Genomic DNA, 963,633 nt, shown 5'->3' with positions numbered 1-963,633 from the left:
CAAGATTAGAACTTCCCATGATCATGATTGATTCACAAACTCTGTTTCTCAGTAGGATAGATTGGTTAGGATCCAAAGGATGAATAAACCAAAGATGGTTTTGTCTCTGCAGGTTCCACTTAGCAAAATTTAAACAGCATTGCTTTCATTCTCCAGAGATCAGAAAACATGTAACCTTGCATGGTCCCAACCTCCTACACCTTGGAAAACATCCATTTGGATCCTTGGGCCCCTTTTTATGTTCTTTTTGTTTTTATTCAGTTCTTCACCCTTTTGCACACAAGAGGTACAGTAACAATTTACAAGCATAATTGATACAAAAGGGGAAAGAAAATCAGCTTCTAGACAGATAGCTCAGGCAATATCAACAATTAATCAGCAATTAATCGGGAAAACACACCGGAGTGTATTTCATTTTGGATAGCATATCTCACCAGTCATGATATAACCATACTTAATCAGAATTGAATAAATATTGGCAAAAGAGACTTTATGCTCTCATAAATTCATGCCCTGCCTTTCCTTTGAACCATTTTCCAACCTTTCCAAGACTGGTGCCCAGATCCTAACCCCACTTATTTCACAGTTCTGCCCCTACACCCTTACAAGTTGCTCTCATGATGGAAAATGGAGCGCAATCTAGCCAGCTTTCGATTGTAAGTAGGAGGATCTGGTCCGAGCCAGTCTGAAACAATGCAGATCCCAGCTGCCATAGCCACAAATACAAAATATTGGAACTGGATTGCTACCTCTTGATCATCCAACCCTAATAAAATGAGCGGGGGTAAAAGGCATAACCGCATGTGCAAAACAACCTCTAAAAAACACAATGATCCCCTGTTAAAGCCCTTCAGACTTAGCACAATTGCTAAACATATGGACCAGAACTGCATTTTAACTGCTGCATTGCAGGCAGGTTGTACCAATCCTTCTTCCCCAGGTTGCTATTTTTGCAGGTGTGTAATAAAAGTTAAACAGGCTTTTTATGCAGGTTTTGCCCAACTTTTTGGACTATTAGCTGCTGTTTTTCGACTCTGAGAGTGCCCTGAGGTCTGCTGTCCAGATCTCAGTGACAGTGTTCTTTCCCTTGTCTAAAGTATGTGTTGCATTATACACCTCTAATTGGCATGTGCTGACTTACTTATAAGTCCCTAGTATATGATACCCAGGTATCACAGGCATGTAAGGCTGGCTGTCCACACAAAAATGGCAGCACTGGTTGTGCCACTCTGTGTAAGACAAAGTGAAAACAAGACTTACAGCTGCCATTGCAGACTGAAAAGGCTGTGCATGCACTGCACTCTTTTCTATTACTTCTAATATTTAAGTCCCCTTAAGCCCCTTAACTATATATGTAAGTCTCCTGTAAGGCGGCCCTATGGCAAACAGTATATTGTTAAGATATACATATATTTTCAATATGTCCAAATAGCAAAGCCCTCCAGTGTTGGTGTTTGCTGAGGCCATTTATGTAGCCTTATAAGGTAATTGCAGAGTTAAAGGTTGGCACTCCAATGCGTCTGGCACAGACTACCTAACCATGTCATGTGAGGTATCAAATTAAAGGGACATGAAATGTGACTCAATGGTACAGTTGATGTTTTCAACTTTAATACTGGCCACTTTTATGAAAGTTGCCTTACTTTTACCCAGCTAGTCCAGTGGCTTCAGAGAGGCACAGGGACTGAGGCAGGTTTCTTCGCGCCTTGGGAGACGTGTGAACGACCCCCAGGCTGAGAACAAAGGGTATTGCCACACTGGATGTGCAACCCCCATCCACGGGATGGTCTGCAATGAGTGGTAGCCTGAAAGGCAGGCACCAAAGGGTGATACCACCTTTGAAGAGCTGCTGTTACAACATTCCCATGAGGGAAGTCCTTTGTTTCTCCTAGACAGGGTCGAACCAGGGCCAAAGGAGGGAAGACCGGTTTTAGAACCAGTTTTCCATGGGCATGCTGCCCGTGGTAGCCACACCCCCTGGAATGGGCTACCAAGGTTCTCATACTCGAGGAAGACCTCAGCCATGGTGGTTGTGTCTTGCAAAGTTCACTCTGGGATACCCCAATGCCACAGATCACTGGAACTCTCACCATTTAGGAGGGGACCTACTAGCCCATTGGCTAGTGACCACATTGTCCCCTCGGGGCACTTTGCTGAGATATAATTGGCACCCCTGGCACCCAAGAAGTCAGTACTCACTGAATTTGTACCAAGGACAAGAAGACCACGCTGCATCCTTTTGAAGCGATGGTGTGGCACCAAAGCGACTGCATCTGCTGCACTTAGGTCTAGCAGAGTTTGGAAAAGTTGATTCCCATCCCAATCCACAGCAGAGGCTCTAAGGTTCAGGTGGCTGATACCCTGCAACCTGCTCCAGGGACACAAGAGTGGAAAGAGCCCAAAACGACAGTGATAGCCCTTGCTGACATTTTGCGGCTACCAGTTGCCGATCGCACCAACAAAGGAATCCAAGATAGCCAAAGTCTGCACCCAAGTCTGCTGGACCTGTGAGAGATGTCAGAGACAGGATTCGTTGGACCACAAGAACTCCAAACCCCCACCAAAGGTTTGCACCAGAACCGCTGTGTTGCGCAAACAAAAGGTCTGCTTTGGTAGCCTTTTGACCTCTGCATAGAGGACTTTGCGGGACCGTAAGATCTGTGGCCGGAGTCGCACCCAATCACCTGTGGACTGTGGACTCAACCGGACTTTGCCCCTGTGGACCGCACAGCATCTGGAGCTTCTATTGAGCATCCCTAAGCCGGCGTTCCTAGGCATCAGGACCACTCCATAGAAGTCAGTGGCTTCTAAGATGCTCTGATGGCCAGGTAACTTCAAAGTTTTCCTTCTCGACTCCTAGACCCCTATCCTGGTGGATTTGGTCGCCCAATCCAGGTCAGAGTTCCCAAACTCAGTGTTACAAACTTTTACGAAGTTTTCAGAAGTTTGCAAAGTTTTGACTTGCCAGTGCCTATTTGCACTTGATGTTAAAGTTTTTAAATGCTTTAAAAATTCATATCTCTGGATTTTAGTCCTTAATCAAGGACTCTAAAAATTCATAAAAATATGCTCTTTTTATAAATTGTTGTTGGGTCTTTCTTGTTTGGTGACTTTTCATTGTTTGGTGCTCTTAAATGGTTTACACATTGTTCCTTTGCTAAGCCTTGCTGCTCTTTGCCGTAGCTACCAAAGGGTTGAGCTGATGGTTAAGCAAATAACTGAGACTGGACCCAAGGAGATATATATATTGCACCCATTTTCTTACAGGGGTCTTAGTGTTGAGCCTGTAGCCCTGCAGATAATAATACCAACTGGCCTATTCCAAAGACTCATAAAATTGTGCTTCGTTAATGCCCAGCCGCAGGCTCCCGTTATCTGCCTGTTTTGCCAAATCGTCCTTCATAAGCTTCATTAAGTGTTGATAGTTCTGACTGATCCTACATTCTGCTAATTTACCGAGATGCTCTATGAAGAGAGTCTTCTCTCCCCCCCCAGGTATCAAATTAAAGGGGACATCAAATGTGATTCAATGGTACAGTTGATATTTTCAACTTTAATGCTGGCCACTTTTATAAAAGTTGCCTTACTTTTACCCATCTGGGGCATTTTAACAAAAAATGTCTAAACTAGAGAAACTTGAAAAATTCCGCCTTCAAGCCCAAAATCCCTTGCATCTTGTCAAGATTTGAATTAATTAACATTAAAAAGTCTACAATTTTCCATACTCCACATTGTTCCCATTTGCTACAATAGTTGTCATGAAAGATGGCTGACAGGATCTGTGTTCTCCACGGGGGAGTGTGGTAATTATATTGCCCAATCCCCAATTTACGCTTGAAAGATCTGAGACCAGATCCTGAATGCAGATTGTACCATTTTAAATGTAACCTTTTTAAAGTAGCTACGTTCCACTTCTCCTAAAAATGTATTTGCCTCATCTCCTATCAAAAGTCCATGTATAGGGGGAAAGTTCTCCCTCAGTTGATGACCTGGTTGCTTTCCTATAATTAAAGTCCTCATATATTGCGGAGTGGATGCTTAATAGTAAAACCTGAAACTAGGTACAGCCCCTTGCCCTAGGCAGCATTATGTACTTGAGGGCCCTTCTGGCCATATAAGACAGCCCTTCCATATGTAGGGCAAAGATACAGGCCCCTCCTTAGAGCATTTGTAAATACAGCAACACGTGCTACGAACAGAAACTGTTACGTGCCCTGTAAGCATCTGTTTGTTTTGTGTAGTGCTGTAGAGTCTGCCCACTTCTCGTAGTGGCTCTATTTTCAGATGTCTTCTTTTACTAATTAATTCCCTTTTCACAATTCACAAGTGCACCATCTTGATTTCACTCGCAACTCCATAGTACTCTCACTCGGTGTGCTATACTCTACCATGGAGTGAGTGAACATCTGTGCCCAACACTAGATGGGAGGAGTATGCAGAGCACGTGAATGTACTGCACTCTAAGCTATAAACAGATGCTTAAAGGGTAAGTAACATTTTCCTTTCACAGGGTAAAATGACCTTAGATCTCACCCCAGTTCCTAAAATGAGCATGGTACCACCAATAAATTGTGGTTAAAATCTGCAGTCAGCCTTTAGGTATTCCTTTTTATGACCCTCAAAACCAGGCATTCACTACAGTGCATTTCAGTGCGTCAAAAATGACGCGTTATCAAAAGATAGCTAACAGGTATTCTTCTTGTAAACGTTCATATAAGTAGCACCATGAAAACCACATCGTCTAACAAGTATTTTTGTGAATTGCATCCCAAACTTTAAAGGTCTGACTTGCAATATTATGTTAAAGGGAAAGGCACTTTTAGGTAGTTAATGATAGGGGTGGAGTCAACACCTCTCAGTGACTTGCTTGGAGTGCCCTCCTCTTTGTATAATGTCTGACTGTCACTTGATAGTGAAGATAGTTCAAAGTGGTAGGATGTGTACTGTGCCTTACCTTAAATGTATGATGATTAAATAGAGGCTTATAGCTATATATGCTATCCTGTCTAAAAATATTTTGATACCTTGTTTTATGCCATCTGTAATTAAGCATTTAGAGAGACTTTGCTATGAGTTCAAGACTTAACATATTCGCTTTAGGCTTGAAATAGCAGAAACCAGAACAGCAAAATTCCGCAGGCAGACCTCTTGTTTGAATTAAAGGTTTTTGTCAAAGTTCTCTTAATTAATTGTATGCATACATTAACATTGCCAATAGCAGGCTTTTCAAATACCACCTTATTCTAGGTCAGCAAATTCAGTGATCCTTTGTCGACCGTTGGGGGATGTTTCTCATTGTACAGTACAAATTTAATCACCATTGCTGTCAGTTTTACAAATTATGTAAATAACTCCCACCCCCCTCCAGGAACCTTCCCCCCAAGAACAATAAAAAAAACAATACCCCCAAAGGGGTGAACAAAAATAACAAGTTCTGTACTTTTGAGAATCATTGGCTAAAACATCAAAATACTATTGCAGGTGATGGGGAAACAGCCCGAGATAATCAGGCCAAGGAGGCAACTTCGGTCCCCATTTGTCCACCTGGTGCCCCCCACTCTAAAACTGGAAGAGGGGGAGAGCTGTTGTGCGGGTAGGGCAGGCACATAGGGGCAAACCTTTGGACAGATATAGCACTAAGGGGCCCCAAATGAATTCAAAGTTTTTATAATTATCCATAAATATGTCAGCCATTCTTTCCATTGTGATTGCCTGGCATGACATTGAGATAGTAATGGTGCATCTTTTTTCTTTCATGCCACTGCTAAGGCTAGTTTAGCTGCACCAAGACACAACTATAGGATGGCCCTGTCACCCTTGGTTTGGTGCTCAAGGATATCATCTTGTAAACCTAGTAATGCAAAGTTGGGACTGTCTGGAATCTGTTACCTCAGAATCGTTTTGATTTAAGTAAGTATTTCAGTCCAGAATGGACGAATGGAGGGCAATCCCACCAGATGTGGCAAAAGTCACTTAGTAGGTCACATCCCTTCCAGCGCAGATCAGATGTAGTTGGGAAGATGTATTATTTGTTTATGATGGACTTCTTGCATGCTAATATAATGGTTAAACCTTCGAATATCTCTCCAAAGTCCGCCCCAACTAGTCTCTAAAATGGCTCGTACAAGGACCTGCTCCCTAAAACGTTTATATCTAGGTTGTGAAGGAGTGGTGGACAGCAGGAGAGAGTATATGAAGAATATGCATCCCTTAGAGGTCTCTGCTTGTCTTGCAAAACGTTCAATTGAAGTCAGTTCTCTAGTGGCCGCCTCCCAAACGTCGAGGTGAAGTACCCAGTGTTTTAATTGTGTGTAGCGGTAGTGTTCCGCCGATGGGAGGTGAAAGTTTCTCCGGCAGCGCTCAAAAGTGAGAATATCCCTCACATGGAATAGATCAGCAATGGTGAGGCATTCTCCCCCCCTCCATGCATCAAAGGATCCCGGGTACAATGCTGGGGGAATGCTGGATTAAAATGGATGTGTGAAAGGGGAGGGAACGGTGGTCCACTCTACACTGCAAAGTACCTCATCCCATACTTCATGCGTTGTTTTGGTGGGTGTGCTCAAATATGCATTGGGGAGACGGTCAGATTTCGTCAAGATATATCTGCCCACTACTGCTCTGTCCATGTGTAGCCAGTGCTTGTCTGACTCGCGTAGGGACTATTCGGAAATGACATGTAACTGGGCCGCTTTACAGCATAGATGGAAGTCCGGAAGGCCAACCCACCTGAATCTTTTGGAAGTCTCAATATTTTGAATAAAAGGTTTTTCATGATATTTTTAATGTTGCCCAGGACAGTGAGGGGTTTGACGTCCTCAGGCAGCAGGAATGGAGCTTTAAAGCACTGACTTTCTGACAACACTAAGTCCCTGAGTTTTGACCTCTTTATTAGGGAACCTCCACCCCCCACCACAATAGGACGTATGCTGGCCAACCTTTGCCTAGGTGAGCTTTACTATCAAACTTATGATGCGTTTTAAATTAACTTGTTCAAACTCATCCACGCATACAAGTCCCTCCACAACCTAGGACCCGCCTACCTCAAACACCACATCATCTTCCACTCCCCCATGGGACCTCTCCGCCCAACAAGCACTACCCACAGTAACCCGCATATGGAAGAACTTGGCTGGAGGAAGATCCTTTGCCTATCTCGCGGCAAAGAGCTGGAACACCCTGCCCCTCAGGCAGTCACCGTTGTTACCTCAATACAGGAAGGACCTTAAAACCTGGCTCTTCAACTGAAGCACAGAGGACAAACCCGCTCAGTGACTTGAGAGCCTTACGGGTGAGTAGTTGCGATCAATAAATCCTGATTTGATTTGAACCATATCCTTTCCTCTTGAGAGTACACCTCACGTTTTGCTCTCAGTTTTGCCACTTGTGGTGATGTGTGTTTGGGTGTTAATGCACATGATGACATGGGCGACCAGCACTGGAAGTACTGTTACTCTGCTTTATGTTTATGGAATTCTGAAAAAAGTGCAGGTTTGAGCATCAGGCTCACATTTATTTTAGGAAGGAGGGAGGGAGGTTTCCCGAATAAAGCATTTTAACACAATCCACTTCATTTTTAACCCTGTATAGGGGAGATCAGAATAAAGGAAACGTTTTCCCACCTAATCAATCCCGTGGCATAAACACAACACACTATTAATCAGGTAACAGATGAAATGTAAAAAATTGGTACATTCACAACCTCACTAGCCCATCTAGCAAAAAAAAGTGATGTTACAGGCAACCCCGGTGATGAAGCATTCCATTTAGTGGTGAGTGTGGGATCAGTGTCCTATTTTTTAATAGAGTATTTTTCTGCTAATAGAAAGCCAATCTTTGAAAGGATGTCTCAATGCCACTGAGTGACCAAGTGCTTGTGTCTATACTGAGTTTGTTAAAGAGTGTACACACTTCAGCACGCCTCACCCCTTGTCCTTGCCTTTTTCTTACAGGCTTTCTGTGTCTTGATACCCTGGACTCAGACATGTGAAAAGGCGTGTGGCAAAACCTTTTCTCTTGAGCACTTAAAATTTTTCAGAGAGGTGTAGTCACTTAATTTGTCTTAATCAAGAGACTTTGTTTCTACAAAGTCTGTTTTTTTTTTTCAACTCTGAGACAAAGCAATCTGTAAATCTCCTGGAGTTGATTCATAATTTTTGGTGGTGTTTACAAGCAAATATTTAATCACTGTTTGATAAATGTTGCATCCATGCCTGTTGTCGAGGGTGGCTGCAAGAGTATACCCAGACTTGAGTCCTGTGCTTACTGTGCCACCGGAACCAAGTTACACTCTACCGACTAGAACCAGTCTGGGAAACTTGTCTTGGGTTGCTTGTGTTCCGATACAGGGAGGACATGGCTTTGCAGTTAGGCCAGACTGATCCTATTGGAGGAGGGTGAAGACTGATTTGCATATGACTGGGTACAAACTGAGGTGGCATGGTGAGCAAAAGAAATATGGATTGAAATGCTACCCAAGTGATTTCCACTGGTTAGACAAATTGCAAGCATCCAGCCCCTCCCCCATCACCTTTTGTGTGATCAATGGTGACTTCTGTCTGCATGTCCAGATAAGGTTTCTGGAAGTCTTATAGATGTTTGGCAGTAGTGAGGCCTGTTTTTGGGCACTCCTAAAGTGTTGCATGCCACCAGTTCTCATCTGGAAAATGCTTGTGCTCCCCTGTACATGGGGTCCTTGCTTTTTCCCCCCATGATGTGTGAGCAGAGTGTGCTCTTTGTCTGTGTGCCAGTGTCATATTACACGTGTTGTGTGCAGCATGCAAATGTATGAATTCATGTCGTGGTGTGTTTATGCAGTCTTTGGTGTCACAAGCGGAGCAGCAGTTTCTGTGGCATTGAAGTGGTTACTGATGTTTTTGAAGGCGAGGTGCATCAGCTTTTGGGTAAAAGTTTTTGACTGGGTTATGAAGTTCCGGACCCAACAAGTTCTGGCGTGTTCTGTGCCTCACCTGTGTTGCGTGCTGTGTTGTGTCCCTTCTGTATTGGACATGTGGGATGTTTTGTGGTGAAGAGCCTGTCCCTGCCTGTTGAGATGAGCCGAGCTGAGCTAACATTTGAGCTCCTGGTAGGATGTTCCTATTTCTCCACCTAAAAGCGAATGAGTAACTGAATTAAATTCTTCTGTGACTGTGGATTGTCTCTCGTCCTCACCTGTGGTGTGCAGACTTTGAATTTAACAATGGGCTTCTTGGGTCAGGCTTTTGTCCTGGATGTTCTTTGGTCTGGAACCCAATACCACAAAATGGCTGTATTGAAACGGCAAATCTGAGCCCTTCGGGTCATATTTTTTTCCCATGCTTTTACTATCGCTTCAGGCGCTGATCGACTTGTTGCCTTTTGATTCATTACTACCACATGCAGCTGAGAAAGTTCTCTCTGACTACCCAGAACTTTTCCACGGTGGGAACAAGGCAGCTGTCTTAAGGTCGGAGAGTAATTTGTAGGCCCCTAGACTGGAAAAGCTCCGACTTCCTAATGTGGTTGCGTGGGAGTGGACAAAAAAGGACTTTGGTAGGTGATTTGAAAGCCGGCTGCTTTGTGACATGAAGGTTTTTCTCAGGTATCTGGGGCTGAACCATGAAACCTGGGGTTCCAGGCTCTGATGGTCTTTAGCCTTTAGATGGAGGTTATGCCTCTCTCCCTCGTGATGCAGATGACACCAAACATCTTGGGTGACATTGAGTGATGGGAAGGAACGGGGCCTTTGTAATTCAAACTTGGAAGACCAGTCTATTTTTGATGTTGAACCAACAAAAGTAACTTCTTTTTTTCTCCGACCATTCCCTTTTTTGATGTTATACGTAGCAACGAGGAGGTGGCACCAGAACTGTCTAACCAAAATCTTTTCTACTTTGTCACCTAAGACTATGCCTCTCTGGCACTGAAGTGGCACAGCTTGTCACATGGGTTGTGGCTTTCCTTGATACTTGGTCTGTTGATTTTCCAATTTGCACTACTTTTGCTTCGTGCTATTCCCATCTTTGCCTTTGTGGTTTGGCGATGCTCTTTGGACTGCTTCCTACGGATTCTGGTGGTGGTCCTCGGTGCTGTGGTCTTTTTTTAGTGTGATGTTTCTGGCTCTATAGCCTTTTTTCAGAGCTAGGTTTTCACCATAAGGGCACCAGTACCTTTTCTGGTGGTCTGTGAAGTTATAGGACTCTCATTTTGGGTTATCCAGTTGGGCATTGTGGTCTTGGCACCTGGAGTCCTATTTGTCCCGTTGGGTGTCCTAATGGCTCCAGCCTATGGCTTGTGGCAGCGCTGTGGTCTAGTAGACCAAGCATGTCGCATTTTTACCTAATTTAGGACCTTAATTGTGTGCCTTGTTATGTATATGCACAATGTAACAGGCTCTTGAATCAATTCATGGTTTGATTTGTGTGGTCTTTACACATGCCACTGCTTCGTGTTTGATTTGAGGTTGGTTTGTTTTGCATTGGTCCATTGCTCTGCTATTTGGAGTCATGTTCTGGTCCCTTTTACCCCTGAGTTTACATCCAGGTTTGCAGATGGGCTGGTCAGATGCTGTTAGTTGTACTTAACCGTGCTCCCCTCAGACTCTGGTTGTCACTTCCATATTCTGTGATGGATCACCTGTATTTGGGAGTTGTTCATAGCTTCTGCTATGGCCCTTTCTTTCTTCCTTCCTATTTTTATGATGTTTCACCTGGGTGTCCTATACAAATGTGGAACTTCTAAAGCACGCACCTTCCTCATAGGCAGCGAAGTGCCGTATAGAAAGGGTCAAAGGACTAGATGCAGTGAATGAGACATTGGGGTAGTAGTTGTGCATTGAGAGCCCACATCTTGCCCAACATCATTTTTCATTAAATTGCTTAAATATTATTTATTTTCCAAAGATATTAAGCTGTTTGTAGTACGTAGAAATAATTACGCAACAGAGTAAATTTCCTTTCTGATATTACTTCCTTCCTTATATTATTAGGATAAAGTAGGGAAAATGTTTTGCATTGCTTGGTTCTGCAGAGAGGCCCTTGTGCTCTTCGCTCACTGCTTCTGTTCCAAATGCTTCATGGTGAATTTCTTGGACAATGGCAGGTGGTAAGGTTTAGAGGTGGGAGATGTGGTCTTGCAGGTAGAGCTGACACATTCTGAACGTGGGCAACGAGGTTACGAATTTCACCCTGTTGCACCTGGCCCTTTTTGCAGGGTCATCCCCAATCTTTTTGCCTCCTTCCTCTAATTTTTCTGACCAGTTTTTGATGGCTTTAGGACTCTGGGCACTTTACCACTGCTAACCAGTGCTAAAGTGCATATGCTCTCTGTGTAAAGTGTACTGTTGATTGGTTTATCCATGACTGACATATTTTATTTACTGGTAAGTCCCTAGTAAAGTGCACTAGAGGTGCCCAGGGCATGTAAATCAAATGCTGCAGCACAGGTTGTGCCACTCACATTAGTAGCTCTGTAAAATGGCTCAGACCTGCCACTGTAGTGTCTGTGTGTGCAGTTTTAAACTGCCAATTTGACTTGGCCAGTGTACCCACTTGCCAGGCCTAAACCTTCCCTTTTACTACATGTAAGACACCCCTAAGGTAGGCCCTAGGTAGCCCCAGGGGCAGGGCGCAGTGTATGTTTAAGGTAGGGCATATACTATTATGTTTTATATGTCCTAACAGCGAAATACTGCCAAATTCGGTTTTCACTGTGCAAGGCCTATCTCTCTCATAGGTTAACATGGGGCCTGTCTTTAAATATCCTTAAGGCGCAGATTCCCTTTGAGAGCAGAGAAAAAGGTGGAGTTTAGGGTCTATGAACTCACAATTTTAAAATACATCTTTTAGTGAAGTTGTTTTTTAAATTGTCTGTTTGAAAATGCCACTTTTAGAAAGTAGGCATTTTCTTGCTTAAACCATTCGGTGACTCTGCCTATTTGTGGATTGTCTGTCGGGGTCAGTTTGACAGTTGGGCTGTTTTGCACCTCTCTAGACAGTGACACAAAAGGGGGCAGGGGGGTGGCCTGCATATCCTGTTGAGCCATCTGAGCTAGAGGGGAGGGAGGAGTGGTCATTCACACCTGAAAGGACTGTGCCTGCCCTCACACAATGCAGTCTCCAACCCCCTGGTGTGTGTCTGGGGCCTGGCCTGTACAAGAAAGGATCTTGCAAACATGTGAGACTTTGCTTTGAAGTTTGCCAACTTCAAAGGCAGAAAGGGGTATAAGAAGAAGACCCAAAACATCAGAAATTTAGAATTTTTCTGGAATCGAGAGGAACCTCTGCCCAGGAAAAGAGCTAAATGAGGAGTCCTGTCCCTTTGCTGTGTTGCTTTGCTGGACTGGCCTGCAGTTGCTGCTTCTGCCTGAAAAGAGTGCAAAGGGTGAACTTTGCTGTGTGTCCTGCTTAAGAAAGTCCTACAGGGGCTTGTAGCAGAGCTTGCTTCCTGTTGGAAGTCTCAGGGACACCAAAGACTTCATTTTCCTTGACCTGCAGCACTGGTAACTGTGTTTCTGATGGATACAAACTACCTGTGGATTCCTCACCTTATGGATTCACCCTTGCGCCAGCATCTGACGGAAAATCTTCTTCCCAGCTCTCCACGTCGACGAGGACTTTACAGTTGCACGGCTCCACGTGACTCCATCTGACGTCACCGTGCCAATAAGAGGTCCTCGCCGGCGTGCTGACGTCAGTTCCCTTTTTTCCGTGCCTTCGACGCTAACGGTTTTCTCCTAGCTCTTGTTTCTGTTGAGGGTTTCATCTTGTTGCTCTTTGTAGTTACAATGTCTCCCCCTAGGAAGTCCGGTTTCAAGCCTTGCAGAGAGTGTGGGGGTTGCATGTCGGTCACTGACCCTCATGACGATTGTCTTTGGCGCCTTAGCTCTGAGCACAACGTCGGGGAGTGTGCGTCTTGCCAGAGCATGAATCCTAAGGCTTTAAAGGAAAGGGAGGCCAAACTCTTTTTGGCCAAGGAAAAGAAGGGTCATACGAGCCATAGAAGATCCTCTTCCCATGCTTCTTCGAAGAAGCATAAGAAACAGCGCCGTCATGACTCTCAGCGCCGTTCGGCTCAGAGCCGATCAAGATCTCCATCTTGTCTGCGACGTGGGAGCTGAGTCCGACGGTGACTCCTCAACCCCAGAGTCCTGAGGCTTCTCCGGCGCTGTCCGTCTTTGAGGTTGTGGCACCTCAGGACAGTCCTCAATTTTCACCTGCTGCTCAGGAGTCCTATGTTCAGCAAGCACAGATGCAACAGGGAGACCAGCAGTATCCTGCCTTCCCGGCTCCGGGAGCGGGTCCAGCTGCATTTTTGAATGCCAAGTTTTGTATGTTCAACGCCATGGCCCCTGCTGGTGCACCGGCTGGTCCCACGGGTCCATTGGCATTTCCGTTGGGCTCCCCTGCTCCGTACAAGGCAGCGCCATTTATGCCATTGTATCCGGCTGAGGGCACCTCGAGGTCCTGTGAATCCCATGACGTCGCCTTCTAGATCTATGGCGCCGATATCATCACCCCATTAGCTGATGGTGGAGCCACATGCATCTTCAGCGCCATTAGGGTCCATGCCGGCGCCGGGTCCAAGTGATGGATTCGAACGGAGTCAACCTTCCTCTCCTGTTCCTCGTCAGGTGTTGAAGCTGGTGTCTTTGATATCGGCAAATTCCATGTCGACGTCGAGGTTGGAGGCTCGATTGAGGTCATGCAGGAAGGCCTTGCATCTCTTGAAGGAGGAAGAATATCAAAGGCAGTTGTTGGAGGAAGGAGAGATTGTCGAGCCTTTGGGAGAGTATCAGGGCCTGGAGTCGGCCTGTGGGCTGGATACTTCCCCGGAATGGGACTTGTCTTCACCGGGGGAATTTACGGAGGAGGCAGCTTCTTTTCACACGGTCCAAGATTGGGCTCAGGTTATTTTAATAGCCCTGGATTGGCCAAGAAAGGTGTGGTACACGGACCTTCTCCAACTATTCTGCTCCGTCTACCTCTCAGGGCAGACCTCCTCTCTCAGTCGCAGGGGCAGGTTCTACACCCCCACCTCCAGAGCCTGCACCTTCATGCCTGGAGAGTGAACGGGGCAACCTGAGTTCCTTTTCTCTCCCACCAGATGTAGTGGATATTATTTTATCGGCCAGGCGACACTCCACTAAGACCATTTATGCCGGCAGGTGGGCAAAATTCGTGGCTTGGTGTGGAGAAAAGCAAATTGACCCTTTGAAGGCCCACCTTTCTGATATTTTATTATTTGCTTTGGACTTGGCAAAGAAGGGTTGTGCAGTGGCTACGGTTAAGGGTTATTTAGCGGCTCTGTCAGCCTTTCTTTGCCTCCCGGATCAGCCCTCATTGTTTAAATCACCTATTGTAGTTAGGTTTCTTAAGGGTTTACTTAATAAGTTTCCTCCCACTCCTTTTCCTGTGCCTCAGTGGGACCTAAATCTTGTTTGACCTTTTTGATGGGTCACCTTTTGAGCCCATGCACTCTTGCCCGTTAAGGTTTTTAGTGCTTAAGACAGTTTTTCTGGTTGCCATAACCTCGGCTAGGCGGGTTAGTGAGCTCCAAGCTCTTTCTGTTAAACCCCCCTTTGCCTTATTTTTCCCGGAGAAAGTGGTGTTGAAAACCAGGGCGGCTTTCCTGCTAAAAGTTGTCACTCCTTTTCATATAGGACAGACTATTACCCTTCCATCTTTCTACCCTCCTCCTCACCCCTCGAAGGAGGAAGAAAGGATTCACAGCTTGGACCCTAAAAGGGCGCGTAGTTTTTACATTGAAAGGATGAAGGACTTTCACCTGGAAGATCAGCTGTTCGTAGGGTACGTTGGACAGAGGAAGGGCAGAGCAGTCCATAAAAGAACTATCTCCAGGTGGGTTATCCTTTGTATCAAGATCTGCTACTTGTTGGCGAAAAAGGTTCCCCCTGAGGGTATCAGAGCCCACTCCACCATGGCTAAGTCTGCTACTTCGTCCCTGGCAAGGGGGATTCCGGTGGTCGATATTTGTAAGGCACCAACTTGGGCGTCCCTCCATACCTTTGCAAAGCATTACTGCTTGGACTCTGAGGTTCGGAGAGAAGGCCATTTTGCACGATATGTGTTGCAGGATTTCTTGGTGTAATCAGACACCTTCGGTAACGCATTTTCTGGTGGATACAATAGCTATCTGTGGATTCCTCACAGTCCCACCAGCCTCCCTGTTGCCTGTCTGATTGCACTTGGATATGTGGTTGTATAGATGTATGTATATATTGATATTTTTCCTGTATATATAAATGATGGTTTTGATTATGTTGCACCTTGAAGGCTTTATGTATATATGTATTTATTGGAATTATTGTGGAGTCGGTTCTCACCTGTTCGCCTCAAAGGCACGTAAAAAATGGGTGAAACTAACGTCAGCACGCCGGCGAGGACCTCCTATTGGCACAGTGACGTCTGACGGAGTCACGTGGAGCCGTGAAATTGTGACGTCGACGTGGAGAGCTTGGAAGAAGATTTTCCGTCGGATGCTGGCGCAAGGGTGAATTCATAAGGTGAGGAATCCACAGCTATTGTATCCACCAGAAAAAGCGTTACCAAAGGTAAGGAACTTGTTCGTTTTGTTCTGTTCAAGAGGAGAAACCACCACGCCGCCACCTGGCCTGCACCATGACCTGCCGATGGCGCACGTAGTCACATTGCAGCACTTTGCACTGCGACCCTGGTCTGAACGACGCCATCATCGGATGACTTCACTGAGCCGCTGCTTGCACCGTGACTTGTGGGCCCTGCACTCCGGGATCGCCTGCTCACACCGCAGCCTGGGCATCCCTGACGATGCCGCTCCTGCTGACACCAACGCCGCTGCCTGCACTGTGACCTGGTGACACTGCACGTTGCACTGCCCCTGCTTCACACCTCAGCCCTGGTCTCACTGATGCCGCTGGACACCATCCCCGAGCCGTTGCCTGCACCGTGACCTGTGGGCACTGCATGTCGCATCGTCCCGCTCGTACTGGAGCCCTGATGCCATCCACACCAGTGCTCCTGTCTTCATCAGCCCTTAGTTCAATCCGCAAGGCGTGTTACTTAAAAGGCCCGACGACTCCCGTGCCGACTCTGGAACCGACACTGTGACGTCAGCAACTCTGCTCTCCGGAGCTCCCCGCGAGGATCACGATACCCTGCAATTCCAAAGGTACTGTTTGTGGGTCTTCCTGACACCATAGCTGGCCTGCGGCGCCGCAGCTGGCCTGAACTGTTGGTTTTGTTGATCACGCCGCCGTGATAGCCCCAGATGGAGCTATCGACTTCAAGGAGATGTTTTTTTGAGTAAATCTTGCAGAATTCATATATTTATTAGTGTATGGTGGAGTTTTATCGTATTTGGTCTTGTTTTATATAGATACATATTGGCTATTTTTCTAAAACTAGTGTGGTGTCCTTTTGTAGGATTTTCATTCATTACTGTGTGTTATGTGCAAATGCTTTACACATTGCTTCCGAGATAAGCCTGACTGCTCATGCCAAGCTACCAAGGCGGTGAGCAGGGGTTATCTGAGCAGTCATCTCCCTCATCCTGACTAGAGTGAGGGTCCCTGTTTGGACAGTGTGCAAACTGGCTGCCAACTAGAGATCCCATTTCTGACACACCCTCAATGTTACATTAAACACTGTGTGATTCTGGGTGTAGGAAGCTGGAATCTTGCAAGCCGAATCTGAGGACCCCCTGAGAGGAAGACCCTAAATAGCCTTGACCACCTATCAGGAGGGGGCTCTGACATTTTCTGCCTGACCTGGCCACTCAGATGCTCCCAGAGGCCTCTGCCTACCTTGGATTCAAGATGGCAGAGTCAAGGGACCCTCTGGAGGAGCTCTGGGCACCGCCCCTGGGGTGGTGATGGACAAGGGAGTGGTCACTCCCCTTTCCATTGTCCAGTTTCACACCAGAATAGGGACTGGGGGTCCCTCAACCGGTGTGGACTGGTTTATGCATGGAGGGCACCAAATGTGCCCTTCAAAGCATACTAGTGGCTTGGGGAGGCTACCCCACCCAAGCCATGTAACACCTATTTGCAAATGGAGAGGGTATTACTCCCCTCCCCCAAACGAAATCTTTTGTTCTGCCTGCCTGGGCTTGAGCTGTTCAGGCAGCAGGAGGGCAGAAACCTGTCTGAGGGATGGCAGCAGCTTGGGCCGCCCGGAAAACCTCAGAAGGAACAATGCCCGGGGGTCCCTTAAGGAGCCCCCAGAGTCCATAGAATCAACTTTATTTGGCCGAAGCCATAAAAGCGACGTCAAAGTGAATACCTGAGTGATATATAATTGTTTCGTACGTAGTTTTTCCAGTTTATCTTGTAGTCAAGGCTGCTTTTTTCGGTCTGGCTTATAGTGAGCATTAAATGTTTACATATCACCAGTCTCAATTAACCGGGAAAAAAAAATCCCAGCATTAAAACAAATCTCTAGATCACCGTGTTCATCCGTTGTTCAAGTGAACGGTCATTCAGGTTTTGTTTCCACCAGCCATAGCATAGGTTTTTGGGTCAGCTCTCTATTCATTGGTCTGTTTAATTGTCATTGCATTTTGCTTGCACTTATTGCAGCTTACAGTATGGGCAATGCTGGTCAACCACAATCATTTACCACAGTTGTTTCTATGCACTTTAAAACCAATGATACTATTTTTTTTCCAACAGTGAGAATCATACTTTCCTGTAATGTGCATTAAAACTAAAAAAAAAAAAAAAAAAGGTTGTTTTCACTTACCTGCTAGTAAGCGCCATTGTATTTTTTTTACTCATAAAATTATTTGAATTTTTTTTTGTTTGCATTTGAAATAGTTTATTCCAAGCCGCCATCTTTAGGAAGCAGCATGTTTTCTTTTTGCTTCTTCATTATATTTTTGTGGCCTTTTTTTTACAATAAAAACAATCACCGCACTAGTTTGCCAAGGCCAAACCTACTGGCTTGGCCAGCGCCTGTTCTATTGTCCTGGCCAGGGCAGTGCGAAGTTGTCAAACCTGCAGCTTTTTTACTTTGTTTCTTCAGATTCGCTAATACAAAGCTTACGAAGATTGGAAAGCTGAAAAAGAGTTTGTTTTGGGGACCATTCCAGTTCATCTCAATGAGTTGTCCACTCGAGTATTGTGAACAAAATTAGAAGACGAGTTGCTGAAAGCCCTGAAACGCAGGGGGTTTAGATCCATTCTCCCTAGTGGGCAAGCTGGGATCCATTTCACTGTTAGAACAGCGAGCGCGCGATGTAGTCACTCACCCACAAACATGAGGCAACTTAACTGTCAAACTCTAGCAGAAGTTTAAACCTCCAACGTCCACAGCAACTGCCAAAGCGTTCCATTAAAAAAAAAAAAAATAGAAGCATGTAAATACAGGCAATATGTCGTGATGGGAATATTCTCGTGGTAGATGTGACACCACCTGACCAGTGTTTGACCACAAGGCTGTCATCATTTTCCCTTTTTAAAAGTTAAAGTTAAAATAGGAAATGCAAGAAAAAAAGAAATCACTTCGTAAGTATTTTATGGCTGTCTAAATTTCTAAACTAACATGAAAGCAGGGATTCCATGTTAAGAAAGAATGGCTAGCGTTTTACATAAAATCCTACTGACCTGCCAGCTCCTCGTCCTGCCATAAACAAATGGCTGTGGGCGTACTGCTCTCTGAGCAAGGTGTTGATATAGCGGAAGTGAATTTACTAGACCCTCCTTCGTAGCTATGTATCCGAAGAGTGTCAGTCTTCACATCCCACAGACTCCTTACTGGTATCCACACTATCATCAAGAGAAGCCCGCTCACCAACTCCCCCTTCCTTCGCTCCATATTACATTCTCAATACTAGAATACTTCAGAGCAGGAGCGTCGCCCGCCCGCCAGCCAGCAGCAGCAGCTGCAAAACTTTTATAGTAAAAACATAATAAACTCTGTTTATATGCAGAGCGGATGGAGCGGTGCGGGAAAATAGTAAGTTTTTTTTTTTTTGGTTAACTCCCCCCGCCCCCTCTCACCCTCCCTGCCTCACGCTGCGCTGCCCCACCCCTTTTTCCTCCCGCGAGCCACGCCTGCTTCAGAGACGCCCTACTGACCCAAATCTTGGGAAGGGGATGTGGACTAATGGCTAGAACTGCAACCAGAGAACCAGGTTGGAGTCTGGCCTCAGCTCAACATCCTGCGGTTATGGGCAAAATACTTGGGGCCAGATTTATACTTTGGCGGATGGGATACTCAGTCACAAACTGTGATGGATATCCCATCCTTATTACAATTACATTATATTCTATGGCATTTGTAATACCGTGGATGAGATGGCCTTATTACAATTACATTATATTCAATGGCATTTGTAATTTGGCGAATAAGATATCCATCACGTTTGTGACTGAGTATTCTATCCTCCAAAATATAAATCAGGCCCTTAATCTCTTCCCCTGTGAAAAAACATGTGCATTGAGAGCTCATGTTTCTTGGACAAGCCCACAAGCTGACACATGCTTTACAAAGTGAACTCAACTCAAGACTGAGGGTCACTTCACTTTCAGCTTGATCATATTTTGGATAAAGTTCCCCCTGGCATACAATATAACGGTATTTCAAGTCACTTCGGAGTTCTGTGACCATGTAGACGGCCAAAATAATAATTCCCTGCCGCCATGCCATTAGCGAATTAAGAGACGTCAGATGGGATGTACACTGTGTACGTAGCCTAGATGTTTACATGGAGCAATGTTATAGTCTACCAAAGTCATACACAAGAAAGATACTTGTATACCATACACCTGACCTCACATATTTCAAAGCACTCTCAGATACAATAAGGAAAAAGGAAGTACAGTGAAATAAAGTATTTGCCTAGTATCATACAGTAGGTGAAGCAGAGAAACTGGGAAAAATAAAAGGTTTTCTGATTTCACATTGTGCTATTAAGCCATTAGATGTGAATCTATTTCCCCCTTCTGTTTTTGCATCACAGGTTAATATATGTGTTAGAGCGTGGCTGGCAAAAGCCTCATTGAAGCTCGTTTTGGGCCCAAGCATCCAAGAGGGCCTTGAGCTGAGACAAAACTAGGTATTTGGCTTGAACTTTCAGTGTCTTGCCCACCTTCAGATTCAAGAGGCAACCCCAAACACTCCTGTTGAGCCCTGTGCCCCCTATCCGTTGCATGCGGAGGACCCCTGATCAGCATGTTTGATGCAGCCAAACAGCAATACAATAAAAGTCCACATAGTGAGTGGGGCACAGGCCAGATAGGGAAGACTGTTGCAACGAACAGGGAGGCTGGAGTGAAAGCTGCAGGAAGAGGGGTGATGCTGTGGGGAAAGTGCACAGAGTGAGGGAAAAGTGGGGAAAAAGAAGACTGGAGAAGATTGCATCCTGTGGGCAGATGGCAGGAAGACTGCGAGCAGGCGATTCACAAAAGCGATTATGAGCAGGGGAAGTTGCACTCGCGGAATACTGTTTTACATACTCTTACATGCCTTTGTGAATCGGGCAGAGGCATCCTACTCCATATTAGCAAAAGTGCTTTCTATTTTAACTAACTGTACATGAATATATCCTAAATGCTTCAGTTTTATTTATGTTAATTCGTGTTTTAGATGTTTGGGGGGCAAATCAAAAAGACTTAAGAGTATGTAAAAGAGTACTACAGGAGTATTACTTTATGTATGAAATGCTTGTGAAAAAGCCTCAGAGTGAGAAAAGAAAGTCCAGGGTGGGATAGAGCCCCGCCCTAGGGACAGCTAGTAGGCCGGGGAGCGTTAATTAGGCAGACGGAGAGTGGGCAGACTGGAGAAATAGCAAACAATATAACCAACATGGGAAAACCAGACAATCTGAGGTGAACTGGGAGGTAAGGTTCCACAAACATGTGACACACAATCATGCCACCACTCAACCACTTTGTTCATGCAGGAAGCACTACATGTTCTAGTAGCTGCTCTAAAACTCCTCTCAGTGGCAGGCTGCCCCAGGCCCCTATCCAGCACTAGCAAGGACCTGGTGGGTAGGCAATGAACAGCTTCTACAGCCACTAGGAGAGCATGAAGACTGCACAAAGATCAGGGAGACCACAACTGAAAGGATAAGCCTGGGCAGGCTGAAAAGCATGTGCATTTCTTTCCTATAAAATTGGTAGGACTGAAACAACAACAACAAAGACAACATTACATTTCTAAAGATCTAAGGCCATTTTTACTCCAAGAGACCCAGCTACCCCTCCAATCACTCGTTGACTGTCTATTTGCCTTTTACCTTGTGAAGTGCTCTTGGGCCTTTTTAATAAGTGCCATACAGTTACCACTTACATACATTCTACAGTGAAATAATGGCCTGTACTTGTGTTGTTATTTATGTTCTTTATTTCAGTAAACAAGCACCACTAATAAATAAAACACAATACCAGGCCGCTCTGTAGCACTCTTAGAAAGTCACCCCTTTATTACAGCCAACAATTTCTGCCAACACAAAACGCTAACAACACGTATAACATCAACAGACTCCCTTTTTAATATCTAGTATAACTCCTCCGACCATCCCTTTTACCCACTGATTTGTGTTATTAAATGCACAGACCTACATTCCAGTGTGGCAAAGCCGTATTTAAAAAAGAGAATCCATGCACAATTGCACAGAATAGAGGCTTCCCCATCCACGCATTGCAAGGAGGAACTTAATTCGTTATTAATGGAGGTATTTGTGTTTGATCTTTAAAGAATCTGTGATGAATTTACCAACTTCTTCCTTCCATGTAGTCCATTTCTTGAAAGACTCACTCCAATAGTTTCTAATTAGTGGTGCCAAAACATCTCTACAACAAAATCTAAAGAAATGTGGTAAAATAAGATACACCTTAAATGGGAATCTCTAGTTCTTTTGGATGACATAGTCCCTAGGCTCCTGTCCTGTCTTTGAAACAGGTGTATATCAGTACATCACAGCCACTACGCAGGGAGAATTCACTACGAGAGTACCATTACATTTCAGTTTGCAAGTAAATTTGAAATTATTTTTTCCGTTGCTGTTTATTTTGGTTTTCTTTATAGTTAGGGAAGACCTTCCTCAGGAAAGGGATTTATTGTGTTCTTAATATCTTTGGCATCATTCAACAAATCTGCACTAAACTTCACAAAAACAAAGTTAATTCATGATTACTTTTATGGAAAGGTTTGTGTGGATCTGTCTGCTAAGAAAAAGGGGAGTGGGGGCTCTCAAACCATTGGTTTCCCATTTTAATTCCCAATAGAAAAATGTGCTCTCCAATACAGAAAGCTGAAAACAATTACGCCAAATTTGACAGGAGGTTGGAATGTTACTCAGAAAGCATGGTTTTTGTTATTTGGTGTAAATCCGTTTAGTAGTTTGTGAGAAATGAGTATTTTAACAGGTGCTTGGGTTGGACATGAAGGTGTAAGCCACCAGAAAACGTTAGTGATATCTGAATCTTTGGTGTCTAGATATGCTCTGACTGGCAAAGGGGATTTGTCACTACTGATGACCGGGGCACAATATGAACAATATGTTGTGGCAGCCAACTCAGGACTCGAGGTACTGGTCCCTGTTTCCTGAAAATGAATTAAACCAAAACATATAAGGGGGAAGGGTGAACACACCCTGACCAATAAGAACAAGTAGGGGTTGTGTCAGGGGGGTTTACCTTGGGAGAACCTTAACTGGTTGGCTACAACATGGGCAATATGTTGCAGCAGACATTAAATGACTCCGGGACTTGGTCCACTTTCAAATGCATTGTAGTGAAAGTCTGTTTTTGAGGGTCACAAAAGAGAACACATGAGGGGTCATAACAGATTTTAGTCACAATATAAATTGATTGTTGTTGGTACAATACTAATTGTAGGGATGGTGGCATATTCTATGGTCCATTTACATGGTGAAAACTCGTCTTCTGCTGCTATTTGATGAACCACATTTGATAGAAAACGGCTTTCTCTTATTATTTTCTCATAGACTATGGAAGGTGCTCCTGAAACTAAAATGAGAACCTAACTATCCCAAGCCCTAGCAGTGCATGGCTGTGTGCGGTGGGGCGGGGGCTTGGGCACAGGGTTTACCCTGGCACGCACTGCACACCCCTTTCAACCTTTGGAAGTGCAAGGCATGGGGTAGGCTGCCCGATCATTGCCACCCATGGCCTTCAGCCGTTCATGGCGTGAGGTTGGGTGCAGGGCCGGGCCTGTGGTGATGCCCTGCACCAAACCCACCACATGGCATCAGCCCTCTATTGCTGGCCAACCCTTCACGGGCATCCAACAACAATAGACACCCACCTAACTTTTTTTTGCCTTTTTTGGTCCCATGGTAATCTTGCAGCAATTTTGCCGCATTCATGTAACTTTTCATGGGAAACTGTGATAAGCACTGCTAGCCCATGGCACCACAAAAAAAGTGTTGTTTGCACTTTGTCCTTGGGGGGATTACCTGTATGACCTCCACCCTCCCACCACAAGAGACAGGGGTCAGGTCTCCCCTTCCCTGTCACCTTTATATATTATTTTATGTTAATATTTAGGACACAGGGACTGAGTCCCCAGCCCTAAAAGGTCGGGCCCAAAATATCTCTTCATGTTAGACAGCCAGTCACATCACTTGGTCTCGAGGGACTGGGACCAGCCAATCAGAATGCTTCATTTATTGTTGTTTTCCTCGGTACTTCCTCTGTAGTACCCATGCGATGGATATCTACAAATTTTTAAGTTTATTTTCTGAAATGGCTGAACGAATTTTCAGCAAATCACAAAAAAACACACTTTCAGGGTAAATATCTAGCTTTCTACCACATTTGGTGTAATTCTGTTCAGCCATTTTGACTGTAGCATTTTCTATGTTCTTATGGGAAATAGCATGGGGAAAACATGTTTTAGTACCCCTATGTTTTCTCGAGCACCTGCCTCCCCCCACCCCTCTCCGCTTCACCACAGAAGTTTTGAGGAAGGAGCTGAGGTGGATGAAACTTTTTTTGGGAAAGTTTAGTGAGGATTCCTCAAACAGCTCCAAAGTTATTATAAAAAATATCTATTTCCTATGGAAACTCTGTCGTAACTATAACTACCCAGTGATGACCACCACTGTGTGATAATAAAAATATTTTACACAGTGGTAGTATTAGTTAGGTCAGCATTTCTATAGGAAGAATGTTTTTATTTTGATTGATGAATTTGCACAAAACTGTTCCCCTAAAAAGGTTCATCTACCTTGGTTCTTTCATGGAAAGTTTAGCGCCGATCAGTTAAGCCGGAGCCAAGGAAAGGGGGTAGGGGAATCCCAAAATATTGATATTCCATTTTGATTCCCATAACAAACGTTGCTTTCCATTACAGAAAAAAAAATGACTGAGTGGATTTACAACAAATTTGGCAAAAAGTTAGTCAGAAAGTGTGCTTTCTTTGATTTTATGTAAATCCATGTTTTTGACAATTAGCATTTAAAGAGAGGCTTGAGTTGGGCATGAAGGGGTTAAAAAGGTAAAGTATATCAGGATGGTTGGTCCTGCAGAATACTGCAGTCCTACAAATAGGCAATCTTATCCTTCAGTCCCACTGTACCGAAATGGCAGATGGGGGGAAAAAAGGGCCCTATTTTTCGATGATGACACTGACAATGTCATGATTGAGGTAAAATGTGAGGTCATAAGCAGTGCATTGCAGGAGCGTAAATTAGAGTTAGGGCTAGGAAGTATAACTGCTGAATTTGTATGGTTTTGTACGAGTAAATTCAGTACCTAAATATAATGTCCCTGAAGCTTTGTTTTTTTTTTGCAGTGAATTTCTAAGTTTTGAATTCTCTTTCCTAACTGTAACATCCCAGTAACCTTTGTTTTTTTCAGTGAATCTCTAAGCTTTTTTATTTTATTTCCTAACTATAACATCCGTGTAACCTTTGGTTTTTTAGTGAATTTCTCAGGTTTTTAAAATTATTTTTCCTAACTATAACATCGCTGAAACCTTTGGGGTTTTTTTCAGTGAATTTCTAAGGTTTTTTAAATTTTATTTTCCAACTATAACATCCCTGTAGCCTTTGTTTTTTTAGTGAATTTCTCAAGTTTGCTTCTATTTTATTTCCTAACTATAGCGTCCCTGTAACTTTTGTTTTTTTTTAGTGCGCACCACAGCCATCTCCAAAAGTGCATCCAACCCCCAGGCATGCATCCAACCACACTCCGTGCACTGCCCTTGAGGGAAAAGCAAGGAGAAGGCACACAGAAAACAGGGGTGTTGGGCATGCCTGCTGCTTGCCTTTCACTTGTTTTCACTGCTTTGTCCTTACTCCCCCCACCCAGGTTTTCTGCCTGCCTGCTCCTTGACTTTCCCTCCTTCTCACTGCTTTCACCTTGCTCTCAGCCCAGTTGTGTGCATGCCTGTGGCTTGCTCTTTTGCTTTATCCTTGCTCTCAGCCTTGTTTTGTGTGCCTGCTGCTCGCCTTTCCCTCCTTCTCACTGCTTTCGCCTTGCTCTCAGCCCTGTTTTGGGCATGCCTGCTCTTTGACTTCCCCTCCTTCTTGCTGCTTTCTTCGTGATCTCAGCCCTCTTTTGTGCTCCTTGCCTTTCACCCCTTCTCACTGCTTTCTCCTTGCTCTCAGCCGTTTTGTGTTGCCTGCTGCCTGCCTTTCCCTCCATCTCACTGCTCTCTCCATGCTCTCAGCCCCATTTTGTGCGTGCCTGCTGCCTCTCTTTCTCTCAGTCTCACTGCTGTCTTCTTGCGCTCAGCCCCATTTTGTGCGTGCCTGTTGTCTGCCTTTTCCTTTGTCCCACTGTTTTTTCCTTGCTCTCAGCCCCGTATTATGCATGTCTGCCTTTCCCTCCATGTTACTGCTTTCTGCTTTCTCTCGTCCCCGTTTTGGGCATCCCTGCCTTTCCCTTCATCTCACTTTCTCCTTGCTCTCAGCCTCGTTTTGTGCATGCTTGTTCCTTAACTTTCCCTTCTTCTCTCTGCTTTCTCCTTGCTCTCAGCCCCGTTTTATGCATGCCTGCTCCTTGCCTTTCCCTCTTCTCAGTGCTTTCTCCTTGCTGTCAGCCTCATTTTGTGTGTGCCTGCTGCCTGCCTTTCCTTCTGTCTCACTGCTTTCTCCTTGCTCTCAGCCCCGTTTTGTGCATGCCTGCTTCTTGCCTGCAGCTGAGTCTCAAAATTACGGCCAAATCGTCCTGGTTAAGGTGTTGGCAGCCAATCAGATCTCAAAACGAGACCTTGGGATCCCCGGCTCTAGGTAGCTATATTTCTTTTCCCTTTAATATCTTGAAAGCTACTGAACAGATTTAAACCAAATAACAAAAAAGTGTGCTTTCTTGACAAAAAGCTAGCTTTCTGACAAATTTGGTGTAATTCTTTCATATGGTTTGGGATGAAGGTGTGTCCCAAATCCCTGTGGAAATTAAAATGGGTAACACACTTTATTTGAACCCTCCCTTTTTCTAAGCCCCCGCATGATGGATCACTTTCCACGTACAACAAGACACTAGAGGACACTTTTTTGGGAAAATGTCATGAAGACTTGTCAAACTGTGCCAATGATAGAGCCAAGTTAAAAAGCACTTTTTCTATGGTAACTAGGTCCTAACTATAACTATAACCATACCTACTGACATCCAGCAGTAAGTTATATATAAATATATACACACACATATCTACCTGGAGCAAGCACAAGGGGGTTGTTAACTTATATGTATATATAGGTGATTATAAGGGGTGAGTAGAGGTAAAGGGGGTTTAAGGGTAATTTTAGTGTTTGATAAAAGGAGGTTAAAATAATATATATATATATATATATATACACACACACACTGCTTTATATGAAGCATACACCACCAACAGTCTGAATTTGCTCCTCTCAAAGGTTTAAGATTTTTCAAGCATAGTATTAGCACAGTGCCATCCACACTGAGCTAGAAAGTGACAAAGCCTTTTAGCAACACTTTAATTATATATACACACATATGCATACAATCCCCGAAGCAAGTGCGAAGAGGAAGTTGTTAAAAACACCAACCAAGCTACCTACCAACCTAACTACCTACCCACTCACCGGAACTAGGTGTGCACCCCGAGACTTAGAGGCAATTCAGGAAGATAATTAAAAACAAAGAGGCCTTTCAGTCAGTTTTCTTTCCACAGCAGTAACTGGTTGTTCAAATGCAGTGGGGGTCAATGGAAATTAAGGGGGCCCAGAGCACAAATTTTAACACACCACTGCATGTGTTATTGTCGTTTATATCTAAGTTTCATTACATGTCTTCAAAGAGACAAAAAAACGTTTGCCACTGTTGGGTTCCGATCCCAACGAAGGATGAAAGAATGAGGCACGTGACTGGCACAAATGTAATCAAAAGGCTCATTTTTAAAGTTTACCAATATTTAACAAATGGAGCTTACTTTGGAACTTGTGGATGGCCGAGGAAGTTCAGTTTCAAAGCACGGTAAGAAAACAAACCTATACACATTTATTTTACTTTGTGTCGGGGTGGCCAAACCCACTCCGAGTTCTTTATTAAATAACTCTCTGTGATTATAGTTGATAAACGACCCAGATATTTAATAATATTGCATCATAGAGTAACACTGAACTAAATTTTTGCAAAAAGTCTAAGACTTCCATTTGCTTCCCTCCCACAAATGCACCCCGAATTGAAGTTTTTTTGTTTATTTGCTGCTATTGCTCTTACACTAGCGCCAGGACTCAGAAACTTGCTCCAGCAACTCTGCATATTATGAGAAATCAAAAGTTTTGTGTATCAGCTCCACGCCGTACTAGAACGTTGGCCTCCCGAATCAAGGACGGCGAATATTTGTAATGGCTCTCTGCTGCCATCTCATGGTGTATCTACGGAAGATAAAATAGCAGTTCATGAGTAACAACCACCCAAGGGTAGCGGGGCTGACATGTGCCCTCTGACACGAGTGACATAAAAGGAGGTGTCATTAGATGACCCTTTAAGCATGTTACATAACTAGGAAGCCGCAATGTAGGATCTTTTAGCAACACTGAACCAGGCCAAGTGCCATCATATAAATGGATGAGAAATTAGTTCCAAAACATCTCACTGTAGCAGGGAGTTAAAAACCCTTAAACACACAAATAATAAACCGCTCTTAGGGAGTCTGACGAAGTGCGCTGCAGGGTAAAACAGCCCTGCTTAATTTTGCATGGTTTACAAGGTGTGATGACTTTGGTAAAAACTGTACCAATGACGCTCACAAATGCCCGGTGGCATATTAAGTGAACACTAGTATCACTTTTGACAGCTCATTACAGAAGACACATTTGGACATGGCCAGGGTTGCCTCTGGTGACCACTGCCAACTATCATGACATGCAGCAGGGAACGACAACAGGTCGTCCAAAGGAAGACGCAGGAGTTCTTGTTGCAACTTTGACTAGACACCTGTAACTCAGACAGAGGTGAACAGTGACTCACTGAGCAATACTTTGTGACTGAGCCATAATTGCAATGACTGCACCACACAGCAAGGACAACACACAGTGCTCCAGTCTGGGAAATGGAACCATTTATCATGTAGAGGAACACATGAAGCACGAAGCATGAAACAGTCTGCTAATTTAATTAGCAAGGACGTACCCCTTCAGCAATGCACAGAAATGGAAGGGCCTGGGTCCATGGGCAATAAAGCAATACAATTCCTTATTACTGCTGCAAGGAGCTATGTTTAATTTCTGAAGTGGTTACGTTGACACAGGGATTCATTTTTTAAAGTGAAGTGACTGCACTATGATACAAGACCAAAGCAGAACTTAGCATGTATCTGAGACAATGGGGGTTGCAACCATTCCTCAGGCATGAGCACTGGTATGCTATACATGAATGTGTTTACTTACACTACTGCACACACTTACCCTTTGCAATCTAACTCTAATGGAATCAAAATTGCAGCTTTCATGCAATCAGTCAGTTTCACAAATATTGTCAGAGACTCCATGTAACCGCGAGGTACACAGGTTAAACAGAAATCCGACAGCATGTTCTATTTCATAGTTATGTGTCTGATGAATTCATGGGCAGCTTGCTCGAAATTGGTTTGGTTTGAAGATGCCAAGATCTGCATGTTTCTTGTGATCTGCACCCCCCTCCGCCCCCCCACCCACTCCCACTCCACGACACACATGCAATCATTATAACCATTGAAAGCAGACGAAGTTTGCAGCTAAGTGCCTACCTTCCTGCCATTTCGACAAAAAACCACACCATGTGAGGAGGGGGTGTGGCACCTAAGAGGCACTTTTGCCCCAAACCCGGCCCCGAGATCCCCCCTCTAAAAAGGAACAAAAGCTCACGGAAGATTTTGCCAATGTCCTCAGCTGTTTTCACACCCATTGATGAATGTCAGAGGTTGAAAACAACTGAAAACGAGCTGAAATCCATTTACATTGATATTCAGGCTTGTTTTCTCTGCCACCATGTGATATTGGCTCCTCACCGTGTGCGGGGAGCCAATATCATGTGGCACCGTGTGAGTTGGAGGTCTGTGCCTAGCGTTTTATTCAACAGAATGAGAGGAAAAAAGACGTGAGCTGAGGCTTCTTTTGATTTGATGGCGCTCTGTGAATGAGCACTCTGGACAAAGGGCGCGGGCACCGCAGAGCTCTGGCCTCCTACTCCCTTCTGCAGTTTTTCAGCAGCCAAGGCCAGCGCGCATGCAAGAGGAACATGGACTAACTTTATACGCTGTGACCTCATGAGCAGCCCGTGTTTTCAACACTGCTGTACTTTTGGTTTATGGTGATAAATACTGGGGTGGAAGACAACATGCCATGGGGTCGCAAGCTCATGATTAGGGGGTCGCAGTTGCGACCTCTGGTGACCCCTAAATGACATCCATGCCCTTAGGTAGAGCTAAATCCATGATGAGAATCCTTAATCATGCAGATTTTGAAAACTGCTTTTAGGTATGATTTTTTAAATACACACCATCTTCCAGGCTGCCTTATCTCTTCCCAGCTTCCGTTCTCTATCTTTAATTCTGTTTTCAGCACTTTACTGCTCTCCCTGTTGATGTGGAGACCTCTCTGCTGAGCCCTGCTATTACGAGGAAGGGGATTTAGGGGCATATTTTTAGATCGAGCGCGCAAGCACTCTGGCCTGTTGTGATCTACCTGTGGGCTTTTAACCACGCCCACAGTACTCTCATCATTAGCACTTGTTCATGGGCTTGCCTTTCAAAACTATTTTGTTATCATTGGTAAATGCTTTACGCTTGTCCCTCCTTGGGGCAGTTTTGTTACCGCCTTAGCCATCAACGCTGTTACATGGATAATTGCACATTTGCAGATATGTTTTTCCCTTTTGTGTCTCTCCACGCTCATGGCAGCCGTGGCGCTTTGAATTGGCTCGCTTATTTCAACAGTTTAAATTTTAATTTTCTATTTATGTGGCAAGAAAAGTCCAGTTAGGAATTTACAACGCTTATAGCTCTAACTTGAGCAAAGACGAGGCCCATTGTATTGCAAATGCTTGTTGGCCTTCTTGTTTGGGTGATAAACCCATGCCGGTTACTTGTAAGAAGAATCTGGCTGTGAAGCACGAAGTACATCTCACTCTCTCGGTTCGGCTTGATGCAGTGATCATGTCCTGCATTCTTCAACTTCGAGTTTTAGGAAAGTATCCTTTATGCTCTTCTTTGCCTATAAAATTTCAATTTTAAATGCTTTTATATCTGCCAGATTGCCCTATTGAAAGGCATTTTTTAAAAATGTCTAAAACTAAGCTACGAGACAATCTTTAAAAGGCTGATTACATTTCTTCTGCACTTGATAAGCTCCATTGGCTGCTAGTAAAGCAACACATTGTTTATTAATCACTCTGTTTAGGTCCCAAAGATTTGCTTAGTGAATGGCCATCTATCTTGAGTTGAGTTATATCATCGCAGGCCGATAATACAGTCTGTGCATACATTTTGATTCTTAATTACAGATGTAGGACCATTGGCGGAGAAGCCTTCTCTGTAGCTGCCACAAAACAATGAATGCGCTTCCACTGAAGATAAGAATTGGTAACAAAATTCTTACATTTTAGGAAAGCCTTGAAAACCTGGCTACTTCTAGGTAAAATCTAGTGGAGTATCTTCGGTACAGATTTGTTTTGTTTTTCCACCTGCTTTTTCACCTAAAAGCTCAGCCTCAAGATGCTTGTTGGCGATAATTGTGCTTTAGGTACACATGCTTAAATAAATAAATACATAAACAAATAAATGGGATATAGCGGAGTGGCCATTGTTTGGTGATGGGTGATGTATTGTAGTCCTTCAGCATCCCAAGTCAGTGCTACTGCTAGTTCCACTACTGTAACTGTGGCAGTCCCAGTTTTTCATTCTGAAAATCTAGTCACCCTAAAGGTAAGGGCTGAAAAGAGGACATAGGTACTGGAGGCCTGCGATTGAACTGGTGATAGTAAGACTGAAGAGAGGAAAAGTAGAGCAATGAAGTTGGGAGAATTTGAAAGGATGAGCAAGAAGGGCAGAAAAGAGGAAAACAAGAGAACAAGGATGAGGGGAAATTGGAGGCGGGAGGGCAGAGGCAAGTAAGAACAAATGCTGGAAGGAGGATTGAGAGAGTTAAGAAGTGAGTGGTTAAAAAAGGGAGAAGAGCTGAGAGGAAGAAATCAGTGGGATGGTCTGAGCAGAGAAAACACCGTAGGAGGACTAGGAGTAGGGAAAGAGAGAAGGGCTGTTGCGTAAAGGAAAGTGGAGGACACTGGTGTGGAAAAGAAGAAAAGAAGGAAATGATGAGAACATGTTATAGAGCGAGAAAATGAAGAAAACAGTGGAAACAAGGAAAGGGAGGGAGATGCAATGAATGGAGGTCTGAAAAAAATTGAGATGCAGTGAGAGTAGGAGAATGAGTAATGAAGAGTGGCGGGGAGGAAATAGACAAAAGACAGAAGAATGAGGGTGAGGCAAAGTAGACAATGAGGTGAAAGAATAAAAAGCAACGAGAAGAGAAGGTGGGAGAAAGGAAGGGGTTAGGGAGATCATAGTAGCAGGGTGAGATAAATGAGGGCGAATTTAGTAGGGTTGTTTGGGAGGTCTGGTAGTAAAGTGAGGTTTGGGTGAGCTAGATGTGGAAGAGGAGGGAAGAGCTTAGGCAGGGTTATTCTGGAGATGAAAGTAGTAGAATGGGTTTGGGGTGAGTCAGAGTGGGGATGGAGGATCGATTGATAGAGACATGACATAAGGTGATGGGTAGACACAGTAAAGCTTACAAGAGAGTAAATTTATATTATGTTTATTTATAATTATATATAATTATATAATATATATATATATATATATTTGACCCTTGTCCACCACAAATCTTCAAGAACATTCGTTTATCTACTTCTGCTGCCACACCTGTAAGAAGAATCATCAACAACTCTTTAAATACAGGAACCTTTCCTGTAGACCTGAAAAAGGCATACATACGACCGTTATTAAAGAAAACAAACCTAGACCCGCAGGACCCCAACAACCACAGACCAATCACAAATGGACCTTTCCTGGGCAAACTGATAGAAAGAACAGCATTCGCCCAGATGTCACAATTCATTGAAGACAATTCTATACTTTCAAACTTCCAAACTGGATTCCGCCCAGGAAGAGGCACTGAATCGGCACTCATAGCAACCTGGGATGATCTTAAAAACACAGTCGACCACAATGGAGTTGCTGCACTACTTCTCTTGGACCACTCGGCTGCCTTTGATACGGTTGACCATAACACCCTAATTCAAAGACTCCACGAAGCCGGCATATAAGGGACTGCTCTTGACTGGATTACTTCCTATCTTCAAAAAAGATCTAATATCATCTAATCGCCACCCTTCTCGTCCAAACCCTACCTCACAAAAGCAGGGGTCCCCTAAGGATCAATCATCTCACCTTTGCTTTTCAACATCTACATGATATCATTACCAGAACTGATAAATGATTTTCATCTCACATGCTACAACTATGCAGATGACACACAAATACTATGTAAATTAGAATGCCCCAAAAACATTGAAAATTCAGAAATCTTCAGCTGCCTTAGAGCTGTTGATCAGTGGATGACCTGGAGCCATCTCAAACTAAATACCTCCAAAACAGAAATACTCATATGTGGTGACTAGAAAAGTTATGACCCTCTGTGCGTCTGGCCTGATGATCTCGGACCACCTCCTCAATTATCCAAGGAAGTTAAAAACCTTGGAATCACCGTGGACTCCAAATTAACAATGAATGCCCAAGTGGACAAATTAGCACAAGCAAGCTTCATCACCTTGAAGGCTCTATGACGCATCTTCCCCCACCTCGGATTTCCACACAAGGTGCATGGTACTATCTCGCTTGTACTATCCAAACTGGATTATGCCAATTACCTCTACCATGGATCATCTCTATCTATTATGAAAAAACTACAACGTATTCAGAACTCCGCAGCCAGGCTACTATTACATGTAAAGCTGCAAGCCCACATCTCCCCTGCCTTGAGAGCGCTACACTGGTTACCTGTTGCCAGAAGATGCACTTTCAAGTTGCTTTGTGTCACCCACAAAGCTATACATGGAACAGGACCGCTTTTTATCAGAAACAAAATAACCAAATACATCCAACAAAGAAACCTCTGCTCAAGATTGGCACCCCGCCTTAGAACACCACCATACAAGAAAAAGACTATAGGTGGTACATCCTTCTCCGTTCAAGCAGCCAAACTATGGAATTAATTACCCCCAACTATAAGAGCCACGGGTAACTTTCTTGTCTTCAGAAAACTACTCAAGAGTTGGCTCTTTCCTTCATAACCACCATATTCAAACAACTATCGACTGCATATGCCTATGTTGATAAATATTTTTACTGATTATGTGTATATTTCTAGTTATGTATAGTTTCTTTAGAAAATATGTATCACTACTATGTCATAACAATAAAATACACACACACTCTTTAAACCTGTTTAACTAAGTATATTTACCCATGGTTCTAAATATGTATTGTATGTACATATATGTGTGCATATGTGTGTGTATTCATGTGTGTATGTATGTGTGTGTGTATATATATATATACATATATGTATGTATGTATGTATGTATGTATGTATGTATTGAGTATTTGTAAAGCGCATTCCAACCCGTGGGCATCGAAGCGCTGACTGAAGTGGGGCAGAATCCATATACCCAGGGACTCCCCAGTTATTGCGGGAAGAGCCACGTTTTAACCAATCTCCTAAATCTTAAATGGTTATGTTCTTGCCTAAGATTCAACGGGAGTGAATTCCAGATTTTGGCGGCCGCGATGGTAAACGCTTTATCTCCCCATTTCGCCTTCTTAGTACGGGAGGTTTGAATTCGATAGGCAGAAGCAGACCGCAACGGCCTATTAGGCCTATAGAATTGCAGCTTGAAAGTCAAAACGTTGGGCCCAATCCCATGGACAGCTTTATGAGTGATGCAGAGCGCCTTGAAAGAAAGCCGCTGGGCTACCAGAAGCCAATGAAGGCTTCTGAGGGAGCTCTTAGCAGAGGCCCCACGAGGTAACTTCAATACAAGCCTAGCCGCGGTGTTCTGCATCACCTGTAGCTTGTTGAGGGATGCTTTATCCAGGTTAAGCAGCAGCGCATTTCCATAATCCAATCTAGAAATGACTAGAGCCAAAGTAGCGGCAATTCTACAGGAGGGTGGAATAAAAGGGAAAACTTTCTTTAATTTCTTCAGCATCCACATACAGGACTTAACTATCAGATTAACCTGCGGTTTAAATGACAGTTGGTCATCAAACAATAACCCTAAGTTTTTCGAGGTGGATCCTGGCTCCGGGAGGGTGCCGCATTCTTTCGGCCACCACATGGAAGACCAGAGATCCCTCTTCATCCCGAAACACAGGATTTCCGTTTTTTCACAATTGAGTTTTAGCCAATTGGCTCTCATCCAATTGTTCACTGCTATCATACAAGCATTAAAGCGGATAGCCACTTCCTCCAAACCATTATCGATAGGGATGATGATCTGAGTGTCATCAGCATACAAGGTGGGAATGAAGCCGAAAGTACGAATTAATTCTGCCAGCGGTGCCACTTACACATTAAACAGCGTAGGGCTGAGTGACGAACCCTGAGGGACCCCACACGGCAGCAGATAACCTGGGGATCTAAAATCACCACTACTAACCGTAGCCCACCTGTCGGACAGAAAGGATTCAATCAGCTTGAGAGCTTGATCTCTTACACCAGCCTGATGCAGACGATCTAGTAGAATATGGGGGGCGATGGTATCAAATGCTGCAGACAAATCTAGCAAAACCAAAAAGACCCCTTGGCCCTCATCAACCAATCTGCGTATGGTGTCGGAAGATGCAATGAGAGCCGATTCCGTACTATGCAATTTCCGAAAACCATGTTGCGCACTGTCTAAGCCCTTAGTGGCTGACAGGAAATCAACTAATCCTTTATTGAGATGTTTTTCCAAAATTTTAGCCGCAAAGGGAAGAAGGGCTATAGGGCGTAGATTAGTCAGATCGTCAGGTTTACCAGTTTCCTTCTTTTTTAAAGGAATGATCGTAGTTTCTTTCCATGCCTTGGGGTACACACCTGTTATAAGAACTTCCTGAAAAATAGGGGTCAACATAGGTACCACTAAGTCAGGTACAAGTCGCAGGATAGCAGGCGGACAAGGATCCATAGGGGAGCCAGATTTGCATTCAAGTAAAAGCTTGTGCATGTCCTCTTGTGTGTGTGTGTATGTTGTTTCTGTGCTTGGCATGTTCGTGGGTCATTGCATGGCTCCTGGGTGGGTTGTTATACTAGAATCTATGAATACCTGCTCTCATCTTATATCACACTTATCTACCCATCACCATATGTCATGTCTCTATCAATCTATCCTCCATTCCCACTCTGACTCATCCCAAATCATTCTACTACTTTCATCTCCTAAATAACTCTGCCTAAGCTCTTCCCTCTGCTTCCACATCTAACTCACCAAACCTCACTTTACTACCATGACCTCCCACACAACCCTAGTAAATTCTCCCTCATTTATCTTACCCTGCTACTATGATCTCCCTAACCCCTTCCACAGACTCTTCCCTCCTCCATCCTCCTTTACTCATCCCAAGCCTAAATCCTATTACCATATACTCCCAATTAACACTTCTGGATTCTTTCCTCCTCCACCCCCCCCATTACTCCAGTCAATCTAACTAACAAACGCTCATATCCGCGGCTCAAATTGACTCATAATAATACTAAAACTGTACTCATATATCCCTATACTAATCCATCACTAATTCTTGTTGGGTTCCGGAGTAACGTGCTTCGACGCCCCGTCAGGGGTAGTAAGCGCTAAATAAATACTATTACAATACAATACATTACAATATATATATATATATATATATATATATATATATATATATATATATATACATTTATGTTATGCAATTTGTAAAGCGCATGGCTGCCCATATATATATATATATATATATATATACTTTTTTAAATCATTATTTTATTTGTCTTTAATTTATTTATTCATTATTATTATTTATTTAATTTTCTTTTTTTTTACTTTCATTTACTTATTATATGAGTTTTATTAATTGATTTTATTTTATTTTTATTTATACACACATATATATACACATATATGTGTATGTTAACTTACATATACGTATTTAATTGTGAGTAAATATACATTTGGTAAACAGGTTTAAAGAGTATGTGTGCAATTTATTGTTATGACATAGTAGCAATACATATTTCCTAAAGAACTATACATATCTAGAATATGCACATATTCAGATACAGGCATACGCAGTCCATTGCTGTTTGAGTATAGTGGTTATGAAGGAAAGAGCCAACTCTTGAGTTTATGTTATTTCTGTGTAGACATTAATCACACATGTCAATGCCACTGAAATTTATTATAGCCTCCCTTATCCTGGGAAATAGTCTATTTTGCAGTGATAGTTGTGGTGCAAACTGCACAGTGTATTATACATGCATGCACACATGCATATATAATACACAAAGATGATGTAATATGTAAACCATAGATTAATTTTTATCTACTCATTTCAAATCATTGAATATTAGAGGCAATGTAACAGCCTAAATATATAAAATAAAGCATGTATTTATAAAATATCAATCATACCTGCCATGAACTAAAACACAATTTAAGGATTGCTAGTATTTATTTAAGAAGTTATACACTCTTGTGCAATTACCCTTAATAAATAGAACTTAGAAAGTTCATTGGTGCACGTAAGCCAGTTCTACATTATTTACAACATAATTCAGAAAGTGTAGCATGGGACGTGTGACGTTTTCCACCAATGGGTCTTCAAGGTTTGCGGCCCTGTTATGTTTTGTCAGCACTCTGAAGCAGCCTCCTGGCCATGTGAGCACAACAGAAAGTTAACTAATAAAATAAAAATTGCAGCACGAAAAATTGTAATACACATTAAAAATAATTTCGTCCATTGTAAATAAAGTGCATGTTTCCAAATTCTAAGAAGTAGTTTAGCTTATAAATCATGCAAAGTGACAACCACTTCAACTGAAGGCGAGGAAAGTATGGCGGTACATTAAAAAGATTTCTAATGAGTAAAATGGATATTCAAGTGATGAAGCATTGTTGCTCCTGCTACCCTACACCGTCTCTGACTCTCTTGGCAGCTTTTGGCCATGCTTAACAGCACTTACTGACACCTTTGAGTGTTCTTCCAGCAAGCAGGCACTTGGCAGTAGCTCTAACTAGAAATGCAAGGTTTTCCCCTTTGTGTCTTCAGGTGGCGGTTCCTGGCTTCTTCATTCTCCGTACAACTGTTAAGGGAGTACTTCTGTGTTTACTCCCTCAGCCTCTAAGATGCCAGCCCAGGAAAAGCAACGTGAAGGATTCTGGCCTGACCCATGGGCTTCTAACATGAATTATTGCTGCTTCTCGGCCCCACAAGTCCATACAACTTGCTGCCTCCACTGACTTCAGTGGGCTCACCCTGCCAAAACCTCCACTGACTTCAAGGATATCAGTTTCCCCCAATGGTAATGGTCACCGGTATATCCGTAGCTGCGAGAGGTAAACTCATCACCTATCTATAAACTGCTTCTGAAGGTGCCATGAAGGTGTCAAGATTGAATTACAATTATGGAGTCCGGGTTGTGTTTTTGATCTAAGGTAAAACCTAATATTTAAGAGCAGAGTAACATAAAATCAAGTTCACTCACCTTCACGAAACAGTGACAAAAAATAATTACAAAATAGATGTTAATAAAAGGTGCACACATACTATTTGAATTAATAAGCATCATGCTGCTGGATCCCCAAAAGGCCCTTATGCAGAAACTCAGAAGCATTAGTCAAAGTATCAGAATCCTACAGCACCCAAGTTGCAGCAGTTTTTGTCAGATTACTGAGCTGTTTTTACCCTCTTTGCAGCCAAATTTATATAAATGAACTAAATCTGCACACTGCTGTTTTTCAAGGCAGAGTCCCAAAACTGCACACGCAGTTATCCATATCTGATTATTTCTTCAGGACCTGAACAATTATCACTGAAGAATTGTCTGTCACAGCCGTGCAAAGCCAACTGATATGTAGAACCAGCACTTGGCCACAAGAGCGACACAGACCCTTGTGACTACCACGGTTCTTCCAACGCGCTGTCAGCTCCCAATGCCTTAATCAATATTGTAAGAAGCCCAACACACTTTGCTCAAAATGGGTTCAACCAGATAACTTTGCACATGGTATGTCTAGAATAAAATTTAAGGCAAGATACTTGGGACTAAGTGTGTGAACAGCACCAGCAAAGATTTCTACCCCTTATTCAGCTTAATTGTACCTTTCTTTTCTAACACTGAAGTGGATTTGCTCCCCAATCAACTTTTTAGCCTCTTTTTAGATAGCAGAGCATCCAAACAGGATATGCATTCGGACCCCTCTTATTCATAAATACACTATTTCAACATTCTGTCAAATGAGCTCCACTAGTGTTAGAATCAGAGCTTCATAGATGGAGGAAATAGTAAAGAGCCACTGTGCCAGACATTTTGTCGACTATGGTGATTTCAAACTCCAAATGAAGAAGTGCTGGTAGTGTTGACCTCCTTAAACTGAAAAATACCTGAAACATGGCACTCAATAGCCTTATATTACGCCTAGAACCATTATAAACATCAGAATTATGCAGTAAAGGTGCAAGCTTAAAGGGCAGGAGAGCCGAAAGCAGATCTGCAGAAAAGCCACAAAATTTTCTTTCAAGGGTTTCAGTCGGGTACTCACCTTTTGAAGTTTGTGGGAAAAGTTCTGTAACTCTAGTTACCATGATAAAGACTTGTACTCACTAACAACTAACTACAAGTAAATTTGTACTTCCTCTAAGGACATTCACTTTATTCTCCAGTTGAGCTCTACCATGACCATATCTCAGATTCTTAGTTTTGCTATTATTTACTGCTATGAAATTATCTGCATTAAAATCATTTAGGGCCAGATGTAGGTAGGTAGACAATTGCGACTTGCAATTTGCGAGTCAGTGCGACTCGCAAATTGCAAGTCGCAATTTGGTATGCAGAAAGGTGTCTCAGACACCTTCTGCAACTCGCAATGGGGTTGCAAAGACCCACCTCATTAATATTAATGAGGTGGGTCGCAGTTTGTGACCCCATTGCGAGTATGGGCCCTCACGGGGATGGTGGCCTGCTGGAGACAGCAGACCACAATGTCCGTGACTGCTTTTTAATAAAGCAGTTTTTTTTTTTCTAACTGCAGCCCGTTTTCCTTAAAGGAAAACGAGCTGCACTTAGAAAAAAACCCGAAACCTTTTGTTTCGGTTTTTTTCAGGGCAGGTAGTGGTCCATTGGACCACTCCCTGCTCTGAAAACATATATATTTTTTTCCAGACACAAAGGGGAAGGGATCCCATGGGGACCCCTTCCCGTTTGCGACTGGGTTACCATCCACTTCAAGCGGATGGTAACTGCGATTTCATTTGCGACCGCTTTTGCGGTCGCAAATGAAATTGAATAGCATTGCGAGTCGCAAATAGGAAGGGAACACGCCTTCCTATTTGCGAGTCGGAAATGCATTTTGCAAGTTGGATCCGACTCGCAAAATGCATTTCTGCATAGCAAAGAGGCTTTTGCGCCTCGCAAACTGCGTTTTTCGCTGTTTGCGAGGCGCAAACCCTTTGCTACATCTGGCCCCAAGTTCTCTAACAACCTCTCTAAGCCTAAGCCAATAAATGTTTGGTTCATGAGGACCAAAGGACCAATTTAGATGGAAATCCAATACATTACCATGCTAGTTTAGACTTCACAATCGCCTGCTTAGTTACCTAAGTGGGCATTTACAGACCACTGAAGCAGCATCAACTGAGACTCATTATGCAGGCATTGATTGATGCGTACAGCTACATTACATGATAACTCAATTATACCTCTAGATAAACACAAAAGGGACGTTCCGCACCATTTCCATATTATTTCGTAAGAATGGCCCATAATTCCCATACATTATTAATCCTAGGGCCATTAGCTATGAATTCCCGCTCCAATTAACTATGTCTTAATGCTTTCCTTTTTGCACAGTTTCTAAACTTTTTACTGCCTGCGAAAAATGCATGTACTTGCTCAATATTTTTGGGGTGTTTTAATGTCCTATGACTATCATTCATCATTTGAGACATATTAATTATGTTGTTTGTTCCCCTCTATTAATTGGAGAGCTCTTTCTAACAACTTGGAAAGAAAATTGGCTGCCTCAAAATGTTCCACAAATTCACCAATGCCTCACTCATATACTGTCTAATCATATCAAAAGTCAGGACAGATGTTAATGCTGTGAACCAGTGTGATTCATGTCCAAAACTGAATGTCACACCAAGCTCCCCTGCATACCGTTCACCCGAGAGGTATCAAGATACTGTGGGGCATATTTATACTCTGTTTGCACCGGATTTGCGTCATTTTGTTTTAAGCAAATTTGGCGCAAACTTCCCGGGCAAAAAATGACTCAAAGGCATTTGCGCCTTATTTATACTCTTGTGCAAAAATGGTGCACGGGAGGGGGAGGGCCTTAAAAAATTACTCTAAACCGGTTTAGAGTCATTTTTTAACGCCTGGGCCAGGACAGGGGTTAAGGGACCTGTGGGCTCATTTCCATGGTCTCTGACCATGGAAGCAGTCCACAGGTGCCCTTCCCTGCCCCCAGGGACACCCCCTGCCACCCTCGCCCACCCCTGGAGGACACCCATGGATGGGGGGACCCATCTACGGTAAGTATTTTTTTTTTTACGTAGCAGTGGCATGGGGGGGCCTAACTTGGGCCCCCCTACATTCCCCTGTGCCCAGTGGCCATGCCCATGGGACAGAAGTGCCCCGGGCATGGCCATTGGGCAGGCAGGCATGACTCCTGTCTTTGATAAGACAGGAGTCATTTCCATGGGGGTTGTGTGTCAAAAATGACACTAGTCAGGTTAGAGCCAATATTTTTTACTCTAATCTGACTTGCACCGTTCTTTGGCGCACAACCCCCAGTCTTCCCTACGCCTCCGCTGCCCGGTGACCGTAATTTATTTTGACATTAACCAGGCCGCAGCGCCGGCTACCATCATTCCATAAATAAGACGCCCGGCTGGTGCGTTGGAATGGCAGTAGCTGATGTTATACTTTTTGACGCAAATCTGCGCTAGTGCAGATTTGCGTCAAAAAGTATAAATAAGGGCCTGTGTGCGGTGAGCAGTGTCCATGGTTAAGGGTAGTGACACGGAGTTAAGGCGTTTATAGAAGTAGCAGGAACCTGGGTGGCCCTCAGCTGTATTTTAGCAGAAAATAACACTCAACTAAGATAAGCATAATTAGCTACTACATTTTCGGAAATTGCAGGATCTGTGTTCTCTTGGTGCCCTCCTAACATCAGAGTCTTAAATGGGCAGGAACTCAGGACCTGCAGTTCTTCCAGAAGGGAGAGCACTACGCTTCTCAGCTACGCTCCCATGCTTTGAATGGGATAGTGACGGCACTTCTCAGCAGCCAACAAGTACTCTGGGACAAGGAGTACCTGCACTTCTGAATTTCCATTTCACGCGCTACCTAACAGAACGTTCTTACAGGCTGGGCCGCTCCACGTAACCCAAATATACTCTGTAGACACTTTTACTTTTGTCAGATACAAAGCGTGTTGTGGTAGCATCATTCTTCAGCTCCGTGGGAGAAGGCGTGATGAGTCAAATACAGATTTTCACTCTTTTTTGTCACTATTTCTGGAATTGTACATACGAGCTAAACAATTTAACATGTGAGCTGTTGACTGTGGCCAGAGGTTCCGCATTCTAATACGAGCAATCTAACACTGATTCTTCATTGAAGTAAACTGAGTGATCCTGGGAAAATCCCTAAGAGCCCTTTCCACAATGTTTTCTCAATGTTTTCACAATGAAAAGCGGCAGCCTGCGAGGCACGGACTGTGCTCCACCGGATAACGGGCTGGAAAAAATGTGCAGTGATGCGAAAACATCCTAACATTTCCACCAGCGACGACAACCCCGGACCCTGCGTCCGTCCTCCGGGCCGGCGGCCCTCACCCGGGCTTCAAGCCCACCACCTCTGCTCTCTTTCCCCCGAGTTCCGTCTCGGACCCTTTTCTCCCTTTTGGCTTCGGCAGCCCCCGAGGATGTCTCCTTGATGCCTGAAGTGTAGGCGCCGGAGCCCACTGGAGTGAGGTTGGTGTAGCGTTCGGGTACCTCCCACACAGTCTTGTTCAGCTCCTGCCGGTAAAAGCCCGCTTTCGCCGACATCTTCAACCAGCTGCTCCGCCGGGCTCCGCACACTGACGGGCGAAGAGGGGACGAAATGGAATATTCATTATGAAAATCGCCGAGGAACTAATTTTTTGACAAACAGAAGAAACGATGTCCTTCATGACGGTCAGTTTCTGCGATTTGTAAGTGCCAGCAACAGCATACTAAGAAAGCAGTAAGGCCCTCCTGGATTTAACTTCTCTACAGCAAGCCCGAATCAGTGAAAAGCGGTTCTATGGAAGGGCGCAAGATGGCGGCCGCCATTTTGCATGCGAACTTGTTGCAAGCATAGAGCGAAGTGAAAGGGCTGCCTGCACCGCGCTCGGTGCTGGATCCCCGGCGCATCTCCAGCCTCCTGCGCTGGAGCCGTCACCCGGGGACTACGGAGCCCGTAAAATAGACGAGTCCCCAGGGAGGACCCGAAGCGGCTGGCCCCACTCCGCTGAGCTGAGCCGTGCTTGCCTCTGACACCCTGCGGAGAGAAGGAAAGCGGAACACCGGTGACCTGATCGGGGTCAAGGAACAAAACTGGCGAGGCCCCTTGACTTGGGGCCCCTGGAAAACTAACTCTAGAGACCCCTATTCGGAGGTCCGACAGAGCACCACTGGAGGCACCTGAAGACAAGATTGTACAAACGCAGCATTAAGGTGAGAGCCTCTGGGAATATAATGGAAACACCCCTGGTCCTGGGAATCACCTGGGGAGTTGAATTGAACCAGATCCCAGCAGGGACTATTTCCAAGACTCTGCACTAAGAGGGGGGTATCAAGACCAAAGCAAGAGTAAAAGCGATCCACCCAGTCTCTTTCTGACCCCAACTATGGATTGTGGGCTCTGAGAGTAACTCCACACCTTGCCCCATCACTCGAGCAAACTACAACGATCTGTAGGGAAACCACCTACATTTGGCACATGCACATCACCGCAAAATGGGTAAAATGGGCCAACGCCGTGCAGTACAGTCCTCTAGACTCTTAGGGCTTTTGGAGGTAGTTCTGTCTGAGGTAGGAGTGAGATGCACTCCTTGCACCATTTCTTCACAGCTGTGCAGCACTTAGTGCCAGTTGCAACGTTTAGGTTTGCGCAAGTACGCACGCTGGTCTTTCGCTGTATTGGCAGCAGCCCCAACATTCTGGACACAGGGCATTTGAGCCCCTTTGGGTTGGCCAGCTGACTAGGGGTTCCTGGTGGTTTGTAGGGCGCCAGGCCCCATTGTGTATTTGTGGTGCTAGGAAATGTATTTCTGGTAGTTTGATTTTCAGACCCTGTTCTGGCTACCTCTAAATTGTGTTTTATGATTTTGAGGTTCTGGCATACTTTGGGTTATGCTAGTGAAATTATGTTCCACCCTGTGCTTTTTGCCCATAATGCTGCCGATACTTAGGAGATAAGTATCTAATATTAGACTGTTGAGATTTTGGGCGTACAATGTCTTTGATACCTATTGTGATGCTGTGCTTTATGTGGTTTATATCTCAGGATGATAAGTACAGTGATTTTCCTCTTACACCACTCCATCCTCAGTCCTACCTTGTTGAATCAGCCATGTTCTGAAGTAACAACCTATCCCTAATCGCCTCACTTTCCTGTCTCCACAATAACTCAGGTTCCTTCACCCGATGTCTGGATTACGTGCCCCCTTCTTGCCCTCATACTTCTCCTCACCACCACCGTCCTAGTAACACCCTTCCCTTTTCCCCACCACCCTCCTCCTCCACAATTTCCCAACATGGCCACCGCTCGAATTAAGTCTGGAATTAATTGCTACAAAATCATCTACCCTTCTAACCTGTCTAAAGCTGCAACAAAACGTTTCAAGCATAACACCATTGAATATTTCCCCGATTCCCTTTTTGTCGATCAGTTTTACAATGGTCGATATGGGGGGCTCAAAAACGATCTAATTTGTTTCACGCACGACATACCCTCTTGGTCTACCAGCTTTTACAATTCCTTTAACGTCACCTCCTCCTCCTCTATCCCTCATGGGAAACAGCTAAAAATTTCCCCCTCTGTGTGTTTTAACGGCTCCCTCACTATCTCACTCTATAACAACGGTACTGTTATGATCCAAGCCAAAGACACCTGTCTCTCTCTCTTTGACCGCCTCTTCCCTTCCCTACTCCCCTCCTCTGCTACCGGGCTATCCCTTGACTCTCCATCTAGCTCCACCAATTACTCCCTTTCTCCTCCCCCGACCCCCCCACTCTCCAACAGGCTGCACCCTGGGGAGGCACAGGTCGACCCTCTTCTCTCCCCTCGGACCTCCCCTCGCATTCTTCCCCCCTCACAGTTTGCCCCTCCCCTCTTCACTTCAGCCTTACCTCTAGCTAACACGCTCCTCGTCCATTCCGCACCGTCCCGGCACTCCATTCTCATCTCCTCCCCCCTATCCCTTCCGGCCACCCCCCTCCTTAGACCACCTCTCCTCCAGCCCTCTCCCCCTGTCTATGTTCCCTACGCTCCCCTTGTTCCCTCCTCCGCTCTGCTTTTCCGCCCACTCCTCCCCTCACTATGTACCCCGATTTCCCCGCAAATACATTCCATCTCTCTCCCTCCCCACTCTCCTCCAGCACTGCTGTGCTACCCCTTTTCCTCCCCTGGTAACCCCTTCCCTCCCTCGGACCGAGCAGAATCACTTCCTTTCTTCAACTTCCCTTTCTCCCAATCCCCCCCATTCTGCCCGATACCCGCTCCATCACAGCCACCTCACTTAGCTGCCAGGACCTATCCAACCCCCTCCCCCCCTTCCTTTCATACCTCCCTAATCCCTATGACTCCTCACACTCCTCCCCTCTCCTATCGCCCCACCGCCCCACTCCTCTACTATCGCCCCCTAGTTCTGCCCTTAATTCCTATCCTTCTTGCAACGCCAACAACGACAACTCTCCTCTCACCCCTGGTGCACCAACTCCTGCTCTCACCCTAAACCTTTCCCCACCTCTGAACCCTATACCCCTACTCCCCTCCCGTTCCCCCACCTCTTCCTTCACTTCCACTTCCCAGTAACCCTGTAATCTACACTATTCCGACCATCTCCTCTGTCAGAACCACTCGCCCACCTAAATGCTCCAGAGCGCCCTCATATAAGCACAATATCCCTATCACCCCTCATAGCCCAAGTGCCCCCGTCACCAAAACAGTTGCGTCAGAGCTGCGCTGTCTGCTCCACAACTGCAGATCTGCAATAAAACACAAACTTGAAATCTCCGATACCATCAACCTGCATAATATTGACATGCTCTTCCTCACAGAGACCTGGTTCAACGATACCTCTCACTCTATGTTTGATCTCCTTGTACCCACAGGCTATTCTATACTTAGAAATGACAGAATTGACAAAGTGGGGGGAGGTGTTGCGTCATCTTTAGAAACTCCCTTCAACTTAAGGCTCTTCCTAACAGCTCCTGCCACACTTTTGAATGCCTATCACTTGATCTTCAATTGCACCACCGCTCACCTCTCAGATTCCATGCTATTTACCACCCGCCTGGTAGCAGCCCTTCGTTTATGGAGGAACTCACGGACTGCATCAGCGACCAATTCACGCAAAGTGACAATCAGATCTTTGTGGGTGACTTCAATGTCCACTGGGGCTCGCCTCAAGACACAAATGCGAATTTGCTGGCCACCTTCCTCTCTGCAAACGATCTTATCCAACACTGCACAGAAACAACACACTCTAAAGGCTCAATCCTAGACCTTGTCATTTCTAAAGCAGGCTTGCTGACTATCGCTACCCCTATTCATGTAGACTGGTCGGACCACCTCCTCATCCCATTCTCTCTTCACCTATCACACTCTATAACTCTGGGCCAGCCTAAGAGGGCTACTTCCTGGTTCCGTGACACTAAAAATATTGACCTCAGTACCCTCTGTAATTCTGCCTTGCTATCACTTCCAAGGCTAGACCCGGACCTAGATGTCAACGAACTCACCTCCCAATGCCTCACAGTCCTTGCAGCCGAAATCAATAATGTCGCTCCTCTCCAAAGCAAAAAGAAAAGGCCCACTCCCTCAGCACCTTGGTTCAACAAATCCCTCTATGAAGAAAGGAAGTTCATAAGAGCCCTTGAGAAACAATGGAGACAAGCACCCTCCACTGAAAATTTGGCCACGCTTCGTTCAGCAAGATCCAAGTACCACAATCTCATCTTCCTTGGAAAAGCGTCGCACTACAAATCCCTCCTTGACTCAGCCAAAAATAGACCCAAAAAACTATTCGACCTCATCAAGAACCCTAACAGCTCTCCCCCACCCTCCAAATTGGAAGATTCCACAAAGAAAGCAGCGGAATTCGCTATATTCTTTGACGAAAAGGTAAAATCACTTGTAGATCAGGTCATTCATCCTACCCCCACAGAGGAGTGCAAATCCTTAACCATTTGGCAAAACTTTGACCCCATCTCTGACGATGCTCTCCTTAAATGCATCCTCGATACAAAGCCCTCTAACCATTCTCTTGACCCCATCCCTAGTGCCATTGCCATTGACTTCTATACTAATTCTCTTTCCTACTGGACCACTCTGGTCAACCTCTCCCTCAGTCAAGGCTCCCTTCCTGTGTCCTTCAAAACTGGGCAGGTCACCCCTCTGCTAAAAAAACCCACTGCTGATGCGAACGACCTCAACAACTACTGTCCCATCACTAACCTACCCTTTCTTGCGAAAATCACAGAAAAATGTGTAGCGAAACAACTCTCTCGCCATATCAAGGAAAATGATCTTCCTGACAATTTCCAGTCTGGCTTCATTCAAAACTGCAGCACTGAAACAGCCCTGCTGCTAGTGATTGATGACGCGCTGCGGATACTCGATTCAGGGGAGTCTTGTCTTCTAATTCTTCTTGACCTTTCTGCAGCCTTTGACACTGTCAATCACAACACTCTCCTTAACACTCTTCAACAGAGAATGGGCATGGAGGGCACTGTGCTCAAATGGTTTGCCTCCTTCCTCTCTGATAGATCCCAAATGATCAAAATAGCGAACAGTCTTTCAGCTCCTGTAGCAGTCAGTCAAGGTGTTCCTCAAGGCTCCATACTTGCACCCACACTGTTCAATCTCTATTTAGAACCATTGGGAAATCTGCTGAGTAAATCCGGGATCCACTATCATCTATATGCGGATGACACTCAGATTTACCTTAAGGTGGCCTCCATTCACGATCTCTCCTTCCTTAGCTCTACTCTCGACTCCATTCAAAACTGGATGGTAACTCATCAACTGATCCTGAATCCCTCCTCCTTTCCTCCTCCCTTTCTCATCCCCCAGTGCAAACATGGATGGATCAGATCAATCTAATGAACAATAAGCCCATCATTGTCGAGAGCGCAAAATCCCTTGGTGTCATTCTCGACAAAAAACGTAATCTACTCTCCCACATTAACTCCATTGCAAAGTCTGCTCGACACCAACTGCGCCTTCTTTGGGGGATTCGTCGCTTCTTCCAGGAGCACGACCTTAAAACCCTGGTCCAAGCGCTGGTTCTCTCCAGATTGGACTACTGCAACTCTCTTCTTACTGGCCTTCCCAAATCCCACCTTTCCCCCCTGAAGTCTATTCTCCATTCAGCAGCTCGTTTCATATATGGGGCCAAAAGAAGCGACCACATCACACCCATTTTATCCACCCTCCGTTGGCTTCCCATAGAGGCAAGATCTATCTACAAAACTGCATGTATCACCCACAAAGCCTTGCACTCCTCCTCCCCTCGCTACCTGGTGAATAAACTGAAACTCTCTGGGGGCTCCAGACCATCACGTAATGCAGAAAAGTTATTGCTTGAACCTCCCATTTTCAAGAAGGAAAGATTGATGGCCCAATCCTTTTCAGGCAACGCGGTGAGAATCTGGAACTCACTTCCGCCTCAGCTTCGGACCACCACCTCTTCCCAGGCCTTCAAAGCTGACCTCAAAGCTCTCCTCCTTCAAAGACACTTCCAAAGTTAATTCAAGCCCTCTGTTTTCAGAAGGAAGTCCTTCCATTATAGGATATTCTGTTCTCCATGCCTATAGAAGTGCCTTCCCAGGGTGTTTTTGTGTTTTGAGTGTCTGCCATGTAGTGCAGTATTTTACCTCTACCTGTATCTTGTACTCGTTTGTAACATGCACACGGCACCTTTCCTTTTCAACGTATCATTTGCTACCTCTTATTTCTTGTTTGCTTTTGATACATGCACAACGGCCACCACTGCCTCATGTAACGTAACTATTGTTTTAGTGTTTTGAGTGTCTACCATTGATTGCAACTTTTTTACCTCTATTCGTACTTTATTTGCTCTTGTACCCTGCACACGTCACTTTTTCCTCTCATAACGTATCGTTTGCTACCTCGTTTATTTTTTGCTCTTGATACGTGCACAATTATCACGATTGCCTCTTGTAATGTAACGCTTGTTTTTGTAACAGGCTCACTTGTAATTCTTCTCCTCTTGTATCTTTACTTTGCCTATTGTGAAGCGCTCTGACACCTTCGGGTAAAGTCCGCGCTATATAAAAACGCATTAAATAAAATAAAATAAAATAAAATAAACATGTAAGTTGCAATTATATGACCAAATGTTGACCTGAAGACAGAAATGTAATGCTACTGATGCACAGAATCGATGAGCGGACTTTTCCACCCATAGACTGGAGTTACTCTGGGCCGGACTGGCCTTTTATCCCACTGGGCAATTCCCCGGTGGGCCAGAGCCCTAGGAGGCCGCCCCTGGTGCCTCTGTATCACCCCCCCCCCCCCCCCCCCCTTCCTACCTCAGCTCCTGGAGGGTAACTGCAGCAGGTGGGAGGGGGGAGAGAGGTGGTGGAAAGAGAGAAATAGAGGGAGGAGGGGAGGTAGAGAGGGAGGAGAAAAGGGAAGATAGAGATGTTGGAAGCAGAGAGAAAGGGAGGTGAGGGGTGGTAGAGAGGGAGAGAGATGGATGGATGGATGGATGGATGGATGGATGGATGGATGGATGGATAGATGGAAAGAGAGAGATTGCACGCGGAGGTGAAGGGAGTGGGGCTGGTTTGAACATTTTTGCCAGGGCGACTTTTGGTTCCCCAGTCTGGCCCTGGATTTACTCTGTGGTCGATCTGTCAATTACAGTAAGTCTCTGACTGAAGGACAGGGCTGGAGGAGTTCTTGGCTGTTGCCAGCAAAAAGTTATGAGACCCTACAGGTTCATAGGCGTGGGTACTGCAGATGGCAATCACCCCATAATCCATACTGTATAGTACAAGACGTTTCTTCAAGCAGGAACACAGTTCTTTTTCATATTTTCTTCATGGTCACTTCAGCGGTTTGTCCATCAAGCAGACACTCTGCCTGAGAGTGCCTAGTGGACACTCAGTTCATCTAGGAACATTATTTACGTTATTTCCACGACCTAGGAAGCATACCTCCAAAACCCCTGTTCTACGTAAATCATAGCGGCTACTCTGCGGTGAGCAGATTTACACATTTTCTGTGAATAATGTATTTTTTCAGCTTCTTCTACACTTCCAACCAGGAAAACCATGAGCCTTAACTGTTATGTAAAACATGGAATTTACATTTACCACATGCGTTTAAGGCAGGGGTCTTCAAACTGGGGGGCCTCAAGTGATCCAAACTCTGGTCAAAACAGTCATTACACAAATAACAGTGTTTTGTTTTAAGCAAAAACATGTTATTGCATTTTTAAAAAGGTATGAGTACTTAACTGCAATGTTTAAATACATCTAGACATATTTAAACATTCCCATCTTTATAAAATAATTGTGAACAAATTCTGAAGGGGGGGGGGCCCAAAGATTTTTATTTTTCAATGGAGGGGGCGCGACATTAAAAAGTTTGGAGACCACTGGTTTAAGGTGATCATTTACCTAGTAAGCTCTCATGTACACTGCCCTGGTGCAATCCAATTTGTTTATAGGGTGCGTGCTGCAAAGAGAAAAATAAGTGATGGGTAAATAATGTGTCGTTATTAAACCTCTCACTTACATTCCAAGGAGGAGAAATATTTTGGGTAAATTACTGGACTAACCTGGGGGGCTAGACGGGTGACCAGTGTGAGCTGCTGCAGAGTTTGAATATTCTACGACGGTGTTGATGTTGACCAAAGAACAAGTGATGCTGACTGGAAAGGTTAAATGTTGAACCATGACAAACGGGTGTCCAGAGAGGCCTGACGGGAAACACTTGGCAGTCTTTTTTCCTGGATGAGCCTGGCAACCTCCATTTACCCGGGTCTGCAAGTAAACTATTTTAATGGGGTTAGTTTCTGCAGTCCTCTTGGAATGCGCACCTGCCTGGCCCAAAGAGCCGACCTGGGTCCTGGAGCTTGGCACTTCAGCCTGTGGCCAGGTCCCGGATTCCTCCGCGCCTCCCGGGGTACACAGAATTAACGAGGTCCCATTAGACCTAATTTGGACCAGCTGGTCTATAACGCTGGAAAATCGCGCTTGGGCGAGACCTGGCCCCTTTGGATGAAGTTACATGGCTGACTCACCGTGCAGCCCGGAACGGGGGCCATTTACGGGTTCCCGGAATGGGATTTGTCTTGTCTGGTTGGCTAATTCCCCTGTTCAGAAACGTGTTCAGAGAAATGGCGGTAACTTCCATGCGATGGGCGGCGCGTGAATGCGCCACATTTAGCGCGCGCTCCAGGCTAGGCTGAGTCACGGGTGCAGTTGGAATTCACAAATGCTCGCGAGCCGCCAATTCTGCGTGCACTGAAGCTATTATACAAACTAATTACTACATACATTTTGCAGATGCGCGTAGCCTTTCTTTTCCTTCGAAATCCAATTTTAGCCCTCCTAAGGCGACAGGGAGAGCAGATGAGAATTCCTTCATCACCGAGCTCTTGGCTCTTTCCGCATCTGTTCCAGTCAGTGTGGTTTTCTTGGATAACTTAACCCACGGTCACTCGTCTTCAGCGTATTTCACATTTACACAATTGTTGTGGTTTTATTGTACATTCTTACACCTGGGCTCGTTGTGGTTTTCTGAGAGTATTGTTGTCATGGCCCAAGCGTTATATATGTATCTCAGCTGCTATTGGTATTACGTACCAATAGGAGGAATTACCACCCCTGTAATCCGTGTCTCTTTATGTAGGCCGGTCGAGGCCCAAAAAAAATCACATCTTCTGAAACGTCGGAAAGGGATGCCATGGAACAACACACCGTTAGTTTGTTCCAGATGGCGTTTTGAGATGTCAGAGAGGATCAGAGAGTCAAGGGGGCAGAAGTGCCCCATTCCTTTGCATCTAGGAAATCCCAAGCGCTGATCTGTTGGATAACCTATTTGGGGTGTTCGGTATGCCTACCTCCCCAACATGTCCGCCATGGATGGCATGTTTATCATCATCCTATGGTTAAATGCACGATGCCCTGTCCATCTTCTCGGCATGACTTCTCAGCCCTTTTTGCATCAATGTATTCCCTCGGAGCGCACTATGGATAAGTGGTATTCCTTGTTAAATAATTATTAACTTCCCCATCCTCCGGGTCTTAGACCCTGAAGTAATACAAACGAACACTAAAACACCTCCCTATCGGGCCCTATATTCCTGTCCTGACTTTACTGTCAAAAACACTGATCGACTTTTGAACAATGAATGTAAAAAAAATTTGGAGGTAATCCGTGTCACCAAATTAATTTCTGTTTATATTTTATGTTTTAGTTAATGTTGTATTCCATAAGAGTATTAGCTATTTCCAGGATGTTGCTGTTTTTTCATGTAGCATATTACTCTTGAATAGCACATACTTTGATCCAATCACCTCCAGGTTTTTATAGCAGGCCATGATTGAGAGCGCTTGAGTTGAGCCTGAAGGCAGTGAGAGCCCCACAGAACAATTGTCACATAGTCCAGTTGCAATTGTGATTCTAGGTAAATGTGTGTGAAGGAGGTACACAGTTGTCAAAATATTCGAAAGCAAAAGAAAATGCAGAACTTCCAGGTGAGTGGGTACATTGTGTGCTTGGGGATGGTTAAGTGACAGCTTTGGGAGGAAGTGCATACACGAGAAAGCGAAAAGAGGGTGCTGAAGAGGCAACAGATGAAATGATAGATATGCAGATGATGCTGATGAGGTGGGACTCACCCTTGGTGGCACAAGTGGGATACATCTCAGACTCCATGGGGGGGCCATATTGCAGAGAAGGGCCTTTCCGACTGAGGTGATGCAAGTGGTTAGAGACAACTACGGGTTCTTTGCCCTTCTGGTCGGTAGATGGAATGGGCCACAGGTGATAGACAGATTAGTTTACTTGCTTCTCCAACTGCTGTGTGTAGGTTTGGCAGACCTAGGGGCCTGACTCTTACAACTACCAGTTTGGGAGGTTATCCTAAGGTGCAAAATTGACTTGGTAGTGAACTAGACCGCTGACCGACTCACACAGAGTGAAACCAGTGGGCACAGATAGCTGAAGCAATTTGTGGAGACGCATGCCTTGTCGGACATCTGGAGAAAGTGTAATCCCACTGCACAACAATACTGTTTCTACTATGGAGCATGACCACATATTCAAACAAAGCTTATATTTACCCCAGGTCATGAAACCACATTTTTTGGGCTGAGGAATCTAGGACCACTCGCCTCTTTGCTCAAACTTGGGTGTGTACGTAGAGGGGGAAATTGGGCCCCTGGCTCATGAAACAAAAGGAAGTGAATTAGGACCAGCACCCAACCATGGAACACTATTGCATGAAAATAAGCACACAGTTCGGTTGAAGGTGGTATTATGGGAAGCGTACAAGACAGTGTTAAGGGGGAAAGACAATCTTTTTAGCTGTGGCTAAGCACAAGGAAAGGTGACAGCAAATGCAACACTTTGAAGACCACCTTCTCCAACTGGAAAAACTGAACGTTATACAGTCTAGCGTGGACTTGTGCCACCGCATAGAACTGGCCCATCAGGGGTATCATGATCTGGCTATTGACGCAGCATAAAAGCATTCTGCAGCTGTCCAAAGAGGTTTTTAAGAGGTGGGCAATAAGGTGGGGAAATTAGTGTAGCTAGACAGGAGAGAAGAAGAGGATAGGCGGGTTGTGAAACGGCAAACAGAGACCCAGTAAAAAAAAAAATCACTGGCAGTACCCATATTGCAGAGAAGTTCCCCCGTCACTATGCGAGATTCTATGCATCAGCACTGATTAGTACTGCTGACGAGATAGGCCTTTCTCCTAGATATCACACTCCCTCTACTTCCAAATGCAAATAGAATGGCACTCGATGCACATGATAGATATTCTACTAGTTAGCCAATCATTTGTAGAATTCTAACTACCTCTTCCAGATGGACGAGGGGGCACTGATGGAGGGCTGCATGGTGGTAAAGACCCAATTGGCCATGACTGTGGTCATCCATAAAGCAGGTAAGCCAGTGGATCTATGCTGCTCCTGTAGGTCAATTTCTCTCCCAAAATGCCAAAACAAAAACTTTAGCCAAGGTACTTGTGAATCGCCTATTGCGAGTGATAATGATCCTTGCACACCCTTACTAATCTGGCTTTATGTCTAGCAGGAGTACCAGGCTAAGCCTTCGATCTCTCATCAGCTGCCTCGCTAGGATGGCCAATATCGCAATTCCAGCTGTAGCTGTCTCCCTAGACACGTCAAAAGCCTATGACTCTTTTGAATGGCTTAATCAATTTTAAGTCCTAAAGAGGATGACAATATCTAGATCGATTATGCTTCTGACAGAAACACACATCATTATAAGTAATTTTGTGGTAATTATGAGTAATTATGTCAGAGAGAATTACACCAGTTACACACTCCCTTAATTTAAATCACCCAGGAAGATGCTGGCTATATCATCAGCTGGGTATTGATCAGTTCCATGCATTCTTCAATTAATGTTTTATTGGCAATGTGAGGCGTTAGCTGACATTAGGCCTAAGAGTAGATGCATTCTGAGCAGAGATTTCCAGAGACAGGCACTGGAATGAGCAGTAGAGAAAAGCTGGAGGCTTTCTGAGGCCTACTATGTTCTTATGGAAGACAGGCACTCCACCACTGTATCTGTCTTGTTGGTCACATTGTGGAAGGAGCAGTGTTGAGGGTAGAAAGATGTCCAAAACAGTATTTGAGGAGTTGACTAGCCAGGTTTCTATGAAACTAGGGGATAGATGTGCAAAGCATTTTAACGGTGGCAAATGTTTCTTCTGTTTGGCATTTGCACCCATTAAAATGCTTTCTCCTATGTACTAATCACATTTTAGGAGTCAGAAAAGTATTTTCCAATTTTAAAATGGAATTTTGAATGAATAGCTATCCGAGCCTGGAAGGGACCTTAAGTAGGCACCCCTTGCAAACATCAAATTAGTGTTTTATGTATCAATGTTTTCTGACAAAAATCTGATTGTAAAACATTGATATTTTGCCATCACCTCAAAGCAAGGGGTAATGCATTGTGCAAAAGGGAAGGTGCCCCCTTTGTGAATGTAAAAAAATGCTTGGTGAGAGTAGACAGAGGTCCATGGGACCACTGACAACTATTTAACAAACAAAAAAGTAACATTTTCTTTTTAAGCTCAATCCTGTTTCCTTTAAGGAAAGTAAGTTGCATTTAAAAACAGATTGTTTTATTAAAAAGCAGTCACAGACATGTTGAGCTGCTTACTCCAGCAGGCCACAATTTCTGTGATGACCTCCAACAGCAGTGAGTTGTAATTTCCAACCTACCTCATTAAAATTCATGAGGTAGGTGGGATTCTGATCTTCTATGGTAGGATTTGTTTTTAGGAACCAACCTATTAGTACCTAGCTTGGTTCATAAAATCCTTTACTGGTCATAAAAATACTTGTGACCAGTAAATAGTACATCTAACCCTAGGACAGAGGTCTTCAAGCTGGGGGGTGGGCTCCGCTAGAGGGGCCTCAAGTGATGTGAGGGGGGCCCAGGCCCTGGCCAAAAGAAGCATTATGCAGTTAACAGTGCTTTTACTTTAAGCAGAAAAAACGTTTATTGCATTTTTAAAAAGGTAATAGAACTTATCTGCGATATTTAAATAAGTCTAGACCGGTGGTCGCCAAACCTTTTATTGCCGCAACCCCCCCCCCAGGTGAAAAATAAAAATCATTGGGCCCCACCTCAGAATTTTTCACAATTATTTTCTTAAGATGGCAATGTTTAAATATGTCCAGACGTATTTAAATATTGCAGTTATGTACTGTTACCTTTTCAAAAGTGCAATAACATGTTTGCGCTTTAAAAAAAAAAAGAAAAAACACTGTTATCTGTGTAATGCTTCTTTTGGCCGGTACCTGGCGCCCCCCCTGGGATCACTTGAGGCCCTCATACGGAGGCCCGCCTCCAGTTTGAAGACCTCTGGTCTAGACATATTTAAACATTGCCAACTTAATAGAACAACTGTGAAAAATTCCGAGGGGGCGGGCCCAATTACTTTTTTCTTTCACTCAGGGAGCGCAGCATTAAAAGGTTTGAAAACCCCTTTCCTAGTATATCTAGGTCAAAATTCCCAATAGTCTCAGATATCTCCAAGGAAGATTAACTGAAGGACATCAGCTATTCAGTAGGCACTGAAGCAAGGAGTGGGTGGTCTTTGGCAAGGATTTTTTAGGCTGTTTGGTGGGTATTTGAATGAGGTTAACCAGTTCCCTCTTCTTCAGTATTAGGCATGTACAAGGAGGCCTGAGGTTTATGATGATGGGGAAGCCGACTGGGTCTTGGTCACATGAATGCTTTGTGGCAGTGTATGTGACTTTATAACTTTCAACACGTTGCAGAGTTTTCCGTGTTTGAGGGAGGAGTTTGTTGCTTGTGTATGTGAATGGGGAGTCCTTGAGTGGTCACCCTGGATTATTCCAGGTTTGAGGGGGCAGAGTTTAACCAACTTTCTTTACAGTTACGCGTGCGTGAGCCTGTATACAGCTGCGTGACTACTGTTTGGCAGAGCGTGAGGTGAGCCATGCCATTGGAGCGCCTTCAGAAGGGAAAGGTAATGCAGAGGTGATAAAGTAACAGGCTTTGAGATGTGTGACCTGCTCTCCTGGTGTCCCACTGGTTGCCAGTGTATATGAGCAGCACTTTCTAGTAGTAGAGGGAGTCAAAAGCTGATAGAGAAAGGCGAATACTAATGGGCCGAGCTGTTTTAAGGCATTGGGAAAGTGGGGAATTGCCCAGGCCTTCTTCACCTTTCTAGGAGTCCACAAGCAAAGCAATCAGGAAGCCCCAGAAGCACCACCATAATGACAGCAAGCATTAAAAACTTTTTTTTTTAACTTGACAGCTGGACAAGCAGCACAATTCACAGAAGGTTTGTGTGCACACCCAGACTGCCCACATGTACCCCTTGCACTCTCGGGCAATTATATTAAAAAACAGATCTGTATCATGTATCTCTCCTTTCTTGACCTAACCTCTTCACACCTCTTTTTATACTTCTCTCCCTACAAACCAATGTACTCCCCCTCTCTCAATACCTCAAGTATGTTCACCTCTCCTCTCTCTCAATACAACTCACTCCCTATGCCTTTCTTTACATCTCTGCCTGCACCCCACCTCTCTCTGCACCTCAAAGTTCTTCTCCATGTTCCCTCTATCTCTGCTCCATCTATTTCACTTTTTTCTCAAATTCCTTTCTCTCTTTACCTCACATCTCACTTCCTAATTCTCTGTATCCCTCGCCTCTGTACCTCTCTGACTCAGCTCTCCCCCAGCTTCTGTACCTCACCTATTTACCTAATGTCTCTATCACACATCTTTTTCAATACCTCATCTCTCCACCCACCTCACTTTCTTACCGCCTCACCGCCTGATTTACCTCACCATTCCATCGCTGCTGCACTCTACCCCCTCTCTACCTCTCGGCCCTCTTTCTCACCGCTCAGACTTCCTCCTTTCTCTACCATTACCTCTTGTGCTCTCATTATCTCCTCTCTCTCTCATTGCTTTCTTCACCCCATTTTCAGTGCATCTCACCTTTGCAACCTCAGCCCTTTTTCTACCACTTTCTCTTTGTTTGTCCCTCTTACCTCTCTTCTCTTCTCTCTCACCTCACACCTCTCGGTCTACCTCGCCCTCTCTCTTTAATTCCCAATCAACCTTCCCTTGCTTCCTCTACCTCACGTGTCTCTCTGTCTCATGTCTTTTATCTCTGCACATCATCTCTGTCTAATTTTCACCGCTCTAGTTTTCTTCCCTCTGACACTTTTCCCTTCTGCCTTCTTATTCCTTATGTGGCCTGTATTACTATACTTCTCATTTTAGCCCTCTTTCAATGTTTCATATCTCTATACTCTGCTCTACTGCCAGTCTCTAAATCACTTCTCTTTCTACGTCACTTCTCGGTGTACCCCACCCATCCTCTCTACCCTATCTCTAGCACTTTCTAACCCCCTTTGAACTATACTGATTTGCCTTTCTGCCTCTCTGTATCCTTCTGCCTGGCTATGTCACCTTTTTATCTTTGTTTTATGTCTCTTCCTTCCTCACTTATCTCTCCATCTCATCTTTATCTGCAACTCCCGTCTCCTTTTTCAACTGTCTAGAAGTACCAATCTCTTTACTGCTCCATCTTTCTTCTGTCTCGGGACGCTTCCATTTCTCTTACTCAGCAGACTTGGAGTTCCCTGTATAGCCAGAGAAGTGTACACATAGGTAGGGGAGAGGAAAGGAGAATCAGGACAAGGCAGAGGAAGAGAATTCAGGGCAAAATGATCAGATCTGATGAAAAGGTAAAATCTTAAAAGTATGGTTTTGCACTACAATGCGGCCCGAGAGGTCACCGGCAGTGAGATTCATTCAAGCATTCCTTACACAAGTTTACTGTTTATTGATTTTTAAAGTTTGCAGCAAAAATCCAGTTGTGAAGGGATGGGGGTGGGGCAGCGTGTTTATTTGCCGTGACAGCTGGAGTTGGGGGGAAAGTGGCGGGGTCACAAAACAAAAAAGACACAGAGAAAAGTTTAAAAAACCTTACCTGCCACATTGCCGCCAGTTCGCTGCTCTACTGGGTCTCTCGCTGAAGGCGCAGTCTCCCAACCTGCCCTACGGCCAATCCTAATGCAGCTCTCATGCTTCTGGCAGCATGAGAGCCGCATTAGGATCGGCCTGAGCGCTCTCGATTTGCACTCCCAGGGAGAAGAGAAGCATTTGCCTGCTCTCTCCAACCCGGTTACACAGTGCCGCATTGGAGACAGCTCAGTGCGCATGTGTGTTTGGCAGTCCTGAGACAGCTAGCCAAACACACATGCGCACTGAAGGGAGTGCATCTACCACTCCCCCTGGTGCCGGTCATCCAAATGGCCCCACCGCCGAAAAATAAAACAATAGTTTTATTTTTTACATTTGCAGCTGCTGCTGCTGGCGGGGGACGCTCCTCCGCCACAATAGAGGAGCCGCCACTGGTTCTTTGTGACTGTGACTATCCAGCCATCAAAGTTACATTTGAAGGCCTACCTGCAAATGTTTCATTTTAATACTGTGCCATAGTCCACTATATAGTCATCAAGGCATTACTACTGTCTTTACTTCAACTGCAAAAACAGTCTAGTTAAAGACTGTGAGGCACATATTTGAGCCCCTTGCACTGCTGTTGCGTCACTTTTTGTGATGCAACAGCGGTGCATTCCTTGCAACAATATCTAGGAGGCCACGCAAGGCCACTTTTCATGGCTTTGAATGGCCTCATAGATATGGAGAAAGGCAAGGCAGCACAAATCGCTGTTTTGCCTTACTCTGTGCAAGGGAGGCATCCCAGGGGCGCTGCGGTGGGTGTTCCCATGCAACACCCATGGAGTTTGATGCATCCCCAAATTTACTAACCCAGGTAAACCAGAGGATGCGCCAAAACCTTATGCTTCCCAAGGTGAGGCGCAACGAGGGGAAATATCCTTAGTTCTCATTATTTTTTCCTCTTTCTAAGTGTGCTGCATTCTGAAGCACACATAGAAAGAGAAAAAAGCATCCCAGGATTGATTATGTGCAGGAAGGTGCCCCTTCCTGCACAAAAACAGTTCTGCATGCAACTCAGACACCCAGGCACCATGGTGCAAGGGTGCCTACGTTGGCGCTAGGCAGCCTATTGTGTGCCAGTGCCGGAGGAAAGGACAGGAATGCGCTTTCTTCCTTAAATACAGTGCATCCCTGCCTTGCCAAGTGACGCAGTGAAGCGCAGCAAGGTGACTTGCTATGCTGTGCCACTTTTTCGTAACTATGGTCCTGTATTCCTTCTAAGATATTGCTGCAAGACAAAAATACCTAGGGCCAAGTGCAAAAAAGAAATGGCTTTATCAATATGTGTTTTTGGTTTCTTTTGTTGTTCTTTGGCTTGTGAACACCGGGCAGTTTGAGCGTTCGGCTGTTTTGGCGTGCCACTGATTCTAAAAGTTTAAGATCTTATATTGTGGCATCACAAAGGCTTAAATTAACTGAAAATGTGTGATAAATTTTAAGTTTAACAGGATGTCTCAAAGTAGACCTTGCCCAAGGCCTCAACAATCCTCAAACTGGCACTGCTTATTTGCCCTATGCCCAGCATAGACAGGAGCCGAAGTTATTTGACCCAGGCCTGCTCTGTTCAGGGCCTTGTGTGTCTAATATTTATATATTACAAAAGCAGGCCGGTATACGTTTGTGGTATATTGCAGCACGGTAGATAACCTTATCCGCCACTAGGTGTCTCCATTAAACCAAAGGAAGGGCCCCCACACCACGTCTTTGACCTGAGCCCCACAGAACTCCTCACAAGACTGGCACTGCACAAGAAGAAGGTCAGTGGGGCCATTCCCTTGCCAAGGCCAGTACTGAAGGCCGGAAACCATAATAATCCCTAGCAGGAGAAGGGCAGGACCTGAAGGGAATCAAGGGCTGTTAGATTAAAGGGAACCAGGACTAATTGAGCAATAAATGTCAATTTCCTCCTTCAAAGGATCTTGAACAAACTCTAACATCCAAAGGTTTAGAATGGATGCAAAATAATGACAATGCAAGTAGAGCACTATCAGCTCAGGCCAGACACAGGTTAGTATATAGTCTAATCCTGAAGTTTTCTGCAAGACGATGCGGTTCTGAGAAAAAGAACCACTGTAAAAGACAGGAGTCCAAAATATGCCACCTCAGACCGATCTGCTCAGCAACACTAAGGCCCATATTTATAGTTTTGGAGGCAAAACTGCGCAAATGCAGTTTTGCATTAAAAAGTATTTCGCCGCCTTGCGTTATTCCAGAGCGCCAGCCAGACACCATATTTATGGAACCCGCAAGCTGACGGAAAGGGTGGGCTAGCGTCTGGGAAAGTGACATTAGCTGGGTGGGGGTAGCGGTATGGGGGAAGGGGGTACTGCACCAAAAAATGACGCTAGGCTGGTTAGAGGCAAAACATATTCCTTTAACCAGCCTAGCATCATTTCCTGATGCAAAACTATCCATACCACATGACTCCTGTCTTATAAAAGACAGGAGTCATGCCCACCACCCCAAAGGCCAGCACAGGAGACAAGGATCCCCTGGGCATGGCCATTGTGCCCAGAGCCATGAAGGGGGGCCCATTTCAGGCCCCCCAATGGCACTTAATTTAAAAAAAAAAAAGACTTACCTATACTTACCCGGGTTGGGGTCCCCCCATCCTCTGGTAACCCTCTGGTGTGGGTGAGGGTGTTTCTGGGGCTTGGGGCGGGCACCTGTGAGCTCTTTCCACAGGTCCCCAAATGCCTGCCTTTATCATTGTGTTAAATAATGGCGCTAAGCAGGCTTAGTGCCATTATTTAGGCCCGCCTCCCTCCCGTGCACCATTTTTGCACGGAAGGCGCTAGGGGCTTTGAGGCATTTTTTGGACGGGAACGACTACCCTGCATCTCATTGACGCAAGGTGGTTTGACACATCTAAAAAATGACTTTAACTACAATATTTTGATGCTAGACAGGTCTAGCATCAAAATATATATATGGAGTTAAGTTTGCGCTGAATTCGTGTAACAAAACGGCTGCTAATTCAGCGCAAAAAGTATAAATATGCCCCTAAGAACTTTATACATTTACCTGTGAAACCTGGGATACATAGCTCATATACTCGCCAAATGCAGAGAAGGGCCATAACCGAATGCACGAAGTCCTCGCTCAGTTCACCCTACCATGACCAGAGAAGGACCTTAGCAAGCCTTGATAGGGTAGAAGGGAAGCGACATGCCTAAACAGGTCCACTGAAAGACCAATATCACAATAACCGAGGGCATATAGAATGCGATATAAGATGCAATTTAATTGGCATGGACATCATATCGAGAATTTTATAGTGGATAAGGCAGGATCCTGCAGGGCAGTTGGAAAGGCCAAATACAGATGCAGTTAAGCCAATCCGAATGAGGCTGAATCTTAGAAAAGAAGAAAAAACTGAAGCAACTTTAGAGATGTCACTATAGTTCAGAAAGCAAATCACAGATTGTAGCTGGTCCACACCGATATTAGGAAATGATTAAAATGATTAAACGTAATTATCTTTCATTGAGAAAACATACCTCAACAATTAGTCAAAACAAATATTTCAAACTGTTCAATCTTTTACCCCACCGACATGTAAAGCAGTTGTCCACTCTAACCCCTTGGGACTGGGAAATTAGCCGACAAGCTAGTTATATGATTATGATACAATTGACACAATATGTTCCAATTTCAAAATCATCTCTGCCTTTACGATTACGTTAAATTAAATTGAGATGAATTCCCCTGGCTCATTCACTTGCAAGCAGGTTTAGATCAGTTTTGCCCCATTAGCACCAGTGCGATTGACAAAGTTAGCCTTGACGGTCACATCTGGGTTACTCCTAGACATCTGTCCAGTGCGTTTTTTTACACCTGGCCTTAAACAGAATAACAACTGCCCTTGCTCTGTTGTGCAGTGCATCAATTGCAACAGCGGTTATCTCCTTAGATGGATTAAAATACACCTCAGTGGATCCTATGAATCCTAGTAATTATCCCCCTATTCTTCTCCTGTCTTGTCCCATTAAGAAATTGGAAAAACATATAAATAACAAACTCTCTTCTTTCTTAGAGCTTTACTCTGTTCTTCAAGCTGTGTTAATAGCCAGTGGCCAATGGTGGAATGCATCATATGTTGTTAGCATTAGGACTCAGGAACCAGTAGGCAGTGATGAAACAGTTAAAAGTAGTGTACCCATGTTTGATGATAATGCCAATAGTGATGCTAACCCTAACAGTGAACCTTCCGCCGTTGTGTCTTCACCTATGAAATCAACCAATCCAAGTAGTACTGTTTTGATCAGAAGAACAATCATTCCAGACATAAAGATTTTGGCCCTCATTATGAACCTGGCGGTGTGGGCCTCCATGCTGGCGGTGGCGGGAAATCCCCTCATCCAGCATGGCGGCCCACACCGCCACATAATGAGGACAGGGAGGGCCGCCATAGGTGGCCCTCACCAACCACCAGACTGCCTCCGACAGGCAGCCTGGCGGTGGACGGCATCATTTTCCGACAGGGCAGCACTGCTGCCCCTCGGATGATAATCCCAATTCCCCCAGCCTTTCCCTGGAAGGCTTGCGGAAGGGGTGCTCCGGGGCTCCTCTGGGGGCCCATGCACTTGGCATGGGCAGTGCAGGGGCCCCTGTGCAGTGCCTCATTGCGCAGGTCACTGCCCGATTTACAGGCAGTGATCTGCGGCTGCACCCGCCGCACAGAGGCATTGACGGCGGCTCCGTGGAACCGCAGGCAATGTCCCAGCCAGGCATTCTGCTGGGCCGGCGGGTGGAAACAATGTTTCCGCCCAGCAGAATGTTTGTAATACGGCCAGCAGGGTCCCAGGGGGGTTGTCAGTCACTGGAAAGACCGCCAGCATGAACACGGCCGTGTTCATAATGACCCCCTATGTATTGGACTAATTGTTGATAAAAGGAATAAGATATAATGTTCCCTTAATACATTTTTATAGTGCTATCTGTCAATTAACCCATCTTACGTTCTATTTTCCCCTGCTGTACGCTCGTTTTGGAATGTTGATGGGAGGTGGACGGACGAAGAACGTGAACCGCATCCCGCGAGCCACTACTTGCGAATAAAAACTTCATACAACCTTGCTCCCACCTCCTCATTACTACACCGTGTTGCACCTCAGGTAACTGATTCGATCTTTTTAATGACATAAGTAGACAATACTCAATTTATCTTCCGGTTGGATGCACCTATGAATTTAATTAAGATTAAGTGTTATCTCTCCCAAGTTGCTACTTGGATGCACTGTAATTCCCTTCGACTCAAAACCATTAAAATGATTGATTCTGGGACATTCGACTTCTATCTAGTCAGATGGATGTTAGATTTTAGAGTTGGATTCTTTGCCTCTATAATTAGTACTGTAAAAAACCTTGAGCCCAGACTTAGCAAAACTTGACAGAGGGCAACACAGCAAGACAACTTGCTGTGCTGCATCAAATGGAGAGGGAAGGAACGTGCCATATCTATCAAAGACATGGTGCATTCCTGCTCTCTCCTTGCACTGGCACACTTGTGGCTGCATACAGCCAATGCGGGCACCCTTGCGCCATGCTGCAGGGGTGCCAGGGATGCAGGCAGGATTGTTGGGCATCTCCCTGCTCAAAACCATCTTAGGAGACAATGACGAGAAATACAATTATTTCTCCTTTTGCGCCTTTATCAGGAAGGTGTACAATTTTAGCACATTCGCAGCTTGACCAGTTCTTTTTTTTTAAAACACTTTTTATTTATTTTGTAACAAAACACCAAACACAGTGCAATAGTAGAACACTGAAGAGAGGTATAATACATAGCACATATTGTTTTGCAGTTGATAGTTGCCAGGAAACAGGAGCCATAGCCCCATAGGTACATAGACCCTGAAGATTTACCAGTCTTGGTCAATCTTGGGCTGCACCAAAATGCATGGATGGATATGTGGGAACACCCATGTTCCACCCAGGGAAAGTATTTCCGGTGCAGAGTAACAGAGGGCAGCTACCTGTGCTGCCTTGCGTTTCTCTAGATTTATCTAGCCATGCAGGGCCACTCAAGGGGGCCTCGCGTAGCTTGGTAAATCTAACTCAAGGATTGTGTTGCCCTTGTCTTGTGTTGCGTGATGTGAGAGCAACACAATCCTATGATACATCTGGGTCTTGGTGTTCAGCTTGAAGACGCCCTCAACTCAGTAATTCTGGTCACCTAACCTTACTTCTAAGAAAATGAACCCCTTTTTCACTTGAAATGCTGTTTAAAAGTATTCCAGATATTATCCTTCAAAAATATTATTGGCAGATCTCCAAGTCATTAAAAAAAAGCAGTCCATAAGATTTTTGATCTTTTTTTGTCATGCACACATCCTCCGACATAGGCACCAAGTTCAGTGTCTTCTCATCGATAAAAGGATTATTTTGTAAATCCTTTGTCTCGCGTATCATGTAGTCACTAAATTCAGTCCCTCTTATATATATGACAAGTCTCAAAGCTGCATGCCCATCCGCTTACTCTGTTCAGTTTCTGACCAGCTTCTCCCCCTTTAGGAAAGCGAGGCGGGGTGATCGCGTCTTCTGCCTCTGCGGCAGCTTAGTACAGGAGCACTCTTTAACTTGTTTCCTGGTCTATTTGCATATCTAGTGTAGGACACCTTTTAGGTCACACTTGCACTTTATAAAATTTCATAACATAATGAAATGTAACCTCACATCACGTCATATCACATCACATCAGCACATCAGATCACATCACATCACAACATGTCACAAAACACCACCACATCACATAACACATCTCAACACATCACATAACAACACATCACACGTAAACTCACATCATACACATCACATAACAACACATCACACGTAAAAACACATCATACATAACAGCACATAACATATAACAACACATGACACATACAAACACATAAAACATAACAACACATAACACATAATATATAACAAAACATAATACATAACGTATAACAAAACATAACATAATATGTAACATACAACAACACACACCATATAACATATAAGATATTAAGAAAAATGGAAGTACCCAGACTGCCATCTCTAACAGCAAAGGAGCACTACAACATTCAGGTGCCACAAGGTATGACTGAGGTGGCCTCACCTGCCATCGGCTGTCAGTTGCCGGCTTCCAAATCTTCTTGCTCCATGCGCTCATAATAGCTATTGGCCATTTTCAGAGCTTCAGAATATTATCCACAGTTTTTCCTTCCTTCGCAGATCTGTAGCCCTAGGAGGATGTTCTGCAAAGGATTCATCAACAAAGAGACCCAAACTTTTTCATTTGCTGCTCCGATAATATCTGCTGACTTGAAGTTGGAAGCCGTGCCAACATTGGGTTGAGGGTGAAGGCTGTGATGGCATTGTAGGAAGTGTGGAAGGCGTGAGCACCAGCATTTAAGAGGCTGGGGCAACTTTGGAGGTGACACCTAGACTGGAGCCTGTTGAGGTGTGGAATGGGGTGGCATCATAGTCAAAAACGTTGGATATAATGCACCCAGCTAGGACACTTTGTTAGAGTCCCAGATGGTTGCAGGTCTTTACTAAAAATGCGCACTACAAACTGCAGAAAGTCCTCAACCTGAGAATGGTCAGCAGTTGGAGTCAGGAACTGGTGTCCAGTCTCCAAACCGAGGAAGAAGTGGCCTTCTCCTTCCTATAGTGTTTTCCGTTTCTTGTGGGGAGATTCCTTGGGGGATCATTCATGTCCTCTGACTTTCTAGAAGGAGGAGAATGGGACTATTTTGGAATGTATTTTGAAGCCATGGCCAAAATAGTTTGACTTCCTGATGGCCTTCAGCTGCACAGGCCAAAAGGTTGTGGTCACATCCAGGACACCACACACATATTGTGTGTAGATCCAATAATTACATTTCTATGACATCATTGATAGTTTTAAACTACAAGACCTTACAAGGTGAATTGTGCCCTAGTCACTTTTGCTTGGTGAGTAATTTTGTTGGTTAAACACAGAGAAGAGTTCGATGAGGTGTGGAGAAACAGGAACTGGCATCAGTGCACCAGCCAGTACAGTCAGTGCACTGTGTTTCTCACCCTCCAGACAAGATTATCTGCAAGTCAGATGTTCAGAACATCTTTCAAGAAGTTTTCTGTTGAATTCCTTTTCTGTTTTTGAAATATTACTTGTTTGGAATTTGTGACTCCCTTAGGGCTCCATGACCCGTTTAGGGCTCCATGCTGTCTACTGCATCAAAATACAGGGATTCTGTCACATCCTCAAAGTTGTGCTATAACAACTGTTTGTTGGGCCTTAGCAATATTATATACACATTTTTGTTGTGGAGCACTAACAATTATTATAGGACATTGAAGCAAGACCAGCGCCATGACAATTCTTTCGGCTGTACCAAGATGAAGGTACAGTGCCAGTGATATGTTGCATATTTACTATACTGCATAACTAGAGTAAATGTTGTGTTTATGCCATTTCCTCTAGAACATTACCATTCATGCAAAGTCCATGTAAACTGAATAAATGTGTGCATTTTAAGTTGATGTAAGAGCCAATATTAACCCCTTCCCCGCCACGGACGTAATGGTTACGTCCATGGCAGCGCCCGTGTGGCGCCATGGACGTAACCATTACGTCCTGAATGCTTCCCTCGGGAGAAGCGCTAGCGCTCCTCCCGAGGGCCGCCCCCCCCACCCCCCTAGGTCAGGGCTGACCGGGGAATCCCTTCCCCTTCCACCCCGACCCCCCCCACCCCCCCCCCCCTGTGACATCAGCACGCGCGCTGATGTGTCACAGGGGCCTCCCTCGTCGCGCTGGAAGCTCTGCTTCCAGCGCGATTGAAAAAGAAATGCAAAAGCATTTCTTTTTCAATCACTTGGGAGGCCCGGAGGGGCTTCAAAGGGAAGGAAAAGTATTTCCTTCCCTTTGAAGTCCCTCCGAGGGTTTCAAAAGCCGGATTGCTTGCAATCCGGCTTTTGAAACCCCACTAGACACCAGGGATTTTTTTTTTTTTCTTTGAAATTGACAAAAGGGAGCGACCCCTTGGGCAAGGGTCGCTCCCAGGGGGGGCATTTTTTTGAAAAGGCCTGGGGCAGAAACCTCTAGGCACCAGGGACCATTTTTTTTTTTTTTTTTTTTCATTTTTTTTTATTGAGGTGGGGAGCGACCCCTTAGGCAAGGGTCGCTCCCCTTGGGGGAAAATTATATTTTGGCCATTTCTGCCCCCCTTGGGGGCAGATTGGCCTATTTTGATGAGGCCAATCTGCCCCCAAGGGGGGTAGAAACCACTAGACACCAGGGATTTTTTTTTTTTTATTGTTATTGACAAAAGGGAGCGACCCCTTGGGCAAGGGTCGCTCCCAGGGGGGGCATATTTTCGGGAAGGTCTTTTCTGCCCCCCCTGGGGGCAGATCGGCCTACTATTAGGCCGATCTGCCCCCAGGGGGGGCAGAAACCTCTAGGCACCAGGGACCATTTTTTTTTTTTTTGTTTCATTTTTCTTTTTTTTTTGGTGTGGAGCGACCCCTTAGGCAAGGGTCGCTCCCCTTGGGGGAAAATTATATTTTGGCCATTTCTGCCTCCCTTGGGGGCAGATTGGCCTATTTTGATGAGGCCAATCTGCCCCCAAGGGGGGTAGAAACCACTAGACACCAGGGAGTTTTTTCTTTGCGTGAATTAAACGCAAAGGGAGCGACCCCTTAGGCAAGGGTCGCTCCCTGGGGGGGAGGGCAATTTATTTTAGGCCATTTCTGCCCCCCCTGGGGGCAGATCGGCCTATTATTAGGCCGATCTGCCCCCAGGGGGGGAAGAAACCTCTAGGCGCCAGGGCAAATTTTTTTTTTTTGTTCTTTCTTTTTTTTAGAGATGGGGAGCGACCCATCAGGCAAGGGTCGCTCCCCTGGGGGGCAAATTGTATTTAGACCATTTCTGCCCCCCTGGGGGCAGATTGGCCGATTTTAGGTCAATCTGCCCCCAAGGGGGCAGAAACCACTAGGCACCGGGGATTTGTTTTTTGGCGCCAATGTCACGCAGGGGGAGTGACCCCGTAGGCAAGGGTCGCTCCCGGGGGGCGGGGGGTGGGGGTTGGGGGGGCAAATTTATTTTAGGCCATTTCTGCCCCCCCGGGGGACAGATCGGCCTATTATTAGGCCGAACTGCCCCCCGGGGGGAGGGGGGGGGCAGAACACTCTAGGCGCCAGGGCAATTTTTTTTTGTGTTTTTTTTTTTTGTTGTTTCTTTTTTTAGAGATGGGGAGCGACCCATCAGGCAAGGGTCGCTCCCCTGGGGGGGCAAATTGTATTTAGACCATTTCTGCCCCCCTGGGGGCAGATTGGCCAATTTTAGGTCAATCTGCCCCCAAGGGGGCAGAAACCACTAGGCACCGGGGATTTGTTTTTTGGCGCCAATGTCACGCAGGGGGAGCGACCCCGTAGGCAAGGGTCGCTCCCGGGGGGGGGGGTGGGGGATGGGGGGGCAAATTTATTTTAGGCCATTTCTGCCCCCCCGGGGGACAGATCGGCCTATTATTAGGCCGAACTGCCCCCCTGGGGGGGGGGCAGAACACTCTAGGCGCCAGGGCAATTTTTTTTGTGTGTTTTTTTTTTTTGTTGTTTCTTTTTTTAGAGATGGGGAGCGACCCATCAGGCAAGGGTCGCTCCCCTGGGGGGGCAAATTGTATTTAGACCATTTCTGCCCCCCTGGGGGCAGATTGGCCAATTTTAGGTCAATCTGCCCCCAAGGGGGCAGAAACCACTAGGCACCGGGGATTTGTTTTTTGGCGCCAATGTCACGCAGGGGGAGCGACCCCGTAGGCAAGGGTCGCTCCGGGGGTGGGTGGGGGTTGGGGGGGCAAATTTATTTTAGGCCATTTCTGCCCCCCTGGGGGACAGATCGGCCTATTATTAGGCCGATCTGCCCCGGGGGGGGGGGGGAACCTCTAGGCGCCAGGGGAATTTTTCTTTTTTTTCTTTGTTTTTTTTTTTAGAGATGGGGAGCGACCCATCAGGCAAAAGTCGCTCCCCTGGGGGACAAATTGTATTTAGGCCATTTCTGCCCCCCTTGGGGGCAGATTGGCTGAGTTTAGGTCAACCTGCCCCCAAGGGGGCAGAAACCACTAGGCACCGGGGATTTGTTTTTTGGTGCCAATGTCACGCAGGGGGAGCGACCCCGTAGGCAAGGGTCGCTCCCGGCGGGGGAGGGTGGTGGGTTGGGGGGGCAAATTTATTTTAGGGCATTTCTGCCCCCCCCCCCTGGGGCCGGCTGAGCTACAGGCCAAACACCACAGGTAGGCACCTTGCAAAAAACACCTCTGTTTTCTGTGAAAAAATATGTTGTGTCCACGTTGTGTTTTGGGCCATTTCCTTTTGTGGGCGCTAGGCTTACCCACAGAAGTGATGTACCATTTTTATCGAGAGACTTAGGGGAACGCTGGGTGGAAGGAAATTTGTGGCTCCTCTCAGATTCCAGAACTTTCTGTCACCGAAATGAGAGGAAAAAGTGTTTTTTGGGCCAAATTTTGATGTTTGCAAAGGATTCTGGGTAACATAACCTGGTCAGAGCCCCGCAAGTCACCCCATCTTGGATTCCCCTGGGTTTCTAGTTTTCAAAAATGCACTGGTTTGCTAGGTTTCCTCAGGTGTCGGCTGAGCTACAGGCCAAAATCCACAGGTAGGCACTGCTTTTTATAAAAAAATGTGATGTGTCCACGTTGTGTTTTGGGCCCTTTCCTTTCGTGGGCGCTAGTCCTACCCACACAAGTGATGTATCATTTTTATCGGGAGACTTGGGGGAACGCTGGGTAGAAGGAAATTTGTGGCTCCTCTCAGATTCCAGAACTTTCTGCCACAGAAATGTGAGTAACATGTGTATTTTTAGCCAAATTTTGAGGTTTGCAAAGGCTTCTGGGTAACAGAACCTGGTCCGAGCCCCGCAAGTCACCCCTCCTTGGATTCCCCTAGGTCTCTAGTTTTCAGAAATGCACAGGTTTGGTAGGTTTCCCTAGGTGCCGGCTGAGCTAGAGGCCAAAATCTACAGGTAGGCACTTCGCAAAAAACACCTCTGTTTTTTTCCAAAATTTAGGATGTGTCCACGTTGCGCTTTGGGGTGTTTCCTATCGCCGGCGCTAGGCCTACCCACGCAAGTGAGGTATCATTTTTATCGGGAGACTTGGGGGAACGCTGGGTGGAAGGAAATTTGTAGCTCCTCTCAGATTCCAGAACTTTCTGCCACAGAAATGTGAGGGACATGTGTTTTTTTAGCCAAATTTTGAGGTTTGCAAAGGATTCTGGGTAACAGAACCTGGTCCGAGCCCCGCAAGTCACCCCTCCTTGGATTCCCCTAGGTCTCTAGTTTTCAGAAATGCACAGGTTTGGTAGGTTTCCCTAGGTGCAGGCTGAGCTAGAGGCCAAAATCTACAGGTAGGCACTTCGCAAAAAACACCTCTGTTTTTTTCCAAAATTTAGGATGTGTCCACGTTGCGCTTTGGGGTGTTTCCTGTCGCCGGCGCTAGGCCTACCCACGCAAGTGAGGTATCATTTTTATCGGGAGACTTGGGGGAACGCTGGGTGGAAGGAAATTTGTAGCTCCTCTCAGATTCCAGAACTTTCTGCCACAGAAATGTGAGGGACATGTGTTTTTTTAGCCAAATTTTGAGGTTTGCAAAGGATTCTGGGTAACAGAACCTGGTCCGAGCCCCGCAAGTCACCCCTCCTTGGATTCCCCTAGGTCTCTAGTTTTCAGAAATGCACAGGTTTGGTAGGTTTCCCTAGGTGCCGGCTGAGCTAGAGGCCAAAATCTACAGGTAGGCACTTCGCAAAAAACACCTCTGTTTTTTTCCAAAATTTAGGATGTGTCCACGTTGCGCTTTGGGGTGTTTCCTGTCGCCGGCGCTAGGCCTACCCACGCAAGTGAGGTATCATTTTTATCGGGAGACTTGGGGGAACGCTGGGTGGAAGGAAATTTGTAGCTCCTCTCAGATTCCAGAACTTTCTGCCACAGAAATGTGAGGGACATGTGTTTTTTTAGCCAAATTTTGAGGTTTGCAAAGGATTCTGGGTAACAGAACCTGGTCCGAGCCCCGCAAGTCACCCCTCCTTGGATTCCCCTAGGTCTCTAGTTTTCAGAAATGCACAGGTTTGGTAGGTTTCCCTAGGTGGCGGCTGAGCTAGAGGCCAAAATCTACAGGTAGTCACTTTGCTAAAAACAGCTCTGTTTTCTGTGATATGTCCACGTTGTGTTTTGGGGCATATCCTGTCGCGGGCGCTAGGCCTACCCACACAAGTGAGGTATCATTTTTATCGGGAGACGTGGGGGAATGCTGGGTGGAAGGAAATTTGTCGCTCCTCTCAGATTCCAGAACTTTCTGCCACAGAAATGTGAGGAACATGTGTTTTTTTAGCCAAATTTTGAGGTTTGCAAAGGATTCTGGGTAACAGAACCTGGTCCGAGCCACACAAGTCACCCCTTCTTGGATTCCCCTAGGTCTCTAGTTTTCAGAAATGCACAGGTTTGGTAGGTTTCCCTAGGTGGCGGCTGAGCTAGAGGCCAAAATCTACAGGTAGTCACTTTGCTAAAAACAGCTCTGTTTTCTGTGATGTGTCCACGTTGTGTTTTGGGGCATATCCTGTCGCGGGCGCTAGGCCTACCCAAACAAGTGAGGTATCATTTTTATCGGGAGACTTGGGGGAACATAGAATAGCAAAACAAGTGTTATTGCCCCTTGTCTTTCTCTACATTTATTCCTTCCAAATATAGGGGTGTGTGTAAAAAAGACATCTATTTGAGAAATTCCATGTAATTCACGTGCTACTATGGTCACCCCGGAATTCAGAGATGTGCAAATAACCACTGCTCCTCAACACCTTATCTTGTGCCCTTTTTGGAAATGCAAAGGTTTTCTTGATAGCTATTTTTTACTCCTTATATTTCAGCAAATGAATTACTGTATACCCGGTATAGAATGAAAACACACTGCAGGGTGCAGCTCATTTATTGGCTCTGGGTTCCTCAGGTTCTTGATGAACCTACAAACCCTATATATCCCCGCAACCAGAGGAGTCCAGCAGACGTAACGGTATATTGCTTTCGATAATCTGACATTGCAGGGAAAAGTTACAGAGTAAAAAGTAGAGAAAAATTGATGTTTTTTTCACCTCAATTTCAATATTTTTCTTTTTCAGCTGTTATTTTCTGTAGGAAACCCTTGTAGGATCTACACAAATGACCCCTTGCTGAATTAAGAATTTTGTCTACTTTTCAGAAATGTTTAGGTTTCTGGGATCCAGCATTGGTTTCATGACCATTCCGGTCACTGACTGGAAGGAGGCTGAAAGCACAAAAAATTGCACAAATGGGGTATGCCCCAGTAAAATGCCAAAATTGTGTTGAAAAATTGGGTTTTCGGATTCAAGTCTGCCTGTTCCTGAAAGCTGGGAAGCTGCTGAGTTTAGCACCGCAAACCCTTTGTTGATGCCATTTTCAGGGGAAAAACCACAAGCCTTCTTCTGCAGCCCCTTTTTCCAATTTTTTTGAAAAAAACGAAATTTTCACTGTATTTTGGCCAATTTCTTGGCCTCCTTCAGGGGAACCCACAAAGTCTGGGTACCTTTAGAATCCCTAGGATGTTGGAAAAAAAGGACGCAAATTTGGCTTGGTTAGCTTATGTGGACAAAAAGTTATGAGGGCCTAAGCGCGAACTGCCCCAAATAGGCAAAAAAAGGCCTGGCACAGGAGGGGGAAAAGGCCTGGCAGCGAAGTGGTTAATAGTAGTCTTGTGTTCTATTTAGTACACAAACGCTGTCACTCATGAGAGACTGCCGAAACGCTGAGGACAGTCCTCTTATGTGACAAACTGTGTGACTACAAACTGATGATGTTCTCTTATATCCCTATCCTCCACACTTTCTTCCCGATCCATGCAAATCACAGTATTGGACGTATTGCACTGTCGATGGGGAACAGTACTGATGGGTTCCACGTTGTTCCAGCAGCAACATTCGGATCTATAGATTAGCAATGACTTCAGTCTGACAGAAAGCCAAATCCATGGAACCTTGCTGGTGAAACAACTTAGATGCAAGACTTTCTGACCACACTCTGGAGGTACTGGAGAATGACAGTCAGAACTCTCCAGCTGTAGATGTTCTAGTTAGCATTCAGGCAGTGTTACATGCCCTTTGTCTAGAGAATCAATGTCTACATGTAGAACTAGACAGGTACCACCCCAGGAAAGAACCCTGATCATTGTTAAGTCTAGTAGCCTCCTCCCATACTCCTCTTGGAACCAACTTGCCTCCGACACCCAATACTCAGCCTAGTCTTGCTTCAAACTCCACAGGGATCCAGCCTTTGCCTCGGGCATTGGCCACACAATCTCCTGTTCTTTTGGCACCAAACAAATGCTTTTGTGGTAAAAGTGCGAGGTTTGCCATATTCATGATAATACTACTTGCAGGTTTGGTGTTGGCTAACTGTATTCCCTGATGACTGATCCAAGGTAACCTTTATATTGTCATACTTTGGGGACAATGCAGCGACTTGGTCAATACCCATAGCTTAGAGAGATGCCCCTGTGCTATACAACTTCACTGCCTTCCAGGAGGCCAAAAGGAGGTTGTTTGCAAAACACACATTCATGCAGGCAGCGGATAATGAGTTACAAAATCTAAAGCAAGGAAACAAGGATCTTCTTTCTTATCTAATTGTGTTCAATTGACTGGTTGCAGAAACAAACTGACCCAAAAAGAAATGTTCTTCTCTCTTGTTTTGGGTCTTCACAATGAGTTAAATGATGTCCTAGCACAGGTAGTTGATTCTCCCAACTCTTACAATGTCTTCTTCGACTTAGTAGTGAAATTGGCACAAAGACTTGGAGAGAGAAAATTAGACAGGTTTGGGAGGCTCATAAACTAAATGTCATTCATCAAGACAAAAAAAGATAATGAGCAGCACCCTTCCACCAATGGGTCAGGGCCTATGCAGAATAGAGGAGGGCATTGTCACTAACCAAGAAGTTAAAGAAAGGTGCTGAAATCAGAATGGGTGGCTGAATTGAAGGAAAGTGGTACATTTCGCTAAGGAATGTCATGGAAGTCTAACTCAATCAAAACAGTGGCACCGACACTAGATACGACCCTGGAGGTTAAAGAAAATATAAATGGCTGACAGTAAATGAGACCTCTCTGTTGGGTGCTGTTAGAAATGGGATCTCTAGTTAGCACTCAGTTTACACCCTGTCAAATTAGGGAGATACAAAGCTCAGATAATCCCTGCTCACCCTCTTAGTAGCTTGACACAAGAAGTCAGGCTTATCTCAGAGGCAATATGTAAAGTATTTGTACAAACACACACAGTAACACAATGAAAACACCACAAAAGAACTCCACTCCATTTTAGAAAATAGCCAATATTTATCTAAATCAAACAAGTCCAAAACAATATAAATCCAACAGACACAAGTAAAGATCTGTATTTTTAGAGTAAAAAGAGTCTTAATCCATGGAAATCCATGCATATGTTGTTTTAGTACAAAGTACTCAGTATGCGTCAAAAATAAAGCTGCAAGGGCCAGGGTGCATCAGAGAAGCAAGCAATGCATCAATTCCTCACTCGCAAGTGAGACCAGGCGTCGATTCTTTACTCGCAAGGGAGGCCGTATGTCGATTCCGTGTGTGTAGCCTCTGGTCTATGTGGTGATGTTGAAGACTGTGACGTCCAGGATCCGTGCATGGAAATTTCTGACGTGCTGTGTGAAGAGTCTGGGTTGAGAACAGGCGTGGTGTAGTTTCTCCAGCTGTGAGGGAGGGGCTGCATTGAATTTTCAGCTGATGGACGGGCGGCGAGTCGATTATTCTGACATGCACTCAGCGATGCGTGGATTTTTCCCCACATGTTACCAGCTTCCACTTCCTAGACCCCAGAGACTGGATTTGGCACCACTTAGCAAGTCAGGACTCTCAGCAGAAGAGACTAGGCACTGGCAGATGAAGTCTTTGATGTCCCTGAGACTTCAGAGCAGGGGGCAAGCTCAGTCCAAGCCCTCGGAGAAACTTCACAAGCAGGATTTCAGAAAGCAAAGTGCAGTCCTTTCCCTCTTAAGGCAGAAGCAGCAGGCCAGCATAGCAAAGCAACAGGCTCTTCAGGCATCAAGCTCTTCTCCTTGTCAGAGGTTCCTCTTGAGCCAGAAGTAATCTGCAAATCTGGGGTTTTGGGTCCACTGCTTATACTAATTTCTGCCTTTGAAGTTGGCAAACCTATAAGGAAAGTCTCTGTTTCTCACAAGATCCTGCCTTGCCCAGGCCTGGCCCCAGACACACACACACCAAGGGGTTGGAGACTGTACTGTGTGAGGACAGACACAGCCCTTTCAAGTGTAAGTGTCAGCCCGTTCCTCCCCACCCTAGACCATGAGACTCATCAGGATATGCAGGACACTCCTCAGCTCCCTTTGTGTCATTGTCTAGAGGGAATTCACAAACATCCCAACTGTCAGTCTGACCCAGACGTAAATTCCACAGGCAGGCAGAGGCATAGCCTGGTTAAGCAAGAAAATGCCCACTTTCTAACAATCTAAAAACCAACTCTACCAAAAAATTTATTTTTAAATTGTGAGTTCAGAGACCCCAAACTCCACATCTCTATCTGCTTCCAATGGGAAACTGCACTTAAAAGATATTTAAAGGCAGTCCCCATGGTAATATATAAGAGAGATAGGCCTTGCAATAGTGAAACACGAATTTGGCAGTATTTCACCATTAGAACATGTAAAACACACCGGTACATGTCTTACCTTTTAAATACACTACACCTTGCCCATGGGGCTACCTAGGGTCTACCTTAGGGGTGACGTGCGTGTAGTAAAAGGGAAGGTTAGGGCCTGGTAAGTGGTCCACTTGCCAGGTCGAATTGGCAGTACAAAACTGCACACCCAGACACTACAATGGCAGGTCTGAGACATGTTTACAGGGCTATTCATGTGGGTGGCACAATTGGTGCTGCAGGCCCACTAGTAGCATTTGATTTACATGTCCTGGGCACCCATAGTGCACTTTACGAGGGACTTACCAGTAAATCAAAAGTGCCAGTCATGGAAAACCAATTACCAGTATCCTTTAGACAGAGATCACTTGCACTTTAGCACTGGTTAGCAGTGGTAACGTGCCCAGAGTATCATAACCAGCAAAAATGAATTACAGCACAGGGTCCAAAAAACAGGGGGTCAGAAGCAAAATGTAGAGGGAAACCACACCAAGAGCTGCCAGGTCCAACAGGTCCAAACCCAATTCTGGTCCCGCATATTCAGGTCGAAACCTTGACCCAAGAATACTGTCATCTTGCCATGCCATCTTGGCCCTGCCTACTCAAGCTGAGTAGCCATACAAGTCTTCCTGGACTGTGGAGTGGTTGGGAATTTTAATTGACATAGCATATGTAATGTCCTTAGATATGCCTATTTTAAGAAAGAGTGCCCAGAGCCTGTTTTAGCTGTAGATGGCACTGAACTGTCCAGGGCAATTACATATCACACAGAAACCATTACTATGGAATTTGGGAATGGCCATGTTAAAAAGATTATTTTCTATCTCATTGACACTCCTTTATTTGGTGTCATACTGGTAGCCCTTGGCTCTATGCACATAATCCAAAGATCGACTGGGGTTTCCTTAAGTTGATCCTTGTCTCTATTCACTTTTACCAGAAATGTTATGAGGAAACTCCACTGTTGATTATGCCATTGTCTTGAGTAGTGGTGGAAATCACTCTTCAGGGTTGTCTACCACCTCAATACTGTGATTTCCAAGATTTGCTCAGCAAACCAACAGCTAGGGTCCTGCCACTCACTGGAGTTTTGACTGCTGGATAGATCTACTATTATGGGCACTCTTACCAAGCAGTCAGGAATACGCTTTAACTGAGCAAGAAAATAAAGACCTGCAAGGTCTCTGCAAGCTCCTGGCGAATGGGTTTATTTCACATTTGACATCTCTTGTGTCTTTACCGCTCTTGTTTGCTCTGAAAAGGAACAGAAAATTCAGGATCTACATAGACAATAGGGCCATGACCAAAGACCCCATAAAGAATAGATACCAATTTCCCATGATTCCTGTACTTGAGGACCATTTAAGACAGCCAGCCATTTATACTACACTACATTGGGCCTGTGGGGTGGGGGGCATCCCATCTTGGCAGTTTTCTAGAGAAAAATTAGTAGAAGATCATGTTTTCTAGGAAATACTATCTCTGTGAGTACACATTCAGGCTATGTAATACTCCTGGAGCATTCCAGTTTTTCATAAATGATGTCAAACAGGACTTTCAGGATGTATATGTGGTGGCCTACATATGAAATATTTTAAAATAATATATTCCAGTACTGATGCTGAGCGCATGGAATAACTGTACTCTGTCGCTCAATACCTATGTTTGCATTATCCTTTTGTTAAGCTTGGAAAATGTAGGTTCAGCACTACAGATGGTATGCTTCTAGGTTTTTTTTATCTCCTCAGCAGGGATACTAGAGAAATGTCATAATTTATGTTGAACTGGCCTTTACTTTCTTGGTCAAGGAAGTTCAGAACTTCCTATGACATGCACATTTCTACATTTATTGCTATAATCTCTAGTATTTTTGATCCTACAAACTGTCTCTTGCAGAAAGGAGTATTTTTTCATGGTCTATGGTGACAGAAGACACTTTCAAAAGGTTATAAGAGGGTTTCACCTCAGTAGCCATCCTCAGACACCCAGACCCTGCACCACCCTCGGATGCCCAGACCCTGCCCTCCATGTGTGGTGGAGGCTGATGCTTCTCAATTTGCGATTGGTGGTGTATTGTCCCAACAGGACCCGAAGACTGTACAACTTCCTTGTGTGCCAATGTTCTCCAAAAAAGCAACTCCAACTCAACATATTTATTCCAACAAGGAGAAAAAGCAACTAGCTTTCTAGGAACTGAGGCACTACCTCTTAGGGGCCTGTCATTTCATGATAGTTTTTTCAGACCACAACTAGCTGCATTTTCTGAGCTGAGTACAAGAAATGTCTCCCAGACAATTGCGTTGGGAGTTGTTTTTCAGTGAGTTTGACTTCATCAAAATATATCAACCAATAATAAAAACTGAAAAACTGGATACTTTGGCATCCTTCTGGAAAGAATTGTGACAGGTGCAATAGGCTTGGTCAAATTTGTTGAAGCAGTCCACTCTGTTTTTGTTCACATTCATCCTCTTGAGTGACTGCAAGAGCCAGAAAGCACATTCCAAGATGTACTTAATCAAAGGGGCCTTGTATGTACCTATCTCAGACTTGTGCCAGGAAGCACATCTTTGGTGTCGTTCTGCACCCCTGTCTGGACATCGAGGAGAGTGCAAAACTCTTCTATCCAGTCAAAATTGGTTTTGGTGAGCACCTCAGAATAAGGATGCATAGGCATAATGCTATCCAAAATACATGTATGAAAGTACACGTCAAAGCCTAGAATACAGTAATATTCAATATAGCATTTTATACTCAAAAGTCCTTAATTCAAACAAGGTCCAATATTTGACTCATATTCTTCTTTATTCTTCTTGAAAAAATCCTCAATCCAAATGTACTCCTGTTCTAGTCAACACGTGTTTTGTCTGGGGATTACTCCTCGACTTCTTCAGGACTTTGTACAACGAACAGTGTCCAACATATTTTTTTTAAATATATATATATATACACATTACTTTTCACATTTTCCATCACCCGTTCACGTGCAATGTGACTCAATGATTACAAAGTCAAAAGTGAGAACCGTGATTTCAAACAATCTGCAAATATATCACCACTCATAATTTATAAAAAAGCACCAACCCTCAATGTTATTTAAAGCCTCAGTAAAGATCTCAAAATTACAAAAATTATTTTTTTAGAAAGATTTTTATATGAAAAACCTATGCTTAATTATGAACTGATCTAATTATATTATCTCCCTAGGTTGTGTCAATAGAGAGAATTGATACCTGATCTCTTAGGGTCAATCGCATGTATCAAAATTTGTTGTTCTGATAGTTTATATTGTTACATAATGTGGTGCCAGTTATCATCTGTGAATTTAAAGTTCTTATTAATTCTCAACTTTGTCTCATGTCACTAATACCATATTAGTGGAGCAACCTCTGTCTCGTACTGCTTACCTGGCCGTCTATGTTTTTTTGATATAGCTTTCTTCCTGTCCCGGATGCCCCAATATAATCTTGCAGAGAAGCGTATCCTACAAAATCAGTTTAAAATTATTAAAATCCTTGTGTGCCTACCATTCTAATAGGTCCCAGAACATATTAATACAGCCGCGTACCTGTAATTATCTCAGTGGAGTCCATGAGTACGCCGATTCTACCAAAGAGAGTCCGTTCTCTCTCTCGGCGTATATAAGCCCGCCCTCTTTAGCCGTAAACATAGAGAGCGGACTAATTCCACTCATAGTTGCACGTTTGTGCACACGCTCTGAACCCATATCCATTATTCACTAGCCCGTCTGCCTGAAAGCAGACTGGATTACTACAGCGTCCCTTACTTACGATATTGCACAATATCTAAACTTACATGTTAGTCCTTTATCTAAATAAGCAGTATACAACAAATATTATTTGTTAAATTGATCTTTTTTACGCTATATTTATTATCACAAGTAAAAGCTCTCTAATTAACTATTATAAACCTTTTCTCAGAAATTACGTAGATTCCAATTCAAATGTCAAAATTCTTAAATTAATGATAACCGTAGATAATGATCCAAACAGTATTACTAATCAGATATCACATAGTGTATAACCAAATCGGATATTATCCCCTTCTTTATCTTTCTCCCAGAAAATATTCTAATTCATAATCCGAATTTAGTCCATATTCCACTGCTCCTAAACGCATGATACATATAGATTCCTTTCTTCTTAGTGCTGGTTCTCTATTACCCCCTCGTGGGTTTCTTTCTATTTGCTCAAATCCGAAAAACTTAAAATCCTTATGGGCCTCCTGTGCCTTCCATGATCTCATATGTAAGGCAATAGGATAACGCTCATCATCCGGTCTTAAAGCTCTCCAATGCTCTGAGATACTCACCTTGAGAGGACGAATAGTGCTACCCACATATATCTTTTCACATTTACAGACTAGCATGTAGATTACATATGTTGTATTGCAATTTATGTGTGTTTGGATAGTATATTCTTTATTACCAAATCCTTGAAAATCCCTCTTTGCTTGCCACGCCCATCTGCACATCGGGTTGACTGGAACAGGAGCAAATTTGGATTGAGGATTTTTTCAAGAAGAATAAAGAAGAATACGAATCAAATATTGGACCTTGTTTGAATTAAGGACTTTTGAGTATATAATGCTATATTGAATATTACTGTATTCTAGGCTTTGACGTGTGTCTTTCGTACATGTATTTTGGATAGCATTTTGTTGTTATCATTACTGGGTTTTGTTTGGGGGTTTATCCTAGTGATTGGCACCATCTGATTAATCAATTATATTATATGGACTAAATTGAAAGAGAGCGCCAAGCACCATATAAAAACCGCCCTTTGGTAGTTAGCACTAAGGATGCATAGGCATTTGTTCAGAACTACACAATCTACACTTGTAATAAATAGAAACATTCTTGTCTTTCTGGACTGCTACAGCCTTTACACGTGACACCTTTCTTTTGGTATATGGAATTTGCAGCTGATTTGCCCTAATCCATGGCCAGACCACCATTTTGCTGATAGTGGTTCTATTAACTAAAATGGCACATTTGGTTTCCCTCTCTAAGGTACTCAGTGCCAAAGAATTGGCAGATATTTTCACTCACAAACTGTACAACTACAATGGGTGCCTGCTGCCATTATATCTGACTATAGGCCTAAGGTTGTGGCAGAGTTCTGGCACATGTTTTGTGCATTTCAGACGCTGACATCTGATTATCCTCAGCCTTCCATTCAGAGAGCAAATAACCAAAAGAATGTGAAAACCAAATTATGGCACAGTTCCTATGATGCTACTAATCATTGGTTACACTGACTTGGTAAAATCCCTCAGTCTTGCTGAGTTTGTTTACAACTCAACTCAGATTTCACCCTTCTGTTGCCTTTTCGTTACCACCGGAAATCCATTTCTTTGTAAGTACAAGGGAAGAGACTGGTGCCCTTCCGCATCTCCAAGTCATTTTGGAACAAGCTAAGAAAAATCTTGAAAAACCCAAGATCACTCACCAAAAGCAGTCAAATAAACACAGACAACCAGCACCTCAATACAAACATGGAGTTCGTGTTTGGTTAGCCACCAAGCACCTTTGGTTATAATGGCCAAAAAAGTCACAACCACACTTTTCATGTCCATTTGCAATAAAACAGATGATTAACCCAGTTGCAGGTAAATGAGTTCTGCCCAAGGACACCCTGTGTTTATGCTTCATTGCTCAAGCCCTATAATGAACACAATAAACCTGATCCACCTCTTCCTCCTATAAACGTAGACAGTCATGTGGAACATGAGATCAAAGCCATTTTGGACTCCAGGTATATAAGAGGATGATTTTTTTACCCAGTAGACTGGAAATTATACAGCCCAGATAGGTCTTGGGAGCAAGATGGGCATGAACATGTTTCTTGTTTGGTTTGCCTATGTCAGTCATCACCAAGACAAACCTTCTCTTGGGTGGCCTTTGGGGTGGGGAGTTCTGTCATGGCTAGTCATGGGTGTGTGCCTCCATGCCCATCCACCTCCGGTCTTGAGCATTACTGACCTCCCAGTCCACCTCTTACTTGGAAGACTGCCCTCATGATATCATCAATGCAGCAGGACAGGAGTCATACCACCCAGGATTGTGGCTATCATGTGTGCTACCTGGTTGTTCATCCCCCAACCATCTCCAGCAAAGTCAATCCAGTCCCCAAGCCTACACTCCAAAGTCATGACTGTATGCCACACCTGAGTGGGCGATTACAGTGGGATTGCAGGGTCTATTGCTGAATTGGAGGATCCTGGAATTCAGGGATCACCTGCACAGTCAATCCAGTCCCCGAGTGAACTCTCCAAAGTCATGACTGTATGCCACACCTGAGTGGCCGATTACAGTCGGATTCCAGGGTCTATTGCTGAACTGAAGAATACTGGAATTCAAAGATCACCTGCAGTATTCAATGATCTTGCAATCTGTAAAACCCACAATCAGGGCTTGGCCAGGTGCCTGGATTTGTTGGTGAGAGGAAACCCATACTTGGGCTCTGTTCTTCACCTGTGTTAATCTGCTTGAGCTCATCTCTTCCCCTGTGTTCCTGGCTCTGCAGTTTCAAATACTATCATGTTAGATGGTGAGAACATCCTCCCAGCCTTTTTCCATTTGTGATGTTTCTTGAAATCATCAATGGAATTATTTACCTTCTCCCATCACTGTCTTCAGAAGTCTCCGGTTAGTAGTTTAATAGCTCAAGCTTTAGCTTATTAGTTAGGGAGAGTTAGATATTACTTATTCAGATTGTGGGGCTCCTATTTGGCCTCTGAACTGTCCCATGGAGCTATGTACTGGGATTCTGTGATACCCTCAAAGTTGTACTTTAATAACTCTCTCTAGGGCCAGTACAGTATTTTATGCAGATCCTGTGTGAACTTTTGTTTCTGATCAGGGTCAGCTGTGGATCATTAGCAACTGATATAGGATATCAGAACATGACCAATGTCACAACGATTCTTTTGGTCCCAACAAGATTAAGGCACAATAGTGCTTCAGTTACTAGAGTATTTTGTATGCCTCATTTCCTGTAGAATGTTATTATTCATGTGAATGCTATATAAATGAATAAAGCTGTGTATTTTAAGTCAACGTAAGAGCAGAAAGTAACTGTGGTTTTGAGTTCTGATTTGAATTAAAAAATCTCACGCTTGAAAGAGTGCAGAGAATAATAGATCCTCCATCCGAGGAGACGAGTTGTGTGACAACAAAAAAACGCGCCCTTTTTGCCTTCGCGTGCCTACCTATCCCTCGTCCCACATTTTCACCGCTGGCGCCGAGCGCTGCCTTGGACGTGTTTGATACTATCAGCTGGGAAGGAGACTGCTGGGCTCCACACTGTTTTACCAGCAATATTTGGAGCTACCGGTTGGTGGTGAATTTAGGCTGACAGCAGCAATAAATACAGAGCAACCTCGAGAAGTGAGTTACCTGGGAAGAGAGTGTGTGTAATACTGTTATCAGACATAAGGTACCACCTAATGAGGAGAAATGTAAGACTGAATTTATTGGAACACAGAGCAAAGAAAGAAACAATAATAATTGATTTTATTTATGGATTGGATTAGAAGAGTTTATTAAAAAAAAGTAAAGGTGCACTGCATAGTCACATGCATCAAAGTATGAGCTACGTTTGCTTCTGAGTATAGCTCGTGAGTTGAAATGCATTAGCTTCAGAAGCTCTGCCCTCACACTGCTTCATCACTTAAAACTAGCTTCACAGTGCAATTGTGGGCCTCGGCTCCGTTAATCTCTTACCAGAGTCCATCTTTACCCAGCTGATTACAAATTCAGACTGACCAACCTATTGACCAAATGTGCATGCATTCCCTTGCATGCACCACCAAGCCAGTGGAGGGTGCAAACTTCTCAGGGCCCCAGTGGTTCATTTGAAGAGGGCCTCTGCAGTGACCAGAATACTCTTTTGACCTTTGATTTTTTTTAAATAAAAGAGAACATTGTCTATTTTTTAGCCAGAGAAAGGTCTGAATATTTGAGCCAACCATTGTTGTCAGAAAAATTTTGTTAGGTGAGGTGCAGAATGGTGAAGAATTCCCCAGTAACTGTACAGCCCTGCCAGAGATTATGATATGGAAGGCCTTAACAGTGGACTTGAAGCTTCTGATGTCTCTTTGCCACACCTGCTTGTGGCATCATTTACTACAGAAAACCTAAACATGCTTACTTCCTGGTGCAGTTGGGTCTTCCTGCTGAGGATGATACAGATTGGCAAAGTTCTTAGTAACCTAACAGCATCCAGCTTAGATCTTTTTTCAAACACAGCTCTCATGAAGGAGGCCAGAAGATAATGTTTATTAGGCAAACCAAGTATGGCATGTTCCAAACAGAAGGGGGCCACCTGTAGCATTCGTGTGTCATGCAGAAGGGCTGCCTGTGGACCACACAGAAAGTGGTACTGTTTACCACGAAGAAGAGGCTCGCTGTGTCTTTAATACCAGGAACATAAGATACTGGAGGCTAGGAACTGAAGAAAGTCTGCCTTTTGAGTGGCTTCATGAGCCAGAAAAGTGTCTACACAAAGGCACCTCCAATTCCACGTCTTTTTGCATAGATAATTTCCACATTCAGTCACAGCCGCGTGGCCCAGCGCCAAATATATTCTTTCCGCAGATAGTATTTCCTCCAGAAAAAGAATATGGGAAGAAGTTGAAGGGAAAAGGTGGTGCAATTAATGAGTATCAGCAGACACAGATCAACTGGACAGAAACCAGGAACAGAATGACTTATTGAAAAAGACTAAGGCAGATTTGGGAGGACAAATAATGAGGGTTGGCAGGCAATAAGAGGGGCAGCTAGGGATTAGGATGATGAGACTAAACAATGAGTTGCAAATGACAGGAAGATGCAGAAGAAGCAAAGAGGCGTAGACAAAGAATAAGGAGGCATAGCCAGAGGATAATGAGTTCGAGAAAGAAGACAGAGGTGTAGATAGAGCAAAGGAGGTGCAGAAAGAGGACATGGGGTGCACTGAGGAAAGGGGTGCAGACATAGAACATGGAGATGCAAACAGGATAAGGGCTGCAGGCAAAGGATACAGGAGGCAAGAAGAGTATATAGAATCACAGACAGAGGAGAGGGATAGCAGACAGAGGATAGAGAGATTCAGACAGAGAATAGGAAGGTGCCGAAAGAGGATAGGGAGGTGGAGAGGACAGGGAGAGGAGGACAGAGGAAACAGAAGTACAGACAAAGAACAGGGAGGTTTAGACAGAGGATAGGGAGAGGAGGACAGAGGGTACAAAGGTGCAGACAGACACCAGGGAGGTGTAGACCGAGGCTAGGGAGATGCAGACCGAGGGCAGTGTTACGCAAACAGAGGACAGTGTTACACAAACAGAGGACAGAGGACAGTGTTACACAAACAGAGGACAGTGTTACGCAAACAGAGGACAGTGTTACGCAGACAGAGGACAGTGTTACGCAAACAGCGGACAGTGTTACGCAAACAGCGGACAGTGTTACGCAAACAGCGGACAGTGTTACGCAGACAGAGGACAGTGTTACGCAGACAGAGGACAGTGTTAAGCAGACAGAGGACAGGCAGCTGCAGGCTGAGACTTGGGAGGCATAGGCAGGCGATGGGGAGATACAGACAGGGGATAATAAGGCACAAAGGATAGGAAGTTGCTGCTTGAGTGCAGGGAGGTGCGGACACAGGACAGGGAGGTGTAAGCAGAGGTTAAGGCGGTGGACGCAGGGGATAGGGAGACATAGAGGACATGGAGATGCAGGTAGAGGTCGGTCAGGTGAAAACAAAAGACTGGGAGTGCAGGCAGAGGGCGTGGAGATGCAAATAGAGCATAGAGAGGCCTGGGAAGAGGATGGGGTGCAGGCAGAGGACATGGAGATGGAAACAAAGGACAGAGATTTGCAGAAGAGCATGGTGAGGTGCAGACAAAAGACAGGGAGTGCATAAAGAGATGCAGGTAGAGGATAGAGAGGCACGGGAAGAGGATAGGGGATGCAGACAGAGGATAGGGAAGTACAGGAAGAAGACAGGGGATGAAGAGAGAGAATAGGGAGATGCAGGTAGGGGATGGTGAAGTACAGACAGAGGATAGTGAGGCATAGGGAGAGGATAGAGGCTGGGAGGTGGAGGGAGAGGACAGGGAGGTGGAGACAGCGGGTAGACAGAAGAAGGAAAAGGAGGTGCTAAGAGGGGATAGTGAGATAGAGACAGAGGACAGGACATGCAGGTAGGAGACTGGTAGTGGAGACCGAGGTTAGTGATATTGGTTCAAGACAAATTGATGTGAGGGCGGAGGATAGGGACAAGCAAGGAATGGGACAGGGAAGAGTTGACAGGGGGTAGGTAATGTGTAGGCAGAAGGTAGGGACCTGCAGGTGGATGATATGAAAAATAGCGGTGGAGGATATGGTCTGTGCAGGCAGAGGAACAGGGGCAGGGGGGATAGGGAGAAATATGCAGTTTATAAAGAGATACAGGAAGAGGAAAGAGCAACACTTAGAAAAGTGATCAAACAGAGGATATGCAGGTGCAGGGAAAAGTTTAGGAGTTGAAGGCAATCTGGCTGGTGATTTGGAGTGGAAGGAAAAGGCTGCAGTAGTGTGGTCAGGGATACAAATGCAAAAGTAAAAAGGAGCCGCCAAATGAAGGAGAAGGAAAGAATGACGTTAAGTGACGTCTTTAAAGAGATCCTGCAGTTTCAGAACAATCGGGATGTGAGCAGATGCACAATGGAGTGCTGGAAGGGGTCAGCCCTTTTCCTTGGCCTGGGAAATTAAATGTTGTGAGTCCTTGGAGTGGAGGCCATCCTCAAACTGCAGAGCCTTTCTGTCCTGAGCACTCAACCCTTGGTGCCTGGGTCACCGCAGGAGATAAGCTGAAGGTCCAAATGATAGAAGCAGCAGCGTCAACGAAGATGATATTGCCGAAGCCCCTCCACAGTCCTGCGCGTTCTCCTAGGATGGACAGAGAAAGGGGAGATATTAGCTCTTAGAATTCAAATACGCCATGAAGGGCAATTTCCACATGGATGTGGCCATCCACAGACCTCTAGAGAAAGTGCATGAGCTAGCACAGCAGTGGAGGAGGAACCATCAATATTCTGGTTTTCTTGGAGCTATATACTTGTGATGGTCAACATAAAACGTATACCTCACACGTCCTCCAAGCCCCTGACTAGCTTTACCTGTGTAGCCAAGGAGCCCTCAATTACAGGTTCTGATGATCTTAGTATAAGCTTCCTTTCTATTCTGATGGGGCCAGTGGTAGCATGGAACTATGAGAACAGTACGGGCCTGTCACTTTCACCTGGAGATTGTAGCTGCTGACTGTAACCAGAATGTCCAGGTGAAAGTTTGGGGCAAGATCAGGATTTATTGGGAGACTCACACCTGTAATTACTGATTCCATGGTAATTCTTCATTTCTCAGGGGATTCTCACTGTTCAACCTGGAATGATACCAGGGACTCCCGGTATCGTTAGCCCTTGGGGTGTGGAATTAACAACCCCATGTCTAGGCACTCGTAATGAGACCGTAGGTTACAATGCACACACACATGCACACAACGCATGCATGCAATCTCGGCTTGTCCATCAATGGTCATCTCCTCTGTGTGGAATGAAAGCCAACAATTAGATATCAAGTATCTAAATGCATACAACCCACACACTTCACCACACGTGCACATGCTGCGTGTTGCCTGTGCAGGCGCTAGGACGTGCACTGAGAATGTAGGATGATATAGACATGTCCACTAGTGCTCCCATCCCCATTCATTGCCCAGTATTATGCATTAATATACCTTCACACCTGCAAAAAGCAAGTTAGATTTCCCTCAAAGAACACAGGAAACCGAATTCCAAATAATGCATTTCATATGCATTGTGTGAGTACAAATGGTAGAAAGTGGCATACTACCTGGGGTAATTAGTAACAAATAGAGCCTTCTTAAGCGCATTGGGACTGCTGATCTGGTCTTCCTGTACTGAAACTTAAAAGCAAATAAGTCGATTATGTCCCAACTTTTAAGCCCACAGTAGATTTATATTTTTTAAAACAATACTTGTCAGTAGAGGAACTAAGGGCCACATGTATGAACATTTGGAATTGTGAGTTCCTAATTGCGATTCCATGCAAATTGCAATTAGGAAATGGCAATTCCAAATCTACGAAACTCCATTGAGTTTCTTTTGCGATTCCCAGTGGGTCGCAAATTCCGACCTACTGGGAATGGCAAAAATCACAGGGATGGTGGCCTTGTCCCCTATGCTGGCCATTGAAGTGGTGGGCATGAATCCTGTATTTTATAAGACAGGACTCATGTGGTATGGATGGTTCTGCATCAGGAAATGGCACTAGGCTGGTCAAAGGCATTTTCTTGCCTCTAACCAGCCTAGCGTCATTTTTTGGTGCAAAACCCCCTTCCCTGATACCGGTACCCCCACCCGGCTAACGCCATTTTCCCTTTGTGCCAGCTTGCGGGATTCCATAAATTTGGTGCCTGGCTGGCGCTTTGGAATGACACAAGCTGGCGGTAAACTTTTTGACGCATTAACGCAGTTTTGCACCAAAAAGTATAAATATGGGCCTAAACCTCTCAGAACACACTCATAGCTCTCAATACTCAACCAAATGAAACCACTGGTTCTCAGGAAACAGCCTTACAACGAAGGCTAAACCCCCACATGGCTTTACCATGCAGGCATAACCACGCATGTATCTTTACCAAGCATGTTTTTACCATGCATGTCTTGACAACGAACATGCCTTTACCACACATGCCATTACAACGAAATTCATTGTAAAGGAATGAATGCTAAAGGCATATTCGTTGTAAAGATTTTACAGGTAAGTTTTCATATATATATATATATATATTTATATATTTAGGTTCTTTTTAGGGTTTAAGGTGGGTATAGGTTTTTCTGTGGTAAGGGTAATTTTAGGGTTCAGTGTGCTGTGGGTTTTTGGATAGTAAGGGTAATTTTAGGTATTAGGATGGGTATGGTTTTTTGGGTGGTGAGTGTCTTTTTAAGGTGTAGGGTGGGTATGGGTTTTGGGGTGATAAGTTTTTTTTAGGGTTTAGGTTAGGTATGTTTTTTGGTGGGAAGAGTTTTTTAGGGTTTAAGGTGGGTATGGGTTTTTGGGTTGTAAGTTTTTTTGGGTTTATGGAGGGTATGGGTTTTGGGTGGTAACGGTAATTTTAGGTTTTAGGGTGGGTATGGATTTTTAGATGGTAATGGCGGTTTTAGGGTGGGTATGTGGTTTTGGGTGGTGAGTGTTTTTTTTACGGTTTAGGTTGGGTATGATTGTTTTGGTGGTAAGTGTTTTTTAGGGCTTCGGGTGGGTATGGGTTTTTGGGTTGTAAGGATATTTTTAGGGTTTAGTGTGGGTATGGGTTTTTGGGTGGTAAAGGTATTGTTAGGTTTTAGGGTGGGTATGGGTTTTTGGATGGCAATGGCATTTTTAGGTTTTAGGGTGGGTATTGGTTTTTGGGTGGTAAGTGTTTTTTGGGCTAGAGTGGCTGTGGGTTGTTGGGTGGTATGTGTTTTTTAGGGTTTTTGGTGGGTATGGGCTATTGGGTGGTACTTTGTTTAGGGTTTAGGGAGTTATGGGTTTTGGGGTGGTAAGGGGTTTTAGGGTTTAGAGTGGGTATGGGTTTTTTGTGTGGGAAGTATTTTTTGGGTTATGTATATATATATGTATTCACTGAAAAAAAACAAAGTAACCAAAACTCGTGCCCTAAGATAACTAATACAGTTGTCTCAATAATTTTATTACAAATGTTGGAGTGACAATATGAAAAATGGCATAAAATATGTCATCAATGATATAATATGTGGCATAATTAGCTGTGCATGGCGAAGGCATGAGTTATAATTACCTTAGGGCGCAAGTTTTAGTTACTTGTAAGAACTCTAATTATGACTGCTCAATTTCTATGGTTTTGTATGAGTAAATTCAGAACCTAACTGTAACGTCCCTGTAACCTTTGTTTTTTTCAGTGAATGTCTATTTTTTCTTAACGTATAGTAATTTTCATTGCTATATGTGAATCCAACAACAGCCGCTGTGGTTGGCTACAGGGACTGGCTGACTCCAACCCTATATATGCACCCAACCTTGCACCATGCACTGCCTTTTCTGGTGCGCAGTAGGGCTTGTCCACAAGCGCTGGCCTGCAGCCAGTCCCTGCAGCCAACCCCACTAACCACCCAACCCGATGATGTGCATGGCCCTTTGTGCATGCACAGAGGAAGTTGGCTGCGGCCTCTCTGGGTGTGTGAATAGGTGTTAGAGGCTGTGTCTGGGGGTAAGAATGGCTGTCTGGGTGTGAGAGTGTGTACATCAGTCTTAGTGGTTGCGTCAGTACGTGCGCGGGTCTGTGAGTTGGGTGCACCAAGGTGTCAGTGGGTCTGTGAGTGGGTGTCTGACAGTCTGAGTGGGTGCATAACGTTCTGAGTGGGTGCGTGAGGGTCTGACTGGGTCTGTGATTGAGTGCATGAGAGTCTGAGTGGGACTGTGAGTGGTCTGTGAGTGGGTGAGTGAGTCTCTGAGTGGGACTGTGTTGGGGTGCATGACTGTCGGAATGGTTCTGTGAGTGGGTGCATAAGTGTCTGTGTGGGTGTGTGAGTGGGAGAATTGATTGTAAGAGAGACAGACAGAGAGAAAGAAAGTGAGAGGACATAAATAGTGTTTTTTTGCCTTTGATGTCTGATACACATAGAATGAGTTATTTGTCTCCAATTTAAAATACTTTTTTTTTAATATAATAATTTGTTTTTTTATTTTAAAAAATTGAAATGAGTCCACCTGAATTTGAACCCCCAAAGCTCAGTGCAAAGATTTTTTTGTGTTTTTTTTTAGCCCTTTATAGGCTTTCTTGGACCGTGCTGCCCCGTGGTCCTTACTGATTTATTTATTTATTAAAATGCCCTTTACGGGCTACCTGGCACTGAGGGGAAAGCCTTAAGGCTTACCTCACAGAGCCATTGCTTCTGCATGCACAGAGCAGCTTTGCCAGCAGCTCTGTGCTTGCTGAAGCATTTCATCTCTGTCCCCTGCTGCTTTACAGGCGCCGCTGTCAAAACCCAAAGTGTTTGCAGTGGCTTGGCTGCAGCTGCAGAGCTGAAGCCAAGACACAGCAAACAGCTATTTCCCGACATGGGCACCCACGGATATAGCAGGAGCCAGCCCTGGGGGTGGCGGTCCACAGGGCCATTAGTGGCTCCTCAAGAGGGGGCCACGTGGCTCCCCTCCAACTAGGACATAACCATGGGGGGTGGTCCCCGGGGCCTGGCGGACCCAGGGCAGTGGGGTGCAACGGGCCCCCCTGCATATAAAAAAATGAAAACTCCGGGGAGGTGGTGGTCACCGGAGCTGTGGGGGGGTCAGGAGGCCCCCCACACTAAATTTGTAATTCCCCTGGGACCTGGCCCACCCAGGGGCCTATAAAAAAACAAGTGTGAGAGCCTGCACTTGTTTTAAAAAAAAGTTTTTGTCGCAAATTTACGATTATTGCAAACTCGCAGGCATATTAATAAAAAAAAAAATTGCACTGGGGTGTCCCTCTGGAATCACCCCCCCACCACCAGTGCTAATATAGTCAGGGTGTCTCTACCTCGGCCCCCTTTTTTTTTTTAACTCTTTTACTGGGACTCGGCTGAAGTCCCAAGATGGCAGGCAACACTTACTGGTTTGAAGTGTTGGGAGCTAATCAGAGCTGTGCATTTCCCTGCACGAGCTCCTATTTGTTCACAAATACTTCACGGATAGAAATATACAAATTTGAATTTCCCTAACATTCTCAATAACTACTGAACGGATTCACATCAAATAAACCAAAGCGTAATCTGTGTACTGACAGCTAGCTTTCTGCCAAATTAGGTATAATTCTGTCCAGTGGTTCGGCCTGTAGTCGTGTCTAAAGAATCCTATGGGAATTAACATGGGAAATGCAACGTTTTTTTAGCTCCCTTTTTCTCACCCCCGACGGATCAGCCCGAAACTTTCCGTGTGCAACAAGAATCACTGCAACACTTTTTTTAGGAACATTTTGTGAAGATTTGTCAAACAGTGCTAATATTTATATATATATATATATATGTATATATATATATAGAGAGAGAGAGAGAGAGAGAGAGAGAGAGAGATAGATATCTATACACACACACATGAATAAAATATATAAATATGTATATATAAATTATATAAATGTATATCTATACATACATTTTTATTTATGTCTCTGTATAGAAATATATATATATATATATATATATATATATATATATATATATATATATATATATATATATATATATTATACTTACAGTTAAAGTTTTTGTTGTGAAGGCATGCATGGTAAAGTCATATTTGTGGTAAAAATGATCGATGTTAAGGAATGCGTGGTAGTGTTGTGGTCTTTGTAATGACCACGGAGAAAGGGCATGCGTGGTAATAGCATGCGTGATTCCGTCATACAACCCTGGTTCTCTGCATATTTTAACGACTTCATCCCTCTCAAAACATTCCTGCACCCTAAATCACCTTGCATTAGTGATGGAATACACAGGATCAAATCCAAAATGGCTGCAATTTACACAAATGGAAGAAATGCAGACGCATCTGCAATAAAACCCACCTTTGGAGACTCAACAAGGTCAACCAAGCAATATAAAAAAGAGAGATCTGTAATGCTCTTACTCATACAATTCGAACAATTTTATAGTAATCCAAAGCCCATATTTACTAAACTTACACACAATGCAGCACAGCACCCAAAAACACTACGCTATGTTGCCTGACAGGGAGACAAAGGACAGCACCATGTCTATAGAGATATGGCACTCTCCTGCTCTCTCCTTAGCATCGGTGCACAATCAGGCTGCCGAGCGCCACACGCACACCTTTGCAACATAGTGCGTGAGCCTAGCATAGGTTTTGTGCTGAAGGCTACTCTTCCAGTGCAAAATACTAAGCATAGACTAACTTTAAAATGTTTCATACGTTGTAAATGTGCTATGCAAAGTGGAAAGTGCTATGAGACACTCACTTCTAAGTGACACTATTTTTTGGCGCGAAACCCTGTCTATTAATGTTAGTAGATCGTGTTTTGTGCCAAAAAAAAGCATGGGTGGTCCATGGGAACGCCCATGGACCACCCATGTAATGCACACTTGACGCTAAGTAATGGAAAATTGTGTTACTTTCTGGTAACTTTACAGTGCAAAACAAGTTCTGCACTAGAAAGTAAATAACAAAAAACATTTTGTGCTGGTTTGCGGCACGTTTGCAAAATGTTTTGCAAAATGTTTGTATATCTGGGCCCAAATATGGTCAATGTACAATTCAAGGGAGCATAAGGATACGGAAATGTGGTATGATTACGAGTACACAAATTTGCAGCAAAAAAGAAGCACAAATTAAAGTGTTATTTAAGGTCAAACAACTATGTAATCATTGAGAAACATAAATTTGAACCTAAGCGATATAAGCAATGTTTTTAAATAAATCAAAAGAAAAGATGTATTGAAATGAGAAGCGTGACTGGGGCACAAGACTCGTGGATGTTCTGGGCCTTTGTAGTCAAGGGCACAGTATCTTAGTCCATGCAATAAGAAACCTGCCCTGGTTCCTGAAGCAGACTGGGATCAAATTATTTAAAAGAGCTGTACGGGGCCCTGATATACTGGAACACCAAAATGCTCCTGACATGGAGGTCTCGCAAGTGAACCTGGAATGAAAAAGACTGCCTCAGTCATACTAGCTTTACAGAGGCACGGATCTGGCTGACTCCACCCCAATCCCTCAGACCTCCAGTGTGTCAGATGTGCTGGCATAGCTGACTGATCGGAAAGTTGGCCTGGGTGTCTCTCAGACAAACTAGCTTGTAATTGGTTCTGTGATACAATGGACAGATTCTCGGAGACAAGGTAGGGTAAAAAAAATGTTAATGTATTTTGCACGTAAGAACAAAGCATTGCTATGGAGACTGTGCTTTTAGGATGAAGAATATCTGAAATGGAACAATGCTTTCTCTCTCTCTTGCGTGGAGTATACGTTTAAAATATGAAATTCTGACTAACATTAAACCAGGCCTGGCTGGACTTCCTTAAGCTAATTCATAGGAGTGATAGAACAGACATTAATGAGAGAAAGATTTTTTTGCGGTGAGCTTTCAATTGTAAACTATTTCCACTATGAACGTTAGATGGCAGTGTTGTATTTTCGTAGATCTGAGTGAGGCTTGAAATTTCTAAAAGTCCCACCCGACTGGGAAAAAGGAAAACAACACGAGACATGGACCAATGTATGTATATTTGTCCATCAGCTACAAGGTGGTGATCCACAGCACGCAAACAGCAGCCATTAAAAGAGTGAGGAGGGTGAAATGGCTGTATGATTACCCCACCCTGTTTAACATATAAATATATAAATAAATATGTGTTTATGCCCTGCTTGAGTACGCCTACTCCCCAGCTGCTGCGGAAATCCGAGATAAAAGTTATGTACAGACATCTAGGGCCATATATACGTAGCGTTTTTTAAAAGGCATCCCGTTTTCCTTTAAGCTAAAACGGGCTGCGTTTAAAATAAAAAAAAGATTGCTTTATTCAAAAGCAATCACATACATGGTGGTTTGCTGACCCCAGCAGGCCACCATCCTTGTGATTTTTGCGATTCCCACCGAGTTGCAAATTGTGATCTACCTCGTTAATATTAATGACGTAGGTCTGTTTGTGACCCACTGGGAATCGCAAAAAGAAACGCAATGGAGTTACGTACATTTGGAATCACAATGCCTAACGTACGTACATGTGGCCTGTAGTCACTCTGTCTGCCACTTAAGAGGGCCACCAAAGTAACTAGATCTGCTAGAGAATTAGTGCTGGGTGGTGCCTTGCATGTCAATGAATATTGGAGAATATAAAGGACTTCCATATCAAGCCAGAAACTACCAAAACAATTTCAGGAATAGACGGCACTCTCTATACCGGGCGTACCCGAGCCTGCTTCTAGGACCTTTAATCTGGCTGTCAAAACCCTACAAAAAGAAATGATGCATGCATTCTAAAAAAAACACTGGAGAAATGACCCCACCCGCGGTGCAACTAGTGCAAAACTATTTAACAGTATCATCTGCCAGTTCTATTATTTGAGAGTTTGATCTGAGGACCAAGAGTGACCCAAGACATATACTAAGGACCTGTGCCCGTAGAAGCTCTCAGTGCTCAGAACTAGCAAAGTGCCTTCCGTTGTTAAGCAATCAGAAATAGGCAGCTGATGTTTGGATCCATTGGGGTCACTGCTGGCCTGATTTAGAACCTGGTGGTGTTTACTCTGTCCGTGAGAGTAGCAGAGGACATTATATCCATCACCCTGCTGACTGAGGATAGCCATATTTAAAGATCGCTGCCGGCCCAGCGTGAGCTCAGTGCGTTCACAGTAAGTGGCTCTTGTTAAGACCCCTACAGGTTGGAGAGTGGCCGCCATCTTTCACTCAGCTCCTCACCAGATTTTTTATTTTTCAAAAACGAACTTGAAAGAGGAAATATCACTAATGACCTTGATCCCTGGTGGTCCTAAACAGAAAAAATCAGAACATCAGCATACATGCCAATATTTTAGAGCAGATAAGTGGGAGATTTAAAAAAAAAAAATAGTCAGGAGAATGTATTTTACCCACTGATTTATATTGGAGCACAAGCAATCTGCCTGAATTGGTCTAATATTATGTATGGTGACAGAGTTCTAAATGTTGTCAAACAAAAGCAGAGTTCTAAACTCTGTTTCTGATTGTGCTATGTAAAACTGTAAAAAATAAAATGTAGAGGCCTGTCACATGCTCTAATCTCCCCCTCCAAGAATTAAGGACAAAGTGTTAACCTTTGATGTCAGAAGTCATTCTTGGAGAGGGAGATTGGTGCGTGTGACAGACATCAACATTTTATTCGTGGCAGTTTTACAAAACTCCGAATCGGGTTCCTGCATGCAGGAATCAGGGGCGGGAGACTAGCCTTGAAATCAGTAATTTCCAGCCTGAATTGGGTGAACTGGCATGTATGCATCAAACAGTCCTCTCTGGCGGGCGGTCTAAAGTTCTTAGACAAATGGTCCCTCCCACCTTACACCATCAGTGCAAGCTTCCAATGACGGAGCCACTAGGGGCATCGCCATCGAACACCTGGCAGTCTACCCAACTCATAATAGAGTGGGCACACCCAGGGCCTGATGGAGAGGCTACTCTGCCAAGTTTGCGGCAGAATACCCTGTCTGCCAAACTAAACCGGTCCCTGGCTCCCTCTAAGCGAACACAGAGGAATAAGATGGATGTCTACCAGATACGTTGCATCCTGCACTCCGGCTATGCATTAAGTGCAATAACAGGCAAACCTTAGTATCAAAACTCAAAAGCAATCATATACTGTTCCTGAGGTCCTGGGGAAAATTAGCGTAGGTCATTACTTTGGCAGCACTGCTACAATCTGCATTGCCCAAAATACATAAACCGAAACCTGGGTTCTGCCCTGGTTCTTGATGAAGCAGCTAATCTATCCAGACCAGAAGCTTCCGTTTCCGGGGTGGGTGACATACAGGAGGCTTGTCTTGGTTTCACTGGTGCATATGCCAGTATAGTGGGAGATGTGGGTGTCAGAGAACAGAAAGGAGGCAGCGTAGAGGAGCAGGGAGTCTACGTGGGAATGAGAGCTCCAGCCTTGTTATGGAAGTCCAGGGCACACGCGTCAGCAGGAAATATCTGTACCAATGGAGACCACCACCGCACTGGGCTCTTTGGCTAATCGGAGATCCTCTGATCCCAGAAGGAAGACATTAGAAAGAGAATGGTGTGGAGATGCTGATGTGCAGGAAGCATCCTCGAGTGTGCATGCAGTGCATGTTCCTTCCAGCGAAGGGATAGAAGCTGCAATCCAACACAACGGGGTGTCCGATTAAATATCTTGGACAGAGTATCCTGAATGAATGTTGAACTGTTCTTGGCTGTGAAGGATCTAGGATAAAGTAGTTGGGCGGTGGTAGTTTATGTAGGGTGTTGCTTAATGGGGCCCATATAAAAATCTTGTTCTCGTGATCCTAGGTTCAAGTCTTTAGCTTTCAAACTCTGAGGGGTCTCTTGTAAGCAGAGGGTATATAACTTGCTGGTACCCCAAACCTTCCTTCCATCAACAACTTCCTGAAACCAGGTTTATAGGAGTATCTCATTATCCCTCCAATATTTGGGAAACTGTCTCAGTTGCTTCTCTGATGATGTCATCTTCCTCTCTAAGGCCCATATTTATGGTCTGTTTGCGCTGTTTTAGCGTCATTTTATTTGATGCTAAAATGGTGCAAACGTAACTCCATATTTATATTTTGACGCTAGATCCGTCTAGCATCAAAATATTGGAGTTATCGTCATGTTGTGGATGCGACAAACTACCTTGCGTTAATTAGATGCGAGGTATGCGTTCCTGTCCACAACATGACGCTAACCCCCTACCGCCTTATTTATACTCCGGTGCAGAAACGGCGCGCACGGAGTAGGCGGACCCCAATAATGGTGCTAAGCCTGCTTTGCGCAATTATTTAATGCTTGGGTCAGACCAGGCATTGGGTACCTGTGGATCCCTTTCCATGGTCAGACACCATGGAATGGGCCCACAGGTACCCACCCCTAGACCCAGCAACACCCCCACCCACACCAGAGGGACACCATGGAATGGGGGAACCCATCCTGGGTATGTATTGTTAAGTATTTTAATTATTCATTTTTAATTTTAATTTTATTGTTAATGTGCCATTGGGGGCCCATCACATTGGGCTCCCTGCCTGGCACTGGGTCGTATGGCTGTGCCCAGGGGACACTGGTCCCCTGTGCTGACTAGTTGGGTGGTAGGCATGACTCCTGTCTTTACTAGGACAGGAGTCACTTTTGGGTGGTAGTGTGTTAGAAAATGACGCTAGGCTGGTTAGCGGCATATTTATTGCTGCTAACCAGCCTAGCGTCATTTCTGACCCACTAGCGCCTTTTGCTTTACCACCACTCCCCAGCTAGCATCTTTGCTTTAGACACTAGCCTATCCTTACCTCCTGCGTGTGCCATTCCATAGATATGGCGCATGGCTGCCGCTATGGAATGGCGCTAGCCGGCGCTAAGGATTTTGCTGCAAATCTGCAGTTTTGCGGAAAAACCCATAAATATGCCCCAAAATATTCAGTATGTACATGGAGGGATGAAAAGGTAGGCAGTTGGTGGGAGGGGCTGCATGGAGTCTGGGACAGCTTTGTTCTTGAGAAGGTGATGATCGCTATGACAATGAAGTGTTGCATTTACCACGCTGTGCCTTAAAAAGGCAGTCTGAACCACAAATGTGTTTTTACAACGCATTCCCTTACCACACAAGTTGTTACAACGACTTGCCTTTGGGAAAGTGCTGGACTTTGTAATAGTTTAATTTAATAGCCAATGGTAGTCTAGGAACAGTAGCGAAAGTGCTGGACTTAAAGTCCAACATCAGTCTAACTTAACGCAAGCTGTTGTAACAACTTGTGTGGTAAAGTAATGTGTTGACAAAATGCATTTGTGGTTTGGATTTCGTTGTTAAGGCACAGTGTGGTTCAAACCGCATTGTACAGGGTGTTTCCCCAATGAACTGCCAGCTACTCACATGACTGACAGCCATTTCCGGTAACGTGTGCAGATAACCCAGAGTCTTTCTAAGACCACCGTTCTGGTCACCTATGAGGTCTGGTGTTGAAGCCATTAGCCTTTCCCTGTTTCCCACTTTCCAAGGTTTAGAAGATGCTGGGCTCGTTCTCATTTCTCTCCTATGATCCTGGGGATGTAGGGAGTGTGTGTGATGCATGGTTCCCTCCTCTGTAAAGTACAACATGTGGACGCCAAAGGGTGGTCTACTTCCCTAAAGGATAGGACCACAGGGAATCATGGCCTGGTCACAAGATTACGAGCTTCTGAGCGCTGTCCTCTTGGAGTGAATACAGGAGAGGCTATCTCTCGATGAAGAAAGCACCGCTAGTCCAAAGAGGCATGTAGCACCTGAGGAGGGAACATGGCTACTCCGCACCTCTAACCAGGAGGGATCAGGAGTGCAAACATCCGCCCATGGTAGGGCGGAACAGACCTTCCGTGGGCATATTCAGGAACTTACTCATTTGTCTGACTGAAAAAGCACAACCTAAAAGTTACAAACTGAATAGCTAATTTGTTTTCAAGCATTTCATAATATTAACGACAAAACAACAACAGTAAGAATAAATGATCAAGAACATGCACAAAAATAAGAGCTAGACAAAAATCTTGTTTTGGGGCATGCAATCAGTCTTGTTTCATAGTGATGGAGATAACAGGTGTTTTCATTCAATGTTACTTATTTTAATGAACACTGGTGGAAGAAAGACATTCATAACCTCCCGGAATTCAAACCTGTGACACGGAGGTGGCATGAAAACCTTTCCAGCAGGCAGTTCACCTCCATTAACTGGCTTAGTTATGTGGATCAGCTGCAAACAACACTCCAGTATGCCTATGGTAGGATCTCCACTCACAAGTACACACGCGCAGAGGTGTGTGTACCTGCGTGCGTGCACACACACAGAGAAAGCTTGGCACACACATGTACCAATGCGCATGCGCTTGCACACACAGACCTACATCACACAACATGCTTCACTACGAGGTGCCCTCATTTCCACCTCTGAATCTGGACATTATCCGATGAAGACCATGGACTGTGGAATTACATGTAACACCTGGAAATACCGGTTCCTTTCCACCATGCAGTGTCCAGTATGAGGCTTTTACCACTGACTTACAGGGTAAGTCACTGGCAGGCTCCCACCTAGTAATTCCACGTCAGTGTCCAGTGCAGCCTTGTTCTGTGGGTGTACCGCTCCGCCAAACTCATAATGAGGACCTATGTGTAGTAAACACCACTCACCTGTTCACTGCCCTGGGACTCCCAGCCGCGTTCCCTCACACTGCACAGTACTGTGGCTCTTACCTCAGCATGGAATGCATGGCAGGACTCCGGCCGCCGCCGCAGCTTCTGGGAGCGCATCCTGTCGCATTTCACCGAAGCGTTATGTGCGCCGGAGTTAAGGGTTCACTCAGACTCCAAGGAGCAGTGGGACAAACATGGCTTCTTGCCTGAAGGCCTCAAGGGTTACTATATGGTGGGGCAGAAGCAGGGTTAATAGGTTGTGAACTGTTGTAAGTGGACAGGACATTTGTCAGACTCTGGTGAAGGGGAAAAAGGACATGAACCTAGGGTGAAGGGTGTGGGGAAAACATGAACTGTGTGCCTTAAAATGTGTAATGCTAAAGCAACAAAATCACTGTACATTTTGGGACACTCATTTACTTCTTGTGATCGATCTATGCACATCACTCAATCAAGTACCTCTCAACTGAGCTTTAATCCTCACTCAGGCCAAGATTTACAAAGGTTTTGAGTCAGGTTTGAGCCATTTTTTTAAAACAAACCCGACACAGTCTTTTTGGGGATTTACAAACCAATGTAAACTGGTATGTGTGCTGCTTTGTAAGAAAAAGTAAAGCAAACCAGTGAGAAGCGCTGCTTTGCATTACTTAGCGTCAAGGGGAGGGGTTATATTGGTGATACCTGGGCGTTCCCATGCTTTTTGATGCAAAACTCTATCTATTAACATTAGGAGACAAGGTTTCGTACAAACAAACAGATGCTGCTGGAAAGCAGGCGTTAACAGGAGAAATGTTTTCATTTGTCCTTTCTTTTCCAACTTTGCATATGTGCTGTAGTGTACAGCACACATACACATAAGGAAAAGTTTTAAGATTTGTCTAGTCATAGTATTTTGTTTGGAAACGGTACTCTTCCAGTGCAAAACCTATGCTAGACTCACACACACACCATTGCACTATGGCACAAAGGTGTGTGCATGGTGCTCGGCAGCAAAATTCTGCACCAGCACTAGGAAGAAGGAAGGAGAGTGCCATATCACTGGAGACATGGCACTCTCCTCCTCTCTCCCTGCCACGCAACGCAGCACAGTACCTTTGGGTGCTATGCTGCGTTTCGTGACGCCGTCGTAAATCTGGGCCTAAGGTGTAGTGGAACGGATCATTCACTGTAAATCTACAAATGGCCAATTCCGCTACACTCACGATTCCTCTGCCTCATTTACATTTAGAGCATCAGCTAGTTCTGTCAAGGGAAAATATGTCCTAGTGGCCCAACTGTCACACTGCTGCTGGCTTCATATTAAGGGGAACATTTACTATTATTTCACACAATGAAGAGAACTTGCTGTGCTGCGTTGCGTTAAAGGGAAAGAGCAGAAATGCTCCATATTTACAAAGATGTGGAGCATTTCTGCTCTCTCTTTCCACTAGTGTGCCATAATTCAGGGGTGCCTGCATTACTAGCAGAACTGTTTTGGTGCAGGAAGAAGAACCATCCTGCAAAAAAGCAATCCAAAGAGGAAATAATAAGAGAAAAAAATATTCTCCTTGTTATGCCATCATCTGGGAGGCATACCAATTTCATGGAATCCCACATTTATGAACTTTTGTAGCTCTAGAATTGCACCAAATCCATGGCTGGGTGCAGTGGTGTAATGAAACTGGAGGGGGGCCCTTGCAGAAAACATGGAGGGGCCCCCTTCCACACTCACTCATGAGCTCTCAGGCCAGGGTGCTGTGCTGAGAGGGCCCCCTGGAGCTCCCTGGATGGATGCATAGGAACACCCATGCACCAGACAAGGAATGCCTCCCAGCTTGAAATTTAACAAAACACAGCACAAGTAGCTGCGCTGAATTAAATTTTTTTACAAAGCCAGGCAAACCGGCTCTGTAAATCTGAATGAAGGAAGTGTGCTGCCTTGTGTGATACTAGGACAACACAACTCCTTGATAAATCTGGCCCTGAATTTTCCTGGCTATTTCTCCAGACTGGTCAATAGGAAGGATTCGAACTCTTTCCTGGACCTGAGTATACAATACAGGGAGTGCAGAATTATTAGGCAAATTAGTATTTTGACCACATCATCCTCTTTATGCATGTTGTCTTACTCCAAGCTGTATAGGCTCGAAAGCCTACTACCAATTAAGCATATTAGGTGATGTGCATCTCTGTAATGAGAAGGGGTGTGGTCTAATGACATCACCACCCTATATCAGGTGTGCATAATTATTAGGCAACTTCCTTTCCTTTGGCAAAATGGGTCAAAAGAAGGACTTGACAGGCTCAGAAAAGTCAAAAATAGTGAGATATCTTGCAGAGGTATGCAGCACTCTTAAAATTGCAAAGCTTCTGAAGCGTGATCATCGAACAATCAAGCGTTTCATTCAAAATAGTCAACAGGGTCGCAAGAAGCGTGTGGAAAAACCAAGGCGCAAAATAACTGCCCATGAACTGAGAAAAGTCAAGCGTGCAGCTGCCACGATGCCACTTGCCACCAGTTTGGCCATATTTCAGAGCTGCAACATCACTGGAGTGCCCAAAAGCACAAGGTGTGCAATACTCAGAGACATGGCCAAGGTAAGAAAGGCTGAAAGACGACCACCACTGAACAAGACACACAAGCTGAAACGTCAAGACTGGGCCAAGAAATATCTCAAGACTGATTTTCTAAGGTTTTATGGACTGATGAAATGAGAGTGAGTCTTGATGGGCCAGATGGATGGGCCCGTGGCTGGATTGGTAAAGGGCAGAGAGCTCCAGTCCGACTCAGACGCCAGCAAGGTGGAGGTGGAGTACTGGTTTGGGCTGGTATCATCAAAGATGAGCTTGTGGGGCCTTTTCGGGTTGAGGATGGAGTCAAGCTCAACTCCCAGTCCTACTGCCAGTTCCTGGTAGACACCTTCTTCAAGCAGTGGTACAGGAAGAAGTCTGCATCCTTCAAGAAAAACATGATTTTCATGCAGGACAATGCTCCATCACACGCGTCCAAGTACTCCACAGCGTGGCTGGCAAGAAAGGGTATAAAAGAAGGAAATCTAATGACATGGCCTCCTTGTTCACCTGATCTGAACCCCATTGAGAACCTGTGGTCCATCATCAAATGTGAGATTTACAAGGAGGGAAAACAGTACACCTCTCTGAACAGTGTCTGGGAGGCTGTGGTTGCTGCTGCACGCAATGTTGATGGTGAACAGATCAAAACACTGACAGAATCCATGGATGGCAGGCTTTTGAGTGTCCTTGCAAAGAAAGGTGGCTATATTGGTCACTGATTTGTTTTTGTTTTTGAATGTCAGACATGTATATTTGTGAATGTTGAGATGTTATATTGGTTTCACTGGTAATAATAAATAATTGAAATGGGTATATATTTGTTTTTTGTTAAGTTGCCTAATAATTATGCACAGTAATAGTCACCTGCACACACAGATATCCCCCTAACATAGCTAAAACTAAAAACAAACTAAAAACTACTTCCAAAAATATTCAGCTTTGATATTAATGAGTTTTTTGGGTTCATTGAGAACATGGTTGTTGTTCAATAATAAAATTAATCCTCAAAAATACAACTTGCCTAATAATTCTGCACTCCCTGTATTCTGATTGGTCAGGGCTGCCCTTAACAAACTAGTATCTGACTGCCCCCCCCCCCCCCACAAGCATGAGGGGGTTTGTATAGTTATCTTGTCTCTTCCATCAAGTATACAGGCAGCGCAGACACAGCCTCAGCATATCCAAGGGCCACTCTCACTCACTTGTTGGCATCTACTTTCCATTTAAGCTCTTGGTCCCCAGATCATGATAAAGGAAGAGGTGAGAGTCAATTGAGAAATTGACACAGTGCACAGTGTATTGATAAAAGGTTCTTTCTTAGGAACACCAAGGCCCAAAGGATATATTTCACTTCTTTGGCTTCCAGTAAAACCGGAGGGAAGAGGCTGCAATCGCAGTCAGACTCGACGACCAGTAGAAGGAGATTGCTGTTGGTGATGTGCTGAACCACAAACATCCTAGGGAAACAGAAAACAAAATCACCAGGAGCCTTATCATTACCCTAGAGAAGAAATATGGACCACAACACTATAGTGCGCATGTTCTACCATATTAACAATATTTTTTACAATGGCCCATTACATTTTCAAAGTACCAGAAAGGAATAGCATGTAAATATTATCTTTACTGTAGTGCATTGAATCTGTATTATGTTTCCAAAACAAATATTCATTTGATTTGGGTTTGGCATGTCAAGATTTGTGCAGATCTTTAAAGGAAAGGGGAGAGTGGGGTCAACAATAGTGTCTTTTCCCTTTTAAATTACCAACGTTTCATTGTATTACAATACAGAAGAAAATAGCTCAACTGAATTAAACCAAACTTGGCGTGAAAGTATAACATTACTCAAGGGAGTGCCTTTGCTTAGTTTGGTGTAGATCCATTCAGTAGTTTTTGATAAAAACATTAGAAAAGTGTTTTTGGTAGACCTCAAATTAAGCCGAGCTGTCAATCAAGATAGAGCTATTCGATCCATTATCCCGCTAGCCTGCAGATGGTGCGTGAAGTCTGTGGAAACACACATGGACCAAAATTTTCAAAAATATTTCAATCGGATTGTGTTTTGCATTACAAACCCGCAAATCCAAACCTGGGTCAATGAACCATCAGCTTTATGATTGGCTGGATACAACTTGAAAAATGGTGGAGCTATGATTATAGGACATGGAAATTTGGCATCATGAAAAAACATGAAGGAGCCATAAGGGGGTGGGGGAGCCACCCCTCTGCCCCAGGCCCTATGGCCTAGGTGGGCCAAGGCCCTCTCCTCAGTTTTTAAAAGTAAAAAAAAATGGTAATTTTGCCACAGGGTTTGTGGACCCGAGGCTGGGTTTGTGGTCCTCAGAGGACAGCAAATTGAGCCCCAAGGTCTGCCAAGATGGAGGCCTCAGTCCCTATTTTTATTCTTATATCATGCAAAAGTTATCATACACAGACTTGATCTCACTCCAGGATTTCCAGATCTTTACAAAAGACTAACTCCACTGTTGAAAGGAGTGTACGTACCCCACCAATTTCAAACAGCATTCCACTGGAAGAGCAATGGATTATTCCACTGCTTTAACCAGACATTAGATACTATGAAGACTATGGCAGATATTTATTTGTTCTTCAGAGGTTTGTAAAGCAGATTCACAGATAGACTGGGGTGTTTGCAGGTATAGCCGCAAGGAGGTGAAACACATGGAAATACCTCAGCTAATTCCCTTGACAAAACCAACAGTAACAAGTAGAATATTACACACTTTCCACTGAGTGAAAACATGATAACAAAACAACGCTCACAAGATTCATGTTTTGGCATTTCTGCCAATAATGTTTAGAGAATTAAGGAAAATACACAGATAATTTCTAAAAGAATTCCTAAACTGTGACACTTTTTCCTCAAGGACCTAATGTAAACACAGATGGGAAAAACAGGGAAAGGTGGAAGAGATCCAAGTGGTTGTGGAAATTGACTCCACTGAGGATGCTGGCTGTATTGGTACCCATGAGGCAGCACTAGGATGTTAAGATTTAGCTTGTCTTCTTAGAGACAGTAACCCAGTGCTCCTCTTCACACACCTATCACATAGTCAGATAAAGCAGACACTTTGGCCAATCGCAAGTCGATTCAACTCAGACACTCACAGACAAATGCTATTTAAGAGTTTTTGACATTTTTGCCTTTTGCACAAATATAACAAACATGCAATCTATACAAACAACAATAGATTTGAAAATAGGTACAAGTAGTAAGTAAGAAATATTAAAATGATGATATATAATCTTCAGGAACAATTATTTTACCCAATCACGGTGAAAATCAGCGACTGTAATTTTACTGATTTCCTTGATTAAATTGAAAGTGCTTTGTAACCGTTTTTGTATTGCAATCCAACGACCCTTCCCTACCATACCTCCTCCATTAGACCTGTCTCATTGTCCAATTCTTTGCCTAAGGTCGTGCCATCTGTCTTGTTGTAGCATCAAAGTTGTCATAAACTAGGAATGGATCTGGGCCCATTTGTTTAATTTCACTCGACCTATGAATTAGTTCAGATCCTTTCTGCAGAATAGAAAATTCTCTCTGATGTTAACTTCATGTCCATCTCAAATACCTACTTTTTTATGTGGAGTGCAACTGGTTTGGCTCCCTCTCCATATCTGTTTAACATTTATTTCGACCTTGTGCTAGTTCATTAGAGGATCTAGAGACAAGATTGTATCTTGTGTAGATGACACTCAGCTAATATCAGTAGATAAAACCCCCCCGGAGATTCAAAGAGACCTGACAGGTTGTCATTTTTCAATTCTTCAATGGATGAAATGTCAGTGCTTGAGACTAAATGGATCTAAGATTGAGATGCTCTTACTTGGCAAAAATAATCCCTGACCCTCCTCTTTATGGCCTGCTAATCTCGGACCTTGGCTTTTTAATAGATAAAGATCCAACTATGGTTCCCCAAGTTAACTGGCCCCTCACTTTTTGTTTTTCCCCCAACTTAAACTGCTAACATCAATCTTGCCATTTATTTCTAAGGGCCGTACAACCCTAGTAAGGAATTAAGCTATCAACTCACTTCTTGGCTATACAAATGCCTCTTGCTTAGGGCAACATGTACAGAATCATTCTGATTTCTAATCTGCAGATGTGATCGCATTTCTGAAGCTTTTCATAGTTGTCATTGGCTTCCTGATGAAAGGTGCATACAATTAAAGAATTTACGCGACTGTTATAAACCCTGCCACTGGAAGGAACCAGGTTTTTCCAAAAACTGGTTCAGAGTTACACATCCCTTTGATCGAATGAATTGGGGAATTTGTCCTCTTTAAGAGAAGCTGCAAAATGATTTATTCTGTTGTGGAGTTTGAGAAAAACACAGTCTTGAATCTCAATTTCCTAGCACCATTCATTAATTGTCACAGAGTAGACTGAATAAAACCCCCCTCTCTGCTCTCTTGACTTCATACCCTCAACTTTTCTGTGGGCTGCTCAAGACGAAAGGAGACAGGCCTTTTCTCAAGTCACGTTTACAAGTATCTTTTAAGGCCACAGTCCTCTTTCTCAACATGGTTCAAATCTGAAGGGATCCACTCCCAGTCAGTGCAAATATATTTGAAAGATTTTTCAGACACTCACAGAACCATCAAGTAATCAGAGTTCGGAGGAAGGGTGGTAACCACACCTTCATCCAGTCTCAATTCTATACTGTTAACCATATTTTACGTCATATCCCATAACGTTCTTAACCTCTTAGCTGCTGGGCCTTTCCCCCCCCAGTGCTGAGCCCTTTTTTGGCTATTTGGGGTAGTTCGCGCTTAGGGCTTCATAACTTTTTGTCCACATAAGCTAACCACGCCAAATTTGCGTCCTTTTTTTCCAACATCCTAGGGATTCTAATGGTACCCAGAGTTGGTGATTTCCCCTGGAGGAGACCAAGAAAATAGCCAAAATACAGTGAAAATTTTGTTTTTTCCAAAAAAATGGGAAAAAAGGGCTGCCGAAGAAGGCTTGTGGTTTTTTCCCTGAAAATGCCATCAACCAAGGGTTTCTGGTGCTGAAATCACTATCTTCCCACCTTTCAGGAACGGGCAGACTTGAATCAGAAAACCGAATTTTTCAACACAAATTTGGCATTTTACTGGGACATACCCCATTTCTACTATATTTGGTGCTTTCAGCCTCCTTCCAGTTAGTGACAGGAATGGGTGTGAAACCAATGCTGGATCCCGGAATGCTAAACATTTCTGAAAACTAGACAAAATTCTGAATTCAGCAAGGGGTCATTTGTGTAGATCCTACAAGGTTTTCCTACAGAAAATAACAGCTGAAATAAAAAAATATTGAAATTGAGCTGAAAACAACAGCCATTTTTCTTTATGTTTTACTCTGTAACTTTTTCCTGCGATGTCAGATTTCTGAAAGCAATATACCGTTTTGTCTGCTGGACTCTTCTGGTTGCGGGGATATAAAGGGCTTGTAGGTTCATCAAGAACCCTAGGTACCCAGAGCCAATAAATAAGCTGCACCCTGCAGTTGGTTTTCATTCTATACTGGGTATACAGCAATTCATTTGCTGAAATATGAAGAGTGAAAAAGAGGTATCAAGAAAACCTTTGCATTTCCAAAATGGGATCAAGATAAGGTTTTGAGGAGCAGTGGTTATTTGCACATCGCTGAATTCCGAGGTGCCCATACTAGCATGTGAATTGCAGGGCATTTCTCAAATAGATGTCTTTTTTACACACTCTCTTATATTTGGAAGGAAAAAATGTAGAGAAAGATAAGGGGCAATAACACTTGTTTTGCTATTCTGTGTTCCCCCAAGTCTCCCGATAAAAATGATACCTCACTTGTGTGGGTAGGCCTAGTGCCCGCGACAGGAAATGCCCCAAAACACAACATGGACACATCCTATTTTTTTTATAGAAAACACAGCTGTTTTTTCCAAAGTGCCTACCTGTAGATTTTGGCCTCTAGCTCAGCCGGCACATAGGGAAACCTACCAAACCTGTGCATTTCTGAAAACTAGAGACCTAGGGGAATCCAAGGAGGGGTGACTTGCGGGGCTCGGACCAGGTTCTGTTACCCAGAATCCTTTGCAAACCTCAAAAAGTGGCTAAAAAAACAAGTTTTCCTCACATTTCGGTGACAGAAAGTTCTGGAATCTGAGAGGAGCCACAAATTTCCTTCCACCCGGCGTTCCCCCAAGTCTCCCGATAAAAATGATACCTCACTTGTGTGGGTAGGCCTAGCGCCCGCGACAGGAAACGCCCCAAAGCGCAACGTGGACACATCAAAATTTTTGGAAGAAAACAGAGGTGTTTTTTGAGAAGTGCCTACCTGTAGATTTTGGCCTGTAGCTCAGCCGGCACCTAGGGAAACCTACCAAACCTGTGCATTTCTGAAAACTAGAGACCTAGGGCAATCCAAGGAGGGGTGACTCGCGGGGCTCGGACCAGGTTCTGTTACCCAGAATCCTTTGCAAACCTCAAAAAGTGGCTAAAAAAACAAGTTTTCCTCAGATTTCGGTGACAGAAAGTTCTGGAATCTGAGAGGAGCCACAAATTTCCTTCCACCCGGCGTTCCCCCAAGTCTCCCGATAAAAATGATACCTCACTTGTGTGGGTAGGCCTAGCGCCCGCGACAGGAAACGCCCCAAAGCGCAACGTGGACACATCAAAATTTTTGGAAGAAAACAGAGGTGTTTTTTGAGAAGTGCCTACCTGTAGATTTTGGCCTGTAGCTCAGCCGGCACCTAGGGAAACCTACCAAACCTGTGCATTTCTGAAAACTAGAGACCTAGGGCAATCCAAGGAGGGGTGACTCGCGGGGCTCGGACCAGGTTCTGTTACCCAGAATCCTTTGCAAACCTCAAAAAGTGGCTAAAAAAACAAGTTTTCCTCAGATTTCGGTGACAGAAAGTTCTGGAATCTGAGAGGAGCCACAAATTTCCTTCCACCCGGCGTTCCCCCAAGTCTCCCGATAAAAATGATACCTCACTTGTGTGGGTAGGCCTAGCGCCCGCGACAGGAAACGCCCCAAAGCGCAACGTGGACACATCAAAATTTTTGGAAGAAAACAGAGGTGTTTTTTGAGAAGTGCCTACCTGTAGATTTTGGCCTGTAGCTCAGCCGGCACCTAGGGAAACCTACCAAACCTGTGCATTTCTGAAAATTAGAGACCTAGGGCAATCCAAGGAGGGGTGACTCGCGGGGCTCGGACCAGGTTCTGTTACCCAGAATCCTTTGCAAACCTCAAAAAGTGGCTAAAAAAACAAGTTTTCCTCAGATTTCGGTGACAGAAAGTTCTGGAATCTGAGAGGAGCCACAAATTTCCTTCCACCCGGCATTCCCCCAAGTCTCCCGATAAAAATGATACCTCACTTGTGTGGGTAGGCCTAGCGCCCGCGACAGGAAACGCCCCAAAGCGCAACGTGGACACATCAAAATTTTTGGAAGAAAACAGAGGTGTTTTTTGAGAAGTGCCTACCTGTAGATTTTGGCCTCTAGCTCAGCCGGCACCTAGGGAAACCTACCAAACCTGTGCATTTCTGAAAACTAGAGACCTAGGGCAATCCAAGGAGGGGTGACTCGCGGGGCTCGGACCAGGTTCTGTTACCCAGAATCCTTTGCAAACCTCAAAAAGTGGCTAAAAAAACAAGTTTTCCTCAGATTTCGGTGACAGAAAGTTCTGGAATCTGAGAGGAGCCACAAATTTCCTTCCACCCGGCGTTCCCCCAAGTCTCCTGATAAAAATGATACCTCACTTGTGTGGGTAGGCCTAGCGCCCGCGACAGGAAACGCCCCAAAGCGCAACGTGGACACATCAAAATTTTTGGAAGAAAACAGAGGTGTTTTTTGAGAAGTGCCTACCTGTAGATTTTGGCTTCTAGCTCAGCCGGCACCTAGGGAAACCTACCAAACCTGTGCATTTCTGAAAACTAGAGACCTAGGGCAATCCAAGGAGGGGTGACTCGCGGGGCTCGGACCAGGTTCTGTTACCCAGAATCCTTTGCAAACCTCAAAAAGTGGCTAAAAAAACAAGTTTTCCTCAGATTTCGGTGACAGAAAGTTCTGGAATCTGAGAGGAGCCACAAATTTCCTTCCACCCGGCGTTCCCCCAAGTCTCCCGATAAAAATGATACCTCACTTGTGTGGGTAGGCCTAGCGCCTGCGACAGGAAACGCCCCAAAGCGCAACGTGGACACATCAAAATTTTTGGAAGAAAACAGAGGTGTTTTTTGAGAAGTGCCTACCTGTAGATTTTGGCCTGTAGCTCAGCCGGCACCTAGGGAAACCTACCAAACCTGTGCATTTCTGAAAACTAGAGACCTAGGGCAATCCAAGGAGGGGTGACTCGCGGGGCTCGGACCAGGTTCTGTTACCCAGAATCCTTTGCAAACCTCAAAAAGTGGCTAAAAAAACAAGTTTTCCTCAGATTTCGGTGACAGAAAGTTCTGGAATCTGAGAGGAGCCACAAATTTCCTTCCACCCGGCGTTCCCCCAAGTCTCCCGATAAAAATGATACCTCACTTGTGTGGGTAGGCCTAGAGCCCGCGACAGGAAATGCCCCAAAGCGCAACGTGGACACATCAAAATTTTTGGAAGAAAACAGAGGTGTTTTTTGAGAAGTGCCTACCTGTAGATTTTGGCCTCTAGCTCAGCCGGCACCTAGGGAAACCTACCAAACCTGTGCATTTCTGAAAACTAGAGACCTAGGGCAATACAAGGAGGGGTGACTCGCGGGGCTCGGACCAGGTTCTGTTACCCACAATCCTTTGCAAACCTCAAAAAGTGGCTAAAAAAACAAGTTTTCCTCACATTTCGGTGACAGAAAGTTCTGGAATCTGAGAGGAGCCACAAATTTCCTTCCACCCGGCGTTCCCCTAAGTCTCCCGATAAAAATGATACCTCACTTGTGTGGGTAGGCCTAGCGCCCGCGACAGGAAATGCCCCAAAACAGAACGTGGACACATCACATTTTTTCATAGAAAACAGTGCCTACCTGTGGATTTTGGCCTCTAGCTCAGCCGGCACCTGGGGAAACCTAGCAAACCAGCACATTTTTGTAAACTAGAAACCCAGGAGAATCCAAGATGAGGTGACTTGTGGGGCTCGGACCAGGTTCTGTTACCCAGAATCCTTTGCAAACCTCAAAATGTGGCTAAAATACCACGTTTTCCACACATTTCGGTGACAGAAAGTTCTGGAATCTGAGGGGAGCCACAAATTTCCTTCCACCCAGCGTTCCCCCAAGTCTCCCGATAAATATGATACCTCACTTGTGTGGTTAGGCCTGGTGCCTGCGACAGGAATAGATCACACAACAGTCAATGTTGGTCCTTACGTGAGGCAGCTGTTGACCCTGGGGTGATCCATTCCTGACACAGGCACTAGGTGTAGGCACTCAAGTGGGGTAGTGTTTTTATCAGGACAGGTGAGGAGTCACTGGGTGGTAGGAATGTTGTGGATCCCAGCATATTCCTGTAGTTTGTGTGACAGAAATGCGAGAAAAATAGAGTTTTTTCTCAACATTTCAGCTTTGCAGGGTATTCTGGGTAAGAAAACTTTGGGGAATCCACACAAGTCACACCTCTGTGGACTCCCCCGAATGTCTAGTTTCCAGAAATGTTTGGGTTTAGTGTGTTTCTCTATATGGCCGCCGAATCCAGGACCAAAAACACAGGTGCCTGCCTTACAAAACCAGTTTGTTTTGCCATAGACAATTTTGATGTCTCCACAATATGATTTGGGTGGTGGAATTTGGGGCTGAACTAAATTGGTGAGCTCCCAAGAGAGCACTCTCTCTCTGCTTGCCGCCGCATTCACCTGCTCTCTGGGTTGGCCTAACCCACTATTACCCAGTTGCACGAACAGCTTGCGAAGGGACAGCAGGACTGTCCTCATCACCTCCCTCATAATGTACTGGAAGAGGAGTTTTCGAATGGGACTCCTCTGACTGAAAAATCACTCCCAGAGTCTGCGCCATTGTCCTATCCCTCAGATGCTGTCTCAGTATCTGATGTCTCAGTCTCTGATCCTATGTCAGAGCGGTCCTCTATAACCCGAGTGCAGGCAGCAGTCATCCATCAAGATGCCATCTCTGCTATTGGCTAAACTGTTGCTCTAAAACACTAGCCTACGTAGACAGTCACAAAATCGATGGTGTGTGTGAGATACGTGCAACAGTAGAGGCCACCTTACCTGCGCTTCTTCCCTCAATCAGCATGTACTTTCAAGACACTCAAAAAACACCTTGTCACATACCATTCGTCACAGTCTTTAGCACCTCCTGCGCCCAGTCCAACAATCATTATTGGTGCTCCCACTCCCTCCTCCTCGGATTCCCTCATTACCACCCAGCAAAAGTGCCCTTCATCTCTCCATAGACTTTACTAATGTACTCAGCTATTTACATAAAAAACAGATGTGCTCTTTGCAGTAGGCATATAAACCTTCTGCGCTTCTTTATGGCACTAAAACTGCCACTAGACAAGTCGGACCCTTTTCCCCCCAGGGAAACCACACACATATTGACAAAAGTGATGTATATATGACAGCCAACCACCTGAAACTCAACTCAAGCAAAACCGAAATAATCCTCTTTGGCCCTCACCAAAAAAACCTGGGACCCCCCATGGTGGCCCACCACGCTAGGCCCTGCACCCACCCCCGCCAACTACGCACGCAACCTCAGCATCATCCTAGACTCCTCCCTCTCTATGACCCAACAAATCAACGCTCTTACCTCCTCATGCTTCAACAAACTCCGTATACTGAAAAACATTAAAATGGATCCCCACAGAGACCAGAAAAACTGTCACTCACGCACTCATCAGCAGCAGGCTTGATTACAGAAACGCCCTCTACACCGGCACCACTCTAAAACTCAAGTGCAAACTACACGCATCCAGAACTCAGCAGCACGACTCATCCTCGACCTCCACCGACACGAACACATCTCTCCACACCTCAAATCCCTCCACTGGCTCCCCATTGACAAAAGGATCACCTTCAAGATCCTCATCCTCACACACAAATCACTCCACAACACAGGCCCTGCCTACCTCAACGAGAGTCACCTTCCACACCCCCACACGAAACGTCCGTTCAGCTGACCTCTCTCTCGCCTCTGACCCCCGCATCAAACACACCACCACCGGGGGCAGATCCTTCTCCTACATTGCACCCAAAACATGGAACGCACTCACAACCCACATTCGCAAGACCCAAAACCTACTTCTTTTCAGGAAGGGCCTCAAAACCTGGCTTTTTGAACAGTGAACCTCCTAGCCCCTTTCCCTCCCCCCCGTCCCCCCCCCAGCGCCTTGAGACCCTCACAGGTGAGTAGCGCGCTTTATAAATCTCTTTGATACAGATCTACCTATATATATATATATAAATATATATCTACATAGATATATCTATAGATATATCCATGTACCTAGATATATCTATCTACATAGATATATATATATAGATATATACATATATTTTTTTTTAGTTGTTGTATGGTTTCCTTGGGGGCCAAAATGCCCCCCAGGGAAACCCTACAACATCTAAAAAAAAAAATGCCCCCACAGGGGGTCACCCTGCCCACGGGCGACCCCCTGTCATTTCATTTTTTTTTTTTTTTTTGAAAAAAAAAAAAAATCCCCTGGGGGGGGGGGGGGGGCGCGATCGCCCCCCCCCTCCCCAGGGGGCACCTACCTTTTTATTTTTTTAGGAAAATTATCCGGGGGGGGGCGGCCCGTTTTCCGGGGGGGGGCTGCCCCCCAAAAGTGAAATCCCTGGTGTCTAGTGGGGTTTCCTGGCCCCCGATCGCAGCTGTGCTGCGATCGGGGGCCAGGAAACCGTTTCAGAAGGCCTCATAAGAAAGGGGAGACTCTCCCCTTTCTTACGAGGCCTTCTGAAACTGTTTCTGGCCCCCGATCGCAGCACAGCTGCGATCGGGGGCCAGAAACAGTTTCAGAAGGCCTCGTAAGAAAGGGGAGAGTCTCCCCTTTCTTACGAGGCCTTTTCAAAATGTTTCCTGACCCCCCCGATCGCAGCTGTGCTGCGATCGGGGGAGCCAGGAAACCTGAAAGTGTTTCCTGGCCACTGATCGCAGCACAGCTGCGACCGGGGGCCAGGAAACACTTTCAGGAAGGCCTCGTAAGAAAGGGGAGTGTCTCCCCTTTCTTACGAGGCCTTCCTGAAAGTGTTTCCTGGCCCCCGATCGCAGCTGTGCTGCGATCGGGGGCCAGGAAACACTTTCAGGAAGGCCTCGTAAGAAAGGGGAGACTCTCCCCTTTCTTACGAGGCCTTCCCGAACGTGAAAAAGGCCGTTTTCCCCATGAAAGCAGGAAGCGGCCGCAAGGCTGCTTCCTGCTTTCATGGGGAAAACACCTTTGCAACGTCAGCGCGCCTCGCGGCGCGCTGACGTCACAAAGGGGCGGGTGGGGGGCGGGGGGAGACACGGTAGCTTCCGTGTCTCCCGGGGGGGGGAAAAAAATAAAAAATAAATCCTCGGGTGCGACGCACCCGAGGATTTATTAATGCCCTTCCTGGTGTCGGCCACTGGTCGTGACCCGCACCAGGGAGGGTGTGTGGGCGTCGGCCAGTGGCCGACGCCCGCATTTAAGAGGTTAAACCTTCCATGACGTCTCCACAGGCCCAAAGCCTTAATATGTATGTGAGTGCCTGGTGCGTGAGTGTGCAATGCGCTGAGAATGAGTGAGTGTGTTTGTATCACATCTTGCTTACCGTGGTGTATGCTAAGAGCTACTCTGATCCAAGGTGAATATTTAAAGGGATTTATTGTAGGTACATTGAGGCACACCTTCAAGGTCCGGGGTGTCTTGGCATTTCTCAGCAAGGGGACCCATGGAACATAACTTACCAACATTTCCTATAGCCTGATAATGTTCTCTCTGCGACCATGATGAAAACAGAGTGCAACAGCTGGGTTCTGCAAGTTTCCGCCCGTCTATAAATTCCCAAGCTTCTGTGAGTACATTATGGTATTGTATCTACATTTCTCCTACACCTGCGTTGCGAGTTTTTTTAGCTAATGTATATGCTTCCGTAATTGCACATTCAGTGAGTGTCCATAAGCATGATTATTTGATTATCTTTTTAAGGGATATCGTGCACCAGTAAGTCTTTTTGGTTTTAAACTTGTCGAATATGTTGGGACGGTCCACTGCTGTGAACTTGCTGGTGAAACCTGCAAACACAATGGTGTAGAGTGAGTTGGTGGAGCACGGGAGAACATTTAAAACTGCTTGTATCTGACTGGTGTAAAAGGAAGATCAAGCTAGTCACAAAAGCCAAATTAAGGCCCGTTGTCAGCCCTGTGTCTTAGATGCAAATGCTGTCTCAAGAGAAGAGATCAGAAAAGCAGCTTTACCTTTGACCACACCTCTCATGTGGCATTACCCCCTCATTCCATTCTTTACTCAATGCGTTGTGTAAATACTGGGATGAGGCAGCAGTTAATTTGTAAATAAAAAGATGCCGGTGCCCAAAGCTCTCATCTGAAACACGGCTGCTGCAATTAAACGTACGAGGATAGAATACAGAGGCAGTGTTATTCTATGGCAGGTCCGGAGGCTTCGGATTATGCTTCTCTTTCTTTACTGACGTACAACACAGCAGCCAATCACATGAAATAAAACCCCTTATTTGTCCAATCACAAGGCACCTCCGCTGTATATATGCCTGCGCCAACATCGTCTTCCCTCTTTCCTTGCTGCTGCAGCCTGAGATAAATATAATGCGATTTTTTTATGTATGATTACTTAGCTAACGCGTTGCGTTTCACAAATAGCACACCCGTGTTCTGTGGCGCAATCACACTTCTATTCATCCTCATATCAGCTTGTAATTACATGTGGAGTAGGAGGTTTTCTTTCCCTGGAGGACTTTGTACTCTTTCTTTTTTGGTGCTTGCACATGCGCGGGAGAGCCTGACCAGAAATTTCTTAATTTTTTCCAGTTTCACGCACATTGAGACACCGGTTTATCAAGGTCCCCAGAACACCTGATGGGGCGCAATAAAGTTTGAAGGCTCTGCCTAGGGTGTAAGCAGGTGCTCCCTCCACTTCCAACATATCTAATCATTGGTTTTCTGTGTGGATTAGTCTACCTTCCACACATACATTAACTTACCTGCTTGGGGCTACCCCCGAACCTCTTCCTCTCCTCATAAGCATACTATTATGGCGTACTACGCCGATGAAGAGGATCCCCAGATGGATCTACAAGGCAATCAAGAGGAAAACAATTGGAAGAGCGTCTGGTGGAAGCACTGGGTTACCATGTGCAGGATTCCGTGAACTGGGCATTAATCAAAGCCCTCAAGCAATTTACACAGTCTTTGGTGAGATTTGGCAATAGAGAACTAATGGCATGCTCCGATTAGGCCAACTTTCCTCCCCAATTGTCCTTTCATGACTCTGAATCTCGTTCGAGATCCTCAGCAGGGGGTTCCTCTTCAGCTGATATCCTGGCACAAATAGCTGCCTCTGTGCTCAGAGACCACGAGTAAGAGGGAACTGACCTCCAAGGCCCTTCGGGGATTAAGTCCACCCTTTGTTCAGCAGATACTTCATATGACACCTCCGCTCAGGCCATGGATTCTGACAAGTCAGATGATGAATCCCAACCTCGCAAAAAGAAACACAAAACTCATCACTCCTCTACTGAGGTACCAGAATCGGTTGGGTGCAATTTATTATTTGAGCCAGAAAATATTATCCATCCACAATCCACGGAATGGGTTCCTTGTCGCACACTATGTCCAAGAGAAATTACACATAAGCTTTGAACCCAACGTTCGTAATACTTTGTGATTAGAGTGCTCTCGATCATTACGCCTCGGTAAAGTGGCTGACACACCAGAGCTAGACCCAAATATGGCGACCTTTTTGAAAAAATTAGCTAAAGATCCTAAAAAAGGACTAAACCGCGCCTGGTGTGGGTGTCAGGACAAGTTATTAGACCTATCTGGTCCGCTGGCTAAAATTCTTGAGCTTGCAGTTCAAGCGAAGGATAACAACACACATCTGGATCTGGAAGAGATATTAATGGGCTCAGCAAGCTATATGTATGCTCGGAAATGCCAACTATGCAATGTCCACAGAACAGCGTAAATCTTTCCTCATGCACATTGACCCCAAACTGGCTGATCTAGCATCTAAAGAAGCAGGGCCTTTGGCTAATGGCCTATTATTTGGTGACACGTTTGTTAAGGAGCTTGGCAAGTATGTGGCCACCTTTTCAGCTTTGGACAAGGCTCAGACATCGATCAAAAAGGTGATCAACAATGCCCTTTTTGCCAGGGCCGGCTGTTATAGAGGTCAAATGCCAGGCTGAGGCTTCCAAAAGACCTGTAGAGGATTTGCCCCTAGAGCCAGAGGTTCCTCATGTTCAAACTTCGACCCCATGAGACACAGAGGTGGCCGGGACAGAGCCCACAGAGGAGCGACTACTACTTTCCTATACAGGCAGTTTGTTTTATTTGACTTACTGGCGGGAATTTTTTTCAAAAAGAGGGTATAAAAGATCTAGAGCGACTATTGACCCAATCGAGGCCCTCATATTAAGAGTGACTAGAATACCAACAATTTATGAGTGGTAGTATTTGTGTACAAATAATTTACTGAGTGCCATTCATATAATGGAGTTGCAAGGAAATATTATCACACCACCATATTTTTTGTCACAGACAGGACAACCAGACATCTGTTGGGAGGATTGGGTAGACATTTTGGAGAATTATATTATTGCCCTTGATGGTCAGAACTTTTCACCAACCAGGAAAAAAACATTTTTATTAAGTGCACTAGGTAATGAGTGTCAGAAGGTTTTCAAATACTTACCTGTGACTTTAGGCCTGAATGGTCAACCCATGGATGATGTCTACAAGGAGGCAATCAAAAGATTGGAAAACAGATTTGTGAAAGAATTCAATTTAGTGATGGCTAGGTACAAATTTTATACTCAACCTCAAGCTGAACATGAATCCATAGACAAATTTGTTGCTAGACTGAGGGAACTCTCCATTAAGTGTCGTTTTGGAAACATGACTGAAGAATTAATTTGTGACCAGTTGATTGTTCAATGTGAGGAAAAGAAGATACAAGAGAGACTATGGGCGACGAAGGATCCCACACTCGGGGAGGCCATTGAAATGGCCAAGGTGATCGAGGAATCTCAACGCTGTATGAGTGAACTAAACAAGAGGGACAAGATGAGTGGTGTATCCATTGTTAGTGCAGATGTTCAGGGCAGTAATGAAGGTGAAGTCAGTGTAGTTAGGAGGAACAAGAAAAAAGAACAAATGCTTCCAGCATCCAAAAACAAAGTAGATTGTACTCGTTGTGGTAGTATCTGATTATGATTCCAAAAAATGTTTTGTGAGCAGTAAGATTTGTAGGAAATGTGGGTGGAAAGGCTATTTTGCAAGGGTCTGCAGGGAAAATAGCAAAGCAAATAAGAATGTGAACTTTAGAGTGGGGGTAATCAAAGATACAGATGAAAGCTTAGTCGTAGATAGAGTGCTTATGGTAAATAATGATCTCAGGATAGGGAATACTGAGGATGTTAGTACCACTTTCGCGGAAAAAAATGACAAAGGGAGGATGTCTAGACCTAATGCTATGTTCAATGTAGAACTTATGGTTGATTCTGGATCCATGTATACTATCATCCCGGAACATCTTTTCAAAATGCATTGGGAAAGGTTTGAACTTAAGCCAAAAGATATCAACCTGGGAGGTTATCAAGGTGAATTGATTGACATTTTGGGATACATGGAGGGTGACATACATTATGGGTCGAGGATTACAAGGGGTAAAACCTATGTGTCAGTTGAAGGACCTCCAATTTTGGGGTGGATGCACCAATTTGACTTAAATATATAACTGAATCCCAGAGCTCCCAAACAAGTGATGGTAGTGGAAGAGATTTCTCTGGAGGATGTGCCGTGTGGTGCGAAGAATGTTTTTAATGAGAAACTAGGATGTTTGAAGGGTTATGTTCACAAAATCAAGGTGAGAGAGGATGCTATCCCTGTACAGCACAAATTGAGGAGAGTGCCATTGTCTGTAAGAGATGGGTTGAAAGAATTGTTGAAGAACATGTTGGATGAGGGAGTTATTGAACCTGTGGAAGCCTTGCAGTGGGTCTCTCCAGTGGTTATCACCCAGAAATCTAATGGACGTCTAAGGTTCTGTGTGGACTTGCGATCTGTGAACCAAAATATTGTGACTGACAGGTTTCCTCTTTCTAACATTAACGAATTGTTGACTTTAGTGAAGGATAGGAAATACTTTTCTAAACTTGATTTAAGAAGTGCCTATCACCAGATTAGGCTGCACAAGGACTCCAAACCACTCACAGCCTTTATAACTTCAGCAGGGACGTTTCAATTTAAGCGCGTGCCTTTTGGGTTAGCATCCACCGCTAGCGTCTTTCAACAAGTGATGGCAAAAATTCTGGAAGGAATGAATGATGTGATTTACTTTCAAAATGCCGTTCTAGTTATGGGGAAAACTAGGGAGGAACACAATATTGCATTAAGGTTGGTGTTGAGAAAATTGGAGGAGTTTGGGCTAACGCTAAATCAGAAGAAACGTGTATTCTTAACAGAACAAATGGAATATTTGGGATACACTGTTTCTATGGGAGCAATGAAACCTAAACAGTTGTTGTTGGATGCCATAAGAAAGCACCTGCCCCAAGAGATAAGGATCAATTAAGATCATTCTTGGGATTGGTGGAATATTATGCTAAATTTGTAGAGAAATTTGCAGAAAAAAACAGAACATTTAAAGAAAATGCTACGTAAAGGGAGTACATTTTTTTGGGAAAAAGAACAACAAATCTGTTTTAAGAACATAAAGAGAGAGATATGTGAGGTGAGGATTTTATCTGTGTTCAACAAAGATTTGAAATCTGTACTTACGGTGGATGCTAGCGCATCTGGCATTGGGGTGGAATTTTCACAAATTCATGGTAAAGATGAGAGAACTATGGTGTTTGCATCTCGTACGTTGACGACTGCTGAGAAAAACTATTCTGTCATTGAACGAGGTGCTGAGTATTTTCGTATATATTTGTGGGGGTTACCTTTTGTCATAAGGACCAATCATAAGCCACTAGTGAGGATTTTGGTTCCAGGAGGGGCAGGCAGAGGCTCAGCTAGGCTGGCCAGATTATTGGCCAGACTTCAAGAATATACATATTCAGTTGAATTTCTACAGGTGTGGGGAAATGCCCAGGCCGATTGTTTGTCCAGGTTGTCGTTGGCCTGGGAAACAGTTGATGATTTAAGAGTGAGAGAGGCTGACAATGAAAGGGCAGTGGCGTCTGTCCAAGATGGAGTACATGGTAGTGCCGGATCCGTCACTGGGGCACGGTGGAAAGAGGAGATGGAGAAGGATGTGGCCATGAAGGATGTAGTCAGAATAGTACGGTGTGGTGGAGCAAGGGAAAGTATTATTGCAATTGCAGTGAGGCCATACTTAAAGGTGCTTGATGAGCAATCTATATGTGGTGAAAGTGTAATTAAGGAGGGGGATCGTTTTGTTCCTTCTGTAGGGTTGAGGTTTCAGATATTTCAGTTAGCACATGAAGGGCATCTAGGGCAAGGTTTAACCATCAGGAGAGTAAGAGAAGAATTTTGGTGGCAGAGTATGGATAATCAGATCAAGGAATGGGTGGAAAGATGCAGAATGTGTAAGGAAAGTAAAAAAAGGTTATTATTTGGTAAGAGGGTGGAAGGTCATTTAGAAGATCCAGGCAAACCATGGCACACAGTTTGCTTGGACTTTATTGGGCCTTTGGTAGAGTTGCCATGAAATATGCAGTGGTTGTGGTGGATGTTCATTCTAAGTGGTTGATTGTGGAATTTCTGGAAGATATTACTACAAGAACTACAATTGAGTTTTTGGAGAACATTTTTAAAGGAGAAGGTGTGCCAGTGGTTCTTATCACTGACAATGGCACACAATTAACTTTGCATGAAATGGTGACGTTTTTGAGGGGATGGGGTGTTAGAAACTCTTGCACCTCGTTGTATAATCCTCGGGGAATGGCACAGCTGAGAGAGCTAATAGGGTGGTCAAAGGTACTATTCAATTAGCACTTGCCAATCAGTGCGATGTCTGTGCAACAATCTCTGATATGGTATGGGCGTATTGTACCACACCTCATAGTGTTACGCAAAAACATCTTTTCGTGTCCATGTGGGGGCGGTTACCAGGTACAAGTTTAGTTCCCGCTTGGTTGAAAAGGGCTATGGGGTGATGATGGGAATCACACCAGTGTCAGATCTTTTAAAGAGCATAGCGTTGAAACCAAGCAACAAGTTGAAGTAGGGGAGGGTCAAGGTGAAGTCAGGAAGAGTTCAGAGAGGATTGTCCAAGTTCAGAGGACCTTTCCGGGTTTAGCGGTTAGGCAAATTTTTTGTAATTTTGGAAAATGGTGAGAGGTGGAACTTTAGGAATGTGGCATTATATCAAAAGAAAGAAGAGTGTTTGAGGAACAATGGTGAAGACTGTTCAGGCTTGATGTTCATGAAAGATGATGAAGTGATCAGAAGCAATGGGTTGGGCACTTCATATAACGCTGATGAGTGTGAGAATGTAGTAGAAGGGGCAAGTATGAATGATAGGAAAGGCTCAGTATTGGGAAAAAGAGTTCGTAAACCACCATCTTATTTGCAGGACTTTGTGAGACAGTAAGGAAAGTAATATCAAATTCCAGTATTGTAGAATGAATAGATTTCAATATTGCATAATGAATAGATGAAATATGTATACATATAATTAGTAGGTATATGCAAGTTTGTTTTATTGGTATTTAGTAACTATTATATGGTAGTTGTTTTGTTTATTGTTTGTTTATTTTGTTTAAGTCATTGTTAGTGAACAGGGGAGGATGTGTTATGATGTAAACTTGGGGAATTCTAGATTGTGAGGCGCAGAGGATTCCAAGGGTGCCAGTTAGATCTGGAGCCTTGGAGGATACTGACGCCAGGTTGTGTTTTTCAATTAAACTCACAGAAAAGGTCTTAATGAATGTGGGCATTCGTTCTCAACACACCCCAGGATTTTTCAGGCCATCAATCAATGATGGGGCCTGTGCCTGATAGATTGTTCACATCAAGAATGAATGCTCAGCTCCCGACTTTCTTCATTTGGAGGCTTGTTCCTCTGGTGGCGAATTCAGATGCTTTTCTACAATCTTGGTCATTGAAGACCCTTTATGCATTCCCTCCATGTTTCATGATACCAAGGGTCTTGGTACAGATCAGACAACACAAAGCGGAGGTGGTGATGGTGTCTCCCTGTTGAAAAGCCCAACCTTGGTTTCCGGAGGCAATGACATTGTTGTGCGACCTTCTGGCTCCTATCCGCTCCTTTCCAACCTTACTACTGGATCCATTGGGTCGGCCTTATCTGCTGATTTCACAGGGCCTTCTGTATCTCATGGTATGGAGACTTTCAGGAGACTTTGGCAAATGTCTGGAGTTTCGGAGGACGCAACATTCTTCCTCGCACAAGCTTGGGCTCCCTCTACTCACAAACAGTATAAATCAGTTTGATGACACTGGGTTAGCTGGCACAGTGAATGGAATGTGGCTCCCGTGGGGGTTGGAATTCAGGTAACTGGCCAGTCAAGGTTTAGCTTACAGGACGGTGAAGAATTTTAGATTGGCCATTTCGGGGGGCCATCCTCATATTGATGGTAAATCAGTTGGAGAACACCCTGTAGTTTGTAGAATTTTACAAGGCATTAGATTGATACGTCCTCCTCAACCTAAATACTCAGTATTATGGGATGTTAATGTGATCTTAACCTTTCTTAGAAATTGGCCTTCTAATGAAGATCTTTCTTGTGAGCAATAGTCAGCAAATTTGACCCTCCTGTTAGGTTTGATATCCTGCAGCCAGGTCTCGAACATGAGAGCACTGGATATTGCAGGTAGAGTGCTCATACCTTCCGGGATGTCTTTTACTATTTCCAAACGCACAAAGGCTGCTTCACATTGTGTTTCTTATCCTGCGTTTCCTCATAATCACAAATTGTGTGCAGTTAAATTGTTTAAAAGCATATGAGGATTATATTCATGAATATCGGCGAGATAAAACAGGTCAATTGCTTATTTCTTTGCAGGAACCGTTCTGCCTAGTCTCCTCTGCGACTTTGGCCCATTGGTTTAAATGGTTGCTTGGAGAGGCTGGTATAGATGACAGTCCCTTTGGAGCCCATTCTGTGCGGGGAGTGATGGCATCCAAGATCTATTCAGTGGATACTCGATTAGAGGATATTATGGCCGCAGCAGATTGGTCTTCTGATTCTACTTTTAAATTGATTTAACATAAACCAATTGTGGATGTTGCAACAAGAGTGGTAGAACAACTTTAAACTAGCATAACCTGAAGCCTCCGGTCCTGCCATAGAATAAAAAAGTTTATAGCTATTGCATTAAGAATTTTAAATTCTATTAAGGACACGGCGGTTAGGATTATCCAACCCATGCAAAGTCATATGTATTTCATATGGTCTGATTTTATATGTAATTGCATCAATATGTATGATCTTGAGTTGTAATTCTTACCCACCCTGTTTGATATTATGTTGGTGGTTCATTTGTATTATTACAATTTTCTATTCCTTAGATGCTGACAGCAAAGCTGCTTGAACCTGGTAAACCTGAAGAGTGAAGTATGGAGATCCGGTTCCTAGTGGTTCAACTTCTGGTGACGCCGTTCGTTTTGCAGGAGGCTGTTTGATATTCCAGAGTGTTTAGACTTTGTTCTGGTTGGCTTTGTTATTATTGGCAAAAAAGAGGAAAGACAATGTTGGCGCAGGCATATATACACTGGAGGCGCCTTGTGATTGGACAAATGAGGGGGCTTATGCTCTTGGGATATGTAGTTTAGAGTTTTATTTAATGAGATTGGCTGCTGTGTTTTATATCAGTAAAGAAAGAGAAGCATAATCCTCGCCTCCATGTTTTTAATAGAATCTAAAATTCTTGAAACGATAGCTAGCAAATTTTGAATCCTAACGCCATCTTGGGCCTCTTTAATCCATTTACAGCCACTCTGTGCCCCTTCATCTCACTCTTACAGCTTTCTGCCTTCTCCCTTTGTGACGCTTTATCGTCTTTCTTTCCTCTGTTTTTCCCATATGTGTCTTTTGCTCGCAGTAATTGCCTGATGCAGAAAAATAAGTGTTGGCCCTCAAAAATAAGTGTTGGTGTCCCCCACGGCAACCTCCGGCTCAAATTAAGCACTGGGATGAGGAAGGAAGAATTGAAGTTATGAAGATTACCAGTACCAATTCAGTCATCTCTGTTGAGAGGAGCCTTTCTTTTCAGTATAAAAATTTAGATTGGCCTAGTTTAGAACTATTTAAAGAGCCCACTAGATGACGCCGTGAGTCCATGTTGGCTTAGACGCGTTTAGCCTAACAACAATATTAGGAATCACACAGGTACGCTTATTGCAGCATCTATTTTACCAATAACTGCCATATGATGCCAAGGTCACTGGGCCCATTCCCAAAGGTTAAGTTACATGTGCAGATTACATGTGCAAATCCACGCACGTGTAGATCTATTCCTACACCTAAGCTTAATTCTCCACTTATTTACTAATCTATCCTTCTGGAGTGGATATTTTCACCAAGGTGTAGACTTACATGTCCCATTCCTATGGAGTCTAGCATAGAAGTAGTACAAGTAGCTTTTCTTTTTCTACCTATTGATCTCTGTCACGGAGGCAAAGTATGTGAAATGTAATAAAGTTTATTGATTTAAACTATTTAAACATATTCTAATGTAAAATATAAATGTAAAATAATTTAAAATAATTAATATCAACCTAGAACTGTGTCTTGAATTATAAACAAATTGAAATGTAAACAATGAATGTATATATATTCTCTTATTATTTTTTTCAAACAAAAATACCCACTAATTAATATTTCTATTTTTATTTGTTTTAAGTGTAGTTGTAAGTCATGTACTTGTTCATTTAAATACTTTTCTATTTGACATTTTTCTTCATGTTAGTCATTACCGACCCATAAGAAGTTATGATCACTTTCAAGTTACATGAAACTCCCCTGTATCCTTCAAAAGTGTGATAGAGGTACTACTGCACATAGGATAGCCTAGAATAAGCATTTATATAGCACAAGAGCGACCTTGGGGGGCTCTCTTGGTGCAGGAGACAGTCATCCAATACCACAGACATCCTCATAGCTTTAGAACAGAGAAGTAGCTCGATTTTAGGTATTTTCCGAACTGAAAACAAATTAGGTTGTGCTTTAATGCGGGGGGAAGGTGGCAACTCCAAAGTGCTGGCACCAATTGACAAAAGCCACAGCCATTACTCTGTGCTCCCCAAACAGGAGGAATCATCAAGGGACTGGCTGAGGTAAAATGCTGGGGAGAGTATGGGGCATATTTATGAGAGCTTTGCGTCATGCTTGCACCATGCAATGTGGTACATGCGAGACGCAAACCCATAAGTCAGATTTTTAAAGCCACGCAAAGCCACCTTGTGTGGCTTTGCGTGGCTTCAAAAATCTGGATTAATGCAACGCAGCGCAAATCACTGCGTTGCATTACTCGGCATTAGGGAGGTGTTCCATGGGCATTGTGCGGGTGTTCCTATGCAGCTCCTATGGTTTTTAATGCATTCCCAGATTTACCAAACCTGGTAAACCTGGGAATGCGCCAAAACGATACGCCTCACAAGGAGAGGAGTAACGAGGAGACTCTTCATTACTTTCCCTTTCTGTGAGTGCTGCATTCTGCAGCACACAGAGATAAAGGAATATGCCACTAAGGGTTGTTTTTGTGAAGGAGGGTGCCGCTTCCTATACAAAAACAATCCTGCATGCAACACAGGCACTCCTGCACCATGGCGCAAGGGTGCCTGCATTGGCGCTAGGCAGCCTGTTGTGCGCCATCACAGGCGGAAAGGACAAGAATGCGCCATATGCCTTAAATACGGTGCATTCCTGCCCTTTCCCCGTGACGCTGTGCAGAGCAGCTAGGTGACTTGCTGCGTCACACTGTGCCACTTTGCCAGTAATATGTCCCTATGTTTTTATCGCACATACACATTTCTTTGAAAAATAATATTTTTTATGGCTAGGAACCCTGGGAAGCTTGGACCTTAGTCAGCCACCCCGCAGAATAAGGCAGGCACCTGTCTCCTGAAAAAGCTGGAGTCTGGCCAACACGTATGTGTAAAGTTTGCCCAAGAACAGAGACTTGGCATAACCTAAATGGAAAGTCACAGAGGCTTCAGTCATCATTTTGCAGCAGTTGAGAAGCACGATTGCAAAGCTTTTCTGAATGGTTTTCAATTGGAAAGATTTTATGGAGGGGGCTCAGGCAGAAAAAAAGGAAGTAAGGTCACAGACCTGGAGTTTCAGGGTAATGGTGGTGTACAAGCATACAACCAAGACTACCTGCAGATAAAGGCAGAACACGTGTGGCGCCCACGCGGGCCACAAAGAATCAGGGACTGCATGGGCTGCCTGCATAAAGATTATTGCATGTGCGTTGAATGTGAAGGGATTCATCAGTTGGAAAAAGCTTGTGATTAAGTTTATCTATGTTTCTTTTATGACAATCTCACATCTTCTCTGCTTTTTTTCATTTTCCTTTTATCATATTTTTCTGCTCCTATCAGCAAGATGCTTCAGTGAACGAGTGCAAAATAATACCATTAATACTAATAATAATGATTATGATGAATATGATGATGACTATGATAATAATAATAGGATGATGCCTGCTGGTGCCTGCTGTTCTATGAAACATGATAGGTCCATGTTAACGTTCTTGATTCCCGGCTACCAGAAGCTATGGGCCTGTAATCTACCATTACATTCTTAGCACAGTGCGTCTCTTCAGGTGTGGAACAACCATTGCCTGTTTGCAAATAAATGAAACAACCGCAGTTTAACAAGACAGTTTGCAGAAGTCAGCACAGAAAGGTGACATTATGCCAGAGGCCCGCTGGAGAGTTCTCACAGGCCGTGGATCAGGAGGGAAGCCAGTTTTAATCGTTTTCATTTATCCCAGGTGTACACCATCCAGCGCAGATGTGATCCATTTGTTCAAGGCAACTACAATCTAATAAAAATTAGGGCTCAGAGTTAACAATTTAGGGCCTGATTTAGAGTTTGGCCGAGGGTTTCGTTGTGACGGCTAACCCGTCCGCCAAAATATACATCTCATTGTATCCTATGGGATTTATATTTCAGCTGACGAGATCTCCGTCATCGTTATGACAGAGTAACCTCTCCACCAAACTCCAAATCAGGCTCATAGTGTTCAGAACAAGTTTCAGACTGGGAAGGGAAATTTTAGACCAAGGGTGAGTTAAAGTTGATGGAAGTCAAATGCAACATATTCGGACCAAGGTACGGTGAGTGAAGATTCCAATGTAGTGGCCTAAAAATTTTTACAAATGAGATCATGAATATGGCCCACAGGAAGGTATGGATAATTACTGAGTCAGGTGAAAGGTCTCGCAACTTTCAAACTTTGTGCAGTTTGCAACATCAACCTATCGACTGACATCATCTATAATGAGGAGCTTGGCTGCTAAAGAGCTAACGGTGATATAGGACTCAGTCTATACCTTCTTAATGAGACCTAAATCGGTCGAAACTGGTCTGGGGGTGCTTGTGTTCCCACCTAGAAGAAGAGGTCTGGCCTGGCAGTTCAGGCTGGACTGCTCCTACAGGAGCAGGATGAAGACTCATTTGTATATGGCCTCTGTCTGGAGTGGCAAAATTGGAAAAGACGATGCACTGGAACGGAGGCCTGGTGATCGCCAGTAGCTAAGATTAATTCAAGCATTATTTCCGTCACCATGTAGTTTGTTGAACAAGCTTGGGAAAGGCAGTGTCTAAACAAGATACTTAGGGCCTGATTTAAGTAAAGTGGCACTGCACCAAGTGCAGCAGCACTTTTCTTGCGCCCCTTAGCGCCCCCCTAATGCCACCAATGCGTGCGCCGTATCCCAGATACGTTGCACGATGTTGGTAGTTAGGGGAACTAGCGGAGCTTTGCAGGATTAGCATCAAACATTTTGACGCTAATCCTGCAAAGCCAATTGAGGCCCATTGTAATCAATGGTGTGCCTCCTTTTAACGCTGCTATAAGCAGGCGTTAAGAATGCTGAAAAAAATGATGCAAAAAAATCTCTTAGATTTCTTAGTGCCATTTTTCCAGGCCCCCTAACGGGGGAACACCTCCTTTGCATTCATTATGCCTCGCCCAGGCATAATGTAGCGTAAAGCGTTACAAAGTGGCGCAATTTGAAGGTGGTAAGATTGATGGGGAATTAATTATGTCCCCCTCAGTTAATAATGGTAATGTCACATCCTGTTTTGCCCACCAGATTAAAGCAAGTCATCTTATGAACAGGAGGTCTCTATCCAATTGGAGGAGTTGCATGGCCACATTTAAAAAAAAATGTTTTCATAGGGGTTTTCAATAAACAGTGGCAGCCACCTCAGCTCTCCCCCAGCATTGCAGCGCCCCGTGCCAGGCCTTAATCACAGATGCCTGACTTGATCTCCGCTGTAGGGTGAAAGTTTGTTTAAAGAGGAGGAAAGTGACGCCAGTAAAGCGTGCTCTGACCTCCATACACTTCCTACGTCGGAAAATGCCCAGGGAACAGGACTCCCATGTGTAAATGTCATGAAGTTCTGTTACCTCCTGAAGTGTGGTGTGGACCGAGTGCCAGTATGTGGTGAGAACTGGGCACCACCATATCATATGTCTGAGGTCTGCAGACGGTGTGTGGCAATGCGGGCAACCCAGAAGGGTGGTGAGGAAACAGCAATTGAGTTACTCAGGTGTTAGGTAGGCCCTGTGTAGAACTGTGAGCTGTATGCTTTTAAAGCACGCGTTCCGGCAGACACAATGTGGAAACTCTAATTCCCTGTCCCACTCAGTATCGTGTAGTGCCTGTCTGAAATTGACATCCCATTTGTCCCTTAGTGGTTTCAGCTGGACCCTGTGTGCTCCCTCAGAGCCTTGTATAGTCATGTAATCAAGTGATGACCTGTTCCCATGTGTAGTAGAGTCTGCAAAACACAGTAGGTTTGGGCCTCCTCACTCAGTAAGGAACCGAGAGCTCGGAACGTGTGTCATAGTTGGTGGTATGTCAGGTACTAGCCCCTGGGAAGGGCGTAATCATCTATGAGTTGGTCAAGGAAGAAGAGATGTCCATCCCTGAAGTGGTCACTGACAGTAGATAGGGAGCAGACATGCCAAGCTGTGCTAAGTCAGCTAGGGAACGGGATCCCGGGGGCGTGGCAGGCCCCATAAGGGGAATGCTGTGGCACAAGAGGGGATGTGGCAGGTAAGGCAAGCAACTCTTTTGAGACACCTGCAAACTACCATTATCTGTAAAGACGGCAGGGTCCAAGGGGTGGCCACAGGCAGGAGGAAACTGGAGCATCGAAAGAGGTAGTGGCCTGATCCCATACAGGTTTCATCCAAATTGCATTCCACAAGCCATTGAGAGACCCTCTGGACCTGTGCTTCCAAGTAGTAAGCCCTCAAATGAGGGTGCACCAAGATTCCCTCTGACCACTAATAACTGCAGGTTGTGCAGCGCAATGCGGTAGCATTTGGTAACCCGGATGAGCTCTCCTAGCATCGTGTCCAAGTCACTGCAAAAACAACGGGATGGAACAACAGATAGGTTGGCAAAATAATAAAGAATTCAGAGAATGACAATCATTTTGGACGGAGCTATTTTCCCTGTTGTAGGCAAGGGAAGTACCTTCCAAAATTGTACCTGCAATTTCAGGACTGAGAAGTCTCTCTTGAGGTTTCCTTCAAAGAGTGGTAGGGGCGTACCCCGAGGTAGCGAACAGTGTCACCCTTCCAATCCAGTAGCGTTCTCCTCAGCTGTACCTTGAGCGGGGGGTAGGCTGCCAATCAGAGGGAATAAGCACGATTTCGCCAGTTCACTCGAAGGCCCACATCCTAAGCATACAACTGTAGTGTTTTGTATATGGGGGTGAGGTCTGAGCAGATGTCACAGATGTAAATGAGCAGGTCATCTGCATAAAGGGACAGCACATGGGTCACACAGTCCAAGGGTATCTCCTAGACTTCCCTCTCTAGGCAAAGCCTAGTGGCAAGAGTTCCATGGGCAGTGCAAAACAATAAGGGGTATCCCTGTCTGCTGCCCCTCCCCACAGGAAACAGTGATGAAATCAACCAGCCCATGCGGACTCTGGATGTGGGGCCAGTGTAAAGCAACTTTGTGTAGACTTGAAGCCCCATAATGGCCAATACCTGGATAAGACAGTCCCACTCAAGTGTGTTGAAGGCCTTTTCCAGGTCAAGTATTAAGCAAGCAACACATGAAAACTGTCTGGGGGCTCGATCCATCAGGTGGAACAGGTGGCGTATATTGTGCGATGTGCTGCACCCCTAGCGCAAAGCCATTTTGGTCATGATGTACTAAGGTAGATAGTATTTGGGCATATCTTTCAGCCAGGATTTTCCCCAGGATCTTATAGTCTGTGCCTAGAATGGCTATCGCCCTATGAGATATCAGGGCGGGGCAGTCGGATCTCTGTCAGGCTTCAGTATGGATACAAGAAGGGATTCTCATAGAGATGGGGGTAGTTGCCCAACCCGTAGAGCTTCACTGCACATCTCAGACTGCCTGGGCACACAGAGCGAGGTAAAGGTGCTGCAATATTGTAATGACAGGCCATCAAGGCCAGGGGTTTTATTTCTGGCTAGGGTTCAGATGGCCTGTTTGCTCTCAGGGATTGTGACATATTCATCCAGGTCATCCCTGGTAATGGGCTGGTGAGGGAGACCCTCTAGGAATGAGGGGACTACATCAGTGGGCAGACGGGAGGGGGTCGTAGAGGAGCAATAAGTGAAGACGGCATCTAGGATGTTGAGTTCAACATGCAGAGTAATCTGTAGGATTGACCCGGAGTGGGATCCCTGGCGTACAAGGAGACGACTAAAAGCATTCCCCTCTCTGTGTGTCCTGGCCAAGTAAGCTTTGAGATTGAAGCAAAAAAATTACTCTAGAAGGGCTTTATGTTGGATTATAGCCTCCATGAGCATGCGATCTTAGAAGCATCCAGGGCTACCACCTCGCCCAGATTGGCAATGTGGCATTCAGAGTCTTACATCTTTCGCTCAAGTGTCCTATGGACTCCTGCTATTTTCTGTAAACACAGCCTCTGTATTACCACTTTAAAGGCGTCCCATTTAATCGACCTAGACGACATTGTGTCTCAGTTGTCTGAAAGGTATTGGGTGATGCATAAGTCTTTATATTCATAGAAGGATGGATCCTCCAGCATCTACCGGGGGAGTCGCCACGAGGGTACCGGGACACCGGGGCATTCCATGCCACATCAATGATGTGTGCATCATGATCAGAGACAAGGAGGCCTACGTTGTCGGAGTGGTGGATCATGCCTAGGATGGAGGGTGAGAAGAGGATGCAATCAAGGCGTATATACAGCTCATGTACTGCTGAGTATGTCCACCAGTGACCATTGACAAAGCCCCTCGAAAATGGTTTGAGTACATTGGGAAGAAGGGGAGGATGTGCAATCATCGTCGCCAGCTCGAATTCATGGTGTCTCGCTTCTCTGTGCCAGCACCCCAGAGAGTGTTGCCAAGTAGTCTCCCTTGTCCACACTAGGAACATAGATGCTACCCAGAAGGATGTTGGAACCGTCTAGACGGCCCTGTACTATGGTGTACTGTGCCTTCTTTCAACTATGGCATCTAAGGCTTGGAAGGGGACCCCTGGCTGGATCCAGATGAGCACCCCGCGAGCGTAGGCAAAATAATTAGTAGCAATGAGGAGTCCCATCCAATGTTTGCACAAGCGCTGTAGTTCTGCTGATGTAATGTGTGTTTCTTTGTGGAAGATAATGTACGTCTTCTGGCATTTGACGTAGAAGTAAACAGTATAGTGTTTCCTTGCCATATGCATGCGCTGGACGATTAGAGTAGGGGCCTTCTCTTATCTAGGGGGTCATGAGGTTGATGGGTAGGCTATCCTGTGGGGGCTACCAGACAGAAGTAAAAGGAGAGATGTGGGGAGCTCTCTGGGGGGGACTCAGTACAGTGCCTTTCCTGTCATGGATATTACTAGGTGTACAACCTTGGTGAGATCAATATGTGAGGAGTTGCAGGGGTAATGAGACAATACAACATGTGGGACATGCTGCAATGGCAGTGAGTTGGTAACATATCAGTACGGATGGTCTATACGGGGCTCGGCATCAAGAGGGAGGTGAAAAAGAATGTGCAGGGGGAACAGGAGGAGAGGGGAAATACTTTCTGCTGTTTGTGAGGTGACCAACAGAGGCGTCTAGGAGCCATGGTGCGGGCTGTCCATCACCATGGAGTCATCATTAGACTTAAAGATATGGGGACCTCTCTCCCCTTCTGAGAGCTGCCAGCACTGTGCCCCAGCGATGCTGCCATCTCTATATACCATCTGCCAGCCTACAATGAGCTGTTCGGGGGTGACATGGAGATAGCAGACGGCAGAGATGTACCCCGCTGGGCTAGATGTGGTTTCCGCCGTCTCTCATCGAGTGTCAGGGGAGCACCCACCCTCGCAGGCTGTCAGCGGTCCATTGTGGTGGCTGTTGATCCAGTTGCAAGTCTCTTTAGGGTCTGTAAAGAAAGGTGATTTGCCCTCTGATAGAAGTTTGAGGCAACCAGGTAATAGCAAAGAATATTGCCAGTTTGCAAAGCTGTTTGTTTGCACCCAAAAACAATGCCTGTTGACATTGGACAGAAGGAGTATAATCGGGGAACAACGTGATGAGTTGGTTTTCAAGTTTCAGAGGTCTGGATGACCTCTCTGCCCTCAGGATGGCATTGCCATTTCTGAAGTGAAGGAGCTTGGCGAGTATAGGGTGCACGGGTACCCCTGGGATCGGTGGCTGTGCTGGACCCTGTGAGCTCTCTCCAACAAAAAGAACGGTGTGGGGTCAGAAGCGGGAACAAAGGAACAAAATCAGTTTTCCAAGAATGTCAGAGGGCCTCAGCCCTCCAGCCCCTCTGGGTGGCCTATGATACGGATGTTGCTTTTATGTGAGCAGACTTCTGCATCCTCCTCCCGTTCCTCAAGAACTTTTACTCGGTCCTTGAGATTGTTGAGCGCGTGTTGAGCAGTAGTCACCTGGGGTTGCAGTGAGGAGAGCTCCTTCTCTCCCTCTGTTATGCGATCCCTGAGCTTGTGGTGGTCGTCTCACAGAAAACCAAGTTCAGCCACCAGAGAGCCTCTCTTCAACTCCGTGGAGATGCACATGTTGTCAATGGACACAAGAACTTTGTAAAGCTTGTCGTCCAATGGCAGTGAGTTTTGTGCAGAGTTGTCAAGTAGAGGAGTCTCTGGCACAACTGTTTGAAGGTTGACCACTGGTTGTGTCTGCACGGGTGCAGCAGATCTCAGGTGGCCCATTATGGCAGACGTAAGCCCCCAAGGAGTCGGAACTGGGGAAAGCAGTGTCAGGAGGCACACCAGTGATCAGAGCGCACAGCAGGGAGTCTGAAGTGTGTATATCTGGGCTGCAATGGGGGTATGTTGCAGGTTGGGCTCCTCTTGGACATCGGATGAGAGAAAAGTGCTGGGTTACCAGAAGTCCAGCTATCTGGGTGGCGCCAAGGTGAGCCGGTCTCCAGCAGTGCCACCGCACAGATGGAGAGGTTTGACTGAGGTCTTGCGGTGTAGGGGAGAACATGGCTGTGGCAGAGAGGTGTTGTCAAGGCTGTCTACTAAGCTCCTTCAGCAGACAGTGGTTCCCCCACTGCACAGGCGCTGAAAGTCACTGCTGCCCACATGGAAGGGGGGGCCCATGGGCGGCTGCATCAGATCCTATTTCCCCTAAGCAGAATCCCCACCAATATTGTCTGGTGGGTCAGGGCAGGATCAAGGAAGACAAGCAAGGTTTGTTGTATCTGGGTGGGTGGGCCTAAAGGTAGGCACTTGCAAGAGCTGTTGATGGGAAGAAAGGCCTCCCCCTTACTCACTTCACATCGCTGCTGTGTGCGGGGGATCTCAGCAACTGAAGGCAGGCATGCATTCACACCCACTGCCGCTTCAGAGGTAGTTCGGGTGTCTCAGTGATGGCTGCATGCGTGAGCTGCAGGGCTCAACAGGCCCAATGTATAGGAGCGGCTGGGGGCCTCAGCACCACATCTGCCCATCTCCAATGGCTTCCAAGGTGGAGGGGGGGCAGTGAAGCATCCACAGATTTCTAGGGAGGCCACACACTAGGGAACCAGCTGGGATGCGTTGTGTTCTTTCGTTGTGGCTGTGTAGGGTCGCGGGATGGGATCCACTCTGGAGCATCTGCGAGTGTCGCACTCTGCAGGCTGCTGTGACCAGGAGCCCTGTGAAGCTCGTCAGGCAGTCGTCCCCGGCCTGGGGTAGGCCACCCCTGAGTCAGGCCCGAGCATCAGTATCGTGCCCCAACAGGTCGATCTGCAGAGGTTTCAGTTGAGCCCATAGCTGCTGCCTCGCAGGGATGTCCGAATGATGGGCTATGCTGAGCCCGTGGGGGGGGGATTATAAAGGATTTTATCAGCTGGTGGTGCAGCTCAATTGAAGACTGACATGTTGGCTTACCAAGCCACACCTGTCGGAGTTGTGTAGCAACATTGTAAAGGCGAAAAAGAAATCAAATAGATAGTTTATAATGAGGTCATTAATAAACATTGTTTAGTTAGCATTCATGTTGAGCCTGGCCAATTTCCTCCACTCCCTCTACCTTAGGTTTTATATTAGATAGATGATTCACAATTTGTCTTCCATCTACCTGGTGGGGGCTCTTCAGCTGCTGCATTTATATTGTCTTGAGAATCAGCCTGATGGTGCAGGGACGACGTAGGTGAAGAAGCCAGGTGTCTCTATGGAGTAAGTGTGACAAAGGGCCCCAACCACGCTATCCTATGGGGCAACAGACAACTCCATTAAATGTAATTGATGCTGAGAATTACCTGAGCATGGAGAACCAAAGTGCTGGTTAGTATGTGTGTGAATGATACATTCGGAATGAATGTACAATTGTGTAAAAGTGTAGGACTCCAAGAGAGCTTAATATATAGGGATCCTCCATGGTCCTGAAGAAAGCCAGTTGACCCTAAGGAGCACTTGCGAATCCGGCTGAAACATGTTGAAACATTTAAATGTAGGAGATACATCTATCTCCACTCACATCGTTGTATGTTTTTAACCCAGGGGAAATTAAGATTATTTTAATATTTTCACAAAGCAGAATTCCACCATATATAAATCAAAGAGGTCCACATCCCATCTGTGAAAAGGACAAGGGCTGAGCCCGTCCAGGGGAACAAGAAGAGGAAGCTTGCCACAATGTGCTGTGTGGATGAGAGTTTTAAGTGAAAAACAAGGGATACTTCCCCGTTTGGACTAAAAAAAAACAGACAAGCATTTGCAATGCAATAGGCCTTGCATTTGCTTGAGTTAGAGCTATTAACATTGTAAATTCATAACTGAACTTTTCTTGCCACATAAATAGGTCAACCCTGCCTCATAATTTTGTATTTTCCTGCCATATAATTCCAGTGGCCCTGCATATAACTAAAGCACTTCCATTTACCTTCTTCCTCCATCTGCAGCAAAAAAGAAAAATGTTGCCATTTAGCATTCTAATTTAAATCTGCTATGCTAATTCCGATAAAATACCACTTTCACCATGCCACCATCAGAGTTGCTGGCTGGTTAACACAATTCTCCCAAAAAAAGACACAAGACAGCCCACAGTCATAGTGTAATAAGGATTTTAATTTGGCCTGAATTATGGTCATAATTGTAATAAGGAGAGATTATTAAAACTTATACAATATAATTTAAACCTTTATCAAAATGAAACTTTTGGCATTTGACTGTAATGCTCGAGACAGCTCCTATAGAGCACCATAACAAAAATATAATATGCAAGAAACACGGTCATGTAACCATATTGTTAGCTCCTAGAGAGCCTAACCCCATTAAAAAAACAGAAGGAAGTAATGCAGCGTAACCATAAACCTAGCCTCTAGAAAGCATTTTTAGAGCTGGCAGGCTTACTACAATGATAATACAAACAAGGCCTTTAAAACTAAACTTATCCCAGCTATAAAACAAAAGTTCTAGCCATGGGAAAGCTTAAAAGACATTGAATGGTGGGAGGAGTTATCATTTTGGAGTCCCCATTAACTTAGTGAGGCGACCCAGGCACGGTGTAAACAGAAAAAGCACATTGTTTTGAAGGTGGTCCCACTGTCCAAGCACCACCACAGGCTGTTATGATAAAAATATTTTGTCAAATTAATGCTCTGCAAAGCATAATGGGGAAAGTTTCATGCCTCGAATATTTTAATATGCTGATATGACTGTAATGCTTACAACAGCCCCTCGAGGACAGCACAGTGAAAATTGCATTTGTAAGAAACATGGTCATGTAACTATGGAGGTAGCCACTAGAGGACATAACCACATGAAAAGAAAATAACATGGCAATAAATAATGCAGAGCAACCATATATGTGGCCCCTAGAAGACATAGGCCCTCATTATGACATTGGCGGTAAATACCGCTTACCGCCGCGGTGACGGCCGGCAACATACTGCCACAGTGGTGAATATCCGTTCACCATATTATGACACACACACACCAAACCGACAGAATACTGCCACATACACAAATCCGCCAGCCCAAAGGTCTATGTTAAAGTGTCGGTGCGAACACCCATACTGTTACGCCAACAAAACAACGCTCATCACATTATGACCCACGAATCACAACGGCAGACATTCAATGGTGATAAAACATTGGCGGTACACACCGGCGCGCTCAGAATGGCCACCCAAATGCAAAACAACACAAAATTGGCCTAAACGAAAATCAGACACCTGACATTGATACACACACCACACCCACCCACAGCACTATAAAACACATACCCACATTACTCACAACCCTTTACGAATACCAATAATCGCCACAAGACTAACACAAGGACCACCGAGACAACTACACACACACCACAAACACCCATTCAGCCATCACGCACCCCACACCCGACCACATCCATTAACACCTTCTGCACAACACACACCACACAAAACCCATGTCCCCACTAAGGCACCCCCATTTCACTGATGAGGAGTTGCGGGTCATGGTGGAGGAAATAGTCAGGGTAGAGCCACAGCTGTTTGGAGCACAGGTACAGCAAATATCCATTGCCAGGAAGAAGGAGCTATGGCGAAGAATCGTTGACAGGTGAATGCCGTGGGACAGCATCCAAGAACAAGGGATGACATCAGAAAGAGGTAGAACGACCTACGGCGGAAGGTACGTTCCATGGTAGCAAGGCACCAGCTCACCATCCAGAGGACTGGGGTGGACCCCCATCTCCTCCCCCACAGCTCACAGCATGGGAGGAGCAAGTCTTGGCAATACTGCACCATGAGGGACTCACTGGAGTAGCTGGAGGACTGAACACTGGTGAGTCAATATTTACAACTCATCACCCCCCGTACCTGCATGCCATCACACCCCCTCACCCTCACTCCCATCACTCCACTCCATCCCACACACTGCACCTATACGCCTGACTAACTCAACTGCAAAGCCCTGCATACTATACCAATGCATGGACAGCCCTCCCAGCCCTGCACGTACACCCATCACCCAAGCTTGCACAGCATGGAGAACTAATAATCACACAGTACATCACCATACACAAACAAAGGTGGCAGGGCAACAGCAACAACAGAGGGGAAGCTAGGGATGTACAATATGTCACAGACATGAAGTATAATACACACTTACATCCCCACAGGTGCCCCAGCCAATCTCAGCGGCGAGGAGGTGCCACGACTATCCAGTCCCCCAACAGAACATGCCCCCAGTGATGGCAGTAACTCTGGACTTCAGGATCTTGATGAACTACCCGGCCCATCAGGGACTACTGGTCAGTCGGCCACCCCAGCACACTCACAGTCCACCACAGAGCCTCCCCCATCAGTATCCAACACCACAGCACCCACCCAATGTCCCCACACCTCTGTCCCCAAGACACGTCAATCAGCAGTGTGCCCACATGTACAGGAACCCCAGTCCACACCTCACCCCCAAGACAATCAGGGACCTGGGGTCAGTGGCAGTGGCCACACTGTTCCGGGGACAGATGCACAGGGGAACAGGTACACTGGAAGAACCGCTGTGTGCCAAGGGGAGGACAGGCCCAGGGAACCGACTCTCCAGGAGGCACTCACTAATGTCCTGGGGGCTTACCAACGATCCCAGGACGAGATTGGCCAGATCCTTACCAACATGCAGGAGAACAAGCGGCTGCAGGAGGTACACCATCAGGATATCAGGGAGGATTTACAGGCCCTCAACACCACCATAGTCTCCATAGCAGGGGTGCTGGCAGATATGGCCAACATTATGAGGGAATGGACAGCACACCAGTGGGCCCCTACTGACCAGGCCACCACTTCCGCTGCAGCTAGTGGGCAGGAGGCTCTGCCACAGGACCCACAGGCCACCAGCACTCCTAGCCCTGCAGAAGGTGAACCACCCCACAAAAGTTCCCTGTGACCCAGACAGAAGCCAGAGACATCATGTGCAAATGAACTGAACACTGTGATAGCATACATTTAATGACCTGTTTCTGTCTGTAGTCATCAAATCAGTCAAAGGTGTTACATCACCAACATGTGCAAAATGAGAAGGCATAGGTGACAGTAATTAGAGATGCAAAGGAAGTGAATGCCATCCTGATACAGCCACACAGAAAACATCAATAATCAGAGGAATAGTCAGTTACACTGTCTCACCTGTGTGTCATTGGAAGTATTGACATATAACTGATGTTCTGTTGTCCACATCCTTATCCTCTGCCTCCTCATCCTCACTGTTCTTAGGGTCCACTGCTGCCACAGGGGCATTTCCAGTCTCCTCCTCCTGCAGATAAGGCACATGTTGTCTGAGGGCCAGGTTGTGCAACATGCAGCATGCCACTACTATCTGCCAGACCTTCTGGCAGATTTGTGGGCCATATGTGTGACAGGCTGGATTGTATGTGTAATGGTGCCCTCCTGTCTGTGTTTCCTCTGCAGGTCAGTGCCCATCAGATGAAGGGATTGTTGCGTGCCATTGCCAAGGACGTGCGGACCCTGGGGGTCCACAGCAGGCGGAGCACCCACTGTAGGAAAAGGTGGGAGGACCTGAGACGCTGGGCCCGGAAGACCGCAGAGGCCCAGCTGGAGATGGCCTCCCAACGAGGGCAAGGTGCCCATCGGAACCTGACCCCCCTGATGGCCTGCTTCTCCAGTATTGGATCTTTCATAGATTCATATGCTTGAATCATCCCCGTCGTCGAGGTGGGAGCCTTACGGTAACTTTAAATACACAAAGCAGAAGGTCAGTAAGTTTAAAACCAGTAGGCTTCAGTAGGCCTTATAGGATATTTTATAGCCTATTCACCTTGTTTTGTGAAAAGACCCAAACATCAGTGTCAACCAATCAGGATTAAGCCCCTCCCAAACACTCCCAACAGAGGCTGAATTCCCGCAGATTTTCTACCGCACGTCGTGTGAAGGGAGTCTCCCTGAGCTCTGCTCAGTTTACCTTTTTTCTGACTGAAAATTGTTTCTCTCAGGAACCCAGCTTTCCAGCCTTATCATGTCTGAAAAGACAAAAAAGGGTCTGTTCAGAGACTGTGGCAGTTGTGGGAAGAAGAGACTACATGTTGATGACCCCCACAAGAAATGCATCTACTGCCTCCATCCAGACCACAAGGTGAGAGACTGCAAAATCTGTTGCACCTTTAGTCAAAAAACCCTCAAAGACCGTGAGGGTAGGCTTCTCTTGTGGCTGCAGAAGCAGAAAGCCATGGAGCATCCTTCCTCAGATGAAAGTGAAGCATCATCTCATGCTTCTCACTCCCAAAAAAGAACAGGTGAGAGAGGAAGATTGCCTGATGAGCCACCAAGGAAGATGGCCAAAAAGATGAAACAGGTCTCTACTGAGACAAAAAAGGGTGTTTCCCATTCAGAGACACACACAAGTTTGCCAAAAAGGTTCATTCAGAGCCTACTACGCCTTTACATAAGAAGAGTACCGCAAAAAAGGCATCCCTGTCTCTGTCACCCCAGAAAGATCCGGAAAAATTCTCTTCAGGAAAAAGGCACCCGTCGACGACGGTGTCGACGGTGACATCTACGACAGTGTCGTCGACGTTTACAATGGCGGTCTCACCGTTATCTTCGACGACGATAATTACGGCAAAAATATTTTAAAAAGCTTCGTCGACGAACACGTCGTCGACGGCGGAGGCTTCATGGGTCCATCAATCGACCAAGGCACTTCCGTCTATGAAGCACCTCTCAATGAGGTTTAAGAAGAGCACACCGACGATGACAACACCGTCGGCGACTCAGCTGCCGACAGGGGAACTGTCGACGAAAGAATGGTCGACGAAGAAGCCGTCGACTAAGGAACCGTTGACGAAAGCGCTGTTGACGAAGGAACCGTCGACAAAGGAACCGTTGACGAGGGAACCGCCGATGAGGGAACCGTCGATGAGCATATCGTCGACAGCAGTAGCAATGTAGAGACCATCGACCCTCCTGGGTACTCCACCGCACCAATATTCAACTATGGTGCCTTACTATATGGTGACGATTCAACGAGATTCTTACCTCTTTCACTCATCACCATGGGGGACAAAGCTTCCGATATTCTGCCAATGCATACCTCCCCAAGCAAAGTGTTGCCATATCCCCCACAACATCTCTTGGATGATGATGATGACGCATACTCCCAAGATGAGGGAATGTTTGGGGCAGCGAGTAGCCCGTCTCAGCTGCATGTAAAATGCCAGGATTTTGATGACGAAGATGAAGAGCAGTACCAGCCCAGCTATGCTTCAACATCATACCCCCCGGCAGAACAACAATTACCCCTCTCCATGCCAAGCACATTAGTGGCAGACCTTCAATCTATGCTCAATGACTACTACAGAAGGTTTCCACCATCAACACCTACCACACCACCCAGGCCTGAAACATACCAGACGCCTCGTCAAACCCAGACGACCAGTCTCCCGGAGACGCCGCAGGCTAGCATACCATTGACTAGCCAAACGCAAGAAGCTCATCCCTCGTCAGACGACGAAAGGGAAGGGGGTGAGTTAAGAGATTCTGTGACCAGTGAATGGGATGATTACCTCGTCCCCACACCATCTCCGCCTCCAGCAGGTCCAGTGGATTCGCATCCAGAGGACATAGGAGGTTTTCATAATTTGATAGAGAGAGCGGCAAAGCGTTTTGGCCTTTCTATTATCTCTCATGAAACAGAGTGCTTCCTTTACGACTTCAAGGAACCATCAAAGAGATCGGTAAGAGCGATACCGATAATAGATTTCTTATGGCAGGAAGGGTTGAAGGCGATGAAGAATCCGGCGACAGTGCCTTCACAAATGCCAAGGCTAGAAAAGAAATATAAGGCCCCGGATGATTCGCCAGCCTGTTTAGTGTCGCAGCCGAAACCTGATTCAGTAATATCACAGGCAGCGCAACGACATTCTAGAAACCCCTCCACACCTATAGCATCTCCCCCAGACAAAGAGGGGAGGAGATTAGATAATATCGGGAAAAGATTATCCTTGGTAGCGGCGGTCACAGTCAAGGCAGCTAACTCCCTCGCCATCCTAGGGAGATATGATCGCCAGATGTGGGCAGACATGTCTGCTTTCTTGGATCTCTTGCCGGATGATGTCAAGGTGGAAGCAAAAAAGGTGTTGCCGGAAGGAGAACGGATTGCTGCAGAGATTATAAACAGCGCAATAGACATTTCTTTAACTGGTTTCAGACAATTGGCTGGTGCAGCAGTCTTGCGTAGGCAACGATGGTTAAAGGCTACATCATTTCGACCGGAGGTCCGGAGTCGCGTTCTCGACATGCCTTTTGATGGTGAGAGTCTGTTTGGGAAGCATGTCGACGACATGTTACAAGCCATCAAAACAGATACGGATACAGCAAAATCACTAGGTACCTTACAATATAAAAAGCAACCTTTTCGTGGAGCAAGGGGAAGAGGAGGTTACTCCTTTCGAGGGGGCTACCATCAGTACAGACCCCAGTATCAGTCTTCCTCCACAGGATCCCGACAACAGTACCACCAGCAACAGCAGCATTACAGGTTGCCACCGGCCACGGCCTATAAACATCCAGCGAGAGGAAGAGTGGCTGCCCGAGGAAGGGATACAGGCAGGAAACAATGATCCACCAGCCATTCCAGCATTCTTCCACTCACCAATCTCGAGGGTTGGAGGTCGCATCACTTCCTATTTCCTTCAATGGGCGGGGATAACATCAGACAGATGGGTGCTCGATATAGTGGCCAGAGGCAATACTCTGGAATTCACACAAACACCACCAACTGTTCCTCCATCGGGCCCTCCGCCCCCGAGGGTGAACCAACTCCTCAAGGAAGTGCAAGTGATGCTGGACAAAGGAGCGATAGAACCGGTCCTTTTTTCTCAGAGGAACAGGGGATTCTGTTCCCGCTTCTTTCTCGTAAAGAAACCCTCCAGGGACTGGCGCCCCATCCTGGACTTAAGAGCACTAAACAAGTTTCTAAAGAAACAATTGTTCAGGATGGTAACACTACAGGATGTCCTGCGCCTTTTAAATACTGGAGATCTGATGGCATCCCTAGACCTCCAGGATGCTTACTTTCATATTCCAATACACCGCAACCACCGCAAATTCCTCAGGTTCAGAGTAGGTGGTATGCACCTCCAATTTCGAGTTCTTCCATTCGGTCTCAAATCGGCCCCCAGAATTTTCACGAAAATGTTGGCTCCGGTAGCAGCACATCTCCGCCAGTCGGGTATGCAGGTTTTTCCTTACCTAGACGACTGGCTCATAAAGGCACCTTCAAAGCCTCAGGTGGTACGTCATATTTTGGTTTGCCTTCAATTGTTAAACAGCCTGGGGTTTGTCGTCAATTATCAAAAGTCTCAACTTCACCCCACACAAGTATTAAATTTCTTAGGAGCAATACTAGACACGGTCCACAGCAAGGGGTATCCGTCTCAAGAGAGGAAACAAAAACTAACCTCCTTAGCACGCAGACTCTCTACAAAAAATCTCGTTTCAGTCCGCATCTACAAATCATTGCTAGGGATGATCTCATCATGCATTCCGCTAGTCCCAGATTGCAGGCTCCATATGCAACCCCTGCAAGAGCAATTGGATGTACAGTGGACTCAGGTGCGCGGTTCGTTCGAGGACAGAATTCGCATAACACCTCTAATGCAGACCACCATGAAGTGGTGGGCGACGCTGACCAATTTGTCCAACAGACTCACATTCCTTCATCAAGTACCCAGTTACATATTAACAACGGATGCCTCTCTCGAGGAACGGGGTGCACACTGCCAAGATCTGCAAATCAGCGGATCCTGGAATGCAAAAGAGGTTCAGCTCCACATCAATTACCTAGAACACAAAGCGATAGACCTAGCTCTAAAAGCTTTCTTGCCAAAACTACAAAATTCAAGCGTCTAAATCAGAATGGACAATACGACCAGCATGTTTTATCTAAACAAGCAAGGGGGCCCAAGATCCCTACAACTCTCGCAACTGGCTCAGGATATCTGGACATGGGCCATCAAGCACAACATTTCGCTCAAAGCGGAGCATGTGCCAGGACAAACCAACCAGACACCCTGAGCAGGACAGTGATACCATATCACGAGTGGGAGCTAGACCAGAAACTTCTCAATCGACTCTTCCTTTTATGGGGCAAACCGAATCTCGACCTATTTGCCACACTCGAGAACAAGAAATGCCAGTATTATGCAAGTTGGCTTCCCCAGAAAGGATCGTGGGGAAATGCGTTTTCGATGAGATGGTCCGGGGTCTATGCCTACGCTTTTCCTCTGATCCCGCTCATACCGAGAGTCATCAACAAAATGAAGACGGAGGGGTGTCGCCTCCTATTCATAGCTCTCAGGTGGCCCAGACAGGTCTGGTACACGGAGCTCCTAATGCTCTCCGAACAGCCACATGTGCAACTCAAACAGAGTCCGACCCTCTTGACAATGCACCAGGGACAAGTCAGGCACCCAGATCCGTCATCTCTTCACTTGTCGGCTTGGCTCCTGAATTCAATGAGTATGTAAATCTGAACATTTCCTCGGAGTGTAGAGACATCTTAGCCAAAGCTAGAGCGGACACTATCAACAAAACCTACAAACTTAAATGGAAACGTTTTTGTATATGGTGTGCAACAGAAGGTATACATCCTATTTCCGCTCCTCCAGAGCAGATACTTCCATATCTCTTGCTTTTGGCAAAGTCAGGACTTTCATACTCCTCCAATCGAGTGCATCTGGCAGCAATCTCGAGATACCGTAGATCACAACACATGGTCTCATTATGCTCCACCAGAATTGTGAAACAATTCATGAAGGGCCTCTTTCGTGTTTTCCCACCAGTTCGGAAACATGTCGACGACAGAGAGGGAAGGATCCCACTCCACCACCCGTGAGAGGAAAGGATCCCACTCCACCACCCAAGAGAGGGAAGGAATCCACTCTACCACCCCAGAAAGGGAAGGACCCCACTCCACCACCCAAGAGAGGGAAGGATCCCACTCCGCCACCCAAGAAAGGGAAGGATCCCACTCCACCACCCAAGAAAGGGAAGGTTCCCACTCTACCAACTAAGAGAGGCTCCCTCCAACAGCAGTGGGCCAGGAGCCCTCACCTTCAACTGGGACACATCAGCCCTCACCTCCAGCTGGGACACTGCAGCCCTCACCTCCAGCTGGGACACAGTAGCCCTCACCTCCAGCTGGGACACAGTAGCACTCACCTCCAGCTGGGACACAGCAGCACTCACCTCCAGCTGGGACAAAGCAGCCCTCACCTCCAGCTGGGACACAGCAGCCCTCACCTCCAGCTGGGAGAGAGTAGCCCTCAGCTCAGCCCTCACCTCCAACTGGGGCACAGCAACCCTCACCTCCAGCTGGGACACAGTAGCCCTCACCTCCAACTGGGACACAGCAGCCCTCACCTCCAGTAGAGGGCATGTAGGCCACCCTCCAGGGACTGTTGTACAAGGAGCCCCCTCCAGAACCAGTGGACAAGTCCTCCACCTTAGAGACTGTGACCTGGCACTCCCCAGCAATGTGAAATGGGCATGGAGCCCCCTCCAGAACCAGTGGGCAAGTCCCCCATCTCATAGACTGTGACCTTGCACTCCCCAGCAATATGAAATGGGCATGGAGCCCCCTCCAGAACAAGTTCCCCACTTCAGCTGAGGTGGCCCACACCCCCCTTCCCCCTAAGGTGACTGGCCATTCCCAACATGATGCCCCTGCACAGTGTAGTGCAGATTTTGTCAGGGAACAAGTTGGGCCTTGGTCTGTGCCCTGTGGCCATGTGGGCCTTTTGTACTGGCCATTGGCCCTTTCTGAACAGTATCTCATATTTATCTTGTCACATTGTTAATATGGTGGCTGTTGGAATCAAATTACACTATCAGTTCAGACTAATTGTTGTTCTTGCATTATTATGATGTGTGTTCTGTGAGACTGGTTTTCCTCTGCAGCTGGTTGTGTGTATGGTGTGTGTGTATATGGTGTGTGTTGTGCGTGTGTGTGTCACTCTCCATTTCCTCCCTCCCTCCCTTGTGTGCTAGGTGGCTGTACTCACCGTCGTCCTCTTCCTTTGGCGTTGGTGTTCCAGGTAGAACATGGCATAGATGAGCATCGGGAAGACTTGAAATTCCGGTTCCATGGCGGCGTTGGTCTTCTCTGTGTCTCTGATGGTGAGTCTTTCATCTTCTGTGTTCTGTTTCCCCCAGGGTTTTGATGGGGTTGGTACCGCCCCAGAAATCATGGCGGTTTGCTATGTCATAATATGGTGGGTGGTACCTTGTCTTCCGTCTGGCGTTGATGGCTACTGCCGTGGTCAGTGGTGTTAACAACCTGGTGGTTGGTGTGGTGCATTGGCTGTCTATGGGAGTTATCACAGCTATGGTCATATTTTGGCAGTAATCACCGCCAGCTTCTTGGCGGTATTACCGCCACTTTAACAGTCACCCCCATTGTCATAATAACCTCCATAATGCATTACATAGTTTCAAGGGTAGTAGGCCTTGTAGCAATGATATTACAAACAAAGCCCTTAAAACACAGGCTATTCTCAGGTGGAAAACAAAATGCTTAATGAAAATGCTTAAAAAGACACTGAATGGTGGGAAGTGTTGTTATTTTGGGGGACCCACAGATGACCTAGACAGAAAGAGTGTGTTGTGTTGAACATGTTGGTGGTGGTTCCATTGGCCTAGGATCACCACAGGCTGAGTTACGGGCAGAAATGTTGTGAAAAGAATTCTTGCAAAGCATTATGTGTCTGGTTTTCCCGAGTGCAGTGAATGTTGTAGTATTGGCTCTACTGCTGTGCCGGGAGAGCCGCTTTCGCTTTGAGGATTTCTGTTGTATGTAAAGAATTTACCAATTTCAAGTGTTATAAGGGGAGAGCCACAAGAAATTACTCTGATTAGGTAACTGTGAACAATATGGCCAGCGCTTCAATACAGCCGATCGAGGTCACGCTTTTGTGCTTGTTCACTCTGTGAGTGCCATGGCTGCCATGCAGCACGAAGGGGAGAGACAAAAATTAATAGTTCGCTCACGCTGAAGTATATTGGCAATCGTGCAATAATCCATGTAACAGGGGCAGCCTGCAAGGCGTGGCAAAAACAGTCTCAAGGTGGGACAAACGTAAAGCATTTACTAATGACATTAAATAATTTTTGAAAGGGAGGTCTAGGAATGAATGAAAGTGATGGGAGTGAGGTCGGCATGGTTAAAAGCCCACAATACTTACAAGAGGTGAAATCGCTTGCCCGGTTGACCTAAAAACGTGAGGGCTGCTGTACTTCGGACTTACACCCCCCTTCCCCTTCCATATTTATCTACGTATGCTGGTAGTTACAACTGCTACTCTCCGGAACGAATTCTGAAAAATAATAAAGGCTTCAGCAAATTATCAAACAATACAGGAAGTGAAAAGAATCTATGAAATTAATAGATGGAGGCGTGTGAATGGTACAGTATGTTTCCCTTCAGGTGTCAACAAAAAGGACAGAATTGCTTTGAAAAATGTAAATGAACAACTTGCAATAGTGCCATCTGGTATTTTATTACGAGGAATGAAAAGCAGAGATTCCTCGAATATTGCAGAGAGAAGTGATTGACATTGCCCTTGAGAACCTCAGAGGTATAACTGCAGCAAAAAGGTTGTTGCATGAAAAATTAGGGCTTCCAGGGATAGATAATCAAGTGGAGGAGGCTGTGCAAGCATGTCACTTGAACCACTGCAGGGCAAAAAGAACATTCTCAGAAGAACCCAAAATGTCTGCATTACCCGAGACAGTTTGGACAACGTTGGCAGCAGACGTTTTTAGACCCTTCGATTCAGAACAATATTTTTCCTTAGTGAAACATGTAATGTCCACTTCTGCTTCTCCTATACTTCCAATGTTGCCTGATGGTTTTTCGAGTTAGGGAATCCCAGTTATTCGAAAAATTACAATGCCACATCACTTTATAAATAAAAAATGTAAACAATGCAAATGACATTGTAAAAAGTTGCATAAGTCTGTTAACAAAAACGGTTAAGAGAGCTACATTAGTACAAATAACATTGAATTAAGCACTGTCTCAAGTGTTGGGAGACTGTAGATGTGTCCCTTATGTTTGAATAGGAGAATGTCCGACACGGCCTATGTTTGGAGAAACTAGGCAAAGTCGTCTTCCAAGGTTTTGTTTAAAAGCGCAAGTGTCAGGGAGAGGTTAAAAAACAAGATAAGTTAGCAAAAGAGGATGTGACAATGACGGGCTAGACTACAACAGCACAAAATGGGCGATTTATTTTCGGTCAGACAACAAAAAACATGAAAATATAAACCTCCTTTTGATCCAAAATCTTTGGCTATAAAATGTTTAAAGAGTTCTATGATTACAGCACAAAATGAAGAGAGACCTGTGGCCAGAAATGCTTCACGTTCTAAAAGTTTCAAGGATCTTGAGTTCAGAAAAAGTAACATTGATACTGAAACATCTAGGAGTGACAGAAGGAAGAGTGAGAATGTTGGAGATAGTTTTTCTGAGATAGCTGGTGTTAATGAAATAACTAATCCTTATTTGAATTTTTGCGATCATCTCAGATGGACAAGAGTTAAGAGAAAGCCTTAAAGATGTATTGAACATTGTTAACTGAAACAGTATTAAGTTATTATTTATGTACTTATTGCTGAATAATTTCGTGTTTTTTTAAACATGGGTTAGTGGGGGTTTTCTACATTGTTTTTAGGTGGAGCACGCAAGCGCTTTGACCTGTTGTAAGTATTGTGGGCTTTTAACCACGCCCATCACTTTCACTCGTTTGTGGGCTTGCCTTTCAAAAATCACTTGATGTCACTGGTAATTGCTTTACGTTTGTCTCCGCCTTGAGGCTGTTTTTGTCACACCTTGCAGACAGCCCTTGTTACATGGATTATTGCATGATTGGCAATATATTTCAGCGTTGATAAACTATTTTTTTTTGTCTCTACCCTTTGTGCTGCATGGCAGCCATGAGGCTCACAACACGAACAGGCACAACAGCGTGAACTCAATCGGCGGTATTGAATCACTGGTCATAGTGTACACAATTACCTAATTAGAGTCAATTTTTGTGACTCTTCCTTTAAAACACTTGATATTGGTAAATGCTTTACATAAAACAGAAATTCACAAAGCAAAAACGTCTCTCCCAGCAAAGCGGGAGAGCCAATACTACAATATATACTGCATCTGGGAAACCTCGACCCATAATGCTGTGCAAGCACTCATTTTCACAACATTCGTGCCCATAACTTAGCCTGTGGTTGTCCTAGGACAATGGGACCACCACCAAAACTTTCAGAAGGACACACTCTTTCCGTTTAAGTCATCTCTGGGTCCCCGCACTAGGTTAGTGGGGGCCACAAAATAATAACCCCCTCCCACCATTCAATGTCTGTTTAAGCACTCTCTCATGGCTGAAACTTTTCTAGCTGAGAATAGCTTGTGTTTTAGGGGCCTTGTTTGTAACATTATTGATATAGACCTGCTACCCCTGAAAATATGTAATGCATTATGCTCTCTAGGAGCTACATATGTGGTGATATTGCATTATTTATTGCTGTTTTCATTTTGTGTGGTTATGTTCTCTAGGGGCTAACTATATATAGTCACATGACCATGTTTCTTACAAATAATATTTTCACTGTGGTGTCCTGTAGGGGCTGTTCTAAGCATTACAGTCAAATGTGGCACGGAAGCTTGTACGGTATTACATTTACAAAACATATTTGTTCATAACTCAGCCTGTTGGTGGTCCTAGGACAATGGGACCACCTTCAAAACATTGACCACAATGTGCTCTTTTTGTCTACATCATCTCTGGGTCCTCACACTATGTTAGTGGGGGCTCCAAAATAATAATCCCTCCCACCATTCAATGCCTTTTATGGTTTCTCATGGCTAAAACTTGAGAGACAGATTTACTAGAAACTGGCGCAGTGCTATGCCGAAATCAGCAGCGTCGCACCAGTTTTGAAATACAGGGCTGCGCTGTATTCACAAAAATACAGGGCAATCCTGCTTTTCCCCCTGAGACAGTGCTAAATTAAACTGCCTGCGCCAACACAGGCATGCTTGCACCATAGTGCAAGGGTTCTGTGTTGAGGGGTGTGATTATTTATGTGCAGGAAGGTATCCCATCCATGAAATTTTGCTTCTTCTATGTGTGCTGCAGGATGGAGGGTCCCATATTCACAAAAAGGGGCAAAGCCACAAAAAGTGGCGTTACACTTCTTTGAAAATATGGAGCAGTGGTTAGCGCCACCGGAGAGTCGCAAAAAGTTGGGACCGGACAGTCGTTTTACAGCTGGGAGAGGTTTTGTTTTAAAGGCCTTGTTTGTAATATCATTGCAGCTGGCCTGCTAGCCTTAAAACTGCTCTCTGGGGCTAAGTATATGGTTACACTGCGTAACTTTCTCCTGTTTTTTTTCATGGGGTTATGCTCTCTAGGGGCTCACAATATGGTTAAATGACCATGTTTCTTACAAATGATATTTTTGTTATGGTGCTCCTTAGGGGCTGTTTTGAGTATTACAGTCTAATGCAAAAATATTTTTTCCGATAAAGGTTTAAATTATATTTGTATATGTTTTAATAGTCTCTCCTTATTACAATTATGACCATAATTTAATATCCTTATTACACTATGACTGTTTGAACACTCTTGATATGCTTGGGTGACCCTTCTAGTTCATTTCTCCTCTGTGCCTGTCTTGTGTCTTTTTTTAGGGGGAATTTTGTTAGCCAGCCACCGGCTCTGATGGAGGGGTGGTAAAAGTGGTATTCTATTGAAATTAGCATGGCAGATTTAAATTAAGATGCTAAATGACAACATTTTCATTTTTTTGCTACAGACAGAGGAAGAAGGTAAATGGAAGTTATATGCAAGGCCACTGGAATTATATGGCAGGAAAATACAAAATGATGAGGCAGGGGTGACCAAGTTATGTGGCAAGAAAAGTCCAGTTATGAATTTACAATGCCAATAGCTCTAACTCAAGCAAATGTGAGACCTATTGCATTGCAAATGCTTATCCTAATACACATAGCCAGAATTATATGACCCCTTTAATGGTTACAATACTCAGCACTTAATATTTTGTAATCTGAGTTCTATAGATAATTCATTTGTCGGATACAGAGCAGCTTGGTTATGTGAAGAAATAAAGGACTTACTCACTCGTTACCTGTGGATGTGTATGACGCTACGATGCTACAGTGGCTAAGAATCTATGCCTTTTTTAGCCATTGCTATTGACATGGGGCATGGGTTGGAAGAAAAGGCTAAAGGAGTCATTAGGGTTGGTCCTCTGCAATAAGTTGAAGTTGAAGGATGGAGAGTTGGTGGAGGTGGCTGGCGGGCCTTTTACAGTGGACAACTGAGGGAGTTTGCTAAAGGTGAGCAAAAATATAATTTAGAATGTGTTGAATTTTATCGGTGAATATGGCGTTCATGCTATTATAGAGTTTTCAGTGGGTGCGGCAACAGGCTTCAGACGAGTTTGAGAGTCCCTGTGGCCATTAAGAAGCATATATTCGGAACCTGCCCTGGTTTAGCCACGCAGGCACTATATACTTCTGTGAGAGTTGGTCTGGTGCTAGCCTGTGCATGGGTTATCTCATGCCCTACCTCGGTGTGCGGTGTGAACTATGTAGAGATTAGCATTTCTCACACAAAAGAATCATAGCACCTCCATGAAAGTAGTGCAAAATCCAATGCGTTCTCTCTCAGTAAAGATCTCACACACCGCACAGAATGGGTGCCATACTGTAGAAAGTTTATTTACACACACCGCTGTTGCAGTATGGAAAACTTAAGGCACATGCAAATACGCCACACCTCATGCACCCATTCCCTTGTGTCTGCCAATCACCCGGTGAGGTATCATTCTTTCTCTCAGCCACTGAGGACAATGATGCCTCCTGCGTGCCTGGCAGCTTTCCCACAGACAAGCCCAACTGAGGTGGCAGCACATTTAATTGTGAGGTAGCAATTACATCATTGAAGCAGATGTGAAGTATATTGCCTTTAATTCCACTTAGATTCCCTTAAGTCTTGAGTTATGCCTGGTGTGTCCGGCTGGAAAGTGTTTGGCCTACTGTAATAACTTCGAGAAGGTCCTGTCTCCTCTTCATTGCAGTGAGTTAAGACCCTGGCTTGTGCCTCACAGTGAGTCACCTTTGTACTGACTTCACAAAACCATTGGCAGGTCTGGGTCTCGAAACTCTTCTCCATCCTCTACGGCACTTCAGGCTCGTGAGGAAGGCTGCAGACTCTAAGGGGCATATTTAAGAAACGTGGCACTGCACCCACTGCAGAGCCACTTTTCTTGCGACCTTAGCACCCCCCCACCGCTACCATGTGTGCGCCGTATTTAAAATACGGTGCACCATGGTGCAGGGTAGGAGGGGCAGTAGTGCAATTTTTTCCCCCTATTGATGTACTCTGCAGGAATTGCGCCAAAATGTTGGTGCTACTCCTGCAGAGCACATAGGGGCCCATTGTATTCAATGCCATGCCCTTTTTAACACCTGTTCTGAGCAGGCGTTAAAAGTGCTGAAAAAAATTACGCTAGGAAATCTGTTAGATTTCCTTGCTTCATTTTTTTACCCCCCCCCATGCCCCCTTTGCATACATTATGCCTGCGCAAAGGGTAACAAAGTGGCGCAATGCATGCATTGTGCCATTTGTAAATATGGTGCGGCGTTTTTGACCTTCTAACACCACATTAGCGTCAAATAATGATGCTAATGTGGTGTTAAAATGGCACTAGGGTCTCTCAAATATGCCCCTAAGTGCTTCAGGGAATCCTAACTATGGCCTTGTTCGGCTTGAGCCTGTTACTTCCATAGGCACTTTAAAGTCTGTAGAGGATTCCTTCTATTACAGAGGGCATAAAATGGGAATAAAACGCAATAATAAGGGCTTTAGCCTTTCTTTTCCAGCCTGAAAACAGGGGTTTTATGTGAGGCACATAATTTTGCGATTACATGCCTTCAGTATGTGAGATACGTATCCATTCTCATATGATCAAGCTGTGGAAGAACATCCCAGAAACCTCTATAAGGAACTCCAAGATTGCTGTAGACCATTCGATTCAAATACTTTCAACATGGGTAGTTGGAGATATTTCTAGCGGTGAAGAAGTGCAAACATATAAATTTAGATATGCAAGAAATGCATCATGACCCTGGTAGGTTGAGCATAAAGCATGCTTTTGTTGACACGGTGCAGCTGGGGTGATATTAAGGGGTCTCTTACTTTTGACAGTGTCCACAATCAATCAGTCCATTGGCCTCCCTGATGGATGTATCATGGATGAAGACCGGATATTCGGTGTCACATGGCTGCAGCATGTCATGCTTCTTGTGCTTGTGAGCTGTGAGTGCAAACAAAAACACTTGTGAGGTATTTGTGCAAAAAGTAAAACAGGTTTATAAAATAGATGAAGAAAGACACTGAGTTCCCTGAGAGAAAAAGTGAGTCTTGCATGGGACAATATTGAAGGAGATACACTTGGTTGTGAAATAAGAAGTAGAAGAGCGATAGGCGGTAAGACAAATATAATGCAAGGAAGCATCAGTCTGTAAGGAAATAAGCATAGTGAAATATGGTTAGAGAGGAAGCCAGGCAAAGGCACACATGGACAAAGTGTGAAGAAATTAGATCAGGAGGCAAAGAAGTTGAGAAAGCCAAACCAGATAGAAGTATATCAAGTTCCAACAGAAGAGTATAAGGTAAGTCGGAAAAGAAAGAACATAAGCCCCAAAAGGAAACACTGGAGGAATCTTCACATCTGCAGATGAAATTGTGATTAGCACAAATTAATGAAGTTAATTTGATGCATCTACCGATACGAAGCAGCAGGATTAGTCAGCCGGTGAACTGTGGCTCCCTGTAGTTATGCTACTATGATGTAGAACCTCTAGGCAGTTATATGAGCTATGTCAACTGCAAATAGACCTAAATAGAATGAGGTGTGGTGGGGTCTCTGATTTGGGAGGTAGACTTAGACCTGAGGTGAAATGGGGTCCCTCAGATGCTAGACATAGTTTTCCAGGAAGTGACAGAAGCCCCTGAATTGGAAGATGGGCTTAGACAGGAGGTGATATGGCATATGCTAGGCATAAGATGAATTTAGACAGAACGTGATTTGGAATCTTTGATTTGGGAGGTAGAATCAGACTCAAGATGATATGGTGGACCAGATTTACAACAAAGTGGCGCATTGGTTCCGATGCGCCACTTTATTTGCGTCGCCTCTGCCCCACCTAACGACACCATGGCTGCACCGTATTTACAATACGGCGTACCATGACGGTCGTTTCCACAATAGGGTCATAATTCATGATGCTCTTATGGTGCTTGGCTGGATTAGCAGCATAAATAATGGTGCTAGTGCAGCAAAGCACTAGGGAGGCCTATAGGTTACCATGGGCCCATCACTTCAATGCCTACTCAAGCAGGCATTAAAAATGACGGAAAAAATGTTGCAGTGAAATCTTGTAGATTTCACTTCCCCATTTTTTGGCAGCCTCCCTGCCAGGGAACGTCCCCCTTGCACACATTATGCCTGGTGCAGGCATAATGTGGTGCAAGGGGTTCGAAAATGGCACAATGCAAGTATTGCACCACTTTGTAAATATGGTACAGGAAAGGGGCCTCCTTAACACCATATTAGCGTAAACAAATGACACTAGCGTGGTGCAAGTCAAGGGCCTTGTAAATCTAGCCCGGTGTTCCTTAAGTAGAAGAAGTAGACAGGAATTGCTACAGAGCTTCCGTGTTGTGAGGTAGATACAAACAGGAAGTCATATGATGCCTTTCAGGTGGAAAGTAGAGTTAGATAGGAGGTAGATCTAGACGGGACCTAATGTAATGCCTCTCAGATGAGAGGTAGAATCACACAGAATTTATATAATGCCACTGCGGTGAGTGGTATACAAAAATAGAAAGTGACCTTGCTATTTCCTTCTATTGGGGGTGAGATCTTTACATCTATTCATATGAAGGGAAAAGGTACAAACATGGGCTGCCAAAGCTGTGTCATTGGTTCTTATGTTCTACGGATGCACCCTCAGCGGCAAAAAATGAAATTGAACAAAAGCATACGCACACATTTATTGTCATATACTTACAGTGATGGAAGAAAGACTTGGCTGTTGATATCACATGACACATATCATGATGGGGATGGAGAGGCACATGAACATGTCAGAGGATGGCGGCATGGTGACAATGTGAGGCCCAATGGAAGAAATGGTGGATGAAAAGATGGAGAGAATGAAGAGTGAAATGGCACTTAGAACTTTGTAACATAAAACAAATTTACAATTTATAAATCATCCAGGGATAACCATATCATATATACATATGAACATGAAGAAAATGCACTGTATTTGTGCATTTAGTGAGTCTCGAACTCAAAAGCAGGCATCTCGGTCCTGATGGTATTGCATTGCGAACCCGAGCAGTAGGCAACGATCATGAACCATTCCTTCTTGCTTTATGATAAACAAATTGGAAACCGCACATTTTGAAATTATTTGCAACAGTATGCTTTCTATCTAGTGCCAACTCAAGGGGAAATACATCAAGAATGATATTTTCCATTGTTCTTCTGAGATTTGTTTTTCAATGACTCTGCTTTACCAATCACAGTGTCTAACGTTGCCTTTACTTAACCTGGTGGAAATACTACTTGACCAGTTACAAATAGTATCTAATGGATACATTATTGGCATGTAGGAGTTTAGATTATGCATACCCAATACAAAAGATAAGTTTATTTTGTTGCACTAATAAATACCATTAGGTACCAATAACCAGATGAAAGAGGCAACTGGAATCAATTTTTCTCCATCGCATTTCTTTAGATTCCTTGGAACCCATTTGTAACTGGATAGCTGAGAAATTCACCCAATTTCCTTAGGTGTGGCTTGCACCACAAACATGAATTTTCATTCTTGGTGTTCTAGCCCTCTTTCTCTACACAAAAGCCGAGGCAATGGCTGCAGTGTGGCACAGAACCAGAACCACACAGAGGTTGTCTCCAGGGTCTCATCCTTGGAATTTCTGTTTAGCTAGTCCCAACCATCAGGTCTACAGGAAACTCTGTCTGTACTCTGCACCTCCAAATGCCTTCCACCAGCAACACAGCACTCACCTTAGCCTAGAGCATAGGAGGATATGAGCTCAGAGCACACTTTGCAGACTAAGGCAAACTAAGAAGCTGTGGTTGAAAAGAGTTTTAAAAAAGGTTCTTTATAGGGCAAAATGTCATGGAGACCTTGGCATGCACTTGAGTGCAGTCTGATGTGTTCCATGCACTAGTGACAGTTGGCACAGAAGATGCCAGCACATGCTCCAGAATAAGCAGCCACAGGGCTGAGGTGCATGGAGGGACCCGAGATCTGGGAGGCAAGCCACATTGGGAGAAAAAGGTGTGTAAGGGGCCATTTCCAATGATTGTGAGAGGAAGTCTGAGAGTTCAGCTCACGCGGTATCTGTTGGATGGGCTCCTGTCAAAACTAAAGAGCGGCGAGAGACTACCAGCTCTTCCCACTGAGAAAACTAATAATATGGCTGGACTGAGTGCAACTGTTTGAGATATGTGTCCAACCTGGACGCTATCGCCTGAAGGAGATGCTCTTACCCTACAGGTAAATAAGACAAGAGTGATTTCCCACCCGCAACACTTCTTCAGACAATAGAAGGTGGGCTCTCTGCCTCCCTTACAGACAAATATAAAAAGAACCAGCCTCCCCATCCGCAATAAGGGAGGGCTGTAGCGTCGCTGCCCACTCACCATCTGCGATATTGTCCGAGTGCCAGAAGTTGCACAAGTTAAACTCCAGCAGGAATCTGCAGAACAATAACACACAGAGTGATGCATTAGCTGCCAGTGCAAGCATGACATGTTTAGGGGGGAAAATTAACATGTATTACATTTTTAGTACAATAGGATGATTCAGATTTTGTAATGTAGACATCTTTTTTTTTATTTGTGCAAAATATATAAATTGGAAATTTAAAGTGATCTAATAGTCTGAAGAAGCGAGAAATCATGCAAAACATGTGTTGGCTGACCAGCTGACCATTAGCTTTCTCAAAATTAATGAATAAGGTAAGACATATAGGGGGTCATTCTGAGTTTGGCGGGCGGCGGTTGCCGCCCGCCAAACTACCCCCGTCGAAAGACCGCAGGGGCCATTTCGACTTTCCCGCTGGGCCGGCGGGCGACCGCCAAAAGGGTGCCCGCCGGCCCAGCGGGAAAGGCCCTGCAACATAGAAGCCGGCTCCGAATGGAGCCGGCGGTGTTGCAGGGGTGCGACGGGTGCAGTTGCACCCGTCGCGATTTTCACTGTCTGCAAAGCAGACAGTGAAAATCCTGCTGGGGCCCTGTTAGGGGGCCCCTGCACTGCCCATGCCAGTGGCATGGGCAGTGCAGGGGCCCCCAGGGGCCCCACAACACCCGTTCCCGCCATCCTGTTTCTGGCGGTGAAAACCGCCAGAAACAGGCTGGCGGGAAGGGGGTCGGAATCCCCATGGCGGCGCTGCAAGCAGCGCCGCCATGGAGGATTCCCCCAGCCGGGGGAAATCCGGTGGAAAACCGCCGGACCCGGCTGGGCGACCGCGGCGGAATACAAAATGAAGCACCGCCAGCCTGTTGGCGGTGCTTCAGCCGGCCTCCACCCTGGCGGTCATAGACCACCAGGGTCAGAATGAGGCCCATAGAGTTAAATTTACTCCACAGTAGTCTTTTAAGAGTTTCTTTTGAAACCAGAGTGCCTCTCTGAAACAATTTTTCTGAGAACGTCAATGTTCCCATTGTTACCATTGAGGGACATTGAATAAAGAGGGAGCACCTACAGTAAGTGCCAGACCAATGGGCCGCTCAACTCAAACCCTCCACTAGTAATGTAGTGCAACTTGCAACTAGAGCTAGCAACTTAAATCAATCTGAGGCTCATTGAGGGGTTTCCAGTGTGGCTGTTGCATACCTAGGATGGCCTTTTAGGGCAAGCCCACCAAAATACTTCAACCAATTCTTCTTTATCTTTAGATTAAGTTCAGAACATAGGAGTGTGCAAAGGAACAAGTGAGAATTTACAACTTTATTCAGTATTATAAGAGAACCATTACATCTGCACTCTCTATCCTCTCTTCGCTGCAGACCTAATACATCAAGCGCCCTCCCATCATCGGGTCTCAGGCTCTTGGCCGGCATCCTGGTGCTTGCAAGCAGCGTGGGCTCAGAAGGCCAATGGGTGGAGACCGGGCAGATAAACCTACTCATTCTACAGGAGGAGCATATAGGAGTCAGCTGCTGGGACCAGAGGGCAATGAGGCCAGAAGAAGAACATCCCTGATCAACAGCCCACCAAGATAGCTCTAGTTAATTGCATCTGAGATACTGAATTCGATAATCTCAATATTGGAGCAACTTTTTCTAGGAGCGTCACAATATAGGTGTCAGTCTCTATTCTCCTCTGCACTCATTGTATAACATGGACTGTCTAATCCTCACAGGCGTGTGCATTCGTCCACCTGGGATGTCACGCTCTCACCTTCTGCACGGTGGCTGCAAGAAACTGACAGGCAGCCCAGGAAACCACCACCTTGTTGCTAGGTGACACCCACATCCCACAATCAGTAGGACCAACTTCTCTAAACAAGCAGTTGTACCCGTGCTACATGTAAACTGGCTGCATACCTCAGGCCTATACCAAACCTGACTTTTTGATCCAACGCTTAGAGTAAAATATCACCAGCAAATTGTCTGGCACCACAATGTAGTCTGGGTCGCAATCATCCCCGGAAGAATGGGACAAGTTGCGGGGACAACCAGACCCTGATGTTGCTCATAATATCCATACAATAGATACTCCTTTTTCCCCTGATAGCAGCACCACTTAAGAAAGCCAGTACGGCCACACACTCAGAGCAATCCTCCTCTGTAATACTGATAGTGGTTGTGCTCACAATTGGAACTCTGCAATATTTGCCAGGTACATTTTGGCAGGTAGGCCCCATCGAAATATCCCGTGGGAAGATGCCCGGTAATTACTGGTACCTGCCTTGTACAAAGAAACCCATTAAACAAACTTGATTTGCTTTTTTTTCTGTCACGCATTCTGTTTTGGCCGAAGAGTTATGGAATATGTAGTTTTCACATGCAGTAACCTGGCCAATAGTTGTCTTAAAAATTGATCACTTTATTTCCGTGAAAACGTTTTAAGGCAGGGTTCTGAAACCTCCCGTACTGCTGATTATTTTACTTAAATCTGGGAGTTGTCTGGCTGCACTTTGATGATCTCACGTTTGGTGCTAAGTGCCTTTAAGCTGCAGGGTGAGCATCCTGCGACGCAAGCATCTCTGTGATCATTCAGAAGAGCCTTTTATCATAAAATCAAATAGGCAACACGTTTCTCTTCACACTTATACGAACAGAGATCTGTACAGAGAATCAAAGAGATGATTTATGCAAAACAAGCACTGGCAAAGCTAATAAATCTGGTGTTGGCTGTCAGCATTTTGGCTTTGTCAACGCCTCTTTCGTTTTGCCATGTTTTTTTCCAAGCGTTACTGTTGGGGATCCGGCAGGTCCTCGCCATTATTAAAACAATCTGTCTAAAAGCAAACCTATTTTTTTGTCTCAGAAAGCAAACATTGCCACAGTAGTCCGTGCTCTGAAGGAAACTACTTTGTGTGTGGAGGCGCTCTGGTGAAAGAGAAGATCATTACTCCCAGTGAAGTTAGCCAATGGCTGAAGTGGGCGGACCACTTCCCTATGCTGTAGTGAGCAGAGGAAAAACGTGAATGACACAACAGCTGACCAATGAATGAAAAGGGCTGGCTGAAAGCCCTGATAAGTAATATATTATATGCATAATTTTCGTAAATACAAACAGAGGAAGGAAAACACTACACAGTGCAATGCATTCAAATTACCCACTAGAAGACGAATACGCCGCATGTAAATAACCAAAAGAAAAGCTTGTTGTCTGGTTGATATCAGACCTCCAGCTCATAAATAAAATGTACACAATAATCAATGAAAGGATTACGTAAGGATCAAAATATTACAATAGACCCTATCATCTTCTTTCCACAATTTCAAGCTACATATAATATTGCCTTTTCTCTGATGATCGATTATGGACCCTCTTTTCACCTCCCATAACTGATGTATATCATACTCTGGGTCTGCCTTAAGAGCTTGGGGGTCTCTGTCGATCACATCATCTTCCTCCAAGCAGTTGACCCTAGATGCACAACCAGGAGCGTTGTTTATCAGAGTTTGTCACTGGCTCGCTACAGGGCAGTGCAAGAACTGGTGACTCTTGCTAGTCAAATTTATTTTGCAGAAGAACTTTCAATTACCATTCCCCCTCGAAAACACCAAAGTCCTGGCGTGAACCTGGAACAAATCGTCAGAAGCAGCTCTCATTACTCCTTATATCTGGTATTTTCCTAAGGGTCATCTCGAATCTACAGCCTTCCAAATGCTTAACCATTGCACACACAGCAGTAGTGAAGTTTACCCCTTTTCAGATCCCAGTCAGCTCCTAGGAAGATCAGTGCCCCATCAATCACTGCGGAACTTGTGAAACTAAAAGGACAAATAACATCCACTAAAAAAGCTGGAAACGTCAAACTGTCCGAAAGATAAACTAAGCCACAAAGTCTGTTTAAGAGTTGGTTGAGCTTTGCTCAAGCCCTCTATTAAAAGCTGCTTTAAGCTGCCAATAGTCAGGGCATCTGAGATTACGACAAATTGACATGTGCGTTGAAGGGAATGAGCAGGTCCCATGCCCTTTTGGCCACAGTTGCAATGCTTCAGTTCCTCTAAGACAAGTTTCCATTCCATTTCCGTCCAGAGATCTTGGCTCCTCCATGGGCCAATTTTAACTGAGACAGGCCAGAAGTAATTTGAGGGGCTCTTCACTAGTGTCACCAAAGTCATCAGTCTCTTCAATTGTCTGTCTAATTAACCAGCCTTCAATTTCTGTCCATGATTAATATCTAAAAGAACTCACTTTTGGTCCTAAGTCTCTAAAACAATAATTGGGAACCGTGCTACTTATAAACAGTCTTGCAAATCTCAGGCCTGCACAAACTTTGACCTTTTTGGCAAAGTCGTGGAGTGAACCATCACTTAAACAGTTCAGAACTTTGTGCAGGGGGAATGATCTGCAGCCGTGCCAGTAAACCAGTCTTACATGTGCTACAAGTTGATCTGATACCTTTAATTTTTGGCTTTCTACTACAGGATGTGTTTAGGTGTCAAATCTTAAGACGTCTGTCATCATTCCTGCAGGCCAGGGTGCAAACTGTTGCAGCTGTTTTTCTCTCAACATAAATCTTTCAAGCACTGTGCTAGGCAGCACATCCATGTTCCTTATGTATCAATTTCAGGTTGTACTTGTGTGTTTTCTTTGCTTCCCTCAACAGGTCTCACGGTTCTTCGCTTGCACATACGGTGAAGACACCCACGTCTTGCTGAGATTAGATACACTTCTGGTCCCTGCAATTCCTGGTGACAGCCTGCCAATGCACAATGAGAACCAGCTGATTACATATCAGTTCCACCAATACAAAGGCAGAGATCTACTGTGATCTGCTAGAACTGTGTACCAATGCTGGCTAGCCATAATATACACTGTATCACAGTGGTTTGAAGAGAGCCCCTGCCTTTCAATTGTTCCCACATAGAGCTGCAAGAGGACTGGCCCATCTTTGCGCATTCACAGGGATTCATGTATGAAATCTCTTGTGGTTTCAGAATGTAGCTTCTTGGAAGGGGGCACATGCACCCTATAATAATCAGGATCCATCAACTCACTTTCAGACCATTATCTGCAAATTGCAAAGCCTTAGCAAGCTTTGACTAAAGATGTTAACACGCTTCTAGATTGTCTGGGGAAAGGACACCACCTCGCAGTAGCCATGAAGGCACCATGCACAAAATAATATACACCTTAAAGGCTCACACTAGGAATTAAAACCCAAATAGGGGAAACCCCTTTTTTGGTATCCTTTGACTGTTAATAGCCTCGGTATACACAACAAGGCACCAAGGCCAATATTTATACTTTTTTAGAGCCGCATTTGCATAATTTTGTTATGCAAAAGTGGCGCAAACTTGCAAAATATAATTGTATTTTTTGAGTTTGGGCCGTTTTTTCGTCAAAAAGTGGCACAAATGCGGCGCAAAAAAAGTATAAATAGGGGCATAAATTCCACAAGACATGAGGAAGGATTAGCAAGCCATGCAAAACATCAGATCCGCGGAAAGAATATCCACAAGGAATTCCAACTGCTTGAGAAAAGGAAAAGGGTTCTAACAAGGATCCTAAAGGAATTCCAACTGCTTGGGAAACGGATTGTAGCAAGGGTAATGCAACACCAAGCAATAAATAACAGAAATAACAAGGCTAATTGTCAAACGAAATATCCAAACAGAAAAATCAGAGCCAAAAATGAATAACAGATGGGTGTTGAGAAAGACAAAAAATTAGGGAACAAGATGTGTTCTGACGCATCGTGCCTTTTCAAGTGCTGCCTTTCAAATGCTTGACACAGGAACTGACGTACAGGAAAGAAATTCCAGTGAATCCAACTGGACTCATCACCATCTTAGGAAGTCATTTGATAAGGTCAAGCTCTGCTTGCTTTTGGGAACTCATGGTTCTACTGTGAAGGAGAAGCCGAAATCTGATGTTCCTTGAACCATGCAGCATTCTAGACCTTCACTACTGCCACCAGCGTTCCATGGTACTCACAATCCATAACACACCCCTCTCTGTTTCTTTAGGTCTGGCTACGCAGGAGCAGCTCTGACGGTAAGAAAGCCTTGTGCGAGACAAGGCGCAGTGTGCAGCAACATGCTTGGAAGAAGCACATAGGAAACTTCTTTCCCTGTGTCAAGACTCAAATGAGGGAGCCTATAGGAAGGTAACTGAGCTTTGGGGTGCTCTACTGTATAAGTCAGATAACACAAAGATTGCCACAAGCCTACAAATTCAATGTGAAAAGCTCAACAGCCGAGTATCCTGCCCCCCTCATGCACATGGTGACATTTTAGGGATGGTACTTACATGACAAAGTTGCTTAGCAGCCACTTGGCTGTCGCCAACAGAGCATAGAGTGGCTACAGAGAAGCAAAAGAAAACAAAAACAAGATACCTGTGATCAGTCTTTGTGACACATGCTGTTTGAGAGATGACTACATTGTTGAGCAAATCATTGTATATATGTGTGCAGAGGAGTAGGTTCAAAGCAAACGGTTTCAAAGTACTAATTTGCATCATATGTACCACCATGACGTGTCACGTTTAAAACCAGCCCAATATGGACGGCCCTACGTTTACAGACTGAAAAAATGAAAATCTTCAGTTTCTCCAAGTCCATGTCTGGTCACATTTCTTTTATATGTAGAGTCCTTGCATAGGAGAGAAGACACTTAGGGCAGATTTAGATCTTGGTGATAATAGTCCCGTTGTCAACTTTTCAACTGAAACCCCAAACTCCGCCGTGGCGGTCCACCCACCATATTTAGATGTTGCCGGTCCCATAGACGAGAGCCCTCTCTGCCAAAACAAAATGCCCGTGTCAACCACAGGAGAGGGAAAAGGGGATGCGGGGCTTGGTACTGCGAACACCAAGATCTTCATCAGGCCCTGATTGTCTTGTATAGGAAATGTGTATTCTAACCTCAGCAACCTCAAGCATCTTAGGAATTTGACTTCTGGAAGGTGCAATTACACTGCAAATAGACCAGAAACGCCTGGGGTACACACAACAAATCTGAAACAGAAGCTCTTTGAGGAAGACACATTTAGCATAGAAGGAGGGCATAATGACTGTAATACTGGCCACAGGTGTAAGACAACTGTGTCTTTAGTTATGGTAACAACACAAATTTGTCAATATGCCCAGCTGAAGTAATGGTAATAAGAAAAATAACTTTAGAAAATGAACAACTTACTTACCTTCGGTAATGCTCTTTTTGGTGGATACTCTAACTGCAGGCTCTCATCTAAATATTAAACCCAGATGACAGACTGGATTTGGATTTTTTTAAACAGTAATTGCAGGTGGTCACGTGGGAGTCTACGATGTCCTTGAGAATGGTGGAGCCGCATAATATTAATATACACCACCCCATATCCTCTGAAGTCAGTTTTGTCTTTTACTCTTCCACACCCTTAGATGTGGATCAAGTATGACAAATCAAAAGTGACAATGTGCAGAAACAAGCTTGACACCTTTTTCATAGACACAGGAGTTCACTCCCCAGAACAGGGAAGAGGGGGAGTGGTGAGGGTTCTACAGTTAGATAGAATATCCACCAGAAAGAGAGTTAGCAAAGATAAGTAACTTGTTCTTCTGATGGATAATTCTAACCGCACAATCCTCACCTTTAGAATTGATCCTCAAGCATTGCTTCCCATCCCACTTACGGTGACACACTAATGGAACTGAGGTGGCATGACCTGCAAAATAATGCTGCCCTGGAATGCAAACTTTTTTTGTATACTTTTTTGTGTACTTCAGTGTGTCACTATAAATGGGACAGGTATGCCCAGATCTTGGTCCTGTGCACACTGTGTCAGTTGAATCAAGCTATATTAGGCTGATGAGCCCTAACTAGGGTCAACACTGATTTACACGTCGCTGGACCCACAATGAGGTGGCATGGTGTGCAAAATAACAATGGAGTGTAATTGCTAGAGGCTGAGATTAATTCGAGGATTCCATTCATCACTTTTTTGCATACTTTAGGGTCTCAACACCAGGCCAAATCTTTCTCTGAAAGGCTGAGCTGTGAGAATCACATCCACTGCTTCAGTAGATGAGTTCTTGCTACTCAATCACCATGGATTGAAATCAAGTATGTGGAGATTCAGCGGCAGGGGCCTGCCCTGTTACTGAGGTAGGAGGTCTTCTTGGAGAGGCAGAGGGATTGGAGGGCAAACACTCAGACTCAACAGGTTGGGGGACAACATTCTCCTGATAAAATCTGGGGCTATCAAGATCACTTAGTTCCATTCTGTCCTGAACTCCATCAGAACCCGAGGCAGGACAGGCAGCACTAGAAATGAGTACAGATGTCATGTGCTGTGGTGGAATGTGTACCCTTGGGGGCCTACTGGATGGAACTCCAGCACACAGTACTCTCGACAATGCACTTTCTTGGCAGTGGTCAAAAAACATCCAGCCAGGGCTTGCCCCACTGGTTGAAAATGTCTGGTGCTTCTCTAGGGGAAACCCCTATCCATGATCTGCCAGCTGACATCTGCTAAATTAATCTGCCATGATGTATAGAGACACTGCCAGATGATTGGCTACCATAGAGACCCCCTGTTGGTGGAACCACCTCCAAAAGCACAGTGCCTCATAGCACTGCTTGTTGCAGTATCATCTGGTGGTTGTGTTGTCCATCAAGAGCTGCCCCAGTCTCCCTCTCATGGATGGTAGAGAAGGTCTCAAAGCCAGCCAGATGGCACAAAGCGCTTTGAAGATTATGTTTCAGTCTGCTTGCAACTACAGTCCCCTGATCTCTGTCTCTCCCAGATGAACGCTTCAACTTAGAGACAAAATACTACACGAGGGATCTCTACAGGGATAAATTCATCTACCTACCACTCATATAGGCAATTATTATTGGACCGGCCAATTCAATTAGCAGGCTGAAATTGTGCATGATTTTTTCTGTTTACATATTTCCATCAAGAACTTATAAGTATGCATGCAGATACAATACAAATGATAACACGTGGTGGCTCAGTTTGTTTTTTAATCAACTCATAGCATAAACCCTTTTTGCACCAATAAGTAAAAAAAAAATCTAATAACCGATTGGCCTTGTCAATAACAGTGTTTCCCAAGCATCCATCAAAAATCATCAGTCCGGGGTCCGCCTAAAGGTATAGCAGCACCTGGTCATGGGCCTAAGACAAAAGAATGTTCAATATGTGTAATATCCTCCACAGCCACAATTTTTGCAAACATCAAAGATCTGGTGGCAATCTCCTATAACATGGAAGGCGACACATTTCAACCAATAGCTTTCCGTCTCCTCATGACAATAAGGGTAGTGTGTGCCTCTAAAAACATCGTTAAAAACATTTATGTAATCACAAATCGACAAAACATTTTTAACTTAATGTTAATTGAGAGACCACAGGCAGTGAACTCTAACTCTGGGCGCACCACTACCTCTCTCCTGTCTGTTGTTGGATAATGAAGGCTAGCACAAATTCCATCTAGGAGTGGAAAGGGCCCATTTTACAAGCTATAACTCTACCTTTTGGGCAACCGGAGTTGCTGTTAACATCTGCTAGGAGCCGGAGAGTTCGAGTTGGACCTGAGCAAGACAACGCCGGCCTCCTGTTATTTTGTGGTCAATAATGTGAGTATCATTAGACAGCTTGTATGTACCTTGGAGTCCCAAGTGGGACTCACCAGCAGTGCCATTCACTGGTACTTCTCCTATCTTTCCAAACATCACCAGTTTGTTCACATGGGCACCTACAGGTCCCAAAAGATCCCTATCACATGTAGGCCCATATTTATACTTTTTTTAGCGCCGCATTTGCGTCATTTTTTGACGCAAAAGCGGTGCAAACTTACAAAATACAACTGTTTTCTAAGTTTGCGCCGCTTTTGCGTAAAAAAATGACGCACATGCGGCGCTAAAAAAATATAAATATGTAGAGTCCCCAGAGGGGAAATGTCCTTTACAACGAAGGCTTAAGAACGAGAAGACTTAACAAAGAAGCCTGAATCCCAACGGAGGCATTACAATGCTGGTTCTTACAACAAATAATTCGTAATCACGTATGGCATTACAACAATAGTCTTTACAATGAAGAAAAAAATACAGAGAAGAAATGGTCGCGAAGACAGGCAGAGGTGCCGAGAGCAGAGCTGAGCAAACGCTGCTTAAACAGAGCTGGGGAAGGGGTGGTCTTAGGGCTAGAGGTGTCCCCCCCTCCCCCCGTAAAGTGGTCAGTACACCCTCACAACACGCAACGGCAGACAGCTTTTATCTGTTTCTTCCCAGTTGAAAGCTTTTAAAAGCAAGAAGCATCATTATCACTGCCAGTGCCTCTGGCCTAATCACGACTCCAGTGCTTAATTCGAATATAAAAACGTGCCAAAGCCCAAAGCCCTCCTCTTAAACATGCGGCTGCTGCAATTAAATGTGGGAGCACAGAATGTTGAGGCAGTGTAATCCTGAAGCGACTTCGGGCCTCTTTCATCCATTTAAAGCCTCTCCCTGCCCTATCAGCTCACTTTTGCAGCTTTCTCCCATTGTGACGCTTTTTCGTGTTTCTCTTCCTTCCTCTTTCCCATATCTGTCTTTTGCTCGCAGTAAATGCTTGAGGCAGGAAAATAAGTGCCGGCCCTCAAAAATAAGTGCAGGTGCCCCGCACCCGAAAGAACAAGCACAAACTAACCACTGCTTGACTCGTGAAATAAGTTTGTGTGAATTTCAGTAATTAACTTTAACGTTGTATTTGCTTATCAGGGATGAGACTTGTCTTTTGCGATATCCACGTATTTTAATAATTAAAATTTCGGCCAGTCTTGTGCCTCTTATCCCAGGCTCATTTTAGGCTGTGCTGGTAACTCACAATTAGATTACATTGTAGGTTCAATTCTCGGGAAATGGCAGACTGCAAGGCAGTCCTTAAAACTTTCCACATTGAGCAAAATGCCGTTCCGTTTAAAAGCAATAACCTTTCCTTTACTCAAGTGTCAAGGATTTCCTCAAATGTGTTTAAGTTTGATGCTTTTCGTTACGGGCAAAGTAACAGCCATTCTGCCTTGGTGAACACTGGGCAGTCAGGAAGGACTACAGGTCCATTACCCGGCTTACTGCACATGCGCGCGTGGCAGAAACGGAGCAGAAGGGCTTTGCAATTAGCCAATGCATTTCACCAAACTGGTTACGTTCTCAAATGTGCAATAGTAAGTGAAATGTTTGTTTAACTGCACATTACTTTTTAACAGCTACTGCCACTTGTCGTTGTAATGGTAATCGTTATAAATGGACGCGTTAGCATGGCGTTCGTTGTTCCAGTATTTTCAATGGTTCTGTATGTGACAGCGTGATATTTGTATTAGTTGTGGAAACTGGCGTCATAATGGTAGCTTTGTTGTTAAACTTTCATGGTAAAAGTTGTCAAGATTTCGGCTTTCATTGTTGTGTCATACTATTCTGACCTCTGTGATCTTCAACCTGTAGATGTGGCTGCTGGGTGCTCTACTCACAGATAACAGCATCAAGATGTACTGATATGCCGATGATACACCACTCTACTTGAAAGTTTCCTCTGCTTCAAACATCCAAGGCCTCAAACCCTGCTTATGCCTCATCCAGACCTGGATCTCCAGTGCCTAGCGGGAGCTCAAGGAAACCAAAACAGAATTCTGTTATTTGCCAAGAACAACAAACTCGGGCCGGCCAAACACACATGCGCACAGGGCTCTCTCCAGCCCAGCAACCGTGCACAGGCTCTCAGTCTGCCTGGGAGCTCCCTGGCTGGGCTCTCCCAGCCAATCCTGATGCTGCTCTGAGCAGCGCCAGGATTGGCGCAGGGCAGGCTGGTAGCCTGTGCCTGCAGAAAGAAGAGAGGAGCAGCGCGGTTCTTGTGGTGGCGGCCAAGGGAAGGTTTTTTATTTTTTATTGAATTCCCCCCCGCCATCCCACCCCTTCACCATCGCGCGAGCCACGACTGAACACAATGCCAAAAAACATAGATGGCCTGGTACTAGATCTCTCGTCTATAGAAACTGAAACTGTTTCTTCCATAAAGCACATCCAAAATGCTGCTCAAACACTCAAACTCACTGCACCATGGCTTCCGAGACCCCACACTGGTACCTCTTAAAGGTGTCCTACAAGCCGCAACAAATCTCACAAAGAGTCTGATGAAATATCATCACATCAACACCATCTGGATGAACTCCATTGGCTTTGCTTGCAATCCCACACCATCTTCAAAAGCAGCTGCATCATTTACATAATCATCACAACCGGTATCATATTTATCTTGCGAACAAGCTCACCACTGAAGTGGTCCTTGGCATAACCACAGCCCGGACACCACTAGACTGCATACTAAGAAGTGTAAAAAATAAAAAAATAAGGCAGCAGGCCCTTCCCATCTAAGCACCCAGGGCCTGGAACAAAATCCCTATATCCATTAGGATCACCCCAACACTGTTCCAATTTAGGAAAGAGTTGAAAACGCTCCTCTTTAAAGACCACTACCTCATAATGCAATAACCACCCACACCCCAGCTACCTCTCCTGTCACTTGATGACTTTAAGCTTTCTTTGACCCTGTACAGTGCTCCCCTGTCGCTTGAAATACCACGTCCATTTATTCATACATAAAAACACATAAAGAAACCAACACTAGAGAGCACAAATGCCTAATTGAATTGTGGTGGTGTGTTGGGAGTGGTTCTCTACTTTCTGTTGCAAGCACTCTTTTCACAGCATGCATCATGTACTGGCTATGAATGTTCACCAAAGGGATCCATGGCATTTTTATGATGTATTCCCTTCCAATGAAGTATTCACTCGGATGGAAAATGCATTTGTAAGTAGAACGCAGAGAGCTGTACAACTGCAAAACATTGGTAGATTAGGACTCAGTGGCTGGCGGGTGCATAGCCCTGGCAAGGAGAAGGCAAGGTAGCCATGGGGTAGATGAGAAGTACATATAGTGTATGAACATAAATAACATACAAGTGGGCCAATGACTGCTGAGTCATATTACCAGATACTGCAAGTGTGTTTTCTAAATACACCAGTGCCACAGTCCTGATTGGTCACTGAGGTCTGCTGCTGCTCTGTATTAATTGGTCAGTCTTGCTGTACTGATGACAGGAATAGTGTGGCCACTCTGACCCACTGTAATTGTCAAGCTGTCTGGCATAGAGGCAGCAGCGGAAGTGACATCAAACGCTCTCAGACCCTTGATAAAATCACAGATTTCACCACTTGCCTCTAGCCTCTCATCAGGCTCTTATTTGCTGCTGAGGCAGAAGGGTAGCCCAAGGAAAGTAAGCTACATAAAGTAAATATGGCTCCTACACCTGTTTACTTTCTGTTTTTACCCCTGCCTTCAAGGCCGCTGCGGCCAGGGGCAACAAGGCCACTGCAGAAGTACTAACGGGCAATGCAAGGGTAGCAGCAACTGATGATGAGCCAAGCTGTACAAACACTGATTGATTGATTGTTTGATGAAGACTTTGAACTAATAATGCGTATTATGAAAAAACTCGTTTGAGGCCAGAAAAGGCTGATAGCCACTACTGCTTTAGCTCTTCTGAGCCCAGAGCAAACTGCAGCGAGGAGACGGCCAGCGGCGGCCTCAGCAAAGAAATGCAAAGGGCCCTTGACTCTTCTGCTCTGGATTCATTTGACGTCTATCCCAACAAAGCCGCAGACCATGAGTGCAGGGCCTGGCTCCAGTGACGGCCTGGCTTAACCGAGGGTCATGTGATGTTCTCCCTGCCTCATATCACCCACACATTTTAACTAATACCCAGGTTTATAGTGCCGTTCATCCTATAGTGGCAGCCACAAGAAACCTTTTCAGTTGTGCCCGCCAGCCTCTGCCAAACCCAGGAACAAGGCGATTTGAGTGTGAGGACATTTTCACTCTATCAGTGCATAGACTGTTTTTTCGGACATCTATGTTTGTTAAAGCCACAATATATTTTCCATTGAGGAAATACCAATGCATATTTTATACACATCATGCAGTAAAGCACTCCATCTCTTTAGGTACTGATGCTAACAGTTCTCTTCCACAATTAGCCCACATTCTGGACTTCATATCTATCTGTCTTGGAGTGTTTGTACCAAACAAGGTACAATCTATCTATCTATATATATATATCTATAGATATTTATATCTATCTATCTATCTATCTATATATATATATATATATATTTTTTTTTTTTTTTTTTCTGGGAACAGCAATGGCTTTGGACATGCCAGGCTGCATGCCGATGGAACTGTCTGAAGATAATGACAAGATGAAGCGAATTAGTGTGTAGCGGGTTCTTCTAGAGCAGTGACTGATAGCAGGATGCAGGCGTCCTCCTGGCAAGCCCAGGGTCTGCGCCGTTAACAGTGGAAGGCTAATGCGTTTTCCCTATAGTATGGAGCTAGGGCATCAGGACCCCAGGGGCCTTCACAGATGCTTGCTTGTCAATGATCAACTAAGCCTTCAAGGGAAAACATCCAAAGGGACTTGTTACTGTGGATAACTTTTTCAACCACATTTGTATAGAAAATATAAAACAAAAATATCAGTTGAGCACTAAGACTAATTACTGTCTAGTACTGCGTTTTTATTTAGAAAGAGTATTTTTCATTCTTTGAGAGCAAATGTATGTAACCAACTAAAGAGCTTATTAAATGTAGTTGCTAAATTATGTATTTTTGTCAGAACTGTACTTCAACTGATTCTAGAAATTTTTTCGTAGCTAAGACTAACACCTTTCCATATTAATATCCAATAAAATGAGACATAAAGAACCCAAAAATAATAAGAGTACTGTCATAAGCAACAGGACACTATTTTGCCTTTAGCTTCTGCGGACGACTGCACGATTCAGAGATGAAGCTTCTGGCTTACCCTACTATTTACCTCTCAAAAAAGTCCTTCGAGGTCGGGGTGGTAATAGGTACTTTAAAAAAATAGATGTGATTCCACGTGTCCTGGACTTGGAACAGACAGGGCGTACTACTACAAGTTTGCGTAAAGTGATGCCTCCGATACTGTCCACCACGGTGCATTATGGCAAAGTCTATCAATCACAAATTACCAAGGTATATGAGGAGTCCTGCTCTTTGATGGTAGGAAATGAATATCTGCCTCCCGTGCTAGTTTGATGCTTTCGCAGTGTCACATAAGGTATGGAACTCCTCAGACGTCAGCCTTGTCCACAGTATTCTTAAAGCTCTGACTACTTATTGGGAATCTTGATTACACCAATTCATTTCCCCTCTGTTGCAGTTTAAGGTCGTGCTGGAGCCACAACAGACATAGGCCCTCATTACAACCCTGGCGGTCAAAGACCGCCAGGGCTGTTTTGGAGTTTGTACCGCCAACAGGCTGGCGGTACAAACTCGGGCATTACGACTGCGGCGGAAGTGACGCGGTCGCACCGCCGGGACCGGCGGTTTCCCTCCACATTGGTGTTCCCGGTGGATTTAATCCTCCCAGGGGATTACGAGTCCCCCTCCTGCCAGCCTTTTCATGGTGGTATGAACCGCCATGAAAAGGCTGGCGGAAAGGGAAGTCGTGGGCCCCTGGGGGCCCCTGCACTGCCCATGCTCATTGGCATGGGCAGTGCAGGGGCCCCCGGCCACGGTCCCATGGAGCTTTTCACTGTCTGCATAGCAGACAGTGAAAAGCGCGGCGGGTGCAACTGCACCCGTCGCACCGCCGCAACACCGCCGGCTCCTGTGTTGTGGCCGAGATCCCAGCTGGGCCGGCGGGCGGAAACCAGGTTTCCGCCCAGCGGGGATCTCCAAATAGAACCCGCGGGAGTGCGGCTGCATTGGCGGCCGACCTGCGGTTTTAACTTGGCGGAAGGCAACCGCCGCCCGCCAAAGTTGAAATGAGGGCCATAGACCCGTATTTATACTTTTTTAGCACCGCATTTGTGCCGGTTTTTTACGCAAAGACGGCGCAAACTTACAAAATAAAATTGTATTTTGCAAGTTTGCGCCGCCTTTGCGTCATGAAATGACGCAAATGCGGCGCTAAAAAAGTATAAATATGGGCGTAGGTCCGAGCAGTTTAACTCTGCGGAATTACAAAAAAACCTGCAATATTCCGTGGAATTGCACAAATGGAAGGAAATAGGCATGTGGCCCCGTGATTTAGTGGCAGGAGCTTGTTCAGCATGAACGTGGCAAGCCAGAGAGTGCAGCTTCTTGAATTGATTTTGCTGCCGCTCAAGATTTTCTACTTGAGCTGTAGCTTTCTGACAACGAATGATTGCGACGCCCCGCAACCGTCTGCATTGTAGAAATCTTACCATGTGCCCCCTTAGCAAGCAAACATCATGTTGGGGATGCCAAGTCTCACTCGTGCTCGCCAACGTACCACTTGTGAGCTGCGCGTGAGAAAAAACTCCGCAACTATGGCCAGAACTGAGTGGCCAAACCCCCACCATCTGTGCAGACAGAGCTGAATATATCGCCCACCACTACACAACACAAATGAAATTAAACTTTTCAGAAAGAAATTTCTTAAAACAAGACAAAAAAAACGAAAATTGAAAAGATATGTTGGTACTATCTACTTGTCAACCCAAACGCAATGAGCACATTATAATGCGAGGTGGTCGTGGGCAGCCATCATGACATTTAAACAAAAGCAGAGCAACATTTATGAAGAACTACGGCCAAAATACATATGTCATGATAAAGTGTGCAGAATATCTAAGACAAAATATTGAAAGGAGGTAAAGATATTCTATACGTAGATGTGGAGTTCGGAATTGTTAATCTATACTTACCTATATGCACTTACCTTTCGATATGTTGTCCCTCGATATTCTGTCCACAATATTCTTGTATGTCAATATTTTTGGGCTCGATATTCATTAGTACTACCATATAATAATAATACATATTGATAAAAACATGCATATGGCTTTCTACAATATACCACTATAAGACCTCAAATAAAACATGAACCTTGTTCCCAAAGCTAAGGATGTCCTTATTTAAGTGACTCTTCGTCACCAAGTTATCTGCTCTGATGTGCTATCCTGATACTTATGTAAAAGGCTCGCACCACTGACATCCCAGCCTTTAGTTTCCTTCAGTTGAAGGCTTTGATGTCACCAGTTGTGTCCAATGTCCGTGTGTGTTCACAGCATCTAAATTTACTACACATCCCATGCTGCTGGCAGTCGCCGTCACCCACATTTGGAGCTGGGGGATACAGATGAATTGCCTTCTCTACAGAACCACAGCAGAACCTCACACATTCTTCGAATGACTGGAATGCCCTGATTGTAATTCGGCGGCAGTGAATGCCAACGTGAGAAGAGGGCCTGGCCAGAGGCTACATCAACTACCGACGTAATTATGCTGTTTATTACAAGAATCCTCCCAGATGACCTCTCCACCTCTGAATCCTGATTTACAGCAAAATATTAGCAGATGTGTGCATGCAATAACGCCCCAGTAGCGTCTATGTTCTGGGAGGGAACTGGATGTGATTTGTTACGACTGATTAGGAAGCCAACCTCTGGGGTCAATTTACATACTGGCTCAATGATGGAGGAGGATTTAGTCAATTGTCCACATATAGGTGAAACATTACCCCTCCTCCTGCAGAATCCATCCCTACCAGAGGTGCTATCCTTTTGGTAAACATCTCTAAAGTTAGGATCAAACAGAAATTATAAACACTCACGGTGGTGTCCTAGCATAATGTACTGGAGAAAATTACACAGAGCTCGATTCACTGGATTTGGGACAGAAGGCATCTCGAACACCTAGGCCCATATTTATACTTTTTTTGTGCCGCATTTGCGTAATTTTTTTACGTAAAAATGGCACAAACTTACAAAATACAATAAGAATTTGTAAGTTTGTGCTGCTTTTGCGTAAAAAAATGACGCAAATGCGGCGCTAAAAAAGTATAAATATGGGCCTTAATGCCTTCATTCAGTTCTCCGGAGAAGCAAACAGTACGATCCAGTAAAACATTAGCATCTTGAAATAAGTGGTTGTTGGAAATTGGGTTACTGGTTAAGGGAGATGAAACCCTACTCAATTAGCAACCACAATTCCTGTCAGGGTGAAACACAAGCAAACCCCAAATTAACCTGTGCTTTACCCTCTGGTAGCTTGGCAAAATTGCAGTTAGGCTTAATTTAGAGTTAATGTGTAAAGTATTTAGGCAGCACTTCAAACTAAAAACACAACACAAGAAAAAAAAACACACCGATTTAGAAAAATAGATTAAAATTTAATAAATTATTTGAACCAAAGGTAAAGAAAATCCAATCAATGGAACCGGAGAGATGCAGTTTCAAAGTTTCAACGTTTTAAGTAAAAATAGCACCTAGCAGCAAAAGCGCCAACTGTGGACATCTGGTTGCGCAAAGTAAGAAGTTGGAGCACGGGCCGGATACAGGGACTCAGTAAGCCCGCTGAATAAAGTAGCTTAAATCCAGGGTGCAGAGCATTGCGAGATCCCGCATCAACAGTGCATCTTGCATCAGCAGTGCAGAGGAGCTGCAAGGCTGTGATGTGTAGTCTAGCTTTGTCTTTGAGGATGCCGTCAATTAAGGGTTTGTGATGCAAAGTCCTGCATAGAAGATGCAGTGCACACTGGTAGTTCCAAAGAAGCTGCAGGGCTGTGATGCGGAGTCCATCAGTGGTTCTTAGTCACTTGCTGACCCTTTTAGCTCAAGAATCAACCCTCCTGGTGCCTCTAGTACTACACTGCGCAATAAGTCAAGGATATAACAAGCATGAATGATCCTCTTGTCTGTTTCTGCCTAAGGCATGGCGTCTCTCTGACTCCTGTGTTCTAGTGAATCCTGGTCACATGATTAAATAAACATGTAGGATTACCTTCAGCATCCATGCATCTGCACCCGATCCCGTCAGAATGACTTTTAAAACCTTTTCGGTCAACCTATGGGAAGATCATCTGACTCTTGTCATACACATACCACTCTTTGGTTTTGTGGAAAATGATGATGCTGAAGATGATTGCACCTATCCTTCCCTGATAATTTGGGACCATGCAACCTAGTCTGTGGAAGCTTTGAGAATATGTCTGAATATGTGTTTTCATGAATAGGGCCAGCGTATTTCCTGCGCCCAAAGGACTTCTTCATGTCTTTGTGCATTAAGGGGCCTAACAGCTTTCCACCACAGAATGGCATCACATAGCTAACTTTTTCTTGCACTCTGTCCATTTTCTAAGTCTTGTAGTCATGCATTCCATCGTAAAGGCACTGATGCGCAGCCCATCAACGTCGCTGCTCTGACTGCGTTGACACATTTAAAATCAATTCTGCTTGTCATTCTACAGCCAACATGATATCTGATTAAACTGCTTGCACGACTTCCACTGAGACCCTACTATCTTCAGACATCTTCTTTGTCACTCTGTAGAAGCAAAGGAAGGGCTTGGGTTTTCTTTTGGAACTTGGATGCTGAAATTGTCATCTCTTAATTCATGCCACATAAATTAGTGTCACGTGTCTCCACAAAAGCATGGAATGATTAGAGGTGCAGATATACATATGTATTGAAAACACTTCGTTAAAGGAATGTTTGTGTTAAAAACATTGACATTTACAGCCATTTAAAGGGATTTCATAGGTACATTTCAAATTTTCCGAAAATAAATTGACAATTTGAATTTATGGTGAATAATATAATCATAATTTCCCCTCAAACTATTTATGACAGCACTAAGGCCACTTTGGCCAGCAGGCCCTAGGAGAGACCCTCTACAGAGTGGAAGTGTTTCTGAGCTCATGAGGATAATGATGAAGATTTATACAGCACAGGCTGTTACTCATACTGAGTGTCTTCGCGCTGAGCAAGTTTACTCAAAAAATCCATTTTTAAGCTCTTACAGAATTTTAAAAAGTAGGTCCTGACCAAAGATAGAGGGTGAGAGAATAATTCTAAAGTTACTGGCCCAACTATGAAAAAGCTCTTAGTCAGTACAATCAGAGTGCAGACCCTGTCCTTCAGCCAGATCCTTCATTTAGGCCTTGCATCCCACCCTCCTACTTCTAGGGAACCCTGGACTTGGCCTTCAACTGTCCCCAGAAAACTCTTGGTGCAGGACCTGGCCTTTCCCCACAGCCTTTGCTTTATGGCCCTGCTCCATTTCCGCGAGAGACCACTAGGCCTGTCCTTTGGCTATGCACAGAACTCTCAAGTTTCTGGGTGCAGGTTCTTGTCCTGCATGCATCACCCCTGCCTCCACAGAGGCTTCAATGGCCAAAGTTAACACTGTGTCATTTACCCTTTGCATCCAAGAGTTTTCAAGCAGTCAATGACGTATGTTTAAGAATGCCAAATCTACTTTGGCGAGTCACTGAATTTATGGGTTAACTGAATTCTAAATTCACCAAGAACATGTAGATGATTTATTCATGTATTTATTTACCTTTTGTTTATTTGGAAGTTTTATATTGTGCCACATGATAACTCACATATACTTCAGAGGACATAACAGTTGACAAATCAATGTCAGTACCAATAAACTTTTACCCTTCGTGCTCCGTATAAACAATCCACCTCCTCTTCTCCACCACAGCGTCACAGGAAATCAAGCTCAATCCCCTTCAGCGGTCATGGAAAACCTCCCTCAAAACCGCCTTCAATTAATCAACCTTCTCCTATGCTCTTCAGCGGCTAAATGATCACTTCATCACCTGCACTGTTAACATCAGATGCTTAGCTCATACATTAGCATCAGCGGAACAGCACTCCTGAAGGGACGTTTCACTCACAGCTCACATAATTGTCAGTGCTTGCTGCCATGGAAATCAGAAACCCCATTACATTGGTATCATAGGGCCTCACTGAAGCATGGTCACTTACCATGCCAAACCAAGCACTGTCTAGCATTATTCCTGACAGGTGCCACAAAGGTGGCGGAGTCCGCATCACCTCCAGGAAGAATCTGAAGAGCTCTTGGTTAAACCTCCATTCACATACATCCATTCAAGCTAGTGCCATAAAAATCTGTTTCACCAAAATTCACTTGCAAAATCCTCATCCTGTTTAAATATGACCAGCCAGACAGTGTTTTTATTCATCTTCCAAGCTTTGACAATTTACTTGTGATTGGAGATGCCAGTCTCTGAGCTAAACATCTATGAGATGTTTCAGCCTTGTAAAAAACACTCACTGCTACTGTGTGACACAGCTCATCAACAAACCTATGTCCTAAAAAGGGCTCATTTAATTACATCATAATCAACATTTCATGGCTGGAATAATCATGAACCTGCTACATTCAACCCTTTAATTACCACATTCATAACACCAAGTCATCCATTCTGGCCATCCAAAGGCAATCACCACTCATCATGCTTAGAAGATTCCTTGGTCTCCTTCACTGATCAAGTCAAACCACTAGCAACCACAGTGAACAACACCTGTCTGTATCCTAAATGGACACTTAACACCTGCCAAAAACAGGATTGATGCTCCGATGAATACAAATGTTTGCTAAGGAAATTACAAAAAAAACTCAAAAATGATTCCTGCATAATATACTGCTCATCCACACATACAGCTTGTAGTAATCGCATTAACCCCTGATGTTTTACAAGATGATGTGAGAGGGAATATGGAGGTCTCAGCTTACCTTCGGCCAGCAAGAGAACCCTGCATTACTACATGCTGTATGTGTGAGTGAACTATATTTCATACATAAGATGATGATTGGTTAGTATTGCAACGTGGTGATGATTGTGATAGACTTTGTTAAGTCAGAGTCTCAAGGGTAGTCACAAGCAAGCAATGTGCCTTACATGACAGGCAGGAAGTAAACTACCGTCCCACGCCTTTCCCGTAGTGCCTGGTCTAGATGGTATGAACAATCCTAAATACAGTTAAATGGTAAATAATGTTTTGAGAGACATGTAACATATTTATGGTATGGCTGGACGTTTACTTGTGATTCAGGCAATATTCTAGCTTTATTTACATAAGCAGTGTGCAGCAAGAAACCCTAGTGTTACACAATTTATGTGACACCAAGGACTGTCTGACCACCATCTTTGCCAAAGTGGCTTTTAATGTCTGCAACTCTCAGCGCATTCTTGACTGGTCGTCAGTATTAATGTGATGCTCCCAAGTAACACGTCTTCATTCTGGCACTGTGTTTCAGTTATACATCGAAGAAGCCCAGCTAGTTTTTGATGTGACGACTATGCAAGAGGGCACCCAAAGGCTCATCTTATGTTTAACAAGATAAAAAAAACTGTGGGACAATCCTACTGGATGAGTCTAAAAATGTTAACACTGACAATCTGAAAATTAAAAAAAAATGGTTTTTTTGCCACGATCCTGAAGCTCTCCCGCTAGACTGCAGTAAAAAAAAAACCACAAAATGGAAGGCATGATTATTTTTTTTTAATTACCCCCATAAGTTTCTAAATGTGTTTTGGGGTACTAATTTTGAAATTAGAAAGATTATAATCTATTGACAACGGTATTTATGAAGGCACAGCTTTAGTATTCTGAACAATATTTGCAGACAGGTGGCACAACTGCAGTAGTATTGTGCATTCTGTTTGATACCACACTATGTGGAATGGCCATATATTGTCCATGAGTGTGGCTGTATGCTTGAAGCCTGAGTGTAAGCATGGGTGTAAGTTGTTTAGAAAATGATGGATGCGGTTCCTGCAGACAGACATTCATGCAGAGTTAAGGTCACTAGAACTTGGAAAGTGAGAGTCTCAGATGCCCACTTCAGCACTAGGTGATGCCGGAGTGCTAGCTAGTCATTTATGGAAGAAAGGGAAGACATATGTCTAGTTGGAGATCTTTGTACCTGTTGTATTTACAAAAAGGATTAACCTACACTTGCAGTGTGAGTGTCATTATCACAGTATACTGCTGAGGTAGTTCACGTTGGGTCTTTTGAGGTGTGCAGTGAGGTGGGCGGACTTGAATTTGGTGTCAGGTGCTTTCTCAGAAGACAGACAGCATTGGTACAAGAAGAATCTTGGATGGTGGTTAGTAGAAGCTTTGGAATCCCTAATCCTTTTGGCATACACCGAGCACGGACCGAACAAGAGACTGAATGTAATCCATGGCACAAGAGCAGACTGGGGAGTCGGTAGACTAGATTGGCATAGCAGCCCTAAAACAGTACTCAGCATCTATGAAGAGGACAGTTAGATAGTGATGGGCCACAGGTATCAGTCTGTAGACAGTGGTGTGTCACAGAATGGTTACATGCTGATGGACCCACAGCTGTCAGTATGTTGACTGTGGTGTGTTAGAGACTGGCTAGAACACGATGGAGCCATAGATGTCAGTCTGCAAGCAGTGGTGTCTCAGAGACTGGTCAGCCATTGATGGGCTATAAATGTCAGTGTGTACACTGTTGTGCGTCAGAGACTGGTCAGCCATTGATGGGCTATAAATGTCAGTGTGTACACTGTTGTGTGTTACACTGCTGTGTGTCAGAGACTGGTCAGCCATTGGTGGGCTATAAATGTCAGTGTGTACACTGTTGTGTGTTACACTGCTGTGTGTCAGAGACTGGTCAGCCATTGATGGGCTATAAATGTCAGTGTGTAAACTGCTGTGTGTCAGAGACTGGTCAGCCATTGATGGACTATAAATGTCAGTGTGTACACTGTTGTGTGTCAGAGACTGGTCAGCCATTGATGGGCTATAAATGTCAGTGTGTACACTGTTGTGTGTTACACTGCTGTGTGTCAGAGACTGGTCAGCCATTGATGGGCTATAAATGTCAGTGTGTACACTGTTGTGTGTTACACTGCTGTGTGTCAGAGACTGGTCAGCCATTGATGGGCTATAAATGTCAGTGTGTAAACTGCTGTGTGTCAGAGACTGGTCAGCCATTGATGGGCTATAAATGTCAGTGTGTAAACTGCTGTGTGTCAGAGACTGGTCAGCCATTGATGGGCTGTAAATGTCAGTGTGTACACTGTTGTGTGTTACACTGCTGTGTGTCAGAGACTGGTCAGCCATTGATAGGCTATAAATGTCAGTGTGTACACTGTTGTGTGTTACACTGCTGTGCGTCAGAGACTGGTCAGCCATTGATGGGCTATAAGTGTCAGTGTGTACACTGTTGTGTGTTACACTGCTGTGTGTCAGAGACTGGTCAGCCATTGATGGGCTATAAATGTCAGTGTGTAAACTGCTGTGTCTCAGAGACTGGTCAGCCATTGATGGACTATAAATGTCAGTGTGTACACTGTTGTGTGTCAGAGACTGGTTAGACATTGATGGGGCCACTGATGTCAGTTTCTAGACAGTGGGGTCTCAGAAACTTGTTAGACAATGATGGGGCTATGGACGTCAGTCTGTACGCTGTGGTATGTCAAGAGACTGGGTAGACAATGATGGGGCGTAGCTGTCAGTTTGTAGACAGTGGTGTGCCAGATATTGGCCATGAAGCAAATCCCGCTTTGTCTGCTTGGTTGTGAATATTCGGGCAACCCTGAAAGACCTCATTGTTTCGAACTGGAGTTCATTGTTTACTTGATGTGGCTGGGTCACTTGGTTATTTCCTATAATAGGTCAACAGATAGGCTACGTCAAGTGGTCTGTGACTGGTACAGTTGTAACAATACGTACGTTCAGCAGGGTCCGCGCGCCGCTGTGGTGGTGATATGTCACCTTGCACATGGCCTGGTAATCAAACAGCGTCACCCTATGAAAGAGAGCAGACATAAAAATGAATGTACCATCATATCCCAAACGCTGCTGTCATCCAACAATACCCCCTCCTGACGCAAGAGGCAGCTGTGTAATAGGAAAGCAAGAGCTGGTAGGCTGTAACTCCTTAATCATCAGGCCTTCCATATTTTTAGCAGTCCTTCGCTGTGCTAATGAACCGAGATGACTGCCCAAGAGTCCAGAGATGGGGTCTGAAGTCTCAGTTGTGAGGTTCTATTAAAGTCAACAGGACTACTGAATCTGGCTAAAGTGTGAGGCTACAATGCAGGGTGTGGGAGCCACGACCAAGTAGTGAGTCTTGAGAACTCTCCACAAGGAAGAATCTTGGAGCCACTGGCCAACAAATCGGATTTCTGAGCTTAGCGACATATTCCAATGTTCACATGTGACTATTCAAGGGCTCCTCTGGTGTTCCCTTCCCTACATGACAAGTAAGGGGAGCCAGACGTGACCCTTCATTGTTAAGAGAGGGAAGTGGTCAATGACATCGTCTTGCCAGTATACATTATTTCATCAGACAGTAGACATGAAGGTTCCATAGAATCAGAAGTGGTCTAGTGACTAAGGGCCAGATGTAGCAAAGGGTTTTACCCATTCTGTGTCTATGGGAAAATGTGTTCGTACATATGGCCCTAAATTCTTGACTTTCTACTAGGCGACCGGGCTTCCAATCCTAGCTCCTACCTGGCCAAACTGTGTGATCCTAGGCCACTCATTTTATCTCTTTGTGCTTTAGATTCCTTATGCGACATCGCTGACAGTGCTTGGAACCAGTCAGAGTAACCTCCAGTACTTCCTAAATACCTCGGCTTCTATATGAAATTGGCAGAGTATCGAAGCACTAAGGCAGTGTTCCCCAACCCCCGGGCCGCGGACCGGTGCCGGTCCGTGGATCAATCAGCACCGGGCCGCCCCACTGTGGCAGGCGGTAAATGTTTGATAATTTTTCCGTGGCCCGCTTGTCACACAATGGGACAAGCGGGCCACTGAAAAATTATCAAACATTTACCGGTCCGCGGCGATAAAAAGGTTGGACAACACTGCACTAAGGTACTGCGGTAACTCGCAGACATAGAAAGGGGAGAAGGGCGTGGGTGAAGCAGCGAGCACGGCAGCAGGCTTCAAGTAGCAGGCCTCAGCTGCTCTGCCCCAGGAGACAAGCGCTAAAAATACCCCATTCTTACTGTTTGAACATCCCCATGTTGAGGAGCTGGGTCATCACAGAGCCGTCCTCTTCACCCAAGAATCTTGCAGTCTGCGAAACAAAGGGACAAAAGGGCACAGTCAAGCGAGTGACACTCAGGGACAAAAGGGAGGGAGGGGGAGAAAGAGAGAGGGGGCTGGAAACAAAGAAAGGACAAAAAGAACTAAAAAGACAGAGAGAAAGAGAGACAGAGAGAGAGCGAGAGAGAGATTCTGAACAAACGAGCCAAAAGAAGAGGACCGGGGACCAGATGACACACGTTTTCCACAAGATGAATAAGGTCTACAACACATCCTACATATATGAAAACTGTAGCAACGTAAGGTGCCTAAATAATAACAAACGAAAGATCAAAGTTAATGGCGTTTTCGAAAGGTCCAGAGGAAAAATGAGCAAAAAACTATGGAACACACAACCAAATCAGCACAACCATTTGGCAGCAATATTCAGTCCCCCCATGCCCTGAAGGAGCTCGAAGAATATGGTATGCAAGCTGTTCATGCTTTAAAGTGCGCTAAAGAAAAACAAGTGAAGATTTAAATAAATACACAAAGACTGAGCATCAAGGCATGCGTGTCCTCTAAGGCTCTGAATCCTGCTACTGACTGAGTTATGAAACCAATGCTTCTTTGAAGCAGAGAAGTCTGGGATACCCATGATGGCGCCTAGCGGTAGGTTTAAGGTCAAGTGAGAAAGCGGCTGAGGGAGATAATGTTTACATAGTGCGTTAACTTCTGAATTTCTTATCTTTTTAGTGTGCTGGAGATACTTTCGTACCCCAGGAACCTTAATGTCCTGTTAACGTAGTTGTTCTTCTCCCTGAGAATTGTATTGTTGTTTAGAACATGTACTGGGGAAAGGATGTGGCCTAATGGCCAAAGCTGCTGACTTTGGAGCTGGGGAACAAAGTTCGAGTCTCATGGTTGGCTCAACGGGCTGTGATTCTGGGCAACTCACTTAACCTCCCTGTGCCTACAAAAGACAACCATGGGCAAAGTAAACAGTTCACACCGATGCAAGAGATATTGGCTTTACCAATGTGTTTTAGCCATGCTGTACACCCACGTGGCTACTGTTCATAAACCTTAATGGCATAAAGTAGAGTGGAAAGGTGTAAAGCAGAGTGAAGTGGCGCAGAGTGAAATAAAGTAACATGGAGTTGAGTAAAGTGGTGTAGTGCCGAGTAGACTGTCATAGAGTGGAGCGGAGTGGATTGGCACAAAGTGTTGTAGAATGGAGTGACACAGAGGGAGCGGGTAGAGTGCACAGTGGAGTATTGTGGAGTGTGATGTCAGAGTGGCCTAGAGCAAAGTGGTGCACAGTAGATTGGCATAGAGTGCAGTGGTGTTGAGTAAAGTGGTGTAGAATGCAATGAGGTAGAGTGTAATGGTTTAGAGTCGAGTGGCATGGCATAGAGTAGAGTGGCACAGAGTGGAGTAGCGCAACATAGATTGCAGAGGCATAGAGTGCAGTGGTGCAGAGTACATTAGAGTAGTGTAGAGTGGATTGGTATAGAGTGCAATGGCATAGTCTGCAGTGGCATAGAGTGCAATTATGCAGAGTAGAGTGATGTAGAGTGTAGTGGCATAGAGTGCATTGGTTTAAAGCACAGTGCAGTGGCGTTGAGTTCAGCATTGTGGAGAAGAGTGGCAGAGAGTGCAGTGTTGCAGAGCAGAGTGTTGTAGAGTGCAGTGGTGTAGAACAGAGTGGAGTAGGGTGCATTGGCATACAGTGCAGTGGCGTAGAGGGGTGCAGAGTAGAGTGGTATAGAGTACAGTGGTACAGAGTAGAAGAGAGTAGCATAGAGTACAGTGGCATAGAGTGCAGTGGCATAGAATGCAGTGCAGCAGAGTAGATGAGTAGATTAAAGTAATGTGCATTGGTTTTAAGTAAAGAGGAGTAGATTGCAGTGGTTTTGCACAGTGTGGCATAAAGCAGGGTGGTGCAGAGTAGAGTGGCGTGGCATAGAGTGGAATGGTGCATTGTAAAGTGGAGTAGCGAGACACAGAGTGGCGTGGCATAGAGTGGAATGGTGCAGTGTAGAGTGGAGTAGCGAGACACAGAGTGGTGTGGCATGGTGCAGAGTGGGTGACACAGACTAGAGCAATGGAGAGTGGAGTGGTGCAGAGTTATGGAGAGTAGCGTAGAGTGCAATGATGTACAGTGCAGTAGCGTAGAGTAGATTGTTTCAGCGTACAAGTGGCATGGAGTAGAGTGGTGCAGGGGAGAGTGGAGTGGTGCAGGGTAGAGTGCAGTGACATAGAGTTGAGTGGCACAGTCTGCAGTGGAGTACAGTAGAGTGCTGTAGAGTGCAGTGTCATCGACTTCCCCAATACCATGCTGAAAGCCATGTACACTGCCTGGATGCGGGGCCCACAAGCTCTTTTCGGTGGATGCACATCTATATAACAAAGCTCCCATCTGGAACAATGCAGGCACTTGCATAGGAGGGACCATGCCTTACTGGGGCAGAGTTGGGATTCTGAATCTTACACACTTGATGTCTGGTGGTGAACTCAAGTCCTCTGAGATGCTACACAACGAAGTTGGCTTGCTGCATACTCAGCAATGGTGATATACACAATTATGTCATTATCTGCTGAGTAAATTGTGTCCCCAACCCTGGACCATTCCTTGTTCCCTGGTGCTCTCTTAGCTCAACAAGTGGGGTCAGTTTACAGATGTGATGTCCAGATTATATAACCTCTTTATTCAGCATCTATATTCCCAGCCTCAGGATGAATTGGCAGGCTCGTCTGCAGGTGGAATATGATGAAGAAGAATGGGAAGCCCTTTTGGAGGCCTAGAATGAGGAGTATGTGAAGCACAGATGAAACTCAGTCTTCGTAAGATCCTTGAGGGCTAGCATTGGACCCTGCCGTGTCTCCAGGCTGCAGGGTTGCTCCCTCATTCTGCTTGTTGGTGATGTGACTATGAGCCCTGTGACATTGCCCATATTTTGTTGGACTGTCCCACCATAGACTCCTTCTGGACGTCAGTAGAGTCTTTGCTCCGGGAATCTATGGATTTGCCTTTGCCACTTCCTAAACCCTCCATGACTTATGGGACATTCCTAAATTGACCCAGCATGCTCGTCGATTACTTATCACTGCCCTTACAGCTGCCAAAATCAATATTTTGCGACATTGGTGCTCTCCACAATTTGCGTCCCATGAGGAATGGCTTGCAGAGATGTACAAGATTGCATCAAATGAAAAGATCATTTACAATTTAATGGACAAAGCAGATATTTTTCTTCTTACATGGACCCTCTTTTTGCAAGATGCCCCTGTCCGTCTACCATATTTCGCTTAGACTTTTGCTTGTTCCTCATTACCATCACTGTACTCACTACCCCTTTTCCCCCTTCTTATTCTCTCATCCTCCTCTTCCTCTATTAAATAGTATACATAGGTATTGTTTGTTATTGTTATGTGAACCTCAGTCAACATTTATATCTCTATATGGGTTCAAGCTGACCTTGCATGCCACCGTATTTGTTGTTATTTCTCAATTCATAATTTTATCAATAAAATAGTTGATGTAGAACTGAGTGATGCAAAATGGTGTAGAGTGCATTGGCATAGAGTTCAGTATAGTGGTGTAGCATAGAGTGGGGTAAAATAGAGTGCAGTGGCATAGTGGGTAGTGGCATAGTGTTCAGTGGTGCAGAGTAGGGTGGCAGAGAGTTCAGTGGCGGGGAGTGCAGTGTTGCAGAGTAGAGGGTCATAGAGTGCAGTGGTGTAGCGTGGCATAGAGAACAGTGGTGTAGAGTGCAGTGCTGCAGAGTAGAATTGAGTGGCGTAGAGTGCAGTGGCAGTAAGTAGAGTGTTACAGAGTACTGTATGGTGGCACAGAGTGCAGTGGTGCAGAGTAGATTGGGGTACAGTGCCGAGGCATAGAGTAGAGTTTTACAGAGTAGAGTGCAGTGGCATAGAGTACAGTGGTACACAGTGGAGTATAGTGGCATAGACTGGGGTGGTGCAGGGCAGAGAGGAGTGAAATAGTGTAGAGTGGAGTGGTGTAGAGTAGAGTTGTATAGAGTGCAGTGGCAGTAAGTAGAGTGTTACAGAGTAGAATGAAGCAGCGTTGAGTGAAGTGGTGCAGAGTAGAGTGCAGTGGCATAGAGTAGAGTGGCATAAAATGCAGCGGTGTAGTATAGACTGTTGTAGAGTACATTGTCATAGAGTGCAGTGGTGTAAGTACAGTGGCATAGAGCGCAGTGGCATAGTTTTCAGTAGTGTAGAGTGGTTCAGAGTAGAGTGTAGTAGTGTATAATACAGTGGCATACAGTGCAGTGGTGCAGAGTAGAGTGGCGGAGAGTTCAATGGCAGAGAACACTGTGTTGCAGAGTAGAGTATCATAGAGTGCAATGGTGTATAGTTGAGTGGCATAGAGAGCATTGGCAAAGAGTGCATTGACATAGATTGTTGTGGCACAGAGTAGAGTGGTTTAGAGTCCAGTGGCAGAAAGAGCAGTGGTGTACAGTACAGGGATGAAGAGTAGAACAGAGTAGCATAGAGTGTGGTGGTGCAGAGTAGATTGGCATAAAGTGCAGTGGTGTAGAGTGAACTGGTTTGGAATAAGGTGGCACAGAGTGCACACTTTGGCAACAACAAGACTTGAACATGGCATTCTTTGTAGGACTACCTCTTCCATTTGGAATATGTGATGGATATTCACACCTAACACATTTGTTTTTTTTGTTTTGTTTGGAGAAAGATGGCCTTATTTTAAGCTTGACTAGTTCTAACATGTCTTACTCTGGTTTCTAGTGTGACACAGATAATGTCAGTATACTTGTCAACAGCAGAACTCTGTGATGCTTCAATGCTTTTAGCAATGTCTACAGTCTCACTGACTGATGAATCTTCATGGAGAAAAGCTTTTGTTGTACCTCCTTATTCTAGCAATATACTAGAATTTAATCACAAATCAATAGGAAAATAAGCTTTTCAACTAAGCACTCAACTGTTAACAATTGGATTGTGACTACACAGGAATCAATAGAATTTATCTGACACTATGTTCATGTAAAAATGTATGTCTCATCACAAGACAAAGTTGTACATAAAAATGAGATTCAAATGCCCTCACAGCTTCTTATACTCATTAAGGTTTTTGCTTTCTTCCAGTACTATATGTGCCAAGATCTTTTGATCTTCAAATCCTAAATTGAGTACTGCACCTAAATATGTATTAGATACTCTGAACCAAAGTCTCCATTTATTTGTGGTAGAACTTCTGGTGAATCGAGGATTGGGATGTAGATTTGCACTTTGCATAGCCAGATAGCCAGTGCAGCAGAATGAAATGCATGATAAACACTGCACATCTATCAATGTTTCACAAAACTGGTAAATATTTTTATTTCCACATAGGGACAATAACACTTTTCTAGGTTATCACAGAGGTGAGTCTTTTCTTCAAAAAAGCTGCAACATTCACTATTGCATGAAATCGTTTCATTACCCAGTCAAAATGAGAATATGTTTGTTCTTCGATTATTCTAGGTCACACTGACCTAAGCAGGTAAGTTTTCATTTCTCATATAATAAAGCCCATATCATGGTGGCCCTAGATGAGGGAAACCAGCTAAAGAAGTGTTCCGCAATTTTACTTTGATCACAGTATTTAGTTGTGTGGAAGCTAGGCTTAGAAATTGAGGTACATATTTTTGAACACTCATGGATTTTGATGCTTTCCCAGAGTTACAAAACCATGTAAACTGGGGATGCGCCAAAACCCTATGCCTCCTGAGGTAAGGTGTAAAGAGAAGAAATATTTGTATTTCTCCTTGTTGTTTCCTCTTACCACATGTGCTGCTTTCTGGAGCAAACATACAAAGAGGAAAACCCCTCTCAGGATTGTTTTTGTGCAGGAAGGTGCCACTTCCTACACAAAACAATCTTGCCACAACACAGACACACTGGCACCACAATGCAAGGATAACTGTGTTTGCGCTATGGCTGCTGAAACTGAACCAGCGCAGGGGAAAAGGTCAGGAATGCACAGTGTTGCATAAAGATGGCACATTCCTACTTTTTCACTTTGGCATAGGGCAGTGCAGCAAGGTGACTTGCAGTTCTGCCCTACGCCAAATCTACATAAATGAGGGTCTGAATCTCTATTTCCCAATCAATCATGTAAGCAATAGGGCGGATACTATAGTGAGGTCATTGTAGGTAGCTGCTTTATGGGTCCACTACAAATGGTCACAAGAGTATATGAAATGAAACAAATTGCATAACAATTGCTTAGTTTGGAGGAGGAAAAAGTTAAACAAAAGCTAAACATCAATTCTGCTAGGCCACTGTTAATCCTCGAATCAGAGCTACTGACCACATGAACTAACCCTTCTTTGTGTGAACTGCAGGGTAGTAAATATATAACCTGAGTAAGTCATAACACAAACAATTTAACGCAGTAACTCATTTTGAGATTAATGACCCTGGACTTTAAGGCAACATCAAAATATATCCTCCTGTGCAAGAGTAAAATTTCACTGCAATGCTGATTCTAATCTGAATACAGATGCAGTGGTGCATTCTGGGAAATCCACTAGACAGACATAAAACACTGCTGTACAGTGCAACATAGCACCAAGGCACAAGTCGAGGGTATACGAGGGTGGACAGTGTCCACCCACTATTTTCACAGGGTGGACGCCGTCCACCCTGCCAAGAAGAAGCTTGGGCCTACTGGAAAATGCTGGACGTTTCTCGGTGTAGTTTTCAGACACCAGGACACATTCAGCAGTGTCTGCATGCCCTGTGCTTTCGATCCGAGCAAGAATGTGCAGGCGAGGGAGCTGTCATAATTCAAGCTCCAGCTGGGCCAATGCAAAGGCCAAATTTAAGGGGCCTTCAGTCTTCCTTTTGTTGGAGTATCCTGTTTGGCTCCTATTTGGAGCCTAACATATAGATATAAATGCAGTGGAAGGGTAAAAAAGGCTCACAGCTTGTGATCATTTCACAGGTACTTAAGAGAGACACACTTTGACCTTGTGCAGTCCCTGTATTTGAGCGATATGATTGTACTGTTGTAAGAATGTCAGATGTGTTGGTCTGTCCCAGGATTTGCACACAATAACAATGTAAGTACCGCTATTTTTTTATTTCTGTTATAGCGCTACTCATTCCAATGCAGGGTGTCAGAGCCCTTTAAATTAAACACACTCATTACATTCACATTCAATCACAGAAGTTTGTACATCAATATTCAGGATATGGTACATAAGAAGGTGAGGGTTACAAGGTGTAGGAGTCACATATCTTGCTTCACTTCTCGCTGCAATATATTAGAAGGAATACATTTTATGAACTGCAAGTAACAAAAGTATCTCTGTGTTAAAAGAAGTACCCCACTTACCTAACTACATAAAATAAAGATCTGGCCTCTGCATGTTACATGATGTGCTTTGCAGGAGACACATTGACCATCAATGCTGCTTTGCGTTAAAAGGGGCACAAGGCAAAACAGTTCTTTCCAGCAAATGTGTTAACCACCAAAGTTATCGTACCATTATTATTCTCTCAGAATTACTAGGAACCCAAAGATCTCTGCAGCAGGTGCCTTAACCCCATAAGATATTTTAAAAGTCATACTTTGCAACCAATTAGGCAGGACAGATTTACTGTCCTGTTTCTCCTCGTTGCCATTTTCTTGATGGCACAGTTTTTAAAAACAAATGTATAAGTGGAGGCACAGATTTTGCGTAGGATTGCATCACGTTTTTGGTGCAACCCGGAGGCAAAAACTATTTTGGGATTTATAGTGCCACACAAATCCTGGTTCAGTTGATTTGTTTTAAAAAAAACACAAACGCAAGGCAGCACATTGCCCTGCATTGCGTTACCTTGCATAAGGTTACATGTGAGGTGTGTTTGTATGTATGCTGATGATGTGCTCAAATGTACTCAAGACAGACCTACTAAGCATACGTGTGACATCTTTAGATCTGATGTCACTTCTTATGATGGCACTTCCTGTAAAGTTAGGGGTTGTGATGCCACTTCCTGCGATGTCACTCCCTGTAATGCCATGTGCGAAGTCACGCGCCGCACCGTGATGTCACTTGCACACTGCTTAACTTGGTAGTGTCCCCACTTCTTGTTTTAGGACTTGTGCCCTGCATAGCACAGTATGGCTACCAATTGGCTATCGGTTACACTGAACAGCCTTGGATTAAACATGAATGGTACATCAGTGACCTATCTGTTACAGGACTGCAATACATCTTTTGGTCACCATCCCTATTGATAGGCTGTTCATAGTTGTAGAACAATCAGGAAAAGGTATGGACATGCGCACAGTGGGCTTCGAAAAAGGCAGCAGAGAAACACTAAGGGCCATATTTAAGAAAAAGTGGTGCATCAGCTATGATGAGGCACTTTTCCTGCGCCCTTCTACCGGCAACTAACGATACCATGGTTGCGCCGTATTTATAATACTGCCCACCATGGCGGTCGTTAGCACAAAAGTGTCAACATTTTTTATGCTATTGCAGTGCTTTGCTACACTAGCATCAAAAATGTTGATGCTAGTGCAGCAAAGTGCAAGGAGGCCCATAAGTTACTATGGGATCATCATTTTAATGCCTGCTCTGAGCAGGCGTTAAAAATGATCCCCAGAATGGTGCAGTGAAATCTTTAAAATTTCACCACGCCATTTTTTGTGTGCCTCCTAGCACCGGAACACGCCCCTTGCATACTTTATGCCTGGCACAGGCATAATGTGGCGCAAGGGGGTATAAAGTGGCGCAATGCATACATTACGCCACTTTTTAAATATGGCGCAGCAGAAAAGCCACTTTAGCGCCTCCTTAGCATAAAAATATTATGCTATGGTGGCACTAAGTTGGTGTTAGGGGCTCTTATTATGCCCCTAAGTTTCTTGTACAGGAGCTGGAACTCCATGATTGAAGAGATACTTGCCAATGACTGATGCTGTTTGGCTCATGCAATTCAAAAACAATACAGGCAGAGAGAAACAGCATCTGGTATGACATACTGGGGAGCGAATGTGATAGTCACCATCAGTGGGAGGAGGAAGATTTTAAAAAAAAGTTGTCATAATTGTACAGGAAGATTAAGGGAAAGACGGCTGCAATCTTCAAGAGGAACATGTAGGTCTGAGATGGTCCAACCACCCACCCTGACCTTAGAACTCTGAGGGAGAAGGGGTATGCTGGGACAGAGAGAGGCAATACTCCATGTAATGGCTTACTGGACACAGGTGCAGCCAAAACAAGGGCAGCAGGGAGGTGACCCTACATAGGGCCAGTCTGGGGCCACTGTGGGCCCCAGGAAGTGCCCCACAGTGAAATCAGAGGTCTAGCACCCATTTCCATACGGAAGATGTAAAGCCTTATTCTAAAGACATCCCTTTAAAATTCCTCAAGATTTGGAAACTGCTTGGGGGATACATTTGTCCCCAGCACTGGCCATGCAGATGTTTTGTGGATGTAATTTTTAGACTAATTTGGACGTTAGCAAGTAAGCAGCTCTTTAAAAGCTATGCAAGAGAGATGAAGGCAAGTGCTAAGTCTAGATTGTCAGACTGTGGTTGGTTTGAATCTGTTTGACATAATCAACAAAGGAATGTCGAGTCAGGAACTTGTAGTTGGGCTGATGATAAAGATTGTTAGAGGCAGGTAATGAGAGCCGATAAAGAGACATCTCCGAATGAGCACTGAATCCCAGAGGTAGGTGTCATTTATTGTCACCCTATCTTGGAGCTCTTACTTCTTTCGCACATGGGGAATCCTTATGGCTTGAGTCCAAACCTATTGCCTGGGCTAAAGCCAAGTTCAGAAACTATTTACAAAGATAATGAATGAGCTTCATGAGAGTGAGCACATTGGGTTCTAAAGTTGTGACTGACTGGCGGCACTAGGCCAGAGTGGTAAGTGAATATGTATTGGTAGAAATAGATCCTAAAAAAGAAAGCTGATGTACTTAAGGGATTTCCTTTGATAAGTAGGAAGGTTTCTGAAGAAGCTGCAGGAGTTGTTATTTATATGGAATTTATTTATATATTAAGATGACAGGTAGTACAACTGAACTCCAGAGTGTGATGACCCGAACTGCCTTCTCATACTCCCAGATCCATGGAACCTTCACCAAACTTCCATGCATTCAAGGAAATACAGCTTCATTTAAATTCACATAGGCTATTAATACAATGGCAACAAACAATGAATATATTAATCAGAATACAACAGTTTCTTAATACCCCTTCTGTTCTGCATGGATCTTATTTATTTTCTAACACAGTGGGTAAATGACAGGTCATTCACATGTAATAATACAAGTGTTGATTATGTGCAAGGTATGTTGTGAAGATTGAGCATGTGGCACTGTAGAGTACAGGTCAGTATGCTAAAATATCTGATGTCATTTTTTTCGCCACTTCCAACGCCAGAAGCATGGAGCCATGAATAACACTGACCACTGGTGTGGAAAACTAGGGACCTGAAAGGGAAGAAGCCCTGTTCCTAGAAATCCACTTGCAGAGTGGGCAGGATGGGTGGATTGGTAAGGAATCTGTGGCTTTATATAGTCTCTACCAGATAAGGCGTTACCAAAGGTAAGTAACTTGCTCATCTGATACAGACTTCTAGCTGCAGATCTTTTATCTTAGAATAGGTACCCAAGCAAATATCTTCCCTGAGGTGGGTCTGCGAGCCAATTTCAGACAAGGAAATCCTGCAGGACCGAAAGGGCAAAATGCCCATCCCGATTGACCTGACTGTCCAGGCAGTAGCATTTTGTAAACGTGTGCAATGAGGCCCACAATGCTGCCTGGCAGATGTCTAGGATTGGAACACTGCATGCTAATGCAGTGGTCGCAGCTTTAGCTTTGGTGGAATGAGCTTGCAAGACCTCGGGGGTTGCTTCTTGCCCAGTGTGGAGCAGATCTTTATACAGTGGACGATCCATCTGGAGATGGCCTGCTTTTGGGTGTGGGGGCATCCTTCCTTTGCTCTGACATACCCCACGCAGACTTGGTCATCCAGCTGGAACTCTTGTATGCGGTCAAGGTAGAATAACAATGCTTTATTTGGGCCCAAATGTTGGAAACACTTTCCTTCTTGGAGGGATATGGTGGAATGTAAAAAGTGGGAAGACTGATAGATTGTCAAATGTGAAACAGAGTGACCACTTTTGGAAGAAAGGAAGCTTTCGGTGCGAAAAACTAGTATGAATAGATTGTGAGGTAAGGAGGTTTGGTTGTGAAGGCCTGAAGCTCACTGACCCGCTGGGCAGATGCTGTTGCCACGAGGAATGCTGTTTTGATGGTAAGAAGTCTGAGAGGACAATTGTAGAGCGTCTCAAAAGAAGCACACATCAGGAATGTCAAAACAAGATTGAGGTCCCGGTGAGTCATGATATAGAATGGAGGAGGGAACATATGTTGGAGACCATTTAAAAACCTATTTACAATGGGGATTTCAAGAGGGATGGCTAATCAGGCAACTGCAAAAAATGCAGAGATAGCAGAAAGATAGCCCTTCAGAGTGCCCACAGCAGAGCCCTGCTGGGAAGAGAAAGAATTTTTAAAAAGTACATTAGAAAGGGGGGCAGAAAGGGGATCAATTTGTTTAACTGAGCACCACATCACAAATGTTTGCCAACATCAGGCGTATACTGTCTTGGTGGAGGGATGTCTGGCTGCCAAGATAACATTACAGACTTCGAGAGGAAGGTCGAAGGTTGTCAACTGTCGCCTCTCAATCTTTATGCAAGAAGGCGAAGAGTTGACAGGTTCGGGTGGGGGACCCTCCCCTGCTGCTGCGACAGAAGATCCTCCTGAAGGGGCCGCCTGATTGAAGGATTAATGGCCATGATGAACACTTTAGGATATCAAACTCCGTGCCCAGTGCGGAGTCATAAGGATAACTGAGTCCAGTCGTTCTTGATCTTCTTGAGACATCTGGGCAGAAGGGATATAGGTGGAAAGGCATACAGGCCTGAGCTCAACTCAAGATAAAAAGCATTTCTGAGTGAGAACCGCCTTGGAAACTCCAGTGAGCAGAACTGCTGACATTTTGCATACGACGGTGGTGGCGCACAGATCTAACCAAGGCTCTCCCCACTGCTGAAAGACACGTTGCACTAACTCCGGAGGCAGACGCCATTCGTGATCCACTAGGAATCTTCAGCTGAGTTTGTGCCCCCTGCGTTCAGACAGCCCACCAGGTGTTGAACCACCGAGGAAATGCCCTAGCGTGCCAGCCATGTCCAGAGATGCAGGGCCTCTTGACAGATGAACCACAACCCCACGCTTCCCTGTTTGTTGCAGTTCCACATGGTGGTGGTGTTGTCCGTGAACACCGGCCCTAGCCTTCCCCTTTATGGAGGGTAGAAAGGTTTCCAATGCCAGTTGGATCAAACAGAGCTCCAGCAGGTTGATGTGGATTTTGGATAATACTGGAGACCAGAGTCCTCTCATTGCCACCTCTCCTAGATGACCACCCCATTCCTGGAGTGCTGCAGCTGTCACTACTGTCAGATCTGGTTGGGGAATGGGTCTTAAACTGACAAATTGCAGTTAGTTAGCCACCACTTCAGATCTTTTGCAGTTCCTTCCAAGATCTGGATCATGTCAGAGAGATTCCCCTGATACTGTGTCCACTGGAACTTCCAAGTTCCACTTCAGAGCCCTCAGATGCTAGCGGGCATGTGTCAGAAGCAGGATACAAGAGGAAATGAGGTCCAGCAGCTTCAGAATCAGCCTTACCGAAATCCAGGATAGAAGCTTAAACATCGATATCATCGCTTGAATATTATGGACTCACCGTTCAGGAGGATAAGCCTGGAACTGCACAGTGTTCAGAACAGCTCCAATAAAAGGAAGCATTTGAGAAGGAGTAAGGTGTGACTTCGGCACATTGATAGTGAACTCCAGTGAGTGAAGGCGTTCTGTCGTAGTCTGGATATGGGAGACAATAGCCTGGGGCAAGCCCACCTTCAACAGCCAATCATCGAGACAGGTAAAGATTGGCACCCCTGATCTCCATAGATGAGCTACAACCACTGCCATCACCTTTGTGAACACCCGAGGGGAGCTAGTAAGGCTAAAAGGGAGCACAGTGAATCAAAAGTGCTTGTGGCCTACCATGAACCGCAGGAAATGTCTGGGGGCAGGCAGGATGGGAATGTTAAAGCATGCTTCCTGCAAGCCCAACGCTATAATCCAATCTCCTGGGTCGATGGCAGACAAAACCTGAGCTAGCATGAACATCTTGAACTTCTTCCTATGGAAGAAATTGGAGATCACAGATCTACGATAGGACAAAGGCCTCTGTCCTTTTTGGGCACCAGAAAGTAGAGGGAATTGCAACCATGACTGAATTCTGGCATTGGCACCCTCTCTATGGCTCCCTTGGCAGAGACAGTTGTGACTTCCTGGCGGAGAAGAGATAGGTGATCCTTCTTCAGCCTGTCGTGAGTTGGTGGCATGTGGGAGGCGCTGTCACAAAAGGAAGGGAGTAGCTCATTTGATGATCTGCAAAACCAGGCTGTCTAATGTTATGGACCGCCAGAGGGGCAAGTGATGGCGAATCTTGTCACCAACTGGGTGCCCATGTTGATAAGAATCTGCCTTGACTCCGAAGAGACAGGAGCCTTTAAAGGGCATGTCCATGAGAGATGCTTGGACATCCCCAGAAAAGCCAGTTGTCCTCAACCAGGCATGGCGCCATAAGGCCACCATTGTTGAAACCGCTCTGTCTAGTGAGTCGGTGGTATCCAGTCCACATCGGATTGTGAACTTAACTGAGCCTCTCCTATCGACAGCAGCCTGGGAGACTGCAGCCCAGGCCTCCTCCGGGACCGTTTCAGCACCTGCACAACAGTATCCCACAGAGTGTGGGAATAGCAGCCAAAAAGGCATGCAATATTCATGGACTGCAGTGCCAAAAAGTTGGAAGAAAACATGTTCTTCCCGAAGGTGTCCATCCTCTTGGACTACGTATCCAGGGGAGCGGTAGGGAACGTGCCAGGATTTACAAGGGGAGTTGAAGCTTGGACCACCAAACTCTCTGGGATAGGCTGTTGGGTGAAGAAGTTTGGATCCCCTGGAGTAGGGCAGTGGTGGCAGGCAGTCGCCCTGTTCACAGGAGCCCCTGTTCTGGGCTTGGACCAGGTCGTAAGCAGACGTTTGTGAGGGCTGCTCTGAAGCAGAGAAGTGACTCTGAAGGGGTCTCTTCCCGTTGCAGTACCTCTGTCAAGAAATTAGTCTTGAGTGCCACTGAATACAATTGAAGGTTGGGGACTTTAGCTGCCCTCTTCACCACCATGATGAATGACACTCCCTCCTCCATAGCCACTTTAAGCGTGAAAGCATGCTAGTATCTGGAGAAGTGTTCAGTCCACTGGCCTCACCCAGAGGCCATAGGACTTTAGGAAAGTATTCTACAGGGCCCAGCGGCCCCTCCCATTCCTCCCTGAGTTCTAGTCCATAGGACTACAGCTTAAACTCCGACCTGGAGGGCATGGCTCCAGTCTGAGCTAGAATCAATGTTGGTTGATGCCTTTCCAGCTCCGTATTGGAGTTGGGGATCAGAATAGGGGCGTCACTGCTGGTGGGCTCTAGTGGAGCCTTCTTCTTATGATGGGACCTACCGGAGTGACCTGACAACTTCAAGTGCAAAGAAGATCTAAGTCTCCAAGACACTCCCGGGACATTCCTCTCGACCAGGATCTTGATTGTTGCAGCATCGCACCTTGAGACACCAGGAGATTGAGGATCGCTTCCTCAAAGCCTTCAAGTTCATGGCATGGCAATCGGTGCAGGCCTCCAGCTCATGGTCCCACTCGAGGCATCAGAGGCATACAAGCAGGGCTTGAAGCGGTCTTCCTTGATAACATCCCTTCCACACTGGGAGGAAAACCTCAAAAAGAAGTTGAAAAAAAGTCAGAAAAAGTTAGTCAAAAATTGACTAGGAGTAGATCTTCTCCAGAGCCATGCTGACTGGTAGCAAAGAAAAGAACTGGCGTCAGAGTGCATGAGTGGTTCCTATATAGGGATTGTGAACTTCACTTCTGGTGCAGAAGACGTTGGCGATGCCACCTGCTACCAAACAACGCAACCTACCTATGCTCTGGGGTACTGCTTGCGAAAAAACTTCTGGATACAGTGTGACTCCTGGAATAATTCTAAGGTAAAGAATCTGCAGATATACGTCTCATTTAGAAAAAAGTACGCAAAACTTTGATGCCGCCTATGTGCAGTAGGAAACTCTTGTTTTCAGGGAAGGGTTTTGTTTGACAGTTTAATAGATAATTGGGTTGTAGGAGGCTGGGCTGGCTTGTAGTGAGTACCAAGGGGTACTTACACCTTGCACCAGGCCCAGTTATCCCTTATTAGTGTATAGGGTGTCTAGCAGCTTAGGCTGATAGATAATGGTAGCTTAGCAGAGCAGCTTAGGCTGAACTAGGAGACGAGTGAAGCTCCTACAGTACCACTAGTGTCATATGCACAATATCATAAGAAAACACAATACACAGATATACTAAAAATAAAGGTACTTTATTTTTATGACAATATGCCAAAAGTATCTCAGTGAGTACCCTCAGTATGAGGATAGCAAATATACACAAGATATATGTACACAATACCAAAAATATGCAGTATAGTATTAGAAAACAGTGCAAACAATGTATAGTTACAATAGGATGCAATGGGGACACATAGGGATAGGGGCAACACAAACCATATACTCCAAAAGTGGAATGCGAACCACGAATGGACCCCAAACCTATGTGACCTTGTAGAGGGTCGCTGGGACTGTAAGAAAACAGTGAGGGTTAGAAAAATAGCCCACCCCACGACCCTGAAAAGTGAGTGCAAAGTGCACTAAAGTTCCCCAAAGAGCACAGGAGTCGTGATAGGGGAATTCTGCAGGAAAGACCAAAACCAGCAATGCAACAACGATGGATTTCCAGACGAGGGTACCTGTGGAACAAGGGGACCAAGTCCAAAAGTCACGACCAAGTCGAGAGTGGGCAGATGCCCAGGAAATGCCAGCTGTGGGTGCAAAGAAGCTGCTACTAGGCAGTAGAAGCTGAGGATTCTGCAGGAACGACATGGGCTAGAAACTTCCCCTTTGGAGGATGGATCCCCCACGCCGTGGAGAGTCGTGCAGAAGTGTTTTCCTGAAGAAAGACCGCAAACAAGCCTTGCTAGCTGCAAGTCGTGCGGTTAGGGTTTTTGGATGCTGCTGTGGCCCAGGAGGGACCAGGATGTCGCCAATTGCGTCAGGGGACAGAGGGGGTGCCCAGCAGGACGAGGAGCCCTCTCAGAAGCAGGCAGCACCCGCAGAAGTGCTGGAACAGGCACTACGAAGAGGAGTGAAACGGTGCTCACCCGAAGTTGCACAAAGGAGTCCCACGTCGCCGGAGGACAACTCAGGAGGTCGTGCAATGCAGGTTAGAGTGCCGTGGACCCAGGCTTGGCTGTGCACAAAGGATTTCCGCCGGAAGTGCACAGAGGCTGGAGTAGCTGCAAAAGACGCAGTTCCCAGCAATGCAGTCTGGCGTGGGGAGGCAAGGACTTACCTCCACCAAACTTGGACTGAAGAGTCACTGGACTGTGGGAGTCACTTGGACAGAGTTGCTGGATTCAAGGGACCTCGCTCGTCGTGCTGAGAGGAGACCCAGGGGACCGGTGATGCAGTTCTTTGGTGCCTGCGGTTGCAGGGGGACGATTCCGTCGACCCACAGGAGATTTCTTTGGAGCTTCTAGTGCAGAGAGGAGGCAGACTACCCCCACAGCATGCACCACCAGGAAAGCAGTCGAGAAGGCAGCAGGATCAGCGTTACAGAGTTGCAGTAGTCGTCTTCGCTACTTTGTTGCAGTTTTGCAGGCTTCCAGCGCGGTCAGCAGTCGATTCCTTGGCAGAAGGTGAAGAGAGAGATGCAGAGGAACTCGGATGAGCTCTTGCATTAGTTATCTAAGGAAATCCCCAAAGCGGAGACCCTAAATAGCCAGAAAAGAGGGTTTGGCTACTTAGGAGAGAAGATAGGCTAGTAACACCTGAAGGAGCCTATCAGAAGGAGTCTCTGACTTCACCTGCTGGCCCTGGCCACTCAGAGCAGTCCAGTGTGCCAGCAGCACCTCTGTTTCCAAGATGGCAGAGGTCTGGAGCACACTGGAGGAGCTCTGGGCACCTCCCAGGGGAGGTGCAGGTCAGGGGAGTGGTCACTCCCCTTTGCTTTGTCCAGTTTTGCGCCAGAGCAGGGCTGAGGGGTCCCTGAACCGGTGTAGACTGGCTTATGCAGAAATGGGCACCATGTGTGCCCATGAAAGCATTTCCAGAGGCTGGGGAAGGCTACTCCTCCCCTGCCTTAACACCATTTTCCAAAGGGAGAGGGTGTAACACCCTCTCTCTGAGGAAGTCCTTTGTTCTGCCTTCCTGGGCCAAGCCTGGCTGGACCCCAGGAGGGCAGAAACCTGTCTGAGGGGTTGGCAGCAGCAGCAGCTGCAGTGAAACCCCGGGAAAGGCAGTTTGGCAGTACCAGGGTCTGTGCTAGAGACCCGTGGGATCATGGGATTGTGCCAACAATGCCAGGATGGCATAGAGGGGGCAATTCCATGATCTTAGACATGTTACATGGCCATATTCGGAGTTACCATTGTGAAGCTACACATAGGTAGTGACCTATATGTAGTGCACGCGTGTAATAGTGTCCCCGCACTCACAAAGTCCGGGGAATTGGCCCGGAACAATGTGGGGGCACCTTGGCTAGTGCCAGGGTGCCCACACACTAAGTAACTTAGCACCCAACCTTTACCAGGTAAAGGTTAGACATATAGGTGACTTATAAGTTACTTAAGTGCAGTGTAAAATGGCTGTGAAATAACGTGGACGTTATTTCACTCAGGCTGCAGTGGCAGGCCTGTGTAAGAATTGTCAGAGCTCCCTATGGGTGGCAAAAGAAATGCTGCAGCCCATAGGGATCTCCTGGAACCCCAATACCTTGGGTACCTCAGTACCATATACTAGGGAATTATAAGGGTGTTCCAGTATGCCAATGTAAATTGGTAAAATTGGTCACTAGCCTGTTAGTGACAATTTGAAAGAAATGAGAGAGCATAACCACTGAGGTTCTGATTAGCAGAGCCTCAGTGAGACAGTTAGTCATAACACAGGTAACACATACAGGGCACACTTATGAGCACTGGGGCCCTGGCTGGGAGGGTCCCAGTGACACATACAACTAAAACAACATATATACAGTGAAATATGGGGGTAACATGCCAGGCAAGATGGTACTTTCCTACATGGGTGCAGTTAAATTGAAAAGGAATTGAAACATATTTTAAGAAGTGTGGCATAGAACATAAGAGATCTTTGCCTTTTCAGACTGTATATAATGGCATGGTTGAAAGGTTAGTTTGCAAGCTGAGTGAAAGTATACAGCTGGTGCGTGGCTCAAGGATGGACTTCAAGAGTAAAATACTCAACAGAATAAAAGCAAATAGACTTTCTCCTAATCAGTCCATTGCTAAAACTCTGTGAATTGTTCAGGGCTCACAATCCTAATTTCAAGTTAGTTCCATTTGGATGGAGTGGAAGAAAGATCATGTGAGAATCTCCACTGAAGATTAATGGAGAGAGAGGGAGTTAATTCTTCAGAGCAAATGGAGGGAGTATTTTGTTATCAGTAAAGCTGTACGTGATTGTGATGACTAAGCTGAGTGGGGGATATGGTGCATATCAAGGCTCCTGCTGTTTGTGAGACGTTCTCTAAATCCACAAGGCCTCTTGAACTCACAATGTTGTTTAAAAATACAGTGAAGCTCTCTGATGGAAGAATGTGGTATTTCGGTTGTATATCAATGTGTAAAGAGGGAGAAGGGGGTCAAAAAGTCTCTGATACTAAAGAACTAGGGGTGGCAAGTGGTCAGTGTGTTAAGGCGTAAAATGCATGGTCTCAGCATAGAAGAATTTCACCTAAACCAAAGTATTGACAAGATTTTGTACATTCACTATTGGGTTATGAACATCTGTATATGGACTGTAATCAGTTGTATCTGTTCTTATGCTTTGTTTCATTTGAATCACTGTTCTGCTTTCACATTCAATGTGCATTTTCCCTTGTGATGCGAAGATGTATCGTGTATTGACTGTAGTTATTCACTTCTTTGTATAAGACCTTACTGACCTTTTTAGACCCTAAGCACGACAGCACAGTAGTCTTGCTTCACTCCCACACAGGGGCCCGGAACGCTCCTTTCCTCATGTGGCCATGCAGGCCAATCCGCCTTGAAAAGCGTGACTGCCCAGGTCTCTGGAACGCATGCTTCAAGGCGTTCCAAGCCTCGTTCACAGGCCCTGGATCGCTCGTCTCTTGCGCGTGCCAGCACGCCATCAACTGAAACGGCAGCGCGGGCCGCGGTATGTGCACTCCAGTAGCCACCGCCTGATGCAGCCCAACTCGCCCCCTAAAATCAACCTCGAACGCTGATGACGCAATCTACCGTCCGGAAGGCGTGGTCCGCGAATAGCTTCAAATCGAAGGACAAAGCAAACCGCCGTCTGTGCCAAAGAGTTCTCCAAAGGAAGCCGCCAAATGGTGACGGAAAACCCTGCACCAGAGTTGAGGTGTGTTGCTCTTCACCAAGTTCCCATCCTCGACGCCAGACGTGAAGGTCTGACAAAGAACTGACAAGACATTTTACAGGTAAACGGGTGCTTTATTGTGCACCCCAGCCAGAAGCCAGATTCTTCGGCGTTTTGGAGTCTTTACAGTCAAAAGTCCAACAAGGCTCTTACCCAACTTGAACTATCAAGTTAATGACATCTAGGAAATGTGCAGTGCTTAATTTGTAAATAAAAACGTGCTGGTGCCCTAAGATCTCCTTTGAAACTCGCGGATGCTGTAATTAAATGTACGAGCCCAGAATACTGAGGCAGCGTAATCCTGAAGCCATCCCGAGCCTCTTTAATCAATTTACAGCAACTCCCTGCCCTTTCAGCTCATTCTTGCAGCTCTCTACCTTTGTGACACTTTCTCGTTTTTCTCTCCCTGCGTCTTTACCATATGTGTCTTTTGCTCGCTGTAAATGCTTGAGGCAGAAGAATAAGTGCCGACCCTCAAAAATAAGTGCCGGTACCCCTCACCGGAAACCACCGGCTCAAATGAAGCATTGGAAGTGTATAACCACATATTCAATAGACATCAGTGGGAGAACTTCATGTGGACTCGACGGACATATTTCTGACCTGCACATAGGCAGCTGGCATCCACGAAATCAATACTCTAGGTTTTGTGTTCATTGTGAAACACATTTGTGTGTTGGGCACGAGAGAATGATTTTTTTTAGATGTTCTTAATACAACAGCGAATTTGCAAGGCAGTATTGGCAAACGAAACTGTCGGGGGGGGTGGGGGGGGTGTGAGTGGGAGAGAAAATCAAATGCAGCAGGTCTCTTACCACGATGCTTTTTATAAATGTAAACACCACAGTGGTTTTCAAGGACAGTTGCACCCATTATTTAGAACATGCTAGGAAATGGCCAGTCCTTATTAGCAGTCCCCATGGGCCTGTTTGTTCTTATCTGCTATAAACACCTACTAAGCTACCTTTCGCAGAACGTCACTACGTTCTTCCAAATATTCCAGGAATTATGCTAAACGTTTTAAAAATAAACTGTAGACAGATGCGTCCAGTACCCACAGGTCCAGCCTGCACTCGCTTTACTCATTTACATGCGTGTGCGAAACACGTATCGTGCATAGGGGGAGGCATCCACCCAATAGCCCGCAGTGACAAATCTGGGGGACAAAAAGAAACATGGGATGAAATCTACAGTCTTCGTCTCGGGTCAGACGCGGAAGACTCATCGAATCCTGTGTCTTCCCTTCCAGTTTTCGCACCATTGGAATGCTCTTTCTTAACAGTCTTAATATGTAGATGTACTCACAATTAAAAAGAAACCAAAGTCTAGCTTTTCTCACCACAGAAAGTCCTCGAGGAGCTATATTGATGCATCTCTCATGTATTCATTCATTCCAGACCAGGGAAGCAGCTGAACACTCTTGCGATCCCAAATTTATCCCCATGAAAACCGGTAAGTAACGCTTACCTCCAATTGAGTTTTGGAGAAATATTGCAGTAACCTATTTATTTAAAACCATTTCCCATAAGTGCCTTGGGCTTTTATGGTAAAAAATGTTTTTTTAAGTCAATTTATTGAAAAGCTAAACTGGAGACCAATACGTAAATCCAAATCTTATCCACAAAAATGCACAGGAGCCTGTACTGAATACAGGGTTCATACTCTAAAGACAAAAAAAGGAAAAAGAATGATGCAAAAGTTATTATAATCAATAAAATGTTAGGAGTTGTAAATAGGGTTAAAGAAAAAAAAAGCAAACAAAAAGATCAGAAAACAGTTTTTGCGGAAATAAAAAGAAAACTGGACTTTGGTAGTAAGTTTTCTATTTCTACTATGACCTGTGTAGGAAGAAAGCTAATGGGAGTAGGTTGGACAGAGAAAAGATGAAAAAGGAGGGGTCAGGAAATGATGACTCGAATGGAGAGCAATAGCGGTGAGGGGGTTTCAGAGGAGGGGGAAAGAGGTTTGATGAGAATAAGATATGGGAAAACGTAAGAAAACCTCAGTGGAGCAGGATACACAGGACTGATGAGCAAAAAGAGAAGTCCCCTCAGGAAACAGGCATTGACAAAGGGAACTGGTCTTGAGTGTCATGAACATGTAATAGCACAGCTAATAGGTCTGACGGGAAGTGTTTGATAAAAGTTGAGTGACTTGTGTATTACTCCACATAATAGTTGGACAACTGGACCGCTCCTGGCTGCTACAGAAATAAAATCCCTTAATAAAGCAATTGGGTTTCAGACATATGGCAGCTGAGAGAAGGACCCTTTGATTAGATTAGAAGAGTTGTGTTATACCCTCAAAGAGGAATGTTATGAAAAGGAGCCAGAAGTTGAAGTTTCTGGTGTATATTTTTGGTGCTGTTGTGAGAAAGCTTATGTGCATATACATCTTTACGTTGTGAGCAAAAAAGCGGTAAATCCAACAACGTTATTACAGGAAAGTAAAACAAATTAACCTGCAAGGGTGATTAGTATTTACCTGCCATAAAGATAAACAGAAAATACTACTGAATCAAAAAGCAATAAATCAGCAATTAAAATGTCGTCATAGTAGTAAAGACATCAGAGAACACACACTGACTCTGATTGCTGCATTCCAACAGGTAGCCTACTTAAACACCGCTATAAACGGTAACACAAATGGAAGCTTGTAACCATTCTCAAAATTCCCGGTCATTGACAGACAGCCCATCGAAATCAATAACAAACTACGAATAACCAATAAGGCCAATTGCTGAGGTGGCCTGACCTAAACCCACTCTCTGTGTTACAAGTATTGCTAACATGAGGTCCCCACACTCTAAAGCTGTCAGTAGCAAGATCTATAAAAGAGAATAGGCTGGAGCAGATGTGAAAGGGGAAAAAAGATAAAGCAGAATGAAAGAAAAGGGTTAGAAAAGGAGAGAGGAGAAAAATCGGTCCCTGCCCCCCTTCAACCATGAACAAGATAGAACACCTAGAATCGATTTTGTCAAAATGGGCCTTCAAGTTGAATTAGTTGTCCCTGACAATGCCATTAAACATAGTATCAAAACATATAAAAAAATAGCTTCTTGAGTTTGTGTTGATAGGCATGGCTTCATTAGGTTTGGTACTCTTGGAATGAAACCGTCACAAACAAAAACAAGAGTCTTAAAATCTTTATATTTTATGATCTACCCAGAATATTCTTCTGCTAGAAGTACATCTTACAAATGGGGTTACTATGGGAAGGCTACTGACGTCCCTATTTCATCTTAAATCTGGGCCAAAGATAGCTCTGTCCCACATAAGGACTTCAGAAGGATGCAAGTCTACCATTAATGTTTCATTAAGCGGGCATAAGAAAGTACAATAATTATCAACTGTCTTTACTGAATATATAGATTCTGGGGTCAAACCGGCAAACATAGCTGTGCTCCATCAAAAGAAAGTTCAGACTAGAGACTTTTGACAGCACAAGTTTAGACAGTCAAGGGCCCTTTGGCTTGGACCTCTAAACTTCAGCAGATTGGATGTGCTACTATGTTGCAGCAGGGAACCATAGATGAGGAAGCTAATGACTTTCTCAAAGAGTGGCTGTGACCAAGTACAATACAGTTGTTTAGTGTTACTAACTCAGTGGATAACAGCAAAGTCAAACATAATACACATAACAAAAAGAATTACTCCACAAGTTGGAGTAGCCAGGCAGACTTTAACCAATAAATCATGGGTCTGTAACTCTGGCCATGCACGGAGCGTAGTCCCTAGTAGCCTATCCATTTTGAAGGAAGGCAACACTGAAAATACACCTGTGAGGGATGTGTTGATGGTGTAGATTCATTTACAAATTCAATACTGTGTAAGGTCTTCAAGGTAGATGTCAGGGATAAATAATTAAATGATCTGTTGAGGTTCAGCTGTGCACTCGCCCTGCACATATAGGCACTGCAATCACTGGCTTCCATATCTGTTGACTTACACTGAGGAACGAAGAATAAGTGAGCACAGGTGTTAGTAATTTCCGAGAACATGTTGTAGTTTTCACAGTGAAGGTGAACTAAGCTCCTCCTAGTCAAACCTATAATAAGCCCTTGGTCTGACTGAAAGAACAGAGCAGGTGGGGAAACCCAATGTTAAACTTGCTGAGGATGACCCCTTTCTCTATACAAACCAAATGCACATAAATATATCTACAAATCTAGTATTGCCATTGGAAGGGAATACCAGAAGTCAACCTGTCTATTCCCCGTGGTCTGTGAAGGTTAAAGTTGACCTACAAGAAAGAAGGCATTTCACCTTTTGATATCTTGCTTGTACCCTTATTTTCTGTCTGTGTCCCTCTTCCTTCCCACAATTATGCAATATTGATAACATTAAATTTGTTAGCACATATTTTGTCGTGCTCTAAACAAAAGGTGTTAAAATCACACAACTCAATAGTAATGAATGCATCTACTTTATAAAGATGAAACTTCAAGTGGGCCAGTCAGGTCCTTTGCAGAGTTAGATCGGAGTTATCGTACTGGTTTAATGTTTTTTTTTTTTTTCACCTCTCCCACCCATAACTGCCTTTTGCCCCTTTTTTCTCAGCTTTGCTTACCTTTTTCTTGTCTTTGGAAATTAGGATGAATCCATTATTGTCAATGAGGTAGCAATTCAGACCCTGGAGATAGAAGATATAAAGATGACATGTTAGAAAATAATCTTTATAGCGCCATCTCTCCACAGAATTAGGGTTGGGATGTTGCCTCCCCCAGCCAAGTGACATTTTGCCTCCCACCTGCCTAGTGAATGGACTACATTAGCTTTTTTAAGGGTCAAAGTAAGCCCCACTGCTGGTGGTTCCCAAAGCAGCCACTGAGGATTGCCCTGCGATATGACCAACAGTTAAACCGCTCTCTGCATTCCTATTCTTGGCCATCTGACCCCTCTGTTCAACTCTTTGAGTACTGTGATATGATCCTATTAAACATTCTCCAAAGACTTGACAAGTTTGCTGGAGGGACCAGTGGTCATTTGTTTATGCTTATTCGATTTTATGCCCCGTAACATTCCAAGCTGCTTCAAGGTGTTTATTGACAGTTTTCCAGAGTTTTGGGTCCTGCGATGAGAATCAACAGACAGCAAAACTCATCTTAGAGAATCCGGGGACTGTCAGTAAAGGACTAGTGAAAGATTGCAAGGGCTACTCGTTTGGTTACTTAGTCTGTATTTGGCTGGGCCCTCACCTCTTTCAGCATTTGTAAGAGTTTAACATTTTGCAGCTAAAATACTGCTTATTAACTAGCCATGTCGACGTAGAGGAGCCCCTATGAGAAAACGTTTTAGGAGTCATTATGCATGACTTTCATGGGCATTGTGCAAAGTTTCACTCTGCAAGTTAGAAACTGCGGGAATGTGTAGTGAACACATTAATGTTTTCTTCTGTTTTGATATATTTACCCAAAGTTAATAACACAGTTGCTTATCTACTGCAAATGTTTTAGCTAGTTTATGGTGATCCTCTACAAAGATAACATTGATGTATGAAATAAGAAAACGCAGGCTCACTCTCCTGAACCAATAGGAAATACAATAAAGGATATACGCCTTTGAGTAACGATACGTATGATTTTAAAACAGCAGACTGAACTGGAAGATTGTCTCCAACAATGAAGGGACTTTGGCATCTAAGAATTAGGAAAGAAGGTGTAGAATGAGGTGTATTCAACGCCAAGATGAGCTGTTCAGTTAGAGAGGATTCCACACCGACAGATGATTCCACTGGTGTGGAAGTAGTGGCCCAAGAAAATGCCGGAAGTGTAGACTTAGAAGGAGAAAGGTGCTGTAAAGAATCCACCCACTCAGTCATTATGGCACTGAATACAGTTGTAGGTTCCAATGGTTCACTCTCAAGGTCAGTATCCAGTGAGTTTGTAGCTGTAATCAACCTTTGCTTTGCTTGGAGTTGGATGATGCGATGGCTCATGCATGATTGTGCATCGGGCTGTGGTAAAGTTTCATCTTCAGAAGGAATCTTACAACTTCAAACCTTACGGAGAGCCAGGCCAGTCGGAAATTGGTGTAACTTTAAAGAAGTTAGTACAGTATCTGATATTTTTGGCCTCTTTTCTTACCCTCAAGACCTTGGAAAATGAAAGCACTCCACATTCCATAGTAGTGACTAGCATTGCTGGAATTAGGAGGCAAGGAAGACTCTCTTTTCATTGGGTTGACATGCATGTTAAAAGCTACAGTTCTAGTTACTAAGCCGTCATTACAAAGTTTGACGGAAGGCTAGGAGTCTGATTCAATAATTTAGAACTCCAATCCAAATTAAATGATGAGCTAAGTTCATCCGCAGACTATTGAGGGTTTGAGAGTCAAAACTTCTCAGGCCAAAAAGCTAATCAGGTTGCACAGAGAACAGATTCAGATATATTAAATAACTCCGGCAGTGCGACTTGTGCATGGGCTGTGAGAGGACAGAGGAGTGGAGGCAGTACTCCCAGTAGCGCTCAGACAATTCACAACCAGTTGAAAAGGTGGAAGAGTAAAACGACTAGGTGTAAATAGTAAAGTGAGAATTAACTCTCCTGTCTGCAGATAGTCTGTTGGTATGCTTGAGCCCCACTGGATGTTAAGTGGTTGATCCTTGCTACAAACAAGAAGGGGCTGAAGGACTTTACCTCTGGTGCATTACCTCCACCATTAACTCCATCAGCCATGAGTAGCAGGAAGATGCTATGTCACGGGAGGCATTTTTAGGATGGGGATAGCTGACAGACAATAATAGGTGGGTGGAGAGCAGTTGCTTAGAAAATAATTCTTATCCAGTATTAACTAGTTGCCATCCAGCTGTAGTGACCTCAGTGCTTCTCTTTCCACTGTGTTATGTTATGTTGACTTCTATAGCGCATAAATCACCCTAGAGGGTCTCCAAGTGCTTGGGCTTGGTGTGTGGTCTCAAGGCGCTTATAAGTATAGCCATGTTTTGCTGTATCTGCTCCACCCTTTGGCTGCACCATCTCATGTTGGGCACTTCGTGTAAAATCCCTGCTATGTGGCTGCCACTTTCTGAGTTTTTTCTAATCTTCCTGCACAAACCATCCCATTTCTGGTTTCTCCCATGAATATGGATGTTGGCTGCTTTGATTACGCCCTCCCCTCCTTATGCTTTTCCCTTTCCCTTCTGAATCCGCCTTATGCACAGGGGTCTTGCAACTGATCTTACCTCTTCCTCGCAACTTAAGGGACAAGCTCCATCCACACCGCTGCACTGAAAAAAACAGAAGTGGAAAGCACTGATGAGGACAGGCCCAATTCATAAACCTGTCTTAGTAAAGCAAGCATTGTAAATGTTTCCATTGAAAAGCATTGTGGTTACAGGTGGCCCGCGCTATCTCATTGTTGTGAAAAAGGATAGAGGATCACTACGTCACCACTGGCTAAAGGGTGTCAACAGGAAAGTTAACAATTATGGACAAAGTCCTGAGGCGGCTCCTCCGCTTTGGCGGAGGAGCGTCGCCCACAACCCCCACCCAGCCCTCCCCAGCCAGCAGCAGCAGCTGCAAAACCTTTAAAGTACAAACATAATAAACCCTGCTTATTATGTGTTTACTATAAAAGGGACGGGGCCACAGGCGTGACAGGGACAGAGGGGAAGTGCACAGCACTCCCCTTCAGTGTGCATGTATGTTTGGCCGGCCGTCTCAGGCCGGCCAACCATACATGCGCACTAGGCTCTCTCCAAACCGGCACTGCATTGCTGGGTTGGAGAGAGCAGGCAGAGGCTCCCACTCTGCCTCGGAGCGCCCTGGGTGGGTGCTCTGTCCGATCCTACCGCGGCTTTCATGCAACGGTAGGATTTGACGCAGGGCAGGCTGGAAGACCTGTGCCTGCAATGCAAGACAGAGTGGATGGAGTGGCACAGCGTGGAAAGATTATTATTTTTTATTTTTGGTACCCTCCCGCCATGCGCCACCCTGCCACTTTTCCCTCCCGTGAGCCGCGCCTGCCAAAGCCTTTCAAATCTTGGTGCTTTGCCGATGTTTTTTTCCTGTTGCATGCATGTGCAGCCATCAATGAGGCATCTGCGTGGCTGGCAATTTTGGAATGGTTTTAAAGAAAACCCATTCCAAGATGAGCACCTGATGTGCATGCATGCTCTTCTAGCCACATTAGATCCGTAAATAATACTATAAAAAAGTGAAATCAAGTCTCACAAAACACAAAAAGAGAGGAAGCAGCCCAGTAGCACCTATATTCTTTATTTCATTTTTTTATAGTATAATTTATTGATCTAACATGATTATCTGGCATGTTCGATCAACAAATTAAAAATGGAGGCCTGCGTCACAATGCATGAGTTCACGTGCTACATAATCATGTGACTGAGGAAGTGAGTTAGAGGGGATGGCAAATGAAAAACCAACAGGAAGGAGGCTTGGTGGAGGATCTGTGGGGTAAGAGAGCTAAGAAATACACTCCCACGGAGTGCTACATGTAAAATAAAAACGGAGTATCGTCAAGTATGCCGAGGATACACATCATTCAATCAGAACACTGCAAGACTAAAATGTCCCTGGGTGAGACCCACACAGGAATAGAGAGAAAAGCCATCGAAACAGAAACAGACAACTGAGAGAGACAACTTAGTCATTCAGTCATGGGCACTGTAGCGAGCCTCCCGGGTGCTACTCTGCGCACTGCCCCACTCCGTGACGGAGTACGGTGTTCAGAGTAAGGGGCTTGTTAAATGGAGGCGGGGCCTGCAGGGCTTTTGCGCCAGAACTACAGAGCGAGCAGGTGTGCGCGTGTTTACTGCAGCGTGTTAGCGACACACAGGCGGCAGGCCGTGAGTTTATACCGGCCTGCGCCCTTTACATTTGGCGACGAGGCGGTGCCCACGCGCTGCACTCACCTGCGCCCGCTCCACCGGAGCATTTTTTTTTTCCTTCTTCACGGCCCCATTGCCCTCGGGGCCCGGTGCAGGAACCAGGCCAGTGGGCCTCCAGCAATCTCGAGGCCGTACGCAACGCGCGTCTGGTGCATTCTTCTGGGTGTCCTAGCTGCCTCTCCCTGGAGGAGACCGGAGGACACTCCTCCCTACGCCACAGCAAAGTGTGAATCTGCCTCCCCCCCCTCCTCTCAGTCTGCCTGTCACCATGTGCTGGAGTGCGAGGACCGGTAGCTGCCCCTCCCACTGCCAGCCCTACAGAGGTGTTTGACCAGAGGCTGCCCTGCTGTCAGGTGCAGACTGCGCTGGAGCAAGACATCAAGGTTGCCACCCCCACTCAGTGGACTCGAGGTGGGGCGTCTACCCTGCCCACGAAGCTTGATCCCTCAGGACAAGGGAAGGAGGTGTCCTTACTCTCGTCTCTCCACTCCTCATCCACACCAGGCGCACGAAGGGAACAGCGGCTAATTCCCAAGCGTGGTCATGAGCTCCCCGCCAGATGCCAACGCCTACCACCCAGTCCACCAGCACGTGTCCCACTCATCTGTCACTGCACTGCCACCATTCAGCCAACTGGCGGACCCCGCCACAGGTGCACCCCGATGGCGCCATTGGCTTGGAAGGCTACGACACTACAACCCTGATTACAAAAAGTTAAATTTGCGGCAAGCCCAGCAGAACGGCACCGAATTGGTGGACATGTTATACGCGCGTCTGCTGAAGCTGGCAAGCACCTGCACAGGCATCAATCAACACAAAGAAATCCGGTCGCAGATAATCCAGGGATGTCGCTCCTCAGCGATGAGAAAACTGATCCTACGACCGCCAGGTATCTCGCTTGATGACATCCTCATCCTAGCGCGATCACATGAACTATCCAGCAGCCGCGCCGAAGACATGACTGCCGCCCTGGCACGGTCATCCATCGCTCCACACCCAACCAAACTGGACCCCATAAGAGAAGACCAAGTGGCCGCTGTCTCCCGTCGCCAAAGCTCGCCCGTATGGCTCAGCAGGCCCGGATGGAGGAAAAGGGGTGCGGCAATTACGGCGGTGAACACCGCACGCCAGGTGCGTGCCCGGCAAAAGGCAAGAACTGCTCCACATGCGGTAAACCCAACCACTTTGCCAAGGTCTGCAGAGGCGGGCGACCTCGAACTGGAACCACTCCCGCACGAAGGGCATGGTAAAGCAGTTGGCGCTAGATGACGAACCAGCGGCAACCGCGGCACCGGCGGACCGACGCCCAGACACCACCCAGTATGTCGACGAGGACGAAGAGGAAATATTTGTGGTCTCTTTTGCTGACAGGTGGGATCAGAGGCGGCGGCCTCCTCCCATGTGCACCATAACAGTCAACAACACGCCGATATCAGCACTCATTGACACCGGAGCATTGGTCAATGTTATGGACGTTGAGCAATACAACAGACTGTCTCCTCCACCAGAGCTTAAACGGTGGCGCACCAAGATATACGTGTATGGTGGCGTGGAGCCGCTTCCACTCAGAGGAGCAATAGAAGTCACGGTCAGCAGTGACGGACATGCCACGCGAGCAAAATTCCACGTGGCGGAAGGGAAGAAGGGCACACTCCTAGGGTGTCACACAGCAGAAGATCTGGAGCTGGTGTTCTTCGCCCGCCAGGTGCCCGATTCACATGCTGAAGTGGTGCTAGAAGAATTCCCAGACCTCTTCCGTGGACTCGGGAAGCTGAAAGGCAAGCAGTTTCACTTACATGTGGACCCAGCTGTTTACCCCACGGCCTTGAGACATCGGAGGGTGCCGTTTCACCTCAGGCCTCAGGTGGAACAAGAACTGAGGACCCTTGAAGAGCTAGGGGTAATAGCGAAAGTGAGCGGGCCCACGCCATGGGTTTCAGCTCTGGTCATCGCTCCAAAACCCAAACAGCCCAGAGCCATTTGTCTCTGTGTGGACATGCGCCTCCCCAACAGTGCCATCAAACGGGAGCGCCACATCACACCCACTATGGACGACATCATAACGGACTTGAACGGAGCACAATGGTTCTCCAAGCCAGACTTGAACTCAGGATACCACCAACTAGAACTAACCCCAGAGAGCCGCAATATTACCACTTTTTCGACACACGTGGGGCTCTGCCGGTACAGACGTTTAAGCTTTGGAGTGTCATCAGCGGCAGAGATTTTCCAGAACGCCATCCGAGAGACTCTGTCCGGCCTGGCAGGCGTTATCAATTTAAGCGATGACATTTTGATTTTCTCCAGCTCTCTGGAAGACCATCATAAGCACCTGCGAGACACTCTACGACGACTGTCAGAGGCTGGGCTAACGCTGAATAGAAAATAATTTGCCTTCTACTGCAACTCTGTTGATTTATTTGGCTACATTTTCTCGAGGGAGGGGCTGAGAGTCGACCCCAAGAAGGTGGAAGCCATAAGAGGAGCATCAATACCCTGCAACGCCACAGAGTTCAGGAGCTTCCTCGGGATGGCGACCTACTGCGGGAGGTTTATCCCCAATCTTGTCACGCTCTCCGATCCCCTCCGGCGACTCACGAAGACCAACGTTCCGTGGGAGTGGGGTCCAGAAGAGGATAAAGCTTTCCGGGCCATGAAAGCAGCCCTACTAGACACAGCAGTGGTGGCTTATTTTCACCCACAGAGGAGAACTGAAGTGGTAGTAGATGCCAGCCCCGTTGGGCTAGGAGCAGTGCTGCTGCAGCAACAGAGGCACCAGCAGTGGACGCCGGTCGCTTACACCAGCCGAGCCCTCTCAAACACAGAAGCTCGGTACGCACAAATCGAGAGCGAGGTGTTAGCCATTAGGTGGGCCTGTCAGCATTTCCACTTATATCTCTGCGGAAATGAGTTCAGAGTTGTCACCGATCACAAGCCGTTGGTATCCCTGTTCGCAGGCTCCATCAGGCTTGCTTCTGCACGCATCGAGAGGTGGGCTGTTCTTCTGCAGTCGTATCAATTCCAAGTGGTCTACCACCCGGGAGTCAACAATCCCGCAGACTATATGTCGCGACATCCTTTGCCACCGTGCTCGGAGGAACAATCAGATGAAGAGGACGAGCAGGTAGAGAGTTTCGTAAGCATGATAGTGGGCATGGCCTGTCCTACGGCTTTCATGGTGGGCGAAATTGCCAACGCCTCAGCTGGAGACGCCCTCATAAGCCAGGCGAAGGAGGCCCTACACACTCGCTCCTGGAAACGTTTCCTGGACAAACAATCTGTGTCTGACACAGATATGAGAAGAGCGATGCAACAACTGTGGAAAGTGAGGATGGAGCTCTCGGTGAGTCCCGAGGGTCTTCTCCTAAGAGGGCAACGTTTGGTGATACCCTGCAGCCTACAAAGTCGAGTGGTGGATCTGACGCACCAAGACCATCAAGGAACCGCTAAGACAAAGGCGCGCCTGCAAAGTAAGGTGTGGTTCCCAGGAATGGACACCATGGTGGACGACGTGATAGGCAAGTGTCATCCATGTGCCATCACCGCTCAGGAAAATTTCCTTGCCCCTGTTGTGACGGAGCCACTCAGCACTCGTCCCTGGTCCCGAATCAGTCTAGATTTTGGCAGTTTCCCGGATGGGCGTCTGACGGCTCTGATGGTCGACACGTGTACACGGTTCCCCGTGGTAGAATTGGTGGTGTCGACGGTGTTCGAAAACGTCCGCCCTGTTCTGGAGAAGACGTTCGCTTTGTTGGGTTTGCCGGACAAGACACGAAATGACAATGGACCCCCTTTCCATGGTCAGGAGTTCCATGATTACTTGCGCTCACTGGCCATAACGCATAGAAGGATCACCCCGCAATGGCCTCAGGCGAATGGAGATGTAGAGCGTTTCATGAGGACATTGAATCGCGCCCTGCGAATAGGATTGAGTCAGCAAGAGAACCCCGAGCTTTGCCGCCACACCTTCCTGAGGGCTTACCATCAAACCCCCCACAGCACCACGGGGTGTGCCCCAGCGACTTTGTTTTTCAGCTCGCCACCCAGAGACTGTATACCAGCGAGTAGAGGCTGGCATCCTGCTGCTTTGGACATATCCAGGACGCAGGAGAAAAGAGAAATGACTAACGCTAAGGCCAGCGCTAACAGAAGGTTGAAGCGCCCCGACCTGCAAGTCGGAGATACGGTCATCCTGAAGGACCACCACCCAGGATGGAAGTTTCGCACCCTGTTCGAGCCTGATGTTTGGAGAGCGTTGTAGGGACCATGGTGACCGCCGCGAGAGGAGGACGGCAGGTGACAAGGAACGTATCGTGGTTCCAGAAGGTGGTGCCCTCGTAATGGGGTGTTGGCACGGGAGGCGGAGAGGAGGAAGATGGCGGAGAGTTTGAAACCGGGGATGGTTCGAAGTCAGGTGGGTTGACAGCAGAGTCACGAAGAACTGAGGCGTTGGGCCGCGATGAAACCTACGGCTGACCCGAGCGACCTGAAAATCTTCCGCCCCATCTCTCTTCTGCCTTTCCCAGCCAAGGTAATAGAGAAGACCATCAACAAACAGCTGACCACCTTCCTGGAAAACAACAACCTGCTCAACCCTTCACAAACCGGATTACGAACCAACCACAGCACGGAAACCGCCCTCATCTCAGTCACTGACGACATCAGAACCCTGATGGACAACGGTGAAACAGTCGCCCTCATTCTCCTCGACCTCTCGGCTGCCTTCAACACCGTTTGTCACCGCACCCTAATCACCCGCCTCCGCTCCACTGGGATCCAGGGCCAGGCCCTGGACTGGATCGCCTCCTTCCTCTCAAACCGTTCCCAAAGAGTTTACCTCCCTCCGTTTCGCTCAGAACCCACCGAGATCATCTGCGGCGTACCTCAAGGCTCATCGCTCAGCCCGACACTCTTCAATGTCTACATGAGCCCCCTCGCCAACATCGTTCGCAAGCACGACATCATCATCACCTCCTACGCCGACGACACCCAACTTATACTCTCCCTCACCAAGGACCCCGCCAGCGCCAAGACCAACCTACAAGAGGGTATGAAGGACGTCGCAGATTGGATGAGGCTCAGCCGCCTAAAGCTGAACTCTGAAAAAACGGAAGTCCTCATCCTCGGCAACACCCCGTCCACCTGGGACGACTCCTGGTGGCCCACGGCCCTCGGCACCGCACCGACCCCCACAGACCACGCCCGCAACCTCGGCTTCATCTTGGACCCTCTTCTCACCATGACCAAGCAAGTCAACGCCGTGTCCTCCGCCTGCTTCCTCACCCTCCGCATGCTCCGCAATATCTTCCGCTGGATCCCCGCCGACACTGGAAAAACCGTGACCCACGCCCTCGTCACGAGCCGCCTGGACTACGGCAACACCCTCTACGCCGGGACCACAGCCAAACTCCAAAATCGCCTGCAACGCATTCAAAACGCCTCGGCACGCCTCATCCTCGACGTACCCCGCAACAGCCACATCTCCGCACACCTGAGACACCTGCATTGGCTCCCAGTCAGCAAAAGGATCACCTTTCGACTTCTCACCCACGCACACAAAGCCCTCCACAACAAGGGACCGGAATACCTCAACCGACGCCTCAGCTTCTACGTCCCCACCCGCCTCCTCCGTTCCTCTGGTCTCGCACTCGCTGCCGTCCCTCGCATCCACCGCTCCACGGCGGGTGGGAGATCTTTTTCCTTCCTGGCGGCCAAGACCTGGAACTCCCTCCCCACCAGCCTCAGGACCACCCAGGACCACTCCGCTTTCCGGAGACTCCTAAAAACCTGGCTATTCGAGCAGCAGTAACCCCCCCCCTTTTCTCTAGCGCCTTGAGACCCGCACGGGTGAGTAGCGCGCTTTATAAATGTTAATGATTTGATTTGATTTGATGTCACAGTAAGAGTCGGTTCCCCTGACGAGCAGCCTGCAGGGAGGTCTGAGCCCCGAGATGGACGGACGAGATACCACTTGCAGCCAAACCCCAATCCCAGCCAGCGGCTGAAGGACTTCCCGTGCTGCAGAGGACTGTCGATGACATACATATCTCTCTCTCTCCCTTGCGCGCTCTCTCTCTTTCCATCTTCTTTCTCTCTCTCTTTCCGTCTCCATCTCCCTCTCTCCATATCTCTCTCTGTCTCTGTCTTCTCTACTTGGTTTTGGGTGATTTGTATTTTGTTCTGGTGTTGGTTATGATGTAGTAAAACCGGGGGGGGGATGTAGCGAGCCTCCCGGGCACTACTCTGCGCACTGCCCCACTCCATGACGAAGTACGGTGTCCGGAGTAAGGGGCTTGTTAATAAATGGAGGCGGGGCCCGCAGGGCTTTTGCGCTCGAACTACAGAGCGAGTAGGTGTGCGCGTGTTTACTGCAGCGCGTTAGTGACATGCGGGTGGCAGGCCGTGAGTTTATACCGGCCTGCGCCCTTTACAGCCATGACGCTGACCCAAACCCTAATCTAAGTACACTGGGGGTCATTCTGACGACCGCGGAAGCACCGCCAACAGGCTGGCGTTGCTTCCTGGGCCATTCTGACCGCAGCGGTAAAGCCGCGGTCAGAAAAGGGGAACCAGCGGTTTCCCGCCGGTTTTCCCCTGGCCCAGGGAATCCTCCATGGGATTCCGACCCCCTTCCCGCCATCCCGTTCCTGGCGGTAAATGGCGGGAACAGGTGTCGTGGGGCCCCCTAACAGGGCCCCATAATGATTTTTCACTGAGAATCACGACGGGTGCCACTGCACCCCAACAACTCCGCCGCTCCATTCGGAGCCGGCTTCATCGTTGCTGGGTCTTTCCCGCTGGGCGGGCGGGCGGCCTTTTGGCAGTCGCCCGCCCGCCCGGCGGGAAATTCAGAATTCAGAATTCAGAATGACCGCCGCGGTCTTTTGGCGGTCTCCGCCCGGCAGGGTCGGAATGACCCCCACTGTCTGTATTGAAACCTGTCTATAGCGAGACCTAAAAACAGTCTGCATAGACTTTAAGGAAGAAGCGCAGCAGCTGGAAGAGGAGGTCTTGTACTTAGGCCGTGGGATGTTTGCTTTAGGCAACTAGGACATCATCAGTCCTGTGAGTTTCTGAATAGATGGTGCAGAACATTATTGGATGGCGAAGGGTTTGGAGTGCAAGGTCAGACTTATTAGTAATGTGGGCAGCGTTTAGGTCAATTGTCCACCAGGCACCAGAAATTGATATAACTATCCAATGGACTAAACAGGCCTAGAGATAGTCTAGATGGGTGTCGGAGGGGTGGCAAGCTTGGACAGGCTACAATATTTACAAGTACTTTTGCATGTACGCTTCATAAATGTAGCGTGTGAACTGAATGTTAAGCATGTCTTCTTTGCACTGCACACTTATTAAACCCTCATAGGTTTTTTATGGTTTCTTTGTGATAGTTTTTATTATCTTGGGGTATGTAATGGAATACATTTTGCAACTATGTTGTCTAAAAGTAAACACAATAATGTAAATCACTCAGGACTACATCAGATTTGAACCAATCAAGAGAGAAAGTCAGAGAAGCAGCGAGAGAATATGAAGGGGAAGAGTAAACGATATTGGGAAAGAGATGGACAGAGACGTATAGTTATACAGAAAGAGAGTTAGAGATATATAAATAGAAAGACTGATACGTAGATAAAACGAAAAAGAAGAGACAAGAGAAAATAAGAGAGAGGCAGAGGCATACAAAAGGGAGAGTCGAAAGTGCTAGCAGGTAACAGCAGTTTGTAGAAGATTTAGGGTGCCTTTTTTCTGCAGTAATACACTATAGCCCTAGTGGTCTTTGGTTGCCATCTATTCAGTATTCATATACTGTGACTCTACCAATCTTAGGATGGAATTGTGTTTTGTGTATGTAAGCTATGACTAGCATTTCTAGGTTGGCATCTATCTGTATACATACACTATTGCCTGGCCCTAGTGGTTTAAGTTGGCATACATTCTGTGTATGTACACTATGGCCCTAATGGCCTTTGGCTGGCATCTGTTTTGTTTTCGTACAGCACGGCCGTAGCGGTCTTAGCATGGAATCGTGTTCTATACAGTTACACTATAGTCCTTGCAGACTTCAGCTGACATTTGTTCTTTATGAATGCACTCTGGCCCTAGTGGTCCTATGTTGGCATCTGTTTTGAATGTGTACACTATGGCACTAGCAGTCTTAAGTTGGTCCTGATCTATATATATATATATATATATATATATATATATATATATATATATATATGCACTATAGCCCTAGTGGTCTTAAATTGGTATCCTTTCTCTGCATGTACGCTATGGCACTAGTGGTGTTATGATGGCATCTATTCTATACATGTGTGCTGAGGCACTAGCAGTATTAGGCTTGCATCCACTCCCCATCAGATCTTATATTTGCTGTCTGAAATATTGCTTTTCCTGCCTAAGATTCACAGGACACATCTGAGTGCTAAAGCATTGTCTAATCTCGCAGCTGGTGGACATCTCTTAATTTGGTTGGGGGGTACTTCGACAGGGCGACAGAGTACTTTACACCATCCCCATGATGGAGTAAATACTTGTAAGGAAATGGCTCCCTGTTATAGTTACCCCCCACTTTTTGCCTGATACTGACTTGACTGAGAAGTGTGCTGGGACCCTGCTAACCAGGCCCCAGCACCAGTGTTCTTTCACCTAAAATGTACCATTGTTTCCACAATTGGCACACCCCTGGCACACAGATGAGTCCCTTGTAAAAGGTACCAGTGGTACCAAGGGCCCTGTGACCAGGGAAGGTGGAGATGCCCGCCCCCTGGACACAGCCCCCACTTTTGGCGGCAAGTCCAGGGGAGATAATGAGAAAAACAAGGAGGAGTCACCCACAAGTCAGGACAGCCCTTAAGGTGTCCTGAGCTGAGGTGACCCCTGCCTTTAGAAATCCTCCATTTTGATTTTGGAGGATTCCCACACTCTCTGGTAAAGATGCAGAATCCTAAGACCTCATGAAGGCTACCCTGATCGAGGGCTTTGGATTCTCCACTGAGGAGTACACGATTAGGTTCAGGGGGGCTCAAAAATCCTCGAGCCAGACCTGGGTTGATTTTGTAGACTACTCAGTGAAAACACTGGATGGTTGGGTAACTGGAAATGAAGTGCATGACTATGTTGGGCTTTATAATTTGTTTATGAAAGAACACATTTTAAGTAAATGCTTCAATGAAAAGTTGCATCAGTATCTGGTAGACCTAGGTCAGATTTCTCCCCAAGAATTGGGAAAGAAGGCAGACCACTGGGTCAAGACTAGGGTAACCAAAACTTCCACTGGGGGTGACCAAAATAAAGGGGTTACAAAGCCTCCCCAGGAGAAAGTGGGCGACACTAGAAATAAGAAAAAGAGTCCTCTGTAGGCCCCCAAAAACCAGACCAGGCGGGTGGGCCCCAAGACACAACCCAAAACAAAGGTGGGTACCAGGGTAAGAGCTGGGATGCCACTAAGGCATGGTGCCAAAACTGTAGACAGACAGGGAACCACACCAAGGACACTTCTTGTCCCAAAAACAAACCCCCTAGCAAAATCCCAGGGGTGACCAGTGTAGCCATTGGGGATGACTCCTCAGATGAGGAGGTCTTCATAGCCTTCAACTGGAAAAAGGGCCCAACAGGTGAGTTGGAGATTCCAGAGGGAAGTAGACACTTCCACCACCTACTTGTGAATGGAATCCCAGCCACTGCCCTGAGAGACACTTGTGCCAGTCACACTATTGTGTATGACAGGCTGGTGTTCTCAAACCAGTACATCCCAGGTGAGACTGCCAGAGTAAGAGTTAGCCCAGACAGGGTCACTGATAGGCCTGTGGCTTTTGTGCCCATAGAAGTGGGTGGGACATTTAGCTGGAGAAGGGTGGTAGTCAGTACAGACCTCCCCCTTGAGTGTCTCCTTGGAAATGACTACCCAGAGGTTAGTCAGAGCCCAAGAGAGGAACTGGTCCAGTGCCAGTCCTCTCCCAAGGACTCTGGACGTGCTACCCCTGCAGTAACTGCAAGTAGGCCCCAAAAGAAAAAGAAAGGAAAACAGAGTAGGAAAGGTGATAAACCTTTAGCCAAGGTTCCAGCAAGCCAAGGAGATTCTGCTCCAGTAGGGGAGAACTCCAAAAGTGGCACTGGTAAAGTCCAACGTGACCCATAAGAAGTCGTGAATAGTCAGGCAACTGTTAAACCTGAGTGGGTGGCTCCTCAGTTAACAGAAGAAAGAGTGGAAGAAGGGAGTTCAAGATGTAGTAACCCCCCACTCTTACACAGCAGACAGGCACCCTGAACCCAAAGAAGCCTGTAACTTAGCTCCTTCCCTTGCAGGTGAAGAACTAAAGGTGTGGTTCTGGGCACTGACAGCTGTCAGTGGCCTCTGCTGGGTGTTAGCCTTTATGGCTGCACTATCCTTGGGATGGTGGTCTGACCCCATGCCAAATAGCAAGTTAGGCCCCCTGACCCTGTTGGTCATGGTGGGGTTACTCCAGCTCTGGGTAACCTCTTTGGGTAAGCTAGGGGTGACCCTGGCTAAGATAAGATTAGCAGAGTTGGATGCCTCTAACCCCAAAATAGAGAGAATGGGTGAAGACATTAAAAGCACAGAGAAGAGGCAATTCAGACTAGGACCTATCACTGTGGAAGTGGGTCAGTTCCCCAGAGGGAATGACCTGAATAGGAGGATGTAAGGCAGAGTAGGCCCTGCAACAAACCAGCCTATTTCCTCTACTCTTCCTCGCCTGACAGACTAGGAAGACTCTCCCAGCTTTGGCTGAGTCTCCTGGCCTGTGGGCTGGGGGGACTTGTGTAAGGAAATGGCTCCCTGTTGCAGTTACCCCCAACTTTGTGCCTGATACTGATGCTGACTTGACTGAGAAGTGTGCTGGGACCCTGCTAACCAGGCCCCAGCACCAGTGTTCTTTCACCTAAAATGTGCCATTGTTTCCACAATAGGCACACCCCTGGCACACAGATAAGTCCCTTGTAAAAGGTACCAGTGGTACCAAGGGCCCTGTGACCAGGGAAGGTCCCTAAGGGCTGCAGCATATGTTGTGCCACCCTAAGGGACCCCTCACCTAACACATGTACACTGCCATTGCAGATTGTGTGTGTTGGTGGGGAGATAAAGGCAAAGTCGACATGGCATCCCCCTCAGGATGCCATGCACACAAAATACTGCCTGTGGCATAGGTAAGTCACCCCTCTAGCAGGCCTTACAGACCTAAGGCAGGGTGCACTATACCACAGGTGAGGGCATAGCTGCATGAGCAATATGCCCCTACAGTGTCTAAGTGTACTCTTAGACTTTGTAAGTACAGTTGTGGCCATATTAAGTATATGGTCTGGGAGTTTGTCAAAAACAAACTCCACAGCTCCATAATGGCTACACTGAATACTGGGAAGTTTGGTATCAAACTTCTCAGAATAATAAACCCACACTGATGCCAGTGCTGCATTTATTACAAAATGCACACAGAGGGCCTCTTAGAGATGCCCTCTGTATTTTACCCAATTGTTCAGTGCAAGACTGACTGGTCTGTGCCAGCCTGCTGCTGGGAGATGAGTTTCTGACCCCATGTGGTGAGGGCCTTTGTGCTCTCTGAGGACAGAAACAAAAGCCTGCTCTGGGTGGAAGTGCTTCACACCTCCCCCCTGCAGGAACTGTAACACCTAGCAGTGAGCCTCAAAGGCTCAGGCTTTGTGTTACACTGCCCCAGGGCACTCCAGCTAGTGGAGATGCCCGCCCCCTGGACACAGCCCCCACTTTTGGCGGCAAGTCCAGGGGAGATAATGAGAAAAACAAGGAGGAGTCACCCACCAGTCAGGACAGCCCCTAAGGTGTCCTGAGCTGAGGTGACCCCTGCCTTTAGAAATCCTCCATTTTGATTTTGGAGGATTCCCCCAATAGGAATAGGGATGTGCCCCCCTCCCCTTAAGGAGGAGGCACAAAGAGGGTGTAGCTGCCTTTCCAGACCTAAACACACCCCTAAATTCAGTATTTAGGGGCCCCCAGAACCTAGGAAACTAGATTCCTGCAACCTGAAGACGAAGAAGGACTGCTGACCTGAAGCCCTGCAGAGAAGACGGAGACACCAACTGCTTTGGCCCCAGACCTACTGGCCTGTCTCCCCACTTCAAGAAAAACTGCAACAGCGACACATCCCACAGGGTCCAGCGACCTCTGAAGCCTCAGAGAACTACCCTGCATCTAAAAGGACCAAGAAGCTCCCGAGAACAGCGGCCCTGTTCAACAGACCTGCAACTATGCAACAAGGAAGCAACTTTTAAAGACCACACGTTTCCTGCCGGAAGCGTGAGACTTTCCACTCTGCACCTGACGCCCCTGGCTCGACCTGCAGAAAACTAACACTACAGGGAGGACTCCCCGGCAACTGCGAGCCCGTGAGTAGCCAGAGTTGACCCCCCTGAGCCCACACAGCGACGCCTGCAGAGGAAATCCAGAGGCTCCCCCTGACCGCTACTGCCTGCTTCAAGGAACCCGACGCCTGGAAACCACACTGCACACGCAGCCCGCAGGACCTGAAGGAACCGAGCTCCAGTGCAGGAGCGACCCCCAGGTGACTCTCTGCCTAGCCCAGGTGGTGGCTACCCCGAGGAGCCCCCCCCTGTACCTGCCTGCATCGTTGAAGAGACCCCCGGGCCTCGCCATTGATCTCTATTGAAAACCCGACGCCTGTTTGCACTCTGCACCCGGCCGCCCCTGTGCCGCTGAAGGTGTACTTTCTGTGCCTGCTTGTGTCCCCCCCGGTGCCCTACAAAAAAACCCTGGTCTGCCCTCCAAAGTCGCGGGTACTTACCTGCTGGCAGACTGGAACCGGGGCACCCCTATTTCCATTGAAGCCTATGTGTTTTGAGCACCACTTTGACCTCTGCACCTGACCGGCCCTGAGCTGCTGGTGTGGTAACTTTGGGGTTGCCTTGAACCCCCAACAGTGGGCTACCTTGGACCCAACTTTGAACCCTGTAAGTGTTTTACTTACCTGTGAACTTAACATTTACTTACCTCCCCCAGGAACTGACGATTTTTGCAGTGTCCATTTTTAAAATAGCTTATTGCCATTTTTGCCAAAACTGTACATGCTATTGTGATAATTCAAAGTTCCTAAGATACCTGAGTGAAATACCGTTCATTTAAACTATTGTTAGTTTATTTTAAGAACCACAGGTTCAAGATTTACAAAGAAAATATATTTTTCTATATAAAAACCTATTGGCCTGGAATTGTCTTTGAGTGTGTGTTCCTCATTTATTGCCTGTGTGTGTACAACAAATGCTTAACACTACCCTCTGATAAGCCTACTGCTCGACCACACTACCACAAAATAGAGCATTAGAATTATCTCCTTTTGCCACTATCTTATCTCTAAGGGGAACCCTTGGACTCTGTGCACACTATTTCTTACTTTGAAATAGTATATACAGAGCCAACTTCCTACAGTCCTGTTCACCAAATTTTAAACCAGGCCACAAGGGCCTGATTGAGAGTTTGGTGGGTGCCCCGCTACCTGTCAGGGTAGCGGAGGGCATTACATCTGTGACCCTGATGGACAACTGCTTGCCAAACTTTCTGTATCTTCAAAGGAACAGCCATCAGAGTGGTTCTTCTGAAGATACCAAAAGCTTGGTGGGTGGATGGCACTAGTTTTGTCAGCCATCCACCAAATGTTTTTTTTTTTAAATCTCACAAAGTGGGAGTCTGAATGTGTGTATCTGTGTGTCAAAGACTAGTCGCAGTGAGAATTACGGAATGGCTGTACGCACACTGAAATCATCACTTTTATTTAAAAGAAGTATGGTATGCAAAGTGGCGTTGAAATTGTTCAATCCAGGTCAGAGCAGAAGATACTGGGAAATGGGCGACACCTAAACTGCAGTTTACTTACATCAGTGTCACTGGGCTAGGAAGCAGGGAGCAAAGTATCAGCCATGCAGAGGAATGCAGCATGCATGAAAAACAAAGAGAAAGATACATGTGTGAACAAAGCAGTTACTAACATCTTGAGCAATCTGTAAAAACAGCTATCGTGAGTGCCAGGCAGTTGGGGAAGAAGCTGTGCGTGGTCATTTTAGGGTCTTAAAATTCCATTCCCTATCCCCATTCCTGCTACTTTTCACCATCCGTTTCCTCTCAGCTTGTCCTTCATTAGTGGACACACTTCACTGTGGCTTGTCCAGCAGAACAGTAAAGAGGTGTACAGAGACACAGATTCCAGTTTACTTGTCTTGTTGCAATTGTTTAAGTATTAAAGACACCAATCGAGGATAACCCTTTAAATATTTAAAAACGAGGGGAAGGGAAGACCTTTGTCTGTATTTTCGACAACTACCTTGATAGGTAACTCATGCCTGAGTTTTTATTTTGGAGGATCTTTATACCAAACCAGTGGTCCCCCTGCTGTATTTTAAGTCAGGCAGAATGTCAGGTTTCCGACACCAGACTCCCTGCTGGCACGGCAACTGGAAAATTACTCCAACCGTCCGAGGGACTCCTACTTTGAGAGTTTTATAAAAAAAAAAAAAAAAGGTTTTGTGCAAGGTTGCCTAAGGGTAGGGTGTGTGTAAAATTTGCGTCGTTTGATTTCACATAATTACTCAAAATATGGCAAAATCACATGAAATTATACGTAATTACATGAAATGCAAATCTGTCATTTCCCACTATAATTTAGGGCAAAATGCATCCTCTCCTCACTTTTTAGCACAAGGATGTGTTTAAACAAATACCACGAGCAACAGCCACTCTTGCTCTGTTGTTCCCATATGGTCATGGTAAATTTTACAACAAATTGCTCCATTTGGAGTATTTTTGTTCTGCAAATGGTGCATAATTACGCAAAGTGGAGTAATGGTGCAATTTCTTGAATTTTGCATAACAAGCGTATCTAATGCAAATTACGACTTCCTAATTTAAATTTCACCCAGGCCTGCCCAAAAGTAAGGAGCTGCACATCAAACTTGCAGTGCCTAATGAGGGTGAGGCGACTGTCAGTATGGGGTAAGTCTTTAAGTCCTTTTCCCTATTTGAGACCACTATGCAGGTAAAGAAAATTCACTATGGCCCACACACACAGGGAGAACATTTCCTGCGTGTCACAGCCACTGATTGTTTGTTTGTTTCCTCTAAACAAACTCCCATTTGGGAGTTTGTTTTCAGAAAACTAAAACCTTTACTGAACCAGCATACCAAACATGGCACCTGCTCAGAAAAGCTTCAGTGCCTTCATTTAAGCTGCCACAGAAAATTGTTCCACTGAAGGAAGTCACATCACTGCCTGCCTTGTGAGGATCTCTAACTATAGCAGGTGGTCCTCATACTCAAAAAAAGACCATGACATATCAAATGTGCAGTTAGACTCTTGTCATCTAGGGTTCAGGCAGCAAAGAATTTCAGCGTGAACAAGCCTGTGCAAACTCAGCTACTGGAAATGAAGTAGATGATTGCCAAGTTAGTGATGTCTCCTAAAACTATAGCAGATTCTACAGCCAAGTCAGACAGATGAAGAAAGATGAAGACGATTATAACTATCCTCCAGACAAAGAGAGAAAAAGACGTTTTAACAAATGGAAAAGCCAGGATAATCACCCACAAGAGAAGAGAACAAGAGATATAGCCTTGATATTCCGTCATAAATGTGATAACACATGGGCAAGGCATGGAAAAGCACAAACTATAAAAAGCTGCTGAATGTTATTTGACAAGGAGGCAAACTGAATGGAGCACAAGAGACTTTGGCATGGGGTACCCTGATTCTCACAATGAAGATGTGAGCTTACGAACTTGTAAGAAGGAAAGTTGATCCTCTGGTAATAACAATAGTCCAGGTGAGTTAATTGGACCAAAGTTGGATACAAAAATATACACTGAAGGACGAAAGGCGGTTAGACTACTGGATAGTGGAATCTAGGTTACCCTTATGTATAACCCAGAAATAGAAAATACTTGAAACATATATCCTTGGAACTCTTAGATGGGGTATCTCTGAACAGTGCTGGAGATGTCCCTTATGAATAACATCAATGTGAAGTTTCACAATCAAGAGGAAGACACTGTTGCAAAAGTAGATCTATATACTCTCGATTGCTTCCATTAAACAACCAGCGATGATGAAACACAGCCACCTGCTGTATTGTGAATTAACTCCTATATATTTGAAACGTTACCCAAGTTACAGAAACATGGCTTGGTTGGTGCAACAGTGATATCTGAGGATAAGAAGGAACTAAAAGAACTTAAGGAAAAAGTGGAAAAAGTAGGGAAAGCCTTATTTTTCAGTTAACACCTGCTACAGCTATCACTGAAGATGTGGAAGATGGTATCAGGACGAACTATTATACCTGAACATCACAAGGCATTGGATACGTTGGCAGGATGTTTACCAACGACTAAAACACTCTTTCCTCTGAAAAAGGAAATTTGGTGGACTGTTCAGGTTACCATGAGAAATGTTAACAATTATGAGCTTACATTGCTTTGAGGAACTAAGATAGTTGACTTTAATCTAACCTCCAATTTAGCTCAAATTGCAGATAAAAGGCTAAAATACTGCAATAAGCTTAGATATTCTCAACATGTGCAAGGGATATTATACAAGCCCCAGTAGTGGGCTATATTATCAGATTGTCTCACAATGTAGTTCAGAAAACTATCACAACACATTGCATCTACAGATGGAGAAGATCAAACTGCAAGAAGTTCTCATTTCATCATGTAAAATACAGTAGTACACATGTCAGGTCGAGCAGTTGGCACACTCAGGACCTTTTGATGTTCTCTGCATAGATTCCCTATCATTAGAAGTGCACCACAAAGGGCTACATAACATTCTGGTGATAATTGCTCACATAATTATATACGGAGAAGCTTTCCCAAAGTAAGACTTAAAGGCATCAACTGTTGCTAAAACTGTTTTGGAAAAGTTATTTTTTCATTATAGATGGTCTCCGGGAATACATTCTGTACAAGAAGAAGAATATAGACCCAATTAGACTGGGGCTGAAAATCCTGTTTTGGGTGCGAATTCTGTTTGTACCCAAAATAAGATGAGAAGTCTAGCACAACTGCACCTAGTGCTCCTGCAATTTGTGGCAGGCAACACGTAAACAATGGCAGCTGTGGGAACTTTTTCTGGAGTCCAGGTGCAATCAGTGCTTACTGGGCTCACTTCTTGTGAATCCCAGTCATTTATCTCTGGTGTCTCAAAGGTTAAATTCACAATTTGATCCAAAACAGATCACCAAGTACACCCCTTTAGCACCTGACTGTCATGGTAGTGAAAATGAGCAGTGATGTGCATCTGGCACAGCCCACCAAGTGGAGCTAATGCTGTCTCAACCCTGCCAGGCTGATGTGTTTGCGCTCTTGTGTTAAGAGCACCTGTGACCTCCTATTAGGTCAGTAATTGCAGCACCTGCACGAGTGAAGAAGAGACTGCATAGAAGTCGTAGTGCTGACTGTCTTGGCAGTCTAGTGGTCTGGGTTCTTCCATCGGCCCAGTCACAACCTACCACCCAAACAAACAAGATGCCTGCCCTAGTTTGTAGTGGTGACGCCCTTGTGCTGCTGCTCATGGTACTTGTAAATTTCTTCTTGTACTTCAACCATAAAGTTGGTTCTGATGGATACAACTACCTGTGGATTCCTCACCTTATGAATTCGTCCTTGCGCCAGCATCCGACGGAAAGTCTTCTTTCTAGCTGTCCACGTCGACGAGGATGTCATAATGGCACGGCTCCACGTGACTCCGCCTGACGTCACCGTGCCAATAAGAGGTCCTCGTCGGTGTGCTGACGTCAGTTTTTCCTTTTTTCCGTACCTTCGACGCCAACGGTTTTTCTTCCTGGCTCGTTGATTACTGTTGCGTTTTTGGTGGTTACAATGTCTCCTCAAAAGAAGTCCGGTTTTAAGCCATGTAGGGAATGTGGAGGTCGGATGTCAGTGACCGATCCACATTTGGATTGTATCTGGTGCCTTAATTCTGAGCACGACGTTAAAGGGTGTTCGTCGTGCCGGAGTATGAACCCTAAGGCTTTAAAAGAGCGAGAGGCAAAGCTTTTTCTGGCGAAAGCAAAGAAGAAGGGCCATAGCAGAGATTCCTCCCATACTTCACCAAAGAAGCATAAGAAGCGGCGTTATTATGATTCACGGCGCCGTCATGACTCTTGGCGCCGGTTTGAGCAGAGCCGATCAAGGTCGAGGTCTCCGTCTTCTCAACGCCAAAAGACATGGGAGATGAGCCCTACTGTGACACCTCAGCCCAGGAGTCCGGAGTTATCTCCGGTGCCGTCGGTCTTTGAGGTTACTCATCATAGTCCTCAGTTTTCGCCGGCGTCGCAGGAGCCTGATGTACAGCAGGTTCAAGGACAGTCCTCTACTCGGCAATATCCTGCTTTCCCGGCTCCAGGGGCGGATCCGGCTGCATTTTTAAATGCAATGTACGCCGTTTTTCAGTCCATGGCTCCTGCTGGTGCACTGGCGGGTCCCACGGGGCCATTGGCATTTGATTTGGGCTCTCCGGCGCCGTATAAGGCGGCTCCATTCATGCCTTTTTGCCCTGCTGATGTTGTCGGATCGGCGCTGAGGATGTCTCCTCGTGGGAGATCTTCACCACCTGTGTCAGTGGCTCCACCATCGCAACAGCCGACACCATCGCCGTGCCATTCAACGTCGATGATGTCTCCTTCCCGGCCGGCCCCATCGCCTTCCTGCCAGCTGACTCCGCGGAGGACATCATTGGAGTCCGTGCCGGCGCCGGGTGATGCTAAGAGTTATCCATCTCTTCCTGTGTCCTACTGGGATTCGAAGTCTTCGGCGTCGATGGATTCGGTATCGACGCCGACTTTGTAAACACGCCTTCGGTCTCGTAGAAAGGCTTTACGACTTCTGGAAGAGGAAGAGTACAGGCAGTTGGAGGAGGGCGAAATTGATCCTTCTGATGAGTACCAAGGTCTGGCGTCTGCAAGCGGCCTGGATACTTCCCCGGAGTGGGACATTGCATCTCCGGGGGAGTTTACAGAGGAGGCAGCATCCTTCCATACGGTAATCAGGAAAGCAGCAGAGTTTCTGGACTTGCCCTTGTCTGTGGCGGAGGTGAAAACCAACCTGCTGGCTGAGGTGTTGCACCCTTCTGCGTCCAGTGCTGATCCTTTGCTGCCCTTCAATGAGGCTTTGACTGAGCCTATTTTGCATTTGTGGAGGAAGCTGGTTACGACTCCTGCAGTGAACAGGGCAGTAGTGAGGAGGCATAGAGGCGCACCAGGAGATCCGTTTTTTCTGTCACGTCATCCGACTCCTGAAAGTTTAGTAGTCCAGGCGTCTTGCTCCGCGAAGTCTGCTCCCGGAACATTCCCTGTGGTTCCAACTGATAGGGAGTCCAAGAGGATGGAGCAGTCTTCTAAGAAGATCTTTTCATCCTATAGCATGGCGCTCAAGGCTTCAAATTCTACCTGTGTGCTGGGCAGGTATGTCCACGCCCTTATGGACTCTGCTAAGGGGATGGTCAAAGATCTGCTGCAGGAGGTACAAAGGTCCTTTGTGTCTCTTTTTACGGATGCGCAGGCAGCAGCACAACAGATTATACAGTCTGGCCTGAACACGTCTGATTCGGTAGCCAGGGCCATGGGAACATCTGTGGCTAGTAGGAGGCACGCCTGGTTAAGGTCCTCTGGGTTTTCCTCGGACGTTCAAACCACCTTGTTAGATCTGCCATTCAATGGTGAAAAGCTGTTTGGAGAGAAGGCGGATTCTGCCCTTGAAAGGGTTAAGGACAGTCGGGTAACAGCTAAGTCTTTGGGCTTACAGACTACCACTGCTACATCTTATAGACCTTTTCGCAGATTCAGGGGGTTTGCACGTGGTTCTGCCTTTCGGAGGTCCCAATACTTGTCCCAGCAACCTGCCAATCCGCCCTATTGTGCCTTTAGAGGGCGGGGTAGGGGTAGAGCTAGAGGGGCAGTCCAGCAGCCCTCATCTTCATCCTCCTCTTCCAGTGGACAACAGCAGAAGCAGCCCTAGTTTTCCCCACTTTATCGTTCATACCTCTCCTGTAGGGGGAAGGCTGAGTCTTTTTCTCTGCAAGTGGGAGTCGATAACAACGGACTCTTGGGTGTTAAAGATTGTGGGAAAAGGATATGCTCTCCCTTTTCAGGAGTCCCCTCCTCCCTTTCCCCCCCATCCCTCATTTTGTTCAGAAGACCATCTTCTGTTGTTACAACAGGAGGTTCTGGCCATGTTATCAAAGGGCGCAATAGAGTTGGTGCCGGTGCACTAAAGGGGTCAGGGGTGTTATTCAAGATATTTCCTGATTCCCAAAGTAGACGGTCGTCTAAGACCGATCCTGGACTTGAGGATTTTGAATTTGTTCCTCAAACAGGAGAAATTCAAAACGCTGACCCTAGCGCAGGTGCTATTGGCGTTGAACGAAAGAGACTGGATGGTGTCTGTCAACTTGCAGGATGCGTACTTTCATATTCCGATAATCAAGTCGCACAGGAAGTATCTCCGGTTTGTGGTGGGGACGCAACACTACCAGTTTCCGTTTGGACTTACTTCGGCACCTCGAGTTTTTATGAAGGTGATGGCAGTGGTTGCAGCACATCTCAGAAGGAGGGGAGTAGCGGTATTTCCCTACCTGGACGATTGGTTGATCAAAGCCAAGTCTCCAGAGCTTGTGTTGTCTCACCTGCGAATGACAACCCAGTTGTTGTTCGATCTGGGTTTTTCAGTAAATGTACCCAAATCTCACCTGGAGCCCTCTCAACGCCTCCTGTTCATAGGGGCAGTATTGGACACAACATTGTTTCGGGCCTACCCCCCGCCTCAGCGGGTTCGGGATATTCAGGCGCTGATTCCAATGTTTCAGAATGGAGCGGCAGTTCCAGTCCTCAAAGTCTTATGCCTGCTAGGTCTGTTTGCTTCTTGCATTCTGTTGGTCACTCACGCACGCTGGCATATGAGGGCTCTTCAGTGGTGCCTCCGCAGGCAGTGGTTCCAGCACAAAGGAGATCTCGGGGATTCCATAAGGATCTCCAGGGACACTGCGGCGGATCTTCGTTGGTGGATAGTGGACGGCAACCTTTCCCAAGGAAAACCGTTTTCGCTACCACCGCCGGTGACCACAGTGGTATCGGATGCTTCCACTCTAGGGTGGGGAGCTCATCTGAGGGACCTGGAGCTCAAGGGTTACTGGTCTCCAGCGGAACAGATGTTGCATATCAATCTGTTGGAGTTGCGGGCGATACGTTTGGTGCTCAAGACCTTCCTCCCTTCCCTTCGCGGTCAGTCGGTTCAGGTCCTGAAGGACAGCACTACCGCGATGTGGTACATAAACAAACAGGGAGGAGTAGGGTCGTACCTTCTCTGCAGAGAGGCTCTGCGACTTTGGTCCTGGGTTCAGGGCCATTAGATTTGCTTGATAGCAAATCATTTGGCCGGAGCTCTGAATGTACGTGCGGACGGTCTCAGTCGTCACTACTCAGTAGATCACGAGTGGCGTCTCCATCCGGACCTGGTCCTCTACATCTTCGGGATGTGGGGTAAACCTCAGGTGGATCTATTCGCCACTCGGGAGAACGCGCACTGTCCGTTGTTCTGCAGCCTCCAGTATCCGTTGGAAGGAGCGTTGGGGGACGCGTTTCAGATGTCCTGGAGCGGCCAGTTGCATTACGTGTTTCCCCCATACCCTTGATTCCTCGGGTTCTGAGGAAAGTTCGTCAAGACCAAGCCCAAGTCATCTTGGTGGCACTGGATTGGCCGAGAAGGGTGTGGTACACAGACCTACTTCAACTCTCTCAGTGCCGTCCGCTCCGTCTCCCGCTGAGGGCAGACCTCCTCTCACAGTCGCAGGGGCAGGTTCTACACCCCCACCTCCAGAGCCTGCACCTTCATGCCTGGAGATTGAACAGGGCAACCTGAGTTCCTTTTCTCTCCCACCGGATGTAGTGGATGTTATTCTATCGTCGAGGCAACACTCCACTAAATCCATTTATGCCGGTAGGTGGGCAAAATTTGTGGTTTGGTGCGGAGAGAATCAAAAAGATCCCTTAAAGGCCCACCTTTCAGATGTTCTTTTATTTGCTCTTGATTTAGCAAAGAAAGGCTATGAGGTAGCTACAGTTAAAGGCTATTTGGCAGCTCTGTCGGCTTTTCTTTGCCTTCCGGACCAGCCTTCTTTATTCAAATCTCCGATTGTAAATAGGTTCATTAAGGGATTAGTTGATAAGTTTCCTCCCACGCCCTTTCACATGCCTCAGTGGGACCTGAATCTGGTACTGACATTTCTGATGGGTTCGCCTTTCGAGCCTATGCATTCATGCCCGTTAAGATACTTAGGGCCTCATTCTCACCCTGGCGGTAATTACCGCCAGGGCGGAGGTCGGCGGTAGCACCGCCAACAGGCTGGCGGTGCTCCGCCGGGCATTCTGACCGCGGCGGTACAGCCGCGGCCAGAAGCGGAAAGCCGGCGGGCTACCGCCGACTTTCCGCTGCCCGTCTGAATCCTCCATGGCGGCGGAGCGCGCTCCGCCGCCATGGGGATTCAGACACCCCCTACCGCCATCCTGTTCATGGCGGCTCTCCCGCCATGAACAGGATGGCGGTAGGGGGTGCCGCGGGGCCCCTGGGGGCCCCTGCCGTGCCAAATAGGCATGGGCACGGCAGGGGCCCCCGTAAGAGGGCCCCAAAAAGTATTTCAGTGTCTGCTTTGCAGACACTGAAATACGCGACGGGTGCAACTGCACCCGTCGCACCTTCCCACTCCGCCGGCTCAATTCTGAGCCGGCATCCTAGTGGGAAGGTTGATTTGCCCTGGGCTGGCGGGTGGCCTTTTGGCGGCCGCCCGCCAGCCCAGGGCAAATGTCAGAATCACCGCCGCGGTCTTTCGACCGCGGTACCTTGGCAGACGGCCTCCGCTGTCCGCCAAGGTCAGAATGACCGCCTTAGTCCTAAAGACTGTTTTCTTGATTGCAATTACTTCTGCTAGAAGGGTTGGGGAACTTCAAGCCCTTTCTGTTAAACCCCCATTTACCATGTTTTTCCCTGATAAAGTGGTGTTGAAAACCAGGGCAGCTTTTCTGCCAAAAGTTGTCACTCCTTTTCATATGGGTCAGACTATTACCCTTCCCTCGTTCTACCCTCCTCCCCACCCCTCTAAGGATGAAGAGAGACTCCATCGGTTGGATCCTAAGAGGGCTCTGAGTTTCTACCTGGAGAGAACAAAATACTTTTGTCTGGATGATCAGCTGTTTGTAGGGTATGTTGGACAGCGGAAGGGCAGAGCGGTCCAGAAACAAACAATCTCCAGGTGGGTCATCTTGTGTACAAAAGTTTGTTACTCTCTGACGAAGAAAGTTCCCCCTGAGGGTATCAGGGCCCATTCCACTAGGGCTAAGTCGGCCACTTCGGCCCTAGCGAGAGGAGTTCCATTAGTGGACATTTGTAAGGCGGCAACTTGGGCATCCCTCTATACCTTCGCAAAACATTACTGTTTGGATTCTGAGGTGAGGAGGGACTGTCATTTTGCTAGCTCGGTATTGCAAGATTTCTTGGTGTAATCAGGTGGGCACCCACCACCGAGTGCGGTACGGCTTTGGGACTCTATTCATAAGGTGAGGGATCCACAGGTAGTTGTATCCATCAGAAGAACAAGTTACTTACCTTCGGTAACGCTTTTTCTGGTGGATACACTAGCTACCTGTGGATTCCTCACGGTCCCTCCGCCTCCCCGTTGCCTGCCTGATTGCACGGATATCTTGCGAAAGGTTTATATTTGTTTATGTATATATATATATATATATATGTATTTATGGGTGTAATCTAATACTTATAGTTCATGTGAATATATGCGATAATGGGAAGTGTTCTTGTGTATATGTATTTTTCTTTATGTTTTTTATGGGTCGGTTCTCACCTGTTCGCCTCAAAGGCACGAAAAAAATGAGGTGAAACTGACATCAGCACCCCGACGAGGACCTCTTATTGGCACGGTGATGTCAGATGAAGTCACGTGGAGCCGTGCCATTATGACGTCCTCGTCGACGTGGACAGCTGGGAAGAAGACTTTCCGTCGGATGCTGGCGCAAGGACGAATTCATAAGGTGAGGAATCCACAGGTAGCTAGTGTATCCACCAGAAAAAGCGTTACCGAAGGTAAGTAACTTGTTCTTCGCTACCTCAAGTGCCTGGAAGCTTCTCAGTGCCAGGTGCATGGCTTTGATGCCAAGTTGCCCTGTCACCTTCCAGTGCAGGTTGTGGTGCACTTGTCCGTGCTGGAGACATTTGAGGCACATCGAGCCTTACCCATGGCACAGCAGTGAAGGTCTCTCCCAATGTCACAGCACTGGTGTTGAACTGTCTTGGCTAGGCTCCTTCACGGCCCCTCATCTTCACAGAAACTCTTCCTCATGCAAGGACACCTCCAGCACACATGCTAAACAGTGTCCATCCCTGTACTTGAAGTAGTGTGCAGATAGCCACACTTGCTGTATGTATATAATTTCACCATGTTACTGGTCATGAACTTGGGAAAGGGGAGTTAGTAGTCATTACTCCAACCTTGGTGCTCTAGGGATTTCCTGGTTTCATTGAGTGTGCTGAGGTGGGTATAAAAAAACAACAGTATGCTATTGAGAATTAAAGATAGGTGTGCATGCTCTTCAGAGTCACGCAGGTTTCCTTTCCTTTTTCCCAAAATATGGACACCCTTCTAAGATCAGAATGTCCTAAGACATAAGCCACCGTCAGTGAATGTCCATCTGCATCCCCTTGCTATAACCTTGCCTTGCAGTCCACAACGAAGTCTAGTCCCTGTAAAAAGATTGACCACAAAATCAACATAAGGTTCTCTCTCTTAGCCAATCAACCACCTGAGAGGGGTGTGACTTGTTTGAATCACAACCGTGGTGCCAGGCAAGGCATGAGTCTGCACAGTGCCCACACCTTAGCAAATCACTCTTTTTGAATGATGGCCCAGTTCTGCTCCTGAGGCTGCAATTTGCAGCTCACAAAGACAGCCAGTTGCTCCCTTCCCTTCTCCTGGAACTGGGAAAGAACTGTCTCACCTCTCTTTTCAGAAGAATTGGTCTGCACAATGAAGAGTTTATTGTAGTCAGAGGCCTAGAAGACAGGTGCATGGCACAGGGCGGCCCTCTGATCATCAGTCCTATTGAAACTCCTCAGTAAAGATCACCTTTCTGGGTTGCTTCTAGGAGGTCAGGGCTGTCAACAGGGCAACTCGTATTACATATTTGTCCACATAATCCCTGTAACTCCTCAGACCTAAGAAAGCCCTTGTCTCTAACTGATTCTGGGAACTTCTCAATAAAGTATAGCCTGTACCTTTGCCTCCAAAGGGCTAATTTTCCCATTCCCCATTTGATGTCCAAGAAGAACCACAGAAGACTGACCCACCAGGCACTACAAAGCACTAATGGTCAGTTTGGTCGAATGCATCCTCACAGGCACCTGATCCTGGTGCTTCAGATGGTCCTTCAATGTACTGCTAAAGACAGCGGTGTCATCCAAGTAGGACACAATGAGCTCCTCCAGGCAAGACAATGCATAGTTGGCCAAGTGCTAAGAAGTGTCAGGAGCATTCTTTAACCAAAGGGCATGGGAGTGCTCAGTTTTACCCATGTATGACTTTTGCCTTGATGCATTCCTGGACCCAGTCTGACATACTGTACCGCTTGTTCTTCACAGGCAAACAACTCTTAGTGGCTGTGTCATGGACCTAGACTGGAGTTAGCTCAAAGAGTAGGAAAAGGAAGGCAAGCCATCCCAAGATCTGTGTTTCACCCACTGCTCAGGTGTCAGCTCAGGGGAAAGCTTCAACCCTTCTATGAAGCCATCTTTCTCATCACTGAGCAGCAGATCCGAGGACAGAGGACTCACTGTCCTCCTCAATGTTGCCTGATTTTTTTTCCAGAATGCTAATTGTGTAGTCTTTTCCACAGGTAATGCTTAAGTCATTTCGCAGGTAACACCCTCTGAGGATCCAAAGTAGTACCTTTTTCAACCAGGTAGTTGGCATCAGAAATCTGTCTAACCCCCTTCTAGCGACCTCCATTTGTTTTCACAATCATAAAGGCAAATAGCCTGGAAACCAATAGTTTCTGACCCTCGTTGTACTTAGCGCCTCTTTCTAGGTACACCACTCCTTTATCAGCTCTTAGTTAGCCTGGAGCTTTCGCTTTCCATTGTTCATCTGGTGAGCCATACACTTTGATACCCAGCACACAGTCTACAACATCATGGTTTAGGGACTCAGGAGTATTTTCTTTTCTAACTTTCTCTGACCAAAGTCAGCAGACCATTAGAAGCTCAAAGGGTCTAAACCTTACTGCTTCTGTGGGATTTTCATGTAGGCATACAAAAGACATGTCAAGATTCAATTCCATTTTCTTTCCAAGGTCCTGAGGCGGCTCCTCATCATGCTCTTTAGGGCCCACTTGATGTGTTCCACCAACCCATTGGTATACAGGTGGTGGATGGTGGAAACGTGTTAAGTCACACAAGCTTGCTCCTACATCACATTCCATGTATGAGGAGATGAAATTTGTTCCTCTGCTGGAGACCACAGTTTTGGGGAATCCAACCTTTAAGAAGATGGCAATGGCGGGGGGTACTTGCCACTGCTATGGAAGTTTTGCTCCTCAGATCTACCGCCAAACCTACCCCACTACTATTCTCAAAAGTAAACATACATGTGTAGATTTACCCACGTATAAATTTACTCTTGTAGTTAGGTGTAAGTCTACACATTTTTGCTTAGACATCTGAGACAGAATTTATAAGAGTACTGTTACTATTAGTAACATTTCACACTTAGGTGGAGATCTCCACTATCAGGGTGGAGATCTTCAACCTAAAATTAATAATATGAAATATTGCAACGTAATAACTAATTACATAAAATGTTTATTAAATATTTAAAATGTGTTCATTGAATTTTTAACTGATTTATCAAAATAAATAAAAAACATCTCTACCAATTTCATATTTAATTTATATTTATTAAATGTAAATAATAGTTTAATTAGTGTTGTTATACTGATTTAAAATGATTTCATTGTTAAAAAATGCTTTTATTTTTATTATTAGCAAAGTGAGTGCAAACATGTCAAGTGAGCATGTAACATCACATTTCCAGTGTTTCCAGTGTTTCCTGCCAACACCACACTGTACAGAAAATTGGTTAAGGTAAACCATTAGTGAACTAAGGAACAGACTTCTGGGTGAGCCCACATGAAACAGGTAACTTCATAAAATAATTTACATTTTTTTAAACTTTCAAATTTTATTTAAAAAATAAGTGAATTATGAGTTTTTGTAAAATATAAAATATTTAATTTTACATTGAATCTAACTTTTTAATACTATATTTTTTTTAACATATTGAATTTAAAAGTTGTAAAAATTGATTGCCTATTGAGGTGAGTTGCAGTACCTGTGAGTGGTCATGCATGGTGCTGGACGTACTGTAAGGAAGAACCGGAGTACATTTACTCTTTGTTTTGGGACCTTTTGCTGTAGTAACTTTGTAAGTGCAGTTTGTGAATAGCAATGACCTCACTCTTTTGTGGGTGTTTGTATTTGCATGTCCCTACTTAAACCTCTCCTTACTGTTACCTAAGCTCCAGTCTTCTTAACTTTGGAAGGAGTGCAAGCGGTGTAAAAGATGCTCCTTATGGTGAAGTATCCAGGTCACTTGCGTTTTGTAAATGAAGATATAAGCAAGCATCAATATTGTAATAGGGAAGAGGTTATCAGCCTCTGAGTCATCATCTTCTGCTCGACAGTAATCATCATCAACCATGGCAATGGATTCGGAGTCGGACCCGAGTGCTTCTGCAAACTGGCCCGAAGAAAAGGCTCTGACAAGGCATGTCATCAAAACATGCTTTCATGTTCTATTTGGCTACTCAAATCCATTTTTCTGACTTGAAAGGCTTCAAAGACAGGGCCTCAAGTCTGTGTCGGCATCGAAGGCAGTGCTAACTGAAGAGATAAGGGCGCCTAGGAAGACTTTGACTTCCTCTTTGGTGCCGGAGCCTATGAAGATGTGGAATTGAGAGGCAGCTGAGCCACCGTTGTTGCCAGCATGCAGGATCAGGCATGCCCTTGAGAAGTAGTCTATAGGCTATCTGAGCCATCATGAACAAGTCAAGCATCACTAGGTGAAAGGCCTCTGGCTGTGTTGGTCAATGAAACCGTGAAGCCAGGCCTCATCTTTTCAAATGTCAGGATCTTACTTGATGATAAGGAAAAGTCCAGCATTGGAGAACAGTTTTCAAACTTTTTCTTAAAAACGTTATAATTTTTTTAAATGTCAAACAAGCTACAAAGTTGTTAATGTGCAATGGCACTCCTCACACACGAGGCCGGTATGATAGGCTGAAATGAGTGAGCCTACATGACAAGCAGGCAGAGGCCAATACAATGCAACATACTAGTTTACAGATACTTTCTCCAATAAACAGTTTGTGATCAGTACAAAACATAGTGTACACTTGGAAAAGGTCAAACATTAGCATCCTACTTGCCATCAGACTCCAATGTTAAGAGATAGTCTCGAAGTTGCTGACATATGTCCTTCGGTCTGGAGGTTTTAGGTTGCAGGGAGGCAAAGAGGTCACTGGTAGTGCCACAAAATGTAATATCTTTGGGCTAGGCAGTGATAATTGGGGGGCCTATCGCTTCTCCAGTGGGAGGCTATTTGATGTTTAGCCACTAGCAGAGCAATGGCCATGAATCATCGCTAGCCGGGACACAGTGGCTTAACACAGCCGAGAAGGGCTATCAGTGGGTCGGGTTCAATAACATTTTCGATCATGGTAGATATCAAGGAAAACACCTCCCCTCAAAACTGTTTAAAAACATTACAATTCCATGACAAATCTGCAAAATCAGTCTGGTCCATTTTGCATTTGGGGCAATGATGTGATCTTGTGGGATCTAGCTTGGCCAGTGCCTTCGGCGCAGTATATGCACGGTTTAAGTATGTGTAGTGGAGCAAGTTGTGTCTATGGCTATTGGAGACCAATTAAGTTTGCCTTCAACAATAGTGCCAGATTATATCCAGGATGGAGTGTCCTAAATCACGCTCCTAAGCTACTCTGGAATTTCTCCACGCCAGGGGATCGAAGCTGCAGGGAAGTGTGATAAAGTTATGATATCAACCTACCACTATCTGGGCTGGAAATTACTACTGATAGGGGAGAAAATGAACAGGGTCCTCAGGGTAAGTAAGCATAGTGACACGCAAGGTGCTCTGCAAACGGTGGAATACAAATCTATCCATGAGCCTGGGCCTTCCCTGACTGCGAGCGTGGGACTGGGTTTCACTGTCATTTATGAAGAAATCATCCACCACGAGTAACTGATGTGAAATGACTTTATGTTGCACCAATCGTTCCTGGGTGAGTGGTAATTATGGGTTGGTGGAGAGGGGTATGTGTGGGGAATATAGAACCCCACCGCCCAGGTACCATCGGAGATTAGATTATGCCCACCACGCTGTGGAGAGGGTTTGTATCAGTGGTGTAACAAAGGCCTCCGCAGCCCCTGTGGTGCGGGGGAGGTGGACCAAGCTCCAGGGGTCCTCAGCACAGCACCCAGGCTTGAGAGCTTCTGAGTGAGTCCAGAGGGGGGCTTCATGTTCTTTGCAGGGGGGGCCCCTCCAGTTTTGTTACACCGCTAGTTTGTATGTCAGTGGGGTCTTGTGGAAGTTCCTAGGGGAGCAGGGGTGATAGGACCAGATTGGGCACCTGTGCCTTTTCCGGCTCAAGGTATGTTAGCCTGGCACCGGGGTGTAACCAATAATACGCTAAATGGGATTGCGCCACTAAGTAATATATCTAGAACACCAGAGCCCCCTCACTCGTAGGGAAGTTTTCAGAGGCTCCCATCTAATGCCGGCTGTTGTAACATCCAGATGAGTCATGTTAGGAAACCTCCTGGGGTGACAAAGAAGTTATTGGTTAAGGCAAAGGGAATATTTAAGGAAAGGTACAAAGCGAGGAAGGACCACCATCTTAATAGTGGCAATGCACCCCACTACAGCTAGCAGCAGCTTGATCCATCGATCTACTTGAGAGGTGAGTTTATCAATAGCAGGGCCGTATTTCTGGCGTATAATTTCAGATTTGTCTCTGTGTACAAAAACATCCAGATACTTTGAGGACTCAGTGCACCAGTGTAGGGAGTATTCTAAATCACAGGGCACAGTGGCCTCCGTCAGTGGGAAGTTCTGATTTGCTCCAGTTAATCAGCAAGCAGGAAAAGGATTCAAATTGTATTACCTCGCGTATGAGAGGAGGAAGATTGAGGGGTGGATCCCGTATGAACAACAAGATGTCATCAGCGTACAGAGAAGCCAGAAGTGGGCCATGTCGAAATCGGAGGCCTCTGTCCAGGAGATACTCTTGCAGGTGCCTAACAAGAGGGTCCATGGCAATAACAAAAAGCAAAGGGGAGACTGGACAACTCTGACGTGCACCTCTAATTACTGGAAAAGTTTCTAAGAGTGTACCATTCATCTTCAGGAGCTCCAGAGGATCTTTGTAAAGTAGCATTCTGAGGTCACTAAAGCCATTGGGTATCCCCAATTTGACCAGTGTCGCTGGCAGGAACGACCATCCCAACAAGTCAAACGCTTCTCAGCACCTAGTAGCGCGACTGCTGCCGGGGTCATGGGAGAAATCTGATTTGGTACGGTAAAAATAGTGCTGAGGTTAATAGATGTGGAGCAGTGAGGAAACAAAGCCAGACTGCAAGGGGGAAAATAATGTGTTTCATAAAAGGGACAGACCTTAACTAGTATTTTATGATTGTGATTCAGGAGTGATAGCGGCCTATAGGAGGTACAGAGGTGAGTTGGCTTGCCAGGTTTTCAGCAATAAGTTGATGGCTTCCCGGATAGTGGGGGTTATGTGCCCACAGCAAGAGATTCAGCATAAACCTCCAGGAGGTCAGGAGTCTGTGTGTTTGTTTATTGGCCTTGCAAAAGTTCCCCGTACATCCATGCAGTCTTGGGGCTTCAGAGCCACTCAGGATGTCTATAGCCCGTGTTATTTCTTCACATGTAATGGGGGCTGTCAAAAACTGTTGTTGGCCAGATGTGAGGCATACCATAGATATCTTAGCTAGGTAGTCAGCTAGTGCCGACTCAACACCATCCACGCGAGTCGTATACAACTGTTGGTAGTAGATTGAGAATATCTGGGCAATAGTATCGTCATTGGCGGTCGTACCATCATTCACCAAGAGACTCGCCATATATGTGGTGTGATAGTTTGGTCATAGGAGTCGAGCAAGTGTGCAGCCTGGTCTCTTACCCTCTCCATACTTGTGCGCTCTAGCATATTTGCCCATATAAGCGGCCTCTCCCTCAGCCAGTTCTTTGAACTCCTTCAATAGTTTGGATCGGTTGTGTAGTTGAGTTGGTTGCGCACCGTCCATGGTGGCCAAATCCATTTCTTGCAGATCCCCCTCCACCCTCACCAAGTCACTCCGATTACTACAGAGGACTCCCGGACGTTTAGCAATACAGACTCCCCTTATATAAGCCTTGAAGGCTTCCCAACCCGTAGAGTGTTTTTCCACAGACCTGGCGTTGAGCTTGAAATATTCGTTTATGTCGTCATGAAGTTCAGTACGGGAAATCTCGTCATACAGTGCATTTTCAGGAAAATGCCAGTGTCTGACTAAGTGGCCCTGATATGGGACGAGTAGAGTCACCTTAATGGGGGCATGATCAGAAAGGGTATGGGGCTTATGTGTGGTGTAGGAGGCTGGACTGGCTTGTAGTGAGTACCAAGGGGTACTTGCACCTTGCACCAGGCCCAGTTATCCCTTATTAGTGTATAGGGTGTCTAGCAGCTTAGGCTGATAGATAATGGTAGCTTAGCAGAGCAGCTTAGGCTGAACTAGGAGACGTGTGAAGCTACTACAGTACCACTTAGTGTCATATGCACAATATCATAAGAAAACACAATACACAGTTATACTAAAAATAAAGGTACTTTATTTTTATGACAATATGCCAAAGTATCTTAGAGTGTACCCTCAGTGAGAGGATAGGAAATATACACAAGATATATATACACAACAGCAAAAATATGCAGTATAGTCTTAGAAAACAGTGCAAACAATGTATAGTTACAATAGGATGCAATGGTGAAACATAGGGATAGGGGCAACACAAACCATATACTCCAAAAGTGGAATGCGAACCACGAATGGACCCCAAACCTATGTGACCTTGTAGAGGGTCGCTGGGACTATTAGAAAATAGTGAGAGTTAGAAAAATAACCCTCCCCAAGACCCTGAAAAGTGAGTGCAAAGTGCACTAAAGTTCCCCTAAGGACAAAGAAGTCGTGTTAGAGGAATAATGCAGGAAAGACACAAACCAACAATGCAACAACTGTGGATTTCCAATCTAGGGTACCTGTGGAACAAGGGGACCAAGTCCAAAAGTCACAAGCAAGTCGGAGATGGGCAGATGCCCAGGAAATGCCAGCTGCGGGTGCAAAGAAGCTTCTACTGGACAGAAGAAGCTGAGGTTTCTGCAGGAACGAAAAGGGCTAGAGACTTCCCCTTTGGTGGACGGATCCCTCTCGCCGTGGAGAGTCGTGCAGAAGTGTTTTCCCGCCGAAAGAACGCCAACAAGCCTTGCTAGCTGCAAATCGTGCGGTTAGCGTTTTTGGACGCTGCTGTGGCCCTGGAGGGACCAGGAGGTCGCAAATTGGACCAGGAGAGAGAGGGGACGTCGAGCAAGACAAGGAGCCCTCTCAGCAGCAGATAGCACCCGGAGAAGTGCCAGAAACAGGCACTACGAGGATGCGTGAAACGGTGCTCACCCGAAGTTACACAAAGGAGTCCCACGTCGCCGGAGACCAACTTAGAAAGTCGTGCAATGCAGGTTAGAGTGCCGTGGACCCAGGCTTGGCTGTGCACTAAGGATTTCCGCCGGAAGTGCACAGGGGCCGGAGTAGCTGCAAAAGTCGCGGTTCCCAGCAATGCAGCCCAGCGAGGTGAGGCAAGGACTTACCTCCACCAAACTTGGACTGAAGAGTCACTGGACTGTGGGGGTCACTTGGACAGAGTCGCTGGATTCGAGGGACCTCACTCGTCGTGCTGAGAGGAGACCCAAGGGACCGGTAATGCAGCTTTTTGGTGCCTGCGGTTGCATGGGGAAGATTCCGTCGACCCACAGGAGATTTCTTCGGAGCTTCTGGTGCAGAGAGGAGGCAGACTACCCCCACAGCATGCACAAGCAGGAAAACAGTCGAGAAGGCGGCAGGATCAGCGTTACAGAGTTGCAGTAGTCGTCTTTGCTACTATGTTGCAGTTTTGCAGGCTTCCAGCGCGGTCAGCAGTCGATTCCTTATCAGAAGGTGAAGAGAGAGATGCAGAGGAACTCGGCTGAGCTCATGCATTCGTTATCTAAAGTTTCCCCAGAGACAGAGACCCTAAATAGCCAGAAAAGAGGGTTTGGCTACCTAGGAGAGAGGATAGGCTAGCAACACCTGAAGGAGCCTATCACAAGGAGTCTCTGACGTCACCTGGTGGCACTGGCCTCTCAGAGCAGTCCAGTGTGCCAGCAGCACCTCTGTTTCCAAGATGGCAGAGGTCTGGAGCACACTGGAGGAGCTCTGGACACCTCCCAGGGGAGGTGCAGGTCAGGGGAGTGGTCACTCCCCTTTCCTTTGTCCAGTTTCGCGCCAGAGCAGGGCTAAGGGGTCCCCTGAACCGGTGTAGACTGGCTTATGCAGAATTGGGCACCTCTGTGCCCAACAAAGCATTTCCAGAGGCTGGGGGAGGCTACTCCTCCCCTGCCCTCACACCATTTTCCAAAGGGAGAGGGTGTCACACCCTCTCTCAGAGGAAGTTCTTTGTTCTGCCATCCTGGGCCAGGCCTGGCTGGACCCCAGGAGGGCAGATGCCTGTCTGAGGGGTTGGCAGCAGCAGCAGCTGCAGTGAAACCCCAGGAAGGGCAGTTTGGCAGTACCAGGGTCTGTGCTACAGACCACTGGGATCATGGGATTGTGCCAACTATGCCAGGATGGCATAGAGGGGGCAATTCCATGATCATAAACATGTTACATGGCCATATTCGGAGTTACCATTGTGAAGCTACATATAGGTAGTGACCTATATGTAGTGCACGCGTGTAATGGTGTCCCCGCACTCACAAAGTTCAGGGAATTGGCTCTGAACAATGTGGGGGCACCTTGGCTAGTGCCAGGGTGCCCTCACACTAAGTAACTTTGCACCTAACCTTTACCAGGTAAAGGTTAGACATATAGGTGACTTATAAGTTACTTAAGTGCAGTGTAAAATGGCTGTGAAATAACGTGGACGTTATTTCACTCAGGCTGCAGTGGCAGGCCTGTGTAAGAATTGTCAGAGCTCCCTATGGGTGGCAAAAGAAATGCTGCAGCCCATAGGGATCTCCTGGAACCCCAATACCCTGGGTACCTCAGTACCATATACTAGGGAATTATACGGGTGTTCCATTAAGCCAATGTAAATTGGTAAAAATGGTCACTAGCCTGTTAGTGACAATTTGGAAAGAAATGAGAGAGCATAACCACTGAGGTTCTGATTAGCAGAGCCTCAGTGAGACAGTTAGTCACTACACAGGTAACACATTCAGGCACACTTATGAGCACTGGGGCCCTGGGTTACCAGGGTCCCAGTGACACATACAACTAAAACAACATATATACAGTGAAAAATGGGGGTAACATGCCAGGCAAGATGGTACTTTCCTACACAACCCCCCCCAAACGAAGGACAATAAGACTAGCCATGACCTGATGTGTCTTCATTGTCTAAGTGGAAATATCTGGAGAGTCCATCTGCATTGGAGTGGCTACTCCCAGGTCTATGTTCCACTGTATAGTCCATTCCCTGTAGGGATATGGACCACCTCAACAATTTTGGATTTTCACCTTTCATTTGTTTTAGCCAAAGTAGAGGTTTGTGGTCTGTCTGAACAATGAAGTGAGTGCCAAACAGGTATGGCCTCAACTTCTTCAGAGCCCAGACCACAGCAAAGGCCTCCCTCTCAATGGCAGACCAACGCTTTTCTCTAGGGGTCAACCTCCTACTAATAAAAGCAACAGGTTGATCCTGGCCCTCAGAATTAAGTTGTGATAGGACTGCCCCTACTCCTAATTCAGATGCATCAGTCTGGACATAGAATTTTTTAGAGTAACAAGGGCTTTTCAGGACAGGTGCAGAGCACATGGCCTGCTTCAGCTCCTCAAAAGCTTTCTGACAGTTTGCTGTCCATAATACCTTTTTAGGCATTTTCTTGGATGTGAGGTCATTAAGAGGGGCTGCAATGGAGCCATAGTTCTTAATGAACCTCCTGTAATACCCAGTGAGGCCTAGGAAGGCTCTCACCTGAGTCTGAGTGGTAGGGGGAACCCAATCAATAATTGTTTGGATTTTCCCCTGAAGTGGTGCAATCTGTTCCCCACCAACAAGGTGTCCCAGATAAACCACCTTACCCTGCCCTATCTGGCACTTTGAAGCCTTGATAGTGAGGCCTGCCTTTTGCAGGGCCTCCAAAACTTTCCATAGGTGGACCAGGTGATCATCCCAGCTGGAGCTAAAGACAGCTATATCGTCCAAATATGCTGCACTGAAAGCTTCCAGCCCTTGCAGGACTGTGTTCACCAACCTCTGAAAAGTGGCAGGTGCATTTTTCAAACCAAAAGGCATTACAGTAAACTGGTAATGTCCTCCAATGGTTGAAAATGCAGTCTTAGGTTTAGCATCTTCTGACAATTTGATCTGCCAATACCCTGCAGTCAAGTCAAAAGTGCTTAGATACTTGGCAGATGCCAGTGTATCTATGAGCTCATCTGCCCTGGGTATAGGGTGAGCATCAGTTTTGGTTACCAAGTTGAGACCTCTATAGTCTACACAAAACCGCATTTCCTTCTTTCCATCTTTGGAATGGGGTTTTGGTACCAGTACCACAGGAGAAGCCCATGGACTGTCAGAGTGCTCAACCACTCCTAGTTCTAACATTTTCTGGACCTCTTGCTTTATGCAGTCCCTGACATGGTCAGGCTGCCTATAGATCTTACTTTTGACAGGTAAACTGTCTCCAGTATCTATAGTGTGCTCACACCAAGAAGTGGTACCTGGCACAGTAGAGAAGAGTTCAGAGAATTGATCTAGGAGATTTATGCAATTATCTTTCTGCTCAGCAGTAAGACAATCAGCCAAAACTACACCTTCCACAAGAGCATCTTGTTCTGTGGAAGAGAAGAGATCAGGTAGAGGATCACTGTCTTCTTCCTGTCCCTCATCAGTTGCCATGAGCAGGGTGAGATCAGCCCTGTCATAGTAGGGTTTCAGGCGGTTGACATGGAGCACCCTAAGGGGACTCCTGGCAGTGCCTAAGTCAACTAAATAGGTGACTTCTCCCTTCTTTTCAACAATTGTGTGGGGTCCACTCCATTTATCTTGGAGTGCTCTTGGGGCCACAGGCTCCAAGACCCACACTTTCTGCCCTGGTTGGTACTGAACCAAAAGAGCCTTCTGATCATGCCATTGCTTCTGGAGCTCTTGGCTGGCCTGAAGGTTTTTACTGGCCTTTTTCATGTACTCAGCCATCCTTGATCTGAGGCCAAGTACATAATCCACAATATCCTGCTTAGGAGCTTTTAAAGGTTGTTCCCAACCCTCCTTTACAAGTGTGAGTGGATCCCTAACAGGGTGTCCAAAAAGAAGTTCAAAGGGGCTGAAGCCCACTCCTTTCTGGGGTACCTCCCTGTAGGCAAAAAGGAGGCATGGTAGAAGGATATCCCATCTCCTGCGGAGTTTTTCAGGGAGACCCATAATCATGCCTTTGAGAGTTTTATTAAATCTCTCCACCAGTCCATTTGTTTGTGGATGATAGGGTGTTGTGAACTTGTACGTTACACCACACTCCTTCCACATGGCCTTTAAGTATGCAGACATGAAATTGCTTCCCCTGTCTGATACCACTTCCTTTGGGAAGCCCACCCTGGAAAATATTCCCAGGAGGGCCTTTGCCACTGCAGGTGCTGTAGTGGTCCTTAAAGGAATAGCTTCAGGATATCTTGTGGCATGGTCCACTACCACCAAGATAAACCTATTGCCTGAAGCAGTAGGAGGGTCAAGGGGGCCAACTATGTCAACCCCTACCCTTTCAAAGGGAACCCCAACCACAGGCAGTGGGATAAGGGGTGCCTTTGGGGTGCCACCTGTCTTGCCACTGGCTTGACAGGTTTCACAGGACTTACAAAATTCCTTTGTGTCCTCAGACATTCTAGGCCAATGAAACAGGGGAACAAGCCTGTCCCAAGTTTTCATTTGTCCTAGATGCCCAGCTAAGGGAATGTCATGTGCCAGTGTTAGGAGGAACTTTCTGTACTCCTGAGGAATCACTAATCTCCTGGCAGCTCCAGGTTTAGGATCCCTATGCTCAGTGTACAAGAGGTTGTCCTCCCAGTAAACTCTGTGAGAGTCACTGACATCCCCATTAGCCTGTTTGACAGCTTGCTGTCTGAGACCCTCTAATGTGGGACAGGTTTGCTGTGCCACACTCAGCTCCTCTCTGGCAGGCCCCCCTTCACCCAAAAGCTCAGCAGTGTCTGCTTCCAGCTCCTCTGGTGTAGGTTCTGCACAGGGAGGGAATTCTTCTTCCTCAGAAGTAGAATCCACTGTAGAGGGAGGGATAGTAGGAAGTGGTTTGCTTCTACTAGCCCTAGCTTTAGGGAGCACTTGGTCCATTGTTCCAGGATCCAAGCTTCCCTGTCCTTTTTGCTTTTTGGCCTGAGCCCTGGGATGCCCAGCATTGCTGCATGGGCCTCCAACTCCACATCTGACCAAGCTGATGTCTCCAAATCATTCCCTAATAGACAGTCTACAGGTAAATCTGAAGCTACCACAACTTTCTTTGGACCAGTAACCCCCCCCCCCAGTTGAGATTAACAACAGCCATGGGGTGGCTAAGTGTGTTGTTGTGAGCATCGGCTACTTGGTACTGGTGACCAAGTAGGTGTTGTTCAGGGTGGACCAGTTTCTCTATGACCATAGTCACACTGGCACCAGTGTCCCTGTAGGCCTGAACCTCAACACCATTTATTAGGGGTAGCTGCTTGTACTTATCCATATTAAGGGGACAAGCAACTAAGGTGGCTAAATCAATAGCCCCCTCAGAGACTAACACAGCCTCTGTGGCCTCCCTAACAAGGCCAACCCCAACTAAGTTACCAATAGTGAGCCCAGCTACTCCCTTGGATTGGCTATTAGTAGGTTTGCTCCCACCACCACTGCTATTAGTAGGGACACTAGGGGTAGCAGTAGGGGTTGTAGTGGTAGGAGCATTGGTGCCTTTCTTTGGACAACTGGGATCTGTTGTCCAATGGCCTTTTATTTTACATAAATAGCACCATGGTTTCTTTTCCTTGTTCTGATTAAAAGAGGATTTGGGCCCACCACCCCCACCAGAGTGTTTTTGTGGGCCTGATGAAGACTCATTTTTAGATTTGTCCCCACCCTTGTCAGAAGACTTACCATCCTTCTTTTTGTTGCCATCTTTGTCACCCCCTGTATGAACTTTTCTGTTCACCCTTGTTCTGACCCATTTGTCTGCCTTCTTTCCCAATTCTTGGGGAGAGGTCAGATCAGAGTCCACCAAGTACTGGTGCAACAAATCAGACACACAATTATTAAGAATATGCTCTCTCAGGATCAAGTTATACAGGCTGTCATAATCAGTAACTTTACTGCCATGTAACCACCCCTCCAAGGCCTTCACTGAATGGTCAATGAAATCAACCCAGTCTTGTGAAGACTCCTTTTTGGTCTCTCTGAACTTTATCCTGTATTGTTCAGTGGTTAAGCCATAACCATCCAGGAGTGCATTCTTAAGAACTTGGAAATTATTAGCATAATTTTCTTTCACAGTAAGGAGCCTATCCCTACCTTTTCCACTAAATGATAGCCATAGGATAGCAGCCCACTGCCTTTGAGGGACATCCTGTACAACACAGGCCCTTTCAAGTGCAGCAAACCACTTGTTAATGTCATCCCCCTCCTTATAAGGGGGAACTATCTTGTGCAGATTCCTGGAATCATGCTCTTTTTCAGGATGACTATGGGGAATACTGTTGCTGCCACCATGGGTTTCTAAACCCAACTTCTGTCTTTCCTTCTCTAGTTCAAAAGACTGTCTATCCAAATCCAGCTGTTGCTTTTTAAGCTTCAGTCTGGTTTGTTCCACCCTCAACTTATTGAGTTCCCTCTCTAACATTCTGTCATCAGGGTTGGTGGGAGGGACATTCCTAGATACAGAGGTATGATGGGAATGAACAGAAGGAGACCTGTCCAGGGGTGTGGAATTTATTAAAATATCTACTTGTCCAGGGGACAGGTTGCTTCTCAAATCTACTTGTCCTGTAAAAAGATCTACTTGTCCCTTTGGTGCCATGTAGTGTGGCGACAAATTATGGCAGCAATTAATAGCCTCTCTGATTATGCCAGGGCTACTACCATAGTAGGGCTTGAATACTTGGAGTTTCAATCGCTACTGTAGCAATTTCCTTATTTTGCCACCTTTCTGCAGATCTGCATACTGGGGCTGGAGGAAGCAGTAAGCAATAGTTTCAGGGCTGGAATGCCTTTGAGTCTGCAAACCTACTAACCTGCATGTTTTAAAGATTTTTACCAGCTTCTCTCTAATATTTTCCCATAATAAGAAAGGTTGGACATTTACTCCTGACAATGGCAGAATTAGAACTTCTTCCAGGGTTGGGAAGAAAGTGGCTGGAGGGAAAATGAACTTGCAAATGCTCAATAGATTTTCACATGAGCAAATCTACACATCGTATTTACCCATGCTAAAATACAGTTCACAAATATTTTATAGGGGTACGACATATACCATGGGTGCACTTTTGTGACTTTCTTTAAGAATTTGGGGCCACATGTAGGTAGGTTCAGATTTGTGACCTGCAAATTGCGAGTCGCAAATCCGAATGTAGGATGGTGTCCTTGACACCATCTGTGATTCGCAAGGGCTTCGCAAATGCCCACCTCATGAATAATCATGAGGTGGGTCGCAATTTGCGACCTCCTCGCGAATGGTGGCCTGCTGGAGACAGCAGACCACCATGTCTGTGACTGCTTTTCAATAAAGCAGTTTTTTTTTTTTGTTTTTGTAATGCAGCCCGTTTTCCTTAAAGGAAAACGAGATGCATAACAAAAACGAAAAATGAAACGTTTTCGTTTCATTTTTTCAGAGCAGGCAGTGGTCCGCAGGACCACTGCCTGCTCTGAAAAAATGTTTACAGTGACATTCACAATGGGGAAGGGGTCCCATCGGGATCCCTTCCCTTTTGCGAAATTGTTAGCACCCATTTGAAATGGGTGCAAACTGCGATTGGTTTGCACCCGCGTTCGCGGTCACAAAACAATCCTACATTGCACTGCGAGTTGCAATTAGGAAGGGAATACCCCTTACCAATTGCGAGTCGCAAACCCGTTTTGTGATTCGGTAACCAGGTTACTGAATCGCAAAACTGGGTTTGTGTATCGCAATGTGCTTTTTGCATGTCGCAAACAGCGAAAGTCGCTGTTTGCGACATGCAAAAAGCTACCTACATGTGGGTCTTGGTCCCTAATTAGGTCTGGTGTTAACAAAGACATTTTGTTTTTATTAAACTTCTATTTCTCTCTCTTTCGGCTGGCTTAACTGTGAGCGATCGCATTCTGCTCTTCCACAAGAAGCATATTGCCACACAAAGTAGTTTTGTTCAGTGTCAGGAACTACAGTGGCAATCAGTGACGTAACAAAACTGGAGGGTGCCCCTTTGCAAAGAACATGGAGGAGCCCCCTCTCCAGACTCACTCAGGGCAGGTGCTGTGCTGGAGGGGCCCCCTGGAGGGCGGCTGCGGGGCCTTTGTTATGCCGCTGGTGGGAACGTGTGCTTTAAGAGTTCAAAAACTTTTTGGGGGGGTTTTGCCAATGTTTGTTACAATGTTGAGGGCCTGGTAGCTCCCACAAGAATAAAGTGTTACAAAAGCCATGTCAAAACAAGACACGCATTGATGAAACTAAAAGACTTATAAAAATATGTCAGATCAGTTGGCTTTGTCAGTGTTTGTTTATTTTCATGCTTCCCATAATCGTGTTGAAAATGGTTACACTGATTTTCCATTAGAAATATTTTTGGGAAATACTAGCATGCATCAACACATTTTACTAAATGACACTTCATTTGCATATAATCAGAGAGCATTCTGGGAGCATTATACTTAGCCTCTTAGCCTAAACTTTTCAAACATGTGTGTACACGTTTTATTTATTTTTGTACTGGAACCAACGTCAGTAGTGAAGTGTGACCTTAAAACATTTATTTACAGCACTCACCCTAATAATGAAGGCTTTCAAATAATGAACCATATATACAAGTTTGAACAGCATTATCTTTTGGAAACACATTACCTCAACTGCAGAGAATTCCACTCTCTGTAAACAAGCAACCAAAGGGTTTGTGCTGCAGGGGGTTGGGCCTACTTGTCCCAAGGACAAAGTAAACATAAAAACTTGTTGCCCTTGACCCCAAACAAGATGTCCCGTGCGTCGGGCTATAGGAATTCCACATCCCTGCCTGTCCCTTACAGAAGCCACCCTAACAGCTTGGCTGACAGTGTAATGTGAGAGCACATCATCTGGATGATGTGACTCCACCTCAGTACCAACTATGCTAGACTGTCTAGTAATGGGCAGGCTAAGAAGTTTCTTTCCTGAATCTTTTCCTGGGGGAGTCCCTGGATCAGGATGGGAACCATTTGCTACCTTTTCAACAGATGTGGCCCCTATGGCCTTATCTTGTTCTCTAAGCATATTAAGCAACAATTCCAAGGAAGGATTCTTCCCTACACTCAAACCTCTCTCTATGCAGAGACTCCTTGCTCCTTTCCAGCTAAGGTGATCATATGCAAGTTTGGACAGATCAACATTTTGGCCTGTGCCAGACATTTTTAGAGAGAGTTAAAGTGATAGAAAAAGAGAAAAAAGTTTTCAGAACTTTTTAGAAAGACAGAAAAAAACTTTTTACACTTTTAAGAACTTTTTTGTAAGTTTAGAAGTACTTTTCAGCACTTAGAAAAGAGTGAAAAGAGGAAATGCAAAACTTTTTGGCTATGTGTATATACACTGACCTTGTTTTGTATATTTTTCTCTTATGAAAAGTACAATGACAAGAGTGGTAAGTAGTCTCAAAGCACTTATCCCACCGCTGCACAACCAATGTAGGAGGCTGGACTGGCTTGTAGTGAGTACCAAGGGGTACTTGCACCTTGCACCAGGCCCAGTTATCCCTTATTAGTGTATAGGGTGTCTAGCAGCTTAGGCTGATAGATAATGGTAGCTTAGCAGAGCAGCTTAGGCTGAACTAGGATGCACAATATCATAAGAAAACACAATACACAGTTATACTAAAAATGAAGGTACTTTATTTTTATGACAATATGCCAAAGTATCTTAGAGTGTACCCTCAGTGAGAGGATAGGAAATATACACAAGATATATATACACAATAGCAAAAATATGCAGTATAGTCTTAGAAAACATTGCAAACAATGTATAGTTACAATAGGATGCAATGGGGAAACATAGGGATAGGGGCAACACAAACCATATACTCCAAAAGTGGAATGCGAACCACGAATGGACCCCAAACCTATGTGACCTTGTAGAGGGTCGCTGGGACTATTAGAAAATAGTGAGAGTTAGAAAAATAACCCTCCCCAAGACCCTGAAAAGTGAGTGCAAAGTGCACTAAAGTTCCCCTAAGGACAAAGAAGTCGTGTTAGAGGAATAATGCAGGAAAGACACAAACCAACAATGCAACAACTGTGGATTTCCAATCTAGGGTACCTGTGGAACAAGGGGACCAAGTCCAAAAGTCACAAGCAAGTCGGAGATGGGCAGATGCCCAGGAAATGCCAGCTGCGGGTGCAAAGAAGCTTCTACTGGACAGAAGAAGCTGAGGTTTCTGCAGGAACGAAAAGGGCTAGAGACTTCCCCTTTGGTGGACGGATCCCTCTCGCCGTGGAGAGTCGTGCAGAAGTGTTTTCCCGCCGAAAGAACGCCAACAAGCCTTGCTAGCTGCAAATCGTGCGGTTAGCGTTTTTGGACGCTGCTGTGGCCCTGGAGGGACCAGGAGGTCGCAAATTGGACCAGGAGAGAGAGGGGACGTCGAGCAAGACAAGGAGCCCTCTCAGCAGCAGATAGCACCTGGAGAAGTGCCAGAAACAGGCACTACGAGGATGCGTGAAACGGTGCTCACCCGAAGTTACACAAAGGAGTCCCACGTCGCCGGAGACCAACTTAGAAAGTCGTGCAATGCAGGTTAGAGTGCCGTGGACCCAGGCTTGGCTGTGCACTAAGGATTTCCGCCGGAAGTGCACAGGGGCCGGAGTAGCTGCAAAAGTCGCGGTTCCCAGCAATGCAGCCCAGCGAGGTGAGGCAAGGACTTACCTCCACCAAACTTGGACTGAAGAGTCACTGGACTGTGGGGGTCACTTGGACAGAGTCGCTGGATTCGAGGGACCTCGCTCGTCGTGCTGAGAGGAGACCCAAGGGACCGGTAATGCAGCTTTTTGGTGCCTGCGGTTGCAGGGGGAAGATTCCGTCGACCCACGGGAGATTTCTTCGGAGCTTCTGGTGCAGAGAGGAGGCAGACTACCCCCACAGCATGCACAAGCAGGAAAACAGTCGAGAAGGCGGCAGGATCAGCGTTACAGAGTTGCAGTAGTCGTCTTTGCTACTATGTTGCAGTTTTGCAGGCTTCCAGCACGGTCAGCAGTCGATTCCTTATCAGAAGGTGAAGAGAGAGATGCAGAGGAACTCGGCTGAGCTCATGCATTCGTTATCTAAAGTTTCCCCAGAGACAGAGACCCTAAATAGCCAGAAAAGTGGGTTTGGCTACCTAGGAGAGAGGATAGGCTAGCAACACCTGAAGGAGCCTATCACAAGGAGTCTCTGACGTCACCTGGTGGCACTGGCCACTCCGAGCAGTCCAGTGTGCCAGCAGCACCTCTGTTTCCAAGATGGCAGAGGTCTGGAGCACACTGGAGGAGCTCTGGACACCTCCCAGGGGAGGTGCAGGTCAGGGAAGTGGTCACTCCCCTTTCCTTTGTCCAGTTTCGCGCCAGAGCAGGGCTAAGGGGTCCCCTGAACCGGTGTAGACTGGCTTATGCAGAATTGGGCACCTCTGTGCCCAACAAAGCATTTCCAGAGGCTGGGGGAGGCTACTCCTCCCCTGCCCTCACACCATTTTCCAAAGGGAGAGGGTGTCACACCCTCTCTCAGAGGAAGTTCTTTGTTCTGCCATCCTGGGCCAGGCCTGGCTGGACCCCAGGAGGGCAGATGCCTGTCTGAGGGGTTGGCAGCAGCAGCAGCTGCAGTGAAACCCCAGGAAGGGCAGTTTGGCAGTACCAGGGTCTGTGCTACAGACCACTGGGATCATGGGATTGTGCCAACTATGCCAGGATGGCATAGAGGGGGCAATTCCATGATCATAGACATGTTACATGGCCATATTCGGAGTTACCATTGTGAAGCTACATATAGGTAGTGACCTATATGTAGTGCACGCGTGTAATGGTGTCCCCGCACTCACAAAGTTCAGGGAATTGGCTCTGAACAATGTGGGGGCACCTTGGCTAGTGCCAGGGTGCCCTCACACTAAGTAACTTTGCACCTAACCTTTACCAGGTAAAGGTTAGACATATAGGTGACTTATAAGTTACTTAAGTGCAGTGTAAAATGGCTGTGAAATAACGTGGACGTTATTTCACTCAGGCTGCAGTGGCAGGCCTGTGTAAGAATTGTCAGAGCTCCCTATGGGTGGCAAAAGAAATGCTGCAGCCCATAGGGATCTCCTGGAACCCCAATACCCTGGGTACCTCAGTACCATATACTAGGGAATTATACGGGTGTTCCATTAAGCCAATGTAAATTGGTAAAAATGGTCACTAGCCTGTTAGTGACAATTTGGAAAGAAATGAGAGAGCATAACCACTGAGGTTCTGATTAGCAGAGCCTCAGTGAGACAGTTAGTCACTACACAGGTAACACATTCAGGCACACTTATGAGCACTGGGGCCCTGGGTTACCAGGGTCCCAGTGACACATACAACTAAAACAACATATATACAGTGAAAAATGGGGGTAACATGCCAGGCAAGATGGTACTTTCCTACACAACCCCCCCCAAACGAAGGACAATAAGACTAGCCATGACCTGATGTGTCTTCATTGTCTAAGTGGAAATATCTGGAGAGTCCATCTGCATTGGAGTGGCTACTCCCAGGTCTATGTTCCACTGTATAGTCCATTCCCTGTAGGGATATGGACCACCTCAACAATTTTGGATTTTCACCTTTCATTTGTTTTAGCCAAAGTAGAGGTTTGTGGTCTGTCTGAACAATGAAGTGAGTGCCAAACAGGTATGGCCTCAACTTCTTCAGAGCCCAGACCACAGCAAAGGCCTCCCTCTCAATGGCAGACCAACGCTTTTCTCTAGGGGTCAACCTCCTACTAATAAAAGCAACAGGTTGATCCTGGCCCTCAGAATTAAGTTGTGATAGGACTGCCCCTACTCCTAATTCAGATGCATCAGTCTGGACATAGAATTTTTTAGAGTAACAAGGGCTTTTCAGGACAGGTGCCTAGCACATGGCCTGCTTCAGCTCCTCAAAAGCTTTCTGACAGTTTGCTGTCCATAATACCTTTTTAGGCATTTTCTTGGATGTGAGGTCATTAAGAGGGGCTGCAATGGAGCCATAGTTCTTAATGAACCTCCTGTAATACCCAGTGAGGCCTAGGAAGGCTCTCACCTGAGTCTGAGTGGTAGGGGGAACCCAATCAATAATTGTTTGGATTTTCCCCTGAAGTGGTGCAATCTGTTCCCCACCAACAAGGTGTCCCAGATAAACCACCTTACCCTGCCCTATCTGGCACTTTGAAGCCTTGATAGTGAGGCCTGCCTTTTGCAGGGCCTCCAAAACTTTCCATAGGTGGACCAGGTGATCATCCCAGCTGGAGCTAAAGACAGCTATATCGTCCAAATATGCTGCACTGAAAGCTTCCAGCCCTTGCAGGACTGTGTTCACCAACCTCTGAAAAGTGGCAGGTGCATTTTTCAAACCAAAAGGCATTACAGTAAACTGGTAATGTCCTCCAATGGTTGAAAATGCAGTCTTAGGTTTAGCATCTTCTGACAATTTGATCTGCCAATACCCTGCAGTCAAGTCAAAAGTGCTTAGATACTTGGCAGATGCCAGTGTATCTATGAGCTCATCTGCCCTGGGTATAGGGTGAGCATCAGTTTTGGTTACCAAGTTGAGACCTCTATAGTCTACACAAAACCGCATTTCCTTCTTTCCATCTTTGGAATGGGGTTTTGGTACCAGTACCACAGGAGAAGCCCATGGACTGTCAGAGTGCTCAACCACTCCTAGTTCTAACATTTTCTGGACCTCTTGCTTTATGCAGTCCCTGACATGGTCAGGCTGCCTATAGATCTTACTTTTGACAGGTAAACTGTCTCCAGTATCTATAGTGTGCTCACACCAAGAAGTGGTACCTGGCACAGTAGAGAAGAGTTCAGAGAATTGATCTAGGAGATTTATGCAATTATCTTTCTGCTCAGCAGTAAGACAATCAGCCAAAACTACACCTTCCACAAGAGCATCTTGTTCTGTGGAAGAGAAGAGATCAGGTAGAGGATCACTGTCTTCTTCCTGTCCCTCATCAGTTGCCATGAGCAGGGTGAGATCAGCCCTGTCATAGTAGGGTTTCAGGCGGTTGACATGGAGCACCCTAAGGGGACTCCTGGCAGTGCCTAAGTCAACTAAATAGGTGACTTCTCCCTTCTTTTCAACAATTGTGTGGGGTCCACTCCATTTATCTTGGAGTGCTCTTGGGGCCACAGGCTCCAAGACCCACACTTTCTGCCCTGGTTGGTACTGAACCAAAACAGCCTTCTGATCATGCCATTGCTTCTGGAGCTCTTGGCTGGCCTGAAGGTTTTTACTGGCCTTTTTCATGTACTCAGCCATCCTTGATCTGAGGCCAAGTACATAATCCACAATATCCTGCTTAGGAGCTTTTAAAGGTTGTTCCCAACCCTCCTTTACAAGTGTGAGTGGACCCCTAACAGGGTGTCCAAAAAGAAGTTCAAAGGGGCTGAAGCCCACTCCTTTCTGGGGTACCTCCCTGTAGGCAAAAAGGAGGCATGGTAGAAGGATATCCCATCTCCTGCGGAGTTTTTCAGGGAGACCCATAATCATGCCTTTGAGAGTTTTATTAAATCTCTCCACCAGTCCATTTGTTTGTGGATGATAGGGTGTTGTGAACTTGTACGTTACACCACACTCCTTCCACATGGCCTTTAAGTATGCAGACATGAAATTGCTTCCCCTGTCTGATACCACTTCCTTTGGGAAGCCCACCCTGGAAAATATTCCCAGGAGGGCCTTTGCCACTGCAGGTGCTGTAGTGGTCCTTAAAGGAATAGCTTCAGGATATCTTGTGGCATGGTCCACTACCACCAAGATAAACCTATTGCCTGAAGCAGTAGGAGGGTCAAGGGGGCCAACTATGTCAACCCCTACCCTTTCAAAGGGAACCCCAACCACAGGCAGCGGGATAAGGGGTGCCTTTGGGGTGCCACCTGTCTTGCCACTGGCTTGACATGTTTCACAGGACTTACAAAATTCCTTTGTGTCCTCAGACATTCTAGGCCAATGAAACAGGGGAACAAGCCTGTCCCAAGTTTTCATTTGTCCTAGATGCCCAGCTAAGGGAATGTCATGTGCCAGTGTTAGGAGGAACTTTCTGTACTCCTGAGGAATCACTAATCTCCTGGCAGCTCCAGGTTTAGGATCCCTATGCTCAGTGTACAAGAGGTTGTCCTCCCAGTAAACTCTGTGAGAGTCACTGACATCCCCATTAGCCTGTTTGACAGCTTGCTGTCTGAGACCCTCTAATGTGGGACAGGTTTGCTGTGCCACACTCAGCTCCTCTCTGGCAGGCCCCCCTTCACCCAAAAGCTCAGCAGTGTCTGCTTCCAGCTCCTCTGGTGTAGGTTCTGCACAGGGAGGGAATTCTTCTTCCTCAGAAGTAGAATCCACTGTAGAGGGAGGGATAGTAGGAAGTGGTTTGCTTCTACTAGCCCTAGCTTTAGGGAGCACTTGGTCCATTGTTCCAGGATCCAAGCTTCCCTGTCCTTTTTGCTTTTTGGCCTGAGCCCTTGTCAAAGCAAAAATATGCCCTGGGATGCCCAGCATTGCTGCATGGGCCTCCAACTCCACATCTGACCAAGCTGATGTCTCCAAATCATTCCCTAATAGACAGTCTACAGGTAAATCTGAAGCTACCACAACTTTCTTTGGACCAGTAACCCCCCCCCCCCCCCAGTTGAGATTAACAACAGCCATGGGGTGGCTAAGTGTGTTGTTGTGAGCATCGGTTACTTGGTACTGGTGACCAAGTAGGTGTTGTTCAGGGTGGACCAGTTTCTCTATGACCATAGTCACACTGGCACCAGTGTCCCTGTAGGCCTGAACCTCAACACCATTTATTAGGGGTAGCTGCTTGTACTTATCCATATTAAGGGGACAAGCAACTAAGGTGGCTAAATCAATAGCCCCCTCAGAGACTAACACAGCCTCTGTGGCCTCCCTAACAAGGCCAACCCCAACTAAGTTACCAATAGTGAGCCCAGCTACTCCCTTGGATTGGCTATTAGTAGGTTTGCTCCCACCACCACTGCTATTAGTAGGGACACTAGGGGTAGCAGTAGGGGTTGTAGTGGTAGGAGCATTGGTGCCTTTCTTTGGACAACTGGGATCTGTTGTCCAATGGCCTTTTATTTTACATAAATAGCACCATGGTTTCTTTTCCTTGTTCTGATTAAAAGAGGATTTGGGCCCACCACCCCCACCAGAGTGTTTTTGTGGGCCTGATGAAGACTCATTTTTAGATTTGTCCCCACCCTTGTCAGAAGACTTACCATCCTTCTTTTTGTTGCCATCTTTGTCACCCCCTGTATGAACTTTTCTGTTCACCCTTGTTCTGACCCATTTGTCTGCCTTCTTTCCCAATTCTTGGGGAGAGGTCAGATCAGAGTCCACCAAGTACTGGTGCAACAAATCAGACACACAATTATTAAGAATATGCTCTCTCAGGATCAAGTTATACAGGCTGTCATAATCAGTAACTTTACTGCCATGTAACCACCCCTCCAAGGCCTTCACTGAATGGTCAATGAAATCAACCCAGTCTTGTGAAGACTCCTTTTTGGTCTCTCTGAACTTTATCCTGTATTGTTCAGTGGTTAAGCCATAACCATCCAGGAGTGCATTCTTAAGAACTTGGAAATTATTAGCATAATTTTCTTTCACAGTAAGGAGCCTATCCCTACCTTTTCCACTAAATGATAGCCATAGGATAGCAGCCCACTGCCTTTGAGGGACATCCTGTACAACACAGGCCCTTTCAAGTGCAGCAAACCACTTGTTAATGTCATCCCCCTCCTTATAAGGGGGAACTATCTTGTGCAGATTCCTGGAATCATGCTCTTTTGCAGGATGACTATGGGGAATACTGTTGCTGCCACCATGGGTTTCTAAACCCAACTTCTGTCTTTCCTTCTCTAGTTCAAAAGACTGTCTATCCAAATCCAGCTGTTGCTTTTTAAGCTTCAGTCTGGTTTGTTCCACCCTCAACTTATTGAGTTCCCTCTCTAACATTCTGTCATCAGGGTTGGTGGGAGGGACATTCCTAGATACAGAGGTATGATGGGAATGAACAGAAGGAGACCTGTCCAGGGGTGTGGAATTTATTAAAATATCTACTTGTCCAGGGGACAGGTTGCTTCTCAAATCTACTTGTCCTGTAAAAAGATCTACTTGTCCCTTTGGTGCCATGTAGTGTGGCGACAAATTATGGCAGCAATTAATAGCCTCTCTGATTATGCCAGGGCTACTACCATAGTAGGGCTTGAATACTTGGAGTTTCAATCGCTACTGTAGCAATTTCCTTATTTTGCCACCTTTCTGCAGATCTGCATACTGGGGCTGGAGGAAGCAGTAAGCAATAGTTTCAGGGCTGGAATGCCTTTGAGTCTGCAAACCTACTAACCTGCATGTTTTAAAGATTTTTACCAGCTTCTCTCTAATATTTTCCCATAATAAGAAAGGTTGGACATTTACTCCTGACAATGGCAGAATTAGAACTTCTTCCAGGGTTGGGAAGAAAGTGGCTGGAGGGAAAATGAACTTGCAAATGCTCAATAGATTTTCACATGAGCAAATCTACACATCGTATTTACCCATGCTAAAATACAGTTCACAAATATTTTATAGGGGTACGACATATACCATGGGTGCACTTTTGTGACTTTCTTTAAGAATTTGGGGCCACATGTAGGTAGGTTCAGATTTGTGACCTGCAAATTGCGAGTCGCAAATCCGAATGTAGGATGGTGTCCTTGACACCATCTGTGATTCGCAAGGGCTTCGCAAATGCCCACCTCATGAATAATCATGAGGTGGGTCGCAATTTGCGACCTCCTCGCGAATGGTGGCCTGCTGGAGACAGCAGACCACCATGTCTGTGACTGCTTTTCAATAAAGCAGTTTTTTTTTTTTGTTTTTGTAATGCAGCCCGTTTTCCTTAAAGGAAAACGAGATGCATAACAAAAACGAAAAATGAAACGTTTTCGTTTCATTTTTTCAGAGCAGGCAGTGGTCCGCAGGACCACTGCCTGCTCTGAAAAAATGTTTACAGTGACATTCACAATGGGGAAGGGGTCCCATCGGGATCCCTTCCCTTTTGCGAAAGTGTTAGCACCCATTTGAAATGGGTGCAAACTGCGATTGGTTTGCACCCGCGTTCGCGGTCACAAAACAATCCTACATTGCACTGCGAGTTGCAATTAGGAAGGGAATACCCCTTACCAATTGCGAGTCGCAAACCCGTTTTGTGATTCAGTAACCAGGTTACTGAATCGCAAAACTGGGTTTGTGTATCGCAATGTGCTTTTTGCATGTCGCAAACAGCGAAAGTCGCTGTTTGCGACATGCAAAAAGCTACCTACATGTGGGTCTTGGTCCCTAATTAGGTCTGGTGTTAACAAAGACATTTTGTTTTTATTAAACTTCTATTTCTCTCTCTTTCGGCTGGCTTAACTGTGAGCGATCGCATTCTGCTCTTCCACAAGAAGCATATTGCCACACAAAGTAGTTTTGTTCAGTGTCAGGAACTACAGTGGCAATCAGTGACGTAACAAAACTGGAGGGTGCCCCTTTGCAAAGAACATGGAGGAGCCCCCTCTCCAGACTCACTCAGGGCAGGTGCTGTGCTGGAGGGGCCCCCTGGAGGGTGGCTGCGGGGCCTTTGTTATGCCGCTGGTGGGAACGTGTGCTTTAAGAGTTCAAAAACTTTTTGGGGGGGTTTTGCCAATGTTTGTTACAATGTTGAGGGCCTGGTAGCTCCCACAAGAATAAAGTGTTACAAAAGCCATGTCAAAACAAGACACGCATTGATGAAACTAAAAGACTTATAAAAATATGTCAGATCAGTTGGCTTTGTCAGTGTTTGTTTATTTTCATGCTTCCCATAATCGTGTTGAAAATGGTTACACTGATTTTCCATTAGAAATATTTTTGGGAAATACTAGCATGCATCAACACATTTTACTAAATGACACTTCATTTGCATATAATCAGAGAGCATTCTGGGAGCATTATACTTAGCCTCTTAGCCTAAACTTTTCAAACGTGTGTACACGTTTTATTTTTTTTTGTACTGGAACCAACGTCAGTAGTGAAGTGTGACCTTAAAACATTTATTTACAGCACTCACCCTAATAATGAAGGCTTTCAAATAATTAACCATATATACAAGTTCGAACAGCATTATCTTTTGGAAACACATTACCTCAACTGCAGAGAATTCCACTCTCTGTAAACAAGCAACCAAAGGGTTTGTGCTGCAGGGGGTTGGGCCTACTTGTCCCAAGGACAAAGTAAACATAAAAACTTGTTGCCCTTGACCCCAAATGTCCCGGGCGTGGGCTATAGGAATTCCACATCCCTGCCTGTCCCTTACAGAAGCCACCCTAACAGCTTGGCTGACAGTGTAATGTGAGAGCACATCATCTGGATGATGTGACTCCACCTCAGTACCAACTATGCTAGACTGTCTAGTAATGGGCAGGCTAAGAAGTTTCTTTCCTGAATCTTTTCCTGGGGGAGTCCCTGGATCAGGATGGGAACCATTTGCTACCTTTTCAACAGATGTGGCCCCTATGGCCTTATCTTGTTCTCTAAGCATATTAAGCAACAATTCCAAGGAAGGAGTCTTCCCTACACTCAAACCTCTCTCTATGCAGAGACTCCTTGCTCCTTTCCAGCTAAGGTGATCATATGCAAGTTTGGACAGATCAACATTTTGGCCTGTGCCAGACATTTTTAGAGAGAGTTAAAGTGATAGAAAAAGAGAAAAAAGTTTTCAGAACTTTTTAGAAAGACAGAAAAAAACTTTTTAAACTTTTAAGAACTTTTTTGTAAGTTTAGAAGTACTTTTCAGCACTTAGAAAAGAGTGAAAAGAGGAAATGCAAAACTTTTTGGCTATGTGTATATACACTGACCTTGTTTTGTATATTTTTCTCTTATGAAAAGTACAATGACAAGAGTGGTAAGTAGTCTCAAAGCACTTATCCCACCGCTGCACAACCAATGTAGGAGGCTGGACTGGCTTGTAGTGAGTACCAAGGGGTACTTGCACCTTGCACCAGGCCCAGTTATCCCTTATTAGTGTATAGGGTGTCTAGCAGCTTAGGCTGATAGATAATGGTAGCTTAGCAGAGCAGCTTAGGCTGAACTAGGATGCACAATATCATAAGAAAACACAATACACAGTTATACTAAAAATGAAGGTACTTTATTTTTATGACAATATGCCAAAGTATCTTAGAGTGTACCCTCAGTGAGAGGATAGGAAATATACACAAGATATATATACACAATAGCAAAAATATGCAGTATAGTCTTAGAAAACATTGCAAACAATGTATAGTTACAATAGGATGCAATGGGGAAACATAGGGATAGGGGCAACACAAACCATATACTCCAAAAGTGGAATGCGAACCACGAATGGACCCCAAACCTATGTGACCTTGTAGAGGGTCGCTGGGACTATTAGAAAATAGTGAGAGTTAGAAAAATAACCCTCCCCAAGACCCTGAAAAGTGAGTGCAAAGTGCACTAAAGTTCCCCTAAGGACAAAGAAGTCGTGTTAGAGGAATAATGCAGGAAAGACACAAACCAACAATGCAACAACTGTGGATTTCCAATCTAGGGTACCTGTGGAACAAGGGGACCAAGTCCAAAAGTCACAAGCAAGTCGGAGATGGGCAGATGCCCAGGAAATGCCAGCTGCGGGTGCAAAGAAGCTTCTACTGGACAGAAGAAGCTGAGGTTTCTGCAGGAACGAAAAGGGCTAGAGACTTCCCCTTTGGTGGACGGATCCCTCTCGCCGTGGAGAGTCGTGCAGAAGTGTTTTCCCGCCGAAAGAACGCCAACAAGCCTTGCTAGCTGCAAATCGTGCGGTTAGCGTTTTTGGACGCTGCTGTGGCCCTGGAGGGACCAGGAGGTCGCAAATTGGACCAGGAGAGAGAGGGGACGTCGAGCAAGACAAGGAGCCCTCTCAGCAGCAGATAGCACCTGGAGAAGTGCCAGAAACAGGCACTACGAGGATGCGTGAAACGGTGCTCACCCGAAGTTACACAAAGGAGTCCCACGTCGCCGGAGACCAACTTAGAAAGTCGTGCAATGCAGGTTAGAGTGCCGTGGACCCAGGCTTGGCTGTGCACTAAGGATTTCCGCCGGAAGTGCACAGGGGCCGGAGTAGCTGCAAAAGTCGCGGTTCCCAGCAATGCAGCCCAGCGAGGTGAGGCAAGGACTTACCTCCACCAAACTTGGACTGAAGAGTCACTGGACTGTGGGGGTCACTTGGACAGAGTCGCTGGATTCGAGGGACCTCGCTCGTCGTGCTGAGAGGAGACCCAAGGGACCGGTAATGCAGCTTTTTGGTGCCTGCGGTTGCAGGGGGAAGATTCCGTCGACCCACGGGAGATTTCTTCGGAGCTTCTGGTGCAGAGAGGAGGCAGACTACCCCCACAGCATGCACAAGCAGGAAAACAGTCGAGAAGGCGGCAGGATCAGCGTTACAGAGTTGCAGTAGTCGTCTTTGCTACTATGTTGCAGTTTTGCAGGCTTCCAGCACGGTCAGCAGTCGATTCCTTATCAGAAGGTGAAGAGAGAGATGCAGAGGAACTCGGCTGAGCTCATGCATTCGTTATCTAAAGTTTCCCCAGAGACAGAGACCCTAAATAGCCAGAAAAGTGGGTTTGGCTACCTAGGAGAGAGGATAGGCTAGCAACACCTGAAGGAGCCTATCACAAGGAGTCTCTGACGTCACCTGGTGGCACTGGCCACTCCGAGCAGTCCAGTGTGCCAGCAGCACCTCTGTTTCCAAGATGGCAGAGGTCTGGAGCACACTGGCGGAGCTCTGGACACCTCCCAGGGGAGGTGCAGGTCAGGGGAGTGGTCACTCCCCTTTCCTTTGTCCAGTTTCGCGCCAGAGCAGGGCTAAGGGGTCCCCTGAACCGGTGTAGACTGGCTTATGCAGAATTGGGCACCTCTGTGCCCAACAAAGCATTTCCAGAGGCTGGGGGAGGCTACTCCTCCCCTGCCCTCACACCATTTTCCAAAGGGAGAGGGTGTCACACCCTCTCTCAGAGGAAGTTCTTTGTTCTGCCATCCTGGGCCAGGCCTGGCTGGACCCCAGGAGGGCAGATGCCTGTCTGAGGGGTTGGCAGCAGCAGCAGCTGCAGTGAAACCCCAGGAAGGGCAGTTTGGCAGTACCAGGGTCTGTGCTACAGACCACTGGGATCATGGGATTGTGCCAACTATGCCAGGATGGCATAGAGGGGGCAATTCCATGATCATAGACATGTTACATGGCCATATTCGGAGTTACCATTGTGAAGCTACATATAGGTAGTGACCTATATGTAGTGCACACGTGTAATGGTGTCCCCGCACTCACAAAGTTCAGGGAATTGGCTCTGAACAATGTGGGGGCACCTTGGCTAGTGCCAGGGTGCCCTCACACTAAGTAACTTTGCACCTAACCTTTACCAGGTAAAGGTTAGACATATAGGTGACTTATAAGTTACTTAAGTGCAGTGTAAAATGGCTGTGAAATAACGTGGACGTTATTTCACTCAGGCTGCAGTGGCAGGCCTGTGTAAGAATTGTCAGAGCTCCCTATGGGTGGCAAAAGAAATGCTGCAGCCCATAGGGATCTCCTGGAACCCCAATACCCTGGGTACCTCAGTACCATATACTAGGGAATTATAAGGGTGTTCCAGTAAGCCAATGTAAATTGGTAAAAATGGTCACTAGCCTGTTAGTGACAATTTGGAAAGAAATGAGAGAGCATAACCACTGAGGTTCTGATTAGCAGAGCCTCAGTGAGACAGTTAGTCACTACACAGGTAACACATTCAGGCACACTTATGAGCACTGGGGCCCTGGGTTACCAGGGTCCCAGTGACACATACAACTAAAACAACATATATACAGTGAAAAATGGGGGTAACATGCCAGGCAAGATGGTACTTTCCTACATGTGGCATCTGTTATCCAGAGAATGGCTCCACAGGACATCTACCAATGGTCAATGCAGGTCCACACATTATGTGTGGCAAAGTAGAAAGTGTAGCCTTTAGTGTGTGGGTTGCGAGAGCGCCAGGCGTCAGCAAGCTGGAAGGTGTCAGAGTTCAGTATGTGCCTGCAGGGAGCAGGCTCTGGTAACAGCAGTGGAGCCAGAGGAGTCTAGCGGGGAATGGCATATGATATTAAAATCGCCTCCATTAAAATATAATCCGCTTGTGAATGGTCTATTAGTGCGGAAATCTCGTGGTAAAATTCCGATGAGTCTGTGTCCGAGGAGACACAAGCAGACATCTGCCTTCGGCATCACAGGCACATTCTGGACACATGAAAGGGACACTTTTGTGAATTAAAATACAGACCCCCTCCCCTCCACCCACCCGCAGCAAGAACTGTAATGGGTGAACAAGCAGTCATCGCGAGGGGAGAGATGGGTCTCCTGAAGGAATGACAATTTAACATCATGTCTGTTTAAGCATGAAAGAACCTGTTTCCCTTTCCTACAGGTATTGAGGCCTCTGATGTTCCATTGTAGATGTCTTAGGAGAGATATAACATGATGAGATGATGGGGCTTTGCTGCAGATTGTACGTTTTGTGGAGTTGAACGACATGAATTCAGAGGGACTCGTTTCACTGGCCGCCCATTTGCCACATTGTGGATTTAGCTAAAATGGCCGCCACTTGCACAGACAAAATCCAGACGGTGAATTCCAGAGACAGCCAACCCTAGTGCCATCAGCTAGAGAGCATGCAGTCATACAGAGCAGGGAATGCACTGCTACATCACCCAGATAAATTATTTACAGGTGAGCATGAATGCGTTTTACATGTTGAATTAGAATCCATGTCAGCCTGGCAAAAAACTCTTTCCTTACCTAGATCCCTACACCTAATTTCTCTCCCTTGCTTCTCTAACGAATTATTGCTAGGATCTTTCTACTATGTATTCATAGATACACTTGGCTTGGTATACCGTATGCACTACTGCAGGCCTTTATGTGCCACAGTATTGTAAGAAACACATGTTATGCTTTTTTATTGAAAGTAAATGAAGCACTTTAACCAAAAAAGCAATGTGCTCAATCTCATTGCTATTTAATAGAACATTAATAACAACTCTTACGTACAAAAATTTGAAGTGCAAGTCAATGTAGGTCTTATACTGTAGTTATGACTAATTTTATCATTGTATCATTATATTGCCGTTATTATTTTCATTGCAGTTACGTTGTTATTGTGATATGGTCAATTCTTTCTGAAAGAGCTTCTAGTGCATTGCCACCCCCACCCCAAGAATCCTGCAACAAATTGTGAGAGCTTCCACTGCAATCGTTTTTCATACAATTAAAAATAGGAAATTGCCACTTTATTTACATCCAAGAATAATCCACAGATGCCAATTCGGTTCTGAGAACATTGGGTACAGCCCGCTTCATGCCAACTGACACAAAGAACCGTTAGGATTCACCTGATGTATGTAACTCACCGGAATTCTAGCTGCCCCACCTGCCATTCGTTATAGCCTTATAGCCCACTGCCAGGGCTATACTGGTCGTTAAAGGCCCTGAACTGAGAGCAGCGAGGACCTGTTAAAAGGGACAGGGGTGTAACAACCAGCATAGTCCGAGGAAGAAGGGTTATAAGGCTGTTAGTATATTGCACTCGCTGAGGATAGAATGATCTAAATTAAAAAGGGAGAGACAGAAAGACAACCGTTGGAGTGTTTGTGCAGGAGGACTATATCAGCCTTTATTAACCCAGGGCCACTTCATTATCTTCAGTGAAACTCACAGAATTCCCATGTTCTCATTGTTCATTCATACATTCACTCTATCGTTCACTTGTTTGTTCTTTCTTTCTTCTTTTCTCCTCGGCTCTAGAAAGAACCGCACATGATTCAAAGCGCTGCCCTTCAATCCCACAGTCTAGAAAGAAAATTACTACCCACTGCTTCAACAAAGCCTACACCCCCCTTTATACAGGCAATATCTTGGAAGAATTATCTTACGCCACAGGCCAAAGTTTACCCTATTTGTTTCAGGTGTTGTAATGCATGTCCCCCAAATCAGTAAAGCGCTTCATTGCACCTCAGGGCCAGGCGGGGCTATAGATGTACACTAGAGTGAATAACACGTCTTTCTTTCTCGCTCAGTTATGAATGATTTATATTCCTTCTATCCATTTAATCCTTCCATTCATTCACCCACTCATCCTTTCCCTAACATTCATTCTCGTTCATGCTGCTTTACGTTATTTCTCCCTCTTTTTCTGTTATCCATTCATTTTTTCTTGCTCTTTAGTGAATTCTCCTTTTCTCTGTCATTGCTTTCAGCGCTCTTCTATCATTCTCCTTATTCACTCGCTAATTCATCCGCTATTTTTCCGATTTATTTATTCATGCAGTCACTCTCTCGCTGCTGCATTTCTTTCATTCATTATTCCCCCCTTCAATCTCCGTGTTTCGTCACCTGTCTCGTCGCCGTCCAGAATTTGCGTTGCAGCAGCTCCAGCTTAATTTGCACACCCACAGCTGTGGAAGAAGGGGGTGATTTGGGGTCAATAGAAGGGGAGCGGACGGGAAGGCGGGGAGAGAGCGAGAGAGAGAAAAAAGCATGTTAGACACTTAGATTTTTGTAAAAACAATTAGAGACATCACAACTTGGGCCTGGTGTTAACGAGATTACAAGCGAGTCCGTCAGTGGTTTAAGCGCCTCGAGGAGTTTTGGTGCGTGGGTGCGGGAACTGACGAGGAGTGGCGCGTCAGAGGACTTACGCAGTGAATGATGCAGGCCTAATCAGGTGGCTTTCACGCGTTTCCAAATTGTGCGATCATTTGAAACTCGTTTCGGCACTCTGCTCCCTAAATTGCACGTCGTCTGGCAAAACTAGAAGCGCCTTGAAAATTGTACATGCTGGGGCGGCAAAAGAAATGTGCACATTCCTCACAGAAAAGGCGCAAAAAGGAGTAACCAAGGCGAGGTTTTGCCAGTACACCGCGAAATCAGGAATTCAGACAGAAGTGCAGGATTTGGTTTCGCATGCAATGACATTTCACCTATTCCTTAACCAAACTCTGCATTTCGGCGGAGACCCTGCTACCAGGGCAGGAGTCAGCACACGTCATTGCACATTTAATGGAGATTCCAGGAAGTATCTAACCGTCTTCGAGGGCAGGGATTAGTCGTTGAGGCGAGCGTCATTCTCGACAAGCATAGCTTTTAAATCTGTCGGGAACACAGCCCCGGCGGCGCGGGGTGGGGAGGGTGCGTGCAACTCCACTGAGGGGAGGGCGGTGGACAACCGTTCACAGGGTCCCCATTCAGCCTAAGACCAAAGAATATCTGTGCGATGTGGGAGACGTAGGGACCCCTCGTCACAATTTGCCGGGTAGGATTGGGGGAGAGGGGACATCATTTTGCGATACGCCTCTGCCTGTGACTGTAATATTACCTGAAGTCATTTTAGACACATCCCGATTGATAAGGAAACTTTTAAAGGACATTTGAAGACTAAATAGTGAAATGCTTCAGAGATAACAATTATATTCCCTGCATTAGCAAGGAAGCGTCATTATGCAGAAATGAAATAATTCAATAGAATTAGAAACAAATACCTCCCAATAATTATTATTATTATTGAACCAAAATCATCTTTAAATATTTTAGAAATGTACTGATTTCGTCTTCATCTGCTTGCCTTTTCCTGAAAAATTTTGTGCCCCCATATATCAGATTTACTCTTTCAGTAAAGAGACATTTATTGCAACATACCAAGACGTCGTTGTCAGGAATAAAAACACTGTTGAGCCAACAGTTATCAGCTAATTAATTATACCAAACTAATTGGATCCCCGAACATTAGCTTGTCATTTAAAAAAACAAAAATGTTTACATAATAAATAATAGTGCCATTTACTGAAAACATGCTCTTCTGCCCAAATCGCAGCTTTCCTATTCTGAGAGTAGACTAACGTGTTACCAAACATTAGATTCTCGTTTTTAGTAAATAGACACATTTCGTCCAGAGGTTCAGGCTCAGAACCTATGAACTCAGCCTCCCCGCGCTTCTATATGCTTTAGAATGCCAATGTACCACTATTATATAGCAGGTCCAGCAATCTCACATTTCCTATCCTGCCTCCTACACCAGATACCACAAGAAATGCAGGGGCCAGGTGATGCCCATGTACAGTTCATTATGTTTCTGTATTTACGTTTGCCAGAGTGCCACCATCAGTATGCCATGGCCATTTGGTGCCCAGGTTTCAGTTTGACTGCCCCTGTATGGTCTCACGGACCATAGTAAGACCATAAATGCCAGAAACATTTGAGGTCCAGCTTCACCTTCAGAGCCGATGCCGATCACCAACGAGCAACTAACCTCATTGCTCGCCAAATCCCTCCCTCTGATGACGCCAACACAGCAGCGCGCAATCTCAACGCATGGCTCACTGAATGCTCCGACACTCTGGCTGACATCGGCCAAACGCGTACCTAAGAAAGTCAGCTGGTTCACCACCGAACTCCAAGAATCAAAGCGTACCAGCAGACGTTTAGAGAAAAAATGGAGGAACAGCCAGACCAGTGAAGACCTTGCCTCATTCAGAGCCGCTACTGCCACCCACCACTGTAAAATCAAGAACGCTAGGAAGGATGCACTCCGGGAGCGCATCAACTCCTCTGCACACAACTCTAAGGAACTCTTCCCAGTCACCAATGAGTTCACAGATCCCCCATCCGAAACCACCAGCACCCCCCCGTCACAGGACCTCTGCGACAAACTCACCACCTTTTTCCACCGCAAGATCCAGGACATCTACGATAGCTTTCTCCTGGAAAATCCTGTCACCGGAACCTGTGACTGAGCCTCCCCCCACCCAGACCATCCACAGCCAATCCACGCTCTCCACAGAGGAAACAGTCAGCATCATGAACAGCACCCACTCCGGAGCCCACACGGACCCCTGCCCGCACCACATATACATCAGAGCCAGCGCATCTATTGCCCTGAGTTCCGGAACACAATCAACTGGTCTATCAAAATTGGCACCTTTCCCAAGGACTGGAAACACACCGAAATACACCCTCTCGTTAAGAAACCTCCGGCCGACCCGTCAAAACTAAAGAATTTCCAGCCCATCTCGCTGCTACCGTACCCTGCCAAAGTACTGTAGAAAGCAATCAACGTACAACTATGGAATTTCGTCGAGGCCAAAAACTCCCTGGACAACTCCCAGTCCAGCTTCTGCAGCCCTAGAGACAGCCCTAAAGGCAGCCAGCGACGACATCAGATTACTCCTAGACTGTGGCCACACTGCAGCGCGCATACTCCTCGATCTCTCAGCAGCTTTCAACACGGTCTCCCAAGGCACCCTGCGCACCAGGCTCCATGACATAGGAATCTGTGGAAGAGCCCTGGAATAGATCCACTCCTTCCTCTCCGGGAAGACGCAGGGGGTCAGACTCCAGCCCTACACACCCAGACCCACACATCCAGTCCCACAGGAGTCAACTGCGGAGTCCCCCAAGGATCCTCACTGAGCCCCACACTGTTCAACGTATACGTGGCCCCTCTCGCAGCCATCGTCAGAAGCCACGGTATGAACATCGTGTCATATGCCGATGAGACACAACTCATGTCCCTCACCAAAGACTCTGCCAAAAAAAAATTACATTCAGGAATGGAATCGGTCGCAACCTGGATGAGAGAAAGCTGCCTCAAGCTCAACTCTGACAAGACTGAGCTCATCATCTTTGGAAACGCTACCTCAGCTTGGGATGACTCCTGGTGGCCCACATCCCTCAGTAGGCAAGAACAAGCATTCCTCATACATAGAATACATCCAGACTATAAGAAAGTGCCATAGGTCCGCAGCCTGAGGAGGTGAAGTGCAAACTATTTTCACACACCGGAGGTGTTCAGCATGGAAAGAAAAGTGCTAACTTTCCTCACACAAAGAATACAGACACAGCTTGGGGAGTTGAAGTGTAAACTCCCTTCATCGATAGGACAGGTTCAGCATGAGCAGGAAAGTGCTAACTTTCCTCACACAAAGAGCACAGCTGTAGCTTGGGAAACTAACTACCCTCACACATTACCTTCAGCATGAGAACAAAAGTGCAATGCTCCCACAGACAGAAGAGGTGCAAGAAGTGAAAGCAAAGGAAGTAGTAATTTCAGTGACACATAGACCGTAACTATTAGTGGGTTTCTGCATTTTCTGACCCCGGGGCAAACCTCTGTTCTGGGTTGGTAGGTATTCACCGCACCTGGTAAATAATGGCTATGTTAAATACCTCAGTCTTTGTTAAGTTACAGCAGGCCAAACCTCCTGAAATTTAATATGGGAAAACAGTACAGTTTTACCATAACATAGGGATTTGGTGCATCATTGGACGTTAAAGTGAAATCTTCCCACAGAGAGCAGAGGTGCAGCATGGGAAAAATGCAAAGCAAAAGTCTCTCCCACTGAAGAGGTATAGCACGAGAGGGAGAAGTGAAAACTTCCACACACAGCAGAGGTGCAGCATTACAGGGAAAAGTGAAACCTTTCAACACAGACGAGTGTTAGCCTGGGAGATATGAAACCTTCTCTTACACACTGAAGAGGTGCAGCATGGGAGAATTGCAAAAATACCTTATGCAGAAGAGGTGCATCATGGGATAAGTGCAAATGTCCCTCAGACACAAGTGGTGCAACACTTCACTTGAAGTGCACATTTCTTTCACACATAGAAGAGGTGCAGCATGAGAGGGAGAAATGCAGACTTTTCTTACACACTGAGGAGGTGCAGCATGAGAGGGAGAACTACCACCTTTTCACACACAGGAGAGATGCAGGTTCGTGGAAGTCTAAACTTCCCTCCCACACAGGAGAGATGCAGGATGGAAGAAGTGTAAACTTCCCTCACACACAGGAGAGATACAGGATTGGAAAGTGTAAACTTCCCTCACACCCAGGAGAGATGCAGGCTAGGAAAAGTGTAAAGTTTCCTCACACACAGGAGAAATGCAGGATGGAAGAAGTGTAAACTTCCCTCACACACAGGAGAGATGCAGGATAGGAAAGTGTAAACTCCCCTCACATCCAGGAGCGATGCAGGCTAGGAAAAGTGTAAAGTTTCCTCACACAGAGAAGAAATGCAGGATGGGGGGAGTGTAAAGTTCCCTCACAGACAGGAGAGATGCAGTAGGGGAGAAGTGTAAACTTCTCTCACACATAGGCGAAATGCAGGATGGGAGATGTGTAAACGTCCCTCACACATAGAAGAGATGCAGGCTAGGAAAAGTTTAAAGTTTCCTCACACACACAAGAGAAATGCAGGATGGAAGAAGTGTAAACTTCCCTCACACACAGGAGAGATGCAGGATAGGAAAGTGTAAACTTCCCTCACACCCAGGAGCGATGCAGGCTAGGAAAAGTGTAAAGTTTCCTCACAAAGAGGAGAAATGCAGGATGGGGAGTGTAAAGTTCCCTCACACACAGGAGAGATGCAGTAGGGGAGAAGTGTAAACTTCCCTCACAAATAGGCGAGATGCAGGATGGGAGAAGTGTAAACGTTCCTCACACATAGGAGAGATGCAGGATAGGTGAAGTGTATGCTTGCCTCACACACTTAAGAGTTGATGTACGTGAGGGACCATTGTTATCTTCTCTCACTCACATATATACGTTGAACCCTGATAAGGTAAAGCAGCATCTTTGTTCAAAAACAAAACAAGTGCCCATTGGTAGATACTTGTTAAAAGAAAAGTGCAGCCCAGGTGGAAGTGCTACCTTGCCTCAAACAGAACATGTGCAGCAGGAAGAGGACTAAGGGGGTCATTCCTACCCTGGCGGTCCGAGACCGCCAGGGTAGGGGACGGAGGAAGCACCACCAACAGGCTGGCGGTGCTTCTGGGGCTATTCTGACCGCGGCGGTAAAGCCGTGGTCAGAAAAGGGAAGCCGGCGGTTTCCCGCCGGTTTCCCGCCGGTTTCCCGCTGCCCCTGTGAATCCTCCACGGCGGCGCTGCAAGCAGCGCCGCCATGGGGATTCCGACCCCCTTCCCGCCAGCCTGGTTCTGGCGGTTTTCACCGCCAGAACCAGGCTGGCGGGAACGGGTGTCGTGGGGCCCCTGGGGGCCCCTGCAGTGCCCATGCCAATGGCATGGGCACTGCAGGGGCCCCCTAACAGGGCCCCACATTGATTTTCAGTGTCTGCTTGGCAGACACTGAAAATCGCGACGGGTGCAACTGCACCCGTCGCACACCAGCAACTCCGCCGGCTCCATTCGGAGCCGGCTTCCTCGTTGCTGGTGCTTTCCCGCTGGGCGGGCGGGCGGCCTTTTGGCGGTCGCCCGCCAGCCCAGCGGGAAAGTCAGAATGACCGCCGCGGTCTTTTGACCGCGGTACGGTCTTCTGGCGGTTCCCGCTTGGCGGGCGGCGGTCGTAGGAATGAGGGCCTAATTCTCCTCACACCTGCAGCACGGGAAAAAGAGGGAACTCACCTCACTCACAAAATAGGTGCAGCCCTGCAGCCTTGGGTGAGGTGTGCCTACTATCCTTACACATCGAACACGGCAATCGTGTGCAAGGGAAGTGCGAACTTTCTTAACTTGTGGAACAGGCCCATGCTGTGAAAAAGAAGTGCAAACCTCCAGATTTAGCATTCTGACGGGAGAAAGCAAACGTCCCTCAGATATAGTACAATAGCAACAGGGGAAGGGGTAGTGGGAACTTCTCTCACATACAGAAAAGATGCAGCATGTAATGAGACATCAGTATCCCACCCCACACACAGAGCAGGCTGTGCTACTTTTCCTCACACACACAGAACTGGTGCAGCGTTGAAGAGGATGTGCAAACTTCCCTCACTCAGAAAATGTGCAGCATTCGGGAGGGGGAAGTACTAACTCCCCTCAAATACATAAAAAAATATTCTGTATGGCGTAAAAAGGATAGTATTACAGAATATCGTGGTACAAGAATATCGAGGACAGAATATTGATAGGTAGCACATATAGGGCAGTATAGATTTATTATTTCTAACTCCACACATAGGTACCTTGGTACCTTGAAGATAGATGTACCATATAGGTATGTATTTGTGAAGTTAGGTATGGAAAATTTAGACTTACTTTTCAGTATTTTATTTTCGATATTTTGCCCTCAATATTTTGGTGTACATATTCAAGGTGCATACCCAGAAAAAGTGCTAACACCACACATACATTTTGTAGGTGCAGCATAGAATTGAGAAGTGGCAGCTTCTCTTACAGAATGAATACCTGCACCCTGGGAGCATAGGGTGGGGCGAGGATATCACTCATATACAGTGGATGTGCAGTTCTACTTCCCTTCGTCAAGATAAGTATAAAATGAAAACTGCTCACAATGTTGGGTGTGACATGTCCAAGGTGCAGACGCCTCCAATGGAGAGGTTCTTGACATGCTCCATCAATAGCATCATTTATTAAAAAGTGTAACAAAGCGTGAGGAAGAACCACTGGGGCATCCGGTTGTTTCGCACCCCATGTAAAAACGTCGACAGTGGAGGGCACCAAAGGGGGCTTGTGTTTTATTTTTTCATTCTCTGACACGCACATGATGTTGCATGTGGCTCCTCTGTCGAGTACAAATCTTGTTGTGTGATTCCCAACCTGACGATCTACTGTTGCTGTCCTCTTAATTTGTTAGTTGTCAACTAGCTGGACACGTTCTGACCTGCATTCTCATGCTGGGGCGTCTCTCATGAGGTATAGATGTTCATTGGCTTTGCGTGCATTGGCGGCATCTGAGTCAGTGGATGAGCTGCAATTGCGTGTCTCCATGTGTCGTGCGTCGACTCGAGGTTATTCGTGGTCGGGCAGGCCGCCCTCTCTCAGCCTTGATGGGTCCTCCAATGCAGATGCTTGCAAAGTGATTGCGGGTGCATTTCTGACATTTGTGCCCTGGGTCGCAAAAATCGTCCAGGGATTCATCTGCTCGTTGGCATGCCGTGTTCAACGTGTGGCGTTCAAAATCAACTTTTCGCTGGGGGTCGAAACTGTCTGTGAGGCACTTTATCAGGCCTTTGTATGTGGTGATTGAGTCAGGCTGGAAAGTCACAAGCAGGTCTTCAACATCATCACCAACCAAGTTTAGGAATATCTCTTGCCTGTTCATCCAGTTGATTTTTGCAGGTATCGCGCAAGTAGTGTTCAAGATGCCTGATCCATTTCTCCCAGTATTTGAGAGTCGGAGAGGTCAAACGGAGGAAAATTGTGCTTGGGATTGCGCCCTCATTGCGCTCTTAAGTCATGGTTGCATCTGCTGGTCGCAAATACAGTGTAGGCTGCTGCAGTTGCGATCGTAGTTATGGTACTGTATGGGTAAATGTATAATTGTTGTCCCACTTGCAGTGTATATCACTAGATTTCCTTTTCCTGTTGCAGTTCTTTTAGTAGATTGTGTAGTCACTGTATCCACCCTATTATGAGGTTTACTGAATTTAAAATGGCTGCCGGTGGTGACGTAGTGCTCCATCAGTGTGTATGCCTGACTTTAAGATGCCCACCGGGGCATCCACACAGCTCATTGGCTCCAACGCCTGACTTCTAGATGGCCACTAAGGGAGTCACACTCTCACGGGTTCTCGCATGAGGCAGAGATCAACACGGGAGGTTTGGTTGGCAATGAAGGGCCTGACGGTGCTTACCGCTTGCTTGTTGTGGGCCCATGTCATCCCTGAGTTGCAGTCACATGCGCCCGGGGGCCCTCAATGTCACACTGGTGTAGGAGGACGTATGGGACATGATGCAGTGTACGACTGTGTGTGCCTCGGACCAGCTCACCACTGTCGTCACCAGATGTTGTGTCCCCATGCCCCAGCCTCCAAAGAAAGACACAGGGAGGCCAGTGGAGGTGAAGAGATGTTTCTTCATACTTGGGAAGGATGGCCGTGCATGACGGTGCTTCCTTCCCCCGTCGTGTTCCTGGCCCCCGACAAGAAGTGGTGTCCGGTGTCCCATCCCTTCCTCGTTAGTCATGATGGTCCCACTTGCGCCCGTCGTTCTGACAATTGCTACCACAGAGAGTCAAGTTCTGAAGGGGCTATTCTTGGCCTGGTTTGCTGAGTTATAGTAGGACAGACTCCTGAACATCAGAGACAAATTACCCCAGTCCCCGCAGCTGAGGCCCCAGAAGCCTCACTTAGTCCCCCCAAACCTTCCTCCCAAAAACAAATGGTCTGATGACTTGTGGTCATTGCTAGTTGTGATTGACCTTGAACTGGCCCTCTAGAAGAGAAACACAGCAACAAAGTGCCACAGTGCCCTGCCAAGTCAGCTATAATTTACTCACCCAAGCATACCAGTCTCACTTATATCTCAAAATGGAAAATGGAGACATGTGCCGTGGCATTGTGAAACGTAGAACTAGCGTGAAGGCTCGGGTGTGCGCCTCAACAGGCGACATAACATGACCTGCAGTGTGGAGGGTGGGAACGGAGACCCTGCAGTGCGTTCTCCCTGAGCAGATGGGGTGAACAGGGTAGCTCAGCATGTCTCTCTCTTTTGTGTCTCTCAGGGGCTTCTCTCTTTGCTTGAGGAGCTGCCGGGGACCCCCACATTCGTCAAGGCCAGACAGCATTACCCCCATAAATATTGCAAAGTATTTCTTCTCTAGTGACGCAGATTGCTGGCTCTCAGTCAGGGTATTTATTGCCACTGCTGTGGGAGGAAGCAGAGGGGCGGATTGGATTGTGGTGTGAGGGACTGTGTTTAAGGTGTGTTTACACGTGTGTGTGTGTGTGTGTGTTTTGGGTTACATCCCCTGTACCAAGATGATGTAATTGTCTCCCTATCAGTGCAAAGCTATTCTTAAAGACTAAGGAGCATATTTACAAGCCCGTAGCGCCACCGGAGTGTCACTTTTTGTGATGCTTAGGTGGCGCTGTGCACTTAGCCATATTTACAAGGTGGCGTTAAGCCACTTTTTGTGGCTTACCGCCACCTTGTAAATACAACCCCTTCACACGCAGCACTTTGCGTGGAAGGAGCGTGCAATGGTGTTGCTCTGGGCTTCAGAATAGTGCAGAAACAAGGGAAGGACCACAGCCCGGTAGACTACATGTCGTGACATCCCTTGCCTCGGGCAACAGAGACATCCTCCATGGCCGAGTACCTCACTTTTGTGCTGCTACAGAATAAACCTGCCGAAATCACAATGGAGGAACTGGCGCAAGAGACAATGACTGATGTCATGCTACAAGCGGTCAAAACACTCATGCAGCAACAGAGGTGGATTCATGTGAACAACTGCAGCCCAGTAGGTGAAGGGGTTATAAGAGAGGAAATACTCGTGTTAAAACAGGTGCAGGAGGAGCTGTCTGAGATAGAACAAGGGATACGCCTCCGTGGCACTAGGAATGTCATACTGATAGCAGACAGTCAGCCTTGCACATGAGTCGCACAGAGGCATGGTGGCAACAAAAACAATTATGAGGAAAAAAGTGTGGTTCCCGGGACTTGACCATCTGGTAGAAGACATGATTATGAACTGCCAGATGTCACCTCTGTCAGATAGCAGGAAGACCACCCAAGCCGGAGCAACTCCATATGTCCGACCTCCCTGAGGCTGTATGGACAACACTGGCAGCAGACTTCTATGGGCCTCTAACCACCGTTGTCTACTTGCTAGTCATCATCGATGAATACTCTAGCTTCCCCATAGTGCGCCAAGTGTTGTCAACATCAGCCACTGCCACCCTACCGATTCTGGCAGACATCTTTGCAGCGTGGGGTTGCCCCTCTGACACTCAAGACAGGCAAGTTATATGTGACGTTAGTTATTGAAAATCTAGAATCACCTGTCGATATTTTACTTTTGATATTCTGTCCTCGATATTCTGGGGTCAATATTTAGAGTGCACACCCAGAAAAAGTGTTAGCACCCCACACACATTTTATAGATTCAACATAGGAGTGAAAAATGCCACCTTCCGTCACACAATGAATACGTGCATGCATAGGAGGACTCGTGTCACTCATATACAGATGTGCAGTTTGCATGTTGTAGGAAGTTGGCTCTGTATGCACTATTTCAAAGTAAGAAATAGCATGCACTGAGTCCAAGGGTTCCCCTTAGAGGTAAGATAGTAGCAAAAAGAGATAATTCTTATGCTCTATTTTGTGGTAGTGTGGTCGAGCAGTAGGCTTATCAGAGGGTAGTGTTAAGCATTTGTTGTACACACACAGGCAATAAATGAGGAACACGCACTCAAAGACAATTCCAGGCCAATAGGTTTTTGTATAGAAAAATATCTTTTCTTAGTTAATTTTAAGAACCACAGGTTCAAGATTTACAATCAATACTTTAAATGAAAGGTACTTCACTCAGGTATCATAGGAACTTTGAATCAGCAAAATAGCATGTACAATTTTGACAAAAATGGCAATAAGCTATTTTAAAACTAGACACTGTAATTTTCAACAGTTCCTGGGGAGGTAAGTATTTGTTAGTTTTGCAGGTAAGTAAACCACCTACAGGGTTCAAAGTTGGGTCCAAGGTAGCCCACCGTTGGGGGTTCAGGGCAATCCCAAAGTTACCACACCAGCAGCTCAGGGCCGGTCAGGTGCAGAGGTCAAAGTGGTGCCCAAAACGCATAGGCTTCAATAGAGAAGGGGGTGCCCCGGTTCCAGTCTGCCAGCAGGTAGGCACCCACGACTTCGGAGGGCAGACCAGGGGGGTTTTGTAGGGCACCGGGGAACACACAAGTCAGCACAAAAAGTACACCCTCAGTGGCACGGGGACGGCCGGGTGCAGAGCGCAAACAGGCGTCAGGTTTGTAATGGAGTTCAATGGGAGACCCAGGGGTCTCTTCAGCGAAGCAGGCAGGCAAGGGGGGGCTCCTCACGGTAGCCACTACCTGGGCAAGGGAGAGGGCCACCTGGGGGTCGCTTCTGCACTGGAGGTCGGATCCTTCAGGTCCTGGGGGCTGCGGGTGCCGTGTCTTTACCAGACGTCGGGTTCTTAGAAGCAGGCAGTCGCGGTCAGGGGGAGCCTCTGGATTCCCTCTGCAGGCATCGCTGGGGGGGGCTCAGGGGGTCAACTCTGTCTACTCACAGGGTCGCAGTTGCCGGGGAGTCCTCCCTGTAGTGTTGTTTCTCCGCAGGTCGAGCCGGGGGCGTCGGGTGCAGAGTGGAAAGTCTCACGCTTCCGGTGGGAAACGTGCAGTCCTTTAAAGTTTGTTTCTTTGTTGCAAAGTTGTTTCTTCTTTGGAGCAGAGCCGCTGTCCTCTGGAGTTCTTGGTCCTTTTAGATGCAGAGTAGTCCTCTGAGGCTTCAGAGGTCGCTGGACCCTGGGGAACGCGTTGCTGTTGCAGTTTTTCTTGAAGTGGGGAGACAGGCCCGTAGGGCTGGGGCCAAAGCAGTTGGTGTCTCAGTCTTCTCTGCAGGGCTTTCAGGTCAGCAGTCCTTCTTCGTCTTAGGTTGCAGGAATCTAGTTTCCTAGGTTCTGGGGAGCCCCTAAATACTGAATTTAGGGGTGTGTTTAGGTCTGGGAGGGCAGTAGCCAATGGCTACTGTCCTTGAGGGTGGCTACACCCTCTTTGTGCCTCCTCCCTGAGGGGAGGGGGCACATCCCTATTCCTATTGGGGGAATCCTCCAAAATCAAGATGGAGGATTTCTAAAGGCAGGGGTCACCTCAGCTCAGGACACCTTAGGGGCTGTCCTGACTGGTGGGTGACTCCTCCTTGTTTTTCTCATTATCTCCCCTGGACTTGCCGCCAAAAGTGGGGGCTGTATCCAGGGGGCGGGCATCTCCAGTAGCGGGAGTGCCCTGGGGCATTGTAACACGAAGCCTGAGCCTTTGAGGCTCACTGCTAGGTGTTACAGCTCCTGCAGGGGGGAAGTGTGAAGCACCTCCACCAAGAGCAGGCTTTTGTTTCTGTCCTCCGAGAGCACAAAGGCCCTCACCACATGGGGTCAGAAACTCGTCTCTCAGCAGCAGGCTGGCACAGACCAGTCAGTCCTGCACTGAACAATTGGGTAAAATACAGGGGGCATCTCTAAGATGCCCTCTGTGTGCATTTTTTAATAAATCCAACACTGGTATTAGTGTGGTTTATTATTCTGAGAAGTTTGATACCAAACTTCCCAGTATTCAGTGTAGCCATTATGGAGCTGTGGAGTTCATTTTTGACAAACTCCCAGACCATATACTTAATATGGCAACAACTGTACTTACAATGTCTAAGAATAGACTTAGACACTGTAGGGGCATATTGCTCATGCAGCTATGCCCTCACCTGTGGTATAGTGCACCCTGCCTTAGGGCTGTAAAACCTGCTAGAGGGGTGACTTACCTATGCCACAGGCAGTATTTTGTGTGCATAGCATCCTGAGGGGGATGCCATGTCGACTTTGCCTTTTTCTCCCCACCAACACACACAATCTGCAATCGCAGTGTGCATGTGTTAGGTGAGGGGTCCCTTAGGGTGGCACAACATATGCTGCAGCCCCTAGGGACCTTCCCTGGTCACAGGGCCCTTGCTACCACTGGTACCTTTTATAAGGGACTTATCTTTGTGCCAGGGGTGTGCCAATTGTGGAAACAATGGTACATTTTAGGTGAAAGAACACTGGTCCTGGGGCCTGGTTAGCAGGGTCCCAGCACACCTCTCAGTGAAGTCAGCATCAGTATCTGGCAAAAAGTGGGGGGGGGGTAACTGCAACAGGGAGCTATTTCCTTACACACGTAGCATCTATTTCTTGCATCAAGCTCAACGCAAAATGAGAACAAGATAGCTCATGCTGTGCTGCATATTCCCTGTCCAAAGTGCTGACGTCTACTCCAATGAGAGGTTTTGATGAGCTCCGCTGTACCAGCATTTATAAATCTTAATAAAACGTGTTATAAAGCATGAGAAGGAACCACTATGGCATCCTAGTGCTACATCACAAAATACACCCATTTATAACATAGACCACAATAGTGAAAATAAAGATTGGACTAATAAAATGCTGCTGTTCGAACGGAAAACAAAACAAAGACTCAAAGTGATAAAACCCTATGCTACACAGTCCTACAAGCAGACTAAAGCAAATTCCAGAGGCAGAAACAAAAAAACAGAGTCTGTCCGCCCGTACGTGCTCGTTCCAGCCCAGAGGACATTGGGAATGACCCTAAGAATTGGGCATGCGGGCTAGAGAACAACTGGTTACATGATTTGTACTCCTTGAATGAGGGACACACAGTTAATGGGTGAAAAACCCCAAGAAACAGGGGTGTGGCTATGATTAATACAGGGTATGACCACGGGCTGAGTTGAGGGGTCCACTGTGCCTCAGTGCGGGCTATCTCTTACAACCCAGTCAAGGATTAGAGGCCCATGTTCCTTTCTAGGTTTTTGATCCATGGCACCCTTACTACACCAGTAAACAGGCATCTTCCGGGCAACCTAGCCAGGTGCCCATGAACAATGGCCATGGAGAATAGGCAGTTAGGGCCTGATTTAGAGTTTGGCGGATGGGGTTACTCTGTGACAAATGTGATGGATATCCTGTCCGCCGTATTACGATCCCATTATATCCTATGAAAATCGTAATATGGCGATATTATATCCGTCATGTTTATGACGGAGTAAACTTTCGGCCAAACTCCAAATCCAGCCCTTAGTCTTTCAGCACAGCTTTAAACTGATAGGAGCTAATTACGTCATCCCGGCCTTCCACTGACCCATGTTACACCGGCTTCTGAGAGATACACACACACCCACAAGTGCAAATACACATGTACTACAACACTCAGTAATTAACACAAGAACACATCGGCGAAAACCTCTGTTTGCACAGGAATCAGAATTCAAACCATAGATGAGCTTGTAATCAGGGCCTTGCAGTGTCTCACAAATAAAGAATGTACATACATATATACCCACATTTTTGGGCATCCACACGCTCTTACACACATCAATGAACACATACACTCTTGCACACAGTTTGGGTACTCGTACACAGCAACCTGCACATGCATATTACCTCCTTGTAACGTTTTCCCCATAATTAATTACATATTGATGCTGCCGCTCCTGCTAGACACACACCTACCAAAGTAAGATGTATAAAAGCCCCTCCCACCTCACCACTTCCTGTTTTAGGTGTGTCTTATGGGCACACTGTGTGGGTCGCTACTAAGTGGTGACTCCAGCTTTATGTATTTCAAGTCCTGCCAAGGGAATGAAGGGAAACTTTGAACAGATGAAGTTTGTCAGCATTTTAAATTTTGGCTTGTTGATTAAAATTAAAGTGAAGCCTTGTGCCTATGGAGAATTATGGCCCATGATCTCCAAAACAAATATACGGGCCATTTAGGTTTGCAGGGGCTTGTGCTTAAGGCTTAACTAACTTTTCATATAAAGTCATGTGTATTCATTTCTGTGACTTTCTGTTTCTGTCTGTTTGAATTATCAGTCAGGGACTGGTACACGGTTCTGAAACACATGTTTAAGTCCAATCTTCTTCTATTTGCTATTTGACGTATGTATTGATAAGGAAGAATACAGTTTCTGTGACTTTTCTCCTTTTTGTACGGGCAGACACATTGAGACACTGGACATGCCTGTAGGATATTAGCCAGGTGACACCCTAATCCATGATTAATGTGATAGGTGTTAACGAGTTGATTGGGGTCTAGAGATGATAGTCTAACATTCTCACTCTGAAGATTAAGGGGTTGAAGGTTATTGCCTAAATGATGATGGTTAAATATGACTCTTCTTATTGACACAACAACTGCCTTTGGTGCCTCAGTTCGGATCACGACGTCCAGGAATGCGGCTCCTGTCAGAAGATGAATCGAAGGCGTTAAAGGAGCGTGAGGCTAAGCTATTTTTAGCTAAGTCAAAGAAGGAGAGGAAGCGGCACCATGGATCGTCTTCAGGAAAGTCGTCTCACAAGAAGCAGCGTCACCGTGACTCTCGGCGTCGGTCCAGGAGTCGGTCGGAGTCGAGGTCTCCGTCGACTCGGCGCTGCAAGTCTTGGAAAGTGAGTCCGACGGTGTCCCCACAGCCAGTGACACCGCAGATGCCCCCGGCGCCATCAGTCTTCGAGGTCGTGGATCCTCAAAGTCATCTGGCTTCTCCGGCGCATCCAGGCGCACAAGAGTCCAGCCCGGCGGCGGCATTTCTCAATGTGATGTTTGCCATATTCCAAAATATGGCTCTGGGAGGTGGTACGCCGGCTGCCCCCACCGGTCCCCTGGCATTCAATCTCGGCGTTCCAGCTCTATACAGGCTGACGCCGTTTATGCCGTTCTGTCTAGCTGGAGACTCTGGTCAAGCACCTCTGCCGGCGGCGCAGCCCTCGACATCGAGGGAGAGACCTTTGACGCCATTGTCGGAGGAGATGGAACCTAGAGGCCGGATGGCGTTGCTGGATGCAGGAGCTTTGTCCATGGCAGCGATGGATCCATCTGCGGCGTCGGGTGGATCCGGGAATCCTATCATGACGCCTTCCCGGCGCCATTCACTGACGTCGTTGCACTCCATGTCGACGCCGGGGCTGGAGGCCAAGTTGAGGTCTCGGCAAAAGGCCCTCAGGTTGCTGGAAGAAAGTGAAAATCGGCAACAATTCCTTGAAGAAGGGGAGATCACTGATCCCCAGAGTGAGTTCCCAGGACTGGATTCTGCAAGTGGACTTGACACTTCTTCAGAATGGGATCTGGCCTCCCCAGGAGAATATACGGAGGGGGCAGCCACTTTCCATTCAGTGATTAGGATGGCTGCAACTTTTTGGGAACTTCCCTTACCTACAGCTTAAGTTAAGACCAACCTGTTAACGGATGTTTTGCACCCTGCTACAGCCATGGTGGATCCTCTTTTACCTTTTAATGAGGCTCTTATGGAACCAATCGAAGAGGTGTGGAAGAAGCTGGCACCTCTTCGGCTGTTAGTAGGTCAGTGGCCAGGCGTTATAGGTCTGCGCCTGGGGACCCGGAGTTTTTGTCAAAACACGCTTCGCCAGAGAGTCTGGTAGTGCAGACATCCTGCTCTTCGAGGTCGGCCCCTGGTTCGTTTCCGGGAGTCCCATCGGACCGGGAATCCAAGCGAATGGATCAATCAGCCAAGAAGGTGTTTTCGTCGTGTAGCATGGCGCTAAAATCTGCCAATGCTACTTGTATTCTTGGCAGGTACATACATGCTATAATGGATGCGGCAAAGACTGTTCTTCCGGACATGCCCCAGGACTTGCATAGCCTTCTTTCGGACGATCAGGCGGCGGCTACGCAAGTTATTCAGTCAGAGCTGGGCACCACGGACTCTGTTGCAAGAGCCATGGGGACTCCGTTGCCACCAGGCGTCATGTGTGGTTGCGCACTTCTGGTTTTTCTTCTGATGTCCAGGCCACGCTATTGAATTTGCCTTTTGATGGGGCAAAACTATTCGGATCTAAAGCGGACTCTGCGCTACAGCACTTTAAAGAATGTAGGGCCACTGCTAGGTCTCTGGGTCTGCAGGCTGCTTCAACCCCATTTTGGTCATTCAGACGGCTGCAAGTTTTTGGTAGAGGGGCTTCCTTTCGTGGTAGGTCACAGGAGCCGGGCAGCAGTCTTTGAGCCTCCCTTATCGATCTCTTAGGGGGCGGGCTAGAGTCTGCACAAGAGGGGCCACCCAGCAGCAGCACTCTTCCTCTGGAGGGTTGCAACAAGGGAAGCAGCCCTAGTCCTCTTGCCATCGTCTCCCATGTCTCTCTGGTAGGGGTAGGCTTTCTCTTTTTCTTCCCATGTGGGAGTCCATAACATCAGATTCCTGGGTCATCAGTGTGGTAAGAAAAGGTTATGCTCTTCCCTTTCAGGAGATTCCTCCTCCCTTCCCTCCCCGTCCTTCCTTTTGTTCAGAAGATCATCTTGTGTTGCTAGAACAAGAGGTTCTCTCCCTATTGTTGAAGGGCGCAGTAGAGTTGGTTCCGGAGCAGGAGAGGGGTCAGGGGTGCTATTCCAGGTATTTCCTAATCCCCAAAAAGGATGGTCGTCTGAGACCTATGTTAGACCTGAGGGTTTTGAATTGGTTCCTCAAACAGGAGAAATTAAAAATGCTGACTCTAGCACAGGTGCTTTTGGCGTTGAACAAGGGGGATTGGATGGTGTCAATCAACTTGCAGGATGCTTATTTTCATATTCCCATTCTCAAGTCGCACAGGAAGTATCTCTGATTTGTGGTAGGGTCGCAGCACTACCAGTTTGCGGTCCTTCCTTTTGGTCTTACTTCCGCACCTTGGGTCTTCACGAAGGTGATGGCGGTTGTTGCAGCACACCTCAGGAGGAAGGGGGTAGCAGTATTCCCTTACCTGGACGATTGGTTGATCAAAGCCGAGTCTCCGGGGCTTGTGTTGCGTCATCTGCAGCTGACAACCCAGTTGTTGTTCAGTCTGGGTTTTTCAATAAATGTGCCCAAGTCTCACCTAGAGCCCTCTCAACGCCTCCTGTTTATAGGGGCAGTACTGGACACGACATTGAATCGGGCCTTTCCTCCGCCACAGCGGATATAGGACATTCAGGCGTTGGTTCCAATGTTTCAAGAAGGAGCGGTAGTTCCAGTCCTCAAGGTCCTTCGTCTGCTCGGCCTCTTCGCTTCTTGCATTTTGTTGGTCACTCATGCACACTGGCATATGAGGGCTCTTCGGTGGTGCTTCCGCAGGCAGTGGTTTCAACACAGAGGAGACCTCGGAGAGTCGATAAAGATCTCCAGAGACAATGCGGCGGATCTCCGATAGTGGGCAGCGGATGGCAACCTTTAATCCCTTAAGTGCCCATCTTTCAGATATATTGTTATTCGCCTTATCGTTGGCTCAGCATGGTTCTGCTGTGGCCACTGTTGAAGGCTATCTTTCGGCCCTTTCGGCCTTCTTATGTCTTCCAGATCAACCCTCTTTATTCAAATCTCCTTTGGTTTTACGATTTTTGAAGGGGCTTACTAATAGGTTTCCTCCCACTCCTTTTATCATGCCGAAATGGGACTTGAATCTGGTGTTGACTTTTTTGATGGGCTCTCCCTTTAAGCCTCTTCATTCTTGTCCCTTGAGGTATTTGTTTTTCAAAACTGTGTTTCTGACAGCCATTACGTCGGCTAGACGTATTAGTGAACTACAGGACCTTTCTGTTCACCCGCCATTTATGACTTTTCATAAGGACAAGGTGGCTTTGAGGACCAGGGCGGCTTTCCTCCCCAAGGTAGTGTCTCCGTTTCACTTGGGACAATCCATAACTCTCTCGTCGTTCTATCCTCCTCCGCACCCATCTAAGGAGGAGGAAAGACTCCATCGTCTGGACCCTAAGAGTGCTCTCAGCTTTTATATCGACAGGACGAGAGAGTTCCGGTTGGATGAACAACTCTTTATTGGATACGTGGGGAAGAGGAAGGGGAAGGCCGTCCACAAGAGAACACTCTCCAGGTGGGTCGTTCTTTGTATTAAAATATGTTACTCATTGGCGAAGAAGGATCCTCCTGAGGGGATCAGAGCCCATTCCACCAGGGCCAAGTCGACCTCATCGGCTCTGGCCAGAGGTGTTCCAGTGGCGGACATCTGTAAGGCCGCGACTTGGTCTTCCCTCCACACCTTTGTAAAGCATTATTGTCTGGATTAGGAGGTGCGGAGGGATGGCCATTTTGCGCTGTCTGTGCTGCAGGAGTTCCTGGTGTGACCAGACGGACACCCTCCTCCGAGGTGGTACTGCTTTGGGACTCTATTCATTAGGTGAGGAATCCACAGGTAGTTGTATCCATCAGAAGAGCAAGTTACTTACCTTCGGTAACGCTTTTTCTGGTGGATACATTAGCTACCTGTGGATTCCTCACGGTCCCTCCCACCTCCACGTTGTCTGTCTGGTCATACCAGGATCGCCTTGGGTGTGCACTTCTGTACCTTAATTTCTATGTTTCTATATATGTATATATGTTCATAGTTGCAATTCAGGTTATTTCCAAGTTTGCAAACTGTTCATGATGGTATGCTCTTTTTAAGGAGCTTTGTAAAAGTTTTTATATGAAGGTTCTCTATAAAGTTTTATTATTTACGATCATGAAGTGTTTAGATTGTCGATGTTTTCTATATGTTTCAAAGGCACGTCAAAAATGGCGTAAACTGACGTCAGCACGCCGGCGAGGGTCTCTTATTGCCATGATGACGTCACACGGAGCCGCGTGGAGTTGGGCAATTGTGACGTCCTCGCCGACGTGCAGAGCTAGAGAGAGAAGTTTCAGTCGAATGCTACGCATGGGGAGAATTCATTAGGTGAGGAATCCACAGGTAGCTAATGTATCCACCAGAAAAAGCGTTACCGAAGGTAAGTAACTTGCTCTTTAAGCCCTTCTAAAGTTCAGATTAAAATAAAGCACAGGTGTGTGCAAATTTAGGGTGCGTTTTAAAACACTTGAACGTCCAGATAGTGGTCATCGACTGTGCTAAGTGTGTTTGGTTGTGTTCATTGTGTGGAGGATAAAGACCGAGAACAGGTGTTTGCTCTCATCTTAGAGAAGGTCTTTAGACAATAAGGCCTTTTGCGGAGCACAAGTCTGCTGATTAGTCTTTCTGGATGGGGTGGTGGTTGCAAGAGTTTTTGCAGCCAAGACAAGGTGACAAGATTCAAGGCCTCCAACACAAGAATGAGTCCTTCGCCAGATTCGGGGCCTGAGAATCTGAGTACTTTGTTGTCTGGGAAGTAAATTTTCTGCGAGATCTGACTCAATATTTTACTATTCAAGACAAATTTGAGGTTTGATATGCTGTCAGAAAAGCTGGTAGAGGAGCGTCCCTCCTTGCAGTATGCCACACCACGTTTCCTGACGTTGCCACTTCAGGAGAAGAGTCATGGAACTGAAGTTTAGCAACTGGAAGGAGGAGTTGCCGCCCCCCAAGAACCCATAGATTCTTGGGGGGCGGCAACTTGATGTGCATACACAGCTCATTCGCTGGTGAGGCACTTTGAGTCTCTGTCATAAGCCATCCACGGAGACCTTGAAAACCCTCAGACTGGTAACCTGGGGATGAGAAGGCACAGCTGGTGCTGGAAACGGTGGATTCCTCCATTTAGGTTTTTCGGGGGGCTTCCACATTGTCCTCCGAGGAACATTGGGCCTCATTCCAGAGACAGTGTGAGTCCAGACACTTGATGGCTCAGTCGATTGAGCTAGTCATGGTGTGAGATTTCCTGCTAGATGGGTTTGCCCTAGGGTTGAAGGTTTTTTCTCTTCAAGCTCAATGAGCATCCATTGGGAATTTTAGAACCTTTTTTGTGTTATTTGGGCTAGTCTAGGCTTCTCCAACGAGTAGCTTGTGAGTTGCTGATAGCTCTCCAGCTATCTGTAAGTTGCTGTACTGTGTGCAACCCAATGAGCTAAATTAGAAGCTTTTGCTTGATTGAATTAGTATATGTATACTAAATTGAAAAGTATGTATTTTAAACTAGAATGTCTGTATTTTCAGAACTCATACGCTGATCTTTGGAGTTGAATTTCCAGTGGTGGCCATTACTGTAATCTTTTCTGATGTGGTTTCTTTTACATCTCTATTCATGTTAGCAGCTCAGGAAGATGTCCTTTGAACACACATAGATCGCATTACAGAAATGGTTGGAGACTCCTGGTCTACTTCAAGTGGTTATTAGGGTTCTTTTGTAACCTGAGACCTCGGCCTTGACCAGCTTTTCCCTCTTTGGGATCTTTTCTTTGCTTTGTCCTTGATGTCTTACTTTGAACCTAGGAGAGGGGTGAGTTAAGATTGTTTAACTTGAAAACGTTCTTGGTAGCAATTACTTCAGGGAGGATGCTGGGAGGAATTGGGTTTCTTGTCTTTTTAGGACAGGGTGGTACTCCGGCGTGGTTCTTTCTGCCCAAAATTAACTCTGTTTTCCAAAGGGAACAGGATTAATTCTCCCAGTGTTTCATACTAATGCTAGCACTTTTGAAGTGGTGGAGCTACATTCTTTGGTTGTTAAACCGCACTTCTTTACCTAGATAGAGTTTCTGAAGTAATGCTTTCTTCTTCATTGTTTTGGTAATTTTGATCCTGCATGGAATAGGTCTGGACCATCCATTAAGAATCTGAGTAGGTAGGTCTGATCCCTTATAGCTCTGGCATATGAGGAGGTAGGGAAACTGTTCAGGAGAGGTAGAAGATAGATCAACCAGAGCCATGTCTACTTCCCTTGCTGAGTCATAGGGCGTGTCATTCACTGACATTAGTAAGACTGCAATGCGGGCTACACCCTGTACTTTGTTAATGCAGGAAATTGACTTGAAGGAGGTTTGGGGGTCAAAAATGGCTTCCTTGTATGAGGCAATAGAGGGGATTTTTGATTCCAGGTAAATAAACTAGATTCTGTAAGGGAATTTAGTTGCCCTGGTCTTTGTGATGGCTTGCTGTACCTCAATATGTAATTAATCATGGGGACAACATTATGAGGAGGTAATGCTTTAATTACTTACAGATATTTGCATTAATACAAGTATGTTTTCACCATAATCAACTAACCCCTCCCTCCTGCCCTGTTAGGACCAGGTCAGCTGTATTATGTGGGGGCTTGAGTCGACTAAAACATGAAGGGGGAGAGGGTGGGAGGGGCCTTTAAAAGTTGTAATTTGGTAGGTGTGCGTCTAAGACGAACGGCGACTTCAAAATGTAATTAATTATGGTGAAAAGGTACTTAGTGTAATACAATTACAGGTACCTAATTGAAGCATTTGTACGCATAGCAGTTCTCGCGCGCAGGCGCGCACACACCTAAACACAAGAGTCCCCCATGCCACAATCTAAGCCACCCTTCTGCGTCCTCTTTCCAAAGCTGTGGAGAGAAATTCCCAGTCAGAAAGCCTGCAATCTGCGTCACTCGAGAAGAAATACTTTGCAATATTTATGGAGGTAATGCTGTCCTTCACGGAGACGGGTCACCTCACTGACAGTCAACCAGTTCATGCCGCCTCCTCAGAGGGCACGCACAGAAAGGTCTCTGCTCCCGACCTCAACACCGCAGGCCACGCTGGATCACCCGTTGAGACGCACAATTGTGTCTGCACGCCACATCTACTCTTCACAATGCCAGGGCACGTGTCTTCATTTTCTTTTTGAGATTACGTGAGAATGGTATTCCTCGGTGAGTAAATTATAGCTCGGCTGGCTGAACACGTTGGTACTTTGCTGCAGTGCTTCCCCTGTAGGGGGTTGGTTCAGGTTCAGCAACTACCAATGATGATCACAAGTAGTATGACACTAAGGGGGGACATTAGGGGGTTTTAGACCTCAGCTGGTGGGGCTGGGGTCATTTGCCTCTCATGTTCGAGGTCTGTCCAACTATGGCTCTGAATATCAGGCCAAATAGAACCCCTTTAGAACTGGACTCTCAATGGGACCAGTGGCGATAAGTCACAGGCTTCTCAGGGTGGTGGTGTAGGGGTGCCTCAGGCTCAGAACTCAACAATCACTGAGCAGCGTAATAGCACATTTTCCAACCCAGTGCTTGTCTTTGTTATAAATATGTACCTGTAATACACACAGAAAACGAAATACCACATGCTGTGGTTAACAGATTCAAATGCTTGTCAAGCACTGATGCAGTTTGACTCTTCTTTTTGTGTGCTCAGTTACACTAGTAATGGCCACTTTTTCTGATCTAATCACATCGAAATTCTGTCAATTCTTCTAGTGTTGTCAACCAGACCCACTGCTTGTCTAGCTACCACCCTCTTTTGCATCGTGATGCACTTGCTAAGGGTGCTTCTGGTTTGAGTACATGACCGTGGCAGGGAGTTGGGGAGGCCACTATTCGGAGCCTATGAAGGTGTGCAACTGGGCTTCAGTCAGGGCTGTGGGCTGCAGGGCCAAGGGTCACAGGGCTGCCTTGAGGCAATCCTCTTCTGGCAGCAAAACCCATGATTGAGACAGCAGCATATTCCACTACGGTACAGTTTGTCTTTGTTGTGGTGCCATCCTCTAGTGCAAAACTGAATGTCACAGAGCATAGTTCACTCCAGCACAATTTCATGATGATGCAGGAACACATTGCGCTCAGGCACAGCGGCACAGTCTCATGATAATTTAATGGCAGTATCTGCTCAGTCATGGCTTCACAATGTTACTGTGGCACAGTCCTCTTGGGTTCAGCTGCATGATGTTGCAGCATTTCCCGACTAAGGCCGCTTGTCAAGAGAGACTGCGTTCGCACCCGGGAGCAGACAGATCACTCTCCTGTTTTTTCCTTAGTGGGAGAATCCTTATGCTTTGGGGCTAGCTGCTTCTGACTTGCCCACAACCATCACGCCTTCCTAGGATGCTTGTTTCTGGTCCAGGGAGGACCTGGCTTGGCAGTTAGGGCTGGACTGTTCCCATGAGGAACAGGGTCAATGCTGACTACCCCCAATCCTCTCCCAGCCCCACTTACCTGATTGCGTCCTACCCCGACCCCTACCCCACCCCTAAAAACAAATTTACCCCGCCCCTAAAAACTCGACCCCCTCACCCACCCTAAAGACAAAATTACCCGACCCCCCCAACCCCACCCATTAAAACCCAACCTCCGACCCGCCCCTAAATACAAAATTACCCCAACCTCCCCCAGCCCCACCCTAAAAACCATAGTACCCTGACCCCCAACCTAAAAACAAAAATACCTCGACCCCTCCACCCACACCCCTTAAAAAAAAAAAAACAACCACCCAACCCCTAAAAACTACCCCAATCCTCTCCCAGCCCCACTTAACTGACCGCATCCTACTCCGACACCTAGCCCCTGCCCCAAAAAACCAAATTACCCCGACCCCGCCCCTAAAAACCTGACCCCCCACCTGCCCTAAATACAAAATTACCCCAACCCCCCCACCGCCCCTAAAAACCCGCTCCCCCACCTGCCCTAAAAACAAAATTACTCTGACCTCCCCACCCCACCCCTAAAAACAAAATTAGCCTGACCCGCCACCCCGCCCTTAAAACCATAGTACCCGACCCCCCACCCCACCCTAAAAACAAAACTACACCAACCGCCCACCCTGCCCCTTAATAAAAAATAACCCAACCACCCCCACCCCTAAAAACTACCCAACCCCTAAGAACTACCCCAATCCTCTCCCAGCCCCACTTACCTGACCGCGTCCTACCCCGACCCCCCACCCCACCCCTAAAAACAAATTTACTCCGCCCCTATAAACTCGACCCCCTCACCCACCCTAAAGACAAAATTACCCCGACCCCCCAACCCCACCCATTAAAACCCAACCTCCCACCAGCCCCTAAATACAAAATTACCCCAACCCCCAACCCTGAAAACAAAATTACCCGACCCCTCCACCCCGCCTTAAATACAAAATTACCCCGACCTCCCCCAGCCCCACCCTAAAAACCATAGTACCCTGACCCCCAACCTAAAAACAAAAATACCTCGACCCCTCCACCCCCACCCCTAAAAAAAAAAAAACAACCACCCAACCCCTAAAAACTACCACAATCCTCTCCCAGCCCCACTTAACTGACCGCATCCTACCCCGACCCCCCACCCCACCCCTAAAAACAAATTTACTCCGCCCCTATAAACTCGACCCCCTCACCCACCCTAAAGACAAAATTACCCCGACCCCCCAACCCCACCCATTAAAACCCAACCTCCCACCAGCCCCTAAATACAAAATTACCCCAACCCCCAACCCTGAAAACAAAATTACCCGACCCCTCCACCCCGCCTTAAATACAAAATTACCCCGACCTCCCCCAGCCCCACCCTAAAAACCATAGTACCCTGACCCCCAACCTAAAAACAAAAATACCTCGACCCCTCCACCCCCACCCCTAAAAAAAAAAAAACAACCACCCAACGCCTAAAAACTACCACAATCCTCTCCCAGCCCCACTTAACTGACCGCATCCTACTCTGACACCTAGCCCCTGCCCCAAAAAACAAAATTACCCCGACCCCGCCCCTAAAAACATGACACCCCACCTGCCCTAAATACAAAATTAGCATGACCCCTCACCCCTTACAACCTGACCCCCCACCTACCCCTAAATACAAAATTACTCCGATCCCCCAAAACTACCCTAAAAACGGCATCCCAGAACCACTTAGCTGACCGTGTGTGTCCTCTACCGATGCTGACTCCTTTTTTCTCTGCCGTAACCAGCGCATGCTTGGTTAAGGCAGAGAAAAAGGGAGTTGTTGTTCTGGTAAGTGTGGTGATGGCATCGCGGTAAATGCATCTCGCTGCATTTGCTGCGTTGCAAGTGATGTTTCCCTCCTGGTCACTGGGGGTCACTCTGGTACTCAACTCTTGGGATTCCTAGATCCTCCAGCTCCCCTCAAACGATTCCACATCTTTCGGTGGTGGACTGTATCTCTCAATCCACTTATTTAGTATATGGTTTGGCCCTCCTCTAGGGCCCTCACTATTTTCTAACACTTTTGCCAATGCTTGTTATTTGTATGCTCTTTACTGATTGCTAATGTGTATATAACTAGTGTGTTTACTTACCTCCAGTTGGGAGGATTACCTATTAGTATTCTAGTGTGTGTGTTACTATAAAAAGTACCTTCAGTTTTGTAACACTGTGTGGTTCTTTTATGTGTGTCAGTGCTACTGACTATAGTGGTATTGCATAAGTTTTGCATGTCTCCTAGATAAGTCTTGGCTGATCATCCACAGCTACCTCTAGCGATCCCTGGCTTCCTAGACACTGTCTACACTTCACTGATAGGGATACCTGGACCTGGTATAAGGTGATAACACCATAGGTGCTCACCACACACCAGGCCAGCTTCATACAAGCCCCTTGGGAGGGATCCAGTGGCCACAAGAAGGAGATGTCTTATGGCAACATTGGTAACATCAGCCAAATGTAAAAGGTAACCAAAAACACTGATGCCCCAGTAGTGCATGAAAGATAAGTACCGGAATATGATGGGCTTTAGTTATTGGTGGAGGGAAGGAGGCTAAAATGAGTACTCAGTTACCAGCCCTGTGGAGGAGGGTATAAAAAGGGGAATAACCCCCCTGCTGCCGCCGACCGGAGTGTAAGTGAGGGATCAGTGGGTTTAGGGGACCATTCCTGACGCCTAAGATCTGGGGAGGGGCCGAGGGTCCTACCCGAACACGTTGGCTGGTGCCAGCAAATGAACACCCGGCTCTTCAGGGGGGGCCTCTCATCTCTCTTGGCCGACAATGTGTTAATATAGACATCCCAAGCGTCCAGAGGGGGCAACACTCCCTGTTGCAAGGGCAGCGACCTCCATGTTGTTATCTCAGCGGTCGCCTATTTAAGAAGATATTTCAGCTAGAGTGATAGCAATGGCACTACAGCAGATTTACAAGCCATGGTTATACAGTGCTTCAGGAGGGTGAACGCCAAGTCGATGAACCTGACAATGTATCTATATATGCATGTCTGAGTGGTCAGCCTTAGAGGCAGTGAAGCAGATCGCACTGTACAGGGTGGCCCATAATGTCAGAAAGGGTATGACTGGCTTCCAATCTCCAGACAGTCCCATGCCATATGATAAAGGTCCTCTTTGAGACAGGGGGCATCCCGAAGAAACACCTGGAAGCATACGATAAAGACGCACAGAGTCAGATATGTCTGTTGGACATAGTTGAACTGAGTGAGTGTATTTCAGGCGGGAGTTCCTGGAGACACCGTACACCGTTTCCAGTGCCTAGGTCCACTTCCCACCTGCCAGTTCCTGGCCAAGAGACCAAGCTCATTTGCGCAGAGGTCTTGGCTGGTTCAGCATGCTCTGGCCCCCACCCAACACAGATATCTGCTACAAAGGCACTGTACATCAGAAATGGGCCCTCGGGAATCTCTTCTCTCCTTGAGGTCGTCCAGTGTGAGAACACCCACCTTCGTCCATGTGCCAATGCCATGGCGGCTAGCAGTCCCTCGAAATGCCAGGAGCTCTCACAGCGGTAAGGCCGAGGCATATGGTACTGGGCCATGTTGCAGGGTCACATGTTTATCCCGACAGAGTTTAACCACCCTTGTGAGGTGACCACCTGCCACGCACCATGCTGAGGACCCATGAGCCGTTCCAGAATGGCCTGTCCTTCCAAGTCCTGGACAACGTAAGCCAGTTTGGGAGTGACACCTATCGCAAACCACCGCACAAACCACTACAAGCAGAATAGCACAGCTCAAATTGTGGCGTGCCCATGCCCCCCTTCTCCAGAGGGGCGAACAGCTTATGCAAGGCCACTGTTTTCCTCCTGGGGCCCCAGATCAAGTCAGAAAGAAGTGAATTCCATTCCCTAAAGAAGCGCTGGGGTAGGGAGACAGACGGGGCTGAGAAATGATGAAGCAACTTCATTCACCAATCAACTTAATTAAATAAGTCCAATTAATTTATCAGCCCCTACAATAATATCTCTTCCTTCTGCATTTGCCTGTCCATTTCACACACATCCGCTAAACCCTGCAGGGGGTCTGTTTATTAGTCCAGCCTAGGTAGCCTCTTTGCACTGAAGTGGCAAACGTCTTGATGTGCATATGTGGACAAATAGCCTGTAGACCCATGGCGAATACTAAATTGTTCAATGTTTCAAAAATGTGTCACAGAATTTCTGGTCTTCTTCAAGACTGCAGCACAAATTGAAAGTCAACTGCATGTGGCCACACAAAGCTGTTACATTACTAATGAAGTGTTTTACCCCCTTGTTTTTTGTTTCTTGGTATGTGACTCTCTCACACTATCCATGACACTACATAGATGGGTCACTACAACAATTTAGGTAAGACAAAACACATTTAATGAGGTGAAAGGAACTTTACTACTGGTAAAGAATAATGTAATTTTATATATTAAAATATAGAAGGTAAAGATTACTCACTTCATTTAATTAAATGTATGGTAATTAAGCCTTAGTGAACTAATTAAAATTAGATTAAATAAAATGAGTTGGTGTATATTAAATTAATTTAGAGCATGTTATTCAAGGGTAAGGATAGGGTTATAAGAGTCAGGCTAAGATTAATTATTTAATTAAAATACATGTAACACAAATTAAAGGGTATGAATAAGAGTAGGATTATGCCATGGATAAAATAACTATTTTGAATTAATGTAATTATATTTAATTAAGATAGCATTTAGGGTTATGGGTAGATAACTGAGAAAGGCACTAAATAAAAAAATAAATGTTACTAAAACAAATTCAGCCTTAGAGTTAGTGCTAGATTAGCGATTTCATAAAATAACTTTTTACAAAATTTTAAGATGGTGATAGTTTTAGGGTGTAGGGTCTGGAGAATAGTGAAATATTTTTTTAATTTACCTTTTAGATCTAGTGATCACTGATCTAGTGCCATCAGGAGAGTCTTTAATTTTATGGCAAGACCGGAGGCTCCTATTATGCTTCTCTTACTTGCTTAATTACAAACAGCAGCAGTCAAGAACAAACTACAATTCCCGTGAGGCAAAAGGAGACAGAAGCCAATGGGAATTAAAAACGTATCGGCATATGGACCAATGGAAACAGAGAACGTAGTATAATCACTATACTTGAATGCGACCAGCCCTCTTTCTTGCTGCTCGCAGTCAAGATAAGTGTTCAATTCCTTTCTTTCCTCACATTGTTTATTTAACTTATTTATTCCATTTTAGTGCCAGATGATACGTTTATTTTGTCATATCGCAGCAATTGTCTTTCCTTTTACTCGGTGCTCCCCGCACCTTTCTGTTGTTGCATGAACACCTGCCGAGCGTTTCCCTTACTTTTATCGGCGTCTGTCCTCCTGCGCTTTCCGAGCATTGCGCGAGCGCCCCTGTGTTCGTTTATTATTAGCAGCACTTTCTCCTCTCGTGCCCTCTTACCGTTGCGCGAGTTCCTTTTCCTTTTTACAACCGCCGCAACGGTCGTGAGATTCTGTTGTTTCTGGACCTTCTTATTTACCGCTGCCTCTGTCTGCTCCACACAAGTGCACCGGACCGTCTCTCCGGATTAAAAGACATCCTAATCTCTGCCTTCTCGGCTCCGGTAATGCCCCGTTGGGTGTGTACTGTTGTTTCTCCTCAGCTCTCCTTTTCCTGGTTAACCCTTTCTTTCTCAAACCTGTTTAAGCCCTATTTTTTCCTCACAAAATGAATAATGATAATTCCCCTGGCCATTCTATGAATGAGGATGATGTTTTTAATCAAGATTTTGATAATTTTATCAATGAGGCTGTGGCAAAAGCCATTTCAATCTCTATGGGCAAAATAACAAGAAACCTTGAATCCTCAGTAAAGAATATGGTTTCTAAATCCTTACTGGACCATTCTTCGGGGATAGCAGAAAACGTAAGATTAAGGATTTATCTGCCCAAAAAGCCCACACTAAAGTCACCCCTAATGGTGCTGAACTGACTGGTGAAGCCTCTTCACCCCAGGTTGAGGACAAGTCTCCTCCAAGGCCTCCTTGGAAATTAAAATGTACTGCAAAAACCAAACATATTTCGAACAATTTTTGCTAAAATTAGATCCCAAATTGGCTAATCTTGCATCTATTGATCCAGGAATCAAAGCAGATTCGTTTATTAAAGACTTGGGAACATTTGTCTCTACCTTTGGTTCCATAGATAAGGCACAACAATCCATCAAAAAAGTTTTTAACCAACGAGTTTGTGCAAGGGCCGGTACAGGCAGGAGCCGCTTTACCGGACGGTGCCTTTCGGTCTCAAGGATCCAGACGCTCCTTCAATTTCGCTTATGAAACTCAATCCTTCAAACCCCAGTTCTACCCCCAACGTGGCAGAGGTTACCGGGGTTGTGGACAACGCGTTTCCAGATACAACTATCAACAAGGTAAGCCCCACTTCTGGCCTTCCTCCTGTAGGAGGTCGCCTGCGTTTGTTTACAGCAAAATGGCACACTATCACTACGGATCCATGGGTTCTCAATACAATCCAAGGCTACTCAGTAGAACTCTACTCAACCCCTCACCAAACATTCCGCCCCCTCCCCTTTGTTTTTCCTCAGAAATATCTTCTCTCGTCTCAGAAGAGATTCAGTCCCTCCTTTACAAACAAGCCATCCAAGTTTACCGTCCGGATCCTTCAGGCTTTCTAAGCACTCTCTTCTTAGTCCAGAAGAAGAACAAAAAGCTAAGACTGGTCATCAATCTAAGAGCTTTCAATCACTTTGTCGTATACAGACACTTCAAAATGGAAACTATCGTCCATTTACGAGATATTCTTCTTCCGTACGATTACATGGTGCGCCTGGATCTACAGGACGCATACTTATCCGTTCCTATCCACACGTATCACAGAAAATATCTCCAATTCCAGTGGCAGGGCCAATCTTTCCAGTTTTCTTCCCTTCCCTTTGGCCTTTCATCAGCACCCTGGTGCTTCATGAAAATAATGAAACCGGTAACAGCTCATCCCAGATCCCTGGGCATCAGAATATTAATCTACCTCAACGACATCCTCTTAATGCATCAAGACTGCCTCTCTCTTCAGTTACACCTTCAAACCACATGCTCTCTCCTGTCTCATCTAGGTTTTCTCATCAACAAAGAGAAATCTATCACTACTCCTTACCAAAAAATAGAATTCTTAGGGTTCATAATCGATTCTTCTTCCGCTACTCTACATCTTCCCCAGCAGAAAGTAAAGTCTACAAAATCAGAGATTCTGAAACTTCTCCAGAGTTCACAAATTACTCTCAGATCCCTAGCCAGAATCGTGGGTCTTCTCGCTTCTTCAATCCAGGCCATATTTCCCGGTCCCCTCCACTACCGGGCTCTTCAAAGACTAAAAATTTGTCACCTCAGAAAAGGGCTTTCTTACTCAGAAACAATCAGTCTGGACCAAGAATCTCGTTCAGAACTTCAATGGTGGATAGACCATTTAGATGCCTGGAACGGCAGAACTATCTTTACATCAGCCCCAGATCTTGTGTTAGAATCAGATGCAAGCCTAATGGGTTGGGGCACCCGATGTGGCGAAATCATGACTGGAGGTTTCTGGTCTTCAGAGGAGTACAAATTGCATATCAATTATTTAGAGATGCTTGCGGGCTCCTTTGCAATCAAGAGTCTTGCAAAACACAGGGTCCAGTGTACCATCCTCCTCTGTATGGACAATGTATCAGCTGTCCGCTACATAAACCATTTAGGGGGCACCAGGTCAAAACCTTTAGCAGATCTGGCAAAAAGCCTATGGGAATATTGTCTTCGCAACGAGATATCACTCTGCAGAATACCTACCAGGTTCTCTCAACGAGATTGCGGATTGGCATTCCTGTTTCCTCAGAGATTCCAGCGACTGGAAGTTCCACTCCTCAGTTTTCCAATCTCTTCTCTACAAGTGGGGACCCTTCAAGATAGATCTATTTGCATCCCGCCTAAACACTCAGCTTCCCCTGTTCTTCAGCTGGCGGCCGGATCCTTCAGCTCTAGCTTCCAATGCTTTTCTTCAGGACTGGTCCTCTTCTCTCAATTACGCTCTTCCCCCGATCATAATGATTACCAGAGTTCTCGCCCAAGTCAGACGCCAAAAAGCATCTTTAATAATCGTAGTTCCCTTTTGGCAATCCCAGGTATGGTTTCCCCCTCTCCTCGAGCTGACAATCGACTTTCCGGTCCTCCTCCTGATTTTCCCTTCCCTCCTTTGGAACTCCCTAGGCTATCCACATCCCCTCATTCACAACAATACTTTCACTCTTTTGGCTTGGAAGGTATCGAGTCTTCCCAACCTTCCATTCCTATTTCGGCAGAAGCTTCAGACTTTATTAACAAAGCCTGGGCTCCTGGTACAAGGAAAGCATACAGTTCTGCATGGTCTCTTTGGACAAGCTGGTGTGTGGGAAGGGACCTCGATCCCTTTTCAGCCGATTTAACTTACATAATCAACTTCCTAGCCGCTCAAGCCAGTGCAGGTAAGTCTTACAGAACAATCAACCTATATAGATCAGCTATTTCTTTGCAGCACGTGTACATCAACGGAAAACCTATAGGAGAACATCCCCTGCTCTGTCGCCTTCTAAAGGGAGTAAAGTTTTCTTTCCCTCCTTTACCCAAATATTCAAAATTATGGGATGTTAATGTTGTTTTAAATTTGTTTATCTCCTGCCAGGATAATTCTAATTTATCGTTAAAAATGCTTTCGGCTAAACTCAATTTGTTACTCTGTTTAGTTTTTATTAAACGTTTATCAGATGTCAGAGCCTTAGATATTTCCTCTCGCCAATTCTTCCCTACAGGTGTTTTGTTCTCCATCAACAAATGTACCAAAACCAATCAGCGTTCAGTGTTTTACCCTTATTTCCCTAACCAACCTAAATTATGTGTCAGGCAATGTCTTAAAGTGTATGAAGATCGCACAGCCAATCTCAGAACGTCCTCGTTTTCCCAGCTCCTCATTTCTTTTTGCAAACCTCACAAACCCGTAACATCGGCTACCATAGCCAGATCGGATTGTTGGGTCATGTCATTAGCAGGTTTAGACACTTCAGTTTTTTGCACTCACTCTTCCAGAGGAGCTATGGCTTCCAAAGCTTTTTGGGTGGGTTCTAGATTAGAGGACATTCTGAAATCGGCTGATTGGTCTAATGACTATGTTTTTAGAACTTTTTATTGTAAACCAGTTCATACAGCAACTTCTGTCATAATTAACATGCTTTAAACAAGCATAATAGGAGCCTCCGGTCTTGCCATAAAATGTAGATTTTCCTAGTAATTTATGACGGAAAGTCTTCATTTTATTAAAGACACAGAGGCGAGTATTATCCCACCACAGACTCTTTAACCATTGTTTTGTCAATTCTTTTTCCCTCCATACAGCATCGTCTAATCAACCTGAGAACTCATCCTGAATGTCAGACAGTGTTTCCGACATTAACCATTTTGGCCACCAATCCTCCTCGAAGTCTACATGATCCTCTTCCTGCGCCTTGGATGTCCCCTCTCTACAAGCCTTGGATGAACTTTTTTCAAGAGCTTTGCTCTCTACTGTTGGAGGTTTCCATTATTTTTCCTTTGTTCTCTTACACAGACTAGCCTTCACGCATCAAGAAAGAGGGCTGGTCACAGTCAGGTATAGTGATTATACTATATTCTCTGTACCCATTGGTCCATATGCCGATACGTTTTTTCTTCCCATTGGCTTCTGTCTCCTTTAGCCTCATGGGAATTGTAGTTTTTTCATGACTGCTGCTGTTTGTAATAAAGCAAGTTAGAGAAGCATAATACTTGCCTCAGTGTCTTTAATAAAATTAAGACTTTCCGTCATAAATTACTAGGAAAATCTACATTATCGTTAACTGTGATTTTGTTCAGGAGTTGCATGCGTGCTCTACTGCCCCATTGCATGTGGAATAAAGCAAATCCTGTCTGCCTTTCCTGGTTTAATTCTAGTTTGACAGGGTTGATTTTGGTGGTAACAAGTCTAATTAGTGACCAAGAGGTTCAACAATTCTGATACAAAAAAGATATGAATAAGGGGTTTCAATCCAGGGTGATCCTGACCTCCCCACTTTTGTGGAAGGTGTACGTCTTATGAAAATAAGATGGGGTGGCCTCACAGGATATCCCTAGTAAGAACTCCGTCTTTGAAAGCAAAATATAGAAGAGCAGGAAGAGGGAGACCCAAGAGGGGCAGAAAGGGAATGAGCATGAGCTATGGTTGTGGAAGAGGACAAAAGGGTACAGAGTACAGCTGCAAGGTCACCCCCTGGCATTTGTGTGGCACCTTGGCCAGTACTTGCTGTTTTTCTCAATTGCATACTAGTACTTTCAGTTGCACTTTAAGCATTCTAAGTAGAAGCTCTAAAACTTCAGCATGTAAATTGTTGCTGGTCCAAAAGCCATGTCTAGAAGTATGCATCAAATACAATAATGCGCAAAACGTAGACATCTGATTAGTAGGCGTGTGTGAAATTGTAATTATGCTGGCATAATTCGTATAATTTTGGGAATTTCATGATACGCTTTTTATGTAATATTTTCAAATTTATGCAATTGCGCAACTTAGAGAATTACCTGCCATTAGTGTGAAAAATGTACCCTGAAACTCCCCGTAAAAATGTACCACACATGCAAATGAAGAACAGAACGCAAGTACATGTTATTCACAGTGCTTTTGTTTAAAGTGCAATGCCCTCAGCCTCTTCGTCAGTGAATAAATATAGAAGATCCAACAGCACATTGACCACACCAAACCAACTTGTGCCCACTCTTTCCCATAGAAACCTATTATGGTCAGCCTCTAAAGCCCTATCTTTTGCAGACCTACTCAATTTTCTCAAAGCCACTAATTATGAGAATGTCTTGTCCTTCACCAAAACTCTGTCTGGGGCTTTTTCCGAGTCCTGCTTACCACTGTCAATGCCTCACTCACTTAAAGCATATTCTAAGGAGCTCTCAAAACAAGACAGATCCTATTACTACTGCAAAAACATACACTAAATCCTGATGACCTTGCCAAGTACATGCCCATCACTCACCTACCATCGGCAAGATCACTGAAAAAGTAATCTATGTTTAACTCCAAGATCACATCAATGCTAACCAGCTCCTGCACGACAACCAGTTTGGCTTCAAACCTAGCTGCAGCACAGGGGACAGCTACCTCACACATCATACGTAGTCTTATCCACAAATAAAGATGACCCCTTGCCTACTGAGACTACTGACCCTCTTAGCTGCCTTTGACACAGTGACCATCCCAAAATCATGTACTAATAGGACAGACTGACAGTTTCCCTCACTGGTTTTCTTTCTACCTTTGCAACGGACTCCAGTTTGTTTACCTCCAAGTCAAACAGGATTACAAACAGGATTACAATCACTTAAGATCCACACTGTCTCCACTTGTCTCCACTATATCCACAAGCCTCTGGATCCTTGAGACCGAAAGGACCGTCCGGTAAAGCTGCTCCTGTCATCTTCAATTTTTACAGGGAGCCGTTTGGTGCTTTAATCACAGATTATAGCATCAAGATTCACCAATATACACACCTGTACTTGAAAGTATTTTCTGCTTCAGCCATCCAGTGCTTCAGACACTGCCTGTACATCATCCAGACCTGGATGGCCATGCCTACCTGATGCTCAACCCAAGATAGAATTAATGTTATTAGTCACAAACTACAACAAGAGACAGTGCAAACCTGGCTCAGTGATATGAATGATGACTGTTTCGAACCCCAACTTTCACTTGGAGCCATGCTGGACACCAATCTCACCATCAAGGATCACACTGTAAAAATAGGGAAGACCATCTGGTACCAGCTTTCTCTTCTAAAGAAAGCAAAACCATTTCTTCGATACAGTGACTTTAGAACTGCTGTTCAAGCCCTCATTGTCTTACACCTGGATGAAAGTAACACCCTGCTCTGTGGCCTACCAGACTATAGACTGGCACCCCACAGGGGCATCCTACACGTCTCAACTTGTTTCATCTAGGTCCTGAAGTAATATGATCACATCCCCCCCATCCTGATGGAACTCCACTGGCTCCCCTTGCCAGCCCACACCATCTCGAAAACCAGCTGAATTGTTCACAAAGCCATCATGACCAGCACCTCTGCTTATCTTGCAGACAAGCTCACACTCTGGTGGGTCTTGGCACATCTGCAGCTAGGGCACCACCAGGCTGCAGACTTGAGAAGTGTTTAAAAGAAAAAACAAGACAGAATGCCTTTTCTATCTATGCAGCTTGGATCTAGAACAACATTTGTATTCATCAGGATCATCTCAATACTGTTCAAATTTATGAAAGATTTGAAGACTCACCTCCTTAAAGAACAGCACAACACAACGAATTAATAATCTACAGCCCAGCTGCCTTTTCTTTGGCATGTCAACTTTTTACTTTTTGTTTGCTTTGACCCTGTACAACACTTCGCTGACTTTTGGCAAGATCCTTGCCTTGCTGTAGAAACAGCATGTGCATCCACACATTTATATAAACAACTGCCTAAATATCAGCACAACAGCAGAGCCAGCACAGCTGATGGATTTCGTATGATGGAGGAAACCTTACAGATATAGTTTTGCAATGTTATGGAAGCCAATGATGTAGTCCTGGTAATACAAGGACTTTCCTATCCTGGTAATAAATGCATCTGGCGCTCAACTGCTCTTTGATTAAAGGAAGGACTTGCAAGTAAGCTTAAAGGCACAGTGACTGCACCGTGGCTGTGGTTCTATGGACATTGATCTATCAAGCAGGCATCATATTCCCTGCCCTTTCTAGTTGAAAGTCTATCTATGTCAGCTTGCTGTAGAATAATCTGTTTTTTATATGATACTTTAATCCTATCAGCCCACTGTTAAAGCTACGCAGGTTTATGCAGCTATTTCCATCCAATTGCTATTGTCCCAATTATGGTCCCGGTTATGAAGTAGTCTGCAAGATGTGGCGGAAAGAGCTAGGCTGGAAATACTATTTCCAGCAGCTCTTTTGGCCATATTTACTGTTTGAACCTGTAATTTGGGGAAGAATTGGAAGAAACGTTTCTGGCAGCATGTCAATAACGTTTCTTCGAAGTTTAGATCTAGATACTAATAATCATGTCACATATTCTTCTTGTTCCATGCCATTCATTTTCATTGTGAGTAGTTAGAGAGTTTACATACTTTCTGAACTCTATCACATATTATCCATGAGATCTAAGCAGTTAACTAGTGACTAAGGACCTACTCGAAGTTTACTCAACTAACATCACACGTTTCTACTGTTCAATACTTTCATTGATCTATCTACGAAGGCTACATCTCTGACTCTTCCCCCATTCCCAGCACTGCTCTACAGTTTAGGCACCAAATACAAAGCTGGACACCCCAATCACTTGGCTGGGACACCGCAAATGGATGTTTTAGATAACTGTCCAGCTACTCATGTAGCACTGCTTAGCCTTTTCCATTTTTTAAAAAGGTGGTGTTCTTTCTGCGTTTTTATCCAACTCAGAACGAAGATATCTGATGCATTGAATCCCACCTCCTTTTCATGCTTTCCTCTGTTTTTCTGCTGTCTTTGTAGACTTGTGGTAGTGGTTTTTGCTGCGCATTCTGAACCTGAGGCCTGCTGATCAAGCCTCGGAGATGTGCACTGTTAGAAGATGACGATCCCTCTCCCTTTCAGTGCAGCCCTGGTAACGCACACAGGCTTCTTACACTTGGACAAGTCAGGCTGCTGACACTGGCACCTTTCTGGCAGATGGTTATTTTTCTAAGACCAGCTCTTTCTGCCTGTTCCTTTTCCACCAATATTTAAAGTTAAGATCCTTGTACTAGTGTGTAGCATCTCATTCGTTTTCCTCATGCTATTTGAGTTGTTGTTCTGCTATAGTCCTGCCAACTCCAGTTCTGCTCCAGTCCTGATCTTTCCCAGAACCACAGATCCACCCTTGCGAGAATAGTGCCCCAATTTAAATTGGGTACTTTGAAAGCTTTATTTCCTTTTGGGCTTTTGACTTCTCCATTCTTGTGGTGTCTGGCACTGTTTTCCAGAGGGCATCCTGTTGATATCCATTATTATGCCGAAGACGGTCACCCTTTACTAAGAGCCTCTATAAAAAGAGGTAAAAGAACAATATCTATGTCCAGTTGTTGACATAAATCTGTAGCCATATGTAGTCAAAATGTAGCATATAATTATTTCATTAAATTGTTTTTTTCTATGATGGTGGCAGCTGATGAGATTCGGCCCACACGCTGATATGAAGTTATGAAAGAGGATACTGAATTAAAAGGCAAATTGTAGATATCTCACCATTTCTTATATAATAGAGAAAAAATAAGTTACCCGATTTTTAGTCTTAAGTTGAATTACCATAAAGTCCTATTTCTGTGTGCTAGCAGAAATGTAATAAAAGAATCGGCAAGAAGACCATTTGACATCACTCAGATAGCCCCATTAAAGCTGATGATGTGTCAGGGGAAGGGGACGAGATGCAGAAGGGGTTATGTTTACTGTGTGCACTGGCTGCTGCGTTTCCTTTCTGCTCCATTCAAACTGAAGGCCCATCACAAGCACCAGGACTCTCCCTACCTAAAGAGGTGCAAAGAAAAGAGCAGGAAAAATGATCCTCAGACGTGGTGCTCGTCTAATGTTTTTTATTTTTTTTTATAGGACAGTTTCCTAAGGTAACAAGGAAACCAAACGAGGCCATGCTGGCTTCAGATAAAACAGTGAAATAGAATGGTGGTGCCGTTTTGGATTGAGAAGTAGTAAAGTACTACATTTTAGAGAGCCATGCCATGGAAAAGAAGCGAGAGGGACACCAATGATACTCAGTGGTCCGCCCTGAAGAGCATATCCTCAAAGAAGGGCACGGAGGAGGAATATCCCACTTTGGGGATTACCTGTGGAGAGCAAAGCTGAAGCCCCTAGGTCTAGAGAAACCAGAGTGTAAGTAACCAACCACATATCCGGGGCTGCATCTGACCACATGCGTTCCTTCTCCTCTCCCACCACTTCCATGGACCATAGCGTATAGAGCCACAGAAGCTGTTTCCTAGAGGTGGGTGAGCCAACAAATGAACAGGGACAGCCGAGCTAGAGCTGAGCAAAGGGTCTGGCTGGGCTCTAAGAGTGTGTGCACGAGCTGAGGCCTGGCCCATAAACTGTGAAACCAAACAACATGCAGAAATATGATACTGACTCGTCAAAATTAAAAAAACGCATTTTTTTAACATTCAGAAGCGTTTCAACTAAGAACATCAGAATATACAACTGCAATGGGAGTCCATTTATTAAAAGTGATAGTTTTTTTTAATGAACTTTAAATTATTCATTCCCCCCAGCCATGTTATTATTGAGTTAAGAGGTAAGTCAGTTGTCATGTGCACCCTATATGCGCCTAGATTCTTACTTGGAGCAACATCATAGTTATTTAAATCAGATACAAGAGGTGTACTTATAAAGCACACACCATGAACTCACATATTTCAAAGTGCTCTCAAACACAGTAAGGAAAAAAGGAAACACGTTGAAATAAAATATTTGCTAACATATTTGCTAAAATATTTGCATTGGGTCACCCAATTCAGTGAAACGAGGAGGCCGGGAAAATCCCTACGTTTTCTGATTTCACATTGTGCCATTTGGCCACTATATGGGTATCTATTTACTTCTCCTGTTTTACATTAAAGGTTAATGTTTTTTTCATTAATTCTTGGTGCATTAGGTTAGAGCGTGGATGGCAGGCAGAAGGAGCATTAAAGCTCCGATCTTTTTGGGCTTGAGGGTCCAGCAGGACCTAGAAGGAATCCACACCCAGACGTGTGCCTCGAACCAAGCTTGAGCTTTCAGTAACTCCCCCACCATTACTGTTTCCAGGCAGATTCAGTGAAACTGTGTCAGCATACTCACACTCACTGATTTGCTCCTCTGGGCCAGAGGCCCAAGGACACCTCACTGAGACTGGTAGCCAAGCCACCACTCAATAAAGAGTCAGCATCTCTGTTCTTGTGCCTCAGCCGACCATTATCCAGCTAATCAATTCATGAAGTTCCTCAACCAATCCAAGGTCACCAACCTTTTGCTTTAAAAACTGAATATATTTCCATTTACCTGCGTGGTTGGGAGCACCTGCCTGCCACAAGATCTTGGCCTCCTTTCCGTAAGTATAGGGAAAAAAGACTTCCTAAAGAAAGAATACCAACCGATCTTAGTCTTAAGTAAAAGACTTCCCAAGGATATTGCCATAATACCACAGACAGTGTACTACAATGGCTTCAGTCACTGGCGCACACATAGGAATGGAACCAGCTCTACATGCCTTTGCATCCGCTCCTTCACAAGACCTTCGTTGAAGTTGCATCTGCGTAGATCAGAATGGACCTGCCTTGCTTAGGCCTGGGACGATGCAGACCTAGCTTTCTTTCAGCAATGCAGGCAATGTGATGGATCCCGCTACCTCTTGCTGATTGGTTCATTTCTAAAGACATACGTCACTGCTTCCCCCGGTAGGGCCACTACACCAAGACATAATGGAATCGTACAGACTACTACACAAGAGCTACACTCTTGCAGAATATCTGCTCACAGTGAAGAATACTAAACCGAGACAATTGATGGAAAAGTACAGGCCCTGAAAGGCCAAATCTATGAACAATGTGATCTGGGCTCTGTAGAAATCAAGTTGCCCGTCCTCATACACCCTCTGTAACATTCACTATATGTAATAGTAAATTTTGGTCCCAGCTTCCTCCCAACTTCCTTAATTCTCTGTGGGCATAACACCTTACTTCTATATGTGCAGCAGAGGTGAATATTTTGTGCAAAAAAGTTGTACACTAAAGCTTTATTTTCTGCACATCAGGCATTACAGCTGAATAGTGGCATATCTAGACCAATGTAGATGAAATTGGAATGGAATAAGATGGCTGTGGTGAGTCATTAACAGCACTGACGTAGAGTAACACATTACATATCACACGATTATGGACAAACATCAGTTACAGATCGGGTAAGGGTAATAGTTGCACCATGCAGCTGAAGGCCAAGTAAGGATCTTAACGTTTGTTAGTTTGGAGCTCAGGAGATGAATCTTGAATGCTCTCTGGAGCTCTTGTAGAGTGGGTGTAGATCCCATAGCAGCAGGATGTGAGTTCCATTGGAGTGGTCCCAGCAGATGAAAGGACAAGTTTCTGGAGACGGTGCAGGGTGGTTTGGGCGAGGTTATAAGGTGCTGATTTATGTATTTTAAGTTGCAGTTTGAGTATTGTGTTAAGAGCTCCAAAGGGGATTCGGAATGTGCTTTTAAATTTTAAAGTATCCTTTAGTAGGCAGCAAGCCACCCTGGTGACAGTAATGAGAAGTATGTTGTCTTCGAATAAAAGGGTTCTTGTGGAAAAGGTAAGTACTGTATGCAGTGGAAAGAACTAGTGATGGGGAAGGCCCACTAGCGTGCTGTTGCAGTAGTCTATTCTTCTGAGGATCGGTGAGACGATCAGTCCCTTAGAGATGCAAGAGAGGATCTCATGTATGTTTAGAACCTGGTACCCTGCCGTAGAGGGTGTGTAGAGTGGTGTCTGTTACATGCTGTACCATGCAGCAAGCACATTAACTCTCTATGCTATTTGATGAGAAGTCAAAGCTGTGAAAAAAGTGCATACAGATCTTTCCAGGATTGTCCATCAGAATTTACTTACTTGTTATCGTACCGCACAGCTTTCTGGGTACCCACCAGAGGTCTGTGGGTGGTGTCTTGAGCCCATATGTTATTTTAAAATTCAAGTTGTTTGTGGAAATCAAGCAGGCCACGACAGAGTTCACATTTGTCCTTGCCAATTTGCAGTAGGGTTTTTCCTTTTGCAATGTTTACATTGATAGTTTCTGCTCCATGTGATTCCGCTTGCAGTGAGAGTGCCCACCCAGGCTGGAGAGACTAAAGGCCTGCAGGTGGCCAGCATCAAATCTGGCTCCACCCTTTCTGGCCTCCCAGGGAAAGGCCCGGTGCCCATTAGAGCCAGTCCGCACCCGGGATTCTGGCAAGGATGGTGAAAGTCAGGGCGTCTGGAGGGGAGTACATTGAGGTGGAAAGGGGTAAAGAGCGAAGGATGAAGTAATGTATCAGATACGTGAGTTAGTGAAAAGTCACCCAGTGGTGTGTTGCTGTTAGACAATCTGATATACGTGCCAAGATGTGGGAGGTGAGAACGCTGGGAAGGAAACGATACGTGTCGTTGGCACAGAGGTGTTATAAATCCCAGAAAAGGAGATGATGTCAGCCAAGGTAGTATAAAGAGAGCACCACCCGTAGACCCGGGACTGATCCTTGCGGGACCCAGTTGTGGTCCCCCATCAGGAGTATTAAATACTGAATTGCCCTGCCAGAAACACATCTGTAGCAAATGCATTAACCTACCACGCCATCTGCTGGGGTGGACCGTGGGCGTGGAGGTGGGTATGTACGATTGCCTACGTCGCACTGCCAATGCCGCCAACACATTCCTTGAAAGAGATTACATTCCAATGTACATATTCCCGAGGCATAAACCTATTCTGGAAAGGAGCAGAGGCCGAGCCGCAAAAGAAACCTCAAAAATGCCTGAACAGCCGACAGAAAACCGTGCCCGCGCGATGCTGAGTATATAATTTGACGTTTAATGTTTTTATTTATAAAGCCTCTCCACATGCTTTGCTCCTGTTGCTTCCCCGGGGGAGGTTTCCCACCGGCGTCCCACCCACTCCCCCACCTCTCCTTTAGTGAGCCCGGATGCCACACGCTCCCCACCCCTCCCGTGGAAGAGGCGGCCGTGGTCTTGAAACCCAGCCCCCGGAACCACGGGCTCGCCACATGAAGGAATCACCTCAGACGGCTGTCTTGCCGCCTTTATGGGTTCTTTTTTTCAGCTGTATTTTTCCCCTCTGTCTAACACTTCCCCCTCCCACTTTCTTTGACAATAAGTGGTTCCTCGGTCGCGGGGGTCTGTGCAGGGCTCTAGGTGCTGGGCGGGAGCGCCGCCCCCTCCGCGGAGGGCGCTGCTGCTGTCACCGCACAGACATGCCCAGCTGTCACTCCTCAGCTCGCGAGCGTCTCTCCTCTCCTCCCCTCCTCGCTGCCGCCTGTGCGCACTCGCACCTGCCCTCCACCTCCCGCCGCCTGGGATCGTGCCTGCCCCCTGCCGGGGGCCGCCGGGGTGGGAGGGAAAGACCTGCCCCTCTGCCGTCTGTCTGAAGTGAGCCTCGGGCGAGGCTGCCGGAGGGCGACCCAAGAGCTGGACAGAGATCCTGGGAGAACAGTAAGTTGTACCTGGGGACTGGCGCCCCCATCCCTGGCCCTCAATCCTCCCCCATTAAAAGGGTGGTTTATTGTCAATGCTTCCTCAGCCGTTCACTATCGGTGCACTAGTCTGGATAGCGAAGACCTCTCAGTGGGTTAATGCGCTGACCGCAGCGATCTTTGTATGTACCTTGCATGTTGTTTAAGAAAGGGTCACCAATACGGCTCCTATGCGCCCCTGTTTATTGTACCCCTTTGTGTATTGCACCTCCCAGGCGCCTACTTCTGAGCAGCGTGCAGCGCTCTGCAGCCCATGGTAGATCTAAAACCTCAGTGAAATACATCGCAGTGTAACGGGTAAGTTGGTGTTATATAACTGTTATAAATGATCTACCAGATCCCCCGCCTCCCCACTCCTCCCGTTTTGAGCCTCCATGACACTGATGGAGGAGCCAGGGCGGGAGCGACGAGAGGCAGCAGGTGTGCCCAGGGAGGTACGAGAAGTGCCAGGCTGGAGGGCACTGCCGACATGCACCTCCTGGCACCCTCGAGGAATCCGACCGCTGCCCCGATGCAGCCGCCGCCGAGGAGCCGGGGATGCCCCTCCCACCGTGTAAGCCCCGAGCCCAGATGTTGGCACCGAATATCTCGCACAGCATGATGCTTGTTGCACGTCTAGGGCGAGTGGTGGTGTTGTTGGGGCACCAGGTGAAAGGACGTGTTGCTGCCCATATTTGATGCTAGTGTGCAATCTGCTGCCCACTGCCGGCGGTGCTCGGCTGCACACTCCCTCATAATGCAGGACTCTGATCCCTAAGAATGAAATACTGGCTGGCGCGAGAGGCTACGGCTGGACTCAAAAGGGCTGAGCACAATACAGCAACCGGCGCACTTACCCACTCAGATGCCTGCAAACGAAATGACTTTAGAGGCCATTAGGATGCAGCCACTATTCTTCAGCCCACTAATGGACTGTCTGGCACACTCATTTAAATAAACACAACCAATGGCGGCGTACAGAGGAACCGAACACCCCCCAAAAATGCAAATCACGAAATTTTGCATGCTTGGAACCCCCCCCCCCCTAAATCGCCGAGGAGGCTTAGGGAGCGATACCGGGCACTACACGCTTGGGCAAAACCCCCCCTTCCTTCCGCGATTGGAGGAGGCCAAATCAGGTACCTTGAGGAAAGGGGCCCAGAGAGGGTGAGAGGCGTGATCTAGGAATGAGCAAGGACATGACTGAGGTAATAACGAGGGGCTGCACAGGCAGGCTCCAGCCGCTCCGATGGAAGGATTTTCGGCAAAAATATATTTTGACATTTGGACGCCCCAATACTTTAGTAGCAATACAAGCTGGAGTCGATCTGTTGAACTCTTAGAGAGCGAACAAGTGATAGGTGGAAATCTTTCAATGAAGCTGAACACTGGTAACCCTTATGTTCAATCACTCGTACATGAAAACTGTATGTATCTTCAACAGGTTTATTCTTCGCTCAGGACCTTAAGAATAAGCACCAACCGCATACACAGGTAATGGTAAAACTCTCCTTGCCATCCTCTCTCCTTGGCGTCCTCCTCCCTCCTTCCACCAACCTTCCCTTTCAACTTTAACATACTAGTTACTTAGCTTCGGTAACTATATCTGGTAGAGACATATTCTAGTTGCAGATTCCTTACCTTTGAATTTCCCCAGGCGTCAGTCTGGATCCGGAGATTTTTCTTCGAGCAGTACCTCTGTGCGCCGTCAGTTGGCGTTGGTCGACTCCGTGGGCGTCGTTGACGACGTGTTCAGATGTGATGACGTTGCGGTTGTATATAGGCACCCCTCCGGCACACTGACGTCAGTTTCTTTTCACGATTTCACACGCCAGTAGCACAGAGCCATGAAGAACACTGAGAGTGGTGCGCCAAAACTAGGGCCCTTAAGGGGAAGATCCTGTCCCTAGAAATCAGTTTGCAGTGCGGGGAGGATAGGTGGGTCGGTAAGGAATCTGCAACTAGAATATGTTTCTACCAGATATATTGTTACCGAGGGTAAGTAATTTGTACATCTGATAGAGACTTCTAGTTGCAGATTCCCTTCCTTTGAATAGATACCATCCCCGGTGGAGGGCTGCAAACCAAAATCACACCAAGAAGTCCTGTATGACAGAACGACCATAGTAGCCGTCCCTGCAGACCTGACTGTCCAGGCAGTAGTGTTTGGTAAAATTGTGCAGAGATGCCCACGTCGCTGCCTGACAGATGTCCAGGACTGGAACGCCCCGTGCTAGCGCCGTGGTAGTAGCAGTAGCTCTGGTGGAGTGAGCACGCAAACCTTCAGAAGGTTGCTTCTTAGCAAAAGCGTAGCACATTTTGATGCATAAGAGCACCCATCGAGAAATGGTCCTCTTCTGCACCTCCTTCCCCTTCTTCACACCCACATATCTCACAAAGAGTTGATCGTCCACCCGGAAGTCTTTGGTACGATCAAGGTAGAAAGCCAACGCTCTTTTTGGGTCCAGACGGTAGAGTCTCTCCTCTTCATGAGAGGGATGTGGGGGTGCATAAAAGGCAGGCAAGGTGATGGACTGTCCGACATGGATGGGTGTCACTACTTTAGGTAGGAAAGAAGCCCTTGTGCGAAGTACCACTTTGTCAGGATGTATTGCATGGAAAGGTGGCTTAGATAAAAGAGCCTGGAGCTCGCTTACTCTCTGGGCACAGGTAATGGCAACTAAAAAGACAGTCTTGATGGTTAAAAGCCGTAAAGGGCAGTTGTGAAGCGGCTCAAACTGGGCACACATAAGGTATGTTAATACCAGGTTTAGATCCCATTGGGGCATGATGAATGGGATAGGAGAAAAGAGATGTGTGAGGCCTTTAAAAAAACTCCCAGATTTAAATAGATTTAAATAAAGAAGGCTGATCTGGTAACCTCAAGAAAGCAAAGATAACAGAAAGATATCCCTTAACAGTGCCCAGGGTGGAGCCCTGCTGGGCAAGGGAAAGAATAAAGAGGAGGACTTGAGAAAGAGGAGCATATAGAGAATCAACATATTTGTTGATGCACCATGCCACAAATTTCTTCCAATAACAGGTGTATACGGTTTTGGTTGAGGGATGCCTGGCTGCCAAGATAACCGTACAAACCAGTATAACTTGGGCCCGGTCTTGCCTGATCTTCTTCAGAACATTGGGCAGAAGTGGTATGGGCAGAAAGGCGTACAGGAGGCCTGAATTCCACTCACAACGAAAAGCGTCACTGAGCGAGTGTCGCCTTGGAAACTCCAACACACAAAACAGCTGACATTGGGCGTTCTCTACGGAGGCGAACAAGTCTAACCAAGGTACCCTCCACTGAAGGAAAAGACCTTGCGCCACCTCGGGCGCCACCTCGGGATGGAGACGCCATTCGTGATCGACCACGCATCGTCGGCTGAGTTCGTCTGCTCTGGCATTCAAGGAGCCCGACAGGTGTTGAACCATCAGGGAAATGCCCTGATGTTCCAGCCAAGTCCAGAGGCGAAGAGCCTCTTGACAAAGGGTCCACGGCCCCACTCCGCCTTGTTTGTTGCAGTACCACATGGCGGTGTTGTTATCTGTGAACATCTGCACTTTCCCTTTGAGAGAGGGAAGGAATGCTTTTAATGCTAATCGAATCGCTCAGAGCACCAGATTATTGATATGGAGCCCGGACACTAGAGGCCTCTGATCTCCATCTCTCCAATGTGGCCGCCCCATCCCAGGAGTGATGCATCTGTCACAACTGTAAGATCTGGTTGGGGAAAGGAGAGGGATCTGCCTTTTACCCAATCCTGATTCGTTAACCACCACTGCAGGTCTCTCGCAGTTCCTTCCGAGATCAGGACCTTGTTGGTGAGATTCCCCTGATGCAGCGCCCACTGGAACTTCAGGTCCCACTGCAGAGCTCGCATATGCCATCTGACCTTTTGAACTAGCAGGATGCAGGAGGTCATGAGGCCCAGCAGCCTCAGAGTCATTCTCACTGAAATCCAAGATAGAGGCTAAAACATCAGTATCATAGCCCGAATATCCTGGACTCGCTTTTTGGGAGGATATGCCCAAAACTGCACTGTATCCAGAACAGCTCAGATGAAAGGGAGCGTCTGAGAAGAAGTCAGGAGTGACTTAGGCACGTTGATAGTGAACCGCAGCGAATGCAAAAAGTTCGCCGTAGTCTGGAGGTGGGAGACGACTGTCTGGGGCGAGTTCGCTTTCAACAGCCAAACGTCGAGGTAGGGGAAGACTGGGACCACTAACCTGCGCAGATGAGCTGCCACCACTACCATCACTTTCGTGAACACCCGAGGGGCACTAGTAAGGCCAAAAGGAAGTACGGTAAAGTGAAGTGCTCGTGACCTACCACAAATCGTAGGTAATGTCTGTGGGCCGGCAAGACAGGAATAAGGAAGTTTGCGTCCTGCAAGTCCAATGCTCCCATCCAGTCTCTGGGATCCAGGGCAGATAGGATCTGAGCCAATGTCAACATTTTGAACAACTTCTTCTTGGGGAAGAGGTTGAGGGACCGAAGATCTAATACAGGGAGTGCAGAATTATTAGGCAAATGAGTATTTTGACCACATCATCCTCTTTATGCATGTTGTCTTACTCCAAGCTGCATAGGCTCGAAAGCCTACTACCAATTAAGCATATTAGGTGATGTGCATCTCTGTAATGAGAAGGGGTGTGGTCTAATGACATCAACACCCTATATCAGGTGTGCATAATTATTAGGCAACTTCCTTTCCTTTGGCAAAATGGGTCAAAAGAAGGACTTGACAGGCTCAGAAAAGTCAAAAATAGTGAGATATCTTGCAGAGGGATGCAGCACTCTTAAAATTGCAAAGCTTCTGAAGCGTGATCATCGAACAATCAAGCGTTTCATTCAAAATAGTCAACAGGGTCGCAAGAAGCGTGTGGAAAAACCAAGGCGCAAAATAACTGCCCATGAACTGAGAAAAGTCAAGCGTGCAGCTGCCACGATGCCACTTGCCACCAGTTTGGCCATATTTCAGAGCTGCAACATCACTGGAGTGCCCAAAAGCACAAGGTGTGCAATACTCAGAGACATGGCCAAGGTAAGAAAGGCTGAAAGACGACCACCACTGAACAAGACACACAAGCTGAAACGTCAAGACTGGGTCAAGAAATATCTCAAGACTGATTTTTCTAAGGTTTTATGGACTGATGAAATGAGAGTGAGTCTTGATGGGCCAGATGGATGGGCCCGTGGCTGGATTGGTAAAGGGCAGAGAGCTCCAGTCCGACTCAGACGCCAGCAAGGTGGAGGTGGAGTACTGGTTTGGGCTGGTATCATCAAAGATGAGCTTGTGGGGCCTTTTCGGGTTGAGGATGGAGTCAAGCTCAACTCCCAGTCCTACTGCCAGTTCCTGGAAGACACCTTCTTCAAGCAGTGGTACAGGAAGAAGTCTGCATCCTTCAAGAAAAACATGATTTTCATGCAGGGCAATGCTCCATCACACGCGTCCAAGTACTCCACAGCGTGGCTGGCAAGAAAGGGTATAAAAGAAGGAAATCTAATGAAATGGCCTCCTTGTTCACCTGATCTGAACCCCATTGAGAACCTGTGGTCCATCATCAAATGTGAGATTTACAAGGAGGGAAAACAGTACACCTCTCTGAACAGTGTCTGGGAGGCTGTGGTTGCTGCTGCACGCATTGTTGATGGTGAACAGATCAAAACACTGACAGAATCCATGGATGGCAGGCTTTTGAGTGTCCTTGCAAAGAAAGGTGGCTATATTGGTCACTGATTTGTTTTTGTTTTGTTTTTGAATGTCAGAAATGTATATTTGTGAATGTTGAGATGTTATATTGGTTTCACTGGTAATAATAAATAATTGAAATGGGTATATATTTGTTTTTTGTTAAGTTGCCTAATAATTATGCACAGTAATAGTCACCTGCACACACAGATATCCCCCTAACATAGCTAAAACTAAAAACAAACTAAAAACTACTTCCAAAAATATTCAGCTTTGATATTAATGAGTTTTTTGGGTTCATTGAGAACATGGTTGTTGTTCAATAATAAAATTAATCCTCAAAAATACAACTTGCCTAATAATTCTGCACTCCCTGTATAGGACGAAGACCTTTGTCCTTTTTCTGCACCAGAAAGTAGCGGGAATAGCAACCACAACCTACTTCTGGCAACTGAATCCTCTCTATAGCTCCTTTGGCCAAAAGGGCTTGGACTTTCTCATGGAGAAGCGCCATATGATCCTCCGATATGCGATTGTATGAAGGTGGCATGGCTGGAGGAGGTGTCTCGAAGGGAAGGGAGTAGCCCCTTTGCAAAATCTGGAGAACCCACCCGTCTGAGGTAATGGATTGTCATTAGGGCAGGTGATGGCGAATCCTGCTGCCAACTGGTTCCTGGTGTAACCGTGGACTAGGAAGGTTTGGAGGCTGAAGCGGGGGCTGGGGTGGACTGGGTGACCCTCTGGCTTCCTGATCCCCGGTGGCGTGGGATCCCGTGTCTGTGGCCGAGCAGGGGCTGTATAGCATGCGCGGGTCAATGGCCGGGGGGAAAAGGACGCAGTTGGATGCCCCTTCCATAGCCACGAAGGGGTGAAAGGTGGACTGCTGGGGTCTAGGAGCAGGCGCGAGGCCAAGGGACCTGGCCGTGGCTCGGGAATCCTTGAAGCGATTAAGCGCTGAGTCCGCCTTGTCTCCAAAGAGAAGTGTGCTATCAAAGGGCATGTCCATCAAGGATTGCTGGACATCTGCGGAGAAGCCAGATGTTCTCAGCCATCGTTGCATCTCAATGCCACCGTCGATGCAACCGAGCTGCTCAGAGAGTCGGTCGTATCCAGTCCACAACGAATCATGGACTTTGCTGAGTCCCTCCCATCTGTTACGGCTTGGGAAAGGATAGTCAAGACCTCCTCCTGAACTCTAGGCAGCACTTGCACGACCCTATCCCAGAGAGTATGGGAATAGCAGCCCAAACGGCATGCGGTATTCACGGACCGCAGCATTAGACTGTTGGAAGAAAACAACTTCTTCCCGAAGTTGTCCAGTCTTTTTGATGCCCTATCCGGGGGTGTGGCAGGGAATGCGCCAAATGAAGAGGAAGCCTGGATGACAAGGTTCTTAGGCGTTGGGTGAGGAATTTTGGGTCTGTCAGCGCAGGCCGATGGTGGCAGGAGCCCCTGTGCTGGGTCTGGATCAAGTACCCAAAAGTATGTCCGTCAGTGCCTCATTAAAGGGAAGAAAGGGCTCTGATGTGGAAGACCCTGGCTGAAGCACGTTGGTTAGGATATAAGCCCTAACCTCCACAGAAGGTAGCTCGAGGTCCAAGACCTCAGCTGCCCTTCTCACCACCATGGAGTAAAAGGCATCCTCCTCCGTAGCCACGGTAGGAGGAGGGAGCATACCAGTGACAGGGGAGGTGTCTAGACCACTGGCATCACCCAAATCCTGCACCCAGTCAATTTGGGGGGTCAAGCTGGTATTCTAAAGGGTCCAGTGTCCCCTCCAAACTCTCCCCATATCCATAACCATAACCATAAGCATAAGGATCTGGATCAACCCTGGGCCCAGGAGAGCCAATAGAGAACGGAATCGGTGTCATGCAACGTTGTTCCGGCTCCGGGTCGTCGGGTATGAGAATGGGATCGACGTCGATTGTGACACCGGGGAAGGTCGCTGTGGCACGACCTGTGTCGGGACGGATCTGCAATTGGATCCGGAGGAGCCCTCTGGAGCCGTGGCCAAAGCTGACGACTTTGAACCTGAGGGGGCCCCCACCAACTCACCTGTGCCCGAGGGCGCCAAAGGGGGTCGGTCTGCCCAAAAATGAGGTGCATTGCCTCATAAAACTCTTTGAGCTGGGCAGGGGTGGCCCCGGCTCCTGGGAAGTCAGGGAAGCGCGGGCTGACCCAGATGAAGGCTCCGAGGACGGAGGCCTAGAGCGTCGATGCTCTTCCGCGCCGCATCATCTGAGCGATGGGGTGAAGTCGAAGAACGCTTGTCCTTCTTCAGCTTCTTTTTCTTATGACCCAAATGTCCCGATGACTTTGAGAATGAAGAGTGGTGGTGACTCCGCAGCCGGTCTCAAGACCTTCCTCTCGAACGAGACCGTGAGTGCCGCGGAGTTGAGTGTCGGACCGCTCCGTCAAAGCTTTCGGGTTCATGGCCCGACACTCTGAGCATGACTTTGGGTCGTGATCGCACTCCATGCACCGAAGCGACAAGAGGTGCGGATCTGTAATCGACATGCTTCGGTGACAGGAGTTGTGGGGCTTAAAACTGGTCTTGCGGGACATCCCTTGACACATCCAGGACCTCCTAAAAAAAAATTAGACAAAAATGTAGTCGTAGTCAAAAAGTGACTGAGGTAGCTCTATCCGGATCTACGCGTAGGATGGCGCGGAAAGAAAATAACTGACGTCAGCACGCCGGGGTGGCACCTATATACGACCGCAACATCATCACTGCGAACACGACGCCAACAACGCCCGTGGAGTCGACCGATGCCACCTGATGGTGCGCAGAGGTGTGGCTCGAAGAAAAATCTCTGGATCCAGACTGACGCGTGGGGAAATTCAAAGGTAAGGAATCTGAAACTAGAAGTCTCTATCAGATATTCTGATCACGAGCTACTAAAGGCTGGTGAGGGACTACTAATGAGCTAATAATAGTTTGTGAAGAAACACCTAGACATAACACTATCCTCTCCCTAAAATAATAACAGTTTACAGTTCTTACGTATATAAAATATCACACTTTAGTAAAGCAAAAGTGTACTTATAATACTGACTGGCCTGTCAGGAAATCAAACTACTTTCATACATGTTAGTAGGTAAACATTAAACTGATTTATACATTCATGTATTTTACAGAATCATCAAATCGTTTCGTTTTTTTACATACTCTGCCTGACTTAGTCATCGATTTTTTTCAACAAAAATTCTTTGTCAACATGTCTATAATTTCCTGTGATATTATTCAAATCCTCACTACATGCTGGCATAGAAGTATGGCTATGACTGTAGGTTTTCTACTCACTTGTATATCATCTATCCAATCATATAACTTATGTTTCTGATCACTTTCACTACTTTTCACACTTTTAGGAATCAAACGCTTCCTTTTAAACAAAGACAACCTTTTAGCATGCCACACCTTTCCATCGCTTAATACAGCAGAATTTCATAAAATCCTAATCACTTTCAAAGGTGCAAAGTATTTACTTTCTCCTTTACATACTTGTCTCCCTTTCTTAACTTTCACCATGTCCCCGATTTTGAGGTCAACTTCCTTAACCTCATCTAAAGAGTTGTAACTCTGTTTATACTTAATTTGACCTTGTTCCATATGTTTCTTCACCTTCTTAGGTGACCATGTCACTTTCTTGGTGTTTTTCAACCCATGTTGTCTTTAGTGCGTGGGGATCTACCTCTCATTAATTCAAAGGACTATGTTCAGTCATATCACTTTTGGCAACTCTGTATGCTCCTACTGTCTTCCTTAATTAATCTTCCCAATCCATGCCAATACTGTTAGATAATTCTATAGTACATTTAATTACTCCATTGAAACATTCAACATTACCATTTCCCTCAGGGTGGTATAAGGATGTAGGTTTATGCACAACTCCTGTTTTTTTATGAAGTGCTGAACATATCTGAAATGCATTGTGCTCCATTATCTGAAATGAACACTGAACACATTCTCTTACCACTTTTTCTATAGGTTTATCAACTCCTGGCCACTAGTACGCTTGCTAAACCCCACTTTTTGATTTTTACGATGCCTGGGTGATCTTAATGGCCCAAATTGATTACTTTTTCCCACAACACTTTAGGAAAAACAAGTTTGCCCCCTCTTAACAAAAAATCTTCTTCTAGACACAGTTCGATTCTTACCTACCAACAGGGAACCAAATCCTTTTGTAAAAGACTCTTCTCTGGCCAGCCCTCCTTAATATACCTTTTGACAATATTCAAAGTGCTATCATGTATAAGTGACTTAGTCCACTCCCCTTGTCCTATAATCTGCAATTCTTCTGTATCAACCATAGCTACTAGGTACTCATCACATTCATTGTTTTCCTCATCCTTAAAAGGTAATGGTAGTCTACTTTAAAAATTTGCAATCCTTTTGTGTTCACCTGGGACGTATTTTACTTCATAAATAAAATTTAGTCATTGCATGGACAGCCTACTTATCCTTGGGGATACATTGTTTAGACCTTGTGACTTGAGCACCTTAGTTAGGGGGCTGTGATTGCTCCTTACAATTACCTTGGTGCCCCATATAAATTGTCTAAAATGTTTTAACCCCCCATACACACCCTAAGGTCTCCCTCTCGATGACGGAATATCGTTCTTCAGCTGGAGTAAGTGTCCGAGACGCAAAAGTGACTATCCGTTCACTTCCGTTATCTTGTAACTAAGATAGTACCGCTCCTAAACCCTTACCACTTGCATCAGTGGTGATGAAACTTTTGCACTTTGGGTTAAATCCTTGGAGTGCCGGGGCTGTGCAAATATCCTCCTTAATACTCTCAAAGCTACTCTGACATTCTTCTGTATATACAAACTTACTTCCTTTTTTTAACAATTGCCTGATGTGATACATCTTTTCCGAAAAGTTGTACACAAATTTGGAGTAGTATTCTGCTAAACCTAAAAAAGATGGTACCTCATCCTTGTTCTGAGGAATGGGAGCTTTCTTTATAGCATCAACTAATTCAGTTTTAGGTCTAATACTGCTTGAACTGATCTCATGCCCTAAATGAGTAACAGTGGTTCTGCAAAAATATATAATTCAAGGTTGGAGCTGCTTTATAGATGTAAGAGTCAGGGCAGATCCGGTATCTCGGCAGCGCTAATTTACAAAAACGTCTTACTTGGTGGCCAAATGGGTTCGGTGATGATCCTTGGCACTCATTGCCAACTTTCTTATGTTCAATGACTCGTACACGAAAATTGTATATATTTTCAACAGGTTTATTCTTCGCTCAGGACCTTAAGAATAAGCACCAACAGCATGCATAGGTAACGGTAACACTCTCCTTTCCGTCAACGTTCCCTTTCAACCTTAACATTCTGATCATAACCTTCTGATCACGAGCTACTAAAGGCTCGCGAGGGACTACTCACCAGCTAATAATGACTTGTGAGGAAATACCGATACATAACAGTAACCACTCTTGGTACTGTCCATAATATATTTTCGGGGGTCTGTGCCATCACAGAAGGAGACCAACCATATGCCAAGTTTGCTTCCCCCCCTGTTCTCTTCTGACAGGTATCACCTTTAAAAATCATGAGCGTGCAATGGACTACACAGCACCCGATCTATTCAGACTGTTCAACAAATACTATAAAAAACGTGAATAAACAGACTATTCTGGGCTATATCTGCCACTGTGCAATTGGGAAGCAGACCTGGACTGTCCATTTTTTTCCACCGGGCATTTCCCCTTTGGAGGCCGTTTTCAGGGTAATATGTGGTGGTGGCATACGGCGGTTGCCTAACCTGGCCTTAACGCAGCCTCAGCCCTGGGCACTAATGTAGACATTTCCACACCAAAAAGCACGGCTCCACCTCCACTAGGCTGCGTAGAGACTGCTTATACTTTAACAGACCTCTTAATGCTTGTGACGGAAAACACTGTTGTAAAAGGCATTGTTTAAAAAAAAGTTAACTATTTTTTCATAAGATTTTCACGATTCATACGAACGAATGCACAACCTGTAATGTTTTGTGTTTGAGAAAACACTTTCCAAGGTGGCCGACGCGTATCAGGACTTACTGAAGGCCAGCTTCAAAGGGATTTCCTGGGGGAAAAGACGTATTCCAAGATGGCTGCCAATGTACATGCTTGTATTAAGATGTAATAACATATGCATATGCATCATGACACACCAGCAATCATTTTGGCTTTTTAAGTTTAATTTACCGTTCGTAGATGGCAGGTGGCAATTTTCAATCAGTAAATCAATCAACAAAGAAATGCGCAGGCGTGTAAAAACAAAGTAAGCAAGTTGGCCAGTAGCAGTAGGTAGCTGCCAGGACCTCTTGCAATCACACTTAGATTATCAACCTAAAAAGGCCTGATTCCGCCCTGTCAAGACCCAAACTTATGGCGAAATGTTACACACAGGTTCCAGCAGCGATCACTTAACTCACTTCAGCAGAAAAAGGACTGAGAGCCAGACAGACTAAACACTTTTAAAAGCCATTTGAGGTGGTCTCTGAAGCCACTAGCACATAAGTTCAATGAGTCTGCAACCTCGATTGTAGGCATCATGGTATAATTTAGCATAACTGTTCAGAGCCAGGGTCAGTAGGATAAGTTGTTGCCACAGTTTACAGCATTGTTTGAGTTGTGTTCTTATGGTGAATAGGCTCATCTTTGATTAGGATTATTTGCATGAATGGAACCGGCCATTTTTGATTGATGTGATTTGGTCTGGCCACTGGTGGCCATTTTAGGTTGGTTCAGCGGCTTCTTGAGTTGAAGAGTGTGACTGTAGGCAGCTATAGTTTGTTTGCTAAATACCGTCCACTGTGGATACATAGCAATATTTGCCCTGTCACCAGTGGTATGTGCTGGCATTTCTGCTACATTTGTTTCTCTAGGCATAATGTACAGTGAGGCAAAAGTCTTCTTGTCACCAAGACACCTGAGAATAAGGGAAACAGGTCTCTGTATTATTATACAGGGACAGGACGCACAAGAGGGGTTTAAAGGGCGGGGAATGCAGATTGGTAGGGGTAATAAGTGAGGGAAAACACAGTATTTTGTAAACTTACCAACAATTTGAAGGCTTTCAAAACAGAGAAGGGGAGAAAGGGTGTGCGTGTTTTTCTCTATGTGTAAATATTTGTGGTGAAATCCGACAAACACCTCCCCATACCCTACTGAAAGCACCTGTAGCCAACTATTTCCAAGAAAATACATTTATTAGGGGGGATGTAACACCCCAAACATGCCCCTGAAGCTAAGCCCCTGGGCATGACAGCATCCACATCTTCTTGGTGTCCACTAAGAAGATCCCTGAAATTTCAAGCATGATTTCACTGGATGCTGAAGATGGAAACAGACAACGAGCCTGGAAGCATGGAGGAGAAAAGCCGTTCCCACAGCTTCTGGCCAATAATATATTCCAGCCTTTAGTTATGGAAGCAGGAATCAAAAATGATGTGGGCTACATAGTCATTAGACTCATCAGCCACTATAGGTAATGGCAGCACATGGTTGTGGGCGGAAGAAGCTGGCTTGGGTAAGACACATGAGAATTTGGATGCATTTTCGTGGGAGCAGGTGGAACTAGTTTCATATCTACTGGGTTGATTGCCTGAGTGATGATAAATGGGTCTAGAAAGAGCTTATCAGTTTGGGGTGGTCCTTTTGTGTGTTTATGTATTTAGTTTAGAGTGACACGCTATTGTGTGGATTGTAAGTAGGTGCAGGTAGATGTTTCTTCTTAATTTAATATGTTTTTCCTATGCACTCTCTTCTTCTTGGACATGGTTGGTGGCTTTTTCGTAACTCTCACCTAAGTGTAAAGCCATCCCATTGGTCACTGGTACACTGCCAGGCATTAGTTGCACCTGTATTGGTATCATTTTCAGGTGGCATGTGAAAATGCAGAGTACCCATGAATGAATGTCAAGCATTTCTGTACCCAAATTTAGCCAAGGGAAGCAGGGGTGACATGGTGGTAAATCATTGCAAGTATTGCTTCATGGCTTGATTGAGACGCTCTGTTTGACCATTTGCTTGAAGGTAAATGCTGTCAATGCTTTGTACAATTCAGGGTCTTCTGAATGTGTGCTGTTAAAGTGTGTTATCAGTGAATCAGAGACTCTGATATATATGAGACGAATAATATGATATATATGAGAGGGATAAAGCACATCATTTAGACTCACTTGGCATCTGTCGTAGAGCAATGAAGTGCCCAGTATTGCAAGAGGTTTCCTTTTTTACAAATATGGTAGTGTTGTATTTTTATTTTTATAGAAAGTAAATTTGCTTTAAAATACCTGGTTAGGAGTGCCACGATTTATCAGCGATTGCAAAAAGTTGTAATGGTCTTCTAGGTTTGTGGTGAAACCAGTCCTGTTGTGTATATGTCCTACACTGACGATACCCAACTGATCCTGTCCCTGTCCGAGGACTCTGCAAAGGCCAAGACAAATTTCTACAATGGGATGAGAGCAGTCACCAACTGGATAGAGGCCAGCTGCCTCAAACTCAGCTCAGACAAGACAGAGATCCTCGTAATTGTCTCCACGCCTTCTGTCTGAACGATTCCTGGTGGCCCACCACTCTGGGAAAAGCCCCCATCCCCTAGGGACCACACACAGAACCTGTGCATCATCCTGGACTCCGCTCTATCCATGACCCGCCAACTCACACACCCTTCGATTCCTGCAGAAGATTTTCAAGTGGATTCCCTCAGACACGAGGAAGACAGTCACCCACGCACTTGTCACCAGTAAACTGGACTACGGCAACGCACTCTATGCCGGCATCACCAAGAAACTTCAATCAAGATGACAAAGAGTCCAGAATGCAGCAGCTAGACTCGTCCTGGACATCCCCCGACACAGCTGCATCTCCTCCCACCTCAGAGACCTGCACTGGCTCCCAGTCAACAAGCACATCACATACAGACTCCTGATCCACACCTACAAGCCACTGCACAACATAGGACCATCATACCTCAACCACCGCCTCACCTTCTGCTTACCTTACATACATCTCCGCTCCTACCAGCTCGCCCTTGCAGCCTTGCGCAAGATCCGGAAAAGCACAGCAGGAGGAAGATCCTTCTCCTACCTCGCAGCCCAGACATGGAACACGCTACCTCTCAAGCTCAGCCAGACCGCATCACTGAAGCAGCTCAGGAAGGACCTCAAAACCTGGCTCTTTGACTGAGCAGCACACTCACAAACAGCGCCTTGAGACCCTATGGGTAATTAGCTGTGCTCTACACATCTATGATTGATTGATTGAAGTGGGATTGCACTATTGAAAATCAACACCAGAATTTCATGATGCAAGAATATTGAGAACAGAATAATGAGGGGCAAAACATCGAAAAGTTAATGTATTAAGGAAAGTATACATTTACTATTCTTAACTCCACATCTATATACCTTGAAGATATATATATATATATATCACATAGTTACCTATATGTAGATTTCGATAAAGAAAACCATGACTTATTAACCGGCCAATACTTTTTTAATGCTTCTCCTTGGTGTAGAGCCGCATAGATATTCTGGGGTTGATTTTCACAATACACACTAACACATGGTGCACCATAGGACTTATTTCACTATATCTTTATTGCGGTCACTGAAACTGATGTCGCCTTAACTTCAAGGACTTAGGGCCAGATGTATTAATAAGGCCTTTTGCGATTTGGAAATAGCGATTTTTAAGAAATCGCTATTTCTGATTTGCAAAATGCAATGTATCATATTTGCGATTCGGTAATAGCGATTTCTTAAAAATCGCAAATGCTATTACCGAATCCCAAATTGCAATACCGGCCCCCATTCGCATCTATGGGCCTGTCGGCCCATATTTGCGAATATTTTGCATGTCCCAAATTGCGAATTCCTAACTGGAATTCGCAATTTAGAGAAATGCAAAGTCCAGGGTGCTGGGGGCCTAAGGCCCCCTCTGGGGCCCCCAAAACATTTTTTAACAACATGTAAGGTGCACACATGCTAATAGGGCATGTGTGCTTTACATGTACGTTTTAAAAATGCATTTTAAATGCATCTTTAAAATTTGCACATGGCTAACAACCAAGTTCAACTTGGTGGTAATAGCGATTCCTTAATGCCCAATTTGCATGAAGGAATTGCTTCATACATGTGCTTTAGAAATCACAAATAAGTATTCCTTATTTGCGATTTCTTATTTAGAGAGTCGCACTTTGCGACTCTCTAAACAGGGTCGCAATTTTAAGGAATCGCTATTTTAGCGATTCCTTAAAATTGCATTCAGAATGCCTTTGATGCATTCTGAAAGGGCATTTAGCATTCGCAAACGGGCATTCGCACCGTTTGCGAATGCAAAAAGCTTTGATACATCTGGCCCTTTGTCTCCAGAATGTTGGGCTGAGGGAGCTTGTGGCACAAAGAGGAGGTTTGGCTGGTACATATAGTTTCCATCATGGCTTCTAATCGAAGAGCAGGGAGTGACTTTTGGTGTATAGGATTGTCCATGTTCTGAAGAGCTTGCTGGAGCCATTCTTCCCATGAAGCTGTTTAAGTAGACGAGATTAAGTGCCAATCATCACATCAGCTTTTTAATGCTTTAAAACATGTGGTAAATTGTGCAAAGAACAGCATCCAGGGGGCATGTGTAGGATCAGGTGATGAGCCGTCTGTAGGAAGGTAATGGTTCTGAAATCCATGATGGTGTCTCCTGGATGCTTAGGTTCTCCCAGGTAGTATCGCCAGTGTACAAAACCTTCCCTGAGTGCCGATGATCACTTATAGCACACATTATACTTCACTCGGTGGCGGTCAGTTTCTGTGGATGATATATCACATTTGAATAATAAGGCACTGGTGGAGGAACCGGTTTGTGGCACAGAAGGCCTAGAAAGTTCTAGCCGGGCGTATAAGTAAACAGAATGATGTATAATGTTTCTGCGCGATGGAAATGAACCGAGCAGTTCCCCAAATGGCAACGCAGGAGACAGAAAAAGATACCTATCTAGGGGCTCAACTGCAGAATGTGCAACAGGAAAACCAGTGATCAATCTCAGCTGTCTTGTTTGCAAATGTTGTCAATGTTTTAATTCAGCGTGCCTCCTTTTCTCTATCGCTACATATCAGTGTACCTTCAGAAAGGTGAGCTCTGCATGTACACTGTTCGAAAAACGGTTATGTTTGATTCAGTAAACTACAATCTTCCCCCGTTTATACTATGAATCTGGGCCACTTTTAAGGTATAATTGACAAGTGACTTGCCTATTTTTACTAATGCCATTGTAGCCAGGGCGGCGGTGGGATGGGCAGGAGTCTTCCCAAGTACATGTTAAAAACTTCCACGTTTAATAAATCCTTCTCAAATAGGGTGCCATAAAATAATGCACTAGGGTAAAACACTTCCTCCTGCTAAATACATACAGTCCTTTGAATTGTGAAGAGACTTTCTATATTTTTAATTATGTTTATTGCATGAGTTATTTGCCAAACTTTTTCTGGGCTCGGCTCGTGCACGGGCTCTTAAAGCCAAGGCAGACTGTCGGCTCGGCGCTCCGTATTAATTTGTTGTCTCTCGTCTCTCGGTGGCCTTGGAACCCATGTTCCCATATAGTAGGCAACCAATCCTTCTCTTCCTGCTCATTGCCAGTTCCCCAGCCATTCACATTTGTTGCAATGGAACCTATAGTTTCCCCAAGAAGTCGGCCTGCGCGAGGATGTGAAAAACAATATTAAGAAATCAACCAGCGTGCCGTGGCAGAGGTGAACGGGACATGATAAGAGAACGCATCCGTCCCCCGGGGGCACCGTACACACACATCCTCCGGCGCTAGCCTCGCATCAGGCCTCCCGTCCGCGCGCGAGCAGCGCGTGCTGAGGGGATTCGAGATGACAGGAGACACCAGCGTGCCATATGGACGCCCAGGCTGCTTCCAGACTGGTCGCCCCGAGGAGGCGAGAGCGGGGTGGGCGGGGGATGGGGCTTCTCGTTGAACAAGAGCCCCTTGGAGAAGGCGCGAGGGGAGCACTTTGGCGTGCGGCGGCATCAGCACCGCCTTGACAGGCCGCTGGCATCCTCTGCACAGCTGAGCACGGCCACAAAAGGTGAACGTAGCTTGAACCCTAGCAGGTACACTTTTCTGGGTTATCTGTTTCCATTTAGGGGTCACGTACATCTAAGCCATACAATTATGTATAACAGAAACATGTAATGGCCTGTCATTGTAACATCCATCTAATGGTATTGCCTTCCCTAGGCACCCTCCACACTGCCAATTTCCTGTGTACCATGTATTATTGCTGCGCAGAACATTTCTTGTCAAAATACTTTGTGGTGTGCCTACACATTATACAATGAGGGTAGTAGTGTAAGATAAGGGTAGGACAGAGTTTCCTTTGAAAAGCTGTTGTTTCGTTAATAAATTTGACATTGTGACGAATCTGCACAAAACTTTCTATAATGAAATCATCCATCAATTCCCAGTGTAAAAAAAAACCTGTAAACTTTGCGCTTGTATAGCGCACTACTCACCCGTTAGGGTCTCAAGGCGCTGTACGCATACCGCTGTGGAACCCCTCCTGGCTTTTTTCCTGTGAGGCGCCCACTCCTGGACAGCCCCAGGGTGAAGCCAGGCATCCAAGCGCTGTGAGGGCCGTTGTGGAGATTAAGCAAGCTTTTGCGCAGAGTTACAGAGTGGGACCCATCAATTCGATTAGGCACCGAGGTGTAGTCTATGGTCTCACTGTGTTTTCCGAATATGAATAAATAAATACAGTGGAAAAGCAGGTACAACATTCCTTGGCGTCGCTTCATGAGATATCAGAGACATACAATGACAGCTCATGGAAGTTCAGGTGAAAAATACCAAATGCACACTCATTGAAGTACTTCCTGGCACCTAAGATACTTACAAAAGGCCTTAGGCCAACCTTGATGTGATACATACGTAGACCTCCACCATGTCCCCTTACTAATTAGAAAATGGCTGGGGTCTTAACTGGACCAATCACCAAACCAGAGTAGTCAGCAATGTGTGGTAATTCAACCAAAATACGGTCTAATATAGAGCTAAGAACGAGAAAAGCCAGAATCTTGTAGCATATGTGCAGTAAACAATTGAACACTTTAGATATATCAAGACTTTCAGACACTTAGGAATCTATTACCAACACATCTGAAATAAGACCAAAGCAGAAGGCACATGGCACTAAACAATGTGTCAACCTTAGCTTTGAAATGGCAATATTAGGGGGGAAAGTGAACTCAAAGCTTTGACTATACTGCCAGTTGTGGTGCACTGGTGGTACTCAAAAGATGAATCATGATGCAGTGGAAAAACCTGGTTCCGTCATCAACTTGTCCATTGAGATGCTGAGCAAGGAGCAGTAACTACCATGAAACCTCGAAAGATTAGCTTCAAGCTCTCTCCAAACCATTTGAATGAGCGCAATGATCTTTAATCCTCCCTATTTCATTGTTTGGGTTTTGTTATTCTCCTCCATCACTGTTTAAACAGCCTTCATTGAGCTATGGTTTTTATATCAGATATTATCCAACTGGTTCAGGGGTGCATTTGGTGTCCGCGCTATTGGAGTATTTTGGTATTAAAGAAAGGGCTGTGGACCTTTGTGCGACGCCGTCTGTCCTATCTATTGGCAGGATGGACAGATAGAGTCCACAAATAGTAAAGCGGATAGGCCCTCATTTGCATGAGGATGTGGCACTACCCAAAGGAAGGAAGGATTTCGCTAGTCAGTCAGTAAAAGAAATGTTTATTTATACATTATGTCCATTAAACCAGTTACAAAGTACATGTAAAACAACAGATATATAAAATAGGATACGGCACAACAACACTACGATTAGGTTTGATAAATACATATTTCATAAAACCTATTATCCTATACACATATAAAAACATTTTTTACTGCAATCATAAACCACCCAATAGCACAAGCCGTATCCAAGGAGCTCATTTCCATTAATAATTCAACAGCTTGCACACACTTTTTTGATACCATACTGTAAAAAAGGTTGTAAAATAATTTTGCATAAAGTTAAAAACTTTAAACAATACAATAAAATGTGCAAGATGTTGCATTTCATTGTTAACCCACATATACAATACCCCCCTGGCCCGATCATCATCATTTGCATTTTCTCATTTGTATAACGGGTTAATTCCAATCCTCAACCAAAGAAGTTCATTTCTACATCGACGGTTTGGCAATATATCTATATGTGGAAACCAAGCTTCATTTCACCACGAGGTACACATAAAATGGACAGATTGTTTCACTGAAAGGAATTGTAGATCACACCTTCGAGTCAATTCCTTGCTCATTTTTCCAAGCTCACTCTTGGCAATCTCTATATCTAATTTCAGCAAATGCCACTTGGCTCCCATTTCCCTGCTAACTTCTTCTAAGCTGTTCCTAACTCCATTGACCCATTTCTGTTCACTTTTCTTAATTTTATTCTTGCACCATTGAGACACGTTGTTTTCCTCCCCATTGGTCAGCCGTTGCCAAAACCTGATCACTGCCATTTTAGCCAATACATTCCATAACACCAAGCCTGTCTCCATTCTTAGGAGGTGGCTCATGGAAGACCTAGGTAGGGAAAATAAGCATTTTAAACATTTCCCCTCCTCCACATCCCATACCTTTTTCCACTTATATATAACAATTTCACTCCATACTGGAATTGGGATGGTACCATAGTTGCATATGCTTTCAGGACAGGCCTATATGACATCTCGCCATAATCCTTATTAAAAGATTTCAAACCGCCTACTGATGTGAGGGCCCTTACTCTCAGTGCCTCCAGATGAGTAGTCCATTGCAAGGACTGCTCAAACCAAATCCCTAATTATTTATATTCTTTCTCAACTTCTAGCTTTGAGGTCCCTAATATCCAGTTAAAATGTACAGTTTTTGTCCTAAAACACAATACTTTATTTTTTTTTCCATATTTACCTCCAATTTTTTGGAACAGCAACACTACTTCCTAAATACATTCAATTTCCTTTGCAGGTCTGTCACAGTTTGGTCTAATATTACTCAATCATCTGCATACATAAGACACAGAATCTGCTTCCCATGTATTTTAGGGCTAGCACTGCGATCCACAGCCAATACTGACGGTAGATCTGCTATGTATAGGGAAAATAGTTAGGGTGTCAACACACAACCTTGCCTCAACCTGTTTTTAATACTTTCTTTCTTTGTTAGACCCCTCCCACCTCAATATCTATAATAACCGGAATCCATTTATTGCTATGCTATTCCAGTATCATGGTTAAAAGATCCTTAGGTATGCTGTATTAAGTCAAGGTTGCCCATAAAATATTGGGTCTACTAAGTCAAATGGCGACTTAAAGTCAACAAAACAGCAATACAAACTACCCGTCTGCTATACAGCCTTACGTGCGATAGCCCAGAGGGAAAAGCAGTGGTCAATAGTACAGTGACCCTCCTAAAAACCACCTTGCTCCGGAGGCACAATTTGATGTTCTGCAGCCAAGTCTTTAAGCCTTTCCAAAACAGTTTTTGCAAATACCTTTATGCCTACATCCAACAGGTTTATCATCCCATAATTCTTAGGGGATTGCACAGTCCCCCGTTTGTGAATGGGCCTCATAATAGCTCCTTTCCAATTTTCTGGGATCCCACCCATATCTAAAATACCATACAAGAAAATAATTTAGCTTGTGCGCCTGCCCCATATTACAGTGACAGACAGCCATGACTCACTGTGAAATCATTCAAAGGAAAACTTCAGAATGGCTTTAGGAATAATGCAGCACTATTTAACAGTACTCGTGCAGTCAATACACCAGTATTTATAGGAACAAAAAACCATGCAATTTAAAGTTCAAATACAAAAACATTTCTATTAAATGTAAATAAGACAGGTGCTTGGTGTTCTTATGATCACACAGTGAGAGGTTATACTACCCTGTTAGAGGAGGGTTTTAATCGACAGAGCCCCCAGTGTTTATGTTGATGGCAAACAATGTCTGCCTGTCTCTAAAAGAGGTGGACGGATGGAAGAGCTGATGGATAGGGTTCTTCTTTGTAGCCGAGTGCCTTGACTGGCAAGCTCTAAATTGGGCCCTATATCCACATGGTTGGGGGAGTTTCCAATTTATATGTGCACATCAGGTCACAGAAATTAGGCTTAAAATTACAGAAAAATAATTAAGCTCAATATGTGCCATTTGAAGCTGCCTCCCACAAGTAGAACACCCACAGACAGATACTACATATTAGGGGAAGTTTAAACAGCACTGTGACTGCCAGTATCCGCAGTCAAGGCTCAGGGTTACTGGTTGGTCATTACAGTATGGCTCTTGTTTTCTTAAATTATTGCAACATATTACAGACACAGGTAGACTGGCAAAAATACTTTAAAATGCTGCACTAACGTGGTGCCACCCAAGAGGTGCGACATCATTTGTCTGTTCCTCTTGGGTGCCCTTTGGGAGGGGCACATAGAGTCACGGGGACTTCACAGGGACACTGAAGCAAGGGGTGTCCCTGGGTTGTGTCTTGTCAGATTGCAAAAGAAGGCCGGAGATGTAGCTGCAGGGAAATGCACGATGAGGCAGGAGTTGTGCAGTCAGTCTTTCTACAAGCACACCCTTGCTGCATTGTCTGCAGAGGACCCTGAACGCCTCCGCAACTGTGGACATCCCACCCAATCCTAGACACAGCCACCCTGGGTTGCATCACATGCCAAGAAGTCCCAGAAAGCCTGAATGTCCCGTCGGGTCCTGGCTGATAGGGACGAGCTGCGTTCATACATATCTCCATTGAGTGGCCCTTTGAATTTCGGGTTTATTTCAATCATCCCTTCATCAGCATCCTTCTGGTGCTTTACCGGATAATGCGCTTTCTTGGAGCCTATCTTGTAAAGGAGGTGGATGATTTTCCAAAGGTGGCGTAGATCATACAGTGGAAGGGACATCCACGTATTCATTGCTTCCTGGTACTTGAACACTTTCTGAGTACACATCTGAGATTCCTTCTACCCTCAGCATAGTATGAAGGTTGGGAAGGATTATCACACATTCGATGAGTGTAATAAAATGAATTTCCGAGTCTGGGCATACTAGGGTGAAGCTCTACACTGCAAGTAGAAGAGCTGTCCTTGCTGTCAGCCTGCCGGGTGATTGTTTACTGGGCCTCTGTCTCTCCTGTGAGTGCCTCCAGCATGTAGCGCCACGGGAGTTCATCGTACGGCCGCAGGTCTACAAACTGCAGTGTGTGCCTGGGTAAAGGGTTTCTAAGTGTGTAAAAGTGTGTACAGCGGAAAGTACAATTGATGTACATCATGCATACGAGCATTTCAAAGGCGACGTGTTTGTGTGTGCGCGCTCGTTTGGGGCATTCTACCAGTGTGGGAGGCTCCTTGTGTGTGTCCGTCAGAAGCTACCGCTAAAAGACTATCTGGATTACCTGTGTGTGTGAGAGAGAGTGTGAGGGAGAGAGAAGCTATGTGTGTGTAACTAGCAACATATGCAGGAATCTACCTCTACTGGTGTGACAATGTGTGTGTAAGAGGCCACTTGCAAGAGGTGAACTGCTTGTGCGTTGTGTGCAAGAGGCGCCCAGTGTGCATGTGTGTAAGAGACTGTGGCCCATATTTATACTTTTATAGCGCCGCATTTGCGCCGCTTTTTGACGCAAAAGCGGCGTAAACTTACAAAATACAATTGTATTTTGTAAGTTTGCGCCCCTTTTGCGTAAAAAAACGACGCAAATGCGGCGCTAAAAAAGTATAAATATGGGCCTGTGTGTGTGCTTGTGGCCAACATCTGACATTACTGGATCACATCGTGCATATGTGCGCTACACAAGTGCCAAATAATGTCGACAACAATAATACAGACATCTAAAATTCTAAGTTTTTTTTTTATTACGTGTGCGTGGTCGTGTACAAGTTCACAGAAAGCCATTCTTGTGTACTGCGAATACAAGAGAGCGCTTGCTTCTGTGTTGAGTTAAAGCGCACCTCTGAAGCCCGTTCATCGCGGTAGCGACGGAAGCAGCTTTCAGCACCCTGGACAAGGCTCCCGTCAGGCTCTCAGAGCAGCCCCTCCGGTGCCAATCATGCACTGCTGGGCGCGTAGGGAGACGCCGGCTCGTACGTGTTTACACTGCCCACAACACGAGTGTTCAGACAAGCCAGGAAGCCCTGGGCGATAAAGGGTTTCGACCACGGTCACACCATTCCGTCTAGTGGGGAAGCCAGGAATGATGCGCTGCCGGTAAGGGAGCATCTAGCACACATCTAGATACACCGTTTCATTGTGTCTGTGACTAGTGTGACACGTGTACGCGGCGAGACCGAACTAGCGCACAAGGCAGGACCGCATCCATGCAGCAGAGGGGAGACCCTGAGAGGCCACAGCACTTCACAGCGGCTACGAACACACCAACAAGCAGCAATTAAACCACCGAAAAAATACAAGCTGTTCAAAATACAGCGCGACAGAAGCTAAGATAAACAACAGCCCCGGTTTAACGCAGAAGGCAAGTTACTAAAATAATTAACATGCCAAGTACGCAGCTTGAATACAATAAATATTGCACAAAAGAAATATAATACTACTAAAGTAAGTAGTACTTAGTGAATGAGTGTATTCAATCGGATATCTTATGGTATATGGATTTCTACAGCATGTATTTTGCTACTCTATGGCCTTCAGTGCTGTTGGGTACCTTCAAACTGGTCGTGCGCATTTCATCACAGATAGTAGTAGCTTTCTGGATGGCTGAGTTGGCTCATCAGTAGTTTGTGTGGTTAGTAGCTGCTGGTGTGTATATGTTGGTGGTATCTGTGTTATAGTTGCGTTTGGTGTGAATAGCTAGAGTGCTTTACCACTTAGGGTGTGTGTCATTTGGGAGCCTTGTTAAGGGGCTACTGTGCCCCTTTATCCAGGCCAGATGATGGAATTAGGATGGGCTTTACTTTAGTATGTTATGGTTTGCACTGGAGTGGTATATTGTCTTATGGAGAGTGGAGTGCTGCTCTGACTAATGTGCATTGTTGTGGTTAGCACCGTTGTGACCTCACTGAGGTTAAACCTATCTTGGCGCTAGTTCCCAGCCAGTAAAGTAATACAAGGTAACTATTAGAGTAGACCGTACCACGGTTCCAATGCAAGGTTTTCGCATTTCGCACCGCTGGCGTACAGCACCCTCACTTTGGTGTCTGCTTCCACAGTTATGTGTTAAAGCTGCATGCAAAAGTAATAAACGAGGCAGAGACAAATTCATGAGTGGTACAGACCTCAAAGAGAGGCCGCAAAGAAAGCACAACATTTCACAATATGGGAAATCCCCTGTTGTGCTGCATGCCTCACAACTGTCTGCTCTGTAAATCTGGGCTCATATTACTTATCCAGCGGACAGCTCTGGTCTGGGCCGCTGATCACAACCAAAGATTGTTCCAGTTGTACTCAATCAAAACCTAATTACACACAAAAAAGGAGTAAGTCCAAAGAAAACACACATTAGAGTATTAAGAAATAAGTATGTATTATGTGACTTTATAGCTACAATTTTCAGTAAGAATGGGGAATTTCAATGAATGTAAATCACAATCCAAAATACATAGAGTCAACACATTACAAAACTCCACACATACAATAATGACATGCTAACAATAGCATTTTATGAGCTGGAATGATCTGCCATTCCTTAAGTGTTCCACCATCCCCTACAGCAGTATGTACCCTGCTCTTAATCCCACTGTTCCTCGACCCTAGGGCATCCCTGCTCTCCACGAGGGCGCCGCGCTCGTCTGAACCTTCCTATTCCTTGAATGAAATGAGAGGATGGATTAATCACTGAGCTTCTGTCGGCTTAACCCCTGGGCAGGAAATTAAACCTGCGCGCATCCTGCTTTCTCATCCGCCTCATGCAGTCAACGAGTAAATTGGGATTTGGATTTCAATTGGCCGGCCTTTCCCTCGTGCAGCATACGGCGATTCCTTCTGCTGGGGAGGCTAGAAAGTGATACGAGCTCTCAGCCTCAGCCCTGCTGCAGCAGCCTCCTCTTACTGGGCGGAGTAACAGTAAACATCCATTATCTGTCACTAGCACCAACGCCCTCCTCGGTGGCGGGCCACCATCTGCTGTGTTATGTGATGGTACATAGCCTTCTTTTAGGGTAGAGTAACAATAAACATCCATTACCTGTAAATAGCACCAAAGCCCTCCTCTGTGGTGGACCACCATCTGCTATGTTATGTTAAGGTACATAGCCTTCTTTTAGAGTAGAGTAACAATAAACATCCATTATCTGTCACTAGCACCAACGCCCTCCTCGGTGGTGGGCCACCACCTGCTGTGTTTTGTTATGTTATGGCACATGGCTTTCTTTTAGGGTAGAGTAACAATAAACATCCATTATCTGTCACTAGCACCAAAGCCCTCATCAGTGGTGGGCCACCATCTGCCGTGTTATGTTATGGTACATAGCCTTCTTTTAGGGTAGAGTAACAGTAAACATCCATTATCTGTAAACAACACCAACGCCCTCCTCGGTGGTGGGCCACCATCTGCTGTGTTATGCTATGGTACATAGCCTTCTTTTAGAGTAGAGTAACAATAAACATCCATTATCTGTCACTAGCACCAAAGCCCTCCTCGGTGGTGGGCCACCATCTGCTGTGTTATGTTATGGTACATAGCCTTCTTTTAGAGTAGAGTAACAATAAACATCCATTATCTGTCACTAGCACCAAAGCCCTCCTCTGTGGTAGGCCACCATCTGCTGTGTTATGTTATGGTACATAGCCTTCTTTTAGAGTAGAGTAACAATAAACATCCATTATCTGTCACTAGCACCAACGCCCTCCTTGGTGGTGGGCCACCACCTGCTGTGTTTTGTTATGGTACATAGCCTTCTTTAAGGGTAGAGTAATAGTAAACATTCATTATCTGTAAATAACACCAACGCCCTCCTCAGTGGTGGACCACCATCTGCTATGTTATGTTATGTTATGGTACATAGCCTTCCTTTAGAGTAGAGTAACAATAAACATCCATTATCTGTCACTAGCACCAAAGCCCTCCTCGGTGGTGGGCCACCATCTGCTGTGTTATGCTATAGTACATAGCCTTCTTTTAGAGTATAGTAACAATAAACATCCATTATCTGTCACTAGCACCAAAGACCTCCTCGGTGGTGGGCCACCATCTGCTGTGTTATGTTATGTTATTGTACATAGCCTTCCTTTAGGGTAGAGTAACAATAAACATCCATTATCTGCCACTAGCAACAAAGCCCTCATCAGTGGTGGGCCACCATCTGCTGTGTTATGTTATGGTACATAGCCTTCTTTTAGAGTAGAGTAACAGTAAACATCCATTAATTGTAAACAACACCAACGCCCTCCTCGGTGGTGGGCCACCATCTGCTGTGTTATGCTATGGTACATAGCCTTCTTTCAGAGTAGAGTAACAATAAACATCCATTATCTGTCACTAGCACCAACGCCCTCCTCGGTGGTGGGCCACCATCTGCTGTGTTTTGTTATGGTACATAGCCTTCTTTTAGGGTAGAGTAATAGTAAACATTCATTATCTGTAAATAACACCAAAGCCCTCCTCAGTGGTGGACCACCAACTGCTATGTTATGTTATGTTATGGTACATAGCCTTCTTTTAGAGTAGAGTAACAATAAAAATCCATTATCTGTCACTAGCACCAAAGCCCTCCTCGGTGGTGGGCCACCATCTGCTGTGTTATGTTATGGTACATAGCCTTCTTTTAGAGTATAGTAACAATAAACATCCATTAACTGTCACTAGCACCAAAGCCCTCCTCGGTGGTGGGCCACCATCTGCTGTGTTATGTTATGTTATTGTACATAGCCTTCCTTTAGGGTAGACTAACAATAAACATCCATTATCTGCCACTAGCAACAAAGCCCTCATCAGTGGTGGGCCACCATCTGCTGTTATGTTATGGTACATAGCCTTCTTTTAGAGTAGAGTAACAGTAAACATCCATTATCTGTAAACAACACCAACGCCCTCCTCGGTGGTGGGCCACCATCTGCTGTGTTCTGCTATGGTACATAGCCTTCTTTTAGAGTACAGTAACAATAAACATCCATTATCTGTCATTAACACCAAAGCCCTCCTCGGTGGTGGACCACCATCTGCTGTGTTATGTTATGGTACATAGCCTTCTTTTAGAGTAGAGTAACAATAAACATCCATTATCTGTCACTAGCACCAACGCCCTCCTCGGTGGTGGGCCACCACCTACTGTGTTTTGTTATGGTACATAGCCTTCTTTTAGGGTAGAGTAATAGTAAACATTCATTTTCTGATGGATACAACTACCTGTGGATTCCTCACCTAATGAATACTCCCATGGCGCCAGCATTCGACGGAAATCTTCTTACTAGTCTCTGCACGTCGACCAGGACGTCACTCTAGCCCACGCGACGCCGTCTGACGTCATACAGGCAATAAGAGGTCCTCGACGACGTGCGGACGTCAGTTCCCTTTTTTCCGTGCATTCGAAACGGTTATCTTCGAGGGAGCAACTGTTACTTTTTTGGTTACAGTGTATTTTTGCTGCGTAGTCTTTCGCTGTGGTAATAATGTCGCAGAGAAAGTCTGGATTTAAGCCTTGTCGTGAGTTTGGAGGCAAGATGTCGGTGACGGATCCTCATTCCGATTGCCTTTGGTGTTTGAGCTCCGACCACGACGTCTCGACTTGTGATTCATGCCAGCACATGAATCCAAAGGCCCTCAAGGAACGTGAGGCGAAGCTGTTTATGGCTAAATCGAAGGAGAAGCATCACAAGAAGTCTTCTTCTCCAAGACATCGGCGTCATCGAGACTCCCGGCGCCGTAGAGAATCTCGGCGTCATTCGAAGGAGACTCGTTCCAGGTCTTCGGATCGGCGCCGAAGGACATGGGAGATCAGTCCCACGGTTACGCCGCATCCTTCGACGCCGTTGCCCTCTCCGGCGTCTCCAACTTCACCTGGACAGGCGTCGGTGATTGAGGTATTGGAGCCTCAGGTGTTTTCTCCGGCGCAGACGCCGAGGCCGGCGTCGGGGTCGCCTCCGAGACAGGCACCTCAGTATCCGGCTTTTCCCACCCCTGGAGCTGATAGTTCTGCATTCTTGAATGCGATGTATGCCATCTTCCAACAGATGGCTCCAGGGGGTGCTCCGGCTGGGCCTTTGGCCTTTTCTTTGGGTGATCCTGCGCCTCTTCGTCCGGCACCCTTTATGCCCTTTCTCCCTTTTGGGAACGTGGGCTCGGCGCCAGTGTCGGCGCCGGTGGCCGCTCCGGTGGCTTCAGAAGGATTGGCCCCGGGGATTTCCATCCCGTCGACGTCGAAGTCGGGATTTCGGCCTGTGACTCCGGTGGGTCCATCTGCTTCAGCTGCTCTTTTGTCGGCGCCGAAGTTACCTGTGGCGCCGGACGCGGCGTCGGTGGCTTCTGAAGATCGGCGCCGATCTTCGACTTCGGCAGAGGCATTGTCGACTCCGCGTATTGAACAACGACTTCATTCCAGGAGACGTGCTCTCCGTGTATTAGAAGAGCAGGAGTACCAACGAGCCCTGGAGGAAGGAGAGCTAGAGGACTCGGGTGATGGGCTGCGTGGACTGGGGTCGGCCAGTGGGCTGGACACTTCCCCTGAGTGGGATCTTTCGTCCCCGGGGGAATATACTGAGGAGGCTGCTTCCTTTCATGCAGTGGTACGGAAGGCAGCTAGTTTTTTGGACCTGCCTTTGCCGGTGGTGGAGGCTAAACAAAACCTTTTAACAGAGGTGCTACATCCGGCCTCAGCTGCGGCGGAGCCTCTGTTGCCATTTAATGACGCTCTGCTGGATCCGGTGTTAGAGGTGTGGAAGAGGCCGGTATCTTCCCCAGCAGTTCACAGAGCCGTGGCCAGGAGGTATCGGGCGGCTCCGACTGACCCTGGGTTTCTATCTAGGCACCCTACGCCGGAGAGCTTGGTGGTGCAGGCCTCCTGTTCATCCAAGTCAGCGCCTGGTTCTTTCCCGACGGTGCCTGGGGACAGAGATTCAAAGAAGCTAGAGGCGCAGTCGAAGAAGATTTTTTCGTCCTGCAGTCTGGCGTTTAAAGCCACCAATGCAACCTGTATCCTGGGGAGGTATATTCATGCTCTGATGGATGACATTTCCTCATCGTTTACAGAGCTTCCCCAGGGTCTTTTGGATCTTGTCTCAAATGCCCAGGCTGCTGCGACCCAGATTATCCAGACGGGACTGGATACCACCGACTCGGTAGCCAGAGCAATGGGCACAACTGTGGTGGCAAGGAGACAGGCCTGGCTCCGTAACTCGGGCTTTTCTGCAGATGTACAGTCCACATTGTTGGATCTCCCGTTTGATGGGGACAAACTGTTTGGAGCCAAGGCTGATTCGCCCTTGGAACGTTTTAAGGAAAGCAGGGCCACGGCTAAGTCGTTAGGGCTCCAAGCTCCTTCTTCCACGGCCTCTTCCAGATTTTTCAGGAGGTTTCGTGGATTTGGGCGTGGCTCTTCCTCCTCTTCCTTTCGGGGAAGATATCAGCAACCTGCCTCTTCCCATCCCTATAGATCTTTCAGGGGGAGAGGTAGGGTCCGCACCAGAGGAGCCTCTCAGCAGCACTCTGCCTCTTCCTCATCCTCTGGCGGGGTGCAGCAGGGGAAGCAGCCTTAGGCTTCCACCATTTCCCACTCACTCCTCTCCTGTAGGGGGAAGATTACAGCATTTTCTCACCAAATGGAAGACTGTTACAACGGACACTTGGGTTCTCAGTATTGTGGGAAAAGGCTACACCCTTCCCTTTCGGGAGTTCCCGCCCCTCATCCCGCCCGCCCTTCTTATTGTTCAGAAGAACACCTCCTGTTGCTAGAACAGGAGGTACAAGCCCTTCTTTCCAAGGGTGCAGTGGAGTTGGTCCCAGAGCAGGAAAGGGGTCGAGGATGTTACTCAAGGTATTTCCTGATTCCCAAGAAGGATGGTAGTTTGAGACCAATTCTGGACCTGAGGATCTTGAATTGGTTCCTCAAGCAGGAAAAATTCAAGATGCTGACCCTAGCACAGGTGCTTTTGGCGTTGAACAAGGAAGACTGGATGGTGTCTGTCGACTTGCAGGATGCTTACTTTCATATCCCGATACTCAAGTCACACAGGAAGTATCTCCAGTTTGTGGTGGGATCGCAACACTATCAGTTTGTGGTCCTTCCGTTTGGTCTTACTTCAGCACCTCGAGTCTTCACGAAGGTGATGTCGGTGGTTGCGGCAGAACTCAGAAGGAAGGGGATAGCAGTATTCCCTTACTTGGACGACTGGTTGATCAAAGCCAAGTCCCCGGAGCTTGTGTCGCATCATCTGCAGTCAACAACCCAGTTGTTGTTCGACCTGGGTTTTTCGGTGAACGAGCCCAAATCTCACCTAGAGCCCTCTCAGCGCCTCCTGTTCATAGGGGCAGTACTGGATACAACATTGGGTCGGGCCTTTCCTCCGCCTCAGCGGATTCAAGATATTCAGGATTTGGTTCCAATGTTTCAAAATGGAGCGGTAGTTCCAGTTCTCAAGGTCCTTCGTCTGCTCGGTCTTTTTGCCTCCTGCATTCTGTTGGTCACGCATGCTCGCTGGCACATGAGGGCTCTTCAGTGGTGCCTCCGAAGGCAGTGGTCTCAACACAAAGGGGATCTAGAGGGTACTGTCAAGATCTCCAGAGATGCTGCTGTGGATTTGAAGTGGTGGATTGCAAGCAACAATCTTTCACAAGGAAAGCCGTTCCAGCAGTCGCCACCAGTGGCCACAGTCATAACGGATGCTTCCACTCTAGGGTGGGGAGCTCATCTGGGGGATCTGGAGATCAAAGGTCTTTGGTCTCCAGAGGAACAGATGTTTCACATCAATCTGTTAGAGTTACGGGCTGTACGTCTGGCTCTCAAGGCCTTCCTCCCTTCCCTTCGTGGTCAGTCGGTACAGGTCCTAACGGACAATACTACCACGATGTGGTACATAAACAAGCAGGGAGGAGTGGGGTCGTACCTTCTCTGCAGAGAAGCTCTTCGACTATGGTCCTGGGCAAAGGACCATCAGATTTGCTTGATAGCAAACCATCTGGCCGGAGTCTTGAACGTGCGTGCGGACAGTCTCAGTCGCCATTTCTCGGCAGACCACGAGTGGCGTCTCCATCCAGATCAAGTCCGTTTAATCTTCCAGAGGTGGGGGTTTCCTCGGGTAGATCTGTTTGCCACTCGAGAGAACGCGCATTGTCCGTTGTTCTGCAGCCTCCAGTATCCGATGCAGGGAGCGTTGGGGGACGCGTTTCAAATAACCTGGTGCGGCCAGTTGCTTTACGCGTTTCCTCCCATACCCTTGATTCCTCGAGTATTGAGGAAGATTCGCCAGGACCGGGCTCTAGTCATCCTAATAGCTCCGGATTGGCCAAGGAGGGTATGGTACTCCGACCTTCTCCAACTCTCAATGTGCCCTCCGCTCCGTCTCCCTTTCAGGGCAGACCTCCTCTCGCAGTCGCAGGGGCAGGTTCTACACCCCAACCTCCAGAGTCTGCACCTACATGCCTGGAGATTGAACGGGGCAACCTGAGTTCCTTCTCTCTCCCGCCTGAGGTAGTGGATGTTATATTAGCGGCCAGGCGACACTCCACTAAATCTATCTACGCTAATAGATGGTCTAAATTTGTTGCGTGGTGTGGAGAGAGGCAGATTGATCCTTTGCATTCTCATCTATCGGACGTTTTGTCTTTTGCTCTGTCTCTAGCGCAGAAAGGTTGTGCAGTGGCTACCATTAAGGGTTATTTATCGGCCTTGTCAGCCTTCATATGTCTTCCAGACCAACCATCTTTATTTAAATCCCCTATTGTTATCAGATTCCTGAAAGGTCTTCTAAATAAATATCCTCCAAAGCCATTCGTTATGCCGCAATGGGATTTGTCCTTGGTCCTGACTTTCCTTATGGGGTCCCCTTTTGAACCTATGCATTCTTGCCCCTTAAGGTATTTGGTTTTAAAAACAGTCTTCTTGATAGCTATAACATCAGCAAGGAGAGTGAGTGAGTTGCAGGCCTTATCAGTAAAGCCCCCTTATACAACTTTTTATGGGGATAAGGTGGTGTTGAGGACCAAGGCTGCTTTCCTCCCGAAGGTTGTTTCACCCTTCTATTTGGCTCATGCAATTACTTTGTCCACGTTCTATCCTCCGCCTCATCCTTCCAAAGAGGAAGAAAGACTGCACCGTCTGGACCCAAAGAGTGCGTTGAGCTTCTTTATTGATAGAACAAAGGATTTCAGGCTGGAGGATCAGCTGTTTATTGGATACGTGGGCAAGAGGAGAGGAAAGGCAGTCCACAAGAGAACACTATCCAGGTGGGTTGTTCTTTGCATTAAAATCTGTTACTCTTTGGCAAAGAAGGATCCTCCTGAGGGCATTAGAGCTCATTCCACCAGAGCTAAGTTGGCCACTTCGGCCTTGGCCAGGGGTGTTCCTGTGGTCGACATCTGCAAGGCCGCAACTTGGTCGTCCCTTCACACTTTTGCAAAACATTACTGTTTGGATTCTGAGGTTAGAAGAGACGGCCATTTTGCACGGTCAGTGCTGCAGGATTTCTTGGTTTGACCATTTAGGCACCCACCGCCGGGCGTGGTACTGCTTTGGGACTCTATTCATTAGGTGAGGAATCCACAGGTAGTTGTATCCATCAGAAGAACGAGTTACTTACCTTCGGTAACGACTTTTCTGGTGGATACATTAGCTACCTGTGGATTCCTCACGGTCCCACCCGCCTCCCCGTTGCCTTTCTGGTCTTACCAAGTAATCCTTGAGTGCGCTCCTCTTGGTCTTTGAGGGTGCAATAGATGTTGTATATAATATATTTATATATATGTATATATCTTTGTGTATATGCTTGATGTGTATATATATTTTAAAAAGAGAGAGTTATATATATATATATAAAAGATTTACAGTTATTCATGCAATGTTGTGTATTTTTACAATATAATGGGATGTTGCCTTGCTCTTTCATTGCATTGCCTGGTTGTTCTCATGCACGTAAAAAATGATTGGTACTGACGTCCGCACGTCGTCGAGGACCTCTTATTGCCTGTATGACGTCAGACGGCGTCGCGTGGGCTAGAGTGACGTCCTCGTCGACGTGCAGAGACTAGTAAGAAGATTTCCGTCGAATGCTGGCGCCATGGGAGTATTCATTAGGTGAGGAATCCACAGGTAGCTAATGTATCCACCAGAAAAGTCGTTACCGAAGGTAAGTAACTCGTTCATCTGTAAATAACACCAAAGCCCTCCTCAGTGGTGGACCACCATCTGCTATGTTATGTTATGTTATTGTAAATAGCCTTCTTTTAGAGTAGAGTAACAATAAACATCCATTATCTGTCACTAGCACCAAAGCCCTCATCAGTGCTGGGCCACCATCTGCTGTGTTATGTTATGGTACATAGCCTTCTTTTAGGGTAGAGTAACAGTAAACATCCATTATCTGTCACTAGCACCAACGCCCTCCTCGGTGGTGGGCCACAATCTGCTGTGTTATGTTATGGTACATAGCCTTGTTTTAGGGTAGAGTAACAGTAAACATCCATTATCTGAAAACAACACGAAAGCCCTCCTCGGTTATGGTCCACCATCTGCTATGTTATGTTATGGTACATAGCCTTCTTTTAGAGTAGAGTAACAATAAACATCCATTATCTGTCACTAGCACCAAAGCCCTCGTCAGTGGTGGACCACCATCTGCTATGTTATGTTTTAGTTGACAGCCTTCGCCTATTGGATAGAGTAACAATAAACATCCACTACCTATCAATAGCACCAAAGCCCTCCTCGGTGGTGGACCACCATCTGCTATGTTATGTTATGGTACATAGCCTTCTTTTAGGGTAGAGTAACAATAAACATCCATTATCTGCCACTAGCACCAACGCCCTACTCGGTGGTGGGCCACCATCTGCTGTGTTATGTTATGGTACATAGCCTTCTTTTAGGGTAGAGTAACCGTAAACATCCATTATCTGTCACTAGCACCAAAGCCCTCATCAGTGGTGGGCCACATCTGCTGTGTTATGTGATGGTACATAGCCTTCTTTTAGGGTAGAGTAACATTAAACATCCATTATCTGTAAACAACACCAAAGCCCTCCTCGGTGGTGGTCCACCATCTGCTATGTTATGTTATGTTATGTTATGGTACATAGCCTTCTTTTAGAGTAGAGTAACAATAAACATCCATTATCTGTCACTAGCACCAAAGCCCTCATCAGTGGTGGACCACCTTCTGCTGTGTTATGTTTTAGTTGACAGCCTTCTCCTATTGGATAGAGTAACAATAAACATCCACTACCTCTCAATAGCACCAAAGCCCTCCTCGGTGGTGGACCACCATCTGCTATGTTATGTTATGGTACATAGCCTTCTTTTAGGGTAGAGTAACCATAAACATCCATTATCTGTCACTAGCACCAACGCCCTCCTCGGTGGTGGGCCACCATCTGCTGTGTTATGTTATGGTACATAGCCTTCTTATAGGGTAGAGTAACCGTAAACATCCATTTTCTGTCACTAGCACCAAAGCCCTCATCAGTGGTGGGCCACATCTGCTGTGTTATGTGATGGTACATAGCCTTGTTTTAGGGTAGAGTAACAATAAACATCCGTTATCTGTATATGACACCAAAGCCCTCATCAGTGGTGGGCCACCATCTGCTGTGTTATGTTTTAGTTGATAGCCTTCTCCTATTGGATAGAGTAACAATAAACATCCATTACCTATCAATAGCACCAAAGCCCTCCTCGGTGGTGAACCACCATCTGCTGTGTTATGTTTTGGTACATAGCCTTCTTTTAGGGTAGAGTAACAATAAACATCCATTATCTGTCAATAGCACCAAAGCCCTCCTCGGTGGTGGACCACCATCTGCTGTGCTATGTTTTGCTTGATATCTTTTCATTGGAGTGGAGCCTGGATGGGCAAGTGCGCTGAGTTGCATCTTACAGAGAGCACTGAATACTCACAACTAATCCAAGACATGCTTTGAATTCTCCTCCTCTTCTCCATCTGCTCAGCTGATTCTCCTGTCAAGTTTCTCACTCTTTGTCCCGACGCAAATTTTGACTTTGCGTCATTCGGCATCATCTGGTGCTGTTTATGCAAGCAGCCAGTTCTTGACTGTCCAAGCACCCAATTAACAGTTGTAACAACGCAATGGTCTCAAACGTTTGACTACGCCATAATCATTTCATTGGGCGCCATATAATCACATCCATATGGTATCACATTATTCCACAAAATGTAATAATGGGGCAAGCAATGTAAAGCATCTTAGAGCCTGAGACTTTCCTTATAACAAATATAAAAACAAATGATATGAAGTAGTGTTTCTCAGTGTATAACTATAAATAAATATGCAGTGTAAACCACAGCAAGCAACACACACATTTCAAGCGAGATCGCGGAATAGAGGGGCATTTTAGAAGAATAACCTGAAAGCAATCTTCTGTGCTACTTTCCTCATAATCAATCTCTTCTGTTTCATTGAAATATAACCTGCTACTGCTCTACCGCATGACAAAAAGCACCGGTGCAAGACCCTGCCACTGCTTTACCTCATGACAATACGCACCGGTGCAAGACCCTGCTACTGCTCTACCGCATGACAAAAAGCACCGGTGCAAGACCCTGCTACTGCTTTACCTCATGACAAAAAGCACCGGTGCAAGACCCTGCCACTGCTTTACCTCATGACAATACGCACCGGTGCAAGACCCTGCTATTGCTGTACCTCATGACAATACGCACTGGTGCAAGACCCTGCCACTGCTTTACCTCATGACAAAAAGCACCGGTGCAAGACCCTGCCACTGCTTTACCTCATGACAATACGCACCGGTGCAAGACCCTGCTACTGTTGTACCTCATGACAATACGCACCGGTGCAAGACCCTGCTACTGCTGTACCTCATGACAATATGCACCGGTGCAAGACCCTGCTACTGCTCCACCTCATGACAATACGCACCGGTGCAAGACACTGCTACTTCTCTACCTCATGACAATATGCACCGGTGCAAGACCCTGCTACTGCTCAACCTCATGACAATACGCACCGGTGCAAGACCCTGATACTGCTGTACCTCATGACAAAAAGAACCGGTGCAAGACCCTCCTACTGCTCTACCTCATGACAATAGGCACCGGTGCAAGTCCCTGCTACTGCTCCACCTCATGACAATACGCACTGGTGCAAGACCCTGCTGCTGCTGTACCTCATGACAAAAAGAACCGGTGCAAGACCCTCCTACTGCTCTACCTCATGACAATAGGCACCGGTGCAAGACCCTCCTACTGCTCTACCGCATGACAATACGCACCGGTGCAAGACCCTCCTACTGCTCTACCTCATGACAATAGGCACTGGTGCAAGACCCTCCTACTGCTCTACCTCATGACAATACGCACCGGTGCAAGACCCTCCTACTGCTCTACCTCATGACAATACGCACCGGTGCAAGACCCTCCTACTGCTCTACCTCATGACAATAGGCACTCGTGCAAGACCCTGCTACTGCTCTACCTCATGACAATACGCACCGGTGCAAGACACTGCTACTTCTCTACCTCATGACAATATGCACTCGTGCAAGACCCCGCTACTGCTGTACCTCATGACAATACTCACCAGTGCAAGACCCTGCTACTGCTCTACCTCATGACAATAAGCACCGGTGCAAGACCCTCCTACTGCTCAACCTCATGACAATAGGCACGGGTGCAAGACCCTGCTGCTGCTCTACCTCATGACAAAAAGCACCGGTGCAAGACCCTGCTACTGCTCTACCTCATGACAATACGCACTGGTGCAAGACCCTGCTACTGCTCTATCTCATGACAATACGCACCGGTGCAAGACCCTGCTACTGCTCTACCTCATGACAATACGCACCGGTGCAAGACCCTACTACTGCTCTACCTCATGACAATACACACCGGTGCAAGACCCTGCTACTACTCTACCTCATGACAATAGGCACGGGTGCAAGACCCTGCTACTGCTCTACCTCATGACAATACGCACTCGTGCAAGACCCTGCTACTGCTCTACCTCATGACAATACGCACCGGTGCAAGACACTGCTACTTCTCTACCTCATGACAATATGCACGGGTGCAAGACCCTGCTACTGCTCAACCTCATGACAATACGCACCGGTGCAAGACCCTGATACTGCTGTACCTCATGACAATAAGCACCGGTGCAAGACCCTGCTACTGCTCTACCTCATGACAATATGCACGGGTGCAAGACCCTGCTACTGCTCTACCTCATGACAAAAAGCACCGGTGCAAGACCCTGCCACTGCTCTACCTCATGACAATACGCACCAGTGCAAGACCCTGCTACTGCTCTACCTCATGACAATATGCACGGGTGCAAGACCCTGCTGCTGCTCTACCTCATGACAATACTCACTGGTGCAAGACCCTGCTACTGCTCTACCTCATGACAATACGCACCAGTGCAAGACACTGCTACTTCTCTACCTCATGACAATATGCACTCGTGCAAGACCCTGCTACTGCTCCACCTCATGACAATACGCACCAGTGCAAGACCCTGCTACTGCTCTACCTCATGACAATACGCACCGGTGCAAGACCCTGCTACTGCTCAACCTCATGACAATACGCACCGGTGCAAGACCCTGCTACTGCTCTACCTCATGACAATACGCACTTGTGCAAGACCCTGCTACTGCTGTGCCTCATGACAATACGCACCGGTGCAAGACCCTGCTACTGTTGTACCTCACGACAATACGCACCGGTGCAAGACACTGCTACTGCTCCACCTCATGGCAATACGCACGGGTGCAAGACCCCGCTACTGCTCTACCTCATGACAATACGCACCGGTGCAAGACCCCGCTACTGCTCTACCTCATGACAATACACACCGGTGCAAGACCCCGCTACTCCTCTACCTCATGACAATAAGCACCGGTGCAAGACCCTCCTACTGCTCAACCTCATGACAATATGCACGGGTGCAAGACCCTGCTGCTGCTCTACCTCATGACAAAAAGCACCGGTGCAAGACCCTGCTACTGCTCTACCTCATGACAATACGCACTGGTGCAAGACCCTGCTACTGCTCTACCTCATGACAATACGCACTCGTGGAAGACCCTGCTACTGCTGTACCTCATGACAATACGCACCGGTGCAAGACCCTGCTACTGCTCTACCTCATGACAATACGCACCGGTGCAAGACCCTACTACTGCTCTACCTCATGACAATACACACCGGTGCAAGACCCTGCTACTACTCTACCTCATGACAATAGGCACGGGTGCAAGACCCTGCTACTGCTCTACCTCATGACAATACGCACTCGTGCAAGACCCTGCTACTGCTCTACCTCATGACAATACGCACCGGTGCAAGACACTGCTACTTCTCTACCTCATGACAATATGCACTCGTGCAAGACCCCGCTACTGCTGTACCTCATGACAATAAGCACCGGTGCAAGACCCTGCTACTGCTCTACCTCATGACAATATGCACGGGTGCAAGACCCTGCTACTGCTCTACCTCATGACAAAAAGCACCGGTGCAAGACCCTGCCACTGCTCTACCTCATGACAATACGCACCAGTGCAAGACACTGCTACTTCTCTACCTCATGACAATATGCACTTGTGCAAGACCCTGCTACTGCTGTACCTCATGACAATACGCACCAGTGCAAGACCCTGCTACTGCTCTACCTCATGACAATAAGCACCGGTGCAAGACCCTGCTACTGCTCTACCTCATGACAATATGCACGGGTGCAAGACCCTGCTGCTGCTCTACCTCATGACAAAAAGAACCGGTGCAAGACCCTGCTACTGCTCTACCTCATGACAATACTCACTGGTGCAAGACCCTGCTACTGCTCTACCTCATGACAATACGCACCGGTGCAAGACCCTGCTACTGCTCTACCTCATGACAATACGCACCGGTGCAAGACCCTACTACTGCTCTACCTCATGACAATACGCACCAGTGCAAGACACTGCTACTTCTCTACCTCATGACAATATGCACTCGTGCAAGACCCTGCTACTGCTCCACCTCATGACAATACGCACCAGTGCAAGACCCTGCTACTGCTCTACCTCATGACAATACGCACCGGTGCAAGACCCTGCTACTGCTCAACCTCATGACAATACGCACCGGTGCAAGACCCTGCTACTGCTCTACCTCATGACAATACGCACTTGTGCAAGACCCTGCTACTGCTGTGCCTCATGACAATACGCACCGGTGCAAGACCCTGCTACTGTTGTACCTCACGACAATACGCACCGGTGCAAGACACTGCTACTGCTCCACCTCATGGCAATACGCACAGGTGCAAGACCCCGCTACTGCTCTACCTCATGACAATACGCACCGGTGCAAGACCCCGCTACTGCTCTACCTCATGACAATACACACCGGTGCAAGACCCCGCTACTCCTCTACCTCATGACAATAAGTACCGGTGCAAGACCCCGCTGCTGCTGTACCTCATGACAATACGCACCGGTGAAAGACCCTGCTACTACTCTACCTCATGACAATAAGCACTGGTGCAAGACCCTGCTACTGCTCTATCTCATGACAATACGCATGGATGCAAGACCCTGCTACTGCTCTACCTCATGACAATACGCACCGGTGCAAGACCCTGCTACTGCTCTACCTCATGACAATACGCACCGGTGCAAGACCCTGCTACTGTTGTACCTCATGACAATACGCACCGGTGCAAGACCCTGCTACTGCTCTACCTCATGACAATAAGCACCGGTGCAAGACCCTGCTACTGCTCTACCTCATGACAATATGCACGGGTGCAATACCCTGCTGCTGCTCTACCTCATGACAATATGCACGGGTGCAAGACCCTGCTGCTGCTGTACCTCATGACAATAAGCACCGGTGCAAGACCCTGCTGCTGCTGTACCTCATGACAATACGCACCGGTGCAAGACCCTGCTGCTGCTCTACCTCATGACAATAAACACCGGTGCAAGACCCTGCTGCTGCTGTACTTCATGACAATACGCACCGGTGCAAGACCCTGCTACTGCTGTACCTCATGACAATACGCACCGGTGCAAGACCCTGCTACTGCTGTACCTCATGACAATACGCACCGGTGCAAGACCCTGCTACTGCTGTACCTCATGACAATGCGCACTGGTGCAAGACCCTGCTGCTGCTGTACCTCATGACAATAAGCATGGTTGCAAAACCCTGCTACTGCTCTACCTTATGACAGTATGCACCAGTGCAAGACCCTGCTACTGCTCCACCTCATGACAATACGCACCGGTGCAAGACCTTGCTACTGCTCTACCTCATGACAATACGCACTCGTGCAAGACCCTGCTACTGCTCCACCTCATGACAATACGCACTGGTGCAAGACCCTGCTACTGCTGTACCTCATGACAATACGCACCGGTGCAAGACCCTGCTACTGCTCTACCTCATGACAATACGTGACAATACGCACCTGTGCCAGACCCTGCTACTGCTCTACCTCATGACAATACGCACCGGTGCAAGACCCTGCTACTGCTGTACCTCATGACAATACGCACCGGTGCAAGACCCTGCTACTGCTGTACCTCATGACAATACGCACCGGTGCAAGACCCTGCTACTGCTGTACCTCATGACAATGCGCACTGGTGCAAGACCCTGCTGCTGCTGTACCTCATGACAATAAGCACGGTTGCAAAACCCTGCTACTGCTCTACCTTATGACAGTATGCACCAGTGCAAGACCCTGCTACTGCTCCACCTCATGACAATACGCACCGGTGCAAGACCTTGCTACTGCTCTACCTCATGACAATACGCACTCGTGCAAGACCCTGCTACTGCTCCACCTCATGACAATACGCACTGGTGCAAGACCCTGCTACTGCTGTACCTCATGACAATACGCACCGGTGCAAGACCCTGCTACTGCTCTACCTCATGACAATACGTGACAATACGCACCTGTGCCAGACCCTGCTACTGCTCTACCTTGTGACAATACGCACCTGTGCCAGACCCTGCTACTGCTCTACCTCATGACAATACGCACCGGTGCAAGACCCTGCTACTGCTGTACCTCATGACAATACGCACCGGTGCAAGACCCTGCTACTGCTGTACCTCATGACAATGCGCACTGGTGCAAGACCCTGCTGCTGCTGTACCTCATGACAATAAGCATGGTTGCAAAACCCTGCTACTGCTCTACCTTATGACAGTATGCACCAGTGCAAGACCCTGCTACTGCTCCACCTCATGACAATACGCACCGGTGCAAGACCTTGCTACTGCTCTACCTCATGACAATACGCACTCGTGCAAGACCCTGCTACTGCTCCACCTCATGACAATACGCACTGGTGCAAGACCCTGCTACTGCTGTACCTCATGACAATACGCACCGGTGCAAGACCCTGCTACTGCTCTACCTCATGACAATACGTGACAATACGCACCTGTGCCAGACCCTGCTACTGCTCTACCTCATGACAATACGCACCGGTGCAAGACCCTGCTACTGCTGTACCTCATGACAATACGCACCGGTGCAAGACCCTGCTACTGCTGTACCTCATGACAATACGCACCGGTGCAAGACCCTGCTACTGCTGTACCTCATGACAATGCACACTGGTGCAAGACCCTGCTGCTGCTGTACCTCATGACAATAAGCACGGTTGCAAAACCCTGCTACTGCTCTACCTTATGACAGTATGCACCAGTGCAAGACCCTGCTACTGCTCCACCTCATGACAATACGCACCGGTGCAAGACCTTGCTACTGCTCTACCTCATGACAATACGCACTCGTGCAAGACCCTGCTACTGCTCCACCTCATGACAATACGCACTGGTGCAAGACCCTGCTACTGCTGTACCTCATGACAATACGCACCGGTGCAAGACCCTGCTACTGCTCTACCTCATGACAATACGTGACAATACGCACCTGTGCCAGACCCTGCTACTGCTCTACCTTGTGACAATACGCACCTGTGCCAGACCCTGCTACTGCTCTACCTCATGACAATACGCACCGGTGCAAGACCCTGCTACTGCTCTACCTCATGACAATACGCACCAGTGCAAGACCCTGCTACTGCTCTACCTCATGACAACAAGTGACGATACGCACCTGTGCCAGACCCTGCTACTGCTCTATCTCATGACAATACGCACCGGTGCAAGACCCTGCTACTGCTCTACCTCATGACAATACTCACTGGTGCAAGACCCTGCTACTGCTGTACCTCATGACAATAAGCACCAGTGGAAGACCTTGCTACTGATCTACCTCATGACAATACGCACCGGTGCAAGACCCTGCTACTGATCTACCTTATGACAATATGCACCAGTGCAAGACCCTGCTACTGCTCCACCTCATGACAATACGCACCGGTGCAAGACTTTGCTACTGCTCTACCTCATGACAATACGCACTCGTGCAAGACCCTGCTACCGCTCCACCTCATGACAATACGCACCAGTGCAAGACCCTGCTACTGCTCTACCTCATGACAATACGCACAGGTGCAAGACCCTGCTACTGTTCTACCTCATGACAATACGCACTGGTGCAAGACCCTGCTACTGCTGTACCTCATGACAATACGCACAGGTGCAAGACCCTGCTACTGCTCCACCTCATGACAATACGCACCGGTGCAAGACCCTGCTACTGCTCTACCTCATGACAATACGCACCGGTGCAAGACCCTGCTACTGCTGTACCTCATGACAAAAAGCACCGGTGCAAGACCCTGCTACTGCTCTACCTCATGACAATATGCACGGGTGCAAGACCCTTCTGCTGCTCTACCTCATGACAATATGCACGGGTGCAAGACCCTGCTGCTGCTGTACCTCATGACAATAAGCACTGGTGCAAGACCCTGCTGCTGCTGTACCTCATGACAATACGCACCGGTGCAAGACCCTGCTACTGCTCTACCTCATGACAATATGCACCTGTGCCAGACCGTGCTACTGCTCTACCTCATGACAATACACACCTGTGCAAGACCCTGCTACTACTCTACCTCATGACAATACGCACCGGTGCAAGACCCTGCTACTGCAGTACCTCATGACAATACGCACCGGTACAAGACCCTGCTACTGCTCTACCTCATGACAATACGCACCAGTGCAAGACCCTGCTACTGCTCTACCTCATGACAATACGCACAGGTGCAAGACCCTGCTACTGCTCTACCTCATGACAATAAGCACCGGTGCAAGACCCTGCTACTGCTCTACCTCATGACAATACGCACTGGTGCAAGACCCTGCTACTGCACTACCTCATGACAATACGCACCGGTGCAAGACCCTGATACTGCTGTACCTCATGACAATAAGCACCAGTGGAAGACCCTGCTACTGCTCTACCTCATGGCAATACACACCGGTGCAAGACTCTGCTACTCTTCCACCTCATGACAATACGCACCGGTGCAAGACCCTGCTACTGCTCTACCTCATGACAATAAGCACCAGTGGAAGACCCTGCTACTGCTCTACCTCATGACAATATGCACAGATGCAAGACTCTGCTACTCTTCCACCTCATGACAATACGCACCGGTGCAAGACCCTGCTACTGATCTACCTCATGACAATAAGCACCAGTGGAAAACCCTGCTACTGCTGTACCTCATGACAATAAGCACCAGTGCAAGACCCTGCTACTGCTCTACCTCATGACAATAAGCACCGGTGCAATACCCTGCTACTGCCCTACCTCATGACAATACGCACCGGTGCAAGACCCTGCTACTGCCCTACCTCATGACAATAAGCACCAGTGCAAGACCCTGCTACTGCTCTACCTCATGACAGTACGCACCGGTGCAAGACCCTGCTACTGCCCTACCTCATGACAATAAGCACCGGTGCCAGACCCTGCTACTGCTCCACCTCATGACAATACGCACCGGTGCAAGACCCTGCTACTGCTCTACCTCATGACAATAGACACCGGAGGAAGACCATGCTCCTGCTCTACCTCATGACAATAAGCACCAATGCAAGAACCTGCTACTGCTCTACCTCATGACAATATGCACCGGTGGAAGACCCTGCTACTGCTCTACCTCATGACAATATGCACCGGTGCAAGACCCTGCTACTGCTCTACCTCAGGACAATAAGCACCGGTGCAAGACCCTGCTACTGCTCCACCTCATGACAATACGCACTGGTGCAAGACCCTGCTACTGCTATACCTCATGACAATACGCACCGGTGCAAGACCCTGCTTCTGCTCTACCTCATGACAATACTCACCGGTGCAAGACCCTGCTACTGCTGTAACTCATGACAATACGAACCAGTGCAACACCCTGCTACTTCTCTACCTCATGACAATATGCACTCGTTCAAGACCCTGCTACTGCTCTACCTCATGACAATACGCACGGGTTCAACACCCTGCTACTTCTCTACCTCATGAAAATACGTACAGGTGCAAGAGCCTGCTACTGCTCTACCTCATGACAATACGCACCGGTGCAAGACCCTGCTACTGCTGTACCTCATGACAATAAGCACCAGTGCAAGACCCTGCTACTGCTCTACCTCATGATAATATACACTGGTGCAAGATCCTGCTACTGCTTTACCTCATGACAATACGCATCAGTGAAAGACCCTGCTACTGCTCCACCTCATGACAATACGCACTGGTGCAAGACCCTGCTACTGCTCTACCTCATGACAGTAAGCACTGGTGGAAGATCCTGCTGCTGTTCTACCTCATGACAATGTGCACTGGTGCAAGACCCTGCTACTGCTGTACCTCATGACAAAAAGCACTGGTGCAAGACCCTGCTACTGTTGTACCTCATGACAATACGCACCGGTGCAAGACACTGCTACTGCTCTACCTCATGATAATATACACTGGTGCAAGACCCTGCTACTGCTCTACCTCATGACAATACACACCGGTGCAAGACCCTGCTACTGCTCTACCTCATGACAATACACACCGGTGCAAGACCCTGCTACTGCTTTACCTCATGACAATACAAACCGGTGCAAGACCCTGTTACTGCTCCACCTCATGACAATACGCACCAGTGCAAGACCCTGCTACTGCTCTACCTCATGACAATACGCACCTGTGCCAGACCCTGCTACTGCTCTACCTCATGACAATACACACCGGTGCAAGACCCTGCTACTGCTGTACCTCATGACAATACGCACCGGTGCAAGACCCTGCTACTGCTGTACCTCATGACAATATGCACCGGTGCAAGACCCTGCTACTGCTCCACCTCATGACAATACGCACCAGTGCAAGACCCTGCTACTGCTCTACCTCATGACAATACGCACCTGTGCCAGACCCTGCTACTGCTCCACCTCATGACAATACGCACTGGTGCAAGACCCTGCTACTGCTCTACCTCATGACAATACGCACAGGTGCAAGACCCTGCTACTGCTCTACCTCATGACAATACGCACTGGTGCAAGACCCTGCTACTGCTCTACCTCATGACAATACGCACCAGTGCAAGACCCTGCTATTGCTGTACCTCATGACAATACGCACCGGTGCAAGACCCTGTTACTGCTGTATCTTATGACAATACACAGCGATGCAAGACCCTGCTACTGCTGTACCTCATGACAATACGCACCGGTGCAAGACCCTGCTACTGCTGTACCTCATGACAATAAGCACTGGTGCAAGACCCTGCTACTGCTCCACCTCATAACAATACGCACTGGTGCAAGACCCTGCTACTGCTGTACCTCATGACAAAAAGCACTGGTGGAAAAGCCTGCTACTGCTCTACCTCATGAAAATACGCACTGCTGCAAGACCCTGCTACTGCTGTACCTCATGACAATACGCACCGGTGCAAGACCCTGCTACTGCTCTACCTCATGACAATACGCACCGGTGCAGGACCATGCTACTGCTCCACCTCATGACAATAAGCACCAGTGCAACACCCTGCTACTGCTCTACCTCATGACAATACGCACCGGTGCAGGACCCTGCTACTGCTGTACCTCATGACAATACGCACAGGTGCAAGACCCTGCTACTGCTGTACCTCATGACAATATGCACCGGTGCAAGACCCTGCTACTGCTCTACCTCATGACAATATGAACTCGTGCAAGACCCTGCTACTGCTGTACCTCATGACAATATGCACGGTGCAAGACCCTGCTACTGCTCTACCTCATGACAATAAGCCCCGGTGCAAGACCCTGCTACTGCTCCACCTCATGACAATACGCACTGGTGCAAGACCCTGCTACTGCTATACCTCATGACAATACGCACCAGTGCAAGACCCTGCTACTGCTCTACCTCATGACAATACACACCAGTGCAAGACCCTGCTACTGCTGTATCTCATGACAATACGCACCAGTGCAACACCCTGCTACTTCTCTACCTCATGACAATATGCACTCGTTCAAGACCCTGCTACTGCTCTACCTCATGACAATACGCACGGGTTCAACACCCTGCTACTTCTCTACCTCATGAAAATACATACAGGTGCAAGAGCCTGCTACTGCTCTACCTCATGACAATATGCACTGGTGCAAGACCCTGCTACTGCTGTACCTCATGACAATATGCACCAGTGCAAGACCCTGCTACTGCTCTACCTCATGATAATATACACTGGTGCAAGATCCTGCAACTGCTTTACCTCATGACAATACGCATCGGTGCAAGACCCTGCTACTGCTCCACCTCATGACAATACGCACCGGTGCAAGACCCTGCTACTGCTCTACCTCCTGACAATAAGCACTGGTGCAAGATCCTGCTGCTGCTCTACCTCATGACAATGCGCACTGGTGCAAGTCCCTGCTACTGCTGTACCTCATGACAAAAAGCACTGGTGCAAGACCCTGCTACTGTTGTACCTCATGACAATACGCACCGGTGCAAGACCCTGCTACTGCTCTACCTCATGATAATATACTCCGGTGCAAGACTCTGCTACTGCTCTACCTCATGACAATACACACCGGTGCAAGACCCTGCTACTGCTCTACCTCATGACAATACACACCGGTGCAAGACCCTGCTACTGCTTTACCTCATGAAAATACGCACCAGTGCAAGACCCTGCTACTGCTCCACCTCATGACAATACGCACCAGTGCAAGACCCTGCTACTGCTCTACCTCATGACAATACGCACCTGTGCCAGACCCTGCTACTGCTCTACCTCATGACAATACACACCGGTGCAAGACCCTGCTACTGCTGTACCTCATGACAATACGCACCGGTGCAAGACCCTGCTACTGCTGTACCTCATGACAATAAGCACTGGTGCAAGACCTTGCTACTGCTCCACCTCATAACAATACGCACTGGTGCAAGACCCTGCTACTGCTGTACCTCATGACAAAAATCACTGGTAGAAAAGCCTGCTACTGCTCTACCTCATGAAAATACGCACTGCTGCAAGACCCTGCTACTGCTGTACCTCATGACAATACGCACCGGTGCAAGACCCTGCTACTGCTCTACCTCATGACAATACGCAGCGGTGCAGGACCATGCTACTGCTCCACCTCATGACAATAAGCACCGGTGCAAGACCCTGCTACTGCTCTACCTCATGACAATACGCACTCGTGCAAGACCCTGCTACTGCTCTACCTCATGACAATACGCACCGGTGCAAGACCCTGCTACTGCTGTACCTCATGACAATACGCACAGGTGCAAGACCCTGCTACTGCTGTACCTCATGGCAATATGCACCGGTGCAAGACCCTGCTACTGCTCTACCTCATGACAATATGCACTCGTGCAAGACCCTGCTACTGCTGTACCTCATGACAATATGCACCGGTGCAAGACCCTGCTACTGCTCTACCTCATGACAATAAGCACCGGTGCAAGACCCTGCTACTGCTCCACCTCATGACAATACGCACTGGTGCAAGACCCTGCTACTGCTCTACCTCATGACAATACACACCAGTGGAGGACCCTGCTACTGCTGTACCTCATGACAGTATGCACGGCTGTAAGTCCCTACCCTGCAGTGGCTCGTATGTAATCCACCTAAATCTAAATAATACTGAATAGTACTGAGTAAGTAAGTGCCAACCTAAAGAGCATGCAGACTTTGGAAGAAATAGGCAGTCTAGATAGGCACAACTATTCTTATTTATGGAAATAACGCTTGACCAATACACATAGGGCTTAATTATGAGTGACTTGTTGAATTCCGTCCTGTGTGTAAACCTTTGTTTACACACAGAACAGAATTACGGGTTTGGTTTTATTTAAAACATCTGATAATCATCGAATGTGTTAAATATCCCAACATTTGTTACATTTCGACAGGTCAGACCTGCTGAAATTTAACAAGGGACAACATATGGTAATTACTGTATCATGTGGATTTTGGTGCTTTAAACACCAAAACTGCATGTTATTCCCCAAGAACTCATAATAGGTGTTATTTATCATGTGTATCACACTCGATAAATAACGTACTCCGTAGGATGGTTATAGTTCAGGGGAAATGAATAACTCCTCAACTTGTAATCTGGCTCCTGGTTGGAAATTCCACTGGCCCGTGCCTACATATTCTTGCACGCACAAATGGATCTCTATACATCACATATAAAAATGCGCACACACACATAAATGTGCATGCACAAGCATGTGCCACACTCTTTAGTTCATATACATTTTTAAGTACTTTAATTTAGATATTTGTCAAGGGCACACTTAAGGCCTGATGACGAGTGTAGGTGCTACTTATCGCACCTGACAAACAACAATACCATGGGGTACATTATTTATCATGTGCGATAAATAAGACTTGTTGTGAGTTGGGGGGAATAACACGGATTTTGGTGTATAACACTCCCCCATTTGCATGAAGTGCTTTTCCCCAGTTCCATTTCAGCAGTTTGGCCTGGCAAAGGTTAACGATGGTTGAGATGTGTAAGGTACCTGAGATGTATCAGATGTGTTAAATACCTACCAATCCCTAATCCTGACCCGCGCGTAAACAATAGCCTATGGATTCAGGTAGTGAGGTTCGTGTGAATGGAAAAGGCCAGGCGGGCATGGGAATATGGGGGTGCACTGGTGAGACCGACGGGGACGTGTCAAAACACTGCAGGAGTACGGCTTTGGGGGCTTAGTAGGGATGTAACGCAGGCCCCTGCAGCACCCTTAGGGACCCTCTTTCAAACTAAGACCTACGAATATCTGCAAGATATGAGGGGGTCTCAGTGGCTTCTCACCACATTGTGCAGGGAGACCCTCGTCATTTTGAGTTGCTCCACAGGGCCGTGCACTGTTTTTGCCACATATTTGCAGGGCTTTAAGTATGCCGGGTCCTGCTGGTGCTCAAAAGCAGGGGCCGATACGGGTCCCCATCGGGCTCTCCATTTTTGCCCTCACCCCCGGGGTGGGAAAAGAAAACAACAACTCGGCATCCGTGCCACTCTTCACTGCCTTTGATGTAACTTGTAAGAGGCTCGCTACAGTTCTTTCACAGTCTCGTCATTTCAGAACTGATGCATTTTAATTTTATACAAAGAAGCGTTTGTTTATTTATCTCGTGCAACTAAGAGCCACTGACAAAGCCTGTAGTCCTGGCTCCTTGTAGGTGTAATGTTGCCTGTGGTGTTATATATCTGAATGGAGCGACAGAAAGAATCGGCAAAATACCAGTCGGGCGGCACACTATGCTAAGCGCAGTTTTGTTTTAATCTTATGATTTTAAGCCACGCCAATATTTACATTGGCCACGCCCCTTTGGGAACCCCCAGTGTTTACATCCCACTTAAAGCCCTGCATGTTTGTCTACATATGCACAAGTGCACAGCCACATTAAGTTGATTTTCTACCCCGGCACTGCTTGCTGTGCCATTCCTCTCCCACCCCCTCCGCCCCCATGCAGATACTTGGTGTTCGGAACTGGGTGTCGAAGATGGAATTTTCTGTCTCGACCGTGTGTGCGCGCGTGAGTGAGTGTTAATTTATTTCAGCGAGCTCCGTGTCTAAAGCTGTCGCCATTATCTGGTTCCTAATGTAGGTCACCCCTGCTCTAATGAGCTGCGCTGCGCTGGGATTCGGGGGGCCGGGACCCCTGGAGCGCGGCGGCTGCAGCCTCCGAACTTGGCAACGTCGCAACCGTCCCCATCGCCGCCAGACTTGCCACTGGATTGCAAATCTGAGCTAAAAATGAGAAGAAACAGTCTGCCTGCTTCATTCGTTTAACCCTTGCGGCATCGGACGGCTCGATAGTCGCCGTGCCAGTGACTGAGAAGGGCGGCTGAAGCCAGGCAGAGCGCTGGCCCGGAGCATGGAGGGGGTGAGTGACGAGGGGCCATCCGGGGATCGGGGGTGCCTAGGGGGGTCCTCAGGGGATGGCGAAGGGCCAAGCCTAGCTTCTGGGTGTGTGAGTCCAGTGTGGGTCGCATGCACGTCTGCAAGATTCACGTGTCATCTATCTACATCACTGAAATGCCCCTTTTCAGATGGTGCTCAATTTAGTTAATGAACATCTCCAGGTCTTCTTAATGTATATACTGGGGAAGCTGAGGTACCTTGATTTGCCCAGGATAGCACAGTTTGGTCAACTGGGGGCAGAAGTCTGGGCAGAAAGCTTACAGTTCGGCCAGTAGACTGCACCTCCACCTGTGGTCGTACAATCCCGCTAGTGCCGGCTTCACGGGAGGGTTTTGCCACAAGGTGTGCACGCCTTCTGTACCTCCGAGTTGTAAGAAGCACAACACAATTGTTAGAACTGTTGTTGTGTCAACGTTTCATTGGCCCACGAGACTGTAGATAGCAGTGGCATACATAGCATCCGTGCATTCCTATAGAAGATGCCCCCATGTTTTGGCATAAACAAAACATAAATCGTCGTCTTTCCAAGAAACGCAAATAATTTCATTAGGCTGTGCACTTCCATTTTTCTGAGGTCTTTTCCCCGTAGCGGGGCTTGAAATTATTTATCGCCGCCTAAAAAATAACATTGTAATCAGATCCTGAAAGCACATCTAGGACCGTCGCCCGATGGTGACATCACTTGCGTCTCTGCATCAGGCACCAGCTATTATGGAGTCATTTGGTATGAGGGCGCACCTAAGGCCGTCACCCAGTGATGACATCACAGCCCTGAACCTTAATCTATGGGTCGTGGGCATAGCAGTTGCTATGGGGTGTTTTGAACTGTAGTTTTGACATTTGCCTGTTGCAGACAGCCCTCGCCTGACATTTGTGAATGAATAAAATGGGTACAAAGGAGATGATTTTCGAGGCTGGGTTGCTCCTCTTGTCAGAGTGAACCTGGAGACGTCTGAATGTGTCACTGCCGTAGCATAACAACGGGCTCGTCTGTTATTAAAATACTGCCACAATTGGAATGAGAGGCCCCTCACACCCTGGACACCGGTGCCACTGCACCGGCAGCCCTATTGATAGCTACTTCTCTTTGTCACTGTCAGGACAAAACCCGGTTGTGATATCCTATTGGGACTGCAGTCGAGAGGCGTGAGTATTTTACCATAGATGTGGGTGTCATCCATAAAATGTTCAGATGTTTGGCAAAAGCGAGCCAAGAATTAGAAATCCTCCAGCAAAAACATATAGAACCTCAGAACATGCGGATGAATGAAAGTGCGAATTTCCATAGCATACGATATATACAGCAGCAGCAGTGAGGCTAGTTCGGGAGATGTCATAAAGGTAACTTTATGCCACTCTTCTGTTTCGGCCAACATCCCTAAACATACTGTGGTTCGCAGGCCGACACCTATAATATGGAAAGTATACCTACGGGCATCAGCCGGTTTAATGCTGACAAATGAGAAGTGCCTGAAAGTCTCGCGTACGACATGACGCAGTGCAAAGCCTGGAGGCGTTGGAAAGCAGATTCTTCTTGGCGTGAATTCTAGCGGGCCAGTTTCTGCGCGCATGGCTTTATGGGACCCACTCATCTGCATGTTTTTCTGTTGACTCGTATTAAGGTTTTCCAGTTGCATCTCGGAACTGGTTATTGTTACATAAATGTATATATTTTCTTTCAGTTGGAAACTTTATTGCAGTGTTAGATTTTCCCTTGTGTTCTTCATTTTGCTATAGATTTCACAGTATCGAAAAAGTCATATGCTTCAAAGGGATCTAGTAGAAACTATTTGTAATTGGTTACCCCGAATTTCCATCAGCGTTACATGGAGTCAGTGTATTTTTAGGGAATGCTGATAGGTTGTTTCATAGCATGGTATTTATTTAGCATTAACATTTTGAGCATCCATACCAAGCACATGCTTCAGTTGAGGAAGGAAGCCATAGACAGCATGCAAGCCATCTTGCAAGTCTACATGCTTGTATGACAAACATGGCAGGTTTATAGTGAGAATGTAATGGTATATAGAGCAGAGATGCAAGAAGAGACGCCCATTTGATGGGAGGGCCCTTCCTTCCAGCGTTAGTATGACAAGTAGAGTGGAGACTTTACTTGGGAGGTGTGTAAGCCAAGGAGAGAGACATGGACAGTTCTCAGGCTTCATGCCCATCGCCTGTAGACTCCAAGCGTGTGTCCAGTGCTCACCCTTCCTGGCCACGCCCCAGCCCGCTGGTAGCTAACGGTTCTAGTTATGCCAGTGCCTGTGTTTACACACCGTTGGCAGGAGAGGAAGAGCTCTGCTCCTGTGGGTCTGCCAGGAGGCAGACCGGGCCGAGGGCACAGCATTCTGCATAGCCCTCAGCGGCCGCCGTTTTATTGTCAGGGAATCTTCCTCTACTGCCCCGTGTCTTAGACTGTAAGGCATTGAATACAGGCACATACTCTTGGCGAGGTCTGTGCGTGCATCCTACCTCGGTGGCCTCTGACACACAGTGTGCCTTCCTTTCACCACCGCTTATTGACACTAGCTTGACTTCTGCACATCCTCTCGGCTCAGTGGTGACATGTAGGGAGGTGAAGAATGTTGGCTCTGTGCACGATACATGCAGAGGGCGGATACTTGGCAGATTGTATACAGACAGCAGCAATGCATGCGCATGTCAGCCCGCACACGTGTAGCTGGCAGTCACCTTGAAGTTTGTGTAGGGTTGCAGCAGGGCAGGTGCATGGCAGAGCCTATACTACTAACGGCAGACCAGATGCCTGGTAGAGTGTGGGCTGCAGTAGCGCAGGCTCGGTAGGTTGTATAGGGCAGCATCAGGGCCTGGCATGTTAGCCTGCGCATGTGCAGCTGGCAGGCGCACTGCACTTTGGGTAGGGTGCAGCAGCAGGGCAGGTGCATGGAAGACTCTACAGTGGCAGTGCAGATGCATGGGACACTGTAGGCCACAGCAGGGCAGGTGCATGGCAGACTAGAGTGGCAGTGCAGATGCATTGGACACTGTAGGCCACAGCGTGGCAGGTGCATGGCTGACTACACTAGTAATGGCAGTGCAGATGCATGGGACACTGTAGGCCACAGCAGGGCAGGTGCATGTCTGACTACACTAGTAATGGATGTGCAGACGCATGGGACACTGTAGGTCACAGCAGGGCAGGTGCATGGAAGACTCTACAGTGGCAGTGCAGATGCATGGGGCACTGTAGGCCACAGCAGGGCAGGTGCATGGCTGACTACACTAGTAATGTATGTGCAGATGCATGGGGCACTGAAGGCCACAGCAGGGCAGGTGCATGGCTGACTACAGTGGCAGTGCAGATGCATGGGACACTGTAGGCCACAGCAGGGTAGGTGCATGTCTGACTACACTAGTAATGGATGTGCAGATGCATGGGACACTGTAGGCCACAGCAGGGCAGGTGCATGGCTGACTACAGTGGCAGTGCAGATGCATGGGACACTGTAGGCCACAGCAGGGTAGGTGCATGTCTGACTACACTAGTAATGGCTGTGCAGATGCATGGGGCACTGTAGGCCACAGCAGGGCAGGTGCATGGAAGACTCTACAGTGCAGATGCATGGGACACTGCAGGCCATAGCAGGGCAGGTGCATGGCTGACTACAGTGGCAGTGCAGATGCACAGGGCACTGTAGGACACAGCAGGGCAGGTGCATGGCTGACTACACTAGTAATGTATGTGCAGATGCATGGGACACTGTAGGCCACAGCAGGGCAGGTGCATGGTTGACTACAGTGGCAGTGCAGATGCATGGGACACTGTAGGCCACAGCAGGGCAGGTGCATGTCTGACTACACTAGTAATGGATGTGCAGATGCATGGGGCACTGTAGGCCACAGCAGGGCAGGTGCATGGCTGACTACACTAGTAATAGCTGTGTAGATGCATGGGGCACTGTAGGCCACAGCAGGGCATGTGCATGTCTGACTACACTAGTAATGGATGTGCAGATGCATGGGACACTGTAGGCCACAGCAGGGCAGGTGCATGGCTGACTACAGTGGCAGTGCAGATGCATGGGGCACTGTAGGCCATAGCAGGGCAGGTGCATGGCTGCCTATACTAGTAATGGCTGTGCAGATGCATGGGGCACTGTAGGCCACAGCAGGGCAGGTGCATGGCTGACTACACTAGTAATGGCTGTGTAGATGCATGGGGCACTGTAGGCCACAGCAGGGCAGGTGCATGGCTGACTACACTAGTAATGGCTGTGCAGATGCATGGGGCACTGTAGGCCACAGCAGGGCAGGTGCATGGACGATTCTACAGTGGAAGTGCAGATGCATGGGACACTGCAGGCCACAGCAGGGCAGGTGTATGGCAGACTACATTGGCACTGCAGATGCATGGGGCACTGTAGGCCACAGCAGGGCAGGTGCATGTCTGACTACACTAGTAATGGATGTGCAGATGCATGGGACACTGTAGGCCACAGCAGGGCAGGTGCATGGCTGACTACAGTGGCTGTGCAGATGCATGGGACACTGTAGGCCACAGCAGGGCAGGTGCATGGCTGACTACAGTGGCTGTGCAGATGCATTGGACACTGTATGCCACAGCAGGGCAGGTGCATGGCTGACTACACTAGTAATGGCTGTGCAGCTGCATGGTACGCAGGGGGTTGGCAGCAAGAGGACAGGCGCGTGGCAGATTTCACAAGGGCAGGAGCAGGCTGCGTGGCAGTGTATACAGGCCGCAATACGGCGTGTGCTTGACGGATTATCTAAGGGCAGCTGGGGAGGCTGCCCGGTGAACTCTACTGTATGAGGGCGTGCACTTGACTGAATGTGCAGGAGCCATACATACCAAGAGGCGCTTCAGCCAGGGACAAGGTGTCGTTGGGCAGCTCCGCCTCAGCAGAGAGGCCTCTTTCGGTGAGTACCGCCCCTCGTGTCACCTAAAGCCCGACACCGCCTCCTGGGACACCTGAGCCGGGATGTAAGGGGACCCCGCTCCCGGACCGAGGTGAAGTTCAAGGGGTAGGAAGCGGCGCGGAGGAAGGCGAAGAGCAGCTCCGCGTCACCACAGCACTCACGCCTCTCTCCTGTTTGTTTCTTCTTCCCGGCAGGACTGACGGACAGCAGGCAGCCCCTGGGCACATGCCCCCGCTGTGCCCGCTAGCCCGCAGATGTGAAGGCCCAGTGTGGAGCTGGCGCCCCCGGGGGACTGCATGGGCAGGATGCGGGCGCTGCTGAGTGGGGGCCGGCGGAGGAAGAGCCCGGCATCCCTGCGCTTCCGGCAGTGCTCGGGTGAGTACTGAGTACCAGCCTCCGGGAGGGGGCCAGATGGCGCTTTCAGATAAATAAACCAATGACTGAACGAGTTAACATGTGCACACTGAACTGACCCAAGGGTCTCCCCGAGGGCACGGGGCAGGGGAGTAGCTTCAGGGTGGTGTTTGGGGCGTTACATCCCCCACCCCCACAATGAGTGTATTTTCTGGTAGATAGTTGGGAAAGGTGCTTTCTGTCGGATTTCAGAAGGAACTTTTACATAAACACAGAGAAAAAGGCACACACACTCGCACCCTCTCTGCTCTGAAAGTTTTCAAAAACGTTGGTTATTTTACAAAAAAATATTCAGTTTTTATTTCACTTACTACTCCTACCAATATGCATTCGTCTCCCTTTCCAATGCCCTGCTTTTTGTATAATGTATTCAAACATTATATGCCAGCCTGATTGTTGGAGAATCTGAAGCTCAACTCCCCCACCACTCCCATCTCACTTACCAAGCTACGCCCCTGCACGGGAGGAGGACCGGTCTGCTCTTAGGTTTCAACCTTCTGGAAGGTTGTACCTGTAGTCACTTGGCATAGATATATTCCTTCCATGAGAAATGCTGTACAGCAGCCGATCCTAACTTTTTGACTTCTAGGAATTCTAGGATCCCCAAAGAATCATTATTGGAATCTCAAAAATACACACAACTCCAGAAACAAGTATGCATCAAACAAATACACCAATTGTTAATGCACAAGTAAAAATATACACAAATTGCAATTTTAAATATAATGGGAAGGTCGGACCTTTTCAAAATTATGTCTTATTCCTATATGGCATAGCGATATGCTAGACTCTAGTCTAGCATACCTGGGCCTGATTTAGAATTTAGCGGGATAGGTTACTCCATCACAACAGTGACGGTAACAGATATTCCATCCGCTGAAATATAAATCTCATAGAATACAATGGGATTTAGATTTTGGCGGAGGGTATATTTGTCACTGTTGTGACAGAGTAATCCGTCCGCCGAGTTCTAAATCAGGCCCTTTGTCTTTTTTTACTCCTAATTCATCCTCTTTTTTTATTGGCACACACCAGTATTTCAATTAAGGCCTCCATTCGCCCATCCTACTATTCGCTATACTTGTGCTGTCCCGCAGATCAAGCTAAGGATCCCAAATTATTTTTTTTGCCTCCAATTTCCAATTTCTTCACATATACATAGTGGTTTAACATTTTCAATTTTTAATTTTGTTTTTTTAGGTGTATACACTTTATTAATCTGCTAATGGTGTTTAACATTCTAAACAGCTGCGGACCTCTTTGGGTCTGCAGGCCACAGACCTTATCCAGTACAAAAGAACATGTCAATCAACGGTTACAGAAACTGAGGGGTGCGAGGACAGTGGTGTTGGACTGGTAGATGTAATACACTTTACAGACATAAATTACATTATTGTCTGGGTAAAGGAGTGATGTGCTTCAGTACACCTTTCTATATAAGTGCTTCAACTGGTGCAAAATGTTCAAACTGAACTGTTAGGATATGCTACAAAGTCTGACAGAGAATTGGTATTACACCCCTCCATGAAACAGCAACAACATTCACCCCAACTCACAAAAGTTGGCACATTCACCAAGTAGTACTGTATCTATTGACACTAATGACAGCACACCTTCACAAGCTGAAATAGAGTAGTCTGCAACTGAAACCTCAGGGGCACGTGGAAAGTCCCGGACTACTCTGAGTGCTGCGAGGGCACGCCCGTGGTGGATTGTGCACTTGACACATACTCATCCTTTCATTTCCTTGCCTCCTGTTACTCTCCTGTGGGCGAGGAGCCCTTTGAATGTTTCACATAACAGCTGAATACCCAAATAAATGGCTCAGTTGTAATTGCTGTAACAGTAGCAGTTACCCTCCCCAACTCAATGATACTCATAGTTTTAGGAATGTTATGTCGAGCCCTGTGATTTACATGTCTCTCTTTCATAACCTCTCCCCCCCCCCAGCCCCCACGGTACTGTCTTGGAGCCAGTAGGGGTCATGGGGGGAGGGGAGGAAGCTTGGACAGACTGCACCACACATTTATTCCATAATGTTGATTATGCATTTAAGCCTTCTCTCTGGCCTCTCCCCCTGCTTCCTTTGCCACAAGGTGCCAGTCAAGCTGACAATGCGACAAAATCTAATGTGCTAACGGACTCATTTAGACTTTGTTGGTAGTGCAGTTTTTTGATAGTATAGCAAGGCCCTTAGTATCAACCTAGACTGATATTGCATCAGCTAAGTGGAGCCAAAGACCGTGAATACTTACTTTACAATGTAGTGGTATGTAGGTGTAGTGGATACAATATTATTGTCATATGATGTACCTCATACTAAATAATGACTTACCACTGCAAAAACAATTGCGCACCCTGGCGCTGTTTCTTGTTAGGGGTGATTGACTGTGAGTAAAAAACACAAATTGAGGTGATAAGGGTGTGAAATGGGTGCAAGCAGTTTTTGTGTGTCTTCTCTTCATTATTACAACTGGTAAACCAGGGCAAAGACTGCCCCCCAGCACAAGTGTCATCAGCTGGAGGATGTCTGAGCACCACTTTACTGATCCCATCTGATCCGGACCCTAGGAGTTTCTTACTGGCCAGATTCACAATTACACAGTCATTTGCCATCCTCAGCAGAGAGTAACTTTTAGCCTCCATCGCACACTGCAAACTACAGAACGACTTGTATGTTTACAGGCAACATTCTAAGGCTGCTCAAAGAGAGAGTGCACCTACTGCAGTAATGTGAAAGTAATAGGCGCCTTCTGTGCCTTTCCAACAAATGAGTTCACCAGGAATAATAGGCATAACAAAAATTGTGGGATAGTGCACAGGGGTTTCTACTCTGTGTGGAATAAACAAGTTGTTTGAGATTGCATAGAGGCGCTCCCCACTCATGTTGCAGAGGCAGGAGCCGAGGACAGAATCTTTGGTGCACAAGTCCACAAACAGTTTGTCAAGACTCTGATGAAGTATTTCTGAGTGACCTGGACATAAGGATTTCTGTCTGACCAGTGTCTTGAGAAACAATCCTGCTTTAAGCGCTCCAGGTGTACATCGGTGTGTTCCATCCTTGCAGGTTTGATGTGCGCCAATAGATGTGGTCTGCAGCCAAGCATAACACTAGTCAAGTAAAATAACTCACAACTACAAGTTAAAGTGCATGAGTCCTAAACTCCAGTTAAGAGTGGCTCCCTGCACTACACCAGCACCCCACTGGCATGGCATCTCTTAAATCCAAAGTTGAATCACCTCTCTAATTATTTACGACATTGACTCCATATTTACTACATAGGAGAGTTGAATAAATCTTAGACTTAAAGGACACTATACCAGTAAGGCATTTTAGTAGTACCTTGTGTGACCCATACCTTTTACTAATGCGTGAATTCACGTGACCTGTCTCTTTCCAGTGATGACACTGGTGAAGTGGACTCTGGGTACCCCTAGGGTGCCCTGTTTTCCCTACAATTTACTGAGAATAGCCTCTTCGTCAAGATACCTTAGGCAGCCCCAGTGCTGTAAATATACGCCTAAAGTGTTACTTGCAGTGGTAATGACACACCACAAAATCTCAAGTGCAGGCCAGAACATCAGTTCACATGTGCACAAAATGGTTCTGTACCAGCAGGAGAGCAACATGCATTGGGCAGTGGGTCTGGGAAAGCATGGATCACCAATGAGGTGGTGGTTTTGTTTCTCTCCCCTTTCAAAGATGTTGCTGTATAGAATCATTCAGGCACCCATGATGGGCCTTCTAAATTATTCACCCTGACTGTTACTGAGAACGAGGCCGAGTGCATCTCCAGTGCAAGGCTCAGCTTTCAGCTGCCCGCCAGGCGTCACCAAGCACCCTGGATTAGAGTTAACCCTGTTCATCACTCTGCCACCTGACAACCAATGCTGGGCACCCCATCGCAACCCCATCACAACAAACCCATGCCTATCTCTGGTGGGGACAGTGGGTCCTGAGATGTGGTCTAGTGGTTGGGTTATGGAATTCTCCACTTGACCAAATTATGTGAGATGGCAACTTCTGCAAGTGAAGCCATCAGAAACAAGCAGAGCTCTGGCACAACCGGCTGTTTAGAAATATGGGCTTGTTATTCACACCGACGCACCTACCTCTGGCACAACTCAGAGGCACCAGTTAGTTGCACCCCACTGAGCTCACAACAGCACTCTATATAACAGTCTTCCACTCAACGGCCACACATAAGCCACTAGGCAATCGCCCACCTTACACCTAGACATGTTTGTTTTCATGTAATATTAAGTGAATGAACCAAGTAAGGTAAATATCTCGGAATCACACGAAGAGCTATTTGTTCCACGGGACCACTGTTGCAGCATATTAGAAGCACACTGGTCCTCGTGCCCATACAGGGGTTTCCTTATATTATTTGAAAGACTCCAAGTAGTGCCAGGATCTCTCTACCTCCAGAATACAGATAGCTCCTGGAAGCTGACAAGGAAGAGTGCTAGGTATGTTGACATGACAGTCACTTTCTTACGCTGCCCTGCAGGCGGGCTCAAAGGCACCTCTGGCCGTGCACCACCCTAGACAGGTCCGACTGGTTCGGCCTGCTCACCGCTCCCTCCCTCGCTGGCTCCGAAGAGCAGGGGCTTAGAAGACACATATGTCTCGAGGCTCCTCAACAAGACAGGTCCATGACATCAGCTCAGCAGAAAGCACAGAGAGCTCAGAGGATTAACATATCTGTTATGGAACGTGGTGCACAATGTACGCCGAGTCAAAGTAGTGAGCAGTGATAGGGCCTACATGGCGTGTCATCCATTTTGGTGACAATAACATGATCACTGTTGTGTCAGGCAATAGCCAGAATGGTACATCTTGCATTTGTAGTACTGCTAAGCAACACCACTATGGCAGTGAGCACTCTTATATTATTTGTTTACTAAATTTCTCTTGCTCCAAGCAAAACACACCACTGGCAGCTCCAGATTGCTCCACCTTCAAAACAAACATCCTGCAGTTGCCAAAGGCTGACTTGCTGGCAATTCTGGTAGCTATATTTTTAAAAATAATTTTGTAGAATTTGACAGGTGTCTGGAGGAAGAGCTTGCCTTGAAGTTGTGGGTGACATGGCTGTACGTGCATTGTCCACTGCATGAGGGACGATCTCCAGGGGATGAGAGTAGAGTCTGGGAGGTCTGTGGGCAGGGTGATTCCTCCCACAATCTAAGAGAGAACAGGAGATTGCACTGTGGAATAGATGGTCTGGGTTTTCAGGAAGTGGTTGGTCTTCGTAGGGGCTTGGCTTCGATCACCTCACCTCGGATCACCTCTTCGCTTGCTTGTAGAATTAAAGGAAGAGGCTGATGTAGATGCCTGGAAGGGCTTGACACTTGTGATGAGAAAGGGGCAAAGTGAGCCAATTGCATTCAATAAATCAGTTTTCAGTTTGGGATTGAAACTTGTCTCCATTAATTTGGAAGGACTCAATATCGGTCAGCAGAAATGTAAGACATACTGCTGACACCCATGATTGGATATGATGCATGCACTATCCTAGAAGGTGATTACCAAATGCAACAATACTTTAAGGTACAGCAGTAAGAAAGGGTGATGGCCTTTCTGGTCAGTAGGAGACACAGGGCTTCCCTGTAGAGGCTGAAGATTGCTGGGGAAAGTTAGCCTAGCGGATCCTCAGGTTATCAGAAACAGCCATGGAGGCTGAAAGTGTTGTGTACATATCGTAGACACCAGACTGAAAACTGGGTAAAATGCCACTGTCTTCTAGATAGCACTTAGGCAGAGATACTTTAGATGACAAGGAAAACAAACTAGCTTGGTATGTACGTGCCGACTAGACCTGACTTCAAATCTGCATTGAGTTGTGCAGGTTACGTATTATCACACTAAAGAAGACATCACTTGTGTGCTGAAATCAGCTCACACCAATGCTGTCCAGATCCGTCCACATTGGGCACTTCTAAGAGTAGGCTCATTTTTTAAAAACAAACTTTGAGTTTTATCGCATTTGAAAAGAGGCAAACTACTACCAGAAATGGTCATACCAATGTACTCCGTAAGTATATAAAAATTAGCAATGAAATCTGCATATCAAGTAAGATGTTCAACATCTTGTAAATAAAAAGTGCAATTTCGTTATCGACATTGATAGTCATTGAAGACATTTTTTCCAGAGAGATGCTTTGTTAACACGTAACAGTACCGTACCCCCCCACCCTAACTCTAGGAATAACCTCATAATGACAGAGAAAAGATTTGGTCACTTTTGGGAGCGTTGCATATTAGGTGAAACTGAACTAGCCATGTTTAATGAAACCTCGAGTTCCACAGGTGCACACAGGTGGCCTGAAAATATGCTTGTGTAACTCCACACTGACACACCTCTAATGTTCACACTCTAGAACTACTAAAAGAAAGCTCAGACAGATCAAGAAATCAAATGTACTTAGAGACCACCATCACTAAGCTCACCCTGAAACAGTCCTGGGGTGCCCCTTCAGTCACCGAAACACATAACATCACACTCATAGAGAGTGCAAGAGCACCTTGATGTGTCGCTGAGGCGCACGTTCGGGTATCACTGCAAGTAAGGTCACACTGATGGAGTGCTGGTGTGCATTCTTTCTCAGCTACCAACAGGATTAACCTCACAAAGATGGAAAGCTCAATTGTCCAGTAAGACATCTTTGGGAGTAAGCTCACACTAATGGAGAGCTCACAAGTACATGCCGCTAGTAGTAAACTCACCATAAGGATATCACTGACAAGCTCACATTGATGGATAACTGATGTGCACTCTCACCTACCAATAGGAATAACTTCACACTGATGGGAATCTCAAATGTATAGTCATCCAACACTAGGAGCAAGCTCTCACTAAAATATTCACAATGTGTAAAATCAAACACACTTAGAGTAAACTCACACTGATGGAGAGCTCACAAGCACATTCAGATGCTGCCAGTAGTGAACTCACCATGAGGCAGTGCTGAGGTGCATGTTAGATGACGCTAGTCGTAAGCTCAGACAGATGAAGAACGTGAACATTCAGATAATACCAGAAGTAAGCTCACACTGAAGGGCAGCTGATGTGCACTGACAGTGACAGCTGCTGTGCACACTCTGAAACAACTTGATGTAAACTCTCAAAGAGCTGATTTACACTGTTATCGTGTTATGGGGCACAGCGCTTAGCACTATGATAGACGAAGAAGTGTGAGAGAGAGGCACACATTTTATGTTCTGCAGTAAGCTGCAGCTTTGATTAGCCATGTGGTCCCTTTATAGTATTTCTTGTGCACTTAGTCAGCTTGGCTGGTCACTGCACTGGGTTGCCCATTCAGAGGTGTTTTGTTTAAAGTTTATGGTATTGACCCATTTGAAGTAAGCTGACACAGATGGGCAGGCGACATACACATTCAGAGCTACACTCACAGCTGTTAGCTCACAGTGATGGAGTATTATGGTGGATTGTGGGATATCACTCGGAAGAGGACCGCATTGCTTGGTTGCTAGCTGAGCATGATATGACATATGATATGACCTCTGGTTTAACCCTGCTTCCTCTCTTTCTGCAGTGCTTGCCTGCTGGCTCACCCTGTGTGCAGCTGAGTCCCTGCTCTCCTGTCCTTCTCCCTGCACCTGCAACAGCAGTAGCCTGGAAGTAGACTGCAGCGGCCTAGGGCTCTCCACCATCCCCTCGGACATTCCCCCTGAAACGCGCACCCTACTCCTCCTGAACAATAAGCTGAGCAGCCTACCCAGCCTGGCCTTCGCCAACCTCTCCGCCCTGCACCGCTTGGACCTCTCCAACAACTTCCTAGACCAGCTGCCCGCAGAGGTCTTCGGTGAGCTGGCCAACCTGACGGAACTGCGCCTGCGCAACAACAGCATCCGCAGCCTGGAGAAGGCTTTGCTGCAGCGGACTGTGCTTCTACGCAGACTCGACCTCTCACTCAACGGGCTATCGCAGCTGCCCACTGGCCTCTTCGATGACCTGCCGGCCCTCCGTCTGCTCTCTCTGCGCTCCAACCGCCTTCAGAACCTGGACAGAGTGACCTTCGAGGCCTTGGTCAACCTGCAGCAGATCCAGCTGGGGGACAACCCTTGGGAGTGCGACTGCAACCTGCGGGAATTCAAGCACTGGATGGAGTGGTTTTCTTATCGAGGTAACCTGAGCACTTTCTAACCTACTGATTCTTACACAAGTCTCAGTGGAGGTCAAAAGGCGTCTTGGGAGGAGGCTAGGACAGGCCTAGGTGAACCTTAAGAAATGTCGGTGCTATGGTACCTCTAGGGCAGCTGGCTTTAGACTAATGAGCTATAGACAACTAGCATGGGAGATTTGCATGATGTTTCCATCTGACCAAAGGTACATATATCAGTGAAGAGGACATGGTCTGAAATACTTGTACTACAGCAAGCGTGCTGCTTCTGTTGAGGCCTCTCAGAGTCAAACGCCTGCATGAATCTATTGTGCCTGTTCCTTGTAGCCGAGAAGTGGAGATACCTTAGACAGATCTCTGTTGATGATAAAGCTGATGCATACAGGGGTGCACTAGAATTAATATTATTATTATTATGTCTCTAGCAACCAAAGACAAAGCGTCATTTTTTAGATCTTCTACAGACATGTTTCAATCAAGTCGTGTGTTTTAATACCTGTTTTAATGTCTGTGATTTTTCATGGTTTGTTCTAAACTTTAAAGTACAGACTTTGAAGTAATTAGAAGACACTTAGGCCCATATTTATACTGTTTTAGTGCCGCAATTGCGTCATTTTTTGACGCAAAAGCAGCACAAACACAAAATTCAGGCCCATATTTATACTTTTTTAGCGCCGCATTTGCGCCGATTTTTGGCGCAAAAGCGGCGCAAACTTACAAAATACAATTGTATTTTGTAACTTTGTGCCACTTTTACGTCAAAACATGATGCAAATACGACAGAAAAAAAGTATAAATATGGGCCTCAATTGTAATTTGTACGTTTGCACCGATTTGGGGTCAGAAAACGACGCAAATGCGGCGCTAAAAAAGTATAAATAAGGGCCTTAACCTATAAGACTTCATTTTCTTATCGGAATGAACCAGGGCACGTTTTGTACAAGAGTAACGCTGGAGGCTTATAGTCAATGTAAACACTGCAGAAGCACAGATGTGGAGACATATCAATACATCACCTGCAAGAGCTAGCACTAATTCACCTGTGGTAACACCTAGCTCTAGTTCATAACCTAAAGCAGCTAGCACCAGGTCACTTACCGCAACAGATAGAGATAATGCATCACCTGAAACAATTAGCTTGACTTAACCGCCTGTAAGCACTACCACTAGTTCATGACCTGTAACACCTGACAGTAATTCACCGACTGCAACAGCTGAGGCTAGTTCACCTCCTGCAACAGCTAGAGCTAGTGTAGCACCTGAAACAGTGAGCTGTGATTAACCACTTGTAGGAACTAGCTATAGTTCACCATCGGTAACAACTAGGGATACATCTACTGCACCAGCTAGAGCTCCTGCAGCACCTAAAATAGTTAGCTCTGCTTAACTACCTATAATAACTAGCTCTAGTTCATGACCTAAAGCAGCTAGCGTCAGGTACCTTACCACAACAGCTAGAGATAAGGAATCGCCTGAAACAGTTAGCTTGACTTAACCACCTGTAAGAACTAGTTCTCAACCTGTAACACCTGCCAGTAATTCACCGCCTGTAACAGCAAGGGCTAGTTCACCTCCTGCAATAGCTAGAGCTAGTGCAGTACCTAAAACAGTTAGCTCTGCTTAACCACCTGTAAGAACTAGCTCACCATCGGTAACAACTACGCATTGTTCATCTACAGTGCCAGCTAGAGATAGTGTAGCACCTGAAACAATTAGCACTACTTTCTCACCTGGAACAACTATAGCTAGTTCACCTTCTATGGCAAATAGCTTTTAGCTTACAAACTGTAACACCTATCGCTAATGAACAACATGACACAGCTACAACTAGTTCACCACCTGTGACAACTAGCACTAATTCACAACCTATAACAGCTGGAGCTAGTTCGCCACCTGTGACAGCCAGCTCTAATTCACAACCTGTAACACCTAGCTCTAATTCACAACCTGGCACAGGTGGAGTCAGTTCACCACATGGAACAGGTTCTGCTAGCTCACCACCTGTAACACCCAGAAGTAGCACAGTAAAATTAATGGAGATGTGGAGTGAGTGAATGGTGAGAGAGGAACAGAAGAAGAGAAAGAGATAGTGGCAGTGTGTGCGAAAGAGAATGAGAGAGAGAGAGAGAAAGAAGGGAGGGAGAGAAACTGTTTCTATGTAAAATATATTTAATTTTTAATCATAATGTGTGACATTACCGTGATTTTACAATAATGGTTTGGGGAACCAAATCAAATTAGGAATAAAGTGGCTGAAATATTTGTTTGGTGAAAAATTCACTGATACTGAAGTACCCATCAGAGCTGCAAGTATTTAGAATACCTGACAGCTGTTGTTTCTTTTCTTGTTAGCTGAGGTGGCATTCTCTGGTGGAATTAAGATCTGATCATCTCTTTTCTTTCCTGGTGCAGGGGGCAAAGTCGACGAACTGCAGTGCACATTGCCCAAGGAGCTACGCGGGAGGGACATGCGCATGGTTCCCATGGAGATGTTCAACTACTGCACTCAACTGGAGGATGAGAACAGCCCGTCAGTTGTGGATCGACCAGAAACTCCTTGTAGCAAGAGCAACATTTCACCACCGGAGTCCAAGGCGGACCCCGTGCCAGCCACAGAGTGTCCGCAGAGACAGAGGTACCGGCCGGTGAGTGTGCGGCGTGCAATTGGCACTGTCATCATCGCCGGTGTTGTGTGTGGCATTGTGTGCATCATGATGGTTGTGGCAGCGGCCTACGGATGCATCTACGCCTCCCTCATGGCCAAGTACCACCGGGAGCTGAAGAAGAGGCAGCCACTTATGAGCGATGCTGAGGGGGAGAATGAAGAGCAGAAGCAGATCTCATCTGTGGCTTGAAGAAACTCTCCTACAAGATTTTGTGTGGGGCAAGTGATATCATCTCTGTTCCAAAGGAAATGACTAACGAGCAGTCGCGTGGCACTGCTGCCCTGGTTCTAGATTCTCTTGGTCATTCCTCCTTCTTTTATTTCTTGGAGGCCTCTTCAGTGCTCCAGATTCAGCCTCACACTCTCCCGGCACACACTGGAACAGGACAGCATGCCTCCTCAAAATCATCTCAACCACAGGTCAACAACAGTAGCCCACAACACTCTGAACGGTACAGCTGTTTACGGTCACCTTTTACTGCCAGATCTACCAGGTTCACATCCATCCTTGGTTGGCGTGGCTCAAGAGTTGTCCTTTTAGGAAGCTGCCTAGGGCGTTCTGTTTAAGATAGGATGCAGGTCTACATCCAGATCCATGTGGTCACATTTATCAACCATAACACCACTATTGGGGCTGGAACATGCTGCTTCCTACATAAGCTCTCATTGAAGAAAACATAGTTGGGGAGCAGCTGGAAGGAGTACAATGAGACTTGATTCCCCCTTCATGATGTATACAGAGAGGTATGCAAGTAGCTGGTTATGGGGCAATCTTGCATGCCTATGAAGCTTAGTGCCGTGAATCTGTCTCCTCTTCCCAGCACTACGCTTCATTAAAAGGACAATGGCAAAAAAACAACCAAAAAATGTTAACCCATTCCTTTTGGGATGCAAGGATATTAAGGTAGGGTATTAGGTGGAAGAAGAACCTTCTAAATGTTTTGTGTGTCACAAGGAGGAAAGGGCTAATTCTGTCATCATTTGCAAGGATTTTGAAAAGCCCCGATCTATAGAACTAAGACCTCAAGCTTTCAGTGCTATATCACTGGTACTCCCTGTATCCATGTATTACCTCCCTTGTTGTGCCTCAGTTAAACTTCACTCATGCACAAGGAACGAGGAGACCATCTTCTTTGAAGAAAAACATGCTGCGAGGCCCCACTGACTGCACCCCTTCCTCTTTTGTCACAAACACCAGACTCACCATGGTTCACAGGACATTCCATGCCCTTTTCCTCATCGGAAGAACATCTGGGTTTACTTTATCATTTGAGACATGGTAGCCATGTCTGAAATGAACTTGTTGCATTTCTAAGATAGATCTGTACAGAGATAGAACTCTATTTTAATTGCAAGGTCACTGTAAGTGTTGGAAAAATTGCAGAGCTGGGACAGTACGTGTGAGGGGTATGGTTGGAAAAAGATGGTCAAAGATCCATTCAGTCCCATCCCTGCATGACCTGCTTTCCTCCAAACAAAGCGAATACTGCTAAAGTAACACATTACTGTCTTTTCTCTAATGGTACGAGAATGTTTTTGTGTTCAGCAAGATATTACAGTGAAAATCTTTTGTATTAGCCTTGCAGGAAGATGACTCCTGGTCTCTTGGTTAGCTACACAAAATAGGTGATATTTCCTAACTGGTTGGATTGTTTTTCTTCTATTGTTTTGTTCATTATTTGAAAATTTGTCTAATTGTTTTTAGAAAATGCTCCTTCCCTGAATATCAAGCAAATTGTTTTATGAATTTTGCATCTGCCAGGCAGCATTTGGTATCAAGGGAGGGACAGGAAGGTGAAAGTCCATAGTTAGAATGATTATGGTCATCAGTGAGAGGAGTTTAGCGAGGTTGGCTGCCTGGAACATTGCCCTAAAATGTATGCTTGATAGCATGCGTTACATAAAAGGTGTAGCTATAAAAAGGTTTTTTGAGCAGTTCCATGTAGGTAAAGAAAAAGGGACGATGCTCTATACATGTAAATTGATAGTGTCAGCTGATATCCATATAAATTTACTGCTTTACATCTCAACATCCCTGTCCAGTTAAGTGGCTCACTGTGGCTCTTCTGTGATGACTAGCGTGTGGTATCTCAGATCCTGGCTGTAACGTTAGTTGCATTAGAAACGATTTTGATGTCTTAAGCAAACACTGATTTAAAATAGCGGCTTGATGAGTAATGGAGGATGCAAGTAAATAGATAGGAATTTAGTGATTTGCTTGCAGACAATAAGAAACGTTTCCTCGCACAAGTAGAAGAAATACACTTTTTCCATCTGGGCAGGATAATGGGTTGTTGGAAGCCTCTGTGAGGAACTTGTTCTGCTACACCACACTTTGGGACCATAATAAAGTTTGTTAGTAATGATAAAGGCTTCTATTTCTTGAGGTAGTACTTAAGGCCTAGTAGAATCCACTGGTGGTACTGTCACCATAGTGAAAGCATGTTGGGTTAAATTCCATGAGTTGTTAATTATCTGGATTTCACACTAAGGTGATTTTCTGTTTGCATCTATCTCTGATTTAGACCTTAACCCAAAATGCTGCCGTGACTGAGGCCCAGCTCACCATAACATTTTCGCATGTCCCTGCAGGAAATACGTCTATAGTGTGTGGTAGTCAAAACTCTTATCCAGGTACTCAAATCAGTGGCGCTCTCTCACCTCATAACACAAGTCTGTTCGCTGTTCCTAAGGAGGAGTTTAGTATATGCAAGTGCACTCAAATAACAAATAGTTTTTTTCCAAAGTCACTTTTAAAGTTGGCCGAAATCCATTTTCTAATGGCTAATATTCTGGAGCACTGTTAAGTGTGCAGTATCATGCTATAATGACTTGTTCTCTTGAGAAAAGGCAGAGTCAGGAATGGTCATCAGCAGGGATGTGGCATTTAACAAAATATCTGCTTGTCCATGGGACAGGTTGCTATATACATCTACTTGCTCTGTATAAAAATCTACTTGTCCCTCTGGTACCATGTTTTGCAGCGACAAATTATGGCAGCAATCTCATTATATAAGAGTTTTGATGATGGCCGTTCTGATTATGCCAGGGCTAATACTACAGTAGGACTTGAATACTAGCAATTTCTTATTTTGCCACCTGTCCACAGTTCTACGTACTAGGGCTGGAGGAAGAAGTAAACAACATTTTCAGGGTTGGAATGCATGGAGTCTGTGTAAACCTACAAACTTGCATGTTTTAAAGATTTTCACCAGCTTTTCTGGAGGGGGTTGGGACTAATTGTCACAAGGACACAATAAGCTTGAACACTTGTTGTCCTTGACCACAAACAACATGTCCTACAAGTGCTGCTGTGTGCCTCACCATTATGTCACACAGCCACATAGTGTAATAGACTGAAAGGTTTCAAAGGTGAGCCAGACAACCTTACAGAGGTGATTTCCAGTTAATCAATGAAAGCTGTGCACTGTTATAATCCTTTGAGGGTTTTTGTAGCCTTCCCAAGACAAGTGAAGCAACCAGAGATGGCTTTATTGCTACTGCTTGGGAGAGTAGGTATGGGTGCTGAGTTGCCAGGCTGTCCTGGAACACCCATGCCATGTCTGTCTCTCAAAGTCATGCACCCCCTGAAAATCCTTCCATTGTTAGCAGACCTGTAGAAGTTTAAAAAGGCCTGGTCCGGCCTGTTCTGACTAGATTTGATTTCCCCACGAAAAAAACGGATAAAACTGGTCCATCACTGCTCCCCACATGTAGCCTGGTTCAAAAATCTGCAGCACTGCCTTAAAAGTATCCCCAACAACCAAACACCAGAGTTACACCAAAACAATGTAACAGTCCATTTGTCGCCCGGCGGTTCTTCATGCAACTCAAGGTCGCAGCACTACTCCAGTGAGATTTAAGGGTTTTTGAACTAAAACTTAATGTGTTAGCAGAAACATGATATTAACAGGTGTAATAAACTACTAATGTAAAAGCCCACGTCATAGCCCTACACAGCATGATGAGCTAGGAAGTTTGCATGCAATACAATATCTTTAAACGTTTCTTTAAGAAGAAAGGGAGCCCAGATTTCAGAATACATACTTGAACACTAACTACAAAGTACTTTTCTATCCAAAATGTAGGATAGTTAAGGTGAAGAGACAAATCAAAAAAATAAAAATGCAATTTTTTCCTGATTTTGCCAGCACAGTTATTTTAGGTTCCACAATCTATGTAGGTCGTATGTCTGAGGATTATATATGCAACGCTGTGTCACTGACACAAAAAATATTGTACACATACTTCGGACCTTGAATGAGATGCAGGCTGCTATTACTAAAAAACACTTGGTTAACTATATACCTGACTCACTTGAAGAAACTCCTCCTCCCTCTTTTGTGGTCCAGAATGACTATGACTGTTGTGAACCCCCAGACAAGCAGGCTTCTCGGCAATCTTATAGTTTTTTTGAGTTGCTCAATGGGGAGTGGACTGCATGTCTTTGGTTTCCAAGTCTAGTCTTTGTTGTTACACCTTGATACCTGTTTAATGTCCAAAGATAGGAAACATAAGGGTATACGGTGTGAGAAAAAACACGAAGTGGTTCACACCAAGTGAAAAGAGGCTAAAAGAGGAGAGTTTGATGACACACTACCAAGCAGATCACTTCTTAGAGCAAAACTTACGATAGAGAGCAGTGGATCAATTTAAGTAGAAAAGGCTTGAGTTTGATCAGTATAATGTGGTGAATTAAACTGCCTTGAATTTGGATGCCCTCAGGTTTCCCCACCTTACTAGTACAAACATGAATGCCCCTGCAGAATGTGAAGAGGGGGCCTTTAGTCTCCCACATTTCACAGATATTCATTGTTCTTGGGCTCAATGGGGCCCCTCCTAAGGTTGAGGGCCCCCTAAAGAGTGGGGCCATACCTGCTCAGCAGAGGCTGGAGGAGCCAGGGTTACCCCCTGAGTACATTTGGATTCTGATCCCAAAGGACATTTGCCCAGTGTAGTCCAAGGTTTAATGGTCCATCAGACTATTGTATCAATATGATTGGATAACTGCTACAAGCTGATGGACTTCCAATGGTATCTCCTCTCGGTTATACTTGATGTTCTGCTGCCTCCTGAAAGCCCATCTTCTCTCCAGTGCAAAGTGAAGTTGGAAACCTTTGTAATTTGCTGACTTTGTTGGAGACAACATTGGATACACACTTCCTTCGGCCAGCAGCACCTAAGATCAGTCAGGACTTTTCGTGTGAGTGATCCAGTTAAATCATGAAGTTGGTTTCAGGCCTCTGGCTCCAACATTTTCTTAACATCAGCTTCTCTTAGGAAAACCATGGAACTAGCAGACTCTGCAGAAACAATAATTTCCCAGAAACTACTTGACATCTTTCGGTTTTAAGGGAAAACCATCCTTGTTACAGGAAGTGAAAAGGCAGAAGTGTGTCCGAAGGTAGCAACCCTAAGAGCCACAGCTGGAGTCATGAGACTGGACTATGGGCAAGGCAGAGTGAGACTTCCCTGCGCACTGGGTGAGCAGGTTCTATTTCCACCACTATTAAACCCTTTAAAAGAAGACGTGGGATGATTTACACACAGGGAAATACATCACATAAAGATAATTGAATTTCCTTCTAGATACTGCGTTGCATTGGGAGACTGAGAGCCTACTGTTAGGCAAGGGACACCAAAACAAAGCTGCAAACCGTGTTGGATATTTATCCCATTGGGCATTCCCTGGGCAGGCTGGAACCCTGTTTGGCAAACAGGGAGGAGAGAATGGAACGAAAGAGAGAACTAATGGAAAGAGAAAGACAGGCAGGAAGGGAAAGCAACTGATTTGAATATTATTTGCTGCTAGGGCTGCATCTGGTTCCTGGTCTGGCCCTGGAAGCCTTCTTTCATAGGGTGACTACCTCACTCAAGGTTATGACAGACACTGACCCTTTCACTTACAAATCATTGTTTTCAGATGTTTTAGTATAGATAGTTTAATGGAAGCAAAACAAAACTACTGCGCCCAGCATGCATGAGGGAATCACATGAAAATTCAGGACTGGAAACTATCCTTAATGACCTGAAAGGCAGTGACTTCAGAGCATGGGTAGGCTTTCTTCTGACCCAACGAAAAGTGACGCCCGTTCTCCCGTTCTCCCACCCTCAAACCAATATTACCTATGTACAAACACAATGCAATGGGCAGATGCTATTGTTCATAAAAAAACGTACTACATACTTAGAGATGGTATGTTTCTCTTACTCTATGTTTCTAAAGAACTAAACACAGTATAAGTGTCTATGGAGCATGAGCTCTCTCTCTCTAACCTTAAGTAGACAACCAACCAAACTCAACACAAGGGGTCTGTGAAGCAGGATCCCTCTCTTACTCAAAGTAAACTATCAACCTAAAAACATTGTGGAGATTAAATCCTCTCTGACCCTAAGCTTACTGTAGACCTGTATACAGTGTTGGTACCTCTGAAGCAGGGTCCTTGTCTTACAGTAGGCTTACGATCGGCAAGAAGTAATTGGTCCTTACAGTGCAGATGTTTTCTTTTACTTAACGTTTGCCACAGAACCCAATGCAGTACTGACACGTGTAGGAATGTCACTTTAGTCTTCCACAAAGCTTTCAGGAAAACCATAACCTTATTTGTGCCTACAGATAAAACACTTCTAGTCATGTTTGCAGTTAACATAGGATATTGGAAACTGAATACAGTTCATGTTTTTCTGATTAAGTGATTCAACTAATCAAAAACTTTCTCCAGAATAGACATTATATTAATTATTGGGGGAAGAGAAAACTACATCTTCTCAAACATAAAACATAGCTATTTCATCACCCAAGACATTACTGATCCAAATGGGACAGTGTTTCCTTTCACTCAAATAACCATCTCTTCTAACCCATGTACAATATTTGATCGCAAGAGTTCCTGCACACCAAAACACTGTTTTTTTGGAGATTACCTAAATAGATGTGTGTTACTTTTCACCGAAACGAAGCCTTTTCTAAGCTGAAGACACTAGAGAACTCTATAGGACCAACGTCCTAACTCACTCAACAAAACTCTTGCGTGACTGCAGACTCCTTAAGTCCCAATGGAGCAAATGTGTTTCTTTTTTACTGATCAACACTTTTTCTTGGCTGAAAACACCAATGCTGCCTTTGGAGCAGCGCCCCCTCACCCAAGTGATTTTTCTACAGTGATATAGGTTCCTGTAGAACAGATGTTTCCTCTCACAATAAAAAAAGCTTTGTACTGCGTGAAGGCCCTTATGACACAATGTAGTTACTTTTGGGCCAGGTGTAACCATTCACCACGCTGTTAAGCAATTGTCCTCAAACAAGAAGATTTTACAAAAAAGTCTGTAATGTGAAACACTTGGTCACATATTCGCCTGGGACATAGAACTTTAAGGGTTACCTAGACCTTAGTGTCCTTAGTGCATCCGGTGCATTTCTAGATCTATTTGTGTCTCAGTTTACCATCCAAAGGTTGGAGAATCGTTAATGGTGTGTCAAGGTAGCAACAAGGGTTTCAAAATATATGAACTGGTCACGTTTCCATTATCCAGAACCTCAAATGTACTCCTCCCAGGAATAGATCCCCTCCTTTCAGCATCCATCTAAAAAAATAGATTAATTCACATTGTTACAAGCTTTTAAAAAAATAACGACTATATGTTGAACTGCCCCTCTTGTGACCTTGGCTCTCTGAATTCTAAGGAATCTAAGGAATCTCAGGATTCTCACAAAATCTACATGGCTTCTGCAAACAATACTACGGCGGTCATTCCAACCCTGGCGGTCCGAGACCGCCAGGGTTGGGGACCGCGGGAGCACCGCCAACAGGCTGGCGGTGCTCCCATGGGCATTCTGACCGTGGCGGTACAGCCACGGTCAGTGACGGAAAACCGGCGGTGTACCGCCGGTTTTCCGCTGCCCTGGGGAATCCTGCGCCGCCATGGGGATTCCGACCCCCATACCGCCATCCTGTTCCTGGCGGTTTCGGCTGCCAGGAACAGGATGGCGGTATGGGGTGTAGTGGGGCCCCTGGGGGCCCCTGCAGTGCCCATGCCAATGGCATGGGCACTGCAGGGGCCCCCTAACAGGGCCCCACAAAGATTTTCAGTGTCTGCAATGCAGACACTGAAAATCGCGACGGGTGCAACTGCACCCGTCGCACCCCTTCCACTCCGCCGGCTCCATCCGGAGCCGGCATCCTCGTGGAAGGGTGTTTCCCGCTGGGCTGGCGGGCGGCCTTCTGGCGGTCGCCCGCCAGCCCAGCGGGAAACCCAGAATAACCGCGGCGGTCTTCTGACCGCGCAGCGGTATTCTGGCGGCTCCCGCCGGCCCTGCGGTTACCGCAGCCGGCGGGAGTCAGAATGACCCCCTACATGTTCACAAGACATTCAGAATAAAGGCTTTTTCCACACAGTTTGTGGGAAAAGATATGTTGATTTATGAGAAATATTGTCTGACAATTTTGATTGCAGACCAATGGACGTGTTTGTGAATGTTTTAAATATTTATTTACAGTCAGCCACAACTACTTTTTTCAAAAAGTTAAAGTAACCTACTTATCCTTATAATGTGATGGAAAAGCTTGTTTATCTGGTTACTTGATGAAGTTTCCATATCACAGAATTGAGAGGCACTCTAGTACAAGATGGCTGCCATACTGCTTGAGAGATACATTTATAATACTCGGTCTTTGCCTGTGGATCTCCAGTTAAATTTGAGTAGTTACAATATGGTAACATGCATTCTTGATTTGTAAGATCCATCCTCTTCTTTATGAGGGTTTGTTCTATCCTGGTCAAATTGAACTACTCTCTGGTTTTTGGACATGGCTTGCCCTTGTAGAATATTTACTGTGCTGTGCACTGTGCTTTCAATTTGCAGTCGCGTTCCATGCTTTTTTCTGCAGTGGCCATTGAATGAACAGAAAGCAACTTGCAGCTTTCTGGATCCCCTTTACACAAAAAACATTCGTTAGATGTTGTGAGGTTTTGAGGTCCATGCCTACAGTACCCTAGCACAAACTTTCAGGCATGACATTATAGCAACCGCAGGGTGACACAGTGGTTGGATCTGTCATTGCAGTGATAATACTCTATTGCTGCTTGCATTTACTCTACAACTTTGTCGTAGTAGTACATGTCCCTGCATGCAAGAACATCAGGTTAACCAGAAGCTCCAAGAAATTGTGTGGTTTATATGACCACAAAGTCAAAGAGCAGACAGGCTGGTCTGAGTAGTCCTGCTGGAGAATCACATGACATAACCTTGAAGCATTATGGCACATCTACTTGATGTAACCCAGCAGTCCTGGATTAGAGACCCTGGACATCAATCCCAGAGAAAGCACTGACCTTGAGAGTCACAGTGGAGACAAGCGTGACCTGAATGAATGGGAACGGCAGAGGGAAGAATGTGGTCCGTCAACACTACTTGTTTATATTACGTAGATTTTTGTGACTTGTAGTAGCATTTATGATCTCTCCAGTCCCCATTTCCTCACAGCCTTGACTGTGCAGATAAGCACAACAAGATGATTGAGAGAAGGGGCTTGCTACTTATTTACTCACTATCTTATCTGTGCTCTAAAGTCTGCCAGATCGCAGTCACAAAGAGCCCAATGCCCTCTGTGGATTAGAACTATTACCAGCTGGGGGCAGTCGTATGCCGGGATCTTGGCTGACACATGACTGACTGACCAGCAGAAGAACTTCCTATCCGAAAATATCCCTGTTGCTTTACAAATCTGTTCGTAATATCTGCAATACCCCTGTAAGCTGGAAAGGAGGAACGAAGCCACGACGTCTGGTAGCACTTCTGTTTGACCTCTTCTGTCTCCTCTTTTCCACTCAGCTCGAGACCCCCTTTTCCTGAGTATTTGAGCACTTTATAAAACACAAATCATCATTAGTTTTCAAGTTAGGATGTTCTGCTATTTTGCCTTGTTAAAGCCATAGAGGAAAAGTCACCCCTGCTAACGAGAGGACCCTTTTATCTTATAGGCACAGCTAGCATGCTGGCCACATGTAAAGCACATGCCACAAAATGAGTTGCCTCTAGGCTCTTAAATAATAGACATTTTCGTTACTCATAAGAAGGGTACTCATTTTATCAACAGCAGGTGGATCACAGGACGAGCATTTGAACAAGGGACTATTAGGGTTGTTACAGGCGCTTGCAGGTGCCCCGTCAACTATCCTGTATTACTGTGCAGCTGGAGAAACAAAGGTGTAGACACATGGCTGCTGTCAAGGAGCTAAAAAACCACATAACTCCTCCACCTCGTCAAGGCTGAAACACATTCCTCTAGGAGGGGATGTGACCTTTTGAGTGTTGTTGGTTTTTTTTTTTACCTGTCTGCTATCTACAATCATTGTTTGTTCTGCTTGCTCTCTGACCCATTGTTTGTTATGTCTGCTCTCTGCGCCCAATATAGTGTATCTTGACTGTGCTGGTGGTGAGGGTCTTGGCCAGGCCCCATCAATGAGCTGCAGCGGCTCCCATGCCCCACAGTCTCGCAGGCCTGCTCCTGGGGGCTCTCGGTTTTATTTTTTGCTGTTTTTATGTTTGAGACTGTTTGAAAGAGAGCTGTCATTTTGTCCAACTGTTTCCTGCCCTCCCAGCAAGAGGTGAAACAGTTTTTAATGCTGATGTTATCGTTCTGTGTCCGAATGATAATAAAGATTGTATTTCTGTACTGTTCTGTGGTTGCTTCATCAATGGCTGTGTTGTGTCAATGATATTTCACCAGCAGGCATCGCCTCACCTGACAGTGTACCCAAGCTCTGCATCAATAATAATATTCCACCAATGCATCATAAAATTATACAAATAATCCTAGATGAGTGGGCCAGAAAGTGAAAATATCCTCTTGCCCATCCAAGGAAGTTTCACAGAAGGACTTTCAATAATCAACCATTTTTCACTTTTCCACATAACATGTATACATTTAGCCCAGGTATAAAAGTGCCTCTGTACAATGCATTTTTAGATGTTTCATGAGCAATCGACCTAGTCCCAAAATACCACCTGTGAGGGAAATCATCACCTCTGGGCATTGATCGTGGCCTCTTGTCCCCAAGTCAACTGCTGTATATCGGAACCACCTATAAGATGAGACTAAGGGGGTCATTCTGACCCCGGCGGGCGGCGGGAGCCGCCCGCCTGGAGGGAACCGCCAGAATACCGCTGCGCGGTCAAAAGACCACCGCGGGTATTCTGGGTTTCCCACTGGGCTGGCGGGCGACCGCCAAAAGGCCGCCCGCCAGCCCAGTGGGAAACACCCCTCCATGAGGATGCCGGCTCCGAATGGAGCCGGCGGAGTGGAGGATGTGCGACGGGTGCAGTAGCACCCGTCACGAATTTCAGTGTCTGCTAAGCAGACACTGAAATTCAGGGTGGGGCCCTCTTACGGGGGCCCCTGCAGTGCCCATGCCATTGGCATGGGCACTGCAGGGGCCCCCAGGGGCCCCACGACACCCCATACCGCCATCCTGTTCCTGGCGGCCGAAGCCGCCAGGAACAGGATGGCGGTATGGGGGTCAGAATCCCCATGGCGGCGCAGCAAGCTGCGCCGCCATGGAGGATTCTACAGGGCAGCGGAAAACCGGCGGGAGACCGCCGGTTTTCCCTTTCTGGCCGCGGCTGAACCGCTGCGGTCAGAATACCCTGGGGAGCACCGCCAGCCTGTTGGCGGTGCTCCCGCCGACCCCGGCGGGGTCGGAATCAGGCCCTAAATCTAGAAGGGAATAACAGCAAAAAACTATACAGCAGTAAAAGGGTCAAGCAAAGTTGCCTTTTGGCACCACTCCTGCTTTCCCTGTATGTCAACGGCCTCTATCAAGAACTTTAGAAAGCCACAAATTACTTTCCAGCAATAAAGAAATTTGAGATCCTGGCATCCCTGTATGCTGATGTCTCACTCCTGGTCTCCAAAATCCCCAGAGGTCTCCAGGTTCAACTTGCAGCTATATAAGGGATAAAGTACCCCTGTTATAGATAATAACCATATTGCAAGACACAAAGAACTTCCCTAAACATATAGAAGAACGAGACAGAAGGCCAAGTTCTTTTATAAGGTTATGAAACTCTGAGGTGACTTGCAGTATCATTATCATGTACGCCAGGGGGTACTGTACTACATATAATACATGATCACACCATCACCTTTCCAACAAACCAGTTAAATTTTGGTGCAAAATTAAACACATCAAAAACCTGTTAGATATTTGTTGCAAACAGATATTAGAAACAGTTCACTATGTCATTTAAAAAAAAAAGCTGGAGTTGCTATAATATGGAGAAACATGGAGAAAGATTCTAGCCGTTCTCTAGCAAGGAGTTAAAAAATAAACATGTTCTTTCTGCTAGCCACTGTAAGGTAGAAAAATAAAGCAGAAGAAAGCAAAGTTCCATTTTCATTGCTAAACAGCTGCTTCAATTACGTTCCGTGACCTGACCTGTCTTTCACTTTGGTTGGTAGCTCTGGCAGCAGACATTGAGAGGTCAGAACTTGACAGTAATACCCTACAATAGTTGAGTTCTTCCGTATTTTCTTCATAATCAGTGACAGGGTGCGTTTGTAAAGAAATTAGAGATTGGCGCATATACCGGGATTACAGAATCCCATGTATTATGGAAGGATACTAAAACTTGAAAATCAACACTTGAAAAACAACAAGCATTTGCAATGCAATAGGTCTTACATTTTCTTGAGTTAGAGCTATTAGCTATTAGATTAAATTAAAAACTGGACTTTTCTTGCCACATAAATTGGTCAACCCTGTCTCATAATTTTGTCGTTTCCTACCATGTTTCAGTGGTCACTGGTGGCTAAAAAATCAGTAATCACAAGCCCTTGAGGAGAGACGAGAAGTTGTGTAACCCTCTGAACAGAAACTGGAAAATAAGGCTGGAAATGTATTTTCTTTTTATTTTAACAGAATGAAAAGTCTTGCAAGTTTTTTTGCTTCGCATTTCAACAAAGCTCTAATGAAGTTAATCAGAGCAGCCTGAGAAGATTTATGGACCCAATAAAGGAGATAAGCAGTGCCCTGTGTGCGATGTCATGAGTGTTGGCAGGGAAGTGCCCTGGAAAGAGAGACTCAAGATGCGAGGCAAAGCAAGTTTCACATCATTGCTTCTAGGTTTAGCTACATTCTACCAGAAAGGGCACATTGTGGCTTTCGTGAGCAATGAGCTAAACAACCAGGTGATTCTTTTGTACAATAAGCTTATTTTAGGAGCCAGAGGTAAACGAGGACTACACTGGAATAAAGCCAAAACAAATGTCAGCGACCTGGGATGAGGTGGAAGGAACAGAATGCTGCAATAAAACGCAGGCAGCTACCAGCCTAAAAGACCCACAGTGAAACAGGAGCACCACATAAATAACAAAAATGTCGGTCACAGCAACAGATAAAGAAACCAAAGTGGAATAATACAGTAGTTGGCCATTGCTCTAAAACAGAAAAAGGAGGTAGACCAGGCAGAACTGACCACTAGCAAGCAAGAATTTTTGAAGGACACTGCAACCAACAAATGAAATTGCTTTAAGCCATAATCTGAGCTATTGGCCCTGGATACAAATATAAGCAGTGTAGGCTGCAACAGTAGGAAATATTGGAAATGAATGCTCAAGTTACCATCGAGTTTCCCCTTGGCTGCTCTAGACTTGGACAACAGCTATCTTTCAATCGAGACAAGCTGATAGATGGCCACGATAAAATATGGGTTGAAAAGCCAGAAAGCACCAGGCAGCAACCTGGTTAACTGGGCCTAGAAAGAACATTTTACCATGAGTGGTAAATAGCTCTATGTAACACAACTAGGAAAATAAGCTAAAAGACTAGGCCTGATTTTACCCCCACAATCTCCTTTTTTGTCTGTAATACAAAGTTGGAATATAAACTCCTTAGTCAACAAACACTTCTCAATCCTAAGGATGAATCAGAAATTTGGAGCACTATAAGAACTGCACCTGAGGAACAACGCTGGCTTGTATCACCCCTCACAGAACGCCCAACAATAACTTGAGAGGAGACTCTTTGCTCTAGCAAGGGGGGGTGATTGTTGTTAAATGACATCTTGGAAAGAAGAAACCCTGCAGTCTCAGTAAAATGCCTATGCAGAGCAAGAAAAGGCATGAAAAATTTAATGCTGAACTGTGATTTGTATAACACGGTCAGGTCTAATACAGTATCCAAGTCCTTATGTATAGAACAGTTTGAAAACCCAGATGAACAAACATTCTTCCTCCTAAGTGATCTCACAGGCCACACGCCAAACAAACTGGCTCATGCTTAAGGAAAAGCTGGGGCATCTGATGGAATTCTTGGGAACTTAGAATCCTGGCAAAAACTTAATAACTTTATCTCTATGTTAATGAACTTTTCAGCAAAAAGTAGAAATGAGAAATGTGACACGTTCTATATTTGATGTGTCATATGATGGAACATCATAAATGGCTCATCTTTTAATTTTAATTATTTTTTAGAATGCTTTTGTGAAAGGCAGCTATGCTTTTGCATTGTCGACCAAAAGCACCTCCAATATGTTCTACATCCCACAAATGAACATCACTTCACCTGCCAGTACATCCATGCTCTTTGTCAAGGATAATATTCCATCAATGGGTATCACCTTACATGCCAATATAACCATGCCTTGCATAAATAATAAAATTCCTTTACTGGGCTTTGTTCACCCTACAAAGACCCCAAGACATGCCCTACATTAATATCCCACCAATGGTAATCATCTCAACTGCCAATTTACCCAAGTTTTGAACAAGCCTCTCCCTGCATCAAGGCACATACTGAACCTATGAGCATCATCTCACACACCAATGCACCCATACTCTGATCTTCAACAGTGCAAATGCTCCACTTATAAATATTCACTCACCTATCATGGTACCAAAACCCTGCGATGTCTAACTGCAAATCTTCCACCTCGGGGCATCATCTAAGTCACCAGCGCACTCAAACCATGCATCAATGTGAGTGCTCCATCTTCAGCCTGCCAATGCACTTCACTCCTGTCCTATGACTGCTAATATTACATTAATGAAAGGCTCCTCTTGTGCCACCAGTGCACCCCTGTTGAGGCATTTTAATAGAATCACTGACAGAAAATTGTGTCAAAAATATCGAGGACCACAATATCAAGAAGATAAGTGCAAATAGGTAAGTACAGATTTAGTCCTCTTCCCTCCACAACTACGTGCCCTAAAGGTAAATATATCATCAAGGTACATATATGTGGGGTCATATATAGTAAACTTTGCTTACCTATACAATATTTTTTCCTACAATATTTCTGTTTCCAATATTCTGTCTAATCATCCCAGTAATATCCAAGGATATGAAATACAGAAGGATTCTAGGTGCTTATCCAAGAAATTAGTGAGATTTTGTACTCCAGTGGGGTCTGAGCCCTTATGGATAGGTTGTTTTGGGGCTTAGAAGGTCAGTCAGGATTAACACAGTATTCTGCTCTGACCTGCCTTAAACACTGCAGAGCAATAAGAGCTTTGAAGACAGATTTCCCTAGTTGTTCACAGACAGTAGCCTGCAGTTAATGCGGAGTGACCATTTTGGGGTGTGGTTTGCACACCTATGTCGCAACTGAGTCTACGCTTTTAAAAAATAGGAAACAACATAAAAGTTATTTACTTTGAATGATTCATACAAAAATGTAGTGGTTTTTCGCATTTTTCCCCTAGAATTTCACTTTGAATAATGTAGATTACTTTTGTTAGCAATAAATTGTGTGATGGGAATCCTAGACAAAACAGCTATAGATAAAAGATGAAATACAGAAACATACAAATGATTTGCCTAATTATTAGAAAGTAAAATATTAAAGGCCCAAGTCTGTAAACAGAATACATTAAAATATTACCTAACAAGAAAGCATCTACTGCAACCATAAAGTACTCCTGATAGGTGAACATTTGCCAAGTATATTGTAGCACCACGAAGCGACAAACCTGCAGCAGAAAGCGCAATTAAAAGTTACTATATCACTGGCAGCTTCTTTGATTAAAAAGTATTAGTACAGTGCAGTGTTTGAGTTGCACCATTTCACAGAACTTGAATATCGAGTGTGAGCCTTTGTGGCTATCATTCTATCCAGGGCCGGCTTTACGACTGGTGGCGCCCTGTGCGACAGTTTATTGTGGCGACCCCCACCCCATGACCTCCTCCTTGGTTTCACTCACTACCACCCGGCAAATGTGCCCCTCATCTCTCCATCGCTCCCCTTTCACATACATTCATGTGTTTTAAAGCACTTGTAAAGGCTGGCTTTACTAATCCACTCAGCCAGTCACATAAAATCTAGGGGCATATTTAAGAGCCCCTAGCGCTATTCTAATGCCACATTAACGTCATTTTTATATGCTAATGTGGCGTTAGAAGGCCAAATAATCCGTGCCATATTTACAAAGTGGTGCAATGCATGCATTGCGCCACTTTGTATCCCTTTGTGCTACATTATGCCTGCGCCAGTCATAATTTATGCAAAGGTGGCATTCCCCCGTTAGGGAGGGCCAAATAAATTGTGCAAAGAAATCTGACAGATTTCTTTGCATCATTTTTTTCTGCCACTTTTAACGCCTAAAAAGGAGACGTCTGTTAGTTACAATGGGCCTCTGGGTGCTTTGCAGGGTTAGCATAAACATTTTTTACACTAATCCTGCAAAGCCCCTGACTAGCAACAAAAATTCGGACACTAGTCCCCTAACTACCGCCATATTGTGCCATATTTTAAATACAGCGCACACATGGTGGCATTAGGGTAGCGCTAAGGGGCGCAAGAAAAGTGGTGCTGGGGCATATTTAAGCGCCCCTAGTGCCATTCTAACGCCACATTATTGTCATTTTTTTACACTAATGTGGCATTAGAAGTCCAAAAACGCTGTGCCATATTTACAAAAAGGCGGCAATGCATGCATTGCACCACTTTGTAACCCTTTACGCTATATTATGCCTGCACCAAGCATAATGTATGCAAAGGGGCCATCCCCCCATTAGGGTGGCCAAAACAATTACGCAAAGAAATCTGTCAGATTTCTTTGTGTCATGTTTTTCCGGCACTTTTAACGCCTGCTCACACCAGGCATTAAAAGGAGGCTTCCATTGGTTACAATGGGCCTCTGGGTGCTTTGCAAGATTAGCGTGAAAAATGTTGACGCTAATCCTGCAAAGCGCCGGACTAGTGTAAAAAATTCTGCCGCTAGTCCCCTAACTACCACCATGACGCACACATGGTGGCGTTAGGGGGCAGTAAGAGGTGCAAGAAAAGTCTTCTTAAATATGCCCCATAGTTCTGTTTTTTTGCAGCAGGCCTATTAACCCTCTATGCTACTTTATGTTGAGTCAAAGCTGCCACTTGGCAAAACTCCCATCTCTCTCTTTAGCAGGAACATTAATCACAAGAGGTATCTTGACATTTTAATTGTTTCTTGAAGGCTAAACGCACAAGGAACCTTTCAGCAGGTGCATTTGAATCGCAAGTTTCGTAAGTAATTGCTAAACACAGCGCCCCCCTGAGGTCAACGCCTGGTGCGGGCGCACGCCCCAAAAGCCGTTCCTGATTGCAGCCCTTTAGTGTGCTGTGAAAGACGTACTTGTCAGTGACAAGGAGTGAGGCATTGCAGCGCAGGAGGGGTCCTGCACCATGCAGGTTCTGGGGCACCTTTAGCTATTAAAATGCGAACAGCCTTGGATGAGCTAGTGAAACATATTTTTTGTTCAGTTTAATGGAGGGTAAACTAGACCCAAACGTACTAGAGTGCTTTACGCGAGCACAGGTTTCATTATATAAAGATATGGTCCCAGAGCCACTGGAATTATGAGGCAAAGGAGGACCAAATTATGTGGCAGGGTTTACTAAAGAATGCAGCAAGAAAACAAAAAACATGCAGCATAATGAGGCATATTTTGAGATAGTATAAGTTCATTATGATGTCATTTTTACACATTAATGCTGTCTTGACAAAGTTTCACCTAATTAGTACTAATTCAACACCCAGATACAGTAATATGCAACTGAAAGGTGAAGAATAAACCTTTGCGAGGTCCCAGATGCTGCACAGCAACATGTGTTGCCACGTTTTTAGTAAGATTTCATCTCTTTGAGCTACAAACACTTTTAAAAAAAATCTGCAAACTATGCAGCAGATGATGGATTAAGCAGCAAATGCGGCAAATCCATAATTATGCAAAAAAAAACGCTTCACCTTCAGAATCACATAATGCCAGTGGCCCTGCATATTCCTTTGTTAGACACAAGGATATTAAGAGGTTTACTCAGAATCACAGGATGTTTGTCCCGATGATGAGAGACTTGAGCCTCAATCCTTAGTTCAAAGTTGGCAGCTCTGGCTGTAGCTCCACATCCTCTACCCTCCTCTGCCCTTGCTCAGGAACTGTCTAGAAAGTACGCCAGTGGTATCTGTTTCTCACAATAAGCCTGTTTCGAAGTATTGCCATATTGTCAGATCACTGGTCAAGCTGCAGGGAGAATATTATATGCCCAGGATCAAACAGTTTGATAAATTAGTAGAGCCAGGAGTGCAGTGCACTGCTACTTGCTGCAAAGGTTATATATTTACCACTTACTGATTTTAGGTGATTATACAATTTGACTGGGCACCTTTCTGTCCTTCGAGGTAATATTCAATCCACTTTTTGAAATCACAGCAGTTTTTACATTGAATCAAAATATTCCCAATCTTGCCAAGAAGGGAGCAGCAGAACAATACATTCAAAAAAGTGATTGGCCAAGAGCACACACAATTTGGCCAAATGGGAGGCTGGGATTAAAAGCCGTTTCCTAGTTCCTTATTTCCAACTAGTCCACTAGACCATAGCTGAGATCTAAGTGAGTCTGATGGCATTGTCACTCTGATATGCCCCCTGCCAGCTTTAGAACACAGTGCTTGTTTCCACAACAAAGCTGAGATTATTTGTCAAATACTTTAGTTCCAGAGTTACAATATTTTAGTTACATAGCTAGATCTTACTCGAGTATTGGAACTTTTCATAGATTCACATATTTAAATGATCCCTGTTGTCGAGATGGGAGTCCCCGGTACCTTTTGAAAAGCAATGTAAAAATAGACATAACATAGAGGCCTCAGGCCTTTTGGTTTAGTACCTTATCAGAGTAATTGTTCAAAAAAGAACCAAACTTAAGAGTCCAACAATCAGGTGACACCACCATTTAGAACCCTCCTGAGGGAAGCTCTAGTCCCTCAGATTTTCTACTGCACGTCGTGCTAGGGAGTCTCCTCTAAGCTCTGCTCAGTTTATTCCTTTTTCGGATAATTTCAACAGGGAGTTCCTGTATTTTCTACTTAGAAAATATTTTTCCATTGGTTGTACAACCTTTTTTCTTCTTAAAATGTCCAGTCTGATTTTTCTTCACCATGTCAGACAAGGAAAAGAAGAGTCTTTTCAGAGCTTGCAGTTCCTGTGGGAAAGAGGCTTCACTCAGAAGACCCCCACAAGGACTGCATTTATTGCTTCTACTCAGACCATTCGGCAAAAGACTGCAATGTATGCCATACCTTCTCCACTAAAGCTCTGAAGGACAGGGAGGGAAGGCTGCTGATATGGCTTCAGAAAGTTAAGCTCAGGAAAGGGACAGGTACTGATTCTGACAGTGAGGACTCTTCGGTTACATCAAGACTGTCCTCTAAGAGGGAGAGATGACCCAATTCTAGATCCTCCTCTTAGCACAAAGAAGGCCTCAAAAAAGACCTCCCATGGTCTTAAAAAGGCTGCAGCCTTTCTAAATCTCCTAGAAAGGACTCATCCTCTACTAGAAGGCAAAGAAGAGAAAAAGCCAAAAGATCATCTTTGGAAACAACTACGCCTCCTCCTAAAGTCAGTCATTTGTTCAAAAAACTGTCCTCAGCTCTGTCAACAGATCCATCATCAACAAACTTCCCACCGTCTACGAGAACATCGTAGTCAACCTCGAGCACTTACATGGTGGCTTTAGCATTGATGATAACGTCAGCGGTTACAACGGTGTCCACAGCTACATCCTCAACAACAACATCGTCTAGGACTAGGACATTGACATTGAAGATTTCCATCAAGCCTTCGTTGATGATACAATGGGCACTAAGACGGATACATTGTTGGCTACTGCTCTCTGTCGACAACCAGGAAGAATAACATCAACCCACTGTCGATGACAGGAACAAATCTGGATCAAAGCAGAAGTGAGCTATCAACACCATAGCACACATCTCCAACCAAGTAACACCCTTGGTTCCAGCCCACCTCTTGGAAAAAGATTCAGATGAAGAGAGCCATTTGGAGGGATGCATAGTCCTTCACAGCTTCACATTAAGTACCAAGAGTAAGAAGAAGGATAAGATCAGGAGTATGAACAACAATATTATCCTCCTCAGCAATATCAGCAACTATTACAAGAGGAAATGGTGTGTCTTCCCAGCTCGCTGATTTCTGACCTCTTGTTTATGCTCTCAGACTATAGAAAAAGATTCCTTTCTACAACTGCGGAGCAGGTTTCTACAGTCTCTCCACCTCCCATAACTCAGCCATCCTATCCAGTACCAAAGCCTCTGTTGTTGTCCACGTCAGTAAGAGGTACGCTGCAGACAGCATTTCTGCATGACCCAGATACCTCGGATGAAGAGAGAAAAGAGGAGGAGCTCCAGGACACACATTTGGAATGGGATAACTATTTAATACCTACACCATCATCTCCGTCACCCACACCTGTGAACTCTCCACTGGAGGACATTGGGGGTTCCACAATTTACTTAAAAGGTTCACACTCCCCATGCCTACTAAACAAATGGATTGTTTCTTATATGACTTCAAAGAACCTTTTTAAAAGAGTGTACGATCCATGCCCATAGTAAATTATATCTGGGAAGAGGGCTTACAAGTGATGAAAAATCCAGCTACAGTAACAGCGGTTTTACCAAGGTTACACAAGAAGTATAAAGCGCCAGAAGATGCCCCAGCATGTCTAACTGGCCATCCAAAACCAGATTTGGTGATAGTGCAGATGGTACAGAGGCTTTCTAAGAATTAGTCTACCCCAATTTCGGCGCCTCCTGATAAGGAAGGAAAACGATTGGACAAATTTGGGAAACTGTCTTCCTTAATGTTGGGGCTCACAGTTTGGGTTACAAATTCCATAGCTGCCTTGGGTTGATATGATAGACAATTATGGGTTGACATCACCCCATACATGGACCAACTCCTGGAAGACTCAAAGGCAGAGACAAGGAAGATTTTACCAGAAGGAGAGCATGCCTCGGCAGAGATCGACTGTGCAGTGGCTATCGCTACAACTTCTTTTCGACAGCTGGCAGATTCGGCGGTTCTTCAATGGAAGGTTGGCTTAAAACTACCACCTTCAGACCAGAGGTGCAGAATAAGATCTTGGAACTTCTGTTTGACGGAGAGGCTTTCTTTGGTAAACACGTAGATTAAGCCCTTCATACATTAGGGTGGATACAGACATGGACAGATCACTGGAAACCCTCCAGTTCAAAAAGTTGCCATTTTATGGAGCCAGAGGATGAGGTATATCAACGTACAGAAGGCAACCTCCCCAAGCGGCCTACACAAGACCTTCACCTAGAGGGAGAGCAACACGTCAGGGAAAGGAAACACATCGTAGCCAATGACCTGTTACAGGCTCTGGCTACTTCTTCAGCACTGACACTAAGGTTGGGAGGAAAAATATCCCAGTTCATACAAAAATGGCAGAAAATAACATGGGACCAGTGGATATTAAAGATAGTGCAATTCGGTCACAACTTAGAATTTACCCAGATCCCATCTTCACATCCTCAACATATCTCCATTCCAAAACATTTAAAAACAGCTCAGGTTGGAGGTCAAGACCATGCTCAGAAAGGGAGCCTTAGAAAGAGTGCCTTTCTCACAAAAAGGTAAAGGATTCTACTCCTGTTTCTTTCTAATACGCAAGAACTGGAGGGAATGGCGACTGTTAGAAATAGGGTCTCTGGTTAGCAGTCAGTTTGCACTCTGTCCAAGCAGGGACCCTCACTCTAGTTAGGGTAAGGGGGTTGCAAGGCTTAGATAACCACTGCTCACCCCCTTGGTAGCTTGGCACCAACAGCCAAGCTTGTCTCATAGGCAATGTGTAAATGACTCAACACCAGTTTAGAAATATAGCCAATATGTATCTGATTAAAACAAGACCAAAATGACAACAATCTAACATACACAGGCAAAGTTATGAATTTACAAAGATTAAACTTGAATACAGCACTTAAAAACACAAATGGCTCAGTTTAGAGTTATTGCAGGGTTGTGACAGAGTCGTTCCCAACAATCTGACACCAGCAGCACTGGTTACGGAGTCACACTGACCTCCAGGTACAGTACCTTTGGTAATGAAGAAACAAACCGGTGCACGGAGTCGGGGAGGAGAGGCGTTGCTCGAACCGGTGCGGCGTCAGTTCCTTACTGCAGAGCAGGGGAGGTGTTGCGGCATCTGTGCGAAGCATCAGTTCATTACGTTCTGGCAGGGTCGATGTCTGACGGATCAAGACACGGCGGGGCAACCTCATGGGGTCACAGTCATGCTGTGGGTGCTACAGCGAAGTCAGGTGTCACGAATGTCGGTGACACGCACTCTGGACTCACAAAGTTAAGGGACGTCAGCGGGGCTGCATCAGCATCAGACATGCAATGTCGGCGGGGTCATCGCACTCCAGCGGGGACCACCGTTTTGATTGCAGGCAATGTCGCAGGCTCAAGCAGCGGCGTCGGTCCAGGTGTCATCTGGAGTCGGTGCGCTGTTTTTTTCCTGTGTTTCAACCATGTTCCACTCCCAGGGGCCTAAAGACTCGAGTAGGCATGGTAGGATCCACAGCAAGTAGGCCCAGAGGCTGCTAAGTGAAGTCTTTCCTGTCACCGAGACTTCATAACAGGAGGCAAGCCCTTGGAGACACTTCGCCAGCAGGATTGCAGAAAACAGAGTGCAATTCTTTCCCTCTTAGGCAGAAGCAGCAGGCCAGCACAGCAAAGCAACATTCAGAGTGGCAGGTCCTCCTGAAGCATCAAGCTCTTCTCCTTGGCAGAGGTTCCTCTTGGCCCAGAAGTGATCTAAAAGTCTGGGGTTTTGGGCCCACTACTTATACCCATTTCTGCCTTTAAAGTAGGCAAACTTCAAAGTTGTTTACAATATCCTGCCTTGCCCAGGCCTGGTCCCAGACACACACCAGGGGGTAGGAGACTGCATTGTGTGAGGCAGGCACAGCCCTTTTAGGTGCAGGTGTCAGCTCCTCCGTTCCCACTCTAACCCAAGAAATTCATCAGGATATGCAGGACACTCCCCAGTTCCCTTTGTGTCACTGTCTAGTGGGAATTCACAAACAGCCCAACTGTCAGTCTGACCCAGACGCGGATTACAAAAGCAGCCATTGGCACCGAATGGTTAAGCAAGAAAATTCCCACTTAAAAGTGCCATTTTCAAACAATCTAAAAAACAACTTTACCAAAAGATGTATTTTTAAATTGTGCGTTCAGAGACCCCAAACTCCAAATCTCCATCTGCTCCCAATGGGAGATGGCACTTAAAAGATATTAAAAGGCAATCCCCATGTTAACCTATGATGGAGATAGGCCTTGCAATAGTGAATACCGCATTTGGCAGTATTTCACTATTAGGACATATAAAACACATCAGTACATGTCCTACCTTTTAAAGGGCCTACCCTGGGGGTGACGTACATGTAGTAAAAAAGGAAGGTTTATGCCTGGCAAGTGGGTACACTTGCCAGGCCGAATTGGCAGTGCAAGACTGCACACACAGACACTGCAGTGACAGGTCTGAGGCATGTTCCATGTGGGTGGCACAATCACTGCTGCAGGCCCACTAGTAGCATTCAATTTACAGGCCCTGGGCACCTCTAGCGCACTTTACTAGGGACTTACTAGTAAACCAAATATGCCAGTCATGGATAACCAATCACCAACACAATTTAGACAGAGAGAACTTGCACTTTAGCACTGGTTAGTGAGGGTAAAGTGCCCAGAGTATCAAAACCTGCCAAAACAAATTACAGCATAAGGTCTAAGAACAGGAGGTCAGAAGCAAAAAGTACAGGGAAACCACGGCAAGAGCTGCCAGGTCTAACAGCGACCTATCCTCGTCCTCAGGGATCTCGAGAAATATCTCAAACGACAATCATTCTGCATGGTCTGTTGCAAGATATTCTCCTGCGTCTAAACCATGAGGACTATATGTCAACTCTGGATCTACAAGACGCATATTTTCACATCCCTATCCATCCTACCCACAGGAACTTCCTTCTGTTTACAGTAGTTGGCAGCCACTTCCAGTTCAAGGTCCTTCAGTTCGGCCTGAAATCAGCCCCCAGGATATTTACAAAGGCGGTCATTCTGACCCTGGCGGTGAAAACCGCCAGGGCAGAGTGCCGCGGAAGCACCGCCAACAGGCTGGCGGTGCTTCTGGGGCAATTCTGACCGCAGCGGTAAGACCGCGGTCAGAAAAGGGAAACCGGCAGTTTCCCGCCAGTTTCCCGCTGCCCCAGGGAATCCTCCACGGTGGCGCTGCAAGCAGCGCCGCCATGGGGATTCCGACCCCCTTCCCGCAATCCTGTTTCTGGCGGTTTTCACCGCCAGAAACAGGATGGCAGGAAACGGGTGTCGTGGGGCCCCTGGGGGCCCCTGCAGTGCCCATGCCGCTGGCATGGGCACTGCAGGGGCCCCCTAACAGGGCCCCATTGAGATTTTCAGTGTCTGCTTGGCAGACACTGAAAATCGCGACGGGTGCAACTGCACCCGTCGCACACCAGCCGGCATCCTCGTTGCTGGGGCTTTCCCGCTGGGCGGGCGGGTGGCCTTTTGGCGGTCGCCCGCCAGCCCAGCGGGAAAGTCAGAATGACCGCCGCTGTCTTTTGACCGCGGTACGGTCTTCGGGCGGTTCCCGCCAGGCCGGCGGCTTCCGCCGCCGGCAGGGGTCAGGATGACCCCCAAAGTGTCTAGCTCCGGTGGAAGCATGTTCACGGAAACAGAAACACCAAGTATTCCCATACTTAGATGATTGGCTCATAAAAGCACATTCCAACCGAGCGGCTCAGGGTCAACACAAGTTTGCATAGACCTATTCAATGTGCTGGGTCTTACTCTAAATTGGAAGAAATCAAAGACCCTGCCATCAAGAGTAACATGTTCTTGGGAACGACACTAGACACAGTCAACAACAAGACCAGTCCCACATTAGAAATGTCTTTCTCAGGGGTGGCTCCTCCACTATGGCGGAGGAGCGTCACCCCCGCCAGCAGCAGCAGCAGCAGCAGCAGCAGCTGCAGCTGCAAAACCTTTACTATAAAACGATAATAAACAACGCAAAAAGGTAAGTGTTTAAAAATTATATTATTATTTTGTATTGTGTCCTCCCTGCTGATCATTACCAAAAATGCCTCACTGGAAAGGTGGGGAGCATATCTACAGGACCTGCAGGTGAGTGGAAAGTGGCAAAAATCTCTCCAGAAATGTCACATCAGTCTATTAGAATTCAAAGCAGTACATCTGGCTGTACAAGCTTTCCTCCATAGAATAAAAAACTCTGCTGTTCTCATGTGGATGGACAACAGAACAGAAATGCGCTACTTAAACAAGCAGGGAGGTACAAGATCTCTTAATCTTTCTTGAGAGTATCAAAACCTTTGGAACGGGGCTATTCAAAATGGAGTGCATTAAAGAGCGCAATACCTCCCAGGGAAACAAAACGAGATAGCGGACACTCTCAGCAGGCTAAGAGTGGGACAAACCCAACCTAGATCTCTTCGAGTGGGAACTGAATCAGAAGGCACTCAACCAGATATTCTGGAGGTGGGGCAAACCCAGCCTAGATCTCTTTGCAACCCCTCAGAACACCAAATGCGGTTTCTTTTTGTGTTTGGTCGTGGGGAAATGCATTTTCGATGGCACGGTGTGGAATATTTGCTTACACTTTCCCCCATTCCCCTGATTCTAAGAGTACTCACGAAGATCAAGACGGAACCCTTCAGGCTAATATTGATAGCCCCAAATTAGCCTCGCCAACGTTGGTTCTCAAAACTTCTTCTCCTCTCAGAGAAACATCACATTCTACTGAAGATCTCACCAGACCTTCTCACAATGAATAGAGGCCAAGTCCTACACCCAGATCCAAAGTCTCTGAAATTATCGACTTGACTCCTCAACACAATGAATTTGCCGACCTAAATATCCCTCCGGGATGCAGGAAATACTTTCTAAGGCCAGAGCAGATAGTACAAACAAGACTTATTCTCACAAATGGAAAAGGTTTTGTTTATGGTGCCCATGAGAACAGATAAATCCACTATGCTCATTGGCGGAGCAGGTATTGCCTATTACATCTGGCAACTTCGGGATTAGCTCATGCATCCATCACAGTTCACCTTGTGGCCACATCTCGCTTCCCACATTCTCCAGCGACTTCTTTTTATGGTCCTCCTGACTAATCAAACATTTTCTCGAAGGTTTGTTTAGAGTCTTCCCACCAGTACGGCCTCTCCCTCCATCTTTGCACCTCAACACAGTACTATCATGTTGGAAAATGGGTTATTGGTAAGGGCAGGTAAGTAATTACACTTAGCAATAGGCCACTAACCTCCACTTAGGTCCAGTTAGGTCTCAGTAAATTAAACCTAGCTCAACCCTTGGTAGCTTGGCAACGAGCGTCAAGGCTTAACTTAGGAGACAAAGCGTAAAGCATTCAAATATCACAAAACAGTAATTAAATAAAACACAGGAAACAGTTTAAAAATCCAAAATCAATTTATGAACATAGGAAATATTTTTAGCTTTAAAATGACACCTAAAAGAATAGAATCGGATAAGGGAAACCGGAGATATGATTTTTTAAAGAATTAATGCTTTCTAGCGCATAGAAACAAAAAGCGCCAATCTGGTCGCATCTCAACCGGGGCAAAGTCAAAGTTTAAGGACGACCACGATGGAGCCCAGGTCGGCTACAGCCAGCGAGAGGCCTCGGTCAAAAGTTTACCTTAGGACTTAATTGTTTTTCTGGAGATTTTCTTCAGCGGGACGAACCTGCCAGTCCAATCCGACCTCCTGGAACTCTTCCTCGGATATGCGTTGTGGGAGCCCTCGGTTGAGATTTTTACCTTCGGACATAGTCGTTTTTTCGAGGTGAAAATCCTTCGACTGGGGCAAACCTGAATCTTGATCCGACGTCCTTGGAGCCCTCTTCGGATACACTGCCTGGGAGGTCCCGGTCAACTTCCTACGTTCGGGCTTAGTCACTTTTTGGGAGATTTTCTTCACTGGGACAAATCTGCAAGTCAGGCCGGGTCGCGGTTGAGGCAAGCCGGCTAGAGTTGCCGCAGCGGGTCGGTCCCTCTATGGAGCTTTTTTCCAAAAGTTCTCCAAACTTCTGGATCTTCTTCCAGATGTTCTTTTAAGGTTCTTTTGAAGTCCACAGTTCACCCCAAGGTTCCAGAAGCTCTGAGATGCTCCTTGAGGGTGCAGACTACAACTCCCAGAATGCACCTGGTGCAAACTCCTTTTTGGCCACTGGACAGTGGTCAGCTGCTTGGTTTCTTCAGGAGTTGGTGCAGGGGACACTGGTTAGCAAGTTTTCACCTGTAGCAAACAGGGTGTCCCTCCTTGCACCAGTTGAAGCCAGGCAAAATCCTTCTTGTGGTGAAGCCCAAGTGTGCAGCAGGTGCAGTCCTTCAGAGTGCAGTGTCCAGGTGCAGGCCAGGGGTCCAGCAGGGCAGTCCTTCTTCTTCTGTAGTTCTTCTCTGTTGGAATCTGATAGGGATCTGGTAGGGAACTGAGGTGTGGGTGCACGTCTGGCAGTTGTATCCTTGCTCCTGGGTGAAAAACAGGGGGTTCCTGGTTCTCCAGTCAGGGGCAGGGTCCTTCCCCCTGTGATGACCACTTCCTGGGTCAATCCCAGGAAGCAACATTCCTCGAAAATCCGTCATGGCTGGAAGTGATTTTATGAGGTTACATCTGGCTGAGCCCACCCACTGGTGTGGCTAAAAATCCTAAACACACCCCTTTCCTGCCCTCTCCTAATCTAATCAAGGGGGCACCTAATTGTCTGGGTTTGCAGGATGTGAGAGTGTTACTGGGTTGCTCCAAATGTCCTTCCCTGCCTTTGAAGACCAGTTTGGAAGCCCTCCCCCCTTCCTGCTTCCCCATCTGCTGAGGGAAGATCTCCTCCCCCAGTCACATCTTTTGTTTGTGTTGAGCCAGACCACTTCACACCTCATCAAGGCAGCCTGGCCAATCACAGCAAAGCAGCAAAAACACTGCAGGGCTGAAGTTGGCAACTTTTCAGGTAAAGTTTAAAACTCCTTACCCGAACAACTTATATTAAATCCCACAACTGGAAGTTGTGGGATTTAATATAGCAATTAATTTGATAACAAACTTGTGGTATCTCTTACTTAAGGGGACTTTTAAAATTAAAATAAAGTCTCCCCATTCTAGCCTATGGAGGCCATTCACTACAATGAGGGAAAACCAAATTTGGCTGTTTTACCTCACCAGGGCTTATAAAACTATTTTTATAAGGGCCCAGCTGATAGTTACATGGCACCCAGCCCTAGGGGCACATAGGGCACACCTCAGGGGTGACTTATATGAGAAAATAAGGTAGTTTAAGACTTTGGAACCACTTTTAATTGCATGTAACTTTAATTTAAAAGCAGCCGGCAAGGCAGGCCTGCCTTTAAAATGACAATGGGCACCTCAGCAGTGCACCTATGGGTGCACTACCTATGCTGGGGTCCCTAAACCTACATGCCCTACCATATACTAGGGACGTATAGGTAGGTTGACTTAGTCAATTATAATTTGCCTAATTTGCATACTGATTTTACACAGAGCACAGGCCCTGGGACTGCTTAGCAGTACCCAGGGCACCATCAGAGTCAGGAAAACACCAGCAAAAAGTGAAAAATGGGGGCAAAAAGGTAGGGGGCCTCTGCAATCAGCCCTGTTTTCTCACATAGCACATCTCATGACACAACCATTTGAACCTTTTCACAGAGTGGATATAAAATACATATCTTGGAAAGTTGTTCTTCTTGTGGCTGTACTTTCTGCCAAATGCATCAGTGAGATCCAGGCCCTCACTATTCAAGAGCCCTTCCTCCACTTTAAAGACAACAGGGTAGTGCTTCGCACAAACCTGAAGTTTGTCCCTAAAGTCCCACTGGACTTCCACATCAACGAGCCTTTGATTTTAAAGACTTTCTTTACGAACCAGACAACACCAGCAGAGAGGGCTCTTTACACTTTGGATGCCAAGAGATGCATTAAGTTCTACTTGGGAAAGACCAAAAGCTTTTGTAAATCTAACCACTTTTTTGTGGCTTACAGTGCTCCACGGAAAGTACAACCCATTTCTAAACAAAGCATAGCTAGATGTAAAGTGGCTGCAATTAAACTTTGTCACCAGGCAACATGCAAGCCACTACAAAACTTCAGTGCATGCTCATTCTACAAGATCTTTCTCAACCTCAATATCATTGTTCACTGGTGTACCACTGCAGGACATTTGCAGAGCAGTTGCCTGGAAGAGTACACACACAAATATGAAACACTGCTGTCTGGAGTCAGTACCACAAGGAGATGTGACTGTAGGCCATGCGGTCCTGCAGCATATTTTGCAGTGAAAGTGAGCTAACTCTGGCATCCTACCATCCTTTTCCTAGTACTGCACATTGCATAACTAGTATGGTATGTTTTCTCAAATGTTTCCTGAAAATATGAGGTTATTTATATATATATATATATATATATATATATATATATATATATATATATATATATATATATATTATATTGTGCATGATTGTATATCTGTTTTTCCTTTGCTAATGGATAATTTGCATGCAGTTGTATTCTCAATTTGTTCACAATGCAGTATTCCAGGAATACTGCTGTCTAATCTGATTCAAGCAAGTGAATCTATGAATGTTCCATTACAGGAGTAAGAAAATAAGTTACCTGTAACTATAGCTTTCCAGTATTGGAATCTTTCATAGATTCACATGCGACCCACCCTCCTCCCCAGAGAAGCTCACCTTTACCTCTCTCGGAACAGTGTGCTTTGAAAATCTGAGGGACTGGAGCTTCTCTCGCGAGGGTTCTAAAGGATGGTGTCACCTGATTGGTGGGCTCTTAATTTTAGTTTTTTTAATAATGACTCTGATAAGGTACTAAACCAAAAGGCCTGAGGCCTCTGCTATGCCTATTTCGACATTGCTTTTTAAAAGGTACAAGGGACTCCCATCTCGACGACGAGGAATGATTCAAGCATGTGAATCTATGAAAGATTCCAATGCTGGAGAACTATAGTTACAGGTAAGTAACTTATTTTCATAACCACTGCACCTGTGGCAGTGGGTACTTACTCAACAGTATGCGTGGTAGATACTGATATTTTCCACTGGTGTATCCAACCTTAAGTCTAATTCTTTGTATTTGACTACCAGAGTTCATTTTCCTACACTTAGTGCTCAAAATATACTATAGCGAGTAGTCCAGCCTTCCGCCAGGAGGTGGTAAAGGAATTGAAATTCAAATATAATATGAAGAGTAATCACACTTGATAAACTTAATCTCCAGTTGTTATCTTTTAACATGGCTTGCTTTAGAGGGGGTATTTAGAATGAAACCCCAAAATCCTTTGTGACTCATAGTTGCCCTTCTCTCGAACAAACATCTTCTGATGTCTATGCACACGCAATGTGTCTTCAAATGTGCAGGTGTCACCAAGGCACAAATTGTCCTGTGACGTGATAATGGAAAATTGGCCACACCTCTTGGCCCTCACAACAATGGCTGGGGACCATGACTGCAAGGCCCAGAGAAGGGGACTCTCCTGTTCTGGGTTTGCAGCACCATACCATGGATGTGAGGCCCAGGGCAGTTGGGCCACATCACATGGGCCCTGCAGCACTAGACCATAGCTGTGAGTCCCAAGGCATGTGACCACCGTCCCTTGCAGCTCACAGTTTTGGATCATAGTGGTGTGATCCAGGCCTACACCAGTGTTGCGAGGCCAAAGGAAAAAGGCTCCCATATTCTAGGTCGCCACTCCTCAGCCTCGCAGCACTAGATAATGGTTGCGAAGCCTAGGGCAGTGGAGACCCTTACCCTATGCCTCTTAGCCCTGGTGTAGCATTGCAAGGACTTAGGAAGGACCCTTCTCCCTGGGTTTCGAAGCCATGGTTGAGTGCTGCAAGGCCAGTGGGTAGTGGTGCTCCTTCCCCTAGTCTCTCACTACTACACTGTAAATGAGAGGTGCGGGAGCAGGGTGGGGGCTCACGTGGCCATGACCCACCGGCCTAATTGAAATTGTCTCACAGCTCTGTAGTATAGCTCTGTGCCTGGGTCCATGTCAGGGGCATAGCCATCACTAGTGTGCAGGTGCAGTGGCATTGTCCCATTGGTACTAAGTGCCTAATGTTCCCAAGTTATTGCTTTATTTTACTATGCAGCCAGTGAGTGAGGGTGAGGAGATGCTTTTAATTTTCACCAGGGCCCATGGCACCATTGTTGTGCTATGTGCCCCTTTTTTATGGGCCTCACAACCATGTTCCGGAGCTCTGAGGCCTGGAAGAGTCTCAGCCATGGTTATACACTCAAGGCAGGATGCACCCAACCATGAACTTAGCAGCACTGGATCATGGCTGTGAGGCCCAGGGGTGGGGGTGGTGCTCAAGGGTGTAGCTACCAGTACTGGAGCAGGTACAGTGGCACCAGAGATCATGAATGTTAGTAAGCCAATGCATGCAAATTATTGTCTTATTTTACTCAGTGCTTAATTTGTAAATAAAAAATTGCCGGTGCTCAAAGCCCTCCTCCTAAACTTGCAGCTGCTGCAATTAAATGTGGGAACACTGAATACTTAAGCAGCGTAATCCTGAAGCTATCTCGGGACTCCCTGCTCTTTCTGCTTTCTCCCATTGTGACGCTTTTTCGTTTTTCTCTTCCTACGTCTTCCTATATGTCTCTTTTACTCACAGCAAATGCTTGAGGCAGAAGAATAAGCACCGGCCCTCAAAAATAAGTGCTGGTGCTCTACATCGGAAACAACAAGGACAAATTAAGCACTGATTTTACTGTCCGGCATCATTTTCTTGCACGATGGCCCATGGCCACATTTCTATGCCATGATCCAGAACTGCGAAGCCCAGGGAGGCCCATCTCCCCTACGCCTTCCTGTCATGGTGCAATGCTGAGAGGCCAATAAGAGGTAGTCTGCTGCCGTGGGGCTTCCAACACTGGTCCATGGTTGCATACCCAGGGGAAGAGACCCCTTTGAAGGGCATAGCTATCAGTAGTGTAGCAAGTGCTGTGGGATAAGTGCCTTGTGGGGTGATGGCTCCAATACACCCAAATTATGGCTGTATTTTAATATCCAGTCAGTGACCAAGGGGTAGTGGAGAGGAACAATTAATCTTGCTTTCTCCAGGGCTCATTGCACCATTTAGACACCAAAGGCTCTAGTCTTCTGGGTCTCAGAGCAACGGTCCTCTGCTGCAAGGCCTAAAGGGGATGGGTGGTGCCTGCACCACAGCACCATGGCCGTGAGACCCAGGGGATGAGCCCTTCCCAGGGGTATAGCTAACAATAGTACAGCAGGTACAATGAAACTTGAGCCCAGGGGTGATGTGAGTCCAATTTACCTAAATTATGGATGCATTTTATGTCTAGCCAGAGGACCGGGGGATAGAAAGAGGCCCATTTACCTTGCTTCACTAGGACCTATGGTACCATTGCTACAACAACATCACCTGGGGCTCGCAGCTATGATCCAGTGCTTGGAGTGTCAGGAAAGGCCACCATTTTCTAGAACCTCACAGTCATGGTCCAGTGCTCTGAGGCGTACCAAAGAAGGGTGGCAGGGTGCAGGACTGATCTTCATTGTAGATGTTTGTTTTGCATCCTGAAGCAAGCTCCTTCAGGATTGCAACACAGGACTGCTTATTTCAAGATGCTTAACTTTCACAGTATACAACATGCTTGACCTGCTAAAGAGAACAGGTGTCTAATTTAAGACATGGTGTAATTGGATGAAAACTTCAAAATGAACTTGGTGAGTACTGGTAACCGCCATATAAACATCTTCCATGTAAAATCACAAGCACAGTTGAGGCCTCATTTACAAAGAAGTGGTGCAGCGCCAAAATTGGCAGAGCTGCACTGCGTCACTTCAAAAATGCAGGAATGTGCCATATTTACAAAAATATGGTGCACCCCTGTGTTTTCCTTAGCTCTGGCACTAAATGTAGGTGTCTAGTGCCAAAGCACACCCTTGCACCATGGTACTGGGGTGCCTGCATTTTAGGGAACGATTGTTCATGTGCAAGAAGGTGGCCCCTCCTGCACATGAGTAATCAATGGCGCTTTGCTAGTCCTATGTGTGCTGCACAATGCAGCACACATTGAAGTAGCAAATCATCTTTATTTAATGATTATATTTATGACTATTTATGTGCCGGAAGGGACCTTCCCTCATATAAATAATCATTCATGGCATATTGCTCTTTCTGTGTGTGCTGCAGAATGCAGCAAACAGAAAAAGCAAAAAGAAGGAGAAATAAAAGTATTTCTCCTCTTTGCACCATGCCAACACCACCCCTGGGGTGGCATTAGTTTTTGGTGCTGCCTCAGGTTTACGATTCCTCGTAAATCTGGGGCAGCGTCAAAATGCAATGGGTGTTGCAGTGGAACACCCACAGGAACACCCTTGCACGCCCCTTCCACGCTAAGTGGTGTGTATGAAGGGGCCATATTTACAAAAAGTGGCTTAACGCCGACTTGTAAATATAGTGCAATGTATTGCGCCACCAGAGCGTCGCAAAAAAGTGACGCTCCAGTGGTGCTAGGGCCTCGTCAATAAGTCCCTGAGTTTCCAAAATTGGGAAAAATCATATGAAAGTGAAAGGAGATGTATCGCAAAACTGTTAAGTCTACATCATGCTAATTAACAAAAGGAAATGCACTCTGGAATCATGTAAGTGTATTAATAATTAGTATCTGAACACTTAAAGGCTTCAGAGACCATAATAGGGGTGTTGTGTCTGTGTCTCATGGCACATGATGTTACATCCTTTTATCCTACATATGATTGTATTCTGGTAGTTTCTGGTGTTTACAGTGTCTTGGGTGATACCTTTAGAGAAGTCATGATTTTTTCAACAGTTTTATTTGCTTTCATATCTTTTTTGCACATATCTTGTTCTGGGTATCTGGGAAGCCATCTACCACACTAGACCCCCTTTTGGGCATTATAAATGCTGGAGCACACCTCACTAAGAAATAAATAAACGAGATCACGTCACTTCACCTTGATAGAACTACACAGCTTCTCTCTGCCAGCCCGCACCATACTTAAACCCAGTTGCATAATGTAAAGTGCCATCACAATGCATTAACATTCCACAAACCAGCTACCTTTCCTATCACTCCTGGTCTTTATGGTCCTCATTGACCCTGTACAGTGCTCTGCTGCCTTTTGGCTCCGTTTGCACTGTAGAAGTACTACATGCACACGATTGACACCCATGCCTACTTGGATGACAATCTTGCCATTACCAGTGGCTCTCCACACACTCGCAGCAAGGACTTCTTCAGGTGGAAGAAGAAGTACTAAAAAGACAATAAACAAACAAAAAGCCTTTGCAGTTTATGCACCAAGCATTTGGAAGGATATCCCCATATCCACCTGGACAGCCTGAATCCAGCTGCAATTTAGAAACAATGAATACTTAACTCTATAAACAAAACTACATCATGATGCAGTTATATTGGACAAACCATTTATTCCTTTTATCACATGTTGACTGTCTTTGACGCTGTACAGTATTTCACAGCCAGATCCATGCAACTGTCCCAAGCCTCCAGTGGCCCACCCACCTCTAATACTGGGTATGGGGTGGTAAAGTGACCTAGGATGTGTGTAATTCACATGCAGGGCAGAAGGCATAGATCTGATTGGACCCTGGTTTGTCGCCTAGTCAACATCAGTGTGGTGCCTGCAGGGTTTTAAGTGTGTTGGGTCCTGTCATGTCTAAGATGGGAGAAGTAATTAAATACTTATTTCTCGATATAGTATGTTTCTGTAGTTCTTTCATGAAATGTATAACTTATATGAAGCAAATTGTCACTAGGCATCAGGGAGAGTGTTTATGAAGGGGCAGAAGTAGAGAGGAGTCTGATGGTTGTGTGAATTTCTCGCAGTAACTGTCAATGTGTAATAAATGTGCTCAGACCACACACACATGCTGTCCTTGGCCTCTCTGGAAAGGGTACAGAACAATGAGCAGATTTGTGCTAACTGTAATTGTGATTTTATGGCAGTGTGTGAAAAATAAAATGCAGTGCTTGAAGTTGAGTTGGTGAATTGTGTGTGTGGGGGGTGTGGTGAAGAGTGCAGAGGAAGAGAAAGAGAAATGCAAGTAGAAGAAAGGAATGGCAAGAAAAGGTGAAGAGGAAAATTATGATGTGTGAGATATGCAGATGGAACATTTCTGAAGGATGTTGGGAGAAAAAAGGAATAAGTTTAACTTGTGACAGAGAGCAGAAGATGGTGCAAGAGGGAACAGAAGTGATTGAGACACTCTGAAGACTACTTCCCCTTCCACATGTTTAGCAATGTTTAATTCAGCCTCAAGTTTTTAGAATTGAAACATTTCAATTCTAATCATTCACAAAAAAGTATTGTTGTTACTCATTTATTTGACACTTTTAACAAACACTAGCACAGCAAATAGTTTTGACTTGAGTTTTAGGCGTATGTCTGTTGTTGTGTTATATATTTGGATGCAATAACCTACAACTCACAGAAAGGCACTCAAATGCTAGCCCAGTTGGATTCTATGTAAAGCATGTGACTTTAGTTTTCATGTTTGAAGCCACACCCTTAAATATGTACGCCAAGCATCTTGGAAAAGATTCCTAGTTACACTTCTTTGCCAATGTCCACTTTAGAGTGTCCACTTCCTTTGTCATCCCACCTAAAGCACTGGTCACCTGGGATACTGACTGCAGTGATCTGAATAATGAACAGCATTAGACCTACATGCCCCTCTCAGGCTTTATTTGTGGTGAGGAAGAAAGAAGAGGGACCGGGAGATTACTGGTCCAGTGTACAGCCTCCCTACAAATTCATAATACAAAAATAGGTACACTGTTCCAAGCAAAAAAATGGTTCACACTAGTGAATCAACTTAATCAGGAGCAAAACCCTCATGCATCACAATGGATGACTAGCATCATCATTGGGAAAGCTCCTCGTCAGGCTGGTACTGCAATGCCTGGCGGGCTCACCCCGAAGGGGAGCTCTTAACCACTTTAATTGAATGGTGACTCTGAAAGGTGAGTAAATAAATGAAGGGCTACCCAATCTTAGGAACCCGATTCAGTTTTGGAGAGAATGAAACAGTTAAAATTGATTTACCATCAAAAAATAATTCATTAATTTTAATTCATAATGCAGGAGATGGCAACCAAGGTTAAAAACAAGAATGTGGAGTAACGTGATAAATTATGTACACCTACTCACACTAGAAACAGGAGAGGAAAACCAATTAGGGTACCTCACTAATACAAGTCTACATGTTTCGCGTCTATGTGGTCCAACCGGATCCAGCGACGCTTCATCAGGACACACGAAAAAAACCTTCTCCAAAGTTTATGGTCAACAATATGTCGAAGGAACAAAGTAACTTACTTAGTCCTATATAATAACGTAGGAAAGGTCACCCTAAATAAATATAAGTCAAAGAACAGTAATCACAATAAAGTATGACAATCATATAATATTAAAAGTTAGTGCACATGTGCGAAAAAAGTGATCATAGTGACTCACTCGTGTGAAAACAAATAAAAGGATTATGGCTTACCATCCCATATGTCAGGATAGAGCTTTAGAGGATCACTCGCCAGAATGAGAAACTGAAATTCTAGTCAATAGTGATCATGAATCCCAATGGATAAAGATAAAGAAAATTCGTAATGAGTTTGTAAGTTACTTAGCTTACAGCAAAATATCACTGGTCATTGAAATAATTAAATAGTTCAGACATAGTATAGCCATGCACCATAAAAAGCAAAAACGGTCAGTTTAAGTGGGACGAATATTACCTACATAACTGCAATCATATAAATTCAGTGGACACATATAATTATGCAGAAGATCGCTTCTTCAGTTGTTAACATGCATATTATATAGTGGCAGAAATAAAACAATATAATAATGCCAGTGATGTTAAAAATGTGATGTAGCAAACGGAGACTCAATGACAACGAGTTAAGGGAACCTTCGGTAAGGAGGCAAGTCAATTACTGATACCTATCAAGGCATTCCAAACGGATGCACTGGGTTGTCAAAATTATAGCCAAACATGCTAAATATGATGAGCACTTACTTCGGTTTCTGTGCCGTAAGCAGTTACACCTACCCTCCGGCGCGCGTCCACACAAACAGGGGCGCGATGCGGACGCGGGTATTTTATACCCGTTCCGTCTTACCCGGAAGGGCCTGTCTGCTAACACTGTCACTGACAGTGAAAACGGACTCAGCTACGGCTGAGGTCGGGGATAAACAATCGGAACAACTCCATCGTAGTTCCACAATACGTCTAAACCCGAAGGATATCAAAAATTACTAATAAATAAAGAAAGAAAGGAGTGCCTGTCGATTTAATTTAATTTTCACTAAGGACACTAACCTCTAAGCAAAAAATGTGAATTGAAAAAGGAGAATGAAGAACCGGTTACGTACCGGTTCATGTAAATAAGTCGGTTGTGCAGTTATGTATCCAGACACGTTCTCAGTATATTCCCACCGCATGTATGTCGATATGGTGTATGTTCCCATAAAGCAACAGTTTTATAAATAGTCACCGTCCAATCTCCTAACCAAGGTGTATCAAAATTAACTCAGATGTAAAGGGGCTAGGTAAATAGACCAACTTGTTAAATTACATGTAAAAATTGCGAAGTAAAATGTAAAAAGTAAAATACCCAATGGACTAATGTACAACACACTCTCTCCTGAGGTGAGAGAGAGGTCCAGGGAATATCATCATTCAGTTCTCTCTGTGATGTGCCCAATTTAAAAATCCATCGTTGTTCTATCCTAAAAAGTGAGTTAGAACCATGCGGAAGAACCTTTGGAACTTCTAGGACTACCCACTTAAGGTTGTCTGGTGAATGATTAGCATCCAAAAAATGAGAGCTCAGTTTAGTAGTCACTTTTCGACATCTGATATTGCTTCTGTGTTCATTTATACGGACCTTAACTGGTCGTGTAGTCATCCCCACATAACGTAAGCCACAAGGACAAGTAACCATATAAATACAGTTTTTGGAATTGCAATTCGTGTGTTTCTTTAAAAACCACCTTCCAATAGGGTCTAGATCTAAAAATGTGGCCTTACTAGTTAAGGGGCACACATTGCAGTTCCCACAAGGAAAATGGCCTGCTACAGGTGGGATATCCCATAGGGTTTTTTGTGTTGGATTTTCTCGAAATTGTGGGCGTGTATGTACCACCATATCTTTTATGTTGGAAGTGCGCTTAAAGGCAAAAATAGGTCTTGGTATGACACTTCCACCGCTTTCCAAAATTGGCCAACGTTTATTAATCACCTTTTTAATGGTGTTAGACAATGGGGTAAAAGTTGTTACACAGGTTATGCGTGTCTGGGGAGTTTTTTCATTTTTGGCCAGCAAGCAATCCCTGTGATTATTTTTTGCTCTCTTGCGGGCCTCCTTAATCGTCTTCGTGGGATAGTGTCTATCACGGAGTTTAGTTTGTAAGATGTCTGCTTGTTTTTCAAACTCCTGTATGGTGCTGCAGTTGCGTCTCAACCGAAGGAATTGACCCACTGGTAAATTATCTTTTAAAGCTTTCGGATGGTGACTTTCATGTTGGAGGAGACTATTACGATCAGTTGGTTTGTGGTAAGTAGTGGTGCTTAATGATCCATTGTCAATGGAAATCATCAAATCCAAAAAGGGCAAACGCGTTATGGACACTGAAGCAGTGAATTTTAAATAGGGGTCACGGGCATTAATCCAGGTAATCAAATCATCTGTGTGGGATAATGGACCTTGCCAAATTATCAAGATATCATCTATGTAACGTTTCCATAGACAGATATCTTTTCCAAAAGGGTTCGATGGAGTTAGAATATGTTTCTTTTCAAAATCATACATGTAGAGGCAAGCTAGACTCGGGGCGAAAGTACTCCCCATAGATGTACCTCTCGTCTGATGAAAAAATTGTTCTTCATACAGAAAATAATTTTCTGTTAAAGCCAACGTGGCACAGTGCATGATGAAGGTTATAGGTGTGGTAGTTGTGGAGGATTCATTTTGTAGTGCTGACTCAACTACTCTGAGGGTAGCGGCTTGAGGGATATTTGTATACAGAGCTTCCACATCTAGAGTTACTAATGCTTTTACTTCTGTATTCAGGTTGACAGATTCAATTAAGTTGAGGACATCCTTAGTGTCTTGTAAATATGTGGAGGATTGTCGTACCAAGGGTTGAAGGAAGTGATCGCAGAAGGTTGACAATGGCTCTAATATCGAACCAATCCCTGATACAATTGGTCGTCCAGGGGGGGGTTTGATGCCCTTATGAATCTTCGGTAGACAATAGAAGTACGGAATTTTTGGGTGTGGTGTGTCAAGGAATTCTGCTTCCTTGGGGGAGATCCATAAATTGGTTTTTGCTTCTTCTAACATACTTCTGATTTGTTTTTGTAGTCTGTCTGTGGGATCTCTGGTAATCTTTGTGTAGTATGTGGTATCACTCAAAAGACGTAGGCACTCACGTCTATAGTCCGCAGTATCCATCACCACAATAGCACCGCCTTTGTCGGCTTGTTTGATTATAATATTCGGATCACTTGATAGTCCATTTAAAGCCAGTGTTTCTCGCTTAGGAATGTTAATGAAAGAGTGTTTAGGATGGAGATGCGAGATATCTGATAATACTGCTTTTTCAAAAGTTAGTATCTCACTAGGCATCGACGTTGTTGGTGGTAAAAAGGTCGAGGGTTTTTTTAGGCCAGTATCGCTTGTTGGTCCCACCGGTTTGTCTTTAAAAAACTCATTCAAGCGAATTTTTCGAAAAAGTTGGGCTAATTCAATGTGAAGGCGAAAGAAATCTTCATTAGGAGTGGGAACAAAGCCCAAACCCCTGTTAAGGACGTTAGTCTCGTCTGTTGAGAGAGGCCTCTGTGACAGATTCACCACTAAGTTCTGGGTGTGGCATTCTTTGTGTGGCTCCTCGTCATCATCTGGGGTTCTTCCTTGGACCATTGGACCTGTCTGCCTCTTCCTCTTCTTCTGCCTCTCCCTCTGCCCCGGCCGCGGCCTAAAAAAGGCATATAAGGCGTATAAGGGCGAGGTTGGAGGAACGGAAAAGGTGGTTGCCAAGGTATAGGTGGATTCATCGGGTAAGGAGGGTAATTGTAGTAAGGTTGTGGTGTATTATCATCCGAACTCCAACCATCAGATGATGATCCTCTGTTATATTGACGTGATTTTTTATATGAGGCTGTGGAATCATCAGAGGAACGTGACTGGGTATCTATATCATAGTCTTCTTTGATATAAGGGTAAACCTTCTCCCTGCTAAACTTGATAATATCTTTTTGAAGTTTAGTAATTTTTTGCTGGGTCAGAAACTCTTTAGTTTCGTTCAATTCTGTATTTATTTCTGTAAGACGGCTTTTGAAGGCTGTAAGTGTCACCGTTGTTTTTATGGTGTTTTCAATGGCACTAATTTGGATGGAAATAGAATCTGCAAGACGTTTGGAAGTGTTGATAATCAATATCAGCCAATCTCTGGTACACTTCCAAGCGATTTGTGCCCAGTCTTTCCTGAAGGCCAAATCTTGCCGGAAAATCCTCTGTATATTTGTTACTAATAAGCCATTAGGTGGTATGTTTGCACGTAAATATTCAGTCATGATGGTCCCATGCATGACTGTCTTAATAAATTCACGTTTGAGGGTTGAAAGTTTATTCCAGTCTTCCCTAAGGCTGCCAGATGGTGAGGACCCGTCGTTGCCAAGAATGGAAGGTGCCTGTAATATGGCTGATACCATGTCATCATCAAAACTTAAACCCTGGAAGTCCTCCATAGTAAGAGTTTCTCATGGGTCAGAAAAATAATTAATGTAAAAAGTTGATAAATAAAAATGATTATAGGTCCCACAGTAAAGCTACTGTACTAGAAGAGGAAGAAAGAAGAGGGACCGGGAGATTACTGGTCCAGTGTACAGCCTCCCTACAAATTCATAATACAAAAATAGGTACACTGTTCCAAGCAAAAAAATGGTTCACACTAGTGAATCAACTTAATCAGGAGCAAAACCCTCATGCATCACAATGGATGACTAGCATCATCATTGGGAAAGCTCCTCGTCAGGCTGGTACTGCAATGCCTGGCGGGCTCACCCCGAAGGGGAGCTCTTAACCACTTTAATTGAATGGTGACTCTGAAAGGTGAGTAAATAAATGAAGGGCTACCCAATCTTAGGAACCCGATTCAGTTTTGGAGAGAATGAAACAGTTAAAATTGATTTACCATCAAAAAATAATTCATTAATTTTAATTCATAATGCAGGAGATGGCAACCAAGGTTAAAAACAAGAATGTGGAGTAACGTGATAAATTATGTACACCTACTCACACTAGAAACAGGGGAGGAAAACCAATTAGGGTACCTCACTAATACAAGTCTACATGTTTCGCGTCTATGTGGTCCAACCGGATCCAGCGACGCTTCATCAGGACACACGAAAAAAACCTTCTCCAAAGTTTATGGTCAACAATATGTCGAAGGAACAAAGTAACTTACTTAGGGCCTGATTCTAACTTTGGAGGACGGTGTTAAACCGTCCCAAAAGTGGCGGATATACCACCTACCGTATTACGAGTTCCATAGGATATAATGGACTCGTAATACGGTGGGTGGTATATCCGCCACTTTTGGGACGGTTTAACACCGTCCTCCAAAGTTAGAATCAGGCCCTTAGTCCTATATCATAACGTAGGAAAGGTCACCCTAAATAAATATAAGTCAAAGAACAGTAATCACAATAAAGTATGACAATCATATAATATTAAAAGTTAGTGCACATGTGCGAAAAAAGTGATCATAGTGACTCACTCGTGTGAAAACAAATAAAAGGATTATGGCTTACCATCCCATATGTCAGGATAGAGCTTTAGAGGATCACTCGCCAGAATGAGAAACTGAAATTCTAGTCAATAGTGATCATGAATCCCAATGGATAAAGATAAAGAAAATTCGTAATGAGTTTGTAAGTTACTTAGCTTACAGCAAAATATCACTGGTCATTGAAATAATTAAATAGTTCAGACATAGTATAGCCATGCACCATAAAAAGCAAAAACGGTCAGTTTAAGTGGGACGAATATTACCTACATAACTGCAATCATATAAATTCAGTGGACACATATAATTATGCAGAAGATCGCTTCTTCAGTTGTTAACATGCATATTATATAGTGGCAGAAATAAAACAATATAATAATGCCAGTGATGTTAAAAATGTGATGTAGCAAACGGAGACTCAATGACAACGAGTTAAGGGAACCTTCGGTAAGGAGGCAAGTCAATTACTGATACCTATCAAGGCATTCCAAACGGATGCACTGGGTTGTCAAAATTATAGCCAAACATGCTAAATATGATGAGCACTTACTTCGGTTTCTGTGCCGCAAGCAGTTACACCTACCCTCCGGCGCGCGTCCACACAAACAGGGGCGCGATGCGGACGCAGATATTTTATACCCGTTCCGTCTTACCCGGAAGGGCCTGTCTGCTAACACTGTCACTGACAGTGAAAACGGACTCAGCTACGGCTGAGGTCGGGGATAAACAATCGGAACAACTCCATCGTAGTTCCACAATACGTCTAAACCCGAAGGATATCAAAAATTACTAATAAATAAAGAAAGAAAGGAGTGCCTGTCGATTTAATTTAATTTTCACTAAGGACACTAACCTCTAAGCAAAAAATGTGAATTGAAAAAGGAGAATGAAGAACCGGTTACGTACCGGTTCATGTAAATAAGTCGGTTGTGCAGTTATGTATCCAGACACGTTCTCAGTATATTCCCACCGCAGGTATGTCGATATGGTGTATGTTCCCATAAAGCAACAGTTTTATAAATAGTCACTGTCCAATCTCCTAACCAAGGTGTATCAAAATTAACTCAGATGTAAAGGGGCTAGGTAAATAGACCAACTTGTTAAATTACATGTAAAAATTGCGAAGTAAAATGTAAAAAGTAAAATACCCAATGGACTAATGTACAACACACTCTCTCCTAAGGTGAGAGAGAGGTCCAGGGAATATCATCATTCAGTTCTCTCTGTGATGTGGCCAATTTAAAAATCCATCGTTGTTCTATCCTAAAAAGTGAGTTAGAACCATGCGGAAGAACCTTTGGAACTTCTAGGACTACCCACTTAAGGTTGTCTGGTGAATGATTAGCATCCAAAAAATGAGAGCTCAGTTTAGTAGTCACTTTTCGACATCTGATATTGCTTCTGTGTTCATTTATACGGACCTTAACTGGTCGTGTAGTCATCCCCACATAACGTAAGCCACAAGGACAAGTAACCATATAAATACAGTTTTTGGAATTGCAATTTGTGTGTTTCTTTAAAAACCACCTTCCAATAGGGTCTAGATCTAAAAATGTGGCCTTACTAGTTAAGGGGCACACATTGCAGTTCCCACAAGGAAAATGGCCTGCTACAGGTGGGATATCCCATAGGGTTTTTTGTGTTGGATTTTCTCGAAATTGTGGGCGTGTATGTACCACCATATCTTTTATGTTGGAAGTGCGCTTAAAGGCAAAAATAGGTCTTGGTATGACACTTCCACCGCTTTCCAAAATTGGCCAACGTTTATTAATCACCTTTTTAATGGTGTTAGACAATGGGGTAAAAGTTGTTACACAGGTTATGCGTGTCTGGGGAGTTTTTTCATTTTTGGCCAGCAAGCAATCCCTGTGATTATTTTTTGCTCTCTTGCGGGCCTCCTTAATCGTCTTCGTGGGATAGTGTCTATCACGGAGTTTAGTTTGTAAGATGTCTGCTTGTTTTTCAAACTCCTGTATGGTGCTGCAGTTGCGTCTCAACCGAAGGAATTGACCCACTGGTAAATTATCTTTTAAAGCTTTCGGATGGTGACTTTCATGTTGGAGGAGACTATTACGATCAGTTGGTTTGTGGTAAGTAGTGGTGCTTAATGATCCATTGTCAATGGAAATCATCAAATCCAAAAAGGGCAAACGCGTTATGGACACTGAAGCAGTGAATTTTAAATAGGGGTCACGGGCATTAATCCAGGTAATCAAATCATCTGTGTGGGATAATGGACCTTGCCAAATTATCAAGATATCATCTATGTAACGTTTCCATAGACAGATATCTTTTCCAAAAGGGTTCGATGGAGTTAGAATATGTTTCTTTTCAAAATCATACATGTAGAGGCAAGCTAGACTCGGGGCGAAAGTACTCCCCATAGATGTACCTCTCGTCTGATGAAAAAATTGTTCTTCATACAGAAAATAATTTTCTGTTAAAGCCAACGTGGCACAGTGCATGATGAAGGTTATAGGTGTGGTAGTTGTGGAGGATTCATTTTGTAGTGCTGACTCAACTACTCTGAGGGTAGCGGCTTGAGGGATATTTGTATACAGAGCTTCCACATCTAGAGTTACTAATGCTTTTACTTCTGTATTCAGGTTGACAGATTCAATTAAGTTGAGGACATCCTTAGTGTCTTGTAAATATGTGGAGGATTGTCGTACCAAGGGTTGAAGGAAGTGATCGCAGAAGGTTGACAATGGCTCTAATATCGAACCAATCCCTGATACAATTGGTCGTCCAGGGGGGGGTTTAATGCCCTTATGAATCTTCGGTAGACAATAGAAGTACGGAATTTTTGGGTGTGGTGTGTCAAGGAATTCTGCTTCCTTGGGGGAGATCCATAAATTGGTTTTTGCTTCTTCTAACATACTTCTGATTTGTTTTTGTAGTCTGTCTGTGGGATCTCTGGTAATCTTTGTGTAGTATGTGGTATCACTCAAAAGACGTAGGCACTCACGTCTATAGTCCGCAGTATCCATCACCACAATAGCACCGCCTTTGTCGGCTTGTTTGATTACAATATTCGGATCACTTGATAGTCCATTTAAAGCCAGTGTTTCTCGCTTAGGAATGTTAATGAAAGAGTGTTTAGGATGGAGATGCGAGATATCTGATAATACTGCTTTTTCAAAAGTTAGTATCTCACTAGGCATCGACGTTGTTGGTGGTAAAAAGGTCGAGGGTTTTTTTAGGCCAGTATCGCTTGTTGGTCCCACCGGTTTGTCTTTAAAAAACTAATTCAAGCGAATTTTTCGAAAAAGTTGGGCTAATTCAATGTGAAGGCGAAAGAAATCTTCATTAGGAGTGGGAACAAAGCCCAAACCCCTGTTAAGGACGTTAGTCTCGTCTGTTGAGAGAGGCCTCTGTGACAGATTCACCACTAAGTTCTGGGTGTGGCATTCTTTGTGTGGCTCCTCGTCATCATCTGGGGTTCTTCCTTGGACCATTGGACCTGTCTGCCTCTTCCTCTTCTTCTGCCTCTCCCTCTGCCCCGGCCGCGGCCTAAAAAAGGCGTATAAGGCGTATAAGGGCGAGGTTGGAGGAACGGAAAAGGTGGTTGCCAAGGTATAGGTGGATTCATCGGGTAAGGAGGGTAATTGTAGTAAGGTTGTGGTGTATTATCATCCGAACTCCAACCATCAGATGATGATCCTCTGTTATATTGACGTGATTTTTTATATGAGGCTTTGGAATCATCAGAGGAACGTGACTGGGTATCTATATCATAGTCTTCTTTGATATAAGGGTAAACCTTCTCCCTGCTAAACTTGATAATATCTTTTTGAAGTTTAGTAATTTTTTGCTGGGTCAGAAACTCTTTAGTTTCGTTCAATTCTGTATTTATTTCTGTAAGACGGCTTTTGAAGGCTGTAAGTGTCACCGTTGTTTTTATGGTGTTTTCAATGGCACTAATTTGGATGGAAATAGAATCTGCAAGACGTTTGGAAGTGTTGATAATCAATATCAGCCAATCTCTGGTACACTTCCAAGCGATTTGTGCCCAGTCTTTCCTGAAGGCCAAATCTTGCAGGAAAATCCTCGGTATATTTGTTACTAATAAGCCATTAGGTGCTATGTTTGCACGTAAATATTCAGTCATGATGGTCCCATGCATGACTGTCTTAATCAATTCACGTTTGAGGGTTGAAAGTTTATTCCAGTCTTCCCTAAGGCTGCCAGATGGTGAGGACCCGTCGTTGCCAAGAATTCACCAGTGGGTCAATTCCTTCGGTTGAGACGCAACTGCAGCACCATACAGGAGTTTGAAAAACAAGCAGACATCTTACAAACTAAACTCCGTGATAGACACTATCCCACGAAGACGATTAAGGAGGCCCGCAAGAGAGCAAAAAATAATCACAGGGATTGCTTGCTGGCCAAAAATGAAAAAACTCCCCAGACACGCATAACCTGTGTAACAACTTTTACCCCATTGTCTAACACCATTAAAAAGGTGATTAATAAACGTTGGCCAATTTTGGAAAGCGGTGGAAGTGTCATACCAAGACCTATTTTTGCCTTTAAGCGCACTTCCAACATAAAAGATATGGTGGTACATACACGCCCACAATTTCGAGAAAATCCAACACAAAAAACCCTATGGGATATCCCACCTGTAGCAGGCCATTTTCCTTGTGGGAACTGCAATGTGTGCCCCTTAACTAGTAAGGCCACATTTTTAGATCTAGACCCTATTGGAAGGTGGTTTTTAAAGAAACACATGAATTGCAATTCCAAAAACTGTATTTATATGGTTACTTGTCCTTGTGGCTTACGTTATGTGGGGATGACTACACGACCAGTTAAGGTCCGTATAAATGAACACAGAAGCAATATCAGATGTCGAAAAGTGACTACTAAACTGAGCTCTCATTTTTTGGATGCTAATCATTCACCAGACAACCTTAAGTGGGTAGTCCTAGAAGTTCCAAAGGTTCTTCCGCATGGTTCTAACTCACTTTTTAGGATAGAACAACGATGGATTTTTAAATTGGGCACATCACAGAGAGAACTGAATGATGATATTCCCTGGACCTCTCTCTCACCTCAGGAGAGAGTGTGTTGTACATTAGTCCATTGGGTATTTTACTTTTTACATTTTACTTCGCAATTTTTACATGTAATTTAACAAGTTGGTCTATTTACCTAGCCCCTTTACATCTGAGTTAATTTTGATACACCTTGGTTAGGAGATTGGACGGTGACTATTTATAAAACTGTTGCTTTATGGGAACATACACCATATCGACATACATGCGGTGGGAATATACTGAGAACGTGTCTGGATACATAACTGCACAACCGACTTATTTACATGAACCGGTACGTAACCGGTTCTTCATTCTCCTTTTTCAATTCACATTTTTTGCTTAGAGGTTAGTGTCCTTAGTGAAAATTAAATTAAATCGACAGGCACTCCTTTCTTTCTTTATTTATTAGTAATTTTTGATATCCTTCGGGTTTAGACGTATTGTGGAACTACGATGGAGTTGTTCCGATTGTTTATCCCCGACCTCAGCCGTAGCTGAGTCCGTTTTCACTGTCAGTGACAGTGTTAGCAGACAGGCCCTTCCGGGTAAGACGGAACGGGTATAAAATACCTGCGTCCGCATCGCGCCCCTGTTTGTGTGGACGCGCGCCGGAGGGTAGGTGTAACTGCTTGCGGCACAGAAACCGAAGTAAGTGCTCATCATATTTAGCATGTTTGGCTATAATTTTGACAACCCAGTGCATCCGTTTGGAATGCCTTGATAGGTATCAGTAATTGACTTGCCTCCTTACCGAAGGTTCCCTTAACTCGTTGTCATTGAGTCTCCGTTTGCTACATCACATTTTTAACATCACTGGCATTATTATATTGTTTTATTTCTGCCACTATATAATATGCATGTTAACAACTGAAGAAGCGATCTTCTGCATAATTATATGTGTCCACTGAATTTATATGATTGCAGTTATGTAGGTAATATTCGTCCCACTTAAACTGACCGTTTTTGCTTTTTATGGTGCATGGCTATACTATGTCTGAACTATTTAATTATTTCAATGACCAGTGATATTTTGCTGTAAGCTAAGTAACTTACAAACTCATTACGAATTTTCTTTATCTTTATCCATTGGGATTCATGATCACTATTGACTAGAATTTCAGTTTCTCATTCTGGCGAGTGATCCTCTAAAGCTCTATCCTGACATATGGGATGGTAAGCCATAATCCTTTTATTTGTTTTCACACGAGTGAGTCACTATGATCACTTTTTTCGCACATGTGCACTAACTTTTAATATTATATGATTGTCATACTTTATTGTGATTACTGTTCTTTGACTTATATTTATTTAGGGTGACCTTTCCTACGTTATGATATAGGACTAAGTAAGTTACTTTGTTCCTTCGACATATTGTTGACCATAAACTTTGGAGAAGGTTTTTTTCGTGTGTCCTGATGAAGCGTCGCTGGATCCGGTTGGACCACATAGACGCGAAACATGTAGACTTGTATTAGTGAGGTACCCTAATTGGTTTTCCTCCCCTGTTTCTAGTGTGAATAGGTGTACATAATTTATCACGTTACTCCACATTCTTGTTTTTAACCTTGGTTGCCATCTCCTGCATTATGAATTAAAATTAATGAATTATTTTTTGATGGTAAATCAATTTTAACTGTTTCATTCTCTCCAAAACTGAATCGGGTTCCTAAGATTGGGTAGCCCTTCATTTATTTACTCACCTTTCAGAGTCACCATTCAATTAAAGTGGTTAAGAGCTCCCCTTCGGGGTGAGCCCGCCAGGCATTGCAGTACCAGCCTGACGAGGAGCTTTCCCAATGATGATGCTAGTCATCCATTGTGATGCATGAGGGTTTTGCTCCTGATTAAGTTGATTCACTAGTGTGAACCATTTTTTTGCTTGGAACAGTGTACCTATTTTTGTATTATTTATTTGTGGTGATTCAGCAACTGATGTTGGCTCTTAAATTATGTGCCCCCCTCTGCAGCACTGACTGTGGAAATCATGTGCTCATTTCTTCTTTCATCTATCATGCAACTGTGCATTTTCCCCTTCCCTTGTCTCACATAATCCTGATTTTCTCCTCCATGGCCCAGAAAGTTTGGTTTGGTGCAGAAGGTTCTAAATTAATCACACCACAATAGAAAAGATTTCCAAAACAGTTGAAATCATGTGCTTTATTTACCAGTTACAATCAGTAAATATTGACAAACTGTTTTCCTTGAGGACAAGTTGCTTCTTTATATCTCTAGAAACTCAAGAGCACAGGATATAGCCATATTAGTTTTGCACATTGTTACCCTCCGTGGGTCAGGGTGTTCTTGTTCTTTGACCTTCTCACTCCTACCTACCACTGTGATGCTACAGAGTTTCTGGTATACTGTATTATAACACACTCTCACAGAGTAGCTTTGCTGTTACAGTGCTCTTAGGTCTGGCAGGCTGAAGTAATTCAGATGTATGCTACATATGAGATGAAAGGGCATGTGTGCTTACATAGGGCTTGCTCCTTCAGGATGAGTTTACAGGGAATAGGCAAGCCAACAGGGCAGTGTTATTGTAAACAAGTAGGCATTCTCCATTGCAATATATTGGCAGTGTAACATTTCTAGGATGTGCAAAGTTCTTATTAGAAAGTGTACTCTAATGCAGTCTGACTACTGGCCATAGTTTGCTGTGTCTCTCACTGTTCCTACATTTCCACATTAGTGTAGTTTTTCTATGCAAGCTAGCAATATTTCCTTGCAAAGGCCAATATTTTCTTGAAAGTGCTAGTCGGTGCCCTTTTCTTTTGAGTTACCTCATCACTGTTTCCTTCTCGTCCTTGGACATTAAGCAGCTTATACTTATTTTGTTGTGGAGCTCATACATCTTACTTTGTGGGAATTCTTTGTGTGGGTATATGGGCAGTACTCATTCTAGGGTGAGCTGCCCTACGGTTGGACTGGTGAATATAAGGGTGATTTAGATATAATTATGGCAACAATAAGAACATGAGAGATATCTGCTGCTAAATATGTAGGTGATAACCTTTTGACGGCAGTGAGTGTGCCTAGCTGGTAGCAGTTGGTGGCTTGGGTACTGTAGCTAGTAAGACACCAAACTTCATCCTCATTTGGGCTTGTAATTCCTTTAGACGAGGAACAGTCTAAAGTACTGAACAGCTTTCATTTGTTACAACTTGTAATGTGCTCAAATGTATTTATGATGGACCTGCTAAATATATCTGTGAGGTCTAAAGATCTGGTGTTGCTTGCAATGATGTCACTTCTTGTGAGGTCATGGGTTGTGACGCCACTTCTTAGAATGTCATGCGTGATGTCCGGCGCTGTGCGGTGACTTGAATACTTCCTTACTTGGTTTGTCCACCTACTTCTGTTTTTTAGGACTTGTGCCCTGGTGGTGCCCAAATGGCTCTTCTTCCATATTAAAATAGCTAGTAGTTCCATAGTAACACAATAACTTTTTCTGTCGAAACCTTAAAATACCAAGGACTGCCTCGGCAGGGTCAACTTTCTTTCAGCTCCAGGGTTGAACTGGCAAGGCTCCCACACAGCTGGTTTCATTTCTCTTTTCTCCTCTTTGCCCCACGTGTTCATTAGAAATATAAATCCACTGATTGGTCCTTGATTTTGCAGTGACATGCAACCTTAAAGCTGAAAAAGATGCCGCGTATGACAATAATCACGTTTTTTTTCTGTAATCCTATTATGCATTTCAAAATACAGGATTATCATTAGGAAAGTCTGTGCACTCGAGTTTGCTTGTAGCTGACATTTGCGGATTGTCTGCAGACATTATGACATGCAAAATGATCAAACCCCAAAGGGACGCCATCTTTGTCACCTGCTACCATCTGTGCCTAATTGGTTTTCATCTTATTTTTTATTTCCGACCTGTGCTCTCTCCTTGAAAGGGACAATTTACTCTGCTTTCCCACTCACGCAGGGCGCTTCTGGTTTCCCTGTTTCTGTTGTTACTACACTAGGCGCCAGAATGTCACCTTTGGATTTAGGCGCACCATGGTCTCCGGTGGTCCTGCTGCCTCCCCGTCTGTTAAAAGCCTGGGTGGGTTCCAAGAATCTCCAATCGAGCCCTGACAAGCCTTGTAATTTCTGTCTCCGCGCCTCTTCCTCTCTTCCCGCAAGCTCTCTCCCGCTGCATGGATCTCACACATTCTTGCACAATGTTACTTGAAAGCTACCATTAACAATTTCCCAAAATATAACAAAAAGTGAGAGGTTACTGGGCAGGCAGCCCCCGCGCCGCGTGTCTTTACAGTTCGGGACAATAAAGGAATTTAGTCCCCTGGGTGCGCGTGCACCCACAGTAACTATGGTAATTGTTTACGGCTCACGTTTCCTTATTCATATGAATTATTCACTATATGCTGTGTGTGCCCTTTCCTTCACCTTTTAATCATGCAGACTACTTATTCAGCTGTATCTGTTTACCAGCACTTCAGTTTCTCACTTGTTCCATACCAGATCCATCAATCCATCCATCTATCTGTCTTTCTGGTTTCTTATCCAAATGTCAGTGTACCTGTGCTTTCATGGTGTTCACATTAGTTCTCTGTCCTCACTTCTCCATCTCTTGTCACACATATCAGGCCCCACTTTTCAGTGTCCCACTACCAACACACCCTCTGATAACTGCATTGCTCCCCGCACCACCCGGACCATCTGTTGTGGTTATGTTCCTCTCCTTGCCTCTGCTCACATCCATAATGCCCTGTGCCTCCAGCTTAGCCACCCCCTAATGTCCTGAGATTAAAGGCTCCACTGATGAGGGAGCATTTTTACCTTCGACAGGTACATAAGAGTGGCTGTGTGGTGCTCTGTGGGTAACGGTGCAGCTTTCGAGTAGCCTTTTGCAGCCAGTGGAGGCAGGGCCAGTTCTACAACTTTTGAGGCCCTGGGCAGAAATGGAATCTGTCAGGCCCCTCTAATTTGCATACAGTGTGAAATCACAGGAAGTGACATCAATTGGCTGTTCTTAAAGTTTCTTCACAAGAAGCAATTTTCTTGGTGTGGGTATCAGTAAAACAATAACAACTTAAACATTAACACTAATCAGAAAAATACATATATTGTAATTTATTATCAAGCAGAAATACATTATATTAGTCACACTGGATGGAAAGGTTTGGCCAAAGTCTCTCCAAAACATATATCTTTAATTGTATGCCAACAATTTATTTCCAGATTGCATCAGGGATGTATGTATGTATGCAGTATTAATACAGCGCATGCCTAGTCAAAAGGCTGTGAAATACTGTACAGGGTCAAAGACAGTCAACATGTGATAAAAGGAGTGAATGGTTTGTCCAATATAACTGTATCATGATGTAGTTTTTTTTATAGAGTTGAGTATTCATTGTTTCTAAACTGCAGCTAGATTCAGGCTGTCCGGGTGGATATGGGGATATCGTTCCAAATGCTTGGTGCATAAACGGCAAAGGTTTTTTGCTTGTTTGTTTTCTTCTTGGACCCTCAAGCCCCAACAGAGCTGAGCTTTCATGAGGTTTGTGCATTCTATCCATGTTCTAGGCTAATGCACCACAAGTTACTGAAGAAGCAGTGATGTAAAACAAGCAAGGGAAAGAGATATCAATCTAGTAGCTGAAATGCACAAAAGAACACAAGAAAATAGGGGATCAATCCTGCCTTCTTCACTTGAAATAATTGTATCTTTCAAGACCAATATTTTATTTCACGGAGCCTTTTTTACCGCACATGAGAGCACCTCAAATGTGTGAATTTAGGAAGTGTGCTGTACAAAAACATTTTGTGTTTGATTTAACAGACTATAATGTTACTATAGCTATCTCAATGATCTAGGCAAAATATCGGGTGCACATGACAACCGATTTGTCTCTGATTTCACTAATGTATATAAAAATGTGATGGATGTAATGCATTAATTTATCTCAACCACTAGTAATTACTTGGGGCTGCATCTCAGTCCACTGTTATTTTGCACATCATGTCACCTCAATTTGGACCCAGCCATATGGAAATCAGTCTTGACCCTGCTCCAATGGGAATAGTCCAGCCCAAACTGCTAAGTCAAGTCCTCCCTGAACCAAAACACAAGAAACCCAGGACTGGTTTTACCCTTATTAGGGCTCTCATCAGCTGAGTATACCTTGCAATGGAATGCGGCACAAGTAACTACCAGTGGCTGAGATTAATTCAAGCTTTCCATCAATCATTTTTTTGGGGATACTTTAGTCTGATTTCACTAGTGGTATTACCATCAGGATGTGGGGAGCCGACAATACTTCTAAATTCATGTTTTCAAACTATCACTTTTAAGAAAGCTAGTGATGTAATGTGAAGTACAAAGGTGACAAACGTCCACATGTTACACAACTTTTTAAAATGTTACCCTACTTTATTATATTTTTCATTATGTTTTTGCGTACTTTATTTACAAAGCAATATTTTCATGGCTGTGCTCCTGTGGGGCTCCTAGAGCTATCCAGACCCTTGGTTCAGTTCTCCCTGTCAACATAGCAGCTTACCCATTACTACCCAGTCTGCAGCAACAGTAATTTGGTTGATCTGACTTTTACTGTTAGGCCAAGAATGGACTAAAATATTATTTCGGGGGTATCCTACCCAAATCCCCCCTCTGAAGCTATGTCCCTGTGAGCAGAGGCGATGCAGGCTTGAAATGGTTTTCCAGCTTTGCATTGCCCTGTGTATAATACTTACAGCAGTGTTGGAACTGGAAAAACTTTACTCCGGGAACCCATCATTTGGGGGTCAAGGTGTGGCAATGAAAAGAGGGTGGAGTCACAAGGGGCAGAGCCATGGAAAACAGTCTGACAGTCAACTTATAAATTTCTTTTAAAACCTGACACAAAAGATTTGGCAACAATGAGAAATGTGACAGTGAATCTGTTCTGCTTAATTGGTTGCAAAAACTGCATTTTAAAATATCATATGGGGTTAAGGCACTTGCTACAGAGAGCTTTGTGTGCCCAGTAAGTCTCAGGGAATAACATTAATGGTAAGTTTAGCCTGGTAGTTAATGTAGCTGCTGGAGAGATCAAAGTTTTGTCTAGTCACAGTTTTGACTCTAAGTAGCATTGAAGGATGTGTTCTCTGAAAAGCACATTTTGTAAATACAGATGACACATTTCTATTTTATGTAAAAAGTTAAATAGGTTACTGATTTTAACACGGATCCTTTTGTTACGTCCAGTTCATAAATTGCAACCCTTCTAATATATCACAGTGATCTATAAAGAGCATGCAACTCCTTCAAATTGTAACCCTCACTTTCTTATGTAACACATCCTGTACATTGATTTACACACTTGTATGATTTATTGTCAATTTAAAATGTGTGCATGTGATGTAAAGCACTTAAACAACCTACTTTGAATAAGCAGCACTATACAAGAATTACATTTAAAAAAGTGGTATTTACATTTTTATGTGAGTAAATATTTGTACAGACCAATACATTTGACATTCTCACAGTGCATGCATATGCACAACAACTGAACAAAGTCAAAAGCTTGCCTCCAAATTGTAGTTTCTTACATGTACTTGTAAAAAGATAACAAGCTTTGTGCTTTTGTTTCCATCCATTGCACTGTCACCTATGCGTGAGGCTCAGGTAGCTCTCAGCCACGATTATACTGACACAGGAAACCTGATAACCCCTTAAATTCCGCCTTTGTTTTGGGTCCAGCTGGAATCTCAGAATTAAAAGTCTCTTTTATCGCCTGCACATTGCTGCTGGGAAAGGAAAACAGAATGTGCAGGCACTACTGGGTGTCACAGTGTAATTTGCTGTGTCCCGGTGCCAGCAAATTACCCAGAACAAATCCATCATATAATATACTGGGGCCCACCTTCGTGGTGGTTGGTGGGAGGGGGAAGGGAGTATGGCGTCCACCCTGTGAAAATAGTGGGTGAACGCTGTTTATTTCTGTGTACCCCCAACTTGTGCCCTGGACACCACATTATTGCCAAAGCTACAGCTACGGACAAAGGATTATAGAGAAGCAGAAGAAGGGATAGAATGTCTTAGTTGGTGGAAGGGCAAAAAGAAAGTTATGATGGAAGAAAAACCAGTGTGTTGTGAAGAAAAAGTTACTTACCTGTGATTACGCCTTATCTGTTAGAGACAATATCTAGTTGCAAACTTCTCACCTGTGTATTTACCCCAGGCATCAGAATGGATCCTCAGAATTTTGTGATCAGTACCCCTGCGCGCCGTTAGGTGGCGTCGATCGGCTCCATGTCCGTCATTGGCATTGTTGGCACCGGATATGAAGTCGTGGGTCTCATATAGACACCACCCCAGCACACTGATGTCAGATTCTTTTCACGCTTTTCAACGCCAGAAGCGCATAGCCATGTAGAACACTGACTACAAATGTTAGACCCTGAACTCTAGAAATCAGTTCACAGAGGAATCTGCAACTAGATATTGTCTCTACCAGGTAAGGCATTACCGCAGGTAAGTAACTTGCTTATCTGACAGAGACTACTTGTTGCATATTTCTTACCTGTGAATAGATACCCAAGCAATACCATCCCCGGAGGTCAAATTAGAAAGTCCTGCAGGACCAAATGGGTAATGTAACCATCTCTACCGACCCGACTGTCCAGGCAGTAGTGTTTGGTAAATGTGTGCAAGGATACCCATGTTGCCACCTGACAGATAGCAAGGACTGGAACTCTGAGTGCTAACGCAGTGGTTGCAGCTGTAGCTCAAGTAGAATAAGCACTTTGGCCCATATTTATACTTTTTTAGCACAGCATTTGCGTCTTTTTTTTACGCGAAATTGGCACAAACTTACAAAATACAATTGTATTTTGTTAGTTTGCGCTGTTTTTGCATCAAAAAGCAGTGCAAATGCGGCGCTAAAAAAGTATAAATATGGGCCTTTGTCTGCTTAGATGACAATACCTGAAGCTCTCGCACCCTGTGGGCAGATTTAATAGCCACTAGGAAGGCTGTTTTCAAAGTGAGAAGCCTGAGAGGACAAATGTGGTAGAGGGATGCCTGGCTGCCAAGATTGAGTTACAGTCCTCGGCAGAAGGTCAAAAGCTGTCAATTGTCACCGCTCAATCTCCATGCAAGAAGGTGGAGAGTTGACACGTTCAGGGGTAGAACCCTCCTCTGCTGCTACAGAAGATCTTCCAGAAGGGGCAGTCTGATCAGAGGATCGGTGGACATGCTCAACAGCTCGGGATACCAAAATCTCTATGCCCAGTCCACAGCCACACGTATTACTTCAGCCTGGTCATTCTTGATCTTCTTGAAAAGTCTGGGCTGAAAGGGTATGGGGGAGGGGCGTACAGGAGGTCTGAGTTCCACTCAAGATGAAAAGCATCTCTGAGCAATGCCTCCTTGGAAACTGTAACATGCAAAACTGCTGATATTGCGTGTTCCCAGTGGAGGCAAACAGATCTAACCAAGACTCTCCCCACTACTGACAAAGACCTTTGTGTCACTTCTGAATGGAAATGCTATTCGTGATCTGGTAGACATTTTCAGTGGAGTTTGTCTGTTCTGGCATTCAGAGAGATCACCAGATGTTGATCCACCAGTGATATGACCAGCTGTTCCAGTCACGTCCAGAGGTGCAGAGCCTCTTGACAAAGGGTCCATGACCCCACCCCACCCTGATTGTTGCAGTACCACATGGCAGTGGTGTTGTCCATTAACACCTGCACCATCTTCCCCTTGACAGAGGGAAGAAATGCTTTCAAGGCTAACCGGATTGCACCGAGCTCCCACAGGTTGATGTGCAGTCCAGATTCCAACAGAGACCACATGTTTCTGATCTCCACCTCTCCCAGATGGGCGCCCCATCAGAGAAGTGATGCATCTGTCACTACTGTCAGATCTGGTTGTGGAAGGGAGAGGATCTGCCTGTGACCCCCTTGTGGTTCGTTAACCACCACTGCTGATCTTGCACAGTTTCCTCCAAGATCTGGACCTTGTCAACCTCCTGTTGTTGCGTCCAGTGGAACTTCAGGTCCCAGTGCAGAGCCCACATATGCCATCTGAATGCAGGAGGCCATCATGCCCAGCAGCCTCAAAGTAATTCTCACCAAAATCCAGGATAGAGGCTGAAACATCAGTATCATAGACTGAATATACTGGACTCCCCGCTCAGAAGGATAAGCCCGAAACTGCACTGTGTCCAGAACAGCTCTGATGAAAGGGAGCATCTAAGAAGGGATCAGGTGTGACTTCAGCACATTTATTGTCAACCCCAACGAATGCAGGCGGTCCGCCATAGTCTGGAGGTGGGAGATGACAGCCTGAGGCAAGCCCGCCTTCAACAGCCACTCATTGAGAAAGGAAAGACTGAAACCCCTGATCTGCACAGATGAGCTGCGACCACCGCCATCATCTTGGAGGGGCTCTGATAAGGCCAAAAGGGAGTACGGTGAACTGAAAGTGCTCGTGGCCTACCGTGAACCGCAAGTAACTGGTGTGGCCAGGCAGGACATATAATATGGGAATAACGGTCATGCAACTCCAATGCTAGCATCTATTCTCCTGGGCCCAGGGCAGATAAAACCGGAGCCAGAGTGAGCATCTTGAACTTCTACTTCTTGAGGAAAGATTGAGGGATCGAAGGTCTAGGATAGGCAGAGGCCCTTGTCTTTTTTGGGTACCAGAAAGTAGCAGGAATAGCAACCACAACCTAGTTCTGGCACAGGAACCCTCTCTGTGGCTCCCTTGGACAAGAGAGCCATAACCTCATGACGGAGAAGGGATAAGTGATCCTCTGTCATCCGGTCATAAGTTGGTGGCATGAATGGAGAGGTAGTCTCAAAGGGGAGGGAGTAGACCCCTCAGAGTATCTGCAAAACCCACCAGTCTGACGTGAGGGATTGCCAGCTGAGCAGGTGAAGGGGGATTCTGCCTCCAGCTGGACTCTGATGGGGAGTCAGACAAGGAAGGCTTAGAGGCTGCTACAGAGGGGGTGGTGGACTGGCCAGACCGCTGGCTCCCTGATCCATGAGGTCTATGGATCCTGCGCCCTCAGCCATACAAAGGCCTGGCAGCATGCGCAGCACGGTGGCTGACCGGGAATGGACACGGTTGGAGGCCCCTTCCATAGCTATGATAAGGGACAAAAGGCAGACTGGGGGGAGTGAGGGGCTGCCCAAAGGGGCCCCTTCTGACTCTGTGGGGCCCAAAGGCACTCCAGCAGTATTGGACTGTCCAAAAATGAGGTGCATGGCCTCATAAAACTCCTTGAGTTGGTCAGGGGTCGCTCTGGCTCCCGGAGGCTCAGGGAGGTGCGTACTCTTGTTTTCTTCTTGTGTCTCAACTTATCCGATCATCTTGAGGGCTTGGAGTGGGACGATGCCAATGGAAAACTCTGTGACCGATCCTGGGACCTTCCACTCGACTGGGATCTTGACTTGCATGGAGTTGGGTGTCAGGCCTCCATCAGCTTCAGGGACTGCTCCCTCAAAGCCTTCAGATCCATGAGCTGACACTCAGGGCATGATTTCGGGTAGTGGTCGCACTACCGGCACCAAAGACACACAAGGTACGGTTCCGTCATGGACTTCCCCGATGACAGGAACCACAGGGCTTAACCAGGTCTACCTACATGACATCCTCAAAGCACCACGAGTTGAAAACTCCAAAAACATATTCGACAAAAAGTTTTTAAAAGCCAGTCAAAAAATGACTGAGGGGTAGCTATCTTCGGATCAGCGCTGACATGGAAAAAAAAGAACTGGTGTATATAAGACCCACAATGTGATATCCGGCGCGAATAGTGCCAATGGGCGCAGCACCGTTCAACCCCACCTAACAGCACACAAGGGTACTGCTCAGAAAAGTCTCTGGATCCAGTCTGATGCTAGTTTTAGGAAATTCACAGGTAAGGAATTAGAAACTAGAAGTCTCTATCAGATCACAGGAGCAATGAGCAAAATGCACTTCGGTTTGGAAGCTTTTGGAAGGGTTCCATGATTATTCAACTTTGCGTTAAGCAGAGCAGACGGTATAGTAAGAAGGTGATATACAGGTATCTGAGACAGAAGACATATTGTTCTGGTACATTGAAAGGATGCATTCCAAAGGAAGAAAGGTGAATGGAGTGGCTTCTCCTTCACTGGGGATGGGACCTTCTTGCCAGAGTGATGTCAGATGTGCAATTTTCAGTTCTTGTCACAAAACCTATCACTCATCTTGCTGAAGACCCAGAGGTGATGGTGCAGTTTAACTCTGACTGGTGCACAACCTGCAGATTGCCATCCAGAGTTACCTCTGTGACAAATGGTTGCTGTATCATCTACACAAGGGTGGAGTGTCATTATGAAAGAATCTCATGTTCAGTGCAGTTATCAATACCGCTGTACTCCTGAAAGTAATGATCACCACAGGGCAGTAGCTCCCCATCACCGAGGAATGTCCAAAGGTGCAGTGCAGTAACAGCCTAAGGATGCATACATGATGTGTAATGTTTTCCACTAACTAAATGAGTCCTTCAGTTCCTTCGCAGAATTTTGTGGCAGTGCAGCTAGAGCCTGTTGATAATTTTCTATACAGACAATGGAGCAAGAGCATCTGAGGGCCCAGCATCATTGGTGCCCAACTTTACATATTAGCAGCTACATCTAAATTACTCCAAATTTGAAAATCGCATAATGTCACTTCTCTAATACATACATTTATGGAATTTGTAGAGATATGGACTCAACAGCGGAAGGCATATCTGCAACCATAAGATTTTGAAGCAAATCTAATAATGCAGAGTTTTTACCAGTCCACAATGTCTGAGGATCAATTTTCTAAGGGGTATCCCTGATTGAGGTGCATGAGAGAAAAACAGCTCTCTCCTGTTCACACAACTGGATCAAGAGAGGGTAGGTGTAAAGACTTCCTCTGAGCAAAAGAATGGTTTGCCCGATGAGAATCAACAGTTGCAGCCAGCTCTGTGAAGAACACTAGCGGCCAGACTTGTATACCTACATTTTTTATAAATTTACAATTTTTGGGGATTCACAAAAAAAACAAGGTGTGCAGTTGAAAATTCTTCCAAAAATACAGATTCCCACGTGTACTCTAACCGTCCTTATTCAGAATCCTGTAGATTGTCTGCTGGTGGACATTCAGTTTGTTTAGGGTTAGGAAAAAGGTGAATTTGCACATTTTCTTTGGGTGGGCATTATGTTATATTTTTACAAGCAAATTTGGGAACCTCACCCTTGGAACAGTAAGTTAGGTTCTTGACGCTCCCCGGCTTGGACCATGGCACTGTTTTAAAAGGCCTGCCGCCAGGCTTATGACTTCCTGCTGCAAGGTGTCGTGTGGATGGAGCCACCTGTGGCAGGAGATTGTAGCTGCAACCCCACTCGCAATCACCAGGAAAATGTTGTTGTAGGGTACAGAGGACAATGAGGGAACTCTACGCAAAGTGGACAGTACAGGTGGTCTAATGAGCCAAAGTTCAAGACAAATTGAACGTCTAGAGGGGGTATGGGCTCAGAACTTTGGCAGTTCAGTTGGGGACTCAGAGCTGATACATTTTGGCTATTTGGCACCCTGTAAAGGATGGTTAAAGCTGCACCTCATTACCTTCGTGTTAAAAAAACTGTAGAAGATTTGAACGTTTTACAGCTTGTAAAGCTTACAAACAAATTACAGGATGGGCGTGAGTCCACCGAATTCGCATTTTAACACACTGCTACAGGTTCCTGCTTTTCTGCAATATGTGTAAAAACTGTGGGAATTGAGGGGCCAATCGACATGAGGGAGGAGACTGTGGGACAACGGACAGCCGGAGGAGGGCCGGTGTCTGGAACAACAAACAATGGACATTGAGAGGTGCGGGTAGGAGTGCTGAACAACTAACAACAGACAGAGGTTATGGGAAACTACGGATGATGGAGTAATTTTTAACCAACGGACAGTGAGAGGAGGGCAGGGGTGATAAACAGCGGACAGCAGAAGGAGTGAAAGGAATGATAGGAAACAGTAACTGCAGGAGGAGTGCACGGGGAAGGACACGACTGCAGAGACATGCACTCTAGAATAGAGCATGTTAAAAAATGTAAAAAGAGTTACTGTAGGAGCTTGCAACTAGTGGAAGGACACTGGCTGCAGACAGGAAGCTGTACTTGTTCCATGCTCCACAGCAGGGACATACACAAAGCCCCAGAAGGAAGCTCAGGCTAGAAGGAGGCTCTGACCAATTGATGCAAGGAAATGAGATTGACGTTTGAACTAGCAGTGCTAAGTAATGGTAAGTAATGGTATGTAATGGGCGTGCTTTAAGCCCATTGTAAGCTTTTTTCTCTTTACAAGAGATTTTGCACAGTGCGAGCAATGTCCACGTAGAACCTCTGCATAACCTACCCTCCCACAAAAAAAAGAAAACATACATGGCACCCTGCCGCACCCACCCATGCTGTGGTTCTGTCCCAACAGCAAAAAAAAAAAAGACGTGGCATCCTGCACCCACCCAACACCACCCTCTGTGCTTTTCCTTCTCCTTTGCTTCATGACATCCCAAGCTCTGCTCTCAGTTTGAGAGGAGGAGCCAGCACTGTACTGAAAGTGACCCTGTGAGCAGTCAGTGCAGACCACTGGTGCCAAGGGGATATGGCAGTTCTCCACACAACAGTGCTGTCCAGATGTCTCCTTCTTACTTGGGTCTGCGAAGACTTCAGAGAGACAGAATAAGGTGCATGAGATGGAAAATAGTTATTTGCCATTCCTCAGCTTTGCCTGGGTATGGAGACACGGGTGAGGCAGGGGAAGGATCAGGAAATGGAATAGTTTCACTGGTGATACCGCAACCATGAAAAATGTTTTTTTCCACTGCAGTGACGCAAGCGCAGTGAATGACTGGGTTTAGAATCCGTTTCTCGCAATAAAGACTGCCAATGGAAGCCAGACGTAATGACACAGTTGTAGATCAGTTCCTGACCAGAGTCCATGTACAATTTGATTTAACTACTATCATCACCCTCCACAAGGCTGCAGTCATACTTTGCTTGTGCGATGTAGTGATGGGGTAATGAAAAAAAGTAATGTGGGTTGAGCTTTCCAGTATATCTATGCAAAAGATGCCCAGACGCCTTTCCTTTGGTGTCCTCAACCGTCTGCTTAGGAATCAGAAGTAAGAATATGGCAGAGTAAATGGACATAAGTATTCTTCAGTTACTTGGATCAATTAATGAGGTTATATATCTTGAAGGAATGATCAAGCCTACATAGCAGGCAATAATACGGACATGCTGGTCTGACTTTAAGCTTTGGAAATTAGATGCAAGGTACAAGGTTCAATGGTCTTCTTTAGCGTCAATATATAAGTAGTCACATTATTCATCATAATTAGTTTGTCACTGGCAGGTATTACATAAGTACTAAGATGCACCAAAGTATCTTTTCATAATTGTAATTTCCTTTTATTTAAGATTTCTTCGTCATATTAAAATATTTTTAGGCTACAGAACTATAACACACGTCTTGAAATCTGTGGCTGAAACGTTGTGGACAACCTTGCAATATGTTTGATTAGCAACAAGGCAGATTTGAATGGAATTCCTTGAGCTGCGTCTACAGGCCCCATTGCCTCAGAAATCCCAAGCTACTCGCCTCAAGCACTACATTTTTTCTTTTGTACGCAACTGGTTATAACTTTTGCAACTAAGGTGCATTGTACTTTCAGCAAATACTGTAGGAGGCTGGACTGGCTTGTAGTGAGTACCTTGCACCAGGCCCAGTTATCCCTTATTAGTGTATAGGGTGTCTAGCAGCATAGGCTGATAGTTAATGGTAGCTTAGCAGAGCAGCTTAGGCTGAACTAGGAGACGAGTGAAGCTCCTACAGTACCACTAGTGTCATATGCACAATATCATAAGAAAACACAATACACAGATATACTAAAAGTAAAGGTTCTTTATTTTTATGACAGTATGCCAAAAGTATCTCAGTGAGTACCCTCAGTATGAGGATAGCAAATATACACAAGATATATGTACACAATACCAAAATATGTAGTAATAGTATTAGAAAACAGTGCAAACAATGTATAGTTACAATAGGATGCAATGGAGACACATAGGGATAGGGGCAACACAAACCATATACTCCAAAAGTGGAATGCGAACCACGAATGGACCCCAAACCTATGTGACCTTGTAGAGGGTCGCTGGGACTATTAGAAAATAGTAAGGGTTAGAAAAATAGCCCACCCCAAGACCCTGAAAAGTTAGTGCAAAGTGCACTAAAGTTCCCCAAAGGACATAGAAGTCGTGATAGGGGAATTCTGCAGGAAAGACACAAATCAGCAATGCAACAACGATGGATTTCCAGTCGAGGGTACCTGTGGAACAAGGGGACCAAGTCCAAAAGTCACAAGCAAGTCGGTGATGGGCAGATGCCCAGGAAATGCCTGCTGTGGGTGCAAAGAAGCTGCTACTGGACAGTAGAAGCTGGAGATTCTGCAGGAACGACAAGGGCTAGGAACTTCCCCTTTGGAGGACGGATCCCCCACGCTGTGGAGAGTCGTGCAGAAGTGTTTTCCTGAAGAAAGACCGCCAACAAGCCTTGCTAGCTGCAAATCGTGCGGTTAGGGTTTTTCGGTGCTGCTGTGGCCCAGGAGGGACCAGGATGTCGCCAATTGCGTCTGGGGACAGAGGAGGCGTCGAGCAAGACAAGGAGCCCTCTCAGCAGCAGGCAGCACCCGCAGAAGTGCCAGAAACAGGCACTACGAGGATGCGTGAAACGGTGCTCACCCGAAGTCGCACAAAGGAGTCCCACGTCGCTGGAGGACAACTTAGGAGGTCGTGCAATGCAGGTTAGAGTGCCGTGGACCCAGGCTGGACTGTGCACAAAGGATTTCCGCCGGAAGTGCACGGAGGCCGGAGTAGCTGCAAAAGTCGCGGTTCCCAGCAATGCAGTCTGGCGTGGGGAGGCAAGGACTTACCTCCACCAAACTTGGACTGAAGAGTCACTGGACTGTGGGAGTCACTTGGACAGAGTTGCTGGATTCAAGGGCCCTCGTTCGTCGTGCTGAGAGGAGACCCAAGGTACCGCTGATGCAGTTCTTTGGTGCCTGCGGTTGCAGGGGGACGATTCCGTCGACCCACGGGAGATTTCTTCGGAGCTTCTAGTGCAGAGAGGAGGCAGACTACCCCCACAGCATGCACCACCAGGAAAACAGTCGAGAAGGCGGCAGGATCAGCGTTACAGAGCTGCAGTAGTCGTCTTCGCTACTTTGTTGCAGTTTTGCAGGCTTCCAGCGCGGTCAGCAGTCGATTCCTTGGCAGAAGGTGAAGAGAGAGATGCAGAGGAACTCGGATGAGCTCTTGCATTCGTTATCTAAGGAATCCCAAGAGACAGAGACCCTAAATAGCCAGAAAAGAGGGTTTGGCTACCTAGGAGAGAGGATAGGCTAGCAACACCTGAAGGAGCCTATCAGAAGGAGTCTCTGACGTCACCTGATGGCACTGGCCACTCAGAGTAGTCCAGTGTGCCAGCAGCACCTCTGTTTCCAAGATGGCAGAGGTCTGGAGCACACTGGAGGAGCTCTGGGCACCTCCCAGGGGAGGTACAGGTCAGGGGAGTGGTCACTCCCCTTCCCTTTGTCCAGTTTCGCGCCAGAGCAGGGCTAAGGGGTCCCTGAACCGGTGTAGACTGGCTTATGCAGAAATGGGCACCATGTGTGCCCATGAAAGCATTTCCAGAGGCTGGGGGAGTCTACTCCTCCCCTGCCTTCACACCATTTTCCAAAGGGAGAGGGTGTAACACCCTCTCTCAGAGGAAGTCCTTTGTTCTGCCATCCTGGGCCAGGCCTGGCTGGACCCCAGGAGGGCAGAAGCCTGTCTGAGGGGTTGGCAGCAGCTGCAGTGAAACCCCGGGAAAGGCAGTTTGGCAGTACCAGGGTCTGTGCTACAGACCACTGGGATCATGGGATTGTGCCAACTATGCCAGGATGGTATAGAGGGGGCAATTCCATGATCATAGACATGTTACATGGCCATATTCGGAGTTACCATTGTGAAGCTACATATAGGTAGTGACCTATATGTAGTGCACGCGTGTAATGGTGTCCCCGCACTCACAAAGTCCGGGGAATTGGCCCTGAACAATGTGGGGGCACCTTGGCTAGTGCCAGGGTGCCCACACACTAAGTAACTTAGCACCCAACCTTTACCAGGTAAAGGTTAGACATATAGGTGACTTATAAGTTACTTAAGTGCAGTGTAAAATGGCTGTGAAATAACGTGGACGTTATTTCACTCAGGCTGCAGTGGCAGGCCTGTGTAAGAATTGTCAGAGCTCCCTATGGGTGGCAAAAGAAATGCTGCAGCCCATAGGGATCTCCTGGAACCCCAATACCCTGGGTACCTCAGTACCATATACTAGGGAATTATAAGGGTGTTCCAGTAAGCCAATGTAAATTGGTAAAATTGGTCACTAGCCTGTTAGTGACAATTTGAAAGAAATGAGAGAGCATAACCACTGAGGTTCTGATTAGCAGAGCCTCAGTGAGACAGTTAGTCATAACACAGGTAACACATTCAGGCACACTTATGAGCACTGGGGCCCTGGCTGGCAGGGTCCCAGTGACACATACAACTAAAACAACATATATACAGTGAAAAATGGGGGTAACATGCCAAGCAAGATGGTACTTTCCTACAAATACCAAGACAGAATTTGTACTGTTTGACAAGAAACAATAAACTAACTAACTAAAACCTAACTCAATGACATAAACCTGGGCAAATTCAAACACCAAATTTCACCCTAGGCCAAGTTACTTGGATTCACTCTGGACACTGACCTCCACATCAAGGGACATGCAGACAAGAAAACCAAGATGGCCTGCTACGAGTTCTCCTGATGAAAGTGAAGACATTTTTCCTCAGAAAGCATATTTTAAATTGCAGTTCAAGCCCTGATGATCCTCCATGTGGATGGTGGTAATGCTGTGCTTCATGGCCTCCTAGAGATTAGCCCGCCATTTTAAGGGTATTCTACACTCTGCAGCACACCTCACCAGGGGCCTGAAGAAGTATGATCACATCATCCCCTCTATGAACTCCACTTCCAAGCCAGCTCTATCTTCAGAATCAACTGCATCATTTACACAGCCATCACAGCTGACACACCCAACTATCTGGCTGACAAGCTCACACCCACTGGTGAGGAGTTAGGCAGTGGCTAGCTTGTAAAACAATAAGTGCCATGGCTGAAAGATTTGCTCAAATGAAAGCGGCCAGTGCTGTCAAAGTACAGGAGTGCCAAATATTAAGATTATGTAGTCTTGATTTCACCTGATGCCTCTTACATTCACCAGCAGACACCCCCCTTGCATCTTTATCTGACTTGCAGTTTTTTTCCGTCTCTGCTGTCTCCCTTTAGCGATGTTTTACATCTTTCTCTTCCTGATTTTTTCTCCTGTTTGTGTTTTGGTTTCTCTTGCTCTGGATCAAAGTGTGTTGATTAGTGCCTGTTCTCAACAAGCATTGGCAAATTCAATAGGTTGCGCCTAAGTAGGACCTATTGGTGTTGTCAATGTTTTTGAGACATGTTGCCCAGTAGCTCTGGTTGCTGTGCAACATGGCATAAAATAAATAAAAACAAAGTGCTATGGTGCAACCAGTGTGGACTGCGTCATTGCGTTTTTTTGTTTACTTTAAGCCATGTTTCACAGCCACTTGTACTGCTGTGCAACATCGTTAAAAAACATTAACAAAGCAAATAGCTTTTGCAGAGAGCAAGAGCTATTTGGCTTTGTTAATGTTTATTGTGGCGGATGGGAGGGACAGAGGTAACATTAAAAGAAGGTAATGTCTTTAACAAGCCACAAAAGGGAGGTGTGGGGGTGGGGGTGGGGGTGGTGAGTAGCAAGAACAGACAGCACGCCCGCTTAAGGAGTGGGGGAGAAAGGAACACGAGGGAAGTACAAGAAAAACTTTTAGTCAGTGTCGTAGGGTCACGCAAGTAGCGGAAATCAGCTCACGTGTTATTTTAAGTCAACGCAGCTTTCAAAACACCTCAAGTCAGTCTTTGATTTCTGTGTGAACACAACTTACAAAACACATTTATTTATTTAAGGTGTTTCTTCACAGCTCTTTCTTATACAATACTTGAGCCCAATGAATGGGATCCCTGCGATTAAGACAGATACGAAAATAGGAGTTATTATGGGGAGTTAATGATGCCGAAAGACAAGGCTCAGTGCTTAGATATTTTTGGCACATGTATTTGAAGTACATTTTCGTGTGTCAATGTTATGTGATATTGCATTATTATCGTGCATTTGCTGTGCACGAGTGTTGTCAAAGAAAATATGATGCAAACACTTCCTAAATGAGCGCTGTGCATACACTACAAACAGTAGAAGCTAACAGCAGTAGGTTAAAGAGCTGCTGATTATATTATTTTATTAATTAAATGTGTACCTTCCTAACTTTCGATTTTTAGAAGGTGCGTGTATTTCACCGTTTCACCACGGGGGTGGCTACATGGCAGAACGGTAGGAGGGTGGGACATGGACCTCATAAACATGCACTCTTTGAGGGTGCATGTTCAAAACTAAAAGGAAAAAGTACCTACAGGAGCATGTGGCCAGTGGAAGGAGAATGGCCATGGACAGGAAACTGTAGTTGGTTTGTGCTCCACCGCAGGGACAGACACTTGAAGCCCTGAAGGAAACAGGTAGCCCAAGAAGCTGCTGACCAATAAGAAGCAAGGAAACCAGAGCGACGTGACAGCCGATTCAATGGTAAGTAAGGGTAAGTAAGAGGAGGGCTCTAAGACCCTTTTAAGCTGTTCTTTATTACAAGAGTTTTTTGCAAGGACAACAAATGTGCTGCATGTAGTGTTCAGGCAAAATCTAAAAAAATGACTGCCGTGGGCCCCACCTGCAACTGCCGCTCAAATTAAGCACTGAAACTAGGATACCATGGACTGGAGACGAGGAAATACAAAAGAAAATAAAAAAATACAAAGGATGAGGAATTCCTAATTTATGCACCTGGGATCTAGTAAGACAGTCCTGTAGCCATCAGATGTGCCACAAGCCTTCACAAAAGTGGGCCTCACCCCAACTCTCCCACAAACTGGACATTGTTCAGCCCCAGCAGGCGGTACTCTACCGAGGACTAGGCGTCTGGTGCAGGGGAAGCTGTATGCACTGTAGCTGACGTGTGGATACACAGAAAGCTCTGCCTGCTTCACTCCCATACCTCCCGCGCGCACTAAACACACAATTTAATTATCCTTTGTTCTCTAAACGCTGAAACGCTGACAGGCCCCAGGGGCCTCATGCCTTTTTAATTATTCTCGGCAACAGAAGACATCTTCATGCGAGCAGTGCCGCCTCGCAGCTCAGAAGACAAGTTTATTCTTAACGTGCAGCATCATCCAAAAAAACAGGAAGAACGTAACATGCCGTAGCATTGCATGTCATAATACAACATAATGCCATAACATATAATCATATCTTGGCATTCCATAACATAACATATAATCATATCATAACATAACATTTCATCACATCACACTATGAAATAAGGTTCAATATAGTTCCGTAGCAATATAACATATATAATCATATCATAGCACATCACATCATGACATAAGGATCAATATAGTGTCATAATAATATAACATGTAATCATAGCATATCATTCCATCACAACCCAACATCACACCATGACAAGATTCAATATAGTGCCAAACAACATAAAATATAGTCATATCATAACATAACATTCCATCACAACATACATCAGTCCATGACATCAGACTCACCCAGCTTGTCACAGAACTAACACACACATCAGGACACACAGTGGGCCCATCTTCATTACAAGCAACAGCATCAAATACAACTCCGCCACACAGCTCACATGGACTGGCCACTCTTTCATCAACTTCCAAATCAATACACCTCAAGTCAACACCCTTACGAGGTTCTGCACTCCAAGCCGCAGGTGGAGCAAAATCACAGAAGCAGACTGGCTCAGCACCATCAGCACTGGTCATCAGGGCCCCACAGTAACCTTGACAAGGACATCAACAACTGGATAAAACATTTTACAGACTCCTTCACACCTATCAAACTCAACAAGCATAGTAGACCAAACAAGCAGGTCAGCTTGTACAAAGGAGACCTCCAAGACACTAAACAACACTATAAGTAGTCAGAAGGGAAATGGAGAGCCAGCCACGGCACCACCAACAGAACTACTCATAAGGCTGCACTAAGATGCTATCACCAGCAAATTAGAGACACCAAGAAAAAGGCATTAGTAGACAGCATTGAAAAAAAACTCCAACAGCTACATGGAGGTTTTCTTGATCATCAAGGATAGTGCCCAGCCACTATCAACAACATTGTTGCTTCCCAACAACTCTGCGACAACCTATCCAACTCCTTCCACAGCAAAATCGCAAACATCTACAGTAACTTTGCACACCAACCCATACCCACCGAACCCATTGCTAACCTACCCCTCACCAACTAAGACAACGCCCTGACTGAATGAACAATCCTCACCAGAAATGACAAAGCAGCAATCATGTGGACTATCAACTCAGGGCCCCCAACAGACTTATGCCCCTACCACATCTATAAACTGGTAACACCATCAATCAGCACCACCCTGATCTTCATCACCAACACCTCCATCATGTCCGCCACTTTCCCACATGAATGGTAACTTGCAGAAATAAACACACTCCTCAAAAAGCTCACAACCAACCTGAATCAACTGGGCAACTTCTGACCCAAATCGCTGCTTCTCTATCCAGCCAAATTAAATAGGAAGGCCATTAACAAGCAACTCACAAACCACCTCGAGCTTCACCATGTTCTAGACAACAGACAGTCAGGATTCAGAAAGAACCTCAGCACCGAAACAGTACTCATTGTGGCTACCAACGACATTCAAAACATCCTGGGTCGAGGAGAAAGAGCGGCCCTTATCCTGCTCGGTCTCTGTGGCCTTTGACACTGTCTCCTACATCCTTCTCATAAGAAGACTCCACAAGATTGATATACAAGGATCTACTCTTGAATAGATGTGTTCCTTCCTCACGGAAAGAACCCTAAGAGTCAGGCTGTCACCCTTCACATTAGAGACCAAGAAACTGATATACAGTGTCCCACAGGGATCGCCCCTCAGTCCTACGCTTTTCAACATATACATGACACTGCTCGCCAACAACATCTGATCACAAGACATCACCGTCATCTCCTATGCTGATGACACCCGGCTCATCCTCTTCCTGACGGACGAGAGCACCAGAACCAACTTCACCAACTGCATGACCATGATAGCAGACTGGATGCGAAACAAATACCAGAAGCTCAACTCCGACATGATGGAAGTACTGGTCTTTGGCAACAAGACCTCCCTATGGGATTCCACCTGATGGCAATCGCAGCTAGGACCAACACCCACACCCACAGACCATGAGAGAAATCTAGGGATCATCCTAGATGCCAATCTCAACATGATGGCTCAAGTCATGCAGTGTTCACCTCCTGCTTCCACATCCTATACATGCTGCGAAAGATCTTCAAATGGTTGCCTCAGAAAAGCAGATGTACCATCACGCAAGCACTCATCACAGCAGGCTGGACTACGGCAACACTATCTATGCTGGAATCTCCAAACAACTCCTACACAGACTCCATACCATACAGAACACAGCTACAAGACTCAAACTCAACCTTGCATACTGCAACCACATCACACTGCACCTCAGGAAGCTTCACTGGCTCCCCATTCACAAGTGCTGCCAATTCAAACTTCTCATGCACAAATACAAAGACCTACACAGGAGCAGAATAGCTGAACAGTCACATACACTTTCACCAACCCACCAGACAGCTATGCTCTGTCTCACTCTTGGTCGCACACACTCCCAACATCAGCAAAAGCAAAACTGGAGGTCGCTCATTCTCCTAAATCACACCCAAGACATGGAACAACCTCCCTCAACACACCAGAGCCTCCTCCTCACAGTCTGCAGGAAGCTGGAGGCTTGGCTCTTCAAATAAGCACCTTGGGACCACCCACCTATCCACCTTCCCCACGCACCTGAGTACCCTCTCAGTGATTAGTGCACTATACAAATAAATATAACATAACATACATTCAATATAGTGCCATAACTACATAACATTTAATCATATCAAAACATAACATTCTATGACAACACATCACATGACATACGGTTCAATACAGTGCCATAACACCATAACCTATGATCATACCATAGCATAACTTTCCATCACAACGTAACGTCACACCATGACATAAGGTTCAATAGTGTCATCATGTAACATATAATCATACCACAGTATAACATTCCATCAAAACATACATCACACCATGAAATAAGGTTCTATAAAGTGCCATAACAACGTAACATACAATTATACCATAACATTCCGTCACAAAGTAACATCCCACCATGACATAAGGTGCATGGTGACATCAGAATACAACATAGCATAACATAAAGTCTTCATAACTTTAACTCAGGATCAAATGTTCATGGCACAGCGTTCCACTGAGATACAATGACGTCGTATGTAAGCGTGGGACGGTTGTGGTGCAAACATTGCCCCAGGTCAAGGGACGGCTACTTACAAGCAGTGGTATATAACAGGGCCAGCGAGTCTTTCCGTGTGGCGATGTAACGTCGATTCTTTAAAACGCGACCACTAAATGCCACCAAATCATATGTGCAGTGTGAAATTTAAGATTTAGCTGAATTAATTTAGGGGATACTTTTTAACATGTTTCTGTCAAGAAGCTGGAGGGCACGCTTGTACACGATTTAGGACGATTCTGTTCCCACAGAAGACTTGACATTTTATTCGTATGTTGTTTATATCACTGAACAAACCTACAATGTTGTGTTGTAGTATGAGCCGTTAGGGAAATCCTGCTGGTTCACCCACGTGCTTTCTAAGGGCTAGGTGGCTCTGTGATGATGGAGAGGGACTTATGGACTTTGTTTAGATGGCGTGGTGTGGGGGACGAGGAGAGCCTCGCAGCTACCGGCAAGTCCTCGTGAAATGCAGCCGGAGGTCGCGCACGCGGGGTCCACGCGCTCGTTTGCGTCCTCGCGCCCCGGAGAGCCAGCGTGGTACCGTCTGTGGTGAGTCAGAGCCAAGGCGCAAGGAAACTGTCGCCATGGCAACCCCGAAGCTGCTCCAATTCAGCTCCCAGTCAAGCTGATTTCATATAATTTTCAGAGGAAAAGATACAAAAATTCACGGGGAACTCCTACTCCTTCTGCTCCTTGCCTGTCAAATCCCACGTGAGGCGTGGCCTGGCCCACGGGTCCTCGGAGGAATGTCTTGAGGCGGGGGAGTCATCGGGACTGAAAGGGAGGGCCCAGGGACACACATTCTATTCCTGGAGCATAGACTGTGGTTATTTTATTGGGTCAGGCATACTTCATTCCTGGTAGAAGCTTTTTTCATGTCTGAACATCGTTGGAGGCTAATCTTTAATTCATAAATGAAGGAAACAACACACAAGTCGGTATTTGGAAAGTCATTTCAACGTTTTTGCATGGCTAAAGATAACTTCTAACAAAAGACTGGGGAAAACAACAATTTCATTTTAGTACTTTTTCCAGTTGTTTTATATAGGCTTTTTAATTCATCAACACTGCTGAAGAACGTTTTCGATAAGCCGATCTCTAAGACAATAGCTTGCTGGCAGGACCCACGTGCACTGGACAGGGGAAGGAAAGATGAAAATGATAGGCCAGGCGACATCCTAAGTGAAATCCTTGCTTGAAGTGCCTGTAGAATTGCAGGAACTAGAGGTTTCGATGGAGGTTGGATTGAAGGCTATTTATTACAAAAGGTCTTCTACTGGGTTGGCAGCCATCCTTTTCTTTATCAAGCCACATCCCTATCGTCCGATTGGTCATCACTATAGGTATCTAATATCAAGGTCTGATCAGTCTGGGGGTCTTCCAATTCGACAATCATGTCCTCCCACATTCCCAGATCCCGGTCCGCATTCTCAATCAGTCTCAGCTGACAGAGCCTGCATTCCTCCACAACAGCCCACTCATACAGGTCTGCTCTCCAGGATTGATTTCGGGGTTAACCTGGAAAAGCCAATGCATGGCAAATGTATGGTTAAATGTCTCTTAGCAAGGAGCATCCCCAAGGCTGCAAACCCATTCTGCATTTTGCAACCCTTGCTATCAACCCCAATTGGCAGTGTTTAACAGTTACTTCCATTTGCATCGCCATAACCCCTCTAAGTCTCTCCACTACCTCAGTCCAATAGTTTACGAATCTGTTTCGTGTCCAGGTTAAATGCAGGAAGGTCGCCAGGCCCACACCACACCTCAGGCACACCTCAGATTTATCGGTAAATATCCTATGCATTCTGTGGAATGTGAGATAGGAAATAATAGAAAAGGGCCAGTTTAAAAGGAGAATTTCTTGCCACCCCCTGGAAAAGGGCACAGGTACTGATCCACTCAACCTCAGTGAGTCGTTCTGCAAGATCAGCAACTCATAGGGTTCGTGCCCTGAGAGTCCGGCATTTAAAAAAAATCTTCAATGCTGCATAAAAGCGTGATATCACACCATAGCTAGATCCCAAGTCTAGTATCAATCCCAGTGTTAGGACACCACTTGTTCATTAGAGAAGTCATCCATATCTCCGGCACAACTCCAGACACTTTGCGTACTGTAGAAACTGCCCCAGTCCTAATTGAAAAACTTGTTAGGCTTCCTCAAAGGTAATAAATACACTTACTGTTTATATACAGGTCTCCTAATGTTTGACATTGTCTCTCTCTCTCTCTCTCTCTCTCTCTATCCATGGACATCACCTCCTTTTTTTATCTAAAGGTCTAAGCCACCATGCATTCCGAAGCCTTGTGTATGGCAGACGCTTCATGGTGTATTTGATATCTCCTTCCCAGGCTCCATAGACCTGACTTACTGTAAAAGAAAGCCTCTCTGTCCTATGGGACTGCTCATAAGAGAAGTAGGGTTCACTTTACCCTCCACCGAGCTGCTGAGAAGTTCCTTATCCCAGTTCGTGCCTGCAGCACACCACTGTATTGCAAAAGTTCAGCCATGCAATACAATTGTAGTTCAGGAAAACCCATTTCTCCCCTCTCCGATCCAGTTTCAAAGTCTCAAGACTAACTCTGCTTCTCTTACCAGCCCAGACTAGGGAGATCAGGAGTGTATTTATCTCCACAAAACTCATTCTAGGTACCAGAGACATAGAACCTGAAATATGTGAAGGCATCCGGGCAAGAGCACCATTTTACTGACCACTATTCTGCTCATAACCTTTTTTTTATTAACGTTTTTATTGTTGAAACTTAAATTTAGCACTATAACACAGTGGCACAGCAACTACACAGCACCATCCTGAGCGATACAGATCTCTCCCTCTCCTCCCCTCCTCTCCTGCAGCATACATCTTGGTTATTCCTATGTATAAATTGCATGTGTGGGTAAGCCCAATGGTCCCCTTACCCCCGCTATGGTGTACATGTACATTCTCGCCCACTACAACCCGGCCAACGAGGCAGGTGTAGGGTTACTGTTTAGTAAATAACCAGGTTTTAAGGAGCTTAAAGAGATCGAATGTGCAGCAGAGGTCAAAGGGACAAGAGAAGCAGGTAAGAGCCAATTGCTCTTAATCTTTAGAAAAGTTAAAAACAGCAAAGATTAACAGCTGGGATTTTGATTTCCAAAAACAAAGGGTTGATACTTCTGAAAACTCTGAGGTAGAACTGCAACATTGTGCCTTAAAAATGAGTGCATGATATGAGGTCTTGGAAGAAGTTCTTTAGTGGACTGGAAATCAGTGAAGTAGAATGCTACGTAATCATATTTTTCAGATTAAGGAAAAGTCAGGCTGTAGAGTTTTGAACAATATGAAGATAGTTCATGTCATTTTTATGAAGGCCGAGGTAAATGGCATTGCTGAATTCCAAACATGACTGGATGAAAGCATTCCAAGCCTCTACCCTGTGGGCGAAAGTCAGAAAGCAAAAGGTGTGCTGTAACCCCCATTGATGGAAACAACAATATTTAGTGACATTAGAGATCTGAAAGTCCTTCAATGGAATGGGAGCTGGGCTCATGGACGATGCCAAAACCTGTTTTTCCACAGAAAGGTGTTTTTTTAGGTGATAAGAATTATAATTTTAGACCGATTAAGTTGTAGGAAACTGGACTGCATCCATGAGAAAAGTAGCCCAACAGCCTCATACAAATCACAGTTGGTATCCTCTACATGCTTCTCTATATTAAAGAGAGTTTGAGTGTCATCAGCATAAAAGTAAATATCGAGGTCAAAATTTATCCACAGACGAGCCAAAGGGCCTAGACCAGTGGTTCCCAATCTGTGGTCTGGGGACCCCTGGGGGTCCACAAAGCCTCCTCAGGGGGTCCGTGACTGCTTATAAAATGTAATAGTATTAACAGATGAGGTCCCCAGCTTTCAGTAATGACTTATTGGGGGGGTCCCCGGATTCAAATAATGATTCAGTGGGGGTCCCCAGGTTCCAGTACTGATAAAGGGGGGGTGGGTCCCCAGGACGTCAGAAGGTTGAGAACCACTGGCCTAGACAAATATTATATAATAAAGTGCAAGACAGAAGAGCACTGCAGTGCACCCCATTGAACCCTCCTTGCCTTGACATAAAAGGACATAGGCTACCTGATTGGAATCTGCCTTTCAAGAAGGATATCAGCCAGATGAACACAGTACAAGAGATTCGTAAAGATTCTATCATTAGTGTCAGGATAGCAGGGTCAGCCATGTGGAATGTGGCAGACAGGTCTAAATTATGACCGACCAACACCGCTGCCATCTAGAATCATACATAGGTCCTCTTTGACTTAGGCTACCACTGTCTCTATAACTGTACCCTGCCAGAAGCCCAGGTGAGTACTGCTTTTCAAAAACCTCAGGAGCTGACACATAGCTGCTCTCTTCAATGCCTTAGCTAGGTAGGGGAGAAGGGAAATTGGCCACTAATTAGTGGGGTTGTTAGGATCTAAAGTGCCTTTATTTAGAAAAGGCTGCACCCAAGTGGATCTGAATGACTTAGGTACAGTTCCGCTCTGAAATTCTGCTCTTATTATTGTATTAATATCAACTTCAAAATAAATTCAAATAATCAATAAGGAAAATGGTTAAAGGATGAATTAAGAAATGTATAGTTAAGAGAAAAAATTAAAAAAGAAAAATGCATTAAGAAAAAAGTCACAGTAGTTTTAGGGTTGATGCAGTAAGTCAAGGAAGTGGTAAAACATTTGAAAATTACTTTGATATAGTGGTTGTTGATGTAGACACACTCTCATATTCATCCCTGTCCACCTAGTGGTATCTAGTTAATATCTGTTTACTCAATTTACCTTATGTCATTTTTTTAGGTTGAGTGTAAGCATTCGACCTCGTGTATTCTTTTAGTATACTTCTTATGGCTTAAAGCGATTTCATTTGTTGGTTGCAGTGTCCTTTAAAAGTTCTTGGTTAGTGATCAATTCTGCCTTTTTCTCCTTATTTTTTCTGTTTCAGAGCGGTGACCAACTACTGTATTATTCCACTTTGGTTTCTTTTTCTGTTGCTGTGACAGACTATTTTTGTTATTGCTTTGGTGCTCCCCTGTCACTGTGGGTGTTTTAAGCTGGTAGCTGCCTGCGTTTTATTGCAATATTCCGCTCCTTCCATCTCCTCCCATGGCACTGACATTTGTTTTGGCTTTATTCCAAAGAGGTCCTCGTGTACTGCTGGCTCCTAAAATAAGCTTATTTTACAAAAGAAACACCCAGTCGTTTAGCTCACTGCTCACGAAAGCCACAATATGCCCTTTCTGGTCAAATGTAGCTAAACCTAGAAGCAATGACGTGAAACTTGCTTAGCCTCGCATTGCATCCTCAGTCTCCCTCTCCAGGCCCCTTCTCTGCCAGCACTCACAACATCGCACACAGGGCATTGCTTATCTCCTTTATTGGGGCCATTAATCTTCTCAGGCTGCTCTGCTCGTTGAAATGCGAGGCAAGAATACTTGCAAAACTTTTCATTCTGTGAAAATAAAAAGAAAATACTTTTCCAGCCTTATTTTCCAACTTCTGTTCAGACATTTACAGGACACGAGGTAGTGCAGTCATCTTCTCCTCAAGGGCTTGTGATTTCTGATGTCAGTAGCCACCAGTGACCACCAAAACATGGCAGGAAAAGACGAAATTATGAGACAGGGTTGACCAATTTATGTGGCAAGAAAAGTCCAGTTCTGAATTTACAATGCCAATAGCTCTAACTCAAGAAAATTGCATTGCAAATGCTTGTTTATTTAGTACTTGCCAAGATTTGAGAAGTAGATTTCTGAAGACAAAAAGTACAAATTAATTAACTTGCATTGAAGTTGAGCCAGATTCAAAAGGGAAAAAGGCACAATGTAATTTATTACTGCTACGACCTGTAGTCTTCAGTGAATATTGGAAGTGCAGTAAAAATGCTATTTCAAACATAGTAGACGAGAATCTAGCCTCCTCCGGCTACTTCCTTAGAGTCCACCATTCGTAGAGTTGGGATGGTTGACAGACAAATACTAGATGGCAGTGGTAGCTCTAGCTTTGCCCAATGTCCAGCTCTTCCAAACTTAGCAACTTAGAACCAGTCTGCGAAAATCACCATCTAATGGAGAGATAGGTGGAAAAGGCTGGTAAGCATAGGGAGACTGGCTATTGGACAACAGGATTGGTAGGCAGTACCTCACTGCATAAAGGTATGAGATTTATGACAAGCATTCCCAGAGCAACAAAGCACCGTACATGAAGAGGACTGATAGCAAGGATCAGAGTGCTATCAGAATAGGGGGCACCACACAAATGGGGTCACAAGAGGCAATGGTAAAAGTTAGGAAGAAGAAAAGTTTGGTTCAGTGGCAGGGGCACCGCTAGGTTTTTGCTCCAACAAGATGATGTTTAAAATAAAAGATGTTTAGATGATTCCTGAAGAAGAGGAAAGAGGGACGTTGCTTGGTGGATCTAACCTGTGATAGTATTTCTGACCCACAGGAATAAGAGAAAGTCTGACACCTTGTTTTTTTCTTCTTGTACCTTACTTTGTAGCTGCTGTGGTCCTTATGTAACACTCTTGAGACCCTTATGTTGCTTCTTATGTCGGATGTGTCAGAGGTATTCACTTTGCAGGATGTTTTGAAAGTGATGTGTGCAGGTAGTGAGAGGCAGAGCAATTATTTGAGATTTGGAGTGACCCTATTACATTTTTATCGAACTTTGATGAGGTGAGCCACAGCATGCAGGGCACTCTTCAAAGGGAGTGTAGGAAATTCACTTTTTCTGTGGGGTCACCGTGTATTTTTCACCTTTTGCTAACCCTATATTTTTGCTTGAATTAGAACGCTGTGCACTTTAACCCTGCTAACCATTAGTAAAGTACCTGTGCTCCCCCATTAATCATGGTCGAATTAGCATGCTCCTAGTTGGTACATTTAACTTACTAATAAGCCCCTATTACATAGTACAAAATATAAACAGGGTTTGTTGGTTAAATGTCACTAGTGCTGCAGCACCTATTGTGCCATCCTCTACAGTGAACATGGCTCCAGGCCTATCACTGTAGCTTGACTGGCAGTTTAAACACTGCAATTCGATCTGTCACTATAAACCCTTTGACAGGTCAAAATCTCTCTTTTAAATATTAATGTCATCCCTATATAGACCTTGTCACCCCCTAGGCAGGATGCATGGGTATTTAAAAGTAGAACATTTAAGAATGTAATGTTAAGATGTCCTTACAGTGACTAGCACCCAAAGGGTACATTTTTCACTACGGCAGTCCTATGTAGTAAAGCAGAGTACAGATTAGAAATCCTAACTGTATCTCAGGACTGGAACTAGCTAGAAAAATAATGAAACATCTATTGTTAATAGTTAATAAAAACATAATTCAATAGCGAAGTCAGATTTCTAAAAAATATTAAACAAAAGTAGCTTTTAGAAGTATACTTTTTTCCTGCTGGAAGTTCCTGGAGACTAAATTTGCGTTTGCCCTTCCATGTCTGCCAGTCAGTACTTAGCATTTAAGAAGGTGTGAAAAATGTGTAGTGTGCCTTCCAGGAGCAAATAATAGGCTGCCGTGAACAGGTAGAGGCGACTCCTCGGAACCTGACATAATATGAATAGTGAGTCTGTGAGCATGCTTTTTGATATTACAGTGCCACATCCTGTTAGACAGGTCTGATGTGTTTACACTTAACAGTGGTGGTGCACTTTAAAGGAAGAACAAAACAACTCTTGTGTATCCATTGTCTGGTTGCTACAAACCCCTATTCTCTACTACCAGACTTGTGCATCTGTGTTTTACATATAGCACTGGGGCACACTTGAAAGGAAAAACAGAGTGCCAAAACAATTAGTAAGTGTCTACTATCTGGTTACTGAAAACCCTACTTTTGTTCTACCAGACGTCTGCCTCTGGGTTTATTGTGGGTGCAGTGACCGCCTTAAACTGGATTTTAGTGTTAGATGTGGGGGAACACTTGGACTACCATAGTATACTCCTAACACCCACTCAGCCCTCAGGCCCCAGGTTTAGTGTGGCTGAAGACCTTTACCATCTTGAAAATGTCCAAAGTAGTTAAGGTTTGCCCTAGGACCTTTTACTGCTTTGGTTAGGGCATGCCTAGGAGTCATTCCCACCCACTAGCTTCTACCAGGCATAAATGTGGTGCCTCCAGGCCCCCATTTCAGATCACTCCTGGGCCCGAGAAATATCAGAAGAGGACTGAAACTGCTGTATGCGACCTCAGAAGAGCACAGAGAGAATGACCTGCTTGCACTTGTAGCCGGGTCAAAGAAGAGGACACCAGGGGTCAAAAGGCTGACTTACTCCTAAAGCTATTGGGATAGAACAACCTACAACAGGCCTTTTCCTTCAGCTAACCAGTGGCAACTGAAGAACTCGGACAGGACCCTGCTGTCTGGCCTCTGCCTAACACCTTGTGAGCAGTGGCGTAACAAAACTTGAGGGGGCCCCCTGCAGAATACAAAATACGCTTCCTTCTCCACCAATTCCCTCACTACCGCTCTCCAACAGTGCCCCTCACCTCTCCATAGCCCCTCTATGGCATACATTTCTTTTTCTTTTTTGAAGCGCTACTCAGTTCACTCACAGTTCTGTGATCTCCATGGTACATGGTCTGTGCAGCAGGCACGTTATTCCTCTGTGCAACTTTATGATGAGTGAAAACTGCCACTAGACAAATTTTGGATCTCTCACCAGCAGTAACATTCATCACCAGAGTTATCGTGACATTTTTATTTTTGCATGACAAATGCTGGGTGCACAAGCAAGTTCAGTGCTCCTAAACCCATAAGGTATTTCTAAACACAATGCCTGCACCAAGCTCAGTGCACCAGTCGCATCGCCCTAAAGCAAGCTCTGTGCTCCGGACCCAGTCAGGAGCTCTCAGGCCACAGGCCATGCACTGTGCCTGGGGACCTCCTAGAGCTTGAGCCCCCCACCACACTGCAGGGGCTGAGGGGGCTGTTGTTACACCACTGCCTGTGAGTCTCAGCCTCCTTTGATATCCATGGGGCTTTCGAAGTGTACTCCTGTGGTGGATCGGGACTTAAAGGAATAAAGCCAGAGGGTAAAATATGTGACAAGGCCAAACTAGTTGGTGTATTCGAGCTGAGCTCCATTGCAGTCAGCATCAATTTGCACTTAGATTGCGTACTACAGCAACCACTGACTATCATTGGCACTTTGGCACTATGCCTAATTTAAAAAGTCATATCTTTGGTTCCCCAAACTGGATTTTAGTCATTTTGTTTATTAAATTGTACTCTCCTTCTCTAATTTGGTTTGGTATTTTTATCCATTTGCGTTTCAATTTATTACTGTTTTGATACTGCATAAATACTTTACACGTTGTCCTCAGTTAAGCCTGTCTCCTCTTTGCCATACCTACCAGAGGATTGAGTTCAGATTAATTGAGTTTCAGTCTTCACTGTCACAAGGGTTGTGATTATTCCTTGAGATGGGTAGTCACCCATCCTAATTAATAATCTAATTTCTTACATGAGGGAACTGGGTCCCAGCCAACAGTGTTGCTATCACTGAATGAAGCACAAGATCAGTGCTTGAATAACTGATTTAAAGCTAGTTTCATGGAAGCAGGGTTTCATTTTGTGGAGCACTGCAAGATAATGTCAGTCCAACGTAGACTTCTGTCTTATACAAGCAGAGGGTGGAGTCAATATGGAAGGCTCAGGGACTTCCCACAATTCACAAGACATGGAGCAAGATGACCGCTGATCTGGATGTGCTAATCTGGACCAGCTGAGCTCTTTTCCAGAAATAGGATTCAAATCACTGTAATATGGCACCACTGAAACCCATTCCAAGGCTCAAGGCATCTCGAAGAAGTCTGTGGCTGATGGTGTTGAAGGATGAATACTAGTAAGGTAGTATATGAAGACACATATCATCATTTCAGCTATTTCTCTGATTCATTGTGAATCTAAATTGGTAGTTCTAGAGGACTTTTCTATTTTGTGGAGATGTTTTGTGTTTGCCTTCTGTCCTGCCATTTGATAAAGTTTGTTTTGACCAATGACTTTGTGTTTCACCACTGCGCATATTAGTTGCTCAATGTTCACCAGTAGCACATGGTATGTTTTGTTCAGTTGAGCCGCCTATTGGCTTTGACATGGCATTAGCCATTACTTTCTGTATTCAGTTTAGCCGCCTATGGGCTTTGACATTGCATTAGTCATTACATTCTGTATTGTGCCTATTGGCTTTGACATGGCATTAGCCATTACTTTCTGTATTCAGTTGAGCCGCCTATGGGCTTTGACATTGCATTAGCCATTACATTCTGTATTCTGCCTATTGGCTTTGACATGCTGTATCCAGTCTAGCCGCCTATTGGCTTTGACATTGCATTCCTATTGACTTTGACATGATGTATTCAGTTTAGCTGCCTATTGACTTTGACATGCTATTAGATATTCTGCCTATTGACTTTGACATGATATTATATATTGCATTTTGTATTCAGCTCAGCTGCCTATGGGCTTTGACATGATATTATATATTGCATTTTGTATTCAGCTCAGCTGCCTATGGGCTTTGACATGATATTATACATTGCATTTTATATTCAGCTCAGCTGCCTATTGGCTTTGACATGATATCATATATTACATTCAGCTCCGCTGCCTATTGACTTTGACATTATATCATATATTACATTTTGTATTCAGCTCCGCTGCCTATTGACTTTGACATGATATTATATATTGCATTTTGTATTCAGCTTAGATGCCTATTGGCTTTGACATGACACTAGACATTGCATTTGATATTTAGGTTAGCTGCCTATTGCCTTTAACATGACATTGCATTTGATATTTAGGTTAGCTGCCCATTGCCTTTAACGTGGAGTTCTGTATTTTTCCAAGCTGTGTTTTTGCACCAGAGAACCAAGATGTTTTGCTCTCACAGTAGACTAGACCTGATAAGAGAGAGTACATGGGCGTCGTTTCTCTTCCCTTGAGCTTGGGAACAGGAGTAGTCTTGGAGACCTGGCCAGTCTCCAAAAGGCTTGCTCAGTTTCCCAGGTCTGAGAGGAGGGGGCACACCTTTGTAACGAATGTAACAGGCTGCAGAGAGTCAGATTCGAATCTGCCGGACCTCGTGCTGGAGCTTGGCGCCAGCTGCCAGCATCCCGTGTGGGTAGATGACACTCTTTCTCGCGGCTGACAGGGGTCATCAGCTTGCAGACCTTAGAAAGATGTAGCTGTAAATAGTTCCTACACGGTGAAGTATTTGTTTTGCTTTGCATTCAATATCTTATAAATATAACCTGCTGTGTATATTGCAAACTGATATATTTTGTTTGATTAACGCGGACTTGAAAGCTACTAATTCGTCATTCATTCATAAACATTGTGGTTGGGGAAGAATAAAATAACAATAAAAGTCTTCTTTGACCTCAGAAGTGCATTTCTGTTGTGTTATGTTAGTGCTTAGAAACTAAATAAGAGGAAAGCACTACAATTGGTACCAGAGGTCGTGGGGCGTCGGTCATTAAGAGGTGATTAAGAAGGGGTTTGACGAGTTAGTAGATTTCTAAGTGCACACTTTAAAAGTGTAATTGTTTTTTTGTTGTTTGGAGAATTACAGAAATTGTTTTCTGTTTGGAGAATCACAGTAGCACGGCAGACCATGTCTGAGAATACATGTGTTGATGAACTGCCTGATGGTGCTAGGAAAAACTGTGAATTGTTTTCTGTTTGGGGAATTACAGAAGAAAATGCATGTGTAGCTAAAAGGCCTGATAATGTTTTGAGAAATAATTCCCGTTGTATATATGTAGAAAACGTGTGTTTTGGAAGTAATGATGACAGAAAGGTCTGGATACCTTTATCTGCTTACAGAGAAATGCAGGAGAAATGTAGGAAGTTGGAACATGAAAATAGGAATTTACGTGAGCAAATTAGCCAGGATACGATAATTCAAAATTATGCTGAAAGTTATAAAAATGAAGAATCTTTCTTGTCCCATTCCAGTAATGAGGGGGTTAAGACAGCTCCGAGCTGCACTGAGTTTCCGTGTGAGCCAGGGTTTTTGGCAGCCAAAATGCATTCCTTAACTGATAACAAGGAGGAGAGAGACCAGAATGTGATTTACGAGTTACCGTTGCAAAATGCACAAGTAAAACGAAGGATTTTAGAGCAAGACACCCCGAGTTTCATTAGCTTGTTTGATTTTTGGAAAAAGAATAGCCCTCATTTGAGTGAAATCCTAACACTTTTGTATATGGTCACTGTGAAAAATTATATGCAGTTGCGCGCTTGTGATTTGGCAAATGAAATAATGCAGACATTAAGTTTCTGCGCAGTGCAAGAAGGAAAAACTGATGTACATGTAAATCAAGAACAAGGAAAGAAAATAGTGCCCCTAGCTAGAATCATACAATGGATCTGGTACTTGCAAGACAGGGCTAGAGTACCACAGATAAAAGAATTACCGATGAAATTGTGTGCACCATTTGAATTCGTGTCTACTGAAGATAAAAAGCATGTTTGTTTTACTAATGATTCATTGACTGAAATGTTGCTTTCTGGCACCGTAGAAGGAACAGCGTTGTATAATGTGTGTCAGATTTTAAAGCAAGAGCTACGTGAGATGTGTCATTTTTATGCTGATTTTTGGTTCTTTGATAATGTTTTAGCACCTAACTGGTTCAATTACCTTGCAGATGTTAATGAGAAAAATGCAGAGAGAGAAGTGTTCACCCAGAATTCTGCCTTAGTGGGGATAGCTATGTGGGTGCCCCAGAAATGTGAAAAGGCCACTTACAGGTGGGCAGAGATGAGAGAGATGCCCATTCCCCTAGATTTGATAAAAACTGTGCAGCATGCACAAAAGCAATCTGTCATGCAAGCAGTCACAGAGCAGTTGGGGAGAGGAAAGTTACCAGGACAGAAATGGCAAATTGATCAGGTTTTAGGGAAAGTGATTGTTGCAAATTACCAAGGAAAAATCGAAATTATGCTGATACCTAGAAAAGAATCTGATTTATTCATACAAATTGGAGACAGAATGGCCCAAATTGGCGAAAATGCAGTGAATGGAGGTTTGGTAAAGAAGGAGTCTGCCCCAGCCCTTCTGACAGTGCAAGAAAAGGGGAGCTGTGGCGCAGCAGATAAAAACCTCAGTGCTGATGTGTGGGCTGAAGCCCCAAGTGATCCTCCAGAACCTGCAGAAAATATAACAAAGGGCCTCAAAAACGTCCTGCTGATTATAAAACAGGGAAAGAAAGAGGAAGGGTGCAGTTTAAATGAAAAATGTTATTTGCAAGAAAAGTCATACTTGTTTCTTTTGCAGATTCGACCACGTTTCGCCACTGTCCCTGAGTGCGCTGTGTGGTCCCCCTTCCGGTGTGTGCGTGTGGGGTCGGGGAAGGGACCGAATCCCCAACCTGAACCTGGCTGAGTAAAGTGCCAGCACCATGGATCCATTTTGCGCAAACTGCGCCTTCAGTTCAAGTTCAACTTGTTTGCTGTGTTTTTTTTTTTTTTTTTTTTCCCTCTCGTATGGAACTCTGACTTTTGCTTATCTTCCAGCAAACCTTTCAGGTGGACCGTGCACCTTTACATGAGCAGAACTCATGCCACATCAAATTGCTAACACTGTTGAATTAGAGACTCATTCAGAAAAAAAAAAAAAAATTGCCCAGTCTTTTCTATGTAGATGTATCTGATGTGAAAGGTTATGAAATCAATGTGTTAATTCACTTCTATTGCTTTACAGGGATTGCTTTGATCATAATGTTTTTTTTTGTGCTGATGTTTTTTTTGTTTTTTTGAAATATGAGATATGTGAAACAAAAATTCATTGGTCAAAGGGCGGAATGTCCTGCCATTTGATAAAGTTTGTTTTGACCAATGACTTTGTGTTTCACCACTGCGCATATTAGTTGCTCAATGTTCACCAGTAGCACATGGTATGTTTTGTTCAGTTGAGCCGCCTATTGGCTTTGACATGGCATTAGCCATTACTTTCTGTATTCAGTTTAGCCGCCTATGGTCTTTGACATTGCATTAGTCATTACATTCTGTATTGTGCCTATTGGCTTTGACATGGCATTAGCCATTACTTTCTGTATTCAGTTGAGCCGCCTATGGGCTTTGACATTGCATTAGCCATTACATTCTGTATTCTGCCTATTGGCTTTGACATGCTGTATCCAGTCTAGCCGCCTATTGGCTTTGACATTGCATTCCTATTGACTTTGACATGATGTATTCAGTTTAGCTGCCTATTGACTTTGACATGCTATTAGATATTCTGCCTATTGACTTTGACATGATATTATATATTGCATTTTGTATTCAGCTCAGCTGCCTATGGGCTTTGACATGATATTATATATTGCATTTTGTATTCAGCTCAGCTGCCTATGGGCTTTGACATGATATTATACATTGCATTTTATATTCAGCTCAGCTGCCTATTGGCTTTGACATGATATCATATATTACATTCAGCTCCGCTGCCTATTGACTTTGACATGATATCATATATTACATTTTGTATTCAGCTCCGCTGCCTATTGACTTTGACATGATATTATATATTGCATTTTGTATTCAGCTTAGATGCCTATTGGCTTTGACATGACACTAGACATTGCATTTGATATTTAGGTTAGCTGCCTATTGCCTTTAACATGACATTGCATTTGATATTTAGGTTAGCTGCCCATTGCCTTTAACGTGGAGTTCTGTATTTTTCCAAGCTGTGTTTTTGCACCAGAGAACCAAGATGTTTTGCTCTCACAGTAGACTAGACCTGATAAGAGAGAGTACATGGGCGTCGTTTCTCTTCCCTTGAGCTTGGGAACAGGAGTAGTCTTGGAGACCTGGCCAGTCTCCAAAAGGCTTGCTCAGTTTCCCAGGTCTGAGAGGAGGGGGCACACCTTTGTAACGAATGTAACAGGCTGCAGAGAGTCAGATTCGAATCTGCCGGACCTCGTGCTGGAGCTTGGCGCAGGCTGCCAGCAATCCCGTGTGGGTAGATGAATCTCTCTTTCTCGCGGCTGACAGGGGTCCTCAGCTTGCAGACCTTAGAAAGATGAAGCTGTGAATAGTTCCCACACGGTGAAGTATTTGTTTTGCTTTGCATTCAATATCTTATAAATATAACCTGCTGTGTATATTGCAAACTGATATATTTTGTTTGATTAACGCGGACTTGAAAGCTACTAATTCGTCATTCATTCATAAACATTGTGGTTGGGGAAGAATAAAATAACAATAAAAGTCTTCTTTGACCTCAGAAGTGCATTTCTGTTGTGTTATGTTAGTGCTTAGAAACTAAATAAGAGGAAAGCACTACACCTTCTCAATTATTTTTCCAAGTAATGGCAGGTGCATGATGGGATGGTAGTTTGGAAGGTCATCTGGGACCAGGTAAGAATTTTTCAGGAGTGTTTGAATCCTAAAGGAACAGAGGCTGCTTTAAAATGAAAACACGACTTTTGTTTTGAAAAACTTCAGTAAGAGCAGGCCATGGTTCCCTGGACCTCTGTCTACTCCCTCTGAAGGTACCACACCGATTCTTACTGGTGAAGGGGTCCAGAAGGCACCCCTTTGCCTTTTGTGAATCAGCTGTCAACTCAATTTGAGAGTCCGCAAAAGATTAATAGTTTGCAACCAAAATTACTGTTGCAAACCTTAAGTCACATTTTGGAAAGAATGCCCTTCTTATGCCCCTTCGAAATTGTGATTGGGTATGGGTGTCTAAACCTATTCTGCAAACTAGAAAGAGGTTTTAGACCACAAAATGGCATTAGAACATCAGAGAAAGTAATTTAGCAGTTGCAAACCCTATAATTCAGGCCTCGAGTTTGCTATCAGGTCGCTAACCAAAAAGGAAGGAGAAAGGGAAACAGGGAGAGTGTAAAAAAGACACCAGAAAATGGAGACACAGGAAGTGAAGGGAAATCAAAAGAAGATACGACAAGCTACCACAGAGTCTCAAAACTATATGACTCCTGATAGAGAGGCTCAGACTGGAATCGTCATTGAAAAAGACATCCACATTTCCATGACTTATCAGTTAGGTGCAGCATCAGTCTGGGTAAAACGTTAGGTATTATCCCTCTTAAACAAGTGGCCAGAGCACTAAAGCAAAGAGGGAACGCCCTACTGCACTAGTTGCTTGTGCACCTTCTCTAATTCGCTCCTCATCTGCGTACCTGTGCTAAGCTCAGAAACAAGAAGAACATGCTGTCCCTGTGCCTAGAGATCACTGTTCAGTGCAGCCACTTTCTTCATCATGTTGTCCCACATGTGAGCATTTCTAAGGATTACCAATTGACCCATTTGAGGTGCCAGGCGACCGAAATGATAGCCTATATATTTCCTTCACTACCTCTGTTGCAGCGTAGTCATCGCAAAGCCACTGTGGTGCTTCATGGGGCGGCAGGAAACTCTAGGACTCTTACATTCACCACTTTTGGAGCATTCTTTAGCATCTCTGCCATCCAGAGTCAACAGTGCTTCCAACACCCTATTCTGCAAGTCCACTTGGGCACATACCTCCACTTCCACATGATTGCATCTGGCCCTCCAGCACTTTCACTGCTGTTATAGTTTTTTCCACCTTTTCTATTCTCTTTAGGATCGTGTCCAGGGTTGCCTTCATCTCATTAGGTCTCTAGTTGCCATCCTCTCCTCCCTCTTCTGCAGTGCTGCTTTATTTTTCCACACCGGTGCCTGATAAATTAATATTTCTCTCTTTGATTGAGCTTCTCTAACATGGTGTCCACTAAATTAATCTGGTGACATGGCTGTTCCTCCCTTTGGGGTGCTTCCTCCTTCCCCTACTCATCAGTCACTGAGGTTGACATGTGTGGGGACTCCAGGGACTGTCTTGATCCAGGTAGGCCACCACCCTCTTGCTTTGTCCAAGGTCATCAGACGTTGCGGGCAGTGGGGTAACTAAACTGGAGGGGCCTCCCCCTAAAAAACACAAGGAAGGTCCCTCCCTCCGAGACTCACTATGGCCAGGTGCTGTGCTGAGGGAGCCCCAGGAGCTCAGTGGGGGGGAGCCCTGCACTGCAGGGGCTGCGGGGGCCTTTGTTATGTCACTGGTTGCGGGTTTCTGGCTTTCAGAAGCCAAATGTTCTTCTGATGGGCAGAGCATGTGCAGCAGGAGCCTCCAAGGTGACCAAACTCTATCTAGTTTTCTGCATGTAGGGACAGAATTCCCCATCACAGGATTTGCTAGTACCACCTTGGGGGACTGCCACTACCGCTTTGCTTCAAAGCTGCCCCATCCTTGATGAAGCTTGTTTGTTTGTTTAAAATGATAAGATCATTAGTAGTTTCTAAAATACACCACACCTGAGCATAGCTGCCAAGGTTTCAGACTGCTTATCTGTGACATGCTGATGCTTTCAGTGTACTTATGAGTGACATTCAACAATCAAATGTGTGATACTTAGAGTGACACTTTCTCGAGAGCAATGAAGTTCATGGAAATAGTTAAATATCAGGAACTACACACTTTTGAACAACAAGAAGCTCTAAGAAGATCTTGAAACTGCTGCAAAGCACCTGAAATGGAAGGACACTACCCTAGTGCCCTGTGGCAAAAGCAGGAACTCACTGAGCTATCCAGATAAAATACAGTTCAGTGATCTGCTGGTGGTGTTCTGAGCTGCTTCATGGGGAGACAAAATTGCCACTAGACAAAACTTTAACCTCTCTACAGCAGGAACATTAATAATCAGTATTATCTTTGACAATTTTATTGTTACCTGAAAATTGCTGGACACAAGTAGCAGGTGCTTTTAAACCGCTACACTACTTCTAAGCACAACATCCCACCCCAGCTCAGTGCCAAGTGGGGCTGAACCACAAGTAACAAAATGATGACTGTGACAAAAGCAGTAACCCACTGAACTATCCACATATACAGTTCTGTGATAAGAATAGCAAATGTTCTTTGCAGCAGGTACATGAACCCTCTAAGCTTCTTTATGGTAAGTCAAAACTGCCACTAGAAAAAAGCGGGAACATTAATCATCAGTTTTCTTTGACTCACCAAGTCATTTTGTCAGGGGCAGTGCTCAGAAAAATAATGCCTGCCTTGGGCTGCTGATGTTGCTGCAGCATTCTGTGGACTCCACACACTCGCAGCTGCTCTGGTCAGTTGCTGATGGCGAGAGGAGTGAGGGCAGGCTGGTACAGAGATGATGCTCCTCTCAGTCTGCAGCACTGTAGAAGTTGAAGTGACAGCTGGCAAGTTCAGAGCAGGCCGGACCATGCAAGGTGCCTTTTAAAGATGCAGTGAGACACAGTATGTTCTCACCGACCACTAGAAACAAACAGCTGGCCCCACGCACACAAGAATGACAGCCCATGTCCGGAGGTCTCGAGATGTCTACTAGCATTCCGGTGGGCAGGGTCTGGCAGCAGGAATTCTTCCCTGGGGATCGAGACGGCAGTAATGAATAAAAAACTTTAGGCCTCATTTACGAGGCATCTTTTTTTTGCTCCAGTGGCCCGGTGTGCCAGCCCATATTTACAAGGCCGTGGCTTTGCGTGGCTTTTCATGGCCTTGTAAATATGGACCCCTTTCACGCATAGCATTGTGTGAAAGGGGTGTTCCACTGATGTTGCTTGGGGTGTTCCCATGCAACATTCATGGAACCCAAGGGAATCTGAAGCACTCCCAGATTTACAGGTCTGCAAACGTGTCAGATTCCTGTGTAAGAATGACGCAACGGGGTGAAATATCTTTATTTCTCCCTGTTTTTTCCCCTTTCTATTTATGCTGCGTTCTGCAACACACATAGAAAGAAGAAAACACCTCTTGTGAATGTTTTTGTGCAGGACAGTCTCCCTTCCTGCACAAAAACAATCATCCTCACAACGCAGTCACCCTTGCACCATGGGTGCAAGGGTGCCTGCATTGGTGCTAGGGAGCAATTTGTGCTGAGGGAGAATACAGAAATGCACCATATCTCATGGATACAGCGTATCTTTGCCCTCTCACGGTGGCGCTGGGCAGCGCAGCAAGACCCGCAGGTCAGGAGACTTAAAAACATCCTGATCTGGCTGCCAGGCAACAAAGACATCATTGTTGTTTGGAGCCAGACACCACATTGTACTCAAAGCCAAGGAAGCAGCTCCGCCGCAGATTTAAATAATTATTATTTAATGTTATGGGATTCCAATGTATATGTTGCCACCTACACTGTGACAATAAATGCCAACAACCATGCAGCTGTGTGTTCTCCAGTGGGACAGCACACAGTGCAGTGCAGTGAGTGAGTTGCAGCGTCACAGTAGAACGCGCTCTGGGGGGGGGTCACGGGTGATGGTCCAAGGGTGCTTTAGATGCATGTCTAATGCATTTTATTGCAGTGATGCGGATACCAGCACTAAAATGCTTTTGTCTAGCCCCCGATGCGTGGCACTTGGCAGGACAGCCTAAGACATGTTCCACCAAACTAAACCTCAGGATTGATTCTCTATCAGAGCTATGAGGATAAAACAAATACTACATGGGCAGAATAATACTATTTCTGCTGCTGATCTTTGATGCCTCAGGCACGGATTTCTCTATACCTCCAGACCGCAAGAAGATGCTTGAAGCAGAGCCATCTTTTGAGTGGGAGCCGTAACTTTAAGAGGATACAGTGTGCCTCAGATCAGTTTGTAACACAAGTTACAAGTAGTTAAATGGCTGGTTTCCGACAGGTATCTAACAACAATCACTTCTGCTGTAGGGTTTCTAATGATGATGGGAATGAGTTCTAGTTGTGCTGTGGTCTGGAATAATGACGAGCCAATTATTAGTTGCAATGAAACAGAAGCGGGAGGTATATGTGACCCCCCCTGAAGATTTAATCCTGGGAACATTTAACTTAGGTTGTCTGCAAGATCAAGCACCAGCTTCTTCTTGAGTAGCAGAGACTAGAGCTAGTGTCCATTTATGTATAATGCATATTAGAAAGTGATCCCATTCCTCTCTCTCCATTAAGCTCCCTATAAGTACCCTTTAAAGAACTGGCAGGAAGATGATCAATCAGGGATGTGTGGGCTGCACACATCAAATCTTAATGGCTACCAGTTAGAAAAATCCGAATGGTACTAACACAGAGGCTTGTTCTAATAGGATGAAAAGGCAGCTAAAGGGACTGCTGTTCTTTCAGCATTCTGATAGGCCACCCTTTCAACCAATCCGAATAAGGCTATGTGTTAGGCCCATTCTGAATGGTTGCGGGTGGGCAGTCAGAACTGCCTTTGTGCAAACCTTGCAAACCTCAGGGAGAACAAGGCAGGACAGAGTTGCATATAATGCACAGAAGAGCAGGGTGTAATGATAAGCAAATATTGAGGACCAGCAGGGTCTCTCAGTACTGCACAGCTTCCACTGCCGGTGCCTGACAGTCTGTCCTGCCTCCTCCCGCTGCTGGTCCCGGAAGCATGGGCGTAGGAACTGTGGGGGACGCGGGGGATGTATCCCCCCAGATTTTGGAGGGTGGGGGACACGGGGGACGAAGGTGGGGGGGGACAAGGGGACACAATAATTTCCCCTCTCACATCTGTCATTCAGAGGGCCATTAGCGCACAAAAGCGCTACTTACGATAGCCCTGTACAGACAAATCCTCCAAGCTGATGGTAACCAAATGAAGGTGAGTCAGGAGGCCCCCTGCGCCCTCTGCCCTTTTGTCCTGTTCTAAGGGTGCTCATAAGAACAAAGGGCACAGGAGGAGAAAAGAGTTTTGGATGATTACTGTCACCTGCTGCCTTGAAAAGGAGCACTGCAGGATGCCTTCAAGAGGAGCTGCAAAACAATGAGGAAGATCTAAAGAGAGAACAGAGTCCCACTCACCGTGATGCCTGCAGGCTAGAAAGGAGACTCTGTGAAACACAATATTTGTATTTGCCTAAGATCACACCAGTTGGTGAAACAGTGAAGTCGAGACTGAGCCCAGATTTTACATTTTTACACAACAATTTAGCTATTAGAAGGGTATATTTTTCTAACATTTATGTTTAATGTTTTGTTTTCTAGGTAATGAAGTGCTTGATTACAGCGTGGCTAACAGGGAGAAGCCATATTTCATTTTGGGCCTTTATGCCTAGCGTTATTATTTATGTTGTTGTTATCGTTACATACTTCAGCATATTGAAGTATATTATCTTTTCTCTATCTTTTCTTCACTCTACTCTGAAACAATCTACCCTATGCCACTGCACCCTACACCACTTTTCTCTACTCTGTGCCACTCTACGCCACTGCAATCTATGCTGTACCACTCCACTCTACACCACTGCAATCTATGCTATTCTACTCTAACCATTGTACACTACACCCCTGCACTCTGCCAGTGCACTATTCACCACTTTACTCAAAACCAATGCACTCTATCCCACTGCCACTCTACTCTGCACCACAGCACTCTATTCCACTGCGTTCAATGCCACTGTACTCTGCACCACAGCACTCTATGCAACTGCACTCTATGTCACTCTACAATACACCACTGTACTCTGCGACCCTCTAATCTGCAACATTGCACTTTCTGCCACTGAACTCCACGCCACTCTACTCTGCACCACTGCACTCAGTGCCACCACTCCACTGTAGGGCACTTCACTCTACTTTGAAATCATCTCCTCTATGCCACTGCAATCTATGCAACTCTACTCTATGCTATGCCAGTCTAATCTATCTTGCACCACGCCAATGTACCCTGCACCACTCCAATCTGCTCTGCACCGCTCTATGCTACTGCACTCTACATCACTATGCTCCACTCTGCAACAATCTACTCTTCACCACTATACTGTACTCTGCAGCAATCTACTCTATGCCACGGCACTCTATGCAACTCTAATCTACTCTGCACCTCTGTACTCTAAGCCACTCTTCTCTACTCTGCATCACTGCAGTCTACACCAATGCATTCTATGCCACTCTACTCTACACCACTGCCCTTTATGGCACTCTACTCTGCAACACTGCACTCTGCCACTGAACTATACTCCTCTCTACTCTGCACCACGGCACTCTACTCTGCACCGCTCAACTATATGCCACTCTACTGCACTCTACACCAGTGTACTATATGCCACTACACTCTATGCCACTCTACTCTGCATCACTGCACTCCACCACTGCACTCTACCCTAGTCTACTCTACCTTGCACCACTCTGCTCTACCATGCACCGCATCACTCTATGACACAGTACTCTGAACCACTGCAATCTATTCTGTGCTCCCCTCTACTCTTCACCACTCTACGCTACTGCACGCTAAACCAGTGCAGTATTCGCCAATGCACTCTACACCACTTTACTCAAAACCAATGCACTCTATACCACTACTCTCTACACCAATCTAGTTTGCACCACTGTACTCTATGCCACTTCACTCTAGACCACCCAACTCCACTCTATGACACTTCACTATGACATTACACTCCATGATATTAGACTCTGACACTCTATTCCATTAAACTCTAACACTTTCTCCACTCTGTAACTCCCTATACAACTCCCTATACGCCACACCATTCCACTTTACTCCACTGTATGCCACTCCACACCACTCTATGCAACTTCAGTCTATGATACTCTGCTCAATGCCACTGCACAACCCTCTACGCCACTCCAATATACAACAATGTACTGTGCTCAACAACACTCTACCCAACTTTCTCTATGCTAGCTCACGTCACTTTACTTCACTCTACTCCAGTTCACTCTTCTTTATGCCTTTCCACTCTACGACACTCTGCCACTCCACTCTATGACACTCTATTCACTGTGACACTACTCCACTCTAATACTACTTTATGGCATTGGCGCTTGATTAGAGATTCAGATCTCCATTGATTGCCTTCTCACTCATATGAGACGTGAGTCCGATTTATCTTCGCCGTTATGGTTACAAGCACTCTGTAACTCTTTTAACTCAAGCTTAACGAAGGCTTAGGATGATCCTGATACTTGTCTAGGGGATCAAAATATTGTCGGCCAAAGTACCTTGACTTGAATTTGTGATATTGTACTTAAGTTGGCATTAGCATAGGTACTATGAGCTAATGACTTCTTGATTCACTATTTGAGTCATTCATGTAAAAGTCGGTGTATAAAAGCTTGTAAATCATTGTTGTGGATGCTAACCTTGTAGGAAAGTATCCTCTTTCTAGCTTGGTTACCCCCACATTTGGCCTGTTTGCCAGTGTGTTTGCGTGTGTCTACTGGGATCCTGCTAATCAGGACCCCAGTAGTTATGCTCTCTCCCTTAAATTATGGTTTTTGCATACTGGTAACCCAGTATTTCACCCAGAATTGGCATATTGGTGCCCCCTTATAAGTCCCTAGTATATGGTACTTAGGTACCCAGGGCATTGGGGTTCCAGGAGATCCATATGGGCTGCAGCATTTCTTTTGCCACCCATAGGGAGCCCATGCAAAGGCTTCTGCAGGACTGCTATTGCAGCTTGCGTGAAAAGGTGCATGCACCCTTTCACTGCCAGTTGCACTGCACCAGGTCACTTATAAGTCACCCCTATAGCAGGCCCTCCAGCCTTGAGGGCAGGGTGCAGAGTAACTGTGTGTGAGGGCACCCCTGCACTAGCAGAGGTGCCCCCACGACCTCCAGGACCATTTTCCCAGACTTCCTGAGTGCGGGATGCCATTTTACACGTGTACTGGAAATAGGTCACTCCCTATTCCCAGCTACATAATGGTAACTCCGAACATAGGTATGTTTAGTATCAAACATGTTGGAATCATACCCCAAGGCTTTTGCAAGCATTGGTTGTATGATTTTATGCACACTGGGGGCTCCTTAGATGACCCCCAATATTGCCATTCCAGCCTTCTGAGGTTTTCCAGGTAAGCCCAGCTGCTGCCACCTCTCAGACAGGTTTCTGCCCTCCTGTTGCTTGAGAAGCTCAAGCCCAGGAAGGTAGAACAAAGGATTTCCTTTGGGGGAGGGGTGTTACACCCTCTCCCTTTGGAAATAGGTTTGGAAGGGGTAGCTTCCTTCCCCAGGCCACTGGAAATGCTTTGAAGGGCACATTTGGTGCCCTCCTTACATAATCCAGTCTACACAGGTTCAGGTACCCACTGTCCCTGCTCTGGCACGAAACTGGACAAAGGAAAGGGGAGTGACCACTCCCCTGTCCATCACCACCCCAGGTGTGGTGCTCAGAGCTCCTCCAGAGAGTCCCTGTGTTTTGCCATCTTGGATTCCAAGTTGGCAGCAAACTCTGGGAGCATCTGAGTGGGCAGTGCCAGCAGGTGGTGTCTGAGCTGTCCCCTTATGGGTGCTTACCTGGTTAGCTGACCAATCCCCCTTTCATGGCTATTTAGGGTCTCTCCTTTGGGAGGTTCTTCACATTCGGATTGCAAGACTCCAGCAGGAATCCTCTGCATCCTTTACTTCACCTTCTCACTGAAGAAACTGCATCTGCATCCTCCAGGAACTCCACAAACTGCAACAACGAAGCAAAGACGACTTCTGCAACATTGTATCTTCAGCTCTTGCCAGCGTATGCAACTGTTTCCCGGTCGTGCATCCTCAGAGGACAGCCTGTCTTCAGCCTGCACCAGAAGAATGAACGAATCTCCCTTGGAGTGAAGGAGTCACTCCCCTGCTTCAGCAGGCACCTCTCTTCAACGACGACCATCTGCTTGGGTCCCCTCTCCTGTTGAGTTGCATGGATCCTACATCACGGGTGGTGGACTGAAGTGGTCCCGATGGTCCTGACGTCCTACTGTCCAACTTTAGTGGAGGTAAGAGCTTGCCTTCCCACGCAAGACAGTAACTCTGTTCACCACGTGTTTTTCAGTTGCCAAGGCTTGTTGGCATCCTTCTATGAAATTCTTTGTGCACAATGTAACTCTGGCCCCCAGCACTCCTTCCGGCAATGCAAAGCTTCCTGAGCGGTTCTCTGGCGGTGTGGGATCCTTTGTTTTTGTGCTGCGTGGGCCTCCTTTTGCAACTCCTTTGTCCCTGTGCTGGAGGACTCCTGTGTGCACTGGCTGGTCTTCTGTGGGCTCTCTGAGTTGCTGAGAGCCCCATCTGACTCCTCCTCCTGGGTAGAGTCCACCAGGTCCCTCCTGGTCCCAGGCAGTGCCATTTTCCGCTAACCGTGAGCTTTGCGTGTGCCAAGGTTTGTTGGCAGAATCCAGCGACGCAACCAGACTGCAATCATCCATCCGGTTTGGGATATCATCTGCACCAACCAGGAACCCACATCCATCTTCTTGGGTGCAGTACTGACTGTTGTTCTTCACCAGTGGTTCTTCTTTTGCACCTTGATTCGGGTTAGCAGGGGCTCCTGTCCTCCCTGGACTCTTCTGTGCTTCTTGGACCTAGTCCCATTCTTCCACAGGTCTTTAGGTCCAGGAATCCACCCTTTGTGTCTTGAAGTATCTTCTTGTTCTTGCATTATCTTCTTTCTCGTGTTCTTGTGTGTTCTAGGAAAGTTACTGTCATTTACTCCTGCTTTCCTGGGCTCTGAGGTGGGTTCTATTACTTACCTTTGGTGTTTTCTAATACTCCCAGCGCCCCTCTACACACTTGTCTAGGTGGCAAACCGACATTCGCATTCTACTTTCTTAGTATATGGTTTGTGTTTACCCTAGGCCCATTTCTAACCATTGTGATTTTCCCTAATTGCACTTTTCTAACTTTTTATTGCTATTGCTGCATACTAGTGTATATAATTGGTGTATTACTTACCTCCTAAGGGAGTATAGTCTCTATGGTATTTTTGGCATTTGTGTCACTAAAATAAAGTACCTTTATTTTTGTAACACTGAGTATTTTCTTTCATGTGTGTGAGTGCTGTGTGACTACAGTGGTATTGCATGAGCTTTGCACGTCTCCTAGATAAGCCTTGGCTACAACTACCCCTAGAGAGCCTGGCTTCTAGACACTGCCTACATTTCACTAATAAGGGATAACTGGACCTGGTATAAGGTGTAAGTACCATAGGTACCCAATACAAACCAGGCCAGCCTCCTCTAAACCACTGTACTATATAGGTTACTTTTTACATTTTTCTTGTAATTGGTGTCATTGGGTCATCCAGATAACTTGTGTAATGCCCGAATACCAGTCTTTCTCGATTTCCCCTGTTGATGTTTTCCCACTACATTTGATCTTTTATATTGTGATTAAATAAATGTATGAAACAATCCATTTGCATACGACTTTAATATCATTGTTTATGGGAGTGGTGTTACATTTTATTCAAGGGACCCCTGTTCCTTTAAAGTTAGTTTACTACTCCATTTTAGGACACTCTACTTACTCCATGACACTACACCACACCAGTCGATGACACATCATTCTCCTTTATGCTATTAACTTTGAGCCATGCTGAATAGTAGTCTCACTAGTGTACAGCATGGCTAAAACACATTGGCAAAGGCAATAGAACTTGCATAGGCGAGACCTATTGGCTTTGCCAATGCTTGTTTATAAGGTATGAACTTCAAGGTGACTTGCAATATCCTTATGTACGCAGGGGATATTTTACCCCATATAATATATGGTCAAACCACCAACTTTCCCACAAACCACTTAAAACCTTAGTGCATAGCTTCTGACATTCAAAGCTATGAAAGTAGAGCAGAAGAAAGAAAAGCAACATTCCATTTTTTGCTTTAAACAGCTGCATTAATTATGCTCTGTGACCTGGTCTGCCTTTTACCTTGGCTGCTAGCTCTGGCAGAAGGCATTGTAATGTCAGAACTCGACTGTAATAACCCTATCATAGTCATTTTCCGATGTCTTTTCTTTATAATCAGTGAATGTCTTTTCTTTACATGCAGTGACTTGGTGCATCACAAACAGCCGTTTCTAGAGAAATTAGTGACTGCAGTTTATACAGAGATTAGAGAATCCATGTTTATATAGCCTGTAACTGCAAGAGCTTCTTCAGTTGAAATGCTTCTAGTTATGACTGATGTGGAGCTGAGCTGCCCAAGATCACACACAGGAGTAGAAGTGTTATTAGAACTATGGTTTCCGAGCACAGTTTACAACTCTACAATCGCTTTTGATATCTCCAGTGCGGTTCCAATTGGCATGAGGCGAAGAGCATGGTGGGTGTGGGGCGCAAAGGGTATGTTCTTCCTTTTTACCCTCCTACCTTTATTTGCTTGGTGCATGAAGATGCAAGGTTAATCAACATGTTATTTTCACATTTTAGCTAATTGTGAATGTAAATAACAATTAAAGATACTTTCAGACTGTGAAAACATGCCTTCCTTTCTCCCTATTTCACTTCCAATATATATGATTGTGTAGATTTATCGGAGCCTGCAGTTCGTAAACAACGAGCGATTTGTATAGGGTTGATTGAAAGTCCCCAAGGCTGTCCCTGTCCCCCCCAGAAATGTATTGTCTCCTACGCCCCTGCCCGGAAGCTGTGAACTCTGGCAGCAAAAGCGGAGCTGGCAACAGACTGGCAACCCCATAGCTGGCAGCCTGATCCCTTAGAACAGAACACTGGGCACCCCCTGCATATTAGTGTCAAGCAGCTCTCTGTAGGGCAGCAATTACCCAGAACCGCAGCACTACTAAAGATTTGTTTATAACTTTCAAGCACCTCGAGTTTTGACATCCACGTGCTTAAAAATAAAGGCTACTGTTACTAAAATCATTTATCCTCCTTGAAAACGGTGTATGGTGGTGCTGGCCCAAATCATTATCCATCACGTCCTGACCAGAGGCAAGTGACATGTGACCAGTTACACAGATGGCACTGAGGCCCATATTTATACCTTTTTAGAGACTCATTTGCGTCGTTTTTTGGCGTAAAATCGGCGCAAACTTACAAAATACAATTGTATTTTGTAAGTTTGCGCCGATTTCGCGTCAAAAAACGACGCAAATGCGGCGCTATAAAGAGTACAAAAATGGGCATGAATGCTTTGCTGAAACTGGATAAATTAAATAGTTACTTGGTGCAAATAAATAACGAACGTTTTTTCTCACAGAGTATCGATAACATTGGGTTGGTTTTTCAACAATAATACAGTTACTGTCAAAATTAGCTGCATTTCGAAGCTTTGAATACACAGTCCTGGTATGATGATTCCATTAAGACATAATGAGTTCTTTACAGATGGAGTAGAAAAGAATGTGTGAATAAGTGAGAGGGTTTGCAGAGTAGCTGATGTTCGGGTGTGTTAGATTTAAGCCAGATTTCTAAAAATACCTTTTGAGACCTACTCTTCTTCAGCTATTGCCATTTTGCAAAAATGCCCTTTGGCCGTACTTCTTGCATAGTACACCATGGACATCCTTTAAAGGGCGCCAGCAGTCACAGCTGCAACCAAAGGGGCTCGCCCTATGCTCGCCTTATGCACCCCTTATGCCAAGAATGAATCTCTAGTGAGTGAGAATGAGTGTCTGGGAGTATGAGTGAGTGAGAATGGGTGAAAGCATGAGTGAGGTGTACTACTGATAATAGACCCTCAAAATATCGGCCTACAAGAATATCGTGGACAGAATATTGAGTGACAAAATATCGAAAGACACGTGCATAGAGGAAAGTAAATCCCTTAATCCTAACTCCAGATGTACATACCTTGAAAATATATGTGCCATGCAGGTACATATATGTGATGTTAGGTATAGAAAACTCTAGCCTTACCTTTCGATAATTCAGTTGTTATATTTTGTCCTCAATATTCTGTGCCAGCGATATTCTGCTTACAATATTCAGGGTGTGAACCAATGCAAGCGAGTGAAAGTTGGTAAGTGAAAATGAATGAATAGGAATTAGTGTGAAGGAGTGTTAGAAAGTGTGAAGGACAATGAGTGTTAGGGAGAGTGAGTGAAAGTGAGTGAGTGAGAATGAGTGAGCATAACTGTGAGTGAGAATAAATAAAAGGGAGAATAAGAGAGAGTGAGTGAGTGAGAGTATGGGTGAGTGCAAGTAAGTGAGGAACTGTGAGTGAGAGTATGAGTGAATGTGTGTGAGTGCTTCTCTCGCCCACCAAAATTCATGGGAAGCAGCCACCCATCACTTTCAAAGATCTTGTCAGCACTATAATATAGGCAACATCTAATATAGCCATTTCTCTGTGTTGTGCTGCTAAATTAATAATGCAGTTATTATGGAACTTCAGTGATGTTGATTACTGTGATGTTATCAGAGTTAAGGTGAAGTGACATCACTTCCCGGGAAGAATCAAGGTCATATGATATCACTTCCTGTCATGTCTTTAAGGTTCAAGGGTCTGTGATGTTACCTCCGCTATGAGTGACATTTAGGTGAATTGAAGTCCATCCATAGTTACGTTACCATCTTCTAACCCCTATCATTGTAGATGACTAGTTGTTGACTAAAAAAATATACTTCTCTGAAAAGATTATCTAGCATAAAGACAACACAAGGTCAACGAGTCCCAGGGAATTAGGCACAGCAATTATCCAACGACAAGCCACTGAACAGTAAAAACAGATCATCAAACCATTGTCAATCTTGTCCATAAAAGAGACATAAGAAATCACTTTTTATATCAAAACACTGAGCTCAGGACAATCCTGTTGCAGCCTATACACCCAATCCACATTTCTTACTATTCCAGGCAGCAGCGGTGCCTCCTTCAGGGCAGGGGAGCGTCCCCCCCGCTGTCAATGCAGCAACAATGAAAAATAAAATGGTAATAAAACCTTTTTATTAATGTTTTATTTTTCAGTGCAACCAGCCAGTCTGAGCTACGTTTTGGGGCATGGCGATCACTGATGACGGGCAGCAAGGGAGTGGTGGGCATTCCAGTTTAAAGTGTGCAGGTCACTTTGGCCGCCTGTCTTGCGACAGCCATCCTGACATGCACACTTTAAACCGCTCCACCTGAGCTGTCTTAGACAGCTGGGTGGAGAGCAGGCAGAGGCCCCCAAGGCCTGAAGGAGCGTCAAACTAGCATACTCCAGCCAATCCTGGTGCTTCTCTCATGCTGCCTGAGCAGGGGAGTTGGCTCAGAGATCCACTTGATGCCGGGTGGAGAAGGTAAGTAAGTTTTCTTTTATTTTCTTTTTTAATTTACTGTGCTGTTTTATTTTGTTTTACACAATGCTAGGCAGTTTGAGAAAAGTGCACTGCTTTCAGCCTTAACTCCAGAGCTCTTAATTGTGACCCGTTATAACATGTCTGAGAGTTTTGGGGTTTGGCCTAAGGGTATTCCTAATCGCGTCACTACTTTAAACAAGAAGCAGGCACCACTGATTCCAGGGCCTCTAAATGTGGTTTCATCCAGTAAGGTGAGTTTGAAGGACAGTAGTTATTAACTGGACCAGCATCAGCATGCTGTGTTTCATGATACTCTCCTCTGCCTATTTTCTACTCCCAGCCTTGTGTTTTTGACTAAATTAATTGTCTTGCTGACTAGCTTGACAATTTACGAAAAAATGAATAACTAAAATTTTCTGCAAATCTTGTGCACCTATTTAAGTGAATTGGGGACATTAATCTTAGCAAAATGATAAGAAACATTTATTGGTGTTTTTTCATCAGCTGTGGCCTTCGGGAAGGAATAGGATTTATTTTCTTCTGGATAGTTTTCGACAATGGGGGCTGCTCTTTTATCTCACACACTCTAGTCTTTTACTTCCAAGCGCTTGAGTTTCCTACCAGCGAATGTTAATGGAGCAGTGCTATAAGAGCTAGGGAGAGAGTGAGAGTGTGTTAAATGAGCTTTCATTGTACATGTTCTAGTAATGGGCAAAGACTTACTCCTGCCTTTCGTAAAGTGTATAACAGAGGAAGCCTTCATACTGCTGGCTCAAGTAGAAAACACATGAATGTCATCCGTTTTTGGTAATGGTTAAACTGCCAAATAAACTGTTTTATATAACTAGATTTATCTACCGCCTGATTTGTTTTTTTTTAATAAAAAACATGCGCCATCTGCATTTACAAGGTTTTAGGCACAGCACTGTTTTAGCTCCTTAGTAACACTTGTATATAACCTTGAGATTGGAGATCCAGGTTTATCAACTATCCATTTGGAATCATTCTCCTCTTCCATTCTCGCCTCCTTCCTATTTACTATTCTCAGTTCACCACTCTCTAGGCTTTCTATGAAAAATGTTTATTCTGCCACGTTTACGAGTGTGCAAATCGCCTGAAAGCTCCGCCCACTTGGGTATACACTGTCCACCTTAGTAGTATGCAAAGGTCTTCCTGCCTTTCACCAGGATGATGTACAGCTTAACAAGAGGCCCCTCAGTGTGTTCTCGCCAATTTTGGTAGCTTGTTCTTGATGCCGAGGAATATGAGGACTTCTCTACACTACAAAGAATCACTAACATCAAATAGATAAGAGAAGCACCCTGGTTTTGTGGGGAGTTACGTGTTTGTAGTCTTGTTGACCTCTCTGTAGCAGGATTCATGTTATCACAGAATTCTGGACAAAGACGCACGTGGAACAATCACATTACTAAATGCACACAAGGTCGCTGGACACATTTCCTTGTGGTCAATTACACAGCTGTGGTGTAAAATACACACTGGACATTTACTAACTAATCAGTAGAAAGTACTTCAGTTGGGTAGACATGTTGTGCAAAGCTGTGGACTCTCTTTGGATAAAGGAGCAGGTGTGGTTCCTTTGTGGCTGAGTCACTCATGCAGCTACTGACACACCCACACTCAGGCCCACTCAGGCTCACGCACACACTCACAAACATACTCAGAGATTCATGCACTCACTCAGAGACCCACTCAGAAACTCCTGCACTCACAGATGCACAAGAGACTCATGCACTGACTCAAAACCCACTCAGAAACTCATGCACTCACTCACAGATGTACTCAAAGACTCATCAGATCCACTCAGACACTCAAGCACCCACTCAGAGACCCACTTAGACACTCACACACCCACTCACAGACCCAATCAGAGACTCATGCGCCCAGTCACAGACTCACACAAAGACTCACGCACCCACTCACAGACCCACTCAGAGGCTCATGCACCCACTCACAGACCTACTCAGAGGCTCACACACCCACTCTCACAGACACACTTATACACTAATGCACCACTCACAGACCAAATCAGACATTCATGCACACACTCACAGACCCACTCAGACTCTCACACACCCACTCACAGACCCACACACTCACCCACCTTCTCACACCCACTCTTGCACCCTACGGTAATTATGACTCCTTCCCTCACCATGCATTGCTAATTACCCCAGATATTACAGCACCCATGCCAACTTCTATAATGTTATGAAAATATAAATTAAGCATTAGCAGTCAAATTAATGAAGAAAAAACAGTGTGTGACGGGGGCACGAGTTATAGTTACCGTAAGGCACGAGTGGTAGTTATTTGAAATAACTCTAATTGCTGAATTTCAAAGGTTTTGTATGAGTAAATTCAGAACCTAACTATAAGGTCTAAGGAGAGAGAGAGAGGTAATATGGTCAATATTGTCATATATTGTCTCTCTGTCTATACTGCATCATTATTATTGTTCTTTTTATTATTTAAAAGATTTTGATCTGGGATAAACTCTTGAAGTTTAAAAGCACATCATATCTCACGAACAGAGAAAAGGTTCAAATTGTAATTTTTCTCACATCGGTTTCTGATAGACAACAACTCTGGCCGCAAACTCTCTTCTCTAAAAGCTGTTTATGTTTCTGGATTTTAATACCTCTGCGCTCATGAGCATCAATCAGCACATGCCAGGGGCAGGTGGTAATACCCGCACCGCCTTGCTACCACTGATCCTAGGGGTCACAAGGACAGTAGCAAGAAATGAAGGTAAGCAGGGCCTTAGGAGTCAAGTTAACTTTTTCCAGTTCTTTTCATTACTGTTTACATTTATCACAGTCCCGCTGGACAAATGTTTTTTTCTTATGTTATTGGCATTGGTATAGTGCAAAGGCTGCCATTAGTATGGCAATGTGGTGCTTTTGATTGTTTGGGAGTGACCTTCTACACTTTTCCAAGGGGTCCGTCACCTTCAGGAGTCTGCTCCAGCTTGTGAGCCCATGCTATCAGTGGTGTTGGGTGGATGTGTCAACTTCAGTGGATTGTGGGAGAATGTTCTTCGTGTTTGTGGGTGGCACCAGGGAGGAGGTCGGTGGTCGCAGTTGTGTATGCCTGTGCCAGGTGCCAGTGAATCAGGGATGCTGATGGTGCCAATGGGTTGAGGGTGGGAAGCCTCTCTCCTCATCTGTGACCAGAGGGTGGGTGCATGACATCTCTTCCACTACTCTTGGTATTTTGGTGACCTGACGTCCATACCCGCACTCCCCTGTTAGTTTTTGTTTAAGCATGTTTTGATTCCTCGGTATGCTCGGATCTGCTGAAAATGTAAATTCTAGGTGGCAACAGAAGGCAGGAAAAGAGCAGACTGCAAGACCTAGCTGTCCTCCTCAGCCACCCGACAGCATGTTCCTGTGAAAGTCTTGGCTCAGCCTCCAATACAAATCATTTTAAAACCAGTTAAAATGGCACAGTGACTGAGCTAAGAGAGCAAGAGAAACATGGTGAGCAGACAACACTGATGGACTAGAGCATCATCCTCCTCCTTCTCGCTGGCCTGCCCGCGACTGACACACTGTCACGGCTGCAGGTCACTGAATGGTACTGTGAAGAGCCTCATATAATGTAATTCTAAATATAACTCAGTTTAAGGAGAGTTTGAGCGATCTGTAGAGAGGTTACTCTGATGGGAAAGATGCACTGACTGACAAGACTTTAGTCCAACAGCACATTGGGCAGAAATGAATCCCCTCCCCCCCCAATTGCCCCTCCCCTAATGACTCACCGTAAACCAGTGGCGTAACAAACCTGGACGGTCCCCCTCCATGTATTTTGCTCCGGAGTCAGCCAGGAGCTCTCAGGCCAGAGGCTCTCTGCACGTGCACGGTGCCGGAAGGCCCCCCCTGGAGCTCGGGCCCTCCACACGGCAGGGACTTCGGGGGCTATTGTTACTCCACTGCTGTAAGCCACACCCCGGGCCCGCCCATGTTTCGCAAGAAGCACTATGTGAATAGAGTTATTGCAATTATTCTTGACCAAGGTTTTATAGCACAAGTGCTCAGTCTGCTTGAATGAAGTGACTACCACTATTTGATGCACAAATAACAAGACATCCAAAACTGTTTGCTACATCTCTACGTCTGCAGACTACGCTTACTGTCTTTCGCCCCAGTTCCTGAAGGAAAGGTGCTCATACACAGCTCGGCACAGGAAGCCTCAATCATTTAAGTCCAACAGCATCACAATCACCTGATGTCAGCTTTTATTTGTGATCTGTTTTACTCCTAAATAGAGGCTGGTAGGACATCCAAAACAACAAAGAAAGCTACCGTTGATTCACTCCAGAGGAGGGCACCACTGACCAAGGAGCCCTTGGCAATTACAGGCCTTTCTCAATTAAGACTCTTTTGGCAAAGACACTTGAACAATAAATCTTGTCACAACGGCACCAGAGTGAAAATGCAGCAGATCTGGATATCTACCAGCCTGGCCTCCAGACAGGAAGAAAAACTGAGACAGCTGTGTTTTCTTGATAGAACAACTTCCTCTGGAGCTCAGATGGGGAAGGATCTGTGGCCTTGTTTCTTTCACATTTATTTTCAGTCTTCAACACTACTGACTGTCTGGTGCAGGTCTGTGACCTGCAGCTGGGTCTAAGCATGAGGATGGTGGTAGAACTGCTGCATACTCTTGGCCTGTGGTATTCAGCATTGCTTCTTCCCGTCTCCGTGATAGGGTGATGTGTACCTGGGTAATATGGACAGCATGCTGTGGACCTGTGAACCTCTTCACCAAAAATATGCAAAGTATTCAATTTGGGGTGACAATCATTTACCTCTGGTCATAAGGAGGCCAATTTAAGGGTAAAGTTCTAGGGGCCGATTTAGAGTTTAGCGGAGAGGGTACTCTGTTGCAATGGCGATGGAGTACCTTCTCTGCCAAACTGAATGTCCACCCACCTCATTTATAGACGGGCGGACCTTCATTATGTCGACAGGGCAGACTATTCTGTATCCACATCAACCACAGACGGCCTGACAGAGCAAGGGCCATTGAAGTTTTGGCCATGTGTCCACCCACCTGATTTAGAGTGGGGGAACATACGGCCAGTTTCCACTGCCTGTCACCGCTGGTAAAACCTAGCAGTGATGGGTAGTGAAAACGTCAACATGCCCCCCTCGCCATGGAGGAAAACTTGATTTTTTTTCCAAAGCAAAATCCCACTTTAGGTTTTTGTTTAGAAAAACAAAAAACAAAGGCCCTCATTACAACCCTGGCAGTCAGTGGATACATGAGGTGGCCCTGGTTGACAGCTGTCGGTGGTTGGTTTAGATGCCTGATTGTATTAGATCTTTCAGCAGCCATTGACACTACTGGCCAATCTCTTTCAAATAGGCCCCTGATAGGAGCCAGGGTTTGCTGTTCACCACTTGACTTGCTCTAATCTTTTGTGATCAGACAAACACACATAGGCCCATATTTATACTTTTTGGTGCAAAACTGCGCTAACGCAGTTTGTGTCAAAAAGTTTACTGCTGGCTTACGTCGTTCCAAATGGCCAGCCGGGAGCCAAACTTATGGAATGCCGCAAGCCGGCACTAAGCTTGGGCTACCGTCAGAAAAATTATGTTAGCCAGGTGAGGGTGGTGGTAGGGGTGGAGGGGGTTTTGGCTCAAAAAATAACGCTAGGCTGGTTATAGGCAAAAAAAATGGCATTAACCAGCCTAACGTCATTTCCTGACGCACAACCACCCATAACACATGACTCCTGTCTTATAAAAGACAGGACTCATGCCCACCACTCCAGTGGCCAGCACAGGAGACCATTGTCCCCTGGGCATGGCCATTGCAGCCAGTGCCATGCAGGGGGCCCCATGCCAGGGCTCCCAATCGCACTTAGATGATTTAAAAAAAATACTTACCTATGCTTACCCTACTTACCTGGGATGGGGTCCCCCATCCTCTGGTGTCCCTCTCAGGTGTGGGTGGTAGTGTTCCTGGGGCTTGGGGTGGGCACTTGTGGGCCAATTCTATGGTGTCTGGCTATGGAAATGGGTCCACAGGTACCTTAACGCCTGGTCTGACCCAGGCGGTAAATAATGGTGCTAAGCAGGCTTAGCGCCATTATTTTGGCCTGTCTCCCACCCGTACACCATTTTTGCACGGGGGATAAATATAGTGCTACGGGCTTAGAGTGCTTTTTTGGATGGGAACGCCTACCTTGCACCTCATTGATGCAAGGTGGGTTCACGCATCTAAAAAATGAAGTTAACTCCTATATTTTGACGCTAGACGGGTCTAGCGTCAAAATATAAATTTGGAGTTAAGTTTGCGGCGAATTTGCGTAAAACAAATGACACAAATTCGGCACAACCAGAGTATAAATATGCCTCATAGTTTTGTAAGGACCATATACCACCAAAGCCTGCTGCTTGAATTGTGGAATCTGACATGCTTTGCTACTTTGTCCGAATTGGTATGTTCATCCGTTAGCCTTACATACTCATTCGCCTGATATATCTCTGTGTACCAATGACATCTAGATCACTAACTGGCTCTTTTTGCTATTTGATTCACCTTTTTTGACAAGCCCCTACCTCAGTATCATCCATCATTTTCCCACTAAACTACTAATGCAATTATTAGTTTCCAAGGGAAATATATTGGTGGACGAACCCTTTCTGCTTTGGTGCCCTCACTCTGGAAACTGCTTGATTTAGAGGTACGTTCAAGACATGCTTATGTGTTCCTTTTTAAGATTATACACCTTAGTTTATTTACAAGACTGAAAATATTGCTGGGTCTAAAACCATAATTGTCACTTGGGAGGCAGCAGAAAGTTTTCCTGGCACAGACAATGAATATATATATAAGGGCATGAGAAAGGACAGTGAAGGAGAATGAGGCACTTGAAGAAGTACCTATGTGAGGCCTTGCAGATGAAGCTTTCACAGACAATACATATACCCTTATGGGGGTGTCTCAGCCATATAAATTGAGTTGAGGAATATAAAATCATGTCTCTCAAGAAAGCGACAAGGACAGGAGTTGCTGGATGGAAGACAGGATGAATAATATACTTTGGTGTACTACGTACAACAAGCACATGGAGACAGTAGAAGCAGGGCTGTCACTGGCTGAGGGGACACTGCAATATAGACAAAATGATGGTAACTGATGCTTGTGTCATATGGAGAATAGAAAAGTGTCAGTGTAGGGCAGCAGAACAGGGGAACTTCAGCAGCAGCACAAACACAACTGCAGTGCACATTTACAGTAATCCACATGGTAGACAGTGTTTGGAATGTGTTTCAGAGCTTTGGGGCATGGGGTGAGTAGAAGGCTGACTTAGGCTGTGCAACTGAATGATGAAGTTGTCGGGTTGCCTACTGATGCTGGACTTTAGTGTTTTCAGGGGGATGATGGCCAGTTTGCAGAGCTGGACTCTAGAGGTTTATTTAAAAGAAGGAAGTTTGACATTCTTCTGACCTGTTAGCGGTGGGGATGTCCAGAGACAAAGACTTTGAAAGTCTAGACTTCCGGGCATATCACCTTAAGCAGTGCGGTCGTGTGGCAATAAGGTATTGGTTCTGTCTGCGCAAAATATATAGAACAAGGATAACTTTTTGGCACGGACGGTTGGTCTTTCCATGGACGTGGCTTTGCTGATGACGTACAGCTATTTGAAGTGAATTTATGAGCAGATGGGTAGCCAATGGAACATATATGAAGTGGTCATGGAGTCTCAAGCAAGCCACAAGCTTGAACTATGTGTTGTGGACCGAGCTGCTGGTACTGAAGGTTGTGATGTGGGCCGAGTTGCTGGTACTGAAGGTTAGATTCTCATTACAAAGTGAACAGGGAGTTGTCTAAGTCAAGAAACAGTCATTTAATAGTTTTTGGAGGGGATTTTGGTTGAAACTCTAAAAGTTGAGACTAAAACACCTCCCATGTCTTTTTTTATGCATTATAAGACAGATGTACAAATCAAGTGGACTTCACTTGTTTGCTGGTTTTTGAGGGAGCACCAATTGAAGTAGTTGCGATAAAGTATTTAGGAATAGGCCCCTCTTAAAGGTATGGTCACAGAGTCACAGAAACTTAGGTAGTACTTCCTGCTTCTTCTTAGCTACAAGGACCTTAAGTTGGACTCTGAGCAACAATGAATGTAGACCACAGTTTTGCAGACTACTTCAGGTGTTGCCTCCTGGTCAAGTTCTGTTGGATCTACAGATGCCTGGAATGTGCAGTTCCTTGTCTAAGTAAGGTATAGGGAGGAATTCAAAGAGAGAGTCCTCTATTCTAAAAGTATTTGTAGGAAAGTGCCACTGTTGGCATGGTTACTCCCTACTTTTTGCCTAGTGTTGATGTCAACTTTGATTGAAAGTGTGCTGGGACTCTGCTAACCAGGCCCCAGCACCAGTGTTCTTTCCCTCAAACTGTACTTTTGTTCCCACATTTGGCACAGCCCTGGTACACAGTTAAGTCCCTTGTAAAAGGTACCCATGGTACTAAGGGCTCTGTGGCCAGGGAAGGTCTCTAAGGGCTTCAGTATGTATTATGCCACCCTAGGGGACCCCTCACTCAGCACATGCACACTGCCTTGCAGCTTGTGTGTGCTGGTGGGGACAAAAAGACCAAGTCGACAATGCACCCCTCTCAAGGTGCCATTCCCACAAAAAAAAAACTGCCTGTGGCATAAGTAAATCACCCCTCTAGCAGGCCTTACAGCCCTAACGCAGGGTGCACTATACCACAGGTGAGGGCACAGCTGCATGAGCAATTTGCCCCTACAGTGTCTAAATCCATTCTTAGACATTGTAAGTGCAGTGTAGCCATATTGTGTATATGGTCTGGGAGTTTGTGCAGTGTAGCCAAATTGAGTATACGGTCTGGGAGTTTGTCATTACGAACTCCACAGCACCATAATGGCTTCACTTAATACTGGGAAGTTTGGTATCAAACTTCACAGCACAATAAACCCACACTGATGCCAGTGTGGGATTTATTGAAAAATGCACACAGAGGACATCTTAGAGATGCCCCCTGTATGTTAGCCCAACTACTAGTGTTGGACTGACTGGTCTGTGCCAGCCTGCCACTTTCAGAAAAGTTTCTGAACACATAGGGTGAGTGCCTTTGTGCACCCTGTGGTCAGAAACAAAGCCTGTCCTGGATGGAGGTGCTTCACACACCCCCCTGAAGGAACTGTAACATCTGGTGGTGAGCCTCAAAGGCTCAAGCCTTGGGTTACAGTGTCCCAGGGTACTCCAGCTAGTGGAGATTCTGGCCCCCGGACAAAGCCCCATTTTTGGCAGCAAGTCAGGCGGGCAAATTATGGAAAACAGGACCACCTCTAAGGTGTCCAGCACCACCCTTAAGGTGTCTAGAGCTGAGGTGACCCCCTCCCTGCAGAATCCTCCATCTTGGCTTGGAGGACAATGACCAATAGGGATAGGAATGTGCCCCCTCCCCAAAAGGCTACTGCCTTCTGACTCCTAACACACCCCTAATTCTAGGATTTAAGGGCCTCTCTGAACCCAGCTCACCAGATTCCTGGCGACCTACAAGAAGAAGGACTGCTAAGCTGAAACTCCCAGAGAAGAAGGAAGACAACAACTCCTTTGACCCCAGCCCTACCAGCCTGTCTCCTGCTTCAAAGAACCTGCAAAAAGACCTGGGACGCGTCCAGCAGGCCCAGCGACCTCTGTCAACTACAGAGGACTGCCCTGCACCCAAAAGGACCAAGAACTCCAGAGGACAGCAGCTCAGTCTGAAGAAACTTACAACTAAGGATTCCCATCTCACTCCATATGCGTAAGTCCTGACCCCTGTGCACCCGATGCCCATGGCCTGTGTCCAGGTGGTCCACCCTGCAAGAGAGGGTCCCAAGGGCAATTGCGAGCAAATGCCCACCCTTGGTTGACCTCTCCACCCCACCATGACGATGCCTGCAGAGAGAATCCTGAGGACCCCCCTGATTGCGAGCTCTGGACAATGATATCTGAAGCCTAAAGAACACACACTGCATGCGCAGCCCCATGCCTTGGAGAAACCGACCACCGGTACATTATCATTCAGCACGCAGCCCTCCTCCCTGTCCGACCAGTGGTGTGCCCGAGAGACCCCCCCGGACCTCGCCTGCAGCCTATGAGTGACTCCCCGTGTCTCCTCATAGACCAGCATTGGAAACCCAATGTCCTGTTTGCACCCTGCACCAATGTCCCTGTGCAGCTGAGGGTGTGTGTATGGTGCCTACTAGTGGCCACTCCAGTGCTCCTCTACTCCACCTGGTCTGCCCTCCGAGTCACAGATACTTACCTGCTGGCTGACCGGATTCCGAGTACCCCCTGTCTCGATGGGAGCCCACGTTAATTTTGCTCAAATTTGACCTCTGCACCCCGACCGGCCCTGTGTTGCTGGTGGTGGGTGTTTGGGGTTAACTTGAACCCCAAACGGTAGACTTCCTAAAACCCAGAGACTGAGACTGTAAGTGTTGTACTTACCTGCAAACAGATCTAACTTTTGTTCCTCCAGGAACTGTTTAAAAATTGCAGTGTCCATTTTTAAAATACCCTTTGTCAATAATTCAAAAACTGTATTACTTACCTATTTCAAACAAAGTACTGTTGATACTTGTGTAAAATACAAAACTTTTAAGCTACTTACCTGCAACTTGAATCTCATGGTTTTAAAAATAAACGAAGAAAATATATTTTTCCAATATAAAAACCATTGGTCTGGAGTTGCATTGAGTGTGTGCTTCTTCTATTTTCTGTGTGTGTACAACTAATGCTTCGCACTACCCTCTGATAAGCCTAACTGCTTGACCACACTAGTGCAGAAGAGAGCATTAGTATTATGTACTTTAGCCTCTGTTAAGCCTCTGGGGATCCACTGGACTCTGTGCACACCATATCTCACTTTGATATAGTATATACAGAGCCAACTTCCTACAGTATTGAATGAACTTTTGAAGGAGGCTGGCCTGGTTTGTAGTGGGTACCAAGGGGTACTTACACTCTGCACCAGGTCCAGTTATCCATTATTAGTGTAGAAGAGGTGTTTCTAGCAGCTTAGGTTGATAGAAGGTAGCTATAGCTGAGCAGCTTAGGCTGAACTAGGAGACATGCAAAGCTCCTACTATACCACTGGTGTCATATGCACAATATCATAAGAAAACACAATACACAGATATACTAAAAATAAAGGTACTTTATTTTTATGACAATATGCCAAACGTATCTCAGTGAGTACCCTCAGTATGAGGATAGCAAATATACACAAGATATATGTACACAATACCAAAAATATGCAGTAATAGCAAAAGGAAGTAATGCAAGCAGTGTATAGTTACAATAGATTGCAATAGGAGCACATAGGTATAGGGGAACAAAAACTATATACTCCAAAAGTGGAATGCGAATAACGTATGGACCCCAAACCTATGTGAGCTTGTAGAGGGTCGCTGGGACTGTAAGAAAACAGTGAGGGTTAGAAAAATAGCCCACCCCAAGACCCTGAAAAGTAGGTGTAAAGTGCACCTATATTCCCCAGAGAGCACAGAAGTCGTGATAGGGGAATTCTGCAAGAAAGAACAACCCCAGCAATGCAACCAAAGTGGATTTCCAGACGAGAGTACCTGTGGAACAAGGGGGCCAAGTCCAAGAGTCGCGACAAAGTCGAGATTGGGCAGATGCCCAGGAAATGCCAGCTGAGGGTGCAAAGAAGCTGCCACTGGATGGTAGAAGCTGTGGATTCTGCAAGAACGAAGAGGGCTAGAAACTTCCCCTTTGGAGGATGGATGTCCCACGTCGTGAAGAAGCTTGCAGAGGTGTTCCCATGCAGAAAGACCGCAAACAAGCCTTGCTAGCTGCAAGGGTTGCGGTTAGGGTTTTTGGATGCTGCTGTGGCCCAGGAGGGGCCAGGATGTCGTCAATTGTGTGAGGAGACAGAGGGGGCGCCCAGCAAGACAGGGAGCCCTCACAGAAGCAGGCAGCACCCGCAGAAGTGCCGGAACAGGCACTACGAAGAAGAGTGAACCGGAGCTCACCCGAAGTCACAAAAGGAGATCCCACGATGCCAGAGGACAACTCAGGAGGTTGTACACTGCAGGTTAGAGTGTCAGGGACCCAGGCTTGGCTGTGCACAAAGGAAATCCTGGAAGAGTGCACAGGAGCCGGAGCAGCTGCAAATCACGCAGTACCCAGCAATGCAGTCTAGCGTGGGGAGGCAAGGACTTACCTCCACCAAACTTGGACTGAAGAGTCACTGGACTGTGGGAGTCACTTGGACAGAGTTGCTGAGTTCCAGGGACCACGCTCGTCGTGCTGAGAGGGGACCCAGAGGACCGGCGATGTAGTCTTTTGTTGCCTGCGGTTGCAGGGGGAAGATTCCGTCGACCCACAGGAGATTTCTTCGGAGCTTCTAGTGCAGAGAGGAGGCAGACTACCCCGACAGCATGCACCACCAGGAAAACAGTCGAGAAGGCGGCAGGGTCAGCGATACAAGGTTGCAGTAGTCATCTTTGCTACTTTGTTGCGGTTTTGCAGGCGTCCTGAGCAGTCAGAGGTCGATTCCTTGGCAGAAGGTGAAGAGGGAGATGCAGAGGAACTCTGATGAGCTCTTGCATTCGTTATCTAAAGAATTCCCCAAAGCAGAGACCCTAAATAGCCAGAAAAGGAGGTTTGGCTACCTAGGAAGGAGGATAGGCTAGCAACACAGGTAAGAGCCTATCAGAAGGAGTCTCTGACGTCACCTGCTGGCACTGGCCAGTCAGAGCAGTCCAGTGTGCCAGCAGCACCTCTGTTTCCAAGATGGCAAAGGTCTGGAGCACACTAGAGGAGCTCTGGGCACCTCCCCTGGGAGGTGCATGTCAGGGAAGTGGTCACTTCCCTTTCCTTTGTCCAGTTTCGCGCCAGAGCAGGGCTGGGGGATCCCTGAACCGGTGTAGACTGGCTTAGGCAGAGATGAGCACCATCTGTGCCCATCAAAGCATTTCCAGAGGCTGGGGGAGGCTACTCCTCCCCAGCCCTGACACCTTTTTCCAAAGGTAGAGGGTGTAACACCCTCTCTCTGAGGAAGTCCCTTGTTCTGCCTTCCTGGGCCAAGCCTGGCTGGACCCCAGGAGGGCAGAAACCTGTCTGAGGGGTTGGCAGCAGCAGCAGCTGCAGTGAAACCCCGGGAAAGGTAATCTGGCAGTACCCGAGTCTGTGCTAGAGACTCGGGCGATCATGGAATTGTCTCCCCAATGCCATAATGGCATTGGGGTGACAATTCCATGAACTTGGACATGTTACATGGCCATGTTCGGAGTTACCATTGTGATGCTGTACATAGGTAGTGACCTATGTCCAGTGCACGCGTGTAATGGTGTCCCCGCACTCAGAAAGTCCGGGGAATTTGCCCTGAACGATGTGGGGGCACCTTGGCTACTGCCAGGGTGCCCACACACTAAGTAACTTAGCACCCAACCTTTACCAGGTAAAGGTTAGACATATAGGTGACTTATAAGTTACTTAGGTGCAGTGGTAAATGGCTGTGAAATAACGTGGACGTTATTTCACTCAGGCTGCAGTGGCAGGCCTGTGTAAGAATTGTCAGAGCTCCCTATGGGTGGCAAAAGAAATGCTGCAGCCCATAGGGATCTCCTGGAACCCCAATACCCTGGGTACCTTAGTACCATATACTAGGGAATTGCAAGGGTGTTCCAGTATGCCAATGTGAATTGGTGAAATTGGTCACTAGCCTGTTAGTGACAATTTGTAAAGAGAGAGCATAACCACTGAGGTTCTGATTAGCAGAGCCTCAGTGAGACAGTTAGGCATCACATAGGGAACACATACCTATAGGTCACAAACTTATGAGCACTGGGGTCCTGACTAGCAGGGTCCCAGTGACACATACCAAACATACTGAAAACATAGGGTTTTCACTATGAGCACCGGGCCCTGGCAAGCAGGATCCCAGTGAGACAGTGAAAACACCCCTACATACACTCACAAACAGGTCAAAAGTGGGGGTAACAAGGCTAGAAAGAGGCTACTTTCTCACAACGTTGATGAATTATATTATCCCCACAAGTGTTTGGTGATACAATAAATCAGATTTTTCATCCAGATTCTTCCTTACAGTGTGATAGAAATTGGTAGGCAGACGTCATCTGCATGTGTTCAGATTTAAGAAGTATAACCTGTTCTTCATGGATTTGGTCTACTTCGAATGCAGCCCTGTGATACTTTCCAAGAGACAGTCCATGAGAATTAATTAAAAAACTAATTTAACAACTAAGTTACCTTTAAAGATTGTCAAGACTACTCTCTGGGCAGATTTCCATCCTTACGTACAGAGCAGCGTGTGCATTAAATCCACGGTCAAGGACAGACTGCGGCATGCAGTCAGACTGCTTTTTATTTTCTAATGAAGATTACACCCAAGAGTCGGCTCCTATGGATCACACACTGCTGTTCCAAGAGTGAGAAATGATGATGTCCGGGCAGCGATAATGAGAAAATCATTCTTTAACTAGAGGGTATAAGGAGGAGATTATTACAGGAGGTGCTGGAGTGTTCCAAGAACTAGATTTGAATTTGACTTGTACAAAAACACAGTATATTTTAATGCCATAAGTTCTACACAAATAATTGTCTTTTCTTGCTTGCTGTTTGATAAAGTGGGGCTCGAGCTCCAAAGAACACTGTAACACCTTACAAAGACAGACATTAAATATTATTTTAGGATGAGCATCTCCATGGGCTTCTCATGGGATAATATTATGTTTGTGGAGTCCAGTTGAACCCTGGGACAGAAAATAGGATCTGTAGGGCGGGAAGGAACCTGCCATTGGGACAGCACTAGAGAGCCAACTGTGCAATGTTTCCAACACTAGAAATATTTACAACACACAATGGTACATAATTGTAATGTGACAGATGAGGTGATCTTCCCAGAGTCACATGATTTTCATCCAAATGACAAAGCCAAGGTTAGGATACAGGTCTCTATGTTCCGAGGCCGGTGACTTAGTCCCTAGACCACCTCTCTAAGATAATATGATGAGCTGGCAGGGTAGCACAGGACCTTCTGTCACAAACCTGTGCTCGTGGGCACACCCTTTTAATGCCATCCTCTAATATCAACACTACTTGAAACATGCAAATTTGTGTAAACTATGAAAGTGGCTATACTATAGAACTGTCAGTGATGGAGTGAGTGCACGAGAGACAATTTACAGAGTTCACACCATAGATCTATCCAGTTCTCAGCCATGATAAAGGTGACACCAGCAAGGAATTCTATCAATCGAAGAGACAGAGCAATAGATGTTTATGGGAGAAGAAACGCAGCCCTATACTCCGATATTGTTAGGGAGATAATTTCACAGATGGGTGCCCTGGAGATAGAAACTACTCCTTCCTCAACCGTTTCTGTACGAAAGAAGGAGAGGGAATTCTCAGGAGAAGAACACAACACAAGGCAATTAGCCATATCTTGTGGAAGATGCATCTAAAGTCTCTAAGAAGAAGAGTTTTATGCAGTTCTCATTGTTTTGCAAAGGTTTCTCATAGAAGGCTGGTGAATATTTAAACTATCCTGTCTTGTGCAGAAAATGTTGCACTCTGAAACCTAAATCTCTCTGACTGTGAAACTGGGAATCTTGTTGGCTCTGGATCACCATATAGCGCAGATCCCTTTTGTCAACAAAAAGCATCCCCTGAATCAACCTTTCTTGGGCTGCAGACCTAACATCTGGTAATCCATCCACACCCCCATCTGCACCATCACCTCCCCTCGCACTTTCAAGACAGAACTGAAACTCATCTGGAAGACTAACCCCTTCATTCATGAGGGGTCTGGGGGTACACTGGACTAATGTATCAGTCCAGAAATCTGTGCTTGACCTGGAGGTCACAGGTTCGGATCTTGGTGAGCCCACTCATCCTTTCATGGACGATAACACTGAGCTGGTTAATAATAAATATGTTAACCACAGCTAAAACCCCTGAAAGGTACCTGTGCACTTTACAAATACACACTAGGTTATTTGATAAAGGATATTTAAGTAACTCAATATGTGTTCATCAGTTGCTGTGCACTGACTATCATGTTCAGAAATGGTTACTTTACTACTCCACTGTAGTACATTTCTTTATTATACTTTCCTCTATTGTGGAGATGGAGATACTGTGGGGCAGATTTACAAGAAATTGTGCATTGGTCCTGATGCGCCACTTTTCTTGCTTCCCCGTAGCGCCACCTAACGACATCTGGGCTGTGCCATATTTATAGTATGGCGCACCACGGCGGTTGTTAGCACAATAGCAATGAGCATTATTATGGAATTATGGAAAGAATTGCACTGTGCCCTTTTTTTGGGCCTCTCTCCGGGGAAACGGACCCCATGCATACATTATGCCTGGAAACAAGCATAACGTGGCGCAAGGGTTTACAAAGTGCTGCAATGCATGCAGTGGGCCACTTTGTAAATATGAAGGGGGAAATTCCCTCCTTAATGCCACATTAGTGCAAAAACATTACACTAGAGTGGCGCAAGGGGCTTGTAAATATGGTCCTTTTTGCATAAGGACTTAGATAGATTACTAAAATGTAGAGTCTTTATTGATATAGCTATTATGTTTTTGGGGACATTGGCCCTCAATACAACTTCGGAAGCTGCGGGCACCAGTATACCGCCAGTGCTGGTGGTATTTCTGGCTCCCTATATGGACTTTTCCACTGGGCCAGCGGATGGTAACAGTGTGCTGCCGGCTCGTAATAGAGCTGGCGGCAATGCTGATGTGCAGCGGGTGCAGTAGCACCTGTTGCGCATTTCACTGCCTGAAATACGGGCAGTGAAATGCGCGATGGGGCTGTGCCTGGGGGCCCCTCCACTGTCCATGCCAAGTGCATTGGCAGTGCAGGGGCCCCCAGGGGCACCCCAAGTCCCCCTTGCCGCCAGCCTTTTCATGGCAGGGTTTACCGCTGTGGCCAGCCTGGCTGGGGATTGTGACCACCAGGCAAAAGCCTGGAGGTATAGTGGAGGGGCCGGGGGTATGGCCGTGGCTATTGCGCCATGGTCATAATAGCTGGCGGAACACCGCCAGCCTATTGGCGGTGTTAACGCCAGCTTACCGCCAGTTGCCAGGGTCGTAATGAAGCCCATTGTCTTTTCTAAGGTACCTGGGACTCCCATCTAGACGACGGGGAATGATTCAAACGTGAATCTATGAAAGTTCCAATACTGGAGTAATAAGACGTTTGAAAGGGTTCAGGTATAGGATTTGATTAAAAGATGTTGTATGCAGTAGCTCAGAAATGTAGGAATGTGCCCGTGATGCTAACAGAGGCTTTCGAGTCTGAACTCAAACAACTGTTCATTTATTTATTTATTCATTTATTTATTTCTAGAAATTATATGGTGTGGATCTAGCATCTGGGGCAATGGAGCACTTTCATAGACACAACACAGGTAGAGTGGAATTAGTTGATCACCAATGGTCAAACAACAGAACACATAATATAGTCTAACACCCTCATTGTGGGTTGCCTGATCCTTCCCGACCCTTATACAGGGTTTGGAATTATAAGTTATGCGAATGCTGTCACACAAGGTAAGACATCAATGTGATTATTTGTATACTCTAGGGAGAGCATGCCCAGTAATTGCTGAAATGTGCAATTTGGTGTAGTAAGCAGCATAATCTGCTTCATATTCCTCATTGTTAGGGAAAAGTATGTTTACCACTAGATTTTGAGACACTCTGATCCAAAAGACTCAACACCTTTCATTAGTCTCAGGGGACTATTTCTCTTTTCTCATATGCTGATCAGGTTGGCGTCAGCAGCATCAGTGTTCCAAAGGCATTTTTTCAATAGGAAGTATTAACTGCTGGAAAGGGGGTTGGCAAGCCTGATTGAAGACTGAGAAGGGCATTGGAATTTCTTAGAGAAGAAGAGCTTAGATTCACATTGAGTAAATGCAGATTTTGAGAAAAGAAGGCCAATTATCTTGGCCATGAAATCTTGGGAAATAGTGCCAACCCAATGAACAGCCTTTCGAAAAACAATAAGGATTCACCTAGGCCTGAGAATAGGGAGCCGATTATTAGAACTGATGACTTTTCCTCTGTTTGCCAAAAATATTGCTCACCAATCGATAAGCATCAGAATGATAGCCACAAAAGTTTTTTTTTTTTTAGTAGGACAACAAGGGTGAAGAAGAGTTTGAAAATTTAAAGCTGGAGTGTCCCGGGTTTGGGCAGCTCTGGTATATGTAGGAAGAGTATTATCAGAGATGCCAGTCAGTATTCCCATACTTAAAAAGAATTCATCTTCAATGCTACTCCATCAATAGAGCTAGAATTAATCTTGATCTACTCCATCAATAGGGTTAAAGGGTGTAATACAAAAATACAGTGTCAGTGTCAGCAGTGCTTAACTTGTAAAAGTGCCAGGGCCCAAACTTTTTCTCGGAAGTGGCCGCCGCACAGCAGTAGCTCGTGGTAACGAATCCCAAGGGTGCATACACTTGATTCACCCTCTAGCACCTTTAATTCATCACCAGACACTCCCTGCCCCTCAAACGCACAATCCCATGCTATTTTTCGTCTCTGCTTTCGCCCTTTATTGCTGTTTTTTCATTCTTCCCTTCCTCCTTCTCCCCCCTTTTGTGTTTTTCTCTCTCTTGTTCTGGATCAAAGATTGATGACGAAATAATAAGTTCCAAGAGCCCAAGAACTAGTGCCGGGGGGCCCCACCTGCAACCACCTTCTCAGACTAAGCACTGACTAGCAGTATACTGGAGCATCAAAAAGTTTAGATAATTCATGTGAGGCAAGTAATTCACAAACCAAATGGATTCTAAGGTGTCAAAGGAGATGTTGTAATACAAAGGCAAAGATAAAGTATTGTTATGACATCTTCAGAATTTCAAGATTATTGTCGTTATAGCCTCACTGCCCAAATGAGGTCAGAAAGTATGTTGTTGTATCATAGTTTAACATTTTTCTTATGAAAAATCCCATTTGTACAAAATATGTTTTCTTAAGAAGTTCAGTGGCACTGCCCTTCCAGTCTCTAGGATTCACTGAAAATGTTATAGTTCCTCCTCATTGACACGGCATGTTTCACGTTGCATATGCATCGCTGGGAAATTGTTTGTGATTATTCTGTCAGACAATGGATCTTAAAAGACGCATGTCAGTGAAGAGGAAGGAATGAAAAATTAGGAAATATTCATGCATACTTGAGAACAGTACGGCAGAACGTTTTAAGAAATATATTTTATACTAATGAGATTTTGCAGAATAATTATTTTCACAGTTTGATGTAACAATGTAATCCCTGATCTTGTCTATCAACTTTGAGAATCATCTCAAAAGTTTGTAAAATGGCTCTTTGTCGCCACTGGTCGCCGCCAGCACCGCCATATAATCTGATTTACCATGTCACAAATGATGTGAAACACAGAGGTGACAAGTGTGGGTGAAATAAAGTAAGATTATGGATTTCAAATGGTATCCCAATTACAAAAACACAACTTTAAGGTGCAGTGTATAGGAGGAAAATACAAAAAAGTAGCTGATTCTTTGTTGAGGCTGCTTCTTGGAGGAAGCAAATGAGGCGGACAATATAGACAAAGAGTATGATATTAAGGCAGTGGTTCCCAAACTTTTTCAACCTGCGGCTCCCTTGATCTATTGGTCATTGGCCACTGCTCCCCAGTATGTTACTTTATTTTTGGCCGGTTGGGAGGGGGTGGGGGGGGGGTGTAAGCCAGGCCTTTAGAGTACTTACATTATTCTTCCTGAAAATAATTGGGATGAAGCTGATTAAGGTATTACAATGATAGACATATATAATATATAACATATAATCATAGTATATTGTGCACAAGCTGATGTCCTGTGCGCAACTGAATGCTGCAGGCGCACTCACCCTGTACGCTTGGAGTACACAGGTCCTCTTGTTTTTCACCCAGTTACTAGGTCCACGAGTCTGCCTGTCGTCCTCCGGGAGAGCACAGTGCAGGGGGAGCCTGCACCCTCCTACTCCTGGAAACAAATATTTCCTCAAACCTATCCCCTCCCCTGTCGTGGTAGTTCATTCTCGAGGAACACCTCCAGGTCGGCCTCTGGAGCCACGTGAGTAGTGAAAAGAAAAGCTTTCAATTTGGCCATTGGATGAGTGAGTCAGTGCAGGCAGGCTAGGTGCACTGATGATCAGACTCAGTGCATGAATGCATGAATGCAGGCACCAATCACTCATGTAAGTTCACACTCCTAATGAATGAGAGAATGCACAGATGTAGGGTGAGTGAATGCATGGTTAGGCAAGCCCTCAAACTGAAATGGATGACCAGGCAACCCGCCCCTGCCTCCAAAATTCAAGCCAAAGAGGGTAGTTAATTGGGAAATGGCCTGGAGCTACGCAGGTCATGTCCAAGGACAAGACATGCCTGCGATCTCTGTATTCTTCAAACTGAGGAAATAATAAAGGAAACTACCCAAGGTCGTACTTCAAAAACAAAATGAATGATGAGAGTGCAGGAAGCTTGGCAGCTTTTAACATTATTACCAAGTGACCATGCAATAACTACAAGACACAAATTAAGCATGCTGAGAAGAGACATCTCGGAAGCTTGACTTTTTCCCCCAAACTGTCCACAGTCCAGGTTGTTAAACACTTGGACCCCAAGGTGACAGACAGCACTGAACATCAAGGCTGTCCTGCTCATTTACTGAAAGTGGGGGTATGTAATGCTTTTTGTTGCTGACTGTGGGCAGGAAGAGGAAGCTCTGCTGGCACAGCTTGGGCTTTTTATCATATTCAGCTGCTGAGTCCACTGTGCTCAGCACTTTATTGTTGAGTTTTACTGTCTGGCAAGACCTTCTGTGGTATGATGCAGTCTTGTTCACTGCTACCTGTCAGGGCCGGCTTTAGCGCTGGTGGCCCCCAGTGCGACAGTCATTTTTGCACCCACCCACCCTCTTCAGAGTCTCTCACTACCAATGGTAAAAAGTGCCCTCATTTCTCAATAGCCCCTTTAACATATACATTTAATTTGTTTTAAAGCACTGGTAAAGGCTGGATTTACTAATAAGAGTGCATGTCTACCCAAACTAACCCTTTTTAGAAACATTAGGAATATGTAGTGAAAGACAGGGGAAAAACACATAACGTCCTAATCTATTTTATACAGTTTACATGCAGACCTTTGACAACGGTTCATAACAGTTACTGTTCTATATTAATATTGTATCTTATGAACTGCAGTAATAAAAGGATCTCTGTGAAAAAAGCAGTCATCCACTCAGCTATCAACATAAAATACAGATCTGTGATCTGCATGGTACGCATTATTTGCGGCAAGCATATTATCCCTCTGTGCTACTTTACGGCAAGTCAAAACTGCCACTAGACAAAACTCCATCTCTCTCGAGCAGGAATAGTAATCACAAGAGTTATCTTGGCATTTTTATTGCTGCCTGAATGCTAGATGCACAAGGAGCTCTGCAGCAGGTGTTTTAAATCACAAGTCATTGCTAAACACAGCGCCCCCTCCTGAAATCAGCTTCTCCTCCCCAGGTCAGCACCTAGTGCGACCAAGCAGATCGCACTGCTCTAAAGCCGGCCCTCATACTGGGTATATCCGTTGCTTGGGTTGTCTTGAGTACAGTGCTACTGCGGTGGTGGTTTGCACCTTTGTACTGCATTACAATTGCATTTATATAGCACTACATGCTCCTGACTGATGTACTACAGAGCTTTTCGGGTGGATAGAAAAGGGTGTGTTGTAGTGAAAGGATTCCCATGTCTACATGCTGATCTACCAGACTGAACTAGATCAAGTAATGACACTCAACCTCTTTCCCCTTGAATTCATGTTCCAAAACTTGACTCATTTACGGAGTTTAAAATACGTCATCACTTTGAGGTGAACAAGCATAAGTGAAGTGCTTAAGATAGAGTCAGTGCTTAATTTGAGACAGTGGTTTCCGGCGCTGGACACCAGCACTTATTTCTGAGGGCCACTGCTTATTTTTATGCTTCAAGCATTTACTGTGAGCAAAAGACACATTTGGGAAAGACGGGGGAAGAGGAAAACGAAAAAGCGTTACAAAGGGAGAAAGCAGCAAGCTGCAAGAGTGAGCTGAAAGGGCAGGGAGCGGCTGTAAATGGATTAAAGAGGTCCGAGATGGCTTCAGGATTATGCTGCCTCAGTATTCCGTGTTCGCACATTTAATTGCGGCAGCCACGTGTTTCAGAGCTTTGGGAACTGGAACGTTTTTATTTACAAATTAATCACTGGATAGAGTAACTGTTGTTTTAAAGAAAATAGTTAAAAGGCATCTGCTCCACAAACAGGTGTCTCAACCTCACACACCAAGTAATAGAATGCCACAAATGCATAAGGCTGAATTTAATTATGATACAAAATGATCACAGAACCCCTTCTGATGTTAAAATTTGCAAAAAAAGCAAGGTAAGGCTGTGGGTCAAATTAAATGGAGAGGATGTGAAAGAAAGTGGAAAATAGTGTGGTTTGGAAACAAGGCATAATGCGATCATAACAGAAGGGGCCAGTTAGAGAGAAACAAAGGCACGAGGAACCCTCCACTATCCACATAAGAACAGTAGAGTGGTAGAGTGTGTAAGGGTGTGGGGGGAGACCGGCAGCCACAATTAACAGGTCTCCGTAGCAAACTACAACCTCCTAAAAGCATACTGCTCAAAATGCGTGTATTCACAATCCAGTGGTTCCCAAACTGTGTGTTTTGTGCTGTGTGCTGTTTGTGGCGCCCCTGGCTAGTTTTGGCGGTGCACAGGGGTGTGCAGTGCACAGACTGGGAACTATTGAAAGGTGTTTATGGAGGATGGTGACATTGTTCTGTAGGAAGAAAGAATGGAGGCATAAAGGGGGTGGAATTATTTTTGGATGGTAATAGATAGAATGAGGAGCAAACCTGGTATGATTCTGAGGGCCCAACAGACTGATCCAGGCCAAGTTTGATTTGATTTATATTTGTGGAGGAGACTCACAAAGATCACTTAGGTATTACAAATACTAAGGACCACATTACGACCCTGGCAGTCCGAAGACTGCCAGGGCCGCAGTGGCGGTCTCACCACCAATGGGTGAGCGGTTAAGACCGCCACATTATGAGAGTGGCAGTTTGGCCTGTGCCAAACCGCCACATCCCCGCTGGCACCGCCAAGGCGGTTGCACAGCCGGTCCGGAGATCAGCATCTCTGACCTGGCAGTCCACTTAATACCGCTGGTGGTATCACAAGTCCCCAAATCTCTGGCGGAAGGGCTACCGGTGACAGGAATTTGCATTCCTGTCACCGGTACACGACCCCCCCCCCAATCTGCCCAAGAACCCCCCACCTCCCTTCCCTTACAACATTCCCGGCCCACCCCTCCCCGAACCCTCAGTATCCCCCGCTCCCAGTAGTGACCCACCAAACCCCTGCATACACATACTCACTCCACACCCCAATCCCTGTACTTACCCCCTGCATACAAGCACACACCCACAGACATGAACACCCTGACACTCACTCACTCACTCACACTCACAACACCCTTACCTTCACGTGAACACACTCACAACACCCTTACACTCACACATGCAACACCCCCAATCCATACACACATACACACAACACCTCCACTCAAACACGCACTCACTACATTCACCCCCATTGACACACATACTCACTCCATCCACCCACCCCCTTCTTTCCTCAACATACATACACAATCAACCCCCACCCCTGTCTATATGCATGCACACATGCACCCTGACCCAGCATCCACATTCACCCACACACGCGTCACCATCACCACATTTACACACAGACACACATGCACGCAGGCACACTCACCCTCTCTCCCCCCTCATTCATGACACGCATACACACACTCACACACATCCATTCACACACCCCGGCCCCCTCCCTTGCGGAGGACACTTACCTCGTCCGACGAAGCTCATAATAGAGTCTGCGGCAATGTTGTGGTGCATCGGGTGCAGGAGCACCTGTCGCACTTTTCACTGTCTGCCAAGCATGGGGCTGTCCATGGGGGCCCCTGGTGCCCCATTTCCCCCAACTTTTACATGGCAGTGCAACCGCCATTTAAAAGCCGGCGGAGAGGGGACTCATAATTCTAGGACCGTCAAGACTTGTAATGAGGGCTACAGTGTTTACTGTATCATGCATATTTTGGTGCATTGAACACAAAATCTGCATGCCATTCCCAATGAACTCGAAATGGTTATTTATTGCACCTGATAAGCAATGCACCCTGTGGTATCGTTATTTATCAGGGATTTAAATAACAGCTTAGGTCGTAATCAGACCCTTAGTGCTAGAGGAGTCAGGGCATTGAGTGAAGATAGGCAGATATATGAATGAACTGACACACACACATCCGATAATGTAAATACACGGTTTTCCAAACAAGCATAAAAAATGAATCAATTATTCTGTGTCAGGTATTCTGAATAACTACCATGAAAATATTGTTTTCAAAACCAGTTGACACGAACAGATAAGCTACACGCTATTGAAAAGGTTTTTCTTCTATAATATCTCGACAACAACCAGCACGTTTCTGTAAATATCCAAGGAAGAGATTAGGTTGCTAGAAAATATCGCTATACAACGCCTATTTAAAAAACATAGGCCCTCATTATGACCCTGGCGGTGTTGCACCGCCAGGGCCAACGGGGGCGGGAGCACCGCCGACAGGCCGGCGGTGCTCCCTTGGGCATTCTGACCGCGGCGCTTTGGCCGCGGTCAGAAATGGAAAACCGGCAGTCTCCCGCCGGTTTTCCGTTGCCCATTTGAATCCCCCATGGCGGCGCAGCTCGCTGCGCCGCCATGGGGGATTCTGACACCCCCTACCGCCATCCTGTTCCTGGCGGTTCGCCCGCCAGGAACAGGATGGCGGTAGGGGGTGTTGCGGGCCCCTGGGGGCCCCTGCAGTGCCCATGCCAATGGCATGGGCCCTGCAGGGGCCCCCGTAAGAGGGCCCCGCTAGTATTTCACTGTCTGCATAGCAGACAGTGAAATACGCGACGGGTGCAGTAGCACCCGTCGCACCTTCCCACTCCGCCGGCTCGATTACGAGCCGGCTTCATGGTGGGAAGGTCGTTTTCCCCTGGGCTGGTGGGCGGCCTTTCGGCGGCCGCCCGCCAGCCCAGGGGAAAAGTCAAAATACCCGCCGCGGTCTTGCGACCGCGGTACGGTATTTTGACGGCGGGACTTTGGCGGGCGGCCTCCGCCGCCCGCCAAGGTCCGAATGAGGGCCATAATACTAAAAACATTCCTGTAAATTGATTCCTTGAAGAGAAATGCATGTTTTCCTTTATGACTCATGCTTTGCCCACAGGGAGTGCACCCTAGAGGTTCCGTGTGGGGTATCTGTTCGGGCTGAGGCGAGCCCACCACGTCAGTTACAAGGAAGGTGGCACCCTGAATATGTAAGATTAAGTTATTTGTTGTACTCGTCGCCAATGTGATTTATTGTGGTTCGTGTCCCAGTTAAGGAGCCACGGACGCACACTAAAGGGAAAATGGCTGCACATGAAAATAAAACCAGCTAAAAAATGTAAACACATGCACAGGCACCCAGTTCCACTCCACACCTGCATACATATTCAAAGCGTGGGAAGTGACACGGGAACATTCCGAGGAGTTCTGCAGGGATTATTGTTATGTGTTTAGTGGTGTTTATTGTTTGTATAATTGTCTTTATTCCAGCTACTGCCGCATCCGTATTACTGTCACCAAACCAACTTACACATACACAATAAATTATGCATGCAATTAAAAGAGCACATTACATTACATGGCGCCAGTTTACTACAATGTACACACTAATATTGTAGAAAACAAACATGTTTTACTACATCCTCAATAGAAGTCCTTTCACACTGCATCTGAAAGTGGCGGGAAGTGGAGGCTTAGCCCACAGGGACACTTTCAGAATCAAAAGCAGCTTTTAACCAATCACACTTTAAAACTGCGTCTCTGTGATTAGCCAATCTGTAAGCCTTGATTTTATATCCCTGGCTGGGGCGTAGACTCTCTTGACTAAATATTCTGCTCTTATTTGGTTACAATTCTCTGTGAACTATGCACATGAACATTTAGGCCCATATTTATACTTTTTTTGCGCCGCATTTGCGCCGCTTTTTTACGCAAAAACGGCGCTAACTTACAAAATACAATTGTATTTTGCAAGTTTGCACCGCTTTTGCATAAAAAAACGGCGCAAATGCGGTGCTAAAAAAGTATAAATATGGGCCTTACTCTTTAGTTAGAGTGACAGACAACTGAAAAGATGTGGTTTGGGCTTCTTATGCTGTTTTTTGGCCATAGTCCGTTTCCGTATTTTTAGCGTCAGCAACCCTGTTTGATTCTCTACCCTCTGCACTCTGGAAAGTAATCTCGCGAGAACAGAAGAGTTGAACGAATAACATTTTTTCTAGCTTGCACGTCAAGAATTTTCAATTCTATTAAGGACACGGAGGCGAGGACTATGCTATCTCTTTCTTTACTGTAAAAAATCACCAGCCAATCAAATAACCACAAAAAAAAAACTACACATCCCATGATGCTAGTAATCAAGTATCACATGCTCCAATCACTACATATGACCTTTGTACATAACATGAATGACCCCGAACGTCATATCCTCTTTCTTTGCCCAAAAACGATAACCTTGAAACTTCTGATACGAAACGCCCTTCAGATATGTAGAACCAGGCTCTTTCAAACGATCCCAACATGACCGGTCTTCCTAGGAACTGAAGTTGAAACAACCTTCTAATGATTGAAGAAGAAGAACATCTTCCCCGATATCCACCAAATCAGGTCATAAGGCATTCTTCTGATCTGAACCTAAAAGAACAATGATGAAAGGTAATAGCTCTTAGTGCTGACATAGTCAGTAAAAATTTATCAAACTTACTCAATAACCCAGGACGAGCATGATAATAATACAATGATGGTTCTGTAGGCCAAACCTGAAGAAGCTAATTCAGCAAGGAAATTAACAATCAATTCAATATTCGATTCCAAGGATTACAATCTCTTCTACTGCACCAACTATTCCATCTGTGCCAGGCTGAGGTATACCTTTTGTGAGTGCTAGGGGCCCAAGCTTGTTTGATAAAAGTCATAGCTTGTTGCGATAGGCCTGAGGAATCCCATCTCGACCGGAAACCAACCATGCCATCAACATCAACTTCCCTGAAAGTATCAGTGGATGTTGACGGCCCTCCGGGCTCAAGAGAAGATTCTGACGAGGAGGAATGAGCAGTGGGTGGGAGCACGCTAATGGCAGGGCAATTGGAAACCAGGGTTGTGACTTCCAGAATGGTGTCACCAGAATCAAATCTGTTTTCTGTCTCTGTACCTGAGCCAAGACTCTGGGAATTAACAGAAAGGGAGGAAACGCATACCCCTGAAAAAGGGACCAATCCTGTAGGAAAGCATCCGTCGCTAGAGCAAGAGGGTCTGGCCGCCAACTGGAGAATTTCAATGTCTGGGCATTGAGGCGGGTTGCAAAGAGGTCCACTTCACAAGGTCCCCATTCCTTGATTATCTGGGAGAAAACTACTGGATTCAGTTTCCAATCGCTGGAATCCGTCAGGTATCTGGAGTTCCAGTCTGCAATAGTGTTCTGAGTCCCCGGAAGGTACTCCGCGATCACTACTAGATGATGTTCCAGGCAATAATGCCAAAATTCTTTGGCAATTTCCGCTAGAAGCCTGGATCTCGTCCCTCCTAATTTGTTGACATATCGTACTGCTGAAATATTGTCCATTCGCAGTAGAATGCAACAGTCCGTCTTCTGAGGAGAGAGACTCTTTATAGCAAACACGCCTGCTAGGAGTTCTAGACAGTTGATATGCAGGGAGCTTTCCGTCTTTGACCATCTGCCCCCTGTCACTAGAGATCCGCAAAGGGCTCCCCAACCCCATTGACTGGCGTCTGACTCGATTACTACTTCCGGGAGAGACCCAAAGATGGCCTTCCCATTCCAGGCCTCCATGTGGTGCAGCCACCAATGAATCTCCTCCCTGACCTCTGCAGTCAAAGGGATCAATTTGGAATAACTCAGGCCCTGTTGCAGATGTCTGATCTTTAGTCTCTGTACAGCACGATAATGTAGGGGGGCTGGGAAAATTGCCTGAATAGAGGAGGTCAACAGACCTAGCATTCTGGCAATGGTCCTTAGAGATATAGAAGTGTTTGTTAACGCTGATCTCAGTTACCTCTTGTTATTGCAAAATTTTTCTGCCGGAAGGACTAGTTGAGATCAAACTGAATCTGTCTTGAATCCCAAGAACTCTATCACTTGAGTCGAATTCAATGACGACTTCTGCGCATTGATGAGGAAACCCAAATCCTGTAGTAGATTGATGGTCCAGTCCAGGTGCCTCAGAAGAGATTGAGGATCCTGAGCCATCAATAAGATGTCGTCTAGATATATAATCAATCGAACCTCCTTGGTCCTCAATGATTCCACAACTGGTCTCAACAGTTTCGTGAAGCACCAAGGGGCCGATGACAGGCCAAACGGAAGCGCTTTGAATTCCAAACAATGGCCTTTCCACAGAAATTGAAGAAATCTCCTGTGAGGAGGAAAGACTGGAACTGATAGATAAGCATCTTTTAGGTCTAGGCGGACCATCCAATCTCCTTCTGATAGAATATCCCTCAACATGTGGATCCCTTCCATCTTGAAATGTCTGTAGACAATCCAATAATTGAAATCTTTTAGATTGAGTACTAGACGATGACCTCCACCCTTTTTGTCGACTACAAAAATAGGACTGCAAAACCCAGAGGGGTGAGGTACAGAAAATTCTACCGCTCCTTTGTCTAGTAAGGACTGTACTTCTGCGTCTATAAAAGTCTGAACGTTGTGGGAAAAATTCATTTGTATAGGGGGAGAGAGTTGGAGTGGAGTACTGATAAACTCTAGCTGGAATCCATGGATCACCAGAGATCTTCCTCCAGTTGTCTAAGAATAGACCTACTCTGCCCCCAAGAAGAACTTGAGAGTGAGGAATAATGTTTACCTGAATAGCCAGCATCTTGAATGGCTCCTTGGTCACTTCTGCGCTGCCCTCTGCAGAATCTGGGTCGGTTACCTCTGGCCCGAGTGGGGTAAAAAGTAGCTTCGGATTGGTCTCCATACCAACCACCCCTTCCTCTGGGATAATAGATTTGGGGACTAGAATAGGATCCTCGGCCGGGCATTCGTCCACCAAAACGTCCGGCTCTGACAAAAAGGCCTCTCCTGAATACTTTTTTGAGGGACATCTGAGCTTTATCCAAAGATGAAAAGGTAGAACAGAATTTTGCCAATTCTTTAATGAATGAAGAACCAAATAAAAGTCCGTCAGCTGCTGGACCAGCCTCAGAAGATGCTAGGTCTACTAATTTTGGGTCAATGCGCATAAGAATAGACTTCCTTCGCTCTGATGATATAGCGCAATTGGTGTTACCCAGTTGGCAAATGGCTCTTTGCGCCCAACCCATCAATGTACCCGTGTCTACTGGCGTACCTGACTCTTTCGCATTAACTGCCATAGCCAAAATCTTAGTTAGAGGTCCCGATAAGTCGAGAAGTTTATCTTGGCATATTCTCCATGATCTATCCAGCTCTTTTTTAGGGTCTTTAGCAAACTATTTCATAAATGTGACCATCGTGGGGTCAATCTCAGGGGTATCAGATACTCTATTATCCAAATCAGGTCTAGGACATTCTGCTCTGAGACGAGCGCAAACTTCCTTATCAAAACTCTTTCTAAGATTAGAGTGCACATATTGAGCTACCTCAGGTGAAGGAAGCCAATTGGACGATCTGGGGTGAATTAATTCAGTCGGATCAAAATCTAAAACTTGCAAAGTAGGAGGGTGTTTCCTGACTTTCTTACTGGGTCCTGGAGTGTCTGAGTCATCTGAATCACTGGATGAGGAGTCTTTATCTGAGGAAGAAGAAACTAACTGGGCGTCTTTCTTTGAATTATAATTATGTTCTGTCGCCCGCTTCCTGCGTAATTTTTCAACAATGTCAGCATGAAGGTCTACAGAGGGAGACTTAGCGTCTTCAGCAGTCTTAGATCTTGATTTCTGTTTAGCAGAGGTCTCCTCCGTAGGAGAGGCATTTTGGCTAGACAACCAACCTTGTGATTGGGCATATTCGAAAAGCTGACCTGAGAACGGACCCAGTGCTCAAACTAAGGCATCATTTACAGATTGTTGTACTCTGGTGTCTAAAGCTTCCACCAAATTGACTTCTAGCTGGTTGCTAGAATCATCAGGAAAATATCCTGTCTCTGGGTCTTCCCATTGAGCCATAGTGCTCAAATTCTTAATTTCAGCAAATAGAAATACAGGGGGAGTGGAAAAACCCCTTACAGGCACTATTATATTGAGGCCCAATAGGACGTGGAGGGAGCTACCTGTAAACCACTCTAGGCAGTGCCTAATCTGATTTTACAACCCAGGCGTTAAACACACACTAGGCGTCAGGGAGCACAATGAGCTATAAATAGCTCTTGAATCACACACGCGCTGAAAGGACGAGCCGTTCTCTGGAGGAATGCGATCCAGACAACGGCTCGTAAATCAGCGCGCGCGCGTCTGAAAATAAAGAACAGACTACGCGCGAGGCGCATAGCAGCTCCCGCTCCCACTCCACAAAAAACGGGCACAGAATCGGGAGAAATTACGATCGTAAAATGGTACACACACATGTAATTATGCGAGTGGAATCGCGTTGCAGGTAAAACAAATTAAAATTATACAATTATAACAACATCAAGTCATTAAATACACATGAGAGAAGAGAAATAGTACTTATCTGCTGCGAAGCAGCAAAGAAAGAGGATATGACGTTCGGGGTCATTCATGTTATGGACAAGGGTCATAGGCAGAGATTGGGGCATGTGATACTTGATTACTAGCATCATGGGATGTATAGTTTTTTGTTTGTGGTTATTTGATTGGCTGCTGATTTTTTACAGTAAAGAAAGAGATAGCATAATCGGAGCCTCCGGTCCTAACATAGAATTCTAATATTTTAGCCAGGACAACCAGGGCACAAGTCGGGGATACACCCGGATGGACAGTGTCCACTCAGTATCTTCACAGGGTCCATGCCGCCCCCTGCCAAGAAGCTGGACCCGAGTAAAATATGATGTAATTGTCCCAGTGTAATTTGCAGACAACGGGACACATCAGCATCTGCACATAGTCTGTTTTTCCTTCACAGCAGCAAAGTGCAGACAGTGAGGAGGCGTTCATGTTTAAAATTCCAGTTGGGCCCAAAATAAAAGATGGAATTTAATGGGCCATCAGCTCTCCTGCTGTTTCAGAGTGATCCTTCCTGGGAGCTATCAGAGCCTCGCACATAGGTACCAATGCAATTTAGAGGAAACAATGGCACAGGTTATCTTTTCACAAGTACTTAAAAGAAGCTACGATTTGGAGGCAAGCTTTTGAATTTGTTCAATTGCTGCGCATATGCATGCACTTTAAGATGTTGGATGAATTGGTCTGGACAAAAATGTAAATACCACTATTTTTTACTATATTTCTTTTATAGTGCTACTCATTCCAATGAGGGTGTCTGGGTGCTTCACATCACACACACACACATTTTAAATTATCAATAAATCATACAAGTGTGTAAATCAATGTGCAGGATGTCACTGTAATTATAGTTATATAGCATTTACTACCACGGACAAGGCGTCAATGTGCTTTTCAGCGAGTAGCATGCTACTGCAGAACCCCAAAAGGATTAGTGGTGGAATAGTATAGGGAAATGTGATGATGTGTTACAGACAGCGAGGATTACAATTTGTAAGAGTAACATGTCCTTGATAGATCAGTGTGCTATATTAAAAGGGTTGTGATGTATTAGGAGGGTTGCAATTTATGAACTGCAGTAACACAAGGATCTGTGTTAAAATCAGTAACCCCCTTACATTTTTACATAAAATAAAAAAATTGTCATCTGCATTTCGAAGCTGTGCTTTGCAGAAATAACATTAACCGTCTATGCCACTTTGAGTCAAAACTGTGACTAGACAAAACTTTGATCTCTCCAGCAAGTGCATTAACCACCAGAGTTATCTTACCATTACTATTATTTTGTGAGATGTACTGGGCACACAGACATCTCTGCAGCAGGTGTCTTAAACCCAAATATAAAATATTTTAAAATGTAGTCTTTGCAACCAATTAAGCCAGAACTGATTCACTGTCATGTTTCTTCTTGTTGCTAATTTTTTGTAGCAGTTTTTTTTTTTTTTTTTTTTTAAAGAAGTATACGTTGACTCTTAGACTGCTTTCCATGACTCCATCCCTTATGAAATCTACCCTTTCCTTTGCCACATCTTGATCCCAAAATTATGGGTTCCCGAAAATGTCAGCTCTGCTATAAGAATTACACACACAGCAGTTTCAAACCTGGGACGTAGCTTTGGGTGGGGGGGGTGAGGGTAATAAGGAGGGATACCCCTTTAATCATATTTATTCAGGTCTTGGCCTGGGATCGACCATGTGCTGGAACAGTGGCAAAAGTGACCTCAAATCTCTGCAGGCTGAGTATTGATGGGTGAGTCACTATATATTGACTGGGATAGCTAAGCAAAGGGTCTGGCTTGGCTCTAGAAGCCCCGCATGAGCAGAGCCATGAAAATATTTGCCATGTAAAGAAAGCTATAATAAAATATGACAAAGTTGCGTCAACATTTTAAAAAGTGTATTTTTGTAACATATGGAAGCTTTTCACCTTAGTTTTCAGATTAGATCAATGCAGGTCATAACAGTAATAGTTTGAAAACTTGAACTTGGAAATATTGAGGACTCCCCACATGCTGATAATGTCACTAGTGAAATCACACTGAAGTATATGAAAAGTGATGGATGAAATGATTGTGAGTATTCTGGTGGAGAGCTATCTTTCGGTTGGACTGGTGAATGTCAGGTTAGTTTAGATATATTTATGCCAAGAATAAGAACAAGATCCATATCTGCTGCTAAACGTGGGTGATAACCTTTTGGGGGCAGTGTGTGTGGCTAGCTTGTAGCACTAAGTGGTCAATCTACTGTAGTTAGTGAGACACCAAACTTCATCCCCATTTGGGCTGGTAATTCCTTTAGACAGGGAACTGAAGTTTAGTGTAGTGCTCAAATGTACTCCTGAAAGACCTGCTAAAGATATGAGTGACGTCTTAAGAGCTGATGTCACTTCTTATGATGTAATTTCCTATGAGGTCATGGGTCATGATGCCACTTCCTGTATGTTACGCGCCATGATGTGACTTGCATATCACTTTAAGTGATTAGTTCCCCTCACTTCTTTTTTTCGGACGTGGGCCTTGAGGACAACATAGAGTCCTGCACGACAGCTTATCAGTTGTGCTCCGTTACTTTAGAACCACTCCAAGAGTGGAGTCTGGAGCAAGGGGTTACAAGAATCTCTGCACTTTCTGTCTTATCACAAAGATATTCTTTATGCTGTACATAAGGCTGTTGTCCATTGTGCTGCGGGGCACACTGATGCAAGGAGGGCACACTGATCCTGTTTTACGGAAATAAGGCGTTAACAAGAAACAAAAAGCCTTGCTCTGTCAATTTTGCAGCTCAAATGCTCTCCCAGGAAAACTGTGTAACAAAGGCCCCTGCAGCCCCGTGGTGCTGGGGGGTTGGGGGTCACCGAGCTCCAGTGGGCCCCCTCAGCACAGCACCTGACCTGAGTGAATCTGGAAGGGGGCCCGTGTCTTGTGCAGGGGGGGCCCTCCAGTTTCGTTAACGCTACTAAAAGAACTGACAACAAACGCCTATCATTCCCTTTAGCACATGACTATGCCCAGGCAAACTGTTTGCAAACGCCAAGTTGGAAATCACTTACAAGCAACTCTGTGTCTTGCCCCTGCCCCATAATGCCAACAGTGGCCAAGGTGGCTAAGTAAAGCCCCTCCCTCATAGGGCGGCTCCTCCGTTAGGGCAGAGGAGCGTCTCTCCCCTCCCCCCCAACCACCAGCAGCAGAAGCTGCAAAACCTTTAACAAATGAAACAATAATAAACCCTGTTTATTATAGTTTAGTTTGTTAAAGGGACGGGGCCACGGGGTGACGAGCAGTGAGGGGAGTGCACTGTGCACTCCCCTCAGTGCGCATGTATGTTTGCCCGGCCTTCTCGGGCTGGCCAAACACACATGCGCAGTAGGCTCTCTCCAGTCCGGCACTGTGTTGCCGGGCTGGAGAGAGCCTGCACAGGCTCCCAGTCTGCCTGGGAGCGCCGAGCTCCCTCTTTCACCCGCTCCCCACATCTCCCCATATACTGGTTACTGAAACACATTGAGCGACGGTGGCAAGTCATGCGTTCCTTAAAACAGGCGTTAATGTCACAAACTTTTTAGAGGGCAGCGCCAAGATGAAAAAGAAGGAGAAAAATAATCAATACTACGTAAAATAAAAAAGACCAGACGATGCAAAGATTAGTAAAAAATCTGCTATTTTTGTCGAGTAATTGTTAAATTCACTGCGTAACGAAATATTATTTAATTTAGGCGTTTAAGCGCATTTTACCACCAGAGGGTTCACAATGACCTACTGCCCACCCAGTCTCACATGCACCAATGCATCATTTGCATCTTACCTGCAGCTAAGAACCCCACTTTAATCCTAGCTTTAAGCAATGTTGTCAACCAACACACAAGAAAATCCTGCCTTCCACAGGAAGACAACTCCACGGACTCGGCCCCCTTGACCTCTGCGGAGTGGGTCAGAGTTCAAACCCAGCAAAGCCACGTGTCTGCACTCCCAACCCCACCTCCTCCCGACAGACTTAGAGAACACACTTAAGTAACATCGAAGCGATCATGTGGCCTGTTCTGTAGATTTACAACACTCCCTTTATCGATTTTGCTTTTTCACTTCATTATAATATTTTAGCAAATATATGATATGGTTCAACTTCTATACACAATGTTTACGTTTAATATACCTTTTTCACAGATGTGCTCGGTTTCATAGAAAACGACCTGCAGTAACATAACTGTATAACCAGAAGGTTTGACATCATGTCACTCTACCAGCCGTGTGTGTGTGAGGGGCTTGTTTAACACACACCGAGGAGACGGGACCAGTCCTCACAGTCCTGAGAAACCCCGAGAAAAGCAGACAAACGGTGCGTGTGCTTGTGTAGTACATCTGCACTGCTGCTCGCTGGCTGGCACCCGATCGGTGTTGGTAAAAAGCTTGCGCTGAGGCTGTGCATCTTGTAACTCTTGTCTGTCAAAGAAGCGTCAGTTCTGAGTCAAATAATCTTCCATGGCTGCAGTCTGTGCTGTACCTGCTGCTTGTGGGTGTGTGTGTGCGCGCGCACTGCTGCCGTCTACGTGGTACATGACTTATGAGGACAGACAACCTGACCGCTGCTCTCTGTGATGTACCTGTTCTTTCTGAGAAAGAAGCTTGCATTGCAGCAGTTTTCTGAGGTACCTGCTGTTTCTATTAAAGACACTGGCAGTGTTGGTACCCGTGCTGCCCTATTCTCTTTCATTGTGTGTATATGTGGTGCTAGGCTCGCACTCCCGGGGACTGCATTGTACCTTTCTGTGTCACCTGCCCAGTGTGTCAGAGAGGCCTGCAGCGCTCTTGTATGTATTACACGCTTTGTGTGTATTGGAACTCGCCCGCTGTTATATTTTAAAGATAATATGCAAAAATACAATTTTAAAAGCACACTGTGAAAGAGCTTTGTCACTGAAGAGATATGAACTAATGCTTGTCGGATGTGAACAATGTGCACAAGAAAAACAATGTACAAAAGCGTTGAGCGGTGGCTCAGAAGGAATGGAGGAAATGGTAAAGTCGGGTGACCCGTTTCATCATGCTGTGTACTGTGGTGGATGGAAGCAAAATATGAACGACAATTCAACACACCAATGGATGAAGCCTGCGGACCAAAGGCCCCTATATTTATATTATGTATGATTTTTTTAGAAAACAATAGCCTGGTGAGACACTAAAGCTGTCCTGAAGCCAGACCTAAACAATAATCTGGGAAACAGCTAGAACTGTCTCAAAGGCCAGACCTAAAAAAGCCAAAGCTTTTTCAGTGCTCGTTTTAGTCTCATCTGGTGCTGTACCTGCTGACATTCTGGGGAGAATTGAAACAACTACTCTTAAGTGAACACTTGCTGGTACTCCAGCTCCACCACAACCTGCCCTATTGGTGACTGACCCTTGCTGTACTCCCTGGAGCTCCACTTCCATCAGTCCTGTCTCTCAAATATCTCTCCCACCGGGAGACCGCCACATTCTAATGCCAGCCTGCACCTATGTGCAGTGCACAGTTGTCTGCTATGTCTAGGTTAACACTTCTCAGAAAACTGGAAAAAGCAACCCTCTGGCATGAGTGGGCAGCCTTAGACTTGACTCAATGCCAAAAATTCAAGAAAGTTGGGTCTAAAAATACAAATAACAATTGGAAAAGGGACCTGTATGTGTTTTATTCACCAGGTTAAAGTACTCTCATTTTTATACTCTCTTGAGACCTAAAATCACCTGGGTCACCGTAGGGTATATGACTCTGCATACAAGGTCCAAGGTTTTTATTTATGATTATGGAACTCTGAGGAGATCCACCTAAAAACAATTATAAACACATAAATGGGAATAAAACCATTAAGTACACAGACTAAGTATACACAAGATTGAATATCCGCTCAAGCCTTCGACTACCTCAGACACATCATCAATGTAAATTTAAGAAACATTTAAAATAGTTAAAAATACTATAACAAAACATTTAATTCATCGGCATAAAAAGTGATTGTAGTGCTTACACAGCTGAACGTACAGAGAGTCATAAATAAATTGGTCTCAGCCATCTTTGTCGTGGCAAATGGAGTGAAGTGCAGACTGACAGGACATTCTTCAGATCCTGGTGCCCATTCTTATATAAATTACAGATTGGGGGCACCCATTCCACTTGACCAGAAAGGAATTGAGCGGTAACATCCCCAGCCTCAACAGGATCGAAAAATGCCTTAACCCGTGAGATATATTCCAACCAATGTAAGGTTGTAACCTCCTTACAGAGATTGAGTTACTTATGTTTTGAAAATCCCTCTTTCTTTGACATCTTTTCATATCCAGGATGAAGCTTAGCGCCCAAGTAGACTGCTTTAGGATGCCTTTTAACTGTTCCGCTTTGAGAGATAGCACTGGGTCGATATTTAACAGATCAGCCGCCATTACAACATTTGTATAGATTACTGATCCATCGCTTCTTTCCCCATTAGGTGCCACAAGCAATTTTTTTTACTCCTTGCTATGCAGGCTATCTAATGTACTACCCCAGCCAGTCCCTGGGCATACACACTTCTTAATCCCATTTCTAACCTCAAGGCCGCCGCTAAGGTTGAAGGGGTTACAGATGTCATGTTTCTTAATAACTGTCCCTCCAATATATTTAGAAAGCCCCATTTGGCCACCTGAATTGTCTCCAGACCATACAGTAGAGAGGCAGGGAGTTTTGCTTAATAAACTCCTAGCAGGTAAAGAAAGTGGCTTCTGCCTGAAGCCCTATATAGAGCAACCAGTTCTTTAGCCTGGGTCCGGGCTTTGTGCTTACTATTCTCTATGTGGGGCATATCTCTAAGGTTACTGCACATTAACCTCCCCAAAAAGGTGTAAGAAGTTACAGTTTCTAGTTTTTGAGTGCCCACCATTCAAAGGAAGTTGTTAAATGTAGGTTTCTTCCTACCATGAAAACACATTATTTTAGTTTTCGTACTATTAGGCCACAAGTGATGGGTCACAGAATATTGTTGTAAGGCTTTTGAACGGTTGTTCAAACCCTAAGGGGGAAGGTCTAAAACTATTATATCGTCTGCATAGAGCACACAAATTAACTCGTTGCCACCAATGGATGGAGCAATCCCCAAACTCCTGGAAAGATAGCCTGGGAGGTCCGAAATACACATCGAAAAGAGGGCCGGGGCTAAGAGTCACCCTGCTTTAAACCATTTGCGGTTGTTATTTTTTCAGAGTGACCCTGATTGCCCCCAAGTAAAACCCCAAGATGAGTGAAGAGCGATCCTTAGTTCTAACAAAGTACGAGGCATTTCCAGCCTTACTAGCTTCTTCCATAGCAAGGGACAGTCAACTTTGTCAAAACCTGTGATGAAGTCTATAAAAGCTGCATAGATAGCCCCCCCTTATCCATAAATATTTCTCAATGATTAACTGAGAACTGCTATATTATCACTTGTACCATGAGTTTTCCGGAACCTGGCATGCTCCAGAGGAATTATGTTGTCAACAGGAGAAGGGGCAAGGGTATCGGGTTGACTCTGCATACCACAACATGAATCATTTTGGCAGCAGGAACATATAAGTGGTAAACAGTAATCGGCAAAGGATGATCCCTTTGTCAAAACCAGACAAAGAACCTGCACAATACCCTACATAAATGTTTTATTCATTAATTTAGTTACTCCTCATTTCTAAGAGAATAAACTATACCACTTAAAGACTGTCACCTTGTGTGGGTTGCCCCTACAGATCACCATTTAAGAGTTCAGGCCGTCAATTAAGATGTAGGCACTAAACACCCAACAGCACCAGGAATGCCAGATGGCCTTATCAAGTTGTCTCGTCAGTTGTTTTAATCAACATCATACGCTTCTTATGAATATTGTCTTTATACTGCATTCGTCCCATGTGGTTTATCATGAAGACCCCCCAGCAGTTTAGTGGCCTTGTGCAAGCAGGGAAAATGGGTCCCCCTGTCCGCTGGCTGGTAGTAAAATGCTGCCTATTTGAGGTCAGTAGCTTTAAAGGTCCCTGGTGTCCCTCCACCTGCTGTACTACAGGTGGCTATGAACCTGTCGTAGCCACGGAAATAGCAATAATAGCAATACGCATACTGAAGCTATACATGGAAGTCAATCTGGTTCAATCGAAAGAATGGTCTTAAACTTACCTTAAATGCAGGACAATTGATGACCTACTTCTCAGAGATTTCTTCTGCATCTCATTAAAGAACCATACATAACTGGTATAATCAATACGACAGTGCCATTTAGAAATATATATATATGTGTTGTGAAAGAAGTGTCCTCTCACTGCAACCCGTATTTACAATCAACAAGATGAAACAGGCATAGTACCATAATGTGGATATAGGCAATAGATGTATGACCTATGTGACTGCTGCTGATAACATATCTGGTACATTCCATGCGGGCCCCTGAGAACTAAAAGCCAGGGAAAGAGGGAGTCAACATGCCCTAGAAATTTCTCCTTCTTGTTGATGGCAGTCAATAGACTTACTCTTCCTCATAGTTATGAACTGAAATTTGCTGCTGGCAGTTCTTACATCTGAGTAATGATAGTGAGCAGTGACTATGGATATTCTATTTCCCCCAAAAAATAACAAATAATATTAAACCAAAATCCCATCATGGTACACTCCTGATACTCCCTGGGCCTCTGTGGTTGCTGCACATGGGTTCCACGTAATCAATGTCAAACCAGTTTAACATCCCTTCATCCACAGGTTAATGCAGTAAAATAACCTAGGGTGTCCCCCAGCTCCTACCTGCTGCAATGGCGGTCTTCCCATCCACAGTCACAGATACAGCCGTGCTCACCGTCACCACCTCTGGAGGGCTGGCATTCCCCTCTGTCAAGACACAGACGTGGCCAGAGTTACTTCTGTGCCAACAGAAGTAGGTTCAGGATGGGTGGTGGTAGGGTGTGGGGGGCAATGACAAGCAGAATGTGAGAGTTTCTATCCAGTAATTGACAGATGAGAAAACTTGTGATGACGCATCTGGCACCGATGTCCACCAGATGTTTTAATGAGTTGTGATAAAGGTAAAATATAGCAACTAAAAAGTGGGAAGTGAGCAAGAGACCCTCTTCGCCCCCTTTTAGAAAATTGAAGATATATATAGGGTGCTCAATAGCTCTAAATGAATACTTGATCACATTCAAACTTCACTGTGTTCATTGTAACTTCACTGTAAGCCTATTGAACAAATGAAAATGGGTGAGTGAACATGAAGAAATTGAGAGTATGAAATAAGTGCTCTCAAGATGACCGAATATAGAAAAATAATGGTCTGCTGAATCTTCAACAGAGATTTGTGGAGAGTAGCACATCCCCTAGGCACGTCTCAGGCAGCAGGTAGTCTTGGGGCACATTCCATAATGGGATTCCATTGGAGAATGGACTAGACTTCTAAACTCTTCCAACCTTCGGGGCATTGTTGGTGCAGCTGTGGGTTCAACTAACTATAGTATGACAAATATCTCTTCACTGTGAATATTTATTGAAGTCAGTAAATATCCTTATGGTAGGGGATAGCATATAGAACACAGAAGGAATACAAGAATCATGTATCCATGAAGCAACCTATAGAAATGTAAGTAGCAAGACAGCTCTTCCAATGTTTGTCTTTTCTCGAGTAGAGTAAATTAGCCCCAGTCTGCTCTTACTCACTAGACACTATTTATCACCCTGAGGGATTAGTCAGTGATGGGTGTGAAATCTGGGCATGCCCTAAGGATTACTAAGTGACTAGTGGCATTTCTGACCATGTCTTAAGTATTTGTAGGTGTTGGATAAAAAACATAACATGGCAAATCTGAGTATGTCTCAAAGATTACTAAGTGAATGGTGACAAATCAGTGCGTCCCTCACTGATTTCTAATTGATAAGTAGCAACTCAAATCATGTTCTATGGATTTATGACCAATGGGTGGCCAATCAGAGCATCTCTTATAGATTACTAAGTGATGAGTGGGAAATCAGACCATGCCTCAAGGACTTCTAGGAGAGGAGTGAACAATTGAGGGAGACAAAGTTGTGGATGCCCTTTAGATTACGAAGGGATGCGTGAATGCAGCGCCTATGTCCTGAGGTTTACTAGGTGGTGAGAGGAAAAGCCTGATATGTGCTGGAGTATCACTTGGTGAAGAGTGGCAGGTCTGACTAGTCGCAGAGGATTGCTGAGTGAAGGGGACACTTCTGAGAATGTACTGATGGTTACCAAGTGATTACAACAGCATGGGAGGCTGCTGTATTTCACTAGAAGTCTACCCTCAAAACAGACTGGCAATATCGAACAGTAGAAGGGATGGTCAGGAGTTACAATAGAGTTTATTTCATAAAGAAGTGGTGAGTGCTTATTACATATTCCTTGCGTAAGAGATATTAAAAAGGAGTGTAAAATGGTGTAATTCAAATGTTTTTTAATAACCAAATATAGGAGCCATAAAACTGAAAAATCAAGGGAAAGAGAGAGGTCACGTGGGGCCAGTGTCTAACAAACAGGCAGGAAATGGGACTTGAATTAATTTGCTGTATTTCTCTGTTATCAAATTCTATGTTCCTGTTATCACAGACTTTTAGTACTTGTAAACAATTATATTTAAAATGTGCACACTTCTTGGCAAGTAGTCACATGTGACACAATACCAGGTCAAATAGGGCCTCATTACGAGGCTGGACGTCTTAATACTGACAGCCCTACGGTGGCAGTCAGGACCGCTGCTGCTGTAGTGGTCCAAACGCCACATTAAGACCCTGGCAGCCCGCTGATAGGTTCACGGCAGGTGGAGGTCGCAATCCGCCAGGGCAACGCTGCATGCAGCGCTGCCCTGCAGATTACGACCTTGTTCCCATCCAGCCTTTTCATGGAGGTTCCACCATCAAGCCAGCGATGAAAAGGCTGGCTGATAACAGGTGTAAGGGGTCACGGGGGGGCCTGACCGCCCATGCACAGGGGTCCCCTGCCCAGGACCCTCGCAATGTTCACTGTCTGCTGTGTAGACAGTAAACATTCCGCTGGTGCACCCTGCAGGCGACTGCATTGCCCCCGGCTCGATTACGAGCTGGACACAATGCTGCCACCTGTTTCCCCCTGGGCTGACGGGCGGAAACCAGGGTTTCCACTCGTCAGCCTTAGCGGTAAACACCTGATAGGTCTGGCGGGGTGGTCGCCACTAGGGCGGCAGCCAACCTGTTGGGAGTTTGGCAGCTAGGCTATCTCGTCTCTGGTCTCTTAATTAGGCCCATAATATTTGCTGTTACTTATTTCTGCCCATTGGTAAAGCACAACATGGCCCATTACTAACACATTTTTGATCATCAGTATTACATGTCCTGGGCTGTAGTTAAAGCAGGATTTGATATTGTGAAAGTTATTCCAGACTTAATTGATATTAGTCATTCAACATCTGAATTAATATTTGTGTATTAGCACAGAGCTATTGCAGTTGAAAGAAAATAATTATGAGGTGTTTTAATGTGTTTTTTCTGACTTAGGCTAAACTAGGGCTCAGTTAGGCCTCGACTCCATCTTTGTAAAAATGGCTGCTGTATCATGATGTTCATTGTGTTTTTACATTTCTCGCTTGAAATCAGATACAGGGAGATGTGCACTATTTATTTTCGATTCTCAGAAAACTCACTGGAGGAAGCCTTCTTCTACTTTCCAGTGCTCTTTCTGTTTGCACACTGTACTGTGTTCATTCAAGATAGTTTTCTGATGTTCATGTAACAAGTTTGTTCTGACACCTCAGAATGACATTAGGTCAGAATTCAATATTCAAGTAGTAGGTTAGTGCTTAGATTCTAGGTTTATGTGACATTTTAGGTATACAAAATGCGATTTGCTATAATAATGCTCACACCAAGCAGACTTTAAAATTTCAATGATACCATATGCTGAAAATTGCAATAAAAACACTTTTGTGGGTGAGCTAGAATTTTCTGAGCCTCTAGGGATGCTGTCCGGTTTCGTATTGATATTTTGCACATTGAGACTTAAGGCCTGATTTAGAACTTGGCGGACAGACTACTCCATCACAACAGCGACGCAAATCCCGTCCTCTGAAGTCTAAATCCCATTATGTCTTATGGGATTTAGATTTCGTCCGATGGGATATCCGTCACTATTGTGACGGAGTAACTAGTCCGCCGAGTTCTAAATCAGGCCCTTAGTGTATTTGCCTAATTTTTGCTTTTAATTACATTATTTCTGTAATTGAGAGCCTTCACAGCAATTTGCTTCTATGTACTTTTATTGATTCAATGAGATTGCTGCTGTATTTGCATTTTCTATTTTCCTGTTTTGCGCTTTACATTTTTAATAAATCTTCATTGTTTCCCCTACATTTCTATTTCTGATACCTAATTCCTTTTTGGGTTAGTCTTTTCTTACTAACTATATTTTAAAATACTGTTTTGAATCTTATGTCTAGGTACACATTAACTCACAGTTCTTGAGGCATGACCAATGCAAATTCAAGTGTGCCACTATTATGCAGATTATCTAAGTGACAGTGTGCCCACAATATAAACACTTTTTACCCCTCTTTCATAAAACAAGTGTGTAGATTTGAACAACAGAACTTTGTGGCTAGAATTTCCAAAAAGCTGTGGAAAGGTGGCTAGGCCTACCTACTTCCCTAACCTTTACTGCATTTTAACTCTCCATCCAGGCTTCCTTCTCTCCTTGCCCTGCACCTAAAGGACCCCAGTGTTTTTCCAAAGAAACAAAACCCAGAAACGTCATGCTTGGTTCCTTGCTTAAGCTTCTGTCTCCTCATTTCTCCTCATACTTCTCATGTCTCTCACGCACCTCTCAAGGTATCTCACCACCTCATAATGTACTAAATAGAATGCTGTGTTCTGGACTGCTTGCTTCATATTGCACCATTCCTTCTACGCTGCACACCATGGCCCAGATTTAAGAGGGCCTTGCGCCACATTAGCGTCATTTGTTTATGACACTAATGTGGCCCAACGAGGCCAAATTCGCAGCACCAGATTTACAAAGTGGTGCAATGCATGCATTGCACCACTTTGTAACCCCTTGTGTCACATTATACCTGTGCCAGACATATTGTATGCAAGGGGGACGTTTCCCCGTTAGTGGGAAACACAAAAATGGCACAGTGTAATCAAGCTGCCTGCACAGAGCAGGAGTTAAAAGGGGGCATACTATTGTTTTCATTGGGCCTCTTAGTACTCTGCAGGATTAGCTCCAAAATTTTGGAGCTAATCCAGCAGAGTACATTGATAGCATCAAAAATGTGATGCTATTGCCCCTACCCTGCCCCATGGTGCGCCATATACTAAATACCGCACACACATGGTGATTGTAGAGGCGCTATGGGGAACAAGAAAAGTGGCAATGCATTGGATTTAGTGCTACTTTTCTTAAATTCGGGCCCATATTTTTTCATGTCTCTTATCACATATGCAATTCACTGATATTTGCTCACTTGTTCCGGGTCAACCACTGATGTCTAGTTTTCACTTAATTTTTCACTTTTATACTGCTGTACCGTGCCTGAGGCTTTCTCTGCACTATATGAATTGGCCGGCGCTTCAGAAACACAAGTAAAATAAAAAAAAAAATGGAGCTGGGTGGCAAAACAATGAGTATTTGTGGCAATGTACTCATATGCTAGCATCCACATGGCAACACATGCTCAAGGGGTGAATCACATGCTGCTGCTGTGCTTCACAGAGCAGAGTATGCCCATGAACCATGCCCATGCCATGTGGTGCCATGAATACATGAGCGATGGAAGCAAGGTAACAGGAGTGGCAGGTGTGCCATGTTTGATGGGGTGAGATGCCCTATATCGTGAAGATGGCTACCCACAGGGCCTCTTTGAGCTCATATACAGATACCCTGTTGCTGCCACTCGTCGTATGTGCTTGGTTCAGCAGCGGGGGTTGGAGGGTCAACGTCCGAGGGGTTATGATCTAAAAAAAGGAAGGCATTCAGAGAACTCAGTGGAGTGTAATTTGGGATGAATGTTGCCTCCTGACCAGAACAGTCCACAAATGCACACATCACAGTTAGTTAGAAAATGTTCTTTTTTATGTCACATGCATGCTCTATAGGAAATGTATGGTTATCCCCCACCTCTCCCAATATTGTAGTGTTGTTTCTTATTCACATGTGATACAAAGAATGAAGCACCCTTTATTTACATTATAAGGTTCAAGATTGGGGTTACTATAAACACATCAAAATTCACATAAACCACTTAAATCCTTGGTGTGTTGCTCTTTCATATGAAAGAGATAGAATGCCTGCAGATCTGAAGAACAAAGTAGAATCTGTAGTGCAAAATTAAACATGCCAAAAGCAGTTAGTAATTTGTTGCAAAAATTGTATCAGAAACAGTTTAATATGTCAGATTTAAAAACATGTGGTGGCTTAGAATGTGCAGAAACATGCAGAGAGATTCCTTTTTTCCGATAATGGCCTATAGCTTGCAAAAAATAAACTTTCCCATAAACATCTTCTTTCTCACTACTGTTCATTTAGAAAAACAGATCAGAAGTAGGAAAAGCCATTGCTCCTTTTCATTGTATAAACTGTAAACTGAAGCTGTACTTATGTTCTGGGACCCTCATTTCACCTTTGCTGCTTGCTCTGACAGTAGGCATTATAGTGTCACAACCCAGCTGTGAAAAATAAGTACAGTTGAGCAGTTACTACAGTTTGTTATTACAACTTAAGACAGATGTCACCTCTTGACTGTAATAAGGAAATTGGAGGCAAGCTTTTATATAGGGAATGATGAAGGCTCCCATGTATTATAGTAGACTTCACTTAGGGCTCACATAAACCAATTGATGTGTGCAAACCATATGCCTCTTATTATATCTGCAGCACATACCTACTGTACAATGCTATTCACATAGTATCTGCAGTGCTTAATTTGAGCTAGTGGTTTCCGGTGCTTGGCACTGGCACTTAATTGTCAACACCGGCAATTATGAAAGTCTGCCACACGGTGGTGCTGTTTATGTAATTCAGAGATGAGCACACAATAGTTGTTTATTGTTTAGATATGTATTACAAATGGCATTATACCTACCACCTTAGCAAATCTTATAGCTTTGAGGGTCTGCAATAGTCTTTACTGTCACACTTGTAGGAGTTTGATGTTTAGTAGCGGTATTAGTGCTGTCACTGGCAGTGCTGAAAGGAGCAATGGGTAGTGCAAGCTGTAGAGGCCTTCTGACAAGGGCCCTGGCACTTATATTTTCACAAATTAAGCACTGAATATCTGTATATTTGTGCTTGGCTTTAAACAAATTCAAAGGTCATCCACTCAATCCCAGCAACAGTGACCATTTTCTCAAAAAGTTCTCTCTGTCTACTGACTGTGCATTTGGGAGCTACATTTTGCCATCTCCCCATGTCACTCAGGAAGCACTACTTTATTGGCTTGAAAAAGGCAACATGTCATGCAGTAGTCTGTAGTCCATCTTGTCTACAGGACCATGTCACTCAAATGTGAAATGCTTTGGAAAAAATACTGATTTCTAGTCTTTGACCCCATGAACCCTCATTAAAAGGAAAGACCCTTTCTGCCTCATGTTATGATCTTACAGTCAGTGAGACATCAAGAAAGCAGTAAGTTTACTGAGATAGGAGAGTGCCCCATGCCCTTCTCTCTACCTTCCGCCATTCTGCCACTCCTTGCCGCCATATTTGCCCGCAGAACGCTGAATGCACTTCAGTTGACAACATACCTGGATTATCATTAGAGGAGATGAAGAAGATGAAGCTCCCGGGAGTATGCTCAGCTGCTCGGCGATACCACAGGGGGAAGTGGTCCATGGTGAAGATGCTCTCCTTCTCCTCAGGGTGGAAGAATTTCCTACCGAAGGGACACAAAAACGTGACGAGGAGCATCTTTGCGAAAACATTCTTTCAAAAAACATACTTCTGATAGACTTGAACCCATTTCACTTATTAGCAGGGCTGGACTGGGAACCCAAAGCAGCCCTGGCAATTTTGTCAGACCAGCCCCTGGGACCGAGGAGTAGGGTTCAAGTACGAAGCACTTCTGCATTTGTTACTGGGGGCTGATATTGCACCTCTGCAAAACCGGCCCCAGTCACAAAACTAGGCCCCAAAGATGCACACATGGGCCCCATCCTTCTAACCTCACGGGAAAACACCCGATTTTCCCTACGGTAAGTCTGGCCCTGCTAATTAGCATTTTTCAGGACCTTGTAGGCCTCAATCACAATCACCAAACATAACATAAGCAAGATGACTAATGACGCAGATTAAGTGCATGAATATAGTTTGGATTTTCACTTGCACTTTTGGGTTTGCAGCTGAGAAGACATTTGACCATTATAAACCACTATTCCTCTAAAAATTAAAACTTGACCTAGTATTTTTAAAATTATTCTATCAAATGTGGTTTCTCCTTTGGCAAGGATATGTCTAAATGAAGAGTTTTCCAAGATGGTTGAATTTAAAAGATGTCCAAATCAAGGCTGCTCAGAGTTGACTCTAATTTGTGTGTGGTCAATGGCCCAGGTGATACAACAATGTTACATATGTGTTGAGAGCTGTACCAGTGCTAAGAGCTTACTGGAGTTTATGCATATCCAGTAGAAGGAGAAGCACACCTGGATGACATGTTGCTAAGTGCCACACTCAAGGCACTTTTAAGCATCTGTATAGCCTAGACCAGGGTTCTGCAAAGTCGGTCCTGGAGAGCCGGGTCCATGCCAGGTTTTTAGCATATCCACATTTAGAAAAATGTAGATTTCTGAAACATCTTTTTTCTAAATGTGGATATGCTAAAAACCTGGCATGGACCCGGCTCTCCAGGATCGACTTTGCAGAACCCTGGCCTAAACCAACCAGCCTTTTCCGCACTCGTAGTCACCTAAAAGTGTGGTCAGCAAGCTGCATGGAATATCTTGCATGAAGAGTACCAGTGAGACTGCAAAACTCAGCACTGGACATATTAGGTCATATTTGGGCTTCTTCTTGCCAAATTTATTTAGCACTTACTACCACTGATGAGGCACAGAAGTGCTTTATGGCAGGTAGCATGCTACTCTGTAGAGCAAGTTAGTGGTTAATCCAGTGATTGTATGTAAGTTTGTTATGTGGTAGTGCTATATTGCAAACCAAGCCAAAAGTCAGTGGAGTGCTGTACATGGTCAAAGAAGAGCATAAAGTCAACAAGTAATATGAGAGGATGCTGGGTTGTAGATAGCTAATGTATTGTTATATTGTGTTCTTTAAAGAAGTGAGTCTTCCTCTCTTTGCTAAATTGGAGCAGGGCTGGGGCGGTCCAAATGGACACAGGGACGTTGTTCCAGACCCTGTGGCTATAGATGGAAAAGGCCTGCTGTCTTGATTTTTCTTTTATTTTACCATGGGAGGTGGTGAGCTTGTCTGCAAGATAAGTGGGGGTGTGGTCGTTATGGCTTTGTAAATTATGAAACTGGCTTTAAAGAGGGTGCGGACCAGCAAGGGAAGCCAATGAAGTTCCAACACGATGGGGGATGATATAGTCATATTTGTTCAAGGCCCGGGTGAGATTTGCTGCAGCGTGTAGGATGTCCCCAAGGAGTGCCAGTGTGGAGTCTGAGATGCCAGATACACGATTACCAGGGCTTGAACAGTAATTCAGAAGTCTTGCTGGAAAGGAACAGTTTGACATTCTTTGGAATAGAGAGCTATTTACAGGCCATATTTGTGTTTTTTGGCAATGTGTTCTTTGAGGTTAAGGTTGGTGTCCAGGGTGAAGTCAAATGGCATTTGGTGAAAGTTGGGGTTTGAAGCCATCTAGGTTCATGTCATTGAGCCAGGCTTGCACTGCAGCCTGCTTGTTGTTCTTGGCCAGGAATTCTGTTATGGTTGGGTTTAGGTTATTAATAATTGTTGTAGCTTTGTTGGTCATTAGATTAGTGTTGTGCTCGAGGGAAAATGTAGAATTTCCTCCATTTGGAAGTGGTGACATATTAAGACAATAGGAGTGAGGTGTAATTATTAGATTGAGTTAAAGCAAGTGGAAAAAAGAGGGGTGAGTAGGGCGGAGAAGGTTAGATTGAGATATCAAGCAGAGGTTAAGCAGAATGAAAAATTGTGATTTATCGGAGTGGGGTGAGTAGAGAGGTTGCAGGAATGGTATTTCAGAAGGAGAGTTCAAGATTTGTAAGGAGGGATATGGTTAATTACAAAGCAAGGTGGCAGGGATGAGAAAAGTTAGAGTAAACGCAGAGGTACTAAGGCAGGCAGAGGATGGGCTGTAAGAATAGTATCATTCAAATAGAAATACAGAGAGAACAAACCCTGGCTATACATCAGGCTATTTTCATGTAGGAAGTTTTGGAAAGTTGAGGTAGGAAGCAACCTAAGGAAATATAAAGAGTAGAAAGGCTGAAAGTTGATTACTTGTGGGCTAGTGATATAAGTTGCTCCGTCGTAGGTTGTTCTGATTGGCTGTTGATGGTGTTGCTACAACTTGTTTTTTTAGATAGATATTAAACATTATTGGAATTGCTTGACTTTGTACTTGTTTTTAATATGGGGTACATAATCATATGGTATGTCCAGTTAGTGGTTTGTTTAGGTTTGTCTGTAGACATTTTGATGAGTTGACAATTATTAGGGTTTGTATTTATCGCACTGCAATGTGTTTGTTCTGCTCGAGAAAGATACATGGGTGTCGAGTTTCTATAGAGATGTGGTTCAGTCTGATATTTGGGATTGTTTGTTGAGCGATTCTGATGATTTAGCACTTCTTTGGTCTGTAGGCAGACAATGAGAATGTGTGGATTTCTTGGCAATCACACTGGGAATAACCCAGTGTTACATCTTCACACAAGAGGAGAAAGAGCGGGAAACCCCAACCCATGTCCTCCCTAATAATAACACTACAAGACAAAAGGTGCGTGGGTTGGCTATGTAAGTGGTGGATGAGCTGGTCTGTGCGGTGTTGAGTAGTGGTTAGTCATGCTGACTGAGTAAGGTGTTAGGTGAAAGAGATTGTAGGGTAATGTTGGTTAAATAAGAGTTGTTTGTGAATTGTGGTACATTTGGAATCGGTGTATGAGTGGAAGATTCTGTGTCTGGGGTGAAGGGATGGGAGCAGTTGAGATAGTAGTGCATATCAGATTTTATTTAGAAGATATTAGTGATACGTTACGGGAGGGGTTATATGAGCGTGGGTAGGGAGTTGTAATTTGAGGTATGCTAGGACAGCCTTATAATCTGATTTCAGGTGAGTCTTGGTGCCTTACTTTTGATTCAGTACTAATCTTCTTCAACCAAGACTAACTAGAGAACCACGTTTTTTTTTTTACCTTCTGTGATTTTGTCTCCGATCTTGGACCCTCTTAAGGAGTTACCTAACACCTTTCACTTGTACTATTCTGCACAGGGTGGCATTGTGGCTACCTGGTGGTTCAACTTTCCATTAGGTTCTCAGTGCCCAGTCCTTAACAAACAACAGTAGAATGTAAAGGTCTGTTGCTGTCTAAACACAAGTACAAATTAGCATCTTTGTTAATGACATAGTTTCATTTTGTATGATGCCACTCAATCAATGCAGCATATGATGGAGGACTTTGTAAACATACAACAATCTCAAGCCTCCCTAGAAGTGCTTGTATGTCAGAATATCGACCACAAGAACATCATGATACACAATCTATGATAGGAAATGTAGTAATAATGAAAATATCAAGAAGGTATGTATAAATAGGTAAGTATACATTTACGATTCATAACTCCATATCTATTGAACTTTAATATTTTTATACATATTCTGCAATCCCTGTATAAAAACCTGTCTCTAATTTCCGTGTAATAGGCAACCTGTGACCCACCCAGTCACCTATTATAAAGAAATGACATAACTGTAATAATAGTTGGGTTATGGTGTCATACTTCCTGCTCCCAGAGCTGGCAGCCAAGGGAAAAAGGTCAGGTCATGAAAACACCTCTTTAAAGAATAAAAATTAAAACTTGCTTTTCTTTGTTCTCCTCTGTTTTTCTAGCTGCATAGCCACAAGCAGAAAGGAGATATACATGGCAGCCTGTTTATTTTGTGCACTCCGTAGGTAATTATAGGAAAATTTGAATATTACTGCATGTTTCTACACATTCCTAGCTGTTGTGTATTTTTTTTTAAACTGATGTATTAAACTGATTCTAATATATTTTTGCAATAAATAGATAACAGTTGTTTTATGTGTTTAATTTTTCACTTGAGATTCTATGTGTATTCTTCATAATTAAAAATAAGTTCTGTATTTCATATGAAAGAGCTATGCACCAAGGATTTAAGTGGGTTGTGGGAAAGTTAAAGCAGGGACAATGTTTTGTAAGGACTAAAGTGCCCCTGCTTACAGGATAAGGATAAGGATATTGCCAGTTCATCGAGGTAAATATACGAGAAGTTAAATATTAAACCTATACTTATCTTTTCAATATTTTGGTCATCAATATGTTTGCTATGCTATTCCTGTAGTGCGATATGTAGTAATCAAAATGTTGATACAATGCTTTAGAAGCATTCATATTTGAATGTGTTAAATTAGGTGTTTCTTTCTTTTCTTTCTCCTCTTTTTGTCAACAGGTGACATGCACTGGACTTGTGGACTAATTGACCATCAGTCCAATTAATAAGGCTGTATATTGTATTTTCGGATAACCTACTTTTGTTTGCTTTGAATGCCGTGTATGTGCAAAATCCAGAAAGAAAAGTCAGTAAAAGGCTATTTTAAAATGTGTGTACATTTTCAAATCTTTTTTCACAGAAGCAGTCTTAATTTGCCTTGCTATTCTTGGCAAAGGCACTATGGTCAATTCACCACCGACTAACCCAGAGGTCCTACCATCTATCACAAACATTCTTGAAACAATGGTCATCGCTCAGTCCTCCGCCCACCTAAAACCAAATACAATGCTAAGTGACTTCCATTTGGATTTTAGACAGCAGGAGAACAGATACCCTAATGGACCATGATGAACACAGGAAAGAAGTGCTGTCCACCAGAGATCAGGAACGTGATCCTCGTTGTCTTGTCTTTTCTTTTGGCTTGCCACTGTCTTGGACCTAACTGGAAAACGTAACCGTCTCCCTCAACAAAATTTGCAAATTGACCTACAGCATGCCACAACGTCTTCTCTTTCACCGGGTCTCTACACTGCATACCTCTATTGCACATCCGAACAGCTGTAAGACTGGATCTCACTTGTTTGATGATGCATTCAGAACTGCATGAAGACTCGGGTGGTAGATGTCCTATCGCTATGAATAGCTAGCAAATGGTTCTGCACAATGGAAACCGTACTCCTGTTCTTAAGTGGTCCTTGCGCATGTCATTCTGAGTGCCTCAAGGCCATGGTCGCCCACACTAAATCCACAACTGATCTAGAGAAAAAATTGGGTTATTTTCACTGTTGTGATCGAGAATGGTTTCTTTCCCTACATCATCAGCTCCTTCCTTCTGGGCTGACTTCTCCCAGAACTGCCCTCCCTCTCTCTTTCATATACATCTTTCACAGCTTATAGGCAGGTGGACCCACTAACACGTCAGGCAGATAGGCTTACTGGTCACATCACTCACTTGGGACCTGTCAAAACAATCATTAGCGAAGCCAACAGGTCTATCCTTGACATGCTAAAGTGAGAGTTACATTTTTATTATTTTATTTATTTAGAGTAAGCATATACAACAAAAATACAAAAAAGGGAAAAAAAGAACACATGATGCCGTCTAAATGTGGTGGCCAGATGCTTCCAATATTAATGTTAAATTAAAGAAAATTAAACCAGGGCATATCATTTTAATAGAACTGTATGTGGGAGTCCTAGCAGGCTGGTGTATGTGCAGCAGGTATTGTGTAAATTCCTTTTTACTTTTAATGCACATCAGAGAAAATATGATTCTTTTTTCTGCAAAGAAAAGTTCTGTTGAAAAGGATAAAGAATGCAAATAAAAAAATTACTGGGCCGGGCACTGAAGAGCACTTGTGTTCAGATAAATGCTGTCACTGACAGTGTTAAGATAGCTTAAGGCTGATGTCGGCCGACCCACTACCCCATGCTTATTAATTTGGTGAACAAAAGTAAAATGTGAATGAAAGTTTAACACAGCAGCGGAAGGTGGGGGCTGATTCAAAACCCCATCAGCATATACATTTACATGTACATTTCATTTAAGATTTTGTTTTAATGCATGAGGCTGAAGACACTCCTAAACCTGTCTCTGGGCCAGGCCTAAAAATGGTCCACTATTAATTGTTTGCCTGAACCTCAAGGGCTTGCATACTACTGTCTTGGAGCACCTTCCCAAGCTGTTTATCTGAGTCCTTCCAGTCAGACCTCCTAGGTAGGCCTCCAACATTGTCTTTTGCTAATGCCATCGAGATACACATGGTTTGGTGAAGTGCCAGCGTTCTGAAGGCTCCACCCTTCGGACATCCTTTCCTTTGCCACTGTGCCTCAGAACATTTGGCAAACACTACAAGCCACGTTTTTCCATTAGGCATGTGAACAGGGACGTAATGCAGAGCCACTACACCCCCCTATAGTGCAAGGAGGACTGCCCCGAACCCTTCAGAACGGCACCATTCCACCCAAGGCCAATGAATATCAGTGAGATATGGGAGACGCAAGGGTCCCTCTTTGCATTCTGCAGGGGGGGTGTAGTGTTCTGTTGGATACCTCATGGAGCAGTCCCTCCCTAGGGGCTGTGCTTACATACATCCCACACCCATCCAACAGAGGCATCACCAGTCAGGTGACCCTGTTAATTAAAGGGGCCAGGCACACGTGCTGGTGGCCAGTTGAGTAAGCATACAAGTAGTGTCTGTGCTGTCCTTTATTTTACTATGTGGACTTTGGGCAGGCAATCTTACATTGGCGACGAGAATGGCTGATCCCACCATGCCTTACACCGTCCCTCCATCCTTGCTTCGCACCTCCAGCCCAGGATCGCCTTAAGGACTACCATCATGGCTGAGAGGACAGAGCCTTGACAGGAAGGTGAGAGCCAGAGACATGTCCTCAGGAGAGGACCTTGAGTAGGAGGAGCGGGCTAGGGGTACAGCCTGTGGTACGGAAGGGCACCAGACCCACCCGAGAGGAAGAGTGAGGTCTCTTAAAGGAGAGGGGTCAGGGGAGAGGGGTGACAGCCATGGAGGGAAGTGGTGTACACTTCCCTCAGTACGCATGTGTGTTTGGCCGGCCATCTCGGGCTGGCCAAATACACGTGTGCATTGTGCTCTCTCCAACCCAGGACTGTGTTGCCGGGTTGGAGAGAGCAGGCCTAGGCTCCCAGTTTGCCTCAGGAAGCCCAGCCAGGGTACTCCAGCCACTCCTAACACTGCTTTCATGCAACGTTAGGATTGGCCGCAGGGCAGGCTGGGAACCTGTGCCTGCAGTGACAGAGGAAAGAGGAGCGGCATGGCAACGAGGCAGGTAAGTTTTTATTTATTTTTAAATTTAATGTTTGTTTATTTTATTCCCCCTGCCGCCCGCCTCTTCATCGCACAGCGAGCTGCAAATGCCAAGTACGTGCAGAGGTTTCCCTTAGGAAGAAGAGAAGGCATAGGTGACATCCGGCAGGACAGGAAGCCCTATATTCCTACCCTATCGCAGAGCGACTGACGCCCGGCAAAAAAAAAGAAGTGCACACAAGAACTCACAGATTCACGCAACCCACCTGAGTCAACACGGGTACAGGAGCAGCCCCGCCTCCCTTGACCCAGCAGTGATAGAAGTCATGGAAGTGAAACCGAGATAGGCACAGTGTGCGCTACGCGCCCCGAGTAGCTGTCTGCCACACCCCAGGGAGGAAAAAGTACCGGTCTTCTCCTGCAGTGGCCCTGCCCCCCCACAAACCGACACCTGTCTGCAGGAGGAGGTGAGGCCGCATGAGAGCCAGAGAGAGCATGAGCCTGCACCAGGGCACAGGAAGGCCCATATTATGCCTCACCAGCATGCGTGAGGCACTGGCAGGCCTAATCCAGGCAGGAGGAAAGCCCTGTCTGAGCCCAGTATGAGTGAGCAGGGAAGAGAAGGAATGGGCATGGAAAGCTCAGTGCACCCCCTGCTAGCAAGAACAAGCATTTGCAATGCAATGGGTCTCACATTTGCTCGAGTTAGAGCTATTATTGTTGTAAATTCCTAACTGGACTTTTCTTGCCACATAAATTAAAAATGAAAAATAAAACAGTTGACATAAGCGAGCCAATTCAAAGCACCACGGCCGCCATGAGCAAGAGCACAAAGGAGCAACAGAAAAAGGAAAAAGAAGCTCACTCACAGTCAACCGTATCGGCAAATGTGCAATTACCCATGTAACAGGGTAAGTGTCCAAAGCAGTAACAAAACCGCCCCAAAGAGGGACAAACGTAAAGCATTTACCAATGATAACAAAGGATTTTCTAAAGGCAACCCCACAAACGAGTGTTACTGATTGGCGTGCAGTGGGCGTGGTTAAAAGCCCACAGGTAGATTACAACAGGTCAGAGTGCTTACGCGCTCGACCTAAAAAGGAAACTCCTTGCACCCTGAAGCAGTCCTGCTGCACCAAGAATCGACACCTGCAGAAAGAAGAGGAAGACTGAGGGAGTCTACGGCTGGCCACAAAAAGGCACCAGAGGCAGGAGGAAGCTTGCTTAAAGCACCTGAGAGATGAACACTCCCACCACTGCCTGAAGGGGCACCAACTTACCAGGGTATTCCCTGCTAACAAAAAGAAAGACTGTGAGCACTAACACAACAGGGAAGAACCAGTAATCATAAAATAAAGACTCAGGGCATCTACATTGGCGAAGGAAGAACATTCATGTTCTCTTCCCAGTCACACCGAACCCCCGCCCCCAGCACTTCCTAAGGGCCATGCACAGACACAGCAGAGGCAAATGCTCAACACAAGGTGCACAAAATCCCACTCAGAAGAGAGCAGTACAATGTAAACACTGCAATCCATCTCAGTACCCGAAGAGCATGCAGGTGTGACATCAATAGACTGTAACTCATGCAGGTCACGCCCAGGGAAGCAAAGGACACGACACCTGCACCCTCATAGCACAGCGCGCCACACCCACACTAATGATGTCTGATGACAGCACAGCATCAAGGCGCCAGCACTATCCAATCAAGAGAAAGTGAGGCAGACCCATGACTACCTACTGCTCAAAGAAGGAGCTCCAAGAAGGTCCCAGAAGAGGGAACAAGCAACGCCTGGCCAGGCTCCAGTCAGCACTAAAGAAGACGAGGAGAATAGATGAGAGATAACCCTGATTATTACCAACCTGCAGCCCAACACCCGAAGCTGGTCGACTCCTGAGGTCCTATTGGCCAGCACCGAAGACAGAGCGTACCGATGCACGACGAGAACAAAAGGAAAATAATTTAATGAGAACAAAGAAAAAGAGAAGGATCCTGTTAACAAAAGGGGCCAGGCCAGTGCTTAATTTGTAAATAAAAACGTACTGCTGCATTTAAATGGGCGAGCATGGAATACTGACGCAGCGTACTACCGAAGCCATCGCGGGCCTCTTCAATCCCTATAAAGCCACTCCCTGCCCCTTCAGCTCACTCTTGCAGCTTTCTGCTTTTTCCCTTTGTGACGCTTTTTCGTTTTTCCCTTCCTCCGTCTTTCCCATATGTGTTTTTTGTTCGCAACAAATGCTTGAGGTAGAAGAATAAGCCCCGGCCCTCAAAACTAAGTGCCGGTGCTCAGCACCGGAAACAAGTACAAATTAAGCACTGGGCCAGGCGCACATGCTCGTGGCAAGTTGAGTAAGCATACAAGCAGTCTGTGTGGGCATGGGGGCGTAGGGCCCACTGCCTTACAGGCGTACACGCAACATTTTAGAAGAAGAAAGTGGGAGATTTTGAAAAAGAAATCAGGGGAACGGATTTTCCCATTTATTTCTTTTGAGGCAAATTCAATGTCATGCGGGTGTCATCTCAAATAAAGTGATTTGGGCTTCACAATGGGGAGTCTCCCGCCTGAATCCGGTCTGTTGGCAAGTGTGTAGGGGTGGGCATCATTTTACGCCTCGTCAGGGTTTCGAACTTGAATTAACGTTTTTTTGCGTGCAGTTTCTCACTCCCCTCTCTTTTCTTGCTCGAAGGGCGTGTTTAACCAACTTTGATTGCACTACCGTTTGGCAACAAAAATCATTACATTGGAATAATAATAAAATAAACATGGAGAGCGTCTGGCTACTTAACACACAGATTCCTCCCACAGTTGTCCTATTTGGCTGCTGTGTAAGCTACTAACACGCACACCAACAGCAACAGGAAAGAGGCTAAACCGGCTTGAAAATAATGCACGACTAGGAAGCGCAGACATACTGCTAGTTTTAGCCAGCAGGTGGCGCTAGTGTTCAGGAAAATCCACTTTCCTTCCTGATTCTCAATACGCTCTTTGCCAGAAGTGTGAGAATTTTGGACCTTGAAGCTGCAAGTGTGGCCTTTCCTGTTACATTAAAATCATACCCTTGGTCCATTAAGTGGTGCTTTAAGCAGATTTCTTGCAATGTCTTTTATGGAATGTACTGGGTATCACGTGGTTTATGAGATCAGGAGCTCTGAGCAGTGATCGAGAGACTGCTGATGATTCTCTGTACGTGTATGTTCACACCGGTATTTACATAGTGAAAACCAAACAAGTAAAGAGTAACGGAGTGCTGAAAACGTGGGGGTCGGCAGAAAATGCTCAGGGTTGTTTACAATGAGGTGGGCTGCTCACATGTGAGGCGGGCTGCGCACAGGTGCGTTGGGCTGCGCACAGGTGAGATGGGCTGATCACAGGTGCGTTGGGCTGCGCACAGGTGCGTTGGGCTGCGCACAGGTGAGATGGGCTGATCACAGGTGCGTTGGGCTGCTCACATGTGAGGCGGGCTGCTCACAGGTGCGTTGGGCTCCTCATAGGTGAGATGGGCTGATCACAGGTGAGATGAGCAGCACACAGGCGAGACAGGCTGCTCACCGGTGAGATGAGCAGCACACAGGTGCGTTGGGCTGCTCACAGGTGAGACAGGCTGCTCACAGGTGAGATGAGAAGCACACAGGTGAGATGGGCTGCTCACAGGTGAGTTGGGCTGCTCACAAGTGAGGCAGGCTGCTCACAGGTGAGATGAGCAGCACACAGGTGCGTTGGGCTGCTCACAGGTGAGACAGGCTGCTCACAGGTGAGATGAGAAGCACACAGGTGAGATGGGCTGCTCACAGGTGCGTTGGGCTGCTCACAGGTGAGACAGGCTGCTCACAGGTGAGATGAGCAGCACACAGGTGAGATGGGCTGCTCACAGGTGAGATGGGCTGCTCACAGGTGAGATGGGCTGCTCACAGGTGCGTTGGGCTGCTCACAGGTGAGGCAGGCTGCTCACAGGTGAGATGAGCAGCACACAGGTGAGATGGGCTGCTCACAGGTGCGTTGGGCTGCTCACAGGTGAGATGAGCAGCACACAGGTGAGATGGGCTGCTCACAGGTGAGATGAGCAGCACACAGGTGCGTTGGGCTGCTCACAGGTGAGACAGGCTGCTCACAGGTGAGATGAGCAGCACACAGGTGAGATGGGCTGCTCACAGGTAAGATGAGCTGCACACATGAGCTAGGCTGCTCACAGGTAACTATGAAGCAGTGAGCCTTGCATAGTTTGGCCGATCCAGGCTGTCTGCAACATGACAGCAGTGTCTGCCCTGGCACGGGCTCCACACTTTAGAGAAATAGCCCTTTCTGTGCCACACGGCCCCTTTAACTAAAGTGAAAAGTCTTCATCATGTGGTTGACTTTGAAATAAGTGCCGGTACTGTGAAATAAGTGCCGGTGCCGAGCACCAACAAACACTGACACAAATTAAGCACTGCTCAAAGGCCCCATTCTTCCTCGCCCCCCAGCAACCCACACACTACGACGGTGGCACCACAATACCCCCATCTACAATACAATCCGAGCTATTTCACAGGCATGACAAGTCCGACAAGTATCAGGGTATATGTATGCATTATATTAAAGAATGCATAACTGAGGGCCAGGACATCCTAGATGGGTAGCTGTTGTGGTTTACTAATATGCGTATTCATTTATTCATTCAACGTACAATAGTGTATTTTGCCTTAGAATGTAACTGTGAAAAATGGTTTTCTTGTTGCATCGATCATATCTCTTTGGGAGATACTCAAAGTAGGATGGCACCGCCTTCTGTTTTTGGTAGTTTCCCAAGAACGAAGCAAAGGTGGGTGTTTGCCTTTTATTTTCCCCCCAAGAAGTCTTTATTTTCTACCGGAATGTGGGGGAATACTTGTCCCATATATGTCTGTGTGATGGCCAATCTAGGAGACATCATCTCTACTTCTTTTTGGTCACACCTTTGGCAGATTCCGATTTCTCTAGTTTCTGGTCTGATCTGTGCCTGCCACTCACCATTCAAGTCAGTGATCACTCAGGGGGTCATTTTGACCTTGGCGGACGGCGGAGGCCGTCCGCCAAGGTACTGCCGCTGAATGACCGCACCGCGGTCAAAAGACCGCGGCGGCCATTCAGACATTTCCTCTAGGCCGGCGGGCGCTCTCCAAAAGAGCGCCCGCCGGCCCAGAGGAAATGCCCCTGCAACGAGGACGCCGGCTCAGAATTGAGCCGGCGTAGTTGCAGGGGTGCGACGGGTGCAGTTGCACCCGTCGCGTATTTCAGTGTCTGCTTAGCAGACACTGAAATACTTTGCGGGGCCCTCTTACGGGGGCCCCTGCAGTGCCCATGCCATGGGCATGGGCACTGCAGGGGCCCCCAGGGGCCCCGCGGCACCCCCTACCGCCATCGGTGTCAGAATCCCCATGGCTGCGGAGCGCGCTCCGCAGCCATGGAGGATTCACAAGGGCAGTGGTAAACCGGCGGGAGACCGCCGGTTTACCCTTTCTGGCCGCGTCAGAATGCCCTCGGGAGCACCGCCAGCCTGTTGGCGGTGCTCCCGTGGTCGGTGACCCTGGCGGTCACCGGCCGCCAGGGTCAGAATGACCCCCTCAGTCTACTATCGGTAATTGTATGGCAGAGGTTTATATCTTGGACCACACTCAATTGTTCGCCAAACTTTAAAACTAGTGCAAGTGTCCAGTAGCCTTCGAGTTTGTGGTACTGCCCTGGCCATGTCTGATTCTAAGTGCCACCTTTAACTGGGTGCGCCTTGGCAACTTGGCACAGTGTAGTCTATTACCACACATGCACTGGTCCCCTTGCAGGTGCAGACCCACGCCTGCACTGGCAATGATACATTAGTGTAAGGCAGACTGCTATCCGGAAGCCACCAGACTGCCTTTCAATGGGCACAGCAACTTGGCCTGCTTTCAGTGGGGGCAAAGATTCTCCTGCAGGAGGTGACAGCGCCCACCTGCAGAGGGATAGTTGGGGGTCCCTCTGAACCCCATGCCCCCTGAAAAGGGTCACCCTCAGGGGGAGTACTGCGTGTGTGCCATCATCAGTGATCTCCTGATGGCATGTTTAACTGCATCTGTGACTGTAATATGGCGCTGACACAAACACAAAGGTTTCTTTTATTGGCAAGGGGCCAATCCCCATGCAAACGAGGGCAGCACATAATTTGTGCTGATGCAAGCCATACTACAGAACATATCTCATAAGCGTCTGCTTTCCCTTCTGTAATACCACAGTACTAAAGTGGGCGCATAAAGTGGGCTAAAACGCCTGTTTGACCTCTGTACTTTCAATCTCCAGTAACTAAACATTTTGACCTGGGTGTCACGTTGCGCCCCATATTTTTCTAAAGTTTATTAGGCAGGCAGCTATCAACCAATCAATCAATCAATCAATGAAGATTTATAAAGTGCAGCTAATTACCTGATAGGGTATCCAGGAGCATGCAGGTCCGGGAGGCTTATCTGAACAGCCAGGTCTTGAGGGCCATTCAGAATTCCAGAAGTAAGGTGATGGTCCGGAGGTGCGTGGGGAGGCTGTTCCAGGTTTTTGCTGCGATGTGAGAGGAGGAGCGTCCTCCAATCCTGCTTCAGTCAATGTGGGTAGTATGGGCAAGTGAAAGGGAGGCACAGCATAGTCTTCTTGACGGTTGGTGGAAGATCAGGCATTGGTTAATGTATATGGGTCCTTGATTGTGTAGAGCCTTGTGTGCATGGGTCAGCAGCTAGAAGTGGCATCTTTTCTGTATGGGGAGCCAGTGGAGTTGCCTGTGGTGGGGTATGATGTGGGTTTATTGGGGAAGGCCGAGGATGTGTCTGGCTGTGGCGTTCTGTATAGTCTGAAGTCTCTGTAGGAGGTGTGTGGCAATTCTTACGTAGAAGGCTTCGCCATAGTCCATCAGCTGGTGAAGAGGGCCTGTGTCTCAGTGCATCCCGTGTGTAGGGGTAGCCACTTGAAGATCTTACGTAGTGTGTGCAAAGTGAGGAAGCAGGTGGAGGCAACAGCATTTATCTGTGATTCATGGTGAGCTTGTTGTCAATGATGATTCCGAGGTTTCTGGTGTGGTCGGAGGGAGTGAGTGCAGGTCCTAGGTCTGATGGCCACCAGGAGTCGTTCCATGTGTTGCCGTGGTTGCCAAAGATCAGTACTTCCGTCTTGCCAATATTCAGCTGCAGGCAGTTGTTCTTTATCCAGTCAGTGACACTTGTCATGCATCTGTGGATGTTGATTCTGGTGGTGTCGGGGTCGTCGGTGAGTGAGAAGATGAGTTGGGTGTCGTCTGCATAGGAAATTTTGTTGAGACTGTGGGATCTGACGATGTTGGCCTGCGGGATCATCTATGCATTGAAGAGTGTAGGGCTGAGTGAGGAGCCCTTGGAAACACCGCAGTTGATCTCCTTGTGTTCAGAGGAGAAAAGTGGGTGGTGGATCCTCTGAGTTCTTCATGTGAGGCAGGAGGTGACCAAATTGAGCGCGTCCCCTTGGATGCTGATGTGGTGGAGTCTTTTGATCAGCATGCAGTGGGTTACGGTGTCGAATGGCTTTACATTACAGGAGTAGCACGGAATTTCAAAATTCCTCCAATTCCGATGGCAGAGTTAAAAACTCCATCCACCCCGAGTCCTGGGTGCAGAGGATGTTCCAGGTGGTCAGTGTGTGGTTCATGTCAGTTACAGTGGTGGCGTATCCATCAAAGAAGTCTGTAGGTGTGGGTCAGGGTTCGAAGTTTCTGTATATGTTTGCAATATTGTCGTGGATGAAGTAAGTGAGGTTGTCGCACAGCTCCTGTGAGAGTGTGATGTTGTTTTCACTGGCAGCCGGGTAGGAGAATTCCTCAACGATGTTGAAAAGTTTCTTGGTGTTGTTGGCGCTGGTTTTGATGCATGTGGCAAGGGCTTTCTTCTTTGTTGCCGTCAACAGGCAGTGGTAGAGGTTGCGGGAGGACTTCAAGGCTGCTCTGTTGGAGGTGTCGTTTTGGTGCGCCATCTCCTCTCCAGCTGTTTGCTGTTTTGTTTCACCGTTCTGAGTTCTTGGGTGTACCAGCTGGCCTTTTTGGAGGATTTTGCTCTTGATGGGGACAATGCTGTGAGTGCCATTGGTGATCCAGGCATTGAAACTTTTCACTCCCTGTTTGAGGTTGGTGGCAGTAGTGGGGTTGGAGGTGTTGAGGGTGTCTGCCCATCTAGTCTCTGAGATTTTGTTCCACCTCCAGGGGGGGGCACTGGTCATCTTGGAGGTGGAGGTGCGGGGGCTGCAGATGCTGAAGTGGACAATGGAGTGATCAATCCATGTGAGTTCTGTGACATGGGTGTATTTGATGTGGTTGCTGGAGGTGAAATGGAGTCCAGGGTGTGTTCTGCGGTATGTGTAGGGTCGTGGGCGACCTAGGTCAATTTGAGGCTGCTTGGTACCTCTATCTCGATTTATATTTTTGCGCAATGTAACATAAGGATATGGTCTGTGAGTATCTTTTTCAGGAGGATATTGTGCAGATACTTCTTGTTGACAAGGACCTTTGATATGTTTTGATTCATAAAACTGCAGAACATTTTTCTGTTACTTCTGCCCACATATATCCTGCTGTAGTTGTTTGGGACCTGGGCATTCTCATATGTATGCGATGGCTGCCCAGCCCTTCAGATACACCCATTTTAAAGGATGATGTAATATAGTCTTTTGATCCAGGCTGGGCAGTATTTCACCACCTCATTAATCCGTACAACGATATGTGAATACCCGCCACATTCGTAAGTTTTCGTATGTTTGACTAATTGCAAAGCACTTCTGCCCTGTAACTCTTAATGATTTTCTTACATATACTATTACATTATAATGCGTAATATTATGTTTGAGCACAACACTTTAAATGTGAATTTATGTTTTGTGTGTAGTGCACTGCTACACATGCTTGCCAGAGAACTAAAAACTGCCTGAATGGCTGCAATACCGACTTCCAGATTATATGGCATTAGTTATTAAATAGCCATGTTTCCATTTTTTTTTCTTTTAACAATATGGACTGAGACTTTAAAAAAAATCTTTAATCATTCCACAGTTTGGGGTTCAAATAAGACATACAATGCCTTCCGTTGTGATTTTCATGGTATTTGTCTTGGTATTTATAAGTGCTTCTGGGAACTGGATCGTAACATGCCTTTAGGCAAGCAGTTCCCAAGATTCAGCTCACCGAGCATGTTTAATATGCCAGAATTATAATGTGTAGCAGTACAAATTAACATTTTGTGAATAAAAAAATGAGAATTTACATTCATAAACCAAGACAGGTGCACACATAACTCCAGCCTAGGTGTGCTACTAGCTTTGTGAATCAGGCCTCAAGATTTAGGAATATTTTAACGCTTTACTTCTTTTTACCGGCAGCATCTTTTGAGGGAAAACGTCCTAAACAACACGTCATGAACGACGCAGATGTTTGCAACGCAAGCGTAACCACGTTTGCCTGAACAACGCATGTGCTGGGGTCTGATGAAAGATATACACATCAGTCCTTTGGGACTCATTCAAGCTTTGAAACCTCTTAATTATTTAAAGGTATCTAATACATAATATCATACATTTTTTCTGCATTCAACTAATATTGAAAAACAATGGAGACCAGAAGGAATAACAACTGATTGTTGATGGTTTTTTGTCAATTACATATATATTGGCAATTTATATAGAGTAATATGGAGGAAGTGAACCAAGTGCAGGTGACACAGTGCTACAAATGCGAAAAAATGTTCAAAAACATATATACAGTAAGACAGTGTAGAATTACCCTGGTTTTCCACAATATTTGTTTAATGTCGGGTGCTGTATAGTAATTCACAGTCCCTGCTGCTATTAATTCAAACTGAAACCAAGGTGGGTATGTCGATGTTTCGACCCCTTATGAATTTAAAGGTCTCCTCAGGACCAAGTCATCTGACCATTCAACCAACATTTAAATCTGATTGAGCTTCTCATAGAATTTGTGGTAATGTCCTCAGTATTCAATACACTGTCTTGTTTGATTACGTAGCGCTCATAGCCATGTGGGCCGATTTAACTTTGAAACAAACATCCGTGAGCTGTCAAACCATCCGCTTCACAGTCTGCTGCCCTGTACTCTCATTGTGTTGGTCAAGGGGTCTGGTGAAAGGATCTAGTGGGAGGACATTTTTCATTGCAGTGTTTGGATGCTACAAGATGGGTATCCCTCTCTCATGTCTGTGGTTGTGGTGCTTTCTCGGTCACTTCGCTTTTATTCAGCCATTTTGTGGGTTGTATGGCATGCAATACAAACTGATTGTGATCATTGAGTGCAAATAGCTGTTTGCCTTTGAATCTGTTGATCTCAGAGGCGCCTGACCTACAGATAGTCTACTGTACACAATGACGCTGATAGCTGATGTTGAATGAGCTGCTTGAAGGCCAAGGCATTTGTAAAGATTTAGTAATCTTGAATTAGCGGCACTATAATAGTTACTCTGGTGTGCTCCTATTGTATCCAATTAGTGTACATTCCAAGATACAAAATGCCTGTTGACCTGGTTGAGGATGAAGTTTGATTCTAAGCCTCTCTGTGTACATGTGACACCATGCGAGAGGATGTTGTGCTGGTTTTGCAGGGACCATTTCAGACTCTGTCTTGATTCACAAAGGTAAGCTTACACTTTTAAAAGACAGGCCTGTCCTATCTTTTTATGTGTAGAGATCTATGCCCCAACTGCAGAGTCTCCTCACTCATAAAGTTACTATTAACTCACAATTTGTGAACATCAAAAAAATGTTAACTTGCACAAAAGTTTGTAGGTTTATTTTTCTGAGCCAAGCCCTATATAGTCCAGATACATGACTATTGGATCACAGAATACTGACCTCGACTTGCAACCAGTATTTCTGCAACCTGTAAAGATTCTTTAAAACCAACACATGTAATTATCAGTCAGTTCTTTAAAATTCCGATTGTAGTGGGTCACAATCCAGCCTATATCATGACAAGCTGCACATTGAAACTCACAACAACTGAGACCATCACCGGGATAGAGACCTGCTGGGGCCAGCACATCACCATGCGTCTTTCAATAAAGCTTTTTTTTTTTTAGTGCAGCCCGTTTTCCTTAACCCCTTGGGTGCCCCGGACGAGGTGGTCTCATCCTCGGCACCGGGCGTGGCGAGGACGAGACTACCTCATCCGGCTATGGGCCCTCAGGGGGAGCGCTAGTGCTCACCCCGATGGCCGAGCACCCACCTCCCCTGGGCAGAGATGGAAGAGGAATCACTTCCCCTTACGCCCTGCCCTCGTAACCTTTTGTGGCATCTGATGACGTCAGCACACTAGGCCTTCCCCCCGGCACTGGAAGCTCAGCTTCCAGCGCCCGATCGAAGGAGAAATGCAAAAGCATTTCTCCTCCGATCACGTGGAGGGGGCAGAGAGGCATGAAAGGAGACGAAAGGCCTTTCGTCTCCTTTCATGTCTCTCTGAGCATTTCTGCTGCCCGATCGCGATGCGATCAGGCAGCAGAAATGCCACTAGACACCAGGGAATTATTTTTTTGTTTGTTATGTGAAATAAGGGGAGCGGCCCCTTGGGCAAGGGCCGCTCCTCGTGGGGGGGGGAAATTATTTCTAGGCCATTTCTGCCCCCTGAGGGTAGATCAGTCTAAAATTATTAGGCCGATCTGCCCTAGACACCAGGGATCATTTTATTTATTGTTTTTTTTTTTTAATGTTTGGGAAGCGACCCCTTGGGCAAGGGTCGCTCCCGGGGCGGGAACAAATTATTATTAGGCCATTTCTGCCCCTGCTGGGGGCAGAAACCACTAGACACCAGTATTTTTTTTTTTACTGGTGCATAAGGGGTGTGGCCCCTTGGACAAGGGCCACTCCCCATGGGGGCAAATGATTTTTGTGGCTCCTCTCAGATTCCAGAACTTTCTGTCACCGAAATGTGAGGAAAAAGTGTTTTTTTAGCCACAATTTGAGGTTTGCAAAGTATTCTGGGTAACAGAACCTGGTGAGAGCCTGACAAGTCACCCCATCTTGGATTCCCCTAGGTCTCTAGTTTTCAGAAATGCACAGGTTTGGTAGGTTTCCCTAGGCGGCGGCTGAGCTAGAGGCCAAAATCTACAGGTAGGCACTTTGCAAAAAACACCTCTGTTTTCTTTGAGAAAATGTGATGTGTCCACTTTGTGTTTTGGGGCATTTCCTGTCGCGGGCACTAGGTCTACCCACACAAGTGAGGTACCATTTTTATCGGGAGACTTGGGGGAACATAGAATACCAAAACAAGTTTTATTGCCCCTTGTCTTTCTCTACATTTATTCCTTCCAAATATAAGACAGTGTGTAAAAAAGACGTCTATTTGAGAAATACCCTGTAATTCACATGCTAGTATGGGCACCCCAGAATTCAGAGATGTGCAAATAACTACTGCTCCTCAACACCTTATCTTGTGCCCGTTTTGGAAATACAAAGGTTTTCTTGATACCTATTTTTGACTCTTTATATTTCAGCAAATGAAATCCCACTGCAGGGTGCAGGTCATATATTGGCTCTGGGTACCTAGGGTTCTTGATGAACCTACAAGCCCTATATATCCCCGCAACCAGAAGAGTCCAGCAGAGGTAATGGTATATTGCTTTCAAAAATCTGACATTGCAGGAAAAAGTTACATAGTAAAACGTAGAGAAAAATGGCTGTTCTTTTCACCTCAATTTCAATTTTTTTTTATTTCAGTTGTTATTTTCTGTAGGAAACCCTTGTAGGAACTACACAAATTACCCATTGCTGAATTCAGAATTTTGTCAACTTTTTAGAAATGTTTAGGTTTCTGGGATCCAGCATTGGTTTCACACCCATTTCTGTCACTGACTGGAAGGAGGCTGAAAGCACAAAAAATCGTAAAAATGGGCTATGTCCCATTAAAATGCCAAACTTGTGTTGAAAAATTGGGTTTTCTGATTCAAGTCTGCCTGTTCCTGAAAGCTGGTGATTTTAGAACTGCAAACCCTTTGTTGATGCCAATTTCAGGGAAAAAAACCACAAGCCTTCTTCTGCAGCCCTTTTTTCCAATTTCTTTTTTTTTTAAACAAAATTTTCACTGTATTTTGGCTAATTTCTTGGTCTCCCTCAGGGGAACCCACAAAGTCTGGGTACCTCTAGAATCCCTAAGATGTTGGAAAAAAGGACGCAAATTTGGCGTGGGTAGCTTATGTGGACTAAAAGTTATGAGGGCCTAAGCGCGCCCTGCCCCAAATAGCCAAAAAAAGGCCTGGCACTGGAGGGGGAAAAGGCCTGGCAGCAAAGGGGTTAAAGGAAACAAGACAGTGTGTAAAAAGAAAATGTTACTATTTTTGTTACTTGTTTAATAGTGAGCAATGCTGCCATGGACCACTGCCTAACAAACATGTTATTTGCATTCACTCAGGGGAGATGGACCCACGGGGACTACTTCTTTTTTTACAGGTGCATTGCCGCCACCACCTCCGAGGTGTCTGTAAAATATCAATGTTTTCCAACTGGATTTTGGTCACAAAACATTCTTACATTAGATAATGATTACCCATTTGGAAGTGACGCCTTCCAGATACCTCTTCCAGATACCCTCCTTCCAGATATAATACACCCCTTCCAGATACCAAACCAGTATCCTTTCGCAATCCTATTTTAGGAGTTGTTAAAACTTTTCCAAATCCCCCAAAAAAGATCATATAACTATATAATACACATTACATAACATGATATCTGGACGTTTGATCATTGAAGGAATGCATAGGGATTGAAAACCTTTCAGTATATCTGTTATATTAGCATATAATAGGTTGCCAGGTATATAAACAGATTTGTTCATATGTACAAGTGGTCCACTATCAATTTTGTGATAAATATTATGAACATGCATGCTGCAAAGCAGGATAATGACTATGGTCCTAATACAAGACACAGATCTTTCCAAATACCCCAGAACATCTGTATATCTCAGAGGAGAGCCAAGGAAGTCTTGGAAGTAAAACAGCTAGACAACAAAAGGGAGTGTCAAGCAATGTCTGTCTGCACTCCACCCACTCTCATTCAACCAGACCTGCCTGAATATAATACCTCAGAATTAAAGAAGAACAGATACTGTCCGTGAGGAGCACACCTCATCTGGGACAACAACACTTAGGCTTAACACCAACTGGATGGCTGAGTCTAACATAGACCATACATGACCCCTGCACTTAAACCCCTAATAGCAAAATGTGAATTTCCAAGTGCCCAAGCAAACGAAAACTCAAGAATTTAACAGCTCTAAAGTTCTGGAGAGGGAGGGCAGGTGCAGGGTCATGCAGAATGCCAGAGAAAGGACACCAGCTTCAGTTCTTGTTTGTGAGAGGACACCCTTAGGCCAACCTCGTATGTCTAAACCCCTGCCCGCCAGCACTAATATAGTGGCATGGTTTGAACCAGAGCAAGTGGCTAGGCAGCTACATGGAGACTTCCCCAGTGACAGGGTTTCTAATTCTTAGATAATAACATACTCACTTGTTGGAGAGCTTCTCAGATCCAATGAAGGGGCTGCTCCTCATAAGACCAGCACGTGTCCCCAAAAAGGCCATCTCAATTCCGTCTTCATTGCTTCTGCAGAAAAAGATAAAAATACACACATTTTCAGGAAAGCAGGCAGAGAGCAGGGTGATTCTTTTCTGACATGGTCACGAATCCCAATTTTTTATTTCAGCAGAGAGAAGAAAACAATGTCACTCTATCTATTAGAGAGTCCATCTATTAAATGCAGCCAATTAAATCACATAAGATTTCAACCTTCTACCATGATGGTTCATTGTCATTCTGTGGCCTTTTTTTATAGTTAAAAGGTTAACCATTGTAATCCTATTGTCCACCATCATACTTGAAGATGATGTTTTACTGTTTTCATTTAGGTTATTAGTATATATTAGGGCCCTTATTGCCAAGTATTCATCATGCAAAGCAATGACTATCAGGCCTATAGTTTAGCATGCTTGCATGTCACACCATAAAGTTTCTTAGTATTGATATACCTCTCTTGATGAAAGCTGGCAATTTGATGGACACCATCTGTGGTTTTCCTCAAGGCTCCTCCCTCAGCCCCGCCCCCCTCAACACCTACATTAGCACCTACATTGCCAAATCCCATGGACTAAACATCACATCCTTTGTAGGCAACACCTGATGATGAAGCATGCCACTATTAGTGCTGGAGAGGGTTATACGTATAAAAAAAGATTTTTTCCTTTCCCACAAGTAGTAGTGTGGAGTACAGGTGTGGCAAGCTACCTTTCCTTGTATTCCTCTGAGTGCCTCATATCTAGGGGCTACTCTGCATTGGTAACTATATAGCGTAGGGAGGACATATGCCCTCACCCTGTGGTTCAGGGATCTCACCACCCTTTAATTCAGGAGGGGTTTGCTTACCCTCCTGAATGATTGTGCGACTGAGTCACCTGAACCATCATGACCCTCAAGTGCCTGGATACCCTCTCGGGTGATTAGTCATGCTATCTAAATCCACTGATTGACTGACGTGAAGATCAGTCAAAACATGTAGAGACTTTCAAAAGCACAAACACAGATTGTAGTTACATAGAGGGTTTTTTTGTGACCCTCATTACAACACCAGAAAGAATGGACAAGGTGCAAAAGGAAAGTTTTCTTCATTTATAAGGAATACAATTGTGATTCTATCATTCTTATTTCACTTCGCTCACATACACATATGAGTTTCACCAGAGCAGACCCACATACAAGTATAGAACTATATCGACCCTCTACTAATCACTTTGCTGTAGGGAACTCACTGTGACATGTTCAGGGCGAGCGCTGTCCAATAGGCCTCCATGGGAGCTGTTACTACTGCATCGAAGAGCACTTCTTGAAGCAACTCCTCATCACCTGGGCATGAAAAACAGGAAGTAGAACATAGATCACCACAGTACGACCGCCTTCCCAAAGCTCAAAAACATATGCACTGGTCTTGTGTAATCTTGTGCAGCAGTTCGCATCAGGTTTTCAGGACATATTGAACACAACCTGCCAGATCATTCTAGCTCTGGAAGCACCACTCTTTCGCTTGATCAGTTATCCATTCATCGTGACGCAAAGGAAAAATTCTTATCTCCATAGAATATCCAAATGTACATTGGGTATGTTACTTGCATTGTGTAGGGGCCGAGCTAGACAGCTCCAACAAGAGGGAAAAGTCAAGCTTCCATCTGTGGTGCATGAGCTCTTTCTGTTCTCTCATCCTGAATTGTTGCTGCCTGTGTGCTGGCCAGACATGGCCAACTGAGATCTACTTCTGCCCAAGGTTCGAATGTCAGATAGTGAGAAGTTTCAGGGCCTTATGGCCACTTCTACAATCCACTCAACAAAATAAGGCAACCCACGTATCCCCGAGGAGTCAAGGTAAATATCACCAGCTATAAGGCTGAGCGATCACTTACATTCACAGTAACCAGGGTCGGACTAGCATGTAGGGCAACCTGGCAGTGACTGAAAGTAGACTGAAAGGTCAGTGTGTGGGCAGCTTGTTTTGCAGGTTTTTCGGCTGCTTTATAGTCTGGTGAGCTGATTTGCACTGTTGGTTTTCCTTAGATCACCACAAACAGTGCCTGTTGTACATACAAATACATGCAGTCTCCTAATCTTCGCAAAACACTTGTGCAGCATATCAGTTCATATCTGCCCTATTAGGAAATGTGTGAAACTTTTTAACTTTCTTATTCACTAATGAGGCCACTTTTATTTTGATGCCCAGGCCTGTTTTCTGTCCCTGTCTGACCCTGTCAGTACCATGCACTCAATCCAAAATAATATTTGAAAGCATTTCCACTCAGCAGAATACACATTTCCAATTAGGTTAAACAGTTCTGAAGAAGGCACAAAAATATTTCACATCAATGTTAATGCTTTTAGTTAAAAAGGTTGAAATCAATGTAGTGTAAGCAAGGCATGCTCAGGGGGTCCCTGGGTTACGGGCAGACTGAAAGCAAAGAGCTCCAGGAAACATTGTCAGTCGGGGTTTAGAGGCACCCCATATTTTGGTCCATCCCTAGGCTCTTTGGGTGGGTGAAGCCGTCTGGGGGACTGCAAGGACATAATTGTGCAGGAATTATGGAGTGGAGTGGGAGGAGTTAAGGGGCGGGCTGTCAAACTGTCGCCATCCTTTTCCAAGGGAATGAAACAGTGGATGGCTGTTGCTGTTGATCGGGTAAGCCAAACTAGTGTGTGAATAGAGGATGGGGGAGTTTAGAGTGGGCAGGATGGCAGTGGGAGGACTAGAAGCAGGTTATCAGAGAGACTGGGAGTGGACATCTTTTGGCACCAGTAGTGAGAGCAGTGGTGCTGAAATAATTTTCAGAGTGGGGGTGCTATAAGTCGCAGCTCCAGGGCACGGAAGGGGCAGGGTGGCGCGTGGAGGGGGGAATAAACATTAATAAAAAAAAAAAAACACTTACCTGTGCCGCCACTGCCGTCACCACTGTGCTGCTCCTCTACTGTAGACAGGCTGCAGGCACTGTCTCCCAGCCTGCCCTGCAGCCAATCCTGATGCTGCTCAGAGCAGCGTCAGGATTGGCTGGGAGCGCCCAGCCAGGGAGCTCCAAGGCAGACTAGGAGCCTGTGCATGCTCTCTCCAGTCCGGCAACGCAGTGCTGGGCTGGAGAGAGCCTACTGCGCATGTGTGTTTGGCCGGTCTGAGACGGTCGGCAAATCACACATGCGCTGTGAGGGGGAGTGCTGGCACTCCCTCTCACTGCTCGTCTCACCATGGCCCGCCCCTTTACAAGAAAATGATAATAAACACAGTTTATTATTCTTTTTTTGTAAAGGTTTTGCAGCTGCCACTACTGGCGTGGGGTGAGGCTCTTCCGCCCTAACAGAGGAGCCTCCCCTGGGTGATATATCACTGAAGTCATAGAGATTGTAAAAAATCCAAGTGTCACACAAAATCACAAAAAAGCGTACCAAGTGTGCCATGCCCATTGAACAGGAGAGTGGTAAAGCTGTGGTATGTAGCCGGTGGTGAATTCAGGAGCACTGGTGTGATAGTGTACAGTAATTACAGACAACATATTTTCTGCTCAAATGGCCAGCACATTTGCATAGACATGCAGTTTTATTTGTTAAACTATATAGTACGCAAATCATTATGTGTACAAATCGTGCTTTAGTGAACATTTATGATACGCACATCACCAGGTGAAGTGGCCGAATTTGTTTTGATTGTACAAAAAAACGTTGTTTTCATCACAGTTCAGATTTACAAAAAAAGCTTCATTTGTTCTTTCGTAATTGGTGACAGATTCTGAAATATGTACTTAGCTCATTTACAGGCTTTTAAATGTGTGTTGGAAAAAACCGACATCCTACAGCCTTTCCTTATACTTCCTGTACCCCAGCAAGATTGCCACCTAGGTCAATTGCAAAACCCTATGACTTTGCAATCAGACAAATAAAAGTAAACACCAGTTTCCAAATATGCAGCAATTGCCATAGTCTGACATTTGACCTTTGAACTCACAACAAATGTGATAAGATAAACACACATTTTAATGGTGTTTTCATTGCTCATCCACCTTCTGTAGTCCAGCATGGTTATTTTGGGGGTGCTGCATCACCACCTGTAGGAAGTTGGCTCTGTATATACTATTTCAAAGTAAGAAATAGTGTGCACAGAGTCCAAGGGTTCCCCTTAGAGGTAAGAGTGGCAAAAAGAGATAATTCCAATGCTCTATTTTGTGGTAGTGTGGTCGAGAAGTAGGCTTATCAGAGGGCAGTGTTAAGCATTTGTTGTACACACACAGGCAATAAATAAGGAACACGCACTCAAGACAATTCCAGGCCAATAGGTTTTTATATAGAAAAATATATTTTCTTAGTTTATTTTAAGAACCACAGGTTCAAGATTTACAGACAATACTTTAAATGAAAGGTATTTCACTCAGGTATCTTAGGAACTTTGAATTATCACAATATCATGTACAGTCTTGCCAAAAATGGCAATAAGCAATTTTAAAAGTGGACACTGCAAAAATCAACAGTTCCTGGGGAGGTAAGTAAATGTTAAATTCACAGGTAAGTAAAACACTTACAGGGTTCAAAGTTGGGTCCAAGGTAGCCCACCGTTGGGGGTTCAAGGCAACCCCAAAGTTACCATACCAGCAGCTCAGGGCCGGTCAGGTGCAGAGGTCAAAGTGGTGCCCAAAACACATAGGCTTCAATGGAAATAGGGGTGCCCCGGTTCCAGTCTCCAGTCAGACTTCGGAGGGCAGACCGGGGGGTTTTGTAGGGCACCGGGGGACACACAAGCAGGCACAGAGAGTACACCCTCAGCGGCGCTGGGGCGGCCGGGTGCAAAGTGCAAACAGGCGTCAGGTTTTCCATAGGAATCAATGGGGAGACCCGGGGGTCTCTTCAACGATGCAGGCAGTCACAGGGGGCTCCTCGGGGTAGCCACCACCTGGGCTAGGCAGAGAGTCACCTGGGGGTCGCTCCTGCACTGGAGTTCGGTTCCTTTAGGTCCTGGGGGCTGCGGGTGCAGTGTGGTTTCCAGGCGTCGGGTTCCTTGAACCAGGCAGCCTCTGGATTTCCTCTGCAGGCGTCGCTGTGGGGGCTCACGGGGGTCAACTCTGGCTACTCACGGGCTCGCAGTAGCCGGGGAGTCCTCCCTGTAGTGTTAGTTTTCCGCAAGTCGAGCTGGGGGTGTCGGGTGCAGAGTGGAAAGTCTCACGCTTCCGGCGGGAAACGTGTGGTCTTTAAAAGTTGCTTCTTTGTTGCAAAGTTGCAGTTTTGTTGAACAGGGCCACTGTTCTCGGGAGCTTCTTGGTCCTTTTAGATGCAGGGTAGTCCTCTGAGGCTTCAGAGGTCGCTGGTCCCTGTTGGATGCGTCGCTGTTGCAGTTTTTCTTGAAGTGAGGAGACAGGCCGGTAGGGCTGGGGCCAAAGCAGTCGTCGTCTCCGTCTTCTATGCAGGGCTTCAGGTCAGCAGTCCTTCTTCATCGTCAGGTTGCAGGAATATAGTTTCCTAGGTTCTGGGGAGCCCCTAAATACTGAATTTAGGGGTGTGTTTAGGTCTGGGAGGGCAGTAGCCAGTGGCTACTGGCCCTGAGGGTGGCTACACCCTCTTTGTGCCTCCTCCCTGTGGGGGGGCGGGGCACATCCCTAATCCTATTGGGGGAATCCTCCATCTGCAAGATGGAGGATTTCTAAAAGTCAGAGTCACCTCAGCTCAGGACACCTTAGGGGCTGTCCTGACTGGGGAGTGACTCCTCCTTGTTTTTCTCATTATCTCCTCCAGCCTTGCCGGCAAAAGTGGGGGCAGTGGCCGGAGGGGCGGGCATCTCCACTAGCTGGGATGCCCTGTGGCGCTGTAACAAAGGGGGTGAGCCTTTGAGGCTCACCGCCAGGTGTTACAGTTCCTGCAGGGGGAGGTGAGAAGCACCTCCACCCAGTACAGGCTTTGTTCCTGGCCACAGAGTGACAAAGGCACTCTCCCCGTGTGGCCAGCAACATGTCTGGTGTGTGGCAGGCTGGCAAAAACTAGGCAGCCCACACTGGAAGTCGGGTATGTTTTCAGGGGGCATCTCTAAGATGCCCTCTGGGTGTATTTCACAATAAAATGTAGACTGGCATCAGTGTGCATTTATTGTGCTGAGAAGTTTGATACCAAACTTCCCAGTTTTCAGTGTAGCCATTATGGAGCTGTGGAGTTCGTGTATGACAGACTCCCAGAGCATATACTCTTATGGCTACCCTGCACTTACAATGTCTAAGGTTTTGTTTAGACACTGTAGGGGCATAGTGCTCATGCACCTATGCCCTCACCTGTGGTATAGTGCACCCTGCTTTAGGGCTGTAAGGCCTGCTAGAGGGGTGATCTATCTATGTCATAGGCAGTGTGAGGTTGGCATGGCACCCTGAGGGGAGTGCCATGTCGACTTAGTCATTTTCTCCCCACCAGCACACACAAGCTGGCAAGCAGTGTGCATGTGCTGAGTGACGGGTCCCCAGGGTGGCATAAGACATGCTGCAGCCCTTAGAGACCTTCCCTGGCATCAGGGCCCTTGGTACCAGGGGTACCAGTTACAAGGGACTTACCTGGGTGCCAGGGTTGTGCCAATTGTGGAGACAAAGGTACAGTTTAGGGAAAGAACACTGGTGCTGGGGCCTGGTTAGCAGGGTCCCAGCACACTTTCAAATCATAACTTGGCATCAACAAAGGCAAAACATCAGGGGGTAACCATGCCAAGGAGGCATTTCCTTACACCACCTGCCTCTGTACTTCTAGTGCCAGGGGGAAAAGTCAAGGGAGGTTTGTGCTGAGCAAAGCTTACTCACAGGTCGGTAAGTGGAGTCGTGGCACAGATGCTAGTTTGCTCGCCTTTGTGGGCTAAAGTGCATAGGAAAGATGGGAAGGGAGATCACTGGACGGAGGTGTGGGCGAAAGATAGAGGCAACTGGTTTGTCAGCAGTTACCGCAAGGGCAGGAAGATTGAGAGTGCTACAGTTGCTGCACACGTTCAAGCAGGATTGTCTGAAGTATAATACTGTATTCAGAGTGAGGCACATTTCAGAAACTGACAATGACACTGCAGATGCTTTGTCTCGTTCACAGTGAAGGAGGATTGGTGGGCTTGCCTTGGGAGCAGACAAGGATAAAACGTAGATGCCACAGAGCTTCTGAGAAATATGCCACTGAAGATAATGGAGCTGGTTACAGTGTTATTGCCAGTGTCATCTAGGGACTTATGTGCAAGCTTCGAAGGACTGGGTTGGACAGATGAATGTCAGCTGAAGATATGGTAAAATTAATTATGTATTTGATCGACAAAGTTTTGTCGAGTATAACTATAAAGGGTAAGTTAGCATTTTTTGGTATGATATTGTAGGGTTATGTGCTGTCTGCAATTTAATTGGGGCCTGGATGCTGGAGGGTTGGAGTAGGGAAAAGGGAAGAGGTTGAGAACTTTGACATGGTGAATGCTTTGTAAAGTTAAGACGTTGTTGCCTCAAGTTTACAGAGGTGAAGGCGAGAAGGTGCTCTTTTCTGCACTTATGTTTTGGATGTTCTTTGGAGCTTTTCGGGTTTAGGAGTGTCTGGGTAAGAGGGGTCAAGTATTCGTGTGAAGAGAGGACATGGAGTTATCATTAGAAAGGGTGTCCATACAGCTGCAGAACTCAAAGATATATCTGAGGGTGTGGGGGAAACTGTGTGCATAAAGCCTTATCCAGTCACCCGTTTGTGCCTGGTGTATTGGAAGAGGAGTTTGTTGGGGACCAGGGGTGGTAGGCTGCATGGGGAGGAATTGTTCAGAGGGTCAAGAGTGACACATTTTCAGTTGTAGAATATGCTGAAGAAGATATCAAGGGAGCTGGGAGAAGACTATGGGACACACTCACTCAGAATAATGGGGGTCAAGGAAGCAAAGAGGAAGGGGGTGGTTGGGTGACAGCAAGTGCTTAATTTGTAAATAAAAAGGTGCCACTGCCCAAAGCCCTCCTCTTAAGCATACGGCTGCTGCAATTAAATGTGCGAGCACAGAATACGGAGGCAGTGTAACCCTGAAGCCATCTTGGGCGTCTTTAATCCATTTACAGCCACTCCCTGCCCCTTCAGGTCACTCCTGCAGCTTTCTACTTTCTCCCTTTGTGACGCTTTTTCGTTTTTCCCTTCATCCGTCTTTCCCATATGTGTCTTTTACTCGCAGTAAATGCTTGAGGCAGAAGAATAAGCCCTGGCCCTCAAAAATAAGGGCTGGTGCTCAGCACCTGACACAACAAGCACAAATTAAGCACTGGTGACAGCAGAAAAATGCTATGCAGGCAGTTTTCTAGTCAGATGTTATTCACTGGAAGAGTTAGGATATTGTTGAAAGCAAGGGTCAAATGTTCTTGTTTGTTTTAAAGGTGTGGTTCCTGGTGCCGTAAGGAGACGGACACAATTTGGATTAACCTGCGTGAAAACGATTTTGTGGTCAAGAGGCCGTGGGCAGCAAATTCCTATTATGGAGAGAGTTGATACCCGGAGACAACAGAAGGGGGCGTTACAAGGAAGAAGTTCATTGCAGTTTGAGGTGCGTGAAAAAGATCAGAGAGGAGAGTGTTGGAGAGTAAATACTTTAGTTGCCTGGATCTGGAAGGTTTAGATCGTAGTTTAATAAAGTTATGGTTGTAAGGCCTGGGGAAGGGAAATTAATTTGATGTTTTTGAGTGGTCTTTTAGGGGAGGGGGTGTGGGAAAGTTGCAGGCTATACTAGTGTATAGCAAGGATCTCAGTTAGTTATGGTTGTAATGTACACTTCAGCAATTAAAGAGGCCTTTTTCACACTATCATGCCATGTCCAGGTAGTTTTTAGATTTCTTTGTCCTGCCCAACACCATCTACTTTGCTCTTGGATGTATCGTGCATTGCCATTGCCCAGAGTGTGAGTGAGGAAGTACAAATGTGGGGGCTCTGCCACTGTCAAGGGGACAGCAAGAATTCCAAAACTAAGGGGTTGCCTGACATAGTCATGAAGAAGCAGAATCAAGACCCCCCCCCCCATTCACTTGATGCATACAGACAGTGCGAATGACTTTGATAAATTTCACTCACAATCCAGGTCCGGATCCTCTCCTGTCAGGAAGCGGATCACCGCTTGCTGCTGGGTGAGCTTCCGATGATCAGGATCAATGTCTGTAACACAGTAAATCCTGCGGAATAAAGAAAAAAAAAACACTAAAGGTCAAGCATTCTCAGCCTATCTAAATAACTGAAATAAGGTCATCAACTCAGGCCAATCGGTAATTCCACTGTAATCCCTACAATAAAAAAGGACTGGTATTCAACAGACCATCTTACTGTATTTAACATGATAAATCAACTTGTCACTGAACTATCTGATACCTCTCTGCCACTCTTGGGTGCAGCAGAGTTACACACAGCAACCAAACTGGACAAAAAATCTGATCATACTGCTCCCTCCTTGAGGGGCTAGAACGCCTTCCATAGAATCCACTCATGGCCATTTTCAACCATGAGCCAATGCTACAAGGGCTGAAATGGTATTTGCACCCTTTTTACTACAATCTGTGCTTAAGAGCTGAGCACATTTGCATTGAGTGACAGCTGACACCCAAAAAGCACCCAGCCATGCCAAGAACCACAGCAAAGTGCGATTTAGACTCCTGGTATACCTGCATTATAATCCTCTGCTAGAAAATGTATGAAGAATTCTTCTTCACGTTTACACATCACAGAGGGTTTTCATGCATGCAATGTGGAGATAATTAACACTATTGGTCACCTTTCGAATGCCGTGGCAACTGTAAAATTTTGTTTGCACCGATTTAAACCACAAAATAAAATGATAGACGGAGTGTTGAAACTTTTCAAACACTCACCCTCACGTGGCGAGCATTGTTATTTTGCTCGCCACGTCAACCCAGTTTGGACCCAGCCATATGCACATCAGTCTTGACCCTGCTCCCCAAGGGAACAGTCCAGCCCCCGAACTGCCAAGCCAGGTCCTCCCTGGATCAGAAACAAGCACCCTGGGACCAGTTTTCGGGGTATCACCCCTCATCAGCCAGACTAGCTTGAGTCCAGTGCTGCAGGGAGAAAGGGGCCCTAGTTAAAGTCATAGGTTTTGTACATATTGCACTCAGTGCCAGGGCTTTTGCACATGCAGTTTTCTCCAGGTCGAACCTAAGCATCGTCTCACAGAACAGTGGTTATGGAGAGTGCTGTGATGCAAAGCTGGTCAGTTGCACTAGGCAAACTCAGAAGCGTGTGCAAAAACCAACCCCATACCTTGCGCAAACAGTATTTCTCCGGGTGGTTTTTGCACCTGCTTTTTCCGCTCTACTCAAAATGAAGATCTGGTTGCAGCATCACACTCCAGCATTAAACGAGGGCATATGAGACATAATTTTCCTGGGGCAGTGATGGCTATCCTGGTTACAGCAGGTAGCCCTGTTTTGCCTTTTGGTACCCTTGGGTCAGCCATCACTACCTTTGCTGTCAAGCGCCCTGAAGTCATAGATAGGAGTTGTAGTAAATAGGGTGCTGGTGCTCCTTCCTCTTTCTGCAGTTTCTATTCCTTGCTCTTCCCTTAGCTGCTGTTGCGCGGCTTATGGAAAGCGAAAAAGGCTAACATTGGTTTTATCAGTGGGCACAGGGCGCACAGGGTCACTTCCGCTTCCCCAGTTATTTCCGAGAACTGACATCCGTGCCCTGTTTCTACTCGGCCATAAATGAATTGTAGGGAAGGTCTGAGGCAGGGGGGAGATGACCAGTTTCTCAAGAGACTGCTACAATGTGGGGTGATTTTGCTGCTGTAGAATAATAATCTTAGGTCCTGTGGCAGTCTCGGAGCTGAAACAAAATGCAAGGTCAATTACGTGTAAATTAAGTGAAAATCTGATTTTGAGGGAACCCCACACCCTATTCCCCAAACACTCCTGTATTTGGTTTGACTGCCCCCCAATGCCTGCTTGAGTCCTAGACCTTTGAGAAGATTGCAATTTAAAAAATCCTGTGAATCCTGGCTCAACCCTGCGATAGAGAGCCCCCGCTCTAGTAATAGGGTCCCTAACTCAGAGGCAGAACAGATGGGCGCTCCTAACCCTGATTCCAGGGGCCTGCAACAGCTTCGATGGCCCAGAATAAACGCATGGCCCACGTGTTGACATACATTGATAATGCAAGCATCTCTACTGCACCAAACACAAGGTCATCAAGCCACTCTTCAAAGGTGCGCCCCAAAATGTAGATCATTCTCAATGAGAGAGTTCTCACTCCAGACACAAAGGTCTTCACACATTATTTCAAACAGGATAGGGTGAAGGATTAGGAATGTTCTCCCCATCTACACCACTGCAACACTCAGGCTGGGCCCATCCACTGCTCCAGAACCTCTCTGGTGTGTCAAACACTTACTTTGCAGGTTTGGTGCAACACATATAGCTATTTAATAATAACTGCTATTCACATAGCACCCACACAAGAACTGAATCTCTGGAGGTGCTGAAATAACAGGTGTTGGTTTTACCCAGTTCAAAAGTATTCATGCCATTTACCTCAGAATGTTGAAAGGCTGACTTGAACTTGGCAGGGGTTGAACCTGGGATCTGGAGGTACCTGGCTGGGTGCTCAACAGGCTGTCCTCCATTACCAATATACCCATAATTCTCTGCATCTGTTATGAGGTCTTCTACTGGACTGACTAACACCGACTTCACCTCCCCTAGAGGCTACCAAAATACATCAACAACATACCACAGCCCTTATATCCCTGAATAGAAAGGATGGCCACCTGCTATCAACTTCAGCAGTAGCCAATAGGATAAAAGTACACATTATTCCATCAGACATACAGAACCTCATTAAGAGTGGCCAGCTTTGGGGGCATTATTCATCAGTAATATAAATTATTCATCAGTCACAATAAATAGCACTTGTGACAAGTTTCTGACATACAATCCACACGTCCTGATATTTATTGGTTATTTCTTTCCCTGATAAATATCGGAAGGTTTAATCTACTGAAATGTATTTGGGGTGCAAACTTTATAGCGAAACTTACAATTCCAATATGAGCAGTAACAGCGGTTACAAGACATATCGGGATATATATCGGCTGACTTGTAATGCGGGCCTCAGAGTAGGTCACAGAAGGGGGCGAATGGATTAGGAGCTGTGCATATTTCTAGTCTCTGGCACTGCGCTCTATTGGTCCTGAAAAGTAATTGAATAATCCTCTATGAATCTGCTTCTTATCCATGGCTGTGACAACCTTTACCATGCCAAGGTCCAAGTATAAGTCATCAGCAGAGAGGTGTTGGATCAAGGTCCAAGAATAAGTCATCGGTGTAAGGAGATGCTGGCAGGGAGGTGTTGGGTGTGTTACTCACTCTACAAGGGTGGTCCTCCAAGGAGGCACAGACGCATTATGTGACTGCCTGGCATGGGACAACCCCCGACAGACATTCCATATCTCTCTGACAATGTGAATTGCTCCATAAAAACAAAAACAATTTTAGTGAAACCTTCATGGCAAGATCTATAATGGCAAATAACATTGGGATGAATATTCCTGTTTGTGGTTTTTATACTGGGGTGACTCTTCTGTGTTGCCTCTAAAACATTTACACATTTACTTACCTGTCCATTAAGCTTTTGTTGCCACTGTTTCTCCCTCCATCCATAAAAAACACATTCTTTGCCTCTCACTCTTTAGTTCTGGTTATGTTGCTCTCTTGTCTCTATTTTCCCCACAGCAGACACTAGTGCTGTTGCGTCCCTGGCATTCAGCACCAGTGCAGCTTTACTTAAGGTTTACGCCTGAGTGCTAAAGTCCTCTTTGTCACCATAATCAACTATCAATGATGGTTTTGCCAACTTTCTTTCATTAGAATTGCATAATGCTGGTAAATACTCAGGGCCCCATCCCAGTCCATAATTTTACACACCATGCTACCTCAGTTTGGACCCAGTGAAATGCAGATCAGTCTTGCTAGGTGAAGTCCTTCTTGAACCAGAACACAAGCAACCCAAGGCCAGTTTCACCCTGTTAGGTGAACTAGGCAGACTGCACCAATTTGCCATCTGCTGTCCAAAATCAGTGGCTTCTGGTGCCTGGAGACTTCCCTCAGAAGTGCTATTCACTGCTGAATCCTAACATATAGACCCATGGCTGACGTGTGAGTGCAATCTATTGCTTTTATGAGTCACACAGTTTTACCAAGTTCCTTGTTCATTGATCAGTCCCCCCTCCAACCTCCTCCCATCCTGCCCCCCCCCCAATCAAACCACAACTGTAGCTCATGGGTCTGCTGTTAACACAGCAAATTAGTGTAAAATATTTTAACATATGCTTTTCTCCTCCGATCTCATTGAGCCAGCATCGCACTCACCACTCATTGGCCAGCACTAGGTCCGGTTGTAGCAGGTCATGCAATCCTACAAGAAACAAGAATTACTGATAGCATTTAGTCAGTTCCAAACAACAGTGACATCAGACTCCATGTGAGTCACATGATGCCTCCCCATTTTGCATAAGTCGTGATGTCAATGCATATCATGTGAAGCCGCCATAATATACAGTAGAGTGGATTCTTGGCACACAAGTTCATCTGATGAAACATTTATAGTTAACTAGGAGGCAAAAACAACCATCCTTAGTTATAAGACAATTTTAGAACCTTAAACATAAGAAGGATCATGAGCAAAAGAAAGGTGGGTGTGCATAATCCATGCATAGACCCAGAAGTCATTACAATCTGCACACTGCCTGCCTCTCACTAGATCTTCTTCATGTAAACTTTGGAACTCAATACCTGATGATCTTGGAGTTGACACTTGTCTTGGATGGATTTCCATAAACACTTGAAAATATGATGGGAAGTTTTGGTTTGGGGTGAAATGTGTGTATTCCGCACACTGTGTAGTGGAGAAGCTTCAGAAGAAGTGCAATCATTGACAGTCACTTAGAAGTTGGTTTGGGCAGAGTACAAATTAGTTTGTCCCTCCTCTCCAGGAGTACACTTTACCTACCTTCCTCAACACTTGTGTTTCCAATTAGAATGTATTCCCCATGCCCTCTGGACAGGACAACTCCAAGGCTGAAGATTGAAAAGAAGAATGGTTAGTAATGTATACATCCAACATCCAATGTTCTCATTGATAGCAATCAGTGTCACCTCCATGGAACTACAACACAACAGACCAAGGTCAACAGCTGTCATTAAGGAACTCACAGAGGGATTACTGGCAGGCATAGGCCTGTCAGCTGTATTACGATGTCCACCGGATAGAATGGAATTGTAATAAGGTGGACGGGATATCCGTCACGTTTGTGCTTGAGTAACCTCACCCCGAATGAAGATAAAGAGGACGGGCCTTGTTTAATGGCTTATGCGTCAACCAGACCAAGTTAAAAACTGCCCGCTTTCTGATGGGCAACCAGTGCAGTTTTTTTAAGGATGGGGCAGAAGACGGCCGTGCAGGTAGATTACAAATTAGCTGTGCGACTGTATTCTGCACAACTTGCAGTTTGGCCAGAAAGGTGTCATTAGTTGCTACCATTAGTGCATTTCCCTGTTCCAAATGGCTGGTTATAACAAGGGTTTTCCTGGAGGTAGAAGGGAGCCAGGGAAAAACGATTTTAGGAGCCTCATTGTGGCAAAGCAAGTGCCACACATAGCATTAACTTGATCTTTCAGAGATAGCAGTTGGTCAATTTTTACTTCAAGATTGTTCACCACTTGCTTAGGAACAGGGGCTGGTCCAAGTTCAGTGGGCCACCAGTCATTTGACCATAGCTCATGGGCTTTGCCAAATAGCACAATCTCAGTTTTCTCATTGTTAAGTTGGAGGTGGCTGTTGGTCATCCAGTCAGCGATTTCCCTCCTACAGCAATAGTACGTCATTAGTCTGCAGTGGAATGGGCCAAATGGCTTCTATTTTAAAAGCTCAGCTATCTCACTGAAAAACATATGCAGGATTTGGGCCTTTTGAGGCCAATAGTGGGTTGATGCATTGCCGGATTTGGAAGGGCCAGACAGCCACCAAGGCAAAAGCCGGTTTAATGTTGCATTGGGAATCAACTGGTTAATAACATTGAGCTGTGGATTCTAACATAAAGCTGAACCCTTTAATAACAATTGTCTTTTTTTGTAGTGACAAAAGTTGTACTTGCCCCTCTGGAAGTGATTCGAAGTGATGCAATATCTCAAATGCCCAGCTTTTCTGCTGGACGGCGAGGGGCGCCAGCCTAATAATGCAAGCCAGTGTCAGTCACTAAAAAGGTAAATATAATCAGTCCCTTCAATGGCTGGATCAATGATAGATTTACATCATAGATTTGGCAAACCACCACAGAGGAGCAGAGCAGCATCTCGGTGTAGTCCCTGTGCAGGACTTTCTACGGTCTTCCCAAACCCTAAAGGCCCCCATTCATGGTCTGCTCAGTATTTCCCCCCACACAAACATCCACAGGGCACAATTGTGGGGATCTACTACAAACATCTCAATATTCGTGCACAAATTCAAGTTAAGGAACTTGAAAGGGGAGCAAGAGCGGGGAATCTGGTTATCATATCGGTCAATTGTAGTTGTCCACAGATTGGGAACTGTAGAGATGTTTATTACACATAGAAAGGTTCTAGATCCAATGACTGCTTGAAAGGCAACTACACGACCCAGAGAAGTGTGAAGGGCACTAGACCAGGAGCAACCCTGGATGAGGAAGTAGCTACAGGCACTGGGATGTGGAACATTAATGGAACAACACAAGATGATTACATGTCGGATGCCCATATGTATTTAGGAAGTGATTGACATCATTGACCTTGTGAACATTGATTAAAGGTATAAATAAATACATTAGCCTTTTAGATTCCTATTAAAATGGGACTATCCCCTTAGCAATGCTTATTTAAAAATAAGTAGGACACATTAGTTTATGTTTTAAAAAAGTAACCAGCATGGAGCAGCTTCTGTGGCAAAATATTTGGCTTATGTTTACGTTGAAAGATAAATTAGACTGGTGGCACAATGTCTTGAGCATATTAGTTGACGTAACGGCATTAACAAGCAATCTTGCATTTGTAATGAGCACAGTAGAACTTAAGAGAGCAGATGGAAAGAGTAATTTTAGAATTTACATAACTAAAATAGGTGGACCAACACTGTTCGACCCTTACAAGGTCAGGTAAAAACAAAACCCCTATTTATTGGAAAAAACGTAAATTCCACCTATAGTAATTAATAGCTTATGAAAATATACTAAATTGTCTTTGTCATTGTACATAACATTCCATTGTATAATAGAAACTAAGGATGCGTTTTAAGAATGTCAATATAAATTTCCAGATGTGATCCCTTTAATAGCTCCTCTGCATCATGAAGCGATTTTTAACAGAGCGTTGACAATAAAATCTGATCTTGTGCTTTATATTGTACAGAGTTGTGATATTTAAAGATTTTATAATGTGCCATGTGTCACCTTGCATAGTTTCTAAGCGTGTGGTGTCCAAATCAATGAAAATACAACCCATAAAATGTTGTCCTCACACTAAGGTAGTCTATCTTGGTTCTGCTTGTGCAGGAAAGACTGGGCCACTTTGCATTACCTTTACATCCTTCTATAGGGTGGCAGGAAGGGAGCTATAGAAGAAGAGTTGCTGCATTGCCAGTCCCCTTCTACCGGGTCATTGCTGGCCTAGGGAGGCCCTTCTTGATTTACAGGTGGAGGGTTACCCAGAGCAGAAGTACAACATATCCCTGATGCCTGTCACTTTTATTAAGGTCACCCCAAGGCCAGGGAGTGGAACAGGCTTCTCCTCCTTCCACGCCCTATAACCTAGTAGGCTTTCGGTCAGGCTCCCAGAGCAGGTGGCTGCTCGAAAACTCAGAGGGGGAATGTGAGGAGCCGCACTGCCTGCACTGCATGCCAAGAATTGTGAGGAACACGGCAGGGAACGAGAGGGTGCCGCCAGTCCCTTGGATACCAGAAACAGTTTGGAGCCAGCACCCTTTCCCATAGGGCACACCAGGCATGAAGCTCCCCAATGGAGCCTCCAGAGCCTCAATGCAAGGCTTGAATAACTCAGACCACAGAACCCACCTTAAGGCATACCAGGTTGGGGGGAAAAGCCTGGCCACTGGGAAACATAGGAGTTTATTGAGGCACAAACCTGCAGTTTAAGGATGAGGGCAGATGAACTAAAACTCTGTCACAGCACCAGATTTCCTATGAGGAAGAGGGATCCGCAGTCTTCTTAGAGTATGTGCCTGCATAAGTGCACACAAACCTGCATCTCAAACTCCAACTTGGCTTTTTTCTTCAGGACTGCTAACAGAGTCGGGCCCCAGCCGTACCCTACTCTATTCCGTTGTGTTCTAGATTTGCCTTAAGATTTCCTGGCACCAGTATGAACAGGAAAGCTGAAGAAAAGGTGTTAACAGCTTAGCCAAGTGGAGACTATGTAGAGGGGGGCTTTCAGCTTCTCCTACAGCAGATGGGGGCTCAGTAGTACGAATGCAGTGCTACTGTATTTATTGAGTACAGTTAGCAAATAGGTGCTTAAGAACTAAAACAATGAGTTTGAAGGAAATTCTGGCAAATTATGGCAACCACAGAGGTGCCTGCAGGCTACAGACACTGGGTCTCTTCTCTTTGGGACAATCATAAGGTGAACTGTAGTAATTTGCTCTCCCTGCAAATGTGTACTAGACCTGTACGGGGACCGACATATAGCAAACCATAGTAGTCAATATGGGAGTTGATATCTACACCTACAACTAAGCTACAAGTTATCTTATAAAACAAAATTTAGAGACTTCTCAGTGCTGCAGGACACGACGCCACAACGTGTCCTTCATTACCATACAGCCTCCGTGGCTTATAACCGCGGTCGCCGCAGGCATGGAACTAGGCAAAGGGAGCACACCTGGGGCATCTTTAGGTTAATGGAGGGGACCTGTGCCTTGCGAAGTAAGGTGTAGGGGCAGGGAGGTCTGGGGGGGCTCTTATATACTCACGAAAATCAGTATCCCTTTGTATGGATTTTTCCAGGCTGGGTCTCTAATTGACTGATATATGGATAAGAATTTGGATTTCTGTTTGAATGCATGCGGGCGACATTGCGATCTACGGATGCACTGATCGTTGTACATACAGAAAGATATGTGTGAATATTTATGATCCCACGAATGCCTGGTGATGGTTTTAGAATGATCTTGGATGGTACTACCATACACACAGCGGTGGTCTTCAGTGGCGTTGGGACAATCAATGATTTATACATGTGAGCTGCTCAAGGGGGTGAGTATGTGTGCTCATAAGACTAATGTGGGAATTCAGTCAATCCAAGCACCTTTGGCTAAATGAGATCTGCACAATGACATGATTGTTGACTAAAACGTGCTTCATTGGTCCTACAAATGTAGGGTTTATAATACAACCAGCTCAGCACCACCGGTTACCATGTTTTCTGGGTACTGCTGTCATGTATTCAATACTTCTCTGTCTGTGAGTGCCACGTACGCCGTGAAAGATAACTCATTGTATCACCAATGCGCAACAATTAGGCACAACTGTGGGGCAAGGAATGCTGTGTCTGAGATGGGCTTCCAACAGGAGCTATGACACAGATTGTTCTCTTCCTAGCTGGATCACCCACTATGGATCTGCATTATGTACTATAAGTTTGTCTATTGTTTTTTAATGATATTATTTGCATAGCGCAAATAGAACAAAGCGCATGAAACAACTGGACATAGGAACTGGACAATAACATGGTATAAGGAGAAGGGTGGGTGCAGTGCTAGCAGGTCTTCTCATTCTTGCAAAAAAGACGAGTGATGGGGCAAGTTTCAATTGGTCAGATATGAAGTTCCCCAGTTGTGGGGAATAGACAGAGAAGTTATTGATGTCTACAGCTTTCTTATTTCTAGCTTCAGGGTGAGAATGGCAGCTGCAGGATCACAGAATGCAGTGCTGGATGAAATATACCAAGTTTGGGTTTCAACTTCGTTTGCCAAGTGAACACAATGGTTTTCAGAATGAGGGCACTGTGAGGTCTTACAACATGCACTTTACAAGATGGCGGTCTGTGCGTAGGATTGTTATCTGAGGATCCCAGCCCAAGATGAAGTAAGGTCTTTTGTCCCAAACCAAGATGATCCAAGGTCTTTCCCTTTCCTTCCTGTTAGAACTGTACATAAGGAAGCATCTCTAAGGGTTGTATGACAAAGGCGTCACCTCTGTGACACCTATGGAGGAAGGTCCGCTGTCCTACAAGATTCTTTCTCTGACTGTCAGTAGGTTTCCATGAGATGGTCTCCGCTCAGTGTCCCAATTCCTCCATGCTCTTGACTTGTGATGGCATTATTAGCATCACTCTTGGGAACTGGAAATGCACCACTAATGTTGGAGTATACTGCTCATGCGTGACAACAGCCACTGATAATACATAGATTTCCTGCCACCACATCAGGGATGCTTGTGTGTCATTTCGTGAAAGCTCTCATTGTATAAAAAACAGTCTTGTATGGAGAAGGTACCACCAAAAGCGATGGGGCTGACCAGCCTAAACTGAATGACAAGCTGAACACAATTTTTTGTGGAATATACACCAACTGACAGAGACATGTGAAAGTTTGGGCCACAGACCCCAAGATCAGTCAGTGGAATAAAGGAATTCTGTAGGTGAATGTTTCAGCAGCTAAAATCTCTCTTCTAAGAAGGAGGCAATCCAATCGAGAGCCAGATTTTTGCATATGCCCAAAAGTGCTTGGTAACTGCGTGTGCCAGCTCTGATTGGTAAAATGCTGATGAGATGCCAATATGCTGTAGAACAAGAGGGCAGGGTTAGAAACTATTGTGCAGCTTGAAAAGTCTAGCATTCGTTTCAGGAGGGATTCCAGAGTACATTATTAATGAACACATTGTGAAGCTTCTGGGCAGACATGGACTAATTAGCAGAAACCAACAGGGATTCAGGCGTAATGAGCTCTGTCACAACAGCACACTGAGCTTTTTATAAGATGCTTAGCAATCTGGAGGAACTGCAGGGAAAGGTGTTATATAATTGGCATAATTGGCAAATTCATTTCATGCAGTGTTATACGAAAGGTTATAATTCAGTTGTCATCAAAAGGGATATTAAGATGGAAGCCACAATCTGTTCCGGGGTCAATCTCATTGTTCTGGGAAGATTGGGGGGGTAGGGTTTGAGACACACAACTACAGGGCCAAAGGGCAGCAGTCACAGGTGAAATATCAGACCCCAGGAGAGGAGGTGGGTACCGAGGCATTTGAGAAGTACCAGTACTTTTTTCGATAGGTAACTAGATAAGTCCCACCTTACTCAGCAATCCAATTACATTTTTCCTCGGTTTAGTTTTGCCTCTATTTCTAGCTCTCTATTCCTCCCATCTCACCTCTGGATGTCAAGCTCTCATCTGTCCCCTTCTAATCATATCCCTCTCAGCATCCCTCTCACCTCAAAATGTCTCCTTTTCACCAAGGGCCTAATTGAGACAATAGCGGGTGGACCTCCATCTGCAGACTGGCAGAGGCCATCTCCTCTGCCACCTGCCGAATTAAAAGATCACCGCTGGCCCTGAGGTGACCTCTGGGGTTTCACATGGGCTGCTGCCATGGTGGCTCTGGTGAAGACACAGGCCCATATTTATACTTTTTTAGCGCCGCATTTGCGTCACCTTTTGACGCAAAAGCGGCGCAAACTTACAAAATACAACTGTATTTTGTAAGTTTGCGCCGCTTTTGCATCAAAAGGTGACGCAAATGCGGCGTAAAAATAGTACAAATATGGGCCACAATGTTTGGTGTGCAATCTCCATATTTTTGATGGCCACGTACCAAACTTTTTTGTTTTTTAGATACCAACTACCAAACTACCAAAGAAGGAGTTTGTTCCTTAAAACCAAAAACACTAATGGCCCGGAGAGTTTTCTTCCAGGGTGTGGGGTCATTATTTATTTTTCCTATCCGGACATTAAAAAGGGCATCTTACTGCCTGCTCTAAATAGGGCATCTTACTGCCTGCTCTAAATAGGGCATCTTACTGCCTGCTCTAAATAGGGCATCTTACTGCCTGCTCTAAATAGGTCGCGTGGTCTGATCCCCTGACTCCAACTGGGCCTTCTCCATACATTTTCTGACGGCAGAACCAGTGGCGGCCCCACCATTGGAAATATGATGATACACCAAACTTGGTGGACCAAGGGTTTGGAGGACAGTGTACTGTGTCCTCCAAACTCTATATCATGTCCTAAGTCTCTACGTCAGTCTTTCCTTCATCATACCTCAGTTTCCATTCCACGTCTACCCTTTCTTCTCTCCCCTCAACCACCAGCTTTCACACTATTACTATTTGCACCTTCACATTGGCTTTTCTTTTTCTCAGCACCTGTCTGTAGTTCTGTTAATCTAATCTCATCTCATCAACCCCTTCTCTTAGGTCCATGTCCTCTTCTCACCACTTTCACATTTATGTATCTTATTACAACTACATTTCAAATACCTCCATCTCTATGTCCTCCCAAAACCTCATCACTGCCTGTCTCACTCTCACCTACTTCTCTGTATCTGCTGGGTCACCTCTATCTAGGATGACAGCAGCGCCGTGATTGGTGTGAGCGGCATGGTTCAGCACTCACAGAGGGAGTGGCACCCTGTGCACTTTCTCCTCCCGGCTGTGAAATACAGCTGGGTGGAGAAATGCAAAGTGCGCATGTCTGTTTGGCCAGCCCAGCACAGACGGCCAAACCGACATGCACACTTAGGCCCATATTTATACTTTTTTAGCGCCACATTTGCGTCTTTTTTTGATGCAGAAACGGTGCAAACTTGCAAAATACAATTGTATTTTGTAAGTTTGCACCGTTTTTGCATCAAAAAGCAACGCAAATGCGGCGCTAAAAAAGTATAGATATGGGCCTTAAGGTGTACATACCACCACTCCTCCCTCCACCCTCCTCATGCCCCACCCTGCCCTATCCTAGCTCAGCAAAAAATAAAATGAAACGATCTGTCATTATCATTTTTTTTTTCTGCTGAAAGCAGCGGGCGATGCTCCTCTGCCTTAGCGGAGGAGCTGCCCCTGGGAGTGGGTCACCTTCAGGTTAATGTGTTGGCCTTAGTGAGTTGTGTATATACAAAGTGAAGTGAGGATGCTGTACCACACTTCTGTGTCTTCTCATTTAGTATGCATGCCTGTTGTCCAGCACACACACACACACACACACACACACATATATATATATATATATATATATATATATATATATATATATATATATATATATACACATGTATATTAGGCAATACATTTACACATGTGCTGCTTTATTTCCTGCTAGCCACTTGTCTGCTATTGGTTCTCTCATCTGTGTTTCTGAATAGCTCTCCTTTCTAGCTTCTTTCTTACCCTCCCATCTCCATCTGCCTTTTTCTCACCTCTAGTCTCTCAGTTTCCTTGTTATTTCTATTTCATATTATCCCATCCCAGCTTTAATTCCTTTCTCCTATATCTCACCAATCCTCGCTGATTCCCACATCTTCATCTTTCCCGGGTTCAACTCATATCTCCTAGCTTCCCTCTGACCTCTACTTCTCTCTCACCCCTGACTCAATTCTATTCTGGCATCTCAACTCCTATTGGGCTTCTTTTCATTTCATTTGCAGCCTTATCTGACCTCTTCATTACTTCTCACATTTTTCTAACCTCTATCTCTACTATATTTATTTTTTAATAATACATGGGAGCCTGGAATCCATGTATCCCAGGCCCAGATCTCCCCGTGCCTGCTGCATTGCTGTTGCTCCTGTTTTCTCCTTGCTTTCCCCTTGTTCTCACTGCTTTCTCCTTGCTTTTTCCCCAGATTTGAGTGTGCCTTCTCTTTGCTTTTCCCTCATTTTCACTGCTATCTCCTTGCTTTCTCCCCGTTTTGTGTTCCTTTCCATTGCTTTCCCCCACCCATTTTGTGGGCCTTCTCCTTTCTTTTTCCTCTGTTTTTTGTATAACTACTTATTGCTTTTCCCTTGTTTTCACTGCTTTCTCCTTGCCTTTTTCCCTCATTTCCTATGTGCTTTCTCCTTACTTTTCCCTCATTTGCACTGCTTTCTCCTTGCTTTTTATGTTTTTTTGTGATAAGGTAGTGAGATCTTATGCATCACACTGATGGAGAACACCCAGTCTGTGTAACTTGATCCCATCTTAGAAAGCTATGCTATCCTACAGGGACTAGGAGGGCAAAATTAGCCTTCTTTCTCTGCTTGTGCATTCCCATCTTCTTTCCACTTCTGCTGTCCTGCTTGCTTGACCCACTGTATTTGTTTTCTTCCCTTCCCTTTGTCCTTATCCTTTATTTCCCTTTCATCTGATCTTTATCTTATTTTTCTTTGATTAGTCTTAGTTCTGTACCTCTTATTTTTCTTTTATGTTCTCTCGCTTTTTGTTGCTCCTATTTCTTTTTCTCTCTTCTTTTATTATGGATCTATTCCTTCATTGGTCATTTGCTTCTGAAGCAAGGCATAATACTTTGAAGTCGCAGGAGCCGCGGGTAGAGAAGCAGTATAGTTATGAAGGAGGTGGATTTAGGGAAGTCGCAAGAGAAGAAGTTGTGTCAGGATCACAAGCTTGGGAGGAGCTTCTGGCACCATTAGTTTAGAGGTATGGTTGTGAAATGCCTCTGGATGGCAGGGGGGGCAAGGTACCAACCTGTACCACATTGCTGCTACAGTGAGCCACTGGACGTAGATACACTGCAGTTATAGCACTGTCATTAATGAGATTGCCTGCAACACCATTAAAAAAGTGCTACCTGGAACCAATGGAAGGCTGGCCAGAACATTTAAATTAATGGTCTATGCACCTTCTTTTAGCTCTAGCTATCATGATTTTAGGATTCATGGACACACATAAATGGAGTGTCACTGATCTACAATCTTCTCACCAATAAACAGAAACGGGAGTCAGTTATCTGCCTTGCGTGAATGTGGTATATATGAAGGGGGCGACGTGGACCCACTACAGATGCTTTACTTAATTACTGACACCACCTAAAGGCGGTGTTACCTGATCCATGAATGCAGTTGAATGGTTGATACCTTAGCTGCCTCCCTGGAATTATATGGAATTGGTCTCTGACCTCACCTGGAGGGAGCGCTGCTGATCCAGCATCTGATCATCTGATCAGCAAGTCACTACACTGAGGTTCCACAAAAAACATGTCACTAGCACAGACTGCCACAAATCTTGCGATTTTTTTAATATAAAAAATGCCAGTGACCAGAGTGGTACCATGCTTACCTAAACGGTGTGCCACTGATGTCGGTAAAGAAATAATCATGGGTCAGGAACAGGACTCGTTTCTGGAAAATAGTAAAAAGTGACAACATTAATTTTTTGACACACTGGAGTGATCAAACATCTTACAAGACCCACACCCTGAGAATATGTTGCCTGCACAAGGCTGACTACTTCCTAAATAATGAGGGGATTCTGTCACTGCAAGTCTGACTGATACCCTCAATCTGTACTTACGCAGTCTGACAAGAAACTGATCTTATGATAGTTAAAAGAATACTGAAACAATTTTTCCACATTTGGGGCCAGGTTTACAGAGTCTTTTTCTGGCTGCAATCACCCCAATTCGCAGAATTCCTAATGTTTGTACATCTGGCCCATAGTTCAGTAGATTTGTAAACTCAAAACACAAAAGAAGAAGCGACAAGAACTACCTCTTAATTAGTTGAGTACAGGTAATTGGGGGTTATTGACTGCACTTATAAGTTGAGAGAAAGGGTGGCCAACTAGCGTTTTTTTAAACGGGGATCACCAGTGAACACAAGACCAAAAATGAATTCACCACTATATTGTGCATTCTCAGCAGTTTTCTAATCTTTGCCTTTGAAAGTCTGACACATAAGGCACGGCCATAATCGAAGTCAGCCACAATCATGGGCCTGATGAACAGGTGCTCAATTCTTGTGGCAGACAAAAGGAAAGATTTTCGGCAGTGTATGCAGATACTTGAAGCAAGATCCCCGCACTTTCTGGTTCCGGGCATCAAAGTTCAGGTTTTGATCTATTGAGACCCCTAGATTTTTGGCCTTGGTGAAAAGGATTCGAAGGGCCGCCTCGTGTGGTTGGCCACAGCGTCTTTGACCAGAGTGAGTGACCTCCACCGAACACCAAAATCTTGGTCATATGACCCTTCTATTTCAGAACATTCCCACTCACTCACTCCTAAATGGTGGTACGGTAATCCCCAGATGCCCAATGGTATCTGAGGGTAACTGTTGAACCCTCAGGAGCAATGAATATCATTACCTTAAAAGAGCGCTTTGAACCCAAAAGACGGTATCGACTCTTTCAGTTGTTGAACATTACTCTGAGGTTTATTTTGTTATTGCTTGAGCTATATGGGGAAAAGTATCTCCTTCTGTACATTATAAGGATATTGTAAGTCAAAGAAGAGCTCTGTGACAACAGAGAGGCACAAGGCTGCAGGCCAAATGCCTTTAGTGGTCTCAGAACTGTGAGATAACTTGCAATATCCTTGCAAAAGTCAAGTAATGGAGTACGTTATTCCATACAGTATGTGGACCCTTTGCCCCATCCTTCTCAAAATACAATATATCGTTGACAATTTGTGTCATGTCATGTGAGACACCTTTTGCTGGACCAAGCTGTATAGCTTATAGCTTGTATAACATGGGATGTTCAATATTGAAACACAACTCAATGTCCCAGAATGCATAATGCATTGTTGCATATTAAAAAAAGAAGGATTTGCTGAATGAGTCACACATGACATGGGGCGTTTTGGAAGCTAAGCCTATGTAATCTCCAGAAATAAGAAACTCTGATCTGTTCAAGAAACAAAAATGATTTCTTTCACAGACGAAGGATATGGGAGGCTGCTTGTTTGATCTTCTCTTATAGATATAAATTACATTTGTTCCTTATATGGACTAATGCAGGACATTCCCAGATTAATGAAGAACGTTGCAATAGGGCCATAAGCACTGCCTCTGTGAACAGACAGTTTGTTTTACAAACTACGGCTACACAGAAACAGTACTTGAGCTCCTGCGTACCTACTTTCTTCACGCTGAATGAAGGTCACCATGCCCTTAAACAGCGTGACATCACAAGACGTTTGAAAACACTTATTACAAGAGACTGGATGCATCATTTTACAGAGAAACACAAAGCAGAGGCCCTCATAGGTAGCTTACTAATGGCCCTTGACAAAGGTGTGTCTAGCACACTACTGTTGGCAGCATATACAATTATCCAGATTAATGGCAACGGCATCCAAAGTACCCACTCCAAGATGGCCGCACTGTTTTCAGCAAAATGTAGCTGACCTGCCTCAAATGCTCACAGGATCAGCTATGTAATTAATAATTAAACAGGAATGGGAGGGAATGAGAAAGTTGACAACAGAAAGATGGTGATATTAGCAAATGGAATATCAGCTGTGATTCTTGAAGACAATGATAAATACTGTATGTTTTACTCAAAAGTTAATAAATGTGTCTGCTTTGGTTTGACTCAAAAGGATTTACTGGTTTCCCCACACATCTAATAACCATGGCAACATCTTATATATTGCGGGCACTTTACAGTGTCTTACAATTGTTCTGGGATCACTTAATGGCCCCAACCACTATTTTCTCCCAAAACCTTCCTTACAAGTATTACAGGGGTATTACTTCTGGAAGTGGGGGGATGGAAGTGGCCAAGTAGCTCAACGATTTCGCACTGCAAGAAAAACTTTTACTCTTTGAGAATCCACACTGATAGTCACTGATAGTAATTACTGTCCACCAGTGATCATGAGAACATGTTAACAGTAGCTTTGTTCTCCCATCAATCTGAGTGACAGAACAGTGGTAACCAGTACCTTCGAATTAAAATAGTCAGATCACAAGACTCCCCTGAGTATGTGATGTGCCTTAGCTTTTTGTTGCCTTAAGATCATAGGACACAAAGCGTATTGATCAAGAGCATTGGATAAACATGGACCCTCAATGTCCAAGGTCTTTCATGTCTGTTAATTGGCATATGCATGTGAAAATAAAGGTGTATGTCGTGAATTAAAAGGTCACCTACAGCGCCTCGTAGATTCCAGTGCTCACATCTGTCAAGCAAGCAAGTGCACACAGCAAACTTGCACCTAAAGAGAATGCTGAGATGGATCAAGTCCTTTTCATGAGGCCACCGTTCAAAGGCATTGCATTTTTACTACTTCCTACAGCAGCAGGCACCACAGTGCTCCATGCTAGAGAGGAACACAGCAACCTCCTATCAGTGAATCATACTGTCAACTGGATGTGAGTGACACGGCACAGTCTGGATAATTTCTCAATATGGGAGTCCTAGTGTTTGTCTCTACATGAGATCCAACCCCATCTTCTATGCCTCTTTTGTAAAGTGCCAATTGCTTGATCCCATTTCATGCCACATTGCGTTTTACGCTGTCTCAAGCAGTACAGTCTCTCTGCTGAATTAACACGCGCTTACCCCTTTATCCACAGGTGCCATCACTTCCATGGAGAGGTTGCCAGTTTCCCCTTTGATCATCGCTGTTCTCAGCTGCAAGAGAACAAAACAGCATTAGTGGCACTACAAGAAGATCGAAAGACTTCATCCTCTTCAACCACAAAGTCATCTTTCAGATACAACAATGTTGAATGAATGAATAGTCCTGGAAGCCCAGCCATTAGCCTGCCCTCTCTTGATGAAAAGCGCCCACATTTTACATGCCCAGGCATCTTGTTACTGGCATGTTTCCTTAGGATAGATATTACTGGCCCACCCGTGCCAAATTCTCCCTGACTTGTTGATGAGGTAGTGATATGAGACTCATACAAAGCTGTCAATTTAAGAGATACTAATTGGTTGGTTTTCTTTTGAGAAAGGTGTCAATATATACATTCATGACAAGAGAGGACTATAGGGTGAAATATATACCATCAAAAGAGCTCAGATTTGCAGCACTTACTATCTCCTCTCGATCCCACCACTCTACTTCCGAAAGATCGACACTGTTGTAGTTCGGCTTGGGTCTCAGCTTCTTGCCCTCTTTGTACTTGACGTCAGCAGGATATAGACAGGGTGGAAGGATTAGCTTGCAGGCAGTCATAATGCAGAATAACACAATACTTATGAATGAACCACTGCTCTTCATCAAGCATGATCTGCCAAATGTCGAATGCGTGGATATGCGTAACTCTAAGGTACATATTGATACTCGGAAATCATTGACAAAACTGCTAAGCAATTAAGAGGCTCCCACATAGCTGCTGAACTACCTGGAAGCAGACTGATTACAGCTTAAACTGAGAGACCACACACTACCTGGGTGTGTGGACCTTTGCAAACAGCTTTGTGAGGTACTGGATCTTTTCAGGCGTGGTCTGGGGTCTGTGTTAAGTTTAAACCTTCTAGGTACTGTCAGTATGTGTATGTATGAAAATATTGTCATCAAAATATCGACTCCCATTAATACTGTTAAGATAAGTCTACACAGGTAAATATAGATTTCATGTTATTTATTCCACGGTGAACTCAATAGTGCAATAGTGAAGAGAAGACTCACTGGTGAATACATGCAAGGCACAGAGAGAGATTAGGAAACAGAAAACTACAAACTGGGAGAGTGCTGGACCACTGGGAGAGTGCTGGACCACTGGGGAGAGTGCTGGACCACTGGGAGAGTGCTGGACCACTGGGAGAGTGCTGGACCATGGTGAGAGTGCTGGACCACTGGGAGAGTGCTGGACCACTGGGAGAGTGCTGGACCATGGTGAGAGTGCTGGACCACTGGGAGAGTGCTGGACCACTGGGAGAGTGCTGGACCACGGGGAGAGTGCTGGACCACTGGGAGAGTGCTGGACCACTGGGAGAGTGCTGGACCACGGGGAGAGTGCTGGACCACTGGGAGAGTGCTGGACCACTGGGAGAGTGCTGGACCACGGGGAGAGTGCTGGACCACTGGGAGAGTGCTGGACCACTGGGAGAGTGCTGGACCACGGGGAGAGTGCTGGACCACTGGGAGAGTGCTGGACCACTGGGAGAGTGCTGGACCACTGGGGAGAGTGCTGGACCATGGGGAGAGTGCTGGACCATGGGGAGAGTGCTGGACCACTGGGAGAGTGCTGGACCACTGGGAGAGTGCTGGACCATGGGGAGAGTGCTGGACCACTGGGAGAGTGCTGGACCACTGGGGAGAGTGCTGGACCATGGGGAGAGTGCTGGACCACTGGGAGAGTGCTGGACCACTGGGAGAGTGCTGGACCACTGGGAGAGTGCTGGACCATGGGGAGAGTGCTGGACCACTGGGAGAGTGCTGGACCACTGGGAGAGTGCTGGACCATGGGGAGAGTGCTGGACCATGGGGAGAGTGCTGGACCACTGGGAGAGTGCTGGACCATGGGGAGAGTGCTGGACCATGGGGAGAGTGCTGGACCACTGGGAGAGTGCTGGACCATGGGGAGAGTGCTGGACCACTGGGAGAGTGCTGGACCACTGGGAGAGTGCTGGACCACGACCATGGGGAGAGTGCTGGACCATGGGAAGAGTGCTGGACCACTGGGAGAGTGCTGGACCACTGGGAGAGTGCTGGACCATGGGGAGAGTGCTGGACCACTGGGAGAGTGCTGGACCACTGGGAGAGTGCTGGACCATGGGGAGAGTGCTGGACCACTGGGAGAGTGCTGGACCATGGGGAGAGTGCTGGACCACTGGGAGAGTGCTGGACCACTGGGAGAGTGCTGGACCATGGGGAGAGTGCTGGACCACTGGGAGAGTGCTGGACCACTGGGAGAGTGCTGGACCATGGGGAGAGTGCTGGACCATGGGGAGAGTGCTGGACCACTGGGAGAGTGCTGGACCATGGGGAGAGTGCTGGACCACTGGGAGAGTGCTGGACCATGGGGAGAGTGCTGGACCACTGGGAGAGTGCTGGACCACTGGGAGAGTGCTGGACCATGGGGAGAGTGCTGGACCATGGGGAGAGTGCTGGACCATGGGGAGAGTGCTGGACCACTAGGAGAGTGCTGGACCACTGGGAGAGTGCTGGACCATGGGGAGAGTGCTGGACCATGGGGAGAGTGCTGGACCACTGGGAGAGTGCTGGACCATGGGGAGAGTGCTGGACCACTGGGAGAGTGCTGGACCATGGGGAGAGTGCTGGACCACTGGGAGAGTGCTGGACCATGGGGTGGGGAAAGGAGCATCTTCACAGGAAGATGAGACAGATGGCAGAACACAGCAGGAAATGGGACACTGCAGAGGGGTACACAGAGGAAGGCGGGCAGCACTAAGGAGTAGGGAATGAGACCTGCAAACGGCGATTAACCAGGATTTACCTCGTTTCAAAATACAATTCACATTAAATTCACCTACATGTTTGCACTTCTAGCAGACAACCCATGCTGGATTGACGCTAAACTGCAGGATCTGGTGCCCTAAATGGGGAATGGCCTCTCCTGGTCACCAGATTGGGCAGCAAAGACAAGGACGTTCATCCTGCTCATGGTGGTAAAGTGACCCTAAAGTAGGGGCCATCTGCGGTGGAGAGTGGGTGGGCTGTGGCTGATTAGTATGTCCAGGTGTGGTGTTTGTTAGGTAAGGAAAGGCACCATGTGGTAGGTAGTATGGGGCCAAGAACGGCATTACACTTGAGAGATTCACAGCCACCCTTTAGAAGCTGCACAGCAGATGGAGAAGAGGGGAGCTGGTGCAGATCTAACCAGGCCAGCTGCCAGAAATTCAATTCCCAAAGCCCTGGAAAGTCAGGGTGAGAGGGGGCGTCGCCATCAATTCCCTACAATAGATTCTGAAAACAAAGGGGCTGGTTTGCTGTTTGGCGGACGGGTTACAAACGTGATGGATATCCTGTCCAGCCTATTGCAAGTGCATTATATCCTGTGGTAGTTGTAATAAGGCGGACGGAACACTTGTGATGGAGTCACCCATCTGCCAAACTCTAAATCAGGCCCAAAGCTCCTTTACAGCAGCAAAAAGGAAGACAGACAGAAATAAAGGGCAACTGCTGCCTGCAGAGAGGCTGGTGCACCATTGTCAGAGGCAATGCGAGGTGGGTGGTGGCACAACATAGAGGCCAGGGGCATAGGACAAGAGACAGAGAGACTACAAAGGTCTCTCCAATGTAGTGGTTACCTACCAAGGGTCGGAGGTCGGGGTGAGAGAGAATGTAGCCGTTGTTGGTGTTTAGAAACGCGTAGCCATGGACTCCAAGCTTTGGGAAGAAGTAGAGAATATGCAATTATTAGAAAGTGAACAAGTAAAACAGAACAAATGTAACTCTCGATTCCTCTCAGTGGAACCTCACAGTTGACACACTGAGCACTTACACCCTATGTTGTTACTCATCACACACACAGCCACAGATTCACAGTAGACGCGGCCATGTAAGTACCACTCATAGGAATAGAAACACTGTTACCACGACATCAGAAGTGGTAATTAAAACTGTGTGGTTTTGATATTTCAATCAAGACAGCAGTAAAAATAAAGTAGTCACAAACTGTAGTAGAAGTACCCAGCGCAAAATAAAGCATGAAATTAAGACAGCTCTCCTTTTTGTACACTGGGCTCGGAATTCAGCGGAAGGAAGGTGCACTGCTCGTAGAAAACACTGCACACGTGCTTCCCCTACAGCAGTGATTCCCAACCTGTGGTCCGGGGACTCCTGGGGGTCCGCACAGCCTCTTTAGGGGGTCCTCGACTGCTTAAAAAATGAAATAATATTAACAGGTTAGGCCCCAGCTTTCAGTGATGACTCAGTGGGTCCCCGGATTCCAATAATGATTCAGTGGGGGTCCCTGGGTTCCAGTAATGATAAAGTGGGGGTCCACAGAAGTCAAAAGGTTGGGAACCACTGGTCTACAGTATGGGTTGTGCCGGCCTTTAGCTAGGCGAGCTGGGCTCATGCCCAGGGCGCAGATCGTTAAAGGGCGTAGGAGCTGCCTGCACCAAAGAAAAGTGTATTTAAACATTGCTTCTCAGGCTGATGGTGCCGGTGTCTGCATTGTGTTTGCTTTTCTTCTCATGACTCTCCTTTCTCTCCCCCCTTCCCAAATCATCACCCTACCACTCCCGCCTTTTTTCAACACGCAGACAGTTAAGGAGGATGAATGGGAGGATGCACCAAATTTGGTTTCACTCAGGGTGCTCTGTGTGCAAAGACTAGTTCTGATACAGGGACAGTGGGACAGAGTGCAGTCCTAGTGTCACACACACAGAAAAGACACAACAGAAGTATCGGCACTATAAGGCAGTGGGCGTAGCTTCTATGGTGCAAGAGGTGCAGTGCCACCGGGGTCCACTGAATGCAGATTATTGCTGCATTTTATAGTTTAAAGAGCTCCTAGGGGACTCCTTTCCTTCCTGGCACTTGGGACACAGACACTGGCTTCTTCACACACGGAACAAGTTCAGGACGGTCAGAAGGAGCGCAAGCTTCGTTGCACATCACAAGCAGATGGGGCAGTGCACTCTAGAGCAGGGGTCTTCAAATTGGGGGATGGCCACCTTAGGGGTCCTCAAGGAATCCCAGGGGGGTGCCAGGCTCTGGCCAAAAGAAGCAATATGCAAATAACAGTGCTTTGTTTTAAGCAGAAACAAATGTATTACATTTTCTAAAAGGTAACTGAGATTAACTGAAATGTTTAAATAAGTCTAAGCATAATTAAACATTGGCAATTTATTAGAATAATTTTGAAATTTTAAGGCTGGCCCGATGATTATTATTTTTTTCGGCTGGGGGGGTTTGGCATTAAAAAGTTTGAAAACCACTGCCCTAGAGTTACAACAGATTCGGGGCACTGAGTGCACGAGCACGCACGCGCAGACGCGCACACGATGTGAGCAGCATAGTCAGTGGCGGTGCCAGCTGAAGAAAAGGACCCTTTCCTACTGTTATCAGTGATTATGCCATTTTTTAAATAATTATCGTGACTCTTTAATTTTTTCTTTTGCTATTGACTCAAGCGGAGAACACCGTAATCAGGAGAATTCACGATGAAACAGAAACGCAGGGGCGCCTTATTCTCTAAATATTTCAGCTTTGTTTTGGTGTCCAAAAAAACACACCCTTCACAGCTTCTGACAAAATGGAAACAGGGCCCGCCTCATGTGAGGCAATGGACAGACAAGTAGTCAATCAAGAAACGGGGAAAATAAAAATAAGGTGCATAAATAAATACTTAAGAGTATGGAATATGCTCGAGGTGTTTAACTATGCTCTGCCTGATGAGAACATGTTCACAAAAAACGTATAATTAATCAGGGGCGGCTCCTTTGCAATGGCGAAGAAGCGTCACCCCCCTGGCTAGGAGCTATAAAATAAAACAATATTTAATTACCGTTTTATTTTACAGATGTTGGCTCAGTCAGCAGCATGTGCAGGGAGGGGTGGAGCTGGGCCACAGGAGGGGGAGGAGAGTGCACTTAACTAAACATGTGTGTTTGGCCGACTGTCAGAGGCCGGCCAAACACACATGCGCACGTAGGTTTCTCCAGCCCTGCTGTGTTAAACAGCCGGGCTGGAGAAACTGAACAGACCCCAGGGTTGTGCCTGGCGGCAGTCCAAGCCACTCAGACCAATCCTGATGCTGCTTTAATGCAAGGCTTAGCGTGAAAGCAGCAACAGGATTGCTGGGGAGCTTGAGCTGGTGTCCTAGTCAATGCTGAGTGTGAAGCAGCCAGCGGCACACGTGAAGGTAACTTTTTTTTTATATTATTTGTTTTATTTCCCCTTCCCCCATCTTTGACCCCAACCCCCCCTTCCCACCCCTCCCCTTGAGTTTTGCGGCAGCCGCCACTGGTATAATATGTACACTTCTTCCTTTATGCTTTGGGTCAGCATTTACGAACAAGAAGAGAAGCGTTTGTAAAGATTCACAGTTTGATTTAGCGTTGGGTGCACAGGGTACTCTATTGAAAATGTGACAAACCCCCGTGTCTGCCAAACTCTCGGTCTGTCTGCCTCATTTTCCATCAAAAGAGCTCCTGTTGGCTCCATCGCTGGTAAGTGTCCTCTGAGTCCCTGAAAGAGCAGTGGTCGTCAGAGGAAGAGCATTGCAACACCCATCCCATTTAGGGTGGACATTGTAATGGCTTTTTATCCTGTCAATTACCACCAGGAAATCCTGGCCGTGAGGGACGGCAAAAACACAATAATGACCCCAAATCCCTTGGAGAAAACTCCCGAGGTATAGGGGGTCATTAGTCTTTTATTTTATAAAGACAAACTCCCACTTTGGAAGTTTGTTTCTGAAAAACAAACAAATTTTAAAAGTTTGGTGGACGACCATCAAAGCCAGTGGGGGCTGCTTACCAAACGTTCTGTACCTTGAAGAAACAGCCGGTGTCAGTGGCTCCCTTCAAGGTACAGAGGTGACCGCTGAGCTGATGGTCATCTCTAAATCCGAGACACATAGAACCAACGTATTAAAATATATCACGCTCAGAAATATAGAGCTTCAAAATATAACATGAAACATGAAAAACTCAGCGGTCAAAATGTCACAACCCCTTGATTCTCGTTCCTACCCCGATGAGATCTGCTTACCTACAACGGATGGGAGTAAATCCCATTGGCACTCCCCAGTCCTGATCCCTCTACACCCTCCATCTTCCACTACGCTAGTATATTTTGTTTTGTGACACTCTTTATTTCAGTTTCTGAGTACACCGACCACTTTCCCAAGGAGAAATGATTCCCCTTCTCTATTGTCCAATCCTCGCTGGGATCACAGGCAGTAGGATGGGTGCTTTAGTCTGCCTATGTGATTACCAAAAATTCTTTATGTCACTTTCATCGTCTGCTCAGTGGATTTTTAGACAGTCTTGGTTCCCCTACCTGGCACACTGTGTGACCTTGGACAACTCCTACCAACCATATATCTTTATTTAGATGAGTTAAATGTATTTGATTACTCGGAAACTGTTGGTGAGGGAGCACATTGAAAAAGGTGTAATATAATTAATCAATAAATCAAAAAAGATTACACACGGTTCCAAACAATACAGAGGGTTTCTTTCAAGGGGATGGTTCAATCAGTAGATGAAAACCGAAATTTTTGAAGCAAGAGCCCTCACTCACCTTCCGGTGACATGCTTCATCATAGGGCCCAGCTCCTCATCAGGCCGGCGCTGCAATGCCTGATGGGCCCCACAAGGGGGCTCTTTGCCGGAGATCTTTTAAGAATCGTGTATAGCCGGTCAAAAACAATAAAGTGAAGGATTGGTATATGGGAAAATGTTCAAAATGACTAGAGGTAACTACTAATGGTTTTTAGTCTCATGCTGATACCGCTGACATGATTAAAACCAGTATGTGGGGAATTAGTGGGTTGATGTCCACATACCCCATAAAAAACAGGTAGGTATAGTTGCTGTGTCTCTTAATAGGGAATAGTAAGAAAGAGACAGTGCACACAGGATCCCCTGTGTCACTCTATGTAGTTGGTCAACATGTTTCTCGCTTTTTTCTCGTCAAAAAATGATCTTATGCGATTCGTCAGGACCTAATTACATACCTAAACCTTTAAACCATGGATATTCCCAAAAATAAGGAAATCAAAACCCTCCGCACGGGACCAGGAGTTTGCACTCCGAATATCCCACTTTTTGCCCCTCCTTTTGTTGTTTCTTCGGTAATATAATTAATAACTGTAGACACCTTACCTTGTACCTTGGGGCGAGTTTCAGCAGCTCTCTCAGTGGGACATCGGAGCCCACCACTCCCAGGAGAATACCCTCTGCTCTCTGAAAAGAGATACGCCCTGCGATTAATACCTATATGCTATTAAAGAATACATGCTGCAGCTGCACGCTCGTAAGTACTACATGCCAAAACCTTACTGCGAGTGTTATGTATGAAAACAAATCAGAGGTATAAATTGAGATTCATACTAATTTTAGGTGTATGCAAATTTAAGGTAGATACACGCACATCCTCTGTAGCTGCAGGTAGGCCAAACCTTGCACAGAGACCATAAGCTTTTACACCCATGGCTTTGCCACGTGCCACACAGAGGTCAGGGATACAAACACGACACGTCATTTGTGGTGCCATCTTATGTTATGTGTATTTGTATAGCACACAGTTCACCCCGGAAGGCATCTTGGCGCTGAGGCAGGAGCGGTGTGGGCCGAGCCTTAGTCAGGGCTAGGTGAAAGGCCAGGCCTTCAGTTTTTGGGGACTTAAGGAACTGAGGGGGAGGCTCTGACGTGCAGCGGAGGTCGTTCTCGGCTTTAGGAGCGGGGGAGGAGACGGCACGACCACCAGATCTGGTTTTGCATTGAAATAAGCTGCTGATTTTAATTCGGATCCTAGCAAGCAATGTCCAGTCTCGTGACATCTGCTATGCTACTTCTGCTGATAGACACTTTGTTGGCAATCTTAGAGGGTAAGCTATGGTTTGATTTGGCATCAGCCTGATCCCTCGCCCTCCATTAAAGGGCAGGGAATGTTGGACTGGCAGTGCCCCACTGCACTCTGAGCTGGCCTGCAGGTGTAAACTCCAGAAGGCTAGAAATAAGTTTTAGATTTTGCATTCATTCATCACCTAATAATGTGCCTCATAGCGTGAAATCTCAGAATGAGGAGGATCTTAGCTGTATCGGCTCTATTTCACACTTGGTAGTACAGAGTCCACTGTCAGTGAGCTGGTGCAATCACTCTGCGAGACTCAGTGGAAGGCCAAGAACAGGCAAAGTGAGTAACCGCAGCACCTTCCACTAAGAACAGTCAGTGACTCCCCCTGGGTGAGCCACGTGCACCTTCAGAAAGGGACCCTCTGCTCTAGTTATACCAGGATCACACTTCTGCCCTCCGCAAGATCAAGGGAGCCCAATATTGGTCCACGAAGGCAGATTCTTACCAGATGTTCAGGCTGACCATATGAAAAATATACACACAATTTAAATTGGAATCGTTTACATAGGCAGTGGTTTTTCTGAAAATGTGACATCGATCACACAATCGTGGATCCCAGTGACTTGGACTTCACCCAGCAGACAAACCGAGTTCTCTGTGTTTGTAATGAAATTTCACTTGTTTCCACGTGCCTGTGAGGTGAGGTGTTAGCGGACAAGTCCTAAGGGGCGCCACTGTCAAGAGACTACATCATACATGCAGTTAATGTAGGCACAAGAACTTTTCTTCAGCTTCCCGCCAGTAATGGTGGGCCCAGTATGGTACGCCTGTTTACTGGGATGAGAAAATCTTACCAAACACACTCCAGGTGCTCAGGTCCAGCAACAGCTTTCCAATATGGCGGTTTTGTCTGCCCACATGGACGCGTGTCAGACTTACCGTTTCATTCTTCTTGCTGAAGACCGGCATGGCGACCGTCGTCATGAGCAGCAGACTCTGGGCTTGGGACGCGAAGAGCTGTTGAGGCACACAGAGGAAAAGAGAGGTTATGTCAGTCTGGAGATCTGTGCTGCCAGGCCAGAAGCAGGCTGCCCACGTGCCAGTTACAGCACAAATCCTCCTGCTTCTGGCTGGCAGTGTGAGGGCATCAGATGTGCCATTTTACATCCAGGAGCAGCAGGTGGGGGTGAATCTGCCAGGGAGGTCACACTGCACTGCCTGAGTAGAGAGCTACTGGCTAGGACACACATTCGGTTGACTGGAAATAAAGGTGTCTCATGCAAAACCAGGACCCCTAGACCCACACCCAACAGAAACATGGCTTCACCTAAATGTCAACTTTTACTAGCAACCTCCAAGTGTAACTCTTTTCCATGCAGGTGCATTGCAACTCCGTCTCCGGTGCGAGATGACCACACACAATGCACTGAGGCAGGTCTCCCAAACCAATACAAGGCACTACTCAAGCAACTGGCAGCACAACATGGGCCATGAGGTTGACCTTCTCTGTCCTCATGATGTAGAGAGGCTCCATGATGCTCCATGATGCTATAAGATCTTATGTTCAACCAGTCCTGTGTTATCAGATCACCATCACAATGGATAAGATGTTTCCTTACAGAGAAAACCCAGTGTGGAATGATCAATCCTTACCTCTTATCAGATTTTGTCCATCAGATGTGCGTTGATCGTCATGGCTCCTCCATACTCTTTATAGTCGACTTCTGTCAACATGTGACCTCCTTTTTTAAGGCCTAGGGTTTATCTAGAATGAGGTTACGTTCTCTGACATCAGCCTTTTTGTGTTAAACCCTTGGATGGCATTAAACTTCTAAAAATTACCAATGGAAAACAAACTATGTTGCTTCTGTTCCTGTTTATTGTCTTCCAGGCTCGCTAGTTCAGACATATGCCCACTCTCAGCAGAGCTAGTCAAACTACGTATCTAGCCATCTAGACCTAGTCAGACTAGGGATCTAGCTATCTAGCGCTAGTCATAGTAGGGATCTAGCCATCTAGAGCTATTCAGACTAGGGATCTAGCCATCTAGAGCTAGCCAGACTAGGGATTTAGCCATCCAGTGCCAGTCAGACTAGGGATCTAGCCATCCAGTGATAGTCAGATAAAGGATATAGTGCTAGTCAGACTAGGCATCTAGCCATCTAGCCATCTAGTGCTAGTCAGACTAGGGATTTAGCCTAGAGCTAGCCAGACTAGGGATGTAGCCATCTAGCGCTAGTCAGACTAGGGATCTAGCCATCCAGTGACAGTCAGATAAGGGATCTAGTGCTAGTCAAACTAGGGATTTAGCCATATAGCACTAGTCAGACTAGGGATCTAGACATCCAATGCTAGTCAGATAAGGGATCTAGTGCTAGTCAGACTAGGGATCTAGCCATCTAGCGCTAGTCAGACTAGGGATCTAGCCATCTAGAGCTAGCCAAACTAGGGATCTAACATTTAGTGCTAGTCAGATTAGGAATCTAGTGCTGGTCAGACTAGTGATCTAGCCATCTAGCACTAGTCAGACTAGGGATCTAGCCCTGATTATTGTTAACAACCTCTGAATAAAAATCCAGGTAAACAATGCTGTGCAGTCCTGTTAGGCTTTTTGTAAACAGCCCATTAGTGAAGGGGGTTTACAATTTTAACCTAAAGGATAAGTGCCAAGTGTCTCAGCCGGCGCTGTGTCTGGGCTGAACTACTGCAATTACTTCTATCTAAGCCTTTTGATTAAATATTCTGTGAATTGCCACATTACAAAACTGTTCATGATGTGGGCGCAAAATACCTGTTTTCTTAGTGACTGCATGAAATCTTTCTTGAAATACATCCACAGCTCCCTGTGAGTCAATACAGCAATGTCAGACCAGTGAGCTGGAGGTCATGTAGCCTTTCACAGCTTGGCCCACTTTCAGTCGAAACTTGGGGGCATATTTCCAAGCCCTTACCACCACCTTGCTCTGCCTTAGCGTCATGTTTTTAATGCTAAAACGGCGTTAAGGAGGCCTTTCTCTTGCGCCATTTTGCAACTCCTTGTGCCACATTATGCCTGCGTCAGGCATAGTGTATGCAAGGGGGACGATCCAAATCAGGAAGGCCCAAAAACATGTCGCAGTGAAATTTACAACATTTGACTGCACCATTTTTTCTGTCATTTTTAATGCTTGCTCAGAGCAGGCGTTAAAATGACACACCCGTTTTAATCAATGCGCCACCCTGTGCATTGCTGCATTAGCGTCAACATTTTTTACGCTAGTACAGCAAAGCGCCACAACACCATAAAAAATGTTGACGCTATTGTCCTAACCACCGCCGTGGTGTACTGTATTGTAAATATGGCGCAACCATGGTGTCATTAGGTGGGACGGGGCGATGCAATAAAAGTGGCGTATTAGGACAGATGTGCCTCTTTCTTGTAAATCTGGCCCCAGGTTTCCGCGCTATCGTCCCTCTACGCTCGCCCTCCCGGGAAGGCTCACTGATAATCCACCTCCTGCGTATTCGCTGACAAGCAGATCATCTTAGTGCACTTCCGGCTCTGGGCGCTCTTTTAAGTCAGCTTTGGGTCGCATATATTGTTCCACATTAACATCAACCCTCTCCCCTCATCTAGACCCCCGATATCATCGCCCTGACGCCACGTCACGACAGGCATCTCATAAAAATGACAACGTCAAACAATCAATTAAAAAACACAAATTACCGTCTACTGTACATTAACACAATACCACAAGCCACTTTCTACAAAGGGAAGTTACACACATTTTAAAACAATTCTAGACACCCAGCGAGTCCCCCTAACCCCAAACAGTCATATTCCGACACAGGAGATGTGATTGCTGTCCAGGATCATCACTGGTCTGTCTTTACATTGTAAAAGCTTGATGTGCTCTGTTAACAGCTGCCCCTCGGGCTGGCAAGGCCCACGCGGCTGCTGTCGGCGGTCATTACAGGAGAGGGCCACCGACCAGCCCGAGACAGACACGAGAGTGGGCAAAGAGGACAGACTCGGGGGAATCCGCACAAAGGCGCACCCATTGCTGCATGGAGGACAACGCAGCCTTGTGCACCGAGGCTGTGACGGAACCCAGGTCTTAGGGTGAGGGGGTGTTCTCCAGCTGATAGCAGCCCCTGTGTAAACCCTCTCTCTAGCAACATGAACCTGTCCGGCCTGGTGAACATCGTTGCTGGAAGTGCCCATTGCCGTGAAGCGAGGGGTGTGGATTTAAGATGTTCTTTGAGACGGTGGAATATTGCACATGGGCTATAACATACGAATCAATCAATATCTTAAAATAAGCACTGCTTCCCTAATTTTAGGTGCCCATGTAGATCACCATATGTAGTTTGCTGCGAACACCGGTAGGGATTAAAGGGCCGACACGTATGACGCTCTTTATACGGCTCTCTGTGCGCCTTTTTATGCGAGGAAAGATGACGCAATTTATCTGAGGCGGAAGGGTCGTGTTTGAGATTCCAGACGTTGTGTAGATGACTTTCCATGATCTAAAATATACAGATGCGCCTGGAATGCACACTCACAAAAGTATAGACAGGTGACCACGAGGCTGCTTCATAGGTGTCCAGACACGTTTTAAATTGGGAATGGACTGCGCCTATCCTACAGCACGGATCATGGCTAAGTAGTGCAATGTGTCCATAGCGGAGGGCAGCCACCAATGCACGATTAACCCGTATGCAAATAAAAAGCAGAGTTGGGTTGCCATAAGTGTGTCACGTGGACAAGAAATGACAATCCGGGGAAAGAGAACAAAAACAACTTGTATGAGAACCATCAACATAGAAACCAAAGCATCTAAGGGTTCAATCACAACTCTAAACAAATATTTTAAATTATATCTCACGATAAGGGCGCTTTAACATTCGCAAAATGTCGACAGGAGATCAGACATCAAGTTGACGAAGATCATGTGTTCTGGGAAAGACAACCTGAGCCGCTTGGTGCATCTTCAAAATACACAGCAGTAAATTTTAGTGCGTTCTGTTTTCACATGAAAGACCCTGCATGCTACGAATATTCCTGGTGTCATGGGAGAACTGTTCAGAAATAAACTAGGCCGTATGCCAAAGCATTTTCTCCTTGACACAGAATGAGTAAAAACCCTTTGATACATCTGGCCCATAGTGACTTGCGTTAACCAGCTATGCGTAATGGACTGCAGTATCATCAATGTACACTAGATGGCAGTATTCTATTAGAGTTGGCACAAATTTGCATGGTCAGAGTTTGTACTTCCAGAGCAGTAGAAAAAAAATATTTTTTAGTGCTGGGTTTTTGAAGGTCCGTGGCTGTCACTGCAAAAGCTCTAGCCTGTTTGTTGGCAGTTGACACATCCTCGGCAGTCTGGTAGTTTGGACTTTAGGGGTTTCTTCACTACCATATGTTGACGAGCTTTCTCTTTCTTCCCAGTTCTACAATTGTCCTTATAAGTACATTCATGTTAGATATGGTATTCCCAAGTAGTGTTGCCTTCTTTGGGAGGGGGTCTTCACCGAGTCCCACGGTCCCGCATACCCAGGAGAACACTGGCTTTTCTAGATCGGAAACAGATGCATCTGTTTTACCAGAGGTGCGTGACGTTGTTTCCTCACATCTCCAGACAGAGGGTACACGTTCTATGGGAACTGCTCTTCGGCGTGGGCCTCTGGGAATTGAACGTTTCGGGCAACAGTTTGAGTCCCTGCAGCGTTTATTATAAGCCATTTGTCGAGGTAAACACACTCCCTCCTCAAAACCACCGAAACTTTTCTGCGGGGACTGGGGCATTAAGTGTTTTCAGTGCTTTAAATGGAAATATAGAGGTGAAGGTACTCACAAATTAGGGTACCTGCTTGCCCCTGAGAAGTGCAGGCACTCTCCCGTTAAATGTATTGCAGCAATGCTGAGAAGTGCAGGGACTTTCACTTTCAATTTCAAGGAGTGCAGGTATTCAGTACCGGACAGTACCGGACCATTCAAAGCACTGAGTACATTTAAAATCTTTAACAAGGGCCACCATTTCCACTTAAGTCCTTACTATGAACGTCCTTAAGGATCTTTGGGAGCAGCAGAACAGGTTCGTTGTCCCACAACCATCAGTGTCCGCTCCAGGCCCTCAGTCGCAGCATCGGGTACTTGTATTGTGCAGAACAGCCATGATTCAGCTTGTCAGCCTTTAGCATCTTGTCGCATCTCCACAGATCATGGCATGTTACGTTCTACAGATGTTTTAATCATTAATGAATTCATTATTGCGTCACTCATGATGTCTTCTATTTTTTTATGTATAGCGCCTATCTTAATATTATCTTATGCTGTCGCCACTTTGATGGACTTGATTTTCAAATAAAGTATTTTTAAACTTGAAAAACTTGAATGGCAATTCCAGGGACAAAAACTCATGTTTAGTTTTAAGTAGGGGCGGTACAGGCCAGAGTCGGAGCTTCAGGCACCATTGCATTCCTGCACCTAAGTGTAGGAAACTCATAACGCGCCCTCTAATGGTGTAAGTACAAAAGCACAGCATTGCGCCAATTTGTCTTCCCATTAACCACATTGGACTTTTGCAATTGCACCCATCCCATGTGACTGCCCTCGCATCCCTTCTCCCCGCGCACAGAACCACTTCCTGAGACTCGAGGGAGCAGTGACTCGGGCGGTTTTGTGCCTCAACGCCTCCAAACGAGAGAGCAAGGAAATGACAGCCACGTGTAATGTGGTGCAACAACCGAGGTGTGGACATCAAGCAGGGGTCCCACATATGACTCTGATACCTGCCTTTCACCTGCTTGTCCAAGATTTAGAAGTTATTCTTCAATTGCGCATTTGCTGCATCAATTAATTGTATCCTGTTCATGTCTAAGCCTTGTATAATGGACACTCTTACTTGCATTCCAGGCTATGGCTGCACTTCTCAGCCGAGGTACAATACTTATAATGAGCGAATACCGGCACTTTTCAGCATTGGAACAATATCTCTAATGAGAGAATACCGGCACTTCGCAGCACAGGAACAATACTTTTATTGATAGAATACCGGCACTTCTCCCTAGCAAACAGGCACTCTGAACTAGCCACTAGCTGCACTTCTATATTTCCATTTCAAGCACTGGGTCGAGCACCAGGTAAAATGACACACAAGAAGGGCTTATTTTCCCCTGAGTTCCCACCATATTGTGTTTTAGAAACAGAAAACTCTTCTAAGAGTCCAGGTTGGGTTGTCACCACACAAGCTAGCACAGAAACACACCACCACCACCACTGTGGACTACAGGAGCGCACGTCACAAGCAGGTACATGGTTACCTCTTCGGTTTTTGGCAGCTAGGGGTGCCAGCAGCAAGTCAGCAGACAGATGAATGGATGAAGCGATGAATGAAAGCAAGTTGTGTAAGCAGACAGGCGCCAGGGACGGAAAGGTGCAACCCATGAATGAAGAGAAGAGATGAACAGAGACATTGTAGACAAACTCTGGACATGATAAGGCGAAGAAATGGAGAACAAAGGCACGTTCTGGCTCCAAGGCCCATCCACCTCCTAAACCATGTGCATCAAACAGGAAGTAAGATGGGTGGTGGTGCTGCCCGGAACTGACCATACAGTGGGTCCATGATGCCCCAGCCCAGGGTAACGGGGGATGATGGAATTCACATTCACTATTCAGACATATAGATCCCATCACCCAGCCACTCTACTCAGTTAAGAAGTGTTCTTTTCAGAAAGGTGAATGAATAGACAGGTGTGGAAGGAGTCACGTAACACTCTAAACTATCCTGTTTTTGTATGGTCATTGCTCCTGCATCCTTTAGTTCCACACTTTGGCTTTCCCTAATTCTCCTCCCTCCACATATTCCGAATTGTATATTCACCTGTGAGTGATGCCCTTTTCCCCCACTTCTTTTGTTGACCTTCCCCATCGTTTTGTTGTTGTTGCCTTTGTTTCTAGCTCCAAGCTCCCTTCCCCACTGGCGGGTGACGAATCTCCCTGAATAGAAGATACTGCTCACCACATACCACTGAGCAGCCACCGAGTTGAGGGAACTCTTGCAGCAAGCGGGACAAAGTCCACTTGTGGTGGGGATGCTACACCAAAGCTGCCACTGTGCTGCAGCCCCCATCTACGTATTGTAGCTTTCAAACGCTGATCTCATGCATTCAAAAGTTAGAAGTAACTTGAAGAATGTTTTGCCATGAAATCCCAATTATTTTAACAGTAATAGAACAAATGTTATTTATAAAATGTTAAATCTAATCCCAATAATTTTTATAACGTTTTAAAATGGTTATGCACATCTATTAAAACGTCATAAATAATGTTTGCAACATTTAAAGAAAGAAATCCAAAACAAATAAAAACGTTCACACTTAACTTAACTTTTCACACACGAACTTCTCATCTGTAGGAAGCATTTTTAATATTTGCAGGACAAAAATGGAAATAGTCACTTTTTTGTTACAGTCGTTCTTACGCTTCTCCCTCTCAGTCCCAAATAGCTCCTTTTCTCGTCCTCATTTCTTCCAGGTTGTTTCTTCTCTCTCTATTCTACTGCCATTCCCTCTCTTCTTATTTTTTTCCCCTCCTTACCATGCATTGCTCGACCTTACCCAGCAGTTCTTCTCACACTCTCTCCTTTCATAGTTTCTCTCACCTCCCAATGCAGGCTCTCTGCCAGGTTTTTTGCATTTTTGGTTTGTCCTTTCCAATCTTTTTTCCGTGTGGCTTGTTTAACACGTTCAGAGTAACACTCTGATACAATTTCCTCTCTGCTTACTCATCCTAATTTGCACCACACTTTTTTCTGCACCCTATTTTCTCTCTCCCTTCAACAAGTTCAACAAGCTTATTGCACCTTGTGCTCAGTCCTCACCCTGGGAGCTCTCACAGAAAGTGGCCCAGAGGTGCGTCAAACATCTGCACCCGCTTTGAACACCAATGGGGCACTTTGGTATTACAGAAGGAGCCGCAGTTCATCTCGGTAACACTTTATCTTTCTACCTCTCTTTATTCTTGTTTCTCTTGTCCCACTCCCCACACCTCTACAAGCTTGTTTTTAGAGATTTCCGCTGTGCTGTTATGATTAAGCTGAAATTTACACAGAAAATATCTCTTTTGGACTGCTAGTAGGTTGGCCCTGTTAGACTAATTTGCAATTTTTGGGCTGATTGATCAAGTGGGATCAAAGTTATTTGGGGTGAGCTAAATGTAAGAATTTCCTTTTTAAGTCTCATCAGAATTTTCTCTATCATCTACCGCATAAAGGGCTGAATGGAATTACACAAAAAGCAGACCACGTCTGACTTAGAATAAGGCCCCTTTGCAGCTTGTGTAAAGCTGCTCAGTAGTTTGTGAAGTACTTCCATCACCGCAGTGCGTAAAATGGACTTTCAAAGATTTTTGCGAATCTTGAAAGCTGTTTGGAAGAACAGTTCGAGAATCACCAGTCTGAAAACTAGTTCTGAATGGGAAAACAAATCCAATTGGCCAATGTAGCAGTTTTTCTCTTTGTGTATATAGTTCTCAGGTGTTTTGAGAACCACCAAGGTGATTAGCTGTCACTAACTGACAATTTGGTCTTGTCCCCAACAGTTATGAAATCCTTGTCCTGGGAAAGAGGTCAAGAGTGGATCATCTCAACATGAGGAGAATCTAGGGGACACTAGTGAAGGGTAGAAAATCACATCTAGTGGAAAGCAAAACTTTTACATTTGCACTCTAAGTCCGAGAACCATAAGGAACACTACTATTCCTCATTCTGCCCATAATGCATCAATTACACGACTTTTCATCTGGCTGATGAAAGGAGAATCCTGCAGTCATGTATTATAGCACAATGAACGTTTGCCTTGTCCCAGGCAATGCTCCTCCCTCAAGACATCAAGGTATATATTATTAACCTCCAATATTCTTGTGATAATGTCTGAGTTCACGGAAATGCTCTTTCACATCCAATCCAAAGACAACAATACCATGGCCAGGCAGGAATCTCCCTACATCTTAAAACACCATCATCTTCCCTTTTCAGCAAACCAGAAAAGCCTGGATCCCAAGTGGAGGCAAGAGCATACATAAACCAACTAGCATAAGGACTGAGGGGGAGTCTTGCGCTGACCTCACGCCTCCCTATCACGATACTGGCTTGTGAATTTCACTCTCGCCACTTACCGCGCTGTCCATGTAGGCTTCTGTCCAGATGATGTCATGGTCATGGTTGATCACCATGGGGCGGCTCAGCACATGGAGGTACTCCATCACGTTGCCCTGGACGTCAGCCAGAGTGGAGATCTGAGTGTAGTAACCTCGAAGCAGAGAGAAGAAAGCTTTGATTCGTATATCGATTCATTTCTCAAAACACATAAACCTCTTTTACGTATAGGTGGGTAAATTCAGCCGGGTTTGGTAGGAGAATATCATAGCCAGGGTATCATCCCATCTAAAATTGTGTCCTGAATATACTTTATAAACTATCACCCCTTTATTGTAATAGGAAATCCACACCCAAAGGGATGGTATTTTTGTATATGATATTTAGGACACAGTATTTATGTCAAATGATATTTTATTCTTAGTTGAATAAATTTAAATTTTCAAGCCACGATACACCAGAATACAAAGAAAACAGCTTTAAAATGTAACATGTGTGGAACTGATAATTCACGCATTTTACATATCCTAAAGTTCTGGTGAGGCAAGCACACTGCTCGATCCAGGAAATAAGGTAATTTTCAACTGGAGCGATGCTGCCTTTGGTACCTGTCACTGTGCACTGTTTGTTTATACATATGCACTGAAGCCTGCCTGAAGCACTGCTTCCTCTACGGTGTTCATTGTAGCAACTACTTTAGAATTTGATAAGTTTGCGCCATGAGTTAGGATGTAATCATGCTGGACTGTGCCTCTGTCGGCACGTCCTGATTGGCTGAGGCAAGACCCTAGCCAGGCAGAACCCACCACTCGCGTCAAGGGTGGGGATTCCACATACTGTATAACCTGTGCACACCCTTGGGTAGCTTGGCACAGAGCAGTCAGGCTTATCACAGAAGCAATGTGTAAAGTGGCATCTCATCACTTCCCGCAACAATCACACTGCGTGGCACAAAGGAGACTTCAGACTAAGTGCATGTACAAAAAGATTTTATTCCACACACACATTGCCAACACATTATGATTATTATGTAACTCTGAGCCCATGTCCCAATCAGCAATGTATGTCACGATATGAGGCCCAGGTGTGTTAAACACTACTACTGTATGTACACATGAGAAAAACAGTACATTCCCTCCCTGCACCCAAATAAGGTGCCAAACATTGTCAGCACAACCCACCCGAGAATTCCCCACAATCAGTGCAACACATAAATTCAGGGTGCACTCTGGTTCCCAACGTTAGCAGCAAAATGTACGTACAAGGTTTTCAACTGTTAGACCTGTCAGCTCTTGCTGTGGTTTCCCTGTCTTTTTACTTCTGACCTCCTGTTTTTGATCCTGTGCTGAACTTAATTTTCTGGCTTTAGGACTCTGGGCACTTAACCACTGCTGACCAGTGCTAGAGTGTAAGTGTTCTCTGTCTAAGTTGTATTGGTGATTGATTTATCCATGATTGACATATTTGATTTACTAGTAAGTCGCTAGTATAGTGCACCAGGTGTGCTCAGGGTCTGTAACTCAAATGCTACTAGTGGGCCTGCAGCACTGTTCGGGCCACCCATACGAGTAGCCCTGTAAACATGTCTCAGACCTGCCACTGCAGTGTCTGTGTGGACCATTTTAGACTGCCATGTCGACCGGGCAAGTGCACCCACTTGCCGGGCCCAAACCTTCCCTTTACTGCATGTAAGTGACCCCTAAAGGCACCCCATGGGCAGGATGCAGTGTATTTAAAAGGTAGGACATGAACTAGTGTTTCTTTACATGTCCTGATAGTGAAATACTGCCAAATTTGGATTTCACTATTTCAAGGCCTATCTCTCCCATACAGTAACATGGGGATTGCCTTGAAATACCTTTTGAGACCAGCTTCGGTTCCTACATAGGAAAACCACCTAGGTGCAAGTTGCACACCCAGGGAAGTGATACTTGTCATCACTCACACATGGCAACACCTGTGTACAAGTATGCACACACTGGCAGTTGTGCCAGTCTCATTTAAGCGTGTTGATGCCCTGGTGCAAGTAGGCACCTGAAGGCCAGCTATGCCAAGCTCCCCATATATAAGGATTCCGCTATGAAAAATGGGCATGGAGAGGCCCCCTGGGCATGGCTCACTATACGATCTGGCCGCACATAGTCAGCAAAGACTGGGAGGAAAAAAAGTAAAAATGTCAAGAAAATTCTCTCAGCAGAGCCATGTCCAACAGCCTCTTTGCCCTTGGTACAATCAGCAATAATTAATAGTAGAACAGCCTCAGGGTCACTTGACATACCTTTCACAACATGTGCTTTTCTGGGCCACCCCCGGAGTGGCCTTGAGAGGAACTCCAATGCTGGGATCCTGAGATGGGAGATGAGGGATCGCAATGGTGTAAATCAGAGGTTTTATGTGCATGCATGCAAATGACACCAGTACCATCATGACTTCTTGTAAACGTCTTGTTGCTTCTGACTGTGACACCCTCTCTTGTGGGCAGCTTCTGATATTCTACATCCTGAGTGAAGGAAGAAATGATGCTTAATGTTACTCAGCAACTGGATTGCTGAGAGGAGGATGGCTTCCAGTTTGTCAGTGAGCAACTATGTTCCATCTGTTGTGCTGTTGCCTTTTGTGATGGTCCACAGGTCAGTCAACAGATGGATATCTTGAACGTTGTGCGCTTAATCATTCTGTTCACCTACCAGGACTAGACAAAAACCTCCCCACAGCTTCTTTGTAAGGATCGAGATAGAACAAAGCTACTACCCCCACTTGCAACTGGGGGTCAGGTGCAATTGCTTGTTTGTGCTGCAGATTCATATTTCTCTTGAGTACAGAGTGATGCTCCAGTACATCTTTCAATTTTACAATAGTATCCAAGTCCAGAAAGAGAGCCTCAAATTCATCCGGTGACCATCATTTACCAACCAAATGATCCAAGCATCCCAAATATACTTTTTCCATTCTGGCAGGAACTTCTAAATATGTCCCCAGGAAGGCCAATCCCTCTCTGGATTGGGCCTTGATAGTAAGAACTGCTGCGGGTGCTTATCTTTCCCTCCTGCACCAATCGGTCACATGGCTGAAGTGGACCTGGTGGTCGAAGGGTCTGGGTCGGAACTGGGGGTTTTGTTGCCACAACTATGGTTTATGCAATGGTTTCTTCACTTCATCTCTGAAAACTCAAGAGCTTTTTCACAGCCTCATTTAAAGAAGGTCCGAATAACTTGAACCCTGAAAACGTCATTCGGCAACATGTTTTTACCTGCAACAATGTGCCAGAATTAAGGCCTGTGTTTGTCCATTAAAGTTACTTCTGCTATATTTGTTGCATCCACTGAGATGCTATATAGCAGCTAAATATGTTGTCCTTGTAATGCGAGAATGTCTGAGAAAGCATCTCCGGTGTCTCTAGGTCCACCAGGATCAATTATGCATCATACTCCTCATATGCACAGGGTCTTACGGGTAGAGAGTTTATTGTAAAACCATGCACGCCAATGCACCCTTTCCTTTCAATCGCATCAGACGAAGTGACGACTTCCACAGAACAGGCAGTTTTAGCAGCAAGCCGAGTCAGCAACAAATACACTTGCAAAGATTCCATCACATCCCCAATTTGATGTGTGGCATAAGTGACATAGACTATGGCATGAGAAATGTGCCAGGTTCTGGTCACTCTCACATTAAAGTCTTGCTGACTGAACCCAGCAGAACAAACTTAGAGGAGGCCTCTGACTAACACCTCCTTGATGATGAGTCTCTTAAGACAGCCTGTTTCTACTGATGGCATGCCCAGGTCCTCTCTCACAAGTCATGCAGTGTTTAACACCCCTGCGGAGAATGAGTAAGAGAGTCATTTTAAGCTAGGGCAGAGGTTTCTGTCTGGAAGCAGAAATAATACTTCAAAGATGTTAAGTACTTTCACAAGGAAGAGGGATGAGGGGAAAATGAAAATTGCAGCTACATGCTACATCTGTGTCGGGGGCTTTCCTGAGGTGGCGAGCATGTAGGGGAAGAAAAGTGCACTTACTGTGCCACTCAAAACGCTTTGCAGGAATCCACACCCAGCGCGTGGCTGGGCGGGCCGGCGTACGTGCGGTCACCCCGAGGGTTGCTCCATGTCTAGCACTGAGCGGGGAGAGCAACAGCAAAGCTGCAGAGTTCGGTACTAAACTAAAGAGATCAAATTTGGTCTTCTCCTTCATCTTCCTCATCGATGCCATGTGTAGAAATGAAGGGGTGCAGCTACGTTTTATGAAATGTTCTTTCCAAGATAGTGGTCTTTTCAGGGATTAGTATTTGGGCTTGCCAATCCCAGATAAAGTTGAATCATTTTCCTGTGATGTCCGTTCGTCTTTGAACCACGCATGACAGAGGCATTACTAAGTGAGGGGTACATTGCAACACATTTGTTTCCTTATTTTTCTGTCACAGGTCATCGCCCACTTGCTACTATTCTTGTCCTTAATTTTTAGGTTTTGGCTGCATATGTGCTTCAATCAATCAATCAATCAAGGATTTATAGAGCGCACTAATCACCCGTTAGGGTCTCAAGGCGCTGGGGGGGGGGGCTTCTGGTCGTAGAGCCATGTCTTGAGGCGTTTCCTGAATGTCAAGAGGTCTTGGGTCTGGCGAAGGTGGAGCGGTAGGGAATTCCAGGTCTTGGCGGCTAGGTGAGATAAGGATCTTCCTCCGGCAGTGGTGCAGTGGATGCGGGTGACGGCGGCGAGGGCGAGGCTGGCAGAGCGAAGATTGCGGGTGGGGGTGTGGAAGGTGAGTCTGTTGTTGAGGTAGGCAAGGCCTGTGTTGTGGAGGGCCTTGTGTGCATGGATTAGGAGTTTGAAGGTGATTCTCTTTGATACTGGTAGCCAGTGTAGGTCTCTGAGGTGGGTGGAAATGTGGTTGTGGCGTGGGATGTCCAGAATGAGGCGGGCGGATGCGTTCTGGATTCTTTGCAGTTTTGCTAGGAGTTTGGTTGTTATTCCTGCATATAGGGTGTTTCCGTAGTCCAATCGGCTGCTGACCAGGGCGTGGGTGACAGTTTTCCTGGTTTCGACGGGAATCCACTTGAAGATTTTACAGAGCATGCGGAGAGTGTTGTAGCAGGAAGAGGAGATGGCATTCACCTGCTGAGTCATGCTGAGTGTGGAGTCCAGGATGAAGCCCAGGTTGCATGCGTGGATTGTGGGTGAGGGTGAGGGTGAGGATGCGGATCCTAGGGAGGTGGGCCAGCAGGAGTGATTCCAAGATGAGGGTTTGGTGCCAAAGATGAGGATTTCTGTCTTGTCTGTGTTTAACTTGAGGTGGCTTGATCCATCCAGCTGGCGATAGCGTGAAGTCCGTTGTGGAGGTTGTTCTTTGCAGTTGTAGGGTCTTTCGAGAGGGAGAGGATGTGCTGAGTGTCACCTGCGTAGGAAACTATGTTGATGTGGTGGGTTCGTGCAATGTTGGCGAGGGGGGCCATGTAAACATTGAAGAGCGTGGGGCTGAGCGAAGATCCTTGGGGGACGCCACAGATGATTCTGGAATCTTCTGACAGGAACGGTGGGAGGCGGACTCTCTGGGTTCTGCCTGAGAGAAATGACGAGATCCAGTCGAGTGCCTTGTCGCGGATTCCAGCGCTTTGGAGGCGTGTGCGGAGAGTGTGTTGACATACCGTGTCGAAAGCTGCGGAGAGGTCCAGGAGGATGAGTGCTGCTGTTTCTACTTCATCGAGCATGGTCCTAATGTCGTCTGTGGCAGCAATGAGTGCGGTCTCGGTGCTGTGGTTTCTGTGGAATCCGGATTGGGAGGTGTCGAGTACCTTGCTGTCTTCCAGGAACTGGGATAGTTGGCTGTTCGTGATTTTTTCGATGTCCTTGGCTGGGAAGGGGAAGAGGGAGATCGGCCGGTAGTTCTTGGGGTCGTCTGGGTCTGCCTTTGGTTTCTTCAGCAGGGCGTTGATTTCTGCGTGCTTCCATCTTTCTGGGAAGGTGGCTGACTCGAAGGAGCTGTTGATGGTTTTGCAGAGTTGGGGGGCGATGATGATATTTGCCTTATTGAAGATATGGTGTGGGCAGGGGTCCGATGGTGATCCGGAGTGGATGGAGGCCATGGTGGTGGCGGTGTCCTCTATGTTGACGGGGGTCCAGGTGTGGAGGAAGTGGGTGTTGCTTGGAGCGTTGGGTTCTTGGGTGTTTGTAGTCAGCAGGTGGGTCTGGGGTTTGAAGCTATTATGGATTTCTTCTATGTTTCGATGGAAGTGGGTTGCCAGTGAGTTGCAGAACTCCTGTGATGGCGGGGGTTCGTTGGAGCAGGTCCTGGTGCACATGCTTGCGAAATCTCTTGTTAGTAAAAAAAAAAAACTTAAAAGGGGCTTTTAACCAGCCCCTTATTTACCTAAACATCCCATTGGCTTATTCCAATGTCGCTCTGATTTACGTACTTCGGATTGGCCTGCATGTCTTCTTCACATCATTACCTGTCATCGTCTTCGTCTTCTTCGCTGATCGATTTACCCGTGGACCAAGTACTCCTCCCAGTCACTTCCCATTAGACACTGGCCAGTATCCTTCCTCTGGCTGCGACGCTGATGGTACATTTTATTTTCTTCTTGCATGCCGTCTTCTTACTTCGCTGACGTCTTCTTTCTTCAATGCCTTCTTCTCTATCTTCTTTCTTCGTTGTCGTCCATCTTCTTTTTTCTTTCTGCATACTGTCTTCTGTCTTCGCTGTCTTCTTGCTTCATTCCTGCATGCCATCTTCTGTCTTCACTGTCTTCTTTACCGCATGCCATCTTCTGTCTTCGCTCCCGTCTTCTGTCTTCGATCCCGTCTTCTGTCATCTTCTGTCTTCTCACGTCCTATATCTTCTCAAGCCTTCTGTCTTCAGTCATCTTCTGTCTTCAGCCGTCTTCTCTCTTCTGCTGTCTTCTGTCTTCAGCCACCTTCTGTCTTCTGCCGTCTTCTGTTTTCTGCCGTCTTCTGTCTTCCTCCGTCTGCTGTCTTTTCACATCTTCTGTCTTCTCACATCTTCTGTCTTCTCCCGTTTACTGTCTTCTTCCGTCTTCTGTTTTCTCACGTTGTCTATCTTCTCCCATCTCCTGTCTTCCCATGTATTCTGTCTTCTTCCGTCTTCTGTCTTCATTCTTCTAAGCCGCATGCCAATAGGTTTCGCCTTAGTCTTTTTTTCTATCTAACTGGATTATAAATATCAGAAAAATGTTATAATAATGTTTGTTTTATCAGATTACAAACATTATTATACAATTTTTCTAATATCTGTAAGTCAGTTACATAGGAAAAAAGACGAAGGCGAAACCTATTGGCTTTAATAATGCTTGTTAGTCCTTGCCACCAAACTGCATTCTGGCTTGGCTCTTTCGTCTAACCTGATGCCAGAGAGAGCTTGGCACCTTGCTGAACTACTTCTGCATTGATATTTATCTTCAATCAACAACTACAAAATGTACAAGATTTTCTTTTGCCCTTGTGGCTTTTTGCTTCTAATTGGGAACCTTTAAAGAAGACACTACACTTTATTTTCACCACTTCTACTACTGAATGCAGGGTGGTTGCTGGTGGAGGCATCTTTTGCTAGGTACAAAGTAGTTGGAACATTACCACTGTCCTTCCTCATTCCTGACCATCAATGTATGGAAGAGTAATGGTAATGTTTGACCTCTGTGAGATTAAAAGACATGAGCATGAAAGTACTGGATACCAGTGACTTTCTATCAGAAAAGAACAACTCCAAATTTCATTGGAAAGAGCTTGCAGAAAACCAACTTCAAAGTAGATTGTAGATGCCTTCTCTACATTTAGTCAAAGTCAGATCCAAATGTTCCTGGAGAAACAAGTATTAGAATGGCACAGTAAAGTGTCTGAATTTCAATCTAGGTGGCGGAAATTCCCACGGCAGAACTTGCCTCAATAACACATTTCAGCCATTTGTTTAAAGTTGATTAAACAGTTTCCTCCTGTTTCTGGGGGCATACATGATACTAGCCGATCAGATTTCCTGATTAAAATGTAAGAAAATTCCTCTTTTTGACATAATCACCCCCATTTATTTGGACTGATGTTGCTGTTTAATTCAGTGCACTGTGAGACTGCTAACCAAGCCCCAGTGCATGTGTTTTAATCACTAAAACATGTTGAAATTGCTGTACTCCCATTTGGTATATTTAACTTACCTAAAAGGCCCTAGTATGTGGTACAAAAGTGGCCCGCAGCACCTATTGTGCCACCACTAAAGTAACGATGCAAAGCATGTCTCCAGGTTTACTCCTACAGCCTGGGTGTACAGTTTTAAAACTGTCATTCGCCCTGGCAAAATAAAATTTTTTACCAGGCCCAAACCTTTATTTTTAGTACTTATAAGTCACCCCTAAAATAGGTCCTAAATACCATCAGGCAGGGTGTATGGTATTTAAAAAGTAGGTCATGTCTACTTATGTTTTACAGGTACTTGCAGTGAAAAACCTCAAAGTCCTTTTTCACTGTGGCATGGCTGACTCTCCATATGAAAAACTGAGTCACACCACAACAGCTTATAATGCGCAACTTAATTTTGGGAATAGCTAGAAAATTATTCAGGAACTCACCTCAATAGCAATTTAAAATCCAACTTAGTGGTCAAGTTGGATTTTATATTACTATTTTGAAAATGACAGTTTTAAAAAGTTGTCATTTTCCTGCCTAACTCAGATGAGGCTTTCTGTCAGTGTTCCGTGTCACCTGACTGCTGATCACTTCCCTGTGGTAAGATGTGTATTGTTCCCAGACAGTGGGCAAAGGGCTTGGGTGTCGGGAGATGTTTTTGTTCCCTGACCAGGATAGCCTGTGGGGCTGTGCCTAGCCCCTTCCTGAGCTTCAAAGGATGCCTACCCTGTCACTTGTAGATTTAGCTCACACATAGGTCATTTTGTCTTTGCAGCCAACTTGTCTCCAAACCCAGGAGGAGGGGAGCTACCCCAGAACTGGTTTGGAGTGACCATAAAGAAAGGCTTGCTATTTTCATAGCAACACATCTGAGTGGGCACAGGGAGCCCTGTACAGGGGAAGAAAGGTTCTGTTATGTTGGTTTTCATTAGAGAGGGGCACTGTTGGATAGTTTTCAATACATTACACAGGAAGTGCTGCAAAAGTGGGTAGGGGCACCCCTGGGAATATTTACCCTATTGGTTATGGAAGGTGTTTACCCCACCTAGAGGCTGGCATTGGGTATAAATGTGACACAGCCAGTACCTTCTTCAGAAAGCCTCTGGACCAGTGGATGATAAAAGAAGGACTGTACTTTTTGTTGTGAACTGTTAGGAGTACTCCAAGGGCTGCAAGAAGCTCACTTTCCTGAGAATTCCAACTGAACAGTTTCAACAGCACCAGCCCTAGGCCCTGCTGGTGGCTTTGGTGGACCCCAAGTGCTGTTCCTGATGTTCTGGAACTCTTTGCTGGTGTTGAGATGTACTCCTCCTGCCCAAACTGCAAAAGCTGGGACTTAGAAACTTTTTACGAACTTTTTCTCAGAAGAACCAGTGGGAGACAGAGACTGCTGTCGAGCCAAAGCCATCAATGATGAATCACCGGTCAGATCCACCAGCGGGCTTGCCTCACTGAAGGAATACTGCCTACGAGAAAGGTTTCAAAGTCTGAATGTAGGAGGTTCATCGAGAAGGATGCCAAGTCGAAGCCGATCAATATCAAGGGCTTCCTGAGCATGAACTCCAGAATTTGACAGCTTGACGTTTTCTTACCCTCATCACCGACTGCACTGAGACCCCACTCTTCAGCAACCTGCTGTCACTGAGCCCAGCTTCGGATGCATCCTGCAGCTTGCCAGTGACTTGTTGATGACCACTTTCTGTTCTTGAAAAATTTCCAAAGGTAACATTTAGGGCAGAACCTGTCTGGGCTTCATATCCAACTCGTGCTCCAGTGCGTTCTGCCTTAACTTTTGACTTTGTCCTCGCCTAGCACGACTAGTTGCTAGTGGTTGGTGTTTTTTTCAATTTAAAAACTCATATCTCTGTCTCCCTTCACTTTATTGTTTTGGGTCTTCTTGTGATCCTAAAAATATACTCTCTTTTAATAAATTGAAGTGGTTTTTTTAGCCTGTTGTGTTTTTGACTTTAAAACTGTTTTGCGACTTCTAATCATTAGCCTCTCTGGTCTGTGCCACAGCTACCAAGGCTTAAGCTCAGGTTTAAATTACTGAAACCTTTATTGAACCTAATAAGATTAGTGAGATTATTACCTGAGGAGCGCTACCATTTACCCCAACTAATAATCCACTTTCTCGCAGTTAGCCTATTTTTTGCATTATGTTTCTTGACTGCTCTAGAAAAATTCTTAGTACATAGATGCTCCACTTCCTGTGATGATGGAAAAAGGAAAAGTGATGGGAGAAGAACCTCCTGCTTGAAATGTGATGATCAAAGAACTTGTGGCGTAAAGGAAGGGCGTGGCTGAAGATCTAACTCTTCAGGAAGGAACCTGAGATGTGAGGGAGAACAAATCAGTACACCCAGTTCTTATACTCTTTACATGTAGATTAGTGATAGGGATTTGAGTTAGTGATGCATTTATTACACTGCACTGAGCCTAGAGCAAATGTGTTGAAAAATTATCAGGAAAGGGAGATGAACAAGGAACAGGAAGGAGGACATTTGACATTCTCCCTTACAACAGCAGATATGGAGGTACACAGTCGCTTGGAGCATGATTATTCACATACAACTGATCAATGTAAGGAAGGTTTACGCCCATGAAGAAGAGTTCTGTAGGAAGTTGGCTCTGTATGTACTATTTCAAAGTAAGAAATAGTGTGCACAGGTTCCAAGGATTTCCCTTTAGAGGTAAGATAGTGGCAAAAAGAGATAATTCTAATGCTCTATTTTGTGGTAGTGTGGTCGAGCAGTAGGCTTATCAGAGGGTAGTGTTAAGCATTTGTTGTACACACACAGGCAATAAATGAGGAACACACACTCAAAGACTTACTCCAGGCCAATAGGTTTTTATATAGAAAAATATATTTTCTTAGTTTATTTTAAGAACCACTGGTTCAAGATTTACAAGTAATACTTCAAATGAAAGGTATTTCACTCAGGTATTCTAGGAACTGTGAATAATCACAATAGCATGTACTGTTTGACAAAAATGGCAATAAGCTATTTTAAAAGTGGACACGGTGCAAAAATCAACAGTTCCTGGGGGAGGTAAGTAATTGTTAAGTTCATAGGTAAGTAAAACACTTACAGGGTTCAAAGTTGGGTCCAAGGTAGCCCACCGTTGGGGGTTCAAGGCAACCCCAAAGTTACCACACCAGCAGCTCAGGGCCGGTCAGGTGCAGAGGTCAAAGAGGTGCCCAAAACACATAGGGTTCAATGGAAACAGGGGTGCCCCGGTTCCAGTCTGTCAGCAGGTAAGTACCCACGTCCTCGGAGGGCAGACCAGGGGGGTTTTGTAGGGCACGGGGGGGACACAAGCAGGCACAGAAAGTACACCCTCAGCGGCACAGGGGCGGCCGGGTGCAGAGTGCAAACAGGTGTCGGGTTTTGTGTAGAAAGCAATGGGGAGACCCGGGGGTCTCTTCAACGATGCAGGCAAACACAGGGGGGGGGGCTCCTCGGGGTAGCCACCACCTGGGCTAGACAGAGGGTCGCCTGGGGATCGCTCCTGCACTGGAGTTCGGTTCTTTCAGGTCCTGGGGGCTGCGGGTGCAGTGTTCGTTCCAGGTGTCGGGTTCCTTGTTACAGGCAGTCGCGGTCAGGGGGAGCCTCTGGATTTCCTCTGCAGGCGTCGCTGTGGGGGCTCAGGTGAGTCAACTCTGGCTACTCACGGGCTCGCAGTCACCGGGGAGTCCTCCTTGTAGTGTTAGTTTTCCGCAGCTGGAGCTGGGGGCGTCGGGTGCACAGTGGAAAGTCTCACGCTTCCGGCAGGAAACGTGAAGTCTTTAAAGTTGCTTCTTTGTTGCAGAAAGTTGCAGTTTGTTGAATAGGGCCGCTGTTCTCGAGAGCTTCTTGGTCCTTTGGATGCAGGACAGTCCTCTCAGGCTTCAGAGGTCGCTGGTCCCTCTTGGATGCGTCGCTGTTGCAGTTTTCTTCGAAGTAGGGAGATAGGCCGGTGGGGCTGGGGCCAAATCAGTTGTCATCTCCGTCTTCACTGCAGGGCTTCAGGTCAGTAGTCCTTCTTCTTCTTTAGGTTGCAGGAATCAGATTTCCTGGGATCTGGGGAGCCCCTAAATACTGAATTTAGAGAATTTAGGGGTGTGTTTAGGTCTGGGAGGGCAGTAGCCAATGGCTACTGTCCTTGAGGGTGGCTACACCCTCTTTGTGCCTCCTCCCTGTGGGGAGGGGGGCACATCCCTAATCCTATTGGGGGAATCCTCCAAAATCAAGATGGAGGATTTCTAAAGGCAGGGGTCACTTCAGCTCAGGACACCTTAGGGGCTGTCCTGACTGGTGGGTTACTCCTCCTTGTTTTTCTCATTATCTCCCCTGGACCTGCCGCCAAAAGTGGGGGCTGAGTCCAGGGGGCGGGCATCTCCACTAGCTGGAGTGCCCTGGGGCATTGTAACACGAAGCCTGAGCCTATGAGGCTCACTGCTAGGTGTTACAGTTCCTGCAGGGGGGAGGAGTGAAGCACCTCCACACAGTGCAGGCTTTGTTTCTGGCCTCAGAGGGCACAATGGCCCTCACCACATGGGGTCAGAAACTCGTCTCTCAGCAGCAGGCTGGCACAGACCAGTCAGTCCTGCACTGAACAACTGGGTAAAATACAGGGGGCATCTTAGAGATGCCCTCTGTGTGCATTTAAAAAAAAATCCAACACTGGCATCAGTGTGGGTTTATTATTCTGAGAAGTTTGATACCAAACTTCCCAGTATTCAGTGTAACCATTATGGAGCTGTGGAGTTCGTTTTTGACAACCTCCCAGACCAAATATTTAATATGGCCACACTGTACTTACAATGTCTAAGAATGGACTTAGACACTGTAGGGGCATATTGCTCATGCAGCTATGCCCTCACCTGTGGTATAGTGCACCCTGCCTTAGGGCTGTAAGGCCTGCAAGAGGGGTGACTTACCTATGCCACAGGCAGTATTTTGTTTGCATGGCATCCTGAGGGGGATGACATGTCGACTTTGCCTTTTTCTCCCCACCAACACACACAATCTGCAATGGCAGTGTGCATGTGTTACTTGAGGGGTCCCTTAGGGTGGCACAACATATGCTGCAGCCCTTAGGGACCTTCCCTGGTCACAGGGCCCTTGGTACCACTGGTACCTTTTACAAGGGACTTATCTGTGTGCCAGGGGTGTGCCAATTGTGGAAACAATGGTACATTTTAGGTGAAAGAACACTGGGGCTGGGGCCTGGTTAGCAGGGTCCCAGCACACTTCTCAGTCAAGTCAGCATCAGTATCAGGCAAAATGTGGGGGGTAGCTGCAACAGGGAGCCATTTCCTTACAAGTTCCCTTAAGCATAAAATGCGTTGGGACTAAACTAGCAGCACCTGATAATGATGTAGTGAACACAATGATCAGTTTGAATTTATTAGGTTTAAACAGGATAAAACAGCAAAGCCTTCAAAAATACAAGCAATTGATTAAAACATGGAGAAAACATTGTTTTAAAAAGATTGACTTTAAATAAAGAACCAAAGACATAATGCAAAGCACTATCAAGTACTACAAACAATGTGCATAAGGAAAAGCAAACCAGATACTAACAAGTGCAATGGTCATTCTTCCCAGGACCCACATGAGACACTACAGCTGGCAATTTATTTGGGTGAACGCCTCATTGGTGCCCCAGTGGTGTTCTCTGTTCTGGCTTGACCTGGAGAATTCTGTAGATGGAGACTTCTGCTGATATGGAGGGAATGCAGCCCCAGCAAACTCATCAACATCTCCCTGCTCCCATTCCTAGCCAAGTTCCTAGAGAAGGCCATCAACCAACAACTGACCAAGCTTCTGAAACAGAACCATCTGGTCGAAACCTCCCAATCCAGCTTCCACACCAACCACAGCACATGACTGCCCTGATCGCAGTCACTCACGGCACCCAAGCCCTCCTCGACTGAAATGAAACAGTGGCACTGATCCTCCTCGACCTATCAGTTACACTCAACACAGTCTCCCTCTCTGCTTGAATCCCAGAAGAAGCCAAAGACGTTAATTTTCAAATAACCAACCCACCATAGACAGAGCTAGGCCCCCTCCCCGCTCAGTGCCAAAATACCCTCAAGGGCGATGGTACCTTTAACAAAAACACATAACATTACTTAACATAAAAACAATTCCCAGAAATCAGTTGTATCACGTCTGATAAATAATTGCTGGAATAAGTTTCCTCCAGTCAAATGAGAAATAACAGGCATCTATTTGGTCCTTTTTGCACCAAAATCTGCATGTACTGGTATTTATTGGGTGTGTACCATCAGAAAATTCCAGTAGGTGTGACTTGCCAAATTTACCTGGGGAAAACTGCTGACAATGCAGTAATTACTGCTGACAATCCAGTCACTACCCAAACAGGTATTTTTGCAGGGCATGAAAACAAAACCATTCCGAAACAGAAGAGATAAGAGAGGAACAGACTGCAACCCATCTAAGGACCCTCTGGATATATAAAAAAAACTCTGTATTCAAATTTCATTTTACCCATATTTAGAAGCTTAAATAAGTTCACATTATTAAATACACAGAATGCAGAATACTGTCGGCAAGAGAAACAAGCATTTGCAATGCAATAGGTCTCGCATTTTCTTGAGTTAGAGTTATTGGCACTGTAAATTCATAAGTGGACTTTTCTTGGCACATAAATTGGCCGACTCTGCCTCATAATTATCTGTTTTCCTGCCATGTAATTACAGTGGCCCAGCATTTAACTAAAGCACTTCCATTTGCCTTCTTCCTCTATCTGAAAATATATACAATTATCATATAAACCTTTATCCGAAATAGACCTTTGGCATTAGAGTAATGCTCAAAACACCATGACACAAATATCAATTGGGACGGATTGGAGGGTGAAAGGAAAGAGGGAGTCGGGAGTAAAGATGGAGAGGACAAGTGGCTTAATAACAGTGTAATGGGCCCTGGAGTAAGAAAGGAAAATGGTTGACCTCAATTTCGGTAGGAAAATACAGCAGTAATTAGAGTTGAGTGAGGTCCATAGGTCTCTGGCCCCCGGTGCCATTGTACCTGTTGCTCAATTGATAACTAGGCCTCAGGAGAGAAAGCGAATGGGACAGAAAAAGAAAAACGAAGGGAATACAACAGACAAAAAGGAAGAAAGAGAAGGGCTCACAAAGAAATAAAAGAAAGAAGGGAAAGAAAGAACGAGAAAATAAAAACACAACTAAGAAAAGAAATGGAGCAAATGTGTGAGATGAAAGAAAAAAGCAAAGGAAGCTAGCGAACGAAAGATAAAGAGGAAAAAATAATTAAAAGAAAGAGAAAAATTAATATTACAGAAAAAAGAGAGAGATGGTGAGAGAAACAAGCAGCAAAAGAAACAAGACATGGATGTACTGACACATTTCCCACAGACACAGAATGGGAAAACCAATTTGACACTTTGGGACCCGACAAGTAACTTGTGGCTTCCACATACAGATGGGAAAAAGAGGGATTTATAGTAAAACGTGAATTCACAGATAAAGATAAGAAAAAAACCAGAGAAAGAAAGGAAGAAAGATCTAAAAAAAATAAGTGAAAGGACGCATACCCAGTTGAAGGAAAGAGAAAATGAAAAAGACAAAGAAAGAATGGATGGAAGAGAAAAATAGTGAAAGAATGAACGTGTGATGAAGAAAAAAGGGAGAAACGAAACAGGGAAAGAAATAACCAAGTTTTTGCAAGTTTGAAAGAGATGGTAGCAAGAGGAAGAGGGAAATGAAAAAATGGGAGAGGAGTAGAAATAAACAGTTGAAAGAAAGAGCAAACCTGTTAATGTGTGGATTTTAAGAGCTGGAAAGAGAAAAGTGGGGAGTAAGAAAACATTGAAAGTAAACAGAGTAAAGGAAAGAACCGCATGAGATAGGTGAAACAGGCCCTTTCAAATAACGATGGCAGCTAAGAATAGATTTAATTGGCTCCCCCACATCCTCAAACAGAAGTCAGAGTGTGAAACAACAGGAGGCACTGCAGAACAGCAGGAGGTGCATTAGCAGAGATGTATGTGAACCCCAATACAGCAATACTTGGGCGCTTCAGATCTGGATCGGGGTATTGACAGAGCTGTGTCCCGGCCCAGTGCTGGTATAACAGAAAGGCAGCAGGAGAGGAATGAGAAACGGAGCGCCGTGTAATTCCTGGTATTGGAATAATGGGGTGCTGCAGGTTAGAGTCGAGGCGCACTGACAGAGTTGTATGTGGGCTGCAGTACCGGAGTAGTAACGGGCACACAAGATCAGAAGTGAGGGATGTTAATGGAGCTATGTGTGGAACCTAGTATTGGCGTGCCAGTGTTTCCGAGTGCTAGCTTGGAGGTGCCCTGGTGAAGCTATGAGTGGGGCCCAGTATGGGTGTGACATTGCCTCCGAACCACAGAAGCGAGGAGTCCTGAAGGGTGTGTGTGTGAGCCTTAGTACTGAGAAGAAATGTGCACTGAATGTTAAAATTGATGGATTCTGGCAGAGTTGTGGTGGTTCCCATCAATAGTGCAGATGGATGTCAGACTTGAGGTGCACTGGCTGGCCTGAGCTTTGCTCTTTTGGGTCCATTATTGGTTTGGCAGTGGGATTGAATATTAGAATTGAGCTGCTGTAATGGAACTGTATGTGAGCGGGGTCCCAGCATAGAAAAGGAATTGACCTCGCTGGGGTAGAACTGAGGTGCACTGATGGAGCTGCGCCTGAGGTCCTAGTACTGGAACAGCAGAGTGTACTGACTGTAAGAACTGAGATGCTCTGGCAGACAGGGTGTGTGGGGATCCGTCACGGCTGAGGGCTTGGACTGTGTGAACTGAGGTGCACTGATGGAGCTGCGCCCGAGGTCCCAGTACTGGGACAGCAGAGTGTACTGACTGTAAGAACTGAGATGCTCTGGCAGACGGCGTGTATGGGGTTCTGTGTACGGGCACAGCTGAGGGGCTTGGAGAATGTGAACTGTGGTGCACTGATGGAGATGCGCCCGAGGTCCCAGTACTAGAACAGCAGTGTGTACTTACTGTAAGAACTAAGGTGCTCTGGCAGACAGTGTGTGTGGGGTTCTGGCATGGGCACGGCAGAGGGGCTTGGAGTGTGTGAACTGAGGTGCACTGATGGAGCTGCGCCTGAGGTCCCAGTAGTGGAACAGCAGTGTTTACTGACTAAAAGAACTGAGGGGCTTTGGCAGACAGCGTGTGTGGGGTTCTTGCAAGGGCACGGCTGAGAGGCTTGGAGTGTGTGAACCGAGGTGCACTGATAGAGCTGCGCCCGACGTCCCAGTACTGGAGCAGCAGTGTGTACTGACTGTAAGAACTGATGTGCTCTGGCAGACAGCGTGTGTGGGGTTCCTGGCACCGGCACAGCTGAGGGCTTGGAGTGCGTCAACTGAGGTGCACTGATAGAGCTGCGAGTGGGATCCCAGTATGGAGAAGAAGTGGGAACTGTCTCTAAGGATTGCAGAGCACTTGGTAAAGCTGGGTGAGGGGTTCTGGCACTGGAACAGCAGTGGGCACTGAGTGCTTGGAAGGAGGTGGTTTGGCTGAACTGCATCTGGGTAGCAAAGATGAAATAGCAGGGACGCCATACAAAGGTTTCCTAGGTGACATCAGGTTACATCTGGGGGTGAAGGGTTTCTGGATGGGGGAACAGGACAAACGTGGAGGTAGAAGGTTAACTTACAAAGCCACTGAAATACTTAATTAGGAAATGTCAGGCACATCTAACTAAGAAGGCAGGAAATGTCAAGCAGTCACAGTTTATTCCAAAGTTCATGAAAACAATTTTGTGGTGTGCAGAAAACACTGCTAATTTTGTTGCAGACTCTGATGTAAGAAGCCCTGGGCGGTTAGGCTATAAGCAATTACAAGCCATCCTCCCTTGCTCTCAGCACCAGGGACTAAAGCCAGGCAGACCAAATGTGACCAAGATAGCAGCCTGATTTATAGCCTTGCTTACAGTTAAGCTCTGAAGGTGCTCTGGCAGACAGTGTGTGTATGGTTCCAGGCACTGGCATGGCTGAGGGCTTGGAGTGTGTGAACTGAGGTGCACTGATGGAGCTGGGCCCGAGGTCCCAGTACTGGAGCAGCAGAGTGTACTGGCTGCAAGAACTGAGGTGCTCTGGCAGACAGAGTGCGTGGGGTTCCTGGCGCTGGCACGGCTGAGGGCTTGGAGTGTGTGAACTGCAGTGCACTGATGAAGCTGCGCCCGAGATCCCAGTACTGGAGCAGCAGACTGTACTGACTGCAAGAATTGAGATGCTCTGGCAGACAGTGTGTGTGGGGTTCCTGGCACTGGCACAGCTGAGGGCTTGGAGTGTGTGAACTGAGTTGCACTGATGGAGGTGCACCCAAGGTCCCAGTACTGGGGCAGCAGAGAGTACTGACTGCAGGGACTGAGGTGCTCTGGCTGACAGTGTGTGTGGGGTTCCTAGCACTGGCACTGGAGGGGTTGGAGTGAGTGAAGTGTGGTGCACTGATGGAGCTGCGCCCGAGGTCCCAGTACTGGAGCAGCAGAGTGTACTGACTGCAAGAACTGAGGTGCTCTGGCAGACAGCGCGTGTAGGGTTCCTGGCACGGCTGAGGGACTGGAGTGTGTGAACTGCAGTGCACTGATGAAGCTGCGCCCGAGGTCCTAGTACTGGAGCAGCAGAGTGTACTGACTACAAGAACTGAGGTGCTGCACTGTCTCTAATAATTGCGGAGCCCTGGTAGAACTGGGTGCCTATGCTATAAGTAATTATAAGCGATCCTCTGTCCTTGCTCTCAGCACACAGGTTGGCACACTTGCTAAAGGAAGGGCAGGAGCAAGGCAGCTGAGAAAGGGTGCAGAGAGCCCACAAAGACCAAATGTGACCAAGATAACAGCCTGATTAATAGCCTTGTTTACATCTAAGCTCAGGGGAAGAATTCTCTGCAAATAAAAAGGGAAGCTTCCCTGGACAGGAGTAGGAAACAAAGTAAAAAAAAAGTCCCCTACAGGCCAGATAAACAGGACAAAGTGCAATTATACAATAGTTGTCTCCTGCTCGCACACAAAAGAAAGAGGGACAGAGGCATGACTGACCACTAGCAAGCAAGGATTTTTAAATGACACTGAAACTAACAAATGAAATAGCTGGAAGCCCACAGAAAAAGTATACTTAAAAGTGTACAAGAGGTCATACGCGTACGCTTGACCTAAAAGGAAGAATATTTCATTCCATTCCCAGTAGAAAAATTACACTGCTGTTTGCATTACACAGTTCCCTATAATCGTTCTAATTTGTTTTGAAATTATTTTCTGCTGTTAATTACTTTACACTTTGTTCTCCTCAGAATATCCCTCATAAAGGTGTACATGTTGTAAATGATTTTTAAGTGAGACTGTAAATTTAGTGTATGTTGAATATGTTGAATTCATATGTGTCTGCTTGTATCTTTGTGGCTGCTTGGGTGAATTTATTAGGGGTGGGCAGAACTCGCGAAGTTTCCGCAGAGTTACATAACAATGCCTCAAAATTTTGCATAGTTCCGCGCAACGGTCAGAAAATATGAATCTTTCACTTCAATTTAGTGCTGGTAGCACAAGCAATGCTGAAAATCAGCACCATGCGTTGCGCAAGAGCGTGTGGCCATTCAAGTTGATCTTGCATATATGCGTGGCACACCTGCTTGTACTGTTAAATAAAATCAGGGTTCCCTACTGAGGAGCGCTGGCACTGGCTCATGAAAATATAGCAGTCGTGCTGACGAGCATAAGCACTTTCTATTAAAAGTATGCCAGTCCTGCTGAGAAATAAAAGTGCTGCTCTAAAAAAGAAGTGGCAGCCCCGCTGAGCTGTACTGGTTCTGCTTCACTTTGAGTACACCATCCCGGCCGAGAAGTGCTGTTATCTGCATGAAAAGTATAGCAGCCCTGCATTGAAGTGCTGCTCCTGACCCATTCAACTTATGGCAGCCCCAGTGAAAAGTTTTGATAAATTGACATTACTTGTGTCCTTGCCTGTAGAAAAGTGCTGGTATCTCGATGAAAAGTACAGCAGCCATGCAGTGAAGTGCTGCTCCTGACCCATCCAACCTATGGCAGCCCTAGTGGAAAGTGTGTGTAACTTGACATTAAATGTGTCTATGCCTGTTAAGAAGTGCTGGTATGGCCATGACAAGTATAGCAGACCTGTGTTGAAGTGCTGCTCCTGACCCATCAGCCTATGGCAGCCTCAGTGAAAAGTGTTGATAAACTGGCATTAAATGTATCAAGGTCTGTTGAGAAATGCTGGTGCAGGTATTATGCAGAAGCCTTCATTAGCAATGCCTTTATTTCCCCCAGGGCTGACCATCACCTGCCCAGCTGTCTTCCAGCTGAACGCCTCGTTCGGCCTTCCTTGCCGGAGCCGAGTACACAGGGTGGAGTGGAGCCTCTGCGTGCACCCATGTGAGAGTGTGCTCCCTATGTATTAGTGTTTACAACTACCTTCACAACCTTAACTGCTGAGAACTACAGATACCTCATACCTCTCAATAGACATTCAATGTACCAGCTGCAGAGACGTGCTGTTACTGTCCCATTAAAAGTGTGTCTCATCTACTGATAACTGCTACTGCTGTCTCATGAAAAGCATAGCAGTATACTTAAAGGTGTGGAGACATAGCGCCTCCTCTGCTCAGAAGTGCTTGTCCCATTCATGTAAATATATGGTTTTCCTGCTGATATTGTCTTATTAAATGTATAGTATAAATGACTTAATGAATTAATGAAAACTTATAGAGCCTGATTATGCCCATTAGGCGCCTTGGCGCTGGTAAAAGTGGAGAGGGCATTAGGCTGCAGTAAACGAAACCTCAGTGGAGCTAACTGGAGTATCACCTAAAGTATGTATTTGAAAACAGCCAAGTTTTAAAGGATTTCCAAAAGGACAGGCTTTTTGAGTTTTCAGGCGCATAGGAAGCCCACTCCATAGTTTTGCAGTGGAGGAGATAAAACGTCTTCCTCCCCAGGATGTTTTTTGATTTTTGGTACCACTAAGTGGAATGAATGGGTAGAATGAAGTGTTCTTGTGGGAAAATACCGCTGGAATCCATGTTTTCAATATTTAGGGCCGCAGTCATGAAAGGCCTTGGGCGCGATACACAGGGCCCTAAAGATGATTCACTTTTTACTGGTAGGCAGTGTAGTGTGGGTAATGCATGAGACATGGTTTGAAACTTTGGGATCCCTAACAACAGAAGGGCAGCTGCATTCTGAGTAACTTGCAGTTTGTTGAGCAATCTTTGTTGAATATTAACATACGGGGCATTGCAATAGTCAATTTTAGATAGAACTAGGGCAACCAACACAGTTTTTTGGTGGTCCAATGGAATAAGGGGGAAACCTTTTTTAGTAGTCTGAAGGTGTAGAAGCATGATGAAGTAACATTGTTGATTTGGTCCAAACATGTCAGCTTGCCATCAAAAATTACTCCAAGTTTTTAACCTTTTTGGGGGCGTGGCCAACTGCAGGAGATGGCGCACGCTTAATCTCCTCGCTCCGGAGGGGCCGCTTTACCTTATACCTGTAAGCGTGCCATCTCCGGGTGGGTCAACGCCAAAAGACTGCTCCTGACCTGGGGGCGGAACCTGGATGCGGCTGGGTTCCCCGCTTTTGATCCGGGACGTGCGGAGGAGCGGGTTCGGCTCGCTGGCTCCGGAGCGGACCTGCGGCCTTTCATCCCGCGGTGAGCCGGGGCCTCGGGTAGGGCCGAGCGTTGCGGCCGAGCGAGTGCGACCGGCCTGGGCCAGTGGGGCGATCCCGCCTGGTGGGGCCCTGGCGCGGCGGACCAGACGCCGGGAACCCCCTTTGCGAAGAAGTGGAGGCGGAGCTGAGCCGCACCCGGTCCCGGGTGAAGCAGCGTGAGATGGAAGCCCCCGGAGGAGGGGGCTCGGAGCCGCCATCTTGCCGGGAGGGCGACCGGAGCTCGGGGGACGCTCCCGCGGGAGCGCAGAGACGACACTGAGCGGCAGGAGGCCCCCTAATGAGACACCACCCCGGGGGCAAGTAAATCACAGGGAAAAAAAAAAAAAAAGGGAAAACAAAAAAAAAAAAAAAAACATGTGAAAGAACTCTCCCGAAAAAAAAAAAAAGAAGACAGGGGGGAAAAAAAAAGAAAAAAAAAAGAAGAAAAAAAAGGGTAATTGAGGAGTGGCAGGATCCAAAAAGAAAAGAAAATAATAAAGAAAATAGACGCCGCCCTAAGCAGAGAGAGCGAGTGGCCCTGTGGCTAGAGCCCGCCGGGGGCGATTGCCGGAGTAGCCGAAAACAGAGCCCAACAAAGTACAGAAGGGGTGGACAAACAGGCCCTCTCTGACGCCCATCCGGAGACCGAGACCGGGTCTGCGCCTGCCAGGGCACGAGATCACAGTGGAAAGAGGGCCAGTGAAGAGACTCGGGCCTACACCTTGGGGGTGCGATCTTCCCCACACGGCTTGGCCGATGCCCCCCAGAGCCCGTCACAAGAAGAAGGTCATGGACATGGCGCCCCCTCCAGCACGCAAAGAAATGGAAAAGCAGACCAACCCACAAACTAACGTACAGGAAACCCTGGACAGAATACTGGGGGCGATTGCAGACACAAAGACAACACTACAACACGAAATCAGCCAAGTAGCAGTGGAAGTAGGCCTCCTAAGAGCAGAACACCACAAACTGGCGGATAGAGTCAAGGAAACGGAATCCACATTGGCAATAGTTGAACCGAAACAGAAGGATCTAGCGGCTGAGGTGACTTCCCTGGCTGCTAGATTAACACAACTAGAACGAAGGGTTGAGGACGCGGAGGGCAGAAACAGAAGTTTTTAACCTTTTTGGAGTCAGGTCGGAGTGTTCCGAAGTCGCAAGGCCACCAAGTAGGGGACCAAAACGATGTGCCATTTCTGAACAGCAGAACCTCGGATTTACTACAATTCAGTTTGAGGCAATTTTTTTTCATCCAACAATCTACTTTTAAGAGACAGTCATGAAATCTACTGGCTACCTCTGTGTGGCCTCTTGAAATGGATCACAGTCTAAGTGTCGTCTGCATAAAAAACCAGGGAGAAACCAAAAGAGCAGATTAATCTGGCTAGAGGTGTCATGTAAATCTTAAAACGTGTGGGACCAGTGAAGAGCCCTGTGGTACTCCACAACTGTGTGAGAAAGGTTTGGAAGAATGATCTCCTAGAACAACCGACTGTTCTCTATCTGTAAGACTAGAACTGAAGAGAGTGGGGAGAGTCTTTTATCCCTATGCTCTTTAGGCAGGAAATCAGCACCGAATGATTTACAGTGTTGAATGCGGCCGACAAATCTAAAATATTGTCCACGATTGTTCTAACACATTTGGTGGCAGCAAGTAAAGGAGATTCTGTCCCTTGATTAGACCAAAACCTGAAACTTCTGAAAAATGGGAAAGCTCATAATTCATGGCTTTTTCTGCTAGTTTAGCTGGGAGTGTGGAAATTGGGCAGTAGCTATGGACCTCAAACGGGTTCAGCATGGGTTTCTTTAGTAAGGGTAGAATAGAGGCCTTTCCATGATTTAGGGAAGAATCCTATTTTAGACATGCTGTTTGGAAGCATTTTGAGGTACGTGGCTACTATTTCCGGTGCAAGTTTAAGTATATGAGGTGAGCAGGGGTCGGAGGGGTCGTTGCTGAGTACTGACACTGTTTAATAAAAGTATGGCACCTCTGCTGAGAACTGACTTGCTATTCATGATGTCTATGGCAGCCCTCCTGAGGGGTGTTGGTACTGTCTGAAGGTGTGGCATTAGAGCTGAGACACTGGTACTCTCGCACTAACACTGAAAACCAACCCTGCTGAGAAGTGTTGGTACTGTCTATGAAAAGAAGATTCGCCCTCCGATAAAAAAAAACAGCCGTGCCCCATTCAAGTTATGGCAGCCAAGTTAAAAAACATCTTAGCGATTGTGGGGGAACTCTCTGTGTGCTTGGCTCTGCTGCTAATGTCTGTTCATACTTGTTCAGAATTGCCCTTAAAACCACCTAGTTTTTATTGGTGTATTTGGTCAACAGTGCCACACACACCCCATCTACCACTGATGCTCACAAAAATCCTTGAGCGAACCCCGAATTGTATTCTATAATGTTGTAATTAAAGTCTATCCAGTTTTGACGAATGTAAAAACGTAATTTACTACTATTTTTCCAAATATACTTAAAAGATAGAATAACACCCATAACAACAAAAATACTAAAAACCAAATACATTCTTTACAATTTCACCATATTGAACCACTTTTTCCAAAACTAACTCTGAGGGACGTCTGTACCTTCGTACCCAAGATATACTTTGTGCAGTGTGGTTACTTAGGGCCTTACCCCCAAATAATGTAGCCGATGCCTGCACACACAGACACTCTTGCGATAGGTCAGAGAATCATAGAAACCAGAAGTGTTTTTTGTCCCTGGAGTATGTATCTCAGAATACTTTCTGTTTACCTTTATTGTTGCAGGCGATCCATTTCACACTCTCTGCAAACGTCACTTCTCTGCCAATCAGGTACGTGAAGAGCCGCACCTGGGAAGATAAGTTGGAAAAAGGTTACTTACAGAAATGATGCAGATATAATGATTTACATTTTTGGATAAGTTTCCCTAAGCATATACCGCTGGTCCTACCCAGATAGCGCTGGATGGATAAGATGCAGGCGTGAGGTGGCCGGTCAGCGTAGGACGCACTAAGCATCATTTATTGGGTTTAACTTTTCAAAGCTTCCTACCAAACCATGGTCCACTCCCTCAAAGGGACCACTTTTGGACACACAGTGTTCTACAATGTGCGAAGGATGGAGAAACTGGGGCCACGATGCGTCTTTCCATTAGTATGACTTCCTAGGAAAATTCACCAGTATGTCACCTTAAAGTTAGGGGTAGGTTGCAATTGCTGGCAGAAAACTATGAAAATCAGTTGCAGAATTATTTTATTTCAATAAATTCTGATACTCATCATGGCCCTCTGCTGCCAGGGATCATTGTGTTAGTAGTATACAATCTCTAAACCTTTACTGCATTTGAGAGTAGGTGCTGTCCGAGCCATCTCTGCAGCTGTTAAGTAGGTCACCTACAACCACTATTATACAAAAGCACAAATTCATGTTCCTGGATGTCTGCCGCTGGTTCAATCAATGAATCACAATTCTCAGCCAGGCAATATTTAGGCAGCATGATCACAATCATCCTTCCCCCCCTTCCTAAGATAGGCGTAGCCCTACTCAGATTCTAATGTCTTGGTTCAAAACACCAAATAATAGATGTATTGACTTAAACCTAATGGCCTCATCAAGTGCTCCCATTGAACCACATGCAGAGATCAACTTCCTTAGTTTAGAACACTATGTTTGCAGATGGATAAGCTCATACTTCGTTAAGTGTAGTGGACGCTCCTCACCCCTCCACACTAATATTTTTAAAAAAGGCCAAATGTAGCTGATTTGTATAATTTATTTCTTGGACATTTATAAGTGAACTGATTTGAGGTGACATCATTCATAAACTGAGGACAGGACTTATTAACAACAGTATCTTGCTGCAGATCCATGGGTTAATCTATACAATTGGATCTCTACTGGGATGACTCAGACAGTCACTGCAAGAACATGTCCATTGAACTGCTCCAGAAGCTTCAGTGGTGCTGAGATATAATAATGATGCACAGCTTCAACAATGGCTCTAATCTCCATCAATGACATTGATCTCTATTGACTGCACTGAGCTTTGTCATTAGGACTGAGCTACATCAACAACACAGCGCTCCATCAGCAGGGCTGAACTCCATTAATGATTCAGAGTTCCATTATTGGAGCTAAGCTCCACCAGCAACCCAATTCTCCATCGAAAGCACTTTTCTCCATCACTGGCACTGAGCTCCACCAACAGCAGTGATCTCCATTACTAGCAATGAGCTCCGTTAATGATGCTGAGCTCCATCAATGATGCAGCACTCCAGTAACAGTGCTGAAACCCATCAGTGGTGCTGAGCTCTACCAGTAGCATTGAGCTCCATTAACTGCATTGAGCGCCATGAAGATGGTAAGTTCAATCAACTTTACTGAGCTCCATCAGCAACCTGTAGCCTGGTTGTTACAGAGTTTGAATATTTACTCCCCAACGATAGATTCTTGTGAACTTGGGAAAATCCCATAATTTCCTTGAGCCTTGATTCAATCACCTGCAACTACTTTATATTTAGAACATGGCCGCTACCGGTACCAGTATGAAGTGCTAAATAATCACTTGATCAGTTATCGCTGCTACAGAGGCATGCAAGAAGCTTGTAATCTTATTGGTGAGTAATGTGAAACAAACATTTTAAAAGTCTTCAGCATTCCTTATTTCCGTTTTGATAAGTAACTAATGTTTTTCTGGGAGGTGGAGGGTGCCATGAAATTTATTTTGCTTCAAATAGCACCTTTTGGTGTCTCAGGTTGCTATTCATTAGACTATGGGCCTGATTATGAGTGTGTCACAACCGGGTGACAGTCGGACCACTGCAACTTTGGCGGTCCGACTGCCACATTACAACCCTGGCAGTGGGACCACCAGGTGACCATCGTCCCTGCCAGGAACATGGATCCTAACACCATGACAGCAGTCTGAGTTGTACTCATCCAGGGCACTGAACTCAGCCTCGCCTGGCTGATTACAACTCACCTTACTGCCAGCCATGGTCTGACCGCCATGGAAAGGCTGGAGGTAAGGGTGTGCTGGGGGCCACAGGAGGGGGTCCATGGCATTGGAAGTGCAGGGGCCCCCTTGCCCAGCATTATCGGAATGCGCACTTAAGGGAGCCGAGTCCTATTTCATAGCACTGTTCCCGCCAGACTGACCGACGGGAACGCTCTATTACAATGTTCCCGCCAGTCAGTGTAATGATTTGTGAGTTTTGACCACTGACTCCATGTTGCACTTAGCCTAGCAGCACACCGTCACATTAGTGACCACCAGATTCATTCTGCCTATTGACTTTATTTTAGCATTAGCCACTGCCATGTTAAAAGCTGCAAGTAGTTTTCCATGTACTGTGCTCATGTTTTTATTCTTTGTGTCTTTTCCCACCAAGGGCTTAGGCTGATAAGAATGTACTCAGATGGCAGGGACGGTCTTGTTTTGAATTGGCACCTTGGGATTGTGGGCAAGTCCCAACGTGTTATTTTCAAAGCAGGCCTAAAGCAATCAGCATTTTTTAAATAAATAAACTTCTGCAGGGAGAGGGAGGTTCTCAAATTTTCCTCTCTTGTTTGTTCAAAGTATAAGAGGCCAAGACCAGATGAACTGGGGACAGAGAGTGTTTGCAGATCTCAGGCACATCCAGGATGCTGGAGTGTGCCATCCTTCCAGTGAGGATAACTGATCTCTCTCTCCTCAATCAATTCTGGGATCTGGTGATCTGATGCTGAATAGGAGGGAGATGAAGCAGTTTTGCCCTTGCCTCATGGTGAATATTTTGTAATTCATTATTTGCTTTGCATTATAATATAGATATAGATATTTGCTGTGTATATTGCAGTGGAGAATCATTTGTACATGTTTTCATTTTATTGCTGTGACCATTTTTAAACGTGTGCTTTCAGCATGCTAATTTCCTTTTAGGAACCTTGCATAGTGAAATAATAAATGTCTTCTTTGGACTAAGAAGCGCATTCCAAAGATTTTTGTCAGTGCATGAGTGTTTCAGATCGGTCATTAGTGAAGCAAAACAGTCAGCCCGGCAGGAACATTGTAATAAGGTGGGGGGTGCCACCGGTATGGCGGTGGTCTCCTCCCCACGACATTGGCAGTCAGCTGGTCCGACCGCCAATGTCGCAATGAGGACCTATGTGTCATTGCTTGACGTTTAAATGGAATTAAAAACTAGATTCTTAAATAATGTATATTTGACCTAGTGCCTTCAGTGGAATTCTGGGTTTCAGGGATTATTTTTTGTCCAGAAATTAAAGACTTCACTTAAAAGTGTGATTTATTGGAAAAATATGAAACTCAGTGGTATGATCATATTGAGCCCCAGGACTAACTTTCATGGAACGTTTTGCTTTGTGTCTGTTCTTGTTTCTTGTATTTAGAGGTCTGTCGTTTCTTTATAATTTTTCATGTATATTAGTCACAGAAAGTAGTTTGCTGAATCTTTTATGACTTTTTTTGATCCGCTATGAGCTTGTAATATATATCCATTCTTGATTTTTTTTTATTTAACATTATTATGACAATATTACCTTTTCTGCTTATTGTTCTATTACTGATGAACACTCTGCGTTCTCTGGGTATCATTTCCATATATTGAATGAGGTTGACAATAACATATTAAAAAAAGAGAGAATTTGGCTTTGTTCACTCATACTTCTTCTGATCGTGCCACTTCTGTCTCAGACACACCTTGCGATCAGGCCAGTTGTATTTTTCGAACACTGGTTCATAATCCTCCACGGCTCCATCGGTGATGAGCATGATGGCCTGGTTGCAGAGCCCGCCCTGCCCAGCCTCCTTGAACTGCAACAACAAGAGTATGTATTAACTTGATCAGAAACACTGTTGTTTTTTAGTTTGTGTGACGTTACCGCTGGTACTGGTTCATAATTCTGTAGTGTAAGTCTATTCAATTCACACACAAATGCAAGTGATGTGGAAGAGCCTGCAGCCCTCTCCATTGGGTTAATAAATTCCAGAGGTGATAGGGAAATTCCAATGATTGTTCTCTTTATTTTACATATTCAAAAATGAGTCAACCAATATGGGTTTCCCTGAGACGGATTCGCCCTGGAGCTTTTTCAGGACAATATTATTGTCCTAAAAATACTTCAATGTAGGTTTGTACACAGTCAGAAGAAAATGCATCTTGATAGGGGGCTATCAGCCTGGATTCCTGCTGAGTTACCTGCTGAGTTACTGCAGACCTTTCCGTATCCCTTCAAGGACATCTCCAAATCAGCAGAATTGGCAGACACAAAAGGACCACAGTGGCTCTGAAGGAACTGAGTTGGATGAACCCCATCCAAATGCATAGTTTGGAAGTAGGACACAGATTTAGACCAACTGCTGACTGAGCCTCTAAGATGTAAAGCCCCTTGCAATCTTTAGCAAGCAAAGAATAAATGTAGACATTTTTGAGGCTTTGTGTGTGATTAGAATAATTCCAAAGAGCTTTTCTTTAATTACATTTAAATTCATCCAGTAAGGTTGTACCAAATATATATAAATATAGTAGAGAGATCTTATGCCAACATGTGTTTTGCGATGAAGTGCTTCACCAGAATCGGAACATTATAAATTTCAAGGTTACAATAACCAGTAGAGTGTGCATCATGAATAAGGAAGACAGATTTCTCAGCAGTTCATTTAAGCATCGCAGGATGGTTCGCAGAATTGGAGACAGTTCTTAAGGTGACAACCCATGATTATACACGCTGGTTTAAGTGTGCTCTCAGGAATTTATCTTTAGTTGGAACTTACTTACTGGATGAATCTGAATATCCTTAAAAATCATGTTTTCTAATGAGAAAATCTCTTTGGAATTATTCTCATCACCCCAAAGACTTAAATCTGTCTACATTTATCCTGATTCAAATGTGATTCTTTCTGAACTAATGAGTACATAGGGCCTCATTTACAAGAATCTCATGCATCGACATTAAGGCGTCCGATTTCTTGCCCTTCCCTTAAATCCCATAGCGATGCCATGGATGCGCTGTATTTACAATACAGCGCTCCATGGCGCACGTTTTCACAGATCCGCCAGAAATTCTGATGCATCTGTGGGCGCTAAACTTAAGCACTGCTGGAGTAGCACTGTAAAAATGAAGCTACTCCAGCTATGCGAGGAGGTTAGCATTGGAAAAAGCCCTGCATCAATTTAACGCCTGCTCGGAGCAGGCAGTCAAATATTTATGCGGTGACGTTGCAGAATGACACAGCAAAATGTTGTAAATGTCCCTGCGTCAGTTCTGCAGGGCTCTTTGCCTGGGAAAGCCTACCCTGCATACATTATACCTTCTGCAGGTATATTCTGACGCAGGGCTTTACAAATTGACTCGCTGGGCCCAATGAGTCAGCTTATAAATCTGGAGCACTACAGTGCACTGCTAGCGCCGCTGCTGCGTAAAAAAACATGACGCAGCAGTGGTGCAAAGGGATTGTAAATGAGGCACATAGTGTCTCAGATCCACTCATTGCAACAACTGAGAGCATCTAGAAACAAAGAAGCAACTAATGACCCTTAGTACTTCAACATCATAAACAACATATAACAGAATCCTTCAGTACAGACCGAGGAATCCACTGGCGCAGAGAGCGAGTGTCCCGGTCTGGATATAGCAGAGCGGTGTTCAATGTATAACACTCAGATGGAGTAGAAGTTCTTGCACTAGTGCATCTACAGGGGCTATTGCATCATCATCCTTGGGACAGCACTGCACCCCTTTGAGCTTCATTGTGTCTTTAAAAGATAGGAACAGCAATAGGCACCTCAGTGTGACTGCCACCAAAGCAGCAACAGCTAAAACTGTGGGGCCAAGTCACATGTCCCTGTGGCACCGGGCGTGGCCCCACACAGTGAGCCGGGATGCTCCCTTTGGTGTAGAGTCAAACTGATGTGTCTGGCAGTGTAAGGGCACTGATGCGCCAAAAGGCTATGACATTCTGCAAAAAAAAAAGGTATTTGTCTGATTTGCTAAGAGCATACATGCGCCTTTCCAAATGCAACAATTGCTACCAGGAGCAAACAACTGTTCATGCCTTTAACATGTCAAAGACAGCCAGATCTACAACTCTCAGAAGTCATTTAATCGCTATCAAGCCCAAGGCATCAGTAAAAAATATTAGAATAACACTAAACAGGACGTCTAAGAAAATGACTTCTAAACTGAAGTGAGTAGAGAACCTTTCTGATTTGAAATCCCTAGCTGTGAATGTTTGGCTGACAAATCTTGAGCATCTGGGACAGAGGCTCATTAGCACCCTGAAAGGGTGTCCTTCAATACTCTGTTTTTAGACACCATAAGTTCAGACGCTCACTTCTGTGTTTGTTGTTTCTGATTTTATATTATAACTGTCCACCCGCCCCCCACCCCCTGCTCTGAGCACTCTCACCTCCCTTAGGATTTTGAAAGATTCAATCAAGGCGTTGTTGACTGTCCCCACTCCTTTGGCTTGAAGCTCGTCCACCAGTTGCTTGAAGTGCTAAAAACACGAACATACGAGGGTATATTAGTGTCAGGCACAAGTATCTAGAAACACAGGAAGACAGTATGGACAAACTCATTCACGCACCTCTGTAGAAAATTTAGTACATTCTACCTGCACATGTTTTCTGTTGCCTCTTTGCTGGCACTTGAACATTTATGCATTTCTGCTTTGGACATATGTCCACTGGCTACCGGTCGAGAAGGGAATCATCTTCAAAGTTCTCACCCACACCTACAAGGCCATACATAACGCAGGACCACCCTACCTAAACCACTGCATCTCCTTCTACACCCCAGTCAGATCCCTCCGTTCTACCCAGATGGCCCTGACCACCATCCCTCGCATCTGCAAAACCACTGCCAGAGGAAGATTCTTCACCTACACTGCAGCAAAGAGCTGGAACAACCTGCACCTCAGACAAAGCCTGTCGCTCACCATCTTCAGGAAGAACCTCAAGACGTGGCTCTTCAGATGAGGAACCTCCCCACCCACCCCCCAGCGCCTTGAGAAGCTCACGGGTGAATAGCTGCGGTCTACAAATATTGATTGATTGATATGTAGATCCTGAGTGCTAGGCGAGACCCTGATGAATTACAACATTTGATGGATTCTTCCTTCGAACACCCTGTGACTATATTTCAAAAGCTGTGCTTTAATTAGGACCACGTGAACTCATTTCATACCAATTGTTTTTTGGGGGGTGGGGGTCATGGGGGTGGTGTCCCAAACCTACTGAAGAGGGGTAAGTTTGCTTTCCACAGCCCACTCCTCCCACCGCCATGCTATATTGTGGCACCAGTTTGATTTTTCTTTTTCCTACTCTGGTCCTGGTGATATTGTGTGCCATTACTGGAGCTCACCAGATATCATGGGGCATGGTTTAACAGGAAGAGAAAATCTCAAAACCAAAGTATTCTTAGCCCGCTTAACTTTTAAAGCCTAAATATGTAAATAAATGGCCTCTAGGTGGGACTTTGTGTAATTAAAAAACTAGGCCTAGATTTTGTAGTCATTATTCAGTTTTCCAATATTCCCTGGTATGAAGTTAACAGCATAAGTGGAATTGTGTAAGAGGGACATATTCGTTTTCAATTTTTTTTAAAACTGTACTTCGCGTTTCAATATTTTAAAAAAATCAATACATGCGTTAAAAGGGCTGGCCTCATTTCCATTTATATCATATTCTGGTCTGCTATCTGGCCGTCGAAATTAAGATATGTGAAATCAGCTACCGGGGTAATGTGTTGGTATGTGAAATCAGCTACCGGGGTAATGTGTTGGTAGCACTTAGACGCCGCCTACCTAACATTACTATCTCAGTAAACGGGAAGCGGACCCAAGTGATACTCGGAACACAGCATATGCTGACGGGAGTAGGTAAAGTCAGATTTGCTGCAAACAGCAGAACTTTTCTGCTATCCTCATTAAAACATTTAGGGCCATATGTACGAACACTTTTTCCCATAGACACAGAATGGGTAAAAACCTTTGCTACATCTGGCACTTATTCTAGAAACATGTTCACCGTTTCATCCTTCGGTTGTTCGCCTGAGCTGTGAGAGCACAAGGTACAGATTCTACCCAATGAAGCCTACAGGACTCACCTCACGGTTGTCTCTGTCCGCTTGAACCAGGATCCCCTTGAAACATGGCTCGATGTAATGAACATAATCGTTGTACTGTGGAAAAGCAAAACAAGAGACAGAAGGTAAAACAGTGGCCTTGCAGGTGATGACACTGTCTGAATGAAGTCAATAACTCGATTTACAATATGTCACATCAAGGCTTCCAGTGCTCTCTGCACAAGCAAGAGCTCTTTATGCCACCACAAATAAACAAAGCGCCATATTTGCAAAGCTGGCAAGAGTTCAGTTTGCTTATGTGTGTGACATTCCCCATATGTGTAGAGCGTTTATTTTCAAGCCTTATGAGTGACACTTTATTGTGAGTGCAATAAGGCAATTGCATCCGTGCCAAGAGCTTGTTTTTCGAAATGACACCCTTTTCTCGTATGTGACGGTCCTCAATACGTGAATTGACACAGGGGCGCTTTACATGTGAATCAGACACTTTTATTTAGCATGGGTAAATTCGATGGTTTGCTCAGAATGAGAGAATGTAAAGCTGGGAGTCAAGTCTTCTTCTAGGATTCTGAAATAGACAGCTCTGGTCCCTAGGCCACATCTTGTTCCGCCTATCTCTTCTTCTCCCTGTACAGTTCTCCAATCAGGCCCCTCTTTTACTGCAGTGTAGACTGAACCAGTTTTTGGCATATATTTAGAAGTTTTGTTTTGGGGTTGGACATCCACATATGTTTGATGCCAAGGTTTGAGCAGGGGGTGCTTTTTAAAAGCAAATAGGCTGGAGTATGGTTTTGTGTTTCACTCTTCAAATCACTGTAGCTCGCTTGGTCTGGATATGAGTTTCTTTAATAGTAGGACAGTTCCAAGCCAAAATATATTGAGAATCCTACACATCCTGTTGTACACTAGTGCCATCTTGTGGCCTTTGATAAACAGTACTCAGAGCTCAGTTTTTATGCATTCCAACAAAGTGAGAAACTAGAACTACATGGTTTTATCACATTTCAGGGCATGATTCTTTTTGCATGTCAATCTCAGGCATTGCAGTATTGAGAGAAAATTACCAAAAATGCATTATTTTAACACGAGAGGGCAGGGCTGTATTTGTGATTTGTGTGGAAGGCAAAAGATGCATAATTTAAAACTACAATAAATTAGTGTTAGATACAAGCATTGGGAATCTAACATATGATTAAACAAACTCGAGTTACTCTTATTTCATGGTTGTTTTCCTTGTGCCTATTACTGAGTCGGAGAGAGTATTGAAAGTGTACACCTCAGACATATATTCACATGTGGCTTCACACAACATTGGTGTCCACTTCTACTGTGTTCTACAGACGTGTTTTAAATTTCTATTCTAAGAGGAATCCTGTTCAATTTACAGATCATGGACATCCTCCGCTTCCAAGGCGATGCTGACGAGTGATGCTGCTGGAACCAGAGTACACGCGGGCATTGATGCTACCCACTGGAGGCAATAGGATGACCTCCACAGCTGTTTCACATAGTCCATCCTCTGTGTGGTAATAAATCTATCTCTGCCACTGTGGGCTGCCTTAACCATGCTAACCACAGCTGTAAAACTTCCTACACCCATGCAAACCCTCATGAAGCACCATACTTCTTATTTCCTGTTCATCCTGTAGAATAAAATTATCTCTTTAGTTATATTATTACTAATCTTAGTCCTTGTGAAATGCTTGGGTGGCAGAAGTCTACTACATCAATAAAACCGTGGGCTGTATTCACAAACGTACATTTACACATGTAGATTTAATCACATGTACCTTTACTCTTGAATTTAGCTGTAATTCTACACATTTGTGTTATTCATCATTTCTGAGTCTAGATTTACACCAGGGTGTAGAACTACATATCTCCATCCCCCTAAAACCAGGGCTTGATCACCTCTAAGAGTAAATTTACAAGCGTAAAGTTATTACAAGCAACTGTTCACATGTAGATGGTGCTCTCTGCCACTGTAGTGGAGATCTCCCTATGGAAAAGTATAGGGGAAATTAATACAGTTTATAATTCTTTTAAACGCTTATTTACAAATATGTGTATAAAATTTGAATGTAAAATAATGTAATATATTTATTAACAGAGAAGTAATCAAATACATTTTACAGCACATTAACTCATTAAATTAAATGTGTGTTAAATAATTACTGGACCCCGGAAATGGGGGAGAGCAAAGAAGCGGTATTTCTGGGCTCCCGGGGTGTGAGGTAGAAGAAAGGCTCAAGAGCACAGGATCCTCCGTGTGGAGGTGGGAGATCCATACGAATCCACTGTGTGCAGCCCGGAGAGAGGATCGCCGTACGCAGCAATCAGCAGTCACAGCACTCACAGCCAGCCGGCCACCTGTAGTCGTGGCTCGCAGCTCAGCTGCCCGACTGTGACCGGTCCCGGTCCAGCCTAGCCCAGCATGGCACAGTGCAGAGCCAGAACCCGGAGCCCAGAGTACCAGGACTTTAGGCAGGTAGCCGCGTGGCACAGGAGCATCACGAGCCGCACAGGTCCCACCCCCGCTGCTAGTACCTCAGGAAGCTGCGCAGCATAGGAGCGGCGTGACGAAAGACCGGTAGGAGCAGTAGGCGCCACATACCCTGCATATCCCCCTCATTCCCCACTCCTTCCTCCTCGACAGCAGCATTGGAGGGGCCCGCGGAGATGAGACACGCTCTAGTCTCCGAGGGCATTTTCGGACGGGGGGAAGTGACTTAAGGACGTAGGGCGACATTCAAGCGGCTTTCAGGCTACTGCCAATACACCTGGACGATTTTGATTTGCTAGGAATGCAATTAGAGGGCGCCATTTACTTAGACAGGGTGCTTCCGATGGGCTGCACCGTTTCATGCGCACTTTTCAAAGCTTTCAGTACTTTAATTCAGTGGGTTTTTGTCAAACAGAGTGGTCATCGAACGGTGACACACTATTTGGATGATTTCCTTTTCATAGGGAACGCCTCTTCAGGAGACTGCGGAAGGGCGCTGACCTTGTTTCAAGACCTAGCACAGAATTTTGGGGTGCCATTGGCTCCAGAAAAGACAGAAGGGCCACAGTCAGTTTTAACATTTTTAGGCATAGAACTGGACACAAACACCATGGTGGCGAGATTGCCGGGACCTAAGGTGAAAGAGATGCTGGAATTTCTGGGCACAATAAAGGTACTCCGCAAGATTGACCTGCCGGCAGCACAGAAGCTTTTAGGCTATCTAAATTTCGTGTGCAGGGTCGTGGGGGGGGTAGGACTTTCTGTAGGCGTCTATGGCTAGCCATGTCGGGAGCTGTGCTGCCACACCATAGGATATGTGTTTCAGTAGGTATGACGGAGGACATCAAAGTGTGGGAAACATTTTTGGCAGATTTCAATGGTGTGTCCATGTTTTTCTGTGAAACCAATACAGTCTGGCAGGTGTAAATTTTTTCGGATGCTGCAGGGGCCGCAGGTTTCGGACTTTTTTGGGATGGGAGATGGTCTGCGGAAACATGGGCAACACAGTGGCTGCAGCAAGGGAGGAGCATTGCATTCCTGGAGTTTTTCCCTTCTTGGTGGCATTGGCAGTGTGGGGGCATGAGTTAGCAAACAGAACAGTGGTTTTTCATGTGGACAACATGACAGTAGTTGACCTAGTTAACAGACAGAGAGCGAGGGATCTCAGGGTTTTGCACTTGTTGCGACAATTTGTGCTTTGTTGTCTATCATTAAATGTGATTTTCAAAGCTGCACACATACCTGGGGTGTACAATGAGATTGCAGATTCCCTATCTCGTTCACAGTGCCAACGTTTTCGCACTTTGACGCCAGGAGCAGAGCGGAACAAGACCATGGTCCCGGCAGACATTTGGGAGTGTGGGGCGTGATGATCACAGGGCTGATGGAGATGTCCTAGCGGAATCCACTCGGCGGAGTTACAGGCTGGCATGGTTGGATTTTCAATCCTTTGAGTCCTGTCAGGGCAAATTTTGGTCGCAAGGAGCTGAGGTGTTAGAGATATGTGCGTTGCGTTTTGTGCTATCCCTGATTGAGAAAGGTTTGTCGCCCGCAACCATTGGTGGCAAGCTGGCAGGGGTATCCTTTTACGGGAACCTCTTTTTTGGTTGTGACCCAGCACGCAATGATTTGCTAGGGAAGATGCTAAAAGGCTGGGGCAGGGTTAGGTCGAGTTCAGCGAGATCAGTTAGAGAGCCCATTACTTTTGAATTGTTGCTGGAGCTTTTGCATGTTTTGCCAGTCTGCTGTGTTGATGAATGGGAGCTGGCTTTATTCAGACTGTGCATGGTATGGATGTTCTTTGGGGCTTTTCGGGTTTCAGAATTGTTAGGGGTTGGTAAAGGGGTTGGTTTAAAGGTTAATGAAGTTTGCTTGCATGGGTATCGTTTAGGGATTTGGCTCTGGCGCTCAAAGACAGATCAGTTGGGGAAGGAGAAATGGGTGTGGCTGGACAGAGGTGGCAATGAGGCGGCGTGTCCGGTAGTGGAATGGACAAGCTTTCAAAGGATGAGAGGCTTGGCGGGGGAGAACGGAGGTTTTGTGCACAAGTCAGGGGCAAAGCTTACTAGTTTTCAGCTGCTACAGGTTTTACGTATGGCGTTGAGGCGAACAGGGCGGCAGGACATGGATTTTGGCACTCACTCTTTTAGGATTGGGGCGGCTACTGCTGCGGTGCATTTGGGTTGGGACTGGGCAAAGATCAAGGCTATAGGGAGATGGAAGTCTAGATGCTGTGAGCGTTATGGGCATGGGCATGGGCATGGGCACTGCAGGGGCCCCCAGGGGCCCCACGACACCCGTTCCCGCCAGCCCCCGCCAGCCCCAGTTCCCGTGAAAACCGCCAGAACCAGGCTGGCGGGAAGGGGGTCGGAATCCCCATGGCGGCGCTGCTTGCAGCGCCGCTGTGGAGGATTCACAGGGGCAGCGGGAAACCGGCGGGAAACCGCTGGCTTCCCTTTTCTGACCGCGGCTTTACCGCCGCGGTCAGAATAGCCCCAGAAGCACCGCCAGCCTGTTGGCGGTGCTTCCTCCGTCCCCTACCCTGCCGGTCTCGGACCGCCAGGGTAGGAATGACCCCCAAAGTCCTCTGGTGGGGTAAAAGCGGCATGAGGTGGGGAAACCTGCTTCCATTTATTACTACAAATATGCCGAACTGGGGCTGTCCAGACTTATTATTGATTCACCTTGGGGAAAATGACCTTGTGAAACTGTCAGGCCTCACTTTGCTGCAACACATGCAGAGAGATCTGGAGCTCCTTAAACAGAAGTTACATGGTACATGTCTGGTTTGGACTGAATTTGTGCCTCAGCGGGCATGAAGAGGGGCAGTTAGGCACGGAGCCATAGAACGGGCTCACAAGAAACTCAATCGGGCTATGAGGGTTTTCTGCTGGTCGCAAGGGATAAAGGTCTTGAAACATGAGGATATTAGAGAACTGGACGAGGCACTTTTTCGGGATGACGGAGTGCATCTGTCACAGTTGGGGAATGCATACTATTTGACAGAGTTGAAGCTGCTGGTAGGAGATTTGTGGGGAGGGGTGATGTGGCTCAGGAGGCAAAGGAAGGTATAGGGTGCAAACTGCATTTAAAAAAAAAAAAAAAAAGGGGGGATTTTTGCTTGGTGGGGCAGCAAAACGCCAAGTGGGTTTATGCTGGATGGCAGTAGATAAGGGAGGGTGGAGAGTCAGATGCGGGCTTGGCCACCCTTCCAGGAGAAAAATAAGCAGGCAAAGGATCACAGCATGGGGGATGCACGAAGCAACTAGGGCATGAAAGGAAAAGGGGAGTGTTTAGCAGAAAAGGCGGGGGTTTTGAAGTAAAAAGATGAGCGGGGAAAGGTTAAAGGGTGGGATCTGTTAAAGTTGGGTGTATGCGTTTAAAGTTTAAACATGTATTATTGTTACAATCCTGTCCTAATAAATGACCTTTTTCACTAACGACTGGTGTCACTGAAGTATGTCCCGATAGCACTTGGAGCGCGATCCATATCCCGCGACCCGGTGGCGTAGTTAAACAGGTGGGCTTCGCAGCGGAGGGGCACAGGCTCAGAGGGACAGCCCAGAAGGCACAAGAGCGGCACAGGAGTTGCTCAAAAGCAGCACAGAGTCTTTGGGGGTTCCCTAAACTGCTTGCTCCCCCCAGGGCAAAGGAGCACCAACAGCACCAGTAGCAGTACTGCACAGCAGGCAGCAGAATGATCAGCGCAACCTGGGTGTGCCTAGGTGCCTCTAGTGCAAAGCCAGGAGCTGGATGGTCGGTGTGAACAGTGCAAAGCTAAGGAGTGGAGCTCAGAAGCTGGGTGAGTCCAGGGCTGTTGTAGGTGAGGGTCCTATGAGGAGTACCAGGTGGGTTTGACGAGGGCAGCAGCTGTAGTCAGCCGCTGCAGAGTGTGAGCCCTGGGGATTACACGGAAGCGGTCCAGCTAGGACTGGGTGCGGCTTGTGGAACTCCCAGTGAGACCGCTCGCAAACCATTTCGGGCCCTCAGAACATCCCTCCTTCACTGTGTCGCCAATATCATCAGCATCCCTTAATTCATCGCTACCGACAGAATCCATCACACAGTTTGGTACCCATCATCTTTCATCTGCAGCTTGCAACTGTGAACAAGCACTCGGATCTCGGCATCAGGACATACCAGGCAGCATCTGGCATCATCAGGCGCAGTATTAGATACGACATACAGCAGACAGTAGGTCCGGGAAGTGGGACGCTAAAAGCAGCGGAACACATTGGCCAGCAGCTTCCCAGTTGTCAACTCCCCTGCGAACCTTAAAGCCACAGAATCAGCAGGCAAGAAACATGCGATCTATTAAGCCCGGTGGGGCCCTGCATGGGGGAAGGAAAAGGCTAAAAAAAAAAGAACCAGGCAAAGCTCCCCAGCAAATTTATCTGTGGCATGCCTAGATGCCTCGATTAATGAAGAAAAACATCTTGCAGCGCAGCTGGAAAACAATACCAAAGTTGCACCTGCAAAAAAAGAGGGGTACAAAATAACAGACTTTCTAGTGACTCGACACCAAAGGTCACAGGAAGAAAAGGCTGCCGCTTGTGGGGCAATACTTGAACAAGCCCTCGTCAAGGAAGTATCCCGCAACCCCAAAATAGTAAACCGCAAGAGCTGCAAAGCCCGGCAGAGTAACCAGACCCCAGGTACAAACAAAAATCACCTATCACATCAGGGAGAAGCAAGGTGAAAAACGAGTGTTGATCTTTTGGAGGCTTTTTTTTCCTGAACTTTAGTAATTGGAAGGATCTATCCTCCAGCCCACGGCAAAGGAATCACTCAGGGCAGCCAGACCTCATCGCTGCTCAGGGTCAGCCTTTAATCGAGCTCTTAAACACAGACTGTTTCGCTGACGACGTCAGCATCGTGCAGGATAAGAACATTTCAGCTGCTCTTTTCAGGAACGTATGCAAAAACCTCTGTCAGAAAAAGAGGTCCCAGCTAGTAAGTGGAGAACACTCTTATCAACCCTAGATGGCATGTCAATGGAAATAAAACATCAGGCTGACAAACGAGATATCCAAGTGGATCTACTTAACATAATGGCCGCACATATTGTGGGCATAGACTCGAAGTCACAAGCCCTTAACGACCTGATTCAGAGAGCCCAAAAGTTTAATTATACGCAGCAAGTTGTATGCGATTGTGCCACATCAGTGGAAAAGCTCCAGGTCATCTTCTCCATCCTCAACGAGATACTATTAGAAGTTTGGGCCCAAGCCTTGAAACCGAGGGAAAGGCTTCAGGTCCTAGAACTGGAAGAAATCGCTCCCTTGAATGTTGATGCAAACTGTGACACAGAGAGCACGGAAACTCACCCAAGGGGGTTACTGGCGTCAACATCACAACAAAAAAGAGGGCATCCGGAGTCCAGAAGCACATTAAATCCTCTGCAGCCAGGAGATCTTAATATAGGGGGAAAACTTAAGCGCACAAACACGACCTCAGAGATGGGCGATGCATGTAGTCCTGAGCCACCAAAAATATAAAGGGAAAAGAAGAAGCAAAGAAAGAAAGGCATGGAAAAAGAAAGAAACACCCAGCAGAAAAGTATATGGCAATATTTTGCACAACACAAATATCCGGCCTCTCCAGAAATCAGTGAAGAAACTGAGAAGTTTGCAGCTCCACCGGGAGTCAAGCAGGAGTCTACAGTAGAGGAAAGGTCTTTTCCCACTCCGACCAGTCAAAGCCCAAGTCATCAAAGACCAATCTCAACCCCGGTAGGTGGGGGACATAGAAATGAGGAACAAAGAACCATTTCCGGACAGCCAGTTCAGGGAAAAATCAAAGAAGCCAACTTGGCAAGCAAGTCAGAAAACATAAAATCAGTTCAGGTGGAAAAGGCACCAGAGCACGTTTCAGTGGGTAATGACTCCTGCAATTTAATAGGAAACAAAACTTTTAACAACATGGAGTCTGGAAGGGCGACCTCAGGCCGGCACCAAAGAGGGAAGGAGAGAAGCACACCTAGTACCAACTTGTGGTTAAATCAATAATTTCAACAAGGGCAAGAAGCAGGTCACAAGGATTTCCAACAAAGCCAACGAAGGGAAAAGAAAACAGAGGATTTTCTGGTAGCCAAGCTTTTAGAGGCGTACAACATCCCACATTACAAGTCAGAGGGAGGTTTTGGTATCCTCAATAGAGGTAATATTCTAAAATTGATAGGGGAAATAAGAGGACTTTCCCACGTGTCATCAGCAGATCTACTCTCTGTAGAATTTAAACCTCACCCCCAAAGGAACGTCCAAGAAGCCACTGTAACTACATGGGCCATGTCAGGCTTAGTTCATCAAGTATTCATTCATTCTGACATCTTTGACTCCTGGGGCATTGAGTTACAAAAGGTAGACAGCCATTGCTACCCAGGAACACTGCGGGCTGTCACGGCCATCAAAAAACCAGTGCTAAGAGGGGCAACAGGAGCTGACGCAAATCTAGTGGAAGTTGAAAATCTAAAGGTTGTGAAGCAGATAAGCGAGTCTGGCCCAGGTCAAATTTATTGGGATTATAAATAGTTCCAGCCCTCTAGATTACAAAAACATCAAGGTTTCGGGGGCAATAGACAACAATCACTCCTGACAATTTCAAAAACTTGTGGACTGGAACTCAGAGAGGAATTCTGTTAACATCTGTTCATTGAACGTTCATGGAATAGAGTCATTATTGCAGAACCCCGTGGCACGGTCCTTCCTCCAGGAATAAGATATAATCTTGCTTCAAGAAATTTGGAGCTCAGGGCTCATATCGGAGGCCTGTTATGTAGATCTGCAAATTCCAGCGAAGATATCCTCTAAATATGACCATTTAAAGGGGGGTCTGACAACGTTGGTATCCATGGCACTCAAAGGGAACAAAGACATAGTCGACACAGGGCTAAACTGGATCCAGGGAACCAAGTTTACACCCGGTGGGAACAGCAGCAGTCAAAAAGATTTAATGCTCATAAATGCTAACATTCATCCCAAAAAAGCATGCAAAGGGGGTAAAGTGGAAACGTTGAGCAAATTAATAAAGGCCTTACAAAGATAGTACAACAAGGCCATATTTATAGTTTCTAGCGATTTCAATCTTAACTTGGCAGGCATCAAAGGGGAAATGCAAAGAACCGGGCCACAAGTAAATAGAGGAAATATTTGGAAAACGTAGGCCTCACGATGCTAAACAGGAACAGCAAGGAGGACAATCTAGCCTCTATAACGTTCGTGGGTGGCAGAACTTGTTCAATCATCGATTACACATTGATAAACAACTCCGCGAGGCCACTGGTGCGTAACTTCCAAATCAAGTGCAGAGCCGAGAGTGGCCACTTTCTTTAAACAATGGCATTAGCTTTCAGATCTGAGCAGCTGCAAATCTCGGGTGGCTTAATCGCACCCGTGTTTATGTTGAATCTTAAAAGAATAAAATGGCGTCAGCAAGGGATCGCGGCAGTGATGGATGAGGTGTATTGTAGGGCAGGGTCCCTGAGGCGAGAAAAAGCCTATAGGGCACGCAAGAAAAGGAGCTTGCTCTCAAAAGAGACTGGAACGAGGAATGAGCTAGGTTAATTTTCTTCTTGCTAGCAAAATTCCCGGTTACGACAAAGCCAATAATCCAGCCTGATGTTTTCAATAAAAAGAGGCGCCGAGAATGACAGGCCTGGTTCAACAGGATCCTGCACATCCAGAAAACACAAATAGTTCGACAGACTAGAAAACTGGCAAAAGTGGCAATCCGGGGGGAGGCTCTGGACAAACTAACCCTCCGGGCCTTGAAAAACAAGTATCGCAAAGACTGTTGGAGAGAAAAAAAAAGATTTCAGGACAACTTATGTTCCAAGTTACTTTGGGTAGGTAAAAAGCCAAACAGCAAGACATTTTGGGAACTGGCAAATGAGCTGGTGGCTGGCAAAGACAGATGCCACAACGTTGGAATTGATTCAAGCTCCTGAGAGAGCCACATTTGCAAATTGTATAGACCAGTGGAAGGTGAAAAGATGCTAGACCAATCTGCAGTCCAATTGCTTAAGGCCTACCTACGACCAGGAACTGAGGTCACTCAACGGGAGAGCCATATCTGCAAATTGTATGGACCAGTGGAAGGTGAAAAGATGCTAGACAAATCTGCGGCCCAGTTGCTTAAGGCCCAGCCGCATCCAGGAACTGAGGCCACTCAACGGCATCAAGGGGAGGAGAAGTCGATGGCCACCCTGGAGAGTGCAGACATTGACCAAGTCTGGGTGCCAGCACAAATAGCTAGCCTGATCAAGAAAATGAAGTCTGAAGGGCTGCTGGTCCAAATCCCAGCTTTAAAGGAGTTCCAGACTACTGGGTGCAATACTTCACACCACTCTTTAACACCATTAGCCGCGCCCAAAGGATCCCAGAATCGTGGACAGGCAGCATAGTGCACACAATCTACAAGAGTGGAAATCCAACTCTGCCGTCAAGTTATAGGCTTATTGCCTTAATTGACATGGAGGCAAAATTGTATGCATCCTGTTTATTACAGCAACTCCAAACTTGGGGGGATGAAAACAACCTAATCCGAGATTTCAAACAGGGTTTAGGGCAGGCATGGGAACCTCAACTAATTTAATAGTGTTCTCCCTCATTGTAGAAAAGGCGATTTACAGGAAAACAAGCCTCTATGCTTGCTTTACAGACCTCAAGTCTGCCTTTGATCAGCCCACCAGGGGAAGTCTTTGGTCGAAAATGGCCAAATGGGGAACTCCAAAAAATCTATTGCGGGCAATCATAGCTTTCTATACCCACACCTGGGTCCAGGTAAAAATAGCACCAGATTAACACAAAGGATACCTACAAAGACCGTTAAAGCAGGGGTGCATTTTGGCCCCAAGCCTGTTTAATTTATATTTGGCAGATTTAGCCGGTGTGCTCGCACAGGTGAATAGCCATCCTCCGCTCCTAGGATCAGAGAAAGTTGGATGCCTACAATATGCTGATGACATCTTGCTGTTGAATCAGACACCAATAGGCATGCAGCAGAGTATGGCGGTCCTAAAAAGCTTTCTGGATCAGCAAGGTTTAGAAATAAACCTGTCTAACATAAAATTGATGTGGCTGGTTGGTGTTAAACATAAACCCTTTGCTTGGTTTCTGGGAGGACAAAAAGTGGAGGTAGTGCAGTCATACAAATACCTAGGAGTTCATCTGTAACCTCGACTGATATGAAAGCATCAGTTGCTTGCAATTCAGGCAAAAGTTCACTCAATAACGTATAGCTTTAAACTGCTTAAGAAGAAATTAGATTGCTCCAATTTGTCTCACCTTCTCAAAGTCATGTCAGCTCAATTGCTTCCTGCAGTTTCTTACGGCACTGAAGTCTTGCAGGGCCAGGAGATCCTTCCATTAAATAAAAGCCAAATAAAAGTATATAAGGTAGTCTTTAACATTCCAAAAAGTGCATCCTTGGCCCAGGTATGGCCTAAAAAATCAGGTTTTTCAGTGTAAGGGAGCGTTTCTCAAAGTTTCTTGGAGGCTACGTGTCGGAGACAACACTTCTATAAACAACTCCTGCTGGCAAGAAGTTAAGTCTCAACAAATTAGTAATTGAAAAGGAACCTGGGGAAACTACTTAAATCAGGTAATCCAAGTCTTGGGCATGGAAGACGCCTGGAGATCCAATATGGGGAAGGCTACTTTCAACAAATCTGTAAACATTTCTGTCCGCACTTTACAACTCATAACAGACAAGGACTCCTTGGCTAAAAGATGGCATGCCTGGTCTGATCTGAGGTCTTACTTGACATTGTCTCCCCAAGGAAACCTATCAGAACATTTTTCTGCTCATATGAAACATCAGCTCTTGCTATTTCATTTGGGGTTCTTCGACACCAAAGACACATGCTCCCTTTGGAAAAAACAGTTTCCTGATCAAAACTGCCGATTATATGGTTATAACCGAGGAACCCTATTGCACGTTTTCTGCACCTGTCTGCCTTGGGAGAAGAAAGAAGAAAGTTGTTAAAACATAATTTTTTACTTCCCAATGTTCACTCCTGTAGACAGGCAGCAATTAGTTGGCTAAATGGCAAGTCGATTTCATACTGTTGCAGGGGAGTAAAGAATTTACTATTGTTTTCTAGGAAGCTGGCTAGGTCCCGAGTCCGGGCAATTGACTGAGTAGCAGCAACCAGGAAGAAGCGGTTCTCTGTCGGACACTGATTTTAGTACTTTCTCTCAGCATCCCGAGACTTACAGGCCTTGACATTTGCCATGATTAAGGCAGCAAAGGATTTTAAGTATCTATGTTTCCTATTTTCTGGTGCCTTTATTTTTATGCTATGAGTATCCACACCCAGGCCCCAAATGCATCTTAATTTGCACTACCTCAGCCCATTTAAAGATCTTCACAAAACTAGATTTTAAAAACCATCTTCCGTATTTTAAATGATTTTTATCGTACTATTTCAGAATGCAAATGAGTATTGTTTTCGCAGCTTAGATGGGTATTACTGGTCATACTCTACTTGGGTCTTTAACTCTTCCTGACCTAATTTTCACACCCACAGTTTTTAGTGGGTTTAAAGTTATTTTCCCATGAACTATGTTATTGGTTTTATCTGCCTAGCATGGGTGTTTTATCATTTATTATATTGCAAAGATTTTTTTTATTAATCAAGCAATAAGGATTATCAATATCACTACTTATTTTGAATATATCTATTTAATGATTAAATAATATTTCTAAAAGAATACTTTAAAACATTCCCTCTCTCAGTAACATTTTGGTTTTTAGTTACTATTTAATAAATGTTGTTAAAAGTTATGTGTTGAATCAATGTAAATAATTCTACATCTAACAAATGTAAAATAATTGTAATAATTATATACATACATAAACACACATATATAATTGCTGGTGGATTCATTTTTGTTTGGTGACGGTTGTGCACCATAGCACTCACTATACATTAACACATTTCAGCCTTGATCCTGGTGAGACCTGCTTGTCTGTACACGTTTTACAATAGTGGTCAACAACACAAACAATGTGCTAAAAGTGATTTGTGCTCTTTTATGCAAAAACTGGCACCATGGTAGAATGGTTTCCAACCTTTTATCATATCACACAAATTGCATCTCATGCTAATGTGTATAATGTATTGAAAGGTCGAAAACCATTCTAACTATTCAAACTATAGCTTGTCGTTTTCACCAACTAATGTCACACAGGGACAGATTCTGCTTTTGTTCCCATTTATTAACATCATCAAATAGTAGGCATGCTGTTAGATACTGCGTTGCTATCTTAGTGGTGAAACCTTATGCAGCAACCACACTGCTAGTCAGGGTGAAGTCACAAGCAGGATCCAAATTAACCTGTGCTCAACCCTCAGTCAGGCATAACTTAGAAGCAATGTGTAAAGTATTTATGAAGCTTCAAACAGAATTAAGTGCAACCACAACACAAGAAAAATCCCACACCAATTTAGAACAAAATGAGAAAAATTGAATAAATAAATCAAGACCAAAATGGCAAGAATCCAATTAGTAGGACCAGCGATATGGAGCTATGTAATTTTAAAGATTTAAGTGAAAATAGTGTGGTCATCTGGTCGTGATAAACCAGGCAAAGTCACAAGTTCAGGCCGACCGCTATTGAGCGCACCTGCTACAGGGACCCATTTAGGCCCACTGAACACAGTACCTTAATCCTGGTTGTGAAAAGATGCAGAGTCCCGCGTTCAGGATGCATCGCACAGTAGGGGTGATGTGAGGTTCGGACAATGAGATGTGTCTCGTAACGGTGGTTTAGTGAGCTGCAAAGTGCAATTCGATGTCTTGGCGTGGTGGAGCGTCATGCAGTAGAGGTTCCGATGGGCTGCATTGAGCGAGGCAATGTTCTTGCATGGAGATGTGTCATGCAGCAACGGTTCTGATGGGCTACCTTGGGCGAGGCAATGTCCTTTGGTGGAGATGCACTGTGGTGGTTCCGCAATGCATTGGTTCAGAGGGTGATGTTTCAAGCAGCAAAGGTGATAGGCCAGTCCTGTGGGAGATGCACCACAAGGGAGATGCATTGGTTCTGCTGAATTCATAGATGGGCTGGCAGAGCACCTTTAGTCCCACTTCCAAGGGTACAGGACTGGGGTGGCACCACTTGGGAGGACAGGAGTCACTGATGCAGAGTCCAGGTGCTGGGCTCAAGTTTGTTGAAAGCTTGTTCTCTCCTTGAGAATTCTGTTGGATCAGGAGGCCAGCCAACTAGCCCTTGGAGTCACTCAGATGTTCTGGGTTTGGAGATGCAGGTCCAGTCCTTCTCACCCAGTAGAGGAACCCTCTAGAGGTTTCCACCTCCCTGAGGTGTCAGGCATCCCTTTCCTCCTTGTCCTGGTCCCAGCTTGTCTGAGGTCACAAAAGCCCAGGGACAACCCCTTTGTGGGAGTGCTTAAACCAAACCTTTGTGATGTGCAAGTGTGGTAGGCAACAGCTCCTCCCCTTTGTTAACATAGAGTGGGCCATCCTGCCAACACCCATCTTACCTTTGTCTCACTGTCTGGGAGCAATACACAATGTCCAACTGACCGCCACACCTAGTCATGTGATCCAGGATCAGGCTGCAGACACCAAATTTGTTAAGACACGAAAATGCCAACTAACAGCAGCATTTTCAGAATTGTGACATAACCCAAACTTCACCATTAAATAGGGTTTTCAATTACAATTATTTAGACACCAAACCTGATCTGTCTACCTGCTCCCAATTGGAAGTTACAGCTTATTGAATGCAATAAGGTAACTCCAATGTTATCCTATGGGTGATTTAGGCCTTGTGGTAGTGAAAGTGAATGTTCTTTTTTTCACTACTAGGACAAGTAAAACATAAAAGTAGATGTCTTACTTTTTAAATGCACTACACCCTGCAATATGGGCTGCTAAGGTCCTACCTTAGGGGAGACCTATATGTTTAAAAAAAGGGGGATTTGGGCCTACAAAAGGTTTATTTTGCCAAGACGAAATGGCAGTTTTAAAACTGCAAACACAGGCTGAAATGGCAAACCTGAGACAGACATGTTTAAAGGGCTACTTAATTGCTGTAGACCCTATACTAGTATTTAATTTACAGGCCCTGGGTACAAAGGGGTACCACATTAATAGAGATTTACAAGTAAATTACATGTGCCAATTGGGTATAAGACAATTCTACCATGTTTAAAGGAGAGAGCACAAGCACTTTAGCACTAGTTAGCATTGGTAAAGTGCACAGAGTCATAAAGCCAACAAAAACAAAGTCAGCAAAACAGGAGGCTAGGGGAGAACCACGCCAGGAAACAACTAGTTGAATGTCATATTGAATATTGTACAATTCAAGAGTGTACGTCTTTGGATGACTTATCCACAGAAGTGATATTGTTAGCAGTCTCTATATGATGATTGAATGCAGTGATTAAGTAGTACTGTGTGTGTGTGTGTGTGTTGAGTAAAGATCACATTACAAAGCTTTATAAAAATATGTCAGGACTGAGACATGATATGGCAGTGGTTAAGTAGTACTGTGTGTGTGTGTATGTTGAGTAAAGATCACATTACAAAGCTTTATAAAAATATGTCAGGACTGAGACATGATATGTCGGGTGACACAGACGTATCATGCAATCACACTCAGAATAAAGTTACAAACAATCATAAATAGGCTTGTCAAGAAGACATGAACCCTACATGTAGTGTAGAATCCAAAAGCTAGTTTTTGTGTTTTTAGCGTTACAATAATATCACTATGAAAAAAAATATTTATACACTAAGTATAGGGAGAAAAGCACACAAAAGCCCAGGTCCTATGCAGCCTCCTTATGTCTCTCTAGTTCTCTAATTTTGGGTGATGTAAACATTTCACAAGCAATGACAGAGACAAACAGGATGCACATAAATAGTTTTTCAACATAAATGTGCTGATTAGTGATGTGTAGTAATACTAACTTTCAAATTACAATAATGTTTATCACAGGTCTTGTCAAACGGTATTGCGACCACCTGGGGCCAAAGCACTAGGGGGTCTCTCCATGCTTCTTCCTTTTTTGGGCGGTGCCATTATGGCCATGAAAACTCTCTTAGTAGTGAAGACAACAATCTTGCTAATAATTAAAATCCTCAAATACATTTTACTGAAAGATTGCAAGCAGGGTCAGACTGGGCTAGACAATAGGCCCGAGCACCAAAATAAAAGTGGCCCTGATTAACAAATCAGATAGCTGGAAATGTGGTCCACATTCTGAGAACTGGCTGAGGAGTGAGGCAGTTTTGACCTTGTAAAGACACGATCTATAGATGTTTGTCAAAATATGGCAGAGTGCATGCATTTGTACTTGCTGTAGTCAATGTCTGTGGTAACATTAAGGAAGCCAACAGTAAAGACTGGCCCATCATACTGGAAAGCCCCTCAAACAGCTAAAAAACTGGCACAGTCACTGATCTGTCAGAGTATCCTTCTAGCACTGCCAGAATGCCCTATAGGCCCGTCTGACCCTGACTGCAATGCCCTCAAAAACTATGTACTGGGGCATTATATCCCCTTAGTCACCATTGTGGCAGTCTTGCCCATCCTTTCACACAGAAGGCAAATCAGTCACTGGCCCACTTGCCCAATGGCCATGCCGCAGAATGAAACCAGAATAGGAGAGGTGACAATGTTAGCTAACAGAGAGGAGAAAGGAAAAAACCTCAATTGCAGTGAACATTTCTGACCAGCCAATGACTTAGAAATTCCTTACTGTGTGCATAACCATAAAACAAATAGTTTCTATAATTCATACCTTGGATAATGCTCAATCGTTTATGAAGGCATGACTCAATCGGTTAATGCTTTGATCAATTATCTATAAAACATAGCTTACATAGTAAAACATAAGCAAAATGTTCTCTAAAAACAGTAAAACTAAACGTCTTATTTTAATGAATGAACCATATCTGGTTATTATGACACTAAACTGGAACCTTTTGACACCACACTGTATGTATGTCCTATGCAAAAATGTAATGCAATGCAATGTAAAAGGATTTGTAAAGCACGGTCTAATCACCTGTGAGGGTCTATTTCGCTGAGTGAGTGCAAAAGGGTTGGCCCATCATTTGAAGAGCCAGGTCTTCAGTTTCTTGAGGAATGTTATAAGCGTGGTGGCTGTTCTGATGTCTTGGTGAAGGGCTTTCCATCTCTTTGTTGCTAGATAGGTGTATGAGCGGCCTCCAGCCCTACATCTGCAAATGCAGGGAATGTGTGCAAGTGACAGCGAGGTAGATCAGAGGTTGCCAGTTGGCTGGTGGAAGTCCAGATTGCGGTTGTGGTAGGTGGGTCCATTCTGAGGCAGAGCCTAGTAGGCGAGGGTGAGTATCGTGAAGTTGCAGCATTTCTGGACATGGAGCCAGTGGACTTCCCGGAGGTGAGGCGTGCTGTGGGTGCAGTGGGTGCAGTGGGGTAGATTGAAAATCAGTCTTGCGGCAATGTTTTGGATGGTTTGGAGGTTGTGTGTGAGGTTGGTGGGTACTCTGTAAGAGAGGGCTTTGCTATAGTTAAACTGTTCGTGATCAGAGCATGGGTGATGGACTTTCTGGTGCCCAGGAGTAGCCAATTACTGATCTTTCTGAGCATGCGGAGGATGATGAAGCAGGGGGATGCGACGGGGTCGATTTGGGGGTATAATGGAAATGATGCCCAAGTTTCGATGGGTGTTGGAGTGGGTTCCGATTTGGTGGGCCGTCAGGTCGGTGGTGTTCCAGGTGGTGTTGGGTCTGAAAATCAGGACTTCCGTTTTGTCAGAGTTGAGTTTCGGGGAGTTGGTGTGCATCTAGGTGGCGACTTCTGTCATGCAGCATTTGAAGTTGTTTTTGGTCTTGATGGGGGTCTTCTGAGAGGGACAGGATGATTTGTGTGTAATCGGCATAAAATATGATGTTGAGTCAATGGGAGCTGTTGATCTTCGCTAGGGGCGCAAGGTCAATGTTTAAATGGATGGGGCTGAGGGATGACCCCTGTGGGACTCCGCAGATGACATCTTTGGGTTCAGAGGTGAAAGACGGTAGCCTGACACTTTGCGTTCTTCCGGACTGGAAGAAGTGAAACCATTAGACAGCTGGTTGTTGGATTCCTGCCTGTCGTGGAGTCTAGTGATGAGTGTGTAGTCAGAGACCGTGTTGAAAGCGTAGGAAAGGTCAAGCAGAAATAGGGCTGGGGAGTGTCCTTTGTCAATGATGGTGCAAATGTCATCCATTGCAGTGATGAGGGCTATCTCAGTGATATGGTTGCTGCAAAGTCCTTATTGTTGTTGTCAAGGAGTTTGTGTTGTTCAATGTATCAGGAAAGCTGGCTGTTGATGGCTTTATCCAAGATTTTTCTGGGGAAGGGAAGCAAAGAGATGGGTCGATAGTTGCTGAGAACTTCCGGGTCTGTGGATGGTTTCTTGAGGAGAAGGGTGACATTTGTATGTTTCAGGGCATCCAGAAATGTAGCTGTGGCGATGGATGTGTCGATGATGGACTGTAGTATCAAGCTTATTGTGATGCTGCCATTAAAAGGTAGTGCGGGCACGGATCCATGGTGGCACCTGAGTGGGTGGATGTATGATCATTGTGATTTCTTCTGTGGTCAATGGGGTCCAGTTAGAGATATTTGGTGCTCCTGTGGTGAGGGCATGAGGTCCATAAAGAAGGGTTGTGGGCAGAGGTGAAGGGTTGAAGTTCATGTATATGCTGGAGAGTCTCTTGTGGAAGAAGTCTGAGATTTGGTTGCAGAGGTCCCATGACAGGGTGAATTAGTTGTTTGTGGCTGTGGGGTGGGTGAATTCTTTGATGATTGTGAAGACTTCTTTCGAGTTGTTGTTGCTGGCTTCATTTCTCTGGGACAAGGCCCTCTTCTTGGCCTCTATCAGCTCTTTTGTGGTAGGATCTGAGCTCGTACTTGTAGGTGCTCCAGTCTGTGGACTTTTAAGAGGATCACAGCTTCCTTTCCAGCTGTCTGTAGTGCTCCTGAAGTTACAGAGGGTGTATGTGTACCAGTTTGCATGTTTTCAGGTTTCCCTGTTTTTGCTGGCCTTGGTGTACGAGGCTGTTTGCGCAGTTGGTAGGCCATTCGTTGAAGCACTGGGCATTTCTGTCGGCAGAGAAAGCGGGATGGTGTAGATTGAAGGTGTTGATCCATGCTTGTTGTTATGATGTTTTCCCAATTGCAGTCCTGGGAGGGGGATGTCACTGTCAGCGTGTGCAGAGGGTGAAGATGTTAAAATGCATGATGAAGTAGTCCGTCCAGGTGAGCAGGAGGGTGTGGTTGACTTTGGCTGTGTTGCAGGTGAAAAAGATGGGGTCCAGTGTGTGGCCTGGTGTGTGAGTGGGGCCAGTCACAAGCTGCATGAGGCCGACATTGAGTAGGTTCTCCAGCCGATCGGAGGTGTTGGGGTTGTGGTGAGGTCCAGATGGAAGTTAAGGTTCCAGAGAAGGAGAATGTTTTTGAACCTTATGGCAGCGAGGGTGATGAGGTCAGTGATGAGGTTGCTGAAATTCTGACATGGGCCCGGTGGTCGGTAGGTGAGGATTCCCTTAGTGGTTGACTTGGTGTCCATTTGGATCTTGACGTTGAGGTGCTCTATGAAGCTGGTATCTGGGTTGTTGGTGGATTGGTTGTCTTTGCGGATTACTGTGACACCTCCTCCAGGTTTTGAAGTTCTATCTTGGTGCAGGATCATGTAACCTGCTGGGATGGCGCTGGTGATGTCTGGGGTGGATGACAGGTTGAGCGATGTTTCTGTGAGGTAGATGAGGTCAGGTGTGTGTGTGTGTGTGTGTGGATGAGGTCCCAAACGTCTGTGGTGTATTTGATGAGGGAGAGGGTGTTGAGTAGAATGTATGCCAGTGGTTGGTGGTGGATGGTGGGATGGTGTGTGTGTGGGTGTGGTGGTCTGGAGTGGAGCAAGGTGCATGCGGTTGGCTAGGGTGTGGGTGGGATGAGAAGTGGCAGTGTGAGCATGAAAAATAGGCCCAACCGTCGTGTTGGGTGCAGCATGCAATCAATGGACAACTTTACATCTGCAGTAGTTTGCAGTAAAGGGCGCTGACAAAAATAGATGGTAGTGGCATGGATTAAAAGAATGAATAAAAACAAACACATACATCTGGGGTTCAGGCAATAGAGTTCTGCAGAGGAGTAGCTGTGGGTGGTGGAGGGCCCAGGGTTTCTGGTATTGGGCACGGTCCAGGAGTGTAGAGGCACAGATGGCTTGTCTTTGGAGCGCTGGCTGCACATTAGCTGTGGGCATCCACTTAGTAGGTCCTGGGGGAGGTGAAGCTCAGGAGGCGGTGTCAAAAAATGGAGGAATAGGCTGTGGCATGGGGACAGCACCCAAAGCAAAAGGTGAGAAATGTTTTAAAAAAAAACAAAATCAAAATGCAGCAAGCGCTAGGAGACAAGCAGCAGAGTGGAAGGTAGGAGATCGGACCTCAGGAGGCTGGGGCGCCAGGCACCTACTCAATGGGTTTGCGCTGCAGCCACCATTAGGTAAGTCCTGGGGGGACGTGGAGCTCAGGGGGTGAGACCAAAAAATGGTGGGAAGCTGCTGTGGTGTCCAGGCAGCACCCGAAACAAAAAGTGAGAAAACTAAATTTTTAAAAAATCAAAATGCAATGATAAATAGGATCGCTAGGGGGCAGGCAGGAGAGCAGGATGCAGGAGAGCGGATCTGAAGAGGCGACAAATAAGTAGGTCCAGGGGGAGGCGGAGCTCAGGAGGTGGGATCAAAACACAGCGATGAGCCCCAAAGCAAAAAATGAGAAAACACAATGAGAAAAAAACAAAATCAAAATGCAGCAAGCACTAGGAGACAGGTAGGAGAGCAGGACACAGGAACACAGACCTGAGGAGGCTGGGGAATAAGGCACCTTTTCAATGGGGTCACGCTGCGGCTGCTATTAAGTAGGTCCAGGGGGCAGAGGAGCTTGGGAGGTGGGGTAAAAAAACGCCAGGAAGCTGCTGTGGCGTATGGGCTTTACCTGAAGCAAAAGTGAGAAAACAAAATTTTATAAAATGGAGAGAGAGCTAGGAGCCCTAGGAGGCAGGCAGGAGACGGGACCTGAGGCGGTTGGGCCACCAGGCACCTATTCAATGGGGTCGCGTTGTGGCCGCCATTAAGTAGGTCTTTGGGGGAGGCAGAGCATGGAGGTGGACCCGAACAATGGCTGGAAGCCGCTGTGGTGTGTGGACACTACCCGAAGTAAAAGGTGAGAAAACAGAATTAAAAACAATCGAAATGCAGGGAGTGCCAGGAGGTAGGCAGGAGAGTGGGAGGCAGGAGAGCTGACTTGAGGTGGCTGGGGCACAAGGCATCTACCTACAAAATTACATATTTGGGATTTTCACATTCTGATTTGAGTCCAACATGAATATTTAATTCTAAGGGAAATAAAACAAAACACAGGGTAGCTGCATAAAGAAAGCTTAAATATGGTCAGTCGTTGCTGTCGACCTTGTGCATACAAGCAGGCACATTTAAGGGAGTCTCATTGATTTATGCCTTTGCTAACACCTGACAACTATATATAAAGTTCGAATAATTTCTTTGCAGATATGATAAAACATTGACTATTTATAAACTTGGCGCTGGTAATTAAGTGTAGGTAGTTCCTGGACATGGCACTATGCAAACAGACTAATACATATATGCACACACACCTGGTAATTTCGTGGCAATACATCTATCAAGTATTACCAGATGGCGAAATTAATTTACAATTGATTGTACATGATGCTAAAGTTTAATAAAACAAGGGTTGCTGAAAACTGAATACATAGCATCTCTTACAGTTAGCATCATAGAAAATGAATACAAACATTAAGCTAGCTAGCCTATATCACCGAAAGCACATCACTGAATCCTTAGTATTTTCTATGACTCTAAACTTATTTTCAAAATCAAAGTTTACCGCAATGACGTTGACAAAGTCATTCTCTCCTAGTGTGTCCAGGATTGTCGTGATGGTGTGTTTAGCGATAGTCATCCTCAGGCCTTTCATGCTGCCACTGACATCTACCAAGATCACAATGTCCTTTGGGGAGGTAGCCGCCTGGATGTACCTTCAAGGCAATGCAAAATGAAACACAGCATGATTCTGCTTTCCTCAGATGGAGATTCCAGACATGTTACTGCACTTCAACATGACTTCTCCGGGGTAAATGTAAGGCTTGGTAGGATAAGGACTATATGAATACTTATAAGTTTGGAAATTGAATAGGTTTGACTTTTTGGATCGAAGATAAACTTGTTGGTGGGGTCATAAACCTATATCACTCTAAGGAATTTTAAGAGTCAGTGCTCTCATATCTCAGCCTTTCACAAGCAACCAATTCATACTGTAATGCCTCCCAAATACCTACGGATCCATCAGGCCACAGCTTATGTCTATCTACCTTTGCCTAATGCTTAACTCTCTTCTATCAAACCTAAAAGCATAAAGAAAAGGAGCTATCTGTATGTAATAGAACTCACCCGAAGGAATGTGGAACTGTACCATATAATAGAGAGTTGAAGCAGCTAGGCCTGGACTCATTCTTCGTGACTACCTGTACTTATGCCCTGTTATTGTGTGAATCTTAAATAGAAATGTAAATAAATGTTGGCTGCTCAAATAATTAATGTCACACACAGAAATGATTGGCAGGTGTTCATTTCAACGGGGGTTCCATACATGTGACAGAAGTGTAAAAATATCCATGTGCTCTCTATCACACAAAGTTTGTTCACGTAATCGTAGTGCAGGGTACAACGCCAGATACTTTAACAGTGATTTGATAAAAAAGCATATTTGTCTTATAATACTGTGTGATAGGATATGTATCAGTATATACATATAGAGGCTGATTGAACTTCTGACGGGGAGGTTGCCGCAATACTGGCTACCACCACGCCAGCTCCATTAAGAGTTTCCTGCTAGGTCAGCGGGCAGAAACCTGAGATTACTCTCACTGGGCTAGCAGAAAACAGCTTACAGCATTGTCTCCGGCTCGTAATAGAGCCGGCGGCAATGCAGTAGGGTGCAGGGTGCACCAGCACCCTTGCAATGTTCACTGTCTGCAAAGAAGACAGTGAACATTACGAGGGTGCTGGCTATGGGGGACCCTGCACTGCCCATGCCAAGTGCATGGGCCCCCCTGGGGCCCCCTCCACCTGTTCTCCACAAGCATTTTCATGGCTGTGGTACCGCCATGAAACCGATGGTGGAGGAGGGGGTCATAATCCCCAGGAGAGCGCTGCTTGTCATCTCCAGACCCTGGCAGAGCTGGTGGTTCCCTGTCGGCCGACCGAAAGGGTTTTAATGTGACCGCCAGACTCATAATTGGGCCCATAGTGTGGACTGCTTTAGCATTATGGAGAGATAAGTAACAATTTTGGTGAGATCAGAAAGGAAACAATGTTTTACAAGGACACAAAGATCCGGCTGGATTTTTAAAGTTCAGTAAGTGACCCCCTGATGTTGTTTACCTACGTCCATCAGAAAGGAACACAGAAGGGAACTGTGAGTAACTGAGAACGACTGGAAAGGGGGGCGAAGCCAAGTGCCGAGGAAGATGGCGGCTCAATTCTAGAGCCGGACAGAACGGAGAGAAGGAAGGGGACTAAACATGCTTTTTCCCCGTCAAACTACACAAAAAAGCCAAAAATAGATCATCGGAACCCCACAGGAAACTACTGAAGCTGGAAAATTTAAATAAGACTCGCCTTATCTTCACTTTGATCGAAGTCTGCATGCACAGCCTTTACTGCTGTGGAGTTTATTGATGCTCCCTTGGAAACAAAGATAAGGAAATCGGAGCACCAAGACAGGAGCACCAAGACAAAACGGTATTTCTTTCTTTGCATTCTTCAATAACAATAATGCTTGCCATCTAGCTATCATCGGTTGTGCACTCCACGCTAACCCCATAATGCAAAAAATCTTAAAATATACAGTGCACAGTATACAATAGGGGGAAATGTGGACTTGAACGACGCTCCCTTCAAATCGAAAGTCACGAAAGGAAATTCAGACATGCAATGTAACTTTCCGAGCCATAACTTTTGGATAATGCAACCACGATGCACCAGATATCGTTAAATAAGTAAGAAGCACACACTCTGAACTTGTTTATTTGTATGACAATACTACTTCACTTTTTTTTTTTTAAAAGGAAGGAGAAGAAAAACGAAAAACAAGGAGATGAAGATAGAAACGAAGGAACAAGGGGAAAAGATATAATTTAAAGCTTATAAAAACGAAACGAATAACGTGGACTTATATGCCTGAGACTTTCTCTCTCACCCTGGAAGGTTACTAAAATGTTCGGACATTGAATATAAGTGCTCTTCTTAATTTCAGCATCTGCAGTCGACATCTACTTGGGTGATTGTATAAAGGATTCAGTTTTTCCCATTTATTTTTTTTTTTTTTCCTTCATTGATCTCTTCTCCAGAGAAAAAGTGTACTAAGACTGCATTAAAAATCAACAAAGTTACTTGTTCAGTTTCTACAATTTAAACAATACTACTGTAGTGTAGTAAATCATAAAATCTACATGACGATTAAACTTTGCAAAAATAAAATCCACTCCAGACTCGTTATCAACAAATGATATATCGGTTCTTTATTCAAACGTGACACAAAGCGTTGCCCAAGCAACCTCGTATTTTTTATTTTTTTTCTCCCTTCCCAACAGTAATGCTCCGTCAAATATATGGGGCTACACATCAAAAGTACAACTCATATTGAACTTACAAACTAAATCTGGAAAAATCTTGCTCTCTTTTCTCATTGAAGACACTACACAGTGGGCTTTACCTTTTCAAGGCAACTTTGATACCAATCATAAATAAGTTTCTGGAACGTAATAGTTATCATACATGTCAGATCCTAAAGTTGTGCGTCAACTATCATATAGCGCAGCCTTACAAGCTGTACCAGAGATTGCAAACTCACAGCACATAATGGCTGAATCCGCTGCTGCATCTACAACGAATATGGATGCTATCCTGAAAGAACTTCTAGCCATAAGATCGTCCATTTCCTCTTTGGAACACACAGTATCCACTAATACCATGGAAGTCCAAGGACTGAGGAATGAAGTTGTAAAATTCCAGATTAATATGCAATCAACGGATGCTCGCCTCTCGGCTGTTGAAAACCTCATCGACAAGATACCTGACAATAGTCAAGATATTGGATACCTGCAACAAAAAGTGATTGAGTTAGAAGACCGAAGCAGAAGGAATAATCTACGTATAATTGGTCTTCCGGAACAAATAGAAAAGGACAATATTTTGGACTTCTTGACCACTTTTCTTCCGACCTTAACGAAAATTACCTTTTCACAGCCACTTGACTTTCAAAGAGCGCACCGTGTACGTTCACGTGGAATCACATCATCTACGAGACCTAGACATGTTTTGGCATGCTGTTTACATTATCAACAGGCTCGTCAAATCATAATGGCCGCCAAAAAACATGGTCCTTATGAATATGACTCATCCCAGATAATAATTACAGCAGATTTTTCTGCACCTACAAATTTCAAAAGGAAACAATTTCTAAATTTACGTACTAGGTTAAAGAAAAGAGAGATCAAATATGGCCTTTTGGAACCTGCCACCATGATTGTGACTTTTCAAGGGAAAACTAAAGAATATTTTGACCCTCACGATCTAGAATCCTTTTTGAATGACCTTGATGATAAAGACACTGAAATGGAACACAAATCTACCTCAAATACAGACATTATAGAACCTACACCTTCTATCTCTGCAGAGGATACAGATCAAGGTGAATGGATACCTGTGCAGCGACAGTGGACACATGGTGGTAAATTTAAGGCATGGAAAAAAAATCACCCAAGAGACAAATCCAGATCTCCCATCAAACCATGAGTAAAGTTCAGTATATTAATCCTAGAGGGGTGATTTGTTATATCTATGACGTAGGAAAATATACTCTGTGTCCTAACAATAGTGTTCCCTCTCCTTTTTTCCTCTTCTCTATCTTCCTTTCACAGCTTCCAGGCTTCTATCCCCTGACTAAAGTTCAATCACTCAGTGTACATACTGTCTTATCTATTAAGTTGGACAGTTCAGTAATAAACAACTCTTCTGATAAGTGATACTTTCCTGTTACTACATTTTCAACGAATCCATATTGGGTTAAAGATTCAAATCTCATATAATTACATAACTATAATCCTAATATTCTAATTTTTTTTTTCTTCTCTCCTCATATTCTGTTCTCTCAACTTTTCTACTTCTTTTATTCACTTTCATAGATTGGCATTATATATTTCTATTTTTTTTTTTTTTTTTTTTTAAATATTTTTGGATATCGCTATAATATGTCTTCTAACAAGTTAAAACCTCTGAATGTTGTATCTTTAAATGTTAACGGTTTGACGCACTTTATTAAGAGAAAAAAAATAATTAGTTACCTTGGCCAACAAAAACCAGATATTGCTTTATTACAAGAAACACATCTTACTGAATCAGAAAGTGAGAAACTGCAGAGAGAATGGATAGGTCAAGTAATACACACCAATATAACTCATAAAAATCCTATGGATACCGCCACACCCATCCGGAAATGTGGAGTGGCTATCCTTTTCAATAGAAACCTACCATATAAAATCTTACAAACCTGGACAGATGATGAAGGCAGATATGCATTCGTTAAAATACGTGTCAGAAACTGCCATATGATTATAGGGTCAATATATGCACCTACTGATTCCAAAACGATATTTATTAAAAAAATTACTAGATTACTTTCATCTTTTGGACCCACCAAAGTACTGATTGGTGGAGACTGGAATGTTACAATAGACCCATTTATTGACAAATCTGGTAAACCAGATACCCATCATTCCACCGACAGATATATCCTGAAAGATCTTATGGTTGACTTTGCTCTACAAGAACCTTGGCGTTTACTGCATCCGCATGACAGAGACTATACTTTTACATCCAGTGCACACTCCATTCGTTCTAGAATAGATTATTTTTTAACATCACCAACATTGATACAGTCAATTTCACATGCAGGAATTACTCCTTGTAGTATATCTGATCATGATTTAATAGATCTGCACATCAATATTGGACTTACTCAATCACCTAGAACTCATTGGAGATTTAATACTTCAATGTATAAAACACCACAAGCTAAACTAGATCTATGTCAACACGTGGATCAGTTTCTAGATGAGAATAAAGATTCCGTCACAGATGCAAGCGTATTATGGGGTGCAGGCAAGGCTGTCATTAGAGGAATGATTATGAGGGATTCTTATCTACTTAAAAAAAAATTGAACGCAGAGAGGATTTCATTGGAACAAGAAGCTCAATCGCTTACGAAAGATTATAATAAATCAGAATCACCTATCCTTCTAAAAAAATTATTATCAGTTAAGTTTAGACTTAATAATTTATATACCTCTCAAGCTGAAAAATGCTTATTCCTGATACGACAACGTCATTATGAAAGGGGGGAGAAAGCAGGACGTCTTTTAGCTTATCAATTACGCCAACAAGAATCGTCTAGAACGATTTCTGCTATTAGGAACTCTTCAAATGACTTACTTACCCTACCTACGGATATAATAACTCAATTTCAACAATACTATGAAACACTCTATACCTCCTTGAACTGTGAAGATACATTAGTGGAAGATGAATTCTTTAAAAAATAAAAAATCCCAAGATTGTCTCAAGAACAGAAGCAAAGATTAGAAGAACATATATCAATAGAAGAGATAGCTAAAGCTATTGAATGTCTAGCTACAAATAAAGCCCCGGGAGAAGATGGCTTCCCCATAGAATTCTATAAAATCACAAAAACTCAAATTATTCGAATTCTACACTCCTTTTTTAATGAATCTCTAATCAAAGGCCACTTCCCACCTGAATTTCTAAGAGCGCGCATTATAGTACTTCTTAAACCCGATAAAGACCCTTTGGAATGCTCCAGCTATAGACCCATATCTTTAATAAATTCTGATATTAAAATCTTGGCCAAAATATTAGCGACAAGATTAAATTCAGTCATCACGTCTCTCATACATCCCTCACAAGTAGGATTTGTTCCATCGCGTTCCTCCTCTAACCATCTACGAACCATCCTGCACCTGTTATGGCAACAACGTAATAAACTAGACAAAAATATCCTTTTATCCTTAGACGCTGAAAAGGCATTTGATAGAGTAGAATGGGGTTATTTATTCCGTACCATGGATAGAATGGGTATAGGTCCAGATTTTATTACGCTTGCTAAAGGAATGTATAACTCCCCTACAGCTGCGATTACTTGCAATGGCTTCACTTCCCCCTACTTTAAAATCTCACGTGGAACCCGTCAAGGATGTCCTGTCTCTCCCTTGTTATTCCTCATAGCATTAGAACCCTTAGCTATTGCAATCAGGCAAAATATCAATATACACGGTATCGCTACTTTATCCGGTGAGATAAAAGCTTTTTATTATGCTGATGATATTCTACTCACATTATCCAACCCAAATACCTCAATTAACGCTCTGATTGATTTATTAACACACTTCTCGGCATTCTCTGGATATAAGATCAACTGGTCTAAATGTGAAGCTTTGCCAATGAACACCTGTACCACTTCAACAACTTTAGGGGATCTACCTTTCAATTGGAAATCATCTCAACTGAAATATCTTGGGATCCTTCTCAATACAGGACTAAAAAATATTGCGATGGATAATTTGAACCCCATTATAGACAAACTTAAAAGAGACTTTGTTAGATGGTCTCAACTGAATCTGTCATTATGGGGAAGAGTGCAGATTATTAAAATGAACACAATTCTGAAATTTAATTATGTTTTTAACATGCTATCACTCCCCCTTACTTCGATTTTTTTTAAGAATACAACCTCTCTAATAAGCCGTTTCATTTGGGGAGGGAAAACCCCCCGTATAAGTGGTGCGAAATTACACTCATCCTCCCTAAAAGGTGGCCTTAGACTCCCACACCTGGAAACTTACTGGATAGCACAACAATTATCTCACTCGACCTCCATGATATCTGAGAAAGATAAGATACCTATATGGGTCAAATTGGAACAACATTTATTGAAAACTACCACTTCTTTGGCGATTTATTATACTAAAAGTCCTAAATTCTCCCCATCCTCCAATCCAATGATATATTCATCCCAATTAGCATGGCAAAAAGCACATAAAATTATAAACTGTAATGTCCATATACATTTAAATGCTCCGTTATGGAATAACTCAGCGATTATATTTAAAGGAAAAGAGCTAAATTGGTTTATCTGGAAAAAATTTAAAGTCAACAACATATCAGACTTATATAATCAAAACAATTCTTTGAAATCATTTACACAACTTCAAGAAACACATCGACTCCCGACCTCACAACTTCATATCTATATACTACTAACATCGATTTTAAACACTATAACATCCTTGAATTCAGACCTTTTGATTCACTCATCCATTGCACGCCATATTTATATATGGAGAAATTTTAAAGGCACGGTATCTGGCCTGTATTCTTTACTAATTGATAAATCTTTTTCAGATAATACATCCAAAGACCTACAATCTTGGTGGTCTACACGACTTAACATTACCTATACAGATAAAGATTGGGCTAAACTTTTAGAGAATTATAATAAAGGGATTCGTGATGCAAGGATGAAACTTAATTACTTCAAAATTTTACACAGATGGCATTGGTCACCTTCGAAACTCTACTCTGCTAAACTTAGTAATGATTCCAATTGCTGGAGATGTGACCAAACCAATTGTGATATCGTTCACATCCTATGGAACTGTACTGCACTCCAACCATTCTGGATACAAATATCACAATATTTAAGGAAAGTATTGCCCAATATCTCCCCACAATCACCTCGCCTATTTTTACTACATGATACCCAAGGTCTAGGTACACTTTCCTCACATCTATATAGATGGCTTTCTACTGCAATTAGTGTAGCCAAAGTTAATATATTGCGTTTTTGGAAATCTAATGTTTTACCATCTACTCAAATGTGGTTAAAGGATATGTTTGATATTGCACAGTTTGAAAGAATGCTATATAAATTAAACGATAACTTACAACAATTTGACCAAATATGGAATGTATTCTTGACTAGCTAATATTTTCACTTCTCTTGTGTATTTCTTTAAATGTTCAATAATTCACAAACAATATCTCATGCCATTATTATATTTTCAACATTATTGACAATAATTTTTTTCTATTTCTTCTCTAGTTAGGTTGTAGATAAGTGTAACTTTGTAATAATATATTTTATCATTTTGACATAATATATATTTGCTTATTATTTGTCTGTCAGGAATATCAGATATAATATAATTAACAATGTTTTATTTATGGAAAATATCTAAACATCTCACTGTACACTGGAATCTCTTTTATGTGAATCTAAGTTCTTTCTTTATCTTTTTGTACAATCTATAATTATTTGTTCACTTATAAAAGTTTAATAAAGAATTGAAAAAAAAAAAAGAAAAAAAAAAAGGAATACGAAATAAACTGAAACCGAGTTTTCTGGTGAAAAAAAAAAAAAAAAAAAGAGAACGACTGGAAATGTAATTTGATGAAAGCGGTTGTAAATATCACTGTAAAACAGATGCCTGCCCAATGAGACGTGGTCTGCACGGAGACTGGAATAATGTATTAATGATAACTGGTAATGAGGACTTTAATGAATAGACACAGAACGGAAGGTGGCTGTGGGCCAGGAAAAACCTTTAATTCTGACCCTGCAGAGTAGAGGTAACCTGGGTTAATGTGGGCAGCGTGTGTGACATAGCATTCTGCATCCTGGGCAAAGGAGATCTGCATTTTAGATCAAATGATAAGCTGCGTGCACAGGACAGCCAAGGAAACAATTAGATATCTGCAAAAATATTTTCAGTGGTGTGATCTTCTTGTTAAAAGTACCAGTGTAACTTCTAAGCCACCCCTCAAAGAAACCTGCAGTTGGGTACAGAACACGACAATATTAACTTGGCTGGCAGTTCAGGGCAGCAGCAGTTCAGTGCCACAAGCTGGACTCCTCTGCAGCCCTGAAAGCAGAATGATGGAGAGAGTCACATCTTTCTAAGCCAAAGTGACTTCTGGTAAAAGTAATAACGAATGACACTGCTGCCTTTAACATAAACCTCATAAATGCTTTCTATACAAACATACATGTATTTCGGGTATTTGATAAATGTGAACCTGGTCCTTGGTGTAAGTTGGGGGGATAAATAACTGAAACACTTTGCACTGTGGAGTGTCGACGAGCATCATGACAGTAATTGTCACGATAGGTCAGTAACTAGCATAATACATAAGAAGTGCAATCCTTCTCTAAAGGGTGATCTTTCCCAAAGTGAGTCCTGTCGAGCTAAAAGGCACAGCAGCCACATAGTTCTACCTAACATTCATTGGACACTGTAAATCTATTCTAATAACCAATGAAAACTGTGGAAAGTCGAGCTGGAGAAAAACCCTTAAATCCATTGCACCAGGCAAAGGCTTTGCCATTTGCAGGATTTTCTCAAATGCAGTGTTCAGAGCACCTTTGCATTCTTGCATTATTTGATCTGGTACCTGCTGGTTTCCCATTCAGCTCTGAATTGTGTAACACACTTTGATTTCGGCATGGTTAGATTGCACGGTAACACTTTACATTCATGGCAGAAAAAAACGTAGGCAGATTTGTGTTGTGTAGATTAATTGGAAGCCAAAGTGAATTAAACTTGTAAATTGTTGTGATTGAGACGTTATATCTTTTCTTTAATAAAGTACCAAGTGCTCTGATTCTAGATTGCCGGAGGCAAGTTTATGCATTTCATCAAAGTGTACATTGTTTTATTGTATGGTATCTGGTTTATGCCACGCTGAAGTAGCAAGAGACAGACCACGCCGCTTCATTAGTTAGTGAGGGAGCTTGAAGGCAAATGCACTCTCCTCCTATGCGGGCTCCTTCCATCCGGCTCCATCACTTCTAGGTTCCCGCGACACCACTGCCCTGTTAGTGAGTCAGTTGCTCAGCATGCGGGTGCAAGTGTCCTCTGTACACTGGGGTTACCGTCACACCGCCTTTTAGCAGAGAATGTTACACAGCGCAGAATGAGCGTGGTCAGGCTACGTGGGTAAGTCAAGACTAGATCTGCACCAGCAGAAAAAATGACATTCCCCATAGCACTGCAGCCATCCCAGAACTCTAGGATTCAGGAGCTCTCACAAAGCCAGGGTGAGTTTGATCCACTCAGACTTTCAACATGATGCTCACTCTCATTTGTGAGTGTCCTCATCCTGGTCGGGTAAGATGGAAATTAAATTGGGCTATTTAAAGGCGACCTAGTATGATGTTTGACACTTCTCAGTTCTTGCCATGGGTGCATCACAGCAATATCTAACCCACCAGATTAGGTTTTAGGGACATTCTCAGAGAGTAAGAGATTACTTTTAACCTTTCATGCGTACTAAGGAGTAATTTGGAGTTTGTTGACCTGGACGCGGTATGACCCTGGCGGTGGAAGTATTGTCTTTGCCAGCCCAACCGCAGCGGGGTCACTGAATCATGAATTTAACAACATTTCTGCATTTTTTCCTATGAAGCTGCTTCTATATCCACAAAGGGAGTCGCTGCTGTGAAGATAACTGGCGGCGTGGCATACCCAAGCTTGGACTTTGCATTTGGAAAAAAGCAGGAACGTCCTGAAGTGCTGGGAGTATTTTCCCACCACGTAGAGGGCATCTGGGACTGGCGCCCACGGCTGCTCCAAATAGGATAATGTCTCTAACGCAATGCAGATGTTGTGTGCACTCAATGGTTGTTCTAGAAGCAGGACTTGGAGCGGCTGCACTGTCCTGCGAACCAACATCTCCCGCATTGTGAGGTGGGTGATGCAGAAGGTGGGACAGTTGTTAAAAATGTGCGGCTGTCCTGTTACCGCCCACCTCTAACTGAGACCCCAAACCTCTAAAGCATGGAGAAGATTCTGTTCACAGTTTGCAACAACTGAAAAGCATCTGCTGATCACTCTTCTGTGTGTTCTCCCTCATGCAGTAAAGGGCGGTGACAAAAACAGATGGCAATGTTATGGATTAAAAGGATGAATAAAAACAAACATATCCCCCGAGTGATGCAGGGTAACATAATGAGAAAGAAATAACCAGAAAACTCACCAGCCTCTGTTCCTGCAGTCAAATGAGATTACCCCGTTGTCGTCAGGCACCCATTTGATACCTAAAAATACATTGATGGGGATAAAATATATATTATGTAGCTAAATCATGCGTCTACACCTCTTCATTTTATTTTTTAATTATTGGTATACGTTTTTGCCAAGTGGGGTGTCAAAAGAACTGCACAGAGAGAGAATTAAAGGAGAGAGAGATGGAATGAGAATTTTAAGAGTCAGAATCAGAGAGGGAGGGATGAGAATGTGGTAGACAGAGAAGGTGATCAAGAGTGAGACATTGAGGAAATGGTGGAGAGAACAAAAGAATGGGAGAGATACAAAGAAAGTAGCAGAGCACAGCGAAAGAATATGAAGGGTAGAAAAGGACCAAACAGGAGGAAGAGACAGGCAGAAAAACAAGAGGACAGAAAAACAAGGGGAGAAACAGAGTCAGAGAGGTAGAGTGAGACCAAAATTTTATAATGAGCTCCTTCAACATTATCAGCATCTCCTACATTAGTTCTAATAATATAGTGTCAGTGATTGTCATTGAGTTGTTACAATGGTAAACTATGGTTAAACAATGACGACCAATGAAAGACTATGGTTTGCCTGTGTTTGGCAGTTCTTTTGACCTTCATCTGCCATTTAACTTACAACAACTTACAACAAATCCACTTCCTCATGATTCCTACCAATGACATCCATAACCAGTCTTCGATAAAAATGGGTCAACGTCTTACAAGGAGTTTATTTTTAGTGGCACATGATTTCTTTTTAAGAAATACATTTGTTTTGCATTTAATGATCCAATAAGTGCAGCTGCTGTACAACAGCAGTGAAGGAGGCAAAACTCAGGAGGCCACAATAGATGCAATCCAATAACTGTACAACGTAAGCAAAGAAAGAGATGAACATTAGACAGCGCGGTACACAGCAGATAGGCGACCTCGCAGAATGAATTGAACTGGTACATTTGTCTACCATGACCAGCTTTTTTTATCAATGCAAATTGAACTCACATCCTCGGATTCTAGAGATATTGGTAAGAAAAACTGAGCTAATAAAAGAAATCAAGGAAGTTAGACGTAAATTAAAATGGTAGGATAAAGAATTTTAAAGGCGATCCCTTTGCAGTGAGTTAATGGAAGTAAGAATGGGAAACATGGATAGAGTCCCATGTGACATTTGATTTTAATGAGACTGAGTGGTAATGGGATGCACACTTTGCTGAATCCAAAGGTGTCTTCTGTCTGAAATTGTTTTCACATAAAGATGCTAATCCTGGCTCACAGAATGACACAGCTGCTAAGGAGACATCACAATGATAGATAATTCACGGGAACTGGATAAGGATCTCATGACAGCAGAAATCCAAGAGGCGGTTTTTGCACTGGAATTCAAGGAATATCCAGGGTCTGATGGCATGAAGATATGAAGGATATGATGACATGGATGAATCTGATGTCACAGGAAGTCCCTGGGATGGGAGGATCTCCATCTTTATCCATGCCGTCCGATGAATGTATTATCATGAATGTTTGTGATTGGCACACTAGAACCAAAGCACCAACTTTGCTGTTTTTCCCTAGTTTTTCTCCTTTCTCTCCTCATTATTCTTCCTATCCCAACTCCATTTTTAACCACCTTTTTCTTGCCCTTCTTCAAAGTAATTAATACCTCTCCACGACTGTTCTAGACCTGACTTGTTCTGCATTACTGTTCTTTCTCCTGGCACACTGCTGATCTAGACTGCACGCCACTCTTTCACTGTAGAGTATGGGATGAACTGCATAACATTTACACAGTGTCACATACAGGTTTGTTGTGAAAGACAAATTTTAGGTGCCTCTAACCAGATTATGAATGCAACGTAATCATTTTTGCCCACACTAGTTGGAATATATACCTAGCGGTAACACTGCCAATGAGTTGTCTTCAACAACGGTATCACCTCATCATGTACTTAGATAGAGCAACATTATTCCAAGAAGTGGCAGGCGAGAGGACATCTCTTGTACGTATTATCTGAAAGCTACACGTTATAGTTAACTGCAGGCTCACTATTTGTTGCACGAAGCATCCATACCTGGATAGAGGCGAAAGAAGCCAGTTGAGCTGCCGAAGTATTGCCAAGTTAATGTTGGGTCCTTTTGGAAGTTCTCCACAAACACAGGGTTTAAGGCCTCAGACATGTAAACTCCATTAAGAATATCAGGGTCTATCCAAAAAAAGAGATAAGAGAAAGAGATGATACAAAAAGAAACAAAGGTCTGTTCAATTATACAGCAAACAGAGGTGCCTCTACAATTAAATGTGTGGCCAAAAACGAGATTCAACCATTGCTATGTGAGGTAGAGCATGTATCAGTGGCGGCCCGTCCTTTAGGGCGGAGGGGCCACGCCCCCCCACCTTTCGCCCCCATGAAGAGTGTCTGTCAGGCTGAACAAAGGTCAGCCTGACAGACACTCTTCATGTTCAGGTCAGGCAGCCAGGAGCAGACATGCGTGATTTGCGCAGACTCCTGGCTGCCTGAGCTGAACCTTGCTGGGCTGAGGAGATCACAGCTCCAATGGGTGTGACCTCCTCAGCTCAGCAAAGGTGCCTCAAGGCCCTCCCCTGGGTGAAGAGGAAAGCGTCACCAATTGACACTCTCCCTGGGTGCTTCAGTTTAAGCCCTGAAGTGCCCAGGGCGAGTGTCAATCAGTGACACTTCATCACAGAGTGGGGTGGGGTCAGCAGTCTCACTGACCCAATCCCACTCTGACGAGGCTGGGACTGCTGCCTTCCCTCATTGGCTGACCTTATGTCAGCCAATGAGGGAAGGCAGCAGTCCCAACCCTCCTGGGACCTGGAGGCCAAAGGTAAGTGTGTGTGTGTGTATGTGTGTGATGTTTCAAATTGAATGTTTGGTGCGTGCGTGCATGTTTGAATGGTATGAATGTTGTTAATGGATGTGCTTGCGTTCGTGTATGAAAGAATGAGTGTGTGTGATGTTTTAAAATGAATGTTTGGTGCGTGCATGTTTGAATGGTATGAGTGTTGTTAATGGATGTGCGTGCGTGCGTGTGTGTCTGTGTGTGAAAGAATGAGTGTGTGTGTGGGTAGGAGGCTGGCATGGTTTGTAGTGGTACCAAGGGGTACTTACACTCTGCACCAGGTCCAGTTATCCCTTATTAGTGTAGAAGAGGTGTCCAGCAGCTTAGGCTGATAGAAAATGGTAGCTTAGCAGAGCAGCTTAGGCTGAACTAGGAGACATGCAAAGCTCCCACTATACCACTGTTGTCATATACACAATATCATAAGAAAACACAATACACAGATATACTAAAAATAAAGGTACTTTATTTTTGTGACAATATGCCAAAAGTATCTCAGTGAGTACCCTCAGTATGAGGATAGCAAATATACACAAGATATATGTACACAATACCAAAATTATGCAGTAATAGCAATAGAAAACAGTGCAAGCAATGTATAGTCACAATAGATTGCAATGGGAGCACATAGGTACAGGGGCAACACAAACCATATACTCCAAAAGTGGAATGCGAACCACGAATGGACCCCAAACCTATGTGAGCTTGTAGAGGGTCACTGGGACTGTAAGAAAACAGTGAGGATTAGAAAAATAGCCCACCCTAGACCCTGAAAAGTGGGCGCAAGGTGCACCTAAGTTCCCCAGAGAGCACAGAAGTCGTGATAGGGGAATTCTACAAGGAAGACAAACACCAGCAATGCAACAACGATGGATTTCCAGACGAGAGGACCTGTGGAACAAGGGGACCAAGTCCAAGAGTCACGATCAAGTCGGGAGTAAGCAGATGCCCAGGAAATGGCAGCTGTGGGTGCAAAGAAGCTGCCACCGGATGGTAGAAGCTGTGGATTCTGCAAGAACGAAGAGGACTAGGAACTTCCCCTTTGGAGGATGGATGTCCCACGTCATGAAGAAGCTTGCAGAGGTGTTTCCGTGCAAAAAGACCGCAAACAAGCCTTGTTAGCTGCAAGGTTCGCGGTTAGGGTTTTTGGATGCTGCTGTGGCCCAGGAGGGACCAGGATGTCGCCAATTGCGTGAGGAGATAGAGGGGGCACCCAGCAAGACAAGGAGCCCACTCAGAAGCAGGCAGCACTCACAGGAGTGCCGGAACAAGCACTACGAAGAAGAGTGAACCGGAGCTCACCCGAAGTCACAAAAGAAGGTCCCACGACGCCGGAGGACAACTCAGGAAGTCGTGCACTGCAGGTTAGAGTGTCGGGGACCCAGGCTTGGCTGTGCACAAAGGAAATCCTGCAAGAGTGCACAGGAGCCGGAGCAGCTGCAAATCACGCGGTACCCAGCAATGCAGTCTGGCGTGGGGAGGCAAAGACTTACCTCCACCAAACCTGGACTGAAGAGTCGCTGGACTGTGGGAGTCACTTGGACAGAGTTGCTGAGTTCCAGGGACCACGCTCGTCGTGCTGAGAGGGGACCCAGAGGACCGGTGATGCAGTTCTTTGGTGCCTGCGGTTGCAGGGGGAAGATTCCGTCGACCCACGGGAGATTTCTTCGGAGCTTCTAGTGCAGAGAGGAGGCAGACTACCCCCACAGCATGCACCACCAGGAAAACAGTCGAGAAGGCGGCAGGATCAACAATACAAGGTTGCAGTAGTCGTCTTTGCTACTTTGTTGCGGTTTTGCAGGCTTCCAGCGCGGTCAGCAGTCGATTCCTTGGCAGAAGGTGAAGAGAGAGATGCAGAGGAACTCTGATGAGCTCTTGCATTCGTTATCTAAAGAATTCCCCAAAGCAGAGACCCTAAATAGCCAGAAAAGGAGGTTTGGCTACCTAGGAAGGAGGATAGGCTAGCAACACAGGTAAGAGCCTATCAGAAGGAGTCTCAGACGTCACCTGCTGGCCCTGGCCACTCAGAGCAGTCCAGTGTGCCAGCAGCACCTCTGTTTCCAAGATGGCAGAGGTCTGGAGCACACTGGAGGAGCTCTGGGCACCGCCCAGGGGAGGTGCAGGTCAGGGGAGTGGTCACTCCCCTTTCCTTTGTCCAGTTTCGCGCCAGAGCAGGGCTGGGGGATCCCTGAACCGGTGTAGACTGGCTTATGCAGAGATGGGCACCATCTGTGCCCATCAAAGCATTTCCAGAGGCTGGGGGAGGCTACTCCTCCCCAGCCCTGACACCTTTTTCCAAAGGGAGAGGGTGTAACACCCTCTCTCTGAGGAAGTCCTTTGTTCTGCCTTCCTGGGCCAAGCCTGGCTGGACCCCAGGAGGGCAGAAACCTGTCTGAGGGGTTGGCAGCAGCAGCAGCTGCAGTGAAACCCTGGGAAAGGCAGTTTGGCAGTACCGGGTTTGTGCTAGAGACCCGGGGGATCATGGGATTGTCTCACCAATGCCAGGATAGCATTGGGGGAGCAATTCCATGATCTTAGACATGTTACATGGCCATGTTCGGAGTTACCATTGTGAAGCTATACATAGGTAGTGACCTATGTATAGTGCACGCGTGTAATGGTGTCCCCGCACTCACAAAGTCCGGGGAATTTGCCCTGAACAATGTGGGGGCACCTTGGCTAGTGCCAGGGTGCCCACACACTAAGTAACTTAGCACCCAACCTTTACCAGGTAAAGGTTAGACATATAGGTGACTTATAAGTTACTTAAGTGCAGTGGTAAATGGCTGTGAAATAACGTGGACGTTATTTCACTCAGGCTGCAGTGGCAGGCCTATGTAAGAATTGTCAGAGCTCCCTATGGGTGGCAAAAGAAATTCTGCAGCCCATAGGGATCTCCTGGAACCCCAATACCCTGGGTACCTCAGTACCATATACTAGGGAATTATAAGGGTGTTCCAGTATGCCAATGTAAATTGGTGAAATTGGTCACTAGCCTGTTAGTGACAATTTGGAAAGAAATGAGAGAGCATAACCACTGAGGTTCTGGTTAGCAGAGCCTCAGTGAGACAGTTAGTCATCACACAGGTAACACATACAGGACACACTTATGAGCACTGGGGCCCTGGCTGGCAGGGTCCCAGTGACACATACAACTAAAATAACATATATACAGTGAAATATGGGGGTAACATGCCAGGCAAGATGGTACTTTCCTACAGTGTGTGTGTGTGTGCCCTGCCCGCCCCCCTCCCTCCTAAAGCTGCCGGCCGCCACTGGCATGTATGAAGCATGAATAACTGGGACTATAAACCCGACAAGATCCCACAGAAAATTAAACATCTTGCATTTGAGGAGGTCCATGGACAGTCGCGTCTGGCAAAGTAGTGAGGCGGGGGAATAAAAGAAAACAAAATAAATAAATAAAAACTTACCTTAAGCGCCGCCACTCTCCAGCCCAGTACAGGCACAGGCTCCCAGCCTGCCCTGCGGCCAATAATGACGCTGCTCAGAGTAGTGTCATGATTGACTGGAGCGCCCTGGCTGGGTGCTCCAAGGGACACTAGGAGCCTGGGTCTGCTCTCTCCAATCTGACAACACAGTGCCGGGTTGGAGAGAGCCCTTGTGCGCCTGTGTGTTTGGCCCACCCGAGATGGCCGGCCAAACATACATGGGCACTCCCCTCAGTGCTCGTCACCCCATTGGCCCCGCCCCTCTAAAAAATAAAATGATCATAAAAAACATAATTTATTATCCCTTTATTTTTAAAGGTTTGCAGCTGCTGCTGCTGCTGGTGGGGAGGGATCATGGGGGTGACACTCCTCCACCATAGCGGAAGAGCAGCACCTGTCCGTGGATATGTTATGAGTAGTGTATCTATATTAGCATAGAGTTAGAAGTCAATAATAACCTTAAAAGTAAAAAATACTTTGAGTGCATTCATTTCCCAAAGCATAATAAAATTCACTTCACACATCAGATATAAACCAATGGGCGTTTAAAAAACTGCATTTTCAAATATAACCTTTTGGCATATGCAGTGAATTGGTTTCGGAATGGCTTCTCCGGCAGTCTTGCGCTAGGCTTGTAGCTCCAGCCTGACTTTATCACACACTGTCCATTAGCAAATTAGGCTGCAACTGACACTGACTGCACTTTTTTATTATAAACAAAAACTCGCGCCCCCGCCATGAACAGTTTTTTTTACTGAATAATTTGACTGCTAAAGTTTTATTTATATTTTTAATGCCATTATAGAAGTTGTGATGAGTGCTGTAATATCTAGGGTAATTAGCGGTGCATGGCAAGGGTATGAGTTATAGTTAACTTAGGGCACGAGTTATAGTTATTTGAAAGATCTCTAACTATAACTGCTGAATGTCTATGGTTTTGTACGAGTAAATTCAGAACCTAGCTATAACGTCCCTGTAACCTTTGGTATTTTTAGTGAATTTCTAAAGCTTTTTATATTCTATTTCCTAACTATAACGCCCCTGTAACAATTGTTTTTTTCAGTGATTTTCTGCACTTTTTAAACGTAAAGTAATTTTCATTACTATACGTTAATCCAACCGCTGAAGGCTGTGAATGGCAATGGTTGGCTGAAGGGCCTGCAGCCAACCTCTATAACCACCCAATCCTGCACTGCGCAAGGCCGTTCTCCGTACGCAGCAGGGGATGCTCACAGGGCCTGGCCTGCAGGCAGTCCCTGCGGCCAACCCCTATAACAACCTAACCCTTCATGGCCACTCCTCCCCAGGTTATTCTCTGCCCTAGGGACCCCTTTCGCTGGGGCCCAGCCAAAGTATTTCATTTTTTTGGGGAGAGGCACCCCCCTGCCCAATCTCAGACCCCCATCCCCAGGGGCCTGACATAAATATTTAATTTATTTGTGAGTGGAGAGGGTCGTGCACCCACTCACCAGGCCAATTTTGACCCCATGGACCCCATCCCACGGGGCCCGGCCAATACAATGCAATGCCACTGGCGTAGTTTACAGAGTCACATGGACCACCAGGTACAGTACCTTAGCAAAATGTGTGGAAAATAGGTTGGTGCATGGAGTCTGGAAGCGAGGCGTTGCTGGATCCGATGCGGTGTCGGATCTGTTGTTACGGGGCGAAGGAGTGGAGGTGTCACAAAGAGACGTCGGGTCCTTGCTGCAGAGCAGTGGAGGTGAAGTGGAGTTGGTTGTGAGGAGTCGGTCCTTTGGCACCTGCAGCAAAGTCGAAGTCCGGCAAAGTCAAGATGCTGTGGGGCTTCCACACGGGGTCGTGATCCCGGTACGAGGTCCCAGGAGCTGCGACGGAGCCGGGTTCATGAACGTCGGGCATACGACACTCAAACTCACAAGTTCGTGTGGACATCAGTGACGTTGGGCCTAAGTGACAGTGGAGTCGTTGTGCCTCGGTGAGGTCCATGGATCCAGGTGCGGCCGGCGGTGCGGGTTTCATGCAGCGGCGTCTTTAGTGAAGTCGCACTGAGTCGTACGGTGTCGTTTCACAGGATTTACCAGAAATTCACTTCCAGGGGCCCAGGATTGGAATGGCACCCTCTCTCTGGCAAGCAAGAGTCCAGAGTATGCAGACTCAGAGACTGGTTGGGGAAGCCTTTGCTGTCCCTGATGCTTCAAAAACAGGAGGCAAGCTCAGTCCAAGCCCCTGGAGATACCGCTCAAGCAGGAATGCACAACAAAGTCCAGTCTTTGTCCTCTTTCACAGGTAGAAGTAGCAACTGCAGGATAGCCAAACAAAGCACAGTTGCAGGCGGGGGCAGCACTTCTCAGCTCTTCAGCTCTTCTCCTGGCAGAAGTTCCTCTTGAATCCTTGAAGTAATCTAAAGTCTGGGGTTTGGGGTCCAATACATAAACCCCTTTCTGTCTTCGAAATTGCCCAGCTTCAAAGAAAAGTCCCTGTTGTTTACAGGATCCTGCCTTGCCCAGTCCTGGCTCCAGATACACACCAGGGGGTTGGAGACGTCTTTGAATGAGGACAGGCACAGCCCTTTCAGGTGTAAGTGACCACTCCTGCCTCCAGCCTAGCCCAGGTGGCCCATCAGGATATGCAGGTTACACCCCAGCACCCTTTGTGTCACTGTCTAGTGGAGATGCACAGACAGCCCAACTGTCAGTCTGACCCAGACAAGGAATCCCAAAACAGGCAGAGTCACAGAATGGTTTAAGCAAGAAAATGTCCACTTTCTCAAAGTGGCATTTTCAAACTAACACTCTAAAAAAAACCTTCACTAAAAGATGTAAATTGTGAGTTCAGAGACCCCAAACTCCACATTTCTACCTGCTCTCGAAGGGAAACTGCACTTTAAGGAGATTTCAAGGCAGCCCCCATGTTAACCTGTGAGAGAGATAGGCCTTGCAACAGTGCAAACCGAATTTGGCAGTATTTCACTGTTATGACATGTAAAAACACCAGAGCATGCCCTACCTTTAATATACACTGCACCCAGCCCATGGGGCTACCTAGGCCCTACCTTAGGGGTGCCTTACATGTGTAAAAAGGGAAGGTTTGGGCTTGGCAAGTGGGTGCACTTGCCAAGTCGAATTGGCAGTTTAAAACTGCACACACAGACACTGCAGTGGCAGGTCTGAGCCATGTTTAGAGGGCTACTCATGTGGGTGGCACAATCGGTGCTGCAGGCCCACTAGTAGCATTTGATTAACAGACCCTAGGCACCTCTAGTGCTCTTTACTAGGGACTTACTAGTAAATCAAATATGCCAATTATGGAAAAGCTAATTACACATACAATTTCACATAGGGAGCACTTGCACTTTAGCACTGGTTAGCAGTGGTAAATGCAGAGAGTAACGAAAACAGTAAAAACAGTCCAGCACACAGCAATAACCTGGGAAGTAGAGGCAAAAAGTTATGAGAGACCACGCCAAGGATGCCAGGTCTAACAATATATATATATATATTCACACATTCACCTAAAAAATAATGCTTAATACAGTTAAAATGCAGTTATGGTTATGTTATGGTTATGAATTAAAACTGAATAACTACTGACATTTGCAAATTATGTATAGGAGCACAATCCATAACTCACACAACAGCCATGCAAACCATAACTTGTACACTAAATGTAATGCTAATGATCTCACCCACTAAGAAACAGATGCATGTACAATTTGTTATAGATGAGGTTACATATCATATTACCTTTGCTACTTTGACAGAGGTGACTATGAATGTAGTATCATTAATTGGTTTGATTGATATGTTGCACTTTAATCACATTAGCTTGCAAAGCTTCTGTTGATATTCATTGATATTAATATAGTGAGGCTATTAGCATTGCATTTGGTGTGTGAGTTATGGTTTGCATGGCTGTTGTGCAAACTATGGACTGTGTTCCTAACCATAACTTTAAAATGTCAATGGTGTTTTGGATGAATTTGTAGTAATACAGGGAATAACATTTTTCTTTTTGTGTTTTTTGAGGATTTGTGAATCCAATGTTGGATTGCCAAATCCTGAGACCCAAGAGGGTGGGACTTAGGAAGGGCCCAGAATTTGTGATATCAGCATAGGATTCACAAATCCTGTGAAAAAACATTTTTGGTTTGCTAATTACGTTTTTGTGACCTCGAATATGGCCTGGAAGACAGGGTAGGTCCTCCCAGCTAGACCCCTTATACACTTTTTCTTTTTCTGAATACTGTGCTCGATGCATTATGCTGGGTAACAGCATGCAGAACAGACCTCCATTTAGGGCACAGTAGATTCAGGATTCTGCAGGTGCATTTGCATGTCCGCAGTGGGCGACCTGAGAAAAAGCTTTGCAGTCCAATGATTTGCCTTTAGTTTTTTTATTTTGATTTACAAATCTTCTGTGGATTCACAAATCTGAGAGGATCTACAAATTAATAATTAAGATAGCTTTAAAATGTAACCTCTTCATGTCCAGTTGAAACACTTTTTAAATGTTAATTTCTTAATAATTACTTAACTGATTCACGCCAAGCCAAGTAAAGGCACTTCCCTGAGTAAAGTTGTGTTTACAAGCCAAGTTTGGTGTAATTCCGTTCACATGTTTTTTCTGCATCAAGGTGAAGGTGGGAGTTAAAATGGGAAATGTTATCTTTGGGACACTCCCCTGATTTTAGGCCCGCCCTTGACGGATCTGCAGGGACAATGTCAAAAAGAATCTAAACTTGATTTACTCTTTCTGGAAGGTTTCTTGCAGATTAGTAAAGGGGCAGCAAAGGTAATAAGAAAACAAAGAATGTTTTTATAGCGGAAACACTTCCTAGACTCTTCCCTCCTTTGACGCATCCCAAACCTTATTTTACTACTATGATCTGCCTAATAACCCTTTCTAGACTTGTATCTCCTCTATACCTCTTTTGACACACCCCAAACCTTGTCTAATATAAACTCCCAAATAACACTATCTAGACTCTTCCCTCTTCTATTGCCCCTTTATCCTGTTCAATAAAACCAAGGCTCACATGTCCACCGCTAAAATTAACAATTTATATTTCCTTATACTAATCCACCACTAATCCTTTGGATACCAGAGTAAAATGCTACTCGCCAAAAGGCGCTTTAGCACCTCGTCAGGGCTAGTAAGCGCTATATATATATATATGTATATATGTACAATTACAATATATAGCAATGACCATTTTGGTTATTAACCTCTTTGTGGTTGATTAACATGCCTGTAAATATTAACACAAGCACAGCAGCTCGCTACCCTGCCCCGCCTCCCGCTTCCTAGAGATCAATGCAGAACGTTCTAACCATTTAGCTATAGCAATTTTTCCTTCTAAAGAAGTATTACTGAAATACAAAAGCTTAAGTTCTTAAGTTTATTGATTGATCAAAATAAATAGTTTCAACATCACACAGTAAAAGAAAAACATATTGATCCGATTTATTTAAAAAACACTGCTTTTTAAAAACACAACAAGCTTTTCTTGTGTTTCCTTGTTGGAGCAGTTAAACGTGACTTGATCCCTCAAATACTGGTCAAGAGGTACCTCGAATTGCCACCATGATTCTGAATGCAGCCACAACTCTTGACAGTCTCCTGAACCTTCTGTCTGTGTTTACAGAACCTGTGCCTATCAGCAATGATGCTTGTTGATAGGCACAGGTTCTACGCTGCCTTCTGCATTCGTACCATCTGCCAGACTCATGTTTCAAGGATAACTTCTGGCAAAGGGCCAAATATTCTTTTGCATTCCCTAGGCTCTTCCATCTTCCCTCTTCCCTCTTACCTGGCTACCAAGAGTGCTGTAATTTATGATGTCAATGACTCAGCTAGTACCAATAATCTAGAGCATATAGCCCCCATCTAAGCTGCAGCCTGACAACACTGTCCCCCTTTGCTATTCTGTAGTCACTGAGTGAGCTCCAGTTCAGTGACTGGCCACGCTCCATCGACAGCTGGGCCTAATTAATATACCTTTGTTACATTAGCTTCAACTGCAATTGGCTGAAAAATGTTATCGCTTCTGAATCACCCACTGTTGTGTCCACATTAAGCCTATACGCATGTGTCTCTTCATCTTTGTTCTTTTTCTCATATTGTTTAATTAGTCTCCTTGTATATCCATGGGAGGTGTCCCACAAACCAAGCCAATGCAACCACCCCATGTATCAGTGGCAAGTGGATACATGTTATAAAGAAATACATTCCTGCCGTCTGCCAGAGGATGTGATAGCAACCCTCCTTTGTGGTCCGGTTTTTACATACAGGATATGTGTGTCAAGTGCTCACCCATGGCTCTGAGTGAAAATGCAAACATTCGCTGTAATCAAATGATGCCTTATGCCCTTGCTAGTGGATCTGACAGCAATTTTCCTTCGACGTTGAAGTTCTGACATTTGGTATATCTATGTCCAATTGCTACAGCCCACGCTTACCCATCACTACTGAAAGAGATAAATGTATATACATAATCATGCCATGTTAGGAAATAACAACAGAGGATGCAACCATCTTTTGTGGTTCAAGTTTTAACTTGCTGTTAGGTGTGCCTAATGCAATCAGGAAGCATATAATATACTGTATCATGGAACTGCCACTGCCACATGCGCATGTGAGTATTTGACACCTTTGCTCGTGGACGTGATAGCAACTCTCCATTGAGGCTTGCAAAAGGAGATGATTGGGGTCCAACCTGCAGGTTAAGCTCCAGGTCCCACCATAGAATTGACCTACCTCGGCGGATGCTGGTCCTTGGTGGATCAGTTTTCAGCTGGCGTGATGTGAGGTCACGTGCGAGGGCTCTTGTGTGGCTCACATCTTGGTCAGTTGCCACTGTGGCAACTACCTGTTGGCTGATTGCTCTCTACCTACAACTAATAAAATCTAGATCACTTTATTGTTAATTGTAATCCTCTATAGTACAAGTCAACCTGTACAATGGTCGTTGCCGACCTTTCGATGCGCACCCCAATTCTTTAAAGATGTTACATTTTGTACCACTGTGTAAATGGCTTGTATCTCAATAAAGACTTTTGAAATAGAAATAAATCCCTTATCTGTATAAGGGTTTCACGAGCTTCTCGAGAGTGGAAAGGGGAACCCTAGGGTACAATCCTAGTTCCCTATGTCCCCTTTCTCGCTGCACCCCTATGGGGGGGAGGAGTGGGGAGGTTTTCTGGCATTGGGATGCTAGACTACTCCACCGCCTTTCAACTAAGCTTGAGGGGACCTGGCCTTTCTGCTCTGTCTGAACTGTTTTTATTGCAGCAGAACCAAGGCCGAGTTGCATATGGCTATTTCCGGTCCCAGGTGGGATGGTGGAAGAACAAACTATAGGCTGGGATGCAGCACCATGACGTCAGTTTGACAAACGTCACAAAAAAACAGGGGAAGGCCATGCTAACTTCAAGTAGGAAAAGGTACGTATAAAACTCAAATATCCTACATAAATTACACATGCCATTTACATCCTCTATGTGTCAAAGGCTTTGCTACATCTCACTAATCTTGCTTGGTAAATTAAAAAATACGTAGAAGTCCAACCTGGATCAACCCCAGGAAGCTTCATTAAAGAGAATGTGAATTAATTTGAAAGCCAGATACAATAATATGATGATGAACTGGCACCATGCTTCGTTCTCATTTCCTTGCTGCCTGTTGCGCCCACGGCGCTTAGTCATGGTTTAATGGCTGTTTGCTGTGCCGGCGCTCACACGACGACCTCTCGCGAGGACTCGGGGATTCACGCTGAGTGACAGTAGCAATGCTGCCCCGGGGTTCTTCAGCAAAGGAAGGTGTCTGTCAGGCGTCACATATATACTATTGTTCTTACGTTAGGCCATCGAGTGTTCCCTGAAATCACTGAAGAAACCTAAACAACTTGCCCTCTAAGCTCTGTTGTGAAATTACTAGCAGTAGTGAGTCCAATAGGTCCGGCGTTTCAGTCTTTTAGCTTTGTCAGTGCTTGTTTTCTCTAGTCATGCTTTTTGCAAAGGTTTATTTCTGGGGAAGCTGCCAGACCCTTATCAATCCCCCCCCCAAAAAAAACAACTGCTAAAAGGAAAATTATTTTTGGACTAAAAAATCACTCATTGCCATAGTAGTCTTTGCACTGAAGGGAACTACTTTTCGTGCGGATGCGCTCTTTGTAAATGGGAAGAATGCTGTTACTCACAGCGATGTCAGCCAAAGTCTGAAATGACGTGACCTACTGCCTCATTCTATATGTGGAGTATGAGGAAAAAACGTGAATGATGTGATAACAGACCAATAGGCGAGGGCTGGCAGAAAGTCCCTATTTTAGTCAAATCAGAGGTCTTGGCTAACACCAGACCTAAACAGGGAGTCGCTTCTGTCAAATTTAAGGTCAGGGGCCTCATGTAACAAAGGGCTTTGTTCCATACTGTAGCTATGGGTAAAATGACTTAATACTCATGGTCACTGATATATCAGTTCATATATTGCAATTGTGGTACTAAACCCTGACCTGAAAAGAACAGACAAATTTTGCTGCATAGAGATGACACCTGTGAACATGGACTACATTTTAAGTGTGAATCGCTTACACGGATGACAGTGTTTCATTGTTGCATCTTGGCCTCAAAACCAGTCAGATTCTGCTTAGCATGAGAGGACGTAAATTGTAGAGTGGGGTGCCCACAGTAGATCCAAGAGGATGGATCCATGTCATAAGCTAGGGTAAGTTATGCAAATGAGTTTCTTCTAGATTGATTGTATGTACATTTATCTTGTAGGGATAACCAGTAAATCTTGCATGGCCAAGCCCTCCTGGATCTCCTTCTTGTAGCGGGCGCCCCTTAAGACTAAAATGTTAGTGACTTAGGAAGTTTACTGTTAGAGTGAAATAAGCAGTTTTGGTTTCTGTGAGCAGACAGTAAATATATGTATGATTTAATTCCCTCATATTCTTTTTTTTCCAAGGACAGAATACTGAAAAAACAATAGTCTGATTTAGTGTTTGGCTGGCGGACTTTGTATCCAACATTGTTGCAGAATTTTTTTTGCCTGCCAAGGAAGATGCAGAAAATCAGTCATCCTATTACAAAGTGTGTCTGTCAGGATGGGAACTATTTATCAAACAGAGAAGCTGTATCTTAAAAAGAAAACCAACACTGGGGACAAGACCTCTGGTGGAAAAGCCATTGCAGTCACTGCTGGAGTAATTTGTGCCACCAAAGGTGGGCGCTGGATGCGTATCCAGGGCAGTCTTTCACAGAGCTAGCGGCCTAATTTAGAGCTTGACGGTGTTACCACCAAGCTGCATCAGCAGCGGACTCCAGAAGATTGTCATGTCGACGGTGTTCGGCATGCCATAGTTATATGTTACAGTCTGGCAAGCAGAGGACTGGTGATGGATTTCTGACGGAGGGAGACATCGGTGGGACCCAATGGACTTCATACAATGGCAGGGGCTATGGAATAGAAGTAAGTACTGTACCTTAGCCATAAGTGTCCACTTACACAACACTCTGCACAACACACCACATACACACCATCATCCTTTGCAATTCCAACACAACACAATTCGTACATGCTGAAAACACATATTGACCTACATCCATGACACAACACACACACACCATTGACACTGCACACACACACACACACAACCCAACCACAACAACCAACACAACTACACACTCAGCTACACAAACTCACACACAAGCACAACTACACATATCACAACAATATCTGCCACACAACAGAAACACTCACCTGAATGTGTCACAACATACACAACAACATCAATCACACATGCGAGTGACACACATACACGCACAAACACATCACCCACTCTAGCTCCCTCCACCTCAACCAACCAATCCACACACACACACACACACACACACATACACACACACACACATAATGACTCACGTACACAACAGATAGCACAAACCTACTAGTACAGGTTCCTTTGCAATGCGCACACATGGCACCTTTGTTAGGTGTGAGTGTACCATCATTGTGGTGCCAGCATTCATTTGGCAATGAATGATAACACCACAATGGCAGTTGTGTATGTGTGCAATATGTATTGTGTATCAGTGTGTCCCCATCCATGTCCGACCCACTTGTGTCCCCAACAGATGAATGTCACAGTGATTTAAGAAAATTACTGTGATGTATATGCCTGCAGTCGTCCCGACCTCCTGGCAAATACCCACTCAACATACCCTGGCAATGCGGCATCCCTACCTGCGAGTCCGGCGATGGGAGGGTCGTGTTTTCTCCACGGCATGGTGGCAGCAGTGACAGGAGTGTCCAGTCATAGATGGAGGTGGAATGGGGAAAAACAGTGAGTTCTCACCTCCTTTTTTTCCCAATTAACCAACTCAGAAGTGGAGGGCAGAACGCCACTTTTTTCTTAGCGGTAAGGCACACCCAAATGTGTATGGCGGGAAGGGTGTCTGTGTTCCTGCCGGCATCCACTTTTCTCTCTCCCGCCATCGACACGGGTGGTGTTTCTTTGTGTAGTCGGCGGTTTGAATGCAGGCTTTCGGCTATGGGACCACCAACATCTAAATACGGCAGGTGGACCGTCACGGCAGCAGGCGGGTTTTCAGTTGAAAAGTCAACAGCGGGACTGTTACCATCAACATCTAAATCAGGCCCCAATCTATCAATTATGGTTCTGGATAAACACTTTCAGTAGCTGATCTGCCAGCATATCTGAGGAGTAGACTCCGGACCTTGGAGAGCAGACAACGTCTACCCCGGGGGCATTACTCAATACATTCATACCACTGCCCATAGTTTGCCAAATCAAGACCAAATGGCTTTTTGTCTCTGATGTTTCTGGAAATTGAGACTAACAAAGTGAAAGGCCACTTTCCAATTTGTTATTCCTAGCTTGCTCTTCTAGCCCCTAAACATGAGTTAATTGGAGTCTTGTGGAATAAAAATTAGGCTCCCCTCCTTCAGCAACGAGTATAATGTGAAGTATAAAAAAGTTGTCAGCTGCCCCATGATTGCTCACACTACACACCACAATCTGAAAGTAGGAGCTAATCCAATTCAATGGAAAACTGGTCTGTGTCAGTCTGGACCACTACGATAAGTTCTGGGTGTCCAAAAACAGCATTATGTTCGCTACAAAGATGGCTGCCCTCGACTTCCTCTGTTTCTCAGCAAAATATCCATTTATGTGTGTGGTAAGGCAGTTAATCCCATCTTCATCGCCAAATGTTGTAAGGCAGTTAAAGAACAATATCCTCCATGAAATCATCTTGGTATGACTTTATTAAGGATATGACTACAGGTGGCCAAGATGGCGGCCAAGTTGGACGTTCAGTGAATAGCTCCATCACAGGTCCTAACATTATCCTGTCCAATCTTGCCCATCCGGCGCCTGTGTCGCTTGCTGTGTCTACTAGACTCTAAGCTGCACTGGAGGTTGCGGCATTAGCCATGGTGAGTGGAGATTGCGGGAGGCGGCACGCAAAAGAGGAAGGAGGTGCAGGCCCGGAGGCGCGGCCTACATTGGACAGTGGTGCTTGCGCCTGGCCGGGCATCAGCGCCTCTGCCAAGCACTGGAGGAGTTGTGTCGTGATCCGCGGGCGGGAACGACGAGACTTACTGCCCAACTGCACTGGAGCATACGTGCCCCGGCACAAAGGTGAGCCCGGGGGAAGAAAGATGGGCCGGGACACGCTTCCCCGTCTGTACCCGAGGGCTTAACTGGAGGCATCCGCAGCGCATGAGGGAGATGGGGGGCCCAGCGCTGTGGGCTGGTGGAAGATGGGAGCCGCTGCTTGGGCAATCCTGCCACAACGCATTGGAAAGACAGAGGGGTGAAGGCAAAACAGAAGAGGGAATTGTAGGCCCAGAGGCGCAGCGTACCTTGCAGCGTGGCGCTTGTGCCTGGCTGGGCATCGGCGCATCGGCCCGACGCCGGAGGAGCTGCGATGCCACCAACTGTGAGACATGTGTGCCCCATCGCAGAGGTAAGCCTGAGGGAGGAGTGACGGCCTGGGACGCGATTCCCTGCCTGGTCCTGGGCGCGGGATGGGGGGCTTTGCAGGGCACAGGGGCAACAGGAAGACCCAAAGCTGTGGAATAGCGGCGGTGGCCCCTGCTGCTCGGGCACTCCTGCTGCCAGGCACTGGAAAGACTGTGGGGTGACAACTGTGGATGACGCGTTTGAGTGCGCTGGCACCACAAAGCAGCAAACACCCATGCAGTGGCAGCCTGGTGTCCTTGCACGTTCCCTGCCTGCGCTGATGGGCTATGATTGCCAGCACTGGAGCATCCAGTGTGCACCAAAAGCCTCTTGACCTGGATAGCTTGCTTCATGCCTAATCCTACCCTACCTGAAGGTTGATCAAAGGACTGACTACCTCCGATGGAACCCTGAACCTGAATGTTTCATTTCATCACTCACTGCACATCGAGTCATACTGCAGGAATTATGTGGTTCAACATGTGCCCCCGAGTGTACGATTGGCATGCAGGCGCGTTAATAGCTACTGGTGTACTTAAACAATGATGTGTACTCTGTGAACTGCTACTAACAGCGGGAACTCTGGTGGGACTGGAAGCGTGCTGGCTGCGCAATTTGAATCATGCTGTAAGCCTTGAGCTCCACTACAGGCATCATAACTGAAGGTGCCATACTCAACCGGATCTCCAAAAAATTGTGCCCGGAGAGCCCGTAATATTGATCTAGACTGTTGATACGCTTGACCCCTCACCAGTGACACTTAAGTTAGCCACACACTGTATAGCAGTAGCTAGTGCCCCTCCAAGTGGCTGTCCGTGTGCCGAGCGCATACCGTAACATGATGGTGAAACCTAAACTCTCCAAACCTCCACCACAAGATGGCCCAGATCAACCTCACTTTCCATTACCCTCGGTGGACACTATGTCAACATTGAATCTGGTGAAATCCACGCTCCTTGCGCACTCCTCTCAGTTCGAGAGAATACTGCGAGCCATTCAGGAAACTAAAAGCTCGCAGGAACACAGAATTGATTCGGTCTCTCAAGATGTAAACCTCCTCCGCGCTGACCACCACAAACTAGCAGATAGAGTGAAGAAGACTGAGACCTCCCTGGGCGTCGTGAGGCCCACCGTCAAAGAATTGTAGATCCAGATGAAACAGCTTAGAACAGAAGTGGCAATTCTACACTGCAGAGTGGAGGATGCGGAAGATCGCTCCCCCAGGAATAATGTCTGCTTTCTGGGCATTCCTGAAAAAGCAGAAATTCAATGCATGGAACTCTTCATAGAGAACTGGTTGCTAGACAATGTACTGACCGGTAAGGTTTCAAAACTCTTCTCAACTGAACGCGCACACAGGATCTCAGGCAGGGCTCCCCCGCCTTGTGCCCCTCCTTGCCCACTAATTGCAAACTTCCTAAATTACAGTGACCGTGACTTGATTTTACAATGCTTCCAAGCACAGGGCCTATGGATTTTTGAGAACTCCAGTGTCACAGCCTATCTGGACTTTACAGCAGAGGTGCAACGACAGCAGGGCTCTTATATGAAAGTAAAGCAACGTCTCAGGGAATTAAACATTAAATATGCATTGTTGCTACCCGCCAGGCTCTGGGTGGTAGACGGAGAGAAGACTCTCATCTTTTCCACCCCTGAGGATGCGTGGACCTGGATACATGCCAAGGGTCTCGTTCCACAGTCGCTAGGGGACAACGAAGCGGGTGAGTGTCTATTACCTACCACACGTCGCCGGAATGGAATGCGACTCAAGCCCACTAAAATTCAGGCACCGAAGGAAAGGGCCAAAGCTCTAGAGGAGACTACGCAATATGCTGTGAATGCCTTTGCAGCACTCAGGAAGAGGCACCATTCTTACTCAGGTTTGGATATAGGGAGCTCCCACACCACCTTATTGAGCATGACTAAAGGCCCAGTTGTCACAACTCACACTGCAGATGATCTGTGACCACTACACGCCACACCAACCGTGATGCCAAATCACACCACTAGGGCATAATGCAGGGTGGAGTATCCCTGTAGTGTCCGGGGGATCGGAGATGAGGAGCCAGGAGATATACACCCGTGAGCTACAAATGGTTCTCCCTTAGCTCTCACACAGGACCCAGTGCTCTTTCCCACTAGTGCAGAGCCGGATGTGGACTTACTAGGGCCACGGCCTAGGGACACGCCTTTTGTTGGAATTCCATGCCCGAGCTATGTTATCCACATGGATAGGTTTTGCCTCTAAACATTATTCGATAAGTATGTGCTGCAATTTTGGGTATTGTGGAGCTATAGGCATCGACCAACCACCTGAGTGGTTACTGTTTATTGTCAACTTGTTAGTTCAGACTGTTTTATTTTCGCAGAAGATGGGTGGAGGGATGCAGACGAGGGCGGAAGCTGTGCACCGGGGATGACCTACCTCATACCCATACAAGATAAAAATACTATAAGATGCCACCTAAAGGGGGGAGGCCTATGTTATACATCTCAACACGGATGGTATTACTATGGGGGATCACACAATTGATGACATGCCAAGTTATACCATGGTCTCATGGAATGTTCGAGGCATGGTCACACCAGCTAAAATATATCGAATATACACAGATCTTAGATGGCACAGGGTGCAAATTGCTATATTACAGGAAACTCATCTCCTAGTTTGGAAACACTGCAAACTTTAATCTAAATGGCTTGGGCAAATAAACATCACGTCCTCCTCGGTGTCTGCCAGAGGCGTGTTGATATGGACAACACCTGGGGTGCCTTACATGATCCACACACATAAAGAGGACATGTTATTGTGGAGGGGTTCTTGGATGGGTCACCTCTGACGATCGTGGGCGTCTACTTTCCTAACCACGCACAAGTGGATTTCTTCAACACACTTACAGCTGCACTCTTTTGCGATCCTCTGGCCCGTGCTTGTGGGGTGGGGATTCTAATTGTGTGCCAGACGTGAATTTTGTTCTCTAACTTCTGCTGCTGCTGGGAGCGGCAAGCAGGGGGGATATCTAAACAGCTGGATGCATAGATTAAGGGTAGAGGGCTCTTTGATTTATGATGCCTCAAGCAGCCCTCAGAGAAAGTATATTCTTTTTACTCCCCAGTACATGACCTTCACACCAGGATAGACTTGCTGTTGGGTATGGCCACCAGGAAACAAAAGGTAATGCCAGTAGAATACCTCACCCGAGCCTTATCTGACCACTGTCCGCTACTGCTAGCACTATGCTGGGGAACACCGCATCCAACAAACCAATATGGCGGTTACAAATTGCTGCCCTTTTGGACCCCTCCTTTAGGGTAGAGCTATCCACCTGCATTGCGCACTACCTAGAACATAACAGACACTCAGCTACTCTGCATGCCACCAAATGGGATGCTCACAAGGTGGTAATGAGGGGCCACTGCCTCTCCACAGTTTGGGGGGTCAGACACATACTACATAAAGAAGTGGTGGCACTGGAGCGGCAGATGCGTCTGCTGGAGAAAGTGATTGCAAGCCAGTTGGCCGATCCGGCTCGTCTTCATGAACTCCGCAAACTATACAGTGAGGCCGAAATACGCTTCCATAAACATGACTACAAATTTCCCCTAAGGAGACTGCATGCAGAGGGCGACTGAGCAGGGAGATTATTAGCATGGCTCGTTCGCGATGAACGTCAAAATATACCCATAGGAGCCATCAAACTACATGATGGCACAATGGCCACCACACAATCCACCATTAACGAAGTCTTCTGTGATTACTATCACACTTTATATTGAGCACCCCCACTCACCACCCCTAAACAACTGGAGACGTTTATGACCGTTTGTGTCCCCGTGCCCCGACTTTCTCCTGCACAAACAGCTGATTTAGAGGAGCCTATCTGGATCAAGGAACTATGCGCAGTTATAGGCCAAAATAAAAGGCCTGTCTGCCAATAGAATATTACGCGATGTACTCCACACATCTTGCCCAACCACTGTTAGAAGTTTTTCAGGAGGCATGGACACGAGAACTACCGGCCTCACAACGTGAGGCACTGATTGTAGTCTTACCTAAACCGAGACGGGACCTCACAGACGTACGGTCATATTAACCTCTATCTCTCCTTAATCTTGATAGTAAAATACTGGGTAAAATATTAGCAAACAGACTCCTTCCCCTTCTCAAGATGCTGGTCCATGAAGACCAAGCTGGGTTCATAACTGGCCGGAGTGTGTTTCTTAACATTAGGCGCTTCTTGAGTATAATACATGAGACCCCTCCTGAAGCGTATGATCGAGTGCGGTGTCACTGGACATCGAGAAAGCATTTGACGCCCTTAGTTATAAATTCTTGTTCATGGCTCTGCTACATATGGGCTTTGGCCAAAAATTCCTGAAATGGGTCCGCATGTTATACACTAAGCCGATGGCCAGGGTGAAAACAGGGCAATTGATATCTGACAGCTTCCCGATTTCCAGAGACACCAGGCAGAGTTGCCCACTTTCGCCACTGTTACTTGCCGTGGCCATGGAGCCCCTAGCCTGTCATTTGCGCTTACAAGCAAGTGAATGGGGAATCTCGGATATGGACACCTATCAAGTTATCTCGCTCTTTGCAGACAACGCCTTGATATATCTTAGAGATGTACATACTTCCTTACCGGACGTGATTAACCTACTGGATACCTTTTGGGGGGGGGGGGCTTTCAGGCCTTAGGGTGAATTGGTTGAATTCCTGTTCATTCCTTTTGATCCCGATTCCCTCACACCTTGGGGATAAGCCTGGAGCATCTTCTGCCCTGGTGTCATGAGTCCATCAAATATCTGGGCATACAAGTATACCACACTACAGAGGCTCTTTAAGACGGCAATTTGGGCCGTGCGCTTTGTTCGATTCGTGGCTCTCTCCCCTTTTGGAGTTCCTTACCTCTCTTGCCACTAGGAAAGGTGGCGATAGCTAAGATACTAATATCGCCTAGATTGCTCTACTTTTTTGCAGCCCTTCCTATATTGCTCCCTAGGAGCTATTTTCGAGAATTGAATGGCCTATTACTATTAAAATGGGGACAGGGCAGTTGGCAAGTTGCATTAATCACTATCCAAAGCCCGCTTACGGATGGGGGACTGGGTGCCCCAGATTTCGAACTTTATTACGCTGCAGCACAACTGCAGTGGCCCCTGCGATGGTTAAATGAATCCTCTAGCGCAGAAAAAAAGATGGTGTGAGTGAGATAGGGCAGCACTCCCACGTATGTATGGTTAACTGATTGCACACGCCAACTACAGGTTGAGACTAACCTGATGTGGATAGCTCGAAAGTGCTGGGATAGATTTGTGCAGGGCACATCTCGCATCCCTCCCTACTCATCCCTATATCTCAGATGCCTGGTGGGCCTATCCTAACTACACAACATGACCTAGTGCCTTGGACCAAAGGGGGGATCACAACACTATGGGATCTCTTCAATGACTGGACAATAATGCCCTACGCGGACATCATGGGGCTTACCTCTTTGAGGCCAGGCCACTTCCTGACTTATTATACTATCCATCGAATACTGCGCAACACATGGGGCGCCGGAGATGCGGAGCCACCGCAGTCGCCTGTTCTGCACGCATTGCTCTCGGACAAAAGAATCATATCACTACTGTACACAGCACTGATCACCTACACCGGTGCGATCATGGAGTAAGCACTTGCTAAGTGGAATGCTGTCCTTCCACAACAGCTAACCTTAACAACATGGGCAGGAGCACTGCATCACATACGGGAGGTCCCCTGCAACCCCCGATTCAGGTTCACTCTGTTTAACTATACTCATCAGGCCTACTTATCCCTTCACCACATCAACCGCATGTTCCCCAATTCTACACCTCAATGCCCAAGATACGGGTTAGCAATGGCGGGATTTTACCACATGGTGTAGGAATGTCCCCTACTATTGACTGCATGGCATCTAATTACACCCCAGATAGCAGAGGTCACGGAATACCCATTCACCCCTACTCCTGAATCATGCCTTTTGGGAGCACGACCCAGAGCCAAAAAGGACAAACACCTCCATCTACAGAACACAACATAGATGGTTCCTTGTGTTCCACCTTTGTTTGTGTGTACCTCTAAAACCCGTGGTGGTTGGGTTTTCCACCAGGATTGCACCATCTTTACTTGCTTACTGATATCATCAAGACTGTCGACTGTTTAGTTTCAGATGTGCAACGCTAGCATTAACCACTTCCCTTTTTTTATGTAACCTCCACAGACTCATTGATTTAGCATTTGTTTTGTTCAAAAGGCAAATAGCCATGCAGTGGAAGGCACCCACACCGCCGGGCACTACTAAATGATCGCATATGGTCCTAGGATGGGTAAAAACAGAGGCGAGCGTTTTACCCTCGTTACGGGATAGAGGCCAATTACGTACGGGCAGTGAAAGCTTGGACATGCTTGTGGCAAAATGGTAAGCTAAAGATGGCACTTACCCACCATGATAGGGGTTACTTAACATTGAGACATCTCTTTACCTACATACTCTCACATATTAGTGATACAATACCATACATCTCACAAGCTTGGACTCCAACTACATTATAAACAATACCGTAAAGGACTATATGGAGAACTAACCGTGGATATTTTTCTTCATACTGCTACACGGGCAATAGCCTCCCCTATAAGAATCGCTTGGCCCTTTAGGTCTGGGCCAGCTGGATAATCAGCTAGGATACACTCAATCCTAACACGCACAAGTAGCTCATTAACAACATATGGCCGACATGATACTGTTTTTTTTCTTTTCTTCTCTTTATTATATGTCTCATCTCTCACTCGATTACTGCCCCCATGAAACTGCAATATAATCTGTAAGATACTTATGCATTTTGCTGTGGCCTGTGGGGTGCCTCGATGGATATAACTCTGCCCCCTCCCCCAGGACATTGCTCTTAAGTCTGCGATTGTTCTTGTTTGTTGTATGATAAACCAATACAAAGTTTTTTTTAAACAAAAGTATATGACTACAACTGCGCCTCCGACTCTGCCAATGACCTGGGGCAGCAGTCACAACAGAGCTCCAGACCACCAGAAGGCAAGAATGGAATGTGGAATGAATAACTGAACACAAACATGAAGCATTGAAATCACACACATACATTCACATGCATATTAACACGGTACTAGAGTGTGCCCACAATAATGGGCGAGGTAGTGTCAGCCCAAAATCAAGAGGATGTGGCTAATTGGTCCATCACCAGCACATCAAGAGAGGGAGGAACCACTCGTTACCTAGGTGAAATCTGTCATGGTTATCGCCACAGATGGGTTTACAGCATACCATGAGTGCAGAGGTTTACCAACCTAAGATGGCACCCGTTAGTTTACAGTGTGTTGGCTTGCCCTAGTGGCTGAGCTGTTGGAACTCGGGCACATGCTTAGGGCCGGTGAGACATTTACCTGTAAAATGGCTTCTAAGTGGAAGAATATGTTCTAGGAGTCTTCCTGCAAGCTTGCTGTTCCACATTGGATCACGGAAACGGTACAAAGCGATCTGCTAACACTGCAACACAGAAAATGTATGCATGGGGGGGGGTGGCGAATAATGAATGCACCACCCGATGCCAGTATTGCAACGGACTGCGTGCATTTGATACAAATCACAAAAGCGGAAATGGCATCGCAATGAAATTACACTGCAAATCTGGAAATTGCAATGTAATGTTGGAAAACTGAGAATTCTAACAGGAGCCAAAAAACCTCCCAGAAGAAGCCTTTGATAAGAGCAAATGAGGTGAATCCCCTCAGTTTGTGCACAGAATGATAGTAAATAACCCTTTTCCGCTTATTTTAGGTGTTCACAGAATGATCTATACTAGTTAGTGCTTCTCCTCATGTGATGCAGGGTGTAGGTTGTTGAGCAAAGAGCTGTGAGCAGCTGCAACAGGTGGTTGGATTGGAGGGGCCCGCGGGAAGCAAGAGCAACGCTCCAGTCTTCCCGCGGGACTATTCGGGAAGGAAGTGACGCCAAAGGGGACAGGGATTGGGGGAAAAGGTAAGTGGGGGTGGGTTTAAGGGGAGGGGATAAAAGGGGTTGGGGGTGGAGGGACCGGCCTCTTTCCGCGCTCCCATCTCGCGGTTTAGTTTGGAGTGGCCGGTCCCTGGGGATAGTATCTGCGGGACCTTTTGTCTGGGTTTCAGGTAGGGTAGCATGGAACCGGGATGGGGTATACGGGTACCCCCCCCCCCTTTTCCTTTATGTAGCAGGTCGGGGGCGCGTTTTCATCCTGCGCCCCCTTCCTCCCTCCTCACATCTACGGGAGGCGGCCAGCGCTCCCGTTCGAGCGGCCGCCCCCCCCTTCCCCCCCCCCCTGTTTTTACAGGAACAAGGCACGGGTCTTGTTGGCCAGCCGGGAGCAGGTGGCTGGGGTTTAAGCCGCTGAGGCCCCTGGGGGCCCCGCCAGCAGGCCTTTTTTGTTTATAGGCCAACAGGCCATTACAGTGGCGGCGGTCCAGATTACACTGGCCCCGACCGCGTGAGGCCCAATATAATAAAAAAAAAAAAAAAAAAACTAACTAATACCAATAAATAAATAGAAAGAAATATAAATATAAAGATAATACTATGCGACAGACCCAGGCTGGGCGATTATATTTATCTAGATGGGGGAGCCCACCTCATTACAGTGTGGGGCCCTCGCCACCGGCCCTTAAGGCCCAATCAAATGAGTAAGGGACAATACAGGCCCCCCCCCCAAAAAAAAAATATATATATACATTTTGGTACAAGGTGGCTGTTACACAAGGCACAACCAACGCACTAGCGGGACCCCCTCGTGCCAGGCCCTACGCAGGACCCCGGGAGGCATCAGGTTATGCAGGGCCCATGTAGCCTCTCTCAACACACCTTTTGGGCACGCAGCAAGGGGGTACAGGCAGGTAAGGTCGGGCAGGAACTCCGCCTCAGCGCCGCGGAAAACAGCTGCGACGCAGAGGTGGCACAAGCTGCGCTTCGCACTGGTATGGGGCCGGAGCGGAAGGGGACAAGAAGTCGGGTAGGATAGTGGTTTAGGCAGCGCGATGGGAGCCAGTGGCGCATACGGCCACGCGGCTCGCGGAAGGTTAATGCCAACGTAAGAGGTTGGCAGAAAGAAAGCAATACCAACGGGGCGCAATACGGCCCCAGCACGTTGGTCAGAAGCGCTAGAGGGGCCTCCGGCGGCCTTCTCTACTCCGCAGGATCGGGGACAACACAGAGATGGCGGACGCCATGTGGGTCACGATGACATGTCTAATAGCTACATGATGAGGAGTGGGAGTGGTAAAAAACGTATGGATGTGTGCGAAAAGGGTGTGCTGGAACTTGACTATGAAGAGGATCTGGAAGAATGGGAAGAGGGGGAGATCAAGGAAACTGAGGTGCACAGCACAAGGGGGAGGGGAAGAGGACTCAGGAGCGGCGCAACCCCTCTCTCCGTTTCCATTTTGCAGGAGCGGGACAACAGCAGTGGTCCACAGGAAAGAAAGCAAGAACAAGCACGGGCCGAGGGGCCCGGAAGGTTTGGCGGCCGGTGGCTACACATGGCAGAGGTAACGGGCAATGGTGGTCGGTTTGGGGGGGACAGTGAAAAAGGGGACGACACTCCAATTACAAGTCCGTTGGGGTAGGGGAAGTTTCGATATTTGACACACTAACAGGTAAATATAAGCAGCGAGGGGAAAAAGGAACAAGGCTGCAGTAGAGAATTCAGGCAAAGAAGAGAAGGAAGGGGGAGAACAAAGAAAAGGCTACAATATATGGGTCTGGCTATGCCATTGGCTCACACATAGGGGATAAAACAAAGGCCAGAATATGGAGACACGAGTACGTAGACGTTTTAAACTGTTACATAGGGACACGCAAGCCAAAGAAGGGTCATAAGGAAGAGGAGTGGGAGTTGGCCTGTAGGCCGAGGGTGCCAATTAATATGGACAATTGGACATCAGCGTTTTTAATCTTTGCAAGCATTTATTGCGAGAAATACCTTGACAGGGCTATAGCACTATTTAAATACATGGGCATCATTAGGAAAGTGCAAATGCATTTTGGGGGTTTAGCCTGGCTGAGTTTGGACGAGGAGTTCAGAGCTCGAGTGAGCATTAGTACAGATAAGCCATGGGGGGACGTAGACTCAGAATTATGGATGCAGTGGATGATTTCATCACAATCTGCAGCATCGACACATACGGCCAGTGGGTTACCAGTAGTATATAAGCCGTTTTCAGGCACGTCCCGCCCCAAGGGGGGTGGGTGTGGGACAAAGAACAACACCTAACACGACAGGAGCGTGCTGGAATTTCAACAAGGGTTTCTGCTCCAGACATCTTTGCAGATGTAAACATGACTGCTTCATGAGCGGGGGCCATCACCCGGGCATGCAATGTTTTTCACTTTCCAATCCCTCTGAACAATGGAGGGCTGCTAAAGGCAGAGGGACACTGGGCGCTACTGCTCCAAAAGGGGCCTACGCCATTTGGGTTAGACTTTGTCTTCCCATGGCTGCGTATATGCACGGTATAGGGCAGCTGTTTTAAGTTAACAGAAGGTTTGCAAGAAGGTTGCAGGGTCAGTTACCAAGGCCCACGGGTGAGACGCTGGGCAGACAATTGCGGTCTGCAAAGGAAATACCACAGGTGGTAAAGAAAAATTTGGACAAGGAATGGGCATTGGGCAGAATTGCGGGCCTATTTTTATGAGTGGCCAAGGCAGAATTTGAGGATATCCACATGGGGAGTCGTGCCGAAGAAGGCCCGGGTGATTTCAGGTTGAAACATCACCTCTCATGGCCGGAGGGCACATCTGTTAACGATTTCATTGCAGCGGAAGACACCAGAGTGGTGTATGCATCTGTGGATGATGATATAAAATTGGGTAGGGCATGTGGCCATGGGGCAGAACTGGCTAAATGCGATATACAATCAGCGTTCAGGCTATTGCCGATACATCCAAGGGATTTTGATTTGGTGGAGATGCAGTTTGGCGGAGCAAGCTATGCGGACAGGGTCCTTCCCATGGGTGGTGCGATTTCATGCGCCTTGTTCGAAGCCTTAACACCTTCATGCGGTGGGTTTTTGTCAAGAGCAGCGGGCATTTATGCGGTGACCCATTACTTGAATGACACCCCTTTTTTGTAGGAAGGAAAGATGCAGGGGAATGCCGGACGGCTATAAAAAAAAAAAAAGAAAAGTTCAGGACATGGCACAGCAGATGGGAGTGCCTCAGGCACTCGAAAAGACCGAAGGTCCCTCATCGTTTCTCACCTTTCTGGGTATTGAGTTAGACTCCAGTACAATGACGGCCAGATTACCGGCACAGGAAGTAACGGAGATGCTGTTTTTTTCTTGGCCACGGTGCGGGAGGCATGAAAAATAGATTGGAGAACAGCCCAGAAGCTGTCGGGGTACCTTAACTTTGCTTGTAGGGCAGTTAAGGGGAGAGGATGTTTTTTGCAGGCGTCTAGGTTGTCCGTGTTAGGCGCAGTTTTTGCCACACCACAGAATAGGAGTGTCAGTGGGACTCAGAGGAGAGGTTAAGGTGTGGAAACATTTCTGAAACAATGCAACGGTATCCATGTGGTTCTCTGAGGAAGAGACAGTATGGCTGGTGCAGATATTTTCAGATGCAGCCGGTGCGCATGTTTTTGGGGTTTTTCTGGGAAGGTAGATGGTGCGCAGAGGCGTGGCAGACATTTGGGTATGGGGGGGATGATGATCACGGGACTGGTGGAGATGTCCTAGCGGAATCCACTCGGCAATGTTTCCGGTTGGCCTGGTTGGTTTTTCAGCCTTTGGAGCGGTATACAGGAAATTTTTGGGGACAGAGTGAAAAACAGCTAGAGCATTGGGCGTTGCGTTTTGGGCTGTGCATGATTTAAAGAGGTTTATCAGCGGCCAAGAGCAGGGGTAAACTGGCGGGTGTATCTTTGTATGGGAAATTGTTTTGATCACGACCAGGCAAGAAATGATCGTCGGGAAGAATGTAGAATGTTTTGGGGCAGAATCAGAGCGGTAGAGGGTAGAACGGCCAGGAAACCCGTTGATTTTGATTTGTCACTAAAGTGGTTTACACGTACGGCCGGGATGTTACGCAGACGAATGCGAACTAGCACTTTTCCGCGCATGCATGGGTGGATGTTTTTGGATCTCGTGACATGGTCAGGTCTCATGCTACTGCAAACATGCAGGGGGATTTGGAGATTCAAAAAATAAAAATAAAATACGCATAGTGCATGCTTGGGGTGGACAGAATTGGTTCCAAATAGAGTGTGCAGAGGGGCAGTAAAGTATGGAGCCATGAAGCGGGCTCGAAGGAAACTTAACAGAGCCATGAGGGTTTTTGCTGGGCGCAAGGGAGCAAAATATTGAAATTGGGGAACATTACAGAGCAGGAGGTTGCACTGTTCAGAGACTATGGTGTTCACCTGTCCACACTGGGAAATGCATACTATCTGGCAGATCTGAGACTGCGGTTTGAAGAGTTGTGGGGAGAGAAATTGTGAATTACAAACGAGAAATGAGAGGTACTGGTCGCAGTAGCGTGGTCTTAGGGGGGGGGTGGGGCAGCAAAACGCCAAATGGGTTTCTGCTGGTTGGCAATAGATGGGGGAGGGTGGTGAGTCAGATGCGGGCTTGGCCACCCTTCCAGGGAATAAACAAGCAGGTGAAGGCTCTGAGTGGGGGTACGCGCGAACCAAATGGGGCATGAAAGGAAAAGGGGAGTGCGTAGGGGAATGGAAACGAGATAAGGGTTTGAAGGGGAAGGATGAGCGAGGAGATGTTAATGGGAGGGCTTTATTAAAGTTACGGTTACGTTTAAAAGTTAATGGTTATGTTAATTATGCAATCCTGTCCTAATAAATGACCTTTTACACTAAATCAGCTGTCACTGAATTATTTCCCGACAGACGGATGACTGAAGTTTCCTGAATAGACCTATTCTTCCTATTAAGCTACTAATGATTCCGGAATTCTTTCTGAGGAACTATTCCAGTGCTTAATTTGTGCTTGTTGTTTCCGGTGCTGAGCCCCGGCACTTATTTGTGAGGGCCGGGGCTTATTCTTCTGCCTCAACCATTTGCTGCGAGCAAAAGACACATATGGGAAAGACGGAGGAACGGAAAAACTAAAAAGCCTCATAAAGGGAGAAAGTAGAAAGTTGCAGGTTGAGCTGAGGGGGAAGGGGTGGTCGTAAATGGATTGAAGAGCCCTGAGATGGCTTCAGGATTACGCCGCCTCAGTATTCAGTGCTGGTAGATTTAATTACAGCAGCCTCGTGTTTAAGAGAAGGGCTTTGAGCACCGGCACCTCTTTATTTACAAATTAAGCACAGAACTATTCACAGAACTTCTGTAATTTTAAGTGCACTCTGAACGTGTGTTGTGCATACCAAAACCTGTGCATTGTTTTAAATTACTAATTTCAGATCTATTTTCTTTACTTTTTCAGTCTTTCTCTTTTCCTTTGTTACTTGTATGTCTTTATCCATATTTGTCAGGATGCAACATTGACTTCCTTCCTAATTCTTACACTCCAAAGTGGTGCCACCAAGACCTTTGACACTTACGGAAAGGCTAGGTCTCACCATGTATGATTGCTGTACATGCCGGTCAGTTAACGGTACATACTAACAGTAACATTCTACAGGAAGGATTTTGGTCATGGTGTTGGGGTGGAGAGAACAAAACAAGTTAACATTAAAATCAGACCCATGCTAAATAAAAAGATTTGCTGCTGAATAAGTGTGAATGAGAAACGCATATAGTACACACCTTTTTCATTGTGTTCCTTGTGCCCTGTCATGATGCTCGGGAACTTCTTACTTTTCTGCACCAGCCGTACATAGAGATGTGTTACTGTGAACATCTTCAACATAATCATCCTCCGGTGAAAAGGAGGATGGTGGGTGCTTCAAGTGTTTTTTCCTCCGCTCATATATTTCTCTCGTGTCAATCAATCAATATTACCAATTATAATGTTCATAAGGACACCGAACCTCTGCTCTCTGGGTTTAATGGTGGTCATATGACAAAGAGAAAAAGAATCAGAAAATTCACAGCACCCAGCCAGGAAGTAGCGGTTAGGGGTCACTGAGCAATAGATGAAGACTTAAGAGTGGTGTACAAAAGCAGAGGATATCCCTGTAAGTTCTGGAAAATCTGGGGACCCTGAATAGCACACTCTGGCTTAGATTGTGGTGATGGGGATATAGCCCAAGACCAGGCAAACGCCTGCGTATCTAAGAAGGAACGAGGAAGGCTCAAACTACTGAAGATTACACACTGAACAAGATACATTGTCAACACCACAAAATCCACAAACCCTTGTAATGAAGATGTCAAGTAACAATCTTCCTTTCAAACAATGTAAATGTAAAATAAATCTACAACTAAAATTGTTTTAAAGAAGATTATTATTGAGATAGTTGATTATACTCTGCACTTTTATGTTATGAGCTGCTTTAGATGACATTGTGTGGTTTGTACGTTTACTACACTTTATCAATAAAAAGTGATACAACAAACTCAGACTATATATAGGATACACATGACCTACAAGTTGGACCTTTGGTGATGATCTTGCTGCAACTTTAAATTGGTTAGCTTTTAGTCCTGATCTAAAGCCAAAAGAAGAGGACACAGCTTGTAGCTGTTCTACAAAGAGTTCCACAGAGTAGGTCTATTCACAGATAAGGCTCTCTCGCCTTTGTCCAAAATTTGGCACTAGGAATAGACATCACTTTTTTATTACTGCTGCACAGGTCCCCATGTGAGAGAAGAAAATACATTAAATGGGTGAGGTATGCTGGTGCCTGGATATGGTAACTCCTTAACATCCGGCACAGTTTTAAATGAAGGTGTTCCTAAACAAGAAGCCAGTGTAATGCATTTGACGGGTTCTTTTCTTCAGGCCAACAATGAGCCTCACAGCTGCATTGTGGGTCTTCTGAAGTTTGCTTAATTTGATAAGAAGGTGGACCTGCATATAGGCAGGTGCAATAATACACCCTTGAATTAGCAGCCGCCTATATATCTAGAGCCTTTTTCATTTAAAGGACAATAATGGAAGGAGGAGTTATGTTTGTTCGGTTGGTAGAAGCAACTTCCAACCACCTTCCCAATCTGGACCTCTAGTACCCTATAGTCATACATTGTAAATCCAGTTTTTAACTTTTGACATAAGTATCAGTTTTTGATCAAGAAGCAGCAGAAGCTGTGATTAGCAAAGTCTTCAAACTGCTTAAGATTTATTGTCTGATTAATAAAAATCATCACAAATCACGCGCAATAAAATATACAAGTGTACTTTTGTACACAAAATAACAATTAGACAAATACAAAGGTACTTGGATACATATGAGTAAATTAATATTCATAAATTCCTAACAGGACACTAAAAGGAAAGCATTGGAATTAAAAGACAGAGATAGACGGAATCAATTGCAAGCACAGTCTCAAAGGTGTAAACATGTTTGCTTCCTCCATCCTAGAAAGTGCTTAAAAGCCAAATTAAAAATGTGGTTAGCAGAAACAAACATAGTTGTAAACATTCTTGCAGCTGCCATCCAATAATATATTTAAGTGCCACAATAAAAAAAAGCACTGATGAAAAATAAGATTATCAGAAACAAATGTAGATTTAAACATTCTTTCAGCTACCATCCACACAATATGTTTAAGTACTGAGAGTTTTTTTCCACTGCAAATTTCAAGGTGCAATATCAAAGTGGAAAGTGCTTATAATAACAATGTGAACCTTCTTCCCACAACATCCTGGAACTTCACAACCTGGCACAAATGGTACTGATTTGCCGATAAACATAATATGAGGGCTTGTTGACACGTTCTCACTCTTGCTTCTATGTACAGTGTTTTTAGAAAAATGTGTTGAGCATCAAACAAGTGGTGGCAGACACATATCATGTGGATTAACATTAACATTAACATTAACAGGTACATTTCCTGAGTGTACCCGCACAGCCTACAACAATTAGATGCCCATTGTTGTGACCATTTTGGAGTGCCATCTTTCGTTGGATACCTGTCGAAGCGCAATTTAAAAAACACATCCCTCATTCGTGATGGAAAGTACACAGTCAAATAGGACTGGATCTCTAGTTTATCATAAGAATGTATCACAGCCCAAGCGTGATTCTTTGCTGATATTGTATCCTTATCCACAAGGTACAAAGGTTCCTTTGTCTTTCAATTTAAAAACTGTTCAAAACAAATTCTGGTTATTTCTTGAAACCCCTGGTGCAGTGCTAAACTCTGACAGCACTTTGTCAAATAGGATCTCCTGGCACCAGCATACATAGAGACATTCATTTACTGCCAGCACATATGCACTAGAGTACCTAGATCAGATAAGGATAAGGTATGCATAGCTCTAAGAAAGTTGCTTGTCTTACTGAAACTTGTTTTGGAAGTCCTTTCAGTCGACTTTCTGCTTGGCCAATGTCTTTTGCAATACTACAAACAGACTTATATGCTTTAATTAACAAGTCAAGAAACTTAGGGCCAGATGTAGCAAGGGTTTTGCGAGTCGCAAACGGCGAAAATCGCCGTTTGCGAGTCGCAAAAGCCTCTGTGCTATGTAGAAATGCATTTTGCGAGTCGGATCCGACTCGCAAAATGCATTTCCGACTCGCAAATAGGAAGGGGTGTTCCCTTCCTATTTGCGACTCGCTATGCATTTTCATTTGCGACCGCGATTGCGGTCGCGAATGAAAGCGCAGTTACCATCCACTTGAAGTGGATGGTAACCCAGACGCAAACGGGAAGGGGTCCCCATGGGACCCCTTCCCCTTTGTGTCTGGAAAAAAAAAAAAAAAATCTGAGCAGGCAGTGGTCCAAGGGACCACTACCTGCCCTGAAAAATACCGAAACTAAAGGTTTCGTTTTTTTTTTCAAAGTGCAGCTCGTTTTCCTTTAAGGAAAACGGGCTACACTTTGAAAAAAAAAGACTGCTTTATTTAATAGCAGTCACGGACATGGTGGTCTTCTGTCTCCAGACTTAAGATATCTCCAGTTTCCTTTCCTTACCAAACATACATGTTGCTGTCACACACCCTTGATCGACAATAGCAAAATGCAATTAACTTGACCAGGTACTTATAACAAACACTCCCATTCCCTACACAATTAGCACATCTGCTTCAGTTGTGTGACAGCTGCTTGAGGAAGGAAAATAGTCATCCTGGGCTCTAGTGATCAACAAGTGTGAGTCTGAACGAGAACCTGATCATACAAGATCACTTGCCCTCTATTTGGAAACGAAGGTAGATGTTACCTTCCTGCAACAGTGATTCTCTGGCTGGTGTAGATTTGTAACATTGCCCAACTTGCAGTGTTTATGTATGCACTTTCAGGCTTGACTTTTATAAATTAAAATCACCCCATGCGGGAAGTGGCCATATGATCTAGGGTTCGTTTGCTGCAGCTTAAAATCCTACACAGGGCATATGTTTTGAGGACTATGTTGGTAAAAATGGGCAGGGCAGTTGATGATAAATGTTGCAGACGTTGTGGTCAGATAGGCACCTTCATTCATATTTTATGGACCTACATCTTCAAATGCTATGGACAGGCAGATACATTCAGTCTGTCGCGCTCCGGCGCCAGGGTATGAGCCGCTTACTTTTGTTATAAACGTTGGTTGGAAGTTGCACGTTGCTGAGGGATGTGTTCACCATCATGTTATTAAAATGCTCATTTGACTCCAGGATAAATTCGTCTCCAAGCTCCACATAGTTTCCATCCTCGTCCTTCTCGTTAATCCGAACGGAATTGTAGTAGTCAAACTGGTGGGAAAGAGAAGAGAGTGTCATAGACCGGGAAAAGGAGCATCATTCTGGGGTCATGGAACACCCAATAGAGACCTCTGTTAGGCTCTTCCACCAGGGAAAATGATAGACCTGTGCAAAATCGCCATGTTAGCCCCAGCAGTATATCCTTCAATTTGTTCATTGATAGCATCTCATAATCTGCTCCTGCTTTCGTGGTGCTCATGAGATGGCCGGTCTTAATTTAGACCATTAATGACAGCGTTAATTATTTCCTACCAGCCTTTTCGCTCTCTCTCACTCTCTGGCTCTTTCTCTCTCTCTCCAATAGTTGTGCATATTGACAGCTGCAACCCAGAGCCCAGCTCAAAGCGCACTTCTTGACCTTGAGGCAAAGTTTACTCACACATGCTACCAGATATTAACTCTTGTGGGCCACCGCCACCCCCGGTTCCTCTGGACACCCCACCAATCTGGTTGACAAGCTTACCAACTGCGGTGTCCTTTGGATCATCTACAGTCTGGACACCATCAGACTGGAGAAGAAGTGGAGTAAAGTAAAAACAAGGCAGAAGGTCTCCAACTATCCACTCCGGATCTGAATGACATACCCGTAGCCATTAATACAGCCCCAGCAGTGCTCCAAATGAAGAAGAGCTATGGACACACCTTTTTAAAGAGAACCACATTCCGCTGTCGTTACATAACTAACCCCCAAACATTCCATGACTGTGTCATTGCCTTTGACCCTGTACAATGCTCCACTGTGTTCTGGCTATGTTCTTGCTTTACAAAGACCACATAGATACACACATCCTAGCTGAATGTGCTTTAATTAAGATTTCATGTTGTTAGATGCTGAGCATTTTCTATCAAACGTCTGGATTACACAATGTAGTCTCCTTTAAGAACTTCCTTCATGGAAAGAAAACATCACCTCTAACTAGAACACATTTCAGTCGAATAAAAATAGATCCAATGTAGCAACGTTACAAGAAGAAAGTCATTGAACTTCCATAAAAACTCAACAAAATAGATAGCCACTGCTGCCACAGCATGAGGTTTGAAGGACAGAGTTATTTCATCATAAACAGAGATAGAAAAGTTGCTAGCAGTTTAGTTACTAAATGGAGAGAGTCTAACGCATCAAAGATTTGAGAAACCAGCTTGTCCTCACTGTTGGGGTGGCTTTGGAAGTACAGAACTTTTCATTTAATGCTGAATAAAGTTCCTAAACTGATTACTAATAGTCAACAGTGTTTATCCATCATTGACATCTGTGTTATCATAACTGGATATTCCCAGTCTAATTTCCAATCACATCTCCATTTGGAGGAGTAGTCATTTTCCATTTGGTCCATTATGACAGTACAAATATATGTATTCTATCCTTAGACAAACAGGGCTTGTCATAGGTAATGCATAGAAATACGCGCAGAGACTTACCACAAGCGTTTCATTGAATTCATGGTGAAGATCTGCCTCTTCTGCTGCTTCTACAAGGTTCTAATGCAGAAAGACATGGAAAATAAAACTTGGATGAGTTTTAAGCTCATGTGATTGCACAATATTTTCAGTGATCAATCCTAGATTTTGTGTGGTTCTAGATACCAATGAATCGTATAGAACACCAAGGAAACGGATTCAAGGTGAAAATCCAATTTGTACAAAAACTATTGTAAATTTGGGGTCTTTTTGCCACAGCATCTTTTGAAGGAAATAAGTGCCACATAATGGATGCCTGTAGGTCCTGTGGTGGAAAGGATTTTCACATGTCAAAAGAAACCCTGATTCACAGAATCTGTAACTCCATATGAAAATATAAAACTAATCTGCCGTAATAAGAAGACTTTTTTCTCTGTAGTTAGTGTGAGGCATTGGGAATGGGATGCTTATAGTTCTAAGCGTAACATTGCGTAATATATGGCATAAATTACCCCCTGTTGTACATTATAGGGATACTGCAAGCCACTGAGGAGTTCTGTGAACATACAATGGAACGAGGACAAAGGCTGAGTTCCTTTATATGGTCATGGAACTCTGAGGTGACTTGCAATGTCGCAATATTGCACAGCACGGGACACTTAATTCCTAATAATAAATCATCCTCCCAGAACGTCCTTAATTCCTTGGTGTGGTGCTCTTTCATATGAAAGAGATGGGAGATTTGCAAATATCTAGCATACAAGTAGAATCACTAGTACGAAACTAAATACACAAAATTGCAGGTAGACATTTGTTGTAAAGAGTTTTTAAAAAAACGCTATAGCTCAGAATATGTAGAAACATGTAAAGAAATTCTATCTTGCCTATATTTACCTAACGTGTGCAAAAATAAACATGTCTAAATGTGTCCTTTCTACTTATCATTGCTCACCTAAAAAAAACTGAACAGAAGAAGAAAAAGTCACATTTCATTTTCGTTTTCAAACTGCCGCTTTAGTTATCCTCTGTGGCCTGCCTTTCCCCTCCACTGCTGGCTCTGCAGCAGGCATTGTGACGTCAGAATTAAACTGTAATAAGTTGTAAGAGTTGAGCGGCTATGTAATTTCTTTATTGCAAGTGACTATGGACATCACAAGTCACCTGTAATAGGGAAATGTGAGACTGGCTTTTATACAGCAATTGCAGACTCCCATGTATTATGATTATAATATTATTGTTTTGATATTACTTTGATATTTTACTAATGATACTTGGATTATATTTAATCACTTCCTAGTTATATCATGTTATGACTAAAATGTCATTGCTGTTTATTTCTATATTAATATATTTTTAAGTGTGAATGAAACACATATGATATATTTAATAAACATTGTTTTATTTAAAATATTTTTCTTTGTTTGGATCAACAAACAGAATGGCTTAACAATAACATACTTTTATTCTATAACAGAACACAATAACATAACAAGTCTCATACATCCAACATAGTTCAAATATGCCATACAGAAAGTGTTCACTAGGTTCCCAACTCAATTTACCTCCAAGACATGCTGCACACAATCATAAAACACACATGCCGCACAGAAACATTCAATTCAGTAGACAGAATACATTGCAGACACACATTTGGCTCACAACTTAGGCACACCAACTACTAGGGAGATATTAGTATCAAACAAGCAAAGGCAAAGCCGATAGGCCGGGCTTGTATTTTGAGTCCTAAGTAGAAGACCCCCTTGGTAGCTTGGCACAAGCAGTCAGGCTTATCTCAAAGGTAATGTGTAAAGTATTTGTACCAACACACACAGTAATACAGTGAAAACACTACAAAATTGCCACCACACCAGTTTACAAAAATAGGCAATATTTATCTAAATCAAACAAGACCCAAATGACAAAAATCCACCATACAGAAGTCAAGTTATGAATTTTTAAAGTAAAAAGATTTTTACTCCACAGAAAACAATGGAAATGTTGTTGTTACACAGAGTACCTGGTTTGAGTCAAAACTAAAGCCGCACAGGCGAGCGTGCGTTGGAAAAGATGTGTCGATTCCCTACTCCCAAGTGAGGCCGTGCGTCGTTTCTCTCCAACAAGAGAGCGATGCACCAATTTCCGGATGGGGCACCTCGGACCCGTGCAGGTTCACGTTGATTTTGATAGCCAGCGATGATGCTTGCAAAATCTGGCCACACGGTGATGGAAAACCGCACGGCGTGGGGTTTGCGTCATTTTCAGCAGCTGCAAGTGGGTGTTGCATCATTTCTCCAACCGCGAATCAGGTGATGCATGGATTTCCCAGCTGCGATGCGGGTGGTGTGTCGATTTCAGCCGTGAGGCGCATTGTTTTTACAGCAGCGTTGCAGGTGGTGCATCTAAATTTTCCTAGCACAGCTTCCTGTGCATGCATTTCAGTCCTTGTTCTACCAGCTTCACCTTTCAAGGGCCCAGGGACTGGATAGGGCACCGCTGGGCAGGAGTCTCAGCAGAGAGTGGCAGAGGAAGTCTTTGATGGCCCTGAGACTTCAAAACAGAAGGCAAGCTCAATCCAAGCCCTTGGAGACACTTCACAAGGAGGAATATACCACAAAGTCCAGTCTTTGTCCTCTTTCAGGCAAAAGCAGCAACTGCAGGCCAACCCAGCAAAGCACAGTCACAGGCAAAGGGGCAGTAATCCTCCTCCAGCTCTTCAGCTCTTCTCCTTGGCAGAGGTTCCTCTTGAATCTAGAAGTAATCTGAAAATCTGGGGCTTAGCGTCTGCTACTTATACCCCTTTCTGCCTTTGAAGTAGGCAAACTTCAAAGGAAAGTCTGTTGTTCACAAGATCTTGCCTTGCCAAGGCCTGGCCTCAGACACACACCAGGGGGTTGGAGACTACATTGTGTGAGGGCAGGCACTGCCCATTCAGGTGTAAGTGACCACTCCTCCCTCAGGATATGCAGGGTACTGTTGTGTGTGCTTGCTTGTGCTTGCTGTGAGAGAGTGTTGGGGCATTATTACATGGATGAGTTCTATTGCGTCCGCAACATGTAGAACTGATTGACACAGTTGAGCCTGGGGGATCATCGCCGATGGACCTGTTTCCTGTAACTGTTATGCTTAAATAAAGAATACCATTGTTACTGATGTGAGATAATTCCTGGGAATGGCGGAGTTTTGCACGAAGTTTGCTTCGAATTTTGCAGAGAAGGTCTACAACATGAGGCTGTTATTAAAAACACATGGTTTGTGTGGCGTGAATCGCGTGAACAAGAATTTATCAGGGTCAAGAATTAGTTGAGTAAGGTGGCTAATTTGGGAAATTTTGAACCCGGAGATAGATACTTTTGTAACTACGGATGCTAGCAACAAGGGACTAGGAGCAGTTTTATCTCAAAAAGACAGGAATGGAAAGGAAAGGATAATTATGTTTGCTTCCAGATCTTTATCACCTTCTGAGGAAAAATATCCGGTCATTGAAATGGAGGCTTTGGCTTGTGCTTGAGCATCGGAGCATTTCCGTGCAGTTGCGTGGGGTAAGGAGGTAACAGTTCAATGTGATCATAAACCCTTGATCAAGTTACTCACATGCGAGGGCAGTGTATTGGCTTCAGCGAGAATTGCGAGGTTGTCCATGCGCATGAAGGACTTTATGTATTTCATGGTGTATGTACCTGGTAAGAATAATCGGGTGGCTGATTGTTTGTCTAGATTGCCTAGTCCATTAGAGAAATGTGTGGATGATCCATGGAATGATTTCAGTATTGCTCTAGTACATGACTCTGGTAAACCGGCTCTTAAAAAAGAATTTTGGAAGAAGGAGATGGAAGGAGATGTAGTGTTGCAATCTGTTTTGAAGTATGTTTTGGAAGGGTGGCCTAGGAAGGATCAGTTGACAGAATCTTGTAGGTACTTTTGGGAAGTTAGGTCAGAGCTTTCAGTGGATGAGGAGGTTATTCTGAGTGGAGATAAAATTATTCCTCCATGTGGGGTAAGGTAGATGATTTTGGAACTGTGTCATGAGGGTCATTTTGCCATCATCAGGACCAAATCTATTGTTAAGGATTTATTTTGGTGGCCGGGTGTAGATAAGGCTGTGGAAAAATGTGTCTGGTCTTGTGAAGTGTGTTCTACAGCCGATAAGAGTTTACACACTTTGAGACCACCTATGTAGCAAATGCTTGTACCTAAACGGCCATGGGAGTGTGTAGCTGTGGATTTGTTTGGTCCGGTAGGTGAAGCACAGGAGTATGTAATTGTACTAATGGATTTGTATTCTAAATGGCCGGAGGCTGGAATAATGGAAAGGGCTAACACTAATACAGTTTTGGAATTTCTTGACAGAACGTTTTTGTCGGAGGGTATTCTGGGGAGTTTGTTGAGCGACAATGGTGTCAAATTCATGTCTGATGCAGCAAAGACGTATTTTGAGAGAGTAGGTATCAAGCACAAAACTACATCCCTGTATAATCCCAGTGGAAATGGCACCGTGGAAAGGTTTAATAGAGTCATCAAGGATGTTATTCAGGGAGCTGTGGGAAATAATGTGGATTGGCATACTGCTGTGTTTAAGGCCATTTGGGCATACACAATTACTGAGAATAGTACTACTGGATTTAGAGCCATATGTACGAACACATTTTCCCATAGACACAGAATGGGTAAAACCCTTTGCTACATCTGGGCCTAAGTCCTTTTGTGATTATGAGAGGAAGGAATCCCAGAGGAAAATGTAATCCTGCTTGGTTGGTGGATACTGGAATTAGACGTTGGTCCCCAGAGTTAGTAAAGGATTGTTTGGACAGATCACAGGAAAAGAAGAAATCTTATTATGATAAGTTGCACAGTGCGATACCTTTCAAGATCTGTGTATGCGATTGGGTTTGTGTAAAAAAAAAACTATAAGGTTAGGAAGGGTGAGAGTCAGTACTTTGGACCAGAGCAAGTGATGGAGGTGCTGCATGACGCTGTTAGATTGAGTGATGGTAGAGTCTGAAATCTAAAACGTGTCACACTGCATATTGATGGACAGAACATTAGAAGTTGTGAGAATGCTTTGGATGGGAAGATGGATGAGAGGAAAACTTTTGATTGGTTGGTGGAGGAGGAGGATTGTTCTTCATCAAGCAACTGTGGTGGATAATTGTGAGTATGGTGTTGATGATTGTGAAGACGGTGATAATGAGTGTGATGGAGGGGCAGGAGGTAGGGAGCAAGTATCGGATTTTGTGACGGAATCTTCGAACAGAGAGGGAAAGAGGAGGGTTAAATCTCCCTGTTGGTTGAAGGATTTTGGCCCTCATTCTGACCCTGGCGGTTCTCTACCGCCAGGGCCAACGGGGGCGGGAGCACCGCCGACAGGCCGGCGGTGCTCCCTTGGTCATTCTGACCGCGGCGCTTTGGGGATTCTGACCCCCCCTACCGCCATCCTGTTCATGGAGGGAAAGCCGCCATGAACAGGATGGCGGTAGGGGGGGTCGCGGGGCCCCTGGGGGCCCCTGCCGTGCCGATGCCAATGGCATGGGCACGGCAGGGGCCCCCGTAAGAGGGCCCCGCAAAGTATTTCAGTGTCTGCCTTGCAGACACTGAAATACGCGACGGGTGCCACTGCACCCGTCGCACCTTCCCACTCCGCCGGCTCGATTACGAGCCGGCATCCTCGTGGGAAGGGAGTTTTTCCCTGGGCTGGCGGGCGGTCTTTTGGAGACCGCCCGCCAGCCCAGGGAAAAACTCATAATACCCTCCGCGGTCTTCAGACCGCGGAGCGGTATAATGGAGGGCGGGATCCTGGCGGGCGGCCTCCGCCGCCCGCCAGGGTCATAATGAGGCCCTTTGTGTTGGGATATATAATAAATTCCCAAGGTATTTAGATTGGTGTTGGGTATAGAATAAGCTCTCTAGGCATTTAGAGAAAGAGATGGTCTGTGTTGCTTATTTGTATTGTGTGTGTGTTCTTCATTATGTGGTAGTTATCTTTTTTATTATTAGATAAGGGGGGGTGTGTTGTGTGTGCTTGCTTGTGCTTGGTGTGAAAGAGTGTTGGGGCATTATGACATGGATGAGTTCTATTGCGTCCGCAATGTGTAGAACTGATTCATGTCAGTTTAGCCTGGGGGATCATCGCCAAAGGACCTGTTTCCTGTAACTGTTATGCTTAAATAAAGAAGAACATTGTTACTGACTGAGCCTGCGCTGGTCGCCTCTGCGGAGTCACTTCAGCTACACCCCAGCTCCCTTTGTGTCACTCTCTAGTGGAGCTTCACAACCAGCGCAACGGTCAATCTGACCCAGACAGGAAATACACAAGCAGGCAGAGCCATAGAATGGTTTAAGCAAGACAATGCCCGCTTGCTAAAAGAGGTTTTTTCAAACAGACAATTTATAAACAAACTTTACCAAAAGATGTATTTTTAAAATGTGAGTTCAGAGACCTCACATGCTCCCAAAGGGAAACTGCTCTTAGAAGTTATTTAAAGGCAGCCCCCATGTTACCCTATGAGAGAGAAAGGCCTTGCAACAGAGAAAAAACTAATTTGGCAGTATTTCACTGTTAGGACATGTAAAACACATCAGTACATGACCCACCTTTAACATACATGGCACCCTGCCTACGGGACTACCTAGGGCCTATCATAGGCATGCCCTACATGTATAAGAAGGGAAGGTTTGGGCTTGGCAAGTGGGTACACTTGCCAGGTTGAATTGGCAGGTTAAATCTGCACACACAGACACTGCAATGGCAGGTCTGAGCCATGTTTACAGGGCTACTCATGTGGGTGGGACAATCAGTGCTGTAGGCCCACTAGTAGCATTAGATTTACAGGCCCTGTGCACCTCTAGTGCACTTTACTAGGGACTTACTAGTAAATCAAATATGCAAATCATGGAAAAGCCAATTACACATACAATTTACACAGGGAGCACTTGCACTTTAGCACTGGTCTGCAGTGGTTAAGTGCCCAGAGTACCAAAACCGGCAAAAACAAAGTCCAGCATACAGTCAAAGCATAGGAAGCAGAGGCAAAAAAGACGGGGGAGACTACGCTAAGGAGGCCAGGTCTAACAAGTGTCCCCTCTCCCAGCTGAAAGTGGGGAGCACTACGCAACCTCATGGGAGTTCTCATCACTTAGGCGAAAGTATCTGGACTGACCATCAGCGTTGGCGTGTTCTGTTCCAGGGCGGTGTTCCACTGTAAAGTCCATTCCCTGTAGGGAGATGGACGACCTCAACAGGTTTGGGTGCCTACCCCTTATCTGCATTAACCATCTGAGGGGCTGGTGGTCTGTTTGAACCCGGAAGTGAGTCCCAAACAAGTAGGGTCTTAGCTTCTTCAGCACCCAGACCAGAGCAAAAGCTTCTCACACTCCACCTACATTCCCGGGGAAGTAACCTCCTACTAATGCAGGCTACAGGCTGGTATAGGCACTCTTCATTTAGCTGTGCAAGTACTTCTCCCACACCATGCTCTGAAGCATCAGTCTGCGCAACACATTCTTGAGAGAAGTCAGGTGCCTTCAGCACGGGTGCTGTGCACATGGCTGCCTTCAGGGCATCAAAAGCTGTCTAGCAAGACTCAGTCCAGATCACTTTCTTTGGTTGTTTCTTGGATGTTAACTCTGTTAAGGGAGCAACAATGGTGCCATACCCCTTAACAAACCTCCTGTGGTAACCAGTGAGTCCTAAAAAGGCTCTCACCTCAGTCTGGGTCTTGGGAGGCTTCCAAGCCAGAATAGTGTTGATCTTGGGCTGTAGGGGTGCCACCTGGCTACTCTTTACCTGGTGCCCCAATTACACTACAGAGCCCTGCCCTATGTGGCACTTACGTACCTTAATAGTGAGGCCTGCCTTCTGCAAGGCCTCTAACACTTTACAGAGGTGCTTAGATATTTGGCAGCCCCTAACCAATAAATAAGCTCATCAGCTTGGAGGATGTGGTGGGCGTCAGTCTTTGTGACCGCATTGAGTCCCCGGTAATCCACACAGAATCTGAGTTCTGGAGTGGCACAAGGAGCAGCAGCTTTTGGGACCAAGACCACAGGGCTGGCCCAAGGGCTACTGGTAAACTCAAAATAACACCAAGAGCTAACATTTTGGATACCTCATCCTTAATGCTGGCTCTAACCTTGTCAGTCACCCTGTAAATTTTATGTTTCACAGGTGGACTTTCCCCAGTGTCCACATCATGTGTGCACAAGTGCGTGACCTCTGGGATAGAGGAAAAGAGAGGCAAACTGTCCCAACTCTTGGCGACAACCCCTCTGTTCTTCTAGAGTCAGTGAGGGGGAGAGGTTCAACCCTCCCCTGACCCATCTTTCCCTTTGGCAGACAGGAGGTCAGGAAGAGGCTCTCTCAAAGTGAGGCTTGAGGCGGTTCACATGTAGGACCCTCAAAGGATTCCTAGGAGTGCACAAGTTCACCAGATAGGTGACATCACTTTTGTGCTCCACCATCTCAAAAGGCCCAGTCCATTTATCTTGAAGAGTGCAAGACTTCAATACGGGCATCACCCACACAGGGAGGTGCCACAAAAGGAACTTGGATTTAGCCCTTTTCAGTTGTCAGGGGACCTTTGAGTCTGGTGGGGAACGCTTGGAGAAGGCCTCCGGTAAGCCCCCCCCCCCCGGGATGTATTCAGTCACATGCTGGCTTTTAGGAACCAGACTTTCCGCTTCAGGAAGCTAGCCCGAAAGAACATGGAAGCCACACATCACAAACTCAAAGAACACATTTGACAGAACACTGCACAGTTTAAAAATGTAACTTAGCCAGCAACACCATTTCTCATCTATTTCAGCTGGGAAAACAGGCAGGATAGGCAACTGGTAAAGCCCTTCAATCACACCAAACCAGCATTAGAAAATGCCACAGTGACTAGAACACGACACCTAAACATATCAACACAGGATCATCCTGACTTTGATCTGCAATAGAAACCTGAAAAGTGTGAAGAAAGCAACCAAGATAGTGAAAGCATATCCCAAAGCCCACTGTCGCAATGTGATATCACAGGGGCAAATAGATGTATACCTGGTGGATGAGTCTGGAGATGACAGTTGACCGTCAGGTTGAATAATTTATTGTATTAAGTGCAAATGTCTTAGGAATGGATTAAAGAAGTTCTCCTCATGTATATCCCAGGATTACTTGTCATTATTACTTGCTGACTGGTTAATTAATGCTCTTCCATCTATGTATGTGTTATTCTTTGCCATATTTAGGCCGCTTAGACATGAGAAGAATAGATTTCCTTCCCTAGCAGCTCCTCCTACAGAAGTTCATATGTAAAGGAGACACTCTAATCAAAGCTGGACAGCAGATGTGATCATCTTTTACACTTGGGCTTTTTCTTGACTTTATTTGCAATTATGCAGTTCTAATTTTGCACATTTCTGCCCGTGTGCACAACTGTGTGGGAATAAAATATGATATTTGTAACATGTAAGGAGTAGGAACAACAATCTCCCCTATAGTGAGGGCTTTAGCCTTTGTAGTTTTCCACCAGGTTAAGGTCAAGCCAAACTGTTATGCTAGAAAGTGCTACAAGGTCATACCAGTTACAAACACTGCACTATACTATAAAATAGTATAAGATAATAAAGAGAGTTCATATTAATTATGCAGTTACGATATTAGAACCCTGGGAAGGTAGAAGATAAAGGTATTTCTGATTGACAAATATTTAAACAGCTTCAGAAAAGAAACATAAAGCAATACAGAGAAGATGAAAATCTGTTTCCACACACAATACGAAGACTGGTTTAACAATTGTAATCTACCTATGCCCCATAGCTTATTATCTTCTTTGCCAAAGCTTCCAGTCAATGGAAAGCAATGGAGTGCTAAAGATAGGAGGGGTGGGGGAAGTCTGAGGCACCTCTATCAATTAATACATCAGCTACTCCTAAGGTAAGTCCTCAAGGCATGGTTAGTATTTTGCTAAATAGGCTTTGTAATTTGTGATGTGATTAGATGCCTAAATTCAACTCTTTATTGTTAGTCCCTCACAATGAGTAGCCTAGAGGGAGATGCAATAATTCTCACTTTTAGCCCTTCACAGTGGGACATACTGTGTGAAGTTTGGTGTGATCAACACTATAACTGTATGAACAAGTATTTACCAGGCATTTCCCCTTAGTACATTTCAGCAGGTTTGACCTGATGTATTTTTCTGAGGAAAGCACTTGGTTGTGGACAACACTGCAAAACTTGGAAGTAGGATCCCTTCACAATCAGGAGTTGGTGCAAGGCTAGGGAAAGAGAAGCCACTCGTGATGAGGGCATTGGTCTCCATTGACTCTCCTGTAAGCCTTTTTAGGGTCGAGCCTGCGTTGCATGCGCTCGCGAATGCGTATGGCAGCGAGACGCTTTAGTGTTTAGAAAAGGGCTCGGAGCCCTGTCGACATCACGTCAGTGTTTTTCATTGGTTCGTGGGCTTGCCTAATAAAATCCGCTTGCTTTCGTTAGTCGAAGGCATGCATACGTCATGCCTTTTCCGGTGGCTAGTCCTCCTCGTGCGCATCCACCAAGTACAGAAAACATGCGAGGCTCGCTGTTTTCTGTCCGGCTCGTGGACTACTTTTTCTCTAATTTACTAGCGTGATTTCGCTGGGCAGAAGTCGAGCGCTTTAAATAGTTAATTGCACTTTTTCGGGTTACGTACATAACTGCACTTTTGCCGATAGGTGAAAAGTCGGGTTAGGAGTTTACAACGCGATCAGCTCTAACATGAGCAAACGCGAGACCCGTTGCATTGCAAATCCTTGTTTTGTAATGTTATCAGAAAATTCTGTTGTATTTCTTCAATTATTTGCGGTATCAACGTATCTGATCAGTAGGGCTCTACTAGTACCCCCAGTGGTTTGCACGGTATACGAAAACCCAATGAAATAATTAACACGTAAATAAATTCATACATAAATACATCAGAGCAGTGAATTCACAGATGAATTGAGTAGAGGATCCCGATGAGTGCTCACCGGTGAGTGAAATGAAAGAGTAAAAGGCATAGGTAATGCAACCAGTGGTTATAAATAATAATGAGGACATTGGGAGCAGGTTAGGCATCGCCTCTTTCCTGCTGGTAGATTTGACACTTGCTGCACAAACTGCAGTGCTCAGAAAACTTAGAATTAATTATGGAATCTTCATCATAGTGAACCAGGGGCCAGATTTAGCAAAGGTTTTTACCCATTCTGTGTCTATGGGAAAAAGTGTTCGTACATATGGCCCCAGGTTTCTCAAAGAAACTGGCTGACCAGAGATGTTTTATTTCAGTAGATTAAGTTGGTTTGGCACCTTGAGTGTGTTTTGAAGTGTGTTTTGAAAGGGGGGGCAGATGGATGAGCTCAGTGTGATGAACAGTAAATTAATGGTAGGTTAATGTGGATGAAATAAGATTGATGCAGACTTTTGATAAGCACTCTGGGTCTGCACCACAGCTCTTCAAAGGTATTCAAGACTAGAGGACCCGGTCCAAGTGGACCAGTCAGATAATGCAGTTAGTTGCGTCAAAGGTCACCACCAGACCTAAAGGGGTCAGTTCTACTAATGCCTTATGTTTCCTGTGACAGTCACTGCTGTATTACATATCTGTTTTGTCAGATTGGCAATATTCAAACCAACCTTCCTTCACATAAAGATTTAATTTATCAATCACTTCAAACTCCACGTCTTGACGACAAGGGAAGCTGTTTTCTTTCCTGACCTTTTCTCTACCATCTCTTGTAAGCTAACATTTTGGTTCAGGGGACATGGCTAAGATGGCGGACGGGTGACATGCATTTCTCAGTCTTTCCGTCCCCCGCGCCAATCCATCCTGCCCACAGCAGCCACACAAGGGTGATGCCCCTGACTGATGTGCCCTGGCCAAGGCGCGTGACGGAGAGCTGGTGCTCTGGGATTTAGGCACCCTGTTTGCCTTTCTGCACCTGTGGATGCTGGGCATGATCGGAGGACCCGGCCCCCATCAAACTGAGGGAGCCGCGGCCTGCACCAGCCAGCAACTCACATGGACGCCTTCACTCCTACCAGCACAGGGGTACTGAGGAGCCCGAGCTGAGACCCCTCTGCACTGGTAGTCCCTGGAGACTGTGGCAATTCCCCGACCCTGTGCGGCTCCAGACCTCCCCCTGATGAATGAAGCGATGCAGAGGGAGACAGGCTGAGGGCCTGTAGTCCTGCAGGCGGACGGCTTCCTATCGCACTTCCGCCATTCCTCCCTCTGCACACTCCCTGCCTGAGTCAGATGGCGACCATCATGAGTGGCTCCTAGCTGCCACTCTGGAGGCTTCAGAGGCCTGTCGTGGCCGTAAGGACCTGCCACTGAGCCCCGGGGACTGAGGGTTGGAAGGAGCAATTCTGGATCGAGGCCCAGCACTGCAGACATCATTACCAGTGCTGCAGTCTTTTATTGACAACACCAGGCTCCAGTGAGGGAAACAGACCCCCCTAGGAATGCACGCAGCCCTCTCACCTCACTATTGAACTATCTAAATGCCACTGCGCCTCCACAGTCTCAGCTCCACTGCTGGATTGCGTCTTGTACCAGCTACGCCTGAGCCCCATTCCAACAACTGCTTTTGGGTCCTTTCCATTGGGGCTTGCACCCTCCGCCACATCCTACGCTATCATCCAGCTCCTAAAGTCCCTGGGTGCTGAGCCAATCACGTGGTCGCCGCGTAATCCTGCTCCTGGCCTTTGGCGGCGTAGTCCTCCTGGCAAAGCATGCTGTTGGTTTTGTGAGGCCTGCCTCTGACATCAAAAACTCTCTCATTGGGCAACCCCTGAATGACCTTGAGGCCTCCAACGTCAGGGAACAAAGTCGCTCCTTAGGGGCCTAGAACTTCACCCACTATATCTATTGGTCCCTAACCAACGTACCTTATGCATCACTGAGCGTCCCATCGACTGCATCAATTCTCACCTTATGAAAACCCTTTGGGACTGAAAGCCACAGCAACCCTCTCCTCCAACTTGGCGACAGGGCCCCCAAAGAATACAGGTGCAGTGGTCGCTGGGTGGGGGCAGAAAGATTGCTTGCTAAAAGAGATGCTCACAAAACCACTGGGGTTGTAGACCACTGACCCCACACTACTCCCGAGCTTGGACACAGCGGCAGCTGGCAGAGGCGTGGGCGCAGCGGTGACCCAGCCCTTTCTTGAGGCTCTCTTTGCTTCACTCCAGGATGATCTCCAGAAGGATCTCTCAGAGGACCTTAGAGACGTCCACCGTGATTTTGGGCGAAGGATTTTGTCGCTGGAAGACCATGAAACATCTTGTAAAGGACAGATCGAGCAGCTGCATCGAGAAATCCTTTGCCTCCAGGACTAGCCACTGGACCTCCAAGCACATGCCAAAGATTTTGAAAACGTATCCCGGAGCAACAACATATGGATCAAAGGTGTTCCATCTGGGCCTCAGGGATATGATATAAGTCATTTTGTAACAGACCTTTTTAAATCAATTCTGGTGGTGACATCAGCGTTCGACATTAAGCTTGACAGAGCGCATTGGGGGGGCCTTAAGAGATTGGACACTGCCCCCACCCCACCCACCTGTGGATACACTGGTATGGGTCTACGACTTCCAGCCGAAATAACAGATTAGCTGGATGGTTCAAGACAAACGCCCACTACAGTTTAACAGATCCAACCCGATGTTCTATCAGCATCTGGTGGCTTCCACCCTCAAGAAATGCAGAGAATTTTGCCCTGTCACTGCTCACCTGCACAAAGAAGGCATCTCATATTCGTGGAGCCACCCCTTGCGATTGGTCATGCGACTGCAAGGCAAACTCCATAAACTTCGCTCCCTTAAAGAGGCCTACCAGCTGCTGGGCATCGATGACACCTCACCTGATCCTTCCCAAGAAAACTAGCGCAAAGGTGGTGTCTGCAGACACCAGCAATGAAGGAGTGCCTGGGCATCGTCCTTGAGCCTCCCTCCTGACACAACTGCTATGGCGAAAGAACAGCAGGTGATACTAGAGGCGCTCTCTGGAGACCGGGCAGGTGCTGATCTGCCATGCTTTGGCTGTGATCTTCCATGTATACCACTATGGGCGCATGGCTTGGGTGAGGGGTGGGGGGACTGGGGTCCCTGGTCTGCTCCACATTCCCCAACATCTTTTAACAGTCGGGCCTCTGATCCTACCTATTGGATCCACTTGACAATGTTTCATCTACTATTAATTATGTTTTCATTTTGTTCTAGTTTAACTTGGGGGGAACCTACAGCTTGCAGTCTTATATTATTACAACCACAAGTTTGTAAATGTTATTTTTATGCCCTGCATTACTGATTTAATTGGAACATACAGCTATTGTACCCCCCTGCACGACAACATGTTATTCTTCACTCCATCCTCATGTACTATAACCTACGAATACTTACCCTTAATGTCAAGCGCCGGGCCAACTCTTTTCAAGGCAAGATCAGACTGAAACAGGCCGAAATCAGGGGTAGAATGTTAGCTCATTCAGTGTCCCCTGGAGACTACACCTCTGCACTAGGCACTTTACACACCCCTAGTGATGGACAGGAGTCCTTTATACGTCAGGCAGTAGCGGAGGTCATGGCTACACCTGGTGCTTCTGGTAGGTGACCTGAATCTAGTTTTCAATAATGACCTAGACAGATCTGCCCAGCATCAAGGCCACACCGGAGATCTATCTTGGGAAGGAGCATTCTGTTTGGGGGAAATGGATTTACAGCAACTCTGGCGCTCTTTGCACTTACAAACACAAGACTACACGTTCTTCTCCCACGCGCACAAACATACGCCCGAATAGACTACCTCCTAGGCACCTCAGGCATTCAGTCTTTAGTTGCGGTCTCTGGGATTCAGCCTCACTCACTTTCAGATCATGCGGCAGTGTCCCTTGATTTGTCTTTCCCACCCCTACGACCCTCACGTAGACCATGATGGCTAAAGTAAACCCTCCTTCATCATGCGGGGGGTTTCGCACAGATTAACAAAACACTGGTAGATTTCCTTGCACTAAATCGCACCCCGAGGTCTCACCCTCCATGCTGTGGGAAACCTTGTAAGTATTAGTTACAGGCGAACTAATCGGAATATCCGCAGATGACAATAAACTTCGGTGAGACAAAAGAGAGCCACTATCTCACCAAGTGCTGGAACTTGAATGCATCCACAAATGTACAGGGGCCCCTCGGGTATGGGTCAACTAGAGATGGCTTGAAAAAACTGGCAGACATCGATTTATACGCAGCAGAATATGCAGCCCTTCACCTACGTCACTCTTTAACATTGGCGGAGACAGATGTGGCCACCTCTTGGCCACTTAGCTATGGGCACAATGCCAGGCCGAAGGATTCCGGATACCCTAACTGCAGATGGCGCTGAACCTACTGGTGATGTCCAGATAGCTTCAGCATTCCACAGCTTGTACAAAGAACTTTATGCCCAGCAGGACTTGTGCGGGTGGCACAGACTTCTATGTCCAGGGATCCCAAACTTTTAAATTAATACCGGCACAGGCATCTGATCTTGACCGCCCTTTTCAAATTGAAGAGGTGATGTCCATCATCACCAAGCAGAAGCTACTTGAATCGCCAGGCCCTGATAGCTTCCTCGTCCCATTTTACAAAACATTTTGCAGAACTCTGACTCCTCTCCTCACCTGACTTTTCAATTCTATTAAAGACTTGGCCTCGATCTCGCCTTCGATGTTGGATCTTCTGTGGTCATTATCCAGAACACGAGCAAAGATGCCCACCTCTGCGCCTCATACAGGCCGTTATCTCTCTATAACATCGACGTCAAGCTCCTCACAGGCATCCTTGCAGCCCCCTTGGTCCCCCTTCTCCCATCCCTCATTGCTCCAGATCAGACAGGCTTCATCCCCCATTGCCAATGCAGCCATAATATCATGCATTTGATTTACAAAGCAAAACGCTCAAACCAGGAGCGCATGTTATTGGCTGTGGAGGCGGAGAAGGCATTTGACCGAGTTCATTGCCCAAGCCCTGCAGCTACAATTAAGTACTTTGGACTCTGCAATTAGCTCATGGATCCTGAGCAACTATGGCCAGACAGTTGCAAAGGGTAGAGGGAACGCGCAAACGTCAGCCTCGTTCCCTGTGTGCAGAGGTACATGCCAAGGGTGGCCTCTTTCACCTTTGCTTTTTGCACTCTACGTGGACCCTTTAGCCCAGAGGATCCTCGACCACCCGGGAATTAAGTGGATCTCTTTCGGCAGGGAGGCCTAAACCATCAGTATGTACACCAATGACATCCTGGTGGCTTTGGAGGAACCTTTCACTTCACTCCCAGCCTTTCTAAATGAACTGGAGATTTTTGGACAGGCAGCGGGATTCTGTGTCATGTGTACAAATCCCAAGTTCTTAATCTTTTCCTTCTGTCCAGTAAATACCTGACTCCGGCATGAAAAAGGAGCTAAGTTATAGGCCTCCAAATGAGGGTGGATTGGGCATTCTGAATCTTCTACAATACTACCCGGCAGCCCAACTCTGGTTCCTACTTGAATGGTCTCGGGAAAAGTTTGAAAAACACTGGCTCTCTATGGATAGGGCGGTTGCATAACAGCATCTGTGGAGGATTCATTTCTTACACAGAATTGCCTGTCCACGAAGTCTCTATACCTCTCCCATCACCAAAGCTTCACTAGAAGTCTGAGACACGGTGAGTGAAAGGGGAAGCTCCCTTTCAACCAACTCCGTTCTGAACATGCAATGCCCGAAACTGAGAGATTGCACTATCTCCAAATCAGGCATTGGATCATGCACCCTGAAGTTTGCCCCAGAACGCAACCTTCTCTCACTTCATTTGCGAGGTGGTTGCTCATTAAGACATCAGACAAACGCCTCAATACTGAACTATACAGACTCCTCCACCCGCTCATCTCACAGGCTAAATCGACCAGTCAGCGAAGATGGGAATTAGAACTCGGCACTCCCTATCAAAGGAGGAATGTGGGAACATATACTATTGTGGAAGGCACATGGCCCGCAGTATGGCCAGTATTGAAACCGGCCACTAAGATTGCCACATATTGGTACCTTACCCTAGTCTGTCTTCACCAGGGCAATCCTACACATAAACCTGAGTGGCGGCGTGGCTGAGGCTCCCCAGGTTCCCTGCTGCACCTTCTGTGGGAGTGCCCACAACTCGCCACTTATTGGACCTCACTGTTAAAAGATACACACACATCTCACCACCCAGCTTCCCCGGTTCCCTACTTACACTGTCTTAGGTTTGCCCAACCCCCTTACCTTTCCGCTCAAGTCAGGACGTGGGCGCCAAATAGGGTTTACCTTGGGGCGGTGTTGCAAAACATCCTGTCTCATTGGGGACAGGTCCCTACCTACCAGGGTTGTCTCCACCGTGTTGGGTACATTTTAGGAATGGAGCCTCTGACTCTCAGTGTTTCCGCACAGTGCACCTCATACCCTAACCTCACTTGACCCAGATACCTCTGTCTTCTCTGCCTAATGGAGACCTCTTCCGATCATAGTTAGGGGGACACTTTCTGGGGAGATCTATCATACTTTGCGAGACCACGTTACTCACTACACATCATGACACTGTGGTCTCCGGGTGGGGGAGTTTGGGGGCTGTTTCATTTAATTTTCCTCTCACACTATAGCTCGAGAGCGATTTGAGCTCATAACATTGCTATATTCTTTTGTATGAAAATTCAATAAAGAGATTTGAACCATAACATTTTGGTCCAATTGGTCAAAATGAAACGATGGAAAAATGCACCACGAGAATGCACCAGAGTGTCAGCGAAAGGCCTGGAGTGAACCATGGTGTCCTGAGTGCTGCGGAGTCTCTGGTAATCCCAGTAACCTGCTCTGTGCACCTACCTGCACAGCTTCAACCTTGCTCCGCAACATGATTTCCATCTCTTCGGAGAACTTCTTCACCAGCTCCAAGCCATCCACTTCCTTGATCTTCAGGGAGGGCTCCACATCTTTGTATTTCTGTGAAATGAAAAAGCAATACTTTGTTTATTTATTTGTTTGCAGTTTTATAAGAACATGGATTATATTACATTTATTTACAGTGCGGTTTAATCGGAAGCAGTGAAAGGCCCAACATTCTTGAGTCAGTCTTTGAAATTATGAAAGGGCCCAGCTTTAATATAGCGCCTCTAATTGGCAGCTTCAAAGCACTCCACTACCATACAGATCATGATTCCTTGGTGTCCTCTACCTCGGGATGTACCCCTTAATAACCTTAATAAAGAAATATGAAACAAAAAAAAAGAATCACAGTTTTCCTACATGGATTCCTACACAGTAGAGCACACAAGGAGAAATTCAATCACATTGCCCCTACCCTGACTGAACTCCACTGGCAGATCCTGGCAGCCTGTATCATTCTCACGATTAGTTGCGTGGTTCGCAAGGGTACCAAGAATGGCATCCCTGCCTATTAGGCTGGCTAACGTTCTCTGATGGGTCTTAACAACCCCGGAGCAAGACCAATTCCTGGTTGGAAACCAAGAAATGAAAAAAAATTAGGAAATCAACCTTCTTCACCTACACAGCTAGTATTCAGAACAACAACCCTATATCCACCTGAACTGCTCGACCATCTTCCAATTAAGAAAAGAGCTGAAGACATACCTTCTCAGAGAATTTTGTATCTCAATGCCATAGGAAGGTCCTCTCCTTAACCTACGCCCGCTTGAATCTCACTGTCGCACCTGGGTAGTGTACAGAACTCCATTGCCCTGTGGCTTTACAACTATCTCCATATATACATAGTGGTGTTACCCATGTATGTATGCTAGTATATATATATATATATATATATATATATATATATAAGGGAACAATGGACGCATCAGTGGATGTTAATCATGTGCCATAATGATTAAAATGGAGTTTCCAAGGCAGTTGTGACTGAGGTGTTTTTCTTGGAATAAGAGGAATGGTGTGGTATTTATGGGGTTTGCGACCCCGCCAAGGTCTGCTGTGTTTGGGCCTGGACAAAGCGAGGCTTAGAGGATTGGATATATATATATATATATATATATATATATATATATATATATATATATATATATATGTTTATGTTTATATAGTGATGTCATCAGTCATGTCATTTAACATGTAACGAGCAATGTATTATGTGAGGACATAAGCAGTGCATGGTAGGGGCGCAAGTTAAAGTTAGCTTGGTAATTTAGAAATGGTGAATTTCAGTGATTGTTTTTAGTTTTCAAATGTTAGGTTCTGTATTATTTTAACACCTTACTATAAAGTTACTTCAAACTTTTTTGTTTTTTCAGTGCATTTCAGATTTTTTTTTATATAAGATATCATTATCATACCAAACTATTATATAACTTTAACCTTAGCTTTTTCACTGAATTTCTGGGGTTTTAACTTGCATTCAACCAACTAACTTCATTGCCGAGCAGCACAGCTTTTGTCCAAGAGTAGCACGGGCTTGAAAGCAGGGCTTGGCTTCTGGCGGGCAGCCAGCTTGGCTCTGGCTTTGTGCCCACTCCCCCCATCCCTGTGGGAGGCCAACCTCCCCACTACACACAGCGGACAGTGGTGCGCAGTGGGAGGGATGGGCACACGGCCTGACCTCTGGCCAGGCCCTGTACCCAAACCAAGAGGCTTGCCACACCCTCCACTGCACACATAGCAGGGGTTATCCGGAGGCCCTGGCATTCAGTTTTGGTGCGGGAGGCCACCCCCTACTGGGGACAGACAAGGGCCTTAGCAAAAACCGTGTGCAACAGAGTGCTGACTGCAGGACTTTCACACAAACCCCCCCCTACCCCCCCCCGCTGGGTGTCCAACCCCTCGCAGCGGGCATTTGGCCACAGGGCTTTTCATGATACTGCAGTACCATGGGGGTGAGCGGTGACTCAGTGAGAGCACTGTAGTTCCTCATTGGAGGGCCCCACAGGGCCCCACAGGACAACTGCTGTTCTTATGGCATTAATTCATCTTTTTTTTCAATTTTTGGCACCTAAGGTCCCTCTTGGTCAGCACGCAAGTGTCAGGTGCCAGGATATTCGTACATTGCTCACTCATACAAAGTTTTTTTACACAAATTCAGGACAAGGAGACTGAGTGATCGAGTCTGGCAATGGCAGGCAGGCAATCTGATTGCTCTGTATCGCAGGACTGGTATCAGCCCTACAGTGCTGACATGGCTGATGGGAGGAAAAGCTCCCTCAGCCAATCAGAGTGCCATATTTATTTTCAGTTTTTAGTACTGCAGGAGTCTCAGGACCAACCATCCAGATATACCTAATATTTAATCGCTTCATGACCACATACATTTCTCAGAAACGGGTGAACAGATTTACACAAAATTATGAAAAGCATGCTATTTGAGTAAAGTTTGAACTTTCTATCAGATTATGTGTAATTTGTTCAGTCATTTTTTCTGTGTCTGTGGCAGGGGTTTCATAGGAGAATGAAGATGGGAAATCAATGCTTTGGGACCACCCTTTTTCTTAGTCCCCACATGATGGATTACCCATAAACTTTCCATGAAAAACCTGAACGTTTTTTTAAGTCCCATGAAGATTCGACAAACGGTATCAAAGTTATATTTATATATGCGTATGCATACAAAACATCTATTCCATGGAACGGCACACCGTGCAACCCTATGCAGTGGCCTGCTGCTCAGGTGCACACTGTAACAATGGACACCTAAGCAGTGAGCGGCCAGTGTACATAAGGGAGTGGTTTTAATATCAGTCAGAATTTGAGTGCTGATGGCTGAGCTGACATTCAATGGATGGGGAAAAATGTTCTTCAATCATGGTTGACAGAGCCCCATGTCCCGAATAATGAAGGATGCATGGTGCACATGTTAAAATCCCATCTACTCCTGCGGCTTTGGGAACGGTCAAGAGAATACCCTCTACATGATGAGTGGTGGCCATAAACCGGCGACACAACTTGTCTGTATATATGGAGGAACTGAGCAGCATGATGCAGCCTGAAGACATTGGAGAAATAATAAGGGCAGCAAGAGAAGAAGCTACTATACATGACAGAGAGTGGCTGCTTGCCCAGATAAGAAGCGGGCAGGCTAGCCAAAGCAGCAGCGAATAACCCAGTGACAGCGGTGACAGCAAGGAGCTCGGTGGGGGGTCAGCAAGAAGTGGACGAAGAAGCAGAGGATCCCAAAAAGCTACGCCTTATCACCCGCAAAGATGGCAAAAGAGTGACAAAGAATACAGGACAAACCAAAGACACCACATGAGACAGCACCCAGCAAAAAGCTGCACCCCTAATGATGGTGAGCAAGTAAGCGCAATTGTGCAAGCTTGTTTAAAATCTTGTGTGCCATTGCTGTTCACCAACAAGGGGGGAGCAGGTGTGTTGGGAGGTGACAAGGCCGGGGCAAGCAATTCAGGTGCAGCATCACAAGCGGCGTGCACAGAGGTGCTAGCAAAGAGTCCCCATCCACAAGCATGACACAGACAGTTCCCACCGATGTATGGCGCAGCAAATCAGGGGGCAGCACCCATGGACAAGATGGAAAGGGTTTAGTGCCAGAGGCTTACACGAGGGGTACTCTGGGGCATCCGCACATGGTAAAAAGGGCCACAGGGCTAGCAAGTGTAATCCAGTTGGCAGTGAAATAACGCATCTGGCTCAAAGAATTTATAGACATCTTCTCCCTATTAGGAATTCAGATAGAGGGTTAGATCTCACCACCTGCAACAACAAAAAAGATTATAGGAGAGAGCAGAGGTGACTAAAGAGAGGAATTTTGATAACTGGCTGGATACCTTTAGAATAATGGCCTGTGTCATTGTTGAGAAATTTCCCCATTGCGTTAAAGACCTGTGGCTATACGAATCTAAGATTCACAAGGCCTACAGGCAATTTGTGGGTGACACCTGGTTTGACTATGACAAGAGCTTCAGAATAAAGATGCAAGCGCACCTGGATTTGGAGCGTGAAGAAGAAGACATATCCAGCTACATGTGTAAAGTGATGGTAGCTGGAGAAGCCAGACCTGGGACTGGGAAGCAGGAGCATCCCTTTCAGAAGGGTCAGTTCAAGGGGTACCAAGAGAAGCAGAAGTCCTTTCATAAGCAGAATCACTTTCAAGGTTGGAAAGGAAGATCATCAGAGAAGGACTCCACTGGAGTATGCTACTAGTATGATAAGGACGAGTGCACATGGAGCCTGGTGTGCAAATTTAGGCATGTGTGCTCCTCCTGTAAGGGGGCCACCCAGCACTTGACTGCAAAAGGTGCAGAAGTGACAAAGACAAGGAAAAGAGAGATAGGGCAAAGAAAAAGTAACCCGCTTGGTCTTTGGACAAGCATGGCTTGGGATAGCATTCAGCTAGCCCGCTCCCCCATCAATACACACAGGTTAAATTTGTTAGCTAACTAGTAAGATAAAAAAGAGGATGCACAATTGTTATACAATGGATTTGAAAAAGGTTTCAGGATATCAGTGTCAAAGGAAGACAGGTCAAGGGGAGTCAAGAACCTGCGCTCAGCCTTACAGCACCCAGATACTGTGAGCAAGAAAATCTGGACGAAAAAGTAGTTGGGTAGGATAGAAGGCCCCTTGGTACTAGGGAAACCAGAAGGATTAGTGTGTTCACTGCTGGGGGTGGTACCCAAGAAGGAGCAGTGCCAGTATAGACTAATTCAAGACCTGTCCTTCCCGGAAGGGGAAACGGTGAATGAAGCCATCAACCCCGAGGATTGCGCAGTTGCTTATGCATCAGTGGTGGACGCAGTAGATCTTGCGAGAGCTGCAGATCCAGTGGCATTGATGGAAAAAGCAGACATCAAATCTGCTTTCAGGCTACTTCCAATACACCCTGATTTATGGTTTGACTTATGATCAGAAAATGCTTTATGGCTTAATGGACCTGCCTAAATGAGTTATGATATGATCTGTGACCTGTTGACAGTATGGTATGCCTCAATCTTGGGGGGTCAATAGAATATTGGGGTGATGTTAAAAATGTGAATAAAAGCTGTGGCCGTTAACTTCCAAAACGTATGAAGTGTAAGTTGTGCATTTATGAGTGGGAGTGGCTGCGTGAAAAGTTTATTCCGTCTTGTCCCTTGGCGCCCTGAAGAAGGTGGTACTGCATTGGGTTTTACCCCGGGAACGCATGTCGGCGCTACTTGAAAGAGAAAGTAAACCAGAAGATAATATCACCCTCACTTAAGAGAAGGGGCTTATACCCTATAACTCTTACTTAAGCATCAACAAAATCTATTTATTGAGAATAATCCTGTTTATTGTTTAACAATCTTTCTCTTTGCAATACATGTAACTTGAACAAGAAATGAGAGAAATAGGTGCTTAGTGATTGATTTGTTTAGAGTGTAAAGAACACAAATATCTTTGGTTGCTTCAAGAGGAAGTAGTATAAACTTATACGGTAAGCATATGGGGTATTTCATGGTCTTACCTGGTTTATGAGACTGAACTAGTTTTAATGGTTGGTAGTTTGAGTGAAGTAGAATGACTGCAGTATGATAGATATTTGGGTGCGTATGCATGTAGTTTTAATGTGAGTGGGGTCTCGGGTGGCATCACTAATTGTCAATGTAATTGATTTCTGATGTACTATCTTCTTTGGTAAGTTGAAGTGATTTATGATTATCTATATGATGTTGTAGAAGAGGGGGAGGACATGGCCTGACACCGATGGCGTGAGATGCATTCTACACAGCATCTGATGTTGAAATCCCCATTTAGCACCAACCTGACCCCCCCGAGGGCCCAGGGGGCTTCAAATGAAAGCAAATCCCCCCTGATGTGCACCTTCATGTTATAGGTATCGGCGGGGAGTCTGGCTATAGGAAAGAGGCAGACACCACCAATGACTGACACTGCAAGGGACAACATCAAAATGGCGCCAGAGGACCCAGAAAAGTAATCCAGGCTGGTAGCGGCCTCTGAACAACAGGTCTGTCCTAGCAGTTGGGAGAGGAGGAGTGAGAGCCCGATCCGGCCTGCTGCGAGATGTGGGGCCCTCTACAGGGCCAGCCCGATGACTTGTGGCAGGAGGCACGGAGGAGGCTCCTAAAGACCCATGGGATCGGAGGCACTGAACAGGCCTCAGACAAACTTTCAGCTCTTGACACTGCCCAGGAAGTTGCTACCAGGTCCAGATCTGAAAAATGCCAGGAGGCAGGGAAAGGCTGACAAGTAAGACATACTATTAACATTGTTGGCAACTACTTGCAAGGTCCGGGGAATAAGACATTGCTGGAGACATCTTGCAACATTAGGGCCTCATAATAGATTTCTTCTGAAGCAGGGTCCACGGGTGACTATATATGCGAAGGGTTCAGTGCACTGCTGATTCACCACTAAGGGAAACATCACACTTTCTGAACAGAGCCCCCCCCCCCCCAATAGTGATCAACGTGGTGGTGAAGGGGGTCCAGCTGAAACCTGCTGACATAAATCAACCAATTAACACAAACTGCAAGGTTTGGGCTGAGAAACTATGATGTGCTAGTCAAGGACGGGCTCTCTACTCCCAAACAGACCCTGTATTAAGACTCACCTTTGCTGAACTGTAACTCAACAATCTCCTGCACCAGATAGTACTTCTACCTGGGTGCCTTTCATCGCTTCCAACTCCTAGCGATAGCCCACAACACACGTCTAACAGCAAGATTCCTTGGCTCCTTGAAAGTATGGGAAAAACCTCCCAGAAACAAGATCAAGAATCTGGAGGAGGGAACATTGGTGGAGAGGGAGATGCTCTGCGGGATGGGGGACACAAAACCTAGGGGTCCGAGCCACAGGGTGGTGGGAGGCTAACCATTCAAGATATCCTGCAGGTGATCACGGCCTCATGTAAGGTACTAGAGGCTAAAATAGACACTCTGGTGAGAGGCATGAGTATATTACGTGACGACCACCGTCACTAGGCAGAGCGAGTCACCACTGCTGAAAGGGACTTGAAAGAAATATCCCCAAAGCTTTCTGAGATGACTACACAATTGTCCACTATGAAGATGAAGATCCGAACGCTGGAACAAAGAGCTGAAGATGCAGAAAAAAGATCACGTAGAAACAATATACGATTGGTGAGCATCCCCGAACGAATTGAGGACAATAATATGGTAGACTACTTAGAACAATGGCTTTGAGAATCTGTCGTGCCAGAGGGCCTTTCCTTTTTCTTCGCCCTTGAGAGGGTGCATAGTGTATCGGCTCGCCTGCCATTGCCAGGGGGCCCCCTGTGCCAAGTGGTGGCTGGACTACTTTATTATAAGGGCTGAGACCATATCCTTCACCAAGCCCCGAAAGAGGTGAGCTCACAATAGAAAATAGTATTGTCTCAGTCTTCCCAGACGATTCACGTGAAGTACAGAAACAGCGCTCTGCTTTTCAGGAAGCCAAAAGAAGCTCCGACAGATGGGTATACCATATGCGATGTTGTGCCTGGCTAACTTGAGAGTGGCATCAATAGAGGGCACGCAGTTTTTCCAGACCCCAGCGAAGGTCTGACCCTGGCTTATTCCATCAACCTGACCGGACACCAGATCGGTGATCACACGAAGACTGCACTCAGAACTGGCTCCCAACCACAGTCTAAACGTTCTACCAGGGCGCCTCCAATGGACGCGGAAGCATACGAAGAACGCCAAAGAGTGATGGCAGTAGAGGCATCAATAAGCTGCAGCGGAACTGGGCGCCACTCGTTGCTGGAAGAAGAGTTGGAGTCTACTACAAACTCGGGTTGCAGGTCACGCTCCTGCACGGGATCGAGCATAGATCTCTCTGTGGTGACCCCAGGGACATCTGATGAAATGATCTAGTCCATGTAAACTGCTTACCCATGCACATACCATTGGCATATGCTCTAGTGCAGAGCCATCAGAGTGGGATCATTTTCATACAAATTCTTGCCTATGGGGTGCGCAAATTACGCTATAGTTTACTGCCGGGAGGGGGGTTCCTTGGTGGGAAACACAAGATTACTACCACCCCCCATGTTAAGGTTGTACGTGGGTACTCCTGCGAGTGCTTGTTGAACGTTTGATTGTTTGGATGGGGGGTCGATGCCTGCTTGTCCTGGAGTGTGGGAGTTGGATTGTTTGTTTTGTTTTATTAGTTAGTAGGGGAAAAATTGAGTCAACACCCGCATCTTCACACATTCATACACCCCGCTGGCCTGAGTTTGTCACACGCCCTGATTCCGCTGCACCAGAGTCATGCCACCCAAAACTACCACTACGACCCATGGTGGCACCTATGACTTATAAACGTATATGTCAGAGCCACACTGAGGTCTCAAACCTTGTGAATAAGGAGACTCTCACCCAACATAATTCAGCGTCATGTTCACTGAGGTAATAATCAAATATATCATGACTGCACACAGGGAAATAGCATACAATGGGAAATCATGCTCTCCAGAGCCACGAAGGGGGATTTTTGTCCCAAAATGTTTCCTGATCAAGTATGAATTATCTGTCAAGTGCCAACTTTAAAACATGGGAATTAAATAATTTTGCTGCCAAACATTAGATTTGCACTTTAAAAAAAATACACATTTGTATTTTAAATGGCAGCCTTTTTGTGCTAGACGTTTTTTTTCTCAAACATCGTCTAGTGATTTTCAGAAAAATGCTGCTTTTCACTTTAGGTAAATAAACTGATCTCCTCACACAAAAGATTGTTCTTGGCTGTAAACAACACATACCACGATTAAATGTGAGTAAATACATAGGTATGATTGCCAAATATCAGTTTGTCTTATATATCTCATAAGCCCAAGTATCACCACCAGATATTGGAGATACACATCAAATGATACGGATAGCCTTAGGAAGCTATGAATGAGCTCATATTCCTGTGTTTTGGTGAGGACAGCCTGGATTCCCGCATAATATGCCAAAGATGGCCATTATTATGCTCGTGACAAAGAAACATTTTTATCAGGATTGCGACCATAAGGCTAATGAAGCACATAATGTGCCATGATTATGGCAGGGATAGCTGCCTCTATTTCTCTGAAGGACATCAATATGCCAGGAATGGCCATTATTATGGCAAAGTAGCACGCATAATGTCAATGTAGTCCACAACAGGCTAGGGCCTACATTGTACTAGGGATTGCCATGTGCCAGGGATAACTACCACCATGCATGGGATGACTATCTGTAGCCTACAGACAGCCGTTATGATGCCAACAATGGCCATCAATATGCCAGTACCACCTTTAAACTGGGGATGCCACCATAAAGTCACAGTGTGGCATAATGGTTCAAGGATGCCAATATAAGCAAGGCCTAACATAATGTAAACGCTGGTCACATCTAAGCCACCTAAGGCCACAATATGTCAATGCACGCATTATGCTATGGAATGCTACCATGTTGTCAATAGGGGTCACACTGTGCCGGGGCAGCATTATGTCAGGTATCTTACTTCCATCCTCAAAACGGCCATTCATGCATCCACATTTACATACAATGGTAGACCCGTGCACACAGACAAGCTCAGTCATACATGCAAGCAAATGTGCACACACAAAACCATACATGTGAATTCAGAGCTTAACTTGTGGTACAGACAGTCAATGAAGGAGCTAACAATCCAAGCAAGGGAGACACTGTCGGGGAAGGGTGTGGACACAAGGAGGGGAAGGGAAAACTCCAAAATTGCAGACAAGGAGCAAGCGGTGGGAGATAACTACGAGTCATACAGTAGAGCAGTCTCGCGGCAGCTGACCGCCGCTGCTGACACTTCTTAAACTCCCCCGGAAGTTCTAGCCTACCCTCGAGACTTCCCTCTGACTGGTCTCGTGGTGGCCTTTACCTGGAAGGCGTGCCTGATACCTTTGTTCCCCAATCCTGATTCTGACACTAGGTATTTGTTTTGTGTGTCATGCATCGCACTCAAAACAATTACATTTAAAAAACATGAAAGCAAAGCATTTTATCTAGTTAGTAACAATCAAACAAAAACATGTTTTAAATGTGTTACCTAGGATAACTTTCTCGTTATTTTTAAAATACCTTCACTATGAGTGAATTTGAAGCTCAATTAATTCCTTTGAACATGAAAGAGATACATGTGATGTACAACACATGATTTGCTTTTGTGTGGTGTGTCTCTAGGCAAGGGAGGTGTGATGAGGCATACGCTGGCGGCACAACTCTGAGACAGAAACTGCTTCTGTTTTCCATAGCCTTATCCAAACCAAGAAGAACATCACATGATTGCTGTCACTTAACGTAGTCCTAGCATTACAAGTGAAGACTTGGGAGCCATTTTCTATGGCACCACTATTGACTATGGTTTGAATTTCGGACCAATGTGTTTATTTTGTGGGTTCTACCTCTACCCCAGTATTCAGAGCCATGACCTCCTCAACTGAGGTCACAACATCATACCTTATCAATACAATGATGTGGTATCAGACCTAGCCTTTGTTGAAATCGCTGAAAAACATGGACCGTAATGCATGCAGCTAGGGCATGGCTGCAGTTCATGTGTCTGGAAGGTTTTTTTGTGTCTGCTCTGGGCCTAGGCGTTGTCTTTTAAAAAAAAAGTGATTTTCGTCAGGGCTCGAACTCGTGCAGAAAAATTAATTTATAGTTTTAAAAGCAAGCCTGCCTTTTTATTATTAAAGAGACTGCTAAACATGATATGACTAGACAGCTCTAGATGTTGGAGCGCCTGTGTTTTCTTTTTCCCTGGAGGATTCTTTTTTTAAGACAAAGGCCCTCGTTACGGGAGTCTCGTCCTAGACCATCTCATACTGGGGGGCAGAATTTAACAGTTGATAATTGTCACCAATGTAAAATGGAGCAAAATTTGAGAATTGCAGTGCTCATCGCATAAAAAACGTGAATGTCTAGGATTTTTTGGGACATTTTTTCCTTAGTAAATTTCAGCAGGCTTGACTTGCCAAAATGTACCCGGGGAAAATTGTGACAGTGTGGTGTGTGCCACAAAATCTGAAATTCCAACATTTGTGGTAAGATGAAAATGCCTAAAACATGGTACAATCGGCTTTATACCTGATTAATACATAGAATTTAATTGTAAGTCCCTCATGTATGATACTACGGGTACCCAGGGCCTGTGAATTAAGTGTGCTTAGTGGGCAGCAGCACTAATTGTGGCACTCACTAAAAAAAAAAGCATTTTAAAACATGTCTCAAGCCTGCCATTGCATGATAAACTGCCAATGAGACCTGGCAAACTAAACCTTTTTACCAGGCATAAACCTTCAGTTTTAATTCTTGCAAGCCATCCCTATGGTGGGTTATAAAGAACCTGAAGGGCAGAGTGCACTGAATTTAAAGGATAGCCACATGTGTTTTTATGTTTTACATGCTCTGATAGTGAAAAACTCCTAAACTCGTTTTTCACCACTGTAAGGCCTTTCTCTCCCATAGGATAACATTGGTTTACTTAAATACATTTAATCAGTGCTAACTTTTAATTGGGAGCAGGTAGAAATATCATGTTTGGGCTCAAATGAATGGTAATTTAAAATCCTCTTTAATGATAAAGTCAGATTTTACATTATCATCTTGACAGTGCCACTTTTAAAAAGCTAGCATTTTCCTGCTCCATACTTTCCAAGGCCTTCTAAGGGTTTTCAGCTGCTTGAGCCTGTTAATTACTCCCCCATCAGGAATGTGCATTGAGCCCAAACAGTGAACAACAGGGCCTAGGTGTCGCTGGGAGAGGGACATACTGCTTGGATTGGAAGGGCACAGCTGTCCCCTGCATCACTTACTTTTTGAAGGTCTGCCTCCAGCACACTCACAATGGAACTTGACACCAACCTTTTGTCACACTAGAACTTTTGGAGCCTGGGCAGGGGAAGAAAGGGAAAGGAAGAAATTTTCCAGAACCAGATTTGGAGGTGGAGTAGAGATTTCGCCCACTTCAAAGAGCGGCACCTAGTATAAATATTGGACCTCTTGAACCACTCATCAGTACACTCCTGAACCTGTGGACATTACGGAACACGCATTTGCAATGCAGTAGGTCTCACATTTGCTTGAGTGAGAGGTATTGGCATTGTAAATGTATAACAGGACTTTTCTTTCCACAGGTAAACTCTGTCACATAATTTGGTCCTCTCTGCCACATAATTCCAGTAACCCTGCATATAACTAAACCACTTCCATTTACATTCTTCCTCTATCTGCTGCAAAAAATGAAAATATTGCCACTATTTAGTATATTTTTTCAGATTACTATTTTGCCCCCCACCCAACCTAGTGTATAGAAACCCAGAAATGACATAGACAGAAAGAGCTTCTCATACAGCGAGATATGGGTGAAAATGTTTTGTAAAAGGAATGCCCCGCAAAGCATTACGGGGTGAGTTTCCGAATGCAGCGAATATTGTAGCATCTTGACTCTAATGCTCAGAACAGCACTTATAGGGCACCACTATAAAACTAAACTTTATAAGAAACATGGTTATGTAAACATATTGTTAGCCCCTAGAGAGCATAGCCACATGAAAACAGAATGGCAGACGTAATGCAGTGTAACCATATATTTAGCCCCTAGAGGGTGTAGTGCATTCACATTTTCAGGCCTAGCAGGCCTACTAGAATAATATTACAAAGAAGGGCCTTAAAACACAAACTACTCACAACTGCAAAAACAAAGTTCCAGCTATGAGAGAACTTAAGAAGGCACTGACTGGTGGGAGGAGTTATTATTTTGTGCCCCCCCCCAAACTAGTGCGGGGACCCAGAGATGCCCTTGATAGAAAGAGTGCATTGTGCTGAACATTTTGATGGTGATCCCACTGTTCTAGGACTACCACACAGTGAGTTATGAGCAAAAAGGTTTTGTAAAAGGAATGCCCCCGAAAACATTATGGGGTGAGTGTCCGATTGCAGCAAATATTGTATCTTGACTGTAAAGATCAGAACAGCCCCTAGAGGGCATCACTATAAAATAACATTTGTATCAAACATGGTCATGTAACCTTTCAGTCAGTCCTTAGAGAGCATAACCATCTGAAAAGAGAATGGCAGAAAGTAATGCAATGTAACCATATATTTAGCCCCTAGAGGGTGTAGTGCATTACACAATTTCAGGCCTATTAGAATAGTATTACAAACAAGGCCCTTAAAACACAAACTACTCCCAGCTATAAAATAAAAGTTCCAGCCATGAGAGAGCTTAAAAAGATAGTGAATGGTGGGAGGTGTTATTATTTTGGGGTCCCCCCTAACCTTGTGTGGGGACCAAGCGATGACAGTGCAGCGAATGTTGTAGTATATTGGCTGTAATGCTCAGAACAGCCCTTAGAGGACACCATATTAAAAATAGCATTTGCAAGAAACACAGTCATGTAACCATATAGTCAGCCCCTAGAGGGCATAACAACATGAAAACAGAATGGCAGAAACTAATGCAGTGCAACCATATATATAGCCCCTAGAGAACATAGTGCCTTATACATTTTCAGGGCTAGTTGGCCTACTACAATACTAGTACAAACAAGGCCATTAAAACACAAACTACTCCCAGCTGTAAAACAAAAGTTCAAGCTATGAGAGAGCTTAAAAAGTCATTGAATGGTGAGAGAGGTGACTATTTTGACCCTCCTCCCCCAACCTAGTGTGGGGACCCAGAGATGACATAGACAGAAAGAGTGTGTTGTGCTGAACAGTTTGGTGGTGGTCTCATTGTTCTAGGACCACCACACAGTATGTTATGGGCAAAAATGTGCTAAAAAAGAGATGCCACGCAAAGCATTAGGAGGAAAGTTTCACAAGTGCAGTGAATACTGTAGTATTGATTCTCCCGCTGTTCCAGGAGGGCCGCATTAGTGATTTCTGTGATTTTTGTTGTTGTTAATGCTCCAGTTTGTATATTTTTCAACTACTGAACTTGTATGTAAGCAGTACTGATGTAAAGTGCTCCTCAAATCAAGTTTGCGGTATAGGAAACTTCACGTACTCATGTAAAGAGCTCTTCCAATCAAGTTTGCGCTATATGAACCTTTAAAATAAATAAATAAATAAATACATAAATAAAGACCCCCAGCCAGCTTGCAGCCATTGTGCGCAGACTCCACAAAGAAACATCAGCATGCTCAAAACAAGGAAGAAACAACTACAGCCATGCAGCACAAAGCGGTGAGGCAAAAGCAAAAAGTAGTGCACCACACAAAGGTATATGGCCGATCATGCAATAATCCATGTGACAGGGTATGTCTTCAAGGCAGTAACAAAGCAGCCTCAAGGCGGGACAAAAATAAAATCTTTACATACGAAATCAAGGGAATTTTGAAAGTCAGACCACGGAAAGAATGGAAGTGATGGGGTGAGATGGGCGTGGTGCAAGCCCACAGATGTAGATTAAAACATGTCAAGATACAGCGCTTGCGCGCTGTCTAGGCTCAACCTAAAAAGTACTGCTTTGTTTGCCAGAGGACTGCCTTGCTGCTTGTGGCCTGCCTGGTTACCCAGAGGACAGCCCTGCTACTACCGGAGGACTGCCCTGCCACTTGAGGCCAGCCTTGTTCCCCAGAGGACTGCCCTGTTGCTTGAGACCTGCCCTGCTCTCGGAGAAGGAAGACTGATCCTGCTCCCTTCATTCCAGGCTAACATGAGTGACTCTAAGGGTCAGGTGGCTGACCTCCAGTTCTGGACTACAGGGACACAACAAGCTCTAGAGACCTCCCTGGAACTGCCCAGCTGACCTTCTGCAACTGGCTGGACCTGCAACTGGACCTGCATAGGCCTGCAACTGGACCTGCTGGCCTCTGCTGGCCTCTGCTGAAGTGCATTCCTGATCGCTAAGAGGTACCTCCCCAGGTCCTGAATCCTTAGCTGGCATCACTTGAGCTCCACCTTTGAAATCTTGAAGTGCTGAACTCTGCGCGTTGGAGAAGGTAACTTTTTCAGCAGGACTAACCTGGCCCCTGTATCTGGTCGCACCCCATTGCAGTCGCCCTAAACTTGTATCTTTGTCCAGTTCTAGCGCAACCAGATGCCCACAGTTGTGTTTTTTCCTTCTTGGTGCTATTTGTACTTAAACATTGAAAACTGCATATCTCCGATGCTGCAGATTGGATTTTTGTAGTTTTGGTCTCATTTCATTTATTACAATGTATACTATTTTTGTAAATTGGTTTAGGATTTTTATTACACTGTGGTTTCACTTTATTAATGCATAAGCCTCTAAGTGAAGCCTGCCTGCATTTGTAACAAGCTACCTGAGAGTTAAGCACGGCTAATTTAGTGACCATTGGGGCTCACTCTGACAAGGCCTGTAGCAGTTGCTTGAGGAGGATTTTTACACCCCTCAATCAAAAACCCAATTTCTTCGGTTTTTTTTTTATTGAGCACAGACAGTTCACCAGCTGCAACCGAACTCTGTGTTGGTAGCACGGTTACACGGAGCAAATTGACAAAATAAAATGCAACCACAGATAAAAAGTTCAGCCATTTTTTGCTTGTATGTATGTCTTCATGCCACGTCGGAGTTTGTCACAGACACTCCCCCGCCCCACAAAGATAAACAAAAAGCAACACTGCACTAAAGGACTAGAGGCTGAACATCTCAACGGGGAATTGACATTTTCACAATTTGTCTTCTCTGCATCAGCACTGACCCAGCAATAAGCCACGCCTGGAGGAATGTCAATGGAGATGGAATGATGGACCTCTCCAGAGCGGGACTCATTATCGCCTCGGACTCCTGGGTGCACAGATCAGCATGTGGAGTTACCCTTTCTGCAGCTACAGCACTGGGGACGCCTGTCAATCACTCGAGGGGAGTCAAAGCGAGGCCGAACACGCCCCGGGTGCAGCAGAACCCGAATGAACGGAGGCTGAGTCTGGGCTTTCAGACAGGGAGGTACATGCTTTTCTTCAGCACCTTCCCAAATGTGGGTTGAGAACCATTTAGTGCTTGATTTGACCCGGTGGTTGCTGGTGGGGCCACCGGTACTCTTAGGCACTTGTTTTACAGCATCAGACATTTCCCGAAAGCAAGAGAGGGAAAATTCACAAAGGGTAAAGAAAAAAACAGAGAAAGACGAGAAAAACAACTCAAAGGAAGAAAACAGGAACCTGCACGAGTGAAATAAAGGGGCAGGGAGTGTCTGGTGGTGGAATAAAGGGGCAGGGAGTGTCTGGTGGTGGAATAAAGGGGGAGGGAGTGTCTGGTGGTGGAATAAAGAGGCAGGACCTGAACTGAAGACTGTGCAGCACTGGTAATCGGCAAGCTTGCATTTAAAAGCACCGGCTGCAGGCTCCTGAGCACAACTTTAGGCACCGGCACTCATACCATTACAAATTAAGCACCGGAGAACCTTCATGTCCAGTTTAAAAAGAGTTTTGCTTCGGGACATATTTGACAAAGCATTTCCGCTGGGGAACCATTCACAAAAATAAATTGGCCATGGCCACAGCGGTTCTAAGTTGCAAACATTCCTCCTCGTATAAACGGGAGGCATTTTGTGGGGTATTTCCTCCCAATTCCAACTGTCACCCATCAGCAACGGGGAAACATACGGTATGCGGTAAAACTGCAAAAGCATGTTATTTTCGATTTTGGCTTCCCACAATTTGGAATGTACAGCAGAGGTTGTCCCCCTTGGCCACTGTATCAGATGCACACACACCTGCTCTCGAAAGGAGTCGCCAGCAACTTGACCTGCATGCATTGAGTGGAAAGTGAAACTACATATACCAGAGTGCAAAGTGGTACCCGTTGACAATTATTCTCTCTTATGCCAACATTTTACTTCAGTTCTGGCACTACTTACCCTGCATTTACTGCGTGGAAGTGAAAGTACAAATACCATAATGTAAAGTGGTATTCGTTGAAAATTGGGCGGTTTGAAGATATCCTGGTCTGACATGAACTTTGGATCTCTGAAAGAGCATAGATAGCCATGCAAGGAAGGTCATGGAATTGGCTGAGACAAATTTAGGCTATGGATTTGTTAATAAAAAGTCAACCAGTCAATCGGATGAAGATGTTGTGACTGGTAACAAATAAATTGTATGTTTTGATTTTTCACCTCTTTGCTGTGTTGACTGCAGGGAAACATGCCCACCCCCTTTTTTGTTGCCTTCCTCAAGGTGTGCTTGCTTTCTCAAGACTTGAAATTCCTAATCACATGGCTTCAATCTAACTCATCAACTTTTTCCGGTTTATGTTTTTCTTGTTGCAGTTTTATCGTCATCCATCAACCCATCCCTATAAGACACACATCTTGGTTCTTGTTGGGCCTGCTTGCAGTGCCAGCAGTCAATCACTGCCAGGGAGTCTCGCCAAGTGAAGACTGCATCCCTACAAACCACAGTGTATATGAAAAAAACAGTCCTTCCTCCTGGACTTTCTCCCATTAACCACAATTCTAATTCTCACCCTTTAACAATACTGTTAACCAGTTCCTGGTCACAATCCCAGAAAAAATATCTTCTGGGGTGTTATTTATGATCCCTCAATTTACAACTCTTTCTTTTCTACCCTAAAATTTTAACAACTCATTAAGAAAACACAAACCTGTCTAAACTATGTAACTTGTTCAAAAACATGAGGGTGACATAGAGCACCTAAGTTAAGTTTCCCAGGTACATGCCAGAGTAGTTTATCCAATCCAGTTTTTCCCTTACAATCTGGAACCTGTCACTCTATATACTCCATGTAGATTCAGGATTAGAAGTACCAGGATAAAAAGAAAAAAATCTGAACTTGAGAATTCCAGGGCAATCTGTAACACAACTTGGGGGCGCAGGATAAAGAACAAAGAAAAACACAAAAGAGGACTGCTGGAGGGGCGGGGCATAATAACTGTGCAATAGTTCTAGCAAATAAGGGTATTTAAAAAAAAAGAAAAACCAACACATTTTTATTGATTTTCAGAAAACATACACAACATACACAACAACATGCCAGGAGACATATCAGTATTAGCTCAGGAGTAGGCCAGCGGCTGTGCAACCATAGACACCGTTCCTTCATTCTAGCACCGCCCACTATGGGCGCCCAGAAGATGAGCCCATTGCTCGAAGAAGTCCAGACCTGTTGCAAAACAGCTCTTGCTGGCTATCTCCATATGGTATCATAGCAAATCATCGGGATTGCACTCCCCAACAGACTCCACCCACCCTGCCCCACCCTGTATCTGTTGCTACTAAATGTTAGACGTCCATTCAGATTACGGTTAAAGGGAGGACCCCCCCAGTGTGGGGTAAAAGAGGACTCGCGTGAACGGTTACAAGTGTGACTGCGGGCCCTGGTACAATGCTATTCCCACCCTGTTCGTGGTTAAGTGTCTTAGATCCTCACCTACTGACATGCAAATTAATCATCAGTATTCTCTAAGGCCTGCACTAGGGTGCCCCAGGCATGTGCTCCCTCCACCGAGCCGCGCCCCCACTGGGACTCGCGCAATCTCATTTCTCTTTTGGCTAACAAGAGTGCTAGGTCCTGGAATTGGTTAGTAATTTTTAATTTGGGAGTGTGCGGGTACCAGCTCAGCAAACAGTGCCTGGGAGCACAGGGGATGACTCGATCTAGTATCTTGGTTAAAGCAGTAGCTATAGCTGTCTAATACGCTGTCAGCAAAGGGCAGGCCCAAAACATATGGAAGAATCCTGCCGCCTCTGTACCACACCTTGGGCATTTAGCATCCACGAACCCAAAATGCCAGGTGAGCTTGCCAGGCATTAAATACACCCTGCGCAGCACAAATAATTGATGAGTTTAAACCTAGTGTTCCATGATACTTTAAGGGTATGCATTAGGATGGCCTCCCAGGCGTCCTCAGCGATCGGTGCTGCCAGGTCTTCCTCCCACTTCAATTAGACTCTAATTATTAGAGGTTTACCAGGGGCGAGGTAAGGTCTGATATAAGACTGTGGTAGAGGCACATCACTGCTCTGTGTGTGCCCGTTCCGCTGACCAGATATTCACATGCCGCCGGCTGGCGTGGCTCCGCCTGGCCCAGCTTCCAGTAGTTGTGCCCCGCTCTGGTTAGAGCTCTGTTTAGTCGAAAGTGTCCTTGGGGCAAGATGTAGCCCAGAACTCCTCGACTGGCAGGAAGACATTAGCCTCATAGAAGGTTCCTATGGTAGAGGCCCCCGCCTCTGCCCAAAGCGAGATGCCACTCCAGCTTCCCCCGTGTGGCAAGTTATCCACTAGCCGAAGTGGGATTTCAGGGGCATAGTGTATCGGACATCTCAATCTCTGGAGACTGGAGGTAGCGTATCCCTCACCGCCTCAGCAGGGCCAGCTCCAATGATTCTGAGGTTTGGGTCAGAGGAAGGTGGAGCAACACTCTGCTTAGTGAGGAGATGGTCGGGGTGAAGGGGCGTATCTCTCGCCCAGGCATATTTCGGTTCACTATCCACAGTGTTAACCACTGAAACTGGCCCGCCCCCCCATCCGTTGCGGAGCGTTGAAGGGTAGCTAGGGCCAAACTCCGTCAACCAGCGCCCCAGAGGAAGCTTGTGAGTAGAGTCTAGCTCTCTAAAAATCTTTCCGGGTATCCACAAGAGAAGAGTGACAAAAAAGTACAGCAGGCAGGGTAGGGCTATCATTTTCAGCAACGCTCCCCGTCCCACTACCGGTAGATGCAGGGAGCTCCAGAAGCCACGTTTCTCTCAAGGAGGTCACTGGAGTCATGATAAACATGGACTTATTGGAGGTAGTCACATCAAGAATGGAGAAAAGTCTGCAGATGTTAAGCACCGTGTTACGGCCCTGTATGAATCCCAATGGGTCACAGTGGACTAGGACGGGCATATATGGCAACAGCTGAGAAGCCAATATTTTATTAAGTATTTTATAGTCCAGACTCAGCATCGAGAGGGGAGCGATAAGAAGCCAAGTCAGTTGCTTGCTTCCCAGGCTTTAGTAGGGGTATAATGAGTGCCTCTCGGGCCGAATCTGGTAGGATCCTTTGTCCTTTGGCTGCCTTATATGGGGAGGCCAGGCATTGGACCAGTTCCTCCATGTAGGCCACATAAAACTCTGCGGGGAGGCCGTCCAGACCAGAGGTCTTATTCCGTGCCATGTTGCGAATGGCTGCACGAACCTCTGGGAGTTTAATATTCTGCCCAAGGGCTTCTGACTCCTGAGGCGAGAGGGACTGTAGGTCCATCTGCTCCACGAAGGTTTGGACCGCCTCAGTCCAGAACTCAATTTTACTCTCTCAAAGGTCAGCATAATAGCTGTGAAATTCCTGATTAATGTCAGCTTGTCAGCTCACTGTGGGGCCCAATGTGTTTGTAATTCCACAGTTACTGAACCCCTTCTGGCGGGTTTGCCAGCCACGCAAGGAGGGCACCTCCATAGTCCCATTCTGCGTGGGTGTGGGCCAGATACCGCTTGCAGTCGTAGCAGCGTAGTCGTTTGACCATCTCTGCCACTTTCTCCTTGGCCTCCAGCATTTCAGCTTGAAGGGCTGGCTCCTCTGGGCGGCGCTGCTCAAGAGCCGTAGCACTGTTTCCACCTGTTTTCTGCTTGTGTGGCATCATTAAGTAGCATCCTACGGACCCCCACAGCAGCAGATATGCAGCATCCTCAAATCGCTACTTTTAAGGACTCCCATTCTATTAGTTCTGAGGCCGTTGATCCCTCATTCTCCGCAAAACAAAATTGTATGGCGGTGCCAATGGAATTGTGGAAGACTTGGGCTTCCAATAACTCTGGCCTTGGCCTCCACGTGGGGACAGGAGGTCTAAATCGGTTCCATTTAAGACCCAGCAATGGCGGATTGTGGTCTGATGTGGTTTCGGTTAAGTATTCCGAGACCAGGACCGATTCCTGCACATCTGGAGAGTTCAAGAAAGTGTCCAGTTGGACTTGTAATTCATATAATGTGGAGAAAAACGAGTGATCTCGCTCATGCAGCTGATGAGTTCACCATGAGTCAATGAGTCCCCACTCCCGCTGGCATGCAGAGAAGGCTCTGGCATTTTGGGAAACCGGCGAGTCCTGCAGGGGAGGGTGTGACGTGTCCAAGTCAATTTACGCAATACACTTAAAGTCCCCACCCAGTATGGTTGAGCCTGTGAAGTGTGCAGGTAGTTAGTTGGATAGAGACGTGAGGAAGCCTGCCTGGTCGAAATTTGGGCCATAGGTACTCCCTAGCGTGATCTCCCTCCCATCTAATTTACCAATCAGGACAACATAGCAGCCTAGTGGGTCAATCAAGGAGTAGAATGTGTGGAACGGGACTCCTGGTCTAATCCATACTAGATCTCTCCTCACGTAGGCCGAGTGGGTAGTATAATAGATCTGGCCCCTCCAACTACGCTCCATTGCATCTAGGTGGGTCTCCTGGAGGAGAACTATATGGATTCCATGTCTAATGAGGTGGGAGAACACTCTATGATGCTTGCCCATCAAGTTAATTCCCCTGATGTTCCAGGAGAGAAGTCTATACTCTATGTGATTCGCCATGATAGTTAGCCTGAGCAGGGGAAGTAGGCCGCAATGGGGGGGTGTGCATGGTCATAGGATTCCCCCTCACCAGGTGGGCGTGATGTACAGTAGTGAAGGTGCAAGGCAGAGCAAACCCCGTTACTAGAGAAACAATAACATTCAAGCTCCCAGTCTCCGGGACAAGTAGTATAACCCCACTCATCCAAACTGCTAAACACCCAACAAACATTCTTGTGCCAAAAGACTGCTGATCAGTCAATTTAGGAGGTGTGGCATGCTGGTAGGTGTGCATTCCTCGCCCCAGTGGTGCCCCCATCTAGTCTAAGCTTTGAAGTTTAATGTGATGGAGTAGGGCCGCTCTGAGGTGCTAGGTGTCCATATGTGTAGCTGAGGTCTTCCTCGTTGCGGCGCTGTCAACATTCGCCAATTCTGTGGGATGCCGAAGACACTCATGAGGTCACACAAGCTCATCTGCCAACCTGGGAGTTATAATAGGCAGGAGATTGCTAGAGTATTCGGAACCAGAAACAGAGGAGTGTTCAAGTATGTTGGGAAGGACCGGGGTCTGGCCATGGGGTGGGACTGAAGTCATCCCGTCTCAGTGCTGCGATGGATTCCAGAGCCCGTATCCTCTCCCTCTGCACCTCAACGTCCGTTAGGACCCCTTGCCAGCAGCTGGTTTCTGCTTGCAGCGTTGTGATTGGCGTTTGTCTTCTTGGTTGTTCAGGTCCGCCTGCGGGTGGGCTTCTAGCCAGTCCCATAGTTCGTGGGGAGTGTTAAAGAACTGTACTCCTTGCAGAGTGACTACTCGTAACTTTGCAGTGACTAGCATCGCATATTGCAGCCCCCTGGGTTCGTTGTTCCTCCTGGCCTCTATGAATGAGGCGTGACGCTTCTGAATATCCTTGGTGAAATCAGGCAAAATCATGACTTTGCTTGTATCGACTTGTATATCGCCCTTTCGTCTGGCCTGCGCAAGGATATAATCCCAGTCGCCATAGTATAGTAATTTGGTGACCACCGGTCTCGGGAGGAGCCCCTGGGAGGCTGGGCCTGCTCTAGAATGAGGAAAGTCCAGTGAGGGCCACTGTTTTCTTTAGCCAGTTCTCCAGATATGCCACCATCCTCAAGCCCTCGACTCCCTCAGGGAGCCAGAATATTCTAATATTGTTTTGGAAGGACCTGTTTTGACTATCTTCTGCCCTGGCTTCTAAAGTGCGGACCATGGCCTCTAGCGTAGAGACCTAGGCCTGCATCCTTGCCATGTCTGGTGGTATATCGGCCACAATTCACTCTGTGGTGGTGACTCTCTCGACCAGTTGTCTGTGGTTGTCCCTGCAAAGGCCCAGGTTGGCCCCCCAGAGCATCTATTTTAGCCTTGTGGGCCTCCCGCATGGATGTGATGGCTTGTAGGATATCTTGGAAGGTGGGTCCCGGCACCTGCAAGGGCGATGAGCTCTCCCGGCTCTGCGAGTCCCCCTCTGTGACTCCCATGGGGGCGCTTTGAAGCTTAACAATAAAGTCACTTTTCTGGGCTGTTTTCACCATTTGTGTTGCTGGTGTGTTCACCAGTAGTTCCAAACCTCGCGGGGGAGGGCGTAGCAGGTCTGCGGCAGAGAAACCAGGCAATGGGAGTGCGCTTGGATGCTGGCCTCCAGGGGTTTGGTTCAGGGCTGAGGTTAAACTACACAAATTGTCCTCCTGGCCCTGTTTCTGTTAGGTGTGGTAGAAGTTTTGCCGTGCATTACATACTATCACCCCTGCAGCGTCCAGTAGGTCTGGGGGTAGCGGGCATCTGGTATGGGCAATGTCTCTTGCAGGACACTCTTCCACCATGTGGCTTGCCTAGAGGGTATCGGGGCCCCCTCTCCCTCATGGGTTCGTCCTCCACAGGTTGTACTAGGTCGTTGTCCCCAGCCACTGTGGACTGTCTAAAGCAGGCAGTACAAATGGGGCAAGGATGGGCCCCTATGGGCAGTCGGGTGGGCAGAATGCCCCTTGTGCTGCCTGAGGGCGATGGAAAAAGGAGAGGGGCATTCCTCATGCAGGGCTAGCAAACTGGTTTGAGCCACCGCCCCAAGTATCATACTGTGTAATCTCTGCCTCTGTGCACCACTTGCTGCCTCCGGTCTCCAGCCTTGGCCTTCCCCTTCTGGCGAGGCATTGCAGAGGGCCCAAATCACTCCTTCTCAGCGCTCCTGTGGTGCCCAGGCCCTGCGCCACTCAGCCCTCCAGTCCTCTCCCCCCACGCCGGCAGGGGCCCACTCACCGCATCCAGGCCTCACCCACTGTCTGTGCCAGCTCAGCGGGACTCTCGAGCATGCAGTGCAGGCGGGTTCTGGCGGTCAATGGCCGCGCCTCCTTGTTCCAATGGTTCAAGTCGGGCACTACTTCAGCCCAGGCGCCAGCGAGGAACAATCCACATCCTGGCCAGGTCCAGTACTCCGGCAGCGAGTCCCTAAACCCCTCCAGACGGCCCATTCCCGCAATGACTATACAATACAACAGTCAGCTATTTGTTTGGAAAATGTTGGCCGCAGTTTTATTAAAGAGTTGGTTTACAGCATGCCCGCCCTGCTTTTATGAGGGCCATAAATCATTATGTCATATCGTTGTTTATGAGTAATTAAAATTGCCATATATGTTATATCTCCCCTGAGGTTAGAAGACCCTGGGTTTGTGATTCACATTGATACATTTGTGTCATACATCGCTTTGTATCTTACAATCTTATACTTGACAATACATTTTCCGTTCAATCAGTCTCGCGTTTTGGTCCTGTGCCGTTATTCCTTTAAGTAGGAGGGTACTCGTTTCCCTTTAGGCTTAACTCGCTACCTTGTTTAGTCCTTGTGTCCAGCTCTCCGGCGGACCCGGGCTGCGAGTGCTGTGTTTCCGAGTACCTCCCCCGACTGCCTTACCCTGCCGTGAGGCATCCCAAGGTAAGTAGCCCTGCCACCCCGCTGTGTTGGGAGTGGCTTTTGTAGTTCTTTATCTCTCCTTTCCGCTTCCGCTACAGTCCCTTATCCTTTACCCCAGTCTGCAACGCTCTGGATGCCAGGCGTTAGGTGTGGGCGGGTGGGTGTCCTTCTTTCTTTTTGCTGCCCGACCGCCCTCGATATGCAATGAGTGTTTCGTGCCGGGCAGCTCCTTTTAACCCCACTTTCTGCCCTCTGGGCATTTGGGGAGATTTCAAAAAATGCTTGCACCCCATTGGGCCCCTTGGGCCTTCTTTGCCCCCCCCTTTCCGCTTCCGCACTGCGCCCACCTTACGACAGGGCCGGAAATGGTGGGGTGGGGTGCTTGTTTCTGTGGGGGCACTTCCGTTCCCCACCATGCTATTGTTTTTTGCCGCGCCAATGGTCGCAGGCCTTCACCCTCATGCAGCGTCCCCTACTGATTCTGCTGTAAGGGTAGGGGGGACCCTCCAAGTGCACAGGGGCCCCTGGGCCGCATCTGCAGTTCCTCCTCAGGAGGCAACTACCCGACGATCAGGCCCACATACGGCCCTGCAGGTAGCTCCAATGCCGGTCCGATCCCTCACGCTTGTCCCCCTGCAGCCGTAGTCCTCTCCATGGCTGCCCTGCCTCGCAGCAGGCAGATGTGCACTCAGTCGGCCACAGGCACCATTTTAACTGCTGCAGCGGGCGGCCGATCGGAGGTGCAGTCTGCACTTGTTTTGTTGTGCAGAATGCATTAGGGGGAGCCCGCCGTCCCCAAACCGTGCCAAAGCGGGTGCCCCCCCAGGATGTAGGTACTTTTGGGGTTGTTTGCGGCCCCCAGAATGCTGGATGACAGTCGATGGAGGATCGCCCGCTGGGAGCTCACGGTGCCATGTCTAATCTCAGCTGCATCAAGTCACGCCCCCCTTAGCGAATAAGGTTGAATCTAATTACCTTCATTAGAATGTTTAATACAGAACATACTGTGCACAAGGTAAATGTGTTTATTGCAATACAAAAATATAGTGAAGCTGCATATGTTCTGAAAAAATAATGTAGTATTGCCATGTATGTACTGAAGTATTAAGGTGTTTTAGGAAACTATACTTAGATTATACACAGTTTGTAAAATAAACTAGTTAACATGTTTCAGCATGTTAAAAGGGGGTAGTGTAGGTTTCCAGGCCCTCACCAGGACAGAATATTGCAACATGTGCACACAAATAGCATTTAAAGGTTACTTCTTCTGTTTGTATAAGAATATATCAAGGTGGTCAGTAAACGAATACTCAAGGGCAAATGGTTCAACAACGGCATCTCTAAACGTATAAAGGCAAACTTGTGTGCTCCGAAATTGCACTGACTAGCAAAGTCGAATGAATGGCAGGAACAAAAGACTAGTTAGAATCCAACACAAAACTCACACCTCCATTTAGTTTCCTTCTTCCCTTATTTACTACTGTGGGCTTCCCTTCTTACCTATATGATTTTCTAGGTTGTAGAGGTGCACCCATTAGCATGTGACCTGCCTCAGATCCCTCTCGATTTATTATTTAAGAGACACCCCTGTGGCCTACACCAGAACAATTTTTCTCTACATGCACTAATGTCATGTCCAGTATTTCTCGCCAAGCCTTCATGTCAATCAGTGGTGGCCACCATTCACACTGCATCACACCCCACTTCAGTGAGCATCACTGATATCTTCAAATAATTGCTGTAAATGTTACCACTTTTCTCCATCTGCTGTACAAGGGAGTGTCCATACTTCCATCAACTTCCTTTTATCTCATTTAACAGCGTCTCTCCTGAACAGTGAGCAGAGAAAACAAGCATTTGCAATGCAGTGGGTCTCGCCTTTGCTCAAGTTAGAGCTACTGGCGTTGTAAATTCCAAACAGGACGTTTCTTGCCACATAAATTGAAAATGAAAAGTAAAACAGTTGACATAAGTGAGCCAATTCAAAGCGCCACATTACCAATGATGACAAACGATTTTTGAAAGGAAAGCCCATGAACAAGTGAAAGTGATGGGCGTGCGGGTGGGCGTGGTTAAAAGCCCACAATACTTACAACAGGTCAAAGTGCTTGCGCGCTCGACCTAAAAAGGGAGACTTCACATGGTGTTGCTATTCTCCTCCATGCTCCTATCTTTTCACATCAAAGGCAGGGGTGTAGCTTCAGGAGGGAGGGAGTTTGGGGTGTTACACCACCCTAATAAATGCATTTTGTGATAAATAGTTGGGTACAGGCATGGGCGTCCGCAAGGGGCGGGGGTGGGTTGGGTGGTGCTTGTCAAGCCCTGGATATAGGTACAGCCTGGTGTGCAGGCTCCCGGTGCAGTGTAACACTAGAGCTGCCGTAGTGTTACGCTGCCTACACTAGCACGGCCACGGCCCCCGCAAAAAACAGTCCGGGACACCCCCCCCCTCTGAAAACATTTCTGCTGACGCCCATAGGTACAGGTGCTTTCAGTCAGATATGGTGAGGTGTCTGTCAGATTTCACCAGGTATTTTTACACACACAGACTAAAAACGCACACACTCTCCCTCTGACTGTTTGAAAAGACTTGAAAAATGTTGGTTATTTCACAAAATAATTTGCTTTCTCTCATTTAGTCCTCTTTCCAGTCGGCATTCCTCTCCCTTTTCCGCTGCCTTTTAAGCCCTGTCCTGTGCCCTGCTTGTCTATCATGTATTTTAGCATTATATGCCAGCGTGATTGTTGGGAAATCTGAAGCTCACTCCCCTCCCCCACCTAATCTTACTGACCAAGTTACGCCCCTGCTCAAAGGCTTACATTTTCCCAAACTCCCAGCCTCCTCCCTACTTATTCTGGCCTGGCCCTTTGTGACTGCCTCGATCCTGAATGAGTGGGTGCCTCCCCAACCCATATTCGCCGCCATGCACACTCCCTTGATGCAGCAGCATCAACTGCACTAGGGCCATACACTCTATAATGGGGCACACAGGCCAGCTGTGCACCTCTTCTACTCTGATTTGTATAATTTCATTTCCGGTAGCGCAAGCCAAGCATGTAGAAGGAGTGATGTGCTTTACAGAACACTTCTTACTGCAGGCGGGACATCTCAGACACAAGGTGCTCTTCAGGAAACAATATAGTGCATGTGGTGCCTAGCTGAAACCAGATTACTGAGATTAGAATGTGATTGGGAGAGCGAATGAGACAATAGACTGTACTGTGTGAAAAAGTGGTAAAATCAGCAAATACACAGTGTGGAATCACCGCCCCAAGCCACTGTGTGCCACGGATAGTCCTCTGCAAGACGTTTGTCTCTAAAGTGGTGTGGCCTAGAGGAATCACAACATACCCATTTGTTACCAGCCTGATGTTATGGAAGAGGAGCATATGTTCAATTCAGGGGTGGGGACTGCAGAATGCTGGAAGACCTATTTGAAAAGGGAACAAGCACTGGCAAAGCCAACAGGCTTTGCAGAGGCAAGAATTATTGCCTTTGCCAATGTCTTTTAGCCATGTTGTACTGCAGAGTGGAGTGGCATGGCATATAGTGGTGTGCAGTGCCGTAGAATGGTGTGAAGTGCCGTGGACTGGCGTAGAGTAGAGTGGAGTGAAGTAGAGTAGCTTGGAGTGGCATAAAGTGGAGTGGCTGAGGGTGGAGTGAAGTGCTGTGGAGTGGAGTAGAGTAGAGTTGCTTGGAGTGGCATAAAGTGGAGTGGCGGAGGGTGGAGTGGCACAGAGTGCAGTGGCATACAATGCAGCGTCCTATAGGAATGCAGTCAAAGGCCTACGTCAGAGCCTCAGTTTAGGTTCTACGGGGTCCGTAATCTCTGAAGAGAAGCCACTCTTCTTCGTTTTCTCAGTGTTTCACAGAAGCACTGCAATGATGAGCACTGTATTTTCGACAAAGTAGAAGAGCACGGCAGAAACAATATTTAACACAGTAAGTGATTTTTAGGGGGACAAGAAATAATGTTCTCATGTTACTTGGAGGGTATGCAGACTCACAGTCACACTTTGCTTAGAAAATCAAATAACACTCATTGCGTATTCTGTTGCCAAAATAACAGACTTATTCGTTGTCACAGATGAGATGGTTTGCTTACATTGTAGAGCAGGAGATGAGAGGGAAAAGAAGCATCATGGAAAGGGGCGGGTAGGAGGAGATAGGGGCAAACTGAGTCTGTAAGAGGTGCATGGTCAGTGCACTTTCCAGAGTGCTGCTGGTCCACTGATAGCAGCCGGGGTATATGCAATCACTCACCACTGAGCACGTATCAAGAGCTGCCTGAGCAGAGATGGCCTAGCACAAATGTCTTGGGTCCTAATGCAAGCAAGAATACACGTCATCCCTAGCCGTCCAAGTTGGTATAAAAAGTAGGGGTGCCTGTCATTTGCATAATTTGCCTATGTGTAATCACGCAACCTTTTTTTTTAAAAAACATCGTAAGTCTGCAAATTGCAAATCCCTCATTTAGTGCTATTTTGTTCATGTGAAATGCGTCCTCACTTGAGTTTTTTGATGCGTTTCGCTCTTATAAAAAGTGTGAAAAACACAATGGCAGCAAACACTAGCCGCTTGTGTTCTGGTAGTTTGTGTGGTCTTATTCTCCTATGTTATAATTCTGTCATAAATGGTGGAGTAAATACATAATGTAATACTGTAATTTGGGGAATTTTGCGTAAGAAGCGTAAATTCAAACAATTATGCTAATTATGCTGCATAATTTACATTTTTCTCAGACTTAATTAAAAGACAACCATAGACACCTTTCGGGGGGCTGCTCTAGCCACTTAACACGGGTGCAACTGCACTTACTAATGACAGCAATAATGCTAATGGTAGGTCTCTGAGTTCCCCATTTCACCTGTGTTCCTCTCCCCTCTCATCACCTTCTTTCTTTTGGGTCTCCCTCCTCCTTTCCCCTAACCACATCCACTGTGGAAGAGCAGATCCCCAGGTGGGATACCACTCCGCGGCTTACATCTTTCCCAGTGTAACCACACCTGAATTTCCAGGTGCGGAAAACAAAGCAACCGGTGTTAGCAGCCAGAAAACAGGGCATGATGAAAACTCACTCAAGAAGAAATGAGGGGATTGCAGCAAAAGGGCCTCCTAGACAAAACGACCCTGAGCTCTGTCTAAGGATATAAGAGCACTTAGAGAAATAAGGGAAGGCAAACTATGCAACATACCTCGCCTCCTGGGCAACATGACGCTGATGGCCTTCACACCAAAAAACATTGTTGAGGGCAGTGAGAAAATAACCCTTTTTGCCTGGTTATATTTGCTGATTTTTATTGATGTGGTTTAGACTCTGCACACGGGGATGTAGCTGTGCAGGCCCCAGTGCATGTGTTGTGACCTCCTGAAGCATCGTTAAATTGGTTAACTCCAAATTGGGTCATTTAACTTTCCATAAGGCCATAAGATATGGTGTAGAAAATACACCTATGGCAGAGAAACTTGAATGCCAGCTGTAAACTGCAACTTTTATTGTGCTAGCCACTAGTGGGACAAGGAAATTATGGCTTCAGGCCTATCACTGTCCTCTGACTACCTCGGTTTGAACCTGCAGCCCCACCAATCAAAATAACCCCTTTAAAAGAGAAAACATCAATTTTAAATATTAATAAGTCACCCCTACATGGTCATTTGAGACTACAAGGTAGGATGCAACATGTAGTAAGTTAATGTTACCGTGTCCCTAGACTGACAAGCCTCCAAAAGTTTTTTTCACTGGGGAAGGCCCTGGCTGTCCTAAGATAAAACTAGAGTATAATTTAAAATATTAATTCTGCTATCTCAGGTTTAGGACCAGCAAGAAAAATAATTAAACCACTCTTTGTAATATTTATTAAAAACAAAATTCAGTTGTAAAGTCAGATTTCTAATAAGTACTCGGGGTAAGAAACTTTTAGAAAGTTGCCTCTTTTCTGCCTGAAGCGATTTCAGGCTAATTTACAACCCAGTGAATTGAGGCAATACACTTCCATTGTCTAGGGAAGCATGTGCCATGTCAAACCACAGGTATTCAAAAATGAATCCCACTTTGCTTTACAATTAATACTGCGACCCAAACTTGAGAAAAAACCTGCCCCAGCACCTGCAGAATCTCATTTCATGGTTTGAGTCCAGCCATTATTTTAAGCTTCTATCCCCCACGCTGATCAGCAGTCTTTCCAGAAGCAAGTCAAGTGGGAGCCTAGCAGCGCACAGACTGTTCACCCCATTCTAGCACCTCTCAAAAGTACCGAATGTAGCACAATCTTCATATGCAAAAGATGTTGTTTCTGCCTAGAGTCTTGCTTCCTCAAATTGCATATGGTCTCAAAAAGTGTTGTCTATATTCATAAAAACTGGCATGAAAAACTGACCTTAACCTAAAATCTCTGCCGCCCGCCCTTTTCCTTTCAAATGACCCCCTTCTTCCTTTACCATGCCCTGCATGCCTTTTCTCTCTGGGTACACTCTTCCCTAAGTCACTTGCATATTTGCCTTAATCTCTGTTGATATATTTCTACAATTTGTGCACAACTCATTTCAAAGATAACAATCTCTCCTATTTTGAAAGCCTGTATAATCTAATAATACCTATCCTTCTCCAACTCACTTATTACTCCCATCAAACATCTGCTTAAACTACCATACCTCCATTCCCCCCGCTACTTACAACTCATAATTCCTAATAGTTTTAATTTACTCTACCACAAAGAAACTGGAGTGAATGCATGGAATCATTTGCTTGAGCGCACAAGACTTAGGGCCTGATTTAGGTATTGGTGGATAGGTTACTCCATCACAATGGTGACGGATATCCCATCCGCTGAAATCTAAATCCCATTATGTCCTATGGGATTTAGATTTTGGTGGACAGGATATCAGTCACCTTTGAGACGAAGTAACCCATCCCCCAATATTGAAATCAGTCCCTAATTCCAATAACACTGGACTAAGCAGTAACCTTGCTTCAATGCTTCATCAGGGTAAGTGATATATGAATTCAATTACATTACATCACAATATTGTTCTTTAATTCTAATGAGTCATGTAATCAATTATGTCATTTAACATGTCATGAGTGATGTAACGATATGTAGCACATGATGGGGGCGCAAGGTATAGTTACATGACCAAGCTATACTGGGCATATTTTAATGTTTTGGGGGGTTTATTATTAGTTCTTGTTGCATTTCAACCCTTAACTATAACATCACATTTCATATTTTTTCTTTTTAGTGAGTTTCAGTTTTTTAAATCATATTATAATTTGTCAGAGAGAACAATCATCCACAAGCACCCAATCCCCCCCTGCATAAGGCCATAGGTCATGCTCAGTGGGGGTTGGTAGCAGAGCCTGCCCTTACTGCCAGGCCCTATGGCCAACCTTCCACTGGCACCCAACACCCGCTGCACATGCCTTGGCGCCAAATCCAACCCTCTGCGTGCAGCAAATCCCTCCTGTGAATGCCCTCAGCCGTGTAAAACGGAACTGGGCACATTGCCTGCCCCAAGTCCACAACAGCATGCAATCACTGCTGTGCATGGCCATCTACTACGTGCAGTCAGGGTTAGGTGTAAGGTGTGGCCTGGCCTAGGTCAACTCTGCGCCCAGATCTTCAAGGTCAGCCACCCTCCACTGCACAAAGTCTGAGCAACGGGGATAGGCCACAGGATCTGGTCTATTACAAAACCTTTTTTTTAAAAAGAGTGGGCCTCATTTACAACATCTGGGCGCAGGGCAGCGCCGCAAGCCCCTGCCTTCACACGAAAGGGCAGGAATGTGCTGCATCTACAAGATACGGGCATTCCTGTCATTTTCCTCTGTGCACAAATTACTACCATGCGGCAATACAAGCACTCTTGCACCATGGTCAAGGGTGTCTGCTTTGTGGGATGAATGTGTTTGTGGGGAAGGGACGCTTTCCTGCACAAAAACAATCATGAGAGATGTTTTAATCTTTCTGTGTGTGAGGCAAAAGAAAGAGGAACAAACAGGGAGAAATAAAGATATTTCTCCCCATTGTGCCACCCTTACGCCACCCCTGGGGTGGCATAGGCTTTTGACGCATTCCCAGGTTTACAAAACCTTGTAAATCTGGGAATGCTTCGAAATCCATGGGTGCTGCGTGGGAACACCCACAGCAACACCCATGGGATGCCTCTTTGATGTAAAGTAAGGCAACACAGCGACTTGCGTTGCTTTGCCTTACTCCATATCTACAAGGCCATGGAAAGCCACGCAAAGTGGCTTTGCATGGCCTTGTAGATATGGGCCTGCAGCCTGCGCTAACGGTGCTTTACAAAAAGGGCGCTTGTAAATAAGCCCCTCTATTTTTGGATCTGCAGATTCTCAGTGGAGCCTGGAATCCAGGGTGGATCAGCAGATTCACACCAGAGGGCTGCATTAGGATCCACAGATCCAGGCATTGGACCCATGAACCTTGCTAGAAAAACATTGTTTTATTGTAAACTCAAAGATGGGTCCCTTTGGGGTCCCCTCACAAGGGCCCGGGTGTCAGGGTGGTCCTATCCTGTCCCCTCACATTTTTTTACGGGACTCATGACCATGCCGCCGAGTCATGTAATACATTTTCTCTCATGTTTAGAGCCGGCCGCTCAGATCCTTTCAGATCTGGGGATCCAAATTTTGTTCTTCAAATCCAAAATGGCCAATGGGAGAAAACGTTTCCTCATCCATTACGATTTTCAGTATTGTTTGACTCTTTGGATTCGATGATATCTGTGAAATCTTAACAGTCCAAATATCTATAAATGTTTAGAAATGTAACCTCTTGATGCACAACCTGAGCCCCTCTTTAAACTGTAGCTTCCTTAAAACTACGGAATAAATTAACTATCCTTTATGCTAATTTGGTCTAATTTAATTTAGCCATTATTTTTGTATTGAAGCTAAAAACGTCCTATGCGAATTAAAGTTGAAAATGGCACTTTTGTGAACCCAATGCCATTTTTCATGGCCCCACTTGATGTATATACACAAAACCTGCCACAAGAGACCAGAAGTGGATGAACCTTATAGGAAGTTTCAATACAGATTTGTTAAACGGAACCAAAGTTGGTAAAAAACAAAAATGCCTTTCCTATGAAAACGAAGACAATCAAAACGACTTCTATGCACAATTCTGTTGCAGCAATATTATTGTTAAATAAACCATATGTACATAAGGTTTTTTTATGTGTCATTCATCCTGACTGAAGATTGCCACAGATCTGCCACTCTATTGAAATACGGGGAAGTAAAGTGATTTGGGTGTGATCAGGCATTTCAGCCAACTAGGGAAGCTGGGTCTGAGCCCAGCTTTCCTGGTTACATACTGTTTTATTAAGCCACAGGATAACTATCGTGTTCTACGCCCCTTTTTACCTTTGCATTATTATAGAGGGGAATCTGTAATAAGACATAAAGGGGCAAAAGCTGAATACAGTCTTTGCAAGATTACTTTCCGTGATGTCACTTCCTGTGATGTCAATGGATCACAGGTCATGTGACGTCACTTCCTTTAATGGAGTTAGTTAAACTAATTAGAATTCACTTGTAGGACTTTCTTAGACTATAAAGCTCTGAAAAATGAGTCCAAGTATGGTAGCTTGGATGGTATTTGGGATCAACTTGTAATATCGGATTGCCAGGAAGCGCTGCCCTGAAGGTGCCACTCAAGGCAAAAAAAACAAAGAAGTGCTGTTATGAGAATGTTCCTTGGTTCTAGACACGTGACTTGGTTAGGGGGATCGGCGATATTGAGCGGTGAGGATGACGTGACTCATTTTGTCTCCAACAGACAACCTTTCATTCTCCTGCTGACACAGAGTTAAACAGAGGTGGAAAGTTGCGCTCTGGAGATGCATGCTCTCAGCAACCACGGGCTTAGCAGGGTCTTGTGCGAGCCATCCCAGCAAAGATCAGGGCAGGATTAGCCTCGCCGATGCCTGTAATGTGACCAGACGTGCGCTAAATAAAGAGTTGGTTCGATCTCTGTCAGCCACTCCAGCGCAGGAGGGACGCAGTGCAGGAGAAGGTGGGGTGTAATCAGACGGGCCCCAGGACTGCCTGCCCGTGGGGTATTAAAAAGGGTGTGTTTCTTTAAACATTTTAGCAAACCATTAACTCATTTTTACGTTGAATTTATGGTTCTGCCTTCCACTGAGTTTTAGTTAGGTGTTTCAAATAAAACTGAAGTTGTAATAAAGCTTTTGCGATCTTTTTAAGTAAAGGAATCCGGCACGTTCTTGATACTTACAGCTAACCTCGCTCTGTCCTTGAGCACAAACCGAGGGTCTCCAGGGTAGGTCCGGGAGGGCCGAATCCATGCCACCTTCCAGGTGAACCTCTGACTACGTAAATGAGTTGAATTTAGATTTAGTGTATGTTAATGCTTCGAATGTCGATATCCTGAAAAACTGGCATGGACGTGCGTTGGACACCACGGATTTCAATATACGTTGCTCATTCACGCACTGCGGTGCGTGTGACTATGACCAGCTTTAGCGCTGGTGGCACCTGGTGCGACAGCCTTTCTTGGCGCCCCCCATGACCTCCTCCTCGGGTTCCCTCATTACCACCTGAGTGCCCCGCATCTCTCCATAGCCCCTCTCTCACATACATTTCATTTGTTTTAAAGCACTGGTAAAGGTTAGCTTTGCTAATCCACTCAGCTAACCATATAAAACACAGATCTGTTCCTGCAGCAGGCACATTAACCCGCTGTGCTGCTTTATGGTGAGTCAAAACTTCCACTAAGCAAAACTCCTGTCTCTAGTTCTGTCTTCATCACGAGAGTTATCATGACATTTTTATTGTTGCCTGAAGGTTGTTAAGTTATTGCTCATCACAGGGCCCACCCCCTCCCGAGGTCAGTGTCCCCCTCCAGGTCTGCGCCCAGGGCGGCCGCACCATTCTCACCGCCCTAGGGCCCTGTGTGTGACTACCAATTCTGCAAGCAATGTGAGGATATTTCAGAGTATTGCTTTGCATGTCAACTGAGAAAGCATTGAGACTTAGGGCACAGACGAAGAAGCTGAGTTGAAATCTTTATTCGATTTTAGTTCTCACCTTTGGATTTAAAGAGCAGAGGGGTGTTCACATTGAACAAGCAGAGGAAGGCCCGGTTCATTCCATATTATCAGTCAAGTTCACATCATAACACCCATAAGCAGAGACTCCCTACTGACCCATCAATTGAACCCACATTAATAAACCGAAGTTGACACTCTAAATGCAGAGGCAGGTGCTGGTGCAGTTGTGTTTTGTAGCCACCTGCTGAGCTTGCAGTAAACCACAAACCCACAGTCTGTTGCAGTGATCGATGGGGGTTCTGTAGGGTGCATGGCAGGTGGATTGTCCTCACGTGTGCATAAAAAACATAGAAACTGACCTGTCACTCCTCTGTAATGCAAGTGGGTGCCAGGTCCCTAATTAATTCCCACTGGTCGGTCATGCAGAATGCTCCACCAGAAAAGCATTTGTCCAGTTTTGGGGTTATCAGGTGTGTTAGTCCAAGTGGTCTAGCTGAGTAGAATCAAGACTACAAGTCCCAGAATGCTCTGAGGAAAGCCCATAACTTGGAAAGGGGTGACCCGGAGAAATGTTTACCTTTCACAAACGCTCGAAACTTGCTCTCATAGCCCTGCAACTTCTTTTTCACATTACATTTCAATCCTTATAATGTTTTTATCTTTAACTATGCTTCCTCTTTCAAACTGGTTGCACAATTTTTCGGCTACACTCTTCATTGTGCTCCAGTAATACATTTTTATCATTATACATGAAATATTTCTCATGGAACCTTCAAGTTCTGCCAACATAAGACAGTAAAATCTAAAGATAAACAGGGAAGGCAAAGAAATGCTAACAGTCCAGGATCCAGGAGCTCCCAGCCATATTTGTTCATTTTCTCCCAATCACTCACCCAGTGACTTGTTTCCAGCTCTTGAAGCATCAAGTCTGCTCTTGGAATTCATCCCCAGTGCTGCACTTATGCCCTTTTTTGACGTTTTTATGTCCAACAAAGACAAAGAAAGCACCAAAACGTGAGCAAGAAGTCAAGTAGAATTAATTTTATTCCAAATATGACCTCCAACTTCAGAGGTATCTTCAACTGGCTTTTGCAGAGATTTTTTTCCCTTTGACACCTCCATCAGTCCCCCCCACTACAGCTTCTCTGCTTAGATTTGGCGGGCAAGCAGCCTAGAGGGACCGTTGCAAATCCAGCGAGGGCAGGCACAGGAGATACGAGATCTGGGGGAACACTGCGCATTCATCACTGGGGGAACCAAGGTGCTGCAATGGGGGAGAACGAGGAACAACAGGAGAATCAAACCCAGAATTCCCAATTCACAAAGACGTCTTCATTTTCCAGGGGACGAGCTGGATTTCATACGTAATCCCTGGTAATTCCGCACTTCGGAGTACCTCAGCTCCGGAGGCGTGGAATTACCTGAAAACCCAGGGCACTCGTAACAGAACTTTAATCCCTAATTGCTGTGTATGGATGTATATAGACTTCTAAAAATCTTAAAATGACTTCCAAAATTCTAGGCATGGAATTTTAAGACTTTCCAGCCCCAAACGCTAACTGGTAGCTCTCCCCATCCACAGACACAAATTAAATATTTTATATTGCAAATGACATTAAATTTCCATAAAAAAGTATAACAGGCCTGGAATTGGCAAAACATTCCACTTTTGTAGGGACATGGCCGCATTAGTCACTTGCCTCCGTTTTCCAGGCCCACAGCCAGTCTTTATACCTAATGCTGTATAAAGTCACCGCACAGCGATTAGCTAAGCAGCATCTCTTGCCTGGCAGACCACCATACCTTCATTATTACATAGAGAGAGGATCCAGGAGGCATTGTGGCACTTTACAAAAATAGACTATGACAAGTTGAGAAAATAAACAAAACACCACAAACAATTAAAAAAAACAATTATATCATCAGTCTGCCATAGGTTGGCTGCAAGAAAAGAGCTAAGAGAACCCGGGGGTGGTTTTAAGAAAAATAACAATGGATAAAAAGCAACAAGAACAAATTGTCCAAATAGGACTGTAAAATTCAGACACAAATGAATGAAAATGCTGCTGAGTGCCTGGTACCTGGCAGTCAGTTACTGACACTAGTTGTGTTGTGATGAGCAGTCCAGGCCATCAGGGGAGCTTAAGAATCTCCCACACATATCCATCAAAGGACTATGGCCCTCATTATGACTGCGGCGGTCTTTTCCCAAGACTGCCACAGCCGCGGGCGCCGGAAGACCTCAATGGCTGGCAGTTTTCTGACCGCCGTATTATGACTGCCATCGGATATCCACACCATCGACGGTCGGATATCTGGTGGCAGTCACTGTGCCGGTCGGCGGCGCTTAGGTGGTTCTACTGCTGACACAGCCATGCCAGAAAAAGACTGCCCACAGAAATACAACCAGTAATTCTGTGTGGCAGTGTTCTTCTGGTGTGGCGGTGCCGGCGGTGGGAGCGCTGGGTCCTGTCCCCTCATGGAGGAGCACCTCGTCGGACGATGTAAGTGTCTTCCGCAAGGGGAGGAGGGCGGGGGGCGTGAATGGGTGTGTGTGAGTGTGTGTATGCATGTCATGAATGTGGGGGGAAGGGGAGTGATAATGCGGACATGCGTGTGTCTGTGTGTAAATGTAGTGATGCCTGTGTGTATGCATGTGGACGGGGTGGTGGGGGTGGTTGTGTGAAGATGAGTGGGGGGTGGGGGTTGTGTATGTATGTATGTATGGAGTTGAAGGGAGGGGGTGGGGGATGGTGAGTGTATGTGTGCGTGTTTGATGTGTATAGGTATGTATGCGTGTCTATGAGGGTGAATGTTGTGAGTGGGAGTGTGTCTGTGTGTGATTGTGTGTGTGTGGGTGCATGCGTTCATGTGTGCGGACGTGTTTGGGGGGTCTCCCGGTGACAGGAACACAAGTTCCTGTCGTCGGGATACCTTTCCACTACATTTTGGGGCGATGAGACTGCCAGGAAAATGCTGGCGGTGTCCCTAGTCGGAATAACCTCGGTGGTGATCCGACTCCCCCCCCGGGCTGCAAGTGGAAACCTCCAGCCCGGCGGGCTATGGTAAAGTGGCGGGCTGGGCGGGGATGCAGTGGTTTGGCAGTGTCCCATCCACCCAACCACCACAGTTGTATTATGGCGGTCTGAACCACCAGTCCCACGGCAGTGAGACCGCTACAGCGGCCTTGGCGGTCCATGGACCACCAGGGTAATTATGAGGGCCTATGTGTCACAACATTGAGTGACAAAATGTCTACCTCCAACAATATAGAGTGCACGGTATCGACAACCATTGCATTGTTATGGTAACTATAAACAAGTTAGTGTAGCTATACTATTGTTACCAACACATCTTCATACCTTCAAAGTATATATGGTCAGTATTCATAGGTTTGGAGTTAGGAATAATAAATCTATTCTTACCTATGTGTTTTTACCTTGACAATATAGTGGCACCCGATATTCTACACTAAGTGCTATTTCAGGTTGATAATCTTCCTTCGGTGGTATGGCGTAACACAGAACAAAGCTTAACATCGATAGCAACCAAAGAGACATGCACATTAAAAACACAAGGCATAACATCTCACAAACGCAGCTCAGACATGCCGCATAGCTCGAAGCACCATGCACAGACTAACTGCAAAGTAACAGACATTCCACCAAGTTAAGATATCTGTAAGCAGATGGTAAGGACCTCTGTCCACACCTCTCCCACACAACAAACCTAGTCTTGCACCCTAATGACCAATATTTTGCTATTTGGCCAATGACATAGTTCCGTTTTAAGGATGGACGAGAACAGAATACCCAAAAAACATAATTATTCTCTAATTCAAAGAAAGTGACCAGGAGCCATGTGCAAGAACAAGCAGGGTGGGACTGGGTCAGATAATAGGCCTAGGGAACCAAAATAAAAGTGACCCCCATTAGTGAATCACAGAGCTAAAACTGTGGCCCAGATTTGAAAATCAGGACAATTTCGAACTTGTAAACACACACTCTGCAAGTGTTTTCAAGGTATGGACACTGCAAACATTTGTGCTTACTGCAGGCAATGTTTGCGGTAATATCAGAGAAATCCACAGAAAAAAACAGGCCACCAGATCATAAACCAGTCCCACAAACATTCAACGGGCCCACACAATGACCTGTCAGACCAGCCCTTCGGACACTGCCAGATTGCTCTCAGTCCAGTCTTGAAGATAGGTCCTAGATAGGCCACAGGCCTATGAGGCCATGCTATTGACAGATGTGTGGTATCAAAAATCTTTTAGTATAACAAATGAGGAGGGAACAAGTGATATCTTGTGGAATCTCTTCACCAAATAGGAAATGTGAATGTTGTCTAGTGGACTGTACCCACCTATCAGAGAGATACAGTGGCATGAAGAGTCAGTGAGGGACAGGGCAACCAATGCCATTGGCAGAGGCAGCAATATATTAAATGGAAGAGGTTTGGTGGTAGATTGTAAGGACTAAAAGAGGAAACAAAAAGGTGTTCAACTGATTTTGGGAAGTAAGATGAACTTTGGCTTCGCCCGGTGGCTTGGGTGGGCATTCTATAGCGCCATGACTTGAACAGGCCTTCTCCTGTTCTCACTATGTGGGGATTGCCATGAGAAATTGAAAGCGGGCATTAAAGTACCAGCTCTGGCACAGAGTTGGAAGCACCCGGCTAGCAAAGGTGGACCTGCTGAATGTGATGCCCTCTACACAATACAGATAGAGTTAAATTGTAACTTATTATCTGATCTTCTTCAGGGGTAGATATTACACTACTAATGCTTATCAATGGGTCGACTGAATACATTAATGATTTCGGTGACTTTCTTTTTTAAGGTATTCATGTCCCTTCTTGAGTCAGGCATTTTTTAGTGACTGGAACAAGGGACACTATGGCATCAGCAGTGCTCGTCAGAGGATTCTGCTAATTCATCATCTGGCGAAGGCGATGTGCTTACTAGTCACAGGATGCAGTCCGGTCCTCTGGTGACATCTTCACCGGCTATCCCAGGACAATAATCAATGCTAGGTGGGGAAGCACTCCTGGACCATTGATTGTTCCAAGCCAGTGAACCCCCACCCCAGGGATGCAGAAGGCAAATCTGCAATGCACTGAGAGACTAATTAGAACCATCCATGGGCTAGTGGCCCATGCAGAGCTTTCCTGCCTATGATTAATTGATGGACGGTCCATGTAGGGGCGTAACAGAAGGCTCCGCAGCCTCTGTGGCACAGGATGCCCCAAGTCCTTCAGGGGGGCCCATTACGATCCTAGGCTAAAAAATATCTATGACATTTGGGAGACTCAGTGGCCCCTCTTCACATGCTGCAGGGGGGCATCAACATGCAATGAAATATTAACTGAAGGATCATGCTTACTCAATCATTGCAAAGAATGATCACTTCTGGACGGGAAGCTTTATGGTGGGTCCAATCAGAGAATGCTCAAGAAGACATCTTGTAGCCTCACATCTCCTGTACTTTAACCATCCTCACTAGAGACTGCTTGAGGTGACAGCCCTTCTCTTAGCAACAACACAGGTACCACACAAGAGATGTGGGAGAGGGATTGCTTCAGATTACTCCTATTACCGGAGCTGAGGCTGGCTCTTTGCTGTCACCCATCTATGTGTCAGATGCCAAGAACATATGATCCGTATAAATAGGACCATCCTCGAGTGAGCTGTGGTTCCACAGTGCTACATCCTACTTTTTGTGATTCACCATTAGTGATGCTGCTGGCCCCTAACTTTACATCTCAAGTGCTACATCCTTAGGTTAGCTAATTTCTCTGCTTTAACCCAGATTGTTTTAGCGCTCAAAGTAGCCCAGAACTTTTCACAAACATGTACCTTTAGTAAGGCTGCCTTCTGTAAGGCCCCAAAGCATTCTGGTAGATACATTCCATGCATCATTTTGCTTTTCAATTGTTATTTAACAGTAAATACAGATCAATTTTCACTAAGGTCATCTCCTAACATCCTATCATTTCGCTGTCATTAAAGCTATTGTTAGGAACATAACTTTGTTAGGTGATGCTGACTTTAAGTTCTACAGAAAATGTCAAATGGTAGAATAACAACTACCTGATCTAGTAAGCGAAAATCCCTTTGGTGCAAATCACTCCCTTCAGAAGTCATAGTTTTTTAAAACTTTTTGTGAAAGTGCTGAAATTAGAAAAGCTCTGATGTGCCTTATCTGAGAGCTACTTTTCTCCCCCTCTCTCTCTCTCTCTCTCTCTCTCTGTCGTTCTCTTTCTCTGTCACTCTTTCTCTCTCCTTTCCTTCGCTCTCTTCCTCTGTCTTCTCTCTCTTTATGCCTGCCACTGGCTTCCAAACACACTGTGGAGCTGGAAACAGCGGCAACCCCCACTGGGGAAATGCCTGGCGGGATCCATGTCCTGTCTGGCTCTGGTGATATTTAAGACTTATAGGGACATTCTTTTGTCCCATTGCCAGTGGCCTTCTGGAGGCGCCTGGTGATAGTTCAAGGCGACACCAGACCGGTCAGAGTCCGGGCCTTTAGAACCAGGACCCGCTGCACAGCAGTGACAGGAACGGATCATGTACCCACGCCTCCACGGTCCAGAACCAAACACGATGTACCCAACACGGAGACGTCCCGGGAGCTCTGAAAGTCATGAAAGAGACCGCTTGCCTTTAAAATGTTCTAAAGCACCATGCCAGACTGCTTAAAGATGGAGGCGGTCATTCTGACCGCGGCGGTCGGCGGTCGCCGCCCGCCAAGCGGTTCCCGCCGAAAGACCGCACCGCGGTCAAAAGACCGCGGCGGTCATTCCGGCTTTCCCGCTGGGCCGGCGGGCGACCGCCAGAAGACCGCCGGCCCAGTGGGACAGCCCCTTCAACAAAGAAGCCGGCTCGGAATGGAGCCGGCGGAGTTGAAGGGGTGAGACGGGTGCAGTGGCACCCGTCGCGATTTACACTGTCTGCTAAGTAGACAGTGAAAATCTTTGTGGGGCCCTGTTAGGGGGCCCCTGCACTGCCCATGCCGGTGGCATGGGCAGTGCAGGGGCCCCCAGGGGCCCCACGGCACCCGTTCCCGCCATCCTGGTTCCGGCGGTGGACACCGCCAGAAACAGGCTGGCGGTAAGGGGGTCGGAATCCCCATGGCGGTGCTGCACGCAGCGCCGCATGGCGGATTCCCTGGGCCAGCGGGGAACCGGCGGGAAACCGCCGGCTCCCCTTTTCCGACCGCGGCTTTACCGGCGCGGTCAGAATCGCCCAGGAAGCACTGCCAGCTTGTTGGCGGTGCTTCCGCCGCACTCCGCCATGGCGGTCATGGACCGCCAAGGTCAGAATGACCCCCGGAGTCTCCAATTGGTAGATCCGGGGCTTTCACCACCTGAGAAGCGAGTACGCGGAAAAATCTGGGCATCATGGCAGGAGAAACAGGATCTGAAGGCGGAGACGAAACAGGCGCCCATCAAAGTGTACGATTGCACCCTCTTGTGCTGCAATGAATTGTACTAACGCTAACAAGTGCCCAGCACGTGCCCAGCACTGATCGAAGCACTTTAAATGAAAACACTACTAGATACAATATTTTTCGGTTTTCTTTATGTCTCAGTAGTGGTTACACTCAATATTCCACCGCAGTAAGGCACACTGGGTCCCCACAGAGGCCATGTTTCTGGTCTGCAGAGTGCGGTGTCTGTATCTGACCGAACCTTGTAGTCAGCAAGACCTCAAGTGGTCGCCACCCTTGGGAGGGAGAGGTCACACATCATCCCTTCTTACTTGAGCTATGCATTTAAGGAGCTGACAAGCACAGACAAAACCTGCAGGAAAATATATGAAAATCTGCAGAAACATTTTCAGATTTCTGTAGGAGAGTGATGAAGAATCTAAATACATTACAATGCAAAATTATATGAAAGGTTCTTAGACTACAGTTGAATCGAATACCATAAATGCATCAAATCGCACTCACTCTTTTTATCTTTTTTAATATCCTTGCTTCTTTATAGAACGACCTACTTGAATACGGATGGTGCCTGCTCCACTGATGACTTCTCTCTTCAGCTAAGATTTGTAAGTCCTGATATCAAGGTCTCTGTCAGACATCTCTCATCAGCCTTCCTTTGCCCTGACGCCAGGGCTTCTTTATCCCAACATACCTTCCCTCAGCCCCTTAACAGAGCACACATGCCTGATGCATGTGGTTATAACAGGGGTCGCTGAGGGACTGAGTGACTTGGGCAGGTGGCTTAGCTCCAGCGGCTTACCATAGCCACAGTGGAACCCGTCCCGCAACTCCTGAGCTGCTGGTAGCATTGGTGAGTACCCCAGGAAGTCCCCGCAATGCTCTTGGCCCACGTTACCAGATGCCACCACCGCTCTACCACATCGGCACTAGTCATTCCACTTTTCTTTCTGATGGGTCCACGTGTTTTCTTTCTGCCTCATACTTCAGGAAGCGATGGAAAATCTACAGGGATTTTCCAAAGTTCAAAAATCTACAAGGAATTTGGAAAATGTCCAAAACCTGGGGAAAAACTATAAAATCTGTGAAGACTTAGGAAATCTGAATTTTCCGCAGAAAAATCTATGCTGTAGATTTAGATTTCTCCTAATCATGCGAGGTGTCCATATAGATGAATAGTTTTCTATAATCCTATTTCATGAGTGTGTTACAAGCAGGCAAAAGTCAGAGGCAGCATGGATGAACTCGGGGTGCGTTCCCCCACCTCACACTGCCAATGCCCCCTAGGATGAACTTCAATGGAAACAAGAAGGTCATTTTGGTCCCATGTAAATGTTCTGAGCTGGAGAGCGAGTCTGCGTTGGAGTGTGCCACTGAAGCCCTCATTATGAATGGCCGTGAAGAAACCCCATTACTTCCCTCCCTTGAAATTACCGCTGTCCACCAGAGGCAAGTCACTTGGCATGGACTTTCATTCCATGACCTGAACTGGGACTGCCTCACACCATGGTGACCTGCAACCTTTTCGTGTGCAAAATGTGGTCTCTCAAGATCTTTTATCATAAACAAAAAAAACTTTGCTTGACGGTCCTTGTTGAGAGAACCTTTGTACAATTACAAACTCCCAATTATCATAGAAGCATTGAAAAGATGTGGAACGAATTTAAAAGTTTTTGGGAAATGTGTAAGTAAGCTCTTTGTTATCCCTTGAGGTTGATCTAGAGGGATAGACTGGGAATGCTAACAACAGTCCTGGAATGTTTCTAGGAGTAGGCCCAAATGGCACCGAGTGACTATAGTGAGTGGCCCTAACCCTTTCAAGGGGATGTTTGGGAGATTCGCTCCCCCCAAGGAAACAGTGGAAAAATTGTCCATCTTACAGCTGAATGTATTAAATTTACTGGCTATCAAACAATATCATGGTGTGGTATTTTGAAGAAGAATGAATGAAACATTCCAATATCTTAGCAGGTGAAGCACCATAGACAGACATGTTTCACACTGCCCCAGAATGCAAGCATCAAAGCCAGGATAGAGTCTAGAATTGCTGAGGATGTAAATCACTATAGTCAGGAAAGAGTGCACAAGTCTGTAAAGCTCCAAAGCTGGCCAGCATTGCCAAAGTATGTACAGAAGGAAAGCTGTAATTTATAATGCTAATATATATGTGAAACACTTTAGCCAAGCCTATTTACACAACGGTTCAATATGTAGGGCCCCATAATAGGCCAGCTTTGAAAACATGCCCCTGTATGTAAAGCACTGAAGCGAGACTGGTCTCTACAATATCCCTGTATCGAAAGCAAGGCAGCCAGTCCCTTTTGCGCAATGCCCCAGAATGTAAAGAGCCATAGCCAGTCCAATATTTCATTAGTAGGTTCTGAAAACACTGGGGCTTACTTACAAGCCCCTTGCGCAACCGTAGTGTCACTTTTTTTGATGCTCTAGTGGCGCTGTGCCCTGCTCCATACTTACAAGGCGGCGCTAAGCCACTTTTCGTGGGTTAACCTGGCATTGTAAAAATGGGTCGCCCAACGCAGTTTTCTGCGTCAAAGGGGTGTGCAATGGATGTTGCTGTGGGCGTACCCATGCAACACCCATTGCTTTTTGACACTGCCTCAGATTTACAAGAAAATGTAAATCAGAGGCAGCGCTAAAAATTAACGCCTTCCCAGAGGTGGCATTAGAGTGGCGCAACAAGGAAAAATACATTTATTTCTCCTCGTTTTTTTGCTTCTTCTATGTGTGCTGCATTATGCAGCACACATAGAAGGAGCAAAAAGCCATTAATGATTGTTTTTTGTGCATGAAGGTGTTCCTTCCTACACAAAACCAGTCACCCCTGCAACGCAGGCATCCTTGGTACCTGCATTGGCGCTAGGCAGCTGATTTAGTGCAGCGCAGGGGAAAACACAGGGATGTGCCGTATTCGGGTAAATACGGCTCATCCCTGAGTTTAGGAACTGATGCAGCTCGGTGCAGCAAAATTGCTTTCTGAACCTCGCTGCATCACTTCCTGGCAAATGAGGCCCACTATTCTTAGGTCACTGTCGAAGATGCCTCGGTATGTAAAGTGCTACCCGTTCCTAATGGTAAAATCCACAATACCCCACATTGTAAGGCCCCATCATCAAGCCATTATCCAAAATGTCCTAGCAGATAAAACACTATCCTCAGGTCGAGATTTGCAGTGCCTTAGAATAGTGATCCTTAATCTTTTGAGTTCTATGGAATTCCTCTTAATCATGACTAGAATCCGTGGACCCATGGTGAATTGTTTTTGTAATGCAAGGACCCCAAAGAGTCATTACTGGAAGTCAGGGACCCCAGTTCAAGCAATCTTAATGATTCAAACCTCAAAACAATACACCAAATTACAGAAACAAGTATACATCAGACAAATATACAAATGAAATATTTAATTGACAAGCAAATATAAACAAATCAAAGTTTTCATTTTAATGAGAAGGCTGGGCCTCTAAGTTCAGCTGAGGCCACGCTTTGTCTATTCTATTTTCTATTTGATGCATTTGCACTGCTCCCATGAACCAGTGTTATGACACCAATGTCATTTTTAGCCTCCAATTGCAAATTCCTTCACATTCACATAACGTTTAAAATGTTAAATTTTACATTTTGCTTATTTATTTGCATTCACTTTATTATTTTTTAATGTTATTTAATTTTCTATGCAGTCGTCTACCCACTGGGTAGGTTTTCAGGAGGTTCCCGGACTATAGGTTAAGAACTGCTGCCCTAGAATGTAATGTAACACGACTATACGAGTACCTGCAATGCCAGAATGTGCCACACACTGCTTTCTTGCCAGTATCTGTAATGCCCCTTAATATAAGGCACGGTCCATGGGTCAGTGTCTGCAATGCCTTAGTACATAATGAACCATCCTCAGACCAGTATCCACAAAGAAATTCAACCAAGCTAGTACGAAACGAACTACCCCAGGCCAGCTTTGGTAATGCCCCAGCACAAGAAGCAGCAAGACTACAGTACTGGATTCAATATCCACGTCAGTTTCCACAGTGCTTCCTCATGTAAAACAACAAAGTACGGCAAGAATCGTCAATGCTTCAGTATGTAATGTACTATTCCCAGGCCAGTATTTGTAATGCCCTAGCATAGAATGCAGCGAGACTAGGCCAGTATCTTCAGTGTCTCAGTACCGAATGCATTACACACGTCAGGTTTTATAATGCTCCAGAACAGTGGTTCCCAACATGTGGTCCGGGGACCCATGGGGGTCCGTGAGGCCTCCTCAGGGGGTCCATGACTGCTCAGAAAATTAAATAACAGATTAGGTCCCCAGCTTTCAATAATGACTCAATGGGTGGGCGGTCCCTGGATTGCAGTAATGATTCAGTGGGGATCCCCCGGTTCCAGTAATGATAAAGAGGGGGTCCACAGAAGTCAAAAGGTTGGGAACCTTGCTCCAGTATGTAAAACAACAAAATTAGGCAAGAATCAGATGCCTCAATATGTAATACACTATCCCCAGGCCGGTATTGGTAATGCCCTAGCACAGAATGCAGGGAAACTAGGCTAGTATCTTAAATGCCTCAGTACTGAAGGCACTATCCACATGCCAGTATCCTTAATGCTTCAGCATGCAAAACATTACAGTTAGTCAAGAACCTTCAGTACTCCAGTATGTAAAGTACTATCCTCAGGCCAGTGTGTTTAATGCCACAAGTACAAAACCATGTCAGGATCTACAGTGTCAAAAAAAGTTCTGCATTATCTTCATGTGAGTACAAACAAGAGTGTATCTTCCAAGGGTGCAGCAAGTGCAGTGGCACCGGGGCACAGAGGCCTGAGGGGCTCACTAAACCATGATTATTTGTACATTTCGAGTTTAAACAGCAGCTTGAAGGGCAGTTTCCTTCTTTGCACTAGGGCCCATGATACACTGGCTACGTCCCTGCAAAAAACATAAGAATGCTGCATTAACATGCTGATCCAACCCAGACCCCTGTGATAGCACTCCTTCGGCTCCTCCCGCGCAGCATGGCATATTACAACCCGCCCTACAGTCCGGTCCGTGCATGTGGGACACGGCACATCTGTGCTGCTCTCTCTTGCATCTTCACTCCTTCTTCTCGCCCATTCTCTTGTGACTCTGTTTCTCTATTATTTTAAGCCTTTCTAGGTCACTGCATCTTTACAGAGCTCTTGTTTTCGCCTCTTCTTTATTTTGTGTTTCTTCCCTCTTCTGACACTTTATTGCACCTTCTTTTCTTCTCTTTACACACCCATTTTTCAGTATTGTGCACTATTTATTTTTACTCGTCACCAGTGCTTAATTTGAGTTGGTGGTTTTCGGTGCTCGACACCGGCGCTTAATTGTCAATACCGGGGCTTGTGGCACTCTGCCACAAGGTGGCGATGCCAGGCTAATTTAGAGATGGCCACAACAACAGTTCATTATTCATTCAATATAAATTAAAATTACTGTTACCTGTCTCCTGTGCCAATAGCTTTGGGGACCTGAAATAGTCTTAATTGTCAAGCTTGCAGGAGTGTGATGGCTAGTGGCTGTGGTGTTACTGTCGTTGGCAGCAGGGCAGGGCAATGTGTGGTACAAACTGCAGTGGCCTCCTGATGGGAGCCTTGGCATTTATTTATTTTTATAAAAAAAACAAGCACTGTTTGTCACCATTTCCCTGCGGTGTGGATATGACCACGTGACGATGGCTTTGAGTGGTGCCTGTCTGTGCACGTGTTTTATAGGATTGATTCCCCTGTTCCTCCTGCCTGCTTCGCTCTTTTAGCTTCAGCTGAAGAAGAGGTCCTTTACCCTGGCGAGAGGGCGGGGGCGCTGTGGGATTCTACCTGCACAACCAAGGACCTGATGGAGACGGGCAACCAGAGAATGTAAGAGGAGAGACGAGCCAGGGCCGACCCAGGAGTCCTACTTGGAGCTAAAAACCAAAACAAAAATTGTTGTGTCAATCCTATTTTTTAAGTAAATCAGAGAAATGACCTAAATGATTCTAAGCAGATGGACAAATACATCAATTATGAAATAACAAAACTTAATAAAGCAGCAACAGGCTGGCGGTGCTTCCAGGGCCATTCTGACCGCGGCGGTAAAGCCGCGGTCAGAAAAGGGGATCCGGCGGTTTCCCGACGGATTTCCCCTGGCCCGGAGAATCCTCCATGGCGGCGCTGCTTGCAGCGCCGCCATGGGGATTCCGACCCCCTTCCCGCCAGCCTGTTTCTGGCGGTTTACACCGCCAGAACCAGGATGGCAGGAACGGGTGTCGTGGGGCCCCTGGGGGCCCCTGCACTGCCCATGCCACTGGCATGGGCAGTGCAGGGGCCCCCTAACAGGGCCCCATTAAGATTTTCACTTACTGCTTTGCAGACAGTGAAAATCGCGACGGGTGCAACTGCACCCATCGCACCCCTGCAACTCCGCCGGCTCCATTCGGAGCCGGCTTCATTGTTGCAGGGTCTTTCCCGCTGGGCCGGCGGGCGCCCTTTTGGCGGTCGCCCGTCGGCCCAGCGGGAAAGTCGAAATGACCCGTCTTTCGACGGGGTTACTTTGGCGGGCGGCCTCCGCCGCCCGCCAAAGTTAGAATGACCCCCAATGTATCCTGCAGCAACATAACAGACAAAACCAGATAGTGGTAAATTTCACTGACTGGGGCAACATAACACAAACAGCATCAACAACTCGTACAGATACATAATGTAGCGTAACAATATGTAATGGAACTACAAAATATATAATATAACCAGCAACAACATCTTACATAAAGGCATGAGCTTCATAATATAGCATAACATAATAGAGAAGGCAACCACACAACATGACAGAGCACAGCCAAACACCGTAAAAGACAGCTACATAGCCTGCCATAGACAGCAGTAACGCAGCAGCAACACAACATAATGTGGCAGATGCATAACATTAACAGAAGCTACACACCATAACAGACAGCACCATAGTACATATCATGAAATAACAGCCAGCAGCTACATGACATGAAATAACACCAACATTATACACCATAGCATAGACAGCAGCAACATAGCATAACTTGGATAGCCCCTCCATGATATAACATAGACAGCAGCCAGCAGCCAGGAGCATTTTGGGCCCCTTTGCCCTGCTGGTGTGTGATGCTGTGGTGCTTCCCTTGGCATAGGTATCAATGGGGCAGTAGGTGCAGTGGCAGAGAGTTGTTTTAAGGTGCCCACTGCACCCCAATCATGGATGCTGTTATTACTCAGCTTGGCTATAGAGGGGCCCGTTCTCCATTCTTGCATCAGGGCCTATGATAACGTTGCTGCAACAGTGGTGCTCCTTTGCCCCTGGGTACGAATGAATGGACAGAGATGCAGCGTTCAACTCACCTTTAATCCAGTCTCCCCCCCCCCCCCCACCCCCCCCCCCCACCTCCAGCCCGACTCCAGATGGACATGGAAACAGCCAGCAGCTGCGAATATGCTGCAATGTAACTGCTGGGTTGTTAGACCCTGGCTGAGTTTCATGCTGCGCTGAATGGCAGCTCCTTTAGGTACATCTACGTTTCCCTGCTGAGGTCCATCACCGAGAGGACTGCCCTGACTGCCTTCGTGGCATGGAGACGGTCACCAAAACCTCCAAAAACCTCGGCCCCACCCAGAATACACAAATCCCCAAAAAAATGTTTTATACATTTAAAGTACTCCAGTTCCTTTTTGATGTGACTTTTCAACAGCCTGTTTAATTTCGTAATAATAAAAGCTAAATATGTGATTTGTGGAAAGCAACGTTCATGAATGTTAATATAATCAGCTGTAGAAATTAACCATAAAACATATAGGCCATCTGAGGGTCACACGAGAAAGCAGCAGGAAGTGGACAGACAAGATGGGCTCTATCCGCGGAGACCAACCGGAGGGCCCTGGCGTACCCCTAGCCAGCAAGAGCCAGACATGGGGCATGAGTCTTCAGTGGCTAGTCCGCTAATAGGGCCTGAAATATCAATGTTTTTTCCATTCTGTCTCTGTGGGAAAATACGTTAGTACATAATTAGCCTAAATTCTATTTTTGCATTTTACATCTGGATTCTAAGATTACAGTTAGCGCTTTAATAATCTCAAGATATCAGGACTTTAATTGGTCCTCAATGTCAACCTTGGCAAACTGGCAGGTCTGCTGGGTTCAAGAAACCGGAAGTGAGGATACTGCCAGAGCTTGCCCAATATGAGCCCGCGTCCCACTCCCCGCTGCTTATGTAAATGTCCGTCTCGCGCATCAGTGACCCACGTGCCTTGACGCGTAACTCCCTGATCGGAGTGCTGCGCGCTGTTGCCTTCGGGGCTGACTGAGCGCGTGCTGCAGAAATATCTCCCCGAGGGAGTCTGTACCAACTAGACTGAGAAGTCTACACTCGCTCCCTCTGCAGCAAAGAGTTCTGGTTTACATACGAAAATGTGTTCAACACAGGCTGTGAATATTTTATAAAGTTCATTGCTGTACTAGTGTATCAAGTTAAGATCTTTAGCAGATATTGGCAGCTTTGCTTGCTAGAGATTCCTATTAGCTGAAAAAAACATAGGATAAAGTAAATATTTATATTTTAATTTACATTAAAAAAAACCATTCACTGAAAAAATCACAGACGTTATAGTGAGGTGAAAATGTCAGTTAAAAAATACAATTTTAAACAAAGTAAAACACTGAAATACACCAGTTATAGTTATCTCAAGTAAATATTAATGGTGCATTACTTTATCTATAACTCGTGCCCCCGCCATGCACAGTGTAGTCATCATGGATGTCATTTGAAATGTGTAAGCAATGATGTCATAGAACATGTCGAGTGATATAATATAGGAAGTTATTAGCAGTGCAAGGCAAGGGTCCAAGGTTTTTTTTTTAACATAAAGTAATATTTTATTACAATACGTGAAGCAGACCCTAAGTCCCCATGTCCTCAAATGGCGGCTGCAACATTTCTTTTTATGTTGGGGTCAGCCAAAGACCAGCAGTCAATGGGGAAAAACATGTTCTCAACCAATCAGTTGGTTCCATTTTTTAATTTGCACCACTGCAGGACTCTCGTGAAGCCAACTGTCCTGATATGCAAATATGATTGAACCTTAATTTCTCAAAAACTACTGAACAGATTTACACCAAATTACAAGAAGCACACTTTCTGGCCCGAAATCTAGCTTTGTGCAAAATTTGGCGTAATTCCGTTCAGCCGTTTTTGCTACAGCCCTTTTCAAAAAACAATTCTTTGGAGAAAAAAAAATCAGGATTTTGCATTTTGGATCCCACTACCCTTTTTCTTGTTCCCTGCTTGATGGATCACCCTGGAACTTTACATGAAGAGCCTAAGCAAAAAAGAACATTTTTTTCGATAGTTTTGTGAAGATTCATCAAACAGTGCCAAAGGTATTAGCAAACCAAAAAAGACATTGAGCATATGGAAACACCAAATGTACCACAGTAATAAATAAATAAATATATATATATATTGTGTGATTCTATATTAAGGGTCGTGGTCTTGACCCTTACACCAGCACCAGCAGCCAGAGTGCTTTGCTTCGAAGACTGCGTTGAGGTTGAAAAAAAAAATATATATATATATATATATATTTTCAACCATATTTACTGAAAAAAAAAGGTTACCAGGACATTATAGTTAGGCTCACATTTTAAACGTACAAAACCATAGAAATTCACCTGTTATGATTATAGTTATTTGAAGTAACTATAACTTGTGCCCTAAGGTAACTCCAACTCTCGCCCGCCATGCACAGTTTTCTCAATAATAATGTCCTTGCAAATGTTACAGTAATATTTTCAATGATGTTATCAAAGATGTCATAAGTATTGTAATATCTGGGGTAATTAGCAGTGCATATCGATGGTATGACTTATATAGTAACCTTAGGGCATCAGTAGCCCCCTCTCCTCAGCCCATTTAGGGCCCTGAGGACACTATGCCCCAGGGCCACATTCTATAGTTAAGGGAGGGGAGCTTGTGCCCCCCCCCCCACTCCCCAAGTCGTTTTTGGCCCTGGGACCCCATCCCCTGGGATCCAATCCATTCAATGTGCCATTCAATGTGCCTGCCTCCTCACTGAGCCTTTCAATGGTCCCAAGGACCCCCAGGGCGAGCTCACTTGCTGAGTCCCGGGAGGACCACCCCTGGGACACAGTAGGTTCCCTGCCCATACTGGTGTGGGCAGGGAAACGTGTTTGCTCCCGTCTGACGCAAATCTCCCACCAAATGGCAGCAAATACAAAGTCTGCTTAGAGCTTGAGGAGCTTTAACTATGCTCCTACCAGCTGGGAGCAGACTTGGCATCTGTTTCCTTGCCCGCATCAGAACAGACCTACTGATTGCTCCCATCTGGAGGGAGCAGCATAAATAGCCGCTCCCTCTGGATGGGAGCAATGCCAGCTCCTGCACCATGCAGGGAGCCGGGTGGGGCTGTGGGGGCCCTGGAGCTCCCCCTTTGCCCCAACATGTGCTTGGTGGGTACCCTCGGAGGGTACCGAGGCACCCACTTATTTAAAATAGATGATCAAGACCAGCTTTAGGGTGCTGCGGCTGCACTGGGTGCTAACCTGGATTGGTACCTCAAGGGGGCACTGTGTTTAGCAAAGGCTTATGAAACCTGCGATTTAAAAGCACCTGGTGAAAAGTTCCTTGTGCGTCCAGCCTTCAGGAAACAATTAAAATGTCAAGATACCTCTTGTGATTAACGTTCCTGCTAGGGAGAGAGGTGGGAATTTTGTCTAGCGGCACCTTTGACTTGCCATAAAGTAGCGTTCAGGGTTAATGTGCCTGCTGCAAAGAGCAGAACAATATTTTATGTGGATAGCTGAGTGGACTGGTAAAGCCAGCCTTTACATGCCCTTTAAAACAAATTAATGAAAGGGGGTTTATGGGGAGATGAGGGGCACATTTGCCGGGTGGTAGTGAGGGAATCTGGTCCCCATGGGGAGGGGGGTGCCAAAAAAGACTGTCGCACAGGGTGCCACCAGCACTAAAGCCAGCCCTGCCCTTGATGATTCTATCCTGCAATTGCTGATTGCTTTTGTTTCACCCAACATATTTTGGGATTTAATAGAAGGTTTTGCAAGTGGCTCATTCGTGGAAAGGCTAACCACAAATGACGGTGTATATGTCTCTGTTTACTGTGTTACACATCTTCACGCAGGGTCCACTACAACACAACATGCCAGGCCTTGGTCGGTGAAAATGCATTTTTTAAATCTTGGGTGGTTGGGTACAATACACACCGGCTGGATCTAGCATTACAGCCTTAGGTTCTGGATGGAGAACGTAGGTTGTACCATAGCAAGGTGGCAGAGCTTTGCAGTGATGGTTTGAGCCAGCCGAGACATTTTTGTGGCCTTTTCTTCGTAATTTTAAAGACGTTACTACGTCTGTTATTAGGCTGTTGGTAAGTATTCGCTTGTTGGATGTAATTTGTGTTTAATCTTTGGATAAGAAGCTCTACTTCCTTTTCCCGGCAGGTGTTGCTATCAGATATCAGTTTGTTCAGTGGTATCTAGCAGGTTGCTGGACCACCAGACAAGCTTAGCTTTAAAGAGAATCTGCCTACTACACAGTGTAACTAATTCTCACTTACTCAGTCACTCAAACAATTATATACTCCTACTTGCTGAAACAGACGGTGCCATACGAACACACAAATTCCCTCATGTTCACACAATCAAAACCTCTCCAAAGCACCGCCGACAAAGCATGCATTCGAACCCTCAACACTAATCCCTTAAAAAAATATTTTCTATATATCACTCTCACATATAATTCCATTAAGATCTCACAAAAGACAACCCTGAGAGATAGATTAACTTTAGTATTAACTAAACCACCTCTCACACATATGTCCAGCTATGCTGTCACATACCATCACAGTCACCAAATTATACATTCACAGAATTGCCGTCTCTTCCAACTCATGCGTAGATCCACACAAAAATGTCTCTTTATATTTATATATGTGAATATATATATATATACATATACATCTGAACATATGCACATTTGCACTCACAGAAAATGTTTTTTCTACTGTCACCCAGTCATACAACCAGTTCCCTGAAGCATGCATTCATACATGCATCGACACAGTGAACACTCCTCACACATAAACCCTTCTCCCTTTTCACAGACTCAACTTTCAGCAGATGTGTCCATATGTGCATTCACATAAGAATATTCCTTAACACTTCCACTCATCCATTCTCCTACTGCATCCATGTATATGAATAGACCCAGGGCCACATTCTATAGTTAAGAGAGGGGAGCATGTGTGCCCCTGTACGGAGATGGCTGGACAGAAACAACAGACTGCGCGGGTTGTCCTTGGTTTAGTAGATTTGATTTATTGGATTGATAGGTAATATACAGGCACCAGCCACAGATGATTGTTCTGTTCTGGCGGGTGGTGGTGACTTCTCCTTCAGGAGTGTACCTCGCGTCCTCTTCTTCTTCTCTCCCTCCCAGGACCTCGCAGGAAGCGTGCGGGAAAAGAAGAACATAGAACAGGTAAGTGTGTGGTTGCGGTTTTACTCTCTTTGTATTTTCCCTCTCTCTTCTTCTCGCCTCTATTTACCTTTCTCCTGTCTTTTCGTCTTTGTTTACTTAATCTCTTCTGGTTTTCTTTTGGGCCTGTTCTATTTCTTTCCTTGCTGTCTTTCTTTCTTTTCCTGTAAGTCGAATACTCTAGATTTCCTTTCTTTCCTGTTTTCCCCTTTTCGATTCCTTGCCTTTATCTTTTATATTCATACTCATATACGACTCTCTTCGCTGTCTTTTATCCTTCTCGCATTTCTGTTTCTTCTTCCCAGTGTTTCCTGTGTCGTGGCCCCTTTGTTTTCCCTTTCCTGCAGTGCTCCCCGTGCCGTGTCTCCCTTTGTTTTCCTTTCTTCGTAGTGCTCCCTGTGCCGTGTCCCCCTTTTCTTTTCCTTCCTTGCCCTTTTCCCGTACCTCCCGTCTCCCGCCCGCTTCCCCTTGTACCGCTCCCCGTACCTGGAAAGGCCACGCTTCTCCTGAAGCGTGGTGGCTCTTTCGTTCAGCTCCCCGGGGTCAGCGGCCGTCTTCAGGGGTTTCCGTCGATTCCGATTCAGGCGGCGCTCCGCTCCTCCAAGGATCGGCTGCTTCTTTTCTGGTCTCGGCGGTTTCTGCAATCGTCTGTTCCTCTGAGTTCGCGAGCTCCGATGCCTCCCAGCTCCTATTCCCGGCGTGCTCACCCGAAAAAGGAGGAAGCAGACTTTTAAATCCCTTCAGGTACCGCGGCCTCGTAATACAACCAATGCCAGCGCTGTTATCCAGGGTCACTTCCGGTGCAACAAAGGCAGAGTCAGCACAAGTCCGGGCAGAGTGTGGGTCGGATCTAATAGACCCATCACAGCCCCCCCCACTCCCCAAGTCGTTTTTGGCCCTGGGACCTCATCCCCTGGGGTCCAATCCATTCAATGTGCCATTCAATGTGCCCGCCTCCTCCCTGCGCCTTTCAACGGTCCCAAAGACCCCCAGGGTGAGCTCACTTGCTGAGTCCCGGGGAGACCACCCCTGGGACACAGTAGGTTCCCTGCCCATACCGGTGTGGGCAGGGAAACGTGTTTGCTCCCGTCTGATGCAAATCTCCCCCCAAACGGGAGCAAATACAAAGTCTGCTTAGAGCTTGAGGAGCTCTGGGTACCACCCCTGGGATGATGACAGACAGGGGAGTGGTCACTCCCCTTTCCATTGTCCAGTTTCGCACCAGAGCAGGGACCGGGGGTCTCTGGACTGGTGCAAACCGGTTTATGCAAGGAGAGCACCAAATGTGCCCTTCAAAGCTTCAAAGCATACTGGTGGCTTGTGGAGGCTACCCTTCCCAGGCCATGTAACACCTATTTCCAAGGGAGAGGGGTTACCTCCCTCTCCCACAGAAAATACTTTGCTCTGCCTTCCTCTGCCTGAGCTGGTCAAGCAGCAGGAGGGTAGAAACCTGTCTGAGGGGTGATAGCAGCGCAGACTGCCCAGAAAACCACAGAAGACAAGTAGGAGCAACATTGGGGTTCCTCTAAGGAACCCTCAGAATGCATGGAATCATACAACCAATATTGGCAACAGTATTGGAGTATGATTCTGACATGATTGATACCAAACATGCCCATGTTCAGAGTTACCATTATGTAGCTTGACACAGGTGACGTGTCCAGTACACGGCTAAAATGACTTCCCCGCACTTACAAAGTCCAAGATAATGGAGCTGGGGTTCGTAGGGGCACTTCTGCTCATACAGGGGTACCCTCACACACAGGTACCTGCACCCTGCTGTCTGAGCCTGGGGGGCCTACTATAAGGGTGACTCACAGTGACCTGGTACAGTGACCTGTAGTGAAAGGATGCATGCACCTTTTTACGCAGGCTGCAATGACAGACCTTAAGACACAATTTGCATGGGCTCCCATGGGTGGCACAATAAGTGCTGCATCCCTTGGGAAAACCCTGGCCCTGGGTACCTAAGTACCATATAGTAGGGACTTATATGGGGGCACCCGTATGCCAATTGTGGGGTGAGTAATGTCTCAAGCAACCAAAGTTAGAAGGAGAGCACAATCACTGGGACCCTGGTTAGCAAGATTCCAGTGAACACAGTCAAGCACACTCACAGCAGGCAAAAAGTGGGGGTAACCATGCCAAAAAGAGGGTACTTTCCTATAGTTGTGCCCGGGAAACATCCTTTATGCCGACTTTTTTATAACGAAGTCCTGGTTAACGAAAGCGGAACAGCGCTTTCTTAAAACACGACTTCGTTATTTTGTGCCTTAACCACGCATGTCCTGAACAACGAACATGCATGGTTAAGGTACAAACAAGGGAGTCGGCTGAGGAGGACGACGCAGATGATGAGGCGACGACTCAGGTAAGTGGGGTTTTTAGGTTTTGGGGAGGGGGTGGGGGGTCGGGGGTTTTAGGTTTTGGGGTGGGGTTGGGGGGGTGGGGCGTTTTTGGTTTTGGGGAGGGGGTGGGGGGTCGGGGGTTTTAGGTTTTGGGGTGGGGTTGGGGGGGTGGGGCGTTTTAGGTTTTGGGGAGGGGGTGGGGGGTCGGGGGTTTTAGGTTTTGGGGTGGGGTTGGGGGGGTGGGGTGAGGCATGCAGGATCAATGGGTGCCTGTTACTAATGACTTTACCAGGAATGCCTTTACAACGAAATATCGTTGTTAAGGCATTCGTGGTAAAGGCATTAGTAGTAACAACGAGGTCGGTGTTCCGACCTCGTTGTTTAGGCACCCGTTGTTTTGTCAGTCGGCATTCCGTCGTACAACCGTCGTGCCCTACCCATACGGCACCCCCCACATCAGTGTGAAATCCCCTGTAGTTCTACAACTGGTAAATTATCCACCGGGCAACACCTGGACAGACAGTGTGATCTTGAGATCAGATTAAGGTAATTTTACTATCAGGTATTATTTCATTTTTGCATAATTCTTGCATATCAACGATAGATTATAGCAGTATGCATTTCCTGTGCTATTTTAGCATATTGTACAAAAATGTATGCATGTAAGTACTACCGACATGGCGATAAGGCAGCCAACTTTCTGCTCTTCTGATTAAAATGGCTCTGCATAAATTATGCAGATAAGCCAGAATGACAGCCCATGCCACTAAGAATAGCAATCGGACCGCTTATGCAGCCCTTGTCAGAAGCCTTTATGGGACCCCGCTCAAAAACGTCATAGAGGTCCACAATCTGTTTTTTTAGGTATAAAGAGCACCTCGTTATGAGAAGCAAAGATGTTTTCTAGGGACTAGTTTAAATGTACCACTCATCTCCAGGATTTGTCGCCCCCTATTGGTGCGGCCCCAGTGATGCCTGATTTAAATGAAAAGGCCAGGCCTGCAGTTTCGTTTTATAAATACATTTTGTTATCCCCTCCACCCCCTGCTCTTAACCCACTGAGCCTCCAGGAAGGACTAGGTTGAGTGTAAGTGTCAAGGGACTTCATGGAAACCAGCGGAGGAGAATAGAGTCTGCAGTGGGGGGGGCGAGTATATGAGATCGTGGCCGGGTGAAAATAATTTCAAGGCCAACTCACAAGAGTTGAGGGAGAAGAGTCATTAATGGCGCTCTGTTGCAATTACATGCCTGTTTATCTGCTCATTAACGACGTGTGTCCCAAGAGGCCGAGTTCTGAACTTATTTGCATATTTTCTTTAAGTCTTCCCTCTGTAGGAGACTTAATTCAGTTAATGTGTTAAAACTTACCTTTAATTACAGGAATTTGATCTAATTTATATTTATTAAAATGAACGCTGTGTCTGTTGGTGAGAACAAACTAATTACAAATACTTAGGAGCAGCACATGCCTCACTCACCAAAAGTCACTCTGAATCCAGTTTTTTATTGATGAATATTTCACTCTTGGAAATAGACAAGTTTCCATCACAAATGTTTCATCAGATATGTCTGCCCAAGCTGTGCGCCAAAGCATTTTGGCTCACTTTCAGAAAATGTCTTCATCAGGACAGGACATTAATGCCATTCATACAAGAATCGTGCAGGCACCAAAATGTTGTTCTTAGGGGGTCAATGCCAACAGTGATGTGTGTTTCAATGAAGGGAGTTTGTGGTGTGACTGTGGAGCAGAGAGCATGAGTCGACCATTACAGCTGCAGGGGATGGGCAGCAAATGAGCCTCTCTCCGACCAGATGTCCACTCAGGTCAGCATAGTGTGTAAACAATGCTCTGATACACCACCAGAGCACACCTATCTAATTAGATGCCTATTGTGAAAACCTTTGTACAAGGTTCAAAGATGTGGGACGTCGCTCAAAGAAACACCGACTTTAAAAGTGTTTGGCTGTGGACTGAGCAGCCCTGAAACCCATGTTTTGTGCTTATGCCTACCCAACAACAGCAGCACATCTGGAATAAACAGATGGAAAGGCATGTCACATTTTGACTGCATATAAGTAAGATCGGATTTCCGTAATGAAAATTAATCTTTTAGTCATGGTCTGTGCTGCATTTAAGACAGTGAAAATCTCTGAGTAGCTTGCTTTTTGTCTAAAACATAGGTGGTCATTCTGACCCTGGCGGTCAAAGACCGCCAGGGCGGAGGACCGCGGGAGCACCGCCGACAGGCCGGCGGTGCTCCAATGGGGATTCCGACCGCGGCGGTAAAGCCGCGGTCGGACCGGCACCACTGGCGGGCTCCCGCCAGTGTACCGCCGCCCCATTGAATCCTCCACGGCGGCGCAGCTTGCTGCACCGCCGCGGGGATTCTGACCCCCCCTACCGCCATCCGGATGGCGGTAGGGGGGGTCGCGGGGCCCCTGGGGGCCCCTGCAGTGCCCATGCCACTGGCATGGGCATTGCAGGGGCCCCCGTAAGAGGGCCCCTACATGTATTTCACTGTCTGCTGCGCAGACAGTGAAATACGCGACGGGTGCAACTGCACCCGTCGCACAGCTTCCACTCCGCCGGCTCGATTCCGAGCCGGCTTCATCGTGGAAGCCTCTTTCCCGCTGGGCTGGCGGGCGGTCTGAAGGCGACCGCCCGCCAGCCCAGCGGGAAAGTCAGAATTACCGCCGCGGTCTTTCGACCGCGGAACGGTAACCTGACGGCGGGACTTTGGCGGGCGGCCTCCGCCGCCCGCCAAGGTCAGAATGAGGGCCATAATGTTTTTCCAGTCTTAAACCATCAACAAGACAAATTGTCGATATACATCCGACTTTTAAATACAGCAGTAATCAAGAAAGCATACAGCAATTCCCTCAAGGACAGTAGTTTCACCCTGACTAGTCTAAGATAATAACATTTCCATTGCATTACCACTTCCTTTGTAATAACATTTCATAAGTACAAGTTTTCTTGTCTTCCCTTTTTCCTGTTCAAATCCTATCCAGCCCTATCAGATCCGAGCATAGGCCCCTGTCCTCAGCAGATCATGTATTCTGAAACAGAACACCAAATCAACAATTCAAAAACATGACAACTGTTGCTGAGTGTCACAGCTGAACCAACATTAAAACAGTGGAATGTTGGGAGCGCCATTGAAAACACTGGAGTACTCCAGGCTTCCAATGGCCGGTAGAAGCCCGGAGCTCCAACATTCCAATGTTGTCAGGTTCACAGCTGTTGCTATGAACAAAGATGTCACAGAGCCCGAGGGAATTTCAACCCCCCCAGGCTCCATCAGTGTAGGAAGCTGGCTCTGTATATACTATATCAAAATGAGATATATTGTGCACATAGACCAGGGGTTTCCCTGAGACTTAACAGAGGTTAAAGTAGATAACACTAATGCTCTCTTTTGTGGTGGTGTGGTCGAGCAGTTAGGCTTATCAGAGGGTAGTGCAAAGCATTGTTGTACACACACACACACAGTCAATAAATGAGGCACAGACTCAATGACTAACTCAAGGCCAATGTATTTATGTTGGAAAAATATAATTTGTTACTTTATTTCTAGAACCAAAAGGATCTTGTTGCAGGTAAGTACATTTGCAAGTAAGTGTCGAACATATGTATCAATAGCACTTTGTTTAGATTTAGCAAAGAAACTGTTTACAGGCAATTAACACTTTTCACTTTTAAAAGTTGACACTGCAATTTTCAGAACAGTCCTGGGGAGAAAGTTTTAGTGCAGTTCTGAGGTAAGAACTCGACTTACAGTTCCAGTCTCCGTGGTTAGGATGTCCACTGGTCAGGGTTCATCATGATGAACCCAAACTCACACCACCAGCAACACGAAGCCGGCCGGGTGCAGAGGTCAAAGTTGGAGTTAGATTTATAATGGGATCCTATTGAGACTGAGGGCACTCGAAGCAGATCTGCTAGCAGATAAATACTTGCAACTTCAGAGGGTAGACCTGGGGGGTTAGGTGAGCACCGGGGGAGCCACAAGTCAGCACCAGACACACAGCCTCAGCAGCATAGGGGCAGCCGGGTGCAGGGTGTAAACACAGAGTCGGGCTCCTAATGTTTTCCTATAGTGGGACCACGGGGTACACAAAGATGCTGCAGGCTGGATCTAGGGGGTCGGTCCCTGGAAACCACAGGCTGGAAAAGGAGGAGGGCTGCCTGCTGTACATTGCTGGACCAGTGGTCGGATTCCCCAAGACCAGGGGGGCTGGCGGTGCAGGTGCACCTTTAGGCGTCGGGAATCTTTGTCCTGTTCTCTTGCGGTCAGGGTGGTCCTCTGGATTTAGGCTGCCAGAGGAGTGAACCCAGGTTTGACGTAAGGTCAGAATCGCCGAGGGACCTGCTCTGGACCTGTGGGCCACCTGGACATGGGCTATGGGCATGTGGTGCGGAGTGGGCAAGACTTGCGGATCCGGGGCAGTTCTGGAGTCCTTTTGGAGGGTTTCTTCTAGACAGGGCCGCTGTCCTTGGGAGTTCTTGGTCCTCTGGTGGGCAGGCAGTCCTTTGGGGGTTTGGAGAGGTCACTGGTCCTGTTGAATGCACCGCCTTTTGATAGCAGAGTCCTTGAAGCTCCAGACAGGCCGGTAGGGCTAGGGCCAAATCAGTTGTTGTTCTAGAGTCTTCACTTCTTCTTGATGCCTGGCAACCTCATCAAGAAGAAGTGAAGACTCTAGAACAACAACTGATTTGGCCCCAGCCCTACCGGCCTGTCTGCATCTTCAAGGACTCTGCTATCCTGAATCTGCTATTCCTGAATCTGGTGAGCTAGGTTCAGGGGAGCCCTTAAATCCTAGGTTTAAGGGTGCTGCAGGGGTCAGAGGGCAGTAGCCAATGGCTACAGTCCCTGAGGGTGGATACACCCTTCCTGTGCACACTCCCTTTCGGGAGGAGGGGCACATTCCTAACCCTATTGGTCCCTGTCCTCCAAACTAAGATGAATGTCTCTGCAGGGAGGGGGTCACTTCAGTTCTGGACACCTTAGGGGTGGTCCCAGCTTGCGTGGTCACTCCTCCCTGTGTTTCCTAATTTTTCCGCCGGACTTGCCGCCAAAAGTGGGGCTTTGTCTGGAGGGCGGGCATCTCCACTAGCTGGAGTGCTCTTTGGGCACTGCAACAGGAGGCCTGAGCCGCTGAGGCTCACCGCCAAGTGTTACGGTTTCTCCAGGAGGGAGTTGTGAAGCACCTCCACCAGAGCAGGCTTTGTTTCTGACTCCAGAGGGCACAAATGCCCTCACCTCATGGGGTCAGAAACGCATCTTTTAGTGGCAGGCTGGCAAAGACACTAAAGGGTTGGTTAAAGTACAGGGGGCATCTCTAAGATGACCTCTGGGTGCATTGTACAATAAATCCAACACTGACATCAGTGTGGGTTTATTGTGCTGAGAAGTTTGATACCAAATTTCCCAGCCTTCAGTGAAGCCATCATTGTAATGACAAACTCCCAGCACATGTACTTAATATGGCCACACTGGACTTACAATGTCTAAGAATGGACTTAGATACTGTAGGGGCATATTGCTCATGCAGCTATGCCCTCACCTGTGGTATAGTGCACTCTGCCTTAGGGCTGTAAGGTCTGCTATAGGGGTGACTAACCTATGTCACATGCAGTGGTTGATGGTCATGGCACCTAAGAGGGATGAAATGTCGACGTTACCTTTTTCTCCCCACCAGCACACACAAGCTGCAATGGCATTGAGCATGTGTTAGGTGAGGGGTCCCTTAGGTGGCACAATACATGCTGCAGCCCTTAGGGACCCTCCCTGGTCACAGAGCCCTTGGTACCACTGGTACCTTTTACAAGGGTCTTAGCTGTGTGCCAGGGATGTGCCAATTGTAGAAAGGATGATAACGTTTTGGGAAAGAACACTGGGGCTGGAGCCTGGTTAGCAGGATCCCAGCACACTCTCAGTCAAGTCAGCATCAATATCAGGCAAAAGGTGGAGGGGTAACCATCCCAAAAGGGGCACTTTCCTACAATGAAGCCTTTGTTTTATTTATTAGAACATTCTGCCCTCAAGTGGCAGAATGTTCCAATAGCCTTATAGCCCTTGCTAGCTGGCTCCACCGGCATTAAAGTCCCGCTCCCTTGTTAAAGACCCTCGCCTTCGGCCTTTAACGCTGAAGGGGGCCTTTAATGGCTGGTATAGCCCACTACGACGCTATAAGGATATAATGCATTCTTTATGCATGGGAAAGTAAAATCAATTTTCCAATCCTCAATACATATTAGCACATTGGAATGTTGGGAGCTCCATTGAAAACAATGGAGTGCTTCGGGTTTCTAATGGCCGGTAGAAGCCCGAAGCTCCAACATTCCAATAATGATCACAGCTGTTGCTGTAAACAAAGACCTCACAGAGCCCGAGGGGATTTTAATCCCCATTGGGCTCTGTGAGGCCTTTGTTTTATTTATTAGAATAAAGTGGTGGAATGTTCTAATAACTTTATAGACTTCTATAGCTGGGCTATACCGGCGTTAAAGTCTTGCTTCCTTGTGGAGGGGGCCTTTAATGACTGGTATAGCCCGCTATAAGGCTATATTGTCATGCTCTAAAACATAGCTATCTCCATTGTTACATTTCAGACACCTAGAATTCGAGGTGGGGGTCAGGACAATCACAAGGAGGGAGAGCCTTATTATTAATGAGCCTTCTCGATGAGTTGAGCCTCTGAAGCAGAGCAGGGACTTCACAGTACACGGGGAGTCAGCTTGGTTTCCATCTCTTGTCCATAATCTTTAAGCGAAGATCACAACAGTATCCCAGCCCTGATCACAGCGATCTTGCCTCTCCCTCTTTTCGCTTCTCTCATCAACAGCACCCCTTCATGTTCTACCCATTTTAGTATTTCATTTTCCTTCCAGAAACGCTAGCTTCCTTGATCGTTTTGCATCTCATTGTTATTTGGCGTTTAGCCAAGACCAAAGCTAATTCTGGTCATGTTATGTTTCCTAGGACCAGAGGACACACCTTGGACACACCTGTCCGATTGAAGTAAGACTTGTCTGCCTGTGACTCTTGCAATACACTGTCTTATGTCCTGCCAGGGTGGTAACAAATCCGGATGAAACCAAACCACATGGACTAACTCTGTGCCCTCCTTTTTACAAGTAGGACACTGCTCTTGAGTGCCGGGAAAATACTGATTGACTTTCTGAAGGGTATAGTAAGCTCTTTGAATAAGACAAAATTACCTAATTTTGCGACACACGAGGGACAGTTCTAAGGATGCAAACTCATTCTTCCCCAGTAATCAGTCTATCCAGATATTCCACCAATCTCTCTCTCTCTCTCTCTCTCTCTCTCTCTCTCGCTCTCTCTCTCTCTCTCTCTCTCCATGTTGACCTGGCTCACCAGTGCCTGCTACAGATGACTAGTTTTACCTGTATTGTTTGTGGCACACATCAGTTTCATCGCTTGGCGAGCAATAGGTTCATTATATCTCATCTTTCATGTCTGCTTCAGAGTTGCCATCAATGAACAATCGTGGAGAAGGTCCCCCCCCCAGATATAAATCTCCTGTTGTTTGTGTGCCTTTATCCCACCAGGTCCCTATTCTTTTCCAACATGGCCTGTTTAGCAAAGCGCTGAGGCACTCAATCGGAAGAGCTGGTGCGCAGGGAGTTCAGCAGGGTCATTAGTAGATTTCTCACCACTATTCTCATGTATCCCACCGCCTTCCTGGTTCCCTGCCTTGGCCACAGAAAGACCTGGCTCCAACATAGAAGGCTTCAGATGCAGAGCCAGCCGTGCCTTGCAATCCCCTCTGAAACCTGCCTCAGGAGCCATTGTAATTAGGCAGCTCAATAACAAGCGTTCCTGCCAGGAGCTGCCAAGTTCTCCTCCATGCTAGAAAAGTGTGTCTTGGCGAGGAGCACCCAGTGCCGGCTGGTTCCCAAACTTAAGTCTGTGAGGATGGTATCCAGGTCCATAAACCAATCTCTGGGTAGAACTATGAGTAATGTGCTGAAAAAACTAAAGCACCTGCATGAGACCCACCATTTTGATAACTGCATCGTTTCCAGCCGCTGAGAACAGTGTTCTCAAGAAGTATATGTTTTTTTCACACTTACCATTGTCAGTTTTACATTTCCTTCCATCAAATCGATTCGAGTAGGACAGAGCTGCGGCCCATAAAAACTAATAGTAGAGGTTTCTGAAGTTCATGCCTCAAAAGCGTCAGTTATAATTTCACCCTCTTTAGGGGCAAACTAAAAGTGTAATGGGTTTAATACACTTCACTATAAGCCCAGAGTAGTTCCCCAAATTATTAAGGGCAGTGACCGCATGTCTGGCATCTAAATTCATATTCCGCAGGAATAGCAGCATATCACCTACATATAGAGGCATAATGCACACCAATAAGCCCTGCGATACCCCTAAACTATGTCCCCTGGCGAGTTCTGATGGCTAAAGGCTCTATCATTAGAGTGAAGAGGAGGGGAGACAGCGGACATCCCGGCCTCATTCCCCTTTCCGCCTCATATGAGTTCAATATAACATAGCAGATGCCAACATGAGACATAGGGTGTGTATATAATAATTCTGTCCATTTCATAAAGCCATCTCTTTGCCCGCTTTAACCAATACTTCATACAGTTGATCCTACCTAAGAGTATTGAAGGCGTTTTCTAGATTCACCGAGTCAGTGCATCTGGTATGGTGCGGGTGGGTCAATATATCTATGTGTCGTCTGAGAGCCATGGTAGTATTTCTCGCTGATATAAAGCTATTCTGATCCACATTGACGAATGACTGCATATGCAGTAGAAGACTTCTTGAATCTCACTTATTGAGATGTTTACCCCCAGTACAGCAGCGTGCGCATGCAAGAAAGAAGTAATGTCACTATGGTCTGTCAGCCTTATTTTAGAATACAGAGCCCTATGGTACACTCTGAATACTTTGTTAATGTCAGACTATGAGTGAAATAATACCTATTGCTTTGTGTCAATTCCCAATACTGGGTTACCTCTCTGAATGGGATTGGCCAACAAAGCCAGCACCCTCCCAGCAAGTTGGAAATGGCCCTTTCCGCTGGGTCCAGGGGTGGTTTCTCCTTTAGGCTTGAGGGCCCCCATGAAATTCCTACACATTTATATAAAACATGTTGAATAGATTGATTTTATTTAGAGATATGATTGTATCACTATACAAATTGATGCATTCAAGTCTGGGCTGTCTTTCTTAGGCTTCTTGCCCCACCTTGCTTTGAAACAGGAGACGGAAGCCAGTCAGTAAATCAGCTTTCTCCATTGTGATGCACAGCGCAGAGCTTACCTTTTGTTTCCATTGTGGTCTATGGTGGTATCCACTGTAGGCCAGTGATGCTTTTAGCATCATGGTTTCAGGCATCAGAGTCTTCATCCCTGTTTGAGGGCAGGCATCTGTCATTCACAGGCATAGATCCCACCCTTTCCCATTTATCACGCAGTGGGACCCGATGCAAGCACATGTGATTTAGTGCCTTGTCCTCGGTAATGGTAAGTGTTATAAAGCTTATCTTGGGTTATTTCTATTGTGCTGAGACCCCTTGTCACTCTAACCTCCCCCACTGTGACACCTCAGGCCCTGGCTGCAGATTGCTGGCCCCTTCAGAAGTGGATTTGCTATATTTGTTTACCCGCGAAATTGATCCAAAAGACAAGCAGGGTTCTTGTTCCCTTGCGAAGTTGATTCAAATATCCAATTCCAGCTCTAAACGATAAATATGCACTTACAGAAAAGGCAGTTATCTGCTGTATGGAGTTAAAACTGGCCCTATCTTCATTCTCTTAACATTAATGCCAAAACATGGATTGATTTATGAACAATGAATGTTAATAACGTTAAGGTAATGTGTGTCAGCGATTTAGTCCCTCTCTTATTTCACATGTTTTACTTGATGTTGCATTCCACAAGAGTTTGGCTGTTTCATCATGCTGTGTTTCTGTATTTTTTTTGTGTGCATCTCATTACTCTTGTATAGTACAAAATTTGACTTGTGCCAGGTGTTTATGAGGGGCTTTGATTGAGAGATGACGCTGAGGCTGAAGGCAAATTATACTTAAAAAAAATCTTTTAAGTATAATTTCCAAACGGAAAAAGTTAGAAATGCAGAGTTTGGTGTCCCTGCACTCAACATGTAAAATTACAACTGATGGTGAAATCGGATTTTATATTGTAAGCAAGCAAAGCAAAGTGCCTGTCAATGGGTTGGCATCTCTGCAAAGCACACAGAAAAATGGCCATGTATTCCAGTTACAGCTGAAATTCAGTGTAAATGTGTGTGAAGTGGTTCCACAGATGTCAAAAGAAGGCGAAAGCAAAAGGAAATAAAGTGCTTATATGTGAATGAGTGCAGAGTATGTTTGGGATGGTAATATTAGGGAGATGCGAGGAAGTACAATCAGGGGAGATTGAAAAGAGGGTGCTGAAAAAGAAGGAGTGGAGGTTGAAAATGTGCAGGTGGATGAGATGTGCAGAGAAAAATGGCATACATATCTAACATAAAGCACACAGAACTGAAGGCCATACTCGTTCTACAGGCCTCAATATTATTTAACCCACAGTCTCATTTTCAGAATTGAAACATTGCCAGTGTTAATTATTTATGACAAATCATTGTTGTTACTCATTTATCTTAAACAGCTAACAACCATTGACAAAGCCAATAGTACTGACAGGTTTTAGGTGTATGTCAGTTGTGCTATATTTCTCGATGCAATAACATCTCGGAGAGAAACCAAAATACAGGTCAGGTGGCACACTATGGGAATCACAGAAATTTATTTTACATGTCCCTTTTAGAGAGCCCTCACTTTTTTTCTGTATGACTGATTAAAGCCAGCAGCTGTGGGTGCTTCCTGATGCCTGGTTAGACAATTTTCTTCCAAAGTTGATGCTGCATGTAGTGCAAGAACCTGGGCTAGCACACACTTTAAATGGCTGAAGTTGTTGCGCTGTATAGTTTGCACATTAAAGTAACTGTGGGACATATTAGTGCAGTAAGATATGGCACAGTTTTTAATGTGTTTAATATTTCAAGGCTATACGTTCACACTTCTTTATAAACCTTACTTTCTCACTAAATTCATTTACTTTCAAATGCACCATTTTAAAATCTTTTTTAATTTTTTTCTCGGGAGGTGGACCCACACTGCACCCCCCTCTTGTCCCTTAAGCTTGCTCACTTCACTCGCTACATAAATGTCATACCCAACTCTTACGCTCAATCACTATCAAATGTCACCAGCCGCCACTGGCACGGTCACCCCCAAACCTTTTGCCTTTTTCCACCTGTTTTTCGGAGTCATTTTTTCTGACTTTTAGGATTCTGGTCACTTTAACACTGCTGACTAGTGCTAAAGGGCAGGTGCTCTGTACTCTAAACATGGCAACATTAGCTTTTCCACAATTGGCATACTTAATTTATTTGTAAGTCCTTAGTAAAGTGCACTGTATGTGCCCAGAGTCTGTAAATCAGGGGCTGCAGCGCTGATTGTGCCATCCACAACAGTAGCCCTTCAAACATGCCTCAGGCCTGCCACTGCAGAGCCCGTGTTTGCAGTTTTAAACTGCCATTTCGACCTGGCAATTATACCCACTTGCCAGGCCCAAACCTTCCTTTTTATTATATGTACGTCAACCATAAGGTAGGCCCTAGTTAGCCCCAAGGGCAGGGTGCAGTGAATATATAAAAAGTTGGACATGTACTTTTACGTTTAACATATCCAGATAGTGAAAAACTCTTAAATTGTTTTTCACTATTGCAAGGCCTAAGTATCCCATAGGATAACATTGGAATTACCTTAAAACATATTTTAAGTATAATTTTCAAATGGGAAAATATACAAATATGGAGCATGGTGTCCCTGGACTCACAATTTAAAATCACAACTTATGCTGAAATCAGATTTTAAATTGTAAATCTGAAAATGTAACTTTTAGAAAGTTGGCATTTTTCTTACTTTAACCATTCTGGGGGTGATTCTAACCCTGGCGGTCGGTGTTAAAGCGGCGGCCAACCCGCCAACAGGCTGGCGGTAAAAAATATGGGATTCTGACCCTGGCGGGAACCGCCAACACAGACAGCCACTTTAACACTCCGACCGCCACGGCGGTACAAACAAACAGCGCGGCGGTCACCGCCAACAGCCAGGCGGCAGCCAATGTACCGCCCACACTATCACAACTCACCAATCCGCCACCTTTTCCGGGGCGGGAGCACCGCCGATAAAAACACGGCGGAAACAGACTACGGACGGGAAAACGCTCACCACTACGCACTCCAGGAGGAAGGAGGACAGCATGGAACCCGAATTAAACATCCTACCTGCTCTCGTCTACCTTCTCATCTACCACGAGTACGAAGTCCGGCGCAGACGACAACGGTGAGTACTGCACCTACGACACACGGGAGGGGTGAGGACGAAAGGTTACGGGCACACACATATGCGACCCCCACCCCCCCCCCCCAACTATGTACACACCAATGCAGAGCAACAAGTCACAGTGACACCACCCAAACACCCCTGAAAAATGCTAGGACATAATCAAATTTGGAATAAATATTTATGTACCAAAAAGCTCCTGAAAATTATCGTACAACCATGAAAGATATTCACAACAAAACTAATGACATACACATCAGTGTATAACTGAAGTAACAAGTCCTGCACATCCTACGAATTCATCATGTCCGTGGGCCAAAGTTTTGAGAAACAAGGGCAAAGCCCACACAGGAGACCTGAGTCCTTTGGAGAGAACACTGCAGGGGCATCAGATGTAAAAACAGCCACCATGCCCACTGTACCATCCTGGGGAGTGCAAACCCACAGTCTCTCAATGTCTCTACAGTGGGTGGGCTGCCCACTGGACCATCCTGGGGAGTGCAAAGCCACAGTCCATCAGGTGGATGACAGTCTCCACTGGTCAAGGAGGAGGCATGGTGGGCACAGTGAACCATAAACAGTGATTGAGACAGCGGTGCCCAGCGGAGCGGTGCTTGAGATGAAGGGCCCAGCGGAGCGGTGCTTGAGATGAAGGGCCCAGCGGAGCGGTGCTTGAGAAGAAGGGCCCAGCGGAGAGGTGGAGAGACAGCGGTGCCCAGCGGAGCGGTGCTTGAGATGAAGGGCCCAGCGGAGCGGTGCTTGAGAAGAAGGGCCCAGCGGAGAGGTGGAGAGACAGCGGTGCCCAGCGGAGCGGTGCTTGAGATGAAGGGCCCAGCGGAGCGGTGCTTGAGATGAAGGGCCCAGCGGAGCGGTGCTTGAGAAGAAGGGCCCAGCGGAGAGGTGGAGAGACAGCGGTGCCCAGCGGAGCGGTGCTTGAGATGAAGGGCCCAGCGGAGCGGTGCTTGAGATGAAGGGCCCAGCGGAGAGGTGGAGAGACAGCGGTGCCCAGCGGAGCGGTGCTTGAGATGAAGGGCCCAGCGGAGCGGTGCTTGAGATGAAGGGCCCAGCGGAGCGGTGCTTGACAGGAAGGGCCCAGCGGAGCGGTGCTTGACAGGAAGGGCCCAGCGGAGCGGTGCTTGACAGGAAGGGCCCAGCGGAGAGGTGGCGAGACAGCGGTGCCCAGCGGAGCGGTGCTTGAGACGGCGGGGCCCTGTTCAGCGGTGCTCTTCTGCACCGCGGGCCCTGTTCAGCGGTGCCTATCTCCACGGCGGGGCCCTGTTCAGCGGTGCTCTTCTGCACCGCGTGCCCTGTTCAGCGTTGCTCTTCTCCACGGCGGGCCCTGTTCAGCGGTGCCTATCACCACGGCGGGCCCTGTTCAGCGGTGCCTATCTTCACGGCGGGGCCCTGTTCAGCGGTGCTCTTCTGCACCGCGGGCCCTGTTCAGCGGTGCTCTTCTCCACCGCGGGCCCTGTTCAGCGGTGCCTATCTCCACGGCGGGGCCCTGTTCAGCGGTGCTCTTCTGCACCGCGGGCCCTGTTCAGCGGTGCTCCCCTCGCCCTCCGGATCACTGGTGCCCTCGGTGTCTGTTCCTGGGCCCACCGGGGCCTTGTGTCCTGCAGCTCCCTCGTGCTCCGATGCCAAATCTCCTCCGCCTGATGATGCTAATGCACACATGCACAAGAAGATGAAGAGAAAGGGTGGGGGGAGAAAAAAGAAGACCAGGTTGAGTGCATGCAATGTCAACACCGTTGGCGGAGAGGACAGACACAGGAGCCTAATGCACTAAGCCGCGCATTCGGGGTACACTACTCAGTACTACTGACTAGGACAACAGGCCAAGAGACGTCAAACGCGCACATGGGAGATGCTGGACCTTCAATGGCTGTACTTGTCACCCTACCGAGGTGGGGTCCGGGGGCACAGGGCCATGCCTAAGGGAGAGGACTACACTACAGAAATCGCCCTGGCCTAATGTCACCCACAGCCCTCCTCCCCCACCCAGACGCCTCCACTGCGCAGAAAGATAGGAGAATGTGCTGATACTCACCCCCTTGTGTCTGCTGTGATGTCTTAAAGCGCCCATCCAATTCTGGGTAGGCCACCGCCAGGATCCGGGACATCAGGGGGGTCATGGTGCGACTGGCACCCCTCCTAGGTTGGGAGGCCATCCCCAGCAGTGTTTCTGCGGTCTTCCTTGTTCCGCGGCGGATGTCCTCCCACCTCTTGCGGCAGTGGGTGCCCCGTCTGTTGTGGACCCCCAAGTTCCGGACTTCCTTGGCGATGGCACGCCAAATCTCGATCTTCTGATGGGCGCTGACCTATTTGACATGTACAGGGTGGAAAGGAGGAAATCATCAATGACCTGCATGTTAGATGTGATTGGCCCCCCCCACCAACTTTGCCATATGGCACATGCTCTCATCTGTCGGGCGTTGCACTCCTCATTCGCCCCCCACCCCACCAACTTACATCCACCCCAATCCACACAGGCATAGCCCATTCCATGTGCACCCGGTGTACTTACTTGTTGGTCTGGAGGACCGTAGAGTAGCGCATACTGGGGGAGGACCCCATCCACGAGCTTCTCCAACTCTTCAGACGTTCAGACGTGAAGGCAGGGGCTCTTTCCCCAGTCGCAGCAGCCATTGTATCTTCCAGACCGAGGTCACAGCAGCACTTGCAGTATAGGTCCTCTCCTGTGGATGATCAGGTCTCGAGTGATTAAGCAGATAGAAAATGGCGGTCACGCCCGCGGCGGTGCGTACCGCGGCGGTGCGTACCGCGACCGCCGGCGCACTTCGTCATTGGCTCCTGAAACCCATAGGCTTCAATGTTAACCAATGCGGCTTTGCGCCACGGTCTTCGACCGCCTACCGCCACGGTGTGCCCCGCCAGCGCATTGACCTCACATCCCATTGTCCCACTTCACAGGTCAGGCAGCCGCCATTTCAAGGGCCTACATGGCTTAATTTTGACTGCGACACACAGGCCTAGGCCTTGCATTGCCACACATACACGCCTTTCAACCCATTGCCATTCTTTAACTGTGCAAGCTGTCTGTACGTACCTGTGGTTTGGCTGACTCTGTGCTCCATGTTGTCCTTCCTAGGCACCGTCCGCTGGGACTTGGGATGAGAAGGAGGAATCCTCGCGTGTACCGACCGCTGGTGGACCTGTCGACAATGGAAGAACGCCATATAATACTTCGATACAGACTTGACCGTGCCACTATCCATGAACTGTGTGCCCAGCTGGAGCCAGCCCTGATGTCCCCCATCCGCCAACCCACAGGGATTCCCCCTCTGGTGCAGGTTTTGTCAGTCCTCCATTTTTTGGCAAGTGGGTCATTCCAGACCACAGTGGCCATGTCATCTGGAATGTCTCAGCCTATGTTTTCAAAGATTTTGAGTAGAGTGTTGTCTGCCCTGATGAAACTCATGCGGAGCTACATCATTTTCCCAGAGGAGGGTGACTTGCCTACAGTGAAGGGTGATTTCTATGCCCTTGGACATATCCCCAACATCATTGGTGCCATTGATGGGACCCATGTGGCTTTGGTACCCCTAAAAGACGATGAGCAGGTGTACCGAAACAGAAAAAGTTATCATTCGATGAATGTCCAGGTGGTCTGTTTGGCTGACCAGTACATCTCCCATGTAAATGCCAAGTTCCCAGGGTCAGTGCATGACGCGTATGTGATGCGAAATAGCAGCATCCCCTATGTGATGGAGCAGCTACAGAGACAACGTGTGTGGCTAATAGGTGACTCTGGTTACCCCAACCTGCCTTGGCTACTGACCCCAGTAAGGAATCCCCGGACCAGGGCAGAGGAACGGTACAATGAGGCCCATGGGCGAACTAGGAGGATCATCGAAAGGACCTTTGGCCTCCTGAAGGCCAGGTTTAGGTGCCTGCATATGACTGGGGGATCCCTGATGTACTCACCAAAGAAGGTGTGCCACATCATCGTGGCCTGCTGTATGCTTCACAATCTGGCATTGCGACGTCAGGTTCCTTTCCTGCAGGAGGATGGTGCAGATGGTGGTATTGAAGTAGCTGTGGAGCCTGCGGAGAGTGAAGAGGAGGAAGACTCAGAGGACGACACAGACAACAGGGACAGAGTAATAGCACAGTATTTCCAGTAGCACACAGGTAATGATCACCCATGCCATTTTACATTTCCTGAAAGCCTCCTGCATCTCAACTTTGTCGGTTTCCCCCCAGACCTATGAACATGATGTTTGATTTTCCCTTCCCTTTTCTGTGCTGTATGAGCCACTGCGTGACCTCGGCTTGGTTGGCCCATGGACTAATGCTAAGTTACCTCGGTATGTGTAATTCACAATGTTCACAATACGTAATTGATATGTAATGTGTCATATATTTGTAAATAAGACAGGCTGAGTCCTGATTGATTTCAGTGCAATGTGTGATTTATTATTAGTGCATAGATATTGGTACATGATAGTGAAACAGTGATGGGTGGGGGTGGAGTAATGTCCATGGCGGAGTCCAGTTCTCAGTCTCACAGGTGCATTGTCCATATGCCTGTGGCAGGATGGAGCAGGGGCAGTTCAAGGTTTGACAGGGTGGCAATGTGGGACAGTGGGAGGACTTCAGGGGGTATGTGATGCTGACGGGGGACTTGACATCCTACTCTGTCGGTTTTTTGGATCTCAGGCTCCTTTTGCGGGGCGGTTGTTCTTCAGCAGGAGGTGGGGTTCTGGTGGGCTGTCGTTGTGGTGGGGCCTCTTGTCCACTAGCGCCGGCGGAGGTGGTAGGCTGTTCCTGTTCCTGGCTAGTGACAGGGGCCCTGTGTGATGCCACATGGTCCCGAAACGTGTCCTCTATGCGGTTCAGGGCCTGGACTATGCTCCCCATAGCGGTTGAGATGTTGCTGAGTTGGTCGCTGAACCCCATGTAGCGTTGCTCCTGCTGTGCCTGGATCTCCTGGAACCTGGCCAGTACCGTCGTCATCGTCTCTTGTGAGTGGTGGTAGGCAGCCATGATGGTGGTGAGGGCCTCTTGGAGAGTGGGTTCCCTGGGCCTCTCCTCCCCCCCCTGTCGCACAGCAGCCCTCCGAGTTGCCCTGTTTCCCTGGGCCTCTGTCCCCTGGACGGTGTGCCCACTCCCACTGCCCCCAGGTCCCTGTTGTTGTTGGGTTGGTGGGTTACCCTGGGGGCCCTGTAGTGGTAGACACACCGCTGCTTGACCTGTCCTAGAGACAGAGGCATGGGCCCGCTGGGTGGGAGCTGTGCGGTTGTTCCCAGAGGGGGTTGGGTCTGCAGTGGCCTGTGTCTGGGTGAGGGGAACCGACTGCCCAGAGGTCCCCGATGGTCCGGGCTGGTCGTCAGGTTCCAGGTCGACAGAGCTGCTGTCATCACTGGTGGCCTGTTCCGGGGGTGGGATGGACATTTCTGGTCCCTCCTGACCGGTGTGTTGTCGTTCGGGTCCTGCATGGGGTAAGAGGGTATGGTTATTGTTTCTGTGTGTGCATTAGCTTGCGTTTTATAGGTGCCCTTGTCCCCCAGTGCTGGCATTCCCTTGGGGGAGGTGTTGTGAGGGTGTTTTGTGGGGGGGGTGATGGGTATGTGCAGTGGTCATGCTTAGGTGATGGGTGTCCATAGTTTGGGGGTGGCATGCAGGGGTTGGTGTTGGGTGGGTTGTGCTGGGGAGACATTCTCAGGGAGGATGTGTGCTGGGGGGTTGGGGGTGAGGGTGGGGGTTAGCATGCTGGGGGGGGTGAAGTGGTTGGCCTTGTACTTACCAGAGTCCATCCCTCCGTGTACTCCAGCGAGGCCATCAGGATGCAGGATGTTGAGTACCTCTTGCTCCCATGTTGTGAATTCGGGTGGAGTGGGTGGGGGTCCCCCGCCAGTCTTCTGCACTGCGATGTTGTGTCGCGAGACCATCGAGCGCACCTTCCCCCGTAGGTCGTTCCATCGTTTGCGGATATCCTCTCTATTTCTGGGATGCTGTCCCACCGCGTTGACCCTGTCCACGATCCGCTGCCAGAGCTCCGCCTTCCTTGCTATGGTGGTGTGCTGGACCTGTGAGCCGAAGAGCTGGGGTTCCACTCTTATGATCTCCTCCACCATGACCCGGAGTTCTTGGTCCGAAAAGCGTGGGTGCCTTTGTGGTGCCATGGGGTGGTGTGTATGAGGTGTGGGGTGGTGTATGTGATGATGTGTGTGTTGGTGTGTGGTGCTTTGTGCTTCTATGTGGTGTGTGTGATGTTGCGGTGTGCCTCTGTGTGTCTGGCTATCTATTCTCTGATGTGTCTCTCTCTCTCCTTCGTCTCTGGTTTTTGTTGGTAGGGGTTTGTGGGTGATGTGGGTGTGTGTTTTATATGGTATTGGATGTGTGGGAGTGGTGTGTGTATGTGTTTCAGGTGTGTGCCTTTCAAATTGTCCAATGTGGTAGGGGTTTGTAAAGGTGTGTGTATTTTGACCGCGGCGGGGTCTACCGCCAATGGAATACCGCGGTTGAATGACCGCCGCGTCGATTTGCGGGTCATAATGGGATGGGCGTATTTCTGTTGGCGTGGCGGTGGAGGTTTGGTCTTCTCCAGTTTACCGCTGGCCGCTGATGTGGCGGACTGCAGTGGAGGGCGGATTTTCGGAGGTTTTGCAGTTGTGGGTCAGAATGTCCGTGGCAGCTGACCGCGGCGGTATTGTGGCGGCCTTCTGACCGGCGGTAAGCGGCTTTTACCACCGAGGTCAGAATGACCCCCTCTGTGCCCCTGCCTCTCTGTGAATACAAGTCTGGGGTAGATGACAGCTGGGCTTGGTGCATTCCCTCTAGACAGTCACACATTGGGAACTTAGGTGTCACCTATTGGGCCTTAATAACCCATAACTGACTTGATGGGGGGAAGAGCTTAGCACTGCCTCACATACACCTGAATAGGGCAGTGCCTCTCCCCACACAAAGGGCTGCAGAACCCCCAATAGAGTATATGGAGCCAGGGAGGGCAGGACAGGGACCTTCTGGACTTCAAAGGAATGCCTGGAAGTTTCTCCCACCTTCCAGAAGCAGGGAACCACAGTTTAAACACTGGACCCGAAACCCCACTCAATCAGATCTCTACTGGAACCAAGGACACTCTGCCAGGAAGAAGGACTGCTGTGCTGCCAGGAGGGACGCCCACTCTGCAACTGCACTGCTGTGTCAGACAGGCAGGACTGCCACTTTGCTGTTTGATCTGCTATGTTGGCCTGCTGCTTCTGTCCTGCAGCGAGCAGGATTGGACTTGTTTTCTACATCCTTGGTCCCAAGAGTCTCCAAGGGCTTGTTGGCTTGCCCCTCTCCTTCTGCTGTCTCAGGGACATCAAAGACTGATTCCGCCTCACATGCTACAGCCCTTGGACTCTGTCATCTGTGAGTCTATCCTGCCAAGAATTGCCACCCCAGTTCTGGACCATTAGAAGAGGGCCTAAGGTGCTCTGCCTTCTGTGATTTTCATCGGAACCTCTGTGAAGCAGCTCAAAGCCTTGCAAAGCAACGCCACACATACCACGCACCAGGATTTAAGGTACTGTGTTCAGCGGGCATAAGTGGGTCCCTGGAGCCAGTCCACACTCCATCGCGGTCAGCCTGAACTTGTGACTTTGTCCCCGCAGCAGCACGACCAGATAACTCTAGTTGGTGCTTTGTGCTTCTATTTGCTATTTTCACAGAAATCTTTAAAACTGTGTATCTCAGGATCTACTTGTTGGATGATTGTCATTTTGGTCTTCTTTTAATCAGATACATATTCTCTAACCTGGTATTGAGTCCTTTTTTGTGGTGTGTTCCACTGTGTTACTGTAACTATGCGTTGCACAAATACTTTACACATTGCCTTCTAAGTTAATCCTGCCTGCTTGGTGCCAAGCTATCAGAGGGTGAGCACAGGTTAATTTAGATAGTGTATCTGACATACCTGACTAGGACTGTGGTCCCTACTTGGACAGGGTGCATACCTCTGCCAACTAGAGGCTCAACTTCTAACACCATCATATTGCATACATAAAGAGATCTAATTGCACTATTAAAGGCTTCCCATTCTATCAACTCAAATGAGACAGATCCCTTGTTTTACATAAGATAGTGTTGACTACCTTCTCAAATAGTCTGATGGAAGGTGGGATCCTGCAGTGACTCAATATTTAATTTCCAGGTGGGGATAGCTGTCTGTTTTCTCCCTACATGAAGGATCAATAACAAGAAGTTATAATCCAACAAGGTTTTAGTCTGGTATTCTACATTATCCACATCTCCAAATAGCAATAGAGAGCACAAAAACATGTCCATTCTCACATGTAGATCATGCATTCCAGAATACAAAGAATAGCCCTTGTGCCCATGGTGGTGTGTCTTTCAGGAGTTTATCAATCCCGCTGGAACATCTATCTCTGGAACACTTTTGCAACATTAATTATGGCTGAATCCCTTAACAGGGAATGAGACCGATCTACAAGAAAAACATAGAAAGATACACAGGATTGAACCCTGATCTGCCCAAATACCGGAACTCAGGTATGATAGATGTAGAACAAATGGTTCCATGGATCTAAATCAAAATAACCCATGAAGTTAAAGTAACATGTGGAGCTTGATTATTTGCATTTAGTGTTCATCCAAAAAGTGCTAAAAATCGATTAGACAGTACAGAGGCACAGTGCTCATAAGTGCAGTAGTGAAAACCATTGAAATATAATGCATATATACAATGTGCAGTCCAATGTTACTGCTGATCGGATCAGGCTTCTCTGTTCACCACTGGCCTCCTGTCTCCTTATAGTTTGTGGTGGCTGCCATCTTGCCTGTCAACTTGCATTGCTCACGAAAATGGGTTATTGGCCAGCCTACCACCACAATACTCATTCCTCAGACTGCCACACTGTCAGAGTCCCCCCTCTTAACCTTTAGATGAAATATGGGCCCTGGTGTCACCACAGGATGGGAGTAGGTGCCCAGAGATCTCTTCTGCTTTAGTGCGACCTTGATCTTGCCTTACCCTTCTAACTTGTGTTGTTTTCAGTCTCCTGCCTTTTTTCCTGCTAGCTGCTCGTTCTTACCCATGACTCAGTAATTACTCTTTCTTTGTTTGTGCCATTTATTCTATCTGCCCCCTGTATCTGTTTTACTGCTCCTTTTTGCACCCTTTGTTCCTCTCAACTGCCCGTTTTTGCATATTTTGCTCCTCTTACTGCTCCATTTGGCATCTTGGTATCTTCTGTCAGTTTCTGCCCTTTGCTCACCAATCATGTTTTCCCACCTTCCACTTCAGCCGGACTTCCCTCCTCTTGCTGAGCCCGCCCACTACCCCCACATGCTCCTCTCTCTCTCCTTGGCCCTACTTAATGGAGGCTGCACATCGGCTGCGTAGACAGGCATGCCACCAGCATGCCTAAGGCAGGCCCATATGAGCCCCTCTGTGCTAGGAGTCCGCCCAGCGCCAGGAACTCTGGTCCAAATGCCTCCCCCCACTACACTGCCAATGAACTCCACCTGCTCATTCCTGGATTTCGCCACAAACGCTGCTGCCGAGCTGCACCTCAGTCTATGGTGGTCCGCTTTGCCTGCTCGCATTGCCACTTCACATGCCTCCACCCACCTGCTCCCACCGCCCACACACACACACTCCACCCCTCACCAAGTCAGAACTCAAGAGGCGCACTCATACAACACCATACACACACCCTGCACAACAACACTCACTTGCATGTATGCTCCCCAACACACACTGACTCAGCAAGCACTCTACTGAGATTTAGGACCTGAACGACTCCAACACCCTGGACCTCCTCTTCCTCCCCAAAACCTGGCTCAACCCCATCTCTGAACCAGACATCACCACAGCCATCCCTAATGGATACAAAATCCTGTACCAGGACCGACCACGTAAACCACAGATACACCATCAAGTGTACCTCTTAAACAGACCTAAAAGCCACTTTTATGGAACACATGCACTTCAAGCTTTAGACAGTAAAGCCACTATAAAAGGCACCCTCACCTACTGGTCCCCGGGATCTCGCACCCACTTCAGCAACCTCCTCACTGACCTCACAACACCCCTTGCCATGGGCACCAAAGACTTCATACTCCTAGGCTATCTCAACTGTCATTTTGATGACACCACGGACTCCAACTCCACGTACTTGCTTGAACGTCAACAGAACAACGGCCTCATACAACCTATACAAGGCCCTAGAACCCTAGCTGGACACACCCTGGATCCCATCTTCTGTAGTGACAAGGTTAAAGTAGGAACATCACTCCACTCACATGGACAGACCACTTCATCGTCCCCTTCCATATAACAGGGCCACCAACTACCCCGACAGAGTCTAGCAACACCCCAAGCCACTGGTGGAAGAAAGTTACAGAAATTGAACGGCTCAAAGCCTTCCAACTAAACTATCCAGACCACATCAATGACCTCATCAATGACACAAACAACTTCAACAACTGGATCACCCTGGTGCCTCTGAAAAACACCAAACCCAAAAGATCCAACAAACAAGTTAGCTGGTACAACTCTGACCTCAGAGAGACCAAGAGAGTTTTCAAACAACTCAAAAGGAAATGGCGAACCACCCACACTTTGACACTGTCCTCATCAAGTGAAAGAGGCCCTGACATTGAGAATTGAATCTAGCTCCAACAACTACAGGGAACGTTTGCTATTGTTCAGGAATTCACCAACTCAATAGCCACAGCCAACACCATCACCCCTAGACAAGATCCCTGCAATAACCTCTCCAGTTTCTTCCATGAACAAAATCACCAAGATCTACAGCAATTTCAAACTCCCAGTCACCCCTTGTTAACCTTCCCAGCATGCTAACCTCATCAACTAAAGACTAACAACTGACAGCATGGAACCATCTATCCATCAAGGACACTGCAGCGATAATGAAGACAGCCCATTCATGGATGCCCACAGACCCATGCCCCCACTATATCTACAATCTGTAAAGAGCCACAATCAGCGCTGCACTGTTCCATCATCAACACCTCTCTCAAGACAGCCACCTTTCCAGATAGCTGAAAACAAACCAAAGTCACGGTCCTCTTAAAAAAAACGACTTCACTTCCACCAACCCACCAGACAACTTCGCTCAGCATCACTCTCATTCGCACACATGCCATGCATCCACAGAAGCAGAACAAGAGGTCAATCATTCTCCTACCAAACCACCAAATCCTGGCATGACCTCTCCAACACATCAGGATCTCCTCCTCACTCCTTGAATTCTGCAAGAAGCTGAAGACCTGGCTTTCCAATTAGTCTTCTTGCCGGACCAACAAGAATCCCTGTACTCGTGCCCAGCCTCACCACATGCCTACTCTCACCTACTCGGCACTCTACAAATCCACATTACATAACAAGATAATGAAAAAGGTGAGGGTCAGTCTGGTGCTTCACTGAGTTTGTTATTCCCCTGGTATCAGGCCTCAACCGTTTTTGAGTAATTTTTTGTGCTTGCAGCACATGGTAGGAAACATGGGCTGGTCATTCTAAATTTTGGGGCGGTCATTCTAAATTTTGAAAGCTGATTAAATGCATAGTTATGGGAACCTGACTGAGGTTTTCTTAGGAAGGCAGACTTTATTGACAGCGTGCATCAAAAGTTCAGACCTCTCTGTAAAAGACCCTCAGTGACCCTTGCCTTTTGATCTTGTAAACCCTAATCCCACGGACACACCAGGGTACCCCATACTGCTATTTATATTCTTCGATCCAAGTAAAAAAGAGAACAGTTTCCAATCACTTTAGAGAGTAATCTCAAAGTCATCCTACCAGAATCAGCACATCTCCAACATGGCATGTGCTGATAGTAGCAGAGAAGACATATACTAAGTTCACTTCACTTGCTTTCCACTAAAGCCTGCTCTATCATGGTTGTCATTTAAGGGCCGCAGTTGCAACCCCTGGCTTGCCCCTTGCAATCCCCTTTGCCTTTGCTACCTCTGGCCTCAGAGGTGGCACAATCAGTGGCAGGAACACAGGGATAGGTCATCCTTATGGGCGTGGGTTGGGACTCCACTCTCCTTGTTTTCTGCCAATTGTCTTACACTAGTAGTGAATAATATTTTATTTGGCACTATTATTGAAATAAAGGACCTTCCCTGGCTGAGATAAGTAAAGAATGTCTTTAAATGTATGTTGTGTGCATGCTTGAGGGTGAGAGTGTGTTTATATAAGACAGACCATGAATATGTATGGATGTGTGTTTATTTATAAGCATGTGCATTTAAGTAAACGTGATTCAAAGTCTATGACAGGTAGTGAGTGACAATGTGTGAGATTGAGTGTCAGTAAATGAGTATGAGTGAGTCAGAGTGAATGAGACTGAGTGAGAGTAAGAAGGGCTGCAAGAGAGTAGGTGAGAATGAATGAGTGTGAGGGAGTGCTAGATAGTGTGAGAGTGAATGTGAGTGAGAATGACAGTGAATGAGAAAAACATTAGTGAGAATAAGAGTGAGTGAGAAAGTATGATTGCAACAATTAAAGCAAATTTTAGTAACAGTGAGTTTGAATGAGTGAGAATGTGTGAGTCAGAGTGAATGGCAATAAGTGAGAGTGAGTGAGAATTAGGGAGTGAGAGTAAGTGTGAGTGCAAGGAAAGGAGTGACAATGAATGAGTGAGTGGAAGTTAGTTGAAATGAAGTGAAATTGGGTGAAAGTGAGTGTGAGTGAATATAAGTTAGTATGAGTGAAAATGTGATGATATGCTTGTGAGTGTGGCATTTGCCTTGACACAGTGAAGGTAATTCTTGCCTTATGTAGGCAACCATGGAAAGAAAGCAGTGCTGGCAATCCTTAGCATGGCAGGCACCAGTGGCAAAATACTGACAGTCTGGAGGTAGTTCTTGGCATAATGGTAAAATACTGGTGCTGGCCGGAAGGAGGTAATCAGCACTGGAGTTAGTTCTTAGCATAATGGTAAAATACTCTTACTGGAATACTAGTAATTTATGGCATACAGGGCATCCATGGAAAAATACTGGACCTAGCATACTTGAGGAACTTCTTGTCAAAGGGCACCTGTGGCAAAATGCTGGAACTAGCACATCGGAGCTAATTATTGTCACAAGGGTGGACAACCATGGCATATGAAGTGGGCGCAACCATGACAAATCCTGGTCCTGACAAACTGAGATAATTATTGACATGAGGGTCACCCAGGGGTGTATTGATAGCATTAATAGCAAAACTCTGGCTCTTGTATATCGTATGTATTGTTTGGCTGTAGAGGGCACCCATGACAAAATGCTGGCTCTGGCAAAATGGAGCTCATATTTGACATACAGGATACCCATATCACATTCTGAAAAGTTGGGTCAACTCCTGGGGAGAATCAGGTTTTATTGGCTTGGCATACCACGAAAAGACGTGAATAATGAGAGTGTCCCTTCAGAGCGTATGGCTTCTTAACAAATTTATGTTTAAGCAGTGCTTCAAAATGCACCCATTGACCCCATTTTTAGGCCGAGTGAGCAAGCGCTCTGACGTGTTGTAATCTGTGGCCTTTTAACCACGCCCACCGCACACACATCACTATCACTCGTTCATGGGCTTGCCTTTCAAAAATCCTTTGTTATCATTGGTAAGTGCTTTATGTTTGTCCCTCCTTGGGGCAGTTTTGTTACCACCTTGGCCATTGACCCTGTTACATGGATAATTGCATGTTTGCCGATACGTTTGACTGGGAGCGAACTTCTTTTTCCAATGTGTTTCTCAGCATTTGGAATGTCAGTAGATCTGGCGTTAATGTAATAAACAGCAGTTGTACATGCAAAACATGTACACAACATTTGTACGCAGCCGTGGCACTATGAATTGACTTGCTTATGTCAGCTGTTTTACTTTACATTTTCAATTCATGTGGCAAGAAAAGTCCAGTTAGGAATTTTCAATGCTAATAGCTCAAACTCGAGCAAACGCAAGACCCGCTGCATTGCAAATGCTTGTTTAAAAAAATGTGCTCTGAAGCAGGACACTAACAACCTCATTACAAGGGTTCTGGCTAACTTGCTTCACTCGCTTGTTACAATTCTGGACTAGTGTTACGCCCCAGAATTTTCAAAGATTACATCAACCCGCCCTTATATAGGTGGGATCTAAAATAGGCATGTGTACTTTTTATATTGTTGATGCAGTTAATATGGACCTACAGTGATCTCAATTATGATGATTCATCAGGGTTAAGGTCATGTCACATAACCTCCTTGGACAATTCAGGTACAAAGGTACTATGATGTCACTACCTGTGACAATAAGGTCAACTCTTGTGCAACATCCATGTGCTCCATCCTCAAGAGCAAAAAGCTAGGTACACCGCAGGACTTCCACAACTAGTGCAGAACAAAAGACTCTCAAGACTCCTTGAGTTAGATTTATGGAAAGTAGCGCTGCACCTAGTGCAGCACCACTTTCCCTGCGCACCTTACTTAAAATACGGCACACCATGGCACAGGGTAGGGGGCAATAGCATCATCCAATGTGACGCTATTGATATACCCTGCAAGAGTAGTGCCAAAATGTTGCCGCTACTCCTGCAGAGTACATAGAGGCCCATTCTATATAATGGATGTCCCCTTTTAAACCTGCTCTGAGCAGGCGTTAAAAGTGTCATAAAAAATGGTGCAAGGAAATCTCATAGATTTCCTTGCGCCATTTTTTCAGCCCCCCTAACGGGGGAACACCCCCTTGGCATATATTATGCCTGGCGCAGGCATAATGTAGCGCAAAGGGTTACAGAGTGGCTCAATGCATGCATTGCGCCACTCTGTAAATACAGCACAAGGATTTCAGACACGTTGGGCCACATTAAAGTAAAAAATAATGACCCTACTGTGGCGCAAGGTGGCGCTAGGGAATTATAAATATGGCCCTTTGTGTCATAGTCATAAGGTCACAGTCCCAATGTGGTGACCCCACAGGTCTTTTTCAATTATTTTATATTCAAATTCAGGAAGTGACTTTCTTGCAGTTTTGAGAGAGAGCGCGGGGAAGCTCTGCACCAATAAGGAAAACAGAGACTGTGAAAACATTATCCAAAAAGGGGTCACTTGCACTGATTTGCCAGTTGTCCATATCCCTAATTCACTAGGACAAGCAGCATAATGTATGTTTATGTTTATGTTTAAGCCTGAAAACTAACTGGAAACCCACTGTTACTCCCTTATAACAGCACACATCACATCACCGTAAGTTGCCACACTAGCGCATTTTTACAAAAGTGACGTCTATAACCCAGTGGTGGGTCGCAGGAGGGAAAAGGGGTGGGGCTGCGTGTGCCTGGATAGTGGTAAATATAAAAAAAAAAAAGAATTTACCTTCTCGCCGCGGTACTCCAACTGCAGGCACAGGCTCCCAGCTTGTCCTGCATCCAATCCTAACGCTGCTTTCATGCTGCTGGCAGCATGAAAGCAGCGTTAGGATTGGACAGAGCACTCAGCCAGGGTGCTCCGAGGCAGAGTGAGAGTCTCTGTCTGCTGTCTCCAACCCGGCAACATAGTCCCAGATTGGAGAGAGCCTAGTGCGCATGTGTGTTTGGCCGGCCCGAGACAGTCGGCCAAACGTACATGCGTATTCCCTGTCATCGCCTGTGGCCCAGCCTCTTTTACAAGAAAACAATAATAAACATAGTTTACATAGTTATTATTGTTTTCTTGTAAAAGTTTTGCAGCTGCTGCTGTTGGCGAGGGGGGGAGGGGCGATGCTCCTCCTCTGTAGCGGAGGAGCCGCCCTGAAATAACCAAAGCCATGTCATGACTGTGTTCATTGCTCACTTGCGAGGCTCTTTGTTTCCACCTAGAGAAATCCTAGTACCCACTACATGACTTAAAGGAAGGTGTTACGTGCAGTGCAAAGTAGGATACTTCTCATTGGGCCTGAGAGTTGCATTGAACCATAATGCATCCAGGAGAGTGGCAATACCCACCTTAAGGTGATTTCAATTGAAACAAGCAATGGCAACAGCTTTGGCTTTAATGTGCTGAAGTATGCAAATATAGGCATTATCAAATGTTGTGTACATGTTTTGCATGTACAACTGCTGTTTATTACATTAACCCCAAATCTACTGACATTCCAAATGCTGAGAAACACATTGGAAGAGCAGGTTTCCTTATGCATAGAATACATATAGGAAATAAAGTATTGAATGCGAGAGGCAGCTGTGATGATTGACAGTACTTTTCAGATGTTAAACAGGCCCTCATGCATTCAGTAGGAAGCGCTTACAGGATGACAGAATAATACAACAAAGTGCCAATAGAATGGGGCGGGAGAGAGAAAGAGAACCAACGAACGAACCAACTACACCTCTAGGTGGAGCCAAAGCCCACTCCATGAATATTTCAAAGATTTGGTACCAATGGGTAACGAAGACAGCTGCTCTGGTCAAGCCAAACCTAAAGATCTCATGAAGCTTTTACAAAGCACCGACCAACATCACATCATGGCTGCACCCGTTCACCGGGAGCACTATGGGCAAGAATGATCCCTTGGCAAGTAGTTCTTGAAGCTGAGTTTCGGAAACATCACATCACACAGAACATCTTTTAGAACGATCTTTGAGACAGCTCCTCGAATACCATGGAATGCCATGTTCAGTAATGCAGCAAGAATGCCAAGGGGCCTTACGTAAGAAAAATGGGTTCTCCTACCCACCTTTTGGGTAGGAAAAGGCATCCATAATGATAGTAAGGTAGGCCCCTGGAACCACTCCACCTGCTACACTAATTATAGATATGCCACTGCGTTTTCTTCTGTTCCATATTACCTCAAAGGTCCTCCGTTTGCAGTCTATTTCAAGAACGTGCCAGATTATTTTCTTAACCAAAAGCATGTGTTGCTCTTCCATGAAAACTCACACTCAGGGAACAATAGACCCTACACGTCAATTAATGGTGAACCTGATTCTGCCATCTTACACAGCTGAGAATATAGCTTATTTACAATTTCAATAAATGGTGTGTGTGTGTGTGTAATCAGCCTTAAGACCCTTGCAGTTCTGGCCTTCTTGGCTCTAGTGGTAGTCTTAAATGAACTCCATTAGCTAGAGTTCTCTTTTTAGGTCTGGGTTTTGACAACACATTTGTCAAATAGTCCTACTGCTAACAGTATGCATTAGAGGGGGCTTTGGGTCTGCCCATTTCAACCATGAGCTTTCCTCCACAGGCCTCCTTGAGCCATTGGATTGAGACATTGTCAATCACATCTTGGCTCAGCCTAATGGACTATTCATCTCTCGCCTTATGATATGGCTGTTTGGGTGTATTTTTCCACTACCACTCAAGCGCTTGTATTGATTTGCTTGAGGGACTACTTAACAACTACAACCCTCTCTTTCCACTCCTGCTGTTTTCCCCACTGTGTGTCTCGCTCTAATATCCTACTGCATCATGTGTTAGCACATTAAACCCAGACCTATTGGCCATGCCAATGCTCGTTTACTTGGAGATGTACAAAAGCTTGACATGCAGAGTTACCTACCGATTTCAGATATCAACGTAATGAAAAGCAACACTTTTATATGACATGCTGCAGGAGTGCATGGCATTCTGAAGGGTGTCTGTGTGAACGTCTACCTAAGAACACATGTAAAAGTGTTTTGAAATTTGTAAATTGTTTGTCATAAAACACATTTCATATGGTGGTAATGCTGCAGAGGGTACCTGGGAACTTAAGCCTTGTCAATATGTAGGTTACTAACAGACATGGGCTGGGCCCTGTAATGTAATGCTTCTCTTTGGCAAAGTCAGACACACCTCAACCTTACATAAGAAAATTCAGTACACGTCAAAGAGTGGAGCAGCACAGTAACATAGAAATAGATTCACAAAGGGCAGTAACCATGGTGCAGTGAATCTGGACAAAGAAAGTTATTTGGTGCTGTTTTTATGAATCTATAAATATGTTTGGGGACCTGAAATGTTCTTATGGCAGTGGATACCAGCTCTTTGTGTTGATTAGTAGACATCAACACAGAATTAGCAGTTTATTATTGGTGGGAGAACAAAGGAAGGCTTGAGTCTTCAGTTCAAAGGCCTAGCTCTGTCTTGGCTCTTGTCCTATGGAACTGTTGAGCCATTTCAGCAGTGCTTAATTTGTGCTACAGTTGGTGTGCACCGGAACCCATTTTAGGACTCGTTTTACAACAGTGCATGTGTTGTCGCTGTGAGGGCTATTGTTTACTGTAAGGGTCTTGGACCCCGCCCATTGTTTACCATTTGTTGACTTTGTTGTCACTCTTATATGTTGCCTTCTGATTGGCCAGGGCTTGCCTATACCTCTTTCTAAGTATTTTGCAACCTTTATATTCTGCAGTGCCTTCAATTGGGATCTCAGACAAAACTTTGGGCCCCTGAGCTTATTATTGTTTTAACACGTTAAGCACTGCATTTCAAACAAAGCTAGAAATGCAAGTTCTCCCTTCCCTTCAATTTGAGAAACAAAAAGACACATGACTAATATTAAAACAAAAGAGAAACAAGCAGCGCATCAAGCCCCTTCCAGATCTTCCAGTCCCACACCCCACAGACAAGTGTAATGTTGTCAATAGTTTCTTCAGTGAAAAAACACTATAGATCCGACAAAAGCTCCAACAGCACTTCAACAACACCAAGTCGGCTTCTCCTCCAACACCTACCCCTTGGTGCTTTGTCTCTCAATGGTCATCCCTCAAAAACCTGGTCTCTCGCAAATGTTCCTCCAAAGTTGTCTCCTATGATCTACGGAACATGAGTTCAAATTCTTAAAAAGCCCACTCAGGTTTCCATCTTTCTATTGAGTAACATTAAAGGCCTGATTACAACCTTGGCGGATGGGATAATCCGTCACAAATTCCATAGGATATATTAGGACTTGTAATACGGCAGACGGGATGTCCGGCACGTTTGTGACAGAGTATCTCATCCACCAAGTCATAATCGGGCCCTAAATCATGATATAGTAGCAATAGCAGAAGGGAGGTAGGAAGCCAACACTTCATTAAAAACGTTACGATTATAATGTGCTAAGACCGATGCTACTAATACAGGTGACCTCATCCTGTTGGTATTTCATTGAGAAAATGTTGCCAGGTTTCTCTTGGTATAAGGCTTCCTCAATAAGTAACTGGAAATGTGGTACCTACGAAATCCACCCATCAATGATGCACTACATGACCCGCAACTAGTGTGGCCTCTCTGGGGTTATGGTTGATTTCATACTTCACAGGAAATTACTTTTTTGATTTACTAACATCTTTGCCACTGTATAATTGATTGGCCTGAAATTCGTTAGGTGTTTTGCATGTCCAGTTCAGATTTTTCATTTCCAATTATGTATAGATCAGTCAAGCTGGAGAGTTATTGAAAGCAAAAGTAGCAAAGCCTTTAAACCCTATGCAATTTTTGCTCCATAGCAAAGCAAACCTGGCATGAAAATAGAATATGTACAGACATTTAATCAGAATAGGCCCTTTTTGTCGTGAATATCTATTCAGTATTACATGAGCTGATTGACTTTATAATGTTAATATTTTGTATATCTGCATTTTTGTTGATAAATTGTCTGCCATTTGACAAATCTGTGATTTGATCTATTCAACTAAAGGTCTGTGTTTCACCTTTCAAACAGATTGATCAGAGGGGTGAGGGAAGAAGAACAAAGTAATATTGGAGACAATCTACCAACAGCATTCACCATTCTAATCCCTCTGATATTTGTTTTGTTCTGCGTCTCATCAAACACTGTTGAGTGGGAGTACACCAGAAAAGGCAAGTAGATAAGAACTGAATTCAAATTTTTAATTTGCTATTCTTCAACGAGTTAGCAAGCTGGTTTGCAAGCTTGTTTGGAAAGGTAATGGTGAATTTAAAGGATTAAACCTTTTGAGCCTCAAATAAGTTTGCTTCCATTGGTCCATCCACATCCATCCAAGCACAACAATATAACAATACAACACAATGCAAAAATGCTACAACGCATCAAAAAACAAACATGACAGCATGCCACAAAACATAATGCATACAACAGAATACAACAAAATGGCACAATAGCACCAGAGCCCAGCAATACAGCATGACATAAAAACAACAACGTTCTGAAATATGTACTGGCAAATCCAATAGGTCTGGCTTGCATTTTGAGTCCTGACAGAAGGCTGCTTGTAGAAAATCCATCTTTTCTGCGTGGTCAAAACAGATTTTTCACCTTTTGCTGGACCCAATGTTTTTGCAGGTTTTAGAACTCTGTGCACTTTAGCCATTGGTGCCTGCACTTCCCCTTTAACCATAGTTAGATTGGGTTAATACTGATTAGAACATTGGAAGTTGGCAGCTCCATTGAAAACAATGGAGTGCTGCGGGGCCGGTAAAAGCCCGCAGCACCAACATTCCAATGGGCTTTGTTCACGGCAGCAGCTGTGAACAAAGCCTCATGGAGCCCGAGGGGATTCTAATCCCCTCGGGCTCCATGAGCAATTTGTTTTTTTTAAGAGAACATTCTGCCCTGAGTAGCAGAATGTTCTAATAGCCTTAGAACCCGCCATAGCGGGCTCTACCGGCTATTAAAGGCCCTTTCCCTTGTTAAATGCCCTCGCCTTCTGCTCGGGCATTTAACTCGGGAGCAGGCCTTTAATAGCCGGTAGAGCCCGCTACGGCGGGTTCTAAGGCTATATTGGCACATTTAACTTACTTGTAAGTCATAAGTAGAAAACGTAAAAAGTGTACCCAGGGCCTGGTGGACTGCGGCACCTATTGTGCCATCCACAGAAGTGTCAGTACATGCCTACCCTGTGGAGCCTGACTGTTGCAGTGTAAACATGCACTGGGACCTGTCAAAATAACCTCCTAAAGTGGGGCACATATTACTTAGAAGTGGAAGCATGTAGAAAAACAATATTCCGATGCCATGTCCTTAAAGAGACAAGGCCTTAAAAGCTATTTTAATTGTGACAGGCCTAGCTGTCCTGTGTAGAAAACTAGAGTAAAACTAGAGTACGGTGTAAAATACTAATACTGTAACTCTGGAATGGGACCAGCTATAACTGTTTTTAATAGTTATTAGAGATTCAATGTAATGATGACGTCAACATTTTCAGAAATGTTAAGAAAAAGTAACTTTTAGAAAGTTACCTTTACCTGGCTGACCCTTCAAGAGGGAAAATAGCAAAATTCTCTGTCAGCTTTCCACCTGTACTCAGTCTTTAATAGGTGTGAAAAATATCTGAAATGCCTCCGAGGAACAAACAATAGGCTATCTTGAATGGGCAGCAAAGATGAACACTGTAAATTCTACAGAGTATGCAAGTTGGGGCGATGGCCATCCTTTTTCACACTACAGTGTTAAATCCTGCCTGACAGGTCTGTTGAGCCACATGTAACACTTGAGGCAGATTTGAAAAAGAGAGAACAGTATGCTAAGACAATTCTTGTGTATCCACTGTCTGTTTTCTCGAGGGTCCTGGTTTTTGTCCTACCAGACTTCGATCTATGGGTTTGTTGTGCGTACAATACCTGACTCAAAATGGATTTGTTAGATGTGTGAGAACACTAGGATTACCATAATACACACCCCCCACCCTCAAAGCTCAAGTTTAGTATGGCTGACAACTTTCACCATCTTGAAAATGCCCGAATACATGGCATTTGGGGCCTATTTGCAGTATGGCAAACAGAAACTGCAGAAAAAGTGGGTAGGGTTGGCCCTGGGAAGTTTTACCCCATTGGTATGGGCGTGCTTAGGAGTCACCTCACCCCTCCTAGCTGGTTTCAGGCATAAATGTCGCATCCCCAGGTTTCCAATTTTTACAGATTTATACATACAAATACAGGCAGAAAAAAGTCTATTTCCTTGTCTATATTTATTTATATAAACAGAAAATTATAGAAAATATCAAGTAGGTTTTATGTCTCAGTGGTGCTGTGATACAGAGCTGAAGGGATTTGGGAGGTTTGTACCAGTGGGAGGGAAGATGAAATTTAGAAAGTTAAACAACATTCTTCCAGACAATAATATCTATCCATGCTTTAAGGTATGTTTTGTTAAAGGAAAATAGCTTGAGAAATATGCCAGTGCAGTTCAAAACATCCCACAGAAAATGTATTGCTGGTTACACTCAAAACAATTGCTCAGTGGGCTGAGTTTTGCTGCAGTGACCTGTGTCTAACCTGCATGTAAATGGCTACAAATTCAGTAAAACAGCTTTCCTGGATAATGCACATGCTGCAGAAGTGTGTTTATATGTTTGTATAAGGTCAAAATTATTTTGATTTTATGTTAAATAGCCGGTGTAACATGCATTTAACACCAGCAAACAGTGGCATTATATCCTGTGCCCTTCAGAGTCTCCAAATATACCTTTAAAAAATAAACAAGGGGAAACTCATTTGTGAAAGTATTGCTGTGAAACACTGGTTCTATTTTGAAAGGTTTCTCTTCAAGAGAGCCATCAGCTCTTCACCAGGCTTTATTAATGCCTTTGTATTCCACTGTCCTTCAAAGACTTTGGTGAACTCTGACTCTTATGGTATTGGATATGTCTTAGAGACATTGAGACTTGATGCTTCATAGAAGCCTTTTTCATTAAAAAATTATGGTGGTCATTATGGACATGGCGGTGTGGCCCGCCATGCCGGCGGTGGCGGGAAAACCCGCCAGCCGGCATGGCGGGCCACACCGCCACATAAGGTACCAATGGAGGGCCGCCATAGGTGGCCCTCACCTCACCACCAGGCTGCCTCTGCCAGGCAGCCTGGCAGCGGTCAATATCATTATCCGACAGGGCAGCGGTACTGCCCCTCGGATAATGATCCCTTAGCCTCCAGCCTTTCCCTGGCGGGTTTCCCCGCCAGGGAAAGGTTGGTGGAAGGGATGCACCGGGGCACCCCTGGGGGCCCCTGCACTGCCCATGCACTTGGCATGGACAGTGCAGGGGCCCATGTGCAGTGCCCCATCTTGCAGGTCACTGCCCGATTTACAGGCAGTGATCTGCGCGATGGGTGCAGCTGCACCCGCTGCACAGAGGCATTGGCGGCGGCTCCATGTGGAGCTGCCGTCAATGTGCCCGCCAGGCATTCCTCTGGGCGGGCGGGCGGAAACAATGGGGTTCAGGGGGAGCTGTTGGTCACTAGAAAGACCACCAACATGAACACGGCGGTTTCGACCGCCCTGTTCATTATGAGGGCCTATGTATCACATCCTCACTGCCACTAGTGAAAATGTGCACTTGTTTATTTTTAGATGTGCTTTGAACATTTAGAGGCTCAACGAGACACAGTGCACCAGTGAATATAAATAAATACCATACAACTGGGAGCCCTAATATTAATCCAATTGCTTACACTGATGCAAGGAAAAACAAACAAAAAAGATTGCTTTCTGTAATGAACATTCCAAAATAGATGATGCCAGAGCTTAGAGTCTAGTTCACTTGGAGTCTTCTAAGGACTATTAGCGAAACAAGCCATGTTTTCAAGTTCTTTCTGAAAGTCACCTTCCCTTGGGTCATCCAAAGAAAAAAAAGGAAATAGTTCCTGAAGGCCATGCCCAGGACTGAGAAAGATCAACATCTGAGGTAAGCTTTTTAGCTTTTAAGGATCGTGGGGATTCAGAAGGAGTGCAGTGCACCAGTTTGTCTTGTCCTTTGTACAAGGCTTACTTTGAATCATCAGGGGCAGCCCCTCTGCCATGGCGGGGGAATCTCACTCTACTGACGAATAGCATTTTATTTTATTATCCCTTTATTTTTCTGCCTTCGTAGGTTGGGGCGGGGCCAGCCTCCTCCACGTCATGCAAAAGTTGGCAGACACGGGGGTCGTAATCCCCTTTCAGTGCTAGCAGCGCTGCCCATGCGGATTTAGACAGCCGCCACTGCCAGGCCGTCGGCCGGCCAGTGCAAATGTGGCGGTGCCGGCGGTCCAATCGTAGCACATTCGCCACAGTCATAATGTGCAGGCCGGACCACCACATTGGCGGCGGTCCAACCGCCACCGCGAGTCTGGCGGTCCTAGGGCCTTGGTCTTAAATTAAGGGTCAAGTTGAATTTCGTGAGTTCTTTGAACTAGAAAAATTAGATATCACTCTTCTGACAGAAACTTGGGCAGATGATGCATCCGACCCGGAACTCCTTAATTGTGTCCCGGGAAGACTTTGAATGAACAAGATTAGACAGGATAAATCAAAGAGGAGGAGGGCTAGCGATTTTATATCGCAGTATTTATAAAGCTTCATTTAAACCTCTTTTTCATCTCAACTCGGAGGCTCTCCTTTTTACATTTAAAATGCACGATTCTGTTGACTTTAATGGCTTGCTGATATTGGCCTCCAGGTCCCAAGGACAATTTCATTTAGTCCTTATTGGACTTTATGGAGACCTTCGTTGATTATTCTTACTTCACCATTTTTTGTGATTTTAATTTTCATCTTGAGTGCCTGACGGATAACAAAACTAAACCCCTGCTTGACAATTTACAGAGTTTTTACTTTATCCAGCTAATTAAGGAACCCACACATGAAGCCAATCATACCTTAGATGGGCTTTTTACTAATAACCCAAATATTCATGTTTTACAGGTTTCCTCTTTAATTTGGACTGACCATAAAGCCATTACATTTATTCCTAATCTGCCTTCCTTGAACCCCAGTCCTGCAAACTCCATAGTCTCGAAGAAAAGTAGCACCTGGGACAAAATAGATCATTTGGCTCTTGATAATCTTTTACGCTGCCCTGAACCTCCAGTCAATAAAAATCCTGAGATTGCGGCTACAAACTTCAATGCTTGGGTAAATGGTGCATTTTTGCGGCTAGACCCAATTAAATCTAAGAGGAACTATCGAAAATCTCTTTCTGCCCCCTGGTCCACTGATGAATTTAGCGAATTAAAAAGAAAATGCAGACGCCAAGAACAAAAATGGAGGTTGGTCTATGACCCATTAGAAAGGCATGCTTATAAAATCTTACTTATTGAGTACAAGTTACAAATTAAGGCCCTCATTCTGACCCTGGCGGTCGGCGGAGAGACGGCGGTCGGACCGCGAACAGACCGGCGGTATTAAAAATGGCATTCTGACCGCGGCGGTCCCCGCCGCGACCGACCGCTACTTCTCCACTCCGACCGCCGCGGCGGTCATGACCGCGGGGCTGGAGTTTGCGCACTCCGGCCCCGCGGTCGTCCCAAGACCGCCAAGGGTATTATGACCCTGCCTACCGCCGCGGTTTCTTGCGGGCGGGAACCGCCGTGCGAACCATGGCGGTAAGCACTATCGGGGCCAGGGAATTCCTTCCCTGGCACTGATAGGGGTCTCCCCCACCCCCCACTACCCACCCGAGTCCTCCCCCCACACCCTCCACCCCCCTGCCACCCCCCAGAGGTGGTACGAACCCCCTCCCCACCCCCACCCCGACATGCACATACACGCACCCCGACATGCACACACCCCCAACATGCACATATACACACCCCCTACACACACATACACAACGGGGACACATACCCGCACACATACATGCCGACATGCGCACCTGCCGAACAGCACACATTACCCATAGACACAGCAGCACCCCTCTACACACTCACACGCACACCCCCATGCACGCCCACATCACACAACACCCCCCCACCCCCTCCCCTCACGGACGATCAACTTACCTTGTGCGTTGGTCCTCCGGGAGGCGACGGGAGCCATAGGGACGTGACCGCCAACAGAAGACCGCCAACAGAAGACCGCCACACAGAAATGTGGGTCGTAATTCTGTGGGCGGTGTTCTGCTGGCGTGGCGGTGGAGGTTGACCAGTCTCCACTTTCCCGCCGACCGCCAGTGTGGCTGCTGGCGGTTTTCCGGCGGAACGCTCCCAGCGGTCAGAATGCGCACAGCGGCACACCGCCGCGGTCGGCGGTCTTCACCGCGGCGGTAACTCAGCGGTCTTGCGAAAAGACCGCCAAGGTCAGAATGAGGGCCTAAATGTGTTAAATAATACTATTTTACTGATAAGATTAGATCATGTAACAATTCCTCAAGAGAGCGTTTTGCAAAAGTATAGTCACTTTCCACTTTTGGCAATAGAAACAAATTAACACCTAGCCGAGTCTGTGGATCAATTAGCCAGATTTTTTTTCTCCAAAGTCAACTTCATATTACAGGAATTTAACAACGACCTGAACTATCGAAGTTCTGCTGTTATCATTTCCCATGAGATAGCCTCTGATGGAGTCCCTCAAACTCCTTCTGTAACACTTAACTCTTTTACACCATTTTTAGTTGAAAAGGTAGATGCCCTCCTGAAAACCATCAAATCAGGATCTCCAACAGATCAATATCCTCCAGAGGTTCTTCAGCCAGTTTCCAAAACCATCACCACGCATCTGGCTGGTATCCTAAATCAAGCAATGGAGTCAGGTTATTTTCTGAATACTTGGAAAAAAACCTCTATTCTGCCTCCTGTAAAAAGACTGACCTTGATTTAGCTGAGGTGAAGAACTATAGGCCGATTTCGTGCATAACTCTTCCAGCGAAAATTCTCAAGAAAGTATAAATCAGGAGATTATCTCATTCCAAGGGGCCTCAAAATACCTTGATTATGCCCAACACGGTTTCAGACCTAATCATAGCACTGAATCTGCTCTTCTGGCAGCCACAAAAGAAATCAGGACAATTGTGGACAAGGGCGACAGTGTGGCCTTGGTCCTTTTGGACCTATTGGCCGCATTTGATACTGTTCACTGTGTCGCCCTTAACAAATGACTAAATGATATAGGTATAAAAGGTATTGTCCTAAACCGGATTAAAACTTTTTTGTCCGACAGAGAACAAGTAGTGACACTGGGGGAGTGTTCCTCCACTTCTTTCAATTTTTTGTGTGGGGTCCCCCAAGAGTCATCACTAAGTCCCACCCTATTTAATCCTTACATTTCACTGCTCATTCAACTTATTAGATCCTATGGTTTCTCGGTGTGCTCTTATGCCGACAATACACAGATAGTGGTGTCAGTTTCTTCTGATCCTAAGAGAGTTGCATTTAAGTTCAGCTCTTGTATGAGCAGCATCACACTCTGAATGCATGCAAACGATTTAAAATTTGATTCAGATAAGACTGAGGTGATGTTGTTTGGAAACAACACCTCTTTTTGGAATCAGTATTGGTTGGTGGCCCTCAAATCTTGGCCCCTTCCCAGTCCCGGGTCAGAAAGCAAATAAATTGGGACTTCTATTTGATTCTAAACTAACATTCCTAGATCACTCCAAACATTGCCTCCTCCTGTTCATTAATTAAGAATTTTTTTTTTAAAGATCTGCCTTTTCTTCCACTTGAACTAAAAAAAAATGGCGATACATGCCCTAGTCATCATTAAAATAGACTATTACAATGCTCTTTTGGTTGGTGCACAAGAACAAATTCTTAATAAGTTACAGATGATCCAAAAAGCTGCTGCAAGGTTGCTTTTGAAGCTGCCCAAATTTTGCTCAGTCTCCATCTTGTTGAAAAATCTTCATTGGCTCCTAATTAGAGCACACATTCAGTTCAAAGCTCTTTCCTGGGTACACAAGGGTTTACACCAAGAAGGCCCTAGTTTTTTGCAGAATATTTTTAAGTGGTACTCCCCTTCCAGGTCCCTACATTACAGCATAGAAAAAAAGTAATGGTTCCCAGAATAAAAAAAGCCAAATGGGGAGGTGGAGCTTTGTCTCTTTCTGCCTTTAAATGGTGGAACAAGCTACCGCTCCACTTAAAAGACCAACCCAACCTGTTGAAATTTAAGAAGGAGCTAAAAACCTGGCTCTTTTTAAATTTACAGTATTGTGTGTATCAGCTATTGTTCCTTGGTTTTCTTTAAAAAAAATTCTCTTCTTTCATAGTCATGTAATGTTTCACTCCTACTAGCGCCAAGACGCCTTTTGATATTAGCGCGCTTAACAAAACCAGTTTGAAATTGGCCAATAGTTGGAAGTGTTGGAAGCCGTCAGAAGTGAGTGGCTTCTATAAAAAACTTGGGCCTATCAAAGGATGGTGTCTGTGTACCCATCTGAAGAAGGTGTGGCCTGTTAGTTCAGTATGGACTGTTCCTACTGGGGCAGATCCAAGTCTGATTTGCATATCCTAGTCCTTGTCTAGAGTGGCATTGAGAGCAAAAATGATTAAATAGAATGTGACATGAGCACTAACCAGTGGCTGAGATTAATTCAAACATTATACCCTTCAAATGTTTGTTTTTCTTCTTTAGAAAATGTGTCACTAAGGCCTTCTTTAGGTTAACTAGTCTACCGCCTGCTTCTAATGAGGAGCTGAGCTTAGATAAGAGAGCTGAAGCAATTTGTGAATGGATGGCTAATTGCTTAAAGGTGATTAGCAGGCAAACCTCTAAAGCTGATCTTGTGCATTCACCTGCTTTAGTGCATTTCAGCAGATCTTCCAGTGTTAGTGCAGTGAAAGAGTAAATGACAGGAGAGTTCTTGTGGAGTAAACTAGATGTTTCTTCAGTCAACGTTTTACATATACACAATTGAGATATTTCCGATTAAGAAATGTAAAAGACTGACACGCATGCCTAGTTAAGCAAAAAACGAGATTTAGGTGCTTCTGAAATCTTGCAACATCTTAAACATCTTAAACATTTTTTTATGGACACTGACCTTCCAGCGGTCAATTCGGATGATGTGATTTTTTTCTCCACTTTAATTATACACCTGACACACAATTTTCTCAGATACAACTTAATTGCCTGATTGTGCTGCAGTCTGCTGTTGAACTCTGCATATCTTGTATGGTTTTCTGCCTTTTGCAGAGCTGGATTTCTATCGAGTTGTCTTTTTTACACAGTGAAATGACGACATGTTGAAATGGGGCGATTTTGTCAACCGGTCCCAGAGAATCAGTGGTTTAGTGTGCCCAGAATCTGTTCGCAATAGTAACAGACATTTAATTTAGTTTACTGTAACTCGATTCCATTTACAAGTTTCTGGATTACCAAGGCACTCTGGTGTGAATGAAGGATGGCTGTTAATGCCAAACAAAAAAACAGGTAGGAAAGTGGTTTCACCATCTTAGTGTGCACAATTGCTGGACTTGAATGTTGAGATTGTGCCTAAGCAAGTACATTAGAAGCTTTTATGGTGCCCGGGTAAAAAATTGAATGCATGCCCCACACATCTTGAGAACCTGTTATTAAGTAAAAAAGAAATGCCCTCCAGGGAAAGTGTAGGTAAAACATTGCACTCCAGCATTTGGTGCCATGTAGTGTTGCCATGTTAGCGCCCTCCTGGTTAACTAACAGGGCAGGCTTGCTTCAAAACCATTAAATGCATTTAGCAGCACCAGTGCAGGGCCCTGAAAAAGTGGTGTGTCTGGGGAATAATGCCCCCCCTGCAGCCCCCTTTGATGACCCTGCTTGTAAGTACAGGAACCCGAAGTACGCTCATTCGTAAGAGGTGTGCCAGTTACCTGGGGTTTAAGCTGCACTGAGGCAAGCTGCTGCCAGAGTGATAAGGGAACTGACCAGTGTATTTATTGTTAACAACCCTGTCTATATCTGGATGAATCAGTGTTTCTTATTGGACCTCCTCGGCAGCGGGTATAGTGTGGAAACAAATCAACAAGTGCATAGGAGAGATTGCCAGTAGTAAGATCCGCATTATGGTCTTTGTACATCACTGAAGATCTATGGGGGTCATTATGACCCTGGCGGAAGGTGGAGAAGCGGCGGTAAGACCGCCAACAGGCTGGCGGTGTTTTTTTTGGGAATTATGACCATGGTGGTTACCGCCATGGTCATCCGCCGGTTCTTCGTTCCGCCCGCCGGGCTGGAGACCTGGGTCTCCAGCCCGGCGGCCATCACTATACCGCTGGCGGTATTTGGACCCGGCTGACCGCCATGGATTTCATGCGGTTTGAAACCGCCATGAAATCCATGGCGGTAAGCACTATCAGTGCCAGGGAATTCCTTCCCTGGCACTGATAGGGGTCTCCCCCACCCCCACCCCAACTCCCTCCCCTACACCCCCCACCACCCCTGCCACACCCCAAAGGTGGCAGGACCCCCCTCCCCACCCAACCCCCAACATCACAGCACTCATACACACACGACACGCACGCAGGCACCACACCAACACACATACACGCACACACACCGACATACATGCCAACACCCACACACACACTCAGACACGCACACCCACATTCAAACATACACGCACACAACCATACAGACATACCCACAGACATACACGCACTCATTCCCAAACATACAACACCCCCGCAAGCATACACGCACTCACACACCCCCTGTACATACACACATGCACACCCCCATGCACGCACACAACACACAACACCCCCCCACCCCCCTCACCTCACGGACGATCGACTTACCAGGTCCGACGATCCTCCGGGAGGGGACGGGAGTCATGGGGGCTGCTCCGCCGACACCACACCGTCAACAGAACACCGCCACGCCGAATCACAGGACGTGATTCGGTGGGCGGTGTTCTGTTGGCGTGGCGGTGGAGGTGGAGCAACCTCCACTTCCCCGCCGCCCGCCAGTATGGCTGTTTGCGGCTCTCCGTCCAAAAAAGGATGGAGAGCTGCCAGCAGTCATAATACGCCGAGCGGAAAACCGCCACCACTGGCGGTCTTCAGCACGGCGGTCCCTCGGCGGTCTTTCAAAAAGACCGCTGAGGTCAAAATGACCCCTCTAGTGTTAATCAACATGTATTTCATAGCATTACTCTTATTTGACATTCTTGTAGCATAAAAATACAATCAGCCATCAGACTGGCTTTGCAGCGCTTTAGGTCACCTGGGGATGTCCTTTCCAAAGGAGTCAGAAGTTTCCATCAACATATAGTTGTGTTGGAGCAGGAATAGGTGGGGTGGGCAGTAACTGCTTCTCCTAAGAGCTGGTGGGAAAGGAATTCTGACTGATTATCTCGAGCTTTGAGGTTTGAGCACTGAAGGGAGAATGAGAGAGAATTGTTGCTGTAGTTTTGAGCAGCTGGCTCTTGTGCAGTAGCTATTTGGCAATTATAATGCACACAATGGGCCAGATGTACGTGGGTAATTGCTTGCAATTACCAGATAGCGAATGTTTGTGATTTGCTATTTGTTCATCGCAAACACCAATATATAAATGTGTCTTTGACACATTTTGCGATTCCCAGTAGGTCTCAAATAAACCTTCCTAATGTTTATTACTGAAGAAGGTCCCGGTTTGCCACCAATTGGGAATCACAAAAATTACAGTGAGGGTGACCACCATGTCTGTGACTGCTTTTAAATAAAGCAATCTTGTTTTAAAAAATAAAATGCAACCCATGTTCCTTAATGGAAAACAGGGTGTGTTTAAAAAAAAAAAGGAAAAGTTTTATTTTTTATTTTTTACAGCAGGAACAGGTCAGTGGGACCATTTGCAAATGGGTTACCACCAACTTGAAGTTGGTGGTAAATTGTGAATGTTTTTCGATCGCATTTCAGTTGCAAAACATTCATACATACCACTGCGATTCATTATTAGGAAGGGATGCCCTAAACACGCCCCTTCTTAATACTGAATCACAAATCCAAATTCCAATTCGTAACCGGTTACCAAATCACAATTTGGCCTTTGTACATTTAAAAATGCCTGTTTGCATTCGCAAATGGGCCATTTCTGTGAATCGAGCCATTTGCAAATGTAAAAAGGCTTTGTACATCTGGCCCAATGTCTTTTTCGTTGGACCGTCCTTTTTCTGTGCTAGTCTGGGCAGTGCTGAAGAAACTAAATTCATCAAGTTTTAATGACAGTAGAATGAGGTGAATGAATTTGATTATGTGTTTTTGAGGGCATAATCTCCAAAATGTTTCCCGTACTCTCAATATGGCAACATTGGATTGCTGATAACTTGTACCCCCATAGCAAGCGCCCTGCATATTTCATATCGCATGGTCATGGCTGAGTCCTCCAAAATTACTATGATCTTCGCCTTCCTAATTTTACTCAAATACATATCGCTGCTCAGACAGGTTTGGGGTGGTTAGAGGATGAATGACAATAATAAAACACAGCTCATGGTCTCTTATCATAATAACATAATAAGGAATTTGAAACAATAAAGTGCAAAAAGTTTCCAAAGTCAAGACTGCCTTACTGCAAAAATGAAATCCAAGCAGAAAACAGGGGTGGGGAGGTGGGGGAGGGGAGGGTTAGTAATTTAATACTTGTTACCTTCAGAGTAGTGGACTCCAGATCAGTGATCAAATAATCAAATACTTCACTAAAGATACAAGAACGGCCAATCACAGCTGCACTTGATGAGTCCCCTAGAAATGCTGTCAGCCACTTGCAACCTATCAATGCAGACTTGGTGCTGGAGAAGGAACTTATATGTGAGGATTTCACATTACCTGATCTCCCTGGTGTCTCTAGTAGTTACAACTTTTACTTTACATCAGTCTCAGCGTTGTTTTTGTAACGAAAAATGAAATGGTCAGGAGGCATTTCTACTTTGTTTATTCACTTACCACAATAATGAATTATTTTAGGATATAAAGGCCCTGATTATAACATTGGCGGTAATAACCGCCTACCGCCGTGGTGACGGCCTCCAACATACCACCACCGCGGCTACCATCCGTCAGCCATATTAGGAGCACTGCCTGACTTCCACTACAATAAGGGCAGAAATCCGGCAGTGCTCATGGTGGTAGACGGTGGTAAGCTGGCGCTGCTACCACCAGCACCGCCACACCAGTAGAACGCCGCCAGCTGTATTATGACCAGTAATCCGGCCTGGCGGAGTTCTGCTAGCAGTAGCAGTGCCCCTTCCCGTTCCCTGCCAGAAGACCTCCTCGTCCAAGGTAAGTCGGGCTTCCTACAGGGGTGGGGGGTTTTGTGTGTGTGTGTCTGAGTGCGTGCATGAATATCTGAGTGTGTGTGTGAATGTGTCTGAGTGTGTTGTGTTGTTTGCGTGGGTGTATGCGTGTGAGTGAATGCATGTATGAATGGTGAAGTGAGTTTGTGTCTGTATGTCAGTGTGATTGTGTGTAAGAATGCATGCGAGTATGTCTGAAGTATGCATGAATGAATGTGTGTATGCTAGTGTGTGTATGAATGCGTGTATGCCAGTGTAAACGAATGGGTGTATGCGTGGTGCATGTGGGTGTCTGTGTGCATGTATGCGTGGAGGGGGGTGTGGGGTGAGGGGTGCTGTGACTGTAGTGGGGGGGTGATGTGTGCGTGTGTGGCTGTAGAGGGTGGGGTCAGTTTTGTGGTGTGTGTGTGTGTATGGGGGTGAGTATGGATGGGGGTGGGGGTGTCAGGTGGGTGTTCGGGGGTGGGGGAGCGGCCTACCAGTGACAGGGAAGGAATTCCCTGCCACCGGTAGGGTCTACTGCCATAGTCTCCGTGGCGTTGCTAACACCACGAAAACCATGGTGTTAGGCTGGCTCATAATGCCATGGGTAGTACTGTGTCGGCCGCCGGGCTGGAGCCGGTGGCTCATACCGCCATGGTGGTATGAGTAGAGAAGTGGCGGGTCGGCTGTAGCCAATCCGCCAATCTCATAATGTGGCAGTATGTACCGCCAGCCTGTTGGCGGTCATACCGCCACATTACCTTTGGCAATCAGAAGACCCCAGGGACATAATGACTCCCACAGTTTTTTAAACATGTACATTATTTTTTATTAATTACCTGATTGATGGGTGTTTTAGTGTTGACTGGAATGTGATTGTAATTTGCAGTGTGTTTATTTATTGAAATGTATTATCGACCTCCTGAAGAGGTTTTCAACAAAAATGCCCTTGTTCTAATAAACAATTGTCACTGCAGTGCATTCGATAGTCCAGGAAGGACTTTCCAACACGTTCCCAAGTTGCTAGCTCAGACTGGAGTCTGGGATGTGCTATTGTTGGATGAACGTGTCAGGCTTAGTGAGTTGTGGGTTGATTGGTGAGAAAAGAGGACTTTAAGCGTCTTGTGTAAACATCTTCTCGTGGAACAATACAGTCAGTCTTCTGACCCACCTCTTGCAGACTGATGCAGCTGGGGTTGCCTCTGACATGTCTGCAGTACAACTCGTGATGTGCAAGTCTGTGCTGGAAACTGTAGGAGGAACCACTGCAAAGCCTGTGCTCCCTTCTTCCTTCAGTGGGTTAAGACTGAGATATGTACACAAAAAGAGAGCAATGGGAGTGTTTGCTAGCCCACACCGCCTCCCTATAGAAATTATATCATCACTAATGGTGTGGGGTAGTAGGAACTGAAGGTCAGACTAGGTCAGTCTTTCTTCAGTGGTGTTGGTAAGGTCACTGTAGATCCTCAGGTCGGGAAGTCATTGCTGGAAAAATGTCCAAGCTAAGGGGTGCTGTGTTGCCTACAGGGGGATGGGGGATTTCCCTTACAGACTAGGTGGTCTCACACACATAACAGTGTCTTGCTTCATCATATGACCACCTAGCCCCACCCAAGTAAGATGATACTACTTAGGCGGACTCAACCTCGTGGTTAAAAGAACCCGAGGGAGTGCTGAAATTAAACTGGCTGGATAGTTACATTGATCCAGAAGGGGTGAATACTAAAATTACCAACCAACATGTTTCTGCCCTCACTCAGTGCTGGTAGGTCAGGGGCATTCGTCAGGGTCGGAGCATATACATTTTTATAAATTTTTCACTTTTTGAGCACCCCACGTACTGTGTGTGCTCCGACCCTGACGAATGCCCCTGACCTACCAGCACTGAGTGAGGGCAGAAACATGTTGGTCATCCACTTTTTCTTTTAGACTCCAAGAGACATTCCTCTCCAACGAGCCTTTCCCCTTTAGTTTTAGGTTTACCAGCATGCACCTTCATTAAAATTAGCAGAAGCTATTGGCGACATGCTTGGTAATTTTAGTATTCACCCCTTCTGGATCAATGTAACTATCCAGCCAGTTTAATTTCAGCACTCCCTCGGGAAATCCCCCATCCCCCTGTAGGCAACACAGCACCCCTTAGCTTGGACATTTTTCCAGCAATGACTTCCCGACCTGAGGATCTACAGTGACCTTACCAACACCACTGAAGAAAGACTGACCTAGTCTGACCTTCAGTTCCTACTACCCCACACCATTAGTTGATATAGGTTAAGACTGAGATGTCATTCATGTGTGTTACTAAAGAGGTATAATCTACCAAACAATATGCAAGGACTCCAATGGCGAGTATAGAAAATACTCAAAAGAAGGGCCCTTTTGCGTCACAACTAAAGATACTACCAACATGTTCTAACCAGCAGGGTACGTCAAGTGTGCCATAACACCACGCTAAACCCTACTGATCATCACCTAATTGATCAACATCACACCACTGTAAAATGTAAACCTGTACAATACTGCCATGAGCTGAGCCAGCCTATGACTGAAGGGTGTAGACCCAAACCCCCTCTCTGTATATTTTCTTGTGTTAACAACAGGAGGTCTGGTCTTAGCCTCAAAGCTATCTGCAGCCAGCTCTAAAAACATGGTGGTATCACAGAGTGTCTGTCAGATCAACTCTCAGGGGCTCATTCTGATCGTCTTGCTAAAATGATAAGGTGAAAACATCAGCATAGTTTCCAATATCAATCATAACTTCCACAGGTTGGCAGCAAGGGTAACTTGGCAATACGTTTGTTGCAGCTCTAAGTTGGAAAATGTGGAATATCGTGTTCTTTCCTTTGGAAATGTTAGTAGCGTTTATCAAGTCAATATCTGTATGGAGAAAGGCACATGGCCTGTGGTATAGTACTAAACTGTAATCCTGGTTTAGGTTCAAATGCCTGTTTGACCCAAATCAGGATTAGTGACCTTATCAGAATGAAGGCTTTAATGTCTGTGTCCCATCTCCATGACATGAATAAAGACCTTGAAGTCAGTTGTGCTTCTTGGAAGGCCTCCAGAAATGTACATATTGCTTCAGATAACTCCTTGAGAACTGGAAACAATATCCCAGAGCAGAGATGGTGTCCAGAATTAGACACTAAACTCCAGATGTAACCTGCAAAAACCCAAACTATACCACAGGCTGGATCTCAAGAACTGGACATATTACTTCTCGCATGGCCTTCAGTGTCAAAGACATACTCCACTAGTGGCCTCCTGATTGAGTTACAAAATGCCAGAAGTAGGAGCTAAGAGGCGGACACTGTATCAGCTCACTCCAGTTACTACTCAGTGAAGTTTCCCAACTAATACTGATCCTTTTCTCTGTTCAGTAATGACTAAGGGGGTCATTCCGACCCTGGCGGTAAAACCCGCCAGGGCCGTGAACGACGGAAAGCACCGCCAACAGGCTGGCGGTGCTTTCCTGCCCATTCCTACCGCGGCGGTAAAGCCGCGGTCAGAAAAGGGGATCCGGCGGTTTCCCGCCGGATTTCCCCTGGCTGGGCTGAACCTCCATGGCGGCGCTGCAAGCAGCGCCGCTATGGGGATTCCGACCCCCTTCCCGCCAGCCTGTTTCTGGCGGTTTTTACTGCCAGGAACAGGATGGCGGGAACGGGTGTCGTGGGGCCCCTGGGGGCCCCTGCAATGCCCATGCCACTGGCATGGGCAGTGCAGGGGCCCCCTAACAGGGCCCCAGCATGATTTTCACTGTCTGCATAGCAGACAGTGAAAATCGCAACGGGTGCAACTGCACCCGTCGCTCCCCTGCTACACCGCCGGCTCCATTCGGAGCTGGCTTCTGTGTTGCAGGGCCTTTCCCGCTGGGCCGGCGGGTGCTCCCTTGGCGGGCGCCCGCCGGCCCAGCGGGAAAGTCAGAATGGCCTCCGCGGTCTTTTGACCGCGGAGCGGCCAAGTGGCGGTTCCCCCGCCAGGCGGGCGGTGCCCGCCGCCCGCCGGGGTCGGAATGACCCCCATAGTCACCAATATATTGCAGAGCTGAATATGCACATCTTAGTAAAGAATGCCTATTGTATTTGGTGAGACACTGTTTAAACATGGACTTCATGCCTCAGGGGTGGTGAATGCTTTAACCTAATATTTCTCTAATACATGATATACAATGGCTCTGTGAAAAAGGTACTCTCTACCACAGCCCTTAATTGCAGTACTGTTTATATTGCCATCATTCATGCATCCACAACACTACCCAGTTTCAGTCCCACTTCGTGACCTTCAGTGCATCCTTACTCACTTATTACCATCCTCCATGGATCCCCCCATGCCTTACCAGCCTCACTTTCTGAGCTTCAGTGAATCCTTACTCTCATGTTACCAGCCACCTTGCCTTACCACCTTGCGCAACTAACACTGCTCAATTACCAGCCTGCACATATCTCCCACTTCAATCAGTATTAGTGTTCATACTTCATACCCCATACAGAAACCAGCATCCCTGCCTCTCTTTGATTCCTCGCCTCTCCTGTATTACTGGATTCTATGCCCGGCACTAAGTGTTGGTGCACACTTCTGCTTCTATCTTACAAGTGACTTCCACACAGAGCCACATTGGGTTCAAGAGACACTGGTTTCTGTAACTCCACTTGCCTTAAAGCTGGCCATAGCACCATTCCCTCCCAGCTCCAGTGAAATACTGGCTCTAGAAGGCCATTTAAATTTTCTACCTAATAATTTGCAGGGAATAAAATGATAACCCAGAGTTTGCTGTTTAACATCTTCATTGGAACTAGAGAAGGTCATAATCAAAATGTAATTGTTAGTTTAAAAGTTATGTTAATGAAATCGTGGTAATCTGCCAACTTGGTATAGAAGTGTGCATAGTCGTTCCTCCAACAAAGTGCTCAACCCTCTCCCTGTCAAAGCTCGGCAGCCTTTTAACATCTAACTTTCTTTACAGCCCAGAAGCTTTTCTTATCCACTTCAATGCAGGCAACCTTGTATGTATCCTGCAAACACATAGACTTGGCTCTGATACTTATTAATGTGTATCCCATATTCAAACATTCCTCTCCATTGAATGCCTAACTCTTAACATCTCCACCATCACAGATAAACACACCAGGCTGACCATCATCTATTGCCCCCCAGAAAACAGCAAATCCTTTTTTAATCACTTCCTTGAATTTATGGCCAATCGAGTCCTTCACCACCATGATGACATGCTCATCCGAGGCTTCACTACACAATAGATGAGGTCTACTGCCAAGTGAAATCATTTCTGGATGAAAATATTTTCTTTCAACACTACAAATCAAATCCCCTATGTATAACATAGGCTCGATTTTTGACCTTATTCCTAGGAAAAAGATCATGTAAACAACTGATCCTTTCAGTGGATTAGTCTAATCACAGGTACCTCCCTTTTGTCATGAGAGTACTTTTCCTGCACCGTTTGTGCCTTTTAGAAAACCATAAAAGACCTCAAAAACATCATTCATAATGTGCTATATGACATTCTGGTGTCCTTAGCAATCCATCAACAGACACAGCCAGATAACTCATTACTTCTCAAAGACTGCAACTGCAATCTGTCACAAAAACTGGACTCAATTGCTCCTCCAATTGTAAAACTAAAAGAATTTAAAAACCTTCCACTGGAATACCTCCCAAGTGAGCATACAGAGAAAAATAACGAGAGCAGCAGAGCACAAGTGGAGAAAACAGGCATCAGAGGACACTATTTTCCGACTCATGTCCTGAAGGTGCCCATTCTAAAAGCTTCTTTACAAGGCTAAATATATAATGGGCCTGATTACAACTTTGGAGGAGGTGTTAATCCGTCCCAAAAGTGACGGTAAAGTGACGGATATACCACCAGCCGTATTACGAGTCCATTATATCCTATGGAACTCGTAATACGGCTGGTGGTATATCCGTCACATTTGGTACGGATTAACACCTCCTCCAAAGTTTTAATATCCCCCAATATTCTTTAAAAGCAGTTGAAGAAAAGCTACTCTCAACCAAGATAGTTTTTCAACACTCTAGCGCAAAAGCCTACTATATCACCCGTAGCAGAGTCAGGTTTTCTGAGTGGTCATTCTTGGTTTTTCGCCTTTTCTAGGCCGCATTTTTACTATTATTATCACTTTGTGCATTGTGACAATGCCTTTAGTGCCATAGTGTATGTGCTCTGGCCCTAAAATCGTACAGTTAAATTTAATTTCACCAAATTGCTCAATTTAACTTTCCTATAAGACCGTGGTTGATGCTGCAGAAATTCGACCGTGGCATGGAAGTTAAAGGTCATATGTTGGTTGCAGTGTGTATATACACCACTCACATATGTAACATAAAATATGGCTGCCAGGAGTACTGCTGTGCTCTGGTTGGGCTAAACTTTAAAAGCACTGCAGAGCCAAAAAGAAAACGTCTTTGCCATTTAGGAAAACCTATTTTTCATATATTAATAAGTCATCCCTAAAATATGCGTTATAAAGCCCCCTGGGCTTGGGGCCTTATGTAGCAAAGTTCTGATTTGCGACTCGCAAATCCGAATGTATGATAGTGTCCTTGACACTATTTGCGACTCGCAAGGGGGTCGCAAATGCCCACCTCATGAATATTCATGAGGTAGGTCGCAATTTGCAACCCCCTTGGGAATGGCGGCCCTCACAGGGATGGTGGCCTGCTCGAGACAGCAGACCACCATGTCTGTGACTGCTTTTCAATAAAGCAGTTTTTTTTGTAATGGGGCCGGTTTTCCTTAAAGGAAAATTAGATGCATTACAAAAACAAAAAATTAAACGTTTATTTTTTATTTTTTCAGAGCAGGCAGTGGTCCTATGGACCACTGCCTGCTCTGAAAAAATGTTTTCAGTGACATTCACAAAGGGGAAGGGGTCCCGTTTGCAAATGTTTTGCGACCGCGTTCGCGGTCACAAAACAATCCTACATCGCACTGCGAGTCGCAATTAGGAAGGGAGCACCCCTTCCTAATTGCGAGTCGCAATCACGTTTTGCGATTCGGTAACTGCCAGATTCGCTGTTTGCGAGGTGCAAAAAGCATCGTACATGTGGCCCTTGGTTCTTAACGTATATAAAATTGGCACCCTACTTATTTGGAATAACTTGCCCTCACAGTGACTAAATGTCAAAATCTATTTTCACTGTGTAGGTTTAGCTAGACTCTGTAAATTGGCCTCTGAAACATCACAGCCCTTAATGTCTATCTTAGTCTGGGAAAATACCATCAACATGATTCAAAGGTATTTTGCACTCAGTTTAAAAAGTTTAATTTATGGAGGAATCAGATTTTTGAGAATTTTACTTTAGTGGAAAAGTAACTTAAAAATGTACTTTGTGCTGCCTGACTCATAACTGGCTGAAAACCAGTTTTACCACTCATCTCACCTCCTGAGAATACAATTTGCTGGTTGGAGTTAATGACTAGAGGTGTGCCAAATTTGTGTAATGGTTTTCGCATAATCAATCTGCACTATAATTTAGCATGAAATGCATTCTTTTTTTCATGTTTTGTGCAAGGATGTATGTAAACAAACCACTGCGAACAGCAGCCACTCACATTCTGTTTTTCCCATGAATTTGTGGTAAATGTTTACTGTGAATGGTGCTATTGGCAGGAAATGTTTGCAGTGAATAGAGAGTAATTATGTGAAAAGATGCATAATTTGGGGAATTTTGCATAACAAGCGTAATATAAAAATCCTGAAGCTACACAAATTACTCTGGCCTATCTTAAATTTTGCCCTGGTTTATTAAGGATCCTGTACTCCTGAAGACAATAGTCTGGCATTTGGGCTCAAGAAGTCAAGGGTGTTGTCAACAACTTGCCACTTAATAGGGATTAGCATCTGGAATAGGTGCCGGAAGAGTTGGCACAAAAAAGACAAAAAAGGACAGACTTCATACTACCTCTTCTGACTTGGAGATGCTAAATGAAGTTAAAAGGGTCTTCTCCAGTTCACTCTCAGGGCCCTACCAGATTTTCTGGCTCCAGCCCCACTGGGGTTGGAGAGAGAGAGTGAGTTATTGGGAGGAGACCTCTTCTACATAGAGGAGTTTTTTACGGTGAGCCAGAGACCCTCCCGCTGGGCGAACAGGTTAGCCGGTTTAGATTTAGGGATTCTGGGACATTTTTGCAGCAAAGTGAAAAGTCAGTGCTGCAAAAATATGTGGGTATATGTAGTTAGGCAGGCAGCACTGGGCGAGAATCAGTCTCATAGTAACACACTCATGGCCTTTACATGTCAGAAAGAGGATTCCCCTTTGCATTATCTTGCGACTTTTCGTAAACTTATGTCAACTTCTACGCATTATATGCTTGCGATCCGTAAATAAACGATGTGTGATCATATTTCATATATTTTGTATTTATTACTGCTATTAAATTGTATTGGATTGGGAAATCTTTCGTTTATTGGCCCTATTCTGTTTTTGCTTTTCATTTATGGCTTTTCTAATTAATTGTATATACGTTATACTTTTTGATTTGCATCTCGACAAAACACTGTTTATAATACATGATACCCTTTAAACTAAGGTGTCAAGGTCAGGGGACCTATTCACCACAAGGGTCAGGAGACCTTTGTGTGAGACAAAGGATACTGGGGATACGTTTTCCTGGGGTCATACAATTCAAAACATAGAGTATTCCTCTGCCACACCGGAGAAGATGTGGTGAAGTGTGTCCCACAGCTATAGATGTGTTATAAAACATATCACCCACGTTTCTTTGAGTTTATTCGGTGGCTCCAGTTGCCTGAACTATTTAGAAATAGAGCCACAGTCTTTGAGACCAGACCCTTCATCTGTAGCTAAATAGAGATGTCTGTAGCCCACTCTGGATTAATGGCTTCAATGCCTCAGTAAAAGGTAGGATCGTACACAGCTCTCCCTGACTCGGCCACACGCAGCATCTACTCTTTAAAGATAACGCTGCCCCCAACCTAACAGAAAATTCTAGATCAATCCCAGTCCCCACCCCCTCAGGTGGCTAAAATACCTAAGAAAGATGGTGCTGACAAAAGAAATCAACAAACAGCATCTCATAGATCCTTCTCAGGCGGTCTTTACATCGGGCCAGAGTTCAGAAGCAAGTCTCCTCGTGATAGCTGATGGCTTGTCCAAACTGCTTGGCAATGGACCTATCATCAGCTTTTGACTCAAAGGACCTATACAGTATAAAGGTATGTGTTTGGAAGACACTCTATTAAACTAGTTCAGGTCCTACCTCATGAACCACTTTGAATACTTTAAGATTAGTAATTCAACCCCAAAACTCACATCCTCACACCTTTTGGTGTACCACGGGGCTTGCTCACACCCCATTCTCTATCCTGTCTATGCTGAGCCACTGAGTGAGCATCTGCTGCAACATGGCGTATCATTTCAACAATGTGAAGATGCCACCCAGGTACACCTGAAGAGACAATGCCCGTTTAGACTTTAGGGACATACATGCAGAAATGCAGAAAGGGATGAAAACTGTTAAATTACACCTTAAGCCAAAAAATGAATTCCTTATTCTTTTTCCTACAGAAAATTACATAAAGCCAATCGATTTGACTGACCTTTTAAACCTAATGGCTATCTTACACACAACTGTCTCATCAGCAAAATCCTTGGGTTTCATCCTATATTTTAAGCTTAACCTAAACACAACCATCAAGGCTGTAGCAAAGAATCCTAAGTCTATCAAAGAGTCATTAAAAATATCAGGTGTGTTCTCCTCAGATCAGATCTAAAGAACTCATTCCAAGATAGGGTTATTGCAACTACTGAATATAGCAATGCTCTACTCACTGGACTTTTGGGACATGACCTGCACCTCTCGATGCAAGGCTACCCTGCATTATTGCCCAAAATCAGACAATGGGATGCCATCAAGCAGGTTCTGGTCAATGAGCTGCTTCTCCCTAATGGCACAAAACAGTTATTAGACTGCCTACATCACATGTAAGGCATTTCAGATGGACACCTGCAAATACCTGCCAAACAACTTACCATCTCTGGAGCAATCAAAGCACAGAGAAGCAAACCATGCCTGCGACTCAACATCCCCAAGTTCAAGAATAGATCTATCAAATGTCATAGCACTAAAATACGGAACTCCCTCCCAACAAACCAATGCCAGGCTGCCTCCATTAGAGTTGTGGAGTGGCTTAAAACATCCAGCTAGGCTTAGCGTCTGTGAGTCAACTATCTAGCCTATCTTGCCAAAATGTGACGTGTATTTCTGTTATAATGATTATAATAACCGTTATCTGGCAATTTGTATCTGTTTCATCACTGGATGTTAAACCGTATTTATTTGTCTAGTCTGTAAACCACTCTGGAACCTTAGCAAGAGTCGAGATGGTGCAGTATGAAAACAATTAAAATGAAACAGTTGAATAAATCTGCCACCAAAAGGCAGATCTGTGCAGTATAGGTGTCCTCAAAAGAGCATTTCTGTAATCTGATTATCTCTTCTCTCATACTACTTCCCCTTCTCCTCCAAGGACAGTGGTGCTTGGGTGGAATGGTCATTAAGTCAATAGATCAATCACTGGAGGGACTGAGATGCGATGACTCCTTTGAGGCCATTCTTTTGGTTAAGGGCCACTTTTCCGCCATTTTCACATTCCCCATTAGCCTCTTTAACCCGTTCGGTGCTGAGGGCAGAACGGTTCTATCCTCAGCCTCAGTGGTCGTGTGCTGAGGACAGAACTGTTCCATTCACATCACATGACCACCTTTTTGTTTTGCCTCGGAAGCTGGGGAAGAGCTTCCCCAACTGCCCTGTTGCAGGGATTTTGCTTTTGCAGCACTGCGCCACGGGACAACAGAATGCCAGAATGCGGGGGCTGCACCATTTCTGCCAAATCAGTACTGCCATACCAAGATACCTAGCTAACTCACAGTCCCTTACTTGCACTTCTAACCTCATAGAGTGGCAAGCAATTGTGGCAACCCAAAAAGCACAATATTCAACCCCACTCTCAGGGAACTATGCTGAAACAGGTCAGTCCTTTTCATACATTATCTCAGTCATACATATCCATAGCAACAGTAAACAAACATTTACAATGTAAAGGGTCTCGCGTTTGCTCATGTTAGAGCTGATCGCGTTGTAAACTCCTAACCCGAATTTTCACCTATCGGGCAAAAGTGCATTTATGTACATAACCCGAAAAAGTGAAATTAACTATGTAAAGCGCTCGACTTCTGCCAAGCGAGATCGCGCTTGTAAATTAGAGAAAAAGAAGTCCACGAGCCTGATGGAAAACAGCGAGCCTCGCATGTTTTCTGTACTTGGTCACTGCGCTCGAGGAGGGCTAGCCACCGGAAAAGGAATGAGTTATGCCTGCCTTCGACTAATGAAAGCAAGCAGAATTTATTAGGCAAGCCCACGAACCAATAAAAAACACTGCCGTGAATTTGACAGGGCTCCGAGCCCTTTTCTAAATACAAAAGAGTCTCGCTGCGATACGCATGCGCGAGCGCATGCAACGCAGGCTCGACCCTAAAAAGACACAATGAAAGTACGCAATATATTTATTGCAACTAAAGAAGTGATTACAATACTGGCAAAAATTACCAAAATCAGAATAGCAGTTAGAAAACTGTATAACACAAATAGTTCCACCATAATGCAAATCTAGTAGCCCCAAGCCTATACTGTTATGGTACATGCAGAAAGACTTTTATTATTAGTGTTATTAGTATTATTTGTGATGTCCGGAAGCAGCGAACCCCATATCTATGTTTGCGTAGTCAACTGGCCTCGTAGGGAAGTGTAAACCCTGTTTACACAGGCTGCATGCCCCGGAGTTCATCTGTTCCGCAGACAGGTAAGCTCTGCTAGAATCCTCCTCTCTAAAGCTAACCTAATTTATAACATTAGCTTGATACAGTGAAAAGCTACTGTGTTATGTCTATTGGAGCCTGGAAGTGATTGTTGGACAGATAGAAAACAACACCTGGCACTTGTTGTGCCTACTGAGCAGTCGGAGAATGTACAGACAGAATCCCAGGAAAGTGGCTGTACAACAAGTGACAATACAGTGTGTTTCAAAACAATGACCGAAAGAAGAATGTGCAATGTACGACAGTGAAGAACAGAAACATCATAATTACTAGAGTTATAAAAAATGAGGCGTAACTATAGTGAGTTCAGGAATGGGCCTCATGACAGCCCAAGGCATTTTTTTTTCTATGTAAAGACAATCATGTGCATGGCGCGCTGACGTAATTGCACTGAAAGTAAAAGGGAAATGAGCCGATCAGCTCATTTCACTTTCACTGCTTTGGAGCTTGCAGGACCATCTCACCCCCTGAGCACCAAAGCCCACTAGAGAGGTATTGTTGGAAAGGGGAACATTTCCCCTTTCCAATGGAACCTTTCCCAAGTGAATCCCTGCTTGGGGATCGTCCAAGCAGGGCGATCCCCAAGCAGGGTTCCACCCCACTAGACACTAGGGGCCTTATTATGACCTTGACGGAGGGGTTTCCTCCATTACAAATGTGACGGATATCCCGTCCGCCCTGTTACGATTTCCATTGAATTGATATCCGTCACATTTGTGAAGGAGGAAAACCCCTCCGTCAAGGTCGTAATAAGGGCCTTGGTATTTGTTTTGAAGCAGGGAGCAGCCCCTTAGGCAAGGGCCACTCCCAATATTTGGAAATACATTTTGGCTGTTTTTTTGCCCTCCCTGGGGGCCGACTGGCTTTATTTTTAGGCCAATCTGCCCCTCAGGGGGTGGGGGTAGAATACCACTAGATACCAGGGATTTTGAAAAATATACATTGGGAAGTAGCTCCATGAGCAAGGGTTGCTCAATATTATGGGTTCTGCTCCCCTGGGAAAAGATTGGCCTTATTTTTAGTCCAATTTGCCACCTGGAGGTAGAAAACCACTGGGCACCAGGGATTACTTTTGTTTTTTGTTTTTGTCAGTGGTGGCTGCCCAGCATGGGCATGGCAATGCCCCCATCGCCACCTACAACATAGAAAGTCTTTCTGCCCCTCTGAGGGGGATTCAGATGGGCCAATAACCCCGATCTGCCCCCGGGTGGGGCAGGGGGCAGAAATCCCAGTGGACACCAGGATTTTCTTTTTTTTTATTTGCATTGGAAGGGGAAGCCCAGGATGGACATGACCAAGCCATGCCACCCCCACCTCCCAAAAAAAGGAAAACAGTACTTCTGCCCCCGGGTGAAGGAGATGAGGCCAATGACCCCCATCTGCTCCTTTGTGGGGGCAGAAAGCCCATTAGACACCTGGGATTACTTTTTGTGTAGGGGTGGGTGTTGCCCACATGGGCATTGCCATGCCACATGCCCCCCAAAAAACAGTAAGTTGGGGGGGTAAAGGGGGCAATTACCCCCCAGCTGCCCCCCGTCAAGGGGGAGGAGCTGAAATCACACTGGACACCAGGGATTACTTTTTTTATTTGTATCAGTGGGAGATGCCCAGCATGGGCATGGGAATGACCCCACCTTCCCAAAATAAGGAAACAGTCTTTTACCCCATCTGCCTCCTTGGGGGGCAGAATGCCCTCTAGAAACACACACCGGGGACTACTTTTTGTGTAGGGGTGGGTGTTGCCCACATGGGCATTGCCATGCCACATGCCCCCCAAAAAACAGTAAGTTGGGGGGGTAAAGGGGGCAATTACCCCCCAGCTGCCCCCCGTCAAGGGGGAGGAGCTGAAATCACACTGGACACCAGGGATTACTTTTTTTATTTGTATCAGTGGGAGATGCCCAGCATGGGCATGGGAATGACCCCACCTTCCCAAAATAAGGAAACAGTCTTTTACCCCATCTGCCTCCTTGGGGGGCAGAATGCCCTCTAGAAACACACACCGGGGACTACTTTTTTGTTACTTGTAGGGGCGGGGCTGCCCAGTACAGGCATTGCCATGTCCCCTCCCCCCAAAAATATAAATAGTCTTTCTGCCTCGACAGGGGGAGAATTAACCCCATCTGCCCCCCCCGAGGAGGGCTGAAATCTTACTGGACACGAATGATTACTTTTTTTATTTTTATCGGTGGGGGCTGCCCACCATGCGCATGGGCATGCCTCCATCCCCCCTAAAATAGGGAAACAGTCTTTCTACCTTCCCGGGGGGCAGATGGGCCAATTAACCCCATCTGCCCCCTTGAGAGGGGGACAGAAAGCCCACTAGACACCAGGGATTACTTTTTTTTATTTCACCCCCAAAAAATGGGAAACAGTGTTTCTGCCCTGAAGGGGGGGGGGCATATGCGGGCAAATATCCCCATTTGCCCCCCTCCTCCCACAGGCAGAAAGCCCACTAGACATCAGGGATTACTTTTTTTCTAGGGGTGGGTGCTGCCCAGCATAGGCATGGCCATGGCTCCACCCCCTCACACATGGGGAAACAGCCTTTCTGTTCCTTTGCGGACTAAAGCATCTCATCCTAATGGCAAGCAAGCAGGTATTTGTTTCTTTTGGGTGTTGTTTTTACAAATGGGCCAGGAGAGTTTGGCTAACTCCCAGTAGTGGCTCGCAGGGATTCCTGGGGGCGGGACGGTGTGGTGCGTGGGGCATTAATACATTTAAGTTTATTAAAGTTAAAAAAAATTAAACTTACCTTCTCCGCAGCGTGCCGCGCACCGCTCCTTTCTCCTGCATCATCGCTCTAGGCACAGGCTCCCAGCCTGCCCTGCTTGAATCCTGACGCTGTGTGTTGCTGGGCTGTAGAGAGTGCTTTGCGCATGTGTGTTTGGCCGGCCCAAGACGGCCGGCCAAACACACATGCGCAGTGAGGGGGAATGCACCCCCGTGGCCCCACCCCTTTCAAAGAAAAGGACAGTAAACATAGTTTACTGTCCTTTTCGTTGAAAGGTTTTGCAGCCGCCGCTGCTGGCAGGGGGCGATGCTCCTCTGCCCTTATGGAGGAGCCACCCCTTCTAACTCCTAATATCATCTCACTTGCAATGGTGAACAGCTGCACATTTTTTAGGCTTGTGTAGGCTGCCACCAGGAAAAACATAGACAGTTTTGAAAACTAGAAATTGGGGGGAGTCCTGGGTGGTGTGCTTTGCATCCACCCCACACCTTTTTCTTACACACAATGCCCTGCAAACCCCAAATGTTGACTATAAATACACATTTTTCCTCATATTTCTGAGATGGAAACTTCTGGAATCCGCAGGAATTCACAAAATTCCTACCACCTAGCATTGCTCCACTTATGCTGATAAAAATGCTGTCCCACTTGTGTGTTTGGGCTTAGTGCCAGCGACAGGAACGTATCCAACCAATGTCATTAGGAGTTCCCAAACAAGGACTCCTGTTGCACTTGGTTTGATAAGTTCCTGTCTCTGGCACTAGGCCTACCCACACAACTGAGGTACCATTTTTATCAGGAGACCTAGGACAACGCTGGATTGTGGCTCTTTGCAGATTCCAGAACTTTCCAACACAGAAATGTGAGGGAACTGTGGTTATTTTTGCAAACATTTGAGGTTTGCAAGGGATTCTGGGTAACACAGCCTGGTGAGCCATGAAAGTCACCCCATCCTAGATTCCCTTAAGTGTCTAGTTTTGAGAAATGTACAGGTTTTCTAGGTTTCCCTAGGTACCCAAATTGCAAGAAACTGATCAGTTTTGCATGAAACAATTTGATGTATCTATGTTGCGTTTTGGGCCATTTCCTGTCGCGGGCACTAGGCCTACACACAAGTGAGGTGCCATTTTTATTGGGAGCCTTAGGGGAACACAGGATAGTAGAACAAATGTTATTACTAATTGTATTTCTCTGCATGTGCACCCTCCAAATGTATGTCAATGTATAAGAAAGAAGTAATTTTGAGAAATGCACTCTAATTCACATGCTAGGATGAGTGCCCACAAATTCAGAGATGTGAAATAACCGCTGCTTCTAAACTCAAGATCTTGCACCTATTTCGGAAATACATAGGTTTCCTTGATACCTATTTTTCACTATCTATATTTTGCCATATGTGCTGTATACCCGGTACACAATGAAAAACCATTGCAAGGAGCAGCTCAGTTATTGGCTCTGGGTACCATGAGTTCTTGAAAAACCCACAAACCCTATATATCCCCACAACCAGAAGGGTCTAGCAGATGTAATGATGTATAACTTTTGTGAATCTACCATCGTGATAAGAAAATGTTGTCATAAATACCTGTTTTGACCTACTAATTTTCAATATTTTATTTATTTCAACACTTGGTTTTGTTGGGAAAACTTAAAAGATCTACACAAATGACCCCTTGCTGAATTCAGAATTTTGTCTACTTTTCAGAAATGTATAGCGTTTGGGGATTCACCATGGGTTTCACGCCCGTTTCAAACTGGAAGGAGTTTAAAAGCACAAACAAATAGGAAAAATGGGCTATATTACAGTAAAATGCCAAAACTGTGTCTGAAAATGTGGTTCTTTGAATCAAGTCTTCCTGTTCATGAAAGCTGGGAAGATGGTAATGTTAGTACCACAGACCTTTTGTTGATGCCATTTGCAAGAAAAAAAAGAGACACTTTCTTCTGCAACACTTTTTTCTCATTTTTCACAATAAAAATAAAATTCTGGTATATTTTGGCTAATTTCTCAGTACCCTACAGCGGAATCCATAAACCTTGGGCATCTTTGGAACACCCAGGATTTTGGGAAAAAAGGACACAAATTTGGCCTGAATACCTTATGTGGACAAAAAGTAATGTGGAGGCCTAATAGTGAACCACTCCAAATAGCCAAAAAAGAGGTATACCACTGGGGGAAAGGCCTAGCAGTGAAAGGGTTAAAGGTACACATGTGTTTATAAAGCTGCGTTTAGCAAGACACCTTCTGTGTGTTCCAAGTCCTCCCACCCATTTAACTCTAAAAACTAACGCTGGCCTCTGGTTGCAGGCAGTAGGGTAGCCAGTGTGTCATGGGCCCTTGTACAAGAAGGAAAAGGCGCCCTTTACGCTGTTTGAGTTGTAAAAGCCAGCAATAATCAAGATTTGGTGGGCGTTTCAAGCTTCCAGGCCCCGGTGCCGCAGCACCTGCTGCACCAACGGAAGTTACGCACTTGGCTGCAGGGCCTACCCCCGGCCACTAGAGGCTTCTCACACCACCTTCAACACCCCCACTCCCTTCAGTCTCTGCATCCCTTCCACCATAGCCTGCCTTCTGCTGGGGAGGGGGAGGGCAGGCGCACTCCTGCTCTCCGCGCGTGCGGCTTGAACATGACGTTGATTCTTTCACGTACCGCTCAGACTGCTGGTATTTTCCGCTAATCCAGAGGGACTCCCCTTAATCCTCTGCCTGGCTGACCTCTGGGCGGTCACGTGACGTAGTTAATACCCTACACACATTCAGCACATCCCGCGAGACAGAAACATTCACCCAGTGTCACTGGAACTAGGAGCGCGAGACGTGCTGCAGCAGCGACTGGTTGATTGGAAGAGTCCAGATTTAAAACAGCAACAAAGAAGCTTTTTAATATTTGCCTTACAACGTTTTCAGATGTCGTCTCACTAATTGCTGACAGTTCTTTTACCATGTTTGCTTTTCCTTTTATCGACTAAGAGAGAACATTCGGTAACTTTAGTACAGAATACATTAAAAGTGAAGGCTAAAATATGAGTCTGTTCTTTTGTGTAGCATATTTTGTGCTATGGACAAGTCCAGCACACTTGAATTATCACTCTGACCTGTAAAAGTATTTTACAGCATATCACAAGCAAGTGAAGCACGAGGCTTGTTAATGCCTCATTATATGATAGATAAACGGTTACATCTCTCATTTTTTCTCTGTTTTAATATAGGCCTATTTCCATTTAAAAGAAAAAAACTGCACAGTCCAAATCACTATATTTTGTGAAAATCTGCCCAATGTAATATTGGATTATTGTGTCGCGTATCTTCCACTGACACTTAAATACATTTCCACAAATGATGCCGTCACTGGATAAAACTACCTGACAACCCACAAAACCGTATGCATACCCACCTGTAAAATGCTCTCTGTGAAGCACAGAGTTTTACTGTTCATCATGCCTTGTTTTTAGCAGAAAATGTTCCATCAGACGAAAGAATAACATGGACACATTATTTTGACTAGTTGTCCTCCTCTAACTATTTAGTGAGTGATCTGAATTAACAATAGTGTGTTCCTTTATCTTTGAGATATTGGAACTTCCATATCGTTTTCAGAGTATCATGTTTCACATTTTTTACCCTAGGTTATTTCTTCTGCAGGTGCATTGGCCCACTGCACTACTGCGCCTTTATGAAAGGATAAACTTCTCAAGAGTCGTTTTCTGGTCCTCCAAACCTACGCTAAAATGGCCTAAGAACTTTTTTTTATATGTAGGATGTCATAAATTTAATGAATAATACAACTAAACAAATTTTATAAATACATTTGTTAGTGCAGTCCTGTAATATCGCAACAGGTCCCCAATTTTGTTAGAAATAAATAATAAATAAATGGCAGAAAGTTACATTAATTGGTACATTAAGTGGTATACATTCACCACAGTTCATGTAGGAGATATGAAGGCTCCTTGGGTTGGATAGAGACAGACTGCGTCTAGCTGCACCGGCCTCTATACTCACTCTTACATTTGCTGGTACCAGCGTATTTGCTTGTATTTATTAGTTAGGGATTTGCTTGAAAGGTCATCTCAGGGCAGAGGGAGACATCTTTCCAGCTCTTGGCGTTCGTGTAACATATCAGGTCTTTCTGCAACTTGTGTTCTTCATTTGCCTTCAGTGGAACTGACTAGCACGAAACACCTGACAACAGTAATTTGTAACAGGAATTGAGATGCAACAAAATGTCCTCCTAATATTGAGACTTCTGGCAACCCTACTTTGGGGCGTAATATACAGTATCCCAAAAAACACAGGTTGGCGGTAGCTGGCCACTGGCCAATATTTTGAATGCTTTGATCCAATATTCCAAAAAGCACAGTTCAAAGGGACAGTACTGAGGTGTATTATGTCATTGCAGGACAGCACTCTGTCGTTGTCTCTATGCGGACCACAGAACATCTGATGGCAGTATTTCCTCACACAATACAATTTTTTCAATTATTATGTGCTCTCAATCAGTATTTATCATGTGCGTTGCTTTGCATCCGGTTTCAAAACGAGATGATGTCTGAAATGAACAAACTGGGTGCAAAACATTTCTCCATGGAACACAAAAGTGTTTGGAGCTACAGAGGGCTCACAGATCCAGGGAACTGCAGAACATTCTCACTTATTAAGTGATTTTTTTGAAGTCATTCTAAGACCACTTGGACATGGAAAGCTCACAGCACAGTGCAACTTGTGATGAAACTTCAGGGTTCTTCAAAACAACCTTTGACAATTGAGAAGAGCGTTTAGGAACCTCTATTTTGGAAATTAAATCTGATTTTGCATTCCAGCGGTTAGTTCTGATGCTTTAAGCTGCAAAAAATATTTTAATGCATGATCTGATACCTATTAGTAGTACCCTGCCACTCCATGCTATGTTGGTATATTTGCAAAAATGTCCTCCGAGATACTTAAACGGATTTTCCACTACTCCACGATTCCCCATAACTTTTTGCTTTGCTGTAAACATGTCTCAGAATTACTAAATCTAAAATGGCTACCCTGTTTGCTCAAAGGAGGGTCTTTGGCTTACATTAAGCTACTCCTCTATGTAGAAGAGGTCTCCTCCTTCTGTGAGGGCCAGAAACTTGCTCCCCCTCTCCATTACCACTGGGAATAAAGCCAAAAAATCTAGTAGGGCACTGAGATTGAAGTGGAGAAGACCCAGTAGCCGCATTTAGCGCCTCCCAGTCCCCATAACTTCCATTTGACATTTTTAGCCACTTGGTACATTCACACCTAAAGTAGCATTTAGATTTTTTCCCAAACTCCACATCTTTTGTGAGATGATATCAATGTGCAGCACCTCCACTCTGAACATTGTTCCAGCTCCACTGCATTCCCCAGAGTAAGCGACTTCAACAACTGCAGGGGCTTCCTCCCTAGAACTAAAAGAACCTACTGTCCCCGAATGACTACAGTCCTTGTCAATATTAAGTGTTAGTGCTTCCTGCGGTCCTGTTATTTGGTTTATGATTTTATCATTTATAGATTATTATTGGAGTATGCACCACTAGCTGTTATCTCTGCCCTTTAAAGGATTTACTGTTTATATAAATTATTTGATAGGTCATGCGAAAGTACAGGAAACATCAGGCCCCAGATGTAGGTGAGGTGCGCTGCATGTACTATAGGCCATGTGTTGGAGCAGGGAAGAAGATATTTATTTTGGGTGGAAAGATGGATTTGTACTCCATGAACCCCTTTGCATACATAGGGCCGCATGTAGGTAGCTTTTTGCATGTCGCAAACAGCGAATTTCGCTGTTTGCGACGTGCAAAAAGCACATCACGATGCACAAACCCCGTTTTGCGATTCTGTAACCTGGTTACCGAATCGCAAAATGGGTTTGCGACTCGCAATTAGGAAGGTGTGTTCCCTTCCTAATTGCGACTCGCAGTGCAATGTAGGATTGTTTTGTGACCACAACGCGGTCGCAAACCAATCGCATTTTGCACCCATTTCAAAGAAAAAAACTGCTTTATTAAAAAGCAGTCACAGACATGGTGGTCTGCTGTCCACAGCAGGCCACCATCCTTGTGAGGGCCGCCATTCGCAATGGGGTCGCAAATTGCGACCCACCTCATGATTATTCATGAGGTGGGCATTTGCGACCCCCTTGCGAATCACAGATGGTGTCAGGGACACCATCCTACATTCGGATTTGCGAGTCGCAAATTGCGAGTCGCTCTGACTCGCAATTTGCGGGTCGCAAATCCGAAATTTTTAACATGTGGCCCTTAATGTGACAGGGAATTTCTTAATATAGTCAAACAATGTAATTTTTAATAACTTAATTTGACAAAGGACGCAGGTTTAAAGTAAGAGTATTTTTAATCATATACAGGATAATATAAGCAGAGGAAAAACAGAAAATCCTCCCGCAGAGATCCCTTATAGCCCCTCTTCCCAGCATAGAATCCACACCCCATGACCATTCCACATTCCACTACTGCCACATACCCCTTTCCATTTACAGAAATAGAACAAACTAAAACACAAAAAAACACAAAAATAAATGCACTGACACACTTCAACCTATAACACATTCACACAACGCTAAACACAAATTCTCAATACCACGATCCCTAACAATGAATACAACAAATGTCCACACATCTCAAGCACCCCAAACTCAGAAACCTATGGAGTTATTTTACCTACAACGTCAGTGTTACAAAGCAAAGCTCGCAAAAACCACACACTTGTAAGAAGGCAGGCAGGAGAAATTCCATTCCTGCATTCCACATTCCATAGGAACAGGTAACTGTTTCCATGGAATGCAGGTCACATACGAACAATAAAAAGATACAGAAAAGGGCACAGAAATAATCACTGTGCAACAAATCACCTTCTGTAGAGAGAAAACAAGCAAAAGGAGATACAGATATAACAACTTACAAGCTTTAACACAATACTATAAAACTACTATTAAGAAAATAAGTAAAATAAGTACCAAAACTAAAATACGATATAAGAAAAATTCCAATCTCTTTTAAACGAAATCCACATATTTGGCAGGGGACCATCTATTCCTACTTAACCCTCTGACTCTCGAAGCTAGTGACTCACTCACTTCTAAATTTCCCTCAACAGAATCCAACTGTCTCTTTTCACAATTTTCACCCTTGGTCACCCACTTTTCCAGACACATTCGGAACCTGGTGAGACGTATCCTTCAATCTCACTGTTAGACGTGGTCTACCTCCATACCTTTTTCCTTTACCACCTGTTTTGTTGCTGTATATTTTTGTTTGTTGGGCTTAGGACTCTGAACTCTTTACCACTGCTGATCCGTGCGAAAGTACATTTACTTCTCCCCTAAAAACATGGTTACTTTGCTGTATCCACAATTGACATATATAATTCACCTATAAGCCCTTGTAGAGTGGTAAACCCTATACCCAGGCCGGTAAATTAAATGCTACTAGTGGGCCTGCAGCACTGAGTGTGCCACCCACTTAAGTTGCCCTGTAAACATGTCTCAGTACTGCCACTGCAGAGCCTGGGTGCACAGTCTAACTGCCACCCTGACTTGGCATTTAAAACGGTTATATGACGGAACACCGAATCTTAATCTACTACTAACCTTAACAACGAGGTCGGAACACCGACCTCGTCTTTACTACTAATGATTTTACCACGAATGCCTTAACAACGATATTTCGTTGTAAAGGCATTCCTGATAAAATCATTAGCAATAGGCACCATTCACCCTACATCCCTCACCCCACCCCCCCAACCCCACCCCAAAACCTAAAACCCCCTGACCCCCACCCACTCCCCAAAACCAAAAACGCCCCACCCCCCCAACCCCACCCTAAAACCTAAAACCCCCTGACCCCACACCCACTCCCCAAAACCAAAAACGCCCCACCCCCCCACCCCACCCTAAAACCTAAAACCCCCAACCCCCCACCCCCTCCCCAAAACCAAAAACGCCCCACCCCCCCAACCCCAACCCAAAACCTAAAACCCCCTGACCCCCACCCCCTCCCCAAAACCTAAAACCCCCCACTTACCTGATTCGTCACCTTGTCATCTGCGTCGTCCTCCTCAGCCGACTCCCTTGTTTGTACCTTAACCATGCATGTTCGTTGTTCAGGACATGCGTGGTTAAGGCACAAAATAACGAAGTCGTGGTTAAAGAAAGCGTTGTTCCGCTTTCGTTAACTAGGACTTCGTTATAAAAAATTCGGCATAAAGGTTGTTTACCATTTAAAACCCCTGCCATTTCTTACATTTAAGTCACCCTTAAGGTAGGCCCTATGTAGCCCATAGGGTAGCGTGCCATGCAAGCAAAAGGCAGGACATATACTTTAAAGTTCTCATTTCCTGGTAATGGAAAACTCCCCAAAGTCATTTTTCATGACAGTGAGGCCTGCTTCTCTCATAGGCCAGCATTGGGAACTACTTAAATTGCCTTTAAGTTGTTATTCCTGATCTGAGAGGAGTAGCTGCATCATGTTTAGTAGCATTAGGATGGTAATAATAAATCCTCTCTCCTGGTAAGGTTGTATTTATTATTACTATTTTAGAAATGCTACTTTTAGGAAGTAGGCATTTCTCTGCACTCACTGCCCTGTGTGCACACAGCCTATCTCCAATATACGTCTGGCTTGGGTTAGGTGACAGCTACACTTGTGCATTCCATTCAGACACCCACAACACAAGATACTCAACTGCATCTGCATTCATCTCCATACTGATGGGTCTTCCTGGGGAGGAGGTTGGGAAGGGCTCACACTTACACCTCAGAAGGGTTGTATTTGGAGTCCACACAAAGGGCTGATTACCTCCCACTGATAGTTTGGAGCTGAGGCTGACCTGAAAGAGTGGCCTGTGCACTTCACAAGAACTCTTTGTAGTCACCCCACACATCAAAGGCACGTTTTGATTTAAATATTGGGTCCATGACCCACTCATGACAGTACTCTTTTGGACTCTGCAAGGATTAACTGCTCACAGGAACTGCTGCCTTGCTTGGTGGTGCCACCCTGCTGCCTGCTAATCTCTGGCCGGTAATCCAAGACTCGACCTCCAAGCCCAGAGTGACTCCAAGTGGTCCTGATTCCCCCTTACTTCTCGCCTCGCAACTCACACCAAAGCAGCCTCTGCCTTGCTTTGCTGCTTGTATCGCAACAACTTCACCCTAGTGGCTTCTGCCCTGCTTTGCCGTTCGCTTCGCAACAACTTCACCAATGGGAATTCTGACCTGCTTTCCGGCTTGCGTCGCATCTAGCTCACCTGAGCAGCTTCTGCCCTGCTTTGCCACCCTCATCACATCAACCTCACCCAAGTGGCTTCTGCCCTGCTAAGCCACACTCTTCACATCAACCTCACCCGAGCAGCTCTGGCCCTGCTTTGCTGCTGTAATCGCATCAACTTTCACCCGAGCATCTTCTGCCCTGCTTTGCCAATTTTTATTGCATCAACTACACCCCTGCTGTGCCGCTCTCACAGCATCGACTTTTCCCCCGAGCGGCTTCAGCCCTTCTTTGCTGCTCTTACGGCATTAACTTCATCCAAGCTGCCTCTGCCTTGCTCCGCAACTCTCATCGCAACAACCTCACCCAAGCAGCTTCAGCCCTGCTTTGCTACGCCCATCTCTTCAGCTTCACCCGAGCAGCCTTTGCCCCGCGCTTGCCGCTAATCCTTCTTCAGTTTCACTTGAGCGGCCTCTGCACAGCTGCGCCACTTGCACCTCATCAACTTCAACCCAGGCGGCCTTGTCCCTGCATCGCTGCTCCCGCTCCTGGTAGGAGCATGACCACGAGCATTGGACACCTGTGCCAAGGAGTCTCTGGCACCATTGTTTTGACCTATTACTCTTCCCCTGCACATTGATCTTACTATCTTTAACCTTCAAAGCTAAATATTTCTGTATCATATTGAACCTAAGAGTATCTAGATAAACAAGCTTTATTTTTCTATATACCCATGTGAAGTCTTTTTTTGTGGTGTGGCTTGTATGATTATTGTGTGTGTGCAGCGCAAGCACTTTACACATTGCCTCCTAAGTTAGGCCTGCCTGCTCTGCACAAAGCTACCAGAGGGTGAGCACAGGCTAATTTTGAATGTGTCATTGACTTTCCCTGACTAGAGCTGTGGTCCCTACTTGGATAGGGTGCATACCTCTGCCAACTGGAGACCCAGTGTCTCACACTCATCAAAAAAACATTATCCTTCTGTTCATTTTCCCCATCCTTCTCGTTACCGCAATGCATCACCCCAAGAATCTTCACCCAATCACCAATAACAAATTTGGGTTTCCTGACTTTCCATTTCAAATCATACCACTGCTTGGTCCTTCTTTGTTTTCCTTCCCCCCTTTTAGCCACTTCCCTTAAATCACAATCTTCTGCTACTCTCCGACACCTTTTGTTAAGCCATCAAGGAACCAAAATAAAAGTAGGCTATCTACACATGAGCAATTTAAACTAAGTTCTGTATTTGTGTGAAGGATTATACAGTACAATCACAACCTTTCTAGCAACACATTTATCCTTTCACCCCAACCTTGCATGCTTCCACTATATAATCTTTCAAAATACCATTACATTTCTGTTCCTGACCATTTTCCAGGGGCTTGTATAAAGAGGTTGTAACATGTCTTATGTTGCAGTGTCTAAGAAATTATTCCATCCTACTCGATTTAAGTTAGACCCCATTCTCAATCACCAACCTGTCTGGACAACCTTCTCTTGCAAAAACGTCCTTGAAAAATTACATAATCACACATGTCAGCTTGATGCACAAATCTCACCTCTGGCAATTTTGAATGATAATCTATCAAGATCAAAGGAAACCGTGATTCCTGTGGCAGGAAGGAAAATGGTCCACAAATATCAAATCCAACATTTTCCCATGAAATTCTGACCATTCCACCAGTTTCAATGGTGCAGGATTGCCTCTCACCATGTTCTTGCCATTCACACCCCTCACGCTCCCTTACTGTTCTGTCATCCATTCTATCCATCCCTGGCCACAAGAAACATGTCCTAATGACTCTCTTAATTGAAGACATGCTCGGGTGTCCCTTGGGAGTCAAATTCATAATCACATCTTGCATGGCACTCAGAGGGATACACTTACCATCCATAAAGAACAATCCTCCTTCCACTTCCAATTCTCTGTCCACTTTCCAGAAAGGTAAAAACCCCAGAGTAATTTCCACCTTCCAGGGTTAACCCTCCATCACACACTTCTTGACAGTCTGCCACAAACCCTCTTTGGTCTTAGACTCCACCCACTTGTCCTCAGTAATCAATTCAATGTGCAGATACAACATGCTTAATGGTAAAATAATATCCAGGTCCTTTAAACTTCTATCATCATCACCTAGCCAAATCAGCAATCTTGACAAATGGTCCGCTTTCACATTACACCTCCCTGGAACAAATTCCATCTTGAAACTATATTCCTTCATACTTGAAATGAGCCTTGCAATGTGAATAGAGTTTTACTCTTCCTTTCCACATCCTTCATACAACACCCACTCAACCCGTACAAACTGGCATCATCCGTGATCACACACTCTTTGTTCATGCAAAATGGTTTTAAAGTTCGGGCTTCCACAATATCTTGTTTGATGCATTGAAATGTTGTTGCTGTTGTTTATCAGACCAGGCAAGTTCAACATACATCCTCCAAAGTTCCCCCAAAGGTTCCATTTTAGTCGCAAAATCCTTAATGAATTTACTATAATATTCACACATGCCAGTTAATGAAAGGAGTTGCTCCTTGCTACTAGGTGCTGGTGCCTTTACTAGCATCTACAATGTTTGTTTAGGCACTAAACCATCTCCAGACAGAGTATGGCCCAGGTACTCCACAGAATTCCAAAACAATCTACATTTAGATCCTTTTAAGGTCGAGCCATGTTTTTTCTAACCTAATGTACACTTCATAGATATGCTCTAGATATTCCTTCCTTGAAAAAATAAGAATAGCATATTGAAAACATTTCACATAACTATCAATATCCTTGAAAATGTGAAATATTGCCCTTTGGAACATCAAAGCCACAGAGGCCAGATGAAAAGGCATTCTGTTAAACTGGTATAACCCCTGCAGTGTAACGAAAGCTGCCAAATGTTTAGAATATTCAATTTAATTAATCTGATGGTACACAGGCCTTAAATCTAATGTGGAAAAAACTTTGCACCTTCAGGCATTCACACAACTCCACTGATATTAAGCAAAGGATGACCATCAACAACAATACTCACATTAAGTGCCCTCAAATCAACACACAATCTTAACGTTTGGTCTGCCTTTTGTGCCAATACTTTGGGAGATACCCATTCAGACGATTCAACCTCTTTAATTATTCTCTCCTCCACCAAATCATTCAGCATTACTTTCAAATCTTGCCTGACATTTATCGGTACTCCTCTCAATTTCTGCTATACTGGCACTGTATTACTCTTTATCTTGATTTTATGTGCAAAATCTGTCAACTTACCCAACTTGTCATTAAACACATTTGGAAATCGCTCTACCTCCTTATTCCCTTCAACAAGAACTAATATTAGCTCCTTACTTCTGGGATTCAAAATTATTCCCAAATCCCATTGGTCCTTCCATCCCAGCACATTCAAACCTCTCACAGCAACATCCAGCGTAGTCTGGGCACTTCCATCCTTGAACTTCAACATTACACTCAAATAATCCTCAATAAGAATGGTGGAACAATCAAAACTTTCAGTAGTAATGTCCAACAGCTGTAGTTTACCAACAACCAAAACATCACCAAATTTTTCCCAAAACTGCTTTTTAGTAATTATGGTTCACGGGAACCAGAATCCACCATAGGTTCTAGTTCGATTCCTGATATATGAACTATACACTTGGGAAGTTTCCTCATGACTTGGTTTGAGTCACTCCCATCACTCTCTTGAATGGATAACACAGCACCTTACCTACTCTCTGCACTTTTTACACATACAAAGACACACCTGGGCTCACTAGCTTCAGTAGTACATGACACTTTCCCTCACATCGGTGTGATACCATTCTTAAAATCTTTTCAAACATGAACAAAATGTCCTATGCAGGTGCATTTTTGTACTTTGCTGCCACATTGTTAGAAATGTGGTTACTGGCTGACTGAGTTGTGAACCTTAGTTAGGCAGCACCTCCAATCCTAGTCAGGATAAGGTGCAAGCAAACCCCAAATTAACCTATGCTCACCTTCTAGTAGCTTGACACAGAACAGTCAGGCTTACCAAAGAGGCAACGTGTAAAATATCTGTGCAATACCTTCAACAGTAAAACAGTGGAAACACCACACAAAAAGATCCCACACAGGGACAGAAAAATAGATAAACAATTAATAAAGAAAACAAGACCAAAGTGACAGAAGTCCTATTAGTGGAACTGAAGATATAGAATATTAAGGTTTTCAAGTAAAAGGTGCCAAAATGAATAAAATGCCAACTGTGGATATCTAGTCTCGCCAGACTGGGACAAAGTCACAAGTTCCGATCAACCGTGATGGAGTGTGGGCCAGCTACAGGGACCCAGTTAGGCCCGCTGAACAGAAGTACATTTACTCCTGGTTCGCGGAGTGTTGTGCGGATCTGCATTGAAAATGTGACATGCAGCCGAGGCAATAGATGGTTCAGAGATGTGGTGAGGCTGCAGTGCAAGGTCCTATTGCATCAACATCAAGGATCCAGTTGACAAGGCTTGCGATGCAAAGCCCAATGTTGGAGATGCGCTGCGCAGTTGAGGTGATGCGTCAGGTCCGGTAAGTGGTGAAGCTGCGATGTGCCATTTCATCGTCGTCGAGACCGCCGTTGATGAGGAATGCAAGGATCTGCTCTGGGAAAGAGTGGCGCTGCAGCAGTTCCAAAGGGAATGCATCAGTCCCAAGATTCAGGTTGCTGTGGTGATACAAGCCTTTTGCGCTGGGTCGAATCCATGCAGCAGTGTTGATACATCGCTTCTGCTTGGGGTTGCACCATGCACCAGAGAATGCATCAATTCCATTTGCAAGGGTCCAGGACTGGGGTGGCACCACGTGGCAGGGTAGACTCACAGATGGCAGAGTTTAGGTGTGGAAGCAGGGTTGTTGGAAGTCTGTGATGTCTTGCAGACTTCAGATCAGGAGGCCATCCTAATAGCCCTTGAAGCCACTCTGGGTTCTGGGTTCAAGAGAGATGCAGGTACAGTTCTTCTCACCCAGGCAAAAGGGCAGCAGACAAAAGGTCAGCAGAGCAGGAATCCAGCAGAGTGCAGTCCAGCGGTCCATCAGCAGCACTGCAGTCCTTCTTCCTAGTCCTAGTCATGTGATGAGAGGAAGGCTGGAGGCACCAGTTTGCTAAGGCAAAGAAATGTCAACTTTCTAAAAGGAGCATTTTCAGAATGCATTTTAAAATTTGACTTCACCCTAAGTTTGGATTTTAAATTGCGATTCCAGAGACACCAGACTTGAAAGGTATCCCTTCCCAATTGGAAATTACACTTATAAAATGTAATAAGGCAATTCCAATGTTATCCTATTGAAGAGATAGGCCTTGCAGTAGTGAAAAACAAATTTGAGAAGTTTTCACTACCAGGACACATGGGTGTGAACAGCCCAAAAGCTTGATTTCAATAGCTCGAGAGGCACCACTTGGGGGTCAGTTACTCACTGTGACAGGCCCAGGAGCTGTTGGTGAGCCTTTATTGTCCCTGAGGCTCAGATCCGGAGTCCAGCAGACTAGCCCTTTCAGTCACTCTGGGGTCTTGAGTTCAAGATGAAGTTGCAGGTCCAGTTGTTCTTCACCAGGCAAGAGAGTAGCAGGAAGCAGGTCAGCACAGCAATTCCTTCAGAGCAGCAGTACAGTGGAGTGGCAGTCTTTGTAGCAGCACAGCAGTCCTTCTTCCTGGCAAAGAAACCACAGGTGCAGAAGTGTACTGAAGAGTTGGAGCCTGAGGTCCTTCTTCACCATAAGTTAGTATTTTAAATTGTGGTTCCAGAGACATGAAACATGAAATGGTTATCTCTTCCCATTTGAAGATTACTCTTATAAAATATAATAAGCTACCTCCAATGTTATACTATGGGGGAGATAGGCCTTGCAGTAATGAAAACTAATTTGCAAGTTTTTCACGACCAGAACATGTAAAACGTAAAGGTACTTCTACTGCTTTTAAACACATTGCACCCTGCCCTCTGGGCTGTACAGGACCTACCCTGGGGGTAACGTGTATATGTATAAAAAGGGAATGTTTGGGGCCTGGCAAAAGGTTTATTTTGTTAGATCGAAATGGCAGTATAAATCTACACACAGGCTTTGCAATGGCAGGCCTGAACTACGGTTAGAGGGCTACTTCAGTGGGTGGCATAATCAGTGCTGCAGGCCCGCTAGTAGCATTTAATGTACAGTCTCTAGGTACATGTAGTACCACTTTTCTAGGGACTTATAAGTAAATTAAATATGCTAATTGGAAATGAGCCAATGTTACAATGTTTAGAGGAGAGAGCACACGCACTTTAGTCCTGGTTAGTAGTGATAAAACGTGCAGAGTCCTAATACAAGCAAAAATGAGGACAGAAAAAGTGAAGAAGGAAGGCAAACAGTTGGAGGGAAGACCACTCTAAGGCTGTCAGGTCTTACACACATCCATAACACACACTCAATTTCTCAGCCTTCTTGTTTGGGCCAGAACTATTAGAATGAGCATCACCCCCACTACACACATCAGATCAGTTCACAAAAACACATTTACTCTGCACTAATTAACTGCACACCTCTGTTCTTCACAGACAACATCCTCTTATCTGACAGTTCTAAAGCCTTCATCCTGCATATAGCATCCTGCAATTTAGGATCACCCAAGACTCATAACTATTCTTGAATGAATCTTCTTACTCTTTACATGAACAATTATCTGATATCTAATCATTTAATCAGTCATGGGTACAAAATTGCATAAAACAGAAAAAGCTCCTAAAGCAGTGAGAAACTCATCAAATGAGCGTCCACCCTTCCGTGCTGTAGTATAAAAATTTAGGCCCTCATTCGGACCTTGGCGGGCGGCGGAGGCCGCCCGCCAAAGTCCCGCCGTCAAAATACCGTACCGCGGTCGCAAGACCGCGGCGGGTATTTTGACTTTTCCCCTGGGCTGACGGGCGGCCGCCGAAAGGCCGCCCGCCAGCCCAGGGGAAAACGACCTTCCCACCATGAAGCCGGCTCGTAATCGAGCCGGCGGAGTGGGAAGGTGCGACGGGTGCTACTGCACCCGTCGCGTATTTCACTGTCTGCTATGCAGACAGTGAAATACTAGCGGGGCCCTCTTACGGGGGCCCCTGCAGCGCCCATGCCATTGGCATGGGCACTGCAGGGGCCCCCAGGGGCCCCGCGACACCCCCTACCGCCATCCTGTTCCTGGCGGGCGAACCGCCAGGAACAGGATGGCGGTAGGGGGTGTCAGAATCCCCCATGGCGGCGCAGCGAGCTGCGCCGCCATTGGGGATTCAAATGGGCAACGGAAAACCGGCGGGAGACCGGCGGTTTTCCATTTCTGACCGCGGCCAAAGCGCCGCGGTCAGAATGCCCAAGGGAGCACCGCCGGCCTGTCGGCGGTGCTCCCGCCCCCGTTGGCCCTGGCAGTGCAACACCGCCAGGGTCATAACGAGGGCCTTAATCTGTTCAACGCAGTGCTAGAGCTGGGTGTGAAACAATACTCTATTCTTAATAACGCTTCTTCATTTACATCAATGTCTCCTTGACCATCTAAACATACCACCTGAGGTAAGGACCTGAAAACAACTTGACCCTTTAAGCCCAAACAATGTATCAATAGCTTTCATGTGCGTAATAACCTCTTGCTTCCATCTCACCCAGTGAATGGAAGTTTCTCCATTTGTTCAGTGAAACTTTTGCTAGAGGATCAAATTGCATTCTGTACATTTGTATGAAACATGAGTAAAATAAATACTGACCAGAGGAGGAATTACTGTTGTATGCAGTGGCTCCATTGCAAATCTTTGTCCCGTGAGGCAAAAGGGTTAGGCTTGCACTGAACACTGCCATGTGTCCCTCAATACAATTACTGCTGAGTGCACCGACACGTGCCTTGAAATATGTCGTCCCTCGAGGCAAAGGGTTCAAGTGCAAAGAGCACAGTGCATGTCCTGCCAGTGCTGTCAACCATTAAAGATCGAAGTAAGGAAAAGCAGCGCCACAGTTACAGTCTGCAATCCAGTAATGTCAGCCTGCAATCCAATAATGTTGATAACTTCTTATCCACAAGGGGGCTACCAAAAGGTTTCCAACACGGAGACCAATATGCAGGAACGAGTTAGGTGGTTAAGGACTAGTCAACAGAGGTAGTATTGTTCCTGTGCTGCATGCCCATGATAAATATTCCTCTGTAGCTCGTTTCCACTGTTACAAAGAAAAGCTCCAAATGTGTAGCTGGTTCAAGGTCTAAAATGCAGCAGAACATCAAAAGCCACCACCATCATCATCTTGTAAGAAGACACGCAAGGCAAAGTACCATCCTGCACTCTACATTCCATAGGAACAGGTAACTGTTTCCATGGAAATCAGGTCACATATGAACAATAACAAGATACACAAAAGGGTACAGAAATATTCACTATGAAACAATCACAAAGTCTTTATATTTACTAGATGTTTTGATTCTGTGATTACTGAGGCATCAAACACCTACCTCTATCCTTCCTTCAACCACATTCCTCCCAGAACTGGTAACACTCCACTCAGCTGGACTAGCACAACTCCTTTCTGGGCCATTTACATCTCCCCCTACTGGAGTCTCAATATCAAGGAACATGTTTGTTATGTTCTGTTCACAAAGGTCTGCGGCCATGGTTTCACTCCTGAAAACAAAAACTGTGCCCAGGTTACACATCTTGTCTTCCTTTACTGTTTCCATCTTCTTGAACACCTGAACCACCTCTTGAAGCATAGATGGCACAAGTCTCATCACAGAAACACTTGCATCCTTTACATCTAGCTGATCCAAACTCTTCATGCAAAAGCAACCAAACTGGCGTCGGTTATCACAAACAATACCCTCTGGCAAACCTTCCCTGCCAAAAATGTTGTCTAAAAATTAAAAAATTATATCTGTTGACACGCTTCAATCATTCTGATCCTTGACCATTTGGAATAGTAATCAACTACCACAGCACTAAATGATTCTTTCCAATGAAGAAACTCAAATGGACCGATAATATTTATGCCCAGTTGTATCCACAGACCATCAGGCAACTCATCCAGTTTAGATTGAACCCTACACTGATTAGCTGATTTGTCATTACTTAAACAAAAGGCAATTTCTATCCCATGAATAAATACACGCATCTATAGCTGTCCACTAATGTCGTTCTTAGGTGCATCTATGCATCATGTGTAGGACAAGTCTATGTCACCATCATGGCATTGACCTTAAATTGTCTTCCTTAATCCAAATGGAGAAACTATTTTGTCCCCACGTATTAAGTTGCCCGTCTCAACTGCCACTGAATTTTGTATCTTAAAATATGACTTCATTTTTTCCCTTACATTTTTTTCTCTACGCCATCCTGACATGAAATACACCACAACCTTTTTCAAATCATGATTGAATGCTATTTTCTTGTTCCACCCATTTTCAGAAGTATCTAGCGATCTACTCATGCCAGCTTTGCTCACAGTTTAACATGAAAGCTACCTGTCACTCATCCATATCTTTCCCAATTCTCCTAAAGTTCTTCAAAGGCATTCTGGACATGCAGTCAGCGTTACTTTATTCTTGCCACGTGCATATTCAATAATAAAAGGAAACACATGCAACTTCACTGCTAGCCTTGTTGATATGGGTGTTACAGTTCTTTCATCACCTGTTGACAAAATGTTTATGGTCTGTTCCGATAGTAAATTTAGTTCCCTACTCAACAACTATTCCCTAGGGGTGATGGATCCATAGGATACTATCCTCTTACTGTCTCTCTGCATCAGTACAACATTCACACTAGCATTACTTGCATCTACACCATCTTGCTTAAGACATTTGAGGACATGGAGGGCAAGTAATTTCTTGTTTTAGCTTTCCAAACATTACATCCGCCTCACCCTTCTATTCAAGGTGGCATTCTTCTTTATTATTTTCTAAATGGTTCTGTCTTTTGATAATATTACATAACAAATTATGAATAAAATTGAGGACAGCAAGAAGCCCACAATGTGGCTGCTGTTTAGCATCAGAAACACACTTCTATGGCCATATGTGCCTATTGTTCCCTATGATGAGCTGGCTGCCATGTAGGAGTATGTCATGTTATGCTATGTTATGTTATGTTATGTTATGCAATGCATATTTGTATAGTGCACAACTCACCGGGAGAGTATCCATTTTGCTAAACCAGGAACTGTATGGACCAAGACAGGATTGGGACTGGGTGAAGAGCCAAATCTTCAGTTTCTTGTGGAATTCAACAACTGAGGAGGAGGTTCTTATTTTCAGGGCAGGCCATTTCAGGCTTCAGAAGCGAGGTAGGAGAAGACACACCTGCGGAATCTAATTCTGTGCAGGAAGTGTGTGCAAGTAGAAGCCTATCTGAGTTGAGGTGTCCGGTAGATACAATTTAAAGCATTTATAAAGTATATCTTTCTCTGCATAAACTGCAGAATCTTTGTTAATCTTTTTTGCTTTATACATTTCAGGCATATGCAGATTCATGAGCATTCAACTGTGTTCTTGTTATACTCAAATTTATTTAGATGGTGCTGGTTGTCAAGCCTTTGCATTAGGATCTCTGCTAATGTACTCACAGCTTATTTCAGTGCACTTTGGCCTTCATTAGTAGCAGTCCTATAATCTTTCTGATAACTCTGCCCCCAACAGTTATCAACGTCAGGGTTACTGGTAACTCTGGGAGTTGGAATTACAACTTGTAGTTTGAGGGTCAACTAAGAAATGACGAATTACAGTGGAAATTGTTAATTTCAAGTATGAATCCCCCAGTAGTCCCTCATTGTGCCTTGAGTTTAACACAAAGACTTAAACTGCTTTCAGCAGCTGAAGTCTCTGGGTGAAACTACAGAGATCCAGGGTCTTCCTCCAGATCTCATAATTCCAGAAGGTCACTAATTCCTGTTATCGGCCAAACTGGATTCAACAGGCCAGTCATAGAGAGGTCCCCTATGTTTAAGAAATGTGTTAGAGACACCTCTGTATGGTCCATTATATGCATTTCATCATCATCATCTTTTTAAGATTTTCTTATTTCTTTGATCCCTTATTATTATGATCACTCAATTTACAGCTCCAATTATGTCGTTGTCCGAAGTGTGTGCAGCAGAAAGAAACACAATAACAAAACATAGACTATATGTACCAGAAAAATAAGTAAAAACACAGGCCTTGCTTTAGAAGCTGCTCATTCCTGACCTTGACAAGATGAGGTGTCTGCACAATGGCAGCGATGGTGCACAGTTGGCTTAGCATGTTCAGAAGGAGGCCGAGGCCCCAGGAAGAGAAAGCAATGTATTGAACACAGCCAAAGGCAGACAGCAGCAGAGGCAGGGAGGCTGAGTCAGACCTTGAATCAGAGCCTAGGCATCAAGGCAGGGTGCCCGGGGATGCCAGGCAGAGCTGATGCTGGCAACCAGAGGATGAGAGAGAAAGAAAGAGGCAGAGTGAGTGAGAGCTAGGCAGTTAGAGAACAGGTGTCCGACAGTGTGAGAACTGGGTGAATTAACTACTCACCTGAAATGAAACAGGACAGCATCAGACTGTCTTACACTGCCCCATTTCATGTGTGAGTAGTTCAACTACTTCATTTTTTTATGTATGGTGCATTTAGCTGTGAGCTGGTAATAAACTAGGTTTCCTATTTCAAGTAAAAACACTGGATGGATAGTGACTTATTGTTATGTATTTGTAAAGTCCATGAGGGTGAGTGACTTGTTGACTTCACCAGGTGTACTTGGTGATCGGTTTTCGGATCCTATATTAACGTGAAGCTCCAAGACACTAGATGTAGAAATCTCTCTTTGTCACAATCTTAGCCCTATAACATATTATTGGACTTGGACTCCCAAAAGGGTCCTACACAAAGTATACCAATGTACATGTCATGTTGTTTGATTTTATTGGAAGTCTCTCACGGTGGCTAATGACTATATTGTATTTCACATCATACATTTTTTTTATATGTACATAGATTACTTCATGTACACTGGGAATAAATACACCTGCTTTGGGCAGTGATCTCTGTCCTGGTTATTTATGCAAGCCAGGTGTTTGAAAATCCTACTGCTCCATACCCAGGGCATATTGTTTGGAGTCAAAAACTACATGTTTACGTGTTCAGAACTTTTGTGTACATGTTATACACAATACAGCCTTTGTGGACCCGTGCAGTGTGACTTGGTAATCTTAAAACTTAGTTCAGTCCCAATTGGCTTTCCGAATGGACAAACCGCAAATTGGTGATTTGGTGTGAATACCAGGACGGCCCCTAGTGGACATTGTGCAAGCTTATGGATCTCAGTTTCCCCCAGCATTTTGTGTGTGCAATTGGTATGTGCGAACCCAAAAACACAGCCACCTGTTTTTTGTAGATCATATCTTTCACCTTAATTCAAGCAACGTGTACTCTACCAAATGTTGTCTATGTATTTAGCAATTGTGATGCTTGAATAGTGTTATCATTTTTTTTCTATTTCCATATCAACTTTTGGGAAAAGGGAAAAAAGTCTGAAACCCTAAAATTTGAAATGGAAATTGCTAGACAGAAAAGGCTATGGGGGTTATTCTAACTTTGGAGGAGTGTTAATCCGTCCCAAAAGTGACGGTAAAGTGACGGATATACCACCAGCCGTATTACGAGTTCCATAGGATATAATGGAGTCGTAATACGGCTGGTGGTAAATCCGTCACTTTTCCGTCACTTTTGGGACGGATTACCACCTCCTCCAAAGTTAGAATAACCCCCTATATGTTTCATCTGACCTGTACTACAATTATTTTCAGCCTCAGAAATCGATATGCCAATTCAATACTATTCTGAATAATTGCTAAATTTGTTCAAACAGTGTAGTAAAACAAATTCACAGAGCAGTCGGTTGGTCAATTTCCTTTCAATCGAAATAAAAAATGTTAAAGATTGTTTTTTAAAGAAAACAGGTAAACGACTTTAAACAATCTCACAAGAATTCAAAATGTTGTGTAAGTTAATATCAGAATCACATTTTATACCACAAAAATGATTTTCACTTTCAAGGAAAATACTCAGGTCACCAGAAAAAGTAATGGACTCATTTGTCATTTCACGAACGTAATATAAATTGAAGATTTTATTAAAGACATGACACTAACCAAAACTTGCCAACCTGATGGTCATGGTACTGACTTTTTATATTTTCTGGTTACAGAATTCACACAAATGGGAAACCCTTGGATCACTTAATGAGATTAAAATGGTGGTAATTCCTAAACTGGTGAAAAAATGTTCATCATAATGAACTCTTATTGTATTTTGTTTAAAGATGCTGAACGGAAAATATATTCTAAGATATAGGTCAACATATTGGCATCACATATTCTGCACATAATAATATATATAGATTAGTCTGCATTTCCTAAAGTTAGGATTACAGCCGACAATTTGAGATTAGTATGTCATTTTGTATGAACACCACACCTATTGCAATGTTAGTGTGAAGAGCTGACAATGCTACTGATCAAGTATTGCAGGGTGTTCTATTCACTGGGAGGAATGCACAATGGTTAAAACATTCTACAGCCATCTCAAATCAACAATCTTTGTCAATGAAATTTTAGCAATTTACAGTGATATACACAGCTTTACAAACCAAGTATAGCCCCTGCCATATTTTTTGTTTTTATGCTACACCTCAATTTCAAGGAAGTTTTTTGATACAAAAGTCTATAAGTTGATGCTTATTTTAATATACTGTATATTACTGATCCTAGAGAACGTTTTTAGAGAAAGTAACATGTTTCTCACTGGTTGTATGTCAAAATGTCGAGGTCAATAAAATACAACTGCTCTTATATTCACTCCTGAACATTGGCTCTGAACATACAGTCAAATATAGAGGGAAGTATAGATTTACTATTCTTTATTCTACATCTTCTTACCTTGATAATATGTTGGTAGTCAATAGTGTGGAGTTGATAATAAAAACGCAACATATAGCAAATAAAAATATATCATTATTCATTCCACTAAATTTACAGTTTTCGGGGGTTGTGGGGTGTTGCAGTTTAGATATAATAAATAGTGTCCCAAGGTGTTTAACTACATAGCTAATACACATGCCAGGATTTTACAAATAAATTATCAATAAATGCTGATATTGTATTAGAAACAATCAAATCAGGTAGTTATAGTTAGTTTAAGCTTGGTAGGGTAGAACTGGTATCTAAATGCTTTCTATCCAGTCTTCTATCAATAGCATTGGCTAATTCATTCTTAATTAAATTGACTAAGTGCTGAATAATTGTATCCAGAGAACCAGACAAACCTTTCAAAGCAACTCATATCACTTGGTGACAAAAGACATTCACCAAAAAAGCAGCAGATGCTCTGTACACCGTTTGGCCTGCCCCAGCGGATGTCATGTCCATCTTGTAGTTCCCCAGCTCTATTTGGATTAGAGGAAGAGCCATGATTCTGATGGCAGAGGTGCAGTTTGCTCTATCAGTGAAAACACTTGACAGATGGATGGTAAACTATTGGGCCATGGGTCGAGGTACATCACCTACCACCCTATTTAGAGCAGACATCCCAATATACATTGCTGTGCAACCAGGAAAACCACTGTGGTCCCAAACAATAAACCAAAAAATTAGCTCCACACACTGGGTGACAACTCACAGTGTGTAATTTTTGTAGTGTGCAGGCACGAGGGGTCGAGAGAGGACACTGAGAGAGGACGCTGCCACCAGAGGAGGAAGAGACTCGCTGCACCCGGGGGTGGCAGGCTGCTGCTGCTGCTCTCCAGGTGAGAGGCGGCAGAGAGAGAGAGAGGGCCGGACGGGGCACAGGGTAAAGCAGCTGTTTTTGTGTTGCATGCGGCTGCTGCAATTAAATCTGCCCAGGGAATACTGAGGCGGCGTAATCTTGAAGCCACCTCGGGCCTCTTCAATCCATACAAAGCCACTCCCTGCCCCTTCAGCTCACTCCTGCAGATTTCTGCTTTCCCCCATTTTGACGCTTTTTCGTTTTTCCCTTCCCATATGTGTCTTTTGCTCCTTCCCATATGTGTCTTTTGCTCGCAGCAAATGCTTGAGGCAGAAGAATAAGCCCCAGGCCTCAAAAATAAGTGCTGGTGCTCAGTACCGGAAACAACAAGTACAAATTAAGCACTGAGGCACCCCCTTCGAAGGCAAAGGATGCATTTGACCAGACAGCTGAGAGGAAGGAGGAAATTGAGAAGGAAGGAACCAGCGGGGAAAATGCCCAAAATAAGAACAAACTCACAGCCACGTGTGTGCACGGAAAAACAAGAGATCGAAGGGCTTCAGTCACATGACGCAAATCTACCAGCAATCAGGAGGGATCAGCTCAAATAGAGCAGCCACCGAAGGCTGGGACAACCCCAACAGCGGTAAGCACCTCAAAGCAACACCAGAAACAGAAGAGTTAGGGGAGGAAATGGGTGACTGATATCACGGCATGTATTTTTCACCCTGGACCTGCAACGTCCGAGATGGGACCACAAGGACAGGAGGGGGCTAGGGAAATAAGTGAGGCAGCACACAGAACACCCCAAACCAGCCTGGAACTAACTTTCAAGCAATAGGGGAGGCTGAAGGGAGTAGGGACGGCAATAGTCCAAAAGATCAAGCATCAAGCTCAACACAGGAGGGAACTGCGGACAGTGCTTTAAATGGGCCGGTACTGTCCGGTACTGGGTACCAGCACTTTTTTATTTTGAGAGGGAGAGTACCGGCACATCTCAAGAAAAACGTAATACTTTTAATTGGAGAGTACCGGCATTTGTCGGAAACAAGCGGGTACTCTGGCACAGAGTGCCTGCACTTTCATTTTTCCATTTCAAGTACTGGCGGTCACACAGTGGGAACTCTCGATGACCGATGCAATCCCTGGGAACACATTTGAACCTGGGTGTGCAGGGGTACTAAGCCCACTGGAAAGGGAAATCCAGGCACACAAAGTCAATGGCGTCATTGACCCACAGACGCAGTCAGGAACCAGCATTAGCATCTTTACCCCGGGGGGCAAGTCTAGAGGTTGGGGAGACATCCTCAATAGAGGGAACATTCTGCGACTACTAACAACAATTGGCAGACTTGCAGATCTAAAGTCCAGTGACTTGGAAGCAATTGAGTTCAAAGAGGATAATCAACTCTTAGCGAACGAGGTAACAATGGCACCCTGGGCTTCACCTGGAATAGCAAAGAGGGTTCTGGCTGAGCAAGCACAACTAAGAGCATGGGGGATCAAAGTGACACCTCTCCAGGTAAGAGGTTACCCAGAACCTCTGCTTCCACATCTCAGTGAGCAGCTGATTCACAGCCCAAGGTTCACTATGATGTGGACGCGGACTCAAACAGTACTCAAAGAGGCCCGCAGCACATCCCCAGGATCCAAGGATAGAAGTGAAAGCTGGAGGGCAAGTAAAGTCAGGAATTATACTTCAACAGTATTACACCCAAGAAGATGGATGCGGGTTCCTGGTTGGTGCAGATGATGTCCCACGCCGGATGGATGATTGCAGCCTGGTTTGCGTTGCTGGATTCCACCAACAAGCCTTGGCATACGCAAAGCTCACAGTTAGCAGAAAATGGTGCTGCCCGGAACCAGGAGGGACCCCGTGGACTTTACCCAGGAGGGGGAGCCAGAGGAGGCTCTCAGTAACTCAAAGAGCCCATGGAATGCCAGGCAGCGTGCACAGGAGCCCCACAACACGGGGAGAAAGAAGGTGCAGAAGGAGGCCCACGCAGCACTACAACAAAGGGTCCCACGCTGCTGGATAACCACGCAGGAAGCTGTGCATCGCAGGATAGAGTGCTGGGGCTGGAGCTGCACGGTCCACAAAGAACTTTGTGGAAGGATGCCAACAAGCCTTGGCAACTGCAAAACATGTGGTGCACGGGGGTACTGTCTTGCGTGGGGAGGCAAGCTCATGCCTCCACCAAAGTTGGACAGTAGGACGTCAGGACCGTCGGGACCACTTCAGTCAACCACCTGTGAGGCAGGATCCACGAAGCTCATCAGGAAAGGGGACCCACGCCGCCGGTCGTCATTGCAGAGACATGCTTGCTGAAGCAGGGGAGTGACTCCACTCCAAGGGAGATTCCTTTGTTCTTCTGGTGCAGGTTGAAGACAGGCTGTCCTCTGAGGATGCACGACCGGGAAACAGTTGCAGTTGCTGGCAGGAGCTGAGGATACAATGTTGCAGAAGTCATCTTTGCTTCTTTGCTGCAGTTTGTAGAGTTCCTGGAAGGTCCAGATGCAGTTTCTTCGGAATTAGAGGATGCAGAGGAATCCTGCTGGAGTCTTACAATCCGAATCTGAAGAACCACCTAAGGGAGAGACCCTAAATAGCCCTGAATGGGGGATTGGTCAGCTAAACAGGTAAGCACCTATCAGGGGAGGGCTGTGACGTCACCTGTTGGCACTGGCCACTCAGATGCTCCCAGAGTTCCCTGCCAACTTGGAATGCAAGATGGCAAAACCCAGGGACCCTCTGGAGGAGCTCTGGGCACCACCCCTGGGGTGGGGATGGACAGGGGAATGGTCACTCCCCTTTCCTTGTCCAGTTTTGTGCCAGAGCAGGGACTGGGGGTCCCTGAACCGGTGTAGACTGGATTATGCAAAGAGGGCGCCAAATGTGACCTTCAAAGCATTTCCAGTGGCTTTGGGATGCTACCCCTCCCAAGCCTGTAACACCTATTTCCAAAGGGAGAGGGTGTAACACCCCTCTCCCAAAGGAAATCCTTTGGTCTGCCTTCCTGGGCTTGAGGTGCTCAAGCAACAGGAGGGCTGAAACCTGTCTGAGAGGTGGCAGCAGCTGGGGCTGCCTGGAAAACCTGAGAAGGCAGGAATGGCAATCCTGGTGGTCCTCGAAGGAGCCCCCAGAGTGCATGGAATCATACAACCAATGCATGAGAAAGCATTGGTTGTATGATTCCAACATGTTTGATACCAAACATGCCTATGTTCGGAGTTACCATTATGTAGGTAGTGACCTATGTCCAGTACATGCATAAAATAGTGACCCCACACTCACAAAGTCCGGGAAAATGGTCCTGGAGGTCATGGGGCACTCCTGCTAGTGCAGGGGTGCCCTCAAGCACAGGTACTCTGCACCCTGCCCTCAGGGCTGGAGGGCCTGCTATAGGTGTGACTTAGAAGTGACCTGGAACAGTGTAAATGGCAGTGAAAGGGTGCATGCACCTTTTCACGCAGGCTACAATGGCAGTCCTGCAGAAGCCTTTGCATGGGCTCCCTATGGGTGGCAAAAGAAATGCTGCAGCCCATAGGGATCCCCTGGAGCCCCAATGCCCTGGGTACCTAGGTACCATATACTAGGAACTTATAAGGGGACACCAGTATGCCAATTGTGGGTGAAATACTGGGTTACCAGTATGCAATAACCATAATTTAAGGGAAAGAGCATAACTACTGGGATCCTGATTATCGGGATCCCAGTAGACACAGTCAAACACACTGCCAAACAGGCCAAAAGTGGGGGTAACCAAGCTAGAAAGATGCTACTTTCCTGCACTTTGGCAAGTAAAAAGGGTAACAGAAGAGACACTCGGGATCAAGCTACTCCATGACATCAAAAGCAATAACAGCACAAGATTTTGGCAGACAGTAAACATACTACTGAACCCCTCAGTCCAAGGAGTTAGCTCTCATCTGACAGAAAAGACCTGAGTTAATTTCTTTATGCCCCACTTCAACACATAAATCCCTAGTTGTGGGATCAAAAAAGTAACATTAGGCTGTCCAGATGGAGAAACCACACAAGATCCAAACTACTTTCAGGCTATCGTATTTACATCAGAACATCAAAGGCAGGCGGGAGGGAGTGCCAGGAGCAAATGGGATCCCCGCGGTCTTATTCACACTAGATCCAGAGTTCTGGGCTGAGGCACTGAAACCAGTTTTTGAGCATATCCTTCAATAGAAGCTATCCCACCATCCTGGAAGGGGTCAATTATTTCCCTAATTTTCAAAAAGGGAACAAGAATAAACCAAAAAACTATAGGCCGGTTGCCCTAATAGACAAGGACGCTAAATGCTATGCAGGGCTCATCTTAGAAGAACTAAAAGTCTGGGTGGCAGACAACAAAATAATTCCCCTTAACCAAACAGGGTTCAGTAGGAACATTGGGATCACTACAAATATATTAGCTCTCTCCATGTTGATTGATGCTATAAAAACTGCCATTATACCTTTGCTTCATTGATTGCGTCTCAGCTTTTGACCACAAAGACAGGAGGAAACTGTGAGTCAAACTTGCTAAAATAAATATTTCTTCTGTGCTTTTGAATCAACTGATGCTGCTACATACAGACACTTGGATTCAAGTGAAGCTGGCAGTAGGTGACAACCTGATAAGAAGGATCCCAACCACTAAAGGGCTCAAACAAGGCTGTGTGTTAGCCCCGACATGTTTAACCTCTTCACATCAGACTGATTTGAACAAGTGCAATTCCCTTCCTACCCTTGAAAAAGTAATAACAGCATAGAAAATAATGTACTTTGTAGTTTATTTTGTATGTTTTTATGCATCTATGAACTAAATCAGCATAACAGTAAAACACAACAAAACAGAAAACTTTAAGTGTAGAGAAATAGACAGCCCTACCTTTTGCAGCAGAAGTGATCCTGAAAATTTTGTTACAATTGAGTAGACTTCTCCTCCAAAGGCATCTGCCCAAAGCTTCACCCTGTAAAATAGAACAATGTCATCACAATATGCTGCTTTCGTAACAGAACCATAACTAAAGAAATGCAAAGAGTTATAGGGGAGAACAGCTACAGAAGGCTACTGGACATGCCCATGCAGGTTTGGGCCCTCTTGAGAGCTGGCACAGGCAATATGGTCATCACCATACACTCTGGCACACTTAATAGGTTTAGCAGTGAAACTACTTAAAGCACTTTATGTACTCTTTAAACAAAGAACTTCACCCCCCCCCATGACTGAAATTGCAAATGTGTGAAAGAATATGAACAATACAAAAAATATCTTCCAGATTGTATTGTGTATAATCAGGACCAATATATTGTGTTTTTTTCTGTGTAGCATTTATGTTACGTGTAAAGGGCACTATCACCCGTGAGGGTATCCTGGGGCTGAGCATGTGTGTGTCTAGCCCTGCCTATGGTAGGTTGTTAATTAAACAGACAGGTTCTCAGCTTCTTGTGGAATTCAAGTAGAGAGGAGGAGGCTCTGATGTGGAGAGGGAGGCTGCTCCACACTTTTGGAGCGTGAAAGAGAATGCTCGTCCTCATGATTGGGTTCTGTGTATGCATGGGATGTGTGCAAGTAGGAAACCTGCACAGTGAAGGTTTCTGGATGGTTGGTGGAAGAAGATGCAACTGTTCAAGTAGGTGGGGCCTAAGGTGTGTAATGTTTTGAATGTGTGTGAGGATTTTTAAATAAGGGTGTTGTGAACTGGGAGCAGTGGAGCTCTCTGAGCTGTGGTGTGGCTTCTGTGTGAGAGGTTAAGAATGAGTCGGGCTGCCCGGTTTTGGATGGTTTGTAGTCTTCTAGAGAGTTGATTGGTGATTCTGGCGTACAGGGTCCTCCCGTTGTCCAACTTCCTGATGACTAGGGTGTGAGTGACAGTTATTTTAGTGTTGCTTGGGAGCCATTTGAAAATCTTCCTCAGCAGCTTGATGGTGTGGAAGCATGATGCAGTGACACCGTTGACTTGTGCAGACATGTCAAGTTTGCTGTTGATGATTAATCTAATGTTCCTGGTGTGGTTGCGGGTCTGAGTTTGATCGACCACCAGTTGGAGTCCAATGGTGAGGTGTTCTTGCTGAAGAGCACTACTTCTGCCTTGTCGGTGTTAAGTTTGATATAGTTGGCTTTCATCTAGCCAGCAATTCATTCATGCAGGCCAACAACTTGTTTCTTGTGTTGGGGTCTTGTCTGGGAGGGTGAGTATGAGTTGCAAGTCATCTGCATAGGAGAGGATGTTGATGTGTGTGTGGATGACTGTGACCAGAGGATCATTGTTGTGCTGAAGAGGGTGGGGCTGAGCGATGAACTTTGAGGCACTCCACTGATAAATTTACGGGCTTCTGAGGAGCAAGATGCCAGGCTGACAGCTTGTGTTATACCCCTTAAGAAGGAGCAGATCCAGCAGGGAGTGGGTCCTCTGATGCCAATCTCATGCAGGTACCTGATGAAGTTGGAATGTGAAACTGTCAAATGCTGCAGAGAGGTCCAACAAACTGAGGGCTGCCTTGTCTCCTCTGTTGAAGATCATGCGGATGTCGTCTGTGACGGTGATGAGTGCTGATGTTGTACTGTGGTTGGACTTGATTCCGAACTGTGTGGCATCAAGGAGCTGGTAGTTACTGAGGTGGTCTGTGAGGCGTTGGTTTATTACTAATACTAATACTTTTGTAGAGGATGGTAGGAGGGGGATTGGCCTGTGATAGGAAAGTGTGGCTGGGTCAGCAGATGTTTCTTAAGCAGGGGCATGATGGTTTCATATTTCCAGGTGTCCAGGAAAGTGGCTGAGTTGGTAGAGGTGTTGATGATGGGTGTTAGTGCTTCGCTGACGGAAATGAGTCCTCTGGAGAAGGTGTGGTGAGGGCAAGTTTCAGATGGGCTCCCGAGTAGATGGCCTACAAGGTAGCAGTGATTTTGACAGTGTTGACGGTGGGCCTCAAGGTCCGGGTTCGATCTTCTGTTGTGGTGCGAAGTTGAGTTGCGATGGTGATTGGATCTAGTTGAGGGCCAAAGATGCTGTATATGAAGGTGATTTTTTTTACAGAACATTTTTGAGAGTTTGTTGCAAAGGTCTAGTGATAGTGTGATGTTGCTGGAGGTGGCAGGAGACACTGTGAAATCTTTGATGATAGCAAAGATTTCTTACCTGCTGTTAGGGCCAGCAATGATGTGATCTGCAAGAGCTGTGCGCCCGGTGTTCCATATCTGTTGTGGTGGTTGTGAGAAGGTAGCCTCTTTCTAGCCTTGTTACCCCCACTTTTGGCCTGTTTGTGAGTGTATGTCAGGGTGTTTGTCACTGTTTTCACTGTCTCACTAGGATCCTGATAGCCAGGCCTCAGTGCTCATAGTGAAAACACCATGTTTTCAGTATGGTTGTTATGTGTCACTGGGATCCTGCTAGTCAGGACCCCAGTGCTCATAGGTTTGTGGCCTATATGTATGTGTCACTGGGACCCTGTCACACAGGGCCCCAGTGCTCATAGGTGTGCATGTATATGTTCCCTGTGTGGTGCCTAACTGTCTCACTGAGGCTCTGCTAACCAGAACCTCAGTGGTTATGCTCTCTCATTACTTTCAAATTGTCACTAACAGGCTAGTGACCAATTTTACCAATTTACATTGGCTTACTGGAACACCCTTATAATTCCCTAGTATATGGTACTGAGGTACCCAGGGTATTGGGGTTCCAGGAGATCCCTATGGGCTGAAGCATTTCTTTTGCCACCCATAGGGAGCTCTGACAATTCTTACACAGGCCTGCCACTGCAGCCTGAGTGAAATAACGTCCACGTTATTTCACAGCCATTTTACACTGCACTTAAGTAACTTATAAGTCACCTATATGTCTAACCTTTACCTGGTAAAGGTTAGGTGCAAAGTTACTTAGTGTGTGGGCACCCTGGCACTAGCCAAGGTGCCCCCACATTGTTCAGAGCCAATTCACTGAACTTTGTGAGTGCGGGGACACCATTACACGCGTGCACTACATATAGGTCACTACCTATATGTAGCTTCACCATGGTAACTCCGAATATGGCCATGTAACATGTCTATGATCATGGAATTGCCCCCTCTATGCCATCCTGGCATTGTTGGTACAATTCCATGATCCCAGTGGTCTGTAGCACAGACCCTGGTACTGCCAGACTGCCCTTCCTGGGGTTTCTCTGCAGCTGCTGCTGCTGCCAACCCCTCAGACAGGCAGCTGCCCTCCTGGGGTCCAGCCAGGCCTGGCCCAGGATGGCAGAACAAAGAACTTCCTCTGAGAGAGGGTGTGACACCCTCTCCCTTTGGAAAATGGTGTGAAGGCAGGGGAGGAGTAGCCTCCCCCAGCCTCTGGAAATGCTTTGTTGGGCACAGATGTGCCCAATTCTGCATAAGCCAGTCTACACCGGTTCAGGGACCCCTTAGCCCCTGCTCTGGCGCGAAACTGGACAAAGGAAAGGGGAGTGACCACTCCCCTGACCTGCACCTCCCCTGGGAGGTGTCCAGAGCTCCTCCAGTGTGCTCCAGACCTCTGCCATCTTGGAAACAGAGGTGCTGCTGGCACACTGGACTGCTCTGAGTGGCCAGTGCCACCAGGTGACGTCAGAGACTCCTTGTGATAGGCTCCTTCAGGTGTTAGTAGCCTTTCCTCTCTCCTAGGTAGCCAAACCCTCTTTTCTGGCTATTTAGGGTCTCTGTCTCTGGGGAAACTTTAGATAACGAATGCATGAGCTCAGCCGAGTTCCTCTGCATCTCCCTCTTCACCTTCTGATAAGGAATCGACCGCTGACCGCGCTGGAAGCCTGCAAACCTGCAACATAGTAGCAAAGACGACTACTGCAACTCTGTAACGCTGATCCTGCCGCCTTCTCGACTGTTTTCCTGCTTGTGCATGCTGTGGGGGTAGTCTGCCTCCTCTCTGCACCAGAAGCTCCGAAGAAATCTCCCGTGGGTCGACGGAATCTTCCCCCTGCAACCGCAGGCACCAAAAAGCTGCATCTCCGGTCCCTTGGGTCTCCTCTCAGCACGACGAGCGAGGTCCCTCGAATCCAGCGACACCGTCCAAGTGACCCCCACAGTCCAGTGACTCTTCAGCCCAAGTTTGGTGGATGTAAGTCCTTGCCTCACCTCGCTGGGCTGCATTGCTGGGAACCGCGACTTTGCAAGCTTCTCCGGCCCCTGTGCACTTCCGGCGGAAATCCTTCGTGCACAGCCAAGCCTGGGTCCACGGCACTCTAACCTGCATTGCACGACTTTCTAAGTTGGTCTCCGGCGACGTGGGACTCCTTTGTGCAACTTCGGCGAGCACCGTTTCACGCATCCTCGTAGTGCCTGTTTCTGGCACTTCTCCGGGTGCTACCTGCTTCAGTGAGGGCTCCTTGTCTTGCTCGACGTCCCCTCTCTCTGCAGGTCCAATTTGCGACCTCCTGGTCCCTCCTGGGCCCCAGCAGCGTCCAAAAACGCCAAACGCACGATTTGCGTGTAGCAAGGCTTGTTGGCGTCCATCCGGCGGGAAAACACTTCTGCACGACTCTCCAAGGCGTGGGGGATCCATCCTCCAAAGGGGAAGTCTCTAGCCCTTGCCGTTCCTGCAGTATTCACAGTTCTTCAGCCTAGTAAGAGCTTCTTTGCACCAACCGCTGGCATTTCTTGGGCATCTGCCCATCTCCGAGCTGCTGGTGACTTTTGGACTTGGTCCCCTTGTTCCACAGGTACCTTCAGACAGGAATCCATCGTTGTTGCATTGCTGATTTGTGTTTTCCTTGCATTCTCCCTCTAACACGACTATTTTGTCCTTAGGGGAACTTTGGTGCACTTTGCACTCACTTTTCAGGGTCTTGGGGAGGGTTATTTTTCTAACTCTCACTATTTTCTAATAGTCCCAGCGACCCTCTACAAGGTCACATAGGTTTGGGGTCCATTCGTGGTTCACATTCCACTTTTGGAGTATATGGTTTGTGTTGCCCCTATCCCTATGTTTCCCCATTGCATCCTATTGTAATTATACATTGTTTGCACTGTTTTCTAAGACTATACTGCATATTTTTGCTATTGTGTATATATATCTTGTGTATATTTCCTATCCTCTTACTGAGGGTACACTCTAAGATACTTTGGCATATTGTCATAAAAATAAAGTACCTTTATTTTTAGTATAACTGTGTATTGTGTTTTCTTATGATATTGTGCATATGACACTAAGTGGTACTGTAGTAGCTTCACACGTCTCCTAGTTCAGCCTGAGCTGCTTTGCTAAGCTACCATTATCTATCAGCCTAAGCTGCTAGACACCCTATACACTAATAAGGGATAACTGGGCCTGGTGCAAGGTGCAAGTACCCCTTGGTACTCACTACAAGCCAGTCCAGCCTCCTACATTGGTTGTGCAGTGGTGGGATAAGTGCTTTGAGACTACTTACCACTCTTGTCATTGTACTTTTCATAAGAGAAAAATATACAAAACAAGGTCAGTGTATATACACATAGCCAAAAAGTTTTGCATTTCCTCTTTTCACTCTTTTCTAAGTGCTGAAAAGTACTTCTAAACTTTCAAAAAGTTCTTAAAAGTTTAAAAAGTTTTTTTCTGTCTTTCCAAAAAGTTCTGAAAACTTTTTTCTCTTTGTCTATCACTTTAACTCTCTCTAAAAAATGTCTGGCACAGGCCAAAAAGTTGAACTGTCCAAACTTGCATATGATCACCTTAGCTGGAAAGGAGCAAGGAGTCTCTGCATAGAGAGAGGTTTGAGTGTAGGGAAGAATCCTTCCTTAGAACTGTTAATTAATATGCTTAGAGTACAGGATAAGGCCATAAGTGCCCAATCTGTGGAAAAAGTAGCTAATGGTTCTCAATCTGATCCAGGGACTCCCCCAGAAAAAGGTTCAGGAAAGAAACTTCTTAGCCTGCCCATTACTAGACAGTCTAGCATAGTTGGTACAGAGGTTGAATCACATCATACTGATGATGTGCTCTCACATTATACTGGTAGCCAAGCTGTTAGGGTGCCCTCTGTAAGGGACAGGTCTCCTTCTGTTCATTCCCATCATACCTCTGTATCTAGAAATGTCCCTCCCACCCACCCTGATGACAGATTGTTAGAAAGGGAGCTCAATAGATTGAGAGTGGAGCAAACCAGACTGAAGCTCAAGAAGCAACAGCTGGATTTGGATAGACAGTCTTTAGAAATAGAGAGGGAAAGACAGAAAATGGGTTTAGATACCCATGGTGGCAGCAGCAGTATTCCCCATAGTCATCCTGCAAAAGAGCATGATTCCAGGAATCTGCATAAGATAGTTCCCCCTTACAAGGAGGGGGATGACATTAACAAGTGGTTTGCTGCACTTGAGAGGGCCTGTGTTGTACAGGATGTCCCTCAAAAGCAGTGGGCTGCTATCCTATGGCTATCATTTACTGAAAAAGGTAGGGATAGGCTCCTTACTGTAAAAGAAAATGATGCTAACAATTTCCAAGTTCTTAAGAATGCACTCCTGGATGGTTATGGCTTAACCACTGAACAGTACAGGATAAAGTTCAGAGATACCAAAAAGGAGTCTTCACAAGACTGGGTTGATTTCATTGACCAGGCAGTGAAGGCCTTGGAGGGGTGGTTACATGGCAGTAAAGTTACTGATTATGACAGCCTGTATAACTTGATCCTGAGAGAGCATATTCTTAATAATTGTGTGTCTGATTTGTTGCACCAGTACTTGGTGGACTCTGATCTGACCTCTCCCCAAGAATTGGGAAAGAAGGCAGACAAATGGGTCAGAACAAGAGTGAACAGAAAAGTTCATACAGGGGGTGACAAAGATGGCAATAAGAAGAAAGATGGTGAAAAATCTCAAGATAAGCATGGGGATAAGGGTAAAACCAAAGATCCCACTTCAAATCTTAAACACTCTTCAGAGGGTGGGGATAAAACAAAGTCTTCCTCTTCTTCCCAACCTGCACACATTAAAAAGCCTTGGTGCTTTGTGTGTAAAAACAGAGGCCATAGGCCAGGGGATAAGTCCTGTCCAGGTAAACCCCCTGAGCCTACCACCACTAATACATCAAGCTCTAGTGCCCCTAGCAGTAGTGGTACTAGTGGTGGGACTGCTGGCAACAGTCAAGCAAAGGGTGTATTTGGGTTCACTTATGGGTCCATAGTGGAAACTGATGTAATCAGTCCCAAGACAGTTTCTGTCACACCTAGTGGCATTGGCCTTGCCACACTGGCTGCTTGTCCCCTTACAATGGATAAGTACAGGCAGACAGTTTCAATAAATGGTGTTGAGGCCTTGGCCTACAGGGACACAGGTGCCAGTTTCACTTTGGTGACTGAAAACCTAGTGCCTCCTGAACAACACATCATTGGACAACAGTATAAGATTATTGATGTCCATAACTCCACTAAGTTTCTTCCCTTAGCTATAATTCAGTTTAGTTGGGGTGGAGTTACTGGCCCTAAGCAGGTGGTGGTATCACCTAGCTTACCTGTAGACTGTCTCTTAGGTAATGACCTAGAGGCCTCAGGTTGGGCTGATGTAGAGTTTTATGCCCATGCAGCCATGCTGGGCATCCCTGAGGAATTGTTCCCTCTCATTTCAAGTGAAATGAAAAAGCAAAGGAGAGAAGGCCTGAAAACTCAGGATCCCTCTCCATCAACAGGTAAAAAGGGTATCACAGTATCCCCTAACCACCCTACCATTCAGGATACTATTCCTGTGGTGGGAGAAACCTCTCCTGGGGTGGCACCTGTTCCAAGGGAATCATCAGCTAGCAAAGCTGGACTCCCTGAGGTGGAAGTACCTCTCTGTGGGATAACTAACATTGGTGAGAAAAAGAGCACCATTTTAGTTAACATGGAGCATCCCTCCAACCCTTCCAGAGAAACTTTAGTGCAGAAACCCTGCACTACCTCACAACACTTAGGACAGCATCCCTGCCCTAGTGTGGAGCTCATAGGACAGCATCCCTGCCCTGCTCCAACTCAAGAGAAACAGCATCCCTGTTCTCTCTTCCAGCCAGATGGACAAAGTTTTTGCCCAGCTATGGCTTTACTGAGACAGCATCCCTGTCTGGCATTTCCATCATTACAAATAGGTTCAGTGGATAATTCCCACTGCTCTAAACTAAAACTTACTGATAGAAACTCTGAAAATACATCTTCACATTGTTGGTTAGCTAAAAAACTTCAAACAGGGTGGTTTACATCCCCACAGGGAAGTAACCATATAGTGGATGATAAAGGGAGTAACCAGTCTATTGCAGAGCTACTCTCTACTTATCACCACTTAGACAATAAAGTCTCAACTGGCCAAGGTTAGCCTTATTGTCCTTCGTTTGGGGGGGGGTTGTGTGAGAAGGTAGCCTCTTTCTAGCCTTGTTACCCCCACTTTTGGCCTGTTTGTGAGTGTATGTCAGGGTGTTTGTCACTGTTTTCACTGTCTCACTAGGATCCTGATAGCCAGGCCTCAGTGCTCATAGTGAAAACACCATGTTTTCAGTATGGTTGTTATGTGTCACTGGGATCCTGCTAGTCAGGACCCCAGTGCTCATAGGTTTGTGGCCTATATGTATGTGTCACTGGGACCCTGTCACACAGGGCCCCAGTGCTCATAGGTGTGCATGTATATGTTCCCTGTGTGGTGCCTAACTGTCTCACTGAGGCTCTGCTAACCAGAACCTCAGTGGTTATGCTCTCTCATTACTTTCAAATTGTCACTAACAGGCTAGTGACCAATTTTACCAATTTACATTGGCTTACTGGAACACCCTTATAATTCCCTAGTATATGGTACTGAGGTACCCAGGGTATTGGGGTTCCAGGAGATCCCTATGGGCTGAAGCATTTCTTTTGCCACCCATAGGGAGCTCTGACAATTCTTACACAGGCCTGCCACTGCAGCCTGAGTGAAATAACGTCCACGTTATTTCACAGCCATTTTACACTGCACTTAAGTAACTTATAAGTCACCTATATGTCTAACCTTTACCTGGTAAAGGTTAGGTGCAAAGTTACTTAGTGTGTGGGCACCCTGGCACTAGCCAAGGTGCCCCCACATTGTTCAGAGCCAATTCACTGAACTTTGTGAGTGCGGGGACACCATTACACGCGTGCACTACATATAGGTCACTACCTATATGTAGCTTCACCATGGTAACTCCGAATATGGCCATGTAACATGTCTATGATCATGGAATTGCCCCCTCTATGCCATCCTGGCATTGTTGGTACAATTCCATGATCCCAGTGGTCTGTAGCACAGACCCTGGTACTGCCAGACTGCCCTTCCTGGGGTTTCTCTGCAGCTGCTGCTGCTGCCAACCCCTCAGACAGGCAGCTGCCCTCCTGGGGTCCAGCCAGGCCTGGCCCAGGATGGCAGAACAAAGAACTTCCTCTGAGAGAGGGTGTGACACCCTCTCCCTTTGGAAAATGGTGTGAAGGCAGGGGAGGAGTAGCCTCCCCCAGCCTCTGGAAATGCTTTGTTGGGCACAGATGTGCCCAATTCTGCATAAGCCAGTCTACACCGGTTCAGGGACCCCTTAGCCCCTGCTCTGGCGCGAAACTGGACAAAGGAAAGGGGAGTGACCACTCCCCTGACCTGCACCTCCCCTGGGAGGTGTCCAGAGCTCCTCCAGTGTGCTCCAGACCTCTGCCATCTTGGAAACAGAGGTGCTGCTGGCACACTGGACTGCTCTGAGTGGCCAGTGCCACCAGGTGACGTCAGAGACTCCTTGTGATAGGCTCCTTCAGGTGTTAGTAGCCTTTCCTCTCTCCTAGGTAGCCAAACCCTCTTTTCTGGCTATTTAGGGTCTCTGTCTCTGGGGAAACTTTAGATAACGAATGCATGAGCTCAGCCGAGTTCCTCTGCATCTCCCTCTTCACCTTCTGATAAGGAATCGACCGCTGACCGCGCTGGAAGCCTGCAAACCTGCAACATAGTAGCAAAGACGACTACTGCAACTCTGTAACGCTGATCCTGCCGCCTTCTCGACTGTTTTCCTGCTTGTGCATGCTGTGGGGGTAGTCTGCCTCCTCTCTGCACCAGAAGCTCCGAAGAAATCTCCCGTGGGTCGACGGAATCTTCCCCCTGCAACCGCAGGCACCAAAAAGCTGCATCTCCGGTCCCTTGGGTCTCCTCTCAGCACGACGAGCGAGGTCCCTCGAATCCAGCGACACCGTCCAAGTGACCCCCACAGTCCAGTGACTCTTCAGCCCAAGTTTGGTGGATGTAAGTCCTTGCCTCACCTCGCTGGGCTGCATTGCTGGGAACCGCGACTTTGCAAGCTTCTCCGGCCCCTGTGCACTTCCGGCGGAAATCCTTCGTGCACAGCCAAGCCTGGGTCCACGGCACTCTAACCTGCATTGCACGACTTTCTAAGTTGGTCTCCGGCGACGTGGGACTCCTTTGTGCAACTTCGGCGAGCACCGTTTCACGCATCCTCGTAGTGCCTGTTTCTGGCACTTCTCCGGGTGCTACCTGCTTCAGTGAGGGCTCCTTGTCTTGCTCGACGTCCCCTCTCTCTGCAGGTCCAATTTGCGACCTCCTGGTCCCTCCTGGGCCCCAGCAGCGTCCAAAAACGCCAAACGCACGATTTGCGTGTAGCAAGGCTTGTTGGCGTCCATCCGGCGGGAAAACACTTCTGCACGACTCTCCAAGGCGTGGGGGATCCATCCTCCAAAGGGGAAGTCTCTAGCCCTTGCCGTTCCTGCAGTATTCACAGTTCTTCAGCCTAGTAAGAGCTTCTTTGCACCAACCGCTGGCATTTCTTGGGCATCTGCCCATCTCCGAGCTGCTGGTGACTTTTGGACTTGGTCCCCTTGTTCCACAGGTACCTTCAGACAGGAATCCATCGTTGTTGCATTGCTGATTTGTGTTTTCCTTGCATTCTCCCTCTAACACGACTATTTTGTCCTTAGGGGAACTTTGGTGCACTTTGCACTCACTTTTCAGGGTCTTGGGGAGGGTTATTTTTCTAACTCTCACTATTTTCTAATAGTCCCAGCGACCCTCTACAAGGTCACATAGGTTTGGGGTCCATTCGTGGTTCACATTCCACTTTTGGAGTATATGGTTTGTGTTGCCCCTATCCCTATGTTTCCCCATTGCATCCTATTGTAATTATACATTGTTTGCACTGTTTTCTAAGACTATACTGCATATTTTTGCTATTGTGTATATATATCTTGTGTATATTTCCTATCCTCTTACTGAGGGTACACTCTAAGATACTTTGGCATATTGTCATAAAAATAAAGTACCTTTATTTTTAGTATAACTGTGTATTGTGTTTTCTTATGATATTGTGCATATGACACTAAGTGGTACTGTAGTAGCTTCACACGTCTCCTAGTTCAGCCTGAGCTGCTTTGCTAAGCTACCATTATCTATCAGCCTAAGCTGCTAGACACCCTATACACTAATAAGGGATAACTGGGCCTGGTGCAAGGTGCAAGTACCCCTTGGTACTCACTACAAGCCAGTCCAGCCTCCTACAGTGGTGTCTTAGAGCTGATTTGAAAATGACTTTATCTGCAGTGTCTTGACTTGTTCTCCATGTGCACTCCAGTTACCGGCTGACGAAACACAGTGATTTTTTATCTGCCTGAGTTCTTCTGTGTACCAACTGGCCTGTGGCCAGGCTCTTGCCATTTAGTTGCACTTGAGGGTAGCCAGAATGTCAGTGCATGCAGTGATCCTTCTGTTTAAGTTCTTGATGGGTTTCAGCATGTTGTTGGTGTGCGGGATGGGTATACTGAAAGTGACAAAGGCATGGTCCGTCCAGGTCATAATTGCTGGATTCTCGACTGTGATGTTGCTGATTGATGAGAAAGTTGGGTCCAATTTGTGTCTAGTAGTGTGGGTGGGTTTATTAATGTGCTGGGAGAGGTCAAGGTTTGTGAGGTTTTCTAGAAGGGCCATCGAGTTTGGGTTGGTGCAGTCTTCCAGGTGAAAGGTAAGGCCTTCTAGGAAGATGAAGGTGCTGGTGTTGATGACAAGCTGAGTGATAACGTCTGTGATGTGGGCAGTGAAACCGATGCAGGGCCCTGGTGTTCTTTATACAAGAGTTCCACCCAGGAAGAATTTGGCTGTGATGCGCATCTTGAACGTGAGGTGTTCCATGTATCTGGTGAGGTTGAGCGTGTAGGTGGAGTATCTGATGGTATCTTTGAATATTATGGCGACTCCACCTCCACATTTGTGCTAATGGTCATGACTGGCAATCTTATAGCCAACTGGCATGGCTGTAGCGATGTCCGGCGCAGAGGCTGGGTTTAACTGTGTTTCCGTGAGGAAGAGCACGTCTGGATAGTGGTCATGCAGTTGTTCCCATATTTCCGTGGCATGTTTGGTGAGCAAGTGGGTATTGAAGACCAGGTATGAGAGTGTGGTGTGTTGTGTAGGTGGTGTTTGGTCTGTGTTGAGAGGGTTGCGGGTTTGTGTGAGTGTGAGTAAGTTGGGTACTGGGGGCTGTTTGGCCTGGGGTGTTGGAGAGTGCCTGAGAACTTGCAGGAGGCGCATGTGAATGCTCTCTCCATGTTGTCTGGTGCAGTGTGCCAGCAGTGCGGAAAGCAGGGGCCAGGACTGAGAGCACAGAGGAACACAGCAGGGTAGCGATGGTTAGGGGGAGAACCAGGGTTCCTGGCGATGGTAGCGGTCCAGCCACAGTGGAGTGCAGACAGACTTGCCTTTGGCTCACCCGCAGCTCGTCTGCGTTGCAGCTCCCATTAAGTAGGCCCTGGGAAGGGGGAGGAGCACAGGGTGCTGTAGGTGGGCAGCCAGTGATATCACTTTCTGTGTTGATGGGTGATGGCAAATTAAGTCCTCTTCCTTGGCTTCTTCTTTTAAAGACATTAGTTAAATATATTCCTGTTAGAATGTGCCACCTCTAATTGAAGCATTACTATATCTATACACCTCAATTGTTCTGCTGTAAAGAAACCCCTTCCCATAAACACTGACATACCTTATTTGTACCCTGGAAACAAACTTACTCTAGCCTTTGACGAGTGCATATGTTTATGTTTCCAAGGTGGGCAAGTACCTATAAGGACTTTGTGTATATATACAAACTTATGAGTTTTGTTGCTCACCTATTTTTGCAGTCCTTCAAATGCAGTAAGAGGTTAACCTGTGTTCCTCAGAACCTGGGTTGGTTACAGTGTAAACAAAACAATGTTTATGTCGGATAAGCCTCAAAGAAATTGCAAACAATAACTAGTAATCAGTGTAACAAATCAAGATGTACACTCTTTTTTGGTAATAAAGACAAGACATATAGGTTAGAAGTTGGGTTGTTGGTTGACTGGGCTATAACCCTTAGTCAAACAGCAACCACAATCTTAGTGAGGGTGTCAGGCAACCCTAAATTAACCTGTGCTCACCCTCTGGTAGCTTGGTACAGATCAGCCAAGCTTAACTTAGAGGCAGTGTGTAAAGTATTTGTGCAACACTTCAAACAGTAAAATAGTGTAAACACCACACAAAAGCATACCACATCTGGTTAGAAAAATAGAACTTAATTTAATAAATAAAACATGACCAAAACAACAAAAATCCAATAAGTGGAACTTAGGTTATGATTTTTTTTAAGAATAAACTGTAAAATAGCAAAATCTTGTCAACGCGGACTCGAACAAAGCCAAAAGTTCAGGCCGACTGCAATGGAGTGAGGCCAGCTAAATGCACCCTGTTGGGCCCGCTGACTCAAAGTACCTTAAATCCTGGTGGTAAAGTTTTGCATTGGTTCTCAACCAGTCGCTGTCAATGAGATGCGTCAATTTTCCTAATGCAGTTCAGGAGATACGCCGATATTTCCCATGCAGGAATGGTGATGTGTCGGTGCCGAGATGTGGTGAAGTTCAGGTGCAGGTTCTAGCTGAGTCAAAGCCAAGGAGATGCGTTGAGTTCGATGAGCACAGAGGCTGCGAGACAAAGGATCATCATCATCATCAAGGCTAATGTCAACAGGGATGCAGGGACCTTGTGCCTAAGAAAATGCAACAGTATTGGTTCAGAAGGCGATGTGCCACTTCTGTCCACGCATCAGCAGTGTTTCGTCGATTTTTCTCATGCAACAGAAGATGCATTGGTTCTGCTGGTGCAAGTCCAGGTGTAGAAGCAGTTTGGTCAGAAGTCTTATAATTCCCTGAGACATCAGATCAGGAGGCTAACCAGCCAGCTAACCCTTGGAGTCACTCTGGGCTCTAGGTTGGGGAGATGCAGATCCAGTCCTTCTCACTTCCAAGAAGAGGTCAGCAGGCAGCAGGTCAGCACAGCAAAGTAGGAGTCCAGCAGAGTAGCCTTCCAGCAGAGTAGCCATCCTTATAGCAGCACAGCAGTCTTTCTTCCTGGCAGGCTATCCACAGGTCCACAAGTGTACTGAAGTTGCGGTGTTAGAGGTTCAGCATCTATACCCAGTTGTGCCTTTGAAGTGGGGGAGACTTCAAAGACATGCCATTGAGGTACACGGTGTGGCTGCACTTGCTGGCCTGGCTCCAGACTCTCTAAGGGTGGGGGTAGGAGTTATGAAGCTCTTTTTGTGGGGACAGGTCACAGTCTATTCAGGTGTAAGTGAGGCTGTGCCCAGCTCCTCCCGCCCATCCTCCCAGGATGGCCAATCAAGTCACACCTAAGCTCCCATTGTGAGTGGCTGTCTAGGGGCTACACAAATCCCATCTTTTACCCACCCTAGACAAGTGATTAGAGACAGGCACCACACGGTTAAAGTAAGAAAATGCCAACTTTCTAAGAGTGGTATTTTCAGAATTACAGTTCCAACTTCACCATAAGTTGGAATTTCAAATTGTGATTCTAGAGGCACCAAACTCAAAACGTGTATCTCTTCCTAATTGTGAATGACACTTATAAATGGTAATAAGGTCATCCCAATGTTATCCCATGGGAGAGATAGGCTTTGCAGTAGTGAAAAACGACTTTTGACGTTTTTCACTACCAGGACGTGTAAAACTTAAAAGTACATGTTCTAGCTTTTACGTATAATGCACCCAGGTATCTGGGATTCCAGGACCTTCCCTAGGGGTGTCTTACATGTATGAGAAGGTAAGGTTTAGGCCTGGCAAAAGTTTTTTTTTGCCAGGTCGACATGGCAGTGTAAAACTCCACACACAGGCTCTGCAGTGACATGCCTGAGACATATTTAAGGGGCTAATTATGTGGGTGGCACAATCAGTGCTGCAGGCCCACTAGTAGCATTTAATTTGTAGGCCCTGGGCACATGTAGTGCACTTTAATAGGGACTTATAAGTAGATTAAACATACTAATTGGGGATAAGCCAATGTTGCCATGTTTAAAGGACAGAGCACAAGCACTTTGTGCACTTTCCCACTGCTAACCAGTGCTAGAGTCCTAAAGCCAACAAAACAAATTCATTAAAGATAGGAGGAAGAAGGCAAAAAGTAAGAAAAGGCCATGCCCAACAATCACCAAAACAGATATAATGTGAATTAAATAACTATTTAACATTATGTCAAGTAATTCAAAAATCAACATAGCTCAATAAGGTGTTCCGTGTGCAGTGCTTGGAAAGTGCTTGTGCAAAAAAAGGGTGCATGTAGGTGATGGGAAAAGGAAAGGGTCACAATACAAAATACATCTTCAGTTTTGTATAGTCATGTCCACCATTGCTAACTTTTTCTACCACTAGTTGGGGCTACCATGAAATGAATGGATTTGTAGCTCAAACATACTATAAAATGTTTCTTGTGGACTTGACTGTATACCAACTTGAAGATGTGTTTCTTTTGTAACCCCTTTCACACTGGGTTATGTTATGTTATATTGATTTGTATAGCACACTAATCACCTGAGTGGGTTCCAAGGCGCTGCGTAAATTTAGGTGGGATTATTTCCCTACTACACATATGGTGTCTATTCATTGACGGTCTAGTTATTATTAACACTGACTATTATCTGAGGAGTAGAGTGGTTCTGCGCTTCTGCAGCTATGGATGCAGGACACAGTGGTGGTTGTTCTTGCATGTGGTTTTCTTTACTTTGGAGGCAAGCAAGCACACTTGATACTGGTAGGCTGGTGTGTCACAGATATGATTATATGTACTTAAATGTGTACTTTTCAGAATTATTCACACACCCGTTGGAGTGTTCTTTGAGAAAGACAGTAAAGAACTCACCAGTTCATTGTTTTGACTTTCTCACTACATGTAACACTTCATGTGATGATAGGGAAGGTTGTTTTGGGGCTCCGTCACATATTTTTGATGGGATTTATTTTACTAGTTATGCCACATACCTTTGACTGAGGTTGATGTTTTTTCTATATGTGGCAGTTCACTCACTTAAACATGGACTTTGGGTGTGCTCATTCTGTCTTTCCAGGTATAAACGTGCAGCCTGAGACTGACTGCGACAAGAGAGCACATGGTTCAGCTACTACAAGCACACCACACGATTAGCACCCACACTTGTAGGCTGATATATCTGTGACAATAGAACATTTTGGCATTGTAGACGGTGCACCCTGGGTGGTCTGGTCACATTACAAAGGGTGACCAGTGGAATATACTTGTTTGCATCAGAATCTTGATCCATTTTAGAAGTAATGTAGAAACTTGGAAGGTGATGCATCAAGTAGATTTGTGAAGGGAGAGATGTGTGGTAAGTCCTACTGTGGATATTCCTGGTCGATTAACTATGAAACACTGAGATGACAGCTTTTGACGTAGTGCCTTTCCTCTTTGATTTCAAGTGCATTAGACAGATGACTAGGTCCTGATGATACCCGACAAGTGATTCCGGGTCCCCCCTCCCTTGGTTGTTTTCCAAAATAGATTGATTGAGAATATATGTATACAATCGGATACAATCTCTTATGAATATGTTTTCAAACTTTGGATTTGCACAATGATGTGTTCAATATTTATAGTTACACAATGAGTTTTAGTGATCACTACGTTGTGAGTACAATGTTTCCACTCTATACAATGCACTGAATCAGATAAGCTACTAAATGAGGTACAGAGAGACACATTGGGGATTGTTTAGTGATTGACCATATTACCTTAGAGCAGAGGTCTTCAATCCGGGGGTCGCGACCCCCAGGGGGGCCGCGGAGTTCTAGAAAGGGGGTAGCGCATTCCTCCAGCCGATCCTTTAAATGCCTCAGCTGAACTTTGATTTGAGTCTCCTGTGCTGTGAAAGCTGCACGGAAAGCAAAGGAGACCTTCATCCCAGGGTGTCTGCTTCCTGAATTAAATGCAAATGTGCTCTAAGAGCTAATCTGCAAATGTAAAGGGTGCTTGGGAGCAGCTTTAAATGATCAAATCAGTCAAAGCTTTGTGAGGACAAACATTTATTCTTTTAGAGGGGTTAATGCAGAGTTAACAACTGCGCTGTGAAGTGCACACTTTTAATTGTAATTGTATTTCCACAGTGCTTACTTCACCTGGAGGTGTTGAAGGGACAGCTATTTAAAAAAAAAAAAGGTATTGCATATGCTCTGATATTACTTAAATCTAACTTTTTGAAGCACAGTTTTATCACAAACCTTTTTGTAGTGGCCTATCCTATACTGTCTGTAATGCAAGTATAAAATAATGCCTTACATATTCACAGTGCTTTCTGTCACTGCCTGTGACCTCATGGCACTAAAAATACACAAGTCACTATTCTCAACTGCACTAACTAAGATTTAGATCTGTCGCTCTGCAGTTACACACAGACCTCTGCAGTGCATTAATTAATAGAGGTTTCATAATGCACTACAGTGCATTTCCCAATGAGTAACAGCTTTCTGTTATTTATTTTTCATTTAAGCTGGCTGTTGCTTTATATGTAGCTACCTGACAGTGAAAGACTTAAAAAAAACGTAGAGAATATTTTGGGTTTATTTATGAGAGGCTGCTGGAGCATCATTTTTTTTTTCACGTTCCAGCAGCACAAGGCTCTCAATCATACCTATGAGGTGACGCAAAGCCACCCTGAGTGGCTTTGAATGGCCTTGTAGACATGGATTAAGGCATAGCAGTACAAGCCGCTGCATTGCCTTACTTTGCGTCAAGGAGGCATTCCATGGGCGTTGTGGTGGGTGTTCCCATGCAACACAGATGGATTTTGACACTGCCCCAGATTTACAAAATCACGTAAACTGGAGCAGTGCCAAAACCTTACGCCTCCCCAGAGCAGGCATAATGAGGAGAAATGTTTTAATTTCTCCTTGTTTTTTTTCCTCTTTCCATGTGTGTTGCATTCTTCTGCACATATAGAAAGAGGTACAGTGCCTTTCTGGATTGTTTTTGTGCAGGAAGGTCCGCCTTCCTGCACAAATACAATTCTGCCTGTGTTGGCACTAGGTAACAATTGTGCGCCAGCGCAGGGCGAAAGGACACAAATGCACTGTATTTCATAACTACGGTCCATTCCTGCCCTTTTGTATTGGCGTGGGGCAGTGCAGAAAGAAGACTTGCAGCGCTGCCCCACGTCAGTTCCTCATAAATGATGACCTTTGTTTTTAGCCACACCCCTAAACACGCCCCCATAATCAATGACCTTTGGTTTGCTAAACACTGTTTAATATTATTTCCTCACAGTAAAAATGATTTGCTGTGGGAAATGGGGACGTTTATTATTGTTGAAGATGAGGAGTACCACGTTCTAGATATTTTTTATCAGGAGCGGGCCCTCACACCTAAATATTTTGAAGAGGGGGGTCCCGGCATCAAAATGTTTGAAGACCTCTGCCTTAGAGCAACTTTATAGGTAATGAGACAAATGAGTCCCACTGGACAATTGTTTTATCTATATACTACAGAGTCAGGACAGCAGTACATATACTAGAGCCCTACTGAGAGGTGTTGGTACTCTCAGTATAAGTACAGTAGCACTTTTGAAAAATGATAGTACTGTCCAATAAAAGTACTGTAGCCCGGTGAGAAGTATTGGCACTGTCCAATAAATACATGTCAGACCTTCTGACAAGCGTTAATTCTGTGCATAAGAAATGTAGTTGCTGTGTTGAGATGTACTGATAAAGCCCTGTAAAGATAAGTAGCAATGTTGAGGAATTATAACACTATGCCTTTCACGTACAGTACTCCGCCTGAGAGGTGTTGGTACGATTCTCGTAAAGTAAAAATCCAGCAGAAAAGTGTTAATACTTCACAATAAAAGTGTGGCAGCCATGATGAGTATTGAACTACCCGTGGAAAGTCTAGGAGCCTTGCAGATCATTGGCTCTGTCCGATTAAAGATGTGGTCGCCCCGCTAAGAATACCTAGCGCAGCACTATTAAAGATGTGGTAGCCCTGATATGAAAACTTGGCAAAGTGCCATTAAAGGTTTCGTAGCCCTGCTGAGAAGAGTTTGCTTGGTCCAATTAAAGATGGAGTAGCCCTGCTGAGAAGTGTTGGGTCATCCCGTTAATGGTGTGGTAGCCCTGCTGAGAACAGTCTGATTTGTCCTGTTAAAGGTGTGCTATTTTTGCAGAGAAGTGTTGGCTTGCTCCCATTAAATGTTTGGTAACCCTGCTGAGAATCATTGGCTTGCTCCCATTAAAAGTGTGGTAACTCTGCTGAGAAGTGTTGGCTTGGTCCTATTAAAATTGTGGTAACCCTGCTGAGAAGTGTTGGCTTGGTCCCATTAAAAGCATTGTAGCCCTGCTGAGAAGTGTTGGCTTGGTCCCATTAAAAGTGTGGTAGCTCTGCTGAGAAGTGTAGGCTTAGTCCCGTTAAAGGTGTGGTATCCCTGCTGAGAAGTGTTGGTGTGGTCCTGTTAAAGGTGTGCTTGTGTAGTATTCTTAGCATGAACAGAATGTACTGATCAAAAGGTTCTTAGAATGTTATGATTAGACTGAGCAGGAGTTGAGGGAGGATGGAGCAGGAGATTGCTGGCCGAGGTAGGTTTCATGATACTTCATTAATTCGACCAAGAACTTCCCTTTTGGATTGTGTATCTTTTTTATTTGCCACCTGTAGGAGGCTGGACTGGCTTGTAGTGAGTACCAAGGGGTACTTGCACCTTGCACCAGGCCCAGTTATCCCTTATTAGTGTATAGGGTGTCTAGCAGCTTAGGCTGATAGATAATGGTAGCTTAGCAAAGCAGCTCAGGCTGAACTAGGAGACGTGTGAAGCTACCACAGTACCACTTAGTGTCATATGCACAATATCATAAGAAAACACAATACACAGTTATACTAAAAATAAAGGTACTTTATTTTTATGACAATATGCCAAAGTATCTTAGAGTGTACCCTCAGTGAGAGGATAGGAAATATACACAAGATATATATACACAATAGCAAAAATATGCAGTATAGTCTTAGAAAACAGTGCAAACAATGTATAGTTACAATAGGATGCAATGGGGAAACATAGGGATAGGGGCAACACAAACCATATACTCCAGAAGTGGAATGCGAACCACGAATGGACCCCAAACCTATGTGACCTTGTAGAGGGTCGCTGGGACTATTAGAAAATAGTGAGAGTTAGCAAAATAACCCACCCCAAGACCCTGAAAAGTGAGTGCAAAGTGCACCAAAGTTCCCCTAAGGACAAAATAGTCGTGTTAGAGGGAGAATGCAAGGAAAACACAAATCAGCAATGCAACAACGATGGATTCCTGTCTGAAGGTACCTGTGGAACAAGGGGACCAAGTCCAAAAGTCACAAGCAGCTCGGAGATGGGCAGATGCCCAAGAAATGCCAGCGGTTGGTGCAAAGAAGCTCTTACTAGGCTGAAGAACTGTGAATACTGCAGGAACGACAAGGACTAGAGACTTCCCCTTTGGAGGATGGATCCCCCACGCCTTGGAGAGTCGTGCAGAAGTGTTTTCCCGCCGGATGGACGCCAACAAGCCTTGCTACACGCAAATCGTGCGTTTGGCGTTTTTGGACGCTGCTGGGGCCCAGGAGGGACCAGGAGGTCGCAAATTGGACCTGCAGAGAGAGGGGACGTCGAGCAAGACAAAGAGCCCTCACTGAAGCAGGTAGCACCCGGAGAAGTGCCAGAAACAGGCACTACGAGGATGCGTGAAACGGTGCTCGCCGAAGTTGCACAAAGGAGTCCCACGTCGCCGGAGACCAACTTAGAAAGTCGTGCAATGCAGGTTAGAGTGCCGTGGACCCAGGCTTGGCTGTGCACGAAGGATTTCCGCCGGAAGTGCACAGGGGCCGGAGAAGCTTGCAAAGTCGCGGTTCCCAGCAATGCAGCCCAGCGAGGTGAGGCAAGGACTTACCTCCACCAAACTTGGGCTGAAGAGTCACTGGACTGTGGGGGTCACTTGGACGGTGTCGCTGGATTCGAGGGACCTCGCTCGTCGTGCTGAGAGGAGACCCAAGGGACCGGAGATGCAGCTTTTTGGTGCCTGCGGTTGCAGGGGGAAGATTCCGTCGACCCACGGGAGATTTCTTCGGAGCTTCTGGTGCAGAGAGGAGGCAGACTACCCCCACAGCATGCACAAGCAGGAAAACAATCGAGAAGGCGGCAGGATCAGCGTTACAGAGTTGCAGTAGTCGTCTTTGCTACTATGTTGCAGGTTTGCAGGCTTCCAGCGCGGTCAGCGGTCGATTCCTTATCAGAAGGTGAAGAGGGAGATGCAGAGGAACTCGGCTGAGCTCATGCATTCGTTATCTAAAGTTTCCCCAGAGACAGAGACCCTAAATAGCCAGAAAAGAGGGTTTGGCTACCTAGGAGAGAGGAAAGGCTACTAACACCTGAAGGAGCCTATCACAAGGAGTCTCTGACGTCACCTGGTGGCACTGGCCACTCAGAGCAGTCCAGTGTGCCAGCAGCACCTCTGTTTCCAAGATGGCAGAGGTCTGGAGCACACTGGAGGAGCTCTGGACACCTCCCAGGGGAGGTGCAGGTCAGGGGAGTGGTCACTCCCCTTTCCTTTGTCCAGTTTCGCGCCAGAGCAGGGGCTAAGGGGTCCCTGAACCGGTGTAGACTGGCTTATGCAGAATTGGGCACCTCTGTGCCCAACAAAGCATTTCCAGAGGCTGGGGGAGGCTACTCCTCCCCTGCCTTCACACCATTTTCCAAAGGGAGAGGGTGTTACACCCTCTCTCAGAGGAAGTTCTTTGTTCTGCCATCCTGGGCCAGGCCTGGCTGGACCCCAGGAGGGCAGATGCCTGTCTGAGGGGTTGGCAGCAGCAGCAGCTGCAGAGAAACCCCAGGAAGGGCAGTTTGGCAGTACCAGGGTCTGTGCTACAGACCACTGGGATCATGGAATTGTACCAACAATGCCAGGATGGCATAGAGGGGGCAATTCCATGATCATAGACATGTTACATGGCCATATTCGGAGTTACCATGGTGAAGCTACATATAGGTAGTGACCTATATGTAGTGCACGCGTGTAATGGTGTCCCCGCACTCACAAAGTTCAGTGAATTGGCTCTGAACAATGTGGGGGCACCTTGGCTAGTGCCAGGGTGCCCTCACACTAAGTAACTTTGCACCTAACCTTTACCAGGTAAAGGTTAGACATATAGGTGACTTATAAGTTACTTAAGTGCAGTGTAAAATGGCTGTGAAATAACGTGGACGTTATTTCACTCAGGCTGCAGTGGCAGGCCTGTGTAAGAATTGTCAGAGCTCCCTATGGGTGGCAAAAGAAATGCTGCAGCCCATAGGGATCTCCTGGAACCCCAATCCCCTGGGTACCTCAGTACCATATACTAGAGAATTATAAGGGTGTTCCAGTAAGCCAATGTGAATTGGTAAAAATGGTCACTAGCCTGTCAGTGACAATTTGAAAGTAATGAGAGAGCATAACCACTGAGGTTCTGGTTAGCAGAGCCTCAGTGAGACAGTTAGGCACCACACAGGGAACATATACATGCACACCTATGAGCACTGGGGCCCTGTGTGACAGGGTCCCAGTGACACATACATATAGGCCACAAACCTATGAGCACTGGGGTCCTGACTAGCAGGATCCCAGTGACACATAACAACCATACTGAAAACATGGTGTTTTCACTATGAGCACTGAGGCCTGGCTATCAGGATCCCAGTGAGACAGTGAAAACAGTGACAAACACCCTGACATACACTCACAAACAGGCCAAAAGTGGGGGTAACAAGGCTAGAAAGAGGCTACCTTCTCACACAACCCCCCCCCAAACGAAGGACAATAAGGCTAACCTTGGCCAGTTGAGACTTTATTGTCTAAGTGGTGATAAGTAGAGAGTAGCTCTGCAATAGACTGGTTACTCCCTTTATCATCCACTATATGGTTACTTCCCTGTGGGGATGTAAACCACCCTGTTTGAAGTTTTTTAGCTAAGCAACAATGTGAAGATGTATTTTCAGAGTTTCTATCAGTAAGTTTTAGTTTAGAGCAGTGGGAATTGTCCACTGAACCTATTTGTAGTGATGGAAATGCCAGACAGGGATGCTGTCTCAGAAAAGCCATAGCTGGGCAAAAACTTTGTCCATCTGGCTGGAAGAGAGAACAGGGATGCTGTTTCTCTTGAGTTGGAGCAGGGCAGGGATGCTGTCCTATGAGCTCCACACTAGGGCAGGGATGCTGTCCTAAGTGTTGTGAGGTAGTGCAGGGTTTCTGCACTAAAGTTTCTCTGGGAGGGTTGGAGGGATGCTCAATGTTAACTAAAATGGTGCTGTTTTTCTCACCAATGTTAGTTATCCCACAGAGAGGTACTTCCACCTCTGGGAGTCTAGCTTTGCCAGCTGATGATTCCCTTGGAACAGGTGCCACCCCAGGAGAGGTTTCTCCCACCACAGGAATAGTATCCTGAATGGTAGGGTGGTTAGGGGATACTGTGATACCCTTTTTACCTGTTGATGGAGAGGGATCCTGAGTTTTCAGGCCTTCTCTCCTTTGCTTTTTCATTTCACTTGAAATGAGAGGGAACAATTCCTCAGGGATGCCCAGCATGGCTGCATGGGCATAAAACTCTACATCAGCCCAACCTGAGGCCTCTAGGTCATTACCTAAGAGACAGTCTACAGGTAAGCTAGGTGATACCACCACCTGCTTAGGGCCAGTAACTCCACCCCAACTAAACTGAATTATAGCTAAGGGAAGAAACTTAGTGGAGTTATGGACATCAATAATCTTATATTGTTGTCCAATGATGTGTTGTTCAGGAGGCACTAGGTTTTCAGTCACCAAAGTGAAACTGGCACCTGTGTCCCTGTAGGCCAAGGCCTCAACACCATTTATTGAAACTGTCTGCCTGTACTTATCCATTGTAAGGGGACAAGCAGCCAGTGTGGCAAGGCCAATGCCACTAGGTGTGACAGAAACTGTCTTGGGACTGATTACATCAGTTTCCACTATGGACCCATAAGTGAACCCAACTACACCCTTTGCTTGACTGTTGCCAGCAGTCCCACCACTAGTACCACTACTGCTAGGGGCACTAGAGCTTGATGTATTAGTGGTGGTAGGCTCAGGGGGTTTACCTGGACAGGACTTATCCCCTGGCCTATGGCCTCTATTTTTACACACAAAGCACCAAGGCTTTTTAATGTGTGCAGGTTGGGAAGAAGAGGAAGAATTTGTTTTATCCCCACCCTCTGAAGAGTGTTTAAGATTTGAAGTGGGATCTTTGGTTTTACCCTTATCCCCATGCTTATCTTGAGATTTTTCACCATCTTTCTTCTTATTGCCATCTTTGTCACCCCCTGTATGAACTTTTCTGTTCACCCTTGTTCTGACCCATTTGTCTGCCTTCTTTCCCAATTCTTGGGGAGAGGTCAGATCAGAGTCTACTAGGTACTGGTGCAACAAATCAGACACACAATTATTAAGTATATGCTCTCTCAGGATTGTGTTATACAGGCTTTCATAATCAGTAACTTTACTGCCATGTAACCACCCCTCCAAGGCCTTCACTGCCTGGTCAATGAAATCAACCCAGTCTTGTGAAGACTCCTTTTTGGTCTCTCTGAACTTTATCCTGTACTGTTCAGTGGTTAAGCCATAACCATCCAGGAGTGCATTCTTAAGAACTTGGAAATTATTGGCATCATTTTCTTTCACTGTAAGGAGCCTATCCCTACCTTTTCCACTAAATGATAGCCATAGGATAGCAGCCCACTGCTTTTGAGGGACATCCTGTACAGCACAGGCCCTCTCAAGTGCAGCAAACCACTTGTTAATGTCATCCCCCTCCTTATAAGGGGGAACTATCTTGTGCAGATTCCTGGAATCATGCTCTTTTGCAGGATGACTATGGGGAATACTGCTGCTGCCACCATGGGTATCTAAACCCAACTTCTGTCTTTCCCTCTCTATTTCTAAAGACTGTCTATCCAAATCCAGCTGTTGCTTCTTGAGCTTCAGTCTGGTTTGCTCCACTCTCAATCTATTGAGCTCCCTTTCTAACAATCTGTCATCAGGGTGGGTGGGAGGGACATTTCTAGATACAGAGGTATGATGGGAATGAACAGAAGGAGACCTGTCCCTTACCAAGGGCACCCTAACAGCTTGGCTACCAGCATAATGTGAGAGCACATCATCAGTATGATGTGATTCAACCTCTGTACCAACTATGCTAGACTGTCTAGTAATGGGCAGGCTGAGGAGTTTCTTTCCTGAACCTTTTCCTGGGGGAGTCCCTGGATCAGATTGAGAACCATTAGCTACTTTTTCTACAGATTGGGCACTTATGGCCTTATCCTGTACTCTAAGCATATTAATTAACAGTTCTAAGGAAGGATTCTTCCCTACACTCAAACCTCTCTCTATGCAGAGACTCCTTGCTCCTTTCCAGCTAAGGTGATCATATGCAAGTTTGGACAGTTCAACTTTTTGGCCTGTGCCAGACATTTTTTAGAGAGAGTTAAAGTGATAGACAAAGAGAAAAAAGTTTTCAGAACTTTTTGGAAAGACAGAAAAAACTTTTTAAACTTTTAAGAACTTTTTGAAAGTTTAGAAGTACTTTTCAGCACTTAGAAAAGAGTGAAAAGAGGAAATGCAAAACTTTTTGGCTATGTGTATATACACTGACCTTGTTTTGTATATTTTTCTCTTATGAAAAGTACAATGACAAGAGTGGTAAGTAGTCTCAAAGCACTTATCCCACCACTGCACAATCAATGTAGGAGGCTGGACTGGCTTGTAGTGAGTACCAAGGGGTACTTGCACCTTGCACCAGGCCCAGTTATCCCTTATTAGTGTATAGGGTGTCTAGCAGCTTAGGCTGATAGATAATGGTAGCTTAGCAAAGCAGCTCAGGCTGAACTAGGAGACGTGTGAAGCTACCACAGTACCACTTAGTGTCATATGCACAATATCATAAGAAAACACAATACACAGTTATACTAAAAATAAAGGTACTTTATTTTTATGACAATATGCCAAAGTATCTTAGAGTGTACCCTCAGTGAGAGGATAGGAAATATACACAAGATATATATACACAATAGCAAAAATATGCAGTATAGTCTTAGAAAACAGTGCAAACAATGTATAGTTACAATAGGATGCAATGGGGAAACATAGGGATAGGGGCAACACAAACCATATACTCCAGAAGTGGAATGCGAACCACGAATGGACCCCAAACCTATGTGACCTTGTAGAGGGTCGCTGGGACTATTAGAAAATAGTGAGAGTTAGCAAAATAACCCACCCCAAGACCCTGAAAAGTGAGTGCAAAGTGCACCAAAGTTCCCCTAAGGACAAAATAGTCGTGTTAGAGGGAGAATGCAAGGAAAACACAAATCAGCAATGCAACAACGATGGATTCCTGTCTGAAGGTACCTGTGGAACAAGGGGACCAAGTCCAAAAGTCACAAGCAGCTCGGAGATGGGCAGATGCCCAAGAAATGCCAGCGGTTGGTGCAAAGAAGCTCTTACTAGGCTGAAGAACTGTGAATACTGCAGGAACGACAAGGACTAGAGACTTCCCCTTTGGAGGATGGATCCCCCACGCCTTGGAGAGTCGTGCAGAAGTGTTTTCCCGCCGGATGGACGCCAACAAGCCTTGCTACACGCAAATCGTGCGTTTGGCGTTTTTGGACGCTGCTGGGGCCCAGGAGGGACCAGGAGGTCGCAAATTGGACCTGCAGAGAGAGGGGACGTCGAGCAAGACAAAGAGCCCTCACTGAAGCAGGTAGCACCCGGAGAAGTGCCAGAAACAGGCACTACGAGGATGCGTGAAACGGTGCTCGCCGAAGTTGCACAAAGGAGTCCCACGTCGCCGGAGACCAACTTAGAAAGTCGTGCAATGCAGGTTAGAGTGCCGTGGACCCAGGCTTGGCTGTGCACGAAGGATTTCCGCCGGAAGTGCACAGGGGCCGGAGAAGCTTGCAAAGTCGCGGTTCCCAGCAATGCAGCCCAGCGAGGTGAGGCAAGGACTTACCTCCACCAAACTTGGGCTGAAGAGTCACTGGACTGTGGGGGTCACTTGGACGGTGTCGCTGGATTCGAGGGACCTCGCTCGTCGTGCTGAGAGGAGACCCAAGGGACCGGAGATGCAGCTTTTTGGTGCCTGCGGTTGCAGGGGGAAGATTCCGTCGACCCACGGGAGATTTCTTCGGAGCTTCTGGTGCAGAGAGGAGGCAGACTACCCCCACAGCATGCACAAGCAGGAAAACAATCGAGAAGGCGGCAGGATCAGCGTTACAGAGTTGCAGTAGTCGTCTTTGCTACTATGTTGCAGGTTTGCAGGCTTCCAGCGCGGTCAGCGGTCGATTCCTTATCAGAAGGTGAAGAGGGAGATGCAGAGGAACTCGGCTGAGCTCATGCATTCGTTATCTAAAGTTTCCCCAGAGACAGAGACCCTAAATAGCCAGAAAAGAGGGTTTGGCTACCTAGGAGAGAGGAAAGGCTACTAACACCTGAAGGAGCCTATCACAAGGAGTCTCTGACGTCACCTGGTGGCACTGGCCACTCAGAGCAGTCCAGTGTGCCAGCAGCACCTCTGTTTCCAAGATGGCAGAGGTCTGGAGCACACTGGAGGAGCTCTGGACACCTCCCAGGGGAGGTGCAGGTCAGGGGAGTGGTCACTCCCCTTTCCTTTGTCCAGTTTCGCGCCAGAGCAGGGGCTAAGGGGTCCCTGAACCGGTGTAGACTGGCTTATGCAGAATTGGGCACCTCTGTGCCCAACAAAGCATTTCCAGAGGCTGGGGGAGGCTACTCCTCCCCTGCCTTCACACCATTTTCCAAAGGGAGAGGGTGTTACACCCTCTCTCAGAGGAAGTTCTTTGTTCTGCCATCCTGGGCCAGGCCTGGCTGGACCCCAGGAGGGCAGATGCCTGTCTGAGGGGTTGGCAGCAGCAGCAGCTGCAGAGAAACCCCAGGAAGGGCAGTTTGGCAGTACCAGGGTCTGTGCTACAGACCACTGGGATCATGGAATTGTACCAACAATGCCAGGATGGCATAGAGGGGGCAATTCCATGATCATAGACATGTTACATGGCCATATTCGGAGTTACCATGGTGAAGCTACATATAGGTAGTGACCTATATGTAGTGCACGCGTGTAATGGTGTCCCCGCACTCACAAAGTTCAGTGAATTGGCTCTGAACAATGTGGGGGCACCTTGGCTAGTGCCAGGGTGCCCTCACACTAAGTAACTTTGCACCTAACCTTTACCAGGTAAAGGTTAGACATATAGGTGACTTATAAGTTACTTAAGTGCAGTGTAAAATGGCTGTGAAATAACGTGGACGTTATTTCACTCAGGCTGCAGTGGCAGGCCTGTGTAAGAATTGTCAGAGCTCCCTATGGGTGGCAAAAGAAATGCTGCAGCCCATAGGGATCTCCTGGAACCCCAATCCCCTGGGTACCTCAGTACCATATACTAGAGAATTATAAGGGTGTTCCAGTAAGCCAATGTGAATTGGTAAAAATGGTCACTAGCCTGTCAGTGACAATTTGAAAGTAATGAGAGAGCATAACCACTGAGGTTCTGGTTAGCAGAGCCTCAGTGAGACAGTTAGGCACCACACAGGGAACATATACATGCACACCTATGAGCACTGGGGCCCTGTGTGACAGGGTCCCAGTGACACATACATATAGGCCACAAACCTATGAGCACTGGGGTCCTGACTAGCAGGATCCCAGTGACACATAACAACCATACTGAAAACATGGTGTTTTCACTATGAGCACTGAGGCCTGGCTATCAGGATCCCAGTGAGACAGTGAAAACAGTGACAAACACCCTGACATACACTCACAAACAGGCCAAAAGTGGGGGTAACAAGGCTAGAAAGAGGCTACCTTCTCACACCACCTGAAACCTGCTGAGAAGAGTTGGCTCAGTCCCATTAAAGGTGTGGTAACCTTGCTGAGAACAGCTGGATTTGTCCCATTAAAGGTATGGCAGCCTGCTGGGAAGAGTTGGGTCAGAAGAGTTTGCTCAGTCCCATTAAAGGTATGGTAGCCCTGCCAAGAAACGTTAGCTGTGTCTCACTAAAAGTGTGGTCACTCTGGTGAGTTGTGTGGGCTCGTTCCCATTATAAGTGTGGTAGTCCTGCTGAGAAGTGTGGGCTTGATCCCATTAAAGCTGTGGTAGTCCTGCTGATGTTGTGGATCCATTTTAGTTTGCTCAGGTACAGGAGTTTAGCTTAGCCTCGGCTTGCAGGCCTGTGCCCTTTTTACCTAGATAAACATGCTCTATTTTATTATTCATCTTTTATTCATTTTAACAGTACTTAGTACTTCCTGAGCCTGCATTTTATAAGAAATGTTTTATGTTATAATCAGTTACCATTCCCTGAAAGCATCATTATCAGTAACATACATATTGAATTGTCATCATGTCCCTCTGCTTCACAGAATATGACCATGCATTAACGATCCAAGTTAAGTTTGTGCACACAATCTAACACTTAGGTACATACCCACGTCAGGATGTCTGCACGAACAATAACATAGGCTTTATATAAACACTATGCGAGACCAAGTTCATTTGAGAGGATTCCACCCAGAATCTTCCATCTACACTGCCTGCCATTTTGCAGCCGACCTCAGCCTTTGTGTCTATACGTCACATGATTTGGGGACTGGAGGCTGACCTTGTTCCAAGGTAACAGGGGCAGGAATGCTTCTCATGGACACTGTTTGGGAAGATTAGGTTTAGCATACCTTGCTCTTTTTAGAGTAGACAATATGCTGAGGAATTTGTGTATTCATGTTTATTGCAAAATGTTGGGATTGTGCATATTCACATTTCTTATTCTCACAATCCTGATTTTGTATCTTGTCACTATCCTAATCATTGCAGCTCATGTATTTTACAGTAGATTGCAATGTCTTCAATAAATATATTGAACACTTTCCTGCATCTTCTTCTTCACCTCTGCGTGTGTGTGTGTGTCCTGAGAGGATTTCAGAGTCCATGCGCTAGGGTGGCAAAATCCTCTTTACTGTTCATCTTTTTGGGTGAAGTGCTGCTAGAAAGCCGGGAGGGTTAAGCCGAGAGTTGCCAACTGTTGTGGGAGTGATTCAGTCGCCTACAATCTGAGGTGCTGCCGCCCCTAATCCAGGAGTCTTGTAGAGACACAAGGGTCCTTACGACACTGAGACCAGTTAGATTTGTTCCATTAAAGGTGTTGTTGTCTGCTGAGAAGAGCTGGCTCAGTTCCAATAAAAGTGTGGTATCTGCTGAGAAAGGTCAGATTTGTCCCATTAAAGGTGTGGTAGCCCTGAGTGTTGGCTCAGTCCCATTAAAGGTGTGGTAGCGCTGGTGAGGAACATTGGTTAGGTCCATTGAAGGCGTTGAGGTCTGCTGAGAAAAGCTGGCAGAGTCCCATTAAAGGTGTGGTATCCCTGCTGGGAAGAGTTGGTTTGGTACCGTTATGGGTGTGGCAGTCCTCCTGAGAGCTGAAGCTGGTGTTTATAAAAAGATGTTATTTACTATATTGGCTGTAACCAGTAGTTTGCTTGACAATCCCCTGTTTCTCATCTGAAGGGTGGGCTGCAGGCCACACTGTATTAAAGTTAGTTGTGCCTGGCCATTCACCAAAAGTGTCCTGCTTCTCACCTATTTTGTGTGTCCAGATGCACTGACCTAGGTAGAGCACAACCGCCTGGACTGACTTCCTATTTCAGTTTGGGGGACCAGTTAAGGCACTGTGCATCGCCTTTTCACCATCATTTACTGTGAGCTCCTCTCACGCCAGCTGTTGACTCATGTCAACCTCTGCAGGGGTAACTGAAGATGTTTCCCGTTTAAGCACTAACCCTAAAGCAGTGGATCCCAACCTGTGGTCCTGGGACCCCTGGGGGTCTGTGACTGCTTGGGAAATTAAATAATATTAACTGAATAATAAAGTGTAAATAAATAAAGTGGCTAAATGTACAATTGAACATTTTAAAATGTGTTGTAAAAGTTAGGGAATGTGAAATTGGAGGCTAACAATTAAATTAGTATCCTCAGATTGATTTGTAGAAGCATTGCAGGTGCATTAAATAGAATATAGTACGGACTTTGTGTGGCTTCAATTAGCCACTAACCTTCCTATTAAAATTATTTGTGTTATTTGTATTTGTTTGCAAATTAAATAAAATGTGGTATCATTTGTGTATGTGTTTTATAAATGCTTGTTTCTCTATTTTTATGTATATTGTTTTGCGCTTCGAATTATTGACAATGTTTAGGCTGCGTTCCCTGACTTCCAGTAATGACTAAATTGGGCGGGTGGTCCCCGGATTCCAATAATGATTCCGTGGGGCTCCCAGAGTTCCAGTCATGATAAAGTGGGGGTCCATAAAAGTCGGAAGGTTGGGAACCACTGCCCAAAAGTATAAAATGATTCTGCTAGATAATATGGAATTTTCGTTTTTGCTCACAGCTCAATTTAGGACAACTGAGCAGTTGTGCTGCACAAGAAGTCCTAAAGGTTTTGTGAATATACAATTGTTAATTGGGGAAGAAGGACACCACCACGGCACCTTGTAGTGTGTAAAAGGCCCCTTTATTGGAAACAGGTGCACTTACAAACCAGGAAACCCTTGGCCTATCGCCTCACAAAACTAAAACCTCACTAAACATCGAGTTATCCTATCCTTCCTCCCCCCCCCTCCCCTACTCTCCCCCCCTACCTTTCCCTTAACCACGTGGCCTCCCAATACTCCTTCCATGGTAATGATTCCTTGCTGAATCCGATTGTCCTGTTAATAGTCTTGTTATAAGCTTGAATCAATGTAATACTTCTTCTAGATGTTTATCTTGCATTATAAACTGGGTATATTATTTATTTCTCTTATACACTATTGTGTATGTCAAGTTACAGTTTGTTTGGGGATTTATTGTAATAATTGTTACCAAAATGAGCATACAGCTTCTAGAAAATAAGGACTCCCATAATGGTATACTCCCGGTGTCTCCTTAGAATGTAGAGACAATGGAACAACCGGGAGCTTACCTTAGAATGTTGATGAGGGCTTGTGAAGGACGGTGTACTGCATGGCGAGTGAGGAGTTCACTAAATAAAAGCTTCTTCTTCTATCATATTGGTCGTTCGTTATAACATCAGAATTTTGGCGACGAGGATGGGTTACTGTGCAGGGGACAGTGGAACTCCTCACCCCTGATTTTCTTCACCATTTCTGTGGAACTGTTTCCCTGTAGTCACCAGTGAGGCCCCGGTAGCTGCTCAGCCGGTGTTGCCTGTTGGAGCGGTATTCTTGGCTCCAGCAGTATGGGTCCTTGTGGACCAAAGAAACATAAGTTCTGTGGATGCTGGGCAATTGTGCGGCGTCTGTTCCTTCCCAGCAAGGCATCAACTGTGAATCAAGGGGCCGAACAGCGTGGAGGCAAAGTGGCAGGTGTGTGTGTCGCTCCTCATATTATTCCGGCCCATCATTGATGACGGCGAGCTCTTTCCTGGCATTGGTGCGTAGAGGAATCTCGGAGCTGGTGTGGGTGTCGCTCTGAATACTAATCCGGCCCATCCTTGATGACGACGAGCTCCTTCCTGGAGGCGGAATAAGTCAGCGACAGGAGGTGTGTTTTCACTGTGCTCATATACGACGCATGTGGAAGGAAGCAAATTTTCTGCAGGGCGTATTTTTGACGTCCAACTGCCGGCAGTGTGGTGCTTGTGGAGACGGAGAGAAGCTGTGTGGCGGAGCTGTTTGGACACGGCGTTATTCTCTAAGGCACAAAAAGGGGACACGTATATATAATCTGTGTTCCTGTGATTTGGTTGCCATTTTTTTTTACTTTAGAGCGGGTGGATTTTGGGATGTGCTCGCTTCTTATGAAACGAGGGAGGCGGTGAGCAACGTTGAGGGACGATTTGGTGGTGCACTCAGGTGTGACGGTTCCTGCATTCATTGTTGTTACGAGGAACTTAAGGGGAAGAACTGTCGTCTCTAACTTAGTTCATTGACTTATGTTCATTATATGACATTGATGACAGTACTTAATGTCAGTGGGGGTGAGCTGAAAGAGAGGGTTACAGCCCCTATTCATTCTTCCAAGCCAATGTGTTAATTCCCTTTCAAGCAGTCGTGCCCCAAAGGTTATGAGCTACAGGTGCCACCTCTTGTGACTATAATTGTTTAAAGGAATTATATTCACGAGGCTTGGGTGGTTACTCTTTTACTTCTTAGATACAGTAAAATGTATACAGTATTTAATTATGGCAGCAGCTAGTATGTCTCAACCACCTCCTTTCCTAAACGAGGTGGGTGAACCTAGTCTACCTTGGAAGGACTGGGTAAAGTTATTTGAATCGTATCTGATTGCCATTGGTGGAGAGAAATTCACGCCCTTAAGAAAACAGCACATTTTCTTACATAATTTGGGTGTCCATGGACAGAAAGTTTATGATAGTTTAACTGATCCAGATGAGGAGGAGGAGGAAAGAGAAGGATTAGATGATTACAAGAAAACACTTAAGAAATTAGAATGTCATTTTGGTCTTAGAGTCAATGTAGTTCTAGAGAGGCACACGTTTTTAGCAGGACACAGGGCAAGGACGAGAAAGTATCTAGCTATATCGCATGTTTAAAGGGGTTGGCAACCTCTTGAAAATTTGGAAACCTTGAGGACTTTTAATTAGGGATCAGTTAGTGAGATGCACCAATCATCTTAAAATACAGGAAAAACTATTGATCCTAAATCCTACCTTAAAGGAAGCTGTTGATGTTGCAAAGAGTATTGAACATATGACAGAGTGTATGAAATTAATAAGAACACACTTCTGGTGAAGATGAAGTGAAGCACATCAAATCTTGCTCCAAACAGGAATATAGAGAACCTAAACAGGATGATGATGCAAGGGTCCATGAAGTTTCACTTAAAAAAAAAAATCTTGATGGAGGTAGAAATAAATGCTTCAGGTGGGGTAATAGCAGACATCTAGCTAACAACCCTTTGTGTCCTGCTCGTAACTGCATATGCAGGAAATGTGGGGCTAGAGGGCACTTTGCTCATGTATGTAATGGTGACAAAAGTGAATGCAATGAAAGGAAAGTGGTGCATAAAGTCAGAGACTCCCAAGATTTACATGGTAAATTTGTGTTGCACGTAAAAAATGTGGATGAGATCAAGCGTGGAAAGGAATTATACCCCACTTGCGACATTACCCTTGATGGTTTGTGTGTGAGAGCGTTTGCTGATTCATGTTTCCTGTTCACTTTCATGGACTATAGGGTTTATGTAAAGAGTTTTCGTAAGAAGGGGTATGTGTTACAGCCTGCGGACATTTCTCCTGGTGGGTATAATAATGATCCTATACCTCTGAAGAGCATGCTGTGTATGCAAATAACATTCAAGGACAGGCAAACCATAGGCAAGGCATATTTTACAAGTAAAGGATCCAATCTGTTAGGTTGGAAACATCAGAGAGATTTGCCATTAAGCTAGCCCCTAACAAGGAGGAACCAGGCCTACTGGTAGATACTTCTAGTTGTGAGAAAAGTGTGTGCAAGGAATTCCCCAAATTATTTGAAGATAGATTGGGATTGTTGAAAGCCTACCAACATAAAATCAAAGTGAAGGAAAATGCGGTCCCAGTGGCCCACAAGGTCAGACCTATTCCGTATCTGATGCAAGAACCATTGCGACAAGTTAAACAGGCTGAAGCAATTGGGCGTCATTGAACCCATTGAAAGCTCCTTATGGCTGGCTCCCATTGTTGTAGCTCGGAAACCTGGTGGTAAGGGTATACGCGTGTGTTTGGACTTGAAGGACCTAAATGCTAGTATTTGGGTGGATAGATTTCCCTTGCCCAGGATTAATGAAATGTTGAGTACCATGGGCCCAGCCAAGTTTTTCAGTGTGATAGACTTATCCTCCGCCTACCACCAAGTCGAGTTGCATCCATCTTCCCGTTCTCTTACCTCTTTCATCACACCGTATGGGGCCTTTAGATTTTGTAGGATGCCTTTTGGCCTGAAATCTGCTGCTGCAGTGTTCCAGAGTATCATGCAGGGTATTTTACAAGACATTGACCAGGTGATGTGTTTTCAGGATGATGTACTGATATATGGCATTACTAAAAAGGAGCATGATGACACCTTAAGAAAAGTATTCAGGACACTAGGACAAGCTGGTATAACGATCAAAAGAGAGAAATTACAAATTTGTGTGGAATCAGTAGAATATCTAGGCCACAAAATCACTAAAGACGGGGTTCAACCTAAACACGATTTAGTGGTGGCAGTGAAAGAGGCTCCGGCACCCACTAACAAACAGGAACTCAAATCATTTTTAGGATTAGCTGAATACATGGCAAAGTTTGTGCAGATCTTTGCTGTTGTTACGGCCCCTATGGGAACATTATTAAAGAAAGACGTTTCTTTTGAGTGGAATCCAGAATGCCAAAAAGCTTTCATCAGGGTGAAGGAGGCTATTGCCAAGTCTCCATATTTAGGTAATTTTTATTCCAAAAAGAAAATGTGGGTAACAACCGATGCCAGTGGCCAAGGCCTCGGGGCGACTCTGTCTCAGAGTGTTGATGGACAGGAAAGAATTGTAGCATTTGCGTCTAGATCCTTGAGTGGGGCTGAAGTTAACTATTCCACAATAGAAAGAGAAACCCTAGCATGTTATTGGGCCATCAATCATTTTAAGTTCTTCTTGTGGGGCTTACCCTTTACGATCAGGACAGATCATAAACCTCTCACCAACATATTTACTACCAAGGGTAGGGAAAATGCCACTCCACGCATAGCCAAGTGGATGATGGGCCTCGAAGGTTACAATTTCGGGGTGGAGTATGTTCCAGGAAATAAGAATACTGTAGCTGATTATATGTCCAGATCACCAAGGGGAAGTGAGAAGGAGGAGGAGAGTCAGGCCCTAGAACTGGGGAATCATGCACTAGAACCGGTATTGCTAGTTGAACTAGCGGGTCTCTCAAAAGAGGAATGGGTGCAGAGACCAGGAAGGACTGTGTGTTGCAGTTGCTCAAGGAAAAAAAGGATGGCCGGATAAATCTAAATGTATAGAAGAAGATTTGAAGGGGTATTGGGAAGTCAGATCAGAGCTTCACATTTCCAATGATATGGTAATGAGAGGAGAGAGAGCAATACCTCCACGAGTGTTGTGGGACAAACTTGTGGGGTTAGCGCACGAAGGGCACTTAGGAAGAAGCCTAACAAAAAACAAGTTACAAGCCACATATTGGTTTCCCACAATGGATCGATTAGTGGAGAGTGTGGTAAGAGAGTGTGTCACGTGTGCCGTGAGCGACAAGACTAATCTGACACGGAAGACTCCTTTGTCGCCTGTGAGTGTCCCAGTGAAACCATGGGATAAGCTTGGGTTAGACTTCTTAGGACCCGTAAATAAATTGGGCAGGGGGTGTTTTATTTTTGTGTTAGTAGACTACCATTCGCATTGGACAATGATCAAAATCGTAAGTCAGATAACAACCCAGGAAGCAGTTGACTTCTTGTCGGAAGCATTCATGAGAGAAGGGATTCCCAGCACTGTTGTTACAATGGGGTGCAATTCACTTCCAAAGCCATGAAGGAGTTCCTCAAGAGATGGGGTATTCATCATTCTACAACTGCTTTGTACAATCCCTGTGCAAATGGTCTAGTTGAGAGAGCTAACAGAATGATTAAGTAGTGTCTCCAAATGGCATCAGTTTCGGGTGTGTCAGGAGAATCAGCACTAAAACAAATGTTGTGGTCTTACCATACTACTCCTAATCTAGTTACAGGAGTGTCACCTTTCCAGTCTCTCAAGGGAAGACATCCTGGAACCAAACTCAATCCTAATTGGTTGAAAGGAGAGGAACCAGTTTGTGAGAAGAGGGAGGAGGTGGCAGAATGTGTCCAACAGAATCAGGAGAAATACAGAAGGTGGTACAATGATAAACATAGTACTAAGGATAGATTATGGAGGGTTGGGCAATGGGTCAAGGTTAAGCTTCCGTTCCTACTAGGAGAAACGGTAGCAAGTTTTCCAGGCCACTGAGAATCATTGAGGTTTGTAAAAATGTTAAGTTTGAGGACGGAAAGATTTGGAGCATGGACTGTATCGTTGGCAACCAAGAACAAGTGGTGAGTCTGGGTCTGAACCGTAAGGAGGAAAAGAACGATTCTGATCCAGGAGATGTACATGACCGTAACAGAAGTACCAGGACCATAAAATGTCCACCATGGCACAAGGACTTTGTATTTCAACATTAAAGAAGGGAGATATGTTATAAGCTTGAATCAATGTAATACTTCTTCTAGACGTTTATCTTGCATTATAAACTGAGTATATTATTTATTTCTCTTACACACTATTGTGTATGTCAAGTTACTGTTTGTTTGGGGGTTTATTGTAATAATTGTTAACAAAATGAGTTTACAGCTTCTAGAAAATAAGGACTCCCATAATGGTATACTCCCGGTGTCTCCTTAGAATGTAGACAATGGAACAACCGGGAGCTTTCCTTAGAATGTTGATGAGGGCTTGTGAAGGACGGCGTACTGCATGGCGAGTGTGGAGTTTCACTAAATAAAAGCTTCTTCTTCTACCATATTGGTCGTCCGTTATACCAAGTCTCCTGCTGCCCCCTAATGCCCAGCTATTCCTGTCTGAGTTGTCCTGCTGTCGCCCAGTCCTTTTCCACCTGGCAATGTTTTGTCGCTCTGCCGCCCCCGTATTCTGATATTCCAATGAACTGACTCATTTCCTGCATGCACCGGTGCCCAGCGACAAAAAATAATTAGACCCCTTGTGCATCTCTTTCCTTAAAAACGCCTGACTGGATGCCTCCCCAACAATCCAGGACCACCCTAACCACCCCGTGGCTGCCAACAACAAAACCTGGGGAGGGAGGGAGGGGAAAAAGCTGCTCTAGCTGACCGGCCTCCGTGTCGCATAAAATGGTGGCTACCCCCTAAAATGGCCCCCTTTTAATATTACCGCCCCACCGTAGCCCAAAAGTGCCCAAACGGCACCCGTGGGCTGAACCACCTCCTCAAAAATCCCTGGGGGGGAGACCTTGTGCCTCAGCAATCCTCCCCGGGACCTCCATCTCCGATTTGCTCCTGAACATACATTACCCAGCGCTTCATTTGTAAATAGAAACGTGCCGGTGCCCAAAGCCCTCCTCTTAAACACGCAGCTCCTGCAATTAAATGTGGGAACACAGAATATTGAGGCAGCGTAATCCTGAAGCCATCTTGAGCCTCTTCAATCCATTATCACTCATTAAGGGTCGCACGACGAAGACGGTGAAGAAAGTCAATGCAAAATATAAGATGAAGGGACAGGCACGGCTTCCCTGCCTGCATTCCAAAAAATACATAGTTTAACGAAAGAGACCCTATCAGTGTTGGGCCCCTGTAGAGTGAGGTTTAGTTTCCTGTCTATTATAAGCAAGCTTTAAGATCTCAGAATGTCACCACACTTCCGGTCAATCAGCAATTTCCTGTTGACTTTTAAGTCAGTCATCCTGGCTTCAACAACAATGCACAAAGGGCTCCTTCCAGCAACGCCTTTTGCCAAACTCAATGGCCGTTTCTAGAATTTGCTTCTCGTGAAGGTTTTAACGTAGCACGTTTGAAGGCTGTAGGCGCCGCTGGCAAGCATTGCTGGCACGCGGCAGACGCCATCCTTATGTTTATCTGAGGAGCAGGCTGCGCGTGAGAGGTAAACCTTGGTTAGTTTACAGATAACGCAGATAATGTGCCTTCTGCCTAATCGTACTAGCCAGCCGCGTCAAGATGCAAGCCGCCCATGGCGGCTAGGCCTCGCTCTCTGCCGGCACCATACACAGTTCGGCTCCCCAGAGAGGGACCTCGCCAAGCGAAAACTGTGTTTATATAGTGCGTCCTGTTACTGTAAGCAAAAAAGATGTTGCTGTGACCCAAATCATTGGCACATATTTTATCTTCTTTAGAAGGATAAAAAGCAGACATAGCTTTGCCACAATTTGGATCTGACCTGCAGATTACAAGAGATTTCTATAGGAGCTTCGTTAGGGCACATAGTTATTCTATCGCTGACAGGTGATATCATACAGTGGTGTCGAAAAATGGAACAACAGAGCTCCTCAACCCCATAAAGCACGAAGACGCGCCTTCCGCTTCTTCATCAACGCCATATCTCCCCTTTCCCTCACATTCACCAACCTTCTTCCATCAGTGACCACCCACGCCAGTCTAACCCCCCAATAAATGAACTGTCTCCTTATCAGTCCTCGGTCTTGGAACAAGAACTGCCTAGATATGTATGGGATGTGCTGCAGGTGTGTCATTGACTCCTTACAGTCAGACTTTCTGCCTTCAAGGCACTCTGCATCATCCACAGCGCCATCCATGCCAGACGCCCATTGTCCACTGAATCTAAATTCCAAAGATAATCTGAGAACTGAGAACTCCGCTCAGTACCAGCACATTGTCTAGTCATCCCCTCCTATAAGAAGCGGTGCATCAGTGAAACCTTAGTCAAAGCGTAGGCTGCAAACACAATGGACCTTTCTCCCAGCACAAACAACACATAAGGCCATCTGAATGTCAGGAAAGAAGTTAAGTCCTATATTTTTGACAAGGGAAGCTCCAGGATAGACCTATAGATCCCCGATTCCACCTGCCCGTAGTCAGTACGTGCCTCAGGTCACTTCTCCACTGCTTCTGGTTGGGCTACCATGCACTCACTGTGGTAGTCACTAACAAGAGTCTTAAATGGGACGTGGAGAGTGGGGAAGAAGGTGTTTTGAAGAACAGACAGGATCATGTGGTGGGGAAAGATCTCTTCCAGTCAGGGGACACCAGGCAGGGGCCACCAGGCACCCACATGACTGGGACTTACTGCTTCCTCCTCCTCCTCCCCTACATGTGCTTCAGCCTCCCCCTCCAGCCTCACCGTCTGGAATGGATCCAGAGAGTAACAACTTACCTCAGAGGGCGCTGTATTTAGCAGTAACTTATGATGTAAACGCACCTGCTGCAGAGTTTCTTGTGCATCCAGCTTTCAGGTAACAATAAAAATGTAAAGATAACGCTTTTGATTAATGTTTCTTCTAGAGGGAGAGAGATTGGAGTTTTGTCTAGTGGCAGTTTTGACTTGCCATAAAGTAGCAAGAGGGTTAATATGCCTGCCGCAAAGAACAGGTCTGAATTTCATATGGACAGTTGAGTGAATTATTAAAGCCAGACAGTGGCATAACGAAACTTGAGGGGTCCCCCCTGCAAAGTACATGAAATGGATCCCTTCCAGATACATTCAGGAGCTCTCAGGCCAGGGTAGTGTGCTCAGTGGGCCCCTGGAGCTCAGGCCCGCACTGCAGGGGCTGCAGGTGCCTTTGTTACACCACTGAAGCCGGCCTTTGCCAGCACTTTAAAACTAGTGAAATGCGTGTGGCAGAGTGCTATAGAGAGATGAGGGGCACTTTTGCTGGGTGGCCATGAGGGAATCCGAGGAGGAAGTCATGATGGGGGTGCCAAAAAAGATTGTCGCTCAGGGGCCACCAGCGCTAAAGCCGGCACTGTAGGGAAGAATACTGCATGTTGAAAGGTCTGCACTAACCTGAGCTATTGCATGTGGTCACTTATGTTTACAATGGGAAAGCAGTGGGAAGGACATCTCAATGCCTAGTGAAAATGTTTGAGTCAGCACGTTAAATATGGTGAGGTTCACTGCATAATTGTGGATTTTTGGAGGTTGATCTTCAAATTGAACCATACCCTTTCATAACCATCAGCCAAAGTTCAGCAGGATGTGAACTTACTAACCACTTTACAAATGGGTATCAACTATACACAACCAAAGACAATACAGCAACCATAAACAGCCAATGGATGGGAACCTCAGACCTGTAAGAACAGGGCACCCAGGGTAAGAACGCGCTTCTGTGCCATTCTAATAGTAGAAGGTGCTATACAAATTGTACTAACATACTATACTAAGGCGTTGTCAGACTGGGGTAGCCCCAGGGCATACATGGTCTACTAGGAACTAACCGTGAAGATTGTGGTAATTTGCTTCTGGCGTCCTGGGACTGACCTATTATGCCAAGTACATCTGTCTGCACTTACCGGTCAGGGCAGCAAGGTCAAAGAGGCTTCTCGTGGAGGCAGTGTAGGGGCAGAGACAGAACACAGTCAAACAACAGACACAATAACATATTGTCCAGCCCAATGCTTATCTTTTGAATAAAAGTACTTAGCGATACAGCATAAGAATACTACGCAGCGCAATTAAGAGAATGTGACAGGGTTCAAAACTTGTAATGGTTTTCAGGTACTGCACCCTTTGTTAGTCCCCTCGTTAATGGAGTTCCCCAGCGTCTGTAATCCCCGGCGTCTAGTGGCTCTCAGAGCAGGAAGCAATGACACGACTCCCTATAGGAGTGTCCAAAGTAAGGGCACAATGGGATGTGAGATCTCTGCCGCTGGCTGTCATCAACCTTCATGAAGCAGTAATCAGGGACATACAAAAGAACAAGCCCTGCCTAGAAACTTCCATACTTTGAGCAGCAGACTCTCAGGCTCACTCCTTCCATCTACCAAACGGTGCCTCTGCGCACACATTAGAGCAACGCGAAGCCGGGGGCCAAGGCAAAAATGTCAGATAGTTTCATCAGCAGTCGGGCAGTCAGGCAAGGGATACCTGCCTGTTCACCATGCATCAAGTGTCACCTGCATGAAGAGGTGAAGAGGTACTTTGTGTCCCGAAATATCTATGTGAATGCCTGGAATTACATGTTTGCCCTTAGTAACCCACGAAGCACTTTATTGCTAGAACATGTAGTTAGAGCAAGAAGGGGAACCCATGGCCTTGGCCAATCAGGGTGTTACATCAAACACACAAAAGGTGATATTATAAATGCTTGCAAATAGTCTAAAGCTCTGGCAATAGCTATAAACTGTGTATTACTGAATGGGAGCATGCAGTGAAACTCTGGTATGCAAGCCTTGAAAAGCCAGTAGGCTAACACGCCAAGAGCGACACACGTCAACTATCATAAAGCCCTACATGTCTGTATTAGTCACGGGATGGATGCTGCTTTGTGGTGTGTTTTATGGCTACTTATACAACATTTTCTTCATAATTTGCACGGTAGATAGATGTTACCCTCCTCTCTGAAGCTATACCTTCACAGAGGGATAATCTGGTGCCTCCTCTCTGAAGCTATACCTTCACAGAGGGATAATCTGGTGCCTCCTCTCTGAAGCTATACCTTCACAGAGGGATAATCTGGTGCCTCCTCTCTGAAGCTATACCTTCACAGAGGGATAATCTGGTGCCTAATGTATTGTACTGACTGCTTTACATCAAGCTTCTACGCCGTGATGCAACAGCGCAACAAACCACGAGTGTGCAGAAATGATATCTCCCCCCCTTTATCCCCATCCTCATATCCTGGAGCCCACGACCACATTCAACAAGCCCCTTCCTCCTCATCACACTCCTCTCTCTTGCCTGCACTAGGTTCGTTTGTCGCAATAGTGTTGTTTTTCACTTTTGGCCCAAGCAGCTGCAGTGCCCGTGCAAGAAGAGAACGTCTAGGGATCAGGAAAATCTTTCATCCCAATCTTTGAACGTGGAAGAGCCATAAAAAATGTAACTAACCCCATTGGAGGGATTTCATTCTTGTGCACACTATAGAGAGGTTGGCTGCGAGTTCTCCTGTCTCGTCCCCCATGAGGAGATTATAGCTGAAAGATTTGTAAGAAGAGGGGGTACAGTTTAAGGGGGTGTGCTCTTAGGCCTCACTGTTGGACTGGAATGCCTTTGTAACAAGGTTCTGTTTAATTTAAAATAAGAGTTGGCAAGCCTGTGATTTTTTTTCATCTGTTTCTTTTTTGTGCAAACATATGCAATGGGTTTAAAACGAGTAGATGTAATAAAAAGTAATGCTGAAGCCAACTCAACGTAGGGTGGACATGTTTCGGGAAAAAACGTTTAAAAAATGATATTGCATAATTATGTAGACATGACATGAAAGCGAAACCGAAGGTATAATTCACCCTACCAGCCTTGGCACTGAAGCGGACTAATTTCTAGGTAGAGGTACACCTGTGCAAGAACACAATGCGGCCACTTACAGTGAAGCGAACCAAAGGCTGAAGTGAGCTGACCCACAGCCCCATGACCTGGGGTGCAAAATGTGGAAGAAGCATGTGTTATAGCAAAAAAAAGTTTGTGGTTTTAATTATATACCATTTTATTTGTTTCACCTACTTAAACACTCCTACACAAGGAAAGATAACATCTTTTGGTTCTCCCCAAAAATTATTTTACTCCCAACTCCCAAAAATAAGAAGTGACATTCCCTCACTAGAAAATCTTATCTGGAGCCCTGACTGCAGTGAATCCACGTTACATCCGCCCGCCGCCCAGACAAGGGGAACCCCGTAGCAGCAGCCATCACATCATAGCTCCTCGTGTTTCTACCAAGGCGCTGTAGAAATGGTGTAAGGTTGTGTTACTCTACTGTGCTATGCAAGTGTGGCACTTCAAGGCTGAGTGAGCTATCAGTCTCAGTTAAAAGATCTCTTGGCACCAGGGAGTAGTAGGTGAAAGGTGCATGGTGGACAAGAAACTTATGTTTCTGCGTGTATCTCACTCTAAGACAGGCCAAGAAGGGAGTGAGATGATGAATGCCGCGGTAAAATATCTTGAGAAGTGATGCATAGACTTCAATGACCTGTGTAACCTGAAGGCTACAGGTTGAAATCCAGGTAGGGATATCCATTTCCATTGTCAATAGTTAACACCTATTATTAAAATTCAAGACACTGTCAGTCTGTGATGTGTCCTACCTGAATGGTCATTGTTACTATGAACCTCCAGGCTTCCAGAAACCATCTGCCTAGTGCATTCTTTCTTCGCAGATGTGCCTGCCTCTGGAGGGTCCCTTGCGTACTGAAGCTAACACAAACTCTCTTTGACTTGACCAGTTTCAGGTTGTCCTGAGGGTGTCTCTGGAAAAGGCGCAAGTAGATCATGTCAGTGATGGTGCAGATCAGAAGTGAAGGACCTTTGAGGATGCCTCAGTTGATCTGAGCGCTGGGATGGTCCAGCTCAGAGAGTGCAAGACATCTCAAGTTTATAAGGTATACATGTGGAACAACATGGACTGAACTGTAAATGCCATATGGTCGGCCTAAAACTGAGCCAAACAGATTTGTCGCTGTCCTAGAGACAGCTTGAAAGAGGCAAACTCTACCCTTTCATGTTCCCACGTTAATTACGCTTTTCTCATTTTCATTAGCAGACCACGTCTAATTAAAAACAACTCAGATAATATCATACTGTCATCGAATTTGACTTGGACTTGGAAAATCCACGTTTATAAAACATTTTTTTTATCTGACAGCACTGGAAGAACATTTGCTTTCACAATTTGTTAGTTATTAGACAGTAGGATGGCTACCAGTTTGCACTTTGCCTATAAAGATAACATTGAGATGAAGATATCAAAAAGTGGGATCCCTTTCCGATTACTCGGGGAACGAGACAGGGCTGCCCGCTGTTGCCCCTCTTATTTGCCATCCAAATGGAACCACAGGCGGCGTGTCCTAGGCAGCACCACACCCACAGGGGCATCGGTCTTACTCCCAGAGCCCTGGTGGTCTCAATGCACACTAATGCTATTGTGCTTTATATCCACAATCCACATGAAAATCTGAATTCTATGATACAGGAGGTGATCCGATTCGGATGCTACTCAGGTATTCAGATAAATTGGGGGAAATCAGTTTCCCCTTACAGATGAGAGCCTGGCTTTCTCCCCCGAATTTCCCCTTTAATGGGCGGTAGAGCCGGCCTGTTATCTTGGCATTTTGTGGCAAGCAAATTACGGAAGGCTATGACCCTGTTAGAGGACAGGATACCATTATGGACCCGGATTCTGCTCTCCCTCACAGGCCGTATTTCCATAGCAAAGATGGTGGTCCTCCCCAAATTCCTCTATTTTTTCCTCAATATTCCTATCCCCCTGACTGCCGCCACCTTCAAACGTCTGAAAATCGACCTGAGTACCCTAGTTTGGGTGGGCAAACAACCTAGGATATCCTGGGAACGTCTTACTTTACCACTGGCTAAGGGAGGTCTGGATGCGCCAGACATGGCTCTTTACGCATACTGCGTACAAGCTTAGTATCTGCACTTTTGGGTGCATCCGACCCCATATCAATCATACTGCCATCAAGGCGGATAGAGCAGCGCCGTGCCCTCTCAGGATGGCATAGTTCAGTCCTTATAAGACACCCAGAGCTGAAATTGACATGGTTGCTTGTGTTCGCTGGGCTTGGAAGGGGTTGCTTAATTGAACTGGATTGCCCTTACTTTACGCCCCATCTATCCCACTGTTGAAGAATCCAACAAACCCCCCTTCAGGAATCCGGCACCAGAGCCTGTGCACTTAAATACCATATACTGATGGTCATTTTATTGCGCAATTGCCTGAGGCAGAGAGGATATGTCATACCCTGCTGGACACATTGTTGTACTACCAACTTCGGGCAACATGCCCCACTCTACACCCCACTTTATCAGTTGCACCGCCCACTCTGCCATCCCTAGAAATCATCTTCATGTCCCCATCACTGAGGCACCTGATAACCTGCCTCTATACCTCCACTCAGGCTTCTGCCCCGCTCGCTGCATCTAGAGCCCGAGCTGGGTTGGATGAAGACCTCTCCACTACACTCTCTGATGAACAATGGGGCTATTGCTGTAGCCACCTGGAACACCTCTCCCCCAATTACAGATTTCACCTTAAACACTTTAACTATTTGCATCGCCTTTACCGATTATTTAAAATACAGTAGGCTTGGTCTCAGATGCAAAGTGCATTGGATGCGGAGACGCCCAAGACTCATTTCTGCACCTGGCATGGCTCTGTCCGCAAATAATGTCATTTTGGGAGGAGGTCTATAGAACCACAAAAGAAAGAACTTGGCACCACCCATCCCAGCCACCATTGGTGACAGTATTAGGCCATGTTGGGATGGTACCTGTTGAGAGCAGATGCCTTACTACAGGTATGCTACTCCTGTTAGCAAAAAGGAGAGTAGCCATGCAGTGGGTGAAGGAGCCCCGCCCCTACAACTCCCGCCTGGCCGTGCGACGTTACATACAGCCAAGAACAGTTAGACTCATATTGGGACCTCATGCTGCCATGCTCCGGAACCAGAGGCATATGGAGCCCCACACGCATACCTACGCACCCAGAACAGGCCCACTTCCCCCACCACTATGACAGCTGCCATTACATCATCAACGGTGGGGCAGGCACCTGGGAGCACAGCATCACCCAATCATCCCAGCTATGATATCACTGGCAAGAGAGCACTACCCTCAATCTGGTCTATGACCATTTCCATGGCATCAATTAAGTACAGGTCCACAGTCTCCAGGTCTTGAGTTGAAAAAGTAGCGCAAATGATACCTGGTTAACAACCCAACTCTGAGAACTTATGTAACACGTTGTATTTAAAGATGCAAGTATGTAGCTGTATTGTGTGTTGGCAAGCATGCATTGACTATATACTGACTGTACCCCATGAAGTTTGGTTGTAAATGTTTCTTATGCAAAATCACATAAATAAAAATAAAAAAATATATTAAAAAGTGGATTTGGAAAGGTGATAGCTTAATCTATTGATCAAGGACATAGTTAGACCAGTATTGAGTAGGACTCATGGGTTTATGCACCACACAATAGATGACTTTAGTCAGCATATTGGCTGGGTGAAAACACTAACTGAGAGCCACAACAACCGTTATCCAGGCAGGGAAGATCACCAGAAAACCAGCTGACTTAAAGATCTAGTTATGCTTCCAAGGGCATTCTCATTCCCAAGGAGCGCCTAGAGGTATTAGCATAGATCCAGTTAAACGCAAATGCTTCCACACCCGTGTACACGAATAAACAGCCCAAATAGGCTGTCAGTGAGAACCAGGGTTGTGAGCCTTGATGATCTGAATAGCAAACCCAGATGTACCCAACACCAACCTGACTTGTAACAGGGGTCAAAGTATTAGGCAAAGTAAAAGGTAATTTCATGAGGTATGGCTATGACATGCAGAAACACAAAGCGCCCACCCTAATGAGGGACCTTTCAATTTTTATCCCAATCCATCTGTCCCAAAGTAGTGGGTGTGCGTGAGTACATGCATTGGCCCTGCCAACAGTGGCTACATGTATGTCCAAAGGACATGGACATAGAACTCTACCCAGAAGGCAAATGGTTGAAATGCTTTTCTCTTTATCAAAAGCTCAGCACAGCTATTGCCACAAAGTCTTTCAGATGCAGTAAAGAAGAGTGTGAATTCGAGGAGGGTGTTGCGATGATGATGATGCAGTGATTCTAGGACTCTCTGGTGTCCTTTCATCATCATCGCTTCTCCTCCTGGGTCTGAGTTGCAGTTACTCACAGGGGCTGAACCTACGATGGGCATGGTGAGGATGGAACTATGGAGATCATCGTCTTTACTATCCGACCTTTCTGGTGGCCATTCCTTTTCCTTCTATCTGTTTAAGCTTCTAAACATGTTGATATTCCTGAGGGCTCTGGTGGCATCAATGGTGTCTTCAGTTCTGGTTGGAAAGGGTTAGAAAGCCTGCGGCTGATCTTTCATCAGTACACAGTCACAGGTCCAATTTGGCATGTTCAGGATCTTCTCTTCTTTCTGTATCACCTTTTCTCTCCATTTCCAATCAATAATGAATGTTGAAGATCCATGTTTGAAGTTAGGGCATAGTCCCCACCATGAGCTACACTAGTAACCCTGTCACCAGTGTATACCCAGTAGAAAACCTCTCACCATAAGAGACTCCATAAACTGAAGCTCTTCTTGAAGAATTGCAAATATAGAATATTCAAACAAGCTTATCATTAATTAAATTAATTTAATGGGCAGGACTTCCCCCTCTGAAAATGTGCACTTATAATTGTTGACACTAAAGCCCAAGGTTGTATTATGCAAGTGTAGTCTTCCAAAGTTCCTAATTTTTGGCCTATACATAGCTCAAGGAGTTACCGCCTGTTCCCATACTGATGCATGTGTGTTGTCTTTTTCCACAAGTGTTAGTTGGTGCAAATAAACAGCTAGCAAGCGTTTTGTATGCAAGTGTCTTCCTCGCTTAGCTTTCTCTTGCAAGTATTATGAAGCCATGCAACGCTGATATCTCAAGCATTTTGTATGTGTATGCATACCTTGTTCAGTTTGTTGTAATGAGTAACTCAGCATAAATAACAAGTCTGGTAAAAAAATCTTATTTTTACTCTGAAATACCCCTCATGCTGCCCTACTGTTACTTCATGTGATTTTCTTTTTTACGACTACTTTGTGAGGAAAAAACATAGGCAACTTCATACACCACTAGTTCTGACACACCAATATGATGTAAATACTTTCCAGTGTTAACTTAGTTGTATACAGAATTGCTGGACCTTGGATTATTTCTAAATGTCCATCTATATACAAATACAAAAAGGTTTATGTTTCCATATTATTGCTCACTAGTATATTCAATATTGTAGATTATTTAGTTTTTAATCAGTAACACGAAATAAAAGCATCGCTAAAATACAGATGAACTATTACTCTTGTGGTCTGGATATAAATGAGAATGATATGTTATGGTAAATGAATTGACACATGGAAACATGATTTCACTATATTCTGCCCATATATAACATTCTTCAACAAGTTTTTCCAAGCGTGTTTGTCATGGCTGGGGACTACAGAGTATCCGTATAATTGTTGTGAATGCGACTCTTGCCCCTCGTCAGCACTTGCAGAGCATAGCCACTTGTCGAGATACGCTGTCTAGCTTCCTAGCCCTCGAGACTGCAAAGGGGGAAAACAAAACAACGCACAAGCTGATATTGAGGGGAGTTATGTTGTATTCGGTTTTCCAGGTCTAATGTAAAAAATGTCACTTGAAATGTTAAGGGGCATAAGACCCCAGCCAGAGGACAAGGGGTAATTTGGCATTTAGCCAATTTTAAAGGGCAGGTGGTGCTCTTGCAAGAAACACATTTTTTGCAGGAGGAGTTTGGAAAGCTGAAAAAACAATGGGTGGGGGAGTTATATGTTCATCAGCTATAAATAATAAGCATGGAGTCGCAATTTAGTTGCACAAAGCTCTGCAGTAGGAGGTTACTTTACCTTTTATCATTGTGAATTTTTATGACTCTAAATATTCTAGAACAGCTTTTTGGAAGAATCTGCTTTCTAAATTAATGTAATATTCACATGATAGTATTATAATAGGTAGGGGATAAATTCAAATTATGGATCCTTTCATGGACAGGAATTCTCATATATGCTATATTTAAACTCCAGCCCAAAGGAGCCTTACCAGAGTATCTGAAAGCAGAGCATTATCAAATGCATGGCAATTGTTTAATCCTGATTGTAGGGAATATGCTTTATTTTCTCCTGTCCATAATACACAAATAGATTACCTTTTTTTCAGAGTAAACTCTTGATTCAGTCAGTACTTCATGCTGAAATGAGTGCAATTTTGATACCCAACCATGCCCCAGTTTTAGCAATATTAGATGTTTTACCACACACACATAAATCTCCAAGACGGCTTTGTAAGAGTACATTGTTTTCTGATAACTTATTTATATACAAAATGGAAACATGTTTAGAGACTTGTGTGTATTCAGTTCTAATAGTTGCTCTTCTATGAGTATGTTATGGGATTGTTTCAAGCCAGAAGCTGGAAAATTTACAATTAAAAACTCTAAAAATTGTTTAAACAATTTGATTGCAGTTTTATAGATGATCTACTGCAGGAGCCCACGGGTATGTATTATAAGTACATGAGAGAGGAGGACAAAATGGGTCCGGGAAACTATTTACATTTTTTAAAAGAACGAACATCTGGATTAAACAAATTATTAATTAAAAGGGAAATGTATTATTTAAGGACAAAGATAGTTCCGACGGTTGTGCTGAATATTATGACACATTATATACTCCTAAAATGGTGCAATTGAAGGGGGAGTTGAAGAATTACTTTAAGAGTATGGGTCAGAAGCACAATACAAACATGGACTTCAATGTATTTGAACGTAATCTACAAATTAAGGAAATAATGGTGGCGCCCAATAGTTTACCATAAGATAAAGCTCCCAGACCTGATGACATTACAGTTAACTTTACACACAATTCTCAACGATTCTTATTCTGAAATAGTTTGCTTTATATAATTATTTTGTTTTGTTTCCACTGGGATTGAGGGAAAACGTTCTTCCAAAAAGATTTTACAGATTATAGTCAAGGTTCTTGTGGAACAATGAAATTGCCTGTTTTGCTTTAAACCCCATCCCCCCCCAAAAAAACCTAATTGGGAAGTCAGCATTCCTGATTATGCTAAATATCATTAAGCCTTTTCTGTTAAACACATTTTGGAATATACAGTTAATTCCCTGAGAAAGCTTTGTTTTTTTTCTGGAACAAGAGCATGTGCATCTATTTCTATATTCAGAAGTCCTCTTAATGCCACAACCTCCTAAAAGGTTTTCAGGTCCCATTGTTCATGTTTCTCATAGTAGTGATAGATTTCTATCCACTGAATATGTGTCGCTGCAGGCTAGGTTTTTTCTAGCTTTAGTTTGTACTATAAAAATTCTTACCTTTAACAGTAAAGTAATTTTTTAGTTTAGTACTCAAGTACCATATGCACAGTTTCTCAACAGTTTCACAATAATGAGTGTCTTTCCTTTATTAGATTAAGGTCTTTATATTAGTTACCCAGCTGCTGTAGCAAACAACATGAGATATTAAGGACTATTGTTTTAGAGTGCCTCCAAAATATTCGATGAGTTTACACAGACAATGAACAAATAATATGTATTGATAACAGAGAAGCAATTGGTAACATGGATTTAACTATCTATAAATATTTAGGGGCATATTTATGAGGAAGTTGCGTTTCGTCACAATGCTCCACTTTTCTTGCGTTGCTCTTGCCCCACCTAACAACACCATGGTTATGCCATATTTACAATATGGTGCACTATGGCGGTTGTTACCACAACAGCGTCAGAATTTTTTACGCTGGTGTGCCGCTTCTCTGCACTAATGTAAAAAATGTTGATGCTAGTGCTGCAAAGCACCGGGAGGCCCATTGATTTCAATGGATGTGTCATTTGTATCCCTGCCTTGAGCGGGCGTAAAAAATGATAGAAAAAATGGTGCAGCGAAATCTAGTAAATTTCTCTGCACCATTTTTTCGGGCCTCCCTGTGTGGGAACGCTCTCCTTGCATACATTATGCCTGGTGCGCGTGGAGCAAGGGGTTGCATTGGCTGCAACAATCCCAGGTAAATAGGACATGTGAGTTCTCTGAATTCCTCCGCAAGGAAGCACATGCAAGGTCCCCATATTTTGTCAAATTGCAATCGTTTATTCTCTAGGGACTGCATGAGTTTTTCCATCCCCCTTTAGGTCCTCTAGTTTGTGTAATCAGTCTACATGGTGTGGTATCTTCTCTGTTTTCCATTTAGCTATGGTCACTTGTTTAGCTGCTCATAGCACCAGCATCATAGCCTTCCTCCTGTGAGAGCACAGTGGGTAGGTCAGCGTGTTAGAGAGTCCAAATAGGGTATGGCTAGGGAAGTGTGGGATCTCAGTGTCAAAAATTGAATCTGTGTTTATCAACACAAAACCTGAATATATTTTCAGTTTGAGACAATGGCAAAGGAGATGGACCAGTGTGCCTGAGTCCCCACAGTTTTGTAAGCATTCATCAGAGGTGCTTGAGTTCCATTTTGCCTTCCCGGCAGGAGTATAGACCAGTAATGAGTTATTTTAAGCATGGTTTACCTCCAAGACTCACTAAGGGCAGAGGTTCAGGTTCTACGAAGTAGATCTGACCATTCTTTCAGGGTGAAAAGATGTTTTAGGCACGCTTCCCATCTCCGTTGAGTCAGAGATTTGCCAGTGGTCAGTGCATTGTTCAAGAATTTGTAGATATCAGAAAGCAGCTGTTTGCTATCCCCTCAAGTGATCAACTACTTCTCGAAATGTGTGAGTTGCCTGCTGGCATGTGGCCTAATGTGATGGGTGACCTAGTATTTAATGTAGGTCTATCTCCATTTCTCCTAGTTTGAGATTCCAGAGTGGGGTTGTAATTGTTCTTTTTAACTGAAGTTAATCCATTTTTGGTTAAAAAAAACTATATTAAACTAACAACAAAGCGCAAGCCACACCTCCACTGTTGAGCTTACAACAGTGTACCAGACAAGGAGGTACCGCTGACATCATGCCAAAGAGCTCAGCCAAGAGATAGGGAGAACTGAATCAAGGGCCTAAGGTTAGATAGATGGCAAAGTCTTGAGGACCTGCTGGAACAGAGGATGTATCACATCCAACCATGTCCATGAGGACTGCACGGAAGACACCTCTACATCCTTCTCTCTTGCTTGTTACACTGCTCGTGCACTGACAACTCCGGAATATCATCATAGAAAGTTGTGTGTTGTAACTGCTCAGATCAATTACACGGTGGAGCTGTGAGATTCTGGAGCAGGGAATAAATATTCTTTAGAGTTTCTACCTGTTGTTTTTATTGTCCTTCACAACATAATTTTGGTGACAAGGTCTCCTTGCTCTCACTTCTGAACCCCTGTTCATCCCAGGTGGAGCTTCAGGTCTTCAGCTCCTCTCTAGTCTTAGTGGGCTCTGACACACTTTCTGCATCTTTGGTGAAAGAATTAAAAAGTTACGAAGCTCCAATATATCCTTCGTAATATCCATGTATCGAAACAATGGTATTGAAGCCTCTGTGCACTTGAAAAAGGAATCATCTGATTATTCTGAGATCTCTTGCTGCCCAATGGACGGTGAAAAAGCCCTTTGGCCAGACCATAAGGCAACAACAGGTTTCAGTAGATGTTTAGAGCACACATGCCTCGCGAAGTCAGGTGAGTTCTACATCAATACGCAGAGGCATCAATAAGGCTTGAGGGGATAGGAGTAATGCATTGAGGTTGCACATGAAGAACCACTACACATCAAGGACTGCAGCAGCTTTTTCACAAGGAAAGTAAGCAGCTGGAGGTCACAATTTTACAACACTGGAGCTGAGTACCTTTGCTGAAGCCAAACTTCAGGATAGCCCTTGCCATTATTCTCTTGGGTCCTCTAGCCACAGTCAAACTTCGGTAAAGCCTTCCATTTCTTCTCTGCTGCTCCGTTGGTTCTGTGGCGGAAGACAAACTTAAGTGAAGTCCTTCCCAGTCTCTGTGCTGCCCTTTTGTGTCCCCCGGCTCCCTATGGAGCTCCAATGGAAATCATCCCTTACATGTTACCTCTCAGGCTTCACTCTTGATGGAGGTTTCATCTCAGCTATACATAAGGGTTTGGGGCTGCAACAAGTATCCAGGAGGCCATAACATAGACAATTATTTCACAAAGGTGATTTCCAACCACAGATGCATTGAGCTTTCTTCTGAACAAACATTTCAAGGATCTACCCATAAATTATGTTTTGAATCTAGTGAGAATCACACTATCACACCCTTTGCATATTACTAGCATTACTTTAAGCACAGTAGTAGGCATGGAGATCAGCATTATATTTTTTTCAATTCTCTCTTTTAACATCAGGGTCGATTTGTTGCCTCTATCTTTCCCTAACCTATCTGAGAGGATTTATTTTCCTCTTTTTACTGACCAATATCTCGGGGATCACTCCGGTTTCCTACATGCCTTGTTTAGCTTTTTTGCCCCCCACTTAAGTTTCCACTACTGCAGAGAGGGGATATATTGGCATGTGTTCAAGGGGTGCTTTCGTCAACTTGGTTTTGGTGAAAAGCTCTAAGGCTGCTTCCCTCTCTTGCTCCTAGCAGGAGTATGAACGTTTGTGTAGCTACAGAGCACTAAGTCGCTGTTTCTGACCATTTAGCTACATCTGGTCTCAATGTTAAGTTTAGTGAGGCCCCAGATGATTTCTAAGCGGGTGCTATCCTGCATTTGGCAATCACCATCGCTAGGTCCATAGACGGTTGCTTGTTGAACATCTTTCAGATCTTTCTGCACTTGGATGACTGCCCAGCCTCCAAGCTTACATTATTCTGAGCTTTTGGAGTGAAGGTGTCCACACCCTCTGACTGTGCTCATGGATTAATTGTGGGGTCAAATCCCTTGTGAATGGCTGAACGGGGTCTGAGTCGTGTGCAAATCTTCACAAGGAATGTCTTCTTGAGCTGCTCTTCTTTAGTTGTAATGCTTGCTGCACATAATATTTTTGACTGTTTACCTGCACTCACAAACTATTTATGCTCCAAAAAGTATGACTGCAAAATGTCTCCAAGTATACTGTGCTCCATTACTGGGATTTTCTTTTACAAATCATTGTTTTCAGGTGTTTTAATTCAGTTGGATCACTTGGTGTCAACCATGACTGCTATAGTCAGAGCACATTAGGTCGCGAACTGAAAACCAAGGACCTTAAAAAATCACAGCCTATTTGAACCTTTCTCACTAAGTAAGGAATATGATTCGCCCAGTACATTGTTGATCTCTGCCCACACACTCCCCACAGCCCTTTGCTGGCCTTGGAGTGTCCACACTGCCCTCATTGCCTTTGATTGGAATTGTTTGAGCTGCCTTATTCTCTCCATTTTTGTGCCAAGGGAGGACAGTGTCAACATTTCCTCTGTCTTATGTGCATTGAGGAGATCTCTTTGAAGTAGAGAGATCAGGGATGTTGAGTAAACTGATGAAGTGAAGGATACTGGGATTATGACCAGCGGTCGAAGTGCATTAAAAAAGTATGGGAACTGTGATTCTGCATGCAATGGGAGCGGGGTCAATGAGTGTGGTCACGCGGTCAAAGGTGTGGTTAAAAAAAGCAAAATATTCTCCTTTGGTAGTTACATGTATAATAACTCACAGATAAAATGAAAAAAATGTTACGTTAATCAGTGGTAAGTGCACTGTGTGTATTATGAAACCTCTATTAGTTTATGCACTGAGAGGTCTGTGTGTAACCAGAAAGCCACAGAATAAAATCTTGGTTGGTGCAATGGAGAATTGGGCTTGTATATTGTTAGTGCTATGGGGTCCTGGCCTGTGACAAAACGCACTGAGAACATGTAAGCCATTTTGTTAAACTTGCATTACAGGCAGTATAAGACAGACTGCTACCAAATGTACAAAAAGGTTTCAGATAAAATGTACTTCCAAAATATAGGTTTTAGTAATACCCAGACGGTGCGTAATGTTTTATTTTTATTTAACTTCCCTGAAAAGCACACACTGCACATCTCAGCTGTTAACTCCCTGAGACTACCAGTCGAAAAGAATAAATCTTTGTCATTAAAAAGCTTCATGTGATTGGATCAATTAAACTAGTACCTCCTCCCAATACACCTTCACATTTGCAGATTAACCAGGTCTGCACATTTGCATTTCTTTCAGCAAGGAGGCACCCTGGCAATAAGGCCTGTTTATTGTTAAGCTGTCTGCCCCTCCCTCGGTTCCAGCTCACAGGAAACTCCTTGAATCAAACTTAAGCTGAAGCATTTGCACGATCAGAGTTTACCATCCAGGGATGGTTGTCTTTCCATAAAAAGTAGGGGAACGTTTTTTCATCAATTAAAAAAGTAGGGGCACAATGTGAGCCCAACGAACCTGCCCACTTCGACCACTGATTATGGCTGATGGCAAGTTCATGACTGTGACCAACTTGTAGCATTCTTCTCCTGATCATATATTGTCTCGCTACGGTTTTGAGTAAAGAAAAAAAGTCAGGATAATCCGAGGAAAAGTACACTGCAACACCAAAAACACAATAAAAATGCTGTGATTCACAAGAAAAAAACAATAAAAAGTAAATGCAGTTGTTAGAAATGGGGTCTCTAGTTGGCAGTCAGTTTACACCGTGTCCAAGCAGGGACCCTCACTCTAGTCAGAGTAAGGGAGTCATGCTCATAAGGTAACCCCTGCTCACCCCCTTGGTAGCTTGGCACGAGCAGTCAGGCTTATCTCAGAGGCAATGTGTTAAGTATTTGTACCCACACACAGTAAAACAGTGAAAACACTACAAATGGACACCCCACCAGTTTAGAAAAATAGCCAATATTTATCTAAGTAAAACAAGACCAACATGACAAAAAACTAACATACACAAGCAAAGATATGATTTTTTAAAGATTAAATCCCCATAAAGCGCTTAGAAACACAATAGCTCCAACTGGTGCTATCATGGTGTCATAACGGAGTTGTTCCCAACAGTCTGACGTCACTCACAATGGAGTGTGGCACCGGTCACAGAGTTGCATGGACCCCAGGCACAGTACCTAAGAAATGAGGCAGAGTCAAAGATGTAGCATGGAGTTGGGGAGGTGAGGCGTCGCTGGAGCCGGTGCGGCATCAGTTCCGTGCTGTTACACAGTAGGTGAGTCATCGGTCCCTTACGGAGGCAGTGAGGTGAGGCGGTGAGGCCTCGGCTCCTGACAATCCAGTGGGATCGATGAGTCCAGCAGGGCAAGACGTGATGAGGTGACTTCACAGGGTTGAAATCACACCACGGGGCCGCAGGTGCTGAAGCAGAGTCAGGTGTCATAGGCATTGGGGACACGGCGCTCGGGACTAACGATGTCGCAGGACTTCAGAGGTGCTGCAGTGGCGGTGGCTCTGCGGGGTTGGTCACCGTCGTCGTACTTCAGCAGGGACCACGGCCTCAGGTGCATGCAGCGCAGTGTCGTGCACCGGCACAGTTTCTGGAGTCATCTGGAGTCGGTGCCTGGTTCTTCTTGTTTTTCTGCCAAACTTCACTTCCAAGGGCACAGGAACTGGAGGGGGCACCTTTTGGCAAGTCTGGGTCCTCAACAAGAGAACCCAGGGGCTGGCAGGTAAAGTCTTTTATGTCCCAGAGACTTCTTAACAGGAGGTAAGATCAGTCCAAACCCTTGGAGAAACTTCACAAGCAGGATACAGAACAAAGTCCAGTCTTTGTCTTCTCCAAAGTAGAAACAGCAATTGCAGGCCTACCCAGCAAAGCACACATAGCAAAGGGGCAGTACTCCTCCTCACTGCTCTTCAGCTCTTCTCCTTGCCAGAGTCTCCTCTTGATCCAGAAGTGTTCTAAAAGTCTGGGGTTTTGGGTCCAATACGTGTACTCTTTTATGCCTTTGAAGTAGGCAAACTTCGATTGAAAGTTTTGCAGTGCACAAGACCCTGCCTTTCCAGCCCTGGTCCAAGACACATTCTAGGAGGTAGGAGACTGCATTATGTAAGGACAGGTGCAGATGTCAGCGCCTCCCACCACTGTAGTTCAGGAAGACCCATCAGGACATGAAGGGTACACCTCAGTTCCCATTGTGTGACTGTCTAGAGTGAATTCACAACCAGCCCAACTGTCATCCTGACCCACACATGTATTCCAGAGCCAGACAGAGGCACAGAATGGTTAAGCAAAAAATGCCCATTTTCTAAAAGTGGTATTTCCAAACATGCAATCTAAAAACCATATTCACTAAAAGGTGTATTTTTAAATTGTGAGTTCAGAGACCCCTAAACTGCAGATCACAACCTGCTCCCAGTGGGAAATTACACTTAAAAGATATTTCAAGGCAATCCCAATGTTAACCTACAGGAGGGATAGGCCTTGCCATAGTGAAAAATGAATTTGTCAGTATTTCACTATCAGCATATGTAAAACACCAGTACATGTCCTACCTTTTAAATACACTGCACCCTGCCCATGGGGCTACCTAGGGCCTATCTTAGGGGTGCCTTATATGTACTAAAAGGGAAGGTTTAGGCCTGGCAAGTGGGTGCACTTGCCACGTTGACATGGCAGTTTAAAACTGCACACACAGACATTGCAATGGAAGGTCGAGATGTTTAGAGGGCTACTGACGTGGGTGGCTCAATCAGTGCTGCAGGCCCACTAATAGCATGTGAATTATAGGCCCTGGACACACAGGGTGCACTATACTAGGGACTTACTAGTGTTTCAAATATGCCAATCAGAGATGACCAATCAGAATCTCAATTTACACAGAGAACATATGCACTTTAGCACTGGTCAGCAGTGGTAAAGTTCCAAAGTCCTAGAACCAACAAAAAAGAGGTCCAAAAAAATAGGAGGAAGGAGGCAAAAAGTTTGGGGTTGACGCTACAGAAAGTGCCAGGCCAACAACGGTGATTTACTTCTCCACCTAAACATACATGTATGTTATTTTCTCAATTTACAATTAATGCCAGTAGTACACCTGGAAAGAAGCACCAGGTGCAGATCTCCAGTGTACTGCTGGAAGTGTCATGCGACATATCCCACAGGCTCTTATTTTCTCTGTGGAAATCTGCACAGCATAGATTTGAGCATGGGGGAATGGAGCCTACTGTGCAAATGCACATTTAATAAAACTTTCTGCAGAAAAAAAGAATTTCCCTCATGGAGAAAGTACTTCCTGTGCATCCCCTTCAAATGTGGTGTGATCTGTTCCCCTTCCCGTAATGGAAGGGGAGTCAATTTCCAGCCATTTCCAGGATGGGAAGGGGTCAGAGTGGAATGTACACATATAGAGGCATTCACCTGGGTTGCACTTGTGTGCCTGTGGAGTGGTACTGTGACCTGGGAAGACATGGGCAGCATTCCAGCAATCCCAGATGACTTTTCTCTGTACCACTACTCCTGCTCTCTATTGATGAAGGGATGAACCCAGAAACACGTGTCTACAAATAACAGCACGACATGCACCAACTGTGGTGAAAACCTACAGCAAATTTGAAGTAAGCGTACTGCAATCACCAGGATGCAATGGGGTGAACTGTGCTGGAACGAGAGGCAGTGTGCTCCCTCCCCCTTACATTCACAAACGTTCAAGGCAAACCATGTCTTGTAACACCCACTTGCCACACCTTGCATGGAATGTACTACTGTGGATTTCACTACATTCCTGGTTGAGGAATGTGCAGCTCTAAATCCATTTATGTCTGCCAGGAATCCTTTGGTAGGTTTGTGACAGGCACAAATGGAGGTATTTTGACCATAAGCGTAAATTGGCCCTAGATTTTTATCGTTCCAGTGCGCAATTTGGGCATCAGCAGAGCTGGACTGATGGTACAGCAGGTGGAGTGGCACCAGTGCTGAGAGCTGTGAGTAGCTCACAGAACCCCAATAATGGCAGTATTTAATATCCACTCGGACTTTAAGGGGATCCATTTGTTTTGCTTGCATTAGCTAGGGCCGGTGGAATGCTTGCTACGCCACTGGGCGTCAGACACTTTCCTTAAGATTAGAATGTTTCTCTAAGTATTCACATTTATTTTCGCCGCATAGTGAAAGGGCAGGAATGAAGAGGGCTGGCTTCGGTGCAGCCGTGGGTGCTCTGCTGTTTTGTCAGTCCTGACACTGTTTGGATAATATTGTTTAGGTGTGGCGGCGCCGTGCTGACACACTTTATTACAGCTGGCAGCCCTGGGGTTATGAAGGGACCACCCTGAGCAAGGCACAGGCCATCTTGTTGTTAGTGATACAATAAATAGATCTCCTAGTAGGGTACAACTGCAGAGGAGGAGCAGGGATGCTTTTCACAGTCCACCAGGCTCAGTGTGAGAGTCCAAAAGACACCAGCTCATGAGCTTAACAGTCAGAAAGCTTAACTTGCCCCGGGGTATCTGGCACACTGCTCTCTGGACCCGTAGGAGCCACTAACAAATGAGAAATTACCGTGGGAATCCGTAATTCTGTGTGTAATTCCTCCGGTAATTCCGCATTTTGGGCCAGATTTTCACCTGGAATTTCTGACTCTGATGGTGAAATGTAAGAGATTGATGTATTCCCACAGATCTGATCATTTCCGTGGGACAGGTAACTGCTGTTGCGCGCCCCATTTGACAGGGCATGCTTAATGGGCACCATAGTCCCTTTTATTATTTGCATTGTGGCACTTTTGTGACCTTGTGTTATAAAGGCAAATGCAAATTTACAATAATATTTATACAAATTAATGTTGTTGTTAGTATTTATTTAGCTGTTTAATAAAGCACCAATTGTCATTTTACGATCACTTTGGAGCACTGCATTATACATATATATTCATGAATGAAAAGGGAACATAACATGAAATGTGCAACAATGATAAGGGCGAGGCCATGAATCCAGTCGCATGGAGAGGGCACCACAAACTGAGATTCCTGCGATCAAGGATCCTGGAAAAAGTATTCAGTTTAAAGCTTCCTTGAATCAATAACTGTTGAGGTGTTTCACGAATCAGAGGAAATTTGATTCAGTTCTGACCTGTGAGCCCTGTGGGTTCTGTTATCACCATTGTTGTTGTCATTTCTCCATGACCATTTTTATTTATTTTATTATTTTATTTTATCATATCATTTTATTTTAATCACTTCAAGCACAAAATACATAGCCAAATCCAAGCCTGGATAAACTGCTCATACCTGACATGAGAGTACTCTCCACACAGGGTGAGTCTCAATGACTGATGGAAAGACAACCCAGAAACAAACCAAGGATTTGAGATTAAGGCCCATATTTATGCTTTTTTAGCGCCGCATTTGCACCGCTTTTTGACGCAAAAGCGGCACAAACTTACAAAATACATTTGTATTTCGTAGGTTTGCTTCGCTTTTGCGTCAAAAAATGACGCAAATGCAGAGTTAAAAAAGAATAAATATGGGCCTAAGTATTAGCAGAAAATCATCACATATTACAGAGGATGGCAATGATGTGAATAAAATTCAACAACTCAGCTAAAGGATTATTGGTAAAATGCAAATAGTATTTATACAAATCACACTGGTTGGGAACTGTTAGACCTGACATCCTTGGTGTGGTATACCCCCAGACGTCTTGCCTTCACTCCTTAATTTCTGTTGAACTTGTTTTTGTTGACATTAGGCCTCTGTGACCATCCCTCTGTTGACCAGTGGCAAAGTGCTTGTGCTCGCTCCTTTGAAAATAGTAAAACTGGAATACAATCAATTGCCACATGTAATTAACTTTTTAGTACTGCCTGTATCTAGGGCCTGTAAATTAAAATGCTAGTGCCTTGGGTCACATGACTGTGACTTGCTCTCCTGTTGTGGGTTGTGTATTGCTTCCCAACATTGAGACAAAACAGGCCTAGGTGTGAGGGAGCGGGTCTTCCTGATAGGATGTGTGTGGAAGAGTTGTGGGACCTTCACAACCTCTCACCAGTACACTCCTGGACCTGTGGAAGAGTTAGAAAAAGGACTAGCCTGCTATATGAAGAAGGAAGATTGGACCTGCTTGCCTTATACCAACCTGAAGCTCCAGCGAGACCTGCTGTTCATGCCGACATCCACAGCCCTCGACAACAACCAAGGCAACTCTCCAGCAAAAACAGGCTCTTCACGCTACAACCTCACCTTGTCCTCATGGCCATTGTCACGCCGAACAGCACTCTTCAGGCAGACTTGAGAAGGTAACACTTCAGCAGGACGAACCTGGTCCTTCATCTGACCCGCGCAACATTGCAGTTAGTATGTCAGTCTGATCATTTGACTTTCACCCGGTCTTGCGCAAACCAGATAACTGTGAATGGCGATGTGTGCTTTTTGCAGTATTCTCACCTAAAACTTTAAAAACTCATATCACTGGTTCTACTGATTGGATTGTCGACATTTTGGTGTGATTGTATTTATTACAATGTACTCTATTTTTCTAAATTGGTTTGGTATTTTTCTTGTGTTGTATTTTGACTTTACTGCTGTTTCAGTGCGCATAAATACTTTAAGTTAAGCGTGATTGCTTTGTGCATTGCTACCAGGGGGTTAAGCATAGGTTTATTTAGGGACTTGTATAGTTCACCTTGAGAAGGATTGTGTTTATTATTTAAGTGGAGTTCTCACCATTCTCGCCTAATAAGGCAAATGTTTTCAGGAACAATTCAGAATAGGTGATATAGGACATCTTTAAGAGTACCAAGTGAAATGGGAGGGACAGACAGATTATGAATTCGAAGTGGGTGTTGAAAATGGATGTTATATATTGTTATGAGTTAAAGGAGATTTTGTTAGAACCTAAATTTAAATGGTAAATAGTTCCTTATTAAAGGAGAAGCTCATATGAAGGTCTTCAATGGATAGAAATGGGAGTTGAGCTTTTCCAGGTGTATTTCTCCTTTTTTCAAGGGGCAGTGCTCCTTTTTCCAAGTGCAGTACTTATTTTGCAGGTGTAATGCTATTTTTCAGGTATAATGCTTCTTCTTTATAGGCATAATAATTATCTGCCAGGCTCAAGAGGATCCTCAGGATTCTTGGGGCTTTCATGAGTGTAGGCTTTAGATTGTCTTCTTTCATCAGAGCCTCAATGTGTAGCATGATGAGTTCAGGCTTTTATGCAATGGCCTGTGTGCACAAAGCTGCTGTAGACATTACGTCTCCTGCATTAAGTGAATTTAGTGTGGCTCAGTTCGGTGAACAAAGCACTGTTCTTTTCAACTGCACATGCCCATTTTGAGTGAGATACAAGGAGACATTTTCACATTTGTCAATACACGAAGTGCAGCACCCACATTTGCTGTGCTATGTTGCACAAGGAGGGAAACACTGTGCAGAGATGGGCCTGCAGCTGATGTCATCCCCTTTGCAGGTGCACAAACAGGCTGCAATTGTAACGCCGAGTCTTGCACCATGGCGTAGAAGTGGGTGTGCACTGTCTACTGGAATCATATCCTTCCAGCATAAATTCCTAGGCCTAGACAAATCCCAAAAATATTCTACACACTGGAAGTGTGCTGTGGCAGCAGCATACATGAAATGTGTATTTTGTTTGAGAAATAAACACATTTTAACATCTGCTTCTAGGAGGCATTAGTTTTTGATGCAAAGCTAGGTCTGGCTATCTTAGTAGAGTTGGCTTTGTGTCAAACCTATGGTTATTTGTGCTCCCCAATAATGTCCCTGTGATGTCCCCTTGAAGGTAAAGCAGCACAAAGGTGTTTTTGTTCTAAGAAAAGAGTCCCTTTTCAGTACAAAACTCAATTTTTTATGGATACTTAAAACCCATGCAAGACTTTGCATTGCTTTTTGGTTGCTCAAAACGTTAGTAAATCTGAGGTACAATCTTACCAATACAGTGACCAGTGTTTCTGATTTTCTCTGGCTAGCTTGGCGCACCCTCTTCCTGTTTCCTGGTGGCATTTTGATATTGCAGAAGGTGCAGCAGATGGTTACAAATAAAGCACTGGCGCAATCTCAAGCGAGCAGTCCCCCATTTGTAGATGAGCGTGACCCCCATGCAAATGGGAAATCACTTGGCCTCTGTACCCATAACCGTATTACAGACGTGGGTGCAGAGGTAAAGGGACTGTAAGGATGCACCCATACTATGAGCCACCCTTAGGTGGTGTAAATCAGTGCATCTTCTGAGGGTTCCCTATTAAATGAGCAAAGGAGATTTCCATGGCCCTCTGCAGGCAGGTAAGCCACTTACTGTGCCCGCCACTAGAGGGATTTCTGCTGCCCTTTCAAGCGCATGCTGTATTGCTTTCTGCACGCTGAAAGGCAGACTGGTGGCCTTCTCTGTCCTTGACCCTCCCAACACCCTCTGGAGCCTCTATCATTCCCTCAAGGTCTTGATGTTTCCTCAGCGACAGCTGCTGGCTACTGATCCATAAGAGTAGCTAGAGAAGGTCTCTCTGTTTCTGGATCCATTCCAAATACAGTCCAAGTACTTTTGATGACATCAGCTTTTGCATCCCTGGTCAGAACACAGCTTTTTTGACACCATTCGTGGCCTCAGGGGGTGTCTCCAGGCCTGCAGCAGATTGGTTCCAAGATACAGGGCCTTCAACTGATCATCACCTGAAAATGGATACTCATGATGAGGTGAGCTGATGCCCTAACCACCTGCTGCCCCTCATGTTGGGTTACATAAAACTTGACCCCCCACATCTGGGACCGGACACTGGTTGCTTCATCATATATATATATTACCAATGTCATCAACGAGAGATGTTTTTATTTTCCAGCCCTGGCATGAACACTTCTTTCTTTAGGAGGTGTGAGTTCAAGTAGACTGGAGGGCCCAAGGTAGCTTTCCTAGGAGGTGCTCTGCTACTTCATAAGAAAACCATTACTGGTTATTGAACCCAACTGATTTCAGAAATAGTTACCTGACTGTAAAAGTGTGGCACTGTGAAACCTTTGCATTGGAAGTGCAGCACTGTGATCTGAGCAACTGATTTTCAATAAATTACCTATTCTCAGGATTGCTGGCTGTGCTCCGACCTTCCACTGGACCACAGAAACAGAGGCCACCAAGGCAATGCTGTAGTACTTATCACATAAGAGATGTTTGGGGTCATGTCTCTGGCTAGGAAGACACTAGAGACCTCCTTTTTTTCCTGTGTTTACTTTACATGTAGTATTTTATCACTAATTGCTTTCCTTTTTCAAAGTCCAGAAGTGGCTGGACATTGGCTAAATAAACTGTTAGTCCTGTGTTAACTATATCCTGAGTGTATAGCTTTACACCACCTGCTAAGGTTGCCTTTGATTGCTCAACCCACTAACTTGCCAAGTACTGATTGGGCATACTTTTTACATCATTGTGGTCTGGGTATACAAGTGATAAACAACTTCGGTTGTTGCAGCTAAGCCCCCATAGCCTTTGACTGCCAAACGACACAGGGAAAAGGTCTCACAAGGCTGTGGTCACCAAACACCAGAGCCAGGTGGTGCATGACAGCGTTTTACATGAGATGAGAGATGGAGGTGGGTGATAAATGTGTCGTTTTACGTCTTCCATTCTCCATTTCCAGCTGCACAGAAGAGTTGTGTGGATTTACATCCATTAATGAAAGAGAAGGGCATGAACATGGACGATTTTGGTTCTTGGTCTGAAACAACTTTGTGCTTCCCACTCACCTCTTTTGGAGCTTGGATGGTCATTACACATATATTGTGGAACATAGATGTGCTCTGAGATATTAACTCTAGCCTCCATTATATATCAATTTGTGGTTCTTTCAGTGTAACTTGCTTTGACACACATATATTCTGTTGAATGTGCGGGGTATGGCCTTTAAGTTTATTTCTGACTGTTTTGTACACTAGTTTCCAGGCTATTAGCTCAAACATCATCAAATGGCCCAGCATTCAGCTGCTCACCTAATCTTCAGCATATGAAATCCGAGCTTGTCTGATCTTTTTAGATTAATTTACAGGCTTTCAATATATGCTCATATTGCTTTCATGCTACTCTGATTAACATGTAAATGCCGTCATTGCTTTGCCTCCTCCACTTTGGTAATTCAAAAAAAAATTGATTTAAGCCTGTTGTCATACTTTAGGATGCTGAACTTTTCGGCTGGCTGTGCCTCCAGAAGTGACAGACGTTCCTCTGCCCGGGCACTATGGTTACACGATACTCTACTGCTATATATGTATTAAATCATGCTTTCTCACTGACCAAGATCTTCAATAGTACTTAAAAGAACATGTGTTAAGTGCTATCAATGGTGGAACAAAGCTTCCCGATGGCAAGCTCATATAATAATTGTGTTATAATGTCCCAAAGAAACCTAAACTCGTTTTATTTTACCTTCAACCTACTCAAGATCTTCACAAGAGCACTTCCATGACCTCTCTCCATTAGTGTTCATTCATTCTGGACTGGTCTAAGCTCATCTCTTGAAAAGCCATAATCTTGATAACAGAATAAATTCTCTCTTCCTACTGCAAGGTTCTTACCTCATCTGCATTGCCCAATATCTTCTTTACCTCAAAGTTCAACAGCTGTGCTTCTGAACTCACTCCCATTCCCAGACATTATCCACAGCTGCTGCGGCAGGTGTCACACACCCTTTCTCTCACATTGGTTATTCATCATTCTCAACCAAATCAGCCAACCCAGAGATGGACTAACTACCCCCACCCATTGAATAACTCAACTCAGCCACATTGCTTTAGACACTCTACAGCATCTTCTTAAGAACTGCAAATCTGCCTCGCCTTTAGATCCAATTACCCAATTTCTGTCTCTACCCTAAGGATCTTCAGCAAAGAAGTGTTAACTCTTTACTGAAAAGACGAAACCTAAATCATGTACTGGTGTCTAATTATAGACTCATCACACTTCGTACTCAGTGGCGTAATAAAACTTGACGGGCCCCCTGCAAAGTTCCTGGAGGGGCCCTCCTCCCCGCTGGACCCAGTCAGGGGCCTGCCGCCCGTGCACAGTGTATTGTGGTGAGGGGGCCCACTGGAGCTCGTGGGGCCACCGCACCACGGGTGCTGCTGGGTCCTTTGTTACACTAGTGTTCGTACCATTTCGGAAATGCTTGAAAGCATAGTAGCCATGCAGCTATCTACCGTCCTTGAAATACACCAAGCCTTTTATGACACCTAGGTTGCCTTTCATCCCAACATAAGTAATGAGCCTTCTACTAATCAATCTGCAGTGCTCCAAGTGGTTAGTTAGTGACATTGAGATCCAGAGTGGGCCTCAATGATCAGGAGGGATTAACCAAGCATGCCATGCTTAGCCGGTGTAACAGCCTTCAGTACTCTAGGTTACTTGCCTGTGCATGCTGATAGACACGTGGCCAACTGGCTTTCCATAGTAAAGTTCTGCTCGCTTCGCTGTGTGTAATCCTGGTGTGCGGTAGCATGTGCTAAGAGTGTATGGGTCCGCTTTGACTATGGGCCTGGGGACATTTATCTAGTATTGACACTAGAGCCATGCTGTACAAAATGAACGTGGAGATAGCCTGCCAGACAAGTATACTGTTTGCTTGTACCCTGTAGTCGTGTGTGGGAGGGGACAGAGAAAATTGGATCTTTAGAAATGAAGGAACAGGCCCAGATCATATCCTCTCTTGTGTTTTTCCTTAGCAGCACATTTATAAGGCACAAGTAGAAGATATGGGGAGCTAGAGATAGTAAGCTGTCTCCTAGAAGTACAAAGCGAGCCCAGTGTCTGGGCTTTCCCATTCAGTCCCCGTATGATGTCACTGCCAAAAGTTGATAGGTGCAAGGTGTAAAGTCAATCCTCTCTTTTGTACCCATGTTTGGGTGTTCAGAAGAAGATGGTTGCGGGCATCACCCACTTCACCTTCGCAGCAGAAAATAAAGAGAGCCACTGGCTTGACCACAGAAGGATACAAGAAATGGCTAGTCTGGTCTGGTCTGATCTTGTTGTAAAGTGCAGATGAGGACTACACAATCCCCATGTGGAATATGAGTATAAGAGAAGGACTAAAGCCTGCATTTGTTGTTTCAGGACTGCTCATCGATCATTGGAGGTGCTAACTCTCAGGGCAGTGGAGGAATCCCTGAGGACCAGGCTTGATGTCCCTGACAGCAAGCTCCTCAGTCAGGCAAGAGACATCTTTTGAGAATTCTGTAACCCTCTGATGAAGAAACTGAAGTCCTGAGTTAGAGGAGGAGTGGTGCTGCTAGCTGGGAGAGGGGCACTGGATGAGCCCCTGCAGAAAAGTCTTCCTAGAGGAGATCCCAGCTGTAGACTTGTGTAGGAGCTGTACAGAACAAGCACAGTCAATAAGTGCACCGACAATGACAGCGCTGTGTGACGAGTGGAGTTGCGGAGCTGGTAGTGATCCCTGCATCCGTGTCTACAAGTGTGTGTCCCTGGGGAAAGGGATTCTCAGCTCCCTTGTTGGCCTGGGGGTGATCTGTGGGGCTGCCAGTGTGATTATGAGGGGCCTTTAGTGCACAACCTTCCGTCTGGGCCCTGAAGTGCACTTTACAGAAACAAGACTGAACCACGCAATACAGTTGTATTCTTAAGTAGTGCATAAGGAATCAATAATTTTCCAAAACAAAAGTTAATTACCCCCTCCAAGCTCCTTCTTGGAAACTTTTGAGGTGATCTGTCAAGCAGGGGCCTAGAAAAAGGGATTCCCAAAATGGAGTTTCCCTATGCAAATGTTATTGGGATTTTGAACAGTGCTGCATCCAAAATAGCTGAATGAAATTACACCAAATTTGGCAGAAAGGGAGATCCTTACCCAGAAAGTGTGTTTTTTGTGATTTGGTATAAATCCGTTTACAGGTTTTTGAGAAATTAAGCTTCCAAATTTATAGATATCTGGATGGCTAGTTAGCGGGAGTCCCATGGGCATGCAGTTTCAAATAATAGAGCAATCTGGTTGGCTGAAGGGGCTTTTTTTTCCGGCAGCCACCTCAATCCCACAGGAGCTTGATCTCTGATTGCTTAGCCACAACATGAAGAGAGATGCTACAGCTGCCATTACGTGAAACGGGGACTCGGTCCACGTGTTCTGAAAATGAAAAAAAAAATGAAAGTATAAGGTGGCAAGATAGGGGTACTGTGACTCCCTGGACCATGTGGGGAGGGACCCCATGGGACTGCCCCTCCCTCCCTGGGCCCAAATAAAAAGAATGTTTTTGGGTTTCTGCAATCTCACTGGACTCTTGTGGGTACCAGCATGACCCCCTTATTCCAGTGAGAGTCCAGCAGGATCAAAAAACTATTTCAAAAAGGGGCGTGGGTGTCTCTTGGTGTAGGCCTCGGCCTTTGGCCACACCCATTCTGGGCAGCCGTGGGGAGAGGAGGAGTTGGCCACCCATGGGATGAGGGGTAGATGTAGGGTCAGGCCTTTAGCCAACCACATGCCGTGAACAGACAAAGGCCGTGCCCGGCAGAGGGGTTGGCTGACCACCAGGATTGCTTCGCCCAACTTCATGCTACACACGGCGAAAGGCAGTGCACGGCAGAGTGGTGGCAAAATTAGGTATGGTAATAAAATCTTACTTTACATTTTTTTTTAAACCTGTGAAATTCTCTAAAAAATAGCAAAGTTTAAAGTGATATTATATCTAGGTGAAAATTTCAGTTAAAATGTAACATTTAATTTAAAAACTCTGGAATTCACCAGTTAACTCAAGTAACTATAACTTGTGCCCTTGCAATGCCCTGCTTATGACCTCACATATTACATCACTAATGATATGTTCTGTGACATCACTGAAAATATCACTGATGACACCTTAAATTACATTATTGATGACATCACAGTGCATGGCGGAGGCACACGTTGTAGTTACTTGAGTTAACTATAACTGTTGAATTTCAGTGCTTCTTTTAATTGAAAATGTTACATTTGAACTGAAAATTTCACCTATCTATAACATCACTTTGACCTTTGTTTTCATCAGTGAATGAATTTATATATAATATATATATATATATATATATATATATATATATATATATATATATATATATATATATATATATATATATATTATTTTATTTTTTTGAGAGAGAGAGAGAAGAAAATCCTCAAAGGTTAAACAAGGTTAAACATGCGTTATAGCTAGGAAAACATTCTTTATGTTTGGTATAGAAATCCAACTTAAACTACACAAACATTAGAAATTGTACAGTTATAGTTATATATTTAATTTATCATGTAAGCACCAATTCAAAGTAATATGTCATACTTATAATTCACATTTATACTTACGCACCACCTTAAAATTCGGGTAACTCATGTACCTCTGTACACAGTTTTCTCACCTCACTCGCCACACTACATTAACTGTAACTCACCCCTTCTCCATGCACTTGGTACTCAGTTTTCGGGACACTAGTATGTGAGCATTAGGATGCTAGAGGTAAATATACTTAATCACCTTGATTGAGGCCTATTAACCCATGAGTGCCCTGTGGTTGCTAGATCAGTCATAACTGTGGCTTATCTCATTAAATATGTCTCTTTACAGAATGTAGATGTTTGTGGACTTCAAGAGTAAAGTCCACAAACTTTGGACTTACAAAGCATTGGGCCACCAACTCTCACACTGGAAGCACTAATTCCTTCTGATGGACTCCGTAGTAATCACGTATGCATATTCAATGGCAAAATGTCCACTGTCTGGGCAATTATAGTTAGTGGCTCTTCCATATGCACCACACCCCACAGTTCCACCGCCCTCCTGTAATATGACTCCTGCATATATAAAGATGTTTTCCTCCTTTAAGGAATGTTCAGCACTGTTAGGCATCTGCAATGTGAACATCAACGACCTTGGCACCTGAACTCAATAACAAGGTTTAATCTCAATAAAGAGTTCAACATTATCCCATCTTGATCTAAAGGGTCTAAAATGTTACTTCTCAAAAACGAATTGAAATGGAGGGATCAGGAAATCCGAAAATAAAATGGAAAACTAATTGGATAATAAAGAATTAAACAGGAGAGCGAAGAGGGCCCAGTATGAAAAAATAGGATAGATTACAAATTACAAAAACAATCCAAGGTAGACAGTGGTAATGGGAAAAGTTTGAAAAGGAAGAGAAGGGGGCTGAAAAGGGGGCAAAGTGGGTTACTTGTATAAGAGTTAGAAGATATTTCAAAATCTAAAAATGGGGTGAAGGAATAAGGGTGCAGCAGGGGAATATGGGGCAAACTGGGGTGATATAACGAGCAAAATAACGATGGATTAAACCCAGATCTGTGACTGGGGGGGAGTGTTTGAAAAGTTTCAGCACTCCGTCCATCATTTTATTTTGTTTTGTGATGCTGCTTTGTGCGCCCTAAGTGGAAAGGGTATGCCCAGACGTGGGTCCCGTGCTCACTGTGCCACTGGATTCAAGCTAGCCTGGCTGATGAAGGGTGATAACCTGAAACCGGTCTTAGGATGCTTGTTTCCGGTCCAGGGAGGACTTGGCTTGGCAGTTCGGGCTGGACTGTTTCTATGGGGAACAGGGTCAAGACTGATTTGCCTATGGCTGGGTCCCAACTGGGGTGACATGGCGAGCAAAATACCGATGGATTAAACCCAGATCTGTGACTGGGGGTGAGTGGTTGAAAAGTTTCAACACTCCGTCCATCATTTTATTTTGTTTTGTGATGTTGAATATAGATAAGTGACTGCATAAGAAGTAAAGTGAAAAAGTAAAAAAATTGAAAATAAGTAACCCAATTTAGAAGAGAACATTTGAAGCCATCAGGAACATGTAATTTTATTATTAATAAAGCTCATGTATATTCAAGTACAAAAACAATCAGGTGGATGGAATACTTGAATTAATTACTGGCACTCGCTCAGGCCACATTCCACTCTGACGTTTTTCACCCACTATGCAACTATAGACAAAGCCTACCTAATGCAAATCAGTACCAACCTTGGGCCCCATGGAAACAGTCTGTCCTGAATTGCCAGGCAAGTCCCTCTCCATAAAGGACCACAAGCAACCCCCGACTGATTTCAACCTATTTAAGTCCCATTAGTAAGATATAGCTTGAGTCCTATGAAACAGTGAGCTCAGAAACCACGTCTGGGTTCCACGTCTGTGTAGCACAGCTGATTTGGAGAAACATAAGTGCGCATGTGTATTCGGCCGGCCAACACTCATGCGCACTTAAAAGTGCACAGATTCCACTTCCCCCACCCCCTCCCGTGTCCCAGCCCTGCTGTAATGATATATCATTTTATTTTTCAGCTCCTGGTTTAGCCAGGGGAGCGTCACCATTGCAAAGGAGCCTCCCCTGTTTTGATATCCTGCATAAATATAATGGCTCACAGCACCTTGTATCACCTACATTTGCTTTGTGGAGTCCTCTCCTGCCTTCTTGTTCCCCCAATAAAAGCCTTGATATGGGCAAATAATTTCTCAATAACCTGTACACTAAACTTCCTAAGTCCACACTTGTTGTGCAACAAAGGGTTCAAAATCAGTCTTTCATCTCATCTTTGTTTTTAGGCTAAATGAACACCGCATTTCTGTCCTTCAGACACTCTAACAGCTTGTGGTAAAATAAAGACCTCAATTCAGTATCTTGTCCATTGTCCACAAGGCTTTCCACAGTTGCGCCCAATGTACCCCATTCAGGCAGGTAAGCTCAGCTACTGTGAATAAGATTCCTGCACATGCAAGGTTCAACTTTCTGGGACTTCATCATCTCTCCTTCCTCTTCTTCTTAAAATGTCTTCAACCTTGCCTATGGTTTAGCTGCCTTGGCCAAAATCTGACATCCTGAACAATGCCTTTTTGAGGGCAGTCTCATATCTCAAGACCTGCGATTCTTCCATTTAAATGCAAATGCTCCTGACTGCCCTTAATGTCCTGTATTCTTACTTCAAGGATTCTCCATCTAGTCATGAAATCATAAGGATAAAATCAATGCTATGGAATGCACAGTCACATTACACATGGACTTTCAGCTGCCATCAACCTTGTGCAACTATATTGGCCTAGGTCTTTTCATGTGTTTCCTTTGTACCTTTCCCTCACTGCCCTTTCAGGTGGCAGATATGAAGGTTCAGTTTAATAAATAAATGTCATTGCTACATGACTTTCCATCTGGCTCCAAAAAACTATTTGCTCTAGTCTATTCCGTTGACCTCATGGAGATTGTGAATGCCTAAAGAGCGCGATGGAGTGTGATTGCATTTGCTATGTGCAAAACACATATAAATATTAGAACATGGTGTGGTGCAAAGTGGCATAATGTTTCATGATGTAAGGCTCACACCTTCTTTCCCATGTTGCTGTCAAACCCACCAAAGCCTTTCCAAGGCATTAACATCATAGTCTTTACATTAGCAATATTGAAAGCTAGGATTCATGACAAATTTCAGGATATTCACAGTAAATAAATCATGTGCAGTGAATCAAAGTAGGACTCATTTGCACACTCAGTGGTTGGACTAAGAAGCTGAGATGGTTCTAGCCTTTCTGGACCAATGTTAGATAACCCCACTTTACATAGTTAACCAGATCAGTGGCAATAGGGGGTCCAGCAAGGTCAACTCAAGGTTGCGGTCCTCATCCAGTAAAGACTCTAACACCCTCCTCATCAACTAGCAATATGTTGCCTGAATGCAAAAATTTCAAAGGCCCTTGATGCAATTGTTATGGTGCACACACCTGGCAATACAAGACCTGCAATGCTGTTTCATCATACTATAGGCATGTGGGAAATCAGACTGACAATTATGCACCTTAAAATGTCATTGAATTATCATTAAATTGTTAAATTAATCGGATTGATTAGTGAACTGGTCATTTGCCAATCCTAAATGCGTTAGCAATTGCTGAACTGGCAGTAGACATTCAACCAGTTTCCAGGAAAACAAGCACTGGCACTGCTAATAGGCATCGCCTGTGAAACCTGTTGACTTTCCCAGTGCTGTTTTTTTTTAGTTTGTTGTCCATTGTGAATGCAGATGCGCGCACAGGGCCCATCTTTGAATGTATTTCCTTAAAGCATAAAAACAAACGTTCAAAGATGGCCACTGCAGATCTGCGCACATCTGCATCTGCCATCTTTGAATTCGGTGTCGATTGTTTTAAGAAAAATCATTTAATGGTGGTTGCTGTGTATGAGTGTGCATATCTTGCAGCGACCATTGATATATATTTTATTGAAGTATAATAAAAGTGTTTGCTAGTTGCCGTGTATACTCACAGTCAGCCATCTTGGAATGATTTAAAAATCATTTTAAGACAGCTGCCCACTGATAGAGCAGCAGGTAATGCCCATAGTACGATACAGGTGGAGGTGGCAAATGGGGGCTGCAGAGACAAGCAGGAGCTATGGAGGGGATTAATAAAGAGCAGGTGAGGAGGAGGTTGATAAGTGAGCAGGGAGCGATGTAGAGCAAAAGAAAATAGTCCCTCTGATGCACTGGAATGGAAGATCTGATGTCAACAGTGGAATGATAATGCTAGATAGACAAGAATATTCGCAACAGATTTTCAATGAGAAGGTGAGACCTAAGAAGGAGTCGGCTGAGGCTATGGGAACAGTGGAAAATACATAACCACACATGCTTAAAGATGTGCATGCCTACAGGTTGCTGTGTGCTGTTGTGTGTGCCTGAAATTATACCTTCAAGTTGGTTTTGAGGGCAACTTTTCTGGGTGAGAAAAATTAATCAAACTATAATGGCTGCCATCAACTTCTTCCTTCCGCCGAATTAGAAGTATGATTGTGAGCCACCCTACCTCCCTCCAATTCTTGTACCATGATGCTTCAATGTATAGTGTGCCACTGCCGAAAGCTAGATTCTTGCTATAAAAATGGTTGCCGGTTGCATCCAGACTATAACTCACCCTCTGTATTTTTATTTGTATCTTTTATAAAGCGCATATAACCATAAGGCATCCAAGCGCTAACGACAGACACATTAGCACATAGGGAGAAACCAACAGGCCACCCACCTCAAAAAAGGAACCCCTACCCCTCTAAGAAGACCTAAAGAGCCAAGTTTTAACCTACCTGTGAAACGGAAGATATCAACCATCCTAATAGGCTCAGGAAGGCTGTTCACAACCTTCCTTTCACCACCGAAAAGGCACGTTCCCCCATCTAGCCTTATGAAACCTACGGATCACCACTTTTCTTTGCCCAGTGGATCTTAATATCCTCCTAGGGGTATACCAGCTAAATGCTGACCTTAGATAGTCCGCATCCCTCTGATGGAGAGCCTTATGCACTAAGCATACCAATTTAAAGATATGTCTCTTCCTAATAGGAAGCCAGTGCATGGTTTTGGCAGACCTAGAACTGCTCTTTTGCGGCCGCATTTTGAATCATCTGTAGCTTCTTCAAAGAGTATTGATTTGCATTCAAATATAGGGCATTACAGTAGTCTAGGCAAGATGTGATAAGCGCTATGACTACTGCAGCCCTCAACTCTTGGGGGGGGGGGAATAAGAATTTTCTTCAGGGTGTTGATAATCCAGAAGCATGTGCTTACTGTTTTATTTACTTGTGTATCAAAGGTCAAAGCATTATTGAAGACCACCCCCAAATGTTTTGCTGTGTCAACTGGCACTGGAAGCATCCCACAGGTTTTCCGCCACCAAGAATTCAACCAAATGGACTTCTCTGCTCCAAAAAAACATGATTTCAGTTTTTTCTCAATTCATTTTAAGCCAGTTGGCCTTCATCCAACTGCTGACCACGAACATACACAAGCTTCTAGACCACATCCTCTAGATCATCAGAGATGAAAAACGATGATTCAACTGAAGTCTAGCTTCTCCATTACCCCCGCACCCATACGTCCCATCCATTCACCATGTCTTCTGGTTTTACATGATAAGGGAAGAGTCTGAAATGTCCCACGTTTGGAGTTGAGGCCTGTTTTCCATCAGATCCCTGGGAATTCGCCAATACATGTGGAACAGCCACTGGATAGACTTCAGTTCTCACTCAGTACGTGTGAAAATCACACATTTGGTAGTAATGTTGCAGATCCACCCAAAGGAGGCCAAATGTCACACATTGGGGTACAACTCAGAACTATCCTCTAAACGCAGCTCTTTTCAGAGTTCTACTGAGTGAAAACAGCTCTTTTAAGCTACAGAAGCTTCAAGCTGGCATCCTATCTCAGAGTAGACATCTTCCAGACCCTTACATTTAAAGGGAGGTTCCTCTATTTCTTATAAACCTTGACACTCATTTTGTGTTATATAGTGTTATTCTATTAATTTTACATTTTGATTTCTTTAAATAAATTCTGGTCACTTTCTCTGTTGTTACTGACTTCAATAACTCAGTAGCATCAAGTGCTATGATGTCATCTAATATGTTAATTACTAGTTATTCCGAAGAACTATCAAAACATGAGAGACCTGACACTATTACCAGACAAAGATGTCATCATACACAGTACACTCACCCACAGACACATCCATACACGCACAAGCACTCGCCTATGTATCCAGACTCACACAAACTTACAACACTTACTTATATTGTGAAACATCAAGACATGTAGACAAATTCCTTCTGCCAATAACAAATTCTCCTACTCCCATCGTTTCAAACTCTGCAAGGGATCGTGTTTAAATTCAGATGGCGGTGAGGTTTCAATTTCCTGCCTAAATGTATTAGATCAGGTTAGTGATTTGGACTCCACAAGAGTTTGATGGAAAAGAACAGTGATTCTTGGCCTGTGAAATGAGTGTCTCTTTGAGAAGCACAAATACCCCCGCACACACACCTTTTTCTAAACCACTTGTATGTAATCAGTTTCCTGTTCTGCATTGGCAACAGTGACTAGCCCCTGTATCAGGAAGTGACATCAGAGGAGGCCAGGAAGTGACAACAGGGGAGGCCAGGAAATGCAGTCGACTGATCCTTTACATCATTTAAGTGTAAAGTAACATGTTTTGTGTTCTTGTTGGTTTAAGGTACAAGACAAATTAGCCTTTTACTTTGCATCTTTACTGCTGTGACAGGTGTGGGTGCCCTTCTGTTCTTCTGGTGGTACCTCGTGTTTGAAAGGACGTAGGCTGTTCCAAAACGGATGACAGCAGCCAAGTGAGAGAAATCACTATTAAAAAGTTAGCAAAGGGAGTTTTGGTTGGCACACCAAGCGAAAGATAATATATTAATAGTACAGACTAACTCAAAAAAATGTAGAAACGGTGGACATGCCCCTTTAAATTGGTGTATATGCCCGTTTAAATTGCCTAATGACAAACCAGGAGCCCCGAGTTCTAATCCCCGTTTTCTCACTGGACCAAAATGTGTGATTCTGGTCAAATCACGTTGCCTTGCTGAGCTACAGAGTAACCCTCAGCATTGAGCTAAATGAAAAACTAAGCCATTAACGTTTGCAATCCCATTCAGCAGAAAGAGAGCAGGACGAGTGGTGAGCCCCCTTTGTGCTCAACTGTTAACTTTGAGTAGCTCTCAAAAATATAAATGTTGTGTTGCAGTTGTATGCATAGCAAACATTCTCCAAGGACTGTATAATACTCTGTACATCATGCCATAAACATGTTTCCAAGGCCCTGTCGTCTTTGGAGAGACATACAAGCACCTGTGCAGCCATGTTGTCTAACCAACTGAAGTACAGCGCCAGGTAGACCGGTCTCAGGGATTGGAGATCCCAGGTCAGAGGTGGAATTGTGAACCTCAGGTCAGAAATTTATGAGATGGACAGACGGCACCCAGAGATAACGACAAACATAAACTAGGAAATAACTGAAGATGAGCAACCGCTATCAGGAAACCAAAGGCCAACGAACAATGTATGACACCCACCAGCCACTCACTAACAAAAAATACGCTAACACCAAGATACACACCAATGGAGAGTGTCAGGAACAACGAGCAACCCAACCCAAGCCCTGCCAAACACCCGAAGAACAACATCCGTTGACCTGTACCTGGTTATATGCTAACATAAAAGCACGACAGGAACTATCAACTATCCAAAAGACCACTGCACATTGCCAGAAGCCAAAGACAGACAAACACCAACTGACACCAGCAGACTCTCAGCCACCAAGGGGCATTTGAGAGTCATTTAAGCACGAGTGGACAATGCTAGCAGCCCATAAACCAACAGACATCATAAGATTCACACAGGCCAACTGGCATCAGACAACTAAAAACCAATAAACACTTTCAGGCGCCCAAGGAGAAAACACAGCTGAAAGACATAAAAAGAACTTATCACAGGCTATCATACACCCAAAGAACAAGAACAGGCCAATGAACACCACCAGATGTTCTAAGAAAACAAAACAAAACAAAATCCGAGCAGAAGATAATTATTAAATCTAAAAAAACATTTAAAAATAAAAAAGTGTCCTTCCACACTTGCGAATGTAGAAGTCGTGCCAGGGCAGAATCATTGACTATTGGTGCTGCTTTGAACAGCAGCACGTGTGAACCTGTTGTGGCTTCCTTCCGTGCCTTCAAACGCACAGGCATCTGCAGTAACACGGCAGCACATTACACACATCGAAGAAACACACACGATTTGCATGTAGGCATAATGGGCACGAAAAAGCAGACACGCATGTGCACATAGTCTCAGACTCAAAGGCACGCCTACACATGTGTTATGTTCATGCATGCACACACACAGAGCGACACAACCACAGTGTACATATCTTCTGTGCAAAGCAAGCTAGCTCCTGGCCCGGCAGACAGCGCCGTAGGAGTGATGAAACAGCAGGCCCCGCGGCCGACCGCGCCAAATGTTCCTGTTTTCTGTGCACTACAACAAACGGAATTGGAAAAATCGCAGAAAAATAAGTTGCAGGGACTGAAATGCGAAATGGAATAGAGGCACCTCCCTGGCTGCGCACCCTCATTAACCCACCCACCCCCAGCCTGGAACACGCATCGAAATGTCTCTGTTTAAGAGCAGAGTCTCCGCATCTAATTAGAATCCGCGTTAGCGACAAGCGAAGGACCCGCGAGAAGGCCAAAAATAAATACAAATACATGTACTCGACAAAGCCATGCGCCTCGCGCAGGAAGGGCCACTGTGCGAGCGATAAATAACTATTTCTCCATGCCTCGACTCTCTCGCAGTATTAAAACATAAGCCGAAACGATTAAAGATGGAATTTTTACGCGTTGGCTGCCTCGACGTCCCACGGATAGACGGAGAGCTTACGTTTCAATCGGAATGGTCCTCGGCTTCAACGCAGCCGCCGCGGGCACCAGACAGCTGGGCACCATAATCCACAGCAAGGCCCGCAGCATCCATGCCCTCCACCGCTGGCACCAACCACGGTGCCCTGCCTTCTTCCTCTGCCCATCCATGGCTGGGGACCACCAGCTGAGGCGCCAATAGTCTAAAAGACAACTCATCTGCCCAGCGCAAGATCGGCGCGGTCCCCTCTCCTCGGTGGTTACAGAACAAGGCGAGGTGTCTGCCTGACGTTAATCATCGAAAGTAGGTAAACGGGCAGCGCTATGCCCGCCTAGCTGGTACCAGTTTGGTAGGCTGAATGCCCAGTGTGAAAATATGAGTGCAACCAACCGGTTTGCCAAAGGTTCAAAAGAAGGTGGACCCTACTCAACAACTCATTCATTCGAGGACAACAGAACGACTATCATTGAGGTGGATGTTGATAATATGTGTAATAGTTGGTATTACATCAATCTATAAAGTGCATGTCAGTTATAATAAGGCACTAGTCACGGACCAGTAAACATGATTTCCAAGTTGCCGAGACTCTTTTAAGTGGCTTCTGGCTGTTGGCATCATCCCATCCTCGTCGCCAAAGTTTGTTTCGAAGATGTCTACTGATATCTAAGGTAAGCAATCTGAGCAGGGCAGATCACAGGGATGTTCATTTTGCGAACCCCCACATAAACTCCTGTAGTCACTCGTGTATTTAAGGGTCAAAGGCCGCGGATCCCATATGAAGTTGCAGACAAGGGCTTGTTTCCAGGTGAATTTCTTGCAGTTTTTGGTTATGGAAGGCCCCTAGCTCGCTCAGGAGGTTGGGGCACACCTACCAGTTGTAGTCAGTACAGGGCACCGCTGCCCTGCACGAAGAACTGCGCAGAGTTAAGGATGCGCGCTGATCCGACCTCAAGGCGCTCTTGGTACCAGGCACGTGGAGCTCATGAACAGGGAATACCCGCCTCTGTGCACTGCTGGGCTTCATCCAAAGCAGGAGATGCAATCGATGGCTTATCGAAGACAACCCACTGCGGGTTCCCGAGAGTTGGCGCTTCTGATAAAAAGCAAGTGACCTATGAAAGAGCCCAAAAGTTTCTGTAGCGCGAGGCGCGCGCGCTGGAAGGTCGCGAGACCAGGGGGTGACCCGCCGAGGATGGGGCGCAGGTCGCTCGTGCTCCGGGCCGGGGCCCGCTGCTCCTGGGAGCCGAAGGCTGCAGGAACGGAGGGGCTCCTGTCCGTCCGTGCGCCAGTACTAATCCACGGGCTCTAATCCCACAGCGCGCAGAAGCAGGACCAGCAGCTCCCCGGAGGTGGAGTGGGATAAAGTCACAGAGGATTACTCTGATTTCTGGAGACAGGGCTGAGCCCGCCCAATGGCTGGGCAGCCTGCGAGGGCAGCCGCCTTATAAGGGGGAGAGGGTGGGCTGCGGGGCTGATCTCTGGTGCCTCTGGGACGCGCAGCGCTACACGCTGTCCTGTCACTTTATCGGACACGGAGCCCCCTCTGCGCCGACCACATGGCTTCGAACATCCCGGGCTCTAGCTAGCTCCGTGGGTCAGTGCGTCTGTTGCGGAGACCTCTGGGTCGCCGCTCGATTCAAGCCCCAGAGGGAGTAATTTCACTTATCGGAAATTGATAACATGATCATTTGTTAGGTAAAAAGTACGCCTCCCATCGTCGTGCCGAAAGACACGTTTGAAGGCTTTGCCTGGGTATTTGATACGAATTTAGGAATGTCAGACCCGAAGAAACAAGAACTGGTTATACATATGTAAGCACATTTTTGTGATTATTATGTTTTAGGCGCTATAATGGGCAGGAGTTTGTTCCGAGGCCAGATTCTGGTGTTTTGGAGGCACGCTAGATCTGACAGGTTCTCAAATCTATTTGCCCACTTAAGTTAAATTCAGGTACTCAAAAGGCTGTTTTATAAGTGTGGACAAACATTTTGAGAGTGTCAAAATATCGACTTACCCTTGAAAAAGATGTGCTCTTGCATTCGGATGTGTAAGTACTGTAAGTGGGAGATGGGGGGCGCTCTAAGGCACTAGGTTCTCGGAGGTTTGTAGGGGGGTAGTCACAGTGTGTTCACACCCATACCCAAACTGGACAGGACCTGAACCTTACCCCACTCAAAAGCCGACCCCCCCCCACTCTTCCAACATTAGTAGGTGGCATATGGCTTCTCCATTGAGAATCATATTTTCCCTGTGGAGAACAAAAAACTTCAAAGTGTAGTCGCACTGTTGCGAGGTGTATGCGTAAATGTACACCATCTTCATTTATGCATGCGAAAATTCCTTTGCTTGGGAATAACCTGGAATTCACAAAGGAATTTGCGAATTGCTCCGGGAAACAGTGACTACCACAACTTCCTATAAGTACTCCTGGAATCCTCTGTGAAATCCAAATAATACAGAAATACACTCCAAACGAAAGTGTTAACCTGCAGCAAAAATATTAACCTGCAGCAGAAAATGTCTACTTTTTAGGCCCCAGCCTACCAGACAGCACAGTTGTCTGGTATGCGAAAGACATCGTGGGAGTTTCAGAAGTTGACCTGGCACTGGCTTATAACCGTTTCTTGACATTGGCTTTGTGGTTTGTAACTCACGTTTTCTTGCTTTTCATTTGCTAGGTTAGGCTCTTCAGGTTCACGTCATCCCTCCCATGCCAAACTCTTATTTACAGTATCCTTCCAAGTGCTCCCTAGTAAATATTGTTCTTATCTTGTCACATTAACTTTGCATTCAAATACTGAGGTCAAAGGTCAGGCGCTGTCTTCCGAGGGAGCCTGGTGTTTAATATGTTTTTGGCTGACTTCAAGGTGACACGTTTACGGCAGAATCCAGATTGCTCTCCCCACATAGTAGGGGTGTCACGGGCATTGCATGCGCAAAAGTTGCAGGGACTGCTGTGCCAGGGTGCACCCGCTTCGCCATTACTCTGTGGCCCAGTTATCCCGCCGGGACACAAGGGGGCTGCTGTGGCATTGTACAGTCTCCCTGCCTGAAAACCGCACAAGCTGCTGTGGTTTGATGACATTTCCTGGACAGACCAGGAACTGCTGTGGTATCGTGAGCCCCCCACCTCACCTTTACCTGGACACTGTATGCTCCACAGCTACAGGAACATCTCCAGCATCCAGTGGCCAATTTCTGTGGATACTGTAGCCCATATTTATACTTTTTTAGTGCCGCATTTGACGCAAAATCGGCGCAAACTTACAAAATACAATTATATTTTGTAAGTTTCTGCTGCTTTTGCGTAAAAAAATGATGCAAATGTGGTGCTAAAAAAGTATGAATATGGGCCTGTGTGTCACGCTACTGCAGGAACTGCCGTAGAAATCTGAGAATTCTGCAGGAATGGAGCTGATATTGTTAACCTCCACCTGCACAGCCTTTATTACCTGCATGAAGCTGCAACAGGAGCTCGCTTGAGCTTGCTGAAGCTCGGGGAAAGATTATCACACATCCCCTCCTTCCCTGTTCCCCATTAATGGCAAGGAGCTAGCAGAGAGTAAAACCCATCTCCCCTCCCCAGACCCGCACGTTCATAAGCGGCTGGCCGAGGAGGAATTATTTCTAAAATATGGGCCTCACGGTCATGGACACTAAGAAGAAACAAGTACTGGCAAAGCCAATAGGTCTCACCTATGCAAGACAGTTTGGCTTTATCAATGTTTCTTAAGCAATATTGTACAGCAATATTGTGCAGAAGCGCTGGAAGCAAAATAAAAAAAAGTGCTATGACACAGTCAACGCTGGCTTTGTTATGGAGCTTTTTTCTTTACTTTCAGCTTTGTTGCAACATGACTTAGAAACATTGGGAAAGCCAATAGATCTCACATAGGCAAAACCTATTGGCTTTGCCAATGCTTATTTCTAAATGAGTTCAGAGCCTTTGCAGTGGCAGACCACCATGCACCTCAATCATGCATGCAGTCTATAGATCACAGAATTAAATCTTGTTTCATCCTTTTATTAATCTATTCTGGTGGTGATAAACTAAGTGCAGTGTTCTTTATAGTGCCACAAAGGTGCAGCAAGCTCTCCACACATAAAAGACATGATAATATTGGACTTAACACTTTACAAGTTGTTAACATTTGTGGCTGAGATAGTGCTTGGCTGGATATTGCAAATGCTGCTCAAAGATGCTTCAAATGACTGGCTTTGTCTAAAGCATGGATCAACTTGATGGTCATGGAATTGGGGATGAGCAACACTGGTATACAGCACAGAAGAATCCAGCTTTGGTTACTTTGAACACAGTGGGACCCACTCATGCTGCCCTAGAATACAGCCCAGCAGTGGTAGTGTACGACAATCTCTGGTACGTACTGTTAGAGCTTTTGTGCAATTAAATGAAAATTTGCATTGATAATAGCATGCATAGCTAATAATCTACATTTGAATATACATGTTTATACTGCCATGGAGTTATTACTTTTGAAACAAACTTGTTACATCTTAAAGTGTCTTTTTCTGGCTTAAGTTAACTACGTCTCAGTTAGACCTCAACTTCATCTTGTTCAAAATGGATGCTTTATCATTGTTTATTCTCTGTTTATATGTCTGCCTAATACTACATGCAGCAATATGTGGATTACTTATTTCTGAATGAAACTGCTCTCAAAGAACCTGCCAGAAGAGAAATATTTGCAACACTTATCAAGGACCATCTGCTTGCATGCTTTATAGCATTTTCTCACAGTGGTCTACTGTTGTTTATGTAACTAGTTTGTTCTGACACTCCTGGACAGCATTAGGTCAGAATGGGCAAGTCAATATTCATGTAGTGGGGTAGTGCTAAGGTGATGGGGCTATGTGATATTTTAAACTGTAAAACTGTGATTTATTGGAGCAATTATCATACCATGCTGACTTTGCAGATTCTGTACTCTCCAATGCAAGAAAACTGCATATAAACCCTTGCCCCTGGGTGAACCAACAGACTTTCCATGACCCCTAGGGATGCTGCCAACATTTTCACAGATCAGACAGCAATGCCAGTTCCAGTGTCACTGAAGTTGGTAAACTAGCTAGGAGCTAGTAGACAAAGTCTTTGTTGGCCCTGAGACTTCAGAACAGGAGGCAAGCCCAATCTAAGCCCTTGAAGAGCACTTGTGGAGGAAGGCAGAGACCTTCCAGCAGGTTCAGAGGCCAGCAGGCAGCAGGGCAAAAAGCACAGCAGCAGTCCTAGCAAAGCAGTCCAGATGAGTCCTTTGGGCAGCCAGGCAGACCCTCTGACAGAGTCCAGGGGTAGGTCCAGAGTGTCTAATTTTGGAGGGTCCCAGACCCAGTATATATACACCCAAAAAAGTCTCTGAAGTGGGGAAAATTTTAAAGTAAGTGAGAGACCCTCCACCCTTTCTGCCCAGGGAGACCCATTTAGTATGCAGAAGAATACAGATGTGACTGAGTGTCCTATGTTTATGGCTGTCTGGGTAGAATGCACAAGGAGAGCTGTCAACCAGCGCATACCAGACATGGATTGGAGACAGGCTGCAAGGCACAGATGGCAATAAGTGCAGAGAAATGCCCACTTTCTAAAAGTGGCATTTCTAAAATAGTAATATTAAATCCAGCTTCACCAGTAAGCAGGATTTTCTACCATTCTGGCCATACTAAACATGACACAGATACTCCTTTCAAATCAGAAACTACCACTTAAAAGTATTTAAGGGCAGGTCTAATGCTGGCCTATGAGAGGAGCAGGCCTCACAGTAGTGAGAAATTAATTTGTGAGTTTTTCACTACCAGGACATGTAAAACACATAAGTATATGTCCTACCTTTTACTTACATAGCACCCTGCCCTATGGGTTACCTAGGGCCTACCTTAGGGGTGACTTATATGTAGAAAAAGGGAGTTGAAGGCTTGATAAGTATTAAATGCCAAGACAAAGTGGCAGAGAAACTGCACACACCGCCATTTCAATGGCAGTCCTGGGACATGGTTAGGGGGCTACTTATGTGGGTGGCACAATCTGTGCTGTAGGCCCACTAGTAGCAATTAATTGACAGGCCCTGGGCACATCTAGTGCACTTTACTAGGGGCTTAAATATTAAATTATTAAATATGCCAATTGGATAGGAGCCAATGTTACCATGTTTAGGGGAGAGAGCACATACATTTTAGCACTGGTCAGCAGTGGTAAAGTGCACAGAGGCCTAAAACCAGCAAAAGCAAGGTCAGAAACATGGAGGGAGGCAGGCAAATAGTTGGTGGATGACCACTCTAAGGCTATCAGGTCTAATAGTCGAAATTTGCCATAGCCACACTGGGATTGGTTGATTGCTTGTTTGTTTATTTTGTGAGGTTTTTGGATTATTTTGAGTCGAAACGGTGGGTGCTGTATTGAAAGAGCCTAGATCTCCTAGTATATCTGAAATAGTGGACGAGAAAATTCCTCCCAAAGATTTTCCTGAACTTGAAATATTGATGGATATTAGACTCTATATATGCACATGGTTAAAAGATTGGCATGAGTATACGCCTGATGAAAGGAACATGCCATTTCCTCTAGAGGGTACTTTTAATACTAGTAAGCTTGATTTCCTGAGAGACACAGCGTGTGAGAGAAAGACACAACATAAACCTACACAATTTGAAGCATTTAATGAATGGGATCGAAGGGCCATCGAGAAGGAAACAAGGAAAATGAAGTGCTCCACCTGAGATTACACTGCCAGTTTCACCTGGTCACAGTGGAATTACAACCGCTGTGGATACTGTAGTTTCTGTTGTAGCTGTGGTAGCTACTACACTTCCTGAGAAGAGGGAATTTAACATTGCTATTCTGAAGATTGAATTTGGAGACATTTTTCAGGGAACAAATGATTTAAGCAGGATAGTGATATATAATTGGATGAATTGAGATACCTCATCAAAGAAGAGAAGCAGCAGTGCATGCAAATGAGCCACATGTTAATCTTGAATTTTTATCTGATGAATTTGGAGTTGATATAAGAATATCAAAGGGCTTACAGAAGAATAATAAAATGGAATTGAGTGATACTGAACTAGTAGACATGGGTCTAAGGACTTTGCAAGCTCATATCAAAGACTTGGTTGAGTACACACAAGATTGGAGGGATTTGAGAAAATAGAATGACAAGTGGATGAAAAAGGATAGTTCTAAAAAGAAGAATATTAATGCAGGAAAGAAAGTGAATGTGGACATGATTGATACTGAACCAGAATTGGTGATAGATTTTCATTTATGAGAAATATATTGAGATCATTATGTGCATGTTCCTGGTCCAGGAGTGATCTGTATGCTTTTCCGACAAACTTTACAAAACTGAGGTAGGGACCTGGCAAGTAGTATAAGGGGGACCCCAGATTAGTGACAATTTCAAAGATGTTTTGAATTGATTTGGACACTTTGTTTAAAATTGATGTTCTTACAGAGTGCAACGTGGCTAATGCTTAGCCAACACAAGAACCAGCAACAGTGATAGAGCATTTGAATAAGAAGGAGCCAGAGAAGGAAGTGAACGGGGCTAACATAAAGTGAGCCACACAAGAGCTGAATGAGTCAGTGCATGCTTTTTATGGGAGGCTGTGCAGACCTATAGTAAGTACAGCAGAGTTGACGAGACCCAGAAGGAAGGCATTAACAGATTCTTATTGGCTATCATTTTGAGTTAACATCCCTAACGTAGCTCTCATATTCAGCAGAGTGTAATGTGCTGGCATACTAAAAGTACTGTTGAGGTAGGGAAGTGTTGCTTTGATAGTAATATTAAAAGTTTTAATTTCTTTAATGTTGTGTCTAATTCCCCAGGTGGATATCACTCTCCATCACAAGTTGAGTTGACTACTGCACATAACACAGCAGAGCATATTACTTTAACACATAGGGACGGATTGGTGAATAGTTATGAAAATAATATAGTTGCTAATGTATTTGATGCCTATGTGACAATTATGAGTATGGGGAATTGTTTTATGTATACTTCTCTCTCCTGCAGGTGAAGGCCCAACATATTACCAACTATTGATGTCTTATAGTCTGTCCTGTTAATGTTTTTGTTAGTATATTTTATAAACAAGAGTTTTTCTTTCCATATCTTTTGGACTTCCACACTTCAGTGGAGGAGCTTCAGGTTTCTGCAGATTCTGGGAATTCTGTTGTAGGAAGCTGGCTCTGTATATACTATACCAAAATTAGGTATAGTGCGCGCAGAGTCCAGGGGTTTCCCAGAGGCTTAACAGAGGTCAAAGTAGATAATACTAATGCTGTCTTTTGTGGTAGTGTGGTTCAGCAGTTAGGATTATCAGAGAGTAGTACAAATCATTTGTAGTACACAGTCAAGAAATGAGGCACACACACAATGACTAACTCCAGGCCAATGGCTTTTATGTAGCATAAATATATTTTTTTACTTACTAGAACCAGAAGAACTTTGTTGCTGGTAAGTACAGTTGTCAATAGGTATCAAGCATCCGTATCAAATGTACTTTTTTTTCTTCTTCTAAATAAAGCAGTTTACAAGTAAGTAGCAATTTTATATTTCAAAAAAAGTATTTTCCATAGAAGTCCATGGAGTCCTAGGGGGTAAAAGTGTTAGCACAGAAAACAGGTAATTGCACGGCTTACGATTCCACAAGTCAAAATTTAGGGTGACCCCAAAAGTGCACCACAAGCAACATGAGACCGGCTGGGGGCAGAGGTCAAAGTTGGCATCGGGTTTGTAATAGAATCCTATGAGGGCTGGGGGTGCTCGATAGAAAGCAGATTGCAGGTAAGTACCCGCGGTTCCAGGATATAGGCCTGGGGGGTTTAGATCAGCACTAGGGGCGGGCCACAGGATCACATCAAGCATACACCCTCAACGGCACAAGGACGGTCAGGTGCAGGGTGCAAACACAGAGCTGGGTGCCCAATGCTTTTCAATGGGGGAATCCCTGGGGTCACAAAAGATGCTGCAGGCTGGGTCCAGGGGGTCAGTTCTGGGAAACCAAAAGCTGGACAGGCAGGAGAGGTGCCCGCTTGACATTGCTGGACTTTCAGTTGAATTCACCAAGGCCAGTAGGCTGCAGGTGCAGGGGTCTCCTTGGGCATCTGGTATCTTTGTCGGATCTGGTCGCGGTCAGGGGAGTCCTCTGGATTCAGGCTACAGGCATCCTTGTGTTGGCCAGGAGGGGCCAACCCAGGGTGGACTCGAGGTTGGAATCACCTGGGGACCTTCTCTTGACTGGTGGGCCACCTAGACTCGGGCTGCGGGCGTCAGGTGCAGATTGGGCAGAACTTGCGGATCCGGGGCGGTTCTGGAGTTCTTTTGGAGGTTTCTTCTGGGCAGGACTGCTGTCCTCGGGAGCTCTTGGTCCTCTACTGGGCAGGCAGTCCTCTGGGGGTTTGTAGAGGTCGCTGGTCCTGCAGGATGAGTCGCCTTCTTGGAGCAGGGGTCTCTGAAGCTACAGACAGGCTGGTAGGGCTGGGGCCAAGTCAGTTGTCGTCTGGAGTCTTCATTGCAGGGGTCAGCTTAGAAGTCCTTCTTCTTTCTTCTTTCTTCATTCTGAGGTCACCAGGAATCTGGTGAGTAAGATTCAAGGGAGCCCCTAAATACCAGATTTAGGGGCTTTACAGGAATCAGAGGACAGTAGCCAATGGCTACTGTCCCTGAGGGTGGCTAAACCCTTCCTGTGCCCACTCCCTTTGGGGAGAGGGGCCCATTCCTAACCCTAGTGGTCACTGATGTCCAAAACAAGATGGAGGATTCTGCAAGGAAGGGGGTACTTCTGCTCTGGACACCTTAGGGATTGTCCCAGCTGAAGTGGTCACTCCTCCTTGTTTTTCCTAATTTTTCTGTTGGACTTGCCACCATAAGTAGGGCTTGGTCAGAGGGGCGGGCACTTCCACTAGCTGGAGTGCCTTGAGGCACTGTAACAGGAGGTCTAAGGCTTTGAGGCTCATTGCCAATTGTTACAGTTCCTGAAGGGGGGGGGTGAAGCACCTCCACCCAGAGAAGGCTTTGTTTCTGACCCCAGCGAGCACAAAGGCTCTCACCCCATGGGGTCAGAAACTTGTCTGTTAGTGGCAGCTGGCACAGACTGATCAGCCTTACACTAAAGGGTTGGGTGAAATACAGGGGGCATCGCTAAGATACCCTCTATGTGCTGTGTACAATAAATCCAACACTGGCATCAGTATAAGTTTATTGTGCTGAGCAGTTTGATACCAAACTTCCCTGCCTTCAGTAAGCCATCCCGGTGCTGTGGAGTTCTTAATGACTTACTCCAAGCCCATGTACTTGATATGGCCACACTGCACTTACAATGTTTAAGGATAGACTTAGATACTGTAGGGGCATATTGTTCAGGCAGCTATGTCCTCACCTGTAGTATAGAGCACCCTGCCTTAGGGCTGTAAGGCCTGCTAGAGGGGTGACTTACCTACGCCCCTGGCATATTGACTTTGCCTTTTTCCCCCCACCAGCACACACAATTTGCAATGGCAGTGCGCATGTGCTTGGTGAGGGGTCCCCGAGGGTGGCAAAATACATGCTGCAGCCCTTAAGGGCCCTCCCTGGTCACAGAGCCCTTGGCACCACTGATACCTTTCAAAAGGGACTTAGCTGTGTGCCAGGGGTGTGCCAATTGTGTAAACAATAGTACAATTTAGGGAAGGAACACAGGGGCTGGGGCCTGGTTGGGAGGAACCCAGCACACACTCAGTCAAGTTAGCATCAATACCAGTCAAAAAGTAAAAAAGTGCCAAAAGGAGCACTTTTCTACATCTGTGACTTACTCAAAATATTTGATGATGATTGCGCACCCTAACCTAAATATTAAACAGACTAAAAGGGAGTGTGTTTGTAGCTTGAGTATAAAGGAGATTGAAATCGCTAAAAAATATAATGAGAGGACAGTGAAAATATTAAGAAACTGGAAAGATGAGAGCAGAATTAGAGAACATATTGAGGCTGAAGAGAAATTTAGAAATTCAAATTTACATTTGAGATTGAGAATGGAGCATGAAAGAAAGGGTGAATTATGTATTGTGCATCATGAACCTACAGGAGCTAGATTAATGTTTTTTTTGGAAAGAGTGTTAAAGGAGTTATATTGTAAGTGGTGAATTTTGGTTTGTTGGAGAGCCAATACTTAAAGGAATTTATTATGTGTGTGGTAAAACTGCCTATTTTAACCTTCCACATAACTGGATCTGGAATAGTTATGTTACTTTAGTATTCCCAAGGGTTTACCTTGTGAATTAGATGAGTGATGCTGCTGGTTTGAAGACTTTAGGATGAGGATGTGGGCAAATTGTGTTAAATGTGTTAATAGCTATTACTATTGCAGTGGCTATAAATTATATGAAAATTAGAAGATTACCAATGTTGTACATCGACTTGCTTTTAACACTGCTGGTATGTTAACCCAGATTAAAAATAAATTAATTGTAATGCGTGCAATGATTATGCAGAACTGCCTTGTGCTAGACATCCTTCTCATGAAGGAAGGTGGAGTTTGTAGGGTTTTCAAGGTGAAAGAGTTCTATACCTTCATCCCATATAACAGTAAGTTTATTAATACATATGTCAATAATATAACTAACAATTCTCATAAAGTTAAAGTTTTTGAAAAACATGGCTTTTGGGAATCCATTGGTTCTTAGTTTGGTGACAATGGAAAGCACTTTAAAAAGGTTGGTGAATGGCTTGAGAGTTTTGGAGAAGGTATATTGTATGTCCTAATAACACCTATAATTATTGTGTTAATTTGTGCAACCATTCTGTTCTTTTCATTCAAATTTTCTGAACTAATTTTTTGAAAAGTGGTTTCAAGGTGTGGGTGTAAAAAGGAGATTACTTTTCCAAAGGGAAAAGATATGACTTAGAGATTGAAGATGCCATAGTTCGAGTCTATGAACAGCTTAAGATGTTGGAAAAATCAAGACACAAGAGACAGAGAGTGATCCAACCTGCATTGTAATTAGTTTGCGGAGGGGTGGTTTTATTAGAGCTTTTATGTGTTTAAATCACAATTTGCATTAATAATAGTGTGCAGAACAATTAAACTACATTTGAATTCACATTTGTATACTAATATGGAGCTATTACAGTTCAAACAAACTTGCTATGTTAACGTGTTTTTCTGGCTCAAGAAAACTAGGCCTCAGTTAGGCCACACACAATGTTTATTTTTTGGTTATGCTTCTGCCTGATACTACATGCAGCAAGATGTGGATTGTTTATTTCTGGATTACACTGTTCTCAAATAGCCTACTACAAGAGAATCCTTTGGCAAAAAATTTCAAGGACCTTCCACTTCCACACCATTAATTCACAAAGGTTCACTGTTGTTTATGTAACTAGTTTGTTCTGACACCTTCGGATGACATAAGGTCAGAAAGGCCAAATCAATATTCATGTAGTGAGTTAGTGCTAACATGCTAGTGCTACATGATGATTTAAATTGTAAAACTGTGATTTGTTGGAGCAACGATCATGCCAACCTGACATTGCAGATGTATACTTTCCTATGCAAGGAAACTATATAAAAACCCTTGAAGAAGACTTTCCCTGCCCTCTGCTTGTTTGCCATTAAGGTCCAGGTCTATAAGGCTCCTCTAATGAGCCATTCTTTTTTCCTCCGGGGCCAGCTTCTCCTCCATTTTAAACTTGGCCATTGGTAGCCTAAACTTCCTCTCTGCCTTCCTATCTGTCAGCTCCTCTGGGGACAGGCAATGTGAGAATACACTGCTTCCTGCTCTGACAGGGATTTCCAACTCAGGAGATTAATCATCCCTCCCCCCACCCTTGAAGGCTGCACTTCATGGTTGAATTCCAGGTCCTGATCTGGTGCCTCCACATCATCCTCCCCATTACTTTCCACTGTTGCTGTCAATAACTGGTGGACCTCCGTCCAGGCCCTCGGAGCATTCTGAAGCTCCAACTTCTTGGTGCTATTCTTCTTTTGCAGACCTCTGTCCTTACAGAACTGCTTGAGCTCAACAACAGTGTAATTTCCCAGGTTGGCCAGCTCAAACTTCAATACTGCAGGTATGGTCACAGACGGTCAGGTAGCAATGAGAGTAGACTTGGAAAAACAAAAAAAAGCAAATCAGGGAGAATTTAAAAAGCTCAAAATAGTCTCAAATTACTTATTTGGAATGGTAGTGTACATTGTCATTGTCAAGTTTATTGTTTAATTAATAAAAATCATAACAAATCTTATACAAGTCGTTATAAATGGTGCATGTTCAAAACTACTGAATACAATTATATCTAACACCAACACCACAATGGGCATGACATGCACCCAGGCATTAAATTGGTGTAGTAAAGTCATTTAAAATGCTGTAAACTGAAAGCAAGAGGATAAAACCCGAAGACCAGGTAATTAGAGTGTGCATATATAGACAACCGTATTTAGGCCTAACTGACATCTAAGAGTGTTACATGCACTGGCTAGGCATATCCATGTTTCTGAATGCAGTAATCAGTTATAAGATTTTGAGATTAATTAATAGGTTTCTGGGCCCTGGCAATGAGTCGAAGGTGGGCTCTGCGTTCATTGACGTATTTGGCACACCTTGATAAAGATCATTCATCAGTTTGAGAGAAACATATGGAAGAGGCCTCCAGGAAAGTGCAAGTCCCCTTCCTCAGAAAAGTTGGTTTCAATAAAGGCCTCCTGACGGCATTGAGGGAGGGGCAGCAGTACAAAAGGTACAGCCATGATTCTCATCTCAAGTTACACAGTCAGCATGTCCCCTCATTGCCTGGGACGGTCCATGCCGAATTAAAGTCTACTACTAGTAGGCCGAGCAGCTGCATGAACATGATGCCTCCACACACTCGACTGTTGATGGCCTCAGAAAGGTAGTGCTGGAGTCTCCCAACCAAGTATGAGGTGCTCCTGGGGAGTAGAATATCTGAGGTCCTTAAGGAGGCAATATCTTGCTGGTAAGAAATTAGCTGGAGGAGCATGTTGATTGCCTTTTTCGAGGTCAAAAAGGGAGTAGAGTTCAATATTAGCACTAAAACTTCAACTTGAAGTGATGCTATTGCCCTCTGTAATTGCGATACGTTGGGTTCTCTGGGCTCTCAAATGTGTCATTCAGACAGGCCTTAAGTGAGTTCCCGGGCCCCTTCGGTATCCACAGATGTCAGACTCTGAAGTTACCTCTTGATTTGCCAGGCAAAATTCCAAGCAGAATCGAGATCTATGCAGATGCCTGGGCAATTTAAATATTTTCTTATAACCAGAGGACTGAGCGTTCTCCAGGCTGAGAGCACAGGCACCAGGGAAGGCCAGATGCCCGTAGTGTAGAGCTGGAAGAAGGGAGGCCTTTAACACTTTAAGTATTGAAGTGGCAGAGGGACTTTTTTGTTTCTTGTTGAGGCAGGCGAGACCATATGTAATGGCCTCAGCTTTCTTTTTTAGGGAGCCAAGATGGGTGGAAGGTTTGGAGTTCTCTTTGAACTAGACCCACAGGTAGGTATATGTTGATGCCGTTTTGATGACCACAGGGCCCATGCACCGAGTGAGAGATTTCTTTTTGTTTTTTTGGTGTAATCCATTATTAAAATGTTGTCTGCATATTGAAGAACGGGTAGAGCCAAGAGGGCTAATTGTCGAGCAGCCAGGCAGCTGTTCGCCAAAGCTTTGCTGAAGTCTGCTGTTTAACGGTTGAAGAGCAGGGATGCAAGAATCCAGCTTTGCTTCACAATCTGCCTTTGGTGGTAATTTTGGGGGTAACGGTGTATGGCCCAGTTTTTACATGAACCCATGTGTCCAAGTAAAGATAAATTATGGCCCCTAGGATGTTTGAGGTAATGCCCCACATAGTTAACTTTCTCCATAACGTAGGGCAGTCTACTTTGTCAAACACTGCGCTGTAGTCAATGAAGCAGCAGAAGAGTAATAGCTGCTTACTAAGAGCTGTTTGGTGGCTAATAAAAGCGAATGTAGTGATGTCTATAGTTGATGCTGCTGCTTGGAAGCCTGTATGGAAGAATGGCAGAATATCCTTGTCCAGAACCCAGACCTCTAACTGAGTAGTAATCAAGCATAAGCTTTAGCCTCAAGATCTAATATGGCAATCAAGCGATAGATGGCTTTTTTGGGTCCCCTTTCTTGAAATGGGGCACAAGATAGAGCCCATCCATCTGAAATTTGAGCAGCGAGAAAGGCTTCATTAAAAAGGGGCATTAGAACCATTGCCCAATCCTCTGAGCCGCATTTAAAGATTCCAGCACGTAGGCCATTAGGTCCTGGCACCCCATCGTTTTTCATGGCCTTGATGATTTTGCTGAACTGGCCCGAAGTTGTAAGATCCTGCTGGTTCCGTGTGGGCTGGTCAATGGACCTCCATTTATCTGTGTGGACAGGTGTAGCTGGGTGACTAGAATATAAAGCTGCTACATGGCTCACCCAGGCTTTTTCTGAAACCCCAGTGTCCCTGGTTGAGTTTGAGGCTTTTAGTTTGTTAATATAATCCCAGAAGCAGGCTAGGCTTCTTTCCCGGAACATTTGATGTATCTTTACCTATTCATTTTCTTCTGAGGCATGCTTTGCTTTCCATGCTATTTTTTATGTTCTTTAAGCAATTTGGTGATCTCTGTTGCAGGTTTAACAGTAGAGTTAAGCTAATGGTGATGCAAGGACCTTTTTAACTTTCTCCGTGGTGTGACAGTGCCTTGTTGTGAAACTGACTGATCTACTCCTACCCCTGTTCCCTTCTAGGGTTGCATGCAATCCTCAATTGCTAGTAGAGAGACCATTAGCTCCGTGGTAAGTCTGCCCAACATGGTTTGAATTTCTCCGAGTAGTATTGGGGTCTGTGATCAACTTGCAAAGCCACTTGGTCATTGTTAAGGTGTCTGTGGCCCTCCATTTAATCCTCCTAATTAACTTTGTTGATTTGGCGCGTGTGGAGGATCCCACTGCCTGATGTTTGGCTACAATGGGGACTCCTAGACTCACAGTTAAGATCAGAGGATTATGATCGCTTTCACCCCTGTTGAGAATCTCAGAGTTGATTAGATGATTTGCGAGAGATTAGGGAAACTAGTAATGGGGAAATTTGACTTTAAATGCTTGTTCGGCTAAAGTTAATTTAAAAGTACTTCGAAAATCATTTATTTATTTATTGTTCTTTGATGGTTTGAGCGCGTTCCAAGTCCCTGATGTTAAAATCCCCATTCAGCAGAACTTTGTATGAGGCGTGAGTCAGAAGAATGGCTGCAAGGCAAAGATTGTCAGTTGCTTGGAGTTTCAGTCCTTTCTGTATGTTACGATAACAGTTTATCAAGAGTAAGGAGATCTTTTTATGACCAATTGTGAGCACAGAGATTATTGAAACTTGCAAAGTTGGGAATGGTTGCTTGAGGGGCACAACAGAAGATTGAAAGACCTCCAGAGGGCCAGCTAAAGATTGAAAGACCTCCTGATAGCCAGCTAAATAGGTGTACACGTTTTGCGAGCTTGAAGAGCACATGATAGCCATGTAAGACTGTGGGAGTAAGTGCCTAGTTTTCCTGTAAGCAGATAGTGTTGCTTCTATGCAGGAGCGCCACCATCGATTTTCTAGTTAGGGTTGTCTTCAGGCCTGCCACATTCCATTGTGAGCTTAGGCTCCTTCGTGGATGTTTGAAATTGAGGGTGACCTGATCGATGGTGGCTAGGAATAGTCTTCACAGATACTACCATGACGAAAATTACCCGACTGGCTCCATCTGTCAGTGTTGTTGCTTCTTATCACGCCCCCTAAATTTCTTGAGTTGCAAGTACATAATACTTCTAAGGAATTTGCAGCTTTGACGTGCTTGGGAGCCAGTTGTGGGTTGCGCCCCGCCCCTTTCAGGATGCTCCTGTGCAGCCTAGGAGGCTCCTGCGGCAGTAACACATGGGGAAATTTTGATGGATGTAGCTTTAGCAGTTCAATACCCTATTCCTCAAAGATTCTTGATTCCCTCACAATAGCGTCTCTGAGGTCAGTTCTTTGCCATATGGTTATTGTGGCATCCGTGATTCCTTTATCTGGGATCTGAGCGAACTTCACAGAGGTTAGCTCAGCCAAAGTTAAGTTCTTCAAATTTGGGATATGTTGGAACAGGCATAGCAAATTACCACAATTTAGTATGTTATGTGTACTCCTAGGAGTATAATGTGAGATAAATCCCAGTTCAAACAAATCTGTAGTTCTTGCATGTGCAGCTTCTCCTGGGTAACTAGATTGTGTTCCAGTGCTTCTAATCATCGGCCATTTCATCTTGGTGTTCGTTGTAGTTATTTGTCGTGGGCTCAGCTGCCCTTGGATAGGCAGAGGACCTACTGATTGGATGGGCCTGCTGCAAGTCATCATTTGGCCCGGGTCGTGTGCTCAGTTGGGCTGCTTAACTAGGCATGATGCCGCCAGACCAGTAGTCATTTTGGCTCGTACTAGGAGCACCTGGGGCGCTTTTGACATGCTGCAAGGCCAGTGAACAATTTGGCTGGTACTAGAAGTACTAAAAGTACCCGGGAAGCCTCTGGCAAGAGATTAACTGATAGTTGAGTCGGTGTAGAAAGAGATTGTGTTGATGCTTGTCTCTGCCGCTTTGTGCTCTGAGGGTACGAGGACCACTGACTCCTGCACATTGGGCTTTAGTGGCTCTGACCCGCTGATCCCGTGATCTGCCACTGTAAGTTTAATTGGTGCAGATGAGCAACCTCTGTATACTGTCCAACCTGTACTGTGTCTGGAAGAGCATTGTTTGCCTTTATTTCTTTTGTGCGAGCTAATGGGCAGGTGCCTTCCTGGATCACCTTGTTTCCTGTTGATGGCTCAGCAGCAGGTGTGGACGGTGTTGTAACTCCAGACTCACAGGTGTTGACCTTTGGGACTCGTGCCACATTGGTCCCTTAAATGGTCTTTTTTAACGTGTTTCCCGGACCATTAGTGAGGATCGAAGTTTCTGCCACTTTTAATGCAACATCTGGCGCTGTCTCTGAGCAGATGTAATTACTCAGAGCTTCTTGTGGGCGGCTTAGTGCGCTTGTATCTACTATGTCTACTGTGTCTTCTGTGTGCCCCATGATTTGTTTGGGAAGTGAGTTAAATATCAGAAAAAGCTTGAAAGACCTGTTCTCTTGGGCCGTGTGAGAAACAGAGGTGACCCCTGTGATCAGAGAACTCCGCTATGTAAGGCGCTGTTTTTTTCAGTTTCTTTTTTGCCCTTTTTGACAGATTGAAGGTGTTTGATGAGGCTAGGGGTACTGATGGTTCAGGAGGTTGGATATGTGTGCTCTCTTCGATCGCTCTGGGGACAGACGAGTCCCCTATGGTGTTAAGGGTAGGAGTAGGCTGTTTTATTAAGAGAAGAGACCACTGTTTGGTCCCAAGTGGGGTC

General features: G+C 45.5%; 2 protein-coding genes across 6 annotated transcripts; one reads left to right on the top strand and one right to left on the bottom strand.

The window, feature by feature from the left end:
• Positions 1 to 83,916: 83,916 nt before the first annotated feature.
• Positions 83,917 to 945,385, bottom strand: CACNA2D4 (calcium voltage-gated channel auxiliary subunit alpha2delta 4). Its single transcript, XM_069228087.1, has 38 exons — positions 945,257 to 945,385; positions 866,468 to 866,549; positions 719,952 to 720,068; positions 702,116 to 702,175; positions 700,525 to 700,687; positions 666,665 to 666,796; positions 664,580 to 664,640; positions 653,295 to 653,445; positions 630,894 to 630,968; positions 629,194 to 629,283; positions 626,485 to 626,598; positions 622,555 to 622,633; positions 598,004 to 598,137; positions 588,778 to 588,855; positions 587,145 to 587,225; positions 582,616 to 582,690; positions 579,430 to 579,516; positions 578,949 to 579,020; positions 575,724 to 575,785; positions 565,435 to 565,502; positions 564,795 to 564,840; positions 560,494 to 560,591; positions 552,699 to 552,792; positions 551,404 to 551,499; positions 529,207 to 529,334; positions 522,232 to 522,315; positions 270,137 to 270,198; positions 210,184 to 210,228; positions 207,571 to 207,633; positions 183,349 to 183,419; positions 182,063 to 182,138; positions 163,769 to 163,821; positions 157,474 to 157,529; positions 155,804 to 155,824; positions 153,927 to 154,044; positions 104,271 to 104,383; positions 100,434 to 100,516; positions 83,917 to 87,366 (listed from the first exon to the last, which is right to left on the bottom strand). Exons 1-38 carry the CDS (start codon positions 945,343 to 945,345, stop codon positions 87,271 to 87,273), a joined length of 3,273 nt encoding a protein of 1,090 aa, XP_069084188.1. The 5' UTR covers positions 945,346 to 945,385; the 3' UTR covers positions 83,917 to 87,270.
• Positions 312,536 to 384,838, top strand: LRTM2 (leucine rich repeats and transmembrane domains 2). 5 transcript variants are annotated; one of them, XM_069228085.1, is made up of 4 exons: positions 312,536 to 312,677; positions 369,662 to 369,842; positions 377,445 to 378,035; positions 380,445 to 384,837. In XM_069228085.1, the coding sequence occupies exons 2-4, from the start codon at positions 369,764 to 369,766 to the stop codon at positions 380,885 to 380,887; spliced, it is 1,113 nt and encodes a 370-aa protein (XP_069084186.1). In that variant the 5' UTR covers positions 312,536 to 312,677; positions 369,662 to 369,763; the 3' UTR covers positions 380,888 to 384,837. The 5 variants fall into 5 exon arrangements, with proteins under 5 accessions (XP_069084186.1, XP_069084184.1, XP_069084187.1 ...); XM_069228083.1 differs by lacking the exon at positions 312,536 to 312,677 and adding an exon at positions 312,835 to 313,332 and having other exon boundaries at positions 380,445 to 384,838; XM_069228086.1 differs by lacking the exon at positions 312,536 to 312,677 and adding an exon at positions 364,029 to 364,186 and having other exon boundaries at positions 380,445 to 384,838.
• Positions 945,386 to 963,633: the final 18,248 nt, after the last annotated feature.

The sequence above is a fragment of the Pleurodeles waltl genome, chromosome 4_1 (assembly GCF_031143425.1).
Source record: "Pleurodeles waltl isolate 20211129_DDA chromosome 4_1, aPleWal1.hap1.20221129, whole genome shotgun sequence".
NCBI classification, from domain to species: Eukaryota; Metazoa; Chordata; class Amphibia; order Caudata; family Salamandridae; genus Pleurodeles; species Pleurodeles waltl.
The sequence above is the reverse complement of the archived record's forward strand: the minus strand, read 5'-3'. Positions and strand labels throughout refer to the sequence as shown.

Coding starts and splice junctions, on each gene's coding strand:
- LRTM2 (XM_069228083.1), top strand. CDS start 369,764: ATGGGCAGGATGCGGGCGCTGCTGAGTGGGGGCCGGCGGAGGAAGAGC. Junction 369,843..377,444: donor GCGCTTCCGGCAGTGCTCGG/GTGAGTACTGAG, acceptor CTCTTTCTGCAG/TGCTTGCCTGCTGGCTCACC. Junction 378,036..380,444: donor GGAGTGGTTTTCTTATCGAG/GTAACCTGAGCA, acceptor TTCCTGGTGCAG/GGGGCAAAGTCGACGAACTG.
- CACNA2D4 (XM_069228087.1), bottom strand. CDS start 945,345: ATGCTGCGGGCCTTGCTGTGGATTATGGTGCCCAGCTGTCTGGTGCCC. Junction 653,446..664,579: donor GACTGCAGGAACAGAGGCTG/GTGAGTTTTCTG, acceptor ATTGCCTTGAAG/GTACATCCAGGCGGCTACCT. Junction 598,138..622,554: donor GATCGCCTGCAACAATAAAG/GTAAACAGAAAG, acceptor CTCTGCTTCGAG/GTTACTACACTCAGATCTCC.